The sequence below is a fragment of the Sarcophilus harrisii genome, chromosome 1 (assembly GCF_902635505.1).
Source record: "Sarcophilus harrisii chromosome 1, mSarHar1.11, whole genome shotgun sequence".
In the NCBI taxonomy this organism is placed as follows: Eukaryota; Metazoa; Chordata; class Mammalia; order Dasyuromorphia; family Dasyuridae; genus Sarcophilus; species Sarcophilus harrisii.
Window position 1 is genome coordinate 470793821 of NC_045426.1, and position 1153433 is coordinate 471947253.

General features: G+C 33.3%; 1 protein-coding gene across 2 annotated transcripts; it reads left to right on the plus strand.

Annotated features, from left to right (window-relative positions):
* Window positions 1-4200: 4200 nt before the first annotated feature.
* Window positions 4201-542697, plus strand: PXDNL (peroxidasin like). Of its 2 annotated transcripts, XM_031946417.1 has the most exons (23): window positions 4201-5347; window positions 179549-179620; window positions 267372-267443; window positions 291838-291909; window positions 353729-353800; window positions 361804-361875; window positions 374175-374344; window positions 379575-379692; window positions 383999-384168; window positions 385903-386169; window positions 391398-391514; window positions 397079-397237; window positions 410045-410157; window positions 413412-413568; window positions 427542-427650; window positions 431444-431601; window positions 441051-442554; window positions 478015-478149; window positions 479572-479780; window positions 493494-493599; window positions 508486-508615; window positions 538578-538691; window positions 540798-542697. In XM_031946417.1, exons 1-23 carry the CDS (start codon window positions 5184-5186, stop codon window positions 540927-540929), a joined length of 4392 nt encoding a protein of 1463 aa, XP_031802277.1. In that variant the 5' UTR covers window positions 4201-5183; the 3' UTR covers window positions 540930-542697. The 2 variants fall into 2 exon arrangements, 1 of the variants encoding a protein (XP_031802277.1); XR_004230951.1 differs by lacking the exons at window positions 478015-478149; window positions 479572-479780; window positions 538578-538691; window positions 540798-542697 and having other exon boundaries at window positions 508486-508562.
* The last annotated feature ends 610736 nt before the right edge of the window (window positions 542698-1153433 follow it).

The following is a 1153433-nucleotide window of genomic DNA, read 5'->3' on the forward strand; positions in this document are numbered from 1 at the left end:
CTGTAATGGGCCACCAAATGTTGAGGTTGGGAAAGGGGACCCCAAAAGATTGGGGTTACAGACTGGTGTCACGAGGTGTCTCAAAAAAATTTGCAGGCTTGAACCCATTTCCTAGTCAAGGGGCAAAGTTTATTGTAATTACAAGGTCAATTGAAGGGCTTTAAATTCCAAGAGACTTTAGCAAAGAAATAGAAGCTAGGAGACACATTTATCTAGTTCTTCAAGTTATAGATATGCTAATTTTATGGCTTTAGAGGAGAACCAAGGAATAGTCTCAAGAATTGGTTATCACTGACCAACAGACAGTAATGTTTGTAGGACTATTCTAAGGCCAGAAGACTTGAAATCATTGACAGATTGTTAGAATAATAGTCTCAGAATGACTAATATATCTTCCCTAAAGTTTAAGGGAAGAAATTTTATTATATTCTTAGGCGAGAGGACTTTTATAATCATTGACAGAACAATAGCATTCTTAGATCAGAGGATCTGAAGATCATAGATTCTAAAGCCAAAAGATTTAGAATCACTGACTTAATTGTTAGAACAAAATCCCCCTAAAATCAGGGGACTTGAAATTATTACTGTATCTTCTATAAGCTATATTACACCAATATTATATGAACTTGAAACACTGGTTACCTTTCCTTCTCTGGATACTCTTTAGCATCAATATATTTCCTAAAATAGGGTGTCTGTATTGAATACTGTGCTTTAGATGTAGTTTGAGCAGGGCAGAATAAAATGGGTTTATTAATTCCCTAGTCCTGGATATTATGCCTCTCAGTGAAGTTTAATAATATGTTGGTCTTATTTCTTTTTGGCTGCCATATCCCACAGTGTCTCACAGGTTACATGTATCCATTTCTCTATCCAATTGTACCAACTTTATACTAGCATGTTAGATAGTTGATATATATGTTTCATTGACAAGAGATTCCTTAAAGGGATGAATTTCCCTCCCTTAGTTGGTATGTTAATGCAAAATACTCGGTATGTTAATCTTGAATTTAACATTCATAGAAGTTATACATCTTTTCTAGTCACAGAAAACCTGTGCAAGTCAGTGACACTAGCTCCTATTTGTTTGATGTAGACAGGAAGAAATTGGCTTCTCATATTTCCTGTCTATTCCCCTTACTAATGCGTAAACTTATGTAATAAAACCTATTCATATAATAAAATATGAACATTTTCAAACTTTAAGATTATATTTTTTTCTCTTGTCAGATGAGCAAAATAACCTGTCTTTGAAAATATGCATTCCTGTTCTCCAAACATCCCCCATAGTTTTTTAGATTAAAATCACCTATTTAAATATAGTGCCAAAAGAGGGCAGTATTGGCAAACAGATATGAGCTAGAAATGCATATTATTTGAATTTATAAGATGACTGTCAACAGGACTTTATTTTTTTTTTACCTGGACATATATGTATTCATTTATTTTGCATTATTATCTCAATTTGAACACATTAGTTTGTCTTTAATAATGTTTTTACATTTTATAAAATGTGAAGAAAAGAAGTAATTTGAATTTATGTTCTTCAGATTAAGAACTTTAAAATATTCTTTAAAATAATGGATTCCTAACTAGATATTTGCTTTCTTAAGTTTATCTTGTATTTACTAACATTTACAGTTTAAAATTTGTAAAACACTTTTCTCACTACTGGTTTATAGATAATTCAAGTATTACTTCCCTCTTTTTAAAGATGAAGAGATTGATGCTAATAGAGAATATAAAGGACTTTTCCATAATGATCATACAATTAGCATCTGATGTGGAGTTCCTACTCACTCTTAAGTCTGATAATTTTTTTTATTTTTTTTATTTTTTTATTTAATAGCCTTTTATTTACAGGATATATACATGGGTAACTTTACAGCATTAACAATTGCCAAACCTCTTGTTCCAATTTTTCACCTCTTACCCCCCACCCTCCCTAAATGGCAGGATGACCAGTAGATGTTAAATATATTAAAATATAACTTAGATACACAATAAGTATACATGACCAAAACATTATTTTGCTGTACAAAAAGAATCAGACTCTGAATTATTGTACAATTAGCTTGTGAAGGAAATCAAAGATGCAGGTGTGCATAAATATAGGGAATGGGAATTCAATGTAATGGTTTTTTAGTCATCTCCCAGAGTTCTTTTTCTGGGTATAGCTAGTTCAGTTCATTACTGCTCCATTAGAAATGATTTGGTTGATCTCGTTGCTGAGGATGGCCTGATCCATCAGAACTGGTCATCATCTAGTATTGTTGTTGAAGTATATAATGATCTCCTGGTCCTGCTCATTTCACTCAGCATCAGTTCGTGTAAGTCTCTCCAGGCCTTTCTGAAATCATCCTGTTGGTCATTTCTTTTTTTTTTTTTTTTTATTTAATAGCCTTTAATTTACAGGATATATACATGGGTAACTTTACAGCATTAACAATTGCCAAACCTCTTGTTCCAATTTTTCACCTCTTACCCCACCCTCCCTAAATGGCAGGATGACCAGTAGATGTTAAATATATTAAAATATAACTTAGATACACAATAAGTATACATGACCAAAACATTATTTTGCTGTACAAAAAGAATCAGACTCTGAATTATTGTACAATTAGTTTGTGAAGGAAATCAAAGATGCAGGTGTGCATAAATATAGGGACTGGGAATTCAATGTAATGGTTTTTAGTCATCTCCCAGAGTTCTTTTTCTGGGTATAGTTAGTTCAGTTCATTACTGCTCCATTAGAAATGATTTGGTTGATCTTGTTGCTGAGGATGGCCTGATCCATCAGGACTAGTCATCATCTAGTATTGTTGTTGAAGTATATAATGATCTCCTGGTCCTGCTCATTTCACTTAGCATCAGTTCGTAAGTCTCTCCAGGCCTTTCTGAAATCATCCTGTTGGTCATTTCTTACAGAACAGTAATATTCCATAATTTTCATATACCACAATTTATTCAGCCATTCTCCAACTGATGGACATCCATTCAGTTTCCAGTTTCTAGCCACTACAAAAGGGCTGCCACAAACATTCGTGCACATACAGGTCCCTTTCCTTCTTTATAATCTCTTTGGGATATAATCCCAGTAGTAACACTGCTGGATCAAAGGGTATGCACAGTTTGATAACTTTTTGAGCATAGTTCCAAACTACTCTCCAAAATGGTTGGATTCGTTCACAACTCCACCAACAATGAATCAATGTCCCAGTTTTCCCACATCCCCTCCAACAATCATCATTATTTTTCCTGTCATCTTAGCCAATCTGACAGGTGTGTAGTGGTATCTTAGAGTTGTCTTAATTTGCATTTCTCTGATTAATAATGACTTGGAGCATCTTTTCATATGACTAGAAATAGTTTCAATTTCTTCATCTGAGAATTGTCTGTTCATATCCTTTGACCATTTTTCAATTGGAGAATGGCTTGATTTTTATAAATTAGAGTTAATTCTCTATATATTTTGGAAATGAGGCCTTTATCAGAACCTTTGACTGTAAAAATATTTTCCCAGTTTATTGCTTCCTTCTAATCTTGTCTGCATTAGTTTTGTTTGTACAAAACTTTTCAGTTTGGTATAATCGAAATTTTCTATTTTGTGATCAGTAATGATCTCTAGTTCTGCTTTAGGTCATAAAACCTTCCCTTCCACAGGTCTGAGAGGTAAACTATCCTATGTTCCTCTAATTTATTAATAATTTCATTCTTTATGCCTAGGTCATGAACCCATTTTGACCTTATCTTGGTGTACTGCGTTAAGTATGGATCAATGCCTAGTTTCTGCCATATTAGTTTCCAATTTTCCCAGCAATTTTTATCAAACAGTAAGTTCTTATCCCAAAAGCTGGGATCTTTGGGTTTGTCAAAGACTAGGTTGCTATATTTGTTGACTGTTTTGTCCCTTGAACCTAATCTATTCCACTGATCAACTAATCTATTCCTTAGCCAATACCAAATAGTTTTGGTAACTGCTGCTCTATAATATAGTTTTAGATCTGGTACAGCTAAGCCACCATCATTTGATTTTTTTTCATTAATTCCCTTGAAATTCTTGACCTTTTGTTTTTTCATATGAACTTTGTTGTTATTTTTTCTAGGTCATTAAAATAGTTTTTTGGGAGTCTGATTGGTATAGCGCTAAATAAATAGATTAGTTTAGGTAATATTGCCATCTTTATTATATTTGCTCGCCCTATCCAAGAGCATTTAATATTTTTCCAATTGGTTAGATCAGTTAAGTCTGATAATTTACTCATATTTTGCTACTTGGCTAAAAATCTAGGGTTTATTCACAAATTATGCCTATTTATGGAAATAAGGCCAGAACTGTTTCCTCTTTGTAATCTTCTATCCCATCACTGAACCTGTTATAGCGTAAGTCTTCACTAAATGATTGATTGACTGGGACATGCATCAGAACCACAATGGTGTAAGGATTAGTTCAAAAGTTCCTTACTAATAGAAAATGAGAGGTTGACTAAGGAAAATAAATTTTTAATAATAAAATATCCTCTTCATATATTACTTTTGAAGTGTTATTTGATAAGTTAGACCAAATTTTTCAAGATAGTACTGGCTTTCTTAGTTTTTTTTAGATTCACAAACTTAACATTTAAACATTATGATTATTATTGACTATTTGTAAAATGAACTTATTCTTAGTTAAGCATGCTACTAAAAATCATTTCTATCCTGTCTTCACGGCATATTAAATGATCAGATTTTGGAATAGTGATTTGTGCTTAAATCATAATTAGAACCCTACCCTTTAGGACTCGGTGGCTTAAATAGACAAAAAAGAAAATCAGCTCTGCATTGATCCTATAAAATTTTAATCAAGCTGAGCTTCAAAAGGAAAGCTAGGGGCAACGAGGATGGGTCTACATAAAAATGCGAAGGAATGCACCTTTGAAAAAATTTAACATTTATATGACTCTAAAGAATTAATTTTTTTGGGGGGGGGGATGGGGGTGAAGAGGACTTTTACATTGACAAGACTAATAATCTGCCCTTCTGAGTGTAATGCTGCCCCGTGCCCGCAGCCTCTGTAATGTGATCTCCCCCCTCGCTGATTGGACAGGAATTGTGCTTTCCTTGAGAGCAGCTCTAAAGCGTGGCTGCTCCAAGCCCCAACAGCAGTCTCCGTCTTTGCTGCCGCTGCTGCGAATGGAGTGATGGAGCCCAAACAAAGCTGCTGGACCGCCGGCTTTCTGCTGGCTCTGTGGGTCCTCCCGGCTCTGTCCTGCCCTAGCCGTTGTCTTTGCTTTAAGAGCACCATCCGCTGCATGCACTTGATGCTGGATCACATCCCTAGGGTGCCACAGCAGACCACAGTCCTGTAAGTTTACACAAGCCCTAGCAAACTTGCTCAATGACAGCCCCCTTCTTCTACCCCCGCTGTACCCCACCGAACCTCTGCCTGCGGGGGATTAATGTCATTCTCTTGTAACTTTTGGTTGGGAACCGATACCCTCCTTGCTTGTGCATTTCGAGTACTGTCGACTCTAGAGAATTGTGGGAATATGCCTTATCAGACTTTATAAAAACAGTACATTTGAATCAGAAGCAATTTGAGTTTCTAGAAATAGCGTTGATTAAAATAACTAGGAATTCGTCTTGAAAATGCTCATTCTCTCTCTTCTCTTCCTAACTCAAAGAAGAAAAGCAAACTTATTTTAGCACTCTCTGTACTTGGACTTTTTTCCCCCATTTTTCTTTTCTTTCTCCCCCCCCCCCCCTCCTCCGTACTCTTCCAACCCACCCCAAACCCCGCCCCTCCCATATTTTTGGAACTCTAGTTGCAGCAGTGTGTTAGTCCCAATTGTAGTTCCAGATTACCCTGCTAAATTGAGCTCTGAGATCTTACATTTGAAAGGAAACTTTAAAATCATATGATCTAACCTCTTCATTTTAAAAAGGAGCAAAAATGCCGTGAGAATTCACTTGCTTAGGTCACATAGTTACAGGTAGGAATTGGACTTCAACTAGGTATCCTGACTCAGTTCAAGGGCCCTGCTCTTCATTGCCTTTTTTCATTTCACAAATTTGGGATTAGTTTCCACTAAAAGCACTTCTTTTTCACTGTAAGAGAGACTGAAGAATGCTGGTAGAGAGTTATTAGTTATTAAATCCCTTACACTACAGCTGCTATTAGATTGAACATTTGATCATCTTTCAAGTTAGCTGGGGGGATAATAGTCAAAAGAATAAAGAAATAAGCTTTTGCTAACCTAAAGGGCAACGTAGTAGTGCCTGCTTTCTAGTATGTCCTGACTCCTAGAGAAATTCTTGGAAGAAAGAAAGAAAGAAAGAAAAATTCTTTCAATCATCACCTCATCCATTCATCAGTGGACTTGAGACAGTCGTTGGATATTTAAGATCTTGGAGGCTGAACAAATCATTTCTCACAGATTATTTGGGGAGAATAACAGGATGGGACAAGCAATTGGGGAATGGCAATAGTCCAAAAAATAATCTAGGTGTGATAACACAATATAAAGGTCAGGTAATTTACCCAAATGTATACATTTTATAACAGCTCTTTATTCTGCACTTTGTTAAACTAACATTGTAACCAAGAACAAAAACAAAACTTATGACCAGGAATACAAATCCTTTGGGAAATAGTCAAGTAAACAGGACATAAATGAAAATTCAAGATTTTTAACACAAGGGGGTAGTAGATACAGATTTTTGTTTCAAATAGAGGTAGCAATTTAGCTGTTATCAAGCACTTGAAAATTTAACATTGAAAGAAATAGCTGTTAGAATTCAACATAAATTGATTGTAGTGGGGGGAAAATCATGTACTTGAAAAGTACAAAACTAGTAGTCATAATCTTTCAATTAAAATGATTGAATTGGGGGGGGAGAGGAGAAACCAGGAAATAATTCCACTGATTTGTTCAGAATTGCTCTTGAGTATTTGATTATCTTTCCAGTTAGAATGTAGAATAATTCTGAGCAATTTTATCTGAGCCACAATTATTTGGCCTGTTAACTACAGGATAGTTAATATTATGATTCATCTCTTCTTTCTTTCCTAGCTTTTAAAGAGACACAACATCTCTTAGAAGAGATCTTCCCTTGCAGACATAATTTAAGTTTTTTAACATTCAAATATTTGAAATCTGAAGATGAAATTGTTAGGGAGCAGGATAATAATTACTGTTTAATGAGATAAGCCCAAAGTAAAATGTCAACATGTTTTGAGAATAATTAGCCATCACACTAATTAAAAAAAAAAAGTTCATTGTCCCAATTCAATCAAACTCTACTTCCTATAAATCTGGGGGGGGGGGCAGGGTAAATATATTTGGAATTCCTACTGCTATTCACTTAGGAATATGCTAATCAATCACTTAATATGTGCCTGGCAATGTGTTAAGTACTGGGGAGTCCATTAATAATAATAATGATGATAATTAGCATTTATATGATGTTTTAAGGTTTAAAAAGTACTTTACAAATATTATTTTCTCACATCTGTCTTGGGGAAGAGGTGTTATCATACTCATTTAATAGATGGGGAAATTGAACGAACACAGGGCAAATGACTTCTTTAGGGGTGACAGCTAGTAGATGTTTGAAGCTGAATTTGAACTTTCTTACCTGATTTGCAAGTCCTTTGCTTTTAGCTACTATATTATCTAGCAGTCTATGAAAGACAAATACCAGCTCATAATTCAAATGGGGAAAACAAAATGCAAACATTGTGTGTGTGTGTGTGTGTGTGTGTGAATACATATATACTTACTGAATGGATGGAAAAGAATAAGAGAGAAAGCATTATACAAAATTTAATGTTTATTATTTGATTTTTAAAGTTACTAAAACAGAATCTTATGAGACCCTTTTCCTTTTCCAGAAGATACCTTCTAGATATCCCCAAGAATAGGGACATCTGAAAAAAAAAAAAAACTCTAATGTACTGGGAGTAAGAGGATCAGAGTCCTTACAATTAAATCACAAGGAAAAAGAATAAGGAGCCAGAAGTTCTGTAGCTAGTTGTAAGAACATTGTGAAAACATTTAACCTTCCTTTCTCCCTCCCTCCCTTTTTCCCTCTCCCTTTTCTTTCCTTCCCTTCTCCTTTCCTTCCTTCCTTCTTTCCTTCTTTACTGCCTTTCTTCTTTAATTCCTACCTCCCTCCCTTCCATTCTCCTTCCCTTCATCTTCTTTCCTTCCTTCCTTCCTTTCTTCCTTCCTTCCTTCCTTCCTTCCTTCCTTCCTTCCTTTCTTCCTTCCTTCCTTCCTTCCTTCCTTCCTTCCTTCCTTCTTTCTCTTCTTCCCTCCTTCCCTCCTTTCTTCCTTCCCTCCTTCCCTCCCCTCTTCCTTAATTCTTCCCTCCTCTTCCTCCCTCTCTCCTTTCCTTTTTTCCTTTCTTCCTTCCTCCTTTCTTTCCCTCACGCCCTTTTTCCTTCCTGTTGGCCAAGCATCCTTTCTTCCTTAAATCTGTCAGAAGATATTAAGTCATTTCTATTTTGTGATCTCAAAAAATGAAGTAGCATTCATTGAAAAGGTATAGAGAGAAGCATAGTGTGATGAATATTAAATCTGAGAAGCTCATTGTTTCCTCTGCTGCAACTTATCTGAGGAAAAGATTGCTAATGGTTATTTCCAATAAGTTGAAAATGAATTAGAAAGTTCCAGGAATATGTTAATTGTCGCATATATATATATTTTTTAATGAAATCTGTGTACTTTCTCTATCACTGCCTTCCAGAAAATCTTAAAACTTTTTATGTGATTTGATTTTTTTCTCAATAATATTTTATTTTTTCAAATATATGTAAAGGTAGTTTTCAGCATTCATTTTTATAAAATTTTTGAGATTCAAATTTTTTTTCTCCCTCTCAAGACAGCAAGCAATATGATATAGGTTATACATGTATAGGCATTTTAAACATATTTTCATATTTGTCATGTTATGAAAGAAAAATCAGAACCAAAGGGAAAAAACCATGAGAAAGGAAAAAAAGGTGAAAATAGTATGTTTCAATCACTTAAAGTATCCATAGTTCTCCCTCTGGATTTGTATAGCATTTTCCAACTCAAGTCTACTGGTGTTTTGGTTCACTGCATTGCTGAGAAGAGCAAAGTCCATCAAAGTTAATCATCACATAATCTTACTGTAACTATGTATAATGCTCTCCTGGTTCTTTTCACTTCACTCAGTATCAGTTCATGTAAAATCTTATAACTTTATATTTAGTAACATTTAACATCTTCCAAATCCTATAGGGAAAATCAATATGAGAAAATGTACAATCAGGACCTATCTGTAATTTGAAGAAAAAATTTGACCAGACCAAACCAAAAGTTTGACTTGCTTATTCTTTAGAGAGATATTCAAAATTCACTATGTAATATAATGTTAATGAAATTTAGGAGGCTGAACTACATTTTAAAAAAGATGAGAAACTAATAGGACTCAAAGAAAAAAAAAAACCAGTAGTACTTTTCATTCATTTTAATTCATGGCTTTTTCAGTACTTCATTACCTAGAGATAGGTTTGCTCTAAGTAACTGAAAATGAGCTGGCTTTTGCAGATTCAAAGCCTGTGATTGAATATGCTGAGTGAGTTTAGATAGCTTAGAGGAAAATAACATCTTAAAGAGGGATTTCATTTAAAAAAAAAAACCAACTTGTGTGTGGGATATCATGAAGAAAGTTAGAGATACATTTAAGGCCTACATGAACTGGTCCATTCCTAAAATAATTAATTGATGCCAAATGATTATATTGTCATTTAACAATATCATTAAGTCTGATGACAAAACTCATGAATGAGGGCATTCTCTAAAGGAAAAAAGTATATCTTTGTAAGTTAAGACTTAAAGGTTATAGAGCTCTTTTCAAATATATAACTGGTAGGTGATAGAAGTAATGGCAATATTTTATCTGCAACTAAATAATCAGGGAATTTATTTTCTTACAATGTTGTGGCAACAGATACATTTTTATCTGATTTTTTTTCCCTTGCTGCCTAAATCTACCTTATACTGAATGTAGATAATCTTTTCCCCACCACAGGCACTGTGGAAATTTGCTGTATTTAAAGTTTCGATTTTAGAATAAGGAAAGAATATAAAACTTCAGAATAAAAATGTCACTTGCTGGGAGATATAACTGATGTTATATCCATTGTTTTTAAGGCAAATACAATCAGCCCAATAGGAAAGGATTCAATCAGTCATCATAAAGATAAAGTTTTAGAAAGCATGATTTTTTACTTTCTATCCTTTAGAGCCGGATAAATCTTCAGGAATTGGAAGCTACAGAAAAAAAAAAATTTTTTGGCAATAAAAATAATTTCTTCATGTAGTCCGTCTGATCACTAATCAAAAGCAGTACATCACTTGGCTTCTTTAGTTTCTTTTTATTCCAAGGTCATTAGTCTGTACCTTGTGCAATCTTTTTATGTACTAAGAAATGTGAATGGATTTCAGAAGCATAATGAGGGATGGAAAAGAGTCAGGTTCATTTTAGTGACCAATTCCCACTTTAAGGCTGTTTGATTATATTTGAAAAAAAAATTTAAGCTCAGAATGTTTTATTGAGTCAGGATTTCCCCAGAAGTCTTAGATAAATGTTCATTTACAGGAATAAGTAAGTTGTGTTACTCATTTAAAGACTTTTCCTCTGTGTAGAAAGCTTACTTTGTACTCCAGATAGTGCAAAATCAAATGGGAAAAAAAAAAATTAGATTGCCCTCGGTAAGGAAAAGACATGTTCAGTTGATAAGAATTTCAACTTGTTCAAGAACAAAATAAGATTTTTTTTCAGCATTTTCCAATTTCCATTCCATGTGTGATTTTTAAAAACATTTCATTCAACCCTCAGAGGTTACTTTGACCTCTTACTGTGACCCCTGAAACAAAATTTTTTCCCAAGAGCACTGACACAATACATTGGCCCAACATTATTTCTGAGGTAACAGTGGTTACTCATCACTCCTAGGGATTCCTAATCTATAAAATGAGGGATTGGGATTAGATAGTCTTTAGGGCTCTTCTACCTTTAACCATTTATGGTGACACACACACTCTCTCTTTCTCTCATACACACACACACACACACACACACACACACACACACTTTCTATATAGTGTGATCCAGTTGTCTCCCATCCTAGAATTACGTGTACAAACACGATATACACTTATGTGTACATATATACATATATGTACACATGCACGTATGTATATATGTGCAAAATTAATTTGTTTGAATTGTAGGGGAAGAAGCTTTGATACATTTATTTCTTAACTTATTGTATGACTGTCAGAAAATGTGAAACCTGAAGTAATGTTATCCTTAGAATTTTAAGAACTCCACACCTGTATTTTGGTGTTTATGTGTGGGGACATAAAATATTAATTAAGTACTTGTAGAAAATTGAGAAAGAAATCTGGAGATACCAATTTCTGTGTTATAGACTGGTTTATTAGTCCAAATGTCATTTTGCACTTATACTTTAGGTAGGTCCTTAACCTAGCTTAGTAGGTTAGACCAGAGTGCTAATGAGGACAGGTCATGACTTAATTCCCTTGTGGGCCAGTTATTTTCTCTTTGTTCTGCCTCACTATGGGCTGCCCACAGGCAAAACTGTCAAATAGGTCAAGTTTGTCTCTAGCAACCTTTCCTGCCCTTATCTCCTTCTTTCCTTCTCCTTTTTCAGGAGATGTCATGTTGCCTATAAGCTGCCTATATTCCCTCTCTCCCAAAGTTCCTTCCTCATTAAGGGGAATAGCTCACGTTCAGGGTCTTCTGCTAGCACAAATTTTGACAAATTAAACTAATGGGAAAGGGCTATACCTAATAATTTTTTCCTTAGGTAAAATATTTGCAATTAACCCCCCCCAAAAAAAATTTTTTTAGGTAAGATTTTTACCTTAATCTTAGAGGAGTAATTAGAGTTTTCTGGGTACCTAGAATAATCTAGGCTAGGAGTGGTTATCAGGTAAGAGTGGAGAGTGGTATTTCACTGGCCACTGGAAATGGCTTTGGGGGCAAGTGGACACTTTTTGTAGTTATCTACTCTCTGTTCTAGGTCAGTCCTGGTTGTTTCTGACCATATTCTTAACCCAATGGAAGTCGCCTCTCATTCACATATTGTGGTTAGTATTTGTAATCCACTCCTTCCAATGATAGAGATTACATTTATCCAATGATTTCTCATTCTGTACTGTTCTACATTCTGTTCCATAAATTCTCTAGTGAGGATCTGACATTCTTTCCATGAAAAGGAAATGTAAATTAAAATAACTCAGAGGTATTGCCTCACACACATCAAATTGACTAATATGACAGAAAAGGAAAATGACAACTTAAATACATTAATACTCTATTAATGGAGTGGTGAATTGATCCAAGCATTCTGGAGAAAATTTGGAACTATTCCCACAATACTCTAAATCTATGCATAGCCTTTAAACCAGCAATACTGCTACTATACCCTCAAAGAGATCAAAGAAAACGCAAAAGGTCCCCTATGCTAGAATATATCTATATCTATATGTAAATATATATTTACATATATATATATATAAATACACAAACATATATACATATACACATATATATTCTTTAGTTCTTTTTTTCTTAAATATTTTATGGATATCATCATAGGGCTTGAGTTGTTTTATCTGTTTTAACATGTCAGCTTTCTTTTCAATTATATATTTTCTTAACAATATTTTTAAGGACATTTCTTGCATCACAGTCAATTATAAACAGTAGACTGCTTATTTATGTGTACCATACATATCTCCTTTGTCCTTTGGATCATCCAAAATTTTGATTAGCTGGAGACTGTGGATTTTCATGATTCATGATCCTATAGCATTACCATAAAAATATCAGTGCTAAAAATTTTAAAGGTGAGACTGCAATTGAAAATATGAATGGATCAGGGCATATCTGTTATTGATACCAGATATGTAGGATACGTCAGTACATTCTTCATATATGAAGGTCATTGTATAATCATTACAAAGGCTTTTTGAATTTTAAAAATATTTAATAGATCAGTCTCTTTAATTTATACAGAAACATAGAGGGTAGAATTTGGAGTGAAGAAGACCTTAGTTCATATGCCCAAAGGGCAACCAAATTGTATAACCTTTGAACCCACAATACCAATACTAGGTCTGTATCCCAAAGAGATCATTAAAAAGCAAAAAGGAATCACATTTGCAAAAATTATTTATAATATCTCTTTTCATGGTGCCAAAATATTAGAAATTGAGGGAATGTCCATCATTTGGGGAATGGCTGAACAAGCTGAGGTATAAGAATGTAATGAAGTACTATTGTGCAGTAAGAAATAACAAACAGCCAGATTTCAGATAACTTGGAAAGACTTGTATGAATTGATGTAAAGTGAGATGAGTAGAACCAAGAAAACATTGTGCACAGTATCAGCAACATTGTATTGATTCAGCTTTTCTCAGCAACACAATGATCCACAAGTACAAAGGACTCACAAAGAAAAATACTGTCCATATCCTGATAAAGAAATGATGGACTCTGAATGCAGATTAAAGCACATTTTTTCACTTATTTTATTCTTTCTCATTTTTAAACCTTTGAGCTGTTTCTTTTTTCACAACTATTACTAATATGGAAATATGTTTTCCATCATGGCATATATATAAACTATATCAAATTGCTTGCAATCTTAAGAAGAGAGAAGGGCAAGGAAGAAGAAAAATATGGAATTCAAAATCTTGTAAAAATGAACACTAATTTTTTTTACATATAACTGGGGGAAAAGTAAAATAGGATTTTTTTTAAAGGGAAAAGGGGAGGAAGGCTCTGGTTCAAAACTCATCTTGATCATGAGCAAATGACAGTCTCTCCACACCTTTTCATGTATAAAATGGAAATAATGATGTCATTAATACTGTCTCACAGGGTTGTTATGAGGTTTCAGTGAGATATGTGCAAAGTACTCCTCCCTTATTCCTCTGTCTGTCCCAGTCCCTGTCCTTTCCTCTCTCCTTCCCTCCTTCTCTCTCTCTCTCTCTCTCTCTCTCTCTCTCTCTCTCTCTCTCTGTCTCTGTCTCTCTGTCTGTTTCTCTCTCTCTGTCTCTGTCTGTCTGTCTATCTGTCTGTCTCTGTCTCTCTCTGTCTTTGTCTCTCTTCTCTCTCTCTCTCTCTCTCTCTCTCTCTCTCTCTCTCTCTCACACACACACACACACACACACATCCTAAAAAAGTCCTTTATTAAATCTTTGGTTTATTCTAGGGATCAAGTAATATCCCCTGAAATATATAGTAATAGTTATAAAGGCTTTGGCTCTTAAAAACTGCTTTCACATACATTATTTCATTGATCTTTATGGCAACTCTTTGAGAAAGATAGTACAAATATTCCCATTTAATGGAAAAAAAACCAAAAAAACCCAGCAGCTTGTGGAGATTATATTCAAGACCGTTCAGCAAAGTATCAGAACTATGACCTGAACCCAAAGTATCTATCTCTATGTTCAGTGAATTTTATATTACAGCAGTACAATATGTGTCCCTTTCTTCCTAAAATAAAAATATGATTTTAACTTTTAAGTATACCCTTCCTTCCCTTTGCTCAGCAACTAAATAATATACTACATTTAAAAAATGATTCACTAGAGTTAATTCTCCCAAATGATCAGAAATATAGCTTTTTCTGTTGCTCTGTGTACCACCTAATTCAAAATTATATGTGTTTGGAAGACTAATTGCATGGTGATAATGTAAAAGGTAGTTTTAAATAATGAAAATGGATTTGATAAAGAAAAAATAAAAATAGTATCACTGTATTGTGGAAAATTTAAATGAACTAAAACAGATTTCTTTTTTTTTCATAATTATAACTTTTTATTGAAAGAACCCATGCCTGAGTACTTTGTACATTATTCCTTGAACTCACTTCTGTTCCGACTTTTCCCTTGCCTTCCTCCCTCCCTTCCCCCAGATGGCAAGCAGTCCTATACATGTTAAATATGTCACAGTATATCCTAGATAAAATATATGTGTGCAGAACCGAACAGTTCTCTAGTTGCACAGAAAGAATTGGGTTCAGATAAAAATAACCTGGGAAGAAAAACAAAAATACAAACAGTTTACATTCATTTTCCAGTGTTCTTTCTTTGGGTGTAGCTGCTTCTGTCCATCATTGATTGATTGAAACTGAATTAGGTCTCTTTGCCAAAGAAATCCACTTCCATCAGAATACATCCTCATACAGTATCGTTATTGAAGTATATAATGATCTCCTGGTTCTGCTCATTTCACTCAGCATCAGTTCATGTAAGTCTCTCCAAGCCTCTCTGTATTCATCCTGTTGATCATTTCTTACAGAACAATAATATTCCATAACATTCATATACCACAATTTACCCAATCATTCTCCAATTGATGGGCATCCATTTATTTTCCAATTTCTAGCCACTACAAACAAGACTGCCACAAACATTTTGGGACATACAGGTCCCTTTCCCTTCTTTAGTATCTCTTTGGAGTATAAGCCCAGTAGTGGCACTGCTGGATCAAAGGGTATGCACAGTTTTATAACTTTTTGAGCATAGTTCCAAATTGCTCTCCAGAATGGCTAGATGTATTCACAATTCCACCCACAATGTATCAGTGTCCCTGTTTTCTCACATCCCCTCCAACATTCCACATTATCTTCCCTGTCATTCTAGCCAATTTGACAGGTGTGTAGTGGTATCTCAGAGTTGTCTTAATTTGCATTTCTCTGATTAATAATGACTTGGAGCTAGAGCCATATGGCTAGAAATAGTTTCAATTTCTTCATCTGAGAATTGTAATAGATTTCTTTTAAAAAAAATAAATTCAATAGTAGAGATTCATGTCAAGAGTGATGTGCAATTCTATATTTTTGATTGCATTCTGTAATTGGCACCATGATAAATTAGGTGTTTTAAAAATTATTTATTAGTTTTCAAGTTAAATTTTTAATATTTTGATTTTCCACTTTTTTTCTTCTCCTTCCTTCCTTCCTTCCTTCCTCTCTTCCCCTCCCAAAATGGCAATCTGATATAGGTTACATGTACAATTATTGCATATGTGTATATGTGTTTGTATATGTGTGTATATGTTGATTTACATTCAATCTCTATAGGTTTTTTTTTTTTTTTGGATGAAAATGGCATTTTCTATTCAAAGTTTATTGGAATTACCTTGGATCACTGAACCACTGAGAAAAACCAAATCTTTCATAGTTGATCATAGTATATTGTTATTACTATGTACAATTTATTTGTCGTTCTGCTTTTTTCACTCAGATTAATTCATGTAAGTCTTTTCAGGATTTTCTGAAATATGCTCTGTCATCATTTCTCCTAGAACAATAATATTCCATTATACTCACGTACCACAATTTGTTCAGCTGTTTCTCAATTGATGGACACCCCCTCATTTTCCAGTTTTTTGCTGCCACAAAGATAGCTGCTATGAACATTTCTGTACATGTGGTTTTTTCCATTTTTTAAATGATCTCTTAAGAATACACATTTACTAGTGGTATTGGTGGATCAAAATGTGTGCACAGTTCCAAATTACTTTCTAGAATGGTTGCATCAATTTGCAATTCCACCAACAATGCATTAATGTGATGGATTAGGTTAAAGGGATGCTTATTAATTCAAAGATTTTAAATTAGTAGAATTTCAGGGTGTCTATGTTTGTATGCATGTAAACATAGGGTGTGAAGATATTGGTTTGAACAGAAGCTATACTGTTCCACAAACTGAAAAATTTGAATATAGTCTAAAATTTGTATTACATTTTAGGTTGCACATGTACATAGTTTTCCTTTCAGAAAGGGTTATCAATTAAAACAGTTAAAAAAAACAAATAACAAATGTCCCTGAGAAGCAATAATGAAGAATGGCTTTTCTTTATAGCAGAAACAGGAAACAATAAGAGCAACATGATGTTTACATCATCAGATATCATCATTGTATTGTAAATTTGTGCTTAACTGATTTTCTTTATTACCCAGGAGGGTTCAAATGGGCATAGATAAATCTTCCTCTCCTTACCAAATGGTTATGATATAAGAACAACTGGCAAGTCAACAGGTATTCACTAAGTACCTACTATATACCAGGCATTATGCTAAGCACCGGGAGATACAAAGAAAGAAAAAAAAAACAAATAAAATGAACAAAAAAAGATTTTTAACAAACATTTTCCCCATCAAAACAAAATTCAATATTTGCTCTCAAAGAACTCACAGTCTAATGGGGGAGGGAGAGAAACAATATCAAGATATTAAGATTAAAGAGAACAGAAAAGCCTTCTTGAAAGAAGTGAGACTTTAGGTAGGACTCAAAGAAAACTAGGAAAGCTAAAATAAAGAGATGAAGAAAGACATCATCAATAAAAGGTATTCAGACATTGTATATACACATATATACGTGTGGATGTGTATGTATGTATATATTTATATATAGCGACATAGTCACATTGGTTCCCTTAGAGCAATTGTCCTTAGTAGCTAGTCCTATTTTTCTACGTATTTCTTTCTTTCCTATTAAACTCACAGATTCTCTAAAACAGGAGTTCTTAACTTGTATGGTTAATATAGCAGAGCCATCTGGAGATTTATGAATTTGAATGAAAAAAGTACACCTTTATTTTTACTAACATGTAATTGAAATTTAGCATGTTTTTGGTTATGCCTTTGCAAAAAGAGAGCTGCTATAATATTTTGGTATATATAGATAATTTTTTTTCCTTGATCTCCTTAAAGTAGTTGATCATGACATTTTATCAAGTTTTTTAAGAAAATGGAATTCTAGTCCTGTTAGTACCTACAATATAGATACTAATATATTAATATTAATATATTAATAGGTACTAATAATACTAATAGGTACATGTTCTTTTTTTAACATGTACCTTAAACTTTAGTTTTTTATAGTTCAGAGACAAGTTAGCATTTGGGACCTAAGATTCTAAAAGTTAAGTTCACTTAAAAGGGCAGGGAGGCTCTCAAGAATGAAATTCTTCCTAATAGAAAGAAAAACAACATCTCAGGAAGCCATTTTGATTGCATGAGCTCAATGAAGAACTGAGATTTTAAAATAATTTGGAAGGGAGTGGCAGGCAACTAAGAATGAATGCAGAAGAGTAACATAAAATATTTTTTGAAGAATAGTTTCTGGAACGCTAAAGTCTGGATGAGCTACAACTTTTAATAAATGCTACAGACAAAAAGGGTGCTATTTGTTGTCTTTTTTTTTTTTTTTTTTTTTTTTTTTTTTTTTTTTTTTACAATTTGTTTATTTTAAATTTCCTTTGGGCTAAGAGATCAAAGAAAGGAATTAGATAAATTGGAAAATAATGGATTACAGAAAGATAGTGAAACTTGACTCTTTCTTTTTTTTTTTTAAATCAAGAAATGACTAGTTACCAGATGAATTCTGTCCTAGGGAACTGAAAATATTTGAGGATATGATTATTTAAATACTATAGATGATTAAAAAAATTATAGAGAATGGAAATCCCAAGAAGGCATATTTTGTAAAAAATATGTTGATACATAATTTTCTGGTTAAAAGCAATTTTTGATTGTATTACTTAAAAGCTGGTTTATATTACTCTCCTCTAAGCATTCTGTGATTTAGCCAAGTTGGCCTACTTGCATTCCTCACCTATATGTATCCTCCATGTCTAGAACATCTCTTTCTTTGTTCTTATCTCTATCTCTTAGAATGCCTGTTTTACTTCAAAACTCAATCCAAGTGCTATCTTCTAAGTGAAACTCTTTCCTATTACTATAACTTAGTATTTTCATACCTAATTAATTTTTTAAAAATTTTTTTCCCAGATCTTATTATAAACCACACATTTGTATGTAATGAAGATACTTCTGAATTAGCATTTATTTTTCTATAGCCTTCCCACAGCCACCTGCATAGGACAGTTCTCTAGCCTTGGCCTAATATTTCAGATTTATTCCACCCTCTGAGGGAAAGGCCAGTTTCTTCTGCCTTTTAGCCAACCACATTTTGGCCACCCCTAAGAGAAATTTGGGTAAAAAGTGTTGCAACACTGGGAATTTTCTTCAAAAATGTTCCAGGTCAGCCAAAAAATGGTCACTCACTAAGTGTTGTTATAACTTAAACCAGATGGAAATCCAGGAAAAAGATTCTTACATAGCAACTACGTCCTTATGATAGAGTAAATTATTATGAATTTGATAAAACTCTTTATTTAGTTATAGATCATCATAATAATTCCTAGTAATGATAAAAGATGAAATTCGTGTATAGTATTTCCTAAATTATCACGTTTTATCAATTTTGGATAAGTTTCATTCTTTAAAATGAGCGTGTTGGCAGCTGTAAACTTTTTTTTTTTTTACCTCCATGAGTCAAACTTACCACAACAATAAAAAGAATTCTTGGGTTAAAAAAAAGATAAAACACATGCTTTCCCTGGGTGTGTCTGAACTGCTCTTAACATTTGCCTCTGACATCAGAATGTTTTAAACTCTTATTCAATCAAAGACAACCAGAAATCCGGGTAAATGGATACTTAGAAAGTTATCTATCATTATAACAAGGGTGGAAATCAAGGCTTTATCCCAAAGTGTAATTGTAGACATTTCTTAAAGCAGTTGCTTTATTAGATGTTTTTATCAGATTTTCTCTAATGTAATATAAACTCCTTAAGGGAAATGAAAATTAATTTTGTTTTTTTTTGTAACCTTTGTAACCTTAGTGACTAGCACAAATCATGGCAAATAACATGCTTGTTGAATGATTTTTAATACTAGTAACTAAGAGTGGAAAAAACTTTTATGCCTTAATTGCATATCTTTTAACTGTGAACTCATTTATTGTCTCCATTATTCTTTTAGTTTAGACAAATTGATTTTCTAGACACTCTTAACTATTCATCTGTAAATAATTGTATTTTAATCTCTTTATCATTTCCATTGTTCATTTCTCTATTGTTTTTAACCTGTATTATGTATAATTGCTAGAAATTCCAATGCTATGCCAAATAAAAACAATGAGAATAGGCATCTTCTTTGTTAATGTTTCTTTGTAGTCTGTTATATTGATTCTTGGCTTAAGATAGAAAGATACTTTTTATTGTGTTGAGAAAAAGACCTCTGCTTAAACCATGTTTAGTTTAGGATTCTTATATACATACACACACATACACACACATATATATATGTATATACATATATATATATTAATGTCATGGACACTTTTGAAAGACTCACATAACCTATGGATCAATTCCCTGTAATGTTTTTTAAATATATAAAATAAATAGGATCGCAAAAGTAGCCAATTTTGTTGAAATATTTATTACATATTTGTTTATGTAGACAGTCCACAGACCTCAAGTAAGATCCTCTCTTCAAAACCTTTTCTTTTTACAATTTTTTATTAGTAAGGCATGTTTAATTTTAATAATTCCTTTCCTTGCTTTTATTAATATAACTATATATAATATTTATTTAATTTTCATTTGGTTTATCCTTTTACTATGTTGATAGTCCTTTTGATGGCTAACTGGCCACATTTGGCCTCTTTGGGCACAATGTATTTTTTTTTTTTAATTTAATTTAATTTTTATTCTATTTTTTTCACAATGTATTTCTTACTGTATATTTTTTATTCTATTGACTGCTATTTTATATAATATTGCTTAATATATATTTATCCACAATCTATAATTTCATTGTAATGTTATTTTTACTTGTTTTTAAAAGCAGTATCAAATCTGTCTCATAAAAGGTATTATGTAATCTTCTTTCTCTATATTTATGAATAATCTTTGTCAATAGGAATTATTTGTTCTAGGAAAATTTGAAAGAATTTACTACTAAAAAGAAGATAAACTCTTTAGACAGGATAAAATATTCTCAGGATTTTAAGTTTAGCAGGTAATATAAGAGAATGTTTTTTTCTTTACTCCAAAGAATGTACATGTATTAAAGGGATGAGTTTAAATATCTAAGAGGCAATATAATAGAGAAGGGCTAATGTCTTGATTCTGAAAAATGCAAGAGAATAATCTACAAACAATCACTTGCTAAATTTAACTTTAATTTCTGAAATGAATAATTAAAAGAGGTGTTCCATGAACATTTATAAAGGGAAGCAGTGATTTCAAAGAACAAGAATGAATCATGGAAGAATAAACATACTTCCAATTTTGACAGTCACTATAGTAGTTCACGAGATGATGCTGTGACTATAGTCTACCTAACTTTAGCACTTTTGAAAATGCATTTCATAGTATTCTTGTGGGAAGAATAGAGGAATATGAGCTATCTGATAATGAAATATGGTTTAATGTTTTTCTAGTAGGTGGTCTCTAATGGAGTGTTTTAGAAATCTGACCGTGGCTCTGTGCTAAAAAACATGTTTACCAATGATTTGAACAAATAGTATGCTCCTCAAAATGGTAGCTGAATAGAATGAGGACATGTAGTCAGCACAGTGGATGACAGCGTCAGGATCCTAGAAAATTTTGCTGACTTAGAGTACTAGGATGAATCAAAATGAAATTCACTAAGCATAAGAATCAAGCCTGACACTGGTATAAAAAATAAATTTAACACATATAAAATGGGATAGTTATGGCTAAATAATAGTTGTCTTGAAAAGATCTGGTCATGTCAATGAATCCCAATCTCATTATAAGTCAATATGTGAGTAGCCAATAATGTCTTAAGACCATGGGCTGTGTGTATAAGAAAAATGATCTAACTTCAGGAATAGAACGAACTCAGTCCTTGTCGATCACTTCTGGGTTATTGTTCCATTCTAGGTGCCAAAGTTTAAGAAAGATATTGATAAACTAGAGAATGTTAGAAGAACAATTAAGATAGTGAAGAGGAGAATCCTAGTCACATAAGGATTGGTTGAAAGGGCTGTGAATATTTGGTTGAAGAAAAGAAGATTCAGTGGCAACAGGATAGCTAACTGTCTTTAAACGTCTGAGAAACTCTTATATGGAGGAGTATTAAACTGCTCTTATTTGGTCTTAGACTACCAAACCAGAAAAAGTTAATTAAAGTTTCTAAGAAGCCAATTCAGACTTGATGTCAGAAAAACTTCCTAAACTGTTAAAGCCCAAAAGTGACCTTAAATGTCTATTGAGATGGTGGGGTTTCTTTCTTTGGAGGTCTTCAAGCAGAGGCTGGATGAATACTTATAGTTATATAAAGTAGTGATTCTTTTCATGTACTCCCAGTTTTTAAATTCAGTGATAAAACATTCTGAAGTATAAAGGGATGATTGTAACTAGTTTTAAGTAGTCACAACAGCTCAGGTGACTGAAGATTTTAGCTTACATCATCTGATTTTGCTCACTTGGAATATTTTTTCCATATTTGGCTTACTGAATAATAAGTTATGCATCCGATCTGCCTGTGTAGTGGCCTGCAGTAGACAGATGAGGGAAGTGATACAGATAGAACAAAAGACAAAGTAAGAAAAAAGTTTGGGATTTAGCATGAACCTTGAATTAGAAAAAAGGCTTTGTAAAATTTTAATTTTAACTAGGTAGAAATTCAAGTAAATCTTGATGACATTTACTCCTTGTGTGTAATTGTTTTTCTCCTAGTTTGGATGTGTTTTCTCCCTCCCCCACACCTGGTATATATGACCACACCTTTTCCCCATGGATCATCCTTTCATTGACACAGTATAGTAGTTTGCTCCATGAATTCCAGAAAGTGATTGGTGTGGAATTGTGGTATCTCTTTTTCATTTATGCTATAACTGTTGAATAGAGAAGTTGGTTTGACCACTTAAGAAAAAAAGTAGAAATTTCTTTTTCATGTTATTTTTTCCTTTTATGATTAAATCTAAATGAATTTTTATCAAATAATATATTTAGCATGCTGAAGGAACTTTGAAAAAAACATTTTTTTTTAAATGTCATTTAGATTGGACACACGTCCACCAGCTTGTCTTGCACTTTAAAAAAATGAGGACACAGCTTTCTTCCCCTTAGGATGGATTTTAGAAATAAGTTACACAAGTAATAGAATTAAAAAAATATATTGATACTAATTTGTGAGAACAATAACTTGTTTATAGAGTACAATTACATCAGGCTGAAATGGAAAAGAGCTTTAGAAATGCCATAGCTATTACAAACTCTTCATCTTACCAGTTAGGAAATCATGCCTACAAAAGAACTTGCCTAAAATAAATCAATTAACATGCGTTTATTAAGCACATCCTATGTGCTGGGGTGATAAAGACAAAATTGAAACAGTCATTTCTCATGGAGATTTTACATCTTATAAATGAAGGTAACATATGTACAAAACATGTATAATATATCTATACAGAATGAATGTTAAAAAATTAGTTTTGGGAAGAAGGGAGGGCACTAGCCGTTGGACAGATCAGGGAAGAATACATCTAGAAAGTCATATGCTTAGGTTGAATCTTAAAGGAAGTATACTGGTGGAGATAAGGTAGTAGAGGTTTCAAGTGGGGTTGGGACAGGTGATGTGAAGGCAGAGGGACAAGAGAAATGCCATGTGTGAACAATAGGAAGGCCACTTTGGCTGAACTGAGAGAAGAGGTTCCTAGGTTTCGGTGTAGATTATGACACTAAATAGTCCAATATTTCTATTAATATATACATACCTAAAATTATTTATTTTATCTAATTGCTAAATAATTGTTTAAGATTTCAAAGTGGGTAAATTGAGGCACATTGCTGAGGAGTTAAGAATTTATTTCTCCCCACATAGGCTTATCCCCTAGAACCTGAAAGAATTTAATGTAATTAAATGTAATTGCCCAGGGTCATACAACTAAGGCATAATTAAATAAATATTGTTTCTATAGTGTGGTAGAAACATAATCATGATTTAGCTTGTATCGACTCGATGTAACTGCTTCATTATAGCATGTCTGTGTCATAAATCATATAACTTTTTTAAAAAAGGTACAGCTTCATCTCTCTCAACATCAAACTGGCACATATTTTAAACATTGCTGCTACTTCCCAAAGGAATGTGTTTTTTAAGACCTATTCTGTTTGTATTTTTTCCTCTTGAAATTTATCTTCCTCATACAATTAAACTAACAGTCCCTCTCCCCTCCAAAACTTATCTTTGTGTTCAATAATTAATCTTTCTTTTCAAATTTCTCTTGAATTAAAAAACCCTAATAAAACTTCTATCTGATATTACAGTTGTAGTGTCTGAAATTGATAGAAAAAGGTAGCCTGAAACGATGAACAAACATGTAGATGTATGCTCAATCTAGAGTCATGTATAAGCAAAGTTTCATACAGTCACAGATCCAGATCTGGAAGGCCCCAGAGTGCCAGATATGATGACAGTAACTTGTAAATCCCTGTTGTTGAACATTAAGGTGTCTGTGCTTCTATTTCATATATTACATAAGACTACCCTGGCCTTCATTGACTGAAGTGTAGGTAGATCAGAGTTGACTCCTTTCCCAGCGTCCTTGAGGGATTTGGGAGGAGGGGATCTCTAAGCTCTCTTTTAGTAGCTCCAGTCCTCACTGATATTCCCTCAGTTGTAGGGAGTGATTTTCTTGCACCTGAATTCCATTTAATCACTAACAAGTGAATTCACTTTTGCAAGGGAATATTTATTTCAAAAGGTACAATAAAAAAATAGTATAGATGTACTTCCGACTGGTGAGTTTGAATATTTTTTCCCCCTTTGTACCGCTTCAGACTCAGGATTAGAAGGAAATGTTTGCAGTTTACCATATTTCCCATAGAACACCATCCCAGTACCAAGTGAAAAATCCATTTTGGGTTCAAGTCCTGGGTACCCTAGAGACTTTCAAGCAGAGTTGGCTGGCTCTTCCATTTTGCTTAACCTCCTGGCTTCCCATGGCACCAATTTCCAGTTCCATGGATATTATCTCTTCATTTGCAACTAAGGAGGAATAACAACATAGATCAGAAATAAACAATCCCTTTCCTTCCCTCTTTTACTGCCTTTCCTTTCCCCTTACCCCTTCCAGATCCTATTTCTCAGAATCAGGGTAAAGGAGAGAACAATAGATGAAAATCTTTTACTTTTCACAAGTTCAATTCATGGCACCTGCACTATGAGAGAATTATGATCTATGCCTTCTGGATATAGCAGATAAGAGTGGTCAAAAAGAATACCAGAAAGAGAAAACCTGTCTATTTTTTTGATGCAACCAGGTTAAATGGAGATGACTTGCTTGGGGTCACAGGCTATCTGAGACCATAGGCATATTTGAATTCAGGTCCTCCTGACTCCAGGGCTGGTTATCTATCCACTGTGCCTCCTAGCTGCCTCTAAACGGCCTTATTTTTGCCAATTTTAAATGTAGGGAACCAACCAAAGAAGACCACATTATCCCACATAGTAAGGGATGCAAAAGCCTCCATGTTAGGTAATATGGACATATTCCAAAGACCTCTCAAGGGTACCTCCATGTCAGGTGAACTAGTCCTCTCCAGAAAACCTTGGGTTATATACATAATGGAGAAGGACTTTAGTGGAGGCTAACAGATTGGGATGAATTTCTAAAAATCATTTGAATATGTCATCTTGGAATGTACTGAGTGAGCTGACCTGAAGAAACTTGTTATAATTCTAGCAGTATTTCTTTTTCTTATATCCAATAACGCTGTTGTTAGCCTATTTGGTCTATTTAAGTCAATAGAAGAAACTTTTTAAGAGAAATATTTCCAGTGGCCTTAGAAAGCAAAGTGCATGGTCAAACCCAGTAAAGCAGGGATGAGTTATGTATGGACAGTTTGTCCTTTTTCACAAAAGGAAAATAAATAAAAGTATTGGGATATTTAACAAGATTTTTCCTCATATTTTCTTCCCTTTTTCCTCTTTCCATCCCAAATCTGCCCTACAAAAACCTCTTTATGGCAATTTTTGACAGACAATTGTTATTTGTCCTTTATTCTCTCTTTTTAAAAATTATTTTTAATACATGTTGCTTTATGAATCATGTTGGGAGAGAAAAATTAGGGCAAAAGAGAAAAACCATGGGAGAGAAAAAAACAGAGAAAAGAAATGAATATATGTGTTGATTTACATTCAATCTCAATAATTTTTTTCTGGATGCAAACATCATTTTCTGTACAAAGTCTATTGGGATTGCTTTGGATCACTGAACCACTGAGAAGAACTGAGATCATAGTTGATCACACATTCTTGCTATTATTATGGATAATGTAGTATTCCTGATTCTACTTATTTCACTCAGCATCAGTTCATGTAAATCTTTCCAGGCCTTTCCATACTCAGCTTATTCATCTTTTTTTCCTTTTCTTTTTTTCTTTTTTTTTTTTTTTTTGCTGAGGCAATTGGGGTTAAGTGACTTGCCCAGGATCACACAGCTAGGAAGTGTTAAGTGTCTGAAACCAGATTTGAATTTAGGTCCTCCCGACTTCAGAGCTGATGCTCTATCCACTATACCACCTAGTTGCCCTTGTTCATCATTTTTTATAGAACAATAAAATTCCATTACAGCTTGTTCAGCCATTCCCCAATTGATGGGCATCCATTCTTTTTCCCATTGGGAAAAGGGGTAGCTAACACAAAAAGGGCTGCTACAAACATTTTTGCACATGTGGATCCTTTTCCCTTCTGTAAGATTTCTTTGAGATACAGACCTAGTAATAGCACTGCTGAATCAAAAAGTATGCAGTTTTATAGTCCTTTGGGCTTTCATATTGCTTTACAGAATGACTGGATCGATTCACAGTTCCACTAACAATGTATTAGTGTCTCAGTTTTCCCACATCCCTTCCAACATTTATCTTTCTCTGTCCTTTGTTCTCAAAGAGAACAGTGACCTAAGAAACTTGATACCATCACTTGAAAATGAAATAGGATTAAGTGAGGTAGGGCTGTGTAAAGTCACCAGCCTCACTTTCTACTACAGAGCCAGTTACCAGTAGTATAATATTATGGAAAGAACTGAGCTTGGAGTCCTAATAGCTCAACCTGAGTCCGAGATCTAACACATTTTGAGCTATTTTCCTCACAGAAGGGACTGAGTTTCAACTTTCTTATCATGAAATGGGAATAATATCTGATATTAAGTGTAGTTATAGGACTCAAAAGGGGATCATCTATATAAAAGTTCTTCTGAAAATAAAACAATGTATAATTGTAATATATAAATTTCACTGTCTCCTGTAATATAAACATATAATCTATATATTCAATATTTATAAGATGTTTTGAGTGTTAAGTGATTTTAGTAATCTGTTAAAAGACCAAATCCATGGTTAATCAACTTTCATTGTAGAGATATCAACACACTGCATCCCTACACATAAAATTTTTTAAGGACTCTACAAGGTATCCTAAAAGACTTAGTATAATTTTATGATAACTTTTAGTTATCATAATTTGTAGGAATGATATAGAAAGCCTTACTTAGCCCTGTAAGTAGAAAATGCTTTTATAGGCATCATATATACGGGACTGGAATCAGGAGACCTGATCAGTTATGTGACCCTGGGCAAGTAGCTAAACCTCTAACAAAACCTCTATTTGCCTTAATTCACTGGATAAGAAAATGGAAAACCAATTTAGTACCCTTGCCAAGAAAATTCCATAATGGGGTTACCAAAAGTTAGATATGACTGAATAACAACATTTATATAGCACTTAACTATGTGCCAGTCACTAAGTACTTTCTGATTATTATCTCTTGATTTTCATGACAACCTTGGGAAGTATTGTTAGTAATCTCAGTTTATATTTGAAGAAACTGAAGCAAACAAGTTAGGCTAGTAAATGCCTAAGGCTGGGTCTTCTTGATTCCAGGCCCAGTGCTTTCTCTACTGTACCACATAGCTGCCCTTATAATTAAAAGGGTTTTTAGTCAGTGACTTGGAGAAAAAAAAAGACTTTATTAGTAGTAAATCATGCTAGAGTAACACCATTTATTCTGGGGTTTTCTAGTGTTTTCTAGAATGATAAATCAGTATTGTAGATATAATTTACTTAGATTTTTAAAAAATGTATACACACATACATATACACATATGTATGTGAGAGAGAGCTGTTGTATCCCAGCAGCACAAGAAAGTTGATTTTATTGATAATCTTTTCCCAGATTTTAATAAAACATTCGACAGAATCTTTTGTTATTCTTGTGGACAAGGTGGAAAGATATGGACTAGATAGTATACAGAGTGTATTTGAGATGGGTAGAATGATTGGACTCAAAAAGTTTAATATAATTCAGTTCATTTATTTATTAAGTGCCAGTTTCTATTAGACAGACATTATACTAGGTAGTATTATCATTAAATGGTTCAGTTCTGTTTGGAATGATGTCTCAATGGTGTGTTTGGTCCTGGACTAGGCTATTAAAGATCATTGATTTATAAACTTGAAGGAACCTTAGACCACTCTGAATAAAAACTGCTCATTTTGCAGTGGAGGAAACTGAAATTCCCAGGAGGTTAGTCAATTTATCAAAGTTTCTTAGGAAGTACATAGTTGAATCAGAATTTGAATCTGAACTACTGATTCCAGTGTCAGATAGGTGGCAAAGTGGATAGAGTCCTGGGTGCAGAGTCAGGAAGTTTAAATCTGACCTCATACAGATAGTACCTGTGTAACTCTGAGCAAGTCTTTTAATCTGTTTGCCTCAATTTTTTAAAATTATAAAATGATGACATTGACATCTGTCTTGCCAGGATTGTTGTAAGGATCAAAGGAGATGATATTTTTAAGGTACTTAGCACAGTGCCATGGCACATAGTAGACACTATGTAAATGTTTATTCCTTTCCTTGCTTCTTGTATACTTGGTCATGCTCTCCAGCATTGACCGTACCTTCTCTTGTATTTTTTGGTGGTTGCTCTATAGACACTTAATACTCAATGATTGACTTATTTTTAAGGGGCCTATCTCTTTATGGAATCAAATGCTTAAAAAAATAAATAAACAATAATGGCAGAGGGTTTTATATTATCTTCAATCTTCAGTCACTTGTTAGATGGTAAAATATAATTTGATGTAGAATATTGTTTTTGAAAATCTTCTGCTACCCTCAATAAATACTCTGATAAAGATTTTATATAAATAGGAAAGTAGATATAAAAAACAAAGAAGGATGTGCCCTTAAGAAATCTCCATCTAATGCAATCCCTTGAGTATTTGGTACTTTTTGAGTTATCACTGTTGATAGCTGTAATGTGGTATTCTTTAAGATCATGCAATATTGATATTAATAAAATAATGATATTAATTATAAGTATTAGGTCTTTGAATTGAAAGATTGGGCCTTGTCATGTTGAAAATTTAATTCTCTCTTACCTGATTTGTCTCTAACCTCATCATAAGACAATAATACTAATCAGGGGACTTATTCCAGCTGGGTGAAGATGCTATTGGAATAAATGGTTGCTGTCTGACCTACCTTGGAAAGACTAAGATCAATTGTGGATATCATTATGCTGTCATGTCTTTTTCAAATTTTTCTTTGCAGATTCCATATTCTGTTGTCCTTTATTAACATTTAGCTGTAACTTTAGTCCAATTAAAAAAAAATACAAAACATTCCTTTTATTTTGAGGTCAGTTTGATTTCATCTATGTGGGCATTTAAAATTTTTTTAGAGACACTTTTTTTTTTCTCCCAAGGATTTCTGTGTTTGGTGCAATATAAATGGAAGCTATCAGAGTTATGTGCAAATAGCTTTAACACAAGCAAATGAGAATTTCATTTTAAGCCTAAATCACATAGGTATTCTGAGCTATACACAATCTAAGGTCTAAAGCTATGCTTTTGAGAATTGTCCTAATAGCTGAACACTACTATAACCATACCCCAGGCCTCAAACATAATGAAATAATTTAAGTAAACCAAGGGTAAGTAATTCTCATGTATCCAGGGATGAATTTCATGAATAAAAAGTACAAGAATTAGCATGAAACTTAACTAAAGATACTCTCAGAATTAATTCTCAGAAAAATACATTTCAAATTGGTCAATGTATTTCAGTAAGTATGATAAGTGGTCTTTGAAAAAGAAACAAAAATAATCTTTTAAATTAGATAACTAACTCTATTATGCTTTTTTGGGGGAATTGGGTGTGAAGTGAAAATTGTATGACAGGTACATAGGGGGATGACAAAAAACCCAAAGAAAAAGATATCAATAATATAATACTATTCTTGACATTTCTGCTTCCTTCAGACAAAAAGCTTTATGATTCTGCTTTCTCTGATCTCCTTTCTCTTTGCTTTACTCTACCTTTCACTTTATCTATTTGGTGTTCCCTAATTCTTCCCTAATTCCTTACCCTCAATATTCCTGCTAGTTCATCTGCTTGCTCTCAGATTCCCCTGTAAATTTGTTAGAGGTAGAAAACTCTATGTTACTGTTCTTTTTAAGTTTTCAAAGTTCTCCAAAGCCCATAATCTGGCATGTGAATGCTAGGTCTGACTTCCAGTCCCTGCGTATGCCTGTTTACTTTTGGCCTTCCTTATTTGTCACCTTCCATTACAAAACTCTTTCCAGCTGGGCTTTTAAAATTATACAGAGGTGTAACATGTTATAAACTATAAAGTAATATTACCTATCTATGGCTATTTGCATAAAAGGATTTGCTACAAGCCCTTAAATTGGCTTTTTTCTTTATCAGGAATTGTTTCCAAGTAATTAGGAGAAGAAAGAAGGCTTTGATGGATGTGATCCTTCAGTGATCACATCAAAGCCTGATTTGGATAGCTTCCAGGAAAGATGGGAATAAAGCATCAGCCCAACTGAAATCATTTATCTGGCAAGATAAAAGCTCACTTTACTAAGTAGCTGGTTTTTGTATGTTTTCATTTCAGAATTGTTACCACAAGTTTTGAGTGTTCTTTGGAAAGACTAAGAGACGTGTTTTAGAGCATACTGTCAAAAAGAGAACTTGTTCGGCTAGAATCATAAATAAAATATTGCTTCTGGCATAGTCACTGGAATGTAGAAAAATTCCATGCAACATTAAGACATATTATCAATGACTACATTGTATTTAATTTAAAAATTAAAGTTAGAGAAAAGTGAGTTTTTTGAAGTTCTGACAATTGCTAATGAGATATGACTCTCTAGTGATGGTGCAGGGGAATAATGTTTTTCATATTTCACTATTTGGCAATGCTGTCTTGCAGGTAGCCTTAAAATATGTTGACAAACTCCTCTCAACACAAATGTTTATGTTAGCAGAATATCTGAGTTCTGTAACATTAGCTTGAATAAATCCAAGATGTTCATTGGCTCCCGCCCCCAACCCAAATTTATTTTATTTGAAGAAGCAGAATAAGAAAAAAAGAAAAACAGAAAAGCAAAACAAAACAAGATGAAACAAAAGAAAAGAGAATATTATCATGTACCCAGCAGAACATCAGGGAGGATTAAAAATATATAACAACAGATACCAATTTTAAAAAGTATATATATATAAGAATTATAGTCATGAGTGTCCATTTTTTCTTTATTTCCTTGTAAATTGTTCTTTTGTTCTCTGCTGCATACGTTTTTTACTTTATTCTTTCCCCCCCTTTCAACCCCTTGCTTCCAAGCAAGCTACAGTTAAGAAAAGATATATTTATGTATACACACATATCCCTCCCAACACGGCTTTCCTATCCCTGCTGATTCTTTCATTAAATTCTCCTCTATAACTTGGTTTACTGTTATTTAACCTCCCCCCCACCTAGGGATCCCTTCCCTGTCTTCTTCCCTCATCCTTTACTTCCCCATCCACCTATCTCTCCCCTGTTACTTCTTAATAGATTTTAGATGGTGCTATAGCCTTCATGGTATATATGTAGTGTTGAACTTATTCCGGATATGAGTAGGTTTTCAGAACAAGTTCTCCCCCAGATTCCTCTGTGTCTGTTCTTCCTCTGATCTCATTTATATAACATGATTACAATGTTTACCTTTACTGTGCCAATCTTCCTTTTGAGCTTACTCTATTGTTGATGTAAATCTTAAACATATAGTATACATTTTCCATGTAAAAAAACCACAATTTGTCCGTGTTCAAACTGTTTGTCCATGTTAAATTTCTTAAAATTGATCTTTCAAATTGATTCTTATATGTTAAATTTTTGGTTAAGTTCAAATTTGGTTGATAAAAAGTCCTGAAAACCTTATGAGTTCATTGATTGTCTGTTTTTTTCTCATTCAGGATTATAGATAATTTTGCTGGATATGATATTTTTGCCTGCAGGCCTAATTCTTTTGTTTGTCCGTAAATATGATCTGAGACCTGTGGTCTTTTATTGTTGCAGCTGATAAGTCTTATACAATTCTAATTGTAGTTCCAGCATATTTGAATTGTATTTTTTCCTGTTAATTGCAAAATTTTCTTTTTGATCTAGGGATTTCAAAATTTGACAACAATATTCTTATGTGTTTTCCACAAAGGATCTCTTTGAGATGATGATCAATGGATTTTTTCCTATTTCTACTTTCCCCTCATGTTCTATCAGTCCAGGACCATTTTCTAGGATTATTTCCTACATTATTGTATCAAGGTTCTCATTTTTCTCAGAACTTTCTGGCAGTTCAATTTTCTTCTATTTTCTCTTCTTGGTCTGTTCTCTAGATCTGTTGTTTTTCTTGTGAAATGTTTCGCATTCTGTTCTATTTTCTCATTCTTTATAATCTGTTTTATTGTTTCTTGGTCTTTCATAGCTTCACTGATTTCCCCTTGCCCAATTCTAATTTTCAAAGCATTATTTTCATCTTTGAGACTCTATCTCCTTTTCTAATTGGTTAACTTTTTTTTCCATAATCTTCTTGTTTTTCTTAGATGGTTTTAATTTTTTTTCTTTAGTTTTTCCTCAGTGTCTCTCATTTGATTTTTGAATTTTTTTTGAGTTCTTCTATAAATTTTCTCTGTGCAGAGAGCCATTTCACATTACCCTTTGGGTAGAAGCTTTTTAAAAATTTTTACTAAAGTGTCCTCTTCTGAAGATGAATCCAGGTCTTCCCTGTCCCCATAATATGTTTCATTGGTGGGGTTCTTTTTTGCCAGTTCATTTTAATTTTTTTTTTAAATAAGAGGTATTACTGTAAGCACCTGTAATTGGTGGGGGGGGATGGTGCCTCAAGCTTCCTTTCAGCTCTCCACTCTGATCATGAACCCCAAACAAAAAGGTCCACACTCCTGCAAGTGCTTACAGCTATTAGTGCCCCTGTCCCATTGCCACTCACTAGGTGCTTGTTCCTTCTCCCCCAGGGCCAGCTCTCAGCAATACAGCTGGGCCTGTCATTCCCAGTCAGCCCAAGTTCACCCTGTCTTCTCTGACTAAAACAGGCTAAGAGGTGAAAGTCCCTGTGGTTCTTGCTGAGGCTCCAGGCTCAACCAGATAGCCTAAGGGTTCCCCATTTGATGTTTCTGTGGCGCTAACCCCAAGGTGTTTGCACTTCAGACAGGTTAATCCCTGCCTAGTGTCTTTCTTCATGTTGTATCAGGAGGACCCCTGTTCTACCCCAAGTTTTCTTGGTTTTTCACCAGCTATGTTCACCCTGAGGCACAAATTTATTCTATTTGTGGGAGAAATAAGGAGAGCTTGAAATTTATCAATCTACTCTCATCTTCCCAGAATTCTTCCCTGCCCGTTTTAATTCTGATCTTGCACATCATAGAGGCTTACTACATGTTTGTTTCATGTAATTCAGTTTTCCAGTCAGGAATTACATAAAGCATTGTGTCAAACTCAAATAGAAACAAATCTCTGAGGGTCCCACATTCTTTAGAATGTTAATGTAATGTTAACTGTGTTGGATCATATTTTTTTCTATTTTGTTAATCATTTCTCAATTACATTTTAATTTTGTTTTGGTCCATTTGCGAGTGTTTCTGACCTTGTGTTTGACCCCTCTGTTTAAAGAGCTGTCAAAAATAGTAAACAGTTGCTGATAATCATGGGTAGAAGAATGCCTCACTGGGTTTGCCCTTTTTTCCTCTCATCTTCTCTGTGTCTTAGCGTTCTCTGCAGCAGTGAACTCACGGTCAGTATTCTTTTCTCCCCAACCTCAAAAATTGTTGCTATAAAATGATAAACAGTTAGGATATGGGAAAAAGCCTACTTCCAGGCCACTATCTAATCATTTCCTGGCTTGACTAGTCATTCTTATTAAACTTGCTCAGCTCAGCTTTTTTAAAGTTTTTTTTTGAAGTTCAAGTGAGGGTTATTTCCAGTTGATCTGATCTAGAGCTTGTCAATGGACTCTGGAGGACAGAGTGAGTCTGATGATTTTGTACAACTTTGCCTCACTTGCCACTCATGACATCATCTTCCTGATGTTATTGGTTCTCTTCTAAAATGAAGGACAATCAGCAGGAGTTCAAGTGTTGTCTTTTGTTATTGTTCTGTTGTTTTTAATCATGTCTGAGACAGACTAGTTGTGACAGAGACAGCTAGTTGGAGAAACTAATGGTCTGGGGTAAGGAAGACCCAAGTTTCAATCCCAGTACACACTTAATAGATGTGTAATTTTGGTTAAGTCATTTAAAAATGCTCTATCTGGTCCAGTTTCTTTAGCTGGACATTGGGAATAATAACAGCACCTATCTCCCAGGGTTGTATTGAGGTTTAAATAAGATATTTGTAAAGCACTTTATAAATCTTAAAATGTAATTGTAAATACTATTATTAGACCTGGAAGTTTCTATTTCATATTCTCAGTATCATTGACTTCAGGAGTATTGTCAGAATTGTTTCACTGGGGACTAGGAAATGGTAATTTCTTTTACAAACCTTCTTCTTGTCTTTCTCCTTCCCATTAATCCTGGACCTTATTCATGTTATTAAATATACAGATTCCTTGTTCCAATCTCATCCCATCATTGGTTAGTTTTTGTTTTCTCCCTTGCCTTCCTTGCCCCTAAAATCTACCACTTTAATGGGTTGTGCTGCTTCCAAGTCCCGTCCATGAAGAAATATTTTTCACCTGGGAAGGAACCAGGCTAATTTCTTGAGTTGTTAGTCCCTAGAGGACCCTAAAACTATGCTTGGTGAGTCCATTGGATAATCTTGGCACCTGGGGCAAAGCTAGAGTAGGGGACAATATTCCTAATTATCCCTTAGAGTCTATCCTAATTTAGTAACAAAAGTAAAAAGAGCCTGAAATTTTAGGAGCCATGACTATAATAGTTCTTGTTCTGTGGCCTGTGGCAAATTTCTTAACCTCAATTTTCTTATGTATAACTCAGAGCACTTCCTTGGACTGCTTTGATACTATTCATTTTCTTCAAATTAAAGGATAACTATCTCTACTGAGCCTGATATGTGCTAGCAGATCAGCAAATATTTTTTAATACCCAACTGTGTGTATAATTGGATAATTCAGAGCATATCATAAAAGCTTTGGCCTTTGACTGATGCCCTCGAGGAGCAAAGCAGCTCAACAGCAAAGATGGGAGAATCCACATGCAACCAACATAAATACTATAACTAAATGTATGGATATAGTGGGGTTTCACATATCTAACAATTCCTTAGTCTTTATCCGACTATTATGATGTGCAAAGGATTGTTATACTCTGAGCTGTAGTCTCATGTTCTATCATCACTTTAAACACTAACACCACTTCCATCTCTAATGTATGATTCTGTACTAAAAGCTGAAAACATCCCTCTCTTTTTGATTGTCAAACTGCCCTCTTTCCCTCCTTCTGTTTTCCCTTATAACTTTCCCATTTCTTCATTAGTAGCACTAATTCTTCTAATTGCTAAATTCTGAAGTCAAACATCATCCCTGACTTCTCCTTTAGGGAATTAGTGGAGGTGGTATTGTTACTACTTTAGTAATGGTCCATATTACCTCACACCTGAATTACTGTACCAGTCTCCTATTTTCCTTATTTTTTCACTGAATAAAACTCACTATGAAACTTAAATAAATCATCATCTTCCATGGCCTGCTTAAAATCTTTAAAGTCATTTTATTATCACCACATTAAATCCATCTCATTTTCTAGGATTTTTAAAAAAGGTTTTTTTAATGCTTTATTTTTTTAAATATCACAATAAAACGTTTTTTTTTTATCACAATAAAACCCTTCTATCCTTCTCCCTTGAAATTTAGACTCTCCCTAATTTTTCTTCACCTTCCCCTATTAATAAAGAACATGTACTTTTATTTATATAACTTAATATTTAATTTGTAAGCTTTAACAATAAAATCTATTATTTGTACATTCTTTTTTCCCCCTGAGGCAATTGGGGTTAAGTGACTTGCCCAGGGTCACACATCCAGGAAGTGTTAAGTGTCTGAGGTCAAATTTGAATTCAGGTCTTCCTGACTTAAGAGCTGGTGCTCCATCTACTATACCACCAAGTTGATGCAATTTGTACATTCTTAAATTGTAAGCCAGTATTGAATTTGGTTGCATGACATCCTTTAAAAGAAACAAATTAACTGCAATGGAAGATTTTAGGCTTAATGAAAGAAAATTATCCTGGATTAAATCCAATTTCTATGAATCAAGTTGTCCTACCCTGCATGCTTATTGATATTACTGTGACATTTCTAATTCTTTTTAGGTCCAGCTTTTAACTTGAGTATTTTGTGTTTGGAAAGGGACTATGTTACTGTAATGAACTATACTAATATTTTATTGGACAATCAAATCAGGTTCAATATTATAATGTTAGATGTGATGTTCTTAAATAAAAGTTATGTGTGTTTTTAACTTTTGACAATAGTAATTTTGAAATCTTTGTGTTTAACTATACTTACATTTTCATATTACCACTGTAAAAAGGAGAAAATAATGAAGACTTCCAATATACTGCTAAATTTATAAATAGAAGATTAAAAAAAAAAGCTGCTAACAGTTATAAGCTGTGCTATAAAGCATCTTAAATGATTTCATTTGACAAAATGAATCATTGCTGTAAATTCTGCTGCATCAATATATTCAATATCTTTGCTGAGGTAGCTACTGTGAAAATTTTGGAGCTTTTAGAAAAGCTATGAATTCAGAAGTAAAAGACATGCATCCAGAAGTAGAAGAACAAAAAGCTATGAAGACCTTAGCCTAATGAGTGGAACTATTCCTTCTTAGAATTGCCTGTAGATGCTTCATATCTGTTCATACACTAACTGCATTTTTGAAGAAAGTCCATTTTTATTATACTGATTGAAGTTCCAACAATTAGCTATTCATTTGGGTTAGCAAGCATCCCACTATGAAGGGTTAGGGAGAATTAACTGAATTAAATTGCTTTCTTTCTAGCATCAAGATAAAATGTAGGTTCACTAAAGAAAGATGAATATTGATTTGGAGAGAGTTATGGGATAGGTACTGGATTTATTATGATATTTAGATTTTTGTAAAATGAGAGATTTTAACTAGATAATCTCCAAGACTCTTATGATTCTAAATTTTGGGAGAAAGGAGAGTAAGGAAGATTTTGCTAGATTAAACAATGAGGAAGTTACTCTGGCTTTGCATGGGAGCAGGATTTATCTCTCTGGTGTGTGTGTGTGTGTGTGTGTGTGTGTGTGTTTCATAGGTGGTTCTAGCAGATAACAGAAGGAATGTAGAAAGGGAGGTATTTTGGTGCTAAAGAAAAATTTTTGCTTTAAAAAAAAATTCATGAGACTGACCCCTGTATCCAGAAATGTGGAGGATGCATTACCAAAATTTAGAACTGGAATACATCATAGTATCTAATTCAGATCCCTAGTTATATAAACAAAGAAACTGAATCCTGGAGAGATAAAACGACTTGTTGAAAGTCACATGATGAATAATGGCAGAGCCAAATCTTTTATCCAGGTCTTAATTTCTGCTTGGTTTTTTAAAAAATCAATTCCATAAATAAAAGATGGGGAAACTTGGCTAGACAGCAATTGTTGTAAAAACTATGAATGGACTACATGTTCAATATGAGCCAGCAGAAATGATATGGCAGTCAGAAACATAAATATAATATTAGGTTGCATAATGACCCAAGTAGAAGTAAAATCTAGTTGAACTCTGAATTTATCAGACTACATATATTCTAGATGTCACATTTTAGGAAAGAAATTGACAAACGTGAGTACATATGTCCATGGGAGAATAGTCAGAATGGAGCCACCATGGCAAGGACCTGGTAAAGCTGTGTCTGTTTGGCCTTCGAACAACATGACCAGTTTGAATCTTTGTCAGTTCAGCTCGAGAAAAGACCTCAGCTTCTGGTACCTTATCTTGCCAGGTGATCTTCAGAATCTTCCTAAGACAATCCAAATAGAAATGATTCATCTTCCAGGTACGGAGTTTACGGTAGGTTGTCCAGATTTTACAAGCATACAACAATGAGATCAGCACAATGGCTCTGTACATCTTCAATTTGGTTGGCCTCCCCTTTATGTGTTTTGTTCCACTTTCCTTCAGAGCCGCCCAAACACTGAGTTAGCTCTGGCAATGCATGCATCAACCTCATCATCTAGGTGTACATCCCTGGAAAATATACCGTCAAAGTAAATAAACTTATACACAACACTAAGAATTTCTCCATTTTCTGTAATTCTTGGTTCCCATGTATGGAAAGTGCAATGCTGGTTTATGGAGAATCTGTGTTTTCTTGGTGTTAATTGTTGGGCAAAATTAGTATAAATGTCAGAGAATCAATCCGTATTCCATTGTAACTCAGATTCAGAGGTTGCATTGAGTGCACAATCATCTGAGAACAAAAAGTTCAAAAAATCAACTTCGAAGGTAGATGAAAGAAGCAAAGTTAGATAGTAGCTTATCTGAAATCTTTGATTTTTAGTGGACTGAAAGTTCACTAATTAGTGTATAGAGAGGTAGGAATAGGTGAAGAGAATTGCCTTATCTGTAGTGTTGTGTTCAGTGTTCTCTCTCCTCTGTCTCTGTCTTTTTGTCTTCCCTTTCTTCCTTCCATCTTCCCTCCCTCTCCATCTATATATATGTATATAACTATGTATATATATGTTTATATGAAGATATATACACACATATATGTACATGTAAATTTTATTGTATGGACTTTCATTTTTTCTTTATAACCCCTCTATTAGACACATAATAGGATTTTATTAAATACTTGCTTATTTATCTTTTCCTTTTATAGCTTTCCTGGTTATTTTCAGCTAATTCTGGGCTTAAGCTGTCCTGAAATACTATTTACTTATTTAACAGGAGCATGCCATGATTTTATATTCATTCTTTGTTACCCACTGTTTGTATTTTCTGTACATATTTTAAAAAAATCTAATTTGGTTGATGACTTATCTTTGTGTCCATATACATAGATTTCTTCAAATAGTTCCTGTTTTCCCTTCTTATTAAAGTTGTTTTCCTTTGTGTCTTCAGAACTAATAATATCTTAAGAGTTTCTCATTTCTTCTGGGTAGACTTTACCCAAATTTTAATTCACAGTATCCTCCCCAATCTTCTAAACTCTTCAAATCTGGGATGCTTGTTAGACTGCCAAACTTTCCTCTTTTTCCCATTACATCTTCTAGAATAGAGTGGCTAATTCAGATTTTACACCAGTTCTACCCCAGGAACCAGTTCTTACCTTTTTGTGAGAATCCTATCCAGAAAAGAATTCTTCATTATTGGTTCCTCTAACTTTTGAAAGATAAAAACCAAGATTTTACTCACTAGAATAGTTATTCAGAAATACAGACATTGTTCTCCCTACAAACCAAATTGGATGATTTTTAACTGTCTCAGACCATTTGGGAAAATAATTTGAAAATTAATATTTAATTCAAAACTTCAAATACATTAATAGCGAACACAAGTATTTAGATTGTATGGTGTTGCATGTGCATATCATATATATCAATGTATAAATGACTGAGTCTTAGAATCTTGTATAAAACAGGTGGTGCTGATAAATACCTTGTTATTAGAATTTGATAATCTTGAAGATTATTCAGATTTTTGTCAATTAAAGCTTTAATAACATGATTAGCAGAGTTTTACATAAAAACAAATACCCTGCGGGAGTCCAGATTTTAAAATGGAGGCTATGATAGAAATGGTTCCCCAGTGAGAATTTTTTCTAAGACAAGCTTTCAATTAGCATGAAAACTTGCCTTTTATATTTGTTGCCTACATAGAATGTGTTAATTAGGTGGTTGCTGTTATTTAAAGTATTACCCTTTACATTTTAAATGAGAATTGAAATTTTAAAATGTTTAAGCATCAGAGCAATAACCATAATTAAAATTTTTATTCCAAAATCCTAAATGCAATATATATAAAAAAGTATGATATTTATACAATGAGACTGTAACTGGGAGATCATAGTTAAAGTCTTGACTGAATTAAAATCATTGGAAAATGATATACTTATTTATATTAGAAAGGAAAAAAACAAAAGAGTCCAAACATATTTTCCACTTCAAAGTACTCTGCCAGGAATTCTAATTATCTTCCCAGTTGTTTTTCCTTTGGTTGCAGACTTTTTTTTTTTTTTTTTTTTTTTTTTTTTTTTTGCCAAGACATCTAGCAGTTAGGCTCTCAGTGCTGTTCAATTGATTATACTTTCTTGGAGTTGCTCAAAGCAAAACTGGGTACAGACATCTGCAAGAGACAAGTGGACAAGTCAGTAAGAGACTTCACCCTATTCATCAGACACAACCTTGGAAATGGTGCTATGTTAGCCATCTGAATGTTCATAGTCTAGTTCATTGTGTGGAAGAGTAATGGAATATCCATTTATGTGGTGTCTGCTGTGTGCCAGGCACTGTGCAGATATCTCTTTTTGTCCTTACAACAATCCTTTCAGGTAGGTACTACTGTTATCCCTATTTTACAAATGAGGAAACTGGGGCAAACACAGACTAAATGCTTTGCCCAGGTTCATTGAGATCAAATTTCAACTCAGGTCTTCTTGATTTCAAGCCCATGATTCTATTCACTGTATCAGATAACAGTGAAGGTGATTATTATTAGTATGACACATTTTCCAACCTATTCTTTATAGAACTTTAACTAGATTTGACTGAGAACAAAACTTTAAAAGGTCTCCAAGATTGCTTATTGATTTATACTACGATTTATTGTGGATTAGCAGATATTAATTAGTGTAATGCCAGAGAAACTGAGGTAAGATGGAGATTAGAGATTTTTTAATATTTTATTTGAGTTTCTGAGAGGGAGAGATTTTTCTGGGGGCAAGATCAGAATCTATTTGTCTCCCCAGGGCTGAATTGGACTTTCGTCTCAAAGAATTCAGCATCAAATGTAAGATTCCAATGATTTTTATATGACTCTAGAGATGAGGGGAGACAAAGGGAAGGGATTGAGGCTGAACACTGGTGAGCATGGGAATTTCCAGGAAGGTACCATCAATTCGGTTCTGACAGGTTGGGGGGGTGAAGACCATAAATTCTTGATAACTTAGGAGGACTTAGGAGCCAGGATGTCTGAACTTCCCCTTATCTGAGATTAAACATTTACAGTTTATGACCCCAGAGTAGATAGCCCTAAGTTATATCAGTTGTTATAGTCAGGAAGGGGAATTGCAACCAGGGGGACTGAGTTAAACAATTCAGAGAAACTGAGGCAGAACAATTTAGGGAAACTGAGGCAGAACAATAAAAGGAAACTGTGGCACAAAATTAGTAATTTATTTAATAGCCTTTTTTTTCTTAAAAAAATACATTAATCATTGAATCAGTGTAAAACCAAACAGTCCTTGAAAGTCTAACAATATCTCACTGTCTGTACACTTAAAATGTATCTAATTTTGAGGGGAAACCAAGCACTTTATGTCCAAACAATTTCTTTAGTAGGTGAGTTGTCCCAATATAAACAAAGATTTCATCACTGAAAGCTTTAAAAATCCTGTGTTTTATTTTCAAATGTAGAAAAATATCATGATGTCAGAATGTTTTTTTCTCTTTTTGCTTTAATTAGTATAATCTTCCAAAAACAACATGGGAGAGATTATGTTGTAAAGGTTTTCAGTTTTCAGAGCATAGAACTTTTCTTTCTAGTTTTTAAAAATCCAGGTTGCTATTATGGACAAAGGGGCAAAAGCAAACTGATTCCTCAACAAGAATGAACAAAGTCTTTCTCTTTTCATCCTATTCTGGATAAGAGCCACACTATTCACATTCTTTTAATTTATGTTTTCACCCTTTGTAGTGAACCAGATCATGCAGCCAGAGCGTTTACATAGTACTCTTTAAAATGTCTAATCAGTCTACAGTGATATTAGTGTTCTGACTCTTCTGGCTCCAGATTATTTAGCAAAAGTAATATACATCTCATTTCAATAGACAATAATGTGAAATATGTACCTTTTAAAATGACAGTAATGTTTTTCTCCTCAAGTAGTGAATGCTCTCAGTAGTCTTTCCTAACTTTATGAATCTTATTCTTAATGCTTTAAGTATACAGAAAAAAAATTCTATTTTTTAAGTATGCAGAAAAAAAAATTCCTCAGGAACAAAGCCATGATTAAGAACAGTTGAACTACTACCCTGTTACATGATGCAGTATTATTGAGTTCTAAAGAGTATAAAATTGCAATTCTATTGTCCAAAACAATTAAAAAGGCAAAGTACACTGATTATTTCCCTGAAAATAGTTTAGCTGTAGTCAATTAAGAAAACATTCTTTTAAAATTGTGGTATTGAAATTCCCCATGATAGGTTACTTGATTTTCTAAATTTCTTCTCCCCCTCCTTCATAGAGTTTAACTTTTTATTTGTAAATCCATCTCTTTTCATGATTTTTTTTTGTAGCAGTTTCCAGAACTTAGCAAACCATATTACAAATAGTAGGTGCTTAATTAAATGGTTGCAGAATTGCATTCTTTTTTTTCTTTATCTTCTTTCTCTCTACTAACCTCTTTTTTTCCCCTGCTGCCTTTTGCTTTGTTAACCCATCAAGCTTTTGTTTCCCTGCTATCTGCTCTTTGCAATGTTATTGACTACTATCCTTTCAGAACATTAGATATCTTTTGCTTTTGACCAAGTTTTTGGGTTTATCCTGACTAATATCATCTATCATAACTCCATGTTTCTAGCACTTAGCATTATCCTATACATATTGTTTATTTTTTTTTAGGACCAGCCTAGTTATGCTGAAATTGCCTAAAGATTGCTGCTTTTATCAAAATTTCTTAATAAACAAAGGCTAATGATTTGTACAGGTGAAGGATATACCTATTCAAGAAAATCCCAGATCTTTTAAATCATGGACATATTTGAATGAAAGGAAATAGAATAATTTAAATAAACTTTGGAATCCCAAGGAAAATATTATGGGATATTTGGTTTCCCATTTGGAGAAAAATATATTTTTAAAGGTTACTAGAATATTTGCCAAGTACTTTGAACTACCACTGTCTTTTCAGACTTAACATGTTTAAGACATGCTCTACCTGTTTTATCGTCTAAGATCCCATGAACCTCGATTAAATGTTTGAAAAGACCTTAGAAACCACCTAGTTTAATCTGAGGGCAAGAGGAGTTAAGTAGTTTGCTCAAGGTCATATAGTCAATAAATGTCTGGTACTCCCACTCTCTCTTGCCTCTGTAGCCAATATATTATAAAATTTTATCCATTCTACCTCCCCAGCAGTTTTATTATCTGTTACTTTCTTTCTTCTTGGATCACAACAATCCTAGTTAAGATTCTCATAACCTCTCACTTGGACTATTAGGATAGCCTTATAACTTGTCCCCTCCAAATTGATATTTCTAAAGGGCAGGTCAGACCATTTTATTTCTCTCCTCAAGAAGTTTGGGGATCCCCATATTTATGGAATATGCCTTCTTTGCCATGTGATTGCCATTTGATATGTTCCTCCAGAATGACACACACATTGCCAGAGCTAGCTCAGTGTTTGGAAGGCTCTGAAAGAAAGTGTGGGAGAAGAGAACTATTAAACTGACTACCAAACTGAAGGTAATGAGAGTCATTGTGCTGGTCTCATTGTTCACCCATGAAACCCAGACTGTATACCAGGGCCATGTCAGGAAATGGAACTGCTTCCATTTGAATTGTCTTAGAAAGATTCTGAAAATCACCTGGGAGGATAAATCACTGAGGTTCTTTCTCAGACTAAATACCAAGCATTCCAACTCTACTGCAGAGAGCACAATTTCATTTGGACTGGCCATGTAGTTTCAAAGCCAAATGTACTTTTGCCAAAAAAAGACTATTTTATGGAGAACTCACACAGGGAAAGTGCTCACAAGATGGTCAGAAAAAGAAATACAAGGTTATTTTCAAGTTCTCTCTTAAAAGCTTTAGAATTGTTTGTATGACATGGGAGAAATGGGCACAGGATTATCCACCAGGGAATGCCCTTATCAGAGAAGGTACTGTACTGTATGAACAAAGCAAAATTTAATTAGCTTAAAAGAAATGTGAAACGCACAAAATTAGAGAAGCCACCCCAAGTGTTCATAGGTTCTATTTGTGTCTAACTTGGGGCAGAACACCTTGAGCTCATATTGATCTGATGAGCCATAGTTGGACAGGCTATAACTTATTTGACTTTAACATAATAATCTTGGTAATTTTGGAACTTTTCAAGAATGAAGGACAACATCCAACCACAGGCAGGCTAACCTGCTTGATCTCCCCAGACACAACATTCTATCTTCCAATTTTGTGCCTTTTCCCAGTTTCTTTTCATCCTTGGCAATGCTCTCCCTCTATACTTCTGTATTTTAAAACCCTTATCTTCCTTCATTGCTCAGTTCAAATGCTATTTCTTTCATAAATCCTTCTCACATGTCTTCTAGTAAAAGTGGTTTCTTTTTCTCATGAGATTATCTAGGAATATTTTATCTGGTTCTCTCCTATGTTCCTTTCACTTCCTGCCATGTATCATTCATATGTGTGCCATACTTCTCTTAAATAGATATTAATAGACCTGACTCTTGAGGGCCAAGACCATTCCATTTTAAAATTTTTTTATAAGTTTAGAGCATATTAGAGTATCTTATATGTAGCAAGTAATTAATAAATATTTATTGAATAAAGCTGAGCAATGAAACAAAGAACACTTTTTTATATAGCCTTTCTTGGTTTAATTTAATTAAATTTTATTTATAATTATTGTTTGCATATCATTTTATTTCCAAATAAATTACTCCCTTTCTCTATTCAGAGAACCATTTCTTGTAACAAATAGAAAAGAAAAAATTAAAAAAAATCCATAAAACAATCAATACTTTAACCAACTCTGATAACCCCACATCCCCAATAATCTCTAACCTCCCCCAGGAAGAGAGTGAACTGAATTTTTTTCATTTCTCTTTTCAGGCCAAACTTTGTATTGATTATTACAATTACATAGTATTGAGTTTGGAAAGTGGAGCCATAGAAGCAAAATCCATCAAATCAGAAACATAAATGGGAAGGGAAAAAAGCATGACTGACCAGGTCTTGGCCCCAAAATGGTGGCTCTAGGAGGAACTTACCAATATGTTGGCTAACAATTTTTAACAAGTTAGATATAAAGGCTCACTCAGTCCTGTGAAAAATCTTAGAATGACTCATGTGTAGAGTTTCTTAAAAATCCAGATAAAAGCATGTGCCAAACACTGAGGTTGACCTAAATCACAGACAAAAGCAAAGAGATTTTTAGGAGAAAAATGAAAGACGCTCTGTTCTCTAGCAAAATGCGATGTTTGATAAATGATAACTATGTGTGTAAGAACTTTGGGTTAAACCCCAACATAGCAATTTGTAGGTGTAGCTGACTCATGGAACAGAGTCTGAAGGAGAAAAAGAAGTTTAAACACTTCACTTCAAGTACATCTTATAATTGGCACCCATGACTTATTTCAGAAAAGAGAAGAGTCTTGACAGCTGCCCTCATTTTTTCTGACTGTGGTTCATTTAGTGAGTCCATTTCTTAGGCTTCCTTCAGAAAATTCTTTCCCACTTCTATCACAGAGCAATGTCTCTTCACAGAAGGATTCATAGTTCCAGAAGAAGGTACTCTTAGTGGAATCTCTTCTCTCTAAGACCGAAGTTATGTCTAATAGTGAATTATTGGCTCCAAAGTGTTCATAGATCTCTTTATTGAGCAAAGCAAGTAATTCATCTTTTAAATTTAAACCTGATACTTTACAAGGATTTTGTTAATTGGCGCTATTGGACTTTTTGTGGGTGTCCCAGTTTGTCTTAGCTTTCCTTTCTAATTCCCTGGGTGATTTTGATTTCTTATCAGGGACAGAGTATATCCTGACAAATTTTGACTTGAGTTTTTATTTGAAAACTCTAAGTCTGTGGTTTTAAAGGACAATCTTTTACTTTTCATGTTTTTCTTGGCTTTGAGAGACAAAACTGATAGAAGCATACTATTATATGTGTGTCATTTTCCTTGGTAATCCAAGATGTTGATGCTATTGCTATTGATGGGACTATTAAAAACAAATAGATACTGGTTTTCACCCATGAGGAGATCACTCATTTTGGCATAGTTTTGGTCTCTGTGCCCCCCCCCCTTTTTTTTTTTAATACCAACTATCCCCTTTCCAATGAGGGTCAAGAGCCACTTGACATCTGAGAGCTTCTGGCCTTTTTGGCTTCAACTGTTCATCTCTAACATGTCTCCATAATGGAAAATTGCATGTCAGTGGGTGTCTAGCTATTCTACTGACAGATGTTGCATTTCAGCTTAACACAGAGTTGCTGGTCTAAGTCTAGGAAAGCAATTTAAGAAATCTTGGTTTTTAACCAAAAGTAATTTAGTGACTACTTACTATCCTCCAAGCACTCTACTAGGCTTTGGGGTAGATCAAAGAAAAATATAAAACAGTTCCTGCCTGAAAGGAACTCAAAAACGATGGGCAGGCTGTAAAATATTTATGACATATACACATAAGACAAATGCAAATGTAAGGGACATAAATAATTCTTTGAGAAATTTCAAGATCACCTTCATCCAGGGATAGGGAAAAGGAGAAGGTGAAGGGAACAAACATTTATTATGTGCTCCTGATAACCCTGGGATATGCTACTATTATTCCCATTGTATAGTTAAGGAAATGGAGGAAAACTTAAATGACTTGCCCAGTTCACATAATTAGGAAGTATCTAAGGTTGGATTTAAATGCAAGATTCCTAATCCTAGGGCCTGGGAAGGACAGGGAAAAGTTTTCCTACTAGGGAAAAAAATAGTAATTTTTCTTTAAAAGAAGATCTTCTTCCAGAAGAAGACTGGACAGTGGTATAAAGAGATGAAAGTGGTATAAGAAGATTGAACAGCAGCATAAAAGAGCTATTGAAGAGCAGATAGACTAGAGTCAGGGAAATAGGTAAGGGGCCCATTACAGTAATCTGGGCAGGAAGAGATGGGAACCTGACATAGGGTGGTTGCATTTGGAATGGAGAGAAATGGGGTGATGTGAGAGTGCTTGCAGTAGCAGAATCAGCAATACTTGGTAACTGACTGGTCATATGGAGTAAAGGAGGAGGAAGAGACAAAGAGACAGCTGGGATTGCAAGATTATAAATCTAAGTGCCTGTTGTTAATGGTAACATCAATAAGTTAAACATTAGTAGTTCTTTCAGTCAGTCCTCAGATGATATGTACTCACTACCTTTCACCATGGTTGTTGTTCTATCCTGGATATGTTCCAACTTAGTAATATTCTCTCTAAACTTGGTTGCCTGGACTGAATGCAGTACTCAAAATATGGTTTTATTGTGGCAAAATACAGAATGACTATCACTTGCTTATACTTGGAAGCTATATTACATTTAATGTAGCCCAGAATAGTATTAGATTTTTTTAAAGTGCCACATCATACCACAAAACAAAACAAAAAACTCCAAATCTTTTTCAGATAACATTGCAATCTAATTATGCCTTCCCTATCTTTTACTTGTGAAGTTACTTTTGAACCCATGTAGATTTATTCTGATTGACAATCATCTCACTAGATTCAGCCTTAAATTACAAAAGAGTAATCATTGTGAAGAATAGAACAAATTCAATGTAAAGTTATTGAGGCTCAAGGCATGGAGCAACTGTTTTTTGAGCTATTCAATATGCTTTCTAACATTTTCCCAACATAATTAAAATCCTCACTTGGGAGACTCATTGAGGTCTCCATAGTATGCCTCATTGCTGTTCTCTTATCCATTTTTTTTCAGTCTTGTTGGGCAATATAGTTGTTATACTTATAAAAATTTTAGATCATGGGAAGATTTGAAGGTATAACTAATAGCCAAGTTTGGATTCTGATTACACTCCAACTAACTTCCTGAATGTGTCTGTATTATCCAATAACTCATAAGTATTGCTCCACTAATTTCAGTTGGTAAAGTCCACTTTGATTTGTGATAACTTGTCACTTAGGTTTATTACTTCTTTGCATAAATGACTGATATCTTTGGATGTCTATTGTTTGCAGAGATATTTCTTTACAATATGCCAGCTAAGGCGGCTTGAAGAACTGCTTGTAAGAAGCTCCTTATATTTAGCTTTTTGGGAACTTGAATCCTTTTTAATAGATAAATACTCTAATTTGCTGATGGTAGAATTGAAAAACATGTGCAGTTCTTCTATACATATTTCCACATTTATCAGGCTGCATAAGAAAAATCAGATCAAAAAGGAAAAAAAATTGAGAAAACAAGCAAACGACAAACAAAAAGAGGTGAAAATAACTGTTGTGATCCTCATTCATTCTCCACACTCCTCTTTCTGGATACAGATGAATCTTTCCATCACAAATCTATTGGAATTGGCCTGAATCATGATGGTAGAATTTTTAGGGTGTCAGCCACCTCTTTCTTTTCCTTCTCTCTGTAGGTATTATTTCACACATTGTAAAATACCTTAAGGATCTCTAGGTGACTCAGTGAATAGGGCTCTAAGCCTGGAGTCTGGAAGATTCATCTTTATGAGTTCATATCTGGACCCAGATATTTACTAGCTGTATAGCTCTAGGCAAGTCACTTAACCAGATTTGTCTCAGTTCCTTATCTATAAAATGAGCTGGAAATGGCAATGGCATGCCAGTTCCAGTAACTTTTCCAAGAAAGCCCCACATGGGATCATGAAGAATTGGACATAACTGAAATGATTGAATAATAACAATAAAAAGTATCTCAAAACCCCAGGCAATAGTTTTACTTAACCTTGCACATGTTGTTTCTTTCAGTTTTGTAATTAAAATCCTTTTAAGCTCTCTCTTCTCCAGGTTAAAAACCCCAACTTCCTTTGATGTAGTGGTAGATATGGGGGAGTCATTAGTGGAGGCTATGACATTTGTTCAGGGCCTTGAGGGATGGGTTGGATTTAACCTGCTTGAAATGCCAGGGGAGGACATTCCAGGCAAAAAGACTAAAATGAACTGCAGAAGCAGGAAACATAATCCACATTCTGAGAATGATAGTCTGATTCACTTTGGGAAGTACTAGAAGACAATATTGGTAGACTACTTTAAAGTGGGAATTCTGTTCTGTTGGAAATGGGGAGTGAATCAGGAACGAATATTAATGGAATTCTGCCTTAAGCTACATTTGGTGGTAGTATGGGATAGATTGAGTAGGAAAAAAAATGGAGGCAGAAAAACCCTGTTAAGAGGCTATATAGCCAGTAAGTAATAAATGATCATACCTCATGTTTAATAAACACAAGGAATCTAAGCTTTGGGATAAGAACTCATTTTAGTTAAAACAAAACAAAACAAAACTATTGTTGGGAAAACGAGAGAGCAGTCAGGTAGAAACTAGGTATAGAACAATATCTTAATTTTTTTCCATTTTTAATAATAATAGCTTATTTTCCAAAATACATAAATTTCAACATTCACTCTTGTAAAATCCTGTGTTCCATCTCCCTCCATCTCCCAAATCCCCTAGGCAGCAAGTAATCTAAGTTAAACATGTGTTAATATAAGTTAAACAATTCTTCTAAACATATTTCCACATTAAATCATGCTGTACAAGAAAAGTCTATGTTTAAAATTTTTAAAAAATATTTTATTTTTTCCAATTACATGTAAAATGTTTAACATTTAAAAAATTGTTTTAAATTCTCTCCTTTCTTTTCCCCTCCCCCCCAATAGAATTGGGAAGTTATCCAAACATTAATTTTTTTTTAACAATTATATGTAAAGACAATTTATAACCTTCATTAAAAAACTGAGTTCCAAATTCTCTTCCTCGTTCTCCTCCTCCCATCCCTAAGACAATAAGCAATTTGATTTATCTATCTATCTATCTAATCTATCATCACATAAAATGCAGTTCCAAGTTAGTCTTATTGTAAAAGAAGAAACAGATCAAAAGGAAAAAAAAAACCTGAAAAAATTGAAGAAAGCAAAAATAATATGTTTTGATCTGCTTTCAAATTCCATAAGTTCTTTCTCTGGATGTGGAAAGCACTTTTCATCATGAATCCTTTGGAACTATCTTGGAACATGATATTGTTGAGAATAACTAAGTTATTTATAATTCATCATTGTACAATGTTAATATTACTATATACATTATTCTTCTGATTCTGCTTACTTTCCTTTACATCAGTTCACGTAAGTCTTTCCAGGTTTTTCTGAAACCATCCCGATCATCGTTTCTTATTGTACAATAGTATTCTATTACACTCATACACCACAAGCTGTTCAGCCATTCACTAACTGATGGAAGTCCCTCAATTTCTAATTTTTTTTTTCCTACAAAAAAAGACCTGGGATAATGATACATTCTTGATGGAATTGTGAATACATCTAGCCGTTCTGGAGGCAATTTGGAACTATGCTCAGAAAGTTATCAAACTGATCCAGCAATGTTATTACTGAGCTTATATCCCAAACAGATCTTAAAGAAGGGAAAGGGACCTGTATGTGCATGAATGTTTGTGGCAGCCCTTTTTGTAGTGGCCAGAACCTGGAAACTAAGTGGATACCCATCAATTGGAGAATGACTGAATAAATTGTGGTATATGAATATTATGGAATATTATTGCTCTGTAAGAAATGACCAGCAGGATGATTTCAGAAAGGCCTGGAGAGACTTACATGAACTGATGCCGAGTGAAATGAGCAGAACCAGGAATTCATTATATACTTCAACAATATTATATGATGATCAATTCTGATGGACGTGGCCCTCTTCAACAATGAGATGAACCAAATCAGTTCCAATAGAGCAGTAATGAACTGAACCAGCTACACCCAGCTAAAGAACTCTGGGAGATGGCTATGAACCACTATATAAAATTCCCAATCCCTCTATTTTTGTCTGCCTGCATTTTTGATTTCCTTCACAGGCTGATTGTACACTATTTCAAAGTCTGATTCTTTTTGTACAGCAAAATAACTGTTAGGACATGTATGCTTATATTGTATTTGACTTATACTTTAACATATTTAACATGTATTGGTCAACCTGCCATCTAGGGGAGGGGATGGGGGGAAAGAGAGGAAAAGTTGGAACAAAAGGTTTGGCAACTGTCAATGCTGAAAAATTACTCAGGCATATATCTTGTATATTAAAAGCTATATAATAAACAAAAAGAAAAAACTAATATGCAAAAGTATGTATTTATGATTCCACAGATATATCTTTATCAAATGTTGGCCTTTTCTAATGTGGGGTTGAAAGGAAGAGAGGGAGACAAAAAAAAAAAGAATAAAAGAGAGACTATGGCAATTTTATAGGCAAGAGATAAAGGAAGGTCAGAAGGAAAAATATAATGGAGGAAATAAAAAGAGAAGACAAGTTTGAGAAGAATTTTACAACTTTAGTAAAACTATTTGGGAGCAAAACATTAAGATGATTATATATATGTGTGTGTGTGTGTTTGTGTGTGTGCGTGCATGTGCGCACATTTTATTTATAATATTTATTTATATTTATATTTATATTGTATTTATAGATCAAAATGAGATAAAAACTTAAACTTTTTAAGTTAAAGCAATTCAAATAAATGTTATAGGTTTATTAAAATTGGAAATATATTCTTATTTTGTATTAAAATAATACATAACAAAGGGGTTATTCCAACTCTCCCCTAAGGCCATTTTCTTTGTTAAAGATTAATGTCTGCTTTTCAATGACTTCAATCTGGAGAAGCATTAAAAAAAATAGCTTAGAGGGGAAAATGAATATTCAGTTTTCAAAAATATCTTTGTTTAAGAGCTGGTATTTGATGCTTATTTGCCTCTATGCAGAAACAGCAAGTAGAGCAGGAGTACTACTTTCTATCAAATTATCTAGACCATCTGTTGAAGTGTCTTGAAAGTCAAGTATCTTCTGATTAAAGGTTAAGCCTACTGTTATTCACTACTAAATCATAAATGGATTGTGCGCTCATTGATGTGAAAGACTAGCAGTAGATTGAGCCAGGCCAATGTGTTGGCAGGCAATCTTTCCCACAGGGTTCTGGCAAGACATTTCATTCCTGATCAGAATCACCTCCACTAGCTGATTTCTAGACACTCTGTGAGAAATTGTTTGCCTATTCTTTGACAGGATCCAGCAGTCTTTGTAATATGGAAAATATTCATGAAGGACCAAGATGTGACCACCAAGTTAACTTGTACCAACAAGAATAAGAATTGTCAGGCCCCAAAGCCAATGTAATTCTTGTGGCTGGTCTTAGTGCTACTTAGTGCTACTAAGTCTTTTAAAATACCCCAAACAAACAAAAAACCAAAATCCAAATAAACAAAAACAAACCAACCCCTAAAAACCTCCCACAGAGGATGGTGTAAAAGATGTCAGGCGAGGGCACAAACTGGGAAAACACAAGCCTGAAACCCATTTCTCAAAGTGGATATGCATGGAATCCATTGGACAGTTTTGCATGCGTTGGTGGCAGATGGATTTTTTCCTGATCTTGTCACACTGGAACACATGTTCTCCATTTAAATGGCTCATAATGTGCTTGTCTAGCAATTACAGATGAGCAAAAGTGTTTGTCTTGAATGGCAAAGGGGGCAACCAGAGGAGATAAAACCAATACAGAAGAAATCTATGTACTTTCTCTAAATTTTTTTCTGTTCATCTTTTTTTCTGCCTAAGATGGTGATATGAGGAAATCTAAAAATCGATGGTACAGGAACAAACTTTTTCTTTTTTCTTTTGCCTCCCTTTTCTCTCTGTTTTGTTCTTGTCTAATCCCAGGCTCAAGCAGAGTTTTTATTTTGAAGTTAAAGTTCCAGTACAACATGAGTTTTCTTCCCCTCTATAAATGGCATTTTAAAAATTGATTACTTTTGGTCAAGGGGATCATTTATGGAAGAGGATGGCTTCTAGAAAAGATAACTTTCAGAAACAAAGATAGCTTCAAAAAAGGAAAAAAAAACCTGCTAAGATAAACAATTGATTTAATGGAAAAGTGTGAGGAGTTAAGAAACTTGGAAATTAAGAAATAGTATATAAAGTATATATTACTTAGAAATAGTTTACAAAGAATAAAAAAAGATAATTAAATATTTTAACAAAATTTTCTTTGAAGGAATATCCAACTTTAAGGAATAATTTAGAAAATTAAAGGATTGAATACATCATTGAATAATTTTACAATCCTTTAAAATGTCTTGGTCTAAAAATATACATACACACCATCTCTAGTGAAGGTGATTTGCTACAATCAGCTTTTATTTCATAATAAATGATACTTTGCCAATGATTTTATAGCCAGAAATGACTGAAAAATAGACTAACTCTGCTTATCATTTTAATTATAAAAAACTGAGGCTGTTTGTGCCTTGAAAGCTGTTTCTCTGGTTTTATATGTAAGTCAATAGGATAGGTCTCAATGCATTATTTATTGGGCAAAAGAATGGTAAATCTTTCTGTTTGAGAAATCAAGCCATTTGTCTGCAAGCACTTTTCTTTTGTAAAAAAAAAAAAAAAAAAAAAAAAAAAAAAAGTAAAGTTAACCAAAGATAGTTAGAACCTTTTAGACCACTGAAATAAGCTCCAGTCATTTACTAAGAATGCTGAAAAAGAAAAAAATATATAGTCTTCTTTGCTGGGAAGAGAATTATTAATCACCGTAGCTCTTAGTAGAAGAAGGAGGTGGTTAAAACAGTTAAAAGCTGTAAGCACAGAATACATAATGGATATTGAATGAGGTACTGGGCAATTCGAAGACTAGGAGAAAGAGAACAAGTCCTGGTGGAGATCAGGTTCTCCTGAGAGTTGTCCAATGAAATCAGTAGAAAACATTGGTTATGTGCAGCCTCAAACTCATGAATTCTTTCTATGTGTGTCTTAGTCTCATGTGTTTCCTGTGTATTCCTTTCTTTATGCAATGCTCTGACTTCATGTATTCTTCATGTGTGGATGTTCCATATATAATTCCTAAAAAGCACATGCTTTTCACTAAGCATGTATGTATTTGTGGGAAAAGTTTGCTCAAAGCTTATGGAGAAAATGTTAACATATTATTAACATATAATATGTAACATTAGGATATCATTCAAAATTAGATTAATTCAGTGACCTATTGTTCTCTTATCAGTGTTGGGGGAGTCATTATCCCCCTGATCTATGTCACATAACCAAGTCATCCCCTTCCTGTGATGTTTGTATTCTTACCTGCAAATTGTCATGTTCTTGCTACCTTGAGAAAGAACTTGAGATGCTACCCTGGGATACAAGGACCCTATGTTTGATGTTGACCTATCTGAATTGTCTTTATCTCATTGTGAAATAAAATGTGATCCCATCTTGAAGCCATTGCTGATCTTCAGGATTAGCCGGTACACACGTTGCTATCTTGACATATTTATAATAAATCTTTTAATTCTTTTTATTCTGAGTTTTGCATTTTGAATTACCTTTATTACTAAAGTTCCTAATAAAAATTAGCCCCATGTAGAAGCCATTAAGGATCTTCAGTGATTAGCTTGTACATGTCTACCTTGAGATCTTTATAATAAATCCTTTTAATTTTCTTTGCCCTGAGTTTTGCCTCATTAATCAAGGTGAAAGCCCAAATGAAGAATTGCCTTTCAACAGAATAACATGATTGTAAGCATGTGTAGCACATTTGTATGTATATATACATATATATCATATTATTCATTCTACAATTCAATTAAGATGCTTCTCTTATGAATTGATTAGACTATTTAAGTGCATGGTAAGAAGTAAAATGTATTTGTCAGTGCTTATGAGCTAAAATTTAGAGAACATTTAACTGATAAATAGAGCTAATTAGGGGACATGGCAAAGAGGTGGGGACTTTATATGTTTCAATGTAAAATTGGAGAAAGAGAAAACAGGATCTAATAAATCGCAAATGGCCATCTGTGGAGTGTGTTTATGTGTGTGTGTGTGCACGCGTGTACAACAGTCTCATCACTTGGCAGTAGATTTCTAATTAAGCCCATCTTTCATTCTTTCAATGGTGTGGGTAAAGAAATGGAAGCCAAATCAGCCCATGTTTGGACTGTCTGGCTTTCTCATGATCAACCTCTGTGGTAACTGTCTTTGTGTCAAGCTTTTAGTCAACCCAATTTTAAGTGATACCAGAATAGCCCAATTCTGTGTCCCTTAAGGGGCTTTATGATCAGGTGGGAAACCATATTTTATTTTGCCTATGTTCTGACTATTACTTATTTATTTTTCTGTTCTTTTTTTAAAAGTTTTTTTTAAGCTTTTTATTTTCAAAATACATGCATAGGTAGTTTTCAACATTTACCCTTGCAAAACTTTGTGTTCCATATTTTTTTTCTCCCTCCCTTCCCTATACCTTCTTCCCTAGATGGCAAGTAATCCAATATATGTTAAACATGCAATTCTTCTAAACATATTTCCACAATTATCATGCTGCACAAGAAAAATCAGATAAAAAAAATGAGAAAGAAAACAAAATGCAAGCAAACAACAACAACAAAATAGTTAGATTCACTTCTTATTGACACTTAAATGAGGTCATCAAATGATCCAGTACATATAGACCATTGCAATTAGTATCAGTACTTACATGTTTAAAACAATTCTGAAAGGGTTTATGTTATTTTTCACTTAAATTATTTGCTTTTCATCCCTTGATCTATTATCTATCCATACATTTTTATACATATATAATATTTTAACAGACTTAAAACTTAAAATAACACAAAATTAATACAAAATAGATAATAGATAACTGCAAATGAATTCCTTTTATAAGTGACTGTATGTCTCTCATTTAATGCTCTGATAGCTTAAATTGGATTTGAAGTAGCACCCTTTCCCAATTCTCTTATTCTTTAAAGTATTCATTTCAGATTGGAGAATTAATAAAAATAATAATCCTTTATTGAAATTACTATATTTCAGTACATAGAGCTATATTATAAAAAGAATAAATGAAAAGAATGAGGGAGAAAGATGCTTTTTAGCTCTTTGGTATGACTGAACCTTGTTGTTTTGTGGCTCTCATTTCTGACTGCTATGCCAACTGTTGCTATTGCTCTGGCTGCCAATAATAACTTTTGGGGACTTGATATCTGACTTCTGCATCATACTAGCCTTATGCCAGCTACTACTGATGTAGGAACAGATGTCCTGAAGGAATCAGGCAAGAACATTGTGCCCGGGGGGTTGGAGATGGGTGCTTCTCTAAAGAGGGTCTGGCTTTTCACAGTAGGCTCAGAGACTATTCCCCATAGCAACACAAAGGTTCAGTTTGTTCAAACTATCTTTCTTCCAAATTTTACTATAGTGAGCAAACATTTTTTAAGTGTTAGGCACTGTGCCAGATATTAAAGTTACCAAGACAAAATAATTCAAACCCTTCCCCTCAAGGAGCTAGCATTCTATTGGTTATGTAGGCATAGAAGGTGACAGATGAAGGAAATTCTTTTAAAAATGCAAAATATATTCAAGATAATTGGAGGTGTCAGTGTTAATTTGAGAAATCAAAACAGGACTTAAGTTTTGAAAGGAACTAGGGATTCCAAGAGGTAGAGGTGAGGAGAGAGAGCATTCCAGATATGAAGGACAAGTCAGGAAAGAGAAAGAAAGAAGATAAAGTTGCATGTACAGAGATGATTAAGGAGGCCAATTTGGCTGGAATACACCATGCATTATGAAAAGTAATGTATAATCAGCCTCGAAAAAAAAAATTGGTGGGAGTCAGATCATGAAGGTCTTTAAATACCAGCTTTCCTGATGGATTGCTGAACAATCAATTCAATAGGACGGCTTTGACCTTGACCTACTTCAAATCTAGTTTCCCTGTCTCTTAGTGGTAGTCCCTGATAGACCATGAACAATTAGTGAGCTGCTGGCAAAGATCAACTTACTGGTGAGGAGTATTTTTGTATTCTGCTTGCCTCCTTGATCTATGGATCTGTTATAAGCTTGGTGAATTTGCCCATGGTGCTGCTGGGCTTCTTCATTCACCCTGACCTTCTTTTCTCATCTTTTGTCCTAAGCTTCTAGTCTCTGAAAGTCGTGCCAAGGAATCCATTTGATCTCACTCAATTGTCCCTCTTGGGACCATGGAAAGCATCCCTGAGCCAATGTTCTCTCAATTAATCATGAATTTAGTGAGATCTTGATCCACAGCTTTAAGCCCTGGAGCCCAATTTAGAAACCAAGAGCTGATAGAGCTGCAATTTTGGTTGTTTTTAGAATAGCAGAAGAAAGTATTCTTTCCATGGAATTCCCAAGTTGATCTCCTGTTGTAGTATCCTCAATTCTCTTTTACAGTTTACATCCTACTAAGAGCTGTGGAAAGTAGGCCAAAGGGCTTACTTTAGTTGCATTTGTGTATATGTAGTTCTTCTGGAATCTCCTGAGTTTTGCCATCTTTCTGGCTGGTATTAGAAGATTAAATCTTGGAAAGATTGTAGGATCATAGGTCATCTGGGGACTTTCTTGAGGAATCTGTAACATCTGGTTGTCTCATTCATTTCAGATAAGAAAAAAATGGACATCTTTTTATGTGGCCTGAAGAACTTTAGTAGTTGAGCTTATGTGTCCTGTGTAGATCATTGCATTGATCAGATGAAATTGCTTGACTACATAACTTTCAGTTATGGTTGTTCTAAGGTATTTTCCCTTTCATGCCTTTTTTCTTTCTACCTCACAAGAATTTTATCTTCATCTTTTGAGTGATTTAATCATTTTATTAATAATGTCAGTATTTTAATAAAAGGATAATCATTTGGCCATCTCTCTCTTGAACCAAAGACAGTCATGGTTATGGGATCACAGTTTATATGCCCATTGAAAGAGGGCTGTTCCTGAGGGAGATGATCAGCTCTGATTGGCTAACAATTAGAGATGAATATTACAGTGAAGGGTTGGACATAAATTTTGATTATGCATTGAGTAATCTATTCAAAGAGTAGAGCACAATGGCTGCCCTATCTGTGTGAGGTCCAGATAGAGGAGATTAGCTTAATCCTCAACTACTGAGGTTTTGAAATAATAGAAAAAGGGAGAAATCTGAGTTTTCCTAAATCATTGACTGCTAATAATCATTTTTCTCAGTATGTGTGTTCATTTTCATGATTACAAATGTTACCTATTCTTTTTTTGCTATATTAAAATTTTATTCTATTAAGTACATGATTAGAAATGCCATCCCTCTATTACTACAAATGTCCTTCCTATGAAGTCCTTTCTTTTCTTTCAAGACCAACCTCAAAAGGGCACCTCTACCATGAAATTTTCTCTGATGTTCCTTCTTAGTTTTACATGAAAGAGATCTTTGATTTTCACATCATTCTATCTGGATTTCTTTCTCTTTTGCATTTATCACATTCTTCTTTGTACCATAGTTATCTATGCATCACTCCTTATTAGATTTCTTGATCTCTTCAGTTTTAAGTGCTTTCCCACTTTGCTTTTTATTTTTAATATATTTTACATATATTTATTTATATACTTGTTGTCTCTTCTGATATAATATGTATCACCAGTCCCTAGTGATGGGTAGGTGCTTAATAGTGCTTGAATAATACTAAACTTCTTGTAAGGAGTTGCTATGCTTATAATTGTACCTTGCGTATAGGAAGTAATTAATATATTTTTATTTAATTGAATCGAACCTGGAGCATGAATGCTATTTAGGAAGATATATCAGTCTTGTTCCCTAAAGAATCAGACATTATTATCTTTATTAAGGACCCAAATGAAGCAACAGAAAGCATATATATATATTTTTCTAATGGAACAAAATGAATAGATTACAAATAATTTGGAATATAGGAATATGAGTCAAAGTTTGGTGAATTAGAAGAATAATAAATCAGAAAGAATTATTATTGAACAAAGCCAAGAGCAAGTGTTATGTTCTTACATTTACATATATTTGGTCAGATTATAGTCATATATATTTAGTCATAAATAACTAAAAATCAGGCAACATGGATACAAGGCCAAAAAACAAAAAAAACAAAAACTGACTTGCATTTGGAATTGATCAAGAAACCAGAGGTCAACGATGTGAGCACATGATAGTCATCAAAACATGCAAACTGGTTGAGTGCTGAAATAGTAGAATTAAACCTTCCTTTGTAAGCTCTGCACACTATTTACAATTCAAGAAAGAATACTTTCCATTACATATGAATATAAATAATAGATACTAATTACATTTGATCTTTTGAAAACATTCACAAAAGCATTTTCTTAGTTTTATCTCTTTTGTAGAGCTTTCCAATCGTGTCAGTGTAAGAAAAAGAATACATACTTCAAGAGACTATGTCCAGTGAAGTTGTCTTCTATCAGATTCCTATAAAAACAGTCCATTTTATTGTTTTTTTTTCAGTTTTCACTTCATATTGATTTGTAGATGCCTTTTCATTTATTATATTATTGCTTTATGATGTAGTTTGAGATCTGGTAAAGTTATTGACCCTTTACTTCCTTTTTCATCATTTCTCTTGAGATTCTATAACTTTGTTCCTACAGATTAATTTTGTTATGTTTAGTTCAATAAAGTGTTTAGCTCAGTGAGACTTAGTGAAAGCCAGGAAGACCTGATTCCAAGTACATTCTTTGCCACACACTAGATGTGTGATCTGGGATAAATTCTTTAATCTCTCAAAGTTCTGGGCAAATCTCTAAAATTACAAATTTCAGAAATGGGGCTGATTAGCATTGTTAAAAGGAGTTTCTTCACCTAGGAATTTTCTGTATCAATGTATACAGGTCTTGTCTCCCATCAGTAAAATGTAGCCTTAGTAATTTGTAAATTTAAAAATGAGTATAGAAAGCCATAACTTTTCTTATATCAGTATAGCCCAATTATGAGGATTGCATATCTTTATGCCTATTTTTCTTTTATTATTTCAGTAAAGGATGTTTTGTAGTTATATTTGTATGTATCTCATGAGTGTCCAGGTAATAAAACTCCCAGATTATATTACTATATTAGATTCTTTATAGAAATAAAAAAAAGATAGTATCCATGGTTGGGTCATGTCATTATTATTTATTGCCTTTTGTAGTTATTTTGAATGGAATTTCTCTTATTTTTTTTTCTGATTTTTCTTAGCTTTATAGAAAATATTCATTTAAAAAAATAATACTAACGATTTTTGTGGATTGATTTTTAATTCTACTTTATTGAAGCAATTAATTGCCTCAAATAGTTTTTTCACTGATTCTCAAGAGTTTTCTCAATACATTATTCTATCATCACCTGCAAATAGATATAACCAAAAAACTTTGTGATATTAGATCTGCTTTAATGAATGTGAAGTAGATCATACAATCATCATTTAAATGTGGGGGAGGGTGTGTGTGACCTCAGAAATCATCTAATCTACTCTGCATTTCACTCCTTCATTTTGTAGATGAGGAGAAAGAGATCCAGAGAGACATTTAGTGACTTGCCTAAGGTCACTCAGAGCATACTGTCATTGAGCCTTTCTGGTTTTAGTCTTTATTTCATGAGCTCTATACTCCAGTCTGTTCTTTACCCTGAAAAATGTTCTCTCTTGCCTCTGTGCCATTGCTTACCTTACTTAAACTGTTCCCTGGGCCTTGAATTATATATCTTGTTTTCTTCTTAGGAAGCCTTCCTTGAACCCAACAACTAGACTTTCTCCTCTATCACTTCATTTTGTAGCTCTATAATAAACAAATACAACATTGTCTTATTATCAATCTATACTCTATATTATAAGAATATTGTATCTTTTAGCATTTCACACAGTGGGCACTTAATAAATGGTTTCATATTCAATTTCATTCAATTTGCAAAGTACTGTAGTCGATTCTGGAGATATATAGAGGGAGAACAACGGTCTTTATCCTCACTCTATCAGAACTAAGCTTTTTAAAGTGTGAGTTGGGTCCCCATGTGGGGTTGTGTAAGTAGACGTGAGAATCATGAAATTATGATTATCAGTAAATGTTTGGTTGTATACCTATTTTATATACCTATATAATTGAGGTTGCATAAAAATTTCTTGGACAAAAAAGGGTCATGAGTGGAAAAAGCTTTAAGAAGTCATATTTTAGAGAGGTTACATGGTAAATGCACACAGATGAGTATTATATAACAGAATGTGATGGGGAAGGGAAATGAAAAAAAAAAAAACAGGTAATTTAAGGTAATGAAGAACACTTTCAGCTGGAGACATTGTGCATTGGCCAGCTGCTAAACCAAGGTTTGTAGCAAAAAAAAGTATGTTGAATGTAAGCTCTTTGAAAACAAAGAAATATTAATTTTTTGTCTTTGTATACCTCATATTGGGCTTTGCATTTAGTGCTTTAAAATTTTTATTGACTTTAATGGATAGAGAAAAAGAAAGAAGACATCCTAGGTATGGGAGGAATGACTTTTTCAAAAAGAAAATTGTTATATTTTTGGTTAGAAATTTATGTTCTTTTTTTTGGTTAGTGTTTTAAGAATTGATGTTAACTCACTTGTCAATTTCCCATTCTTTTTGTATGATGAAAACACTTCTATTCATTTCAATCTCTGGATGATTATATGTAATATGATAGTTCATGTTTTTCAGTTTGATATTTTTAGGTTAAATCAATGTAAATGAATAATAAATAACAAATAATTGCTGTTTCCCTGATAAACCACTTAAAAAATTGTGTGCTGGTATTCTTTTTTGAATTGGAAAGGCATAAGGCCATAGACTTGAAATATTTAATAAGAGGAAAGGACAGATATTCTCATCACAATGCTAATTATTTTGCCTCTCTTTGCATTCATTATGAGAAACATGTATAAATGGGATAGTTTATGAAAATGAGACTATGTTAACCAAAGCCAAGCCTAGTTGCAGGATTGTTGGGCTAAGTAACTCAGTTTTGCTATGTAAACATTCCTGCTGAATGAAAATTTTTGGATTCCTCCTAAGCAGAGATGGACTAATTTTTCATTGTTTGAAAGTCCAGACTAAGTTCACCAAATCTGTCTTGCTTATGAACTGAACCAGATTTGATTACATGTTGCCAAAGGAGAAAGTCAGCTTGATACCAGCCAAGTGTTCTCCACTCCATATCAAAATGCAGACAGAAAGAAACATCATCATTATTTCAACACCTAAAGGATTGTTTAATGATATCATTTCTTACTGTATCCAGATTCCTTCTTCCCTGTTTTGTAAAAGTTCAATTACCTGAATCTCAGCTTTGGCTTCAGAATTGGAAAAATATAAACTTTAACCATATAAATGTTGCATTAATCTTATTTCATGGGTTATAAAGTTTATTTTTCCACAAAAATCTTGCTACAATCCTTTGTCATATATTGGGGTATCCTTTGATTCTCAAAAGTCATGCCAAAGTTCTTCTCCATGAGGAGTACAGTCTCAGCAATAAGCTGTCTACTTACTGTAGAGAACCATCCTAGTTAAGTACGGATAAACTTATTATCAACAGCTTGGTGGATAGATAATGAAATCTCTCTTCAGAAAAATACATGAAACAAAGAAAACTATCACATAGCTCTTGGTCCTATGTAGTTCCTCCCCATTTCTGTAGCTGCTGTGGCAAAAAAGTAGAAAACAGAGATGGAAGGTACAAAGAAAAACATGATATTTAGACTGTCTATAAACATTAATGGTTCTCTAGATTTGTGGCATCTACTAACTGTGTTCCATATTGAACAAGTCAAGAGGTAATCTGAGGAATTATGATATTCTAATATTGCTAGTTTATCATAAATGAAACCATAAGATAAAAGGAGGAAACAGTTAAATAGAAAGGTAGCTCACAGGTTCTTTAGGGAGTAGTGAATGAAACATTGGCTAGACTTAGTTCCAAAGACAAGAGAAAAAATCAATACATAGGATTATTTTTATTATTATAGCTTTTTATTTACAAAACATATGCATGGGTAATTTTTCAACATTTACCCTTGCAAAATCTTCTGTTCCAAATTTTCCCCTCCTTCTCTCAAGATGGCAGATAGTCCAATACATGTTAACTATTTTAAAGTATATGTTAAGTCCAATATATGTATACATATTTATACAGTTATCTTGCTGCACAAGAAAAATTGGATCTAGAAAGAAAGAAAACAACCTGAGAAGGAAAACAAAAATGCAAGCAAACAATAAGAGAAAGAGTGAAAATGCTGTGGTCCACACTCATTTCCCATAGTTCTCTCTCTGGGTGCAGATGATTCTCTTCATTACTAGACAATTGGAACTGGTTTGAATCATCTCATTGTTGAAGAGAGCCACGTCCATTAGAATTGATCTTCGTATAATCTTCTATATCTATAAGGAGATCTATAAGGATCTCCTGGTTCTGTTCATTTCACTCAGCATCAGTTCATGTAACTCTCTCTAGGCCTCTCTGAAATCATCCTGCTGGTCATTTCTTACAGAACAATAATATTCCATAACATTCATATACCATAACTTATTCAGTCATTCTCCAATTGATGGGTATCCATTCACTTTCCAGTTTCTAGCCACTACAAAAAGGACTGCCACAAACATTTTTGCACAATCTCATAGGATTTTAAAAAAAGCAAACTTTCTCTGTGTACTGCTTATGATGATCATAAATGAATTCATGGTGAAGATGATTATCACTTAAGCCTGAATAGCTGTAACATACTTTGAAAGGACAGAGAGAGTCTATGAAGAATTCTACAAAATTGTCCAAAACAAGTTATTATCTGTTTTGATATCATTTCCATGCAAAAGTGTCAGGGGAAAAAGTGTGGGATGATGAAAAATATGTTGGAAAATTTGGTTCAAAATGGAGAAACAATAGAAGTCAAATGCAGGCTGCTGAGCAGCTTATTGTTTGTATATCATGAATTTCAGTTATTTTTCAGTTCTTTTGAACTCTTCATGACTCTATTTGGGATTTTCTTGGCAAGAATATTGACATGATTTTCCATTTCCTTCTCCAAGTCATTTTACAGATGAGAAAACTAAAGCAGACATAGTTAAGTGACTTGCCCAGCATCACACAACTAGTATGTATCTGAGGCTAGATTTGTACTCAGGCAATTGAGTCTTCTTGACTGCAAGCAAGGTACTCTATCCACTACACCACCTAGCTATCCCATATCATGACAATCTTATTCAAAGAGATTCAGAAAGCATTTGAAATGGTTAGAATGACATACCATCAAAACATAAAACTGAATATAATGCAGACAAACCATTGACTCTCAAGATCCCAAAGACCTGAATGCAATGAAAGATATCATGAGTTTTCTAACTTGTCAATGTAATATTTTTTCATTAACATTTTGTCTTTCTCAAAGTTACTACAGAAATTTAACAGAGGAGAAACATATCTTTGTGAATTTAAATTGATATAGAAGATAGAATGATATATGTTTGAGTGTTGTTGATTTCCCATGACATTCATGTTAGAATGCAATAAAGTAAAAGACGCCAGAATGTTGTGAAAAGAAAAAAATGTTTCAAAAATTTGAGTTTAAAGTTGTTGTCTATGTGTTTAAAATTATTGACTGTGTGACCATAGATAAGTTGCCTTCAGTTTACTTAATTTATAAATTCATCCATATATAAATTTATACTATATAATATGAGCTATATCATTTTCCTTATTTTTTATTATTATGTAAAGCTGTTTGTATTTTCAGTTCTTAATAGTAAAGATTGTTGGTGATGATTTACAATTCTGGGTCCAGTAATAGCATCTTGCTGTATGGTTTGAATTACGTGGTTTGGAGATAGGAAAAACAAAACAAAACAAAACAAAACCAAAAACAAACCTGCTGCTTGAGCATTTCTCTGCTTTTTTTGAACCAAATTTTGTGTAAGAATGATAAGCTGAACCTTATTTCTTTTTTCATTGTGGTCAAGAGAGTGTGTCAAGATGTTAAATGAAATTGTGTAAAGAATGCTTTGTGTTCAGTCAGGATCACATTGATTGAATTGAACTAACCTGTTTTTGTTATTATTTGTCCTTTGTTCTTGAAAAGGATTATGACATCAGCAAAGTGGTGCCATGACATGTAAATGAAACGATTTGTACTGTTACTCCCAATAGTCTTTGAAGTTGAGCTAAAACTGCTAATGGATGATCCTTTCAAAGTTCATTCTGTAGTACACATTTAAAAAGATCTACTGCTTATAAGATGCTGCCCAGATATATATTCCTCACCATCCAGTAGAAAATAGAAATTATATTTTTAATCCTTCATATTAGGACATCTAGGTGGCTCAGTGGATAGAATACCTGGCCTGAAGTCAGGAAGACTCATCTCCCTGAGTTCACATCTGGCCTCAGACATTAGCTGTGTGATCCAGGGCAAGTCCCTGAACCCTGTTTGTCTCCATTTCCTCATCTATAAAAAAAGATGGAGAAGGAAATGTCAAATCACTCTAATATTTTTAAGATGATAATAGCTTTTTATTTTTCCAAATACATGCAAAATTAGTTTTCAACATTCACCCCTGTAAAACTTTGCGTTCCAAATTTTTCTCCCTCTCTTCCCCCCCCCCACCTCCTCCCTTAAACAGCAAGTAATCTAATTTAGTTTAAACACGTACAATTTTTTTAAACATATTTCCATATTTATAAGGCTGCACAAGAAAAGTTAGATCAAAAAGGAAAAAAAAATGTGAGAAAGAAAAAACAAGCAAGCAAACAACAACAACAAAAAGGTGAAAATACTATGCTGTGATCCATATTTAGTCCCCATAATCCTCTCTCTGAATGCATTCATCACAAGTCCATTGGAATTGAGCTGAATCACATCATTATTGAAAAGAGCCAAGTCCATTACAGTTGATCATCACATAATCTTGTTGCTGTGTACAAGGTTCTCTTGTTTCTATTGACTTCATTTAGTATCAGTCTCTCCAGGCTTGTCTGAAATCATCCTGCTGATCATTTCTTATAGAACAATACTTTTCCATAACATTTATATATCATAATTTATTCAGCCACTCTCCAACTCCCAGCCACTGGGCATCTACTATGTTTCCAGTTCCTTACCACAACAAAAAAGGTTGCTACAAATATTTTTGCACATGTGGGTCCTTTTTCCTCCTTTATGATCTCTTTGGAATACAGACCCAGTAGAGATACTGATGGATCAAAGGGTATGCACGGTTTGCTAGCCTTTTGGGCATAGTTCCAAATTGCTCTTCAGAATGGTTGGATCAATTCACAACTCCATTAACAATATATTAGTGCCCCAGTTTTCCTACATCTCCTCCAACATTTATCATTATCTTTTCCTGCCATCTTAGACAATTTGAGAAATGTGAAGTGGTACTTCAGAGTTGTCTTAATATGCATTTATCTAATCAATAGTGATTAGAGCGTTTTTCATATGACTAGAAACGGCTTTATTTTCTTCATCAGAAAATTATCTGTTTATATCCTTTGACCATTTATCAATTGGGGAATGGCATGCATTCTTATAAATTTGACTCAATTTTCTATATATTTTGGAAATGAGTCCTTTATCAGAAACCTTGGATATAAATTTCCCATCCCCCTTAGTTTTCTGCTTCTATTTTAATCTTGGCTGCATTGGTTTTGTTTGTATAAAAACTTTTTAATTTAATATAGTCAAAATTATCCATTTTGAATTTCATAATATTCTTTAGTTTCCCTTTGGCCTTATAAATTCCTTCCTTTTGCACAAATCTGAGAAATAGACTGTCCCTTTTTTTCCTAATTTGCTTATAGTATCGCCCTTTACTTCTAAATCAACTGTTTTGATCTTATCTTGGTATATAGGGTTAGGTGTTGACTAATGCCTCATTTCTGCCACACTATTTTTTCAATTTTCCAAGCAACTTTTGTCAAATACTGAGTTCTTATCCTAGAAGCTGAAGTTTTTGGGTTTATCAAAAACTACATTACTCTAGTTATTGACTATTGTATCTTGTGAATCTAATGTATTCCACTGATTACTCTATTTCTTAACCAGTACCAAATGGTTTTGATAACTGTTGCTTTATAATAAAGTTTTAGGCCTGGTACAACTAGGCTACCTTTGTTTGAATTTTTTTTTCATTAATTCCCTTAAAATTCTTGACCTTTTTGTTCCAGACGAATTTTGTTATAATTTTTTCTAGCTCTGTAATTTTTTTGACATTTTGATTGATATGGCACTGAATAAATAGATTAATTTACGTAGAGTTGTCATTTTTATTATATTAGTTTAGCCTACCCATGAACACTTGATATTCTTCCAACTATTTAGATCTAACTTTATTTATATGAAATGTGTTTTGTAATTGTATCCATATAGTTCTCGGCTTTGTCTTGGTAGGTAGACTACCAAATAGTTAATATTATTTACAATTATTTTAAATGGAATTTCTTTCTATCTCTTGCTGCTGGACTTTGTGGTAATATATGAAAATGCTAATGTTTATGTGGATTTATTTTATACATCCTGAAACTTTGATGAAGTTGTTAATTGTTTCTAGTAGTTTTAAAATTGATTTTCTAGGATTCTTTAAGTATACCATCATATCATCTATAAATTACTCTAATATTTTTGCCAAGAAAATCCAAATAAGGTCAAGAAGAGTCAGATACATTCCTTCTATAATTTGTACTTCCTTTTTTTTTATTATATCACAAATCAAAATAAAACTTTCATCTTCCCTATAATATATGTATATGTGATAAAATCAGAAGAATATAATATGATCAATAGAGGAACCCACAATAAAGGTGATCTGGGTTCAAATCCTGTCTTTAATGCTTACATTATGATCATGGGCCAGTAGGTTCTCAGTATATTAGACAACTCTCTAAGACTCTTAAATTGCAAAGAAAAGCACTGTTTTGCATGGGTCAAAACAATATCTCACCCTATGATCCTTATGTAAGTGAAATCATAGATTGTAATCAGAGTCTATGAATTAATTGTCTCTCTATATGCATTAGTAGAAGAAGTTTCCACATAGGAAGTTTCCTAAACTAATGAAATAACAAGCATAGAGACTAACAAAACACAACAAAGATGATCAAATAACCTATTTCTAAACAAGTCATTATGGCTTTTTTCTACCCAGAATGAAATTTTTCCTTTCCTTTGCAAAGGTTTGAAAATTTTCTAGGTTCTGGGAGAGTGGGGGAAAAGCTATTAATGGTTTATTTAAAACATAACTTTATTTTTCCTTCTTAAGCAAAAGTGAACAAGTCTACGATCATTGTAATTATCCTGATTAATAGATTAGAAAACCTCTATTATGGAATCAGGAAAGATAATTTTACTTTTTAATTTGGTTGACATATAACTACTAAACTCTTAGCTTGATTCTTTTTGGCTATTTGGAAACTCTAGTTCTAACAAAAGTAGAATTTTTTGTTCATGATTCCACATGGTTCTGTTCTCAAATAATATCCTTCTCAGTGAAAACAGATGTAAAATAAATTTGTCTGTCCATCCCACTCTTAAAAAAACAAATTGAGTTAAAAATATTTAGTTCAATTATGCCCCAAGGAAGGTCAGAAAGGAGATAAAAGAGTCATATCAGCATTCTTTGTGGTAGCAAAAATTGGAAATCATGTGGGTGTACACATACACATTTTACACACACACAATTGAGTACTAGAAGAATGAACAAATTATTGTATATGAATGTAATGGAATATTATCAAAACATAAAATACCAAATATGAGAAATTCAGAGAAATATGCAAAGACTAGTATGAAATAATATGAAGAAAATAGAACAAGAGAATATATATACATTCATATATACACAGTAACTACATGATAATGTAAAGAAAGCAACTTTAAAAGGAAATTGAAGACATTAATTTCAATGAATAAGCTTTCTTCTGGGAACCAGAGAATGGATTGCTTATACCTTTTCTTTATAGAAATGTGAGGGATTGTGAATATGGCATATTGTTCATGTTGTCAAATGTTGATTTTGTTAGTTTTTCTCAGATGTATTCTTTGTTAAAAAGGGATGACTGCATGGGTAAGCATATATTGGGAAATAACATATGTAGAAAGTGTTAAAACAAGAAAAAAATACATATTGTTGGAAGTAGTCTAATTTTAGTATATCTTATACTGTGTCAGTATAGTATATAATGTATCTTAGACACTGCATATTGACAATGACTTGAAATTCAGAATATTAGACTGAGGAAGTCTCAATTACTAGCAAATTATTTACTGCTTTCAGTGACTGAAAAATTCTCACTGTTGCAAAAATCCTGACTTTTTACTACCTACATGCTTTATGGTCATAAATCATAAAATACTTGATTTAAAAAACCCCAAAGTTCTGAGAAAAGCTATATAAATGTTTGTATATTTTAGAATATATGTATCAAAATTGATATAAAAACATTATTAATCTTAGGTCTAAGTCTCTGTTTCTTAATCTATAAACCAAGGATTTATATGAAAGCATAGATAATCTTGGTCATGTATACCTCTAAATTCTTTAATTAAGAAAACCAGAAGTTTCTGTATATCAGTTGAAAAGGAGAATGAGAATCAACATAAATATGTGTATACACACACACACACAATGAACATGGTAGTTTTTTTCTTGAGATTGTAAAAGATTAGGAGGAGGATCTCTAAGTGCATTGGGTTGATTCTATAGGGAGTATTTATGGGAAAAATCATAATGAGAAGATTAGAAAGGGATGAGAAGACATGTATAATGACTGTTTCTTGCATTGCTGGAGGGAGTCATAACAAAACTGTATATTTTGTTCCAAAATACTGAAATAGAAATCAAACAAATAAAAATTATTTATTGAATACATGAATTCCTATATCCACAAAGGAAATATTTCATTTAAGAATTTGCTTTTTCCGAAACCTTATAACCTGAATTGAAATAAAACAGGACATTGGGAATCTAGATTATGCCAAGAAAAAGAAATACTGCCTTAAAGTCAAATGTGTCTGAGAATAGAAATCTGAGAATCTTGGGGCAAAAGTGAGAAAGTAAGAGGTTGGCTTAAAATTAGGAGAAATGAGTGGGAGCTTACCTATCCTTCAGAAATAAAGATTTTCAGAGGCAAAAGGATGATAAATTGTATATAAGAGATACTCTGCCAGTAGACATATTTGTACTAGGGTAGGACTGTCTCTAGGGGTTGGAAGAAGCCAGGAAAGAAAAAACTTATACTTATTTAATACTATAATACTAATATAGTAGTAATTAAATGCAAGAGGAGGTAAGAGAAAGGAAAAGTAGATAAGAGAAATCAAAGATCTTAGAATTTGAGTTGGAAGAGACCTCAGAGAACATTTAGTTATTTAAGTTATATTGTACTTAAATTATTCAAGTCATTTAAGACTTACAGTGAAGACAGTGAATATGGAAGTCAGGCCACATGGACTAGTATTTGTGATTCCCAGATGAGAAAATTCCCTCCACCAAGGAAGATCTGTACCTTTCTTGCTGCTTATAGTCTAAAAGAGTTGCCTAGAGCACCAATTTTTGTGAAGAGCCTGTGGGAGAGGCAAATAAGAGATGTTTTGAAGGGAGAAAGGACAGATTGAATATAAAAGAAAGGACAAAATCAAAGGTGAGTCAAAGGTTTCCAGAAGGGGAGATTGAAATAATAAATTGACAAATACATCAAAATGATTGCCATATTTTCAGCATCATATTAAATACTGTAGCATATATAGTGAACAGACAAAAAAATATCTCTGCAGTTTTCAACCCAGTCTGAGGAAACAAGAGTGATAGAAGAAACAAAGCTGAAATTAGCAAAATGAAGTATTAAGTGTTTGGTACTTCCTTTAAGTACCCTAGAGTATTAGAGGAGAGAACTGCTGGAGACAGACTTGGAAGGGAAGCTGGTTTATTTTTTTTACTTATTATTATTATTATTATTTGTTGTTGTTTTTGCAGTGGAGAGAACTTGGTTTTGGACATAGTGGATCTGAAGTAAGGGAAATTATGCTGCACATAGTTGGAAATATGTAGAATTCAAGTGAGAAGTTAGGGTTGTAGATGTTGTAAGAAGCATTGGGATAATAACTGTGGATATACAATCCAATTAGGGAAATAGGTTTGTTTGTTTTTTTCATGCAGGTGATTTGGTCTTCCAATACTGCTTTGTACAATTAAACTTTTTGTTTTGATGTAAAGCAGTTTTTCATTCTCTGAAAGACTTACCTTGATGCTATAGAGATTTTCACTTATTTAGTAAAGAAGTCAGTGCTGCAATATTTTTCCTTCTCAGATTATCATTGGGCATTACAAAGGAAAACTGAGACAACTTTCTTTTGATTTTATTTAAATCATGTTTTATAAGCTTATAGTCTCAATGAGCTTATTTCTCCTTTTCTCCTACTTAAGAGGCCTTCAAAAGAGGATGATATTGACTAGCTTTCTTACTTTCTTCTGAGAGGGTTGTGAGGATCAAGTGAGATCTGTAGATGGGAATTAAGTAAAAAATGCAAAACATCATAGCAGTGACAAGTATGAGTATTCAGAACCCATTTTTCAAATAAATAACTATACATCTTTAATTTTTTATTTTATTTTATTAAAAAACAGAATAGAAAAAGAAAACCTGAAAAGGGAAATAAAACAAAACAAAACAGAATATTGTCATGTGCCCATCAGAACATCATGGAGGACTTAAAATACATAAGAATAAATGATCAGTTCAAGAAAGGATATATAATAGAATAAATTGTATTCACAAGTGTCCATCTTTGCTTCTTTGTAGGTTGTTCTTTTGTTCTATGCTAGGCACTTTTTTTTTTTACTTTATTATTTTTTCCTCCTTTCATCCCCTCCACCTTTCCCAAGTAGGCTATAGTTAAGCAAGAATATATATATATATATATATATATATATATATATATATATATATTCACACCCACTCACAGACCCACTTACACACATCACACACATGCATAGAGCTACATGATCTCTACATCCCTACATATACTCAGACACAAGATGCATTTACCCACATGTAAATATGCATTTAAATAATATTAATATGGCTGATTTATATTGTAGAATCTTTCTTGATTGAATCTTTAAGTTTCACTTTGCCTAAGATCAATGATTACAAGCCATACTTTTTTTCCTCTTATACATTCTACTCCTGATCTTAGTTGTAGTGTTTGTGTCTATCTCCTTTCTTACCCCTGTTGATCTTTTGCTTTAATTTTGCTCCTTAACTTGCCTTGCTATTACTTAACCTCTTCCCACCCATGGATCTCTCCCTTGTCTTCTTTCCTAACCTTTTGCCTTCCCCTCTGCCCATCCCACTCTCCTTATTTTTTTATTTTTTATTTTATTTATTTAATTTTTTGCTGAGGCAATTGGAATTAAGTGACTTGTCCAGGGTCACACAGCTAGGAAGTGTTAAATGTTTGAGACCAGATTTGAACTCAGGTCCTTCTGACTTCAGGAGTGGTACTCTATCCACTGTCCCACCTAGCTGCCCCTCCCCTTATTTCTTTATAGATTTTGAAGGGTTCTATACTATTACTGGTGTATATATATATATATAGTGTTGCCTATTTAACCCATTAGAGATATGAGTAGGTTTTCAGAACTATGAGCCCTTCTCCCCCCTCTAATACATTTATGTCTATTCTTCCTTTGCACCTCATTTTTTATAACATAATTCCTATTTTTATCTTTTTTCTTGCTTTCTAGCTAGCTTCTGCTAGAATCAGATCAAAGTCAACTCTGCCCTAATCTTTCTTTGGAGCTTCCCAATTGCTGATGTCAATCTTAAACATATAGTATACATTTCCATGTAAAAAACAAACAATTAATTTTCTTGAAATTAATCTTTGATATTGGTTCTTATATGTTAAATTTTCTATTGAGTTCAGGTTTGATTGAAAGTCCTGAAAATCTGTAAGTTTGTTGGATGTCCATTTTTTCATTCGATATTAAGGATAATTTTGCTGAATATGATTTTTTGACTGCAGGCTTAGTTCTTTTGATTACCAGTCTATATAATTCCAGGACTTGTGATCTTTTATTGTAGTGCTGATAAGTCCTGCACAATTCTAAATGTATCTCTAACATTTTGAATTTTTGTTTTCTTTTTTCTTGCAAAATGTTCTCTTTGATTTGGCAATAATATTCATATGTGTTTTCCACAAAGGATATCTTTGAGGTAGTGATCAGTGGATTTTTTTCTATTTCTACTTTCCCCTCATGTTCTATCTCCAGGACAATTTTCTTGGATTATTTCTTGTATTATTATTTTTTGGTCACAGCTTTCAGATTGTCCAATTATTTTTATATTTTCTCTTTATCTCTCTAGATCTGTTGTTTTTATGTTTCATAGTCTGTTATATATATTTTTTCATTCTTTATAAAATGTTTTGTTATTTCTTGGTCTCATACCCTCATGCGCTTCCCCTTGCCCAATTCTACTTTTCAAAGAGTTATTTTCATCTTTAAGGATATGTATCTCTTTTCTGGTTGGTTAACTTTTTTCCATAATTTTTTTTTTTTTTTGCTTTTCTTGGATGGTTTTTATTATTTAGTTTTTCCTGAATGTCTCTCATTTGATTATTAATTTTTTTTTGAGTTCTATAAATTCTCTCTGGGCAGGGAGCCACTTAATGTTATTCTTTGGGGTAGAAGCTTTTTTTACTTCAGTGTCTTTCTATGGTTAGCATTCTATGGTTAGCTTCATTCTTCTTTGCTGTTTCTTTTTTCTTAAATGAGAAGTATTAGTGTAAGCACCTCTAATCATGGGATAGTGGGATGATGCCTCTAGCTTCACTTCAGTTCTCTCCCAAACCAAAAGCTCCCCCCTCCTGCAAGTGCCCACATCCAGCAGTGTCCCTGCCCCATTGCTTCTGCAGTCACTGGATGGGCTGGTTCCTTCTTGCCCAGGCTCATTTCTATACAGCACTGCTGGGCCTGATGTTCCTAACAGTTGGGAGGTTGAGGCAAATAAGATTAAGTGACTTCCCCAAGGTCAGATAGCTGGTGTCTGAGGCAAGATTTGAACTCAGGTTTTCTTTTCTTCAGGCATGGTGCTTTATCTACCAAGTCACCTAGCTGCCCCTAAATAACTATACAAGTTTCTAATATTTTGTCAGATAATTCTTTTTGGTTACAGAATTTAAGATACATAAAATTAATGATGGTTATTTAAATTGATATTTTTCTACATGTATTTTCTACTGATAATATAGTTCTCTTTCATATTTCTAATTACTAATCCCACGTTGCCTAATGATATATTTTTTGTTTCAGTAGCACCATGTTTGATTCCATATTTCTTTGTAATTTGCCCTAGAGAGTTTAGAAAGGTTAAAAGGTTGAAAATATTGTAGATATTTTATTTATGAGGTATCAGCATAGAAGATACCTGATGGTCTTTCATCTGGCATTTTTGTCCAATACTGACAATGAAATTAGCTTGAAATTATGATTACAATGTCCCTTTTATAATTGACTATCTTCTTAAAAAACACACAAAAAAATCTTTTGAATAGAAAGATATAAAGCTTATGCTGTAAAAATTGTAGGAATGATCTCCATTACTTTCTTTGTTGGTCATACTATATTTGTGTATCATGTTCAGTTGGGAGTGTCACATTTTTAAATTAACTAGAATATTTAGAGAAGAGGAGCAGTTCCAGGGACCCTTGAAACCATGTTTTAGAATAGTATCTTCCCTTGTAGCAACTGAGGATGCTTAACTTGTGGGGAAATTAAAAAAAGATTGTCAAAGCAATTGAATTAGCGGCAAGCTAGACCACTTCTTTCACTTGTATCAGCTGGGTATTTGTGTCAATGTGAATGGATTTTGTATAAATGGATTAGTGATAGGTCAATAAAACCATTAGGGAGATGATACCAACTTTTATTTCACTCTCTATGAATGTAGTGATGTATCAGTTAAGTCTTTATAGAGGTACAGATCACTTAGAGCAAGTGATACAGAAGGTCTTGTGGATAATCACAAGTCTTATTTATCCTGACACTTGTCAGGATGGTCTGTGCTTAAAAGGGCTGAATTGTATGGGGCTATCCCTGAACTGCTGGTGCAGTTTAAAGCTTTTATAGACTAAAAGTGCACTGACTATTTAATACCCCATATATTTGGCTTAAGATATGTAGGACTGGTTTTGTTTGTAGTTGGTATTTATTTTGTTAAGTGCAAAGTAAGTATCCTGGATAATATTTGGACTTTATAAGGAAACAACAGATGGAGGTAAAAGACAAAGTAAAATTTAGCATTTAGTACTAATGTGTTTTATCACTCTCCTAATCTATCATCTGACTCTTTGATAGTCAGTGAATCAGTTCTCATACTTTAAAACAACAGCTTGAAAACATAAAACCAATCTAAGGTGCTTCTTTTTCTTCCAAACTGTGCACTTATCAGCAGTTTGCAGATATTCAGAACAAATGAGAAGCTTGCTATGATTGAAAAGCTGGGCAAATGGAAGGAGTTTTTGTTGTTGTTGTTTTTTATTCTGAGTATTACTGTTTGAAGAGTTTTGATAATAACCCATCTGCCTAAGATTTTTATAGACTTATAAATCCCCCCCCTCCCCAATTGTTTAAAATGTTCCAAAAATATTTTAGAAGAATACATCTATATTACATTTGCTATGTGATCCTATTGACGTGGATACTTCTTTGAGTAGTGCAGTTTATATGCCATCTCTACTTTCCTATTCTGTGTGACTTGTACTTGGTTTCCCAGTGATCTTTGGGAGCATATATATTCAATATTCACTACAACTTCCTCTGGAATTTAAGCATTTTTGTATTAGGACAACACTTCAGCTATCTCTGTTAGCCTATATTTTTAGTAGTGACTGGCCCGCCATGTTTTCTGACACACACGAACACATATACATGCACATGCACACACGCATTAACACATCCCACCATATATATATATATATATATATATATATATAATTTATTCATAATATTTTAATTTCACTTATGTATCCTATAATGAATATTAAAATTGTGATTTTTATGTTAGTTCTTACATGCCAATCATCCAATCATCATTGTTAATATGTTTCTGCAATCAAGATCTATTAAATTCTTAATATATACTAGGCATTTGGTTGAGTATTTAAAATAACAACAACAGCTAGCAGTTTTAAAGCAACTACTATGTGTCAGAACCTGTCCAAATATTATCTTATTTGATCCTTATAACACCTTGGGCAGTAAATAGGTTTTATTGTTACTCCCATTTTACAGCTGAAGAAGCTCATTTGTTGTGCTACCTTAGGCAAGTCATTTAACTTGTTTGCTTTAGTTTCTTGAACTTACTTTCTAGGTTTGTTGTTGTTTTAATATATTATTGTATAATATTTAAATATAATTATATGAATAAGATTCTGTGATCTGTCTTCTACTTGGGATACATAGATGAAATGAAGCAGCCTCTTTCTGTCTATCCTGTGCCTCTCTAATGCTCTTTTAGGCATACCTGCAATTTAGATTTAAAATGGCGCTTTCCCATGATTTGCAGTCATCTAGCATGACCATAAGAACAGTTGTATGAAAAACACAGGGTTTTGTGTCAAAGTAGCAACTAAGTACCATTTCCCGTCTAGCTGCACTCCTGATTTTCTGCAGCACTTTGGGCTAAGCCCGTTTCTGTCCCTAGGGTCTTTATTTTGGGGAGGGGGGCCACACAGATCAACCTTCACTCCTCTCCCAGCTGTTTTTCTGACTTCAAAATCCTTCTTTCCCTTCTCACTTTCCTAATGTGTGATGTGTTCCTCCATTTAAATGGAAGCTCTTTTTGAAGGTAAAGAATGGCTTTTTTTTTTTTTTTTTTGGTTTGTATTTGTATCCTTAACACTTAGCACATTGCCTGGCACTTAATAGATGCTTGTGGCCTTGCTGTTGAAAACCCGGTCCAACTTCCCAATTATAATTCAGACCGTTTTCTTTTCTTTTTCTTTTTCTTTCTTTCTTTTTCAATTCTGGTCCCAATTCTTTGTCTATCTGCTGTAATATTTTAATATTTTTGTAATTTTCTGAGACTTGATACAGTTGGCACAATGTCATCTTCAGATAGGAGTGTATGAACAACCTCTTTATCCATAGGAAATCTGTCTTCCATGTGGACTTTGCAAAAAGGCATATTCCTTGACAGAGACAAACACTTTTGTTGATAATAGAACTCCCTGTTTTGCACATTATATAACATTGATGATACAATGATAATTGGATCATTTTCTCTAATGTGGCACCCATCAGCCTGGAAGCCGGTATGATTTTAACTTGAAAGACTCTTTATTAGGTGATCACTCCAGGGCAATATTTTGCTATACCAAATCAAAAGTTTTTTTTTTTTTTAAATCAAGAAACCAATGGAGTAGAATCTTGTATGATCTTTTTTTATTAATTCCCATTGTATTGCCATAGGGGCCATGGATTTTATTGCAAGGGGGTCTGTGAGGGCATCTTATTATCATGTATTTTCAATAAATGACTACTAATAACACAATTACTATCATATGAATGTCCCTGAAAATTTTTAAAGTTAAAAAGCTGGGAGGCATTGCTCTTCATTTTTCAAAGTCAAGATGTAGTCTTCTATAGAAAACAAATTCAAAAGCTTCCTTTTTCCTTTTTCATATTTTCATTAAGAATACCTTCAATAGTTTTTTATTAATAGATATCAATAGATAATTATCATGTAAATTTTATTGGAGGTCTGAAAGGTAGAGCACTCAACTCCACCCACAACTTTCCTTTATGGAGGGCTGGACCTGGATTTTGTAGCTCACTCTGCTTTCTATCTGCTACTTTGCTTGCTTTTGATTGACTCTGAATGTAAATAGCAATTATTTCTGCTTTGACCAGAAACCCTGAGGGTCTTCCCCTTCCAGATTTATTTAATTAGTTTTTTTTTTTTGGACTAAGTGAAAGAGGAGATTCTTTGCTTCAATTGTTACTTAGTCTTAATTACTGAATGCATGTTGCTTCAGTCAAACTGAGACCTGTTGAAGACCTTAGCTTAAAAAGGCCAAGATTTTCCATTTTATCCAGAGCCATCTCCAGTCTTCTTGATCTTGAGTCTTCCACTGGACCCAGGTGGCATTGGAGGAGAAAGTGAGGCAGGTAACCTTGCACAGCTGTCTCTCACTTAAAACCAATTTACTTACATGTCATGGCCTCACTTCCCTGATGTCATGGTCCTCTTCGAGAATGGATTAAAGGTGACCCACAAACTGGAATTGGGCAGTTGGAAGACTCCTTCCTTGATTTTAGTCCTTATGTACAGGGTCCACTTCCTCATCAGTACATTTGGTAATAAGATATGGGTCTAAATGTTATACTTAAAGGTCATATATGATTAAAAATATGGCAGCTATGTGGCACAGTGGACAGAGCACTGGTTCTGGAGTCAGGAGGATCTGGGTTCAAAATGAACCTCTGACACTCAACCCTGGACAAGTCATTTAACCCTATTTCCTTCATTTTCCTTACTTCTCAAACAAGCTGGAGAAGAAGGGAGCAAACTACTCTAGTATCTTTGCCAACCTCTTCCCCTCCAAAAAAAAAAAACCCTCAATTGGGGTCACAGAAAATTAGACATGACTAAAACAATTTAATAAAGGTGAAAGACTTAAAAACTATTTAGAAGCCTACTTATAAGTAATGAATCCTTTCTTTTGTGATAATTGTTAAGGGCTCACAAGTCTCCTTTGATTCTCTTCTTGAAAAAAGGATTCACTACTTATGAGTAGGCTTCTAAGTAGGCATCTTTTTCATTTCTTAATCCTTAGCATTTTCTTTTCTTTCCATAAAAATTAAAAATGTATTTCATAAAGTATTTTTCACTTTTATCTTAATATTTTCAAATATATTTCAACATCTTTTTGTATACTTACTCTCATACTGAAGTCAGTAATTATCTCTATATATGTTGACATTAGTAGGATAAAAACATAGAATTCAGAAAAGCACTAATAGATATTTTATCACATTGTAAAAAATGTATTCATTAAATCGATCAATTAATACCTGTGTCATTGAGCAAATTACTCAGTTTCTTAGGGCCTCTGTTTTTAAAAAAGTCTGTGAAATGGGGGTAATGATTTTATATATATATATATATATATATATATATATATATATATATATATATATATAAAACATACCAGACAGATAATTTGTAACCCTAAATGCATTAGAGAAATCTCAATTATCTTTATTTATTTTGTTATTTAATTAATATTTTAAAGTGTTATATACAATATATTCTATTACAAACTGGTGGAGATACAGAAACAAAGAAAAGAAGGTCCTAATCCTCAGGCAACTTATAGTAAAGTGCAAATGATTAGTGCACTAAAGTGCAAAGACTCTCTTTTTTTTTTTCTCTCTCTCTCTCCTTTCCTATAAGGTAATTGTTCAAGTTGGAATACATCTTAGAAGTCACCGAGTCCAATAAATCAATGAAGCATTTACTATGTGCCAGGCACAGTGTAGGCACTAAAAGTCAGTGGGAAAAAAAAAAAGGCAAAAATAGACCATTCCTCTTAAGGAGCTCACATTCTAGTAATGAAGTCAACATATAAATAACTAAGTCCATACTATATATAATGTATACACATACAGAGTAGATGAAAGCTAATCCTAGAGCAGAAGGCACTAAATCTGAGGAATATAAAAGGCCTCCTTTAGGAGGGAGAATTTTATCTGTGTCTTAAAAGGTGTCAGGGAAATGAATAAAGAGGTAGAACATTGCAGGCTAGTGATCAATCAGTGAAAAGTCATGAAGATGGGAGAGCTTGAGGGATAGCAAGTAGACTAGTATAGTTGGATCATAGAGGACAGACAGTGTTAGGAATAAAATATAAGAAGCCTAGACAGATAAGAAGCCAGGTTATAAAAAGATTTAAATGCCAAACAAGATTTTATATTTAATCTTGGATGTACTTTGGAGTATCAACAGGAAATCACAACTTCAAGAAACTTATGTGAAAAACTAGTTTTTGTTTTTTGTTTTTACAAAAGAAATGAACATGCATATGAAACCCAAAGCCAGAGCAAAGAATTCACAATCCTTACAGAAGTTTGCATTTTTATACTAGTAGGACAAAGGTAGGAGGAGACACCATGACTCTGTTGAGTCATGGCAGGGAAGCAGTGTGCACCTATATTAGGTTTAGTAAAAATGGGAAAAGGACAAAATCCCTCCTGAAGGAGTGATGGCAAAAGTTACATTCTTTTTCCTTGGAAACTGCTAGACTATTTAGATAGGATGATCTGCATTATCTGCAGAGTCTCAGCTGCACAAGCAATTTCCCAGCCTGGCACAGACTAACTACTGCCTGTCTTGATTCCTAAAGACATACAGGAAGTCCAGTTTGGGATGCAAACAACAAACTATTTCAGCTGGGGAAAAGGGGTTTGTTCTTGACACAATTATAGCCTCCTGCTTGTTCTGAGTCTAGTGTTTCTGAAAAAGATGGCAACTCAAAAAGACAAATGCAGGGGACCCTGTAATAGTCCTTAACAAAAGCCACTGGAGTCTGAGCAGGATGATGTGCTCAGACCCATACTTTAGGAAAATCACTTTGGCAGCTGAGTAGAAGATATATTGGAATGGGGAATGATTTGAGGAATGGAGACAAATTTACTGATGGAGTCTAGGCTACTGAGATAATACAGGGAAGATGGACTGAAAGTTTGGACTGGGTTGGTGGCCATTTAAGTGCAGAGAAAGGACACCTATAAAAGATATAAATGACAAAATTTAAAAATGATTTAGAGATCTTGGCTGAATGAGATTGAAGAGCTGAAGATGACAATGTAATTGTGAACTTGGGTTTCTGTAAAAATAATAGTGTCCTTGACAGTAACAGGGAAGTTTGGTAGAGAGTATGGTTTGGGGAGAAAGGTAAAAAGTTTTTGTTGATTTATATTTGGAAATGTTGAATTTGAGATGCCTTTGGAACATTTAGTTCAAGAGTTCTCAGAGATAGAGACTGAAGTGTAGGAGACAGGGCCTGAATATATATAGGTCTGGGAATTGCCAGTATAGAGAAAATTGCACTTGTAACAGTTGATGAAATCACAAAGTGAGGTTGTGATAGAGTGAATGGACTCCAGCAAAAGACTATGTCCCTGGTAGCAACCCAGTATCTGAGTGGGTACCAGTAGAGGAACAGACTGACCCTATAGAATTATCTTGTATAGACATATACAGCATATTCTATAGATGTTTAGCCATCCTATCCTGATGCCCACTGTTACCTGATACAAGCTGGAAGTTAATCTGTAGATATCAACTCCCAATGCTTTCTTGTATCAACAACAATCAACAACAACAACCACCATTTGCTTTACTGACACACCCATTTAGCATACTTATCATACTCTGTTTTGGGTCCTTTCCCATAAAAGATCCCACCTACCCCCTTGTTAATTTTGAGTTCATTAGGAACTTTGCCCACCTGTTAAAGCACCTTACTAAAGCTTTGCCTCTTGATCTGGTTTGATGGTTTGAGCCTGTGAATTCATTCTGGACAGCTCCCCACCTTCGTGACTTTCTGGACTTTATCATGAGTTGATGGACCTCATCAGCAGTATAAAGATAAAAGAGGAGAGGGCGCAGGACAGAGCCAACTTTTAAGGAAGGAAAGAAACTGGGGTCCAGAGAGGTTATTGAAGTTGACTCATGCCCACTGTAGTGCTAGTATGTTTTAGAAGATGGTCTTTTTGTTTTCGGTGACTGAAAACCAAACAAAACAATTACAAATTATTTGGTGGTCGATCTTAACATGAGACAAAGACTAGTTCTTGTTATTTCACCATGCTGGAAGCTTTTGCATCCTGTCAAAGCTTGTCAGAACCTGTGCTTTATTCAAATAACCTTTGAGAATTTAGGTATGTGAGAAGGACTTTAGTAGAGGTTACTCTAGAATAGAAAATAGCATTTTAAGATAATTGGGAAAGTTATGTAGGATTTTTTTTTAGGGCAAACTCCACCTTTAAGCACATGTATTTCATAGTACTATAATGCCTAGTAAGGAAAAATTATTTGGAGTCAGTAAGATATAGGTTCAATCCCATCCCATACCCTGATGAGTTGTAGCTTTGGCCAGGTTACTGAACCTCTCTTAACTTCATTTTCCTCATCTGTAAAATGGAAAAAAAAAACACATGCATTTATCTCATAGGGTTGGGTGAGAATCCAGTGAGTGGAGTGAAATGTGCTATGCAATTTCAAAGCATCTCATAGATGTCACTTATTACTATGTTTATTGGTTAAAAGCAAAGTTTCTTCAAATCAGTAAAAGTTAAATATTACTGTATAAGCATTCTGAACACATGTTGAATAAGCTAGTTAAGTCATTATTCAAAAAAACATTTCAATCTGCTCTGAGGCCAGGACTGAGTCTGGGAAAAAGATTGTGCTGCCTTTCTCTTCTATTGTCCTGAAAAGCAGTTGAGAATACCTATGAAAAATTTAGTAAGACTGCTAAGCATTTGTTGAGCATGAAAAGCTAAAATAAAGAAAACTAGTAGTACTGGTCAATTTGTAGTTCTTTTTTTTTTTTTTTTAATTTAATAGCCTTTTATTTACAGGATATATACATGGGTAACTTTATAGCATTAACAATTGCCAAACCTCTTGTTCCAATTTTTCACCTCTTACCCCCCCTCCCCTAGATGGCAGGATGACCAGTAGATGTTAAGTACGTTAAAATATAAATTAGATACACAATAAGTATACCTGACCAAAACGTTATTTTGCTGTACAAAAAGAATCAGACTCTGAAATATTGTACAATTAGCTTGGGTCAATTTGTAGTTCTATAAGGGATGGAAAAATGAAAGAATGTCCCTCACTTTTAAGACTGATTACATTTTAAAATAGCAATTAAGCACACATATGTAAAGAACATATTACAAGTGATGCCATATTCATCAGCTTTAAAAAAATCATTTTGGACATTTGATTGCAAGATTATGATTTATTAATCACTTCCTTAAGTTTATATTTTAAAAATGTTATTTCATGTTATAAGAATAATTACTTAGTCAATCAATTAGTATTTGTAATACTTCTGCTTTGTGCCAGGCAATATCCAGTAAGTACATAAATCTTATTTTGAAATAAAAACTACATATGATAGATATTAGCAAAAGATAGGAATAAATGGTACAGTGTTTTATGGAGACTAATGTTGAATTTTTCTTTTGGAAACAAAATAGTCAACCAATCAACAAGTATTTCTTAAGTGCTTTCTATGGTCCAATTTCAGTGCTAAGTTCTGGGAGCAGAAAGACCAAAAAACAAACAAAACAAACAAACAAACAAACAAAAAAAAAAAAAACCCTGCCCTCAAGGAGTATAGATTCTTATGAGGGAGAAAAAGTACAAGATCAAAATAAAGTAGAGGCAAGTTATATGAAAAGGGAAAGTACTAGCAGCTGGCTAGGGGGAACTAATAAAGCCATAATATTGAAGGTGGGATTTGATGTGATCCAAGAAGGAAACCAGGGAAGTAAGAGGTAAAGGTGGTGGTGAAAGACCATTCCAGGCTTCCAGGAGAGTATAGAAATGAGAGATGAATTGTTGTGTTCAAGATAAAGTAAATGTGTGACTGTAGCTTGATTCTGGAAATTATAAAGGGAAGTAAAATGTAAGAAGACTGGAAAGGAGGAGGGGACCAGGGTATAAGTATCCTTAAATATCAGAGGACTTGATATTTTATCCTGAAAGTAACAGAGTGCTATTGGAGCTCAATGAAAAGGGCAGGGCAGGTGAAACGGTCAATCTTATGCCTGTAATTTCAAGGTACTATAAGGAAAAATGATAGAGTAAGCGTTTATTGAATCTATATTCTATGTCAAGCACTGCATTAAATACTTTAAAAATATCACATTTGATCTTCACAATAATCCTATAAGATAGGTATTATTATTATACCCATTTTATAGTTGAGGAAAGTGAGGCAGGAGAACATTAAGTGACTTACTCAGGGTCACACGGATAGGAAGTATATGAGATTACATTTGAATACAGGTCTTGTTGAGTCCAACCCCTGTATTCTACTTTGTGCCATCTAGCAGCAACTATGGATATTCATTTTCATATATAAATATGTAGATATTTGATGTTCTACTTCCCCTCTCCAACAAACCAGTACCTTTCTGTGTTTCCGTTGTCAGATTCACCTTTCTTTTTATGTTGATTAAGATGCTTTTCTATATGCAGAAGAAATGGCATGGTTGTGAGGCTGATGGGAAGATGTAAGTGCATTTAGTTTGCTTTCCCTGGTAATGAACTTTCCCTAAAGAAAAATAAAGATTAAGCAAGTCAAGATTATAATTTGGAAAAACATACAAAGAAGAGGCTTAGAATATTTTGATTCTGTCTAACAACCAGTTATGTTGAAAAATTGGTTAATTTAATAGTTTTACTTTGTTTTCTGGAATTCAACATTGAATAAAATATTGAAACTATGCATGTAGGCAATATTCTCACAATAATTTGTCAGTAGATAGGTTGACCTAAACAAAGTAGATTCAGTCTACTTCCAGATCTTTAACTTTGCTTTTTTTATTGTACCTTGTGAAAATCAAATGATGATAGTGATGATGATGATGATGATATTTTCTCTTCAACAAGCTAATTAAATCCCCAAAGCATTTTGGTTTATAGGGACCAGTAGGTGATGTCACTTGTTTATTTTTTTTCCAGTTTTTTCCAATTTCTTTCTTTTTTTTTTTTAAATTTATTTAATAGCCTTTTATTTACAGGATATATGCATGGGTAACTTTACAGCATTAACAATTGCCAAACCTCTTGTTCCAATTTTTCACCTCTTACCCCCCCACCCCCCTCCCCTAGATGGCAGGATGACCAGTAGATGTTAAATATATTAAAATATAAATTAGATACACAATAAGTATACATGACCAAAACGTTATTTTGCTGTACAAAAAGAATCAGACTCTTAAATATTGTACAATTAGCTTGGATGTCACTTGTTTAGGAAAAAATGAAAAAAAAATGCAGGGTAGTAGGGAGGAAGAGGAGGAGAAAAGGAGTAATGGTCAAAGGATGTATTCTTAGAAGAATACAGGTACAAATGTTTAGGTTTAAATGTTGCTCTATTATAATTTATTAAAATTATCCTTTCATTATAATGGGCAGTTTTATTATTTTTTAACTGGATTCCTGTTTGTGTTTTACAATTGAGTATATGTTCATTTGAATATAAACACACAAGTAGAAGCATTTAATAGCTTTAAACTGTATATTAAATAGAAATCACTAGAGTTTCTCTTAAAAGGTAAATATGATTCCATTGCTCCCTCTCTCCTCAGGCGATGTCTACATCTAGGAGTTTTAGATAATGATGATATCCTGATAACTATATTGCAAATGGGATGAGACTCATAAAGGAGCCTGAGGTAGAAAACATTCAGTTTTTTTTTGCTGATAAAATACAGCAAAGAAGTTCCTCAAGGAGAGGAGAGAACATTCTGCCCTTGAAAAGTTTTGAAGAATTATTATATGCTGGTTGAAGAGTAGCTTTACCCTGTAGCTAAAACACATTAGAAAACAAATGATGGGAGATTCAGATGTTTCAGCTAGTTTATTTATCATACATTTTTCTTTGTGTCTTCTTTTGAGATTCATTTTGCTGTTTCTGAAAACCAAAGGGGAAGAAAAAAAAATGGCTCCTTGCCACACATTTGCCAATTGGTTCCTATCAAAATTGTTTCTATCTTAACTACTTTAAAAGAACTAAAAATGTTCTGAGAAAGCAGAACTTGATCAGGAAATGTCCGTTCAAAAGATGAATTTCTGTTCTCAACTCTACTGTACCATGAATGGTTTAAAGGTATTGAGTCTAGAATGGTAGAGGTTATGATCTGACTTTGCTCATCAGATCCAACCAAGAGTATTGTGTTTAATTTTTTGGTACCATGTGGGGACACCATATATTAGAAAGGACATTGACTAACTGGACTATATTATCTATAGCTGGGTGACTTGAAATTATATTTTTGAGGACCAATTTAGCCTGAAGAAGTCTTAGAAAGAATACAATTGCTATTTTCAAGTAATAGGAATACTTGGAAGAGATTTGAATTTATTATTCTGCATTGATTCAGAAGGGAGAATTAGGAATAGTTATAAGGAGGCAGATTTTGATCTACCATAAAGATGAAGTACCTAGTTCAGAACTGTCTACAAATAGATAGGACTATCTCAAGGAAGGGGGTGGGGGTTGGGGGAAAAGTAAAGGGAAGGAAACAAACATTAAGTGTCTACTATGGGACAGGACCTGTGCTGCTAAGTGCTTGCAAATACTATCTCTTTTGATCTTGGTGGATAAAGAGTTTCAGTAGCTAGTATCTGGAGGTCTTTGAGGAAAATTCAGTTGACAACTTATTGGGAAAGTTGTAGGGGGATCCTGTTAACAGGAGTTTGGGTGAAATGATCTCTGAGGTACCTTTTCTCAGGTTCTGTGATTTCCTAATTCTATAATAATCATAGTAATAGAGAGAGACAAAACTTGAGAAAAGCATGATGTGGTTCTATAAGGATGAATTATTATAACATTTGGTTACTCTCAGGGCAGTCCCAACACCTACTTCATTTTTATTATCAGATCAAAGGAAATTGAAAAGCTTTCCTATGTTGTCATTCTTCCACTCATTTAAAAATATATTTTTTATTTCCTTAGCTGTTATATTGATCAAGAAGCTGTCTAGAACCAGACTTTAAAGACAAGAATTCAATAATTAAAATACATGACACTACAAAAAAGTAATCTCTTTCTACCGTCTGCTAGTTGCTGATTGATTGTAAACAGAAGAAAAAGACTGTGGCACACGTACAGACATGGCTAATAAATCTTCCCACTAAGGTTTGGAAAATTAAGTGAGAAGGTGTTCCCAGTAACTACATTGGATTTACATGTGTCTGAACTACATTGAGGACTTTTGTACAGACAGATTATAGCTGAAAGATAAACTAGGGATTTTATTTGGCAAGTAGATGGCATGATAAATAGAATACTAGGCTTTTCTTCCTGTGTTCTAATCTGGCCTCAGATACTTACTAATTATGTGACCCTGGGCAAGTCACTTAACCCTGTTTTCCCCAATTTCATTATCTATAAATTGAGCTGAAGAAGGAAATGGCAAACCATTCCAGTATCTCTGCCAAGAAAACCCCAAATGGAGTTAAAAAGAATCAGACACAAGTAAACAACAAAACAACAAATGATATTTTAATCTAGAGAGGTAAGTGTGACATTATTAAGATCTACCAAAATATATAGTGGAAGGTTATACCTTGTTTTAAAGAGGTATAGATTAGAAGATAGGAAGACATCGATCATAGAAAGTAGGCAGGCATGGCAGGAAGCATGTGTGTGAAAACCAAAGGAAAGAGATGGAGAGATGATGTGATGGTGAACATAAACTACAAGTCATTAGAATAGCTGGAGGGATTAAAAAATGGATTTCTGACTCACATCACACATCTAGCACAAAGGGAAAATCAAATTGTGACAAAGAACTTTAGTAAACTGGGCATCTGCTTTGATTCTCTGTGCTAAGAGGGGAGGCAGTTTAAGAGGGATGGTATGCTCCAAAAACAAACAAACAAATAAAGAAATTCTAATAATATTACTACAGTTGATTCTGGTGCAGAAGAAAAGGGTGAAGTGGATCTGCTTTAATAGGAAGCTTATCAAGAAAGAGTTTCAAAAGTACATGTATATATAAGAAATAGAACTGAGTATATGAGTGACTTAATAGAAAAGAATGATAGGATCCTGTTAGTGTCATCAAAGCTAAATTTCCATATGAACTTGTGACAGAAGAAAGAATATTAGTTTGGGAGTCAGAAAGATCTGGGTACATGCAAATATTATCTTTGATAATATTTTGATAAAATGACAATTTTGATTCATTGTCTTCATTTAAATAACAATAATATATAATTCTTATAGTCCCTACCTCACAAGATGGTTGAGAGGTTCTCATGAGAGAATGTATTCAGAATGAGCTTTGTAAACCTTAGAAATTATAGACATAGGCGGCTCATTGGCACAATGGACAGAGCACCAGTTCTGAAGTAAGGATGAGCTGAATTCAAATCTAGCCTCAGACACTTACCAGCTATGTGTTCCTGGGCAAGTCACTTAATTAATAAATTTCTTTCTTTTAATAAGACTGTAGTTTATTAATAAAACTGTAGTTTATTGAATGGGAAAAGGGATATCTCATGGTCATAACTCTACTTTAGGAAGATCAGCTTGTATAGACTAAAGATAGACCATTTTCAGAGAAAACCACAACTATAGCTTAATTGTAAATGGCTTTCTTGTATTTCCAGTCAACATTTCTCACTTATTCCAAAAAAAAAAAAAAAAAAAAAAAAAAAAAAAAAAAAAAAAAAAAAAAAAAAAAAAAAAAAAAAAAAAAAAAAAAAAAAAAAAAAAAAGCCCTATTGCACATAGGCTTCAGAATCAAAAAGTCTCAGAGGTAGAAGGGAATTCAGAGGCCATGTAGTCCAGTTCAAATCTGAACAAGAATTCTCTTAATGCCCCTTGGTCTTTGCTTAAAAACCTTTTGTAATTTTTGTATTTTAAAATTGTATAATTATAAAGATTGGCCCCTAAGAAAAAAACCCTAATAAAAGAAATCTTCACAATTTGTAGGGTCTTCCTTCACTGATGTAGGTCTCTGTATTATTTAATACACGCTCTCCAGGGATTGCTCTAGTTCTAAACTTCACAATCCCCTGGCCTGCCTGGTAGTGAGTCTTTCAGAAATAAAATGGTTCTGTCCTCAGGTGAGAAAAAGCCCATTGCCAAAACCTTAGCTTCTTAAATTTTGGTTTGCAACCCCCTATGACATCTTGTAACTGAATTTTATTATTAAATTAAGGTTGATTATCAGAAAATGTTTATTTTGCATACCTATTTTATATAATTATATGCCCTGGGTCACATAAAACCTTCTTGTGCGGAAAAAGGGTCTTAAGTGGAAAAAGTTTAAGAAGCCTTGGTGAAGGCCTTTATTTAATGACCTTCCACCTTGTTAAAACCTGCTGAAGTTTGTTCTCTGTTAGAGAGAAGGTCACTTTCACACTAAAATGAGATATCAGGATGAGACAGTGGTGGAATAAAAGGAAAAAAAATATAAAAACAGCTTATATTTATGTACTCTTTTGCAGTACAGAACACTTTCCATATATCATCTCATTTGATATTCAAGAAAAACCTTATGAGATACTGAAAGTGTTATTATGCTTATTTTAAAGATAAGAAAACTGAATCTCCACTATTATTCACTTATTCAAAATCATAGATTTACAGAACTTGAACTCAAGTCTAGGTTTTGTGATTTTCACACCATTGGTCTTTGTTCTACACCTTAACTGGTAATCAGTGTTTGGTATTTGGTCTATTGGTATTTAAACAAGCAATTAGCAATTGCTTACAAATTAATTAGCAATGTGGTATTGTTTAAAGTAAATAATTTATATACACAAGTGTCCCATGGGCACAAGTTATACGCTTACCTCTTATTTTTAGTGTCAGAGTATTAAAAAGAAATAGCAATAAAAGAAGGATTGTGAGAAGAAAATTGCTATGAAACATCAAAGGAAAAAACCTGCTTATAAAAAAAGAATTACTTGATTGGAAACAGTATCACCATAGTTGAAATAATTAAATATGAAAAAATTTTCTAAGTTGAAATATGAATAATATAAAATATTTAATATATCAGCCATACAAGATATGTGAGTAAAAAATAATTTCCTTCTTTTGTTGAAGGTACAGTAATCGAAAAACAATGAACAATATTCTTATGAGTAGCAGTCACTAGAATTCATTTTATAGTTTGGAGTGGTTTTCTGATGAATTACTATGTAGAAAAGTATATTATCTAGTGAATGTTTTTTTGCATGTTTTTTTCTTTTTATCTTTCCGAATTAGAAATAGGCACTTAATCTGATATATGTAAGATTCAGACTTTATATATTATTATATATTATAAATTCTAAAATTATTTAAAATTGCAAATAAGGGGGTACCATTCTAAGAGAATAGATGATCTCTAAGATTGCTTCTAGCACTAAAATTCTGTGATGAAGTAGTTGCAAACATTAGGAAATACTTACTAAGCAAATTTGTGAAATCTTCATGGGAGGTCTTAAAAATTCTTTAAACACTCATGAGTGTGTTTTGGTTTTCTCCTGTTGGAAAGCAATGAAACAGATGACTTGCTTTCATGTCCTTCCTAGAACTATGATTTAAAAATAATTATTTCCATTTCTAGTGCATAACAAAACAAAAGACACACACACATGTATTGCACATATACATATATGCACAACACACACATATGTACACAAACATATATACATATGTATACATACATGTATGTGTATGTATATACACACACATAAACATACATACTCTATATGTGTATAAAATAGCTTCTGGAGTTTCTAGTACAAAATACTGGAATGCAGGTGCTTTTCATTCCTCAGCTCCAAACTCTAATTTAGATGGAATTTTATATGGAGATGTTTTTCAGAAGGGAATTACTTCTTGACTTATATAACATTGAAAACAGTGTCTGACATTTTTATGGAAATAGATTTGTATAGTTCATAAGCCCCCACTGATATGCTTTTTTCTTTTCTTTTCTTTTCTTTTTTTAAACCACATAACCAAGGAGAATACAGTTCAAAGGAAAAGATATTCTGACAGACTAATAATATAAGTGACAATTTTTTCTTCTCCACAGGGGTACATTTTCTCACAAGCTACCACACTCACAGGAGGCAAGCAGATGCACAAAGTACATATGTTACCATATAGTAGACATAAAATATCATAGTAACCTCTGCCCTTTATTGATATAATTGTGCTATTCTTTGCTCCTCTCTTTTGGACACTATTGCCTCTCTGGGATGTGGAATCTCTGCTTTCTACTATGCATTTCTGTTAATCTAGTGTTACCATCTGAAAATCTAAAGCTTCTTAAGAGACATTTGCTATTTTCTGCTTCTTTGTGCTCAGTGAAATTGTTAGTAAGCATCTTCCAAGCAAGAGCACTAACGGTCTTTTTTCTCCTCCCTCCCCCCCTTTTCATAGCTGAAGATATGAGCTCTCATACCCAGTCAGGCTATCCAAAAAAGCCTGTAGAAATCCAAGGCTAAGATAAAATCTGTTTTTTGTTTTTAAAATTTTTCCTGTTTGGGGATTAGAAAATTCCTTTTACTCCTTTTAAAGCCTAGGTTATCAGCCTGAGTTCCACAGTTTTGGATTTCTACCCAACAAATCTCCACAACTCACTTTCTTCCCCACTCTACTAACCTCTGGGAGCTCCATCTGGATAAGGGCAGTGTTGTTCCATTCAACTCTCCTGACACTTCCTCCAGATAAAGAGATTGAGTCTGAGAACTAAAACAAAAGAACTAGATAAAGTCTTCAAGGTCATCATTCCTACCATAATTCCTCCTCTCCTTGTCTGTTCCCCTCATATGGCCTACACCAGAGCTGACTGTGGCCTGCAGAACCAGATTAAAATGTAATTAGGAAAAGTTGGACAGATAAATAAAAATATAATATAATGTAGATATGGGCAGTTAATTGGTGTAGGGCCTGGCATCAGGAAGTGTCTGGACTCAGATACTTCCAAGCTGTGTGACTCTGAGTAAATCACTTAACCCCATTTGCCTCAGTTTTCTTTTCTATAAAATGAGCAGAAGAAGGCAATGGCAAACCACTCCCATATCTTTGCCAAGAAAACTCCAAAGGAGGTAATGAAGAGATGGGCACTACTGAAATGATTGAATAACAAGCAGTATAGATGAGATAATTTGTTTTCTAAATAAATATGTTGTCCACAGACTCCACTGATGATAGTATCATCTTTACTTGTATTCTGATGCCTGAGCAATCAAATAATTTAAGAGTTTGAAGGAACCGCAGAAACTATTTTGAAGGATTTTGTTTGGTATCAGGAAATGAAAATGTTCAGTGTCTTATAGACTGTTTAGAAGTGTTATTCCTCCTATCAGGAATCCTTTTAGTAACTATAGAGATGGGGTTTCACAAAATTCAATCTAAAAACTGCATGAAGTAAAACCAAAAGCAAGCATTATCTGTAATGGGATAAACTTGAAACCTTCTTAATAGATCAAGAATGAAGCAAAGAAATTCAATATCACCATAACTGACTTGATACTGCACTAGAAATGCTAACTATTGCAATAAGATTAGGAAAGAAATTGAAGGAATAAAAATAGGCAATGAGGAAACAAAACTATCACTCTTTGCAGATGATATTTGGTATGCTTAGAGAATCATCTAAAATAATTGAAACAATTAATAACTTTAACAGCATTGCAGGATATAAAATAAACCCACACAAATCTTAAGCATTTCTATATTTGATCAACAAAATCTAACAAGAAGGAATAGAAAGAGAAATTCCATTTAAATTCCATTTAAAATAACTGCAGACAATATAAAATATTTTGGAGTGTACCTGCCAAGACAAACCAGGAATTATATGAACAAATTACAAAATACTTTTCACACAAAGACAAATCTATACATTGGGAAAAATATTAATTTGCTCATGGGCAAGATGAACCAATATAATAAAAATGACAATTCTCCTAATTTACTTATTCAGTGCCATACCAATCAAACAGCTCATTTATACAAAAATATTCTTAGCAGCTTTTTTATGGTGGCAAAAAATTAGAAATTGAGGAGATGTCCATCAATTGGGGATTGACTGATTAAATGGTGCTAAGTATATGACTACAATGAAATATTAGTATGCTATATGAAATTATGAGCAAATTGATCCCAGAAAAGCCTAGGAAGACATATATAAACTAATTCAAAGTGAAGAAAATCAGGAGAACATTGTACAAAGTTAAAGCAATAATGTAAGGATGATCAACGGTGAAAGACTTAAGTGCTCTGATCAAGACAATGACCCAAGATAATTCATCCAAGATATCCAACTCCAGAGAAAGAACAGATGAACTCTGAATGCAGTCTGAAAGATACTTTGTAAATTTTTCTTTTCTTTATTGTTTTAGTTTATTTGTGTTTTCTTTCACAACATTGCTAATGTGGAAATGTATTTTGCATATCCTTACATGTATAATCGAAATAAAATTGCTTGACTTCTCAAGGAAAGGGGTTGGCAGGAAGGAGGGAAAGAATTTGAAACTCATAATTTCACTTTTTGAAATATTTTACATATAATTGGGAAACATTTAATGGAATAAATGAAAATGATTTTATAAGACTACACTAAAATTTTGGGGATATACAGTATGTGCTGAATGACCACAAGCTCATTCAATTGCATATCTCAATATGGGAAATATGTGTTCCCCTCTCCCCCCCCCCAAAAAAAAAAGATTAATCATTGGTACTTTCTTCAAGAAGTGCTTTGGAATTTGTCAGATGCAGGTAGCTCATTGATTGTTGAGATCAAAGGTTAAAATTAATATTAAATACAGGAAAAACGGATAAGGATAAGAAGAAATCACTATTTGCAATGACAGCAGTTCCAAAAATGGCCAGTTTAAATAAATTATAGATTATAAAGTGGGAAATTAAAAAAAGTGAAGACATTGATCCTGTCATCATTTATTAAAGAACTGTTTCAAAATAATTAGTATTTAGAAATGAACTTAGAAATTCCCTTATTCAACAAATTCAGGATCTCTATGCAAAGTGGAGTGAAATAACAACCAAGGGCAATATTGGTTTAGAGATATATACCTATCTATCTATCTATCTATCTGGTAATTTGTTATATATTTTGAATCCTCCCTGATGTTTTGCTGGTCATATGACAATCTTCTCTTTTGTTCTGCTTTATTTTGTTTTGTATTTCTTTTGTTTCCCTTTTGTTCTTACTATTTTTAAAAATAAAATAAAAGTTAAAAAAAAAAAGAATTTCCAGTACAACATGTCTGACAAGTGATCATCCAGCCTTTGCTTGATGAATTCCAGGGAAGGGGAACCTATTCTTTCTTGAGATAGCCCATTCCACTTTCTTATAGGTCTAATTATTAGCAAGCTTTTCTTTACATGAAGTCTGATCATTCTACTCATTAATCCTGCTTCTCTCTGGCTCAGCAAAATAAGATGAATACCTCTTCCATGTGATAGCTCTTCAAATCCTTGAAGACCACTCTTCAGTATTTACTGATCCTCCCTTACCTACTGGTCTTTCTCTTCTCAGATTACTATTTCCCTTCTTATCTGTGTAGATGTTGGGGACAGAATGAAACCTTTTTAAATAACTGATTTGTTTTCATTGTGTATCTCCAGTGTCTGGTAAAGTACTTTTGCAAAGGTCAGTGGAATTGAACTGAATGAGTTTCCCTTATTTCTCCTATCAAGGTAAACATTGATAGTTCTTTCAAACTATATTCATAAATCCATGATCTCAAGCAACCTCTTGTTCTGGTTGACCTCTTCCAGATACTCTCGTTCTTATCAGTGTCATTCCTAAAAGGGGACTTAAAATTATTACTCCATATAATGAGGACAGAGGCCTCTGGAATGGCAAACATTTTCCATCACTTTTTAGTCTAGTTTTCACTTTCACTTCTTTATCTGTGATATCAATTAGAATCATGGGAGATGTAATGTAAGCAGAAATTCAATGCAATCATACTGTTGTCATAAAGGATTCTGAGATGTATTTTTCATAATCATCCTGCCTCTAAGTAATTTAGTTTGTTTCTTATTGATGCAGCTTGGTTCTATTGAGAGGTTGAAATGACATTAAAAGGGGGAAAAAAACCCCAACAGTGACATATAAGAATAATGAGGTTAAAATACATATAAATAGTGTGACTGATAAAAAGCCAATTTCATTCCATTAAATCAATGTGAGGATAAAGACCATTTTTTATCTCATACACATTTTAGTATTTGAAAATTTATATGGGGGAATGTTTTTTTTTTTTTTTTTGGAAAGTAAGGCAATGTACCCAGAATGGCAGTGGCCCCAAGTTGCAGCTGTCAAAAAGTGTCTGCCAAAAGGGATTTGCTTCATTACACTTGAAGCTTTCCTTTGTTCATTAAGATTTTACCAGATGGGAATTTCATATTTTGAAAGCAGACTTCCGCATGGAATTTTTTTCTGACATTGATGAATGAATATCTGAATACTGACATGGAAATTCTGCTCTAACTTTTCAATGTATATCAGTTCAGGTTCAGGTCATAATTTTAACACTTGGTAATATGGATAGTTGAAATAGAGGAAGCCATATTTTGTTTGAGTGACCAAGGCAGAGTATTTTTTAAGCTTCCAAAAAAAACCATGTCCCAGTCTCAAATTCTTGAATTGTAAGCTGTTGTGAAATGAATATTTTTAATGAAATAATTCCTTTTAAAATCAAAACACTTTCACTCTTTTTCTGGAATACAAATAAAAAGATAATATGAACTCTGAGAGGTAATAGATCTGGTTTTAAGTCCCTACTGTTTTACCTTTATGGTATTCCCTTAAAATCTGTAAACCTCAAAGATTTCCTTAAAATTTATAAACATTAACCTCCATGAAGTTTAAAGTATTGATATCTGCTTCTCACATATCTTATAAGGTTCTTTTGAGGATAAAGAACCAATGTTATCTGTTTTCCAGAAGTGTACTCTAGGTAATACTACATAATTTAATTTAACAAACATTTATTAAGCACCTATCGTATACCAGGAATTGGAAATGCAAACTGAAATAAAACTGTTTTCCATTCAATGAAAGTACATTCCATTGAAGAAGACAGTGTGCTAATATTAAAAAAATATAAATGCATGGCAGTTTTTCTGATGAAGGGAAGAATTAACATCTGGAATATGGGCTCAGGAAAAATTGATTCATGTAGAAGGTGAGCTAAGCTTTGAAGGCAACTGGAAATGCTAAGAGGTCAAGGTGAAGAGGGAGTACATTTTAGATGGAGGGCTAGAAGTGAGGAGAGGCAAAAAGACCAATTGTACTGCATAATAGTATAAGTGAAGGGGAGTAATATATAATAAGACTACAGAGATTGGAGCCTAGCTGTACAGGATTCTAAATGTCAAACAAACAGAGAAGTCTGTATATGATCCCAGAGATAATAGGAAACTACTAAAATTGATTAAGCAGAGCAGTGACATATTTACAGTCACTTTAGCTGCCATGTGGAGAATGGTTTGCAAAGAGCAGAAAACAATTAGGAAGCTATTACAATGGGCATGGGAGAAGTGATGTTGGACTTAGCTAGGGTTTGGATCTATGTATGTATATGCACATACCCATGAATGCATATCTTGGATAGTTTGCTAAAAGAGACAAAGTAAGAAATTTGGAACATAAGCAGTTGGTGATTCTGTGCCAACTGTTATTTATATAAATAAAATCTACTCACCTGTAAATGAAAATGAATAGGTATGGGTTTATGGATAGCAGGATGAAGGTGAGATTTGAGAAATGTGTTAGATTAGGGAATGAGGGAAGGACCTTGACAGCTGCTAGAAATGATAGCACATATATCAGGAAAATCATTATTCAGTACTCTCTTGTTTCTTTGATTTTTATGAAATGTTTATAACATTTCTGTCAAGAGAACTAGAGCAGAATTCCTACTGAAGTTAATCAGGAAGTTTTCATAAATAGATTACAGTCTGAGACCTTTATCATGTGATTGAAAACATAATTGTGAACTCTTGACAATTGTATAACAGTTATTCTAGAAGTAATGAGAGTATTTATTTAATAAACTTTTCATTGAGTTAATTTAATAGAGCTATGAGATTAAAGGTAAAGTCATTAAGGAAAGATTTTTTTTTAATCCTGTTACTTTTAAAAGATGCTGTGTTTGTTAAAGTATGAGAATTCTATATTTTAAAAGGGGGAAATGATGATTCTAAAAATTGTTGTCTGAGCAGATGAAGAAATAATTAGGATGAGGAGAAACTACCATGTTAAATCAGATAGAGCCCATACTGATTTATTTCTATTGAGATTAGGATTGATAATGTATCATTTTTAATTGATCCTATTTAAAAGTAACTGATTTTGTCTTAATTTTCTTGTCTCTGAATTTAGTTCAAAATTCAGCTGATTTGTAATGGGTTAATTCTAGAAATCCAGTTTTCTTGTCTCAAGGAATTTTGCTTACCTTGGGGAATAGTTGTAAAAGAAAGGGAGCCAAACCTGATATCTTTACTCCACTAAACTATACTTCAAGGATGCCTGGTTTGTTGTCCAAAAGTCTGGACTGCTATTTCTCACCGAGACTCAAACAATGTATATACAAAAACTGGATATTATGACATATTCATTAAAAATGGTCCCCAGTATGCTGATTATTTATAGTTTTGTTGTTGTTTCAATCATGTCCAATTCTTTGTGAACCCATTTTGAGTTTTTCTTGGCAAGGAAACTAAAATGGTTTGCTATTTTCTTCTCCAGTTTATTTCTCCAGATGAGAAAATTGAGGCGTGTTAAGTGACTTGCCCAAGGTCACACAACTAGTAAGTGTTTGAGGCTGTATTTGAATTTAGGTCTTCCTGACTTTAGACCCAGCATTCTTTCCAGTAAATCACCTAGCTGTCCCATGTCTATAGCTTAGAAAAGAAACCATTCTTATATCATGTACTATGTGGTAGAGTGGACAGAGTACTGGACTTGGAAGCAAGAAACTTGGGATCCAATAGTTGTTACCTATTTTACCAGGGGTAAAGTACCCTGTGGGAAGAACATTAAACCTTTGTTCAATCTTGGTTTTGACATGTTTAATATACCAATAAGAGCTAGCATTTCTGTAATGTTTTAAAATTTGCAAAATTCTGTGAATGTTATCTCATTTGTTATATAATGTACAAATATAATTAAAAACCATTTATTAAGTGCCTACTTTGTACAAAATATACCATTAGTTATTCTGAAGGTAATGGGGCTGAGAAAGAAGGGAGAAAAAAGGATCACAGGACCACAAATGAGAGCTAGATGGGAATTTAGAAGTCATTTAGTCCTACCCTGTCCCCTTATTTTACAGATGAGGAAACTGAGGTTAAAAATCACCTAAATAATCAAGGGCAGGGTCACAATTTTAACTAAAGTGTAGTGACTATATCATGCTGATCTGTTTAAGTATAATACAAAATTGGGAGAGTGTCAGTATAAGGAGAGCTGCAAAAAAACAACAAAACATGTTGAACTAAGGAATATTTAGTTTCACATAGATGGCAAGATTAGGATTGAAGATGAGAGAAAGAGAGAGCAAGACAGAGAGAGACAGAGACAGAGATGAGCAGAGATAGACATACATATAGAGAACCAGAGAGACACACAGAGACAGAGAGAGACAAACATACAGAGAAAGAGACACAGAGAGTGAAAATAAAAGAATAACCAATGAGACAAGTTTCTGGTGGAGCTTTTGGCATTATAATCAATTACATAAATAACAGGGTTAATCTTGGAAACAAGGCAACTATCTTCCTCTTATCCACTGTGTGACTTCTCAGGGCTTCAGTTTTCTCCTTTGTAAAATGAAACCTATTTGATCTACTAGATTTCTTCAGCCTTTAATATTCTTGCAAGTTTGTGTGAAAATATTGGTATTTGCATATGGGCAATTGCAGCTATAGGACCACTTACCTTCTAAAATGATTCTGAAATAAAGTAACATAATAATAATAAAAGTTTCTATTATTTAACAAATTAAAAATAATCTGGAGGAGTGGCATTCTTAACTCTTAATCAATGACTTGGATGGTATTAAGAATATATGTCAACTTCATATTTAACACAGGAAGAATTATTAGCTTCCTCTCTCCAATTGAGTAGAATCTGGAGCGACAATCTTAAGACAATTCCATCAAAAACACAATGATGTTACTTCACATACAGGGCCCTGATGAGAATAAAAAATACACTTTCAGATATATGGTATCTGATCGATAATATGTACAAAGCATATGAGGGAGCATGTGTGTGTGTGTGTATGAGAGAGAGATGGTTTTTGTGAAAGCAGCTTCAATAGGGGTGAATAAAATAGTACTGACTTGCTATATTTGTTGATTTGATTTTTAATCAAAAAATTGCACTGAAATATTGACAACATTGTAATACCTAACATGCATAACATGGGAAGCCTTCCACTCCACTAAATGGTGGTCAGATTTTTATTAGCTGAGATTCTGATTTTGGTCTTTACATTTTATGCATGATGCAAAACCACACAGCGTATATTCCCCTACAAAAAAAAGTGTCTTCTCAGAACATATAATATTGTCCTCAATATCCTTACAGATATCTTTGCAGAATGGTGACTTACTAACAAGACTAGTCTTTTGTCTTCCCCTAGAAAGAATTATAATAATAATTTATATTTATGCTTTTAAATTTGGAAAATAATTATTTAATTATTTCATTTGATTCTCAGTAACCCACTGAGCTAGGTGCTATTATCATCACTTTGTGACTGAGGAAACTAGGAGAGCCAAAAATACCTATATAGAAAGTAGCTCTTGAAGTGAGTTTTGAAGGAAACCAGGAATTTCAAGTGGCAGAAGTGATGAGTACATTACAGGTATGAGAAAACAATCAGTGCAAAGGAAACATAGATGGGAGATGATGCATCATGCATGAGCAGTAGTGAATAGACCATTTTGCCTGGGCCATAGAATAGAGAGGGGATTAATATATAATATGGTTGGATGGAGCTGGTTGTAAAGAGCTGTAAATGCTAGACAGAAGAATTAATATCAAATCATTGAGCTAATAGGGAGCCACTGAAATTTACTGAATGGAAGGTGGGGTGACATAGTAACATATAAAGCTGACATCAAATTTTTCTACAGTTTATTTAATTTGGCAATGAATTTGGTTCAAACCCTGAAAGTTGAACTCTGTTTCCAGAAGCCGGAGTCTAACTTCTTATGCCACAAAAAGAAATCTTGTAATCTTTCTTTAATTAAGGAAAAAATAACATGCTTGGATAGATGACCATTTAGATTCCATCTACATTTAAAATGCTGTTAATGCCCAGTCAAGGTTAATAAATCTTTATCTAAAGAAAGCCCTTTGAAAACAAAACTTTGTTTCCTATTCAAATGTAGAGAAAGAACGGTTACTATGTATCTGTGAGAGTAAGCAATATTACACTAGATGGGTTTCAAAAAAATAGATTTTTCTCTAGCAATAAGATCTAGTTCCCTAGATTATTTTGGGTAATCTGTGTATATATCTCATTTAATCTACTAAATTGTAATTTGATTGGCTTTGATAAAGTTAAATAAACTCATGTTTATGAGGAGTAATGCAAAAGTGACCATTGCCCAGACTTGGAGCAATTTAGATGTAGAAACTAAGATATTAATTTAATAGATAGATGACTTCTTTTTGGACACCATTTGCTTCTTAAACAAATTTATTTAGTATTTCATTTTCTCTGTTACATATAAAAACAATTTTTAACATTCATTTTTTAAACTTTGAGTTCTAGATTCATCTTCCTCTCTCTCCAACTACCTATCTTACTGAGAATGCAAATAATTCAATATCGATTATTCACAAGTCATGCAAGATATTTCCACAATAGTCATATTGTGAAAAAAACATAAGACAAAAAAATCATCAAGAAAAATAGTTGAAAAAGATTTTAATCCACATTCAGACATCATCAGTTCTTTTTCTGGGTATGGATAGAATTTTCATCATAAGTCTTTCAGAGGTGTCTTGGGCCATTTTGTTTTTAAGAATAGCAAAGTCATTCACAGTTGATCATCTTACAGTATTGTTACTTTGAGCACAGTACATTTCACTTTGCATTAGCTATAACTCTTTTTTTCTTTTGAAGTGGAATAACATACATTTAGAAAATAAATTTCCCACCTGAGAGGATAAATGCACCAAATGTTTACAAATTAGTACTTTGTAAATTAACTTTTCTAGGATTATAAATTATTTCTTAGAAAAGTTATTCATCTTACACCACACCAAGCATTCTTTGAGTGAACCTTTTTACAACCTATATTTTGATAAAATGGAGGCTACAATACTAATTGATTTTTCTAGTGTCTTAGTTTATGCTTAATGCATTTTCTACATTAATTAGGTTGACTTTTGACCATGCATATTCCTGCAATCCAATCTTGAGATTAAGCACCGAAATTTAGAACAGAGAGGTGAGAATGGTCAATTGTTGTCATCTAATTTAATCACTGTTTTTAGTTTCTGTGAAATCTTTGTTGGCATTTTTTTAGAAGACAGTTCTTACAAGTCTGATATGAACTGAAGGAGTTGAGCAGGTTCTGTTTCCCAAATGAAATGTTCTTTAGCCTTATCCTGAGGGTGCATAACATAAGTAGATAACAAATCTTTATAAAGTTCAAGTAATATTCTGTCTGACAAGATTTCTAAGGTAACCCACTTCTTATTTTGGAGAGAAAGGGAAGAGGGAGAGGTGGGGGAGACAAGGAGAGGAGAGGAGAGGGGAGGGGAGGGAGAGGAGAAGAGAAATAGAGGAGAGGAAAGGAGAGGAGAGGAGAGGAGAAGAGACAGAGAGAGAGAGAGAGAGAGAGAGAGAGAGAGAGAGAGAGAAACAGAGACAGAGAGAGACACAGAGAGAGACTCAGAGACAGAGACAGAGATTCTGCTGTCTGGAAGACTGTGTAGAAGAAAAAAAAAATCTCAGCTTGTATTTCTATAGTGTCTTAAGGTTTGCAAAACAGTTGTCATATATTATTTCATATACTGTTCACAGCTACCCATTTGGGGAGTTTGAGAGATTCAGAGATCTTACCAGTATCTGCTGTTGAAGGAAATTCAGAAAGGAGGAAAAAAAAAAAAACATTTATTAATTATCTTCTATATGTCAGACACTATACTAAAATTTTTACAAACATTATCCCATTTTATCCTCACAGCAACTCAGAAAGGTGCAATTATTATCCTTATTTTATTTTTTTTGTATGAGGAAACTCAGATAAAGAGAGGTTAGGTGACCTGTCCAGGGTCAAATATCTAGGAAGTATCTGAAACCACATTTGAATTCAAGTCCAATGTACCACTAGTTGCCTTGTTAATAGTGGAGTCCATTAGATGTAGTAGCAGCAGCTTTGATTGCTGAGAGATGAGTAACTATGGAAGATGCTGTTGAATAGACCTGAAGAAAATCATAAAACCATGCTGACTGGGCCCACTATAGCTGTTTTTTAGATAATTTCAACTTGGCTATCACTGCAGCAAGGCAATCTTTTACACCTCCCTAATTAATTTATATTTCAATGAACACAGTGACTATTTCTATTTCAATTCTTTTCCTTTCTCTTTTAAAAAATATTAATTTATTTAAAACATTCTTTTCATTAAAAATTTTGAGTTTCTGTGCAAACTCTTTGATCCAGTGGTGTCTCTAGTCAGCCTGTATTCCACAGAGATCATAAAAAAGGGAAAAGGACCTACATATGCAAAAATGTTTGTAACAGCTCTTTTGGTAGTGGCAAGGAACTGGAAACTGAGTGAATGCCCATTAGTTGGTGAATGACTTAATAAGTTACAGTATATGAAGGTTATGGAATATTATTGTTTTATAAGAAATGATCAGCAGGGTGATTTCAGAAAGGTTTAGATTTACAGGAACTGATGCTTGTCAAGTGAGTATAACCAAAGAATGCTGTATACAGCAACAACAATATTATGCAATGATCAATTCTGATGGATATGGCTCTTTTCAATAATGAGATGATTCAGGCCAGTTCCAATAGATTTGTGATAGAGAGCCATCTGCATCCAGAAAGAGGACTGTGGAGACTGAGTGTGAATCATAACATAGAATTTTCATCTTTTTTGGTTGTTTTCTTGGATTTTTGTTTTCTTTCTCATCATTTTTTCCCTTTTTGATCTGATTTTTCTTGTGCAGCATAATAATTGTGGAAATATATATAGAAGAGTTGCACATGTTTAACATGTATTGGATTATTTGCTATCTAGGGAAGGGGATTGGGGAGAAAAAGAGGAGGAAGAAAAAAATTGCAATACAAGGTTTTGCAAGGGTGAATGTTGAAAACTATATTTGCATGTATTTTGAAAATAAAAAGTTAATTATTTTTTTTAAATGAGTTTCAAATTCTCTCCCTTTCTCCTATCCCTTCCCCATCCCACTGAGAAGGCAAGCAATATATTGATAATACATGTGAAGTCATGGAAAACATATTTCCATATTTGTTGTATTACAAAAAATAAAACCAAGAAAAATTATACTGCAATTTTCATTGAGAGTACATTAGTTCTCTCTCTGAAAGCGGAAGTATTTTTCATCATGTTTTGGAATTTTGATTATTATATTGATTAAAGTAGAGAAATTTTTTCACAGTTGATCATCAGAATATTGCTATACTATACACAGTGATCTCCTACCTCTTATCACTTTGCTTTGCATCAATTCATATAGCTCTTTCCATCTTTTCCCTTCTGAAATAATCCGCCTTGTCATTTCTTACAGCATAATAGTACTCTATCACAACCATATGCCAAAACTTGTTCAGCCATTTCCCAAATGATGCACATCTTCTCAATTTCTAATTCTTTTCTACCACATGTAGATCTTTTTCCTTTTCCTTTGTTCTCTGGGATAAAGATCCAGTGGTAGTATTGCCAGGTCAAATCAAAGGATACTTATAGTTTTTATAGCCCTTTAGCCATAGTTCCAAATTGTTTTCAAGATTGGTTGAACCAATTTACTACTCTACCAACTGTACATTAGTGTACCTAGTTTCCTATCCTTTTCTCCAGCATATCATTTCTGATAGGTATGAGGTTGTACCTGAGTTTGTTTTAATTTGCATTTCTCTAATCGGTAGTGTTTTGGAACATTTTTTTCCCACATTGCTATACAAAGCTATAGATAATTTTGATTTCTTTTTCTAAAAATGACCTGTTCATGTCCTTTGACTATCAATTGAGAAATGGCTCTTATTTTTTTTTTAATCAATTTGATTAAATTCTTTACTCAGTATATAATTCAGTATCTTTGGTAACTTTTAGCAAAGTGTAGTTTCCCTGATGATCTCTTTTAATTAGGTCCATTTTTGCTTTCACTTTTTCTGAGATCTTGATTACTACCCCTGTCTTTTTTATTTCAGCTGAAGCATATTATGGAATGACCTCATCCTATTCATATTCATAGTTGTGAATGCTTGTGTATTTCCATACATCTCATTTTCCTCTTCTTTTTATTCTTTCTCTTCTGAAAGGTCTATTTTGCTTCTTAATCTGTCTACCCTTTTATCATCCTTCCCTTTCTTTTTATTACTTCCCTCTCCTGTTTCCCTATTGGGTGAGTTACATTGCTACACTAAAATGAGTGTGTGTGTGTGTTGTTCTGTATATATACACATACCTCTCTCTCTCTCTCTCTCTCTCTCTCTCTCTCTCTATATATATATATATATATATATATATATATATATATTTTTTTTTTCTTATTCTCCTTTCCCACTTTGAAATTCTTTTGCTAAGAGTGAGGGTCAAAAATTACTCTCCCCATTTCCCTCTCTACTTTAAACTCTCTTTCTTGTGTGCTTCTTTAATGTGAAAACATTTCCCCCATTCTATCTCTCCCTTTCCCTTCCCACTTCTCAAAACACATCCCTCTTTCTCATCTCTTTCCCCTTCTCCATGTTTTTAGAGAACATTCTAACATAATTAGCTCATACCTATTCCCTCTATGCAAACTTTTACATAAGATTAAGATTACATAAGATTACAATCTTATAATGATAAATATAATGATATTTATTTTATAAATTTATATCATTTAATATAATATAATTATATACAATTTATATAATTTATAAATTTTATAAATAATGATATTACATAAATATATCTATTTATATATAATGATATATAAATTCTTATGAGTTACATGTATCATCTTCGCATGTAGGAATATAAACCGCTTAATTGCTTTACTCTCTTCTGATTATTCTTTTTGTTTATATTGTTATGATTCTTTTGAGTCTTCTGTTTGAATAGCAGTTTTCCTATTCATTTCTGGTCTTTTCATCAGGGATGTTGAAAAATCCTCTATTTCATCAAATTTCCTTTTTGTCCCTTGGAGTATTATACTCAGTTTTGCTGAGGTCATAAACCTAGCTTTATTCATAACCCTAGCTCCTTTGCCTTCTAAAATATTATATTACAAGCTCTTTTTTTTTTTTTTATGTGGAAGCCACTAAATCTTCTATCTTTCTGAGGGAAGTGGTATTGGCTTGCTTCTTTCAGGCTGTGTGAAGTATTTTCTCTCTGGCCTGAAAGTTCTAGAATTTGACTACAATATTCTTGGGAGTTTTCATTTGGAATCTCAGGTGGTGATTATAATGTTTTTTCCATTTCTATTTTACCCTTTAACTTAAAATGTCAGAGCAGTTTTCCTTAACAGTTCCTTGAAATATGATGTCTAGGTTCTTTCTTGATCATGTCTTTAAGGTGGTTTAATAATTCTTAAATATTCTGTTCTTGATTTTTTTCCAGGTAGTTTTTTTTCCCCAGTACTATTTATCCCAATGAAATATTTCTCATTTTCTTTTATTTTTTCTTTATTTTATTGTTTTTAAATTTTTTTTATTGTTTCTTGATATCTCATAAAGTTATTAACTTCAATTTGCTAAGTTTCAATTTTTAAGAATTATTTTCTTCAGGGAGATTTTATACTTCTTTTTGGATTTGACCAATTTTATTTTTAAAGATTATTATCTTGCATTTATTTACTTAAGATGATGATGCCATTTTTTTGCATGTGTCTCTTTTATTCTTTACAAGTTGTTAATTATTTTTATCATAATTTCTTTCATTTCTCACTTTTATTTTCCCAAATTTTTTTCTACTATTCTTACTGCTTCCTTTAGCTCTTTGAGGAATTTTTGTTGGCTTAGCCCCAATTGGCATCTTTACTTTAAAACTTTATTTGTAGCTGTTTTCACATTACTGTCTTCTGAGTTTATGTCTTGTTCTTCCTTGCCACTGTAGTAGCTTTTTATGATCAAGTTCTTTTTGTTATTGTTTGCTCATTTTCCCAGTCAATTTTTTGATTTTTAAATTTTATGTTGAAATTGGGCTCTGCTCTCCCTAGGGATGGGGAGTTTTTCATGATGCTACTTTCAGAGCTAGTTCTGGGGATCTATAATATATATTTTTTTGTAATTCCAGTATTTGAATTGTTTCTTTCTGACTGCTTGAAATGTTTTCTTTTTGACCTGGAAGCTCTGGAATTTGGCTATAATATTCTAGGTGGTATGATCCTGGGAGAGGTATGGTGCTGTTTTTCTGATCTGCACTCTGCTGTTTACCCAAGAAGGGTGCCTGGTTGCCTCCAGTCATAAACATAGTGCTTCTTTTTGCCTTGGAACTGAGGCTACGACCTCTGTTCTCTTATGACAAACTACCAGTGCTCCCTTCTGCCCTAGAACTGTGATCCAGAACTGCATATGGGTAATGGGATTGTCAAACAGTACCAGCTGAACTCATACTAGCAAAGGGTCCCCTGTAGTATCTTTCTGACCAGTTGTACAATTCTCTTACACTCTCTAAGCTGAAAGTTCCTGAAACTGTTGTTGTTACCACTGTTGTCCCTGCTGTCACTGGTTTTTTCTGAGTATGTTCCAGTCTGGTGCCCAGTCTGTTGCTATATACATCTCCTGCTGTTCTCCTAAGTTTTTTAGGCTGGAAAAATATCTTCCTCCAACCTTTTGTTGATTCTGCCATTACAAAATTTCATTTGAGGCATTATTTTAAAGTTTAGAGGGGAATGTTCAGAAAGTTCAGCTGGATTGCTACCTCTAATCTGGCATCTTGGCTCCCTTATTTCTCTTCAGGGATCCAATGGTACCTCAAATTCAGGGGAAATAAATGACCATTTGATAAGGTCTTCCTTTTCCCCTCTTCCTTATTTTGTAGCACTCAGACATTCCCCCCCCCCCCCCCCCCCCCCCCCACTCCTGACTCTTCCTTTGCTCTATTTTACAGAAAAAGTTAGACTTCCTTCCTAAAGCTTTTAGGGAGATTTCTTTTAGCCAGTTATTTAGTAAATATATTTGCTAAAAGCTAATTGAAACTATTGGCTAGTAATCAGTAGAAAACATCAAGTGGGGTTCTCATAAACAATGATACTAGAAATCTCAGCAACTCAAGGTTACTTCTAGAACCACGATTTCAATTATTCAATTCAATTTAAAAATAAATCATTAATATGAGGACTAGGAAAAGTCTAGAAGGGAAATGGTGAATAAAAAGACTGACCATGGTTTCAACAAAAATAAGACCTACCAAACTTACCTTATTTTCTTTTTGTCTAGATTGTTAAACTAGTATATCAAGAATGCTTTGGATATAATTATTTTAGTGGTGCTTTTTTCTTATAAAAAAATGTAGATTGATAGATATGGATAATAATATGGATAGTTAGATGTATTTGGAAATGGAAATATCTGAATTAAACTAGTTAATGGTTGTTTCATCTTGGCAAGAAGCCTCTAGTGGGCTGTATTGTTTAAGATTTATATCAAGGTCTTATATAAAGGCATAGATTTCATATTCATCAAATATGTACATGGCTCAAAGGCAAAAGGGATAGCTAACTTACTGAAAGATAAAGTTAGGCTTCCAAAAGATATTGACAACACTAGGAAGAATTTTATAAGATGAAACTCAATAGGGATTAATGTCAAGTATTATATCTAATTGTAATAATCTCAAGTGTTAAAAGTATAAGATGATCAGAAGTATAGTTGCACATCAGTTGTAAAAACTATCTGTGGGTTTTAGTGGACTGAAAGTGAAATATGAACTACCAGTATGATGTGCTAGCCAAAAAAAAGTTAATGGAATCTTGGATTGAATTGAGAGAATATCTTCCAGGAACAGAGGAATGATAGTCCCACTATATTTTGATCTTGTTAGATCTTATTTGGGAGATTTTGTTTAATTCTGGGAACCACAATCTAAGAAAGAAAGATGTTGACAAATTGAAGATCTACAGAAGTTCAACCCAAAGGGCAAGGAATCTAAAATCTAAGCTACTTGAAGGTCTTTTGAAGCATTTATTGTTAATCCAGAAGAAAAGACTCTTGGGGCAAATGATAAACACTTTCAACTATTTGAAAAGACTGTATATAGGAGATGGAATAGGCTTCTTTTATTTGGTCCCAGGAGACAAAACCAGGAACAATAGGTTTAAATTGCAAAAAAAAAAAAAAAAAAAAAAAAAAAAAGTCAATTTAGGCTTTATTTCAGGAAAATCTTTCTAAGAATTAGAAATGTCCAAAAGTAGAATCAACTTCCTTAATAGAAGGTGATGAGGGGGAGGATTCTGGGAAGATAGTGGAGTAGGTTGATAAATTTTAAGCTCTTCCAATCCCTACCCCCCCAATTAAACAAATTTTACTTCAGAGCAAATATAGACTAATGAAAAATCAAGAAGATTTAGGGCAGAAAAGGAATCCTCATGATACAAAGATTTGGAGCTCAGATTAACCAGTCTAAAGTACAAACACCTCCAGGCTAGTTCCTCACAAACATCAAGTGGGGATCCCTTAGCTTAACACTCAGCAGGAACCACAGAGATTTTCATCTCTCAGAATTTTTTGTCAAATAGGAATTTGAGTCCTGGAAAACAGAGTGAACCTGGACTATTGGGGAACACCAGGCCTTGATGTGCTGCTGAGAAAAGGCCCTGGGCCAGAAGGAACTAGCACCCAGTGAATGCAGAAGCAGTGAGAGAGAAGGGTAGAGTTCTTAGTTTGGGGTTCCTGCTCGAGTGAAGAGTTTGAAGCGTCCCTCCAACCCATGATTATAGGTGCTTACACATACCTCTTATTAAAAAAAAAAAAAAAAAAAAAAAAGAACCAGCAAAGAAGAAAGAACACTCACATTGAAATATATTATGGGAACAGGGAAGACCTAGATTCATCTTCAGAGGAGAACATTTCAATAAAAAAAGCTTCTGCCCCAAAGAGTAATGTGAAATAGCTCCCTGCCTAGAGAGAATATATATAGAAGAACTCAAAAAAGAATTCAAAAATCAAAGGAGAGACACTGAGGAAAAACTAAAGAAAAAAATTAAAACCATCCAAGAAAAACAAGAAGATTGTGAAAAACAGCTAATTAGAAAAGAAGATACAGAATCTCAAAGATAAAAATAATTCATTGAAAATTAGAATTGGGCAAGGGGAAGCCAGTGAAGCTATGAGATATGAAGAAATAACAAAGTCAATTATAAAGAATGAGAAAATAGAACAGAATGTGAAACATCTCATAAAAAAAACAACAGATCTGGAGAATAGATCAAGAAAAGAAAACATAAGAATAATTGGACTGCCAGAAAGTTGTGACCAAAAAGAGAACCTTGACATAATAATGCAGGAAATAATCCTAGAAAATTGTCCTGGAGTTATAGAACATGAGGAGAAAGTAGAAATAGAAAAAAAATCAATTGATCACTATCTCAGAGATTCTTTGTGGAAAATACGTAAGAATATTACTGCTAAATTTTGAAATCCCCTGATCAAAAAGGAAATTTTGCAAGAAATAAGAAAAAAAAACCAATTCAAATATTCTGGAGCTGCAATAAGAATTGTATAAGACTTATCAATAAAAAACTGCAGGTCTTGGAATCATATCTATAGAGAAGCAAAAGAACTAGGCCTGTGGCCAAAAACTCATATCCAGAAAAATTATCTATAATTTTGAATGAGGAAAAAGAGACATTCAATGAACTTAAATTTAACTTTTAAGAGTCAATATCAAAGCAATTTTAAGGAACTCAACATGGACACACTGTTTTATGTTTTTTCTACATGGGATATACATGTGTATACATAAATATATCTCTTCTTGATTGTAGCTTGCTTGGGCTTGGTGGGGGGATGAAAGGGAGAGATGCGTGTGTGTATGTGTATGTATGTATGTATGTATGTATATATCTACATTTGTGTATATAAATATATCCTTTCTTAACTGTAGCCTAGTTTTGGAATGCTAAGGGGAAAGGGGAAAAAAGAACATACTAAAAAAGGTGTGTAGCAAAGAAAAAAGAATAATTTACAAGGAAGTAAAGAACAAGATGAACACATGAATATAATTTCTCCTACTAATCTCTCTCTTTCTCTCTCCATATATATATATATATATATATATATATATACACTTTCTTAAATTGGTATTTGTTTTTATATATTTTGAATCTTCCCTGATGTTCTTCTGGGCACATAACAATGTTCTCTTTTGTTCTCCCCCTTTTTTTGTATTGCTTTTCTGTTTTTCTTTTTGCTTATTCTGTTTCTTCAAATAAAATAAATTTAGAAATTTGAAAAAAAAAGACATTATGATTATTTTTGGACATAGGTGTGATTAGTTGGTTATTAAGGTCACTTCGAACTCTAAAATTTTCTCACTATTTGATATATAAAGAATCCATCAGTGTAGGGAACAAGCTTGAGAATTATATATGTAAAATGCTTTGCAAATCTGAAAAGGCTCTGTAAATATTGGCTCTGCTTTTCTTTTTTCCTCCTTTTCTTCTTCTTCCTCCTTTCCCCCTCCTCTTCGTCTTCTTTTTCTTCATCATATATTTAGGTATACTTAAATGTTACATATATGCTGTCAAACTTATGTTTCTGAAGTAGATATGTATTACTGCCTGAATCTAATTTTTTCCAGAAGGTTGATGTAGCTATTAACCCTTTTAAGATTTATAAAGAATGTCTCTAAAAGATGCTGTGGCTTAGAAATTAAGGCCAAGCCATAACTAGAAAATTTTGCACCTAGTGCAACTCTATAAATTGTGAAAAAGAAAAGTGGCAAAAAAGAACCCTTCAGCTATGGAGGGTAGACCATGGCACTGAGGAGAAAAAGATCACAGGAAACCATAAATCCAATGCTGAGAGGCTACCCACAACCTCCCTACCTTTAACCCCAGGGCAAGGGTTATTTGGTAGTATTACATTTAAACCAACCTTAGCATATAGTTATTGTATCTATTCACCTTTGATATTCAAGAAACTATTACTAGATTTTGGAAATAGAAGGTCATACTTACAGCAAACTGATAGATACTTTGAAGGAGAGAGAGCTAAAAGACGGCTTGATGACATCGTACCCTTCAAATCCTCAAAAGAGACCTTTCAGATCAATTAGTACAATACCTTCATTTTATTATTATTTTTAACAATATTTCATTTTTTTTCATCAATTACATGTTGACAATTTTCTTTTTTCAGGTTTTGAGTTCCAAATTATTCCCTTCTTTTCTTTCTCTCCCCACTTCCAAAAATGCTAGGTAATTTGATATAGATTATACATAAGCTATCATGTAAAACATATTTCCATATTAATCACAGTTGTCAAAGAAGAAACATCAAAAGGGGGGAAAAATCCTATAAAAAAATAAAGTGAAAAAAAATGCTTCCATTTACATTCAGAGTCCATTAGTGTTTTTTTTTTCTCCTTGTTATGAGGCAACTGGGATTAATTGACTTGCACTGGGTCACACAACTAGGAAGTGTTAAGTGTCTCAGACCAGATTTAAACTCAGGTTCCCCTGATTTGAGGGCAGGTATTCCAGTTACTGCACCATCTAGCTGCCCAGTCCATCAATTTTTTATCTGGATGCAGAAAGCATTTTCTGTCTATAAATTCTTTGTACTTGCTTTGGATCATTGTGTTTCTGAGAAAAGCTCAAGTCATTCATAGGTGATCATCACATAATGTTGCTGATATGTGTGCAATATTTTCATGGCTCTGATGCAATTGACTTTGCATCAATTCACACAAATCTTTCCAGGTTTTTCTGAAAATCTGTCTTCATTTTTTCTTATTGCATAATGGTATTTCATTACATTCACATACTACGCCCTCCCTGACTTCTCAGGAAGGGAGATGAAAACATAAAAAGGAAGTGGGGAGTCAAACCAGATATTGTTAGCGGGTTTCCTCTGGGCTGAAGGGTCTTATTTGAAACAGGTATACATAAATCCATCAGTATGGGAAGTATCACACAAGTACGTTCAAATGCCCTACTTTACCATATTGAAAACATTGATTAGTCTCTCTGGAAGTCCCTTGCCAAAAAAGACCCTGTCTTCCCATTTTCCAATCTTGAAAAGTCTGTGTCATAACCTGGGTATAAAAGGTATTTATGTCCACTGTGACACAGTGTCTTATGATCTCATCTAAAGGAGCATTCTTATGTAGTCCTAGTACAATTCTTCTACAAACCTCATTAGCATTTTCTTTAGCAAGTTGTCTTATCATTATTCCTGTTGCTAGATTTTCACCAATAGTTCCTATGACAGTTATCTGCAAATTTCCCACAAAATCAGCAAAGGGTTCATTTGGACCTTGTGCTATTTTTGTGAAGGATTCCCCTCTATTTTGTCTTCCTGGAAGGGTGCCCCATGTTTTGATGGCAGCAGAAGCAATTTGCTCATATGTGGTCAACAGGTAATTAATCTTTGCTAAAGTGTCTGCATAATGACCTACACCTGTTAGTTGGTCAGAGGTGACTGGTATATCAACTGCCTATTTCATTGGGCTTGTATTCTACAGAGTTCACTATACTCAGAAAGCCACAAGTTTTGTCCAAGTTCTAAACATGTCCTTGCTTATAGATTTCCAATTATCAGGGGTTAAAATTTCAAAAGCCAAATTCTCTAATATCATCTTAAGATAAGATAATGTAGCCCCCATAAAGAGTGCAAGCCTTTTTCAGATCTTTGATAATTTCTAGATTAAACAGAATGTATTTTCTTTTTTCTTGACCTGAAGAGTCAAACTCTTCAATCACAAGGGGATGCTTTTAATTTTAAATCAGATATATCATTTCCTTCATTTTTAGCTTTAATTAGTGCCCTTTGTAATTGTGTCATAGGGGGTGGACAAAGCTCCTGCATGGGTGGTGCTGATGGTGTCACTGCCCTTCCCCCTCCACCTTCTCCCTCCACCCAGTAGGGTGAAATTGAGATAAATCAATATTCATTAACAAAATTGCTCTATAATTTTGATTCTCTGTTTTAGTTTTACCTGGTTTAGATTATCAACACCATATTTATGTCATTAAAGTAGTTTGGCAGTACTCTGCTTATTTTTCTGAATAGTTTATATAGTATTGGAATTATTTATTCTTTAAATGTTTGGTAGAGTTCACTTTTGAACCCATTTGGCCCTTGGGACTTTTTTCCCTAAGGAGTTCATCAATGTTTGTTCAATTTGTTTTTTCTAAGATGAAGTTATTTAGGCATTCTTTTTGTTGATCTGTTATTCTAATTAGCTAATGTTTTCATAAATATTTATTGATTTCATTCCAGATTTATTTGCATATAATTGTACAAAATATGTCTTAATAATTGCTTTAATTTTTTCTTTATTGGTGGTGATTTTACCCTTTTCATTTTTGATACTGAATATTTGATTTTCTTATTTGTTTTTTTTAAATAAAATTAACCAATGGCTTATACTTCTCATATTATTAGCTCCATAGTTTTTTTTAATTGTCAATCTTATTAATCTTTACTTTTGATTTTCATGATTTTCAATTTTTTCTGATTGTGTTATTTCAGGATTTGTTTTAAGGTGTTATTTTATGGTCATTTGGAGATGAATAAGGGGAGAAGACAGCAATTTACTGCTTTCTTTACCATAGTGGCTCCTCTGATGCCTTTCTTTTGAAGTGTAATAGGTCTTTTGTGCCTCTTTATGTGAATTAAATTATCCCATTCTGCCTCTCCCTTCTTTCTTCACCCAGCACAATCCTCTTTCTTGGCTATACTCTTGGTCTCCGCATATTTCTTCTAGTATTAGTGATATACTTTTAAAAGAAGGAATATTAAAACAGTTTAGCTTTATTGAATAATTTATGATTTTTTCCCCCTCTTTTTACCTACTTATGTTTATTTGGGGTCTTAATATTGGAGATCAAATTTTTGGTTTAATTTTGTTATTCTTTTGAAAGTTTGAAATCCTTCTACTTCATTGAATATCCTTTTTCCCCCTTGATATATTATGCTTGATTTTGTCAGATAAGTGATTCTTGGTTGTAGTCTTAGCTCCTTTGCCTTTTAGAATATCATATACCATGACCTCTAACCCTTTAATGTTGTAGCTGCCACTTCCTGTACAATCCTGATTGTGGCTCCCTGATATTTGTTTCTTTCTGGCTACTTATAGTATTTTTGACCTGAGAGTTTTGAAATTTGGCTATGATGTTCCTTGGAGTTTTTATTTTGGGATTTCTTTCTTGAGGTAATTGGTGTAGTCTTTCAATGCCTATTTTGTCCTCTGGTCCCTGGACACAAGGGCAGTTTTTCTTGATAATTCTTGAAAGATGCTGTCCCAGTTCTCTGTTTATGGCTTTCAGGTAGTCCAGTGATTCTGATATTGTCTCTTCTGGATCTTTATTCCAAGTCAATTTTTTCCCATGAAGTATTTTATATTTTCTTCTACATTTTTCATTCTTTTTAGCTTTTGTACTTTCTTTTCCATTAGGCTAATTGTACTCTTTAAGGAGTTATTTTCTTCAGTGAATTTCTCAATTTTTCATTTGCCCAATTCTAGCTTTTAAGCTTTTTTCATAATTATCTTGAATCACTTTCATTTCTTTCACCAATTTTTCTTCTACTTCTCTTATATAATTTTTAAGTTCTTTTTTGAGTTTTTCCATGAGTTCTCTCTGAACTTGTAACCATTTCTTGTTTTTCTTTGGGATTTTTTCCATAGGTGTTTTGATTGTTGTCTTCTTTTGAGTTTGTGTCTCAGTCTTCCCTGTCACCACAATAACTTTAGTCATATTTTTTAAAATTTATTTTTGCTCTCTCTCTCTCTCTCTCTCTTTTTTTGCCTTTTTCCTTTAAAAAAATTTTTTTTTGAGTTCTGCTCAGTTTTTTTGGCTATTTACCTGGTGTTGCACTGATATTGCTCCTGGAGGCCCCTGGAGGTCCCTTGTGTCTGGGGTGCTGAACTGAGTAGGTGAGGTAGGAGGTGGCTGGTGCTGCTGGAGGTTGTAAGTATCTGGCAGCTTAATTGATGCTGAGCTGGAGTCCTATAGTGATATCTGTGCTGTTTGAGGCCAGTGGGCTATTTTTGTATTTCCTTTGTGTTACACTGAAATCTGGCTGCTGGCAGACTACCTGTTTTCCCAGGGCTAGGCTGAGACATGTGCTGGGACCCAACACTGGCAGCTGTTTATTTGCTCAAGTATCCAGAGGGTTAATGTCTCCCTGACATCTGGATGCTGGAAGTTTCCTCTTTGGGGTTATGCTGAAATGTGTTATGGTTCTCAAAGTTGGAATCTTTCCATTTCCTTGGATATGCTGAGGCACATGAGGGTCATAGTGTTGGTGTTTGTCCAATTCACTGCACTGGAACTCTAGATTTAGCTTAGTTTGCTGAAGTAGGGCTTGCTGCCAATTCGTTGTAATGCTTCCTGGATTGTGTTACCCTTTTATCTAAATGAGACAGACCTTCTTGCTGATATTCTAAGTTTTTTGGGCACAAAGATTATTTCTCCCCTTTATTTTTGTTAGTTCTGTTGCTCCAAGATTTGTTTTGGGGGCTGTTTTATGGTCATTTGGAATATGGGAGAGTGATGGTAATTTATTGTTTTCTCCACCATCTTGGCTTCCCCAATGCCTTCCTTTTGAAGTGAAAACTACTAAGGCTTCAGAGAAGTTTCATTCAACTCTGATTAAAATTGAAATTGAGCTAAGGTAGAAGTAAATGGAGCTTAAACTCACTTAGACTCAAAATCTTTTAGATATGAAAGGAACCTTAAATATTTTGATAAACTCCTTTCTTTTAGAGGAAGAAACAGAGACCTATAGTTAGTAAGAGAACACTAGAATCTGTTCTGGGGACTTCTGGTCCTGTATTTTTTCAGCCAGGTTGTTGAAATTTGGTCTTACAAAGCAGTCATCTTGATTTAATAACTCAGATAAGCAGCTAAAAGAAGTGGAAAGAAATTGATCTTCTTACCTGGACCTTGGCCCAAAGCTCAGCTCCCCGTACCAAGAAAAGTTTATACAGAAAGAGTTTGGGGAAAAAAGAGATATTCTGAGCATTAAGAAGAGGCAGAGATATTCCCAGGAGGGTAAGCCTTTCAGCAAAAGATGAGAGACTGAATTAATTCTCTGCCTTTCTCCAGTTGAAATGCTCATATCCTTCCATTAATCTTCTATAGGAGTAGATTGATTAGAGAATACTTAACTTAGATGATTCTATTTTGCTTTCAGCTTGGTTATTAGAGGTCTATGATCCTTGAAATACCCATCTTGTGTCTTCACTGGGTAGCCCCTTTAATTTTTAACCTTATCTTTCTGCTTGAGTTCCAAAGTTCTTGCCTCAGGATAATTCAGACAAATAAAGGTCTCAGGATCTGGGAGGTAGAGGTATTCCAGGAACACCTTGTTCTTTCCCCAAGTAAGGGACATTTCTCCCATTACTATCCCTCTCACCATATTCTTTTCCATCTTCTGTAGGAGTCACACACTCTGCAGACAAACTGTGCATTGAAGTTCTTTCACATTCCCTGATTTGTGTTTTGACTTCTCTCAAGGTTATACTAGGTATATTAGGAATTGGTTTGTCAAACACCAACCTGTTATTCCTCTCTCCCTTTAGGAGCCTAACTCCCTGAGAAGGGAACAAGATTACTGATTTAGTTAGGTCTTTCTCCCACCCAGTAGACTAGACCAAGTCAGGCCAAATAGTTGTCCATCCAGTTTTTGTCTCTGATGAAGAAGGCCTGAGAGAATATATCGAACAGGTTTTTTTTTTTTTTTTTTTTTTTTTGGGTTGTTACCGATGAGGGGAGCCCCGAAACTCTCATTCTCTCTCTCAGACTTTGGAGGGAAAGTTTGGGAACTCCCTCAGAGCAGCTCTCCCCTGAGAGACTTGCCCCAGGGAATAAAGATAAAGTCATTTTGTTATCTTGGTGGGACTAGCTGAAGTAATCTCATTAGCTGGAGATCTAGATTTCTATTGACCCCTATTGTTAGCTCAAAACCACTCCCAGTAAGTGGTCTCATCTAGGCCTGAGGGCAGTGACAGCATTGAGGGAGTCTCTTTTGGTTGAAACTTCTGCCTCGGATTTCCTTATAAAAATGGCAATTTTAAACTTAGTCCTTGCAGTGGATTTAACATTCCATGCCATGCATAGCAGCAACCCTCTGCTCACTGAAATGATCTTTTTTTTTTTCAATGTTACCCTCTCTTTTTCTTTCTTATCTATTTCCTTAACAAGACTTTATACCTCTCTGTGGGGATTTCTCTGCTAGAAATTCTCTATCTCTCTGCCAGGACTCCTCCACTAGAAACTTTACCTTGCCACCAAGAAATTCAGTCTTTCTATTCATCCATAGCAAAAGCTGACTTCCCAGTATCAATAATCAATTTCTTTTTTTTTTTTTCTTTTTTTAACCAGTCTAGCTTTTTGGTTTGTAAATTACTTTACGGAGGACCTCTGAGCCACCAGAAGGGGGTTCACACAACTCCTTACCTTGCACCAAATCCTAGGGAGCTAAAACTCTTCATTTGGTTCCCTGTATCCCAAATTTGCCACTTAACCTCATCATTTAACTCCCTGACCACCATGAATCCTAACCTCATCATTATTTTGGTTCCCTGAGCAGGAGCCCCAAAATCTAGACCTCATCATTACCACTATTTTCACCATGTGGTCACCAATTTAGCTCAGTCACTTGACCCTAGAACTTGCCTTCTTCCTTAGAATTGCTTCTCTGTCATATCATGCCTTTAAATTCTTGTTCTACTTCAGGCTCTATCCTGAGACTATTGTATGGTTCTTCCTTAGATAAGAGAAATTTATTTCAGGACATATAGATATATATACTCAAAACCTTCTTGCAAAATTTGGTAGAAACATAAGACTTAGGCTACATTGTCATTAAGGCTCATTTTCACACCACATGGGCCATCAGAGGGAGATGTTAGCATATTGGCTCATTTTCCATTATATATGTTATTGTTTATTAGAATAGGATTTTGAAATGTAGAATTTCTCCAAATTTAGGCCTAGAATCATTGAATATTTAAATCTCAGAATTTTAAGGGACTTCAGAAATCATTTATTTACTAGAAATCTCTTTATTTAACTGGCACCCTGACAAAATTAGGTGACATTCTCTGAAGTTATATTTTTATTCTGTACTTATCTTTTCTATTTTACTCAATTTTAAATTCTAAAAGGGCAGAAATCATGTCTTAGTCTTCTTTTTTATCTTGAAAAGTACCAACTAGAGTGCTTTACTCAAAGTAATCACCCAAACTTTGCCTTTGTAAATTATTGAATTGTCTGAGGGCAGTCACACAGTCAAGAAATGTAGCACTGTGTCTATATAACCCAGTTGTCCTAATTCCCAGATCAATGTTCTTTATTCTTTTTCTTGGTTTAATCACTTTGGTGTTTGATTCCATATTTCTCAGTAAGTGAAATTTAACAGGAAAAAAAAAATCTTACAAAATTCCAGGGGATTTTGTCCTTCTTGAAGTGGCAATAATTTGTGGTTACCTACTATACTGGACTTCATAAAGGAGCTACTTCTTTATTAAGTAGGAATTCCACATTTTATGTTACCCAGGCAGCAATTTGTATTGTTTCAAGAAGAGTACAAGGACCTTCGAAGGATATAAGAGAAGCTGTGGGACTGCCCTAAGAGGAATCCATCTTTAGAGTGGCAGTCCATAATGGATCTTTCAGAAGTCTCTGAGGAGTGTTTTCAAATGATGTTTCAATATATTTCCAGAAATGGTCAAAATAAAAAGGATTCCAGGCAATGACTGTATACCATCTTGGAAAATTTTTATTTATCATCTGTTATTTGATGTTCTGAATCTCAACAGATTTCTTTTTTCTTTCCTTTTTTTTTTTTTTTTTTTTTTTTAGAAATGCTGGCATATACATAAAGAAAATAAAAATGTAACCTCCCTTGCTCCTTTCTGTGTTCATCTAACACAAATGAAATGGGATTAAAAGCACATTTTTCTCCCTTTTCAAACAAATGTGTACTTGAAAAATCAAAGGTCCATAGATGTAAAGTAGAAGGGATTTTTGAGGCCCCTGATTCCAGCCCATTTGTTTTACAAATAAGATAACTGAAGCATTGTAAATAACTTTCCCAGAGTTATGCTGCTAATAAGTGTTCTGGTAGCATTTGAATCCAGATCTTTTTGATTCCAGGTGCAGCATCTGGGTGATGAATTGTGCTACAAAACTGTTTATTTACTTAAGTTAAATCAGAACATATTTTAAGTTAGCCAAGAAAGCTCAGTGTTTAAAGGAGAATCCCATTATGAATTCTTAAAAGAATTTCCTAAGGAAATATGAAAGTCTTTTATCAAGTGCATTATCACTCCTTTTCTTTCCTTTTTTACAAACCAGTTCAGAGAAATAATGTATGGCTGTAATAATCAATGTCCTTTTCTCTCTTTGCGCACTACTTCTCAGAAAGCTATAGTTGTCAGGACTTAGTTATTCAGTTGTGTCTGACTCTTATTGTTGAGGGGTGAGGATACCCTAACAGCGATGGGGGTCCCCAGGCCGGTGTCGCTGTGGCAGGTTTTGTGAAAGAATTTAAAAGAATTCAGTCCCAGTCTCCAAGCGAGGTTTTTGGCAGAGATGGGTTTATTTTCACTGAGAAGTCTCAGTGGGCTAGTTCCTAGTTAGGAAATTAGCAAAGATTGGGATACAGTCTTGATTATATATCTAGGTTTCTATGGCCTGGGGGTAGGGAGAGATCTCCAGATGGATTGAGGGATTAATTTCCAGGTCAATAATGGGAGGTGATTATGTCCAGGCAAAACTCTCCAAAGGAATTGTGGGTGAGGATTATTGTGGGAGTTTCACCTGGGAATCAAGGAGGAGGGTGGGGATGCTCCCAGAGTCCAGGAGGGGTTGATATTCAGGGTTTTTCTAATCCAGGTCCACCCCCTCTCCCAAAGATCAGGGGGACACAGTCCTATTACATCATTATGATCCCCTCTCCCCTTTTTTTGGGACAAAGTTCAAGTCTTCCTGACTCTAGGCTGGTACTCTGTCCACCAGGCTACCAACAGCCCTAGGATTTAAAGGACTTGTAGTGTTATTATTTTCCATTTTGATAGCAGGTCAAAGACATTTAGCCTTTAAAACTTTTCAGATAAGACCTTTCTCCCCTTTATCTGTAAGACACATTGTTACAGTGAGTCACATCATTTCCATTATGCTATTAGGAATGTATTTTCATTGCTTGAGATTTTTAGTAATCAAATAAAAAGGAGAACTTGCATGTGTGTTGGGGTGGAGGGAGGGAGGTGTTATATCTTTCTACAATTGAGAAATTTTCAGTTGACAGATTTATTTGCCTTTCTCAGAAAAAAGGAATGTGCTAATACAATTCTATTCTACAGCCCCCTAGAAAACAAATTAGGGCAGGAAATAGTATCATAAAAGCATAGCATGTGAGAGCTTGAAGGAGTACCAGTTAATTCAACTCTATCATTTTACAATTTAAGAAAGTAAGGCTTAAGTGATTTAAGTGGTAAGGGGACTTAAACATGTCTGTTAAAAAATGTTTTAGTATGGAAAAAAAAGATTATGTGGAAATTCCATGATTATGTTAAATATATACAGAATGTATTTCTTCAAGCAATAACCCTTCAGCAGGATGTCTATAACTTCAATTACACACATATTTGTTAAGTTTGGGATCATCTGGGGTCATCTGCTCTAATTTCCTCACTTTATAGATGAGAAACTGAGACTGAGAGAAGTTAATTGATTTGCCTGAGATCCCACAAATAGTAATCATCAGAAATAGAATTTGAAAAAAGTCTCTGACTCTAACAACAAAAAGCTCTTTCTGCTACATTACTTCTAAGGCCCATAAGCATTATGAAGTGGATAAAGAGTTGACTTTGGAGTCAGAAACCAATCAATCAACAAAACTTTATCAAAGTACCTGTTAAGTGTCAGGCACTATGCTAAAATCCTATGCTTTTCACGTCATCCTAAGTCAGTGATTTAACCTTTCAATGCACCAGACTGCAATTGTAGAGTAGATGCAGACATTGGCAGAAAAAAATCCACATCAGAACCAACTTATAGTGATTAAAATCACAAGGCTAGTTAATAATAATAATATTGAAAAATGATAATAAAAACAACACATTGTACAGATCAGATTGTTGATTGAATAAATGTCATTAAGAATCCCATAGATTAGTTGATTTAGGCTGTTCTTCAAAGATGGCTGAAAATTTCACTTTGAGATGACTTACTCTCACTTTAAGAGCTATTGCAACACGTTAACATTGTCAACAACTTCTGTATAACACTAATCAAACCTGGAATTGGAAGTGAGCTAAGGCTATTAGTTTGAACAGGTCATGATCTTCCTAGAAGCAGTTTTCAGTCATCCCTGATATAGAGAAGCCTAGAAATATTGGATCAGATTCTATATTTGAAAGTTTTTAGAGTATCTTTGAATTCAATTTGATCTTTGATAATCCTTTAAATAAGAGTTGGATTTAGGCTGAACTTGAGTTCCTTGGAATGTTTTTGTTTTGTTGTTTTATTTTGTTTTGTTTTGTTAAATAAGGGATGCATTTAGGCTGAGCTTGAGTTCTTTGGAATGTTATTTTTATCTAAAGAGAACCTTGTGTGGCAAACTGAAATGTGTCATTCTCTAATGAGAATGGAAATAGGCGAAATGGATTTTTTTCTTTTTCCTTCTATTGCTGGGGCTTGATGATGTTTAAATGTTGGCATGCAAAAACCGGACAAAAAAACCCCATCAACTCCCCCCAAAATCCCACAACCAACAAAAACTCCTTCAACTTTTAAAGCTGAGATTTTTTTTTTTAGAGGATTCTGTTTAAATTTATTAACTAAATCTTATATAAAGTTCTTAGGAATTTTAACAAGTTAAAGCCTAAAGGGAGTTTTAAGACAATTTAGTACATGTTGTAGATTTAAAAACAAAACAACAAAAACAATGTGACCCTTATGTAGGATGTGTGTTTTGCCCAAGGTAAGCAATTTAGAAGGTACCAACTATCCTGTCCTAAGCTTTCAACTTCCCACTTCTGCTACTCAGAACTGTACCCTTAATGAATCACTATCTCTAGACCTTATCCATTGCTTTGGCACAAAAACCTGCTGATTACATCATTGAGAAAACATCCAAGGTGGACACAAGTTGTACTTGGAAGGGAGAGTTTAAGTCACTTATCCAAGATTACACTGTTGATTAAAAATGGAGATGGTATTGGAGACCTATTCTTTTGATATTCAGTATTCTTTCCAAATAAATTTCTCAACTTTACCAGAAATAAAAACTGACTCACAATTGTAGAGGAAACATTTATGAATGTTTCCCATAGTTACGTTCAGTGGATAGTATATAATAAGGAACATTTTCCTCAAGGGAAAAAATAATGAAAACAATTTAGTAAATTAAATTCTTCTATCAAATTACAACTGAATGGGATAAGTTACCAATAAGTTAATTTCATTCAATTTGATAAATCTGAATATGTAGTTAAACTACTTTCCTGAAAACAAAAATGCTTAATAGCATGATGCCAAAGGACAAGTTTTTAATATATTACATCTGGTTTCGTGTGTAAGTTTAACTGTCACATTAATTGATTAATTAGGGTTAAAATGGCACGGTTGTTTACAATCATAATGCATAAAAAAAAATTCTAGGCTTTATAAAGCTAACTGGGAATTAAAAATCATCAAGCCAAGCATGTTTTTAAAACTGTATATAGAGAATTGGAAAGGTCAGAAGCCATTTGAACCAACCCCTTTATTTGTTTAAGATGAAAAAGAGACTGAGAATTTAACTTGTCTAAGGTCACACAGCTCATAAGTGTCAGAGATTGTAATTCATAGATTTAGAGCTAGTATATACCTCAGAGCAGAGTATATACCTCATGTCCTACTTCTCATATTCCAGAAAAGGAAACTGAGGTGCAGAGGGGTAAGTGATTTGTCCAGGGTAATATTATAGTAAAAACCCTAAGGTAGGGCTTTAATTTAAGTCATCTGTTGTCATGGAATGCATTTCTTACTGGAAGAAATTTTTTTGGGGGGATGTGGTTATGTGACTTATTCAAGGTCACACAGCTAGTAAGCACTTGAGATTGGATTTGAATTCAGATCCTCCTGAATTCAAGGTTTGAGCTTTATCCACTATGCCACCTAGCAATATATTTCAGAACCTCCTTTTAAAACAATTTGTAATTTTTTTTTCAAATGGCAAATCTAGGAAACAGTACATAAGACAGTAATAAAAGCTGAAAACAACATGAGGTAACACTTAAAGTACTAAGTTTTGAATTGGGAAATCCAGGATTCAAATTCCACCATTGAAAGTTACTATGTATGTGATCCTGAGAAAATTACTTTGCCTCTGGGAATACTGTAAGAAAATTCTTTAGGAGTGAATGAGGTATCTATTAAGTTAGAGACAGTTTGCCATCTGTATTGGTTGAGAATTTCCTTAAGATGAAGAGCTGACCTCATGTTGATATTCATTATTCATATTGAATAATGAATGGTTGGTTCATTAAGTTGGTTATTCCTAACCTTTGTGTTTTAAAACAAGGTTCAGCAAACTGAGGGCCAAATTGGCCCTACCAATTTTTTTAAAAATTCCAACTAAGAATGGTTTTTACATTTTAAAATTAAGTTATTGCTACCACTTGCAAATTGCTGCTTTTAAATTGTGGCCAGTATTATCTGTAACATATATCTATAGCATTGTTCAACATCTTTATATAAATATAATTGTTTGCCAAATAATTGTCTAATGAGAAAAATCAATGGCATACTTTCATATTGAATTTGGGAGCATATATATATGTATGTATATATACATACATACACACATATGCACACCACATATAGTTAATCCAATGAAGAATTTCAGTTCAGAAATTGCATCTTGAGTTTTAATGCCTTTATAAAGCTTGAAGAACATACATGATTCTGAATCTTGGTAAAATATGTAATGTTAGGAATATAGAAATAGAGAGGATTCCTATGGATTTAGAACTTGCCTAAGAATTTGAAATTCTAGAATTCTCTGTCATGTGTGAGCCTCTCTGTGTCTCACTTATGTCTCTATGTCTGTGTATCTCTATCACTTTACCCCTCTCTTTCTTTCCCTCACTGTTGTTTTGTCTTAAGAACATCAAAATATAAAGAACAGTCAATTTTAATATATTTTTAGATTTGGTGTGTGAGGGGGTTTCCTTGGATGACCTGGACAATTGCACAATCAAAGGATTGCTATTTTTGTTACATGTAATGATATCCAAGATTCTACCCAAGCTGGGAACTTGCCTGATGAATGTTGTCAGGGTAACCTGATGTATTAGGGCACAGAATGATTTTACTTCTCCTTTCTTCCTTTTTACCCCTCATCTCACTGTGGGAATGTTCTTTTCTCTCTGCCACTATTCCCTTTTGAATTTCCACAGTATATTTCATGTGCTTTAGCACAAAAGACTCAGATTTTTGCTTTGAATAAAGACATTCTTCCTCTGAGGATATACGAGCCATGGAATCAACTGCCAATTAGTAAATGAGAAATTTAAAAGTCTTTTAAAAAGCAATCATTCATCTTGTGACTATAGGAAACCCAAAGATAGACTTAAAGGAATGGAGAGATTAACATCATAATTTTTAAAAGTTCAGAGAAAAACAAAGGGAAGGGATTCTAACAAAGTAATACTGAGATTATGACAAGACTGACTCAGGAAGACATTTAAAAAATTATTCACGTAACAATTTTTCCTCCCTCTTCCCCCCTCTCTGTTTTTTTTTCATTCTCTGAATCTCTCCCTGTTTCTGTCTCTCTGTCTGTGTTTCTCTTGCTCTTTCTATCTCCTATCTTTGTGTATTTGTATGTCTCCCTCCCTGTCTCTGTCTAGCTCTATCTCTCTTTTTGTTTTTCTGTCTCTATTGTCTCTTTCTCTGTCTTTGTCTCTGTCCTTGTTTCTCTATCTCTATCTCTCTGTCTCTCTTTCTCTGTCTCTGTCTCTCTTTGTCTCTAATTCTGTCTCTCTTTGAAGGGACACAGACCAGTTTTAGTTCTCTTGCAATTATTTCATCCTTAACGGAAAATGCAAGCTGGGGACTAGCTATCAGCATTATTTCAAGGACAAAGCCTTTCCTTAGAATTTCCCATGTGGGAGCCATATGATTCAGATGTATTCTTTTTTAAAGAGGTTGCTTTTTCTTTCTTTTCTCTTTTGGCAAGTCTCATTCTCAGTTTGAATCAAGATACAACTGACTATATCCTTAACTGTTCTTTGACAATGTTACAATCAGATCTTCTCAGAATAGACACTTATGCAAATTTGTTGTTGTTGGAACTGCATAGCTGAGCAAAGATCTTCGTTAATTTAAACTGAGGGTCCCAGTAAATTATTTAATCATAATAAAAGTGAGTGTAACATGGAGTGTATAATGAGGAGGTGATAGTATCTAGTTCCTTAAGTTAATTATTAAAGTAATTCACTATGGGAAAAATCAGTAGTGAAAGAGGAAATCTTTCATACCATGTTCCAGTATGAGAACTATATTCAAGTAATTTTGATTAGATTTCTTTATTTGAAATTAGAAAATAAAATGATTATAATTTAATTAAATCACGTATTATGGTACATCTGGAATGATAGTCCTCTTATGTTTTTTAAAACAATGTCTGTGTTTAACATATTGGAATAGTTGCTATCTAGGGGAGGAAAAGAGGGAAAAGGAGAAGAAAAATTTGGAACATGAGGCTTTGCAAGGGTGAATGTTGAAAACTATCTGAATATATTTTGAAAATAGAAAGTTATTATTAAAAAAAGAAAAATGTCTCAAGATTTACTGATTTGTAAATGGATTTTGTAATGTAACATGTGGTAGAACATTGAATATTTGACATTTGTTGGCTTGATTGAGTTTTTTTTTTTTTAAATCTTTACTTCTTTTAATATATAAATTTTAATCCCACCTCATAGATTTAGATCTAAAAAGGAACCTGAAGGTAATTTGCACAATTCCATTAATTTATAATTGAAGAAACTAATTTCAGAGAAGTAACATGACTTGCCTAAAGTTTTACAGGCAGTTAAGTTGCTGATACAGTCTCCAAATCTAGCATGATTTTAACTTTGCTACCTTTTTCTCCCTTTCTCCAATGTTAAAATAATTGGGACCTAAACAAATCCCTTTACATATATTATCAGAGATTTTTAGTAAATTGAAAAAATTCCTATTTAAATGCAGTAGAGCTAGAAAAGTATACTAAATGTAATACCCTTGAAGGCAGGGATTTTTTGTTGTTGTTTATCTTTGTTATCTAACAACAGTTAGACGAACAACTACTGCATGTGGTTATTACCAATAACTATTTATTGAAAGAATGAAATCCCTCAATAAGTACTTTTGTGGTGAGGCCAGTCTTTTTTTTTACCTTTTTTGCTCCTCTTCATATTTCAGCATTTAAAATCCATTAAAAAATGCTTTTCTCTCAATTATTAAGCATTTACTTTTATGTTAGGAATTGTGCTATTAGTTCATGATTCAAAGACAAGTGAATGACTCTTTGCTTTTAAAATGCTTATATCCTAATTAACACAAAAATGCATGTATAGCTACTAGGTTACCCTAGAAAGAGAGCACTCATTGCTATTTAGGGTATGGTACAGGAACAGGAAAGGCCTCATGCAGGTAATGATGTTTGAGCTGAATCTGGAAGGAAACCAGGAGTCCTAAAAGGGAGAGCATGAGATTAAGTGCATTCTAGGCATAGGGGAGAACCACTGGGAAAGAATGCAAATGACAGAGGAGATAGAGGGTCATGCATGAGGGAGAGCAAGAACAACATATCTAGACTATACGACATAGAGTGTGTGGAGAAAAGTAATGTGTAGTAAGGCCTTGAAAGTAAAACGAGACTGGGCAGTTCATAAACAGTGTCAGATGCTAAAAGTTTATATTTGATCATAGAAACAACAGGGAGTTATTGGAATTCATTGATTACATAAAGGGTGGGGCATAGAGCTGCATTTTAGGAAAATCCCTTCGGTGGATGTATGGAGAATAGATTGGAATAAGGAAAGCAGAGACAGGGAAAATAATTAGGAGCCTGTTGCAATAGGAAGAAGTGATGAGGATCTGAACCAAGATGATAGCTGTGTGAATCGAGCCAATACAAAAGATATTTCAGACCAGAAATAGCAAGATATGGCAATGTGTGAGAGAAGAGCTGAAGAAAAAAATACTCCAAGGTTTTGAACTTGTATGAATGGAAAATAGTAGTACCTTAGACAGAAATAGGGATGAATAGAAAACAGGTAGATTTAGGGAAGGATAGATAATGAGTCTTGTTTTGGATAAGTTGAGTCTAAACTGTCTCCAGAACAACCAATTTGAAATGTAAGAGATGATGTGGATGATGATGATGATGATGATGATGATGATGATGTACAATTAATATCTTGAAGCTCAGGAAAGATACCAGGGCTGGTTATATTATTCTGGAAATTATTTGGCTAGGAATAACATATCTGAGTGTAGAGGAAATAAAAGGGCTAGGATTGAGTCTTTTATGCCCATATTTAGGGGCTGATTGTGGATAATTCAACAAAGAAGCCTAAGAAAAAGCTGTCACAGAAGTAGGAACAGTGTTATGAAAAGCTAGAGCAGCATATCTTGAAGGAGAGAGTGGAAAACATGTAATTGCTCCACACAAGTCAAGGGACAAAATCTTTTAGGGAGATCAAGAAGGATGAGGATTGTAATTAAGCCTTCAAAATTAGTAATTAAAAGATAATTGCTAACTTTGAAGCAATCACTTTCAGTTGAATGATGAGGTCGGGAAGCCAGATTGTAGAGGATTTAAAAGAGAACGAAAGGAAAAAGAAAATAAGGATGCCGAATAGAGACAGATTTTTTTAATGAGTGGCTAAGAGAGATAGGAGAGATATATGATGATAATTTGAAAGGTTGGTAGGTCTACATGCACCCACACATAGAGACACACAAATTCTCCTTCTGTTTTGAAAGAATAACTGCCTTAACAATAGTAATTACTTTATTTCACCTGGGAGAAAGGGCCCCAGATTTGTAGACAGGAGAGACTTGGATTTAAATACTCTGCTCAATTTCTGTGTGATGATGACCAAGTTGCTTAACTTAAGAGCTTCGATTCCTTCATCTGTACAATGGGGACTTTAGTGCCTGTAGAATCTCTCTCTCAATGTGGTTGTGAGGCTCAAATGGAAATGTACATACAATGCTTTGTAAACATTAAGATGCTGTATAAACACCAATTGTTATCCTTGGCCAAAATTTTTTTGTGGCCATGTGGATAGGTGCAGGGTTAAATGGTGGCTGCTGTTTCTTAAGATGAGACAAGTGTATTCTGTTTTATTCAGAAACATCTTTTAAATGAGTGTCTTTTCACCTAGGGAAAAAATAAGAATATTTTCCTTTTTTTTTTAGTAAGTGGAAAACAGGAAAAAGGCATGGGATATATTGATGTATCAAAACAGAAACAATCTATTTTCTTTTAATGTCTTTTTTTAAACCAATTTGTTTTTTAGAAAAATGCCATGAAGCATTTTAAGAAAGCTGAGACACCTGTAAAAGTGTATTATAGGGGCAGGTAGGTTGTACAGTGGATAGAGTACAAGCCCTGAGGTCAGGAGGACCTGAGTTCAAATCTAACCTCAGACACTTAGCAATTCCTAGTTGTGTGACCCTGGGCAAGTAAGTCACTTAACCCCAATTGCCTCAGCCAAAAAAAAGGGGAAAAAAAAACGAGTGTATTACAACAAGTGTATCACAAACAAGTGATTATACTCTTGTTTATTAGGGAAAATAGATTGCTATCTAAGCAAGATACTACCTCATGGAAAATATGTGCTGTGAGAGTCAGAAGAACATCAATGAAGAAATCAAATTCCTAATTATCAGAGTCCCAAGGCACTCAAAAGTCCTTGAAGTTAGTTTTTTGGCATCAGCCTTTTCTGAACATTTTTTTCCCTAACATTCCTTCAAGAAAACTTTCCTTTTCTCAGACTAACACTTTCAGAATCCAGCTTGGTAGGGTTGACATAAGGAGAGAGATGAAAGCATGCTTAGCAAATTGATGGAAGAATAATTTTGTTCCCAGTACCACTCTTACTTCAATTTCTTTTTTAGTCCATTTCCCTTTAAAATCTCAGCTAATCAGGACACTCGGCATACAACTACTCAATCTCCTGAGATACCACTATCCCTTTTCTTAATGGAATCCTTCACGATTGTATGCATTGAGAGCCTCCCATTCATTTTGAATTTTTTCTTTTTTAGTATCTCAAGCCAAGGAATCATAACTCTCTTTTCTCTGAGCTGCTAAAAGCTCCAAATTCCCCAAAGTCCAAGTACATGTCCAACTGTGTCCTGAGTTTTTCAGAACTTAGTATAATGTCTGAGACATTGTAGTTATTTAGAAAATGATAGTTGACAATATGGAAAATTGAAATGATATGGTCACTCTTTCCCAAAGTTCTTATACTTTTCTGTAATTAGTTCTTATTAGTCAGAAAAGTATTTTGGATTGTTCTACTAAGAAATCATTATTGTCATTTGAGAATTCTGAGGAGAAGGTGTTAGCATCCATATTTTTACCTCAGAATTTTCTCAAAAAATCTACTCTGATAATTATATGTGAACTTCTCTATTAGACAAGCACAGACTTTTGGGTGTTTCTAATTTCAGAGATCTTCACTAGATGCCTTAATTTTTCCACAATTCTTAGAAGATATTCTATTAAATCCTAAAAAGAATGATAATCCTTGTTGATGGAAGGAGTACTCATTCTGACAAAAGCCCTAATCATTGGAGCAACTTCCCCAGAATAAAGGCCACATTCTGATGACCTAACGATGAAAAGATCCATCTCTTTCTCAGAGAAAACTTCATGCAATAATGTTTTGGTGATTGAGGAGAAGCTGATCTTCCTTCTCTCTCTTTTTTTTAAAAATTTTATTATAATAACTTTTTATTGACAGAACCCATGCCAGGGTAAGTTTTTACCTTTATCCCTTGCACTCACTTCTGTTCTGATTTTTCCCCTCTCTCCCTTCACCCTCTCCCCTAGATGGCAGGCAGTCCTATATATGTTAAATATATCGCAGTATATCCTAGATATAATATATGTATGTAGAACCAAACAGTTCTCTTGTTATACAGGGAGAATTGGATTCAGAAGGTAAAAATAACCTGGGAAGAAAAACAAAAATGCAAGCAGTTTACATTCATTCATTTCCCAGTGTTCTTTCTTTGGGTGTAGCTGCTTCTGTCCATCATTGATCAATTGAAACTGAGTTAGATCTTCTCATTGTCAAAGAAATCCATTTCCATCAGAATACATCTTCATACAGTATCGTTGTTGAAGTGTATAATGATCTCCTGGTTCTGCTCATTTCAATTAGCATCAGTTCATGTAAGTCTTGCCAATCTTCTCTAAAATCATCCTGCTGGTCATTTCTTATAGAACAATAATATTCCATAACATTCATATACCACAATTTACCCAACATTCTCCAATTGATGGGCATCCATTCATTTTCCAGTTTTTAGCCTCTACAAACAGGGCTGCCACAAACATTTTGGCACATACAGGTCCCTTTCCCTTCTTTAGTATCTCTTTGGGGTATAAGCCCAGTAGTAGCACTGCTGGATCAAAGAGTATGCACAGTTTGATAACTTTTTGGGCATAATTCCAGATTGCTCTCCAGAATGGTTGGATTCGTTCACAACTCCACCAGCAATGAATCAGTGTCCTAGTTTTCCTGCATCCCCTTCAACATTCATCATTATTTTTTCCTGTCATCTTAGCCAGTCTGATAGGTGTTTGGTGGTATCTCAGAATTATCTTAATTTGCATTTCTCTGATCAATAGTGATTTGGAACACTCTTTCATATGAGTGGAAATAGTTTCAATTTCATCATCTGAAAATTGTCTCTTTATATCCTTTGACCATTTATCAATTGGAGAATGGCTTGATTTCTTATAAATTAGAGTAAATTCTCTATATATTTTGGAAATGAGGCCTTCATCAGAATCTTTAACTGTGAAGATGTTTTCCCAGTTTGTTGCTTCCCTTCTAATCTTGTTTGCATTAGTTTTGTTTGTACAAAGGCTTTTTAATATGATGTAATCAAAATTTTCTATTTTGTGATCAATAATGGTCTCTAGTTCATCTTTGGTCACAAATTTCTTCCTCCTCCACAAGTCTGAGAGATAAACTATCCTATGTTCCTCTAATTTATTTATAATCTCATTCTTTATGCCTTAATCATGGACCCATTTTGATTTTATCTTGGTATATGGTGTTAAGTGTGGGTCCATGGAAGCTGATCTTCAACACCAGCAGATTGATTTTCTGACTTTGGAATATAATATAGCCATGACATATCCTTTCTTAATTATCCAGTACAAAGAGTTTTAACTAATTGGGACAATTTACCTCTGTCTGTGGTATTGTCATTGCCAAGAAGAATTTTATTGAATTGTTCTTTTTTCTCTGCAATTAGCATGGCATTTATTTTCTGGTTAGAATGGACATTAGTGAGCACTTTGATTTTGGCATGTGTGGAAGATCCAGAGACATTCTTTTAACAAAATAACAAGAACCCCCTGCCTCTGGAAGGAAAGTTGTTTTTGAAACTAGAGAAATCAGTGTGAGAATTTTCTTTGAAAAATTACTTCAATTATTTGTAAAAACAACAACAACTTAAATGTTTGTTTAAAAAAGAAACACCTGGAGGAGTTAAGATATTGGACCCTTGTTCTCCTTGGGACCTTGTAGCCTTATTTTCAAGCTGCCTGTTCTCTGAACAGTTTCTCACTTCATCCCTCTTGCTTTGAAAATGTAGTAAAAGTAACATTACCCTTGTTCCAGAAAGGATGAACTGCATTATTGTCTCCCTTGCTCTCTTTGAGATGTTCCATAAAATCACTCCTTTCCCTGACCACCACTCATTAAACTCCTTCAGTGCAGAAACCATCTTAATTTTGAATTTGGAGCTTTAGCACTTGACACATAACAGCACTTAATAAAGACCTTTCATTTATTCAATTTTTCTAACACTGAATCTTGACTGGCTTCCTACAAACACAATTTCTCAATACACTCATCTTATCCTATCCTAGAAAACAAACAAAAAAGCTTCAGTAGACTCTCCTCTGACTTCTATCATCTTTAATCTTATCTTCCCTTCTAAAGTCCACAAAAAAAGCTGCTTTTGCTTCCTTATCTCTTATTCTCTTCTCAATCTCTACAAGGTGCCTTCTAACCTTCCCACTCATTTGAAACTATCCCCTGCTTATGTGTTACCTATATCTATGCATTCTTCCATAGATCTGTGTATTTGTGATATGATGTATCCATGGTTTTGGGGGTATGTTTGTTACTTTTCATGCTGACAATTTATTAAATGTCTTTGCTTTGAACTAATTAGTCCTTTGACTATTAAAGATAAACATACTATGGGAACTAATAATTGATTAATTTGGGGAACTTATTTAGGGAATAGAATAACATGAATCTAGGGTAATTGTTCTTTGGGAGATTCAATCTATGACTTTGGTGGGAGATGGGGTGCTCAGTCCTTACTAAACTAATTTTTCTGTATTGGACATGAAATGGAGTCTGAAGGAAAAGTTCCAAAGTAGAGAGGGAGATATGCATGGAGCAAAGTCAGAAAAGCATTATAGAGTAATAAAGTCAAAACTTTTGCATGTAGTAGCTTATCTCATGCATTGTTTTGACTGAAGGTAACCTTCTTTGCATAGCTATACTAGGACAGGACTGAGGAGTCATCTTAGTACTCTAAGATAGTTAAGTTTTTTTTTTTTAACCTTTGATAGTTTCCTCAGATATATTCACTATTATTTTATTTTCTGTTGAAGATGACAATAACTCAAATTCATTTGGAGTTTCAACATTTTCAAAGCAGGTTCTTTCTAACAATCTTAAGATGTAATTATGTTATCTCCATTTGACAGATGGAGAAACTGGTTCGCCTCAATTTTACTAAAAATATATTTACTACCATATTTCACCAGCTCAATTCACTCAGTTCAAAATGCTTCTGTGAAACTCATTGAACAGCAGTTTTGTACTTATACACACATGCACACACATTCTATAAAAGTTATGTCCATATATATCAGGTGGTTCCTTCCTTCCTTCCTTCCTTCCTTCCTTCCTTCCTTCCTTCCTTCCTTCCTTCCTTCCTTCCTTCCTTCCTTCCTTCCTTCCCCCCTCTCTCTCCTTTCCCTCTCTTTTTTTCCTTTTTTCCATTTCTCCTTTCTTTCCTTCCCTACCTCCTTCTTACATCCCTCCTTCCTTGCTTCCCTTTTCCTTTTATTCCTTTCTTCTTTCTCTCCTTCCTTTCTTGCCTCCTTCTTTTCTTCCTTCCTTCATCCAATTGATGACATTTATTTTTAATCATAATTCACATTTTTGGATTCTTCCTATTGTCATTTCTTGATATGCAAATTATCTTAACATTAATGCACCATAGTTTTTTCTGTCACTCTCTAATTAGTGGACCTTCTTCTGGGTTCTATGCTATCATAAGAAGTGTCTATTAGGATAATTTTCAGATGCAATTCTACTCATGTAGACCTTACATAACCTTTTGGAGACATAAAAATTCAGACTTGGTTTTCATTGTAAGAATGAACTGGGAATGCATCAATTCTTTTATTATTTGACAGTATTTGTATAATCCTTCATTACTGACTTTCTTTACTTGATAATCATATTGGGGGAGGTAAATAGAAGAAGTGATCTATATTGTGTCAGGAGGCCCAATTTTGTGCTAGTACATTTTTGTATGGTAATGATTATCATCAATTCCTTTGCTCCATTTTTGAATTCCAGAAAAATAATAAACCTTGATGTCGCCTACTAACTGTGGAAACTATTAGGAAGAGAGGATTGATCACAGCCTCAGTAAGTCTGAGGGACAGAGCATATTTGGGTCATACTTTCTGTAAGTGATAAAGACATGGTGTTTTTCATAAAACAGTTCTCTTGAGTTTGCTATAAATGATAAATAGATTAGAAGACATAAATAAATGATTTGCTATTTATTTATCTCTTTCCCAGGAATTCTTATTTTCTGCATTATGTCCTTAGATCTTCTGAGTCATGACACTGAGTAATGCATAATCTTGTTAGAAAAAAAATCAATTCAGGAACATTTTTCTTAAGTGCATACCACGTGTAATGCAGTACACTGGCTTCACTGGCTTTAGCGGTTACAGATATGGAGTAGGATATAATTTCTGTCCTTAAAGACCTTACAATTCAGAAGGAAAGTAATATGGACATGGATACCCAGGATATAGTTAAAAATAGCTTGGGTGAATGAGAATATTTAAACATAGTAATTAATATTTATATAATGATAAGCACTTTACAGTTATCTTATTTGATTCTCCCAACAATCCTGAAGGTAGGTGCTATTATTATCACAACTTTTACAGATGAGGAAATGAGGTAAACACAAGTTAAGTGGCTCACCCAGTGTCTTTCTGAATTCAAACTTACTGTTTTACTCATGAGAGATTCCAGGAAAATGGAATCATTCCTAGCTTAGGTATCTACATGGAACACTGTCTAGAGTACAAGACTTGTGATCAGAAAAACCTGCTTCCAATGCTAACTTTGTGACCGTGGGAATGTCATTAACTTCTTTGTGCCTCAGTTTCTTCATCTATAAAATAGGGAATAACAGAAGCATCTATCTCAGTGAGTATAAGGATCAAATGAAATAACCTTTGTAAAGAGCTTTGCAAACCTTAAAGCACTATATAAATACTATTATTATATTAATACAAAGATTATATAATATATTATATATGATAATGTAACAACATAATATAATATAAATATTATGTAAACATAATAACAAATAATATTATATTAATAAATATACATGTATATTAATAATAACTATTATTAGTATGCAAGCAGCTATCAGGAAAATCAAGGTAAGCTTCATGGAAGAGGTGGCAGAACTAAGGGAAAGATTTTAGCAGGTAGAATAATGCCTTTGTGTTATTCATATTTGGCTATTTAGAGAAAGGAAGACCCAAGCATCAACTTAATTTTAGGAAGAATTTTTAGACTGCCAGAAAGATTTCTGAGGAAAAATGGTTTTTCCTTATATTTTTATGACAACAGAAGCTATGTCTCATCTTACTTATTCATTTTGGAAATTAGGATCTTGAAGCCCTGAGGTTAAGTGATTTACCTGAGATCATACTGGTTTTGAGCAACAGGTCTGGGCTTTAAATCTAGGTCTCCTCCCAGACCTAATGCTTTTTTCCCAACTTCATGTATATAAGGGTAGTTTCCAGGGACTTTTTAAGGATATTTGGGATTATATCACTCAAAATGAGTAATGTGTACGTGATTCCCTCTCCCCTTCGCCCCCCCTCCCCATCTTGCAATGATGATAGAAATGGAGAAAATAACTTGAAGCTTTGAGGATTCCATGAGATGAGCTGCTAACATAGCTGGGCACAGACGGTAGGGATGAGGCACAAAGGGGTAAGCTGTGCCAGTGTCTTGTTGTTGCCACAGAGGAGCAACCTCCTGCTGGGGAGATGGCAGTTCCAGGCTTTTATTTGATGCCAATATAAACTCATTGTTGCCTGCCATGTTTGACCCAGGGCTGGGCTCCAAACAACTTGTGAGCTGGTTGGCAGCCTGCTGCTTGAACAGATGGGCTGAAGTACAGGCAGCCAAGAGATGGGGACTGTACATTAAGCTTCTTTGTTGGGATTATTCCCAGGCAGGGGTATCTAAAAGGTTGTCTTTCCTAATCTTGTGGTTAGGGAGCTATATTGCAGCAGATCCAGCTGTGAGCTGTTTTAACTTCCTGAATTTTTTAAAAAAATTGTCTATCACTTTTTAAGGAAATGTTTGGAAGTGTTGTTAATTGTGTGGAAAAACCAACCAAGGATACAGAAGAGTATTGTGTTTAATTCTTCCTAGATTTCTACCAAGTGGAATAAAAGAGACTCTTGTGGTTTATCTGGAATAAGCTGAGTGTATCCAGTAATTTCCTTTCTGACATTGTTCACATCTGCATTTAGCACATCGGAGTCACCAGGAATAATAATGAGAATGGTTAATATTTGTAAGGTGTTTTAAGGTTTGCTAAGTGTTTATCTCACAGTCGCTTTTATGTAGGCTAATTTGTTCTGAGGGATTTCTCTGGTAATCATTAGGCATTAGTAATGGCAGCTGACAAATATTTTTATGAAACTGCTGCTTTCATGGCTTGAGGGTATTCCCTTGAAAGATTCAAGTGTAGAAGAAGCAGAAGCACTAGATACTTGGATGTTTATAGAAATAGATATATAGCTATCCAATAGGAGAAGAGTTCCTTAAAGATAGAACTTTTTTTGGGGGGGGGGGCGGGGTAAACGCTTCAAGTTTCTAGCATAAAGCCCTGGATATTCTGAAACATGTTAAATTGAATTTATTATAGACATGAAATAGACATGTCATGAGCCTTATTGTGAAAGGCAGGATAGTGTTTTCTAAAGAGATCTGGCTTCAGAGTCAGACAGTACTGCATTTAAATTGTGACCCTGAAATGTTCTGACTGTGTAACTCTGGGCAAACCACTTAATATTTCTGTGCTCTCAAACACATATCATCTTCCCTTTTCCACCATTAAAATCATCTCATATTTTCTTCTTTAACCTTGTGTATGTGTGTGTGTGTGTGTGTGTGGTGTGTGTGTGTATGTGTGTGAGTGATAGTCCCCTTTGGGGAACTAGTGAAGGCTATAGAATCCTCAGAGGAATATTTGTAAATTTTTTTAAAGACCAATCTGCAACTCACAGGGTTTTCCACATCATGTGCACATTTCATTCCTTGGTAAGTGATTGCAGCTGCTTTATAAGGAGCTAATTAATGAGTCATTGTATACAACTCTGCCTTTGCCTCTGCTTCAGAATGAGTCCCCCTGCCCAGGGACTTTGGTGCTGTTATTTATGTGGCTACTGTCCATCTTTCATATAAAAAAGCAACAAAGAGGTTGATCAAGGTAAGATCCTTCAGAATCATGACCCTCATGCTAAATGGTAAAAGTTTTGTAATAGTAAGAGCTTACACTTATAGAAACTCATTTAATTTAATCCTCACCTCCAATTTATAGCTATTGTAAGTACCAGGGTCTCTTTGTTATAGGTAAGTCATAGAATTTAGAATTGGAAAGAATTTTAGAGGTCTGTTAATCCAACCTTCTCATTTTACAGATGAGGAAACAGGACTAGAAAGGTAAAATGATATTCCCAGAGTCACACAAACATTCCTGAATGGCAGATCTGGGATCTGAACCCATTTTCCCTGATTACAAATCAAAGGCTCTCACTCTTCTCCTCCCATCCCCTACAATATCAGTTCAGAGAGAAAGCACTTGATATGCACCCATAGCCAGTGTATTCGAGGAGAAAGAGGGATTAGATGCTTTGACTGCAAGTATTCTTTCTATAATGGCATATTTCTTCTCTATATAGTTTGGAAAAAAGAAAGTTTTACTTTTGTCTGTCTCAGAAAATGAATATATATGAATGTGCTCATCCTTCCCACCCCACCACCGCTACATGTCTATCTTTGTCTATCTGACTGTCTATCTCAATATATCCTCTAGATAGCTAAGAAGTTCTGTGCTCCTACTATAGTTCTGCTCTTGTGCTGACATGGAATAAGGGAACAGAAAGCAGAGTGTTAGAGGAGGAGTTCCTTCTTCCTTCAGTCGGGGAGACTGAAGCTATGTCGAAATGTAAATGTGTGACTTTCATTGCCAAGAAGGAGTAGAAGGGTAACTCTTCAATGCTTTGAATTTAAAACTCTTTTTAATGTGATAGAAATAGTGTAGAGTTGTAGCCTTAAAAGTAGAAGAATCCTTCCTTCATCAAGGGGGAAAAAAAACTCATTTATTATTCAGCATGATAATACTAACTATAAATAGTCTCTGCCTTGTACTCTATTTTGATAGCAAAAGTCTGGGCTTGAAATGAATGAAATCTTTTTACATCTTTTGGCAGTAAGATCACCAAGGTCAGGATCAGAGAAACTGGCCTGTATTTTGTCTTTTGTTGGATAGTAAACCGAGAGTGGAGCAGAATGGGAAAATGAGACTAATTTTAAAGATTTTCTAAGTAGTTACTGGAGATCATTCTAATTTGTTTTCCCCTGACATGGAAGACAATAGACTTAGATAAAATGAATGAAGAAGAGATGAAAGATGGGTTAAGAGAGATGAGTGATTTTCAAAGAATTATAATGGTGAAGAAAGAAGAAAATATAAGATGATTTTAATGGTGGAAAAGGGAAGATGATATACAGAAATGTACTAATAACCTCCTTACCTCTTATAATATGTATTCAAATACTCAAATTTGTTTAGCCTGTTTTCCAACTGAAAGATACCCCTGCAGTTTCCAATCTTTGGATCACGAAGAGAGTTGCTATAAATACTTTTGTATACAAGTCTTTTGATCTCTTTGAGGTGTAGACCTAGCAGTGGTGTCTTAGCATAGTTTTCTTTTCTTTTTTTTTTTTTTTTGGAGTTTTCTTACTTTTAAAAGATGAGGGGTTGGAATAGATGTTCTCTGAAGTTCCTTCCAACTCTCTAGTTGTGGTTTTGTGTTTCCCTTCTTTAATCTTTCCTCCATATGGTTGCCCAAATGGTATTATTAAAGCATTGATATGACATGATACTCTCTGACTCCAAAAGCTCCGAAGTCTTCTTATTCACTCTTGGATCAAATATCAAATTTTATGTGGCATTTAAAGTCCCTCACAGGCTTGTTCTAATCTGTTTTCCCAGGATTATTAGCCTTTTCTCCTTTTATGCATTTGATGATCTAGCCAAACTGATCAATTTATTAATAATTCTTTATATGTTCTACATATGTTATTTATATTTATGTGTTCTATATTTGGCTCGATTAAGCACTCATTTAGGGTTAGGGTTAGAGAGAGGAATTAGAGTCAGAAAGATTAATCTTTCCAATTTCAGATCTGGCCTAAGACACTTAATTGTGTGACCCTGGGCAAGTAAGTTAACCCTGCTTGCTTTAATTTCTTCATCTGTAAAATGAATTGGAGAGGGAAAAGGGGGATCACTGTATTATCTTCACCAAGAAAGCTAAGAAAGCCCCAAGTGAGGTCATGAAGAGTAGGATCCAACTGAAATAACTGAATAACAACAAAATAGCATTCCACCTTTTCTCTGTATGCCTTTGCTTACAGCTTGCTCCCATACTTGGGTTTGGTTTTCTCCTCATTTTTATCACTAGGAATCTTATAATAAGTATTGGTATTATTTTCTCCATTAGACTACAAGTCTTTCAAGGTCAGGGACTAATTTTTTTTTTTTCTTGGAGCCAGCACAATGCTTGACAGATATTAGCAAGCAATAAATGTTTGCTGATTGATGTCATCTGAGCAGGTTAGAGAAAGGAAAATGTCATATTACAAGCATGTCTTTGTTTTTTTTTTTTTTTTTTAATAGAAATGTCAGAACTTGGACAGATTGTTAAATCTTTCTGAAAATGATATGAAATTATTAGCTATTATGGTTGATGATATTTTTATTTTTTTCCTTTAGTACTACTCTTATCATAAGTAATGGTAATTCACATAATTTTAAAGTTTTAAAGATATTTTAATGCATTATTTCAGTGTGCTGCCATTGAAAGAACAATAGTTATAGATTCAGAGTTCTTGGATTCTAAACCTAGTTCTGTTCTTTACTCTGAAAGGAGTCTAAACTTTGCTACTTCTGACTCCAGGTAAGTCCCTAACATCTCTGGATCTTAGTTTCATAGTTTATCAAAGAAAGAACTTGGATTAAATGACTTCTAAGGTTATTTTAATTATGATTCTGTTCTCTAAAATATTACAGGTATAATTAAACCTATTTCAAAGATATGTAAACTGAGGCAGAGAGAGGTTGTGTCATGCTTATGACTTCATAACTATTCAGTATTTGAAGTAGAAATCAAATTTATATTTCAATTTTATTTTCAGCATTTTATCCACTCCACCCACCACCATGAATCATTCTGGGCAGGGAACAATATATATTGAGTCATGATCACATTTTCCTCCCAAAAATGATAACTACAATAGACTATCAGTCATAGACCATATCTTATTCACCCAGGAGTATTAGGGTAGAGGAATACCACTAGTAACTTGTTAAGGAGTGTCTTAGGGAATTCTCATTGCCAGAATTCTCAAGGGCTCAATTCTTCAGTGCTGGGTTTTCAAACAAAATGGAAAGAGTGATAGGAGATAGAGATTATGTAATTATTCCTGTCTGAAAAAAATATATAAGCAAGAATGGAAAATTGTAGGTGATTATGTACTTACCAAGAATATTAAATTAAGGGACAGCTAGGTGGAGTAGTAGGTAGAACACTGGTCCTGGAGTCAGGAGGACCTGAGTTCAAATATGGCCTCAGATGCATACTAGGTAGCCCTGGGTTAGTCACTTAGTCCCAATTGCCTCTCCTCCCCTCCCAAAAAAAAAGAATTCTAAATTTAAATTTGAGTAGCTAAGAAAAAAATTATAACCCTAATATCCATGGTTTATGTAGCTAATATAAAAACTATAGTATGTTACTTATAATCTGTACCTGAAATCTTTAGATAAAGTGAATCATCTTTAAGTGGTTTGTCTAATACATTGGCATGTATTAATACTACATGGGATTCAGCTATTTAACCCAATCCATGATATTCTTTGAAAGAAATTGTGATCCCCTTGATTATCTATAGAGCTTTCCTTCCATTTTGAAAGCACTGGTGGTTGTTTTGGATTTAGAATGGGTAGTTTCTGTGAATATTAGCAATTACAAATTTTTTTTTTTTTACTTCCCCAAATCATCAAAAAACACAATCCATTATTTGACTCATTTAGGGTGAATAAGTGGTGTTGCTTAACTGAGATTCATCCAAAAGAACTGTGGAAGTCAATCTTAGTTCCCCCTTTCCCCCACCCCAGCATTGTACTTTTTAATTTCTGGACTTCAACACCCTTCTTCCACATGGTTATTCTTCCCCCCCCTCCTCTGCTTTTCAGCTTCCTTTTGTGTTATCTTCCTCCATTAGAATGTAAGCTTCTTGAAGACAAGGATCATTTTTATTTTTGCTTGTATTTGTATCCTTAGTGCTTTGCATTGTTCTGGTTATATAGTAAGCACTTAATAAATTCTTATTATTTTGCCTTACCTAATAAATGATTGTTGATTGATTGGTCCTTTGTTAGATTGTAAGCTCCTTAAAGATAGAAACTATCTTTCGTTTCTTTCTCTTTAGCCACTGCTTAGCATAGTGCTTCACATAAAGTAGGCCCTTAATAAATGTTTATTGATTGATTAGTTGGTTGGTCCAGGACAATTGTTCATTCACCATATCTTGATTTACTTTGAATTTCATTAATTTATTAGGTACCTTTCTCATGGCCATTAGAAGTGCTTGATAAATATCTGCTGTTTGATTGTCTGGGAAGCTTTTTATGACACTTAAGAATTTTCCATACAGAATAACTATTAATCATGGCATCTGCCTATTCTTTGACCTTCAGATTTACATAATCTTAACAATACTTTCTGCTCAATAATGCTTTATTGTTTAGAGAGCATTGTTACAGACATTATCTCAATCTTCACAAAAACCCTATGAAATAAATTGTAGTAATCCCATTTTATGGATGAGGAAATTGGTTCAGGGAAATTATGTAAATGTGGTAATGACACCTAAATTAATTGACAGAGATGAATTGATGAACTCTATTTGTTACAAAACTTTCACTAGACAAATCTACATGAATAGAGCACCTGTATATCTGTAATGTGTGCCATTTGTAGGGAGATTTTTCTTTTGTAATATATATTTCATAAATAATTAGAAAGTCCCTAATGAGGGTTAAACTTGAGAGGTGGAAGAAGTTTTTCTCTTTTTGGATCCTAGGAAAGGATCGAAATCCCCTCTCTGGCTTCATTACTCTGCATTTAAAAAGTGATTTCCCTATAGTTTATTGCTATTAAGCTTTCTATTATAACTCATTTTATTTGGCCTATTACTATTTATGCACAGAGAGTAGAATTTTATAGGATTAAAAAAGATGCATTTATAAAACTATATTAAATAGTCAACTAACATTTATTGCCTGGATTATAAAAACAGTTCCTGTCCTCAAGGAGTCTATAACCTAATCTAATTTATATTGAAAATTTTTCTTTTTGTATTCCACTGCATGTTACCTCTCAAGCTACCATACTTGTCTTGCTTAGTCCTCTTAGAACTGGTTCTGACCTTGATCATTTCTTTTGCTACAGGCTTATTTCTTGTAGTACTGAAAATGAAGTAAGTACTATGTTGGAAGATAAGGAAAATTCAGAAAGTTTTTGCACTTCTGCTTTCTTTGTGAATTTTCTGTATATCTTGCTTAGTTGGGATGTTTACCTCAGAAGAGACTTTCCCACAATGTAATTATGGTTCTATTGCTATGTTTTAAAGTTTGATTTGAACAATTTTTATAGCCCATATAGTATTTAAGGTGCAAGAACTAGATGCCTCAAAAGCATTTTATCTACAATACTGCTGAAGAAATGTTTTAGCCATATGTATTATTTTCCCTAATTCTCAATTTCTTCATCTATAAAATGAAGGAATTGAAGTAGATGATTTCTGATATGTCCTTCGCTTCTTAATAGTGTGATCTTGTGATAACCTTAATTCCTAATTCTTATCATACAGTTCCATTTGTGGAAATGTATAATATTTTTTAGGAGTTTAAAAAATTTTTAAATATATTTCACTATAGAAAAGTTATTCAAAGCAACAGATGCTATTCTCCTGTCCAATAGAAATAAATGAATTATCAATATAATTAGTGATTCATTTGGCTGATTATATTGGAAAAAATATTTCATTAAACATTCAACAGCTGTGAGAAAAGTACTTCAAGAGGATACTTCACATACAATGAATAGCTGATGAATAGTTAGGTTAACTGTGCTTTGTGTCATTTCAATGTCATAACATTGTGAAAATAGTACTGTTTGTGATTGAATACCTTTCATTTACTTGAGTAGTGACAGCTACAACACGCTGAGGAAGTTGTGCAGCAAAAGAGACCTAAGTAAATATCACTTTTGTATTTCACATGATTGGACTATGAAGTATTACAACATACCACTGGAACCTGGGCAACTTGTTAGTATTGTTAAATACCTTCATGGTGGGATTAGATTCTGAGATACTCTGGATAGCTTATATCTTCAGTTTCTTTTCTTTTGTCAGAAGCTCTCATATGCCCAGTGGATGCTTTGATTGATAAGATATCCCTTTATCTTAAATTGTTTATAATTACATAGAAATAATTATTGGTATTCTAAATAGCTAGTACTTAGTGCTAGCTAGCATTTATAGTATTCTGAGGTTTACAAAGTGCTTTTAAAAATTATAATGTTATCCTCAAAACAAATCTGGGATATGGTTGCTATTATTATTGTTCCTATTTTATAAATGAGGAAAAGGATTAAGTAACATGCCTAGTCACTTAAATGACTTGTTTGTCCTTCATTTTTGAAGAGGACCCTCCCATTAGGGAGGTGATGTCATGACATGCAAGTGAATTGGATTTAAGCCAGGGAGGATTGTGCAAGGTTACTTGCCTCATTTTCCCCTGCAGAGCCATCTGAGTCCATTGACAAGATATAGATCAAGGAGAATGGAGATGGCCTTGGATGCAATTTTTTTAAAAGATCTTTTTTAAACTAAGGTCTTCAACTGGTCTCAGTGACTGAGACAGCACATATTAAATGATTAAGGCTAGGTAGCAATTAAGGCAAAAAATCTCCTCTTTCATCTTTCACCAAAACAAAACAAAACAAAACAAAACCCTTAAGCACACAAATAAATAAAGAAATGTGAGAGGGGAAGACCCTAGGTTTCTGGCCAAAACAAAAATGATTTCTACTTGCATTCAATCTGAATCAATTAAGACCCAAACAATGACCAAATGGAATTTGGCCTAGGACCTATTGGTGTCCAAAGGGAATCAGATTGGTTTTGATTTAAGGAATGGTCTTTAAAAAATATATCTAGCCAGTTAATCCCAAGATATCTTGGGAGGGCTCAGAGATGCAAAAGAGTAGTAGGTGCATATCTGAGGCTGCATTTGAATTCATGCAATTTTGACTCCAGCCTCAATGTTCTATCTGCTGCATCATCTCACTGCCTCATTGGAAATTTGTAGCCAGAAATTACTATTACTATTAGAGGAACTGGATGATATTTAATATTATGTTCATCATTGTGATCATCACAAATGACTCCTCAAACCTCCCACATCCCTACTTTCTTCAACTTCTCAGCTGAGGATCTTGCCTCATACTTTACTGAAAAAAAATGAGACCATTTATCCAGTGCTACCATCACCTTTTCTACTTATTTCACACCCCTCTACATTATCTCTAGCAATCTTTTCTTTAACTTGTCTCTGATGAAGAGGTAGCCCTTCTCTTTGGTAAAACAAACACCTTTACTTATACCTATGATCCTATCCCATCTGATTTTCACAGTCATATATCTTAGTTGCCAAATCTTATGATCTTATCTTGATCCTCCCCCATCTTGATTTCTTTGCAACATCTTAGACCCCTCTCTGTGATTCCATGACTTTATTTTTCCTTGATTGTCCTCCTTAATCTCTTTTGCCAGATCTTCATGCATGATTTTCATGTGAACTATGAGTATTCACTATTATTCTGTCTTAGGCTTTCTTCTATTTTTTTTTCTACTTTTTCATTTGATAGCCTCATTATAGGTATGGGGGTTCCCTTACAGACAGTTATCATCTCTATGTATATGATTCCCAGATCTATTTATCCTTCTTGAGTTTTTCCTCTGGGCACAAATTTCACATATCATGACTCTTAGATATTTCTAACTGTATATCTCCTAGACATATAAAACTCAATACATTCAAAGCAGAAATTATTTTTGACCCAAATCCATTTCTCTTGAACTTCTTGCTGTCAAGGGCACATCAGTGATTTAGAAATCACTCAAAATTTAATAAAAGTAACTTCTTCATTATAAATGAAGCTATCCATTAAGATTAGAAGACATTTCAGCTAATTCATGGTAATTTAGAATACTTAAAATGCAGTGTTTTCTTATGAGTCTAGAAAAGAAAAATGAAGATATAGTCATCAAAGGAATAAAGTTGTACAGCATATTCTTAGAAATCTGGAACTTATTAACTTTGTTATTGAATTAAGTTGTCTTATTTGGATTTCAAATAAATCATAAAATCATTGTTAATTTTATTATTTGACATTGCAGTGAGTGCATGAAGTGCAATTATGATTTTATTACAAAACCCAATAAAATATGCCAGAGTTGTCAGTCTTACTAATAAAGATTTAGGTGACCCTCTAATTCATAAAGAATATTTTATAATTTTAAAAGTTATTCAGGTCTGCAGTATCAGATCATAATGAGATGAACTATTTTCTTTCATCAGCTATCTGTATCAGAGGCATCTCAAATTCAAGGAAGAAAAACTCCTTAATCTCCTGTCTAGAATCCTGTATCTCTTCCTGATTTTCTTTTTTATCTCAATGTAGCTGCCAGTCTCAGTCAAGATTTAAGGCTGACATTGTCTTTTACTATTTTTCTTTTTGCTCCTACATCCTGAGTTAAAGTTTGATCCTGTTTTTGCAGTGTTTTTTCAATCCATTCATTGCTTTGCTATGCTTATTGCCACTGTTGAGATTTGGTCCTTTTAATCTCTGTTCTATACGACTGGAAAAAACATCCTAACTGATCTTACAGAAACAAACTCTCTGAATTAGAGCCCTGGACAAGTATTCCAACTTGAGCCTGAATCATTTTTCATAACAAAATAATGATGATAATAATTCACAATTATGTAATACTTCATGCTTTGTAAAGCCCATTGCATACATTATTTCATTTATTCCTCTCAATAACCTTCTGATGTTGGTGTTGAGATTTTCCCTCTTCCACTAGTTCCTTCTTTAGTTCATCCTAGTATTTGTACTTTGTATTTGTAATAACCATGCTGAGAACAATACAAAACACATACTAGAAGCTTAATAAATACTTGTTTTTTTATTTATTGATTTATCCTATACACAAAAATAATCTCTTTAAAGTAAATTCTGCAATTTGGAACTATGTTCAAAGGGCTATAAAGCTGTGCATATCCTTTGATCCACAAATACCATTTCTAGGTATATATTCCGAAGAGGTTAAAAAAATAGGAAAAACTTATTTGTACAAAAATATTTGTAGCTCCTTTTGTGGTAGCTTAGAACTGAAAAGTAAGGAGATGCCCATCAATTGGGGAGTGGCTGAACAAGTTGTGGTATATGATTGTAATGGAATATTATTGTGATATAAGAAATGACAAGCAGGATGAATTCAGAAAAAAAAAAAACCAACTGAAAAGATTTACGTGAATTTATACAAAGTAAAGTGAGCAGAAAACACTGTACGTAATAACAGCAGTATTGTATGATGAACAAATGTGAATGATTTAGCTATTCTCAGCAATACAATGATCCAAGACAATTCCAAGGAGGGAGGGAGGGAAGGAAGAAAGAATGTGGAAGTATCTCCCTCTTCTCTTTCTCTTGTCCTGCATTTGAAATTCTTCACAACGCAATTTTCTCTCTTACTACACTCCCTTGTATCTTTTATGCTCAGAAGAATGGTGCACACACTTGTTATTCTGAAAGCAAATCCTGCATTGTCTCATCTCTTGTTTTTGCTCAAACCATGTCCTCATTTGCTTAGAAAACTATCACTTTTCATGTCTGCTCTAATCTCTTTTGGAATTGTGCTACAATAGAAAGACTTTTGGATTTGGTCTTTAAGCACTTTGGTCCAGATTTCAGCTCTACCATTTACTTCTTCTGTGTTTTTATACCAGTAACTTAACCTCTCTGAGTCATAGTTTCTTAATTACAAAATGAGGGGGTTGGATTTTTAAATCATCTCAAAAGTTCCTTCCAGCATAAGATTTATGATTTCATTGAATACTTCTTAATAGTTCAGATAATAGTGCCTTTATTAAGCCATTTGGATTCCTCTCAGTTAGAAAAAAAAAATCTCCCATTCTTTTATATTCCCATTGCTATTATAATATAAGTCTATTTGGGTATTTATCTTATGTTATTTTCTGTTTTAGATTGTAAGCTCCTTGAGAGTAAGAACTCTGTCTTGTTCATCTGTATTAATTTCCATGGTGCCTAGATTCTAAATAAAATGTTCAGTGAATAAAAGGATTTATTGAGAAGAAAAAAGGCATTGTGCCCAATATAAAGAAGACATTTGTAGCAATTAGAGCTATCCAAAAATGCAATAGATTACTTCACAAATTAGTAAACTGGAAATATTCAGTCAGAGCCAAGAAGAGCCACTCATAAAAGATTATCATTAGAGATTCCTATACTTGAAAGAGATTAGACTATATAATTTTAAAGGTTATTTCATCTCTAGAGTTCTATGATTTTAGGAAATTTAATTATATGAAATATAGCTCCTGTTTAAAAGTTATTAGACTTTGCACTTAAAACATTAAATTTAATCATTATTTGTTAATTGTTAAAATTTACTTAGAAGATGATCTTAAAGTTTATCTTCTTTTAAATATAAAGGTTTTCTTATGAAATGTTTCCTATAAAGTCTGACAGCCAATAGATGTTTTCTAAGCTTGAAGTATGAATCTTTTTTCCTTGTGCTACAAATTTTGCCACCATTGTTATCACAATTGACTTAATTATTAAAGCAAACCCTCCTTTCTTGTAGTGATGAAAAGCCTGAAGGCTGATTCATCTTTTAGCACTTATGGCACAATGATCAAGAGTTTTCACCAATACCAGTGTCTGTACATTGCCTTTCCAAGGTCACAAAAGTATGAATTATCAGTTTTAAAAGCTTTTGAAAATCAGACAGACTTTAGACAAATACTTCAACATTTTTATTCCTAAAGGTTTCTGGGTACAAAGATTCAACAACCTCTTTTGTATTTTTATACTAACAAGGAAGAAATTTTTCTTACTTCCTGACTTTCTTCAAGTCCATTTTCTCCTCTGATAGTTCACTGGATTCATTAAATGATCTCCTGACGACAGTCTATAGTTGCTAAGACTAGTAGTCTGATGATGTCAACAGAATATTGAGTATGTTAGCAGTGTCAGTTAATAAGCACCTTTTGTTATTGTAATGAGCAAAGAAATATGCTTATAGGAAACTTTTGCTAATAGATAAAACATTATTTATTGAGCTAAGGTGACATATGAGAACAATGCACCATTTTTACTCTTGAATTTCTTAATCTGGGCTATATAGAATTGCTGTATGCTATCATACAGTCCTTTTACCAATTTTAGACCATTCTTCCATCTTAGGGTGGAGCACTGGACAGAGAAGACCTGAATTCAAATCCAGCCTGAGACACTTCCTACCAGTCTAATCCTGAGCAGGTCACTTACCCTCTGTTTGCTTCAGTTTCCTCATTTATAAAATCAAGATGAAAATAGCACCTATATCTCAAGAACTGTTGTGAGGGTAGAATTACTAAATGTAAAGTGCTTAACAGTGCTTGGCACGTAGCAGGCTCTATATAAATGTTAGTCATTATCTAGGATAAATATGTCTGTCCTCCATCTCAACCTGGGAAAAGCCTATATATTGTGTCAGAGCCACAACTCTAGCATCTGGCAATAAATTGATTATTGCTGTGAACTTTTTATAGAGTAAGCATTATTAGCCAGCTCATGCAAATAAATTACTCATGTCACTAAGGAATGGCCCAGTAAGAATCAGGCATTACATAGAACAAAAATGAACATCACAGCTGTGTGACCAGTTGCTCTGTGGATATTGAGTATTATTATTACCTGTACCTTGTGTAAACAGTCCCAGGAATATATATGGAGGAATATATATGTTGTTTGTCCTTCATTCTTGTAGATGACCATGATATCAGGGAAGTGAAGTCATGACATGCAAGTAAATTGGATTTAAGTAAGGGAGGACTTTGCAAAGTCACTGTCTCACTTTCCCTTCCAGAGCCATCCGTGTCCAGTGACAATATATAGATCAAGACGATTGGAGATGGCCTTGGATGAAATGCCCATAATAATCTAGTACCTTGACAGTCGGGTGCAATAAATTGAATTGCAATTCATGGGTCTATGCTGTAAAGTTCTTTGGTCTTCCATAGAGCCAAAATACCATTGAAAGTAGTTTACTTTCTTCATGTAACTTTCATTGTCATTACCCAAAATTTTATGCCATTTTAGGTTATTTGTTTCAGATTACTAAAATATTTCTCAAAAACTACCATTTTTGATTACAGCATGATTATATACATTTTGAAATAGCTTTATTTTTAATGAATTGACAATTAAAATGATCATTTTCATATACAAAGAACAGAAAAAGAATTGCTTATGAAAATGTTTTAATTATGAATAGATTTAAAAAACACTTTATAGTAATTATAACAGTAATTTCAATGTTGTCTAGCTTCCCTATGCTTCTGAACTTCATTCTGTTCCCTTCCATGTAATTTATAGATATTTTCTTGTTATTTCTCTCTTTTGGTTTTCAAGGACATTTTGAAATGAAGCTCATGTTAAGTTGTGTCATTTCCAAATTCTTGTTTTTGTTTTTTGCAGAGGAGGAGGAAAGGGAGAGCAACATTTATATATGAGGCAATTTACAGCATGCCGTCCTCTAGATATTTTTCTCTAAATACTTAAGCTTTGCTGCATTAAAGACAGTAAATGGCAATCCCTGGAACTAACCTCCTGCTGATATTGCTGTTATAAGTGAGGGATTTCTGTGGGCCAGAAGTTTCATTCTTATTATCCAACTTAGTCACGAAATCCCTGGTTAAACCCATTAAACAAACAAACAAACAAAATGTCTCTTATCCTGCTCCATACCCCCAGGATTCAAGCCAACATGTCACATAGACATCTGGACTTAGATGAAGCCTTTTCCATTAAGTATTAAATTCCATCCTCTGGTGGAAAATAATAATCATAAAGTATAGTGTTTTCAAGTAAATATCCCCTAGTGACTTTAAAACACTATCCAGCTACCTATGATCAGGAATCACCCAACTTATTCTAAGGGAAGAGAAGGTGAATGTTTTCAAGTATGATTCAAAGCAAATAAGAGAATGCCAAGTATCCTTTGAATTACATAGTGTTTTATTTATCTCTGAATTTCAGGGGATGGGTAACAAAATTAAAATGAAACCATTCTTTCTTCAGATCAGGCTTCCCAAGAGAAAGTTTTATCTCATTCTAAAGGCATATCTTCCCCTCTTTCATCAATCCTTCTTACTTTTCTTAAGTTCATCTGACAGGATGTCTTTGCTGCTGGTTTTGTTATATTCGGAAAGATGTAATGTATATTCATGAAACTGGCACTTATTGGGATGTTTGGTCTGTTCAATAAGAGGGAATTCAACCCTGAGCTTTTGAAGCTCTCTCAAAGCTCAGACATTATGGAAACTCCATATATCATTAACATTACCATCAAAAGCCTTGCTAAATGGCTATCATCACATGACCTCTGTCTGAGGGGCTTTCCAAAGCAGAAAGCCATGATCCCTACTCTCTAGGGGCTGATTACTTAAAACGAATAAAACTAACCCAGGCTGACATGTTGAATCCAACAAGAATACTAAACTGGCATTGGGCAATGTTAAGCAAATGAACATCTTACATTGCTTCTGTATGCTTGATTATTTTCAATTAAGGAATGTGGAACTTTTTCAGTTCCTCATTTATTCTTTTGAGAGGCAATATGATATAGTGAGTAGGTAGAAAGCTACTTTTGGAGCCAGAAAGCCTTGAATTCAATCTTGCTTTTGATGCAAGCATATGTGAGCTTGATTAAGACTCTTAAATTCTTAGTGCCTGTGGTAAAACTCTAAAGTGATAAATTGTAGAGAGAATGCCAAACTGGACTAGGAGAGTCAGTTTCCTCACACAGGAATTCCCTGTTCCAATATAATCATAAGTCTAGTCCTTATTGTTCTTCTTTAAATATATAAATATTTTAATATAGTAATAAGACTGATTTATAAAGGATAAAATCTAAAACAGGGCATGGGGATTGTTTTTATGTTTTTCAGTTTCTCAGAGCAGAATAATTTCCCCCAAATTAGAAAAAGATCTTACTGCTGGGATTTCACAGGTCATTAGTGGGGAGCTGATGAATTCAGTGGCTTGTTTATTGTGACCAGAGGAACAGCTTCCTGGCATATTTGTTGTAGCAGTATATTTTGCCTTTGACTTAGGTATTTTCCAGCTGATCTCTTCTCAAGAGCCAAGTCCCCAATCCAATTTACCCTGTCTGCCTAAGGCAACTGGCCTCAGGAGCATCTTTAACAAATGTTTTCCTTTGCCCTTTGGTCAGTTCTGTTTTTGGTTGAGTGCCTAACTGAAATTTGAAATGGCCATAAGTATTGGGCAGAGAGAATGCAGAGGAGATGAAATGAGACCAGATGGTCTTGTAGCCCCTTATTTTCCAGAGGATGTAGGAAGGCATGGAAGGTAGAGAGAATGATAATCTCATAATATGACTATTAGTGGTGAAATGGTTAGGGTTGAATTGAAATTCCTTGACAAAATCTTGAAAAGAAACTCTTACATTGAGTGAGTATTCTACTTGATCATTTTTTCCATGTTCTTTCCTTGGAGACTCTTGTAGCCCAGGCTTTCCATCTTCTTCAAACAGCTCTCTAAATAACATTTTACTATTTCCCTTATGAATTTAACAAGATCATAGATTTTGGAAGAAGGGAGAAGCATAGGAGAGAAAGGATGAAGAGTCAGTTTTAGTAGAGAAGAATGAAGTTGATCTGTTGTAATCCTCTTGCTTTTGATGTGGAAAATATCATATACTTTGATTTATTACTTAAAAATTTTGTAAATCCATTTTTTCAGAAATGTAAAAAAAATTAGATTATTAGTAGAATTTCTCTTGAATCACCTTAGGTTTTGCCATGTTCAATTTCTGAGATAGAGTATTGTACCAGCTTTACATTTTTCTTCAATCAGCTTAAATAAATTTTCTATTTCTTATTAATTAATCAGCTTATTATTGGAAGAAGAGAACGTAGGAAGGTAAAGTCATTTTAGTAGAGAATGATGCCTTGCATCTTTGTAACTTCCTTCCTTCCTCACTCTCCTAGATGGCAATCATATGTCAAACTTCTTATGCTTTATAAAAGCTTAATGTTTAAACACATTTTCAAGAAATACCAATAAATAGATGATTAGGAAGAGTAATTGGTGGTATGAATACTTAGGATTGATGATCTAAATGAGTAAAGTATCTGTATTCATTTAATTCCTTTTCTCATGACTATTTTTGATTTTGATTATTCATAGCTTTTTTATCTGCATTAGAATAATACAACTATTGTATCTAACATTGTCCGAATAGAACTAGACTGTTGTTCTTTTTCTTCTCACTTCCTCCTGATGCTAGTTCTAATTCAATTCTCATGCTTTAAGCCTAAATTTAACACCAGTTAGAAATCCCTAGTCAGACAGGATAGGAAGAGTATTCGTGATATGAACAGGAAAATTCTAAGAGTTTAAAAGATCTGATCTAAATCTTACAGAACATTGTGAATTTGATTCTAGTCTTGTCTTCTGCATTAGAACTAACATTCTATGTATCTGAGATACAATAGAAGATATTGTTCTTCTAAGTTTCTTCTAGATTCTAATCATGTTCTTGATGGCAATCACCATGCCTAATCTGATCTGATATAGAAAAGGGAGTCTTTAAGTTCTCAATAAATTCATAGTCTCTTGCCATCTTGTTTCTGAGACTAGCTTTCAAACAAAGCATTTATGAATCTCTAAGTCTTAGACAATCAGATTATTTGAGAAATCTATCAATGAAAACCTTCTCAAAGTCTCTTTATCCTCTCTAACTAATTTAGTGTTTGCCTTCTGATGCTCAACAATTTTGTGTAATTACTAGATTATTTGGGAATTTCTATCTGAAGATTGAAAGCCTTTCAAATCTCTATTTCCTCTACCACATTTGCCTGAGCTTTTGATTATTCTGTACTTTCTGCATCTGGAGTGAAGCTTCTTCTATTTACCTTAGTAGCTTGCAATGATTATGACCATTCCTTGCCCCACAAAAAAGATAAGAAAATAATAGTAGCTTTTGAGATAAATAACAAAAAAACATAGGTTTTTCTCCTCTGGGGGCAAATTACTATGTCACAACTAAGTGATGTATTTGTTAGGACTTGAGGGTTTTCTTCTGAATTGCTATGGCTTAAGAGTACAAGAAATCCAGACCTGTTTAAAAAATCAAGCCAACTCAGACAAGCATCTGTCCATTGGATTCCTGGGCTAAATGGGGCAATACAATCCCAAAATGTAGATCCAAATGATTTGGGTATAATGAGAAAGTGGCTGCTCATTCCCTGACAGTGGAAAAAAAAATCAACCTCAAATTTCACTTCTAGAAAGGAAAAGCACTCAAGGATTCTAAACTGTTAACCTTTTTCTATTAGCCACGAGACTATAAGTTTCCTAGATGACCCTCCAAGATAGTGGGACTCCCCATAATGTAATTAAGGAAGCAGGTCAACAGTAAATAAACCCCTTACCTCACATTCCTTATAAATCCATGTGGTTTTGTTCTTCAGCTGTAGGGTATACATGGGAAATCTTTTATCACTCCCTCCCACTCTTTCCCCAGAAGATTTCTTGCCAGAATTCTTTAAAAAAAAAAAAAGAAAAAAAGATTTTCCAGTTACTTGACTAATTTTTCACATTTATTTATTTTATTTTTAATTTATGGAATAAAACAAGCATTTTTATGACAAAGTATATAATAAAAATACAGTTATATATGAAGTTGAAAATCTATTATGTTCAACTTATTACTTTTAAATATATAATAAAGTTATATAAATTTTTTTCTTCCTCCCCTAGAGATAGCTTCCATTAGACATAAATATGTATACATAAAATTGTTCTATATAAACTTCTATTTAATCAGTTCTCAGTGTCTGAATGCAAATAGTGTCTTTATATTAATTTGGATATTTATAATAGTCAAAATGACTTTATTCACTCAGTGTTGTCCTTAAAACAACAGTGCTGTTACACACAATGTTCTCTAAGTTCTGTTCATTTTGTTCTTCACAAATCTATGCAAGTCTTACCATGTTTTTCTAAAATCACTAAGTTCATCATTTCTTATGGTACAGTGTATTCCAGAACAAATATACTATAACTTGTTTCGCTAGTCCTCACTTGACAGGTATCCCTGAAATTTCCCAGTTCTCTGCCATCCCGAAGAGAGCTGCTATAAATATTTTGGAATATTTAGATTCTAAACAAATAGTAGTAGTATTTCTGATTAAAAGGATATAGGCAGTTTAATAATTCTTTGGCATAATTCCAGATTGCTCTTAAAAATGGTTGGATCAGTTCACAATTTCAGCAACAATGGCATCTGAATCCTTGAGTTTGGCAACTATTTAATTTAGATTCATCCACAAGGCAAATCCAAGCGTAAAGATGCTTAAGAAATTTCCTTTTTCTGGTTATAAGACTAAATTCTGGGACCTGGGAAATTTAAATAAATATATATATATATATATATATATATCCCCTTCTCAGTGCAAGAGGATGGAGTTCAGGAATACTATTTATGACGTTCTCATAAACCACATCTGCTTTTTTGCAAGTATTTTATCAGTGCTCTTTATATTATTATTTCTTGGGCTGTGAAAGCTCATTGTTGGGATTTTGGGGACCAAGTGGTTATGTATTTGTAGGACCTATTTGTTTCTACTTTGACACTCCTTATCAGTTTTTGGGAAACTATGGATAGGTACAGGCCTTTTTACCCTTAGGGAAATTTCCAGAGTATCTCCAGCTTCAAGAAACAAATGAACTTAATGCGCATGTAATCTAGCTCTATATATTCATATGCATTTGATTTCAAAATGCAGTTTTATATTACAAAGTTCCTCTTATCAATATTTTATACAATCAATTTATAAGCATTTATTAAATTCCTCTTTATTTGCTATATGCTATGCTAGATGCTGGGGATTCAGAAACAAAAAGGAATCAATTTGTTTACCCAGAGAATTAGGTAGTTGCCACAAGTTAGGTAGCTGCCAAACTCAGGAATGCAGGTGTCACATCTTCTAGGAAAAATCAGGAAGGGAATGAAAGATTTCCCATGTTGACCTCACAATTGGAGAACAAAGCCAAACATTTATTAAGCGCTCATTATGTTCTAGGCACTTTGCTAAGTTCTGGGGATTAAAGAAAATTTAGAAAAAATCAGTGTCCTCCAGGGGGAAAAGTTTACATTTTAACAGGCAAGACAACATGTATGTAAATAAACATATACAAGATAGAAAGATGAAAGCTATTCTTAGAGAAGGGGAAAAAGATAATTAAGAGGCTATCATTCATAACTGACATATCTATACTCTCATTCTTGTAAAATGTTCCTGAGAATGATGTTTGATTAAAGTATGAGAAGAAATATGAGAAAATATGAGAAGAAAATAGGTAGATTTCTACACTTGATGATTTAACATTATTCTAAAATAGATCACATCTTCATAGGCAAACAAATAAATGAACTTAATGTGCATGAAATTTAGCTCTCTAAATATATATGCATTCGATTTCAAAATGCAGTTTTATAGTCCAAAGTTCCTCTTATCAATATTTTATACAATCAATCTATAAGCATTTATTAAATTTCTCATATTTGCTATGTGCTATGCTAGATGCTGGGGATTCAGAAACAAAAAGGAATTAATCTGTTTACCCAGAGATTTTTTATTCTATCAGAACAGACAACATATTCACTTTGAAGTTTATACAAAATGATTGCAAGGTAACATACAGGAAGAGGGAGCATTAAATTTGAACTTTGAAGAAATTCTTGGGAAGGAATTCTTGGATTCTTAAAGTGAGATGTACATTCTAGGAATGGAGGGCATTGTACAATTGCATGGAAATGGGTGATAAAATGTTTGTGTGAGAAGTAGCAATATGGTTAATTTATCTGGCCTGCAGGGGATGAAAAGAAAGGTAGACTGGAGACAGATTGTGAACAGGTTTAAAAATTAGAGAAGAGTTTGTACATAGGGCCTGGAGTTTACTGAGTGGATCAGTGACATCATCAGATCTCTGCTTAGGAATATTATTTTCATAGTTATGTGTAGGATGAATGGGAGAGGGGAGAGAAGCTTGAGGTTATGAGCCTAGTTAGGTCCCTATTTTTTTTCTAGAGGCAACAAGGAATTTAATTAGGGAAGTGGTTTTGTAGGTGGGGAGAAGGGAAAGAATGTGAGAGAGATTGTGGGAGTAGAATTGACAGAATTTGATAACTGAATAGATGTGTGTTTGGAGAGAATAAAGAGTTGGTGATGATTTGAATTTGAACCTAATTTGAACCTGAATTACTGAAAAGACCATAGTGTTCTCAACAGAGATAAAGAAATTCATAAGGAGAATAGATTTTGTGAAAACAATGAGCTTTGTTTTGGAAATTTTGAATTTGACATATTTACAGGATATCCACTTCAAAATTGGAGTTATCATTGTTGATGTGATATATTAATAAGATATATTTGATATCAGGATTTATTAGTAGATGCAATAATAGAAAATTTGTCGAATGATCCTTTGACTATCATGAAGAATGGCTAATTCAGAGTACAAATTGAAGAGAGGTATATTTAAAATTCTCTATATGCTTCTTTTTGTGGTTAAAATAGTACTGATTGGATTAACCCCCGATACATTGAAGCATGTCCAAAATGAAAACCATAAATTCTCAGAATAATTTGGTTTAACTGTTTGTATAGGAAATGACTAAAAAAAAATCCTGCTTTAAAAAAAAAATCCAACTTATGATGTTTAGTTGGATAGACAGTCCACTGAATTAGTTCTTTAGTTCATTTAATTTGGGTAGCAGCTGCAGACAAAATGATCTAGGCCTAGAACTAAACATGAGCAAGTGTGCTGTATTGTTTTTGGGAAATTGTCCAGTATTCTAAAGATCCATCTTTATAACAATTTTCTTCTGGCATTTCTATATGTCTGTAAAGCATACAGTGCTATGATCTCTAAAAAATTATAATTGCAAATCATAATCCAAAGGTCAATGGAGAGAAGTATGCTGACTATAATTACTCAATAGTCTTATAAGTGACAAATTGTCATGCATAAATCTATAAAAATATTATTTAAAGGATAAATGACTGGATTTATGATTTAGTAGGTCAAAACAGACCCATGGATCCAGGAGATGTTTTATGACAATGGTGGTCTTAGAGTTCTATTCAGGATACCTCTCAAACTTAGCAAATTGTCTTTTTTCATGATTGGATTTATTAAATAATAACAAAAGAGAATAAAACATGGAAATTTAAATACTGGATCATGATCATGATTGGGCAAAATTATATGTATATATGTACATACGTGTTATATGTTGTTTATTTGGCCATTGGAAGTATCTTACTTAAGAATAATATATATGCGAGAGAAACTATTTCAAATGAATATAATCTAGAAATTTTCCAGTAATGCAAAAGGGACATATAATGATAATAATAACAATTCAGATCCTTAGCACTACAAATGTTTATCAAACATTTTATTTCAATCATCACCAAAAAAATAAGAGATAATATTAGAAACAAAGAAACATGTTCCTAACAAAAATTCCTTCTAAATAAAACTTTAAAAGAACAACTAAATTTCAGTTTTTTTCTTAGAAAATAACAGTGTTTTCCCTAGCTGAAGAAATTAGCCAATAGTTGAAATCAGGATTTTTACAGGGAACTGTGAATTTGATTTAAAAAAAAAAAATTAGATAACTATTTATTCAGCACAATTGGTTTCTTTTGTAGCCCTGCTATGTATTTTATTTTATGAATTTAAAAACATTTGTTGGTAAGGGTTCCAGAAGGAGGCTTCTATATTTCCTTTTAAGATTCTAGGAACAGCCCTCAGGGATTGATGGTGATTTCTCTAGTGCTAGAGCTTCTCTAGGGATCCTCAAACTATGGCCGCGGGCCAGATGTGGCAGCTGAGGACAGTTATCCCCCTCACCCAGGGCTATGAAGTTTCTTTATTTAAAGGCCCCCAAAACAAAGTTTTTGTTTTTACTATAGTCCGGTCCTCCAACAGTCTGAGGGACAGTGAACTGGCCTCCTATTTAAAAAGTTTGAGGACTCTTAAGCCATGGCCCATGTGGCTCCCCAGTTGAACTCTAGATATTGTTGTCACTTGTTCCAGGGACAGTAATATATATAATATATATAATATAATATAACATAACATAAAAGTGCAAATCCTTTGGTCCTCAGAAATTTCTAAGGTTCATCTTTAGCCAGGGTGAGGTGTGGGGATAGGGGAAGGAAACCAAGATTATATTTGAAGCCCAAACTCTTCTCCTTTCCCACCAAACATTTCAAGATAGAATGTCTTTTTTTGCTCTCTTTTCTGTGGCTACTCTTATTGTTGTGTTTGAGTGGCTTGTTCTTTTATACAGAACCCACAAGGCATGACCAAGTATTTTCAACTGATCTGAATATGCTTTCAATGCAATGTTACTAATATTTCATCCAATGGCTTTCAAGGACTCCAAAGGACTTTTTTTGTATCTATTCTAAAACCTTGTTTGACTTTATAGAGATATCTGAATCTAGATCACATCTAGTTTGTATCTCTGATTGATTGACTATCCCCAAGAATGGAATAAATACAAAGGAAGTAATTAAATATGAAATTTATATAAAATGCATTTTTTCAGCTTTGGAGTAGAAAAATAGAGTTCAGTTTGGACGTGGGTTTTGTCATCACCTGGAAGAACAGGAGTTTGAGAATGAGAATGGTACAGGATAATAGTAGAGGGATGTTTCTGCCATAGATATGGAATGCTATCAGATATTGGTCCAGTAAAAGAACTGAACATTAGAGGGTAGAACAAGGTAAGATTGAGATTCTTGAAGAGTTTGAACCTAATGCAAGAAGTAATATAGAAAAGAGAAGCAGAGGATTTAGACCTAGAAAGTATTTGAATGATTATCCAATCCAATTCCCTTATTTTACAGATGAGTAAATGGAATAGAACAAACATTGAATTATGTGCAAAATACATGTAGCATGGAACACAGCCACCATTTGAAGTGAGACTTTCTGACAGCAATTCTCTCTCTCTCTCTCTCTCTCTCTCTCTCTCTCTCTCTCTCTCTCTTAAAAATAGCCTTTTATTTACAGGTTATTTGTATGGGTAATTTTATAGCATTGACAATTGCCAAACCTCTTGTTCCAATTTTTCCCCTCTTTCTCCCCACCCCCTCCCCCAGATGGCAGGATGACCAGTAGATGTTAAATATATTAAAATATAAATTAGATACACAATAAGTATACATGCCCAAATCGTTATTTTGCTGTACAAAAAAGAATTGGACTCTGAAACATTGTACAATTAGCCTTCTGATAGCAATTCTCATATATTTTGACTATATCCCACTATATCTAGTGTGGAGGGAAATAATAAATTAACAATAAGAAAGATGACTTTTGTGGAGTTTGTAGATATGAACAAGCAAGAGTATATTTTGGACAAAGAAAGATTTCAGATATTCAGGAGATTTCAAAATAGTCTAATTGACAAATAAGCAGACCATGAAAGTGTCAATAATGGCCAGAATTATAAAAGAAGCTGTTTGTAAGTAGTTGAACTATTTAGCAACTTTGTGAACTATTGAAATATTTGAGCATACAAATAATTAGGAAATGTCAGTGAATAATTTTCCCTTTTAGAACTCTTGACATATAATATTTCAGGGATTCTTCTTGATGTTCATTTGGAGGAAACCAATTTACCATTATTTTCTTTAAATTTCACTAAATGAATGCTAAGGGAATTCAAGTCCCATTGCTGTTCAACTTTAGTCACTGAATCAATCTAAGCAGCGGTCAGACTGGGTTTCATGCGTCATTGAACAGATTCATGAAGTTGCTATGTGATTTCTTGGCAGTGGAGTGTATACAACATAATGACTTTGCAGAAGCACTGAAAGATGGAAGTAGCTAGAAATATCCCTCCCCCAAAAAAACCCCACACAATTTTCCCCTTCTCTGTAATAGGTGTAAAATGGCCCCTCATTGCATGGCTTCTTATCAAGTTGATGTAGAGGGTTCAGAGTCACTAATTGAGTTCCCTTTATATTCCTCAAACATATGGAAAAAAGTCTTTTCTGTGTTAAAACAGCAGAACCATTGTAAACAGAGAGAGATAAGACTGGAGGTTTGACTCTGACATTGAAATAACAGTCACTTTCTAACAGTTTCTTCAATTTAGTAGAATTCAATTCAGTTAAGTTCAATTCTTTTTAATTCAGCAAATAGTCTCTTTCTTACTGTGTATAAGTGTTTGATGCCAATTCCATTCTTAGTGGTCAGAGAGTAAGCCTCACGTAGAAGAATGTCTGGATCCAAGTCTAGCTGCTGTTACATACTGACTGGGCTACCTGGGGAAATCATTCAACAACTCCCAGGCAAGTCTCTGAAATGATATATTGAAGAAGAAAAGTTACCAACCTGTAGTGATAGAAAGTTTTTTTTTTTTTTTTTTAATTTGAGTGTTCCCTATATCAATGAAGTCATAAGTCAAATCTATAGTCTTATTTCCACATGTCATTTTCATTGAATTCTATATGCTGAGAGTGATATGAACTGAGTAAAATGCCATTCCTGCTCTCTAGAATTCTGTTTGGTTGAAAGATTAGTCTTCCTCTGTCTCTCTTTCTCTCTATCTCTGTCTCTTTCTCTCCTTCTTCCTCTCTGTTTCCCTCTCCCTCTCTGTCTCTCCTTCTCCCTCTGTTTCTCTCTTTCCATCTCTCTCTCTCTCTCTCTCTCTCTCTCTCTCTCTCTCTCTCTCTCTCTCTCTCTCTCTCACACACACACACACACACACACACACACACACACACACACATAAATACCCATAAATTCCACATAAATCCCAATACAAAAGTAAGTATATTTAAGCTCTTATAAAGGGATAGTTAGGTGGTTCAGTGGATAAAGCACTGAGCTTGGCATCAGGAAGATGTCTTCACGAGTTAAAATCTGGCCTGAGACTTTTGTGTCTCCCTGTCACTTAGCCCGGTTTGCCTCGGTCTCCTTATCTGTAAAATGAACTAGAGAAGAAACCGTTTTTGTCAAGAAATCCCCAAATGGGGTCATGTAGAGTCGGACTTGTTTGTTCTGGGAAGTGATGCCATGATATGCAAGTGAATTGAATTTAAGTGAGGGAGAACTGTTCAAGGTCACCTGCCTTACTTTTTCTTCCAGAGCCATCTTCGTTCAGTGGCCAGATACAGATCAGGATGCCTAGAGATGGCTCTCGATGCAATGGGAAACCTTGATCTTTTAAAGCTAAGATTTTTCAATAGATCTAAGTCTGAGTGAGGTTGTACCGTGGATAGAGGGCTGGCCATAGAGCAAGAAGACTCATCTTTCTGAGTTTAAATGTGGTCTCAGACATTTTTGTGAATCTGTTAAGTGCTTCAGTTGAGTATCATTCATGATAATCTTCATCTCCAGCCAGGATTTTCCAAGCAGTCATTTCAACAGTTCCACCCTCTAAATTGAACCTCCTGTGACCAAACTGAGGAGAAGATAAATCACTCTCAAATCTTGGATATTCACCATCCTTCTCTTCGCCCTGGAAATTTTCTGCTCCACCTGCCATAGGGGTTTACTTCCTAATCGCCCTTCCCACTATTCTAAACAACAGTAATCAAATCAGCACTACCAATTCAGTCAATGTAAGATGGAAGTTCTATTCACCCATTTGGGGACTGACAGGACTAACTTAAATGAAAATCAAGCAAAGGAAGTCCAGGGTGATATAGTAGTTTTACCAAAGAGAAAGAAGTCTGAGGAGAATTTTAAACTCCAGGAACTAAATGTTCTTTCAGGAGAATATTTCTTTCAAAATTATCTTAATTATCTATTGTAGTTTGATTAAAGCAGTATTTTGGTAGAAAGAACACTTGTTTGGGGGATGGGGAGAGGGTCAGAAGATAGCAGTTTTGTTCAGGAATTCCATCTCTGCCTTGCTGTGCGACTTAAGAAAAATAACTTAGCTTCTCCAGCTCCTTGTTTCTTTTTCTATAAAATATGAGGATTGACTCTTACTCTTCAGTCTTTAATGAACAAAACAATCTTTACCATATTTTCTTGATAATGAATTGCAGTTGCAATAATGACTGATGGTTCCAATAGGTTTTTTTTTTTTTTTTTAGATATACAAAGTCACTTTTGAAGGTAATATTAGCATTCATTAACTTATATCCACAACCTTGAAAAGGAATACAGATTTTCCCTACATTCTAATTAGTAAAGTAGGGAAATCATTGTGGTGTTGTTATTAGGTAGCTATCTGGCATATAGATAGAATGCTGGGCCTAGAGTCAGGATACACCTGAGTTCAAATTTAGCCTCAGATATTCTCCAGCTGGGTTAATATGGGCAAGTCATTTGCTTCTGTTTCCTCATCTGTAAAATGAGGATAATAATAGCGCTTATCTTGAAGGATTGCTCTGAGGATAAAATGAGATATTTATAAAGCATGTAGGGCAATGACTGGCACATAATAATAAATGTGAGCTATGATAAAATTTTAGCTATAACTATTGACATTCAACTACAATTTTCTAATCAAACAATATCCTTTTGATTATAATTGCTGGAGTTTTGTGTTCCAAATAATATTATTTGTAATATTAATATATATTTTTAAAAGTTCCATTTGAAATCTTTAGAATCTTCTCATCTCCCATAAAAACATTATTTGGAACTTATGCTTCTGCATGTGCCTCCTTACTGATTCTAATTTTATCAGTGAAGAAAACAAGGCTGAGGAAAGGAGGAAGCAGTTTTCCTCATACTGTGGTAATTAGCTTTAATAGCAGGATGAAAGACCAGAGCAGTGGATTACCTTTTCTTTGTGAACAAAAAACAAGACCCTGCTTTGTGATGTATAGAATAATATTTAGTAAGTACCTACTATGTGCAAAGGGAAATGCAACATACTATGCTGGATAGAGTATTGACTAGGAATAAGATGATATGGGTCCAGCTTCTGACATAGATTAGCTTTGTGATCATTGGCAAGTCATTTAACTTTTCACTGCCACAGATAACTGACTACAAGAGTACTCAAGTAACAAGAGTTACTTTCCTGTCTCAATGGAGACCAGTCCCTGCCACCCACCCCCCACAAAAAAAGACAAGACCTTCTACCAGGACTAGAGGATATAATTTACAAAGCTAACCATTGCTTCAATAAGCAATTCCATTCCATGGAATTTACATTCCATATTTCTGGAATCTGTTCCCTCTATACTATTCCCAATAATGGCACCCTAATGGACATACTTGTTACTATCTGCCTGAACTATTTAAGTAAATGCCTAACCATTTTATCTACTGTCTTTAAATACATTAATCAATACCTTTAATGAAACAAGGCATGTAAAGTACTTTGTACATCTTAAATGCTATCTAAATTTTAGTTGTTGTAGTGCTAGCACATTAATCTTTCTTATAAATAGGTCTGATCATGTTATTTCTCCGTTTAAAAGATTTTAATGACCTCCTCTTAGATATCAAATCAAGTTCAGACTCCTTAGACTAATGTTGTTTTTATTTGTCTTAGCAGATTAAAGGCCACTTACATTGGCAGAGGGAAGAGTCTTATTGAGAAAACCATAGATCTTTTATGAATTAAAATATTATGTTTCCATAAATAAAATTTTAAAAGGTACAGCTTTATTATATGTAGCTACCAAGATGGTAATCTAACCAAGATAAAGCCTGGTGTAATGGATAAAGCAATGGATTTGGAGTCATGAAGCCTAGGTTGACTCTAGCCCCTGAACAAGATGCTTAAGCTTTCTGATTCTCTGTTTCCTCATCTGTAAAATGGAGATATTATTTGTGCTTCTTCTGTAAGAATCTTCTTGTTCTTAGACTTCTTGTTCATTTTGTGAAGATTAGTTTAGTAAAAGTAGACAATATAAAATAGGTTCTGTGTCCTCTGGCACAGCAGAATTGAAGTAGCTCAAAAGTTAGAGAATCCACTCCAAATGTTTATATGGACTATTTGGACCCAACCTATGGTAGAGCATTCTGTGCTCATATTGATCTGATCAACCATACCTGGACACAATATAACTTGATTCTATTTTCTTTTTTTTTTTTTTCTTTAATAGCCTTTTATTTACAGGTTATATGCATGGGTAATTTTACAGCATTAACAATTGCCAAACCACTTGTATAACTTGATTCTAACAGTGATGTCATTTTGGTCCTCTTCAAGAATGAAGAACAACTGATCAAATAATAAATAATCATTTATTTATTTAGCTAGGAACATTAGCTGTTGTATGTCACAATTTACTGATATAGATCACAAAATGGAGCCAAGCTGTAAATAAGACTGCTGACACCGATTAGCTCTATAACCATACAAAAGTGGTATAGTTTTACCGCTGAGATTCTTTGATTCTGTAAGAAATTTGGTCATCTGGATTTTTAATCTGGGTGCCAAAAAATGGAAAGTATTATATTTAAGAAAGAGTGGATAGAACAGCTGTTCATTACTGTAAGCTCTATGATAGGAGGCCTTTTTTTCATTGTTCTTAATTTCTCAAGCATTTCTACAATACCTGGCACACAGAGGAGATGGACAAATGCTTACTGAATTTGGCCAAAAGAATTGTAAGAGGTCTCAATGGATAATCTTGAAGTGAAAAATTACCTAAACTTCTAGGTGGCACCATAGGGCACAATCAGGAAGACCAATGTTTAAATTTGGTCCTAGATTGTTATTTTTGTTGTTTTTTTGGCCTTTGTTCTTGAAAAGAACTATGAATGACATTAGAGAGATGATGTCACGACATACTAGCTTTGTAACAAAAGAGAAAATCACTTAACTTCTATCTTAACATCTTCAGCTGTAAAATGGGGATGATAATAGTATCTATTATACAGGTTTGTTGTGAGGATCTAAGGCAGTAAGGTGATCCATTAGATTCTCATCTTGAGTTCAAACCTGGCCTCAACACTTAATAAATGTGTGCCTCAGTTTCCTCATCTGTAAAATGAGCTGGTGAAGAAAATGTCAAATCTTTTTTTTTTTTTTTTTTTTTTTAATTTTTGCCAAGAAAATCCCAAATGGGATCATCAGGAGTTGAGCACAACTGGAAATGACTGAACAACTTTGAGAATCAAATGAGACAAAGTATTAAGCACAATGCCTGGCACATGAACACTTAATAAATGCTTATTTGTCCCCAAGTAAAGTTCGATTATATTCAGTAATTCTGTTTACAAAGAAAACAAAAAACATGATTTATAAAAATCCCTATTTCCCAAATGCGCATCTGTTTAAAGTTGGAAGGGACAAGAGAGATTGTCTAATTCATTTTCATCATTTTTACAAATCAGGAAACTGAAACTCAGAGTTGTTGCTTACTTGTCCAAGTTCATACAAGTGGTAAGTGGTAGGGCTGAGATTTAAATCAAGGTCTTCTGAATTCATCCTCTGCCTTCTTGCCAGAAGAGTCAAGAATAATTAAAATCAGTAAAGTTTTGCTCTTGAATAGTAAGTTTCAGTATTGTAAAAACAAAACAAAAAATCTTCCCAAATGAACCTCATTCCAGCAGATAAATCAGGCTTTATTGAATATCATTATCTGGAAGTGGCTTTGATACTGCTAAAAAGTTATATTAATTGCATGTGAGTGACAAGTGAAAATTCATACACCATGCAAGTGTTCCCCCACTGCAGAGCAGTTATATCAAATTAAATCATTTTTTTGTTCTTTTCTTGTGATGGCAAGTCTTTGACTTTGAAGAGAAGCTAACTCTTTGGTGACATCTGCTGGAAGTGCTGAGTTCAGAAATCAAGGGAAACAAAAGTCCTGATAACTAACAGCAGTGTGTGCAAAGGATGAACCTTTTCCATGCTAGGATTTGTTGCCTTCTGTCTATAGTCTGGGTGACCCAAGCCTTAAGCAGCACGGAAGCTGCCTTTTCTCTTGTTTTTGATTGTCATCTGGGAATCCGGGGACTCTAAGATTCTCTTTTACTAATTAGCTTTGTAAATACATCATTTTGTTTTCCCAAGTCTCAGTTTCTTCATCTGTACATGATGGTGTTGAGCTAGGGTATATAGGTTCTAAAGTACTTTTCTGATTTAAAGTTCTAATATTCTTCTTTCATCTTAAATTAAAAAATCATTTTCCAGGGGTCCTCAAACTACGGCCTGTGGGCCAGATGCGGCAGCTGAGGACATTTAACCCCCTCACCCAAGGCTATGAAGTTTATTTATTGAAAGGCCCACAAGACAAAGTTTTTGTTTTTACTACGGTCCGGCCCTCCAACAGTCTGAAGGACAGTGAACTGGCCTCCCATTTAAAAAGTTTGAGGACCCCTGCAACCAATGCTTCTTAAACTGTATGTGAAACCCCATAAAGGGGCCATGTAATTGAATGTGGGGGTTGCAAAATTAATATTTGTTATCAGCAAATGTTTGATTTGCATACCTATTTTTAACACTTCTATATCTGGGGTCATGTAAACTTATCTTGAGCAAAAAGGGGTCTTGAGTGGAAAAAGTTTAAGCAGCTGTGTTAGGCTCTTGACAGTTGTAATTACTTTTACTTGTTCTTCCCTGAACTTGGTATTCTCCAATTCTGTGCCTTCCTAACAAAGCCCTTTCTCCTTAGTACTGCTTAACTATCTTTAACTTCTTTTCCACCTCCTACAAGAAGGCTTTCCAGATTTCCCTATTTATTATTGTTCTTTCCCTCCTCAACTTATCATATATGTACTTACATGTGTATACTTATTTTTTTTAATTACATGTGTATACCTATTATTTTATCCCCCTCTAGACAACTGTGACTCCTTGAAGACTCTGATTGTTTTTCATTTCATCTCTGTCCTCAGTTTTTAGTGAAATTTAGATGTTTAAGAAATACTTTTTGATTAAATTCATTGATACCCTAGTACCCCGGGGAACTGATAATTTAATAGATATTAATAACCATGGAGTTTGTGCGAAAAAGTCTGTGGCCTGATCTCCATTGATTCTTTGCTTAGTTTTAGAGCTGAGTCTTTCCATTCTGTGCATAGAATATAGAATGAGAGATTAAATAATTTAAAGAGAATATTCAAAAAAAGAAATAATTGGACAGTATAACTTTTAGAGCATGATATTACTTTCTTTAAACTATTATAAATTTTAAAACCTATGTTTCATATTTAAATATTAACATAAAAATTTTTTTATAACCTCAGATAAATGGTTTTTGGTTTTTCTACTTCTGTATCTTTCTTCCAATAGTAAAGGAATTAAAGTTCTGCTAGATAGATTCAATTCACTTCAAAATATCTTAACTGTTTTGGAATTCATAAAACATACTTGCTTAATAAATATTGATTGAACTTTGACCATAGTTTTAAGCTAGGCATTAAGAAAGCTATCTCTAAGCTTAAGTTATAGTCTTTGGCTTCAAGATAATAGACTAGATGAAGGGACAAGGCAAAATATAAACTAAACAATTAAGAAAATGTGTTAATATGTGACTAGATAGTAAATCAGTGATAGATACAATAGGTCTTGTAGGATCGTAACAAAGGGGGAAAGATGATCAGGTAATTATAGCCCTTGAAGTAGACTTTGAAGATTGAACTAAGATTTATATTAGGTAATGGAGAAGCACATTTTTGGGGAGGAAAGGAGTTGATAACATAGCATGAGTATTATATCCTATATAGAACTTTACAAAAAATGATTTCCTTACATTCTCTTCACATTCTTAGATGTTATTATAGTAACTGTTGTTTGTCCTTCGTTCTCAAAGAGGACCATGACTTCAGAATGGTGATACCATGACATGCAAGTAAATTGGATTTAAGTGAGGCAGGGCTGTGCAAGGTTACCTGCCTCATTTTCCCCTCCAGAGCCATCTGGGTCCAGTGGCCAGATATAAATCAGAACAACTGGAAATGGCTCTGGATGAAGTGAGAGACTTTGGCCATTTTAAGCTAAGGTCTTCAACAGGTCTCTTTTTTATTGAGGCTATAGCCATTCAGTGATTAAAACTAGGAGATATTATTTACTAGTCAGGTCCCTAATAGCTATACTAATATAAATATTTATATACATATCTACATATATTGCTTTGCATACTTTTATTCATATGTGTGTGCATATATATGTATATATAGTTGCTAATTGCAAAAGTGGAAAAATAGAATATCACATTTTCATGCAAATAAGTGATGTAAAATAATGACTGTGAGTAGGAAAACTGCCTGAACTGTTTAAAAAAAAATAACAGCTGCCTTGGTCAACACTAAGACTGAGAAAAATAGAGGAATGATCACAGCTGCGTTGCATTGTGATTATGTTTAAGGGCATCATTTAAGGAAGAGTAGGGTTATTGCTTCCCAGGAGATCAACTGTATTAGCTGGTTTTTGTGTCTTTAGGCAATTTGGGTCATAGGCAGAGTTGGACTCAGGTGGGCCTAAAATGGGCTTAAAAAGATTACAGCAACAATGCTTGAATTTCCTGTAGAGAAATTGCCTTGATATGGATCTCTTCTCTGGTGAGCTACTGATCAATAGGGAGGTAGCCAAAGGTGTATTCTTTCTCTCGGTGTCAGGTGTTCTGTGACTACACTTGAAGTTATTCCTGGGTGGCAAGCAATTGATTTTCCAATAAAGCCTAGTCTGTAATGAAGATGCCAGCCCTGGCTGCTTTTCTTATGTTCTGTTGGTTCCATCCTTTCCCCCCAGAATATGTTTGACAGATTAAACAGAAGGTGCTACTGACGTAAGATGGATACCTATCCTCTTTCCTCTGTCATTTTGGAGAGTCCAGAGCAGGTGGTTCACAGGTGAAGCAAGCAAGTGCAGAATTTGCAGGCTCACACTGACAGGCCTATATTTCAGCAAAGCCTTTCCATGCTATTGATGTGTGTCTTATTCCATTGCTGCCTGAGGACAAGACAGCATCCCCACCTGTCTCTAAATGCCTTTGTTAGACACTGACTCTTTTTGGTCAGTATGAACTAGTATTTAAAATGCAGCATTTTAGTTTTGTGACAAATCATCTGCAGGTGGTATTTGTGATGAGGAAATTGGTAGAGATCACTTTAGAATCGGATGATAAAGAAAAGCTATTTCCTTTCTAGGGAGTTGTTAGCAGTTCCAGGAAGGTTTCTGGCTATTTGGGGGCATCCACATCATAAACAGGAGATCATGCAGGGATTATTATTATTACTATTATCTTTTATCCACAAATTTTGCAACCCTTCTTGAACCTAGGGAGATAGGAAATTGCTAGAAATATTTCATAAGGGACAAAGTAACCACCTATCAGGAGTCCTATATGTAAAAAAAAAAAAAGAAATAGTAGTTTTGGTTGATAAGACTGTTCAATTAAATGACCACTTATAAAATAGAGAGATGGCACTTAATATTTCCAAATTTGGGGCCTTTAAGATGGCTAGAGAATTCTGAGTGATTAAAGCTGTGGGGTCAGAGATTGTAGAGATTCTATACTAACATATTAGAAGCACACTGTATATCCTTTTAATGTGTACTCCCATTTGTCTAGCTCAGCAATGGTAATATATCCAAGATAAGAAGTAGTTCGGAGGACCCCTTAGTAAGGCAAAGAAACTCAAAAAAGTGGTCAAGGAGAAAGGACTATATGCTGTTTAATAAAATCCTGTCACCTTGTTTAGCATTAAAGGTAACAACTTTTCCAGGGAAAGAAGCTATCCTTTGACATGGAAAAATTGTTGAGCATAAGAAATTTTCACTTGTGCTTTTGCTCTTGGAATGTTTGCCTGTGACAGGACCCAAAAGGAATTTCATAGGCACACACCCTGATGCAGTCTCTGTTTTTGGTAAATTATATAGTATATAGCAAAGACAAATATGTAGCCAACAGGCTACATGAGACCTATACTACTCCTGAGGGTGTAGTGAATAAGATTAAAAATGTATACCTATCTTATTTTTAATGTGTTGATGTAAACATATTGTTTTTTAAGTCAACATGCAGTACATCGGGATCCTTATATATAGAGTTTAAGGGACACCATTTTCATTTAAGTTTGATTCCACTGGCATATCCCTTAGTCATGGAGAGTGTTTTACACTTCAGAAGTTCATCTTGTATTAGGTGGTAACAGCTGAAGTAAGTTCCATGATGTCAGACCTGGAGCTTCTCCAGTTGCTATCTATCATTTGATTCCCAGATGTTTAAGAAAAATAGAGGAGGTGAGCAATTCATCCGAGACACTAGCATAGGGGTTGGCAATAGGGTGAGGAGTTGAGGAGGGAACCACTCCAGACATGATTTCAACAGCATTAGCTCTGTTATGCTCAGCTCCAGCTTCCCCTAGTTCCCCAGCTTCCCCCTGTTCCCCAGCTCCCCTTCCTCAATCCAGGCAGGCTACTTTTATTTAAATATAGACAAAAGTAGTTCCTCTCCAAAGCATTTTCAAAAATACACTTGTGTAGAAGCAGCAAGGTCACTTACATAAGTTTTAGGATTACATCAGTGTTAGTCTATATCTGGGATCCTTGAGGCCTAATGTATGCTATGTTCCTACACATGAGATCAAAATAAAACTGAGGAGAGTACTAAGACGTGAAGGATCAACTTAGTGGTATGGAATAATTGCCACTAGAGAAAGTTACTATAAAAAACAAGTGATAATAAGGATGTTGACAACTGTCAAATATTCCAAAGAGCAGAAGAAGGATGTCCATGACCTTACTTTGGGAGCTCATTTCGCCTAGGTATGTATAAGAAGGTCAAATCACATCTCACTTCATAAAGAAAAGGGAAAAAAGAGAGGACTTCTAAAATAGGTTGTTTTATTAAAGAAAAATTCAGAACCATGACTAAGGGTAGCACTTAGCCTACTCAGTGCTAAGGCTGGGGGAAGCAGCAGAATAGGCCTTTGTGAAAGCTTGTGAATGTAGTATTGGCCAGGAAATTTAAGGATTTCCTATGGAGACATTTTGAATGGAGACTGCCTAGGGAAGACTATGTCTCCATGTGCCATCCTTAGGTATGCCTGTGGTGATACTCAGTACTATCCTCGTAGTGGCAGGGGTTCAATTTTCCAGCAGGGACCACATCTGTGGTCCTTTAGAGATAGCCCCAGCCACATTCCATACCATGGTATTTATTTCAAGACTCCAACCTGTCCTTTCAAGGGCATGTTAGACTGCTCCGACATAAAAATCTATAATACACTTGCCAGCCTAAATAGATATTTGGAGTTCTTTGAATAGATTAAAAGCAACTTGGAAAGAGAAATTGCTTTTAGGAATAAAATTACTTAGAAAACAGCAAGATACAAATTTAGTGTTCCTGGAAAAATGAAGTATGTGTGTGTTCAGTGGGAATAATTTTGCCCCCTTAAATGCCGATTTGAACAATTCCCTCATTTCAGATCAATGATGAAGAGATGAGGGTATTTTCTACTTCTTATGCTCATTTAATGGACAATAGATTATGTGTGAGAACACTGGTCAGGCAGCAATCAAGGGTGACTACATTAATGAGTGAAATTATTCTGATTTTGATTCATTTGAATAGGTGTTCTTAGTTTTTTTTTTTTTTAACTGACCTTTGAAAAATGCTTCTGCAATTCTCTTTATATTTGTAGCTCCTTGGGAGGGATACTGAGCACGAACAGAAACTCTATTTGGATGTCAATCACCTTGCAATCAAATAAGGATAAAGGAGTTTCCCTGAAAATATATTTCATGGCTACATGAGACATTTTACTCTGAATGAGCCTCTTGAAGTTCCAGGAAGCTGTAAGAGAAATCCAAGGCTTTCCAAGTTTATTTCAACTACAAAGGCATACTCTTGACCACTTTACATTTTGGAGTCTACACTCATTTTACAAATCATCCTGATATGCTTATTTTTGGACTTTGGACTAGTCTCTTAGCTTTGTGGACTTTGAACCAATCTCCCCCTTCATTTCTTTAAATGCCTCCATTCTCTTACCCCAAGATAGTTCTTCTGATAAGCTCTGTCCATTTAGTCAATAAGCAATTATTAACTGTCTTCCATGTGCCAAGAATGATGCTAAGCACTGGGGATACCAAAAAAAAAAAAAAAAAAAAAAAAAAGGCAAAAGACAGTTCTTGCCCCATATCTGCATATGGTAATTGTTGTTTGTAGAACATGACAGGAAGCTGATGCCATGATATGCAGTGTATTGGATATAAGTGATGGAGAATTGTGCAAAGTCACCTGCCTCATTTTCCACTCCAGAGCCATCTGGATCTGGCAAGATATAGATCAAGACAACTGGAGATGGCCCTGGTTGAAATGGGAGACCTTGTTTTAAGTTTCAGATAAATGAAACTGGGAGTTTCTGGCCAATCTTAGTCATTCAGAATCCAAACAATGATCAAATGGAGCTTGGCCTAGGACCTATTGGTGGCCAATGGGAATCAGATTGGTTTTGTTTTAAGGCATGATCCTTAAGAAAAAAATCTAGGCAGTCCATTATAGGACCACAGGTTCTAAGGTATAGGAGCAATCATTTAGCATAAGCAAGATATATTGCTGTTTGATTTTTGACTCCTCCTGATTGGACCCCCATCAGTTTCTTTTTACCTAGATTAAGATATAGATGTTTTAGACCTGTGATTTCATTGGTACAAAGAACTCTGGGATGAGAAAATTCCTTCTATCAGTGCAATTTGTCAATTTCTCTTCAAATTATAAATGATTTGCCCAGGGTTACAAAGCTGATATGTGTCAGAACCCAAGCTGTTTTGCTATTGAGATCATTTATCTATTGCTTTTCTATTAACTCAAATTAATTCCTTGTTTTGAAAATATCCTTGAGATATGACAAAATGGTTGATTGGTACTTAGCAATGAAAGAGTTAAGGGAGAGACTTATGAATCTGTATACCACTTAATTTTTGGAGTTTTATAGTAGTATATAAGTATTTTAGAGATCTTTGATTTCAGAATTGAAGATATTTTCTTCATTTTCTGTAAACTAAGTCATAGGCCTCAGGGAATTGCTTAGAGAAAAAAAATGCATCTCCTTATGTCCCATTTGTTGATGAGCTACTCTGAACTTATGCTGGTTTTTACAAACAAACATAGATATTTTTATCAGACCTATACGTAAGACCCCTTTAATAGGGTAAGATGTATTAGAACTTGTTCTTCTTCAGTATAACAACAGAAAATCCAGATTCTCCTCCACACCATAGTAAAGCATCGAGAGGCCTCTGGGAAGATGATCAAGTAATAATTCTATTTTTCAAAGGGCTAAGTTCAAGCCCGTTTTCAGGGCTGACCTTTTAAATGAAACCTTTCTATATTCCCCATGTGTGTTAACGCCTTTCTTCTGAATGTCCTTATTTTTTTAAACTATTTTGTATTTATTTATTTGTTGTATTTATCAAATGAGATATTATTTGTAAAGTGCTTAATATAGTGACTAATACATAGTAGATGCTATATAAATGTTAGCCATTAGCTATATTCACTTTAGAATTATCCTTTATGTATTTAAATACATATATGTATACACATATATGTGCGCTGTTATTTTAGTCATTTTTTATGATCCCATTTGCCATTCCCTTCTCTATCTCATTTTACAGATGAGGGAATTGAGGTAAAAAGGATTAAATGACTTGCCTAGGATCACACAGCTAGTAAGTGTCTGAGGCCAGACTTGCATTCAATTTCCAGAAGTCCAGTGGCAAAAGTTTTAAAAGCCCTGTTTTAGAGTAGGGCAGAATGCCTAATCACTAGGGTGAATGTAGCACTTCTCATGGCCCCTTTCAGTAAATTAGGTAGTGTAATTGCTAGCAACTTTACCTGGTGATTAAATAGGTATTTCAGTGTTGCTAATTGTAGTGATGTGTCCATAGTCAATTGCCAAAGAAGCAAATTAGGGAAACATTTTTTTAATGGCTGCTGAGCATTTAAACACATTTTTTGAGATGAGTTCTAGCCTAAGTGATCTTTTCAATGTCTGTGCTATCCTCATTCCTGTCCCCACCCATCACTGAGCAGTTTTCTACATACAGTAGTGCTCAATAAATGCCTGGTCAATGAACAAGTAAAACACGAATAGCCATTAGAAACTTGTCATTTAAAAGAGAAGAATATGTGGGAGCATCTACACAGTTTGGATATTTTTATTTTAAAATCCAGTTTAGTAAACCAAATGATGACGCATGGCATTTAGGCAGACCTCAGGGCTTCTGTTTAACCATGAGGCATAGTCACAGCATATCATTTACTCATTTTAATTGAAAATTAGCTACTATGAAATTGTGGCTCTTCTGGAAAACTGGGCTCTAGGGAAAAGATAATGAGATGCACTGGGTTTAAAAGGAAACTGGACTGAGTTGTTATGTGTGGCAAAATTTCCTATTTTTATTGAATCTCTTCGGCATTTCTTAACACACAATTTCCCCCTTTCAAAGCTGTACTTTCAAGTTGGAAAGTACATGAATAATAACAATAGTAACATATTTATGGATTTTTCATTTGAATATAAGCTCTTTGGGAGTAGGGACTAATTTTTTCCCATATTCTCAATATCTAGCATAGTACTTAGCACACAGTAGGTGCTTAACAAATGTGCTGAATTGAATTTTCCTATTTAAATCCAACAATCATTTATTAAGTGTTTTCTATATAGAGTATTGTAGTAGGAACTATCAAGGGCACAGTAATGAATCCAGATTTTTAAATAGTTAACACACGAATTATATGTCCTCATCTTTAAAAAAGAGAAAAGGTTATGATAAATTCAAAAGAGCTAAAATAGAGTCAAATGTACATAGTAACCCAAGAAAAATGTAAAATAATGTTGTTATGGGTATTTGGAAGATTAAAAGATCAAATTTGGCTGCAAATTGGAAAAGCGCTGGTGAAATAATTGAAATAGAAATCTAAGCTGAGCCTAAAAGCACAGGGTAAGATTTCACCCTGTAAAGACTGGAGGAGTGAAGTGGGTGTGGTATTCCAGATGGAAAGAATACTATGAACAAAGGGGTTAGATTACTTAAAATGAGGCTTACATTTGGGAAAGAGAATAATTCAATTTGACTGTGTGTGTGTGTGTGTGTGTGTGTGTGTGTGTGTAGATCATGTCTAAAGAGACTAGAAAAGTCAGTTAGATACAAAATATGGTGGATCTTAAATGCTAGACTCAAGGACTGAAGGAATAAAGCACTTAAGTGTGTGTCAGGCACTATGCTAAGCACTTCACAAATAACTCATTTATCCCTAAAAAAACCCCTAGGAATAGGTGTTTTTATTATCCCCATTTAATAATCCAGAAAACAGAAGCAAACAGAGGCTAAATGATTTGCCCAGGGTCATATAGCTAGTATCTGATTTAAACTCAGATTTTCTTGATTCCAGACCCCTAACTCTATTGTGCCAATTAGTAAAGAATTTTGACTTAAGTCAGTGTAGGCAATGGGAAATTTGAATTGTCTATAGCACATTCAGTGCTATTATATGGCAACAATTATGCATTGTTGATTTTCTTGTTAAAGAGAAGACAAAGACTAGATTTAGAAATCTGGAAGTCATTTGCATGAAGATAATAATGAAACTTATGAGTTTCATAATGAAACTGAAGAGAACACCATGTGAAAGAATATTGAGAGAAAATGGTAGTGGGCATAAGACAGTGTCTTCTGGGAATACTTATCCATCATCTGGATAATTATCTGACAGAAGAGATTAAGAAGTAGGAGGATTAAGAGAGTTATATTACAAAACCCCCCAAATTGTGAATGCTACACATTTGAAATGTTTCATGCACTTTCATATGCTATTACTGTATTTCTTATTAGTTTTATTTAATTTTCACTTTCTTTCATGAGATCTCTCATGATAGGGGGAATAATCTACAAATGTTCATAATATAAAGAAAATGAAGATACAAATGTAAAGGAGGTAAATATAAAAAAATGACAAGAACAGAGAAAAGGTTATCAAATTTGTTAGTTAATAGATAAGTTTGAAGAGAACAGATAACTTTGGAAGTTTTGAACCAGGATGATTAGAAAAAGGATGGCACCATTTATAGAACTGGGAAATCAAAAACAAGAATACATTTGGGGGAGCAGTGGGGTGGGAGTCATAATAGCTGATATGATGTATTAGGTTGTGGATTTTTGGAGTGTAAGGTGCTGGTAAAATATGTAGACAGAGAATGTAAGTAGGTAATTGGAAATTCAAGATTAAATTTTAGAGTAGGGATTATAATAGGAAGTATAGTTGGGAGAATTGTCCAGCTAGAAACAATCATTCAAACTGTAGGGGTGGTATGTAAGATTTTCAAGTAGGGGATTTGTATAGCAAGGAAGAAAGGATGAGGATAATACTTTGAATTAGGACTATGTTTAGAGAACAAGAGGAAAAAGTGGGGCCATTGTATGTAATATAGGCAGAATTGCTGCTATAAAGGGAGTGCCAGAAGAATATAATGTCAAGAATGAATGAATTGTACAATGTTTCCAGGAATATGACAATCGAGAAAAAGTCATTGGATTTAACAATTGGGATGCCATTGACCTTGAAGAAGGCTACTTTAGAGATTTCCCAGACAAAAAAAAAAGACTGTGATAGATTAGAAAGGAGTGAATGGTGAGGAAATGAAAGCAGTGAGTATTGTAATCATACATTGAAGTAGAGAAATCAGATAGTCACTTGAGGGAATAAGAGACTCCCTCTCTTCCAGGTGAGGAAAGTTAGAGATAATTAAACAGACTCAGAGGAATAAGGAAAGAAGCCAGTGGAGCACAAGAGATTGATAATGAAAGACAGAAAAAGCATAATTGATGGAACAGGATGAGAGGGGATTTATTTTTTATAGAATCATAGAATTTCACAGTGGGAAGGGACTTCAGAGCCCAATATGTGCCTCAACAGGAATATTAAGGAATACCATCCTTAACAAATTGCCATACAGTCTCTGCTTGTATGTTATCATTGAGGGGGGACCAGTTATCTCCCAAGGAATCTTAATATTAATAACTGACATTTATATAGAGCTTAAAGTTTTCAAAGTGTTGTACATCTCTTACCACATTTAATACTTTTTGCACAGTTTCAGGGACTGGAATATTTTTCCTTGTAGCAAGCTTAAATCTCCTTCAACAGATCCTCATGTGGGAACTCCCTCATCATCCGTTATGATGGTTGCCTCTTTGATGTTCTTGAGCTTTCAGAGACCCTCCTGAAATCTGATCTTCCAAACTGAGTATTGGCCTCCAAATGTATTCTGAACTGGGGTCAATGGTATAGCACAGTGGGACTCTCCATCAGAAAATAAACATTTATCAAGCATTGTGTGCCAAGCACTGACTGTGCTATAAGTAGGTTTTGCTGAGTGCTAGAGATACAAAGAAAAAACAAAAGTAGTCCCTGGCTTCATGAGGCTTATATTTTAATATTTGGCACCACATTCTAGACTTTTGAGATCTTTTTGGATCCTGACTCATTATCCAAGTTTTCAGCTATCTCTCCTAATATAATTTCCTCTTCAAATTTGATATTTTATTTACTCTTTCATTTAAGTCATTTGATAATTATATTAAACAGAACAGGGTCAAGGACAGATTCTGGGATACTCATTTAAAGAAATTCATACTATTTACTATTGAAATATTAATGACTTTAATGACTATCTCAGTGGGTCCACTTATTCAGTCAATCCTGTACCTGCTTTTCTGTTCTATGATTTAGCTTATATCCCTACATCTTATTCATGAGGCTAGCATTAAAAACGTCAAAAATTTCTGAAATCTAGCTATTCTATGTCTATGGCAATATCTATAATGAGAAATGTGCCCAGGAAAGAGAGATTTGAGAGGTAGGGATGGAGAAGGGTGCCTACCATTTGGCAACTTCTTATTTTTAACTATTTATCCTTATGTACTAGCTGCTAAGTTTTTTTTTTTTTGTTTGTTTGTTTTTGTTTCTATGGTGCTAAATAATTGTATGTATTATCAGAATCCCCTAAGTTTTGCACCCTGGGACAAAGTCCAATTGCCCCATTTTAGTTATAGAATGTCTGTCTATAGCATGTTTCTAACCCACTTGTCTTGTAACACTATTAAAAAAGGAAATGAGATTAATGAGATTAATGTGATATGACCTACACTTGATGGAGCCATGCTACTTTTGTAGTGAATCTATGTTAATAAATAAAGCTTTCCTCATATTTCTTTCCTTAAATTAGTTCCTGCTTAGAGGACCATTGATCAAACATGGTTTTAAGAAAATTAATACAAACAAAATATATTATGTCAATAATTGGCTTAGTTATTCACTTTCGCAGTGGCTATCTGGTCTATGAAGACTCTGTTAACTGATGAAAAACCTTGTGATGAATTGCACCAATTATTATTTTGTTGTAGTTATTAAGAAAACAGCAGGTCTTTGCCACATTAATTTATATTTGCATAATGACACAATATGTAGGTATTACTCTAGGTATATTGTTAGGAACATGGGGTTAGAGATGTGATTTGCACCTCCTCTCCAAAAGAATGAAAGCATAACAAAAGCTAAGATAGATTTGTATAATAGCACTGACAAAGGTTTAGTCTCTTTAGAGGAAAATTTAGAGGAAAATGGGGCTTCTGGATGAAAATTTTTGCTGAATAAAAATAGAAGCTTTGGGGGAGACTTGTGAATTAGTAAAAAGACCAAGGGTAACAGTTTTGAAATCTTGAAACATTTGAAAGTAATGATGAAATTAGAATTAATATTTGATCATTTTTCCTTTTCTTTCTCTACCTCCTCCCCTCCAAACCTCCCCCCCTTGCTTCCAGGGACTTGCGGTTTAACAGAATACGAGAAATTCCATCTGGCTCCTTTAAGAAACTCAAGAATTTGAACACCTTGTAAGTATCAATAGCTTATCTGTAGAATTTTATGTGTGGACAGTACAGTGTTCATTATATATATATGTATGTGTGTGTGTGTTTATGTGTATATATATATATATATGTATATATATATATATATATATTAGTTTTTCTGATTACATATATAAGATGTGTTATTATTTCCTATAAGGGATCCTTAATTTCATAAACAAAAGGAAAATTTATTTGCTGAGGAAAAAAAAAAACTTCACTTGAGATTATAAAGAGCTATTTCAGTTCTAGATTTCAGCTTCCATGGGAAATTAATCTTGACAATAATGAAAAACAAGTTAAATATAGGCTAATGGATAACATAATAGGGTGACATTTACCCTAGGATAATAACTAGCAAAATTCTGCCTTTTTCCCCATACCCACTTTCCCCCACCTTTTTTTTTTATCTGAATGTGGAATAGTTAGAGTCCCATTTTCTCAGAAAGCATATATATTCTTGAGTCATCAATCAGAGATAAGACCTAGGTTAGAGGATGCCAGGAAGTAAACAAGAGAGGAAACTTCCCTGCCCTCTCCCCCGCCACCTCTTTCATTAGGTAGTTGATCTCTCCATTACTACATTTAGGAATCTATAAACTGCAAAACGGAAAACACAAATTGCATGAAACCCAAAAGAACAGAAAGTCGTGTTATAGTAAGGAAACTTCATATCATTTTCATTTCCTACAGCACTACCTGATCTTGTCCCATTCCCTGATTTGGGAGTTTGAAGAATTGGTGGATAGCGAAATAGCATGTGGCAAAGATCTGGAACTCTAGACTCTGAAAACCAGAGTTTGCTCTTGGTTCTCGCTAATGAGAAGACTCATTGGGTCATCCTTCTGAACCTACAGACTGATTGACTGTACTACTTTGTCTTTGTCTCTCAGATACTTGGATATCCCTAAATGAAAAATACCAAAGACAAGATAATATGATTAATTCTTGAAGCTTATTTATTTAATACTTAATGGCTTATTTATTTACAAACCATTAGAAACTATTCTTTACTTTTTGGAATGAATTCCCAGAAAATCCACTTTACATTCATTGTATGTCTTTGTTAACCACCCTGTGTCAGGAAGCAATTCCTCTCTCTTTCTCTCCTGTCCTTCCTTCTTTCCTTCCAAGGGTGATGAAGGATGTTATGGAGGGGGGAGTACAGTGCAATTATGTTTTCTTCCAGGTTAGCAATGCTTGGCATCTTCAGGGACAGCACTGTAAAATACTTAGTAGTCTTAACTCCAGGAGGGAAACAAAATGGGTTTTAGTTTGGTCCAACCTTTCATTTTATAGGGGAGGAAATTGAGGTAAAGTGATTATGTATACCTGTTGAACCTAACTAGAAACCCTTGAAGCTTTTGACTGTTATTTTAATTTTTGCCTATAGCATGTGACCTTTCTATCCTGAGTTAGGGTTTATGCTAGATTACATGACTTTCTGTTACCTTATACTCTTTTGGCCTCAATTGGGTCATTTTGAAAATAAAGAAGATCAATTAGATCATCTCAAATGTTTCTAACATCTCAAATATTCTAGGATTATAAATTCTATAGTTCTCTTTAATTCTGTCTCCAATATAGGGTCAGGGAAATTTTTCTATAAAATCAAAAGATAAAGAAAAAAATTAGCTTATATAGCACACAGGTTTTTTTTTTTTTTTAATCTGGAGTCTATTAACTAGTTTTCTTTTAATATTTTGAGAACTATATTTCAAAGTAGTTATTTCCTTGATAAGCCTATATATAATATTTTATATATTTATAAACAGTAATTGAGAAGTGTCTCAAGGCCTGATTGTTAAAGAGGTCCATGACACAGAAAACATTAAGAAAGCTTGTTCTAAGTGAAATAAAAATAACTTTCTAATTAAACTGTCTTTGTTGATGATTCCTCATTGTAATTATTTTGGATATCATTTGTTGTTGTTCAGTTGCTTCAGTCATGTCTAACTTCTTGTGACACCATTTGAGGCTTACAGGGCTAAATGACTTGCCCATGGTCACACAGATAGTGTCTGAGGCCAAATTTGAACTCAGGTCTTCCTCATTCCAGGTCTGGTGCTCCATTCCCTGCACCATTTAGCTGACAATTTGGATATCATACCAATCTGTTAACACAGAAATAATATGACATATTATCAAAAATGAATGAATGAAAAGTGTTGATATAATTGGTTAAAATGATAAACTTCACTTCTTGTTTCAAAGATCTATAACCTTGAATTGTGTATACCTTTTTTGGATGTGTGTTGAAAATCTCTCTACCTTAGTGGACAGTTGAATGAGATGCTGTAGCCAAATAAAAGCCTTATGTCAGCTGGTGGTCAGATGATGCAACAGAGGTAGGACTGAAACTATCTTTATCTCCTGTCCTCTACTTAAGATCTTTTCAATTTGATAAACACTTCTAGAATTTATGTCTCTCAAGAACAAACTTTAACAGCCAATGGTTCACCTCCATGCTACAGAGGTATGAAAGTAGTTTTAGGGGAAATAAAAATTATTTTATCTTTGTAATAGTCACAGAAATTTTTGAACTAAAAAACAAATGATAAGAATTTCTCATATTTTGGCTTAAGTAGACCAGCAATAGAAACTCTCCTCTTTCTCTTTATCTCAAAAGGCTCCTTTTTACAGAATGAATGACATCAAAAGATTTCCAGGGCACAGTGGGGAGGGAAACCTCTGTTGAGGAAAATAAAAACAATATTTATTGCTGAAAAAGATCATGATTTTTTTCATCGTCATGAAAAAAATACTCTAAATTGTTATAGAATGAGAAATATGCAAATTAAAACAACTCTGAAGTACCACTACATACCTCTCAGATTGGCTAAGATGACAGGAAAAGATAATGATAAATGTTGGAGGGGATATGGTAAAAATGGGACATTAATGCATTGTTAGTAGAGTTATAAGAATTATAGGGAACATTTTGAAATTATATCCAAACGGCTATAAAAATATGCATATACTTTTGTCCAGCTAGGCAGCTGATAAGTTTATATCTCAAAGACATCCAAAAAAGGGGAAAGGACTTATTAATGCAAAAATATTTATAGCCTCTATTTTTATGGTGACTAAGAGTTGGAAATCAAAATGGAATGGTTAAATAAGCTGGGGTATATCATTTTAATGGAATATTGTTGTGCTATAACAAATGGTAAGCCAGATCATTTCAGAAAAACCTGGACTTAAATGAACTGATGATAGTGAAGTGAACAGACTCAAGGGATAATTGTATACAATAACAGCAATATTGTTTGATGAAGAATTGCGAATGACTTAGCAGTTCTCAACAATGCAATGATCCAAGACAATATCAAAGGACTAATGTCTGCTCATCATTTCTTTTAGAATGATAATATTCTATTACATTCATATATCAGAAGTTATTGAGTCATTTCCCAGTTGATGGGCATCCATTCCTTGCCAACACAAAAAGAATGCTACAAACATTTTTGAACATATGAGTTCTTTTCTGTCTTTTATCATTTCTTTGGGATACAGATCCAGTAGTCACACTGCTAGATAAAAGGGTATGCACAGTTTTATTTGACCATAGTTTCAAATTGCTCTCTACAACTGTCATAAATTCACTAACAGTACATTAGAATACCAGTACTCCCACATCCCTTCAAATTCCAATATTTTCTTTTTTTGCCATATTAGCCAATCTGATAAGAGTGAGGCAGCACCTCAGAGTTATTTAATTTGCATTTCTTTGCTCAATAGTGATTTAGAAAATTTTCCCAAATGATTATGGGTAGCTTTGATTTTTTTGCAAACTTACTGTTCATATCCTTTGACCCACTGGGGTATGATTTGTATTTGTATTTTTTTTAAAAAAATTATTATTATATTTTTATTTACAAAACATATGTATGCTTAATTTTTTCATCATTGACTCTTGCAAGACCCTCTGTTCCAAATTTTCCCTTCCCTCCCCCTACCTCCTTCCCTAGATGGCAGGTAGTCGAATGCATGTTAACTATGTTAAATTATATGTTAAATCCAATATAGGTATACATATTTATACAGTTATCTTGCTGCACAAGAAAAATCGGATTTAGAAAGAAAAAAAAAACTAAGGGGGGGGGGGAAACAAAAACGTAAGCAAACAATAACAGAAAGAGTGGAAATGCTATGTTGTGGTCTATACTCAGTTCCCATAGTCCTCTTTTGGGTGTAGATGGCTCTCTTCTTTAATGGATAATTACAGCTGGTTTGAATCATCTCATTTTTGAAGAAATCCACTTCCATCAGAATTAATCTTCATATAGTATTGTTGTTGAAGTATATAATGTTCTCCTGGTTCTGCTCATTTCACTTAGCATCAGTTCATGTAAGTCTCTCCAGGCCTCTCTGAAATCATCTGATTGGTCATTTCATACAAAACAATATTCTATAACATTCATATACCATAATTTATTCAGCCATTCTCCAATTGATGGCATCTATTCAGATTTCACTTTCTAGCCACTATAAAAAGGGTTGCCACAAACATTTTTGCACATGTGGGTCCCTTTCCCTCCTTTAAGATTTCTTTGGGATATACACCCTACGTAGTAACACTGCTGGGTCAAAGAGCATGCACAGTTTGATAACATTTTGAGCATAGTTCCAAATCGTTCTCCAGAATGGTTGGATCCATTTACAGTTCCACCAACAATGTATCAGTGTCCCAGTTTTCCCGCATCCCCTCCAACATTTGTCGTTATTTTTTCCTGTCATCTTAGCCAATCTGACAGGTGTGTAGTGGTGTTTCAGAGCTGTCTTAATTTGCATTTCTCTGATCAATAGTGATTTGGAGCACCTTTTCATATGACTAGAAATATTTTCAATTTCTTCATCTGAAAATTGTCTGTTCATATTCTTTGACCATTTAACTATTGAAGAATGGCTTGATTTCTTATAAATGTGAGTCAATTCTCTATATATTTTGGAAATGAGGCTTTGATCAGAACCTTTGAATGTAAAAATATTTCCCCAGTTTATTGCTTCCCTTCTAATTTTGTCTGCATTAGTTTTGTTTGTACAAAACCTTATTAACTTAACATAATCAAAATTTTCTATTTTATGATCAATAATGATCTCTAGTTCTTCTTTGGTCATAAATTCCTTCCTTATCCACAGGTCTGAAAGGTAAACTATCCTATGTTCTAATTTATTTATAATCTCATTCTTTATGTCTAGATTATGAACCCATTTTGATCTTATTTTGATATATGGTAATAAATGTGGGTCAATGCTTAGTTTCTGCCATACTAATTTCCAGTTTTCCCAGCAGTTTTTGTCAAATAGTGAATTCTTATCCCAAAAGCTGGGGCATTTTGGGTTTGTCAAACACTAGATTGCTATAGTTATTGACCGTTTTGTCCTGTGAATCTAACCCATTCCAACGATCAACTAGTCTATTTCTTAGCCAGTACCAAATGGTTTTGGTGACCTCTGCTTTATAATATAGTTTTAGATCAGGTATAGCTAAGTCTCCTTTATTTGATTTTTTTTTTTTTCATTAGTTCCCTTGAAATTCCTGACCTTTTATTCTTCCAGATGAATTTTATTGTTATTTTTTTCTAGGTCAGTAAAATAGTTTGTTGGGAGTTTGATTGGTATAGTACTAAATAAATAGATTAGTTTAGGTAGTATTGGCATCTTTATTATATTTGCTCAACTTTTCCAAGAGCATTTGATATTTTTCCAATTGTTTAGATCTGACTTTTTTGTGTGGACAGTGTTTTGTAGTTTTGCTTATATAGTTTCTGACTTTCCTTTGGCAGATAGCTTTTGATAATATAAAATATTTGGGAATTTATTTTAAATGGAATTTCTCTTTGTATCTTTTACTATTGGATTTTGTTGGTGTTGTATAAAAATACTGATGATTTATGTGGATTTATTTTGTATCCCGCAACTTTACTAAAGTTGTGCATTATTCTATTAGCTTTTTAGTTGATTCTCTGGGGTTCTCTAAGAATACCATCATATCATCTGTAAAGAGTGATAATTTGGTTTCCTCATTATCTACTATAATTCCTTTAATCTCTTTTTCAACTCTTATTGTCAATGTTAACATTTCTAATACAATATTGAATAGTAATGATGATAGTGGGCAACCTTGTTTCACCCCTGATCTTACTGGGAATGCTTCTAGTTTATCCCCATTACATATGATGCTTCCTGTTGGTTTAAATAGATGCTACTGACTATTTTAAGGAAAAATCAATGTATTCCTATACTCTTTAGTGTTTTTAATAGGAATAGTTGTTGGATTTTATCATATGCTTTTTCTGCATCTATTGAGATAATCATGATTTTTGTTAATTTGGTTATTCATATAGTCAATTATGATAATTGTTTTCCTAATATTGAACCAGCTCTGCATTCCTGGTATAAATCCTACTTGATCATAGTGTATTATCCTGGGGATAATTTTCTGTAACCTCTTTGCTAATATTTTATTTAAGATTTTTGTATCAATATTCATTAGTGAGATTGGTCTATAATTTTCATTCTCTGTTTTCATCCTACCTGGTTTAGGTATCAGTACCATGTCTGTGTCATAAAAGGAATTTGGTAGAAATCCTTCATCTCCTATTTTTTCAAATAGTTCAACTGGTATTGGAATTAATTGTTTTTTAAATGTTTGGTAGAATTCACAGGTAAATCCATCTGGTACTGGGGATTTTTTCTTAGGGAGTTGATTAATACCTTGTTCTATTTCTTTTTCTAAAATGACACTATTTAAGTAATTTACTTCCTCTTCTGTTAATCTGGGCAATCTATATTTTTGTAGGTATTCCTCCATTTCACTTAGGTTGTCAAATTTTTGGCATAAAGTTGGGCAAAGTAACTCCTAATTATTGCTCTAATTTCCTCTTCATTGTTGGAAAGTTCTCTCTTTTCATTTTTAAGACTAACAATTTGATTTTCCTCTTTCCTTTTTCTAATCAAATTAACTAAAGGTTTATTTCTTTTGTTGTTTTTTTCATATAACCAACTCTTAGTTTTATTTATTAATTCAATAGTTTTTTTTAACTTTCAATTTTATTAATATATCCTTTTATTTTTAGAGTTTCAAATTTGGTATTTGAATGGGGGTTTTTAATTTGTTCTTTTTCTTGGCTGCATTCCAAATTCCTTTGATTTTTTGGAATATCAGATTCCAGGCCCTTCAATTCTTTGAGGGGGAAGCTTTTAGATCCTGAGTAATTTTAATTGTGGCTCCTCAGTATTTGAAATGTTTTTTCCTGGCTGCTTATAATATTTTTTCCTTGGTGTGATAATTCTGAAATTTAGCCACAATATTCTTTGGAATTTTAATTTTGGGACCTCTTTTGGGAGGTATTCGGCATATTCTTTCAATGGCTCTTTTACCTTCTGATTCTATGATATCAGGGCAGTTTTCTTTGATGATTTCCTGAAAAATAGTGTTTAGGCTCTTTTTTTTTTTTATCATGGTTTTCAGGGAGTCCAATAATCTTTAGATTGTCTCTCCTAGATCTGTTTTCCAGATCAGTTGTTTTCACAATTAGATATTTAAAATTTTTTTTCTATTTTTTCATTTTTTGGGGTTTTGCTTAATTGATACTTGATCTAATTGAGTTATTCATTTCCATTTGTTTAATTATGGATTTTAGTGAATTATTTTCTTCATTTACTTTCTTTTTGTATTTGTCCAATTGAATTTTTAAATGAGTTGTTTTGTTCTATGGAAATTTTTTTTTCATTTCACAAATTGTTTTTTAAGGAGTTATTTTCCTTTTTCATTTCACAAATTCTGTTTTCCTGGAAGTTATTTACCTTTTCTAATTCACGAAGTCTGTTTTCCTGGGAGTTCACAAATTTTGGTTTTCAGGGAGTTGTTTTCTTTTTCCACTTTATCAAATCTATCTTTTAATGAGTTATAAGCCTTTTCCAAACCTTCTTGCAAAGTTTTCCTTTCCTTTCCCCATTTTTCTTCTAGCTCTTTTTTGAGATGTTTTAATTCCTTCTAGGAGAGCCTTCTGTGATGGGGACCAGATTATATCACCCTTTGGGGCTTCATCTGGAGACAAAAAACTAAAAATCTCTGGAGAGTTTTAGTCTCCTCAGTGTTTGAAATCTGTTCTTCTCTTTCATCATAGAAACTATCTATAGTTAGATTTTGCTTAGCCTTTTTACTCATTTTTTTTTTAAAGTTGGGATCTGCTTTTAGGGCAAGGAAGGTTTTTCCAAGCTTCCTCTACAAGTGGCTGCAAAGTAGCCATGGCTACTCTGGGTCCATGCTGACTCACTCTAGATACTAGGTTGCTGTGGCCAAGTCCCACAAGACTGGTGCTTTGGGGTACACTCTTTACCTTTTGTGTTTGTATTGGATGTTTTATAACTTTTCTGCTGGTCTCCTGGCTTGCAACTAGGGCAGAGTAGCCAATACTGTGGTAAAGTCCTCCCGATGCACTGTCCTGGGTCTACACAGCCTGCACTGGTTTCCTGCACCTGGCCAGCTCTCTGTGCCCAACTGAAACAGACCTTTTCTGATGATCTTCAAAATTATCTTCTGCTGGTAATTTGTTGTACTCCCAATTGTGAATTCTGCCAGTCTTGAACTAATTCAGAGGCTGAATTTGGCAATTAGTTAAGGGTCCTAGGAGGAGATCAGAAAGAAGCTGTATTCTTTCTGCCATTTTGGCTCCACCCCCCCAATTTTTATTTTGTAAAGTTGACTTAGTTCTCTATATATTTGAAAAATGAAGAATTTATCAGAGATACATGTTGCAAATTGCCCCCTCTACTTTTTTGCTGTTCTTATAATTTTGATTGTATTATTGGTTTTGCATGTGTGAATACTTTTAATTTGATATAATAAAAACCATGTGTTTTGTATTTTGTAATGCTCAGTAACTTCTTTGGTCCTAAATTCTTTATCCATAAATCTTTTTTTTTTTTTTTAGATGTTAAAATATATTAAAATATAACTTAGATACACAATAAGTATACATGACCAAAACATTATTTTGCTGTACAAAAAGAATCAGACTCTGAATTATTGTACAATTAGCTTGTGAAGGAAATCAAAAATGCAGGTGGGCATAAATATAGGGATTGGGAATTCAATGTAATGGTTTTTAGTCATCTCCCAGAGTTCTTTTTCTGGGTATAGCTAGTTCAGTTCATTACTGCTCCATTAGAAATGATTTGGTTGATCTCGTTGCTGAGGATGGCCTGATCCATCAGAACTGGTCATCATCTAGTATTGTTGTAGAAGTATATAATGATCTCCTGTTCCTGCTCATTTCACTCAGCATCAGTTCGTGTAAGTCTCTCCAGGCCTTTCTGAAATCATCCTGTTGGTCATTTCTTACAGAACAGTAATATTCCATAATTTTCATATACCACAATTTATTCAGCCATTCTCCAACTGATGGACATCCATTCAGTTTCCAGTTTCTAGCCACTACAAAAAGGGCTGCCACAAACATTCGTGCACATACAGGTCCCTTTCCCTTCTTTATAATCTCTTTGGGATATAATCCCAGTAGTAACACTGCTGGATCAAAGGGTATGCACAGTTTGATAACTTTTTGAGCATAGATCCAAACTACTCTCCAAAATGGTATATCCATAAATCTGATAGACAAACTATTTCATGCTCTCTTAATTTGCTTTTGGTATCATGCTTTATATGTAAATCATGTACGTATTTTCACCTTATCTTAGTATATGTTGTGAGATGTTGATCTGTATCTAATTTCTACTTTGCTGTTTTCCAGTTTTCCCAGCATTTTTTTTTGCCAAATAACAAGTTTTGTTCCAAAAAATTGAATTTTGGGGTTTATATACTAGATCACTGTAATCATTTACTATAATGCAATTTGTACTTAATCTATTCCATTGATTCATTACTCTATTACCTAGCCAGAACCAGATTGTTTTGATGACTACTACTTTATAATACAATTTGAGATCTGATATGGCTAGCCCACCTTTTCACATCTTTTTTTTCATTGATTCCCTTGATATCTTTGAATTTTTGTTCTTTCTGATCAATTTTGTTTTCCTAGCTCTTATCAAATAATCTTTTGATAGTTTGATTGGTGTGGCATTGAATAAATAGATTAAATTAGGTAGATTTGTCATTTTATTATAACAATTGACTTGGCCTACCCTTGAGCAATTAATATTTTTCCAATTGTATAGATCTGATTTTATTTGTGTGAAAAGTGTTTTATAGTTGTATTCATATAATTTGGGATTATTTTAGCAGTATTTTATATTGTCTACAACAGCATTTTTAACTGGTATTTGTGGATTCATACTTGGTCGTTTCCCATCACTTGCAATATATCTCTATCATATCCCCTAAAGACTGTAAACTAATAGATTTGCATTTTCATATACAATCACTTTTTTCTCTCTAATCTATTATGTTATGGAATGCTTGTTTTATTTCTTAATTCAGAATATAATAAATAAAATTTTAAAAAGAACTCTGTGAGGGTAGAGACCATGAATTGCTATCCTAATCCACTCAATCTCCTCAGTTAAGAACTAAAGAACTACCACTTCATTTGAAATACTGGAACCGAGTGGGAGGGTTTCTGTGCAAGATTTCAGATGTGTTGTGAACTAAATGTTGAATCTCTTTTTTTCAAGATCTAGAGGTAGTTTTCCTGGTCCATCTGGAGACAGCACTGGTCTTCACCTTGGTGTTTCTTCTGCTGCTTCATTTTCTTTGGTCTACCTTGTTAGAAAGATGAATTGAGTTTTCCTCTTACCAGTCCACGGACTTTTTCCCTTAAGAAGTCTTTTGTGGGGATTTAAAAATCTTACATTTTTTTCTTCCCTTCCCTCCTCTCTTCTTCCTCTCTTTCCTTTTCCTCCTTTCTTTTCTCTTCTCTCTGTTTATCTCCCTTCCAATAATTTCTATAAAGATGATGTTATAGTTGAAGCTATGCTTATTTCTAGGACCTTCTCTTCTGATATTACCTTCTTGCTACTGTGTGTGTGTGTGTGTGTGTGTGTGTGTTTGTTTGTTTGTATATAAACATAGTTGTTTGCATATTGCTTCTCCCATTAGGATGTGATCTCCCTGAGGTCAGGGATTGTTTTTCTTTTCTTTTTCTTTGTATCTCTCAATATTTAGCTCAGTGCCTGAAATGATGTAAGCATTTAATTGCTTATTTACTCACTTTTTATTCATGTGGCTTAATTTTTGAAGGGGAAAAAGGGTAGAATATAAAGTCTGTGTGGATGCAATGTTTGTTTGTTCCTGCTAGGTGAAGTCTCACTTGTTAATGTGAAATTCTCATCTATTTGCACCGTCTAAACCAGATTTGAGACAATTCAGCCTTAGTTTTCAAATTTCAATGAAACCATTAAATTGGATTTTTCAAACACAAGTGCAATATAATGATAGAAGTAGAAATAATTACCTGCTCATTTGAGAGTGGGAGTATAACTTTATTTGATAAGAGGCAGTACAGTATATTGAAAAGAGAATTGTACTTGCAATTAGAAAATCTAAGTTGAAGTTCTTACTTTACTTACTAGCTGTGTGACCGTAGGGAGATGGGAGAGAAGAGCTGAGAGTAAGCATTTATCAAGTACTTACTGTGTTCCAGGCACTGTGCTTTGCAAATATCATCCCATTTGATTCTTACAATAACCATGGGAGGTAGGTACTGTTATTATCCTTGTTTAACAGTTGAAAAACTGAGGGAAGAAAGGGATTAAACGATTTGTCCAGGGTTATAAGGCTAATAAGTGAGATCTCATTTGAATTTACATGTTTCCATTTCTAGGCCCAGTGATCTATTCATGTGCTTTTTAGCTGCCTAGAAAGTTTTAGAGGCTGTTTTCTTCTTTTTTATAATCAGTATATTAATAATTATGCTATCCTTCTCATTGGAATTTTGAAAAGAAAGCACTTTGTGAATAATAAAGTACCTAGAAGGAGAGGATGGTTATTAGAGTAGCGTCTGGCTCAAGCTCTTACTATGTTAATTTAGGTGGGTGTTAGAATCAACACCATAAGGTAGATTTGTAACCTAGGTAACAGTTAAATGACACAGTTCAAAAAACAGTTAACAAAAGAAAATTTAATTAACCTTAACATAGACTGCTTAGTAAATATACATTATTACTTTGGTAAAAGATGTGTCTCCACACCTTCTTTTGGAAACAAATCTAGTTGGCAGAGCAAGGTGTGATGACTTGAACTAACTCCAGATGTTAGCCAAATCTGAAGAAACTTGACTCAATGTGGGTTTTTTTTTAATGCCATTACATGGCAGGAAACACATGTAATTCTGACTGAAGGTCACCAGAAAGTTGCATCATGGGATATGAGACTTAAGCCGGATCTGCTTGGGTCAATGATATCCCAAAGAGGAGCAACTATAAAGTAGGGTAGTAGAGCACTGACATGGGAGTCAGGAGAAGCAGAGTTCAAATCCAGCCTCAGACACAAAACTTATTGGCTGGTAAGCCACTTAACCCCAAATGCCTCAATCCTCCCCAAATGATATTCTAGACAGCCTTGTAGCCTTTAGGGAAAGACAATATAACAACAACAACAACAACAACAACAACAGCAACAACAACAAAACACAGCTTAATCCACATGGCAGGGAGAACTCTGAAAGATGATGATCCAATACCATTAATATATTAGAAAAGGCATTTTCTCTGGTATTGGAATACCTGAGGTTAAATATTGCTGTTTCTACTTTCTATTTGTATGACTTTGGAGAGGTTCCCTTTACTTTCTTTAATTTCTGTTTCTACATTTCAAAAAGAGAGCTTGATCAGGAGAGTCTCCGAATACTTTCTCTTGTCAACCCATCTTCATTTATAAAGGAATTATGGCCATTATTATGTGTAAAAAGTGAGTCAGACTGGCAACAAGGGCTGGTGTTGGAGTTAGAAAAAGTGTTCAAGTTTATCCTCCAGTACATACTAGTTTTTGTGACTACAAAGAACAAATTATAACTCCAAAAGGCCCTTAGGTGAACCTCAAGACTGTCAATTGTAGAAAAGTTGGCTTTCTGCCATAGAGACTTCCCATACTAGAAGAATTCTATATCAGAATAAAAAAAACCATAGTTCTGAAGTCCTTGCCACTCCAATAAAATTGAATTGAAAGATTATAATAAAATATAATTAAAATTATACATTAATATAATGTTAACAAATTCAAAGTCTGGTTCAAGAAACAATAACTAAGAACAATAACAACAATATAATAGAAAATTAACTGAATTCTGTTTAAGAGAGAATGTGTGGTAAGACCTTATGTAAAGACAAGAGACCAAAGGAGGCAGATGGTACTAATGGACTAAGCATAAATCTAAATCATACACATGTTTTCTGCAGATGTAGAAACTGGTCCCAGTAGACTATTTTCTTTGCAGATGCAGTGGATACCATCAGCTCTCCTTCACAGTTACAGGCTGTGATGACTTTTTCAAACAAACAGAATCACACTTTGGAAGATACAGTACAGATGTGAAATGACCTGAGCTCCTGATAAACACAAGTTTATTATCAGGCCTGCTGTGATATTGGTGGTTGCACGTCATGGGCACTGAGTGTGGAGGTAGGGCTAGAATAGTAAAAGGAGGTCTCAAAAGTAAGGTGGGAAGGGGAAAGGATAATAGTGGAAAACTTTGAAATTGGCTTATCCTCAGAGTTATCTTCTTAGAATTTATCATTACCTATAGATTAATAAAAACAAAATAAACAAAAAATAATAGAAGTCAGAGTTGAATTGATTTGTCTAAAGTCAGTCACTAGGAATTAGATTTTCTAATGTACTTTTAATTTTACATACAGTTAAGCTTGGGGTGCTTTCAGATTCCCTTTTTGAAATATTTATATTCAAATATCAAAATCAGGAAAGACCTGGACTTTTTTTTTTTTTTACATTAGCATCACTTAGAGCTCTTAGTATACCATTGATGACCTGAAAAAGAGGGTGGTCTCTTATCCCTAACCAAGATAAGATAAAGGAAGTTTAACTTGCATTAATATACAGGACATATTAATCAACGATTCCTTTTTTTGGTCTCTTTTATTGGTTCTTTATCTAACTCAACCCTCTCACCAGAGTATTTCCCACGGCTATGTCCTGGGACCCCTTTCTTTTTATCTTGGTTATTGGGGCAGCTATAACCCCAATAAATGGATTTTTATTCCACACAATAAATGGTGGACACAATAAATAGATTGCTGGCCCTAGAGTAAGGAAGACTTTTTCCTGAGTTCAAATATAGCTTCAGACACTTAATAGCTATATGGCCCCTTGACAAGTCATCTAACCTTATGTGCTTCACTTCCTTATTTGTAAAATAAATTGGAGAAGGAAATGGCAAACCCCATCTTGTATATTTGTTACCAGAACCCCAAATGGGGTTTAGTCAGACACAACTGAACATCTGAATATCATCGTCATCGATCTTGGTGATTTTATCAATTTCTAAGGGTTCGTTCTATCTCCCTCTCCCTCTCCCTTTCCCTCTCCCCCCTCCCCCCCCACATATATTGATCTCCAATGGATTTTTAGATATATGGAACCAGATGTCTCATAGCAAACTTAACATATCAAAAGAAACTAATTATCTTTCTTTCTAAGTACTCCCTCCTCCTGTTCCCTATTGCTATTAAAGATTCTATCCAACTCTCAAGCTTTTGGTCTTGCTTTGTACCTCCAGTCTGTTTCTTTGTAGCTGGTAGACACTAAGCATTTGATACATACTATATTGTTAATTGACTGATTAAAAGAATCAAAGGAAGTATCCTGTATGGTGGAATATTGTCAAGAATTGCAAAGTAAGAAAATATGGATTGGTTGAGATTGATAATTGAGGGATGGTTGATTTTTTTTTTTTTGAGGAAGTATCCACATTGATGATATTATAGATTTACTACTGTGCCTAAAATTAGCAAGCATCTTTTTTTTTTTTTTTTTTTTTGGCATATTCCAAGCATTGTACTGGGTAATGGGGATAAAAAAATTAAAGATAGTCTTTGGACTGAGGGAGCTCACATTTGATTATCAGAGGAAATTACGTAGGGAAGCAGTTGCAAAATAGAGTAACCTTGAGGATTTAGTTTCTGCCCTCTATGAAAGAAGGCATTAGGAGTAGTTTTGTATTACACCCTTAGCCCTCCAGCTGGAAGGGAGAGCAACTGAATGAGGTGGTGTCAATCAAAGCTCTAGTTAGCAGCATGATGGTGAGGTTAGAAGTGTTAAGTTCATTCTTGAGGGTGGAAGAATGGAGGGGACGAGGAATCTTGTTTTTTGGAATTGAACTTAGGTAGGGAAGGAGATGCCGAGTAGAATAACAATGTACCACTAATAAGCAAAAGAACTAACATTAAATGGTGCTTTAAGGTTAATAAAACACCTCATATGATTCATCAGTTTTGAGCCTATTCAGAATCCCCTGAAATCTCTACAGTTTTAAGCCTTAATAGTATAAAGCTGCCCAGAGACTTCTAGAACCTACTGTATAAGTATGAACAAAATACATAGCAAATAAATACAATGCAATTTTAGGGGGTAAAAGCATGAGTAGATGAAGAGATCAGGGCAGCCTTATTATAGAAGATGAAGCTTGAATTGAGCTTTAAAGAAAATGAAAGCTAAGCAATAGAGGGGAAGAAGAGCCTTCAAGGCTTGGTTTATTTAGTGAGTGAAAGTTAGAGAAAGAGGAGACAATGTTTTTTTTCTGAGAATCAGCAAGGTTAGCGATGTAACTTGTAGATGCTCAGCAAACACTTGTTTTAAAGAGAGTTTCAAGAAGTCAGACAAGGAGAGAGAGGGAAGGAGAAAAGAAGGCATTTATTGTTAATGTGTATAAATAATTTTCTAATTTGATTAATTGATATTTTCTTTTAATGGAGTTTGAAATGATTCCTTAGTTCTGGCTATCACTTAGTACTCCCTGGACTAATTTAAACTCACTTTGATCTTTCCTAGGTAGGGAGTGATTCTAATAATGAAGTTCTTGTTCCAAACAATAAATGTAGATATCTGAAATGATCAAACATTGAGGGTGAACAAAGTGCCATATACCTGATTTTAGCCATGCTGTGTATTTTCTTTAATGTTCTTGCTCAATCATGAGAATCACTTTTTTGTAGCTTTTTCTTTACAGAGAATATGAGATCTGAACTACAAGCTTTTTTTTTAAAGGAAGTAAATAATTTCCTGTGGTGCCTCATTAATTATCACAGTGGTAACTCTGCAACTCTTGTGAGTCTTATGGAAGTGCTAAAAGGTCACAAGGCAATATGAGGGAAACCATCTTTTTCTCTCTTGGGGCTATCTTTGATGTCTACACTTGAGAATCTTCAAACAGTTCAAAGCTGAGTCTATTCCTCTACTCTAAGAAGCCCATTCTGTTTCTTCCTAATCCTGGGTAAATCCTGGGATTTTATTCTTCTCACTTATATTAGAACAGACTCTTACTTATCTCTGGCCTGGAGGATACCAACTGAATAGTTTTGTGCTTCAGTATCTCCATATGCAGTGAATCTTCTCATAAGACATTAAGAAGTTCTCTATGGCCAGTTTAGCTCTATAAGCCACTATGGGATGACTCTGTCTCTAGTTTAATCTCTACCTAAAGAAAACAATGGAAGGAAAGCACAAAAGGAAATATGATTAATTATGTGAATTATTTTTAATGTCAAATTAATTTGTACTATCTGCAGCAGAAACTTCTACTTTCTATTTTGACTTTATGGTGATGTGGAAAGACTATTGACTTGAAGGCAAAAAAGATTATCAGTAGAAAGACAGCTGAAATCAGAATTGTAGGTGTAGAGTTTAAATACTTCCCTCTGTCTTTTTTGTGTGGCCCTGGGCAATCCTCTAAACTGACTCTACAAGCCTTAGTTTCCTTATATGGAAAATGGGGGTATTAAACTGGATTACTTCCAAGAGCCCTTTCAGCTCCTGTTATATGATCCTATGACCTTTTTTGATCTTTCCTTGACATTGTGCTATTAAAAAAACTTTATCAGTGACTTGAAAGAAGGTAAAATTGAGAAGGATAACTATGACATTGGATGGTAGGATCCAACAAGATTTAAACCTTATCAAAAGTTGGGCCTAATAGAATAAAATGAAATCTAGCAAGGAGAAATGTAAAATCTTTTGTTTGGGAAAAAAAAATAATTCTCACCAGACCAGAATAGGAGAAATATGGCTATATAACAGTTCATCTGTAAAACTCTAGGAATGTTAGTGAACTCTTATTAGTGCAACAAATACTTCCATAAAATATGAATGTGATCTTTGCATTAAGAGGGAAGTAGTGGTCAGAATCAGAGAAATCAGAGTACTGTTGTTGGCTACCCATGTCATACTTTACCTGGAATATTGCATTTAATTCTAAAAGTTAAATTTTAGGGAGAAAATTTATCAGGTAGATAATGTTCACAGGATAGAAGAATGAGAAAACCTGAGTTCATGACTTATGGGGATTGGTTTAAGGAACATAGAATATTTAGTTTGCAGAAGTAGAGAAAAGGAAGTAAGACTTGAAGAGTTGCCATATAGAAGAAGATAGCTCTAGGAGAAATCAGTGGACCTAGAGAAGAGGACAATTTAGAGATGTCCTAATTTTTTCATAGTCTGCCCTGCTCAGCTTCACCCAAAGTCCTATTGCAAGTAAATATTTATAACAATTATAACTACGTAAAAGTGAAATAGGTTATATTTGGAGCTTCTCTCTTTCACTAGAAGTCTTCTGATGATAACTTGTTGGAAATGTTGTAGAAGGGACTTTCTGCCAGGGACAGGCTGGGCTAGATGGTCTCTCTTCCTAACCCTGACATTCTTTGGTTTGTACTTCAGTCTTATTTCTGATACTTACTAGTTATTAATGACTTGGCTAAGTCATTTAAACTTTTTGAGCCATAGTTTATTGATACATTAAAAAAAATAGTTGATTGTAATTTTATTGTTTAAATCACAGAGTGGTTGATAGGAAAGTACTACATAAATATTTAATTATTGTTTTTATCTTAAAAAATAAGTATTTTATAATAGAAAGAAAGACTGAACTTAGAGACAGAAAACATAGAATATAATCTTTGTTTAACCTTTTGTTATTCATAATCATTTTTCTGTCCAAATCTCAATTTCCTTATCTGTAAAATGGCTATTTGTAAAATGACCTATTTCACAGGAAACTTTTGTAAATAAAGCACTTTAGAAATTTTTTTTAGTAATTTATAAAGTGAGCTATTAATGTATAATAATAAGTAATTTTTTATGTAGCACCTGTTAAGTGCCAGGCACTGTGCTAAATGCTTTAAAATATTATGACATTTAATCCTCACAGCAATTTTGAGAGGAGTAGGTGCTGTTATTGTCTCTATTTTACTCTTGAAACTGATTCAGGCCAAGGTTTGATAGATAGAAAGTAACTGAGGTTACTTTTGGTCTTAGTTACTTTAGGCCTGTTGCTCTGTCCTTGTGCCATGTAACTGCCTCATATTTAATTAAATACATTATATGATAGCACAAGAAGTCCATTTCACCAAGGAATTATTTATCAATCACTTTTCCTCTACTACATAAAGCTTGTTATCTGACAGTATGGCCTCTTTAAGGAGATGGCTAGCAGAAACAAGTCTACCCAAGTGAAAGGAGCCTAACACACTGTCAATCAATGGTTTACTTCTTGAAACTTTTTGTCCATCTAGATGTTTCACTCATAGTCTGGCTTTTGGTCTTGTTACTGACTCCAATGTCTGCCCTAGCCTGTAATCTTCAGCTCCTGCTCTTATGCTCTTTGCTGACATTGTGGCTTCTTTCCCTAGTTCCTAAGTCTTTGCCTCTCGATTTTATTGGACTGGATTCCACGATATGTGAAAGTGAGTAATATAATACATCTGGAAAAGTAGGATGAAACCAGGTTATTAAGAGCAATTTAAGGCTCTCAGATACTTCTTTGACTACAAGAGCCTCTAGCATTAGACTACTGTCCTAAAGTCAAGTGGGCGAAAGAACGAGAAGAGGCCTTTCGATCAGGCACTTAAAGGCACATGGAAAGCTTCAAAAATTTTTGAGTATTTGAGTAATCTGTTTAGTAGTAGAGTTTGAAACCAGATTGTAAGAATTGTGAAGGAGATAGTTTTGAGGAAGTGGGGACAATGATTGTTGATTCTTTTGAAGGGTTTGTGTGAGAAATGTAGTATAATTGCTTAAGGGACTTTAGGGATCAAGTGAAGGTTTTTGTAAGGATGGAGGAGACAGAAAATATTTGTGGAAAGCAGGAATGTTTGTGGAAGGTAGTGGATACAAGAGAGATTGAAGATGATAGATGTACTGGAGAATGATTAAGAACTTGAGCCTCTATAAGAGTTTGGGGGATGATTTCTCCTTCTATTTAGTCCTCACCCCAATACTTCCCCACATTTGCTTGCTTTTAGGTTACTAGATTTCTCCCATGGCTGTACTTTACTAATATATGGTATTCTTCTATTCTCCCCTTTTACCTATTTTAGTAGGCAATAATTCATTTGAATAATAAATGCAGCAAAGATGACCTGAGAACTTGAAGTTTAAAGTCTTGAAAATTTGGTAGGATTACAGATAAATAGAAATTTTAACATCCTTTATTATATATGCTTCATCCCTGGCCAAGATGCCACAATTCTCTATATCAGTTTTTAAATAGGCATTTATTAAGGCTTTATTAATGTGCTATCATTCAAAAATCCAAATTCCACTTTTAGATATCATTTTCTTTGTCAAGTATTCATTTCCCAAATCTGTTTTTTTTAAATTCCTGAGATCACTACTTACAGTTAGTAGCTATGAAAAAGACATCATCTAAATTCTTAGGGTTTTAAATTTCTTTCCCAGGATTTTATGATCCTAAGAAGTGCTTTTGTCTCTACATGAATAGTCAGATCATCCTGTTTGAGAAATCTCAGACTCTTTATCATGGCAATATGATCTACAATCTAAGGCAATAAACAGTCATATTTATTATTTATGTTAGATGAATAGATAGTTGCCTCTGTGCTGGAAATCAACAAAAAATATTGCTCATTTCCTTCTCTTCTATGCATAACTGGATAATTTTCTTCTTGGTACTACCTATGGATTCATATCATTGTTCCTTGGGCTACAAACAGCTATATCTTTGTGAGCTAATTTAGCTTTACTTTTATGGGGAAAAGCTTTGTGCTTCATATTTTGGGATACTAAGTCTTGTTTCTCTGTCACATACTTTGGGGCATCCAACATTTTGATAGAGCTTGGTATTGTCCCCTTCTCCTCCCCTACATTTCCTGTTTCTCCTCTGTCTCTCTGCCTCTGTTTTTCTGTCTCTTCTGTCTCTCTGCTTTTTCTGCTTTTTTTTCCTACTTTGAGACTTTTCCTTTATTCTTTTAATTTTCAACTTAGAAAATAGGGATATGGTTTGTCAACCTTCCTTTTCCAGATTCAGGTCAATTTGTTCTGTGTGTGTATGTGTGTACATGCAGAGACATATATCTTGCATAAATTTAGATAACTAGGGATCAGTTTTAGACATTCCTCCCCTTTTTATTCTATCATTGATGGCTATGGGTACCTTTCATAGAATGATATCTTATATGTAATTGGCTTGATGTTGGACCAGGAGTGAGAAATGTTTGAAGGTTGGTTCTGCTACTAACAGATTAGGTTATGATGAATCTTTCAATTACTCTGATTTTTAAATTTCTCATCCATACCTTTCTTCCTTATCTTGTAGACTTGTTGTGAGAATTAAGCAAAAATCTATATAAAAAGTTTTGCAAAGTAAAGAACAATACAATGTAACATGAAATGATCACTATTTTTCATATTAAGGAAAGCAGGAATTGTGATTTTCAGTAATGATATAGGAACTTTCATCTGACAATTGTCTTTTTTTATGTCTTTATATATTCTTATTTCCCCAATTAGATTTTAAGCTCCTTTAGGGCAAGGATTTTATTGTACTTACGTATATAGCATATTAGCATAATAAATATCAATAAATGATATATAAAATTGGAATCTCAACTTTTGAGATTAGCTTACTTTAAATATTTGCTGCCTGTGAGCAAGTTCATTTGAAACAGTGAAAACCTAACCTAAAAATTACAAAGAACTTATCCTTTTTTGGAGTATAAACTATATAATTAGATACATATACAATATTAATTTGTAACACATATAGGAACAGAGATACACCTAACATTTATCCTAGTCGAGGGACTGTCTATATATTTGGTAGACCTTTCCTTCTAAAATATGTTTGCATTTCAAGTCAGCAAGATAGAAAAGTATTACTTTCTTCATTTCACACTATATTAGTAACATCAGAAAAAAGGATCACTCATGAAATTATCTGTTACTAGACTCCTGAAGGGCAAACCATGTGGCTATTTAGCAAGCTCATTTTTATTTGTTCAGCGGTTTCCCAAAGTGAACAAGATATTGCCCTCAATAGGGACGGTAAAGCAATTTATTTAACTGCTTGTCAGAAGAAACTATCTTTAATACTGCGAACGCAGAGGCTTTTTAGATATACAGCTGTCACAATTACCCAGTGAATGCCATTCTTATAATCATTTGACTTCCCAGGAAAGTAAATCAATGACAAGCAAGAAAGTCCAATAGCAAGTTCATAATATGTTGCTTAAAATGACTTTAGGAACAGATTGAACTAGACTGTTGCTTATAATTGATTGAGGAACTGTTTTCAATTCCTCTTATTTTAGTGAGATTTCATAAAATATTAGAAATGGAGGCTCTGAATTGTACATTACAACATTGACATTTAATTAACGAAATATACATATGTACATATATGTGTAAATATATATGTATGCATATATTTATGGAAGAGAAGAAAAATAGAGAGAGACACACATATAGAGAGACACACAGAGAGAGGCATACAGAGAGAGAGACCATTACTTTCAATTCAGGGATTTATACTTTCAAATTATTTCTTTGCCCAGTCTTCTCTATGTCCAGTGAGCCCCTATTCCTGCTCACCCCCAGTCATAGACAAAGCATCCTTTTATATAATAAATATGGCCTCACACCAAGCTTCTGAAAAGCCTCTTGTTAGGATTGATATTACATGTAAAAATAGACATTCTACAAAATTGAACTGCAAGTGTAGAAAAGTAGGCTGCCAGAAATGCTGACATGAACTATTCATATAGTAATCTGGACCACAGGTGACCAGTAATGCTGTGTCTGTGGTTTTATAAGATCTTTCTTTCTCATCTGCTATTTTGACCTTAAGTCAGTTATACTATCGAGGTCATCTGCATAGATAACAGCCTTGGCACAAAAACCCTGATGTTGACAGAGATCACACTTTCTGACTTCCCTAAGACATACAAGGAATTCCAAAGTTACCAACTCACTCAAGGGATTAGAAAATGTGAAAGAGGAAATTGAATGTGCTAAATCAATAGACAGATGTGGTCTGTCTCACCTTTCTTTTTGAAAGCAAATGGGATTTTCAGATTTACAGAATCTTTGGACTGGAGACAGAGATATTTTAACTTTCTTTTTTTCAGATTGCATTTCCATTTTTTCTATCTTGCTTGCCTGTGCTTCAGAAAGGTTTATTCACTGCTGGCTTTATTTGTTGGTTTTTGTTATCTAGCTCCATGAAAACTGGCTTCTCTTGGACTCCCGGCACCTGCTGTCAGGTTTTAAGCAGTTTTCTCCTCAGCTTTGTTGTTGAATCTTATTTTGGGATCTCCCACCCCTCTACCAATACCCTCACCCTTATAGACCATCTTTAGTAGTTGCTGCTGCCTTTGAAAATTAGGTACAGTCCTGCTGCTGACCTATGGATAAGTCAGCTGATATGCAGACAGTCTTCTCACAGAGAGGCAGCATCTGGGTGTGCATAGGACCACTTTTCTCACAATGCCCCAGTGGAAGTGCCTGTACCTGGTAAGCAAACTATTGAAGGTGATGCCAAAGGGAAGTAATTTCTTTTTAAAAGCCTTTAGATAATGACTCCTCATTGACATGGTTTATTAAATCCTTTGAATAGAAACTTCCCCTGTAGTTTTTCTTAAGAAGAGTTAGGATGGGGATGGGAAAGGGAGGGGAAGAAGGAGACTAACAAGGCTAGTTTTATTCCTTGCTGGATTTTTTTCCCCAAAGGATTACTAGGTAGTTCATTTAAAAAGGCATTATTTAAACTAACATTTCTTTCAGTGCAGTAACATGTATTTGAAACTTGATGAAAGCAAAACAAAAACATGTGTTCTGCTGAGTGCTGCTATTTTAAAAAGAGGATTATAGCGCAAGAAATTTGTGGCACTCAGAAATATGACATCAAAAATGTAGATGAACATGTTTCTGGCTTTTAAGTTAATTAGAAGAAGATGGCATAAGCAATTTATTTGTTTCATTTGCTTTGACACTCTTGGGATCTGTAATATTTCTCTCTTTGCCAATTGAAAAGTCCAAATATTTAGTGCCAACAGATGTGTAATTTAGCATTATGTGACTTCAAGTATTGAATACATGCAACTACTAGTAACTGAGATTTTTGTTAATGTGCAAGGTGAATGCTCATTTAAAGAAGGCTTGGAGGCAGGCCTGGCTCTATGCAGCAATAATAAAATAATAGGTTCTCTTTCTACAAAAAGGCAGTGAGAAATCTTGGATATAGCAAGGTAATCTTTTGGTCTGGTTTGAACTTTGCTCTGACACACTGATGGTGAATAACCCAAGCAAGTCACTTTACTTCTCATTGGTCTAGGCACATCACTAAGTCTATAAATGATAGAAAAGTTGCTGTTTTAAATTGATAGAGAGAGTTAATAGAGCAGGATCAAAAAGAAATCTTCATAGAACATCTTAAGACTTATAAAACATTTTTACAGTAACCAAGTCAAGATGGGCATCTTATCTGAACTTTACAAATGAAAAAATGGAAGCTCTGAGACAGAAAGTAACATGTGTGAGCCAAAGTAGAATCAGTCAATTTAGCAAGCAAATTATTAATTATTAAGCACTTACTATGTACCAGGCACTGTGCTATGAACTGAGGATATAAATAAAAGCAAAAAAACATTGTCTTTTGCCCTCAAGAAAATTACATTCAAATGGAGAAGTAGAACTCAGCCAGACTTATTCTACATCCATTGTCTTTTCAACGCCACCATTCTCTTTCTAAAAAACAGGTGGTATTTTTCTATGTGTCATTCCTCATGGCATCACAATTCCCAGATGAAATCTCCCCCCCCCCATCTTCTCAAGTTTAACTTCTGTAGTTCTTTACTTGTTCAACCTCCCTGACCTTATCTATGTTGAATCCTTTATTTAAGCATTAAGCAACAGCTATATGCCAGACACTATAGCTTCTCTGGGAAGACAGATAAAAAGAATGAAAAAAAAATCTGTTTTCAAGAAGCTCACATTCTGATGAACAAGTCTACAAGGACATATGTAAGTGGGAAATTGGTCTACAACTTTGTTTTTCCTCTTCTTCATTTGGGTTTTACTACCACATTTTATTAAGCAACAGCTATATGCCAGACACTATAGTTTCCCTGGGGAGACAGATAAAAAGAATGAAAAAAAAATCTGTTTTCAAGAAGCTCACATTCTGATGAACAAGTCTACAAGGACATATGTAAGTGGGAAACTGGTCTACAACTTTGTTTTTCCTTTTCTTCATTTGAGTTTTACTACCACATTTGTGTCATAAAAGGAATTTGGTAGGATTACTTCTTTACCTGTTTTTCCAAAGAGTTTATATAGTATTGCAAATAATTATTCTTTAAATATTTGATAGAATTCACTTGTGAATCCATTTGATACTGGAGATTTTTTTCTTAGGGAGTTCATTAATGATGAATTTTTTAAAATTTTCAATTTGTTTTTCCAAAATAGGGTAATTTAAGTATTCTATTTTCTGTTAATCTGGGCAATTTATACTTTTGTAAATATTCCTCCATTTTATTTAAATTTTCAGATTTGTTGGCATATAATTGAACAAAATAGCTCCTAATAATTGTGTTAAAATCTCTTCCTTTGTGGTGAATTCATTCTTTTTGTTTTTGATATTGGTATTTTGGTTTTCTTTTTTTCCTTTTTTTATGATTAAATTAAACAGTGATTTATTTTAATTCTTTAAATCAGCTCCTAATTTTATTTATTAGTTCAATGATTTCTTCATTTTATTAATTTCTGCTTTGATTTTCAGGTTTCAATTGGCGTTTAATTGGGGATCTTTGATTTGTTTTCTTTCTAGTTCTTTTAGTTCAGTGCCCAATTTATTGATCTGTTCTTTCTCTATTTTGTTGATTTAGAGATATAAACATACTATAATAAATTTTGGTATATTGTCTCATTGGAAATTTTCTTTAATGAAATTGCTGATATTTTCTATGACCCACTTATTCTTTAGGATTAGATCATTTAGTTTCCAATTAATTGTTAATATATGTTTCCACAGCCCTGTATTAAAATCAATACAATTTTATTGCATTATGATCATAAAATGATACATTTGATATTTATGCTTTATTCATTTGTTTTTTATATTTTAATGCCTTAATACATTTTTTGCCCTGATACATTTATGCCTAATAACAATTTTTGTGTGGGTGTCATGTACCACTGAGGAAAAGAAAATATTTTTTCTATTTCCATTCGATTTTCTTCAAAGGTGTATGATATTGAACTTTTCTAAAATTCTATTCACCTCGTTAACTTCTTGTTTATTTTGTGAATAGATTTATATAGTTCTTTGGGAGGAATATTGAGGTCTTTCATTAGTATCAATTTACTGCCTATTCTTTACCTTGGTTTACTTTTCCTTTAGAAATTTGGAAGCTTTACTATTTAGAGCATATATGTTTAGTACTGATATTGCTTTATGGTCTATAGTACCTTTTAGCAAGATGTTTATCTTTATTTTTGCTTTTGCTTTATCTGAGATCATGATGACTACTCTTGCTTTTTTCTGTTCTTCAACTGAAGCATAATAGACGCTGCTTTATCACTTTACCTTTACTCTGTGCTGTCTCTTTGCTTCAAATACATTTTTTGTAAACACCATATTGAGGATTGTAGTTTTTAATACACTCTGCTATTTACTTCTGTTTTATGGGTGAGTTCATCCCATTCATATTTACAGTTATTATTACTAATAGTGCATTTCCTCCCATCCTATTGCCCTTTTTTATACCTACAATTTTACTTTTTTTCTCCTTTCATACTGTCTCTCCTCAAAAGTGATTGGCCTCTCCAATCAGCCCCTTTTCTACTCTTTCTATTCATTCTACCTCTCCCTTGCCCTTCCTCCCAGTAAATCCCTCTTTCTTACTTCCTAATTTTTTTATATCATCCCATCATATTCAATTCACATCTATGCCCTCTGTCTATGTATACTCCTTCAATTACCCACATAATGGTAAAATTCTTAGAAGTTGTACACATCATTTTCCCATATAATAATGTAAACATTCAAACATTATTGGATCCCTTAAGACTTCTCTTTTCTGTTTACCTCTTTTGCTTTTCTTGAATTTTATATTTGAAAATCTTATTTTTTATTCAGCTCTAGTCTTTTTATCAGGAATGCTTGAAAATCTTTTATTACATGTCTATTTTTTTCTGTTAAGGTTTATACCTTTTTTTGTTAGGTAGGTGAGTCTTGGTTGTAATGTTAATTCTTTTGTCTTCTAGGATATCATATTCCAACCCCATGTTCCCTTATCATAGAAACTGCTAAATCTTGTGTTATCTCAACTGTATTTTTACACTATTTATGTTGTTTCTTTCTGGCTACTTGTAGTATGTCTTCTTGATCTGGGAGATCTGGAATTTGATTATAACATTCTGGGACTTTTCATTTTGAAATACTGTTTAGGTGGTTAATGGTAGATTTTTTCAATTTCTAGTTTACTCTTTACTTCTGCAACATTAAGGCAGTTTTTCTTAATCCTTTCTTGAAATATATGTAGGTTTTTGTTCTGATCATGGTTTTCAGATGATCCAATAATTCTTAAATTATGTCTCCCGTATATATTTTCTTCCTCAGTTGTTTTTTCCAATAAGATATTTTATATTTTCTTTTTTTTTTCATTCTTTACATTGTTTCATTGTTTCTTGATGTCTCATGGAGTCATTAGCTTCTAGTTGCCCAATTCTAACTTTTGAGAATTACTTTCTTCAGGTAGTGTTTGTGCCTCCTTTTCCATTTGGACAATTCTCCGTTTTTTAAGAGTTGTTTTCTTCAGCAAATTTTTAATAATTTTTTTCATATATCTTTTTCCATTTGACCAATTCTGCTCATTAATGTATTCTTATTTTCAGTAGATTTTTGTGTTTCTTTTATCATTTGGTCTATTCTGATTTTTAAGATGTTATTTTAATCTTGCATCACTCTCTGCTTTCCTCAATTTTCTCTATTTTATTTTATTTTTAAAATCCTTTTTGACCTCTTCCAGGAGTTCCTTTTTTTTTTTTTTTTTTTTTTTTTTAGCTGAGACCAATTCACATTTTTCTGTGAAGCTTTGGAGACTGTTTTGACTCTGCTTTTTTCTTTTGAATTTGTGTTTTGATCTTTTATGAGTTTGTATTTTGATCTTCCTTGTCATCACAGTAACTTTTTATATTCAAGTTTTGGGGATTTTTATTGATTGTGGTTTGCTAAATTTTCAGCCTATTTTTTGGCTTGTAACTTTATGTTAAAGTCAGGTTCTGCTTTCAGGATAAAGGAAATATTGTCCCAAGGTTCAAAGGTTTTTTTTTTTTTTTTAATGTTGCTGTTTTCAGAGTTAATTCTATGTGGATCTGCAAATGTTCAGTTCTTCCGAGGTTGTCTGATATAAGGAAGGGGGTGTGTTTATTCTCTTGGTCTGTGCTCTGGTCTTTTAGCAAGTACAAGGGAGTCTCTGATCCTCTGAAGCAAAATGCTTTAAGGTACTAATGCTCTTGGTTGCTCTAAGAACTCAATCTAAAACCATCTGTGGACAATGTAACATAGTCTTCCACCCAGTACCAGCAAAAGGTACCCTGTAATCTCTTAAACCCTTGTCCCACACCTTTATTATCTCTAGAATAATAAATAATTTATTTAATAGAGATAAGAGCTCTAGAAGCTACTGCTACTGATTTAGTCATCTCAAAGACCTGCTGCTGGCTTGGTGGAGTATAGACTCATTCCATTCTTATCCCAATGAGACAGATCTTTCCTAATGACCTTCTAAGTTGTTTGGGAATGGAAAATTGTTTCACTCTAAACTTTTGATAGTTCTTCTATTCCAGAATTTGTGTTGAGGCACTATATTTAAGTTATTTGGAAGGAATTTTGGAGAGTTCAGGCAAGTCCCTGCCTTTATTCTGCTATCTTGACTCCATGAAGAATTTTTTAAGAATGATTCAGAATCAGATAATTATCACCACAAAATAACATCAATGTTTAACCTTAATAAGACTAGACTTGAGATTATACAACGAAGTAAGTGGTAGAAAATTTGCCACATATTGCTCAGATTAAAATAGTAAGCATTTACTTACTAGCTAGAGAGTCACAATTAGATAACTAGAATTATAGACAGGAACTTGCTATTTTATCTACCTGTCCATAGAATATCAAATATAAAATAATAACAGGATAGCATTTGTATTTTAGAACATTTCTGTATGAGCCCCACTAAAAAAATGAGAAAATTGGGTAATAATAATATTACAGGAGATATCACTGTATTTATGATTGGAGGATTTGGGTTGAAATCCCACTTGTACCTCTAATTTTTGAATGAAGTTAGGAGAGCCAATTAACTATGTTGAGACTTAATTTCTTCAGATATGAGTTGAGGGATCATTGACCTATAGCTGGAAGAGTTTTCAGTGACCATCTAGCCTAAACCTCCTCATTTTACAGATGAAGAAATTGAGGCATTGGGAGGCTAAATTATTTACCAAGATCTTATAGGTATTAAATATCATATGCAGGATTTAAACCTAGGCAATCTGACTTTAGATCCCTTCATTCCATAATGTTTATTAAGGGCTTTTCTTGAAGATCTTTAAGGTTCTCTCCATCTTGAAAATCTACCTCAGTAAAATATAGAATGATCCGGATCAAATGCTTAAGCTGAAAAAAAAAAGTGTTTATCTCTTTTTCTAAAATAGGGGAGATAGAGGTGAAAGGAAGTATAAAAATCTGAAATTACAAAGTTCATTTCAATATGGTACTTTGTGCATTTTATTCTTCCAATAAATGCTAAGTTCTTTTCAGCTACAATTTTAAGAAAAAAATGATATATATAGTGAGTCAAAAATCACATTTTCATGTTTTTTTTTGACTGCCAATCAGACACCTCAGTGATTTTAAGTAGAAATTTTCAAATTATATTGCCAAGCATGAGAAATTTTTAATAGTAAAACAAAAAAAAATCAAAGCAAAACAAAATAAAAACTATATATAAGCTGTCATAATTTTCCTACTTACTGGTCTTCAAAATATTCCTTCCAAAATTGCTATTGATGTTTTAAAAAACTCAAAGATTTTCTTTCCTTGTTCTGTTGACAACATAAATGCAACTGTACTTAACCTTTATTACCAGCATTTATATTTAAATCATTTAAAGTGGCATATCATTTGAAGTGGGTGAGATATTAGCTTCTTTCTATTATTACTGATGTAGTTAATCTGATATTTATATTTTAAAATGTTGAATTCAGCAATTTGGTTCTTTTAAGACTTTTGTCACCTAACTAATCTAAGAGAATAGAAGATAGTGAGGTACTAATAGAGCTTTGTAGTTTTCTAGGATGTTTTTCTAGGAAGGAATAGAACCAGAGGGGAAACTATAATTGGAACTATAGGTAGTGTAAAATATGGTTCAATTTTTAAAGCAGCAAATTGTACTTTTATATCTGGTTTAGGTTTTATTTGATCATGTTTCTTTATAGAAGTTGTGCTTGATTACATTTTTTTCATTATTTTTATTGTAGAATAATCATTTTCTTTATACTTTAGCTGCATTAGACTTCAGCAAACGTGAGAGAAGGAATGCTATTCTATCTTTTCTGTTCATCTGTTTAATCTTCTATGTACTCTGACTACTACTGCCCAGTTTTTTTATTACCATTGCACTCAAACTCACTCTTCACTCCCCTACCTATCTCCCATCAAAATGTTACTTACTCCATTCCACTATGCTCTCAGGAATGCCTGATCCTTAGGTAGCAAACTTGCTTTCCTCTTAAATCTTTTCCTTTCCCAGTGCCATCTTCTGGTTCCCTACTGGTGACAAACTTCCTGGCCTCACTTTTTTTTTAAATTAAAGCTTTTTATTTTCAAAATATATGCATGGATAATTTTCAACATTTACCCTTGCAAAACCTTGTGTTCCAAATTGTTTTCCTTCTCTTCCCCTTTCCCCAGATGGCAAGTAACCCAATATATGTTAAACATGTGCAGTTCTTCTATACATATTTCCACAATTATCATGCTGCACAAGTAAAATCAGATCAAAAAGGGAAAAGCTGAGAAAGAAAACAAAATGCAAGCCAACAACAACAAAAAGAGTGAGAATGCTATGTTGTTATCCATATTTCCATACTTATTTCCCACAGTCCTCTCTCTGGGTGTAGATGGCTTTCTCCATCACAAAATCATTGGAACTGGCCTGAATCAACTCATTGTTGAAAAGAGCCTTCCATCAGAATTGATCATTGTATAATCTTGCTGTTGCTGTGTACAAAGGTTCTCCTGGTTTTACTCACTTCACTTAGCATTAGTTTATGTAAGTCTTTCCAGACCTTGCTGAAATGAGTCTGCTGAGTTTCTTATAAAACAATAATATTTCATAACATTCATATACCATAACTTATTCAGCTACTCTCCAATTGATGGGCATCCATTCAGTTTTCAGTTTCTTGCAACTATAAAAAGGACTGCTACAAACATTTTTGCACATGTGGGTCCTTTTCCTTTTTTTATGATCTCTTTGGAATACAGGCCCAATAGAGACAATGGGTATGCACAATTGGATAGTCCTCTGGGCATAGTTCCAAATTGCTCTTGAGAATGGTTAGATCAGTTCACAATTCCACCAACAATGTATTAGTGTCCCAGTTTTTCTACATCTCCTCCAATAGTCATTATTATCTTTTCCTGCCATCTTATTCAATTTGAGAGGTATATAGTGACACCTCAGAATTGTCTTAATTTGCATTTCTCTGAATAATAGTGATTTAGAGCATTTTTTCATATGACTAGAAATGATTTTAATTTCTTCATCTGAAAATTGTCTGTTTATATCCTTTAACCTTTTATCAATTGGAGAATGGCTTGTATTCTTATAAATTTGAATCAATTCTCTATTTATTTTAGAAATGGGGACTTTATCAGAATCCTGGAATGTAAAAAATGTTTCCCAGTTCATTGCTTCCCTTTTAATCTTGTCTGCTTTGATTTTGTATTAAAACTTTTTAACTTAATGTAATTAAAATTATCTATTTTGCATTCCATAATGTACTCTAGTTCTTCTTTGGCCACAAATTTCTTCCTTCTCCACAGATCTGAGAGGTAGACTATTCTATGTTCTAATTTGCTTTATAATATCACTTTTCATGTTTAAATCATGAATCCATTTTGACCTTATCTTGGTATTGGTTGTTAGATATGGGTAAATGCCCAATTTCTGCCATACTAATTTCCAATTTTCACGGCAATTTTTTCCAATAGTGAGTTTTATCCCAGAAGCTGGGGTTTTGGGGTTTACCAAACAATGGATTATTATAGTCATCGACTATTGTTTCTTATGAAATTAATCTATTCCACTGATCTACTACTCTCTTTCTTAGCCAATACCAAATGCTTGCTACTTTTGATATAATTTTAAATCTGGTACAGCTAGACCACCACCATCATTTGCATTTTTTCCATTAATTTCCTTGAAATTCTTGACCATTTTTTTCTTCCAGATGAACTTTGTTATTATCTTTTTTCTAGCTCTGAAAAATAATTTATTGGGAGTTTGATTGGTAGGGCACTGAATAAGTAGACTAATTTAGGTAGTATTATAATTTTTATTATATTAGCTTGGCCTATGCATGAGTACTTAATCTTTTCCCAATTGATTAGATATGACTTTATTTTTGTGGAAAGTGTTTTGTAATTGTGTTCACATAGTTCCTGACTTTGCCTTGGCAGATAGATCCCCAAATATTTATATTATGTTATTTTGAATAAAATTTCTCTTTGTATCTCTTGCTGCTGGATTTTATTTGTAAAATATTAACAAACTGATGATTTATGTGAATTTATTTTGTATCCTGAAACTTTGCTAAAGTTGTGAATTATTTCTAATAGTTTTTTAGTTGTTTCTCTAAGTATAGCATCATATCTACAAGGGGTAATAATTTGGTTTCTTCATTTCCTACTCCAATTCCTTTCATCTTTGTTTTTTCTCTTATTGTCAAAGCTAACGTTTTAAACACAATATTGAATAGTGATAGTGGGCAACCTTGTTTCATCCCTGATCTTATTGGGAATTCTAGTTTATCTCCATTATATATGATGCTTGCTGATGGTTTTAAATAGATACTACTGATCATTTTAAAGAAAATTCCATTTATTCCTATACTCATTAGTGTTTTAAATAGGACTGATTGTTGGATTTTGTCAAATGGTTTTTTCTCTGCATTTATTGAGATAATTATATGATTTTTGTTAGTTTGGTTATTGTTATAGTGAATTATGCTAATAATTTTCCAGTCCTGAATTCCTAGTTGGTAGGGTATATTATCCTGGGGATAACTTGCTGTAATGTGTTTGCTAATATTTTATTTAAGATTTTTACATCAATATTCATTAGGGAAACTGATCTATCATTTTCTTTCTTTTTTTTGAATCTCTGTGGTTTAGGTATCAACACCGTATCTGTGTCATAAGAAGAATTTGGTAGAACTTCTTTCCCTATTTTTCCAAACAATTTGCATAGTATTGGAATTAATTGTTCTTTAAATGTTTGGTAGAATTCACATGTAAATACATCTGGCCCTGGAGATTTTTTTAAGGGATATCATGATTAATAGCTTGTAAATTTTTAAAAATTTTTTTCCAAAACAGGACAATTTAAGTAATTTATATTCTCCTGTGTTAATCTGGGCAATCTATACTTTTTGTATTTTTTTTTTTTTTCATTTAAACTTTCATTAAACTTTTTCATTTAGGTTATCATACTTATTAGCATACAACTGGGCAAAATAGTTTCTAATATTGCTCTAATTTCTTCTTCATTAGGGGAAAGTTCTCTCTTTTCATTTTTTGTAATAACAATTTGATCTTCTTTAATTTTTTTCTAATCAAATTAACTAAAGGTTTATCTATTTTTTTTCATAAAACCAACCTTTAATTTTGTTTATTAGTTCAGTTGTTTTCTTATTTTAAATTTTATTAATCTGCTCTTTCATTTTCAGAATTCAAATTTGGTATTTAATTGGGGGGGTTTAGTTTGTTCTTTTTCTAGCTTTTTTAGTTGCATACTCAATTCATTGAACTTTTCTTTCTCTATTTTATGCAAATACGCATCTAGAAATATACAACTTCCTCTAAGAACTGCTTTGTGTGTACCCCATAAATTTTAATATGTTGTCTCATTATTGTCATTCTCTTGGATGAAATTATTGATTATGTTTATGATTTGTTGTTTCACCCTCTCATTCTTTAGAATTAGATTATTTAGTTTCCAATTAATTTTTGGTCTACTTTTTCCTGACCTTTTATTACATGTAATTTTATAGAAAGGATGCACTTACTATTTCTGGCTTTTTGCATTTGATTTTGAGGTTTTTATGCCCTAATACATAGTCAATTTTTGTGTAGATTCCATGTACCACTGAGAAAAAAAAAAAGTATATTTCTTTCTGTCTCCATTCTGTTTTCTTGAAAGGTCTATCATACCTTACTTTCTAAAATTTTACTTCCTTAACTTCTTTCTTATTTGTTTTGTGGTTTGATTTATCTAGTACTGAGAGAGCAAGGTTGCAATCCTCAACTAGTAAAAAAAAAATGCTGTCTAATTTGCTGTCTAATTCTTTCAGCTCTCTTAATTTCTCCTCTAGTAATTTGGATGCTATTCTACTTAGTGCATATGTGTTTAGTATTGATATTACTTCAGTATCTGTGGTACCCTTTAGCAAAATGTTGTTTCTTTCCTTATCTCTTTTAATTTTATCTATTTTTGCTTTTGCTTGATCTGAAATCAGGGTTACTACCCCTGATTATTTTATTCCCGTTGAAGTATAATAGATTCTGCTCCAATCTTTTACCCTTACTTTGTATGTACCACTTTGTTTTAAATGTGTTTCTTTAAACTACATATTGTAGGATTTTGGCTTTTAATCTAGTCTGTTATCTGCTTCCATTTTATAGGAGAATTTATCCCATTCATATTCACATTTGAAATTCCTAACTCTGTATTTCCCACCATCTTATTTTCTCCAAGTTATACTTTTCTCTTTCTTTTCCCCATTTTCTTCCTTCCCAGTGTTTTGCTTTTTACCACTATCTCCCTCAAACAACCCTCCCATTTTACAGCCCCTTCCCTTTTCTTTATCTCTTTCCCTTCCACTTCTATTCTACTTCTATTAGTCTCCTCCTTTCCTTTTCTCTTTCCTCTACTATTTCCCTGTAGGTGTGATTAGTTTTTCTGTGAAGTTAAGTATGTCTGATATTTTTCTTTGAACCAAATCTGATGAGAATTAAGGTTCACACAATGCTTACTCTTTCCTTTCTTTCCCTCAGTCATAATAGGTCTTTTTAAAAACTCTTCATGAGATGCAATTCATTCCATTTTACCTTTATTTTCCTCTTCTTCTAGTACAACCCCCCTCTCCACCTCTAGTTTCTTTTTTATGTTATCACAATAAAATCAAAATTATACCTATATCTTCTATGTATACCCATAATAAACATACAATTCTCAAGAGCTAAACATATCATTTTCCCATATAAGGATGTAAGCTTTTTAACTTTTAAAAGAAAGAGTTATTTTTTTTTCTTTCCTTATTATCTTTTAATGTTTCTTTTGAGTTCTGTATTTGAAGATCAAATTTATATTCAGCTCTGGTCTTTTCATTAGAAATAAATGAAATTCCTCTCTTTCATTGATTGCCTATATTTTCCTCTGAAAGATAATGCTTAATTTTCCTTGATAGTTGATTCTTGGCTGTAATCCAAGTTCCTTTGTCCTGTAGAATATCATATTCCAGGCCCTTTTATCCTTTAAAGTTGAAGCTGATAGATCCTGGGTAATCCTGATTATTGCAACTTGATATTTGAATAGTTTCTTTCTGGCTTATTGCAATATTTTGTCTTTTATCTAATAATTCTAAAATTTAGCTACACTATTCCTTGGAGCTTTCATTTTGAGGTCTCTTTCAGGAGGTGATTTGTGAGTTCCTTGGCAATTTTACTCTCTGGTTCTAGTATATCAGGACAGTTTTCTTGATGATTTCCTTAAAGATGATGTCTAGGCTCTTTTTTTCATCATAGTTTTCAGGTAATCCAGTAATTCTTAGATTGTCTCTCCTGGATCTGTTTTCCATGTCAGTTATTTTTCCAATGAGATATTTTACATTTTCTTCTACTTTTTCTTTTTCTTTTTCTTTTTTTTTTTTGTTTTGTTTGACTGATTTTTGATGTCTCATTGAGTTATTCACTTTGATTTGTTCAATTCTAATTTTTAGTGATTTTCTTCAGTGAGCTTTTTAAAAACCTATCTTTTTGCATTTGGCCAATTGAACTTTTAAATGAGTTGTTTTGTTCATTGTTTTTTTTTTTTTACATTTCACAAACTATATTTTTCTTTTTTTCCCCATTTAAAAAATTTTAATAGCTTTTTATTTACAAGTTATATGCATGGGTAATTTTACAGCATTGACAATTGCCAAACCTTTTGTTCCAATTTTTCCCCTCCTTCTCCCACCCCCTCCCCAAGATGGCAGGTTGACCAATACATGTTAAATATCACAAACTATATTTTTCAATGAGTTGGTTTCTTTTTCTACTTTATCAAATTTATTTTGTAAGGAGTTATCCCTTTTCCAGTTTCCTAAATCTTTTTTTAAGGAGTTTTCTTCAGATACATCTCCTAGATACAAATTTCCTTTTCCAAACTCTCTTGTAAAATTCCTTTCCCCATTTTTCTTGTAACTCTGTTTTAAGATTCTTTTTGAATTCTTCTAAGGTAGCTTGTGAGATGGAGTCTAACACATATCACCCTTTGGGTCTTCATCTGGAGATATTTTGCCTTTAGTGTCCTCAGAGTTTGAGATCTGATCTTTTCTGTCTCCATAAAAACTATCTATGAACAGAGCTTTTGTTGGTTTTTGTTTGTTTGTGTGTTTGTTTATTTGTTTTGCTCACTTAAGATTGAGGTCTGCCCTTAGGGCAAAGGGGAGATTATCCCAAATTTCCTCTGTAGGTAATAGCAACTTCGTCCTGCCTTGGGGCTGCTGCTGCTGGCACTTATGTATCCGGTGTTTATGAGCATGGCCAAGTCCCAGGATATTTTAGAGTTCAGGGGCTCACTATTCACCTTTTGCAGTTGCATTGGATGTCTTACACCTAGTCTGTTGATCCACTAGCTTCTGAACCAGGACAGTGTAGCCAATGCTGTTGTATGTTGGCTAAATTTCCTGGTATATTCCTCTGGCTCTTAGCTATCACACTGCCCTGTGTTCCTGTACTGTGTCTGAGCTGGGCTACCTCCTCCCTCCTCTCCTCCTCCCCATGCCTGATTGAAACAGACCTTTTCTGAAGTTCTTTCAAAGTATCTTCTGTTGGAAATTTGTTACACTCCAAAAATTTGTGGGTTCTGTCACTCCAAAACCAGTTCAAAAGCTTGATCTGGTGTTGTTCTCAGGGACACCAGAAGGAGCTCATATAAAGACTTGTTTTCTTTCTGTCATCTTGGCTTCATCCAGGCCTTTCTTTCTTACACTAATTGAACTTTCACTCATTCCTCACCTTACTTCTTGATGTGGAACAACTGGAATGCTCTTTGCTTCCCATTATCACTTTTAAGCTCTTTGTTTAAAATCATCACTCAACAACCCCTATTCCTTTGAGACTCATCCACTCCATATCTACCACTCAACAGATTTGGGACAAGTAGACCAGTATGTTGAGTTGTAGTCTGCACCATTGGAAGGAATGTCTGTTTTAGTGAAATTTGAGATTCATGAAAGCACTTAAGAAAATAGTATATCTCCCAATAAAATCTAAATTTCTTGAGACTACAGAAACTGTTTTGCTCCTGTATTTCCCTGTCCTAGAACAGCCCTTACAACTGAATTTGATTTTGATAAATATTTTTTCATAGAATTGATCCTTATAAAAGTTATATGCTTTTCTGAAATTCACATTGATAATAAATAGAGTAAAGATTTCTAGCTTGTGTCCTATGGATGCAAATCCAGTACTCTTTTTACAACATTTAAAAATCTTCTTGGATTTCTTTTACACTTCTTTAAACCATCATATCTCATGCAGATTTCTTGGAACAATCAAACAGTCCTTATCACCATGAAACAATACAACATGAAAACCAAGAAAAAAAAAAAAGAAACATTCTCCATAGTAAATTTATTAAGAAAAATAATCTGAAGGAACACTTGTCAATTGATTTTTACTAGTATTATGACTTGGCAGTTCAAGTGAGTGAAGGTGAAAAAAAAAACAAGTAGAAAGACAGTAGCTGATCGACATATGTTGAACTTTTTGCTTAACGTTTAAATACCTGTAAGTCAGGAGCCATTTCTAATATGTGCTTCAGTGCCCAGAGGACTCAATACATATCTATTTAGCCACCCATTCTCATAAGTAGTTTCCAAGTTTCATTTGTTATATGACAAGAAAATAATGGGATGGATTCCACACCAGTTGAGAAGATATCAGGGTCATTAATTTAATAGTCAAGGCTCATCTAATCCAATTGAGGTAGGAGTTCAGAACTCCAGAATGGATCAGAGAAACAGCCTGGCAGACTGGAGTTTGGCTCAATGTTGCATATTGCCTAATTACTGAATTGTGTGGCCTCAGTAAATCTGAGATCTGTTTCATCTAAGACCATATCCACTTGTCTTGATCTAAATCTTGCCACTGGACCCATATGGCTCTGGAGGGGAAAGTGAGGCTATTGACCTTGCATAACCCTCCCTCATTTAAATCCATTTCACTTGCATGTCATGGCACCAACTGCATGATGTCATGCTCCCCCTTCAAGAACAAAGGATAAAGAATATTGCCTAAGACTACCTAGTGATTTTTACATAGCTCAGAGGTTACATTCTATATGGGATTCTAATGTTCTCTCCCTCTTCAAATTACTTTGAATAATTTTGTATGTATAATGTTATACATGTATTTACAAAACCACATATTTTTGTATATAAATGTATATGTGAGTGTGTGTGTGTATGTGTGTATGTATGTATGTATCCTAGTAGCTGTATGCTGAGCCTGGAAAACCTAACTCTGGCTCCTGGATGCTTGAGCCTGGTCAGTTACTTACACTCTAAGTCACATTCATTCTAAAACTGTAAATTGCTGAGAAAATGCTGATTCAAGAATTTCCTGTATCAATGAAATCAAAGATCCAGTCCCTATTTCTTATTTTGAATAACTTTGTTATTCAGTTGTTTCAGTAATGTCTGATGTCATGACCCCATTAAGGGTATTTTTCTAGTTATCTAGTTGTCATCTATATCCAGCGGATTCCCAAGTACTATCACATCTTTATACCTTCTTTTCTTCTTAGTAAAGATACTAGAGTACTCTGCTAGTTTTTTCTTCTTCATTTCATTTTATAGGTGTAGAACTGACGCAAACAGGATTAAGTGACTTGTTCAGAATTCCACTTTGAATTTATTTATCCATGCATATGTTGTATCCCCAAGGTAGAATGGAAAATCTTTGGGGGTCAGGGGTTGTTGGTGTATTTCTAGAATTTAGCAGCATAGTGCCACATCGTAAGCTCTTAATAAATGCTGAAAAATAAACAGTATTCCAGTAGTCCTATACCATTAGCCATTATCTAAAATGATTGAATTAAAAGATGATGAGATTAATGTTGTTGCCTTCTGTTGAAGTTCAGGCCTAGCTAATCTGAGATACTTAAAGAAAAAAAAAACTAATCTTTCCCCTGGAAAACGCAAGATAGGATGGTTTAAAGATGTATAGAAGAAAGCCAGGAAGTTTTAAGGGTGTATTGAAGAGTAATGGATTTGGACTCATAGGACCCAACATAGAATTAGAACCTATGAGAATATCAGAAAGGCATAACTTTTATAAGCATTAGTTCTATGAACAGTTATTAAAATCATACTCCTTCTATATGAAAAGAAGCACATTAAAATACAAAGAGCACTAGATTTTCAGTTAGAGGTTCTGGGGCCAAATACTGGATAAATCACAATTACCTTAGGCTTAAATGCCTTTTTCTGTAAAATGACAGGTTTAGACTGGATGCCTTTTAAAAGTTCTTTTACCTCTAAAGATTTGATCCTATGATGTGGTGAAATCAATATTCTGACAGCCTGGCATAATAATACAAAGGGAACCCAAAGGAGGAAGACTTGGGGAGCTTAAGTCTCATAAGGACAAAAGTTGAAGAGTGTGAATCAGGAACTTGTTGCAAGGGATCTGAAAGCTGACAAGGGAATCAAAGTAGAAATCAAGGAACTGTAGGAATCATCAATATAAGAATTCAAAGAGTAAAAATCTAGAAACCATGAAATGTCACTCTTAGTGACATGACAACTAGAATGAGCTTTGGGGCTCTTTAATTGTCACCACTGGCCTAATTTCCTGCTCAACATCTTTGCTAGTCTTAAACAAAATCCCTGTCCTTGTCTGTCCTTCTGTACAGGTATAGGGCCCAGATGAGAACCCCAACCAAGTGACACCACATACTATCTCAGATGACTCTTATTCCTCCTTTACCTTGCTTATATTAGCCACTATTAGATTAGAAAGTAAGGAACCTGTTAATAATATGCTGACATGAAGCCAGGGTGTGTATATGGGGTGGGAGGGAGATAAAAGTAGAGAGGAAATATACCTTGTAAGAGCTGACTCTTTTAATGGAAATAGGACTGTGACAACTTGAGGGGAGTCTCTAGGAAAACAAGAGCTAAATCCAACTGTATACCAAAAAAGCCCTTGAATCTTCATATGAATCCAGGTGGAATTTTGGAACCTTCCTGATGAAAGGATTTAATTAATTAATTAATTGTTATTATTATTTTTCTAAGGCAATTGGGGTTAAGTTACTTGCCCAGGATCACACAGCTAGGAAGTATTAAGTGTCTAAAATGTGATTTAAACTCAGGTCCTCCTGACTGTAGAGCTGGTGCTCTATTCATTGTGCCATCTAGCTGCCCCAAGGATTTAAATTATTTCATGGGATACATATTCATTTTCAATATTATTTTTGTTGTGTCAGGTTTTTGTTCTTGAAGAGCAACAATGACCTCATAAGGGTGATGATTTTGGGGAAGGATTATTTTTTTGCAAGGCAATTTGGGTTAAATGATTTGACCAAGATTACACAGCTAGTAAGTGTAATCTGAGATTGGATTTGACTTCACTATGCCATATAGTTGGCTTTGACAGGATTTTAAAAATAACTACTTCTGTCATGTGCATTTTTCATTTATGATTTCTTGAAATCTATCTCTGAAAAACAAGATTTAAAATAATGGTTTTAAAGGAGTCCACTGATTCTTTGGACTAGCTCTTTGTATCTCAACATTTTTATACTTGAGACAAATACAAAAGATGGTTAAGCAATGAGGAAACCTGACTTTTTCTGTTATATTAGCAGCTTCATCACTGAAGTCCATGCCTCCTCCTCCTCCTTTTCTTTGTATTCTTTTTTTTTAGAGTCACCGAATTCTAGCTACATAATATTATCCTTAAAAGGATACTAGTGTAGGGAGCCAAGATGGTGGAGATGACACAGGTTTCTTTCTGACCTTTTCCTACGACCCTCAGACTAATTAGCAAATCCAGCCTCTGAATTATCTCTGGACTGGCAGAATCCACAAATATTGAGAGTACAACAAATTACCAATAGAAGATAATTTCGAAGATCGCCATAAAAGGTCTGTTTCAACTGGGAATGGGAGGGAGTCAGCAAAACACAAACAGCTGAGTACAAATGCCAGTGCAGACAGCACAGATTCCCAGGGCAGTGCTGACTCCACTGGTGGTATGGACTTTGTATGGCAAAGAATCTACAGGAATCTACAGCAGTGTTGGACACTCTGCCCTGCAAGCCAGTAGATCAGCAGAGAAGTCAAAAACATCTAACACAAACACTAAAGATCAATAGTGAACCCTGATGCCAAAACCTCATGGGACCTGACTATGCCCACCCAGCACCGGGAGTGAGTCAGTACTGACCCAGCACAGCTGTGGTTGCTTATAGAGAAAGCTGCTGCTTGTAGAGGAAGCTTGGAAAACCTTCCCTGCCCTAAAAGGTAACCTTAAACTTTTTTAAAAATGAGTAAAAAGTAAAGAGGACTCTGATGACTTTTATGATGAAAGAGAAGAACAGATTTCAAACCCTGAGGAGACTAAAAAGCAGATTATCTCCAGATAAAGCCTGAAAAGGTCATGTAACCTGATCCCCATCACACAAAGCTCTCCTAGAAGAAATTAAAAAAGGCTTTTAAAAGAGAGCTAAAAGAAAAATAGGGAAAGGAAATGAGAACTTTGTAAGAAAATTTGGTAAAGGCATATAACTCATTAAAAGATAGATTTGATAAAATGGAAAAAAGAAAGCAACCTGCAGAAAAACAGAATTTGTGAAACAGAAAAAGAAAATAACTCCTTAAAAAACAAAATTTGTGAAATGGAAAAACATTCTATAGAACAAAACAATTTATTTAAAAATTCAAATGGACAAATACAAAAAGCAATTTAAAAAAGTAAATGAAGAAAATAATTCACTAAAACTGAGAACTGAACAAATGGAAATGAATGACTCAATGAGACAATAAAAATCAATCAAGCAAAACCAAAAAAAATGAAAAAAAAATAGAAAAAATGTAAAATACCTAATTGGGAAAACAATTAACTTGGAAAATAGATCTAGGAGAGACAATTTAAGGATTATTGCATTTCCTGAAATACATGATAAAAAAGAGCCTAGACACTATCTTTCAGAAAATCAGAAAAGAGAATTGCCCAGATAGAATCAGAAGGTAAAATGACTATTGAAAGAATTCACCAAGCATTTCCTGAAAGAGACCCCCAAATTAAAACCACAAGGAATATTATGACTAAATTTCAGAACTATAGGATCAAGAAAAAAATATTACAAGCAGCAAGAAACAATTCAAATACCAAGGAGTCATAATAAGGATTACTCAGGACCTAGCAGCTTTTCACTTTAAAGGATCAAAGGCTTGAGATCTTCACCAAAAAGTGAAGGAACTTGGAAGGCAGTCAAAAATAAATTACCCTGTTAAAATGAGCATTTTATTTCAGGGAAGAAAATGGACATTTAATAAAAATGGTGAATTCCATTTATTTTTGATGAAAATACCAGAGCTAAATAAAAAATTTGACCTCCAAATATAGAACTCAAAAGAAGCATAAAAAGGTAAAAAGAAAAAAAAACTCTTGAGAATGGCACTTCTGTTATGGGCATACATAGAGAGTACATGTACAATCTGATTTTACTGTTATAATATAAAAAAAGAAACTAGAGGTGAAAAGGTAATTGTAACAGAAAAAAAAAAGCAGAAAATGGAGGTAAAATGAGGGAAATTACATCTCAGGAAGAGGCAAAGAAAACCTATTATAATTGAAATAAGGGAGGATGACAAATATTGTGTGAATCTTACTCTCATCAAATTTGGCTCAAAGAAAGAACATTAAATATATTTGGTTTCACCTAGAAACACCTCTTACCTTATAGAAGAGTGGGAGGGGAAAGAGGAAAAAGGAAAGGGTAGGCTAAATAGAAGGGAAAACAGAAATAGTAGGGGAAAGGCATCAGAAAGGGGGAGGATATCTAAAGGAGGAGGACTGCTTCAGGCAACTAGTGCTCATAAGTAAAATACTGGGGAGGAGGGAAAGGGGAAAAGGAAAGAGAAAAAGTATAATCTGGGGATAGTAAGAGGGCAGGAAATAAAGAATTAGTAGTTTTAACTGTACATGTGAATGGGGTGAACTCTCCCATAAAATGTAAGTGGTTAACAGACTGAATTAAAAGCCATAATTATACAATGTATTGTTTACAAGAAATACATTTAAAGCACAGTAATACATAGAGTAAAGGTAAAAGCTGGAGTAGAATCTATTATGCTTCAGGTAAAATCAAAAAAGCAGGTTTAGCCATCCTGATCTCAGATCAAGCAAAAGCAAAAATTGATCTAATTAAAAGAGATAAGGAAGGGCACTATATGTTGCTAATAATGAAGCAATATAAATATTAAACATATATGCACCAGGTATCACATCTAAATTCTTAAAAGAGAAATTAAGAGAGCTGCAAGAAGAAATAGATAGCAAAACTATAATAGTGGGAGATCTCAACATTGCTGTCTCATAACTAGATAAAACAAATCACAAAACAAATAAGAAAGAAGTTAAAGAGGTAAATAGAATACTAGAAAAAAATAGATATGATACATCTTTGGAGAACATTGAATGGAGACAGAAAGGAGTACACTTTCTTCTTGGCAGTTTGTGGAACTTTTACAAAAATTGACCATATATTGGGACACAAAGACCTCAAAATCAACTGCGTAAATGCATTTTTTTCATATCATGATGCAATAAAAATCACATTCAATAAAGGACCAGGGGAAAATAGAGCAAAAAGAAATTGGAAACTAAATAATCTCATCTTAATGAATGGGAGAAACAGCAAATCATAGACACAATCAATAATTTCATCCAAGAGAATAATGACGAGACAACATACCAAAATTTGTGGGATGCGGCCAAAGCAGTAATAAGGGGAAATTTTATATTTCTAGATGCTTACTTGGATAAAATAAAGAAAGAGAAGATCAATAAAACAGGCTTGCAACTAAAAAAGCTAGAAAAAGAATAAATTAAAAACCTCCAATCAAATACCAAACTTGAAATTCTAAAAGATAAAAGGAGAGATAATAAAATTTAAAGTAAAAAAAAAATTGAATTAATAAATAAAACTAAGAGTTGGTTTTATGAAAACAACAACAACAATAACAAAATAGATAACCTTTAGTTAATTTGATTAGACAAAGGAAAGAGGAAAATCAAATTGTTAGTCTCAAAAATGTAAAGGAAGAGCTATCCACCAATGAAGAGGAAATTAAAGCAATTATTAGGAGTTACTTTGCCCAACTTTATGCCTGTAAATTTGATAAAGTGAAATGGAGGAATACCTACAAAAATATATATTGCCCAGAGTAACAGGAGAAAATAAATTACTTAAATAGTCCCATTTTAGAGAAAGAAATAGAACAAGCTATTAAGCTTGCTAAGCTAAGTCTGACAAAAGAATTATCTTGATAGGGTAAAAAAATAGGGGTGCAAGCCCCCTTATTTCTAGGACAACAGGACTTGAACCTATACCAAAGAACTCAAAACCCTTTGTGCTCCCATTACACCACATCCTAGTAAGGTCAGCTAAATAAGCTATCGGGCCCATACCCCAAAAATGTTGGTTCACACCCTTCCCATACTTCAATTTCCTAAGAAAAAATCCCCAGAACCAAATGGATTTACATGTGAATTCTACCAAACATTTAAGGAACAATCAACTCCAATACTATATAACCTATTTGAAAAAATAGGGAATGAAGGACTCTTACCAAATTCCTTTTATGACTTTGACATGGTATTGATACCTAAACCAGATAGGATGAAAACAGAGAAAATTATAGACTAATTTCCCTAATGAATATTGATATAAAAATCTTAAATAAAATATTAGCAAAGGGACTACAGAAAATCATTCCCAGAATAATACACCATGATCAAGTAGGATTTATACCAGGAATGCAGGGCTAGTTCAATATTAGAAAATTGACTATATCAATGACCAAGTTAACAAAAACCATATGATCATCTCAATAGATGCAGAAAAAGTATTTGATAAAATCCAACACCTATTCCTATTAAAAACACTAGAGAGTATAGGAATAAATTAATTTTTCCTTAAAATAGTCAGTAGCATCTATTTAAACCATCAGGAAGCATCATATATAATGGGGATAAACTGGAAGCTTTCCCAGTAAGATCAGGGGTGAAACAAGGTTGCCCACTATCATCATTACTATTCAATATTATATTAGAAATGCTAGGTTTGGCAATAAGAGAAGAAAAAGCGATTAAAGGAATTAGATTAGGTAATGAGGAAACCAAATTATCACTCTTTGCAGATGATATGATGGTATACTTAGAGAACCTCAGAGAATCAACTAAAAAGCTCTTAGAAGTAATCCACCACTTTAGCAAAGTTGCTGGATACAAAATAAAGCCACATAAATTATCAGCATTCTTATTATACATCATTAACAAAATCCATGCAAAGAAAAATTCCATTTAAAATAACTTTTGATAATATAAAATATTTGGGAATTTGTCTGCCAAGGGAAAGTCAGAAACTATATAAGCAAAAATACAAAACATTTTCCACAGAAATAAAATTAGATCTAAGTAATTGGAAAAATATCAAATCCTCTTGGATAGGTTGAACAAATATAACAACAATGACAATACTCCTTAAATGACAATTCTCCCTAAACTAATCTATTTAGTGCTATACCGATCAAATTCCCAAGAAACTATTTTACTGACCTAGAAAAAATAACAAAATTAATCTGGAAGAACAAAAGGTTAAGAATTTCAAAGGAATTAATGAAGAGAAAAGCAACTAAAGGTGGACTAGCTGTACCAAATCTAAAACTATATTATAAAGCAGCGGTCACCAAAACCATTTTGTACTGGTTAAGAGATAGAGAAGTTGATCAGTAGAATAAATTAGGTTCACAGAACAAAATAGTCAATGATTACAACAATTTGATACTTGACAAACCCAAAGGCCCCAGCTTTTGGGATAAGAATTCACTATTTGATAAAAACTGCTGGGAAAATTGGAAACTAGTATGGCAGAAAGTAGGCATAGAAGCACATGTAACACCATATAGTAAGATAAAGTCAAAATGGTTTATGAAATAAATGAATGCTATTATAGAAATAATAGAATAAAGAAATAAAGAATGCTATTATAAACAAATTAGAAGAATATAGGATAGTTTACCTCTCAGATTTGTGGAAGATGAAGGAATTTGTGACCAAAGAAGAACTAGAGATCATTATTAATCACCAAATATATAATCTTTATTATATTAAGTTAAAAAGCTTTTGTACAAACAAAACTAATGCAGACAAGATTAGAAGGGAAGCAAAAAACTGGGAAAACATTTTTACATCCAAAAGATCTGATAAAGGCCTCATTTCTAAAATTTATAGAGAGCTGACTCACATTTATAGTAGTTCACAATTCGAGCCATTCTCCAATTGATAGATAAATGGTCAAAGGCTATATAGAACAGACAATTTTCAGATGAAGAAATTGAAACTATTTGTAGCCACATGAAAAGGTGCTCCAAATCACTCTTGATTAGAGAAATGCAAATTAAGACTACTCTGAGATACCATTACACACCTGTTAGATTGGCTAAGATGATAGGAAAAGATAATGATGAATGTTGCAGGGGATGTGGGGAAACTGGGACGCTGATATATTGTTGATGGAACTGTGAATGGATCCAACCATTCTGGAGAGCGACTATGCTCAAAAAGTTATCAAACTGCATAACCTTTGCTTTAGCAGTGTTTCTACTGGGATTATATCCCAAAGAGCTCTTAAAGGAGTGAAAGGTACCCATATGTGCAAAAATGTTATGACAGCCCTCTTTATAGTGGCAAGAAACTGGAAACTGAATGGATGCCCATCAATTGGAAAATGGCCGAATAAATTATGGTATATGAATGCTATTGAATACTATTGTTCTGTAAGAAATGACTAGAAAGATGATTTCAAAGAGGCCTGGAGAGACCTACATGAACTGAGGCAAAATGAAATGAGCAGAACCAGGAGATCATTATACATGACGACAACAATACTATATGATGGTCAATTCTGATGGAAGTGGCTTTCTTCAACATTGAGATGATTCAAACCAGTTCCAATTGTTCAATGATGAAGAGAGCCATCTCCATCCAGAGAGAGAACCATGGGAACAGAGGGTGGAAGACAACATAACATTCTTACTCTCTCTGTTATTATTTGTTTTCATTTTGTTTTCTTTCTCAGTTTTTCTTTTTCTTCCTTCTTGAACTGATTTTTCTTGTGCAACAAGATAACTGTATAAATATTTATACATATACTGGATTTAATATATATTTTAACATATTTAACATGTATTGGATTACTTGCCAGCTAGAGGAGGGGTGAGGGCAAGGAGGGGGAAATTTGGAACGAAAGGTTTTGTAAAGGTCAATGTTGGAAAAATTACCCATGCATATGCTTTGTAAATAAAAAGCTTTAATCTGTTGAAAGGAAGAAAGGAAGGATACCAGTGTATAAATACCAGTGTACACAATGTAGCTACATGTAGATCCTTAGATATTCTTTATCTTAGAATTCATTTTTCTGTGCTTTTTGAAGGAATCTGAGCTTTCAGAATGAGAAGGACTTATTGATGGCTTAATTGATTTTCACAAACTCTAGTAGCTGTCAACCTCCTATACTAATACTTTTTAGGGGAGAGCTTGTCAGCTTCAGTGCCTCTGGCCCTGGTGCCAACACATGCCAGTCCTGGAAACAATTCATAACACTGAAGGTGAAGTTGATAGTTGATCTTTGTTTCCCCAAATTAATTTATGATTCATCTGTAGCGATTACATATGACAATAGAATAACAGGGCTGAGCAGGTTAGAAAGAATATGAACAGCTGTTTATATATATATATATATATATATATATATATATATATATATATATATAGTGATTTTTAGGGACTTTTGAAAGTTCCCTTCTTCATTCATACATAAACTACATGATTACAAAATACACTTATGCACACACAAGACCTGTTACTCCAGTGTGTATTTATATTTTGCATTGACAATATGGCAGTGGAAGAAGTGATGGCTTAAGAAGACAATTTGGTCTTCTTTTTTATTAGCTGTGTGATACCAGATGAATTGTTCAGTTTATTTGAGCTACAATTTCCTCTTTGGTGAGTTAACTAAAACCCCACCTTCTGTAGGAAACCTTTCCCAATCCCTCCCTCCCTTTGTTAATTATTTCTTATCACTCTTAATATATAATTATAAAAATTTTAGGGAATTATGGGAATTAAATCTACATATATAATCTATATCTACACACATATCTATGTAAATGTGTATATATATATATATATATATATATATATATATATATTTTAAAAGAAAATCAATCAATTAATGATCAGTATGGCACTGTTTGGAAATGGTGCTAACTGAAATGTTTAAAGGAAAGGAAAAGTCTTTTCTTTATCTCTTGACCCTGGTAACTGACTGACAACAACCTTGTTGAATTTGAGATGATTTCGATTTCTCTGTGCAAGAATAGACCTAAGAAAGCTCTAGGCCTGAGGACAGGCATACTTTTGTACTTTCCCACTTTCGTCCTCCTTACTCTCCTTTTGAGTCATGGAAAGAACTAAGCATCTACTATCTGGAATCTGCTCAATGTACCTAAATAATACAGGGCATGGAATAATGCAAAATTTAGAAGAGAAGGAGTAAATACATATAGAGAGAAGGTAAAACAAGTTAATAGTGCTGACACGTGTGTGTCTGTTTTCCCTGGATGGCAATTCAGGACTGGGGACCTGATCAAGTTGTGACTTGTAGGGACATATTCATACACAGTTCTCATAGGAGTAGAGATATAATAGGGACTATGAGTCTCTAGGCAGGCCCAAGAGAAGCTGAGTTAGCAGAATAGCAACATCAGGAGGCAGCAATTTCTAGAGCAACTAAAGCAACTGGGAGAGTGAAAAATTAAAACGTCTTTCTCTTTGCAGTCCTACAAGTATGAAGTTTGAGTTCAAGCATCAAAAATATATCTTTTTTTTTTAAACCCAGTTTGAGACATGTTTATAGACTAATTTGTGGCTTCTTGAATTTTTTGAAAGTGTCTTTACACACACTTGGAATTGAAATGCCAATAAGCCAGTATAAAGAATCATGGAAATCCTTAGACAGTGAAGAGAGCTTTTTTTTTATTTTATTTTTTTTTGATAGGGGAAATACTCACAAACCAAAGGACATTAGATGCTTAGGTCTGTTGGAACCCAAGGAAAATTGTGCATCCTACTGGGATTCCCGAGGGAATAGGGAACCTTCCTATTCAATAGGAAAGCTAATAAAGTTTGGTGAGTTTTTATAGGGTTATTACCTAGGTATATGACAGACCCAGGCTTTGAGGGTCTGGAGTGTGGAGAGACAGCAAGGAGCTTGGATCTGGGCATTGATGCTGATTGTAGAGAAGGAGTAGTAAGTTTTCACCTGGGGATTGAAATTGATTCTTGCTAGAGGTGGGATGGGATGGGGAAAGAAACTGGCAGAATTGGTGGCTCAATATTCAGACTCCTTGTCAGTGGGAAAGAGCAGCCATTACTGCTGGTCGTATTCTGACAGTCACTCTGCTTTCCTTTGAGGACTTTTTAAAAATCTCCTGGTTTTCTTTGTTTAACATACCTAGGAAGCTACTATATCCTTGTAGAGAGATGGGCATATAGCCTTCTTGGTAATTGTCTCGACTTGTTTGATTTCAATTTTTTTTGCTTCATTGATAATGAGTAAATCATCTATATAGTTAAACATTGATTTAGTTGACTCCTTTTTACCATGCTTAGGACAGCTAGGTGGTACAGTGAATAGAATGTGGGGCCTGGAGTCAGTAAAACCTGAATTAAAACATAGCCTCAGACACTCACTAGCTGTATGATCTTGGACGAGTCAGTTTACCTTGTTTGCCTCAGTTTCCTCATTTGTAAAATGAGCTGCAGAAGGAAACAACAAATCACTTCAGTATCTTTGCCAAGAAAGCACCAAATGAGATCTTAAAGAGTGATGATAATGACAATAAACAACAAAAAAATGAAGTAAGGAAAAGGGCAGAATATTCCTATAGGTCTAGGTTAATTCATAAGACTAATGGAATCAATTCACACTCTCCACAGCCCTAGATTAAACTTTCAGTATTGCCATAGTGAAAGGGAGTGGAATTAAGATAGAAAAATCCAGCTTTTTGAGAAGCTTAGGGAGTTTAGGAGAGTCCCCTCCGAATGTTGGGTGTAACATATAGCTTCCTGGCCAAACAAGGGTTGAGCTTTTATTGCTGAATAAGATTATACAAGGGCCTGAAGAGTGACCTCTCCATTAAACCAAGGAAGATTCCTTGATGTATGAATTCCTTTTGTCAGGTATCTCCTCTTACATGCTTCCCTGAAGTACATTTTTTTTTCCTTTTGAGAAGGGCCAAGTGTGGGATAATAAAGCTATTCTGATAAAGTCCAAAATATTATTTTCCTATAATATGGGTTCTGAGACTCACCATTTCACATCACTGGTGTAACTGCCAGATCAAGAGATAACAATTAGTAAGCATAAAATACTGTATGAACTTTAGCTGTTCTTACTTCCTCTTTCCTCATCTGTGATTTCCTTGATCCAGGAAAACATTGGTAAAAAAAAATTTCTTCTACTAATGCAGATTAATAACTCTTCTGAGATTTACAGTCATAAAAGTTGCTTGGAGCATTAAGATATTAAATAACTTGGCAAAGGCCATACATCCAGTGTGGTAGAGGCAGGACAAGAATCCAATTCTTGATTTTAAGGCTGATCTTTCATATATTTTGCCTTTCACATAGTCAGAGGGCAGAGCAGGGTGGGAAGAGAGAGGGAGGAAAGATAGAGGGAAGAGAGACAGAGACATAGGAGAGAGAAAGAGTCACACAGAGAGATAAAGAGAGAGAGAGAGAGACAGAAAGACTAAGAGACTGAGACAGACACATACACACAGATAGACATACACACAGAGAGACAGGCAGACACACACACACACAGAAAGAAAGGCAGAGAGAAAAAGAGAGATAGACAGAGAGAGAATGAGAGACACAGAGAGGAAGAGAGAGACAGATACACATACAGAGACAGACACACATGAAGACAAACACAGAGAGAGAGACAGAAAGAGACAGAGAGAAAAATAGAAAATACCATATTTTTAGTGGTTTAGATTATAAATTGGGGAAACTGTCCTAGCCAAAAGAAAATCTTTGGTTGCCAAATTAATGTCTCTGTATTAGCTTTTCACTGCCAAGAAAAAAAAAGAGTCAAAGGAAATAGTCCAGCAGCCTTCCTGACAGTAAAATTTTAGAGCTGGAAGATATTTTACTGACATCATCTAGCTATATTTTATTTGATTTTTTTGGTAGAATTTTTAAAAAGAACAGAGTGTCTCTGTTTTTAGTCATAGTCAGTTATATCAGAAACAAACCATTAACAATGTTAAAATATATATATTATTATAAGCAACTAGATGGAACAATGGATAGAATGCTAGCCCTGGAGTTACCAAAATGAGTTCAAATCCAATCTCAGATACTTCCTAGCTGTATGATTCTGGGCAAGTTATTTGATCTCTGACTATTTCAGTTTTCTCAACTGTAAAAATCATGGTACTTATTTCACAAGGTTATTGTGAGAATCATATGAGATAATATTTATAAAGTATCTAGCACATAGTAGGTGTTTAATTATGCTCATTTCTTTCCATTTCCCTTTCATTTCCTATTAGTGGTATTAAATAAATTAAAATTTACATTTGGAAACTATCATGGTTGTTTCATAACCAAGTTATAAAAAGTTAAAGTGCATTTGAACTTTGCCTTAGAATAGAAGAGTCTAAATAATATTAGACTTTTGGGATATAAATTGTTATTTCTGTACCACCTTAGTAAATATATAATTGTAAATGCTATTTAAGATTCGTTATTGATAGTACTAATACTGATAGTTTTGGAGGCAAATACAACTATTGGGAATATAAATTGATGACCTCAAAGACTCTCTCCTGAGCCTCATGGGTACCTCTAAAACCCTGCAGGAAATTTAGAGCTAGCCAATCTCTGGGTATGCAACTACTCTGTGAGGAGAAATTGGAATGAGGATATCTATGAGCTTATATGAACTTCTGAGTTATAGTATATAAAGGGTCAATCTTGAAGTTAAGATCTAGTTTGTCTAAATTTTGATTGGGATGTATGACATTGGGTAAGTCACTTAATCTCTTAGTAGTCCCAGTAATTTTCTAAGACTATAAATTATGGACAAGTTGTTAATGTGCCAAGTTTCCTAAAATTAAACAATATAGTCTGTTAGTAAGCATTTCCAAAAAATTTAAAACTTTATTCTTAAATTTGATTTATTAATGGGTATTATGTTGGAATCAAATCAGACACTCCACTCATTCCAAATGAGACACTCTAAATGTGTGTGTATGTGTCTTTGTGTGTGTGTGGGTTTCAGTCCAATTTTTTGTGACTCCATTTGGGGGTTTCTTGGAAGAGATACTGGAGTAGTATGCCATTTTACAGCTCATTTTACAGATGAGGAAACTGAGAGAAACAGAACTAAGTGACTTGCTCAGGAATATTCAGCTACTAAGTGTCTGAGGCTGGGTTTTAACTCAGGTCTTCTTGATTCCAGGGCCAAAATTTTATCTACTGTTCCACATATTTGCCTATATATGCATGAATGTATGTATATTTACCTATATACAAAAAGATTTATCAGTCTATATATAAGTGGGTATGTATATGCACATACATATATACATATGTCTTTTACAAATGTCAAAGTGTTATATCAATATTATTTTATTTATTTATTATATTATATTATCTATATAAATTATATTTATGTTATTGTTATTATTATTTTTAAGTGATTTAGTAATCTGAGGAAAATTTATACTTTTGATGCCAGTTATAGGAATTTCTTCTTTCTTTCAAAACCTAGATTTATTTAACTGGGTACATGTCATGTCTTCTCCCTCTACCTCAATAGAATGCAAGCTCCTTGAAGTCAAGGGCTGATTCATTCTTGTCTTTACATCTCCAGTTCTACATATAACTCTTAGTAAATGGTTGTTGAATTATAATGTTTTTTTTCACGGTTTAGAAGAGCTGCATAATTTTCTTGAGCACCCAGTCCATGCCAAACACTCAGTAAATATTATATTAGAATGATAAGATCAGTCAGGTTGAAGCCAACTTGTTAAATCATGTTTAGATTTTGTTGGGTTTTTACATGTTTTGGAAAACTATGAATATTATTGGATAGAAACACTTTGGAAAGAACCAAGGCAGCTTTGGAAGACTGAATGGTTTGTCTCCTCATTAGGACATTTCAGGGGACTCTGCTTTTGGAGCGCTATACACTAGGGCTCTCGTGACAAGTATAGTTGAGAAAACGGGGTATAGTTTGAATCCTTGAGTTGGTTCATAGCAAGATTTCATAACTTGGGGTGTATGAATTTGTTTTTTAAGAACTTTTGAAAACTGTACTTAAATATAATTGTTTCTTCTACAATCCTATTTATTTTGATTTATGCACTTAAAAATATTATTCTGAAAAACAAGTAAAAAACTCCTCATTTATAGTATTTTGGTGTTTTCCCCAAGTGAGATGGCTCATAGTTTTATTTTACTTTTTGTTGTTTTGGCTGGATTTGCTTAGGAACCAAATATGCATGTGCTTGAAATATGCTTTTTGTTTTATTTTAGAGTTTTTTTCTACCTCACTAGAGCTTGCTCTTCTCACTTGGAGTCTCATAATGGATCTCTTAATTTTGCCTCATTGGTCTGCTGTTTGTTTTCCAGAATTAAGATAATTATATGATAAAGAAATGTGCTAAAGTATTTATGATTGTTCTTTTCAATATTCTAAAGGAGTCTTTTTGGATAGCATAGATAAATCATAATGGATTGTTCATATTGAGTTATCATTATAATTAATAATAAAGGTACTAGAATTTAGAATAGAACTTTGAAGTTTACAAATGTTTTATGTATGTTATGACATTTGATCCTCACAATAACTTGTCCAGAGACACATAGCTAGTAAGTGAATAAAGCACTATTCAAATTCAGATCTTCCTCACTCTTTGCCAGCACAGTGTCTGGCATATAGCAAGTACTTATTATTTATTGAGTATTTACCAGTTGTGCTCATTTTACCAGGCTTCACTTTATATAAGTATTTCCATATTTGTCAAAATCTTTCATATTTATTACTTCTGATGTAATGATATTCTATTATGTTTATACAACACCTTTCCTTCTTAATACTAGTGTCCTTCCTTTGTCAATTATTTTTTATTTATGCTGTATATAGCTTCCTTTATATATATTTGTTTACATTTTCTTCCCCATGAGATAATTGATATAATGTATTCCTTGAGGGCAGGAACTATTTTTTGCCTGTGTGTGTGTATATATATATATATATATATATATACACATATATTTACATTTAAATATATATATATATATATATTTAAAACCCCATTCTTAGCACAATGCCTGGCAATAGTAAGCATTTAATAAATTATTGATTGATATAATGTGCATTGTCTCACTTGTTGACCTTATCAATATTTATGGGTTACTTTATTGCTATACAGATGACTTTCAGATCTCTACTTCCAGTTCTAGATCCTCTCCTGAGCTATGCAACTATTTGATATTTCTCCCTGGATGACAAATAGATTTAGAGATGAAGGGATTCTGAGATCATGTAATTTAATCTTCACATTTTACGGATAAAGGAACAGAGATTGAGTGACAGAAAAATAGGACTTGAAATTGGTTCTTACAACTCCAAGACCAAATCCTTTTCCCATAAGCATCTCAAACTGAACATATCCAAAGTGGAATATATTATTTTTCCCTTCTAAATCAACTCTTTTAAAAAAAAAATTTCTTTCTTTCTATTGCTGGTACCATGACCCTTTTGGTCAACAGGTTTACTATCTTTGTGTCAGCCTTAACTTTCCCATATTCCCTCAATCAATCTGTATTTATTTATTTTAAAACTTAAATTTCAGGTTTGGTGCTTTATCAACTGTACCACCTAGCTGCCATTAATTGGGTCTGACTGTAGCTAAGGCAAGGAGGAAGAAACAAGTTCCATATTACATTTCAACTAGTTGGAAATGTTGTTCAATCATTTTTCAAATTGTGTCTAATTCCTCATGACTCCAGTTGGAGTTTTCTTAGCAAAGATACTGAAGTGGTTTGCCTTCTCCAGCTTATTTTACAGATAAGGAAATTGAGACAAACAAGATTAAATGATTTGCCCAGGCTCACACAGATAGAAAGTATCTGAAGCCACATTTGAAACATAACAAGATATTGATATTGAAGATTCTGGCAAAGGTAGCCAAGCTTCTTATATAGATAACTTTAGTTTGGAATGTCTTTAGTTCTCTAGATCCTATTTCTGGCATTGTTAGGGAACAGAATACATTAATACTTTTATCAAGGTTATTAACCTCAAAATACTTTCTATAGACTAAATGAGAAAAGTTTAATTGTTTATTAGTTGTGTTTTATCTGTCTTAGATTTTAATATCACCTCAGTCTATTTAAGCACATACTGAATTATCTAATCCAGATTGAACTTGGTTCTTTATTCAATGTTTTTATTAGTGGTTTGGAGGAAGATATAGAAAGCTTGCTCATTAAAATCTATATATGAATGACACAAACCTGGAAAAGCTAGTGTGTTAAATTGGATTGTAAAGTCAGGATTCCAAAAGATCTCAACAAGCTGAAACTAGCTAAATGAAATTTAATAGGGATAAACGCTAAATCCTATTCTTAGATTTAAAAAAAATATCAATTGCATATGAGCTGCCTAGGGAGAACTAGCTTCCAAGTGGTTTCTATATAAAAGATTTAGGGATTTCATTTGACCACAAACTACGTATTAGTATGATGTATCTGCCAAAAAAGTAAAGTTGATGTAATCTTACCTTGTGATAATAAAAAGTATGACACATAGGGTAGTGAAAATGAGAAACAATAAATAAAGAGTACCGAGTACATTTTAAAAAATGAGAAAAGATAGAAGTGTTGCAATCTTCACTGGTGGAAGGATGAATTTATGGACCCATTAAAATAGAAACATCTTAAACTTTTCTCTTTATTTTTAGTCCCTTGTTACCTGCCATCTGGTGGGAATGTCCAAATGGATAGAGAGTTATAGTGGATAGAATCTTGGACTTAGGATCATGAAGATATGAATTCAAATCCTGCCTAAGATACTTGTGATTTAGGTGACCTTGGGCAAGTCATAAACTTATCTTAATCTAATGTTCTTCATCTATAAAGCAGGTATAATAATAGCATACCTGAGAGGGTTGCAAATGGGTTAATACATATATAGCTCTTTGCAAACCTTAAAGCACTCTAGAAATTCTGGCCATTATTATTACATCAATTAACCTCTTAAACTCAACATATCTAAAATAGAATTTGATGCCTTTCTCCTTCAATATTCATTCATACACATAGTTTTTTTTTTTTATGAGATCATCATTGCCATCCTTCCCATCCCTTTCATATATAACTTTGTAGTCATCTTTGATCCTTTCTTCTGTTTCATTTCAATGAGCTAGGTGTCTCAGTGGATAGACAGTAGGGCCTGGAATCAGGAAGACCTCAGACATTTATTCTCTGTGAATTCTGGCAAATCATTTATCTCTTTTCTTCAGTTTTCTCATCTGAAAAAAGGGGATTATAATAATCCAGGTTATTGTGAGAATCATGTCAAATGCTTGAAGCATTTGATGTAGAGTACTTAGAGCTTATTCAGACATCAAAGGTGCCAAGGTTATCCCACTACATCTTGGGCCAGTGCTAGTTGTCTTGTGTTTTGTCTTGCCATTGGACTTTGACAACTCTAGAAGAAAGAATGAGGCTGATGACTTTGAGCAACTCTTCCTCATTTAAATCCAATTCATACACAAGCCAAGACATCACCTCATGATATTATTGGATCTTTTTGAAAATGAAGGATAAACAATAACAACAATCTTTGTTGTCTTCCTTTATTATAAAGAAAGCTTCTTGAGGGTAGGCCCTCCTATTTCTGTATTTGTATTCCTTGTACTTTTTGCTTGGCAAAAATATTAATAAGAGTATCTCATTCATTTATTCTTTGTCAGCTACTATCCTAACTGGGAGCAGCTACATGCTGCAGGGGATAGAACACCAGGCCTGGAGTCAGGAAGACTTTAAATCCATTCTCAGATAGACTTATTAGCTGTTTGACACCAAACAATTCATGTAATCCTGTTTGCCTCTGTTTGTATCTGTAAAATGATCTGCAGAAGAAAATCACAAATCTCTTCAATATCTCTCCGAAGGAGACCCCAAAAGAAATCACAAAGATTTGGGAACAACTGAAAAAAGTGATTCAAAAACAACAAAACTACTCTTATTTGAAGTTCACATCATCACCTTTTGCTTGGACTATTATAATAGTCCAATATGATAGATATTTTAGATTACAGAATTATAGTTTTGACAGCTAGAGGAAATTGTAGAGATCATTTAATCCATCTTCTTCACTTTACAGATTAAGAAACTGAGGCCTAGAAAGTCTAGCATCAGGGTGGTATTTGAACTCGGGTCCCCTGACTTTGAAATCAGTGCTTTTTACTTTGTACTGCACAAGCCATTTTCTCTGTCTCTACTCTCTGGCAAATTCTCTGCACAGGTGCCAAAATCATTTTCCTAAGGCCCAAATTTCACCTTGTTCAGATATCTTCAATAGATTCTTATTGTCTCTAGAATTAAATAAAAACTCCTCCTTCTGGCATGCAAAACACTCAGTCTGGCTTCACTCTATCTTTACAGGATTAATTATTATTATTCTGCTTCACATTCTCTGTGTTGTGGCCAAGCAGGACTATTTCCTAGACTTTCCATTCCCTCTCCCATGTAGTGGGAAAAAGTGTTATATTTGGAATCAGAGCCCTTGGGTTCAGATCCTGTCTCTGTTATCTATGTTCACTTCACTTAACCTTTCTGACTCTGTTTTCTTTCCTTTAAAATGAGAGCATTAATCTAGGTGACTTCTTAAATTCCTTCCAGTTCTAAATTCATCATCCTCTGATCTGTTTTTCACAGAGCACTGATGTTATTCCTTATACCAACAATGCATTTAATCCCTGTAGAACAGATAGATAGAAATAGATAGAAAAGCTGATTTAAGAGTCTGATTCAAATCCCTCCTCAGACACATACTAGCTGTGTGGTCCTGGGTACTTGACCTCTACAGTATTTTGGCAGAGAAGAGACCCACCTGCATTGATAGAGGAAATTTCTTTTTTTAAAATTTAATTTAATTTTTAATAGTATTTTATTTTTCCAAATACACGCAAGGATAATTTTTAACCTTCACCTTTGCAAAACCTTATGTTCCAAATTTCCTCTCTCCCCTTTAAGACAGCAAACAATTCAATATAAGTTAAACATGTGCAATTATTTTTTTTTATTATAATAACTTTTTATTGACAGAACCCATGCCAGGGTAACTTTTTACAACATTATCCCTTGCACTCACTTCTGTTCTGACTTTTCCCCTCCCTCCCTCCACCATCTTCCCCAGATGGCAAGCAGTCCTATATATGTTAAATATGTCACAGTATATCCTAGATACAATATATGTGTGCAGAACTGAACAGTTTTCTTGTTGCACAGGGAGAATTGGATTCAGAACATAGAAATAACTCAGGAAGAAAAATAAAAATGCAAACAGTTTACATCCATTTCCCAGTGTTCTTTCTTTGGGTGTAGCTGCTTCTGTCCATCATTGATCAATTGAAACTGAGTTAGGTTTCTTTGTCAAAGAAATCCACTTCCATCAGAATACATCTTCATATAGTATTGTTATTGAAGTATATAATGATCTCCTGGTTCTGCTCATTTCATTTAGCATCAGTTCATGTAAGTCTCTGCAAGCCTCTCTGTATTTATCCTGCTGGTCATTTCTTACAGAACAATAATATTCTATAACATTCATATACTACAATTTACCCAACCATTCTCCAATTGATGGGCATCCATTCATTTTCCAGTTTCTAGCCACTACAAACAGGGCTGCCACAAACATTTTGGCACATACAGGTCCCTTTCCCTTCTTTAGTATCTCTTTGGGGTATAAGCCCAGTAGTAATGTGCAATTCACCTAAAGATATTTCCATATTCATTATGTTTTGCAAGAAAAATGAAATAAAAAGAGAAAAAATATGAGAAAAAAACCCAAGCAAACAGATAACAAAAAAAGTGAAAATACTATGCTTTGATCCATATTTTCTCCATAGTTCTCTCTCTGGATGCAGATGGCACTTTCTAACACAAATCTATTAGAACTGCCTTGAATCACCTCATTGTTGAAAAGAACTAAATCCATTACAGTTGATCATCACATAATCTTGTACTTAATGTGTACATTGTTTTCTTGGTTCTGTTCATTTCACTCAACATCAGTTCATGGACAATATTCTAGGCTTTCCTTGAAACAAGTCTGCTCATCATTTCTTATAGAACAATAATAATCCATTACATTCATATATCATAACTTATTCAGCCATTCCTCAACTGAGGAGCATCTACTTAATTTCTAGTTCCTTGCTAATACAAAAAGAGTTGCTACAAATATTTTTGCACATATGGATCCTTTTCCCTTTTTTATGATCTTTTTGAGATACAGGCCCATAGAGATACTGCTGACTCAAAGGGTATGCACAATATTATAGTCCTTTTGGTTTTGAAGCAGTTTCTCTACAAGAATTCAGTATGGCAATGAAATCATGGGTCCAGTTCTATCACTATTCAGTTCAGTTCAGTTTTCTGGGAAGTCGCATTGTCTTACCTTTCTTCCCCTTCTTAGATTCTTTTACCTCAAACCATAAAGTTCTATGGACATGTATAGTTCCAGTAGAATGAAAACCCTTTGGGGATAGGGAATGTTTCATTGTTTTTGTATCCCTAGGATACTTCTTGTTTTTCCAATAGAATGTCTTCCTATGGTAAGTACTTAATTGAATCAAAATTAAAATCTAAGAAAAGAATAGTAAAGATTTCATTATTCTTCACAGTTTTAAAAGTTGTGTTCATTATTATATGTTGAAAGAGAAAAGCAAGTTCTACATAACAGGGATTTGCAATTCCAAGAAAAACCTTTCACAATGGCTATTCCATTTGGAATTCTTAAATTCAGCATAAGGGCAGCTAGGTGATATAGTAGCCTGGAATCAGAAAAACTGAGTTCAAATCCAGCTCCAAGCACTAGCTTTGTGATTCTGGGGAAATCACTTAATCTTTTTGTCTCAGTTTCCTCATCTGTAAAATGGACTAGAGAAGGAAATAGGAAACCAGTCCAGTGTCTTTACCAAGAATATCCTAAATGGGGGTATGAAGAGTTGGACATGACTGAAATGAATAAACACTTCCACCACAGCAAAATTCAGAATAAAAATAAGATTAAAAACACATCTTGAGTATCATGTTCCGTTTTGGGGCATAACGTTTGAAGGAAGACATCCACAATTGTAATATATCAAGAGAACAATGAGGGAACTAGAAAAGCATCTGAAAAGCATTTCACAGAAACAATGATTAAAGGAGTTGAGGATGTTTAGTCTGGAAAAGAGAAGACTTGGGGAAGAAAAGATAACTGAATTATTTGATGAACTGATGATTTTATAGCATTTAGAATTTACAAAACCGTTTTTCATAATTCTTTATTGAGCTTTATAACAACTCTTTGAGTCTGGCACAGCAAGCATTATCCCTACTGTATAGTTGAGGAAATACAGCCAGAGAAGTTGTAACTCCTATAAGGTCAAGGGGACACATAAATTGAAAGTAGCAGAAACCACATCCCAGACCAGTACTTGTTCCCATCACATTTACTTTTGTAAATTAAACCTACCTGTGTTAGCTCCAAGTGGCAGAACTAGGAAAATTATATGAAAGTTACAGACAGATTTTAATTTAAAGAAGAGCTTCCCAACAGTAGGTTTGCTCAAAAGTAGAATGCCTCTTCAGGAAGTAGAGAGTCTCTTATCACTAGAAATGTGTAAAAAGGGGAGAGGCATATACTGTACAGAATGCAAGAACTGTTATATGGTAAAGGAGATCCCTTCATTATATGGAGCATGGTATGAGAGCAGGGCTTCTTAAAGATTTACCATTCATGACTTTTTTTTTTTAATCTGAGAAATTTTTATACAACCCCAGATATATAGGTATATAAATAAAAAATTTGCTGATAATGAATTATAATTTTACAATGCCTACATTAAGTTGTAAGATATTGGGATCGAGAACCACAGTTTAAGAAGTTAAGGATTAGAGCATTTGAAAGGCTCCCTCATTCCAGGGCTAAGATTTTAGGATTCAGTCCTCTTCCCATCACCTAAAAAGGCTTCTTTCCTCTCCACTGACCTTTCCTACTTGGGTTTAATGCAGGCCTATCTTGACTTCCTTTCTTGTCCATTATTCCCTCTCCTTTTTCACTCCCATTTCAATTATTCTCCTAGCTTAATTGATTTGATGTAACTAAGGACACTTCATTGATGATTCAAAATACACTGATTTGGACCTTTGCAAATTATGATTGTGGTTATAGTTACAACAGGGGTTAGGCTTGGGTTTATCATTGTACTATTATTGGAAGAGGAAAATGGTTTGCTAAATAAAGTGAGGATATAAATAAGATTTGCATCATTTAAATTAAAATAATCTAGATGGTATAGTGGATAGAGTATCTCTTCTGAAGACTTGAGTTAAATTCTTGCCTCAGATATTTGCTATGTGACTGTGGGCAAGGCACTTAAACCTCTGTTTACCTCAGTTTCCTCATTGTAAAACAGGGATAATAGCATCTATTTCCCAGGGTTGTTGTGAGGATCAAATGAGATAATAATTGTAAAGTACTTAGCACAGTGCCTGCATATAGAAAGTATTACAACGATAATAGTGGTAATGAAATATTTAAATTAAAAGAACAAATTTGTTCTGAACATGTTAAAAACATAGCTGTATACTAATTAAAATAGCTCCCAATTTGTCTTTCCTAGAAAATACTTTAAGCAGCTGTTATATTTGCCTCAGTTCTTCATCTGTAAAATGAGCAGAAGGAAATGGCAGACCACTGCAGTGTTTTTGCCAAAAAACAAACAAAAAAACAAATGAGGTCACATAGAGTTGGACATGGAATAATAAAACGACTCAACAAGGATCTGTCAGGGGCTGGAAACACAAAAATGAAATCAAATACAAGTCCCTGCCTTCACATAGCTCAGAGTCTATTGAAGGGGACAAGGAATTTCCCTCAAAGAGCTATAAGACAGAATATGATAAATTAAAATGGCCTGAGAATCTGAGGAGTCAAAATTTACTTTTCTCCACATCTTCTATGAATGTATGTGCATGGATATGTGTTTGAAAATATAAAAACAGCAAGAAGAAGGGCATATTCAAAGGTGGAAAATTATAGACCAAGCAAAAAAAAGAAGAGGTAGATATCCTGAATTAGGTCAAAAGGACTAAAGGAATGAGCCAAACATCTGGTCCCTCAGGGCCCTTACCTTCTGCACTTGATTTTTTTTCTCCACTGTCAAGCACCATCTCAGAAAATCAAAGTTAAGCAATTTTCTCAGTATTTTAGAGGTTGAAGGTATGTTAGAGTAGTCTTTTGGGGAGTCTGCTGAACTTGTTAAAGGGTTTATCAAATTCTTTACTGTAAAGAATGCTCTTCCCAACAAAATCTATTTTTTTTTTTTTTTTGCTCTCTGAGAAGCCGACACTGAAGAAAAATCTGGCATCCCAAACTGATAATGAGTATATTTTCATATAAATCAGCTTGTTACTTGTCCTTTTGTCAGCTTAAAATGATTCATAAGATGCTTTAAAATTTTAATGATTCTTTAGAAGTCTAGCTATGGGAAATTATCAAGAGATAATCCTTCCTTACTCCCCTTGTGAATGCTTCCCTCAGTAACCATAGAAATAGCCAAACTAGCCTGGTTTATGCCTATAAAAAGCCTTAAACTCTGTTTACTTCTGTCAGCATGGGAATGAAATACACAAACCTTCCTAAAAAATAAGATGCATGAGCTACATTGCTGGAAAGTGTCCATGCTGAAAGTAAACAACTGAAGTAAGCTGAACCAGACCCACAGCATTGCCAGTGATATTTGTAGAAGAGAGAACAAATAACTTATTTGTAGTTAAGTATAAAGGGCATGTAATGAGTCACTTAGAAGTCATATCTTGACCTCATATCATTAACCCCAATGAATATTTCATGTGGCAAATGAGAATACTGTATTTTGGCCAGTATTTCTTTAATAAAGACAGAAAAATATAAAGAAATCTGTCTCTCCTTCCAAATACTTTTAAACAAAAATGCATAAAACTAAGTACTATGGATATCAAATCAAATAACATTTATTGAGTGTCAGTAAAAGAACCTTCTCCAGATTTGGAGAGTAAGAAATTAGATTAAAACTGAGTTCTGTCATTTACCAACTATGTAGTATTGTGAAATTCACTCTTTCTTGACTTCAGTTTCTTTACCTGTAAAATGAGGCCATTTTGAATAGAAGACTTTCTAAAGACTTTTTCAGCTCAAAAACTACAGCTCAAAAGCACAGACATACTGGCAATGGATTATTTTGTGTTAGAAAGAACAATCCCATTTGTGACTATAATCTGGACCAGAATAGAAACATATTCCTTATTTTCCCTCTATGGTCCCTATAATTTCATCATACAACAGGAAGTAAGATTATATATTACTTCATGGTGAATAAATGTAGAGAATATGCTTGTATATAAATGCAAAGCCAATTGGGTTACAGATTGGATAGACCATTGAATATGGAGCTAGGAAGACTTGAATTCAAGTCCAATCTTAAGTACCACTTGTATGACTCTAGGCAAGTCATTTAACCTTTATGCCTAAATTTTTTGTTTTTAATCTATAATATGGAAATAATCATAGCACCTATCTCCCCAAATTATCGTGAGGCTAAAATAAGATAATTTTAGTAAAATGCTTTGCAAGCCTGAAAGCACTATATTTCAGCCAATGCTTAGCTATTTTTCAATTCTGTCCAACTCTTTATGACCCATTTAAGATCTTTTTGGAAAAGATACTGAAGTGATTTATCATTTCCTTCTCCAGTTCATTTTAGAGATGAAAAAACTGAAGCAGAATTAAATGACTTGCCCAATGTCACACAGCTACTAAGTGTCTAACGCCAGATTTCAACTCACTATAGCACTATATAAAATTCACTAATGTACTATATAAGTTCTAATAATGATTACATTTTTGCATAAGTTTTACTCCAGATTTTACATTAAACATGCTTTTCTCTTGAAATCCTGATTCTAATTAAGAAGGGTTAAGAGTTTAATGAAAAGAGCTCTAGATTTGAATTCAGAAGTATCTAGTAGTCTATGTGACAATTGATGAGTCACTATTAGTGATAAAAATAACTTTTTGCTTAACATTAACTGCCCTAGTATATAGGCAGGCCTATGGTTACATATGAGGATAATTCATAAGCCATATAATAACAAGAAGGATATTATATGGAAAAACAATATGATATAGACAAGGGAGTATTGAATGAAGAAGCCCTAGTTCCTTTATTTATTTATTTGTATAGCACCCATTGGGTGGAAAGCACTGTACAACATGTCAGGGAAACAATGATATAGATAACAAAGGCTTTGCTTTTAAAGATCTCACAGTGCAATGAGGTAGAAAGGCACGGATACAAATAATTGATATAGTGTGAGTATAATCAATGACAAATGAAAGTCTGAGAAACTTTCAGGAGAAACTTTCAAATAGGGTGATAAAGGGTAGGGAAGGCTTCATAGAGGAAGAAATTTGTAAGTTAGCATTTATCCAACATTTATCATTTTTTTGGTTATCTTAGTCAAAGTAGTACACTTCAGAGCTGTCTAAATTCGCATTTCTCTACTCAATAGTGACTTAAATTGCCATTCCTTTCAACCCACCACTCCCAATTTCTACTTTAAAGCTATCCATTCCTTCTACTATATTTGAAGGTCTGCTCAATAGGCAACACACTTGCTTTTATTTTAAAAATTTTCCTTTCCTACTTCTCTCTTGCCCCTACGCACCTCAATGACATGAGGCTTTCTTTTGCTAACAAGACTCTGCACACCCTTTCCAGAACTAATTATGCTTTTATTCATTCCTTCTGACCTCACAATTGTCACTTCCAGATTTTCTTTTATCACCTTCATTCAGTAATCTTTCCTCCTTTGAGATTCTTTCAGTTCATAGATTTCACCTAATCAAGGATCTAACAGCTGTTGTTTCTTGACCTCCAAGATACTCTCACTCTTTCCTTAATGAGAGCTTAGTGCCTGGTTCACAGAGTTTCTTAACTCCCTAACTCTAGCCCTCACAATAGGGGATTTATACATATTTATACTCCCTCAAACACACTTTCTAATTCCTTTGTTTGTTTATTCCGTTTAATTTACTCTTCTATCTCATCTAAATGACAAAGGTGTTCTCACCATCTTTGATCTTACAATCAAATGTATCCTTTCTGTATTTGTGAACTGTGAATTTCCATTTTCTGATCATAATCTATTATCATTCCATATCTCCTTCTGCCTTACAACTAACTCCCAATCCTTTTCTTTAGCCACACAATCCTTTCCCAGGCAATTTTCTCTTTGCTATTATATATCTTCTTTCTCCAAAGAGTCCTTTGATAAACCAGTTCTACTCATTACTGTCTTCTTATCTTGAGTCCTTTGTCCCCTTATCATATCCACCAATCTTGTCTCAGCAAGCCTCGGCTTTGGATCACTCCCAACATTCCATTGATTTAGCTCCTATACACTTTGCTGTTGAGCAAAACTGGTAAAAATCACAAAACCATGCTGATTAAATCTACTATACATTTATGTTATATAATTTCAATTGAGTATTCAATACTGCACAACACTTCTTTTATAATTCCCAGATTAACTCACTATCCCATTCTCCACAGCAACTCTTCCAAATCTTTTCATCCCTTCTCAAAACTCCCACGTAGCTGAGGATCTTGGCCCATATTTCACTGAAAAAATTGAAGCCATCCACTGAGAGCTCTCTTCATCCTTCCTTCTTATTTCATTACACCTAGATGCCCATCACCAGTCTCACATAATGAAATCTCTTCTTCTTGCCAAAAGAAGCCCTTCTCCGTGGATTACTAATCCCATTCTATCACACCTTTAGCTGATTGATCGTCTATCATCCATTCTCTCTGAATTATCTTCATTTTCTTCTTGTTTACTTCTCCTTCCCTGTTGCCTACAAACATGTCTTAATCTCTCCCATTCCTTAAAATACCTTCACTTGATCCATCCACACCCAGTCTCTGTCATGCTATCTCTTCTTTTTTTTATGGCTAAACTCATTTAGAAGACTATCTAGGATTGATACTTCTACTTCTTTTCTTCTCATTATCATTTTGATTCTCTTTATTCTGGCTTCTGACATTATTCAATAGAAATTACCTTTCCAATGATTTATTAACAGTCAGATCTAAAGACCTTTTCTTACTCCTCATTCTTCTTGACTTCTCTGTGTCCTTTGATACTATTGATAACCCTTTTGTCCTTGATAATTCTCTTCTCTAGGACTGTGGGACACTACTCTCTCCCAGTTCTCTTTTTGTCTATTTGATTGTTCTTTCTCAGTCTCATTCAGTGGATCTTCATCAATGTCATTCCTTGTTAAATATAGATGTCCAATAGAGTTCTTTCCTGGAACCACTTACCTTTCTCCTCTGTAGTATTTCACTATATATAGAGGTCCTGCTTAGTCAGCTTCTATGGATTCAATTATCATCTCTATGCAGGTGATTCTCAAATTTACTTATTCAGCCCTAACCTATCTGTTGACTTCTATTCTCGTATCACCAGCAGCTTTGAATTTTCTATCGATATTTTAAACTCAGCATGCTTCAGATTGAACTCATCTTTCCTGAAATCCTTTCTTCTTCCTAAATTGCCTGTTACTGTGGGTGGTAATCCTCTGTCCTTCTTTGAATTTCTTTTTTGATTCTTTTCTCATTTTCCCATCCTATAACCAATATGTTGTTTGTCAAATTTCTCCAAGATATTTCTCACATATACCCCTTTTCTCTCCTCTGACACTTCCAAAACCTTGATTCAGGCCCTTATCAACTCACCTGGAATATTGTATTAGCGTGCTTGTTGATCCTTCTGGTAAAAGCGTCTTGGTCTAGTCCATCCTCTACTCAGCTGTCAGTGTGATCTTTCATGTTCTCTGAGATCCACTGACAGACACTAGCCTCCTTGTTCTTCCTTGAACAAGACACTCCCTCTCCCAATTCCATTCCAGGCATTTTTACTTTCTGTCCCCCAGTGCATAGAAGAATCCTTTTTCATTCCTGCCTCCTTCCTTCTCTAGCTTACTTTAAGTTGTAAAATCTCACCTTTAATAGAAAGACTTTCCCATACTCCTTAATCCCCTTCCCTCCACTATTTCCCACATATCTGGTTTGTACATAATTGTTTTATGTTGTTTCCCACATTATACTCTGAGTCATTTGAGAACAGAGACTGTTTTACCTTTATTTTTGTCTTCAGTGATTATCACAGTTATCTTGTGAATAGTAGGTGTTGATAAATGTTTGTTAACTGAATGAAAAAGATTTGCAATAGGACAATTTTATCTCATATATTTATGGCATACTCTCTCAAATATATATGTATATACACATATTTATAATATATATATATATATATATATATATATACATGTGTACATAGATCTAAACATATTTTATCAAGAGGGAAAGTGGGAAAAAGAAGAAATAGTGTATATGAAGTACATGTGGGAAATCTATATGGAAGGTCAGGTCAGCTTCATATCATGGATGCTTTCTGGTGATGTTATCATAGAGCTCTGATTGGACCCACTCCTTGTTGGGTGTTTCACTGGTTCATGTTGGTCTTAAATTGGTGATTGATCCTGTAGTCTCTGATGAACTGATTGCGTGGTAGTTACCTCTTCTGACATGTTGCTCTTCTGGGCTCATTACCCTGCTGCCATCTTGATTGTGTGTCATAGCTTATGGTTATGTTGCTAGGCTGAATGTTTTGGTGGGTAAGCCATGCCCAGTGAGTGTAATTCCCTGATACTGTCTTCCTGGTTTCTCCCTTTATACTGAAGTCATGTCAGCTTTAGTCTGCTTGGGATCATAGGTACATAGATTTAGACTGAAAAGGAATCTTTAGAGACCACTGAATCTATTTTCTTTCTTATTTTGCATATGAGGAAACTTAGGCTGAGACTAGTTAAGACACACAACCAGTAAGATTTGAATTCAAGTTTTTTTAACTCCAGTTTCAGAGGCAGCTAGGTGGATAGAACAATGATCTTGGAATTAGGAAGACATGAATTCAATTTAGCCTAAGATACTTACTAGTTATGTGACTTTATACAACTATAGCATGGGGATAACAATAGCATCTACATCCCAAGGTTTCTTTGAGGATAAGATGAGATAATGTTTATAAAGTACTTGGCATAGATCAAGCCCTTACTAAGTATTTATTGCTTTCCTTTCCATCCACTTCCTTAAGGCTGTATTTTGGCTAGCTGAAACAAAATATTCAGTCTCTTCCTTCATTATTTAGGCAGTGAAGAATACCTGGAGCATGTAATCAGCAGCAGCAGCAGCATTATTCCTCCACTCCACCACATGCTATTTTAGTCTGGAAAACCTCTGTGTTTTGTGAGTAGGCTTATTCTGTCCAACAAACTGACATACTTTTTCCTCTTGTCAGATACTGCATCTTCTGCCAGACCTCTTTTCTCTAACCCCCATAATTGAATCATCTATGTCCAGAAGCTTTCAAACAAAAAACTTCCAGTTTCCTACATGACTGGTGCCTTCTCATTGTGACTTCAGGTATGGGAAGACAATCAGACCCACTTGAGCAAAATATTTCCTCTATCACCATCTGAGCAACTTTGAACGTATAGGTGAACCCAGGATTCCTAGTGAGAGTTTTCTTTAAAACAATCATGGATTATTTCCCTTAGCCATGGCTAAAGGCTCCTTGTTGACATCCCTAATCTTATTTTTTTCCTGCTTTTCCCAGACCCATGTTGGATGTGTCAGTTTAATTTCAGTGTGAGGAAGTGAGAGGACTGTTCTAATGATTTTCCTTTAAGGTCTTTGTCTCCCCTTTTTATTTGAGCATCTGCTTTTACACCAGGTGTCTTTCTCTTAAAGTTATTTCAGTAAGCACTCAAGTATTAAGTATGGGTGGGGTCCTGTGTTAAGTGCTGGGGAGAAAAGATATGCAAAACAAAACAACAAAACAACAAAGCCAAAACAGCCATCTCCAATCTGAAGGAGTTCACTGTCTAATTGGAAAGACAACATCAAATTATATTCAAACAAGATATTTGCAGGATAAATTAGAGATATCTGAATGGGAAAACATTAGTATTAAGGGTGATTGGAAAAGGTTTTCTGCAGAAGGTGGAATTTTAAGTGGACATTGAAAGATGCCAGGAAGCTGAGAGAAAATGAAGCATGAAGAAATCTAGAGATAAACCCTGTTAATCAAAGGACTTATTGCTTTTAATATTGACTTGTGTATTCATTCATTCATTTTTGAAAGCCTTTTAACAGTGATTGACTTTGATACCTATGCAGAAGGTAAAATAAGTTTATTATTAAATCCTCCTGAAATCTCTTTAAGTTCTATTAATTTCATTGAATTTATTTACCACATATAGAAACCTTTCAGATTTTAAATATGCATTTTATTAATGCTTTTTAAAAAAATATCGGAGTCTCCTGAGGGTTGACTCTTAAATGAACACATACATACAGCAGGAAAATTTCTTTGTCTATATATTTTTAAATTGTATTGCCTATATATTTCTGTGTGTGTGTGTGTGTGTGTGTGTATTTGCTTCAGAGAAGGAATGTACTATAAACAGAAAGATTATGGAGAATGTTCCAAAAGTTAGAAAAGAAATGAGTCCTGACAGACATTTATTATCCATGTGAACTTGGGTAAATAATTTTTTCTCTCTGAACCTTCCTGAACTACTGACTTCACAGAATTTTTCATAAAAATACTTCAAAGATTCATGATTACATAGTATTTCTTCCAGTAATGAAACTCAAGTCATGTAGCTTGATTTACTATAGCCAGAAGGAAATTATCCTCTCTCTGTGAGATGGAGCCAGGAGAATGTTGGTCTTGAAGTTGAATCCTACCTCAAACTCTTAACTATTTGTGTGATCCTGGGCAAATCACTTATTCTCTCTGATCCTTTATTTCTTTATCTATGAAAATAAGGGGTTGGACTTGATACTTAAGGCTTTTTCAATTCTAAATCTATATTCCTACTATCTGATGATATACAGCCATGTGAGGATGGGCTTTTCCAAACTTTTGTTGGTAGACCCTGAAGGATGGACTCATATCTGAAAACTTTACAATTCCGTAGAATTTATCACAGCTTTTGCTCTTCTTGCTAGACTTCAGGGTCACCTCCACATCATATTCCAGACATTATAGCATATTCCAGAATAGCAGAAAACCCTTGTAAATTGTCAAGTGCCAACTAAAGGTGAACTATTGTTATGATTCTTTTATAGCCCTAAAGACAATTTTTGAAGTAAGAATAGATTTTCTCACCTCCAGTATGTTGTCTAAATTATTCTTGGCAGTTCTATCATCTTAATCTGTAGTCCCATTTTCTAAAACTACATCTCACTTTACAAAGACTTTATGTAATGAATGCTTTGTTTTATGTTCTACTCCTTTACTCAAAACCTAATGCCATCTCCTTCAGTGAACTTTTTTTGGGGAGGGCTCTGCCCCAGCTACTAAAACTCAATTGATAGCAAAAAAAAAAAAAAAAAAAAAAAGATCAGTGGTATGGAACAGTGCTGCTGAAATAAAATAGAAAGAGACCCCTCTAGGCTGCATACTGACTTAGAAAACTATATATTAGCATTATATGTGTTTTATTGTAGTTATATATATATATATATATATGCACATGTGTATATATGTATATATATATAAATAAACATATATATGTATGTGTGTGTATGTATTAAATATTTCCCAATTGTATTTTAATCTATTTCAGCTGTAATTGGTAGTTTTGTGATGAGCTTGACACATCTAGTTTGGAAGAATCTGTTATGTTAAATTATTGTTGCCAAGCTGTCCTTATGAAGTACATTTTTTTCATTTGAATTTCATGAAGAATGTATTAAGGGCATGATGCAGTGATGGAGTTGGACATCAAAGACCTCACAACTCTGTTAATTCTTGTATAACCCAAGGTAAACCCTTTATTGGTTGGGCCTCAGTTTTCTTTATCTCAATAAAATAAGAAGGTTAGATTAGGTTAGAAGTTTTTTACCTTTTTTGAGTCATGGCCATCTATTAAAGCCTACATACCCTTTCTCAAAGCAATATTTATAAATCCACAAATTATACAAGATTACAAAGTAAACTAAATTGAAAGAAAAATGTATTTTTCCCTATTCAAGTTTGTTGACCCCCTGAAATATCTCTATAGAGTTTGTGGGAGTTTGTAGATCTTAGCTTAAAAACACCTAAATTAGAAGATCTCTAAGATCTGACTCTTTATCTTGGATAAAAACATCTTTGAACTGTTGGTTGCCTGGAATACAGATACATCACTGGTTATGGCTAGAAAAGGAAGAAAAGGCTTAGTCCTTGACAGACACACTGTAAAGACTCATTAGATACAAAATTCCATGTAATTCATTTGGAAGAAGTAGATGGCCTGGAAATGATCATTTCAGCCATGTTGTAATTCAATGTCATGAAGTGTCACCTTCAAAATTAACAATTGAACTATACCTGCTTCCATCAAACTATTGGATGAAGCAGTAAGCCTGTTCTGATTAAAATACGTAATGCCGGAGAAATTGAAGCAAGATAGAGATTAGAGGGTTTTTTAAAAAATATTTTAATAGAGGGAGGTTTGGACTGGCTAAGCCTTTTTAGCCAGCCTGGTAGATGGGGCTATTGTCTCAAAGCAACCCACAAGTGAGAGTGAGGGATTACAAAGAGAGGTCAGACAATGAAATGGCCTCTCAGTCAGAGAGATCAGAGAACAGCAACTGCTTCCTCTCACAAGAGGAGATTCATTCTGCAGGTCTGAGTTGGATCTCTAGCAGCTACTGTCAGATGGCTCTCATGTATTCCAACATATAGTGCCTGAATGTGGGGTATAAGAAACATAAGAATTACAGGAAGAACCAGCAGCGGTCCAGAGATGTTTGTGAGAAGGATCTTTCCAGGGCTCCTTTGGTAACCCACAGGGAAGGAAAGGAATAAGAGCCCTGGTAAGACTTTTTCAGTAGAGGTAATTAAATGGGCCAATACCTCAAAGAGCCGAGCCAGGAGACTGATGAGAGACTTAAATGCCTGTTCTGACTATAGTCCTCTTCTCTGTTTGAAAGTTTGCCTTTATGATCTCTCACAAGATTAATACCTGCTATAACCGTCCAGAAGTGATAGTGCTGCAGCAACTGCCTCTGTCTCCTTGTATCATCATCTCACACAAGGAGATCTATTCTGCAGGTCTGGGTTGGATCTCCAGCAGCCCTTGGCAGGTGGTTCCTGTGTATTCCAACAGATATCACCTTCTTTCAGGTTCTCATTGTCTGTCTTTTGGATTATTTCAAAAGCCTCTTAATTGTTTTTTTTTTTTGTTTGTTTTTGTTTTTTTTTGTCAAATATATCCTCTTTCCGATCTGCCTTCTTCTTACTACCAAAGTGATTTTCCTGAAGCACAGGTCTGACTTTTTCACCTCTATTTATTGAAGTAAGTGATAGAGAGGATAGAGTACTGGTCTTGGAGTTAGGAAGATTCATCATCCTGAGTTTCAGATTGGGCTTCAGATACTAATTTATGACCCTAAGCAAGCCATTTATTTATTTTTGCCTCAGTTTCCTCATCTGTAAAATGAACTGGAGAAGGAAATGGTAAACCACTTTAGTATCTTTGCCAAAAAAACCCTAAATGAAGTCATGAGGAGTTGGACAAAACTGAAACAAACAAACAACAACAACAACAACAAAACACCAAGCAACCATTAAACAACAATTCCTTATCGCCTCTAAAAATCAAATTTGAATTCCTGTATTTAGCATTTGAAGTTCTTTACAATCCAGTCCCATTCTACCTTTCCAGTTTTATTATACATTATTCTCTTTCTGTTCTTTACAATTCAGTCAAACTGAATTTATAGGTATTCTTTATTCATGATTCTCCATTTCCAATTTCCATACCTTTGTACTGTGTCTCCCCTTTACCTGTAAAACTCTTCCTCACCACATTTGCCCCATGGACTTCTTTACTTCTTTTGAGACTTGACTCAAAGACTACCTTCTCTTTGCCTTTCCTGATCAAAGATTAGGTTAGAGATTCTTCACCTTTTCTGAATCATGGCCATCTATTAAAGCCTACATACCCTTTCTCAAAGAAATATTTTTAAATTCATAAATTATACAGAATTACAAAGTAAACTAAATTGAAAGAAAAATGTTTTTTTCTCCGTTCAAGTTTACTGACTCTGAAATATCTCTTTGGAGTTTGTGGAAGTTTGTTTGCCTCCAGCTACTATTGCCTTCTCTCACCCAAATGCCTTGTATTTAGTTTTGTATATTTTCTGTGTACATTTATATAAGTACTTTTTGGCTCCTGCATTACAAGGTTAGCTCTTTGGGGGCAGAGACTATTCTCTTTTTTATACCGGCAGCACCTCTCAAAATGCCTGGCAAAGAGCAAGTGCCCAAGAAATACTGTTGATTATTTTAAGAATGTGGATGAAAGTGTAGTAAAGGACAAGTGCATAGAAATTTGAAACAATATGGGAATTGACATACCTGTTCCTCACCCATATCTCCCTTCAAAATTTAGCTCCTTAGTAACCTCTTCCTAATTCCCTCAGTGATTTACCATCCAAACTAGGTGGCCCAGTGGATAGAGATCTTGCCCAAGAGTCAGAAGATTTCTGGAGTCAAATTTCAGATGCTAGCTGTGTAACCTTAGGCAAGTCACCTAATCTCTGTTTAATTCAATATCCTCAACTGTAAAAGGGAGATCATGACAGCACCGACCTCACAAGGTTATTAGGAGGATCAAATGGGATAATATTTATAAAGCATATAGCATAGCACTTGGCATGTATAATAGGTATTTAATGTTTATTTGCCTTTCCTCCTTCCCTTCTCATATCCCATCCCAATTGCTTTATATTTTGACTATTTCTTATTTGCTTTTCTGTTTGCATATTATACTCTTTCCCCTCTCTCCCATAATCCTTCTATAGAATGTTAGCTCCTTGAGAGTATGCACTATTTAATTTTTGTCTCTGTGACCTCAGCAATCAATTCGGTATCCAGCATATAGTAGAGTGATTAACATATATTTTTTTAATGAATTTGAATTGTAAATTCTGGTTTTAAGAGGGCTAAACTGAGGTGAGCAACATTGGTATAACTCCAAAAAAATCTTTAGTTCTTGCAGGCAATCCTATGAACAGGGAAAAGTGATAAATAAGTGTCTTATAGATATACTTATTATCTCTTCCTCTGCTTCCCATCCCCCAAGTGCTAATTGGTGTAAGGAAGGTGATTAAAGGCTTATGCATGCACACACATCTCCAACTCCTCTCCTTCCATCTCTCTTTCTTGCACTGACCCTTCTTCTTGCTCCCACTATCTCCTTTCCCACTTACACATAAAACAGAAAAAAAGAAAAAAAAAGTGCTAATTGACAGCAACAAAGAATTCTTTGCCCTGAGCCCTTTTTCGTTTTGTTATCAGTCCAGCCTGCTACAAAGACTTTTCTCTTTTGCATCCACAGAAATCACCCTCACCCTTTGTTTGTTACATATCCTTTATTTTTTTTCAGGCTTATGCTTGGCAAGAATAGATTTCTTTTAGTCATTTATTTCTGTATGTCTTTTGATCTTGTTTTCTTATTTCATTCTTATCATCTAGTTTCCTATTAATCCTTTTAGTGGAGTACATAGGTGTCTAACTCTGGCAAAATGATTCGCCTCATTCTTATGGGATTCCTTCAAATATGTCAGTTACTTTTAGATTATTTCTTCAGAAATATGGACATTCTTTCTTGAATTTCCTTTCATGTACAAGAAGACACATGAAATAGATTAACTGCTTTGTGAGACCTGTGAAGTCTGAATGGATATAATTTCACATTTTGGGGGGAAGGGACATTAATTCCCCATTATGTAAACTTAAAAATAAACTATTGATCTCTGGAGGAAAATTGAATAAAGAACTCATTAAGTATCTTATTAAATAATTGAAAAAAGTTAAAACTCATTAAATAAATACAGAGTTTTTCTTTGTAAATTAGAATGATTTTTTGCATATTTAAATTTTCATTTCAGATTAAATTGCCTATCACATTCTTCCTTTTTTCCTCATGGGTTTGGTATCAGGCAGTGATTCAAAGACTAAACATCACTTCTGTCATCAACATCCAGAATCTTATTTGTTCTGCTGGTATACTCAACCTGAACTTTCCCCCATCCCTTTTGAATCTGTCATTGGGACTGTCTAGATTTTAATTCTTCTCACTTCAAGCACATCCTTATGACTTTTCTTCAAGACTGTCAGACTCAAGTTGGTGATGATTTGTAGGACAACAACTTTTCTTTCTAGTTTTCCAACCTTTCAGGAGAATCACTTGGAAATTTAAAGTGCAGCCTCTTTATGAACAACTCAACAAAATAATATAAGTGAATGATACTTCTCTAATATGTTTAACCAAAATGCTATCAGTAATAGAGCTCATCTATTAATATTATATCATTGATATTTTTATGGAAAGCATATTGTGATTTAAAAGACATTTTAACAAGCAGAATGGGTATGGGATTGAAAAATACATTTAGCAGTGAACCACTTTAATGGATTTGTTTCTTGACAGCAACAAAAGCATTTCTAAAAATCCTTGTAATGTTGTTTGCTCTCCTATCTTTGAGTTGATTCTGTAGAATAAAAAAAATTTGCAAAGAAATTAAAAGTTTTCAAGCCTATATTTAATGGGTTAAAGATTATATCACTATTTTCAGGAATATCTAACCCAAATAATGACATTGGTCAAGCTAAAGCAAACTTAATTATGTATATGTGTAAGTAAATAAATTTATGCAAAGCATATTTGCACAGTGATATGTGAATGAAAGCATTATTATCACTGTATAGATATACTACATGTAAAATAGTTTTGTAAGCATTCAAAATTGAAATCCCTAAAATTGGGAGATATAATAAAGCTTATTTATATAGTGCCTTATATTTGCAAAGCACTTTTCTTATAATAATCTTGTGAGGTAGGTGTTATCTCCAATTTCCTTTTTTAAAAATTTATTTTACTTACTTAATATTTTCCCCAGTTACATGCAAAACAGATTTTTTACATTTGTTTTTACATTTTTTTTTTTTTTTTTGCATTCTAGGCTCTCTCCCTTATTCCCACGCACAAATTAAAAAAAAAGTTTATTTATTTAAAATATACATTGCTTTGTGCATCATGTTGAGAGAGAAAAATCAGAACAAAAGGGAGAAACCATGGGAGAAGGGGAATAAAACAGAAAAAAGAAATGAACTTAAGCATGTCTTGATTTATATTTAGTCTCCATAGTTCTTTTTCTGGATGCAGATGGCATTTTCTATCCAAAATCTGTTGGGATTGCTTTAGATCATGAACCACTGAGAAGAACCAAGTCTTTCATAGTTGATCATCTCACATTCTTACTGTTATTGTGTCCAATGTATTCCTGGTTCTGCTTGTTTTGTATTGGTTCGTGTAAATCTTTCCAGGCCTTTTTAAAATCAGCTTGTTCATCATTTTTTATGGCATGATAATATTTCATTATCTTTATATACTATACTTTGTTCAGCCATTCCCCAATTGATGGGTATCTACTCATTTTCCCATTCTTTGATACCACAAAAAGAGCTCCTACAAACATTTCTGGACATGTGGGTCCTTTCTCCTTCTTTCTGATTTCCTTGGCATACAGACCCAATAGTGGTACTGCTGGGTCAAAGGGTATGCATGCTTTTTTTCCCTAGCCCTTTGGGCATAGTTCCAAATTGCTTTCCAGAATGCTAGGATCATTTCACAACTCCACCAGCAATGCATTTTTTGTCCCAGTTTTCCCACATCCTCTTTAACATTTATCATTATCTTTTCCTGGCATCTTATCCAATTGGAGAAGTATGAGTGGTATCTCAGATTTGTTTTAATTTGCATTTCTCTAATCAATAGTGATTTAGAGCATTTTTTTATATGACTGTAGATGGGTTTAATTTCATTATCTTAAAATTGTCTGTTTATATTCTTTGACCATTATCAATTGGGGAATGACTTGTATTCTTCTACATTTGACACAGTTCTTCATATATTTTAGAAATGAGACTTTTTATAGAAACACGGCTGTAAAGATTTCCCCCCAGCTTTGTACTTTCCTTTTACTCTTGTATCTGTTGGTTTTGTTTGTGCAAAACCTTTTTAATTAAAGTTGTCCATTTTGCCTTTTGTAATGTTCTCTAGTTCTTCTTTGATCATAAATCCCTCCCTTTTCCAAAAATCTGATAGGTAAATTATCCCTTGCTCTCCTACTTTTCTTATGGTATCATACTTTATGCTCAAATTGTGTACCCTGTTACTCCAATTTACAAAGAAAAATGACTATGCATAGTTAAGTGACTTGCCATATCATTATACATCTTATAAATGTTTCAGAGAGGATTTGAATACTGAGTTCTTAACTTTAAATCATTGCTCTATTTACTATACTACCCTATTTCTAATAAAAATTCTCTGTGTATGTGTCTCCCTCTCCCCCTTCCTTTTTTACCTCTTTGGTCATTGTCTTTCACATGGATGAGATCCTTAAATGTTGAAATTCCTTGTTATGTTGCTTGAAAATCTTACTCATCATCATTTTGTAAGGCCGAGGAATCACAAAGCAAGTAGCCAGACAGACATTAAAAATAAATTTTTAGTGTGCTAAGGTTTTGACTAGTTGCAGTTTAAGCTTCTTAGAGTAAAAGTTGAATAGTTATTGGTTTTTAAACTGCTCAGAGCATGCCAATCTGTGGTATACTTTAGCAGAAAAGGAATGAGGAAATGTGCAAGCTTTGGAGACTCAAGTTGCTAAAGGTCAGGCTGTTCTGTGGGAAAATCCATTTCTTGGTGCTTAGTCTTACTAGAAGTCCCTGTTTGCCAGGAAATTTCAAAGATATTTTGGAAGCCCTTTTAAAAATAGAATCATTTTTGTTCATTCTTTTGTCACCAGTAGAGAGAGAAGAAAATATAAATTCTGTATCTCTGTGTTTTTGGCCTCAGAGGGGATAACATTTTTCCCAAATCACAGTTAATAGGTTCATGCAATTCCTTTATAGTCAATAGTCAAACCTGCTCCTTTTATTAGGTGCTAGAAAGTAATAAATAAATAAAAATGTTGTTCTGGATAGCTTGAAACCCAAGGTCTTGTCTCGGCTTTGCTACCAAACTACTTTGTAACCTTTTGATAAGTCGTTTAGTCACTGGCTCAACATTCTCATTAATAAAACAGAGGTGCTTCACTTGCATTTGCTGTCCTACATGTTTTCAGCTGTATGAAAGAGGGTCTAGCAGAGAGTATTTTCTCTTTTGTAAATCTCTGACATGATTCGATTTGTTTTCTATCCTATATACTCTCAGGAACTTTGACTGTTCTTGACCAATTTGTACTTGCTTGTTTTGAAATTATTAGTAAACTTAGGTAACTTGGGCTAATGGGGATTGCTATCCTATAAATTCATATCATGACTCAATAGTATATCCTGCCATTTATTGAGACATTGCTTCTGTCCAATCCCTTAGCATAACTCCTGTCTTGCCTAAATAGAACAAGACTGGTAATATTCTATAAACTCCTAGTCAAGATGTTGCCTAGCTTTGCTTTCATTTATTCTTTTATCACAGAACTGCAGAGAAACTCTACCCTGTGTAATCCAAGCCTATTCTCATCAAAGTCACTGTTATGTACTTTAGGGGATTAATAGATCAGTAAAATATAATCATTGTCCTCAAAGAGTTTATAATCTAATAAGATATATGTGAGAAGACACAGCTGTATTTCAAGGCAGAAATATAAGCAACATATAAAAATTACATGGATTCAGGGAAAGACATCACACCCATGGGGAGATCAGGGAAGACTTCATAGCAGAAGTGACATCTGAAGGAATGGTTAGAATTTTAATTGACATAGAGATCTTTGAGAAGAATATTCTAGATAACAGAGTAAGGAGAGAGAGAGAGAGGCAGAGTTTAGGGAGAGCATTTTCAGGGAATATCAAGCACCTTATCTCAACAAACATAGGACTTAGATGGAAAAGAGAAGATGTCTTTAAAAGACACCAGACAGGTTGATTCTCTGAGAATTGCTGATTGATTAGCCATAATAGAGAAAAATAGAAAAAGGCAAAGATGATTGCAGGTTTTCAGTTTGTGTCTAGAGAATGCTGGTAGTATCAACAAATAGGAAAGTTTTAGGAGAAACCACCTGCATTAAAAATTCTTGCCAGTTGAAGAGCTTTTCTTTTTCTTTTTCAGATCTTTCTTTGTAAGGTTGTCTCAGTCCATTAGACTGTAAACTCCTTGAGGGCCAGAACTGTCTATTTAAAAAAAAAAATTAATTGTATCCCCAGCCCTTAATACAGGGCTTAACTAAAATGTTTATTGAATTGGATTGGATTGAAACTGGACTAGATTCAATTTAATTCAACAAACTTTTATTAGAGACTAGCTGGTATAGATCACAAATTTAGAACTGCATTGAACCTTAGAAATCATTGAATTCAACCCCTTCATTTTATAGATGAAGAAGCTAAAACTCAGAAATTAATGACTTGCTCAGAGTCATAGCTAATCAGTATCTGAGGAGGATTTTGAATCCAAATTTTGACTCCAAGTCTCTCCATCCCCTAAACACACTGTCTTGAAATAAAACCCTGTAATTTTGATCATAGGAGAAAATTCAAATATTAGTATGATTTAGGAAAATGAGTTTTTAAAAACCTATTTTTCAACCATTAGTGTTTAGATCATTAGATAATGAGATTAAATTTAAAAAAAAATCTTATGACTTTTTGTTTTTCTTATTCTATTTCAGAAAATAAAAAGAGATAGTAGAAAGGTTAAATAAGATAGACATAAAGGGACTGAGGAGGAGAAGTGAACAATCTTTAGGAGGGCAAAAGCTATATCAGTTGACAGATATATCATGACAAAGAAAATCCCCTGAGAAAGGGGAAGAAATCACAAAAAAATTTGCAAGCCCTCATTGAAAATGACAGTGGAGCAGCTCTAGAAAGGTAATATGGATTGAGAGTGATAAAAAGCCATTGAATTTAGCAGTTAAGGATATTGTTCACAGTTTTGGAGAGAGTAGTTTCTGGGATTTGGGATTAGATGTTTCATTACAAGGGATTAAAAAATTAGTGAGAAATATTTACTGCCAATGTAAACAGGCTGTAAATAGTCTGAAGTTCTTAATCAGGAGTTTATTAACTTAATTTTTAAAATAACCATCTCATAATAATTGGTTTACTTTGTAATTTCATGTATTTTGTTTCATGAATTTAAAAACAATATTCTGAAAAAGGGTCCTTGGTTTTCACTAGAATGCTAAAAATGTTTATGACACAAATAAAGTTAAGAACTGCTTTTCTAGGAGTTGGGCAGTAAAGAGGAAAGATATAGAATGTAATATGAAAAGGATGATAGGGAAAAGTAAAAGTTGTTTTTATTTTTTATTGTTTTTGTTTTAAAGAATGAGGAGTCTTTATTATATTTATAGTCAAGCAGGCAGGATCCAGTAGGTAAAGAGAAATTGTAAATAAGAAAGAGAAGGAGTAGTTAATTGGTGGGATAAGCTTCCAAAGTGAATAGTAAAGAAGGCATCAAAGGATACAAATAAAGTATTTAGCCTAGAAAGGAGAAGGGTCATTTCATCTACTGAGACTAGAAGAAAAGAACAGGTAAAAATGTAGAGTTTTCAAAGTATGGAGTAGAAGAAATAAGTGAACTAATGACAGCCTCAGTTTTCCTCAGAAGAGTAAGATATAAATCACTTGCTGGGCAGGAATTGTACTACTGGGGAATAGTCTTGGTAGCTTTAAAGTGATAGTGAAAGGTTTGGAATAGTTGTGGGGAATATGATAGAAAGTCAATCAGGAATTTATAAAAGGATTGACCTGAAGTAGTGAAGGCTTCATGGAAATTAGGTAATAGATGATAATGGTAGCCATGGCTATGGATCATTTTGGCATAAATGGCTGAAAAGCTAGGAAACAATGATTGAGTTATAATTGCAGTGGTTAACTCTAGGGTCCAGATTGTCAAGGGAATAGCTTTAAACCGAACATGATACCTTTTAATAGTCTGAAGAACTGGGAAGACACAATTGGACAGATTTGCAGGAGATTGTGAATGATTAGAAGCATTGAGAGAAGTAAGGCAGAGGGAGAGATGGAAATATAGGTATTACAACCAGAGAGAGAAATTTCAGAGCTCATGATCATAGAAGTGAAATCGTTTTGGATGATGAGAAAATGCATGAAATATTATTTATTAATCACTCACAGGTAACTTTTTTTCAGATATTGTGCTAAGTGCTGGTGATACAAATCCCCAAAGTAAGATAGTCCTTGATCAGGGATCCCATAAAACAAAAAATATGGGTGAAGGGTAGACAAGAAAGTAGTCTGGAGAGTTATAGAGATAATGAATTGATCTATATATATGCCCTTCCCAGAAGAAATAGTAGTTTTGATTTGATTATTAAATCCAGGGCAAAAAGAGCTTTGTTTATGTGGTTGGAGGGAAGAGAATATTAGAAGCACAGCAGTAAGACAGATGATAACATGGCACATGCGACTGTCTTTCTGTAATGTGAAGTGAATTTTATCTGGGGTTGGCCAGATATGGTGGATAAGTTTACATTTATCTAGTTACCAGTCAAAATGATTTCTGCAAATTGGGAATACTAAAACTAAGTGGATTGATTCCCTCAAGGAATGGATGTAGGAATTCTGCCATTGCACTAGTTGTGCTTCAGGACTGGAATACTTTTGCTCCTTTTCTACATTTTATAGAGTCCCCTTTTCTTTTTAAGATGGAGTTCAGGGACCATCTTCTTTGTGAAGACTTACTCAAAATACTGAAATATCTTGTATTTAACTTTAACATACTTTATGTATTTATATGTGACTATGTATGTGTAATGTGTGTATATATACATATATTTTATATGTATATACAGTACATTTGTATTTACTATGTTTATGCAATACATATTATTATATGGACATGTATTTCCTGTTAGAAGATAAACTAGTTGGGAGTTAGAAAATAAACTAGTTGGTAGTAAGGTTTCTTTCTTTCTTTGTACTTTTAATTCCTAGAATCTAGTACAGTGGCTCAGGGTACATATTAGGTGCTTTATAAATGCTTGCTTATTGATTAGTGTATTCCATGAATTGGATCAGGGGACCTAAAGCTTGCTGATGATGATTGTTGGGAAGGACTGTAGTCAAGGATACCATACAGGACTAGGTCATTCAATTATCTTCAACTACAGTCCCAAATGAGGACTGTGGCCCTGCCCAGGGTGGTGACAATATAAGATCTTGCTCATCCATTTGTTTTTGTTTTCCTGTTGTATTTTTTCAGCTGTTGTTCCCCAAAATCATAGTGACGAACAGAAGGGCAGTGATCTTGGATGGAAGAAATATGTTCATCCTGCCTTTGGCATTAACTAGTTGTGATACCATGCAGTCACTTAAACTTCCTAATCCCTCAGTTTCCTCATATGTAAGATAGGGGTAATGTCTCTAAAACCTACTTCACCAGGAGATTATGAGGCTCAGATGAGAGAATGTATTAAAAGACATTGTAAACCTTAAAATTTCACTCTTTTATCTATTCTCTCCCCCATCTTGCCCACATTAGTCCTTCCCATTTTTTCTCAACTGGCCTTTGTTATTAATAGATGTGGTCATATTTCTTCCTTTCCCCAAAGGCTTTAATTGGTCACTATTGCCAAACGAACAACATTCAGACATTGCCTAGCATACAAGAAATTGCATCTGCAGTGTGGTAAGGATTTTAACCTACCTTTTCAGACTTATTTTACTCTTGTCCACATATTTTTGTACACTAATCAACTTCAACTACCATGTCATCTGAATATTCTTATACTTTCCTACTTTTTTGATTTTATTCATATTGCTTCTACTCCTTCTCCCTTTTCATTATTAAGTCCCTCCCTCCCCCTGCCATTCTTTCCTTCCTCCCTCCCTTTTCCCTTCCTTTCCTCCTTCTCTCTCTGCCTTCTTTTCCTCTCTCCCTCCATTTCTTTCTTCCTTTCCTCCCTTCATCACTTTCTTCCTCCATCCCTTCATTTCTTTCATTCCCTCCCTTCCTTCCTCCTTCACTCCCTGCCTCCCTCCTTCTCTCCTTCCTTTGTTCCCTTCTTCCCTTCCTCTCTTCCTCTTTTACTCCTTTCTTTCCTTCATCTCTTCCTCCCTCCCTCCCTTTCTTCCTTTGCAATGGAGGTTAAGTGACTTGACCAGGGTCACACAGTCAATTGTCTGAAGCCAGATTTTAATTCAGCTTCTCCTGATTCTAGGGCCAATGCTCTGTCCACTGTGTCATCTAACTACTCTTCATTACTAAATTCTGACTAATTCTTCAATTCAAAAGTCCATATCCTACATAAAAATGTTCTTCATTTCTTCCTATTTTAAATTATCTTTTTTTATTGAGCCTCATGGAGTATTTGTTCTACTTCTCTCCAATAATATATTGATTAACAATTACTTATGTTTATATCTTTTCTTTCATTATATTATAAGCTCTGTAAGGGCAGGAACTATGTCTCATTCAATGTTGTGTCTCTTCTCAGTGACTGGCACTGGAGTCACCATATAACAGTCCCTTAAACATGCTTAATGAATGCTTGAATAAATTTCTCATTAAAGTCTAAAATCTTATTAGCTTCTATTTGTTTTTAAGAGCTTCAATTCTCCAAGGTTATATACAACTTGTCTCATATATGTTCTTCAAAATATTCAGTATATATAAAGTTTTCCTAAAGTTTTAAAGCACATTCTCACTTTCAAAATAGGTGAATTTCTTCATACTCAAGAAGTATATTTCCAAAGTTTAGATGATAAAAATTATTGCCTTATTAACCTTTATGATTAAAAACAAAACTATACCTATTTTTAATTAATCACAAATTTTCTTAAGTACTGTGTTCTCCAACAATATAGGTAAATGACAGCTCAAATCATTTATTAATAAAATCATACATATATGATTTTTGAATGTTAGAATTGTGTTACTAATTCATAAGTTACTAATATTATAAAGTGACAAATTATGTTTGGGAAATGTTTATACCCAAAATGAACAACCATTTTTCATTTTAGCTAGATGACTGTTATCAACACCTAAAGTCAATAAACATAGGAATTTGTTTTGAATGTACAATACATACCTAATGTTGTTAAGACATTATCTTGATGATGACAATTATGTATTAAAATTGATATTGGTTGTTGTTGGAATTTTAACCATAGGATACACCAAGAATTTATTATGACCAAAAACACAAAATAAAATCATAAATGATAAGAAATGAACTTGGTACTATAGCTTGAGGTCTGAGATAGCAATTTCAAATGCTGTTTAGGGAAATATAGTATTTAGCCATTATCAGTGAGCCATGAGGTTGGTAGTTTAGAGAAAGATGCGAAAGTGAATCTCTAGGCTGTCTTATATAATTACATATAATGACTAAAATAATCACATGCTCCATCAGCCAAAACATTTCTTCTGTTTTTCTAATCAGTCATACAACAAAAACAAAATAAACACTTCACATTGAATTAAAAACAAACCTGCAAGCATTTGAGTCTAGCAAAAGTCTATTGGACATTAGAGAAAATCAAAATATTAGAAATATGTCTGTCAGTCCAATTAGGACCTACATGTTAATTACCACATACTTCAATCTAGTGAATTTGTAAGTTATTCATGTCTTTCATGATTGAATAGTATACTACACAAGGAATCGTTTTTGAGCTTATGCTAAACAAATTTTACATCTATAGCCTTTTATAGTGATTTTTCGGCTTGATACCAACTTTTCCAGAAACACAGTGCGTGACTTTATAGTATATAATTATCAGACAGATGATTTGTTAACCATTAACAAAGTTTGCATGGTCACAGTTGTGAGATGATTTGACTATTATTTGTTCTTCTGTTCATATTTCACTTGTCTCTGCTGGTCTCTCTCTTTTGCTTCCTGGCCTGGTAATTATTTTGTAATTATTGGATACAATCAAAATTGAAGTGGAGGGAGTGTTGGTGCATGATTTTTTATTTGCCAATATTTGTGCACTCAAAGCAGCCTCTGAAGCTGAGATGCAATAAAGTATGAATTGATTCTCTACGGTTTGGACTAATTTTGACCTGACAATTAACACCACGGAAACACAGGTACTCCATCAGCCAGCACCACACCACACCAGTTAACCATTGATTATGTTGATTACATCGTGAAGTTCTAAATGCTGTTCATAAATTCATTTACCTTGGCAATATACTTTCCAGAGATGTACATATTGATAATGATGAGGTGGACATATGCATTACTAAAGCTAGTTTGGTATTTGGGAGGCTCTGAAGGAAAGTATGGCAAAGAAGAGATATTAGACTGACTACCAAACTGAAGATCTACAGAGCTGTTGTGCTGACCTCATTGTTGTATGCCTCTGCAACCTGGAAAATGTACCTGTTCCAGGCCAGGAAACTGAATCACTTTCATTTAAGGCCAACTTGTCTTTGGAAAATTCCAAAGACCACCTGGCAGGTTAAGGTACCATACACGAAGGTCCTTTCTTGAACGAAGCTGCCAAGCAAACCAACTCTACTGTAGAGAGTGCAACTCCATTGGGCTGGCCACATAGTTTGAAAGCCAAATGTTCTTTTGCCAAAAAGACTGTTTTATGGAGAATTCACAGAGCAAGTGCTCACAAGGTAATTAGGGAAAGTGATACAAAGACACTGTCAAGATTTCCCTTAAGAACTTTAGAATTGATTATATGACATGGGAGACACTAACAGAACATCGTCCAGCATGGCATGCCCTCATCGGAGAAAGTGCTGTGCTCAATGAGCAAAGAAGAATTGAACTAGCTCAGAACAAATGTGAGATGCACAAAGTTAGAAAAGCCCCCCAAATGTTCATAGGGTCTATTTGTGTGTGACCTATGGCAGAATATTCCGAGTTCATATTAGTCTGATCAGCCACAGTCAGATACATTGTAACTAGATTCTAACATAGTGATATCATTTTGGTCCTCTTTAAGATGGATAACAACCAACCAAAAACCCAGCCATTTCTTTATATCTGTCACAACCCACTGTGAGCTAAGTTTTTCTTCCAAGTCACATTTCTTCTCTGTCCTGTCCTATGTAGAAATTTAATGCTTATAGGTCTATAGAGTTTTTCCTTTGCCTATAAACAGGACAGGATTTTATTCTCCCATCTTACATAGAAAAGGCTTTAGATTTGAATTTAAACCCCAACTTTGCCTTTATGGAAGTCACTTTGTCTTTCTGTACCTTTATTTCTTCATCAGCAAAATGGTTCAGTTGGATTAGATAACCTTTAATATTTTTTTGAATATATAACTATTCCAATTCTATATGCTTTATTTTCTCTTGAAAGTTTCTAAAAGTACAGTGATCATGTTCTTTGTATTCATAAGTGGCTCATGATGTTTTGTCAGGTGGATGCTTAATATTTTGATAGGGCAAAATGATAATATGGAAAGAATATTAGACAGGATCAGAAAGGTAACATGTGATCTTGAGTTTCATTTAGCCTCTCTGAAATTTTTTTTTGTTATAATGGCAATTTTCTCATCTGCAAAATGGGAACAATGATATTTATATGAGTTATTTGAAAAAGTTTTGTGAGGTTTAGATTCAACAATGTGTATAAAATTCTTGGTAACAATCAAGTACCTTAACAATTGAAGCTATTACTATTAGTTGATGATGATACTTAAAAGTCTTTATTTTAGGATACTTTGTGTGTAATATTTTGACATGGTTACACAGAACACAAAAATACAGAGTTTCCATACTTAAATTAATTCTTTTAATGAAACACTTACTGTAGATCCCAAAGAGAACTAACAGAATGCCATTGGATGATATTCCCCAGCAGCATGCCTAAGTTTATATGTTTGATTACCATCTGGTCTGTTGAATAAAACTATCATTATGTTGATGGAATGTAATTCTCACTCTCTTTTGTTTTCTACAGGCTTCTGAACAATAACCAAATCAGGAAGATTTCCAGAAATGCTTTTGAAGGGCTTGAAAACTTGCTGTATCTGTAAGTCCCAGGAAAAATAAAAAATACTACATGTAATGCTGATTGATTACTGTCTCTTCTCTTTTTTCTCCTCCTCCTCCTTCTTTGAAAAGTAATGTGTAATTTTTTTTTTTAGGAAAATAAATTGTCAACTTATACTTTTCCTTGAACATGTCCCAAATATCTTTAGATAGAAGTATGGTTCTCAGATCCCTATCTGAAAACCTTTAGGCTCATTTCTATCGAACCTTGTCTTGGTTCAGAACCTTAAATTAAAGGAAAAGAAACCAGAATAGTTATTGTCAGATTTTTACCTTCATAGCTCAGTAGATAAGCCTACTTCAAAAAACACAGATGAAAAAGAAAGAGGTATAAAAGACCCAATCATCCTTGCAAGTCTTTCATTCTAATCATGAGGATCATAATGGAAGAAGCAACTTTATTGAGTCTGGCTATGAACCAATTTTGGGATCACTTAGCTTAAAAATATGACTATAGACAACCATATTCCCCACTTGTAACTTCCTTGAAAAAGAAAAGGAAAAGGAGGTCAAAATGATTACCAGTGTAGTTTTATATTTTGATATTGGAAAGGGATCACATTTACTAAAAAAGTAAAATTCTAGTTTTATTTTTTATTTTATTTTATTTTCTTATCACAAATTGCTTGTTGGGATGTTGGATTGGAATATTGTTACATGGAAGATCTATGAAAAAAAAGGAAGGATATCAAGAGGAAATTAAAATGATGTTGGAGGGTGAAATACAATTGTTTTTATTATAATAAAAGTTATTTAAAAGCTCATAAAATGCAACTTAAAAATAGTTTCCTCCTGTAATTCATTCTTGCTCCACTTCATCTTATGTTAAAATTTTCCTTAAACCCTTGTCATTTATAATACTCTCCAGCTTGATATATCAAACCCAAACTCCTCAGGCTGGTATACAAGACCTTAAACAGATAGCTCACCATCTTCATTCTTTATATCGCCCCCAGATACTTTGATACAATTGTTGTGCCTTACATGCATCTTGACTCTGGTAAGCTTAAAGGCTTTTTATACTGCATTGCATGTATCTGAGATAGGCTCCATTTTCTACCTAACCATATCCTTTATCTCTTTCCAAACCTAACTCAAAACTAATCTCCAGAAAGCCTTTTACAACTGAGAAGTCCAGAGTGGTCTTTTCTTTCCTTGTCATATTTAGAATGCCTTAGTACTTAAATGTATTCCTTTTGTACAGTATTTCAGTGAAATTCAGCTAATATTTTTGGGGCATTTACTAAGGATGGGACTTCTAATATCACTTGAGACAAAAAGACAAAGATATAGCTGATGCTTTCAAGGAATTTATAATCTAATAAGGGAAGTGAACATGTATGAAAATAAGATGAAAAGTTATTATAATAATATACGATATATGTTATAAATGATGATAGAAGAGGTCAAATAGAAAGCTTTGAAAGTTTTGAGGAGGAAGGGATGGCGCAATTACTGTCAGGGAGTACCTCATAGAGAAAGTTATCCCTGAGATGTGCCTGAAAGAAAAGAAAGGTTTCTGTAGGTGGAAATATGGGCATTGTTCAGTTTAGGTGATACAATACCCCCTTTAGGCTTATTCTCATTTGGAATACACAGAGGGTGGTTAATTACTTGAGGTTCTAGGTATAACCCTATCATTGATTGCTCTCAACCCTATAACTCATAAGCTTCAACTGTTATGTTTCTTCTTACCAATCAGCCAGCAGATCCAATTAACGTTTAGAAAGTTTACTTTCTTTACTTTACTTTACTTTACTTACCATTTACTCAAATGGCATATTAGGAACAGAAGTTATAAAGCTTCCTCCCTTCAACCTTAGAAACAAAGAGAATACTTTACACAAAGAAACATGTATCTGGTGGAGGTGGCAGAGAGGGGGGATAAACAAAGTACAGTGGTGGCAAAGCAGATGATACGAACAAGATGTCACTGCCTATGCTTTTGCTAGAGAGTCATCACAGAGTTCACCGTAGAACAGGATTTCATTCTGTCATCAACTGTGTAGTGTACATCTAGCATTGGATATCCTGTACATATCTTTAACTCAATATATCAGTATATGCTTGTCATGTGTCAGGCAATGAGCTAAGTACTGAGGGATACAAAAAAGGCAAAAGGCAATTGAGCTCCCAATCTAATGGGGAAGACAATAAGTAGACAAAAACATTCATATAAGCTATATGTAGGATATACAAAAATAATTAAGAGATAGAAGGCACTAAAATTAAGAGGGGTTGGAAAAAGCTTCCTCTGGAAATTTGGATTTTAGTTGAAATTTAAAGGAAATTGGGAACCCAGTAGATGGAATTGAGGAGAGAGACTGTTCCAGGCATGGAGGACAGCCAGAGAAAAGTCCTAAATCTGAGAGATGAAATGTCTTGTTTATGAAACAGCAAGAAGGCCATATTTACAGCTGAGTGGAGGATGAACTGAGTGCATGGCAAGGAATATGGTATAAAAAGACTGGAAAGGTAGGAGGGGATTAAGTTCTGAAGGGCTTTGATTGCCAAACTGAGTATTTGTTCCAGAAGTTCATAGGGAGCCACTAAAGTTTATTGGGTGGGGTAGGAGTGGAAGCCATGATAAGACCTGTCATTTTGGTAACTGAATGAAGTGTTAGAGTAGGGAGAGACTTGAATCAGGCAGATTCACTGGCTGGCTATTATAGTAATTCAGGTATGACACAGTGAAAGCCTGTCCAGAGTGGGAGCAATGTCAGAGGACAGAATAGGTTATATTTAAGAGATATTGCAAAGGTGCAATAAATAGGATCTGAAACCAAATTGCATATAGAAGATGACAGCGAGGTTGAATGACACATGGGTTAAAATCCTGAGAGATTTGAGGATGGTATTACCTTGTACAGTAATAGAGAATTTAGGAGGACAGTAGGATTTAGGGTAAAAGAGAAAGAGTTTTGTTTTTATTATATTGAGTTTAAAATGTTTACTGGGTGTTTTGATACAGGGCACAATACTTTGGGCAAGTAGGTGGCACTGTGGAAAGAGTGAAAAGTCTGGAGTCAGGAAGATTCATGTTCCTGAAATCAGTTTCTACCCCAGATACTTATTAGCTGTGTGACCCCAGACAAGTAACTTAACTACTTTTGCTTTGTAAAATTTGTAAAATGACTGGAGAAGGAAATGCAAACTACTCCAGTGTCTTTGCCAAGCAAAACCCAAATGGAGTCATGAAACTCAGAGTCATAGGGTCCTCAAACTATGGCCTGCGGCCAGATGCAGCAGCTGAGGATGTTTATCCCCCTCACCCCGGTTATGAAGTTTCTTTATTTAAAGGCCCACAAAACAAAGTTTTTGTTTTTACTATAGTCTGGCCCTCCAACAGTCTGAGGGACAGTGAACTGGTCCCCTATTTAAAAAGTTTGAGGACCCCTGTGTTAGACACTACTGAAAAACAAGTGAACTGAATTGCACTTTTAGTTGGAAGTGTCTAAAAGGAAGTTGGAGATGCAAGATTGGATGTCAGCAGAGAATTCAGGCTGGGATATATTTGGGAATCAATATTTGAGAATTTGAGATGACATTTCAATTCACTGAAGCTGATAAAAATCACCAAATAAAATTATATGGAGGGAAAAGAAAAGTGGATGCAGGACAAAAATTCTTTTGGACACTATGATTTAGAGGGCATGATCTGCATGAGGAGATTGAGAAGGAGTAGTGTGATAGAAGAATCAGGAGAGATCGATGTCCCAGAAATCTAGAGAGAAGAGAGCATCAAGAAGAAAAAAGTGATGAGCAGAATAAAAGGCTGCAGTCAGGTTGAAAAGAATGAGGACTATCAAAAAGCCATTGACTTTGGCAATTGAGAGATTAGTATTAACTGTGGAGAGACCAGTTTTGGAAGAATGATGAAGTTGGAAGACAGATTTTAAGGGGTTAGAGAGTGAGAGAAGAAAAAGTGGAATTACCTATTATAGATGACCTTTTCAAGGAGTTTAGCTACAAAGGACAGAAGAGGTTTAGAATAGTAGTTAGCAGGGATGGAAAGATCAAGTGATGATTTTTTTGATGATGAGGGAAGTGTGTGAGCATTTTGGTAGGCAGTAAGTAATGAGAAAATAGATAGGGGAAGAAGGAAAGATGAAAATAAGTGAAAGAATGGGAATGACAAAGGAGGCAATTTGTTGGAGAGATGAGATATAATGGGATAAGTAGAGACCCTTGGTAAGGAGTAGTGGTCTTGATAAGGAGTAAAGTCACTTAATCACGTAAGACAGAATGAAAGAGAAAATAATGGTACAAGTCATATGAGTAATATTAGATGAGGGAGATGGAACTCATGACAAATGGCCTAATTTTTTTTTTTGTTGTTGTTATAAAATATGAGAGGATGTTCTTAGCCTAGAGGGTAAGAAATTTGAGAAACTATGGGAGATTTGAAGAAAGATGAGAAAGTTCAGAATTTTTTTTCTGTGGAGGATGGGATAGTAAGATAATGAGGGAGGTATATAGTATGATTGCCAACAGTATCTGTAGGTTGAGATTGTGTAACATAAATTTGTAATGAACTCACTCACATGGTTGTGTCATTTTCTGTACTTTTGTTTAGTGAATGAGGAGCAGAGTTTGGTAAAGGAAAGCAGAAGCAGAAGTAGAGAATCAATAGATTATGGTCAGATAAGGGGATTTTGGAATTCCAAACATCGAAGTGGTTCATTGGTGAGTGATAGCAATTTAAAGGATATTACTGTCTTGATGTATGTATGTCCCAAACCAAAAAGTCTAGAATGTTTTCCCTTCTCATCTTTACCTCTTGCCTTCTCTGGCTTCCTTGAAGTCCCCATTAAAAAATCTCACGTTCTAAAGGAAGCCTTTAATGATTTCCTGTAATTCTAATGCCTTCTCACTGTTGATTATTTCAAATTTATTCAGTATGTAGCTTGTTTGTACATAAACTGGTTACATGTTTTCTCTTTCATTAGATTTTGAGTTTTTTGAGAGCTGGGACCTGCCTTTTACTTTTTTTTTTTTTTGTAACCCCAGTATATGATCCATAGTTGGTACTTAATATATGGTTCTCGACTGACTGACAAAAAGGAATGCAGAATACAAGGGCTGTGGTCTCTTTTACATAGGGAGTAGATGCTGGTCTTGGTAGAAAGCCTACGACCTTTCTGCCTATAGGATTGCTTCTCTCCAGATAGCATCAGTGCAAATCAGCAGCCAAGCAAATGACTATGGCTTTCCTGAACATGTTTAAAATTCCAGCTACATAGTCAATATAAATGTCTTTTCTTAATCATATGGTTAGTCAGTGAGAACCAATTAACAGAATATATGTGTATTTTCTTCAATGCCTCCAAAACACTTAATGAATCATAATAATTCTCCTGAAAGTTAGCTCTCCAGCCTCTTTACACTGAGGATTGGCATTAGTTGAGCACAATGAGACATTTTGTTTGTGTATGTGTATGTGTGTGTATATACACAGTTACTAGTCCTTATGTTACAACTGACATCTGATCTGAAAACATCTCCATTGCTAAGCACCATTGAAACGGCTCAGCATTTAGTGATATTTCTCTAATTGTCTCGGATCACAGCAAAGATAATTTAAAAGTTTTAAGTCTTGAAAATCTCTGTAATCCCAAGATTGGTTCCATAGTTTATATATTATTTTTGCTTTTTCTTCCTTTTCCTTCTCATTGATTTTTTCCTCACATTCAGAGATATATGAATATTTACCAATAAAAATACAGAATTTTATTAGAGACATTTTAGGTTGTATAGAAAGTTAAACATTTTCATGTTGATTCTATGATGTTTTCTTTCTTTTACTCAAATCTGTCACTATTGACTATTAACAATGTGAATCATTTTTATTGCTCTCCCTTCCATTTCCTCCAGTGCCATCATCCCCATACTGATTAAATTCTTTATTTATCAACATAATTGTTGAAATAATAACAAAGCAGATTGGCTAAGATGACAGGAAAAAATAATGATGATTGTTGGAGGGGATGTGGGAAAACTGGGACAAGCTGGGAGAGATTGGGCTGGGTTCGAGACTCCGAGCTGCTGGTTGTGTGGCTGCTGGTCGAGCTAGCTTCTTGACTCAGCTGCACACATTGCTATCGCCGATTCTCTTCCACCTCCGATCCTTCTTCACTGAGAATAAAGACTGACGATTTTCCCCTAACCTGAATTCCTGTCTCGTGCTGATCTTAAAATACACAATCTGTTGGTGGAGTTGTGAACGAATCCAACCATTCTGGAGAGTAGTTTGGAACTATGCTCAAAAAGTTATCAAACTGTGCATACCCTTTGATCCAGCAGTGTTACTACTGGGCTTATATCCCAAAGAAATTATAAAGAAGGGAAAGGGACCTGTATGTGCACGAATGTTTATGGCAGCCCTTTTTGTAGTGGCTAGAAATTGGAAACTGAATGGATGCCCATCAGTTGGAGAATGGCTGAATAAATTGTGGTATATGAATATTATGGAATATTATTGTTCTGTAAGAAATGACCAACAGGATGATTTCAGAAAGGCCTGGAGAGACTTACACGAACTGATGCTGAGTGAAATGAGCAGGACCAGGAAATCATTATATACTTCAACAACAATACTATATGATGACCAGTTCTGATGGACCTGGCCATCCTCAGCAATGAGATCAACTAAATCATTTCCAATGGAGCAGTGATGAACTGAACCAGCTACACCCAGAGAAAGAACTCTGGGAGATGACAAAAAACCATTACATTGAATTCCCAATCCCTATATTTATGCCCACCTGCACTTTTTATTTCCTTCACAAGCTAATTGTACAATATTTCAGAGTCTGATTCTTTTTGTACAGCAAAATAACATTTTGGTCATGTATACTTATTGTGTATCTAATTTATATTTTAATATATTTAACATCTACTGGTCATCCTGCCATCTGGAGGAGGGGGTGGGGGGGTAAGAGGTGAAAAATTGGAACAAGAGGTTTGGCAATTGTTAATGCTGTAAAGTTACCCATGCATATAACCTGTAAATAAAAGGCTATTAAATTAAAAAAAAAAAAAAAAGACGTAGCCAAGAACTGAAAAAAAAAAAAAAAAAAGAAATAATGACAAAGGTGGTGAACAGATAAGAGAAATGGAAATTCTTTGATAGGGATAATATGTTAAGGAATTAGAGAGAATCTGTTATTAGAATGAATAAAATAAATGAAGATATAAATCAAGAAAACAAGAGGAGAAAAACCAGGGGGATAGAGGAAAGAAAAAAAAGGGAGGCTAAGAAGGCTTAAGGAATGGAAAATAAGAACTTAATAAATCTAGAGAAAGGAGAAGAGGTCCAAAAGTTGATTCGTAGGGAACATACTAATTAATATAATAATGGTATGGCCAGGACTAGAACCCAAGTATCCTGACTTGTATTTTTTTCTATTATAGTAATTTTCACTTAATTTTTACCTCACTTCATTTTTTTTCCAGATCATTTTAAGGAAATTAATTCAGTTAATTAGTTAATTTGATTAAAAGCCCTTTCCATTAGTCTTAATACCAACAAGAGTGAAATTTGAAAGAGACTGCCTCATTTTCTTTTTTTTTTAATTTTTCTTTTTAAAGATCATTATTTTAAAAAGAAGAATGTTAAGGACAATGTAAAGAGAAAATTAGCCAGAATGTTGCCAAAACAGAAGTGAACAAGCATTATCACTCTTGCAATGGTATTTCCTGAGGGATTATTTTGAAATTGATTGTAAGAGCATGGGATCAGAAAGAGAAGAATTTATCATATCTATATATAAATTTTGTTAAAGAAAATAATGAAAATGTATAACTGTAGTTTGATTGAAACTGAACTAACTCTTTTAGCCTACAGAACTCTCTCTACAGTCATCTGCTCTCATTAATGTAAAGAACATATAGGCTAGTATTAAAAGCTTTGGGAAATAAATAAACCAGACTAAAAATTCTAATAAATAATATAGTAATAATAATAGCTAGTTTGTATATAGGTTATTAAGGTCTATAAAGCATGTTACAAATATCTTATTTGATCCCCGTAATTATTCCTTTTGTTTTATAAATGGAGAAACTGAGGCTGAGAAATTAGATGGAAACCACTCCCCCCCCCCAGCAAATAGCCAAACAATACAGATCCAAAAGCTGGCCCAAAGTGCCATAGAATTGCCTTCTTTTTAATTTCTTGTCTATAATTTCAAAAGAAATCAAGAATTGCTATGTTGACAAACAATACAATGGTCATCATCAACAATTTAATAATCTCAGTATTCTAGAAGAGTCAAGCATTGGTGTGATTAAAAATAATTGATCTTTTGTTTCTTTAAATCACTTTCATTTCTTAATATGATCTTTTCTTGAACTTATTTTGGAAGACCATTCTTTGGAATAAAAAATAAAAAAGAGAGGCAATAAAAAGTGGTTCAGTAAAACCAGTTAACACATTAATTGAACCTGAGAATATATTTAATATTCCCAAATGTATATATCATCCTGCTCCCCAAGCTAAAAAAAGGGAAGAATATTTGCTTTCTTTTCTTCAGGGCCAAGCTTATTTATTATAGTTACAGAGCATTCAGTTTCATTTTGTTTTTGTTTCTTTCATATCATTATAGTCATTGTTTATATTGCTCTGCTTGCTTCACTTTTAATCAATTCATATAAATCTTCCCATCTTTCTTCATATTCTTCACATTGATTGTTTCCACTATCTTAATGTACCACAGTTTATTTAGCAATTCCCCAATTACTGGGCATCTATTTTGTTTCCAATGTTTTGCTACAGCAAAAGGGATGTTATAAATATTGTGTTATATATTCAGTCAATCAGTCAACAAACATTAAGTACTTACTTTGTGAGTTATACTATTGGATAAGTGCTAAGGATATAAAGAAAGGCAAAACACATTTCTTGCTCTGAAGGCACTCATTCTAATGTGGGCTCTCTTTGTATGTGTGTTTGTGTATGGTCTGTGGAACAATGTGTAGTTATGTGCTAATATATACAGGGTAAACAAGAGGTGATTGCAGAGTTCAGTTTTGAATATATAGAATTAAAGATGTTTATAGGATACACAGTTTGAGATGTTAGATCAGGAAAGAGATTAGGACTAGATACATAAATCTAAGAAACATTGGCATGTAAGTAATGGTTGAATCTATGCTAATTGATGAGACTACCAAGTGAAATAGATAACATAGAAGACAAGAAGAAAGCCCAATACTGAGAGCCTAGGGAATACCTGTGGTTAATGAACATAATTTCCATCAAGAGCCAACAAAAGAAGCTGGACTGATGGTCAGACATATAGAAAGAGAACTAGGACAGAGCAGTGCCATGAAAACATAGGGAGAATAGAATATCAAGAATAAGAGGTTTATCAACAATATCAAAGACTTCAGAGAGGTCAAGAAGGATGAGGAGTGAGAAAAGGCCATTAGATGTGGCAATTAAGAGATCACTAGTAACTTTGGAGAAAGTTCAGTTAAGAGGCAAAATAACTTACATACAAATATGATCTAAGTCTGGATACTCAGTAACTTCCTTCAAAGTTCAATCGACCATTTTATTACCTGATCATGTTTCTGGTGGCTATTGTCTATCTACCTGCAAAACATTCTATTTTTCTTCCTCAACTAATTCAGTGACTTGCTTATATTCTTTCTCTCCTCCTCAAATTCTGTTCTCATAGAAGACTTTAATATACACATTGGAAATTTCTTAAATGTGCTAATCTCTCAGTTCCTATATTTACTCATTTCTTCAATCTATTTAGCCACATATAAAAATACCCTTGACCTCATCACACAAATGCACCATTTCCATTATCATTACTCTGAACTTCCTTTATTCATTACTCTGAAATTAGTTTATTTGATCAATTTTTTGTCATTCAACCCTTTCTTCTGCCTAGCAAATCATAAAACCTTTCTTCATCCTCTTAACTTTCAATCTTTTTTACCCTTCATTTGTTTCTCAGGTCAGATGTGAAGGTGATCTAGCTGCAACATGTCACCCCGTTGATCGCCAGGGTTGATTTGGCTGATATGGCTGGCTAGGCGGGTGTCCCCTCCCTCCCTTATTGATCTATGTGCATCCCTCCCAAAGCTGTGAGCTTGATCAAAGGGGACAACCTTCCAAATAGAGGCATTATCATTCTTCCATCAAGGGTATATGGGTTGCTGTGCTCCCCTGCTAGAACAAGCTCCCAAGGTCCATTTCTTTCTCAGGCCATCACATCCATACTGGTTAAATTCTTTTCCTTCTACATATTGACCCATTGGTGAACCAATTCAAATCTACATAGTCCTCTTCTCTCTAATGAAGAGAGCTGTTGGCACTTTATCCCTATCAAAGAACTTCCATTTCCCTTATCTGTTCTTCTTATTTTCCATTTATTATGCCTTCTTAGCCTCCCTTTCTTTTTTTTCCCTTTCCATTATCCCCCTGATTTTTCTCCTTTTCTTTTCCCATGTTTTCCCTCACAATCCCTTTTGTTCTCTCTTTCTCACTTTATTCATCTCATTATGAAGCACAGAATACGATTTACAGTAAGTTCTTAAATTATATCAAATTGATGTATTTGTTGGTGAGAGATATTTGGATTATATATACCTGATTCTATCTGACCCAATAAAAATTTATATTTATGTCAATAAAGGCAAACTGTCCCAACAATCTGATTTGATTGTGAAGGTAGACTAGATAATAGAACTGATCATTTTGATATCTGGGTATTTCTGTCAGCAACCAATTGGATCAATCTTCTTATAAATTCTGTTACTATCTCAGTAATTGAACTGCAGATGTTTAGCCAGGTGCCTTAATGCTGTTTGAGGTTAGGTTTTGAATTCCAAAGCCAATCCAAAGAAGGATGAAGCATTACAAGACAGGGACACAAGATAGTCAGCAGAAACAAACTAGAACAAGTTTTCTTATTTAAGAAAAGCAAGAGGGGATGATGGAAACAGAGCAGGTGCAGTGAAGACCTGATGAAAGGCATTCCAAAACTAGTATAGAAAGATAGTAGGGAGTCCTAGACCTGAGGTTCAGTTCAAGTTTTGAGAATTGATACTTTTTCATGTTGGAGAAAACTCCTGGGGCTTATTGATATTCAGACTCCTTAGTGTGGGAAAAGAAGCATTCAGTTGATGCTGCTGGCCATATTTTTTTTGATGAAGTGAATCAAGGATCTCAGTCTCTCCTATGATTTCTTAGATAGATGGTGAGGAGGTGAGGCTCCTGAGCCTTTATACCTAGCTTCTTTCTCAAATTGGTGTCTCTTGATGGTTATGAGCTGATTTTCAATTGGGAAGTTAGCTTACATGGTTTCATCTAATGTTGTTCATTTCATCTTCTAGAAAGCTATTCAACTTTACTTTCTTAAAAATGGTAGTAGTTTATGAGTGATAATATAAAAATCATAGGAAAAAATGCCATAATATTTCTGAAAGAACACATTTGATTGTGGAATTAAAATACATTTCATGATATTTGACAGAAGTCAATAAAATCTTGGGCAGAAATTAAAATGTATATTTTACACAAGTACTTTTATAGTTAGTCTCTTATTGAACACATAAAAGGAAAAATTTTACTTTTAGGTCTTAGTGTTATTTCAGTTCTAAAATCCAACTAACCTTAAGTGAACTAATATTCCAGAGGGCACCCTCCTAACAATTGTACTTTTCCTTGTGAAGCTGAAAGCACAGTTTGTTGTAGATTTTTTTTTATTTTGTTTTTGCCTAAAGGAAAATAAATTATATGTTTTGGATCAGAAGATATTTAGTATTTGGTGGGTGCAGTGGAGAGGCACTAAGGAATGAATTTGTGTTAGGAAAAGATGTGTTTTGTTGAACACTTGGCAGCATGTTAGTACAATTTAATGGTGGTTTTGGTCCAGTGAAAATTAGCCCCAGGAAGATGCATATTCTATAATTAAAATGTGCAAGGCATGGAAAACTCAGAGGCATTTAATAGTCTTTTGTACTTCTGTATTTAAAAAAAACCCCATAGTCCTACATAAGTAAGAGAGCATTAATCAATTGTTTATTACATATTTACTGAGTAGCTCTGGCTTAGTGAATAGAGGGCCGACCCGATGTGCCTGGTTAGTTCAGTTGCAGTGTCGGAATGAAAGGAAGCACTTACAAGTCATTTAACATTTAATAAAAGAAAGTTTAATTAACCATAATATAACAAGTATATGTAGCAAGGATGCAGTTCTACTTAGTTTACATAGACATGCCCCTCCTATTCCCAGTCTCCATCTCCCATCTCCAGAAGGAAAAGCATTTAGTCAGTAGAGCCTGACTTCATTACTTAAATGAGACCTTTTTTGGCCTTAGGTGATCAGGAAGCTATAAAAATGCAGCTTGAAGCCATCGAGAAGTTGCTTTTAAGGGAGACACAGTTTGAGCCTTTTCCCATCTCTACACCATTCAGGTTCTGGCTTTATAGCCTTTTCCTTACTCAGGTAATGATGGAGGTGAAATGATTCTCAGATATATCTATATTTATGTGTGTATGCATATACCATACATGAAACACACACACATATATATATGTGTATGTATATATATGTATGTGTGTGTATGTGTTTTTTACATCTGTATCTACTATAACAAGAGACTATAAATATCAGAGAAAGTGGAAATCTTCTTCAGTAGAAGGAGTTTCCTCATTTGAGAGTGTTCTACAACAGTTCTAGTCCTTGAGGAAGTACAAATAGAGTAGGTGATGACGGCTTGGTCCCAAGGCTCTGAATCAAGAGAGACACTGAATTAAGAACATATTGATGACATTTACAAACCTTTAGCATTATAGAGATGACAATTAGGCTTTGTGCTCAGTAAGTGCAGTGTAGAGAGGGCATATACTTCACACCAGCCATAGATCATCTCATCTTTGAATTATGATTTTGGGATAATTAGTTAAAAGTAGAAACTATTTGATGGTGGTGGAGAAAATTCCCAATCTCTTAGTACCAGTGACTGTATGTCAGGGTTCCAAGATCTTTATCTCTGCCTACTGCCAGAGAACATTATTTATGCTGTTTGGGTGACACATTATTTATAGAACTTGTCCTAGTTGTAAACATTCCTACTTTTGGCTCTGATGTCTAAGTTTATGGTGGGTAAACAGCATTAGGATTCAGAAAGGCAAGATTTGATCCCTACCCTCAAAGAAATTATAATCTATTTGAGAAAATAGGACATGGGAAGCAACAGAAGGGAATGAGGCAAATTACTATTAATATTAATTATAACAATAGCAGCAATAAGAGTAATAATAGATAACATTTACGTAGCATGGCATTATATATATACATATATAATATGATATTTATATAAAATTTGTAAAGTGCTCTATAGGTTACCTAATTTGGTTCTCACAACAATCCTGTGTGGTTAGTGCTATTATTAACCCAATTTTATAGATAAGAAAACAGACTAAAAAAGGTTGACAACTATAAATGCTTGTAGACTTTACTAGGGTCACCCACCCAGATAAGAAGTATCAGAAAATGCAAGGATAGAATTATATAGCACATACAGAGTATATGCTCTTGACCTTTCAGAGTCAAGAGAAAGTTTGAAGGAAGGTTTTCTGTAAGAAGGAACCGTTCATGGTGGGTAAACAGCATTAGGATTCAGAAAGGCAACATTTGATCCCCACCCTCAAAGAAATTATAATCTATTTGAGAAAATAGGACACAGGAAGCAACAGAAGGGAATGTGGCAAATTACTATTAATATTAATTACAACAATAGCAGCAACAAGAGTAATAATAGATAACATTTAAATAGCATGGTATATATATATGTATATATATATATATATATATAATATGATATTTATATAAAATTTGTAAAGTGCTTTACAGATTACCTAATTTGGTTCTCACATATGGTTAGTGCTATTATTAACCCAATTTTATAGATAAGAAAACAGACTAAAAGAGGTTGACAACTATAAATGCTTGTAGACTTTATTAGGGTCACCCAGATAAGAAGTATCAGAAAATGCAGGATAGAATTATATAGCACATACAGAGTACATGCTCTTGACCTTTCAGAGTCAAGAGAAAGTTTGAAGCTAGGAATGTTTGGGAAGGTTTTCTGTAAGAAGGAACCATTCAGTTATAATGATTCTCAGCTTTGGATTGGTAGACAGAACAAAAAAGAGCATTGCAGGCAAACCTGAGTCAAGTAAGGGAGGCAGGCAAGGACTTACAGGAATGATAGAATTATGGAGAGTCCTTCTTATTAATAATAAAGGAAAACAGCAGTTAGGCCTGTCATTCTGAAGGGTTTTTGCACAGTTCTGTCTAGAAGGAGGACTGGAAATAAGTAACCTCTGGAGGATCTTAACAATTTTCAGATTTTTTTTGTCTGTGAGTTTGAATGGACTAATTTATTCTACTTATATATTCCTTCTTCTGACTTCATGATCTATTTTTGAATAAGGGAAAATTTATCCTAATTAATATCTAACTAAATAAGTTACGAGTGGTATACAAATATTTGGCATCTGGAAAGGACAGAAGAGAACTAGAAGGAAAAAAAAATTGTACCTAAGGTTTAATTCTATGAATATCACCTAGCAAGAAGCAAGAGCATTTAGAAATACATATTTTGCAAATTGGCTTGGGAAATATCACCTTTGGGATAGATTTCATCTTTCTTCACTTGCTTATTTCATTAAAATTTTTTTTCTTTTTTTTTTTTTTTTTTTTGCTTTTTAAATGTGATTGTTACCTCCTTGAATAAAATTTCCTAATGACTATTGTTCCTTTAATTTTATTGATACAGATGACTAGTGTTGTTAGTAAAGATGTGATTCTCCTTGCATTTCTCTTTTCTGGTTTTTCCAGCTTTCAGTATTAGAAAATGGAAAGACATGTGGTATAAAGCTATTTACATATGAACTCTCAGAATTGTAAAGCTCTTATTCCTTGGATAGACTTCTGCCTTATTTCAGAAGAAATGAAAAATATTTCCCTGCCCCTCAAATTAAGAAAGAAATATAATTTTCTTTATCTAACTTTTTTAGATCTTAGTTGGGGAGAGGACAAGAAAATTCTTCTTCATGTAGTATTTTATAGGTTTCCAAATGATATTCAGTAGGATCTAAATGAAGACATTTAATGTTGAAATAATTTTTAAAATTTGTTAGATATTTAAAATGCAGCAACAAAGAATAGAACTTTATGGGGAGGAGAGGTCATAGAGCTCAATTCATCTATAATTTTCATTTTATAGATTAAAAAACAAAGGCCCAGAAGGAGAAATGATGTTTTAAAGGTCATATAACTATGAAATGGCAGAGCCTAGAACTCAAAACCAAGGCCTCTTGATTCCAACTGAACCCAATGTTCTTTCCATTACACCTCACTGCTTCTTTGGGAGATTAAATCATGGGAGGAAATTCTCTTGTGAACAATTAAAAAATATATTTGTGTAGCTGAGGGATGGGTTGAAACAGTTTCCTCCGACTGAGCACATGGTCTTTGCATATGAAGGTACATGTGTTTTGTAGTCTTGTTAAAGGCAAAGTGAGATCAGAGGCTCCTGTGATTGAAGGAAGTTCACAGAAAGACAAAAGGTGATCAATGACCAAGATATGATCAGTTTTCTGCTTTCTGTCATATTGATATTATATTGTTATATCATATGATCAAACAGGATTAATCAGGAGTTTCTAGTTTAGTACATTCCCCATTTTATAGAAGAGAGAACTGAGGCAGACAGAGGTTAAGTACCTTGCCAAGGGTCACACTACTGTTGCTTGAGGCAGGTTTGTTGCTATTTTTTTAAATTTTAGAAATTTATTCACTCATTTATTTTTTCATTTTTTTACATTTTGAGTTGCAAATTTGCTTTTACCTTCAGCTCCCCCTTTTCTATTGAGAAGACAAGTAGCATGATATGAATTATCTACATGGAGTTGTGAAAAAACATTTCCATATTAGCCATGTTGCCAAAAAAAAGTCAAGGAAAATAAAGTGAAAGAGGTATGCTTCAGTCTGAGGCAGACTTTTAACTTAGATTTTCTTAACTCTAGGTGCAGTGTCCTGAGTCACCTGGCTTCCTCATTCTTACTTCCTGAAAAATATCTTTGAAAACTTTCTTCATCTTCATTTATTCCCTTCATTACTACATTGAAACAACTAGGTGTCCAAGTTGTGCTAAAATTTAAAAAGTATTATTGAATTCTTCATAGGATTTATTTGTCCTTTTTCCCTCTAATCTACACAATGGTGCATATGCTCTAGTTATTTGTATTATAGTCTTTTCGCAAGTACTTATCACGAGGACTACAATATAAGATGACAAAATAGCTTGTTAAATTACATTTCTTTTTGTCTTTTGGTAAATGATAAAACCAGTTGCACCAACTTTCAGAGGTGGTATTCAGTAGTAGACAATGAACTGAATTTGAGGACTTAGGACCTAGTTTCAAATCCATGCTCTCTACCATATTACTTGTGTAACTTTAATGAATTTACTTTCTCTATGGGTATCTCAAAATTTTCATATGTAGTGATCTACAGAAGGGCAGCTTCATCTCCCTGAGTTCAAAGCTGGCCTCAGACACCTAGTGACTGTGTGAACAAATTATTTAACCCTGTTTGCTTCTGTTTCTTCATCTGTGAAATAAGCTGGAGGAGGAAATGGCAAACTACCCCACATTATCTTTGCCACAAAAATCCCAAATGTGTTCTCCAGAGAGTTGGACATGACTAAAAGAACTGAACAACAGTAAACTAAATGATTTTTAAGTTCTTTTCTAGCTTGAAATATGCAATCCTGTTTTCCCAAGAACTATATTCTTTGCTTCTACCCCATGGTAGAACCTGTAAAACATAATTTCACTGAAACACATTTTTTTTTTTCTTTTGGCTTTGTTTGTGGTAAGAACATTAAGATTAATAACCATTCAGTTCTTCAAGGTATACATCCAGCTATCATATATTATACAAAAGCATTGAATTCAAAATACCAGAAACTAAGCTAATGTTTTTAGATGAACTAAAAACTGTATTATTCATGGTATCTCCTGATCCCTTTTCTAGCACTATGATATTCTGGCTATAGAAACACCAAATTCTGTTTTGAGTTAGTTTTATATAGAAATATAAAAATAACCAGAGAGATTGGATGGCTGGAGGGTGCTAACAAACAGAATTAAGATACTCAGTTTAGCTTTACAGATTATAAAAAACGTCTTGTGTGAATGACAGTGTGGTAGATATCCTTTAAGGGATATAAAGATATATCAATGTCCTTGCCTCCTAAGTGCTTCGGGTAGAAAGAATAGATAAGTACACTAATAACTCTGGTACTTGGTTTACATAAATGTCCATGAAGAGTTTGATGAAAGGAACCTGGCCTATAAAATGATAAAGTTTAGTTTTTTGAACCAAGATTAGAGAAGATCAAAATAGGGACAACCAGGAGTTATATAAATATAAACAATGAATAGAATAATGTCATCAATAATAGAAATCATGAGCAGGACCTAAATGACCACTCAACCTTTGTTCCCTTGGAGGCCCACAAACATGTTTCTTAAGCCAGTGATATTAGGAGTCAACATGAGTCCTTACTGGCTTTAGTCTTTGTTACCACAAAATAATATTGCAAGAAAAAAAATCCCCAAACAAAGTGCATCTGCATTCTATGAAAATAGTTATTGGCTGACTGCTCTTTGTTTTTCTTTCCTTTTGTGTCCAACTTTAATTTCTATGTCTCTCTGAATATTTTTGAAAAAAAATTCATTTCTATTATGTGAGACAATTAATTTTACTGGAAAATCTAAAGGTTTTATAAAAATTCTCCAAGGGCTTGACTTACCTGCATATGCCAATAGACAACAAATTGATGGCCATGTTCCTCCTAATGTTTATGCTGTTAATCTTCATAGTTGATGAGCAATGATGAAGGCTCATGAGGGAAAACAGATGCTGTATGTTTGACATACTGAAAGGCCTTTTCTCAAGACCTTATCAAAAAGAACTAAAATAAGAATTGTCCTTGGCACAAGCTAAATATACTTTTTAAAATTCAGTTCACCAGAGAAGGAATTTTGAAGCTGTAATTTAATAAATATTCTTTTCTAGGAAAATATGAGTACTTGTTTCCCCTCTTACAGTATCACATGTAATTTAATTTTTAAATCCAAGATTTTATGTTCTAGGATTCTTTAAAATCTTTTGGGGGTTGGTCTTATCTCTACTATGGGAAAATATTTCTATGGAATATTCTCGTGTCAGCGTGACTTGGGTGATGTCTCAATACTAAATGCATGAAAGTGCTTTGATTAGATTAAAATAAATTTAATCCTCACCAAAAGAGCATAAATATTTATAAGGGAAGAAATAAGTTCTTGGCTGTTTTGAGGAAAATCTGCCATAGTTGTATCCTTAGAGTCGACATCTCTGGCAATTACTTTTCACCTTATGTCCAAGATGAATAAAGAATGAAAGGAAAACATGAAACAGATTCATAGCTTCTAGTACTGTATCGCAGAAATAACTAGAGTGTAGGGAGGTTAGAAGATAATCTTTAATGAAAATAGATTAGAGAACATTCAATATCTGTTTATTTGTAATATCAAACTTATATTGGGTTAAGTCATGGGGAGACTTTTTAAGAAAGGAATAGAGAGGTGCTACTGATAAACCTAACAACTAATCAATATTTTATGAGTCCTTTAAAAAAAATCATTGTTGAAGAGGAGCTGATTAACACTGGGAATTGCAGTGGAAAGACATACTTGGACTTAGGAGAACTTTAGCTCAGCTTGATAGCAAATTAAATTTTTTAAAAGAAGGAGTTTAGCATTTGTAAACTTTTTGCCTGCTAGAAAGGTTTATATTCCTTAACTGAAGTATAGATATCCTTTGATATCTACACTTGAATTGAATTTTGAGTTTATAAAATGGTAAAGTCAGCTTTCTCTGTTTATTAGATGGCCTGAGGATCCATACTTAATGGATTTGAAAGAAAGAGTAATTAATCATATTAATACCTACCAATAGATGGAAAAATTTAAAAAGATGAACTATATTTGGCTGAGAAACATATCATTACTGTAACTATATAAGGTATATTTAAGAATATTCCACTGAGACTTATTTTTAAGTAATAAAAATTTAAGGACACTATCCCCTTTGATACTTTTTGAGAGTAGACTCTAAATGTTACGCATATGTACCACAGAGGGTCAAGTTAAAATAAATTCAAACATTAATAAAAGAAAGCAACACAAGAACTGCAATTGAATATTTTCAATTTTGTCTCTTTTAAAAATGAAGCTATTTAAAGCTAACTGATTTTGTTTTGTAATGGGCTATACCATGATTCTTTGTCTCTGACCTCAATTCAGAAATTTAGTTGGTCTGTAATAAGTTAAGTTTAGAAATTAGTTCTTCTGCTAATCACCGTTCTGTTTTTATGTCAAGGAAATCTGTTACCCTGATGAATGCAGGTGGACACTAGGGAAATCTGGTCTTGTATCTTTATACTCCCAAGCTATTCTTCAAGGATATCTGGTTTATTAGGCAAAGAAATTTGGTTTACTATCTCTGTCCTTACAGATGCAGTTGGATTCAAACAATGAACATCTTTTCAATACAGGAAAGGGGAAATTTTAGCTAGTCCTCATTCACAATTTCTATCCACTTCTATTTTCTTCTACCTGTGATTGAGAGCTGTCCTCATTTTGGGGTCTTTACTTTCCTGGGTAAACTGAGGTCTTATTTATTGTTAAATTTGTACTTTGTTAATAAATTGATCATGTTCTGGATTTTGTAACTCAGTCTATCTTATTTTTAAGCATTATATAATAAACAAATTAAACAAATGTAAGTAGATTAGACAGGTACCCAATAGAAATATTAACAACACTGTTATAAAGTCCTTCAGAATAGGGTCATCTAGGATCATAAGATCCTTTATAGGATCATAGATCTTGGGCTGGAAAGGATTTTCAAAGTCATTTTGTCAAATCCCCTTATTTTATACCTTATTTACTCATTTAACACCTAAGCTGTATTTTAAGTGAAAACAGTCTATTTTTAGACCATTTTCCATAGATATAGAGACAACAAAGACATGTGTTCCCAGTGCAGGGATGTACTTGTGTAAAGACACAGAGGTGGTATATGGAGTCTTGTCATTCAAACTGTCAGCAAATTATTAAGCACTTATTATGTGACAGACACTACACTTGGTATCATGGCCCTCAAAGAGTTCATGTTCTAATGGAATAGAATAAATTTTACACACAGAATATGCATGTGTCAAAAATGGAAAGAAATCTTAAAGAGAAAACCATAGTGATGGGGGCGGGGGGGGGGAGGGAGGAAAGGAAAGGCCTTCTATAGATGATGAGATTTAATCTGAGTCTTAAAGAAAACCAGAAATTAAGGGAGAGAAGGGAAAGTATTATGGGTGTGGGCTACAGTCTATATAAAAGTTCAAGGTGGGAGTTGGAGTGTCATGTTGGAGGAATTATAAGTAGACTAGTATATCTGGGTCATAGAGGACATAGAGGGGACTAAAGTGTAAAAACACTGAAAATGATAGGAAGGGTTAGATGATAAAGGGCTTTAAATGCTAAATAGAGGATTTTATGTTTGACTTTTGAAGGTAATAGCCCCTGGAGCTTATTGAGAGGGGTGTGTGTGTGTGTGTGTGTGTGTGTGTGTGAGAGAGAGAGAGAGAGAGAGAGAGAGAGAGACAGAGAGAGACAGAGACAGACAGACAGACAGACAGACAGAAATCCTTAAAAAAAATTATTTTGGCCAGTGAGTGAAGAATGAAATAAAATAGAGAGGGACTTGAAGCTAACCCCAATTGTATTATAGCAGTCAGTGCGTGAAGAGATGAGGTCTTGCACCAGGGTGGTGGTTGCATGTAGAGATAAGAGAATGTATGCAAGAGAAATTGTGACAATAGAAGGGACAAGATGGCAACAGATTATGTATATGTGGGGAGAATGTGAATGAGGAACTAAGGACAACATCCACTTACAAAGCCTGGTTTAGTGGGAGATTAGCATATTCCTCAACAATAGAGAAGTTCAGAAAAGAAGAGTTTGGGAAGACAATGAATTCCGTTTTGGATATGTTGAGGTTGAAATGCCTTCAGGATATATATTTTGAGATGTCCAAAAGGCAGTTGATGATATGGGAATGGAGAGATTAGGCCTGTATATATAGATCTGGTAATAATCTGTACAGAAATAGTTGAACCCATGGGGCCGGATGAGATTACCAAGTGAATACTATAGAGGGGACAAGAGAAAAAAGATCTAGTACATTTGCAGTTAGTGAGCATGATTTGGATAATGGATTTTATAAATGGGAAACAGCTAGATTTGATTAAAATGAAGACTATTTTAAACAGAATAATACAAAATAAGACTGGAAAGCTAAGCAGAACATATGTTATAGCATTCTTAAAATGCTTGACTGAGAATTTTATACTTTAAAGAATTTTTATAGCTAGTCCTGCTCTGGTCTAGGATGCTAACATCTGAAATATTATATGAATATTTGAAACACCACAATTTAGAAAAGCCATTGTTAAGTTAAAAAGCACCCAGAGGAGGACAAATATGGAAGAGTGAAAGATCTTTCATCAGAAGCCATATAAAGAATAGCTGAAGGATCTGGGAATGTTCAGACTAGAGAAGTCAAGTACACCTGAAATTAGTGAGCATGATCTGGCTGATGGATCTTATAAATGGGAACCAACTTGATTTGACTTAAATGAAGAGTATTTTTTTTTTTTATTATAGCTTTTTATTTACAAGACATATGCATGGGTAATTTTTCAGCATTGGCAGTTGTAAAATCTTTTGTTCCATTTTTCCCCTCCTTCTCCCCACCCTTTCCCCAGATGGCAGGTTGACCAATACATGTTAAATATGTTAAAGAAGTATATGTTAAATACTATATATATATATATATATATATATATATATATGTGTGTGTGTGTGTGTGTGTGTGTATGTATATACATGTCCATACAGTTATTTTGTTGTACAAAAAGAATTGGACTTTGAAATAGTGTACAATTAACCTGTGAAGGAAATAAAAAATGCAGGCGGACAAAAATAGAGGGATTGGGAATTCTATGTAGTAGTTCATACTCATTTCCCAGAGTGTAGCTTTTGCTGGGTGTAGCTGGTTTAATTCTTTACTGTTCTATTGGAACTGATTTGGTTCATCTCATTGTTGAAGAGAGCTACGTCCATCAGAATGAAGAGTATTTTAAACATAATAATGCAAAATAAGACTGGAAAGCTAAGCAGGTTCCCTATAAAGGACATTATAGCTCCCTGAAAGGCTGCTATGTACAATGTTCTTTTTCTCCCCAGAAGGAAGAACCAAGAAAAATAAATGGGAATTACCAAAAAGAAAATTTAGCCTTGATATAAATAATAAAATCCTAATAATTAATGGTATTTAAAATGAACTGGGCAACCCAAAGTGGAAGAGCTAATGAAACCGGATTAATAGAAAGATCGTCATTAATAGAAGTGGAAAACTTGAGAGGAATAATTGGATTTTGGTAATTAAGCTGTGTTCTAATCTTGGACATGATGAGTTTGCAGTCAGAGATGATGATTCAGCAATAAGTTCTCCTATATGTAATCCTGAGTATAGTCAAATTGGGTTGGTTATACATATTGGCTGTGTGATCCTGGACAAGTCATTTAAACTTTGAATGTTACAGGAAACCTTTCTTAATATTACTGTTATGCAGTATATTTGCTGATCTACATTGGTAGATCTTAATTAGTTCTCCATAACAATGAAATTGCAAGTTCAGATAGCCTCTTGACAAAAGCAAAACAAAACAAAACAAAATGTGTAAGTATTTATGTGCAACTACTTAGAGAGAATTAAAGAAGGCTTAATTTCTTTTATTTTGTTCCAAAATTTTTCTACCCTATCCTCCCCCCTTTATCCTAAGGGTATTCCTCACATCCAAATCTCCTGGAAATATCATTTATGGGTTTCTTTACTGTGTTTTAAGCCCAGAAATATTCTCTAACCAAAACTGTTTGTGAAGTGCTAATTAAAGAGGATACTAAAAGCATGGGGTAAGGTCAGCTCCTCTCATATGAATCCGCTTCTTTTTGGTAGAAAAAAGATCATCTTTATCTAATATGGGTAGAATTATATATATGAGTGTTTAAATCCTTGATAACTTTTAATACATTAGTTATGTTTGGCATGTTAAACTTTTTTTTCTTTTTAATCACATTCTCAATGTGTCATTCTACTGATACAATTGATTTAAGAAAGACTATGTTTAAGAGTGCCATTAAAAAAGCTGGTTTTTCTTGAAGTAGAATGGGGAATATAACTAACTTCTAGGTCAAGGGATCTAAAATCTGAGGTCCATAGATGACCCCCTTAGGCATTCATGGTTAGACTTCAGAAACTCGAAAAAAAAATCCTTCATTTTCATATTATTTTCACTCTAATTGACCTTTAGTAAATGTGTGGATATGCTAGTATGAAAATTTCCCTCACAAATGCAGTTTACAGCCCAGTCAATGATGAAGTCAGTCAATATTTAAAGAAATTATTTCATATTGTTTATTGGAATGCTAAATATTGAAGCTAAATACTTTGGCTCTAAGAAGACAGGACTCATTGAAAAGGACCCTCTTGTTAGTAAAAAAGGGAAAGGGAATGGTAGAAAATGAGATGGATAGATAATATGGAAACAGCAAACATGAAGCTGGACAGGCCTTGAAAGAAGGTGCAGGATAGAAGGGTCTGGTGTGCTGTGGTCCATGAAGTCAGAAAGAGTCAGACAAGACTGAATGACAGAAGAAAAAGGAGAAATAGGAGAAGATGAAGGCAAACACAAAGAAGACATAGACAAAAATGATGAAGAAGATTCCCACAATAACAACAGATGAATCCTGGGACTTGTCTGAAGTATAGAGAGGCTAGAAGACTGAGAGCCGAGTACTTGGAGTCAGGAGGATCTGAGTTTGATTTTTCTGTCAAAATTCTTATTAAGTGTGTTATACTGAACAGGTCACTTAACTTCTCTGTGCCACAGTTTCATTAATTATAAAATGTGAATGATAATAAAAATACTTAAATCACAGTTTTTTTTTTTTGTGAAGATGAAATTAATTAAGATATCTAAAGTACTTTGCAAACCTTAACATGTTATATAAATGCTGGCTGTAATAGTGATGATGATGATGAACTTGCAAGTACCAGGAAAGCATTTGAACTTAGATCTTCTATAATCTAACCTTAGAATTGTATTATTCCATATTGTCTTTACTTAGAGTATTTTTACAAATTTACTATTGTAACAGTAATATTCTTTTTTTCCAGGTACTTGTATAAGAATGAAATCCACACAATAGATGCCCAAGCCTTTAAAGGGCTTATATCTTTGGAGCAGCTGTAAGTAATTCCAAGCTAACTTATTGAAACATGACTGAGTTCATTGAGAAGTTAAAAAACTTAAAAGTGTGTATGTGTGTGTGTGTGTGTATCATATATATATATATATATATATATATGTATATATATAGCCTTATGTTCAAGTTATGTCTTATTCTATGAAGAAGTCTTTAAAGATTCATATTCATGTGACAACTTTAATGTTATCTTTTCAATAAAAGTTGTAGATACTGAAAGTCAAAATGGACCTTAGAGAACCTCTTGTCCAACTCCTTATAGGGTTTAGAAGCTTGGAAATCATCTAGGGCAACCTACTAATTTTGCCTATAAGGAGATAGGGCCAGAGTATCATCATGGACAGCACATACATGATCTAGAATTCAAACTCAGATCCTTCAATGTCAGTCAAGACTCAAAGTTTGCTGTTTTTTCTTTTCCAGAGAAGTAAGCCAAGCGGTAAGGTGTTGCTGTGGTGCTGCCAGTGAGGTTTCCTAGCTAAATTCCCAGTCCAATTTTCTTTTTGCAACATAAAACTGATAATGTGAAAACTATGCATGGTGCCCTTACAAACTGGCAAATCAGTATCAGGACCCCAGGATGAAATGTAAATCTCACTATGAGAAAATCAAATTAAGTCAATAATACCACTGAAACAAAATTGGATACTTTATTCTAGATTTTTCCATAATGCTTGCATGTTTGTGAGACAAATCCTACTGTTATATTTGAAAGCATTGTCCATGCAGATCACAGCTTTACAGACATGATTCCATTGTGTAACAAATATCGTTGTTTATCGCGTTTGTACAAGAAAACCTTTAAGATATAATTTGTTATTTATATATAGTTCTTAATAGGACTTTAATAGCAGAAATTAGTGATGACTGGCTTGAGGGAGATCTGATTTAATAGCAATGCAGAAGAAAAGACTTGAGGATTTTAGTGGACTGAAACTTTAATATCTCAACATTCTGGGGTGATAGTCCAAAAAGCTCGTATTTTTTCTCATCTGTAAAATGGGGATAAAATAGCTCCTATCTTCCTGGGGCTGTAAAGAAAAGCAAAAGAAATAATAATTTCAGTGTGCTTAGCACAGCACCTGACACATAGTAAGCACTATATAAATGTTAGTAATAATAATAAACTTATTATCTATTCAATTAATGTTGTTTATTAATTAACTTATTTAATTAATAATTATTAAGATTTGTGCCACTTAGGTTGTTCCAATAACCAGGTGTGTAGTGTTGAATAGTAGAAAGAGCACTGTCTTAGGAGTGAGAGGACTTAAATCCAGCTCTGATACTCAATACATATTTGACTTTGGTCAATTCACAACTACTCTTGTTTCCTTAGTTTTTTCTTCTGTAAAATAAGGGGAAAGACTTTTTCTTTCCATTTTCTCTATCATTGTCAAATGTATCACCATCCTTACTGTTCCATAGGCTCATAACCTAGTTGTTATTCTTGATTTCTCACTCTCTTGAACCCTATTCTCCTCACATCTATTGCCAAGGTGTATTGATTTCACTTTTGCAATATATTGTGAATACTCCCCTTTCTCTCCTCTGCCACTTTCCTGGTGCTGGAACTAATCTCTTCTTTCCCAGATTACTGTAATAGCCTGCTAATGGATCTGCCTGTTGCAAGTTCCCCCTCATTCCAATCCATTCTCCAGTTAGAGGCCTAAGTGATTTTTTTCCTAAAGCACAGATCTGACCATGTTATCCCTGGTACCCTCCCCCAACTCAATAAATTTCCTATCAATTCAAGGATTAAATACAAAATTCTCTAATATTCAAAACCCTTCATAACTACCCCTCCCTTTTCAGGTCTTCTACCTTAATCCCTTCCATTTGTTCTTTGATTCAATTGCAATAGGCTCCTAGCTGTTCTTTGAACAAGGCACTCCATCTCTCAGTTCTGAGCACTTTCATTAGCTGACCAGCATACCTGGAATCTTCTTTTTCATCATCCCTGTCTCTTTCTTTCCTGCTTTTTTTTTAAGTCCCAGAAAAAAATCCATCTTCTACAAGAAGTCTGCCTCAGCTCCTCTTAATTTTAGTGCCTTCCCTCTCTTGATTATTATTAAGCTTGTCCTTCCCTTCCCCTCATCAGATCATGAGATCCTTGAGATCAGGGATTGATTTTTGCTTTTCTTTTTATCTCTTGTACTTACTTTTGACATTATGCTTCACACCTAGCACAGTATCATTTCATGACAGGTGTTTATAATGATTGTATAGAAATGAAAAGAAATATAATTATTTTAATGTCTATTAATCATTTTTGTTCCACTTATGTATACTTTTTCTCCATTGTTTTAATTTTGGGTCACATTCTGTAAGTATGAAAAATCTATTTACTTAGTATTTTGTGTTATACTATATAATTAAGAAAGCCTTTTCAGAACAATCCAGCAAGGGAGATGACAAAGTAGTTATTTTTTTTCTTCTATTTTGTAGGTAAAGTAATTAAAGTTCAGAGAGGCTGGGTATTCTAGGTTTTACTAGTGTTGAGATTAGAAAACTAGTTCTTTATACTTCCTATCTTCTGTCTTTTTCACTAAAGTGATGCTGATATTTATCATTTAAATATGTTTACAGATGTTTTATAAACATTTAGCACAGTAAATGACCCAATTTTTATTTGAGATGCATATAATTCCTATAATTAAATATTTTAAAATTTAAAAATAATAGCTCTTTTTTATTGGCAATGAGTAATGCTATACTCATTTTTAGATGCTGTGGAACCATATAGTTTTAAATTTCTATTTTTAAAGCACAGTGACATTCATATTTTCTTATGTTGGCCTATAAAGAAAGAGATTTGTTGTTAGCTAAAAATTTCATATTTAATCTTCCATTTAGCATATAATTGGCTATGTTAATCCTAGCTCTAAAAGCCAAGTTTGTTTTGGCCTGTGTCTACATAACTACAATAGATGTAGGCAACACAAACATTTGGAGAGTTCAATTCCCTTTGAACCCTCCCCACAGCCTCAAGTGACAAGGTCTAGAAATAACATTGTTGTCATTTGCAGAATTGTTATAGATACTATGTCAAACTGCCCTGATTCTGCCTCACTAATCCAAAATTGGCCTTTGACAGTAACTTAAGGCTTGTTTTGAAAATGGCATTTTTAGTGCATTGTCTCAGACATTTGGTTTATTTTTAACAGTAAAAGTTTTTTCACTGGAGCCTATTTTAGAGGCATATGTTAGTTACATTGTTCAATAAAAACTGTTTTCCTTATGGTGGCCGTGAAAAAGGAAATTATGATTAACTTAAAAAATAATTATTGCCTTTTGTTTATAGGCCAAAGTCACTTCTCCACAATCATCTCCTCTCTTCACAATTGGGTTTTTCATTGTAGCAAAGAAAACAGATTTAAACAAAACTGATTGACATAGCAGTGAATTCTGGCAATGTGCATCTAATTCCATAAGCATAATCTTCTACTTCTTTACCGAGAACAAGGTGGTGTATTTCATCATAAAATCTCTAGGATCAAGATCTGTCATTGTAATTTATATGAGTTCAATTATCTTTTAGTGTTGTTTTAATTAATATTATTATAATCCCTATGTATGCTGCTTTCTTGGATCAGGTTAGTTTATTCAATATTCAATCAAATACAAAATGTAACATTATTTAATCAATGAATATTATTCAATATTCAGTTTATTCAAAATTAATACAAATCTTTCTAAATATCTGAATTTCTCATTTTTAAAGAATGGAGAAGAGAAATGGAGTAAGAAGGAGAGGGAAAATAAAAGAAGGGAGAGAAAGAAGAAAGACTAAAAAGAGAGAAGTGAAGAGAAGGAAGATTAGGAAAAAAGAAAAGACATCAACAAAAATTTAAAAAGATTAAAGTAAAATTACAATGGAGAGGAAATACAAATAATTATCAGAATCTATGATGCACAATTATATGCCGGAAAGACTGAGGACTCAAAAGAGATGGATGATCATCTAGAAAAAATATAAAATGCGTAAATTAACAAAATAAGAAAGAAAGCTTATTAATCGTAGAACAGGTATTCCAGAAGTTGCAGCGAAAGGGTTGAGTATATCTTTAGTGGGTTCTGTATTATGTAAACAGAGATATCCTATTGAATTAAATAGTGAATTCTGAGCAAGCTCTGTGTTATATGAAGGCAATGAATCAAGTTTTCATGCCGGAGTCTAGTATCTTTTTTTAAATGATAACTTTTTATTTTTCAAAATGCATGTAAAGATACTTTTCCACATACACTCTTGCAAAACCTTGTATTCCATATTTTACTCCTTCCTTTTTCCCCTCCCCTAGACAGCAAATAATTCAATATAGATTAAACATGCAATTATTTTAAACATATTTCTACATTTATCATGCTGCACAAGAAAAATCAGATGAAAAAGAAAAAAAATGAGAAAAAATGCAATCAAACAACAACTACAATAAAAAGGGTGAAAATACTATGTTGTGATCCACATTCAGTTCTGACAGTCTTTTTTTCTGGGTGCAGATGGCATTTTCCATCACAAGTCTATTATAATTGGCCTGAATCATCTCATTGTTGAAAATAGCCAAGTCTATCACATTGGTCATCACATAATCTTGTTCTTGCTGTGTACAATGTTCTCCTGGTTCTACTCACTTTACTTGGTGTCAGTTCATGTAAGTTTCTCAAGATCTTTCAGAAATCATCCTATTGATTGTTTCTTATAGAACAAGAAGATTCCATTACATTCATATACCATAATTCATTCAGCCATTTCCCAACTGATGGGCTTCCACTCAGTTTCTAGTTTCTTGCCACTACAAAAAGGCTGCTACAAAAATTTTTACACATGTGGATACTTTTAAGGAACCCAGTATCTTAAAGGATCTGGCAAATCATTTATGTTAATTTATTATTTTTATTATTTATTGTGTTGTTTCTGCTTTGCATATTTTCCTTATTCACTTATACTACTGCAACTGATTGGTTAATTCAGACTTTCATGGAATTAAGGAAACTAGAAAAGTAATAGGGTTTGATGTATATGTCTGTGTATGTGTGTAGTTATTGATAACAATAGAGATACTGTATATAAATATATATGTATGAAGAGGCAAAGAGGCATCATTGCCAAATTTCAGTTTCCTGTAGAGACTTCTTAATTTTGTTACTGTATCTCCATTATCTAGCAAAGTATTTTATGCAGAGAAGGTGTTTAGTAAGTACTTGTTGAAATTAATACCCCATGTAGATGATATTCTCATTTCTTTGACTTTTTCATAAATACATTTTTGTATACCACTGAAGTTTCCCCCCTTATTTTCTTTATCAGTTACTACAAGTTTTATTTATAAAAGTGATCCTTTATTGCATGGGTGGGGATCGTCTGACTTGATGGCTATTTAAGTCCTGAGAAATTATTTGCTAAAGCAGTCACAGGCCATAAAGAGCTGAAAGCCAGGCACAGCAATCTTCCACTGCTTGAATTCTTTAAGTTGATAATTTTGTATGGCCCTCAAATGATGTCATCAATATCCAAATGGCCCTTGGCAGAAAAAGAAAGTCACTTAACCCTGTTTTCCTCAATTTCCTCATTTATAAAATGAATTGGAAGAGCAAACAGAAAACCACCCCAGTATTTTTTGCCATGAAAACCCCAAAAGAAAACTGAACAATAGCATTCTCTTTAGTATTTAAAGTATTCTTGCACAGTTGAATAAAATGACGGGTTTTTGGTAAATGAGTAAGAGTAATGAGATGTAAACTATAGTTTGTATTTCTAAGACAACTGTAGTAGCACAGAGGATAATGAAAATGATATGTACTAAATCTGTTCCAGCATGGTTTTGATTTCTTCTGTTAAGTCTGTGATTTTGACAGCTTTTCTGTCCCTTCCCCCTTCCTCCACTTTTTTTTTTTTTAACAAATTATGAATCAAGACTGCAACTGCAGGTGATCTTTTATTAAACAAAATACATATTTGTATTAAGTATGATTTATTATGAGTTTTTTCCATCATGTATTGAGTGATCAGTTTGAGCATAGCCACTTATAACCTCGTACATCTCCATATCAAAAGTTAAACAGGTTGATGTCTGGTTTCTTTTATAGAAAGACTTTATTGCCTTCTTCTTTATTAAGGTATCAAGGTTTTTCTCAAAATATTTATCAGTACATGAGCTGAACAGACTACCCATATTGAGGTAATTACAGCCTCTCAACATTGATGGCTTTATCATCCTTGCATTATTAAAGAGAAACAGCCCATTATTGGTCTTCACCGGACAATATGTGCTTACATCTGAAAATATGTTTACAAGATGAAAACCTTGAATATGTATTGAATTCAAATAGCCTTAATATATAATCCTAAAGACTATCCAAGAGCTAGGTATTGACTACTTAGCAGAGGTAGAGTGGGAGTGGGAATATGTGTATGTGGGTTGAGGATAGGATCCATGAGCTAAGTACCTGCAGCATTATTAATAAAAGCATTTTAATCTTTAAGAACACTTGAAGATGAGGGCTTTTCTTTTTTTTTTTTTTACGAGAAGTGGTGTCAGAAGCAAGATTTTTTTCTCTATATAAGCAAGAGCAATCCAGCCTTCAAATGTATTATTGAAATCGTGTCCTCCAATCTTCATGTGGACTTCATGTTGAGTTCTTGTTGAGTTTTTGTATTATAACAGAGAAAGCTAGAAGAAGAGGGGTATTGTAGGTTCAAAGAAGCAGGACACTGATTTGAACTTAACCTGCAAGGAGGTCTTAAGTTGGTGCTCTCTGTCATAACTATTAATGTGGGATTCAGTTGGTCCTAAGTAATTTCCTATGTTAACTCATATTCTTCAATAACCCCTGCTGGAATATAGTTGAGTTATATACTAGTTTAACTCTTGCTTTTTGCTTGCATGAAAATGATGAAAGAAGAAAGAAGAGAATCTGATTACCTTTCCAGACCTAGGCCCAGTAGCCTAGGACATCAGTAGGCAGAACAATATTATAGAATCAAAGAGTTGCAAGGGACCTTAGAGAACTATACTTGTACAGGGAGAAAGCTGGGATGCTCAGTTCAAATTTGGCTTCCAATCCTCACTAGCTATGTGACCTTGGCTAAATCATTTAATTTCTGTTTCCCTTAATTCACTAAAAAAGGAAATGGCAAACCCCTCCAAAATAAAGAGAAATTACTTATTCCTTAAGGAAAAAGAAACTGAAAGATTGCAAGGTTAAGTGATTTGTCCAGAGTCATAGAACTAATAAGTATTTGAGACAGAATTTGAACTCAGAGTCTTCCTGACTTCAAGTGTTACTCTTTTGATTTTTTGCAAACTTTAAAGTACTCTATAAATATTAGCTATTATTATTATAATAACACAAAACAAGTGTTTTTGCTAAGAAAATCCTATATGGGGCCATCAAGAGTCAAACATGACTAAAATGAGTAAACAAATACTTATATAAGGATCCTTTCTTCAATATAAGAAATATTCACCTAGCTTTTTCTTGGACACTTTTCATATGGTGAGAATATATTGTCTTCTGAGAAAACCCATTATATTTTTGATTAGGTTTATTTGTTGGGAATTTTTATATTTGACTGAAATTTGCCTCTGCTTTTTTCTCTTGTTCCTAGTTCTTCCATGTAGAACAAGGATTGTTAATCTTTTTTAAAATTATGGACCCATTGAGCTATCCAGTGAAACCTATATATCCCTTCTCAGAATAATATTTTTAAATTCATAAAATGCATAGAATTACAAGGGAAAGCAGTTATATTTAATAAAGTTATCAAAAGATTTAAAATACAAACCAGTTTATGGGTCCCAGATTAAGAATATGTCATTCAGGGACATGAAGAACAAGTTTAATACCTCTTTCACATAACAAATACTAATGCTTGAAGACAGCAGTTGTCTTCTCCTAAATCTTTTTTTCTCTAGTCTAAATTCTTATTTCTTTTAACTGCTTCTTATTTGGCATGGCCTTGACACCTCAAAACATTCTACTCAAGTTCACTGATCTCTCATTTGCTCACTTTGTTCTTCTAATTTGTAGAATTAAACTAGTATTTATCTATCCACATGATTTTTGGCAGTTCTGTCATTGTCCATAGTTACTGGAAAGAGGTTTAGAAATAACATTTACCAGTTACTGCAGTAGTGTGAGATAAAGCTTGTCTAGTCTTGTTAACTTGAATTCACTGAGATTGCAAGGAAATTTTTTATGTCTTCTTCACTAAATTTAATCTTTTGTAAGTTACTTTGATTTTTTCCTTCCCTGACCAAAGTTCATTCTTCATGAAATAAAAATTATGACAAAATTTAAAATGGATTATATCATCCTTCCTACATTCATCTGTTATCCTTCCATTCTGAGAGGCAGACTTATTTCTTTTATTATCTTCTTTCCCCAAAGTTTTTAAGATGTCTAGGTAAAACACTAGAGAGAGAGTATTACTTGGAGTCAGGAAGATGCTGGATTCAAATTCTGCCTCAGACACTTATTAGATGTATGATCCTGTGCTTAACCTTGCTGTGCTTCAAGTTCCTCTTCCCTAAAATGGGTTTAGTAATAGCACCTGTGAATCAAATGAGTTTACACACACACATACACATCTATACACATGAATGTGTACATAATAGTATTGTATATAAATATATGGTATATATTTGTATATATATATATATATATACCATATATTTTTATATATAGTAATTCTATATAATATATACATATATGTATAATAAACACATATATGTACATGTATATCTATGCACATATAAAGTACAACTTAAAATACTCTATAAATATTATTATGATAACACAAGACAAGAAAACTTTTTGATTATTTGTGGTATTCATTGACTCTTGTAGCTCTGTGTAAGAACATAGTGTCCTTTGGTTAATTAGTGATATAATCCCACAAAATAGAGGTCTCTGAGAGATCCTAACTTTATTTAATTATGATAGCTATTATTTTTGCTATGTAGTACTGGCAGGACAAATTCTATATTAATTCAACAAATATTTGTTGGGTCTCTGATAAAGTAAAATATGGAGTCAAGAATCATGGAGCTTAAGCTAGAGAATGTGGATTTGAATCCTGGCCTTGGGACTTATTTTTTTTTCTGACACTCATTCTGGTTCTGCTTCCTCGAATGTAAAGGGAGGAAATGATTCAATTCATTTCAATTCAAATGTTTTTTCTTGCTTATAATTTTGTAATTTTGCTGATAATTCTACTTCAGATTATGGAAGGAAGAATAGGAGAACAGTGCAAAGAAGATAGAAAAGACATGGATAAACTTTTTTATTAATATCATCATGTTTTTCAATAATCTATGGATAGTCTTTTAAATTTTAGGGCAACTAGATAGTGCAGTGGATGGAGAGTTGGGGCTAGAGTCAGGAGTTCAAATCTGATGTCAGGCATGAGTTGTGTGACTTTGGGCAAGTCATTTAACCCCATTTGTCTCAGTTTCTCATCTATAAAATGAATTGGAGAAAGAAATGGGAAAGGACTTCAGCATCTTAGCCAAGATAGGCCCACAGAAAGTCAGAAATGACTGAAAAATGACTGAACAGCAACAAAATTTGCTTTTTTTTTTATCGGATCTATTACATTGGCTTAGGGAACTCATTTGTGTGAAATAATTCCTTTTATTGGTGAAGTTTAGAACCTTTTCTGCAATTTGTAGTGTTATCTGAGACTCTATTAGGTCAGACCAATGATTCTTAAAGCTTTTGATCTCAAGACTGCTTTACACCATCAAAAAATATTGAGAACCCCCAAGTGGTTTTGTTTATGTGGAATGTATTTATTGATATTTATATATTCGAATTGAAAACTGATAAAATTTTAAAATATATATTTGTGAAGTCATTTAATAACTATAAGAGACTCATTACATATTTATAGAAAGGTCACACTTTTGTATTTTTCCAATACAAAAAAATTAGTGAGAAAAATGCCACTCTTTTATACATTTTTGTGAATTTCTTTACTCTCTGGCTTAATTAAAGACATCTGGATTCTCTTATATAAGTTTCTGCATTTAATCATTTGTAATATATTGTTTTAGTTGAAGTACATAAAGAAAATCTGGTCTCATGTAAATATGTAATTGGAAAAGTGAAGAATATTTTAATAGATAAATAACATCTTAGTATTATCATGAAAAATTTTCAGATGCCTTGAAAGGGTTTCTGGCATTCACAGGGTGCCATCATTACTTGGAGAACTGCTGGATTAGATTATTTGTTCGGGGTCACTGATGTATAAGAACATGAGACTAGATTTTCATAATGCTGAGGCCTGTTCTCTATGCACATTTTCTCATTTGTCTTTAATGAAGTGAAAAACATATTTCAGAAAATTAATTGTGTTGGGAGAGAAGCTTAAATTTATTTATTATATTCTGAAAAAATATTCATTCCAAGTACTGTCTGGTTATCTCTATTGTCAGGAAAGAGGGATTGTGTTGGCAGAATTAAGTGCCTCGAAATCCCAAAAGCAGTTTTGGAAGCAAATGAGATGACATGGAGAGCCAGGGGCCTTCCAGTACTGCTGCTTCCCTGGAACATTTCACCAATGGAATCTTTACCCGCAGTGATGTATGCTAGCTATGTTTATTGTTCACCTGGGTCTGTTTAGGGGCACTGCATGAGCTCCCTAAGTAAGGTTATCAAGTGCTTCTCCTTTACTTTTAAAGATAAAATTTCCGTGCTAGATTAAGTTGGGGAAAATCTGGTCTTTGGACATTCATTTACTTTTCTAGTAAATCTAGTTTGGATGTTAGAAACAGAAACACAGATTTTATCTTTGTATCTTCCCCAAGGGTTTGAGTGTAAATGTCCAAATACTCAAATAGGAGAAATAGGTCACCAAGAAAATACACAAGAAATGTTTTATCTCCTCTGCTGCTCTTTCTGCTTTCTGAGAGGTATTCATTGGATCAAGATAAGGAGGTTGAGTGAGTGCTGATCATGTATAATAAGATAATACACTATTCTTCTAGAGGAACAGTATGGAGCCAGAATGTTGCATACATTGTCAGTTGCAGTTACTCTACAGGAGAGCTTCTTAAACTTTTTTTCTCAGTATCTTTATACTATTAAACATTATTGAGGATCTGTTCAAAGTGTTTTTTGTTTATTTGTGTTATATTTATAGATATTTACCATATTATAAAAAAAACTAATTTTGAATTTGTAGACCTTCTTAAAGGGTTTCAGAGACCCTCCAGTATTATCTGGAGCAACTTAGAGAATGACTGCTCTATAGAATGACTTTTTAACTTGCAGTTTATAAACTTGCTTTTGTTTTTTAAATACAATTTATTTTCTTTATAATTCTATGAATTTAAAAACATTTTTCTGGACTTCATCAGAATGTCAAATTGTTCCATGACATACAAAAAAGCTAAGAACCCCTTTCTTTAAGATTATTTTTGCTTAATTCTTTCAAAGAGGATTCAGTTCTACCTGTAGTAGGTTTATGTATAGAAATAATTTTTTATGCTGAAATGATTATTAATTTTATTTTAAGCTGCAAATATAAATGATTATATAAAATCATTAAACTTGTCTTTAAAAGCATAAACATAACTAAAACCCTACACTTTTAAGAATACACTGAAGATAAAAATCAAAACCCAAAGAAATAAATGAAATTAGATCAAGCAGTCATATCCTGAACTGGAATTTAGTTGATATGATTTTAATTTGCTGAAAGGCACAAATTAATTAGAGATAGGTAGTAATTTTACTAGAGTTTGGACTTTTTTTAGGTATTTAATTTGAGTTACCTAGCATTTCTTTAATTAGGGCTGACATCTCTGCTAAAGCGTGACTCTCATTTTTCACTGTATTGTAGAAGTTACTCTAGGTTCTAGAAAGCTATGTTAGTGTCTACAAGTCAGCAATCTTATACTACTAAGCTGGGGAAGCTTTGAGCATGGGTATGATCCAAGGGCCAACCAAGGTTAGTTCAATGAGATTCATCCCCAGATTGGCCACAGGGTAATACAATATTCAACTATAGTAACTCATGAAAATGATCATATTAAATCACAGAGAGGTGGCAACTACATAGCTGCAGAGAGTAACTATATGAAGAAATAGAAATCCATTAAATTATTGAAACAATTTATTGGGAAACAAAATTGGGAAACAATTTGGTGGGAAGATCAGTGAACAAAAATTATAATTGTACATTTTTGATGTATGTCCACATATACATGGAACTTACCTAGATACAATTTATGGATGTTAAGAAAGAATTTATTAAAGCATTGAGGTGGCACAGTGGATAGAACATTGGGCTTAAAGTTGAGTAAGTTATGAGTTCAAATCCATTCTCAGACACTTACTAGCTGTATAATCAAAGAGTTTTTGGAATGTTCAAAAAGGACTAGCATCTATAGTAATTATCTCTAGTTCTTCTTTGTTCACAAATTCAGATCTAACCAACTGGAAAAATATTAAATGTTCTTGCATTGGACAAGCAAATATAATAAAGATGCCAATACTCCCTAATCTATTTATTTAGTACTATATCAATCAGAATCCCAAGAAAATATTTTAATGACCTAGAAAAAATAACAATAAAATTCATCTGGAAGAACAAAAGGTCAGGAATTTCAAGGGAACTAATGAAAAAAAAAATCAAATAAAGATGGCCTAGCTGTACCTGATCTAAAACTATTATAAAGCAGAGGTCACCCAAACCATTTAGTACTGGCTAAGAAAGAGACTAGTTGATCAGTGGAATAGGTTAGATTCACAGAACAAAATAGTCAATAACTACAGCAATCTAGTATTTGACAAATCCAAAGGCCCCAGCTTTGAGCATAAAAATTCACTATTTGACAAAAACTGCTGGGAAAATTGGAAACTAGTATGGCAGAAACTAGGCATGGACCCACACTTAACACCGTACACCAAGATAAGATAAAAATGGGTTCATGATTTAGGCATAAAGAACGAGATTATAAATAAATTAGAAGAATATAGAATAGTTTATCTCTCAGACTTGTGGTGGAGGAAGGAATTTGTGAACAAAGAAAAACTAGAGATAATTATTGATTATCAAATAGAAAATTTTGATTCTATCAAGTTAAAAAGTTTTGTACAAACAAAACTAATGCAGACAAGATTAGAAGGGAAACAATAAACTGGGCAAATATTTTTATATTCAAAGGTTCTGATACAGGCTTTTTTTCTAAAATATATAGAGAACTGACTCAAACATATAGGAATTCAAGCAACTCTCCAATTGATAAATGGTCAAAGGATATGAACAGACAATTTTCAGATGAAGAAATTGAAACTATTTCTAGTCATATGAAAAGGTCCTCTAAAACACTATTGATCAGAGAAATGCAAATTAAGACAACTTTGATATATCACTACACACTTCTCAGATTGGCTAAGATGACAAGCAAAGATAATGATGAATGTTGGAGGGGATGTGGGAAGACTGGGACACTAATATATTGTTGGTGGAACTGTGAACGGATCCAACCATTCTGGAGAGCAATTTGGAACTGTGCCCAAAGAGTTATCAAACTATGCATACCCTTTGATCCAGCAGTGTCTGTACTGGGCTTATATCCCAAAGAGATCTTAAAGGAGGGAAAAGGACCCACATGTGCAAAAATGTTTGTGGCAGCCCTTTATGTAGTAGCAAGAAACTGGAAACTGAATGGATTTCCATCAATTGGAGAATGACTGAATAAATTATGATATATGAGTGTTATGGAATATTATTGTTCTGTAAGAAATGACCCCCAGGATGATTTCAGAGAGGCTTGGAAAGACTTACATGAACTGATGCTGAGTGAAATGAGCAGAACCAGGAGATCATTTACATGGTAACAACAAGATTATGCAATGATTAATTCTGATAGATGTGGCTCTCTTCAGCAATGAAATGATTCAAACCAATTCTAATTGTTCAGTTATGAAAAGAGCCATCTACACCCAAAGAGAAAGGACTGAGGGAGTTGAGTGTGGTTCACAACATAGTATTTTTACTCCTTTTATTGTTGTTTGCTTGCATTTATTTTGCTTCTTTTAAAAAAAAAACTGGTTTGATTGGATTTTTCTTGTGCGATACAATAATTGGATAAATTGTATGCATATAATTGTATGCATATATTGGATTTAACATATATTTCTACTATGTTTAACATGAAAAAAAATTTTAAAAGTATACCTTCAAAAAAAAAGGACTAGTACCACTGGAATGAGGGCTTGCTCATTCCCTTTTCAGGGCTCCTTATCTACTTTTGACATATACCTTTACCTAACTCTTATCTTTGGTTCCTTGAAGATATAGGAGACTCAGTGGCCATACCTTAGTAAATCTGTCTTGGCAGATGGGCTACAACAGGTTGAGGGTAACTAATAAGTCTCAAACCTATTGATGAGTTAGGGAGATATCTATCCAAAGGATGTGAAGACTTTGTTTGATGGAATTGACAGATGATAACAATTTGTTCCAAGGTCAGGAAGGCAGCTGAAGCAGGACTTGTGGATTACTTAGAGCTTGGTCAAACATCAAAGATGCTGCAGTCATTTATAGCATCCTGGGCCATCTCCAGTTGTCCTGACTTTTGTCTTGCCACTGAACTTCAGTGAATGGAAGAAAGAATGAAGTTCATGATTTTGTGCAATTCTGCCTCACTTAAATTCAATTCTATGATATCATTCAAAATCAAGGACAAACAACACTTGTTTCCTCACTTGTAAAATGGAAAAAATAATAATATTTATTTTCCATGATGGTTGGGAGGATTAGATGAGATAATATTTTTATCATGCTGTGCAAACTTTAAAAAATTACATAAATGCTAGCTATCATTAATAATAATTATGATGGTAATTATAATAGTAAACAGGTACTATATGCTAGGAATGGACTAGGAATACAAAGACAAAAATGAAACATCCTGGAGGATGTTTCATAGGATCCTGCATTCTATAAGGGGGTTCTATCATAAGATGTAGGATCCTGCAGTCTATAAGGGAAGATGATTGATATATATATATGTATATATATATATATATATATATATATATATGCAGGTCCATATATATATTAGTGGAAGGGGATACAAGTATTTGGAGGGATAAGGGAGATGATATATAAGTTGTTACTTGATTAAAAAATATCCAGTAGCAGAGAATTATTATTGGGAACAAGCCACTTTAGTTGCAGGAGAAACTAAAATACCAAAATTTAAAATTATCCCCCAAAAGAGTAATTTTCATACAGTATAATTTTTATACATTCATAAAAATGACTAAGCATTATCAGTGAAAATTATTTTCAACTTACAAAGGATCTAGGCACACAATGTCTTCTAAGGAGATGTTCATCTAAGAAGGTACAGCTGTTTTTCTTTCTTGGAACTTTTGCATCCTTACTATTAAGCAAGGTCAATGAGCTAGGACAATGAGTCTTTTTAGCTCAAAACACTATTTTGGGTTCCTGAGGCCATCTGCTTTCTCCACAAGACAAATTTACTGCTTAATTCTTAAAATCCTTTATAACCTTAACACATTTGAATATCATTTTGAAGCAAAGAAGGGATTCTAAGAGATGGAGGGCAAGAAATAAAAGCATTCTAAACATGGGACGGGGGGGGGGGGCGCAGCCAGAGATAAGTTGTGGAGGTAGAGGATGAAGGCTCCTCCCAGGCTTGCAAGCAACCTCAAGATTTGGTGTTTTTAATCTCTAAATTCTTTTAATACTAGTTTAGTGGGAATGTAGGGTGCAGAAAGGGGAGGAATGTCTAATGACAGGAAAAATCTATAATAATTCTGGAAAGATAGGTTATATTTGATCTGAGAGTTAATTAGGAACCAATTGACTCCTAGGAGTTTATTGGTTATGGGAGTAGTATGGTAAGATTTGTATTTTATGAAAATAATTTTGGCAGCTATATGGAGATGAATGAATGAATGGATGAATGAATAAAAGAATTTATTCAGTTTTTAAAAATATACCAAGTACTAGCAACAGTCTCTTTTTCAAAGAACCTATAGTTCAAATAGAGGAGAGTTTAGAAAAGCAGAATTCAGGTTACAAGGAAAATGCCAAGGCCTGGAAATATATAAAACATGGTGACAAGGCATAAGACAAAGCTCAGTGGTCCTTAGGACATTGTGGCAAGGCAGAAGATAAGGCCTATTTGTCTAGTATCTTACCAAAAGAATTGCACTTGGTCATTCCTTGTCAAATGAATATGAATAGCCAAATTTATCCCAAAGCCAGATCCATGACCATTGGAAAGGGAATATCCCAGTAGAATGTGAGCAGAGATTGGATTAGCATGGAGAGGGGCTTATGACACACTGGTTACCTCTAAATGCTTGATCCTAGGGAGATGATTTGGAGAAGGGAGAGACGAGTCAAGGTGACTGATTAGGAGGCTATTACAGTAGTCCAGGAAAGATCCTTAGGATGAAATTCTAAGAAGTTGAATTGAAAAGATTTGACATTTTGCTTTTGGTTATGTGGGATGGAGTGTAAAAGTCAAGGATAATGTCAAGTTTCCATTGAGAGATTATGAGAATATTGGTACATTTACAGAAGTTCACAGAAATTCAGAAATGAGATGAATTTTGAGGGATAACTAAGTGATTCCATTTTGCCTATGTTGAGTTTTTAAGGAAAACAAAATAAAGGACACACAGGTGGGCTGATCTATGAGACCATTGCCCATATAATTTCAGTCTGGCCATCTGGAGAAGTCTATTGACTTTTCATACTAATTTTAAAAAAAATTAATTGAAAGAACCATGAAATTTTAGTTAAATATTAGTGAAAATAAAGTTGTATTTTTTTCCCTATCCAACTTTATAGATCCCTTTAGGGGGTCTGTGGTTTGGATCCCAGATTGAGAACCCCTCTTCTAGGCTCATTGAATGTATGTATATCATTGCTATAATTCTAGTAGCAGATAGGAAAACATCTAATTGCATTCCAAAATGATTTTGATCTCTGTTAGATCTTTTTAATTCGAAAGTGGTTGATTCCAGATAGTTTAGAAATTTTGGGACTTTGCTATAGTAACAACTATTTTAAAAATTCACAAGATTTTATTCATCAATGCAATACTCAAGTGATTGTAGACAACATTTCAGTCTGTGATAATCAGAATTGAAATCCATGTAGATATAAACCACTGTTAGTTACATTCAACAAATCCAATGATATGTGCCTATTGTCAGACTTAAATATTGCTTAATAAAGTAAAAATACTATTTCCAAAATATTTTTGGAAGGTTTTGAGTTCTTTATCATATAGTTTAATAATGCTTATCAGTGCTCTTCTTTTTGGTGACATATTTCTATAGCTGCCCTAGTGTGACTGATCTTATGTTATGCAATTATTTTATGGATTTTTGTGAGGGTATTTTTCACATCTGTTGTGTTCTTTTTAACAATTCTGAGACTAATAGTTCATAGGTGTTAATTTCCTTAATTGTGTTTTTCCCATCCAGCTTTAGTTTCAGCATGCCAATATGTTTCTTAATATATTTTGTCACAGCCTTCTCCATTTTAGTTTTATGCTTGATTTATCTTGCATGGAAGCAGTCAGGTTACTTATAGTCATCACCTTCATTTATTGGTTCAATATGGCCTCCACATTCAAGCTTAGTCTCAGTTTTTCCTTAGCTTAAATTAAGGTCAAATGTATTTATAAAAATTGAGAAAAGATTATTCCTGAGTATTGTGATGATTTTAATTTACTGACTGCCCTAAATTTGACAGTCATGCCTTGCCTTCAATTCTATTGTTTTTCAGCCAGTTTTCAGTCATGTTTGATTCCTTGTGACCCCATTTGGGGTTTTCTTGGCAAAGATACTGGAGTGGTTTGTCATTTTCTTATCCAGCTCATTTCACAGATGAGAAAGCTGAGGCAAACAAAATGAAGTGGCTTGCCATGGGTCAAAGTTAATTAGTATCTGAGGTCAGATTTGAACCAAAAAAAAAAATGTCTTTCTGACTCCAGGCCCAATTCTACCACCTCACTGCCCCATATCTTTGATGCTTTGCTTAATACCATGATGCATGATCCTGTAAGAAGATAATAAGATGCCTTCCTGGAAATAACTTTTTTTCTCCTTTTTCTTACTTATTTACCATCATTATATAAATTTTATGGGCACAGTTCATATCATCAATGGTTTACATTTTTCTGGGATGAAAGCTATGCCAGCTGCTAGAGCCAAATAAGCAAATTAGGATATCAAGTAAATCATTATAAACATCTGGGTTCTGGTTTGCATATAAAGGAATGGATGTAATAGAAATGCTATCTCCTTACTGTGTAGATTTCCCTATAACCCCTACCACCTGTGCTCCTGAAGTCATTTTCTTAATACATAAATATTCAATTCATGATATAATTATGTGATACTGTAGAAATGCCATGTCAGGTTTTAGATGCTAATTCATTTTTGGAAATTGGTAAACACTGAAAAATAGCATTGTTTTTTGAGAACTTATGGAAGAAAGAAGATCCTGAAAAAAACACATATATAGAAACTGCCTTCTTAAAAAGTAACTGAGTAGATGATAGAGTTTTATGAATAACAAATCATAGGATTATAGATTTAGAGCTCCTAGGGACCACAGAAGCCATGTAATTTAATCTTTTCAGATCTGTGGCTCAGAAATATTTAGCATGCTCCTTCACCCCTATGTCATATGACTAAGCAAATGACTGGGATTAGAATTTGAATTCAAGTTATCTGCTCTTTGAATCTAATCCTCTTAATACTGCACCACACTGCCTTGGCCTGGCCAGTCTTTTTTTTTTTTCTCCAATTTTCTAAATCATCTTAACACATATACACCATCCCAATTAATTAATTAAGTTATTTTAGTGTATATTAATATATAAATGTATCTTTAGTGTGTGTGTTTAAATTAAGAACATTCACCTTAACATTGACTGTTCTTCTCCAGTACATTGGACTCAGATGGCATAGGTTTTCAGCCTTGCAGTTTAGCCTCAGAACTTGGTAAGCTGGTGTCTCCATTAGTGAAGTAGTGCAGGGGATAGAGCACTGATCATGGGGTCTGAATTCAGATCCATTTGTAGACATTTACTAGCCATCTGAAACCTGGGCAAATCATTTCGACTTCTGTTTGCTTCAGTTGCCTCAACTATAAAATGAGAATAGTGGTACTTCACAAGGTTATCATTTTAAAAAATGATGTAATAGTTGTAAAAAATATTTAGCACACTTCTTGGCATGTAATAAGTGCTGCGTTAATGTTTATACCCTTTCCTTCTTCCACTTTCTAAGCCTAGATGAATTTCCCCTCCATCCTTACTACCCATTCTCACATCCCCAAATACTCTGTCTTTGGGAAAAGTCATAGGCTTTTCCTTCTCCCTTGATTTAGTCTGTAAGGACAGAATGTATGTATACATGCCTTCTTTGGGCATTTTAAAAAGAATTTTAGTATTAAACTATATAGAAAATATACTTCCATATTTCGAAGATTTTTTTGGCCATGTGTCAGTACTTTGCTAAGAAGATCTCAATCCTATATAAGTTGTTGTTACTAAAATATATATATTCTATATTTAGCTTGGTTTGGATTATGTCTGAGAAGGGACTAAAACCTTTCCAGCTTTGTAGGACTCACCTCATAGAGAATATGCTTGTACTCGCTAGCATAATCTTTGAAAACCTAGAATCACTTTCATAGCACAATAAGGTATCCAAATAAGACTTCATTGGAGAATAGCATATTTGAAAAGATAATGTATTTTTAAAAATTCAATATTCTTTATGCATATATAATGTATCCACAAATAGACTTCATTTTTTCATTGATTTCTCTTTCCTGTTTTGTATTGACTCTCCCCCATTTTTGGAATGCACCTCTGTGCTCTTAAAATCACCTATTTTCTTCAAAACTCAGCTTAAATGCAATCTTTTACATGAAATCTTTCCTTATTCTATAGTTACTTGTTCTCCCCCAAACTCCAAGCCTCAACTTTGTATTTTCTTGTACATATTGTATATATATCTCAAAGTTTTTAAACTTCTTTGTGTATGGATCTTTTTGGCTATCTGGTGAAGCCTATGAACTTTCTCAGATTAATGTTTTAATTATATAAAATAAAATAATATTACAGAGGAAATTAATTATATTGAAATGTAATTATCAAAATGTTTTTAAAAGTTTACTCAATATATATGTATATACAATATATTCTCTATAAAATATATGCATATTGATGTACTCATAGATATACCTATCAATATATATACACATATGTATATTTGAGCATGTACATACATAATGTATACATACATGTGTGTATTTCTGATAGAACATAAGTTTCTCAAAAATAGAAATAAATAGTAAGTGTTTTAACAAAAGTCAGTTACTGTCTCATAAAAACCCTTCCTCTAAGAACAAAGTTCACAAGAAACATAATTGGCTCCTCAGCTTATGCATTTTAATTAAGGACTTAGCAAAATATTATTATAAACCCATTCTCTATGTGACTTATTTATTTAAAACAAACCCAGATGATTATATCTGGTTCTGCCTCTCTGTGACAAAATTTCTTTGTCCAATTAGAATTTTCCACTGATTGTCCACTGATATAGTACTTCCTTTCCACTTTCCATGTGGCCTAGGACCATGAGGTTAGGCATTCATGATTCCTTCTCTTAGTTATCACCCACTCCCATCTCCAATTACCAACTCCTCAATAACTTCCTTTTCTCACCTTGAATTTCTGAATGAACCTCTTTTAGCTCCAATTTTATTAAAATTATAGAAAAATGGAATTAGACCCTACAATATAGCCTAATTGCTACATCTAACTACTCTTTTATTCTCAAATAAGATCCTTTAGTATTATTTGCAGGGATTTTGTTGTTATAATTTTGCTTTTCTTTGTATCTCCAGACACTTAAAATTAATCATTCTTATTTATAATAATGAATTATTTTTTATTATTATTTAGTGATTTTATGCTATAAATGCAGGGACTAGTCTTGACAGAATGAGGAAGAAGGCTATCCTTGGTAATGAAAGGCAATCAATGAGAGAAGAAATGAAGAAATTTTTTATTTGGGGAGAAGGAACTCAAAAAAGCTAAAATAAATGGTCTTATTTAAGATATATTTACTTTTGTATGTGTGAATTAAGAAGCAAAATTATCTTCTGAGAGAATGGCATGTGGGTAGAATTGGGTCCTAAAAAAGAGAACAGGAGATTTGGAGCCGTTTATGTGGAGAATATGCCAGAGAAATAATCTGAGATGAATGAAGATATTTCCATGCATCAATGAAAGGTCAATTAGGGTTAAATGACATGAATTTATAATAGATATGGTCATTATAGTTTTATGGTTTTCTCCATCAGCTCTCTAGCTTTGGAAACAGTAGTAATGTAGGCAGATTGGCATTGTTTTCAAGATTTGGATCAAAGAATTTGAGAATAGAAGAGGGAATATTATTAAGGTTGCTATTCAGAGATTCATGATGGTAAAGGATGGCAAGGGAGCTTGTGGTCTTGCTGAACAGGTAGGGATTCCATTAAATTCAACAAATATAATATAAAGGGACTGCTATGCACCAGGCACTACATGGGCTGTGGACACAAAGCCAAAATAAAACTATCTTTCCTTAGTGATTTAGGTCATGATGATTGAATAGCAGTTTTGGGAGAAACAAGGAAAAGATGAAGTGAAGTTTATTTTGATCAAACAATGGAATGGTAGAGTTCAAAATGATGGTGTTATTCTTAAAGAGCAGTTTAGTAACAACCCTAGTGCAATCCTTTATTTCTTCTTCATGTATTATTATTTTTAATATGTTTGGTGCCTCTCATCTCTACTTCAGTTATTTCAATTTTATCTCTCTGATGAACTACCACTTTTAACAAAAATAATTAAGCAAAACCCCGATACATTACTGCTTCTGCCAATGAATCCGATATTCTGTACAGTAATCCTCAGCTTTTATACTGTGGTAAGAAGGCAAATTTCATTTTTTTCCATATGCTAGAACCTTTTTTTTTCCCCAGTAATTTAAGTGTATGTTCGATTTCTTTTTAGTATTTTTTTTAAAATTTTCAGTGTTGAAGCTATGTACATTTTTTTTCTTATTGCTTATTTCACCTTAACACAAATTAATACCCATTTTCCATGTTTCTCTGAATTGCTGCTATTATCATTTCCAATGGACAAATAATATTCCATTATTATTATATTTCATAGGTATTTTTCAGCTATACTCCAGTTGATAAATACCTCCTGCACTATGCTGCCAAAAAATGCTATTGTGAATATTTTGGTATATATTATATCTTCTCTCTTTGATTTTATTGGGGTGATGTAGATTGAATGGGATAATAAGGTTGCTCAGTCAAAGAGTATAGATAATTCAATCACTTTTCTTGAATACATCCTAATTGACATCTGGAACAAATAGACCATTTCATACCATCACCAGTAGTACATTACTATCTGTTTTCCTCACAACTTTTCTAATAATGATTATTTTTATCATCTACAAACTTGCATAGTATGGGGTGAAATGTCAAGGTTGTTTTGTGTTTTTTTTTTTTTTTTTTTTTTAGTATCACACCTGTATCATTGCAACAACTTCACCATTAAATCTCCTTAAACTTAGACTCCTGATGTTCCAATTCATCCTGCCAATAGTCACCAGAATAATCTTTCTAAAGAATCATTTCAAAGTTGGAAGAGGGTTTAGATGACATGTACTCTTTGCAGTGGATAGAGTGCCAGGTCTGAAATCTGGAAGATTCATCTTCATGAGTTCTAAATCAGCCTCAGACACTTAATAGCTGCGTGACCTGGATTAATTACTTAAAACTGTTTGCCTCAGTTTGGTCATATGTAAAATACTGAGAAAGGAGAAAAATGGCAAACCACTGCAGTATCTTTGACAAGAAAACGCTAAATGGAGTCATGAAACCACACACAACTAAAAAGTGACTGTCTTGCAGGGGATAGAGCATCAGCTCTGGAGTCAGGAGGATCTGAGTTCAAATATAGCCTCAGACACTTTAACACTTAGTAGCTGTGTGCCCCTGGACAGGCCCCTTAACTCCAGTTGCTTTGCAAAAGAAAAACTCACTGAAAGAATTAGCACCTAAATAAGAATCCCTTCTATAGTCTATGTGAAAAAGAATCATCTAACCTTCTTGGAAAATCTCAAATGATGGAATGCTTCTTATTTTCTAAAAGCAACCCAATAGTTAATAGTCAATAAACAATTATTAAGCACCTACTATATATCGGGTACTGTGCTAAGAGTTTAGAAAGAGGCAAAAGACAATCCCAGTTCTCAAACAGCTCCCAAATTAATGGTGGAGACAATAATGAAATAACTTGGTACAAAAATTCTATATGCAAGATAAAATAGAAATAATTAGCAGAGGGAAAGAACTAGATTTAAGAGGGTTTAGAAATGAATTTCTATAGAAGATGAGACTTTTAGTTGGGACTTAAAGAAAGTCAGTAGACAGAGATGAAAAAGGAGACTACTTCCAGCATGAAAGACAGCCAGAGAAAATGCTCAGAACCAGAGAGATAAGAGTGTGTTGTTGGGGAAGAGTGAGAAGATCAGTATCATTGGCTCAAAGAATTTGTGGTGAAAATAAGGTAAAAGAAGATTAGAAAGTTTGGAGGGTAGTGGTTTATGAAGAGCTTTGAATACCAAAGAGAGGATTTTGTATTTGATCCTGGAGACATTAGGGAGCCTTTAGAGTTTACTGAATGTTAAAGACCATGCCTAAGTGAAGGGGTAGGTCAATTCTCCCAGAGCCTCCACAACTGTGAATCATAACACGTGAAAGAGTTGCAAAGCAGCCTTCAAAGATATTCCTTGTGGACTGGGAATGAAATAAATTGGAGTCAAGAGGGAAGAGGAGAGGAATCAGAGAATGCACCTGCCTCTCAGTCTTCTTGTATCATCGTCCTCTCACATGAAGAGATCCATCCTACAGGTCTGTTAGACCTCCAGCAGCCATTGGCAGATGGCTCCCATATGATAACAACTGAGAAAGGGGTACCTGTGTTTTAGGAAAATCGGTTTGGTAACTGAATACAATATGGACTAGAGTCTGTACTTACAATTAATTGATTTTGTCCTGTAATTGCCTAAGTCATGGTTCGTTTCCGAACTTAGTTCAGAAAATCAGCTGGCTTGTAATGAGTTAAATTTAGAAATCTAGCTCTTTTGTTAATTACTGTTCCATTCTTGCCTCAAGAAAATCATCTAACTTTTAAGGCTGCTGTTGGATACCAGGGATTCTGGTCTAGTATCTTTATATTATTGGGCTATATCTTTCAAAGATGTCTAGTTTGCTCTCCAAAGAAGTCTGATCCACTATCTCTAACCTTGCATGTAGACTCAAACAGTGAATTCTTCATCAAAGAAGAGATGGAGGGAGTTGTTGCTAGTTCCTCATTCCCAACTTCCAGTCAATCAACTCTTCCCCTATGCCTCAGTTGTGTAACCAATAATGTTGTCCTTGTTCCCAGGATGCTGCCAACTCTGTAACCAATTGTATTATTTCCACATCTACCCTGTTTTGTTCTTTGTTTAATGCTTTTGAAAAAAAGTTTCATCTTGAACTAGGGTTCTTTGACTAAAACTGAGACATCCATTGACCCATTTTGTTATCAGAGCTATTCCTTATTAATCAAATGTTATCTTGCTTCATAAATATGTGCTTTAGAATACCTTTATTGAATTTCATTTGCAAATTAATAATAATAGGAATAGGAATAAGGAAGGTAAGAGGTTTTGGAGAAAAGATAATGAGTTCGGTTTTACACATGCTGAGTTTAAGATGTCTACTGGACATCCAGTTGAACCTTTTGAAAGGCAGTTGGAAATGTGAGATTGGAAATCAGTAGAGACATTAGGGCAGAATAGATAGATTTGAGAAAAATAAGCATAGATGATGAGGTCAGAGTAGCAATTCATAGTTTGAAATAAACATGTGACAAATTCACAATAGTTATTCTCTTTTCCAAAAGGCAGGCTTATTTAGGAGAAGAGGTTAAAGAAAAAAAAAAAAGAGGTAAAATAGGCAGGAGGATTGGCAAATATGAAGTAGAATTGGGAGAAAATATATTTAGCAAGGAAAAGACAATTTCCTTAAAGGAACTCACAATTAACCAAGAGAAAGAAATTTGGAAGAATTCATTAAAGGAATATGCCATGAGGTTTGAGTTTGCCATTTACTATTAAGTTAGACCCATAAAGGAAAGTGACAGACTAACCAGAGTTAGCTAGAGTAAGGAGAAAGACTCCGGTAGAGGGAAAGCATTATGAGGGGGAGAGAGGGAGGGAGAGAGAGAGAGAGAGAGAGAGAGAGAGAGAGAGAGAGAGAACACACCCTATAGTGGGCTTAGTGCTGGAAACAACTTAGCAAAGATCTTCATAATAAGCACATGTTTTATAGGAGAAATAAAACCTCAGGGGTTTCTCAGGGAAACCAGGGAAGAAAGATAGGAACTCAGAGGGAGGGATCAACGAGAGGCCAGATGGAATATCTGGCACATCAATTCCCAAACCTGTCTAAAGATATGCTAATCAATATATCATTAGGTTGTTTAAAGATATTTTGAGGTTGTGGGGTGGGCAGTGGAGGTTGATAAAGATTTCCTTCTTCACAATCACTCTATGCAGAATAGTCTGGGAATTGATTATATCTGATAATCACTATTTGAGCTTCTTTCTGACAGGAGAAAAGATTAAGTCCACTAGAGATGCTAATTAAATCCATAAGAGCTGAGGAGACCACTAAGTTAAATAGTAGAGGGAATAGAAGGCAAGATTGCTCCCTGCTTCCTTCATCTAAAACCTGCTCATCTACAATTTCTATTATTGAATTCTGCCCTTTAAAACCAGTCAAAATAAATTGAATACCCCCCCTCCCGCAAATCATAGTTTCCCTACTTTTTCTTTCAAAGCTCATATCTCTATTTCCTTCATTTGATCACTATGCCTAGTTCTGTTAAATTCTCTTATGTTCTTGGTCTCCCTTTCTATGGATATAATCTAAGTTATCCATGTCTTTCCTAGAATATGGATCCCAAAACTGAATACAGTACCCCAGATTCAGTCAGATCAGATCACACTACATTGTTATTTTGATCTCAAGAGTTCTGGACACTGTTCTTTTCTAAAGGCAGTCCAAAACTGCATTTCTTTTTATTTAATTGCTGTGTTGCTCTCTTATTCACTCATTTTCATCATAGGTCTCTAAAATTTCAGTGTCTCTCCAAAGATTTGCAAGATAGTTGCATGTCCTATAGTTATACTTGTTCAGGGATATAATTATTATTTTCAAATAGGAAAATATATACATTTTAAATATTATGTGAATATTATTTAAAGAAGCCTAGGACTCAGCTGAACTGAGAGTTTCCTACCCCTACCTTCACCCCAAAGCTGTTTGATAATTATTAGGCAAATGATCCTTATTTATTTTATAGACCAGCTTTCTAAAAATTAAAATGAATAATATATGGAATAATTACTATATACTCTTGTACTCTCTTTGCAAGGGACTCAAAGATAAGGAAGAAGAATCTTAGTAAAAGATCAAACCTAAAAATACCAGCTAGTTGGGATGACCCTACTGTTTGAAGAACTTGATATTGGAAACTTTTGTCAAAGAGGTGGAAGTCTTCCAAAGTTTGGAGTCTAAAGAAATAAGATGGGGAAAGCTTTTTACTGAATTCCAGGCAGGTTTTCCTGCCTTTTCTGAAAGTGCTGGGAAAAGCATTTAAGCATTTAAAAGCATTAAATGCCTTTAAGCTAGCTAAAAGAGTAGGGCAGTCACTGGATTATAAGAAGAAAGAGATACATAAGGTTTGCAGTTAAGTTAAAATGTGGGAGTTGGTAGAGACAATGGTAGAGCAATATCTGGCAAAGACTAAAAGTACACATCAGCATAACATCCTATGGAGACAAGTGGAAAAGCATCTGGAAACATCCTGTGGAGAATAGAGGTCCAACAGCATCAGAATAGTTTCTGACAATGTTTAGTATGGACCACATGAGCAGCAGGGAATAGGCCCATCTAGTAGATAAGAGGAGAGACCATTGTCAGAGCAATGTGTTATGAGCAGAAGATATTCATACCTTTACAATGTTGGACAAATGAGTTGCCCTCTCCATGCCAGTGGTCCACATGGACCTGACATATGCTCACTTATATGTATTAGCCTGGATCACATACATTCCATGAGTGTTTCTTCATGTATCTATTATTTCCAATGATTATGTATTTATGAAAGACCCTGCCCATATAGAAACATTTATAAAGGATTGCATGTGTTTAACTTCTATTAAATTTCTTGCTGTCTTGGGGAACTGGGAGGTAAGGAAGAAAAAATTGGTTAAAATTTGAAACACACAATCTCACAAAAATGAATGTAGAATGACTATGTCCAGAGTTTGGATGGTGGTGATGGGGAAAGTTGTGGTTACTTTTCTTGTTATGCTACTTCATTAAATGCTTTGAATTATGTCCTCATGCACATGAACTATGACCTTATATATATAGAACCTACAGTAGCTATTAGCTGGGTGACTTATTTTGTGAGTTAGGAAATGGTAATAACAATTAGTATGCAAAATGCTTTCAAGCTTTAATGTATTAACATATTTTAATATGTAATATAACATTAATAGATAAATTGATTTTAATAGATTTTATAACATATTTATAATATATTAAGGATTATTAAATTGTTAACCATCACATAAATCATATAATTTATTAAATGTTATGTGTTAATATTTTAGTGTATTTTATAACATATTAGTATTACATATTATAATTTATAATATAACATTTTATAATATAGTATATGCATATATTTTTAGTATTTACTTGCATAAGTCTTCCATGTCATGCTGGCTGATTTCCACATGTATTTCAATTAAATACCTCTTTATTCCTGCTTCCTTGTCTCAGCACATATCATATTTTCTTTTGGAATGCCTTCTGTACCTCTTTTCAGCCTATAAAAATTCTACTTGCTCTTTAAGGCCTAGCTCAAATCCTATATCATAAAGTCTTTTCTTTACTTTTGACCATTTTTATCTTTTCTTCCCTTGAATTTTAACATTTTCTTGGTATGACTCATTTAGGACTTACTGGATATATATTTTAAGTTATCTTTCAATATTTGTCTCATTTTCATTTAGTAAAATTGTGGTAGAGGCTATATGTGCTTTCAGTACCCTATAATACCTAGGATATTGACTTTTAGATAGTAGTTTCTTAATAAATATTTTTTCATTGATTGTTCTTCAGTACTGCTCACACTTTTTTATTATCCTCTAACATTTTATAAATGAATTTATATTCAAAACTGGCATTGCCCTTGGCTGTCACATCTCTCTTCTTGGCAAGGTGATTAAGTATTTTCTGACAAGAGAATTTTAGGGTCTTGTGATCTTATCATTATGGAAACTGATTTACATAGATTTTATTTTATATGAAATTATTATTGGTGTTGATATCTTTCCTCCATCTATCTTTTTTCTCAACATCAGTAACTTTTGAAGTAAGTCAGAATGAAACTGTTTTAATTACATTTGGATCTGTGCTCTAACAAGTTGATGGTCCTACTCTTTCACATTTCTATGCATGGAGTAAACCCCATCTAAAATATCAGTTAATCAACAATCATTTAATCAAATGATTAGTATGTGTTAGGAGCTGATAGAGAAATATCTTGCACTTATGGAACTTAAATATTGTGGCCCAGGATTTTATTTTTAATATTCCTAAGGTTTATGTGTAATAAATGTTAAATTTTTTGTTGACTATATTTCAAAAGGATAATCTAATGGACTTGATGACTGACTGGTAGCAATAAACGTTTATTAAATACCTAATATTCATGGAAGTGACAGGACTAGTACGGTGGGCATGTAGAAACAGGGAGGCATCAAAGATATCTCCAAGTAGCCCCGCTTAAAAGACATAAAATAGTAATAGTTTTAATAGAAATACAGAAATTAGGAAGATAAGTCATTTATGATAATGACAATCCCATGTGTTGTATGTGTTGAGTACATATGAAGAAATATGGCATATTAGAAAGGGAACTTTTTATTACTCTTTGGGCAAAGAGAACCAGATTCCCTTCTTATTTCTACTAGTGACTATTTCTGTGACTGGAAAAGTCACACAAACTCTGTTTTTCAGCTTCTTCATTAATAAGTAAGGGATTTTATTTGAATTTTAAAAATTAACAAACATTTCTTATGTACCTACTATGTGCTGGGCATTGTGTTAAGGATTTTACAAACATTATTTTATTTCATCCTTACAGCAATTCTGTTTATAGACATTATTTTTATCACCATGTTATAGATGAGAAAACTGAAGGAAACAGGGTTAAGTGACTTGGTCAGGGTCACATAAATACTAAGTATCTGAGACCAAATTTGACCTTAGGTCATCCTGACTCCAAGACCATGACTTTATTTGTTGTTATCACCTAGCTCCCATTAAAATCCCTTTTAGGTCAAAAATATTAAAAAAGGATATGAGGATATAAATTAGTAATCATAAGTAAGGGTTAGGATTGTATTTTCCATTCAACTGACTAACCCTATCAAATCTTATCCATTTTCTTCCTAGTTTCTCTTTTTGCTTTATAGCTTCCCTTTCTTAAGATATTCAATTTCAATTTGAATTCTGCCTCTGTCGCTAATTACCTATGGTATGATCTTGTCAAAGTAATTTGCCTTTTTTGGGTTTCAGGGTTTTCTTTTATAAAATGAAGGAATATGACTCTTTATTGAAGTTTATTTTAGTTCTAAATCTAGGATCTGATTTGTTAGGAAAATGCATATTTATACACACACACACACACACACACACACACACACACACACACACCCCACCACCAGGGACCTTTAGAAAATTTCAGCCTGAAGGATAAAAAGGTCCATAGGTTTTCAATTCCCACAGTATATTGTCTGCATGTTATTAAATTGTGAAACTGGCAGGGTCCCAAGACTGAAATAAAAAATGGGGATCTAGCTATAGAATTATCCAACCAAATCCTTTTGTTAAATAAAATCACATACTGTTGACCCATCGAGCTATGCCTGCTAGTCCCTGTAGGTGTCATTGTTACCTTGCAAGAGGATTTAATGTCAAAGAGTTTAGTACATGAAGCTGAGAACACTTGTCTCTCATTAGCTTTTCTTAATTAGGCTCAAATGATTGATATAGCCAAGACTAGGTTAACAAACACATTAACGGACTTTTTTTTTTTGTTTTTGGTAAACAAAAACAATTTCAAAATGTATATAAAATTTCCAGAATAGAATCAAATCTGATATAGGATTTATTCAGTTATAAAGAGGTATAATGTAGCTCACCAGTGTTAATAAACTACTTCTAAAACTATGCTTGTTCAATGTGGTTTTCTGTTGTGTGCTTTTGTTCAATGGGACCCTAGCCTCAGGGTCAAGTTTGTACATTGTCTATGAAGAACTTACAGCTAAATTTTTAAAAACTTTTTCCAAGTATAATTAATGCCCATTCTTTCTATGACATTAATACAGCTTTTATCAGACTTGAACTTATATCTACTAGTAAGTGTTGATAAAAGCAAGAATACTAGAACAGATGTGGATTATATTATAACCCTGACTTGCCTCCTGAGAGTGTGGTCCCTTAAATAAATCTGTGTGGGGAAAATAATATTTGATAACATTCTAGTAATCAATTAAGCAAAAATATTTGTGTCTTCTATGTACCATTCATTGAGTCAAGTGCTAGAAGTATAAAGACTCAGTTACTGCTGTTAAGAAACTTATAGTCTGGAAAAAGAGCATATGAATGCATAGGTATATGCAAGTTTTATATATAAGATAGGTACAGAGTGATTTGAGTATAACCAGCTATGTTAAAGTGTTATGTCTGGACTAGCTCTCTGGACGATCTCAGTACCAGCCCGAGTCCTTGGTCTTAGAAGAGAAGCGAAGAAGCGGGACTCATAGGGATGGTCAAACATGGATTCCATTTATTCCAAATTCTTTCAGCCTTATATACCCTAATACCCTAATATAACCAAAACAACACTGAGCATATACTGTGCATACAGGACCACATAAACAACTTGCTATTGTATGTAGATATCTCTTCCACTTGGTATCACTGTGCTTTTTTACAACATAGGTTGTCACCACCCCCTGACTTCTCAGGAAGGCCGAGAGCCCTTAGGAGAGATGGGGAGTTGAAACGGACATTGTCAGCAGGTTTCTTCTAGACTGAAGGGATTTCAAACCTCACTCAGAGTTCCACTATCTGTGGCCCTCTCTACATTAGGGAATCAAAAAAGGCTTCAAGTTGTTTGTACAGTCATTTCAGTCACATCCAATTCTTTGTGATCCCATTTGGAGTTTTTTGGTAAAGACACTAGAATGATTTGCTATTCTTTCTCCAGCTCATTTTACAGATGAAGAAACTAAGACAAACAGGGTTAGGTGACTTTGCCTAGGACACACAGTTTGTAATTGTCTGAGGTCAGATTTGAACAAAGAAAAATGAGGCTTCCTGACTCCAGGCACTGCACTTTCTCAACTGTACCACCAAGCTGCCCTAAGGCTTCAAGAAGAAAGTAAATCCCATTATCATAAGACAATGTTTGTGAACTTTTTTGAATTCCAAAGATGGAGTTGTCATCAAAATAAATATAGATTTATAGCATTGTGGAATAAAACAGATTTTTAAGAAGAAGAAGAAGAAGAAGGGAAAAAAAAAAAAAACTTCTCATTGTCCTTACTTCAGCATTGACTTAGAATAATGAGGCTGAATACTTTTTCACATGTTGCCTTACAACTTCAGAATTTCTAACCTAAATCTTGTGCAAACAATCTAAAAATCTCAAGGTTACCACATTAGGCTGGAGAGCTCCCTGGAGCCCATTTCCTCTGAAACACGGGCTGTTTCTATTTCCAGAGAAAAACATTGCAGATAATATCAAACTCGATCATTTCCTACTCTGTGACTATCCATAAATTACAACTAGAAGAAATATTTGAATGAAGTATCTATACTTTTCAAATGGTGCATTTTTAAGAGAACTGTACAAAAGTGGAAAGGTTTTTCTAATCTTATTTTATGCTTAATTGATTAATTAGAAAAAGTTAACAATAGCATCAGCATGAAATTCAAGATCACTTATGAAGCAAGTTCACTGTCATTTGAGCTTCCTAAGAGTTATGGGCTTCATTATATATTATTCAGTGTAAAAAAAAATCCATCTACCTAAAAGATGAGAAATGTAATGACTTCTCAAAACATATAGTATATAAGATTTAGGACAACTTTAAAATTAGGCATATTGTGATCCTAAAAACAGCTAAGTTTTAACTTAACCAAATAATAAACATGATTATCCCTTTAATCCTTAGTCTTTATTGAATTATTCCTGAATTCTAGTTCACAACCTACAGTTCAACTGAATTCATATTAATTGCATACTATGTGCAAAACATGCAAATTTCTAAAGATACAAAATAAAAAAAAATAGTTCTTGCGCTCAAAAAATTTATATCCTATTGGGTAGGGGAAGGGATCAAATTCTTTACTTTTCATTATCAACTCTCTTCAGATAATTCCCTAAATGTCTTCCGCTCACAATCTCTCTCTCCCTTGTCCTCCCCTCACACCCTTCCCTCTGTCTGCCTACCTCTCTGTCTGTCTTTCTTTCTTCCCTATTCCCCAAATTTACCCATTTTCTGAACTTCCACATTACTATTAAGGGCACTATCCTTGCAGTCAACCAAGTATAGGCCCTCTGTCATTCATGATGGGTCAATTTGCTTATATTCCCACTCAGTTGCTAAATCATGTTACTTCTCTCTTCACAGTTTTTGTCACTTACATTTCTTTTCTCCACTCATTTAGCTACCACCCACATTGACTACTTGCTTCAAGTATCTCCTCATTTCAATCCAGCCTTCACATGGCTGCCAAACTGATTTTCTTAAAGCCCAAGTAGAATCATATAACTTTCCCACTTAGTGAACTCCAATGGCTCCTGTACATATATTATTAAATACATTAAAACTTCACTGTTCTTTTAAAGTTACATTAAATCTGTTCTTGTATAAATCAACAGGTAAATAATAATAATGGCTAACATTTATGTAGTACCTACTATGCTCTGGGTTTTCTGCTAAGTGTTTTTATAATTATTATTTCATGTGATCTTTGTAGCAATCATGGGAGAAAAGTGCTATCTATTATCATCCCCATTTTACAGATGAGAGATTGTGACTTACTCAGGATCACACAGTGTGAGACATAATTCATTTGGACCGCTACTCTATTCTAATAAGTATTAATAAATTTGATAGAATCATATCAAAGTTCTGTATATAAATCTCCAGAGCTGTGAACTACAGATTCTAAATTCACTTGCTTAACTATAGGAAGTTAACCAAAACCCCTTCATTCTTGTTTTGCCTTTTGGTGACCAAGCCCAGTGTGGCAGCGATGACAACTATATGGAAAGTCCCCGAATATTTTTGTACCTCTAGACCAATCTCTTGTCCAACAGGAACAGGTGACCCTTTTATGACTGTTTAGATAACTGAAGTAAATACATCATTTCCTCATGTCTAACTTAAGGAGAAGCTTATCCTTCTTATGTGGAAATATTCCTTGCTTCGTCTAACTTGTGACCCTATTGACATCTTGTTTATTTTAGGTTGGTTACGTGTCACCTGTCAATCAATGGAATTACTGTTTATTTGGAATAGATGTTCCAGAATGACTGGAAATCTAGTCCTATAAAAATAGGGCCCTGGAAAGAGAAAGGATCTGAGAAAGATCTGAGGTCTACTTCTGTGGAGGTGGCCATGAACCCTTTAATAAAATGCCATTGACTCAGGAACTGCCTCAGTCTCTATTATTGTAGATGGGATAATTAAAATCCCCATAACAGCTAGTTAGTATCTGAGGTTGGACTTTATCCTGACTTTACCCAGCATTCTATTCATTGTACCACTTAACTGCCTCATCATTTCTCTAATTAGAATGTAAATTCTTTAAGGGCAGACACAGTGTTTGCTTTTTATACTTTGTATCCCCAGTGCTTAAGTACATTACCTGCCATATAATAGGTGCTCCATAAATTCTTATTAATTGATTGATATGTTTTATTTGGGAGAAATAGATGCAAAATGTATGCAAAGTAGATACAATGTGACAGGTGCACAGGCTTTTATGTCAACAGCTCCTAAGAAAGCCTTCATGTAGGTAGAATTGTGTCCTTTGAACCAAGATATGTATAGAACTTGGGAGTATTTAGAGGCAAGAAGAAAGATATAGACTTAGACATTTTGTTTCCTACCCAATTGCACTAATTTTGGATTTTCAACTTCTCTACCATACCATGGGTGTACCTGGGCTATCTTCCTCTCCCTCCAGACCCACAGTTCATCATTTTGTGCGATTGTTAACTCTTTGAAAGCAAATTTTGTCTTTTTTTGTCTTTGTATTTTCTGATCTTAATACAGTGCCTGAGATACAATAGGTACTTAAGAAATGTTTATTGAATGTTTCAGCCATGGGGAACAGATTTGGGCAAAATTATAGACAGGGGATGGATTGTTCTGTGTGTAGAACACAAGTAAATCAGTTTGGCTGAAACATGTTGTATACAAAGCTTGGTGATGTGAAATCAGTCTGAAAAGAAAGATTGTAACAAGAATGTGAAGGGCTTTAAATAATATAAAGAAACATTTGGATTTTATATGAGAGGCAATAGGGATTCTATTTGAGCGCCACAGATGCTCTTTGAGCATGGGACTTACTGGCTTAGTATATCAGAATCACAAAGCTGGAAAAATCATTTGAGGTTAGATGCTACAACCTTCTTATTTTAGAGACACAGTCTTTGAGAACATACTGCTCACTTGATAGATGTCAGAAACAGAATTTAAATGTAGGTCTTCTTACTTCACATCTGTTCCACTTTCCCATACAACACATTGCTTCTTTCCCTTGAACTAACTTGTAGAATATATGGACTTTTGCTTGGTAGATACTTATGTAGTTTTTAATCTTTTCAGACGTATGGAAGAAATCAATGAGCTGCTGAATGCCACCTCTGACTGCTCTGCTCCAGGAAGGTCACTTATGAAGCTGTTAGCAGATAGAAGCTTACCCTCTTAAATTCTGTTCCTAGAAACTTTGTCTAATAATATGTCATATGACATTCATACAGGGCTGTGCTGGTAAATGATTAAAAACTTGCCCTTTTCAGGAGGTGTATATATTTTAAGTTTAATCTGCATTTTAAAATATTTTCTCAATTACTTTCTTCAGTCTAGACAATCAACAAAACAGTAGCATTTACTGATTTCTGAAGTGTAACAAGTATTCCCACTGAAAATTTAACAACCAGCTTTCACTTGATGTTATGAGCTTCCTCAAGCACAATCCTTTATCTACAATGCTTAAATCTGATTCCATTGTTCTTTCTAGTATATAAAACTTCCTCAATTCTAGATCCCAGTGAATAATGAACAGATGGAATATGACGTTAAATTCATTTAAAACATTAAATATAATAACAATTGTAATATTCTAAAAATATTAAAACCATTGAAATAGAGAAATCTTATCTGTATTGTAGGTTTTTCTTCCTCCCTGTGGCAAACTTTATTTTAAATGTGTGATTTATTAATAGTGAATAATTTTATCCATAATTATTCCAATTATAAATTCATTGTAATAGACACTTCATAAATATTTAATTTTGCTATTCTCTACCCATTTTCCACCTAAGCCTAAATGCTAATGTTTTGGCTTACTGTTAATATCCATAATCATATGTGATCATTCAAGTGACATTTCTTTTTTTTCCCATGGTAATTCTGTTTCATAAGAAAGTTGCATTCTCATGAAAAAATTCATCTTTTCAGCTAGACGTTCCCCATGTTCTTAGGATATTATTAGATAATAAGAATAAATATTTTTGCCACAAAGAATTGTTTTCATAAACAAGAAGAAACCTCTTCTTTTCCATCTTATATGCTTCCAATTCTGTTTTAAGAGAACCAATATAGTTTTATAACAAATGCACAAATCATGTGGCATATTCCTCTTCCTTCCCTTTTGTAGTAATTCCCATTAGCTGACTTTTGAATAGGGGAGCACAGCTTTCTTTCTTTCTTTCTCTCTCTCTCTCTCTCTTCCTTTCTCCCCCTTTTCCTCTCTGTCTATCTACCTACCTATCTATATACTCGCAATACATATATTATGTGCTACTTTATTTCAAAGGCTTAATAACTTTAACTTAGATTAAGTTTAATAATATTTTAATGAAGAACAGAATCTGTGAATCCTTAATCAGAGAATGTGTGGTATAATCAAAGTCTGAAATTTTGAGGAAGAAATGGTTAAAACAGGATTGATAGTTACATAGAATTTTAACATTTGCAAATATAAAGAATTTTTCATAGATTTACTAAATCTATCTTTTCTCATGCCTAATTATGTTTTTTTTTAAAAAGAACAAAATGCTATTCAACAAGTCCTTAATCTCCTTTACCAGCAAAAAGTCTTGATTTAAGTCTTGATTTAAGTTTTTTTTCCTTTCTTTTGGATTATTTTTAGATCTCAGGTCTTAAATGTTTTTATTATTTTTATATGAATTCCCTCAAAGAAATAATTTCTTCTCATATTTTCAGAAACCACTTCTATGTTAATGGTTCCCAAATTTGTATCTCCAGGGTCAATCCTCTCACAATTCATTCAATCATTCTCTGGTACTGAATTTCCAGTTTCTTACAGGGCATTTTCATTTGCATATTCCACTTTTACCTCAAATTCATCATATCCAAAATTAAACTCATTATTTCTCCACTTATCCCTCATTCTTGAGTTCAGTGTTCCATTTGTAATCAGATCACTATTCCTAGTATTCTTTCTGACATATATTATTTCTCAGGTACTGGGTAATACTGGTATTTAACCTTTCTGAACTTCTTTTTCTATTTGTAAAATGGGATCACTCAGTTTAACAACCATTTATTTAATATTAAATCTCTGCAGCTCAATGGGCACTAGGCAGGAGTAGAGATACAGAGTATAGATAAGCATGCCCCTTATTATCATACAGGTCACAGTGCTATAGGAATGTTAAAAACTTGAATGCAAAATATACATGATACATCCTTAAGAAAGTTCTAATTAGACCTTTACCAACTGAAAGAATGAGAGATAGTTATATGGAAGAAGTAACATTTGAATTTTGTTTTAAAAGATTAATACTGCATGTAATTCAACTTAGATGAAGTTTCAAGGATGGAGTGAGTAATAGAATAAAAAAAAATCTGGTTAGATAGTGTGATTCTGTTCAGGAGAATCTGTGTTGTTACAGAATAATGACATTTAACTTAGCTTGGTAGACAAAAGAATTACAATCAGAATGTGGTATTAACATAAGATTAGTCTGACTGTGTTATGAAGAATGTTTTGAAAAGTAGAGAATATCATCAGGAAGATCTAGTAAGGAGCTAATGTAACTTTATAAAAAGATGGAAATGGTAGATGGCATATGAGTGGTGGTAATGTGAATAGAGATGAAGGGGGAGCATGTAGAAGTTATTGAAAAGTTAGAATTTATAGGAGAGATGAGGAAGAAAGAGATAGTACCAAAATTTTAAATATGGAAACTAGATGAATAAGTACCACTGGAAGAAATAGTGATGTCTAAAAGACCAGGTTTTTTTTTTTTTTTTTTTTTTTTTTTTTTTTGTTAGGAAAAGATAAAATCTTCATTGATTTCCTCTTGGACCTAAAAACCTGTAGGCTATCCTCCCACTTCTACCACAAAATTCTGGACTTGCAAGGATTATGTCAGATCCACATGGATAACCAAAAAAGGACATTTTCCCCCTTTTGGTTTTATTGGTTTTATTTTATTGGTTTATTTGTTTTAATGGTCTCATTGGTTTTATTATAGAAAAATCTTTAAATACATGTGTGTACAGATTTCCACAAATGCAGATAATCTTAGCTCCTGTATAAACACTCATGGTAAAACATATGGACGAAAACCAACTCTCCTTTATTTCATACTATAAGAGATACAAAAGACTCACAGGAGTCCATAAATAAATACTAAAAACATAAAAAAATATAGTAACTCATTAGCTCTCATCAGTAGGGAATTGAGCAAGAAAATGCTATTGTGGCAATATTTTGATATTTTGGTGAAATCTTTCTCTACACAAAGTTCCACAAAATTTCTCCATATTCAAAATGTCCCCTTTGATTTGAATTCTCTTTGGAAGGCAAATACTTAATAAAGCTGCTAATAGATAAGCTGTTTCCCATCAGATCCAAACTGTCCAAATAACTAATAGGGATGATAGGGTGCAGCTCTCTATGATCTGCATGGACAATCTTGTTTTACTCCCCAGTGATATGTTGCTTAGAAAATCCCTTTCTAGTTATAGAAGTTCTATTAGCTGAACTTTCAAACTTAAAATTACTCATAATGAAATTTCCAAGGTTGGATCTGCCCAATAAATCTTTTTTCTTTGGTTATAGGACTAGATTCCAAGATCATAATACTTAGGACAATTGGTTTGTTGTCCATGAAGTCTCCTCTTGGACTGAGTTAGCAAATCCATTTCAGTTTCTGCAATTTTATAGCTATTGCCATCTATTTAATGGAGAAAGTCAGTTGTAAGGAACCTGTTTCATGTGGATCTATATCTATGGGGCAACACATGTGTATGCTTCTGGCTCAAATAAACTATTAATTGTTTGTAGGAGAAAAAGACTTTGAATAAACAATTCTGGCATTCTGTGATTCTTGCATCCAGCATGTCTGATCTTGAACAAATTTCAAGTGCGATTAATAACCGTACCATATATTTATACGTCTTCTAACCCAACCCATGTAATCCATCACCTTTCTGTTCTCTCACTACGCCTCCAAATGTTCCCTCACATAATAACCAGGAAAGTCTTCTCTTTCTAGTGTTTAAGCACTCATAATAACATCTCATTGTTGAAAATGGAACAACTTGGCATCCAGGAAACTCCTTCTCCTCCATCTCGACCATCCCCCTTTACCTCTTTTTTTCCCTCCAACCTTCATCTTCTGCTCCAGTCATGTCACTCTATTTCTCCAGTTGAAACAACATGCTTTTTCCTGCTTCCTAACTATTATGCTTATACTATTTCTTCTATTCAGAGTGCTTTTTCCCTTCCTCTTTACTAATCCAAACCAATCCTTTGAGACCTAGGTCAAGTTTTCTATGACAATCTTGTCTCTTTCCCTAATAGCTGTAGTTCACATGGATCTCTCACATTTCATTTCCTTTAGCACTTAACATTTTATTACATAAAGTCTTGTTTTCTAAAACATCATGTTTTTTCTACAAAAAAATGATAATCTTTTTGAGAGTTTGAATCATAACTTTTTCTTCTTTTGTCTAACAGAAATATAATTCACATAGAGTAATCACGCGAGATAATTGCTAGTGAATTGTTAGTCTTAGAATCCTATTGGGTATAAGAATTTCTCTTTTATCTTTTGTTGATTTTAATAAATTGTTAGTAATCTATATTTTAACTTATAATTGGATTAAACACAGCAAATACTCATAAAAACTTGGTTTTTATTGTCATCAGTGAACATAGAAGGTATAGGGGATTGATTTTAGTATTAATTGTTCATAGTTTTCATAGCATTTAGAACACACATAGTAAATCCTTGTTGATCAATTGATTAAAGAGGCAGTATGGAATAATGGATAGAAGACTAGCCTTAGATTCAGAATATCCTGCTTTCAAGTGTTTCCTCTGATATATATCTATCAGGCTAGGAAGAACTCCCTAAAATGATACAGAAGAACAACTCACCAATCTATATTGGTAGAGAGAGTTTACATATAAGGACAAAATGAAACCAATAATTGGTGCTGGAGATATAAGTACAGAGAATAAATCAATTTTACTTTAGGAAAACTGAAAACAAAAGGTTTTGTTTGCTTGTTTTTAACAATCAAGCAAAAAAAAGTTTCATTTTCTCCATTGATCATGCTGCCCAATACACACACATGTAATGATTATACATACATTTTCAGAATTATGATACTAAAATACTATAGAATACTGAAGTGCCTTCCTTCTTTATCATCAAAGAAAGTTGTTCTCTATAGTTTTTTTTTTAGTACAAACTGCATTTTACTCTTATTCACTGAAAACTTGTAAGCATATGAAAACTATAGAATTTGATTTGAATAAGATAATGCTTATGTTACAAACCTGGGCCATCCCTTTCCTAATCATCATGGAGTTTACTACATATGTTTTTTAAGCTATCCAATGCCTTGCACATAGCAGGTCCTCAAAAAACATTTGTTGGATTAAGTTATTCTAGTCAACAAGGATATTGTCTAGAGGATTCGGATGCCTTATGTCAGGAAAAAAAAAACAAAACAAAACCCTAGCTTCTTTTCAAGGACATAAAACTTGTTAGTAAAAGACTGAAAAAGAAAACAAACTAGACTGGGAAATAAATAGGAGACCTGAGTTCTAATTCTAGCTCTGTATTTGATTAGTTGAATGCCCTTGCATGGAAAAGTTCTGTCTTTTCTTTGGATCATACTTTCCTCAACTGAAAAATGAAGGTAATGGGTTAAATGACTTCAAAGGTCCTTTTCAGCTCTAAAATTCTACAGTAGCATTAAATAATTATTGGGCTAACATGCAATGGAACAAAGATGAAGTTTAACCCAATTACTTATAGAATTGCATACTATATTTTTCACTGATGAGTGATTTTGCATAGACTTGTGACTTTTCCTAAATAGGCAGCATAGATCTGAGTTAGCAACAGTAAAGAGTTTAGATTAATTACAGTCTCATTTATTGTAGCTCTTTTCCCGATCAATGGAGATCAAGAACTTGTCAATAATATAGAATTGGTGCATTTTCAAGTCTTTTTGAATTAACAGTTAATTGGGAAGAGTTGTTGTCTTTTCCCCTTTTTTTAATAATTAGGACCAGATGGATGAAAAATCAAAGGAAATGTAATTTGGGCTTTGATTAATGTTGACTTTAACAGATTGTTTGTGGTTACTGTACTTGTATTCTGAATTTATCACCATATAATGGCATAGCAATATCTTCAATTAAATAAACTCTTAAAGTTACAGAAATGTTTTTCAATGGTATCTTTCCATAATTTCACATTCTTTCTTAGATCCAAAACTGGCTCACCATCAACTATGTCATGCTGTCCCTTTAATCAATCAAGTGATCAATCTAGCCACATGTATTTATTAAATGCACTTTGCTAAGTTCTAGGAATACAAGTACAAAAAAGGAATGTATCCTCCCTTTAAGCAGAATAATAATAAGAATCTTTAAAAAACTAACAGCAAATAAAAAAAGAACAACCTCCCTTTACTGCCCCCAAACCCCCCACCAATATTAAAACATGAATCACCCTATCTACTTTTTTTTCTTTTTCTTTTCTTTTCTCTCTTTTTTTAAATTGTAATCTTTTATTGACAGAACATATGCCTGGGTAATTTTTTTTTACAACATTATCCCTTGCATTCACTTCTGTTCCAACTTTTCCCTTCCCTCCCTTCTCCCCCTCCTCTAGATGGCAAGCAGACTTATACATGTTAAATATGTCACAGTATATCCTAGATACAATATATGGGTGCAGAACCAAACAGTTCTCTTGTTGCACAGGAAAAAATTGAATTCAGAAGGTAAAAATAACATGGGAAGAAAAACAAAAATGCAAACAGTTTATACTTATTTCCCAGTGTTCCTTCTCTGGGTGTAGCTGTTTCTATCCATCATTGATCAACTGGAACTGAATTAGATCTTCTCTTTGTTGAAGAAATCCACTTCCATCAGAACACATCCTCATACAGTATCGTTGTTGAAGTATATAATAATTTCCTGGTTCTGGTCATTTCACTTAGCATCAGTTCATGTAAGTCTCTCCAAGCCTCTCTGTATTCATCCTGCTGGTCATTTCTTACAGAATAATAATATTCCATAACATTCACATACTACAATTTACCCAACTATTCTCCAATTGATGGGCATCCATTCATTTTCCAGTTTCTAGCCACTACAAACAGGACCACCACAAACATTTTGGCACATACAGGTCCCTTTCCCTTCTTTAGTATCTCTTTGGGGTATAAGCCCAGTAGTGACACTACTAGATCAAAGGATATGCACAGTTTGATAACTTTTTGGCCATAATTCCAGATTGCTCTCCAGAATGGTTGGATTCGTTCACAATTCCACTAACAATGCATCTATGTCCCAGTTTTCCCGCATCCCCTCCAACATTCATCATTATTTTTTCCTGTCATCTTAGCCAATCTGACAGGTGTGTAGTGGTATCTCAGAGTTGTCTTAATTTGCATTTCTCTGATCAATAGTGATTTGGAACACTCTTTCATATGAGTGGAAATAGTTTCAATTTCATCATCTGAAAATTGTCTGTTCATATCCTTTGACCATTTATCAATTGGAGAATGTCTTGATTTCTTATAAATTCGAGTCAATTCTCCATATATTTTGGAAATGAGGCCTCTATCAGAACCTTTAATTGTAAAAATGTTTTCCCAGTTTGTTGCTTCCCTTCTAATTTTGTTGCATTACTTTTGTTTGTACAAAGGCTTTTTAGTTTGATATAATCAAAATTTTCTATTTTGTGATCAATGATGATCTCTAGTTCTTCTTTGGTCACAAATTCCTTCCTCCTCCACACTACTTTTTTTTTTTTTTCTAAAAGAAAACCCCAAATGAATATGATCCCCTAAAATAAATCTACATGGGAAGCCACTTCAGTGTTCAGTCCTATAATAAGTCAACAAATATTTATTAAATGGTTATTCTTATTGTTTTTCAGTTATGTCTGATTCTTCATGACCCCATTTGAACTTTTATTGGCTGATACTTGAGTAATTTGCCATTTCCTTCTCCAGTTCACTTTATACATGAGGCAATTGAGGCAAACAGGGTTAAGTGACTTGTCTTGGGTCACACAGACAGAAAGTTTGAGGCCAGATTTGAACTCAGGAAGATGAGTCTTCCTGACTCCAGGCCCAACACTTTATTCTATTACTACTTAGCTGCCTTGCTTGGTATAGCAAACTATAAGCAAATTTCCTCTAGTGAAAGAGTTCTTAACTTTTTGTGTCATAAACCACATTGAACATCTAATAAACTCTATGAAATCTTTCTAAGAAAAATATTTTTAATTGCACAAAATAATATACACAAGATTATGAATAAAAAGAATAATATTGACATAGCTGACCCTGCTCTGGTATCTTTTTTTCAATAAGCTGAGTACATAGAAAGATTTTAATTCTTTTCTGTGACCAAGGCCCCATTTAATATCATATGCTTACATAATAGGTCTTCAGAGTCTGAAAGAATTAATTCACTTCTGTAAGTACTTTGAGAGCTAAAAACAAAAATGAATAAACCAAAAAAACCCCAAAAAACCCAAACCAACCTAGAAACATCAGAGACTATTATATAATTTTGGACAAGAGAAATTATTTCTTTTATTTATTTTAGACAAATGAGGACAATTCTACTGTTTCAGAGATGTTAATATAGTTTAACTAATTTGTAATCCTGGGATAGAAACATTACCAACAGAAATTATTTATGACAGTAATGGAAAAAAATAAATTACTTTTCAGGTCAGCTTTTTTTTTTTAATATCAAGACTTTTACTTTGTGAGAGAAATAGAAATGAAATCATATTCCAGTAAGAATGTAATTTATCTCTCTCACTGTCAATATGCAGAAGTAAAAGTTTACTTAAATGCTATTTTACCTGTTGCATAACCAATAGAAAATTAACTTTATTAGGACAGATGATTTGAACTGACATTTCTCATCAAAAGGAGTTCTGTAATTTTTTTAAAATTTAAGGTCTGCTTTAGATCTTGCATATCAGATATTTTATATAAACTGACAAAGAAACTTAACATGGTTCTTTGGCACAGATTATGGGAATCTGGTCACCCACTTTCTTTATATTTTATGTTCTCAGGGGGATTCTCTAGAATTTACTTTTAAAAACTGCATAATTCATTCTCCTTCTGAAACTTATGATATATTACTTCACAGTCAGAAATAAAGATAAGAAATTCCATCCAAAACTGGTTACATTTTTTCTTGTTTTATAATTGAAAAAATAGGTATCATGAGGTACTTAAATTATAATGCTAAAATTCCAGCTTTAAAGCCAAGTAATTGAATAACTCCTTTAGAAATTGTGAAAGCTATTATATAGCTTTTAAAATATAATTATTTAAATGCTATAAGTACTCCAGGAATAGAACCTAATAATATGAAGAAAGATAAAGAAATCCAGTAAAACTGAGCATGTTTAATTTAGTTTTGGTATTATGAATCTAGCATATAATATTTACAAATTAACTTTTTATCAATGTGTTATTATAGGAGTTTTTTCATTTTTGTGTTTGGAAAATTTTAGATCAATAAATCTCAAAGTGAGAATGTAGTATAGTAGAATGTAGAATAGTGTGATATAGTAAGTAGTAGGAATTAGAGCTTTAGTTCCCCAGGAGCCTTTTTATTTTTATTTTTTCAAGTTGTTATGACTCCAAGTTACCAGGGGAGTAGTAAGTCAGTAGGTGGAACAGCTGAGTGAGTGTTCTCAGAACTGGAGGAATTAGGAAGACTCATCTCCCTGAGTTCAAAGTTGGTTTGAGACCCTCGCTGTATGCTTCTGGAAAAACTCACTTTAACCTGTTTGCCTCAGTTTTCTCACCTATCAAATGAACTGGAGAAAGAAATGACAAACCACTCCAGTATCTTTGCCAAGAAAATATCAAGTAGGGTCATGAAGAGTCAGACACAATTGAAAATGACTGAATAATATTTAGAAGAGTGTGAAAGGAGAACTATTTCTGAAAATAGAGAAATTTTTGTCAGAAGACTTGTTAAGTCTATATAACTATAATAAGATCTCTTTATTTAGCTCTGCAGCTTTCATGTATCTAAGCAAAGGAAAAATTATACAGGCAAAGATTCTTTGACTTCTGTGTTGGGATGAAATATTTTTAGAGAAATCAACCAAAGCTGATAAACATTGCAAACGGGGTTAAATTACAACATAAAGAGAATCTTCATAACAATTAGATGTATCCAAAATTAGATTGGGTTCTCTGTCTTGGGATTTTTGATTTTTTTTTCTTACTAGCCATTTTTTTTAAGTAAAGGACAAATGACAACTTGTCGATTTAGTTGAAGAATTTTCTAATTAGGTTGAGGTTTTAGAGATCATAAAATCATTAGATTTTGAGCGCTAAGGAGGGGACTTAGAGAATATGTAATCTAACAGCTTTGTTTTAGAATTAAGGAAATGGAAGGCCATGTAACTAAAGCAACTTGCACATCATCATAATATTAGTAAATAACAGAATTCAAATCCTTATATTCTGACTTCAAATCTGATGATCTTTCAGCTGCAAAATTCTGGTGGAATTAATTTCTCAGGGCACTTCAAACCTTACGAATCTCTGACTTGATATAAAATCTTTCCTCTTTTCCACTGAATTGAGATGTATCTTAATCAGTGCCTTGTTTATGAGAGTATTTAAATCGTGTTTCTGAATGAATGGCCCTTTGCAATTTGGTCAATTTCAAATAGCAAGCCAAAAATTATTAAATTTTGTATATATATCATAATAAAAGATTGAATCTGACCAATGTTTTCATAGAATATCCATTTAAAATTTTAATTACTTGCTAAAGTATTTATAATTTATTACTTTTTACTAGACAATACAGAAAAATGGAATGAGATTTCCCTTATATAAGTCAGTACTGATTTAAAAGAAGGAAAATAAGATGGTACAAATGCATTTTACTTTTTAAAAGTGTTTTTTTTCTAGTTGTACATTAATTTTAAAAATACATATATCTTTCTTTTAAAATATACATTTCTTTATGAATCATGTTGGGAGAGAAAAATTAAAAAAAAGGGAAAACCCACAAGAGAAAAAAAACAGAAGAAAAAGAAAAAAGGTGAACATACCATGTGTATGGATTTTCAATAGAATCTTAAATAGCTAAGTTTTGCTCACTCTTTTTTGTTGCCATGAAGACTTTGTATAATTGTAATGAATCAACTGCTAATTTTATACATTATTTTTCGAAACTGTTTCTACTTCCCTGCTTCTCCTGAGTATATAAATTCTCCAATTCAGATACCTTGCTTATACATGCAAAAATTCAGGATTCACAAAATCTCAAAATTGAAAAGAACCTTGGAAAATGATAATCTAAGCCACATTTGAACACTATACCGAATTCCCAAGTGGTCATTCATTGAAAATTTTCACTGAGGAAGTATCCAACACACGAATATATATTGCTTCTCAATTCTCTATCCAGTAAGTTATCCATGGGAACAAATATTTAAAAATGAGAAAAATCAACAGTTAAAAAACTATCCAAAATCAGCTGTATCCAACAACACATTCAGCATATCACTTCTATATACCTCTACTTGTGGAGTACAAGGGACAGAGATGTATTTTCTCAATTGTTCTCCAACGTCAACTTTTGTCAGTATAATTATTCAGGTCCATTTTCTTGGTATTTCCTTCACATTTTGGTCATTACATATATTGTTTTCCCTAATATCTTGTCACTTGTGATTTTTGTTGTTGTTGCTCTGTATCAGTTCATAGAAATTTCTATATATCTCTCTGAATTTTTTATATTTTAATTTCTTAGAATTTTATATTCATAATTTCTTAGAACAAGATTTCATTATATTCAAGCACAACAGTTTTTTGAACAGTTCACCAACAGTAGGGTTCTACTGTGTTTCTAGTTATTTGCTACCCACAAAAAGGAATAGTGGGGCACAATTTTCCAATTTAATGTGTGAAGTGAATCCTTACAGGTTTTTTTTTTTTAAATTTGTATTTCTTTTAGCAGTGTTAATTTAAAGTAGTCTGGACTAAGGTGTTAATAATTTGTAATTCTTTTTGTGAACTATTTGTCCATATGCTTTGGCAACTTGTGTATGTTTTATATATTCGTGCATATACATATATATATATATATATATATATATATATATATATTTGTGCTTATATTCCTCATATATCTTGGTCATTAGACCCTAATCAGAAATATTTAATGCAAAGACTTTTTTTACCCAGTCAGCAGCTTTTCTTCTTCTTCTTCTTCTTCTTCTTCTTCTTCTTCTTCTTCTTCTTCTTCTTCTTCTTCTTCTTCTTCTTCTTCTTCTTCTTCTTCCTCTTTTTTTTTTTTTTTTTGGCTTTTCAATATTGCTCAATCAAAATGATTTATTTTGTTTTTGTTTGGTTAAGAGTCTTCTCTAATCATAGTTGTGGAAAGAATCAGATTTCTTTTTCTTTTTTCTTTTTGCTTTAACCTTCTTTAATTTAGGTATTGTATTCAATCGTTTTCAGTTGTATTTTACTCTTTGTGATTCTACTTTAGGTTTTTCATAGCAGAGGTACTGGAGTAGGTTGCTCTTTCCTTCTCCAACTCATCTTACACATGAGGAAACAGAGGCAAACTGGGTTAAATAACTTGCTCACAGTTAGTAAGTGTCTAAGGTCACACTTGAACTCAGGGTCTCCAAATTCCAGACCCTGTACTCTATCCATTGCATTATCACCTGCCCCTCTTAGCACCAAAATAAGTTTGTGTGTTTTTGCAGGTTTGGGATATTTAGTCTCATGATATGGAGTCTATCTATAAATGTCTTGACCAGGATGTTTTTAGTCTGTTTCCTTTGATTTTCCTATTTTGTTGTTATATCACAGTCCCTTCTACATTGAAAGGATCAATTTGGGCTCCTTTGAAATCTGGAAAAAACACACAAAATATTTGGTCCTCTCTTCATATGGGAGAAGTCTAATTTTTTTCTTTTTCTTTTATGGAGTATTTACAGTAACTTATTATAGAATTTGGGTTAAGTATTTGGTCATAAACTATATGTAGATCAATGTTTTAGTAAATTATACTTTTTCTAAGTTGTCTACTGACCGTGACATGTCATCTGTAGCTTCTGTAAAATGCCCCCAAAGTTTTCTTTTAATTTTTTATGCTGAGCCATGATATATCAAAACTGTGATGGAAAAAGTCACAGAGTGGAAAGGATATGTGTAGTTGCTTTACTGAGCTTAAAATCCACCAAAGCAAGCTCTCAGATAATTTTTTTAGAAGAGACAAACAGCTATCTAATCATGCCTCTCCAAATTTTATACTTGATAAATCAATTTTTTGAACCCAAGTATGTCTTTATATTTATTCCTATTAAATTTCATCTTAACAGTGATAACAGAAGGAATTTATTAGATTTCTTTTAAGTGCCAAGGAAGCTGTGCTCAGGTTATGATAATATAAAGACAAATATCAAAACCATTCCCTTCAAAGAACTTATGTATTTTTTAACTGAGAAGGATGGTTACTAAATCCAAGTCAGTGTTCTAGTCTGACGAGATACCTCCTTTAAAAAATTCTGAATCTATCATATAATAATATATTGATTATCTCTAATGAATTTATGCTAGCCTAAAATTTGATAATCATGCCATTTTTCCTCATTAAAGTTCCTACTTGAAAATTGAAACTTATTAAGTAATAAAAATAGAGTAATACCAGACATTTATGACTTCTTTGCCTACCTGATGCCAAAAGAACCCTATGAAGCAAGTACTATAGTTGTGATATCTGTAATGTCCGGGCTAGCTCTCTGGAGAGAGCCTCAGGATCAGTCAGAGTCAGGATCAAAGTCTTTGATCTTTAGGAGGAAAAGTGAAGGAGTCAGGCAAGCTGCCACTTGGCTTGTCAAAGATGGATCCTGGACTCTGGAGTCTGGAGCCATTATCTCACATTGAGTAGGTATTTAGCCTTAAGTACTCTGCTGTCTTAGATTCAAGTATACATTTTCAGAGTTCCAACCCTCTTCAATACCCATTTTAAAGATTAAAGGTGAAGGTAAATAAATATCTTGTCTAATGTCTTTCACTACTTAGTGTATAATATGGGAATTAAATTTGTTTCACTCTTTTGTACTAATTCTTGATTATGTCACTCCTCTTTCCAGTTTTTTGGTATGCTTCTTTTTAAAATCTAGGCCCATTAAAGAATTTTCATTGTTTCTTTATGTCACTTTTTCTTCTTTATTTGGAAAGTTAATGATAAATTAATAAATAAAATTAAAATGAAATGACATTTTTAAAGCTTCCCATTTCTTGAGTCATTTTCCCTTGTGGAGTCCCTGCCTATGTAATTATACCTCTAGTTTTTTTCTGACATTTTTGAAATCAGTTTTAATAAAGTCTAGCATTATTTTCCTTTCCTATTATCAACTGTAAGATAATACGATTGGTTCAAGATCTAAACTTTTTTTTTTTAAAGCTTTTTATTTTCAAAACATATGAAAGATCTAAACTCTTAAAATAGTCATGGATGGTTTTATTGTATGACAACTTAGAAGACATTCCCCAGTAAAGTGCCTATTTGTGTTCAGCATTTTTATCAAGAAAAGTTTAAAGCTACAATTGGCATGTTTACTTATTTGTAGATATCTTACAGCTAAGGTGGATAACAGACACACTGAATGACTTTCAGAATTCGAAAAGTTCTTGATAAGATAAAATGTTAGATTGAATCTATTGAGCTGGAATTTAATAAGAGCAAGTGTAAAGTCTTTCACTTAAGTTTACTCTAAAACTATAAGATGAGAGAGGAATTGCTAGCTTAGCTTTTTATCTGATAAAAACTGAGGAAGTTTAGTAAAGAACAAGTTCAATCTCAGTCAGAAAATGTGACATGGCAGCACAAAAATGTTAAGGTGTTCTTATTGTGTTTTAAAAGAGAAGAGAATTACAATTCTGTTGCTCTCTGACCTGGTCAGACCATATCTTAAGTGTCATATTTAGTTCTAGAAAAGATATTAATAACTTGGAACATATGAAGAGGCAATTCGATGGTAAAATAACTAAAATCAGACTATATTAGAAAAAAACCCTGAAAATTTTTCATGGAGAAATGATATAAAGTGGAGATATGATAGCTTGAAAGTACTTGAAGGTATCTGTGTGGGAGAAGGCATATTTCAGATTTAAGTTTGATATAAGGAACTTAGAATTGTCCCCAAATAGAATGTAATGCCTTGGAAGATAAAAGGAGGAGTTTTTTTTTTTGGGACAGTTCCCTCTCACTAGTCTTTGCTTAAAGACTAGTTGACTTTGAGGGGTATGTGGTAGAATGTCTTTTCATTCAAGTATGGATTGGGCCAGATTACCAAAACTGTATTATTTTCTCACAGTTTCTGCTTCTGTCTCCCTTTCTTTTTCTTCTGCCTCTTTCCTTTTCCCTGTATCATTTTTCTTTGTCTCTGTTTCTTTCTATTTCTCTCTTCCTTCCTTTCTCCACTCCTCTTTTCTCTCCTATAACCTTTCCTCTGAACCTGTGATTTCAATGGCATAGATAATTTCTGATGTGAAAAGTATCTTCTCCAGTGCAGATTGGAAACTATTCTACAATTTATATATTTATGATCTTTAAAAATCACCTAGGGACCCTAAATGAGGAAGCTAGGTGGTGCAGGAGATAAAGTACTAATCCTGGGATCAGGAGACCCTGAGTTCAAATGCTGGCTCTCTTGGTACCTTGGATAAGTCATTTCACCCTGTTTGCCTCAATTTCCTCATCTGTAAAACGAATTGGAGAAGGAAATGACAAATGACCCCAATATCTGTGCAAACAAGTCCCAATGGAGTTTCAAAGAGTCAGACATGACTGATTAAACAATTACAAGAACAAAACAACAACAAAGGTCCACTGAGAAATTGAATTACCAGAAGTATCTTGAACCTCTTTTCATTTATGTGCAGACAGCTTGCAAAACACAACATTTATTGCAACTAGACTAATTCTTTACACACAGGATATTTCAAATAGGTTATTATATCAGTCTTTCAGGATGAAATAGGAAGAGAGATAACTATGTATATTTACTTAAAAGTAATACTGATCACTGACACATGCCATATTCTTTCCTTTCCCTTCAGGAAATAATTTAATACTATTGTACCAATTCATCATATCCTGTGAATCATTTTTCACTGAAAATGGAAGCAATTGTCCTAACTTTCCTGCCTTTTTTGGCAACTGAGTGGTAGTTGCTGTGTGGTTTCTCAGCTGTTGAAGAAGAGAGAGCCTGAATCAGCTAAAGAAGACCCAGAGTTCTTACCCATATCCACATTCATATCGCAGTTCTTGTATTTATAAATATGTCATAACTATCACTCCCCCACTGTTAGCAAGGCAAAGGCAGAAGGGTCACTCTTCTTTGCTTCTATACCTACTTCCAGCTGCCCTTGAGATTCATTTTAGAAGTACTGGGAATGGATTTGTACAGTTTAATTTGCCTTAAATATAACCTTCCCTAAGTTGGCAGCATATTGTACATGTGTGTGAGTGTGTGTGTGTGTGTGTGTGTGTGTATGTGTTTAGGGGATTGTAGTAAGGGAGAATGCAAAAAGCTGGGCAGAGAAAGCCTGTGTTTGAATCCTAGCTTCAATACTGTAGGATAATGGACAAGGCATTTAGCCTCCTTAAACCTCAGTTTTCTTATCAAGAATATGCACAGTGCCTCAGTATAGTGAGGAAAACATTCTACAAACTTTAAATCACTGTATAAATGTGAAATATAATTATTGCATCTCTATTCACTCCATACACAGGCACCCTTAGCCACTAGGTGCAATCCTGTGTATCTCTCTTTAATTTTGATCTCTGAAAGCAAAAGCAAAGCCCCAAATTTAGACATTCACACCTTGGATCATTTTATTCTTTCCTTCACTACATTCCATAGTAGTCTATGAAAACACCTCTCCTAGAGGCCTTTCATGCTTGCTCTTTTCCCAACATTATCTTCCTTTTTAGAAGTTGTGTGGATTATATCATCAAAGCTGTGTTCCTCTCTCTTAGTTTCAAGATCAATTCACTGCCTACTTTTCTGCTTTTCTGACATCTCTGCATTTCTTTTTTTTCCTTTTTTGGCTGACTGCAATTCTTTTCTTCTCACTATGAACTCTGGGACTTTTCTGATATACCCTATACCCTGTAAAGCTCTTCTAATACATACTTATTAACTCTCAGTATTGGTCAAAGGACACTCAAAAGTCCATCTTTCCCCATGTGATTCAGACTTTACTTCAATTAATCTTAATTAATTAAAGACTCATTACCTGAAAAGGCAACATTTCCATTTGGGAAAAGTTTGAAGTCTTGGGAATTTTTTCCTAATGCTTTTCATTTTTTAATAAAATCAAACAAGAGCTCAGATTTTCCTTTCCCCAGTTACATGAAATTGTACTGATAAGCCTTTCTCTGTAATATATGCATATCTACATATAGATATGCACACTCATATACATATTATAAATATGTACATATATATTATTTATATATTACATATTTCAGAACATACTGCCTTATCTTTTATTGCATTATTAATGTATATCAAAAAAACAGAGAGAAAATCAGAGATTATCTCCTTTCCCATTTTCTTTTAGCAGTTTCATTAAAGCATTTCCAGGTAAGTGTATGACTCCATAATTTTGCTTTTATAGTATAGCCTTTAGAATGGTTAGATATGCATCTTTATAAGTATTCCATGTAAGTGACATCATCATCATCACTTAAAACTTATTTTATTTTTAACCTATGCAATAAACAAGTTTATAGCATAATACAATAAAAAAGAATTTCACATGAAACTGCAACTCTACTTTGCAGCTATTCCTTTTAAATATACAACAAAATTATATACATTTTTCCTTTTTTTCTCTTCTACCCTAGAGAGCCATTAGGTACAAATACGTATGGTTAGTAATCCAGTACAATGGCTAGCTAGGCATTGAGGCCACAGGGTCTGAGAAACCTGTGTCTCTGCTAGTCTTTACCAGCCATCTGTGTTTGATCTGATTAATTGCTCTGGGATCGTCTAACTTCTCAAAGAGGAAATAAGGTACCCAATACAATAAAGTACCAATATCACCTTAGTTATTCCAAAGAAAGATGTCATTTAAAAAAGAATTCTAATTATAGAAATGGCTATGGGCTCAAAATCTAAGGACTCTCTCAAGAAAGGAAAAGACTTGTTTTAAAAAATATACATTATATAAACATAAATTACTAGCTTATTCCTCCCCCATCAGTTCCTGAAAAATAATAATAAATATTAGAGAATGATTAGAATATAATTCAGTAATTTATCTTTACTAATATATTCAATTAGAATGCTAATAGTCAGGCTTATTTGGGACATAAACAATTTGTAGAAAGCTAATAATTAGATAACTTACAGTTTACCTCCACTAAGTGTAGTCCAATCAAATATCAAAAGATTTCATTTCCCCAGGAAATTTTGCTTTTCAGTGCTGATATTTTTTATTTGAAAACCTTATCCTCCTATAACAACTGTAATTTCAAACTTTGATTGATTTTTGCCCTTTTTGCTATCACTTTAAGACCTCCAAGGACATTTTCATGTTCACAAGGTTATTTCTAAAAGAAAGGTTATACTGTAGAAGAGATAAGGCAGGCAAGGACCTCAGGTACGTACTTGGTTCATTGAGTCTACACTCTATGTGGAGAGCAGATACACCAAGATGCCATTCTGATGGCAAAGATCCTCAATTGGAGTCATGTACTGTCTTTTCAAAAGTTGTTTCCATGAAGCCTTCCATGAATGTCAACTTTTCTATCAAGTGTGGAACTCTGTATCATCACTTTTTCTGGCTCAGCAACTAACTGGGAAGACAGAACACAGCAAGGATTCATATAGGGCTAGAAGCAGGCACAACTTTCTGCCTCAACCTTTCAAAGATAAATTGAAAATATCTGTACTTGCTCTTTAGTGGGCCAGTAGTGTGGGTTGGGAGTTGGGAAGCAATGGTTACAATGACATTTAGATTAGCACTTGTTTAGAACCATATATAGATTTACCTCTTAATACTCAGAGGTTCAATGATTTTATTATAGAATATCTTCCTCCCAATGACTCATATTGACACCAATCTACATTTTAAAAGTTTACATGGCCAAAAAATGCATCAACTGTAATCGACACAGTGAAGAGACTTTCAAAAATTAGCTGGAAAGTAAAAGTGTTGAATTATAGGCATAAAATGTCACACAAGGAAAACTGCATATATCCCTAAAAAAGCAGTTTATTAACAGGAGAGTGACATACTTGGGCCTATGTAAAAAGTTAGCACAACTCTATTTTTATTTTTTTTTGAGTAATCAGAGACCAAACTTTATCAATAATAATGAAGCTTAAAGAAAAGGGGCCACTTGGCATGATTTCCATCTTCCATTCAGCTCCCTTCTCCATACATTCACCCAGATTATCCATTTGGCAGATGATGGCAAATTTACAATTATAGCTTGTCCATCTCTACTGAAATAATTTCCCCTCACTTTCAATGGGGAAGCACAACTTTATTTGCAAACTAACTTTCTCAGAGTATATATTTGTTTATTCTTGGCAATCTATTTTCTATAAAATGTATTTTGGCACTATATTGATGTACCTCCATTTATGTTTCCTTTTGACAGATTACTTTTAACATTGCCCCAGGGAAGTATTTTGTACAGATAATTTTATACAGAGTTTTTATTCTTTAATACTATGAGATTGAACTCTACATTTATTTTTTCAAATGAATTTGATATTGATGTTACCAAATAATTGGTCCAGTCCATATTGATGAGACTAATTTCATCATTAGAAACTGTCAGATTCTTTTTTAAAAAATCACATAGGCAATTGTGTGAAGAATATTTGGAGGAAAAGATTGATTGGTCTCTTTCAAAAGTCCAGACGAGAAGTCATAAATTTCTGAATGTGTATAGCAGCATCTGAATGGGCGAAAAAGGAGACAAATATGAGAGTTATGGAAGCAGAATACAAGGTTTGGCACTAAAAGGAGATAGGAATGGTGGTGAAGTGAAAGTGAGAAATCAAGGATGACTTGTGGTTGTAAATTTGAGTTGCTGGGAAGATGGTGTTACCCTTTCCTGAAACAAAGATATTAAAGGAAAAAAGGTTTAGGAGTAATGATAATGAGTTGTTTTGAACATAATAAGTTTGAAGTGTTTAGAAAATATCTCTTTGGTCATCTACAATTAATAGGCAGGTGGTAATGTGTGAATGGTTGTCAGGAGAAAGACCAGGAATGGATATATAAATCTAGAATTTATATACATAGAGACAATAATCAAACCCATGATAACTGATGAGGCCATCAAGAGAAAAAAAGTTTAATGCAAAGAAATGATCAAGAACTAGCATATGTCAATTGCCACTATTGCATTTGAAGCTTTTTCAGTTTAGGAAGAGCTATTAAAAACTGGCCTAGGCTTTGAGAACCTAAGAATATTACAGTGCCACTAGAAAGCATCAGAAGAGGATTTTAGTGGAGCTGTAGGATTATGCATGTGTATGTAGATGTCTATTTAGTAAAGGTTATTTTATGATGCTGAATAGAAACAAGGAATCAAAAAAGTCCATTCCTGTTATTTTATATTGTATTGATTTGGTGATTTCATCTTTAAATTGCTTTAAAATCTTTCATAGGTGATATGTAAAAATTGATGGCATTTAGATAGCCTTTTAAAGTTTGCAAAGAGTTTTCATGTGCCAACTTATTTGATCCTTACAACAGTCCTGTGAGGTAGATACAATTATTGTCCCCATTTGATAGGTGAGGCACTAAGGCACAGAACAATTAAGTAAATTGCCCAAGATCAGGCCAGTAGTGAGTGCAGGATTCAAATTTGGTCTTTCTGATTCCAAGTCCTATATTCTATTCACACCTAAGTTCATTGTTCAAGAAAAACAACAAAAATATGCTGATAATATGTTCTTCCCTTGACTTAGGTTTTTATGGTCAGACAGACAGACAAATATAACACAGAGCATGTCCTTTCCTTTCAGAGTCTTTATTTTCCATGCGCATATAGCTCCCTGCTAAGAGACTTTATTAGCCACTTTCTTTCTTCACTCTCTTTAGGAAAATGGATAGTAGTGCTATTAAAGACTATTATTCAACTGTTTCTCCACCTAACTTTACTGTTAGATAAAGACAAATACAGTTCTTTTTTTTTTTTTTTTTGTATTCCACTCTTAATTAGGGTTACCAAGACAATTCCTAGATGCAGTGCATTTATTTTTATTCGGCTCAGCAAGTGCATGTTGAAAGATAAGTCAATATCAGTAACTGATACTGCCTGAAAAATCATTCTCCATCTAATTTTTTGTTTCTTAATTTAGGCTACATATTCCTAATTGAAGTATTTTGTTTACATTTGAAATATATCTTATCTATTGGTCCTTCTGTCCTATACCACTTGGTGATAGTATTGTGGATGAATGTTCACTCACTAGCCAGTGGAAATCACATTGCTGATGTTCCAAAAATGGCATTATCTCACAAAATATTCTATGTGAAGTGAGATTGGCTTTTTTATTCAGGCTAGAGAAGGCAAACTTGTTAGATGACTCCTAAGTATTTTTATGGGTAATGATTCTATGATATTATCATGAGAAATCTAACTAAAGTGAAGCAATTACAGAGATAATATAACTCAATCATATCTCAAAGTTTCCCAAGGAAATCAAATATCCTTTCTGAACACTGAACCATTATAAATTCAGAAAGTTTTTTTTAAGGTTTTTGCCTCAGTTTTCAGTTTATTCTATAGATGATGTATATAGCTTTAACAATTCATCGATTTAAAGGTGTGTGTATCACTTTAGCTAAAGCAATTGGAATATATAGGATAGGTCATGAAAGTAGCAATTAATTTCATATAACCTAGTTTCACAAGTATGTAAAAATGGAAATAACAATGTTTAGTCTTTCATGTGTGGAATTTTGCTATTAATTTATGTAAGGTTAAAATACTACCCTCCTCCACCCCTACCTGAACCCCCCCCCCAAAAAAAAAAAAGGTACTTGGAACTATCTCAGTTGGTACTTGTCACTCATATGAGTACTTGCAAAAGATACAAGGTTCCACTTAATCTTTTTTCTATCATGGGTCCCTTATGCAAGAGTGAAACCAAAGAATTAACTGGCCTAACATCAAGTGGTAGAACTTAATCCAATTCCTCTGGCACTCTGGTGAAATTTATGAATCCCTTCTCAGAATGGTATTTTATTGAAATACATAAAATAACATGAGTATCATTCGAAAGGAAACAAATTATATTGAAGAAAAAATATCATTTTTTCTCATCCAAGTTCATGAATCCCCTGAAATCTGTCCATTGATTGGTCTTTTGAGTATCTTTGGACACCAGATTAAAACTCCTGATTTAGACTGAAAAAGAAACTGAAGATAACATGGAAAAACAGTGAAATAAGAGATATAAAGTCTAAGATTTTCACAGTAAAGTTAATTAAAAGATTAATCTTTTAAAGGAATTTCTTTTAAATTCTGAAAAAATCTAGAGTAACAGCTGACTTAGTGGATAAAGAGAGGGTCTCAGAGTCATCTTGATCTAGCTTCTAATTCCAACTCTGGCATATGCTATTTTTCTTACCTGGACAGGTTACTTGGTGTCTGAGACAACTCACTAGAATTTATAAATTACAGAACAATTTCAGATCTGTATTGATAAATGGATTTTTTCACTAGGAATTCCCTAAACCAATAAAAAGCACAATTCCATTTTCAGAGCCCAGTGATTTGCTTTGCTTTTCTGATGGGATAAAGTCTGCTTCTGTACCTTTTTTTTTCCATGTTCATTAGCGGACACTCAAATACCAATTATTTTTCTCACAAGGTATTAAATTGGAACCTATCAGAAAAGGTGAGAATGGTTGAACTTCTGTTCTTGATGTTGGAATTGGCAAAATGTATTTAGGGGAACATATCATTCTAACAACTAGCAGTAGGCACTTTTCAGTCTATAGTGAACTTAAATTTATCCTTAATAAAGGAGCATGCATATTTATGAAATATGATATTTATGAAAATGTTAAAGTACATAGATAGTTTTAAAATACATGTAAAGAAACAGTTTTCAAATGCAAGAAAGTAAAACTCACTGTAATAGTTTAGAAAGAATTGTATGGACCAACATTTGAACATTGCTTATAACTATGGCAACCCAGAAAAATAAAAATAAAAAAAATCAGGTAACAGTCATTATATTGAAATGTATGCATTTTTTCCTTCCTGAATTTAGTTGGCTTGCTATCTGATTATAGACTAGCAGACAGAATGACCTCATTGTCTTTTTGTTCCAGATAATTAAGAAAAATATGTAAACATGCTTATGACTAATGCTGGCAAGGTCTCCATAGTAAAAAAAAAAATTAATTAGTTTAAGTTTTCCTTTTTCCTATTTGATGGAAGTGCTAATAAGAGACTAAAGTAATGCAAAGAAGAAAGCAAGCAAGCTAAGAGACTTAACTAATCCATACAATGGAAATTCTCTCCCTTGCAACATGGAAAATTACTTCTAAAAAATTCATTTATTTTTTAAACATACAAACAGACACATAACTGGAAAGCCAGTGTGAGGCTTTGGGATTCTTCATCAGTTTCAGGAATGAAGGCTGATAAAGAACGTTGCTAATGATGACTATTTAGTTATGTGATTTATCTTTGGGTCATTTAGACTTATCTTTCCATATTTTCTTTTTAGCTTTCTCTAGTTGGGTTTTATCTGCATCAGGTAAACTTGAAAAGAGGTGCCAGGAGACAATCTTTTGCTGACAAATAAACACCTGATGGCATACTTTTATTATGTGAAATCAAGAGCAGCCTTAAGCAGCTAACTTTTGGCTAATTATAGTAAGGGAGCAGTTTAGTATCTATTTTATTAAAATTTAAATTATTATATTTGGTAGTCATTCTTCATGAATTCATCTACTTAGGTGTACACCTCATCTTAGAGGACCCATCAGGATGCAGTTTTATTCAAAATAAAACATTCTATAGGGACCATATGATGTACATTTATGGTCCAAGCAACTGATTTGTAACACTTGCCTTTTAATTTGTTTGGAGTAAAACTGTCCCTTGTTTGTTTTATGGCAAAGGACTCTGGGATCTGAACCAGCACTTCACTAAATTAATTAGTAGATTAAAACTTATTTCTTGAGAGAAAATGTGATCCTGTCAATTAAGTGTGGCATCCCTAGTTTGTTTTCCCATTGGTATACATTGGAGTAAGGAAGGAGAAAGATTATACTTTATTTTGGTATAAAGTACTCTTTCCTCCTATGTAGTTGGGCAACTGTAAGTCTTTGAGAGCTGCCTGGAGACTTATAGGATTAAGTAACTTGCCCATCATCTCAGAACTAGTTTTTTTCAGAGATAAGTCTCGAAACCCTGACTTGCTGCATCCACAGGTCTTCTATTCTACCTTGCCTGTACCTACAGGTTATACTATGAGAAAATAATATATAAATCTCTCAGGGTGAGAAATAGAGTATTAAGTATTTCCTATAGAATGTAAACTCTACCTCTTAGAATCTCCAAAGTGTATAACATAAATCATTAGCACTTCAGACACTTATCAAGTAATTCGTCCATGATTTGGCTGATATCTAATAGATCCAATTCACTTGCATGTTATGGTATCATCTTCCTGATGCCATGGACCTCTTCGAGAACTAAGGGCAAACAACAACAAACCACAAGCTTGTTTGAGACAACTGACTCTTGAGAGATATCTTCAAATATATGAGTTAATCATCTAATCCTCGAGGTTATTTAAGATCTATACCTACATTAATTTAGGATATCAGAAAGGTTGCTTCCAAGGAAAAAAATTTACACTGAGATTAAATGTTATGTTTCAACTTTTATACAGTCTTGATACAAGAAATATCCATTGGAAGAGTGTATCTTTTGTAAAATTATAGATGAAGGTTATGTCCATTATGGTACTTAGTTAACTTCTACTGAAAGTCCTATATGATTAATTTCTCCTAAAATTGTCTTTCATTCTCCAAGATGACTATGACATCAGGGAATTAGTACCATGACATGCAAGTGAATTGAATTTAAGTGAGAAGGAGATGAGACAAGCTGTGCTTTTTCTGAAAGGGTAAAAAAAAATCAAAACACTTCTTTCTAATTGAAATGTTATTTTATGTCTAAAAAAGTGACATTTTTCTGGTCTAATATTTCCCTATCCAATAGTTATGTTCTACTCATATTATTGCAACTTGGTTCTGTTTCTGTCCTTTCTCTCTTAACCCCCACTATTGTAAATTTCCTGTCTGGCAAATTCCATTTTCCTGGTTGTGTGGTCTCTAATTTTTTAAAATATTGGTTGTATTGGAATAACCCTTACAAGATTTTTCAGGAAGTTTGTAATGACACCTACCTTCTTCCCTCTAATTCTTGGATTACACACCCTCTCTGGTCAGTCATCAGTTCCTCTAAGTAACCACAACCTCCAAAGAGGCACTTGTCCCTTCTTGGAAAGAAGGGATGAGATGATTGACATTTCAAGCCTGTGACCTCAAAGGTAGGAAGCCAATCATCCTTGCCTGAGATGATCTTGAAACTTCCTTTAAAAAATACCTGGACTATCCTGACTGTGTAGATGGTCTTACTCTTAGAAAAGATGGGCTCATGAGCATTTCAATGAGAACTTGATAAAGCTATGCTCTAAGTCCCATGGAGCAGCTTCTTATGTGACCATCTTGGGTTTCTCAATTTTGGCAAGGCCTAAAACAGCCCTAAAGCTTGGTTTTTCCTCCAAGGGTCATTTAGATATTTATAATGTCATTTCCTGGCCATACAAAATTATCAACTTAAAAACTCAAGCATGGAGAGATGCTGCTCCTAGTTTTCAACTCATCATCCTTGGTAGTTGCCTTGGCAGGCAGAGCCAGATCCAATGATTTTGAGGGCCTACTAGCCAGACATTCCCACCCCTGGTCTAACAGAATGGCATGGAATATGAGATTTTCTAGTGATGCCCCGGTTATATTATTGACTTATCTTTACCTAATTTTACTTTGGAAGTATCGTTTGATGAACTGCTCTGATTACAAAATATTAGAACTTAGTGGGCTTGTGAGTGTGAGTGTGTTGTGTATGTGTGTGTTTATCTGTGGGCTGCCTTAATTTTCCTTTCCATTCTACCTTTGCAAAGTTATCTCCATGTAAGCCCTATAACGCTCCACTTCATTCTCCCATTCCTCATTCCCCCCCAGGCCTCTCTCCATACAATAAATAAAAGGTATTGTTGCTTTCAGCAATGCCAATTTATTCTTATATTTAATGCCAACAACCTACTTACAGTGACCTAATCCTAAATATCATATAAATTGATTTTATTTCAATTGAATGATTAAATCAAATAATGACATTACTAACCAACTCCCAACTTCCTGTCCTTCCGGTGCTGTCTCAGGCTGGTCTTTACATCTAGGTATCAGTCTCACCTTTCTCTGCAAAGTCCTAGACAGAATTTGGCAGACAGCAGGTGAAAAAAAAATGATCAAGGATTTTACAAAGTTTCTTATTTCCAAGTGTTGCTAGTACTTTGGGTCAGAAGTACTTTCTCCTTCAATGTCAATTCCTCACAAGCTGGTAATTGCTGCTCTCAGCATGAAGCATTTCTAACTCTTTGTTTTGTTCCTTCCAGGTATATTCACTTCAACCAAATAGAAACATTTCAACCAGAAACCTTTGAAGACCTTCAGAAATTGGAGAGATTGTGAGTAGTGTCTTCTCTGGCATCTTGTTTTCTTTTTCTTTATTTAACCTGCCTTGATGATCCAGAGCCAGTGATTGACCTTTTGGCCCACTGCAGACTGTTCTCCAGGAAGTCTAAGAGACAGAGATTCCACTTACTATCTACAATGAGGGAAACAAAGAATAGTAATCAGGCAACTTATACTTGAAAAACCAGAGAGCCTTTGGGGACTCATTGCTTTCTGAATAGCCAAGAACTTCTTTTCCTTCTTCTTCCAGATTGGAAGGAGAATGCCCTGTATTTTAATTTCACCTTTTAAAAGATGCTTTGAGATTTGAGCTGAACTACAGCTCAAATGAATTGTAACATTCTTATAATGGGTAGCCTCATAGGAAAATATTTTTTCTTTCTTCTATTTCTTTTCTTCTATTTTTTAAAGCAAAAGTTGAGCTATACAGTTAGAAAATAAACCATTTACATCAGACAGCTGAATTGTGAAAGATTCTGTGTGAGAACTAATTTCTGCATTCAGAACCCAAATAGCTTTTAACAAGGGATATAGTTGTTCTTTGTACCTGCAATAGTCTATTTATAGGTAAATAGGCTCATGATATCAGTCTCTCTCCCTTTTTTAGGTTAGTTTACACGAATTTTAAGTAGCTGGCTATTATATACATATGAAAACATGGTATTTTTGAGTTTTTGTCTATGTATCTATCTAACCATCCATCTATCATAAATATATGTGTATATGTATAAATATATAGTTATCTTTTCCACATTCAGGGGATTGGAGTGTTTTGCCTTTGTGATCTGGAAAATTCATATATAATCTTTTGGTCCTCCCTTCATAACAGAGAATGTGTATATGTATAAATATATAGTTATCTTTTCCACATTCAGGGGATTGGAGTGTTTTGCCTTTGTGATCTGGGAAAATTAATATATAATCTTTTGGTCCTCCCTTCATAACAGAGAAGAAGTCTAAAATTTGTTCTTTTTCTTTTATGGAGTATACTGTGAAATTTGGATTAAATATTTGGTCATAGATTCTGTGTAATCTTCTGTTTCTATAAAATTCCCCCCAAATTCCCATTTAATTTCTTATGCCAACCAATTAAATTCCCATTTAATTTCTTATGTTCTGTGATATATCAGAACAGTAATGGGGAAAAGTTGCAATGTGGAAGGGACAACTATGTATAAAACAACGTGTGTTACATATACATATTTTATGTATACATATGTATATCTATTATTCATCTGAACTCATATAACATACACACATAAGCCTTAAAGTCTACTAAGTCAATTCGTTCTACAGTTGGATAGCTTTCAGTATTAGGAAGCTTCTCCTATATTTTTCCTTTTACCTTCTATTCTTTTCTCTTGTTTCTGCTCTCTGGGGCCAAATAGAACAAGACTAATCCCTCTTCCACTTGACAACCATTCAGATAGCTCTCCATTCCTCTGCCTTCCCCCAACAAAAGTTAATCCTTTTGTGGAGATGAACTCAAGAGCCTTTACTATCCTGGTTGCCCTTCATGGGGAACTCTTCATACAATATTCTCAAAATAGATATTCCAAGCTGAAAGCAGTTCTCAAAGCAGAGTAGTTAAGCATTTATCTAGTGCTTCAAAGTTTGCAAAATACTTGACAGATATCTAACTTCATTCATCCTTGAGTTCAACAACCCTTGGAGGCTGGTGCTATTATGATCCACATTTTACAGAAGTTCAGTATAGTCACTCTCAGTCACTGAAAGTTTCAGTGACTTGCTTGGGTTCACACAGATAAGAAGTCAGTATTTGAACCTGACTTTTAACTCAAGTCTTCCTGACTCTAGGTCCAGAATTCTATCCATTGTGTCATCTGCCTAATGTAGGTTATCAGCTCTTTTGTTCAGCACAGCAAGCTAATTTTAATGCAGCTCAGATCATATTAATTTTGTAGGCAGTTCTATCATACTTTTTACTCACTTGTACTCCACTAATAAGCCCTGCAGAGATTTTCAGAAGAATCATCTTCTAGCCATATCATGTTCATATACTTGCAAAATTACTGTTTTGAATCCAAATGTAAAAACATTCATTTATCTCTATGGAGTTTCATTTTATTTAATGAAAATAGAATTAAAAAAAAACTCCTAAAGATTCTCTTTATAGAGGGCTCAGAATTAGCATCAACACTATTTTTTATCAGCTGCTCTGCTTGGTTTTGACCCAACCATCATTATATCCTAGTCTCAGGTACTTATAGGGCCCTCACTTTTCAGCTTGGTTTTGTGTATTGTATTCCCCATTAGATGATAAATTTCTTTAGCACAGGAATTTTCCAAACCTTATTTATATCCCTAGAGTTTAGCACAATTCTTGGCACATAGCAAGTTCAAAATAAATGTGTACTGTATTCCATTGCATAGTGTTGTAGTATTGCATTGTAGCCAAATGCTCCACTCTGACAATATCCTTTTGGAACTTGTCTCCTGCCTCCTGTATATTAGTTATAGTTACCTTCTATCACTCGGAAATTTGATAAACTGGCAATTCATGTCTTCATTCAAATTACTAATTAATCCTGTTAATAAGCACAGGGACGAGCCCAGATTCTTTGGAATACTCTGCTGAAGCCCTTCTAAGAAGACATCAAATCATCTATAACTATGTGTCTTTATTTCCAAAGCCACTATACTTTATTATCATCTAGGTTGCATTTCTCCATCTTTATATAGGAATAAAATTAGTAACTTTGACAAATATATCTCTGCAATATTGAATAAAACATATCCACAACATGCCCCTGATCATCCAGTTTAAAAACTGTCAAAAAATAAAAAAGTTAATCTGTATATGATCTTGTTCTTAAATTTTGCAAGATTTTTGTAATTATCAATTCAATTTCTCCATGTTTTGCCTGAAAAAACCTGTACTGTATTCATTATAACAAGTTGTAAAGAGTTAAAACTGAGAAAGCCTCTACAAGGCAATAGAGAAATACTGGTGTGAATTGGTTGCACCTTCTTACAAACAATGATTTGCATAGTAGGCTATGAAGACCCAGTTAGCACTCTTGATGCCTTAGAATTAGCTGGAGTCAGGATAAGCAAAAGCCTTTGGTCTTTATTCTTGGTCGTTAGGGGTAGAAGTTAAGGGAATGGACACAGGAATCTCCACACCTCTCCTCTTTGTCTCCCCCCAAAAAGAACTCTGGCGTGTCTTACTCCACCCTCTAATCCCTCCTACAATTCTCTGTATTCACCAACAGATCAAGCCAGCACGGAATAGTGGGGCGGGCCATTTTCCAAGCATATGCTAATAGAATATTGTCCTTAAATGCTCTGTTGCCCAAGTGCATCTGCTCAGAGTTTCAGCCCTTTGCAGTAGGATAAATTATATTACCAATGAAAAAAAGGTTAATAAAAGGAGATGGATTATGTTGTTTCCTGTATCTAGAATATCCTCCTTCTACTTTTTATCCTGTTGAATCTCTATATATCCCTTATTCCACTTTGCTTAATCCTTTAAAAACATTCTCTCAGTGGACATTTCCCACGATTTCTCAGCATTATCATAATCCTCTTTTGCTTCCATTCAGTCTCAGCAGATAAAGTGACCTTTTTCCTTATCAAGGTTAATTCTTCCATTTGTATTCTTGACACATTCTATCCTATTCCTTTTTGGGAATTGGCCCAGTTAATCAATTCCTAAATCTCACTTATCTTCAATATTTCCATCTGTTGGTTCTTTCTGCAATTAAAAAAATTATCCTTAAAAAAAAATCTCTTTTATCTTGCCTCTGTTGAATCCTTTATTCTATATTTCTCTTCCCTTTCTTAAGTCCTAAAAAGTATATTTTATACTCACTGCCCTTACTTACTCCTGAGTTTTTTATAAGCTCACTTAGGATGTTGGCTCATTGTATTTTTTAGTGCTACTTGTTGTGGCTGTAGTTATGGTCTTGCATACCAACTTCTTGATATGCTTATATATGCCTTTTACCCATCTCTTTGGTTCTATACCATCTCAAGGGATAAAAAAGCTTTCTTTATTATTTTCCCCATAGCTCAGGTAGGATTATTATTGACTTCTTGGCCAGACTTTCTGGGTCCTTGTTTTTATTGTTTAACTCTGCTTCAGATCTCAGTGACCATATATTTAATCCTAGTCTGTTAGCATGACCTACATGTCTGACTCTTCTAACTAGCCTGTCTTGATTTTTATTTTCCCTGTCAAATTGCTTCAGGAAGAAAGGCCTGGACCTTTCTCTTCTGACATTTTTGAAAAATACTTTTACTGACCTAGAACATGTCAATTAATTCAAGTCTAGAATAATCTTTTCTCTTAATGTTTTGAACTTTTTCACAAATAAAGAGGAAAAAGTTACTAACATAATGAATGGTGAGGAATGATGATTCGTGTGTGTACATATATGTGTGTAAATACACACGTACATATATGTATATATTTATTAAAATATACTTATATTTTATTTAAATTACATGTAGTAAATACATGTATGCATACATGTAATCAATACATTTATCTGTCATCTATCTATATGTGTTTATATTTGTTTATTTTAAAGTGCTAATTCAAAGAAAGCTCAGGATTTGGAGGAATCTGAGGTATATACATATCTTAAAAAATTATAAAATTATGATTTCTGCTGTTTTTGGTAAATTAAAAGAAAATCATTTCTTTGACTTATCTATCAAAATGAACAGCTGTTTTCCATTTTCATTTTTTTCCTTTGAAAGAGTCAATAAGTTTGATGCACACATGTAATATTTTTTGAGTATCCAATTTTAATGTCTCAAATAGATTCTACAAGGAAGCTAATAATTCTTAGATCTTTTATGCTGAAGATAACATACATTAGTCAACATACAAAAAAATTCTATATCTACTAATACTAAACTAGCAGAGACTATTATACCCTGAACTTAAAACCTTATTCTATTGAAAAGTAGCATAGGGTTTTGTAATAACTACAAACAGTCAGAATCAGTTGTGCCACAGCCAGTGAGTTCAATAACCCTGCTGAGAGTGCTCAATCAACTGAAAATAAAGTGGGAGGTTTCTTAAAAGATCATCACCTACTAGCCCAACAGAATTCACTAATGACTCCAAAGCTGTAAAACTCTAACACCTCATTAGTTTTCAATTGTTGCATATTGTTTAGTAAAAGCATTGTCTGTTTCTCATGATGTCCTGTTGGGATATAGTCAAAATCTCATTTTTATGGATCACTGCTTACTGGGAAGTATCTTTCACTGAATAAAAGATAATAAAACTGAGAGTGATGAGACCACAATCTAAATATTTGGACAGATATTTAAAGAGAAAATGGAATCTTGAATTTGACTGTGTAGTACTCTTCTCACATTGTGAAGAGTAACAACTGAACAGAATTCAATTCAATGCCTACTCATAGGATGATAGGTTTAGAATTAGAAGGGACTTGGATGTCAACCAATTAAACTTTTTTCATTTTACAAATGGAGAAGCTGAGGCACAGAGGAGTTAATTGATTTGCCCAGAATTACATATGTATTAAATATCTGAGGTGGCTTCAAATTTAGGTTTGCTTGACTTCAAGTTCAACATTTTATCTTCTATAATAGGCCATTGATAAATAATTTTTAAAAAATTATTTTTCTTGTTACATTTTAATTTCCAAACTGTCTCCTTCTTTCCTTCCCCACCCTGAATTAGAAGACCGCACTTTGAAAATATACACATATACATATAGTTTATCGCTTGCTCCATCTATCTCTCTACCTCTGTCAATCATAAAACCATACTATGCACACATCTATTTATTAGTTCTTTTTTCTGAAGGTAGATAGTATCTTCCTTCCTAGGTCCTTTGAAGCTGATTTGAGTATTTACAATACTTAGAACAACTTAGTTGTTCAATTATTTTTCAAACAATATTACTATTATTGTATACAGCATTCTCTTGGTTCTGCATATTTTACTCTTTATTATTTTATCAGTTTTTCCATGTTTTTCTAAAATCATTAAAGTTATCATTTCTATAGCACATTATTATTCCATCATAATAAGATACCCCAACATGTTTAACTATTCTCCAACTGATATACATCCTCTCAATTTCTGATTGCTTGCCAAACAAGGAAAGAAACTATAAATATTTTAGAAAATAAGAGTTCTTATATATTTCTACCATGTTCAACATATATTGGACAACCTGCCATTTAGGGGAGGGCATGGGAGAAGGGGGAAAATTGGAACACAGGGTTTTGCAAGGGCTAATGTTGAGGAATTATCTATGAATATATTTTGAAAGTAAAAGGCTTTAATAAAAAATTATGAAAAAAAGAAAAAAATATGTTTTTTTTTCCTTGATCATTGTGGGAAACAGACCTAATAACAGTATTGCAGGGTCAAAGGGCTTATAATTCTGGGCATAATTCCAGATTGTTCTCCAAAGTAGTTTGATTAGTTCACATTTCCAACAACAGTGCATTAGCATATCAGTTTTTCTGTAACCCTTTCAACATTTGTCATTCCCCTCCTCTATTATTTTAGCCTATCTGAGAGGTGTAAAATAATATCATAAAATTGTTTTCATTTGCATTCAACTAACAATAATGATTCAGAGTATTTTTCCATATGACTATATGTAACTTTGATTTCTTCATTGAAAAACTGTCTGTTCATATCCTTTGACCATTTATCAATTGGGGAATGACTCATACTCTTATAAATTTGATATATTTTTTAGATATGAGAGCTTTTATCTGAGAAACTGTCTATAAATTTTCCCCCTAATTTTCTGCTTTTCTTGTAATCTTGACTACATTGGTTTTCTTTGTACAAAGCATTTTTAATTTAATATAATCAAAATTATTCATTTTACATCTTTTAAGGCTTTCTATTTCTTCTTTACTAAGATTATTCTTTCTTTCATAATTTACTTATATCACTTTATAACCAGATTATGCATTCACTTTGATTTTATCTTAGTAAATGATATAAGGTATTGTCGATAGTCAATTTCTGCCATACTACTTTCTAGTTTTCTCAACTTTTTTTTTTTTTTTTTTTTTTTGCCATATAGTGAATTCTTATTCCCAAAGCTTAAATATTTGCTTTTGTCAAACAGGAGGTTACCATAATCATTCATTAATTTGTATTGTATGTCTACTCTGTTCTGCTCATCTACTTTTCTATTTCTTAACTAGTAACATATAGTTTTGATGATTACTGTCTTATAATATAGTTTAAGATTTGGTACTAATAAATCTTATTTTATTTAAAAATATTAATTCCTATGTTATTCTTGACTTTTTGTTTTTCTATATGAATTTTGATATTTTTAACTCATTTTTTCTTTTTTGTAATTTAGTTGGGATGGCGTTAAATAAGTAGATTAATTTAGGTATAATTCTCATTTTTATTATTGGTTCTGGCCAGTCATAAACAATTAATATTTCCAAAATTATTTAAAATTAAAAAAATTTAAAAACAAAAATTATTTCTGACTTTATTCATATAAAAATTGTTCTCTACTTATGTTCATGTGATTCCTGGGTTTATCCTGGAAAGTATATTCCACAGTGTTTAATGTTGAATATTGTTGTTTTAAATACTATACTTACTATATCTTTTCTTACAGTATTTTGTTGATACAAAAATGTTTATGACATGTGAATTTATTTCATATATTGTTACTTTGTTAAATTAATTTTTCAAATTAGTTTTCTAATTAAACTTCTAGGATTTTTCAATTTATGTCATCATAACATCTAAAAGATAGCTTTATTAACTTATTGTCTATTTTGATTCCTTTAATTTTTTTCTCTTACTGCTAGCATTTCTAAAGCAATATTGAATAATGTAGGTGATGGTAAATATTTCTTAAACAAATAATTAATTATTCTTACATATTTCCATGGATAATTTTATTTTTAAAAGGTTCCATCCTTGGGAATAATATATGTTTTAAAACCATTATTATTATTGCATTTTGATTAAGCCTTATTTTCTATTTTTCAGATTTTTGCACAACAATAAATTGTCTAAAATTCCAGCTGGGAGCTTTTCTAATTTGAATTCACTGAAGAGACTGTAAGTTTTTAAGATATTTTCTCCTAAACTAAAAAGAGGAGTAAAAGAGAATAAAAAGAAGAGATTTCTCTTTATCTTTTCATATTTTGAAAAGTGATGGCAATTTTGAAATACTGGGGAAAATGTTTCAGATTATTCCAGTTACATGGTGGAAAAAGGTATTTGAGATAGTTTGTCACAGATGGTGGCATAAGTCAATCTGCAATTTCAATCTGCAGTAGCTGAGTTACATGCTTATTATCCTGATTAAATCTAAAGACTTCCTAATATTCCTTTCTTTAAGTTTTTCTGAAAAACAAAAATGCTTCACACTATAGAGTTTCAAAGGAATTGTATCCACCAAGTATGACTCCAAGTCAGTTAATTTTCGACTATGGTCCTTATCTCAATCCCCCTTTTCTTCATTATGGTATCTGTCTCTGCATTCCACTTGTTCTTTCAGATCCTCTTCCTTGTGGATCACTGTTTCTACACACCCTCCTCTGTTCCTTATCTTTTCCCCCTTATATGTGTCCTTGTATTTTTCCCTGATATGCACAGTTATAAGCTTAGGTTGTTAGATGAATGGCAAAGATATAGATTTTCTGCTCCATAGTTTTAGGTAATTAAGAAAATTGAAAAAAAGCAGACAACAGAACATCTGTTGGTAGCCTTGTTACCTTAAGCCTTGCCAGCTATCTGAGTGTGTTCCCCTGGAATGAAGATTTATGGGCAAGAGCGGTTGAAGGATAAGAGAAAGGCAACAACATTAAAATACTAATGTTTTTGATGAATTGGTGACAGAAAATAATACTTTGAACTTTTTCAGATTTTATAGTTTGAGTGAAATAAATGATCTATTTCCTTCTGAACTCTCTTAATGATTCCAGTTCTCAGATAGCATTTTTTTCCTGAGCATATTTTGTAATTCTATAGGCAAACACAATTGAGGCAAGCTTTCATGATTGGGGGCGGGGTATAATATACTTTGGGTCCATATCCTACCCACAAAGAAATTTTACATGTTTGTCTACCTTTGATCTATTTGTTTAAATCTATGCTTACAAGTGCTCTTTAGAAAACAGTCTAGATATATTTTTTGCTTGCTTCATCAAAACTGAAAAACATGATTAAGATTTCTTATGAAATATAAATAATGTTTCTTCAACTAACACTGAAGGATCTTTTCTTTCAAGGTCTTCTGATATTTATATTGTTTTTAATGCAGCCTGTCTAATTTCTTCTCCTTCACTGGATTTGGTTTTTTCAATTATTAATGGGATAGGTATTCCTTTTCTTAAAAGTTTCATTTTTTACATATCTGTTTTTGTATTTTCAGGTATTATTCAATGAAGTTCATTTCAGTTCAGCAAATATTTGTTAGTAAATACTTATTTAAGCATCTACAACCATTATTGTAAACCCTGAGCATAGAAAGGAAAGGCATCTACTATGTTCTATACATTCTGCTAATTAGACATTGGAAGGAATACAAATATGGTTAAGACACAGTCCTTGCATATCATTAAAACTTATATCTTGGGAGAGAATCTATTATATAATGACATCTCTTAAATCTAATGATCTAATCTTCTACATGTCTTCTTAAAAACATAAGTTGTTGATAATATAACTTTTTTTTTCAATTGAACAATTATATATTTAATAAGACCAAATGATGGTCAAGGCCAATGAGAGAAGTCTTCCTTGGACAAGACCTTTCATCTCCTGACTACATGTCTTTTTTTAAAATTTTTTTTATTATAATAACTTTTTGACAGAACCCATGCCAGGATAAGTTTTTACAACATTATCCCTTGCACTCACTTCTATTCCGATTTTTCCCCTCTCTCCCTCCACCCCCTTCCCTAGATGGCAAGCAGTCCTATATATGTTGAATATGTCGCAGTATATCCTAGATACAATATATGTGTGCAGAACCAAACACTTCTCTTGTTGCACAGGAAGAATTGGATTCAGAAGGTAAAAATAATCTGGGAAGAAAAACAAAAATGCAAACAGTTTACATTCATTTCCCAGTGTTCTTTCTTTGGGTGTAGCTGCTTCTGTCCATCATTGATCAATTGAAACTGAATTAGGTCTCTGTCAAAGAAATCCACTTCCATCAGAATACATCTTCATACAGTATCGTTGTTGAAGTATACTATGATCTCCTGGTTCTGCTCATTTCACTTAGCATCAGTTTGTGTAAGTCTCTCCAGGCCTCTCTGTATTCATCCTGCTGGTCATTTCTTACAGAACAATAATATTCCATAACATTCATATACCACAATTTACCCAACCATTCTCCAATTGATGGGCATTCATTCATTTTCCAGTTTCTAGCTACTACAAACAGGGCTGCCACAAACATTTTGGCACATATAGGTCCCTTTCCCTTCTTTAGTATCTCCTTGGGGTATAAGCCCAGTAGTGGCACTGCTGGGTCAAAGGGTATGCACAGTTTGATAACTTTTTGGGCATAATTCCAGATTACTCTCCAGAATGGTTGGATGTATTCACAATTCCATCAGTGTCCCAGTTTTCCCGCATCCCCTCCAACATTCGTCGTTATTTTTTCCTGTCATCTTAGCCAATCTGACAGGTGTGTAGTCGTATCTCAGAGTTGTCTTAATTTGCATTTCTCTGATTAATAGTAATTTGAAACACTCTTTCATATGAGTGGTAATAGTTTCAATTTCATCATCTGAAAATTGTTCATATCTTTTGACCATTGATCAATTGGAGAATGGCTTGATTTCTTATAAATTAGAGTCAGTTCTCTATATATTTTGGAAATGAGGCCTTTATCAGAACCTTTAACTGTGAAGATGTTTTCCCAGTTTGTTGCTTCTCTTCTAATCTTGTTTGCATTAGTTTTGTTTGTACAAAAGCTTTTTAATTTGATGTAATCAAAATTTTCTATTTTGTGATCAATAATGGTCTCTAGTTCATCTTTGGTCACATTTCTTCCTCCTCCACAGGTCTGAGAGATAAACTATCCTATGTCCCTCTAATTTATTTATAATTTCGTTCTTTATGCCGAAATCATGGACCCATTTTTGATCTTATCTTGGTATACGGTGTTAAGTGTGGGTCCATGCCTAATTTCTGCCATACTAGTTTCCAATTATCTCAGCAGTTTTTGTCAAATAATGAATTCTTATCCCAAAAGTTGCATTGATTTCTTATCTATAAAATAGAGAAGACAATTTTTATCTCGTTGACATTAATGGAACTGTAAAACACTTTGAAATTTTGGAATAATAGTAGACTTTGCCTACAACAAACAAGGCTAGGTTTCCCTATGAGCCAGTTTCATGTTCACTTGATATCTTACTTTCTTGGCATCTATATTTTGCATTATAGGGACACAGAGTGAAAAACAGTTTTAATAATTTTAACCATTGGAAAAATATTAAAACATAGAAAAGGCAAGATGTAAGGGGAAAAAAAAACCTTTGGAGAAAAGTTAAGAAGTTATATTATCATCACCAACAAAATCACAAACAAGAGATACAAAGAGAAATTCCATTCAAAATAACTGTCGACAGCATAAAATATTTGGGAATCTATCTACCAAAGGAAAGTCAGCAATTATATGAGCAAAATTACAAAAAACTTTCCACACAAATAAAGTCATGCAACTTGCTGTGAACTCTATTGTCAGTGACAGAATGAGTACTATAGTGTGTCTTATAATTTCTGTTTTCAATCTTGCACCCTACTTAAAAAGTCATATGATCAAAATTCTGGATTGATCTATGATTTTTTCAAGATGAGAAACTTCCAATGTTGAGATTTCCTTGACTGAAGCTGGTTGGATCCTGTCTATGATTTGATAGATAAGTAGTTGCTTGAATCACATAAAGGTTAAATAATTTCCACATTTTCACATAAGGCTGTAATAACTTTTTAAGATTAAAGTGAAGTTAGAGAAAAATTAATTAACCAAATGAATTATAACTACAGTTGAATTTAATTCCATTTTCACGATTATTTGGAAACATTTATCAATCAAAGCAACTTGATTTAGTGGGTAAAATATTAGAATGAAAGAAATCAGTTTGAATTCTATTTTTAATATTACCAGTATATCCATATGAATGACATTTTATGGCTCATCTGACATCAGTTTCTCCAACTGTACAATAGAAAATATAATTCTTGACCCTGCCTTCACAATTGTGAAGATTAATAAAATGACTTTTAAAAAATGCTTTCAGATCTTTCAGATCATTTGAAAGGCACTATGAAAACATAAATGATTTCTTATTTTATTTTTAGGTATAAAAATTGTATTCTTCATGATTCACTTTTTTCTTCCAAAATTATCTTTTTAAAAAAAATGACATAGGTGGGAATGAATAATTGCTTCTATATTGTTATCTTTGATTGGAAGCTATCAGAAGGCAGAGCCTATGTCTGCTCACTTTCTATATTACCTTGCATAACAGCACCTACAGATTAGAGTTAAGTATATGCAAATATGCTAGTGATTTCAAAATTAACACTAGAGAAGTAGTTTAGAGTGGTAGAAAGAATGCTGAGCTTTGAAGCCTGATTTTTATACCCCCTAATTGCATGCTCTTGTGCAAGACATTTAACCTCTCTCTGAACTGCAATTGCTTCAGCTGCAAGAAAAAGATGATGATAATACCTGCTGCTCCTACCCCAAAGGGTCATTGTCAGGATCAAATATGATAATGCATGCAAAGTACTCTAAAAACCTTCAAGTTTTATCGAAGTGTTAGCTGTTATGATCTATTTTTGATAAACCTAAGTAACATTCAATATAGCTTCTCCTTTCTTGTAAACATGTGCCTGTCCTTTCCAAGTCATCTGGCATTTCAAAAATCAAATTTCCACATTTCTTTCTCAGGCAAAGTTTGTAAATAATCTCACTTTACAGCAGAGGTATCAGACATGTAGCCTACAATAGACCTGAAATGCTGCCTGAACTAGCTGAAAATATTAATGGGAAATATTTAACAAAATCCAACAAAACAAAAACAAGATTACATTTTAAAATTGAGTAAATATGTAGTCTTCAGGGCCCTAGTTTCTATTTGAGTTTGTTAGTTGTTTTTATTTGAGTGATTTAACACCACTACTATATAGCATACATTGTGAAATAGAATTTTCTAAAGAAGTGCAGAGCCTGGATTCTTCTAGCCTAGACCTTTTATTATATTTATCTTAAAATATTCACCTTTCCTGTTATTTTTCAGTTATTCTGGGTACCTTAATTGCAGATCATTGTAATAGTAATAATAAAACAAAGATCTGACCTTTTATTGGATTTTTTAAAATGAAAAAATTAGAACTGAAAGAACACAGAAGAAAAGAAAGTGTCATATGGCCCATGAAGACCCAGAGGGTGAATGATGTTGTAATTAAGGAAAGTGAGACATTACAGCCTGTTAGAGCTTGGCATTTCTAATGTATCCCAAGGGATCTGTAGTGCCATCATTTTGCATTTAGCTCACATTCATGTAGATAAGAATCTCACATGGGTATTGAAGCGAGAACTGACTCTTTCATATTTAACAACTGCAAACTCCTTTTGATGACACTACCAGACTTTGAATTGAGAGTGCTAATCAGATGAATGAACTTTTGGACTCTGTAATGCTGAATTTGCTCTATTTTTCAATCAAGCTGCTGACACCACAAAGTGATCAATGACAAGGAATAATCCAGGACAATCAGAACCCAACAATGCACTTCCTGAGCAAGCAATTTGTGCCTTTTACATCTAAAATCCAATCATTTTTCCCTTTAAAATGATCATTTATTGACATAATTTATATTTACATCTTTCATTTCTTTGTGTACACTTTCCTCTTGTATCTAGCCAGCAAACTGTTCCTTGATACCAAAATAAAAGAGGTGAAAAAAAGCATTTGAGCAAAACTGACACATATCTATGGATCCTGACTTTATATACAGTATTCTACACCCATAGTCCTCTTTCCTTTAAAGAAGTGAGATTGGCAAATTTTCTCATCAATTATCTAGAATCAAGATTGATTATTATAATTATGCACCATTCAGTTTCTTTTAAAATTTTTATTTCCATTTATATTGTAGCATGTCTATATGCTTCTCCCCATTTTGTTTACTTTGCAGTTATATAAGCCTTCCTAAGCTTCTCTGATTTTTCATAATCATTATTTGTTGTAGCATATTAATAGCTGATTAATTCATGAATTCCAATTTGTTTAGCTATTTCCAAAGGAAGGGTACCTACTTAGCTAAACATCATATTCTACACAGCACTGAAAATTTTCCTCTATAGGCATTCCTCTCCCTCCCTTACATGTAATTTCATGAAAGAGCCATTTAAAAAAATCTAACCTTTGAATGAATGGGAGAAGATATCTCTCTCTCTTGAAATTTAAATTATTTGGTAATAGTTCAGATACATATTATTCCTGAGTGGGATGTATTATCAACTATTCAGAATGAGAGAATGAGGAGATCTAGGTTGTAATCCCATTTCTGTCATTTTTTTTATGATCCTAGAAAATTCACTTTTTCATTGAATGATGTTCAAGCCTCTGAAATTCTAAGCATCTCTGAAATGATAATTCTACTATTCTCACTTGATGTAAAAGATTCTACTATAGTAAAAATATTATAGGAACTGCTGAGGATATCTCATGATTTACCATAATTCCCTGGGTAACTGTTTCATATTTTTAGGTCTGAAATAGATGTTTCCTTAACTTTCTCAAGGGATTCTCTTGACAACTTGAAACTGAAAAATATTTTTGGAATTTCAAATGGATGTTATTATATTCTATATTCAGACTTTTTTTTGTTTTCATTAAGTACTTTGATAATCATTGCAGCCAATGTTTTTAGTGAGATTTTTTATAGGTTCTAACTTATTTTCATGTACATTTGAGACCTCAAAGACTATGTTGCTCTTACCAAGTAGGATTTTGTGAAACTCAATAATGTGTTTGCATATTGTGATCAGATATTAGAAACAGTTAAAAAAAAAGCACAACCCTGTTTTTTATAAACTTAAGGAGTAAACAGTCACTATATACACATATATGTATAAATCTATGTGTACAAATAAATCAGATCTGTCTATGTACATTTATTTTTGTTGTTGTTGTTCATTCAGTCATGTTTGGCTTTTCTGACCCCATGAATCAAGCATGCTCCTTTATTATCTATTATCTTCCAATTCTGACCAAACTCTTGCTCATTGCTTCTATGAAACTGTCTTTCTATCTCAACCTTTGCTGTCTTTTTCTCCTTTTATCTTCAATCTTTTCCACCATAAGGGTATTTTCCAATGAGTCCTATCTTCTCATTATATTGCCAAAGTATTTAAGCTTTACCTTCAGTATTTAACTTCAATGAACAAGTTGAATTGATTTCCTTAAATACTGACTAATTTGATCTTTTTATGGTCCAAGGGACTCTCCAAGGACTTTTCCAACACTACAGTTTGAAAGCATAGACTTTGCAGTATTCAGCTTTCTTTGTAGAACAACTCTCCTAGTTATACGTTGCTATTTGAAAAACTATAAGCTTTGACTACATGGTAAAGGTGATGTCTCTGCTTTTTAGCATGCTGTCCAGTTTTGCCATAGTTTTCCTTCTAAATAACAAGCATCTAGTAATCATATGGCAGCAGTTGTCTGCAGTGATCTTTAAGCCCCAAAATATAAAATCTGACTCTGCTTCTGCCTCTATTTGCCAGAAAGTGATAAAGCCAATTGCTATAAACTTGTTTTTTTGATGTTAAGCTTTTATACTCTTCTCTTTCATCCTAATCAAGAGAATTCTTAATTCTTTTCACTTTCTACCATACTAGTATTGTCTGCATATCTGAGATAATTGGTATTTTTCCTGGCAACCCTAATTACTGCTTTTGATTCATCCAACCTGACATTTTACATGATGTATTCTGAATATGTTAATAAATAAAACGACAATGTAAAGACTTCTTATGCTTCTTTTCCCATTTTAAACAATTGTTTCATGTTTGGTTCTGACTATTATTTAACCCTTTTACAAGTTCCTTAGAAGACAAGTAAGATGATCTGGTATATATACATATATTTCTGTTTAACTAAAACTCCTTTTACTGGACTAGGGTTGTGGAAGGCAAAAGGGGAAAAAATATAATTACCTGTAATCATTCTATAGCAGGGGCTATTTTTACCATGAGTTTCTCCAGTCAGCTGCCATTTGAATTTGTATAATGTCAAATGAAAAACAAAGAATTAAGATAATATCTACACTACTGGCAAAAAATAAATCACCCAATGCTAAGTTCCTTCAGTGTCCTAATGAGATTTATATTGCCATTTTAAGTGAATATCAAAAGGGTGACATTCTTCAAAAAAGCAAGTTATTCATCCCTAGTCTAGCACTTTGGCCTGATGGAAATTTTTGGATGACCCTAATTAAGGGCAATCTGGAAACTTAGGGAAAACCTGCACATCCATTGAAGAACCTTATTAGGAAAGGCATCAACTCATTTGATAATAGATGTATTAGTCATACTGGTGAACTTGTTTGGCCCAATAAAGTGTGTAGCTAAAGCACAGAATTCTTTTAGAAAAGTCTATGAAAAATTTTAAAAATACTTCTAGTGCCAAGATGATGGAGTGAAAAAGGAACTCTCTAAAGACCTCTCCAAACCTCTAAACCTCCCTAAGACCTCTATACAACTAGAAAACTGCCTCAGAATTGATGTAACAGCATGGAAACATTTTATCAGCATAGTTGGAAAGATCTATCTCACTGGAGTTAAAGGGGAATGAGGTCCAAGATCAGGAGCAGTAGCAGCTGCCGCCACCAGCCTCACAGCAGCACCATGAAGCAAGAATCAAAGCCTGGGGAAATCCACCAGGAAGGTACCACCTTCCTGTAAACCAGCAGCTCCCCTAGGCAGCTGAGTAGTCTGTGCAGCAAGACCCCACACCAATGACTCTACCCCCAGCACAAGCCACTAGTGAGGTCTTGTGACTACACTGTTGACCAGTAGTAAAGTCCCAACAGTAGAACCACATCCCTGAGATTTGTCAGCAGAGAGACCTTGTTTCCATAGCAATTCAGCCACTGGACACCCATCCTGGGGAAAACCAGCAATAAAAACCCAGGGTTAGATACTAGAAAGACTCTGTTACCATAGCAACTCAGCAGCAAGGTCCTACCCCTGGAGCAGGCTAACAGCTAAATCTCATACCCGGGGTGTCCCCACTTTCCTTCCTCCTCCCCTCACCCAGTACAAGCAGAAGGGAAGTGTGTCCTTCAGAGAAAACAAGCAACTAAGTCATAAAAAGCAATAAAAGCTTAGCAGTGAGACCCAGAGCCCCACATAAAAACTTGGGACAGTGAAAGACCAGAGTCCAATTTTCACATAAAGACACTAAGTCATACACAAAAAAGTCAGAAATCAATGCAATCAAAATTATAAGGAAATCATACAGGCATTGATCTACTACATCAATTTTACTATAATTTATTTTAAAATGTTTTGATTGATATTTTTTGTTTCTTACATTGTCATAACATTCCATATAACCCTCCCACCTGGTCCTTAAGCACCATTCCTCATGACAGTGTAATTTTTTTTTAGAGAGAAAAAATAAATCAGCACAACTGATCAACACATTGAAAAAATCTGAAATCCCTGTACTCCACAAAGGGGCAATTTGGGTATATCTTTTCATATCTCTGTTCAAATTTAACTTGATCTTTTATAATATTTTTACATTTACTTTTAATTTTACATTTGCTTTTAATTTTTTTATTTTTTGATTTTTACAATTACTTTTAATTTTACTTTACATTTAATTTAATTTAAATTTGTTCATTGAAGGTTAATTATGAACATTGTTTATATACATTGTTACAGTTACTATGTATATTGTTTTCTTGGCTCTGATTATTTCACTCTGCATCAGATGATAACAGATTTTTCCATGCTTCTTCAGTTTACCATATGCATAATTTCTTATAGTATGGTAGTATTCCATTTAATTTATGCACCAAATTTGGTTAGCTATTATCAAACTGATGGGAATGTATTTTGTTTCCAACTTTTGGTATTACAAAATGTGCTGCTATAAATATTTTAGAGCATGTAAGTGGACTCTTTTCTTATGGATAGCTTACTAGAGGTATAATCCTGGTAATAAAGTCTCTGATTCAAAGGATATGTATGACATTTTAGTCATTTTAACTTTTCAAAATTATGCTGTTTCATAGCCCACAAAATATATTCATATACCAGTTTTTCCATAACTCCTTCAGTACTGACTGTTGCCATTTTGGGTCATTTTTGCTGATTGGCATGCTATGAGGTAAAACTTCAGAGTTGTTTTGATGTGTATTTGTTTTATTATTAATGATTTGGAGCATTTTCATTGATTATGAGTGATTTGCTGTTCTTTTGGCCATTTTTCTCTTTAGGTATTAATTTTATACACAAGATTTAATTATTCACATATCTTGAATACCAAGTCCTTATAAGAAAAATTACCTAAAAATTCTCCCCATTATCTATTATTCCTCCCTCTTATGTTATATTAATATCAGTGTAGAAGTTTTTCTGTTTCAACTAATCAAAATTATTTATTTTCTCTTTTTCTGCTTTTTCTTTTGTGGTTAAGAATACATTCCTTATACAAAGCTGGGAGGGGTATATAATCTGTTTCTTTGCTAATTTTTTATAGCATGATCTTTAATATTAAGATCATGTTTGATATAAAAAGTATTGTGATAGGTAGTAGAAGATGTTGGTTTGAGCCTTATTTCTAATCCGACTGCTTTCTAGTTTTGCCAGCAGTTTTTTTTCTTTTTAGAAAAAATCAAATAGAGTTTTCCCCTAGTTAACATGTTTTATACTTCATCAAGCACTAGGTTATTGAACTCTATTGTTTCTGAATATTCCTTTTCTAATCTGTTCCATTGATCTCTGTAATTTAACAAATATATATAGTTTTGTTAACTGCTATTATGTAATATTGTTTGATGTCTAGAAATGTTAATACCCTTCATCCTTACTTTTTTTACCATTCTCCTTGATATTCTAGATCTTTTGTTTTTCCAAATGAATTTTGTTATGTATCAAGTTTTGTAAAATATCCCCTTGGTAATTTCATTAGGATAGCATTAAAATGTAAATTAATTTTTATAGTATTGTCATTTTTATTATATTGTCCTGATATCTATGAGTGTTAACCATTCTTTCAGCTATCTAGTTTGTTTTGTATTTCTTTAAGGATTACTTTATAATTGAATCTATAGAAATCTTATGTGTACATTGGTAGGTTGATCTCCAAATATTTTATGCATTTTTGTAGTTATTTGGAGTGGAATTCTCTTTCTATTATTGCTTGTCATGTTTTTATTATTATCATATAAAATGTTGATTTTGGAGGATTTATTTTGTATTCTGCAACTTTGTACAACCTAGTAATTATCTCAGTACCTTTTCTGATTTCCAAATGAACCATCACATTATCAATAACATGAATAGTTTTAGCTCTTCTTTTCCTATCATTAGTCTTTTAATTCCTTCCTTTTATCTTGTTTCTATTGATAATTTTTTCAGAATTATATCAAATAATAGGAAACACAATGGGAATCTTTGTTTTGCTCCCAGGCTTACTATATTTTAATTATGGAATTTTTATGAAGAGCTTTGTAAATGATGACTAGTAAATGTTATGATAACAAAAATACATAAATGCATACACATACATATACATGTGTTTATATGTTGTTGGAGTTTTTCAATCATGTTTGACTCTTTGTGACCCCATTTGGGGTTTTCTTGTCAAAAATACTACAGTAGTTTGCCATTTCCTTGTCCAATGTATTTATAGCAATTCACCCCAAAAGTTTGAATTTATATAAATATTATTTCTCTATATATCATTATGAATATGTGTGTATATTTGTTTATATTTGGTTTTTTAATGTTTGCCAAATATTTTATATGATCCTTTTTATGAAGTCATCTTAGGTGAGCATCAGATCTACTGTGTAAAATAGGTGCTATTATCATAACCATTTTATAGACACAATAGTAATTAGGCAGGCAAGTAGAGATTAAATAACTTGCTTAGGGTCACATAACTAGTTAACATCTGAGGCATCATTTGAACTGAGGTTTTTCTGACTATTCCTGCCACCAGATATTCCAGCTGCCTACAAAGTATTATTTAATTGTATTTCTTTGTCTATAGAGTAAAATGAGGCACATAAGCTCAATGATATTAAGTAAGATATATTAATTCAAAAAAAATTCAGTGATCTGGTTTTGTCTCAATATGTAGGCGCCTGGATTCTAATGCTCTGGTGTGTGACTGTGATCTAACATGGCTGGGACAGCTTTTAAAAGGCTATGCTCAGAATGGCCACATTCTGGCAGCTGCAACCTGTGAATATCCTAGAACCCTTCAAGGAAGATCAGTTACTTCCTTAACAGCTGATGAATTCAGCTGTGGTGAGTCCTTTTTATAATGTCTTATAGCTTTCATGTACCCTCTTTCTTTAATATACCTATTAATAAATGTAACCTTGAATAACTGCTTACAGAAATATGTTGTTGAAATACTATTAGGCTGTTTTTTTTTTTAAGAGTAACTATAGTTCTTTGTTATATGCTTTATGTCCTTTAAAGGAAATCTTTAAAATCATAGCATTTTTTTTTGAGCAGAAAAAAAAAAAAAACAGGTTTGCAACATCTCTTCCAACACCTTCATTTTACAGATAAGAAAAATCACATCACAGAAAGTTAATATAATTTAGTCAAGACAGGAGAGCTGGGTTCAGACCCGAGATCTTCCAATTCCCAATTTACTGTGCTATTCACTGTACCAACACTGTCAATTAGGATAAGTAATGATTTTAATGTTCATTTTTAATTATGAAGTATAAAATTTTGAGACAAATTATGATTTTATATCTATATAATAAGTTATAGCATTTATGTTTTAAGTCTTGACAGCCTAGAAACATATATGAATCCTAAAATTTTATAGCGCTATAGGCTATTGTCTATTATCATTTCACTAGGTTTAAAGTCTGGAAATTCATAGACAATGTGAATGCTGAAATTAAAGTAATTATATAGTATAAAATATTGATGTAATGATGGAAAATCTTAAAATGCTCAGGACATTGACCTTGTAAAATGACAGTTTTGACCATATTTATTAGGAAAAAGTTAAGATTTTACCATGAGTCAAAAGGGAGATATTTTGGGGAAAGAAGCAGTTTATGATAGAAGAATGTCTATGTGCACATGGTTGATCTTTTTTTTTTTTTGTCAGATATGATTTATATATCATCATATTCCTTCAGAACTTACAATGACTATTACCTATTGGATCACATGTAAAGTGCTCCATATACCATTCAGTATTTTCCATTGTCTGCCATTCTGAATACCCTACTTATTCAACCCCATTTAATAATATCTCCTGCCATATCTCCTTTATTCTTGCTGGCATGATATTTTTATATTCCCTAAATTATGTCTTCCATCTTCTTTGCTTGAGCATATAATGATTTTTCTTCCCTGAAATACTTTCTTAACTCTTTCTACCTTTTCATATTCATCATTTCCCTCAAATCCTGATTCATGGCTCCCTTTCTTCAAGAAACCTTCCTTGTCTAATTTCAGTGTAACATGATCATTTTACTCCAATTTCCTCAGCTCCTCTGTATAGTTTGTACTATATTATTGCTTTCACATATTCTTCAGATGGCTTTTCTATATTTGTTTTGTTACTCTAGGTTGTAAGCTCTACAAGGACAAAAATTGTTTTTTTTTCTGTTTATTTTGAATGCCAGCATCTAATACACAGCTATGTGTATAGTAGGCATTTAGTAGTGAGTCAGTAAACACATATTAAGCACCTACTGTTCCAAGCATCATACTCAGTCCAGGGATTATAAGTAAGTTAAAAGATTGTTCCTGTTCTCAAGTAACATATAATCTGATGGTGGCAATAGCATGTAAACAACTATGTTCAGGCAAGTTATATACAGGACAAATCACAAATAATTAACAGAGGGAAATAACAGAAAATGAATGAATTTTCCAAATATTGGGGATTTGGGAGGGCATAATAGTGATTGATCATTGATCAGTCACCATAGTGAATTTTGTTTTGGGAATGATTATAATGACTAATCACAGGTCAATCAAAGAAACCACACACACAATAGAAAGTCAAATTATATGTACTCTAGAGATGTCTTTTATTAAATTACTACTCTGTGGCTAATAGTGGTGCAAAAAGCAACCTTAGGATCTTGAAGGCCAGGTAAGCTTGAAGTGAGCAAATTTTTGAGTGTTTTACCAAAATGAAAAGGTTTGACATTTGGTTCCAAGTTTGACCTATATATCTGATATCTGAGGACCAAGCAAATTAAGGTGAGAAATGTCAGTTTGGTCATGAGAAAATGCATTTTTTGGGTCATAGCAACTCTGCAACTCTTAAAGACCATCAACTAAGTCAAAGAGAGATTATAATCTACATTGATGGAGGGAGTAGCTATCCTGAAGAATTCCCAACTCTTCAAAATATTGGAGCATAACAATGTTACTACTTGTGACCAAACAGTAATGCAAATAAAAACACTTAGCAAATTCATTAATTGTATTTAAACATAAAATTCTATTTCTAAATCTAATTTTTATGAAGATTACTTTTAAACTAATATTAAATAAAGACATTTTTCTTTACTAATTAGTAAATAGGAATGCAGTTGTTTTTAGTAGTTACTTTCTTAAATGTTCACTTGCTATATTTATTCTAAGATAAGTGAACCATAATATTCCTCTTTTGACAACTTGAATCAAGCCATTGAAGGTACAATTGATTAATCTTATGATAGAAGTTTAAGGAGTATAAGGATTCATTTCCTATCATGGACATTTGTTCTTTTTTGTTTTTTTAACTCTAAATGTAATATAAACCTAAACAAGAAAATAGATTAAAAGGAACACAGAGTGAAAGCATATTTACACTTTAAAAACATTTTAAACTTCATAAGAATGCCCTGTGTGTTTCTTTTCTCTTTTTAAAAATAAATTTTTATTGATATCTTTTGTATCTTTCATCATCATGGCATCAAACATTCCTCCTCCTTCCCTTCCCAGAAATTCCTTCATCTTGTATAATAAATAGGAAGTCTTTTTAGAGAGGAAAACAATATCAGGACAACTGATCAATAAATTGAAAAAGTTTGAAAATATGTGCCATGGGTATCATTTTTGCATCTCTCACCTTCAGAAAAGGTGGATTGGGGGGGTAATCTTCCTATAATAATTCTCATTTAAGTTTTCTAAGATCATCTCGCCTCCCACCTTTATCCCTACTCATCCTTCCCTTCTCTTCACTCTCCTCCTCAGCACAGGAGAAAACCCACATGACCATAATTCCCTCTCACAAAAATGCTCCCCAGCTTCCAGTATTCAATGAGCTGAGATCCAATTCCAGGAGTCTCAGGGCAACTTTTTATTGCTTAAGAGCAAAGGTTTATCTCTCATGTATGTGATTTTTATAGCATGCCTGAGGGAGGCATCTCAGTTCAGGGTCAACCTCTCCCCTTTCCCCACTCTGTGTATTTCTTTTAAATGTGGCAAACTGGAAAAAGTGGTGGTTTTGGAGTTTCTATGTGATCTTGGGAAAATGATTTAACTTGGGAAAATTTCTTTATCTGTAAAATGAGGTGATTGATTGAAATGTCTAAGGTCATTTATAGTTACAAATCTATTATCTTATAAAACAATTCATGGTTTCCATATACTGAAAAATACTGGTTCTTTTCTGGCTCATTTTGCAGATGAGTAAACTAAGGCAAACAAGATTAAGTGATTTGCTCAGAGCCACATAATAAGTATCTGATGCCAGATTTGATTTCAGCAAAATGAGTCCAGCCAGAGACTATCCATTGCTCCACCTAGCTGCTCAGATAAAATATGTAGTACTTATGTTAGAGTCCTCATAGATCAGGTTTGTTCTTTGGGATAGTAGAAGAACATAAGGACCTCTGTTGCTTACTGCCTTTGTTACCTTAGACATGTCACTTCATTTCCCTGATCACCAGTTTCTCAGTTCTAAAATAAAGGGTTGGGATAGAAAAGCTACTTAGTGTTAGATTTACAGTTATATGATGTGCCCACATTTGTTCTTCATAGCATTTCTCTCACATGCTCCCTCTTTTCTATTGATATTGATTCCACTTTGGTTTAGGAACTTATCACTTAATACCAGCTTGTTCTCTCTTGTATTTTTCTGCACCTTTCAGCTGTCAGATTCTTCTTTATAAAACAAATGTTTGATCACAACTACCACTACCCACACACAATAAACTCCAATGGCTTCCTATTGCCTGTAAGATCAAAATTAAATCTCCCTTTTGGCCTTTAAAGTCTCTCATAAACTGGCCTATACATATGGTCCCAAGCTTTTACACTTTACACCTCCACCTCCTCCCATGTTCGATTGATTCACAATAGCTTTTTTGCTGCCCTTTCATGTCTCCATCTCCCAACTTTTAGTTTTTTCACTGTCTATTCCACATTTTGGAGCCTTTCCCTCCTTTTTCTTCCCTACCTTCTTAATTTTAGTGCCTCTCCTCTAAAATTATTTCAAATTTGCCCTTTATATACTCTTTTGTACATTGTTACTTGTTGGATGTTGTTTCCCTTTATTAGACTGTGAAGTTTTTGGGAGCAAGGAATGGTTTTTCACAGATTTTCTTTTTCTATTTTCTTTTTGCCTTTCTTTGTATCTCTAGTGCTTAGCATGGTGCCTGAAAAATAATAGGAGCTACATAAATCCTAGTTGACTGACTACTCTCCTTTTTTTCTATATAAAATAATTAACTCAAATGATTACTAAAGGTTTTTTATATATCCTTGCCAGATATAAGATGGGAGAATCTTCATGACACTAGTTGTAACTTGAATTTGAGATACTGTAAAGAATAAAGAGAAAATATGAGATTTGTTGTAAAAAGTAAAACACCTAAGTGAAAAATGGCTTCTTCCAAATTTAATTAAGTATGATATGAGACTTTTTGGAAGAATCTTAAGCATGCTTTATTACAATTAAATTTAAAATGCTTCCATGCTTCTAGCATTCAAATTTTAGTCTATGGAAAGGGAACATTAGCTTGCATTGGTAAGCATTTTTGTTCATCTAGATTTAAGGATTAGCCTATGAAACCTCAAGTTAAAATGCATAAACTGGGTGGTTAGAAAGTTAATTGTCCAAGAACAGTGCATGCAAAACTGCAAGTTTAATTTAGCTAGTTGGTTTGAAAAATTGACCCATAAAAACCTAAATCTTCCCATAAATACAGCTGCTTTGAACTTTTAGAAATTAGAGCACTCAGAAAGCTTGACTTAAAATGCTGTACTGCATATATTTTTTCATGGGGTGAATTGCAAGCAAAAATTGTTTCTAACTACCAAACAGAAAATACAACTAAGGTGTCTTTAAGTATGTAAAATGGTGATGAAAGGATTGGGTGATGTTTTGTGAATTTCTTTTAGCTGATGAAACCTTATATAAACTTCTGCTTTCACATAAGCCTCACTTGCCAAAAGAACTCTGAATTTTCCCTTCAGCTCCTTTTCAACAGCCTCTGTAGCATATGGTGAAATACTAATCTTTTAAGACTTCTCCTAAGTCAAATTATTTCTTTTATTACAGAGAGACCTCGAATTACCTTTGAGCCCCAAGATGTGGATGTCACTTCAGGGAACACTGTCTACTTTACTTGCCGAGCAGAAGGAAATCCCAAACCCAAGATTATTTGGCTTCATAACAAGTAAATGTCATCTAAATATTCTTATGTATGTACAATAACCCGATTTCAGATGTCAGTGGCCTGAAGCTCTTTAATTACATCTTTGACCATGAAAAATAAAGATGGTATAATAGAAAAATATTTGAGGAACTTATTGACAGGCATGGTCTTTAGTTCTGCCTTTATCTTGATGGCTTAAGCTATTCATGGTGTTTTTAAAACAGAATATATTTTGGGAAAAGAATGATGAATATATATAATTAGGGAACTAATGAAAATACTTTTGTCTAATCCTTAGAAAGAGAAAATATTGAGTGGAATAATTCATTTTGATCTTGATTTAATTGGGTGAAAAATGCTATTCTTTCATAGGTTTCAGGCTTAAGCAAAACTTTGAGATTGGGTCACATAATGTCAGAAACAGATATATATTTAATATTATAATACTGTGTAAACCTATATTCACAGTACAGCACTTATTATTTTTATACTTTTCTGTGATATATCACAAATTACTCTATGGTTTAGACAGATGGGGTTAAATTGACCTATACAAATACCACCCCAGGATGAACCCAAGGAAACTTTTAGGTCGTACAAGATATGTATGACTTAGTGAGGAAAGAACTTGTTTTTTAATATAATGCAACAAACTCCAAATTATCTTATGTTTCTCTACTCATTCCTTGGCAGTGGCAAAGAGAGAGAAAGCTAGTCCATTAGATGAAAAGGACTGTCAACTTCAGGCTTGCTTTTTCTTCTTGGACAGTTTTATCTGGCAAATAGTGAACTCTGTCTCTAGACTTCCTATGGGGGGGTGTTGCAGTGAACTAACATCCTACTGAAAAATGAAACAGATATACAAAAAAAGGATAGTTTTAGGAAAATTAGGAAAGGAGAAAACACTAAAAACTGGGAGAGGAATGAAGATCAGGTAAGGTTTCTCAGATGATGCCAGAGCTAAGTCTTGAAGGAAGATAGAAATTCTGAGAGGCAGGAATGAGTCATAGACATAGAGGGGTGAACTGCGAGATAGGAAGTTTTAGGAACTGATAGTTTTCCAGTATGGCTGGAGTATAGAATCTGCAAGTGAGAATAATATGAATGAAATAAGTCTAAGTAGGAAGATAGGAGCTAAGTTATCAACTAGGGAGAGGAGAGGATAGACTTAAATCAAGCTAGACAGAAATGTCAAGCCAATAGATAGTGAAAACTTTTGATTGAGGGGGGTTGATATGACCCTGGATGGATGTTAAGAAGGATACTTTGGCAGTTGCATGTAAAATGGATTAGGGATAGGAAATGGAGATGGGAGTAGAGGTTAGATATGGGAAGTAGAGAGATCAATTGGGAGATGTTCAGGAAAGAATTATAAGAGCCCAAACCAGAATCATGACCATGAAGGCAGAAAGGACAAATTTGAGACATGTGGTAAGAGTAAAGTCAATAAGAACTGGGAACTGATTGGTTATGGAGGCAGCATAAGAGGAGGGATATGGGATGATTTCAAGATTAAAAGTCTGAGTAATTGAAGTAGTGTCTTCAGTAGAAATAGAAAACATTTTTTTGTAGAATATAATTTAATGGGTCATTGAATCACACTAGCAGGAAATGTACTTTTATTTTACAGATAAGGAAACAAAGGCCAAGAAACTTTTGATGGCTTTTCCAGAATCACTCAACTAGTATATCTTGGATGCTGCATTTGAAATCAGAGTTTTCAGATTCCAAGTGTTTAGCTCTGTCCACTGCACACATATACAACCGTATTGATTGCCTTTCTGTTTTCCTCCTTGTCTGTCTTCTTCTGTCATAGAGTTTTGTTCTCAAGAGCCTTGAAGGTCACTGGAAGTTTTCTCCATGATAAAATCCCATATTAAGGAATTATACCTATTTTTTTCTCCTGAACATTCTTGAAAATTTATGATATTTGTTGTATTTGACTAGGGACTATATTCCTCTTACCTTTCATAAACTCTAAATAACCACAGAGTTATTTTTCTCCTAGGGTTCCTTTTGTTTATCATGTCACTTGCTAGTTTGTCCTCATTATTAAAATTAGTTAGGACTGATGTTCTCCTTACTGTTTCTTCTGTCTTCTGGAAGGCAATATACATGACAACAGATGTATATCATTAATTGATTGTTTCATTTTATCAGACAGACAATCCAGCAGATTCAATTTATCTGATAACTACTAAGCACTTTCTGTATACAGAAGATTATGCCCTGGAAGAGATGCAATTTAAATAAGAAACAGTCTTAATCCTCATGTATTTACAGTATAATACAAATAAAAACACATATTTGTAATTATAATACACATTAAACTATAAATCCCCTAGAGTTCCTGAATCTCCAGTGCTTAGCATATTGCCTGGCATATATTTGGTAAGCATAATGAAAGATGCCAAAATAGTGAAGTCAGGAGGAAGACTGGGTTTGCATATGAGGAGGAGTGGGGATGGAGCAGGGTTTAAATTTGCTAAATCTGGGGTGCTAATAGGCCGTCTATGAGAAGAGGTTCTATGAGGCAATTAGAAATATATGATTCTACACCCTTGACATCTGGTCAGTAGATTTTAATTTGACAATTATTTCTTTAGTAATGTTTGGAAATGTTAGTAAATGGAAATGTTAATAAAGGTTTGGAAAGGTCCAGCTAGAGATGCATAAAAGAGGAAATAATTGAAGAAACAATGTTCTGAGGGAACCATTGGAGAGTAAGATTGAGGATGAGGAGAGGAAGTAGCCTTAGTGAGGAGCAAGATTATCTTTTCAACTATGTCAACAAAAATAGAAGAGAGGCTGATAATACAAAGAATTGTAGAAGAGAAATGAGGGATTTACCTATGTGACCTCAATTTTTTCAGTTAATATGAGGCTAAGCAGAGTAGTAATTAGGATGATATGTCTAGGAAATTTTTTTTGTGCGCAGAAATGTAATGGACACTGAAAGTATTTTTACTTTTTCAGCTAATAGAAACAATTGAGTTGAGCACCTAATTAACAAGAATAATTAGATAAAATGGTAAGCTATCAAGATTCAGTTTCTCCTCCCTTTCTCCCATATTTTACTATGATCAGATGCTCCTTGGTCTAATCATACCCTTCCTTTACCTTCAAATTATATCCTCTGGGGTATTCTTGGATTTTTCTTTACCCCTTCCATAGGAAAGGCTCAAGGTTCTTTCCACTCTACAACTCCTTATGTATCAAGGTCAACTAAATATGGTTTTTAAAAAAAATTTTGAATTTATCTTTCATTCTTCTTGTCTTAGGGCATATTCAGAGTTGCTTGCCTCATGTACCAGAACTGCTAGTTCAATGCTCAGCTATGTATCCTGTGGTAAGGATTGATCTCAAGGATATAATTAGTGGTTAGAGAATAGGTTTGGAATAACTTTGTGGGTGTCTATTAGAAGAGAGTAAAAACTTGGACAAACTGCAGGGGAGACCCAGCTGAAGTAAGATGCCATATATTAGCTCATTAAATCAGTTCCCTTTTGTGATTTGTAATAATTTCTGTGGTTTTACTATACATCAGAGGCAAATAGGTATACCCAAAGGTAGCTATATGAATGGTGAATTCCTTAAAGCTATCTATATGCAGTATTCATTTTGAAGAATCTCATCTTCTGCATCTAGATTGTTTTGTCCTGTTGTGGTGGTGTGATAAAGCCCTGAAGGAACTATTTCATTTTCTGGTTCTTCCTGTCTGCCTATTTGGCCCTATTTCGATTGCCACCATTCCTCCTCTGAGATTGTATCCGTGGGTCTAATTCTTTCTTCTTTTACTTGCTTCTGTCATTCTTCACGTATCTGTGTCTGGATGATTGAAGTCTCCTGTCACAATCGTCCCATCTTTAGACCAGATTAATTATTTGTAACATGAAACCCAAGTCATCTGCCTTCTTCTCAGCATTCCTTTCTACACAGCAGAAATCTTTAGATGAATTTGGAATGAGAGAAGGTGAACTAGTTAAGTGAGGGAAGGTTGTGAAGTTGCTTCATTTTCTAAATGGATACTGCTCTGGAATGCAGAGCTGAAACTGCTTTCCTTTCCAGTTTTTGCTGACTTGCAGGCTACATTCATTATAAATATATAACAAAAAATAACCCGATTTTGAAAGCAAAGCAATATGTGTCCCTCAGGTAATGAAAAACTGAAATTAAGTCTTGGACTTTCACATTCTTCAGTGAATCAAAATAATAACTCAGAGTTAATAATTAACTAAAATAATAATATACCTGAAAATTTCCAGCCTTTTCAAATGCTATAATTTAAAAAAAATTAAATAAAATTTTGAGTGAAATTTATTTTCAGCCATTCATTGGACATGAAAGATAATGCTCGATTGAATTTACTGGAAGATGGAACACTCATGATCCTGAACACAAGAGAGTCGGACCAAGGTGTATATCAATGTATGGCCAAGAATTCTGCTGGGGAAGTCAAGACACAGAATGCCATTCTCAGATATACCAGTCTTCCAAGTAAAGTTTTGTTTTCTTCTCCTTCCATTTAGTATAGATATATGCCATGATTCTGTTGTTACTTAAAATAGAACTGGACTCTTTATCACTAATTTATAACGTGTGACTACAAAGGTACAACTACTAATAGTCACAATTTTAAAATATTCTTTATTGATAAATCAGATTGACTAATATTTTTCTTTTTTCCTCTTGACATTTATCTTCTTTTATTTCCTTTATTAATTTTAAAGAAATATCTTGTAACTTCTGGTTGAAGAATACTATTGATTAGACAACTACAAGGTTTTCCAAATATGTCAATTCTTATTTTATTAGATTTAAAAGCTTGAAAAATTGGCTGCTTAGATTATTGCCACTTTGTTATTGATTATTTTTAGTTAATCTGTAGAAAATTAGGAACAATTTCTAGGTTTCATATGTTTCATTATGGTTTTGTGGAAAAGAAATGCTTCTGTTTGACCATAAACTATCATCATTTGGTTTCTATATAATGTATTTTAATAGTGTAGTTTTTTTTTTAGCCTCTCAAATAAAAATCAGATAAAATTTTCTTTCTGTTCTTACTCAGGTACCATCTTCTCCATGAAGCATTTCCCCCAAATTGCTAGTCTTATCCTCTCAAAACTACCATATACATATATACTTTGTGTTGATTAGTAATTATTAGCTTTATATATAATAATATATATTAGCTTTATATGTATTTCATGTACTATTTCCCCCATTAAAATGTTTCCACTCCTTGAAGAAAGGATTGTTTTCTCTATTGAGATCTCTGATATCTAGCATCGTGCTTAGAAAATAGTAGGTGCTTAATAAATACTTCTTGATTGACCAAAGATAAAATATTAGCAACTATGTAAACTATGCTAATGGATAAGGTCCTAATGAATTGTGCCCACATAACTGAAAGTAATATTATATAGCTTACTGGGTTAAAATTTGTCCTTTATAGAGATGGTTACTTGATTACATATTGAAATATAATTCAATTCTTCTTCAATACTTTTCTTTAGGACGAGCGTTATTGACCTTTTTTTGCATCATGGAGTTTTTGAATATCTAGTTAAACCCTTTCTCGGAATAATCTATGAAATGCATAAGATAAAATAGATAGGATTACAAAATATCATTTGTTATAGGAGAAATTTTATATTTATCCACAGAATTAGTAAAGGAGGAAGAAGATTATGTAAGATACCTCTGTCATAGAGATAGAGATTACTCTATACAGTCTGCAACTCCTGGTGGTACCATGTCAATCATTCCCAATATTTGAAATTCTTAAGAATCCATTCCTATGTAGGCTTTTTCCAATTGTAAGATTTTAGAATTCTAGAACTGCAGAATTGGAAGAAAACTCAAAAGTCATTGAGTCCAATCTTTACCTAAAGTAGTAATCTCATTTGAAATAGATAAAGGTTCTAAAAATGTAGCTAATATCACAGATTGTCTTTGAAGTGCTTGGAGTTCCTCAGAAAGAAAAAAAATGTCCTCCAAAAATTTTGAGGATATTAATTCTAAAGAAGATCTTTTCTTTAAAGTTATTCTTTATATTCTGCTTGCTATTTGACAATTGGTTATTTTGGTAGTCAAGATGTTTGGTCTGTTCAGCACTAATGAGTTTTAAATTTGATAGACTTCAGTGGTTCAAAACTGAATGTTCTGCATGCAAACAAATGCATGAAAATGCCTTCTTAACATGTGCTTCTTTCTTACTTTTGTTCACAGCCAAGCCCAGTTTTGTAATCCAACCTCAGGACACAGAGGTTCTCATTGGCACCAGTGCAACTTTAGAATGCATGGCTACGGGGCATCCCCAACCCCATATTATTTGGACCAGGGGAAAAGATGAGACTTTGGATGAATCCAAGTACATCATCACTTCTGGAGGATTGTTTATTCAGAATATCACATTACAGGACCATGGTCAGTTCACCTGTCATGCCAGTAATCCACAAGGTTCTATTCAATCAGTGGCAGCTATTATTGTGCAAGGTATGTAGAGCAGAAGGCCTTCACAAAACATGTTCTGTCTGTCATTCTCAAAGTAAAAATGTAGAATCATTGGTCTAAAGGTTGAAAGGACAAATCAAAACTCCTTGTTTTACAGATGAGGAACATAGTGCTTTATATTCATCATCTCATTTGAGTCTTACAGTAGACAAGACAACAGGTATTATTGTCTCTACTTCATGGAGAAGAGAAGTGAAAGGGGCTTTTCCCTTAGCAATAAGTGTCTGAGGCTGATTTGGTCAACAGGCAATAACAACATTGTGAGACTTGTGTGAGAACCAAGTTTATTTCAAGAGAATTGAACATGCACATGGAACCCACAGGGTTCAAAGTCTTTATAGAAGTTTACATTTTTAAAATAGCAGGACAAAAGGTGCAGGGATTACCAGAAATGAAGGGAATGCCATGATATGGAGGGGCAATGATGCATCAAAAGTAGGGAAAAAAGACAAGACCACTTCCCACAGAGCAAAGTAGTGGTAAAAACCTTATTCTTTTCCCTTTGGAACTACTAGATTATGAAGATAGGAGGGTCTGCTTATCTGCAATGGACCTCAGCTGCCCAAGAATTATCACAGCCTGGCACAGACTGTCTAGTGCCTATATTGCCTCTCAAGGGGGATTTCAGCTTGGCATATAACAACAAATTATATCACTTCAGGGGAAGCTTTGTCCTTGACAAATTTGGGGCCTCCTGCATACTCTGCATCCAGTGTTTCTGGAAAACATGCCAACTCAAAAAGACAGATTCAGAGTACTCTTTTAACATCCCTTAACAAATCTGTATTAATATATGAATGATATCAAGCTCAAAATTTTTTATCAGTTATACCATTTTTTTCCTTCTGGTCTATTATCTTTTATATGATAAAACAGAAATATGTTTTTCATGATTGTTGTTGTATAACCTGTATCAAATTATTTACTGTCCCAGGAAAGAGAAAGACAAGGCCAAGAAGTAGAAAATTTGGAACTCAAAATTTAAGAAAAAAATGTTAAAAATTGTTATTACATGTAAGTGGGAAAAATAAAATATTATTAAAATCAATTATACCAGTGATACAGTGGTAGGGAAAAATCAGTTATAGAAAAAAATTTTTCTTTGATCTAAAGTAATTAAAATGTCACAAAATGTGCAACTTTCCAAATAATGACTATTCTTTGGAAATAGTGGAATAAGATAAAGCTGACAATAATAATAACTCACAAATTCATATAGTATTTTATTTAGCAGGGCCCCTCCCAGTCCCCATCCTTCTCATGAAACATATTCAGAGTGACACTTAGGTGCAGGGAAGGAAGGTACAATGGGATGACCACTCTGGTCTTACAACTTCATTCTTAAATAAAGAGCTCTTTCAGTACTGGGCCACTACAGAACCACAAGTAGGTCACATGTCTCCACAAATTGAAATGTAATGTAATTTCAAGCAACTCTGTTTCTCCTCTATGACCTTCCCCCTGAGACTCCAGTGAGGTAGGCACTCCAAGTATTATTATTCTCATTTTACAGATGAGGAAACTGAAGATTAGAGGCACCAAGTAAGTGTCTTACTCAAGTCCCCAAAGTGAGTAAAACTTGGGTGTTCTGATTACAAGTCCAATACACTTTTCACTGTCATGCTGCCTTTCAAATAAACTAAAATGGCAAGAGTGTTTTTTGAACTTTCAAACTGCTTTGGGCCGGCTTTCTTGAAATGATTTCATTTATTTGAATAAATTTCCATTTTATTGACTACTTTATTTATGACATTGTAATTTGTTTGATTGGAAATGTATTACCTTTCCCCCCCCACCCCCTTTTCCATCACTTTCTTTATTTCACAATAAACTACTTCTTTTAATTTGGCAACTTGTAATGCCTTGGCTCACAGTAATTCTGTTTGGTTGGCATGTGCACTATTTTTATAATCAATTCTAAAATGATTTATGTTATCTGTTGTCAAGAATAATACTTGATTATATTATATTATAAGGATTATTTAATCTATCCCTAAAAATTCAGAATGAGAAAACAAGGCAGACAAAAGTAAATGTGGTAACACTACCTGCCCTGCCTACTTGAAAATGCTGTGTGAATTGTAAAGAAGATAATAGATTAGATATATGTTGTTGTTATTATTATTTTTTATTATAGCATCATAGTACACCAGTGTTTTCCTTTGAGCTAAATGATCTGCTATGGAAATCACCATCTGTTTATCCTTGTGGCTATTTAGTATAAGTTTGAGGTTTTTTTTTTTTTAATTCTGCTTGAATGAATTCATTAAATCATCCAACTGGTTTGCTAAAAGGGAGTTTCTGTCATTTGATTGTTGAAATGGATTGTATATTTAAAGATGTTACTCGTTATCAACCTTTCAACAGGTGTTATTTCAATTTGTTCTAGATCTTTAATGTCCACTTTTTCTAAGATCACAGTCAAAGTTACATAGACTCCCCTCTAAAATGGCAAAGGAAAATGATAAATAAAAATGGAAAACAAGTCCCCAAGTGAGCAACGTAAATCAATGTGCAAGGCAGACACTTAGTTTCTAAGGCATACTGTAATTAATGCTGTAAATCAAAAAAGCTCTTTTTTACTAGACATCCCAGGAATGAATAGCTAGAAGGGCCCATTCTTGATTGATTTTAGTAAAATAACAAAACACTTTATGTTGTAGATATAAGAACATAATAACTGACTCCTCAGTGAAAATAGCTCATTTTAGGCAACTTCATAAAATAATGCCTGTGCATTCAGCATTTCTAGTGTGATTGCAGTTCCTGTCATTTTTCAACAGCTATCCAGTGACTTAATTTAATTTCTAAGTTCTAATTTGTGTGGCCTACTAACAAGCAAGTTCAAATTCAAATCTTTTTTTTTTTTATTATTTTTCCTATTAGAATATTTAGAATTAGTATTCTAAAAATGTGGTATTTAAAATGTTAGATATAAATAATCTAAAGTGATTCTTCATTGGATTTTCTTTTTTTCTGAATTATCTTTCTCATAAAAACACATGGATACTATTTCCCTCTAGAAAAGTTTATCCATATTTTAAAATTGTGAAGTAACTACCTTGGTTTGCTTCTAAAAACCTAGTCAAATGTTTAGAGTAAGAAATATCAATCCAATATTATGGTGACATATCATAAAGTTTGTTGTTGTCTTTGGATATGTGATAAAACCTACTCCCAATTTCTTCATTTATTTCTGCAAGTAAGAATCTTGTGATCATCTTCCAATTTAGTTGTAACTTCTTTCTGTCATCTGACTGCACGCATAGTGATAATAATATAATTCCTGTAATACTATGTATACTTTTTTGATTATTAGCTAGGGAATTCACATTTTAGCATCAATAAGTTAAAGTTTATAGATATTGTAACAATTTTATGATTTTTGACTCTCATTTTTCTGTTTTCTACCACTGACTGTCACCATTTCTGTAGAGGTAGCTGAGCCTGCCTCACATTATTGAAGATTATTTTCTGCTTGATAATTTGTGGGATTTAATGTGATTCCACAAATATTTGTTTTTCAAACTCGCCAAAGCTTATATTTACTGTCTCTCATGTGCTGCTGCTGATATGGACATAAGTTAGGTCTCTCCCAAGATTTCTATTAATTCAGCTATACCCATAGAGAAAGCTAGATGGCACAGTAGGGCAAAACACTAACACTGTAGTTAGGAAGATTTCAATTCAAATGTAGCCTCAGACATTTAATAGCTGTATGATCCTGGGCAAAGCCTTTTCTGACTCAGTTTCCTCAACTTTTAAATGAGAACAATAATAGTACCTACCTTCTGGGATGTTGTGAAAAACAAATAAGATAATATTTGTAATATGATTAGCATAGCCTCTGGCAAATTGTTGGCAATTAATAAATTCTTTATTAAGTTTGAACAAGTTCAAGTAGATGCTACAATTAATCTGAATAAATTTTCAATTTATTTTTGAAGATTGGAAATCTCCAAATATTACAAATCAGAGCTTTATCTTTTGATTATCCAGTTTTAAGAAAGTGATGGAAAAACGTTAGTAATGCATATTACATTTAAAAATGTATCATTTTTCAGATTTTTAGTTGTTAAACCTTTACCAGCACAACTCTGGATAAGTCTCTTAAACTTTCAGAGCCTTAATTATATATATATATATATATATATATATATATATATATAAACAATACCTTTCCTACTCATCTAACATCATTATTGTGATTAGAATATATAATATATGTTGTGACAATATATGTGAAGGTATTTTTAAAGCATAAAATATTTTAAAATGTACAATTAATTTTATTATTTTGATTCATAATAATAGCTAGCAAATATCCAGCTCTTTAAATTTTGGGAAGTCTGTTACAAATATTGTCTAACTTAATCCTCACAATAATCCTGGGAATTAGAAATTAATTTTTATTTACATTTAACAGATGAGGAAACTGAGTCAAAAAAGGCTAAATGGCTTTGTTTAGCATCATGCAGATAATAAGTGCCTGAGGCAAGATTTGAATTTAGGGCATCCTAACTCCAAATCCAATATAAAATCTCCTACACCAACTAGCTACCTTGTTTCTGCATAGTTGTATTGGTTATGAACTATAACTTATCTGTTTATTAAGTAAATCAGTTAGTACCCATTTGTTAAACAATTCTATATAAAAGATTGTATAGTGAGATAAGAAGTTAGATGTCCTTTCCCTCATGGTGCTTACAGGCAAGTAGAATAAAATAATAAAAAGAAAGTTGAATTAAAATGATAAAAATGTGAATATAACAGTGTCTGTTTTCTACTTTTAAGAGCCTAATTATTATTGCATACTTTTATGCTCTTTGATAAAAAAAAATACTATGCTATTTAATTCTTCAAAATGTCTGGTGTGTTTAAATAGGGTTTTCACTAGGTTGTAATGAACACAAATTCTGAGGATGTGATCATAACACTATTATGATAACTAAGGATAATAATAGTGTGTGATACAGCTGGGATCATGGAAAATATTTTTCAGATATATAGATATATGTATTGTTATTGTTGTTGTCATTTCTACTTGTGCCTCTACATAGCCATGAATACATTTTTTCAATTATTTATTTTGAATGACTATTTAGCAAGACTGAAAATTTTTTCTCTTTAAAAAACAAAACAAATGATAATATGGAGATTAGAAGGCATATTCAAGCTCTCTTTTACATTATTTCTCCTTTATTATTTAGCTCCTCCACAGTTTACAGTAATTCCCACGGATGAAGCAGTGCTAGAAGGACATACTGTAGAATTTCCTTGTGAAGCTGATGGCAATCCATCTCCCATAATTGCTTGGACTAAAGCAGGTATGTATTATTTCTCGAAGAGATTGTTGGATGAAAATATTATGTCCTTTTAGGAACAGCTCCTAGAATTGACTTAAGTAAACTTTTATGTTGAAAAGCACACACTTTACATTAAAATATGGTTACAGAAAATTATTTTTTAATAAAACAATTCAATGACATCTCTAATCTGAGTTTCTGCATCTTAGTCTCTATTACTAGAACATGAGAGTTGGAGTAGATAACTTCTAAGTCCTCCTCCGAGCTTTACCATTCTGTGGTTTTATAGTTGCTAATATTGTTTGAAACTATTTTAATTTCAGGATATTTAATTTTTACTACCTTAGATCAAAACAAAGTCTTTTTTGGCAACATACCATGGAGAAGTTCACTTTGATAAAAGAAAAATTAAATTCATAAAGCTTCTCAACTACTCAAACCCTTACATCTATAATTGTTTCATTTATATATATATGTATATATATGTCTATAATATAATATATTATATATGTAGAATATAATATATATGCAGAAAAATACTTAAGGGACTGTGGAAATTCCCACTTAATATCCAAATAATTTTAAAAAGTTAATGCCATTGCAACCAATAATTAGTAAAAGAGAAATGTATAAGGGATCTCCCACCTCATTTCCTTCTGAGATTTAGTACTCTCAATAGTTTTTACTTATTCTTTGATTAACATTAGAAGTTCTTTCTTCCATCTTTAAAAGCAATATGGAGGTACCCATCCATTTGGGAATGGTTAAACAACTTATATTACATAAATGTAATTGGACATTATTGTGCTATGAGTAATGATTTAAACAATGGAGAAAGCAATGGTTTCATAGAAATTCAGAGAGACTTGTATGAATTAATATATAGTGAAATGAGCTAAACTAGAACAATTTAGATAATAAGAACAGTATTGGGAAGAAAAACAACTTTCAAATACTTAAGAACTCTGGCCAGCACTGATTAAGCACAATTCTTTAGAACTAATCTTAAAACATGCTCCCCATCTTTTGACAGAGAAATGACAGATTCAGAATACAGATTGAGTGATCTTTCAATCTTTGAACATCGACAATGCAGGAATTTGCTTTGCTTTGCAATGTGTATTTTTATGAGTTCTATCTTTCTTTTTCATTGAAGAAATGTGGGAAGGAGAGAATGAGTAGATTTAAGTTAATTAAAAAATAAAATTAGGCTTAAAAAAGAAATAGAGAAAGGCAAGTTTAAAGGAGGAATATGATAACTTCCATTCTAAACAAGTGAATCCTGATATTTAGGTAAGATATTTCTGTAAGTGGAAATGAGCAGTAAGCAGTTATGAATATCAAAGTGTAGATCAACAAATAGTTTAGGTACAAATATATAGATCTGAGAGTCATAAGTGACTTAAAACCTCTCTTTTATAAATCTGTCCATACACACATCTACCACCTTGGCTCAAGTCATCATTACCTCTTGCCTAGACTCATCTCCTTGACTAACGTTTCTTCCTATTGCAAGGCATCCTTTCTTCAGCTGCCTTTTCCTGCACATGTCACTGATACTCAGTAAACATTGCTATCTCCTTTCTACCTCCAAGATCTTATATAATCTTCTCTAAAAACACTTTCAAGTTTATATCTTCCAATCACTTGACTATTACACTACATTGTATGATTTGCTGTTCTTACCAATACCATTCAATTACCCATTTCCTTGCCTTTGTTCTATGTGACTCCCATGATCTTACTTGCCTAAACTTCTCAGATTTCCATGATTCCTTCACAACTAAGCTAAACTAAACGAAAATATCTTATTCTACATGAGGCCTTTCCTAGTGTCCCCAACTGCTAATGCCTCACCTATCAGATTACTTTCTTTCTTTTTTAGGCTCTCAATGTTGTCCAGATAAAATGAAATTATATGTAAAGCATTTTCCAAATTTTAAATTTATATATGTAAATTTGTTTATTTATCTTTATTACTCTGTATTTTAATTCTCAACTTGAACCAAAAGGAAGAAAAATAATAATCTTGTAACAAATAAACACAATCTAGCAGAACACATCTATCACTTCCTAACTGTATAACTGGGGACAAGTGGTGTCCTTCAATTAATTGTTTCTTCTGGTTCTTCACTCTTCATTCTTTATTAGTTCACACCACTCAGTATTCTCTAAAAACATGTCTTTTATCAGTTTCCACAGTGCAACAATATTCTGTTGCATTCATATATTGCAATTTATTCAACTTGTCTTCATCTAACTAAGGGGCATTCTAATCTCTTTCCCCCAATAGAACACAGTTTTATTTCTTTCTTTCCTTTTTCATTCTCCTTTCATTCTTTCCCTTTAGGATCAAGAAGCTTATTTTGCTTGTCACTATTTACTCCTCAGTGTTATCCTCCCTGAATCATACAAGTATATATGTAATATTATGTATATATATATCATATGTGTATATATAATAATATATGTACATATGTATAACCATATATGTATGATCATATATGTATGTAGCTTTTCCCCTATTAAACTTTAAGCTCTTTGATCACAAAAACTGTCTTTTATATCTTTAGTGCTAAGAATGCTGCTGGGTGCATAATAAGTACTTAATAATCATTGTTAATTAATTGATTCATTCAGGCAAGAGAGTGTGAGAATGTTCAAAGGAAAGTATAAAAGAAAAAGGAGAATGGATTTTGGGGAACATATTGCTTAACAGATCAGGATGAAGGGATTTAGCCAAGCAAGAAGACTGAGAAGAAGCTTGAAAAAGGATGTAGATAAAGTAAAGGTGATCAGTATTGTCAGAAAACTTAAAGAAGATGAGGCTAGATAAAAAATAATTATGAATTTAGCAATTAGGACATCAGTTAGGTTACTTTGGAGAGTTTGATTTGTGTAGAGTAATGGGATGAGAACCAATTGTATGGGATAGATGAGGATATTGATAAATAAGTAGATGAAGCATTTGAATACTACTGTTTCTAGAAATTTATCATTGAAGGTTTTTTTCCCCTTTTTATTTTTTTGTAGAATAGAGAGCTGGGAATGTTTATAGGCAACAGAGAAAATGGCAATAGACTGGAAGTAATTGATAATACTTGAAAGGTTGGGGATAAAGAATAGTTGGATGATGGAGAAAAGAAGGGATATCAATCAAGTGAATTGATAAGTTTATCTATCTAATGCCTGCAGAAAGAAAGGATAAATGAGGAATCAGATTTTAAAAATATTGGGGATGGAAAATGAAAGAGGTCTACTTAAGGAGGGGACCCAGGCAGATACCTCATCATTTCTCACCTGATTTATAGAACTTTTCCATGCCCTTTCATGCCTCCACATCCCAACTATTATTTTCCTCATTAGGTTTTGAGCTCCTAAAGGACAAGAACTATTTCTTCCCTTTGTATTTCTGTGCCTAACATGATGTCTGGAACATAATAGGCACTTAATAAATATTAACTGAAATTAACTGCTGAGAAAGAGGATATAGTGTAAGGATGAATGAAGGGAACCTTTAATAGAAAAAAATTACAACAGATATATGGAATATTGTTGGAAATCAATCACATACAAAATTATTGCCATGAAATTTGTTGAACCCAACTTTGGTTCAGTTTTTAATGGATAGTATTTTGATAACAAGATTTTAGAATTTTTTCCAGGTATGGTAGGTCTAAAAATGTGGGTGGCTGAAGTCTAATGGAATGGTAAAGAAGGAATCCGAGTTTAGGAAGTTGTTAAACTAGGAAATTGTTATTGGTGGGGAATTTAAGATACTACTGAAATAACCAATAAGGGTTAATTAGAGTGGAGAAGAAAATTCTAGGAATTGGTAGATGATTGTGATTAAAAAAAAATCTTGATAGAATGTTATAATTAGAGGAGAGGAATTTCAAAGTTATCTTGGCAGAACAAGAGTCTAGAATTGGCAAAGGAAAAGGGGAGAGTAGATTTTCTCCTTCTTTCTAATCTATAAATTAGGGATCATTAAGGAAAGAGTAATCAAACATAATAGAGAAGATGGTGAGAAATTTGGTGATGAACAGTGTACTGGAAAGAGCTCTGAATTTAGAGTTAGAAAAAATCTGGAAATCTAGAAAAAAATTCAATTCCATTTTTGTCAGTTAACATGGCATAATTTTTCTAGCTCTAATTTATTCATCCATAAAATGGAGATGATAAAACCTAAAGTATCAATTTTGCTGGAATATTTTGAGGACAAAGTAAGATAAGGCAAATTTGGACATGCTGAATATTAAGTGAAAGCCAACTTGTTATTGAGATATTTGTTTAAATCTGCCTCCTTTTTATGTGAATATCTGCTCTCAATTTCTATTTTTAACTGTCTCACTTATAGAACTTAGAAAATATCTTCCTATAATCTTAGTTTCCTTTGAAAAATATCTTATTTTTATTATTATAGTTTATTTTAATGCCATACATATTTTGAATATATCCTTTCCTTTACTTACTTCCCTCTCCACTAAGTTATTCTTTATAACAAGGATTAAAAAAGAGGAAAAAAATCAATCAATATAATTAACTGATTGAACATGTCTAATAGTACTTATAATATTTCATATCCATAGTTCCTCCCACTTCTGTGATGAAGGGAAAAAAGGTACATTTTTTTCAATTCTCCATTCCTGAGGTTAGCCATTATAGATGCAGTGATATTTTCTTCTTCTTTTAATCTTCTTATTTACATCCTCACCTTATTTTCAAGTTAGGTGAAGTAGACATAATGCTCATCACTAAATGTCATAGGACAGGTTGGAGGGGGCTTTAATCAGTTCACCCAGAAAAAAAAAAACAACTTATATGTGGGAATCAAGGCAGACCTCCAGGACTAGGCAAAGGCACATAGGGACATTAATATTAAAGTGAATTGGAAACAAATCAGGCCATGGGGGATAAAAAGAACCAGTGAATTGGATGCAATTATTCCAAGAAGAAATTCATGCTCATTTCTAAATCTGACTGTTTATAGATGTGAAAGTAGGGGAAGATAGTAGAGATCTATATGACAGGGAGAGGGTAGTTCAGTTGGATAGATGTTTAAAATCTGGAATATTCAACAGTATATAGGGAAATATTTCCCTAACTTTGATTATTGGAAAGACTCAGATGGAGGGAGGGGAGAATATGATCCTATTTAGTAGAAATATAGGGCAGAGAACCCAATTATTCAGGAACTTTGCTACAAGATAAAAAAAATATCATCAATTTGAGGACAAGATGGGAACTCACTTATTAGAAAAAAAGACTAAGATCAATACTGAGGTGGGTGGTGAAATGCTAACTTAGGGTTCCTTATATATCTCCTTACCCAAGTACTGCACCCATATCTTCAAGCAGTGCTATATGCAAGGTTGTTGGTGATGGGAATTGTTGGTTGTTATCATTGATTCTACTTATGAAAGTAAGAGTTCAGGGGCAGTGAACCAATTAGATCATGAAATATTATCTAATTTTAAAAAGAGGAGAGTCAGAAAAGTGGGGGGAAATCAACGAAAAAATAATATTGGTAACTTCTAATCATGTAAGCAATGAAATATTTATAACCAACTTATAACCAACAGGTGGGCAGCTCCCTCAGGAGGGCCAGCATATCCTTCTATCTTCAGGTACCCTTCGCATTACCCATGTAGCAGAGCACGATCAAGGCCAGTATGAATGTCAGGCTGTCAGTTCTTTGGGAGTGAAGAGAGTGATTGTCCATCTGACTGTACACCGCAAAGGTAATTCTCTATTATTCTAATTTCACCTATTATACTAAAATAAATGAATAAAAAAGCAATTATTAAACACTTATTGTATGCAAAGCCTTGTGCAAACCATTGAGGATTCTGATACAGAAACAAGGCTGTTCCTTCCTTGAAAGTCTTTTAATCAGGTCAGTTAGAGTTAAAAGATGAAAAGAAAGAGTTAAAAGAAAAAAGAAAAAAGTATGTTGGTTGATATAACATGGTTTCAATCAAACTAAGATGCAAATTTAAAAAAAGACCAGAATCCCGGGGGGAAAGGCAAAAGAGGGTCCCTGTGCAACCTGTATTCTGTTTTCCATCAGGAGGGTTCATTTCTCAGTTTTTTTTTTTAATTCCTAGGATAGAAGGAGATATAAATGAATAACCCGTTTCTCTTTGTAACTTCTTTTTTAATCTCTAAGTTTCATTACATTAGTCCATTTGTTACAAGTTATCAATCTCTTAATAATTACTTACTTCATAAAAAGCCTACTGAAATATGACATATAACAAATGGATATTTGATGAATCTTTACCTAGGATAATGCTTAGCAAGAAATCTTTTAAGACTAATAGAATGTGTCTTCCTTAAGTTAGAATTGAGTGCTGTCTTTCACATTCAGACTTATTAAGAATGAAGTACTTATGCTTTTAACATTCAGATAAATTTCTGATTAATTGTAGTAAAATCAATATTTTTGTTATGTACTTGTAGTGAATATTCTGCAACAAGGCAATAATATTTATCTTGATTTTATAGTTCCATTAGAGGTATGAAGGTAAAAAGAGCCTATTGTGCATTTTAAAAAAGATAATTTGTATATTATGATAGGGGCTAGACTTGGAATTTCCTTAATATGGTAGATCCCAGTAAGGAAACTTCCACTCACCAATGCAGAGTCACCTGTTTTATAACTGATAGTCCCAGAATGTTGTCTAGAATATGAAGAAGTTAAGTATTTTACCTATTGGCACACATTCTGTATATGTTAGAAGTGAGATTGAGCACAAGCCAACTCCCTATACATCACATCACACTGCTCTCTTTAAATTTAAACATTAAAAAGTTGGTCATTAATAAATAATGAAATCTGTGCTTTTAAGGCTTATGCAGAAATGGAGACATTTATAATACTAAATAAATTGCATTTACTGAATTTTAAACATTTCAAGAAAATGTTTTAATTCCTCCTAAATTTTCTTAAATTATTTTTGCTTTAGAAAGGTTGAATATGGTAATGTATATTCATATATATATATATTGCTGAGGCAATTGGGGTTAAATGACTTGCCCAGGAAGTCATTGCTTTTTAGTACACCATTTATTATTTCAGAACAACAAATGAGTATAATTTGGAAATTGAAGAATTGGCATCATCTAGATTCAAAATGAATATCATCACAGCAACTTAAAAGATGAAAAACTGCAATAATCTTACTGAAAAACTGAAAGCTGCACTCTATCTATAGATGGATCTCTATAATAGCACATAACAAATAAAAGCCAAAAAGCCTAACTCCATCTAAAGATAGATCTCTGTGGAAATAGATACTAGGTTCATCAGTCTTAAGTTCCTTGCAATGCAGTATTTTTGGTAAAGATTCATCAAGCATCTATACTTTATCTGTCATATTTTAGTAGCAAAACACCCACAAGCTATGCTGTTCTTATTCCTTTGTGTACTGAAAACCAATTGTATAACCTTTTTTTCTCCACTGAGCAAATGAAATTGAGAACATCCCATCACTTGAGTAATTTTGTCCTCATAGGTAGAACTCCTGTATATTTCAAACTAATAAATTCACCTTAGAATGATCAAACAGGAACACAACTGCCTTGTCATTATCTCTTTACATTCATTCATCTTCCTTTGCTTTCCTAATTTTCCATAGTTTCTCACTTCTACCCCTTTTAGTTATTCAAAGTTTTTTTCATCCCTTTTTATGAAGTATCAAAAAGAGGCATTAAACTCCACAGAGTAATTGATTAATACAGAGCATTTGGCTATTTATATACATAATCTTGTGAATGAATATGCATATACATGTGTGGTTATCAATATACATATATTATTTTCTAAATCAGTTTTACATTTATCTTTTTAACAATTTTACATCCTATAAGTTACAGTTTGCTCTTGACTACTTGCTTTCCTCATTTTCAAATATGAATACACAGGGGCAGCTAGGTGGTGCAGTGGATAGAGCACCAGCCCTGAGTTCAAAATCTAACCTCAGACACTTAACACTTCCTAGTTTCATCAATTTCCAAATTATACTCATTTGTTGTTCTGAAATAATAAATGGTGTACTAAAAAGCAATGACTTCCAGATGCTTTCACCCCTAGGTAGTAAATTTATTACATGGGTTTCAATATCAACCAGGTAGTGAGCAATATTTGATATAAGGGTATTTTATTAAAATTATTACAGTCATCATTCCCATTCTTATTGATCTGATATTTACTATTAAGGTTATATAATTGATCCATTTGTTAACCTCCACCATGGATTATAAGAAAGTGTATATTCTATTTTGTTATCGCATATCTTATATATTGAAAATTCTTGGTAGGCAGCTAATAAGCAAGGCCTACTCTAAAGAAAGAAAATGTCTATTTAGAAATCACTTTCAATGTTTATCAAATTAAGAGATATGAGTGAGGGCAGGGCCTTAAAGTCTATTTCCAAATGTAAAACTGGTTCAGTCATATTAGTTAAACTTACTACTTGTTAACCATCTATATTTAATTCAATAAGATTTATTAAATTCTTATCCTGTGCCAGGCACTGTGTTAAATGCTGTGAATACAAAAAAGACAAAAGACTGTCACTGTCCTCAATGGAGGTTACATTCTAATTGAAGAGATAGCATGCAAATAAATATATATGAAGTAAGCTATACAGTATACAGGACAAAAGTAAAATAATAAAGGTAGGGAAGACACTGCAATTAAGAGAAGTTTGGTAGTTTTTACTGGAGAAGTTAATTGGTACTTAGAGGAAACCAGGGGATTCAATACTTAGGGCAGAGGAGGAAGAGCATTACACATAGAGGAAACAGAGAAAATGCCTGCAACTGAAAGATGAGTGTTATGAATGATGAATGTTATGAATATGAAAGACGAGTAGGCTAATGTCACTGGAACAAGGAATATATTTTGGGGAGTAACATGTAAGAATAATGGAAAGGTAAGAGGGGAATGGGTTATGAAGGGTTTTGAAAGCCAGACAGAGCATTTTGTATTTGCTCCTGGAGACATTAGAGAAACATTGTAATTTATTGAGTAGCAGAGTGATGTGACTAGACATATGTTTTAGGATCATTTAAATGACTAAATATTTATGCATCAATTTTTAAGTGAATTTATAATATTATTGATGCTAGTGCTCCCTCCAGTGGTACTTATCTCAACTGATGCATGCTTTCTTATCTTGTCCATGTTTTTTCCCTAAATTCCATAAAGATTTACCTAAAATGCCAGATTTCTTTCTATGGTTCTTTCAATATTTCATGGGTACCAGAATATTATTTAAGCTGTCTGTTATGGTTAACCCTTATTATATAGTTATCATTATCATCATAGTCATAGATCATATTTATATAGTGCTTTAAACCTTGTAGAGTGCTTCATAGACATTATCTCTTTTGAACAGCCCATATCTTTTTTTTTCAACTATAACTTTTCCAGGTGACATATTTTATGACATTTTGTGTACATGAAAGTATCATTGATTCTGTGCTCTCTCATAAGATACCTATCATATTTTTTCTTCATTGCCCTTGGAATCACCCATAATTTTCACTGATTAGGTTCTTCAGATGATCTGGTTTGCTAAAGATACTGTGCTGATTGCATTATATAATTTCTTCAGTGAATTTCATGATTGCTCAAAATCTATATTTCATAGAGGAAGACCAAATGAAGAAAGAATCCTACAATTATCATAGATTATGCATAGAAGTAGATGGGCAATCTATCTTGGAGTGTTTTTGTAGATAGGCAGTAAAAAGTGCCTAGAGTTAGATAAGAGGAAGAAAGAAGAATGGATTCCATTTGCAAAATTATGTAGTCCTTTCATTGATTGCTTCTTTTTTGACTTTTTTTTATTATTTTTTTATTTAATAGCCTTTTATTTACAGGTTATATGCATGGGTAACTTTACAGCATTAACAATTGCCAAACCTCTTGTTCCAATTTTTCACCTCTTATTGCTTCTTCATAAACGAAAACTCATCTTTTAACACGTCTTCTCATATTTATGTTAGGAAATTCATCTTAGGAACCATAATAACCAACTAATTGCTATTGGTCAATAATTATTAAATGATAAATTATGTTGAAAGTTGAACTGGTTGAAATTATTATATCATAATTGATATTTATATCAGAAATACTTCAGCATTTCTCATAGCCATTCCCTTCTTTTCATTTATATAGTCAACTCTTTATTTGATGTCCTCATCTTCTTTTATCTTGGTTACAGTAAGAACCATTAGTCTGACTTAAGACATTTAAAGTGATATTTTTATCCTCTTTAAGTATGAAGTTCAGCAACATAATATAAAGCTCTTCACAAACTAGATCCATCAGAACATATTGGTCTTTTCCCTCTTACTTCCCTTGTACACTCTTTCTCTGTCTCTCTCTACTTCTCTCTCTCTGTCTCTGTCTCTCTGTCTCTCTCTGCTTCTCTCTCTCTCTGTCTGTCTCTGTCTGCCTATTTTCCCCCTCCCCCTCATATATATATATATATATATATATATATATATATATATATATCAGCCAAAATGGATTTATTTTCAATTTCCTATCCCCCAACTCTATGTATTTTTTAAGTCTTCCCCTGTATTTAAAATATATTCATGTCTCATCATTTAAATCTTTAAAATCATCTGTTAAATTCTTTTCCTTTCTTCAAGGCTTACTTTAGGTATTATCTCTTTTAAAAAGTCTTCCTTGGTCTTTCCAGTTCAAAAATGTTTTCCCTCTGTGAATTTAGTTAAAACACTTTTGAGCTCTCATCTGCTACTGTCAGATTTTATCTTGTAATATATAATGCCATATTCCTTCTAATAAGGTGAAAACTCCTTGAAGGTAGGGCTTGTTAATCTTTTTTTCTTTTATCCTTAGAGACTAGCACAGAGCTTTGAACACAGTATTTAATGAACATTGATATAATTGAATTGAATAACTTACAATTGTATAACATTTAATAACATAGACATATTTCATTTGAAAATACAGCTATAAACCAGAGATGATTTTTGCTATCTCATTGTCACTTTATTGATCATCTTTTCTAATAGCCTACACACTAGAGACTTCTCTCTCATTTTGTTTAATTTATGGGATTACCTGTGTATATGGTATTTAGTTATTTCTTGCTCTTATTACATGGCATATAGTTTCCAGAATTTTTTCTTTTCTTTTTTCTTTTGGAATCTGAATTATATTTATCTTTAAATTTATAGTTCCTTTCACTTTCTCACCTTAAAAAATTAGTAATTGGAAAAACTTCATCATTTTGCAAGATCTTGTCAACCTTAGTCTTTCACTTCATTACCACCTTCTATTCCTCTAATTGGAGAGTAGAATTATGAATTCTAAATCCTTCTTTTACTAGGAACCCATATCAAGAGTTTTCTCATTTCTCACCCAGTAACATTAAGATTTCTTTGACTTTTCTGGCCATGCCTGCTCTGCAACTTCACCCCCATTTTCAGCCTTTTTTTGATTAGATTGTGACACTTCTGGGTTGTCTTTGTTCTTTCGTATGTGTATCTCTACTGCTTAACAAAATGCCTGTCACACAATAGGCATGTTTTTATTGACCAACTGACTAAGTTTGCAAAGATTAAAAGATTGTAGTTCTGCAAGTACATTTATAGATTTCAATACCCTGAGATGTAATGAAGTCATTTATGTCTTAAAACTTAAACTAATGCCATAGATTTATTGATTTAGAGATAGAAAAGATTTTAGAGGTCATCAAATCTAGCCTCTTCTTTATACAGTTCAGGAAACTGAGACAAAGTAGATTAAGTGACTTCTCCAGGGTCATACACAACTAGTAACTGTGTAAATCAGGATTTGAATTGAAGTCTTCCTTATGTGCCCGGGGCTTAATTAAAATCTCACTTAGACATATTTATTCTACACTTTCTATTACTTCTATCTTTTTTCTCTAATTTATGAAGGTTATATCACTACTACTAATATTTGTTTCTTGATTTTCCCTCTAAACATAACCATAAAAGATTCATTTGGTATTCTTAGTGTGTTTCAGAAGTCTGCTACAATTTGAGAACTAGTCTTACTGATGTTATTTTATATCCTTTTTTGTTTTTAATATGGATAATGAGATACATTTTCAGATTTTTATATTATGTTACATATATATATTCTTTTTTATTAAACCTTTTTATTTTCAAAACATATGCATAGATAATTTTCAATGTTCACCTTTGCAAAACCTTGTATTCCAAATTATTCTCCCTCCCTTTCCTCCCACCCCCTCACTTAGGTAGCAAGTGATCCAATATATGTTAAACATGTGCAATATTTTATACATATTTCCACAATTATCATGATGCATAGGAAAAATCAGATCAAAAATGAAAAAAAAAGAGAAAGAAAACAAAATGCAAGCAAACAATGACAAAAAGAGTGAAAATACTATGTTTTGATCCATATTCAATCCCCTTACTCAGTCCTCTCTCTCAGTGCAGATATCATAAGATATCATATCTCTTTACCATAAGACCATTGGAACTGGCCTGAATCACCTTGCTATTGAATAGTGCCATATCCATCAGAAATGATCATTATATAATCTTGCTGTGTACAATGTTCTCCTGGTTCTACTCACTTCACTTACCATCAGTTCATATAAGTCTCTACAGGCCTCTCAGAAATCATCTTTCTGATCACTTCTTATAGAACAAAAATATTCCATAACATTCATATACCATAATTTATTCAGCCATTCTCCAATTGATGGGCATCCACTCAGTTTCCAGTTCCTTGCCACTACAAAAAGGGCTGCTACAAATATTTTTGCACATGTGGGTTTTTTTTTTTGGATACAGGCCCAGTAGAGACACTGTTGGATCAAAGGGTATGCACAGTTTGATAATAACTTTGGGCATAGTTTCATATCACTCTCAAAAAGGGTTGGATTAGTTCACAACTCCACCAACAATGTATTAGTGCCTCAGTTTTTCCACATCCCCTCCAATATTTATCATTATCTTTTCCTGTCATCTTAGCCAATCTGAGAGGTATGAGATGGTGCCTCAGAGTTGTCTTAATTTATATTTCTCCGATCAAGAGTGATTTAGAGGGTTTTTTCCCCATATTACTAGAAATGATTTTAATTTATTCATCTGAAAATTGTTTGTTCATATCCTTTGACCACTTATCATTTGGAGAATGACCTGTATGCTTATAAATTTGAGTCAATTTTTTATGTATTTTTGAAATGAGGCATTTATCAGAACCCTTGGAGAAACAATTTTTTTCCTAGTTTACTGCTTCCCTTCTAATCTTGTCTGCATTGGTTTTATTTGTATAAAATATATTTAACTTAATATAATCAAAATTATCCATTTTGTATTCCATAATGTACTTTAGTTCTTCTTTGGCCACAAAATCTTTCCTTCTCCACAGATTTGAGATTATCCTTTGTTCTTCTAATTTGCTTATATATAAATATTACTCTTTATGTCTAAATCATCAGCCTATTTTGATCTTATCTTGGTACAGGGTGTTAAGTATGGGTCAATGCCTAGTTTCTGTCATCCTAATTTCCAATTTGCCCAGCAATTTTTTGTCAAATAGTGAGTTCTTGTCTCAGAAAATAGGATCTTTGGATTTATCAAGAACTAGATTAATACAGTCAGTGAGTATTGTATTTTGTAATTTATTCCCTTGATTGACAGAGGTCCTAGGACATCCTGCATTTGGTCATTGGGTCCTGAATGACTCAGATTAAATGTAAATAGCAGTTATTTCTGCTTGGTCTGAAACCCTAAGAGTCTTCTCCTCCCAGATTCATTCATTCATTTATTTAGATTTTGTGTGTGTGTGTGGGGGGGGTGAGGGAACTAGGTAAAAGAGGAGATTATTTGCCTCAATTGCTCCTAGCCTTAATGACTAAATGAGTGTGGCCTCTGTCAGACTGAAACCTGTTGAAAACCTTAAATTAAAAAGGCCAAGGTCTCCCATTGCATCCAGGGCCATCACCAGTCATCTTGATCTGTATCTGGTGACTTGACCCAAATGGCTCTGAAAGGGAAAGTAAGGCAGGTAATCTTCATCCAGCCCTCCTTCACTTAATTGTAATTTACTTGTGTATCATGGCATTATCTCCCTGATGTCTTGACAGAGTTAATAGAGTACTGCTCATGGAGTCCTGAAGACCTGAGTTTAAATTCAATCTCAAATTTGTTACCTGTGTGAACCTGGGAAAATCACTTTACCACTATTTGCCTGGGTTTTTTTTTTTTTTTACAGGTGAGAAACCTGTAAAATGTAAGTAATAATAGCATCTAGCTCCCAGGGTTGTTGTAAGAAACAAATGTCATGCTAGATATAAAATACTTAGCACTGTTTCTAGCGCCTAGTAAGTACTACATAAATGTTAATTATTATTTCTTTGATACAAATCCAATAATCAAAATATATAGGACAATGCCATAATAATATCAAGAGTAGCCAAAGTATATGAATAATTAAGTTGCAAAAATATAATGCAAGCTTAATAATCACAAGGTGGGTTCTGGAGAATTAATAAAAGATAATGCAAATTTTAAATGCAAATATAGAACTAATGCAAAAAAGAATTAAAATTTTACCTTTTAGGGGTATCAGACTGCATATATCCTTTGATCCAGCAGGCTCTACTGGATCTGTATCTCAAAGAGATCATAAAAAAGGGAAAAGGACTCATATATATAAAAATGTTTGTGGCAGCTCTTTTTTTTTTTTTTTTTTTTTTTTTTTTTTTAGGATCAAGGAAGTAGAAAATGAGTGAATACCCATCAATTGGGGAATGGCTGGATAAGTTTTGGTATACGAATTTTATGGAATATTATTGTTCTATAAGAATCAGCAGGGTGATTTCAGAAAGTCCTGAGAGAGACTTACATGAACTGATGCTAAATGAAGTGGGTTTAACCAGAACATTATACACAGTAACAAGATTATGTGATGATCAGTTCTGATGGACGTGTCTCTTTTTAACAATGAGGTGATTTGGGCCAGTTCCAATAGATTTGTGATGGAGAGAGCCATCTGCATCCAGAGAGAAAATTGTAGAAACTGAATATGTTTTTTTTTTTTTTTACCGTTTTTGTTGTTTGCTTGAATTTTTGTTTTCTTTCTTATTTTTTTCCCTTTTTGATCTTATTTTCCTTGTGCAGCATGATAAATGCGGAAATATATGCAGAGGAATTATACATGTTTAACATATATTGGATTACTTGGTATCTAGGGAAGGGAATGGGGAAAGGGAGGGAGAAAATTTTGGAACACAAGTTTTTGCAAGAATGAATGCTGAAAACTATTTTTGCATGTATTTTGAAAATAAAAAGCTATTTTTCTAAAAAAAAATTACCTTTTATCCATTACATTGCCAAACATTATAAAATATGAGATTAATTGATGGCTAAATTATAGAGAAATAGGCACATATAGATTGTAGGGAGAACTATGAAATTTCTCAGTCATTATGAGAAACAATCGAAATTATGCATAAAAGTCACTTAACTGTTCATATACTTTGGGACCAATCAAGATCCCAAATATACAAAAAAATTTATAGCAGGATTCCTTATGACAACCCCAAACAAAACAAATTGTGTGCTTAGCAACTTTAGAATGCCTGAATAAATTGTGATTTATGAATGAAATGGAATATTATTATTGCATAAGAAATGATAATATGAGAATTTTGAGAAATACTAGAAAAATATGAATTGATAAAGGATGAAGAGATTAGGTACAAGAGAACTATGTCTGCAAAGACTACCATAATTCACTGAACTGAAAACAGAACTATATTGCTACCAAAGTCAGATTAATTGCTATGACATGATCCCAGAATTGGAGTGAGAGGGATGAAGATAATATGGAGAAGCAGCAGAGCAGCATGGTACAATGGAAAGGGCAAAGAGAATTTGGTATCAAATTCCACCTCTAGTTCTTACTATTTGTACACTTTTAGAAAAGACACTTAACCTTTCTGGGAAATTTTTTTTTATCAATAAAAAGAGGATTTAATTAAATGATTTCTGAGGTCCCTTCTAGCTCTGTCTGTACAGTCATGAATATATGAGTCTCCTCTGGAGAAAAATACAACATTCCAGGTATGTAATGTCACATTTACTGGGCAGCTAGGTGGCACTGGAGACAGAGAGCTGACCTGGAGTCAGTTGAGTTCAAATGCAGCCTCAGACATATAAAAAATAGGTGACTTTGGACAAGTCACTTAATCTGTTTGCCTCAGTTTTCTCATGTTCAAAATGGGGATGATATTAGTACCTGTCTCTCAGAACTATTGTGAGGCTCAAATGATATGATAATTGTAAAATACTTATGATAGTTCCTATTATTATTACTACTACTGTCTGATGTTTTTGCTTTATATATTGAGTTTCACTCAAGTTTATCTGATACAATAAAGGATTCAATAGGGCTATATAATGAGAAATTATTCTAATAAAAGTTAATAATTATAAAATAAATTATGAAAATGCATATGTAATTATTTTTATTCCTTGTCTGTGTTCAAGAGATAACTAGGTAGCTCAGTGCATAGAGCAATAAAGCTGAACTCAGGAAATATTGAATTTAATTTTGACCTTAGAAAGTTACTTCTTAATTAGCTTGGGGTAGCTAGATGATTCAGTGGATAGAGCATGGACCCTGGAGTCAGGAGGAAGATCTGAGTTCAAATGCAGCCTCAGACATTTAATACTTACTATCTGTGTGTCCTGGGCAAGTTACTTACCCCCATTTGTCTCACAAAATAACAACAACAAAATTCTATCTGACTCAAGTTTCCTCATCAGTTAAATGGGGATAATCATCATCATCATCATCATCATCATCATCATCTATCTCCCAGGACTGTGATGAAAATAAAAATGAGATAGTATTTGTAAAGTGCTTTATAAACCTTAAAATGCTATGTAAAAAAATAAACCTTAGCTATTATTATGAAATTTAGGTTAATGTCATTATCTTCTTCCAAGATTATCATCGATTTTATATAATTTACAGGTAATTTCTTATTAGATTGTACTGCAAGTGACAATTCCATTGATTTCTTCATATCTTTTGAGGGAGAAAAAAGAATCAGTAATGTAAGAAGAAAATTCTGCTATACACTTAAGGAAACAGTTTAACATTTGTTAGGGGAGTTGCAATCTCTCGCCTTTATTATGGACCAGTTTTCTGACAATATTGGAGATGCCTCATAAATATCTTCCATTTGACCTGACTCCCTCTCATATTCCCAATGATAATATCGCTTCTGCTTTTTTTTCTTTTATTCACACCCAAATGTTCTCTATTATTTTAAACTCACAGTTTAATTTGTCCAAATTGGCACCTTCTTGACATATAGTGCTTTTTTTCCTCTTCTGTTCCCTATACTTAGATTCATTTCTTATCATCTTTATCATATATCATTCCTTTTCACACATTCTTCAATTCTATCAAACTGGCATTTTTGTTATTCTCACACATGACGTTCCATTTTTCATCTCTGTATTTTCATGACTCCATTATGGAATATAATTCCTTCTCATCTCTCCAACCTAAAATCTCTTGTTTACTTCAAAGTTCTGCTCAGATGAAACCTTCTACATGAGCCTTCCTCCTACCCAAAGTGTTAATTCCCTTACAAAGTTAGATTTTATTTATTGTGTATTTATACACATATCTGTCTATTTAAGCCTATATTTATCTCTCTCTTCATCTGTGTATCTAGTTTCCTCATTACAGAACATGTTCCTCATACAGAACAAAAGCTTTTTGAGGTCAGGGATTGATTCATGTATATCTATTTATAACCATAATTTTGTTGTTGTTTAGTCATTTTCAGTCATGTCTACTTCTCTGTCATTCTTTTTGGAGTTTTCTTGGAAGAAGTACTAGACTGGTTTGCCATTTTCTTCTCCAGTTCATTTTTTAGGTGAAGAAACTGAGCTAAACAATCGACTTGCCCAGGATCATAAAGATAGTATATGTCTGAGATCAGATTTGAATTCAGGAAGATGAGTCTTCCAGTCTCCAGACCTAGTGCTCTATTCACTATACCCTTAACTGCCTTGCATAGCACATAGTAGACTTAAAAATAGCCTCAATAGACTGAGTAATTTGATTTTTAGAAAGTTGTATGTGCAATTATATTGCCTTACTCCAATTATGAATTCCATACTAATGAATAGCAATAATATTTAAGAAATCATGTTTATCTCCTTTCAAGAAGCAAACATGCAAGCCACACTCCTTTCAAAGATCTTTTTGGTTTGGTTTTACAAGCCAGGGTAAGAAATACCAAATTAAATTTGTTTACATGGAGAATTTGCTACGCCTTAGTATGAAGTCCATTTTCCTTTTGCAGAGGAAGCAGACCAGTTTTTCTTGCCAAGTAATTAATTTCTCAAACACTAAAGTCAATATTAACAATATAGTATCCAGTAAAGCATGGTTTGATTTGGCTAGCCACTATGGAGAGAGATGATTGATGTGAAGTTATTTTCATTTGTTTATTTGTATTTTTTGGCAGTACTTCCTGTGTTTACTCAGCTACCTCAGGATACAAGTGTAGAGGTTGGAAAGAATGTAAACATTTCATGTGGTGCTCAAGGAGAACCTCCACCCATAATTACTTGGAATAAGGTAAAGAAACTTTTGAAAGGTAATTTTTTTTAAAGGTAAGGATTGTACTAAATAAATGCTACAGAAATAGTGATTTTCAGATTGATTTATTACAGCTCTTCTTTTCATCTACAAAAGTGGCAGCTTCTTATCATATGGAAGCAAACGGTTTCCTCTATCATCATTTTCTAAAAACAGATATTTCAGTTGGTATCTGATTTTGTTTCACAACTTCTCACAAATGATGCCACTTCATTATTTAGCTGACAGGGAAAATCTGTTTGACCAACTATAGTTCAATTCTTCTAAGAAAGTTATTTATACTATATTAAATCCTGGATATGATGCAACAACAAAATGATCCAGGCCCAGTCTTTCACAAGCACCCTATTTATTTCCAATTTCTCAAAAAATGTATCACCATAAAACATAGAATAAAATCTCACAATGAGATCTTGTTGTTATTGTTCAATTGTCTTAGTTATGCCCTACTCTTTATTACCCCTTTTGGGGTTTTCCTGAAAAAGATACTGCCATTTTCTTCTTTAGCTCATTTTGCAGATGAAAAAATTGCGATGAATAGGGTTAAATGATTTGGCCAGGGTTATACAGCTGGGAAATGTCTGAGGCCAAATTTGAACACAGGAGAGATGGGTTCTTATGACATCAGGCTTGGGACTAAATCCACTGTGCCCATAATATGATTTGTGGGATAAAAAATTCAAGTTCCGTGATGAAAGTACTTCCAACATATACAAAATCTTAGTTGCTGTTACTGTTTGGATTTGTGATTTCAGCGATATTAAAAAACTACTTATTGGTATGGAATCTCACTGCAACAGTGCAAGTCAGCCTATCTCCTGTAACACAGTCTGAAAGTTACCTTGAGAGGTTAAATGATTTGATGCTTAAAGATACACACACACAAAGCAATACAACAATAATAACAAGCTTGCATTGGAACAGCAGAATTTGTAGTTATTTCCAGAATAGCATATTTCATCATGCACTAATTGTTCACAGTTACTTAACTGAATTATCCAGGACTTTTTGCTGAGTAGACATTTGTATCATCACAGGTGACTTTTTGAACCACACTGCTGTATGGCACATGTAATTTTTCTTAAAGGAGAATATTAAAAACATAGTCAGTAATATTTTAAGGATTAAGACAGTTAATCCCCACAAATTTGTTAAATATTCTCTTTACCTGTGAATTCTACTGGGCAACATGGACAAACATTAAGCAGTCCCTCCATTCTCAGGCAATAAACTGATCAGGTTTCATATGTTGTCTCAGGAAACAGGACATTCTGTTACCATCTTGGGAATTTTCTCAAGGCTAGGTTCATTTTTGCATATACTATTCACATTTGCAAATACTATTTCATATCTTTAGGAAATGGAAGGGCCAGAATTTTAAAATATTTCTCTTTAGTTAATTTTCTTGTTTAATTATTTTCTGTGTTCGACTAATAAATGAACCAAAGTGAACCTTTTTTTTTTGGTATAAGGTAACAGGTTAAATTAATAAGCTTACATTTTTAAATATTAACTTGAGATTTATCAGATATTTCACAATTAAAAAAAAGACAGTTTGTTACATGTTTTTTAAAATAATACTATTATCTGTGAAAAAAGTTTATGTATAATAACCCATTTGATCCTCACAAAAATCCTGTGAGGTAGATGTTATTATCTTCACTAAGGCACACAGAGGTTAAGTGACTATCTCAGAGTCACACACCTCATAAGTTTTTGAGGCTTGATTCTAACTTGCTTTTCTTATTTCAAATAGAGAGCCCTATTCACTGTCACCTAAGTTCATCCCTTTTATTTCAAACATTCATTTCAGAGGCAATCCATGGTTCTAAAATACTAACACAAAATTAAATTCATTTCAGTTCTTTATCTTTCTTTATAACTGATGACAACACTTATTGCTGCATGATTTTCCTGTTTCCTTTCCTGTTTCAGTTGTCATATTTTAGACTATTAGCTTTAAGCCAGTCCTTCTTGAGGTTATTATCCATTTTATAGAAATTTATAGCAATAATATTTTTAATTGGGCATTTAATCTGTATTGAAGGACTGTATCATAATCCTTCCATTATAATTGCTCCTTTTTCTCTAACTTCCTATAAACAGCATACAACTGATATTTGATTATGGTCTTAACCCACCTTCCCAACCCCCCCAGCAAGTCATTGGAGCAGAAATCCTCATAGCAGTCATCCTCCAATCTCTTTTGGGGATTCGGGGGTCTGATATCTCTAGATGTGTTTCAGAGGCATGGAACAGATTTCTTGATAGATAAGTTACACCTTTTCCCTGGACACACATGGCTCTCTAAAAAGCTACCCACATAGAAACAAAAATGAAAGCTAGTGCATGACAGCTGATAAGAGAACTCAAAGTTTTTCTGCACTCATTGCAAGTTTTTTGTGACCTGACCTTTTCCCCTCACTTCACAATGGTTTCTCCAGCAACATTGTGCCTGACTATTTGTCCACAAGACTGTTCTGGGATTTGATTTCTTTCCTCTAGGTTTAATATATTCCAGAACCTCTTTCTGTCATTCACTCCAACTGCCTTATTTTACAGACAAAAATAAAAATATAAAAAGCCCCAAACTCAAAACCAACCTAAAACTGAGATTCCAAAGGAAGTTTGAGAATTTTTCCTCTATGTGCCTGCTCTCTCTGATCAATTTAATGTGCCTTAAATTCCTGTTATTGCTCAATCTTTGCTCATCACAATTGTTATGCATAAAATAGATTCTTCTCATTCTTCCTTGACCTTTGAATTCATTGCCTTCCTTCTTAGACTGATTACATTGCTACCTTTTCCAAGAACTTTTCCTCTATAGGTTTTATTATAATTATTTGCACACATGCTTTATCATACTTATTTGATCCTCTCCCTGGGGTCAATATGTCTCATTCTTTTATTTCTAGCATCAAACAAAATGCCTTGAATATATTATGCACTTATTCATTTTGTTTGTTGAATTTTGTGTAGTGCTATAGAACATGGCTTTTATGACAAATATTGGATTTTGAAACATCTTGACTTTCATGAGATAAGGATAACATTTCTAGAATTGTTATATGGGAAAATGGGAACATTTACTACAAATGTAAAAAAAAAGTCACAACTGAAAATAAAGATAATTTAAAAAAAAATAAAGGTGTTTGATTCAAGATTGTTTTTTGATCTGTGAATTTCAAGCATTTTGCTTTCCTTTTTTCCTTTTTTTTTTTTTTTTAAATCAGGCAGGTGTCCAGATTACTGAGAGTGGCAAATTCCAAGTAAATAATGAAGGTACTCTTACTATCAAGGATGTTGGTCAAGCAGACCAAGGAAGATATGAATGTGTGGCAAGGAATCACTTTGGATTTGCTACTACTAGCATGCTTCTCACAACCATTGGTAAGTTATTATTGATTTTTATCACGGTAGAAAATATCATAATAAATAGTTCTCCAGAATGGTTGGATCATTTCAGAACTCCACCAACAATGCATTAAAATTCCCTTCAACATTCCCTCCAACATTTTTCATTATCTTTTCCTGTCACCTTAGCCAATCTGAGAGGTGTGAGGTGGTACCTCAGGGTTGTTTTAATTTGCATTACTGTAGTCAAAAATGTTTTATAGCAATTTTCCATATGACTATATTTTCCATATGACTTCATCATTTGAAAATTTTCTATTCATATCTTTTGACCATTTATCAATTGGGGAATGACTTATATTCTTATATATTTGACACAGTTCTTTATATTTAGAAACAAGACCCTTGTCAGAAACACTGCCTGTAAATTCTGCTCCCCCTCCCCAGCTTTGTACTTCACTTTTAATCTTGTTTCTGCTGGTTTTGTATATGGAAAACCTTTTTAACATAATGTAATCAAAGTTGTCCATTTTTCATTTCATAATGTTTTCTAGTTTTCCTTTGTCATAAATTTCTCCCTTCTCCAACAATCTGATAGGTAAATTATACCTTGCTTTTCTAATTTTCTTATGTTATCACCATTTACAGCCAAATCACATACACATTTTGACCTTATTTTGGCATGGGGGATGAGATGTGGGTCTATGCCAAGTTTCTGACACATTATTTTTTAGTTTTCTCAGCAATTTTTGTGAAATAGTGAGTTTCTATCCCAGAAGCTAGAGTTTGGGGGTTTATCAAATACTAGATTGTTGTAAATCATTGATTATTGCTGTAAGTAATATGTAGCTAATCTATTCCATTGATACAGCACTCTATTTCTTAGCCAGTACTAAATGGTTTTGATGATTGCTGCTTTGTAATATATTTTTAGGTCTGGTACTACTAGGTCACCCTCCTTTGTAATTTTTTTCATCAATTCCCTTGATATTCTTGATCTTTTATTAGTCCAGATGAATTTTGCTTATATTTTTACTAGCTCGATAAAATAATTTTTTGGCAGTTTGGTATGGCACTGAATAAGTAGACCAATTTAGGTACAATTCTCATTTTTATTATGTTAGCTTGGCCTATCATGAACAATTGATAGTTTTCCAATTGATTAGATATGACTTCATTTGTGTAAGAAGCATTTTGTAATTATATTCATATAATTCCTGGGTTTGTCTTGTAATGCCAGAGAAACTGAGGCAAGAGAGAGATTAGAGAGCTTTTTAATATTTTGTTAATTGGAGAGCATAATTGACTGGACAGAACTCTCATCTCAAATTATCCAGTCAGACAGAGATAAAGATATATTGGGACCAAGGAATCCATGTTGTTCCCAGGGCTGGAGGAGACTGTCATCTCAAAGAATCCAGCGTCCAGTAGCCAGCAGCCAGCCTCCAGCAATGAATGGGAGAAACTCAACTTCTTAAATACCTTTTAGAAACAAAGAAGGGTTAAGAAGCCCGGGAAAATTTCTGTCAGGATGGGGCGGGGAGACCATAAATCCTAAAAACCCAGAGACAGGATGTCTGAATACACAGAGGTAAAGATATCAGTGAGGTATCTTGGAATATTTTAGAGGGATATTGTAAATTCTTGAGGACAGAAAGAGGTTTATTCTCTTGTTTATCTTGCTTGCATTAACAATTTACAACCTTAGAGCAAATAGTCCTTAGTCTTAATGGACCAGAGTGGGGTTTTACAGCTTAGGGGATTGAGACAGAACAGTTAAGAAAACTGAGACAAGGGAAACTAGTGCAGGAAACCGAATCAGAACAGTTAAAGAGAACTGTTGCATAACAGTCTTGGCAGATAGATGCCCAAATATTTTATTTTTTCTATAGTTATTTTCAATGCAATTTCTCCTTCTGACTCTTGCTACTGGGTTTTGTCAGTAATATGTAGAAATGCTGGTGGTTTGTGTGGTAAAACCTGTTTGTTTTTTACCCAATCCATTCACAATCTTATCTTCTATCACCCCTTACCTCCTTCTCTTACCTTTTCTCTAGTATTTCTGTTTTCCCTTCTATCCATCCCCTCCCTTTTCTTTCCTCTTTCTCCTCCTACTTCTTTATAGGGTAAAATAAATTTCTATACCTAACTGAATGACTAAATTATTTTCTCTTTCTGTCCAAACTCATGAGATCAAGCTTCAGATAATGTTCATCCCCCTCTCTTTTTTGTCTCTTTTGTAACAGATCTCTTGTGCCTCTTCAGGTGATCTAATTTGTCCCATTATACATTCCCTTTCCTCTTCTAGTATAGTCCTTTGTCCTTTGATTTCATCACATCAGAATCCATTCACAACCACACCCTCTATCCATGTGATGCCCACCCTTTAACTGCCACAATAACAGATCTAATTCTCAGGAAGTACATTTTCCCATCTAGGAATATATATTCCTCAAATAATTGCATTTGTTATTCTTCAAATAATATCTATCTATCTATCTATCTATCTATCTATCTATCTATCTACCTACCTACCTACCTATCTATTCCCTGTTTACCTTTCTATGCTTCTCTGGAGTGTCCTGAGTTTGAAGGTTTAATTTTCTGTTTAGTTCTGTTTTTTTTTTTTTCAATAGAAATGATTGAAAGTCTCTTACTTTATTGAAGATTCATTTCCTTCCCTGAAAGATATTGCTCACTCTAACTGGCTAGTTAATTCTTGGTTGTAAGTCCAGCTTCTTTTTCTTCCGGAATATATTTTTCCAGGTCCTCTGCTTCTTTATTGTAAATAATGACAGATCCTGAGTAATCCTGACTGTTGCTCCTTGATACCTGAATTGCTTTTGTCTGACAGCTTGCAGTATTTTCCCCTTGTGATCATCATTCTGGAGTTTTGCAACAATATTCCTTGAGGTTTTCCTTGTGGGAGCTCTTTCTGGAGGTGACGCATGGATTTTTTCAATGACTTTCCCCCCTTCTGTTTCAAATATATTAGGGCATTTTTTTCTTTGAGGATCTCTTGTCCTTGATAATCTCTTGAAGACTGATTTTTTTTTCCGTTTTGGCCTTCAGGTAGATTAGTGATTTTTAAATTGTCTTTCCTGAACCAATTTTCCAGGTTGGCTGTTTAGATCCCCCACTAATACAGTTTTGCTGTCTATTTCTTCTTGCATCTCTCTTAACTTCTCCTCTAGGAATTTCCATGCTATACCACTTGGTGCATATATATTTAGTATTGATATTGCTTCATTATCTATAGTACCCCTTAGTAAGATATAGTTTCCCTCCTTATCACTTTTAATTAGATTCCTCTTTGCTTTTACTTGATCTAAGATCAGGATTGCTACCCCTGTTTTTTTTTTTTTTTCTTTACCTGAAGCATAATATATTCTGCTCCAGCCATTTACTTTCACTCTATATGCATAGTGCATAAAGCACTATGGTTTAAATATGTTTCTTGTAAACAACATATTGTAGTATTCTGGCTTTTAATGCAGTCTGCTATCCACTTCTGTTTTATGGAAGAGTTCATCCCATTCACAATCACAGTTAAAATAACTAATTCTGTATTTCCTGCCATCTTATTTACCTTGTTATGCTTTTCTGTTTCCTTTCCTCCTTCTCTCCTCCCTAGTATTTACTTTTGATGACCACTTCCCTCAAATAGGACTCCCTCTTTAGAGCCCCTCCCCACTTTTTACACCTTTCCCCTAATTCTTATATTTTCCTTTCTATTAGTCTTTCCCTTTCTTTTCCTCTTTTCCCTCCTACTTCCCTATAAGTTGAGATAAGTTTCTCTGTAGAACCAAATATGTCTGATAATCTCTCTTAGAGCCAAATCTGATGAGGGTAAGATTCACACAATGCTCACCCCTCCCCTTCTTTCCCTCAATTACAATAGGTTTTCTTTGCCTCTTTGTGAGATGTAATTTCCCTTATTTTACTTCCTTTCCCCTCTTTTTCAAGTATGATCCCCTTTCCACCTCTAGTTTCTTTTTCATATTATCATAATAAAATCAAATTATATCTGCATTCTCTATGTATACCTGTAGGAGAAATATAGTTCTCAAGAGTTCTTTCCTTTTAACTTTTTTATAGTTCTCTTGAGTTCTGTGTTTGGAGATCCATTTTTTTTTTTTTGGTTCAGTTCTGGCCTTTTCATTAGAAATAGGGGGAATTCACCTATATCATTGAATATCCATCTTCTTCCCTAAAAGATAATGCTTATTTTAGCTGGATAACTTATTCTTGGCAGTAATCCAAGTTCCTTTGTCTTTTGGGAATAACAGATTCAAGGACCTTTGATCCTTTAAGGTGCAAGCTGCTAGGTCCTGGTTAATCCCAATTGTGGCTCCTCAGTATTTAAATTGTTTCTTTATGGTTGCTTGCAATATCTTTTTCTTTGTGCTAGAGATTTAAAATTTAGCCACAATGTTCCTTGGGGATGTTATAACAATCTCATGGAACTAGTAAATCAATTATTATTATCATTCTATAGTTCAGGAAAATGAGGTTCAGGGAACTCTAGTAATTAGACTTATGGACAAATTGATTATAAATGTTAGAACCAATATTGAAACACAGATCTTTAATTCCAAAGCTAGCATTCTTTGTATTTTATCAATGGCCACTTATGTATATGTTTTGGAATTATGTAAACTTAGACCTGAATTTTTTCACTTCTGAGGATAGTTTAAGAAAAAAGTGCTTTTTAAGGATCATGCTTGTCTAAATGAACTAATATATCAGCTTCCTTCTGGTCTATGTGGAATGACTACTCTTCTGTGTGTAGAGCTGTTACATGTCAGAAGAATCCACATCTAGATAGATTTTGGAAGGCCTATTGAGAGCTCAGATTCTGGAAATAGATTTTATAAGAAGGAGTTTTGTTTTATCTATTATTTTTATCTATTATTTTTCATAAAAATGGAAAGATTTTCAAATAAAAGTATTTGAAATTTTCTATTTTGCTAATTCCACTTATTAGACCAGAAAGGCTATTATATATTTTTATCATTATAATTCTGTGCTAAATAAAAGGTAGATTTAAAACATTTTCCTTAAAAAAACAATGTTTCTAAACACATCATAAGTGAGCGAGAGATGGATAGATTTATAGGTAGTCTAAATAACTCAAGCATATACCTTTCAAATTTATATGTTACTTATTTTCATTATTTGTATGTCAATGTACATATATTTTTAATCTTTTATAAAGTGTCTGTTCAATCATTTTCTTTTCAGAATAGTGCTGATATTTAAATATAGGGTTGGAAATATCTATAGAATTACAGTAATTGGAAAATTTGGAACTGCAATTGAAATTCTTCACCATATAATATCCCAGGGTGCTAGAAAAATCCTGTTAACTTTCTCCTGTGCCATATCATTCCATTTTTCTCTGACCTAATATCTATTAGCCTGCAACAATGGTCCTGAAAACCAATTATCTAAAAATAAAGAACTAACTTTCTATTCTTTTCTACATAAAATTTAAAAAAAATTTGCAAAGAACTTTGTGGTTTGAGAATGAAAAGGCTTTTAGAAAGAAAATAAAGAATTTTTACTGAGAGCAATTTCTTTTTTTTTAATAGTTTTTTATTTACAAGTTATATGTATGGGTAATTTTACAGTATTGACAATTGCCAAACCTTTTGTTCCAATTTTTCCCTCCTTTCCCCCACCCCCTCCCCTAGATGGCAGGATGACCAGTAGATGTTAAATATATTAAAGTATAAATTAGATACACAATAAGTATACATGACCAAACCGTTATTTTGCTGTACAAAATGAATCGGACTCTGAAATATTGTACAATTAGCCTGTGAAGGAAATCCAAAATGCAGGCAGGCAATAGTAGAGGGATTGGGAGTTCAATGTAATGGTTCTTAGTCATCTCCCAGAGTTCTTTCTCTGGGCATAGCTGGTTCAGTTCATTACTGCTTCATTGGAACTGATTTGGTTCATCTCATTGCTGAAGATGGCCAGATCCATTAGAATTGATCATCATATAGTATTGTTGTTGAAGTATATAATGATCTCCTGGCCCTGCTCATTTCACTCAGCATCAGTTCCTGTAAGTTTTTCCAGGCCTTTCTGAAATTATCCTGTTGATCATTTCTTATCGAACAATAATATTCCATAATATTCATATACCACAATTTATTCAGCCATTCTCCAATTGATGGGGATCTGCTCAGTTTCCAATTTCTGGCCACTACAAAGAGGGCTGCCAAAAACATTCGTGCATATACAATCCCTTTCCCTTCTTTATGATCACTGAGAGCTATTTCAAGTACTTTCTAGGTACCAGGCACTATGCTAAGTGCTAAGGATGTAAAATCGATAAACAAAATAGTATATCTTCTCAAGGGGGTTACATTCTAAAAATGGAATAGTAAACATAAAGTGGACCTAGGGAATCAGAATAGAGAGAAGGTAGATAGTCACATGGAGACCAGACATGTGTGGAGGCGCATCAGAAGTAGAGAGTGTGAATTGTGGCTGGATCTTCCCATGATATGGAGTTTCCAATCTGAGTCTCAATTATCATCAAGCTGGCCTCAGTGTAGATTTTATTAGTATGCTTTAAGCTGAAAAACTTTGCAAAAATATTTATTGTTAGTTTAGCAATTACCAACAGAAATAAACATTTAAATACATAAAAATTCAAAATGGAAATGATTGTCTATAAAATGATTTTTTCAGTTCATTTAAAATGTATATATTTATTTTATCAAAACAATAATAATAAAAACACTTTGTGTATGCTATTCCAAACTCTTTTCCTTTTATATATTTTTGCTTTGATATTTTGTAAACATTATCTTCGTAAACATATGTAATATTGTCTTCATTTTGTTTTCTTTGATCTGTTTTTCCTTATTTTTGTTTTCATCATACTGGTAATGTCTTATGTTGCAATAACATTTGATTAGATCACCTATCATATTTAGCCATTCCTCAGGTACTGGATAAATATATTGTTTATAAATTTTTGCTATTATCAATAATGTTATGAATATCTTTGTACTCATAGATGATTTCTTTTTTGAAAAAAAATTAATTTTCTCAATAGTATTCTAAATTTCCAAATACATGTAAAGATAGTTTTCAACATTTATTTCCATAAGATTTTGTGTTCCAATTTTTTTCTCCCTTCCTCTCTTACCTCCCTTATCCCCAAGACAACAAGCAATCTAATGTTATACATATACAATCCTTCTAAGCATATTTTCATATTTGCCATGTTGTGGAAGAAAAATCAGACCAAGAGGGGAAAAAAGACATAAGAAAGAAGCAAGCAAACAAAAATGTGAAAATAATATGCTTCAATTCACATTCATTCTCTATGAGTCTGTCTCTGGATGAAAATGGCATTTTCTATCACAAGTCTATTAGAATTGCCTTGGATCACGGCATAACTTAGAAGAGCTGAGTCTATCAAGTAATCTTGCTGTTATTGTGTAGAATGTCTTTCTAGTTCTACTCCATTCACCATCACTTCATATAAATCTTTTCAGGCTTTTCTAAAATCAATCTGCTCATCATTTCTTATTGAACAATAATATTTCCTTACATTCATATATCATAACTTATTCAGCCATTTTCTAAGAGCTACTACAAACATTTTTGCACATGAAAGTTCTTTCCCCTCTTTTATTATCTTTTTGGGATACAGACTTAGTAATAACACTGCTGGATAGAAGAGTAGCACAATTTTATATCCCTTTGGACATACTTCCAAATTGTTCTCCAGAATGGTTGGATCAGTTTACAACTTTACCAATAATATATTAGTATATCAATTTTCCCACATCCCTCCAATAGTTATCATTATCTTTTCCTGTCATCTTAGCCAATCTTAGAGATGTGAAGTGGTAACTCAGAGTTTTGATTAACGTTTCTCTAATCAGTAGTAACTTAGAACATTTTTTTTTCATATGACTAGAAATGGCTTTAATTTCTTCATCTGAAAGCTGCCTGTTCGAATCCTTTGACTATTTAGCTGGGAAATGACATGTATTCTTATAAATTTAATTCAATTCTATATATATTTTAGAAATGAAACCTTTATCAGAAACACTGGCTATAAAAATTGTTTCCCAGCTTTCTGCTTTTATTTCAGTCTTGGCAGCATTGGTTTTGTTTGTGTAAAACCCTTTTAATTTAATGTAATCAACATTATACATTTTGCATTTCATAATGTTTTCTATTTCTTCTTTAGCCATAAATTCTTCCCTTCTCCACAGTTACAACAGGTAAACTATACCTTGTTCTCCTAATTTGCTGAAAGCATTACCCTTTATGTCTAAATCATGAATGCATTTCAACCTTATTTTGGTATAAGATGTGAAATGTTAGGCATAAACTGACATACTGTTTTTAAATTTTCCCAACATTATTTCACATTGTAAGTTCTTATCCCAGAAGCTGTAATCTTTGGGTTTATCAAATGTAGATGATTATTGTGCCTTGTTTTAGGTGTTTTTCTCCCATTTCAATACCACTCTCTGATTCCATATTGCCAGATTACTATGCAATTGCTATATACTATGCCTCTGTTGAAACTTTTACTGGAAGTATATGTATCCAAAAACCCACTGGAATTTAAAGATAATATTTTTCATGACATATGCCCTTGATCCCTTACTTTCATGTCTTTTGTAGCAGATTCTGTCATCATGATCTCCCTACTTTCTATTCAATGTCTCTATCTGATTCTTCCTTATCATTTCGAACTTTCTGTACCATTTTAAACAACCGTGTCTCTCCCTATGCTTTAAAAAAAAAATCAAGCCACTATATCCTACTGTTGCCTCAAGCTATTGTACTTTATCTCTCTTCCCTTTTTTAGCCAAACTCCTAGAAATGAACTTTATACTAATGGCTTCTACCTCCTCTCCTCTGTCTTCTTAAGTCTTATAATTTAATACTTTTCTGAAATTGTTCTCTCTCCATCACCAGTGATTTCTAAATTGCCAAATCTCCTGTGTGTTTTCTTTTTCAATCTTCATTCTTCTCAAACTCTTTTGCTGGATTTGACATTATTGATCCCTATCTCCTGGATGTTCTTTCCTCTCTGGATTTTCATGGCAACATTTTCTCGTAATTCTCTTCTTACTTGTTTGATCATTTCTCAATCTTTTTTTCTGGTTCATTATCTAGATTAGTCCCTGTCCTCAATCTTTGAGTGTTTTCCAAGGCTTATATTCTTCTACTTTCCATTCCTTTTCTTGGTTACTCGGGGATTAGATAGCTCCCATAGGCTTAATATCTCCCATATTCACATTCATACAAATCTATATCAATCTGTCTATCTATATATCCATCTACATATCTTTTAGTTATTCTCCATATTAATCTCTCCCTTGAACTTTGATCACACATCTTTTATTAGATATTTTAAACTGGATGTCCCAGAAATAAACTCAACATATCCAAAACAGAATTCATATTTCCATACTTCCTCATTTCTGTCAAAAGTACCACCATTCTTTTAGTCTCCATATTTGTATTGTACACTATATTTTATTCTTTACTATTGTTCACCTAAAAAATCTAATCAGTTATCAAATTTTACCACTTTTATTCACATAATATTTTTACATCTAACACCCACTCTCTATTCACAAAAATCCAGATACTTATCATTTTTTATTTAGATCAATGTCCTCACCTCCTAATTGGTCTCCCTATCTCAAGTCTCTTACAATTTCATTCCATCATCCCCTCTATTGCCAAAAATGATTTCCTCTAAAAACACATCTAATTATGCCTTTCACTCAGTAAACTTCAGAGGCATTTTATTGCCTCTAGGATCAAATGTAAAATCTATTTAGCTTGTAAATCCCTTCACAACCTACTTGCAACCTATTTTGTCAACCTCATTGGACTTTATTCTCCCCCCTGTACTCTGCAATCCAGCTAAATTAAGCTCCTTTCTGTTCCTTATATAGAACAATCTATCTCTCATATTTCTGCCTTTGATCTATTTATGATTCCTTATATATTCATCTCACTCTCTTCAATTAGAGCATAAGTTCCTTAAAAGTAAGAAATCTTTTTTTAATTTGTATTTATATCCCCATAATTATCAGAGTTTCTTTTATATAGACTCCCACTTAATATTTGATTGGCTGATTAATTTATTTTGGCAAATTAATGGATATAACAACATATATAAAAATTAAATTCATTTTTTATTATTGAAATGTTCTATCATTGTTCAAATTCCTGTTTCTAATTTTTATTCCTTTTAAATCTCATTTTTTTGAGGAAAGATTATAGTAGCATATACTTTTAGATTTGGGATCTTTAAGTTATTTTTACTCAACATAATTATTTTAATGACTTGGGAAATAAAACAAGTGACTTAGCCAAAGTCAGATGACAAATTTGTGGCAAAACAATGAACTGAATATAGGTTTCATCATTCCCAGTCTAGTATTTATTGAACTATCATGTAGCACACCATTCAAAAGGGCACCTAGAATAGGGAAAATAATCAAGATTCAAATATTTAGGTACATAGACACACCTGAATAAACAACTTCATTTTTAATTTCTTGATCTTAGATATATAATCTAAAGATTTCTTTAATATAATATAGCTCTTTAATGTATCAAGAAATTCCTTTGGTTCCATAGCACAATCATCAGAAATATCAGCCCTTTTCAATGTCGCTCATTCAAAAAGATTTAAATTTGATAGCATACTTTAAGTTTCATCATTTGGCCAATTTTTCTCCAAGAGAAATCTGCAAATCAAAGTAAGCAACTCTTTAGCTACTGCCGTAGAAATGAACCTTGTGATCTAGGTGATTTTCTATTTCACATAGCTCTAACATATTTCTAGGCAACAGAATATGCTATATTTTTGGAATGAAGTATCACAAACAATTATAAATTATAAAAATGAAATCACATTAAACAGTTAAATAACACTGGTTTTATTACATAAGTCTGCTTATCTACAAAATTTATTAATTCACAATAGATCTTTAAGTCAATACAAATTAGTGAGATTTTACATTATACAGAATAGGTAAGCAGCACTTAGTTTCACCTTTGTCAAATGCTAGCAGTTATGTTAATAATGAAGCTTTATTGTTGCAAAATCCAAATGTCCAAAAAAACTTAATAGCCCTCATTTAAATACATATAGAAACCATGTTCTATAAGAAGTCTTCTATCCTAAGGGAACATATATGATTTGATGCATTTTAAAAATGAAATTCTATGAGCATCATACTTTTAATGTCTTACAAAGATTATCCTTTTTGAATTGTGATCTAGATTTGGTCGATGGTAGAACTATCTTTAAAATAAAACCCACTAGTACAACCCAAAAGTTGGAATGGGAGAAGGGGGAAGGGAAAATAATGCCATTCTTTCATATACTCTCTAAAGAGACTACTGATGTCCTCCTAGGCAAATGAACTCCATTTACATGTTTAATGATGCAAAGTGATGAGCAAGGAAGATTTATTGACGTTCAAAGAAAATTATGTAACAAAAACTGTCATTAATGCCAATTTGTATTCAAGAAATTCCTTTGGTTCCACAGCACAGTCATCAGAAATGTCAGCCCTTTTCAATGTCAACTCATTTAAAAAGATTTAAATTTGATAGTGTACTTCCAGTTTCATCATTTGGCCAATTTTTCTCTAAGAGAAATCTACAAAACAAAGCAAGCAAATCTTTAGTTACTGCCACAGAAATGAGCCTTGTGGTCTGTAGTTATTTATTTCACAAAATCTACAAATGATCACCTTTTGGCTATAGCAGCTTTATACCAATGCAATAATCCAGTTAGGCTTATTAAGTAAAAGATATGGTCCCTGCCCTCAAATATTTTGTCAGTTTCTGACTATTCTTTTTTGGAATCCAATGCAAATATTAAGCAATTTTGTTTTAAAATCAAAATCCCTGATTTGAGGGCTGCAGTGCTTAAATCTCTGTTGCATTTATAAATTTTGTTGCATCAATAAATTTTCAGTAGGAATTAGTCTTAATTTTGCTATACTCTTTAATAACTTTTTATGATGCCATATGTAAATGATGACTTAAGAGAAAAAGATTTCATGCTTCTGAATCTTTGATGCACTGATGGATATATAGATTTCATCATGTAACTGCACCTTTCAGTTATATAAGCCATCATTACTTTGAAATTTATCCCCTGAATAATTGTTATCCAAATTTTCACATACATCCTCCATAAACAATATTCTTGAGGTGTTAGAAAGCTTCGTCTTAAAAGTAATAAATCTTACTATCAGATGTGTTATTCTCAGTACACTTTTAACCCTCATTCTTTTCCTTTGTCTTTATCTTCAAGTTGCATCTCTGATTATATTCTTATTCCATTTCTTACTTGCAAGTCATGGTTGATAGCAGGCATGAAGAAGCATTGATTAAGTACCTACTGTAAACCAGAAACTATGATAAGAATTGGTTATACAAATACAAATAAAGATTCCCTATCCTCAAGGAGCTTATAATGGATAACTTGATGCAATCATCTATATTGGATGAGCGATTTAAAGTTGGTAGAGACTTTAGATGTTATCTACTCTAAAGGTCAGCAAATTATGGCCCAATCACTAAATCTCATAGTACCTGGAAGTAAGAATATTTTCTACATTTTAAAATAAAACTTTATTGTATCATTTCAAAACAGTTTAAAATGAAATTTTATTGTATCTTAAAAATTAAAAAAAATTCTTAGCTCCCAGTTTTCTAACTCCTGATCTAGTACAAACCTCTCATTTCACAGAAGAGGAAACTTAGCCCTGGAGAGAGTTATGTGGCTTGCCTAAAATCATACAGGTAATATGCAACAAGTCCAAAGTTTGAATGTAGACTCTTAGATTTTAGATCCTGTGTTTCATTCACAAATTATTTATTTTCCCTCTCAATGTACTCCAAATCTTCCCTTAAACTTGTGCTGCAACATGTGATGTGATGTCATGATCTTCATTGCTATATAAATGTTCCTACCTAAACCTTAACTGGTAGCAGACCATTGTTATTTTCCTCTGAGGATTGTGTGTGTAGTTTAGGTATCTCTGTAGTTGAAGTCCCAGAAATGGGAAAGGCACATCTGCTTTTGAAACTTGCTGTAAGGGTATATAGTATATAGTCTTCTTCCTTTGAAATCTCTGTTTTTGGACCACTGTCTAGGCTAGAGTCTCAGTTTTTCCCCAAAGCTCACTCCTTGCTCCTTAGGGCATCAATTTTATGCTGGCTACAAAGACCCAAGATAGATTCTGGTTTTCAGATTTCTATTATTCACTCTCCATAATGTACTCTGGAGAGGACATTACTCATTCAAAATTCTTAAGATTAGAACTCTATTTCATTTAGAATTGGGGACAAAGGGAGCTAATGACTAAAGTCTGTTTCTTGTGATATACACAGTCTTTGAGGGCAAAAAGCCCCAAAGCCTTTCCCCTTACCACAAAGAGAAAATAACAAACTGAGAATCTTTATAGAATATTGACAGTTTTAGCTACATGAGCAATCATAAAATATTCCTCCCAACCACAGGTTTAGCAATCAGGAACCTATGCCTACATTTACTTGATTGTGTCTCAGAGTCACTTCCATTATCACTGTTCTCCCAAAAGCAAGCTCCCTCACTTCTTCATGTGGATAGACATCATTTTAGCTACTCTGCAATCGAAACAGGCCCCAACAGAGTAGCAATTTGATATCATTACATATCTGGGTTCTCTGAGCCATTATTATAAAATGAAATAGTCCTACCTTTATCAGTTTTTGAAATCCTTTAATTTTCTGAATTAAACTAGTAGAATTTCCACCGGGAGTTTTGTTGGGAAATATTGCTCTTTCTACATAATAGGAAATATCACCTGGAGGTTTTATAGTGTTTTCATTTTGTTAGAAGTTGTCCCTTCCAAAATATAAAAGGTGTTAAATGTCACTTATATCATGTAATTCCTAACTTTACATTTTTTTAAATCATGGGATTGTTGTTACAGCAATACAGGGCAGACAAGCTGGTGATAACTTTGTTGAATCATCCATTCTTGATGCCATCCAGAGAGTTGACAATGCAATTAACTCCACAAGAAGAAATCTATTTTCACAGTAAGGATTTATTTTATTTTGCTTATGAAAATTGTTTTCATTTCAGTTCTGTTTAGCTATCACAAGCTTCATAAATCACAACCAGGGATACTGTTATGAGATTGTCAAAACATGTTTTCTTTAAGCTTGGCAAGCCAGGCCATTGTCTGGGGAAAGCAGTCATTGTCAGTTCAGCTATTCAAAAAAAAAAAGTTGTTGCTCCTTGTATTAGTAGCCAGTGTTCATTCCCAAAGAACTGTCTCTGAATCTGAATCTGTAGAGGTAGGAAGAATGATAGATAACTCATGTAATACACTTCGTGATGTTTGTAGCTTTGGCCAAATTTTTCTCTGTTAATTATTTTAGGAGTTAGTATGCACCGAACCTAATAGTGTTGTTAAACTGGTAATACTAAAGTGTAAAAGTTTATCTACTTAAGTCAATGATTTTATTCTTCCTGTGCCCATTGTCACTCTATTTTAGAATAAATAATGGACTTTTACAGTCATCTTTTATGAATAAAGAGGAAAAGACACATTGTGATAGAAATAATTCAGGATCAAGATTTGTATTACAGAATAGATTCTGAGAGCTTTGTTTTAAGCTATATACTTTGCCAATCAAATACTTTCCTTAAAGATTTTTGGTTATGAAACAAAACATCAAAAATAAATTCATGGGAATAGTTACATTTTTCACTTTGGGCCAAGAATACTGATTTTTTAATGGTCCCTTTCTTACAAGGATTTAAAATATCCCCTTTAATGTAACTTATGAGGTACAGAGTATTTTTTGCGTTAAAAAACAGGGTAAAGAAAGAAAGTTTCTCTCAGTCTCTGTGGTGAGTTTAGTGATAATGACTATTTCCAAAAAGGAATATTTATTTTGTTATTTTAAAATCAGTTTCTACTTTTCTATTTGGAAATATCAAAAGTGTTGTATTTTGTGTTAATTTCTAAATCTACCTTCTTTTGAAACAGTTTGACTTCTTTCATAACCTCCTCTGGTCACTTAAGCTTTAAATATCCCCCTCCGTGGAACCTAACATTTTCATTTGTAACTCTTTGGCACTTAATTCATTCAGTTTTGTATCATTGTTCTATAATGTGTGTGTATTATTTCCACAGCCACATCATGGGCTCTTTGAAGATTTTTCCTTCCTTTCCATTTTGCATAATACTTTGAACAAAAGAAAATCACTAATTTTCAAAGTTGGAATGGGCTTGGCTGGTCATTTGAACCAACCCATGTCTCATTAAGAATACATTTTTGTTATTTAGTCTTTTCAGTCATGTTTGTTTGTGACCCTATTTGGGGTTTTCTTGGCCAAGGTACTAGAGTGATTTGCCATTTTCTTCTCCAGTTCATTTTACAGATAAAGAAACTCAGGCCAACAGGCTTAAGTAACTTGCTCAGGGTCACACAGCTACTGTCTAAGGGTAGATTTGAACTCACAAAAGTGTCTCTTCTTGACTCCAGACCCAAAACTCTATTCACAATGCCACCTACTTTCCCTAATGGTATATGTTAGCTTGGAGGAAGTTATCAAATGGAATTTGCTAGTGTTCAGTCTTTGATACTGTACCGTTCAGCATTTTTATTGACAATTTAGATAAAGGAAGATATTGCTTGCTCCTAAAATGTTGAAGATGACAGAAAATTGGATATCATGAATATGGAATTTAAAAGCATTGGGATCCAAACAAATCTTGATAGGCCAGAATTGTGGATCAAATGGAAGGATGTTGGTAAGCTGGAGAGCATTGGAAGGAGTACAAATAAGATGGTAAAAGCCTCAGAAACATACTACATGAGAACCATTTAAAAGAGCTGGAAATATTGAATATAGAGGGAAAGGGTCTCAGGGAGGAGTCAAGATAATTGCCAACAAATATATGAAGGGCTATCATATGGACATGTGATCACATTTATTTGTTTCTCTCAAAAGAAAGAACTAGGGACATTGATTGAAAATTGCAAAGAAGTAACTTTAGGATAAATGTAAGGGAAAAGCTTGTAACAGTTAGTTATCCCAAGCTGAGATGGTCTGACTAGGGAATGTTAAGTGGTTCTTTCTGACTAGAAGTCTTTGATAAGACTAGATGATTATGTGTTAAGGACACTGTAGAGAGCATTGATTTAGATCATCTCTACTAGTTATTCCAATTCTGAAATTTTGACTTTTTATTGAGAAACAATTGCTTTCTGAACAAGTATTCTTTGTTCTATAAAAAGATATAAATGCTAAACAGTTTTACCTTACATTGAGCTGAAAGATACCCTTCTGAAGCTTCCTTTCTATGACTTCTCTACCTTCTAGATCCAACTTTCCTCATCTTGAAGGTCTCTATTCTATTTAAATCACAGATCCAGTCCTTAACCATAACTTTACTTCTATTAATTCAGTCTAAAGTTGCATTTACTTGCCTAAATGTTTTAATGAGGCAAGTATATATGTATAAGCACACATATGTATATAAATATACATAAATATTCATCTTGGCACTACTTCTTGCAATGAACTCTAGCTGGTCAGTACCCTTACATTTGATCCATTATTCTGGCCTGCCAATATTTGTTTGAATCCAAATTCTTTTAATCAGTATATTTATCCCTTCCAATTTTATGTCATCTCAACATTTCATAAACATTCCACATATTCCTTTGTATGGGTTATCAAAAATCCCTTCCTATTTTTCCAATCTCCTTATACATTATTCCCTAGAACATACTCTTTGATCTAAAGTCATTTGTTTATTGGTTGTTCCACAAACACAACATTCCATCTTTCAGCTTCAGGCATTCTCTCTGATTCCATGTCCAGAATACTCTTTTCCCCCTGGTTTCAACTATTGAATTTACTAGCTTCCTTTATGTTTTAACTAAAATCCAACTTTCAATAGAAAACCTTCCCCAACTCTTAATTCTAGTGGTTTTCCTGTGTTAATTACTTCATATTTATCCTATATTTAGCTTGGTTTGCATGTATTTATTTGAATATTGTCTCCCTCATTGGATTGTGACCTCTTTGAGGTCAAGAATTGTCTTTTGTAACTTTTTGTATCCTTAGTACTTAGCACAATGTCTGGTACGTAGTAGGTGATTAATAAATGTTTTTGGTTGATTGAATAATAGAGGATTGTAATAGAGTATATTCTATGTATAGTTATCTATATGTACAAATCCATATATATATGTACACATATATAACACTTACATGAATTCATTAAACCATTTAGTCAAGAATGAATAGATTTTCAGTTTCATCAATAGAAGGAGTGCATATAGGCTCGTTAAATTGAAATGGATTTAATAAAGTTGCTATAAAAACAAATGTTTCTTACCTAATAGAAAATCTCTAGAATCTTTCATTCCAGCAACTTCCAACAGATATTCAGTGTATATGTTCAATAGATAATATATTTAATAGTAATAGATATTCAATAACTAATTTTTCTAAGTGACTTCCAAAAGATTGTCTTTCTGAAGGTACATTTAATTCTCCATTATTATTCATATACCATAAACTAATAAGAATATAGATTGTCCCTTCATAAGAGACAATGTCTATAATTTTATATTTTGCACAATGCATTTGATTTCTTAAGAGATTATCCATTAGACTACTAGTTCTATTCCTTAAAAATATTTTCTCAGGCCAATGCATTGTCTCTAAAGTACAAAAAGAAATATGTCTATTAAATAGACTCATGGATTTCTGGGTATTGATATATTTTTGTTCAGATCTCTGAAGCATCACTTGAAGTGTTTCCGTAATTTACTTCATAAATAACAATGATTTTGTCATCCGCAGAAGACCTCGAACTCCTAGTGACCTGCTGGCTCAGTTCCGTTATCCACGGGACCCCTTTACCATTGAAACTGCAAGAGCAGGAGAGATTTTTGAGCAAACACTTCAGCTGATCCAGGAGAACGTGAAGCAAGGGCTCACTGTTGATTTAGAGGACCAAGGTTAGATTTATAAGTGTTCACTTTAACATGTGTTGTCATAAATCAAAATAGCCATGAATTTTCCCATTTTAAGTCACCAGCATGTTTTAGAAACATTACCCCCCCCCCCCCCCCCCAAAAAAAAAGCAAGCACTGAAGTGCAGGTGTTTATGGAAATTAAGACAAATGAAATGATAAGAGTATTTAATCAAACAAAGATCGTTTTTGCTGTTGCTAATATTAGTTAGGTTCTGGCTAAGTCTGAATGAGCATATACATCTTCTACTATAAGATCAATAAAAGATTGCTCCCTTCCTACTAAGGAGTACTTCATTCTCAGGTTATTTCCCTTGTTAACTATTGTAATCATACAAATTGCTTATTGAGTCTTCAGGCATCTCCATCATCAATACTTATATATTCCCTCTTTCTTTTTTATGTTTTTACAGCAATTCTTTTTATAAAATATCAGAAGTCTACTTAGTAAATGCTATGTGAAGATGCCACTCAAGTTCCTCAGGCATTTTACCTTTTTTCTTTGAAAGAAAATAGCATGCTTGTGAATGTGACCTCTTGTTATTATCAATAACACATTGCTTTTGATATTGCTGTAGCACTATCATGATCTCTTTCTCCTACCTTCTTAAGTTACTTCTTTTGGGGAAATAAACTGAGAGGTAGACCAAAATATATTTTTCTTATGTTTTGGTATGTGTGCTTAAACCAAAAATAAAGCAGAACAAAAAAGAATGCAGTGTCTTCCTAGTAGTAAAAGTGACTCTGTTTTAGAACGGTTGTCTCCCTAAAGTTTATTGAAATTTCTTTGGGATAGTTTTAAGAAATGGTTATAATAACCTCTATTTAAGACCTTTTTGAGGCCTTATTCTAACATGGAGATCAACTGAGTTCTTAAAGGCTATGCCAGTAGAGTGTATCCAGTTGGAAAAATTTTGTGTACAGGCAGGACTGGTGATAGATTATGTGTATTTTGTCCTATGTTTGGAACGCTCCTCATCACAAACTCAGCCAACAAGTATGACTATGACAATCTCATAAGGTAGGGAGAATTTTACTATGGTTCGGTCAAGGAAGGAATATTCATCTTTATTGAATTGTAAACTTTTTAAAGCCCTGAAGAAGCTTGGTTGCAGGAAAAATAAGGATCATGTGATTTATGGATTGTAGCAATTTGGGAGCTCTGTAGGGAAGAGTGTAAGTAATGGCATCAGAATGTATAGCAAAATATTCAAAAATACTTGGGATGGATGAGTGAATATGAAGTCTGGTATGGCATAATTTTACAATAAGAGACAATAATCATGTAAAGTAATTTAGATGTTTCAACATGAAATTATGTTATGACCAGCTTGAAATAAATTAAATATAAAAATCCTTGACTTCAAACGCTTTAAATTTAGTAATCCCAGTATGAATAGAAATCCTCAAATTTCAGTTTTAGAAGAGCACATGAACAAAGAAAGGAGTAACTGAGGTTTTGACATATATTATGAATGTAATTAATAAAGCATAATGATTATATGAGGTTTCAAATGTTCCTTATCTCCTTATGGAACCAAGCATAAGTCTTTGGTTTTCCTAAGTTGATCCTTAACCCTGACTCTGTCTTTGAGTCCTGATGATAATTACCAGTCTCTTTATAAAAGAAACCAGAGAAATTGAAGACTGAAAGACCTCATAATCAACCTCTTTTTTTTTTTATCAATCCTGTCCTGATTTCTTAATATCATACAGACACTCTCTGGATGCTAATCACTGTATATCTTGGTAAACAGCCTTTGTGAGTGTGATAAACAGCAAGAACAACAACAATAAAAATAATTAGTTGTCATTCTCTGGTGGCCAAACTTAATGGATAAACTTCTTTGAAATTAGCTAAATTGGCCCTTGATAACAGGCATACTTTAGAGTAGGACTTGTGTGAATATTTTGTCAGAAATTATATTCTAATCTTTATTAATGTTCATCTAATCAAATAGTTACTATCATTTATTAAACCACTACTACATACCAGACAATATGCTAAGCATTGGATATACAAAGAAATGCAACAACACAACTCCTTCTATCAAGGAAGTCACAATCTAATAACTCCAAACAACAGGAAGGTGACTCAATCACTAAGAGATCTGACTTAGAAGGCACAAAAATTCAGGAAGACAGAGAATGGTTCTTTACCTTAAAAAAAAATAGCTAACTCCATTTCTATTAGTTTGTAATCTTGTATATATTTTTTTCAGATATCTGCTCTTTCTGATTATGATACTTCAATAGCTCTAGAAAGGAGAATTCTTATAGTTTTTAGTCCTAATAATAGGCAAAATAGTTTATTTTAAAACTTGCTCCATTCTTCCCCAAAATATGACTTTTATTAGCTCTGAAGTACTACGTTCACAGTGCATATTTCCATCTTTGTGAATGTTCACTGATTCAGAAACAGAAAAGTATTTTCAGCTCCAGTCCCCAGGAGTGATCATATAATAGAAACAACTTGAATCACAATGAAGATTCTCTTTACTCTAGTATGAGAGGATATGCAATTATTAATGAATTACAGTGGAACACATGAAGCTTATTAGATTATCTTTCCACAGTAAAACACTCAAATGCCATTTAACTTTTTCTGACTTATTTGATGCATATATAATACTTTATCATGTGTCTCTATAGTAAGCCTTTGGTTCTTTGGAGAGGAATAAAAGATTTTGGTGTGTTTTTTTGCTTATTTTTATGGAAATTGAGAAGTAGACAAATACAAATGGTTGTATTCTGTATCAATAGGTGATAAAACATAGAATCTGACTATATTATTTCCATTGCCCATACCATATTAATGTTGTTAATAATAGTGATTCCTCTCCCTATCTTTTGGGAAATTTTTATATTATATTATACTGTCAAGGGCTCCACCATCCTGACCATCACTCAGGCCTGCATCTACTATGTCATTCTTAATTCTTCACTCTTGCTTACCCGCATATCCAATCCATTGCCAAATCCTGTTGTTTTTACCTTTATAACATCTCTAATATGTACTCCCTTATCTTTACACATATAATCAAGACTTTAACTGAGCCTTTCACCTCTTCTCTGGTTTATTAAAATCACTTTCTATTTCATTGCATTATCTCAAGTCTCCCTCCAGTGCAGTCCATCTTCCACTCATCTGTGTTATCCTTCATTCAGTGGCCAAAGTGATTTTTTCAAAGTTCAGGTTGGATCATATAACTCTTCTAACTCAACAAAATACAATTGTTCCATATCACCTTTAGGATCAAATATAAAATTCTCTGTTTAACATTCAAAGTTTTTTATACCCCAGTGTCACCCTACCCCTATAGTCTTTTTATACCTTATACACTGCTCCACTCCATACTTTTTTGATTCAGAGATGCTAGCTTTTTTTTTTAATTCCTCTAATAAAATACTTCATCTCCTGACTAGTTGACTCCATGCCTGGGAATGCCCTTCCTCTTCATTTCTGCCTCTTGATTTCTCTGGATTCCTTGAAGTTATAGTTAAAATCTTACCTCCTACAGAAAACCTTTTACAATCCATCTTAATTCTATTGCCTTCCCTAAATTATTTCCTATTTATAGTGTGTATATATATATATATATATATATATATATATATATATGCATAGTTGTTTTCTTCATTAAGCTGTGAGTTCAAGACCAAGGGCTGGTTCTTTGACTTGATTTGTATCTCTGGTGCTTAGCACAGTGCCTAGCACAGAGTAGATACTTAATAAATGTTTATTGGCTGATTAACATCTCAGAGAATGCTATTACTTTTTTGCAGGGGACTGTCATTCCTGGAAGATTTTCCTTCCCCCCCCCTCACTTCTTAGTTTCTTTTATTATTATTATTATAGTTTTTTATTTACAAGATATATGCATGGGTAATTTTTCAGCATTGACAACACTTCTTAGTTTCTTTAGCTTCCTTCAGATCTTGCCTTCTGCCAGAGTACTTCCTCATTCACTCCAGATGCTAGTGCATTTTCCCCTAGGTTTTCTATCTACTCTCTTTCTATGTACTTAGTTATTATTTACAATTGCCTCCCTTGCACAATGCATATTCTTTGAGGATAGAAACTATTTTTTTTGTATTTCCAAGGTTTAGCCCAGGGCCTGGCACCTAATAACAACCTCAAATACATGTTGATTGACTAAATATAATGATTTCATTATTCCTTTTCATTTGGAACTCATTATATGTCCTCCTCAAATGATGGAGTGTGTTACTATTTCCCTAGTCATCCAGATACTCAATGGATAGTCATCCTTCAGTCTTCCCCTTCTTCCTTTCCCATCCCTGTATCTCAGTTGTCAAAGCTCAACAACTTTCTCTGAATAGCATTGTTGAATATTTCTGTTCACATTTTCACATATTTCTATTCACATAACCATAAGTATAACTCTGGCCCTCTTCTCTCTCCTGAACTATTGTAATAACTTGCTGCTAGGTTTAACTGTTTTAAGTCTTTTCTTTCTCTCAGTGATCTTTTCTGTGACTATTGAGTTATATTCCTAAAGGATATGTCTCAATATGCTGCTTTTGTACTCAGAAATCTTTGGCAGCTTTTCATTGTCCCTAGGGAAGAAGCTTTCAAAGTGTGCTCTAAAAGCAAGACTGTGACAAGGGGTTTGGGAGGGAACAGGCTATGTCTTTGAAGTCAAAATTATTTTCATAATAATACTAAAAATCTTTCATTTCTATTATTGTAAACATCAGTAGATGAAAAAACAAAAGCTCTTTGGGGAGTCCTCAATAATTTTTAAGAGTATAAAGGGATCATGAGACCAAGAAGTTTGAGAACCATTGCATTGGGGTAAAATGCAAAATTGTCAACCAGTCCTTCAAAGTCTTCCACAGTTTGGCCACCATGTATCTTAGAAGACATTTCATGTTACTATTCATGCTTCTTGCAACCTCCATTATAATAAACTCACCTAATTAGAACCCTATGTTCTATCTCTGTGCCTTTGCATAGGTTACTCATCATGCCCAGAATACACTTCTGCCTTGTCTTGATATGTGAGAAACACTAGCTTTCTGTAAGACTCAGCTCACATAACATCTACCAAGCATAGCATTTTCTGATAGTCTCAGTTATTCCTGCTCTTCCTTCAGAAAATTACATTACTCTTAATTCTTGGTACATATGTTATAACAGCCAATACAATGTCAACTCTGTGAGAATGACATCTTTTTTGTTTCTGTTTATACCTAGACACTAATCCTGAGCCTTTCATAGAGTATAGGATCAATAAAAAAATTGTTGAATTGAATTTGAACCTAATCTCCTTTTTGTAATGATGAATTCTGTTGTCCGTGAATATGAGTTCATTCACATCTATTGCATCATTCTCCTTTAAAAGTTTTATTTCTTTAGCTCAAAGAAATGTACTGTTTATATCAAGAGATCTCAACTGCATTATCAGAGTCTTTGTTTGGAAGAGACCTCTGGGGCTAGTCTCTTTACCTCAGTTTTATAGACTCAGAGAACTTAAGTTATTTGTCTGTCAAAAGAGAGAAAATTAAAATGAAATCCAGTATTCAAACCTGTCTTCTCACTTATTAGAGGCAACTGAATGGTTTCTCGACCTGGAAGCAGGCAGACCTGAGTTCAAATTCAGCCTCAGACACTTCTTGGCTGTGTGGGACTGGGCAAGTCACCTAACCTCTGTTTCAGCTTCCTGAATTGTAAAATGGGGATATTAATAGCATCTACTTCCCAGAGTTGTTGCGAGGATCAAAGAGTTAATATTTTAAAAATTCTTAGCATGAGTGCCTGGGGCATAGTTGGTACCTACTAAATGTTTGTTCTATCACCTTCCTCTCTTACCATACTGAAGTCTTTGATTATATCATAGGACTTCTATGGGTGTGTGTGTTTATATATGTATACACATACATTTTATATATATATATAAGTATATATAGTATAAGTATAAGTATAGTATAAGTAAGTATAAGTACACATAAATGTATGTGTATATACTTATGTATATGTTTGCCTAAATCTTTCTAACTTAATTATGTGTATTTTACATATATTCTAAACAATTGCATGTGTTTGATAAGCATCCTAAAATTTCCTTAGATATAAAATTCTCTGGGTATAATTTATCTTCAGAATATCATGATATATTTATCCACTTGACTTATTTGAGTCCAGCCTCACCATCCCCTCAGAAAAGTCTGATAGCTGAAAAATGCCTATTGTGCAGTTATCCAACTTGTGATATGGAGTTGAATGGAAAACTTATAGAGCAGGTCTATCAGTAATAATAACAAACAACAAATATTTATTAAACATCTCTCATGTTTTAGATGCTAGAAAGTAAGAACAAAAGTAAAACAAAGGACTGATATTTCATGAGGTGGGTTCAGACTTCCACAGGAGAACAGTTTAGATTGCTATGGGGAAATTGTGCTGTGCTTCTAATGACCTTGCACTGCTTCTTAAATAAAAATCCTTCTGGTGATGTCGGAATTCTTCCTTTGATTCAATGTATTTATGAGTCATTGAATACCATGACTTCTGAAAAAAATTAAAAGTTTTGAGTCAGGACACAAATGAAGAAGGTCATGAAAGGCAGAAATAAATGCTACAGATTATTGATGACAAATTGCTTAAAAGTAGTGGCTAAAGGGACGTATGATGTATGATGTATGTATATATGATTGGATGTATGTATGATGTATATATGATGTATGATGGAAAAATAAATTAGTGTTACAATAAAAATGAAAGGCAATGATGACAAGAAATTGAATGTAAGACTGAGGCACTTTCAGCTCACTGAACGTTTTTATGTCTATATACATACCCAAATGTATAAAATGTATGTGTACATATACATATATACACACAAATATACTCACTCCTGTCGTAGAAATTCATGCTTTCTTGTCTTGTGTGATTCTTCCCCATTTCCATATGCATACATATGTTTATATTGGAATATGTATGCATGTAGATGTATATGTAATATATATATATGTATAGATGTATTTACATCTATACATAGACATATATAGGTGTGTGTATAAATTTGTGTTTGTGAGTATATAAATTGGGGATAAAAAAGTTTGGCTCTCCACACTAAAGCAAGCAATCATATTGATGATACATGGATTTATTAGAGCCATAGTGGAGAGCTGGGTGAGAAGTAGGTAAAAAGCAGCCCTAGAAAGGGCTTAGCAAGTCCTCACACCTGTCTCCCTGAACACTTCCTACACCCCAACTCTCACCTGTGGCTCTAAGAAACTGTACTATGAATAGCAGATACACCCTGGTAAAACTGGCTTGGCAGACAGACTTAATCAAGTTGAGGGTAACCAAAAGGCCTCAAACCACTTGATGAGTTAGGGAAATGTTTACCCCAAGCATATAAAAATTTTTTCCCAGCAGAATGGGCAGAAGAGAACAGTTTGTTCCAATAGTCATGAAAGGGGCTGATGTAGGTAATGGAGTACTTAGAACTTGGTCAGACAATGAAGACACAATACATCTTGGGCCGTTTCCAGCTATCTTGAATTCTGTCCCTCTAATGGAGTTCAATGATTGCAAGAAAGATTGAGGTAGATGACTTTGTGCAACTCGGCCTCACTTGAATCTAATTCACGTGTGAGTGAAGACATACATACACACACACGTATATGTGTGTGTGTGTATGTATGTGTATATATAGATATACATACATATATATTTACTGATATTTATCTTCTAATTTTTATTTATTTAAATCATGTTCAATAGATCTTCTCTTTGGAATTATGCCCTAGAATTTGCTTTTATTTTGCCATTTTCCTTGGGGGGGGGGGGGAAATATATATATAGTGAATATTGTTGGTCCTCTTTGAAAACTAAAGACAAATAACAATATGTATCTATTAGCATATATGCTTGCTGTTATGTGTCAAAAGGTTACCTTTGAGCTTACTAATGAGTTGATTGTTTATTTCAAAAGAATTCCCTTTCTTTTGTCTATATTCTTAGCTTTTAGTTTTTTCTTAGTGTTTTATAGACCCCAATTGTTGTTATTCAGTTGATTTTTATTCATATCCAATTCTTTGTGACCCCACTTGGGATATGCTTAACAAAGATAATGGCACAGTCATCTCTTTCTCCAGCTCATTTTTTAGATGAGGAAACTGAGTCAAACAGGAATAACTAACTTACTCATGTTTTCATAGCCACTGTCTGAGGCCAGAGTTAAATTCAGGAAAATGAAAATTTCTTGATTCTAAGCTTGTAAGTCTATCTACTGTATTATCTAGCTGCCCTTAAACCAAGATATTTATCTTCTAATTGTTATTTATTTAAATCATGTTCCATAGATCTTCTCTTTGGAATTATGCCCTAGAGTTTCCTTTTATTTTGCCATTTTCCTTGAAGTTTTTATGTGTCTATGCATATATATATATATATATATATATGAATATATATACACAATACATATATATGTATATGTACACATATATAAACGAATATATATATGTATTCAAATTATATTTTAATCTTTTCAGTGGAGATCAATGAATTGGTCAGTCAAATAAATAAATAAACAGTCCTAAAGGTCTTAGAAGGTGTTAGGAACTGTTAGTCATCAGCAATTCAGAAAAAAAAATGAGACAGCCTTTAGTGTTAAGAGCAGAAGATATATAGATATGAAAATATAAGCAATATACAAAATAAATGAAGCTATTTTTACAGGATTCAAACAATTGTGATAATCAGGAAAAGCCTCAAAAGAAATAGCTCATGAACTGAATATTAAAGACATGATGAATTCTACATATCTATTCACTAATAAATGTTATTCATATGTATACATGTGTGTATTTATAGCACCTGTATTGTCTGCACATATCAAATTTTGATTATTTTATTATGATTTTAAAAATATTTTATTAAAATTATATTTCTTTATAACTACAAATTTTGTATATATGAATCTCTAATTATTTTGCTATATGAATTAACATGATTTTGAGTATATGTCCTTTTAATTTCTAATCTATGTTATTTAGCTGTTTAAGTTCCTTTGTATTATTTTATTGCCCTTGTGAAAACCTGAAATACCCTTTGATTTAATTCTTAGAGCTTTCATTGAAGTGTTTTCATAGAAATCAGGATATGAGGACATCTGTTAGCAAATACAAGAGCATTATTAAAGACATCTTTATTAAGGCGCAGAAGAAGATAAGCCTTTACACACACACATGCACACACACATTCCTCTTTCTTTCCTTAGTTTTTTTTTTCCTTTGCTCAACTTTAGGGATTGGATCTATACAGAATTTTTAGTCAATGCACCCCTGAATTGTGAATTTCCAATATCCCCACACTATTATATGTTTTCAGCATTTGATAAATTATTTTTCAAGCTTTTTTTAAAATTACTTTAATATTTTCCCACTGTTCTATATTTCAGAATTTCGTTACAATGACTTGGTGTCTCCACACTACCTCAGCCTCATTGCCAACCTCTCTGGATGTACAGCCCACAGACGCTCTCCAAATTGCTCTGATATTTGTTTCCATCAAAAGTATAGAACCCATGATGGCACATGTAACAACTTGCAGAACCCAATGTGGGGAGCTTCTATGACTGCTTTTGAACGTATCCTAAAACCTGTATATGAAAATGGCTTCAATTTGCCCCGGGGTGTCAACTCAAATTCTTTTTCCAATAAGTATCCATTACCCCTACCCAGGATTATATCCACAAAAATGATTGGAAGTGCAACCATTACCCCTGATGATCGATACACTCACATGTTGATGCAATGGGGCCAATTTTTAGACCATGACTTAGATCAAACAGTTCCTGCGTTGAGTATGTCTCGTTTTTCTGATGGTCGGTCATGTAGCTCTGTGTGTACTAATGACCCACCTTGTTTCCCCATCCTTGTCCCCCAGAATGATGCTCGGGTGGCAAATTCACAATGTATGTTTTTTGTCCGTTCCAGCCCAGTTTGTGGCAGTGGTATGACCTCCTTGATGATGAGCTCAGTCTATGCAAGAGAACAGATTAACCAATTAACAGCCTATATTGATGCTTCTAATGTTTATGGAAGTTCTGACTGGGAATCAGAAGAGCTTAGGGATTTTACAAGTCAGAGAGGTCTGCTTAAGAAAGGGCTACTTATTCCCTCTTCTGCAAAGCACTTACTGCCATTTTCCACAGGCCCACCAACTGAATGTACACGGGATGAAAATGAAAGCCTAATTCCATGTTTCCTTGCTGGGGACCATAGAGCCAATGAGCAACTTGCTCTAACAGCCATGCATACTTTGTGGTTCCGAGAACACAATCGGATAGCCACAGAATTGTTTACACTGAACCCACACTGGGATGGAGATACAATTTATAATGAAGCAAGGAAAATTGTTGGTGCACAGATGCAACATATCACATACAGTCACTGGCTGCCCAAGATTCTTGGAGAGCATGGTATGAAGATGCTAGGTAATTATAAGGGGTACAACCCCAATGTGAATTCAGGAATTATTAATTCTTTTGCTACAGCAGCATTCAGATTTGGCCACACATTGATCAATTCTGTACTTTATCGCTTGAATGACACATTTGGTGAAATTCCTGAGGGTCATCTTCCTCTCCACAAGGCCTTCTTCTCACCTTTCAGGATAATTCAGGAAGGTGGCATTGATCCACTTCTCCGTGGGCTCTTTGGTGCTGCTGGAAAATTACGGGTGCCTTCTCAGCTTTTAAATCTAGAACTGACGGAGAAACTGTTTTCTATGGCACATTCTGTGGCTTTGGATTTAGCTGCCACTAATATCCAAAGGGGGCGTGACCATGGAATCCCACCATATAATGACTTCAGGGTTTTCTGTAACTTAACTTCTGTTGAGAACTTTGAGGATCTTCATAATGAAATTAAAGACGCAAACATTCGAGAGCAACTGAAAAAGTAAGTATATTTATATATCATCTGATTTTTATGTTACTTCATGAATGAAGGATATATTCTGTATATAGAAATATGTTTCTTGGAGATGTCATTCATTGTCTTAATTTTATCAAAAATTTAGTCTTGCTGGAGGTGGAGGAAGATTTTCATATTAGTGGAAAGTTATGTTGGGAAACATGTTGGATTAGATAAGGCACTAATCTTGGAGTCAGTCAGGGTTACTTTCAAATTCTGCCTCAGTTGCCTACTAGGGATAACATTGAGAAATTACTTAGCCTCTCTGAGCCTAAGTTTACTCATCTGTAAAATTAGGGAGTTGAACTTAATATCTTTAAATCTCCTTTCTAGCTTTACTGGGTGTCAGTGATTATTAGAGTGCTGCATGATGATTTCAAAAATACCTTCAGACACTTATTAATTATGTGACCATGGACAAATCTCTCAACCTCTGTCTGCCTCAGTTTCCTCATCTGGAAAAATAGGGTGATAATAATAACATCTAGCATATAGGATTGTTGTAAAGATCAAACATTTATAATACATGTCACAAAATTTCAAGCCCTGAAAGTAAAGTACTTCTGGTGAAGAAGAAAAAATAGTTTCTTTGAAGTTCAAAGACACAAAAGCCAATCTTACCTCTGGGATGAGTTTCTATGTTTAATTGAGTAAATCACTTAATTTTCTTGGACCTCAGTTTGCTATCTATGAAATGGAGAGATTGCTCTAGATGACCTCTGAGCTCTCTTTCAGCTGCAGATTTCTAAGCATCTTCTCTCTTCATAAACATGTGTAGCTGTCACTGCATTACTTTATATCTGCTCATTTTTTGAATTCATTTTCTTTTTTTCCCCCTGAGGTAATTGGGGTTAAGTGACTTGGCCAAGGACATACAACTAGGAATTATTCAATGTCTGAGGTCAGATTTGAACTCAAGCCCTCCCAACTTCGGAGCCTGTGCTCTATCCACTGTGCTATCTAGTTGCCCCTCACTTTCAAATTCATAGCAAAATTAGTGCTCTAATAATCTTCTGGCAAGAAAAAGATATTTTATTCTCTTTCTATGACAGTCAAATCATAACTTCTTTGATAGAAGATTAATAGGACACCAGTTTTGCTATGAATATTTTAAATGTACTGGTTCATCAAGTCCCATGTTAAGAGTAGTCAGAATCATTAAGAACTCCAAGTTCTTTGAGTTATAAAGTTAAAAAATACTGTTCATAAAAAAGACATTAGCAGATCATGAGATATTCATTTGGAAAGAGCAATTTGACTTCCACTCTGCCCTGGTGAAGATTACCAGGGTAATTACCTGATAAAGATTTTGATGTTATAAGGATGAAACAATAACTTCTTAAGTCTCTCTCCATTTTCTCATATCCTCTTCACACACATATGATTTGCCTAATACACAGAGATAATTATCATTACTCCTCAAAAATATATCCTTTAATGGCCTCCTAATATAACACTAAATAAAAATCAAAATCTTTAATTGGGTATTCAATGTTCTAGCTAATCTTCCTTTTTGTGATTTATATTATGTCATCATATTTATATTATACATCATCATATTCATTCTCTGAGTTTTCTCAACTCAGAACTTTTTTCATGAATCATCCTATTCTTCCTTCCATCCAAAGAGAGATTTAAAGGGAACTATAATTGTCAGAAATAAGGAGTTTTGAATCTTCTTTCTGCCACTTACTAGATTTGTGACCATTAGACAAGTAAATTTAGCCTTCCTAAGCTGGTTTTTTCCAATGTAAAATGGGTATAATGATATCTTTAGCTACCTTATTGTAAAGATTTACTGAGATACATTAATAAGCAATGTACTATGCAAATCTTAAAGTATTATATAAGTGCTAGCTACTTTTTCTTTCCCAGTTGATAATCTACTTGCCTTCCAGGCCCAAAGCAAATGCTACTTTGTTCATGGGGCTTTCTTAAGATACCCTCTCAACTGATTATAAAACCTTTTCTATTTGTCATAAATTCTTGTTTTCTATCATAATTATGTGTTTTCTAGTCATATCACCACCTACAAGATTTTAAGCTTCTTGAGGATAAATGCTATCCCTTGTTTATATTCACATATCATCCAGTGCATCAGATGTAATAGTATTTTAATAAATAATTTTGAATGAATGAATTCCTGAGAAAACACTTCATCTTGTCCTTTTCTAATGACCCTTTGAAAGAAAAAAAACTTCAAAACAGTTTAAAGCAAGCAGTTTATTTTATTTATTTATTTTTAGATTCTCAATATGTAATAGATTTAGCAGGAAACTCACTAATTATAAGGTAAGAGTTTAAATAACTTTACCCCATTTAATCTCATCTTTATCAATTGGGAATGCAACTCAATCAAATCATTAAATATGGTGTGAGCTGGATATGAATAAGACCTGGAAATTTCAATTACGTATAAGTATAATTAAGTATGTCTAAGTCTCTTAAGTCTCACCTAAGAGCTTTGTACAAAACCAATGACCTCCTTTGGGATTGGGGATTGAACTAGGAGAAAATCATTTCAGCCAAGACTTGAGAAGGAATTAGGGCAGGTTTTAATCTTGCTCTCAGGCTTACTGCTGCACTTGACCAGAGAAAAAGCTTGTATATTTCAGAGGATCAAAGGAATTGGATTTTTTTTTATTGTTGCTGTTCCAGTAATCTCCACAGGTTCAGTGGCCATTGGTGTTAATGTCAGCTTCAGGATCCAAGGATAGACTAATGAAATGAGGAAAGGCAGATTCAAGGAAGAAAAATAATACCACAACTAGGAAGAACATTTTGCAAAATCCAGTAAAAGAACTTCAAGGAGCTGAGTTATGTTTTTGCTATATGATTTTAATGTGGCTTAGTAATTTATGGCAGAAAAACAGGATGATTCATAAGTACCATCAATGTATATGCCATGTACAATTGCCAATTGAGAATGCCCGGAAGTTTTTGGGCATAGTGTGAGATCCTGTATCTTTCATACTCTTTTTAGTATGTATAATGTTAAACTGTAGAAATATACAATGAATGCATTTAAGAAAAACCAAGCCCACTCTGAATTGGGATTTAAAGTGTCTGGAATTCACTTGGATGCTCTGCAGAGAGATTGTCCTCAGTGCAGCACATCTGTGGCACTCTTGCTTGGAAGTTTATTCATTGATTCCACAAATAATTTTAAAATTGTTTCTAAATTCAAATCCGTTGAAAACAGAAAAGTTCCCCATGAATTTACCTTGTTATATAAGAAGACAACATTTTAAACTGCTAATCTTCTTTATATAATTTCCATTCAGACTTTCAGTTATAAAAGGCTATCTTGATTGAACTGTAAGTATACCCCACTTACTTCCAGGTAGCTTAGCCTCATTGGCACTTAATTGGAGTAAATCTCTTTTCCAAGTTAGATGGTACCTACATTTCCTTGATAACTACTATACTAACATGAAGGATTTTCTATTTGACATTTTAATGTACTTTGCATCCTAGCAGTGAAGGCTTTTGAAGCCCAAATACTTGTTCATTTTTCCTGTTTATCCTTATGCTTTGCATCATTACAAAAGAAGAGATGTTTATTCTTAGTGTGGAGCAGTTTATAGGGGAAAAACATAATAAGGTTCAGGACAGAGAAACTAGATAGTTTCTCAGATCCTCCTGTTCCAAGGTTTGAAGAAAAGCTTCCTTACATTGTTTGAAGTGGATTCCTGGAATGTCATCCAAAGGTATAACCTATGTAAATTCAAAAATATATTTCTTAAATAAGTAGGAATTAGAAAAAATACATTTTTACATCTCTGTTGCTGACAATTTTATTAGTAAAACATAATACTGGAAACATTGTCAGAATATCTGAATTCTAGTCCCAAATCTTCTACTAACTGGCTCTTTGACTTCAAATAGGTCACTTAACTATGAGTATGATGGTCCTCGAAGAGAATATTCTTTGTTCTGACTTTATTACAGGAAGCTACTGCCACTCTCCTCCTTTGGTGGGGGTGGGAGGAGGATGCTTTGATATGCTGTCATTCATTGCTTTAGAGCAGCTCAGAGAGAAGAAAGGCTGAGGGTTTTATAGAGAAAAGGGGCATTTCCTCAAAGGTTATGAGACTAGGTGTTTCTGGGCATAGAACATTCCAGGAAATAGAAGTGCCAGGTAAGAAAGAGAAGGGTACTAGTGTCTAAAGAAGTCACAGTTTGTCCCTTAAAAAAACAGAGTTTGGGTGATGACAAGGTGATATAGGTTCTACAAAATCTCTACTTTCTTATTTAAAAAAAAATAGATCCTAAACACTGTTTCTAGATCTCTTCCTAGTAGTAAAATTATCTTATCATCACAGTAAACTTCTCTTAAAGGATTGCTTTGAGATTTAAATGAGATACAATCTTTAAAATTTCTTGTAACTATAAAATTATATTTATTTTATTTTATTTTCATAGATTTGATATGTGTCTTCTCATATCTTGCTAGAGTTTCCTTCCACCCTCTCTCTTTTTTCTTTTTTCAACATATAATGAATGGAGTGGATAGAGCACCAGCCCTGAAGTCAGGAAGATCTGAGTTCAAATCTGGCCTCAGACACTTAACACTTCCTAGCTGTGTGACCCACTTCCTAGCCTGGGCAAGTCACTTAACACTAATTGCTTCAGGAAAAAAAAAAAAAAAAAGAGAAAGGAAAAGAAAACATATAATGAACAGAATGGAGATTAATTATTCATGGTCTAGTACACATAAATTATTAAAAAACAGAGCATTTTGGAGATATTTTGTGTGTTCCTTTCCTACTATAATATGTATACCCCACGACTGGCAATTGCTATTTTTTCCCCAAAATTAGCTGAAAGCAATTGTATAGAATTATTTCAGACTTGTCCATTTTATTTTATTAGATTTTATTTTTTTGAGTTGCTGACTTTAAATTTTTTTTTCTCAATTACATGGAAACAAAAAAATAACATTCATTTTTAAAAATTTTGAGGTCCAAATTATCTTTCTTCCTTCTCCTTTCTTCCCTGAAAAGGCAGTCAATTTGGTGTAGATTATATATGTGCAGCTATGTAAAACATTTCCAATTTACCTGTGTTGCAAAATAAAATGCAAAGAAACAAAAACAAAACAACAAACAAAAAAACATATTGAAGAAAGAAAAAAGTATTCTTTGATCTGCATTCAGTATATATCAGTTCTTTTTCTGGAGGTGGATAGCATTTTTTTATCCTAATAATTCCTTAGCAATTGTTTTGGATCATTGTATTGTTGAGAATAACTAAGTCATTCACAGTTGATGATTGTAGAACATTGCTATTTACTGTGTACAATGTTCTTCTGTTTCTGCTCTTTTCACTTTGCATCAGTTTATATAAGTCTTCCCAGATTTTTCTAAAAGCATCCTCCTTGTTATTTCTTATAGCACAATAATATTTCATCACAGTCCCATACCATTATTTGTTGAGCTATTACTTGGTTAATGGGTATCCTTTCAATTTCCAATTCTGTGCTACCATAGAAAAAGTTTCTATAAACATTTTTTATAAAATCGGTCCTTTCTCCTCTTGGGAAAAAAATCTCTTTGGGGTACAAATCTAGTAGTGGTATTGCTGAGTCAAAATGTATACACATTTTTATAACTCTTTGTTCATAGTTCCAAATTGCTCTCTAGAATAGTTGCACTGGTTCACAATTCTACCAAGAGTGCATTCATATCATTTTTCTACAAACCTTTTAACATTTGTTATTTTAAATTTTTTGCTCTTTTCTTGTTGTTGTTGGTTTTGTTGTTGTTGTTGTTGTTGTTTTTTTTTTTTTTTTGGTCATATTAGCTAATCTGATAGATGTGAGATAATACCTCAGTGTTTTTTATTTGCATTTCTCCAATTATTTGTCCTTATCATGTCCCTAAAAAAAAAGTAAACCTAGATAGAGTTCTCCTCCTCAAACAGAATAGGGCCTAAGTGTGAAAGTGATGTGCTTGCTGTCTTTAATTTCCCTTGTCGTGCAGCTGAGAGCAGTTGGGCTAGGAGAAAATTTAAATGGCTGATAATTTTGTTCCTTGGAAGCAAATCACTCTCTCTATGTAGGGATTGAATTTCTGGTGCTTATGATTTAACACCAAAACATTAGTAATTACTGCATATTTTTTATTCATTATAACCCTGTATTCTTTAGTTTCATAGAAAATTAATAATTCCATTCTGACATAAAGTGAATCAAATCAACCTTATTTAAGAATGTTCAATAACTTAGGAAAAAAATATAAGGCAAGGAAATGGGCCAATGGACAGAGTGAGATAGGTTGAGGATGAGAACTAATAAAAGTAGGTGGACCACCCAGATACCTCTAAAACTTACTTTAATGGATTCATAATCTCATCCATCTGAGAATTCAAAGCCTGAAATTAACACTCTGGGAATACCCTCAGACATTGTGGCTGCTTTCTCTGATTGGATGGCTTTTCTTAGAATTTATATTTAAAGAAGAGGACTATTATGTCTTCAGTTCTCACCAAGCTCTACTTCTAACTATTGGACTTTTCTACCCTGCTCAGGTAATATGCCACTTTTTCACTCAACTTCCTTTTATGTGCTTCCTTCCCTCATTGAGGGCAGGGACTGTTTTTTGGTCAATGGTGTTTTTATTATTACTTGGTTTTGCTTATATTTGAATTCTCAGTGTGCCTGATCCATAGTAACCACTTAATAAATGCTTCATGACTAACTATTCTTTCAATGGCACAAATAACAATCAATATATGCCTTTTATCCTTTGTAAATCTTATCTGTTGATATCCATCCCTAAGTTACCACAGAGGGACCATGAAATGAGTTGTAGGACTTCTTTCATATTCTAACATTTCTTTAGAACCACTGTAATACTAGTTATCCATCTCTTATTCATGTATATGTATTCTTATGTACCCTTGCTGTATGATGCACCTACCTACTTTTTCAGTCATGCATTTCCAACCATCTGTGTGGCAATTTACTTAGATCTTATTCTATTTCCTTACCTATAAAATGGGAAGAACCCATTTCAAAAAGTTGTTACAAAGCACAAGGGAAATCTCATGATGTAAAGTGCTTTACATACCTTAAAGTATTTCTAAAGACCATTTTCTGGTTAACATCATTCCACACAAGTCATCATGGATAAAACATTAATTTATATTTAGCCAGTATTTATATATCCATTACCCTTTATATCATTTGCCATTTTATTCTTCAGAGGTCATAATGATTCATAATACCGAGTCATATAGCATTACCAGGAGAATTATCAGTGTCAAATCAATTGGTTATTTAATCACAAAGCCAGACTTTTGAAAGTAATGTGCAATTTCCCATATTCAAACCAAATTTATGTAAATAGAATCAAAGATTCTTTAAAATATCAATCTCTAAACTGGAAATATGGTTTAACTACAAATTAGATGTGTATGTTCTCTTCCACTAAGTTGTGGGCCTGGTTCACTGTCCACTTGTAATATGTATGCATATATATATATATATATATATATATATAATATATAAATACATATCATGTGTGTATATATATACATTCATATATATATATATATATATATATATATATGAAATAACTCAATAGGTTACTTATTAAACTGTATGTCATTGTTAGAAAGCTAGGCATTTTTCATCTATTTGCTTTTTTATGCAGAAATGGTTAGAATGATGGCTTTTGAGTGTTCAGGAACCTCACTAGGAAGATGTAATATTTTGAATCTTTGATGCAGTCAACACTATGTCATCTATAAGTAGGAGCATCAGAAGCACCTTCTCATTTATAAGAAGTTTCTTGTCCCTTTGGATTTTATGAAGAATATGGTCTACATATATTTCCCTATTTTACTCTGAGTTTAACATTAATAATCAAAATAATTTCTCCATTATTTCATCTCCTAAAAGAAAATAATGATGAAAACTGATTTTGCCTTATAAAGGCAAAAAATCCTATTAAATAATGTTTATTGTGTTTTCATGCTCACAAGGAGGTCAAATCTAGTGAATCCTTTCTTAGCCATTTAGAGGAGAGCTTGTGAGTTGTAATTTCATTAATCTACAACTCATTTATCTCCTCTTTTCATTAATAGCAAGAATGTCATTGCTGAAGCTCTGGCCTTTCTGCAGGTTACCACCTTGTTGATCCTTGTTCAAAGATTTACCATTTAGGGTAACAAGACACTGAATCATTTTTGACAATCTAAAATGTATGGATTTTTAGTAACCTTTGCCATATTTTCCACTACTTTGCCTCTTTTACTAAGAAAGCAGAAAGGCAGAACAGGACTAGGGGATACTTTGTATATTTCTTTATTTGACATGTTTAAATGGTATAACATTTCATCACATTGATGCTATCTGCTAATGATAAGGCTTTCTATATTTACCTAATTTGATTAGTCTATCATTTCGTTGTAGTCCATCACTGACATATAGTTAAAATCTTTTTTTATCTTCTTCAAATCTCTCAGAGTTTATGCTCTGCCTTTGCATAACTTTCAAGAACTCTTAGTTACTCCCTTCCATGATGAACCATTAAACCTTTTTGGAACTTTTTAAGTATTTTTTTAACAGAAAAGAAAAAAAAGAAAGAAAAAAAGATGTAGAGAATTAAAGAAAAGGAGAAAGAGAACTAAGAAAAATCAAAAGGAATAAGAAATCCAGGAAATCTTGGATTTGGACAAAAATAACAAAGGAAACTAACATATAGTTAAAATCTTTTTAGCTTGTTTAAATCATACAGAGTTTATTCTCTGCTTAGTATAGCCTTTAAGAACTCATAACTATCCCCTTTCATGATTAACCATTAAACTTTTGTGGATAATTATTAAGCATTTTTTAACAGAACATAATAATTTCCAAGCTAGAACATATTACTTAGACTAAAATTATCCTTGTTTTCTGATGCTCTCTTTTATATACCTTAATCAATTACAATCTGTTAGACTACCTTGTTAATATGAAGGCAGGAATAACTCCAAGACAATGATGATACAGTGGCAAAAATGTAGTTCTGGCAATAGAGGATTTGGGTTCAAATCAAGCATTAAAACCTTTATGGCACTGAGCAATCCTGACTTTGGCAAATTGCTTCTTCTCTATGGTGGCATCTCTTAGCTCATATGTATAATAAATGTGTATGTGTATACACATATCAATGTGTATAATAAAAGGGCATATTTCTAAGGGTGCTATGATTCTCCATTTTGGTAATGTACAGTTGTTAACTATACAAATCTCATTTTTTTTTTTTTTTTTACTTCTGCAAATTCCATTTTCCTCCAGACTGTAGAATTATTTCATCACAATGGGAGACATTTATTTAAATATCAAAAATAACCAAAGGCTATCTTGATGTCTCTCCTCCATTTTCTGAAGCTGGTTGTAATACCTCCATGTCTTAATAAAATGTTTCAGGGGGTTTCTGTGATTAAAGGAAATGTAATACCTGGCAGCAATTACTTTGTTGATGAGCGATTTTGAATTTGTTAAGAATGGCTCCATATGATGATTTATTGCTAAACTTGTATTCATCATTTTTCTGTATTAGTCAGATCTGCCATAGCTAGCATTCCACTGGAATAACTTTTGAGAACCCAGGATCATTTCCATACTTAAAGAGGTCTGAAAGTAACTAGAGAAATACTGATTGATTTAATAATGTCTATTTGGTTCTCACAAGTTTTTAGTTATATACCAAGTTGCTTAAATAAATATATTTTGTCTTTTGAAAGTTCTAATTCTAATTAGTCTTACATTGAAGTGATCATTGTATTTTGTTAAGTGGTGATACATTTTCAAGGATTTCAAATAAAGATGTGCCTTTTAGAATGTAAAAAAAATGAAACAAAATATGGTTTGTGGTGACTCTCATATTTTTTCCCTCTTTTTATTTTAGAATTCTTTTGATTTTTTAAATTTCTCTTTTTCTTTATCAATATCTTTTTCTTTGTCTTTTATTCTTTCTTTTTACTGATTTTCCTCCTTTCTTCCTTCGTTTTGCTTCATCTAATATTCTCCTCTTTTAGTCATACTTTTCATCTCCTACATTATACTTCATTTTCCCTTCATGTTTTCCCATTCTTTTGCATCCATTCTCAATTAATCAACAAGCATTTCTTATGAGTATGCAATGTGCCATATACTGTGTTCCCTTTTCTCTTTATTCAGCCTCTCATTAGTTATTCTAATTCAGATCTATAACTCCTCTTTTCTTTTGGGATACATTTATTTTTTCATCTTATATTTTCTAATCAATTTATCTTCTCTTATTGACTATTTTCATAATAAATAACTTTGGTCACATTTGTGAACCAGATTTTCAGGTAAGGTATATGTTATTTAACTCACTGTTACCTAAAGGACCTATTTATCCTAGAGGTTTATTTCATCCTTTTACTCAATATTATTACTAAATTTTATCATATTATGAGCACTCTACAATTTGGAGAATTTAAACAATGGTAATTTCCGCAATTAATGAAGTTAAAGATCCTGATGCTCCTCATATATAGCAACAAATCTGTTAATATATAGGATCTTTAGAATTCCATTTTAGGAGCCAAATGCTGAAGTGATTTATAACTTTGTAACTTAAAGGGAGTAATTTATTGTTATGAAAAGGCAGACAATGGAGATATAGTATATTTTTTGAAAAGTTATCAAGCAAAGTCAACAAGCATTTATTAAATGCTCATTGTATGTCAAGCACTATTCTAAATGAGGAAAAGAAAAACAAAAAAAAACAAACAGAAAGAAATGGTCCTGTCTTTGAGAAGTTTATATTCTAGAGTAAAAAGATATCTTTTTCAGTATGGCATAGAAGTTAAGTATGCCAAGGAATGAAATAGAAGCAATAAAAATAAAATTGGTATGTCATATTAAAAATAAGGCAAGATTTTATCTCAGAAAAGGCTAAATATTAAAAAACTGAAGATCAGTTGGCAGGCAGCTACATATTTCAATATGAAGGGGGCCAAAGCCTAAGTAACTCAGTTTATCAGAACTATTAGTCATATATGTAAATTGTTAGAATCCAACTTTTAAATTCTAAAGTCATAGTTTTATATGGAACCCTTAAAATGCATCACTGTATAATAAAATACAATGCTCATTTCAGTTTAAGACCAATTAGAACTAGAATTCATTTTTTTCAATTAAAATATTTTTAAATACATGTTGCTTTATGAATCATATTGGGAGAGAAAAATCAGAGAAAAGGGGAAAAACCATGGCAGAGAAAAAAAAAAGAAAAAAAAAAAGAAGTAAACATAGTATGTGTTGATTTACATTCAATCTCTATAGTTCTTTTTCTGGATGCAGATGGCATGTTCTGTCTAAAGTCTATTGGGATTGTTTTGGATCACTGAACCACTAAGAAGAACCAAGTTTTTCATATTTGATCATCGCACATTTTTGCTGTTTTTGTGTACCATGTATTCCTGACTTTGCTTGTTTCACTCAGTATCGGTTTGTGTAAATCTTTCCAGGACTTACTAAAATCAGCTTGTTCAACATTTTTTATAGAACAATAATATTCCATTACCTTCATATGCCACAGCTTATTCAGCCATTCCCCAACTGATGGGCATCTACTCATTTTCCAACTTCTTTGTTACCACAAAAAGAGTTACAAACATTTTTGCACCTATGGCTCCTTTTCCCTTCTTTATGATTTCCTTGGGAGACAGACCCAGTAGTCATACTGCTGGGTCAAAAGGCATGCATAGATTGGGCATAGTTCTAGACTACTTTCCAGAATGGTTGGATTATTTCCACACCTCCACCAACAATGTATTAGTGTCCCAGTTTTCCCACATCCTCTCCAACATTTATTATTATATTTTCCTGAAATTTTAGCCAATCTGAGAGGTGTAAGGTTGTATCTCAGAGTTGTTTTAATTTTCATTTTTTTTAAATCAATAGTGATTTTGAACATTTTTCAAATTCATAGATAGCTTTAATTTCATCATCTGAAAATTATTTCTTCATATCCTTTGGCCATTTACAATTGGGGAATGATTTGTATTCTTATAAATTCAAGGCAGTTCTTTATATATATCAAAAATGAGACCTTTATCAAAAACTAGCTGCAAAGATTTTTTTCTCAGCTTTGTACTTCCTTTTTAATCTTAACGTCTGTTGGTTTTGTTTGTGTAAAATCTTTTAAATTTAATGTAATCAAAGTTGACCATTTTGTATTTCATAACATTCTCTAGCTATTCTTTGGTCATAAACTCCTCCGTTCTCCAAAAATCTGATAGGTACTATCCCTTGTTCTCCTAATTAGTTTATGATATCATCTTTTATGCCCAAATTATTTATCAATTTTGATCTTATTTTGGTACAAAGTGTGAGATGTAGGTCTATGCCGAGTTTCTGACATATTATTTTCCAGTTTTCCTAGAAATTTTTGTCAATTGAACTAGAATTCTTTAAGTTATTTGAATATCATTAGATAACAGCAGTCAAAATATGTTTTTGTACATCCCACATTGTTCTCTTTTTAAGAGATTGACCAATTTTATAATTAACAAAAAAAGAAGTAAAAAAATCATGAATTTGGATCAAAATAACAGAATAAGGGAAAATATGAGGGTCAATACATTGTTGCACAAGGTTATAATAAGTAACCCCATTCTGTCATTAAATGAAGTCTTTTCCTCAAGTACAACATTGAATTACACCTTCCCCCTCTTTTGACATTTAGGTATAATTGGATATAGTAATTATATATTAAATAATAAGGAAATATTGCAATGGAGTTGTTATTGGATAAATTAATAGACAAATCTCTCATTGCTATTATGATTTGTATGTGAGATTCCTCAACTATTCAGGACTAAACTCCAACTCAATTACTTCCTCAGCCAGCTTCTTTTAACTGGATTCCAAGAGTTCATATGTATGACTAATACCTTTGGTAGACCTGACCCTCTTAGAATTCATGGTCTCTTAATATTGAAATATATAGCTTCCTAGGAACTGATCTTCAGCGTTTGAACATTTAGCCTTTTCTGAGATTTTATATTATTTTAAATGTGACACATTAATTTTATTTTTATTGTTTCTTTTTCATTCCTTGGGATTAAGAGCACCTAACTTTTATGCTTTACTAAGACATCTTTTCCCTCTAGAATGTAAACTACTTGAAGACATATTTGTTTCTGTTTGTTTTTCTATTCTCCTTGTTCACAACAGTGAACTCACTTACTGAACTTACACTGTGTACTGTGAACTTACACTTACTGTGTAAGTGCTTACTGTGAACAACAGTGAACTCTAGATAGAATACAGTTTTCAAAAATATACCATAACTCACATGAATATATGGGATTATTTCTTTTTTATTTAATTTAAATATTCTAAACGTTTGTCATGATTGTTAGAAGTTTGGGGTCTAATTGCATCCCTCCTCTTTAGTATAACTCTAATAGACTTGCAATGTAAAGGAAATGTAACATTCTTTTATGATTCATTCTAATTTATCCCAGTGCCTAGGCATAACACTGTTAGTCACCTTTGAATTATGGAACCTAACATTTCAAAATGCCCTCAGAGAGCAAAATCTGCCTAAAGTAGTAGCCATATTTTATCTCTTAGTCTTTAAAGACATGATGGATTTAGCCAGTTTCAATAACTCTTCAGCATAGCTGGTTGGGTTTTAGTGACAGTAGAAAGATTGTTTTTTGACATGCATCTTTACTAGTACCTGATGATTTTGAAAAGCAGCAATTTAATGGCTGAGAGATTATTTCTCAGAAAATCTCATCCAGGAAAAAAAAAGACAAGGTTTATACTAGATGTTGCGGTATCTGGTATGATCACATAGTAGTTGTTCATTTATCTAGTGACCTATTATTAACACTGTTTCTATTGCTTCATAATCTAGTATAAGCATTAAAATTAAATGAAATATTTTTCTATATAATGCTGTAGATGGAAGAAAATATGATTGCATAAGAACTAGAAGAAATTCCAATTTCTATCTGGCCTAACGCTTTTTAGCACATTACTGTGTTATTACTCATTATCATTTACTAAGTAATCTCAGAAACCTTGATGTCACATTTTGATATATTAGGTGAAGTTCAGCAATAGAGTGTCTTTCTTTTTCAATTTACCTATATGGATCATATGGGCTGGAGGAGACCTTTGAAATTATGTATTTCAGAACCATAATATTACAGATAATTACAAATTCCTAGATAATTTAAGTGACTTGTTCATAAATTGTTCATAAGTAATATATATATATATACACATATATATGATATATATAGGTGAAAGTACTGCTTACAAATATTATATTAATGATGGTATCCAATATAGCTTTCTCTTATTCTTTTTCTAATATGGTACAGAACACCATTATGTTTTTTTCTTTTTTAATAATTTTTGCTGAGGCAGTTAGGATCAAATGACTTGTCTGGGGTCACATAGCTAGGAAGTGTTAAGTATCTGAGCTCACATTTGAACTCAGGTCCTCCTGACTTTAGGGCTGATGCTCTATCCACTGTACCACCTAGCTGCCCCTATTATTATGTTCTTATTGCATTCTTATTTCTTGATTTACTGACAGTGTTAAAATGATATAAAATAATAGAAAAATCAGTGGACTAGAAAGTAAAAGATCTTTATCCTAGTCTTAGGGTATTTGCCTCACTGTTTACTTGAAAGCAAATTAAAAAGCTTTCCTGGACCTCAGTTTCCTTCAGGCAATTGCCTTCAGAGTTGATAGTTTGGGAAATTTCCTAATGCCCTTCCAATACTTTTGAAGTTATTCTTTTGAAAATATACATGGACTCCTTATAATTCTTGTTCAGGGCAAACTAATATTGTAATAGGGGTTAGTAATATGGGATACAGTGACTCCTTTTGGGGATATATTTGAAGGAATCTCTGAACTTGAGTTTAAATAATTTTTTGATAACTGTATTTCAATCTAATTGATTTCCTTTGTAATTATATATATTTTATTGTATACATTTAAAAACTTTTTCTGAGGATTCCATAGTCTTTACTAGAATGACAAAAGAGTCCACAAGACATAAAATAAATTTAAGAATCTCTGTCCTTCAAATACTAGGCCTTATAAATCTGGAAAAGCTTTAAGTATGGCTCCAGTGACAAATTGTATGTATAGCATGACAGGATAAAACTTCCTAAAATGGGAGAAGCACTATGTTAGTTGCATAATGACAATTTTTTTTTGGCCACTATACTTAATCAAGGTCCCTATTAAATTCTGGTAATGTTGAGATATATATTGGCACAAGAGAGTTGTTGTGCCAATGAAATCATGGATTTTTAAATCAATCAATCAACAAGATTTTTTTAATAACGTGTAAAAATGTTTTAATGTCTTTTAAAATGATTTCTATTTCTACCAATTATATGTTAAAACAACTTTTAATATTTAAAAAAAAGTTTTGTGTTCAAAATTCTTTCTCTTCTATCCATCCCCCTTTCCCCTCCCTGAAACATTAAATAACCAGATATAGGTTATACATAGGCAATAATATAAAACATTTCCAAATTAGTCATGTTGTTTAGGAAGACTCAAAAAAAAAAAGAAAAAGAAAAAGAATGAAAGTAGGGAAATAACATTCTTTCAGTCTACATTCAAACCATAACAATTTTTAATCTGGAGGTAGATATTATGCTTCATCATTAGCCCTTTGGAATTGTCTTGGATTGTCATAATGCTGAGAATTCTCAAATAATTCACAGTTCTTCATCACACAATATTGCATAACTGTCTATATTTTTTAGTTTTAGTTCTGCTCACCTTGCTCTGCATCAATTAGGGAATTGTCTCCAGATTTTTCTGAAATCATCTTGTTTGTCATTTCTTATAACATAATAGCATTCTATTATAATTGTATTCTACATCTTCAGCAAGCACTTATTAAGTGATATGCTCAAATTTTTTTAAAAAAAGAAACTTGTTATTATGGCTTTATTGAATATACACATTGGTACAACTAAATTCAGTCTTTTTTTGAAAAATATTAATTTATCAAAATAGCTGATGTTTTTCTTAAAGATGACAAATAACCAACATCACTGATTTATTCTACTTTCTCATCCCATTTTTTAGTGCTTCATAGGCTAGGCACAAGTGTTAACATTTTTTCTTTGACTGAAGTCATAATTTCATATATTGCATTGAATTAGAAGTTGTTTGGGTAGAAATAATTGCTTCATATTTTAAAAAATAAATCATGGGTTTATAGTTCATAAAATAACATTAAGATCACCCTATTTTATTTTCATGTGAGATGATTTAAATTTAAAATTAAAAATAAAATATGATAGCACCTTTAATATTTTTAATTCTCATTTCTTCTTTTGGGAGGAATCTATTATGTTCTAATACTCCAGTAAAAATAAATGTGTTATAAGTTTTTGTTTAATTAGGCATTGGGGACTCAGATAGAAGAGGAGGTTCTCTTTGACGAAGTTTTAGAATTACCACTTCTAATCCAAAGACTACCACAAATAATAGATGAAGGTATGAAATCTGTCAAAAGTTCAGATATGAGAAATGTCATATTTATGTAGTTTATAAAATGTTTTTTTTTTAAAAACTGTTTTCAGAGATGCTCATTTATGTATCAAGTAAAACTAAATATATCAGCAAGTAATCATTACTAATCAAGTGGACATTAAGCAATTATATTTACTATTTAATTGCTTTGAATGTGCACACCACAATGAAATTCAGTGAGTGTTTGATGACATTTATTATATTCATCTTTGAAGAAAATGTTAGGTATTTGAAATCAGTGTTCTCTCTTCAGAAAATTATTATTTTGGGGCTTTATTCATGCATTTATTCATTTATCTATTTATTAATTTATTTCAGCAAGCAAAATTTTTCTTTGTGATTTGATAATTTTCAGAGTAAAAAAAAAGTGAGATCTAGACCCCTATATCCCATCATTTACATAGGCACTTCTTTGTGAACTGATCGCGATCTGTTTAGAGTAAATATGAAATTTAGATTGATAAGGCTCTCTTGCTTTCTTGTTGAATGCCATTTCTCAAAATAATGAAACTGAGTGAGTTATAAATATAAACAATGGTATAAAATATTCTATTCATTCTGAATTCATCAATAATGATTAATTTAACCTAGCATAATAAATGTCTTACTAGATTTGACCTAGCTCCTAAATTCAGCCACCACTTTGACTTGGGCACTATGGCATAGAAAAGGATTTGTGTCCTCTCTCATGTCATTTTCAAAAAGATAGACATACCTCTCTGAATGGCCATTATTTCCCTCACTAATAAATTATGCATCTATTATGGAAGAATTTAGTTAAACTCTTCTTAGACCTATTTATATCATCAGCCTTTAGCACCTCTTGATGTAATTAGCATCTCAAGTGTACTACCAGCTATGTAAAATACTGCTGATTTTTATTTCTCCTTAAATACTAATCAAACTTTGATGCGTGCTTCTAGGTTTTAAGATTTTTTGAAGTTCATGTTTGCATTCTCCATAGCGTTTTTATTTCTTACATATTTCACACACTTTTTTCACAGTCTTCTTTTGAAATTGACTATTTAAAACAAATAAATTTTAAAAGATTTAAGAACAATGTATACTATAAAGTTCATAATTAATTTTTATTTCTTTTTCTCAAAACTTGATTGTCTTAAGAAATCAAAGTATGTAAAAAATACAAATGAACTTTTTGCCAGCCTGTGGTTGGAAAGCAAATATGCTCTTGAGATGGGAGTTTTAACTCTCCAATGAAACTTTATCATAGACCTCTGAGAGAAAGTGAATTATGAATACCCTGTGCCAGTCATCAGAGAAATGTTACTGAATAATAAAAGAGAAAACCACCAAAGAAAGAATTGCAGAACTCTTGTGATGTCATTTGTGGTGCAGTTTTCTCTCTCTCTTGTTATCTTTTTATGTTTATTGATTTAAAACTAAATACAAAATTAAAAAAATTAGAAAAATCAAGACAGAAAAGGAAACAAAAATGAAATAAAACATTATCATGTATCTGTGAGAACATTAGGAAGGATTCAAAATATACAAGAAAAAAATTTCCATTTCAAGAGAACACATATAATAAAAGAGTTTGTATATTCATAACTGCCCATCTTTTTTAAGCTTCCTTGTAAGTTATTCTTTTGTTCTCTTCTGTGTACTTTTTACTTTATTTCTCCCTTGAAATGTACACATATGTAAATATGCACCCACAACAATATTAGTATATGAATGACATACAATATAGATTTCTCTCTTCATTGAATCTTTAAGTTTGGGAATCAAAGATTACTAGCTCTACTTTTTTCTCCCCTAAAAAATTATATTCTTGATTTTTGTTATAGCCTTTGTGTATATGTCTTATTTCCTATCCCTGCTAACTCTTCTACTTTAATTCTACTTCTTAAATTGCCTTACTATTACTTAAATTCTCCCCACTCATAGATAATTCTCTATCTTCTTTCCTCACCTTTCTCCTCTTCCCATTTATCTACAGACCCTATCTACTCCATTATTCTACATACCTTTCTATACTCCATCTTATCCTATTCCTTCCCCCTTGTTTTTTTAATAGATTTTGGAGAGCACTACACTATCTGATGTATATAATTCCAATTTTTACCATCTCCTAGACAGTTTTGATTTTTAGAGTCAGATGTGCCCTATTACTTCTTTTGATCTATTCAGTTACTGATGTCAATCTTAATTTTTTTTTGCTGATGCTCTATCCACTGTGCCACCTAGCTGCCTTTGATGTCAATCTTAAACATATGGTTTACACTTCCATATAAAAATATGTGATTTGTCCTAGTTGAGTCCCTTGAAATTAATCTTTGATGCTGACTTTTATATGTTAAATTTTCTATTGAGTCAGGTTTGATTGAGAAAAAGTCCTGAAAATCTGTAATTTTGTTGAATATCCATTTTTCCCCATTCAATATATATATATATATAATATATATATATATATTATATATATATAGTTAGTTAGTTAGTTAGTTTTGCTGATTATGATATTTTTCGCCACAGGCCTAGGCTTTTTTGGTGTGTGTGTGTGTGTGTGTGTGTGTGTGTGTGTATGCATTTATTTATTTTCAGGATCTGTGATTCTTTATTATAGTTATTCACAAATCCTCTCCAATTCCAATTGTAGATCCAACATATTTGAATTATTGTAGAATTTTCTCTTTGATCCAGGGATTTTGAAATTTAAAATATCCTACATGGAAAACATAGGAATATTATTGCTAAATTTCAACAAAATTACAGATTTTCAGGACTTTTTGTTTTCTATTTCTACTTCTCCTTCATGTTATATCACTCCAGGATAATTTTCTTTGATTATTTCTTGCTTTGTTATATCAAGGTATTTTTCTTGGTCATAGCTTTCAAGTAGTCCAATTAGTCTTAAATTTTCTCTTTTTAAACTTTTCTCCAGATCTGTAATTTTTCTTATAAGATGGTTCACATTTTATTTTATTTTTTTCATTCTTTATATTTTGTTTTGTTATTTTTTGGCCTCATAGCTTCACTCACTTCCTTTTGCCCAATTTTAATTTTCAAAGAATTATTTTCTCCTTTAAGACTCTCTATTTCCTTTTCTAGTTGATTAACTTTTTTTCATAATTTTCTGTTTTTTTCTTCTGTGGTTTTTATTTATTTAGTTTGGCTTTTCCTTTCTTGTATTTGATTTTTGAAAATTTTTTTGAGTTCTCCTATAATTCTTTCTGGGCAGGTAGCCATTTAACATTACTTTTTGGAGTAGAAGAGACTTTTTTTAAACTTCACTCTCTTAGGAAGATGATTCCTGGTCTTTTCTATTCCCACAGTAAGTTTCTATGATTGAGTTCTTTCTTCTTTGCTTGTTCATCATTTTTAAAAATAAGAACTATTAGTGTAAGCACCTCTAATTGTGGGATGGGAGGGTGATGCCTCTTGTTTTACTTCAGTTGTCCTCTATGACCTAGGGGAAACCTAGGTCAAACCAAAAAGCTCCACCATTTTGCAAGTGCCCACATCCAGCAGTGTCCTTGTCCCACTGCTTTTACACTCCTTGGGTGTGCTAGTTCTTTCTTGCCCAGGACTATATTTCTGTGGCACAATTGGAGTTGGCATTTCCAGTCAACAGAGGTTCCCTCAGTTTTCCCAGACTCACACTCCTGACTCCCTATGCGGTCTGGAAGATGAAAATTCCTGTGCTTTTGGGGTGAGTCTTCCTCAGAATCCATTTGCTTTTTCTGTAGAGCTAAGCCTGGAGATATTTATACTTTACATGGTTTAAATCCTAGTCCAGTTTTTTTTTCCAGGTCTTTTTGGGTTATCCCAGAAGGACCCCTGTTCTACCTCAAGTCTTATTTGTTTTTTCCTGACTGTGTTCTCCCTGAGGTACAATTTTGTTCTGTTTTGGAGAGAAATCTGGAGAGTTTGAAATTTTCAGACCTATTCTGTCATCTTCCCAGAATCCTCCTGTCTCTGTCTTTCAACCTGATGCATGATTTCTTTTGTTTTGATGGCCCCTCATCTAAAAGATGCAGATCACATGCCATGCATGCTTGCCTATCTTGTACATTTCTTGTCAATATCTTTTCATAAGTTTTTGATTCTTGTTATAGCCTTTGTGTATATCTCTTATTTCCTATCCCTGCTAACTCTTCTACTTTAATTCTACTTCTTAACTTGCCTTGCTATTACTTAAACTCCCCCCACCCATGGATAATTCTCTATCTTCTTTCCCCACCTTTCTTCTCCTTCTTTATCCTATTCCTATTTATCTACAGACCCTATCTACTCCATTATTCTACATACCTTTCTATACTCCATCTTATCCTATTCCTTCCCTCTTTTTTTTTTTTATAGATTTTGGAGAGCACTACATTATCTGATTTATATAATTGATTGACAGTTTGATTGACATCAGAGACATTGACCCATAGAGGGCCTACTTACTGGGGCTTTGCTTGTTTTCTCCTTAACATTATAAGAATACAAGTAAAGCACAATCTATATAGTTATTATACTTCACTGTTCCATCTTACCTATCCATTTTTTAAATCAATCATAAAATTTATAGATGACACTTTTATTTTAGCTTTTCTTCATTAATCTTGTTACTATCCCTTGACTTTTCACTTTCATTCACTTCCAACATTCAGTTGCCAAATCTTATCATTTCTATCTGGAGAGCGTCCTTTTTTAAAGGTTTTTCTCCTCTTCATACTCTTTCCAGTCCAGGCTTTCATTATTTCTTAATTGCTACAAAAGTATTTTATATAGTTACTGTGTGTCAAGTGCTGTGCTACATTCTAAATATAAAAATATAAAGAATAAAATAATCCTTACTCACAAGAACCATGCAGTCTATGGAGACAATAAAGACATTTATGTCATAAATGCTAAGACAGTAAAGATGAATAAATACAAAATGGTTTGCAGTTTAGCAGGGAAGATAGTAACAGTTGAGGGAGGGGAATCAAGAAAGTTTACATATAAAAGTCCACAAGATTTATTTTGAAGGGAGTGAGAAATTCTTTGATATAGAGATGAAGAGGCAACATATGGAACAAACAGTGAAAAGGTGAAGATGGATGACATAGTATGTGGGAGAGATAGGTCAGTCTAGTTGGGTTACAGGAAGGGAGAACAGTGCACATAGAGTCTGAAAAGTAAGCTGTGACTAGTTTGTAAAGAGGTTTATTTTTTTTTTTAATTTATTTAATAGCTTTTTATTTACAGGTTATATGTATGGGTAACTTTATAGCATTAACAATTGCCAAACCTCTTGATCCAATTTTTCACCTCTTACCCCCCACCCCCTCCCCCAGATGGCAGGATGACCAGTAGATGTTAAATATATTAATATATAAATTAGATACATAATAAGTATATATGACCAAACTGTTATTTTGCTGTACAAAAACAATCAGACTCTGAAATATTGTACAATTAGTTTGTGAAGGAAATCAACAATGCAGGTGGGCATGAATATAGGGATTGGAAATTCAATGTAATGGTTTTTAGTCATCTCCCAGAGTTCTTTCTCTGGGCGTAGCTGGTTCAGTTCATTACTGCTCCATTGGAAATGACTTGGTTGATCTCCTTGCTGAGGATAGCCAGGTCTATCAGAACTGGTCATCATATAGTATTGTTGCTGAAGTATATAATGATCTCCTGGTCCTGCTCATTTCACTCAGCATCAGTTCTCCAGGCCTTTCTGAAATCATCCTGTTGGTCATTTCTTACAGAACAATAATATTCCATAATATTCATGTACGACGATTTATTCAGCCATTCTCCAACTGATGGGCATCCATTCAGTTTCCAGTTTCTAGCCACTACAAAGAGGGCTGCCACAAGCATTCGTGCAAATAGAGGTCCCTTTCCTTTCTTTATGATCTCTTTGGGATATAAGCCCAGTAGTAACACTGCTGGATCAAAGGGTATGCACAGTTTGATAACTTTTTGAGCATAGTTCCAAACTACTCTCCAAAATGGTTGGATTTGTTCACAACTCCACCAACAATGCATCAATGTCCCAGTTTTCCCGCATCCCCTCCAACAATCATCATTATTTTTTCCTGTCATCTTAGCCAATCTGACAGGTGTGTAGTGGTATCTTAGAGTTGTCTTAATTTGCATTTCTCTGATTAATAATGACTTGGAGCATCTTTTCATATGACTAGAAATAGTTTCAATTTCTTCATCTGAGAATTGTCTGTTCATATCCTTTGACCATTTTTCAATTGGAGAATGGCTTGATTTTTTATAAATTAGAGTTAATTCTCTATATATTTTGGAAATGAGGCCTTTATCAGAACCTTTGACTGTAAAAATATTTTCCCAGTTTATTGCTTCCCTTCTAATCTTGTCTGAATTAGTTTTGTTTGTACAAAAACTTTTCAGTTTGGTATAGTCAAAATTTTCTATTTTGTGATCAGTAATGATCTCTAGTTCTTCTTTGGTCATAAATTCCTTCCCCGTCCACAGATCTGAGAGGTAAATTATCCTGTGTTCCTCTAATTTATTAATAATTTCATTCTTTATGCCTAGGTCATGAACCCATTTTGACCTTATCTTGGTGTACGGTGTTAAGTACGGTGGATCAATGCCTAGTTTCTGCCATATTAGTTTCCAATTTTCCCAGCAATTTTTGTCAAACAATAAGTTCTTATCCCAAAAGCTGGGTTCTCTGGGTTTGTTGTAAAGAGATTTAAATGCTAAATAAAGGAATTTTCTTTTTTTATCCAAAAGCAAAGGAGTCACTGGAGTTTATTGATTTAGAAGGGACATGATCATATCTAAGTTTAAGGAATATCACTTTGGCAGAAGTGAATATGGTGAACTGGAATGAAATGAGACTTGAAACAAGAAAAGAATTTGGACACTGTTATAATAACTTAGGTGAGAGGTGATGATGTCCTGGGGTGAAGTAGTAGCTATGTGAGCAGAAACAAAGACTCAGATGCAAGAGATATTAGAAGTAGAAATAGTAAGATTTGACAAGTGATTAGATATATGGGGTGAGGGAAAATACAAATCCCCAGAAAATGATGATACTTTGAACAAACAAGGCTTTGGAGACAGGGTAAAAGTAATGAGTTTTGTTTTTTAATATGATGAGTTTGATATATCTTTGAGGATTCTAATTTGAAATGCTCAGCAGGTGGGCAGGTAAGAGAAGAGACAGGGGAAAGGAATTTGAAAAAAATCCATAAAAAAGAATATCTAGGTAGAAAGTATGTTCAATTATTTCAAAGCAAGTATTTTTCCTTAAATTCCCATTTTATTCATTATCTGACTTTTATGATTATAGCTCAAAATTTTCAGTCTTCCACATTAGGGAATTTGCTTTTCAAACATCCTTAGGCTCTTCCCCCAGTGACTTCTGAAAGTCAGGCCTGGCTCAAGTTGAATGGAAATCACTTTTATTCAGATCTGGTGCTGTCCTAAGAGCTGGTAAATCACACCCTTTTTCAGTTCCTTCAATTATTTATCTTCTTTTGTTCCTGATCCAGTTTGTCTGAGGAAAGCATAGTCCCATTGTCTTATTTCTCCTGCTAGTCAGTACAGATTATGTATTTGCTACCATTGAATGATGAAGTAAGTCAGAAGTAGGACATAGAGGTAGATATTGAAACCAAAGCAGGGAAATTTCTTGATGTATATATCCCCGAATATCATCCAGTACCACTGACAATGGGTCTTGTTTCCAGCAATAAGTTTGGGAAGTGGGTGATTGGTTATGCTTAAGTAAACACAGTAGCATTAATGTTCACTATTACTTTATAAGGCACCAATTACCTTATTAAGCTTCTTAGTTTCTGAATCTATAGAGATAGCTATAATTGCTTTTGCATACAATTTCACATCTGGGTAGGATTTGAGAGTTAGTGAAATTTATAGAAAATATCTAGTTTGCCATCTTCTTTGGCAGATGACTTGGAAGTTAGACCCTTAACTAACATCTCCATTTTGATACCTCATCTTGGTGAGGAGCTTATCTTGTTTCCCACCCCCAAGACCATACTAGTAGGTCTCTTGTAAAAGTTTCCTATTTGGAAAATATTTTAAATATCATCTTAGAGATGGAATATGTAACATAAAACAGGATAGGCCAGCACTATATGGAGCAACTTGTAAGTGGGTTGGTCACTGTAATGTTCTGATTGGTTTTCTGGAGGTCTCTGCATCAGCCTTTCTTTCAGTAGAGTAATCACCATGAGAATAGCCAAATGTTAAAGTCCAAATTCTTTATTGTCTCCTTGCCTGGGTCCTGGGCTAGCTTAATCTCAGTGGAGGAAATGCAGGAGGCCAGCCGCCATGGTGGTGTGAAATGGAATGAATCTCTCTCCTTGGCTCCAGAAAGCTTGAGCTCCCACCTCCATTCCTCTGTCTTCTCTGGCTCTGATCCTGGCTGAGTTTGTCCCAGTTTATATGCTCTTTTATAATTATATTACCATAGGTGTCAATCTTGTAGAATAGGTGTCAATCTTGTGGAACTATATTAAGTACTAAGTATATGTATTTAATTAGAGAACTATTGATCACCATGCTAAACTAGATAACCATTATCTCATCAATTCTACTTAGCACCTTGTAAGAATCCTTGTTTCAAGTACAGAGTTCTGGCCCATAACAGGTCACTATATAATGGACATGACAACTCATGAAATCTTTCTATTATAATGTTGAGCGATTGTGATTTGTGCCTATGGAATTGTATTTAGAATGGATAGAAGTTAATTGGAAGCAGACTTAGACTTTATGAAAGAATAAAAACCCTTTTTAGAAAAATTATATAAAAGTGAATCATGCTGTCTTGGAGATCAATAGTTCCTCATCATTGGAGATGTTCAAGTAATAACTGGATGAACACTTGGAGGTATAATGTAACAATGATTCTCTTTCAGATATGATCTGGACTACATATTCACTGAGATCCTGTCTGACTCAGATTCTGTGATTCTGAATAGTGTCATCTAAAATCTTACAAAATAATAAAAACAATAACTTACTTAATTTCTCAAGTGATAAAGTAGAACATATATAGAACATAACACAAAGATGGAGAGTTTTGTATAAGGATAAAAGATCTGCATGGATTAACAGAATAAGAGATATTAAGTAATGTGTGGGTCCTGGGTTCCTGGAATATTTATGAGGAACATAAGGAGAAACTCCCTAATGAATGCTGAAGTAGATTTCTAAATACAGTTTCCCCATTTGAGCATTTTAGAAAAACTTCTGGCTTATATTAATGTACAAATATTGAGGTTTGGACTTTGATGGTTGAAATGAATAAAGCCAAATAGAATGTTTCTATTAGAGGAAGAAAAATGGAATAATATTTCCATAAGCATATTAAAAAAAGAAGTGAATCAAATTAAGTGTTCGAAAATGAAAAATAATCTTCTTCAAAAAGACCTGAAAATAGTTTGCCTGTTAATCCTTCATTTGATTCACTTCACATGATTCACATAGACCATGGAAATTATGTCTTTATATGATATATGTTAGGAATGATAAAGCTCTAGACTTCAGGAAGACTAGATTTTGGACAGCACTAAGGGCTAATAATCACCACATCCTCAGATTGAAGTCATTTGCTGTGTTTTATTATGCATCAATTACTTCAAAAGTGACACATTTTTAAAAAAGGTGGATCTCAACTTTTTGTTCTATTAAAAGTGTTTATTAAATGTCTGTTATGTGCCAGATGCCCTACTGGGTATTGGGTATGTAAGTCCAAAGAATCAAACAAATTCCTGCTTATAAGGGCTACACATTCTAATGGGAGGACTTGGAAATGTAACTTTATTTTGAAATTTTTATACTGGTTAAATAGTAACAAACCATAATAGGAACCAACCCAGTATGATTAAACATTTTTTTTCTCTCCTCAGCAAAGAAAATAGAATTACATCCTTTCTTACACAGATGGCTTAAAATTTAGATTTTTTTTTGTTCTGTGAATCATTCAACTAAAAGAGGAGGCAGAAAGGTTCCCCTGTTCCTAATATGTGGGAAAATGTAATAATACTATATAGTAAAAGAGAAAACTATAATTGGAGTCATCTTTCCCACTTATTTAATTTTTTGTACAGTTTAAGCAAGTTGTAGACCTAATGCTTTTTAAAGATTGAACTTTACAGCTATTAACAATGCATAAAAGTTTAACTGTGGTTTTATAAAGAAAATATAGTAGCTTTAAAATCTTTGAAGAAAAAAATAGAAAAATAGAAATCTCTCCACTGGCAGTAGAAGCTATTCCTAATATTTCCTCCTGAAGCAAAAAAAAATTTTTTTTTTAGCATTTTCATACATTTACATAAATCATGAGGTTGTATGACTTGTTTCCAGTAAGTAGGTCATTCCAATGATGTTTTGGTGGTTTAAAATTCTCTGATGCCTACACCTCTTCCTGTACCAAAAGGAAGTCATCTCATGTTAAAGGAAAAAAAGATGATTTATTTTATACAATACCACAGAGGGTATTTCATATCTTTCAAGGACATTTTTGCATGAACAGTTGTGTTTTAAAAAAACACTTAATAATTATAATCTGTCTGAAAATTTAAAAGTGCCTAAGAATGCATTTCAAAATAAATGCTTTGTCATAGTGTAACCTTCCCCTTTTTTTGGAGGAAAGGATTTTATTTATTTCATCATAATCATAAAAATCATTGAATATCTGTCTTTCATTCTGTGCATTGGACTCGATTGTATGGTCCTGAAAACATTTCAAACACGACTTCTTAACCTCATGTCTCTCGAAGGGATCCAGCTGAATGAAGGCTCTTATTATGATTTTTCCTAGCAAAGTAGAATTTAAGTCAGACTGTCATTATGGAATTAAGAATGAATGACATTGTAGTCTTTGCAGCATGAAATAGCTTATTTCAAGGTCCACAAATCATTTGTTTCAGCCACTTGTACATCAAAATGGCAACAAAAATACCAAGCTATAACAAGCAAAGATCTTGTTTTGTCTATTTATTCATGTATATATTCTGTCTTTTCTTCAAGATGGAAGATGAGATTAGCAGTTAGGATAAAATGATGATGTATAAAGGAGGTTAAAAAAAGGCAAGGAGTTTTTAATGAAGGTTATTTTTGTGCCCTGTTCAATCAGATGCTCTGTAATACTGGACATGACACAGGGCAGTTAAGTACACATATATACCTAAATGTCAGCAGTTTCTCTCCTCAAATAATATTGCATTTATTTATTTATGTATAATAATTATTTGTATAATTTATTTATCTATATAATTAATGTCCTCTTCTCCTGACCCCAGTATAATGTAAATAAGTTTCTTGAGGTAAGCATTGCATTTCTCTTTTAATTCCTCATAAAGTACTTAGGATTTTGTTTTGTTGTTTTATAGTCATTCAGTTAGGGCTGATTCTTCATGATCCTATAGTTCATAGCATGCCATTCCTTTCTATCTTTACTATTTCTTGAAGTATGTCCAAGTTCATGTTCATTGTTTCCATGGTACTATGTATCTGTCCTTCTCATTTTCTGCTATCCCCTTTTTCCTTTTTAATTTATTCTTTGCTAACATCAGGATATTTTCCAGTGAGTCTCGTCTACCCATTATGTGGCCAAAATAATTTTTTGTTCTGTTTTTAAATAATTTTTATTTTTCAAAATATAATCAAAGATAGTTTTCAACATTCACCTTTGCAAAAGCTTGTGTTTCAATTTTTCTCCCTCCCTCCTCACCTCCCCTAGACAGCAAATAATCCAATATATGTTCTGGATGCAGATGATTTTTTCCATCAAAGTCTATTAGAGTTGTTTTTTTTTTCTTTTTTTAAATTTTATTTTTCTTAAGATTTTTTTTAATTATAACTTTTTATTGACAGTACATATGCATGGGTAATTTTTTACAACATTATCCCTTGAATTCACTTCTGTTCCAACTTTTCCCTTCCCTCCCTCCACCCTCTCCCCTAGATGGCAAATGGTTTTACACATCTTAAATATGTTATAGTACATCCTAGATACAATATATGTGTGCAGAACTCAACAGTTCTGAATTGGATTCAGAAGGTAAAAATACCTGAGACAAAAAATAAAAATGTAAATCATTCATACTCATTTCCCAGTGTTCCTTCTCTGGCTGTAACTGATTCTGTTCATCATTAATCAATTGGAACTGAATTAAATCTTCTCTTTGTTGAAGATATCCATTTCCATTAGAATACATCTTCATACAGTACTGTTGTTGAAGTGCATAATGATCTCCTGGTTCAGCTCATTTCACTCAGCGTCAATTCATGTAAGTCTTTCCAAGCCTCTCTGTATTCATCCTGCTGATCATTTCTTACAGAACAGTAATATTCCATAACATTCATATATCACAATTTAACCAACCATTCTCCAATTGATGGGTATGCTTTCATTTTCCAGTTTCTAGCCACCACAAAAAGGGCTTCCACAAACGTTTTGGCATATACAAGTCCCTTTTTAGTATCTCTTTGGGATATAAGCCCAGTAGTAACACTACTCAATCAAAAAATATACACAGTTTGATAACTTTTGGGAATTATTTCTAATAGCTTTTTAGTAGAATTTCTGGGGTTCTCTAAGTATATCATCATATCATCTGCAAAGAGTGATAGTTTGGTTTCCTCATTACCTACTCTATTCCTTTAATCTCTTTCTCGACTCTTATTGCCAAGGCTAGTGCTTCTAATACAATATTGAATAGTAATGGTGATAGTGGGCAAACTTGTTTCATTCCTGATCTTACTGGGAAAGGTTCCAGTTTATTCCCATTACATATGATGCTTACCTATGGTTTTAAATAGATGCTCCTGAATATTTTAAGGAAAAGTCCATTTATTCTTATACTCTCAAGTGTTCTTATTAGGAATGGATTTGGATTTTATCAAATGCTTTTTCTGCATCTATTGAGATGAGCATATGGTTTTTGTTAATTTGGTTATTAATATAGTCAATTATGCTAATAGTTTTCCTAATATTGAAGCAGCCCTGCATATTCTAGGGATGATTTTTCTGTAATCTTTTGCTAATATTTTATTTAGGATTTTAGCATCAATATTCATTAGGGAAATTGGTCTATAATTTTCTTTCTCTGTTTTCAACCTACCTGGTTTAGGTATCAGTACCATGTCTGTGTCATAAAAGGAATTTGGTAGGACTCCTTCAATCCCTATTTTTTCAAATAGTTTATATATCATTGGAGTTAATTGTTCTATAAATGTTTGGTAGAATGGAATTGTTTTGAATCCCTTATTTTTGAAAAGAGACAAGTCTATCACAGCTCATCATCACATAATCTTGTTGCTATATACAATGTTGTCTTGGTTCTGCTCACTTGACATTGGATCAGTTTATATAAGTCTAGCCAGGCCTTTCTGAAATCAGCTTGCTGATCATTTCTTCTAAAGCAATAATATTCTGTTACATTATATATTATAACTTATTCAGTCATTGCCCTAGTGATGGGCATCCACTCAGTTTCCACTTCCTTGCCACTACAAAAAGGATTGCTATAAACATTTGTATCTATGTGGGTCCTTTTTCCCTTTTTAATGATTTCTTTGGGATACAGACCCAGTAGAGACATTGCTAGATCAAAGGATATGCACAGTTTTATATCCCTTTGAGACTAGTTCCAAATTGCTCTCCAGAATGGTTGGATAAGTTCACAACTCCACCAACAATGTATTAGTGTCCCAATTTTACTACCTTCCCTCCAACATTTATCATTATATTTTCCTATTATCTTAGCCAAATGTGAGATGTGTGAAGTGGTACCTCAAAATTGTCTTTATTTGCATTTCTCTAATCAATAGTGATTTAGAACTTTGATTTTCCCATAGTACTAGCTTCAACTTCAGTATTTGACCTTCTACTGAATTGCTTGAATTAATTTAAGTATTAGCTGATTTGACCTTTTTGCTGTTTAAGGGACTCTCAAAAGGCATTTCCAGCACTATAATTCACTGCCATTTATTGTCATTGGAAAAACCCTAGGTTTGACTAAACAGACTTAGTATGCTACCCAGATTTGTTGTAGTTTTCCTTTCAAGAAGCAAACCTCTTAATTTCATGGCTATAGTTGCTATGCAGTGATCTTTTAGCCCAAGTACATAAAATTTGACATTGCTTCCATTTCTTCTCTCTCTATTTACCAGGAAATGAAGGGACTAGTTGCCAAGATCTTAGTCTTTTTTTTGTTTGTTTTTGATGTTAAGCTTTAAGACAGCTTTTAAACTCTTTTCTTTCACTTTCACCAAGATGCTTCTAAGATTCTCTTAGCTTTTAAGATTTAACATATATTTGTTTATTATATGTTGATGCTACCTAGTAATGCCTGAACACTACTTGATATAAATTGTATTGTTTCCAAAGTGTTTGAATAAAGTCCTTTTTAAGGAATAGATTTTGCTTTTATCTAAAGTATTTTAAATTAATAGTTATAGTGTTAATGACAATAAGAAATCATCTATACTATTTAATTCTTGAGGTTAAAGTTGGAATCCTCAAAGGGAAAGTCATTTTTTTGGTCTTCTGCAGAAGACCAAGATTTGTTGAATCTTTGGATTTCAAGGACAATGCTAAAACTGCCAAACTGAAACTGCCAAACATTCAAGTGGAGAAATAAACAAAACCCTTTCCCACAAACAATATGGAAGGTTGCTTTATGATAAGGTATTTATATTAAAGCGAATCATGACCATAAAAGAAAGAAATAAAATGTCCATATTTGCATTTTGATTTAATACATAAAAGTAATTTATTAGAAATTAAATAAACTGATTCTCCAGTAGTAGTAAAAAGCATATTTATCTTGGAGGCAACTTTGGAAAAATATCAATAAATGTTAACATTAAAGGAACAGGTGATCTTCTTAGAAGCCAATACAGCTGACCTTGGATATTGATTGCATAGAGATAACTAAAGAATCATAAATCTCACAGAATTACATGACAATCCAAGAAACAACATACCACAATACAATAAATAAAAGGAAAAAAAACCCATCTACAGTTGTATGTATACTCAGACAAGACATTTAATATGAGAATCAGCAGAGAAGAAAAAAGAGAGAAAGTTTAAATTTCAGTATAAAAATTGACAGTTTAAATAATAAACGTATCTCCTTATCTAACATAGTATTATTCAATATTTGTGAGAAATCTCACCAAAGAACAATCATTAATGTAAAATATATCTAAACTTGGAAGTGACTACTACATTTTCAAGTTTGTGATGGAGGAAATGAAATGTGAATGTAATCTGATATGCACACTAGATTTTGGGAAAGCAAATTTCAAATGATTCAAAGGGAAGCTAGGTAAGAATATATGGATTAAAATGACTCAAGGTAAATGAAGATAGAAGTGATAGGTTATATTCCATAATGAAATCCTCAGTTTGAAAAGGATGATAGTTACAATGAGGGGCAAAAGTTAATTTTTTCTTCAGTAATCAAGGTAGATAAATGGATAATTAACCAACAAATTTGGATTTTTAAAAAAAATTGTACAGAAAATGGAAGGTAATGGCACTATAAAAACCAATAGTGTCAGTATTTCAAAAGCTGAATTATGGGAAGCTAAAGACAATGAAATGGGGGCTTTATTGTTGTTTTGTATGACTTTGAGTTTTAATTTTATTAGGGAAAATAGAGATTAAAAATAGCTTTCCTTAGTGTGACTGGGATAATGAAATTGACAAAAAGAATCTATAGCCATTCAATTCTTGCTTTGTTTCTTTTTTTTCTCTGTAAAAGACAATGACCTATGACTAATAGGGATCAATTCTCTAGATAAATAAGGAGATTATAAGAGATCATCTAGCTGTCTTTGATTATTTAAGTCACCTTGCCCAGATAAATGACATCCTTGATTCCAGAAAGAAATGGCATATATGATTTCTGAGTCATTGTCAGTGATCTTTGTATGAACATGTACTATAGCAGAAATAGCATTAAATTGAAGGAAGGTCAATACTACTCTAGTTTTCTAAAAGGAAAGTATAGCAGATTCAACAAACTAGAGGTTAATAAACTTGTTTTTGATTCATTAGACAGTACCAAAATAGATCATTAAATTGATACTTGATGAGGAACTAGAAAGGAAAATTGACTTCATCAAGAAAAGCTCATGAGAGATTAATTATTTTTGTGTGTGAGAGACAAGCTTACTAAACTAGTAAACAAATTTTATGGATATAGTTTATCTAGACGTATTGAACAGATATTATTCATGCTTTGGTAAATATTTCATACTATTCTTACAGAGAAGATGGAGGGAAATAAATTAGATTATGTAATCAGGTTAATTTAGAATTGACTGGATGACCAGATATAAAGAATAGTTAATAACTCAAAGTCATTGTAGCAAGAAGTTTTCAGGGATCTGTGTTTTTTAACATTTTATCAATGACCTAAAATAAAAGTATATATGATTTACTCTTTAAATTTTCAAATGAACAAAGCTGCAACTCATAAATAACAGTAGATGAAAATAGGGAAGAAAAATGATTTTGAGTAGCCCTGGACTTAATTGCATTCGAAATTCTAGATAGATAGATATATAGATAGATAGACAGATAAGTATAGGTTTAGTCTTGAACTTGTGCACAAAAATACCAGTTTCACAAATGTAGGAAAGTAAAGGATAAATACATTCTCTGGAATTTGTACAAGTATTTTATGGAGGAGTTAATGAACAACTTTACAAGCTTAAAGCTTAACATGAATGAACAGTGTGATAAGGCAGCTAAAACAAACTACAACTATCCCTCCTACAGTGTGAATTTACCCATTTTGGTTTCAATATATTCTGGGTTGACACCAGAAATTAAATAGAATTTGCAGGGGTGGGGAGGTTTTGCAGAAGCCACATCTTATGTGTAAAGCCCAGCGGATTACATAGAAAAAAGTTTAGAAACTCAAATGCATTAAATATATCTATAGTATTATATAATATCAACATATTTTATTCTTTAATACCATAATAATTCAGAGTTCTCCTTTGGTACAATGGAAGGGCCAAAAAATATTACATTGGATCTTCTAGATCATGGGAATGTCATGCCCATAATGCCTGTGATGTGGAAGTATTACCAATAATGTATTCTTTTGTATGAATTTACATTTACATAATTTACAGTTTTCCTCCATGGAATAAAGAGGTAAACATCTCATTGTACTCTGTTCTTGAGTTTTATACATAGTTCTGAGCACCATGAGCCTTAAGCAGGACAGGATATTGATAAGCTAAAAAAAGGATGCATAGGAAGACAACCCATACGGAAGGGCCTAGAATCTAAGATATTACTTTAGAAAGTTGAGGATGCTTAGCCTTAATTAGAGGAGATTCATTAGAACATGATAATCGCCTTGAAGTAACTGAAGGGCTGTGAGGTGGAAGAACAATTAGATGGGTTCAGTTTTGCTTCAGAGGATCAAGAACAATGTCTGGATGTTGAAAACAAGTAAAGTTTGGCTTGATGTCAGAATAAGCTCTCTCATAAATGAGCTGCCCTGATGTAGAAGTGCTGTTCTCTAGAAATGGTGAATTTCTCTTCCTCAGCAAGTTCAAGCTCACTTTTCAGGTGTGTTAGAGTGGGTATTCTAGTATGCATGAGACTAGATGGCACTGAAGATCTCATTAACTCTTAATTTATGTGATTCCAGAACATCATAAGCAACAAAAAGATCCCCAAAACAATGCAATTAAAAATCTGCTCCACCACCATCTTAAACATACACACACATGTAAATGGTCTCTTTCTAGGTTTGGAGGAATAAAAAGACCAAAGACAAAAATCACCCCTGCCTCAAAGAGCTTATGTTCTACTGTCAAACACACACATAGAAACTATAAAGTATTTTTATGAGTGAGGAAGCAATGAAAACTGAGAATTGATATTAAGAATACTTTACTGGACATGTGATTGTATCAGTTACTCAGTCATGTTTTCTTATTCTGTTACATTTTTCCATATACTCCCATAATTCTTCACAGAAGATTGATAAAACCTATTGAATCTTTTAGCGTTTCATGGATATCAGCGTAGCATAAGCTGCCTATCTATTATTCCTCATCCTTGTTATATGATTGATCCCAGCTCATATAAGTAATTGCTAAAATGTCTTTTTTGTTACCAAGTCATTTCTTTATTATACATTAAATAGAAAGCTTTTATAACACCCACACTCCACCAAGAAGGTCTTAATTAATGCTTTTATTAGAACATACCTTTATCTAATTGATGGACTTATGTTACTGGGGCATTCAAGCAGAGAAATTGGCTAATGAATATATTTGAATAAATAGTTTAACCTTACTACTCGGTTGGAAAGTGAGAGCAGTATGAATTTGAGTTTTAAGGTAGAGATTTGTGTAGAAATAAGATTCCAAAATAAGATTTTTGTCCTTGTAATCCATGTTTTTCCTGAGATTTTCTGAGACTATAACATAGAATAATCCTAGTAAAATATTAGCTTCATTGGTAGTTTCTAGGTGGTACAATGAATGGATAGAATATAGGATTTTCACAATTGGAGTGTGAATTAAATTCAAATTCTGTCTAAAACAAGACAAACACTAGCTATGGGCTTGTGCAATTCACTTAATTTCTCATGGCTTTAATTTCCTCATCTCTAAAAACAGATATAATAGTACCAACCTCACAAGATTCTTGTGAGAATCAAATGAGATTATATATGCATGTATTTATGTGTACATATGTATGCCCACACAAACTTCCATAGGTAAAGAACTTTGTACTATGTCAGTACCAGGTATTATTAAATGCTAGTTATAGTATCCCCTTGATTTATCCATAATGAGAGATAATATCTAGGTTTTGATATAGGGCACAATTTTAAAGACTTTTAAAAATGTTTATATTTAAACCTTTGTTACTGATGTTTTCTAGGCTCTATGGTACTCCACTCAATATTGACCTTTGGCCTGCCTTAATGGTAGAAGATTTAATCCCTGGTACAAGAGTAGGACCAACCCTGATGTGCCTTTTTGTTACCCAGTTTCAACGACTAAGAGATGGAGACAGGTGAATAAATGTGTCTGCATAACTTTTTGCTTTAGTAACTTAAAATGACTTAACATACAAACTTTGTTTGTCCAATACAATTTGAAAGGAAACTTATAAATTTAGTATTGTATAATTTCTATCCCTTAAAATGTATATTCTAAAATTATTCTATATATCAATTGAAACTAGATACAATTTATCTGATCATTAATAATGTTAATTCACATTCATTTGAAAAATTCTTCCATGATGGGAAGGAAATTTCTCCTAAGAAGTTTCTTTGTTTTAGATATTCTTATTTTTTATCTCCCATCTGAGAATTTAATGAAAAAAGAATGGAAAGAGATTTTATTCTTTTTTTCACTATATATTCAAAAGAGTTCAAGGAAGATAAACATATTGGTGCCCACATTTGGATTTGCAGTGATTTATAATAATAAACACACACTTCCACCAAGTCTCAGAATAAGTTATCCCCCATTCCTAAGTTTGGTATTTCCAGGTCAACCATCTGTGGTCCCTTAAGATGCCATCTTAAGTGGTCTATCTATTGTCTACCATTCTGATATATGACTGTCTTAGTAGTTTTCCACATGATAACCTGTCTCTGGAATATCTGTATCCTCTGACCTATGGAGCTCCTCATTTCTTTAAGTGTTCCATTGTTTAATTTTAAATATCATTTACCCCATAGATTCAGGGTTATCAAAGCTTCTACTCTTTATGTTTCTATCAGCAATCTGGTTTATTGACTTGTCGTAATTATTAGGAGTTGTTGGCTGTCCCTGAAACTGATAGTCTTTCAAGCAAAATAAGTTATAGAACATAATGGAGTCCTTTGCTTTTTTTCCCCCTCTCCTAAGATTTTAAAAATTAACATTATGCTGGCTTCACATTAACACAAAAGAGACTAAAAGTTTCTAGTAGAACTCCTGTTTGTGGCAATAATGAAATCATTTTTTCAATAAGAAACACTTTGTCATGACTTGTTCTTTAATAGTCCATTTATTTAAATTATTCATTGAGCATAAATATTCATGTTCCAGTAGAGGAATGTGGATTTTTCCCTTTTAAATATAGCTTGATGCTGCTTTGAGGCTATGAAAAATTACCAAAATACTCTGCAAGAAACATACATGACCTTCAATTTACTGATTTTTGGGAGGGTTAAAAATATATTGTGTTAAAAGAACTTCATTTGCTAAGCTATTTTTTAAAGCTTTTGGTAGAAAGTAAGAGTTCAAGGATATGTAATTTAAAAACTTAATATAAGACCCTGAAGGCAATTAAAGTATATTTAATTGGAGGACAAATGTGATTCCTTCCATATGGTGCTCTCTCTTTCTGCTCTTATCTTTGCCTCATTATCACTGTTTGACAGGAAGTTTAATTCTCAGGCAGCTGATCCATGATACTGTATCTTTCTTGCTTGCCAACTAGGTTCTGGTATGAAAACCCTGGAGTATTCACACCAGCACAGGTCACTCAGCTGAAACAGGCTTCACTGGCACATGTACTCTGTGAAAATGGCGACAGTATTCAGCAGGTCCAGACTGATGTCTTCTTAAAGGCAGAATATCCTCAGGGATACATGAACTGTAAAGAGATACCAAAGATTGATTTGAGAGTCTGGCAAGATTGCTGTGAAGGTCAGTAATAAGTTGAATAGAAATAAGTTTAAAAAAACCCAATTCTTTCTTGAAAACTTATCAGGCAAGTTTAATTAAGTAAAGTTGCTTTGGATTGGCTGTTACCGCTATTATATTTGCATTGACAAGAGTTATATGACTTTTAAAATAAGAAAAAGAAATACAAAATTACATAAGATACCCAAGTTCAAATCTTGCCTCAGAGAGTAGTTGTGTGGGCAAGTTGCCTACCCTTTGTCTACCTCAGTTTCCTTATCTGTAAAATGGAGAGAATAATGACATTTAAATTCTAGGGTAGATAAATTACAATAACAAATGTAAATCACTTTGCAAAATTTAAAATGTTATATACATGCTAGTTATTATTACTTCTATATGTATGTATCCATAATACTTTAAAAGACCTGTTGTCTCACTGTTAGGATAATTCCACCTACTGATTGTAACCACTCCACCACTTAGTAGATGACTTCCTGAGTTACCATTGCCAAAATCATTAATCATGAAGTTAGTATTCATGGGCATTGGCATGCTTACAGTATATTAATGAGACTTTAAAGGAAACCTGTTACTCTTTTTTTTATTGTTATCTGGAATAACTAGTATATTAGCTATGTACCAATGCATCAAATAGGGAGAGGAGTTATATAGGACACCAAACACGTGATATTTTTACCCCTAATTAGGACTCCTGTTAATGAGAGAAAAAAATGTTTTGGCTGTTATAATATCCTGTATATTTAATAATTCAGGTCAGGTTGCTACATAATAAAGTTTTCTGAATATGTCTATTGACAGATGAGAAAATCACAGGAACTCAGGTTTCTAATTATTAGAAAAATATCACAAAATCATCATAATCATCTACCACTGTTGGTCAATTACCATCTGAGAATCCTTATCCTATACTCAAGTTATCCACCAAATGCTTTTCATGGTCTGTCAAAGTTAAGTTTATATTCCAACACTATTTATCATTTAAAAAAGGCAGACATTTTATCCACATGTCCAATACAGTGCAAAACATTAAATATAAAAGAATCTTAAGAAAATAATGACTGCCCCTATGACTAGAGTTAATTAAATTCTACTGAAATTGATTTTAAAAATGAAAAAAAAAGAAATCAAATGGCAAGAATAAAATGTTATAACTAATAATTACATAGTATTTAAAAGTTAGGAAAACGATGACATAAAGAGTTTTCAGTAGGGTTTGAGAACATTTTATTGTATTTGTCAAATGAACATCTGAACAATGGGATACGAGGAAAACTACACAATTTTAGAGACCAAGGGGTCTAATCTTTATATGAAATGGACTCAAGTTTTTCTTCTAGTTTGTTTGCCCTTCTCTTGATGCTCTCCAGTTTGTCAATGTCCTTCTCAAATCTAGATGATGACTGATGAGGATAAAGTATGGGTAGAATGAGACTATTTCCTCCATCCTAGAATTTAACTCTCTTTATAATGCATCCCAAAATCATCTAGTCTTTTTGAAAATGATACTACACAGCTGATTTCCTCTGAGTTTTCAGTCCACTAAAAATTCCCAGGTCTTTTTCAGAACTACTGTCTAAATATGCCTCTTAATTTTGTTCTTTTGATTTTTTTTTATTCAATTAATAAGCATATATTAGGTAATCTCTGTGTGCTGAGCACTTTGCTAAGCACTAAGGATATAAAGGAAGGAAGAAAAAAGACGTAGTTCCTGCCTTCCAGAAGTTCATTTAAATAAGGGAGGCAACATGTAAATGACTAGGTATATATGATACATACCTACACATATCCCCATACAAACATACATATATCCATACATATAACATAGTAATTTTAGAGAAGAGACTGTGTAGAGAGTGGGATCTGGAAGGAAGCCACAGAAATAAAGAAAAGGAAATTTCTTTTCTTTTCAGAATTTCAGAAATGGGGAACATGAATAGGGAGATATTTAAGTCAGAAATACCAACCAAAAGCTATTGCAATGGGCCAGGTGTCAGGGCCAATGCCTGAGTAGAAAACAGGGGAAGTATAAAAAGAAATCCCATGAAAATAGAAACATGATGTCAATATTTGGATATGTAGGATAAATAAGAGTAAGAAGTTGAACAGCACATCCAAATCATGATTTGGGGTCACTGATAAAAGAAAAATTGGAAAGAGGAGAGAGGAGAGAGTTTAGAGATGTGATGAGCTCAATTTTGGACATTTTGAGTTTGCAGTATCTATAGAACATCCAGCTAGAAATATCTAGTAGAGAGTTGGTGATGTGAAACTAGATATCAAGATGTATAAGGGCTGATTAAATAGATCTGAGGATAATCTGCAAGGAGAGGATAATGAGCCCATGGAATGGATGAGATCATTAAATGTTCTGAGCTTTCTAGAGCCCCCAAGTTTGGGTGCCAAAATGTACTATGCTTTCTAGAGCTCCTCCACTGGGGTACCAAAATGTACCGTTTTAGTGGAGAAATGAAGAAGGCAGGAGACCCATGAAGATGGTGTAAATATATATATATTTATCACAACAGGATATATATATATTAAGATAAGATTACAAAATGTATCAATTATATTGAATCTGAGATTAAGAATCTGTGTTAAAGTATTTCTATAAATGTTTATTACAAGTAGCACTAGGATTCTGAGAAGATGGAAAAGTAGGTCAGAAAATTAGGGGCTCTCCAAATTTCCTGCACAAACAAGAAAATATGGTGAGGAAATGACAAGGACAAGTATGTCATTACCAAATACTATACTTTTTCCTTTAAATAGTATAATTTTGTTATATGTGCTATAGGTTTTTCATTATGTATTTCTTGAACACACATGTAGCATATTTCTTTTCATTATATATATATATATATATATATATATATATGCTTGTGCATTTTTTATATAATGTAATTTGTAATGCACATATGTGAATGTACAACATCTCAAAAGTGGGGAAAAATTTAACCTCAGGAAATATATTTTTTTCAATATTCTCCATACTTAATTCTGTACAGTTTCCTAGAAAACATGACAAATTCCAGTCAGGTTCTTCCTATCCCTATGGAAAAATGAGGTAAGGATAATATCTGGAAATGTCTAACAGTTTTAAAAATTTTTGGCCATTATCACAATAAGAAAAAAATGCTCAAGAATACATTAAAATCTATTGGCCTATATTTCTACTTTATAAAATTAGCTTGTGACATATTAGTAATAAAGAATTGAATGAGAAAAGTGGTAGAAAAATGTTAAAATGCCAATAGTAATCATAATAGCATTTATAAAATTCTTTGAATTTTGCAAAGTGTTTACAAAAAATACCTCATTTAATCCTCACAATAACCTGGGGAGTATATATTCCATTTTTATGTCATTTTTTTTTTACACAGGAGGAAACTGAAACAGACAGAGGTTAAGTGATTTGCCCATGGTCACATAACTTTTAAGTGTCTGAGGCTGCATTTGAACATAGGTCTTATAGACTCTCCATCAAACAACTAGTTGCCTAACTGTACTGTATGGTCAGAAAAAGTAAATCAGTTGTATATAGACATAAAGAGAAAACCAGATGAATAAGCTGTATGCTTAATAATGTCAATAGAACAAGAGAACGTCCTCACCATGTAGGTGGAAATCTTTCCTTGATGAGTTTTGCACTGGATTTTCTCTGTGACTGGATCAACTACCTTTGACAAGCATATGTCTTTGTATTCTATGTGCAGCTTGATATTGGAGGGTCATGAAGCAAGGTTATCTCACTTGTTTCGTATTTCAACTTATATGATCTTAACATTGGCATGGAAGACATTTTCTTGGAGGACAATATTTATATAAGTTGACATCTTACTCTACTTAATTCAGCTGTGCTTTTTTAACAGAAATAGAAAGCACAACAAGATGCTATATTTTCATGTCAATTAACTGGGGAGACTATAAAGAGGTAGCTTGTTGAGGATTTATGTGAGAATATGTGGATAAGAATTCCACTGGTTGAGAAGGCAAAGAGGGATTTAAATTCCCATCATTGAAGGAAAGAGCCACATTGGTGAAAATATAGATTCATTATAATACTGAATAGGAAAAATTAAGCTCTCTATGAAAACAAGGTGAAGTGGGTAAAAAAAAGTCTAGAAGGTCTAGCATGGAATATTGACAGTTCAAAAGTTTTTTTTTTTTTTTTTCCAGAAAGTGAATGTTCAATTAATGTTTTTAAATAACTTGTGAATAGAGAAATTGTAGGATGAGAGGAACTGTCAAATGAAATGCTGACCTTAGAAAAAGCAACAGCATAACCAAATTTATCATTGCCAAAGAAGCTAAAATCAGAATTACTAAATTTATTCAAGAAACTACAGTCTTCACCTCTTTTCTTAGATTTTCTGATTTGGTTTGTCTTTTTTTATTTCACATTAAAAAATTAATATAGATGATTCAGATTCTAAAATGTTCATTTATTTTGGCCACAATATATTTGTTTTATAAATCTTTTCCTTCCCTCTCTCTTCTCTCTCTCTACAATAGATTTTATAATGCATAACTTCTTTCTTCCCCATAGTCATTTTTTATTTCGTATACCTTCAGGATCAACTCTTTCTTGAAAATAAAGATATCGTATATCCTTCTAATTGGATATCCTATAATCCTAGAATTATCATCTTGGAAGAAAGAACTATAGAAACAACAGTCCCTACAAGTTATATTGTTCAATTCCAAAATCATTCTCCTCATTATCTAATCAATGAAGGTTTTGCATGCCCTTGTAGGCAAACATATTTCATTCAACACTTTTCTTAAGTGTCGTCATTATTTCTTATTGCTTCTCCATTTGATTCTGTTAAAACTCCACAATCAGTACATCTGCTTAGCAAATTATATCTCAATTCATTTTTATCAGAAGTGAAAGATGACTCCTCATATATAATTTAGTCTATATACTAAAATAAAACAAGCCCCATGCTAAGCCTCTATGCCATTGAATTGGATAAATCCTGCTTCAAATAAAAAGAGTTTCTCAAACCAAAAACAGATGTGTATTTTCTTCTAGAATTTATGCAACCATCTGGTTTTATAATTTCCAGCTATATATTTCACATTAACTTCTCTTTTTAAAGCTTCAAATCATTTTAAATACAGTATATTTTACATCACATATAAATATATTTCTGTTTACTCATGACTTTTGTTCAAGAAAATTCTGCTTTTGTTGTAGGCTAATGAAAGTTTAATTTCTTCCGTAAGTGACTAATCTTATTACCATAGTATTTCATGATATTGCTGCTGTTCTGTGTCTGACTTAGAGAGTCTCTTTAAAGTATTTCTGAAAAACTAAAATTATAATAGCTCCAAGAAAACCATAATATGACAGTCACCTAGCAGCAATGAGGGCCCAGTTGATGGAACAAAATATAAATTTGTAATTAAGCATGTCAGAATACTTGCATGGTTTTTCTTCACCTTTAAATCTAGACCTGCTTTTGAATCTAGTTACTATATTTAATATTGTATCATAAGTCTTTCCTTTTTCTCTTCTGCACTACTATTACAAAATGGCTTTCCCAAAACCTTTTAGAAATCAAGCTGAAGCTAAACATATAACATCAATAGAAAAGACTAAATAACCTTGAAAACAGAATGCAAAATATGAAGCATCATCTGTGCTTAAAAGATGATAAAGTCAATACATCAAAATAATATTGATACAATTGAATTTAATTATAGAATAAAATATTTCTCTAGAGCTACTTCCATGTAAATTCCTTTTTTATTCTTTTTTTATTGTAGCTTTTTATTGACAGAACATATGCATGGGTAATTTTTCAACATTGTCCCTTGCAATAACTTCTATTCTAAATTTTCCCTGACTTCCCTACATCCCAACCCCTAGATGGTAGACAGTCTCATACATGTTAAACATATTAAAGTATATCTTAAATACAATATATGCATACATATTTGTATAGTTCTCTTGTTGAACAAGAAAAATCAGATTCAGAAGGGTAAAAATAACCTGGGAAGAAAAACAAAAATGCAAGTAGTCCACATTCATTTCCCATTGTTCTTTTTTTGAGTGTAGGTGGTTCTATTCGTCATTGATCAATTGGAACTGAATTGTATCTTCTCATTGCTGAAGATGTCCACTTCCATCAGAATTTATCCTCATATAGTATTGTTGTTGAAGGGATAACAATCGCCTGGTTTGGCTCATTTTATTTAGCATCAGTTCATGTAGGTCTCTCCAAGCATCTCTGTATTCATCTTGCTGGTCATTTCTTACAGAACAATAATAGTCCATAACATTCATATACCACAATTTACCCAGCCATTTTCCAATTAATGAATATCCATTCAATTTCCAGTTTCTAGCCACTACAAAAAGGGCTGCTATAAACGTTTTTGTACTGTCAGGTCCCTTTCCCTTCTTTCATATCTGTTTAGGATATAAGCCCAGTAGCAACACTGCTGGATCAAAGGGTATGCACAGTTTGATAACTTTTTGAGCATAGTGCCAAATTGCTTTCCAGAATGGTTGAATCTGTTCATAACTCCACCAACAATGCATCAGTGTCCCAATTTTCCCACATCCCCTCCAACATTCGTCATTATTTTTTCCTGTCATCTTAGCCAATCTGGCAGGTATGTAGTGGTACCTCAGAGTTGTCTTAATTTGCATTTCTCTGATCAATAGTGATTTGGAACACCCTTTCATGTGAGTAGAAATAATTTTAATTTCATCATCGGAAAATTGTCTGCTCATAACCTTTGACCATTTATCAATTGGAGAATGGCTTGATTTCTTATAAATTAGAATCAGTTCTCTATATATTTTGGAAATGAGGCCTTTATCAGAACCCTTTGCTGTAAACATGTTTTCCCAGTTTATTGTTTCTCTTCTAATATTGTTTGCATTAATTTTGTTTGTACAAAAGCTTTTTAGCTTGATATGATCAAAATATTCTATTTTGTGATCAATAATGGTCTCTAGTTCTTCTTGGGTCATAAATTCCTTCCTCCTCCACAAGTCTGAGAGGTAAACTATCCTATGTTCTTCTAATTTATTTATAATCTCATTCTTTATTCCTAAATCATGAAACCATTTTGATCTTATCTTGATATATGCTGTTAAGTGTGGGTCCATGCCTAGTTTCTGCCATGCTAATTTTCATTTTTCCTAGCAGTTTTTGTCAAATAGTGAATTCTTATCCCAAAAATTCAGATCTTTGGGTTTGTCAAACACTAGATTGCTATAGTTATTGACTATTTTGTCCTGTGAACTTAATCTATTCTGCTGATCAACTAGTGTATTTCTTAGCCAATACCAAATGGTTTTGGTGACTGCTGGTTTGTAATATAGTTTTAGATCAGGTACAGCTAGGCTGCCTTCATTTGATTTTTTTTTCATTAGTTTCCTTGAAATTTTTCACTTTGTGTTCTTCCATATAAATTTTGTTGTTATTTTTTCTAGGTCATTAAAATAGTTTCTTGGGAGTCTGATTGGTATAGCACTAAATAGATCAGTTTGGGTAGCATTATCTTTATTATATTCATTCAGCCTATCCAAAAGCATTTAATATTTTCCCAATTGTTTAGATCTGACTTTATTTGTGTGCAAAGTGTTTAGTCGTTCTTGACGTTCCTTTGGCAGATAGATCCCCAAATATTTTATACTATTGACAGTTATTTTTTTTTATAATAACTTTTTATTGACAGAATTCATGCCAGGGTAATTTTTTTTACAACATTATCCCTTGTCCTCACTTCTGTTCTGATTTTTTCCTCCCACCCTCCACCCCTCCCCTACATGGCAAGCAGTCCTATATATGTTGAATATGTCGTAGTATATCCTAGATACAATGTATGTGTGCAGAACCAAACAGTTTTCTTGTTGCACAGGGAGAATTGCATTCAGAAGGTAAAAATAACCCGGGAAGAAAAACAAAAATGCAAATAGTTTACATTCATTTCCCAGTGTTCTTTCTTTGGGTATAGCTGCTTCTATCCATCATTGATCAATTGAAACTGAATTAGGTCTCTTTGTCAAAGAAATCCACTTCCATCAGATTACATCTTCATACAGTATCATTGTTGACATATATAATGATCTCTTGTTTCTGCTCATTTCACTTAACATCAGTTCATGTAAGTCTCTCCAAGCCTTTCTGTATTCATCATGCTGGTCATTTCTTATAGAACAATAATATTCCATAACATTCATATACCACAATTTACCCAACCATTCTCCAGTTGATGGGCATCCATTCATTTTCCAGTTTCTAGCCACTACAAACAGGGTTGCCACAAACATTTTGGCACATACAGGTCCCTTTCCCTTCTTTAGTATCTCCTTGGGGTATAAGCCCAGTAGTAGCACTGTTGGGTCAAAGGATATGTACAGTTTGATAACTTTTTGGGCATAATTCCAGATTGCTCTTCAAAATGGTTGGATTCATTCACAACTCCACCAACAACGTATCAGTGTCCCAGTTTTCCCGCATCCCCTCCAACAATCATCATTATTTTTTCCTGTCATCTTAGCCAATCTGACAGTTGTGTAGTGGTATCTCAGAGTTGTATTGACAGTTATTTTAAATGGAATTTTTCTTTTTATCTCTTGATGTTGGATTTTGTTGGTGATGTATAACAATTTTGAGGATTTATGTGGATTTATTTTGAATCCTGCAACTTTGCTAAAGTTGTGGATTATTTCTAATAGCTTATCATATCTCAGAAAATCCAATGATTCCTGAGATGGCTTTTTAGTAGAATCTCTGGGGTACTTTAAGTATACCATAATATCATTTGCAAAGAGTGATAATTTGGTTTCATCATTATCTATTCTAATTCCTTTAATCTCTTTCTCTTCTTATTGCTGAAGAAAGCATTTTTAATACAATATTGAATAGTAATGGTGATAGTAGGCAACCTTGTTTCATTCCTGATCTTATTGGGAAGGGTTCCATTTTATCCCCATTACATATGATGCTTATTTATGGTTTTAAATTGATGCTCCTGATGATTTTAAGGAAAAGTCCATTTACTCCTGTACTCTGTAGTGTTTTTTTAATAGGAAAAGATGTTGGATTTTATCAAATGCTTTTTCTGCATCTATTGAGATGACCATATGGTTTTTGTTAATTTGGTTATTGATGTAGTCAATTATGCTAATAGTTTTCCTGATATTGAAGCAGCCCTGTATTCCTGGTATAAATCCTATTTGGTCATGTTGTATTATCCTGGGGATGATTTTCTGTAATCTTTTTGCTAATATTTTATTTCAGATTTTTGCATCAATATTAATTAGGGAGATTGGTCTATAATTTTCTTTCTCTGTTTTCAACCTACTTGGTTTAGGTATCAGTGCCATATTTGTGTCATAAAAGGAATTTGGTAGGAACTCTTCAATCCCTCTTTTTTCAAATAGTTTATATAGCATTGGAGTTAATTGTTCTTTAAATGTTTGGTAAAATTCACATGTACATCCATCTGGTCCTGGGGAATTTTTCTTAGGAAATTGATTAATAGCTTGTTCTATTTCTTTTTCTAAAATGGAACTATTTAACCAATTTACTTCTCCCTTTGTTCATCTGGGCAACCTATATTTTTGAAGGTATTCATCCATTTCATTTAAATTACCAAATCTATTGGTATGAAGTTGGTCAAAGTAACTCCTAATTATTGCTCTAATTTCCTCTTCATTACTGGCTAGTTCTCCCTTTTCATTTTTAAGACTAACAATTTGATTTTCCTTTTTTCTTTTTCTAATCAAATATACCAAGGGTTTATCTGTTATGTTGGTTGGTTTTTTCATAGAACCAATTCTTAGTTTTATTTATTAATTCAATAATTTCTTTTACTTTCAATTTTATTAATTTCTTTTATTTTTAGAATTTCAAGTTTAGTGTTTGACTGGGGGTTTTTAATTTGCTTTTTTCCTAGGTTTTTTAGTTGCAAGCTCAATTCATTGACCTTCTCTTTCTCCATTTTATGCAAATAGGCCTCTAGAGATATAACATTTCCCCTTATTACCACTTTGGCTGCATTCTACATATTTTGGTATGATATCTCATTATTGTCATTTTCTTGGGTGAAATTATTAATTGTGTCTATGATTTGCTGTTTCACCCAATCATTCTTTAGTATGAGATTATTTAGTTTCCAATTATTTTTTTGTCTATTTTCCCCTGGCTTTTTATTGAATGTAATTTTCATTGCATCATTATCTGAAAAGGATGCATTTACTCTTTCTGCCTTTCTGCATTTGAATTTGAGGTCTTTATGTCCTAATATATGATCAGTTTTTGTAAAGGTTCCATGAACTGCCAAAAAGAAAGTGTACTCCTTTCTGTCTCCATTTCAGTTTCTCTAAAGATCTATCATATCTAACTTCTTTAGTATTCTTTTTACCTCTTTAACTTCTTTCTTATTTATTTTGTGGTTTGATTTATATAATTCTGAGAGTGCAAGGATGAGAACTATTATAATTTTGATGTCTATTTCTTCTTGCAGCTCTCTTAATTTCTCTTTTAAGAATTTAGATGCTACACCACTTGGTGCACATATGTTCAATTTTGATATTTCTTCATTATCTATGCTATCCTTCAGCAAGATATAGTGCCCTTCCTTATCTCTTTTAACTAGATTAATTTTAGTTTTTGCTTGATCTGAGATCAGGATGGCTACCCCTTCTTTTGTGAGTTCACCTGAAGCATAGTAGATTCTGCTTCAGCCTTTTATCTCTACTCTGTATATATCTCCCTGCTTCAAGTAAACAACATATTGTAGGATTCTGGCTTTTAATCCAGTCTGCTAACCATTTCCTCTTTATTAGGGGAGTTTACCCCATTCACATTTATGGTTAAATTTAATAATTCTGTATTTCCTGTTAACCTCAGCTAACGCTTTTCTCCTTTCCTTACCCTCTCATCAGTATTAAATGTGTGAGCACCACTTGCCTCATGCAGCTCTCCCTTTTTAGGATCCCCGCCCCCTCCCGCCTTAGAGTCCCTCCTCTTTTCTTACCCCCTTTCCTCTCAATTTCTGTATTCCTTTCTGCTTAGCTTACTCCTTCCCTTTTCACTGTTCCCCTCCCACTTTTCAGTGAGGTGGGAGAAGATTCTTTGTAAATCGAATATGTCTAATATTTTTCTCCTTAAGCCAATTCTGATGAGAGTAAGATACACACTATGTTCATCCCCCTCCTTTCTTTCCCTCAGATAGAATAGATTTCCTTTGCCTCTTTGTGAGATGTAGTACCTCCACTCTTCCCTTTTTCGGGTACAATTTCCTTTCTTCTTTATAACGGTAAAACCAAATTATGTATGTGTTCTTTATGTATACTCATAACAGAAATATAGTTCACAAGATTTCCTTTTACCTTTTCATGTTTCTCTTCAGTTCTATATTTGGAGATCAAACTTTTTTTTTTTTTAGTTTTGGTTTTTTCATCAGAAATTGAATGTTCATCTTCTTCTCTAGAAAAAAATACTCATTTTGGCTGGGTAAGTTATTCTTGGCTGCATACCAAGTTCCTTAGCTTTTTGGAATACCATATTCCAGGCCCTTTGATCCTTTAATATGGATGCTGCTATATCCTGAGTAATCCTTATTGTGGCTCCTATGTATTTGAATTTTTTTTCTAGCTGCTTATAAAATTTTTATCTTGGTCTGATGGTTCTGGAATTTAGCCACAATATTTCTTGGAGTTTTGATTTGGGGATTTCTTTTGATTTCTATTTTGCCCTCTATTTCTATAACATCTGGGCATTTCTCTTTGATAATTTCCTGAAAAAAATAATGTCTAGGCTCTTTTTTTTCATCATAATTTTCAGGAAGTCCAATAATCCTCAGATTATCTCTCCTAGATCTATTTTCCAGGTTGTTGTTTTCCCAAGTAGGTATTTAACTTTTCAATTTTTTCATTTTTTTGGTTTTGCTTGACTGATTCTTCATCTCTCCTCAAGTCACTCATTTCCATTTGTTCAATTCTGATTTTTAATGAATCATTTTCTTCATTTTCTTTTTAAATTTCTTTTTGTAATTGTCCATTGAGTTCTTAAATGAGTTGTTTTGTTCTATGGAATTTTTTCCATTTTACCAATTTATTTTTTAGAGTTATTTTCTTTTTCCAATTCACTAATTCTGTTTTTCAAGAAGTTGATTTATTTATCCATTCTATCTTTTAAATGAGTGGGATGACTTATCGAGACTCTCTTGCCAAGCTTCCCTTTCCTTTCCCCATTTTTCTTCTAGCTCTCTTTTAAGAGCCTTTTAAATTTCTTTTATGAGAGCCTTGTGTGGTGGGGACCTGTGGTGGGGACCAGATCATATCCTTCTTTGGGGTTTCAGCTAGAGACAATCTGTTTTTAGTCTGCTTAGGGTTTGAAGTCTGCTCTCTATCAGTATAGAAGCTATTTATAATTAGAGCCGGCTTTAACTTTTTACTCATTTTGAGAAAAAAGAAACAAAAATCCAATAATATTCTGCTTTTGGGACAGTATGATATTACCATGCTTCCTCTACAGATAACAGGAAGTAGCAGTGAAGCAGCAGTGGGACAGCAATGGCTGTGCTGCATCTGCATAGCAGTTGCACTCTGAAAGCGTGCTGAGTCACTCTTGGTGTTGGGTGGATACAGCCAGGTCTGAGAGTCTAGTGTTTATAGTCTTTACCCCCTGTGTTTAGAGCTTCTCTGCTGATCTACTGACTTGTTGCTAAAGCAAAGTAGCTCACAGTGTGGTAAAGTTCCCCTGCAAATTTTCCACTGGTTGAGACTATCTTCTACTCCTCTCAGGTCTGCTCAGCGTGAGTTGCCTTTTGTGTTCTCACCAACTTGCCTGACACTGTACCTAGTCTAATCATCCTACCTGCAAGTCAAAGCAGACCTTTTCAGGCGAATTTTGAGGATATCTTCTGTTAGCAATGTGTTGTACTCTCAATATTCATGGTTTTTTTCAGTCAAGCACTAATTCTGAGGCCTTTCATAAAAGAAGTAGTCTGAGGGCAAGGAACAGCTTAGATAGATGAGTGTGTTCTCTCCACCATCTTGGCTTTGCCCCTCCCATGTAAATTTCAAAAGTATTAAATTATCATCTCAGAAGCAAAATCTGATTCCTTACAGTTCATTTATCATCTTAAAACAAAACAAAACAAAACAAAATGAACAAAACCTTTTTAGATCAGAACTTAACAATGAATTGTCAGATACTTACTGTATTTTTGGGAGTAGAAGAATAGATTTTTTTAGACAAATTTTTTTTTTCTAATAACAAACTTTTCTCAATTGGACAATTAAAATCTATTGTCATAATTTTAAAAATTAAAGTGTTACATATACAGACAATTTTCAGTACACAGAAAAATAAAATGAACTCATTAAGCATTGTCAGGAAAAGAGAAAAAAATCTCTTGAGGTATGGATGTAAATGAAAGTACTTTTTCTTTGGATCTGAAATAAAGCTGTCTGGGATCGGATTTGAGTTGGCACAATACAGGGCAAATATTTGACATTGTTAATTTGTGTATGGAAAAGGTTTCTTGTGCTTTGCTGTGTATTGACATTAGGGAACATGGATTGTATAAATTTCCTCCTTCTGTCTAAGAAGATCTCTACTTCACACAAAGAAATCTCTATTTTACACAAAGAAAGAACATTTGAGCATTTATTTGATCAGTGTACTTAGTTATTAGTTGTTCTATGACATTAATAGAGATTCTTCTTTTTCACAGACTGTGGAACAAGAGGACAATTCACACAAGAATTTAGAAGAAAACGCTCACTTCGCTATAGCTATCCAGAAGAGAAGAATGAAGACCTAACTGATGTGAATGATAGGTATATATAAGGACCTAATTTTTATAAATTTTCTTTCACTTTGAGAACTGGGTATTGAATACATTTTAAGACAAATGAAATTTAAGATATACTCAGTCTTCATGGTATATGTCAACTTATTTTATGCTCATTTACTATTTTACACAGATTCTTTCTGGAAAGAGAAATTCCTCTTTATGTACCTGAAATAGGGTTATTCAGCTCCTCATTGAGGAACTTAAGTGAAGGAGAAAACCATAGTTTCCAAAACAGCCCTTTTTATTTTGGGAGAAGCATCATTTTGTGGGAAATCTTTTCTTATGGACTACTAACCTTAAATCTGCTCCCCAGTACTCTCAGTGAAAATAAAGAAAATTTGTCTAATCTTTCTAGAGAGGTCATATATTGCCACTATTTCCTTTCCATTTATCTTGTTTCCCAATATCAAAATTTGATTTTATTTATGTTATGACTTTCAATCCTTTCACTCCTCAATTCTGTTCTACATTATTATCTTTATACTAGCCATAGTCCCTTCTGTTACTTCTCTTAACCCTTTTATCTCTTTACATTCCCCTTCTCTTGAGACATTTGCCCTTTTATCAAATCACCTATTATGACCTGCCAAACCTTAGACCATTCCCGCTCTCTGCTGCCTTTGCTCCTATGTTAGTGTATAAAAATGGAGAAAATCATATAACTGTTCTGACATGGTCCACTACAAAATTATTTTTTTAAATTTTCAACTGTGTAGTACTCACTGCTGCTAGGCAGTTTTTGAATTTTTTGAATCTTTCACTATTTCTCTTTCCCATACCTTATTATCCCATTCACCATAGCAGTTCTTGCTAAATTTTTTCATTTTTCTTTATATCTTTCATATCTTCTCCTTTCCAATAGCCTTTTTCTATAAAAGATGAGAGGATCTTCTCTCTGAAAGGGAAAAAAATCCTCTCATCTTTTATAGAAAAATGTGATGACCATGTTAGCACTCTGGATACCTTAGAATCGACCAGAGTCAGGATAAGCAAAACTCCTTAGGCTTTATTCTTAGTCTTCAGAGGTAGGATTGAATTGGATGGAAGCAAAATCTCCGTGACCTCCTTCCTCCTCATCTACCGCCAAAGTGACTCTGGCTAGTCTTACTCCACCCCCTAGTCCCTCCTACAATCCTCTGTAAACACCAATCATCCAGCCATCACAGGATAGTAAGAAGGGACATTTTCCAAGCATATGCCCATAGAGTATTGTCCAATCAGTAGTTAGCCTTAAGTGCTCAGCTGTCCTGACCTCAGTGCATTGATTCAAGAGTTCCAAGCCCATTACATCTCCCACTTTCTTTTGTTTTAGAACACAGATGGTCACATCATCCCTGACTTCTCAGGGAGGTGAGAACCCCCAAAAGGAGGTGATCACGCCCTCCCTGACTTCTCAGGAAAGGAGGTGAAAGCACCAAAAAGGAGGTAATCATGCCCCCCTGACTTCTCAGGAAAGGAGGTGAAAGCACTAAGCAGGAGATGATCACACCTTACCTGACATCTGAGGAAGGGAGATGAAAAGCACCAAAGGGAAGTGGGGATTGCTAGCGGGTTTCTGGGCTGAAGGAGCTTATTAGAAACAGGGATGCACAAACCCATCAGCATGGGAGGCATACATAAGCACATAGCAATAATTCATAGGCTATTAGTGGTGACTCTCCCCACAGTCAGTGCAGGCTCAACGTGGTATAACAAACATGAATTGTAAATGCAAGTAGTGATATAACAAACAATATAAATCAACATGGTGTTATAAAAGATTTCCAGAAGTCCTAGAAGGAGGGTTATGTAAACAATAGTCACACATACGCCTTCTTCACCAGCCAAGAGATAGTCCAAAACCGATCTATTGTCCATTGCTTCATGTGTCAGGGAATCAGTGGATCCCAATGATCCCCACAAGTTTTTGAAGTCCTGCAACAGTCTTTTTATGTTTTAGGGAATCTAATGATTCCAGCAGATTTTGAAGTCCTACAATAGTCTTATCATTTCTCAGAAAATCCAATGATTCCTGAGAGTTTTGAAGTCCTACAACAATCTTATCGTGTCTCAGAGAATCCAATGATTCTTGAGGGTTTTGAAGTCCTACAACAACCTTATCATGTCTCAGAGAATCCAATGATTCCTGAGGGTTTTGAGGTCCTACAACAATCTTATTGTATCTCAGAGAATCCAATGATTCCTGAGGATTTTCAAGTCCAACAATTTTTGATATCCATGAGTCAAACGCCATAACTGCCAGGCTCTTTCAGTGGTGGGCACAGTCAGCAATGCAACCATCTGTTGTTTCTTGGGTCTTCTCCTTCATTTCAAGGGTCTGCTCTGTCTTCTCTCTGACGAACAAGATGAATACAGCTCATTGGCACCCACCTGATTCCTTCTCCATTTGTGGAGATATAAGCAAACCCTCTCCCCCAAGCAGTTAACCTATCTGGTCTCTTCCATTCACCACTTTCTGGGTCTCTCCACATCACCTGGAGATTATCTAAAGATAGTGGAGCCGCTCACACTGGACACTGCCCTTCTGGTGGGTTATAAAACCTGTCTGCCAAAGCCAGTTCATCTTTGTCAAAAATCAAGAAGTTAATAGTATAAAGAGCTAAATTTAGAAGTTCTCTAGAGTTACCTGTGACTCCCCTTTCTTTTCTTTTTGGAGGAGCATCTTAATGTTTCTGTTTCTCCTCTCTACTATTGCCTATCCTTGAGGATTAAAAGGTATGCCAGTGGTGTGTAAAATCTTATATTGTGCACAAAAGTGTGCAAAATGTTTGGAAGTATATGCAGGTCCATTATCTGTTTTTATTGCTTGTGGCATACACATAATTGCAAATGCTTGTATAAGGAATTCAGTGACCACTCGGGCTGTTTCTTTTGCTTCTGGTATTGCAAAAGTGAATCCTGAAAAAGTGTCTACCACAACATGGATAAAAGACAGTCAACCAAAAGATTTATAATGGGTCACATCCATTTGCCAAAATTTCATTGGGTCTCAAACCATGAGGATTCTTCCCTGGAGGCAGTGTAGGAGTGTGGAAAGGAATTCAAGCTGTACAGGCTTTTACTATGCTCCTAGCTTCCTCTTTTGTTATCCCAAACTGCAAATGTAAAGCTCGAGCAGCCTGATGATAGTTAAAATGAAATTCTTGGGCTTCTGAAATAAAAGAGTATTGGCCAGCATAGTTAGAAGGCTATCTGCCTTTGAATTACCATCAAAAATAGGACCTGGAAGTCCATTATGAGAGTAGACATGTAAGATATAAATCTTACCTGGATGCTTTCTCACTTGCTCTTGAAGTTCCTTAAAGAACTGATATATATTAGAGGCTGCAAATTTTATTTGGGCTGTGGCAATTCTTTGTACCACATCTACTGAATAGGCTGCATCAGATATTATATTTATATTTCCTGGATAATAAGTAAGAGCTAGAATTATTGCATATAATTCATTCTGCTGAGTGTACTGAAAAGGAGTTCTGATTGCTCTCTTTATATTTAAGTCATGAGAGTATACAGCACAAATATCATGTTTGGATGCATCTATAAAGATAGTTGGTCCTTTAAGAGGAACTTTAGAAACTTTTTCTTCAAGAATCCTTTGCCAATTATGTAATAGTCTGGTTATCTTTAATGGAGACCCATGTGTAAAATTTGGAACCATGGCCAATAAAATTTGCCACTCTGGGATGGTTTCACAGCATACATTAATTTGTGCATTAGTATAAAAGGTGTATATCTTATTAGGTCTTATCCCAGATAATTGTACTGCTCGCTTAATGGCCTTTAATAAAATTTAGCCACAAGCACTGGGTAAGGAGTAAAGCTTTGTTCTGATTGTGCTGAGAGGGTCACCCACTCTGCCACACTGTCTCCTCGATGAAGGACTGCTGTGGGTGCCTCTTGTGTAGCAAAAACTGGTATTTCCAAGGGATTTTGAGTGAAAGTTTCAACCACATTGAATAAAGCCATTTCAACTTCTATCAAAGCCTCTTGAGCTTCTTTTGTAAGCTGGCGTGGTGAGTTTAAAGCACTGTCTCCCCTTAACATGTCATATTATGGTTGTAACTGATAGGTAGTCAAGCCTAACACAACACATCTATTGGATGTCTCCTATCAATTTCTGAAAGTCATTTTAGGTGTTTACCTTCTCTGTTCTTAAGGAAAGTTTTTGTACTGTAAGTACCTTAGGGTATACTTCATATTCTAAATATTGAAAAGGAGCATGTCTTTTAATTTTTTCTGGAGCTATGTGCAATTTGTAGTTCCTTAGTATTTCCATGGTCTTTTGTAGACATGCTTCTAACATTTGTTCCCCAGATGCACATCCCAATATATCATCCATGTACTATAATAACATAACTTTTGGAAATGCTTTTCTTACTGAAGTAAGAGCAGCAGCAACATACATTTGAGACATAGTAAGGCTGTTGTTCATTCCCTGTGACAAAATTGTCCATTCATATCTTTTATTAAGCTCAGCTAAGTTAACGCTGGGCACTGAAAAGGCAAATCTTTTCATATCCTCCTTATCTAGAGAGATAGAATAGAAACAATCCTTAATGTCTATAACCCAAAAAGGCCATTCTCTAGGCAATTGAGTAGGAGATGGAAGCCCAGGCTGAAGAGTTCCCATAGTTTACATCTGTTCATTTACCTTTCTTAAATCAGTCAACATCCTCCATTTTCCAGATTTCTTTCTTACAACAAATACTGAGGAATTCCAAGGATTTAGAGAAGGTTGTTAAGTTTCCTTAGTCAAGTTGCTCCTGTACTATATCTAATAAGGCCTGAATTTTATTGCTACCTAAGGGCCACTGTTCTATCCACACTGATGTATCAGTTGTCCATTGAATAAGAACAGGTGAAAGTGTTGGTAGGCCTTCAACAGCAACCCTGCCTAAAATACTGAAGTACTCATTTTTATTCCTAATTGTTGTAAAATTTCTCTTCCCCACAGATTGATGGGGATTTTTCAACTATAAAAGGAGTAAAAACTCCTGTTTTACCTTCAAATATCCATCTCAAAGGGGGTAGCACTAACTTCAGCTACTATTGATCCTCCTACACCAGACATGTAGGTGTCTGCCTTAATCTTTGGCCAGTGATTGGGTCAGTTGGCATCTCTAATGATTGTATGATCTGCACCAGTGTCTACCACTCCTTCTAATGGTATGTCATTTATATAGATAGTGAACATAGGTCGGTCAGCTGTCACAGCTGCTGTCTAGTATATTCCTGGATTTTTTGTTTGGAGTCAGAATCTGGGCGACTATCACCAGATTGCTTATTAGGAGTCTGTATCAGTAAACCTGATGCTACTACTTCTCCTGGTTGATAAGTCACACATTGTCTACTTGTATTAATGACTGGGATATTATCTATACATTCCCCAGTTTCCCACATTAGTGTGTGGATGGATACTGTTTTGTATGTACAAAAAGGAGGTTAAATGGTCAAGCCTACTGTGCCTGGAGGCAAGGGATCCATAGACTGGAGAGGAACAGATTTCACCTTTCCAGGTGGTATCTCAGTTGTCTCAGCTGCATACAACTCTATTCTCCCCAATTGTAATCCCTTTCTCCCATTAGGTTGCTTCCTGACTGGTTGATTGTGTAATCCCCTTCTCCCATCATATGGTTTCCTGGGTGATTGGTCATGTCTGGGTACTGGACTTCTAGGCATTCTCTGGGTATAGCATCAGCTGCCATCATGGCCCAAGTAATTTTTGTCTTGGGCCCTGGGGCTGGGCCCCTCATCCCATTTCCCTGAATCAGTCTACATTCTGATGCCCAATGGAAGCCTCTGTTGCATTTTGGACATGGGGTATTGGGTCTTGTTCTCCCACCCTGTTTTCTCATTCTGTCTCTGTGCCAACATTGAGCTTTCAGATGCCTTACTTTACCACACTGAAAGCATTGACGAGTCTCTCTGGAAGTCCCTTGCCAAAAGGGACCCTGCCTTCCCATGTTTGTATCTTGGGAAGTCTGCATCATAGCCTGGCTATAAAAGGCATTTGTGCCCACTGTGGCACAGCATCTTATGATCTACTCTAAAGGAGTATCCTTGTATAGTCCTAGTATAATTCTACTACAAACCTCATTAGCATTTTCTTTAGCAAGTTGCCTTATCATGATGTCTGTTACTGCATTTTCACCATTAGTTCGTACAACAGCTATCTGCAGACATCCCACAAAATCAGCAAAGGGTTCATTTGGCCCTTGTGTTATTTTTGTGAAGGCTTTACCCTTATCATTTTTATTGGGGAGAGAAGCCCATGCTTTGATAGCAGCAGCAGCAATTTGCTCATATGCTGCTCTGGGGTAATTAATCTGTACTGAAATTTCTGCTTTAAGAACCTACACCTGTTAGTTGGTCATAGGTGATTAGAGGATGAACTCCACTATGACTGCTTTGTTGGGCTTGTATCCTACAGAGCTCACTATATTCCAAAAGCCACAAGTTTTGTCCAGGTTCTAAGCATATCCTTGCTATTGATTTCTAGTCCCTAGGGGTTAAGACTTCATAAGCCAAATTCTGTAATAACATCTTAACATAATAACATATGTAGCCCCATAAAGAGTGCAAGCCTTTTTCAGGTCTTTGAGGATTTTTATATCAAAAGGAGCGTATTTTCTACTTTCTTGACCTGAAGAGTTAAACTGTTGAATCACAGGATACATACGTATTTTCAGATCACCTAAATTTTGCCCTTTTTTTTGTTGCTTTAAGTACTGCCTTTTGCAATCTAATCATCGGAGGGTGTGATTGCTGGGGGGGACATGCTGGTGGTGTCACTGCCCCTACCAGTACTCCTTCTCCCTTGGTGAAGTTGATGGGGCCATGTCAAGAACCAGTTCTGGTTTAGGTGGGGTTGAATCACCATGCCCTTCATCCTCACTTAACTCCCCATGCCCTCCGGTTATATCGCTTTTAATCCATTTTTTGTCCTCATTTTTCTCATACTCCCTCATCTGGCTATTCTTAGAATTTTTCTTTTTTCTATAATTTACAGGACTCTTTAAGTCCAATTGCATTATATTGTATGTATAGAATGTTTCCTTAGAAATTGAACGAGGACCTTTATCATTGTAGTATTCACATAATTGCTTTCCTACCAGCTTCCAATTATCTGGCCCTATCTCTTCTTCCTTTAAGAACCAAGGGGAGGTGCGTTCTAAGATACCCAAGAGTCTAGCGATCTGCAACCAAGTTACAATTAAGCCTTGTCTCTTGATCAACTTAAGTGCCCCCTTGGGGTGGGGGTGGGTATAGGTCTGGGGGAGAATCTTTTCCCAATATCTGCCCATTTCAGCTAGGAAAGGTTACTAGTTTAGCTCCTAACAAAGTAAGTTTCCTATTTGTCTATTAAAATACTCACTCTATTTTCTGATCACCGGAGACTTCTTCAGTGAAATTGGTCCACACGTTGGGCACCAAATGTGATGACCGCATTAGCACCCTGGATACCTTAGAATCAGCCAGAGTCAGGATAAGCAAAAGTCCTTAGTCTTTATTCTGGGTCTTCAGAGGTAGGATTGAATTGGATAGAAGAAGAATCTCCACAACTGCCTTCTCCCTCATCTATCACCAAAGTGACTCTGGCAAGTCTTACTCCACTCCCTAGTCCCTCTTCCAATCCCCTGTATACACCAATCATTGAGCCAGCACAGGATAGTGGGAAGGGCCATTTTCCAAGCATATGTCCATAGAGTATTATCCAATCGGTAGTTGGCCTTAAATGCTCGGCTGTCCTGACCTCAGTGCATCGACTCAAGAGTTCCAAGCCCATTACAGAAAAAGGCTATTGTCTAAGAGCTGCTTCTTTTCCTTTCTTCTTCATCTCATATCACTCATATACTTTCTGTTACTCTCTCCTCCTTTACCCGTCTCACATGGAAGAGTTGCCCTTTTCCTTTTCAAAGCAAATTGCTCTACTAATATCAATGTTCTGATTCTATCCCATCTCCTTCGTCTGATTTCTTATTTTAGCATTCCTCACTTTCTATGTTCAACATCTTGTTTATTTTCTGCTTTTTATTACATATAATTACATCCATGTTTTATCCATCCTCAAAAAATTTATTTGCTATTTCTGTCCTTGTTAACTATCATCCCCTATATCTCCAGTCTTTTGTGACTTACCTTCTTGAAAAGATAATTTACAATAGGTGCCTCCACTTTTTTCTCTTAACTCAAAATCTGGCTTTTTATGGATGTCTTTGTGTCAAAAATGTTCTCTCTAAAATTAGTAATGGTCTCTTAATTGTTAGATCCATTGTATTTTTCTTAGTTTCTATTGTTCTTGACTTCTCTGCATCCTTTGCTGTTGTCAATCTCACTTTTCTCCTTGATACTCTCTCTGGATATTCATGACACTGCTTTTCCTGGTTCTCCTCCTACTACAGTCAGGGGTCCTCACACTTTTTAAATAGGGGGCCAGTTCACTGTTCCTCAGACTGTTGGAGGGCCAGACTGTAGTAAAAACAAAAACTTTGTCTGTTTTGTGGGCCTTTAAATAAACTTCATAGCCCTCGGTGAGGAGGATAAACGTCCTCAGCTGCCGCATCTGGCCCGGGCCATAGTTTGAGGACCCCTGTATACATGATCACTGCTCTGTCTTATTTGCTGGACCTTCTTAGAGGTGATGGCTGCTAATTTTGGGAGTGTCCCACAAAACCCTGCCATAAGACTACTTTTATCCTTCTAAACTTTTTCATTTAATAATCTCATCAGATTCATAGATTCAATTATTATCTCTATTCTAGTGATTTTTCACATCCATTTTTTCCAACTGAAACCTTTCTCTTGTCCTCTACTGCCTATTAGACATCTTAAGCTGTCATGGTGATATCTTACATTTAACATGTATAATCTCATTTTTTTCCCTCCATACTGTTCTAACTTCCAAATTCCCAAATTAATATCAAGTGAACCACTATTCTTCCAGTCCTCCAGGTTTAGAACCTCAAAATCATACTTGATTCTTCATTTTCTCTCACCCTTATAGCCTATCTGTTGCTAGACCATATCAATTTAATTTTTTTTAATCTCTCTTGAATATGCCTCCTTCTGTCCTCTGATACTATTACCACTTTAGTGTAGACTCCCATTTTTTCATACCAGGACTATTGAAATAATTTGCTGACTGGTCTGCTTTTCACTGGCCTAGCCCACTTAGATTTATCCTTTATTCAGCTACTAAAATTATTATCCTAAATTACAGGACAGACTGTATCATCTTACTCAATCAGTTCTAGTAGTTCCTGTATCCTCCAGGATCAAATATAAAATCTTTTTGGTGTTTGAAGCCCTTCAAATTCTACCCCCTTTCAGCCACTTTTCCATTTGTCTTACATAGTACAACACATTTCCCTCTATCCCCATATAATGCCATTCCTCTACTGAGATACTCCATGTTTTGACTATAAGCATTTTTCTGAGCTGTCTTTAACACTTTAAATGTGCCCCTTTATCTCTGCCATCTGACTTTTGTAGCTTCTTTCAAGTTCCAGCTAAAATCTCATTTCCTTATTTCGAGTGCCTTCCTTCTGTTGCTTATTTTCAATTTGTCCTGTTTTGGGTTTGCTTATTATCTCCCTTATTAGAGTGTGAGTTCAGTGAGGTTAAGAACTGTCTTTTGAATTTGCGCATGCATGTGTGTGTGTGTGTGTGTGTGTGTGTGTGTGTGTATCATATAGAAGTACTTACCAAATATATATTAACTAACTGAAAGCTTCTAATTGCAAATGACCCTCACCAAGAACTGAACTCAATACTCCAGATATAGCCTATTTTGGGCAGAATATGGTAGGAGTATTGCTAACCTTATTCTGAACAGTGTGTTTCTTTGCATGATTTCTTCTTTACCATATTAGATTCCAATGGCTGACCAAAATGCTATATTCCTACTTTCCTTAATCTTTGTTGCACATTTCCTCTTTGACTTCTCTTAGGAACTATAGGTTTGAGAGATACATTGTTAGATATTTACAGTCATTATGGCTCATGATGACTCTGCTGGAAAATTCTTTTCTCTGTTATATATGTATTCCAGGGACAAGTATAATATAGTATTTGTATTCACTTTGATTTCATTTGTATTTTGGTCCTCTTGACTTCCTATATGTGTATGCGCTGGTGCTATCTAAAATGGGCTTTTTTTCAGTGACATTTTATAGTAATAGCTTTCCTGTACCTGGCCTATTTATTAATACTAGAAACAATACATATTCTTTCAGTGGGGCTGGGCTCTTGTTAAACTTAGAAAACTCCAGGGAATTTAGCTTTACTTTCAAGGACTGCAAGAAAAAAATTGAATTCTGCCTCTGCTATGGAAACTGAGCCAATCTTGTGCTTCAATGGCTGCTTTGCGTATCAAAGAAATTGTTGCCAATTAACCAGCACCTTGAGATGTGATTGCAAAGTAATGGCATTTCAATCTGGTTAAGGCCAATGAAATAACCTGAACAGAAGGACATACTCACCATTATAGTCGATGGGATTAAAAATCTAGTATCATGTAATTTTCACTTAAAATACCTTATTTATAACTGATGACCTTATTTAAGACTTTCATTTAATAAACAAATTGATTATGGAAAACATTTATTTTCAAAACTAATAGTCATTGTTGAAAGATTGATTTCATACCTAGATCTTCAATACTGATTATTTTTCAGATCTATGCCAAAATACTGCAATTCTACAATTTCTTAGAAGATTTCTTAGAAGACATAAGACAGAAATCACATTGCATGTAGCAGTCTAGTCAAAGTCAGCCAAAGATCCGTTTTGGTGGAGGAAAAAATGCTATTTGTAGTGAGAAGAGAATTAGATTCAAAAGACCTGGATTCAAGTTTAAACTCTATTACTTACTGCTTGTCTGTAGTCTCACTGAGCCTCAGCTCCCTCAAGGATAAAATGAAGTAATTAGATGATATGACCTAAAGACCCATCCAGCTCTAAAGATATTATACTAATGACTCAAGCCAAAGTTCTAGCCAGTAAGACTGTTAAACTTTATGTCTCAGAAATGAAAGAAATAATTTCTAATGGCATTGCTGTCAGGTAGTGAGATATTTTTCCAAGAGTCAGAAATAAACATTCTAAAGCATTTTTGAATTAGTTCAGAAAAATCAATCCAAATGCATGTTCCAGAATTTTACCATTGGAAAAGACCTTGAGGGCTTTGTAATTCAACATATACATAAAAATGAATTTCTACTACAATGTACCTGACAGATGGTCATATAGCCTCTTTTGGAAATGGACTTCAATTTGAGACAATTTATAGCTATCTCAAATAGATTTTTTCTAAGAAATTTTAAAAGTAGAAACCTTGATAGAAAACCTAAATTTGTATAATTGTAGATTCTACCCATTGCTCCTGGTTCTGCCTTCTTTGATCAAATGGAATAAAGAAGTTTCCTCCTCCTCTTCCTTATGACAGCCCATCAAATAATGAAAGACAGTCATTTCTTCTCTGAATCTCTATTTTCCAGGATATTCATCCAAAGATTTTTAAATAGCTTCTCATATGATGTATAATTAAGATCTTTCACCATCCTGGTTACTCCTCTTTGGATGTCCTCCAGCTTTTTAATGTCCTTCCCATTCTGAGAGAACTTAGAGTAGTAGTACAGATGTAGCCAGATAAGGATTGAATACTGTCCTGTTACCTCCTTTTTTGCAAGTAAATTTCCCCTGTTAATGTACACAAAATTATATTAGTTTTTTTGGCTATGATATCATGATGTTGATTTATATTGGATTTCAGGTTCACCAGAACCACTAGATGTTTTTCAGATAAGCTGCTGTCAATTATTCCAACAATCTTTTTTCTTATAAAGATGATTTTTAAAAAATCTAAGTGTAAGATTTTACATTGAATTCCTATTGAATTTCATCTTAGATTCAGACTAATAGTCTATCTTATTAAGATCTTTCTAGATTCTGACTGTCATATGGTCTGCTAGCTATTTTCCACAGTTTGGTTTAATCTGAAAATTTGAACCCTTCCCAGATTGAAGAAGACGATATTAATATTATACTTGTGAATTTAAAACTGTAGAGCTTAAATTCAAGATAGCATCAGAAAGACATGCACACAAAGACAGACAGACAGAAACCGAGAGATAGAAAGACAATCACAGAGACAGACAGGCAAAGAGAGAGAGATAAACAGAAAAAAAGAGACAACCTTCATATACAATTTTCACCAAAATTGCTTCCCCAGCACCTATTATGGAAGTTCACATTAATTGAAATGAGATTTTTATTTTTTTGCATTTAAAAGAAACCTAGGGCTATATAAGATGCTTCAAGATAATGCAACATTTATAATGGTACTTTAAATATTTGTGAGGACAAGGTGTAAGTCAATTCTGATTGTAATATATTAGTAGTCATTGAGATTTTATTTCTTCAACAACTTTTTTCAGCCATAATTTTCTCAGAATATTTTGCTAAAGCTATTGAGGCCACCAGGAAGTATTTATGATTATAATAATCACCTGATTGTTAGTGCAGGAAACTATGATGAGAGTATTTAATATGACTCCCCAAAGAAGCTTCCAAAACATTTCCATGAGTCTTGTTATGAAGAAAACATAGTTCTTCCCCCTCAAAAAATCCTTCAAAAATAAAGTTTTTTTTCCCTAAAGTATGCTTCAGTCTTTATTCAGACAAAATCAGTTCTTTCTTTGGGTATATATAGCACTTTTCATCACAAGTCCTTTAGAATATTTGTGGATCATTGACCATCTTGTAACATTGCTATTACTTTGTAAACAGTACATTTCACTTTGCTTAAATTCATGGAGGACTTTCCAGGTTTTTCTGAGAGCATCCCACTCATTTCTCACAGAACAATAATGTTCCATCATAATCACATACCACAATTTATTCAGCCATTCCCCAGTTGATGGGTATTTCCTCAATTTTCAATTCTTTGTTCTGAGAAGATAGCTGCTATAAATTTTTTGTACGTATAGGTCCATTTTCCTTTTTAAAAAAATATTTTTGAGGGATTCATGTCTAATAGTGGTATTGTTGGGTTAAGTGTTAAAGAATATGCATGATTTTCTAGCCCTTTGGGCATAGTTCATATCTTTTGATCATCTATTAATTGGAGAATGGCTCTTTTTAAAAAAAAAATAAATTTGGCTCAGTTCTCTATACATTTGAAAACTGAGGCTTTTCTGTCTTCTTTTCTGCCCTGAAACTGTGAGGAAAGCCCTTGTTCCACTGCTGCTGTAAGTTCTAGTATTCTAAAGCAAGAGTCCTTCCTTACTGCTACTACTCATCCCAGTCATCACTCCTCACTCCCACTCCTGGCTGCTGGTTTCTCAAGGCATCTTACCCTATTTGTAGACCTTTTCTGCTGACTTTGTAAGACATTTTCAAAGACTGGAAGAGTGAGGTCATCAGTTTTGTACAACTCTGCTTCACTTAAATTCCACATGTATGCAAGTCAAGACATTTTCCTTGTGATGTCATTGTTCTTTAAAAAAAAATCACCAAATGATCATTAAACATCTGCTAAGTTCAAGTCCTCTTCTAAGCACTAGGAACCCTTATTTTGTTTTTGTTTTGTTTTTTACCCAGAGTTATGGTATAGAGAAATTCTGGTGACTGACCTCATACCAATGTAGACACCTACTCTGCACTTTAGTCTTTAACATTGTTGCTGAGAGAACTGAAAGGATAAGTGTCTGGACCAATATTACACAGCCAATACATGTCACAAGTGGGATGTGAATGTAGGCCTATCAATTCAAAAGGTTGTTCTCTATTTATATGATACTCTTTCTAGGGATCCAGAGACAGAAAATTCTCTACATCCTGCCTTAAAGATCTTGTATCTTACCAGGTGAGAATTCTACACTTATGCAGAGAAGTAACATAAAATATTGACTATAAAGCAGGGAAAATTCTAAGATTCTAAGATAAGTTCTAAGATATTTTAAGGAACACTTTCAATTGAGAGGTGGGGGTTCAGAGAAATAATTACTGAGAAGATGGCACTTGACTTCAGTCTTGAAGATAAAGATTTTTAAAGGCAATGATGAGAAAAGAATGCATTTCAATAAAAAGAAATGGCTTGAACACAAACATGGAGCTTCAAGATGGCATGTTGAGTTCAGGGATCATCAGGTAGTCCAATATGCCTGGAATGAGATTTTGATTTCTGTTATGTTTTGTGAAATTATTGTCTTTAGAACATTATATTCCAAAATGTATCCTACTTTTGTTCCCATTTCCCAAACTCCATATAATCATCTGGTCATTTGCTTCTATCTTAGGACCTTTCCTTCAACTTTTCAAAATCATCAAAAGCTGACAGGAATTCTTTCCTTTCATGTTCGCCAGGGCTGGTCTATTTTGCAATTGGCTTTTTAAGAAAGTTGGATTTTTGACAGCCAGACTTATCATTGTCTTAGCATAGCTATTTCCATGAATATGTAATGCAGCTAGCACCTTTCCCACCCGGGTGCTGCATAATGTGTGATATTTAATTTGTCACAGCTTTGTCACTGTGTAAAGTGGGAGAAAAATGTCATTAGGAAAAGACATACTTCTGAAATCTAAATAATAAACCAAATATACTTTCAATACAACATGACATTCCACACAGTTTTCAAGGGAAAAAAAATTCAAAATGTTTGAAAGGAAATATCAATAAAATGACTCCATGAATTATTCTTCTTTATTTTCCACTTGTAAATCCTCAATTATGACTTTAATTCTTTTTCTTCTTTACAGCATCTATCTCAGTAACTTGCACATAGTAGGCACTCACATAATTATTTATTTATTTAACTCTGATCCTTCCCTCTGCCACCCTGATTCTTATTTTGCTTCTACATTATAGGCACAATGAAAAATTGTCAATGGATAAAAATGCAGAAAATATGACACATTTGTCCAGTTCCAGTTTTCCTCAGGATTTCATTCATTTTGCTGCAGAAGTTCAAGAAACCATCATAGCTCTCAGGAAGCAGGTTTGTTTTATCTAGTAGTTGCCATTTTTTTTTTAAGGCAGATACAGTAGGATCAACTAATTTTTCTGAATGTTGTATGAATGGGAGTTTACTTAGTAGTCCATATCAATTGGGCATAATGATAAACTATTATACTTAATGTTGCTAAACTTAATAAATACTAAGCCTAAGCATATATCATTTAAATAACTATGGACTCGAGAAAGGAAAAAAATGAGGAAAGTTGAAAAAAATTGATTCCTTTATAGTAATTATATCATTGAATAGTACGTAATCCTAGAATGTATTTGTTATATTTAAATCAGACTGCTAGTTGTATGATACACAGGGAATTTCTCATTTTTATACTAGCTAGTATAGGTTAATGTATTTTTAAAAGACTAGAGCTTGGGATGCAGTTTTTTATAACTCAAATATAGAAAAAGTACATTTCTTGTACTCAAAACTCAAAAGGTTCTACAGAACTCAAAATTTTATCTGTCTTTTAACTGCCTGAAAATAATCTAATTAAAAACTAAACAATTCCATACTTTTCTATTTTTGTGCTTATCTTTTCAATTCTTGATAGCTTTTGATTTATGCATTCTTCTCTTAATTGAAAAAAGAAGCAATAAAAAGGGATTTCATCTCTATTTGATAAAGAAAATGTCAGTACCTGTTCTGTAATAAAAGTCTGCTTGCTTAAGAGCAAAATGTCAAACTATCTGTTTTCACAGACATTTTTGTCATTGTGAGTCTTTTGCTTTCTCCATATTGATATTAGAGAAATTTGTGCCTAAAATAGCTAAAACTCTAAGAATGGGTATAATTCTTGAGTCTTTAAGTGTGATATAAGCATAATGTTTTGAGTGTTATGGTAGAATGTGTGAGATTCACGTACAAGAGTTGATCTTTACTCAAATTCTTCCCACATCCTCCTATAAATCTAAAATGATAGGTGGAGGTATTAAGAAAAAACTTTATGGAAATCTTTTATGAAGACCTGCTACTTATGGAACAGAAAGGATTGTAATTAAGGGAATCTCCTTCAGCCTTTTCCAGTTATCATAAATCCACCCACAAGATTGACTAATTGTGTGAAGATAAAGGAAAAAAAAAGAGAGGGTTTCAAATAATAGAGCTAAATTAGAGAGGGAGAGGGAGAGGGAGAGGGAAAAGGAGAGGGAGAGGAAGAGGGAGAGGGAAAGGGAAAAGGAGAGGGAAAGGGAGAGGATCTTGTTAATGAAAAGTACTGTGTACATGAGAGGCAGCATGAGGATGCCAAACTGAGGAAAAAAAGTACCTGAAGATAAAGTTTGTAAGTTGGTTTAGTGCTGCAGAAATATTGTCTCAAATGGCACAGAGAAAGAGGTATGGATAAAACATTTATGCTATGGGAGTTTTTGATTCAGTCTTGCACAATGTGACTTTTATATAACTTCAAAGGATGTAAAAGAATCAGAGAAAATTGTGAAGAAGTATTTTAGTTTTTACCCAGCGTTATGCCTTCCCTCTGGTGGCTGCCAATGTATATACAATGGTAACTAATTAAAGTAGCATAGCCAGAATAATTAGACTTATTTTGGGTTTAGAGAACTGAGATAGGCAGGAATATCAAAGAAAAAAAAACACACCAAAAACCTGAACCTTACATTTTTAGCATCTTGTTTGTGTATCTATGCATGTGTATACATGAGTATAAACAAAGACTACCCAAATCCAGCTCTAGAATTTTATATTTCCCCAAAAGTAGGACTTTTTATAGCAGTTCTTAATTTAAGATTGAAGCAGCTAATCAGTGTAAATTTGTTTTGTTGTTGTAAACCCCACTTAGCACAAGATTAGGAATAGAGAATTTATATAAAGCATGTTAAGCAATCTTTGATCTATGATGTCAGAATTGAGCAAATACTTGTTTGCATAGAATGATGGTTCAGCCTAGGTGAATAAAAGTATGGTTTAATCCTCATTTGAGCAATACAAAAGGAACAAAAATTTTAAGATGTTATCAGTTCTTATTTCCTAACAAATTTTCTTATAATGGATGTATTTAATCATTACATCCAGAGTATGAAGTCAACTAATTTGTTTTGCTTTTTCTCTATTTTTATACACATATATACATAAGTGTATATGTGCAAACATATGTAGAGACATCTGCACATCTATGTATTTGTCTAGCTATTGATAAATTCAGATCCATGGATATTACATGGAACCAGGAATTCTTAGATGTGAATTCTCTCTGTACTAGCACAGTCAGTTATTTAAAAAATACTTATAATGTACCAGACAATAATATAATCCCTGTTGTCAAGGAACTCATATTCCTTTGGGGGAGACAATATGTAAATGATTGTATGTATGCATGCATGTAAATATGTATAAAGATAAACATAGATATAGATAGCTAGGTGGTACAATATTTAGAATGCTGGGCCTGGAGTCAGGAAGACTTGAGTTCAAGTTCAGATCTGGCCTCTGACACTTACTAGTTGTATGACTCTAAGAAAGTCACTTATCCCAGTTTATTTCAGTTCCTCATCTGAAAAATGAATTAGATAAAGAAATGGCAAACCATTCCAATATCTCTGCCAACCCTCTACCCCCCAATATGGTTTGAAAGAGTTGACTTAACAACAATACATACAATGTGTAGTATACATATACAACATATATGTATATGTTGCATCATGAGAATACTATCAGAACAGAGTAATTTCCGGACTCCATGAACTTTTCTTAAAAAAATTATTTTATTTTGATAATTTTATTTCAAAATAATTGAGGGCTTTTTAAGGTAATCTTTATATTTTATTTTTGGCATTTAAAAACATTATTTTGAGAGAGTGTTCTTAGCCTTTATCAAATTGACAAAGGGATAAATGACACTATAAAGGTGAAATTCACTGTCTTAGAAGGAAAAAAAGACTGGGAGGTAGGAGAACAGGAGAGCAGAGAGGGTTACAATTCATCCACATTTTTTCATTCTGTGCATAAATTCTTCATAAAGTATCTAACACACTCAAAGCCTCCTTTATTTCTTTTCATATTTCAAGGACTCCAGTGTAGTACACAGACTGGCTTTTATTCTTTTCTCTCTGATCATATATGTCCTTGATAATGCCTTTCACATAATTTCTTAAGTGCAAGTCATTATTGGTTACATACTGTTATGATCCACTGTGTTTCTTTTCATAGCCTTTTCAATTACTTACATTGTTGGTAATTTTCAGGTCATGGTGTTCCATGATTTGTAACCATATCAAATCATTATGAAAATACCAATCTTAAAAATGGCTTAGCATGGCAGCAAACAACTTCAGAGCTATGAAAGCACTGAACACATTCTCAATATGATTCTTCCTGATTTTATCCTCTTTTTCCATTCTGATAGATAGCTAGGAGAGCCATCTATAGATAGTTAAAAGGAGCATTTGTTATATGTTAGTTACTATGTTATATACTGGGGGAAAACACAAATAAAACAAAATAGTCCCTAGCCTCCAGCAGCTTATATTTTAATGGGAGAAGAGAACACATAAAGGACAGCTTTAAAATGAGGTGTGAGAGAAGTGGGTTGGAAAGGAAAAAAGACAGTATTTAAAAATACCCAAATCAAATGTAGCATCTTTCCCATCCAACTGAATGTCATAATTTGGATAATATGTTTTTTTGTCCACTTGACTTTTCTTAATTTGATTGACAACTAGGTCTTTATTGAGTGACTGTGGATCTCATTGAGAAGGGCTTTAATTCATAAATATAAAGGAAAAGGGACTGGACTTCTGAACTCATTGAGAGGGAACTCCAAACAAGCAAACTCTCCTCAATGTAAATCACTATCTGTATTGCAATTTCTAGTCTTTTAGAGATAAACTGAGAGATTAGATGATTTGTCCAGGGTCACATGATGAGATGTGTTAAAAGCAGAGATTAAATCCTTGTCTTCTTCACTTCAATGCTAGGTTTCTGTTAAGGAGTATGCTAAGGTGAAGGGGCAGTTCAATTCTCTGAGAGCTTCCACAGCTGTGAATCATAACACTTGAAAGAGTTGCAAAGCAGCCTTTACTAACGTAGATGTTCCTTGTGGATTGGGAATGAAATAAATAGGAAGCAAGAGGGAAGAGGAGAGAGGTCAGACAATGCAACTGCCTCTCAGTCTCCTTGTGTCGTTGTCTTGGTTGTTATAGTCATCATCATCATCCTCATCTTCTTACATGAAGAGATTCATTCTACAGATCTGAGTTAGACCTCCAGCATCCACTGGCAGGGTGCTCCCACATCATAGCAGGTTTACATTCATGTTGCCACTTAAATTCAGTGTCATTCCATTTTTTATCAACATGCAGTCCATTTTCCCTTTCAAACTATCACATTCATACTCCATGGTGAAGATCTTTGATAAGCATATGCCTCCATTTTTTATGCTTCCCACAAGTAAAAGAAGTTATATTTTGAATGTTCCCCATCCAAGACAACTGTGTAATTTTGAAGATGTTTTCTGTTTAAAAAAAGAGTCTGTTAGCCTATCTCTTTTTAAAATTCAAATTACCCTTGATGTATGCACAGATAATTCTTAAATATTCTATAGATCTGAGAAAGAATGTTTCTTCATGACACAGAATTTGTAGTTCACATTGTCATTTTCAGACAAGAATGTTATGGGAGCAACCTACTAGTGGCTGCTGGGTATCTAATTCTGACCAGCAGAATAGATCCCTTCATGTGACAGGATGATAACAGTACAAGGAAACTGAGAGAGAGTTACATTCTCTGAGCTCTGTCCTCTCCTCTTTAATACTTTACAAGCTTTTTGGGTTTTATACTTAGGCGTAGTGCTCAACACAAGAACATCTGAACAAACTCACAATCTATAGGAAATCTTGTTTAATTTTGAAATATATTCTGGATTTCTTCTACAAAAATAATAAACACCTTTGGTTAGAAGGAGCCTAATTTTCCTTGTTTTATGCCTTGCTTCATATAAATGATCAGAGGATTTTCTTACAATTCTGTCTGAATGATTATAACTTTCAAAGAATCTTAACATTTTTAACATAAACATGGGAAGTATTCCTTGTTAGAGGAGAGCCTTTGGGGTAATATTTTGCTTACCAAATTAAGTCCTTTACAATAATCAGCAAATGGTAGGCATAGTGTGATATTGCATTCTTTATACCTTTCAGTCAGTAGTATTATGATAAATTATTTGTGCATTGAAGAATGTTGTTTGTAGGATATTGTTTATAAATGTAAAAAATAGGGACTTCCAGCCAAGATGGTGGAGAGGATCCACACATCTATTTAAGCTCTGTATTGCTCTCAGAATATTTTTTTCATGACAATGTCTTGGAATAAGTGCTTGACTGAAAAAAACCACAAATAATTACCAACAGAAGATATCATCAAAATTCACCAGAAAAGGTCTGTTTTTGCTTGTGGGCAGGGAAGGCTAGATCAGGTGCAGATTGAAGGCAGGCAGTGGGAGCACAGCAGGGAGGGAGAACACAGCAGGCAGCTCACACTGAGCATACCTGAGTGGGGTGGGGTGTGATCTCAGCCGTTTCTGCTGGGAGAACTTTACCACAGTATGGCTACTTTGCTCTGGCAGCAAGCCAACAGAGAAGCTATAAACATAGGGGGTAAAGACCATAACCTGAAAAGCTAGGGTCTCTTGGGACCTGGCCACACCCACCCGGAGTGTCTCAGCACGCTCTCAGAGTCTCAGATCACAGATGCAGCACAACTATTGCGGTACTTCTAGTGTCTCACTGCTGTCCTCTGCAGTCTGTAGAGGAAGCTTGGTAATACCATCCAGCCCTCCCCCCCCCAAAAAAAAAAGCAGACTGCATTTGCTTTTTTTTAAGTTTGTTTTCTTTGATTCTTCTTCGACAAAATTAGCAAAAAATTAAAGTGCACTCAAACTATTGATAGTTTCTATATGGATAGAGAGAAGACTTTAAACCCTGAGGAGACTAAAAACAGATTGTCTTCAGATGAATCTCCAAAGGGGAATATGATCTGGTCCTCAACACATAAGGCTCTCAAAGAAGAAATTAAAAATGCTCTTACAAGAGAGCTAGAAGAAAAATAGGAAAAAGAAAGGGAAGCTTGGCAAGCCACTGGATAGAGTGGATAAAGGAATCAAATCCTTGAAAAACAGAATTAGTGAGTTGGAAAAGGTAATCAATTCCAAGGAAAATAGAATCAGTGAATTGGAAAAAGACAGAATTAGTGAATTGGAAAAGGTAAACAATTTCAAGGAAAATAGAATCAGTGAATTGGAAAAAGAAAACAGCTCTCTAAAAAATAAAATTGGCAAAATGGAAAAACTTCCATAGACAAAACAACTCATCTAAAAATTCAATTGGACAACTAGAAAAAGATATAAAAAAGTGAGTGAAAAAAATAACTCATTAAAAATCAGAATCAAGCTGGTGGAGCCAAGATGGCAGAGAAGGCACACACGACTTTCTAAGCCCCTCTCATAACCTCATGACCAATTATTAAATTCATCCTCAAAAATAGTGCTTGGCTGGTAAAACCGACGAGGATTAGAAGTACATCAACTCACCAGCCGAAGATATTCTGGAAGATAACCAGGAAAGGTTTGTCCTGAGGAGAGGGAATAGACCAGCACAGGCAGGGAAGTAGGAAAGGCTAGCAAACAGAAATGACAGGAAAGGGGGTGGCTTCTGCAGTTAGAAAATTACAGAGGCAATTCTGGCATAGGCTGATTGCTCTGTCTTGGTTGCAAAACAGCAGATCAGCAGAGAAATTAAATCCAAAGGCACAAAGTACCCTGAAAATGCCAGAACCTAACAGGATCTGGCTATACCCACCCAAAACTGGAAGTGAGGGACTTGGCGCAGACTGTAAAACAGCTCTGTAAAACCACAATACAGGCTTGCTCAGGGCAGTTACAAAGCTGCATAGCAAGTGGGCACAGCCTGGGGAAGCCTCTAATCTGTACAGTGAGGGGCTCAGCCTGGGGCAATAGAACTTCCTCAGTGTGACTGTGCTTCGCTGGGCAGAGACACTTCCGGTCCTCTGGGACTACTTGCTGGTTAGCTGCTAATACCCACAGCTCCCAGTGGTCTTTGGCCTGGGGTAGTGACACTTTCACTGCTCAGCGTCTAGCCTCAGGGCAGTTGCTAATCCACATAGCTGGTTCTTCACTAGGCACTTCCCTAGCTCAGGCCTGTGCTAACCAGGTCTGAATAACTTCCAGTGAGGTGGGGGAAACTTTTTCCCAGAGTACTCCTGTACCTCGGTGCTCTTTGCAATGCGTTTATCACTGCTTTACAGAGGAAGCTGGTAAGCTCCTTGCCCTGAAGGCAGAATCTTTAAAAAATGAGTAAAAAAATGAAAAGGATGATCAATAGCTTTTATACAGAAAGAGAGCAGGTTTGCAACCCCAAGGAGACTAATAGCAAACATTCTCCACACAATACCCTACAGGGGAATGTTACCTGGCCCCCATCACATAATAATCTCCTAGAAGATACCATTCAAAATCTTAAAAGAGAGCTAGAGGAAAAATGGGGAAAGGAAAGAGAAGCTATGTAAGAAAGTAACAACTTTGTGAAATGTGAATTGGAAAAAAGTAAAGAATTCCCAGGAAGTGCACAAATTCCCAGAATTTGTGAATTGGAAAAGATGAAAAAATACCAGGAAAGTAGGATTTGTGAGTTGGAAAAGATAAAGAATTCCCAAGAAAGTAGGATTTGTGAATTGGAAAAAGAAAATAACTCACTAAAAAAAATTGGTGTTATGGGAAAAAATTCCATAGAGCAAAACAACTCATTTAAAAACTCAATTGGACATATACAAAAAAGAAGTAAAAAAAGCTAATGAAAAAAATAACTCATTAAAAATCAGAACTGAATAGAAACCAATGATTCATTGAGACATCAAGAATCAGTCAAGCAAAACTAAAAAAATGATAAATTTTTTAAAAAAAGCATTAAATATCTTCTTGGAAAAATGACAGATCTGGAAAATAGATCTAGGAAAGATAATCTGAAGATTATTGGACTTCCCAAAAATTATGATGAAAAAAGGAGCCTAGATACTATTTTATAGGAAATCATCAAAGAGAAGTGTCCAGATGTAATAGAATCAGAAGGTAAAATAGGCATTACAAGAATTCATTGAACATCTTCTGAAAAAGATGCTAAAATAAAAACTCCAAGGAATATTGTGGCCACAGTTCAGAACTATCAGATTAAAGGAAAAAATATTACAAGCAACCAGAACAAAAAATTTAAATACCAAGGTGCCACAATAAGGATCACTCAAGATCTGGCTGCCTCCACATTAAAGGATCAAAGGGCCTGGAATCTGATATTCCAAAAGGCAAAAGAACTTGGAATGCAGCCAAGAATAAACTACCCAGCCAAGCTGAGCATTTTCTTCCGGGGAAAAAGATTGACATTTAATGAAACAGATGAATTCCATTTGTTTCTAAGGAAAAAACCAGAACTAAACAAAAAATGTGATCTCTGACCATAGGACTCAAGAGAAGCAGAAAAGGTAAAAGGAACTCTTGAGAATTGTATTTCTGTTGTGGATATACAAAAAGACTATATATATAAGTTGATTTTACTGATATAACATAAAAAAGGGAAGTAGTAATGGAAAAAGGATAATGTCAGAAAAGGGGGGAAAGGGGGAATAAAAAGAGGGAAACTACATCCCACGAAGAGGCAAAGGAAACTTATCACATCTGAGGGAATTTAGAGAGGAGGAGGAATATTGTGCGAATCTTACTTTCACGAGAGTTGGCTCAAAGAGAAAATAATTGACATACTTGTTTTACAGAGAATCTTCTCTCACCTCATTAAAAAGGGGGAGAGGAAAAGGGAAAAGGAAAAGAGTAATAAGGAAAGGGTACAAGAAAGGGGAAGAAATTCAAAGGGGGAGGGAGAGATCCTAAAGAAGGTGAGCGGCGTGATACAAATGGGGCCCAAAAGTTTAAAACTGGGAAAGAAGATTGGGGGGGGCATGAAAAATAAAAGTATAATCTGGGGATAATAAGATGGCAGAAAATGCATAATTAGTCATTTTAACCGTGAATGGGAATGGGATGAACTCTCCCATTAAGTAGAGGCAGATAGCAGACTGGATCAAAAGTCAGAACCCTACAATATGTTGTTTACACGAAACACATTTAAATTAGGGAGATAAATACAGAGTAAAGGTAAAAGGCTGGAGCAGTATCTATTATGCTTCAGGTGAAGTCAAAAAAGCAGAGGTAGCCATCCTTATCTCAGATCAAGCAAAAGCAAAACTTGATCTAATTAAAAGTGATAAGGAAGAAACCTATATCTTGCTAAAAGGTAGCATAGACAACAAAGCAATATCAGTACTAAACATATATGCACCAAGTGGTATAGCATCTAACTTCCTAAAGGAGAAGTTAAGAGAGTTGCAAGAAGAAATAGACAGCAAAACTATAATAGCGGGAAATCTCAACCTTGCACTCTCAGAATTAGATAAATCAAACGACAAAACAAACAAGAAAGAAATTAAAGAGGTAAATAAAATATTAGAAAAGTTACGTATGATAGCTCTTTGGAGAAAACTGAATGGAGACAGAAAGGAATATACTTTCTTCTCAGCAGATCATGGAACCTTTACAAAAATTGACCATATAGTAGAACATAAAGGGCAGAAATAGTAAATGCTTTCTTTTCAGATCATGATGCAATAAAAATTACATTCAACAAAAAGTTAGGGGTAAATAGACCAAAAAGTAATTGGAAACTAAATAATCTCATCTTAAAAAATGATTGGGTGAAAGAGCAAATCATAGACACAATCAATAATTTCGTTCAAGATAATGACAATGATGAGACATCACACTAAAATTTGTGGGATGTAGCTAAAGCAGGTAATAAGAGGGAATTTTATATCCTTAGAGACTTACTTGAATAAAATAGAGAAAGAGAAGATCAATGATTTAGGCTTGCAACTCAAAAAGCTAAAAAAAAAAGACCAAATTAAAAACCCCCAATCAAATACTAAACTTGAAATTCTAAAATTAAAAGGAGAAATTAATAATATTGAAAGTAAAAAAAGGATTGAACAAATAAATAAAACTAAGCATTGGTTTTATGAAAAAAATTATAATAAAGATGACAATACTACCTAAATTAATCTACTTATTTAGCGTTATACCAATTAGACTCCCAAAAAACTATTTTAATGACCTAGAAAAAAATAACAACAAAGTTCATATGTAAGAACAAAAGGTCAAGAATTTGAAGGGAATTAATGGGAAAAAAATCAAATGAAGGCAGCCTAACTGTACCTGATTTAAAATTATATAATAAAGCAGCGGTCAACAAAACCATTTGGTATTGGCTAAGAAATAGACTAGTTGATCCAGTGGAATAGTTTAGGTTCACAGGACAAAATCATCAATAACTATAGCAATCTATATTTGATAAACCCAAAGACTGTAACTTTGGGATAAGAATTCACTATTTGACAACTGGGAAAACTAGAAATTAGTATGGCAGAAACTAGTCATGGACCCACACTTAACACCGTACACCAAAATAAGATCAAAATGGGTCCATGATTTAAGCATAAAGAATGAGATTATAAACAAATTAGAGGAACATAGTATATTTACCTCTCAGATTTGTGGAGGAGAAAGGAATTTGTGACCAAAGAAGAACTAGAGATCACTATTGATCACAAATAGAAAATATTGATTATATCAAATTAAAAAGCCTTTATAGAAACAAAACTAATGCAAACAAGATTGGAAGGGAAGCAACAAACTGGAAAAACATTTTTACAGTTAAAGGCTCTGATAAAGGCTTCGTTTCCAAAATATATAGAGAATTGATTCTAATTTATAAGAATTCAAGCCATTCTCCACTTGATAAATGGTCAAAGGATATGAACAGACAGTTTTCAGATGTTGAAATTGAATCTATTTCTACTCATATGAAAGGGTGTCACTATTGTTCAGAGAAATGCAAATTAAGACAACTCTGAGATACCACTACACACCTGCCAGATTGGCTAAGATGACAGGAAAAATAATGATGAATGTTGGAGGGGATGTTGGAAAAGTGGCACACTGATGCATTGTTGGTGGAGTTGTGAATGGATCCAACAATTCTGGAGAGCAATTTGGAATTATGCTCAAACAGTTATCAAACTTTGTATATCCTTTGATCCAGCAATGTTACTACTGGGCTTATATCCCAAAGAGATATTAAAGGGGAGAAAGGAACCTGTATGTGCTAAAATGTTTGTGGCAGCCCTTTTTGTAGTGGCTAGAAACTGGAAAATGAATGGATGTCCATTAATTGGAGAATGGTTGGGTAAATTGTGGTATATAAGTATTATGGAATATTATTGTTCTCTAAGAAATGTCCAGTAGGATGAATACAGAGAGGCTTGGAGAAACTTACATGAACTGATGCTGAGTGATATGAGCAGAACCAGGAGATCATTATACACTTCAACAACAATACTATATGAGGATGTATTCTGATGGAAGTGGATTTCATCGACAAAGAGAAGATCTAATTCAGTTCCAATTGATCTATGATGGATAGAATCAGCTATACCAAGAGAAGGAACACTGGGAAATAAATGTGGACTACTTGCAGTTTTGTTTTTTTTACCAGGTTATTTTTGCTTTGTGAATCCAATTCTTTTGCAACAAGAGAACTATACAGTTCTGCACACATATATTGTATCCAGGGTATATTATAACATATTTAACATGTATAAGACTGTCTGCCATCTAGGGGAGGGGAGGGAGAGAGGGAAGAGAAAAGTCAGAATAGAAGTGAGTGCAAAGGATAATGTTGTAAACAATTACCCATTCATATGTTCTGTCAATAAAAAATTATAATATAAAAAAATAAAATGTCTCAAATAAAAAAAAAATAAATGTAAGGAATATCTTCATGGATACCCTCAATGGATCCATAGACTATTTTCCTAAGAAAATAATAAAATTATAATCATATGAACATGGCTCTTTACAACAATGGGATGATTCAGGCCAGTTCTATTCTTGTAATGAAGAAAATCATCTACATCCAGAAAGACTGTGGGAACTGAGCGTGGGTCACAACTTAGCATTTTCATTCTTTTGTTCTTGTTGTTCTTGTTGTTTGCTTGCACTTTATTTTCTTTCTCTTTTTTTTCCTTTTTGATTTGATCTTTCTTGTGCAGCAAGATTATTGTATAAAAATATATGCATATATTGGATTTAAAACATATTTTACCAAGTTTAACATATATTGGATTACTTGCCGTTTAGGGGAGGGGATGAGAAGAGGGGAAAAATTGGAACACAAGGTTTTGCAAGGGTTAATGTTGAAAAATTATCCATACATATATTTTGAAAATGAAAAATTTTAATTTAAAAAAATTTCAAAAAAAGAAAAAAATATAATCATATATAGAAGGCATTTTATTTTTCCTTTTTTCCCTTAATTGTAATAATAATCAAACTCTATGTTAGAGTTTCCTAACTAAAATTCATATTTACTCAAAAGACCTCAATTTGACTATCTAAAGAGAAAAAGAAAAGTAGGTGAAGAATACCTATTCCCTAGAGTAGCGGTATCAAATCCAAATAGAAACAAGAGCCATTTAATCATACATAAAGATCCCTATGGGCCACATAATGCCTTAGAAAACCATATGCTAACATTATTTTTGTTCCACTATTTAAAAACAATATTTCATTAAGCATTACTTAATTGCATTTTAATCTGGTTTGAGATGGCCATATATGTTTGATAATTCTGACAATTTTTGTCTAGAATATTGTATTCAAAATAGATAGGCTATAGGACTCATTTAGCAACACATCTATTTGGGTGAGACTCTGCAAAAGGGGTCCAGAATTAAATAGGGGAAGAATAGCATCCTGAATTGCTTTTTAATTGTAATGTTTTTAAATGGCTTCACTTTCTCCTTGAACTATATATTCACCTTTTAAATATCAATATTCTCCAGGAATATTGTATCATAATTTGCTATTATCCTGCACTTCACAAGTGACATTATGTTATAAATTGTTGTTATACTTGGCTACTCCATCTCTATTTGGCAAAGGAATGCAATTTTTGTCTTGTTAAGCAGTTTTGGACCTATTTTGACTTCTTCCTCATGGCAACAGTTTAACATTTACCAAACATTATTGAAGATTGTACGTAATATCCCTTAATAAAATTAAAAAAAAAACTTCTGGAGGAAAGAAGCCCACAGAGAGATTAGAATGAGGTCATTCAAAAACATTTCTAGAGGTATGACATTAAAAACACTCAAGAAACAGATTTTATTCATTTTAATTTAGTAAACAATTATTACATGCCTACTCTTTTAAAATCAGCATGCTATTCATTAGAAATACAAAGCTGAAAATGGAATAGTTCCTACTAAAAGTAACTTTCAATTATGTAGTATTTTAAGGTTTAGAAAGTGTTTTACAAGTGTTATACCATTTTATCCTCACAACAATTACGGGAGTAGATATTTTTTGGTGATTTCTTAATAATGTCATTTCATGATTGTGCTTTGCATGTAGCACTGTCAGAATATTTTTATTTGATAGGGAATCTATTTCAGAATTTCCCTCTCTTCCCCACCAAATACTCATTATTCAAACCTTTAAAGATACTTTCCTCCCCATGATGATGTAAGTTTGAAATAAAAGTTTGATATAAGTGTGGATGGAATTAACAATAATAGAAAAAATATTTTAAAATTTTGATTTCCAATGTTTTAAGTAAACCAGATATTTTCAGTTTTTCAAGGCTAGTTATTCTTTCTGTTGTTATTTTCTAAATATTAAAGCTTTTTAATTTTTAAAACATATGCATGAATAATTTTTCAACACTAATCCTTGCAAAACCTTTTGTTCCTATTCTGTTTTTTTTTTTTTTGTTGTTGTTGTTATTTTTTTAAAGGTTTTTTATTTATTTGTTTATTTGTTTTTACTGAGGCAAATGGGGTTTAATGATTTGCTCAGGGTCACACAGCTGGGAAGTATTAAGTGTCTGAGGCCAGATTTGAAGTCAGATACTCCTGCCTTCCAGGCCAGTGCACTACGATTGGGTCATCTAGCTTGCTCCTAGCTATTCTTTCTGAATTGGTAATTCAAGATTTTCATATTTTTTCTCATATAAATTTTTCAGAGCAAATGTAACTTAAAAGACTAAATTTGTTTGCATTTGAATAATAATAAAAACCAAATCTTCTTCCTTTAATATAACTTCTGTCTATTGAATTATACTTTTTAAAAGTGCTTTTTGTCAAAAACACCATGACCTAAAGGAGAGATTCATGTAATCCATTGGATTCTACACATTTTTATTCAGTTGATGATCTAAGAATACATCTTTATATTTTAAAACATAATAAAACATAATTTTAAAATCCTATTGTTCAAAAACAAGCTATAGACTGGATTTGGCTCTCAAACCATAGTTTGCTGACTCCTGTCATAAAGAATAAAAAATTTGGCTATAAAGTTGGCTAAACTTGGGTTCAAATCTGCCTCTGTGTATGACATGTTGGCTGTGTGATCCTGGTCCACTCATGTAATCTCTAAGGGGTCCAGGCAATTCCCTAAAATTAAACGTTGTACAAATGAATCCAAAGTATATTATTAGAGAAAGTTTTCTCTCCTGAAAGTTCCAAATACAAATGAATTCACAGTCCCTCTTCCTATTCATATTTTTATTCTTTTCTATTAAAAATCAACTACAACAAATACATTTGACATGCATCAAGAGTATGACATGACAGTTTTTGAACAGATAATGTCGTCTTGTTCTGTAAGTGTTCCAACTGAAGTAGCAACTCCTGGACTCTGTCTTGGATAGACCACATCTGTAGCATTGTTTTCAGTTCTGAACCTCATTGTTCTGGATATTTCTTCTTAATTGTAAATAATGAGTTTTTTCTTTGCTTATGTTTTTACCTTAATGTTTCTAGTAGTTCTTTGAATATAGTAGATGATTAGAAAATATTTACTAAATTAAGGAGATTAACAATGATAATGATGGACCTTGAAATCATAAGAATCGGTTGAAAGAACCAAGAATGTTCATTCTGCAGAAGATTTAGGTAGGAGGTATAATAGCATTTCCCATATATTTGAAGGGCTTTCAGTCGAATTGTAGATGAGACTTGTTCTGTTGAGTCTCAAAAGTCAGAATGAATGGAAATTACAAAATCAGGTTTTGGGTTTTGTTTTCAAGTAAACATTTTCCTAACAATTATTAGTGGTGCAAGAGTAGAAAAGTAGATCTTGGTATTTAATAAGCTTCTCATCATTGACTAGATCTTATCCTGGGTCCATTATTAAGGGAATTCCTACTCAGGTATATATTCTTTATTACAAATGAACTTTCTAATAAGTAGGTTCCATTATTTGTGCTTCATTCTTTTAAAAGAAAAAAAAAAGAAAAAAAGTTCATTTCAAAACCAAGCCCTGCCTCATCAAGACCTGTCCAGGACTAGCTGAAGTTTTTCACTTTCTTTACCATTCTTACTGGTTGTCCAGATTAGATGACTTTATGAGTTCTTTACAATCCTGAGTTTCTATGATTCATATGAATTTGGCAAATATTTATAAAGTTCACAGAAAAAAAAAAACCTTAGAAATTGCCTAATTCTACATCCTCATTTTATAAGCAAGAAAAATGCAGCCCAACAAAATTAGATGATTTTCACAATTGATTTGCAATGGTCTATTTCTCATTTTATCATTACATGCTGACTCCTAAATTTAAAATGGGCAGACAGTAACTTTGTATATTGGATGGTTTTTAAAAATTATTTACTGCCTATTTATATTGTTCATTTTTTGTTTTTACTTTATCATTCTTAAGTATGAAAAATATGCATCCTTGTAAACTAGAATGTTAGTCCTCTGTGATCTGCAAATATGTGATTATTGTAGATTCAGACCTGCCAGTTGAGTTTGGTATGATTTTTGAAGTTTGCTGTGTGAACAAACAGACACTCTTGATTTCATGTTTGTTGTAGAACCACAATGGTGGCTACAGTGAATTAAATCCATTGAAGCCTTGGATTTGATTAGGATTCATTTGAATAGTCCTAGCATCTGAAATATGTTTAATGAGTTAGAAAACCTTAGCTGTAGCAAATAAAAAAAAAAAGAGAGAGAGAATCATACCATATTAGTGTTTGGGTTAATTTTAGACTATTGGTTGGAAAAAAAAATTCAAACTTTTGGTTCATTTCTTTCTCTATCATGTCTTTTATAAGGCAATCTACGATTAATCTATAAAATATGTCCATGTTACATTGTAATGAAAATTCACATTTTCTTCCATTTTTTCATTCTTTTTAGGTGGTTTAACTGATTTTTGTGGTCTCACAAAGTCATTAGCTTTCATTTGGCATGTTCTACTTTTTAATGTGTGATTTTCTTCAGTTAGCTTTTGTATCTTGTTTTTCATTTGGTTAATTTTATTGTTTAAGGAGTTGGTTTCTTCAGACAATTTTTTCCTTCCTTTTTCAACTGTTGACTCTCTCATGCATACCTCTCATTTCCTTTCTCAATTTTTCTTTTACTGCTCTTATTTGCCTTTTAAAGTCTTTTATGAGAACTTCCAAAAAAGCCTCTTTGGGCTTGAGGCCAATTCATATCAATTTGGATATTTCCTCTGTGGCCATTCTGTCCTGGTATGAGTTTGTGTTTTGGTCTTCCCTGTCATTATAGTAGCTTACTATGGTAAAGGTTTTTTTTTTGTTTCTTGCTCATTTTCTTTCCTTTTCTTTTGTAATTTCTTCCTTTTTTTAATTTTATGGCTGAGCTCTGCTCCTGGGGTAAAGGGAATATTGTCCCAAACTTTTTGTGCAGCTCTGAGACTTGGCTTTGAGCACAGAGACACCTTGTTTTTACAGGAGGTAGCTTTGCCTGTTCTTTTCAGTGAACAGCCTGATTTCTGAGTGTTTGTCTTCTGAGCTCATTGATTTGCTCCTTTACATAGCCAGGACTTAGTGGCTGATTTGCTGTGATCAAGAGCCTCTCATCACCTTTCCTAGAGTTTATCTGACCTGGGTTGAATACCCTTTTCACTCCAGTGAGAATGACCTTTCTTGAGGTTTTTTCCATTCTATCTTGAGCTGGAGAATGGTTTCTGTCTGTCAGACTCTGTTCAGAGACCTGGTTTCATGTGGTTTTTGAGAGAAACTGGGATAGCTCAAGAAGCTTCCTGACTTTACTCTGACATCTTGGTTCCACCTTTCTTTTCTTATATCCACCCACAATTAAGAAATGGAAGAAAATGTGAAATACCCCATTGGAAGAACAGCCGACCTAGAAAATAGATCTAGAAGAGACAATTTTAAAATTATTGGCCTACTTCAAGGCCATTACCAAAAAAAAAAAATGGATAGTATTCTACAAGATATCATTAAGGAAAATTACTCCTATATTCTAGAAACAGAGAGTGAATACTCATTGAAAGAATCCATCAATCACTTTCAGAAAGGGATCTCACAAGAAAAACCCCAAGGGACATTGTTACAAAACTACAGTCTCAAGGAAAAAGGAAAAAATACTGCAAAATGCCAGACAAAAATAATTCAAATATCAAAGATCAACAGTCAGGATCCACTTTCTGGATCTGGCAGCTTCTACATTAAAGAATTGGAGGGCCAGGAATACCATATTTCAGAAAGCAAAGGACTTAGGGTTAAAACTAAGAATTAACTACCCAACAAGACTCAGTATCTTCTTTCAGAGGAGGTTGTGAAGTCCGGGCTAGCTCCCTGGAGGCCTCAGGATCAGTCAGAGTAATGATAAATTAAAGTCCTTGGTTTTTATTTAGGGGGAGAAATGAAGGAGACAGACAAACTGCCACGAGGCTCCTGGATTCTCGAGTCCAAAGTCACCAACTTCTCTCTTCCTCATCCTGCGGCAAAGTAAATCTCTGACCTCTGTCCCTCTTCCCTCTAATCCTTGCCTATGATTATCTTAAATCAAACATTCACCCCAAATCAATTGTGAGAATAGCCATTCATCCAAACATATGCTAATAGAGTCATTGTCTCACATCAAAGAGGTAATTAGACTTAAGAGCTTGATTGTCTGAATCAAGCACACTTTTTTCAGTTTCAGCCCTTTACATCAGATGATGGAGCTTCAATGAAGTAAGAGATTTTTAATCATTTCTACTGGAAAAAATAAAACAGAACTAAACAGAAAATTTAATCTACAAACACAGGACTCAAGAGAAGCATAGAAAAGTAAATAGGGGGAAAGCATATATTATTTGAAGTTTAAACTGTTTACCTCCCTAGATGAGGAAACAATATCTCTAACTCTTTTAAGAACTTTATCTGTCACTGAGGCAGACAGAAGGGGCCATCACATGGACTGAGGGTATGGTTGTGAATGGACTCTTATATGATGAGATTTAAGAAAAAAAATTAAGGGGTGAAAAAGGTTTGTACTAGAAAAAAGAGGAAAGGGAAGATATAATGGGATAATTAGTTTGCATGAAGAGATACAAAAGATTTATTATAATACAGAGAAAAAAGGAGAGGGGTGAGCATTGTCTGCTTGATCTCTTCTGCTTGGACTATAAGAGGGAGTAACTTAGTCATTCAATTGAGTATAGAAATTTATTTAACCTTAGAAAGAAGTAGGAGGAGAAAGAGGGGGGAAAAAGGGAGGGACAGGGTAGAAGGGAAGACAGAAACATGAGAGAAAAAAATAAGAGAGGGAAAAGGGGTGATAGAAGATTAGTTAATAGGTGGGATGGGTAAAAACCACTACTGAGATAAGGGGGGAGGGTGATGGGAAATAAGGTAGTGGGTGGGTGAATTAAAAAAAAAACAGGACTAAAAACACAGTGGAAAGAGAGAACAATACTATATACAGGGGAGAAATTAGGATGGAGGGAAATGCAGAACTGGTAATCATAATGGTGAATGTGAGTGGGATGAACTCCCCCATAAAACAGATGCAAATAGAAAGTGCATTAAAAAGCAGAATCTTAAAATATATTATTTACAAGAAACACTTTTGACACAGAGAGACAAATACAGAGTAAAGTTAAAAAGCTGGAACTGAATTTCTTATGTTTCAACTGAAGTAAAAAACAAATAAACAAACAAACAAACAAACCAGGGGTAACTATTCTGATCTTAGAAAAAGGAAAAGTAAAAATGGATTGCATTAAAAGAGATAAGGAAGTAAAGGGCATTTTGATAAAGGGTACCATAAATAATGAAGTAATAATGATATTACATATGTATACACCAAGTGGTATAGCAAGGAAATTCATAGAGAAGATTTTAAGCCAGTTACAGGAAGAAATAAACAGCAAAACTATTCAAGAGGGGCCTCAACCTTCCCTTCTCAGAATCAGGCAAATAAATCACCAATAAATAAGAAAGTAACTAGGGAGGTTAATAGGATCCTAGAAAACCTAGATGAGCTATACCTCTGGAGAAAACTGAATAGGGATAGAGTGGAATACATCTTTTTCTTGGCAGTATATGGCACCTACACAAAAAATCACAATCAAATAAAGATTATTATTGTATTACTGCATTCAGAAACAGAGAGTGAAATACTCATTGAAAGAATCCATCAATCACTTTCAGAAAGGTATCTCACAAGGAAAACCCCAAGGGACATTGCTACACAATTCTAAAACTATCATCTCAAGGAAAAAATACTGCAAAGTACAGTTTAATTTAACTTTAGAAATTTAACAATTTCTAATCAATCTAATTTCATAATCAAATGTAGAAGGGCAGAAATAGTAAATGCTTCCTTTTCAGACTACAATGCAATATATGTATATATGTTATATACATATGCAACATATATACATATATTGCATTACATACATATATATGTGTATGTATGTATATTTATTTATTTATTTAACAAGGGGCCAGGGAAAGAGACTGAAAACCAGTTAGAAATTAAATAATCCAATTATAAAAAAAAATGAGTGAGTCAAATAACAAATCACAGAAAGAATCCCTAATTTCATTCAAGAGAATGACAATAAAGAGATAACATATCAAAACATATGGGATGAAGTCAAAGCTGTTCTTAGGAGAAATTTTATATCTCTGAATAGCTAAATGAATAAAGTAGATAAAAAGGAAATCAGTGAATTAGACATGCAACTAAAAAAGCTAGAAAATGAACAAATTAACCCCCCCAATTAAATACCAAATTAGAAATTCTGAAACTCAAAAGAGATTAATAAAATAGAAATGAAGAAAATTTTTGAACTAATAAATAAAACTAAGAGTTGGTTTTATGAAAAAGATTTTGAAAATAGATAAATCTTTGGTTAATTTGGTCAGAAAAAGAAAAGAAAAAACCAAAATCATTAGCATCAAAATGAAAAGAGTAGATTTATCATGAATGAAAAAAAAAAAAGCAATTAAAGCAATAATCAAGATCTCTTTTGCCCAATTGCATGGCAGCAATCATGACTATTTGAATAGAATGAATCTAACTGAAATGGATGAATATTTTAATAAATAAAATTTCCCAGATTAATAGAAGAGAAAATAAATTAAATAGTCCCATTTTAGAAAAAGAAATTGAATAAGTAATTAATGAACTCCCCAAGAAAATAATTTCCAGGGTCAGATGGATTCACAAATGAATTCCACCAAAGATTTTTTAAAAAATATCTAGGTGTTTTTTTTTATTTTTTATTTATTATTATAGCTCTTTATTTACAAGATATATGCATAGGTAATTTTTCAGCATTGACAGTTGCAAATCCTTTTGTTCCAACTTTTTCCCTCCTTTCCCCCACCCCTTCCCTGAGATGGCAGGTTGACCAATACATGTTAAATATGTTAATGTATAAGTTAAATACAATATATGTATACACATCCAAACAGTTATTTTGCTGTATAAAAAGAGTCAGACTTTGAAATAATGTACAATTACCTTGTGAAAGAAATAAAAAATGCAGGTGGACAAAAATAGACGGATTGGGAATTCTATGTAGTGGTTCATAGTTATCTCCCAAAATTCTTTCCCTGCCACCAAACATTTAAAGAACAATTAATTCCAATATTCTTTAAACTATTGGAAAAATAGATAAAGAAGAAGTAATGCCAAATTCCTTCTATGGCACAAATGTGGCACTGATACCTAAAACAGGAAAAGCCAAAACAGAGAAAGAAAATTACAGATCAATCTCCCTAATGAATATTGATGCAAAAATTTTAAATAAAACATTAGCAAAGAGATTAATTTATCAGCAGGATAATATACTATGACCAAGTGGGATTTATACCAAGAATGAAGTGTTGGTTCAATATCAGAAAAATTATTATGATAATCAACCATATCAATATCAAAACTAACAGAAATCACATGATAATTTCAATAGATGCAGAAAAAACTTTTGACAAAATACAGCACCTATTCCTATTAAAAACACTATAGACCATAGGGATAAAGTGATTTTCCCTAAAATAATAAAATAATAAGTAGTATCTATCCAAAACTTAGAGCAAGCATTATTTGTAATGGAGAGAAGAAGATGGATGCATTCCCAATAAAATCAGAGGGAAACAAGGATACCCATTATCACCACTATTATTCAGCATTGTACTAGAAATATTAGCTTGACTGATAAGAAAAGAAAAGGGAATTAAAGTAATTAGAATAAGCAATGAGGAAATAAAACTATCACTCTTTGTAGATGGTATGATGATATACTTAGAGTATCCTAGAAAATCATCCAAAAATCTGCTGTAAACAATTCACACCTTTAGCAAAGTTGTAGGATGAAAAATAAACCCACACAAATCATCAGCATTTCTGTGTCTTACTGACAAAGCCCATCAGCAAGAGATAGAAAGAAAAATTCCATTTAAAATTATCATGGACAAAATAAAATATTTGGTGGCCAGCTTGCCAAGACAAAGCCAAGAACTATATGAACAGAATTATAAAATGCTTCTTATACAAATAAAGTCGTATCTAAACACTTGGAAAATATCAATTGTTCTTTGCTATGTCAAAATAATATAATAAAAAAATGACAATTTTGCCTAAATTAGTTTACTTGCCCTGTGCTCTACTGATCAAATTGCCAAAACTAGAAAAAATAGCAAAATTCATCTGCAAGATCCAGAATATCAAGGGAATTGATTTTAAAAATGATACAAAAGATAGTCACTAGCAGTACTAAAATTAAAACTATATTATAAAACAGTAGTCATCAAAACCATTTGGTACTGGCTAAGAAATAGAGTGGTGGATCAATGGAATAGATGAGATATACATGACACAATAATCAAAGCCTTTAGCAATCTAATATTTGATAAACCTTCATACTACAGCTTCTGTAATAGGAACTCACTATTTGACAAAAATTCCTGGGAAAACTAGAAAATAATATATCAGAAACTTAACATAGACCTACATGTCACACCCCATTCCAAAAGAAGGTTAAAATGGATACATTATTTTGGTCTAAAGGATGGTACCATAAACAAATTAGGAGAACAAGGGATAATTTACTTATCAGATCTGTTGAGAAGGAAGGAATTTATGATCAAAAAGTAGAGAATATTATGAAAGGCAAAATGGACATTTTGATTACATTAAATTTATAAGGTTTTGCACAAACAAAACCAACAGAAACAAGATTGAAAGGGAAGTACAAAGCAGGGAAAAAATTCTTTATAACCAGTATTTCTAATAAAGGAATCATTTCTAAAATATATACTGTATCAAATTTATAAGAATATAGGTCATTCCCCAATTGATAAATCAAAGGATATGAACAGACAATTTTCATATGATGAAATTAAAGTCTTTTATAGTTATGTGAAAAAATGCTCTAAATCACCATTGATTAGATAAATGCAAATTAAAGCAATTCTGAGTACCACTGCACACCTCTCAGTTTGGCTGAGATGACAGGAAAAGATAATGATAAACAGGGGATGTGGGAAAATTGGAACACTAATACATTATTGGTAGAATTATAAAATGATCCAACCATTCTGTAGAGCAAAGAATTGGAAAATGAGTAAATGACCATCACTTGGGAAATGGCTAAACATGTTGTGATATATAAAGGTAATGAAATATTATTGTTCTATAAAAAGTCATGAACAAGCTGATTTTAAAAAGATCTGGAAAGATTTACTTGATCTGATGCTGAGTGAAACAAGCAGAATCAGGAATACATTGTACACAATAACTGCAAGAATATGTGATGATCAACTATGAAAGGCTTGATTCTTCTCAGTAATTCAGTGATCCAAAGCAATTCCAATAGATTCTGGACAGAAAATGCCATCCTGTATCCAGAAAAACAACTAAGGAGATTGAATATAAATCAACTCAAGCTAAGATCACTTCTTCTTTCTTTCTTTCTTTTTTTTTTTAATCTCTCCCATGGTTTTTCCTTTTTGCTCTGATTTTTGTCTCCCAACATGATTCATAAAAAAAGGTATATTAAAAATAAATAAAAAAAAATAATTCACAAATTAAGACAACTCAAAAGCTACAGTATGATGGAAGAACTCTCTTTTTGCCACTTGGCATATCTTATACTTTCTGATAAAGGAAATAAGCATTTAAAGGAGATACTAAACCCTTTATAAGTATTTCATTACACACACACACACACACATACACACACACACACACACACACACACACATTTGCAGTGAAATGGAAATACCACATTATTAGAAACTGGAAAACTAGAACTGAGAATGGTAAGGCCATGGCCTTAGGAAACATGTTGAAAATGATAATAGGGCCATTTCACTATTAGTTATTGTTATAATTTTAACATGGCCTTTAGGACCAAGTCATTGGAATATTTCAAGTTTATGGCAGTACACAAGATTGGGACACTTCTCTTCCATGTCATTTTTGTTTGTGTCTATGTTTCTGCACAGAATGTCCATGTCATATATGTGTGTAAACTAGGTTTTGGAAAGAGTCATAGGCAACTAGCCAGAAAAAAAACCTCTGTGTTGTAGTTTGTATGCTGAAAAATTTCCTGAAAAAAAGGTCTATTTTTCACCTCTGGCCAAAGGTGAAAAAATGCATAGAAAAAGTGATTAGAAAATAAAATTAAAATAATATGTTACAGATTCTCAAAAGTTTTCATGAGCAAAATGCCTTACTAAAAGTCTCAGAATTTTGAGAAAATTGATTATGGAGTTTGGAAATTAGTCAAAACCAATAAGTAGGAAAATAGCAGTTTTTACTAACTTTTCTTTGAATTTTATCTTGTCTGGAGTAATCTCTCACTCCAGGTGGGAGTGAGATTCTGGAGGGATTGCTGATAGGATTATTGTCATCCTTATCATTATTTCTTAACCTCTCATATGTTAAAGTATTGTAAAAAATTTAGGAAAGCCTTGATAGAGGTAAACTCAAAACCTTCCAAAAAATTTCTGCCCAACCAAACTTGGAGGAATGTAGGTGGGGGTCAAGCTCCACCATTTTCAGAATCCTGTCTCCAGCCATCCCAGCTTCATCAGCTTCTGTCTAGCAATTGTTTGAGAAGAATCTGGATGTCCCTGGCAGCACTCAGCATGGCAGCGTGGAGTGTGTAAGACATTCAACATCTTATTATTTTTTTTTGGTAAAATTACCATTCTTTATTTCGATTACAAAAATGGACTAGCAATCCATTTGCTAGTCCACAGGGAAAGATAATGCGGAATGTTGGAGGGGATGTGGGAAAATAGGGACACTGATACATTGCTGGTGGAATTGTGAATACATCCAGCCATTCTGAAGAGCAATTTGGAACTATGCTCAAAAAGCTATCAAACTGCATACCCTTTGATCCAGCAGTGACTATTGGACTTATATCCCAAAGAGATTTTAAAGAAGAGAAAGGGACCTGTATGTGCAAGAATGTTTGTGGCAGCCCTCTTTGTGGTGGCCAGAAGCTAGAAACTGAGTGGATGCCCATCAATTGGAGAATGGCTGAATAAATTGTGGTATATGAATATTATAGAATATTATTGTTTGGTAAGAAATGACCAACAAGATGATTTCAGAAAGTCCTGGAGAGACTTACATGAACTGATGCTGAGTGAAACGAGCAGGGCCAGGAGATCATTATATACTTCAACAATAATACTATATGATGATCAATTCTGGTGGACCTGGCCATCTTTAGCAATGAGATGATCCAAATCAGCTCCAATAGAGCAGTAATGAATTGAACCAGCTACACCCAGCGAAAGAACTCTGGGAGATGACTATGAACCACTACATAGAATTCCCAATTCCACTATTTTTGTCTGCCTGCATTTTTGATTTCCTTCACAGGCTAATTGTACACTATTTCAAAGTCTGATTCTTTTTGTACAGCAAAATAACTGTTTGGACATGTATACTTATATTGTATTTAATTTATATTTTAACATATTTAACATGTATTGGTCAATACTTTTCAAAAATACTATTATAGCAAGTGCAGTACAACTGGTTGTGAATTTGTTTTAATTTAGGTGAAGGGCAAAATGTTTTTTCCCCTAGAAAATCAGATTAACCTCAACTAAGAGGAGAAAAAATTAAACAATACTTCATCATTAAAATAAAATACATTGATGAATGAATAATGAGATGTTTAGAAAACAAAAATAAATGAAGAAGGATTACAGATTAAATGGAAAATCAAAACTCATAGACAAACTTTGCCTATGTAATTACATATCTCAACACCTTTAAAATTTTTCCTTTCATTTTATGTCACAGTTACATTTTCAATTTTTCCAATGTTGTATTTTTCCTTAAAGAGTTAATATTTCAATGCCTTTCTAAAGTATAATCTAGCAGATAATGTATAAAAATCTGGGAGCTGAGTAGAGTATGATTGCTGAAGCAGCCATTCTCTCCTGCTCCTGTGCAATCTGCTATTTTCCTCTAAACCCCACTATTTTAGTTTTGACCTTGCATAGCATGTCACCATGGATGCTCTAATGGAGTCTATTCTCTTCACAATGAAATTGTGCTTGCACTGAGTTTAAAATGTCACCTGTGCAGAGGATTCCTGGTAATTTATTTGTGGAGAAGAATGCCCTGTCTTGGAAAAGTTTTTTTTTTTTTTTTTTTTGAGGGGGGGAATAAAAGAATTTTTTCTCTTAAAAAAACTTCACTAAAACCTCTTCTGATGCCCTATCATGATATGAAGGAGTCTTTGGTTTCTGGAATGGTATGATATACCAGTGAAATGAAGATTCTGATATACCTTGTAAGGTTGGAAATGCTTTGAATACTGTGAAGGACAAAATAGCTGTCCTTTGAGAAAAAACATATCTAAGTTTTAGACTTACCACTCAATTGGCTGCTGAATAATGAATGCACTGCCAGTTTCTGTGTACACTATTCACTAAAGTGTAGCAGGATCAAAAGGGGTGAGATTATTATCTCCATCAACAACAACAAAAATGGATCTTCAGAATATTGAAGGCCAAAGTAATCACTGGACTACTGGCGATAATATTTTGATTTAACAGAATCACAGAATTTGCAGGTTGGAAACAGGGCTTCTTAATTTATTGTCTGAGACTTACTTTAAAAATGAACATATATTTTTATAATAATATTTTAATATAATTAATTTACTTTGTAGAACATCCTTCCCTTCCTTTCCCTTCCCTTCCCTTCCCTTTCCTTCCCGTCCCGTCCCTTCCCGTCCAGGACAATAGACAACTTTTCATATATTCTAAGACTGCATGCTTTTGAAGCATATAGAACTTTTTCAAATGTAATCTGCACACCTGCACCAGGAAGTACTTATGAAATTCGTTGTAGTTTTTTTTTTTTTTTGTTTGTTTGTTTTTAACAGTTGTTCCATTACTTTATTCCTCAATGAAAGTTCTATTCTAATTCTTCATCCTGGCATGAAAAACTAGATCAAAAGCTACATTAGCCTTCTAAAGGTCTATTGAGCTGGAATATCTTCCAGTAAGTCCAGGTTAAGGGATGGATGATGTCTTGTGAGGACACTCTCTCCTTTCTCCCCTCTCCTTCCCCCCTCCCCCCGACTATATCTAGAAAGGATCATACAAAAAGGAGACAGGCCAGATGATAAAATGTTCTTTGAACAGTAATACAAGGAAAGGAGTGATTACAATCAGGGCAGGGAGAGAATGAAATCATGGATCTTTTGAAGTATTGAATAAGGAATTCTTTTTTAACTCTTAGATTAGTGAAGACAGATTGAGTTTAGTTTAGGGGATTTGGTATCAGAAAGTCATGGAATTAGAACTTAAAGGTCTCTTGGAGCTTCCAATATTCTCATTTTACTTTGGAGCTTAAGTAGCTTGACTCAGGTCACACAAGTAGTAAATAACAGCTGGGGTGTGAACCCAGGTTCTCTGACCTCTAATACCAATATTCTTGTCCCTGCACTTTGCTGTTTCCAGTAACAGCACACCTATACAGACTTTATCATATACTTTCAAAGGGGGTGGGGATTAGTTGGAATTTGAATAAATCCAGAAGTCTGAGATGAGCAGAAAGACCCTTCCAGGGATTGATGGAGCACCCTCCCCAGACATCTCAACTGGGGAAAGAACTTAGGTTTCCAGGTATTACAGCAATCTTCCCCTCCTGTAGGTTTCCTTTAGGATGTCCATAGGTCCTGGGACTTAGCACCAGTGAAAAATGAAGTCCAAATTTTTCCTCTATATTATGGCTTTTTCTATTCTGGCTCCTGAGTATGATACTAGAAGTAGGTACTAGGAACTCAGGGGTAATCAAGTAGCTGCTTCACTGCTCTAATAAACTTCTGTACTCCACAATACACCTATGGAAATATACTTTGCTGTAACTGGCCTACATTTTCTTTGCTGCCATATGTTTCCTTTCCATGATCATCCAAGCCATTGCTGCTTTTTCCATAAGTGTAACAATTTTTTAGACCACTAGGGCCAATATGCCTTAGGACTAATTGATACATTTCTAACTTTGTTGTCAGAGACATTTAATAGAATGTTTCTTGGAAAAACCCACCTTTTTTTTTCAATAAAATACTTTTACAAGGTAGTAAATGAATAGAGAAGCAGCTGAGTTGCTCCGTGGATAAAATTCTAGGTCTAGAGTCAGGAAAACCTTGGTTCAAATCTCATTTCAGAATCTTAGTAGCTGTGTGACCATGCCCCTTAAACTTAGTTTGTCTTTATCTACTAGAGCAGGAAATGGCAAAGCATTTCAGTATCTTTGCCAAAAAAAACCCCAAAAAACAAACAAACAAAAAAAACAACACTTGGATAGTACTGGCATGTTATGATCCACAGGTCACAAAGAGTCAGATGTTACTAAATAACTAAATGACAAATGGATCTAATAATATTTTTAAAATATGAAAATAATATTGTAATGGTATGATTTAATCAATTGACTATAATCTGTACCAAGGTTAAAAAGCTGAGAGTACAGAACCTTCTTTCTTCCATCCCATTTTTCTAATCTTATTGGAAAGTACCATGTTCATGAAGCCCACATGTTAGTTCATAAAGGGACCATTTTAAAGGAGCTTTTGAGGAACCTCTTAATCTGCTTCTCAGTTTCATTCACTTCTTAGCAACAGAGTTCAGGCTCTCACATAGTCAGGTCTGCATGTTCTTTTGTCTTTTGGGCAGAGGGAAAACACTGGTTCCCTTTGCTTTTTTTTAATACACTTTTGAATTTCCATCATCTTCTTCTCACTGGCCCTAGGTTATGAAAATTGTTTCCATCCTCACACATACCTTTATGTTTCTATAACCATAAAAAGGGAGCGCAACAAAACTGGAAGCCAATGTAAGCTTGTATCCATGGCAAAAATCTGAACACTCAGGTTTTTAATCTATTTGCATGTTACAAATAATTGTTAGACTAAAGTATTACATTAAAATAATTATTTTTCATAGTTTAAAAATATTGCTGGATTAATTTACCATCTTGTAAAAATATCAAATAGTTTTATTGACAGAAAAGTGTTTTTTCCCCCCAAGGTCCAATCTGTTAACTTTGCATAAGTTCTAGATGCCAGCTTGACTGTGTGAGACTTTTAACTCTAAGCCATTTGTAAAAGATGCAGTTAAAGGTGTTTTTAACCATCAAATATAGCTACCTTTTTAAGAAAATTAGATTTTTCGAGAATTCAAAGTTTGGTCAGGTGTTCTGTAGGGCAATTGAAGACCTTAGCTTAAAAAGGCCAAGGTCTCCCATTTCATCCAGGGCCATCTCCAGTCATCTTGATCTACATCTTAACACTGGACCCAGATGTCTCTGAAGGGGAAAATGAGGCAAGTGCCTTTGCACAGCCTTCCCTCCCTTAAATCCAATTCACTTGCATGTCATGCAAGTCACCTCCCTGATATCTGGTCTTCTTTGAGAATTAAGGAGAAACAATAACCCAATAACAACATCATTTGTCATATTTTTGAAGTTATGGAATATGGAACAACATCTTGTGAGAAATCCCTTATAAACTTTTATTGTATGTATTTCAATAATGTTTCTTTTTCATTTCTTTTGTTATTGTTTTTATTGTTGGTCTGAACCAATATTTGGTTGTCTATTACTACCACCACCACCACCACTACCACCACCACCACCACACCACTACCATTATTGCTGCTGCTGCTACTGCTATTAACACCATAAAAGGACAGGATTGTGACCTACTATTTCACTGCTACTTTTTTATAAATCTGGGATCTTTAGGTTTTAGATGAACTCTTTTCTCTTACACAGATAAATAGAACATTTGGGCTTCTGTTTAGGAATATCAATATTGGAAGATTCTGGTTCAACTTTGGAATAAAAGTATTAAAGAAAAATGAGATGTAGCTTTGAAGTTTCCAATGCCTCCTAGGCTTGTGCTTATAGGGTGTAGTATTTCATTAAACCATGATATTCATCGGCTTAATTTTTCTCTACTCCAATTTTTGCCTCCTTTCTTTCCACCTCCTTATTCAGATAAACAAGCTGGAGGCTCGCCTGAGGCAGGAGGGATGCATGGATGATAACAGAATTCATCGAAGGGACAATGAGCACTGGATGAAAGAAGACTGCATTAGCTGTATCTGTAAGGTACATTTGGTTCTATGCTCTTTTATCATCCTCCCTCTATTTTCCCTTTGGTTTCCTGTCTGTTGAAACACTATGATAATTTTTTCTTGAAACGCTGTGCCTTTTAAAGAAAATTATAGGATACTTTTGAAGGTCAGTATAAGTGTGCAGTGATCAATGACTTTTCTATTATTACAGTGAGCCAAAAAGACAAGTGTTCAGTGCTAAAGGCCAAGATTATTCTTTGCATTTACTGTCTACTGTCCAGTTATTTTTTCTCTCTGAAATGTCTGAGCTTTACTCTTCATGTAGACTCTGTTTTTGGATGATGGGAAAGTTAATTTCAGGATCTTGGAAACTTTGATTATGATAGAGTGTCCTAATTGGCATCATAGACCTACTACTTTAAATCCTTCTCCTTTTCATTTTCCTTCCTTTTCTCACTCTTCTTTTGCCTCATCCTCTCTATTCCTCTCCCTCTCATCTATTTCATGCTGTGTTCTGAACACATGATTTGTATTATGAAGTTTAGTTAAGCTCTATCATGGGAGAGAAATCAATTTATTCTTTATGGCTAGAGTTGCTTTCTTTCTGTTCCCATTAATCATCTTCATTCCTTTTCTTGTTGTACTAATAATTTTAATTTTGTACTTTGGAAAAACTACAGATTCTGCTTACAGTTAAATTATTTAATCTCTTTATTTAGTAGACATGTGAAAGGAGGAAATAATGGAGTCAACACTTAAACAAATTTAGGGTCATTAGATACATTGCTTTTAAAGTGAAAGCATATCACAGTGATTATTTAATCAAATCTATTTCCAAACTCTGATTCAATTAATAATTTCTGAGTAGATTTTTTTCATAGATCCTGACTGAGATGAAAGCTATCAAGGGACAAATAATTCAAATTGAACACAAGAATATTCTGCAGAAAAGCACAGTGTCAAAATTTGTGATGATAGGGGCTTCTATAATACAAGAAGAGAAAGTATTAGGATACAAATAGTGTATTATGCAATTGTTAGGCTTCAACAATGAATTTGATTTTCTTAAAACTGTGTGTTTGCAAGGACTGTATCTTGCATGATTACTTTCAACATTAGAGTAGCCTCCCTTCAAATGACAATGACAACTTCTCTACTTGTCAGTCTTCGGAGACATTTGGCTAAATTGCTTTAAAGTCAATAAAATAAAATACTTGTGTAACTATGCTGGTGGTGAGAATTTGATCCCCATTAATGTTTAAGTGCTAGTCCTGTGACTGATCTACCCCCCAAAAAAGTCTTACCCTGAGGAGCTTCAAGCCAGAGGAATTGCAAAAAAAGTCATTCCGCGCATATGTTTAGAGGACTGAAATTTTCCCTATCAATATACCTCTTTCACTCAGGACACTGAGTGTCCTGACACTCTAACAGTGTTCCACATAAATTTTACTTGTTCCTCCATTGTACTGTTTCCTTCCTGCCCTAGATAGTGAGGTTGCATATTGAGTCAGGAAAAACTGACTTTAGATATTTAAATAGCTGTATCATTTTAGGAGAACCAGTTAAAATTCTCAACTTCCGTTTACATCTCTGAAAATGTGGATAATAGTAAAGTGAAGTCAAGTGAGATAATTTCTGTAAAACATTTTGTAACTCTTAAAGCATTATAGAAATGTTTTCTACTATTAATTATCATCATTATTATTACCCTTACTTATAATTTTATGGGCAGGTAGTAGAAGCAATTTACTTTTGATATGTATTCACATCTACATTTACTTGAAAAATTTGTGATCGTTAGAAATTTTTCTATGTTGATTAATTGTTGGTTAATTGATTTTCTTTCTGGAAGTACCTCTTTTTGATGACAGTTGCCAAATTTCTATTTAATAATTCATAATATATAGTTTGTCCACTGGGCTCCAAAGGGTTGATAAAATTACTGTGACAAAGTTACTGTTTTACATGTAAGATTACATCTTAATTTATTTTGATTGAAGCTGCAGTGGATAAGGAGGGAGAGGGAAATTAGATAGTTCTTGAAAATACTTATTTTATATGTCAAAAGAAGAATTTATCTAATTTTTTTGTGTTTTTATGTTGTGGAACATAGAACTAATATTTAAATATTACCTTTCAGAATGGTCAGGTGACATGTACTGTTGAGACTTGCCAACCAGCAGAGTGCCTCAACCCACAAATGGTGAAAGGAGTGTGCTGCTCTCTCTGCATTGACAATGAAAAACCAGATGATTTCCCAGGGGAACTTTAACAAACATCTCCTTTTACTGGTGCTCATAAAAGGAGGACTTGTCATTTATTTCTGAGCCATGGGATGACAACTTATGCTCACATTTTGACATGAAAATGCATGCTGATTTTAATAATACAGACTAATTTAAGCCTTAAAATACACTGAACATATTTTATCAGTTCCCTAACTTTGCCTGAAAAATGCAAAAGTAAATAAGGTCATAAAAACTGTATTTAAAAACCTTCATAATACAGTTAAATGTTCCCTAAACTGTGATTACAAGTCACTATTCTCAAAATCTTAAATGGATGATCCTATATTCTTTTCATTTATCAGATTTAAAGTCAAAAGAATTCTTTTTTTCTTAAACTTGTTATGAGTGAAGATATCTGATTTTTAAAGTTTAGATACATGTGGTCTCAGTGAGATTGAAAGCCTAATCTGATGTGTTTCCTACTTATTGCAATTAGTGTTATGATCATTTGGACATGATCTACAATATGACTTAGTTTCTCCTCAAAATTCCAAATTTCCTGGTAGATAGCAGTAGCTCAAGAGTCTTATTAGATGAATCTAAAAGATTTTGAGTGAAGTCCATGGAAGTTCATATCTCAAAAGCTCAATGTATTTAGATGGAAAAAAAATAGCTCTTTATTTTCGCTAACTTCTGATTTGAAATATTTTATTTCCTTCATTTATAAAAAATAGCATATTATAATTTTAGACAATAATTCATTATTTAGAGAGGGGGTTTATTTACTTCATTAGACTACCACAAGGGTCTATGATACCAAAAGGCTAAAAACCCCTGTTTTGGACTTATATTCTGTTATTTCTTTAGTTTGTAAATCTTTAGATATTGACAACCCAATAAAAGAATTAGATTCTTTCAAAATAATGCAACGAATGCTAAACAACACATTAAGAATTTGAGTACCTATTCTGGGCAAGGCACCGTTATAAAGTGGTTTGAATGAGGCTATGAAGATGAATAAAATATGAATAATGGAGAGCCAAATAATTACAGTCACCATTAGGTCCAACCCTTTATTTTACAGATTAGCAAACTGAGGTACAGGGAAGTTAAGTGATTTGTCCAAAGTCCCAAAGGTAGTGATCATCATAGCTAAGGTTTGAACATAGAGATCTTCTCTCTCCAGATCAGTATCCTTTCTGATATATATATATATATATATATATATATATATATATATATGTGTGTGTGTGTGTGTGTGTGTGTGTGTGTGTGTGTGTGTGTGTTTATATAGCTATATCCCCTTTGGAAGGAGACTGAATGGAGACTAAATTATAATTTCATTTATATGGGGAAATTCTAGTTAAGGAAACTTCCTTTATAAATGGAAGCTGACACATTCTTGGTAATTTATGATCTTAGAGCTGCCTATGGTACTAAGAAGCTCAATAACTCACCCAGGATCATATAGGCAATATGTGTCAAAGCCTGGACTTGAACTAAGTCTTCCTGGTTGGAAGGTCATCTTTATATCCACTATGCCATGCTGTCTCACGAAGCAATTGTTATGTGAATCCAGAGAAGAAAGAATTTTCTACCAACTAGATGAAATTAAAAAAAAAAATTCATGGAGAAGTAGCATTTAAGTTGGGCCTTAAATTATAAGATAAAATTTTTTAAAAAGCAAGAATAGTGAAGCAGAAAGAACAATCTTGAACAAAGGTACACAAAGGAAAGGGAAAAGGAATTTTGTATTAACAACTTTCAGGGAGCTAGATAATTGTGTATTTCTCAGGAAAAAAAAAAAAAAAACAACACTGAATAATCCCAAGAAATGAGAGTTCTAAAAGAACTTCCTTCATTTCATTTGCAAAGCCATATAGGTATTTCTGAGGAATTTAAGGTTTCTAAATGCACATGTGCCTTGCTGTTATTTTTTTAAAAATCTACTATTTCAGCAGTTAATCTATAAATAATGACTTGTCTTAAAAACAATTCTTTATTTTATAAAAGGAGTCGTGAGAGTCTTCTTTTAATAAGGAGCTCTATTAGTATATTTATAATAGGATTTGATTTACAAAACTTGAATTTCATCCAACCTTTTCAACAATGTAAAAAACCCCACAAATTCATGTATATTGTAAATAGTGTAGTACATGAGCTGAGCGCCATTAATGTAGCAGAATAGCATTTTCTTGTGTGAAGAAGGAAAACTTTAAAATAAATTATTTTGGATTGATCATTGAATATAAACTTTCCATGTTATAGTTCCATACCAGGCATAAAGAATACTCAGGGAAATAGGTCAACTTCTTTTCATTTTAATAAAATCCAGGACATACTTTCAAAATGTTATCATCATTATCCATAAATATTTAAAAACAAATGTGAGATTATGTATTTTAAGCAAACATTCTCATGGATTTAATATTACGAATACATGAAATGGTATGTGGAAGATCAGAAAAATATCTTTTCATTCCTAAGATGGTTAAGCCTTTCCCCTCACTCTTCCAATTAAAATATAAGTTGCCACTTTTTGTTTGGAAAGTCATTCATATATAGAGATCCTCCAAATGTTACTTATAGAAACCTGACTTGCTTAAAAACTAAAATTATTTCATTTATATAATAAACAAGGATTTTTATTCCTTCTCTTTATATCTCACATACCAAAATGCTAAAGTTTGATGATAACTTTCAACTCACAGAATGGAAACCTACCATAATAATCTAAATATGTTATGACTATATTGTTAAGATAGTTTCCTGTTTCCCCCCCAAACTCTCTAAGCCAGTTCTTTGCAAGCTTAATACAAACCCATTATTTTCAAAACTAGACCAAAAACACAGAAAATACAAGTGATGAAGGAATTTTGTGGAACATCTAGTTGGAATCCTTTGTTTGATTGATGAGAAAACTTATGCCCAGAGAAAAGTACTTTTCTCTTGTATCACATAATGAATTAATAGAGGTATAGGACCAGCTTCCCCAATATTTCAAAGTGGGTCTACTTAGGCTCATAGTCTTATTTTCTGTAATCATATTAATTCTTTGGCTTATGTTACCACTGAGATTAACTAATTCTCCAATTGTTAATTGGATTGCGAAAATGATCCCAACAACTAGGTTATGAAATAACCATTTTAATAATTGAATTGGTTGCCTTGATTTAATTTGTCAATCGTCTGGAAATTATCTATTATAATAATTTGCAAGACCCTCATTTAGTTGAACTATGTAGACAAGATCATAGTATGAATAGATTGAATGAATATTTTATGTTTTTATGACTGCATTGAATTACTATGAAAATTGATATTTTAATGGCTTAAATACTTTAAATACTGAAAAAGTGATTAGTCTAATATATCAACATATTGAGTTAGCATGTTGAGTTAAGTAATAGTTATTTAAAAGGGAATTTTATGCTTTTCTGTGGATATCTACTGATCTTTAGTAAAAGGATCATCCTAAACATAGATTGTGATTTTTTTGGTTTCATTTTGTTTTTATTAGCAGGTGAGACTCCTGCTTTTTTCCAACTTAATGATCCTTTTATGCCATTACAATTATTCTTCTGTGTTTTATTCAGATCTTTTGGGGTCTTTTCCAAGGTGCATAGAGGTCAAGGGCCCAGATAAAGGTGCAACTACTGGCCATTCTCTTGAAATGAACAACCTAAACCCACTTTGACACTGACAGAAAAATGTTTAAAGGGACTTAGGAAAATCAGAGGTAGTAGCTGTGTAGAATCTGCTAGTTTCAGGCAAGTGATTCTCTCTTGAATTGAACATAAATCTAAAGTTCCATGTGATTTGTAATTTGCATGGAGAATATAGCATATTATATTATATTATAGCATACAACATTTCCTTTGAAAAGAATAACTTGCATATATACAAAAAGCCTCTAATAGTGTCTGGGAAACATTCTTTATATTTTTCCTTCCTTCCTTCCTTCCTTACTTCCTTCCTTCCTTCCTTCCTTCCTTCCTCCCTCTCTTCCTTCCTTCCTTCCTTCCTTCTTTCCTTTCTTCCTTCTTTCCTTCCTTCCTTCTTTTCTCCCTCTCTCCCTCTCTCCCTCCCTCCCTCTCTTCTTCCCTTCCTTCCTTCCTTCCTTCCTTCCTTCCTTCCTTCCTTCCCTCCTTCCTTCTTCCCTTCCTTCCTTCTTTCCTTCCTTCCTTCTTTCCTTCCTTCCTTATTTCCTTTCTTCCTTCTTTTCTCCCTCTCTCCCTCTCTCCCTCCCTTCCTTCCTTCTTTCCTTCCTCCCTTCCTTCCTTTCTCCCTCTCTCCCTCCCTTCCTTCCTCCCTCCCTCCTTCCCTCTTCCTTCCTTCCCTCCCTTCTTTCCTTCCTTCCTTCCTCCCTCCCTCCCTTCCTTTCTCCCTCCCTCCCTCCCTCTCTCCTTCCTTCCTTCCCTCCCTTTTTTCCTTCCTTCCTTCCTCCCTCCCTCCCTTCCTTCCTTCCCTCCTTTCTTTCCTTCTTTCCTTCCTCCCTCCCTCCCTTCTTTCCTCCCTCCCTCCCTCCCTTCCCCTTCCTTCCTTCCTTCCTTCTTCCATTCCAGTGTTTCTGGGGACAAGATTATAGGGGAAATTATTTGATTTTGTGATGTGGATTTTTTTTTTATTCGATTGTGATGTTATTTGTTAGTTCATATTGATTTAATTTTAAAGTTCACTGTTAAGTTTGAATGACCTAAAGTTATTGCAAATAACTACAGATTCATGTTACATTTTATTAAATATTTTAATAAAATATATGTTATTCATTAGTATATTAAACTGATTTCTTATTTAGTTTATACAGAAATCAATTTAAATATTATGGAAAAGTGTTTATTAAAAAAATCATATTTAGCTCTGGTTCCTTAAAGACAATTTCAATAAAGAATCTTTGTGTAAATTTAAAAGAAATTTCTATATTATGCCTATTCAAAGTTAGAGACGATGCCTAAATATAAGTGGTGCTAAAGTTGTGCCCCAAATACAACTTCATGTGATATAATTCTTTGCTTTGTGGAAGATGATTTGTTGCCTTTTATTTCAAGCATTGGGTATAAATTAATGTCTCATTATACTTTTCCAAAGAGGATATTGAGACTCTATAATGTTGTCACAGATTATAAATTATTTAAAAAATAATACATAGGATGACTGGATAATTGTGTTTTGATGAGATTATTTGAGATGTCAGCTACTTATATTTTCTAAGGTAAAATTTCAAAAATTTTAAGGAAGTTATCTGATATTATAAAAAATAAAATAATGAAATAAAATAACTTATGAAAAATATTTAATATGGCAAGAATGATTTTAGACAATTTTACATTGATAACACATTTTAAAAATATTTTATTTATACAATTTCATCTTCATATAGAGCAGTATGGGAAAAAAAAAGTCTGTCTCCTAACTTTTTATTGTTAATGTTGTTATTGTTGGGAGACCTCTGATTTCATGGGATAGTCAGGAGGCACAATGGATAGATTGCCAAATCTGGAATCAGGAATACTTGTCTTCATGAGTTCAAACCTAAACTAGTAGTGTCACCTACTTAACTTTGTTTGCCTCAATTCTTCATCCATAAAATGAGAAAGGAATAGTTGACCACTCCAGGATCTTTGCCCCAAAAAAACCCCAAATAAGAGTCACAGAGAATTGCATGTAACTCAGAAATGACTGAACAACAAACTTTGACTTCATTTGGAAAACTTTTCTGGCAACTGTTCTATAGTTTCCAAGCTGAAATAATTACTTGGAACACTAAAAAATTAAGTGATTTGCCAAAGGTCACAAAACCATTATGTGTCAGAGATTTGTCTGATTCAGAGGCTGCCCCTCCCAAATTGTCAAGAATAAATTCGGAATGACAGGCTTGTAGAATGGACATGAAAAAATACAATTCTAGGTTTTAAGAATTTAATGTTCAATAACGGTTTGGACATGTATATTTATTTTGTATTTAATTTATACTTTAATATATTTAACATGTTTTGGTCATCTTGCCATCTAGGGGAGGGGGTGGAGGGAAGGAGGGGAAAAATTGGAACAAAAGCTTTGGCAATTGTCAATCTGTAAAATTACCCATGCATATAACTTGTAAATAAAAAGCTATTAAAATTTTTAAAAAAAGAATTTAATGTTCAGGGGGGAAAATGAGAAAACTAAGATGACATATATAGTTTTTAAGGAAGATTTATATTTGAGTTGACTTAGAAAATGTGAGTTCTCTGCTTTCCAGATGCATTGATGTTGGCTTGAAGGGGAAAGAGAAGAATAGATTTGTGAAGAATCTGGAAATTTTAAAGACATTGTGGATTAGGAAGTGACATTATATATATATCCTCCACACACAGTTGGCTTGACCATTTCATTTTCTGAGAGTGCTTACAAAACAATGTCTATCCATATACTGATTTGGGAAACTGAGGAATGTTTAGCTATTGTCCCAGTCACTAATATAGGTAGACAATGTGTGATCTATGACCCAGGAGAAGGAGTAGCATCAGTTTTACTGATTCACACTCCTGAAATACAATTTGGTCATATTTATCCAGATTTTAACTCCCAGAAACAGAATCCAGGAATATTTTAGGCTGCAGCTGTTACAGCTGACGGATCTATGCTCACTATCTATGTAAATGGCATACCATTAAAAGGGTTGATAGACATGGTGCAGTTCGTCAGTCATTAGAGGTGCTGTTGGCCCAGTCATTGGCCAAAGATTAAGGCAGACACCTATACGTCTGGCATAAGAGGAACAATAGTAGTTAAAATCAGTGCTACCTCTTTGAGCTGGAAATTTGAAGGCAAGACAGTTTTTAACTTCTTTTGTAGTTGAAAAAATCCCCATCAATCTGTAAGGAAGAGACATCTTACAAAGTAAAAAAATTCAGGCTTTATTAGATATAGTACAGGAGCAACTTGACTAAGGACATTTACAACCTTTTCTAAGTCCTTGGAATTCCCCTGTATTTGCCATAAAAAAAAATCTGGAAAATGGAGGATGATGACTGATTTGAGAAAAGTAAATGAACAGATGAAGACAATGGGAGCTCTTCAGTTTGGGCTTCCATCTCCTACTCAATTGCCTAAAAAATGGTCTCTTTGGATTAAGAATTATTTCTATTCTATCCCTTTAGATAAGGAGGATAGGAAAAATTTGCCTTTTCAGTGCTCACCATTAACTTAGCTGAGCCTTATAAAAGATTTGAACGGACAATTTTGCCACAGGGAATGAAAAATAGCCATACTGTGTGTCAAATGTAAGTTGCTGCTGTTCTTACTTCTGTAGGAAAAGCATTTCCAAAAGTTATGTTGTTATATTACATGGATGATATCTTGGGGTGTGGAGCAAATGTTAGAAACGTCTACAAAAGACCATAGAAACATTAAGGAACTACCAATTGTATATAGCCCCAGAAAAAATTCAAAGGCATGCTCCTTTTCAATATTTAGAATATGAAATAAATCTTATGTAAGGTGCTTATGATACAAAAACTTTCTTTAAGAACAGAGAAGTTGAACACCTTAAATGACTTTCAGAAATTGATAGGAGATATCCAATGGATGGCAACTATTATACCCAGAGAGTCTTTAAACAAGCCAATGGGGGAACTACCTATCGATTACAACCATTGTATGACATTTTAAGGGGAGACACTGCTTTAGACTCACCACACTAGCTTACAAAAGAAGCTCAAGAGGCTTTGAGAGAAGTTGAACTGGTTTTATCCAATGTGGTTGAAAGAGACACTCAAAAAGCCTAGGAAATATTAGTTTTTGCTACACAAGATGCATCCACAGTGGTCTTCATCAAGGAGACAGTGTGATAGAGTGGGTGAACCTCCAAGCACAGCCAGACCAAAGCCTTATTCCTTACCCAGTGTTGGTAGCTAGAATCTTATTAAAGGCCATTAAGTGAATAGTACAATTATCTGGGATAAGACTTGATAAGATATATACCTTTTATACCAATGCACAAATTAATTTATGCTGTGAAACCATCCCAGAGTGCCATATTTTATTGGCCACAGTTCCAAATTTTACACAAGGGTCTCCATTAAAGATAATCTGGCTATTACATTATTGGCAATGGATTTTTGAAGAAAAGATTCCTAAAGTTCCTCTTAAAGGACCAACTATTTTTACAGATGTATCCAAACATAACATTCGTTCTCTATACTCTCATGACTTAACTATTAAGAGAGTAGTCAGAACTCATTTTCAATCTACTTAGAAGAATGAATTGTATGCAATTATTCTAGCTCTTAATTATTATCCAGGAGATGTAAATATAATATCTGATTCCACCTATTCAGTAGGAGTGGTACAAGAAATTGTCACAGCCCAAATAAAATTTATAGCTTCCAATATATATCAACACTTTAAGGAACTTCAGGAGCAAGTGAGAAAGTGTCCAGATAAGTATTATATTCATGTCAATGGAAATCCAAAGGTAGATCACCTTCTAACCATGTTAGCCAATACTCCTTTATTTCAGGCAGCCCAAGAATCTCATTCTAAATATCATCAGGCTGCACGAGCTATATGTCTGTAATTTGGGATAACAAAAGATGAAGCTAGAGCATAGTAAAAAGCTGTACAGTTTGCCCTCCTTTCCACACTCCTACGCTCCCTCCAGGGAAGAACCTTATGGTTTGAGACCCAATGAAATTTGGCAAATGGACGTCACCCATGTTAAGAAACAGAGGATCTATGTAACCATGGGATGTACATTCTCAATCCCTTATGACTTCACTCCAATCTGGGGATGCAATTAGGCATGTGATCAGCCATCTTTATCATTGTTTTTCCATTACAAGAGTCCCACATGCACTTAAGACAGATAATGGACCAGTTTATACATCTTCTGCCTTTCAATCCTTCTGCTTTGAATTTGGCATTGCCCGTTCCACTGGCATCCCATATAACCCTACTGACCAAATCATTATTGGACAGGCTAATCGCAACCTCAAGATGCTCCTGTCTAAATAAGAAAAGGGAATGTTAGGGTTTGCATGACCCTTCACCCAACTCAGGCAGGCCCACTTAGATGTGGTGATATATACATAAAATTACCTTCAATTTTCATATTCTGTGAATCTTACCCCAGCAAGGTGTTATTGGCACATGCAAAAGGCACAGTTGAACAACAGACTGACCAACAAGGACAAAAGCCCTCTCTCCACAGTGATGTGGAAGGGCCTGGGTTGGGTCAGGGTTTGGGTACCTGGGTGTGCTTTTGTCATTCCAGATGCAGACTCAACAGCAGAGGAATGGTTCCCAACCAGGGATTGCAGCCTGGGGAATCAAGAAGAGAAGGACCAGATGACAATGTCATCCCCAACAATGGCCCAGAAGGATCAGCCTGATATCAGCAGCCCTTCAGATGCTGATGACAGCCATGTCCCTCCTGACTATGACACCAAAGACAGTGAACATAGAACCAGTGCAGCAGCTGAACTGAACTTGCCTGGTTTATGAGCAATACCTAGAAGCTGACAAAACTGGACAATGGACTTTTGCATTTCTCCTGTGGCCCCCTGCTATTCATATAGTGGGCTGGGGAGAGGCTTTGCCCCGTTTTCCATTTGTAGTCAATGTCTTTAAATTAGTGGGTTGAATACTATGTTATCTTTTCTTGGTTTTTGCTCCTGTTGGGCCTAGTTCTTATTAGTTTACTTTTGTTTGCCTTTGTTCTATTTTTATATACCTTGTAATCTCCTTAAATTAGCTGTTGTTGTTAAAATTAGTTTGATGGTATGAGTGGTTCTTGCTAAACAAGAAAAGGAAGTTATAAGGGTCCAGAGAGGAACCTCGCATAATTAAATGAAGAAGTAAAGAGGCTTTGATGCCTGAGACATCCGGATGTGATCGATCGCTGCAGATAGTCAGGACCACCTGGGGAGCAGGAGCTCTGGCTACATTGAGAACGCATCATCAATGGGAGATGATTCCTCTTATTGGCTGTGTGTGTGACCTCATAGACGCAATATAAGTAGTGGGGACCAGGAAGTAGGAGTTCAGCGGGAGAGTACAGAGTATGCAGGATGTGATCACATGGAATAAAGAATTGTACTCACAAGCCCCTGTATCCAGGTGCTCTGTTGGACCAAAAAAAACACTGTTTGATGAGAAGTGACCAAGGATCTCTGAAGGCCTGGAATTAGGCAAGACTGACAATCGGTAATCTCTTAGGGGGAGGTTACAGAGAGAAACATCTCTCTTACTAAACACAAATGTAGTAATATTCTCTAGTCCATTTTATTTGTAACATTCATTTTAAAAATTCTCTCCATCACTCTCATTCTTCCTCCACCCATTGAGAAGTTAAAGCATCATATCATTTATACATGTGAAGTGATACAAAATATATTTCCATATTAACCATGTTGCAGAAAATAAAGTGAAAAATGTATGTTTAAATTTGTAATCATAGTCTATCAGTTCTTTCTCTGGGTCTTTTGGAATTGTCTTGGATCATTGTATCAATCAGAGCAGCTTTCACATTTGATAATCATTACAATATTACTATTACTCTGTGCACAATGATTTTTTTTTATGGGGGGTGGGGAGTTCTGCTCTCTTTACATTGCATCCCTTATGTTTTCTCAGGTTTTTTGAAACCATGCTCCTTGTCATATATTACAGCACAGTAGTATTTCATCACATTCATATACCACAGCTTCTTCAATCTAGCCCATCTCCCAAGGTCCAACTGGCTACATTGTTCCCTCATATTCCTTGGAGTATCCTGAAGGATTTGAATACCTCTAATACAATTAACTAAAACCACCATTAACTATATTCCTCCACTATTAAGTTTCAATTACTAATGCTCTGGCTCCATTTAAACACTAAAAACAAATTAGGTTTTACAAAGGCATACTTGCTTTGCAGATATAGTTACAACACAAGTACAAACATTTGCCCTAAAACCAAGGATACACATTCTTCTCTGTTTCACTTTGGTCTATTAACTTGCTGCATAACTTTGGTGGAACCAATATTTGGTCTCACCAAATTCAGGTTCAGTTGTTATATGAAGGCCAAGTGAATCCTCATATTGGTTACTATTTCAGTAAGTCCTGAAGATCAGTCTTGATGGTCATTCCTTGATCTTCTGAATTGGCTGCAAAATGTGTATACTAGGACACTGGAATACAAGGTTCCCACTATCCTAATCTTTTGAAACACAAGGCCAAAACCTGCAGATTAATATCTATTATCAAAACATTAACCAAGGTCAATTTTTCATGAATCAAATATCAGTCTCTGAGGAGAAGAAGCCCAAGGTCTCTCCTCCTCTATTGTCTCTCACTTGCTGTCAGGAAAAATGCCAAATCAAGTAAGAGCAGACAAAGAAGAATTTAGCTGAAATTCTTGATCATTAGTGCTTTTGAATGCCTCTGCTTCAAAATGCCTCCTGTTTACTATATGATATCTGGTTGGAATCTGTTAAATTTTCCATGTATGTTTGAATGATTCTATAAGGCATTTCTATTATACATCATCACAATTTTCCAGAAGCAAATCCCTAAATTTGTTCTATGTGAAGATACTCTTAAAGGTGATCTGCACATTCACTAGGCTCCATTATACTACAAATATATCCTCAGTAAGGAATAACAAATGAGCTTCTTTAGTTTCCTACCCAGAGAGAGGCAAGTAAGTCGATAAAAATAACATGCCATGAGAAATAAAAAGTCTGCCTATTTGGAAAATCTACAATCCTTTCTAAATTATTATTATAGAAGTCATTAAAAAGAAATAGGTCCTATAGCATTTAAGCTATCTCCATAACTAAACCTTACTGGGGAGTTTGCTCCTTAGTCCCTAAAGCTCAGAATGAGTACTTCAGGGAATTAGTTCAGCAGTTGTAAACCCAAAACAAAGGAAAAGATTAGTCAGCAAATTCTTATAAGCAGAATTCTTGGGACCTTGACTAAATTGGGTATTTCAGTAGATGTGAGGAAAGTAGTTAATTTGCAACTGGGATAAGGCATTAGACTTAGAACTCAGATAATAAAGGATTTTACTTCTAAAGGAATTTAAAGAGTTTAAGGGGGGTATTTACTCATCCTGACTTAGAAATAAAATCTAGAGGAGTCATGATTAGGGGTGAAGAAGATCACTGGTGCAAGGGAGAGAGAACTGAATGAAAAATTGAGAGAACAGGATTTTCATATTGACCTCCATCTTCTGGAAGGGACCTCTGCTCTGGGAATTTACGGATTGCTTTTACATATGAAGAAGATGGAACCCAGAGATACCAAGGACTTGCCCCAAATTCCAAAGCTCATTGAGCTGAAATAAATAAAAGAACCCAAATCTTTTACTAAATAAAATGTTTGGCTTTTTTCCCTGTCTCATTTTTCTCTAAGAATACTTAGTATCTAATTCTACAGCTGAAGTTGGTGAAATAACAACAAATATGTATTAATTTCATTGTTGGTAGAGCTTTCTAAGCTCTGTCACTAAGTAAGTTTATTTGCTTAAATCATTTAACCTCTCTGATCAGACTATCCTTGCCACAGAATAAAGGGATTGGTCTCTGACATGTGAATCTCCTTTCACTCTTAAATTCTATGTCTCTACAAAGTCTAAAAAGCAGTAAGGGGAAATGTGGAAGAAAATGTTTAGAACTTTAAATTTGTGCTAAAGTTGTTGAACAACAGTAATAAGCCTCCACTGTACATATGCTAGCAAATCATGTTACATAGTTGTAAACAGAATGGAGAGGGAGCTGGGGTGAGGGGGAGAAGATATAAAAGTGGGGAAGACCAAGGGATCAGAAACCTTTTGAGGATTTTTATTCTCTTTTTTTATTGATTCTCCTAAGTAAAAAATGTGAAAAATTATTCAAGAGGAGGCACGATGGGCCCCAGCTGAGTCTTCCATGTGTCAATTATCCTGAGGGTGAGTTATTTGTCATAAAGTCACTTGGAGACAGTGTTCTTGTCATGCACTGTGGGAACAGTTGCCAATCCTGTAACTTGGAGCCTGTCTATAGAGATGATTTGTGAATGACATGATGGGAAGCTATAAGTTACTAAGCATATTACAGGAAATCAGAATGATTCTACCTATCAGTCACCACCTGTGTATAGATATACCCTACTGCACTGAACCAGAAATTAATTAAGGGTAATGCCTTTGACTTAAACAAAGCTGAGGATGGAATGTATAAACATTTTGCTATGGCTCATGAGGTCTATGGTTTGGTGTAAAAGGTAAAAAGTCCAGCAGTAGCCTTGAAGTTACTTGGCCTGATGCAAGAATACAAGCAGTTATGATATTCTCAGGCTAACATTGGTGCTCCTGTAGCCCAGAGCCAATCCTTTATATCTCACCCTAAATGGGCTTTAAAAAAAACAAAACTATTATTTATGACTCTCTCCACTTATATCTAGAGGCAACCAAGTGGAGCAGAGAATAGAGTACTGGGTTTGAAGTCAGTAAGATTCACCTTTATGTGTTCAAACTAGCTGTGAGACTTTAGGCAAATCACTTAATTCTGGTTGCCTTAGTTCCTCATCTGTAAAATGAGCTAGAGAAGGAAAAGATATAATACTCCAGTATCTTTGTCAAGAAAATCCCAGTGGGGTCACAAAAACCCCACTTTCTAAAATAACTGTAAAAACAAATTAATGCTTATTGAGTAATTGATATAATATGTTACAAAAAACCTTGCATATTTAATCAATATCTAAGTTACTTTCCTTAGTTTCTTAGATTTAAGAATAATAAGGCTTTAAGATTAACACCTTAATTTTAAATAAACTATAATCTGTTATGAAGATTGATATAAATGGAAAAGATTCAGATGAAATGTAAACTTTTGCCTTCAATAATAAAATGAAGTTATTAATTTTACACAAATGATCTTAAAGGCAGTAAAAGTGAATTTATTGTTTTAAAACTGAAAAGTGAGCTAAGCAAAAAAGCTCTGGGATGAGGAAAGGATCTGGAGAAGGAGCAATTTACAGAAACACAGTTTGAAGCAATGTTTCATTATAGTAACAGCAGTGAACACACACACCCATGTTGGTGCTAGTATTGCCTGAGGCAATCAGAGATGGAGCCAGATCTGTTTCAACTGAACTCCAGCTGGCCAGTGGACCATGGTGGCCCTGAGGCAACTCTCCAATCTCTTTGCTGTGACTCTGCAGGCAGTAGCTACATTGGTTGTTTTAGTAACAGTTATAACTTTGAAAGCTCACCAAAAACAATATTTGTCCCTCATTAGATCTGTACTTTATTTTGAGGGAACTGATTCTACCATTGCCACAGTCACCAAACAGAAACTTAAGAAGTTAGGGGAATTTTGGAAGCAAGAGCTGAGGTCAAACCTACTGATAATCAGAGAACAGTTAATCTTCACAGATTATATTGATAGATTTAAATTACTCTCTCATTTGAAGGCATTAGGAGACTTCTAGCATCCAGTTCTATGTCAAATAAAGAGTCCATTAAGTGGAAAGAGATTACATTTCACAGCTAATTTGTTGGGAATAGAATTTAGAAACTATTACAGCTGTATGAACCAGTTCTCCCTTATATAAAAGACAAAGAGAGTGAAGAATGATTAGTACGTCTGACATTTGTCACTTAATGCAAAAATTGGGTTAAGACTGAGAAGGTAAATTCTACAGTATACCAAGAGGCAATAGAAAGAAAGAAATTCTAGTAAATAAGCTCATTGAGAACAGAATTACTTCATTTTTGTTTTTTATATTCTTAGTGTTTATATTATAGTTTCATTTAATGATTGTTGAATAAGTTATATCCATTAGTGAAAGTAAAGAATGTGCAACTCACTGTTTGTAGTTTTATATTGTTCATTTAAAAAAAGAAGAGAAAAAGATTTCTAGGGATGGAGCAGTGGCCTATCAGTTCCAGAAGTGGCCCAGCAATTCTAGATTTCAAACTATTTTATAAAGTAGTAATTATCCAAACAATTTTGTACTGGTTAAGAAATAGAATGGTGGATCAAAGGAATAGATTAGACACACAGTATAGAGTAATAAATGATCACAATAATCTTTTATCTATCAAATCTATGATAAGGAAAGAGTTGCTGTACAAAAAAGAAAAGGGGATTACAGAAAAAAAACCAGATAATTTTGATTACATGATGTTAAAAAAAACCTTTAGTATAAATGAAAACAATGTAGCTAAAATTAGAAAGAAAACAGTAAACTGAGAAAAAAAAATTGTGGTAAGTTTCTCTGATAAAAGCATCATTTCTCAAATACATAGGCAACCAAGCTAAATTTATAAAACTAAGAATGATTTCCCAGAAAATAAATGGACAAAGGATATGAACAGAAGAAGAAATTAAAGGTATCAAAAATCACATGAAAAAATATCCTAGATCATTATTGTTAGAGAAAGCAAAATTCAAACAATTTTGAGATGTCATCTCATACCTATCAGATTGGCTAATATCTCAGAAAAGGAAACTGAATAATGCAGAAGGTAAAGTGAAAAAATTAGGACACATGCACTATGGGAGAGTTGAGAGCTAGTATCATTCTAGAAAACAATTTTAAACTAGGCTCAAAAGGCTACAAAACTGCATACCATTTGACCCAGCAATATTCCTACTAGGTCAGTATCCCAAAGATATCAAAGAAAAGAGAAAGGACTTGTTTCTATACAAAATATTTATAGTAGCTGTGTGTGTGTGTGTGTGTGTGTGTGTGTGTGTGTGTGTGTATTTGTGTGTGTGTTTGTGAGAGAAAGACAGAGACAGAGACCAAGAGAAAGAGAGAGAGTGAGACAGAGACAGAAAAAGACAGAAAGAGAAAGTGGAAATTAAGGGAATCCCCATTAACTGAGAATGATTTCAGAAAACTCTGGAAAGACATATGAACTGATGCAAAGTAAAGTAAGCAGAACCAGGAGAACATTATACACAGTTACAACAATACTGTAAGGATGACCAACTATGAAAGACTTAATTATTCTGATCAAGATAATGATCAGAAACAACTGCAAAGGACCCATGTGTAAAATGTTATTCAACTCCAAAGAGACTAATAAACTCTGACAGCAGATTGAAGTATACTAAAACCAAACAAAAAAACCAAACAAAATCCTTTGCTGATATTTTATTTTGTTTGTGTTTTCCTTTGCAACATGGCTAATATGCCAACATATTTTGCATAGCATCACATAAATAAGCAAATTAAATTGCTTGTCTTCTGAAGGAGGGGGAAAGAAGATAATTTAGAACTTGGAATTAAAAAAAATATTGTTAATATTTTGCAATTGGGAAATATTTAACAAAACAGATAAATTTTTAGATGAAGAGACTTTATGTGCAGAGAGCTTTCAGCCTGAAAACTCCTCTAAAGCAAATCAGTACCTATTCTGCCATTTATAGTGGTAGAAAGTTACTCTGGGCATTTTGAGCTCAAGGAAGGGCTTGACCTCAGGTGTATTTATTATTCTATCATCTCTCTGTGGAAATCTTTGGTGTTGTGTATTTCTGCCAGGACAGATTATTTGAAGGTATGGCATAGTAGTATATTCATTCTAACAGGAAATTTTGAATCAAATTGCACCTCATGGAAGTATAAAAAACAAAAATAAAAACAGGAAGAGCCTTCTGTCCAAGCTGCGTATTCTATGGTAAGCCAAATATGAAAATCAAATTTAGCTTCTGTATACCTTTCAAGAGCACTTCAGTGAGAGCAATGTTGCAAAGTCACGCAACTTATTAACGAATATTTATGAGAATATGTTGTTTATTTTAAAACATGATAAGGAAATTACTAGTATCAAGAATTTCTGATAACCAGACAGTTTGCATTTCTAAATTGAGGCTTGTATGGAAATTTTTATATTTTTCAATGAAAATTTAATATATGTGCTTATTTTCCCAACATAAACCAAAATATATTTCTACTAAATGGTTTAGCCATAACACACTACAAAAAATATCAGCCATTGCTGTCATAAATCAAATACCATTCCAATAGGCCAAGATCTTTGGAATGTGGTTTTTAAAGAAAAGTTAAGCTGAAAGACAAGCACAAATGAAAACACAGGGTAGTTACATCAGAGTTATAGCTAAAAGAGGAGTACTTATTATTGAATAATACACATAATGAGCTAAGCCAGCTGGGCAAATGTTAACTGCACACAGGGCATCAAAAGAACAAACAATTATCTGCAAAGTACCATGTTAGGGATTGAGGTTACAAAGACAAAATGAAAAGCAGTCTCTGACCTTAAGAAGCTTACATTCTGCTGAAGGCTTCTAGGTAATGCAGTGAATAGAATCAGGAAGTGCTGAATTCAAATCATGCCTTAAATATTTACTAGTTATGTTTCTGTGGGCAAGTCATTTAATTTCTCTTTGCCTCAGTGTCCCCACACAGAATATGGAAATAAAAATGGCACCTTCCTCCTGAGATTGTGGTGGAAATCAGATGAGGTATTTGTTAAGTGCTTAACACAGTGCTTTGTATAAATTAGATGTTATGAAATGCTAGCTATTATTACTGTTACTATTATTGCTGGCAGGCAAAGTGAATGAGATGCAGTATATAAACAGATATGCACATCAGGACTCAAACCCCATATATATTTACACGGCCAACTATGTAGCTTTGGGATTGCTATAACCTCTCTAGATCTTGATTCTCACGTATATAAAATCTCTTGATCATATGATCAAACAATGAGAGACAAAGTTAATGATGTACATGTTGATGAAGCTGATTTCTTGGAAAGGAGTCACTGAGAAGAAAGCATCCTCAGTTAAATATATATCACAAACTTTTGCTAGGCACATAGTAAGGAAGACAGAAAAAAAAAAAGACTGAGATACAGTCTCCTCCATCACAGAACTTATTCTTAATGAGAATAAGCTATGTCCAAATAGCAAGGCAGAAATAAATTACAAAATACTTGTTAGAGAAAATAGGTACTAAAGGAATTTGGGGGGTAGGAGTGATGTAATAAGGCTGTGTCCCCTTGATCTTTGGGGGAGTGGTGAACTTGGGTTGGAAAAACCCTGAATCTCAACCTCTCCCAGCATTTGGGAGCATCCCCACCCTCCTACTTGATTCCCAGGGGAAACGCCCACAATCATCCTCACCTACAATTCATTTGGAGATCTTGGCCTGGATCCTAATTACCACCCATTATTGACCTGGAAATTAATCCCTCAATTCATCTGGAGATCACTTCCTAGCCTTAGGCCATAGAAGGCTAAATAAAAATCAAGACTCCGCATTCCAACCTTTGCTAAATTCCTAACCTGGAACTAGCCCACTGAGAGAGGTGCTCAGGAAAAATAAACCCATTTAGACAAAAAACCTCTCTTGGAGATTGGAACTTCAAATTCTTTCACAAAACCTGTGACACTGGTGTGGGGACCCCCATTGCTGTTAGGGTATTTTCACCCCTCACCATTTGATGGCCTATACAGGGATCTCCAAAATTTTCCAAGATAAGCCTCTTTTTGCTTCTGTTGTCTCTGTTCTATAGCAAAGAACAACCCAAACACCCAGGAAGGTTTGGGGATGTTGGGAGCTCTAAGCTCAGGAGACTTCCTTGACTAGGGATGCCTACTTGGAGTTCCTGCATCTTTTAGCAGAAGTACCCTTAACCCGCGGACTTCTGTCACCTGTCTGCCTCTCTAGGGATTCCCAAGAGGCCGGGGCACTATAGAATCCAGAAAATCTTAAGACTTGTGGCAAAATGGGAAAATCCACCTCTATCTCTTTCCCCAAGGCTGTCTCTTAATACACAGAGACACATTTGGCCTGAAAGATCTCAAAACTAAGAAACTTCTTTTCTTTTCTTTTCTTTTCTTTTTTTTTTTAAATTTAATAGCCTTTTATTTACAGGTTATATGCATGGGTAACTTTACAGCATTAACAATTGCCAAACCTCTTGTTCCAATTTTTCCTCTTACCCCCCACCCCCTCCCCCAGATGGCAGGATGACCAGTAGATGTTAAATATATTAAAATATAAATTAGATACACAATAAGTATACGTGACCAAAATGTTATTTTGCTGTACAAAAAGAATCAGACTCTGAAATATTGTACAATTAGCTTGTGAAGGAAATAAAAAGTGCAGGTGGGCATAAATATAGGGATTGGGAATTCAATGTAATGGTTTTTAGTCATCTCCCAGAGTTCTTTTTCTGGGCATAGCTAGTTCAGTTCATTACTGCTCCATTAGAAATGATTTGGTTGATCTCGTTGCTGAGGATGGCCTGGTCCATCAGAACTGGTCATCATATAGTATTGTTGTTGAAGTATATAATGATCTCCTGGTCCTGCTCATTTCACTCAGCATCAGTTCGTGTAAGTCTCTCCAGGCCTTTCTGAAATCATCCTGTTGGTCATTTCTTACAGAACAGTAATATTCCATAATATTCATATACCACAATTTATTCAGCCATTCTCCAACTGATGGACATCCATTCAGTTTCCAGTTTTTAGCCACTACAAAAAGGGCTGCCACAAACATTCGTGCACATACAGGTCCCTTTCCCTTCTTTATAATCTCTTTGGGATATAAGCCCAGTAGTAACACTGCTGGATCAAAGGGTATGCACAGTTTGATAACTTTTTGAGCATAGTTCCAAACTACTCTCCAGAATGGTTGGATTCGTTCACAACTCCACCAACAATGCATCAATGTCCCAGTTTTCCCGCATCCCCTCCAACAATCATCATTATTTTTTCCTGTCATCTTAGCCAATCTGACAGGTGTGTAGTGGTATCTTAGAGTTGTCTTAATTTGCATTTTTCTGATTAATAATGACTTGGAGCATCTTTTCATATGACTAGAAATAGAGAAACTTATTTTCTTTTGCAATATAGCCTTGCCTCAATATATTTTTGGGAACCAGGAAAAATGACCCATTAATGGCTCAATTAACTATAGCACCATCCAGCAGCTTGATTTGTTTTGCTGAAGACAAGGCAAGTGGATTGACGTTCTCTATGTTCAAGCCTTTATGGCCTTGTCTCAAGATCCTAAATTAAAACAGCACTGCAGAATGCTGCTGAAGTTTACAGGAGAGGAATCAAAACTAGACACTAACCTTTTAAATAACTCCCTCCTTTCCACTTCCCTAGGGACACAGGATCCTTCTTCTACACCTCCATGCAATCCTTATCAGGAGGCCTGATAAGGAGGCCTGTGAATCCCTTTCAGAACCACCTCCATATTAAAGTCAGAACCTTATGTCTAACAATATTTCTTCAACTCTGTCCCCCTCACCTCCTGAAATAGATCCTGAGACTTCCCTACCCCCATTCCTCACTCCCTCTGATACAAGGAGTAGGACCTCTTTTCCTCCTCCTCACGATCCTGATTCAGCCACCCCTTCTAACCAATGTCCACTGAGAGAAGCAGCTGATTCTCAGGGAGAGACACTCAGAGTACAAGTGCCTTTTTCAATGCCAAATCTCTCCCAGATTAAGGAAAAAATTTGGCCATTACTTTGAGAACCACACTAAATTTATTGAGGGGTTTAAAGCCATTGCCCTCCAATTTGATCTTTCCTGGGGAGATGTCAATATTAAAGACTGCCCCATATATATGGAGGAAACTGCAGAAGTTAAATTTGGACCCCCAAACTTCCTAGACTCAGCTGTTAGAAACAGCTTTTGGAGTCTTTACTAATAAGGAACAAATTGCAGCAGAGGAAGAAAACTGCAGAGTTAAAGCAAGAAATGGACAACAGCCATATCCGTGAACCATAGGAATTCGTAATTCAGTTTTAATGGATAGGGCCATCAGGCTCACAATTGTCCTTGGAGGAAACCCCCAGGCCCTTGTCCCAAGTGCAACCAGAAAGGGACTGGAAGAAAGACTGTCCACAGTCGAAGGGTATAGCTGCCAACACCCCAGGTCTTGCCCTCTTGCCCTCTTGCCTCCTCAGGACCGGGAGTGATGCTGCTTAGGGTTTGGCCAGGCTCCCCTTTGCTCCACCACAACAGCTGAACCTTCTATTTCTATCTTGAGTAAACAGTATGGTCTCACTTGCCCTTCCCTCCATAGAATAATGGGATTAGAAGGGAAATTTAAGAATTGCTTGGAGATCTTCCCTCTGTCTTGCCAGTTTGGTGCTGTTATTTAAACACTTCTCTCTTATTATTTCCTTCTGTACCGCACCTTTCTTGGGGCATGATTTAATGGTAAAATTGGGGACCCAATTTTCTCTTCTCAGATCTCCAGGTGATCTTTTTGTGCTTCTTTCAAAACCCTCCCATATTACCTCTGAAATCTGGGAGAAAATAGATTCTCTCTGTTTGGGACCATGGAATCCTTGGGCAAGCCACTCACATCACCCCAGCCTTAATCAGGCTGTGAGACCTCACTGTATTCCTCCATAAATACCAATCCCCAATAAAGGCAGAGGTTAGGGAGGCATTGTAAACCCCTGAATGAGAAATTTCTTAAGCACCAAGTTTTAGTTTCTTTCCAGTCAAATTAAGCTGCTCAAGCTGCTGCCCATTTACCCCCAACTATGGCACCTTTAATCCCCCGTCTCCCTGATTCTTATACCCCTTCATATAGCAACAAGCCCTTGCAGAAGAAAGGGGATATATCCTTTCTCCTTCTAGCGGGGATATATCCTTTCTCCTTCTAGCAGGTTTGAAATACTTTCAAACCAACTTTTAATCTCAGAGGCAAGTCAATGGAAACTTATTTTTTGGTCTTTACCAAGCCACCCACTTGGGAAGAAATGCTCTTCAATCCCTTGTGAAACACATTTTTACTGGTTACAAGTTGGGAGAAATGATCAGACAGGTCTGCCAGCCCTGCTCAGTTTGTGCATGAGTAAATCCTGAAGGAGCCATTAAACCTCCCCCTCCCTTGAAGCCTGTTCAGAGAAGGGGCATATTCTCAGGGGAAGATTGGCAAATAGACTTTTTACTTGCCCCCTTGCAGAGGTTTGAAATTGCTTTTAACCTTTGTTGCCACCTTTACTAATCCTGTAGAAGCTTCCCCTGCAGGACTGAAAAAGCTTAGGAGATATCAAACTGCTTGCTAAAAGAGATCATACCTTGCTTTGGCCTACCTAGCTCCTTGCAGAGCCACAATGGCTGGTCTTCACTCCTTAGATAATCCAATATATGGCCAAGGTACTTAAAATCACTTACCACCTCCACTTTGCCTGGCATCCTCAGACTTCTGGGAAGGTGGAGAAAATGAATCACAACCTCAAGTGAGTCCTTACTAAACTGCTTAGAGACTAGAGAGGATTGGGTGAAGAATCTTATGTCTTCTTAGAGTCTGCATTGCATCTCAGAAGAACATTAAGCTGAGCCCCTTTGAACTTCTGTATGGGAGGTCCTTCCTAATCTCTGACATTCTTGTAGATCCAGAACAGCATCTGGTCACTCAGTTTGTCACACAGCTTAGTGTGGTCCAGAAAGTCCTTTTTGAATACACAAACGAGCATCTCCCTAAACCTATAGATGCTCCCCTGTAAATCCAGGAGACATGGTATATTTGAAATCATGGAAGCTTCAAGGTACTGACCCTCTGAGTATAAAATGAAAAGGATCATATGAGGTCATTCTGACTGCTCCAACATCAGTCAAACTGGAAGGGTTCCACAGCTGGACTCATATTTCCTAGGATTAAACATGCTGTTTCTGTTACTTCTCCTTCAGATATTTCAGAATATTCCTGTGAACCCAGAGTACCTGAAGCTACTCTTCTGCAGGACCCCTGAAAACATTCTGGAGAAAGAAGAGTGCAATCGTCTGTGTCTTCTTCTCTCACTCTAGTCTGCTTCCTTACTTTTTTCCACACCAAAGAAGAGAACTTTGCTCCTTGCATTTTCTCTCAGGTTTTTCTTGATGTCATTCTGTGGTCCTTGTCAGGACAGTGTTAATTCCTTCTTAGCCTTTCAGACTAGGGAGCTCCATGAGCAGTGGGGACATTCAGGATTTCTGAGTGGGCCATCAGCATCCTCAAGGCAGCCTGATGCATTATTTGCAAAGGCACCATTCCCAAATGTCACCATCTCCACCCTAGATGCCATTCCATTTTTAACCTGCTTGTGAGATTTGTTTCCTTCAGGTTCCAAGCTATGAACTTCCAACTACTTGTTCAGTCTGAAGATCATGGGACAACTGATTTGGACACTCAACATCCCCTAGATGTTGCTGCTGCCGTCTTCAAATCTCACACTTTTCATCCTAGCCTGAACCCCCATTGAGCATAGGCACAGCTCTACAGCCCTTGTCAGCTTGAAGCAGCTTAAGAAGAGATCTTCATCCCTTTGCCCCAAATGAATCTGGGAGTGATTGCTTGAGGGGGGAATGATGTAATAGGACTGTGTGCCCCAATCTTTGTGGGGGTGGACCTGGGTTGGAAAAATCCTGAACCTCAACTCCTCCTGGGCTTTGGAAGCATCCTCACCTCCTACTTGATTCCCAGAGGAAAACTCCTCACCTACAATTCATTTGGAGATCTTGGCCTGGGGCATAATTACCACCAATTATTGATCTGAAAATTAGTCTCTCAATTCATCTGGAGATCACTCACTAGTCCCTGAACAGAGAAGGCTAAATAAAAATCAAGACTGTATCTGTTAGGAATTTGCTAAATTCCTAAATAGGAACTAGCCCAGTGAGAGAGGTGCTTTATGAAAATAAACTCATTTCTGCCAAAAGCCTTGCTTGGGTATTGGGACTGCGAATTCTTTTGCAAAGCCTGCAATACTGGCCTGGGGACTCCCATTGCTGTTAGAGTATCCTCACCCTCAACAGGAAGGTGGAAGAAACTATTTTCTGTCAAAGTAACAAAGTAATCAGGACCATAAGAAGTAAACTGGACTGCAGGAACCTTGAGAAACTCCATGCAAAGAAGTGAAGAGAAGCCATTCTATGTGTGGAGGGAAAGGTCTAAGTCATAAATGAGTGTATTCCCTCTTATATCACAATCAATTGGGTGGGGGAAACAATGAGAAAGAAGCCACAAGAGTAAACTATAGGCAATGTGGGAATGATGGCCTGAATGATTATAGATTATAAAATTTGGACTTGATTCTGTAAACAATAGAATGTCAAAAAAACATTTTTTGATCAAGTGTCTGTATAAAAATGATTTTGCTCCAACATGGTGGTTGTCAAGCTAACATAATTAATGTCTATATTGCTTTAAGCTTTGCAAAGAACTTACACATATCATCTCATTTGATCCTTATGATAATCCTGTGATGTAAAAGTAATAATTATCCTTATTTTACAGATAAGGAAACTGAGGCTTAAGGAAGTTCTGTTTTGCCCAAAGTGTCTGAGGTAAGATTTAAATATGAGTCTTCCTGGTTTAAAGTCTTGGGGTACTTTAACCATTAGAACACTTAGATGCTTTGGAAGTTATATAATCAGAAATGGAAGAGACTTGAGGCAGAGAAATCACATTGGTCCAAGGTTATGTTCTCTCAGCCATAGGCACAAATCCTTGGAGAAAAATGATTATTTCTCTCTTTTATTAATAACTTATTATTGAACTAGGATTACAGGTTTTTTCCCCCTTAGCTATATATTTCCTCATTCAGAAATCAGTTCCTGTAATTTATTCAGGCAGTCTTTCAAGTAGAGCCAGTAATGAGAGGAAAAACTCAAATCTGTTCAAAATGTAAAGCAATCTAGTTTAAGTGAATTGATAGATTGTGGTTCAGTTTTTTTTTTTTTTTTTTTTCCTCAGACAGGTCTTTAAAAAGTGGATTTGCCCATTTGTCTAGATTATTCCAGATGGGCTAACAAGGGAATAGAGAAGTTTCTTTGACTAAGACTGAGCTAGTGATCAGTCATGTCCCTCAGTCCCACATTAGAATAAGCCCACTTTACAGAACATTCATTCTTTTCATTAATTGTTAACCAAAGTTGATTGCCACAGGAACACCCACTCTTCCAAAGGCATATAAGCCCTTGAGTGGATTCCATAAGGAATCTTTGACATTTGAGATTGTTGCTGACTCTTTAATTAATTACTGCTAGCATGATTAATAAAACAATTTCCCAGAAATTATATCTCTCAAAGTTTTTATATGTCAAACCCTTAAATGCTTGCCTTTTTTCCTGCTCTGTAGGTCCAAATCTCAGTACCATGTAGCTCCTATTTTGGGGCCTAGACATATGGGAAAAGCAATACTTGAACACTGTTAGCAAACAAATATTTGTAATCCCAATCAATAGATTGCAGCAGAACCATTTTCCTTAGTAGTCAAAACCTGGTTGTGAAACAATGTGAGAGTTTGGATGGGTGGGGAAGTTGATGAGATAGGGTGGAGGAAGTGGAACTAAAAAGGAAGACATGTCCATCTGAGACATTTTGAAGAAAAATCAATAGAAAGTCATCCCTTCTAGAAAAAAAACTATTTTACTGGATGGCAGAATTATTTGTTTTCATGATCATAATAGGAAAAAAAATACTTTGAATAAAATTGTTAAGTACACACCAGGGATGGATTATGTGTAGAATTGAAATAATTGTTATTCTAACTTTTGGAAGCATTCCTTGACTACATCTGGAAGGTGTTACTTGACAGGTCTATTCTGATTTGATTTTTGTGCTATGGTCCTGAATTGTAAATTTCAGGGCAACTAAAGAGATAATCACATTTTAGGATTTTTTTTTAAAGGATGTCAAATGAGCAAATATCATTGTCAACAGGCAATAAGGTTAGGTTACATGCCAAAATACATTGAACAATTTTTATATAAAAGTGGATTAGTGCTACTGAGCTCAGCTCTATTTGATGTATTATTCATCCCTTGAAGTTATTTATGCTCTCTGATCATGAAAAAATGACTTGGAAAAAACTGGAAATAACTACTGCACACAGTCCCATAATTTATGATACAAGTGCATCTATATTAATGAGGTGCCATACCAATGTCTTAATGGTTAAGGGAAATGTGCTTATGTATTCACAAAATTAAGTTGAAAAATCATTAGTCCTAGGTAAATTGAAAAGGAGATGGAGCAAAATATTAGAAACATAGACACATTTTTATACTTAGTGCCTATCACTAATTACCCTTTCAGCATGTTAGGTACTTAAATCTATCGCCTTGCTTAACTTACAGATATAATTACAAGTTGTTTACATTGTTGTTTTGAGAGTACCATTTTCAGATAACTATGGGGGGAAAATCTCTCTCCATGGGGAGTAATTTTGCTTAGTGAAATTAGTTCCTGGTTTTAGAATGATGTTGTATCTGGTTTCATAGATAATACCCAGGAGTCTACTTCCCCATCTGCTAAAATTTAAATGTATATCATGATACAATGAGTGAAAGCCTCATTTGAATTTTTCAGGGAAGTCCAAAAACAAAAAATCATAAACTGGTGAAATTACAGTTCTTTAATTCACACAAGATTTCCAATGGCATCAATTTCATGGTAGTGCTTTTTTCATTTCCAGGCAATTTGCACTAATAAGTACCAGGACTATATTCAACAGAGATACACCCACAAAGGAGAGAAATTAAAACTAACTACACAAGAAGAAATAAGATGAGAGGATACCACAATAGCAAAAAAACAAGGTTGTGATACCAATTTTGTCACTTCTTTTGAATTACATTCATTTTTATTCCCTGGTTAAAAAAAATGTGAGGCAATGGGGCTTGAAACTCTATTGAATCCAGAGTTTTCAAGATCTTTGCATTGTTCTGGGAATTGGGATGAGGACTGCTACTTAATTCCCCTCTAGACCTATATCAGTCCTAGAAATCCGAAAGATAATGACTGTTTTATGGAGCCCCTAGTATAATAACTTAGTTTAGTAGATATTTTAAGGGACAAGAAAGTTCACTTAGATCCTAAACTTGGAAGTCTGAGAGATCATCCATGGCTTAGATTCCATGCCAAATAACCGATTTTGCAAACCTGGAAACAGGATCACAAAAGTTGTGATTTACTTCTTTAAAAACTTACAAGTTGTAGGTGATTATTTTCACAACATTTTCACATCTTTTGTTGTTTTGTGTGTGGAAATATTCTTTTTTTTCTTAAAAAAATTGGAAAATCTTGACATTTTCTAGTCTTATTGATGTCTCTCTTACCCTCCATAACCTTTCAATTACACTGCAATCACATTTGGTAGTTCTAGTACTAAAAGATGTTTATCTAAACCAGTTGATTAGTTACTTAAAGATGTCCAGGTGCCCTTTGTTTAGTTCAGTTGCATCTGACTCTTTCTGACTCTTTTTGATTCTTCCTGGCAAAGATACTAAGATACTGGAATGGTTTGCCATTTCTTTTTCCAACTCATTTTACAGATGAAGAACTGAGTTGAAACTGGTTTGGGTGACTTGCTTACAATGACACAGCTAGTTAGTGTATGAGATTTGAATTTGAATTTGAACTAAGGTCTTGATTCCTGGTCCTGTGCTCTATCTACTTTCTACTGCTCTGCTTCCCTCTATCCCTCTCCTCTCAGGTGTGCTTAAATTATCAACTACACTTCTTATTACCTTTTTATCTGGGGCAGCAAGCAGTCTCAAAACTGTGATGCAAGCAATTGTAAGAAAGGAATACCATGATAATCAACCATGGGGCATGTCTCAAAGGCAGCTCCAATATTCCCTCCTTCTATTGTTTTCCATCCCTTCCCAACTCTGTGGCTAGAAATGCTAATAGCTTCTAGCCACTTCTCTTATTGTATAGCACTGGCTTCCAATGCTATTATAAACACTATCTAAGCACCAATTCTGGTTGCAGACACAAATGCTGGAAAAACTCCACACCTTTTCCCTAGCCCCAATATAAATGTAATTAAATATTTACTAAGGCTTTGCTATATGTCTAGCATTTTGCTAAGCCTTGGGGATACAAATATATATATAAAATTTTGCCCTCAAAGAGCTTATAGTTTAATAGGAAAAAAAATAATAATAGGAATTTAATTGGGGGGGGAAATAAAAAGAAGGGGGAAAGGGAGGTTTGAGATGGAGGGGTATCAGGGCCATGGTGGAGAAGCCAAAGAAATCAAAGAAATCCAAATCTGTCTTGTCATTTTGTTGAGGTACCTCGCACCTTTTGGCCAACTCTGCATTTAGGCAGGTGAGTAAATTTTTCTACAGCCTGGATTTACTTATCTGGAGGAGGGAATATTTTTTGGCATCGAAATTCACCTCTGTTTGCAGCACTGAAAAAACAGCAAACAATAATTAATTACTAACAATTGTTACTTCCTTCCAAGCCTTCCCTTTATCCTAAGACATGCACTAGAATTTTAAAAAGTAACACCACATCTACTAATTCACTCTATTTTGTCAGGAGTAGGAGTAGCAATTTGTCCATGTAATGAGATAGGATGTAACTATGAAGATTTTTTTTGTTCCAGGTAAAGGTACACTGGTTAACTTGTGACAAAATACTTAAGAATTGTTGAATTTAAAGATGAATTATACATTTTTAATTTGTAAAAAGGAAAAGCAGTTTTCAAACTTTTCAAAAGTCAAAGCTGACTTTTTCTTTCATGAAAATTTCATAGCATGCTACCTACCAAATGTTTTTGAGACCTCTCTTCTATGTACATTTAAACATATACACACACACATTCACAAAAACACTTTACATGTATATGTATGTGTGTATCTATCTATCTATATATAGACACACATATATAGGTTACAGATAGCAGATATACATACATATATGTATATATATATATGTATACACACACACACATGCATAATTTTTCCCTTAAAATTAAGAACAATGAATAAAAAAGTAACTGCTTTTTGGAAGAGCCTTATCCTGTGCAGAGCAAATTTTGACGAAGGATTTTTCAACATTCCTTGGTCCCTCCAAGTTAAGGATTATCACATAATTTTATTCTATAATGGAAATTATATAAATTATATAAATCAGCTATAGAAGCTGATATTTTCCCAAACTCAGTAAATGATATTTTTCTTTAATTGGTTTAAAATTTTTTTAATGACTTTTAATAGTTTTTAAATTAATTTGTTTAAAGAAAGTGATATCTCCAAATTAATTTGTAAGCACAACCAATTGTCATCAGGGAAGATGCTAATTCATTAATTAATTTTTTGTCCTTCTCCCATCCCTTCTACATAGTTCTTTCTTTCATCTTTGTACTTTAAAAAATGCTTTAGTTTTTACATTTATATTGCTGCACATCTTTTCTCTTCACCTTCATTTGAGTAGAAGCTCTAGTTATAGCAAATATAGATAATTAAGCAAAGCAAATAAACATTTGAGAAGTTTGAAAATGTGTTGTGTTCTATATTTCTAGGCTTTCACTTCTTTGACAAGACTTGGAAGAAAAGTTTTTCATCATTAATTTTTTGAAATCATTAATCCTTGTTCTTTTCATCAGTATTCTGAATTTTTTCACCATTGTTTATATCATATTACAATTAGTTCATTTTGTGAATTGTTTTCTTTGTTGCTGGTTGAATTTTGACAAACCTTGCCCATAATTCTTGGACTACAAAAATGAGTATCATGGTTTTTAACCTAAATTTCCTTCTTATTAAAGACAAGGCTTCTGATTTAAGGGTTAGAAATTACTTGTAGCTTCCCACTTACTGACTATTAATTTGTATCCAATTTAGTTCTACTTACAAGCTACCTGTCCCATAAGCTGCCAGAAGGCCACTGGGTCTGAAGAGCTATTACCCCATTTTGCATCAGAAGATATGTTGGCTTGCATATACATGAAAAAGAAAGAGAAAGGCATACCAAACAAACATTAAATATGGGGTGCTCTATTTTCATCCTATGTAAGCCCATTCCTGTATATATATATATATATATATATACACATATATATGTATATATATATATCTTCCTATTCCCCATATATATATATATATACATATATGTGTATATATATTTCTCTCTGTTAATGTATATACACATATGAAGGATGAACTTCCTTAATTTATATTGATTAATATGATTTATATAATAAATTAGATTTGCAAAGTGCTTTGTATATAGTAATTCATTAATTTCCTAGAGAGTTTTGTTCTTGAGAGCAATCTGGACCAGCATCCTCCACAAATTCCCATGGTTGGAACTTTCTAAGGGAGAATAAGGGTCATGCTATTGATTTTTATTGAACTGGAATTTCTGGGTTAAAAGTACCCAGAAAATGCAAACTAAGGAAACTATAGGGCAGGATAAAGTTTTTTGTCTTTGTTTTCATTAAAGATTACATGAGGCAGTGATAACAGGAAGGCTTAACTAGCAATGCATCTTGTATTACAAACAGGTAGCTTGTAGTTGCATTTCTTAACTCCTCTTTATTTTTCAGCTATTCAGTTTTCCCCAGATACTAGGGAGAAAATTGTAAGACTTGCGTTATTGAAGTTATATATTTTGCATATCTTAGTGCTTATTGGTTTTTATGGGTGCATTTCAAAGACAGCTAATTTTTTTAACACAAAAATAGTGTGAAAATAATAGAATATTAAAAGAATGTTTTATTCAATTGTCAAATAGAAAAAGTTCATATTATGACCTATAACTTTGTGATTTATTGAATTTTCTCTAGAATATTTCTGAATGAATTTAAAACATAATAAACTGGAAGAGGAACTACTCATTTAAGTAGAATTAATAAATATATTAACAATTAAAAATATTAATATTTAAATTTAGCTTTGATATTAAACCATATCTACTTCTGTGATTTTAATAAACATGGATCAACTGCTTACCAAACATAACTAACATGTAACAAATTTTGCAAACCTTAGAGTGATGTATTTGTTCTAAGCAATAAGATGACATTGGAATGAGGGCATATTAAACTTTTTTGAAGGAATTGAGGAAATTTGACCAAGAGAAGAAAAATCTTTGAGAGATATAATAAATATATTCAAGTGTATGAAATATTGTCATGACAAATAAAAGGAATTAGGTTGGTTTTGCTGTGTTCCATTAGGCAACAATAAGGAGCAATGACTAGAAACAGTCAGATTAAGGCTTAATATAAGAAAATTTTTCATTTATTTTATTTTCAACAAGCTATATAAAAAAGTTTAATACACACACACACACACACACACACACACACACACACACACAATATAGGCCAATATACTGTCAACTTCTCCCTAACTTAATATTCCAACTATGGAGGTAGCTAGAAAACAGGGATACTTTTAGAGACTATGATATCCATTCTCAGCCAACCATAAGCTCAATTTGAACCTCCTTCTGTATACAAAACTCCCAAATACTATCAACTGAATTAAAATGTATTTAAGAAATGTTTTGTTAAATAAATTAAAACACAATTAAAAAAAAAGGTATCAAGTGGTGTAAAAATAGATATTTCTGACTAAGTTCAACATATTGAGTTTGAATTCTGATTCACATTAGCAGCTGGCAGATTCTGTGTATGTTATTAAATCTGTTTTAGTCTCAGCTTCTTCATCTGTCAAATGGGGATAATAGCATGGATTTCACAAAGTTTTTGTGAGGATCAAATGAGACAAGACATCTAAAATGCTTTGCAAACTTTAAAGTATTTTATTAACATTAGTTGTTTAAGAAAAAAAATAAACTATTAGAAAAATAGAATGAGTTGCCCTGAAGACTAGTGATTTTCACTTAATGTTGTTTTCAGGAAAAGGCAGAAAGACCAGTTGTCAGCGATATTATAGAGAGGATTCATTTATTGGTATAATAATATAACAGTAAAAATAATAAAATACCATGTATATTACATTTTGAGGTTTATAAGCATTTTATATACATTATCTGATTGGGGCCTCAAAACAACTCCACAAGGGAGTTATTGGTAATATTATTTTCAGTTTTTGGCTGAAGAAAATTAAGTCTCAACATGGGTTTAAGTGAAGATTAGATGTGAACCTATGTGTACTTTAGTCCAATTCCAATCCTATATCCACTATACTTAGACTGTAAAACCCTTTCTTACTCTGAATTACCAACATTTTGAAACTATCTGAGCTATAATAGCTATAGAAATATAATGTGCATAACCATTTTCATTTTTAAACTGACATTGATATCTTAATTTGCTCTGTCACACTTTTGGGGCAGAGCCAAGATGTTGGAGAAGACACACATTTCTCTCTGACCTTCTTTACAACCCTCACAATAATTATGAAATCCAGCCTTTGAATTAGCTCTGGATGGGCAGAACCCACAAATATTGGGAGTGCAACACATTATCAGTATAAGATAATTTCAAAAAAGGTCTGTTTCAATTGGAAACAGGAGGGAGGCAGTAATAGTAACCAGTACAAACTCCAGTGTAGACAGCTCAGAGTCCCGGGACAGAGAATTTATGGAAGGAAACAGACCAGAAAAGATCTGTTTCAATTAGAAATGGGAAAGAGGCAGTAGTCTCAGTGTGGTGGTGTGACCTCCATGGGGTAGAGAGTTTGCAGGAAGAAGCGGACCAGAGAAGGTCTGTTTTAATGGGAAGTGGGAGAGATACTGTGAGGTCCAGACAGCTGACTACAAACACTAACACAGATAACTTAGAGTCCTGGAGCAGTGCAGTCTAAGGGTGGCTGATCAGACTGCAACCACAAACACCAGGGTAGACAGCAAAGAGCCCTGGGGCATTGCTGATGACTCCATGTGGCAGACCCAGCACCAGGAGTGAGTCAACAGTGGTCACTTGGAAAACCTCTCCTGCCCTAAAGGCAGACCTTAACTTAACTTTAAAAAACAAGTAAAAAAGTAAAGAGGGCTCTAACAATTAACAGATTTTAGGCAAAAGTGAAGAATAGATTTTCAAAACCTGAAAAGACTAAAGGCAGATTGTCTCCAGATGAAGCTCCAAAAGGTGAAATAATTGGTTCCCATCACACAATGCTCTCCTAAAAGAACTTAAAAAGGATCTTAAAAGAGAACTAGAAGAAAAATGGGGAAAGGAAATAAAAGCCTTGCAAGAGAGTTTGGAAAAGGCAATACAAAATAGACATAGTGAAATGGAAACAGCGTATAACTCATTAAAAGATAGATTTGATAAAATGGAAAAGGAAAACAACTCCCAGAAAAACAAAATTTATGAAATGGAAAAAGAAAATAACTCCTTAAAAAACAGAATTTGTGAAATGGAAAAAAATTCCATAGAACAAAGCAGCTCATTCAAAAATTCATTTAGATAAATACAAAAAGAAGTAAAAAAAGTAAATGAAGAAAATAACATACTAATATTAAAAACTGAACAAATAGAAATGTACAACTCAATAAGGCAACAAGAATCAGTCAAGCAAAACCAAAAAAAAAAAAAATGAAAAAATAAAAAAAAAACATGTAAAATACCTAATGGGGAAAACAACTGACCTGGAAAATAGATATAGGAGAGATATTCGAAGGATTATTGGACTTCCATGAAATACATGAAAATAGAACCTAGACACTATTTTTTCAGGAAATCATCAAAGAGAATTTCCCGGATGTCATAGAATCAGAAGGTAAAATAGTCATTGAAAGAATTCATCAATCACCTACAGAAAGAAACCCCAAAGTTAAAACTCCAAGAAATATTGTGGCTAAATTCCAGAACTATCAGACCAAGGAAAAAATACTACAAGCAGCAGAAAAAACAATTGAAATACCAAGGAGCCACAATAAGGATCACTCAAGATCTAGCAGCTTCTACATTAAAGGATTGAAGATTCTGAAATCTGATATTCTGAAAGGCAAAGGAACATGGAATGCAGCCAAAAATAACTTACCCATTCAAACTGAGTACTTTCTTCCAGGGAAGAAAATAGACATTCAATGAAATAGGTGAATTCCATTTGTTTCTGAAAAAAAAAAGTTAACAAAAAGTTTCCCCTCCAAATATAGAACTCAAGAGAAGCATAAAAAAGGTAAAAACTCTTGAGAACTGTATTTCTGTTATTGGTATACATAAAAACTACATGTATAATTTGGTTTACTGTTATAATACAAAAAAGGATCTAGAGGTGGCAAGAAAATTGTACCAGAAAAAGGGAAAAGTGGAGATACTACATCTCATGAAGAGGCAAAGGAAATCTATTATATCTGAGGGAAAGAAGGGAGGGGGATGATCAAAGTGTGAATCATCCTCTCATTAGAATTGGCGCAACAAGAAAATATTAGATGTATTCAGTTTATAGAGAAACTTTTCCCACCTCATTGAAAAGTGGGAATGGAAAAGTGAAAAGGGAAGGAATAGGATACATGGAAGAGAATACAGATATTGAAAGGGAAAGGTTTAATAAAAGGGGAGGGACTCTAAGAGGGAAGGAGAGATTCTAAAGAGGGAGGGCTGTGTGAGGCAAGTGGTACTCATAAATTTAATACTGGGGAGGAGGCTAAGGGGAAAAGGAGAGAGAAAAGCATAATCTGGGATTTACAAGATGGCAGAAAATACAGAATTAGTAATTTTAACCATAAATGTGAATGGGGTAAACTCCCCCATAAAGCAGAGGCAGATAGCAGACTGGATTAAAACCCAGAATACTACAATATGTTGTTTACAGGAAATACACTTGAAGCAGGGCCGTACATACCCAATAAAGGTAAAAGGCTGGAACAGAATTTATGATGCTTCAGGTGAAGTCAAAAAAGCAGGGGTAATCAAGCAAAAGCAAAAATTGATCTAATTAAAAGAGATAAGGAAGGGCACTATATCTTGCTAAAGGGTAACATAGTTAATGAAGCAATATCAATACTAAACATATATGCACCAACTGGTGTAGCATCTAAATTCCTAAAGGAGAAATTAAGAGAGCTGCAAGAAGAAATAGTCAGCAAAACTATAATAGTGGGAGATCTCAACCTTGTGGTCTCAGAACTAGTAAACCAAACCACAAAATAAGAATGAAGTTAAAGAGATAAATTGAACACTAGAAAAGTTAGGTATGAGAAATCTTTGGAGAAAACTAAATGGAGAAAGAAAGGAGTACACATTCTTCTTGGCAGTTCATGGAACCTATACAAAAATGACCATATATTAGGAAATAAAGACCTCAAATTGAAATTCAGAAAGACAGAAATAGTAAATGCATCCTTTCAGATCACAATGCAATAAAAATTACATTTAATAAAAAGCAAGGGGAAAATAGACTAAAAAGTAATTGGAAACTAAATAATCTTATCCTAAAGAATGAATGGGGAAACAGCAAAAATCATAGACACAATTAATAATTTCACCCAAGAGAATGACAATAATGAGACGATTACCAAAATGTGTGGGATGCAGCCAAAGCAGTAATAAGAGGAAATTTACCTAGAGGCCTACTTGCATAAAATAAAGAAAGAGAAAAGTCAATGAATTAAGCTTGCAACTAAAAAAGCTAGAAAAAGAGAAAATTAAAAACCCCAATCAAACACTAAACTTGAAATTCTAAAAATAGAAGGAGAGATTAATAAAATTGAAAGTAAAAAAACCCTCTAGAATTAATAAATAAAATTAAGAGTTGGTTTTATGAAAAAAACCAACAAAATATATAAACCCTTGATAAATTTGATTAGAAAAAGGAAAGCAGACAATCAAATTGTTAGTCTTAAGAATGAAAAGGGAGAACTTGCCACTAATGAAGAGGAAATTAGAGCAATAATTAGGAGTTACTTTGCCCAACTTTATGCCAATAAATTCGATAATTTAAATGAAATGGATGAATAACTTCAAAAATATAGGTTGCCCAGATTAATAGAGGAATAAGTAAATTGGTTAACCAACAGTCCCATTTAACCAACAATCCCATTTTAGAAAAAGAAATAGAACAAACCATTAATCAACTCCCTAAGATGGATTTACATGTGAATTCTACCAAACATTTAAAGAACGATTAACTCCAATGCTACATAAAGTATTTGAAAAAATAGGGATTGAAGAGTCCTTCAAAATTCCTTTAATGACACAGACATGGTACTGATACCTAAACCAGGTAGAATGAAAACAGTAAAAGAAAATTATAGACCAATTTCCCTAATGAACACTGATGGAAAAATCTTAAGTAAAATATTAGCAAAAAGATTACAGAAATCATCCCCAGGATAATACACCATGACCAAGTAGGATTTATAAGAGGAATGCAGGGCAGGTTCAATATTAGGAAAACTATTAACATAATTGATTATATCAATCACCAAATTAACAAAAAGCATATGTTCATCTCAATAGATACAGAAAAAGCATTTGATAAAATCCAACACCCATTCCTATTAAAAACACTAGAGAGTACAGGAATAAATGGACCTTTCCTTAAAATAGTTAGTAGCATCTATTCAGAACCATCAGTAAGCATCATATGTAATGGAGATAAACTGGAACCATTTCCAATAAAATCAGGAGTGAAACAAGGTTGCCCACTATCACCATTACTATTCAATATTGTGTTAGAAATGTTAGCTTCAGCAATGAGATGAAAACGAGGTTAAAGGAATTGGAGTAGGTAATGAGGAAACCAAATTATCACTCTTTGCAGATGATATGCTGATATACATTGAGAACCCCAAAGATTCTACTAAAAAACTATTAGAAATAATTCACACCTTTAGCAAAGTTGCAGGGTACAAGATAAATCCACATAAATCCTCAGCATGTTTATACATCACTAACAAAATTAAAAAATAAAAGATATAAAGAGAAATTCCATTTAAAATAACTATCAATAGCATAAAATTTTTGTGCATCTATCTGTGAAGCGAAAGTCAGAAAGCAAACAGGAGCAAAACTACAAAACACTTTCCACACAAATAAAGTCAGATCTAAAAAAATTGGAAAAATATTATGTCATCTTGGATAGGTCAAGCAAATATAATAAAGATGACAATACTACCTGGACTGATCTATTTATTGAGTGCTATACCAACCAGACTGCCAAGAAACTATTTTAATGACCTAGAAAAAAACAACAACAAAATTCACCTGGAAGAACAAAAGGTCAAGAATTTCAAGTGAACTAATGAAAAAAAAATCAAATGATGGTGATCTAGCTATACCTGGTCTAAAACTATATTACAAAGCCACAGTCACTAAAACCATTTTGTATTGGCCAAGAAATAGACTAGTTAATCAGTGGAATGTGTTACGTTCACAGGATAAAATAGTCAATAACTATAGCAATCTAGTGTTTGATAAACCCAAAGATCCCAACTTTTGGGATAAGAATTCACTATTTGACAAAAACTGCTTGGAAAACTGGAAATTAGTAGGGCAGAAACTAGGCATGGACCCACACTTAGCACTATACATTAAGATTGGATCAAAATGGATTCATGATTTAGATCTAAAGAAAGAGATTATACATAAATTGGAAGAACCTAGTATAGTTTATCTTTAAGACTTGTGGAGGAAGAAGGGATTTGTGACCAAAGAAGAACCAGAGATCATTATTGATCACAAAATAGAAAATTTAGATATCAAGTTAAAAAGCTGTTATACAAACAAAACTAACGCAGACAAGATTAGAAGAGAAGCAATAAATTGAGAAAACATTTTTACAGTGAAAGATTCTGATAAAGGCCTCATTTTCAAAATATATAGAGAATTGACTCTAATTTATAAGAAATCAAGCCATTGTCCAATTGATAAATGGTCGAATAGTTGGAAAAGACAATTTTCAGATGATGAATTTGAAACTATTTCTACCCATATGAAAAGGTATTCCAAATCATTATTGATCAGAGAAATGCAAATTAAGACAACTCTGAGATACCATTACACCCCTCTCAGATTGGCTAAGATAACAGGAAAAAATAATGATGAAATAATGATTTGAGAAAACTGGGATACTGATGCATTGTTGATGGTGTCATAAATGGATCCAAGCATTCTGGAGAGCAATTTGGAACTCTACTCAAAAAGTTTTCAAAACTGTGCATATCCTTTGATCCAGCAGTGTTACTACTGGGCTTATATCCCAAAGAGATATTAAAAAAGGGAAAGGGTCTTGTATGTGCAAAAATGTTGGTGGCAGCCCTTTTTGTAGTGGCTAGAAACTGGAAATTGAATTGATACCCGTCATTTGGAGAATGGCTGAGTAAATTGTGGTATCTGAATGTCATGGAATAACATTGTTCTGAAAGAAATGACCAGCAGGATGAATACAGAGAGGCTTGGAGAGACTTACATGAACTGATGCTAAGTGAAATGAGCAGAACCAGAAGATCATTATATACTTCAACAACAATACTATATGAGGATCAATTCTGATGGAAGTGGCTATTTTCAACAATGAAAGAATCCAAGTCCATTCCAATTGATCAGTGATGAACAGAACCAGTTACACCCAGTGAAAGAACACTGGAAAATGAGTGTGAACCACAACATAGCATTTACACTCTTTCTGTTATTGTTTGCTTGCATTTTTGTTTATCTTCCCAGTTTATTTTTACCTTCTTTCTAAATCCTATTTTTCTTGTGTACCAAGACAACTGTATAAATATGTATACATGTGATGTTTTTAACATATATTTTAACATATTTAACATGTGTGGGACTACCTATCATGTAGGGGACGGGATGGAGAGAAGGAGGGGAAAAGTTGGAACAGAAGTTTTTGCAAGGGTCAATGTTGAAAAATTATCCATGCATTTATTTTGTCAATAAAAAGCTATAATTTAAAAAAAATGAAAAAAATTTACTCTGTGTGATTTTTTTGCATTTTGCTTTTGTAACATCGAATGTTTGATAAAATTTTAGAGGGCCTTATTATAACTTGTTTTCATTCCAAAAGGACAAGTGTTATTAAAATAGTTTGCACAGAAATATAAGTTCTATTTTGAAAAAAAATTCATTTATTTGCTACTAAAAAGACAATTCTGAATCCATTTAAGTTATAATTCTTTTATCTCCAAATTCCTGTTCCCTTTTCCTTTTATTGATTATGCCTTGTCAAACTCCAACCTTGAATTACCCCAACAATCCATCATATTTTACTTTGATTGTTATGGCTTATTGGTGCTGGAAACCATGCTGACTGCATAGGCTACAAATTTATGTTGTATAATTTCAACTGGACTCTCAGTGTATCAAGGTAGTCCTTTAGTACTTAATCAACTTGCTTTTCTCAATTTTCACATCCATTCCTCAATCCTGTTATGAAACCCCTCACTTCACTCTTTCCGCTGGAGAAATTATCTCATACATCACTGAAAAAAGAGATTATTTGATGAGAGTACTTTCTTTTCTATTCATTTCACATCATTCAGAATCTTTTTTCTCTTTGTTTTTTACTCCTCTCTCACAAGAAATGGTTCTCTTTATTGTCAAATCATATCCCTTTATTTGTATCCTCAGTCCTATTTTTCTCTTTAATTCATTAGTAGATTGTCTCTACCATTATCCCTGTTCTTCCTTTAATTTTCAGTTTCTGCATATTTATTGACTCCTTGATGCCTACAAATATTCTGATATCTCTACTTGTGCTTTAAAACAACTAAAAAACCTCTTATTTAAATCTATCATATGTTAACTATTACTCTATCAATTTTTAAAAAAGAATGCTGTCTATATTATGTATATGCAATTTGACATCTTATATTTGTTAAATTTATTTTTTTTCTTTTTTTCTCAATAGTATTCTATTTTCCATAGATAGATAGATAGATAGTTTTCAACCTTCATTTTTGTAAGATTTTGTGTTCCAAATTTTTTCTCACTTTCTCATTTATATCCCTTGCCTGTCCAAGGCAGTAAACATTCTGATATAGGTTAAACATGTGCAATCATTTAAAACATATTTTCATATTTTTCATGTTGTGCAAGAAACATCAGACAAAAAAGAAGAAAAAAAACCCATGAAAAAGCACTCATTAACTTCTATAGTGTTAACTAACATCTTTGTAAAGGATTACTATATGTATGCATCCAGCCCTTATCTCTCTTCTGACCTCAGATTCATATCATCAATTTCCTCTTAGATATCTCAAATTGAATTTTCCATAGGTATCTCAAATGGAACAAGTGCAAAGCATAATTTATTTTGTTTGTCCCTCCCTATAACTTTACTGCTCAAGTTTCCTATTACTTTAGAAGGCACAGCCATTCTTGCAGTTGCTTAGATTCATACCTTCATTGTGAACCTGATATTCATATACATACCCCCCTACACACACCCACACACCCATATATGTATGTCTATATATGTATATAGAAACAGAATATGAGCATGTATACACAGGCATATGCACACAGATATACACATCTGTGGTGTGTGTGTGTGTGTGTGTGTGTACTCAATAAATTCCCCAGTGATTGCCTGATGCTTCCAGAATTAAACATAATACTTCAAAACATTCACAATCTGGCCCCTTGTTAATTTTTTTAGTATTCTTGCACTTGACTCCACACACTAAGATTCAGATAGATTGGTCTTCTCACTGTTCCTCATGTATACATCGTTCAGTTCCATAGCTGATCCCCCATGGTCAGCAGGCTCTCTCTCCTTTTACCTCTGACTCCTGAGTTTCCATTAAGACTTTTGTGAAAACCCTTCTTGCCCTCTACTGCTAGTGTTTTTCCTTGGATATCTCACCTCATTTACACCATATCTATATACATATTGTCTTCACCAAAGTTCCCCACTAACTCAGGAGCTTCTTGAGGGCTGGGATCTTTTTTTCTGACTTTTCTTTAAACTCCCATGCTTGGCACAGTGCTTAGAGCACAGTAAGTACTTTCAAAAAATGTCTCTTGACTGACTGATGTACTTTTACATTTTGCAAACAGATTCCCTGAGTCTTCATGGAATTGAGTATGTTTAGGTTCACAAAAAAAAAAAAATATTTGAATGTGCATTTTTGTTAACCCTGTTGCATCTATCCTTCATGCTTTTACCAAGGAAAGCAGAATATAGTTATCATAGAAATAAACAACAGATGGGAATCAGCTGCATTGCAGTGAATAAGATTAGCTTTTTATCAGTTAAGAGGTAAGGTTGACAAAATGAGGACTTGATATTTACAGAACATGTTGATGGAGCCCTAGACCAGAATCTGTTAAAAGCTTGTTTTCTAGGGCTCTCTGATATTTCAATGATGTTAATTGTTTTCTTGGCTGAATATGCTTGGCTGCTCTTATTTTTAGCTTCATATTTTGTGGTCCGATTTCACCTGTGTGTGAAACTCACCAGAACATGAGGGCCCAGGGTAAGTGATGCCAGAGAGCCAGCGTCAGTACTGCATCCTTCCTCTGAAACATACAGATGGAAAGTCTGGCAGAATTGTGATGGACTTAAGGATGATCAACTGACAATAACAACAACAAAAAGGATGTGAAAAAATAAATCATATTTTATGCTGGATTAGTGGTTGGCTCAATATGTGAAAGTCTGATAAAACAGGCCTGAGGTGACATTACTCTGCTGCTTCCAGGTGACAGATGGTTGGGCTCAGTTGTGGATACAAGTAAAGTAGAGCCTGCATCATGCCCTACGTTGAAGTGCTGGTGTTATCTTCAAACTTCATAAGTTACATTGTGTAATCTTTTTAACAGTAGTGCTGTATGTTTTTAGCTTAGATTTTCATTCTGTCTGAATGTTTCAACCTCAGAATGTAGCATATTAACTTCTAAGATATGACTTTTGAAATGTACACTGTGAAAGACACATTAGGAAGCAAGGATATGTCAACTTCAGAATGTAGCATATTAATTTCTAAAATATTACTTTTGAAATATACTATATAAAAATCCACATAAAGGAACAGGGATCAGTACTCTCCTTGGTTCCTAGTGATGAACTATCACTATTTCAATGATTTTCCTAAATAGAAGCACAGAATCTCTGAACTAAAATTTTAGGGACTTCAATAAGTCTACTTATCCTTGAAGAAGTCTGGTAAAGTGGGATTCACTATAATATTTATTGATCCTGTCTATTAAACATTTGAGCAGTTAACAGTTTTAAAATTTAAAACCTTTTTCTTTCCTAGTTCTGACTTTTTGAATGCAAGACTTCAAGGCAGCTGTCATGTCTCATTCAAATTTCTCTAGGGGAAAAAAAATCTGAGTTCCTTTAATCCATTTTTCTAACAATTAACATTTTTTTAAAAGCACTAAATATGAGCCAGGTATGGTGTTAGGTGCTAGGGATACAAGTACAAATAATGAAAAAGGATGGGAAGAGAAGAGAATAGTTTACTATATACCAGGCACAATACTAAACACTTATTACAAATAGCCCTTCATCCTCATAAGAATCCTATAGGGTAAGTGTTAATATTATACCTGGTTTATAGTTGAGGAAATTAAAGCAAATAGAGGTTAAGTGACTTGGCAAGGGTTACAACAGATAATATCTGATTTTTGCCTCAAATTTAAGTCTTCTTGATTCTAAGCTCTATCTTCTAATCATTCCGTCACCAACTGTCCTTAATTATAAGGAGTTTACATTTGATAGGGAAAACTATAATTATGTTTAAAATTCATATTCTGCTTCAGATCTCTTTCCACTTCAATCTATCCTCCATTCAGCCACTAAAGTGATTTCCTTAAGGCCTACATAGGTCTGATCACATTACATGCTATTTAGAAAATTTCAGTGGCTCTTTATTACTACCAGGAACATATACAAAGATGCCCTGTTTGTCATTCAAAGTCCTACCTCCTTTTTAGTCTTTTTGTATTTTATACCTTAAATGCAATTTTCAGTCCAGTGCCTCTAGCCTTCTGCCTGTTTCATCAATCAGAGAATCAATCTTGTTTTCAGGCATTTTCCTGCATGTATGGGATTCCAACTACTGACTTTTCTGTATTTCTTTAAGTCCCAACTTAAATTCTACCTTTTATTGGAATTTCCCCCAGCCCCTCTTAATTCTAGTACTTGTCATCTATTATTTTTCTCTTATTTATTCTGTATATAGCTAAATTTATACATATTCATTTTCATGTTGTATAGATTATAAGCTCCTTGAGAGCAGGGACTGTATTTTCTCTCTTTTTGTATCTCTGAACTTAGCACATGGCCCATAAAAGGAGCTTAATAAATGTTGATTGCCTCCTTCCTTTACCCCTGTCCCCTCCTGATCCCCCTTTCTAATTTTTAATTTTATTTTTTATTATAGCTTTTTATATATAAAACATATTCATTGGCAAGTTTTCAACACTGACCCTTGCAAAACCTTTTTTTGCAACTTTTCTCCTCCTTCCCTCTACCCCTTCCTGTAGATGGCAAGTAGTCCCATACATGTTAAATATGATAAAGTATATGTTAAATACAATATATGTATATGTGTATATATATATATATATATATATATATATATATATATATACATACACAGTTATCTTGATGCACTGAAAAGATTGGATTTAAAAAGAAGGAAAAAATAACCTGAGAAGAAAAAAACAAAAATGCAAGCAAACATTAAAAAAGAAAGAGTGGACATGTTATGTTGTGGTCCATACTTGTTTCCCAATGTTCTTTCTCTGTGTGTATCTGGTTCTGTTCATTACAGATCAATTGGAATTGATTTGGATCCTCTCAGTGATGAGGAAAACCATGTCCATCAGAACTGATCATCATATAGTATTGTTGTTGAAGTGTATAATGATCTCCTGGTTCTGCTCATTTCACTTAGCATCAGTTCATGTAAGTCTCTCCAAGCCTCTCTGTATTCATCGTGCTGGTCATTTCTTTCAGAACAATACTATTCCATGACATTCATATACCACAGTTTACTCAGCCATTCTCCAATTGATGGGCATCCATTCAATTTCCAGTTTCTAGCCACTACAAAAAGGGCTGCCACCAGCATTTTTGCACATACAAGTCCCTTTCCCTTTTTTAATATCTCTTTGGGATATAACCTAGTAGTAACACTGCTGGATCAAAGGATATGCACAGTTTTGAAAACCTTTTGAATAGAGTTCCAAATTGCGCTCCAGAATGGTTGGATCTGTTCATGACACCATCAACAATGCATCAGTGTCCCAGTTTTCTCAAATCCCCTGCAACATTCATCATTATCTTTTCCTGTTATTTTAGCCAATCTGAGAGGGGTGTAGTGGTATCTCAGAGTTGTCTTAATTTGCATTTCTCTGATCAATAATTATTTGGAACACCTTTTAATATGGGTAGAAATAGTTACAATTTCATCATCTAAAAATTGTCTTTTCCAACTATTTGACCATTTATCAATTGGAGAATGGCTTGATTTCTTATAAATTAGAGTCAATTCTCTATATATTTTAGAGATGAAGCCTTTATCAGAACCTTTAGCTGTAAAAATGTTTTTCCCAGTTTATTGCTTCCCTTCTAATCCTATCCACATTAGTTTTTATTTCTACAAAATCTTTTTAACTTATTATAATCAAAATTTTCTATTTTGTGATCAATAATGATCTCTAGTTCTTCATTGGTCACAAATTCCTTCTTCCTCCACAAGTCTCAGAGGTAAATGATCTTATGTTCTTCTAATTTATTTATAATCTCATTCTTTATGCCTAGATCATGAACCCATTTTGATCCTATCTTGGTGTATTGTGTTAAGTATGGGTCAAGACCTGGTTTCTGCCATATTAATTTCCAATTTTCCCAGCAATTTTTGTCAAATAATGGATTTTTATGCCAAAGGCTGGGGTCTTTGGGTTTGTCAAAAACTAGATTGCTATAGTTATTGACTATTTTGTTCTGTGAACCTAACCTATTCCACTGATCAACTAGTCTATTTCTTAGGCACTAACAAATGGTTTTGGTAACCACTACTTTATAATATAGTTTTAGATCTGGTACAGCTAGGCCACCTTCATTTGATTTTTTTTTTTCATTAATTCCCTTGAAATTCATGACCTTTTGTTCTTCCATATGAATTTTGTTGTTATTTTTTTCTAGGTCATTAAAATAGTTTCTTGACAGTCTGATTAGTATAGCACTAAATAAATAGATTAGTTTAGGTAGTATTGTCATCTTTATTATATTCACTCAACCTATCCAGGAGCACTTAATATGTTTCAAATTGTTTAGGTCTGACTTTATTTGTATGGAAATGTTTTGTAGTTTTGCTCATATAGTTCCTGACATTCCTTTGGCAAATAGATTCCCAAATATTTTATACTATCGACTGTTATTTTAAATGGATTTTCCCTTTGTATCTTTTGCTGTTGGATTTTGTTAGTGATGTATAAGAATGCTGATGATTTATGTGGGTTTATTTTGTACCCTGCAACTTTGCTAAAGGTGTGGATTATTTGTAATAGTTTTTAGTAGAATCTCTGGGGTTCTCTAAATATACCATCATATCATCTGCAAAGAGTGATAATTTGGTTTCCTCATTACCTACTCCAATTCCTTTAATCTCTTTCTCAACTCATTGCCAAGGCTAGCATTTCTAATACAATATTGAATAATAATGGTGATAGTGGGCAACCTATTTCACTCCTGATCTTACTGGGAATAGTTCCAGTTTATCCCCATTACATATCATGCTTACTGATGGTTTTAAATATATATATTCCTGACAATTTTTAAGGAAAAGTCCATTTATTCCTATACTCTCAACTGTTTTTTATTAAGAATGGGTTTTATTTTATCAAATGCTTTTTCTGCATCTATTGAGATGATCATATGATTTTTGTTAATTTGGTTATTGATATAGTAAATTATACTAATAATTTTCCTAATATTGAAGCAGCCCTGCATTCCTGGTATAAATCCTACTTGGTCATGGTGTATTATCCTGGAGATGGTTTTCTATAGTCTTTTTGCTAAGATTTTATTTAAGATTTTTGCATCTATGTTCATTAGGGAGATGGGTCTATAATTTTCTTTTCATTATATTCATTGTACCTGATTTAAGTATTAGTACCATGTCTGTATCATAAGAGGAATTTGGTAGGACTCCTTCATTCCCCATTTTTTCAAATAGTTTATATAGCACTGAAGTTAATTGTTCTTTAAATGTTTGGTAGCATTGACATGTAAATCCATCTGGTCCTGGGGATTTTTTTTAGGGAGCTGATTAATACAGTGTTCTATTTTTTTTTTTTTTTTTTGTAAAATGGGAATATTTAACAAATTTACTTCTTCCCCTGTTAATCTGGGCAACCTATATTTTTGAAGGTATTGATCCCATTTCATTTAAGTTATCAAATTTATTGGCATAAAGTTGGGCCAAGTAACTCCCAATTCTTGCTCTAATTTCCTCTTCACTGGTGGAAATTTCTCCCTTTTCCTTCTTAAGACTAACAATTTGTTTTGTTTTTCCTTTTTTTTTTTTTTTTTTTTTTTTTTTTTTTTTTTTTTTTTTTTTTTTTTTTTGCTGACGCAGTTGGAGTTCAGTGATGCCGAGGGTCACACAGCTAGGAAGTGTTAAATATCTGAGGCCAGATTTGAACTCATGTCCTCCTGACTTCAGGGCTGGTGCTCTATCTATTGCACCATCTAGCTGCCCCTTCTCTTTTCTTTTTCTAATATAATTTGCCAAGGGTTTATCAATGTGTTGTTTTTTTTTTCATAAATCCAACTCTGAGTTTTATTTATTAATTCAATAGTTTTTTTATTTTCAATTTTATTAATCTCTCCTTTTATTTTTAGACTTTCAAGTTTAGTGTTTCATTGGGGGTTTTTAATTTGCTCTTTTTCTAGCTTTTTTAGTTGTAAGCCTAATTCATTGATTTTTTTTCTTTCTATATTTTGTGCAAGTAAGCTTCTAGAGATATAAAATTTCCCCTATTATCACCTTGGCTGCATCCCACACATTTTGGTGTGATGTCTCATTATTGTCATTCTTTGGGTGAAATTATTAATTGTGTCTATGATTGTCTGTTTCACACAATAATTCTTTAGGATGAGATTATTTAGTTTCCAATTACTTTTTGGTCTATTTTTTCCCTGGCTTTTTATTGAATGTAATTTTTATTGCATCATGATCTGAGAAGTATGCATTCACTACTTCTGCCTTTCTGCATTTGAATTTGAGGTTTTTATATCCCAATATGCTCAATTTTTGTATAAGTTCCATGAGCTGCCGAGATGAAAGTGTACTCCTTTCTTTTTCCATTCAGTTTTCTCCAAAGATCTATATACCTAACTTTTTTAGTGTTCTATTTACCTCTTTAACTTCTTTCTTATTTATTTTGTGGTGTGATTTATCTAGTTCTGAGAGTGCAAGGTTGAGATCTCCCACTATTATAGTTTTTCTATCTATTTCTTCTTGTAGCTCTCTTCTCCTTTAGGAGTTTAGATATTATACCACTTGGTGCATATATGTTTAGTATTGATATTGCTTCATTATCTATGATACTCTTTAGCAAAATATAGTGCCCTTCCTTATCTCTTAATTAGATCAATTTTTGCTTTTGCTTGATCTGAGATCAGGCTTTTTTGGCTTCACCTGAAGCATAGTAGATTCTGTTCTGGCCTTTTACCTTTATTCTGTATATATCACCCTGCTTCAAGTGTGTTTCATGTTACCAACAGATGATTGGATTCTGGGTTTTAATCCAGTCTGCTATCTGCCTCTGCTTTATGGGGGAGTTTACCTCATTCAAATTTATGGTTAAAATGACTAATTCTGTATTTCCTGCCATCTTATTTTCCCCAAATTATGCTTTTCTCTTTCCTTTCCCCCTTACCCCCCTCTCCAGTATTAGTCTTATGAGCCCCACTTTCCTTATGTAGCAATTCCTCTTTTGAATCCCTCCCTCCTCCTTGAAGTCCTTCCCCTTTTCTTAAATCTTTTTCTTAATATTTCTCTATTCCCTTCTATTTACCCTAACCCTTCTATTTTCATTTTTCCCCTCCCAATTTTCAATGAGGTGGGAGAAGTTTCTATGTAAACTCACTATGTCTAATATTTTCTCTTTCAACCAAATCTTATGAGAGTTAAGATTCACATTGTGATCACCCCCCTTCCTTCATTCCCTCAGATATAATAGGTTTCCTTTGCCTCTTCATGAGATGTTGTTTTTCTCTTTTTACCTCCACTTTTCCCTTTTTCTGGTACAATTTACTTTGCACCTCTAGTTCTTTTTTTTTATAATAGTAAAACCAAATTATACATGTACTCTTTTTGTATACTCATAACTTAAATAGAGTTTTCAAGAGTTCTTTTTACCTTTTAATGCTTCTCTTGAAATTTGAAGGTCAAAGTTTTTGTTTAGTTCTGTTTTTTTTTTTCATCAGGAATAAATGGAATTCACCTATTTCATTGCATATCCATCTTCTTTCCTGGAAAAAATGCTCATTTAACTGGGTAAGTTATTCTTGACTGCATACCAACTTCTTTTGCCTTTTGGAATATCAAATTCCAGGCCTTTTGATCCTTTAATGTGGATGTTGCTAGATCCTGAGTGATCCTTATGGTGGCTCCACAGTATTTGAATTGTTTTTTTCTGCTGCTTGTAGTACTTTTTCCTTGGGCTGATAATTCTGAAGGAGTTTTGATTTTGGGATCTCTTTTAGTAGGAGATAGATGAATTCTTTTAATGTCTATTTTGCTTTCTGTTTATATTACATCTGGGCAGTTCTCTCTGATGATTTCCTGAAAAATAATGTCCAGGGTCTTTTTTTCATTTTGATTTTCAGCATGTCTAATAATCCTTAGATTATCTCTCCTAGATCTGTTTCCCAGGGCTATTGTTTTCCCAAGTAGCATCTAACATTTTTTTCTATTTTTTCATTCTTTTGGTTTTGCTTGACTGATTTTTGGTGTCTCCTCAAGTCATTCATTTCCATTTGTTCCACTTGAACAAATCCATAAAAAATGGATTTTTAATGAATTATTTTCTTTATTTCCTTTTTAAAATTTCTTTTGGTGTTTGTACAATTTAGTTTTTAAATGAATTGTTTTGTTCTATGGAATTTTTTCCATTGCTCTAATTTTTTCTTTTAAAGAATTATTTTCTTTTTCCACTTCATAAATTCTGTTTTCCTTGGAATTGTTTACCTTTTCCAGTTAACAAATTCTGTTTTCCGGAGAGTTGTTTTTCTTTTCCAGTTTGCAAATTATATTTTTTAGGGAGTTAATTTCTTTATCCACTTTATCTTTTAATGACTTATCCTCACCCTCTTGCAACGTTTTCCTTTCCTTTCCCCATTTTTCTTCTAGCTCTCTTTTAAGATCCTTTTTAATTTCTTCAATGAGAACCTTGTGTGTTTGGGACCAGATCATATCCACCTTTGGATCTAGAGACAAACGGGTTTTAGTCTCTTCAGGGTTTGAAGTCTGCTCTCTTTTCATATAGAAGCTATCAATAGTTAGAGCAATTTTTTTTACTCATTTTGAAAAAAAAAACAAAATTGTGGTCTGCTTATGAGGGGTAGTGGGGTATTTCCAAGCTATTTCTCCAGATGGCAGGAAAGGACAGTGAAGGGGCAGTGGGACAGCACTCACTGACTGCACTGGAATGTGAAATCAGGTCCTGAAATCAGCAGCAGTGAAAAGGCAGCTACTAGGGCTACCTTGGGACCAACTACTGGGGCTGTCCCTGGGTCACTTTGGGTGCTGGGTGGGTATGGTCAGGTGCCAAGAGACTATAGTGGTTCAGGGTTATAATCTTTACCCCTATAACAAAGGTATAAACAAAGGTTTATAGCTTCTCTGATGATCTACTTGCTTGCTGCCAGAGAAAAGTAGCTCACACTGTGATAAATTTCTTCCCCACAGATTTTCCACTGCCTGAGATCACACCCTACCCCCTTTCTTCTCTGCTCAGCATGAGCGAGCTCTCACTGCCTGCTTGAGTCTGTGACTGGCCTACCTCCATTCCGATCCAACCCATGAGCAAAACAGACTTTTCTGGTGAATTTCGAGATTCTCTTTGGTTGGTAATGTGTTGTACTCTCAATATTCATGGGTTCTGACAGTCAAGCACCAATTCTGAGGCTGAATATTGTTAAAACAGATTGAGGGAAAAGAATTGTTTTGGAAGATGCCCGTGTCCTCTCCACTGTCTTGGCTCCTCCCATCTCATCCCCTTTTTTAAACCTGTCCTTTCTCTTCCCCTCTTCACTCCTTTCTTCCTATTATAGGAACCCATTATAGTAGTATTGTTGAGGGCCTGATGTACAGTCATGATTTTTAGAAGTCTATTAGAGGAATAAAAGGCAAGGATTTGTAACTTATTATATATAGCTCTTCAGAAGAGAGGAAAAAACACTTAGGAATAGTGAAGAGTTGAGGATAGCTTTGAGGTTATGAACCAGTGAGACTGGAAGGAATTGTACTCTCACCAAAAATAGAAAAGTTCAGTGGGTTGGGAGAGAAATATAGTCACTTCTGTTCTGGACATGTTGAATTAATAATGTTACTTTAGGGCCAATGCTATTTTGTTTTTTATCTTCACACCCTTAGCATATAATAACATCATAGTAGGAACTTAAAGATAATATTAAATGGAATTCCTTCAAATGAAGGAGACAAAGAAAAGAAACTAGTAAAGATACTAAAAATAATCAGAAATTTCAACTTTAATTTATTACTTAAATATATTCATTTTCATTGCAGACCTGCATGCAGAAGGTCAAATTGGTTATAAGATGGCTAAACAGTCATGGTTTTTATTTGGAGGGGGAATATGTGAAAATCCTCAAAGGGCAGCTATTATTGAGCAAGCAGAAATGGGGGGGGGAGGTAGTAGTAAAGAATGAAAAGTATAGAATTATATTTTGTCAAATATAATTGAATATAGAAATAAAATAAAGTTTAATTTCAGGATGACACCCTCACAGTGTGTACATTTGGGTGGGAGTTGGTTTATTTTCAATATGTTGACACAGCTGTGCAATGGTAGAATCAATTATGTAGGCTTAAGTATTGTTTGAGCCAATAAAGTTGGCTACATGTCAGAAGAGCTTTTGTACTTTTTTATCATAAAGAAGATTTTTCATGTGTAACATATCTTTAATATACAAATGTCAGATGCTGAGAAGGATTTTCTAGGACTGTAATTTAGTTTCATAATTTCCCCATGACATTTCTCCTGCTCTAGTATTGTTGACCTTTTGAAAAATCCTAATATCTAAGGTAAATTCCCATTATCATTAGACATCATCCATTTTAGGGTTTACTTAAAGCAGTGCAGATTGATTAATGAATAGATAAGTAATTTTCGTTAAATCCTTCTGATTTATATATATGCATGTACTTTTATGTGTATATATGCATATCTAGAAATATATTTAAAATAGATTATGTATATTTAAAATTTTATAAAGGTTTCCTTTTTTGTGTTGGGCATTACTCTGACTGTTAATGTGCTTAATCTTTTGTTAATTTTATCTTATTGCTAGAAGGAAACATTGCTTGAATACATGGCTGTTTTTTTGGTGAATATAAACAGGATACATACTCTGAAAAATAGTAATGCGAAGTACCATCATTAAGGGTCTCAAATCTGAATTCATTACAAACATTAGGAAGATCACTGTAGGTCAAATAAGACAGATATAACTCATTTCAAATCATTCTATTTATTGTTTTAATCTTTAATTGATTGCTTATTAGTTATATTGTAGAATTGATCATGACTGTTGTAAACATGCACCATTAAGAAAGTTAACAGGCATTTTACATTTTGCTTCTTATTAAAATTATTGAAGAGTTTACTAACAGTTATACATTTGACAAAATAGAAAAGAAACATAGAATTCATAAGTGATAATCAATTAGTGTTGTGTTTTTTTTTCCCCTGAGGCAATTGGGATTAAATGAGTAGCCCAGGGTGACACAGCTAGGAAGTGTTAAGTGTCTGAGGCCAAATTTGAACTTAGGTCCCCCTGACTTCAGGGCTGATGCTCTATCCATTGTACTATCTAGCTTCCTTAATCAATAAGTTTTATTGTTTGAAGAATACATCAAAATCTAGCTTGTTTTTAGCAACTGGAAGACATAGGTTTCCTATAGCCAAGCTGGGCACCATAGAAACTATAACTCAAATTCATTTTAATCACTGAAATGCCTTTTTCATTCTTTTAGAATATGAAGGATCTGTGATTTTAGTATGCTATCTTCTGTCTTCCCCAACATAGATATGTAGTTCACTAATGAAATGTAGATAAGCTCTAGAAAGGTGCTTGAGGTAAATACCATAGTGTTGTATGCAAGGATATTGGTAAAATAGAGGAATCTTGTATCAACCCCTGAGCCTTTCCCAATACTAGACAAAACTGTTGGAAGCAAAAAGGTTTTGGAGTGGATGTGGAGAAGTTTAACTTATTATACTTTTAGAGATTTGATCTAGGACCCAACTGAAGATCCTTTTGTGTAAGGAATGTATAAAATTAGCTCTATGATTCTAGCAGTCACTTCTTAATATGCTAGAGTTTTTTATTGCCTATTCATTGTTGCCCATTTCTTTATCTCCTTTCCCTCCCATATTGGCTTTTTTCTTCCTGTAACCACTTTGGACAATGTTTTGTTTTCCTACTTATTATTTATTTTCAGCATTCATTTAAAAAAATGTTTTTTAATCAAAATTTTGTTCCAGTCTCTCAACCTCTCATACCTACTGAAAATAGAAAAAAATGAGGCAGCTATTATACATGTGAAATCATGCAAAATTAATTTCCATAATAGCAATGTTACAAAAGATCAAGAAAAATAAAGTGGAAAAATTATGCATTCATACTTCATAAGGTCTATCTCTGGAGGTGTATTGTATTTTTCATCATGAGTCCTTCAGAATAATCTCTGATCATTGTATTGGTCAGAATATCTAAGTCAGTCACAGTTCATCATCATTAAAATAATGCTATAATTGAATATCTCCATTTTGGCTCTTTGTGTATCATTGTGTTCTCCTGCTTTGGCTCACTTCACTTTGCATGAATAAGTCTTCCCAGGTTTTTCTGAAACTATCCTTTTCATTATTTTTTATAACATCTGTGTGGCACAGTAGAAACAATATAAAGCTTGAAATCAGGCAGACTCCTCATTCTGAGTTTAAATCCAGTTATAGACTTGAACCAGCTGTGTGATCCAGAGTCAGCTACTTAATATTTTTTTGCTTCAGTTTCCTCATTTATAAAATTACTTGGAAATGGTAAGTCACTCCAGTATCTTTACCAAGAAAATCCCTAAGGGGTTATGAAAAGTCAAACAGGACCAAAAAATATTAAACAATATTTCAACATGATCATGTATCATAATATGTTCAGCCATTCACCATTTGAAGGACTTCCCCTTAATTTCCAAAGCTTTGCCACCACAAAAAGAGCTGCTACAAATATTTTTTATGTGTAAGGCTTTTTATCCTTTTCTTTTGATCTCTTTAGGATATGGGCCTAGTATTGGCATTGCTGGGTAGAAGGGCATAGCCAATATTATAGTCCTTTTGCAAAGTTTGAAATTTCTCTCCAAAAAGGTTAGACAAGTTGATAGTACTACAAAGAATGCACTCATGTCCCATTGTTACTACATTTGTTATTTTCCTTTTTTGTCATATTAGCTAATCTAAAAGGTATGTGGTAGTACCTCAGAGCTCTTTTAATTTATATTTCTCTAATCAGGAGTGATTTAGAGAAATTGTTCATATGACCATATTTAGTTTTGATTTCTTATGGAAACTACCTATTCATATTCTTTAGCCAGTTCTTTATATATATTTGAGAAATTAGATTTTTCTCAGAGAAATTTGTGGTAAAATTTTCTTCATTTCCTATTTTTCTTCTAATATTTTCTGCATTGTTTTTGTTTGTACAGAAACAATTTAACATAATCAAAATTATCCACTTTACTTCCTGTGATACTCTCTATTTCTTTTTGCTTACAAATTCTTCCTCTATCCATAGATCTGACTGCCAGAACTTTCAAGGTTCCCCTAATTTGCTAACATTATCCTTTGTATCTAAATAATTATCCATTTTGATTTTATCTTAGTCTAACAATATGAAATGTTGATCTATACATCATTTTTTAAAACTGATTTTTAATTTTGCCAGCAATTTTATCAAACAGTGAATTCTTGTTCCAAAAGCTTCGATCTTTGGGTTTATCTAACATTAGATTACCATGGTCATTTAAATATATTTTGTACTTAATCTATTCCACTGATGTACCACTGTATTTCTTAGCTACTACCAGATTGTTATCAAGATGATCATTTTGTAATACAGTTTGAAATCTGAAACTGCTAGGCTACATCCTTCACATCCTTTTCATTGATTCTCTAGATGTTCTGTTCTTCCAGATAAATTTTATTATTTTTTTCTAACTCTATAAAATTATTTTTTTTTGGTAATTTCATTGTTAAGGCAATGAATAAGTCAGTTAATTTAGGTAGACTTATAATTTGTATTATATTGGCTCAGGTCACTTGTGCCCAACTAATATTTCTACAGTTGTTTGGATATATCTTTATTTGTATGAAAACTGTCTTGTGATTGTGTCATTATTTGGGGGTTTATCTTGCCAGGTAGCAAATATTTTTTATATTGGCTGCAGCTATTTTAAATAGAATTTCTATTTTTATCTCTGGGTTTACTGGTAAAATAGAGAGATGCTGATAATTTATATGGATTATTAGTGCTTTTTTTAGCCCTGGAACAGTGACTTGGTCTCCTATTCTGTGGCCCTAAATATTACTACTCTTCTTTTGGCAAGGGGTTCCTTGTAATATCTTTCTGACTAATTATCTGATCCCCTTACCATCTCTCTGCTGAGAGCTCCCAAAGCTGCCACTGCCATTTTTGCAACTGCCTCCATGGTCTACTGATAGTGTAGCTTTGGTATGCACTGTGCTCTGGGCTAACCCTTACCCTGGAATCACAGATTTCTCCTGCTAATCAACTAAATTATCTAGGGATGGATAAAAGTCTTACCCTAAACTTTTGTTGGATTTTTCATTATAGAATTTGATTTTAAGTGTTATTTCAAAATGTTTTGAAGGAAATATTGGGAGATTTCAGTGGAGTTGTTGCCTATACTCTGCTATCTTTATTTTATCTAGATATATTTAAATTTTTTAAAACAGCTTTTTATTTACAAGTTATATGCATGGGTAATTTTACAACATTGACAGTTGCCAAACCTTTTGTTCCAATTTTTCCCCTCCTTTTCCTCACCCCCTCCCCTAGATGTCAGGATGACCAGTAAATGTTAAATACATTAAAGTATAAATTAGATACACAATTAAGTATACATGACCAAACCATTATTTTGCTGTACAAAAAGAATTGGACTCTGAAATATTATACAATTAACCTGTGAAGAAAATCCAAGATGCCGGCAGGCAAAAATATAGGGGTTGGGAATTCAATGTAATGGTTCTTAGTCATCTCCCAGAGTTCTTTCTCTGGGTGTAGCTGGTTCAATTCATTACTGCTCCATTGGAACTGATTTGGTTTATTTCATTTCTGAAGATGGCCAGGTCCGTCAGAATTGATCATCATATAGTATTGTTGTTGAAGTACTATATTTAAATTTTTTAACAAAAATGACTTTCTGTATCTTTAGGTTTGAAGTATCCATTGCCCAGATGTTGAACACGGTACAGTTGGAAATGAGAATAAAATCTGGTAAAATAATTTGTTTGTGTTTGTATGTGTGTGTGTGGGAACAAAAAAGCAACAACAAAATTGTGAGGTAGTAGCCATCCTCTGGCTACATTAGGACATATGATATATACAGGATCTCATAGCCAGGAAATACAGTGATACATATTAATTGAGGTCTTGGTGTTTTCAACCTAAGTACTCTATACACTTTACACAATGGTACCCTGTGCCAATGACATTGACAAAAAAGATAAATGGAACGTATGTCAGTTTTTAAATTTGTACAATATGAATCATTGGGAGCCACTGAGACATAGTAGGAAAATCTGGATTTGGAATCACAAGACTTGGGTTCAAATCTAAGATTTTCTACTTATTACTTGTGACCTTGTGTAAATCTTTTAACCTGTATGGAATTCATTTCTTCTTTTCTAAAATAAAGGAAATAGTTTAAATGAAATCAAAGGTTGTTATAGTTCTAAATCTATAATTTTATTCAATAATTCAAAAAACTGATGTTTGGGAGTTATTTATAGTTTATTGATTATAATTCCAATTTTATTAATTTCTTAATTTAAAAAAATAGCCTCTAGTATTAGCATGTGCTTTTCCATAGCTTTATTTTTCAGTATTTGGAACCTGCCCATATATGCCTCTGTGTCTTATGATTTCATGAAAATGAGATTGGGAAAACATTCCAGGATACCTCCAAGGATGAATGATAGAATTCAGCCTATAAAGCCTTAGCAGGACCTCATTAGGAAATATAAGAAAACACCTTGAGCTATCTGAATCACTGGATCTGTATACTGCCTCAGAAAATTTCAGAAGGATACTTCAGGTAAAATTAGCAGTTTATCCCACCTTATATATTGCAGATTCAACTTATTGATGTAAATTTGAAAGAATTCTGAATATATTCATGGAATGTTTGAAATAACTATGCATATAAACGTAATGGAATTTTATTGTCTTACATGGGATGTTAAATATGAAGAATTAATAAAACATGAGAATCATATGAAATGATACCATATGAAGAAAGCATGACTGAGAAACAATATGCACAATAACTAAAACAATGTACCAGAGAAGCACAAAAATGCAAAACATAGATTATTTGACAGTGTATACAATGTTATATATGAACATTTATTCTCTTCTCTCATTAGGAATGATTTGTATTTCCAAATCAGATTTTGTTCATCAGAATTTGATTTCATTTTTTTGATCTTTTTATTTATATTGTTGTCATTGTGATCTTGAACATAGAAGGTAAAGAGACAATTTAGGCATAATAGACTTCCCAAAAAACTCCAGCATTCTAATGTAAAAAATAATATAAGAAAACTAAAACTTGCGCATGAAAAAAAATAATAGGGAAGGAAAGGACAATGATTTTAATCACATACCAGAAACTTTACAAGGAATTTAAATGATATTCTAAAAAGGAATAGAACTCAAAATGCATTCCAAAATGATGTATCCTGAAAACTTCAATCTGTTAAATATAATGGAAGGATATTCACTAAAAGAGGAATTTGAAACATTCCAATAAGACAATCAGATATGTACAGATTATTTTACTAGTGAACAACCTCAAATTATATCAGTACAGAAAAATTAACTATATCAAGGAAATATAAATACTATTAGTAAAGCATAAGTAACAACAACAAAAAATACCTGTATCTAAAAAGGAAAGAAAACTGAAAAAGAGTTTTAACCAATGGAGTTTAGAAAATAGCAAGAGAAGTACTATCATAAGATTTCTTTCTAAAAATAAATAAGGGCATAAAGTTGAAAGCAGAATTAAGAAATAGGAAAAATGAAAATGGAGAAAGAATCTAGAGTCCAGAAATGGACTGAATATCACCGTCCTTAGAGGTGAGTCAATGTATTTCATGAGAAAAAAATTGGAGAATCAAAGGGAGTAGAAAAGGGGAGCGGGAAGGTTGAAGCTAGAGGTAAAGAAAAGATGAATATTCCTCAAAACAATGGTAAACAATGAAGGGGAAAAAAATTCTGGTCATATCTGTGTTTATCCAGGTCAATACTCCTGATTGATTTCAGGGCTCAAGGTCATCTTGACCTGGCTTTGATCACCTCTAAGTACCTGCCAGTAGACCAGCAAAGACTTGGGAGGACCAGAAGCTATGTGCCTTTTGTTTACTTATCTGCCTTTTGTTTCCTTTGTGTATTGCATTTTCAGAGCTTAAATAGAGAGTGCTCAGCTACAATAAGCATCTTGACCTCCAACTCTGGCATCTCTCTCTTTGCTTGCTTTCATGGTCATTGCAAGAACTAATACAGCTGGCCTGTCTTTGGCAATTCACAATATCACAGCAAGAAGACGAATTATAGGCTAAAGGATAAGATATAAAAAGATAATACAAAATTTATTCTAATTTTGTGTTCTGCTTTGTTGTTGTCTTTTTTTTTTTTAAAGCAAAAGTTGAAATTATGCTATCAAATTAAAAAAGAAAAGAATTGTAGAATAGGGAGAGTTGAAATTATGTTGAAAATAGCCAGTGATGAGAAACCAATGGCGAAATTAAATTTATATTTTACATATATTCTAGCATCTAAATTAATAAAGGAAAAAAACAGCCTAATTACAAGCAGGCAAGATAGTAGCATAGTAATAATAAAAAATTTTAAAATATCTTTTTTAAATTTTGATTTTAGACAACTCAGACATATAAACAGAAATAATAGATTGATGTGGAAACCAGTGTTAAAAAAGTTGATTTCATCTTATAACATGACATAATACATATATTTATAACTTAACACCACATCAAATTCTTACAAAAAACATGACTACAAGAAGATACTGAGATTTTGTAAATGTAAAAGGTAATAGTAAACACAATTTGTATAGACTATATGATAAAATTGTATTAAGTTTTTAGAAGCACAAAAACCACTAGCATAAATGGAAACTTAATAATGAAACCCAATGAATGACACAAAGGACAATATATTGAATAAAGGAAATATATTGATAATGATGAAACAACATAAAATTTCTAGGACACAACTAAAGCAATTTTTTGGAGCAAAATTATATCTCCCCCAAATACTACCTAAACAAGACAGAAAAGGAAAGGATTAATTGACTGAATATGAGTTTAAATATTAAAAATCCAATAAATAATAAAATTAATTTTGAGGAATTAAAAGATTAAGAATATCAAGGAAAATAATTGGAAAAGTATAGGAAGAACAGCTTGTTCAGATTTAAAACTATACTATTAGGCAATAGTCTTCAAAACCATTTGATAATGTTTAAAAATAGAAAAGTAGATCAGCTTGAAGAGATTAGATAAGGGAAGGGAGAAAGGGAGGGGAGATAAGGGAAATTCAGAAAAATCTCCATTTATGCAAAATATTTCTTCTGACACTTTTGGTGGTGAGAAATAACTGGAAAGAAAGAATTTCATTTTGTTTGAGTACAGCTAAAGTTAAAGTCAACATTTCTTCTTCTTCTTCTTTTTTTTTTTTCTTAAAGCTTTTTATTTTTCAAAACATATTCATGGACAATTCTTCAACATTAGCCCTTGCAAAACCTTGTGTTCCAATTTTCCCTCCCTTTCTACATACCCTCCTAGATGGCAAGTAGTCCAATATATGCTAAACATGGTAGAAATAAATGTTAAATCTAATGTATGCATACATATTTATACAATTATTCTGCTGCACAAGAAGAATCAAATCAAACCAGTTAAAAAAAAAGAAACAAAATAAAATGCAAGCAAACAACCACAAAATAATGAAAATGCTATGTTGTGAACTACATTCAGTTCCCACAGTCCTCTCTCTGGGTAGATGGCTCTCTTCATCACTGAACAATTAGAACTGATTTGAATCATCTCATTGTTGACAAGAGCCATGTCCATCAGAATTCATCATTGTAAAATCGTGTTGTTGCCGTGTATAATGACCTCCTGGTTCTGCTCATTTCACTTACCATCAATTCATTTAGGTCTCTCCAGGCCTCTCTGAAATCATTCTGCTGGTCATTTCTTACAGAACAATAACATTCTATAACATTCATATACAATAATTTATTCAGCAATTCTCCAATTGATGGGTATCCATTCAGGTTCCAGTTTCTTGCCACTACAAAAAGGCTGCCACAAACATTTTTGTACATGTGGTTCCCTTGCCTCCTTTAAGATCTCTTTGGGATATAATCCCAGCAGAAACACTGCTGGATCAAAGGATATGCACAGTTTGATAACTTGTTGAGCACAGTTCCAAATTGTTCTCCAGAATAACTGGGTCCATTCACAGGTCCACCAAGAATATATTGGTGTCCCAGTTTTCCCCTATCCCCTCCAACATTTGTCATTAACTTTTTCTATCATTTTAGTCAATCTGAGAAATGTATAGTGTTATCTCAGTTTTCTTAATTTGCATTTCTCTGAGATAGTGATTTAGACCAGTTTTTCATATGACTAGAAATAGTTTCATTTTCTTCATCTGAAAATTGTTCATATCATTTGAACATTTATCAATTGGAGAATGGCTTGAATTCTTATAAATTTAAGTTATATATTTTAGAAGTGAGGCCTTTATCAGAACCTTTGAATGTAAAAATCCCAGTTTACATTGCTTCCCTTCTAATCTTGTCTGCATTAGTTTTGTTTGTATAAAAACTTTTTAACTTAATATAATCAAATGTATCTATTTTGAGATCAACAATGATTTCCAGTTTGTTCATAAATCACTTTCTCCTCCACAGATCTGAGATGTAAACCATTCAATTTTATTCTAATTTGCTTATAATTTCATTCTTTATTTCTAGGTCATGAACCCATTTCAACCTTTCTTGGTTTTCGGTATTAGGTGTGGGTTAATGCCTAGTTTCTGCCAAACTAATATTCAATTTTCCCAACAGTTTTTGTTGAATAGTGAATTCTTATCCTAAAAGCTGGGGTCTTTGGGTTTATCAAACACTAGTTTACTATAGTAATTTACTATTTTGTCCTGTAAACCTAACCTATTCCACTGATCAACTACTCTGTTTCTTAGCCAGTATTAAATGGTTTTGATGACCATTCTCTTTATAATATAATTTGAGATCTAGTATAGCTAGGCCACCTTTATTTGCTTTTTTAAAAAAATTAATTCCCTTGAAAGTATTTACCTTTTGTTTTTCCAGAAGAATTTTGTTGTTATTTTTTCTGTCAGTAAAATAGTTTTTGGGAGTTTGATTGGTATAGCAGTGAAGAAATAGATAAGTTTAGGTAGTATTGTCATCTTTATTATATTTGCTCGACCTATCCAAGAGCATTTGATACTTTTCCAATTGTTTAGATCTGACTTTATTTGTGTGGAAAGTGTTTTGCAATTTTGCTCATATAGTTCATAACTTTCCCTTGGCAGATAGATTCCTAAATATTTTATACTATCAATAGTTATTTTAAATGGAATTTCTCTTTATATCTCCTGTTGTTGGATTTTGTTGATGATGTATAAAAATGCTGATGATTTATGTGGAGTTATTTTGTATCCTGCAACTTTACTAAAGTTGTGAATTATTTCTAATAGTTTTTTTAGTTGATTCTCTGGGCTTCTCTAAGTATACCATCATATCATCTGCAAAGAGTGATAATTTGATTTCCTCATTACTTACTCTAATTCCTTTAATCTCCTTTTCTTCTCTTATTGCCAACGCTAGCATTTCTAATACAATATTGAATAGTAATGGTAATAGTGGGCAACCTTGTTTCACCCCTGATCTTACTCGGAATGATTCCAGTTTATCCCCATTACATATGATGCTTGCTGATGGTTTTAAATAGATGCTACTGACTATTTTAAGGAAAAGTCCATTTATTACTATATTCTCTAGTGTTTTTAATGGGAATGGATGTTGGATTTTATCAAATGTTTTTTCTGCATCCATTCAGATAATCATGTGGTTTTTTAAATTTGATTATTGATATAGTCAATTATGCTAATAGTTTTCCTAATATTGAACCATCCCTGTGTTTCTGGTATATATCCTACTTGGTCGTGATGTATTATCCTGGGGATGACTTTCTTTAATCTCTGTTACTATTTTATTTAAGATTTTTGTATCAATATTCAATAGGTGAATTGATTTATAATTGTATTTCTCTTTTTTATCCTATCTGGTTTAGGAATCAGTACCATTCTGTGTCATAGAAAGAATTTGGTAGGAGTCCTTCTTTCCTTATATTTTCAAATAGTTTCTTTAAATGTTTGGTAGAATTCACATGTAAATCCATTTGGCCCTGGAGAATTTTTCTTAAGGAGTTGCTTAATAGCTTGTTCTATTTCTATTTTTATTTCTAAAATGGGAGTTTTTAAGTAATTTATCTCCTCTTCTGTTTATCTGGGCAATCTATATTTTTGTAGGCATTCTTCCATTTCGCTTAGATTATCAAATTTGCTGGCATAAAGTTGGGCAAAATAATTCCTAATTATTGCTCTAATTTCCTCTTCATTAGTGGGAAGTTACACCCTTTCATTTTTGTCACTAACAATTTGATTTTCCTCTTTCCTTTTTCTATTCAAATTAACTAAAGGTTTATCTATTTTGTTGTCTTTTTTCACAAAACCAACTCCTAATTTTATTTTTTAATTCTATAGTATTTTTATTTTCAATTTTAGTAATGTCTCCTTTTATTTTTAAAATTTAAAATTTGGTATTTGATTGGGGATTTTTAATATGTTCTTTTTCTTGCTTTTTTAGTAGCAAGGGCAGTTCATTCATCTCTTTCTCTATTTTATGCAAGTAAGCATCTAGAGATATAAAATTTCCTTTCATTACTGCTTTGGCTATATCTCACAAATTTTGTTATGTTGTCTCATTATTGTCATTCTCTTGCATGAAATTATTAGATGTATGTTTAATTTGCTGTTTCACTCATTCATTCTTTAGGATGAGATTATTTAGTTTCCAATTTCTTTTTGGTCTATTTTCCTGTGGCCCTTTATTGAATGCAATTTCTATTGCATCATGATCAGAAAAAATGCATTTACTATTTCTGCCTTTCTGCATTAAATTTTTAGTTTTATGTTCTAACATATGGTCAATTTTTGTATAGGTTCCATGAACTGCCAAGAAGAAAGTGTACTCCTTTCTGTCTGCATTTGATTTTCTCCAAAGATTTATGATATTTAACTTTTCTATTATTCTATTTAGTTCCTTAACTTCTTTCTTATTTATTTTGTGGTTCAATTATCTAGTTCTAAGAGAGCAAGGTTGAGATCTCCCAGTGCTATAGTTTTGCTGTCCATTTCTTCTGGGAGCTCTGTTAACTTTCCCTTTAGATTTTCAGTCCTAAACCACTTGGTGCATATATATTTATATTGCTGTTGCTTCATTATCTATGATATTCTTTAGCAAGATATAGTTTCCTTCCTTATCTCTTTTAATTAGATCAATTTTTGCTTTTGCTTGATCAAAGATCAGAATAGCTATCCCTGCTTTTTTTTTTTTTACTTCACCTGAAACTTAATAATTTCTGCTCTATTGTTTTTACCTTTACTCTGTATGTATCACTCTGCTTTTTGTAAATATGTTGTACAATATGTACAACATATTGTAGGATTCAGGCTTTTAATCTAGTCTGCTATCCACTTCTGCTTTATAAGAGAGTTCACCCCATTCATATTTATACCTAAACCAAATTTTGTATTTCCTGCCATCTTATTTACCCTGAATTAGACTTATCTCTTTCCTTTTCCCCTTTCCCTCCTCCCCAATATTTTACTTATGAGCACCACTAGCCTCAAGCAGACCTCCCCTTTTAGAGTCCCTCCCCCTTTCTTATACATTTTCCCTACTATTTCTGTTTTCCATTCTATTTAGTTGATCCCTTGCCTTTTCTCCTTTCCCCTCCCACTTTTCTATAAGGTGAGAGAAGTTTCTCTGTGAAACCAAATATTTCTAATATCTCTTTTTTGAGCCAAATCTGATGAGAGTAAGATTCACACAATGTTCATCCCCTTTCCTTCTTTCCCTCAATTTTCTTTGCCTCTTTGTGAGCTGTAATTTCCCTCATTTTACCTCCACTTTATCATTTTCCCGGTACAATCCCCTTTCCCCTCTAGTTTCTATTTTAAATTGTAACAGTAAAATCAAATTATCCATGCATTCGCTATGTATACCCATAACAAAAATACAGTTTTCAAGACTTCTTTTCTTTTTACTTTTTTATGCTTCTCTTGATTTTTATATTTGGAGTTCAAATTTTTTGTTTAGTTCTGATCTTTTCATCAGAAATAAATGGAATTCACCTTTTTTATTGAATGTTCATCTTCTTTCCTGAAAGAAAATGCTCATTTTAGCAGGATAGTTTATTCTTGGCTGCATTCCAAGTTCCATTCCCTTTCAGAATACTGGATTCCAGGTCCTTTGATCCTTTAAGGTAGAATCTGCTAGGTTCTGGACAATGTTATTGTTGTTCCTCAGTATTTGTAATTTTTTCTGGATGTTTGTAATATTTTTTTCTTAGTGTGATAATTCTGAAATTTAGCCATGATATTCCTTGGAGTTTTAATTTTGGGGTCTCTTTTGGAAGGTGTTTGATAAATTCTTTCAATGGCTATTTTACGTTTTAATTCTATGAGATCAGGCTAGTTCTCTTTGATGATTTCCTGAAAAATAGTGTCTAGGCTATTTTTTTCATCATGTTTTTTTGCAAAGTCCAGTAATCCTTAGATTGTCTCTCCTTGATCTATTTTTCAGGTCAGTTGTTTTCCCGAGTAGGTATTTTACATTTTCTTCTATTTTTTTCATTCTTTTTGCTTTTGCTTGATTGATTCTTGATGTCTCATTGAATCTTTCATTTCCATTTGTTCAGTTCTGATTTTAATGAATTATTTTTTTCATTTTACTTTTTAAACTTCTTTTTGTATTTTTCCATTTGAACTTTTAAATAAGTTGTTTTATTGCATGGGTTTTTCCCCCCCATTTCACAAATTCTGTTTTTCAGGGAGTTTTTCCCTTTTCATTTTGTTATATCTATCTTTTAATGAGTTATATGCTTTTTCCATTTCATTAATACTATTTTTGAATTGAATTTTCTTCAGATAATTTTTGGTGCCTTTTCCAAAGCTTCTTGCAAAATTTTTGTTTCCTTTCCCCATTTTTCTTATAGCCCTCTTTTAAGATGCTTTTAAATTTCTTCTAGGAAAGTTTTGTGTGATTGGGACCAATTTATATTACCCTTTGGGGCTTCATTTGGAGACTATCTGCTTTTAGTCTCCTTGGAGTTTGAAGTTTGTTCTTTTTTTCCATAAAACTATCTATGATCATGATTCTGTTTGCTTTTTTACTCAAAAAAGTTGAGATCTGCTTTTAGTGCAAGGGATATTGTCCAAGTTTTCTCTACAAGTTGCAGTGGCTGTCCTGGGTCAATGCTGGCTGTGCAGAGTCAGTGCTTACTGACTTCTGGTGCTGGGTAGCTGTTGCAGGTCCTGTGAAATTCTGGCATTTAGGAGTTCACTACTTACCTTTTGTGCTTGTGTTGGATGTTTTATAACTTCTCTGCTGATCTTCTGAATTGCATCCAGGGCAGGGTAGCCAACACTGCTATATATTCCTCCCCATAGATTCTCCAGGGCACACTGCCCCAGGACTTTTCTCTGCCTGCACTCCCTGGTGTTTGTGTTCAGTGTGCTTGCACTTGGTCTGCCTCCAATCATGCCTAATTGAAACAGACCTTTTCTCGAGAGCTTAGAAATTATCTTCTGTTGGTAATTTCTTCCAATACCAATATTCATGGGTTTTGATAGTCCAGAACTAATTCAGAGGCTGGATTTGCTAATTCATTTGAGGGAAGTGGAATGAGGCCAGAAAGAAACATATGTCCTCTCTGCCATCTTGGCTGCGCCCCATAAAGTCATCATTTCTTAACAATGAACTGATTAACTTCTTCCCTCTTCTGACAAACACTTCTCTTTTGCCTATTACTGACAAGCATACCATTGTCCTTCCAGGTACCTAGGTTCCCAACTTATGTATCATCCTTTAGTCCTCATTTTCTTTACCCTCCCCTATTCAATATGGTGTGAAAACATGTTTTTTTGTTTGTTTGGTTTTTGTTTCTGTTTTACTTTACTTTAATAATTTCTCTTAGACATCTTTATCTTTTTTGACACTGCTGTCAAACTAGCACAGGTCCTTATTGCTTCATACATAGAATATTACAACAATATATGATTGACCTCCTTCACTTCCTTCAAGTGTCATCTAAAGTCCCACCTTTTATGGGAAACCTTCTTATTCCCCATCAATTCTAGCACTTTCCCTATTTTGATAATTTCTAATATTTTCTGTATGTAACTTGCTTATGAAAATTGCTTAAATTTTATCTCCATGGTTGGACTTGGAGCTCTGTGAGAGCAAGAACAATTATTTTCTTTTCTTTGTTTTTTCCAACATTTAGCACAGTCCCTAAAATATGGTTATTTGGTACACATTTTTGATTATATTTAAATACAACAGAACACTTTTTTTTTACTATTTAAAAACAATTTTTTTGTTATATATTTATTTTTTGCCTCATCAAAATGTCTCCTCATAATTTTTCCTTTCCTCTTTTAAACAATCACACCATATAACAACAACAATAATAGCATACTTTCCCTTCCCCCCAAAAAAAGAAGGGAAGAAAGAAAAAGAATAAGCAAAAGCCATTATTATGTCAAAAATGTTTGAGAAGTTGTATAGTGGTTGACATATTTTGACCTTACACCTCTACAAAGAAGGTGAATTTAAATGTCTTATTCATCTTCCTTGCAACAATATTTTAAAATTTTATTTTACAGTATTTACTTTTTTGTAATTGTCCTTTTCATTTACATTGTTGCTCTGTATTATTTACTTAGCTCTATGTACTTCATATTTCATTAAATTATGTGAGCTTTCCATGATTCTCTTTGTTAATTATTTTTCTAACAGAATAATATCCATGTGTTGTTGTTTTGTCATTTCAGTTGTGTCCAACTCTTTGTGAATGGACTTGGTGTCTTCTTGGCAGAGATACTGAAATGTTTTGCCATTTTTTTCTACAATTCATTTTATAGATTGAGGCAAACAGGGTGAAGTTACTTGTTCTAGATCACATAGTCTGAGACTGAATTTGAACTTAATTCTTTCTGACCCCAAGCCTGATGCTCTATCCATTGTGCAACATAGGTGGTAGAATGGACACAATGCCAAACAAAAAAATTATTCTTCAGGAGTTCAAATCTGGTCTCAGATACTTATTAAATATGTGACCCCAATCTTTAGATATAGATTTATAGACTTATGTAATACATATTATACATATGCAAACATTTATATAACATATATAATATTATATATATATGATGCATCCATATAAATAGATATAAATCTATTGATATCAAAGATAGATGGGAAACAAAGAGACATGAAAATAGATATCTCTGTCCTTATACCTCTCAAACTTTATACAAATATAGCCATGATTTCATTCTTTTTACTCTATTCCCTTTACAGATATCATTTCTTATGAAATGTATTTTTAGAATATTTTGCTGATTATGGATCTAAATATTCTGTTCTTTTCTTTCCTCTTCATTCCTTTTTAAAAAGACAACTGGAAACAGTCTATGTTATAGTCATAGTTTAGACAGCCAATGGATTTACTACAAATCTACCTATCATTATTCATATTCTCTTCTTCTGATAAAAAGGTTTTATCTAAGTTCAAATTGTACTTGAAAGTACCTTGCTCCTGGGGGATGGATACTGTCACTCACATTAGGATCTGCCCTGCCTCTTAACCTGGTTGTCATTATATAGAAGATTATTAAAAAAACTGTACTTTGGTAGAATAATGAATTGTGACAGGATGTGGCCTTACTTTTCCATACCTGCCATGAATATGTTGTAAAATTCTGAGTGATTTATTTATGTTCTTGGCTTCTGTTCCCACACCTGGAAAATATAAATGATAATACATCTCAGCTGTTATATTGTCCAGCTTTCTAGACAATATATGTGAAGGCTTTTGAGTTCCCTAAGTAGGGTTAGTGCAAAGTATGTTTATTACATAGTGGAAATATTGCCATAGGATCCTATTTTCTCCCACCTATTTTCCACATAGCATCAGCTTTGGTTCAAGTGAACTTTCATGTTCTAACATTTTCTCTAACTCAACTTCCACAGTTTACTATATAGTGTGCCAAGGTAGAAGAAAGTTGTAAAGAGATGTGGGAAGAAGTGTCATGTAATGGGAAGGAACAAATCAGAAGATGTATGTTCAAAAAGTCACTCTTAAATTTTGCTATGCATATGTCAAAAAGTTTGTTATATATAATAAAGTTTTGCACATAATTGGCAATTAAATTGAAAAATCATTATCATCACATATTTGTAAATGTATATACACACATTAGTGATGGATAGAAAGTTATATCCAGGGATTTTGTAAGAATTATAAATACATTTTCACTGGAAAAAATATTTTATAATTTTTTTAATATCAAAGAGTAGCTTGGGATTTAGCCAATGAATCTAACCAACTCTTCTTAGGAAGAAAATCTATCTTAGGAAGAATTCATTGATAATTCTCTTAAATTTAGTATCTATATGGGATCTTTTTGATGACAGTGGTACAATTCTTTGGTCAGAAGGTATCTCTTTTATGTCTTGTTTGATGATGATAATGAACAAGTATCACTTTGAGTTTCTCAAGGAATCTTATATGAATTCAAATATTCATGTAATAGTCCTTGTTGGAGAAGAATTTATGGCTATGATTTGCTCTACATGGTCAAATCATTTTTTTTTTGGTCAAAATAGTAAACACTGAGGGATCTTGCATCTTGGAAACTTTTATTCAGTTTGATTATATATGTAACATATCAAAAATTTGTTCTCTAAAATGTGTGTGTAGTTATATCCATCAGTTCTATACAATATATTCTTATAAAAGTGTGGAAAGTGCATGAGTTAAATATTAATACCTCTGATTTTGGGGGATATATTCATTGATTTTTTTTCTCATTATTTTGGTGCATTTTTCAGCTCTGTGACACCTAGTAAAATAATCTCACTGGACTTTCTTATTATCAGTAAAGTAATTTACCTTTTGATGTTCATTTTCTAAGACAATAGAAGTTTCCTACATCAAAGAAATCACAAATCTTATCAAAAGAATAAGAGCAACAAAATTATAAAATAAACCCCTGGTGCTTTTAAGATTTTTCTTCTTTAAGCAAAGATTTCTTCAGTGTAGACTTGGTATAATCAAGTTATCATCCCAAACTTTCTCTTTTTAGTTGTAATGACTTTTTTTTCCTAAAGGACATCACATAGATTTCTGCAGCAGAAATCCATTTCTTTTTTTAAAAATTAAATCTTTTCTTTTCTCTTTTATATTAAAGCTTTTTATTTCCAAAACATATATATGTAGCTATGTGAATCTAGGCAAGTCACTTAAACCCAATTGCCTCAAAAAAAAATGCATGGATAATTTTTCAACATTGACTCTGGCAAAACCTTGTGTTTCAAATTTTCTCCCCTTCCCCCTATCTTTTCCTCTATATGGCAAGTAATCCAATATATGTTAAATGTGTCAAAATATATGTTAATTCTAATATATGTATATATATTTATACAATTATTATGCTGTACAAGAAAAATCAGATTAAAAAGGAAAAAAAAGATGAGAAAGAATACGTAATGCAAGCAAACAATAACAGAGTGAAAATGCTATGTTATGATCTACACTCAGTTCCCACAGTCCTCTCTCTGGATGTAGATGCCTCTCTTTATCACCAAATCATTGGAACTGGCCTCAGTCATCTCATTGTTGAAAAGAACCATGTCCATCAGAATTGATCTTCATATAATGTTGTTGTTGCCATGTATAATGATCTTCTGGTTATGCTCCTTTTATTTAGCATCAGTTCATGTAAGTTTCTTCAGGTCTCTCTGAAATCATCCTATTGATAGTTTTTTACTAGAACAAGATCATTCCATGACATTCATATACTATAATTATTTTGTCCTGTAAATCTAACCTATTCCATTGACTACTCTATTTTTTTTAGCCAGTACCAAATGATTTTGATGACTGCTGCTTTATAATATAGTTTGAGGTCTGCTACTATTAGGCTACCTTCATTTGCATTTTCATTAATTTCCATGAAATTCTTGACCTTTTGTTCTTCCAGATGAACTTTATTATTTTTTTCTAGATATGTAAAATAATTTCTTGGGAGTTTAATTGTTATGACTCTAAATAAGTAGATTAATTTAGCTAGCATTGTCATTTTTATTATGCTAGTTTGGTCTACCCATGAGCACTTGATATTTTTCCTATTAATTAGATTTGATTTGGTGTGGAAAGTGTTCTGTGTTTGTCTTCATATAGTTCCTGACTGGCAGTTAAACTCCCAAATATTTTATATTATCTTCAGTTATTTTAAATGGAATTTCTCTTTTTATCTCTTCTTGCTGGACTTTGTAGGTAATATATAAAAATGCTGATGATTTATGTGGATTTATTTTGTATCCTGCAACTTTGCTAAAGCTTTGAATTGTTTCTAGTAGTCTTTTAGTTGATTCTCTAGGATTCTCTAAGTATATCATCATATCATCTGCAAAGAGTGATAATTTGGTTTCCTTATTACTTATTCTAATTCCTTTCATCTTTTTTTTTTCTTCTCTTCATTGCCAAAGCTAACATTTCTAATACAATATTGAATAGTAATGGTGATAGTGGGCAACCTCATTTTACCCCTAATCTTAGTTTGTCCATATTACATATGATGCTTGTTGATGATTTTAAATAGATTCTATTGATCATTTTAAGGCAAACTATACTTATTTCTATATTCTCTGGTGATTTTTTTTTTTTAAGTAGGAATGGTTGTTGGATTTTGTCAAATGTTTTTTTCCAAATTTATTTAGATAATCCTATGATTTTAATTTATTTGCTTATTGATATACTTAATTATTCTAATAGTTTTCTTAATATTGAACTAGCCCTGCATTGCTGGTATAGATCCTGCATCATCATGGTGTATTATTCTGGGGGTGACTTGCTGTAATCTCTTTTCAATTTTCTATTTAAGGTTTTTGCATCAACATTCATTAAGGAAATGGGTCTATAATTTTCTTTCTCTGCTTTTATCCTACCTGGTTTATGTATCAGCACTATATCTGTGTCATAAAAAGAATTTGGTAGGACTTCTTATTTTCTTATTTTTTCAAATAGTTTTCATAGTATTATAATTAATTGTTCTTTAAATGTTTGATAGAATTTATATGGAACTCCATCTGACCCTGGAGATTTTTTCTTAGGGAGTTGATTAATAGCTTGTTCTATTTCCTTTTCCTCAAATAGGGCTACTTAAGTAATTTATTTCATTTTCTGTTAATCTGGGTAATTTATATATGTTTAACATTGATATTACTTCATTATATATGGTACTTTTTAGTAGAATGTTGTTTTCTTCTTTAGCGCTTTTAATTATGTCTATCTTTTGTTGTTTTATCTGAGATTAGAATTGCTATCCCTGCCTTTTTTTTTTTTACTTCAGCTGAAGCATAATAGAATCTACTCTAGCTTTTTACATTTATTTTGAATGTGTCACTCTGCTTTAAATGTGTTTCTAGCAAACAACAAATTGTAGAATTCTCTGTTTTAATCCAGTCTGCTATTTTCTTCTGTCTTATGGGAGTTCGTCCCATTCCCATTCACAGTTAAAATGATTAATTCTGTATTTCCTGCCATCTTGTTTCCCCCCAGTTATACTTTTCTCCATCCTTTCCTCCTTTCCTTTCTCCCCAGTATTTTGCTTCTGACCATCCCCTCTCAACAAGTCCTGGCCTTTTACATCCCCTCCCCTTTCTTATACCTTTCCCCTTCTACTTTTGTTCTCCCTTCTATGAACCTCTTTCTTTTTTTCTCCTCCTACTGCCCTATAAGGTGAAACAAGCTTCTCTGTGAAGCTAAATGTGTCTTATATTCTCTTTTTGAGCCAAATCTAATGTGAATAAGATACACACAATGCTCACTGCCCTTTCATATTCCCCCCAATTGTAATAGGTCTCTTTTGCCTCTTTATAAGGTGTAATTTACCCCATTTTAACTCAATTTTCTTCTCCTTCTAGCAGAATCACTTTTCCTCTTCTACTTTCTTTTTTTTTTTTAAATATCATCACAATAAAATCAAATTATATCTGCACCATCTAAGAATACCCATCTAAGAATCAGACATACTGATCTCAAGAGTTAAACATATTATCTTCCCATATAAGAATATAAGTTTGTAAGCCTTTATACAAAAGCTATTTTTCTTTTCTTTTTACTTTTTTATGCTTCTCTTGAATTCTGTATTTGAAAATCAAGTTTTCTATTCAGTTGGTATTTTTACCATAAATTAAATTCACCTGTTTTGTTGAATGTCCATTGTTTTCCCTTAAAAATAATGCTTAATCTTGCTGGATAGTTGATTCCAGGATGCAATCCAAATTTCTTTGCCTTTTGATCAATTAAAATGGATGCTGGTAGGTCCTGGGTAATCCTGATTGTGACTCCTTGATATTTGATTTGTTTTCTTCTAACTGATTAAAATATTTTCTCCTTGATCTGATAATTCTGAAATTTAGTATGATGTTCCTTAAAGTTTTCATTTGGGGTGTCTTACAGAAGGTGATCAGTGAATTCTTTGAGTGGCTATTTTACTCTCTGGTTCTAGGATATCAGGGAAGTTTTCCTTGATGATTTCCTGAAAGGTTATGTCTAGGCTCTTTTTTTTTTCATCATGTTTTTCAGAAAGTCCAATAATTCTTAAATTGTCTTTCTTAGTTATTTTTTCCTATGCCAGTTGTTTTTCTAATGAGGAATTTTACATTTTCTTCTTGGTTTTCATTTTTTAAAATTTTGTTTGACTGATTCTTGATCTCTCATGGAGTCATTTGCTTCCATTTGTTCAATTCTAATTTTTAGTGAATTATTTTCTTCAATTAGCTTTTTTATCTCCTATTGCATTTGACCAGTTGAACTTTTAAATGAAATTTTTTTTTGTGTTGCATTTTTTCCATTTCCCAAATTCTGTTTTTCAATGAGTCGGTTTCTTTTTAATATATATTTCATAAGGAGTTATATGTTTTTATCCATTTCATCAGATCTATTTTTAAAGAGTTTTCTTCAGATAATTTCTGTTTTTCCTTTTCCAAAATTTCTTGCAAAGTGCTCATTTCTTTTCCCCATTTATCTTTTAACTCTCGTTTTTGAATTTTTTCAAGAGAGCCTTGTGAAATGGGAACCAACTCATATCTCTCTGCCTTTGTAAGCCTTAGGGTTTGAGATCTGTTCTCTTTCTTCATAAAAGTTTTCTATGCTCAGAGTTCTTTTTACGTTTTTTGCTCATTTTTTTTCAGAGATTGAGGTTTATTCTTAAGGCAAAGGGGCAATAGCCAGTTTTGGTTGCCCTCAAGCTGGTGCCGCTGACTTCTGATTCTGCCTAGGTATGTCCAGGTCTCACATGTTACTGGGGTTCAGAGACTTACTATTTGCTTTATATGTCTCACACCTCATCTACTGATCCACTGGCTTGTAACCAGGACAGAGTGGTTTAAGAGCTTTGCAGTAGATTCCATGATGTGAGACACTGCAAAGCCCTGGCTCCTTGCCCCCGCTCTTGGGCTGCATTTGAGCTTGGCTACCTCTCCGCTTGCTTAATTGAAATGGGCCTTTTCTGAAATATCCAAAGTATCTTTTTCTGGAAATTTGTTACATTCCAAATATTTGTGGGTTCTGTCACTCCAAAATCAGTATAGAGGCTTGATCTGGTGTTGATCTGAGAGACACTAAGAGGAGCTCCAATAAAGATGTTTTTTGCTCTCTGCCATCTTGGTTCTGCCTCAAAGCTTTTTATTTTTAAAACATGTGGATACGTAATCTTTTAACATTGACCCTTTCAAAATATTGCATTCTGAATTCCCCCCCCCTCTTCCTTCCACCCCTTTTCCTAGATGGTAAGTAATCCAATATATGTTAAATATGTTAAATCCAATATATGTATACATATTTATACAATTATCATGCTGCACAAGAAAAATCGGATCAAAAAGGAAAAAAAATGAGAAAAAAAACCCAAAATGCAAGCAAACAACAACAAAAAGAGTGAAAATGCTATGTTGTGATCCACACTCAGTTCCCACAATACTCTCTCTGGGTGTAGATACTTTTCTTTATCACAATATCATTGGAATTGACATCAATCATCTCACTGTTGAAAAGAGCCATGTCCATCAGAAATAATTTCTTTCAATGTTGTTGTTGACAGGTATAATGATCTCTTGGTTCTGCTCATTTCACTTAGAATCAGTTCATGTAAGTCTCTCCAGGACTCTTTGAAATCATCCTGCTGATAGTTTCTCTTTTTTAATGTATTTATAGTGGTTTTGATTATTTAATTTATTAAATAACAATTTAATAATTTATTTAATAATCTTGTAGCCTTTTTTTCATTAAAGCCTTTTATTTTTCAAACAAATGCATGGAGAATTCTGCCGCATTAGCCTTTGCAAAACCATGTGTTCCAATTCCCCCCACTCCCACCCCTTTCCCCTAGATAGCAAGTAGTCCAATATATGTTAAACATGGTAGAAATATATGTTAAATCCAACATTTCATACATATTTATACAATTACCTTATTGTACAAGAAAAATCAAATCAAATCAGAAAAAAGATGAAGAAAATAAAATGCAAGCAAATAACAACAAAAAGAGTGAGAATCCTTTTGTGAACCATACTCAGTTCCCACAGTTCTCTCTCTGGGTGTAAATGGCTCTTTTGATCACAAGACCATTGCAACTGGTCTCAATCATCTCATTGTTGAAGAGAGCCACATCCATCAGAATTGATCACCTATAATATTGCTGTTGCCACGTACAATGTTCTCCTGATTCTGCTTATTTCACTTAGCATCAGTTCATGCTAGTCTCTCCAGGCCTCTCTGAAATCATTCTGCTTATTGTTTCTTATAGAACAATAATATCCCATAGCATTCATAGACAATAACTTGTTCAGTCATTCTCCAACTGATGGTCATCTACTCAGTTTCCAGTTTCTTGCCACAACAAAGAACTGTTGCAAACATTTTTGCACATGTGTGTCCCATTCCTTCCTTTGTGAAGAGATCTGCTTTTTAATGCTGTTGCAAACAGATCATTATAGAACTGTTCTCAGATTTGTTCCATTTTCTTCTTGTCAGTTTTTCTTATGTTCTTTGAATATGAAGATAAGATGGAGATTCATGTCATGATTTCTAAGTAAAGATTTCATTTCTGCTGCATTTTAATATGATTAATAAAATAATTTTAATAGTATTTCATAACATTTTATAGTGTTTTACAAATAACTTTAATTTTAATCTGGAGATGATTTTTGTTGCCATGATTACTATGGCTTTTTATGAGCACTTTTAACCTTCTTCTTGTGCTAATTACTTTACATTGCATTACATTTCTGAAGCAAAAATGGGTAATCAAATTATGCATATTGTTGTCCTTTTCTTTTGACATAAATAACTTGGAATAGATCAGGATGAACTTGTTCCTATTGTTTTCCAAATCTTTTTCATCTTTATCTTTTATTCTAATGTTATGACTTTAAATTTTGTTCTAATTAGTGCAGCTGTGTAACTGCACAGATGGCTGATTTTGACATGAATCCCCATATCAATAACAAGCAATTTTTTGTCTATTTGAATATAGTAAATTTCATTTTTATTGTATTGTCTAGCATCTTCTTACTACCAGTTTGAAGAATTTATAATCTTTATATCTATCATCTGCTATATTTATGATTTGTTTTCTTAATTATGAATCATGTTAGTCAAAATATTTTTTTGCCAACCTCTGTTTTCATTAGAATTATTGCATTTGTTGACTTGCTTCAAGGACTTTAAAAATTCTTTTTGGAGCTTTTCTACCTCTTCCTGCTCTACAATATATCTTTGTATATAAGTTAAAATTAAATTCATTATTATTTTTTTGCTTATGTTCATTATCTTTAAAGTATAATATCAGATAATAATGTCTCATTAAATAATTTTTATTACTGCCTTTTAGAGAGGCATGAGAAAAGAGGCAGCTAGGTGAAATAATATATAGAACATTGATTTTGGAGACAGGAAGATGTAACTTCACAATCCACCTAATTTACTTTCTAGCTCTCAAATCCTGGGCAAATCGTTTACTCTCTCAGCATTAATTTCTTCATCTGCAATATTAAGGTAATAATAGTATGTATCTCTGAGATTGTTGTGAGGGAAAAATGAGATAACTCCTATATAGTAAATTTTAAATGATAAAGGTTTTAGCTATTATTATTTTAGCTAATAGTGAAAAAACACTCTATTAATTCCTCTGCTTCCCTAAGGATAACCTAAGCCTGTTTTCTATTTTATTTAAATGATTTTTCTAGTCTCATTTGTCTTAAGAATGCCAATATTGATACAGTTAAGGACTTCTAATACTATACCAATTCATAGATCCCTGGGCACTGCATTTATAGCAATAACATTAACTTGTAGTAGTAGAAAAAAATTCTCTTCCATTTTGCCACCATTACCTCATTTTTGCAATTCTGTTCTCACAGTTCTTTCCCATAATTTTTTTCACAATGAAATATTTAGTACAAATTGCTATAATTCGAGGACATGAAAAGGTTTTCTAGAAAATATACTTGAGAGAAGAAGATAATTTTTAGATTATTCTATTTTTCATCTTTTGATTAGCTGATAAAGTAAACTGAATTAGAGAATTATTTAACATGGATGGGGAGTGGATATAGCCTTTAATAAAAACACTTATAAAAATAAAAATATACTTATAAGAAAGCATATTATGAATTGGTTAAATTCATAAATATTGAGTAAAAAGCCTCAATACTTTATCTAGTGGTCCAATTTTTCTACTTTTGTTTTTTGAAGTTGATAAGTTATGTATCTATATCTATCTATCTATCTATATGAAATATATAGTAGGAGAGCACATTGAAAGGAAAGGGTTTTAATAATTAATGATGGAAAAGATAAATTCCTTAGTGGAACTCACATTTACCCAGTAGGAAGTAAATATCTCATGAGGTTGGGGCATGCTTTTAGCTGGAAGGCTAAATCCTAAAAGAGATTTAGCATTGTAAAAGAGTTAGCTATAAAGAGAGAAAGTGGGGTTGAGAAGAGAGACAAAAATCAAATGCTGAATATAAATGAGGAAATAAATTAATATCAGACTTATAGTAACTGTGACCAAAATGTATGTGGAAATGATAAAGGCTTGACTAAAAGTTAGGATGAGAGCAATACAGTTTCCTAGATAATCTGCAGTCATTATATTGAGTTCTATTTGTTTTAATATGAAGAAATTTTCTTTTCAAAGACATATTCTATATATTGTAGAGGTTCACAGATAGTGGGGGAACTCTGGGTGAGGTATAAAACCCATTAGCCCAGAAAGGGAACCTGATTATAGTGTCTGGTTTGGCTTTCATTCCCCTTGGGGGCGTCTCAGCCTTCTTGAGAAGTCAATGGGCATAACAACCTTGTTCAATTTGAAGCAGAGATATTGATATGTAGCAAGGAGGCATCTACACAAAAATAGCAAGTTGCTTATGTGGACCCACATAGTTGGCACAGTTAATGCATGCATAGTGTGCTATAGTGATACAAGTGTCCTAGGATATTTAAGGCTGAGAGAACTTGAAATAAATGGACCCCATGTTTGACCATCCATGTGGGTCCTGCCTCTTCACTCCTCTCCTAAAATCAAGGACTCAGGCTGATACCAAGAGCCTCCAGAGAGTTAGTCTGGGCATTACAATATATTCTTTTGGTTGACCAACTCCTAAAAAAGTATATATAAAAATTATTTAAATGTTCTTGACTGATGCATAGCCTAACTGTGATTTCTATTTAACCCTGTGGAAGAACTGCTTAGAATCCTAGGATGGTAGAGCCAGTGATCATCTCATCTAGCTTTGTTATTTTGGAATGAATACTTTGAGAAACCATCAAAATGAAATTGTTTTACTCTTATCAAAAGTAATATTGTTATTATCATTATACTAGTAATAATAATAACTAACTAACATTTATAAAATGCTTTGTGGATTGCAAAGTACTTTACAATATCATCTCATTTTATTCTCTTTTAAGGTTAAATTCTATTATTATTTTCATTTTATAGATGAAGAAATTGAATATAACAGAATTTAAATTATTTAAGCAGGATCACATAGCTTTTGGATGTCTGAAACTGGATTCAGATTTAGGTTTTGCTGGCTCTGATTCTAATGCTGTATTGTCTTTGTTATATGGGACATTTTGATGTATAATTTAATGAACTATCAAGCCAATTTCAAATATGAGTTCAATGTCATTTAGAAATGACATGTATGTAAGGAAAGATGATATTGACAATATTCTTACAGATTAACAACTTCGAAAAATCATCCTCAGCTACCTGCTCTTTCCCCTTTTATATATGCCTTTTTAAAAAAACAGTATTGCTTGATCTGTTCCCTGTCCATCTAAATCAGTCTCTATAGGAAGTTCTCTTTTTTCCACATTGAAATAATTTCTTTTTCTCAATAGTTCATTCTTTTGATCTAGTTCTTAACTTTATTTTTAACTTTATTTTTTTTTTTTTTACATTTTGTATTTCACTTTCCCTCCAGTCCCTACCACACTCAATGAGAAGGCAATCAATCTGGTATAAATAATATAGAGGAAGTAATGTATATATATTTATATTTATATTATATATATATATATATATATATATATATCATAGCTCCTTTGGAATTGTCTTGGATCATTATATTGATTAGTGTATCTGAGTCTTTCACAATTTGTTAAACTATTTGTTTAAATTTATTAAACTATTTATTTAATACAAATTTGTTATTCTTCAATTAATGAGTATCCTCTCAATTTCTAATTCTTTGATACAAATAAGAAAAAGAGCTGCTGTAAATAATTTTATGCATATATGTCCTTTTCTTTCTTTGACCTTTTTTGGAATACAAACCCTGTAGTGATTTTGTATGCCTCTTTGGGCATAGTTCCACATTCTTCTTCAGAATGGTTGGACCAGTGCATAACTGCACCAACAATGGGTTAGTGAACCTATTTTTCCATATTTCTTTCATAATTTGTTATTTTCCTCTTCTATCATGTTAGCCAATTGAATAGGCATGAAGTGCTAACTTAACTCAGAGTTGTCATAATTCTCCTCACCTGCAGTTTCCTGTTTTTCTTCTAATTTTTGATGCATTGGCCTTTTTTAAAAAAGCTTTATAATTTAAGATAATCAAAGTTATCCACTTTATTTCTCATCATGCTCTTTTATTTATTTAATCTTAAACTGCTCCCATTTTCCTAGACTTAATGATAACTTTTTTCCATACTCCCCTAATTTACTTATGATATCACACATTAGGTCTAAATCATATAATCTTATTAACTTTAACTTAATATATGTTGTGAAATGTTAATCTAGTTTCTACCAAATATTTCTAATTATTTAGTTTTAAGCATACTATTATATCATAAGCCAAAATGGAGTTTTGTTTTCTGATTGTCTATTCTTTTTCCTTTTATTTCTTCTTGCCTTATTGTTTTAGCACACATTTCAAATACAATATTGAATAACTGTGTTGATAGTGGGTACCACTGCTTTGCCCTTTATCTTTCTGAGAAGGCTTCTCATGTTCTTTTAATTGGTGATTATCACTATCCTATTATATTCCAAATCAAACAAGCAGAAGTGGACACATGTACAAAAATCAAATTATTTGATATAGTAGATTCTTGATTTGCTCAATTATTTGTTTTTATTTATTGATTTATTCAGGAATTGATAGACATAATTGATTTTCCAGGTGAAAAAAAAACACAACAGAAATAATGAAAGTTGATGAAATAAGTTACTTTTGGTAAATAGAATTCATCAGATGTATAATTTTTAGAATTAAAATGATTTTTATCGTTAATTATTTATTGCATAAATGAAGAAACTGAAATGCAAAAGGAGCAAATGATTGGACTAAACAAGGGACTACTTTCTTATTAGTAGGAAGTTAGAATCAGATCTTATATCTCTTACCTTCCTTGTCTGACTTTTTTTTTAATCATACTATTCAAAAGATGTATTTTTTCAACATTTTTTGAAATCAGCAAATACTTATTTTTTTTGGGGGGGGGGCAGAATACTAAATTAAAGGTAGGTTTATTTTTTTTTTATTTTGGCCATTTAAAATTATACACAGTCCCTTTCTCCCTTCCTCTATACACAATCCCTTTCTTTCTTCCCTCTATGGATTTAGCCTGACAGTCAATGGTGTATTCCCTTTTTCCTGGTTAATTGTGAGTTCCACAAGGGAACATGTCTTTTTCCTTGTTAATTGTTTCCTCTATAACTATATCCATTCCCAAATCTATTTCATATTTAGCATCCTGATGTCTATTTTACCTATTCATTTTGTCAGTAACTTCTAATAAATAAAAATACCTTTTGGCAAAGAGAGAGCCATTATGAATTTGTCACAAGACTAATTGACATAACGACAAAACTCCATCATTTGCTGTACCTTCACCAATCTCATCATTTGGTGCCTACCTCAAATCTCATTCATCTCACTACTAGGCATATGTCCCAAAGGAGCCAAAGACAAAAATTAAGGCTAAACCCATATAGAAACAGGATTGCTTTTTTTTTTTTTTTGGTAATTTTTGGTGCTATATTTTACATATTTAAAAACATTATTATGAGGTGTCCTAAGGCTTTATAGGATGCAAAGAGGTCTTTGACAAAAAAAAAAATGTATAAATCTCTCACTATTGGCTGTTACTTTCAGGTATTAGGATTTAATCATCAGAATTAGGATTAACAGCACTAAAGCTTCCTAACTACATTTTAGGAAGTGTAAAATAAGAATTCTGTTCTGGATTTAAATGTGCAACCTGGCAAAATAAATTCTGTAACATCTAAAGCTCTCAGCTATACAGAAATTTTGAGGTTTGCCACAATGGATAATTTTTTTTTTTGGTCAGATTTCCATAGAACAGAAGTACTTTACTGAGTATACCAAAGCCTCTAAGGAGCAAGCATTGCCAGTTTGTATCCCAGAGATGGCAATTTTCTGGCTTTTTCCCTTTTGCCAATAAAAGTCATGGACAAACTATCATATGAAAAGAAAACCAATTTGCAACTCAGTTTGTTCCTCAGTGTGTGTGATGTTTCTGGTTTGTCCTCAAAGTTTCATTTCCATTTATGTTTATGAGAACTTTGGGAATCTCCTGTAATGTGAATTTGAGGAAAAGCCAAAGGGGATAAATGGGAAAGAATTTAAAAAAAAAAAAAACCTATTCATTATTGATTCTTTCTTTTCACATGTCTCATTCTCCCTATAACAAAGATAAATGGGATTTAAAAAAAGAACTTTAGAACCATTTTTTTTCTCCAAAATGGTCTTTTACTCATAAAACAGCTAGTTTTGTAAAACAGATATCATACCCATTTTACAGATGAAAAACATATTCGTGGAGAAGGTAACTAAGTAAATTCACTTATATTGTAGAGTTCAGAACAAGGTTAAAACAAAGACCTGTCATTTATATCCTCAGGCACCAGATCTCACTGTCTGCTGAAAGAGAGAAAAATGTGGATATAATGACTACTTCTACATTAAGCATACTATATAATGCAAGAATCCTACTGTGCCTTTAACAGTAAGATTAAAAAAAGAAACACTGTATTTATTATCACAGACTTATAGAGGGTCTTGAAACTTTATGGATGCATATTTCTACTTTTTATTCCTTTCCAAATACATTTCTCCTGACTTGACAAGCAGATTTGATAGCCATCTGATTATTATATATATAATAATTATTATTATATATAAAATTCTAAGTTCTGTGTTCCAGAATCAGCCAGATATTGATCTTCATTGTGGTTTAGGGATTATTATAATATTTTTGGGGTCTTGTTCTATAAAATCCTATAAAAACTTGAAATAAATGACCTATTGATTAAAGAATAGCATTTCTGAAATGTGCTGAAAAGGTCAATTTGTATTTTCCTTTGTCTTTTTATTTTTATTCCCTATACTACAAAACAATGGTTTCAGTATTTTTAAAGAGCTGAAATCCAGCATGAAGAATGGTTAAATGGGTAAAATTGTGCTGATGCAAGCTCAATTTGAGGATGCACTCAACCAATATGATTCTGTTTGAGTGGTCTAGGCTCCTGGTGGTCTAGAAGTTAGTGGCTATAAGAAAGTTGTTAAGAATCCCCTTTAAATTGACTGCAGGTTTTAGGAGTGAAAGAATTCACTCATTCCCAAATTATTAGTTGCAAAATGAAAGTTTATTGTTATATAGAAATCAGTTTACCAAGAGACTGACTTCTATAGTGGCAGATTTATGGAAAATGGAATTTTGCACTGAGAATGCAGTTCTCAGTGGACAGAAGGTCCTGGCAGTAAAGGGAGCTACCAAGGTTCATCTGCAAAGACTTCAGTTGATGGAAACTATTATATTGGGTGTCTTGGTGGGGGCTGGGACAGCCTGACCATATCAGAACCAGTGGGGGCTGAGGCAGCCCAAGCAAGTCAGACCTAGTTGGGTCTGGGACAGCCTGGATCTCCTATTAGAATTCAAAGGGATGCTTTTTGACCAGGATTTGTAATTGAATCAAAGGCCCTGGCATCCTGGAAAGATCTTATGTAGGGAGGATATGCCTTTCCCAGGAATGGGCTGAGAATCTGAAAGGGATCACAGATCAATAGGAAATACAGTTTCTTAAAGGGACCACAACCCGCTTCAAATAGACATTTATTAAATATTTACTATGAGCCGGACATCATGCTGAGTTCTGGGGGAAACAAAAAGTGGTAAAACAGTTATGACAATATAATAGAGGAAATGAAAAGGGAACAAGTATATACAAATGATGAATATGAATAATGGAAGAAAGGCATTAGAATTAAGAGGGATTGGCAAAAGCCAAGTACTATTCACTATTTTCCCTCATATTGCTATTATTTGTCTTATTGGTAGTGAGAAGAAAGTTCAAGTATGGAGGTCCCATAATATGACCAATTTAGGGAACAGGGAAGAGGAATAGTAGGTAAACCAGAGTTTTATATCTACTGTAAAGGTAGTGGCAATATTAGCAAAGTTTATGCTGAGACAAATCACAGTGCAACAATTATATGGAAATTTTATATAGAAAAGCTTTGCTTTCAGTATGTGTGAGGTCTCAAGAGTTTTCATGCTCAGCTACAAGATTTACCAGATCCAGCAAATGAATGATCCAGAAAGTGGTTTCAATATCCCTTTCATTGAAACATTTTCACTATACTCAGTACTCTAAGAGTGAATATTGGGAGTAATTCTGGTGGCAGTGATGGTAAAAATATGATAATTAATAGCTCTACTGCTCATACAATGGTGGTACTATATGTCTAAATCGCATATTTATTGAAAATATTACAAATCAGCATCATCAGCTAGCATTTATTAATTGCCCACTATGCACCACAATACAAAGGCAAAAATACAGTCCATATTCGCAAATTCAGAGTTTAATCAGAGAATACTACATCCAAACAACTATGTTTGTACAAGATATTTCCTTTTCTACTAACTTGTATACACATACACATGCTTGTGTATATGTATGTGTGTGTGTGCATATGTGTGCATGCATGTGCATATGCCTGTGCATGTGTGTGTGTGTGTGTGTGTATGTGTGTTGTAAAATAGAAGGCAATAAAGCCAAATCAAACAAACAGCTCTGAATGAATAGCCTCCTAATTCTGTGTCCTTCTAACCTATCTCTGATGCTCATGATATATGGTACCCCTGTTCCTGTGCACACCAGAGAGCAGAACTGGGAGAAAAAGGCAAGATCCATGAATCTAGAGGCTATTTTACCTCTTTCCATACCCTCTTCTTCCCTCACTAGTAACCTTCCAAATCTTATTCTTTCTCTCTACTAGTGTCTACTACTCTACTACTAGCCTTTTTGATAGTATCCTTAGATAGGTCCATTTTCTCCATTAGAACCTTGCAGAAACATTTTCTGGCTTGTTCTTTAACCTGTCCCAGACCACTTCCTGGGAGGATATAACTGAAATAATTTCAATGTTTTATTCCTCTGAAGATTTACATAAATTTCAAAGAACTTGGGTTGAAATCATGATTCTGCGGCTTATTATCAATGGGACATAGGATAAGCTGCCTAACTTATTTGAGCTTTTGTTTCCCTTTTGGTAAAATTAGGAGGGTTGAACTATTCGATCACAGAAGTCCCTTCTATCTCTGGATAACTGGGGAAAAAGTTTTTTTCTTATGTTTTAATGTCTTAAACTTTAGCTGCATGTAAAACATGCATGCTTTAACAAGTGATTGTTTTAACTATAAAATATTGTTTCAATAAAATAGAAATAGGCTATTATCTTAGCAAGAGAAAAATATAAAAATAATTATCATCTATTAATTATAATGCAACATACACTGATTGGGACTTCTAAGGAAGATGAGAAGAAGAAGTAGGTGACCTGTTCATCATGAGATAATTGTTATTAAATACATTATATTTTTCCTAAGGTTTTAAAAGACAAAAAGGTACCTTATCTACTTATTACTTGGAATTGTACTTTCTAATGATTTTCATTCTTTACATAGTGATATCCATTATTTTAAACAAAATACATTGTCCTTCTTTTACAAACAGTATATACATAAGTTTCTTAGTTTATGTTAAATTTTATAAAATTAAGAATTTAATATCAATTTAATAGTAATCAAAACACATTTTAGATATTCAACAAAAATAATGATGTATAAAGGCATCAAATCACTTATAATCATATTTATGTAATTTAAATAGCCATATTGTTATTGTGTTTATTATTAGTGGACTTTTTGAGTGCATTGCATCAAAATATTGTATCTGATTCTAATTTTTTGGACAACTTTTCAAAATTGGAATTTTGTTATAATAACTCTAGTAGAACAATCTCATTTTATCCCAAAGTAACTACAGATGGTAGTACAATTTGTATCACTTTGAGAAAGCAAAGAATTCTTTATTCACCCATAGTATAAAATTATTTTTTTTATTTCAAATGGTTGTTTCAGAATCCTATACAAATTTATTATCCTTTTTATTTGAATGGGAAATATCATATATTTTCCAGAGCAAATGAGCTCCTTACTCACTTGTATAAATATCTCAGTTATTAAAATAAAAATTATTTTTGTAGACTAGTCAAATACCTAATACTCAGGTATTTATTATCTCCCATTTCATTTTCAGGTGAGTTTTTATAAGATTCAAGATCATATAAAATATAACTTTCAATTTATTATCTAAAGTTTCAACTTTTTGTAAATGTAGTTAATCTTTGTGAAAAGCATAAATAAGAATATATAGCATTAATTTATTTTGCATACTCCATCTAAAATTAATTCACCAAATATATGAGTTTGGGAGAAATTTTTATCAATAAAATGAATTTCCTTCAATTTTATTGTCACCACTAAGAGAAGTGAGAAGTTCTTAAAGCTGAAATATTCTTTTTTTATAATAGCTTTTTATTTACAAGATATATACATGGGTAATTTTTCAGCATTGACAAATGCAAAACCTTTTGTTCCAATTTTTCCCCTCCTTCCCCCCACCCCCTCCATCAGATGGCAGGTAGACCAATACATGTTAAATATGTTAAAGTATATGTTAAATACAATATATGTATATATGTCCATACCGTTATTTTGCTTCACAAGAAGAATTGGACTTTGAAATGGTGTACAATTAACCTGTGAAGGAAATAAAAAATGCAGGTAGACAAAAATAGAATTCTATGTGGTGGTTCACACTCATTTCCCAGAGTTCTTTCTCTGGGTGTAGCTGGTTCAATTCATTACTGCTCTATTGGAACTTATTTGGTTCATCTCATTGTTGAAGAGGGCCACATCCATCAGAATTGATTATCATTTAGTATTGTTGTTGAAGTACATAATGACCTCCTGGATCTGCTCATTTCACTCAACATCAATTCATGTAAGTCTCTCCAAGCCTTTCTGAAATCATACTGCTGGTCACTTCATACAGAGCAATAATATTCCATAATATTCATATACTACAATTTATTCAGCCATTCTCCAACTGATGGACATCCACTGTTTCCAGTTTCTGTCCACTACAAAGAGGGCTGCCACAAACATTCTTGCACATATAGGTCCCTTTCCCTTCTTTAAGTTATTTTTGGGATATAAGCCCAGTAGTAATATTGCTGGATCAAAGGGTATGTACAGTTTGATAACTTTTTGAGCATAGTTCCAAATCACTCTCCAGAATCGTTGGATGTATTCACAATTCCACCAACAATGTATCAGTGTCCCAATTTTCCCACATCCCCTCCAACATTTTGCATTATCTTTCCCTGTCATTCTACCCAATCTGACAGGTGTGTAGTGGTATCTCAGTGTTGTATTAATTTGCATTTCTCTCATTAATAATGACTTGGAGCATCTTTTCATATGACTAGAAATAGTTTCAATTTCTTCATCTAAGAATTGTCTGTTCATATCCTTTGACCATTTATCAATTGGAGAATGGCTTGATTTCTTATAAATTAAAATCAATTCTCTATATATTTTGGAAATGAGGCATTTATCAGAAGCTTTGACTATAAATATATTTTCCCAGTTTATTGCTCCCCTTGTAATCTCTGCATTAATTTTGTGTGTACAAAAAAATTTTCAATTTGATACAATCAAAATGTTCTATTTTGTGATCAATAATGATCTCTAGTTCTTCTTTGGATATAAATTCCTTCCTCTTCCACAGGTCTGAGAGGTAAGCTATCCTATGTTTTTCTAATTTATTTATAATTTCATTCTCTATGCCTCGGTCATGAACCTATTTTGACCTTATCTTGGTGTACGATGTTAATTATGGGCCAAGGCCTAGTTTCTGCCATATTAATTTTCAATTTTCCCAGCAGTTTTTGTCAAGCAGTGAAGTCTTATCCCTAAAGTTGGGGTCTTTGGGTTTGTAACACAGATTATTAAAGTTATTTACTATTTTGTCCTTTGAACCTAATCTATTCTACTAATCAACTAGTCTATTTCTTAACCAACACCAAATGGTTTTGGTAACTGCTGCTTTATAATATAATTTTAGATCTGGTACAGCTAGACCACCTTCATTTGATTTTTTTTTTTTCATTAGTTCCCTTGAAATTCTTGACCTTTTGTTTTTCCATATGAACTTTGTTGTTATTTTTTCTAGATCATTAAAATAGTTTTTTGGGAATCTGATTGGTATAGTGCTAAATAAATAGATTAGTTTAGGTAGTATTGCCATCTTTATTATATTTGCTTGCCCTATCCAAGAGCATTTTATATTTTTCCAATTGGTTAGATCTGACTTTATTTGTGTGGAAAGTGTTTTGTAGTTTTGTTCATGTAGTTCCTGATTTTCCCTTGGCAGATAGATTCCTAAATATTTTATACTGTTGGTAGTTACTTTAAATGGAATTTCTTTTTGTAACTCTAACTGTTGGTTTTTGTTAGTGATATATAAGAATGCTGATGACTTATGTGGGTTTATTTTGTATCCTGAAACTTTGTTAAAGTTATGGATTATTTCTAATAGCTTTTAGTAGAATCTCTGGGGTTCTCTAAGTATACCATCATATCATTAGCAAAGAATGATAATTTGGTTTCCTCATTATCTACTCTAGTTCCTTTAATTTCTTTCTCTCAGGGAGATTGGTCTATAATTTTCCTTCTCTGTTTTCAACCTACCTGGTTTAGGTATCAGTATCATGTCTGTGTCATAAAAGGAATTTGGTAGGATTCGTTCATTCCCTATTTTTTTCAAATAGTTTTTATAGCATTGGGGCTAATTGTTGTTTAAATGTTTGGTTGAATTCACATGTAAATCCATATGGTCCTGGGGATTTTTTAGTAGGTAGCTGTTCTATTTCTTTTTTCTGAAAGGGAACTATTTAAGCAATTTACCTCCTCTTCTGTTAATCTGGGAAGCCTATATTTTTGGAGATAATCATCCATTTCACTTAGGTTACCAAATTTATTGGCATAAAGTTGGGCAAAGTAATTCCTCATTATTGCTCTGATTTCCTCTTCATTGGTGAAAAGTTTTCCCTTTTCATTTTTAAGACTAAAAATTTGATTTTCCTCTCTCCTTTTTCTAATCAGATTTACCAAAGGTTTATCTATTTTATTGGTTTTTTCATAAAACCAACTCTTAGTTTTATTTATTAATTCGTTTTTTTTTTACTTTCTATATTATTAAATTCTTTTAATTTTAGAATTTCAAGTTTAGTATTTGATTGAGGGTTTTTAATTTGGTCTTTTTCTAGGTTTTTAAGTTGCAAGCCCAATTCATTGATCTTCTATTTTTCTATTTTATTCAAGTAAGCCTCTAAACATACACAATTTCCCCTTATTACTGCTTTGGCTGCATCTCACAAATTTTGGTATGATGTCTCATCATTGTCATTAACTTGAGTGAAATTATTAATTGTGTCTATAATTTGCTGTTTCACCCAATGATTCTTTAAGATGAAATTGTTTAGTTTCCAATTACTTTTTAGTCTATTTACCCCTAGCTTTTTATTGAATGTAGATTTTATTGCATCGTGATCTGAAAAATAATACATTTAATATTTCTGCCTTGCTGCACTTAATTTTGAGGTCTTTATGTCCTAATATATGTTTAATTTTTGTATATGTTCCATGAACTGCTGAGAATAAAGTATATGCCTTTCTGTCTCCAGTTTTCTCCAAAAATCTATCATACCTAATTTTTCTAATATTCTATTTACCTCTTTAATTTCTTTCTTATTTGTTTTGTGGTTTGATTTATTTAATTCTGGGAGTGCAAGTTTGAGATCTCCCACTATTATAGTTTTGCTGTCTATTTCTTCTTGCAACTCTCTTAACTTCTCCTTTAGGAAGTTAGATGCTATACCACTTGGTGCATATATGTTTATTATTGATATTGCTGCATTATCTATGCTGCCTTTTAGCAAGATATAGTTTCCTTTCTTCTCTTTTAATTAGATCAATTTTTGCTTTTTATTGATTGAGATAAATATGGCTACCACTGCTTTTTTGACTTCACCTGAAGCATAATAGATTCTGTCCAGCCTTTTACCTTTACTCTGTATGTATCTCCTTGCTTTAAATGTGTTTCTTGTAAGCAACATATTATAGGGTTCTGACTTTTGATCCAGTCTGCTACCTGCCTCTGCTTTATGGGAGAGTTCATACCATTCACATTTACAGTTAAAATGACTAATTCTGTATTTCCTGCCATCTGTTTATCACCAGATTATGCTTTTCTTTTTCTTACCCCCCTTTCCCCCTTGTACCCTTTGCACAGTATTAAACTTTTGAGTACCACTTGCCTCATGCAGCCCTCCCTCTTTAGAATCCTTCCCACCCCCTTTGAATCCCTTCCCCATTTTTTGTATCTCTCCCTTATTACTCTTTTCCTTTTCCCTTTTCCTCTCCCACTTTTTAATGAGATGAGAGCAGTTTCTCTGTAAAACAAATATTTCAATTCTAAATCTGATGAGAGTAAGATTCACACAATGTTTCTCCCCCTCTCTAAATTCCATCAGATAGGTTCCCTTTGACTCTTTGTGGGATGTAGTTTCCCTCTTTTCACCTCCCCTTTTCCCTTTTTCTGACACTATCCCCTATCCATTTCTACTTCTCTTTTTATGTTATATCAGTAAAATCAAATTAAACATGTACTCTTTATGTATATCCATAACAGAAATACAGTTGTCAAGAGTTCTTTTTACCTTTTTCTGCTTCTCTTGAGTCCTATAGTTGGAGGTTAGATTTTTTTGTTTAGTTCAGGTTTTTTCATTAGAAACAAATGGAATTCTTCTGTTTTATTAAATGTCCATCTTCTTCCCTGGAAGAAAATGCTCAGCTTAGATGGGTAGTTCATTTTTGGCTGCATTCCAAGTTCTTTTGCCTTTTGGAATATCAGATTTGAGGCCCTTCAATCTTTTAAGGTGAAAGCAGGTAAATCTTGAGTGATCCTTATTGTGGCTCTTCATCATTTGAATTGTTTTTTTTTTTGGGTGCTTGTATATTTTTTCTTAGTCTGATAGTTCTGAAATTTAGTCACAATATTCCTTGCAATTTTTATTTTATGGTCTTTTTCTGAAGGTGTTTGATGAATTCTTTCAATGCCTATTTTACCTTCTGATTCTATTACATATTGGTAATTCTCTTTGATGATTTCCTGTAAAATAGTATATTGGATCTTTTTTAATCATAATTTTCAGCAAATCCAATAATCCTTAGATTATATCTCCTAGATCTATTTTCCAGGTGTGTTGTTTTTTCAAGTAGACATTTAACATTTCTTTCTATTTTTTCATTTTTTTCTTTTGGTTTTGCTTGACTGATTCTTGATGTGTCAATGAATCATTCATTTCTATATGTTTAGTTCTGATTTTTAATGAGTTAATTTCTTCATTAGCTTTTTTAAACTTATTTTTGTATATGTCCAATTGAGTTTTCAATTGAGTTGTTTTGCTGTATGGACTTTTTTTTCCATTTCATTTTTTTTTTTTACTGAATTATTTTCTTTTTCCAATTCACAAATCCTACTTTCTTAGGAGTTCTTTATCTTTTCCAGTTCCCAAATTCTACTTTCCTGGGAGTTCTTTACCTTTTCCAATTTACATTTCAGAAGTTGTTTTCTTTTTCCACTTTATCAAATTTTTCTTTAAGGGAGTTGTAAGCCTTTTCTATATTCTCTTGCATAGCTTCTCTTTCTTTTACCTATATTTCTTCTACCTCTCTTTTAAGATTTTTTATAATTTCTTGTAGGAGAGCCTTGTGTGATGGGGATCAGGTTTCATCCCCCTTTGCGGTTTAGTCTGAGGTGGTCTGCTATTAGTCTCCTTGTGGTTGAAAATCTGGTATCTTTCTGTATAGAAGCTATCAATGGTCTATTTGCTCTTTATTTAAAGCCCTTATGGTTTGCCTTCAGGGCAAAGAAGTTACCAGCTTCCTTTGCAGAGCAGGGACAGATATGTTGACAGTTGCTATCCTGCAAATGGGCTGCAATGGAGCTATGGAAATGCTTTGGGAAAAGCTCTGCACTGCAAATGTCTCCACCCTCAGTAGCACTGGCTGAGTTGGGGAAATGCCCTGCTAAGAGCCCCGCAGTGCAGATTAATGACTGCCCTGGGGCTAGAGGTGAGCAACAAAAGTCACTAACCCTGCTGTGGGGATTAGAAGTCGCCCCGGGAAGATCCCCACTCCGGAATGAAGTGTCTCTGCCCTGGGGAGTGGCAGTGGCACTGCAGAAGTTCTATTGCCCCTGGCTGAGCCCCCCAATATGCAGATTAGAGGCTGCCCTGGGATGAGCTCCCCTCCTGTGAAGATTTGTGACTGCCCTGGACAAAAGCCCTGTGCTACAGAATGTGGCTGCACAGCTGTGCTGTGGTCTGTGCTGAGGCACTTACTCCTGGTGCTGTGTGGGTGTAGCCACATCCTCTTAGATTCTGGCATTTTTTGGAGTACACTTTCCCTTTGGCTTTAATTTCTCTTCTGGTCTACTGCTTTGCAACCAAAGCAGCGCATCCAACCTGTGGTAGAGTTCTCTCCATCCATGGAGACTGCCCCACCCCAGTCTGCTCAGTATGCTAACCTCTCCTTTTATTTCCCTGCTTGTGCTGGCCTGCTCTTGCTGCTCAGGACAAACCTTTTCTGGCGATCTTCCAGATTATCTTCGGCTGGTAAGTTGTTGTTGTGCTTCAAATCTTTATGAATTTTACCAGTCAAGCTCTAGTTTTGAAGCTGAATTTGGTAATTAGTAGTGAGGGTAGGAGAGAAGTTTAGAATGTCGGGTGTGTCTTCTCCGCCATCTTGGCACCACCCTCCAAGCTGAAATATGCTTAACAGGACTTTGCCATAAAAAGGCCAGCTTCTTTTATGACACAAAAGGAACATATACTTTTCATACCAATGCATAATTTTATAAACAACCTTCCATTTACAGGATGCTTTTATAATTTTGTAACAATTTATGTAACAATTTGAAAAACAATAGCTCATTTATGAATTCTCAAAAAAAGATAATCTGTGAGGTTGGTGTATTCCAATTGCAGAAGATCCATATTTGTTGCTGGCTTGTATTAGTTTTGAGGGTTTCAATAGATTTTCCTCTTCATTTTTGCAATGTGCTTATCCATTTATTCAGTTTTACAAAACAATAACAAATTAAAAAATAAAAATGAAATTTAAACTAAATTGTTGAAATTGTTAAATTACTATCTATGATCACTGTTAAATTATTTTACTTTTTGAAAAGTGATAGTTTTGGTGGAGAGATATTAATCTTATTAATGATATTTGGAAATTAGCGAGATAGTACAGCACATTCAATTTCCACTTGAAGATTGTTTTTATATGAATTTAAAGACTTTATATCCAAATGCAAGGAGCAATGTGAGGAAAAAAGTTCATCTGTGAGGCTATGCTGACTGTTGATGATTAATTATGCCCAGAGGAAATTTTGACAACCTACTTATTTTGAATATTTGCACATACTATAATAAATAATTGTTGAATTTCATTTCTTGTTTCTGGGAGTATTGTTTTTTGAATAGTCTAGCTTTGCTGACTTCGACTTCATTTTCATTGGGAAAAAAGTATTTTAATTTATACAAAAATATGTAATCTTGAACTACTGGCAAGATTTTTAGAAAGATCTTTACATGTCTTGACCTTAAAACTCAGCACTCTGAAGGTAACCAGCTTCTGGATGCCCTCCAGTTTCTTAATATTGTTCCTAAAATATGAACCAAGTATTTTGCATGTTTAGACAAAGAAAGAACACTATGGAAATATTACCTCCATTGTTTAGAAGACTGATCCTCATAATACAACCTAAGTTCATGTTATCTTTTTTGATTCACTGTCACGTTCCTGACTCTCTAATGAGGGATTGGCTGAATTAGTTTGTTTTCTAATATTCTCTTATCTCCAGCCATGTTAGTCACTTTTACATTGTGCTTTACTTCTATGTGGGCAATGAGTTCTCCTTTATTTGTCAAAACTGGTTCCTCAGTGTCATTTCACCTTTATATCTTTTCCATCTTTTAAGAAATCATTACTGTTATGTCAAAAAATTTTTTCCATCTACTTTTTTTCCCCCTGAGGCAATTGGAGTTAAGTGACTTACCCAGCGTCACACAGCTAGGAAGCATTAAGTGTCTGAGACTAGATCTGAACTCGGGTACTTCTGGCTTCAGGGCTGTGCTCTATCCACTGTGCCACCTAGCTGCCCCCACATCTGTTCTTTTTTATAGCAGCTTAATCAACCATCAAGATGTAAAGTCTCTGATCATGATAATATCCTGTCTTAGTGCCAGCTTTATTATATATTTGGATCTTATCTTCCATTGTTGCATTTGGCATCACATTTTATACTTCCAATAAAACTTCTTTTCTTGTTTTCTCTCCATCGATGTTTACCCAAAGGTTTTCCTCATACTTTTTGCTCAAGACTTTATACCCAAGAATATACTTTAAAATACGTATAATAGGGACAGCTACATGGCACAGTATATAGAACACCAGCCCTGAAGTCAGGAGGACTTGAGTTTAAATCTGACCTCAGATACTTGATACTTTCTAGCTGTATGATCCTGGGAAAGTAATTTAACCTAAATTGTCTCAGCAATACGCACACACACACACACACACATGTATATATGTGCATGTACATATATGTATATATACGTGTGTGTATATATGTATATATTTATGTATGTGTATAATATTATTCATCACCACTTTCAAATAATGTTAAAATTTTTGCTGCCATATTCTTATCATAGGTCATATCCCACCAAGTCTAAATGATACCTAAAATTTAATTTTAAAAGATTTCTGGTTTCTTGTTCTACTACACAATTTATTTGCATTTATGTGCTGCCATGGGTAGTAGATTGTTATTAAAGATTCTTGTCCTGTTGTCTCCTTTACCTGCCTGATATTCTTTTTTTTAAAATTTAATAGCCTTTTATTTACAGGTTATATGTATGGGTAACTTTACAACATTGACAATTGCCAAACCTCTTGTTCCAATTTTTCCCCTCCTTCCTCCCATCCCCTCCCCCAGATACCTGCCTGATATTCTATATAAATATTCAGATTCCTACATCATATCTGAGACTCTGTGGCATCTAGCTTAATGGGCAACCGAATTATTATTGTATTACATCAACAAGTTTGATAAAGAGTTTCAGCATCCAATTTTAACTGAAAAAATCTTAAGCTCATGAGAGTTGTTTAATAGGAGAGAGTTCTGAGAAAGTGGAATGATTCCTCTGACTAGCTTCCTTCACTTCCCCTCTCATCCCCTCTTTTTCCTTCCCTTTCCTCTTTTTATTAAACAGAGCATTGATATTGAATTCATTCTCTGATATTATTTGTTTTTCTAACCTTTTCAAGGCAAGGAGGAGGAGGAAGAAAGTTAGGAAGGGTAATTAAAATAAAATAGATTTATACAATACATCATATGTAGATTAATAGATAATTGAGAAAGCTATAGATGGCATAACTGTAAAAGACTGGGGAGAGAGAAGGAAATACAGGGAGAAAGAAGAAAAGGAGAATGGAAAGGGAAAGAGAGGAGGGAGAGGGAAAGAATATGAAAAAAATGTGTTTACAAGGGGAAAAAAAACTTGGAGACGTATTTTGGAGGCCTGAAATACTAGGCTGAAAAGTATGTATTTAATGCTAAAGACAACAGAGAGGTTCAAAGGTAGGAGAAGTCAAGATTGACAGTTATAGGAAAGGGAGAAATCCTGTCTATTGATAAGTTTCTCTAGATTTGGACACTGGAAGAGATGGGATCCGGAATAGAAGTTTGAGGTTTAGCTTTTGACATTAAAACGAATGTTTCAGTAATTGAAGGGAATATTAGATTACTGATGAAGAACATTTGGATATTTTTTTCTTTCAAGGTGAAGAATTGACATGCAGAAGCAACTAGAACGATTGAATATGTCCGTGAATTTTAGAGAGCTGCTTAAACCAGTGTTGTTAATAGAAATGAAGTCCACTAAATTAAACATAAGGATCCCTGTGGGTTGCATATTGACTTAGAAAGCCATGAATGTTTTACACATTTCTTCTATTCTCCTCCTTTTCTTCCTCTGTCTCCTTCTTCTTCATCTTTTCCTTCCCTCATCTCTCATTCCTCATTCCCTTCCTCATGCCTCCATTGTCCCTTCATCCTTTCCTTCTTTAAAATACATCAGTACATTTAATTTTGATAAGAACTACTTTCTAATCTGGTTTAGGCTGTATTTAGCATTATTATGGGATATATACAGCTTTCAGACCATATCTTTGACATCTATTATTTGGAACACTGAGAGCTTAAATGACTTGCCTAGAATTATACAGAGAGTACAGTTATTTCTTTGACATCACAACTTTCCACACCATGGTTTCAATATATTGTGTTTAACATAATAAATGAAATGGGAACTTTTAGGGAAGTTTGTGAAGCTGGAAATGACACTCAAAGACTAGCACATGACACCAAAAAGGCTTCAAAACTCAGAAATGCATAAAACATATGTATAGTATTGTGTAATATCAATATATTTTATGTTTTAATACTATAATACTTCAGGCTTCTTCTCTGGTATGAAGGAAAGGCCAACAAACTTTGTATGGGTTTTCCAAATCTTGAAAATGCTGTGCTTCTAACTATCACTATGTGGACTGGGCAACTATTTGCCAGAATACAACTCAATCCAAGTCTTCCAAGCTTGGAATCACTTCATGTAGTATGGCAATCTATTTTTCAGCCTTCTGAGAGCAGTCACATATCCTCATTTGCGTGAGCCAAAGAAATGACTCAGTTGATGACCATGACATTGATCAAAAATATTTACATCTCTTTGTAAGGATATTCTTCCTGTATAAATGAGACCATGTGTTTCATATAATATTTAATAGATAGCTAAGCATGAGACTGTCTCTGATCATGAAATCTTGAATCCCACTACTAGAGATTCCAAGATTAGAGGATGGTTTTGTCACTGGAATATTCTTTATTTTCATACTTGTTGGATCCAAGTAGGAGAGGAGGGAATAAATTATATAGAATTCAATATGAGAAAAGATGTCTTTACATCTGACAGTCACAAATTGAATATTAGCTACATTTATTACTAAGTCTATGTCTCAGATTCTCTATATTGCCAACACATTGATTTTGCATTTTGCTGTATGTTATTTCCTTAAAAAGTTATGCTGAAAGCTCATTCTGGACTTACTTTGTCAGTTTAATTGGTTATAATAGGAAAAAGAAAAGGAATAGGCTATTGGGACTGACTGGAAAGAAACTTGATGGACTGTTACTCCTAATTCTTACATAGGGTGTGACTGATTTCCTGACTCTTCTCAATGATAGAAGTTCTGTTAGTTTTTATTTTTATCTATAAGTCAGGCATATGTCACTTATCAAGTAATATAAATTCTACATTTTTTGCATTTGTTTTCATGATTCTGTTTCTATGGGTCTGGCTGTGGCTGATATTTTCATATCTTGCCTTCTGGCAGACATTGCTAGTGCTTATTTTGCTCTGCCTTCAATCCTATTAGCAAGGCTTGGCCTTTTGACATGCTTTATGTTGATTTGGCTGCAAAATATGAAATGTGTCACATGAATTGCAGAAATGGAATCATTTTTCCCCCTGCTAGTTGCAAAAAGACTCTCTTCTAGTGCCATTCTAATCATTTCTTGAGAAGTGAAGAAAAATAAGCAGTATTAGCAGATTAAAAGAAAGGTCTCAACATTGACATCACTTGGGATTCCTTTTGAATCTTCACATTTCAGGTTGACATATTATTGGTGAGATTTTTATTTCTAAGGAATAGATAAAATATACTCTAAGTATTCAGAATCTGCTATTCTGATTTGATTTCTCTTTTTAAAAACCTGAAATAGCAAGGTAGTTCCCATTCATATACAGGAATCTGTACATTATACATGTGTGTTAGTAAGAAAGCCTAGAAACATTACATTATTAATGGATTTTGATTTGTTTCTAACCTGATTTCTGAGAGGAGATCCAAGTCTCCTCAAAGTCATATAGAATTTTGAGTTAAAGGCTAGGGGCATATAAATCTGAGATGTAACAGGCTTCTGTACACAAAAAATTTGCCAGTAAGTTTTTTAGTAAAATTATTCAAATGTTAACTTTTCAAAAAAAAAATCAGAAATATCTTGTGTCGTTTTTGTACTTAGCATATAATAGGTGTTAGGGAAGGTGTCATTATTGTATAAGATGATTTCCATGAGTGTGAGAGATGAGATGTCAACATAAGTAACTATAAGACAAAATTCATTTATTTATTTCCATAAAAGATGTTAAATGCCAAGTCTCAGGCATTATGGGAGGGGACACCAAGACAAGCATTCAATATTGTCTGTTCATAAGAAGTTTACATTCTATTATGAGAAAACCGTGTATATCAAGAAAGTTAAATTCAAAATTTATGCAAATAATCTGGAGTTGGGCATTAATAAATGGTCATATGAGGATAGATTTTTTCTTTGGTAAATATATGTCATTTGATGGGACGTTTGAAGGAAGCTAAGTATTCTAAGTAAGAAATGAATAAATTCCAGATTGGGGAGCAGGAGAAGTAAATAGAAGAGAAGGGGAGAGAGGAAGGAGAGGGGAGGGAGAGATTACTTCTAAAATGAAAGATATAATGGGAAGATATTAATTTTGTGTTTCATTTCTCCATACTATAGATTTTCAGACAGAATTACTTTGGGAAGAAGAGAAGATTAAGACCTCTGAGAAGAAAAAAAAATCAGAATATCCACTACAAAGGAGTATTGCTTGGCTTAATTGATCTGAAAAATGAAGACATTTTCCAGTGATAAGCATAATATTCTTCCTCATCAGTATTATTGAATATATATATATATATATATATATATATATTTGTTATTGGAAGTCACCTGTCATAGAAGATCAACAATGATACTTTTAGGAATTGTACAGGCTAGTCTGATAAAGAGAATGAAGAAAAATTTTTAAATACAAACCTTACAAAAATAATGAAATTAATTTTATTGAAAATAGATATATCTATTAAAATTTTTAGGAACGATGGGTAGACGTCATATATTAAATAAAATAACACAAAAGAATTATTGATATCTTCCCTGCACAGATAAAAGCTGATGAATTCTAGATTTGTCAGTTGCAAAGAGGGTGAATTGAGCTACTGACATGATTTATGGCATAGTTCTTAAAATGAACCAAAGCAAAAAGAAATAAATGAAAGATCCTAGAATGAAGTCAGCAAGATGAGCTTTTGAAATCAGCAATTGAGCAAGTCAAGAATCTCAAGTGCTGTTCCGTGACAGTTTTGAAGGTCTATATTATTTTTAGGGGGATTGACTTGAAGCACCAAAAAAGAGGATTTTATAAATCTTGGGATACAGTTGGTTTTGTGGAGAGGATTTTTTTCTAAAATAAGAGGAATGATATTTTAGGTATTAACTAAAGACAGCATATATGTAGCACCAACTTTCTCCAGTATAAACTGGGGATCATGAAAATTGAGCTTTTTCTCAATGGGTTGTGAGAAATATTGCACACATCATATATAACTATGCACTTTTGTTTTTTTTAAAAAAAGACAGTATTTGTTTAAGCAATGTTGAATTACCATCTTCCTGAGAAATATCTTGTGTTAGAGTTGCAATGTTTGTTAAAAGTTCATTTAAAACAGAGAGGCGTATTATCTCTTCCAAATACATACAGAGGCAGAAATGAAAATGTTACAATTAAGGTGACAAGTAACTCTTTGGGGAAAAATACATCAGAAGTTTCAAGTACTGCTGGGAGAGAAAATTTTGAATTGAGTTTTTTGAGATTATAAGACAAAGTCCCTGATTCTTTATAAGTTATTTATTGGAAATGGACATTAAAAGAAAGAAAAAAAATTACCTTTAAAAAGTATATCAAGCTAATCTTGTCGCTTTTCTAATGAAAAATTTCCAAAGAAAAGAGCTGTCTCTTTTTGGGAGGAAATATATCCAATCTTTTTTTATGCTGATTAATAGATACATTTTACTGTTGGTGAAGGGCTTAAGCACAAGGGAGAATCTGCCTGTACTATAATAAATATACAATATTTTAATAAGTTCCACTTGAATGGATTAGAAATACATGGAATAGATCTTAGTAAAAGTTGCATAGAGTTATTCAGAAAAAAGAAACGTTCTCCAACTTTGGAAGTTATGAAAATTAACTATGGAAAGCCATTTTGAAGAAGCTAAGATGTGGTCACTTAAATTAAGGTATATATTTCACAACTCATCACTTTAGGAAAATAAAATGGAAAAAATTGTAATATTCCGTCTGTAACTGGAGCTGTTTATGAACTACTTTAGAGAATTTTCAAATCTTAGAGTTGAGCAACATATCAGAAATCATCTAATACAAATCTTTCTGTTCCCTGAATTCTCCCTTTAGATCATCTGCTCATCTAATCTCTCCATGGAAATCTCACATGAGAAAAAAATACAATACCTCTAAAGTAGCATATTTCACTTTTAGACAGGTCTCATGGTTCAGTTTTTTTTAAATTTCCATTTAAATGAAATTAGTCTTTGCAATTTTCATCCATTATGCTAGAATTTAAAAAGAACTAGTTAATAAGATTTCTACATCATTCAGATTTCTTTTATAGCTGATTTTCCTATGACAAGATCTTGAGTTCACTTATTCTGTTTGCCTTTCTCTGGACATATTTTAGCTTTTCCACATTCTTCCTAATGAAATGTAGAGACTTAACACATTATTCCAGATGTGGTCTGAATAGTACAGAATAAACAAAGATAATACCTTATTTCATTCTGGATGTGATTCCTTTATAAAGTTTGAAATGGAATTTACATTTTTGATTGCTGTGACTTATTTTGATCGTGAGCAAATCATTTAAACTTAGTCTGAAATAATTGACAGATCCTGTTTCTGTATTGATGGAGAGAATTTCCACCTCAGATTTGTACCTGCAACAATAAAGTAATGATATATTATCTGTAAAGCATTTTAGCACAGTGCCTTACACATAATAGGCACTTAATTAGGAACAGCTTTCTATTATGTGAATTTTTTTGGGGGTGGGGTGGGGCTTGAAGAAAACCAGGCAACAGCACTCAAGAAGAATATTCTAGGTCAGAGGCAGAGTTTAGGAAAATATTCACTCAGATGATTTAATGTGTTATTTAAGGAAAAGCAAGAAGACAAGTGTCTTTGGACTGCAGAGTATATGGTGGTAGAAATAATGAGGTCTAAAAACCACTGCAAAAGTGTATATGCATGGGTGTTTGTATATGTATATATGCACATAACACATGTATACATTTATTTTAAAATAATATTTTAGGGGCAGATGGTACAAGGGATACAGCCCACTGGTTTTGGACTCAGGAGGACCTGAGTTCAAATTTCAAATTATCAGTGTTTCTCAGACACTTGACCCTCACTAATTGTGTGACCCTGGGCAAATCACTTTAATTTCAATTTCCTCACAAAAAAAAAAAAAAAAAAAAAAAAAAAAAAACAAAAAAACAAAAAAACAAAAAAAAACATCCTAATTGCCTATGTTGATTTTTTTAAAAAATGTGTTTCAAATTCTTTTTTTTTTTAAATCAGTTTTTTTATCAGTTCATTGGGTCAGTATCTTGTTTTGTACAACTAACTTGGTAAGCTGATGTGATCTTAGTTTGTCTTTATCCTGGATATGAAAATACAACTGTATAGGTTACTCATATTATAATTATACCATAATATGAGTAACCTATACAGTTGTATTTTCATATCATTTCATATCATAACATATGGTTTTTCCAAACTTCTTAGTTCAAGAGATAATTTGGACCTCATCTGCCTCTTTACCCAATCCTGTACCCTATTTCAGTGATCAATATAGATTCCCTTCCCCTCCACTTTCCCAAAACATAACTTCTCCAACCTGTTCAATATTCTAATTCCCAGCCTAGGAAAACTCATAATCTGATCCTACTTACATGCTGTTAAGTTTTAGTGAAAAGAATCATAAAACAATGCTGATTTCATCCACTATGTATTCAGAATTTTTCATATCAGATGGGTCCCATTTATGTTTGGCTTTTTTTTTTTTTATCATTTCTTGTTAATCCTGCATTTACTAAAGTAGCTTTTCAAAACCTTCCCTATAATTCAGATACACAGGCTGATATAATAGAAATAACAATGAATTTGGAGTCAGTGTATCAGGATTTAAAATCTAATTCCATTAAATTGTTGTGTGACCTGTGGCAAGTCAATTAATCTCTCTTAGGTTTAGCAAAATTGCAGGATACAAAATAAATCCACATAAATCATCAGCATTTTTATACATCACTAACAAAATCCATCAGCAAGAGATACAAAGAGAAATTCCATTTAAAATAACTCTCGATAGTATACAATATTTGAGAATCTATCTGCGAAAGGAAAGTCAGGAACTATATGAGCAAAACTACAAAACACTTTCCACACAAATAAAGTCAGAGATCTAAACAATTGGAAAAAATATTAAGTGCTCTTGTATAGGTCAAGCAGATATATTAAAGATGACAATACTACCTAAACTAATCTATTTATTTAGTGCTATATCAATCAGACTCCCAAGAAACTATTTTAATGACCAAAAAAACCCAACAAAATTCATCTAGAAGAAAAAAGGTCAAGACTTTCAAGGGAACTAATGAAAAAAAATCAAATTAAGGTGGACTACCTCTAAAACTATATTATAAAGCAGCAGTCACCAAAACCATTTGGTATTGGCTAAGAAATATTGATCAGTGGAATAGGTTAGGTACACAGGACAAAATAGTAAATAACTTTAGCAATCTACTGTTTCACAAACCCAAAGACCCTCATTATTTGACAAAAATTGCTGGAAAAAATTGGAAATAGTATGTCAGAAACTAGGCATTGACCCATACTTAACACCATACGCCAGATAGGATCAAAATGGGTTAATAATCTAGGCATAAAGAATGAGATTACTACTAAATTAGAAGAACATAGGATTTTTTACCTCTCAGATTGGTGGAGGAGGAAGGAATTTGTGATCAAAGAAGAACTAGAGGTTATTATTGATCACAAAACAGAAAATTTCAATTTTATTAAGTTAAAAAGCTTTTGTACAAATAAAACTAATATGGACAAGATTAGAAGGGAAGCAATAAACTGGGAAAACATTTTTACAATTAAAGATTCAGATAAAGGCCTCATCTCAAAAATACATAGAGAATTGACTCAATTTATAAGAAATCAAGCCATTCTCCAATTGATAAATGGTCAAAGGATATGAATAGACAATTCTTAGATGAAGAAATTGAAACTATTTCTACAGATATGAAAAGATGTTCTAAATCTTTGTTGATCAGAGAAATGCAGCAGGGTTACTACTGGGCTTATATCCTAAAGAGATCTTAAAGAAGGGAAAGGGACCCGTATGTGCAAAAATCTTTGTGGCAGCCGTTTTTGTAGTGGCTAGAAGTTGCAAGTTGAAGGGATGCCCACCAATTGGAGAATGGCTGAATAAATTGTGGTATATGAATGTTATGGAATATTATTGTTCTATAAGAAATGACCAGCAGTATGAATACAGAGAAGCTTGGAGAGACATACATGAACTGATGCTAAGTGAAATAAGCAGAATCAAGTGATCATTGTATATTTCAACAACAATACTACATGATGATCAGTTCTGATGGATGTGGGTCTCTTAAACAATGAGAGGATCCAAATCAGTTCCAACTGAGCTGTAATGAACAGAACCAGTTACACCCAGAGAAAGAATACTGGGAAATGAGTGTGGACGACAACATAACATTTCTACTCTTCCTGTTATTGTTTGCTTGCATTTTTTTCTTCTCAAGTTATTTTTACCTTCTAAATTCTATTTTTCTTGTGCAACAAAAGAACAATAATATAAGTAAACACATATTGTATTTAAGATACAGTTTAACATGTTTAACATGTATGAGACTGCTTGCCATCTAGGGGAGAAGGTAGGGGGGAAGAGGGGAAAAGTTGGAACAGAAGGTTCAATGTTGAAAAATTATTCATGCATATGTTTTATATATAAAAAGGTATAATAAAAATGTGCACTTCTTCTATACATATTTCCACTTTTATCATGCTGCACAAGAAAAATCAGATCAAAAGGGAAAAACTGAGAAAGAAAAAAATAAGCATGCAAACAACAAGAAAAGTTAAAAATACTATGTTGTGATCCACAGTTCGTCCCCGTAGTCCTCTCTCTGGTTGCAGATGGCTCTCTCTATCACAACTTTATTGCAATTGGCCTTAATCACCTCATTGTTGAAAAGAGCCAAATCCATCACAGTTGACCTCCACTTAATCATGTTTTTTCCTGTGTAAATTGTTATTTTAGTTCTATTCACTTCATTTAGTATCAGTTCTCTAGGCCTTTCTGAAATCAGGCTGTTGATTGTTTCCTATAGAACAGTAATATTCCATTTCATTCATATATCATAACTTTTTCAGCCATTTCCCAACCAATGAGCATACATTCAGTTTCCAATAAGGAATTATTTTTTAATTAATTGAAGGGTAATTTGGCAGAATGAAGGTAAGTTCCTCCTTTTATATTCTTGTCTCTACCTAGCTGACATGAGACTTTAAATATGCCTAAAATTCCTTGTGTGTTGTAATTTTAAAGTTATTTTAATTATTTTTCTCCCTTGTCTGTTATTTGTGTACTATTCTCGCACAATTACTGCTCTTCTATTTGTTCATCTTTCTAATTTGAAGATTTGGAAACAATAAAATTTTGTTGTGATTATGTATAAAATAAAGATGGAAAAGAAGATATGAAAAGAGAGACCTTTGTTACTACTTTGTCAAGTTAATTTTGCATCTAAAAGAACAATAAATAGTATTTTTCTTGTCATGTTTAAGATTTTTTTCTTACTTGTATAATACAATGTTTGTATGTAAAGTGTTTATTCCTTAAGAGTTATTGAAACTCTCTTCAAAACTTCATAAATCAGGAGACTAAAGACACAGGCTATAATATCACTTTCTAGTGTCTAAGTTAAAAACAGCCACTAAGTCTTACAGGTTTACATTGTTAGTTGGCTGGCAGACCATAATGGGCAGCTCATAATTAGGATAGCTTTATTCAGTTAGAGACATTCTCAATGCATAGTCTTATTTAATATTATTCTATTTTTGCTTTGATGTGTAATGACCTCAAAATGTCTCAGTTTCAAAATCAACTATTAGTGCCCTTCCACGAGTCATGCCTAACCCAGAGTACCCTATATAGTCTGTTGACAAATTTTATTATTTCTGCCTAAACAATATCTCCATTTATATAGTTAGCAACCCTGGATCAGGCTCTAATTATCTCTCTTGGACTGTTGTAATAGCCTTTTAATTGGTCTCCCCTCTCAAGTCTCTGCCCACTTGAGACTATTGCAGCATAACTCATGTGATTTGCTTGCAGCACACTTCTCTAATATTGTAGAGGACTGAAACTCCAAAAAGCTATGCTTGAATCAGACAACCAAGCACTTAAGGCTAATTACCTATTTGATATGAGACAGTGACTCTATATGCATTTGTTTAGATAAATGGCTCTTCTCAGGATTGATGCTGACTGAATGTTTGGTGTTAAGATAGTCATAGGCAAGGATTAGGGAGTGGAGGGACAGAGGCCAGAGTGACTTTGTGGCAGGATGAGGAGGAGAGAAGTTGTCAGGGAGAGAAGTATACATTCTGATTTTCCCAGGCTTCGGAATTATTTCTCACATTGTCACATACTATGCAGGCAAAAAAGAACCTTTTGGCTACATGGGGATGGTATAAAAATAATGTCCATTGGATTCCTAGGCTTCATTATATGAGCTCACCACATGTTTACTGTTGGTGTGGATGTAGACACATGGGCATATTTTACATCAGCTACAATAATCATTGCTATCCCTACTGGCATTAAAGTATTTAGCTGAACGGCTACACTACATGGAGGGAATATTAAATGATTCCCAACTATACTATGAACCCTGGGCTTCATTTTCCTCTTTATAATCAGAGGTTTCACTGGAATCGTACTTGCTAACTCATCCCTAGACAATTGTCCTTTACGACATGGTATGTGTTCTGAAGAACGATGTCTAGGGAAGAGTTAGCAAGTACCTAGCCTGCTTCACAAATATTACCTTTTATTCAGTAAGCTTAGCTAGTGTCTTCCTGTAATCTCCAAAATTGAATGTAAATCACTTTCACATTTAAAATGCCCCATCTTAGTTTTTTTCCTAGTATTAATCTATATCACTTTTCCCATACACTATTCATTCTAGTATAATGGGCTTTCTAACTATTCCCCGCATATTTCATTTCCATTTCTCTTCATTTATACTCACTTTCATCTATACCTAAAATGGACTCCTTCCTTAGCTAAGCTTTTTAGAATTTCTAGTTTTGCTGATGTCTCAGCTTAAGGACCATCATCTATCATAAATTTGTGATGTTACTGATTCTGACATTTCCTCTAACAAGAAAGATCACAAACCATCTGTGTCTGTGCAATTGTGACTCATTCATGTCTTCCCATAAGCTCACCAAAGGGTGGGGGGGGGGAGGGTTTGGGATCGGATGGGACAGGATGGGGACATGAAGAAAGAGGAGAGGAGAAGGGAAAGGGGAGACATTCAATGTGCTAGATATCTCCCTTAAGTTTTTTTGATATTACAATAGCAGCTGTTAAGGATGAACCCAACAGATATATTTTTATTTCAATTTTTGTGTTGGATGTAATGAGGAACTCATAAGCCCTTGAATTCTTAAGAAAAGTAAGTTTAGTAAACTCAAAACTTGAAAGGCTATGTAATGAGCATAGAGTGTCACTTAATATCTATAAATGTAGCTTCCTTTGTTTCCATATGGAAACATCCCTGGTTCTCAAGGCAGAACATAGTGATTTTCATGATTTTCAGATAGCTACCAAGTTGGAGGGCCAGGACTTTTTATGTTCTTTCGTGGCAATCAAGAATATTAATAGCATGGGGCTTCTGGAAGTTGTATCAAGAGAGAAATGGTCCAATTAGGCCTTGGATAGAACTTTGTTATCTTTTAGAGAAAGTAAACCCATAGTGGTAGTAAGAACCACTGGTGAATATTAGTTCTATGATCTGCCCATTAATCATTTCTTTTTTTTATGTGTTTTTCTAGGTGGTGCCCCCAGGCCTTTTTCTCATGAATTTATTCCATAACATCCTAGTCACTGTTGCTTTTATAAAATTCTTTGTTTATAATATGCTGAAGCCTATTGATGTCCACCACATGATTTTTCATTCCTCCTTTGTGACTATTCATTTCTTTGAAAACCTAGTATACAAACATACAGATATACAATATCTCTGGAAGAAGGTCCATGTTAAAAATAATTTTGATTTATTTTAGATAAAAACCTGAGATAATTAAAGGAACTTAGAAATTTTTAGAGTCATTCTAATCTGGTCTCTCTCCAGTTTAATATGATACATGACCTCACACATACATATTGATAGATATACTTTGTCCAGTCATACTTATATCTGTTGAATAGAAGCAGGGGAAAGTAGCCAATCTGCTTATACGGTCCACCATAAATTTAATTATCTATTCTCAACTAGTCTGTTATTATATAAAGGAAATCCTAATATGTATTTTCAATTAATTATTTATCCCATTTTGCATATTCTTATTCCTTTTCACCTAAATCTTCCCATAATATCTCTTCCCTATACCCTCTTAATTGAGGAACTCACCTTAATGAACATCTCAACTCATACTTTACCAGGAGAAAGAAGGCCACTTGCCATGGATTCTTCATCGTCCTTCTAATTCCAACTTGACTCACCTCTGATAGAGATAAATCTTCTTGTCAAGACCAACCCATTTACACATGTTGTTGATACTATCTATTCCTCTTTCTATCTTTCAGAAAATTAAGTGTACTAACATCCTTTCTGTCTCTCTCATTTCCCTCATTTTCTTCCCTTCTCTCTTTCCCCTCTACTTTCCCCCTCTCTTCTCTTTCTCCATTTCCTCATTCTCTCTCTTTAATCTCTCCTTATTTCTTGGTTCCTTTCCTCCAGACCATAGCAAGTTCAACTCTTCCCCCATCTTGGAAAAAAACAAAATACAACAACAACACAACAAAATTTAAATAGATCCTACTGTTCCTGTAAAATATCAGACTTATTGCATATCCTCTCTTTTTCATCCAAAATCCTTAGAAAAAGCTATAAATGCTTTGTCTCCATTTCTTCTGTTCTCATTCATTTCTAAATCTTGTGTGCTTTCAACTAAAAGTGTTCTTCAAATATACTATTGATTTCAAATGCCACTGTAATAATACCTTTTCTCTCAATTCTTTTTAACTTCTGTACAGCATGTAACTCTGTTGACTACATCCTCCTCTTGGATACTCTTTTCTCTTTGGGGTTATGGGACATGGATCTCCTGTATTCTCTTTAATTGAGCACAGTATTTTATACTTTAACCAGGAAAATTAAATACACTTGTTGTGCGCTCCATTGTCATCCATTATTTCTAACTTGACTCATCTCTCCACTGTTCTCTACTTTATCTGACTTTTTCTGAGTCTCTTTTGATGTATTATTATCATATTATGTCCATAATCTGTGGTTATCCCCTAAGAGTTTTTTCCTTTTTTTTTCTTTTCTCTCTACAATTTCTTTCTTTATAATCTCAATGGCTTCCATGGGTTCAGTTATTATATCTACACACATAATTCCCAATCCTATATATTTAGCCCTAATCTCTCCTGAGCTTTAGATACACGTGACCAACCACCTATTGGACATTTTCAACTTGATGTTCTATCTGAAAAATCAATATGTCCAAAATAGAACTCATATTTCTATTCATACCTACCTCCCTTAGAAAGTTCCCTGTTTCTCTCAGGACTACTCTCATCCTTTCTGTCATCCATGTTCACAGCTTTGTCGTTCTCACCCTATAAGCTGGGAACAATATTCTTGTTGACTATCCAGGGCTAGTTTTCCTTTTAAGTGTACTGAAACTATACTCAGAATTTGATTGGCTTAGAACATTGAAGACTCAGGCTTCTGATGTTATTTTGTGGTTTTCTGAATTTTAAAAAAAAAACAGTTTCAAAGTGCTCCCTAGGTACACTTTAATACTTGGCTGGCAGATCATGTTGGACAGTTCAGTCATGGGAACTTTATTTAGTCAGAGGTATCTTCAATATACAAGCTTATTTTCTTGAAGTGCAAGTTAAATTTAGTAAACACTGTTGACTCTGTATAATTTCTAGAGTCAAATATAAATTCCTGTATTTGGCATTTATATTGTTTTATAAGTTGGAACTCCTCCCCCCCTTTTCAGCCTTATTAGGTATTACTACCTTTCATGTATTCTGTCTTCCAATGAAAAAGGCTTTATACATTATATACTATCTCGTAGCTGCATACTTTAATACTGATGATCATCTAAACCTGGGACATACTCTCACTTTATTAATAGTTCTTAGAATACTTGGTTTTTATTCAGGTTTCTACTCAATGGCTGCTCAAGGGCTATCTCAAAGAGTTCTCTTATTTGTCTTTCTGTCACAATCTAGTGATGCCTAATATTGCCAAGATTAGTGAAAAGAAGGGATTATGTGATTTATTTCTAATCAAGATTAGAGATCTCATGAAATTTATCCAACTATATCTTGGGAATCCATGGATCCCAGAATAAGAACCCCAGCTCTGGAGTATCTCCTTATGAGAAAGAATGACTCTATCTAGTCTATAGGACAAAACAGAAAGTCCTTGAAGGTAGGGATTTCCTCCAACCTTTGTTTTTATAAACTCAGCACTTAGCATAGTGCCTGACATATAGTAGGTGTTTAATGAGTGCTAGTTGATTGATACTCCCCAATGTTGTGGGGAAATTCCTGAAATGAAAGAGACTTGGGTTATAGTCCTGACTCTATCACTACCTATATCTTAAAAAAAGTTAAGACACATTGGACTAATTAATCTTTAATGTCTCTTGCAGTTGAAAAATATCTGCTTTATAGGAATTCAGAATTTTTTTTAACATAAACGAATCCAAACTTATTTGAATATTTCAAATAGATAGCTAGCATTTTCAACAGATCCGTTTCTTTGATCTGAAATGATTTTCATGTACTAAGTAGAAAATGAATATTAACAGCTTGAAAAGTCCTATGCTTATGAAATGTTTCTAGCTGCTGAATAATTTGTATCTATCTGTGAGTCCTCTAGATAACAACATTTCTTACCCTCTATCTTTTAACCTTGCTGTTATCATCTACTTTTGATTTACTGTTTTTTTCTTGCTTTTTCCCTGGTCATGTGATCTGAAAACCTCCTACATTTAAACAAATTAACAATCAGCAATTAGGGAAATAATCATTGAATAATAATAGGGAAACTTTGTATACTATAATATGAAACTAGGGATTTTGATTCATTATGGAGAGAGGTGCCTTAATGACTCCTGAGATTATAAAATACTATTTCTATGATGACTTTTAGTCATCTATTTAGATGCTCATTAGACTTCCTCATTCACTTACCTGGAGAAATAAGCTTAATTTCTCATTTATAATATGATTATTTGGAAATGTACTCTAATATTATTGGGTTATCTGAATGGCTAACATATAGCTCGTTAATTGGTATCACCTGCTACTACTAATTGTCATCTAACTAAAGAATTTAAAAAATTGTGCTTCTAGAAAATGCTGTCTTCCTTTTATATTTTACATTCCTGCAACATTAGTATTTTTAAAATAATAAGACTTTTTGTGATTTGTTTGTTGGTGTTTAATATTAATTCTGAGGAGAGTCTTTTTTTTAGGACAAACCCAACATGTATTCACTATTTTAAAATAAAGGATAGAAAAGAAGTGGAATGTGGAATGATCTTAGAAAATACAAGCAAGTCAAATATCTTCACAGCGTTTTGTGGGTAACAAAATCATAAATGGGGTTTTACCTTAAGTGATTAAGATGTATGGGGTGCTGATAGCACTTTTTACATCTCCAAAAGGAGAAAAACAATTGAACTTAGCATCTACTTAGCCAAAATAATTAAACTGGGGAAAATGCCAGATTGCACCGTGGATGAACTATTTCATGTCTGGGCCTAGCCTTACTCTTTGCTTGACAGGGTTCCTTCTAGCAGAATCTTTTAGTGTCATAAAAACAAAGTGTATTAGTTATCTATGTCTCATTTCCTATATAAGGGAGCATGTTTGATATTTTTGAATATCAAATTTGAAGAATTTGAATAAATCTTTAACAGACGATTTAAGGTATCTTTGTACTGATTGTCCCAGGCGTATTTTATGAATTGTATTCTGGGGATAGGATTTTGGAAGCAAATTGCTGGTTGTAGGGATGCTGGAAAAAATTTGTGCTTTGGGAATCTATTTTCTTCTATTTCAGGTCTGTCTTCTTACCCAGTATGTTTCTCTCATTTTAAATTTCGTCCTCTTTTTCCATACTGAATCTACTACTCATCATCTCAGTAACTTTCTAGGTCAAAACACCCTTCCTTCACCAATAACTCCTTGTACATTATTTTTCTCATTAGAATATAAGCTTTTTGAAGGCAGAGGGTATTTTTTTGCCTTTTTTTTTTTTTTTTTTTTGGTATCTCCAGAGCTGAATATCACAGCCAGCACATATATTAATGTGTAAATTAACAGGGACAAGGTAAATTTGTAACTTGATGACAGACAACAAACTTTATAATTATATTTATTTATTTATTTTTTGCTGAGGCAGTTGGGTTTAAGTAACTTGCCCAGGGTCACATAGCTAAGAAGTGTTAAGTGTCTGAGACCAGCTTTGAACTCAGGTCCTCCTGACTTTAGGGCTGGTGCTCTATCCAATGTACCACCTAGCTGCTTTTTTTCCTTTTTTTTTAAATAATTATAACTTTTTATTGACAGAACCCATGCCTGGGTAATTTTTACAACATTATCCCTTGTACTCACTTTTGTTCTGACTTTTCCCCTACCTCCCTCCCTCCTCTCCCCCAGATGGCAAGCAGCCCTATACATGTTAAATATGTCACAGTATATCCTAGATACAATATACATGTGTAGAACCAAACAGTTCTTTTGTTGCACAGGAAGAATTGAATTCAGAAGGTAAAAATAACCCGGGAAGAAAATCAAAAATGCAACCTGTTTTAAATTCTTAAGATAACTATTAATATTTAATAAATCCATTTTCAGTTACTTATTTTATGTGACATTGAATTCACAGGATTTTAATACATATTCATTAATTAATTGTTTATTATGAAACTATACTTTTATCACTTTGGATTTTTAGAATAACTTTGAAAAACAGTTGTTATCTGAGCTTAACATTGGTTATAGTCCATAGATTTTCAACGGAGTTTAAATCAGATCAGTTCCCAAGCCACTGAAGTATGTTTACTTCCATCTCTTAGTTAAATTTCATAATCTTTCATGGCATATAACATATTACAAGATAGAATTGCTTATTCCATCTCTATCTTATTTTGCAACAATTCTACTTTCTAATATTTAATAGCAGCAGTAATAGTAGTAATAATATAAGTAGTACTTCTCTTCCTAAATCCTGAGAAGTAAAATTAGTAGCAGTAGCAGTAGCAACAGAATTGCTACTGCTGCTGGTAATTACAACTACTACGACTATGACCATTTTTCTCCTTATTACTGATGAGGTCCTGAATAACTGAAATGGGGGCATAGTTGGGAGGGACTGAAGTATTGATGGAATTGCTCTCTCAGGCAGCAGGGAAGGGTACTGATAGGGATCAGTTTAGCTTCATAGTCCCACCTTCTGTGGAGGTCAAGGACAGTCTTGCCTTGCTATGCCCAGTCAAAAATCCAAGTAATGCCAAGCCCCTGAGGTGAACTTCGAACTATAAATCTATTCCTCTCACATCATATTTGTTGAACCTCTTTGGGTCAGTTCACCATGACACTCTGTCTCATGGTGTCTTTCCCTTCACAACTACCCTCATAACATGTGGTGTCTCTCCTCTTATCTCCCACCATGCCTCTACCCTTTTTCCTTCTTGTGGCTGACTAACTCTTTAGGGTCCCAAACTCCTCTACAAGTTTAGTCTGTCAATTAAGGGCATACTTAAACCTCATAGGGTATTCTCTTTCTCCTTGTTAATTGTGAGTTTTACTAGGGAACTTGTCTTTGCTATCACTAATTGTTAAAACCCCTTTCCATGCTTACTATGTGCTAACTTTCCCAGTCTATTTCATTTTTATCATTCCTGGTATCTATTGTATGTCTCCATTTTGTTTGTTATCTTTTCTTCTAAATAAACTTATCTTTTGCCAAGGAGAATGGCCATTATGAATCCTTTACATAAATGACCCCAACATTTGGTACCTTGTAGAGGGCTGGAACTCTGAAAAGGTGTATTTGAATCTAAGACAGCAGAGCACTTAAGGCTAATTACCTACTCAAGGTGTGATAATTGTTCTATAAACATATGGTGATGGTGATGTGATGGCTCTCCTCACTATTGGCACTTGCTGAATGTGTGTGTATGTGTATGTGTATGTGTATGTGTGTATATATATATATATATATATATGTATATATATACATATATATATATATATATATATACACACATACACATACACATACACATACACACACATTCAGCAAGTGCCAATAGTGAGGAGAGCCATCACATCACCATCACCATATGTTTATAGAACAATTATCACACCTTGAGTAGGTAATTAGCCTTAAGTGCTCTGCTGTCTTAGATTCAAATACACCTTTTCAGAGTTCCAGCCCTCTACAAAATGATGGTGAGTATTAAAATAGACAAGAAGGAGATGTTGTTAAGGGCTAAATTAGTAACTTTCGTTTTCTAGCTGAAATGGGGCAGATACTAGGAAAAGAGCATTTCCCACTCCCATCCTCATTCCTACCCTGAGGGAGGTCTATAGAAAGCATACTTAGGCTAATAAAGAGGCAAGGTTTGCTTATAACTTGGGAACAGCTTGGTGGACTCACAAACATTAGAATGCACATTCCCTTGGTTCTCCAAGGAAGATGAATTAGAAGCAGATAAGTGGAAACTAGTAAGAGAACAACTAATTGAATATTACAATGATAATGGTCCTGATTCAATTTCTAAGGAAACATCCTACAACATAATACAATTGGCTTTAAAGAATCCCACAAGTTCAACAAAAAAGAAAAGTTTTAAGGAGAACTGCCAGACAAGGAAGTGTGAGGAGAAAGAAAAGGAAAAGGGGGATGGTAATGAAAAAAAAATTGCTGAAAGCCATGGAGAGTTGAGTGAACATAAAAGGTATGATGATTCTCACACTCAAAGCCCAGTTTTACTACCAGCTAAACTCCAGCAGGCTCTTGACCCTCCACCATCAATTTCACCTTCCAGGGTGGAGGGAGGAAGAGTAGGAAGGGCAGTGATACCACCAACACTACCTTCTCCTCCCCCAATACCCCACCCCCCTAATGACTGGATTGCAAAAGGCACTACTTAAAGCTCAAAAAGAAGAACAGAATATATCTGATTTTAAAAATAGAAGCATACCCTGTGATTGAAGAGATTAACTCTTAGGTCAAGAAAAAAGAAGATAAACTTGTAATCTAGAAATTATCAAAGATCTGAAAAAGGCTTGCACTCTTTATGCATCTACATCATCTTATGTTAAGATATTATTAGAGAATTATGCTTTTGAAGTTTTATCCCCTAATGACTGGAAATCTATAGCAAGGACAGGTTTAGAACCTGGACAAAATTTGTGAGTATAGTGAACTATGTAGAATACAAACCCAATGAAATAGTCAACCTGGAGTTAATAAACCAATCACCTGTGACCAACTAACAGCTATTGTTCCTCATGCAAACACTTTAGCATAGATCAATTACCCCATAGCAACATATGAGCAAATTGCTTCTGCTGCTGCTGCTGCTATTAAAACATGGGGCATCCTCCCAGGAAGGCAAGATAGAGGAGAAGACTTCATGAAAATAGCAAAAGGTCAAAATGAACTCTATTGATTTCGTGGGGTGTCTGCAGCCAGTTGTCATATGAACTATTGGTGAAAATGAAGCAACAGAAATTATGATAAGACAATTTGCTAAGGCAAATGCTAATGAGGTCTGTAAAAGAATTATACTAGTACTACTCAAGGATGCTCTTTTAGATGAGATCATAAGATGCTGTGCCACAGTGGGCACAAATACCTTTTATACCCAGTCTATGAAGCAGATTTCCCAAGATTCAATCATGGGAAGACAGGGTCTTTTTTGGCAAAGGACTTCCAGAGAGACTCATCAATGCTTTCAATATGGTAAAGTAGGGCATTTGAATGCTCAATGTTGGAAGAAAGAGTGAGAAAACAGGATGGGAGAACAAGATGCAGAACCCATGTTCAGAATGCAACAGAGGCTTCCATTGGACATCAGAATATAGATTGATTCAGGGAAATAAGATGTTGGACCCAGTTTCAAGACCCCAGGCAAAAAACACTTGGGGCACGATGGCAGCCAATATTACACCCAGAGAGTCTTTAGAAGTTCAGTACTCAGACATGACCAATCGGCTGAGAAGCAACATGATGGGAGAAGGGGATTACAATTGGGGAGAATAAAGTTGTATGCAACTGGGACTACTGAGATATCCTCTGGAGAGGTAAAATTTGTCCCTGTCTGGTCTATAAATAACTTTGCCTCCACACGCAGTAGGCTTGACTATTTCATCTCCTGAGAGTGTCCATCCATACACTGATTTTGGAAACTGGGAAATGTGTAGTTAATGTCCCAGTCACTAATACAGGTAGACAATGTGTGACTTATCATCCAGGAGAAGTAGTAGCATCAGGTTTATTGATACAGACTCCTAATAGGCAATCTGATGATAGTTGTCCAGATTCTAACTCCAAGCAACAAAATCCAGGAATATACTGGACAGCAGCTGGGACAGATGACCGGCCTATGCTCACTATCTATATAGATGGCATACCATTAGAAGAATTGGTAGACACTGGTGTAGATCGTACAGTCATTAGAGGTGCCAATTGATCCAGTCATTGGTCAAAGATTAAGGCAGACACCTACATATCTGGTGTAGTAGGATTAATAACAACTGAAGTTAGTATTATCCCTTTGAGATGGACACTTGAAGGTGAAACAAGAGTTTTTACTCCTTTTGTAGTTATAAAGATTCCCATCAATCTTTGGGGAAGAAACATCTTACAACAGTTAGGATTACAAATGAATACTTTGGAGTTTTAGGCAGAGCTTCTGTTGAAGGCCTGCCAACACCCTCACCTGTTCCTATTCAATGGAAAACTGATATAAAAGTGTGGATAGAACAGTGGCCCTTAGCTAGTGAAAAAATTCAGGCTTTATTAGATATAATGTATTTGTTGTAAAAAAAGAAATCTGGAAAATGGAGGCTGTTGATTGATTTAAGAAAAGTAAACAGATGGAAACTATGGTAACTCTTCAGCCTGGACTTCCATCTCCTACTCAGTTGCCAAGAGAATGGCCTCTTTGGGTTATAAACATCAAGAATTGTTTCTATCCTATCCCTTTAGATAAGGTGGATATGAAAAGATTTACCTTTTGCATTTACCTCAGTATTAACTTAGCTGAGCCTTATAAAAGATATGAATGGACAGTTTTGCCACAGGGAATGAAAAATAGCCAAAGAATGTCAAATGCATGTTGCTGCTGCTCTTACTCCAATAAGAAAAGCATTTCCAAAAGTTATGTTGTTACATTACATGGAGGATATCTTGGGGTGTGCACCTGAGAAGCAAATGTTAGAAACATGTCTAAAAAAGACCATAGAAACACTAAGGAACTACATATTGCATGTAGCTCCAGAAAAAATTTAAAGACATGCTCCTTTTCAATATTTGGGATGTGAAGTATATCCTAAGGTGCTTACAGTACAAAAACTTACTTTTAGAACAGAAAAGCTGAACACCTTAAATGACTTTAAGAAATTGATAGGAGGTATCCAATGGATGAATCTAGTGTTAGGATTAACTATTTATCAATTACAACTATTATATATCATTTTAAGGGGAGATATTGCTTTAAGCTCACCATGCCAGCTCACAAAAGAAGCTCAAGAGGCTTTGAGATAAGTTGAACTGGCTTTATCCAATCTGGTTGAAAGAGTCACTCAAAACCCTTTGGAAATATCAATTTTTGCTACAAAAGAGGCACCCACAGCAGTCCTTCATCAAGGAGACAGTGTGATAGAGTGGGTGAACCTTCCAGCACAACCAGATCAAAGCCTTACTCCTTACCCAGTGCTTGTGGCTAGAATTTTATTAAAGGCCATTAAGCAAGTAGTACAATTATCTGGGATAAGATATGACAAGATATACACCTTTTATACCAATGCACAAATTAATGTATGCTGTGAAACCATCCCAGACTGGAAAATTTTATTGGCCACAACTCCAAATTTTACACACAGGTCTCCATTAAAGATAATGCAGCTATTACATAATTGGTGATGCATTTTTGCAGGAAAGGTTCCTCTTGCAGAAAAGGTTTCTAAGATTCCTCTTAAGGAATTTTTTTCTTGCATCCAAATTTTTACAGATGCATCCAAATACAACATTTGTTCTGTATACTCTCATGACTTAACTATAAAGAAAGTAGTCAGAAGTCCTTTTCAGTCTACTCAGCAGAATGAAGTGTATGCAATCATGGTAGCTCTTACTTATTATCCAGGAGATGTAAAAATAATATCTGATTATTCCTATTTAGTAGGTGTGGTACAAAGAATTGCCACAGCCCAAATAAAATTTGTAGCTTCTAATACATATCAAGTCTTTAAGGAACTTCAAGAACAGGTGAGAAAGCATCCAGGTAAGATTTATATCTTGCATATCCACTCACATAGTGCACTTCCAGGTCCTATTTTTGATGGAAATTCAAAGGCAGCCTTACAGGCAGTCCAAGAATCTCATTTTAAATATCATCAGGGTGCTCAAGCTTTACATTTGCAATTTAGGATAATAAAAGAGGAAGCTAGGATCATAGTAAAAGCCTGTACAGCTGCCTCCCTTTCTACGCTCCTATGCTCCCTCCAGGAAAGAACTCTCGTCGTTTGAGACCCAATGAAATTTGGCAAATGCATGTGACCCATTATAAATCTTTTGGTAATGTGTCTTTTGTCTACATTGTAGTAGATACCTTTTCAGGATTTACTTCTGCAATACCAGCAGCAAAAGAGACAGCCTGAGTGATCCCTGAATTCCTTATACAAGCTTTTGCAATCATGGTTGTGCCGCAAGCAATAAAAACAGATAATGGATGTGCATATATTTCTAAACATATTGCACACTTTTGTGCACAATATAAGATTTTACACGCCACTGGCATACCTTTTAATCCTTAAAGACAGGCAATAGTAGACACGAGAAACAGAGACATCAAGACGCTTCTCCAAAAACAAAAGAAAGGGGGAGCCAAAGGTAACCTTAGAGAACTTTTAAATTTAGCTCTTTATGCAATTAACTTCTTGAGTTTTGATAAAGATGTACTAGCTCCAGAATACTGGTTTTATAACCCACTGCAAGGGAAATGTATGGAGCGAGCAGCTCCACTATCTTTAGATAATTACCAGGTGATGTGGAGAGATCCAGAAAGTGGTGAATGGAAGGCACTAGATAGGTTAAATGCTTGGGGGAGAGGGTTTGCTTGCCTTTCTACAGAAGGAGAAGGAATCAGATGGGTTCCAATGAGACATATTTGCCTTGTCCATCAGTGAGAGATGGAGAGGACCCTTGAAATGAAGGAGAAGACCCAAAAAACATCAAATGATTCCATTGCTGATTGTGCCCACCACTGAAAGAGCCTGGGAGTTATGGCTATTGACTGATGGACATCAAACATTGTTAATGAGACTGATGCAGGACTTCAAAATCTTCAGGAATCATTGGAATACCTGAGATATGATAAGATTGTTCTAGGACTTGAAAACCCTCAGGAATCACTGGATTTCCTGAGGCATGATAAGACTGTTGCAGGACTTTTAAATCTGCAGGAATCATTGGATTCCCTGACATATGAAGTAATGGACAATAGATTGGTTTTGGACTATCTTTTGGCTGCTGAAGGAGGAGTATGTGTGATTGTTATTTATATACTCTCCTTCTAGGACTTCTGGAAATCTTTTACAATACCATGTTGATTCATATTGTTTATTATATCACTACTTGCATGTACAATTCATGTTTGTTACACCACATTGATCCTGCACTGGTTGTGGAGAGAGTCATCACTACTAGCCTGCATTATATAGCAATCTATGTGCTTATGCAATTCCTCTCATACTGATGGGTTTGTGCATATCTGTTTCTAGTAAGACCCTTCAGCCCAGAAACCTGTTAACAATAGCTGGCTTGACTCCCCACTTTCCATTGATGTTTTTCATCTCTCTTCCTGAGAAGTCAGGGAAAGTATGATCACCTCCTTTTTGGTGTTTTCACCTCTTTCCTCAGAAGTCATGGAGGGTCTGACCACCTCTGTTCTAAAACAAAAGAAATAGGCAGATGTAGAAGGCTGAAACTCTGAAAAGGTGTATTTGAATCTAAGACAGCAGAGCACTTAAGGCTAATTACCTACTCAAGGTGTGATAATGGTTCTATAAACATATGGTGATGTGATGGCTCTCCTCATGATTGGTGCTTGTTGAATGTGTTGTGGTGAGGTAATCTCAGGCAAGGATTGGAGGGCTAAGGGTCAGAGTTTCTCTGCCACAGTACACTGAGGAGAGAGGACTTCAGGCTCCAGACTCCAGAGTCTAGAATTCTTTAGCAAGCCTTGTGGCAGCTTGCCTTCCTCCTTCATTTTTCCTCCTAAAAACCAAGGACTTTGATGGACTTTGACTCTGACTTATTGTGAGGCCCTCCAGAGAGCTAGCCTGGACATGTCATCATTTGATTCTAAAGTCTAAAAATATCATTCAAAACTAGAAATTGTTATCCTAAACCACATCACTATTATAAATATCATAACTAGTGGTGTTACCAGCTAATAATATTTATATAGCATATTCTCTGTGCTAGGCATTACACTTAGTGCTTCACAATTATTATCTCATTTCATCATCACAAGAATCCCGGGAGTTTGGTGCTTTTATTATCCCTTTTTTATAAATTAGCAAACCAAAGCAAATAGAAGATAAATATTTGCTGAAGTTCACACAACTAGTTAGTCACAAATCTCCCCAACATTCTTTGGGATGCTATTTTGAATCTAATAAAAATATGGAGATCTTGTAGGTAGGTTGTGGCACTGTGACTAGAATCAAGAATTAGTCATTCAATAAACATTTATCAAAGATAAATTTACTAAGTATAAATGTGTGACTAATTCTTGTGTGTGCCAGTGTACCAGGCACTGCACTAAATGCTGGGGATCCATAACAAGGCAAAAAACAGTTTCTGCCCTCAAGGAGGTTATCATCCAAAGGGAAAGAAAAAGAAAATATGTAGATATTATACACACACAGACACACACATACATATACACATACAGGCACAGCAAGTTAGAGAAAGGATTGATTCATTAGTTGCCTTGCAGTCTCTAGTTAACTTGGAATACCACAACTGTAAGGATCATCTCTAGTTGTTCTAATCTGTATCTTGTTACTGCACCCAGATAACTCTGAAAGGAGAGTATGAGGTTGGTGGCTTTGCATAGCCCTCCATCACAAATTCAATTTGCTTGCAAGTCCTGACTTCCCTTTTTTGATGTCATGTGCTCTTTGAGAATAAAGGACAAAAAATCAACAATATATAAAGGAAGGCATCAAAATTAAGAAGAATTAGGGAAAACTTCCTGTAGAAGATTTTGGTTGAGTATTAAAGAAAGCCAGAGAGGTCAGATTTTATGGAAAAAGAAGAATTTTCTATGTATAGGGGAGAGCCTAAGTTCAAATCTGGCCTCATACATTTATTAGTTGCTGAACTCAAGACAAGTCATTTAACATTTATTTGCCTCAGTCTCCTCAGCTGTAAAATGGGAATCATGATAATGGCATTTACTTTGTAGAGTTGCTGTGAAGATCAAATTTGATAGCATTATAAAATCTGAGGATTAATTAGGCTATTCCATAGCAACAATCATCAATTCTTATTTTAGTTTTTGAACTATACTTTCCTTTGTGTTTTGGTGTGACTAATTCTATTTCATTTTGGGCTTGAAGGATCTTTGAAGCACTTGACTACTTTATACCAAGTCATTGGATATCTCTTAAACAAGATTTCAGTATTTTTAAAAGCTATAACTATTATATGTTTCTTCACAACAATATCCATTCTTTGTAGTCATAGATTTAAAAATAAAAAATGAGAACAATGAATTATATATGTATAGCATAGAATATATCACTTGAATGAAAGGGTACATATTAAATGTAGGTAATCCAGTTTGATTTGTTTTCATCTGATCACTGACATTTTGAGTCAGCCTGGTATCTATAAATAATACATGACCATTAGAAACCATTTCAATATTATTGTTTGTCCAAAGAAGTTCATATATCACTGTGTTTAATAAAGTCTTTATAATTCATTTATTCATTTTTTGAAATCTACCTTTACCTTTACTACTCCACCTAGTGAATTCCCATAATGTATGTGGCAGGAATATTAAAATAAAATATACCCCACTACCTGATTTTTTAAGGGGCACAAATGTGGGGATATGATGTACAACATAGAATCAGGATGGTCTGAGTTCATATCATGAACCAGAGATTTTAGCACTTGTGTGATACTAAACCAACAGTTTAACCATTAGGTATCACACTTTCCTCACTTGAAAAATTAGATGTTTATACTTGATGGTTTCATGTGTCTTCCATTTCTAAATTTGTGATGATATTCTCCAAGAATATGACTAGCCTAGCCTAGGAAAGATTGATAATAAGTAGCTATTTTGAAAGTTTTTTGGGGGAGGGATAGAAAGAGAAAGTGATATGATGATGAGAAAAAAAAAAGTAGGTTATGCTAATGAAATCAGCTATGTAGACTCCAACAATAATATTAATGGAATTAAATCCTATTTTGGGGAAGACCAATCATATTCCATTCACTGGGAGCTGGGAGAAGTAAATTAATAAATATGAATAATTTACTAACAGCTTCTCACTGATATATAGAAAACTGTATTACTATACATGTCAGGCTTAAATCCTTCCAGAAGTAAGTTTTTATGTTGTAGTGTTATTACTGGTGGGTTAATATTGAATTATATTTTTAAAAAATCAGTTACTTTAATTTCAAAATAACAAATTATGTAAGTGGAACACATAGACCAGCTCAACTTCTAAACTTTAGATGATTTTTAAATCTGTGCCTTGGACCAACACACATAAAATGTTGTTTTGTTTTGTTTTTATTTATTATCCAAGAGATACATATTCAGTGGACATTATCTTTAAGATCTAGAACATTCATTTCTTTAAAGTTTAAAGTTAAAGATTATAGATTAAACTTGAAAATATGGGATCTAAAAATTCTTTCCACCTTTCCCTAACTACTTCTTCCCTGCCCTCACCCTTGCTCCTACTCCCCTGCCAGGATCTGGTTATTAAACATTTATCAGCACATCCTTGGTTATAGTTGAATTATAAACATCAGTTATTAAATATTTCTCATAGCTTTTTAAAAGAATAGTTGGTAAGGCATAATTTTTACTATTTAATTTGATTGGAAAAATAGCTTGTCTGAGTTAAGATAAAAATATTTTTTCTCCATTTTTTTCACAATTTGGCATCTGCCAATATAGGCACATTTCCTGCAGCCCTCCTCTGCAGATTGATTCTTGACTTCCAGCACTGGCAAGGCTCTCACAGTAAGAGATGATGTACTTGTCAGTGAGAAGACTGAGCAAAGCCATCTTTGAATTGTGAAAGCTGTCAAATGCTATCAGCATCTATGGTGACAGTAATATTTTCTCATTATTGTAACTCTTGCTTTTATTCTCTTATCACTTCCTTCGTCATTCTCTTATCTACTCTTTGTTCATATTAAGAAAATCATAATTTACCTTTGGTGATTTCCTTTATAATATTTTTTTTTTGTAAGAAGAGAGGAAAAAACAAAAACAGTGTATGGGAAACTTCTGACAAAGGAAACCTACCACCTGAGATTGTAGTGACGTTTTAGTAGAAAATGAATGAGTGTCAAGAATCTGAACAGAAAAATGAGGGCCTATGGTATCTAATGAAAAAATCAGGCTGTCATCAAGAAGGGTTTTGATCATTAATGTAGAACCAAGTAAATAAATTTTGGAGGGCTTAATAAAAATATAAAGGCTTTCAAGTCAGAGGATACTTACATTCATTACTGCTAATTAATGAGCTATTAGAGTTAATCATTTATTTGAAAGAAAGACATGACTAGTTTGCAGTTACAACCTTAGCTTTTGTATTGGTCTTAGCAGTTAATGTCATAGAAGCATGAAAAATGGGTTAGGGTTCCATTTTTAAATGTTATTCATCCATTGATCAGGATGCCTTATTCTGTCAACATTAAAGTAAGTTGTGAAGGTTCTTCATTTATATTTCAACAAGTAAACAGACATGAAATATATATATATATATATATATATATATTATTCCATAATTTTATGAGTAATGGTATTATTTATTAATAGTATTGAAATTGTTACATTTAATTGTGTACATTTAATTATCTTACAATGAGTGAAATCTTCAACAAAACTTCATGGTAATTACATTATCATTTTGTTCATATTCCCAAAGAGCTGTTTAGCCTAATAGCCAGTTACATATTTATAGTTGGTAAAATGCTTAAAATGAATATGAATGCATTTAGAAAAAGGATCACTAAATGTGAATGTAATGTGGTCAACCTAATCATTCCAAATAACTTTGCAAGTTAATAATAAATAATTGCTATGATTAAAACAATGATATATTGTATGATATAATGTGTAATATAGATAGCAAGGTAAAACAATGTATTAATTAGGTCCTTGGCTAGAAGTCAGGTAGACATGTGTTCAAATCCTGTATCAAATACTTTCAAGCTGTGTGTGAGTTTGGGAAAGCAATTTAATCTTAGTTTGCCTCAGTTTTCCCATTTGCAAAATGGGAATGGTAATAATATTTAACCACATTTTTGTGAAAAATAATTGAAGTAATATTTATAATATGCTTAGAGCAGAGCTGGGCACATGATAGGTATTTAATGAATATTTACTCTTTTCTCCTTCCCCACTTCAGTAGAACTGTAGTCTTAATGAAGTGTTTGTTCCTTTCAACAGAACTCCATTTCTTTATCTATTTCTCTTTATCCCTTGTCTATGTTTATTTCCAGTATGTGATATCCTTCTCCAGATTTTTTTCACAATACTAAGTATTTAGATTAACATCTCCTTTTCTGTTTAGTACCATTTCTTATTATATACCCCCATGGGTAATTTTAAAAATAACACTTCTGTACAAGTCGTCATAAAGTTATAACCTTCTTATTCCCACTCATAGAATTTTATCATGAGATATTCAAATTGGAAAAGAATCTTAGAGGTCTTTTAATCCAACCATCATTTTCCATTTGAGAAAAGTAACCTAGAGAGATTAAGTGACTTCTTTAATGTTGTAAAATAAATGTATGAATAGATGGATGAAAAGCATTAATTATAAGCTAATATGTGCAATTTATGGGAATACAAAAACTTTAAAATGAGACAGTTTGTGCTTTCAAGTAGATCTGTTAAAAAGAGATAACAGATATAGTAGTGTGGTGACCAGGAAAAGTATTTTGATCTGGAAATTCACAAAGATAGTGAGTGGAGGAATGGAGGGAAAGAACATTTATTGAGTACTTATCTTTTGCCAGTAATATAGGTAAACATTATCTCATTAATATAGAGGAATTAGTTGATTGACATGCTTTTTTCAGAGACAATAGTGATATTTATTTGAATATAGTTCTTTGAGGAAAAAGAGACAGAGTGATTAACTAAAAGAAGGCTATATTGATTAGTTAGAATGCTTCTGAAGTGGGCTCAGAATTATGGTCTATATGATTTTGTACTGACTAACTCACTAAACCAGGAATTCAAATCCAGAGTGGAAAGTTCCAAACTGTGTCTTCTGTCCACTTTAGAAATCTAGAATGCACAATGGCATGGCATATGGCAAGAAAATGATGAGAGTACACATAATCCAGGGCTATATTATATTTATATTATTATTACATTATATTTTCATATTGTATTCATGTATGTATGTCTTACATATACATGCATATATACAACATAATAAATATAATGTAATGATAAAATAAATATAATATAATATTATAATATATCTAAAATATATATGTATACATATATGTGCCTGGTTCAATTATGATTCATTCTCCCTATTGGGACTTGTTAGAGTGAATTAAATCACTTTATTCATTTAATTAGAACTCAATCAATATAGTTGCTCTTTGCTACCTGACAACTCCAGGAGAAATGCTTGGAGAAGAACAGAGGCCTGTATACAACATTTATAGATCTGACTAAGCCCTTTGATCCTGTTAGTCATGAGGATTCATGGAAAACTATGTCAAAATTCAGTTGTTCAGAGAAGTTTGTTGGAATAGGGGGCCAATTTCATGGTGCTTGCCTGGCTTCTGGAAAATGGGTAATGCTTTTGAGCTTTCTCAATAACTAACGGAGTGAACAAGGTTGTGAACCTGCTTCTGATAAAATTGGTCTTGAGACAACTTGTTATCCTCTTATTGCTATTTTAGCTTTACTTATTATTATTTACTTATTACTTTATTTATTATAATAATTATTTATTTACTTATTATTATTACTTAAATTATTATTTAATATTACTTATTATTACTTATATTTAATTATTATTATTACTTATTATAAACAAATCCTTGGTAGATTTTTTAGGAGGTAACTGAATGAAAATGGTAAGATGTAGGTTCCCTTTGTAAAATTCTAATTGCATTAGCAAGACAAATTCAGTAAATGGAATGACAAGGAAGATATATATATTTCCTATTCCCACAAGGTTTTGTTTTATTTTACTACATCTCTTTGAGAGTTTTTCATTCTACGTATTTGGGGCTTTTGAGTGTTTGGCAGGGTGGGATATTTAAAAAAATAATCATTCTTAAGTTTTTTTAGTTAATCATTAATATTCAGGCTTATTGGGGATGACAGTTTTGTCTTTGGTAAATTCGGTTTATGTCTGATATAATATTTTTATATTACTATCAAGAGCCAGAAGAATAATTTTGCAGCCCAAAGTGATTTGTGGCACTTTCTATAACTTTCTTTAAAAATTCATAAGAAAAAATACATTTTGTTAAGTTAATGTTGTAATAATATGCTTTTTTTGGTCACTATTATGAAGATATCCTAAGTGAAAAAAATGAGAATGTTCTTGACAAAAATTTCTGAAAAAGTAGGCTGGCATAATACCATGATAAACTTTAAATAGGGACATGACTTAAGCTAAGAGTTCCTTAGATAGGGATTATTTTTTGTGGGAAATTTATGTATATGGTCAGAAATTGGTTGTGTCGTCAACATAGAAATAATTCATTTTTTAAACTAACTTAGACATAAAAGGTGACATTGTAACAAGAGAGGACTGCAGAAGTTAAAATGTGAAAAGTTTTGGGCAAACAAATATAATAGCTAAAATTATCAGGGAAATAGCAAATGGGGAAAATATTTTGGTAAGAAATCTGGAATTATGTCCAAAGAGTTGTTAAACAACTAATATTCTTTGATCCAGAAATATCACTTCTTGATCTGTTTCCAAAGATGATTAAGGAAAGAAAAAGAAAAGAACATATATGGTCCAAAAATATCAGCTTTTATTGTGGTAGCAAAAAACCTAAAAAATTGTGGGTATGCCTATCATTTGGGGAATGACTGAACAAGTTGTAGTATATGACTGTGATGGAATGCTACTATGATATAAAAATCATGAGGTTAATGATTTTAGAGAAAACATGGAAAGAGTTGTATGACATAATAAAAAATGAAATCAGCAGAATCACAAGAACATTATATACAGTGACAGCAATATTATTTTAAGAATGACTTTGAGTGAATTTATTTTAGTTATTAAAAATGACCAAATTAAGTATAAAGAATTCATAAAAAAAGTTGCTATCTGCATCCAGTAAAATAACTGATGAATAAAAGGATATAAAAAAATAATTAAACATACACAATTAATGGTAGCCATCTCTAGGAGAGGGGAAGGAGGGAAGAAAAAAAATTACACAATAACTTTGTTGTAAATTTGAAAGAAATAGCAAGTTGTACATAGTAGATTTGCAGTTTTGTGTACAACCATATTTTTATTATGTTATGGAAATGCTTGTGTTATGCCATGTTAAAAAGAAAATGAAATAAAAGAAAAATATATAGCAAATTTCTACAAAGATGTCTCATATTCAATATATATATTTTAGCTTCCAATGAATAAGACTGGGTAATTCACAATAGACTATTGTGAAATAGAATAGAATTAAATATAAATTGGCTGTTTTCAAAGGAAGAAATCCAAGCTGTCAATGGCCATTTGAAAAAAAGTTCAACAGATAAATTATAATTAGTGAAATGTAAATTAAGGCAATTCTGCAGATTTACCCCTTAACTATCAGATTAACATGGAAGATAACAAATTGTACAGGTCCCAAAAGGAGAAAAACACTAATAGAATGTTGTTAGAGTCATTAATTAATTAAGGTGTTCTGGGAAATAATTTGAAATTATGTCAAAAATGTCCAATGAAATATCACTTTTAGGTCTATACCCAAAAAATATTCCACAAAGAAGCAAAGAACATTTTTTTTTACAAAAATATTTCTAGTACTTCTTTTCATAGTAGCCTGGAAACCAGGCTGGATACTTGGAAACCAAAAGGTTCACACCTCTTAGAAAATGATTAAAGAAATTATAATATATCACTGTAATGACAAACTGTAGCACCATAAGGAATGGCAAAATGAACAATTTATTTGGAAACTGGAAAGATCTCTCCACTAATAGAAAATAATGTGAGTCAGTCCAGGATAATAATGCATGAGATAATAACATTAAAAAGAAAAGAAAAACAACCTTGAAAAACTTTGAAAATCTGATCAAAGCTAGGATAAATCACAGTGCCAGAGGAGTGAACATGAAGCATGATACCTGCAAGCCGCCAGAGGGTTGAGGAATTTTAAAAGTATAGAGTTAGACATTCATTTTTGGACATAGCTATTGTGGCAATTACTTTTCCTGGGCTATGAATATTTGCTATGAGGGTTTCCTTTCCATTTATTTTTATTCAAATGGAGGAGTGGGAGGGAGAGGTAATGACTGTAAAATTAATAAAATGCAAATGAAAATAAACTATGCTGAGAATACCATAACTGTATCCTCACACAATTTCTTTTAAAGCATGTTTTCCATGTGTATGTTAATCTTGTATGATCATATAAATTGCTAAGATACATTTCACCATGTAAATTTATGTTCAGCAATTTGCTATGTGAACCATACTTAAAGAGATAATAACAGCAATAGCAATAATGACAATAATGACAACAACAATGGGAGTATAATACAGTGGAATGAAAACCAGTTTCTAATCCCAGATGATATGGCTAGATTCAAGGCTTATCTCTGAAACATGAAGTAGGTAACACTACAAGTTCTTAATCACCTCAGTGCTCTAGAAAACTCTTAAAACTGCATTTAGCATAGAAGGTACAAATTTGCATTGCTCAAGTAACTTTAATGACCTTAGAATTTTCTGCATTGATATAGCATAGGCCCACTATATCACTAATATTAAGCTATAAGGATAGTTAGCATTGTACTTAGCATACTGAGCTTTGTTTAGTGAGTTATTTATTTAAAACTATAAGTTAGGAAGTATAGGTCATCTTATTCTTATTTGAAATAAAAAAAATGAAAACATGGTCATAGTCACAAAGTCAATAATTATTAAAAATAAAATTGGAACCCATATCTTTCTGATGCTAATTTGAGTATTATTTCTAGTATAGTCAGTAAATCTTTAATGTTAGGATGTGATACAGACAGTTCAAATAGAAGAGAACTTTCCAAGAATTATGGAGATCAGTTGGGAGGCTATTTAGACCTGATTTTAAATTTGGTCTCTGATAATTACTGGGTATGTGATTCTGGGCAAGTTATCTATAAAAGGGAGATGGTAAGAGAACTCTTAAGGTTCAAATGAGGTTATACTTAGAAAATATTTTGAAAACTCTAAAGTGCTATCTAAAAGTTATTGTTATTACCCTGGTGACAGCTGAAACAGCTTATGATTATATGAAAAGAATGAGTGAAACATTTAAAGATATTTTCCAGGTAAAAATGACAAGAACTGACAACTGATTAGATATGTGACTTGTATTAAAATGAGGAGTTTAGGATAATATTGAAATTGTGAACATGGATCACTTGGAGATTAGTGGTGTCCTCAAGACTAATGAAAAACTAGGAATATGGGGGAAAGATAAGTTCTGTTTTGAACAAGTTCAGTTGAAGAAAACTAGTGCAAACAAGTCTTACATGTCTAACAGGAAGTTGGAAATACATGACTGAAGTTGCATAGGATTATTACCTAAATTAAAACCTAAATAGAAAATGACATGCCTCTGGGAGTATCCCAGGGTTAATAAAGCTATGTAAATGAAGAACCAGGAAAGAAAATTGAGGAGAGATATCAGCTAAATAAAATGAAAACTTGGAGACAGATGACTGACAGAAACCCAGAGAGGAGAGTTTCCTATAGAAGGTTATCACAAGATTAAATACAACTGAGAAGAAGGATGAGGACTGAAAAAAGGTTGTTAGATTTGGCAATTAAGAGATCAATAGTCACTTTCTACAGAGCAGTTTCAGCTGAATGATGATACACCCTCGGCATTTTAATGAATAGGTGCAGGAAAAACAAAAGAAAACAATAAAACAAAGCTTAGAGTGAGAATAGCTTGGATTAAATGGCAAGTTCAAAAACATATGCAAAATAACTGTAATGTATAAAATTAAAGAATATTTCATGAGCATCTACATAATATTATGATATATTCAGGAGAAAATAGGAATTAGCTCTAGAACCCTTTCATGATTTTTGGAGCATATATATCTATATTTATATCTAAATCACAATTCGGATGTTCTCTATTCCAAGTCCCTAGGAAACCTTAGTAATTTTTTGAGATCCGTGTTGCTTTGTAGTTAAAATTCTGACTTGATTTAGTGACACTGAAAAGTAAATTATACCTTAAAAGTTTTCTTTGTAAAATATTGTTATTATATTTATTTAAATCAGAAAACATTTGTAAATATATTTTTTAAATCTGAGTATCCATAGACTTAGAATACTGAGTAAATTACTTCTTTTTATTATAGCTTTTTATTTACAAAACATATGGATGGGTAATTTTTCAACACTGACCCTTGCAAAACCTTCTGTTCCAAATTTTCCTCTCCTTCCCCCACCCTTCCCCTATATGGCAGATAGTGCAATATATGTTAAATATGTTAAAATATATATTAAATCTAATATATGGATATATATTTATACAGTTATCTTGCTGCACAAGAAAAATTGGATCTAGAAAGAAAGAAAAACTCTTGAGACGGAAAACAAAAAATTCAAGCAAACATCAACAGAAAGTGTGAAAATGCTATGTTGTGGTCCACACTCAATTCCCACAGGTCTCTCTCTGGGTATAGATGGCTCTCTTTATGACTGTACAATTGGAACTGGTTTGAATCATCTCATTGTTGAAAAGAGCCACATTCATCAGAATTAATCATCATATAGTCTTCTTGTTTCCATGTATAATGATCTTTTGGTTTTTCTCATTACACTTAGCATAAGTTCATATAGGTCCCTCCAAGCCTCTCTGAAATCATCCTGCTGGTTGTTTCTTTCTATGCCATAGTTTATTCAGCTATTCTCTAACTGATGGCCATTAATTCAGTTTCCAGTTTCTAGTCCCTATGAAAAGGGCTACTACAAACATTTTTGCACATGTGGCTCCTTTTCCCTCCTTTAAGATCTCTTTGGGGCTATAAACCCAGTAGCAACACTGCTGGGTACAAGGGTATGCACAGTTTGATAACTTTTTGAGCATAGTTCCAAATTGCTCTCCAGAATGTTTGGATCCCTTCACAGTACCACCAATAATGTATCAGTGTCCCAGTTTTCCCACATCCCCTCCAACTTTCATCATTATTTTTTCCTGTCATCTTTGCCAATCTGAGAGGAGTGTAGTGGTATCTCAGAGTCATATTAATTTGCACTTCTCTGATCAATAGTTATTTGGAGGATCTTTTCATATGACTAGAAATAGTTACAATTTATTCATCTAAAAATTGTCTGTTCATATCCTTTCACCATTTATTGATTGGAGAATGGCTTCATTTCTTTAAAAAAATTTGAATCAATTCTCTATATATTTTGGAATATATTTTTTGGAACCTTTGAATGTAAAAATGTTTTCCCCGTTTATTGCTCCCATTCTAATATTGTCTGCATCAGTTTTATTTGTGTGAAAACTTTTTAACTCGATATAATCAAAATTATCTATTTTGTGATCAATATTGATCTCTAGTTCTTCTTTGGCCACAAATTCCTTCCTCCTCCACAGGTCTGAGAGGTAAACTATCCTATGTTCTTCTAATTAATTCATAATATCATTCTTTATGTTTAGATAATGAATGCATTTTGACCTTATCTTGGAGTTCAGTGTTAAGTGTGGGTCAATGCCTAGATTCTGCCATACTAGTTTCCAATTTTCCCAGCAGTTTTTGTCAATTAGTTAATTTTTTTCTCAAAAACTGGGGGGTTTGGATTTGTCAAACAGTAGATTGCTACTGTTATTGACTATTTTATCCTGTGAACCTAACCTATTCAATTGATCAATTACTGCACTTCTTAGACAGTGCAAAATGGTTCTGATGACCATTGCTTTATAATAATAGATTTGAATTTGGTACAGCTAGACTGCCTTCATTTGATTTTTTTTTTCATTGAAATTTCTTGAAATTCTTGACCTTTTGTTCTTCCAGATGAATTTTGTTATTGTTGTTATTTTTTCTAGGTCAGTAAAACTTGGGAATTTGATTGGTATAGCATTAAATAAATCAATTAGTTTAGGTTGTATTGTCATCTTTATTATATTTGCTCGACTTATCCAAGAGCACTTGATATTTTTTCTCAATTGTTTAGATCTGACTTTATTTGTGTGGAAAGTGTTTTGCAGTTTTGCTTATATAGTTCATGACGTTCCCTTTGCAGATAGATTCCCAACGATTTTATACTATTGATAGTTATTTTAAATGGAATTTCTCTTTTTATCTCTTGCTGTTGGATTTTATTACTGCTGTATAAAAATGCTGATGATTTGTGTGGATTTATTTTTTAACCTGCAACTTTGCTAAAGTTGTGTATTATTTCTAATAGCTTTTTAGTAGAATCTCTGGGGTTCTCTAAGTATACCATCATATCATCAATAAAGAGTTATAATTTAGTTTCCTCATTACCTACTCTAATTCCTTTAATCTCTTTCTCAACTCTTATTGCCAAAGCTAGTGTTTCTAATACAATATTGAATAGTAAAGGTGATAGTGGGCAACCTTGTTTCACTCCTGATATTATTGGGAATGGTTCCAGTTTATCCCCATTACATATGATGCTTACTGATGGTTTTAAATCAATGCTATTGATTATTTTAAGGAAAAATCCATTTATTCCTATACATGCTAGTATTTTTAATAGAAATGGGTGTTGGATTTTATCAAATTTTTTTTCTGCATCTATTGAGATAATCATATTGTTTTTGTTAATTTGGTTATTGATATAGTCAATTATGTTAATAGTTTTCCTAATATTGAACCAGCCCTGCATTCCTGGTATAAATCATATTTGGTCATAATATTTTATTTCAGATTTTTGCATCAATATTCATTAGGAAGATTGGTCTATAATTTTCTTTCTCAGTTTTCATTCTACCTAGTTTAGGTATTGGTACCATGTCTGTGTCATAAAAGGAATTTAACAGGGTTCCTTCATTCCCTATTTTTTCAAATAGTTTATATAGATTGGAGTTAATTTTTCTTTAAATGTTTGGAAGAATTCACATATAAATCCATTTGATTTTGGGGATTTTTTCTTAGGGAGTTGATTAATAGCTTGTTCTATTTCTTTTTCTGAAATGGGACTATTTAAGCAATTTACTTCCTCCTCTGTTAATGTAGGCAACCTTTAATTTTGTAGGTATTCCTCCATTTCACTTAGGTTGCCACATTTATTGCCATAAATTTGAGCAAAGTAACTCCTAATTATTGCTCTAATTTCCTCTTCGTTAATGGCAAGTTCTCCTTTTTCATTTTTAAGACTAACAATTTGATTTTCCTCTTTCTTTTTTCTAATCAAATTTACCAAAGGTTTGTTTATTTTGTTGGTTTTTTCCTAAAACCAACTTTTAGTTTTATTTATTAATGCAATAGTTTTTTTTAACTTTAAATTTTATTAATCTTTCCTTTTATTTTTAGAATTTCAAGTTTAGTATTTGATTGGGAGTTCTTTAATTTTTCTTTTTCTAGCTTTTTTAGTTGCAAGCCTAATTCATTGATTTTCGTTTTCTCTATTTTGTGCAAGTAAGCCTCAAGAAATATAAAATTTCTTCTTATTACCTTTTTGGCTGCATCCCACATATTTTGGAATGTTGTCTCATTATTGTCATTCTCTTGAATGAAATTATTAATTGTGTCTATAATTTTCTCTTTCATCCATTCATTCTTTAGGATGACATTATTTCATTTCCAATTACTTTTTTGTATATTTTCCTCTGGCTTTTTATTGAATGTAGTTTTTATTGAGTCATGATCTGAAAAGTATGCATTTAATATTTCTGCTTTCGGCAATTGATTTTGAAGTCATTATGTCCTAATATATGGTCAATTTTTGGATAGGTTTTATGAAATTCCAAGAAGAAAGTGTACTCCTTTCTGTCTCCATTCAATTTTCTCCAAAGATCTATCCTACCTAACTTTTCTAGTATTCTATTTTCATCTTTAATTTTTTTATTTTGTGATTTGATTTATTTAGTTCTGAGTGCAAGGTTAACATCTCCCACCATTATAGTTTTACTGTCTATTTCTTTTTGCAGCTCTCTTAACTTCTCCTTTAGGAATTTAGATGCTATGCCACTTGGAAATATGTGTTTAGTATTGATATTGCTTTTATTTTCTATGGTACCCTTTAGCAAGATATAGTTTCCTTCCTTATCTCTTTTAATTAGATCAATTTTGCTTTTGCTTGATCTGAGTTCAGGATGGCTATCTCTGCTTCTTCTTCTTCTTTTTTTTTTTTTTTACTTCACCTGAAGCATAATTAATAGATTCTGATCCAGCCTTTTACCTTAACTCTATATGTATCACTCTGCTTTAAATGTATTTATTTTAAACAACATATTGTAGGATTCTGGTTTTTTTAATCCATTCTGCTATGCACTTATGTTTTATGGGAGAGTTCACTCCATTCACATTTATGGTTGAAACTACTAATTCTGTATTTCTTGCCATCTTGTTATCCCTAGATTATACTTTTCTCTTTCCTTTTCCCCTTTCCCCTCTCCCAAGTATTTAACTTGTGAGTACTCCTTGTGTCAAGCAACCCTCCCCCTTTAGAATCCCCTTTCCTTTTTAGTCCCTCGCCCTTTCTTATACCTCTCTCCTACTATTTCTGTATTCCTTTCTATTTAGCTTACCCCTTCCCTTTTCCCCTTTTCTCCCCCACTTTTCAATAAGGTGAGAGAAGTTTCTCTGCAAACCAAATATGCATAATATTTTCTCTTTGAGCCAAATCTGATGAGAGTAAGATACCCACAATATTCATCCCCCTCCCTTCTTTCCCTCAAATATAACAGGTTTTCTCTGCCTCTTCCTGGGATGTAATTTCCCTCATTTTACCCCCACTTTCCTCCTTTTCTGGTATTATCTCTCTTTTCCAGTACAATCCTTTTTCTACCTATAGTTCCTTTTTTTATATTATAACAGTAAAATCAAATTATACATGCACTCTCTATATATACCCATAATGGAAATACAGTTTTCAAGATTTCTTTTTACCTTTTTATGCTTCTCTTAAGTCAAATTTGAGGTCAAACTTTTTGTTTAGCTCTTGTTGTTTCATCAGAAATAAATGGAATTCACATATTTCTTTGAATGCCCATCTTCTTCCCTGGAAGAAAATGCTCAGTTTAGCAGGGTAGTTTATTCTTGGCTGGATTAGAAGTTCCTTTGCCTTTCAGAATATCAGATTCCAGGTCCTTTGATCCTTTACCATGGATCCTGAGTAATCTTTATTGTGGCTCCTCGGTATTTGACTTTTTTTTCTGGCTTCTTTTAATTATTTTCCCTTGGTCCAATACTTCTTAAATTTAACCATGATATTTCTTGGAGTTTTAATTTTGGGGTCTCTTTCAGGTGGTGTTTGGTGAATTCTTTCAATGGCTATTTTGCCTTCTGATTCTATGATATCAGGGCAGTTCTCTTTGATGATTTCCTGAAAAAATAGGGTCTAAGTTCTTTTTTTACATCATGGTTTTCAGGGAATCCAATAATCCTTAGTTTGTCTCTCCTAGATCTATTTCCAGGTCAGTTGTTTTCCCAAATAGGTATATGATATATTTTTTTCTACTTTTTTGGTTTTGCTTGACTGATTCTTGGTGTCTCCTCAAGTCATTTATTTCCATTTGTTCAGTTCTGGTTTTTACTGAATTATTTTCTTCATTTACATTTTTTACTTTTTTTTTGTATTTGTCCAACTGAGTTTTTAAATGAGTTGTTTTGTTCTATGGCATTTTTCTTTCATTTCACAAATTTTGTTTTTTAAGGAAATATTTTCTTTTTCCATTTCACAAATTCTGTTTTCCTGGGAGTTATTTACCTTTTCCTTTTCACAAATTCTGTTTTTCAAGGAGTTTTCTTTTTCCATTTTTTCAAGTCTATCTTTTTATGAGTTATATGCCTCTTCCAAACCCACTTGTAAAGTTTTCTTTCCTTTCCCTATTTTTCTTCTAGCTCTTTTTTGAGATCTTTTAAAATTTCTTGTAGGAGAGCTTTTTGTGATGGGGACTTCATCTGGAGACAATCTTCTTTTAGTCTCCTCTGAGCCTGAAATCTATTCTTCTCTTTTACCATAGAAACTTTGTATCATTTGAGTTCTCTTTGCCTTTTACTAATTTTTTTTAAAAGTTAGGATCTGCTTTTAGGGAAAGGGAACTTCCTCTATAGAAGGCAATGAAGCAGCAGCAGCTGTGCTGGGTCAGTACTGACTCACTCCCAGTGCTTGGTGGTCATGGCCAGGTCTCTTGAGACTCCATCATTTCAGTGGTTCTTTATTTACCTTTATTGTTTGTGTTGGATGTTTTATAACTTCTTTGGTAATTCACCGGCTTGAAGCAAGGGCAGAGTAGCCATTACCAATATAGATTCCTTCCCATATCTTCTCTTCCATACTGAGTCTACACTGCTCAATGGAGACTGGGTATCACCCTGAGTCTCCATAGCGTGGGGGCTGGTGTCCTGTTCCTGGTCACCTCCTCCCATACCCGACTGAAACAAACCTTTTCTGGTGATCTTTGAAATTATCTTCTGCTGGTAATTTGCTGCACTCCCAATATTTGCGAATTTTACCAATCCAGAGCTAATTCAGAGGCTGGATTTTGTAATTAATTTGAAGGTAGTAGGAGAAGGTCAGAAAGAAACATGTGTCTTCTCTGCCATCTTGGCTCTGCCTCCTGAGTAAATTACTTCAAGGAATATTACTTATTCATTAAGCATGCTTTGGGAACTAGTAGGAATGTTTTCATATAGTTTCATAATTCATAATTGCTAGAAGATGGCTTTAAAATATTAGTGAATTTACAATTATTAAACCTTTAGACCTAAACAAATGAAATTATCCCAAGAAGACATAGCTAAGAATTCTAATTTTATTTCAGAATGTCCCATACTTAAAGAATGTAATTAATTTATTGTTTATTTAATTCAGGGAAATTTATCTTGATTTCACAGTCCATTTTAATCTCTGTTATGGTATAAGAATTGCATTTGACATTTTGATTATTTTGCTTTGGGATGATTTATATAGAAGGATTTTCTAAGATCCCTGCTTTCATACACAGTCCAAAATAATAGAAATACTTGATTGTTAAGTACTAAACTATTTTTTCACTAAACTAGGAATGACATAAAAAAGTAAACAACACACACATACACACACACAGAGAAAAGCTAACACAAAATTATAGTCATTGAACAGATGTCTGAAATTACACAAGAGTTTCTTCAACATCTGTGTGCTTTTTTAAAACCAGCAGAAGCAGCTCCTTTTGGGGGAAATATGAGGGACTCTGAAAAAATGTCCTTGTAGAATACTGTTTTCCTCCCACCCCTAAAGTCTCACTTCTAACTGTCATAAAAGAAGTATTGCCAGTGAATGGCAATACTAATTTTCTTTTTGATTTAGACACTGAGGGTTCTAGTTAAAGTTCCAGTGCTATCTGGATATAGTAACTCACTAAGCCATTATCACCTTTAGTTTGCAAATCAGCTTAAAGACCGCCCCTGATAATTTCAGCCAGGTTGAATGTAAGGTTCAAATCAGATAGTTGATATAAAGCACTATGAAAATCTTAAACATCAATTATTATTAATATTCTAATTATTATCATTAGCCTCCAATTGCGATGATGGTGACTTAATTCCCTAGACCTTCTATTAAACTTTTGCTGAGCTCAAGCTCTATAAAGAACAAATCAGGAATGTACTAATAAACGTTTCAAGATGGGTATATGAAAATATTCACATAGACATTTGATTTTTTTGCATTATTGACACTTTCTTAAGTCTAAACAATAAACAAACTAATAAATCAAGTCATAATCTGTGGTGATTGCCTATTTCTGAGATTAATTTGTTCATGTTGAAAATTTAGCTATCATTTTAGCAAGCAGATTAGAACTGGTTTCAGGTAAGCAGATGCTATCATTACTCCCATTGTAAAGATGAGGGAAGGGAGGCAAACAGAGAAGTTAAGTGATTTGCCCAGCATCACATAGTTTGTAAGTGTCTAAGGCTGGATTTGAATTCAGTCTTCCTAATTCCAGACCTGGTGCTCTGTCTAATGTCCCCCCGCCCCCAGATGCTCATTACAATTTCTAGAAAATTACAGAATAAATTTTTATTCATCAGAGAATATTGGAGATTACAAAATTCATAGATTTTTATAGATACAGATTCAATACTTCTTTAATTTACCAGATTCTACATCCTATCCATATTCCTGCTGTGATATGCTCAGGACTGTCTGTTTTCCAGTTTCTATCTATTGTTCTCTCTTATCTTCCCAATTTGTATTTCTTTATCTGGGAATAATAATTAAAATCACCATGACTATTGACTCTAAAGAGGGCTCATCAGCCTAGTGGCTACCTATTAATTCTTAGACCAAAACATCCTAACTTAGTCACCATTGCACTATGTGTTGTTTTCCCCTATTAGAATATAAGGTCACTAAAGGCAAGGAACTGTCTGTCTCTTTTGTGAATTTGCATCTCACTGCCTTGAGATGTTACTTGGCATGCAATAATCACAAAATAAATGGCTTTTTTTTCCTTTTGGGGGAATAATGGTCATCCATTCCTTCCTCCCTCCCAATTGCTCTGATATGGTTATGCTTCCCAATTTTGCCTAATTGTTTACTTATGGATAAATTTGTTCTAGTTATATGAGTTACAAAAAAGTATCCCAATTTCACAGGAGAAATCTAGTGGGTGGAGTAACAGATTATTTATGTAATAATCATCACCTTGACATGTTTCACCTCTTTCTTCTTTTATTCCTTCTTAGTCTTGAAAACTTGTGGTACACATTAATCTTTGCTATAACACCATTTCTTTTTAGAACCAAGTTTTTAAGTTCGTTTCAAAATGTTTCCTTTATGGGTAATCCTGTTTGTCCTTAGTTTTAAATGGGTAGTCATCAACTTTTTCTTCTCTTAAAAAAAAAGACTTTTCAGGCCTTTTGGAAACCAAATTCTCAACTCTTAGCTAGCAATTTAGAAGTTAGTGGCTTTGAAAATATTTCTCTTTACTTATGAGCCTTTTCCATTCTCTGGGCATAAATTTGGGCAGAATTTATCTTTACCTGCTAGATCTCAAGATAAAAAAAAAGCTTTTATTTATTTTATTTTTTGTCTTTTGTTGACCTACATGAGTATAGGAAGCCCAAGGAGCTCATCTGAAATGGCCACCATGGGGAGTCAGGGATCTTTTCTTGTCTATCTCAGCTTCATTAAAATCTTGATGCAACCTCTCTTCTGCCTCCTTTCCACTGCCATTGATACCAGATCCTGGGGCCTTTTCATGTCAATTACCATTGTTCTTTGGTTTCATCTTTTTCTCTGACACTGAATCCTAAGAACTAAGTGGTCTTTCCCTCATAAACTAAAGTGTCCTATTTTTGTTATTTCCCATTTAAGGGCAAGGGCACATCAATTTTCTATTTGTTTTCACAGAACTCAGTATAGCCCTTGATGCTGTAAGCACTTACATGCTTTTCCAGTCTATTTTACCATCAGAATTTTGTAAATAGGAGTGATTCTTTGGTCAATTAGGAAAAACAAACTTGTCAATTAGATTAATTGATCAATAGATGGTAGTTAGATCAAGCATTTTTAAGTGCTATGTGCTAGATGCTCTGCTAAATGCTGGGAATTCAAACATATGCAAGCAAGATAGCCCTTCCCTTTAAAATCCTTACAATCTAAAGATGTATGGGGTAGAGATAAAATATAAGAAACATTTTCTCCTCTAAATGAAACAATATAACAATTTGTAAAAAATGGCCTTATGTTATTCTCATCTCATCATAGTTTGCTGATACATAATTACAAGCTCTATTTTAGTCTCTCTAGTGCTTTTGAATAATAGAATAGTAGAATCACAGGTTTAGGTCTGGAAGGAATATTGAGAAACCATCTAACTTAAATCCCTCATTTGTAGTTTAAAAAAATGAGATCTTGACATATTAAGTAACTTGCCAAAAGTTATGTTGGTAATAGTTGATTCTTTGAATTGGAAGTTTTTAAGAAGGGTTTTTAAATTTTATTTTGCTATTAATTTCTTTGTTAATGTTATTTCCCCAAGCAGGACTTTTACCATAACTATCCCTCTGTATATTCATTGATCAGTGCAGAAAGGCCCATGAAGAAAGAAAACTATGTACTATGGGCTGAAGTGTTACCTTATACTATGCTGGTACAAGTTCAAATAAGGGAAGTACAATGATAACTATGTGGCACAAGATAGATAAAGAGAGGACTTCTGGCCAAGATGGCGGAGAGGAGGCACACAACTGTGTAAGCTCTTGTCGTTTTCTCTCAGAATTCATTTCATGACAAGCCTCTGAATTAATGCTTGACTGAACCCCCCCACACACACACACACAAATAGTTACCAAGAGAAGACATCCTTGAAACTCTCCAGGAAAGGTCTATTTTTGCTTGAGGGTGGGGACAATTTTAGATCTGCAGCAGGCTGAGGGCAGGCAGTGGCAGCGAGAGCGCAACAGGCAACTCACAGCCAAGCAGAACAGAGGGGGGTGGGGTGTGATCTCAGCTGTCTCTGCAGGGAGAGATTTGCTACAGGATTGGATATTTTGCCCTGGCAGCAAGTCAGTAGCCCAGCAGAGAAGCTAAAAACAACTGGGGGTTAAGAATACAACCCCAAACATCCGGAGTCTTGGAAAGACCTGGCCACCCCTCCCCCACAGTGTTACAGCACACTCTCAGAGTCTCAGAGCACAGGCACAGCATGGTCCTGCTAGTGCCTCGCTGCTGCCCCCGCAGTCTGTAGAGGAAGCTCAGTAACACCACCAAGCCCCAGCCCCCAAAAAAGCAGATTCCATTTGTTTTTTTTTTTTTTTCTTTTTTTCTTTGCTAGTTTGTCTCTGATCCTTCTCTGACAAAATGAGCAAAAAAATGAAAAGGACCTTAACGATTGACAGCTTTTATATGGACAGAGAGCAGACTCTAAACCCTGAGGAGATTAAAAACAGACTGTCTCTAGGTGAATCCCCACAGGAGGAGATCATCTGTTCCTCAGCACAGATGAATCTCATAGAAGAAATTAAAAAGGATCTCACAAGAGAGCTAGAAGAAAAATGGGAAAAGGAGAGGGAGGCTTGGCAAGAGAGTCTGGAGAAGTCATCTCACTCATTTAAAGACAAAGTGGATAAAGAAATCAAATCCTTAAAAAAATAGGATTAGTGAACTGAAACAGAAAATAGCTCTCTAAAAAATAAAATTGGCAAAATGGAAAAAATTCTATAGAACAAAACAACTCAATTGGACAATTAGAAAAAGATATTAAAAAAGGGAATGAAGAAAATACTTCATTGAAAATCAGAATCGAACAAATGGAACTGAAATGACTCAAGGAGACAACGAAATCAGTCAAGCAAAACCAAAAAAAATCAAACAATGGAAAAAATGTGAAATACTTTCTTGGGAAAACAACAGACCTGGAAAATAGATCTAGGAGAGACAATCTGAGAATTATTGGACTCTCAGAAAAATATGATGAAAAAAAGAGCCTTTGACACCATTTTCCAGAAAATTATCAAAGAGAACTTCCCAGAAGTCATAGAAACAGAGGGTAAAATAGACATTGAAAGAATTCATTGATCACCTACTGAAAGGGATCCTAAAATCAAAACACCAAGAAATATAGTGGCCAAATGCCAGAATCCTCAGATGAAGGAAAAAATACTGCAAGCGGCTAGAAAAACCCAATTCAAATATAGAGGAACCACAATAAGGATCACCCAGGATCTAGCAGCATCCACATTAAAAGACCAAAGGGCCTGGAATACGATATTCCAAAAGGCTAAGGAACTTGGTATGCAACCACAAAAACGTACCCAGCCAGAATGAGCATTTTTTTTCCAGGGAAGAAGATGTTCATTCAATGAAATAAGCGAATTTCACCTATTTTTGATGAAAAAACCAGAACTTAACAAAAAGTTTGATCTACAAATATAGAACTCAAGAGAAACCTAAAAAAGTAAAAAAAAATCTTGGGAACTATATTTCTGATATAAAGAATACATGTATACCTTGTTCTAGAAACTAGAGGTGGAAGGGACATTGTATCAGAAAAAGAGTAAAGTGGGAGTACTACATCTCACAAAGAGGCAAAGGAAACCTATTATATCTGAGAGAAAGAATGGAGGGGATGCATATAGTGGATATCTTATTGCCATCAGAATTGGCTTTAAGAGAAAAAATTTAGACATATTCAATTTATGGTGAAACTTCTTCCATCTCATTGAAAAGTGAGAAGGGAAAAGTGAAAAGGGAAGCAATAAGCTAAGCAGAAGGGAATACATAAAATGTAAGGGAAAGGAGTAAGATAGGGAGGGGAACTCTAAGGTGGGGGCGAGGGATACTAAAAAGACGGGGCTGTGAGAAGGAAGTGGTGCTCACAAGTTTAATAATGGGAAGGGGGATAAGAGGGAAAGAAGGGAGAAAAGCATAAATAGGGGTTAACAATATGGCAAATAATACAGAATTTGTCATTATAACCATAAATGTGAATGGAGTAAACTCCCCCATAAAGAAGAAGCAGTTAGCAGAATGGATTAAAAGCCAGAATCCTACAATATGTTGTTTACAAAAAACACACCTGAAGCAGGGAGATACATGCAGAGTAATGGTAAAAGGTTGGAGCAAAATCTACTATGCTTCCGGTGAAGTAAAAAAAGCAGGAGTAGCCATCCTGATCTTAGATCAAACAAAAGCAAAAATTGTTCTAATTAAAAGAGATAAGGAAGGGCACTATATCTTGCTAAAGGGTAGCATAGATAATGAAGCAATATCAATATTAAGCATATATGCACCAAGTGGTGTAGCATCTACATTCTTAAAAGAGAAATGAAAAGAGCTGCAAGAAGAAATAAACAGCAAAACTATAATGGTGGGAGATCTCAACCTGGCACTCTCAGAATTAGATAAATCAAGCCACAAAATAAATAAGAAAGAAGTCAAAGAGGTAAATAGAATACTAGAAAAGTTAGATATGATAGATCTCTGGAGAAAATGAAATGGTAACAAAATGGAGTACACTTTTTTTTCAGCATTTCATGGAACCCATACAAAAATAGTCCATATATTAGGACATAAAAACCTCAAACTCAAATGCAATAAGGCAGAAATAATAAATGCATCCTTTTCAGACCACGATGAAATGAAAATTACATTCAACAAAAAGCCAGGGGAAAACAGACCAAAAAATAATTGGAAACCAAATAATCTCATACTAAAGAATGATTGGGTGAAACAGCAAATCATAGAATAATTAATAACTTCACCCAAGAAAACAAGAATAATGAGACATCATACCAAAGTGTGTGGGATGTGGCCAGAGTGGTAATGAGGGGAAATTTCATATCTCTAGAGGCCTACTTGCATAAATTAGAGAAAGAGGAGGTCAATGAATTGGGCTTGCAACTAAAAATGCTAGAAAAGGAACAAAGTAAAAACCCCCAGTCAAACACTAAATTTGAAATTCTAAAAATAAAAGCAGAGATCAATAAAACTGAAAGTAAAAAAAAAAAACCTATTGAATTGAATTAATTAATTAAACCAAGAGTTTGTTCTATGAAAAAACCAACAAAATAGACAAACCTGATTAAAAAAAGGAAAGAGGAAAATTAAATTGTTAGTCTTAAAAATGAAAAGGGAGAACTTGCCACTAATGAAGAGGTAATTAGAGCCATAATTAGGAATTACTTTGCCTAACTTTATGCCAGTAAATTCGACAACTTAAATGAAATGGAAGAATACCTTCAAAAATATAGCTTGCCCAGATTAACAGAGGAAGAAGTAAATATCCTAAACAGTCCCATCTTAGAAAATGAAATAGAACAAGCTATTAACCAACTCCCTAAGAAAAAATCCCCAGGACCAGATGGATTTACATGTGAATTCTACCAAACATTTAAAGAACAATTAACTCCAATGCTATATAAACTATTTGAAAAAAAAAATAGGGAATGAAGGAGTCCTACCAAACTCCTTTTATAACACAGACATAGTACTGATACCTAAACCAGATAGGCTGAAAACAGAGAAAGAAAATGATAGACCAATCTCCCTAATGAATATTGATGCTAAAATCTTAAATAAAATATTAGCAAAAGATTACAGAAAAACATCCCCAGGATAATACACTATGATCAAGTAGGATTTATACCGAATCAGGTTTTCAATTTAGGAAAACTAATAGCAGAATAACTATATCAATAATCAAACCCAACAAAACCATATGTCTCTCAAAGTCAGAAAAAAGCATTTGATAAAATCCAACATCCATTCCTAATAAAACACTTGAGGGTATGGAATAAATGGACTTTTTAAAATAGGGGATATATTTAAAAACCATCAGTAAAATCATATGCAATGGGGGAAAACTGGAACCTTTCCAGTAAGCTCTGGATGAAGCAAGGTTGCACACTATCACCATTATTTTCAAATTGATTAGAAACACTAGCCTTAAAGAGTCCAGGAAGAGATTAAAGGGAATTAGAGTAAATGAGGAAACCAAACAATAATTGGGTGATAGGATGTAACTTAGAGAACCTGAATTCTACAAAAGCTATTAGAAATAATTCAATTTAGCAAAGTTGCAGGAACAAAATAAACCCCTAAACCTCCATTTTATATATCACCAATAAACCAACAGCAAAGAGATAAAAAGAAATTCCATTAAAATATGTCGACAATAAAAATATTTGGGAATCCTTACCAAAGGAAAGCAGGAATTACATGACAAAATTACAAAAACTTTCCACACAAAAAAGTCAGACTTAAATATTTGGGAAAAATTAAATGCCTTGGATAAGCCCAATATAATAAAAGATGGCAATACCCAAACAATCTATTTATTTAGTGTTAACCAACCGATTCCAAGAAAATATTTTAATGTTCTAGAAAAAATAACAACAAAATTCATATGGAATAATAAAAGTTTGAGAATTTCAAGGGAATTAATGAAAAAAAAATCAAATGAAGGTGGCTTAGCTGTACCTGATCCATTTGGTATTGGCTAAGAAATAGATTAGTTGAACAGTGGAACAGGTTAGGTTTACAAGACAGAATAGTCAACTATAGAAATCTAGTGTTTGACAAACCCAAAGATCCTAACTTTTGGGATAAGAATTCATTAATTGACAAAAACTGCTAGGAAACTGGAAATTAGTATGTAATGGATTGTGGTTTGAGTTGATGCACTGAAATCCCAATCGGAGGCTAAATAGTAATTGGGCCATACTCTATTTAAATGATTGGATAAAGAATGGTCCCCGCCCACCTCCATGCAAGTCCCATGGTTTAAGGAAATGACGATTTGATGGGTGGAGGCAAGAGAGAAGGAAGAAAGCTGGGGAGATTGGGCCTGGGGTCCATTCTAGTGCTGGTCTTGTGGCTGCTGGTCTAGCTTTCCTTGACCAGCTACACATTTTGCTGATTCTCTTCCACCTCCGATCCTTCTTCACTGAGAATAAAGACTGACAATTTTCCCCTAACCTGAATTCCTGACTCCTGCTCATTTAAAAATACACGGTCTTCACATTAGTATAGCAGAAATTAGGCATGGACCCACACTTAACACTGTATACCAAGATAAGATCAAAATGGGTCCATGATTTATCCATAAAGAATGAGATTATAAATAAATTAGAGAAACATAGGATAGTTTATCTCAGACCTGTGGAGGAGGAAGGAATTTGTGAACTAGAGACCATTATTGATCACAAAATAGAAAATTCTGATTACATCAAATTAAAAAGCCTTTGTACAAACAAAACTAATGCAAACAAGATTAGAAGGGAAGCAATAAATTGGGAAAACATCCTCACAATTAAAAATTCTGATAAAGGCCTCAGTTCCAAAATATATAGAGAATTGACTCTAATTTATAAGAAATCAAGCCATTCTCCAGTTGATAAATGGTCAAAGGATATGAACAGACAATTTTCAGATGATGAAATTGAAACTATTGAAGGTGTACCAAATCACTATTGATCAGAGAAATGCAAATTAAGACAACTCTGTGACACCACTACACACCTGTCAGATTGGCTAAGATAACAGGAAAAATAATGATGAATGTTGGAGGGGATGCGGGAAAACTGGGACACTGATGCATTGTTGGTGGAGTTGTGAACGAATCCAACCATTCTGGAGAGCAATCTGGAATTATGGCCAAAAAGTTATCAAACTGTGCATACCCTTTGACCCAGCAGTGCTACTACTGGGCTTGTACCCCAAAGAGATACTAAAGAAGAGAAAGGGACCTGTATGTGCCAAAATGTTTGTGGCAGTTCTGTTTGTAGTGGCTAGAAACTGGAAAATGAATGGATGCCCATCAATTGGAGAATAGGTGGGTAAATTGTAGTATATGAATGTTATGGAACATTATTGTTCTGTAATAAATGACCAGCAGGATGAATACCGAGAGGCTTAGAGAGACTTACATCAACTGATGCTAAGTGAAATGAGCAGAACCAAGAGATCATTATATACTTCAACAATGATATTGTATGAAGATGTATTCTGATGGAGGTGGATTTCTTTGACAAAGAGACCTAATTCAGTTTCAATTGATCAATGATGGACAGAAGCAGCTACACCCAAAGAAAAAACACTGGGAAATGGATGTAAACTGTTTGCATTTTTGTTTTTCTTCCCGGGTTATTTTTACCTTCTGAATCCAGTTCTCCCTGTGCAACAAGAGAACTGTTTGGTTCTGCACACATATATTGTATCTAGGATATACTGCGACATATTTAATATGTATAGGACTGCTTGCCATCTAGGGGAGGGGGTGGAGAGAGAGAGGGGAAAAATCAGAACAGAAGTGAGTGCAAGGGATAATGTTGTAAAAAATTACCCTGGCATGGTTTTTGTAAAAAAAAAAGTTATTATAATAAATAAAATAAAATAAAATAAATATATTTGAACTATTATGAGAAATATAATAGGAAAATTCCTGGAAATAAAGATATATATTTCCCAAGCAAGATTTCAGAAGCACATTTTGTTCCTATACTGTAACATAATTGTGAATACATACTTAGATACACAGAGTGAGATGATATAAATTGCCAATAGCCCCCTCTATCCAATACAACATCCTCATATAAAACTGATGAATTTCACTTTTTTGAAGAATTAAATTTTCTTAGAAAACAGTTCAGAAAGAACCCCAGGCTAGAAATGAATATATATATATATAAAGTGAAGTGTATACTAAATTATCCATAGATAACTGAGAGTAAATGTCTTGTATATGCCTATGGCATAAAGTTGGGGCTAGGCTCTTTGGCAGTTTTTGAGTCACTCAGTGATGAACTCTTTAGACTAAATTACGTATAACACACATAATAAATGAAAAATTACTTTTAATTTATGCTTCCACTTATAAGGAAGCAGAGGCAGAATCAGAAAAAGGGAGAGATTTTCCTATAATTTTAATATTTTAGACTCTTTTAAACCATTAATTTAGCTGTTAGCTTGCTGTAATATTTAATTGTTGAATGATATTACTGGAAGAACTCTTTCAAGCCAATATTATTATTATCATTGTTAATGAAGACAGAAGATAGAATAAAGTTTAAGTATAATATAAATATAGCTCAAAGATATTCCCTGAAGAAGAAAATAATGATGTGGCAATTACATTTACTGTACACCTAAAGGTAACAAGAAACACCATTTTGTGGGATACTTGTAACATTTGAGATAAAAATGAATAAAAATGATTATCATGAGGATGACAGTATCTTTTACATATCCTATAGATATTCATATCCATTTTCATATCTATGAAAAAGTAAAGAAATACTCAGAAAAACTATGTAAGATTCTCCAAGCCAAGGTAATATAGAATAATGAATTTTCAGAGTTAGAAGGAATTTCAAAGACAATCATTACGACCAATTCTTTAATGGGTATTCCTTATACAATTAGATAACAAGTGCTTACTCAGTTTTCACTTTGAGAATTGCTGTTAAAGTATAAACATATTACCTCCAAAGGCAGTCTATTTCATTTTTGAATAGCTCTAATGTTAATTTTTTAAGTTATATATAGATTTACTTTTATGTGAATCACATCCACTATTCCTCAAACTGTCCCATGCGACCAAATACAATAAGTCTAATACTTTTGAAAAACATTTTCATGTTTAAAAATTCAATTTTATTTTATTTCCAGTCCTAAATTCTTTCCCTCCCTCTAAGTTTTCACCTTCTCATGATGAAGACAAGAAATACTAAGTCCATTAAAATATGAAATAATGCAAAACAAATTTCCATAACAGCCATGTTCTAAAGGAAAAGGAAGAAGAAATAGAGAAAAAAAGCTTTATTGACCATTCTGAGGCCTTGAGTTTTCTATCTGGAAGGAAATAACATGTTTTATAACTGTTTTGGAACTTGTCATTTTGTTGATCATTTACTAAGTCATACTTTATTATCTTTCTGATATTGTTGTTGTTGAATACAATATTCTGGTTTTGCTCCCTTCACTTTTCATCAATTCATATACAGATTTCCAAGGTTTTTTTTTGAATTATTGCCCTTCATAATTTATTGCCACAATTATATTCCATCTATTTATATACCATAGCTGTCTAGGTTAGTCATTCCCTAATTGATGGGGATCTTCTTCGCTTCCAATTCTTTGACCAGACAAGAAAAGCTGCAAATCCTTCCCCTTCTCCCCCCACTTTGAACTCTCTGTAGTATTGAACAAGTGGTGGTAGAATTGAGTCAAAGTGTATGCACAGCTGGTTTTTAAAAGTTATTTATTTATTTTAATATGAAATAAATTTAGATCAGTAACCTATACAGTTGAGAAATAACTTTATCAGAAAAAAAATTGCTATAAAGATTTCTCCCCCAGTTTCCTTTTAACTGCATTGATTTTATTTGTATAAAACTCTCCATCTTGATGTAATCAAAATTATCCCTTTTACCTCAGTTTTTTTCAGCATGAATTCTTCCTTTTCCCATAAATCTACCAGGTAATTTCTTTCATACTCTTCTAATTTGCTTATTGTATTACCATTTATGTCTGAACTATGTATCTTATTTAAACTTAATGGTTTAAGACATTGGTTTATGTCTAATTTCTACCATACTGTTATTTAAATCAACATCTGGATTACTGAATCTGTCCATCATTATCATCATGCCTTTTTGACAGCTTTATGATATACTTTCTGAAATCATTATCTATTTCCTTTTTATGTCCAGTTGACTTACACTATTAGATGAAAATGTGATTATTTTTTGGATTCATTGATTTCCATCTAACTATTATTTACATTACTCTTTCCATTCATTGGTTCTTTTATTTCTTTTCATGAGATAGTGGCTTAATGTAGCTATTCCCCACTTGCATCCCTTTACCCTTTGTTATCTTTTAAATCTTTTTATTTTAAATTCTTTTTATAAACTTAAATATCACAAAATAGTCTTCCCATACATAAAATAGAACATCAAAAATGATTCTCTGAGAAAACATGAATTTCCATGTTATAACACTTGTTTTATAAATATCTATGTATATGCAAATATTAAATTCTACATGTTACTAAAGCAGCTTGACTGCTTATTTTCAAACTTCCTTCTGTTCCCTTCATGCATTTAAAAATGTTTCAGTGGTTGGTTTTCTTTCCTTTTTATATATTTGCTACTGAAAATCATTTTGCCCCTGACCCTGTCCCATTAACCAAGGCAAAAAAGAAACCAAATCCTCAACATATAACTATAATGAAATAAAACAATTGTACACAGTGGCTTTGCCCACCAGATCTGTTTCTCTTTACATTACCTCATTATCAAAAGATAACATGTTTTATCATATGTCTTCTGGGGGCAAGATTAACTATTGAATTGATCAGAGTTGTTAAGTCTTTAATTTCCCTGAAATTTCTTCTTTCACTATTTTTACAATCCAGTTATGTTTCTACATCCCAATTTTTTCACTTATACCTTAATTGTCCAAGAGCCAATTTAAAGTACTTCCTAAGACTCTAGGTTTTTTTTTTCCTCTCTCTCTCTCTCTCTCTCTCTCTCTCTCTCTCTCTCTCTTAACTAACCCCTTTAGGATCAGGAGTTTTGTTTTTCTTGTATCTATTTCCTCTTTGGTATTATCCTCCCTTTTAATCCCCACCCTCTTACTTTTTTTCTTTTCTCTTCTGGAATTTGATAGATTTTTATTCTACACTCTTTATTTATATCTTTATGTATGTATCCAGCCTTCCTTTTTCCATTTGAAATCCTGACTAGGAGAATTTTTTTTCCAATTTCTTATTTGTTACTTCAATAAGCTTTGAAGATGTTAGGTTGTGAACAGATTTCCCTTCCATTAATACAATATTAGATTATGTCATTATATAGATCCTTCCTGTTTCTCAAGTGACATTTCTTTTTCCCTTGATTCTTATGTTTGTATTTTAGATTTCTTAACTCTGTTAATTTCCTCAGAAATGCTTAAAGGTTTCCAATTACATTACAATTTCATCTCCCCCTTTTCTATAGAAATATACTCATCTTTGCAGAATAAATTATTCTTGTATGTAAGCCTAAAATTTTTGCCTTTTGGAATATAACAATCCAAGATCTCCTCTCATTTATAGTTGGAGCTATGAGTTCTCAGAGATTCTGACTGGACTTTTAGAACTTGAACTCCTTCTTCAAGAACATTGAGGATAATTTTTTTCTTTGACATAGAGGCTTTTCCTCAAGAAATTGACTAATGGATTCTTTCTAGTTTCACTTTGCTCTCTAATTCCAATAGATCTGGTCGGTTTTTATTTATGATGTCCATTTAAAAAATTTTTATCATAGTTTTTAGGGAATATGATGATTCTTAATTTTCCTTTTATAACATATATTTTCTTTCATTACAGTCTTTTGAACTTCTTAATATTTATTACTATCTTATGTAATCATTGATTTTTATTTATTATAGTATAGATTTTAGACAGATCATTAGTTGCATAGTTTTGCATCTTTTTCTTCTAAGCTATTTAGCCTCTTTTCAATTCATTTCTTTGGAGCTTTTGTTTCATTTTCTATATATTGCTTCTTTTCTTTAACTTACTTATAGTACCCTTAGGGAATATCCATTTTTTATCTCTGTCTCTTCTTGTATGTATTATGGAATTACACTTTCTTCATTTTGGGGACACACACATGCATACATGTTGGTGCTTTCCTTGATTTGTTTATCTCTCTTATTTTAGTTCCTGAAATGGAACTTTACTCCAGGTTTAGCCTCCACCCATTACTTGTTTATGACTGAAGTAATGAGTTTTGCACCTCCTTCTAGGTCTTTGAGTTATTTCACCCTGATCATTAAGGCTTATATCATTAGATTTTCAGGACCTTCTCTATCATCTCAGAACAGAATTTTAGTTACTTCAGAGCTGGTTATCTTGGAGTTTGCCAGATTAAAGATTTTTTTGTGATGTTATACCATTTAAAACTTTGAAAATCTCCACTCTGGGGTCCTCTAACAGCCTTGGAGCATCCTCTATTGCTGCACAGAGACTTGTAGATTATAGGTGACTATGGTTGCATAGAGGATGCCCTAGGCTAGCCCTGTTTTTCTGGTAGTCCTTTTTCCTATTATTTTTAGTCCTTTGGTGGAATTCTTTCACAGTTCTAGAGTAGAACTGAGTCTGGTACAAATTTTGTTTTGGCTTGATTTGATATCTAGGGACTAGATGGGAGTCTGGCTCCTCATTGAGGTAACTTATGTTGGCTAGAAATCTCCTTTTATTTTCTTTTTCATTAAAATATAGGTTTGGTATGTTCATGGGTCAAGTTTCACAATCTAAGTTCAAATTTTGCTCCTTTTTAGTAACTAAAACATATCTTTCTTTTTAAGTATATTCCATGAATTTTTATCTATATATCTGAAACCATATTTTATTGATGGTTCCTCTCTTGGATTTTTTTCCTTCTGGGAATATCCAAGTATTTCTGGTGCTATTGTTCCTATAGTATAGTTGCTGTTTAAGGGCCTTTCCCAAAGCCAGTGCTTAGAACATATTTGAAATGAGTTTACACTGATAGTGTATTGGCCATACATTACCCAAATCTTCTACTAAGTGGCAATAACGTTTGATCTCTATTTTAACCCAGGCCAGTTTGCCTTTCCCTGAGCAGCATTTTGGCTTCTTTGCTTCTTCCACACCAGAGTAAGTACCCATGCCTGATTGGCTTTAGTCATACTGAATTCAGAACTGAATTTAAGCAACCCATCTTCCTTTAAGCTCTTTAGTATTAAGGATTATAGGCATTTACCAGTGCATCTCACTAGGTACTTAAAGAATCATCCCCAAAATTCTATCCTTCATATGTTTTATTTATAGTTAAAGAAATTTAGATCTTTTTTTCAATATCAAAATTGTTTATCCAAAAATTTCTTATCACAAAGAGAGATTCCTTTCTTTTTATTAAGAAAAACAGTTAAGTAACAACCAATTCAGGTAAATCTGACAGCATGCACAACAATCCAGTCCTATTGTTTCCTACCTCTGTTAGGAGAATGGGAAGATGTGCTTCATCATTCCTTCTATGGAATCAGTATTGGGGTTATTTTTTATATTTGATATAAATTCAGTTGTCTTACTTTCATTTATGTTCCTGTCTTTTTTGTACATTAAATTAATTTTTAGTATCAATTATGTGCAAGACGTCTAAAACTAAGGATACAAAAATAAAGCAAAATTTTCCCTATTCTCAACAAACATATTATTCTGAGGATACTACATGTATACAGTAGAACATATTATTTTTGAAGGTATGGGTCCTCAAACTTTTTAAATAGGGGGCCAGTTCACTGTCCCTCAGACAATTGGAGGGCCGGACTATAGTAAAAACAAAAACTTTGTTTTGTGGGCCTTTAAATAAAGAAACTTCATAGCCCTGGGTGAGGGAGATAAATGTCCTCAGCTGCTGTATCTGGCCTGCGGGTCATAGTTTGAGGACCCCTGGACTATGAACTTTCAATTTGTTCTTTGTATCCCCCCAAGTTACCTCTCTCATCTGTACTATGAGAGCATTTGTCTTAAATAACCTTTAATTTACTTTTTAGCTCTAAATTTTTGATTCTATGAAAAAGGCTTTCTTGGACATACTTTAATAGAAAGTAAGTTCTTTGAGGATGAATTGATCTTCTGAAATTTCATAATTATGATGATTTACTCATTTTTAGATACTTACCACCTTTTCAATTTTATTGTGATTGAAGGCCTAGAATGCAGAGAGCTAAACTCCTCCCAAAGCCTTTTTTTGTAGCAGTCAAGGATTTGCATTTTTGAGATAACTCTCCAATTCCCATCAGTAACTCTGCTTAATTTTGTATATGTGAAACACCATGCCCTCTTGGGTCACTTTACCTTTTGGACATGTTACCTCCCACCCTCCCAATTTCACTTTCTTTAGGCTGTTGTTTTCTTCTGTTAGATTGTATTTTCCTTGAGGGCAAGAGCTCTTGTTTTTTTATTTGCTTACTTGACATGGTGCATGTGGCATAGCAGGCACTTATAAATGTTTATTGAGTTGAATCTATTTTATTTTCCTCTTTGTTTTCCTGGTACCTGGAATTTAGTAGGCACTAAATGAATGCCTAGGAATGAATAAATGATCAATAAGAGAGTTTAGTGACAAATGAGATTGTTTTAATTAATCTGTATGAAATATCAAATATTAAATTATATCTGAATTTTGGTTAGCAATTGTTTAATGCTATTGTGTCTTACTTTTGAACAATAATTTTCCTTGAAATAATGAAAATCAAGCCTGTTTGTAGTTTTTTGCAACTTGTTCTTTCTTCTTGATTTATACAGATTTTAGATTATAGATCACATAAGAATTACATATTAGTTCAGGTATTTCTTTAATACCATTTTGCCAGAGTTAAGAAACATTGTTGGGATTAGTTGCTGAGAAAAGTATTATAATAGAAGGGTCTTCTTGCATTTACAAAGTTGTCAGATGCTTTCATTATATTTTTCCCCAAAGCCCTAAATAACATTGATTTATAAGATTTCCAATATATTTTTGTTTTAGATAATTAAATGATGTGATAGTTTATATGAGTTCATTATAATATGACTAAAGACATGACAAAATATATTTATCAAATAGTAAGATATGCTCTGATGCAAGTTTTCCCTCCAATATGTGGTGAATCAAGTGCTTTACAAAGGAGTAACAAACAGTATAAAATTATAAGAATTTAAAATATTATTTTGTAGTGGTAGAAATATAATCAAATGATTTCTTAATTTCATCATTCCCTTAACATTGCTGTTGTTATAATAATTCAGGTTATAGTCTATAATAACTTCTTTTGTGGTCAACCCTGTGACTTTGGTAATACAAATATTATTTTCCCCTCTTTTTATGATAGTGAACTAAGTCCCAGACAGGTTATAATGATTTCTGTATCTGACTTAAGATTCATACCATGCTTTCTTATGGAAATACCCTTGATCTTTGTATAGCAGGCTGTTAGGGCGATATATCTGTTCATCCTTTCTTGTTTTTCCTCCTAGAATGGCCATTCTATTTAAATTCCAGTTTCTAGATATTTATATCAACATAAATCCAAATTATGAACATAATAGCAAACATATTGTAGTTTAATGTTTAAATTATCAGGTAATGTGTGGCTTTGACTTGTAAGAAGCTTGTGTAGGAAGTAGGACTTTACTCTATGACCCCATGATGTCGACTTTGCAATGCTCACTTAATGCCAGCTGTGATTCTACCATATAGGAGGCAGGTACAAGAGGGCATGTGATTACAGACAAAGCTACATCGTTCTTGAATAATCATCCCATTAGGAATAAATCATACTTTCAGTGCTTTGTGTGCTGCTCTTGACCCTTCTCTGCAATTTCTTCTCTTCTGGGAACTGACCACCATGGAACTGCCTGATGGCTCCATGACCCAGATGCAAAGTATTGGTGTTTATTATTTCTCTAGTACCATCTGGAGCCTCATCAGTTTAGTTACTTCCCTGACAACCTTCTGACCTACTTTAATTACTAGACATTCTCTTGTGGTAATGTGGTTATTTGTAAGAAAAATTCAGGACCGGGTTGTCAAAGTTTTTTTTTTTTTAATTCTGCATATATTTTAAATTTCCTTGCATTGTAGTTATTATTGAGCTAATTCTTTTCACATATGTTTTATGCAGACTTTATTAACTTAACAAAAAAGATTCCAGTAAACAAACTTTTGGCAATATTCCTTTCTGCCTTTAGCACTAGTTTAAATGAGTCATTGTGATTTTGGGGTTGGTATGTTTTTATGGCATTTGATTATATTTTATATGGAGAAAATCAGAGTGGCATTCAACAATGTAAGAATATTTTCTGTTGCTTCTGCTGATGGAGAAAAATCAGCATGTGAGTCCAAACTAAAACTTGCTTTCCAGGTGAGTTTTACATACTTGCAACTGTATCATTTAATCAGCACAACCGCAATAAATATGTGATGAGATACCCAATCAATCTGTTCATTAAGGAGATTCAGCTAAGTGTAAAAAGTGTTTGAACTAAAATAGCTTCTTCACAAAACTCATATTTGACCACTTATTTATCAGTTGAAAATAAATTGGACAAACACAGGCTTTTTAGCTTTTTGTTGAGGAAGAAATGGGGAGAAGGTAAGAAAAGGAAACTTCTTTGGACAAGTCTTACTCTCCATTTCTATCCCTTATACTTCATCAAAGCATTAATAAAGTTTAATTAGTGAATGGAAGTTTATTAAGTGCCTGCTAGGGACCTGGCACTATTCATAATGCTGGGGATATAGAAACATAAATACAGATAGTTCCTGCCTCTTGGAAATGTTATACGACAGACAGCATCAAACAAATAATTATTTAAAAAATTACATACGCTTTTGGTCACTCTTTCTTGGATTTTCTAAATTGTTAAAACAAATCCCTTTAGGGATTTCTTAGAGTCTCTGTGAACTTTCAGGGTTTGATGCCATCCGTAAAATGTTATCTGAATATAGAAAATTTGGGGAACTTTGTCTTTCATAAGGATCTAACTTCAACCTGGATGCTGATAAATCTTCTTCAGCAAAGTATCAAACTAAATGATTTTTATATCTAGAAAGGGAACATCGATGTAAAAATAAAGCCTGTGAAGTTGTATTTTATTGAACTGTATTAAAGGCCTAAAAACCTGGGTAATTCCAATGGGATATTAATCCAAACAATACTTCCAATGTGATATTATTCTTCACATCTTTTAATTAACTGTGAAATGATAGAAATAGGATCTATTATGGATTATAATATGGTATATTATTAATGTAAAATAATGTAAAAGTTCTTATGCTCCTATTTATTTTCTTTATATCTTGCTATATTTATTTTCACATTGTATCCCTTTTGCCTCATAAGCTTCTTGAGGATAAGAACTATTTTTGCCCCTTTTTGAATTCCCAGTAATTAGCACAGTGCCTGACAGATTCCTCTTGCTCAGTCATATCCAATTCTTGGTGACCCTGTCAATAATACTGTCCATTTGAATTTTCTTGGTAAGGATAGTGGGATGCTTTGCAATTTCCTTTTGTAGATTAAGGTAGAGATTAAATGACTTGCCTAAAATCAAACAACTAGTAAGTGCCAGAGGCCAAATTGGGACTCAGGTCTTCCTGAGACCAGGCCCATCACTTTATCCACTAAGTCATCTAGCTGTTTACCTGGCCAGCATTCCCTTAATAAGTCCTTAGTAAATAATAGCCCTTTAATAAACATTTAATGAATTGAATTGAAAATACCCTTAAATTGTGGAGAAATCACTGATGAGATTTTCTAGGGATAACATAGACATGTGAGGTTGATAATTAATTTTTTTCATATTTCTGCCCCCCCTTGAGTCTCAGAATAATTTGATCATGTTTTTTATACTATTTATCTTTCAGAGACCTTGTATATTGATCTTTCAGTGCTCTCACAATTGTAGAAGACTGAATAGAGAACTTGTTTCAGTCTGGAGATTTTACCTCTATTTGTTTTCTTTAATACCATTTCTATGTCCTTTATAAGAAAATTTGATTTTATGATGTTAGGATTCCAGGTATAAAAGTTTCTTAGAAAAGAATGTTGGTTTTAATGATTTTTGCAAACATTTTCAATTTTCCTAATATTTTTAATTTATCTATTTTCATCTTTTTATGCTTTGGGGATGACTTCACTTAGTTGCATAACTTACCAGGCTTTCTTTAAATTAAATTTACCCTCCAATGCTTTTCTTTACTTTATAAGACAATATTGTTCATAGCCATCAATCATTTTTACAAATCAGACTACAAATGAATTTATATTCTACACAGATTTTGCCTTTGGCAGCCATCTCTCTCCAACTAGTAAGTCAGGTGTTTACTGATTAAGGCATTCCCTTGGTTCTTTTAATTTTCTTGTTATGCCAACTTATTATAATGGTAAAACTTCTGGATATAGTTAATATAGTCAGTATAATTGTCACTTCCTATTTTTGTATGTATTTCATATTTTTGATTATCAGATACATGTTTAAATAGTTATATTTTAAAATATTTTACATCATATATTACTCACCAATATCTTTTTAATTTTGTTTATTAATTCTGGTCTTTATTCTAATGAGTCGGCAATCTAATTATACACAGACCAATGAATGACTCAGGAAAAATACCCAGATCAATAATACTTTTTTTTCTATTAAAATATAAACTATCTTCTTCTTTCTACGCTTACCATGTCTAGTGTCTATCACTTTCTCTCTCTTTTTTTAAAATTTAATAGCCCTTTATTTACAGGTTATATGTATGGGTAACTTTACAGCATTAACAATTGCCAAACCTCTTGTTCCAATTTTTCACCTCTTACTCCCCACCCCCTCCCCCAGATGGCAGGATGACCAGTAGATGTTAAATATATTAAAATATAAATTAGATACACAATTAAGTATACATGACCAAACTGTTATTTTGCTGTACATAAAGAATCAGACTCTGAAATATTGTACAATTAGCTTGTGAAGGAAATCAAAAATGCAAGTGGGCGTAAATATAGGATTGGGAATTTAATTAAGGGTTTTTCATCACCCAGAGTTCTTTTCTGGGTGTAACTGGTTCAGCATTACTGCTCCATTGAAATGATTTGGTTGATCTATTGCTGAGGATGGCCGGGCCATCAAAACTTACATATAGTTTGTTGTTGAAGTATATAAGATCTCTGGTCCTGCTCATTTCACTCAGCATCAGTTTGTGTAAGTCTCTCCAGGCCTTTCTGAAATCATCCTGTTGGTCATTTCTTACAGAACAATAATATTCCATAATATTTGTATACCACAATTTATTCAGCCATTCTCCAACTGATGGGCATCCACTCAGTTTCCAGTTTCTAGCCACTACAAAGAGGGCTGCCACAAACATTCGTGCACATACAGGTCCCTTTCCCTTCTCTATGATCTCTTTGAGATATAAGCCCAGTAGTAACACTGCTGGATTAAAGGGTATGCACAGTTTGATAACTTTTTGAGCATAGTTCCAAACTACTCTCCAGAATGGTTGGATTCATTCACAGCTCCACCAACAATGAATCAATGTCCCAGTTTTCCCACATCCCCTCCAACAATCATCATTATTTTTTCCTGTCATCTTAGCCAATCTGACAGGTGTATCACTTTCTTTCTCAAAGAAAATGTTATGTGTCTTGGAACTCTTTAAGTCATGCTTCTTCATAGTTTCTCATATATTTCTTCCCATTTGAGGCTCTTCACGCGTTTATAATGATATAAAAATATTAAAGTATATATGATTTAATCTGGAGAGTTTTGTTAATTGATTTATAAAATTTCTCTTTTACTTCATACTTAACAATTGATGTTCATATATAAATTGTAATTATTTTCATAATACTTTTTTTGCAAATATTGATGTTTGGTGGCTACATAATTTATTTGCATATTTGTAAACAATCTGAAATGAAATATAACAAATAGATACTAAATTTGACAGTTTATGAGAAATGCAAAACCTATCTAAGTAATATGCAAAACCAGTCTAGAACTTTCACAGTAATTTGTTTAAATGACATTTTCTGTAATGGACTAGAACTCTGGAGAAATATACTTGAGCCAAGGATTCTTACAACAAGGTGTTAACTCAGTGGAATTGATAATACAATGGTTATCTAGTTTAGCATGGTGATCAATAGTTCTCTAGTTCAGTATGATTGATTTAATCTTACAATAAATGATGATTCCCTAGTCATATAGTGATTGGCTTATACTCAGTATGATGAATTACTTTAATTTTAATAGAGTATATAAACTGGGGACAAACTCAGCCACAGAAGAGAAGACTTGACCAGCCTCATGGTAGCTCTCCTGCCTTCATCACTTCTCCACTAAGACCAAGGACTAGGACTGGTCCCGAGATCCTCCAGAGAACTAGTCTGGACACTATATTTTAATCCACCTCAGTGTGGGGGCTCTAGAAAGTAATGGTACATTTTGTCACCCCAACTTGAGGGCTCTAGAAAGCAGGACATTACATTGAGATGTGCAGACTGATGACTGGCTGATTGGCTGAGATTGCTGACGCAGACTGGGAGACTGAAGGAGACAATAAAGACTTTGGACTTTATCTCTGACTGTTCTTGTGGTGATTATTCTGCTGAAACCAAGGCTGGTCCTGAGACCTCCAGAAGGCTAGCCAGAACATTACAATGTTCCAATTTTGTCAGTGAAAGTTAAAATTATCCATAAAACAGTTGGTACATTCATAATATAAGAACGTCACCATTCCATATTATAAGCTGTTTTGTATAACAAATGAATACTGTTTTAACTTTTTACAATTGGTACAATGATGTATGATGATACAAATCCATGAAGTATATATAATGTAAGACTCTTAATACTATTTATCTGATAAATATAATATTTATCTATTATCTATTATATATATACTATATACTATATATTATGTATAGTATATATTTATCTGATTATATATATATATATATATATATATATATATATATATGTATATATTTGGAAAGCCTAAGGAAAAATATTTTATACTTTTAAATAAAAGTTTCAAAAAAGTAAGGGCAGTATTTTTATTTTATCCTTAACTTGGCATTTTATTCAATTTTCCAGACATTCTTAATTATCCAAATGTGATATAAATGATTATAATGTGGTGTTTTAACAATTTAAGTAGAAACACGAATATACATAATAGACACTGAGAATCCAGATGTTTCAACTTGTTTAACTAAACATCTGAGATTCAGATATTGCTTCCTTATTGACTGGAGCTAAACATGAGTCATTTTCACATGCTAGAAGCTGGTGATATGGATCATTATTGGAACCAAATGCTCTTCTGGTAGCTCAGCAACTTAAGCTTCCTCTGCAGGTTACATACCCTCTAGTCACAAAAATTGCTTGACCTCAGCAGGAGAAACATGTTAACATTTTTCCTTTTCTGCAATCAACTTGTAATTTCGCTGCTTTAACAGAGGGAGACAAGGGAAAATATGCGTGTGTGTGTGTGTATGTGTGTGTGGACCAGAGTCATAAAACCATGCTGACTAATTATAAAATGTACCTAGTTTGTAGATTCCCTATTTTGCAGAACTGATTGATAATTAGATAGGTTTAATATTTATCCTTAAAATAAATGAAAAAAACCAACCTATTTAATATGTCATGTTATACAGGATTAATTAAACTATGACAAAGTTACTGCTCTACCACCAATAAAATAAAAAGAAGCTGTTCTCAAAAAAGGTATTTCTATTACAATATAAAAACAGCAGAACAAAGAATTATGAAATATCAGAAAGAAAGGTATATGTGTACAGGCAAAGTGTTTGATGTCAAGTCTATTGCAGTGAAAAAAGTCTTTTGACTTTATGGAGATTTTAAAAAGTTGACTAAATTTTTATTTTTAAAATTATTATGCTAATAGAACTAGCAGTTGGGGGAAAATATGAATAAACAAATGTAATTCCTTTTTTTTTTTTTTTTTTGCTGAGGCAACTGGGGTTAAGTGACTTGCCCAGGGTCACGCAGCTAGGAAGTGTTAAGTGTCTGAGATCAGATTTGAACTCAGGTCCTCCTGACTTCAGGCTTGGTGCTGTGCACCACCTAGCTTTGACTCAATTATTACTAGCTGTACTTTTCCCCCCTTGATTCTTTGTATAGTGTTTGTATAAATTCTCTTCTTTCCTGTCCCTGCTAACTCTTCTGCTTTAGTTCTTAACTTGTCATACTTTACTTAACATCTCCCCCATTCCTCCCTCCTTTTTCTTCTTCCCCCACTCTCTCTACTCATTCCTCTCTCCTTATTTCTTTATTTTTATAGATTCTTTATAGATTTCTTTATAGATATATATAAATATATCTATAGATATAGATCAGCATGCTATACCTTTCATAGTATATATGTAGTTATTGCCTATTAAACCCATTTTTGATGTGAGTAGGTTTTCAGAACTATAAGCCCTCCTCTCCTCTTCTCTCTAATTCCTCAGTATCTCTTTTCCCCTATGCCTCATTTTTATAACATTATTATTATTTTTACCTTTTTCTAGGAAGTTTTGGTTTTTAGAATCAGATCATACTCAACTCTGCCTCAATCTTTCTTTTGAGCTATTCAATTTTTTGTCAGTCTTAAACATATGGTATACCTTTCCCTGGAAACAACATAAAGAATTTGTCCATATTAAGTTCCTTGAAATTGATCTTTGATATTGGCTGTTATATATTAAATTTTCTATTGAGTTCAGGCTTTTCTGGAGATGGTATTTTTGTCTGCAGGCTTAGTTCTTTTGATTGCTAGTATATATGATTACAAGACCTGCAGTCTTTTATTGTGACTGTTAAGTCATGTATGATGCTAATTATAGCTCCAGTATATTTGAACTAGTTTTTTATCTTGTTTCTTGCAAAAATTTCTATGTTTTGGGGGGTTTCAAAATTTGGTAAAATATATTCCTATGTGTTTTCTGTAAAGGATCTCTTTATGGTGGTGATTGATAGATTTTTTCTATTTCTACTTACCTCTCATGTGCTCTCACTTTAGGACACATTTTTTGGATTGTTTCTTGCATTATTGTTTCAAGGTTCTTTTTTTGGTTACAGCTTTCAGATAGTCCAATTATTATTATATTTTCTTTCTTGATTGTTCTCCAGACTTGTTGTTTTTCTTCTGAGGTGTTTCACATTCTGTTGCATTATTTCATTCTTTATATTCTGTTTTGTTATTTCTTGGTCTCATAACTTTGTTCCTCTCACCGATTCTAATTTTCAAATAATTCTTTTCATCTTTAAGACTCTGTATCACCTTTTCTGGCTGGATAATTTTTTTTTTTCACAATCTGTCTCACTTGGATGATTTTTACCTTTATTTTAAAATTTTTTCCTCAATGTCTCTCATTTAATTTTTATATTCTTTTTAAAAGTTCTTCTATAAATTCTCTTTGGGCAGGGAGTCATTTAATTAATCTCTTTGGTGTAGAGGAAGCTTTTTTAAATTTCATTCTCTTCCTTTGAAGATGAACCCAGTTTTTCCCATTCCCATAGGAACTTTCTATGGTTGGATTCTTTGTTCTTTGTCAGTTCATGGTGTTTTTTTTTTTTTTTTTTATGAGAAGTATTAGCATTAAGTACCTCTAATTGTGGGGTGAGGGGGAATCATGCCTTTATCTTCACTTCAGCTCTCCCCTCTGACTTGGAATCTTACTCAAACTATCCTCCTGCAAATGCTGGTCTCACTGCCTCCTCTCCCCGGGGTATATTGGTTCCCTCTTGCCCAGGGCTACATTTCTGTAGCACAGCTGGGTGTGAGGTTGCTAAGCAGCTATTCATTCTGACTTCCTAGACTCAGAGTAACCCTTGCCTCAGTTCAGCAGTTGAAAATTTTTGTGGTTCCTACTGAGGCTCCAACCAAGCATAGCTAGCTTCAGGGTTCCCCATTTGGTGTTTCTGAAGAGCTATCCTGGAGGCATTTGTACTTTACTGGCCAGTTCTTAGCCTAGAATCTTTCTTCAGATCTTCTTGAATTGTGCAAGGAGGACTCCTGTTTTGCCCCAAGTTTTCTCAATATTATAGCAGTCTATATGTGTTCAGAGATGCAATTTATTTTTGTGGGGGAAATCTGCAGAGTTTGATATTTCCTGACCTATTCTGCCATCTTCCCAGAATTCTCCCCATATGATTTTTACTTTCCAGAAAAAAAACTGTTAATTTTTCTGAAATTGTTGCAAGATCTATGTCTTACCCCAAATGAACCATCAAAATGTTTCAGTCAAAAGCATATTTCCAAATTCTAGTGGCAGAACAACTTTTTCTAATTTAATTTACAATACAAGTCATGTGAGGAAGCTACTGGATTGCTACTAAGTCCTGTCACAGAGGTTGAATAGCTCTTGGCTTGGTTCCTTAATTTTATTGATCCAAATAGAATGTTTTGTGATGACTGATGGTTGAATTGCTCTAAAAATCAATATTAATTTTTAAAAATTATTTTTATTAATAACTTTTCATTTTCAAAATACATGAAAAGATAGCCTTCAACATTCATCCCTGTAAAATCCTGTGTTCTAAACCCTTCTCCCTCCATTACCCTCACCCCCTTTTCTAGACAGCAAGCAATCCAAAATAGGTTAAATGTGTGGATTTCCTCCAAACATATTTCCACATTTATAATGATGAACAAGAAAAAAAATAGAGCAAAAAGGAAAAAAAAATGAGAAGGGAAAAAATTCAAGAAAATAAAAAAAAGTGAAACTATGTTGTGATCCATATTCAGTCTTCATAATGCTTTTTCTGGATATATATGGCTCACTTCATCACAAGTTTTTTAGAATTGGCCTATATCACATAATTGTTGAAAAGATCCAAGTCCATCAGAATTGGTCATCATACAATCCCATTGTTGCTGTGCACAATGTTTTCTTGGTTTTACTCCCTTTAATTAGCATCAGTTCATGCAAGTCTCTCCAGGCCTTTCTGAGGTCATCATACTGATAATTTCTTATAGAACATTAATATTCCATTACATTCATATATCATAAGTTATTTATCCATTCTCCAACTGATTGGCATCCACTCAGTTTCTAATTCCTTTCCACTAAAAAAAGGGCTGCTACAAATAAGTTTGTAATGTGGATCCTTTTTCCTTTTTTTTTTCCTTATGTCTTTGGAATATAGGGCAAGTAGAGACACTGCTGGATCAAAGGGTATGTAGTTTGGTAGCCCTTTGGGATTAGTTCCAAATTGCTCTCCAGAATGGTTGAATCATTTCATAACTCTGACAACAATGAATCAGAGTCCCAGTTTTCCCACGTTCCCTCCAACATTTATCATTATCTTTTCTTGTCATTTTAGCTAATCTGAGAGGTATGTAGTGATATCTCAGAACTGTCTTAATTTGCATTTCTCTAATAATAGTGATTTAGAAAATTTTTTTCCATAGGTCTAAAAATGGCTATAATTTCTTCATCTGAAAATTGTCTCTTCATATCTTTTGACCATTTATAAATTGAAGAATGACTTTTATTCTTATAAACTTGAATCAATTGTTTATATATGTTAAAAATGACTCCTTTATCAGAGTCCTTGGATATAAATTTCCACCACAGTTTTGTGCTTCCCTTCTAATCTTGTTCCACTGATTTTGTTTGTACAAAACCTTTTAAATTTAATATAAACAAAATTATCCATTTTGTATTTCATAATGTTCTCTAGTTCTTCTTTGGCCATAAATTCCTTCTCCCCCCCCCCCGCCCCCCCGCCCACAGACCTGAGAGGTACACTATCCCTTGTATTCCTCAATTTACTCATTCCTCATTTGCTCAGAGTGTTACTATGACCTAGATTTATGTCTAATCATGAACCCATTTCAATATTATCTTGATATGGTGTGTTAGATATTGGTGAATGCCTAGTTTCTGCCATACTATTTTCCATTTTTCCCAACAATTTTTGTCAAGTAGGAAATTTTTATCACAGGACCTGGAATCTTTGGATTTATCAAATATTAGATTACTGTAGTCATTGACTATTGTATCTTGTGGACCTAATCTATTCCACTCATCAACTATTCTATTTCTTAGCCAGTACCACATGGTTTTGATGACAGCAGCTTTATACTACACTTTTAGGTCTGATATAATCAGGCTAGCAATATATGTATTTTTTCATTAAATAACTTGAAATTCTTAATCTTTTATTCTTCCATAGGAATTTTGTTATAATTTTTTCTAGCTGTATAATTTCCTGGTAGTTTGATTGATATAGCACTGAATAAGTAGATTAATTTAGGTAGAATTGTCATATTATTATATTAGTTTGGCCTCTGTATGAGCACTTGATATTCTTCCAATTGTTTAGATTTAACTTTATTTGTGTGGAAAGTGTTTTGCAATTGTGCTCATATAGTTCTTGGCTTTGTCTTGGCAGGTAGACTCCCAAGCATTTCATACTATCTACAATTATTTAAAGTGGAATTTCCCTATCTCTTGCTGCTGGACTTTGTGGTAAGTTATAGAAATGCTGATCATTTATATGGATTTCAATAGGAATTAAAAAAAATATGCTAACTAAACTACAGTCAACTATTCCTTTTAGCTACAAATCTAAAATGATAGAAAGTAGACAGTAGTATCAGAATATTTGAAGGTGGAGGGGGAGAGTGGATCTTTTAAATCAGTTAGCTGAATACATTAAGTGAATGTATTTTTTAGGTAGCTGGAATATATAAATCTTTTATCTGCTTGGTTGTAATCCTAGCTCCCTTGTTCTCTAGAATATCATTCTAAAACCTTCTATACTTTAATGTAGAAGCTACTAAATCTTATTTTTATCCTGACTATGATCCATGATACTAGAATTGTTTCATTTTGGCTGCTTATAATATTTTCTCCTTAACCTGGAGTTCTAGAAGTTGACTATAGTACTCCTGGGAATTTTCATTTGGGGATCTCTTTCAAGAGGCAATTGGTATATTCTTTTAATTTTTATTTTACCCTCTGGTTCAAGAATTTCTGGGCATATTTCCTTGATAATTTGTTTTAAGATGATGCCTTAGTTCTTTTTTTTTGATCATGGCTTTCTGGAAGTCCAATAATTTTTAAATTATCTTTCCTGGATCTGTTTTCCAGGTTGGTTGTTTTCTACTAAGATATTTCGCTTTGTTTTCTATTTTTTCATTCTTTTGGTTTTGCTTTATTGTTTCTTGATATCTCACAGAATCATTATCTTCTCAATGCTCAATTCTAATTTTTAAGGGATTATTTTCTTTAGTGAGTTTTATTTACCTTCTTTGCCATTTGGCCAATTACATATATATATATATATATATATATATATATATATATATATATATATATATATATATTTAGTGAGTTCTCTTCAGTGAAATTTTGTACTTTTTTTTCCATTTGGCCAATTTTGTCTTTTAAGGAGTTCTTTTCAATGAATTTTTGTGTATCTTTTCTCAATTGGCTAGTGTTCTTTTTCAAGGTATTCTTTCTCTCTTTGGCTTTTTGTTTGTCTTTTATCATTTGGTGTATGCTAATTTTTACAGTTTTATTTTTTTCACCAATTTTTGTGTCTCCTTTACCACACTGTTGACTCTTTTTTCATTGTTTTCCTGCATCACTCTCATGGCTCTTCCCAATTTTTCCTTTCCCCCATACTTGATATTTAAAATCCTTTTCAAGCTCTTCTCTGGCCTGAGACCAATTCATATTTGTCTTGGAGGCTTGGGTATAGGAATTTTGAGTTTGTTATCTTCTTTTTAGCATGTGTTTTGATCTTCTTTGATTATCATAGTAACTTTATTTGGTCAGAATTTTTTACCCAGTCTATTTCCTGACTTTCAACTTTGTTAAAGTGGGATTGAAAATTCTTGAAGTAGCCACTGTAGCTGCTGATTTGTTCACCACCAGCCTCATGTGACATCCTTTTCCCATCAACTTTTAAGTTGTCTTGGGCTGGACAATTGTTTTACCTTGTCCTATTGTGGGTTCTGTAACTTCTGGATTTTTCAGGGCATTATTTAGAGGTCTTTGAAGTGGTTTAGATCAAGATGAATCTCTGACTTCTCTCCACCATCTTGTTTCTCCTTGATGCCTAGATGATTTCTAAGATCATTTCCTCTCTTAAAATTTGATGTATCATTATAGAAGGCATTAATCACTGGATGGAATGCAAACCTTAAATAAAACATGATGACTGCTTTTATAGAGCATATAACATAGCAGAAAGATGTATATGTAGAGCACAATATTCTATTAGATGCTTTCATATTGTGCGGAACTTATGATTTTATCGATTTAGGTATTTTCTAGGTTGAATAAAAACATAAAGCTATACATGCCTCTCACTTTTTCCATATTCTTCCATAAATTTTCAATGTAAGATCAATGAAATGCTTTTACCCACTAAATCTTTTAATATTTTATAGCAACCAGTGAACATTTTGATACAAATCTACCTGTTGCTACTTGATCATCAAATTCCTTTTGTACCAGTCCTTGATATCTTTTTATGAGTTTACTCAAACAAGTAATTAGTACTTTACTGCAGACTACTCACATTGATTTGTTTTGTGTCTGTCTGTGCCATTATTTGGACTTGAATGGTTCAGAGTTTGAAGTAAATAGCATTGTTTCTGTTTTGGTATGGGACTCTGAACATCTGCCCCTTTCATTTGTTTTTTAGCCTAGATAAAAGAGGCCATTTTCTGTCTTATTTCTTACATAACCCCAATCACTTATTGGGTTTGTCTTAGTCAAATTAAGACCCATTTAAGACCATAGCTTTAAAACACCAAGGTATCCCAGGGTATCTACAGCCATCTTTAGTCATCCAGATTTATATCTTGTGACTGGACACAGATGGCTCTGGAGGAGAGAGTGAGGCTAGTGACTTTGGCAAGCTCTCTCCAATTTAAATTTAATTCACATTTCACAATATCACCTCATTAGTATAATGATCCTCTTTAATAATAAAGGAGAAACAACAGCAATTCATGTTAACCATATGTGGCCTTTTGGTCACTAGTCATTTCGCATCTTTAGAGAATGGGATTTTGCATGATTCACAACTATACAGTATCAATGGAAGACCATTGATGTTAATTTTTTTGGTTATTTTTAATGGCATTTTGTACATTCTTCCATCCTTTTTCTCTCCCTCCTCTCCATTCCTTTCTCCCTTCCTTCCCTAACTCTTTTTTTCCTCTTCTCCCTTTCTCAATCTTTTATACTTCTCTTTACTCCTTCCTTCTCTTTTTCTGTCCCTTCCTCATGTTCTCTCCTATTTTCCTTTACATCTTTTCTCTTTTCTTCTTTCTCTCCTCTGTTATTTCCCCCCTCTTTTCCTAGCTCCTTTACCCCTTTCCTTTTCCTATATTCTTTCCTCCCTTTTCTTTGCCTTCCTCCTCATTTCCTCCCTCCTTTATTTCCTTTCTTATCTTCTCTTTTAATATCTTCTCATCCTTATGGAGGTTTATTTTTTTGAATGGGGACAATTCACCCTATTTTTGATGGCTTATTAGTCTTCTGTGCCTAAAAGTTCACCATATGGGAAGGATTTAGTGCAGAAAACCAGTTAGATTTAGCCTTTAAAACTCTTGACCATAGAAAGTTTACATGTCTCAATTTTTCTAGTATCAGGTTATATAAGCATGCACTGCCTTACCCAGATGTAGTTTCTTTTTTATGCTTTTAGGTTATATGTACACATTCATTTTTAATATATTTTCATATAAATAATGTTGGGGAATAATAATCAAAACAAAAGGGAAAAACTATGAGAAAGAAAGAAAAAAACCCAAAAAAGATACAAAACAGTATGCTTTGATCTGTATTTGGTCTCCATAGCTCTCTTTCTAGATGTGGATAGCATTTTCCATTCAAAGTTTATTGGCATTACCTTGGTTCACTGAATTGCTAAAAAGAGATAAGTCTATGATAGTTGAATGATAGTTGATCATCATACAATCTCGTTGTTGCTGTGTACAATATTTTCCTGGTTCTGTTTGCTTTACTCAGCACCAATTTAAGTAAGTCTTTTGGGGCTTTTCAGAAATCAGTCTGTTCATTTTTATAGAACCATAGTATTCAATTACATTAATATATCATAACTTATTCAGCCATTCTCCAATTGATGTGCATCCATCCATGTGCATTACATAAAGAGCTGCCACAAACATTTTTGCACACGAAACCCTTTTTCCCTTTTTATGATCTCTTTGGAATATAGACCTAGTAGTGGACTGTTGAATCAAAGAATATATACAGTTTTATAATTTGAATAATCCTGAACAACTGTCCTAGGAGTCAAATGCAAGACTAAGAGATGTTTAGGGAGACTTAGATTATTTCTGAAACCCCTGCTAGATACATAGAAGGCATTAATGCTCATGTGAGGTAAACTCCAAGTTGAAGGAAACTAGACATCAAACTGTGATGTCTTTTAGACATAGTTCCAAATGGTTCTGTAGAATATTTGGATCAGTTCATAGCTCTGCCACGAAAACATTAGAGTCCAGTTTTTCCACAGCAACTCTATCAATACCAGAAACACTTTCAGTCGCATTCAATAAGCATTTTCTTATTATAAAAGTACTAAGTATGTGTGATAAGAATAACAACTGCCTCTCTCTCTACTATATGGTAGTTCTGAAAAAGGGGAGTGTTGGTGCTTTAAGAAACAATTCTTGATAATTTGAATAATCCTGAACAATTGTCCTAGGAGTCAAATGAAAGAGGAAGAGATGTTTAGGGAGACTTAAGTTATTTCTGAAACCCTTGCTAGATACATAGAAGGCACTGATGGTCATGTGAGGTAAATTGCATGGTTGAAGGAAACTAGACATCAAGCTGTGATGTCGCACAAATTCAACTTAATATTGGAGAGAAAGAAGGGTATTATGGTACATTGTAAACAGTGCTGAATTTAGAGTAATAGGAACTAAACTTAAATCTGAGACCTGGCACTTTCTATTAATATAATCTTCAATAAGTAACTTAAATTTTCTAAGCCTCATTTCAAAAATCCCCAATTTGTTCATTTTTAGAGAAAGCATATTCTTGACCTCTTTACAATCTCATATAAAATCAGAGGTTATTGGAACAAAAAGATTGTTCCAGGCCAGGAACACTGAAGACTTTTAAAATAGGGGTAATAACCTGGAACATTTTTGACTTAGAAAAATGATACCAGAGATTCTGGAAGTGGAGAATTTGTTCAATGGAAAAGAGATTACCTTCCATATTCCACAAATTGAGAATTTCAAAAGGTATCACTCACAGGTCTAGTATAGTAAAACAACAAAATTGACTATGAAGAGTTCTAATGAGAGGCAGCAATGATGAATGACAGCTGAAAGCTGCAATAATATAAATATAAGGGTTAACAACATAGAATGGCAAAAATAGACTTTGATAGACAACAATGATAGAATATATCTATGAAGAGCTGCAAAATCCCATTATGACAATGGACACATAGGTATAAAATTAATGGAAGAGAACACCAATATAAAAAGAAGAGGACCCTTTCCTGGTGTTTCACCCAGAGCTTCAGTATAACTTGCTGAGATCACATAGATCAAGAGTTCCTATTGGTGAACACTCATGTTTTCTATGGATTCTATTTCTTTTAGCTTTGGAAACCTGTGTGCTTATTATTGAATTTGGGGACTTCTCTATGGTAAATGTGGAGAAGGAGAGTAGTACAGTATCTGATCCTGAAGTTCTTACATTATCTAAGTGGAAGCAATAAGGCAGATAACTGCGATATCTATCTAAAAAAGCTCACATCAGGAGAGATGTGGTTTACCTTTTAAATGCAACATTTCTCCCCAATTACATGTTAAAAATTTTTTTAAAAATTTAAAAAAGGGCAGCTAATTGGTGTAGTGCATAGAGCACCAGCCCTGAAGTCAGGAGGACCTGAGTTCAAATCCTGCCTCAGATACTTAACATTACCTCTCTGTGTGACCCCAGGCAAGTCACTTAACTCCAATTGCCTCAGCAATAAATAAATAAATAAATAAAGCTTTGAATTAAAATTTTTATCCTTCCCTTCCTGGGTTGGTAAGAAAATTCTCATAGTTTATATAATTGCTAATGATGGGGTTTGGTTTTGACGTTATTTGTATTATCATTTATAGTTATAATTTCTACATATGTAAATGACAGAAAATACATGATTCCTCACTTTCTCATTTAAGCTGTCAGCATCAACTAAGTAATTTTGTCTTTAAACAATATTATCCTTTTACTCCTCAGCAACTCCTACTGAGTCTGCCACCTCAGCTTGACTTATATATGTTTTGATCATCAATTGACTTGGCTTACCTTTGGAGAGAACAATGGAAGGAAAAATTATCTGGGAATTTTCTATTTCATTATTTATTAATTGCTATGGTTTACTCTAGTGAATACTTTGACTCAAATCAGGAACACAGCCTTATTCAGTTGGATCAGAAATAATTGGGAGCAGGTGGGGACTCTACCAGGATGGAATGAGATAACACAAGTGCAGAGGTGAGCACGTCATGATTGTTTTCACACCTTGAAAGAAAAAATTTGACCAAAGTTGAAAGAATGATGCTATAACAATGAATCTCTGGGAAAGATGGCTGGTGGGTAATTAAACTATATGGCAGTTAAAGCTGACAGAAAATGATGAAGTGAGACAACAGTAGACTCTGTAGAATAGAAGCACATGATTCCTGGGATGTTGGAGCATCCCAATTTGCCCCACACTAATTCTGGCTCATCTCAGAAGGCTCTGGGGATTGGCATTTATTTTCTAAATATTTTTCGTTATTGTTTTTTGTTCTTTCCAGTCCGCTGAGGAGCATATAAGTTATATTGAAAAATAACAAGTATTTACATGTTTTGTTTGTTTGTTTGTTTGTTTTTGGTATGTGTTAGCAAGAAAAATAATGGTTGGAAATCTCCTTCTAAAAATTTCCTCACAGAAAGAAATAACTAAATATTATTTGGGAGAGCCAGAGAATTTATGGCTGTATTCTCTTTTACTATTTGGGGAATATACTTATAATCACATAGGAAAATAAAAAAAAAATCATTATTAGAAAGAAAGAAAAAAAGAAAAGTAATGTTTTGTGGCTTTTGAAATTAAAATAATAAGAATAGATCACATTTATATTGAATTTAAAGTTTTACAAAGGACTTAGAAAAATCTTGTGAAGTAAACAGTGAAAGCATTCTTATTATCATATAGCAAACTTGAAAAGAATTGAAGATATTCTTCTGGTAACAGATATGTGAAATTATCATATTTGTTATGTTTTGATCCAGTTAAAAGCTTTAAATTTATAAACTTCAGTAATAGTGCTTTCCAAATTAAATTGTTCTTCTTTCTTTTACCCAAGTACTCAAAAGGCCATCCTAGAAAATCTCATTTTTAAGGGTAAAAATGATTTAGTTTATATGGAAGTTAGATTGTTCCCTTAGTATAAACTCCCATAAGATGACTCAAACTCTCTTTTAAATAACAATATGACAACAATAGAAAGAAAATAGGTGATGGGAATATTTGAAGTTTTAAAATATATATATATATATATATATATATATATATATATATATATATATTTATAATTGTATTGAGTCATCTAGCTGTATAATTTCAAATAAATTAAATTATAATAAAATACTTTCCATTAATATTTTTAAACTCAAAACATGTACATTTGATTTATTTTACTAAGTTCTTTTAGGAGAAATTTTTTTCTTAAAAATCTTTGAAGCTTTAAATAACCAGAGTGAAATAAGAAACATTTAAATTCTATCTTTTTTTTATAAAATGAGGGGAAATGTAGTACCTTTCTTTCTAAATAATTATAGTATTCATCCTTTATATAATAATTGAGTATCTAGTATATGTAAAAAATCACATTAGGTATAGTACTAACTATTTGAGATCATCCTGGGAGCATTATTTGCTTGCTTTAGGGTTTAAGTCTAGGGAAATGCTTCTCATTCTTTTTTTATTGTAAAGAAAAATAATGTTATTAATATAAGGAAAACTATTAACATAATTGATTATATCAATAATTAAGATAACATAAATCATATTATGTCAATATACAGAAAAAGTCTTTGATAAAGTACAACATTCATTTCTATTAAAATAATTGAAAGTATAGGTATAAATGGATTTCTCTCTCTTTTTTAAATTATAGCTTTTTATTTGCAAGTTATATGCATGGGTATTTTACAGCATTAACAATTTCCAAGCCTTTTGTTCCAATTTTTCCCCTCCTTCCCCCACCCTCTCCCCCAGATGGCAGGTTGACCAATACATGTTAAATATGTTAAAGTATAAATTAAATAAAATATTAGTATACATGTCCAAACAGTTATTTTGCTGTACAAAAAGAATCAGACTTTGAAATAGTGTACAATTAGTCTGTGAAGGAAATCAAAAATGTAGGCAGACAAAAATAGAGGGATTGGGAATTCTATGTAGTGATTCATAGTCATCTCCCAGAGTTCTTTCGCTGGGTGCAGCTGGTTCAATTCATTACTACTCTATTGGAACTGATTTGGTTCATCTCATTGCTGAGGATGGCCACGTCCATCAGAATTGATCATCATATACTATTGTGGTTGAAGTATATAATAATCTCTTGATCCCTGCTCATTTCACTCAGCATCAGTTCATGTAAGTCTCTCCAAGCCTTTCTGAAACCATGCTGTTGGTCATTTCTTACAGAATAATAATATTTCATAATTTTCATATATCACAATTTATTCAGTCATTCTCCAATTGATGGGCATCCACTCATTTTCCAATTTCTGACCACTACAAAGAGGGCTGTTACAAACATTTTTGCACATACAGGTTCCTTTCCCTTCTTTAAAATCTCTTTGGGATATAAGCCCAGTAGTAACACTGCTGGATCAAAAGGTATGCACAGTTTGATAACTTTTTGAGCATAGTTCCACATTGCTCTCCAGAATGGCTGGATGTATTCACAATTCCACCAACAGTGTATCCCCAGATTATGGTTTCCTTTTTCTTGCCCCCCCTTATCTCCTTTCCCAGTATTAAACTTATGGGCCCCACTTGCATCATGCAGCTCTCCCTCTTTAGGATCCCTCTCTCCTCCCTTTGAATCCCTTCCTCCTTCTTGTACTCTTCCCTTATTACTATTTTCCTTTTCCCTTTTCCTCTCCCACCTTCTGATGAGGTGAGAGAAGATTCTCTGTAAAGCAAATATGTCACTTATTTTCTCTTTGAGCCAGCTCTGATGAGAGTTAGATTCACATAGTGTTCTTCCCCTCCCTAAATTCCCTCAGATATGATAGGTTTCCTTTGCTTCTTCATGGGATGTAGTTTCCTTCTTTTTGTCTCCCTTTCCCCTTTTTCTGACACTATTCCCTTTCTATTTCTTCTTCCCTTTTTATATCAGTAAAATCAGATTATGCATGTGATCTTTATGTATATTCACAACAGAAATACAATTCTCAAGAGTTCCTTTTACCTTTTTCTCCTTTTCTTGAGTCCTATGGTTGGAGATCAATTATTTTTTTTTTTTGCTTAGATCTGGTTTTTTCCTTAGAAACAAATTGAATTCATCTGTTTCATTGAATGTCCATCTTCTTCCATGGAAGAAAATGCTCAGCTTAGCTGGGTAGTTTATTCTTGGCTGCATTCGAAGTTCTTTTGCCTTTTGAAATATCAGATTACAGGCCCTTCGATCCTTTAATGTGGAGGCAGATCTTGATCCTTATCTTGATCTTGAGTGATCCTTATTGTGCCACCTCAGTATTTGAATTATTTTTTCCTGGCTGCTTATAATATTTTTTCCTTAGTCTGATAGTTCTGAAATTTGTCCACAATATTCCTTGGAGTTTTTCTTTTAGGGTCTTTTTCAGAAGGTGTTCAATGAATTCTTTCTTTTTTTAAATTTTTTTTTTAATTTTTCAATAGCCTTTTATTTACAGGTTATATGTATGGGTAACTTTACAGAATTGACAATTGCCAAACCTCTTGTTCCAATTTTTCCCCTCCTTCCCCCCACCCCTTCCCCCAGATGGCAGGATGACCAGTAGATGTTAAATATATTAAAATATAAATTAGATACACAATAAGTATACATGACCAAACCGTTATTTTGCTATACAAAAAGAATCGGACTCTGAAATATTGTACAATTAGCCTGTGAAGGAAATCCAAAATGCAGGTGGGCAAAAATATAGGGATTGGGAATTCAATGTAATGGTTTTTAGTCATCTCCCAGAATTCTTTCGCTGGGCATAGCTGGTTCAGTTCATTATTGCTCCATTGGAAATAATTTGGTTCATCTCATTGCTGAGGATGTCTGGTACCATCAGAATTGGTCATCATATAGTATTGTTGTTGAAGTAGATAATGATCTCTTGGCCCTGATCGTTTCACTCAACATCAGTATGTATAAGTCTCTCCAAGCCTTTCTGAAATCATCCTGTTGGTCATTTCTTGCAGAACAATAATATTCCATAATTTTCTCAATGAATTCTTTCAATGCCTATTTTACCTTCTGATTCTATTACATCTGGACAGTTCTCTTTGATGATTTCCTGTAAAATAGTATCTAGGTTTTTTTTTTTTTCATCATAATTTTCAGGAAGTTCAATAATCCTCAGATTATCTCTCCTAGATCTATTTACCAGGTCTGTTGTTTTTCCAAGTACATATTTAATGTTTTTTTCTAATTTTTCATCTTTTTGGTTTTGCTTTACTGATTCTTGATATCTCAATGAATCATTCATTTCTATTTGTTCAGTTCTGATTTTTAACGAGTTATTTCATTCATTAACTTTTTTTTACTCCTTTTTGTATACGTTCAATTGAGTTTTTAAATGAGTTGTTTTGCTGTATAGACTTTTTTCCATTTTGCTAATTTTTTTAGTGAGTTATTTTCTTTTTCCAATTCACAAATCCTACTTTTCTGGGATTTCTTTACCCTTTCCAATTCACAAATTCTGTTTCCCTGCACTTCCTGGAAATTCTTTACCTCTTCCTAATTCACATTTCAGGAAATTGTTATTCTCTTGCATAGCTTCTTTTTTCTTTCCCCATTTTTCTTCCAGTCTCTTTTAAGATTATTAATATACTCTTCTAGGAGAGTATTATATTATGGGGGCCAGGTAACATTCCCCTTTGAGGTATTGTCTGGAGAATGTTTGCTATTAGTCTCCTTGGGATTGAAAACCTGCTCTCTTTCTGTATAGAAGCTATCAATAGTCCTTTTTATTTTTTTATGCATTTTTAAAGCCTGTAGGGTCTACCTTCAGGGCTAGCAGGATACTAGCTTCCTCTGCAGAGCAGTGATAGGTGTATGCACAGTAGCTGTCCTGTACACAGGCTACAAAGAGCAGCAAGGTATGGGAGTGCTCTGGGAAAAAGTTCCCCTAGAAGTGATTTAGACCTGATTAGCATGGGGACAAGCTGTGGAAGTGCCCAGTGAAGAACCCTGCTATGAGCATTACCAACTGCCCTGGGGCTAGAGACTGAGCAATGAAAGTGTCACTGCCCCAAGCTAAAGTCCACCACAGGCCGTGGGTATTAGCAGCTGACCAGCGAATAGCCCAGCATGGACCAGAAGTTTCTCTGTCCAGGGAGGCACAGTCATGCTGTGAAATTCTATTGCACCAGGCTGAGCCCCCACTGTGCAGGTTAGAGGCTTCCCTGGGCAATGTCCTCCTGCTGTGCAGATTTGTGACTGCCCCAGTAGCCCCTTGCTGCAGAATTCAGCTGTACAGCTGGCTGTGGTCAGTGCTGAGTCAATTCTGGTTTTGGGTGGGTGTATCCAATCTTGTTAGGTTCTGGCATTTTTTAGACTGCTCTCTGCCTTTGGCTTTAATTTCTCTGCTGATCTGCTGTTTTGCAAGCAGAGCAGAGCAATCAGACTATGGCAGAGTTATCTCTGTAGATTGTTTAACCATAGAGGCCACACCAGCCTGGTCTGCTCAATATGCTAGGCTCTAGTTCTATCCTTACCTGTGCTGGTCTTTTCCCACCCCTTAGCACAAACCTTTTCTGAAGAACTTCCAGATTATCTTCGGCTGGTAAATTGTTGTACTTCTAATATTCATGAATTTTGCCAGTCAAGCACTATTTTTGAGGCTGAATTTAATAATTGGTCGTGAGGGTATGAGAGAGCTCAGAAAGTCACATTTGTCTTCTCTGCCATCTTGGCTCTGCCCTCCTTCATTCTCATTCTTAAGGACACTACAAGCTACAGGTAGGTGGGTTGTATAATAGTTACAGCATTGGGCTTAGTGTGAGGAAAACCTGAATTCAATTATTAGTTTTGTGTACCTGGACAAGTTAATCTCTATTTTCTTTGCTTTATTTTTCTCAACTGTAAAATGGGGGTTATAATGCATCTATCACATAGGATTATCATAAGGATAATATGAGATATCTGTGAAAAGAAGATTTAAAAAACAAAAACAAACAAATAAAACAATCCCTTGGTTTCTGACATATAGTAGATGTTCTATAAATGTGTATTTATTCTTTCCTTCCATACCTTTGTCTTAGTTATCACTGAAGAATTAATCAAAATTTCTAGATTGCTAGAATTCAAATGGAAAATGCAATTAGCTTCCCTATACTAAACTCCAGAAATAATTGAATGAATTAGTTCCTAAAGAAGCATTGGAACAATTTTGTGGATTTAAATTAGGCAAGTTCTTACTCTGATTCCAATGGATCTCAGACACAGAAATTCAGATATGATTTCAATACTTCCCATATGTTGAAGTCTGACATAGTGATCCCTTGGAAGCCAGTTTTGAATTGGCTTAATATGTGTTGATCCTTAGTCAAGGAACATCAAATGATTTACAAAAGGAGATTTGATCCTATGCATCTGGGAGTCTATAAGATGGAATAGTGATTTTAGTTACATCTTTTTGAAATGTGAAATGAACTAGAAATATTTTGCCTACAGAAAAAAAGACTCAGGTAGGAAAATGGAAGGAACCATGTTTGCTGATTGAAAATTTAAATATTGATAATTCAAACTAATAACTCAACTATTCAAAAGAATCTGAAAGACACCTTTTTTCTTTAAGTTCCAGAGGAGAAAACTGGGAACAGTAGTAATTGCCAAAAAGGGAGTTTGAGCTTGATGTAAAAAAGTTTTTTTCCTAACAATAAAAGTCATTCAAATGTGAAATGAACTGCCATAGAAATTAGAGAGCTTCCTCCACATTGAAGATTTTAAGAAAAGGTTGAATGAAATTATCTTTTGTGTGTTGCAAAAGGGATTCTGTTTCAGGTTTGGGTTGGCCTGGTTAGCCAAAGAGGTTCCTTTCAGTCCAATAATTATGATTATACTTTTATAGAAGAGGCTGAAAAATTTTGGAGAAATTGTGTCAGGTTGATAACACTGAATAATCTCTTCTGTGGCAATGAAAGTCCATATAAACCTTGAAACCTGTCTTGAAAATCAAGTGGAAGTTCAGTCTGCATTGCTATGATGAAAAAGGGAGACAAAACATAAATAGGCATAGAAGGCATTTAGAATTATTCATGAGACTTCTAAACGTGGAAAGAAAGGCATTATTTAAGTAATTGCTCATGTGGTTAAGACTTGGTAGGGTGAGAAATGAGATAAAGAAAGTGATCATGTGTAAGGGTCCATTAGAAAGGTCACGCAAGCTCAATTGGGATGTAAGTAGCCCAGTGGTCTCAAAGTCCCTGGATATGATTGGAGTTGAGTACTTAGGGACTTTCTTCATGGGTGGGACCCCCAGCCATGGAGGAAATCCTAAAATCTCACTCTGAGATCTCATCAAGTACTGGATGTAATTTTCATCATCAATTGGCTTGTGTCTGTGACCTCATAGACCTGATATAGGCTCGGAGCAGGAAGCACTCTCTCTCTTTGCCAGCTCTTTTTTTTCCATCTGGAGCTTGGCTTGGGAAGAGGTACTAGGAGTGCAGGAGGTCATAGAGTGAGGTGTAGAGCACATGAATAAAGTCTAAGCTTGTTTGCCAAAACTTTCAGGTGCTCTGTTGTGCTCAAACTGCATCCATATGAGATAGCAGCTGGAGGACTTCTGAGGACCTCAAAACCAAGGTAAGATTGATATTATATTTACCAGAGATCCCTCTAATCAGGCCTAGGAATCAGGTGAGATTAGCGGTGGAGAGTGCAAGAAAGGCATCAATAATCATGTATTATTAAATTATTCAATGAATTAAAGGAATTCCTTTGGTGTAAATTTTGAAAAAATCAGGATTTCATGTATTCAGACATTCCTTTCATTACCACGCATAGCAACCCCCGTTTCAAATCCCTTATCTCTTCAGGAAGGTCACCTTGTCCATACAATTTCTCAGACAAGCTAAAGAAGAATATTTAAGATTGTTTCAATAATTATATTCCTCCATTGAAAGAAACGATATGAAATCTTCAGAGTTGTTAGCCTTACCTGATTCATGACATGCACTACCACTATGCTGTCTCTTCTCATTTCTTCCTCTTCTCCTTTTTCTCCAATCTTTGAAATTTATCTATGCACTTACCTTTCTAGTCTTTTGAGTCCCTTGATCTCAGTAAGATCCCAGAGAAGCCACATTAATAATATAATTCCTACTTATCTGGTGCTTTACAAAGCACTTGCTTTACAACAACCTCGTGAGGTAAGTAGTGTAAGTACTATCAAGCCCAGTTTAGAAATGAGGAAACAGGTTCTGGAAGTCTAAGTAAGTGGAAGTCAAGAATTAAACACAGGACCTAATGACTTAAGGTCAATACTACCATGCTTTGTTATTCAGGTAACTGACAATTCAGAAGATGCTGTAAAAATTCTCCTCATAGGCCAAACACTGTAAGTAACATCTCTAAGTGTCTCTTGATTGTTTAAATGAGATTCAGAGTCATCTATTTGACCTAATGTGTTGAGAATAAAAACTTACCGATTATGTACTTACAAGTTCTGTGCAAGTTATGCATTATAAACAATTTTATTATTATCCCTCTACCTGACATAATTTAACAACTCATAATTCTTTTCAGTCATATGAAGAATGAAAGTTTTATTTAATGAAGGGATCATGAGCTGAAAATACCATTATCTAATCCCTCAAAATTCTCCAAGTAAACTTTCCATGGCCCCAACTCATTATTTTGATTAGAGAGATATGAATTGGTATGAGTTTCTTGTAGACATCGCTTTTAAAATTATAAAATAACATTTTATGGTACTTACCATAGTACTTACTGCACACATTCTACTGTAATGCCTAATTGTAGCATAGAGGGGAACCTGGGTTTTTGAAGTTCTTATCAGCAAAACACAAGCTCTGTGTTATCTCTATGATCCAAAAATGCAATTATACCTGCTTTTCAAAGATAAGCTCTAATGAATGTATGGAATCATCACCAGTAGGCTCAACACATGGAGAATTATGGAAAAAAATGTGGAAAAGAAAACGTACAAAATAGCTCCAGTACTGTGTAGGCCATTTCTTCTGTAGTGACATTGAAGTGATGGAAAGAGAGGGTCAGAGATTGGCAGGAACTAATTTTTTCTCCCCATACAATACATAAATACTTACTTTATATTTATTATACTTTATATTACTAATGGTAATGTAAAAGTGAGATTTAGTCAAGTCCTTAATAAGCAAACATTTGACTGAAGGAAATGAATCATATTAATCTTTTCATTATTCATAGACATGAAACAAAGATAGTTTAAAATGGTATAGTAAAATGGAAGGATGCCTCATAGATCCTCTGAGAAGCAGCAAATAAAGGAATAGGTAGAATTACTTTTATTTGACATTCACTAAGGAATAGCTTTCATGTAAATTTGGTCATCCTTGCAGTGCCAACAATAAATATTTTCAAAAAAACCACTGTGGTGATACTTAAAATCTATCTGCCAATATCTGCAGATGATTAGGAGGTAGAGAAATTCAATGAAAAATTAAACAACTTCTTACTAAATTACAACACATTAGTAGGCTTAAAATATAGATAGACAAAGGGAAGAAAGCCAAATTAAAAAAAAAAAAGAAAAAGAAAAAAAAAAAGGAAAACATGGTTCAGGAACAAAACGGTTAGAAGTTAACAACTAGTCAATAATACAGAAGCTTCTATGCCTATATATCATTAATTAAATTAAATTAAATCATTAATTATTTTTTCTATTTCAAAAGAAGGGAATAAGGAAACATGGCATGGAAGGCAACAATTAATATCACAAAGAGTGATATTGATTATATTCTGACAGAAAAGTATTATGTTTCTGAATTATGTCTTTATTCAGTCAGACCACTGACTTTTTAAAGCTAGAATAAAAATCAATACCAAATTGAAGAAAGACTAAAAATGAAAAGATGATTTGTCATATGATTGAGATAACTCCAAACTGACTTGATTGAATAACCTTGATTCTAACAGATGAGAAATGGATAAAACAATTGACCTGGCACAAGTCTATACTCCTTTCCAAAGGAAGATTGATACAAATTAATAACCAGGACAAGGAGAACAAAAAAGCCTCCAAACTTCCTTAGCTAGGGAACACTTGATCTTGCCAAATGAACTAATTTGGGAACCAAGGGAAATTCAGAATGCAAACTGGTTTTCACAATTTGAAAGTGGAGGATAGAGGAAGATTATTAGCAATATTACTTTCTAAACCATGATAAACAGAAAAAATATAGAGTTGTTGAGGTAACCAAATAAACCAGAAAACACTAAAAACAACAAAACAAAACTGGAAAGAAAAACAAAAAGATGAAAAAAAATGGGAAATGTCTTTCAGTTTTTCTATGTCATTTTCTCCTTCAATTATAGTGTAATTCTTGTCACAGTCCCTGATATGTTGCATGAAGTCATAGTAATACTACAAAATCATCTAGTATATATAAACTCATATATACTAGACTAAATATACTCTGAGAAGATTGTTTCTAGAGGCAAAAATGTTGTGAGATGTTTGCAGGATTAATTTAATGTATATGAAAGAGGAGTGGATAGTCAATGTCTGATGGGGTAGGGAGAACACATCATGAAGAAAATCTAGCACAAACTTGCACATTTGCTCATTTTACCTAATTTGCATAATTGTCTGAAAGTCTAAGAGAATATAAAATCTCATTGTACTTTAGGGCTTGCTGTCAATGATAAAACAATTGATTGGTAAGACACAATGCCATCATGAAAAAGTTCTCCAACACTGTATCTTTCATTTATAAATCAAAATTATTCAAGATTCCTTGAAAGAGGTAACAATAGAGGTAATTTTGACACAAATTTGAACCTTTGATTATTAATATCTAATAAGATATAAAATAAGGAAACATAAGCTCATCTTATCTCCTGACTCCTTTCCTGCTGCCTGCAAATATTCTCATACTTTTCAATCCATTAAAATAAAACATAAATCCTTCCATTGATTCTAGCATCACTATTTTATACCTCTCTACTTTTTGGCAAATGCCTTAAGAAAACTTCTGCACCAGGTATTATCTTCTTTACATCTCTCTTCTAAACCTGCTAAAATGAATCTTTTGTAAACCTAGTAACCTTCTTACACTTGGAATTGTACTCTCCAAAGTTATGACTTATTCCTTCATTGAAGAAAGTAATATACTTTTCTCAATTCTCATCCTTCTTGACTTCTACTGTATTTGTTAATTATTTTCTTTTCCTAGGTATTCTCTCTCCTATAGATATTCAGGCACCACCCTCTCATGATTCTCTTCCTACCTATCTGGTTACTTCATTTAAGTGTTCTTTACTGTATCTTCCTCAGTGTTTTATATTTTTCTATCATCTATTCATATATATGCACACAAAGTGTACATGTGTGTATATAGATATGTATATATATATATATATATTCATTGAGTATATATAAACCCAAACACTCAATGTCATACACACACACACACACACACACACACACACAAACACACACATACATTCAATGCAATCTCTCTGTGTCTCTGTCTCTCCTTTGAGTTTATTGAAAGATTCCACTTTTAGTCCCCTCTTTTCATTATGAACTCTTTTGTTTCTTCCTTTCCATTTCCAACTTCCCTATTACTGTTGAAAGCATCACCATCCTTCCAGTTATCCAGACACATATAATATTTGTTTCATTCTTGATTCTTCACACTTGACCCACATATCAAATTTCTTGTTAAATCTCATTTCTAACTTTACAACATCTTTTGTAGATCTCCTTTGCTCCATTCATATATTTAACATCCATGTTTGGGTTCTTACCACCTTTTATTTGGTTTATTTGAAAAGAACTTGATCTTCTTGCTTTAACTCCCCACTCTACTCCATCCTTCACTTTTTTTCCAAAAATAATTTTCCTAATGGATTGGAATGACATCACCCCTCTATTTAATGGATTCCTGTTATTTTTATCTCCAAAGTTAAATATATGGCTTGGTATCTTTAATATATACTATATTTCTACTTTTTCTGTCTTATATTTTATTTCTTTCTATGCACTTTTTGAACTAGCTACTCTGGCCTACTGGCTGTTGTTTGCACATAACACTCCATTATTTGTCTCTCTAATGTTGCCCTGATTCCCCATTTCATTAATGTAATTCCTCCTACCTTTTCCTATTAGACTCCAAAGAGGATTTCTTCAAAATTCAATTCAAATCTTTCTCCTCAAGAAGTCTTTCCCAGGCACGTAGGAAGTGCTTAATAATTTTGATTTGTTTGTTTTATTGATTGTACATGTTTGCTCCTGAAACATGACTGATTCTGACACTCATTGAGATCTAGACTTGCTATATTTTGCCCCAGGCTTTTCCCCTCCAAGGCTACAAAAGTACCCTTTAATATATGTGCAGTTTATTTTCTGTATTTTTACTTTGAGTTCTATCAATTGTGTCCTCTCTAGGAATCTAGTGACTAGCATTCAGATTCCATTTAGCCACCAAGAATTCCATTATAATTTACAAAGGGTATTTACTACAAAGTTATAGCAATCAGTAAATACATAAAGATTTTCTCATATTATTTAGGAACATAATCCTCCTCCATGCAACTTTGGTCTCTGGAGAGAGAAGAAGGATTAGGCTCACAGTTTAGTTGAGGTTCCAAATAGCTATGATTTCATCAAGTTCAAGCCCAGTGATGGTTTATCCTGGATTTAGGCCAGATACACCACCTTAGAGCATTTTTGCTATTCTGGCTTCAATATTAGGCCTGGTTTCTGTGATTTCTGAGTCATGAATGACTCCCGATACCCTCCCTGCATCTGTTATAGAAATACACAAAGCAAAGGCCAAATCTAAGGATGAATTTGGCAGCCAGTTGTTAAGGGACACTCCCTTAGGCAATCCTTCATTACTAAAGTATATGAATGAAGAAGTACTTAACTTTAAGATATGAAGGCAGTGAAAATTTCCATTTTGCTCTGTGAGATTTTATTTTTTCCTTTTTTAAAAATTAAACTCTTATTTTCAAAACATATGCATAGATGATTTTTAACATTCACCCATGTAAAACTTTGTTCCAATTTTGTTCCCTTACTTCCTCCCATCTCCTCCTCTAGATTGCAAGTAATCCAATATATCTTAAACATGTGCAATTCTTCTATACATATTTACACAATAATGCAACATAAGAAAAATCCCATCAAAAAGAAAACAAAATGCAAGCAAACAACAACAAAAAAGTGAAAATACTATGTTGTGATCCATACTTAGTTCCCACAGTTCTCCCTCTGGGTGGAGATGTCTTTCTTCATCACAAGATCATTGGAACTGTCCTGAATCACCTTGCTGTTGAAAAAAGCCACATCCATCAGTGTTGATGATCTTATAATCCTGCTGTTGCATGTACAATATTCTCCTGATTCTACTCACTTCACTTAGCATCAGTTCATGTAAATCTCTTCAGGCCTCTCTGAAATCATGCTGCTGGTCATTTCTTATAGAATAATAATATTCCTTAACATTCATATACCACAACTTATTCAGCCATTCTCCAATTCATGGGCACCCACTCAGTTTCCAGTTCCTTGCCACCACAAAAAAAGGCTGATACAAACATTATTTCCCCCGAGACAATGGGGATTAAGTGACTTGTCCAGAATGAAATAGCTAGGAAATGTTAACTGTCTGAGGCCAGATTTGAACTCAGGTTGTCCTCCTGACTTCAAGGCTGTTGCTCTATCCATTGTACCACCTACCTGCCTGAACTACAAACACTTTGCACATGTGGGTCCTTTTCCTTTTTTTTTTTATGATCTCTGGGATATGGGCCTAGTAGAGACACTGCTGGATCAAAGGGTATACATAGTTTGATAACCCTGTGGGCATAGTTTCAAATTGCTCTCCAAAATTGTTGGATGAGTTCACAGCTCCACCAACAATGTATCAGTGTCCCTGTTTTTCCACATCCCTGCCAACATTTGTCATTATTTTTTCCTATAATCTTAGGCAAGCTGAGAGGAATGTAGTGGTGCCTCAGAGTTGTAATTTGCATTTCTCTGATCAATGGTGATTTAGAACACCTTTTCATATGACTAGAAATGGTTTCAATTTCTTCACCTGAAAACTGTCTTTTCATATCCTCTAACCATTTATCAACAAGAGAATGGCATGAATTCTTATAAATTTTGAGTCAGTTTTCTATATATTTTAGAAATGAGGCTTTTATCAGAGTGCTTGGATATAAATTTTTTCCCTCTAGTTTATTGCTTCCCTTCTAATCTTGTCTGCATTGGTATTGTTTATACAAAAACTTTTTAACTTAATATAATCAAATTATTCATTTTGCATTCCATAATATACTCTAGTTCTTCTCTGGCCACAAAGTTCTTCCTTGTCCAAAGGTCTTAGAGACAGACTATCCTTTCTTCTTCTAATTTGTATAATATCGCTCTTTATGTCTAAGTCATGAATGCATTTAGAACTTAACTTGGCATAGGATGATAGGTGTGGATAGCTGCCTAATTTCTGCCATACTAATTTCCAATTTTTCCAGCGATTTTTTGTCAAATAGTGAATTCTTATCCCAGAAGTTGGGGTCTTCAGGTTTATTAAACATTAGATTACTATAGTCATTGACTATTATGTCTTGTCAATTTAATCTATTTCCTGATTGACTAGTCTATTTCTTAGCCAGTAACAAATGATTTTGATGACTCCTGATTTATAATGTAGTTTTAGGTCTAGTATAGCCAAGCCACCTTTATTTGCATTTTTCATTAATTCCTTTGAAAATCTTGACCTTTTTTTTTTTAATAAAATAAAACTTTATTTGCAAAGTATATGTGTGGGTAATTTTTCCAACATTGACCCTTGCAAAACATTTTGTTCCAAATTTTTCCATCATTCCCCCACCCCTTCCCCTAGATGGCAGGTAGTCCAATACATGTTAAATATGTTGAAATACATGTAAAATCCAATATATGTGTACATATTTATACAGTTATCTTGCTGCACAAGAAAAATCAGATCAAGAAGGAAGAAAAAGAAAACAAAATTTAAGCAAATAACAACAGAGACAGTGAGAATGCTGTGTTGTGTTCCACACTCTGTTCCCATGATTTTCTCTCTGCCTGTAAATGACTCTCTTTATCACTGAACAAATGGAATTAGTTTGAATCATTTCATTGTTGAAGAAAGCCATGTCCATCAGAATTGCTCATTGTATAGTCTTGTTGTTGCTGTGTTTATTGATCTGGTTCTGCTCATTTCACTTAGCATCAGTTTATGTAGGTCTCTCCAAGCCTCTCTGAATCATCCTGCTGGTCGTTTCTTACAAAACAATAGTATTCCATCACATTCATATAACATAATTTATTCAGCCATTCTCTAATTGATGGGCATCCATTCAGTTTCCAGTTTTTTGCCACTACAAAGAGGGCTGTCACAAACATTTTTCCACATGTGGGTCCCTTTCCCTCCTTTAAGATCTCTTTGGGATATAATCCCAGTAGAAACACTGCTGGATCAAAGGGTATGCACAGTTTGATAACTTTTTGAACATAGTTCCAAATTGCTCTTCTGAATGGTTGGATTTGTTCACAGTACTACCAACAATGTATCAGTGTCCCAGTTTTACTATATCCTCTCCAGAATTCTTTGTGATCTTTTCCTGTCATCTTAGCCAATCTGACAGGTGTTTTATGGTATCTCAGAGTTGTCTAAATTTGTATTTCTTTGATCAATAGTGATTTGGAGCAACTTTTCATGTGACTAAAATATAGTTTCAATTTCTTCATTTGAAAATTGTTCATATCCTTTTGTTATGAGCCGGAACTCTGAACTTGAAACAAAGGATTCTTACAAGGTACTAAATCAGTGGAATTGATAGAGGCGATAGTTACCTAATTTAGCATGGTTCCATATGATTGATTTAATCCTACAAGGAGATGTTATGGGCCAGAACTTGAAAAAAGGTACTAAGTGGAATTGAGGACACAATGGTTAAATCTCGTTTAACATTGATTTAATCCTGCAACAAATAATGGTTTCCCAGTGATATAATGATTGGGTTGTATTCAGTGTGGAACATATAAGCTAGAAGCCTCAGCCAGGGAGATTCAGAGACAAGTAGATAGAAGGCTGGAGGTTGAAAGCTGGATCACAAACCCTTGTACTCGGACAGATTCATCCCATCTCACACCTTGTTGGCAGGCTCTCCTCCTTTGCTTCTCCACTGAAACCAAAGACTCTGGAAGGCCTCCAGAAAACTAGCCAAGCCCCAAATGAAGGAGATAGGACTTTGGAAGAGATGGTAAAGGATTTGGACTTTAACACCTGGCTGTACTTGTGGTGATTACTGCACTGAAACGAAGGCTGCCTCCAGAGACCCCAAGAAAACTCAACAGAGAACACTAGATTTTAGAGAGCACAATACACCCTTTGACTATTTATCAATTGGAGAATGGCTTGAACGACTATAAATTTAAGTCAATTCTCTATATACTTTAGAAATTAGATCTTTATCAGATCTTTTGTTTGTAAAAATGTTTTCTAAGTGTATTGCTTCCCTTCTAATCTTGTCTACATTAGTTTTATTTGCACAAAACTTTTAACTTAATATAATAAATTTTTTTCTAATCAAATTAATTAAAGGATTATAACTATTGGAATTGATTGTTCTTTAAATGTTTGGTAGAATTCACATGTAAATCCATCTAGTCCTGGGGATTACTTTTTATTAGGGAGCTAATTAATAGCTTGTTCTATTTTTCTATGAGACTTTAACCAATTTACTTCTTCCTCTGTTAATCTGGGCAAGCTATATTTTTGAAAGTATTCATCCATTTCATTTAAGTTATCAAATTTATTGTGATAAAGTTGGGCAAAATAACTCCAAATTATTGCTCTAATTTCCTCTTCATTATTAGAAAGTTCTCCCTTTTCATTTTTAAGACTAACAATTTGATTTCTTTCCTTTTTGTACTCAAATTTACCTAGAGTTTATCTATTTATTTTGTTGGATTTTTCATAGAACCAACTTTTAATTTTATTTTTAATTCAACATATATATATATATATATATATATATATATATAGTTTCAATTTTATTGATCTCTCCTTTTATTTTTAGAATTTCAAATTTGGTATTTGACTGGGTTTTTTTTTTTAATTTGTTCTTTTTCTAGTTTCTTTTAGTTGCAAGCCAAATTAATTGATCTTCTCTTTCTCTATTTTATGCAAGTAAGCATCTTAGAGATATAAAATTCCCCTTATTACCACTTTGGCTGCATCCCATAAATTTTGTTACATTATCTCATTATTGCCATTCTCTTGGATGAAATTATTGATTGTGTCTTAATTTTCTATTTCACCCATTCATTCCTTATGATGAGATTATTTAGTTTCCAATTACTTTTTGGTCTATTTTCCCCTGGTCTTTTAAATGAATGTAATTTTTATTGCATCATGATCTGAAAAAAAATGCATTGACTATTTCTTCCTTTCTGCATTTGATTTTGAGGATTTTGTGTCCTACTATATGGTCAGTTTTTGTGTAGGTTCCATAAACTCTTGAGAAGAAAGTGTATTTCTTTCTGTCTTCATTCAATTTTCTCCAAAGATCTACCATATTTAGCTTTTCTATATTCTATTTACTTCTTTAACTTCTTTCTTATTTATTTTTTGGTTTGATTTATCTTGTTCTGAGAGAGCAAGATTGAGATATCTCACTAATAGTTTTGCTGTCTATTTCTTCTTGCAACTCTCTCAAATTCTCTTTAGGAATTTAGATACTACACCACTTAGTGCATATATGCTTAATATTGATATTGCTTCATTATCTATGGTATCCTTTAGCAAGATATAGTTTCCTTCCTTATCTCTTTTCATTAGATTATTTTTTGCTTTTGCTTAATCTGAGATCAGGATGACTACTCCTGCTTTTTTTAAACTTCACCTGAAGCATAATAGATTCTGCTCCAGCCTTTTACCTTTACTCTGTATGTATCACTCTGCTTTAAATCTGTTTCTTGTAAACAACATATTGTAGGATTCTGGCTTTTAATCTAGTCTGCTGTTTATGTTTTATAGGAGAGTTCACCCCATTTACATTCACAATTAAAACTACTAATTCTGCATTTCCTGTCATCTTATTAACTCCAAATTACACTTTTTTCTTTTTTTCCCCTTTCCCTCCTCCCTAGTATTTTACTTATGAGCACTGCTTGCCTCAAACAGTCCTTCCCTTTTATATATCCTCCCGCTTTCTTATACCTTTCCCCTACTATTTCTGTTTTCACTTCTATTTAGCCTACCCCTTCCCTTTTTGCCTTTCCCCTCCCACTTTTCTATAAGATGAGGGAAGTTTCTTGTTAAAACCAAATATATCTAATATTCCTTCTTTAAGCCAAATCTGATGAGAAAAAGATCCACACAATGTTTGTTACCTTCCCTTCGTTCTTTCAGTTATAATAGGTTTTCTTTGCTGCTTTCTGAGATGTAATTTCCCTCATTTTACATGCACTTTCCCTTTTTTTCCTGTTACAATCCCCTTTCCATCACGTTTCTTTTTTATATTATAACAGTAAAATCAGATTATACATGTATTCTCTATGTATACCCATAACAGAAATAGTTCTCAAAAGTTTTATTTTTCTTTTTACCTTTTTGTGGTTTTCTTGTGTTCTATATTTTGAGGACAAATTTTACATTTAGCTCTAATCTTTCCATTAAAAATAAATGGAATTTACCACTTTCATTGAATGTCCATCTTTACCCTGTGGGTAAATACTCAGTTTAGCAGGGTAATTTATTTTATTCTTGGCTGCATTCCAAGTTCTTTTGCCTTTTGGAATATCAGATTCCAGGTCCTTCAATCCTTTAAAGTGGAAGCTGCTAGGTCCTGAGTAATCTTTATTGTGGCTCCTTGCTATTTGAATTGTTTCTTTCTGGCTACATGTAATTTGTTTTTCCTTGGTCTGATAGTTCTGAAATTGAGCCATGATATTCCTTGCCTTTTTAATTTTGGAGGTATTCAGTGAATTCTTTCAGTGGCTTTTTTATGTTCTGATTCTATGACATCAGGGTAGTTCTCTTTGATGATTTCCTGAAAAATAGTGTCTAGACTCTTTTTTTTTAATCATGGTTTTTGGAAAGTCCAGTAATCCTTAGATTGTCTCTTCTAGATCTGTTTTACAGGTCAGCTGTTTTCCCAAGTAGGTAGGTATTTTATATTTTCTTCTATTTTTTCATTTTTTTGATTTTGCTTGACTGATTCTTGATGTTTCATTGAGTCATTCATTTCCATTTGTTCAATTCTGATTTTTATTGAATCTTCATTTACTTTTTTAAAACTTTTTTTTTTGGTATTTATCCAATTGAATTTTTAAATGAATTGTTTTGTTCTATGGGGTTTTTTCCATTTCCATTTCATAAATTCTGATTTTTAAGGAGTTATTTTCTTTTTCCATTTCACAAATTCTGTTTTTTAAGGAGTTATATTCTGTTTTTCTGGGATTTGTTTTGTTTTATTTTTTAATCAGTTATATGCCTTTTTCACACCCTCTTGCAAAGTTTTCATTTCCTTTCTCCATTTTTTTTTCTGGCTCTCTTTTAAGATCCTTTAAAATTTATTCTAGGAGAGCCTTGTGTGGGAACTAGATTATATCACTTTTGGGGGCTTTATCTGGAGACAATCTTTTGTTAAGTTTCTTCAAGGTTTAATATCTATTCTTCTCTTTCACCATAAAAGCTGTCTATCATCACAGTTCTCTATTTTTACTCCTATAGTGTCTTCCCTGTTGATTCTCAGCCACAGAGAGTCTGCACAACTCCTTGGAGTTCATACTTCCCTGGGGCTCTGCTCTGTCTGCACTGGCATCTTGCATTCAGCTTGTTTGTACTTGATTGTCTCCCTCCTGTTTGTGACTGAAATAGACCATTTTTGGTGTGTTTCCTCCCAGTATATTCTCAGCCCCATAAAGTTTGCACCATCAAGAAGTCTGCACTGCCCTGGACTGTCTGTTGTCCTGTTTGTGCTTGGCTGCCTCCATCCTGTTTCCAATTGAAATGGACTTTTTCTGTCGATCTTTGAAATTATCTTCTGCTGGTAATTTGTTGCACTTCCAATATTTTTCAGTTCTGCCAGTCCAGAGCTAATTCAGAGGCTGGATTTGCTAATTAGTCTGAGAGTTGTATGAGAAGATCAGAAAGAAATGTGTGTTGCCTCCACCATCTTGGCTCCATCCCTAGAAGTCCTGACTTTTTGTTCTTCCAGATGAACTTATTATTTTTTCTACCTCTATAAAATAATTTCTTGGGAGTTTGATTGGGATGGCACTGATAAGTAGATTAATTTAAGTAATATTGTCATTTTATTAAATTAGTTTGACCTACAAATGAACACATAATATGTTTCCAATTGAATAAACCTGACTTTATTTGTGTGGAAAGTGTTTTGCAATTATGTTTATATATTTCCTGACTTTACCTTGGCAGGTAGACTCCCAAATATTTTATGTTATTTACAGCAATTTTAAATGGAATTTCTCTTTATATCTCTTGCTCCTGGACTTTGTTGGTAATATTTTAAAATGCTGGTGATTTATGTGGATTTATTTTGTATCCTGTAACTTTGCTAAATTTTGAATTGTTTTTAGTAGTTTTTTAGTTGATTCTCTAGGATTCTCTAAGTATATTAGCATATCATCTACAAAGAGTGATGCTTTGGTTTCCTCATTAAGTACTCTAATTCCTTTAGTTTCTATTTCTTCTTTTATTTCTAAAGCTAATAATTTCCTATACAATTTTGAATAGTAAGGATGATAGCAGCAACTTTTTTTTTTTTTTTTTTTTACTCCTGATCTTATTGGCAACGGTGCTAGTTTGTCTCAATTAAATATGATGCTTGCTGATGGTTTTAAATAAATACAATTGATTATTTTTAGGAAAACTAAATTTATCTCTATGTTCTCTAGTGTGTTTTTTTTTTAAACAGGAATGGGTGTTGGATTTTGTCAAATTTTTTTCTGCATCCATTAAGATAATGATATGATTTTTGTTAGTTTGATTATTGATATAGTCAATTATACTCATAGTTTTCCTAATATTAAATTACACCTGCATTCCTGCAATAAATCCTACTTGGTCATGGTGTATTGTCCTGGGGATGATTTTCTATAATCTCTTTGCTAATATTTTATTTACAATTTTTGCATCCATATTCATTAGGGAAATTGGCCTATAATTTTCTTTATTTGCTTTGGACCTACCTGGTTTAGGTATCAGCACCATGTCTGTGTCATAAAAGGAATTTGCTTGGACTCTTTCTTTCCTTATCTTTTTAAACACTTTGCATAGTATTGGAATTAATTGTTTTTTTTTAATTTTGTAAAATCCACATGTAAATCCATATGTTCCTCAGATTTTGTCTTAGGAAGTTGATTTAACAGCTTGTTTAATTTCTTTTTCTAAAGTGAGACTATTCAAGTAATTTATTTCTTCCTCTGGTAATTTGGGCAATCTTTATTTTTCTAAGTATTAATCCATTTCACTTAAATTATAGCTCAATATATTGCTCTGATTTCTTCTTCACTGATAGAAAATCCATCCTTTTCATTTTGGATATTAATAATTTGATTTTCTCATTTTCTTTTTCTAATCAAAATAGATGTTTATCTATTTTGCTGTATTTCTTATAAAATCAACTTTTAGATTTGTTTATTTAATAATTTTATTACTTTTAATTCCATTAAATTAGTTTGGCCTACAATAGGACACATAATATGTTTCCAATTGAAACATTTTCAGAATTTCAAGTTTGGTATTTAATTGGTGTTTTTAAATTTGTTCTTTTTCTAGCTTTTTTAGTTGCATGCCCAATTCATTGATCTTCTTTTTCTTTATTTTATGCAAGTCAGCATTTAGAGATGTAAATTTTCCTCTAAGAAATGCTTTGGCTGTATCCCATTAATTTTGGTATGTTGTGTCATTATTGTCATTCTCTTGGATGAAATTATTGATTGTGCCTATGATTTGTTGCTTCAATTACTCATTTTTTACGATCAGATTATATAGTTTCCAATTACTTTTTTTCTCTATTTTTCCCTGGTTTTTTATTACATGTAATTTTTATTGCATCATTATCTGAAAAAATGCATTTATTATTTCTGCATTTCTACATATTATTTTGAGGATTTTATACCCTAAAACATGATCAATTTTTGTGTAGATACCACTGTGAAAAAAGTATATTTTTTGCTGCCTCCAATTTTGTCCAAAAGTCTATCATACCTAACTTTTCTAAAATTCTATTTACCTCCTTAACTTCTTTCTTATTTATTTATGGTTCATTTTTTCTAGTTCTGAGAGAGCAAGGTTGAGATTTGTCACTAGTATAGTTTTGCTGTCTAATTTTTCTTGCAGCTTTCTTAATTTCTCCTATGGGAATTTGGATGCTTTACTACTTGGTACATATGTTTAACATTTATATTACTTTATTATCTATGGCACTATTAGCAAATTGTAGTTTACTTTTGTATCTCTTTTAATTAGATCTATTTTTCCTTTTCTTGAGAACAGGATCACTACTCCTACTTTTTATTTATTTATTTTTTTACTTATAGCTAAAGCATGATACATTCTGCTCTAGCTTTTTACCTTTACTCTGTGTGTATCACTCTGCTTTAAAAGTGTTTCTTGTAAACAGCATGTAGATTCTGGCTTTTAAGTCAGTCTGCTATTTTCTTCAAAAAGAAGATAGAATTGGATAGAATTCATCCCATTCACATTCACAGTTAAAATTATTAACTCTGTATTTTCTGCCCCTTATTTTTCTCAAGTTATATTTTTCTCTTTACTTTCCCCTTTTCCTTCCTTCTCAATGTTTTGCTTCTGTGCTCCACCTCCCTCAAACAGCACTCCCCTTTTACAGCCTCTTCCCCCTTTTTATCCTTTCCCCCTTCTATTTCTGTTCTCTCTTCTATTAGTCTCCCCCTTTCCTATCCCCTTTCTTCTACTTCTGTATAGGGTAAGACAAGCTTTTCTGTGAAGCTAAATATGTTGGATATTCTTTCTTTGAGCCAAATCCAACGTGAGTAATGTTCACACAATGTTCATCCCCCTCCCTTCTTTCCCTCAATTCTAATTTGTCTTTTTTGCCTCTTCATGAATTTTTTTTACACCATTTTACCTTCATCTCCTCTTCTTCCAGTACAATCTCCTTTCAATCTCTAGTTTCATTTTTATATCATCACAATAAAATCGAATTACACCTGCATCCTCTAGTATATCCATAACAGAGATAACAGTTCTCAAGAATTTAACATATCATCTTCCCCATAGGGATATAAACTTTTTAACTTTTAAAAGAGAATATTTTTTTTCTTTACTTTTTATTTTTTTATACTTGATTTCTGTATTTGGAGATCAAATTTTCTGTTTACTTCTGGTCTTTTCATCTGAAATAAATGGAATTCATTTGTTTTGTTGAATATTCATCTTTTCCCCTGAAATACAATGCTTAATTTTGCTGGATGATTGATTCTTGGCTGCAATCCATATTACTTTGCTCTTTAGAATTTTATTGCAGTAATATGAAGTGGAAGCTCCTGGGTCTTGTTAAAACTGACTGTAACTTCATGATATTTGAATTGGTTCTTTCTGGCTGCTTGCAGTATTTTCTCCTTGACCTGATAATTATGAAATTTGGCTACAGTCTTCCTTGGAGTTTTGATTTTGGGGTGTCTTTCTGGAGGTGATTGATGAATTCTATAAATGGATACTTTAACCCTCTGGTTCTAGGATATCAGGCCAGTTTTCCTTGATGATTTCCTGAAAGATGTTGTCTTTTGAAATGTTAGATTTTATTTCCTGGATCTATTTTCCAGGTCAGTTTTTTTTTCTTTTTTCCAGTGAGGTATTTTACATTTGCTTTTATTTATTTTTTTCTTTTCTTTTCTTTTGGTTTTGTTTGACTGACTCTTGACGTTTTCATTAAGTCATTCATTTACATTTGTTCAACTCTCATTTTTAGTGAATTATTTTTTTCAATTAGCTTTTTTATCTTCTTTTGTATTTGGCCAAATGAACTTTTAAATGAGTTGTTTTGTTCATTGGATTTTTTTCCATATCACAGATTCTGTTTTTCAAGGAGTTGTTTTCTTTTTCTATTTCACTAAATCTATTTTTTAATAAATTATACACTTTTCCATTTCATCAAATCTATTTTGTAAGGAGTTATATGCTTTTTCCATTGCTCTAAATCTATTTTTAAGGAGCTTTCTTCAGTGTTTGCTTTTCAAACTCTTCTCCAAAGTTCTCTTTTCTTTCTCCATTTTTTTTTTTAATTCACTTCAAAGATTCTTCTTGAATTGTTCCAACAAAACTTTGTGAGATGAAGACCAACTCATATCACCCTTTGGACTTCATATGAAGACATTTTGCCTTTAGTGTCCCCAGTGTTTGAGGTTTGTTCTCTGTCTCCAAAAATGCTGTCTACTGTCATATCTCTTTTTGCTTTTTTCTTATTTTTTAAGGATTGAAGTCTGCCCTTAGGGCAGACTTCCTCTATAGGAGACAGCAGCTTCATTCTGCCTTGGGGCCTATGCTGCTGAATTCCTCCTGTTGCTGGCTGTGCTTGAACAAGTCTCTAATTATACCAAGGTTTGGGGGTTCACTATTTGCCTTTTGTAGTTGTGTTGGAGGTCTCACAGCTAATCTGCTGATCTATTGGCTTTTGGACCAGGATGGAGTAACAATGTTGCTATATTTTCATTAAGAGTCTCCGAGAAAATTACCTCAGTGTGGGGACACTACATCACTCTGGTTCTTTGTGCTGTACCTGCCCTCAATGGCCTCTCCCAGTTCCCACTTGAAAGAGACTTTTTCTGAAGGTCTTACAAAATGTCTTCTGCTAGAAATTTATTACACTACAAATATTTTTGAGTTCTGTCATTCCAAAACCAATTCAGAGGCCTGATCTGGGGTTGATCTGAGGGATACCAGGAAGAGCTGGGATAAGACCTGCCTAATCTCTGCCATCTTGGCTGTGTACTTCTTCCAACTCCCCCTAATCGAGGTAGTTTTAAAGACACAGACCATTCAAACTAATCTGGCAGTGGAAAAGGCTATTCCCAATCACATGTTACATCCACACAGAATGTTCATGCATGTGTCAATTTTCAGTATTTTGGAAATAGTTCCTTAAGTGTCTTCTATGTTAGTGATTCACATTATATTTATGTTAATGTTGTGTTGGATGTCTGTTAAATGTCCAAGTAGAGGATGAATTCTTAGTGGATGGTGAAGATCTCTAGATGTTCAGTTTGCAGATGACATCATGCTGATTGCATAAAATCTAGTAACACTATAGTGACTTCTAAATATGTTTCCTAATGACTGAAAAGATCTTAGGCTTAAAGATTCATCTAAGAAAAAGTAAATAAGAAACAAGTACAATCTTTCAACCAATAAGTATGTATTAAATGTCTGCTCAGTTCAAGCATTATCAGCTAGGTTCTGGGGACACAAAGAATGACATAGCTCACCTATAGTAAAGATTTAGATGCTATTTTATGCTGGGCCTGATTTAAGGAAGTCTCCTGGTACTAGTGAAATGAGCTGCTGGCTTTTCTAGTTTCACTACTCTCTTTTTTGCAGCAGAACAGTAAACCTGGGTTCTGAGTTTTTCTGCCTCTTTCTAGGAGAGTTTTTTAGGATTGAACATTATTCTGCGGCTATTGCTGAAGTATAACTGAATTGTGTCAAGACATGTATGTATCATATTTGTCTGAACTGAGTTTGGTTCCTGGGTAACAAATAAATTATCCATCACTGAGCCCATAGTTGAACCTTTTCATATTTGGAAGGATCTTTCAGTGTATGCTTTCTGTTGGAATAACCTTTGAGAGCAAAAATTCACTTATATATCCCATTAAGAGAATAGAATAAAATTTTAGTGGAGAACAAAATTAAGTAAATGACAGTTTACAAATATAAAATAATATTATCCTATGACAAGTTGTAATATATTCTCTACCTTGATTCCAAATTAAGGCTCTTATGTTCTACTTCTGCAGATTTTCTGAGCTAGTTCTTGTTTTATTTTATTTTTAAGCAGAGCATAACTTTTACATAAATTTTACATAAATACACTAGGGCAATATGCCAGTCATCTTTTTGTACTTGAAAATATTTCCAATTTAAACTTCTTCCTTCTCAACACACATTATGTTCTACTGGTTTGTTTTTATGATTTTTTTGATGGTTTAGCCCACACCACCAGTAAATCTTTTGCAGTGATCAAGATGAACAGATTGTTCTTGAACTTCACTTTTAAAGTATTTGATATTAGAGCAAATCATGAAGAGGATTGCTGCAGATGTTTGGGGCTGATAGAATGGACCCTACCTTCTCTACTGAACCTTAAGAAAGAAGAAATCCTGATTTAAAGTTTAACAAATTGCTTCAGTAGTTAAAAAGTTTCCCTTTCTTTGGTGACAGTACAGAAAATGGAGTGAACCAACAAGTTTCATTAAGCCATATATACGTGCAGTGCACATAGACAATTAGTAGAGAATAAATTTCTAATTTCAAAGACTGAATTTTCTCCCTTGAAGCTAGAAATAGATATTTCTGAAATCTAAGTTTAATTTAATAGGCAAAGTGGCTGTAATAAATTCAATTCAACACAGTAAAAAGTTTTACTGTTTTTAATTTTGTTTTTAAGAAACTTTTTTCACTATCATTTATAATTATAACAGTGAATACCATGGCCTATACTGCCTGAAGGCTTGGGATGTTATATTGATCCCCCTATGAGGGTTCTGTAATACACGTCAGGTCATTGGTGCCATCTAGGTTCTTTGTTAATGGCTCTAGCTCTTACTAATATTGTTCCCATAATTATAGGGGTAGTTATCTATACCCCAATATCATTTAGCCACTAACAGTTGTATTTTATTAAAAATATTTATTCCAAATATGTAATTACAAATATACAATTTATCTCCAAAAATGTGGAAGATTAGATTCATAGATTAGCTCAGTTCATGTACAACACAGTGCCATATTTCAAAGTCTGTAGAACTAGACACTTTAGCTTATCAGGGGTTCTCTGGCAGGCTGGTGCAATATCCTGCCTGGAATCCAGATTCTGAGATTTGGTTTGACCTCCTGAGTCTTGGGGAGTATTACTGCTTGTACCTGAAATTGGGGACAAACAAAACAGAACAGAATTAGAAATTCTGGGCCATTTCTTGGAGTCATGGAATAAAAGGGAGAACTGTGAAATGAAGAAAGTGCTTTTTCTCCTTGTTCATTTTATGTCACTTGCAATGTGAGTGAACTGTGATCTTTACCTTGTGAACATAGTTGAAAAGAGAGCAAAACTGTCCCAATTTGGCAGTTTTAAAGATGCAACTGATTCTGCATATGCATTCAAACAAAGGGGGTTCCCAGCATCCACATGGAAGGAAATGTAGGGAATAATCATACCAATAAGTTAACATTTATATAGTACATACTAGTAACAGATACTGTGCTCAGCTTTTTATAATTGTTATGTCATTTGTTCTTCACAACCACATTGGAAGTAGATATTAGTAATATCCTCATTTTACATATGAAGAAACTGAGATAGATGTTAAGTGGCTTGTCTGCAGTCACAGCTGGTTAAGTGACTGAAATTGGATTTAAACATGGGTCTTTTTGCCTCCATGCCTAGTGCTCTATTCTTTACATCTTCTGATATATGCCTATATGCCTCCATGTTAGATGATCTGGGCATGCTCCAAGTACCTCCCTTATTTTATAATATTGTTCCCCCCATTCAGTACTATACTACCACCTTTGGACCTCTATTTGCATCAAAGAAGTCTGATGAATGAAAAAAGCAAACAAATAAAATAAACAATATCTTGGCTTTGCTACTTTCTGGGTGACATTTGATAATTTATGTACTGTCAGCCTGTTTCTTCATCTACAAAGTAAATGTGTGAGACTAGATGACTTCTAAGATACCATTAGTTTTAAATCTATGATCCCAAGACTATTGCATTCTTCAGCTTCCAGATTTCAGTAATACTCACTAAAGAAATATGTCAAATTGTCAAAATGCTATTTTCCCCTCATATTTAGACCAAAAATTAATAAAATATACATATATTATTTATGTTTGTCTTACCAGCTTCTCCCAATGTCTGCATTAGGCAAATTTCAGTCATCTCTTTTGTTTCTGAGATTGACTTCTGGGTCCATTTATCTCATTATCATCCAAGATGAAAGAATGTGCCTTTCATTTAGATGTTTCAATTCAGTTCAGGTCAGGTCCAGTCAAGAAGCATTTTAAGTGCTTTAAAACTGTCAAAAGTTCATACTAGACTGTATGATATATAAAGTTTAAGACCTGGATATAGTACTTGGAATATATTGATATTACAGTCACATAAAGGAATAAGCATGTAAATGAATAGCTATAATGTAAATGATGAGAAAAATATTCCTGTTATGGATAAAATGCTTTTTTTTTTCCGGCATTATCAGTGCTTCCCTTAACAATAATGTTTAGAGATAGAATAAGAGAAGAATTTATTAATGAAGTGACATTTGAATTGAAATTAAAGAATAGGTAAGAATTCAGAGGTGAAAAAGAATATTACAGACACAAAGAAATGTGCAAGCAAAAGCATAGAGATATCAGTTCAAATTTTGCCTTAGATACTTACTAGCTTTATAACCCTGAACAAATTACTTGAAAGTCTGCTTGCCTCAGTCTCTTCACCTGTACAATAGGGATAATAATACCTACCTCACAGGGTATGAGATATTTGTAAAGTGCTTAGCACAGTACCTAGAACATAGTAAGAACTATGTAAATACTTACTTACTGCTTTCCTTAGTGCATTTCCCCTACTATTTTCGCTGTTTGTTTTTAACATTATATAAAAGAAACCTCACAGGGTCATTTAGCTATCTTCTATCCCATTGAGGAGAACTTTCTTAAATGATTTATTTCCTCCTGCACTTCAGAGAAAGAACTTGACATACACCTAAATAAACCTGAACTCTGTTATGTTTTTTCTAGCATCAGTGGTATGGGCTTCTATAAGCTGTTAATATTTGACTATCTAATACTACCTGATTCTTAAAAGATGTAACACAACTAGTAATAGCTCATATTTCTTTTCCACATTAGAATTTTTCAGAGCATTTTCACATATATTATCTCATTTGATCCTCATCCACAGATGGTCCTTCCTGAAGTGCATTTGAAGTGAGAAATTGATTCATATTCTTGCTTTGCCTTTTATGTTCTTACTTTAAAACTTAAAACTCGGTTTCAGATTTTCTCTGTTAATACAGATATGACTTCTTAAGCTTCTACCTCTGGAATTTTATACACCAAGGAAAAGAATCCAAATATCACTATAACTCATTGAATGATCTAGATTATTTTTTCCAATGTTTTGGCTATAGTAACATTTTAAAAAACACATTGTCAAGCATGCATGCTTCCCTGTAATTTTTAAGGCCCTTGTGTATTTTGAGGGAAATTTAATCCATATGTTACTGATTCATTTACACTTAGATCATTAAATTGTTGTTTAGTAAAAGCTTTTTACTTCCAAGTGGCCTTATGAGAATTTTTATTACACAGAATAGGAAGTAAGGTTTTGCCAAGAATAAATGAACTTGAACAACGCAGGTTTTATTCTTGAACAACACAGATTTGGAATTTCAAACTTCTAAAATTTTACTTAGCTATCAACAGAGTTAGTTTAGGATATTATTCTTCTCTTTTCTCTTATTCTTCCAAAGCTTTGCATTGATTTAGTTTCAGATAGATTGCCCCTTTTATATTATACAATTGACATCTTTTATATTTTCATTAATGATTATCTTACATCAATATGATGACAGGAATAAAGAAAAAAAGAAATTTAGATGATAAATATTGAATATTTGAAATGCGGAGCAAGTTGTGCATGGTAGAATTGCAGTTTCATGTGCAATCATCATTTTTATTGTATTATATTATAAAATTCTTGCTTTATTCCATAAATTGAAAAGAAAAGAAAAACAGAAAAATATGGAAAGACTTATATGAAATAATAAAGAGTAAAATGAGCACATTTCAGAGAACACTGAATACAATAATAGCAATATTATTTTAAGAATGACTTTGAATAAGTCATTTTGACTATTATAAACATTCAAATGAACTATATTGGACATATAAAGAAATACATTGTTTACATTCAGAGAATAAACTGATAAGTAGAAGTATGTACAGAATAATTTTACACACACACACACAGACACATGCACACACACATACATATTCCTGTCTAATGTTAGCCATTTTTGGAATGAGAGTGAAGAAAAAAAAGAAGGAAAAAGAAATTTACATGGTAACTTAGTTATATATTTAAAAGGAATAGCAAGTTGTATTAAATTTATGGTTTGATGTGCAATCATCTTTTTTTTCTTATTGTATTATATTATGGAAACACTTGTATAATTCCATATGTTAAAATAAATTAAAAAATAAAAATTGATTTATCATAATAATATCTTTGAATAATTAATATCATTGTTATAACTATTATTAATAGTAATTAATAGTAAAGCATTGCTATATATATTCTATTTGATTCTCTTTCTCCTATTGTAGAGCTGAACTGAGCAAACCAATTATGGTATAATTAAACATATTTTCCCTCTTCCAAATGAATCAAGGGATTATGCATGCCTAGGCATCCATGGGAGCAATGACTGCATTAGAATGATTAAGCTTCCACTGACATAAAGATGTCTGTTGTCCAGAATATAACACATACTTATGAAGTATGTATGTATGTATGTAACATATACAATATGTAAGAAGTATGAAGTATTATGTTCCTTGAAAGTGCTTAGGGTTTTATAAAAGAATTGCATATTGTGGTCCCTGATATGAGACCAATAGAATTTTATTTGGAAAATATTTTTGTCATGAAATATCTGGTGCAGTGGATCCTTCAGAGCCTGAAGTTTCACATAAACATTTCCTTTAATAAAGACAACCAACAACCCCCAGGTAAAAGGCAATAACAGGTAAGGTGACAAAAAGCACTCCAGCAAAGTAAAAGCAGTTGACAGAAAGATTCCCTAGGGTCTCAGCTCCTTTGCCAAAATCCTAAAACTCTTTTCATTTTCTTCTGGCACAAAGGGACCTTGGCTAGTTTCCAAATCAATTTACGGAGAGCAAAATTAACTCAAAGTGCATGAAGCCTACTACACAATGTCTCTTGGCTCACAATAGAGGTTGGTCTTGCAGTAGGGTGTGAGTTACCTCAAACTTCCCTAATTCTCCTAAAATTTTAGTCCAATATAAAACAAAAAGTTAACACATAAGATAAAAGAGAGGTTTATAGTTTGAGGGAACATTAGTGATCATCTAGTCTAATCTTTTTATGGGGGTTAGAAATAAGTACTGCAGCCATAGTTATCAAGGACTCAGAAAAGAAAGCTCACTGACAAAATGATCATGGTTCAACATCAGAACCAGATATGGTTTTTATTAATGGAAATGGCAATAAACTGATGCTTTACTGTTTGCCTTGCTGCTATTAAGAATCATTGGTTTATGCCATCTCACCTATAGCTAAAATTTCCTATGTGTTTTATATTCCCATTAGAATGTGAGTTTAACAGCAGGCAATGTCTTTATTCATATACATATACATATTTATGTCTATTTCCTAATGTTTTCCATATATATGTATGTGTGTGTATGTGTATATATATATATATATATATATATAAATATATATATAAATGGCTTTTTCATGGTTAAGAATACAAAGTTGCAGAGAGAAGCTGGTAAGGAAACTGAATTGCTAAGGAAATGAAGTCTTTGCTATTGGATTATGCAAAAAAAAAAGATTACCTTGTGCAAGTCATATAAATCACTTATAGAAAAAACAATAAAAAGATGCAGTCAAGTGTTAAAATGTAAGGTAGAGGATATTAGAAAGGAGAGGCCATTTTGAGTTGGACTTAAGAAAAGACCTTTAATTGAATTGAATGGGACTTGTAATAAGTATAGAACATTAGATAGAATCGCAGAATCATAAAGTTTCAGAATTTGAATGGACCTCAGAAGTAATGCAATCAATATCTGAACTATAATCTCCTGTGAAATGTATTTTACCATTGGTTATTCAGACTTTATTTGAAAACCTTCAAAGAAAAACCATCTACTTCTCTAGGAAGCCCATGGCATTTTACAGTAGTTATAAAAATTAGGAATTTACCCCCCTTTCCCACCCTTTACCTCAAGCTTAAATTTTACTCTTTGCAACTTCTTTCTGTTGTTCTTACTATGGTTTTGATCCCTGGAGTCAAGAAGAATAAGTTCATATGACAGCTTCCCTATGCCAACTCTTCAAATTCTTAAAAAACCAAGAATTTTCTACCTAAGTCCTTCCTATCCTACATAGCCAAAAGACTGTATTGTCTTTGATATTTAATCTATTAAGCATTCATTGAGTATACTTTTAACATATCCCCTATGTTGAGATGACTCAGATACCAAAGATCCTTAACAGAAGAAGTAGAAAATTTGTAATCAAGAGATGACTGGTTCATATGGTAATTATATATATAATATATATATATATATATATATATATTATATGTATATTTCCCTTTCTCTATTTTTTCAAATAAAATACATTTTAAAAAAATAAGGAGTAATATATATATATATATATATATATATAGAGAGAGAGAGAGAGAGAGAGAGAGAGAAAGAAAAAAAAAGAAAAGGAATACAAAACAAAATATCAAAACAAAAGTGAACATTGTCATCTGTCCAGCAGAACATCAGGTAGGATTCAAAATACATAACAACAAATTACCAGATCAAGAAAGTGTATATATTAGTAGAAGAAATTATATTTATATATATATATCAATTTTTCTTTATTTCCATTCATATTGTCCTTTGGTTCTCTGCTGGGCACCTTAGCGATTTTATTCATTTTTCCCCCTTCCATCCTTCCCACATTCAGGAAGTTGCAGTTAAAAAAAGATATATTTATGTATTCATATGTAGATAATACAGCATGCATTCTCATACACACACCTACACACTAACCATTCCCCACATACAGACAAGTCTTTTATATTCCTACTGACTCTTTAATTAAATTCTGATCCATAACTTGCCTTACCATTACTTAACCTTCCCCCACATAAGGATTCCTCCCTTTTCTTCTTCACCTTTTGCTTTCCCATCAGGCCTTCCCTCCCCACTTATTTCTTTATAGATTTTGTAGCGTACTATACCCTTCATCATGTATGTGTAATATTGTTTATTAAACCCATTCCTAATGTGAGTAGGTTTTCAGACCTATGAACCCTCCTCCTCCCTCTAATGTCTCTGTGTCTATTCTTCTTCTGCACCTCATTTGTATAACATGATTATTATTTTTTTACCTTAACTCTGCCACTGTTTCTTTCGAGCTACCCTATTGTTTATGTGAATCTTAAACAAAATAAATGTATATTATCCCATGTTAAAAAAAACCAAAACAATTTGTCCATTTTAAAACAATTTGTCCATGTCGAATTCTTTAAAATTTATCTTTGATACTAGTTTATATGTTGAATTTCTGTTAAATTTGGGTTTGGGTCTGAAAGTTCATTGAAGGTTCATTTTCTTTTCATTCAAAATGATATGCAATTTTGCTGGATATGATATTTTTGGCCTCAGGCTTAGTTCTTTTAATTGTTGGTAGATATGATTCCAGGACCTGTGGTTTTTTTTTTTTTTTTGTAGCTGCTGGTAAGTCTTGTATAATTCTAATTATAGCTCCACTGTATTTGAACTGGTTTTTTTTTTGTTTGTTTGTTTGTCTTGTCTTGTTTTGTTTTGTTTTGTTTGTTTCTTGAAAAAAAATTCTCTTCAATCTGGGGCTTTCAAAATTTGGCAATAATATTCTTATGTGTTTTCCATAAAGGATCTCTTTTGAAGTAGTGATTGGTGATTTTTTTTTTCTATTTCTATTTCTTCCTCATGTTCTATCACTTCAGGACAATTTCCTTAGATTATTGTATTGCATTATTGTATCAAGGTTATCTTTTTGATCACAACTTTCTGACAATCCAATTATTTTCATATTTTCTTTTCTTGATCTGTTCTCCATATCTGCCATTTTTCTTATAAGATGTTTCACATTCTGTTCTGTTTTTGCATTCTTTATGATCTGTTTTGTTATTTTATGATCTTTCATAAATTCACTGGCTTCCCCTTGCCAAATTCTAATTTTTAAAGAATTATTTTAATCGTTGAGATGCTTTACCTATTTTTCTAGTTGGTTAACTCTTTTCATAATTCTCTTATTTTTCTTGGATGGTTTTTATTATTTTTTAAAAAGTTTTCCTCAGTTGCTCTCATTTGATTTTTAAAGTCTTTTTTTAGTTCTTCTATAAATTCTCTCTAGGCAGTGAGCTATTTCATACTACTCCAGGATAAAAAATCAATCTCTCTCTCTCTGTCTCTCTCTCTCTCTCTCTTTTTCTCTCTCTCTCTTTCTCTCTCTCTCTCTCTTTATTTATTTATTTATTTATTTATTGCTAAAGCGTCTTCTTCTGAAAATGAACCTGGGTCTTCCCTGTTCCTATAATATATTTCAGTTGTGGAATTCTTTCTTTTTTGCTGGTTCATTTGTTATTATTTTTTTAATGAGAGGTATTAGTGTAATGCTGAATGGTGAATGGTGAAGTAGAGGGGTAATATAGGCATTTTGTCTTGTTTCTTTTTTTTTTCCCATTTTTTGATATTCAGGTCATTGTTGAAATACCACAATCTATTTACCCACACTAGACATCTTTTTATTATTTTTTAGGTCACTCACATTTAACTTAATAACAAAATACTCCATGGAATCAAAATTATCAGGATAATACTAGTATTCATAACATGTGGCCAACCAATACCTTAGGAAAATTGAAAGCTCATGAAATTTTCCAAATGTCTCCTGTATATTTTTTCTCTTCCTACATAGTTCTAAGAGGCAACATGATTTATTGAATACAAAGTTTTCCTGGAGGTTAAGAAGTATTTCTAACTCATTGTAGATATTTCCCTTGCATAATAAGCATGTTATGTTTTCAATGACCAAGACAGTTCTCTAAGACTAGTCAGATCTAGAAATCACATAAGAGTAATTTACTACTGCGGGGCGGAGCCAAGATGGCGGAGAAGACACACGCGACTTTCTAAGCTCTTCTCTTACCCTCTTTATCAATATTATATCGAGCCTCAAAAATAGTCTTGACTGAAAATTGTAAAGATAAAGGTAGAACAACCACCGCAAGAAAATCTGCGTCTGAAAAGGTTGGTTCAGGGCCAGGGGAGATCGGGGACGGGAGAAAATGGGTTCAAGGGGTCTCAAACGGGGGAAGCCAGATCTCCAAAGCCGCCCCAACCCGATAACCCGGGGTACAGGCTTTTCCTTGGGGCAGTTGTGATCCCTCACAGCAGGAGGGGCGCAGCCGGGTTGCCTCCAACCATAGTGGGGAGCTCGGCTTGGGGCCTAAGAGTTTTAGGGCGATTTTGGCAGGAACACTGGGCAGAGTTTTGGGCAGTCTGCGGTCAGCTCTTTACCAAAGCCCACAAGGGCTCCGGCCTGGGGCGGGACATTTCACCACAGTCTCTAGCCAAGGGAATGATAATCCCTCACCCTACTTTGGGGTTTGATGCCGGCCAGTGCTGAATCCACTTCCTGTTGGGGAAGGAAAACTCTCCCAGGACTCCCATACCTGGGCCCGGGTCAGTTTACATCTTTCCCTACTCTGAGAGGAAGTAAATTGCCTGGGGATACCCTAAAAGGCTTTAAAAACATGAAAAAAAGATGAAAAGAATAATCCACAGCTTCAAATGGGAAAAAGAGCAGGTCAGCAAACCAAGGAGACCTCAAACAGCAAAATGCATCAGACTGTCCTCCTTTACATAATGCTCTCATAGAAGAGACCATTAAAGTCTCAAAAGAGTTAAATAAATGGGGAAAGGAAGAAATTTAAAAACAACAACTTCCCAAATTTGGAAAAAAAGAACCCTACAAAGTAGGGTTTGTAATTGGAAAAGACAAAAAGAACTCCCAAGAAATAGGACCTTAATTGGAAAAAGACAAAGAAAAAGAAATGGACGTGTTGGAAAAAAATTCATAAAAAAAAATTAGTGAAAAAAAAATTCAAACCAAAACAATACATTGAAAAAACCAATTGGACATATACAGAAAGTAAAAAGCTAGAAGAAAAAATTTTTAAAAATTGAACTAAAAATTGAAACTAATGATTCATTGAGACAGCAAGAATCAGTCAAAACAAAAAAAAAAATGACAAACTGGAAAAACCACGTTTCTACTTGCAAAACGACAGATTGGAAAATAGATTAGGAGAATAATCGGGTTATTGGACTTTCGAAAACTATGATGAAAAAAAGGCCTGATACTAACAAGAAATCATCAAAAAGAACTGCCCAGATGTTAAAGAATCAGAAGGTAAAAAGGCATTGAAAGAATTCATAACCCTTCTGAAAAAACCAAAATAAAACCCCAAGGAATATTGTGGCAAAATTTCAGAACTATCAGATTGGAAAAAAATTTTACAAAGAAAAAAAAAACTTTAAATACCGGGTGCCCTAAGGATCCCCAAGATCTGGCGCCTCTACATTAAAAGGAAAAGGGGCCTGGAATTGAATTCGAAGGCACAAGAACTTGGTTTGGGCCAGAATAAACTACCACTAACGGCATTTTCCAGGAAGAAGATGGACATTTAATGAAACAAATGAATTCCATTTTGTTTCTGAAGAAACAGAACTAAACAAAAATTTGATTCCAAGAATAGAACTCAAAGGATGCAGAAAAGGTAAAATAACTTTGGTGTATTTCTGTTTGGATATACAAAAAGAATACATGTATAATTTGATTTAATGATATAAAAAAAAGGGAAGTAGATATGGAAAAGGGATGATGGCGAATAATGGGGAAGGAGGGATAAAAAGGGGGAAACCACATCCCACAAAGAGGTAAGGAAAACATATCGAGGGAATTTAGAGGGGGAGGAACATTGTGGGAATCACCTCATCAAGGGTTCTCAAAAGAAAAATAATTGACATTTGTTTTGAAAACTCTACCTCATTAAAACAGGGGGGAAAGGGAAAAGAAAAGGTAAAAAAGGAAGGGGAAAAGACTCAAAGGGGGAGGAAGGGGGTTATAAAAGTGGATGTATCATGATACAAGAAATTTTAAAAGGGAAAGGGGTTTGGGGAGGCAAAATAAGTAAAAAATCTGGGGTTTGGATGGCAAAAAAATTTAGTAATTTCCCGTAAATGTGAATGGGATGAACTCTAAAGAGGGGCAGATACGACTGGATCAAAGTCAGAACCCTACAATATGTTGTTTACAAAAACACATTTAAAACAGGGGATACATAAGGTAAAAAGTAAAATTTGGGCAAAATCTTTGCTTTGAAGTCAAAAAAGGGGTAGCCATCCTTATCTCAGATCAAGCGGTAAAAATTATCTATTTAAAAGGATAAGGAAGGGGTAACCATCCTGCTAGGGGTCAAAAAACGGCAAATCAATAAAACATAAACCCAAAGGTTGGCCTAACCCAAAGGGAAGTTAAAGGTTGCAAGAAGAAATGAACAACAAAACTGTAATAGTAGGAGATCTCAACCTTGCACTCTCAGAATTAGAAAATCAAACCCAAAACAAATAAGAAAGAAATTAAAAGTAAATAGAATATTGAAAAATTGTATTTGGATCTTTGGAGAAAATTGAATGGAGATAGAAGGGAAATTTTTCTTCTCAGCAGTTCTGGAACCTATTCAAAAATTGACCATATATTGGGACATAAAGACCCAAAAAGTGCAAGAAAGCAGAAATATAAATGCCCTTTTTCAGATCATGATAATAAAACTACATTCAACAAAAAGTTAGGGAAAAGACCAAAAGAATTGAAACTAAAAATCTCATCTTAAGAATGATTGGGTGAAGGCAAATTATAGATACAATTAAAATTTCACTCAAGATAAGAAATGATGAAGCTCCAAAATTTTGGGATGCAGCCAAAGCGTAATAAGAGGGAATTTATATCCTTAGGGCACTTGAATAAACAGAAAGAAAAGATTAATAATTTTTCCAATAAAAAACTAAAAAAGACCAAATTTAAAACCCCCAATTAAAATACTAAATTGGAAATTCTAAAATTAAAAAGGAGAATTAAAAATATTAGAAAAAAAACTTTGAATAATTAATAAAACTAAGAGTTGGTTCTATGAAAAAAACCAATAAAATAGATAAGCCTTTTTGATAAATCTGATTGAAAAAGGAGGGAGGAAAATAAATTGTATCTTAAAATGAAAAGGGAGAACTTTCCCCAATGGGAAATTAAGAAATAATAAGGAATTTTTAACTTTTGAAATAAATTTGATAACCAAGGAAATGGATGACTACCTCCAAAAAAACAACTTCCCAGACTAACAGAGGGAAAAGTAAATTGCTTGAATAGTCCCATTTCAGAAAAAGAAAAGAACAGGCAAATTAAACAACTCCCTGAAAAATCCCCAGGACCAGATGGTTTACATGTGAATTTTTACCAAACATTTAAAGAACATTTGGCCCCAATTATATTTATTTGATAAAATAGGAATGAAGGAGTCCTACCAAATTCCTTCTATAACAACATGGTAGATACCTAAACCAGGTAGGTGAAAACAGAAAAGAAAATTTAAACCAACTCCCTAATGAATATTGATGCTAAAATCTTAAATAAATAGAGCAAAAGACACAGAAAATCATCTCCAAGATAATACACATGATCAAGTAGGTTTATACCAGGAAGCAGGGTGGTTCAATTTGGGAAAACTATCAATATAATTGGGATGTTAAAACCAAAATTAACAAAAAACCATATGATCATCTCAATAGATGCAGAAAAAGCATTTGATAAAACAACATCCATTCTATAAAAACCCAAAGGTATAGGGTAAATGGACTTTCCTTAAAATAATAGCAGCATCTTTTAAAACCATCAGTAAGCATCATATGTTGGAACAACCAACCATTCCCAATAAGATCTGGGGAAACAAGGTTGCCCTATCACCGTTTTTATTTAATTTGTATTAAAACCTAGCTATGCAATAAGAGCTGAGAAAGAGATTAAAGGAATAAAATAGGCAATAGGAAGCCCATTATCACTCTTTGCCGATGACATGATGGTATATTAGAGAACCCCAGAGATTCTGCAAAAGTTATTAGAAATAATCCACAACTTTACAAATTGCTGGTTATAAAATAAACCCACATAAGTCATCACATTCTTATATATCATAACAAAAAATCCAACAGTCAGGTTACAAAAGAAATTCCATTTAAAGTAACTACTGATAATAAAAATATTTAGGAATCTATCGCCAAGGGGAAAATCAGAAACTTTATGAAAAATTACAGACCACTTTTCACCAAAAATTAATCTGATCTAACAATTGGAAAAATAAATGCTCGGATAGGGGACAAATATAATAAAGATGACAATATTACCTAAACTAATCTATTTATTTAGCTATACCAATCAGAGTCCCAAAAAACTATTTTAATGACCAGAAAAATAACAACAAAGTTCATATGGAAAAACAAAAGGTCAAAATTTCAAAGGGAATTAATGAAAAAAAAATCAAATGATGGTGGGCTGCCAGATCTAAAATTATATTATAGAGCAGATTCAAAACTATTTGGTATTGGTAAGGAATAGATTAGTTGATCAGTGGAATAAAAGGTTCAAGGGATAAAACAGTCAACAAATATAGCCTAGTCTTGACAAACCAAAGATCCCACTTTTGGGTAAGAACTTACTGTTTGATAAAATTGCTGGGAAAATTGGAAACTAATATGGAGAAACGGAGATCCATTACTTCGGTAAAAGATAAAGGTCAAAATGGGTTCATGACCAGGCATAAAGAATAAAATTTAAATTAAGGGAACATAGGATAATTTACCCTCAGACCTGTGGAAGGGAAGGTCTTTATGACCAAACAGAACTAGAATCATTACGATCACAAAATAGAAAATTTTGATTAAAAACTGAAAAGTTTTTGACAAACAAAACTAATGAAACAAGATTGAAGGTAAGCAAAAACAAAAATATTTTTTACAGTCCAAAAGGTTCTGATAAAGGCCTCATTTCCAAAAATATAAGAATTAACCTAATTTATAAAAAATCAACCATTTCCCAATTGAAAAATGGTCAAAGGATATGGGAAAATTCCAGATGAAGAAATTAAACTTTTCAGTCATATGAAAAGATGTTAAGTCAATTAATCAAGAAATGCAAATTAAAACAACTCTAAGATACCCTACACACCTGTCAGATTGGCTAAGATGACAGGAAAAAATAAATGATTTTGGAGGGGGTTGGGAAAACTGGGAATTGATTCATTGTTGGTGGAGTTGTGAACAACCAACCATTTTGGAGAGTAGTTTGAACTATGTAAAAAGTTATCAAACTGGCATACCCTTTGACCAAAATTTACTACTGGGTTTTATCCCGAGATTATAAAAAGAAGGAAAGGGAGCTTATTTAAAGAATTTGGGTGGCAGCCCTTTTTTGTGGGCTAGAAACTGGAAACTTGGATGTCCATCAGTTGGAGAATGGCAAATTTTGGTATTAAAATTATGGAATATTACTGTTCGAAATAAAAGGGATGATTTCGAAGGCCTGGAGAGACTTCCCAAGCTGATGCTGAGGAAATAAACCAGGAGATCATTATATACTTCAAAACAATACTAGATGATGACCGTTCTGGGATCAGGCCTCCTCAGCAACGGATCAACCAAATCTTTCTAATGGGGCAGTAATGAACTTTACTTACCAAAAAAGAACTCTGGGGAGATGACTAAAACCATTTACATTGAATTCCCAACCCTTAGGCACACCGATTTTGATTTTTCACAAGTAATTGTAAATAATTCAAGTCATTCTTTGTACAGCAAAATAATGTTTTGGTCATGTATACTTATTGTGTATCTAAGTTATATTTTAATATATTTTAACATCTACTGGTCATCCTGACATTTAGGGGAGGGGGTAGGGGGGTAAGAGGTGAAAAATTGGAACAAGAGGTTTGGCAATTGTTAATGCTGTAAAGTTACCTATGTATATATCCTGTAAATAAAAGGCTATTAAATAAAAAAAAATTAAAAAAAACAAAAAACAAAAAAACAAAAAAAACAAAGTGGCATTTGAACCCAGCTCTTCTTAACTGCAAGATTAGTTCTCTTGTGTATTTTGTCACACTGTGTGTAAAATCATTAAAAAGGTCAAGAGGGCAAGAGCAAGAAAATAAAATTAATGAAAAATGATGATTGAGTGTTATATTTTTGATTAAACCAAACTTCTATTTCCTTATTTCTCATATTAGTGAATAATAACTTTTGCTCCAATAGAAAGTTTTGGTTACAATTCATCTTTGTGAATCTATACATAGACAAAGGATAGTTTGCAGAAGAAATCCACAGCACCTGCAATAAAGCAGTCTGACTAAAAATGAGTAGTCTGAAATAACACTACAAGGGCACAAAAACATGAATTCTAAGCAACGTGGTAAAGTAATCAACTGCCAAGGAGATACAATATTGGGATATACACATTAGAAACAGTATGACACTTCTGTAGAAAATGTGTCTACACAGTGTATGTTGGAGCCCTTCTACAACTGTTCAAGTTCTAAATTTTGTTTATATGGAGAAATGAAAGTTCATCCATCTAGAAAGTATTGAAGGTAAATGAAGAAGAAAGAGGCGAATTGACTGCTTAGGATAAAACTCTTAGTTTGGGAGCTCCATCATGAATTACTGCAGGTCCTGGAGTCTGGTCTTTACTTCTGATGACCCCAAAACACTATTTTATTATCTTACCTAGGTGATTAGTATATGATCAACTGATTCATGCTAGTTGAACTTACGAGAGACTGATTTATAAACCAGTATGATTTGTTAATTTCCTAAGAGAAGCTGCTCAAATGACTGGAATACTTATGTTGACTACTCAATATAAATGACTTAGAGGGCAGAAATTGTTGCAATATGTAGAATTATCTATCTATCTATCTATCTATCTATCTATATATATATATGAAATCATATAAAGATGTATAAAGTAAAGGAAATTGGATGATCAAATGGGAGATTGAAGTTAAGCTTTAATATCTCATACCATTTTATTCCTTTAGAAGTATTTATCTCTCTGGGACATCCTCGCTTCTGGAGAATGATAAACATGTTGACAAATTCTTACATTCCAATCATTTTTTTCTAGACTTCTTACATACCACAACACTTCTGCGTAGGCAACTTTATTTTGAATACTTAATTTGGCAAACATTCATTAAGCACCTACTCTTTATAAGATATTATGCTAAGCACTTGAAATAAAGAAGAAGAAACAAAATATTGCCTGCATCCAAGGACTTTATGTTCTACTGGGGGAATGGATATAGTCAAAAAAGTATATACATAAACCTGATACAATTGTTAACTCTGGCCAAAAGCAAAAGTTTAGGTTTTTATAGAATGGGTTGAATCTTGGCCACCACACTTCTCCCCTTCCTCAACACATGCGCTCACATACATAGTCAACTTTTGAAATTTTCTTTCATTTTGTTACCACCCAAACTTTTTTCTAAGAAGTCCTACAACTTAGCTCAAATATAGGTCATATCCACATCTCCAAGTATGATTACTGCTACTCATATAACACCTACTTTTTTTCATTTGAATGATATTTGAAGAATCATAATCTCATTTCCATTATCAGATATTATGAAGGGAACAGTATCTGCTTAATAATGAGATTTGTCTTATTGAAGCTTTTAATTTTCTAAGTGTATGCATGGATGATCTTTCAACATTAATCCCTGCAAAATCCTGTGTCCCAATCTTTTCCCCTCTTTCTCCAACCCCTTCCCTTAGATGGCAAGTAATCCAACATATGTTAATCATGGTAAAAATAAATGTTAAATCCAATATATGCATGCATAGTTATGTAATTATCTTGCTGCATAAGAAAAATCAAATCAAAAAAGGAAAAAATTAAAATAAAAATAAAATGCAAGTAAACAACAACAACAACAAAAAGTTATGAAAATGCTATATTGTTATGCATACTCAGTTCCCACAGTCATCTTTCTGGGTATAGATGGCTTGCTTCATCACAAGATCACTGGAATTGGCCTGGATCATCTCATTGTTGAAAAGAGCCACATGCATCAGAATGGATCATTGTATACACTATGCACACTGTTGTCTGTACACTGATCTTTTGGTTCTGCTTATTTCACTTAGCATCAGTTCATGTAAGTTTCTCCCAATCTTTTTGAAATCACCCTGATGAACATTTCTTATATAACAATAGTATTCCAAAGCTAACATTTCTAATACAGCATTGAATAGTAATGGTGATAGTGGGCAGATATGTTTCACCCCTGGCTGAACTGGTATTCTTATTGGGAATGGTTGTAGTTTTTCCCCATCATATTTGACACTTGCTAATGGTCTTAAATAGATACTACTGATCATTTTAAGGAAAAATGCAGTTATTCCTATACTTTCTGGTGTTTTTAATAAGAAAGGGTGTTGAATTTTATCAAATGCTTTTTCTGTATCTATTGAGATAATTATATGATTTTTGTTAGTTTGGTTATTGAACCAGCCCTACATTCTTGGTATAAATCCTACTTGATCATAATGTATTATACTGGATATGACCTTCTGTAATCTCTTTATTAATATTTAATTTAAGACTTTTGTAGCAATATTCATTAAGGAAATTGGTCTATAATTTCTTTCTCTGTTTTCACTCTATCTGGTTTGGTATCAGCACCATGTTGGTGTCATAAAAGGAATTTGGTAGTACTCCTTCTTTTATTTTTTTCAAATACTTTGTCTAGCATTAGAATTAGTTGTTCCTTAAATGTTGTATAGAATTTACATGTAAATCCATGTGCCTCTGAATATTTTTTCTTTGGGAGTTGATTAATAGCTTATTCTATTTTTTTTTTTCTAAAATGGGACTATTTAAGTAATTTATTTCCCCTTCTCTTAATCTGGGAAGTCAATACTATTTGTAGGTATTCCTCCATTCTCCCTTATATTATCAAATTTATTGACATATAATTGGGCAAAATAATTCCTAATTATTGGTCTAATTTCCTCTTCATTGGTTGAAAGTTTTCCCTTTCCATTTTTGAGATTAACAATTTGATTTTCTTCTTTTCTATTTCTACTCCAAATACCTAAACGTTTATTTTGTTGATTTTTAAAATAAAATCAACTATTAATATTATTTATTAAATCAATAATTTCCTCATGTTCAATTTTATTAATCTCCCCTTGAATTTTCAGAATTTCAAGTTTGCTATTTAATTGGGAATTTTTAATTTGTTCTTTTCCCAGCTTATTAAGTTGCAAACCCAATTCATTAATCTTCTCTTGCTCAATTTTATGCAAATAAGCTTCTAGAGATATAAAATATCCCCTAATAACCACTTTGGCTGCATCCCACAAATTTTGGAATATTGTCTCATTATTGTCATTCTTTTGGATGAAATTATTGATTGTGTCTATGGTTTGTTGTTTCACCAATTCATTCTTTAAGATTAGTTTGTTTTGTTTGCAATTGATCTTTCATCTATTTTCCTCTTGCCTTTTATTGCATGTAATTTTTTTATTGCATCATGATCTGAAAAAAATGCATTTACTATTTTTGCCTTTCTCCCTTTGATTTTGAGGTCTTTATGTTCTAAATATGGTCAGTTTTTGTATAGGCTCCATTAACTGCTGAGGACAGAGTTTACTTTTCTGTCTCCATTCAATTTTCTCCAAAGTCTATTATATGTAACTTTTCTAAAATTCTATTTACTTCCTTAATCTCTTTCTTATTTATTTTGTGGTCTGATTTATGTAATTCTGAGAAAGAAAGGTTGAGATTTCCCACTAGTATAAATTTGCTGTCTATGTCTTCTTGCAGCTTTCTTAACTTCTCTAGGCATTTGGATGCTGTACCACTTGGTGCATATATGTTTAGTATTGATAATACTTCATTATCTATCACAACTTTTCCTAAGATATAGCTTCCTTCCTTATTTCTTTTAATTAGAAAACTAGCCCTGCATTTTTTTTTTTTACTTCATCTGAAGCATAATAGTTTCTGCTCCAGCCTTTTAGCTTTACTCTAAATGTATCCCTCTGCTTTAAATGTGTTTCTTGTAATTAACATATTGTAGAAATCTGGCTTTTATTCCAGTCTGCTATCTACTTCCATTTTATGGCAGACTTCATCCTATTCATATTCTCATTTACTATGACTAATTCTGTATTTCTTGCCATCTAATTTACCACATTATGCTTTTTTCTTTTCCTTCCTTTCCTCCTTTCCCTCCTTCCCGATATTTTGACCACCACCTCCCTCAGACAGCCCTCCCCTTTACAATCCCTTTCCTTTCTTATATCTTTTCCCTGTCTTTTAGATCCTCCTTTCCTTTCCACTTTCCCCTCCCACTTCCTTATAAGGTGAGACAAGTTTCTCTGTGAAATCAAATTTGCCTAAAATTCTCTCTTTCAGCCAAATATGATTAAAGTAAGATTCACACAATGTTCATCTTCCTCTCTTTCTCCCCTGAATTCTAATAGGTCTTCTTTATCTCTTCATGAGATGTAATTTCCCTCATTTTACTTCTATTTTTTCTTTTTCCAGTACACTTCCCTTTCCACCTCTAGTTTCTTTTTTATATTATCACAATAAAATCAAATGATACTTGCACTCTCTAGATATACCCATAACAAAGATACAGTTCTCAGTAGTTCTTTTTTTTTTTTTAACCTTTTTATGCTTCTCTTAAGTTTTCTATTTGGAGAGAATTTTTTTTTTTATTTAGCTCTGGTCTTTTCATCAGAAATAAATGAAATTCACCTGTATCATTGAATTTCCACCTTCTTCCCTGAAAGATAATGCTCAATTTATCTGGGTAGTTGATTCTTGGATGCAATCCAAGTTCTTTTGCCTTTTGGAATATTAGATTCCAGGCCTTTCAATCCTTTGAGGTGGAAACTGCTATTCTTGAGTTATTCTGCTTGTGGCTCCTTGATATTTGGATTTTTTCTTTCTGGCTGCTTGTAATATTTTTCCCTTGGTCCAATAATTCTGAAATTTAGGTACAATATTCCTTAGAATTTTCATTTTGGGTCTTCTTCAGGAGGTTATCAGTGAATTCTTTCCATGATTATTTTACATTCTGATTCTAGGACATCAAGGCATTATTCATTGATGATTTCCTAAAAGATGCTGTTTAGGTTCTTTTTAAAATAATAGGTTTCAGGAAGTCCAATAATTCTTACATTGTCTCTCATAGATCTATTTTCCAGGTAAGGTCTTTTTTTCCAATAAGGCATTTTATATTTTCTTCTATGTTTTCATTTTTTTTTGTTTTTTGTTTGAGTATTTCTTGTTATTTCATTGAGTCATTTCCATTTGTTCAGTTCTAATTTTTAGTGAATTATTTTCTTCAATTATCTTTTATAGCTCCTTTTATATTTGGCCAATTGAATTTTTAAGTGACTTGTTTTGTTCTATGGATTTTTTTTCCATTTCACAAATTCTAGTATTCAATGAGTTATTTTCTTTTTCCATTTAGCCAATATATGCATTTGCCATTGCACTAAATCTATTTTGTAAGGAGTTTTCTTCAGATAGTTTCTGTGTTTCCTTTTTCAAACCATCTTGCAAAATTCTCATTTCTTTTCCCCATTTTTCTTCTAACTCTCTTTTAAGATCCTTTTTGAATTTTTCCAAAAGAGACTTGTGAGATGGGGAGCAATTCATATCACCTTTTGGAATTTCATCTGGAGATGATCTGCTTTTACTTTCCTCAGTGTCTTCTCTATCTCCATTAACACCTGTGGTCCTCAAACTTTTGTTCTCAATATTTTTATCCTATTAAAAATGATTGAGGATCTGTCCAAAGAGTTTTTGTTTATGTGGGTTATAGTTATAGATATTGATCACATTAAAAATAAAAACCAATTATGAATTTGTAGACTCTCTGAAAGGATTTCAGAGATTCTGAGGATGCTCCGGACCAGACTTTGAGAACCACGGATTAATACTATCTATGGTCAGATTTCTTTTTAGTTTTGCTCATTTAAAAAAAAAAGATTTTGGTGTGATTTTAGGGCAAACTTCCAGTGTGGGTAAAGGTGGCTAGGTATCAAGATATTCTGGGGTGTAGGGACTGGCTATTTGCCTTTTGTATTTGTTTTGGATGTTTTACAGTTAATCTTCTAGTTAATCTTCTAATCTACTGGTTTTCAACCAAGACAGAGTAGCCAACACTGCTATAGATTCCTCCTGGCCAATTCCCCAACTCACAGAGCCCACACTGTCCTGGGTCTCTACACTATGCCTGTGCTTGTTCTGCCTCCCTTGTTGCCTGATTGAAATAGACCTTTCCAAATTATCTTCTTATGGAAATTTGTTATTCTTCAAATATTTGTGGGTTCTGTCACTCCAGAACCAGTTCATAGTCTTAATTTGCTGTTAATTTGAGGCATATCAAGAGAGCTCAGAAAAAGCTGTATCTGCTCTCCACCATCTTGGCTTCACCCCCCAGTGCCTAAATTTTGAAAAGAACTTTATTTTATTATGTTCTCTCAAGAATCCTAAGAGCTAGGTACTATTGTCATCCTTTAAGATAAATAAAATGATGCAAAGGCTAAGAGACTTGCTAAGGGTCACACAGACAGTGTTTGAGTCTGTCTTTGAAACCAGATTTCAACTGATTCCAAATTCAGAGCTCTGTCCAATGTGCTCCCAAGACATGGGATATTGGTAAAGAAAAAAAAAAAAAACAAGGTTATGTGTGAAGCACACAAAGTAACAATGTAAACTAGATAAAGAAAAGCCTTTAATTTGCCACATATAAAATACAAATAGTTTATATAAGAGTTACAATAGAATATAGCTTCAATTCGTTTCCTATGTCATTCAAATCTTACTATTATCTCTTGTGATATGTCAGACTGGTGAAATATTGGTTTTATGTTTTCTTCTCTGTAAATCAAGAATTAATTCCTCATAATTTTGTTTTGGGACAATACACATATCAAAGTAGCTACATGTGTATTATAATTCCCTTTTTATTTTTTCATTATTCCCTTCTCAGTGGAAATTGAGAATCAGAGAAGTTAAATGATTTTTCCATGATGACACAATAAATTGTAACATATACAGCACTCAAACTTGATTTCTGTTACTCAAATACTGTTCTCCACTTTAACAGGATTTATATACTTTCCACTATAACATTTTTCTTTTTAAAGCATATTTGAAGATAAAAGACACTGGAAAGTTATGAGGTGTTTGTAATAGTTTAGGAGTCACATTATAAAGGCCTGAAATAGAGATGAAGTAGTCAAATTCATAGGAAGTGATGGATATAGACAATATTTTGAAAGGTGAATCAGAAGGATTCAGTTAAGTGGTTGATTGGGGGTAAAGGAAAGTGAAAACATATCCAGCATCCTTAAAGTGTCCCACAAATTGTTCTTGAGCTTTAACTGATATCATCTGGGCCTACAAAAATGATATTTTCTTCAGTATTGGGGAAATTATTATAAAACTTTTATGGCATTAAAATAGGATCTGATTACTGTGTAGTAATAGATTTAATAGTATTGCTTCACTATTTGTTGAAGAGAAATTTTTGAACTGAAGTTCATATCTTTCTTAGGAAGCTATTTTTTTGCTTCTTCTGTGAATATGAGCCCAATGGCATGTTTCTGTTGAATTGCAAATTGCACATATGCCCTTTGTTTTAAATAAAAATATGGCATTTACTAACTTAAAGAAATCTACCATGACCTTTGCTTTGACCTTCATTTAGTAATATGTCTTTGGAAGAATAGTCATATTCTGAGAGTGGTTCATCTATTATCTAGATGGGCAATTATGTGTTTGTTAAATCAGTACTGAATGGTTATAGTTGTTCAGGGATGAAACATCACATTATTGAAAGGTTATAATAACAACAATAAAATATACCAGTTTTCATCCTGATTGATCCTTAAGACTTCTATTAACCATAAATTATAATATTGGATATTATTCTTCAATCCCTTTATCACTCATAAATTGTAATACTGAAGATTATTCTTTAGGCAATGTTAAAACACTAGATTATAGCCCCAAATTAAAAAAAAATTAAATGAAAGATGCTTATAAGTGCCTGAAATAGCTGGGACAGAGTCCTTGAGGTAGAGTATTATAATTTATTTCTTAAATTGTTATTGTAATATTACTGGTTTTTATTTAAAGCTACTTCTTTACCTTGTTTAATTTCTAAGTCCACAGAAGTTTGAAGATAACAAATTCAAAGGAAAGTCAGACAAGGAGAACTATTAGAAGTAGATTAGAAGTAGGACTATGATGGGAGATATGCCACTTGGAAAGTGACATTTTAACACTGAGGAAAGAGAAAACATTTTTTTTAAAAATAGGTAGACTATCACCCACAAAATATATCACTTCATCAAGAACAAATATGATAAATATCATCTGCTTAATGAGTCATGTAAGTGTATAATTAAGAACTATTTCCATAATTCAAAATATATAAGAAAATATTGAGAGTCTGAAGGGAAAGGTTCAGTTACCAGAAAAGTCAGTTAATGTTGAAGTTCTTGAGCAGTGATTAGCCTGGCTCAATGAAATAGTATTCTATTTAATTCATCATTTGAATTCTTCCTTAGAAGGAAACTTGAGAACTCTTATGCTTACAAGTGCATATGAATTAAAATTTGGTATGAAATTTTCATATGTCTGGATTATACTGGGGCAGCAAACATGCTTCTCACTCTGAAACATGTCCTAAAAACATGAATTTCAAGGATCTATTCATAGTGGAAAAGGAGTTGGTCATAGGATTCAGGAAGACCTGGGTTCTTACTTCTGGCACATATTGACAATGTGATCCTGGAGAAATTACTTCCCTCCTCAGTGTGTTAGAAAAATTCTCTTTCTTTCTGTCTGTCTATCTCACTCTCTCTAGAGCAGATTGTACCTTTTGTCATATTCTAATTCCATCCTCCTCTTTCCTGTCACACATAGAAACATGTGTATATGTTTTATATGTGTATATATGTACATAGACATATATTTGTGTGCATTTAAATAGAGATATATAGATGTAGATAAATAGATTTGGATAGTTCCATGGATTATATTTTAAAGGACCCAATGGATAACAATTATTATGAATATCATGGATATGATTCTAGATTCAGTGTGTCCAGATAAATATGCAAGGTATTTCCATGAATTTGAAAAATTACTTAGATATTTGTTTGAATATTTTAGATTCTATTCAAATGTTTGATAAGATACAGCTAGAACTTAAGCATAGTATAAAAAAGGTGGGGTAAAAATCTTCCATTGACAATGAAACTGGTTATTGTGTCATTTCAGTTGTGCCTGACACTTCATGACCTCATTTTTGTTGGGTTTTTTTTTTATTTGTTTTTGTTTGTTTGTTTGTTTTTGGCAAAAATGCTGGAGTATTTGTATTTTTATTCTCCAGCTCATTTTTCAGGTGAGGAGCTGAGGTAAACAAGGTTAAATGACATGCTCATGGTCACTATTAATTGTTTGAGGCCATATTTGAACTCAGAAAGATGAGTTCCTAATTCCAAGCCTACTGCTCTATCCATTGTGCCATCTAGGTGACACAATGAAAGATTAATCAAGAGCAATAAGGAATGATGGATAGAGGGTAGACTTTGGAAAACCTGAATTTAAATTCTTCTTTTGACACCTACTATATGGTTGTAGATAAGTAAACTAACTACTAGTATTCTGTGGAAGTCTCTAATAGCATTATTCAGGAGTCCTCAATTGAATTAGTAAGAGTTTCCAGAATTCCCCAAATGGAGGGAATCATAAGTCTATACCATAACATACATCCCACTCTTCTCTTCCATCTAATTCTTATAGAAAACAATGTACTTTATAATATTTTTGCAAATATTCAACAGAAATAAGTGCAGAATACTATATTTTGATGAATAACATGGATCCTTATTTTGTGATGTAGAAATAAAGGAAAAATTGTGATGGAATAATGAATTTAGAGAAAAATCTTTGCACTAATACAAAAGTTTGATGAGAAAGTTTATTCAAAAGGGAATCAAGGATATATATATTTAGATAGATAGATAAGATATATTTGGTCTTTGAATTTTTGCAAATTCTGAAGCTAAGTAAATTATTTAGAATTTTGGATTGCACTTTTTAAAAAATTATAACTTTTTATTGACAGAAACATATGCATGGATAATTTTTTACAACATTATCCCTTGCAGTCACTTTTGTTCCGACTTTTCCCTTCCCTCCCTCCACCCCCTCCCCTAGATGGCAGGATTTCTTATACATGTTAAATATGTTATAATATATTCTAGATACAATATATGTGTGCACAACTGTACAGTTCTCATGTTGCACAAGAAGAAATGGATTCAGAAGGTAAAAATAACCTGGTTAAAAAAAAAAACTGCAAGTAGTCTACATTCATTTCCAAGTGTTCCTTCTCTGGGTGTAGCTGATTCTGTCTATTATTGACCAATTGGAAATGAATTAGATCTTCTCTTTGTTGAAGATATCCACTTCCATCAGAATACATCCTCATATAGTATAGTTGTTAAAGTATATAATGATCTCCTGGTTCTGCTCATTTCACTTAGCATCAGTTCATGTAAGTCTCTCCAAGCCTCTCTGTATTCATCCTGTTAGTTATATCTTACAGAACAATAATATTCCATAACATTCATATACCACAATTTACCCAACCATTATCCAATTGATGGGCATCCATTCATTTTCCAGTTTCTAGCCACTACAAAAAGGGCTGTCACAAATATTTTGGCACATATAGGTCCCCTTCCCTTCTTTAGTATCTCTTTGGGGTATAAGCCCAGTAGTAACACTGCTGGATCAAAGGGTATGCACAGTTTGATAACTTTTTGGAAATAATTCCAAATTGCTCTCCAGAATGGTTGGATTCATTCACAGCTCCACCAACAATGCATCAGTGTAATGGGCTGAAGTTTGAGCTGATGCACTTAGGTCCCAAGTACATGAGGCTAAATAGTAATTGGGCTATAATCTATTAATATACATGATTGGATAAAGAATGGTCCCTGCCCACTCTCTGTGCAAGTCCTGATATGTTGTACTGGAAATGATGATTTTGGTGGGTGGAGGCAGAGAGAGGAACAGGAAGAGAAGCTGGGAGAGATTGAGCCTGGTTCCATTTCTCCTAGCTGCTGGTCATGTGGCTGCGGGTCTAGCCAGCTTCTTGACTCAGCTGCACACATTGCTATTGCCGATTCTCTTCCGCCTCCGATCTTTCTTCACTGAGAATAAAGACTGACGATTTTCCCCTAACCTGAACTCCGGACTCCTGCTGATTTTAAAATATGCTATCTTCACAATTAACCTTCTGTTTGAAGAATTTCCAAATGAAGAACAACCCACTACTTCCCAAAATGGGCCATTTCACCAAACCCGAGGCATCCCTGAATCCAGTCAGCCCTACCTCCAATCTATCTTCCTTATAGCTGCCAAAATGATATTCCTAAATTGGAAAGCTCAATATGTCACCCTTCTTTTTGAGTTTTTGTGATTTTTCATTAGTTTCAGTTTAAAATACAACTTTCAGTCTCAGTTTATCATTTCAAACTTTATCAAAATGGCTTTAGTCTTTTTGTTTCCAGATTGATTGTACATTAGTTCTCATGCTCTTTTTACTTTATGCAAGCAGCAAAAGAGACAGTCCGAGTGGTCACTGAATTCCTCACACAAGCATTTGCCATTATGACTAGAATCTTCTTTTATACAAGCAGCAAAAGAGACAGTCCGAGTGGTCACTGAATTCCTCACACAAGCATTTGCCATTATGGTTGTGCCACAAGCAATAAAAACAGACAATGGTCCTGCGTATACTTCCAAACATTTTGCACACTTTTGTGCACAGTATAAGATTTTACACACCACTAGTATACCTCCAATGGTGTGCAAATCCTCAAGGACAGGCAGTAGTAGAGAGGAGAAACAGAGACATTAAGACACTCTTCTCAAAACAAAAGAAAGGGGGAGCCACAGGTAACCCTAGAGAACTTCTAAATCTAACCCTTTATACTACTAACTTCTTGATTTTTGACAAAGATGCATTGGCTCTGGCAGACAGGTTTTGTAACCCACTGGAAGGGATTTTTGACAAAGATGCATTGGCTCTGGCAGACGATAATCGCCAGGTGATGTGGAGAGACCCAGAAAGTGGTGAATGGAAAGGACCAGATAGGCTAACTGCTTTGGGGAGAGGGTTTGCTTGTATCTCTACAGGTGCAGAAGTAATCAGACGGGTGCCAACGAGACATATTTGCCTTGTCCATCGCAGAGAGACAGAGCAGACCCTTGAAACAAAGGAGAAGACCCAAGAAATATCGGGTGGTTCTGTTGCTGAATGTGCTCACCATTGAAAGAGCATGGCAGTTATGGCATTTGACTCATAGACATCAAAGATTGTCAGACTTGAAAACCCTCAGGAATCATTGTATTCTCTGAGACATAGGACTTGAAAACTCTCAGGAATCATTGGATTCTCTGAGAAATGATTTGAAAACCCTCAGGAATCATTGGATTCTCTGAGAAATGATAAGACTGTTACAGGACTTCAAAATCTGCTGGAATCATTGGATTCCCTAACACATAAAAAGACTTTTTCAGGACTTCAAAAACTCAGGGGGATCATGTCAGGGATTCCCTGACATGTGAAGCAATGGACAGTAGATTGGTTTTGGACTATCTCTTGGCTGCTGAAGAAGGTGTATGTGTGACTGTTGTTTACATACCCTCCTTCTAGGACTTCTGGTGATCTCTTCCAACACCATGTTGATTTATATTGTTTGCTATTCCGCTACTTGCATGTACAATTCATGTTTGTTACACCACATCGAGCCTGCACTGACTGTGGGGAGAGTCATCCCTAATAGCCTCTGCGTTATTGCTATGTGCTTGTGTAATACCTCCCATGCTGATGGGTTTGTGCATAATAAGACCCTTCAGCCCAGAAACCCGCTAGCAACCCCCACTTCCCTTTCGTGCTTTTCATCTCCCTTCCTGAGATGTCAGGGAGGGTGTGATCATCTCCTTTTTAGTGCTTTTACCGCCTTTCCTGAGAAGTCAGGGAGGCTGTGATCACCTCCTTTTCGGTGCTTTCACCTCCTTCCCTGAGAAGTTAGGGAGGCTGTGATCACCTCCCCTTGGGGGCTCTGACCTCCCTGAGGAGTCAGGGATGGCATGACCACCTGTGTTCTAAAATAAAAGAAAGAGGGAGATGTAATGGGCTGAAATTTGAGTTGATGCACTTAGGTCCCAAGTACATGAGGCTAAATAGTAATTGTGCTATACTCTATTAATATACATGATTGGATAAAGAATGGTCCCTGCCCACTCTCTGTGCAAGTCCTGATGTGTTGTACAGGAAATGACGATTTTGGTGGGTGGAGGCAGAGAGAGGAACAGGAAGAGAAGCTGGGAGAGATTGAGCCTGGTTCCATTTCTCCTAGCTGCTGGTCTTGTGGCTGCGGGTCTAGCTAGCTTCTTGACTCAGCTGCACACATTGCTATTGCCGATTCTCTTCCGCCTCTGATCCTTCTTCACTGAGAATAAAGACTGACGATTTTCCCCTAACCTGAACTCCGGACTCCTGCTGATTTTAAAAATACATGGTCTTCATACATCAGTATCCCAGTTTTCCCGCATCCCTTCCAACATTCAGCATTATCCTTTCCTGTCATCTTAGCCAATCTGACAGGTGTGTACTGGTATCTCAGAGTTGTCTTAATTTGCATTTCTCTAATCAATAGTGATTTGGAACACCCTTTCATATGAGTAGAATTAGTTTCAATTTCATCATCTGAAAATTGTCTGTTCATATCCTTTGAGCATTTAATCAATTGAAGAATGGTTTGATTTCTTATAAATTAAAGTCAATTCTCTATATATTTTGGAAATGAGGCCTTTATCAAAACCTTTAACTGTAAAAATGTTTCCCCACTTTGTTGCTTTCCTTATAATCTTGTTTGCATTAGTTTTTTTTTTTTTGTACAAAGGCTTTTTAATTTGATATAATCAAAATTTTCTATTTTGTGATCAAAAATGATCTGTAGTCTTCTTTGGTCACAAATTCCTTCCTCCTACATAAGTCTTAGAGGTAAACTGTCCTGTGTTCCTCTAATTTATTTATAATCTCATTCTTTATGTCTAAATCATGTACCCATTTTGATCTTATCTTGGTGTATGGTGTTAAGTGTGGGTCCATGGATTACACTTTCTTTAAGTATTTTGAGTCCTGTATCTCTCAGGTTTTCCAATCGAGTTTGATATTTAAAACTCAACAAATTTTATGCAGTATCTCACTGTTGATAAAGTATGCTTAAATATACCTATATTCTTTTGATTCAATGACATATATTATCCTTCACAAAGGCCTCATGTTGTAAAAATATAGTTTCTTGAAAATAGTAGACATGTTTTTTATCTTTATTTTCCAAAAGATGTACAATGTAACTGAGTACAAGTTATTTAGTGTGTTTGGATTTCCTAATTTCTCTTGTGATCCTAATTTGAAGATGTGGAATAGAAGAGTCTTTCACTCTGTTCAGAATAGGCCAAATATCCTCTATCTACTTCTTCCTGGCCAGATGACATTTCAAAATTGGTTTCTAAATTACATTTCCATGGAGTTGCTAGGCAGGCAAGCCACATCCCTTGGGCGCTTTTTCATCATGGCCTTAATGTATCAAGATGACTTGTGATAAGGTCACACACCAAAGAAAAGAAGATATAAGCAGGAAACAGTCCCATCCCAGACAAAGGTTTATAAAAGAGGTCATATGCTTAGAAGCCCAGGTCGGACAGGTTATTCCTAATACAGACTAACCTTAGCAGCTCAGTATTATGCCTACAGCTTGAGTCTTATAAGAAGAGAGCATATTTAATAAATCCATGAAATTTTGTCTCTGTAGGCAAGGAAAAGTTGATAGGAAATTATTGATAGGAAAGTAACTATCTACACTTGCTCTGAAGTGGGAGGAAAGAGTTCTTTCATCACCTATACTTGAGAAGGAGAGAGTTATATATGCTTATAAAATAGGGAAAGCAAAATATTTTATTATTCTTACTTCATATGGTCAAAAATAAATATTTTTGGGAAAGAAGGAAAATAAGTATACACACTTCATTTAAATTAAACAGAGGCAAGAATGATTCAAGATTAACTTGATTAATGTAATTTTGAAAAGTTCTGTGAATTTAGGCTCACTTGTGGATTTGAAAAAAACTATATAGATAGTGATCTTTCTTTCCTCAAAATTATTTCAGAAGTTGTATATATTGTTTGTTTTGTTGATATAGCAAATATAGATCTTTCTCTTCCCTTATTCATTGAGCCATCCTCTGTATCAAATATTAAATGAATAAGCACACTGTATTATAGCATATGTATATTCCACATACAGTGTTTTACTTTTCAATGAAAGAAAGGAGGTTCCTATTACTTTTAATCATCTCTGCAACGGATATAAAGATATCCATTATATTTTAATATTTTAATATTTTAATGAGCAATATCATCAAGTGGAAACTCTACATAGTCATTTTGATCATACATCATGTATGCCTGCGTATGCTATGTAGATGTTTTTATATAAGATTCAATATATCTTCCATAGACAGATTTATACAACATTATGGGGAGTTTCTTTTACATTCCCTGAAAGTATATAGCTATAAATAGTGCACATAAATTATCTATCAGCATTATCAAAATATGATTGTTGTTGTTGTTTTCTCATATATGTTCTTGATGACACTGTCTTATGTTACTTCTTTTGAACTGTTTTTGTTTGGTAATGGGCTGCAGCCCTTTACTCACAACTACCATGCACTTTCCCATTATTTTTTTTACACATACAATTTTAATATTTTAAAGAGTACGATGTGCTATTATTATTTATGAAAATGTAGAATCACTGGACAATTTCATTTTAAGAAATACGTTTTTATTTCAGGGAGAAGAAAGCATGGGCAGTATACAATTTTCTAGAGACAAGCTAGCCATCTGCCCCTCTATACACCAATGCCACGGGTTATTCATCTATGTGCATATCATTGCCTGTACAATTGATATTATTTATCAACTTAGTTTTGTTTCAAGATTGTTGATTCATATAGCCTGCTCTGATTCTAGAGATTGAGTAAATAATGTCACTTAAAAAGAGTATATTCTGGATTATCCAATCATCTTCTGAACTCTGCTCTAGGCATCTTCATTATGGTGACAAAACACTCGTAGAAAGCTTAAGTCACTCTGTTTTGGGCCTTATTTGGTTTTTGTATATGGTTTATTTTTATAAGAATAGTGATTTTGTTTGAGAAACACATTGTTGGAGAACAAAACAAGCCAGCATTTTTACTATAATTTCAAAAGTTCTTTAATAGCATTTAACAAAACATAAGCCTGTTATGGGCCAGAACTCTGAACTTGAAACAAAGGATTGAAACAAGGTGCTAAGTCAGTGGAATTGATAGAGACAATCATTATTTAGCATGGTGTTTAATAGTTCTCTAGTTCAGTACTTGTACTTAGTATTTATTATAGTTCTACATGATTCACACCTTTGATAAGAGACCATATAAGCTCAAACAAACTCAGCCAGAATCAGAACTAGGGAAGACCCGAGAAGTGGTGGCAGGCTGTCCTCCTTCTCTTCTCCACTGAAACCAAGATCTGGAAGGCCTCCAGAAAAACTAGCTGAGCCCCAAGCGAAGGAGAAAAGACTTTGAGGGAAACAATAATGGATTTGGACTTTAACTTCTGGCTGTACTTGTGGTGATTACTGAACTGAAAACTAAGGCTGCCTCCAGAGACCCCAAGAAAATCTCAACAGAGAATATTAAATTTGAAAGAGAATATTACATAAGCCCACTGAGATCTTATATTTTCTATATTTTTTGATGAAGGGTATGACTGTAATGAGTTGGACTCTTATGAATATCATTTTAAAAGACCTTCCTGTTTTCTCATGCTATCATAAAGTATTAGATATTATTTGAAACGTTTGGCAGAAGCAATAGAAAAGTAGACATATGAATAATTAATTATTAATAGTCAATTTTTTGTTTTGGAAATAATAGGGTTCTAGATTTTTCCTCAGCCTTTTGTAGAGTCAAGTTTCAACTGGATGGAACTGGTCTCTAACCTTTGGATGGCTTGGGCTGATGAGGCCAGGGACAAGAGAGTTCAGGAATCAAATGGGAGTTTAATTTCAAAGTGAGGAAAATGACTTGCAACCATTGCTTGCTGCAGATCTCAATGCTCATACCAATGAATTACAGTGAGCTGTTGCCCTGACAATGAGACATGACAATAACAATATGAGAAGTTTAATTCATAGCAAGGCTTCATGACCAGAAAAAATTCTGGGACTTTTATGTGGCTGATGTCATCCAGAGAGTGAGCAGAAAGGAGTGTTGTTACACCAAATTGTTATGCACAATATTCTTGAGGAACCTTAGCTCTGGAAACAGGGCATTTTCTAAAATTTTGATACAATCAATCTCTCTTTTAAGTGTTTATTATGTGCCAGGCCTTTTGCTAAATTCTATATACTACTCTCTTTTCACATAGCCTGTGAATCAATTCCTTAATACGCTAAACAAAATGATATGTCTCCTATCACTCTCTTTTTTCATGGATATCTAGTTCAACTGTTCTTAAATTCTACTTCTTGATGTTTCTACCTCTTCTTGCAAAACATTAAGATCTGTAATCTTAGGTTCTAAATGGACTAGTTACTTATGGAGAAAAGAGCTTCTTTCAAAATTCTTGACTGATGTTTTCTATTTCTTCTCTTGTTATCCTTCTAGTTTGATCTTTTTTTTTAAATTTGTGTTTCTCTAAAATTTATTAATTTGGAACAATTTTACATATGCTTAGAGATAGATGACTTTTTTCTCTTTTTATTATACTATTTTATATACAAAACATAAGTATGGGTAATTTTTCAACATTGACTCTTGCAAAAACTTCTGTTTCAACTTTTCCCCTCCTTCTCTATACCCCCTCCCCTAGATGGCAGATAGTCCCATACATGTTAACTATGTTAAAGTATATGTGAAATACAATATATGTATATACATTTATAAAATTATCTTGTTGCACAGGAAACATCAGATTTAGAAAGAGGGTAAAAATAACCTGAGAAGAAAAAGCAAAAATGCAAGCAAACAATAACAGAAAGAGTGTTATGTTGTGGTCCATACTCATTTCCCAGTCTTTTTTCTCTGGGTGTAGCTGGTTCTCTTTTTTACAGATCAATTGGAATTGATTTGGATCCTCTCATTGTTGAAGAGAGCCACATCCATCAGAACTGATCATCATATAGTATTGTTGTTGAATGGTATAATGATCTCTGGGTTCTACTCATTTCACTTTTCACTCAGCATCAGTTCATGTAAGTCTCATTTCTTATAGAACAATAATATTACATAACACTCATATACCACAATTTATTCAGCTATTCTCCAATTGGTGGGCATCAATTCAAGTTCCAGTTTCTAGCCACTATGAAAAGGGCTGCCACAAACATTTTTTCAATACAGGTCTCTTTCCCTTCTTTAATATCTCTTTGGGGTATAAGCCCAGTAGTAACATGCCTGGATCAAATGGTATGCACAGTTTAACAACTTTTTGAGTATAGTTCCAAATTACTCTCCAGAATGGTGGGATCTGTTCACAACTCCAACAACAATGCAGCAGTGTCCCAGTTTTCCCACATCCCCTCCAGCATTCAGCATTAACTTTTCCTGTCATCTTAGCCAATCTGATAGGTGTGTAGTGGTATTTCAGAATTGCCTTAATTTGCATTTCTCTGATCAATAATAATTTGGAACATCTTTTCATATGAGTAAAAATAGTTTCAATTTCTTCATCCAAAAATTGTCTGTTCATATCCTTTGGCCATTTATCAACTAGAGAATGACTTGATTTCTATTAAATTAGAGTCAATTCTCTATATATTCTGGAGATGAGGCTTTTATAAGAACTTTTAATGTAAAAATAATTTCCCCAGTTTATTGCTTCCCTTCTAATCCTGTCTGCATTAGTTTTATTTGCACAAAAGCTTTTTAATTTAATAAAATCAAAATTTTCTATTTTGTGATCAGTAATGATCTCTAGTTCTTCTTTGGTCACAAATTCCTTTCTCTTCCACAGGTCTGAGAGGTAAACAAGCCTATGTTCTTCCATTTTATTTATAATCTCATTCTTTATGCCTAGATCATGAACCCATTCTGATCTTATCTTAATGTATGGTGTTAAGTATGGGTCAATGCCTTGTTTCTGCCATATTAATTCCCAATTTCCCCAGCAATTTTTGCCAAATAATGAATTCTTATCTCAAAAACTGGGGTTTGTCAAACACTAGAGTGCTATAGTTATTGACTATTTTATCCTGTGAACCTAAGCTATTCCACTGATCAACTAGTCTATTTCTTAGCCAACACCAAATGATTTTGGTTACCGGTGCTTTATAATATAGTTTTAGATCAGGTACAGTGAGGCCATCTTCATTTGATTTTTTTTTTTATCACTTCCCTTGAAAGTCTTGAACTTTTGTTCTTCCAGATTAATTTTGTTGTTATTTTTTCTAGGTCATTAAAACAGTTTCTTGTATAGCACTAAATAAATAGATTAGGTAGTATTGTCATCTTTATTATATTCGATTGACCTATCCAGGAGCACTTAATATTTTTCCAGTTGGTTAGATCTGACTTTATTTTTGTGGAAAGCGTTATGTAGTTTTGCTCCTACAGTTCCTGACTTTTGTTTAGCAGATAGGTTCCCAAATATTTTATAATATTGATAGTTATTTTAAATGGAATTTCTCTTTGTATCTCTTGCTGTTGAATTTTGTTAGTGATGTATAAAAATGCTGAGGATTTATGTGGATTTATTTTGTATCTTGCAACTTTGCTAAAGTTGTGAATTATTTCTAATCACTTTTTAGTATAATCTCTGGGGTTTTTTAAGTATGCCATCATATCATCTGCAAAGAGTGATAATTTGGTTTTCTCATTACCTACTCTAATTCCTTTAATGTCTTTTTCATCTCTTATTGCCAAAGCTAGCATTCTAATACAATATTGAATAGTAATCACGATAGTGGACAACCTTGTTTCACTCCTGATTTTACTGGGAATGATTCCAATTTATCACATTACATATGATACTTATTGATGGTTTTAAATAGATGCTACTGACTATTTTGAAGAAAAGTCCATTTATTACTATACTCTCTAGTATTTCTAATAGAAATGCTTTTTTCTGCATCTATTGAGATAGTCATATGGTTTTTGCTTATTTGGTTATTGATACAGTCAATTATGCTAATAGTTTTCCCAATATTGAACCAGCCCTGCACTACTGGTATAAATCCTACTTTTTGGTGGTGTATTATCCTGGAGATGATTTTCTCTAATCTTTTTGCTAATATTTTATTTAAGACTTTTGCATCAATGTTCATTAGGGGGATTGGTCTATAATTTTCTCTCTGATATAGTCCTACCTGGTTTAGGTATCAGTAACATGTCTGTGTCATAAAAGGAATTTCGTAGGACTCTTTCATTCCCTATTTTTGAAATAGTTTATGTAGCATTGGAGTTAATTGTTCTTTAAATGTTTGGTAGAATTTACATGTAAATCCATCTAGTCCTGGGGATTTTTTTAGGGAGTTAATTAATAGCTTCTTGTATTTCTTTTTCTAAAATGGGACTACTTAACCAATTTACTTCTACCTCTGCTAATCCAGGCAACTATATTTTTGAAGGTATTCACCTATTTCTATTTGTTTCTATATCTATTCTGTTTCTCTAAGTTATCAAATTTATTGGCATAAAATTGGACAAAGTAACTTAATTATTGTTCTAATTTCCTCTTCATTAGTGGAAATCTCCCCCTTTTTATTTTTTAATACTAACAATACAATTTTCCTCTTTTCTTTTTCTAATCAAATTTACCAAAGGTTTATCTAGTTTGTTGTTTTTTTTTCATAAAACCAACTCTTACTTTTATTTATTAATTCAATCGTTTCTTTTTACTTTCAATTTTATTTATCTCTCCTTTTATTTTTAGAATTTCTAGTTTAGTATTTGATTGGGGGTTTTAAATTTTTTCTTTTTCTAGTTTTTTCAGTTACAAGTCTGATTCATTGATTTTTTCTGTCTCTATTTTATACAAGTAAGCCTCTAAAGATATAAAATTTCCCCTTATTACTGCCTTGGCTGCATGCCAAACAGTTTGGTATGACGTCTCACTATTGTCATTCTCTTGGGTGAAATTATTGTGTCTATGCCTGGCTGTTTCACCCAATCATTCTTAAGGATGAGATTATTTAGTTTCCAATTACTTTGTGTTCTATTTTCCTCTGGCTTTTTATTGAATGTAATTTTTATTGCATCATGATCTGAGAAAGATGCATTTACTATTTCTACCTTTCTGCATTTGAATTTGAGGTCTTTATGTCCTAATGTATGGTCAATTTTTGTACAGGTTCCATGAACTCCCAAAAAGAAAGTGTACTCCTTTCTGTCTCCATTCAGTTTTCTCCAAATATCTATCATAACTGAATTTTCTAGTATTCTATTTAACTTCTTTCTAATTTATTTTGTGGTTTGTTTTTTAGTTCTGAGAGTGCAAGGTTGAGATCTTCCACTATTATAATTTTGCTGTCTATTTCTTCTTGTAGCTGTCTTAACTTATACTTTAGGACTTTAGATGCTATACCACTTGGTGCATATGTTTAGTGTTGATATTGCTTCATTATGTTTGCAACCCTTTAGCAAGGTCTTCCTTATCTCTTTTAATTAGATCAATTTTTGTTTTTGCTTGATGTGAGATCAGGATGGCTATCCCTGCTTTTTTTGGCTTCACCTGAGGCAGAGTAGATTCTGCTCCAGCCTTTTACCTTTTCTCTCTATGTATCGCTCTGCTTTAGTTGTGTTCCCTGTAAGCAACGTAGTGTAGAATTCTGACTTTTAAGCCAGTATGCTATCCTACCTCCATTTTATAGGGGAGTTTGCCCCATTTCTATTTATGGTTAAAACTACTAATTCTGTATTTCCTGCCATCTTCATATCTCTGAATTATGCTTTTCTCTCTCTTTTTCCCCTTACCCACCTCCCTATTATTAGATTTATGAGCACCCTTGCCTCATGCAGCCCTCTCTTTGTAGAATCCCTCCCTACCCCTTGAAGGGCCCTCCCCTTTTCTTAAAACATTTCCTTACAATTTCTGTATTCCCTTCTATTTAACCTACCCCTTCCTTTTTTGTCTTTTCCCCTCCCACTTTTCAATGAGGTCAGAGAAGTTTTTATGTAAACTAAATATGTCTGATATTTTCTCTTTGAGCCAAATCTGATGAGAGTAAGATTCACACTATGTTCAATCCCTTCCCTTCATTCCCTTTGTTATAATACATTTCCTTTGCCTCTTTTTGAAATGTAATTTCCCTTTTTTACTTCCACTTTTCTCTTTTTCTGGTATAATTTCCTTTTCACCTCAAGTTCCTTTTTAGATTATAATAGTAAAACCAAATTACACATGTACTCTATGTATACCCATAACATAAATACAGTTCTCAAGAGTCCTTTTTACCTTTTTATGCTTTTCTTGAATCCTATATTTGGAGGTCAAACTTTTTATTTAGCTCTGTTTTTTTCATCAGAAATACATGGAATTCACCTATTTCATTGAATGTTCATCTTCTTCCTTGGAATAAAATGTTCAGCTCATTCTTGGCTACATATCAAGTTCTTTTGCCTTTTGGAATATCAGATTCCAGGCCCTTCAAACCTTTAATATGGATGCTGCTAGATCCTGAGTGATTCTTATTATGACTCCTCAGTATTTGAACTTTTTTTTCCTGGCTGCTTGTAGTATTTTTTCCTTGGCTTGATAGTTCTGGAATTTAGCCATAATATTTCTTGGAGTTTTGATTTTGGGATCTCTTTCAGTAGGTGATCGATGGATTCTTTCACTGTCTATTTTACCTTCTGTTTCTATAACATCTGTGCAGTTGTCTTTGATGATTTCCTGAAAAATAGCATCTAGGCTTTTTTTTTTTTTATCATGATTTTCAGGGAAGCCAATAATCCTTAGATTATTTCTCCCTAGGTCAGTTGTTTTCCCAAGTAGGTATTTAACTTTTTTTTTCTGTTTTTTTCATATTTTTGTTTTGCTTGATTGATTCTTGGTGTCTCCCCGAGCCATTCATTTTCATTTGTTCAAGTCTGATTTTTAATGAATTATTTTCTTCCTTTACTTTTTTAAAAATTTCTTTTTTGTATTTGTCAAATTGAGTTTTTAAATAAGTTGTTTTGTTCTATGGAATTTTTTTCCATTTTGCCAATTTTTTTTAAAGAATTATTTTCTTTTTCCAATTCACTAATTCTGTTTTCCTTGGAATTATTTACCTTTTCCAATTCACAAATTCTATTTTTCAGGGAGTTGATTTCTTTATCAACTGTATCTTTTAATAAGTAACATGAGTTATCCTGACCCTCTTGCAAAGCTTTCCTTTCCTTTCCCCAATTTTCTTCTAGCTCTCTTTTAAGAGCCTTTTAAATTTCTTCTATGAAACCTTTGTGCGATGGGGACCAGATCACATCTACCTTTGGATCTAGAGACAAACTGTATTTAGTCTCCCAGTTGAAGTCTGCTCTCTTTCCATATAGAAGGTATTTATAGTTATAAAACAGAGACAACTTTGTTTTTTGCTCATTTTAGAGAAAAACAAAACAAAACAAAACAAAAACTATGGTCTGCTTATGGGGGGCAGTAGACTATTTCCAAGGTGCCTCTACAGAAAACAGGAAATGGTAGTGAAAGGGCAGGGGACAGCCACTGTCTGTGCCGAGATTAGCAGTTGTGCTGAAATCAGCAGCAGCAAAAAGGCAGCTACTAGGGCTGCACTGGGACAAACAACTGTGGCTGCCCTGGGACCATTAACTGCGGCTGTGCTTGTATCATGCTGAGTCACTCTGGGTGTTGGGTGGATGTGGCCAGGTCTTGAGAGACTCTAGCATTTTGAGGTTTTCGTCTTTACTCCCTGTGTTTATAGCTTTTCTGCTGATCTACTGGCTTGCTGCCAGGGCAGAATAGCTCACATTGGGGTAAACTTCTCCGACAGCAGAGACCACACACACCCTGCCCCCCTCCAGTCTGCTCAGTGTGAGTTGTTTCCTGTGCTCTCACTGCCTGCCTGAGGTCTGTTCCTGGCTTTACCCCATTTTATCTCTGTGCAGGAGCAAAACAGACCTTTTTTGGAAAATTTTGAGATTATCTTCAGTTGGTAATGTATTGTACTCCCAATATTCATGGACTCTGACCATCAAGCACTAATTCTCAGGCTGAATTTTGTTAAAATAGATTGAGGAAAAAGGAGAGTTTAGGAAGATGCATGTGTTCTCTCCAATATCTTGGCTCCGCCCCCCCTCCCAGTTGATCTTAAACACTTTCAGGGTGATTTTGTTTAGTTTGCTCACAAAAGTCTCTACAAACTTGTTTTACTCCCAATAATTCTAGCTGTTTAATAAGAAAATACTGCTCACAATCTTCTATCTTTTAACTCTATAAGATCTTATAAATGAGTTATACCTTTCAACAATATTGTCTTTTGCCTGAATTATCTCTGTTTTGAGCAAAGAGATTAAGTATTTGATGACTGTTGGTTTCTATCTATATAGTATCTATATAGATCTATATCTATCTATCTATCTATATATAGATATAGATACTATATCTATATATATAGATACTAAAGACACATTGGTTAGATTTCCTGAAACAGCATGTTAATACCTTTTCTTTTATAGTATCCTTTGTTCAGTATCAAAATCTTGTGTAATAGTTCATCTTGGAGTTTTTTTTAATGGAATGTTACATTGTTATTTTTTTCCTTCTAGCTTGATATAGATTTTTATCTTGATAAGTCAATATTCTGCCCCCAAAGAGAAAGCTGATTTGATAATATTTTTACATTGAAAAACAGTCATTTTATGTGTCAAAATACAATCTGCTTCATTTTTACAATGTTATTTGGTGCCCACCATACCTCCTGCCTCTTAACCTAAAGGTAAAAATATTCATGCTACAGAGGCATGAGGCTGCTGTCTATAAATTTCAGATCTTTCTTACTTTTCTCTTTTGAATCATACTTGACAATATATTTTAAAATGTCTTCCCTATTGAAGTCATAAACTATTAAATGACATGTTGATTTAATCTGCAAAGCTTTAAAAAAAGGTTTATAATTTATATATCCTCTGAAAATAATATTGATACACAAGTAGTAATAGTAATTATAATAAACACTGTGGTTTCCTTGCGAATTTTTGTGACTTCTGCAATATAAAATGGGCCAACATTGTAAGAAGAAGAGTTTTTTGTTCTTTTAGACACAATAAAATAAACTCCTTTATGTACTTCCAAGGAGAGTCTATGAACCAAATTCTATTTAATGTAGTTTCTTTTTCTTTTCTAGTTTTATGAATATACTTATTTTCAAGATTGAAATGATTTAGTAACTCCAAGATGGATAAGGAATTTCTAGAATACCATTTCTTTTTCTGGATTAAGCCCTCCATGATTCTTAGCACCTTTTGTACCCTTTTCCAACACCACAGAAGGGGAAAAGGTGCACAAAGAATTGAGTTGTTGCATAGTTTTCTTTATTTTACCATTTGCTATAGTCAAAGCATTCACCATGAAATGGTTAACTATAGAGATGAACTTACCTTTACTTAGCTAAAATAGTTCTTCAAATAAAAGCTGACTTAGTCTGTTTCTAGGGTAATACTCAAAAGTATTTCCAGCCTGACAGGCCCTAATTTAGCTTGTTCTCTTTAAAACCCAAATAGCCTTTGAGAAACCATGGTATTCCTGTGGAAAGGACAAAAAAGTTTGGTCTAGATGACATTTTAGGTAGGTGGTTTTGGAGCTAGTTAAAGAATTAGACAAAAGTGCAATGATTATTATTTCAGTCTTTAATGTGAAAGAAACCAAGGTGATGTTTATCATTTTTATTAATAATTTGCATACAAATGCAAATGTAATATTTATCACATTTCAGGTGTTAGAAGGTTGGAAGATAAGCTAGCTAGTCTATTAAAAGGCAAAATATGTCTCCAGCAAGATCTAGAGAGTCTGGAACACTGAGCCTGATGTAAGATAAAATTTGAAAGTGATTAATGTAGAGGCATATTTACATTAAAAAAAATTAAAAGTCCAAGATTGGTAAGATATAGATAGACAGCAGTTACTTTGAAGATGTCTTGTATGTGATCTCTTAAGTTCAATCAATATAAGTCAAAAATGTTCTCTGGCAGTCAACAAAGATAATTCAGTTTTGGGATGCATTAGGAGAAACACAATGTCCAAGACTGTGGACTAATAGCCCCTTTATAGTTTACCCTGAATAGTATCTATTGTATTATATGTAATTTTGAAAGCCACATTTTAGGAAAGACAATAATAACATTGGAAAGCCACCTGAGAATAGTTACTAGGGTGGTAAATGGCTTCAAGATCCCACCCTATGAGGACTGATTGATGGAGAAAAGAAGATATGTTAAATTTGTTTTGTATAAAGTTGAACTAGATGATTTCAACGTTGAGATATTTGATTAAATACGAGTATATTATATATATATATATATATATATATATATGTATACATATATATACACACATAGATGATCTGTGGATACACATGTGTGTACATATGCATACTTATAAGTATATGTATATGTTAGTTCTGGCTGCTCCACTATTATGGAATCAAGAATTGACTATGATTACAAAATATCAAAAAAAAATATATCTTTTCAAAAATATTCTATTTATTTAAGACTGGGCAAAGTACAACTAATTAACACCCAGAAAATTATCATGGGCACATGGAAATAAAGATTAGATTTGTTGTATGAGCAAGAACTCTGTTTTATTTAATTTTCTTTTCCTGGGAAATCAAATGATAAATGATCCAAAAGGAAGAAAAAAGAGGTCTTTATCAGAGGAGTATATCATAGTAAAATGACAAATATATTTTATTTTCTTTTCTGTTTTCTAAACTGTATTCTAGACTCAAGTTACCTAAACTGTGACATTTAGGTAGGGACATTCATTATGTTGAATTTTCTTCTCTAAAATAAATATACCACTATTTGCTTTGGTCCTACTACCCATTCATTTCCCAAACTTTATTTTTCAAAAATACAACATGCATCCTCTTTTTACATCAAATCAGGAGAAAATTTCAGAAAGTTTTGTGAACCCCTTCCTCACCAAACAAACAAACCAAAAAAACAAGAAACAGTAACTGTTTCTTCCTGTACATCTTATTCCAAATATAAGAAATTAATATAAAAAGAAATAGTCTTCCCTCCCACTCTCAAGAGGAATGTGTTCATTCATATTAAAATTCGGATAGGCCAGTGTCCAGATGAAGCTGAATTGGATTCTGAAATGTCATCTCCTGCTGATTTTAGACCATAACAACATGTGATATTTTTTCTCTGGAAGGAATCAACAACTATTTGGGCAGTGGTTTGTAACAGTCTTAAGTAGCTGAAGAAATGTATGTGAATCCCTGTTTCTTGAACATAGGAATGGTTTTTGGATACAATTACCATGAGAAACATCATTGTTATAACAAAAAAGTAAAGTACATTGATGTAAAAGTTAAAAAATAAATTTTGGGGTCATGATGAAAAAAGAATCTGAGTTTCATCTAAAAATTTCACATTTGGTCTTGAGAAATCATATATTTTCTGGAGTATATAGTAATTCAATTAAATTAGACCAGTATTTTTATAAGGTGCCTAAAATAAATCTTTATAGATTGATTACTGACCCTGGTTTCAGTAAGCCTGCATAAACTCTTTATTGACTTGAATAAAAGTATTGTTTTGTGCAGCAAATTCTTTCATAATAACATTGTGGAAAAATTAAACTATCTGGTCTTGTATGGTAAAGACCAAATCTGAAGCCCCCATTGATTTGCTGTATAACGTTTGGCAACTCAGTTTCTTTGAGGCTCAACTTTCTTATCTGCAAAGTGATGAAGAATAGAATAATTATTGAATCTTTATTCTGTTTTTATTTTATCCAATATCCCCATGAGGCATCATGGTGTGGCTAGAGAGCTGATCTCAGAGCTAAGAAGACTAGTTCATGTCCCATTTCCGACACATATTGCCTGTGTGATATCAGACAAGCTCCTTAATTTGTTTTGCACAACTTTCTGAGATTACAAATTGAAGAGAAAGTGCTGACAGGAATTATTAAAAGGATTTTTCTTGTCTAAGTAGTTTGCAATGCCAGTGAAATACCAGTTCTCATCAACATCCTCATTCTGACAGAATCACTGCCTATGGACAATAACTTTATAACTTTCCTAGCATTCATTATGTTTTCTTGAGTATGGTAAAGATTTAATAATTATTTGTTGAATTACATTGCTTTTTCATTCCTTAAGTTAAGAAAAGAGCAGCCATAGCAGCAGCAGCAGCAGCAACAACAACAACAGCAACAAACCTGCTCTTAGAACTGCCAGTAAAGAGAACAGGAGTCATGAGCATCATTTACTCCATTTCCTTAAGTAAGTTACACATATCTGTAATGTTGATACATTAGTGAACACAGTACTATCCCATTCTGGAGCTTTTGAGAAACCTAATACTTTAAGGACAACAGTCTTCATTTTGAGATATCTTGATAAATATGGAAAGGATCATAGAATTATAGATTTAGAACTACCTCCTACCTTCTAGGCCATCAAGTCATTGAAAGCTTTCCATCAAGAGGATTAACAAGTCAATCAGATAATCAATACGTATCTTTTAAGCATTAATGTGAATCAAGTATGGTGTTGAGCTCTAGGAATACAAATGAAAACACAAAGATAGTTTTTGTTTCAGGAAGCACATATGGGTGGGGGTTGATATAGGTGGAGAAACTACAAATGAAAAAAAGCTGAACATGGGAGAAAGGAAAAACTTAACAGGTACTGTACTTCGAAATGAAATTTTGGAATCTGTCCTTGGTATTACCCTAAAATGGGGGATATCTAACATTCATTTCTCTCTGGGTTGCATCTCTACCATATCTACCATTTCTCTCTGGGACTTTCTCTACATATCCCAGAAACTTCAGCAACCTGGAACCTCTCACATCAACTCTACAATTCCCATAATGAAAGAATCTTCTGTCCTGTTGTCCTCGCCTTCTGATTAGATGAATGCTCACAGAACCCCCCCCTTCCCTCCAATACATAAGAAGAATATTTTGACAACTGTGTAAAGTTTAGTTTGGAGAAGTGAGTATAAATACCATTATTTCTGTTCTAGTCAGAAAATCTGGGAGGCTTTCCTTCCCAGATAGATTTTTTTTTTATTAGTTAACCTTAATTATTGAATGAGTCCTGCCTTGGATAAATTGAGACATTAAAAAAGGCAAAGGACTCTTACTGTATCTAGGGGTATCTCTAGAGATTCTGATCTCATATCTTACCTTTGAACCCCTCTTTCGCATAAATCCAATTTACTTGCAAATCAAGACATCACCTTCCTTTTTGGTCCTCTTTGAGAAAGAATGACAAAACAATATTTTAGAGGTGGATGAGATTAGAACCAGAGAGATCAATTAATAACACATTGTGGTAGTAAGAATACATTGGATCCTAGATTTAGAGATGGAAGGGATCTTAGAGACTATTTAGTTCAATTTCTCATTTTACCTATAAGGAAAGTGAGGCCTAGAGAAATTAAATGATTTATCCAAGTTTACATGAATAACAAATGTCACAAACAAGTTTTGAATCCAGGATGATCACTCTAATACCCTATTCTACACTAATTGTATATGAGAGGTAATAAGTCATTAGTTAGGATCTGGCAGCATATGTGTAGGATTGGATGAGGTTTTGAGAGGTATTTCCAAGATATAATTTACATCATCATAAATTTTGTTATTTATCAAAATTGTTATAGAAAAAAACTTACTCAAATATCTTTAGCATGCATAAGATTTTAACTGTATAAATCATAATCCAGTTGTAATTATCCTAAATTAGCTACAGCTTATTAAAAAGTCTTTAGTTGCTGAAAATTAGTTTGATCTTAATTTTAGCAGAAATGTGAAGATAAAAGTTTGAGATGAATATCTTTTGCATTTCTAAATTTTGTGAATATCGTCTAATTTAAATGCATAAGCTTTAAACCTAGAGTTTCTGTTTATTCAATATTTTAAAATTACAGGATAACACCAATTGCTTAGCATACACAGTATAAGAGGTGGTGTTTGGTATATCCTCTTAGAGTTCTGAAGGTTTCCTTAGCAGGAAGATTAATGCTTTGGAAATAGAAGACTTGATGAATAATAAAATTTAAAATAAAAGTTGGAAGTGACCACACTATAATCCCAGTCAGTCTTGTACCAGATCAAATGTCTGATTTCCAGTATTCTTTGGCTTGAAGTTCTCCAACACACATAATGTCATTATGTTACAAGGCAAGACAGTCCATTTCACTATTTATGCCTTTAATTGTTGGGAGATTTCTCCTTAAATGGAGCTGAAATTACTCTTATGCAATTGCCACATTTTGTCTCTAGTTCTCTCTTTTGAGGATACACATATAGGTCTTTTCTACTTAAGAATTTTTCAAATATTTAGAAACATCTATTACTTTCTTCTCTTTTCATTATCCAATCTTAATTTGATACCCTAGACTATGGCTTCATCTTTGCTCCAGGACCCTTCTTCTGGTGCTGATAACATCCCATTCATATGCTCTTTTAGAAAAAAAAAATTGTGAGTTCTTATCCAATCCTTCATTTGAAGAAACATTCACATAACCCATCTGGACCAGCCATATACTGAGAACACCTCTTCATTTTGTTTTCTATAGTTGTACCTTTTCTTCCCTTACATTTTTAATTTCCATTTATTTCTTGCCTTTCTCCACTACATTGTAAATACTGTGAGAGCAAGACCTTTCTATGTTTTTGCTTGTATTTCTAATACTTAGCATTGTGCCTGATACATAATAATTATTTAATAAATGGTCTATCATTTATCTATGTTACTATTTATTTCACATGATCCTTCTGTGATTCATCCTCTAAGTGCCCTGGTCATCTTCCTTTGCAAGTTACTCATATTGTCAAAATTTTGAATAGCTGGAATGTAGCTTGAGAAAAGGAATTGAGAGGGGCGGAGCCAAAATGGTGGAGAGGACACACACTTCATTCTAAGCTCCCTTCTACCCTCACTTACCAATTACCTAATTCAGCCTCAGAAATAGTGCTTGACTGGTAAAATCCATGAATATTGGGAGTACAACAAATTACCAGCTGGAGAAAACTTGGAAGATCACCTGAAAAGGTCTGTATTGATCAAGGGGAGGAGGCCAGCACAGAAGCAGAACATGGAGGTTAGCCCACGCTGAGGAAACTGGGGAAAGGGTGCAGGCTCTGTGGGTGGAGAATTTGCAGGGAGGATTCTACCACAGGTTGTCTGCTTTGCTTTGGCTACAAAGCAGTAGATCAGCAGATAAGTTACACAAACAATAAAGGTAGCATGTACCCCAAAACCTCAGAGTTTAACAGGACCTGACCGCACCCACCCAGCACTGGAAGTGACTCAGCATGGATGGAAGTGTGACTGCATTGCCTCAGTCCACAGCTTGGGGCTCTGCCCAGGGCAATAACACTTCTGCCGCTCTTTGCAGATTATGTGCAGTACGGCTGCTCTCCACATATCCATATATATCCATATAACCAATAAAATAGATAAACTTTGGGTTAATCTGATTAGAAAAAGGAAAAAGGAAAATCAAATTGTTAGTCTTAAAAATGAAAAGGGAGAACTTTCCACCAATGAACAAGAAATTAGAGCAATAATTAGGAGTTACTTTGCCCAACTTTATACCAATAAAAATATTACTTTAGAAAACATTATCAAGAGCTATAACATTATAACTTTGTATAATCAAACAGTTTCAAAATAAAAGAAGCATTACCCACATTTTATATATTTAAAATATCTATATGTTCCTGCATATATTTTATAATATACATGTGCATAATATGTAATATATAGGCCACATCTCTTAACAGATGCATTTTTGCATTTTTCTTCTGAAAATTAAACATATTGAAAAATTGTGACCATGAATGACCAGAATTACATTTTAAAAGTAATGGAATCCCTGATTTGGTAAAGAATCAATTTTCTATATTACTGACTAGAGAAAAGCTTTCAATAATCCCCAATCAAATAAGAGAATGATGACAAATCACATTTAAAATATTTGTGCCCAGCTAGAGGATATGGCATTTCTATTGTAATCGACATGTGATTGCAAATTAACTGAGACAAAGGAAAATAAAAAAATTTATTGTCAGAAAGTAAACTTAACTTTTACATTTGTGGAGAAACTTTTAATCTGCAACATGTTCAGATTTTTGGGCAATCAGCTGTTTTTACATGACTTGCTACTGAACTCGCAAGATTTTAATGCTTCTATTAATTCTTCAATATACCATTCTTTGATAAATTCTTTGATAAATTGGACCTTTGACAAAAAGTCCATATTTTCAAGTATAACTTCAATTTTTAGTTTAAAAATTTTCAAAGGGGAAGAAAGAAAAAGAGAATTCAATCAGCTTTATTATAGGAACTACAATGTGTCAAGCACTGTGCTAAGTGCTGTTATAAATACTTTCTCTTTTGATGCTCACAATGAACCTCGCAGGTAGTTGTCATTATTATTCTCATTTTGTATTTGAGAAAGCTGAGGCAAAGAAGATTAAATGATTTGCTCAAGACTACACAGCTAATAAGTATTTCATGTAGATTTGTACTTGGGTATTCATGATTCATAATGGACTCAAAGGTCCATTAAATGCAATACTAGTTGCCAAAGTGGATTTGAGTGTGTCCAAAACATCTAAAAAATACCAAATGATGGATTAAAAGAAACAAAAAAACAAAAAAACAAAGTTATTATTTTTGTAGTAGGAATGTATGGAAATGTGGGTTAAACTATAAGGAAAGTTTAGCATGGCAGATTTGAAGTTTTCAAATTGTGGTGCTAGAGAAGACTTTTGAAAGTTCCTTGGACAGCAAGATAAATCAACCAATACTTAAATTAATTCAGACTATTCACTGAAAGGTCAAATACTGAAGCTGAAGCTTAAATACTTTGATCACATAATAAGACAGAACTTTTTGAAAAAGACCTAAATATTTCAAAATTTTGAAGGCAAAAAGAGAAAAAAAGACAAGATAGCAGAGGATAAAGTGGATACATGTTGCTATGGAAACAACAAACATGAACTTGGACAGACTGAGAGATTGTGGAGTAGAGAAACACTGGTTTATCTACATTTGGAAAATTTCCAAATTTTAGAACGAATAGATTTTTCAATATAATAATTTATTACTCAGAGATAATCATTGACTCATTGAGTTGGGATAGACATTTCAGAGCCACTGGAAGTAAATTAATTCCTAAACCATTTTTGTTGAACAATTAATAAAAAATAAATGTCTTTTGAAGATACTGAGATCACAAAGGCTCACCTAGACTTTTTAATCCAAGTTAATGATTTTGGTATAGCATTGGGTAAGAAATTGTTTCGGCATTAAAAAAAAATTGCTCCCCTTCCACCCCAATTTTTAGTATTTTAATATTTGTTTTCCTGATGGTAAACATTTTTTTTTTCTTCATAACAATAGTTTATAGAATTTTTAAAAACTGGCTTTACTGTTTTTATCCTCCATTTCCTAGTTCAAGAAGCCTATGGCACTCTGTAGAGATATCAGTAACAATTTTTGTAGTTATCTCTCCCTTTGAATGCTTTTGCTCATTTTCTGAAGGCTATTTAGACTGTTTTATAGCAATAGCCTGTCACTTCTGGACAAACACATTTTTGATTGTGCTTTCTATGATTCTAAAATATAACATATCCTGTTTCATTATGCATTGAATGGCACTGGTAGTATTTGACTTCCCAATACCAATAGCCACAATAATATTAGTTTCTATATATATATATATATATATATATATATATATATATATATTACATTTCAGAATACTTTCCTTTTTAAAAGGTCCGTTGAGTTCAATGAGGATTTTACCTTGGCATGTCAAAGTACATACACTTCAGCAATGAGTTGCACATATTGGTTAGCAAGATATCAAACTCTCACGTGATGCAGTGATATCAAGGAGAACAATTGAATATTTGCTGAAGTCTTTCTTTTATATTGATCAAGGTGATTTCTGGTCTTATTTTAATACCAGCAGTGGAGGCATTTCATAAAATGTTAGAAATGGAAGCACCATTTTCTGCTCTATGGGGATTACTGCTTTGGTAGGTAGAAATAGGAGGGTGAAGAGAAGATGGGAAGTAGTGGTATCAAGAATACAGATGTGGTACAATTGCAATGTTAACATGTTATATCTAATTGCTAAATTATTGTTTAGGGACAGTTATGTTTTAGTTCATTAGCAACAAATAAAAAGTAGGCTCTACATTGATTTTAAAACCCATTATTTTGAACAAGAAGAGAAACAGTGAATAAAATTAATTTAAAAGAACATGATCTTCAAAAAAAATGAAAGAACTGAATCAATGTGTGATCAAGATTATCCTAGGGGTTGCTTGCTTTCTAAAAAAGACAAAAATGTTTACTCTTTTGTAAATAGAACAATTGTCTTGGCTTCTTTGGGGCTTTGAAGATTTAACATTTTGTCAACTTGAATTCATTGTTTATTTGTATGAGCTTCCTTCATTTTAAAAGTCTGTACTATTAAATTATTGCAACTATTCAATTTTTAGTCAAAATTATTATGTAATTTTTTCAGAGTAGAATAATCTAAGATACCACAAACCAAAATCAAACATTCATTTCTCTTTTTCTAGCAAAAAAAAATAATTTTTTCCCTTTAGCATTGTGTAGGCAAGATATGTTTATATATATATATATATATATATATATATATATATATATATGTATAGACTGTGCCTCTACAGACAACCAATCAATTAACTCCCTTGCATTACAAACAGTTGTTGAAACTTTTGGTGCAAATGGAGGAAAATGGTATCTGACATATTAATCTCTTTTAGGAATTTTTTTACAAATGTCAATGAAGCAAGCATCACATTATTTCCCAGAGGTTTTTTATTCTCTTTGCTATGATATATAAGTTGTAGCTTTTTTCTATTTTTTTGAAAATATTATCACTTTCAGTGTTGCCATAATTAACACTAACTCTTATTTCAGCTCATAATACAACTCTTATGAAACTAAACTTTTTATTTTGAGACCCTATTATTGATTTCTATGAACCTTCACTACTAGTGCAATAGGTACTGTTTGAAGGCAAGTATTAATAAATTGAACTCATTTGCTTGTCTAATGGGTACTGTGAGATTTTCAAGCACTAAGTATATTATTATTCTCAGGACAATAATTGCATGTTTCCCTTCTTTGTGAGGTAGTTAAAATAAGTTACCCTGCTTTCACTAATCACTACTTGGGTAATAGTTAAAACTATAATAGAAGTGGTTTAATAAAATCAAATTTGAATCTGACTTTAAAAATAAAATAATGTTGCAGACAACTTAAGATGATATTTGGGATTTATTCATTGCCATAGAGAGGTGATCTAAATGATTACATTGGGCACTTGATTGGCAACATGAGACAGTGGCTTGAATTTCACATAAGTGGCAATATATCATTAAACCAACCCAACAGATGTCATATACCTAAGTTCCATGTACCTATGATGAAGTAATCTATAGTTATCTTTAATTACAGTTGTAAAGTTTTTTTCTCTTAATTGCTTAGAACTTTGTATTTGGAGCTTCTGTTACAATTTTTCCAATTAAAATTATATGAATCCTCTGTGAACATAATAGGAAGAAAAGAAATTGATTTATTCACCTGTCCTATAGATTAGAACTTGAATTAATGAAACACAAAGAGGTTACTACATATATATATATATATATATATATATATATATATATATATATTAGAGAATATGCAGATAACTAAAGAGACCTAACAACTAAAGTTAAAACCTCAAAAGAATCTCATGTCACATTCCATAGTCATGTTATATGTTTGTACATGTAATCATGTTATATGATTTATATCAAATTATGATTCCTCCCCTTGACGGGGGGATTCCCTCCCCCTTCTGCTATAAGCATAGTCCTATGTTCCTTCAGTTACTTTGCCTTGATCTTTTTAAGGCAGCCCCATTCCCATATGCTCTTCTCCTTTTGTCTCTGACCCTTCCTCTTGGGATAGTGATAAATATAGTTAAATAACATGTGCTGTGAAATAGTATATTGTGGAGTAGAGAAGAAAAAAAATCCCTGAAATTCGGTGGCAGACCTATAGGCTTTTGAGGGTTCACTGGGCTTCATCACAGGATTTCTACTTATGAAGAAGATTGATATCAAAGGAAATTTCTGCTTTTTTCTTTAAGACTGGAGATTCACTGAACATTAGGAACAAAACCAAAGCTATTTGCATAGCACATGAATTCTTAAACATTTCATAATATTTTCATATTTGCATATTATAGTAATGGAGGCTATAGTGAACATAATTTTGGGGTAGATAATTACCGTTGGCAGCAATTGGAAGTATAGAATTGTCAGTTATTTTCTTAGATACCTATATAGATTTCTCAGTTTTTGATTCCTTTTCATTATCAACTTGGATTTGTAATTCACCAATATGAAATGGAGAAGACAAAAATTACTTTCGGTGTCTGCTACTCCTTGAAATGATAGATTAAATCATTTTTTCTTTCTTTGTGCTGAAAAATAGTTTTAAAATTGATATTGCCCTCATCAAGTAAGCAGTATTGCAATTTCATTAGAAAGTTACAAAATCAGGATGTAATGGGGTAGAGTCATAATGTATATTAAACTTTCTGTTTTATAACTGGATAATAACCTCTATATCTAAAGTGGAGAGATAAAGACATAACTATTCAGGATACTGTTGTAGCATTGTGCTTTTCAAAAATGTTGATTTATATTTATTTATTTTTTAATTTTCCATTTTCCTTTTAGAATGTAAAGTCATGACACATTATGGGATTATTTCATTTACTTACTTCAGTTCCCAACATGAAACAAGGTACATTTAAAACTTAATATGTAAAAAACAAAAAATTGTGGAAGAAACTTGGAAATGGAATGTTACATAAATTCTTCAATCTCATCCTTAAGAGTTTATAATGTATTAGGACATATAAAACAAACATAAACTTATTACCACTTTGGTCACAAGGTGAGATAATTTGTATCTTTCTAAATATCTTTCTAAGACCACCTACTAAATTGCTAATAAATTGAGATCTGTATTAATGATGATAGTATCCCCACTAAGAAATGATGTTTTTAAGGCATTTAAATAGTGAAGAGATGCATACATAAGAGCTTATAATTTAAGTAAATGTGATGAGCTATACAAAATAGTAAAGTACATATTTTGTTGTTATTTACTTGTATTAGTCATGTCTGACTCTTTGTGACCCAATTTGGGTTTTCTTGGCAAAAATTCTTGAGTAGATTTCCATTTCTTTTTCCAGCTCATACATTAAACTGGGGTAAATAGATTGAAATGAATTGTTCAATGTCATACTAATAAATGTCTGAAGTTAGATTTGTACTCAGGAAGATGAGTTTTCCTTGCTCCAGGTCTGGCACTCTATCCACTATACCACTAAACTATCCAAAGTACATATAGGTCCCTAAGTTTTGGGATGTTTTTGCTGATGCAGAATAAATAATGAGTTATAGTAAAACATATTTAACATTATTAGCAAAAAAACCATAATATTGTGAAGACTCAGACAGTAGATAAAAGTTGATTAGGACTACTTCTAATAGACTCTGTCTACATAAAGCAAATGCTTTCCACACAAATATCTTATTACTTGAACAAAGATATGTCCATCCATGTAATTAATTCCTAATCCTATTCCTCAAATGCTGTTACCCTCCCCATTCAAATTTTATATTCTTCATCAGTGTAGTGTTAGTATTTAGTAGAAGGCCTAGAATTTTTAATGTTGTCATGCACATGAAGGAATAAGGAATAAGTGAAAAAGTAGAATATTATGATGCTGTAGTAATTATGACTTTAAGAGAAACAAAGAGAAATTTTCAGAGAAACAAGATGAGATGCATATAAAAAGTTATAGTATTAAGGAAACTGAACCAAGAATCATTATAACTAATAACTTATAACAATATGATTGACAAATCACTGAATAGTTATTGAACTCTGATTAGTTGTAATAAACAAAGATGAATCCCACAGCCCTCCTTTAATTAGACAGTTTCCACAGTAAATTATGAAATGTTGAATCTAGACCTGGTCATAAGTGTTTGAATTCTGACTCAGTTGACTATTAAAATAATAGAACCAAATAGCTTACAAGGTCAGAATGTTGCATTATTAGCAGTCGTGGTTGGTTTTTGAATTTATTTTTGGTTAACTCTTTTTCTTTTTCTTTTTTATCTAGAATCCTAAATAGGTGAGAGTATATTGTCAGGAAGTGATCCAAGGCAAGAGCAACTACAAAAGTCATTAATAAAAAGTAAATATTACAACTGGGAAATTAGATGACAGGAAAAGATAATCATAAATGATGGAGGTGATGCAGGAAAACTGAGAAACTAATGCATTGCTGGTGGAGTTGTTAACTGATCCAACCATTCTGGAAAGTAATTTGGAACTATCCCCAAAGAGATATAAAACTGTGCATGCCCTTTGATTTTGCAGTGTCTAGGTTGGTAGCTCAAGGAAATCATAAAGGAGGGAAATGGACCCACATATGCAAAAATGTTTGTAGCACATATTTTTGTGGTAGCAAAGAATTTGCTCATGAAAATGAGTAGATGCTCATCAATTGGGGAATGGCTGAATAAGTTATGGTATGTGAAGGTAATGGAATGTTTTTGTTCTACAAAAATTGAATAAGATGATTTTAGAAGGGATCTGGAAAGATTTACATGAACTGATGCTGAATGAATCAAGAGAACCAGGAATACCTTGAAAACTATAAAAACAAAAATATGTGATGATCAACTATAAAAGATATGATTCTTCTTAGTGGTTCAATGATCCAAAGCAATCCCAATAGACTTTGGAGAGAAAATGACATCTGCATTCAGAAAAAGAAGAATGAATGTAAATCGATACATGCTATGATCACTTCTATTTTCTGTTTTTTTTCTCTCTTCCATGATTTTTCCCTTTTGTTCTGATTTTTCTTTTTCAACATGATTCATAAGGCAATGTGTATTAAAAATTAATCCATTTACTAAAAAAAAGAAAAAATCTCTCAAAACTTGGTATTCTTTCTTTTTCTTTCCTTTAATATAGAAATTTCAGGGAAGGATTCTGGGAAGATGGAAAATATAAGAATAATTGGACTATCTGAAACCAAAAAAAAAAAAAAAAAAGAACCTTGACATAATAATTTAAGAAATAATCCAAGAATATTGTCCTAGAATGATAGAATAGGAGGAGAAAATAGAAATAGAAAAAAAATCCATCAATCATCACTTCTAACCTCCATTAAGTAACTACATGTGAAGTTATGCAAAACATTTCCATAAAAGTCCTGTAAAAAAACATCAATCTCCCACTATAATAAAAAAATTAAAAACCCTTCAAGAAAAATGTTAAAAGAGAGAGAGAGAAAAACAGAGAGAGAGAGAGAGAGAGAAAAGGAGAGACAAACACAGAGAAAGTGAGAGAAGAAAAACAGAGAATATGATTCAATATGTACTCAGACACAATCAGTTTCTTTTCTGGTGATGATTAGGATTTTTCATCTTAAGTCCTTCAGAGTAGTTGTGGATCATTGTATTGCTGAGAGTTGCAAAGTCTAGTGATCCCAGAATATTGCTATTACTTTGTATGGACCTCAGGTCCTAGAATCATATATACCATAGCAATCAAAAGAGCTAGACCTGTCACCAAAAATGTCATATAAATCAAATTTTTCCATAATATTGAATGAAAATTAAAAAAGACATTCTAGGAACATGAATATTTTCAGGATTTTCTTTCAACCAAATGGAAACTCAATAGAAAATTTAAAATACGAGAGCCAATATCAAAGATCAATTTCAAGGAAATTAACATAGATAAAGTGTTTATATTTTTTACATGGAAATGTATACCATATATTTAAGATTGACATCAACATTTGGGCAGAAATGAAAAGAAAGAAAGACTGGGGCAAAATAAGTTAAAAATAGTAATTGCATTATACAAATGAGGTTTAGACATTCGAGAGGAATAGTTCTGAAAAACTACTTATATTGGAAATGGATTAACTTTGCAACACACACACACACACACACACACACACACACACACACATATATATATATATATATATATATAGTAAATGGTATAGCACACTCCAAAATCTGTTAAGAAATGAGGGAGGGAAGATGGGCAAAAGGGTAAGGAACAGAATTAAAGGAAATTAATCAGGGACAGGAAAAATATGTATGTATATATATGAGTGTGAGGGAATGGGGAGATGTAAGTGTGTGTGTGTGTGTGTGTGTGTGTGTATTTGTATAGGTATATATGTATATATAAATATATCCTTGCTTCATCATAATTTGTTTGGGGGAGGTGGGGGATGAAAGGAGAAAAAAAAGAATAAAGTAAAATAAAATGCAGCAGAGAACAAAAGAACAACCTTCAAGGAAGTAAAGAAAAGATGGACACTGATATATATATATATATATATATATATATATATATATATATAATTTCTTCTATTATATATCCTTTCTTGAACTGGTAATTTATTATTATATATCCTGATCCTCCCTAATGTTCTCCTGGATACATGATAATATTCTGTTTTTTTTTTTTTTTGTTTTTTTCTGTTTTTCTTTTAAATTCTTTTAAAAATACAATAATTAAAAAGAAATGTTAAAATTCATGGATCTACTGTTGTCATCATGGGATTAGTCAGACGTGGGGGATGGACAAAGTATTAAGGGAAAAATAGAACCTCTGATGTGAGGGCATCTCAACCTCTTTTCAGGGATGTTCATCCATTTATGGTGATCACCTTTATTCAATTCTTACATGTGGCTCCCAAATCTGTAGCATATGCTGCAGACCCACTCAAGCAGACCCTTTTGGCAGCCAGGTCAAACCAGGTTGAGGGTAATCAACAGGTTTCAAAATCATCAGTGAGCTAGGATGCTATCTACCACACACATATGAAGACTTCCCCAGGTTTAAATCAGTACCTGAACACAATTTGTTCCAAGGTCCTTGAAAATAGCTGAAGCAGGTACTGTGGAGCAATTAAATGCCAAGTCATCTATTGCATCTTGGGCCATCAAAAATCTTCCTGGCATTTTTTTCCTTGTCAGTGGATTTTGATGACTCTAGAAGAAAGAGGCTGACACTTTGTACAATTCTGACTCCCTTAAATCTGATTTGCATGTCAGTCAAGATATCCAGTAGTGGTGCCTTTAGTCCTCCTCAAAATGAAGGGCAAACAGCAATCAAATATCAAAACTGAAACACTGCATTGTGAAGGAACAGATTCCACAGTGAATTTGCTAAAATAAAAATGGGTCTTCCTGATTGAGATTTTAAAAGAATGAATGAAAACACTGAGTGTATTCAATCAATGACAATTTATTAAATACCTTCTATGGACCAAGAACTAGGCTAGACATTGGGAATATTATTTTCCTTCAGGCATAAACACTTGTCAATTATTGATGACTCTCAGATTCAGAGTAAACTCAACATTTGCCTTAACTCATTAACTGCTAAATTTTAAGTAACATCCCAGGTTTCAATAGAAATAGAAAGGTTTCCTAAATTTTCTTTTGCCTTAGGCAGAAATGGCAATAGAGTATTGCAACATGAAGCACACAATAGTTTTATTTATGAATTCAGGCTCAAATTATACTTTTCATTGTGTTCCAAAAGAAGAATGCTTCTTCAGCTTGAAGATTATTAAGTTTTTCAAGAGAATAAAAAGGCAATTATTTTTTGTGCAAATATCTCTAAAAATTAGTATAACAGAAAGACCTATAAAAGACCATTTTAATTAAGTTCCTACCTTTATTTTTAATGTATCACTAATAAAGTTTTTGAGTGTTGCCCCCAACCCATTTTACTCTGACCCTGTAGTTTTTAATTGAATGATTTTGCACAATAAGGTGATTTTTTTTTAGTAATACATATGTCATGTTATAATAGAATTGAGTGTACAAGTGAACAAGACAGTCTCTACTCTAAAGAAGCTTACATATAATTATGTATATTAATTATATATGAATAATAATATATATTAATTAATTAAAGAAGATATATTGAGGAGTTGTCAGGAAGGACTGTTTGGACTAGAAGTCTTAGGGATGGGGATTAGGATCATAGGATACTTGACTGATATATCCTTTTCTGGAATGGTATTATTAATTTGATTATTGTTCTTAGAGTAAAAACTGGCAAGGGGAGAAAGAAGAAATGGACATTCAATATGCAACATCAAAAAGGCTTCCAGGAAGTGATAATGGTAGAGACAAGAAATGCATATATACATATATGCATTTGTGAGGGAGAAAAAGATAGAGTGAATACATATGAGAATATAAAAAAGACTTTTAAAGGGTTATTAAAGTGAGCCTCATACGGATGTGCTGTGTCTTGAAAGAAATTATTCTATGAGGGAAAGTGGAGGAAGGAGTTTATCCCTGAGAAGTAGAATGATCAAAGCAAAGGAAATATGGGAGATGGAATATTGTTCAAGGAACAAAGAATAGACCAGTTTGGCTGGAATGGAGAGTTTGGCAGGGGAACCTGAATCTAGAAAGATTGGTAGTGGCTAGGTTGTGAAAGCCCTTAAAAGCTAAAAAGAAAAAGTCATATTTAATTTTAGAAGCAAGAGAGAACTATTGGATTTTATTGATCAGAGAAGTGAAATGAGAAGACCTGCACCTAAAAAAATACATTTTTCCACCATACGGAGCATGGATTAAAGTGTAGGGTTGATATTTGAGGGAAGGAAACCAACTAGATTATTGTAATAACATAAGTGAAAAGTGATGTTATAATAGTGATGTCAATAGAGAAATGGAGTCAAACATAAGAGATGTTTAGTGGTAGAAGTTGTGAAAGTCAGCAACTGATTGAATATGTCAGTAAGGTAAAGTGTCTTTGACAGAAATAGGAAAGTTTGAATGGAGAGATGGATTGGGGGACAACTTTCAATATTGATCAAGTTGACTCTGAAATGTTCCTAGGATATCCAATTTTCCCAGTAAAGAAAGAGATTAAGTGTTTACCTTTAAGTACAGGGAGGGACTAATACCTGAGTCTTTCTATCAGTAGACTTCCCTTTACTCACTCTAGAAATCTTGATAGAATCATATTTGGTAAGTGCTTGAACAATGGGAAAAGTCAAGGCTTATTCTTTTCCATCTGTATCACTGCCTCCCATTGTTCATTCTACAGTTTTCATTACTAGAGGCTTCTCTCACTATCTTTCACTGCTTTCAATTAAAGTTAGTAACTTCTTGGGACTTGATCTCTCCAGCAAATGGAATGATTGATTATAGTAGTTACTAAATTGGCTCTTATAGCACTTTCACTTTCCAGAAGATAGATTCTCTCCAGGAAAGTTGCAGTTTTCCTATATATATATATATATATATATATATATATATATATATACACACATATATATATACATATACATATATGTATATGTATATGTATAGTCCAGATTCCTTATATACCAATGATTTCCCCAAATAGATTGGAATATGTCTTTTGCATTTCTTTGTGTCTCTAGTGTTTACATGGTACCAGACATATAGAAGACTCTTAATAAGTGTTTATTGGCTGTGTGAATTGACCTTGAGAAGACTTTCTCTTCCTTTCTCTTTCTAGGCTATCTCTAATTGGATCTGGCCTGTTTATTTCCTCCCTCTCTCAGAAGCCAGATTGTGTACTTCTTACTAATATCAGCACTTCTCTAGAATTTAGAGGTGGGTCAGAAAATATAGTATACTTCCTTTCTATTTGTCAATCCACCTTATTCCAGCGCATCTATGTTTGGTTATACAAATTGCCCTGAGCCATTTATAAAAGGAGAAAGTGGGTTGAGGAGGAGCTGATCCAATTTTGACATTTATGATTGAGAGTAGGAAAAGCAACTCTGCCCCCATAGCCTAGATTATTGTCCTTAGTATAAAAGGAGAAAGATATAAAAGAAAAGTAATATTTTTCATACAGCTCAGTCCTTTCTATTTATGATCATAAATAGAATAGAATCCTCTTTTGTTCTCTCTTTAAGTTGGATTGTTCATCAAGGACTATATTGGGACATCTCTGTATATAACCTTGTGAGAAGATTCTTACTTGATTTCTGTCCTGGAAGAAGGAAGGAAGATACATGTATCCTTTAAAGATAGTATCAGTTATAGTTGATACTGATTTTAATGGACATAGCAACTGAGAAATAATACTTTTGCTAAAGCATGAGGGGGATTCAATCTGCATAGATGTACTTAGGCAAATTAAATAATTAATCTTTAAAGCATTAAGGTAATAATATAAAAAAATAATGCCTTAAATTTATATATCTTTTGTAAATATAAATCTTTTTATATACCTTCTGAGAGGGCTCCTGATTCTTAAAGGGCTATAATCTCTCATCTTAAAACTACTGTTTTCTTTGAATAGAATACATACTTTTTTCTGAGTTAATTGGAGTTGTGACTTGCATAAAGTTACACAATTAGGAAATAAGTATCTGAGGCCTGACTCAGGCCTGGTGTTCTATCCACCGCATCATTTAGCTCTAGCTGCTCCTATAATGAATACTTTTAAACAAAGTGAATCAGACAGTTATAATCCTAAACTAGTTACTATTTAGGAAACTTGACTAAGAAGGTTTAGCAAAATAAGATTTTAAAAATAATTTGATTAATATTAATGTGGATAACAATATGGATTGTGCTATTTTTACAAATGTACTTTAGATTTTAAGAGCTTAGAAGCACATTCTTATGGAATAAAGACACTATGAGTGGGTGGCAAGTATTTTACACCATCTTGTAAGAGCTCTTTATACAGTAGTAAAAATATTCACCCCAAATCAGGGGATCTGGTTTCTAATCCTTTACTACTTGTTTGACATTGGGCCTCAGTATCCTTATTTTTAAAACTCAGTGGGGAAAAGAAATTGATTGGCTTGTAAGGTCATCCAGTTTTAAATTTATAATATTGTTTCCTCATGTATAAAATGAGGGGTTTTGATAAAAGGATTCCTAAAGATGCTTCTGTTTAGAAAGAAACTGCCATGATTTGCATATAAACAAATATTTACCGACTTGTTAATTGTTTCAATTTTCCCTTGTTGTATGTTGCTTGTTATTTTTTAAAGGAAAATGAAGCATGATTCCCTAGGTATTCTTCAAATTATATTCATGAAACATATTTGAAGTCACATTGATTTAAGTGAAGGAGAGTGCATGTGTGTGAACAGGGAAAAATATTTTTTAAAAATAAGGAAATGAAAAGAAATTAATAGCAATAGACTCACCATTCTCTCGTTTTGAGATGGGACAATGTCTCATTAATTAATGTAATGGCAGCTTGTTGTGGACTCAAATGTATAGGGTCATATCCTGGGGATAATGAGTGATTTAAATGACTTGTTTAAGCAACTCACTTGAACTTCTGCTTCCCAGTAAATATTTTCAATCTAGTGAGCTTTCCTCTTTTCTTTCTATGGTCTCATTTACAATGCAGAGAGCTTCATGCTGTCATCTTGTTTATCATTAGATTTCCACTGGAATTTTCTTATTCATTGATCTTTTCTTTCTTTCTTTTTTTTTTTTTTTTTTTTAAAGAGATCACACTTTATTTTTAAGCAGAAAGAATCATTTGTGTCCGTGTTACATTTGGGAAAGATAGGAACATATCACTTAATTTCCATATATTAACCAAACAATCATGTGAAAGAAATCAGAAGTATAGGCTTATTTAATTTGAACACAGCAAATAATGCCTAGAAAGGCAGATCCTTCCTGCTTACCTGTGTTAAATAATGTGGAGGATGGGTCATGGAAAAGGTAGTATGTTGGAATCAGTCCCTTCCCATTTCTATCATTTGGTGTCTGGGTGGCCATAAGAAAGTTACTACTTTAATCCTAAATTTGCAAACATGAAATAGGTACTACCTATTATTTAAAAATCAAGTAGAAAAGCATATGTAAAAGACTTTGTAATAACTCACATTTCAGATAAATTTAGCAAATACAATGTGCCAGTCATGCTAAACATCACTGATTGAAAAATAAGAAAACAAAACAATCCTTGCTTTCTAGGAACTTTCAAACTAACAAGGGAAAATAAATATTTGTACAGAAAATATTGTTGTTTAATGAAAAAGTTAATTTTAGAAAGGCATAGAAAGATTTACATGAACTGATGCTGAACAAAACAAGCAGAACCAGGAATACATTGCACATGATAACAGCAAAAATGTGCAATGATCAACTATGAAAGACTTGTTTTTTCTCAGAAGGTCAGTGATCCAGGGCAATCTTTGGGGGCCTAGGAAATGGCAGGCATTTGGATGAAAATGAGGATATTTGTATGGAATTTTGGAAAATATATAATTTGTAAGAAAAATCATAGAGGAGAAAATAAATAGAAAAAAAAAGTGAACTTTACATGTGTTGATTTACATATCAGTCTCTATAGTTCTTTTTCTGAATGCAGATAGCATTTTCTCTCCAAAGTCTATCTCGGATTGCCTTAGATCACTGACCCCCTGAGAAAAACCAAGTCTTTCATTGTTGATCATTGAACATTCTTGCTTTGATAGTATATGATGTATGATGTATTACTGGTTCTGCTTGTTTTATTCAGCATTAGTTGATGTAAATCTCTCTAGGCCTATCTAAAATTAACTTGTTCATTATATTTTGTTAAATAACAATATTCCATTATCTTCATGTACCACAACTTGTTCAGCCATTCCTCAATTGATAGGCATCTATTCTTTTTCCATTTCTTTGCTACCACAAAAAAGATGTTACATTTTTTTGCATATGTGGGTCCTTTTTCTTCCTTCATGATTTCCTTGGGATATAGATAGACCCAACAGTGGTACTGCAGAGTCAAAGAGTATGCACAATTTTATGTCCCTTTGGGCATAATTCCAAATTGCTCTCCAGAATAGTTGGATCATTTCACAACTCCACCAATAATGCATGAGATTACCAGTTTTCCTATATCCCCTCCAGCATTTATCATTATCTTTTCCTGTAAATTTAGCCAATCTGAGAAGTGTGAGGTGGTGCCTCAGAGTTGTGTTCATTTGCCTTTCTCTAATCAATAGTAATTCAGAGAATTTTTTCATATGACTATAAATGGCTTTAATTTCATCATTTAAAAATGGTCCATATTTTTTTCAATTGGGGAATGACTTGTATTCTTATAAATTTGATACAGTTCTTTATATATTTAAGAAATGAGAGCTTTATCAGAAAGACTAGCTATAAAAATTATCCCCCAGCTTTGTACTTCCCTTTTAATCTTATTTCTGTTGCTTTTGTTTGTGCAAAAACTTTTTATTTGAATGTAATCAAAGCTGTCCATTTTTTCTTTTATAATGTTCTTTAGTTCTTCTTTGGTCATAAATTTCTTCTTTCTCCAAAGATGTAATTGGTAAATTAACCCTTACTCTCCTAATTTGCTTTGGTATTACCCTTTATGCCCTAATCACCTACCTATTTTGACCTTATTTTGCTCTGTGGTGTGAGATGTTTCAATGAGTTTCTACATATTATTTTCTAGTTTTCCCAGCAATTTTTGAGACATAATGAATTCTTATCCCCAGAGCTGGAGTTTAGAAGTTTAATAGGCATTTATTGTTATATTGTGTGTATCTAACCTATTCCACTTTTCTTCCCGATCTCTTTTAGTTAGATATATTTTTGCTTTTACTTTATCTGAGATCAAAATTGCTACTCCTACTTTTTTTTTAACTTTAACTGAAGTTTAATGCATTCTCTCCAGTCTTTATTCTGTATGTGTCTCTCTTTATCAAATGTGTTTCTTGTAAACACCATATTGTAGAATTTCTTTTTTAATCCAATGCTATGTGCTTCCATTTTATGAGAGAGTTCATTTCATTCACATACACAGGTATGATTATCAGCTCTGTATTTCCCTCTTATTTTTGCTCAAGTATATAATTTTGCTTTCCCTTTCCACCCTGTCCTTAATAGGTTTTTTTTTTAACTTACCCCACCCAGTACCTTATCTTCTATTACTCCTCACCCATTTTCTTACCTTTTGTTCTAGAATTTCTTCACTCCCTCCTATCAAGTTTCTCCGTTTTCTTTCCTCTTTCTCCTCCTACTTCTTTATGGGGTTAGATTAATTTCAATACCCAACAGAATGATCAAGTTATTTACTGTTTGAGCCAGAATTGATGAGATCAAGCTTCATATAATGCATATCCCCTTCCCTTCTTTCCCTAGATTGTAATAGGTTCTTTGTACTTCTTCATGTGATCTAATTTGTCCTTATATCTCTACATTTTTCTTTTTCCAGTTCATTCTTCTTTGCACCTCTTAATGTCTTTTTTGTTGTGATAGCATCACATTAGAGTCCATTCCCAACCACACTTTCAATCTATGTTATATCTCCTTCTATCTGCCCTGTAACACATACAATTCTCAAAAGTTACACATATCATTTTCCAATCTAGAGATGTAAACAGTTTAACCTTGAAATAATATCTATATCTATATCTATATACAAACAAAGGAAATATATATATATATATATTTCCTTTGTTTACCTTTCTATGCTTCTCTTAAGTCCTATGTTTGAAAATCAAATTTTATGTTTAGTTCTGTTTTTTTTTTAATAGAAATGATTAAAAGTCTTTTACTTCACTGAAGATCCATTACTTCCTTGAAAGATGATGCTGAGTTGCACTGGGTAGTTAATTCTTAATTGTAACTCCAGGTCCATTACCTTTCAGAAAACGGCATTTCAGGCCCTCCAAACCTTTACTGTAGAAACTGCAAAATCCTGGGCAATCCTGACTGTTTCTCCTTGATATTTGAATTGTTTTTGTTTGACAGTCTATAGTATTTTTCCTTCAGATTGTGGTTCTGGAGGTTTGCAACAATGTTCCTTGGGTTTATCCTTGTGGGATCTCTTCCCAAAGGTGATTGAAGGATTCCTTCACTGAACATTTCGCCCTCTGTTTCCAGAATGTAGGGGCAGTTTTTCTTCATCATTTCTTGAAAAATGCTATCCAGGCTCTTTTCTGGTCATGGCCTTTAGGTAAACCAATGATTTTTAATTGTCCCTTCTGTATCTATTTTTCAAGTCAGCTGTTTTTCCAATGAGGTATTTTACCTTTTAAAGTTTGTTTAATCTTGCTGTTTCCTACAGTAATTAACTTCTATTCCCCCTGTTCTAGTTTTTAATGTGTGATTTTCCTTAGTTAGCTTTTGTATCTCTTTTTCTATTTGGTTAATTCTATTTTTGAAGGTGTTTTATTCAGTAATTTATTAATTTGCATTTTGGCAATTTTGTTTTTTAAGGAATTGTCTTCTTTTTCCAAACTGTTAATAGTATCTTGCATATCTCTCATTTCTCTTCTCATTTTTTCATCTACCTCTCTTATTTGCCTTTTAAAGTCTTTTATGACTACTACCAAGAAGCCTCTTTGGCCTTGAGATCAATTTATATCACTCTTTAAGATTTCCTTTATAGACATTTTGCATTTTGCTCTTGTGTGAGTTGATGTTTTTGTCTTCGCTCTTTACCATAATAGCTTTCTATGTTAAGATTCTTGCTCATTATCGTTCCTTTTTTTTTTTTTTTTTTTTAACTTTTATGGTTGAATTCTGCTCCTGTGGTAAAGGGTGCATTGTCCCAAGCTTCCTTTGAAATTCTGAGTTTTGACTTTAAGCACAGGGGCACTTTCTGCTCTGCTCTGCTCTGTTCAAGAAACAGCCTGGTTTTTAAGAGTTTGCCTTCTGAGTTGGTACTGGAGGCAAGTCCTCTGGCCTGCTTCTCTACTGAGCCAAGACCAAGGGTGTCAGTTGCTGATATGCTGTGATTAAAACCTCTTCCTGGATTTCCCAGACTCCATCTGAGCTGTGCTGAACACACTTTTCACTTGAGTGAAACTGACCTTTCTTAAAGTTTTTCTAATCTATATTGAATTGGAGATTAGTTTCATTTTATTAAACTATGTTCATAATCTTGGTTTCATATGGTTTTTGAGGGAAACTGGGAAAGCTTGAGGAGCTTCTTGGTTTCATTGTGCCATATTGGCTCTACCTCTGGAAGTATACTTACTTAAATATTGTTAATTTTCATATACTTTATCAGTAACACTGACTACCCTGTTTCAAATACCTGAAAGGCAGATTAGTTTTGTTTCACCCTTCTTTCAGGGTGCTACCCATAAGCGAGTTATAAGTGTCTAGGCTCTCTGCTTCAGTTCCAAGATCCAATATTATTCCAATTGGAGAGAAGTGTCCTGCACCCAAATTAATTAGTCATAAATAGTTTAGTTTTAACACAAAAATACCATTTATTTCAGAAAGTATAATCATAAATTTGCCAGCTTAGTCCCCTCAAATATGGAAAGAATAGTTCTCCCTTTGTACTTCCTCAGTCTGAGGAGGAGAAGAAGTCTACTTTCATAAAAGACAACAGAGTTCTAAGGCAAAAAAGAACATAATAAACAAATTCAAGAAAAAAACTTGCTTTTTGGGACTTCCATGCAAGTCTAGTTGATTCTGTTTCCCAAAATACAGTCCTGACTTCAAGATTTTCATGGCTTAACTATTGAGTGTCATAGGGATCACCTCTAGTTCTTGAAAATGAGAAGGATAAAAATATAGGAAAGAAATGATTTCCACATTGTTAGAAGAGCCACCTGTTTGTGGCTGTTGTGGATTTAATTCTGAACAGCAGAATAGATCTGTTCATGTGAAAGGATAATAACAATACAAGGAGACTGTGAGACAGTTACATTCTCTGACTTCTCTTCCCTTCTCTCTTGCCTCACATTTATTTCATTCCCAATTCATAAGCAACATCTGTTTCAATAAAGGCTTATTTGTAATTCCTTCAAGTGTGTTATGATTAACAGCTGTGGGGGCCAACCCCTCCTTTAATGGTACAGTTCCCTTTAATCCTTTACAAGCTTTCTATGTTTCACAGTTAGGCATGGTCCTTAATAAAACACCTTGTCCATATTTTGGGGTGAAATGTAGGAATTTTCTGAAGAAAAGTCTCCTCCTTACCAATTTAGTTCATGATATTCATGTTGTAGGTGATTTGAGATCTTCACCCTTTGGATGAAGCCACAAAAAGAAAAGCAGAAATACTGGCAGAAAAGAATATAGATTTTTTTAAAAAAAGCAATTGACACACTCTTGCAAATTTTAAAGCTCAGGCAGCCAATCAAAGGAGACTACTCCTGACCCCTCACACCCATGAATTAGGGCACACAGAAGTTTCTATGATAGATAATCTGGATATTATCCAAAAGCTCCACAGAGGCAGCTTCATGTTATCTATGGCAAACATACCTAAACAAGGCTGGATTTTACATTTCCCCTTGTTGGAATTCTATCATCCATGACAAAGGTACAGGGGTATATTAAAATTTTTTTCACAGTCCTCATTCTTTTTTTTTTTTTTTTTTTGGGGGGGGTTCTTACCTATTGTCTCAATAGCTGTTGAATACCATGAAATGAAACCATGAATGTGGAAGAACTTTCCTTTCTGATTTCTTTCTTTTATCCTAGCTCCAAAGAATAGCTTTAGGTTTTTTTTTATTATTTATTAATCCTATTAATTATTTTTCCTCACTAATTGCAGGTGTGGGAGATGATCCCTTTTGTGCCCAGGATTTGAGCCATAACCACTGTGGAGTCAGCATTAAAGGTGAAATGATATAGATAGTCAGGGATCTTGGGCTCATGTCCATGAAGAGTTCTGGGATAGCAATTCGTTATTTGACAAAAATTTATGGGAAAATTGGAAATTAGTATGGCAGACACTAGGTCAAAATGGGTTCATGATTTAGACATAAAGAGTGATACAATATGCAAATTAGAATAATAAAGGATAAGATCTCTGGGGAAGGAAGGATTTATAGCCAAAGATGAACTAGAGTACATCATGGAATGCAAAATGGACAATTTTGATTATATTAAGGTAAGCATTTCTATGATCAATAGTGATTTGGATCATCTTTTAATGTGGCTACATATAGTTACAATTTCTTCATCTGAAAATTATCTGTTCATGTCCTTTGACCATTAATCAACTGGAGAATGGTTTGAACTATTATAAATTTGAGTCAATTCTCTATATATTTTAGAAATGAGGCCTTTATCAGATCCTTTGGATGTAAAAATATTTTCCCAGTGTATCTGGGAAATCTTCTCTGCATTAGATTTTTTTTTTGTAATTTTTAATTTAATATAATTAAAATTATCTATTTTATGATTAATAATGATTTCTTCTTTCATCACAAATTCCTTTCTCTTCCACAAATCTGAAAGGTAAACTATTATCCTATGTTTTTCTAAGTTCCTTTTAGTATCATTCTTTATGCCTAGATCATGAACCTATTTTGACATTATCTTGGTATATGATATTAGGTGTGGGTCTATGCCTACTTTCTGCCATACTAGTTTCCAATTTTCCAAGCAGTTTTTGTCAAATAGTGAATTCTTTTCCCAAAGTGGGGGAGGGCTTTGGGTTTGTCAAATATTATATTGTTATAGTAATTGGCTATTTTGTTTTGTGAACCTAACCTATTCCACTGATCAACTTCGCTATTTCTTAGCCAGTATCAAATGGTTTTGATGACCGTTGCTTTATAATATAGTTTTAGATCTGGTTCAGCTAGGTCACCTTACTTTGCTGTTCTCTTCATTAATTCCTTTGAAATTCTTGACCTTTTGTTCTTCCAGATGAATTTTATTGCTATTTTTGTTTTTTAGTTCAGTAAAATAGTTTCTTGGGAGTTTGATTAGTATATCACTAAATAAATAGATTAATTTAGGTAGTATTCTCATTTTTATTATATTCACTCTGCCTATCCATGAGCACTTGACATTTTTCCAACTGATTAGATCTGAATTTATTTGTGTGAAAAGTTTTTTTGTAGTTGTGTTCATATAGTTCCTGACTTTCCCTTGGCAGATAGATTCCAAAATATTTTATATTATTGATAGTTATTTTGAATAGAATTTCTTTTTGTATCTCTTGCTCCTGGACTTTGTTAGTAATATATAAAAAGCTGATGATTTATGTGGATTTATTTTGTATCTTGCAACTATGCTAAAGTTGTGGATTGTTTCTAATAGCTTTTTAATTGATTCTCTGTGGTTCTCTAAGGATACAATCATATCTTCTGCAAAGAGTGATAATTTGATTTCCTCATTATCTCCTCTAGTTCCTTTAATCTCTTTTTCTCCTCTTATTGCCAAGGCTAGCATTTCTAATATAATATTGAATAGCAATGGTGACAGTAGGCAACCTTGTTTCATCCTTGATCTTACTGGGAATGCTTCTAGTTTATCCCCATTACATATTATGCTCACTGATAGTTTCAAATAGATACTACTGATTATTTTAAGGAAAAGTCCACTTATTCCTACACTCTGTAGTGTTTTTAATAGGAATGGTTGCTGGGTTTTATCAAATGCTTTTTCTGCATTTATTGAGATAATCATATTATTTTTGTTAATTTGGTTATTGATATGGTCAATTATGCTAACAGTTTTCCTAATATTGAACCAGCCCTGCATTCCTGGTATAAATTCTACTTGGTTGTGATGTATTATCCTTTGAATGATTTTCTGTAATCTCTTTGCTAATACTTTATTTAAAAATTTTCCATCAATATTCATTGGGGATATTGGTGTATAATTTTCTTTTTCTATTTTTGTCCTACCTGGTTTAGGTATCAGTACTATGACTGCATCATAAAAGGAATTTGGTAGGAGTCCTTCATTCCCTCCCTGCTTTTTTTTTTTTTTTCAAATAGTTTATATAGTATTTGAGTTAATTGTTCTTTAAATGTTTGGTAAAATTCACTAGTAAATCCTTCTGTTCTTGGAAATTTTTTCTTAGGGAGTTGATTAATAGCTTGTACTATTTCTTTTTTCTAAAATAGGGCTATTTAAGTGATTTATTTCATCTTCTGTTAATCTGGGTAATCTATATTTTGTAGGTATTCATCCATTTCATTTAGGTTGTCAAATTTATTGGCATAAAGTTGGGCAAAGTAACTCCTGATAATTGCTCTAGTTTCCTCTTCATTGGTAGGAAATTATCCTATTTCATTTTTGAGACTAACAATTGGATTTTCCTCTTTTCTTTTTCTAATAAAATTAAAGGTATATCTATTTTGTTGGGTTTTTTTCATAAAATGGACTCTTAGTTTTATTTATTAATTCAATAGTTTTTTTTTTCTTTCAATTTTATTGATCTCTCCTTTTACTTTTAGAATTTTGTTTGGCATTTGATTGGGGGGTTTTAATTTGTTCTTTTTCTAGCTTTTTTTAGTTGCAAGCCCAATTCTTGGTTTTCTCTTTCTCTATTTTATGCAAGTATACATCTAGAGATATAAAATTTCTCCTTATTACCGCTTTGGCAGCAACCCACAAATTTTATTATATTGTCTCATTATTGTCATTCTCTTGGTTGAAATTATTGATTGTGTCTATTACTTGCTGTTTCCTATTCATTCTTTAGGATGAGATAATTTAGTTTCCAATTTCTTTTTGATCTATTTTCCCCTGGCTCTTTATTGAATGTAATCTTTATTGCATTGTGATCTGAAAAAGAATTGTCTTTACAATTTCTACCTTTCTGCATTTGATTTTGAGGTCTTTATGTCCTAATATATGGTCTTTAAGTGGTTATTTTACTTTCTGATTGTATGCTATCTGGGCAATTCTCTTTGATAATTTCCTGAAAGGTAGTGTTTGGCTCTTTTTTTCAGTACGGTTTTCAGAAAATTCAGTAAATCTTAGATTGTCTCTCCTAGATCTATTTTCCAGTTTGGTTGTTTTCCTAATTAGATATTTTGCATTTTTTTCTATATATATTTTTTTGCCTTTGCTTGACTGATTCTTGTTGTCCCATTGAGTTATTCATTGCTATTTGTTCAATTCTGAATTTTAGTGAATTATTTTCTTCAAATCCTTTTTTTACTTCTTTTTGTATTTGTCCAATTGAATTTTTAGCCAAGTTGTTTTGTTCTATGGAATTTATTTTTACATTTTATAAATTCTGTTTTTTAAGGAATTATTTTCTTTTTCTGTTTCACAAATTCTGTTTTTCTGAGAGTTGCTTTCTTTTTCCATTTTATCAAATCTATCTTTTAATGAATTGTATGCTTTTTCCATTTCACTAAGTCTATTTTGTAGTGAATTTTCTTCAGATATATTCTGTGTTGCCTTTTCCAAACTCTCTTGCAAAGTTCTTATTTCCTTTCCCCATTTTTCTTCTAGCCCTCTCAAGATCATTTTGATTTCTTCTAGAAGAGCCTTGAGTGATGGGGGGCAGATTATATCACCTTTCGAGGTTTCATCTGGAGACACTCTAGCTTTAGTCTCAGGGTTTGAAATCTGGTCTTCTCTTTCACCATAGAAGATGTCTATTGTCAGTGTCCTTGTTACATTTTTACTCATTTTTCTGTTTTAAGTTAAGGTCTGCTTTTAGGGAGGGGAGGTTTTTCAAATGGCCATGGCTGTGCTGGGTCAGTGGTACTTCACTCCCAGTGCTGGGTGGGCATGGCCAGGTTCTGTGAGATTCTGCCATTTAGGGGTTCACTATTGATCTTTCCTGTTTGTGTTGGATGATTTATAACTTCTCTGCTGATCTACTGGTCACCAGGAAAGAGTGACCAACACTGCTGTACATTCCATAGATTCCTCCCCCTAGATTCTCTGTCACATGGACTCTGCACTGCCTGGTGAGTCTGCACTGCGCCTGTACTTTGCACTGTCTGCGCTGGCGTTTATATTCAGCTGTTTGTGCTTTGCTGCCTCCCTCCCATTTCTGATTAAAACACCCTTTTCTGGGGATCTTTGAATTTCTCTTCTGCTGATAATTTGTTGCACTCCCAATATTTGTGGGTTCTGCCCATAAAGAGCTAATTCAGAGGCTAATTTTTGTAATTAGGGTGAGAGTTGTAAAGGTAAGAGAAAACATGTTTTGTCTCTGCCATCTTGGCTCCACCCCCAGAAGTCCCAAGATTTTTCTTTTCATGCCATTATTTTCCTGGGGCATAGAATAGTGCTTGGCTATGCTACTTTGACAAGCTAAATAAAATAAATAAGTTGCTTTTTTTTTTTAAGTTTTAGAAAATATCATCATCCTTTACACCAAAACCTACTCCAAACTCCTATACATGTGGGAGGGGTATATAATCTCTTATTCCATCACTGATTACAATGGAGTAAATACATTGACCTGCCAGTGAGGTCTTTTTGCTGCTCTTTATAAAGTTATTATTTCTTCAATGTGGGTAATAGAAAATGGTTCAAAGTTGCATGTATATATTGAAATAAAATCAGCAACAGCATGGATTCAGTCTTTTATTCATGTTTATATGTATGAAAATACAAGAAATTAAAAATATACTTGTATTTTTAACCCCTTAAACATTAAATTAACTGTGGATGTTATATGTACATTTGCAGTCAGATTTGTGATGTCATCAGTATACTTTTCTACAGTGAAAATGAATAAGTGGTTGGAATAGTGGGATAGTTTATATCCAGGGGAATAATTTCCAGATTTAGAGTTATAGTTATAGTTGAGCCATTTGGAACCAGCATGGTTGAGATGATCATTAAATTTTCATTTGAATATACACATTTTAGGGGGAGGGGGGAAGAAAATGCTGTAGATTAATGCCTGATTTATTGTTTTGTTTGTTGTCTGGACTCTTGAAAGTTAAAAAATAAAAAGTTTATAAATTAAATTTATATGTTATAAGTTCATTTGGGAGTAGGAAGCTGATTATTAAATATTTATCAGCTGACTATGACTAATGGACTAAAGGATAAGCATTTATTAAGTACCTGCTATGGGTTCAGCACTGTGTTAAAAACTTAAAAATATTACTCAATTTGATTTTTACAATTACTATGTGAAGTAGATGCTCTTAATATGCCCATTTTATAGCTGAGGACATTGAAGCAGAAAGATTAAGTGACTTATCCAGGGTTACACAGTCATGGGTTCAAATCCGGGTTCTAATATTTATCTTACTAACCTCTTTGGGCCTCATTTCCTCAAAGTTAAAATTAAGGGGCTTTACTAGTCAATGTCTTAGGTTTCTTCCTGTTCTAAATTTATGATCCTATTATCTCATGAGTTTTTTTCCCATATTATGGCTTATAATTTTTCCATATCTTATTCTATCTATTTCTAGCAGCTGTTTTACTATATTAATCCTTTGAAATCATCTATATAATTCAGTGGAAGTTTTTTTTTTCCTCACCCCACTGATGTATTTGTAGCTACATAACTACAGTCTATCATTTCATGGACTTTTGAGTAGAAATTTTGATCCCTTTAGTTTTGTAGTCTATAATTTATAATCCTATTACCTGGATAATACAAATATTATTAGGATAGCTACTTAATCTAAGTTTAAGATCAAAAGGGGAGGAATTCTTCACTGACTGGATAACCCTACCAAAAATTCCACTTCTTGGTATTGTAAGATCTAGTTATAGCTACATGTCTTATGGAGTTCAAATATCCATATCTTTTTTCAAACGATCTTTATGAAATTATTTACTCCTTGGTGAGTTTGTCAAAAGTTCTTTCTATCCAAATATAAAAGAGTTTGATCACCAGCATCTATGTAGTTTACAGTCAGCTTGATTTATATATAAAGAGAGAATAGTTTGTTTAATCGAATTGAATTGAAATTTTATTGAGGATGCACAGTACCTTATTTTTCCAATTTGATTGATAGGTGTCTATATAGTCTAATTGAGCCATGTAACCCTTAGTATCTGTTAAGATATAGTAATTTTTTATAATAGCATATTTGTTAGATTTCTTTGTAATTTACAAGTATTTACCTTTTTTTCTTTTGGTTATCAACCTCATAACATATTTTCCAACGTGTTCTCTTTACCCTGTTTACTTTCTTATGGAAATCACTCAAATTTAGGGTATAACTTGACTTAATTTTGAGGAATTTCTTAATTTCATAATAAAAATGAGAGCTAAACTTAACCAAATGATTTTTCTACATGTATTGATATAATATTTGAAGTCTCTTATTATTGATGCAATCAATGAAGTTAATAGTTTTACTTATTTTGAATCATCTCTGATTTCCTGGTATAAATCCCACTTGATTTTAATATATAATTTAAATATATATTTATTTAATATATAATTTTAAATATAATATATATTATATTTTATATTAATATGTAATTTAATATATAATAATAATGTAATAGCACCCAAGGACACCCCAGAATCAGCTGGAGTCAGGATAAGTAAAAGTCCCTAATCTTTATTCTCAGTCCTTAGATGCAAGATTGAACAGGATGGAAGCAGATTCTCCCTGACCTCCTTTTCCCTTGTCTACTGTTGAGAGTGTGACCCTGGCTAGTCTTACTCCACCCTCTAGTCCCTCCTACAATCCTCTATACACCAATCATTGAGCCAGTACGGATAGTGGAAAGGACCATTTTCCAACCATATGCCCATAGAGTACTATCCAATCAGTAATTAGCCTCAAGTGCTCAGCAGTCCCGACCTCAGTGCATCAGCCCAATAGTTTCAGCCCTCTACACCTTTTAAATTTTCTTATCAATAATTTGATCAGTGCCCAAAGGGACAAAATTCAATCTAATTCTCCTGGGAAAATTAATAAGAGGGAAATTGGCATTTTAAAAATTCTTATCAGTTTTCTAACTCACATGATACAGATTATGTTTGAGTTTCCTTCCAGTTCTGTTTCTCTGATTTGAAGATACTCTTAACCTACATATCACTCAGGTTAAATTATACCTGAGCCCAGTGCAATGCTATCCATTTGAATAAATTAATTCTGGGAATGACTCACAAGAATGTGACATGTTTACATTTTAATATAGTAGGCTAAATTTTAAATTATAATTTCTAAGTAATTTTTAACACTTTAAATTATTATTTTCATACTAAGATTGCCAAATAATAAGCAATCATTTAGTAATGAATGATAATGATAATTATTTCATTTTCCCATGAGAAAAGTAATCTATCAAAACAAGCAATCACTGTTAATTGCATTAAATTATTTCAATAAATGACACTGTTTTTGTGAGTGTAGTCCCCGTACTTGTAATAATTTATTCTCAATTTTATTACATTTTCTTTTTGAGAAATCACAACCTAACTAAATATTTTGATCCTCAACTTTGAAACCTTTATAGGAATTCCATCCTGTCATTGTTATTCATGTTATATGATGACTGGTTGAAGAAACTGAGGACATTTTACTATAGAGAAGTAAAGACTTAAAGAAGATTTGTGTTAAGCTGGGCAGATGAAAAGCAGGGAGTTAGTTAAACCCAGATAATGGATTAGTGTATATAACTGATGTGTCATAAGTAAGGATTTCTGTTTTTTTTAATTTTTATTTATTTATTTTTGAGATTAAGTATCTGTATATTGCTCAAGCAAGTCATTCCATAAATGCCCAATAGGCATGATACCATCACTTATTGGCACAGACTTTTATAATCTGTTCTGGTTTCATAATGGGACAGTTTGTTCCTCCATAGGTAGCCTGTTACCACTCATCCATTTCTGGGGATTCACTATAGTGATGTTGGACTGAGTATGGATACCTGACTGGTTTTAGCAATACTGAAATTAAAAACTCTCAATAAGTTAAAGTGATTTACCAGGCTCAGTTCTTGGGTAACTGATGTTACGGTGTGTATAATCATGTTGGGAACAAAAAAGTTTTACATTCTAATATTACTTAACTTATAATGTTGCAGATGTCAAAAATGGGACCACACTCGATGCTGCTGGTATAGAGCATCTTGATCCCTCGTGACTTTTCACAGGGGCATGAGTGAATGAATCATCTTTGCAAATTGAAATGAGCAGAGCAAGGGGGAACATTGCACATTGTAACAGTAATATTATGCAACGGTAAAATATGAATCAATTAGTTCTGCCCAGGAATACAATGATCCAAAATAACTCCCAAGGATTCTTGATGAATTATTTTATTTGCACCCAGAGGAAGAATTGATGGAATCTTTTTTTTTTATTATAGTAACTTTTTATTGACAGAATCCATACCAGGGTAATTTTTTTTAATTTCCCGCAACTTCTTTCCGGGTTTTCCCCTCCCACCCTCCACCTCCTCCCCGATGGCAAGAGTCCATATATGTTGAATATGTCCAGTATATCCTAGATACAATGTATGTGGGCAGATCCAAACAGTTTTCTTGTTGCACAGGGAGAATTGGATTCAGAAGGAAAAACAGGGAAGAAAAAAAAAATGCAAAAGAATTCATTTTGCCTCTAGTTCATCTTTAGTCCAAAATTTCTTTCTTCCACAAACTAGAATAAATTATCCATGTTCCTCCAATTTGTTTATAATTCATTCTTTATGTCAAATCATGGACCCATTTTGATCTTATCTTGGTATAGTGTTAAGTGTGGGTCCATTTTTCTGCCATACTTTCAGTTATCCCAGCAGTTTTTGTCAAATAATGAATTCTTATCCCAAAAGTTAAGATCTTTGGGTTTGTCAAACACTATATTGCTATAGTTGACTGCTGCTTTATAATATAGTTTTAGATCAGGTACAGCTAGGCCACCTTCATTTGATTTTTTTTTTTTTCATTAATTCTTTTGAGATTCTTGACTTTTTTATTATTCCATATGATTTTTTTTTTTTTCTAGATTTTAAAATATTTTCTTAAGTCTGATTGGTATAGACTAAATAAAAAATTAGTTTAGGGAATTGTTCCTTTATTATACCATATCCAGGAGACTTGTTACTTTTCCAATTGTTTAAGTCTGACTTATTTGTGTGGAAAGTTTTTTTGTAATTTAGCCTTATGATTCCTGACTTTCCTTTGGTAGATAGATTCCCAAATATTTTTATGCTGTTAAGTTATTTTGAATGGAATTTTTTGTATTTTTTGTTGGAATTTGTTGGTGATGTATAAAAATGCTGAGGTTTATGGGAATTTTTTTATAACCTGAACTTTCTAAAGTTTGGATTATTTCTAATACTTTTTTGTAGAATTCTAGGGTTTCTAAGTATACCTATTCATCTGAAAAGAGTGATAGTTTGGTTCCTACGCCCATTCTGATTTTTAATTCTTTCCAAATTTATTGAAGGCTAGTGTTTCTAATAAATTGAATAATAATGGTGAAGGGGCAACCTTGTTATTCCAATCTTAGGGAAAATTCCAGTTTTCCCATTGCATTGATGCTTACTGATGGTTTTTAAATATATGCTCCTGATATTTTAAGAAAAAGCCCATTTTTTTTGGGGAATGGGTTGGTTTTTCAAATGCTTTTTTATTGAGATGATCATATGGTTTTTTATTTGCTTATTGTTAGCTTATGCTAATATTTTCCCTAATATTGAACCACCCATTCCCTTATAAATCCTACTTGACATAGTGTATTATCCTGTATGATTTTCAATTTTTGCTAATATTTTATTTAAGATTTTAGCACGACTTAGAGAATTGGTCATAATTTTCTTTCTTTTTTCATACCTGGTTTTTATTCGTACCATGTCGTTGTAAAAGGAGTTTTAGGAATTTAGTCCCATTTTTTCAAAAGTTTTAAATTGGGTTAATTTTTTAAATGTTTTAGAATTTGAAACCCATCTCCGGGGTTTTTCTGGGGTTAAAAGGTTTTTATTTTTTCTGTGGGGTTAATTTTTTCTTCCCTTTAAAATTGGTGTTTTTTGTTTTTCATTTTTGGTTAAAATAAAGGGGAAAATTTCCTAATTATTTTTTTTCTTTAAGGGTGATTTTTCCCATTTTTGATTAAAATTTGTTTTTCTCTTTTTTAAAATTTTTTAAGGTTTTTCTTTTTTGGAGAACAAATTTTGTTTTTTAAAACAAAGTTTTTTATTTCAATTTTATTGTTCCTTTTATTTTTTAAATTTTAATTTTTTATGGGAATTTTTCTTTCAATTTTAGTTTTTAAAATTGTTGACCTTCTTTTCTTACTTTATGCAATAAGCCTTAGAAAGGGAATTTCCCATTACGCGGTGCATCCCACATTTTATATGATGTTCATTATTGTCATTTTCTTGGGGTGGTTATTAATTATGTCTGTGATTTGCTGTTTCACCAATCATTCTTTAGTTGAGATTATTTGTTTCCCCGGTCACTTTCCCCGGCTTTTGTTGAGTGTAATTTTTTTCATTTGGTCTGAAAAGGATAACTATTTCCCTTTTTAAATTTGAGTTTGGGTTTTTACCCTTTTATGGTCTATTTTTGTATAGGTTATGAATGGAAAAGAAAGGTTTCCTTTTTTTTATTTTTTTTCTCCGAGGTCTTTTTATTTAATTTTTATTTTTTCTTTACTTTTTTTTTTTTTTGGTTTATTTATTTAATTTGAGAGTGAAGGTTGAGATTCCCCATTTTTTTTGTTATTATTTTCTTGCGTTTTTAATTTTTTTAAAAGATTTCCCGGTATATTTTTTAAATTCTTTATTTTTTCTTTTTGTTAAGGACCCTTTTTCCATTTTTAATTAGATTTTTTTTTTGTTGATTTAGATGGATGGCCTTTTTTTTGACTTTGAAGGTGAATTTGGTATCTTTTTATGTTTTCCCGCTTGGGTTTTGTAAAAAATATTGTGGGTTTGGTTTAACCTTCGCATTGTTTTTTATGGGGGATCCTTGTTTAATTTTATGGTTAAATGACCCCTTTTGTTTTTTGCATTTGTTAACCCTTTTTTGCCTCCTTTTCCCCCTTTCTTCCCGTTTAAAGGGAACTTGCCCTTTCCAAGCCCCGTATCCTCTCCCGGGGTTCTTCCCCTATTTGTTTTCCCTCACAGTTTTGTTTTTCCTTCTGATTATTCTTCCTTTTCACTTTTCCCTTTCACTTTTTCAATGGATGGGAATTTACTTTTTGTATTCAAAATTTTTTCCTTTAAATAATTTTATGGCGTAAAATTTCCCCATTTCATCCCCCTCCATTTTTTCTCTCAGAATAATATGTTTTTTCTTTGTGAGATATAGTACCACTTTTACCCTTTTTCTTTTAAATGTCCTTTCCACCTCTAATTTCTAGAAAAAGGATAATGTATTTTTTATAATCTTTACAGCAGAAAATAGTTCCCAAGATTTTTTTTTACCTTTTTTGGTTTTTCTTTGAGTTCTATATTTGCAGATCCTTTTGTTAAGCTGGTTTTTTTTCACAAAATAGTGAAATTCCCTTATTTCATTGAATGAATCTTCTTCCCTGGAAAAAGATGCTCATTCTGGGGTGTTATTTTGGGAACAGCTTGCCTTTCTGAATATCATATTCCAGGCCCTTCATCTTTTAATTGGATGCTGCTAATCTTGGGTGACAAGGGGCCCTTATATTTGAATTGGGTTTTTCTAACCACTTAGTATTTTTTTCCTTTTGTTTGAGGGTTCTGGCATTTGGCACTATTTGTTGGTGTTTTGATTTTTAGGATCCCTTTCAGTGGGTGATCAATGAACTTTCAATGTTATTTTATCTGTTTTCTAGGGACTTCTTGTTCTGATTTTCCTGAAAATAGTGTCCAGGCTCTTTTTCCATCATATTTTCTGGGTCCGTGATCCTAGTTTTCTCCAGACCTGTTTTTAGGTCTGTGTTTTCCCAGAAGGTATTTCCATTTTTTCCATTGTTTGGTTTTTTTTTGGTTTTGAAGTTTTTTTTCCTGAAGTATTCAATTCCATTTTGTTCTATTCATTTTCCGAAGTGTTTTCTTCACTCTTTTTTTATATCTTTTTAATTGTCCAATTTGTTCTATAATGTTTTTTCCATTTTGCCAATTTTATTCTTTAGAGAGCTATTTTCGTTTCCAGTTCACTAATCCTATTTTTCAAGGATTTTTTCTTTTATCCACTTGTCGTTAAATGAGGGAATGACTTCTCCAGTTCTCTTGCCAAGCCCCTCTCCTTTTCCATTTTTTCTAGCTCCTTGGAGAGCCTTTTAATTTCTTCTATGGATTATTGTTGAGGAAAGATGATCTCCTCCTTTGGGATTCAAAAGATAACTGTTTTTAGTCCTCAGGTTTGGTTCCTCTGTCTGTATAAAAGCTGTCAATCATTAAAGTCCTTTTAACATTTTGCCATTTTCTCAGAGAAGAACAGAGACAAACTAGAAAAAGAAAAAAAAAAAAAACCCAAATAATCTGTTTTTTTGGGGGAGGGGCTGGGTGGCATACGAGCCTTCCCGGTCGAGGGGCAGGCCAAGGCCTTTGGACTTGTTGGCCTGTGTTGAGACTTGAGGCGTGTGAGCGCTGTGGGAGGGGTGGCCGTCCCGGGAACTCCAGCTGTTTGGGGTTTATTTCACCCGGTGTTTTTAGCTTGCTGGGCTACTGACTTTGCCAGGGTAAATATCCAATCCAGGGTTTCCCGCAAGACGGCTGAGATCACCCCAACCCCTCCAGCTGCTTGGCTGTGAGCTGCCTGCCGGCCTTTGTTGCTGCGCCTGCCTCAGCCTGTGCCGTCAAAAGCCCCCTTCCAGCAAAACAGACCTTTCTGGAATTCAGGATTTTTCTATTGGTAACTGTTTGTGTTTTTTTTTTTTTTCAGTCAGGCATTAAATCAGAGGCTTGCAATGAGATGGATTCTGAGAGAAAATGCGGAGCTTACACAGCTGTGTGCCTCCTCGCTGCCATCTTGGCCGGAAGTCAGAATTGATGGAATCTGAATACAAATTGTAGCATAATATTTTCACTATCTTTTCTCATTTTTTTTCCTATTGGTCCATTTCTTTTTTTGTGATTTGATAAAAGTGGAACTAGGTTTTACATGATTTTACATATATGGCTTTTATAAAACTTCTTATCATCTTGGGGGTGAGGGTAGGTGAAGGAGCGAGAAAATTTGGAATTCAAATTTAAAAAAAAATGTTAAAATTTAAATTTGTTTTTACATGCAGTTGGAAAAAAATAAAAAATACTGTTAAAAACATCATGACGAACCTTATTCAAAGCCACAACTTTCTTGATAAATGGAGAGAAATGTCTGAAAAGCAATAATGTAACTTTTCTTAAAATTTTATACCTACTTCCCTTCACAAATGTACTGTACTCCCCTGGAATACAATACATTTGCCTCTTTGCTGATGACACAGCACTAATCATTTTCAGTGGTTCTCCAAGTTTCCTAGAACTCTCTCCTTCCTCATCTTTGCCTTTAAACTTTATGATGATTAATTGAAGATCATTTTATTCATACAAAGGATGTTTCCCAAAGGGAATCAAAGATTCTGGCTTGCCTGAAGTCTCAGAGTTCAGGCTCTCCCTGAAGATAGACTTCTGCAAGATTTTTAAATAGGTTTTATTGTTGTAATGCCTTCTCTCTGAAATTTATCTTGAATATTTATCTACAATTTATCTTGCATATATTTTGTCTAAACATAATTGTTTACATGTTTTCCACATTAGTTCATAATTTCTTTTAGTGTAAAATTGCCTTTTTTTAAATATCCCCAATGCTTAACAGCGCACCTGGAATGTGGTAGGTACTTAATTAATGTCACCTTGAAGAAGCATAATGGATGACTATAAGCAACACTGACTCATATAATACCATAGTGACCATGGAGAGTAAAACCAATTTAAAGAAAGCTTGACAAGTATTCCACCACCTTTCCTAACTATCCATCTTAAATTTATTTAAAGTACCTCTTGGAAAAGATTTATAATCATTCAAAGAAGTTTGGCCTATCTATCCTCCCAGGATTAACAAACTTCATACAGATAATCTGTTGCTCTAATTGTGGCATATATTTGAATCAACAACTCACAGAACAAATCTGTTAGTGTCCAGCAAAGACAGGACAAATGGACAATAAATTGGTGTTAGATCAGAGGGAAAATAGGCAGAATTTTCTTTAGGAAAGTATAAAGTTCCTTTACTGATCTCAAGCTTCCAATGAAAGTAAATGTCAAGCTTTTAAAATATCAGTGTGTTATCAGTGTTTCTATATATGGCAGTGAGCCAGAAATCTCCAAAGAACTGAAAATAAATATCACATTAAAGTTAATGAAGAGACATAATATGGATGTAAGCTGCTTTACAAAAACCAATGAGAAATGCTCAAGAAGATCAGAAGTAAAAAAATATCATTGAAAGTTTATATAATATGAAGAGAAAGTGAGATTGTCATTTGTAAAAGAACAGGAATTGGAGGGGCGGATCTAAGATGGCAGAGAAGATACACACAACTTTCTAAGCCCCTCTCATATCCTCACGACCAATTATTACATTCAGCTTCAAAAATAGCGCTTGACTGGTAAAATTCATGAAGATTAGAAGTACAACAACTTACCAGCCGAAGATAATCTGGAAGGTTGCCAGAAAAGGTTTGTCCTGAGTGGCAGGAATAGACCAGTGCAACAGGGATAGAACTAAATGCTAGATAATATTGAGCAGACTGGGTAGGGGTGGCCTCTGTGATTAGAAAATTTACAGAGACAACTCTGACATAGGCTGACTGCTCTGCTCTGCTTGCAAAGCAGTAGACCAGAAGAGAAATTAAAGCCAAAGGTAGAGGATACTCTAAAAAATGCCAGAACCTAACAATATCTGGCTATACCCACCTAAAACTGGAAGTGACTTGGCATAGACCACAGCACAGATGTGCAGCTGCATTCGGCAACACGGGCCTGGGGTAGTCACAAATTTGCATGGTAGGGGAGAGCAGCCTGGGGCAGCCTCTAATCTGCACAGTCGGGGACTCAACCTGGGGCAATAGAACTTCCGCAGCATGACTGTGCTTCTCTGGGCAGAGACACTTGCTGTCTGTGTGGGTCTATTCCCTGGTCAGCTGCTAATACACACAGCGCCACAGCAGGCTTTGGCTGCTCAACCTCTAGCCCCAGAGCAGTCACTAATCCTCACAGCAGCGTTCTTCACTGGGCACTTCCACAACTCAGGGTCCTGTGCTACCCAGGCCTGAATCACTTCTGGTGGGGAACATTTCCCAGAGCACTCCCGTACCTCGCAGCTCTTTGCAGCCCATTTGCAGGACAGCTACTATCCATATAACTATCCCTGCTCTGCAAAGGAAACTGGTAACCTCCTTGCCCTGAATGAAAAGGAGGTTATCAGTTTCCTTTGCAGAGCAGGGATAGTTGCAAAGAAAATTCATAGATTCTAAAATTCAATAGATTCTATGAATAGGATTTCATATCTGTTTCATAATTTCATTTCATTCATTCAAAATGAGTAAAAAAACCAAAAGGACAATCAACAGCTTCTATACAGAAAGAGAACAGGTTTTCAACCCCGAGGAAACTAATAGAAAACAGTCCCCACACAATACCCCTGGCCCCCATCACACAAACCTCTTCTAGAAAAAAACTATTAAAAATCTTAGAAGAGAGCTAGGAGAAAAATGGGGAAAGGAAAGAAAAACTATGCAAGAGAGTAACAACTTCCTGAATTGTGAATTGGAAAAGGTAAAGAACTCCCAGGAAGTGTAGAAAAACAGAATTTGTGAATTGAAAAAGGTAAAGAACTCCCAGGAAATAGGATTTGTGAATTGGAATAAAGAAAATAACTCACTTAAAAAATAGTGAAATGAAAAAAAAATCCCATAGAGCAAAACAACTCATTTAAAAACTCATTTGGACATATATAAAAAGAAGTTTAAAAAAGCTAATGAAGAAAATAACTCATTAAACATCAGAACTGATCAAATAGAAATGACATCTAGAATCAGTCAAGCAAAACCAAAAAAAAACCCTGAAAAATTAGGGAAAAAATGTTAAATATCTACTTGGAAAAACAACAGACCTAGAAAATAGATCTAGGGGAGATAATTGGAAGATTATTGGACTTGTGGAAAATTATGATGAAAAAAAGAGCCTAGATACTATTTTACAGGAAATCATCAAAGAGAACTGCCCAGATGTAATAGAATCAGAAGGTAAAATAGGCATTGAAAGAATTAATTGAAAACCTTCTGGAAAAATCCTAAAATAAAAACTCCAAGAATATTGTGGCCAAATTTCAGCACTGTCAGACTAAGGGAAAAATATTACAAGCAGCCAGAAAAAAACAAACAAAAAACAAACAAAATAATTCAAAAACCAAGGTGACACAATAAGAATCACTCAAGATCTGGCTGCTTCCACATTAAAGGATCAAAGGGCCTGGAATACGATATTCTGAAAGGCAAAAGAACTTGAACAGCAGCCAAGAATAAACTACCCCACTAAGCTGAGCATTTTCGTCCATGGAACAGATGAATGGAATTCCATTTGCTTCTGAGGAAAAAAATTGATCTAAACAAAAAATTGGATCTCCAACCATAAGACTTAAGAGAAGCAGAAAAAGGTAAAAGGAACTCTTGAGAACTATATTTTGTTGTGCATATACATAAAGACTACATATATAATTTCATTTTAATGATATTACATAAACAAGGGAAATAGGAATGGAAAGGGGACAGTGTCAGAAAAAACGGAAAAGGGAGATAAAAAGAGGGAAACTACATCTCATAAAGAGGCAAAGGAAACCTATCTTATCCGAGGAAATTTAGAGAGGGAGAGGAACATTGTGTGAATCTTATTCTCATCAGAGTTGGCTCAAAGACAAAATAATTGACATATTTGTTTTACAGAGAATCTTCTCTCATCTCATTAAAAAGTGGGAGAGGAAAAGGGAAAAAGAAAAGAGTAATAAGAGAAGGGTACAAGAAAGGGGAAGGGATTCAAAAGGGTGGAGGGAGGGATCCTAAAGAGGGAGAGCTGTGTGACACAAGTGGGACCCATAAGTTTAATACTGAGAAAAGGTATTGGGGGAGCAAGAAAAAGAAACACAATCTGGAGATAAACAAATGGCAGGAAATAAAGAATTAGTAATTTTAACTATAAATGTGAATGGGATGAACTCTCCCATAAAGCAGAGGCAGATAGCAGACTGGATCAAAAGTAAGAACCCTACAATATGTTGCTTACAAGAAACAAATTTAATTCAAGGTGAAATATACAGAATAAAGGTAAAAGGCTGGAGCAGAATCTATTATGCTTCAGATGAAGTAAAAAAAGCAGAGGTAGCCGTCCTTATCTCAGATCAAGCAAAAGCAAAAATTGATCTAATTCAAAGAGATAAGGAAGAAATATATATCTTGCTAAAGAGTAGCATAGACAATGAAGCAATATCAGTACTAAACATATATGCACCAAATGGTATAGCATCTAACTTCCTAAAGGAGAAGTTAAGAGAGTTGCAAGAAGAAACAGACAGCAAAACTATAATAGTGGGAAATCTCAGCCTTGCACTCTCAGAATTAGATCAATCAAACCACAAAACAAATAAGAAAGAAATTCAAGAGGTAAATAGAATATTAGAAAAATTAGGTATGATAGATCTTTGGAGAAAACTGAATGGTGACAGAAAGGAGTATACTTTCTTCTCAGCAGTTCATGGAACCTATGCAAAAATTGACTATATATTAGGACATAAAGACATCAAAATTAAATGCAGGAAGGCAGAAATAGTAAATGCTTTCTTTTCAGATCACAATGCAATAAAAACTATATTCAACAAAAAGTTAGCGGTAAATAGACCAAAAAATAATTGGAAATTAAATAATCTCATCTTAAAGAATGATTGGGTGAAACAGCAAATTATAGACGTAATCATTTCACTCAAGATAATGACAACGATGAGACATCATACCAAAATTTGTGGGATGCAGACAAAGCGGCAATAAGGGGATATTTTATAACTTTAGAGGCTTACTTGAATAAAATAGGGAAAGAGAAGGTCAAGGAATTGGGCTTACAACTTAAAAAGCTAGAAAAAGACCAAATTAAAAATACCAATCAAACACTAAACTTGAAATTCTAAAATTAAAAGGAGAAATTTATAATATTGAAAGTAAAAACAAAAAAAATATTGAATTCATAAATAAAACTTAGAGTTGGTTTTATGAAAAAAACAATAAAATAGATAAACTTTGGATCAATCTGATTAGAAAACGGAAAGAGGAAAATCAAATTGTTAGTCTTAAAAATGAAAAGGGAGAATTTTCCACCAATGAAGAGGAAATAAGAGCAATAATAAAAAGTTTCTTTGCCCAACTTTATGCCAATAAATTTGATAACCTAAGTGAAATGGATGATTACCTCCAAAATTATAGGCTTCCCAGATTAACAGAGGAGGAAGTAAATTGCCTAAATAGTCCCATTTCAGAAAGAGACATAGAACAAACTATTAATCAATTCCCTAAAAAAAAATCCCCAAGACCAGATGGATTTACATATGAATTCTACCAAACATTTAAAGAACAATTAGCCCCAATGCTATATAAACTATTTGAAAAAATAGGGAATGAAGGAGTCCTACCAAATTCCTTCTATGACACAGACATGGTACTGATACTTAAACCAAGTAGGTTGAAAACAGAGAAAGAAAATTATAGACCAATCTCCCTAATAAATATTGATGCTAAAATCTTAAATAAGATATTAGCAAAAAGACTACAGAAAATCATCCCCAGGATAATACACCATGATCAAGTAGGATTTATACCAGGAATGCAGGGCTGCTTCAATATTGGGAAAACTATTATCATAATTGACCATATTAATAACCAAATTAACAAAAAATATATGATCATCTCAATAGATGCAGAAAAAGCATTTGATAAAATCCAACATCCATTCCTATTAAAAACACTTGAGAATATAGAAATAAATGTACTTTTCCTTAAATATTCAGGAGCATCTATTTAAAACCATCAGTAAACATCATATGTAATGGGGATAAACTGGAACCATTCCCAGTAAGACCAGGAGTGAAACAAGACTGCCCACTATCACCCTTACTATTCAATATTGTATTAGAAATGCTAGCTTTGGCAATAACAGTTGAGAAAGAGATCAAAGGAATTAGAGTAGATAATGAGGACACCAAATTATCACTGTTTGCTGATGATATGATGGTATACTTAGAAAACCCCAGAGATTCTACTAAAAAGCTATTACAAATAATCCACACCTTTAGAAAAGCTGAAGGATACAAAATGAACCCACATAAGTCATCAGCATTCTTATATATCACTAACAAAACCCAACAGTTAGAATTATAAAGAGAAATTCCATTTAAAGTAACTACTAATAGTATAAAATATTTAGGAATCTATCTGCCAAGGGAAAATCAGAAACTATATGAGCAAAACTCCAAAACACTTTCCACACAAATTAAATCAGATATAACCAATTGGAAAAATATCAAATGCTCTTGAATAGGGTGACCAAAAGTTTGAGAATTTCAAGGGAATTAATGAAAAAAAAAAGTCAAATGAAGGTGGCCTAGCTGTACCAGATCTAAAATTATATTATAAAGCAGTGGTTACCAAAACCATTTCATATTGGCTATTAAATAGACTAGTTGATCAGTAGAATAAGTTAGGTTCAAAGGACAAAACAGTCAATAACTTTAATAATCTAGTGTTTGACAAACCTCAAGACCCCAGCTTTTGGAATAACAATTCACTGTTTCATTAAAATTGCTGGAAAAATTGGAAATTAGTATAGCAGAAACTAGGCATTGACTCACTTTACACCACTCACCAAGAAAAGTTCAAAATGGGTTCATGACCTAGGCATAAAGAATGAGATTGTCAATAAATTAGAACAACATAGGATAATTTACCTCTCAGACCTGTGGAAGAGGAAGGAATTTATGACCAAAGAAGAACTAGAGATCATTATTGATCACAAAAGAGAAAATTTTGATTATATCAAATTGAAAATTTTTTATACAAACAAAACTAAGGCAGATAAGATTAGAAGGGAAGCAATAACCTGGGAAAACATTTTATAGTCAAAGGGTCTAATAAATGTTTCATTTGCAAAATATAGAGAGAATTGCCTCTAATTTATAAGAAATCAAGCTATTCTCCAATTGATAAAGAGTCAAAGGATATGACCAGACAATTCTCAGATGAAGAAATTGAAACTATTTCTAGCCATATGAAAAGATGCTCCAAGCCATTATTAATTAGAGAAATGCAAATTAAGACAACTCTGAGATACCACTACACACCTGTCAGATTGGCTAGAATGACAAGGAAAGATAATACACAATGTTAGATGGGATGTGGGAAAACTGGGACACTGATATATTGTTGGTGAAATAGTTTTTTTTTTTTTTTTAATTTAATAGCCTTTTATTTACAGGATATATACATGGGTAACTTTACAGCATTAACAATTGCCAAACCTCTTGTTCCAATTTTTCACCTCTTACCCCCCCACCCCCTCCCCTAAATGGCAGGATGACCAGTAGATGCTAAATATATTAAAATATAACTTAGATACACAATAAGTATACATGAACAAAACATTATTTTGCTGTACAAAAAGAATCAGACTCTGAATTATTGTACAATTAGCTTGTGAAGGAAATCAAAAATGCAGGTGTGCATAAATATAGGGATTGGGAATTCAATGTAATGGTTTTTAGTCATCTCCCAGAGTTCTTTTTCTGGGCATAGCTAGTTCAGTTCATTACTGCTCCATTAGAAATGATTTGGTTGATCTCGTTGCTGAGGATGGCCTGGTCCATCAGAACTGGTCATCATATAGTATTGTTGTTGAAGTATATAATGATCTCCTGGTCCTGCTCATTTCACTCAGCATCAGTTCGTGTAAGTCTCTCCAGGCCTTTCTGAAATCATCCTGTTGGTCATTTCTTACAGAACAGTAATATTCCATAATTTTCATATACCACAATTTATTCAGCCATTCTCCAACTGATGGACATCCATTCAGTTTCCAGTTTCTAGCCACTACAAAAAGGGCTGCCACAAACATTCGTGCACATACAGGTCCCTTTCCCTTCTTTATAATCTCTTTGGGATATAATCCCAGTAGTAACACTGCTGGATCAAAGGGTATGCACAGTTTGATAACTTTTTGAGCATAGTTCCAAACTACTCTCCAAAATGGTTGGATTCGTTCACAACTCCACCAACAATGAATCAATGTCCCAGTTTTCCCACATCCCCTCCAACAATCATCATTATTTTTTCCTGTCATCTTAGCCAATCTGACAGGTGTGTAGTGGTATCTTAGAGTTGTCTTAATTTGCATTTCTCTGATTAATAATGACTTGGAGCATCTTTTCATATGACTAGAAATAGTTTCAATTTCTTCATCTGAGAATTGTCTGTTCATATCCTTTGACCATTTTTCAATTGGAGAATGGCTTGATTTTTTATAAATTAGAGTTAATTCTCTATATATTTTGGAAATGAGGCCTTTATCAGAACCTTTGACTGTAAAAATATTTTCCCAGTTTATTGCTTCCCTTCTAATCTTGTCTGCATTAGTTTTGTTTGTACAAAAACTTTTCAGTTTGGTATAATCAAAATTTTCTATTTTGTGATCAGTAATGATCTCTAGTTCTGCTTTGGTCATAAAGACCTTCCCCTTCCACAGGTCTGAGAGGTAAATTATCCTATGTTCCTCTAATTTATTAATGATTTCATTCTTTATGCCTAGGTCATGAACCCATTTTGACCTTATCTTGGTGTACTGGCGTTAAGTATGGATCAATGCCTAGTTTCTGCCATATTAGTTTCCAATTTTCCCAGCAATTTTTATCAAACAGTAAGTTCTTATCCCAAAAGCTGGGATCTTTGGGTTTGTCAAAGACTAGGTTGCTATATTTGTTGACTGTTTTATCCCTTGAACCTAATCTATTCCACTGATCAACTAATCTATTCCTTAGCCAATACCAAATAGTTTTGGTAACTGCTGCTCTATAATATAATTTTAGATCTGGTACAGCTAAGCCACCATCATTTGATTTTTTTTTCATTAATTCCCTTGAAATTCTTGACCTTTTGTTTTTCCATATGAACTTTGTTGTTATTTTTTCTAGGTCATTAAAATAGTTTTTTGGGAGTCTGATTGGTATAGCGCTAAATAAATAGATTAGTTTAGGTAATATTGTCATCTTTATTATATTTGCTCGCCCTATCCAAGAGCATTTAATATTTTTCCAATTGGTTAGATCAGACTTAATTTGTGTGAAAAGTGGTCTGTAATTTTGCTCATAAAGTTTCTGATTTTCCCTTGGCAGATAGATTCCTAAATATTTTATATTATCAGTAGTTACTTTAAATGGAATTTCTCTTTGTAACTCTGACTGTTGGATTTTGTTAGTGATATATAAGAATGCTGATGACTTATGTGGGTTTATTTTATAACCAGCAACTTTGCTAAAGTTGTGGATTATTTCTAATAACTTTTTAGCAGAATCTCTGGGGTTCTCTAAGTATACCATCATGTCATCGGCAAAGAGTGATAATTTGGCTTCCTCATTGCCTATTCTTATTCCTTTAATCTCTTTCTCAGCTCTTATTGCTATAGCTAGCGTTTCTAATACAATATTAAATAGTAACGGTGATAGTGGACAACCTTGTTTCACTCCAGAACTTATTGGGAATGGTTGCAGTTTGTCTCCATTACATATGATGCTTACTGATGGTTTTAAATAGATGCTGCTGATTATTTTAAGGAAAAGTCCATTTATTCCTATACTCTCAAGTGTTTTTAATAGGAATGGATGTTGGATTTTATCAAATGCTTTTTCTGCATCTATTGAGATGATCATATGGTTTTTATTAATTTGGTTATTAACATGGCCAATTATATTGTGTTGGTGAAATTGTGAATACATCCAGCCATTCTAGAGAGCAATTTGGAACTATGCTCAAAAAGCTATCAAACTGTGCATACCCTTTGATCCAGCAGTGTTACTACTGGGCTTATATCCCAAAGAAATCTTAGAGAAGGGAAAGGGACCTGTATGCAAGAATGTTTGTGGCAGCCCTCTTTGTAGTGCCCAGAGTTTAAGTGGATGCCCATCAATTGGAGAATGGCTGAATAAATTGTGGTATATGGATATTATGGAATATTATTGTTCTGTAAGAAATGACCAGCAGGATGATTTCAGAAAGGCCTGGAGAGACTTTCATGAACTGATGCCAAGTGAATTGAGCAGGACTAGGAGATCATTATACACTTCAAAAAGAATACTATGTGATCATCAATTCTGATGGACATGGTCATCTTCAACAATGAGACGAACCAAATCAGTTCCAATAGAGCAATAATGAACTGAACTAGCCACACCCAGAGAGAGAACTCTGGGAGATGACTATGAACCACTATATAGAATTCCCAGTCCTTTTATTTTTGTCTGCCTGCATTTTTGATTTCCTTCACAGGCTAATTGTACACTATTTCAAACTTCGATTCTTTTTGTACAGGAAAATAACTGTTTGGACATGTGTATATATATATATATATATATATATATATATTGTATTTAACTTATACTTTACCATATTTAACATGTATTAGTCAACCTGCCATCTGGGGTAAGGTGTGGGCGGAAGGAGGGGAAAAGTTGGAACAAAAGGTTTTGCAATTTTCAATGCTGAAAAATGACCCATGCATATATCTTGTAAATAAAAAGCTATAATAAAAAAATTTTTAAAAAGGACAGGGATTACTTTTGGATAATCAGAGGATTCCCTCATGCAAAGTTCAAAGAAAGCAAGGAATAGCTCCAGTGTCTTAAAAGGACTCCCTATGGTGATTCTATAGTGTAGGCTCTGGAGTTTATACTACCAAATTGGAGTTTATGCATGTGTGATCATCAGAACATGAAACTACTCCCTCCCCTACATGATCTAGGGAAAAACCTGAAGAATTGGCAGGTAGGGGTGTAGTATTATAAGTGACAAGCCTTTATTTGGTATTTTTTCCCCAATATCAATTATCACCTTACCTTTCTCCAATATCATGTAACCAATAAAGATTTATGTTTTAAAATTTTATTAGATGATGGACAGAAGCAGCTACACCCAAAGAAAAAACACTGGGAAATGAATGTAAACTGCATTTTTGTTTTTCTTCCCGCGTTATTTCTACCTTCTGAATCCAATTCTCCCTGTGTAACAAGAAAACTGTTTGGATCTGCACACATATATTGTATCTAGGATATACTAGGACATATTCAACATATATAGGACTGCGTGCCATCTAGGGGAGGGGGTGGAGGGGGGAGGGAAAAATCGGAACAGAAGTGAGTGCAAGGGATAATGTTGTAAAAAAAAAAATTACCCTGGCATGGATTCTGTCAATAAAAAGTTACTATTAAAAAAAAATACTGTTTAGTAATTGGTCTTCAAGTGTTGCCATGATCAAGGTTTCATAAATAAAGGGGATAGAAAATGAAAAAAAAAACAATAAATTTTTAAACTATTTAAAAAAAATAAAATTTTATTAGAAAATTGAAAAGAAAATTGAGATCAGTCCAATTGTTCCCAAGATAAATAGCACCTCCCTTGATATTGCCCACATTTTTACCCCAAATTTCCAGAAAAAGTAGATATTTTAAGGAACTTCTTGAATTGTAAGGAATTATTTTTCACACTTTTCAAATCAATTGGAATTTTGGGAAGAGGAAGAACAGACTCAGATTTTTAATCCCTGGAAGAGTATTTGGCATATAGTCATCTCTCCTTTGTGTAGGAAAGGCATGAATTATTCTGAAATTACTCTGTACTCTGAAAACATCCTTTAGTTATGGCTTCACTATCTGTGAAATAATTCTTTCCTCTCCCCTCCTTTCTTTTATGTTAAGGAGGGGTTTTTAGGCTTAATCACCTTGTCAAATGAAGTCATGGCATAAAGCAAAGATTAAGACTATTTTATCTAAATATTTACTCAGGATCTATGGTCTTCAGTGCATTCTTTTTGGCAGTATACTTTTCTTTAGAGGAATAAGTACATTTAGGAGATTTATTATTGACTTTGATAATTCGAACAATGTTGTTAAGTTACAACTAGACTTACAGAAATTTAAGGACTTTCACAACTAAGTATCATTGATCTTTAAGAGTTGTTTGAGGAAAAGTCCACCTGACATTTTGTCTTTCTGAGGATCATTGATAACAAAAATGACATCCTAAATCCTGATGACTACCATTGCTTCTGAGATTCTAAGGACAAGGATTATTTTCCTACTTGTTAAGTATATGTTTCTTCACTGAACCCCATTCTCCTCCTGAACTAACTCTAGTGCTGTTTATATTGTCACTTGCTGAATTAATTAAATCAGATATATCAATTCCTGGGAAACAAATTGTTGTATTTAATTGAGGACATTTTTTTTTTTGTGCGAATGGTAAAGGAATTTGACTCCACAGTTCTATTCTTATTCATTTTCTTAGCAGAGACTAAATGAAAGACTGAGTATAAAGAGATGGACCTCCAATCTAATATAGTTAATAACATAACAGTTGCTGTTCTCTAGAAAAATGCATTTGAGCACTATATTTTTCAGTATAATGCCCCTTATTTATTATGAGTTATTTTCACTCAAGCTACTTTTTGTTGTTGTTCAGTTATTCCAGTTAATGCTTACTCTTTGTAATCCCATTTGGGGTTTTCTTCAGACAGGAGTGAAGGAGAGGATAGTAGCAGAAAGCATATGCATGATGAAATTAGGAAGAAAGGAGAAGTTCTTAGTGTTTACGATTTATTTCTATAAATATGAGGGAAGCTATCACTTAAAGGGATCAGGGAGAAATATGAAAGCTTAGAAGAGAAATGAAAAGATTGAAAAACCGCTTTAAAGGGTTCACTACTGAGATGATATGGTCATGTAGAAGTATTATTTAGCAAATCCCATTGAGGTAGTGTAATATAAAATTTTAATGGATTCACATCAGAATACTTACGTGACTTTTTTCCATTTCTTTATATGCTCAGCAGCACATATGTAGGAACAGGGGTGGCATAGGTTGGGAGTGATCCAACACTGAGACTTGGTAGGGCACCATAGCTAAAATGATGAAATGATGGTGCTAAAAATTTAAGAGAAGAATTAGAGTTGAATTATTTCAACAAAGGGGCCATAAGGAGAATGGCTAACACTGGAGAAGTGGCCTGGGAAAGAATTGAGGGGTCAGTGGACTGGGGCTCCTGAGGAAGACAAAGAATAAAATTTAGTTAGGGGAAGTAAAGGCAGAGTTGTAAAATCAAGATGTAGTCAAATAAGGGGACTTCAGAATTCTTGAAGATAAGAGATATAAACTTCTGAATATTTGCAAGTTCAAGGGTATGAACATCTTTGTGTATGGCTAAGGTGGTCTAGAGAATTAATTACTAATAAAGAAGTGAGGATATGAGCGATCAGTTGAAGGTATTAGTATGTGAAAATCCACTAATATGAGGGCTGGACTTGAGAAGAAAAGAAAAAAAATTGTCATATACTGCACTTAGTGAGGAAGGAAAGAAAATAATCTGGACTTGTGTAAACAACTCAAAATTTTGTTTAAGTGGCAGATATTAAGAACATGAACCTCAGAAAAGAAATGATGGAGGTATGAGGAGAACCTGAAAGTGGTAATGGAAAATGAAGAATATTCCCATTCCCTCTCTACCAGTGAGCTGAGGAGAATGAACAAAGGTATAACCTTTACTAGGAGAGGGTGACCAGAAAAATTAAAAGTAGACAAATTTCAGTAATTGCTTAGAGATGGTAGGAATTGGAGAAGAAAAAAATTTAGAATGAAAAGAAGTTTATTGCCTGTGGTACAGAATTTCCAGAAGCCCTATAAGAAGTGTTGGGTAGTAGTTGGTTGAAAATTTGGGGTATGAGGATTGAGAGAGATATAAATGAGAAATAGGGAGATGGATTTAGGAAATGGAGTTCAGTGATGACCTAGAGGTTTCAAATTTACTGGGATGTGAAGGGTATCACCAGTTGTTAGACTGTTTATCACTTAGTGGAGGGCATCACTTCTCTTTCCAATGTTAGCTGGAAATTAGGTTGGAGGCAAATGCAGTATGAAATAGGAGCCACACAATCAACCAACAGATGGTTGGTCCTGTCCCACTATTAATCTTTCCTCAGAATAATGATTAGGCAGAGATTAGGCAGGAAAAGGCACAACAGGAGATACAAGTTAAAATTGTGAGACAAAAAACTGTAATTTCTCAGAAAAGAAACTCTCCCTCCAGGCATTTTTTCTGGTTTATACTCAGGCCTGGAATGCTCTCTCATTTTTCCTCTCTTCCTGTTAACTTCCCTGGATTCTTTTAAATCCCAACTAAAATCTCATCTTTAACAAAGAAGCTTTTCTCATCCCTTCTTAATTCTAGTTCCTTCCCTCTGATAATTATTTCCTGTTTTCCTACATGGATTGTCTCTTGCCTCTGTATCACTAGCTCTTAAAATGGTGTTTGGCATATGGTAGATACATAATAAATGTTTACAAATATATTGATAGATATTTTGTATATACTTAGGTATACATACATCTCCTTCATTAGAAAGTAAACTGTTTGAAAGCAGGCCTTTTTTTTCTTTCCCCTAACTAAGCATTGGTTACAGTGCTTAGCCTATTCCTATGATCTATTTTTTTTCCCAAAGCTAAGTTCATATCCTAGAATGTTCTTTAGAAAATATTATAATTATTAAAACCTTATAAAGATATTTGTGTAAACTCTATAGAACTAGTGTTATAAGATAATTGCTGCATGTAGCAAGTATTGTTTTCAAATACCTAATCTAAAGTGATATGCCCAAGTGAATATTTTATGTAGGAAATGGGAACATAAAATGAGACATTTCAAGTGTGCGATTTAATTCATGGACTGTCTAGAATAAATTCTAACAAGCTGAAAAGCATTCATGACATTTTCTGAATGCTATTTGAACATTCATTTATTCATGAATTATTGAATGTACCTTTTAAAATAATGTGCTCACATCCAGAAGAGAGTACTTGCCCTTAATAAAACCTTCACTAAATAGAATGATTTAAAAAAAAAAAAAAGACAGTGTAATGAAAAAAAATTACAATTTGGCATGTGACTTATATAAAGATAAAGGAAAAAATAGGATAAATTCTCATAAATTTAATTAGTTTTATTTATTATTATGGTTATTGCTTTATATCATAATGTAAAATTAATGCCAAGAGTTTGGCCCATAAATTTGAATATCCAGAATAATATTTAATTACATAGCATTTTCAAGTCAGTTAATTAATCAGCTTTGCTAAACTTCAAAAACACTAAAGTGATGATTTCTGGCATATTTTTATAAAAAAGAGTATTTTGTGAGCTCTTGTCAAAAACAAGTTCACCTTCCCTTTTATTATGTTGAAAATGGTATTATATCAAATTAAAAATCACAAAAAAATAAGAGCATCATGGAACATAAACAAATTTGGTTGATTTCATTTCCTAAAATCCAATAGTAACATTACCATTTATGTATCACTCTAAGATTTGCTAAATGATTTTCATATTTTATGTTGTTTGATCTATGTTTGATCTAGAAGGAAACTAAAATTTCATTTTCAACACAAAGGCCTACTTTCTATATAAACTATCAGTGCTCCTTTGTTGTCAGCATGGTATTGTGGAAAAAATACTGTTTCTGGAGCAGAAACATTGGAGCCTGATCAAAGCAGTTAGAGAGAGCCTATTGCTAAATTGTCATTAGACAGCGTTACTTCCACCTCAGAAATCACCTGTTAGGGCTTGATTTTGTTTTGTGTTGATTTTATAATCTTAAGAAATTGATAGAGAAATTGTTAATAATGTAATCTACACTGAAAAAAATACAATACTTCCCCTCATTCCACAGTTCCTCCATTTTTTTTTTTTTTTGATAGAAAATTGTGATACACTTACCAGAACATCTTTACTCAGTATTAGAAGATATTTCACCTTAGGGTACATTTAAAGAAGGGAGGGGAGAACATAATAACAATGTCTATTTTGGGGGATAAAAGTATCCATAAAACCCACTCCTTAAGAAACACTTGAAATACCCGTGCTGATAAATGAGGCAGTATAATGTATTAGAAGTGTTTAACTTTCTCAGAGGAAAATTAATGTATAAATGAAAGGTATAGCTCTAATACTTCAAATTCTGTTATTTAAAATTATTATAACAGAGCACCTGAATAAAATTATCCTGTTTTAATTTCCTTAACATTTTGAAAATATTTTCAAAATTTATTTTGAATTTTATTTTTCTGAAATTACATGTGGAAACAAATTTTAACATTCATTTTTAAAACTTTGAGTTCAAAATTCTCCTTCTTCCTTCACTCTCCCACCCTTTCACTGTATGTGTAGTCATACAAAACACATTAATATTATGTAAATATATTCATATTTCTCATATGTTGAGAAAAAACACATAGCATTAAAACTTAAGTGAAAGAAGTTTAAAAAGTATGCTTTAATCTATTTTCAGACATCATCAATTTTTTCTCTGAGGATCATAAATTCTTGAGAGTTGTCTTGGATCACATTTTTTCTGAGAATAACAGTCATTCACAGCTGATCATCTTATAATATCGCTGATATCTTGCATACATTAAATTTCAATTTGTTTCAACTCAAGAATGTATTTCCAGGTTTTTCTGAGAGCATCCTACTCATCATTACTTGTAGCACAATAATATTCCATCACAATAGCACAATTTGTTCAGCTGTTGCCAATTCTTTTCCATGAGAAAGGGCTACTATAAATATTTTTATAAATATAGATCTCTTTCCTAGTTTTTTAGTCTCTTTTGGAATACAGACCTAATATACGGTATTGCTAGTTCAAGGGATATGCATGGATTTTACCACCCTTTGGACATAGTTCCAAATTACTCTACTGAATGGATGAATCAGTCCACAACTCTACCAAAAGTACATTAATATCTCATTTTCCCCGCATTGTCTCTAATGTTTGTTATTTTCCTTTTCAGTCTTATTAGCCAATCTAAAAATATGAAGAAGTACATCAGAATTTAAATTTTAATTTTTTCTAGTGGAATAGTGATTTAGAACACTTTTTCATATAGCTATAGATGGCTTTGTATACTTTTGCTTAAAACTGTTCATACCTCTTGATGATTTATTAATTGGATAATGATTCTTATTTTTATAAATTTAATTCAGTTTTATGTATTTTTTTAAGATAATACTTGCTTGAACTTTTTCTTTTACATATGATTGCTAAGTGTCTGTCCCTACATCTCTCTCTGTTTTTTTTCTTTTTCATTCTATCCCTCCTCAAAAGTGTTTTGTTTCTGACTACTTCCTCCCCTAATCTGCACTCTTTTGTATCACCTTCCCCTCTCCCCCATCTTCCTTTCCCTTTCTACTTTCCTGTAGGGTAGGATAGATTTCTACATCCAACTGAGTCAAATATTCTAATATCAGATCTAGAGGAAATTAACTTGAACTCCAACAATGAACTTCTATAAGAAGTCATTACTCAGTCTAAGTTAAAATTAACCAACACCTATGAAAATGTAATTGTTCTGTTAATCATTAGGTTTTCTGGGAATATGTGCATATTATTATTTACATAATTTATATTTCTTCAATATTTTTATACACCGTGTAATACCTATGCTTTTTGGTTATTAGAGAAATTCTCTCTATTTGATGATGTCCTAGATTTTCTTTGGAATTAAGAATAGAAATGTAAAATAATAACAGTAGTTGCATTGACCATCCTTTAAACAGATTTTAGATAAAATATATAAATTGCATAAGATGTTTAATTATGAGAGAATTCCTTTCATCAAACTTTGGATTTGACTGGTTTTCTTGTCAATTTAAACTAGATCTTTAGTTAAGACTCTCTAAGCAACAGATATTGAGTTGCTTAGACTTGTATATCTTCCCATATTAAGGGTCAAACAATACAATAAAATTTTCTCATAATTACCATAATAGAATATTTGTTTTTCATAAGGCAGCTCTAGGAACTAGATCCATAATTGAGTAGAAAGGGAATTGAACTATACCCAGAATTGAATCACAAGATGGAGTTGATGTGAATCTCTTAATTCTCACAATTTCCTCAGATGGATGGTGTTGCCTCTGGCTAGATTCTCTGTCTCTCTGTCTCTCTCTATTTCTCTCTCTCTGTGTCTCTGCCTCTGTCTCTCTCTCTCTCTCTCTCTCTCTTGAAAATATAAATGTTTCCATTATATTTTAGTGAGAACCTTAAATTATCATATCTGTTGGTTTGTTTGCTTTATGACACAATGTTGCATTGGAGGGAAAATAGAAATTAATACATTATTAAAATAGAAAATATTTATTAGTATTGATATTTTTAAAAAATTACACAAGGATATCAATCATGGCCAAGAATCCAAGGTTCTGGAAGCATAGAGATTTGATTTAATCTTTGGGACTACCCTCAAAAAACATCTTTTTGACTAATTTTGCTCCCAGGCAGAGCTTTCCTGGGAATCATAGAGCTTATCTTGTATATATCACACATCTAGGCATCCAATGATTTTAGTAAATCTTCACCTCTCCAATACATATTATTAGATAAGAACATGGCATATTTGAGACAGGAATCAGGAGAAATTGATTAATGATGGACAGAATCAACTACAGCCAGAGAAGGAACACTGGGAAATGAGTGTGAACAGTTTACATTTTTGTTTTTCTTCTCAGGTTATTTTTACTTTCTGAATCCAATTCTTCCTGTGCAACAAGAGAACTGTTCGGTTCTGCACACATAGATTGTATCTAGGACATACTATAACATATTTAACATGTATAAGATTGCTTGCCATCTAGGGGAGGGAGTGGAGGGAAGGAAGGGAAAAGTCGGAACAGAAGTGAGTGCAAAGGATAATGTAAAAAATTACCCATTCATATGTACTGTCAATAAAAAAGTTATGATAAAAAAAGCCATTCCTCAATTTAAAAAAAAAAGGATCAGGAAAGCATGGGTCAAATCTCACCTCTGCCTTTTGCTTCCAGTATGGCTTTGGATAAATCTCTTATTCTGTGTATGTCTTAATATCTTCATCTGTTAAATGAGAGGTTTGGACTAAATAGCTTCTTGGGCCCTTTCTACTTCTAAAGCTATATTGTGATTTTGATAATGTATAAATCAACCATAAAATATTATGTATTTTGTACTAAATTTCAGGAAACAAACAAAACATTTCAGAAGTTCATGAAAAAATAGATATTTTCTTCCCTCTCAGAAGAATGCTATTACATTTTTTTTCAAATATTAGACTCAGAGTACACTCTGTGCTTAAGACATCCCTTAAATGAGAAAAGAATATACAGTAGCAAGAGAGCTTTCTTCCATATATGATTCCAACTTTCACTTTGGGTATGTATTTAGGTCTCCAGCCTTTTGGTACTCTCCTAAAGGTTCGGACTTCCCTTCCCCATCAGCACTTTTCACCTCCCCACAGGTACTGCTACTATCACAAAAAAATCAAACAAACAAATAACAAACAAAGAAAGCAAAAATAAAAACAAAAACAAATAGGACAAGGAGCTTTTTGTTTTCCTAATATTCTATGTTCCATCACAGGATGACTGCTCATAGTGAAAGATGAAGTCAAAAGTATTCCAACCCCATTTTACGCTGGATATCTTAACCAGGTGAGAACAATACTTAATCCATAATTTAATTATATGCCTTAAAACTAAATACAGAAAAAAGCATGGGGACAGCTAGGTGGCATAGAGCACCAGCTCTGAAGTCAGGAGGACCTGAGTTCAAATCTGACCTCAGCACTTAGACTTTCTAACTGTGTGACCCTGAGTAAGTCATTTAACCCCAATTGCTTCAGAGAAACAAAACAAAACAACAACAACAAAAACTTTTGAAATCAATTTTGTTAAAATAATATTGTGTCAAACAAGATACCTATTGCCTTAGTAGAGGATATTATTTATAGTTTATTCTGTCTAAAACACTGCATTATCTAGAATAGAGAAATTCTAGAAATTATAATGTGTGGAATTCTAGCCAAATCTCTTGAGAAGCTACCTGTAGTTTGAGAGATTGAGAAATCTCGACTTTCGACAGATTTCTCTCTACACTCCCAAATTTGACCAGAGGCTTTGAATGGCTTGGAGGATATTGGGCTTTCCATCTTCTCATTGGTGTTCTACCTGTAGGATAGAAATGGCACCCATCTTTCTATTGCTATTAAGGTGTCCCCAGATGAGCTGGAGTTTACTCTACATCAAGACTCAAAAATAAATAAACTCAGGTTTACTGTGTTTAAAGGGAACTTCTTGATCACTCCATAAATGGTACAATATAAAATGTCTAGCATCCAGGAACAGTAGGTTGCATATTTTCCACAATATGTTCTCTATGCTTGAAGTGTCTTTCACCTGACTTTGAGTGACTGTTTGACATATTTAGGGTATTGTATTGTACCAAATATTCTTATGATACTTCCTTAGAAAATATATATTTAAGACTGGATGAAAAAGTTGATTTTCAACTGACAATTTTGGAGGTAAAGATATTGATTGGGGGTTGATTTGATGGTAATAGACCATTCCTTCCAGTTTCCTTAAAACTCATATGAGGAGATTCAGTCAGACTCTGAAAACCCAATTGTCCCATAAGAGACATTGAAATAAAATTCCTTTTAGTATATAAGTTTTTTTTTCAATGAAGTATAAGTTATCTGATAGAGTAGAAGAAGAGGATACTTTGGGAATCTTGAAAAGGAATGAAAAAGTTAAAAATAATTATTATTCATGGGAGATTGAATTGATTGAGGGTGTTTTGTAAAAGCAATGTCTTGCTTCTCTGACATTCCAGGTAAAATCATATCATACCTTTGAAATAGTCATCATTGTTTGGTGACTTTCTCTAGCTTTGATCAGCAGAAGGGGAAGTAGATGTTGGGAATTATGCAATAATTGGTTTGTCAAGACATGATCATCAATAGGCAAGGGGGTAAGAGAATGAAATATAGAAGATAGTATCAGGTTGAACTAGTTCACCAATAGGTTGACAAAGATAAAGGAAGAAAATTTAATCACTAGAAGGATTATAGCCAGGGAAAGAACTGAGAGGCAGAAATATCTTCCTTTTGAAAAAGGGGCTATGATAGATCTCTGGAGAAAATGAAATGGAGACAGAAAGGAGTACACTTTCTTTTCAGCAGTTCATGGAACCTCTACAAAAATAGACCATATATTAGGACATAAAAACGTCAAACTCAAATGCAGTAAGGCAGGAATAGTAAATGCCTCCTTTTCAGACCACGATGCAATAAAAATTACATTCAACAAAAAGCCAGGGGAAAGTAGACCAAAAATAATTGGAAACTAAACAATCTCATACTAAAGAATACAGCAAATCATAGACATAATTAATAACTTCACCTAAGAAAATGACAATGATGAGACATCATACCAAAATGTGTGGGATGCAGCCAAAATGGCAATAAGGGAAAATTTCATGTCTCTAGAGACCTACTTGCATAAAATAGAAAACTATTTGAAAAAATAGGGATTGAAGGAGTCCTACCAAACTCCTTTTATGACACAGACATGGTACTGATACCTAAGCCTAGGCTTAGGTAGGCTGAAAACAGAGAAAGAAAATTATAGACCAATCTCCCTAATGAATATTGATGCTAAAATCTTAAATAAAATATTAGCAAAAAGATTACAGAAAATCATCCCCAGGATAATACACTATGACCAAGTAGGAGTTATACCAGGAAAGCAGGACTGGTTCAATATTAGGAAAACTATTAGCATAACTGACTATATCATAACCAAAGTAACAAAAACCATATGATCATCTCAATAGATGCAGAAAAAGCATTTGATAAAATCCAACATCCATTCCTAATAAAAACATTTGAGAGTATAGGAATAAATGGACTTTTTCTTAAAATAGTCAGGAGCATATATTTAAAACTGTCAGTAAGCATCATATGCAATGGGGAAAAACTGGAACCTTTTCCAATAAGATCTGGAGTGAAGCAAGGTTGCCCACTATCACCATTATTGTTCAATATTGTGTTAGAAACACGAGCCTTGGCAATAAGAGTCAAGAAAGAGATTAAAGGAATTAGAGTAGGCAATGAGGAAACCAAACTATCACTCTTTGCAGATGATATGATGGTATACTTATGGAACCCCAGATATTCTACTAAAACGCTATTCGAAATAATTCATAAATTTAGCAAAGTTGCAGGATATAAAATAAATCCCCATAAATCCTCAGTATTTTTACACATCACCAACAAAATCCAACAGCAAGAGACACAAAGAGAAATTACATTCAAAATAACTGTGGACAGCACAAAGTATTTGGGAATCCATCTACCAAAGGAAAGTCAGGAATTATATGAGCAAAATTACAAAAAAACTTTCCACACAAATAAAGTAAGATTTAAATAATTGGTAAAATATTAAGTGCTCTTGGATAGGCCGAGTGAATATAATAAAGGTGATAATACTCCCTAAACTAATCTATTTATTTAGTGTTATACTAATCAGACTTCCAAGAAAATATTTTAATGATCTAGAAAAAAATAACAAAAAATTCATATGCAATAATAAAAGGTTGAGAATCTCAAGGGAATTAATGAAAAAAAAAAATGAAATGAAGGTGGCCAAGTTGTACCTGATCTAAAACTATATTATAAAGCAGCAGTCACCAAAACCATTTGGTATTGGCTAAGAAATAGATTAGTTGATCAGTGGAACAGGTTAGATTCACAAGACAGAATAGTAAACTATAGCAATGTAGTGTTTGACAAACCCAAAAATCCTAACTTTTGGGATAAGAATTCATTATTTGACAAAAACCGCTGGGATAACTGGAAATTAGTATGGCAGAAATTAGGCATCGACCCACACATACCAAGATAAGATCAAAATGGGTCCATGATTTAGGCATAAAGAATGAAATTACAAATAAATTAGAGGAACGTAGGATAGTTTATCTCTCAGACTTGTGGAGGAGGAAGAAATTTGTGACCAAAGATGAACTAGAGACCATTATTGATCACAAAAGAGAAAATTTTGATTACATCAAATTAAAGAAACTTTTGTACAAACAAATCTAATGCAAACAAGATTAGAAGAGAAGCAACAAACTGGGAAAACATCTTCACAATTAAAGGTTCTGATAAAGCCCTCATTTCCAAAATACATAGTGAATTGACTCTAATTTATAAGAAATCAAGCCATTCTCCAATTGATAAATGGTCAAAGGATATGAACAGATAATTTTCAGATGATGAAATTGAAACTATTACCACTCATATGAAAGAGTGTTCCAAATCACTATTAATCAGAGCAATGCAAATTAAGACAACTCTGAGGTACCACTACACACCTATCAGATTGGCTAAGATGACAGGAAAAATAATGATGAATTTGGAGGGTTGTGGAAAACTGGGACACTGATGCATTGTTGGTGGAGTTGCAGACAATCCAACCATTCTGGAAACAATCTGAATTAGGCCCAAAAAGTTATCAAACTGTGCATACCCTTTGACCCAGCAGTGCTACTACTGGTCTTATATCCCAAGGAGATACTAAAAAAGGGAAAGGGACCTGTATGTGCCAAAATGTTTGTGGCAGCCCTGTTTGTAGTGGCTAGAAGCTGGAAAATGAATGAATGCCCATCAATTGGAGAAGGTTTGGGTAAATTGTGGTATATGATGTTATGGAATATTATTGTTCTGTAAGAAATGACCAGCAGGATTAAAAAAAAGAGGCTTGGAGAGAATTACATGAACTGATGCTAAGTGAAATGAGCAGAACCAGGAGATCATTATATACTTCAACAATGATATTGTTTGAGGATGTATTCTGATGGAAGTGGATTTCTTTGACAAAGTGACCTAATTCAGTTTCAGTTGATCAATGATGGACAGAAGCAGCTACACCCAAAGAAAGAACACTGGGAAATGAATGTAAACTGTTTGCATTTTTGTTTTTCTTCACGGGTTATTTTTATCTTCTGAATCCATTTCTTCCTGTACAAAAAGAGAACTGTTTGGTTCTGCACACATATATTGTATCTAGGATATACTATAACATATTTAGCATGTATAAGACTGCTTGCCATCTAGGGTAAGGGGTGGAGGGAGGGAAGGGAAAAGTCAGAACAGAAGTGATTGCAAGGAATAATGTAAAAAATTACACATGCATATGTTCTGTCAACAAAAAGTTATGATTAAAAAAATAAATAAATTACAGTGATAAAAAAAAAAGAATGAGAATGTCTTAGATTCTGTCCTTCCAGAGCTCACTTGGGGTGAGGGGGTACTATTTTATATTTGTTTGGAGATGAAAAAGAGACAATTTAGGTGATTTCCTCATCAATCTGCCATCTTCCCTATTTTATCAAATAATTTATATAGCATTGGGGCCAATTGTTCTTTAAATGTTTGGTAAAATTCACATGTAAATCCATCTGGTCCTGGGGATTTTTCTTAGGGAGTTGTTTAATTGCCTGTTCTATTTCTTTTTCTGAAATGGGACTATTCAACAATTACTTCCTCCTCTTTAATCTGGGAAGTCTTATATTTTGGAGGTAGTCATCCATTTCACTTAGGTTATCAAATTTATTGGCATAAAAGTTGAGCAAAATAACTCCTTATTTTTCTCTAATTTCCTCTTCCTTGGTGGAAAGTTCTCCTTTTCATTTTTAAGACTACTAATTTCATTTTCCTCCCTCCTTTTCTAATCAGATTTACCAAAGGCTATCTATTTTATTGGCTTTTCATAGAACCAACTCTTAGTTTTATTAATTAGTTCAATAGATTTTTACTTTCAATATTTTTAATTTCTCCCTTTTAATTTTAGAATTTCCAATTTAGTATTTGATTGGGGGTTTTAATTTGGTCTTTTTGTTTTTAGTTGCAAGCCAATTCATTAATCTTTTCTTTCTCTGTTTTATTCAAGTAAGCCTCTAAGGATATAAAATTCCCTCTTATTACCTTTGGCTTGCATCCCACAAATTTTGGTATGATGTCTCATCATTGTCATTATCTTGAGTGAATTATAATTGTATCTATAATTTGCTCTTCACCCAATCATTCTTTAAGATGAGATTTTTAGTTTCCAATTACTTTTGGTCTATTTCCCCTAACTTTTTGTTGAATGTAGTTTTATTGCATCATGATCTGAAAAGAAAGCATTTCTATTTCTGCTTTCTTGCATTTAATTTAGGTCTTTATGTCCTAATATATGTCAATTTTGAATAGGTTCCATGAACTGCTGAGAAGAAAGTATATTCCCTTCTATCTCCATTCAATTTTCTCCAAAGTCCAACATACCTAATTTTTCTAATATTCTGTTTACTTCTTTAATTTCTTTCTTATTTGTTTTGTGGTTTGGTTTGTCTAATTCTGAGAATCAAGGTTGAGATCTCCTACTATTACAGTTTTGTTGTCTATTTCTTCTTGCAACTCTCTTAACTTCTCCTTTAGGAGCTGAGTGCCATACCACTTGGTGCTATATGTTTAATATTGATATTGCTCGTTGTTTATACTACCCTTTAGCAGGATGTAGTTTCCTTCCTTATCCCTTTTAATTAGATCAATTTTCTTTGTGATCTGAGATAAGGATGGCTACCCCTGCTTTTTTACTTTCACCTGAAGCATAATAGATTTTGCTCCAGCCTTTTACCTTTACTCTATATGTATCCCCTGCTTTAAAGTGTTTCTTGTAAACAACATATTGTAGGGTTCTGACTTTTGATCAGTCTGCTATCTGCCTCCTCTTTATGGGGAGTTCATCCCATTCCCATTTACGTTAGAATTACTAAATCTGTATTTTCCTGCCATCCTAATAACCCCAGATTGTGCTTTACTTATTCTTGCCTCCCCAACCCTCTTTCCCCTTTAAACTTATGTACCCCTCTTGTATCCACGATACTTATCCTCTTTATAATCCCTCCCTCCCCCCTTTGAGACTTTCCCCTTCCTTCCTTATTCTCTTTTTCTTTTTCCCTTTTCCTCTCCCCGTTTTTAATGAGGCGAGAGGAATTTTCTAAAACAAATGTCAATTATTTTTCCTTTGAGCCAACTCTGATGAGGGTAAGATTCACACAATGTTCCTTCTCTAAATTCCCTCAGATATGATAAGTTTCCTTAGCCTCTTTGTGGATGTGGTTTCCTCTTTTATCCTCCTTCCACCTTATTCTTGCCATCATCCCTTTTCCATATCTACTTCCTTTTATGTTATATCAGTACTATCAAATTTTACATGTATTTTTTTGTTATCCACAACAGAAATACAATTCTCAAAGTTATTTTTACCTTTTTTCTGCATCCTTGAGTTCTATTCTTGGAGATCAAATTTTTTGTTTAGTTCTGGTTTTTCTTCAGAAACAAATGGAATTCATTTGTTTTCATTAAATTCCATCTTCTTCCCTGGAAGAAAATGCTCAGCTTAGCTGGGTAGTTTATTCTTGGCTGCATCCCAAGTTCTTGTGCCTTTCGAATATCATATTCAGGCCCTTCTTTCCTTTAATGTAGAGGCAGCAGTCTTGGTGATCCTTATTGTGGCACCTCGGTATTTAAATGGTTTTTTGGCTGCTTGTAAAATTTTTTTCCTTAATCTGATAGTTCTGAAATTTTCCACAATATTCCTTGGGGTTTTATTTTGGGTTTCTTTCAGAAGGTGTTGATGAATTCTTTCAATGCCTATTTTACCTTCTGATTCTATTACATCTGGGCAGTTCTCTTTGATGATTTCTTGTAAAATGTATCTAGGCTCTTTTTTCATCATAGTTTTCGGAAAGTCCAATAATCCTCAGATTATCTCTCCTAATCTATTTTCCAAGTCTGTCATTTTAGCAAAGTAGATAATTCATGGTTTTTCCAGTTTGTCATTTTTGGTTTTCTTGACTGATTCTTGCTGTCTCAATGCATCATTAGTTTCAATTTGTTCAGTTCTAATTTTTAAAAATTATTTTCTTCATTAGCTTTTTTACTTCTTTCTGTATAGTCCAATTGAGTTTTTGAATGTATTGTTTTGGTCTGTGGAATATTTTCCATTTCACTAATTTTTTTTAGTGAATTATTTTCTTTCCAATTCACAGATCCTACTTTCTAGTGAATTCTTTATTTTTTCAATTCACAATTCTTACTTTCCTGTGATTTTTTTATTTTTTCCAATTCACCAATTTGCACTTCCTGAATTTTAACTTTTCAATTCGTATTTCAGGAAGTTGTTGCTCTCTTATAGGCTTCTTTCCTTTCCATTTATCTTCTAACTCTCTTTTGAGACTTTTAATGGTCTCTTCTGAGAAGCATTATGTAAGGAGGACAGTCTGATGCATTTTTGCTGTTTTGAGGTCTCTTCAGGTTTGCTGACCTGCTCTTTTCTGCATAGAAGCTGTCGATGGTTCTTTCATCTTTTATTCATGTTTTAAAGCCTTTAGGGTGGTCTCTAGGCAAGGGGTTACAGCTTCCTCTGCAGGCAGGAAAGATTAAGCGATTCCGGCTCCGAGGGTATGGGAGTGCCTGGTGAGGTTTTCCCTTCCCCAACAGGAGGTTCAGCACTGGCCGGAGCTATCAAACGGCTTAGTAGGCTGAGTGGATTATCGTTGCCGGCTAGAGCTAAGTGGTGAAAGTGTCACTGCCCCAGGCGGACCTCTTGTGGGACTGTGTGGTATTGGCTGAGGGCAGACCCGAACCCCGAACTCTGCCCCAGTATCTCTACCCAATGCAAATCGGCCCTGGAAAAGCTCCTATGGCCCCAAGCCGAGCTCCCACTGTGCAGATTGGAGGCTAACCGGCTGTGTCCTCCTGCTGTCAGGATCACAACCCCCAAGGAAAAGCCCTTACTCTTGGTTGGACTGCGGCTTGTGCTGAGATCTGTGCTTTCACCCCGGTTTGAGACTCTCCTCGAGACCTAATTTCCTCTCCCAGTCTGCCGATCTCCCCTGGCCCAGAACCAACCTTTTGGCAGACTGCAGATTTTCTTGGCCGGTGAGTTGTTCCTCCCTTCTTATCTTTCTGTGTAGCAGTCAAGACTATTTTTGAGGCTCGATATAATATTGATAAAGAGGGTAAGAGAAGAGCTTAGAAAGTCGCGTGTGTCTTCTCCGCCATCTTGGCTCCGCCCTCCGTTGTGCAAAACTCTTAATTGTCATTTCAAATATCTCCTTCACTACTCTCATTCCTTTTGTAATTCTTTTATTTCTTTCTAATTTAATTTATACTTCTATTTTAAATTATCTCATAATTTTTTTTTTCTGAGAATACAGACTCATCTGATAGATGATCTGTTTGAGGTTTTTCAGCTATTTTTGTACATGTTTTGGTGTTATTTTCCTTTCTGGGAGGGTTTTGACTTAGGTAGTACTGACCTAATAATAGTGTTTAATCTATTATTGTTGTTGTTGTTGTTTTGTTCTTCCAGTGAACTCTTCCTAGCTCCCCGGCATTGCTAGCCTATATAAGAGATTTTTTTTTAATTGATGGAATCTATTATTTTGGTCCATCTGGTAGACTATTTCATTGACTTTTGCTTACAATAAGTGTAATTACAAATAAATATATTTATTTATATTAAAAAAATGTAAATTTATTTATTTGTATTACAAAAAAATGTAAGCTGGGGCCCTGAGATGCTGGCCTTGGCTGGAATCTAAGTCCAATGACTTTGGGAGTCTCTGGACTGTAGGGTTAAGAGTTCTAAGTATTAAGTCCTGTGCCCTAGTTCTATTGGAACACTCTTAACTTTTGGCTTGGGGCTAGGACTAAATGATTAATTTTAGTGCTCTGAGTTAGAGGAGTACTTCTTTTGGTCTTGTGTTTGCATTTGTAGCCACAAGTTGTTGGGTTGAGCTAGGAACTAAAGTCATGACCACCATAGACTAATCTACCTTAGACCTTTGGGCACCGCATTTGAGACCCTTTGGTCAGAGTCATCATCAACTGATGTATCTTCATTTTTTTCCTAATTTGGAATTCTGGATGACGACTCTTGTGATTCCCATCCCACTCATATGCCATAGTTGATGTCCAAGTCATTTATGTGCGGAAAAAAAATTGTACTTTGGAGCTAGAAAGATGATCTACTACAGTTTCTCCTTCAATTGTTTATTCACTGTATGGTGCTGTATTCTTCTTAGATCATTGTTGGAGCAGTTATAGAGGAAGATATGCTGTACTGTTTCTTCTTACATCATCTAGTATACATCCAAGGAGAGTATCTGTCCAGAGATTAGCCTGGAAATGGATGAAGAGAGTAAAAAAAAAAAAAGAGAGATCATTTAGGAGGACATTTCAGGAAGTCCAGAAAATAGGCAAAGTTTTGAAAAAGGATGTTTGCAGCATAAGTAGAGGTAAATGAATAAATTTTGTGAAATTAGATTCAATAATACTTGGTTATTGATTAACTAGGGGATTGGAGGAGAGAAGAGAACTAAAGAAAAAATTTAAAACTGGGTAACTGAGAAGATGGCAAATCCTAAATCAAATACTGAAATTGGAAGAAGAAGTTTGCTTTTTGGAGAGAGGGAAGAATATACTAAATTTAATTTGGGGCATATTGAGTTTAATACTATGGTATGCCACTCATAATTTCTTTAGTTCTAATTCCAAATTTGAATTTCCTGGACATTTTGATAGTTCATAGGGACAACAGGACAAGGACAAACTATTTGAAACTTAAGAGTGTGCTAGACAGTTGATGTACATATAGGGGAATATAGAAAGGAAAAGAAAGGAATTGATAATCATTTTTACTAGCTGATGAATAGATTTATCTGGATAAGACAGATTGTAGAAGCCAGGATATAAACTATGAACTCATTCATTAAAAAAAAAAAACAAGGAAAATAAAATCAAATGTAAACTTCACAATTAATCAATCAATCAATTAACATGGACTTACAATGTGCTAGTCACTCTGTGAAGTATTACTAGTATTCAACAAACAACTTAGAAAAGATATCTTAATTATATTTATTCCTCCAAGCCATTTGTGTACCTTTAATTTCCAAATTATTGGCCCTTTAATTTGTGATTGCTTCTTTAAGTATGACAGAAAAAAACTCTATCAAACCAATTCAAAAATCAGTTTTAGTTACTCTCTTTTAGCACTGCACCAAAGTTCACAAATCTACACTCATGCTTCCACAAAAAGTCAAAACAATTTGCCTCTAAGAAGTGTTCTAAGATATTTAGATAAACAATAGAACCTGACTATTTCAGAAATTCAGACCAGAGTTGTTTAATCATTTGTTTCCTAACCTACCCTTTCATTCCCCAGAAGTTGGATCTTCTTGGTGATTTGGCACAACTTGTCAATTTAATTTCATTACATTTATTTTAACATACCTTGGCAATCATATCTTCTCATTTTCCCTACAGAAAAGAAGATATTTGTCATCATTATATTTCCATTTGATGGCCCTCTTTCCCATTAGAAGTACTCCTTGAGGGAAATATCTATTCTTGTGGTGGGAATGTATGATTACAACTGCCAAATACTAATAAAATGTTTATGTTTATATGAAATTTTAAGCCATACAAAGAAAATCCTTTTCCTATAGTAGCCCTGTGAATTAAGTGGTGTAAGTAATGTTTAAGCAGCTTTACAGATAAAGAAAGCAATGATGCATTAAGTTACTGGTCCATAATCATACCTAGAGTTAGGAAGACTTGAGTTCAAATCTAGCTTCATATACTTACTATCTGTATGACCCCTGGGTAAGTCACTTAACCCTGTTTGCCTCAGTTTCCTCATCTATAAAATGAGCTGGAGAAGGAAATGACCAAAAACTTCTATAGCTTTTCTAAGAAAACTCCAAATTGGGTCAAGGAGAGTCAGAAAGGACTGAAATAACTTACAGTGAAAAGACTTGAACTTCATTTTATTCACTCAGCCATGCTGCTGTCTAGTTATAATAGAATTATATAAGTTTTACACTAGATGAAACAAGAATGGATCTGCATCAGTCATATATACTTTTGTCATATATACTTCCAACAAAAATGTCTGTTTTAATTTTTTCATCCATTTCATTATAAAATGGTCCAATTTATGTCAAATTCATTAAATGAGAACCCATTTTAAATGTGGAGTACTTTTGTAATTTCACATTGGTATTTTCATGTATCTATCAAAATCTTTATATTCCAAGCTTTAACACAATGTTTGGTCTATATTAAACATTTATTGAATATATTATGATTGATTTGTGGATCTAGTATTTTGTCTATGTGAATACTTTCTCTAAAAATTCAGTTGTCTTAATTCTTTCTCATTATGTGCAATGTCTGTTTGTGTCTTTCTAGAAAACCTCAAAAAAAAACCCCTCTATCTAAAGTGCAGGACACCTTTCTATGAGTCTTCTAATATTTTATGGATATAATTACAGTGCTATAGCTCATCATTTATTCTCTCTTTTACTACATGACAGTTGTATTTCCTATGCTGCTTATGACCATCTTCAATGATATGTTTTATGCCACATTTCACCTTTTCATCATTTTCACTAATTTCATCATTGGTAACCTTCTTCAGCTCACTTCCCACCAATATGTGTCATCCTTTTTCCTTTAGTTTCATCTGCATTTCTGAATATGCGATAGCGATTTGTTATGATATGGCCTTATAGCATAACTAGGGAGAAATTTGTTTTAAGAGAAGTGGCTATTGATTTCAGGAATTACCTTGAGAAGCTTCCTTTATCAATGCAGATTCGTGTGGAATGTTACAAAAAGGTAGTGTTAGCAAAGGTAAACTTATTTAAGACAAAGAGCATTTTTTTTGTCTTTCTAAGCCTTAAACTGTGTTGTACATAGATAAGTGCTTAATAAATGTTTGCTCAATTTTATTGAAAGGGATTAACTTGCAGTATCCAGCACATAGAAATCATTAGGTATTTATTGAAATATGATACAGTCTGTGGATAGGATTGTGGGAGTATCAATATAGACCTGAAATTGATTTTAAAAGTTATCAGCCAAGTTCAACATCTTCATTTTATAGATGTCAGTCAATAAACATTTATTAAGTATCTACTATATACCAGGCACCATACTAAGCCCTGAGCCCATGAAGGAAGGCAAAAAAATAACCTTTGCTGTCAAAGAGCTCACAGTTAATTGTAGGCCAAAACATGCAAAATAAAATTACATACAAGACATACAAAGACATAAATAAGTATCATAATTAGAAAAGGTCACTAAATAATATTGGGGGATCAGGCACATGACATTGTGGATGGATTCCTTTTGGACTATTTCTAGGACTTATGGACATGTATAAATTCTCATGTTGATTCATTTTATTTGTTGCATTACTACTAGCCTGTGTTATATTGCTATGTGCTTATGTAATTATGTGTAATGCCTCCCATATTGATGGATTTATGTATACCAGTTTCAAATGAACCCCTTCAGAAACCTGCTAATCTGATTTGACTCCCCATTTCCTATGGTGTTTTTATCTCCCTTCCTGAGATGTCAGGGAGGGTGTGACCACCTTCATTTTATGGTGTTTTCACTTCTTTTTTGAGCAATCAGGAAAGGCGTGATCACCTTTTTGGTGTTCTCATCTCCTTGAGAAGTCAGGGAGGTCATGACCACCTTATGTTCTAAATCAAAAGAAAGCAGGAGATATTGGAATCCATAAAAAGTGTTAAGTCATTAGAATTGATAGAGACAATAATTATCTAATTTAGCATGGTTCAGTATGATTGATCTGATCCTACAAGGAGATGTTATGGGCCAGAATTTGAAACAAGGTACTAAGTGGAATTGATGGAAGCAATCTGAGTGAAATGAGCCAGGGCCAGGAGATCATTATATACTTCAACAACAATACTATATGATGATCAATTCTTATGGACCTGGCCATCTTCAGCAATGAGATGATTTGGTTCACCAAATCAGTTCCAATGGAGCAGGAATGAACTGAATGAACCAGCTACACCCAGCGAAAGAACTGGGAGATGACTAAGAACCATTACACTGAATTTCCCAATCCCTATATTTTTGCCCGCCTGCATTTTGGATTTCCTTCACAGGCTAATTGTACAATATTTCATAGTCTGATTCTTTTTGTATAGCAAAATAATGATTTGGTCATGTATACTTATTTTGTATTTAATTTATATTTAATATATTTAACATCTATTAATCATCCTGTCATCTAGGGGAGGGAGTGGGGGGAAGGAGGAGAAAAATTGGAACAAAAGGTTTGACAATTGTCATTGCTGTAAAATTACCCATGCATATAACTTGTAAATAAAAAGCTATTGAAAAAAAAAAAAAAAAAGATTTGTTCACAGTTCTACCAATAATGTATCAGTGTCCCAGATTTTCCACATCTCCTCCAACATTCATCATTATCTTTTGCTGTCATCTTGAGGCCAATCTGAGAAATGTGTAGTGGTATCTCAGAATTGTCTTAATTTGCATTTCTTTGATCAATAGTGTTTTGGAACACCTTTTCATATGACTAGAAATAGTTTCAATTTCTTCATCTGAAAGTTGTCTATTCATATCTTTTGACCATTTATCAATTGGAGAATGGCTTGATTTTTTAGAAATTTGAGTTAATTCTCTCTATATTTTGGAAATGAGGCCTTCATCAGAATATTTGAATATAAAAATATTTTCCCACTTTATTGCTTTCCTTCTAATCTTGTCTGCATTAGTTTAACTTAATATAATCAAAATTATCTATTTTGTAATCAATAAAGATCTCTAGTTCTTTTTTGGTCACAAATTCCTGGGGAATGCCCCATTTAAATAATATCTCCTGATTCAGAAATCTCTTACTCCATATCCAAACTTATCATTTTTAAGTTTATTTCTTGTAGGATTCTGCTCAATCACTGTTACATTTGAAAAATCGTCAATAAAGGAATTTAATCCAATACCTATTAAGCACTTATTATGTAATGTTTATTTTAATCACTCACTATGTATCTCCTATGGCAATGAAAAGTGTATGACCTTACTTATGTCCCTATAGAGCATCTAGATGGTTTATTGGATAGAATGACTCAGGAGTATCTGAATTCAAATTTGGCCTCAGGCATTTACTATCTATGTGAGCCTGGGCAAGTCATTTAACACTGCCTCAGTTTCCCCATCTATAAAATTAGGTGGAGAAGGAAATGATAAACCACTTTAGTATCTTTGTTGAGAAAATCCCAAATGGAATCTCAAGGTGTTGGCTATGAATAATCAAACAACAACATATAGTCTATACTATATGCTGGGAATATATAGACAAAGACAAAAACAAAAATTATTTCCCTTTGGGAGCTTATATTTTTTGATAGAAAACATTATGGACTCAGAACAATTACACCCAAAGAAATGCAAAGTAATTTCTGAATGGAAAGTAAAAGAAATCAGGAACATCATGATAGACTTAGGTGGGGGCTGGCACTTGAACTAATCCTTGGGGGGAAAAAACAGGGATTCCATGAGACAAAGTTAAAAATGAGGTTGGGTTTTCATATTCCCCTCAAGTTCTAAATCTTTAATATAATTAGTCTATTCCAGACATGACAAATAGGCTTGTGCATAGATTTAAGAAGTAAGGGAGGATTCATGCTCAAATTGTTCATAGATAAATAAATTAATATAATCACTCAGGAATATTTATATGGAATATTATTGTTCCATAAAAATGATGAACTACCTAATTATAGAAAGACCTGGAAATATTTATACAAACTGATGCAGAGCAAAATAAGCAGAACCAGGGATATATTGTAAATAACAGCCAGAATTGCAATGATCAACCATGAAAGACTTGGTTCTTCTCTGTGATTCAGTAATCCAAAGCATTCTCAATAGACTTCGGACAGAAGTGCCATCTGCATCCAGAAAAGAAGAACTATGGAGATTGAATGCAAATCAACCCATGGTATAATTACTTATTTTTTTCTGTTTCTTTTTTTTCTTTCCCCTGTTTTTTGCTCTGACTTTTCTCTCCCAACACAACTCATAAAGCAATGTGTATTAAAAAGAAATACATTTTTAAAAAGGAATATTTATATTTTATAAGGGAGTCACAATTACTTAACTCAAAGGAGTGACTCTCTAGTGGCAGGTACATATACTTGGGCATGATAAAAATGTACCATTTACCAATTTCGTTTCCTTCCTTTTTTCCACTGCCTCGTATAAATCAATGTACAAAATGTTTCCTCATCACTGGAAGAAATATAATGATTTATGCTCTTTCTAGTCCATTTCTTTTCTTCTTCTTTGATGACATTTGTGGGATACCGCTTCAAAATCAGTAGTCTAGGAGGATGTTTAAATATAAAATCAACACATAATAAAACTTAATACCTTCTGCCAAAAGGATAAATTTGGGCATCATTATCACTCTTTTTTGATTTATTAGCATTTAGTCATGCAGTCACCTTCAACTCTAACTTGTATATCATCTTTTCTAAGCTATTTATATGATTTCTTCTTCTTCTTCTTCTTCTTCTTCTTCTTCTTTTTTTTTTTTTTTTGGTAATCTCCTAACTTTTAAAATGTAGGATCTGAGAAGACTATTTACATAAGCTATAGCTACAAAGTACAAAGCACTCCTGTAGGATATAAGGCATTTCATCTGGTCCCCTGCTGTAGTTTTATAAATTCTGCAAATCCATTTCTTTCAGACCTGAGAGAAATTATATTTTTCAGGTGTGTTCACTGTTTTGTCAGGAGGAAAGTGGAAAAAGCTGAGTGTTTAAGTAACTCATCTATTGCATATGTCAATAAAAACACAGCAATATGATATTTGTCGTGCTTGTTAACCCTGTCTGAATCCCACTAACCAGCAAATAACTAAAGAGTGCTTGTGTCTACCTTATAGGTCATACTTCTGTTGTGAAAAATTATATTGTGTGAAATATCATATAATATTAAATTTAAAAATCATTGCATATGAAAGGAGGGGGAATGGATTTTTGGACTGTTTTTTAATTAGTGTAGAAAGAACTTGGTAAGGACCATCCTATACCAATGAAATTCATCACCTTATTTGTTATTTAGTAATTGTTGCTTAGAGATCTGAGAAGTTAAATGATTTTTCTCAGCTTGACATAGCTAATATGCACTAAGGACGTTGTAGTCTTATGAGTATTTTATAATTTCCTTGAAATTACTGTGTTAATTTTTATTTAAGCAGCTTTATGTAAATCTTGAACCTATTTATGTTTTATCAAAACTGTAACTAGAAAAAATGTTAACAATATTACATTATAATTATTATATTATAGCGCTTTTGACATTTTTACAAAGCTTGACCATCTATAATTTTCACTGTTTCACAGCTTCTTTTCTAGATTGATAAAGCAGGAATTACTACACTTGCGAAAAGATTCAAAGTTAAGTCCCTTGCCCTCACATGTATGCTGAAACCTTGTCGTTGCTGGGATACAAGCTCTGGAAAATTCACCCTCAATAATGATGATAGAAGATTATACTGCTCAGCAGTCAATTTTGTAACTTATATGTCTTTTCTCTTTTTACATGTGCTCATATCATCATTTTAATGTCTTTTCTTTTGTTCTTTTAATTGTGCTTGTTTTAAAATTACTTATTTCTTGATTTAAATATACCTTTCATAAATTTATTATTCTAGGTTTGGTAAATAATTCTATATTCACCTCACCCAATATCCATGATCTTATTAAAAAAAACATATCCTCCCTCAATTTTCTTCCTCCCAAAATGAAGAAAACTTTAAAGCTTATTCTGAACAATTGAAATTGAAAATCACATAAAAGATAATGTAGACATACATTATGACTGTGGGTAGGCTGAAGAATATTGAAATTTACAGAAACATTAATGTAAAAGGTGCACTTATAAAAGTTTGACTAAAAGCATGGGTAAGTAGCCTAACAAGTGATTCTGGGAGAATATGATGAAGGCCCCAAGAATGTTGAGTACATCCCCTGTGATGAACTTATGAGAGAACACAAATTAGAACATAGTAACACAGATGGACATGCCTGGAGGGCTTGTAACTTTCATTGCTAGGGCAATAGTTATCTTGATGAGAACAAATATTTACCTTGGAAAATTCTCAAATAGAAGAATTATTAGATTTTTTTTTATTTGGTGCCTTGTCTAGCTTTTCAAGTTCTGTGACCAAAATTTCACTAAAAATTCCAAATGTAGAAGTGCCATAAATTTGGTAACAAATGGTTATTTTGACATGTGGTTATTATTTAGATGTATTCTTATATTTAAAATATGTTTAAAATTACTTAAAGGAAGCTTTTGTCCCTTTAAAAAGGAAATTTTATAAGCAGCAGTGCTTAGCTGACAGTAATGGTTTTATAGGAGAAGCAGGGGAAATGTTATACATTTCTACCATGCCTGGCTAAAGTCATTGATAAGGTATGAAAAAGGAGGGAGAGCTAGATGACTTCTGAGGAAACTTGAGTTTGAGACACATAAGAGCTATGTTGTATAATTAGTTGGGATCTAACATTGCTTGACAGTACTAATTCTCCTTTTGGATAAAGAGACCATTGTCATAGAAATTTTTATAGGGCAAGGACTGCACAATTGATGTATTTTTCCCTTTGAGTTAGAATCTGATGGTGACTGTATATGTGAAGTTCTAACGATACCTAACTTTGATATGAAAAATCTAATTTTAATTATATAGAGAGTTGTAATATTTTTTTATTCTTGATTAGGGAGATGAGATCCAGGAGAAATGTTACTTAAATTGAAGAGAACAGTAGAACTCAAAAGAAGTTGAGAAGTTTTTTTGTTTTTTGTTTTTTTCCCATAGAAAATAGTACCCTGTATCCCAGAAACAATTGCTTATACTAGCATAGAGATTAGAAGGCCTTATAGGGGTGTTTATGGGTATGGATTAAATTCTGGGTGTGAAATCCAGCAGAAGAGTGAAATCTCAGTGTAGGGCAGGAATCACAGAGGATCAGGGCCAGATGAAAGTTGTACAGCGTGGTATCAGGCAGTGGAGAAATATTTAGCATCAGTAATAAGATCTCTGGACCAGTGAGAGAAGAAGAAAATACTTTAAAAAAAGAAATGTATGCTCTAGATACTGAGATTTTAGTGCAAGACTCCTTAGTCTTATCCTATTTATATCTCTGGTAACAAAATTATATAATGTAATTTTAACTATTTATATTAAATACCATCAGGATTTGTTTATTAGAAACTTCTTTCTATTCATACGTTATTTGTATCAACCAGACAGTTTTGAAAAAAAATCATTCCCTCTCTTTGAGTTCCATATTCTTAATGCTATAAAATATAGTGATTGAACTAGATAAGCTTTAAGGTCTCTTATGATTTTAAATCAAGGGTATTGAACAAAACTGGTCATTCTCCACACTCATAAATGTTTTTCTTTTCTTTTAATCCTAAACTCAATAATGTTTAAACACCTCATGAGCCCATCACTAATAACTTTATATTTCTTTTTGCTGTCCTTATATCTCTAAACTCTTTTGTCACATCTTGGCATGATAACTATCATCTTATTTTGACTAATTCATTTTACTTTCATTTTTATATACTTTATGAACCTCTTCAGGGTCTTTGTTCTTAATCCTTTTCCTTTGCCCACTTGAGTTGGTCCATTTTACCTTGAAAAAAATATCAAGTTTTTCAAAGTTTTCTTCTTCAGAATTAATTTCTGATCTTGTTCACAAGTGCTAAGCCCTCCAAAACTCTTCCACAGTTTTTTCTCCTCATTCAACTCAAATACCTTTTCTTCTCCATCTCCTTAACTTCAGAAAGTGATTTATTTGTTGTTAAATATCATTAGGTACTTCAAGTAGTCATTAGATAGGCACATTAAAAGTGGATAAAATATTCTAAACTTGGTATATTTGATCTTTTAAACAAATTTACTCTACATAATCCAGCTTATGAGTATGTCTATGAAATGTCTCTTCCTGAAAAAATAATTTTAAATGGAGAAACAATTAATCAAAAGCCACAACAGAAAAACTAAAGAATAGGGAAATATCAGAAAAGTATGTCTTTAGTAAATTTCTTTCAAAATCCCCTTCAAAAGTTTTTATTATGGAGCAAACTGATGGCAGAATGTCTTTCTTCCTTTTTTTTCTTTTTTTTGATGTTTCAAAGGGCTTTTTGAGTGAAGGGAACAAAGTAGCTAACTGGAAGAATCCAATAGTAGGGTAGATCTTTCACAGTAGAAAATACATGCTAATATAAGATGATACATTTATTGTGTATCATGTGCAGAGCACTGTAGTCCATGGTAAGAAGATGCTTACTATAGCTAAACTTAATTTTCAGCCTCAAAGACCTTCTTTTAGTGAAATAATGCTACAGAAATTTGAAGAAAACACACAGACATGCATTAAGAAAATTTGAGCAGAATATTAGAAAGTAGCAGAATAAAATAATTTCTGTATGAAACAGTAGGTTTTGTAGAAGAATTGACATTTAATTTGGGATTTGAGAAATTCAAATGGGAAATGAAGAAAGGAGTTAAGTGCCTAGAGCATAGACTGAACAAAGAGTTCATGGGAATTCAAGGCCTATATGAGGAAAGAATACAGAGATTTGATTGTAATGGTTTTGTATATATTTTAGTTGGATTGGGGTGAAAATTATGTACAGAGAATAAATATGAATTAAAATATGAAGGTAGAACAGTTCCAATTTGAAGAATCCTTGTATAAAGGAAGAACTCAAACTTTGGAAGAATTCAGCTTTTTTTTTTTAACAGAGGACTGACTTGTCACAGACTTTAAAATCAGTTCATCAAGAATTTATTTTATGATTTGCCAGGAATACAAAACAAACAGAAAGAAAGACAGGGAAGTTACATCTAATGGTCAAAGATAATACATAAAAGGAAACTGAAAATATGGGCTGGGGAAGGAGAAGAAATTTGCATGAAGCACAACAGAGAAAATTCAAAGAATTATAAGTGAAATAAGAAGAGAAATGAAGACATGGCTGGCCTATGAACTTCATTTAAAGGGGACTTCTGGGAGGAACTTACTAATTAGAGTAAGAGGCCCCTGGGAGAGACTGAAGTTCCAGAATAAGAGAGCCAAGGGAAGATTGAACTTCCATGATGAAACTGCTACCATGGGATAAATGTCTGAAAAGTGAAGAGTTTAACTCATAAACAAAGATTTTAAAGGACATTAAATCCAACCTCCTTTACTCAAATCTGTTTCAGAAGAAACAGAGGTACAGAGAAATCCAGTGAGTCACATAAATAGTAAATATATGAGGTAGGATTATAATACAGGTCCTCCTGACTCAAAATCCAGTGTTCAATCCATTGTATCATGCTGTCATTCTTGGTAAGAATCATGCAAAAAAAAATGACTGGCAGTTGTATTATATTAAAATGTTGTGGGGAGAGTGTTAGGAGGCTATTTTGGTATTTCAGGGACATGACACTGAAAACCTCAATGTAGGAGTTGGCAATTGGGATTAGAAAGGACAAGGTCCAAGTAATCTTGAAATCAATGGAAAGAATCTGAAAACTCATTATATAACAAAACAATGGAGAAATATATGTCAAAGATAACTCTATGGTTACTGTCATAGAAGACCAGAAGAATGGCAGTACTTCAGGCAGAAATAGTAAAATTAGAAGGAAGAACATGTATTAGAGAAAATAATAGACTCCATTTTGGACTAGTGAATTTTCAGGTATCGGGAACTTTTAAGAAACCTGGTGTTCTGGGAGGTCAGATGTTATATCAAGACTTGAAAATGGAGAGAACTTTATTTAGGTAGTATCTGGAGTTGAATCAATAATATTGTCAAAAGAGTGAGAAAAGAAACAAGACAACAGGGATCAAGAAGGAATCTTGGGTATCATCCATTAGTAAGAAGTCTAGAAACTGTTAAGAAGTCAGAAAAAACATTTGGAGAAAAACTAGACTCATCAGTTCATCATTGTTAAAATTGTTTCTAATATTCAACAATTATTTCCACTCAAGAGCCTTTTTAATAATCTGTTACTTGTTCTCTTTCCCATCAAATTGTGTATTACCAGGAACTTTTTATTTGCAGGGTTGGTGTGAGTTGCCTTGTTTTTCCAGTGTTTAGCACAGTGTCTGTAATATAAAGAGGTTTAATAAAAGTTAATTGACTGATGAAGGTCCATGGACCACCAAAGGATCTGTGGGTAGATTTCAAAAGGTCCATGAAATTGAAAATTTTAATATTTTGATATCTCCAATTCAATATGATTAGTTTCCTTTATAATCCTTTGGATGTTATTTTGACCACTTAAAAATTACTCTGAAAAGGCATACTTCAGCATCACTAGTTTGATAAAAGGTTCCATGACACAAAAAGATTAAGAATTCTTGCTTTTGACAGACAGATAAATAAAAATGATACAACATTTAGCTTGAGACCATGTGACCAATGAAAGAGTACTGGATTTGGAATTGGAGTAACTGGATGTGAATTCTGGCTGTGTCACTTCATATCTGTGTAAATTTGGGAAAATTTCCTCATCTATCTGGTCTTTACTTCCCTCTTCTGTAAATTGATGGGGCCGTATGTCCATTCCAGCTTTTAAAACCTATGATACCATGATACTAACTTTCTTTTTTTTGGATCAACATTCAGGATGAGTCAAAAGTGCTTTTGGATGACCTCATCTTGTTTTTTTTAAATTTAATTTAATTTAAATGTTTTTTAAAATTATAGCTTTTTATTGACAGAACCCATGCTTGGGTAATTTTTTTACAACATTATCCCTTGCACTCCTGTTCTGACTTTTCCCCTTCCTCCTTCCACCCCCTCCCCCAGATGGCAAGCAGTCCTATACATATTGACTATGTCACCATATAGCCTAGATACAATATATGTGTGCAGAAAGGAACAGTTCTCTTGTTGCACAGAAAGAATTCGATTCAGAAGGTAAAAAAATAACCTGGGAAGAAAAACAAAAATGCAAACAGTTTACATTAATTTCCCAGTGTTGAGCTCATCTTGTTATAGGTATTTTGACTTTCCCCTCAAATTTTAAAGTGCTAGAGTGGAAGAGGTGCAGACATTATACGTGTGATCCAAGTGGCTTCCTGTTTAATGCATATTTGGTATAAAGAATTCAGCAAGGAAGAAATCAAAGAATGTGAATCAGATATAAGCTTGCTTGTTAAAAAATTACACTTGGATTCACTCCCATGGAAAGTGAATTTTAACAACAGTCGTTCATTTTCAGTTCAGTTCAAAAAACACTTACTGTTCACCAAGTACTCTGTGCCGACACTTGGGATGGAATGACATTCTTATCTTCTCTCTCTCTCTCCCTTCCCCCCTTCTTCCCTCCCCTTTGACCTTAAGAACTTAACATGAAGGGGGAATGAAGGTATGGAAGCAAAGAAACTTTTACACAAAAATTCAAATGATATAAAAATAATTTCAAGGAGAAAGGGAACAAGCAACCATGTTGTGGAACGTCTTGGATTGGAGGTAGCACTCAAGTAAAGTCTTGAAAGGAGCTGGGGTTTCTAAATGGCAATAGTGTCAAAATGATCATTGCAGAAAAGTAAAACAAAAATCTCTCTCCATGATCGAACATAATTTATGGGGAATCACAAACCATAAAACTAAAGTAACCCCAGAAATTAAGTTGCAATTAAATTGTGAGAAACTTTGAATTCCAAACAGTAGTTTTATTTTTGTTCTAGAAGCAATAGAGAGTCAGTAACTTTTTTTTTAAAGGATTGGTATTGTCAAACCTGACTTAGAAGATTATCCTTTTAGAATCTATCTGGAGCATGGATTATAGTTTAAAGTATTATAAAAAGGAGAACTTTTAAAAGGTTATCATAGTAGGCAAGTGAGAGCTGATAAGTTCCTAAATTTGAGAGGAAAGGAGACAGAAGCCAGAGATGTTGTATACATGAATAAGATTTGGCAATTGGCTAGATTAGAAGTTGTGAAAATGAAGAGCTAAAAATTACTGTAATTCTGTATAGTTGATTAATTGGAAAAATGTCCTTGGTGATATTAGGGAAAATATGAATAGAGGTGAGTGTCAGTGGAAAGATAAAAGTATATTTAATATATGTTGAGTCTGAGTTGCTAGTAAGAAATCCAGGCCAAGTTGTTCAACAGTTTGTTGATGATGAATCACTAGAGTTTAGAGGACAGATAGTCTTCTTTGGGGAATTTAGCATTTATTTTCATAGAGATGATAATTAATTATGATTAGCATATCTCTGTTGCACTAATACTTAGCTTGCGGCCATGCTCTTATGGACTGAGAAATGTCATACAATCTCTAAATTTTTGTAATATTTCTCATAAGGATATAGAATTATTCCTTGTTCAACCCCAGTAATAGTAATGTGGAATCTCCTATGGGGATTTTCAAGGCTAGAAATTTGGTGAATTGGGCCTAAGGAAGCTATTTAAGAAAAGTTTCAATAATTCATTTCTAAGTAATGGAAAGCTCTGGTTTTACAACTTAGAAATATGTGGTGACAGCTGTCAATGGGAATTACTGTAGCTATGCATTTTTCTTCTTTTTATCACCAATGTAATTAATTCTGTAAATTAGTTAGTAAATTTCATTGTCAAGTTTAGTTCGCCATAAGAAACATTGCTCATGGGGCATGTGTTGTGTAACTCCTGCAAACATCATTTCCTGAGAGGGTGACAATAGTTGTTTAAAAAAAAAACCCTTTAATAAGCTTTTAAAAAGCAATTACAGGTGTATTCTCTAAATTAATAATGCTAGTAATTCAACTTTGCTCTCCGAAGTATAAAATATTTTTTTTCAAAATGATAGGAAAGTTAAGATTAAAAGTCAGGTTGCAGATTAATTTATAGCTACATGATTAGTATGGTAATGTCTGCTTGACTATATTAACTTTTCCAAATTAATATGTTTAAATAAAAATCAAAGCAATGAAAAATTAGGTATGTGAAGATCAAAACACATGCTTTCCAGTGACATGACCAATAATATCCTTATTTGCAGATAGATAAGTACATGTAGTTTCAACTGCATTTATTTATTGGCCAATGGCCATGACTAGTAGAAAATAATATATCTAGCAAAATTGGAATATGCTGTTTTATAATCTGCCCTAAATACAAAAAAAAGATGCAATGATTTTTACTTAAAACCCAAATGAAAAACATTGAGGTTATTGGTATTTTATGATGTGTACAATCTAGGAAAATATTCAGTGACATTGACTGAGTACCTATTATGTGCTAAGAACTCATCATTATTAGAATCAATTTATTTTATTTTATGTTTTTTATTTAATAGCCTTTTATTTACAGGATATATACATGGGTAACTTTACAGCATTAACAATTGCCAAACCTCCTGTTCCAATTTTTCACCTCTTACCCCCCTACCCCCTCCCCTAGATGGCAGGATGACCAGTAGATGTTAAATATATTAAAATATAAATTAGATACACAATAAGTATACATGACCAAAACATTATTTTGCTGTACAAAAAGAATCAGACTCTGAAATATTGTACAATTAGCTTGTGAAGGAAATCAAAAATGCAGGTGTGCTAAAATACAGGGATTGGGAATTCAATGTAATGGTTTTTAGTCATCTCCCAGAGTTCTTTTTCTGGGCATAGCTAGTTCAGTTCATTACTGCTCCATTAGAAATGATTTGGTTGATCTCGTTGCTGAGGATGGCCTGGTCCATCAGAACTGGTCATCATATAGTATTGTTGTTGATGTATATAATGATCTCCTGGTCCTGCTCATTTCACTCAGCATCAGTTCGTGTAAGTCTCTCCAGACCTTTCTGAAATTATCCTGTTGGTCATTTCTTACAGAACAGTAATATTCCATAATTTTCATATACCACAATTTATTCAGCCATTCTCCAACTGATGGACATCCATTCAGTTTCCAGTTTTTAGCCACTACAAAAAGGGCTGCCACAAACATTCGTGCACATACAGAATCAATTTATTTTTAAAGTAGAACATAAGATCCTTTAGGACAGGAACTATCTTTCAGTTTTGTTTTTGCATCTCTAGCCCTTGGCATATAGTAACATTATTTATGAAATTGAAGTATGTTGAAACATAGTTCCTATCTTTGGAGGATGTAGCACCTACACACAGCTAAGTAAAACTAGGTATATGTACATGTGAATTCAAATATGTGTATATTTGTTGCATGAAACAAATGAAGTATTTAATAAAAATATTAATAGGAATACACTGTATTAATGGTGTAGAGATGTATTTAATATCAGAGGGGATCAATTTGTGAAAGCATATATGAAAATAACTTTTGAAGTAGATTAGGGGAATTAACTGAAAAGGACTAAGGTTAAAGTTGTTCTGCTAGAAGGAACTAGCTTTTAAAAGAATATGTGAATTCCCTTCTGTGTATCAAATGGGATATACATAATATTTTAGTATTTTATATTTCAAACTGGAAGGGCTCTATACGTCAGCTAGCCCAGCCCCTTTATATTATTGATAAAGAGCCTGAAGCCAAGAAGAATAAAGTGTTTTGTATAAGATCATCAAATTTGAAAATAGTTGAGGCCAGTTTTGAACGTAAGTTCAAATCCAGCACTCTTTTCATTTCAATATGATATTTTAAAATCTTCTAAATAGAGACAGAATATTACAAATTCAGGGCTAGTAGATAATTATATATGTTTTCCCTCCTACCCTCTTCTAATACTCTTCACACTGTCCTCACACATTGTTTTTGTGAGCTTCTTTTCATGAATCCTTCGATTTTATTTAGAGAATTTTTTTTCCTCAATAGTATCTAGTATTTCAAATTCATGTAAAGATAATTTTCAACATTCACTTTTGCAAAATATTGTGTTCCAATTTTTTCTCTTTCTCTCCCCCTTCACCCAAGACAGCAAACAATTTGATATACGTTAATTCTATGCAATCCTTTTAAATATATTTCTATATTTGTTATGTCATACAAGAAAAAAATCAGACCAAAAGGGAAGAAAAAACACGAGGAAGAAGCAAACAATAAAAGATGAAAAATGATCCACATTCATTCTCCATCGTTCTACCTGGATGCAGATGGCCTTTCCATCCCAAGTCTATTGGACTTGCCTTGAATCACTGCTTTTTGAGAAGAGCCAAATCCATCACAATTGATCATCATATAATCTTGTTGTTACTGTGTATAACTGTCTCCTGGTTTTCCTCACTTTATTCAGCATTACATCATGCAAATTTTCCCAGACTTTTCTGAAATCACCTTGCTCATCATTTCTTATGAAACAATAATATTCTATTATATTCACATATGATAATTTATTCAACCATTCTCCAAGTGATGTACATCTACTCAATTTCCAGCTCCTTACCACTACAAGGGAGTTACTAAACATTTTTGCACATGTGAGTCCTGGAAAAATAAACTGCACCTTAAAAAGAGCAATTGGTAAATGATTTGACTTTGGGGAATGGGATAGTATTAGATATCCCAGACCTAAACCCACGTGAGAGCCAAATGATCATTCTTCTGATTGTTTCTCCTGTGGGCACTATTGTATCTTTGAGTTGTTGTATCCTACATAAAAATATATGGCCTCGGTCAAAATATGGCAGCTTCAGCAAGCTTTCCTCACCTGCTGATAGCTATTAACCATTGTAATAATTCTGTATGGAAGATGTCTCTTATTTCTTTTTAATGAAGAGTTAATAGTTATCCTTTACTAAGATGCTTTCTAATATGTACTCTCATTTTTTTTGGAACCTCAATATTTAGTGAAACAATGTTTATTTTTCAATATTTGTGTACAAAATTTTGAGGTTAGGGAGCAGGCATCCTGATCACTTCAGGATTTTTGTGTGAACCAAATACACAGGAAGTTACAATTTTGTCAGAATTATCACTAACTTAGTTTCAAGGTTATGTGTTTTTCATTTGTGATACCCCTAAAAACCTCTATTAAATATTGAGTTTATATTAATGGAAGGTGTACTTACAATGATTACATTAATCATTGTAAGATTGAAGTATACAATTATAATAATAAATTAATGAAATACTTAGAAATATTACAAAGCCACTATTTTAAATATTTTAATTTTTTCAATGGACAAAGAATACTTTAGAGTTTATCATTATGAAAGAAGTTGTTCTAACAATTTGTAATAAAATAAAGTAGATGAAAACAAAAACATGGTGAAGTGGAAAGATAACTAGGTTAGCAATCTGAACACTGGGTTCAAATTCTGACTTTCACCAATTTTTATCAAATAGATCATGTGATCTTAAGTTAAAATTCATCTAAATCAGGGCTTCTTAAACTTTTGCAACTTGGGATACTTTTTTGCTTGAGAATTTTTATGTAAATGCTAGGTATATAGGTAGATAAAACAGGTATGTAAGAGAAAAGTTTACTAATGATATATCATAATTCTATGACCCCTGTATACATTTACATGACCCCCATGGATTCATGACCTAAAATTAAGATTTGGTTTAAACTATCATAATTGCATAAGCAGTTTGTCAAATAAGTGCATTCATATCAATGCCCAGGACAAGTACTGGTGAATGCAAAATGGATTGGACCTATAATTTAATAAAATTAGGAGTTGTACTGCATCACATATGGAAAATGTTATGGCACTTTTCACTGATTCAAACCTCACCATATAGACTATTGCACAAATTTGTATTTTTTAAGTCATACCATTTCATGTGCTCCAACAGTCATTAGAAGGTGTATAGGAGTTAGAAGTGGACTGTAACACATTGCAAAGTATAAGTTGAGTGTGAAAAATATAATGAAAGATGACACTAAATCTATAAGTAGAAAAGGAGCTTCAAATAATTGTTGAATTAGAACAATTATGTAGTAAAACAGTTTACATTATATTGATTAGTAAGTTAACTAAGACTTAGAAAGATTAAAGGATTTTCTAAGGAAGTAAGTGGTGACACTAAGGTTTAAATCCAATTCTTATTCTTATTCCAATTCTCTTGCCAATATACAGAGATTCATAATTAGGTTGAAGCCAGAAGGAACTTCAGAGAATCTTTAATCTTACTTCTCCTGCTTTAAAAATGAGAAAGATAAGTTTCACAGAAATCCAGTGATTTTTCTAAAGTCATACCTTTTTAACAGCAGAACTAAGTTTTGAAGCCAGATCTCCCAACTCCAAATCCTACATTCTATACCACGCTGCTAGCAGTATGATGGCTGGCAAATCATTCAACCTTTCTAAATCTTAGTTTCCTCATTTGCAAAATTGGGATAATGTTTTACTTAACTATAACACAGGTTTGTTGTGAGAAAAAAACATTTTGGAACCCTCAGTACTATAAAAATGTGAATACCATTGTCACAGTCCTTTTATTAGAAAAGCAAAAACCATTTTGAATAGAGAATTATTGTAATTATTATATGAAATATGAATTATTGAATTATTATATGGAATAAAAACAGAAACAAAGGAAGGCCTCCAGTGTATTAGCAACATTCTTGAGTCCATCTTGTCAACAAGGTTATCATAAAAGACTCAAATTTGGAAATGCAGATTAATTTAATGCATGGAAAAAATCTCCTGATTTTCCAGTCTGCTTAATCAATAAAGGGAATAAGGCTAATTTTTATGACTTGTATGTCCATCCTGTTTTCTTTTTACTTACAACCAGTTGTTTTAATAGCATGCTTTTAAGTGGAAAAAGAATATCCACAATGATTTCCAGGTACCAATCCTAAATTAAGTACTTATAAATGAGAGTTTTGTCAAGCATATACATCAAATTCATTGATATGTTTTTCCTCTCTTTATGGAAAATTGGTGAAATATCTCTAGCCATATGAGTCCTATTTTCTAGTACTTTTCAAAGATCTATGCCATGAAGCCAATAACCAAAGTCTAAGTTGTATACTTCAGAAAGTATTTTGATGATCCACAAAAAATGTCCAAAATGATGAGGAGTATTAAAATTCATATAGTGATATGATTAGCTGATGGAATCAGGGGTATTTGCCTGGCAAAATATTAAAAAAAATATGGAGATGTAATAAGTGTGTTTGAATATATGAACAATTGTCAAATGGAAAGGGCATTAAGTGGAAAAAGTTATAGAAAACAAGTTATAATAATGACAGCAATTCTCAAATTGAGAAGTAAAGCATGGTATGGATGACATAAATTATGATGATTTTATACAGTTTGTGATTATAAATATTATTTTAAAATATGTTTATTTTATTTGTCTTAGAGACTGGGTTGCTCTATATCATTCAGTTGGGGAGTGCAATGGTCATTCACAGGCCTAATTCTATTGTTGGTTGATTTCCTACTTTTAACCTGGAAGACTTAACTTCTTTTTAATCATCCTGATGGCCATGTGTCTTTGAGACTCAGTAGAGTTGTGCTAAACTTGATATAGACATCTGATCAGTTTTAACACTACAAAGTTTCTCAGTTCAAGCAAATCATCATTTTCAGCACCCCCATGAGCAGGCATTATAGGTGACGACCACTGTGCCCAAACTTGATTTTAATTTGTGAATATTTAAAGAATTTCCTAATGATGTGAATCAACTAAATATTATTTTCAGATCTAATTAATGAAAATTCTAATTACTTTTTCAGACCAAACATGTACTTAGGTTAAAATCTAATATCACAAAATTTGAATTCAATAATAAAAATATGTAGGTAAAATTCAACTCAATTCACATTTAATAAGAGTCTATATGAGAAAGGCATTGTACTAGTTCATTGTAATGAGATTTGACCTGCAGATTTAGAAATGAATACTTTGAAATAAGAACTTGCTTAAAACTATATATTACATTCTGTACAGCATGATATTGCACAGGGACTTGGGGACTTCAAGGATAAACTACAAAGTCCAGCTTTGAGCTTTTCTCCTTGCTAAAGAAAATATCAAGAGAAAGAAGGGGGCAGGAGAGAAAAAATTGAAAACTCAGCATCCCATGCAGCTCTATTTGAATATATTGTAAGAGAAAACAGCAAACTCAGAAGTATAAAAACTAAAGTTCCTCAAATTGAACTTGGAGATGGCTTTGGTACCTTTAATTATATACAAGTTTCTCTATAGATTAGCAAATATCTTTTCAATAAAGATAGTCAAAGAACAAACCTTAGAAATCAGAAATAAGTATGAGAAGGATAAGGATAAAATGAAACAATAACAAAATATAACATATAGCTCAAGCAATGCTCAGAGGAAAATTTTTGACTGACAATTTTTTATTAACAAAAGAGAGAAATAATAAACTGAGCATGTGTTTGAAAAGACTAGAAAATTATGAAATTAACCACATTCAAAAAGTACAAAGCAAGTAGTCTTAAAAGTTAGAGGTCAAATAAACAGAAAAAAAATTAGAATTAAAGGAAGAGCTTATTCTTTGAAGAGATTAATAAAATCAATAAACCATTGTCCAATTAGATTTAAAAAGGAGAGAATGGAAAAATATATTAATATAATTAAAAGTTAACAAAATTAATGCAGAACAAGCTGAAAGGAATTAAAAATAGTTATCACAAAATATTGTATACAATTATATACCCACATGTGAAGGATTCACAGATAATTTATAGATATCCATAAAAACATAAAAACTAGAAAAATGGAAATAAAAATATGAAACAATACAAACATAGTAAAAGGTATTGATTGGGCTCTAAATGAATTTCAAATATAGAAACCTAAAACTCAAGTCAATTCTATGGAAAACATAATAATCAATGATGACATGCAAAAAATAGACACAAGGTCTTTTAATAAAACTCCTTTTTAGAAGATAATATGGTCATCATATTAACGAAAACAATGGCAACATAAGCAACAAACACTGAGATAGAAAAAGTTCAAAGCTTTATGATATACCCATAGATTGGATGCAATATATAGGTAATGAATTAGCAAGAGACTCAAAGAAGTAATAGTGAGACTGGAGAAGAATTGTTACCAAAAAACTGCAGAAGGAGAGTATACAGGATGTTTTACTTCAGATCAATAATATTATATTTTGCAGAGAGGCAATGAAGAATGAAGATAGAGAAAAGTAAATCAGATTTGGCCATTTGTAACTCTGGAAAAACATTTGGAAATATGATATAGTCTGTAGGCTGAATTCAAAGTGATAATCAAAGAGAAAGAATAAAATTAGTGGAAAGATTAACAAAAGATAACTTTAAAGCTTTAAATCTTGGTGGAATATTTTTACCTTTTACTATTTTCAAATTTTTGTCACCTCCCCCCACATTCAGTTACATGATTACAAATGGGGTCATAACCCACTGTTCAAGAAGATTTACATTGTAGGAGTACAGAGTGAAAGATGAATTCAAAGTATTGCGAAATATAGAGAACAGAAGGAGATAAAGGTCATTGTGAATGGTCTCTAGTTTTGCTACTATAGTATGATATAAAGTACTCAGAAAAGATGGTTGGGAGAATGAGTTGATAATACTAAGAACTTTAAATAAGGTGTATAAGATCAATATTTTGTATCATACACCACAGTACGAAATATGTTCCCTAAATTTAAATAGGTTATTTAAGCAAGCAAATACAAAAAAAAAAAAAAAAAGATATAGAGATTAGATCCCTTTCACAATATTCCTGGGGGAAATTCCTTAAAAAACAAAGATTAGAACCTATAATAAAAGAGGAGATAGATAATTTTGACTACAAAAGTAAAAATCATTTGCAGGAATATAATAGCTTAAGATTGAATATGAACAGAAATTACAAAATGGGAAATATTTGAATGAAATGTCACATATATAAAATAGTAAATTGAGTTCAATAAGCATTTATTCAATAGAATTTTATTAAGCAATTAATGTACATGCATCACTGTTGTAGGTAGTAGTGATTTTTTTTTAAGACTGTGGGAACAATCTGTGACTTTATTGGTGCAGGTACTGCACCAACAGTTTCAAATCACCTTTAGATCTTAGAGTTATTTAGCACTTGAGAGATCAGTTAAGTGAATTGCTTTGTTCCACAGAGTGAGGATAGTATATGTTATAGGTGATATCTGAACATAACCTTTCTAGACACCAGGGCCAGCTCTGTACCAATTATACACAGAGATGCCTGAGGTAGCAGATAGGATTCTGGGCCTGGACTCCTCCTGGTCTTTGTTCAAATTCAGCCTCAGATAATTGCTAGGCATGTGATCCAAAGAAAGTCACTTAATGCTCCAGCATTAAACTGTAATGAGGATAATATTATCACCTATTTTCCAGGGTTGTTATGATGACCATGGTATAATATTGGGAAAAAAGTTTAGTGTGGTACATAACACATAGTAAATGCTTAACAAATGTTTATTCCATTCAACCCATCCCCTCAAACACTAGAGATATGTAATACAATATTAAAGAGCACTTGCCTCAAGTATCTTAATGCTATTAGAAAAAAATAGCATGCATGTAAATAAATAGGAAATATGTACAATTTCTGAGAGAAGGGTACAGATTTAACATAAAGGGCAGTTTGTTAGCAGGTTTTAGCTTGAACAGGTTTTAACTAATCAAAGAAAGGTAGATTACGTTTGTTTGGAGAATGATGGTGGGGAGCAGCAGAGGAATGTTATATGAATATAATAACATAATACAGTGCTGTAAGAAATGACTAATGAGAAATTTTCAGAAAAAAACCTTGTTTAATTTGCAGGAACTGTATATAATAATAATATGTAACAATAATATGACATAAAATGAACAGAAACAAAATGAAAATATACATAATAACTTTAACAATTTAAATAAGTGTTCTAAAAGTAAAAGCAGGTGATTTATGAGTGATCAAAAAGTCAGAGAAAGTATCAGAGTGAAAAAAATATAAATTTATCACTTCTATCATGGAAGAAAGTTTGAATCAAAGGGCAGAAGGCAGAGTATTACTGCCAAATATATTGTTTACATTTAGAGACAATCTCTGAATAGATGTTTTTGGTATAAGTTGGAATGGAGTGGAGAATAACTGAAACATAATGATTAAATTATAAAATCCACTTTTAAAATATGAAAATGCTGAAATTGGGATATAAGATTATATCTCCTTGAAAGATACTTGAAAAAAGTGTCAGTAATTATAGGATGGTTATAGGATAGATAACCAGTTATAAAGTCTCATCTTTTATAATATTATTAATTTTCTATTAACAGATAGAGCCCCAAATAAGAAGTCTGACTTGATTTTGTCCAGTAAAACATATCTTTTTGTAAAATAAGAAAATTCATGTGTGGTGTTTTTATATAGTTGAATTTTATTTCTTCCTCTTGCTTACAAAAGTATAACATATTTTACTGTTTAGATTTTCTAATATGTGTATAGACATGCATGTATATAATACACTGAGAAAATTTAACAATTATTCATATATTATAACATGAAAAAGGGATTTTTGAAACCTATGCAAAACTTTACATACATATCTATTAAAATTTATCTTTAATTCAGCTCAGTGGTCTAATTTATATTGAACTTTTCAAATTTCAAATCTGTCATTGAATACATTTTCTCTTCATCCCAGCCTTGAATCATCTACTGTTTTGATAAGCATGCCATCTATGACTTTATTCAAATCACTGATAAAAATGTAAAACAACACAGGGCAAAGCACCAGGAAATCCTTGGGGCACTCCTGGAGACCTACATTCTAAAATGATAATGGACCTTTAATGACTAGTCTTTTGGGTCTCATCATTTAATAAGTTCTTGAACTCACCCAACCATATTATGATCAAACCATATGTCTTAATATTTTCCACAGGATGAGCATGAAAGTTCTTGTTAAAGGTTCTACTAAAACCTACTAAATTAAAAGTGAGAGAGGCAGGGAAGAAGAAAGAAAAAACTGAATAAATGAATGAATAGTCTGGGTCATAGAAAAGCAATTATGAAAACATATTTCCTCTCTTAGTTAAAAATTAGGCATGGGACACTCAAAGTCCTCAAAACTTCCTTTTTATTTTATTTTTTGCTTAACTTATTATTCATATCTGGAAGGGAAGCAAGGCTGTGCTCAACTTCCAAATGGATGAGATTTCAGACTTGGATATTTGAATATACCTTGTTTAACCAAAGCTCACAGTTTCCAAATATTTAAAAGAAACATAAACTTGTTTATTACTTCCTCACATTTGTGTAACCCATAGCATTGTGCAGATGAATAGCAACATTATTCCCATTTTGTAAATAGAAGCATTAAGTCATAAGGAAGTAAAAAATATACAAGAGTTTATTCTAAAGGAAGGACAATGTGAAATTTGGACATAGATCTCAAGACTTTTATGCCTTTTAAGAAAAAGTCACTACATACCATACCCTGAATCATAATTAGCTCTTATAAAGCAGTTCTTTGTGGACATAATATATAACATGATGATATAACAACAAAAACAAGATTTCTTTTTTCTTCTTGAATAGGCCTGAAGTGTGCCCTAAAAATTAATTTTACCCAGTTTATTTTTCACATAACCAGCTAGATATCTAATTGCTGTCTAAGAGAGTGTAAAGCTTTTTGTGATGTATATTTTAGAAAGCAAACCCCAGAGACTTAGAATTTTGTATGGTTACATAATAAATCTTTAATGTATACTATAGCAAAGTAGAATAGATAGGATTATCTCTTTTAAAATTCAAGGTAATGCTGAAGGGAAATTATATAAAAGCATTTATCTAAGATATTAATCTTCAGAAAGCTATGGAAATCAATCATTACTATTGTCATTATTACTTGTTATTATATATATTGTCTCTCACTAAAAACAAAAAAAGATAAGATAGGTTATTACTTGAGGAAAAGAATTACTATTACATCTAAATAAAGCATAGAGGGGAATATTTCATTAAGGTTAACCTAAAAGTAAAATGGATCAAGCTTTTGATATCATTTTAATGAAGAGTATTACTATTCTATTATTATTCTCTTTTATTAGAACTGGCCTTTTCATTTTTCAAAACCAAATCCTACAAACATCTGAACAGGATCCTAATAATTTAAAAGTAACAAATTTCACTTATATATTGGTTTAATTGAATTCATGCATTTTTATTTGGAGAGAATATCTAGGTGTCTAAGGGGTTCCCCTAAAGATGCATATTCTTTTTGGGTTAACTCCAACACATAGTTCCAGAGGCTGTTGAGTGTTTGAAATCATTTGACAAGAAATCCAGGAGTTTAATTTACTTGGTAATGTTTTAATTTTTGTCTTTGTTGATTCGACATCTGGTAATTGCTTAGTGAGACAGTATAGTTAGTATAAGAGTTATAACCTGAACTTAGAGTCAGGAAGGGCTATGTTTAAGCCCTATCTTGCTACTTATTTTCTGTGTGACCTTTGAGAAATCATTGAATCTCTTTTGCCTCATTTTTTTCTCATTTATAAAATGAAGAGTTTTACCTGGAGAAGTATAATCTGTTTATCTATGCAATGCTTGTTTATTAATTTGGCTCTAGCTAATTAAAATAGAATGGCATGTAAGATTTTTGAATGAAAGTTATTTGCTTTAAAAAAAAAATGCCCTGTGCCATTGTTAAGACTTTTGTCATTCCCTTTTCACTAACATCTTGACAACATCTCACCTATTCTCTTAAGATCATCTTTTTCCCTGCTTTTTTCTTCCCATTACCATATCTTCTAATATTTGCAGCCTCAGATACATATAACGGTAACCTAGGATTCTTGTTCAGTTATTGGAAAGTCTTGATAGGCTCTAAAGTTGCCTCTCAACTCTGAAATACTCCAATTTATCATGAGAATGTGACTTTAGATTACTTAATTTCTCAAAAACTGAAATGGAACTATGGTCTCAGTGAATGGGAATTCTCTCTAACAATGCAGCTCATAGTGTGCATATGTAACTTATGTAACCTTTGTTCTTATACTCCCAAAAGATCACCAAAGGGCATCCAGTTAATGTGCTAGATGTTATGAGTGCACCAGTTGAACCCTCTAGCTATAAACATGTTGTCTGGGCATGGGTTCAGCCCACAATCTGTTCCTGTAATATAGGTATTCTATGACATAATTTACTGCTTTTTTTTTTAGAATTTTATGTTGATATTACTGCTTGTGCCCTTTATAGACCCTTCCATCTTTATGATATTAATTTTTCATTTTATGTAATTTTTGGAGAAGGTGATGGTATATATCCCACTTGCATAAAGCAGTCGAGGGGCACTATCTTGCTCTCTTTATCATATCTAGCAAATTTTTGCTCTGCCAATAGTTTATGTAGGTACTTGTTCACATTTTAATTTTGCTTTATATTACCTGCTTAGATAGAATTAATTCAGTTCTTAATTATCATTTGATTTGATGTTTTTTATAATAATAACACATTTATATTTTAAGTAATATTTGTAAAGGGCTTAATTCATGTAATCCTGACAAATACTCTGTGGAGAAAGTTCTATTCTCATTTCCCATTTTACAGATGAGGGAGCTGAGACAAAGAAAGGCTATAGAGCTTGTCCAGGCTTATATAGCTAACACATGTCCAAAACCAGTTCTCATTCCAAATTTTTCAAATTTTTTTGTCTAGCACTCTACTGTGCTAAATAATTTTGTGTAATTGATACATTTAGCAAACATAACATTTAAATTTAAAACTTTTTGATAATCTGTACTGATTTTATTTGTGTCTATTGTCGATGAATAGAATGAATCTTAAATATAACCCTGTGACACATTAATAATACAATCTGACTGGTATCACATGACTTTTTGGTTGCTGTCTTTACATGATTCTTCAGTCAACTATTGTGCTAATGTATTAGATAAACTAATAGGCTTGTTATTTATTAGCATCATATTCAGAATGTTAAATCTTATTAAAATCAGTATAATTTATTACTATTATGTGCTTACTTTATCATTTATCTGCACATCATCCTAGAAGGCAATTAAATGGGTTTGGCTAAGTGATGTGAGAGTGAAAACACACACACACACTATTATGTGGTTAGTTGTGATTATAATGGGAGCAGATAAAATAGATTTTCTGTTCATGTAAAGATTTTTGTAACAAAGTAGTCCCCTCATATTTTAGGGTTCTGTATTTAGTTTATTGTAATTGTATAGATCCAGTATATATTCTTCTCTGGGGTTTTGACAGCCCCTAGATATACATAAACTACTTTACAGTATGTTAAAGTATAATTTAATACACTATAAAATAACATACTAAATTGCTATGGGCCAGAACTCTGAACTTGAAACAAGGATGCTTACAAGGTACTAAGTGGAATTGAGAAGACAATGGTTATCTGTTTAACATGGTTCAGTATGACTGATTTAATCCTATAACAAATAATGATTTCCTAGTGATATAATGATTGGTTTATACTCAGTGTAGAGCCCCAGCCAGGATTAATTTGGAGAGAGTCAGAGGACAGAGAAGACAAGGGGGGAGCTCAAGCTCTTGGAATCAAGAAGAGAGATAGACCTCTAAGAATGCTAACCAGGCCCCAGGAAAAGAGATAAGATTTTGAAAGAGATAATAAAGGTTTTGGACTTTAATCCCTGGCTACTTGTGTGGTGATTACTGAACTGAAATGAAGGCTGCTCCCAGAGACCCCAAGGAAACTGAACTAGAGAACATTACATTTCGGTATCTGAACGTGGGACTAGGAACCTTCATCTGTGACCCAGAAATTAGGGTGAGTACAAGAAGGAAACTTTGTAAAGGGATAAATTATTGCTTCAGCTAAAATGGGACAGATGTTTAGAAAACAGCCTTTTCCAATTCAAGGAAATTGTGTAAAGGGCATTGTCAGAGTTATGAAAAGCCAAAGTTTGATTGTAACTTGGGAGCAGATCATTGAACTTTTAGAAACAGTACAACATACATCTCCTTGGCTCTCTAAGGAAAATGAATTAGATCTAGATGAATGGAAATTAGTAGGAGAGCAAATATGTAAATAATACAATGAAGATGGACCTGACTCAATTTCCAAAGAAACACTTTATACATATAACTTAATAAGTTTAAGAAATTATATAAGTATTAGAATAAGAAAAAAGAAGAAAGAGCAGAAGGGGGAGGATCCAGATAAACTAGGTGAAAAGGATGAAAAATCTGATAAGAATGGAAGTACAATTCTGAGTGTGGTGCTTCACACCAGGAGCCATTAGGGCATTCCCCATATCTTGACCTACCTCCCTCAATTAACCCTTCATCACTGGAGGGAGAAGGAGGAGGGGGAGGGGAAGGGGCAATGACAGAATCAGCACCACCTATGAAGCAGCCTATGACAAGATTAGTTAAAGGCATTAGTTAAAGCAAAAAAAAAAAAAAAAAAAAAAAAAAAAAAAAAAAAAAAAAAAAAAAAGGACAGGATATATCTGATTCAAAAATAAATGTGTACCCTGTGATTGAAGGGCTTGACTCTTCAGGTCAACAACAGAGAAGATTTTGATATAGAAAAAATTAAGGATTTGAAAAAGAATTGCACTGTTTATGGGGCTACATCATTTTATATTGAGATGTTACTAGAAAATTTGGCTTATGAAATCTTAACCTTTAGTTATTGGAAATCTACAGCAAGGACATGTTTAGAACCTGCACAAAAGTTGTTGTGGCTTTCAGAGTATAGTGAACTATGCAGGGTACAAATCCATAGTGAACCATGCAGTGTACAAGCCCAACAAAATAGGCAAACCAGAGTTAATATACAAATCAACTTTGACCAACTAGAAGGTGAAGGTCAGTATGCAGACAATTTAGCACAGATTAATTACCCCATAGCAGCATATGAGCAAATTGCTGCTACTGCTGCTGCTACAAAAGCTTGGGGCACCCTCCCAGGGAAAGATTGAGGGGATACCTTCATGAAAATAGAGCAAGGTCCCAATGAATCTTTTGCTGATTTTGTGGGACATCTGCAAACAGCTGTTATGAGAACCACTGGAGAAAATGCAGCTACAAGACAACTGGCTAAGGAAAATGCTAATGAGGCTTGCAGAAGAATTTTATGGGGACTACTCAAAGATGCTCCTTTAGAGGAGATATAAAATACTGTGCTACAGTGGGCACAAAAGATTATTATACCTAGGCTATGATGATGAACATGGAAAGATGGGGTCCCTCTTGGCAAGGGACTTCTAGAGAGATTCATCAATGCTTCCAGTGTAGAAAATAGGGCATCTGAAAGCCCAATGTAGGTATAGAGAGAGTAGAAGACAGGGTGAGAGAAGTCCCAAAACCCTATGTCCAAAATGCAACCGAGGCTTCCACTGGGCCTCAGAATATAGATTGACTCCAAGATCTCAAACAAAAAAAAACAGGTGGGACATGATGGCAGTGGAGGTTACACACAGAGAGTCATTAGAAGTTCAGGACTCTGATATGATCAATCATCAGAGAAGCAATCTGATAGAAGAAAGGGATTACATGATCAATCAGCCAAAAAGCAATCAGATGGGAGAAAGGGATGACATTATCTACCAGCCAAAAAAGCAGTCAAATGGGAGAAAAGGATTACAATTGGTGATAATATGGGCTTTTATAACCCACTGGAAAGGCAGTGTCCAGTGCTAGCATCTCCACTATCTTTAGATATTTGCCAGATGATGAGAGATTTAGAAAGTCGTAAATAGAAAAGACTAAATAGGTTAACGGCTTTGGAGAAAGGGTTTGCTTGTATCTTTACAGATGGAGAAGGAATCAGATGTGTGCCAACAATCCTTATTTGCCTTCTCCATCAGAGAGAGACAGAAAAAGAGGAAAAAAAACCCTCAAAAAAAGGAGAAGACCTAGGAAACATCTGACACTGAAAGAGCATGGCTGATAATGAAACAGTTACAGAACTTCAGAACCAGCAGGAATTATTGGATTCCCTGAGATAAAAAAAAAAGTTGATAAAACTGTTACAGAACTTCAAAAACTGCAGGAATCATTGGATTCTCTGAGACATGATAAGACTATTGCAGAATTTCAAAACTTGCAGGAATCATTGGATTCCCTACATATATGAAGTAATGACCAAGAGATTCCTTTGGATGATTTCTAGGACTTATGGACATGTATAATTCCTTATGTTAATTCATGTTATTTGTTACATCACTACTAGCCTGTGTTACTATGTGCTTATGTAATTTATGTAATTATGTGTAATACCTCACATGTTGATATGATGTATACCTGTTTCAAATGAGACCATTCAGAAACCTGCTAATCTGATTTGATTTTCCATTTCCATTGATGTTTTCATCTCCCTTCTTGAGACATCAGGAAGGGTGTGATCACCTCCTTTTATGGTGTTTTCACCCTTTTTTGAGCAGTCAGGGAAGGTGTGATTACCTCCTTCTTTGGTATCCTTACCTCCTTGAGTAATCAGGGAGAGCATGATCCCCCTATGTTCTAAAAACAAAAGAAAGTGGGAGATGCTATGGGCCAGAACTCTGAACTTGAAACAAGGATTCTAACAAGATAGTAAGTTGAATTGAGGATACAATGGTTATCTAGTTTAGCATGGTTCAATATGATTGATTTAGTACTACAACAAATAATGGCTTTCTAGTTATGTAATGATTGGTTTATACTCAGTATAGAGCATATAAGCTGGGAGCCTCAGCCAGGATTCATTTGGAGAGATTTAGAGGACAGAGAAGGCAGGCAGGAGCTCAACCTCTCTGATCCAAGGAGAGAGATAGGCCTCTAAGAAAGCTAACTGGGCCCCAGGAAAGGAGATAAAATTTTGAAAGAGATAATAAAAGATTTGGACTTTAACCCCTGGCTACTTGTGTGGCGATTACTGAACTGAAATGAAGGTTGCTCCCAGAGACCCCAAGGAAACTGAATTAGAGAACATTATACTATAAATAGCATCCAATATACCTAAAAGAGTTAATAATGACTACAATAAAACTACTACCAATAGTAATTGCTAGCATTTATGTTATACTTTGAGGTTTGCAAGATACTTTACAAATATCACATTTTATTCTTATAACAGTTCTAGGAGGTAGTTATCTTTATTTTATAGAAGAGCAAATTAAGTAAAAGAAAAAGCCTAAATGACTTGCTCATGGTCATACAGATAATATCTAGGTCAGGATTGTAACCTGGGGCTTTCATACTTCATGCCTCACATTCTATCCACTGTGCCTCTTTAAAACATGGTTTCTTCCAACTTTTTGATCTCTGTTTTACTCTCTGAGAAGGAGGTAAGTCTTAAGAAGAGGAAAACTCTTCAAATGTGCTATTTCCCCTGTGCTTATTTTTAACGAATTTTCACCTTTAAATCCCAGTATAAAACTTAGAACAATTTATTTCTCTTTGTCATTATTCATTGTTTTTGAGTTCAGTAAGTTCTGCGTTTTGAGTTCATTTGTTTAAGAAATGTCAAAGAATTTGTGGGTCAAAAATTTTTGTTAGGTTCTGCCGAGTCTTGAAAATATTACTGAGTTTTCTAAAAATGGCATTGGTTCTGATAAAAATTTCATGGGAAACTAGTCCCATAATCTAAAGACTATTTGGACCCAGAGAATAGAATCTAGGCTGATGGATGGAAATCACAGAAAGAATGGTTCCAGTTCTATATAAAGATGTCTTTTTTCTAACAATGTGAGCTATCCCAAAATAGAATGAGACTGCTCAGGAAGTGCAGAATTTCTTAACACTTGAGTTCTGGATCACATTATCATTTTTTGGTGATGCATAAAGGATTCTCATTCAAGTTCACATCAGACTAAATTGAAGTTTTGAGACAGATTCCATGAAAACAATGAAAATCTGCTCAGAAAAAATATATTGTAGGTGCAGATAGGAATTCCTATCTGATTGGTTCTGGGTTTCTGGAGTTGCCTATTTAGCAATAAATACATAAATATACACATATGTAAATATATCAGCAACTGACATGAGTGATGGGAAAAGCAGTGAGTAAAATAAATATAAGTGGAGCCAGGCAAATTCAAGCTTACATCTTGAACTGACCTTATTTCTTACAAATTCCCTTTTATACCCTTCCATAAGCATATTTTTCTTTGTTATACATTACACAAATGCCAGAAAACCACATAAAGTAGAAGTAAAGCTTTGACATTTTCTTGTTCTATTAGTCAAGGTCCATCCTTTTATTTATTTTCATTTAGTAAAAGCATCTGTCTAAAAAATGCATTCAGGTCATATCAACTGTCAGTAAATAATCTGAAGGAGCTCAGATATGTTATCAGCTGGGAAACTGGCCTTGTAAAGTCTCCTAAAGTCTTCCAAGTGGCCTCATCTTGCTTCAGCCATTCAAAGGACTTACAGCTGGCTCCCCACATGTTTGTATATATGTATATATACATATACATATATATATATATATATATATATATAATTACATATATAATCATATTTGTGTAAATACTGGGAAATTTATAAAATTATTTGTACATAGTATGTATGAAAGGGGGGAGAGAGGAAAAGAGGGAGACACAGAGAGAAAGAGAGACATGGAGAATAAACAAAAGAGAGAGAGAGAGAGAGAGAGAGAGAGAGAAAGAAAGAAATATGTAGATTTAATCCTCTAAGATTCAACAGGATTCTAATAACCAAAGGCTATCAGTGGGCTTCTACTTGACTATGGAAACTTAGGTAAAATATTTGCATATATTAATTTGCAGGTATGTTAGATTTTTATGCTAACTCTTAAAGATGTCTTCATATGCCTCTTTCCTCTTCCCCTCCATTCATCACCTAGTTACTACTACCAACTATTTTCCCTTAGACTGACATTTCAGGGGATTTGCTGCTACTCTTCATTCTCCTACCTTTGCTCTTTCAGCAATATTATATTGTTAAATTTTGATTTCTATACCTTTTCTTATCTCTAAGGATTATCTCCTAATTATATGGAACCAGGACACAATAAAAAACAACATATATGCATTCACTAACCAAACGTCTTTGAAATCTTTTCTTTTATAATGCTAAAGTCATAAATTGTTCCTTGGTAAATAATAATACTAATAATAATCATAACAGAAAATGGGAAGTTGTGGGAGTAGAAGGAACTAAGTAAGAGAAGAGCAGTCTCATTCAAATGGCTTAATTTCCCAGAACAAAATGATTAGGAAAAAAAGCTGCTTTCTCAGCTGCTTTAATAGTGATCTTTATTAGTTTTGACTCTGACTGTTGTTGTTTGGATCCCTCTATGGGGTTTTCTTAGCAAGAATGCTAGAGTGGTTTGTCATTTACTTCTTCAGCTCATTTTTTAGATGAGAAAGCTAAGGTAAATAGGGCTAACAGGTTTGCCCAGAGTCACAAAGCTAGTAAATGTCTGAAGCCAGATTTGAACTCAAGAAGATGAGTCTTCCTGGCTTCAGGCCTGGCAGTCTATACACTATACCACTTAATTGAACCTTTTATTTTTTTACCCATAGTTTTGATTAGAGATTGTAAATTTTACACTAAAAGAGTGTTCCAGCCATTTATGTTCTACTTCAGCTAAGATGCTGGAAATATACCTTTATTTGAAAGAGATACAGGTTTTCTTTAAATTTAATGCATAGACCCTATGACCTAGCCAATAAACTAAAACAGTAGATGAATAGTTTTATTAGACATTTAAATAGTATAATAATGACTATGACCTTTCACTTATGAAACATTAAATATATAAATAAATCTTCATCATCTCAGATACATATTACCTTGTTCTTATGGTGAATGGGGTTACTGGTTCTTTTAAAAGTTACTAGTAGAATAGAGAGAATTAAATTGCTTATAATGTGGCTATCAAATATTGCAGTAAATTTTATTGTATGTATATCTTGGAAAGAAGTTGAATGATTTACTTACCAATGATGCTGATTCAGCAGGGAAAATGACTTCATTTTTCAGTTGAATAGTTTCTTACAGGCATAGAATAGCTAGCTAATTCTACTTCTTTTAACACATTTTTGTACCAGTTTTTTCCCAGATAAAATTGCACATGGCTGCATGCTTATATACATAAATATGTGTGTTTATGAACATTATCATTCAGCCTCATGACTTCATTGATGTAAAGGATTTCCTCTACCAAAGTAGTTGAGAAATTACTCTGGAATTTATAGTCTTAGAGGATTAGCACTAAAACATCTTCCTCAATATGGGATAGGTCCTCTAAGCTACAATAACCTGATTCTTTTATATATGCATGTATACATGAGTATATATGTGCTCACATGTCTATATCAGATTTAAAATGTAAATAAATCTTATAGACCATTACATCCAACCTCCTTATTTTAAAAATGAGAAAAATTGAAACTAAGTGATTTTGTTTTTGATAGGAGCAAGATTATCTAGGTATAAGAGTTAGGATGTGAATCTAATCTGTCTGTCACAAGTATAGTGGTTCTCCTATAAACCACTATGTATCTTTATAAACGCATTCAGCTGAATCATCTGTCAGTCAATCATTAAGTACTCATTAAATGTTTTCTAAGTGCCAGGCACTGTGCTAGGTAGAAATAGGAAGACAATAGTCAAATAGTCCCTGATTTCAGTGAACTTTTATTTTATCAAAGAAGATAAGGGTGTGTGTGTTCTGGTGAGAATTTTTTTGTTATTGTTTTTTAAGAAGTTATAGACTTGGGTGTGTTTGCAGACAATAGGAAAGGTAATGTCCTGAATGCAAAGCAAGTTTATTTGCCTATTAGATTTAGTGATTCCTTGGTTGGTTGGCCTTACCTGATTTGACTACAGCTATGTCATTTTCCTATCATTGAATCCATGATGGTTCCTCCAAACTTTTGAATTTTACAAGAAAACAGCCTTGTTCAGTCCATCTCAGTAGTCTTTCAATTAAGAGCAAGAAAGCATAAATAAGTAGAATGTCAGTCCAGGTGGGGAAATTGGGCTGCTAGCACAAACTTTGTCCTCACTCAAAGACTTAAACAATATATTTCTGGTTCACTATAAGGAAATATTACAACAAAACTTTTTCAGCCCATTACTCCACAGAAAGACTACTTCTTGATTTTTACCTCAGGGGCTTTCTTCATTTTGGCAACAAATCTACCTCTACAATCTCTCTTTCTGAGGTGCAACTTTGTCTTAAAGCATTTATTTTAGGAAATGTCCATACCAGCCAAGATCACTTGTAACTCTCTCCTAACCTAAGCTTCCTTTTATGTGAAGTCTTTCCCTATCAGAAGATAAGTTTCTTGAAGGCAGAAATTCTTTATTGTATAATTGATTTTAGTTCAGCAATCAAGTAAAAGCCTTTTATTCCACCACATAGGAAACATACAGGAACCAATTATTCAGCACCTCTGAATCAAACTCTGAATCATATAGAGGACTTTTACAATATCAAACATTTTCATAAGCTGGTTCCCAAGCATCCATGAGAGCTGACAGCAAGCAAAGCACATTGAACATGTTCTAAGGACTGGACCTTTCTAGTCAATCCACTCTGATTCGTTTTCTATCCATTATCAGTTATTTAGAACAAGTGGTACAGAATAAGGGTCAATATATTGTACTGGGAAAACATGGTTCAAAATAAGAAAAAAGAAGGCTTATGCAATGATTCAAAAGGTATTGTAAGCCAAGAAGAGTGATACATAAAGAAATTGAGGTTTATAAAAGTTTTGAGCTGCTCATGTCTGCTTGGTTAAAAAGTATTGGAAGAAAGATTTGAACTTCAGTGTCTTTCAACTCTAAAACTAGTATTCATAAAATGTCTGCATAGGAAAGGGCTTTAGAGGATCACTAGTCTAAATTATACCTGTCTGAAAATCCTCTTGTAGCCTCCCAAAGTACTGATCTAGTTCTTATGGGAAAATGTTTGGTAAGGAAAATGTACCATGCCTTGAGAAAACCGGTTCCACTTTGGTGAGGTTGTAATTGTTGGGGGGGAGAGGAGGGAGAGTAACTTCAAAAACTAAAATCATCCCCTCTGCAACTTTCAGATCTTGCTTTTAATACTTCCTTCTGGGCCAAGTAGAATAATGTTAATCCTTCTTCCACATGGCAGCTATTTAGACCTTGTAAAATAGCAATCTATTTCCTCTAAATCTCTTCTCCAGGCTAAACATGTCCTGATTTCTGTCCTGATTATCATGTGAGAAGATCTCAAGGCTCATCACCACTTGAAGTGACACAGATCTATATATCTATATCTATCCATCTCTATATATATATATATTTTTTTTTTTATTTTGCCTTCATTATCATGATGTGGATTGAGAAAACATATATAACTACATTTCAAATATATATTGAATATACATATATATATATATGTGGATTCAATAGATAAGACTACCCTCTTTATTGTATAGACAGTGAAAATTTATTTCCAAACTTGATGTTTCAGGCTTAAAAAAATAATTCTTAGAAAAATCAGTTATCCCATAAAATAATGTATGAATTTCAAGTTACAGTTCCTAAAATCAGATAAAAAGATAAGTAAACTTTGAAAATAATCTTGAGGATAAGAAAATATGGGATTAAAAAAAATAAAATCTTAGCATATTTATCTATCAAACACTGTCAGCTTTCTCCCTAGCAAGGAAAAGACCTTTTGATAAGGAGGACTGACAAACTTCAGAGGCATAAATATACTACAAATTTGTTCCTAACTCCTTGATTTTATGGCCTTATAAGCTGCCTCACTTATCTTTAAAATGGCAGTAAAATTGGTAAACAAATACTGGATGCTTGAAATGATATACAAAAATATATTTTGCACATTTGTGCAGATTTATTCACACACAAACACAAAAAGAAAGAAGGGGACATTTATTTTTTTTATTTTGTAATATATTTTAATATATCTTGAGGTCTTAAAAATATTTTAATATATTTTGAGATTCATACAGACATATACACATGTATTTTGAAAGAGAACATAAGGAAATTTTTTTAAAACACAATTCATCCCAATTTTACATATTATTCATAGAACATAAATTTAAAGTATGAAAATATTATGAAAATATTTGAATCATAAAATATTTCTAAAGTAGATGAATTTTATTTTTAGGAGAAAAATACTTAGAATTTTCTTTCCTCTTTTCATAAAATTATTTGTGTTTGATAAGGAGCACTAGGAAGCTGTGAGGGCAATGTAATAATTGTAAACTTCATATTTTTGATGTTAAAGTTAGAATGATAGAACTCCAAAGTAAAGTCACTTAGATTAAGTGATACTAATGCCCATAAGGCATACAGGCAAAAACAAAGTTTATACTTTTCTTCTGTTTTAATCTATGGTAGCTCTGTGAAAAGCAGATTATGTTTTATTAGATGAAACCCTTAAACAATCCCTCTCTTCTTTCTCTCTCTCTCTCTTCTTTTCCCTTTTCTGTCTGTCTGTCTCTCTTTCTTTCTCTGCCTCTCCCTCTGTCTCTGTCTCTTTGTCTGTTTCCCTATGTCTGATGTCTCTCTGTCTCTTTGTCTGTCTGTCTGTCTCTCTCTCTCACACACACACACAGAGCATCCTCCACGCCCACCATTGTTAAATTACTTTGATAAGTTCTCTCCTACATCTGGATGAATTTAGTTAAGAATGGCCTTTTTTACTTCTGATACTGTTTACCTTTTGTCAACCAAGTCAATTCTTGAGGTACAAATTTTTTTCAACCTGAACCCCATCTCTGACCATATTTCTTTCCTAATACATATCTTTCCACTTTGTGCTATGTGAGTTTTTTATATCTGTGGGGACAAATCTCTATTTTATTACTATATAGTGTGGGTGTAGGTTTTTTATCTGCTAACTGCAAGATTTAATAAAGCCTCTGTTTAGATCAGCTTCTTAACAATAGATTTTTTATAAACACCTAAACCTTGGTCTTTCTTTAACCTGAGCTATTTTATGAACCACATAATGGAAGTAGACATAAAGTTTTTAAATACTATTTACATGACAAGAAAATGCAAGAAAAGAAAGCATCAAGAACATGTCAAATCTATTTTACAGTTCAATTAAGTAAATATTAAATGCATATTGTATGTAAGGTGATGTGGTTGGCAGTTAAGATACAAAGTCAGAGGATTCTGGCAAGATGGAAGAAGAATTCAGTAAATTTTAAACTCTCCTGATTTCCCCTACAAACAAAACAAATTTGTGCATCAGGGTGAACATAAACACCTAAAAAAATCAAGAAGACTTGGGGCAGAACAGGGTTCCTTCTCCTATAACCCTAGAAAATCTGAAGCCCCCAGGCCAGACTTAGCTAGTGTGAAGTACAAACACCTCCAGGCTAATTCTCCAGAAATGTCCCATAGGAGCCTTGAGGCTAGCTGGATTTGGCAGGAGCCTCATCAGGACCCAAGGAAACTTTACAGCATGAGGAGTTGAGGGTATGAGGAGTCCCAGGACTGAGTGAACCTTGGCTAATTAGTAATACCAGGTCCAACACTGCTGCAAAGACTCAGCAGTGGGCAAAAAAGAGTCAGTACAATGAGAGTGCAGAAGCAGTGGGGCTGGGATGCTACTGGCTGTGGCTACTTGCAGGAGGATCAAACTGTTGTTTCAGAGTTCCAGGTCAGAGGGGAAAACTGATATGAAATTAGAGTCACTATCCTCCCATCCCACAATTAGGGATGCTCATACTAAAATACCTCATTAAAAATGAACTGGCAAAGAAGAAAGACCTCAAACATAGAAACTTATGGGAGCAGGGAAGACTGGGATTTAACTTCAGAGGAGGACAATGAAGTAATAAAAAAATGTTATTCTATCCCAAAGAGTAATATTAAATTGCTCCCTCCCCAGAGAGAATTTATAAAAGTCAAAAAAAAAAATTAAATGAGAGATACTGAAGAAAAACTTAAAATAAAAGCAATCCAAGAAAAACAAGAAGATAATGAAAAAAAAAGTTAATCAACTGAAAAAGAAGATGCATTCCTAAAGATGAAAATAATTTCAAAAATTAGAATTGGGAAGCCAGCAAAACTGTATAAGACAAAGAAATAACTAAAATAGAATATAAAAAATGGAAAAAAAACAGAATGTGAGCTATCTTTTAAGATCTAGAGCAAGAAAATAAAATATAAGAACAATTGGATTACCTGAAAGCTTTGAATAAAAAAAAAAAGAATCTTGCCAAAATAATGCAAGAAATGGTTTAAGAAAATTATCCTGGAGTGATAGGTCCTGGAGGGGAAAGCAGAAATACAAAAAAATCCAACAATCACCACTCAAACATAACCTTTGTGGAAAACACATAGGAAGATTATGGCCAAATTTCCAAAGCCCAAGCTTGAGGAGAAAATTCTGCACAAAACAAAACAAAACAAAACAACAACAGCAACAAAAATTCAAGTACACTGGAGTACAGTTAGAATTGTACAAGACTTATCAGCAGTCACAATAAAAGACCACAAGTCCTGTAATAATATATACCAGCAATCAAAAGAAGTAAGTCAGACTTCCGGCCAAGATGGCAGAGAGGAGGCACACAGTTGTGTAAGCTCCGCATTTTCTCTCAGAATGTACTTCATGACAAGCCTCTGAATTAATGCTTGACTGAAAAAAAACCCACAAATAGTTACCAAGAGAAGACGTCCTTGAGATTCAACAGGAAAGGTCTTTTTTTGCTCAAGGGCGGGACGGTTTCAGATCGGGCACAGGCTGAGGGCAGCAGCAGCTAGAGCTCGGCAGGCAGCTCACAGCCAAGCAGACCGGAGGGGGTTGGGGTGTGATCTCAGCCATCTCTGTGGGGAGAGCTTTGCTATAGGCTCGGATACTTTGCCCTGGCAGCAAGTCAGTAGCCCAGCAGAGAAGCTAAAAACAACAGGGGTGAAGAATACAATCCCAAACTGCTGGAGTCTCTTGGGACCTGGCCACCCCTCCCCCACAGCATCTCAGCACTCTGTCAGCATCTCAGAGCGCAGGTGCAGCACAGATCTGCTAGTGCCTCGCTGCTGCCCCCCCCAGTCTGTAGAGGAAGCTCCATAACACACACAACCCCTCCCCACCAAAAAAGCAGATTTTATTTGGGGTTTATTTCTTTTTTTCTTTGCTAGTTTGTCTCTGATTCTTCTCTGAGAAAATGAGCAAAAAATTGAAAAGGACCTTGATGACTGACAGCTTCTGTATGGATAGATAGCAGACTCTAAACCCTGGAGACTAAAAACAGACTGTCTCCAGGTGAATCCCCAAAGGAGGAGATCACCTGTTCCTCAGCACAGATGAATCTCTTAGAAGAAATTAAAAAGGCTCTCACAAGAGAGCTAGAAGAAAAATGGGAAAAGGAGAGGGAGGCTTGGCAAGAGAGTCTGGAGAAGCCATCCCACTCATTTAAAGATGGATAAAGAAATCAAATCCTAGAAAAATAGGATTAGTGAACTAGAAACAGAAAATAGCTCTGTAAAAAATAAAATTGGGAAAATGGAAAAAAATTCCATAGAACAAAACAACTCAATTGGACAATTAGAAAAAGATATTAAAAAAGTGAGTGAAGAAAACACTTCATTGAAAATCAGAATCAAACAAATGGAATTGAATGAATTGAGGAGACAACAAGAATCAGTCAAGCAAAACCAAAAAAATCAAACGATGGAGAAAAATGTGAAATACCTTCTTGGGAAAACAACAGACCTGGAAAATAGATCCAAGAGAGACAATCTGAGAATTATTGGACTCCCAGAAAAATATGATGAAAAAAACAGCCTGGACACTATTTTCCAGGAAATTATCAAAGAGAACGACCCAGAAGTCATAGAAACAGAGGGTAAAATAGACATTGAAAGAATTCATCGATCACCTACTGAAAGGGATCCTAAAATCAAAACACCAAGAAATATAGAGTCCAAATGCCAGAACCCTCAGACGAAGGAAAAAATACTGCAAGCGGCCAGAAAAACCCAATTCAAATATATAGAAGCTACAATAAGGATCATCCAGGACCTTGCAAGATCCACATTAAAAGATTGAAGGCCCTGGAATATGCTATTCCAAAAGGCTAAGGAACTCGGTATGCAACCAAAAATAACTTACCCAGCCAGAATGAGCATCTTTTTCCAGGGAAGAAAATGGTCATTCAATGAAATAAGCAAATTTCACCTATTTTTGATGAAAAAACCAGAACTTAACAAAAAGTTTCATCTACAAATATAGAACTCAAGAGAAACCTAAAAAGGTAAAAAGAAATCTTGGGAACTATATTTCTGCTGTAAAGATGTATAAAGAATACATGTATACCTTGTTCTAGAAACTAGAGGTGGAAAGGACATTGTACCAGAAAAAGGGGTAAAGTGGGGGTATTACATCTCACAAAGAGGCAAAGGAAACCTATTATAGCTGAGAGAAAGAATGGAGGGGGATGAATATAGTGGGTATTTTACTGCCATCAGAATGTGGAGTAAGCGGGAAAAAAGGGAGAAAAGCATAAATAGGGGTTAACAAGATGGCGAGTAATACAGAATTGGTCATTTTAACCATAAATGTGAATGGGGTAAACTCCCCCATAAAGAGGAAGCAGTTAGCAGAATGGATTAAAAGCCAGAATCCTACAAATTGTTGTTTACAAGAAAAACAACTGAAGCAGGGAGATACATGCAGAGTAAACGTAAAAGGTTGGAGCAAAATCTACTATGCTTCAGGTGAAGTCAAAAAAGCAGGGGTAGCCATCCTGATCTTAGATCAAGCAAAAGCAAAAATTGATCTAATTAAAAGGGATAAGGAAGGCCACTATATCTTGCTAAAGGGTAGCATAGATAATGAAGCAATATCAATATTAAACTTATATGCACCAAGTGGTGTAGTATCTAAATTTTTAAAAGAAAAATTAAGAGAGCTGCAAGAAGAAATAGACAGCAAAACTATAATAGTAGGAGATCTCAACCTTGCACTCTCATAATTAGATAAATTAAACCACAAAATAAATAAATAAGAAAGAAGTCAAAGAGGTAAATAGAATACTAGAAAAGTTAGATATGATAGATCTCTGGAGAAAACGAAATGGAGACAGAAAGGAGTACACTTTCTTTTCAGCAGTTCATGGAACCTATACAAAAATAGACCATATATTAGGACATAAAAACCTCAAACTCAAATGTAGTAAGGCAGAAATAGTAAATGCATTCTTTTCAGATCACAATGCAATAAAAATTACATTCAACAAAAAGCCAGGGGAAAGTAGACCAAAAAATAATTGAAAACTAAATAATCTCATACTAAAGAATTACTGGGTGAAACAGCAAATCATAGACATAATTAATAACTTCACCCAAGAAAACAACAATAATGAGACATCATACCAAAATGTTTGGGATGCAGCTAAAGTGGTAATAAGGGGAAATTTCATATTTTTAGTGGCCTACTTGCATAAAATAGAGAAAGAGAAGGTCAATGAATTGGGCTTGTAACTAAAAATGCTAGAAAAGGAACAAATTAAAAACCCCCAATAAAACACTAACTTGAAATTCTAAAAATAAAAGAGAGAAATCAATAAAATTGAAAGTAAAAAAAAAACTATTGAATTAATTAATAAACTAAGAGTTGGTTCTATGAAAAAATCCAACAAAATAGAAAAACCCTTAGTAAATCTGATTAAAAAAATGAAAGAGGAAAATCAAATTGTTAGTCTTAAAAATGAAAAGGGAGAACTCATCACTCACCAAGAGGAAATTAGAACAATAATTAGGGAATTACTTTGCCCAGTTTTATGCCAATAAATTCGACAACTTAAATGAAATGGAAGAATACCTTCAAAAATATAGCTTGACCAGATTAACAGAGGAAGAAGTAAATATCCTACATCTTAGAAAAAGAAATAGAACAAGTTATTAACCAAATCCCTAAGAAAAAATCTCCAGGACCAGATGGATTTACATGTGAATTCTACCAAATATTTAAAGAACAATTAACTCCAATGCTTTATAAACTATTTTAAAAAATAGGGATTGAAGGAGTCCTACCAAACTCCTTTTACGACATAGACATGGTACTGATACCTAAGCTAGGTAGGCTGAAAACAGAGAAAGAAAATTATAGACCAATCTCCCTAATGAATATTGATGCTAAAATCTTAAATAAAATATTAGCAAAAAGATTACAGAAAATCATCCCAAGGATAATACACTATGACCAAGTAGGATTTATACCAGGAATGCAGGGCTGATTCAATATTAGGAAAACTATTAGCATAATCGACTATATCATTAACCAAACTAACAAAAACCATATGATCATATCAATAGACGCTGAAAAAGCACTTGATAAAATCCAACATCCATTCCTAATAAAAACACTTGAGAGTATAGGAATAAATGGACTTTTTCTTAAAATAGTCAGGAGCATATATTTAAAACCATCAGTAAGTGTCATATGCAATGGGGAAAAATTGGAACCTTTCCCAGTAATATCTGGAGTGAAGCAAGGTTGCCCACTATCACCATTATTATTCAATATTGTATTAGAAACACTAGCCTAGGCAGTAAGAGTCAAGAAAGAGATTAAAGGATTTAGAGTAGGTAATGAGGAAATCAAACTATCACTCTTTGTAGATAATATGATGGTATACTTAGAGAAACCCAAAGATTTTACTAAAAAGCTATTAGAAATAATTCATAACTTTAGCAAAGTTGCAATGTATAAAATAAATCCCCATAAATCCTCAGTATTTTTATATATCACCAGCAAAAACCAACAGCAAGAGATACAAAGAGAAATTCCATTCAAGATAATTGTCGACATCATAAAATATTTGGGAATCTATCTACCAAAGGAAAGCCAGGAATTATATGAACAAAATTACAAAAAACTTTCCACACAAATAAAGTCAGACTTAAATAATTGGAAAAACATTAAGTGCTCTTAGATAGGCCGAGTGAATATAATAAAGATGACAATACTTCTTAAACTAATCTATTTATTTAGCGCTATACCAATCAAGACTTCCAAGAAAATACTTTAATGATCTAGAAAAAATAACAACAAAATTCATATGGAATAATAAAAGGTTGAGAATCTTAAGGGAATTAATGAAAAAAAAAAATCAAATGAAGGTGGCCTAGCTGTACCTGATCTAAAACTGTATTATAAAACAACAGTCACCAAAACAATTTGGTATTGGTTAAGAAATAGATTAGTTGATCAGTGGAACAGGTTAGGTTCACAAGACAGAATAGTCAACTATAGCAATCTAGTGTTTAACAAACCCAAAGATCCTAACTTTGGGGACAAGAATTCATTATTTGACAAAAACTGCTGGGATAACTGGAAATTAGTATGACAGAAATTAGGCATGGACCCACACTTAACACCATATACCAAGATAAGATCAAAATGGGTCCATGATTTAGGCATAAAGAAGGAGATTATAAATAAATTAGAGGAACATAGGATAGTTTATCTCTCAGACCTGTGGAGGAGTTAGAAATTTGTGACCAAAGATGAAGTAGAGACCATTTTTGATCACAAAATACAAAATTTTGATAAATCAATTAAAAAAAGCTTTTGTACAGACAAAACTAATCTAAACAAAATTAGAAGGGAAGCAACAAACTGGGAAAACATCTTCACAGTTAAAGGTTCTGATAAAGGCCTCATTTCCAAAATATATAGAGAATTAATTCTAATTTATAAGAAACCAAGCCATTCTCTAATTGATAAATGGTCAAAGGATATGAACAGACAATTTTCAGATGATGAAATTGAAATTATTACCACTCATATGAAAGAGTGTTCCAAATCACTATTGATCAGAGAAATGCAAATTAAGACAACTCTGAGATACCACTACACACCTGTCAGATTGCCTAAGATGACAGGAAAAAATAATGATGAATGTTGGAGGGGATGCTGGAAAACTGGGACACTGATGCATTGTTGGTGGAGTTGTGAACGAATCCAACCATTCTGGAGAGCAATCTGGATTTATGCCCAAAAAGTTATCAAACTGTGCATACCCTTTGATCCAGCAGTGCTACTACTGGGATTATACCCTAGGGAGATAGTAAAGAAGGGAAAGGGACCTGTATGTGCCAAAATGTTTGTGGCAGCCCTGTTTGTAGTGGCTAGAAACTGGAAAATGAATGGATGCCCATCAATTGGAGAATGGTTGGATAAATTGTGGTATATGAATGTTATGGAATATTATTGTTCCGTAAGAAATGACTAGCAGTATGAATACATAGAGGCTTGAAGAGACTTACATGAACTGATGCTAAGTGAAATGAGCAGAACCAGGAGATCATTATATACTTCAACACGATACTGTATGAAGATGTATTCTGATGGAAGTGGATTTCTTTGACAAAGAGACCTAATTCAGTTTCAATTGATCAATGATGGACAGAAGCAGCTACACCCAAAGAAAGAACACTGGGAAATGAACGTAAACTGTTTGCATTTTTGTTTTTCTTCATGGGTTATTTTTACCTTCTGAATCCAATTCTCCCTGTGCAACAAGAGAACTATTTGGTTCTGCACACATATATTGTATCTAGGATATACTGGTACATATTCAACATATATAGGACTGCTTGCCATCTAGGGGAGGGGGGTGAAGGGAGAGAGGGGAAAAATCGGAAAAGAAGTGAGTGCAAGGGATAATGTTATAAAAAATTACCCTGGCATGGGTTCTGTCAATAAAAAGTTATTATAATAAAAAAAAATAAAAGTAATAAAAACATCATAAGAAAAAAGAATTAGGCCTAGGGCAAAAAACATCATACCCAGCAAAATTATCCATAATATTGAATGGAATAAAATAATATTAAACTAATGTAAAGGTTTTCAGGATTTCCTTCAACCAAATCAGAACTCAATAGAAAATTTAACATATAAGAGAAAAATCAAATATTAATTTCAAGGAACTTAACACAGACAAATTGTTTATGTTTTTTATATAAAAATGTATATCATATGTTTAAGATGGATATTAGCAATAGGGTCATTCAAAAGAAATATTGTGCAGAGTTAAATAAAAATAGTAATTATGTTATACAAAATAAGTGCAAAGGAAAAATAGACACAGAGGGCAGAAGGCCTTGTACTTTTAAAAATCTGCTCAGATTGGAAATTGATTAAATAGGCATCGTTCCATATATACCATAAAGGGTATGCTGCCCTTCCAAAGCTATAAAGAGAAAGCAAAAAAAAAATAGAAATGTCAGAAAATGTGAAATACCTTATTGAAAAAACAACTGGAAATACCTGATCAAAAAAACAAGAGGAAAAGAAAAAAAAAAAAAAAAAAGAAGGGACTGGATAGAAGGTAGGGCAAAAACACTAGGGAAAATGATAAGAGGAGGGGAGAGGGGTTGATAAGCTATATGGTAGTGTGTGGAGTGGGTAAAAAAAAACAAATGAGAACAGGATTGAAAAAGAGAACAAAAATATATACAGAAGAGAAAACAGGATGGAAGGAAATGCAGAACTAGTAATGGTACCTATTAATGTGAATGGGATGAACTTTCCCATAAAAGAGAAGCCAATAGCAAAGAGGATGAAAAAAACAAAATTCTACAATATGTTGTTTACAAGAAACATATTTGACACAGAGAAGTATTTACAGAGTAAAGGTAAAAGGGTGGAACAGAATTTATAATGCTTCAACTGAAGTGAAAAAGCATGTTTAGCAATTCTGATCTCAAATAAAGGAAAAGTAAAAAATAGATTTTATTAAAAGAAATAAGAAAGGAAATTATATCTTGATAAATAATGAAGTAGTTACAATACTAAATTTGTATGCACCAAGTGGTAGACCAGGCAAATACCTGGAAAATATTTTAAGTTAGTTTCAGGAAGAAATAGATTGTAAAACTATTTCAATGGAAAACCTCAAAGTTCCCTTCTCAGAATCAGAAAAATCTAAGCAAAAAATCAATAAGAAAGAAACTATGGAGTTTAAAAGGTTCCTAGAAAACCTAGATATGACAAATTGCTAGAGAAAACTGAATAGGGACAGAAAGGAATACATCTTTTTTTGTTTTATTTTTTACAGTTGTCCAAGGCACCTTCACAAAAAATTGACCATCTACTAGTGCATTATAGTCTCACAATGAAATGCAAAAAGGCAGAAATAGCAAATGCTTCCTTTTCAGACCACAATGCAATAAAACTTATATCCAATAAAGGGCCAGAGAAAGATAGACTAAAAACCAACTGGAAATTAAATAATCTAATTCTAAAGAATAAGTGTGCCAAACAACAAATCGTAAAAATAATCTATAATTTCATCCAAGGGAATGACAATAATGAGACAACATACTGAAGCCTATGGTATAATTCAAATAGTTCTTAGGGGAAATTTTATATCTCTACATAGCTGCATAAATAAAATTGGCATGCAATTAAAAAAGCTAGAAAAAAGAACAAATTAAAAAAAAAACTCCCAATTAATTACCAAATTAGAAGTTTTGAAATTCAAAGGGGAGATTAGTAAAATAGAAACCAAGAAACACATTGAACTAATAAAGCTAAGATTTTGTTTTATGAAAAACTTTGGTTAATTTTATCAAATATAGGAAAGGATAAAAAAATCACCAGCATCAAAAATAAAAGCAGTGAACTTACCAGTAATGAAAAAGAAATTAAAGAAACTTTTTTGCCCAACTCTACTGCAGCAAGTCTGACAACCTAAGTGAAATGAATATTTACAAAAATATAATAGAAGAGGAAATAAAATACTTAAAAATTGTACCATTTTTGAAAAAGAAATTGAACAAATTATTAATGAGCTCCCTAAGAAAAAATTATCCAGGGCTAGATGAATTTACAAGTGAATTCTGTCAGACATTTAAAGAACAATTAATTCCAATACTATGCAAACTATTTGATAAAATAGGCACACAATGAATAACTGTCAAATTCGTTCTATGACACAAATATGGAATAGATACATAAACCTGGAAGGACCAAAACAGAGAAATAATATTACAGACCTGTCTGTAATGCTTTTCAGGAAGCTAGATAGCAAATTGGATAGAGCATCATACCTGAACTGAGCAAGATCTGAGTTCAAATCTAGTCTCAGGCACTAGCTGTGAAAGTCATTTAAATTTATTTGCCTCAATTACTTCATCTGTGAAATGAATTGGCAATTTGATTTTTATTAAGTAGATTCTGACTCTATGCCATGTCCTTCTCCAGAATATTTTACCAAAAATGAAACTGAATTGAAAAGGGATAATAACTTGCTCGGGATTAGAATAGATAGTGTCTGAGGCCCAATTTGAACTCATTCTCCTGACTCTATGCTTGGTAGTCCACTGTGCCACTCTGCTGCCCTAAGAGCTGGAGAAGGAAATGGAAAACCACTCCAATATCTTTGCCAAGATGTCCCCAAATAGGATCAAAACAGATGAGAGATGACTGAATTAAATGAACAACAAGAACTAGGAATCAAAAGAGGTGAGGATGGAATATAATCCAGGTATGGAGAACAGACCCTCAAAATGCAGAAAAAAAATGGAAACAGGATATCATATATGAGAAACAACAAGAAAGCCAATCTTAGAATGCATAGGAATAAAGACTTGTGTGGTTACAGAATAAGTGGAAGATGAAATATTCAAATACTGCTTCCAAATGTAGGATCCTTTGTACTACACCATGTTGTATCTTCATCATATTCACCAACGAATTGCCAAATTGAAAATAACTTGATATTTTTCCAGTACATTTGATTACTACTTTTCTACTTTCATTTACCTTTACCAATGCATTTACCCTCAGGAAAACTTCATAGGATTAATTGAATCAAGAAACCTTTTGAATATCTAAGATATAAGTGTAGAATAGGACATTGATCTCTGTGTATGATTTGATTGGATTTTATAGTGAATAAAAGCTTTCTTCTCTCAGCATTTTACCCATCTGGGCCCCTGACAATGATGAAGTAGGACTGAAAGACCTTGAGCTACCAGTGGGATATTCAAGTTAAGTGCTGCCTGATCATTTGAAGTTTCATTATTACTTGCTTTTTTATTTTTTGGAAACACACCAGCTCTATTAAACAGCACTGTGAAAACTATAAGTCATACAGCTCTACAATAATCACACTTTATAATGGAACATTTCACTGAAAGAAAAAAAAATGATGACAAGGATACTTCCTTGAGTTAGAGAAAGGAGGTATAAGTATTATTTGTACTTTATTTAAGCTACATAATTTATCAAATTTGAATTTGTCTGATTGAACTATGGACAGTTCTTCATAGATACCCTTTTTCTTGTAAAAGAATTTAGAGGGAAATCTAAGTGGAAAAAAATAAAACAAAAACTCCAGTATCATTTCTGTACTAAACAGAAAGCTATCTCTTTTTTGAAAAAAAAAGTTTATTCATTAAAAATTTGCCATATTTTATTATCTTAAGGTACTATCTTAAAGTATTATCTTAAAGTAAAGAATGAATGTTTTTCACTCTAAGAGATCATAAAGTGTTGTTAACAGATATTGTTGCAAAATATGCATAAAAACCCCTTCTTCTTTATTCTCAAACTGTAAGTATGCTACTTTCAAATAAGAAAACAATATATATAAATATATATATATATATATATATATATATATATATATATATACATGGAAAGAGATTGCATTTTCTATGGCAAATAAATCGCTCATCTTGGATTTCATCCAGAATGCTGGACTTAAACATGTACAATAATTTTAGGATAGAAAGTGACTAGAAACTTTGGCAAACTATGGAATAAATCAACATATGTCAGGGTTGACCAACTAGAACCAATATAGAGAAAGGAGAGTGATGCACACTAAAATACTAATGCAATTGTATTTGATAAAAAAGTTCATTTGCTTGACAAGGCTCAATCTGATCAGATAGGAATCTTTATGAGAATTCATTTCTACTACTCATCATCTAATACTCTGGGAGATTTTTGTCTTAAATTGCCCATATTTGTGGCCCAGATTCAGCAAATAATTGTCAAGCTCAGACTTTCTTTGGCCTTCTGTGAACCTAATTAGGAATAATCCTAGTGTAGTTGCTCCCTTTTCCTTTTCCACCCTCTAACTTCACTTGTTCTTAAGAGGGAGAGATGAGTGAAGCCATCACATGTAATATTTTTTAAAAAGTTTAAGAACCTATGACATTGGACCAAATCTAAAAAGTTAATTTAATTGTGATAAATATAAAGTCTTATACTTTAGTTCAAGTAAATTTCCTATATACATGAAAAATTTTAGTCCCTGAATTTCCTCATAAAGTTAGAGGGTGGAAAAGGAAAAGGGAGCAACTACACTAGGATTATTCTTAAGAACATCTAAAGAAATAAATGTTTGGAAGAAATAATTCAGCACTTAATTTAAAATTTATTTTTAGTATCTGCAGATATTTTATGTCAAAGCAGGGATCATGGCTCATTCATTTTTCCTCTCCCATAGAATGTTCTTTTGTGTATGTGTATGTGTGTATTTATTATACTTTTTATTGAAAGAACATATGCATGGTTAATTATTCAACACTGACCCTTGCAAACACTTCTGTTCCAACTATTCCCTTCTTTCCTTCATCCCCTTCTCCTAGATAGCAGGCAGTCTAATGCATGTTAAACATGTTAAAGTATTTCTTCAATACAATATATGTGTACATATTTATACAGTTCTCTTGTTGCACAAGAAAAATCAGATTTAGAAAGGTAAAAATAACCTGGGGGAAAAAAAGACAAAAATGTAAGCAGTCCACACTAGTTTCCTAGTGTTCTTTCACTGGGTGTAGATAGCTCTGCTCATCACTAATCAAGTGGAACTGAATTGGATCCTCTCATTGACTATTATACCCACTTTCATCAGAATTGATCCTCATATAGTATTGTTAAAGTGTATAATGATCTCCTGATTCTGTTCATTTCACTTAGCATCAGTTCATGTAAATCTCTCCAATCCTCTCTGTATTCATCCTGCTGGTCATTTCTCACAAAACAATAATATTCTATAACATTCATATACCATAATTTACTCAGCCAATCTCCAATTGATAGACATCCATTCAATTTCCAGTTTCTAGCCACTACAAAAAGGGCTGCCACAAACATTTTTGCACATACACGTCCCTTTTCCTTTCTTTAATATCTCTTTGGTATATAATCCCAGTAGTAACACTGCTGGGTCAAAGGGTATGCACAGTTTGATAACGTTTTGGGCATAATTCCAGATTGCTCTCCAGAATGGTTGGATTCGTTCACAACTCCACCAACAATGCATCAGTGTCCCAGGTTTCTCACATCCCTCCAAAATTCATCAATATCTTTTCCTGTCATCTTAGGCAATCTGACAGGTGTGTAGTGGTATCTCAGAGTTGCCTTCATTTACATTTCTCTAATCAATAGTCATTTGTAACACCTTTTCATGTGAGTAGAAATAGTTTCAATTTCATCATTTGAAAATTATCTGTTCATATCCTTTAACCATTTATCAATTGCAGAATGGCTTGATTTCTTATAAATTAGAGTCACTTCTCTGTATGTTTTGGAAATAAAGCCTTTCTCAGAATATTTAACTTTAAAAATGTTTTCCCAATTCATTGCTTCCCTTTTAATCTTGTCTGCATTAGTTTTGTTTGTGCAAAATCTTTTTAACTTGATATGATCAAATTTTCTATTTTGTGATCAATAATTATCTCTAGTTCTTCTTTGGTCACAAATTTCTTCATCCTCCACAGTTTTGAGAGGTAAACTATCCTGTGTTATTCTAATTTATTTATCGTTTCATTCTTTATGCCTAAACCATGAATCCATTTTGATCTTATTTTGGTATAAGGTGTTAAGTGTAGGTCCATGCCTAATTTCTGCTACACTAATTTGCAAATTTCCCAGTTTTGTAAAACAATGAATTCTTATACTAAAAGTAGGGGTCTTTGGGTTTGTCAAACACTAGATTGCTATAGTTATTGACTATTTTGACCTGTGAACCTAACCTATTCCATTGATCAACTATTTCTTAGTCAATATGAAATGATTTTGTTGACTTGCTTTATAATATAGTTTTAGATTAGGTACAGCTAGGTCCCCTTCATTTGATTTTTTTTTCATTAGTTCCCTTGAAATTCTTGACTTTTTGTTTTTCTATATGAATCTTGTTGCTATTTTTCTAGATCATTAAATAATTTCTTGGGAAGCTGATTGCTATATCATTAAATAAATAGATTAATTTAGGGTCATCTTTATTATATTTTCTCGGCTTATTCAAGGACACTTAATATTTTTCCAATTGTTTAGATCTGACTTTATTTGTGGGGAAAAATGTTTTGCAGTTTTGCTCATATAGTTCCTGACTTTCTTTTGGCAGACTGATTCCCAAATATTTTATACTATCTACAATTATTTTAATTGGAATTTCTCTTTCTATTGCTTGCTGTTGGATTTTGTTAATGATATAAAAATACTGAGGATTTATATTGTATTCTGCAACTCTGCTAAAATTGTGGATTATATCTAATAGCTTTTTAGTAGAATCTTTGGAGTTCTCTAAGTATACCATCATATCATCTCCAAAGAGTAATAATTTGGTTTCCTCAATTCCTACTCTAATTCATTTAATCTTTTTTTCATCTCTTATAGCTGAAGTTAGCATTTCTAACACAATATTGAATAGTAATGGGGATAATGGGCCACCTTGTTTCACTCCTGATTTTATTGGGAATGGTTCCAGTTTATCACCATTACATATAATGTTTACTGATGGTTTTAAATGCTACTGACTATTCTAAGAAAAAGTCCATTTATTCCTATTCTATCTACTGTTTTTAATAGGAATGGGTGTTGGAGTTTATCAAATGTATCTCTGCATCTATTGAGATGATCATATGATTTTTGTTAATTTGGTTATTGATATAGTCAATTATGTTAATAGTTTTCCTAATATTGAACCAGCTGTATATTCCTGGTATAAATTGTATTTGGTCATGGTGGATTATCCTGGAGATGATTTCTATATTTTATTTTTGTATTTTATTTAAGATTTTTGAATCTATTTTCACTAGGGAGATTGGTCTATATTTTTTTTTCTGTTTTCCCTCCTTCCTGGTTTAGGTATCAATATCATGTCTGTGTCATAGAAAGAATTTGGTAGGACTCCTTCAATCCTTATTTTTCCAAATAGTTTATATAGCATTGGAATTAATTGTTCTTTAAATGTCTGGTAGAATTCACATGTAAATCCATCTAGTCCTGGGGATTTTTTCTTAGGGAGTTGATTAATAAATAGCTTGTTCTATTTATTTTCCTAAAATGGGACTGTTTAACCAATTTACCTTTTCCTTTGTTAATCAGGGCAAGCTATATTTTTGAAGGTATTTATCCATTTCATTTAAGTTATCAATTTTATTGGCATAAAGTTGGGCAAAGTAACTCCTCTTCATTAGTCACAAATTTTTCCTTTTCATTTTTAAGACTAAAAATTTAATTTTATTCTTTCCATTTTCTAATCAAATTTACCAGTCATTTATCTATTTTGTTTGTTTTTTCATGGAACTAACTCTTAGTTTTATTTATTAATTCAATACTTTTTAAATTTCAATGTTATTAATTTCTCCTTTTAATTTTAGAATTTCAAGTTTAGTATTTGATTGGGGGGTTTTAATTTGCTCTTTTTCTAGCTTTTTTAAGTTGCAAGCCCAATTCATTGATCTTCTCTTTCTTTATTTTATCCAAGTAAGCTTCTAGAGATATAAAATTTCCCCTTATTACTGCTTTGGCAACATCCCACACATTTTGGTATGATGTCCATTATTGTCATTCTCTTGGGTAAAATTATTAATTGCATCCATAATTGTTGTTTCACCCAATCATACTTTAGGATGAGAATATTAGTTTCCAATTGCTTTTTGGTCTATTTTTGCCTGCCTTTTTATTGAATGTAATTTTTATTGCATCATGATCTGAAAATGATTCATTTATTATTTCTGCCTTTCTGCATTTGACTTTGAGATCTTTATGTCCTAATATCTGGTTAAATTTTTGTGGGTCCCGTGAACTCCAAAAAAGAAAGTATACTCCTTTCTGAGTCCATTTAGTTTTCTCCAAAGATCTATCAGAGCTAACTTTTCCAGTATTCTATTTACCTCTTTAACTTCTTGCTTATTTATTTTGTGGTTTGATTTATTTCTGAGAGTTCAAGGTTGAGATCTCCTACTATTATAGTTTTGCTGTCTATTTCTTCTTGCAGCTCTCTTAACTTCTCCTTTAAGAATTTAGATGCTATATCACTTGGTGCATATTGCTTCATTATCTGTGTTACTCTTTAGCAAGATACAGTGCCCTTCTTATCTCTTTTACTTAGATCAATTTTTGCATTTGCTTGATCTAAGATCAGGATGGCTATCCCTGATTTTTTTATTTCACCTGAAGCGTAGTAGATTCTGCTCCAGTCTTTTACTTTTACTTGGTATGTATCTCCCTGCTTCAAGTGTTTTTCCTGTAAAAAACATATTGTATGATTCTGGTTTTTAATGTAGTCTGCTATCTGCCTCTACTTTATGGGGGAGTTTACCCAATTCACATTTATGATGAAAACTACTAATTCTGTGTTTCCTGTCATAGTATTATCCCCAAATTAAGCATTTCCCTTTCCTTTCCTTTTTACCCACCTCCTCAGTTTTAAACTTATAACCTCCACTTGCCTCACACAGCCTTCCCTCTTTAGGATCTCTCCCTCCCCTTAGAGTCCCTCCCCTTTCCTTAAACCTTTCCCTTACAATTTCTGTATTCCCTTATATTTACCTTACTTCTTCCTTTTTCACTTTTTTCTTCCCACTTTTCAATGAGGTGGGATAAGTTTCTTTGTAAATTGAATATATGTAATATTTTCTCTTTGAGTCAGTCCTGATGAGTGTAAGATTCACACTATGTCCATCCCCCTTCCTTCTTTCCCTCAGATATGATAGGTTTCCTTTGCCTCTTTGTGAGATGTAGTACCTCCACTTTTCCCTTTTTCTGGTATAATTTCCTTTCCTCCTCTAGCTTCTTGTTTATATTATAACAAAAAGCCAAATTATATATGTATTCTTTAGGTATGCCCATACCAGAAATATAGTTCCTAAGATTTCCTTTTACCTTTTTATGTTTCTATTGAGTTTTAAATTTGTAGCTCAAAGTTTTTGTTTAGTTTTGTTTATTTTTTTCATCAAAAATAGATGGAATTCACCTATTTCACTGAATGTCCATCTTCTTCCCTGAAGGAAAATGCTCATTTTGTCTGGGTAAGTTATTCTTGGCTGCATACCAAGTTCCTTTGCCGTTCAGAATATCAGATTTACCATGGATGCTGCTAGAACCTGAGTAAAGCCTGTGGCTCCTCTGTATTTGAATTGTTTTTTTTCCTAGATGCTTGAAGTATTTTTTCCTTGATTTGATAGTTCTGTAATTTAACCACAATGTTTCTTGGAGTTTTGATTTTGGGATCTCTTTCAGTAGGTGATCAATGTATTCTTTCAATGTATATTTTTTCTTCTGTTTCTATAACATCTGGGCAGATCATTTGATCTTTTCTTTTTCTTTGATCATTTCTTGAAAAATATTGCCTAGGATCTTTTTTTCATCATGATTTTCAGGAAATCCAATAATCCTTAGATGATCTCTCCTAGATCTATTTCCCAGGTCTGTTGTTTTTCCAAGTAGGTATTTAACATTTTTTCTATTTTTTTCTTTTTTTGGTTTTGTTTGACTTATTCTTGGTGTCTCCTTTAGTCATTCATTTCCATTTGTTTGTTTCTAATTTTTAATGAATTATTTTCTTCATTTACTTTTGTATTTATTATTGTAATTGTCCAATTGAATTTTTAAATGAGTTATTTTGTTCTATGGAATTTTTTTTTCCATTTCAGCAATTGTATTATTTAGGGAACTATTTTCTTTTTCCAGTTCACTAATTCTGTTTTTCAGGGATTTGCTTTCTTTATCCACTCTATCTTTTAATGAGTAATATGACTTATCCATACCCTCTTACAAAGTTTCCCTTTCCTTCCCGATTTTTCTTCTAGCTCTTTATTAAGAGCTTTTTAAATTTCTTCTATTAAAGCTTTTTGTGATGGGGTCCACGTTACATCATCATTTGGGCCTTCATCTGGAGGCAATCTGCTTATAGTCTTCTTGGGGTTTGAAGTCTGCTCTCTTTCAGTATAGAAGCTATCTATACTTAGAGCCCACTTTGCCTTTTTACTCATTTTGATAAAAACAAAACAAAACAAAACAAAACAAAGAAACAATTGCAATTTGCTTTTGGGACAATGTAATGATTTTTTTTTTAATTTTTTAAAAAAATTATATAGCTTTTTATTTACAAATATATTCATAGGTAATTTTTCAGCATTGGCAGTTGCAAATCTTTTGTTCTAACTTTTTCCCTCCTTCCCTCCACCCTTCCCCCAGATGGCAGGTTGACCAATACATGTTAAATATGTTAAAGTATAAGCCAAATATAATATATGTATACATGTCCAAACAGTTATTTTGCTATATAAAGAGTCAGACTTTGAAATAGTGTATAATTAGCCTGTGAAGGAAATCAAAAATGCAGGCAGACAAAAATAGAGGGATTGGGAGCTGGTTCAGGTCATGACTGCTCTATTGGAACTGATTTGTTTCATCTCATTGTTGAAATAGGCCACGTCCATCAGAATTGATCATCACATTATCTTGTTGTTGCCATGCACAATGGTCATGTGATTCTGCTCATTTCACCCAGCACCAGTTCATGTAAGTCTCTCCAGGCCTTTCTGAAATCATCCTGTTGGTCATTTCTTACAGAACAATAATATTCCATAATATTCATATACCACAATTTATTCAGCTATTCTCTAATTAATGGGCATCCACCCAGTTTCTGGCCACTACAAAGATGGCTGCCATGAACACTCTTGCACATACAGATCCCTTTCCCTTTTTTTGAAATCTCTTTGGGATATAAGCCCAGTAGTAACAGTGCTGGGTCAAAGGATATGCACAGTTTGATAGCTTTTTGAGCATAGTTCTAAATTCCTCTCCAGAATGGCTGGATGTTTTCACAATTATGGGTCTGCCTGAGTCACTTCCAATTTTGGGTGGTTATAGCCAGATCTTGTTTGGTTCTGGAATTTTTTAGAGGACCCTCGGTTTTAGGTTTTAATTTCTCTTCCAGTTTACTGCTTTGTAATCAAGGCAGAGCAGTTAGCCTATAGCAGATTTGTCTCTATAACTTCTCTAGCCACAGAGATCATGCCCCGCTCCTGGTCTGCTCAGGACGCTAGTCTCTCCTATCTCCCTGCCCACACTGGCCTGTTCTTGCCTCTCAGGACAAACCTGCTCTGGTGATCTCCCACATTATCTTTGAATGGTAAGATGTGTGCTTCTAATCTTCATGGATTTTAGCAGCGAAGAGCTATTTTTGAGGCTGAATTTAATAGTTGGTTATAAGGGCAGGAGAGGAGCTTAGAAAGTCACATGTGCCTTCTCTGCCATCTTGGCTCTACCCTCTCCCCTTCTCCCCCCGGACAGTGTGATGTTACCAAGCTTCCTCTACAGACAACAGGAAGTAGCAGTGAAGCAACAGTGGGACAGCAATGCCTTTGCTGGGACCAGCATCTTCATTGGGATTAGTGTCTACATTGTAGTCAGGGTCTGTGCTGTGCTCAGTCATTGTGCACTGAGATTGTGCTGAGTCTCTTCCGGTGCTGGGGTGGGTGTGGCCTAGTGTTTTGGGGTTATGGTCTTTACCCTCATGTTTGTAGCTTCTCTGTTGATTTATTGGCTTGCTGCCAGAGCAAAGTAGCCAACACTATGGTAAAGTTCTCCCCACAACTTTTTGCAGGCTGAGACCACACCTTGCCCCAGTCCAGTCTGTACTGCCTTCCATGCTCTCAGTGCCAACTTTCCTGATGCTACTCCTGGCCTAATCTCCCTTGCCTGTGAGCAAAAACAGATCTTTTCTGGTGAATTTGGAGATTATCTTCTGTTGGTAATGTGTTGTACTCCCCATATTCATGGTTTTTGATACTCAAGAACTTATTTTGTGGCTGTTTCATAAAAGTGTATTCTGAGGGTAAGGGAGAGCTTAAGTAGATCTGTGTCTCCTCTCCACCAACTTGGCTCTGCCTCCTAGAATATACATTTTTAATATTGTTTTGTCACAGATATCTTTCACAGTCTGGTAAACCCAATAGGATTGATTCTGAAAATACTTTTTTAAAGTATATAAAATGAAATGAATGGGTTTATACAAAAATTTTATCACATCAAAATAATTATTAAAATAGGTTAAAAAAATTTCTAAGTCCAGCTTAAAAACTACTGGCCTTAGATATCTCCAGCTTCTTGGATAAGAACTTAAGCTTCTTTTAAAACTGGAAAATAGTATGTCAAAAACTAGGCCTAGATTAATATCTCCCATTTACACCAAAATAAAATGAAAATAGGTATATAATTTACATATCAAGAGTGATATCATAATCGAATTAGGAGGGTAAGGGTTAGTTTACCTGTTAGATATGTGGAGAAGGGAAGAACTTATGACAAAACAAGATAGAGCACATTATGAAATGAAGAATGGATAATCAACATACAGTTTTGATTACAATAAATTAAAAGAGTTTTGCACAAAGAAATTCAATAAAATCCAATTAGAAGTAAAGCAGAAAACTAGGAAGCAATTATTACAGGTAGTGTTTCTGATAAAGGCAGCATTACACAAATATAGAGCAAACTGTGTCAAATTTATAAGAATATATGTCATTCTCTAATGATGAGTGGTCCAAGTATGATCAAAGTTTTCAGATGAAGAAACCAAAGCTATCAATATTCATGTAAAAATGCTATAAATCACTATTGATTAGACAAATTTAAATTAAAACTACTCTGAGATCCCAACTAATGCCTATCATATTGACTATTATGACAGCAAAGGAAAATGATAAATGTTAGAGAACATATGGGCAAATTGGGACACAAATTAATCCAAAACTTTTGGAGAACAATTTTGAACTATACTCTGTGACATAGCTACTAGATCTGTATCCCAAAGAAATAATAAAAAAAGGAAGTATCCACATATACAGAGATATTTATAGCAGTTCTTTTTATGTTAGCCAAGAATTAGAAACTGAGAGAATACCCATCAATTGGAGAATGGCTGAATAAGCTGTAGTATATGAATGTAATGAAATACTATTTTTCTTTAGGAAATTATGAGCATGTGAAATTCAGAAGAACATGTAAAGACATGAATTGATGATGAATGAAGTGAACAGAATCAGAATACTGTACACAGTTAAAGCAGTATCGTACATAGATCAAGTATGGTAGATTTGCTCTTCTCAGAAATACAGTGGTCCAAGATAATTCCAAATAAGTCATGATGGTAAATGTTATCCACAATAAGAAAAAGAATTATGGAATATGAATGCAGACTTAAGCATATTATTGTAACTTTTTTGTTTTATTTTCTTTCTAATGGTTTTCCTTTTTTGTTATGATCCTACTTTTTCAACATGACTACTGTGGAAGTGTGTTTAGCATGATTATACATTTACAACTTATTCCAGATTGTCTTATGAAGGAGGTGGTTGACAAAAAAATTTAGAATCCCAAATCTTATAAAAATGATAATTGAAAACTATCTTTATATGCAATTGGGAAAAATAAAATACTAATAAATGCGTGAGTGAATAGCATAGGTAGCTAATGAAATATGGTGACCTGTTTCATTTCCCTGAATAAATAAGTAACACTACACAGATATTTTAGATCCCATTTGATATTTTGTTGAACATGCTATTCTGTTATATCCTACTCAACCACTGTTATCTTCCTGGGTTAGTTTCTAAGAATTGTACCTTAAGCTCTTTCTAAAAAGTGCATGAGTAAGATAAATGATACTCTTTCCACTTTAATAAAAGCTGAAAAATGCAGTACTAAGAGCAAAACTCTGCTTGTTCCCCCTGCTGTCCCTCACATTACTGAATCAGTACCATAATAAATAATCCTTACTGTAATTGTGAACTACAGAAGTTTTCTTCCCAGATACATCACATCAGGAGCTTGCTGTGTTGTATCCAGCAGGGCTAGGAAATATTCCTTTGTCACTTTAGCATGTGAGATATTGGCAATGGCTTTTTTCTTACCTTTCTGCTTTTCTGCTGGATGCCAAATGAGTGACAGTCTGTTTTTAACATTTGGCTGTAAACCTGTAAAGAAAACTGAACTTTCCATATTTTTCTAGATGTGCTGGGACTGCAGAAAGGAATGAAAAAATATTTTCCATTCTTGGGAACACTTTCTTTCTCTATATATCTTTCTTTTCTTCTCTTTCCCCTCTTTTTTTCCCCTTCTAGTGTTTGGACATTTGCACAGCTCCCTTTGCTATGGTATTTCAGTCCTGTTCAGTCCCATTATACAGTGAATTCCCTCCAATCTCAATTGTCTCTTTTAAAAATATATCACATTGAGAGATACACACAAATGTATGAAGGAAGATATCCAGGCCATTTTGTTAAATTCATAACATAGCATGGATAAGGAATAAACTACCTTTGCTTTGAATTTCTCTGTCTTTATTTTTACTGTTATTCTCATCTCTATCCCCTCCAAGTTCTTAGAGCATCCCCCCCAAGATGTTACTTTGGAGTGTTTTTATAGTTTAAATGTTTTGAAATGTTTTTTAAAATATTTAACAGTGATGAGGTAATAGAAAATGAAAGAGATGAGGAAAGTGATAGGGTTTTTAAAAAAGCATGATCAAAAGGCTCAGCTACAAGGAAAGCCATCAGTTAGTCAATCAACAGCATTTATTAATAGTTTACTATATCCCAGGCATAGTGCTAAGCCCTAGCTTTTAGACAAAGGTAAAAACATGGTGCCTAACTTTGAAGAACTCATATACCAGTTTATTTGAAACTAACTTTTATAATGAATCAACAAGTGGGATGTGCTATGTGTTCTTCAAGTAATGCACATAGTTATTTTTTTCTTGACAAAAAGTAATTTTCATTGAATTTCTCATATGCAATGCAAGTTGAAACTTCATGCCTACTATTGGGACTAATTGGGAAGAATTCACTTCTTCTTAAGGTGACCCATTTCAATTTTTAATTGCTCTAATTGTTAGATGTTTTTGCTTAAATCAAGAGTACATCTTTTTATGTTTTCCCAGCAACATTCTGCTGTGCTTCTTTACAACCATTTATGACCTTTCTCTATGTCCATTCATAAAAGTAGTGAGAAATTTTGCTAATGATGGAATCACTTATGTTTAATTGTTCTCTTTTATGAATGAATATTATCAAATTATTTTCTAAAATCTTGGGGCTTTTAAAAACTTATTTAATCAAATCTACAGCATTCACTTAAGTGCCAAACTAGCAACTATGGATAATTTATTGTATGTATAGATGGTGATCTTACAAAAGAGACTGAGAAGGACTTGGAGAAGAATCATAGAAGAATCATGCCAAGAAAACTCAGGATCATAACAAGAATACATTGGATAAGAGATTATAAACAGAAGCAGATAACTGAACACTAAAGATAAGAAAAATGAATAATAATTGAGAATCCAAGGGCATAGGAATTAATTTTTTAATTAATAAGCATTTCTTTTATTTTTCGTCTATCCTTCAACTCCATCAAAAAATTAAAAAAAATCTTTGCAACAATCATAATCAAGCAATATAAGTTCCTACAATGATTTTATCCAAAAAATGTATTTATCATTTTACATTTTGAGTCCATCAAATTGATATTAGATGGTTAGTGTCATTCTGCATCACAGTTCTTTGGGAATCATGGTGCATTGATCAGAGTTCAAGACTTTTAAAGTTGTTCATTTTTACTGTGTTGTGGCTGGTTTACAAATGTGTTTTCCACTGGGGTCTAAGATAACCAATTAGAATAATCCTTTATCCAACAATGACTGACATTTTTTCCACTTTTCTAATAAGGATACTGCTGTGAAGGAATCATCAGGGACATATATAAAACAAAATGGCAAAAAAAAAAAAAGAAACTGGTACAAAACTTAAGTAATGGTTAACTCTGAGTGAGCTGCAAAACTACATATGGAATAATATAAGGTTAATGTAAAATTTTAATCATGAAATAAAAAAAATAAACATCCATAATATTGATTTGCATTAGGACAGCATGATAACAACCTTATTTTCTTTGACTTGTATGAATTCACTGATTTCTAGGACTGACAGGAGGATCAAGGCTGATACTGATGAGGGAGTTATTGATTGAGGACCAGACCCCCTACATAGCTGGCAATGTCTGGGGAGTTATTTGAAGAGTAGTAAATCTCGACATGATTGCTGCTGAAACATCAGATCCATTTTGGCCAAGGAAACTACTTGTAAAGAAAAGAGTTGATCTCTTAAATAAAAAGTTTTGTGGAAGACAGTGTACTTTTTTGTATTTTTTCCACATGGAATATTTCTGAATATGTTTTGTTTTGGGAGCTATGAGATAGTAAGAGTGAGAAGAGAATTTATTGGAGCTTGAGACAGAAAATCCTCCTACAATATTTAATCAGCTTTAGTCCTCACACCAGAGATACTAGTCTTTCCTGAACTCTGGGTGACACAGACACAGGAACACCCAGCATGGCATACCCTTATCAAAACTCTGGCAGAGCATTCTGAACTCATATTTGTCTGATCAGTCTCTGTTGAGCATACTAACTTGACTCTAACATAATGATGTTATTTTCATTTTCCTTAAGAATCAAGGACATCAACCAATGGACTGGTAGGCTTTATAAAATACTAAATGAAAAAGCCATTGCTAATCATCCATTCATCTATCTATCTATCCATCTATATTTTTCTCTTTATATATCTACTTCTTTCTTTCTATCTGATAGATATTAGGTGGTACATCAAAGTTGTTTTAATTTGTAGTTTTCTAATCAAAAGTGACTTAGAGATTATATATATGTATATATGTATGTTTGCATATATATATACACACATTTATTTGCACATACTTGAATATGTATATATATATTAATTAACACATATTTGGAATATATATGCATATATTCATAGATATCATATATATATGTGCATATACACATACATATTATCCCCCCACTCCCCTGCACACAAATGTGCCTGATCATAGAACAAAGGCAGCATCTAGACAAAATAGCATCGAATAGTTTCAATGATTAAAAATAGTATTTTTCCTCGATTACATGGCAAGACAATCCTTAGCATTTATTTTTACAAGATTTTCAGGTCTAAATTTTTCTTATTCCCTGCCTTCCCCTTGTCTCTTCTGAAAATTGTAGTAATTGGATGTAGATTATATACCTGCTACTGTGTAAAACATGTTTACATATTAATCACATTTGTAAAAGAAGAAACAGATCAAAAGAAAAAAACATGAAAAAAATTGATATGAACTTGGAGTCTATCAATTCTTTTTGGTAGTGTTTCTTTTTAATACACATTGCTTTATGAATCATGTTGGGAAAGAAAAATCAGAGCAAAGGAGAAAAACCATGGGAGACATAAAAAAACCCCAGAAAAAAACAATGAACATAATGTGATTTATATCCAGTCTCTTTAGATCTTTTTCTGGATGCAGATGGCATTTTCTGTCCAAAGTCTATTGGGATTGCTTTGGATTACTAAAATGCCAAGAAAAACCAAGGTTTTAATAGTTGATCATTGCTCATCCTTGATGTTAGTGTGTACTGTAAGGACCATGCCTAAGTGAAGGGGCAGGTCAATTCTCTAAGAGCCTCCACAGCTGTAGATCATAACATCTGAAAGAGTTGCAAAGCAGCCTTTACTGATATAGGTGGTGCTTGTAGACTGGGAATGAAATAAATTGGAGGCAGATAGAAGAGGAGAGAGGTCAGACTGCCTCTCAGTCTCCTTATATCATCATCATCCTCTCATGTGAAGAAATCAATTCTACAGGTCTGAATTAGACCTCCAGCAGCCACTGGCAGGTGGCTCCCATATCACAACAGTGTACAATGTGTTGCTCAGCATCAGTTCATGGAAATCTTTTCAGGTCTTTCTATAATCAAGTTGTTTGTCATTTTTATAGACCAATGATATTCTATTACCTTCATGTACCATAGCTTGTTTAGCCATTACCAAACTGATGGGCATCCACTCTACAACAAACATTTTTGCACGTTAGTCTTTTTCCCTCCTTTATGATTTCTTTGGGCTACACACTCAACTTAGGCAATGTGAGAGATATGAAGTCATACCTCAGAGTTGTTTTAATTTGCATTTTTCGAATCAACAGAGATTTAGATCTTTTTTTTCATGTAACTATAAATAGCTTTAATTTCTTTTTTTTTTTTTTGGAAGATGGGATTTTTATTTTTATTTATTTATTTTTCTTTCTTTTTTATTATAGCTTTTTATTTGCAAGATATATGCATGGGTAATTTTTCAGCATTGACAATTGCAAAACCCTTTGTTCCAATTTTTCCCTTCGTTCCCCCTACTCCTTCCCCCAGATGGCAGGTTGACCAATACATGTTAAACATGTTAAAGCATAAGTTAAATACAATATATGTATACATGTCCATACAGTTATTTTGCTGTACAAAAAGAATTGGACTTTGAAATTAACCTGTGAAAAAAATGCAGGCGGACAAAAATAGAAGGATAGGGAATTCTATGTAGTGGTTCATAGTCATCTCCCAGAGTTGTTTCACTGGGTATAGATGCTTCAATTCATTATTGTTTGATTGGAACTGATTTGGTTCATCTCATCATCAAAAAGGGCCACACCTGTCAGAACTGATCATCATATAGTGTTGTTGTTGAAGTATACAATGATCTCCTGGTTCTGCTCATTTCACTCAACTTAAGTTTGTGTATGGATCTCCAGGCCTTTCTGAAAGGCCTGGTCATTTCTTAGAGAACAATAATATTCTATAATATTCATATACCACAATTTATTTAGCCATTCTCCAAATGATGGACATCCACTCTGTTTCCAGTTTCTAGTCACTACAAAGAGGGCTGCCACAAACATTCTTGCACACACAGGTATTTTTCTCTTCTTTAAAATCTGTTTGGGATAATAACACTGCTGGATCAAAGGATATGCACAGTATGGTAACTTCTTGGGCATAGTTCCAAATTGCTCTCCAGAATGGCTGGATGTATTCACAATTCCACCAAAATTGTATCAGTGTCCCAGTTTTCCCACATCCCCTCCAATATGCCGCATTATCTCTTCCTGTTATTCTAGCCAATCTGACAGGTGTGTAGTGGTATCTCAGAGTTGTCTTAATTTGCATTTCTCTGATTAATAATGACTTGGAGAATTTTTTATATGGCTAGAAATAGTTTCAATTTCTTCATCTGAGAATTGTCTCTTCATGTCCTTTAACCATTTATCAATTGGAGAATGACTTGACTTCTTATAAATGAGAGTCCATTCTATATATTTTTAAAATGAGTCCTTTAAAATGTAAAAATGTTTTCTCAGTTTATTGCTTTCTTTCTAATATTTTCTGCATTAGTTTTGTTTGTACAAAAACTTTTCAATTTGATATAATCAAAATTTTCTATTTTGTGATCAGTAAATTCTTTGGTCATAAATCTTTTCCTCTTCCACAGGTTTGAGAGATAAACCATCCTATGTTCTTCTAATTTATTTACAATTTCATTCTTTATGCCTAGGTCATGAACCCATTTTGACTTTATCTTGGTGTACAGTGTTAAGTATGGATCAATACCTAGTTTCTGCCATACTAATTTTCAATTTTCACCGCAGTTTTTGTCAAAGAGTGAGTTCTTATCCCAAAAGCTGGGATCTTTGCATTTGTCAAACATTAGATTATAATAGTTATTGACTGTTTTGATCTTTGAATTTGATCTATTCCACTGAACAATTAGTCTATTTCTTAGCCAATACCAAATGTTTTTTGTGATTGCTGCTTTACAAAATAGTTTTAGATCAGATATACCTAGGCCACATTCAGTTGAGTTTTTTTTTTATTAGTTCCCTTGAAATTCTTAACCTTGTTTTTTTTTTTTTTCTATATGAATTTTGTTCTTATTTTTTCTAGGTCATTAAAATAGTTTCTTGGGAGTCGGATAAATAGATCAATTTAGGTAGTATTGTCATATTTATTATACTCACTTTTTCCTATCCAAGAGCACTTAATATTTTTCCAATTGTTTAGATCTGACTTTATTTGTGTGCAAAATGTTTTGTTGTTTTGCTCATATTGTTCCTGACTTTCCTTTGACAGATAGATTCCCAAATAAAATAGCTTTAATTTCATCATCTGAAAATTGAATGTTCATATACTTTGACTATTTATCTATCAATTGGGGAATGACTTGTATTCTTCTAAACTTGACACAATTATTTATATTTTTACAGAAATACTGTCTGGAAAGATATTTCCCAGATTTGTACTTCCCTTTCAATTTTGTTTCTTTGGTTTTGTTTATGAAAAAACTTTTTTATTTTGATGTAGTCAAAGTTGTCCATTGTATCTTTCATAATCTTCTCTACTTATTATTTGATTATACAGAATCCTTCAATTCTTTATCTGGGAGTGGATTACATGAGTCCTTCATACTTGTCTTAGATCATTGCATTGTTTAGAACAACTGAATCATCTATACTTGATCATTACACAGTGCTGTACGGTGTTTTCCTAATTTTGCTCATGCCACGTGGGACTCAGCTTCTATAGGTTTTCCAAGATTTTTTTTTTCTGAAATCTGTTCATAATTTCTCCTGGGAAATTAGGATTCCATTACATTCATATACCACAGCTTGTTTAGCCACCCCCAATTGATAGTCAATTGATAATTTCCTCAATTTGCAATATTTTGCCATCACAAAAATTGTTTGTATAATTTTTTATTCACATTTAAGTCCATTTTTTCCTTTTTTATGATCTTTTTGAGATATAGACTTAGTAGTGCTATTGTTGGATCAACTCTACCAACAGTGCATCAGTGTAAAGGGCTTGAGCTCTGAAAAGGTATACTTAAATCTAGGTCAGCAAGATACTTATATTAAGTATATACTTAGTACTTAGTATGGTGATGTAATGGTTGCCCAGACTCAATGTGTTGTAGTGATGTAATTGTACTTGGGTATTTAAGAGAGCCTCAGACACAGAATGCTCTCTTTCAGCCATAGCTTTCAGCCGCTGCTCTCAGCCACAGACTCAAGAGAAGATGCCAGACTCCAAACAGATGCCATCTTTGACCAGCCACTTGGCAGCTCTCTTACCTCCTTCACTCCTCCACTAAGACCAAGGACTCGGGCTAATCCCAAGGTCCTCCAGAGAGCTAGTCCAGACATTGAACATTAGAGTCCCAATTCTCTGACATTTTTCTTAAATTAACATTTTCCTTTTTTTTGTCAGATTAGCTAATATGATAGATATAAGGTGGTGTTTCAGAGTTGTTTGAATTTTCTCTTCTCTAATCAAAAGTGATTTAGAGTACTTCTTATGCCTAGCGATAGGTTTAATTCTTTATCTGGAAAATACCTGCTCATAAACTTTGGCAATTTTTCAATTGGCAAATGGCTTGTATTTTCAAAAATTTGACTCAGCTCTTTATATGAAATGAGGCCTTTATCATAGACATTTGATATAAACATGGTTTCCCAAGCTTTCTGTTTTTCTCTAATATTGATGGCTTTGGTTTTGTTTTTACAATACTCTTTTATTTTAATATAATCAAATGTATAGAAGTAAGGCAGGTGACCTTGCATAGCCCTGCCTCATTTAAATATAATTCACTAGCATGCCATGTCACCACCTCCCTGATATCTTGGCCCTGTTCAAGAATGAAGGACAAACAACAACAATAATGATCTACTTCCTATCTGATAATATCTATAAGTTACTTAAGTTCTCATTTAAGAATTTGGATCCTATACCACTTGGTGAATATATATTTAGTATTAATATTCCTTCATTGTCTATGGTATCTTTTAGGAAGATATGATTTCCTCCCTTATTTTTAAATTAGGTCTAGCTTTTGCTTTTACTTTGTTTGAGATTAGAATTGCTACCCTGCTTTTTTACTTCTATTGTAGCATAATAAATCCTCATGCAGCCTTTACTCTGTGTGTATGTTTTTGATTCAAGTATATTTCTTGTAAGTAACATTTTGTAGGATTCTGGTTTTTAAGCCACTCTACTGTTCACTTCTATTTTATGGGAAAGTTCATCACTTTCACATTCACAGTTATGAATTCTAACTATGCATTTCCCTTCATCCTACTTTTTCTTTTATTTGTCCTCACTCTCCTTTAACCTTTCCCGCATTCACCAGTATTTTGTTTCTACCACCTCCCTTGATCAGTGCCCTCCCGTCTATCATCAATATTCTCCCTTTCTACTTCTTTTATATGATATTTCTATATTCAACTGACTATATATATATATATATATATATATATATATATATAATTTTCTCTTTGAGTTAATACTGATGAGAGGAAGGTTCAAGTGATACCTATTCCCAACCCTTCCAGCTTGCCTTCCATAGTAATATGTCTTTCATGCCTGTTCATGTGAAATAATTTACCCCATTCTACATTTCCCTCTGTACCCAGAGTATTGCTCTTTCTCATGATTAATTTTTGTCATTCTCTCAAATTCATCTTATACTTGTATCCTTTGCCTACATATATTACTTTTAGTTATACTATTAGTGATACAATTTTTACTGAAGAGTTTTATTTAAAAAGAAATATGAAAGGATAATTTTTTTTCAAAATTTACCATAGAAAAACCTTTTGTTCCGATTTCCCTCTTTTTACCTCACTGTCTCCTCTAGATGGCATGTAATCCAATATATGTTAAACATGATAAAAATATATGTTAAATCCAATGTAGGCAATAAATATTTTTCAATTGTCTTGATGCATAAGAAAAATCAGATCAAATGGTTAAAAATGTAAAAGAAAATAAAATTCAAGCAAATCGCAAAAAAAAAAAAAAGAGTGAAAATCTTAATTTGTAATCCTCAGTTCTCACAGTCCTCTCTCTGGGTGCAGATGGCTTTCATCATCACAAGATCTTTGGAACAGGCCTGAATCATTTCATTACTGAAGAGAGCCATGTCCATCGAAACTGATCATCATATAATCTTGTTGCTGTGTATAATGATCTACTGTTTCTGCTCATTTCACTTAGATCTCTCCAGGTCGCTCTGAAATCATACTGCTAATTGTTTCTTATAGAAATATAATAATCCACAGCATTCATATACCATAACTTATTCAGTCATTCTTCAGTAGATGGGCAACCACTCAGTTCCCAGTTTCTTGCCACTACAAAAAAAGACTGCCATAAACATTTTTGCACATGTGGATCACTTTCCCTGCTTTAAAATAAGCAACACAATTTTAAAGAATTATATATATCATCTTCCCATTTCAGGATGTAAAGAGTTTAGCTCTATTGAATTCCTTGTTTTCTTTTCCATTTTTTATATTTTTATGCTTCTCTTGATAGTGGAGATAATTTTGCAGACTTTAATTCTGGTCTTCTCATGAAAACTTTAAAACCTATATAATTCAATGATTGTTTTCTCCTTGATGTGTTGTTATTCTTAATTCTATCAGGTAAGTGGTTTGTTGTTGTTTTTTTTAACAGTATTAGTTCTTTCGTGTTCTGGAATTATTATGATCTCTAATGCTTTCATGTCGTAGTACTGAGTTCTGTATAATTTTGATTGCAGCTCCCTGATATTAAATTGTTTCTTTTTGGCCACTTTCTGTATTTGTTTTCTTGACCTGTTTGTTCTGAAATTTGGCTATAATTTTATTTGGAGTTTTTATTTTGGGGGTTAAAGTGACTACTAGGTTCTTTCAATTTTACCCTCTTGTTCTGGCACATCAGTGTGTTTTCCTGGATAATTTCCTGAAAGATTTCCAGATCTTCCTTTTCATTATGGCTTTCAGGTTGCCCAATGATTCTGATATCTATTTTAGATCAATTTTCCAGGTCAAGAGATATTTTACATTTTCTTTAATTTTTTTTCTATTCTTTTTTTGTTTGTTTCTTGATGTCTCAGTTTCATTACTTCCCATTTGTCCAATTATAACTTTTAAGTTGTCGTTTTTATCAATCAGTTTTTGGCATTTCTTTTCTTTCTGTCCATTGTTTTTTTTAAGAATTTGTTTTCTTTTATAACTTTCCTATATGATATTTAAACTCCTTCCTTTCATGAGTTTTTGGGGGCTTTTTGACTTTTTTTTTGGTGGGTTTAAGGCCACTTCTGATATTTTTTTTGGCTTTGGTGTTTTGACATTATTTCCTTCTTCTGAATTTGTATATGCATCTTCTCTGTCTCCATAACAATTTTCTATGTTTAGATTCTTTTTGCTATTTTTTGTCCTTTCCCCCCCTTTTAAAAATTGAGCTCTGTTCCTAGGAGGGAAGGAGTACTATCTCAGGCTTCTTGTGCCAAGGGATGCAGGCTCTGGTGATTTACCTGTGCTGAACTGATGTGGCTTTGAGATCCACAGAGGATCTTTGTGCCTGGTGATTTACTGAAGGGTTAGGGTGAGAGATGACTGGCAGTGCTGGAGGTCATAGAAGGTTCACAGATTACTTGGTGCTGAGTCAGGATTTTAATCCTGATATAGGGTATACTCTGACTGATGTGGTATTTTTGAGTTATCTAGGGAATACACTAAAGCTTATGGGTATTTGGCTTTTGGTGGCTGCCTGTTTGCCTTAGACTACACTGAAACAAGTCAAGACTCTCAAAGCTGAAGTCTGCTCAATATTCTCCATATGTTAAAAGCACATGGCGGGGTGCTGGTATTGGTGTTTTCCTATTCCACTGCATTGAAACTGAGGATCTACTGCTGGTTTGCTGTGGTAAAGCTTGCTGCTGTCTTACCAGGATGCTTCCTTCCTGGACTGCATTCCCTATTTAATAGACTGAAACACACCTTTACTATCAATCTTCCAAATTTCTTGGGTTCAAAGATTGGTTCACCCCATCTTTTGCCAGTTCTATCTTCATACTTGTTTTGGGTGCTACTTTATAGTTGTTCAAATATGGAAGAGTTATGGACTCTGCTATCTTGGTTCCCAGGAATCAATAGTTTCAAATTATTAAGAAGAAAGAAGATAAAAGCCAGGGAAATTGAAAGACATGGGTGAAAAAGTTCTGCTTCACTTTATATTTTTCAAACACAATGCTTTTGGAAAAAAATTTAGGATTCATGATTTTGTTTCATTTTACCAGTTGTAGAGAAAATAAATCTCCCTCTTTAAGATGACGTTACTTGTACTGGACTTTGATTCTGAGATTAAAACATCTTCTGTAACCTCCCTTTTGGTGATGAAGGAAATTATATCATGGGCTCAGATAGGAAGCAATTATCAAGAAAGTTCCTTGAAGAGTAGCCAGAATGAGCTCTTTTCTTCTCAGCACCCAGATTAGAGTATATAAATTTCTCTTACCAAGGGCCACTGAGTCTTTCCCCTTTGGTTACCTACCTCCCTGTCTTTTGAAAGTGATTCTTGTCAGTGTTTGCCGGGGGAACCTTTCTCCATGGATTTGACCTGGCTAGAGGTTAAGGATTGGAAATCTGATTCTTCCTACTTGGTCATGTTTTACTTAGCATTTTTTTCTTCCAGAAAGAGAATTTCTCCTCCTTCCAGTTGAAGCCTAATATCTTTTAAGATGAAATTATCATCACTGGAAATATTTGCCAAAATCTGTCCTACCCCTATTTTCCTTCTATTTCTATGCATAAAATTTTATTCTGAGAAAACATTTCATTTTAAAACAAAATGACACTTTCATCTCCAGAACAGCTGGTACCTTCATTGCCAATCTGGAGACAAATAAGTAAAATATGTCTGGAAATATGCATACCATTCCCAACATACAATGCTTGGCCTCAGGTAAAAAATTGAACACATACTGGCACAATAATTTAGTTTTACAGATTTAAACTATAGCCATGAGATTAATTCATGGAACAAAAAGGCTATTGAAATAATTCAACAAAGCAAAAAAGCAATAAGCCAGTCTCAAGTTAAATACTTTAGATTTTAAATTAAAGAATCTGCATAAAGAATATTATGGCTATATAAAGAGCAAGTTATCAATTCCAGAGGGTCTTTGCCCCATGGTTTGCTGTTCTACCAATTGGTTATTTTCCTGTGACAGACTTTTACAATTTCACATTTTAATTTTCAGGGCATGATTTCTCATTTCAGAGGGCAGCCAATCATGAACTATTCAGAACTGAAATAATAATAAAAAAAAAAGACTGCATGCTATTTTGTATAAATCTACATGAATTACAGTATCTTACTTTACATTCACATATTAAAATAGCTGGTCTAATGAATAGAATAGCAACTTTGTTGTCAATAAAGACCAGAATTCTGTAAATCAATCACATACCTATTAAGCACCATAATAAACTTCTGTTCTTAGAAACAATGTCTGCTTGCAGGAAGCTCATTCAAGTTCTACTGTTCTACATATCCTATTTCTGAAAATGAACAAATCACTCAGCTGTTCAGCACCCAAATCAAACTGTTTTAGCCCATCTGCTGAAATAGTTTATTGCATTGTGGCTTCTGTACATGCAATGGCTTTTTGGAACCACAGGCGAAAGCTGAATGTAACCTGCCATCTTTAAACCCACTCATGAGATATGGGGAATACTTACCCTGGGAGTGTGAAGATTTTTCCAGTGAAATGGGAAGACAAGAACATTTATTCCAACGGCTATAAAGGCAGCTGAAGCAAATTCTGTGGATTGTTTAGAAATTGGTCAGACATCAAAGACTGGAAGGTTATCCACTGACTCCTGGGTCATTGCCAGTCATTCTGACCTCTGTCTTGTCACTCGATCTCAATGACTAGAAAAGAAAGTGAAGCTAATAACTTTGCCAAATTTTGCCTTCCTTAAATCCAATTCACATGCAAGTGATGTCATGGATCTTCTCTAAAAATGAAAGATAAACAATAATATTTGTCAAATTTATATGGCCAAAATTTTAGAGATCTCATTACCTACATGAGATATTTACAGCAGAGGGTTTTTTTTTTTTTTTTTTTGATTAAAGCTTTTTGTCTTCAAAACATATGCATAGATAATTTTTCAACATTGAACCTTGCATAGCCTTGTGTTCCAACTTTTCTCCTCCTTCCTCCTACCCCTTCTCCTAAATGGCAAGCAATCCAATCTATGTTATACATGTTAAAATATATGTTAAATCCAATATATGTAAACATATTTATACAATTATTTCACTGCATAGAAAAATTAAATCAAAAAGGAAAGAAAATAAGTAAAAAATGCAAGTGAACAACAACAAAAGAGTAAGAATGTATGTTGTGATCCACAGTTCACACAGTCCTCTCTCTGGGTGTAGATAGTTCTCTTCATCACAAGATTATTGGAATTTGCCTCAATCAACTCTTGTTGGAAAGAACCATGTCCGTCAGAATTAATCATCATATAATTTTGTTGTTGCTGTGTACAATGGTTTTCTGGTTCTGCTCATTTCACTTAGCATCAGTCCATGCAAGTTTCTCCAGACTTCTCTGAAATCATCCTGATGATCATTTCTTATAGAACAATAATATTCCATAATATTTATATACCATAATTTATTTACCCATTCTCCAATTGATGGGCATCCACTTGGTTTCCAGTTTCTTGCCATTAGAAAAAGGGCTGCCACAAACATTTTTGCACATGTGGGTCCCTTTCCAGAGGGTTCTTTTCACTAGTGAAATCATAGATAAAAGTAGAGGAAAAATAAAAATATAATTCAGTATCAAAGTGAACCTAGATCAGAAGTTCATTGGTTTTTGATTTGCTTGGTTATCTAGTCTAGCCTTTTCATTTAATAAATGAGAAAATTGAAGGGAAAAAAGGTGACACAAGTGTGCTGTGGTGATGTGTGTGATTTAAGTGATTTAAAGGTACTATAGTTGGCACATTGTCAGTATGCTGTAATAATGTAATAATACTAAGGTATTTAGGGGCTGAGAGGACTTGAACTAAATGGACTCCATCATTGACCAATCTCACGGATCCCCTGCTTCATCACTCCTCTACTAAGACCAAGGACTTTGGCTAGTCCCGATATCCTCCAGAGAGCTAGTCTAAACGGTATATTTTGGCATCTTAGTGTGGGTGCTATAGAAAGCATAGTACATTTTGATACCCCAATTTAGGGGCTCTAGAAAGCACACGACATCTAGCCCAAAAGGCTATAAAACTGTATATCCTTTTATACAGCAGTGTCAAGCACTACTTCTTCTGTATCCCAAAGATATAATAGTACAGGGGAAAGGATCCACATCTCCAAAAATGTTTGTGGCATCCCTTTTGGTAGTGGCTAAGAACTAGCATATTTTTGTATTGAACAAGTTATGGTATATGAATTTATGGTATAATGTATGTAGTAATAATAATATAAGAAATGATGAGCAGGCTGATTTCAGAAAAACCTGGAAAGATGTACATGAACTAATGCTAAGTAAAGAAAACATAACCAAGAGAACATTATACACAATAACAACAAGATTATGAGGTGATCAATTGTAATGGACTTAGCTTTTTTTTTTTTTCAATAATGAGATGATTCAAGGCAATTCCAATAAACTTGCCATGATAAGTACTATTGAAATCAAGAAAAGAGAGAACTATAGATATTGAATGTGGATCAAACCATAGTATTTTCACCTTTGTTATTATTTTTGTTGTTTGCTTGTTTTTTCTCATATTTTTCAGTTTTAATATGGTTTTTCTTGAACACAATATGAAATGTGTGAATATGGAAGTATGTTTGAGAGAACTGCACGTGTTTTACCTATATCAAATTCCATGCTGTTTTGGCAAAGGAGGAGAAGGGAAGGAAGTAGAAAAAATTGGAACACCAAATTTTGAAGAGGTGAAAGTTGGAAATTATCTTTGCATATATTTGGAAAATAAAATATCTATTAAATTAAATTATTTCTATACTTTATCTTGTGGGAGGTTCACAACACCTCTGAGGTAGATAATATGGTTATTGCTATCCTCCTCTTACAGATGTGAAAACTGAAACTCAGATAGGTCTGCCCAGGACCATACATGTGTATGGAAATTTGACATCCATGCTGCCCTGCCAAGTTCACTCAGGAACACATGAATACAAATATGTTCATTGATATTCTCTTTTTCTATTTTATGCAAATAAGCATTTAAAGTTATAATTTTTTCCTAAGAATTACTTTGGCTACATCCCATAAATTTTGGTATGTTGTCCCATTCTTGTGATGAAATTCTTCATTGTATCTATGATTGTTTCACACACCCATTCTTTAGGATTAAATTATTTAGTTCCAAATTAATTTTTGGTTTATTTTCCCTGAACCTTTATTACATATAATTTTTATTCTATCATGATCTGAAAAAATATGTATTTACTACATCTGACTTTCAGCATTTGATTTTGAGGTTGTTATGCCCTAATACATGGGGTCAATTTTTATGTAGGTTCCATGTACCACAAGATAAAGTATAGAAATAATTTAATTTAATATATATTTTATTTTCCCAAATATATGTGGTTCCATGTACCACAGAGGAAAAATGTGTAGATCACAACATTCCTTTCTGTTTCTATTCAATTTTTCCAAAAGGTCTTTCATTTTTAAAAATTCTATTTACTTCCTTAATTTCTTTCTTATTTACTTTGTGGCTTGATTTATCTAGTTCTGAGAGAGCAAAGTTGAGAATCCTCTCTTTGTATGTTTTTGCTGTCCAATTCTTCTTGCAGCTCTCTTAATTTCCCTTCATAAATTTGTATGATATACAACTTAATGCTATATGTTTAGTATTGATATAACTTCATTATCTATGGTACTTTTTAGCAAAATGTAGTTTCCTTCTTCATCTCTTTTAATTAGATCTAGTTTTGCTTTTGCTTGATCTGAAATCAGAATCACTACCCTGTTTTTTTTTTTTTTAATTTCACCTGAAGCAAATTAGATTCTGCTCCAGCCTTTTACCCTCACTCTATATGTTTCACTCTGCTATCAAATGTGTTTCTTATAAGCAACATACTGTATGATTCTGGCTTCTAATCCAGTATTCTATCCACTTCCATTTTATGGGAGAATTCATCCCATTCACATTCACATTAAAATTACTAAGTCTGCATTTCCCCATTACATTCTTCTCTTTCCCCTTTTCCCTTTTCCCTAGTGTTTTAGTTTTTTTTTTTTTTTTTTTTTTTTTTAAATTTAATAGCCTTTTATTTACAGGATATATACATGGGTTAGCCTCCCTGTTTTCTTTCCCCTTTATACTCTGACTTTTTATACCCCCCCCACCCCCTCCCCTAGATGGCAGGATGACCAGTAGATGTTAAATATGTTAAAATGTAACTTAGATTAGTGTTTTAGTTTTAACCACACCTTCCTCAAACAACCCTCTTCTTTTACAAATCCTCCCCTTTCTTATCCCTTTCCTCTTCTACTTCTGTTCTCCCTTCTATTAGCCTCCCTGTTTTCTTTCCCCTTTATACTCTGACTTTTTATAGAGTGAGAAAAGTTTTCTGTGAAACTAAATATGTCTCATATTCTTTCTTTGAGCAAAATCTGATAAGAGAAATGTTCATACAATGCTCATCTCCCTCCCTTCTTTCCATCAATTGCATATTGGCTTTTTGCCCCTTCATGAGATTTTCCTCATTTTACCTCCATTTACTCCTTCTTCCAGTACAATCCCCATTCCATCTCTAGTTTTTTTTTTTAATACCACTACAATAAAATTAAATTATAACTACACCCTCTAAGTATATCCATAACAAAGATATAGTTCTCAAGAGTTAAATATATTATCTTCCTTTATAAGGATATAAATATTTTACCTTTAAAAATATTGTTTTCTTTCCTGTTTATCTTTTTATTTTTCTCTTGAATCCTATATTTGAAGATCAAATTTTCTGTTTAGCCCTCATCTTCATCAGAAATAAATGAAATCCATCTGTTTTATTGAATGTCCATCTTTTTCCTTGAAAGAAGGTGTTTAATTTTGTGGGATATTTAATTCTTGACTCCTATCCAAGTTTCTCTACCCCTCAGAATATCATATTCCATGATCATTGATTCTTTTAATTTTTAAAAAATATTATAGCCTTTTATTGACAGAACACATGCCTGGATGGTTTTTTGACATTGTCCCTTGCAATCAGTTATGTTCCAACCTTTCCTTTCCTTTGCTCCACCCTCACCCCTAGAAGACAGGCCATCCCATACATGTTAAACATGTTAAAGTATGTCTTAAAAACAATATATGTGTACATATTTATACAGTTCTATTGTTGCACAAAAATATCAGATTTAGAAGGTAAAAATAACCTGGGAAGAAAAACAAAAATGCAAGCAGTCCACATTCATTTCCCAGTGCTCTTTCTCTGGATATAGCTGGTTCTGTTCATCAGTGATCAATTGGAACTGAATTGGCTCTTCTCATTGCCAAAGATATCCTTGCATCAGAATCGATCCTCATATGGTATTGTTGTTGAAGTATATAATGATCTCCTGGTTCTTCTCATTTCACTTAGCTTCAGTTCATATAAGTCTCACCAAACTTCTCTGTATTCATCCTGTTGGTCATTCCATACAGAACAATAATATTCCATAACATTCATATACCACAGTTTATTCAGCCATTCTCCAGTTGATGGCCATCCATTCAGTTTCTAGTTTCTAGCCATTACAAAAAGGGCTGCCACAAACATTTTTGCACATAAGGTTCCTTTCCCTTCTTTAATATCTCTTTGGGATATAAGTCCTCTAATAACACTGGTGAATCAAAGAGTATGCACAGTTTGACAACTTTTTGAGCATAGTTTCAAATTGTTCTCCAGAAAGGTTGGATCTGTTCACAACTCCACAAAATTCATCAGTGTCCCAGTTTTCCCGCATCACCTCCAACATTCATCCTTATCTTTTCCTGTCATCTTAACCAATCTGACAGGTGTATAATGGTATCTCAGAGTTGTCTTAATTTGCAAATGTCTCTGATCAATAGTGATTTGGAATACCCTTTCATATGAGTAGAAATGGTTTCAATTTCATCATCAGAAAATTGTCTGTTCATATCCTTTGACCATTTATCAATTGCAGAATGGATTGATTTCTTATAAATTAGAGTCACTTCTCTGTATGTTTTGGAAATAAAGCCTTTCTCAGAACATTTAACTTTAAAAATGTTTTCCCAATTCATTGCTTCCCTTTTAATCTTGTCTGCATTAGTTTTGTTTGTGCAAAATCTTTTTAACTTGATATGATCAAATTTTCTATTTTGTGATCAATAATTATCTCTAGTTCTTCTTTGGTCACAAATTTCTTCATCCTCCACAGTTTTGAGAGGTAAACTATCCCGTGTTCTTTAAATTTCTTTATAATTTCATTCTTTATGCTTAAAACATGAACTCATTTTGATCTAATATTGGTATATGGTGTCAAGTGTGATCCATGCCTAGAAATACTAATTTCCATTTTTTCCTGCAGTTTTTGTTATACAGTGAATTCTGATCCCAAAAGTTGGGATCTTTGGGTATGTCAAACACCCGATTGCTATAGTTATTGACAATTTCGTACTGTGAATCCAACCTATTCCCTTGATTAACTAGTGTATTTCTTAGCCAATACCAAATGGTTTGGTTTATAATGTAGTTTTAGATCAGGTACAGCTAGGCCACCTTAATTTGTTTTTTTTTTCATTAGTTCCCTTGAAATTCTTGACCTTTTGTTCTTCCATATAAATGTTGTTGTTGTTATTTTTTCTAGGTCACTAAAATAATTTCTTGGAAGTCTGATTGGTATAGCACTAATAAGTAGATTAGTTTAGATAGTATTTTCATTTTTATTATATTCTCTCTATCTATACAGGAGCACTAAATATTTTTCCAATTGTTTAGATCTGACTTTATTTGTGTGGAAAGTGTTTTGTAGTTTTGCTCATATATTTCCTGACTTTCCTTTGGCAAATAGATTTCCAAATATTGTATGCTACCAACAATTATTTTAAATGGAATTTCTCTTTGTATGTCTTGATGTTGGATTTTGTTAATGATGTAAAAATGCTGAGGATTTATTTTGTGTCCTGCAACCTTGCTAAACTTGTGGAATATTTCGTTTTTATTATTATAACTTTTTATTTATAAGATATATGCATAGGAATTTTTCAGGATTTGCAATTCTTGCAAAATGTGGATTAATTCTAATAGATTTTTAGTAGAATCTCAGGGATTTGCTAAGTATAACATGATATCATTTGCAAGGAGTGATAATTTGATTTCCTCATTACTGACTCTAATTCCTTTAATGTCTTTTTCATCTCTTATTGCTGAAGCTAGAGTTTCCAATACAATATTGAACAGTAATGGGCAACTTTGTTTGACTCCTGATTTTATTGGGAATGGTTCCAGTTTATCCCCATTACATATGATGATTAATGATGGTTTTAAATATATGCTGTTGGCTATTTTAAGGAAGTGTCCATTTATTCCTATCTTCTCAAGTGTTTTAAGTAGGAATGGATGTTAGATTGTATCAAATTTTTTTTGCATCTATTGAAATGATCATATGTTTTTTGTTAATTGGGTTATTGATATAGTCAATTATGCTAATAATTTTCATAATATTGGACCAGCCCTGAATTCCTGGTATAAATACTACTGGGTCATAGTGTATTATTTTGGGAATGATTTTATGTAATCTTTTTGATAATATTTTATTTAAGATATTTGCATCGAGATTCATTAGGAAGATTGGTCTGTTATTTTCTTCCTCTGTTTTCAACCTACCTGGTTTAGGTATCAGTACCATTTCTGTGTCATTAAAAAAAAAGTATTTGTCAGGACTCCTTCAATCCCTATTTTTTTCAAATAGTTTATATAGCACTGGAGTTAATTGTTCTTTAAATGTTTGGTAGAGTTCACATATAAATATATCTGGTCCTGGGGACTTTTTTAGGGAATTGTTTAATAGCTTGATCTATTTCTTTTCTAAAATGAGACTGTTTAACCAATTTACTTCTTCCTATGCTAATCTGGGAAAGCTATCTTTTTGAAGATATTCATCGATTTCATTTAAGTTATTGAATTTATTGGCATAAACTTGGGCAAAGTAACTCCTAATTATTGCTCTAATTTCCTCTTCATAAGTGGCAAGTTCTCCCTTTTTATTTTTAATACTAACATTTGATGTTCCTCTTTACATTTTCTAATCAAATTTTGCAAGGGTCTATCTATTTTGTGTTTTTTTTCCCATAGAAGCAACTCTTATTTTTATTTATTAATTAAATAGTTTTTTTTACTTTAAATTTTATTAATCTCTCCTTTTATTTTTAGAATTTCAAGTTGTGTTTGAGTGGGGATTTTTAATTTGCTCTTTTTTTCTAGTTTTTTTTTTTTTTTAGTTGTAAGACTAATTAATTGATTCCCTCCATCTCTATTTTGTGCAAGTAGGCCTCTAGAGATATAAAATTTCTCCTTATTACCATTTTGGCTGCATTCCACACATTTTGGTATGATGTCTCATTATTGTCATTTTCTTGGGTGAAATTATTAATTATGTCTATGATTTCTTGTTTCACTCAATCATTCTTTAGGATGAGATTATTTAGTTTCCAATTATTTTTTGGTCTATTTTCTCCTGGCTTTTTATTGAATGTAATTTTTATTGCATCATGATCTGAAAATGATGCGTTTATTATTTCTCCCTTTCTACATTTGAATTTTAGGTTATGTCCTGATATATGGTCAATTTTTGTATAGGTTCTATGAATTGCCGTGAAAGAAAGAATCTTTTCTGTCTCCATTTAGTTTTCTCCAAAGATCTAACATAGCTTACTTTTTCTAGTATTCTATTTATCTCTGACTTCTTTCTTATTTATTTTGTAGTTTGATTTATCTAGTTTTGAGAATGCAAGGTTGAGATCTGTCACTATGATAGTTTTGCTGTCTATTTCTTCTTGCAGCTCTCTTAATTTCTCCTTTAAGAATTTAGATGCTGGAGGTGGAGCCAACATGGCGGAGAAGGCACCTGAGACTTTCTAAGCTCCTCTCATTCCCCTCATAACAAATTATTTAATACAGCCTCAAAAATAGCTTAAACACTGCTTAAATTCATGAAGATCAGAAGCACTACAACTTACCAGCTGAAGTCAATCTGGAAGACCGCCAGAAAAGGTTTGTTCTGAGGGGCTAGGAATAGACTAGCATAGGCAGTGAGAGACTAGCGTCCTGAGCAGACTAGGGATGGGGGGGTGATCTCTGTGGCTAAAGAAGTTATAGAGAAAACTCTGCTATAGGCTAACTGTTCTGCCTTGATTACAAAGCAGTAAACTGGCAGAGAAATTAAAGCCTAAAACAGAGGGTACTCTAAAAACCACCAGAACCTAACAAGATCTGGTTGTAACTACTGAAACCCAGAAGTGACTCAGGCTGACTGTAACGCAGCCCTGCAGCCACATCCTGCAGTTTGGGGCTTTTGTGGGAGCACTTACAAACCCGCACAGCAGGGGGGCACAGCTGGGGCAGCCTCTAATCAGTACAGTATGGAGCTTGGGCTGGGGCAATAAAACTTCCCCAGAAGACTGTGCTTCCCAAGGCAGAGACACTTCAGGTCCCTGCTAGTCCATTAACTGCTCAATTGCTAATACTCACAGCCCCAGGACAGGATTTGGCTTAGGGTAGTGAAACTCTCACTGCTCAGGTCTAGCCACAGGGCAGTCATTAACTCATATTGGGGGGGGGAGGGAAGGGGGAGAGAGGAGGGTTCTTTACAGGGAACTTTCCCAGCTCTGCTCTGCTGATCTGAGTTACTTCTGGGTGGGGAATTCTTTCCCAGAGCACTCCAGTACCTTGCTGCTTTTTGCAGCTGGCTACCGGTCCATACACCATACACCTCTGCTCTGCAGAGGAAGCTGGTAACCTCCTGGCCCTAAAGGCAGACCCTAGAGGCTTTAACAAAATGAGTAAAAAAATCAAAAGGATGATTCATAGTTCCTATTCAGAAAGAGAACAGCTTTTCAACCCTGAAGAGACTAATAGCAGACAGTCTTCAGACAATTCTTGGTCCCCAATACAAAAGGCTCTCCTAGAAGAGACCATTAAAAACCTTAAAAGAGAACTAGAAGAAAAATGGGGAATGGAAAGAGAAGCTATGCAAGAGAGTACAGAAAAGACATATAACTCACTAAACGAAAAATTTGATAAAGTGGAAAAAGAAAACAACTTCCTGAACTGTGAATTGAAAAAGATAAAAAACTTCCAAGAAGTACAGGGAAACAGAATTTGTGAAGTGGAAAAAGAAAATAACTCACTAAAAAAAATAGTGAAATGGAAAAAAATTCCATAGAGCAAAACAACTCATTTAAAAACTCAATTGGACATATACAAAAAAGTTAAAAAAAGCTAATGAAGAAAATAATTCACTAAAAATCAGAACTGAACAAATAGAAATGACTGATTCATTGAAACAAGAAGAATCAGTCGAACAAATGCAAAAAAATGAAAGATTGGAAAAAAATGTCAAATATTTACTTGGAAAAACAACAGACCTGGAAAATAGATCTAGGAGACATAACCTGAGGATCATCGGACTACCCAAAAATTATGATGAAAAAAAGAGCCTAGATACTATTTTACAGGAAATCATTAAAGACAACTGCTAAGAAGTAATAGAACCGGAAGGTAAAATAGGTGTTGAAAGAATCCATCGAACACCTTCGGAAAAAGACCCTAAAATAAAGATTCCAAGGAATATTGTGGCCAAACTTTAGAATTTTCAGACTAAATAAAAAATTGTACAAGCAGCCAGGAAAAAAAGTTCAAATACCGAGGTGCCACAATAAAGGCCACTCAAGATCTGGCTGCCTCAGCATTAAAGGGTCGAAGGGCCTGGAATTTGATATTCCGAAAGGCAAAAGAACTTGGAATACAGCCAAGAATAAACTACAAAGCTTAGCTGAGCATTTTTTCCCATGGAAAAAGATGGACATTTAATGAAACAGAGGAATTCCATCTGTTTCTAAGGAAAAAAAAAACAGACTTAAACAAAAAAAAATTTGATCAACAACAGGACTCAAGAGAAGTAGAAAAAGGTAAAAGGAACTCTTGAGAACTGTATTTCTGTTGTGGATATACATAAAAACCACATGTATAATTTGATTTTACTGATATAACATAAAAAGGGAAGTAGAAATGGAAAGGGGATAGTGTTAGAAAAAGGGAAAAGGGGAGATAAAAAGAGGGGAACTACATGTGACAATGAGGCAAAGGAAACCTATCATATCTGAGGGAACTGAGAGAGGGGGAGGAACATTGTGTGAATCTTACTCTCATCAGAGTTGGCTCAAAGAGGAAATAATTGACATATTTGTTTCACAGAGAATCTTATCTCACCTCGTTAAAAAGTGGGAGAGGAAAAGGGAAAAGGAACAAGAGTAATAAGGGAAGGATACAAGAAAGGGGAAGGGATTCAAAGAAAGGAAGGAAGGATACTAAAGAGGGAGAGCTGGGTGCTGCAAGTGGGACCAATAAATTTAATACTAGGGAAGAGGGGAAAGAGGGCAAGAAAAAGAAAAGAATAATCTGGGGATATTAGGATGGCAGGAAATACAGAATTAGTAATTTTAACCGTAAATGTGAATGGGATGAACTCTCCCATAAAGGGGAGGCAGATAGCAAACTGGATCAAAAGTCAGCACCCTACAATATGTTGTATACAGGAAACACATTTAAAACAGGGAGATACATACAGAGTAAAGGTAAAAGGCAGGAGCAGATTCTATTATGCTTCAAGTAAAAAAGCAGGGGTAGCCATCCTTATCTCAGATCAAACAAAAGCAAAAATTGATCTGATTAAAAGAGATAAGGAAGGAAACTATATCTTGCTAAAGGGTCCTATAGACAATGAGGCAACATCAGTATTAAACATATATGCATCAAATGGTATAGCATCTAACTTCCTAAAGGAGAAGTTAAGAGAGTTGTGAGAAGAAATAGACAGCAAAACCATAATAGTGGGAGATCTCATTCTTGCACTCTCAGATTTAGATTAATCAAATCACAAAAGAAATAAGAAAGAAATTAAAGAGGTAAATAGAATATTAGAAGAATTAGGTATGATAGATCTCTGGAGAAAACTGAATGGTGACAGAAAGGAGTATACTTTCTTCTCAGCAGTTCATGGAACCTACACAAAAATTGACCATATATTAGGACATACAAACCTCAAAATTAAATGCAGGAAGGCAGAAATAGTAAATGCTTTCTTTTCAGATTACAATGAAATAAAAACTACATTCAACAAAAAGGTAGGGGTAAATAGAGCAAAAAGTCATTGGAAACTAAATAATCTCATCTTAAAGAATGATTGGGTGAAACAGCAAATTATAGACACAATTAGTAATTTGACTCAAGATAATGACAATGATGAGACATCATACCAAAATTTGTGGGATGCAGCCAAAGCAGTGATAAGGGGAAATTTTATATCCTTAGAGGCTTACTTGAATAAAATAGAGAAAGAAAGGATCAATGAATTGGGCTTGCAATTTAAAAAGCTAGGAAAAGATCAAATTAAAACCCCCATCAATTACTAAACTTGAAATATTAAAATTAAAAGAAGAAGTTAATAAAATTGAAAGTAAAAAAAAAACTATTCAACTAATAAATAAAACTAAGAGTTGGTTTTATGAAAAAACCAATAAAATTGATAAACCTTTGGTAAATCTGATTAGAAAAAGGAGAAAGGAAAATCAAATTAGTAGTCTTCAAAATGAAAGGAGAACTTTCCACCAATGAAGAGGAAATTGAAGAAATAATAAGGGGTTACTTTGCCCAAATTTATGCCAATAAATTTGATAATCTAAGTGAAATGAATGACTACCTCCAAGAATATAGGCTTCCCAGATTATCAGAGGAGGAAGTAAATTGCTTAAATAGCCCCATTTCAGAAAAAGAAATAGAACAAGCTATTAATCAACTCCCTAAAAAAAAATCCCCAGGACCAGATGGATTTACATGTGAATTCTATCAAACATTCAAAGAACAATTAGTCCCAATGCTTTATAAACTATTTGAAAAAAATAGGGAATGAAAGAGTCCTACCAAATTCCTTTTATGACACAGACATGGTACTGATACCTAAACCAGGTAGGTTGAAAACAGAGAAAGAAAATTATAGACCAATCTCCCTGATTAATATTGATACTAAAATCTTAAATAAAGTATTAGCAAAAAGACTATAGAAAATCATTTCCAGGATAATACACCACAATCAAGTAGGATTTATACCAGAATGCAGGGCTGGTTCAATATTAGGAAAACTATCAGAATAATTGACCATATTAATAACCAAAGTAACAAAAAACATATGATCATCTGAATAGATGCAGAAAAAACATTTGATAAAATCCAACATCCATTCCTATTAAAAACACTTGAGAGTATAGGAATAAATCGATTTTTTCCTTAAAATAAAAAGTAGCATCTATTTAAAACCAGCATTAAGCATCATATGAAATGGGGACAAACTGCAACCATTTCCAATAAGATCAGAAGTGAAACAAGGTTGCCCACTATCACTGTTACTATATATCTAATATTCTTTTTTTGGGCCAAATCTGATGAGAGTAAGATTCACACAATATTTATCACCCTCCCTTCTTTCCCTCAATTATGATATGTTTTCATTGCCACTTCCTGAGATATAATTCCCTCATTTTGTTGATACTTTCTCCTTTCTTTTTCCTGTTACAATCCTATTTCCATCTCTAGTCTCTTTTTTATATTGTAACAATAAAATCAAATTATACATGTATTCTCAATGTATACCCATAACTGAAATACAGTTCTCAAGAGTCTTTTTTTTCTTTTTATCTTTTTGTGCTTCTCTTGAGTTCTATATTTGGAGGTACACTTTTTTGTTTGTTTAGCTTTGGTTTTTTCATCAAAAATACATGGAATTCACCAGTTTCATTGAATGTTCATCTTCTTCCTTGGAAAAAAATGCTCAGTTTAACGGGATAATTTATTCTTGGCTGCATTCCAAGACCCTTTGCCTTTCAGAATATCAGATTCCTTGTCCTTTGATCCTTTAAATTGGAAGCTGCTAGGTCCTGAGTAGTCCTTATTGTGGCTCCTTGGTATTTGAATTGTTTCTTTCTGGAACAATATTTTTTCCTTGTAATATTGTAATATTTTCCCCTTGGTCTGATAGTTCTCAAATTTAGACACAAGAGATATTCAGTGAATTCTTTCAATGGTCATTTTACCTTCTGTTTCTATGATATCTGGGCAGTTCTCTTTGATGATTTCCTTAAAGATAGTGTCTAAGTTGTTTTTTTTTTTTTTTTTTTTTCTTTCCATCATGTATTTAAGGGAGTTCAATAATCCTTAGATTGCCTCTCTTAGATCTATTTTCCAGGTTGGTTGTTTTCCCCATTAGGTATTTTACAGTTTTTGTATTTTTTTCATTTTTGGGGGATTTGATTGACTGATTTTTGTTGTCTTATTGACTCATTCATTTCCATTTGTTCAATTCTGAATTTTTGTGTGCTATTTTCTCCATTTACATTTTTTTTGTATTTGTTCAATTGAATTTTTTAATGAGTTGTTTTGTTCTATAGGATTTTTTTTCTATTTCAAAAATTCTGTTTTTTGAGAAGTTAGTTTCTTTTTCTGTTTCACAAATTCTGTTTTTCTGAAAGTTGCTTTCTTTTTCCAGTTTATCAAATATATCTTTTAATGAGTTACATGATTTTTCCATTTCACTATGTCTATTTTGTGTTGCCTTTTTCAAACTCTCTTGCAAGGTTTTCATTTCCTTTCCCCATTTTTTTCTTCTAGCTCTCTTTTAAGATCCTTTTTAAGTTTTTCTAGGAGAGTCTTGTGTGATGGGGACCAGATTATTTCACCTTTTGGAGCTTCATCTCGAGACAATCTGCCTTTAGTCTCCTCAGGGTTTGAAATGTGTTCTTTTCTTTTGCTATAAAAGCTGTCAATTGTTAAGAGTCCTTTAGACTTTTTTTTACTTTTTTTTTTTTTACTCATTTTTTTTTAAGTTAAGTTAAGGTTTGCCTTTAAGGTGGGAGATTTTTTCCAAGGGACTGCAGCTGTGCTGGGTCAGTGCTAATTCACTCCTGGTGCTGAGTCTACCACGTAGACTCAACAATGCCCCGGGGCTCTGTGCTGTCTGCTCTGGCATTTGTGGTTGGAGTTTGCACCACCACCTTGAGACTGAACTTCTCCAGGATTCTAAGCTGTCTGTGCTGTTGTGGTCAGTTGCCCAGGCCTTGCTCTATCCTCCCACTTCCAACTGAAACAGACCTTCTGTGATCTGCTTCCTCTTGCAAACTCTCTGCCCCAGGGAGGTTGCCCTGCCATACTGAGACTGCTCTGTCCTGGGGCTTTACTCTGTCTGTGCTGGCATTTGTGGTCAGCTGTTTATGCTTCACTGGCTCTTTCCTCTTTCTGATTGAAACAAATCTTTTCTGGTGTATTTCCTCCCATAAATGCTCTGCCCCAGGACTCTGAGCTGTCTGTGCTGACAGTTGTACTGGTTGCCCTGTCTGGCTCCCTCCTGTTTCCAATTGAAACAGACCTTCTTTTGGCAATCTTTGAAATTATCTTCTGCTGATAATTTGTTGCACTGCCAATATTTGTGAGTTCTACTCATCCAGAGCTAATTCAGAAACTGGATTTTGTAATTATTGTGAGGGCTGTAAAGAAGGTCAGAGAGAAATGAGTTTCATCTCCACCATCTTGGCTCCATCCCCATGAATGTACTATTTTCTTTTTTTTTTTTTTTTGACCTTTTGTTGTTTGTTTTGTATTTCATCAGCATATTTTCAGGCAAATATTCCATTATGCAACAGTGGATAAAAATTTGTCATTCTTACCAATGTAAAAAAGGAGAAAGAGCAAGGATAACAAAGAAATGAGGAAGGGTAGAAGAATATTGGAAGTTATTTACATGAAAAGACATTTGAAATTCTGTCATGACAAAGTAACTATTATCTATGCCAAAATATAGCTAGGTTTACATACTAGGAAAGAAGGTAAAAGTGCTTGAGAAATGTATTTCAAATTTACAAATTATTAGTTGGATATATAAACTTCCATCAAAGTGGGGAAGTTATAAGAGACAAAATGGATATTATAGAGAAAGTAAAGCACAAGGAAGATTCTGGGAAGCAGGGAATATTTTGATCTTTGCCAATTGGTCAAGAATTAGAAGAATGTGGCTTATTAATACAAATAGAAGAAGGATCAGTGAAGGCATCAAATGACTTCACTTCTTCTCCAGAATTATTAAGTGAATAAAAAGGGTTGTCATATCAACACCATTGTGAAAATCATAAAGTTCTACATAAATCTTTAGGCAGCAAAATATGAAGCTGTTCTAAAATTGGAGACATTATGATAAGGAAATAATACCTTTTATTTCACTGAATGATATTATACAGTGATAGTTGATCTGATAGATTATTCAGTAAGGTTCTTGGAAAAATAGTTGAGTGAGTGCTGATTGATTATTACCTGCTGAGTTAGTCCTAAGAAATCTTTCTGCTTGAAGAGAGTAATCAAGAGGTCTGCACTATTCTTAAGACAAGTATTTAGAAAGTAACAGAGAACAGCCTGATATGTCAAACCAGGCATTTCTGGTCAATAATATGAGCACCATATAATGAACTACCAATAAAAAAAAAGAAAATATCCTTGCTGAAGATTAGAAAGACAAAACCTGATTAGCAAGTAAAGTCAGATGGTGTCTTTATCACCACTGCTTACCAAAGAGAAAGTCATATTTATGAAGTAAATAGGTAGAAATGTTTTCTGAAAACGAGAACTGGAATTTTGTATCTAAGAATAAAATATAGGAATGATAAGCCCAAAATAGGAATATAAAGAACATCTAATAAAGGCTCATAGGAACATATTTGTGAAAGTCTGGAAATATATAAAAATGGCTTTAAAATCAAGAAATTCATCATGTTATTTATATCTGCAGAACTAGATTCATAGAGATTACAATATAGGATGCTGAATAATAATAGAGTCACCCAGAAATTCACATAAGACAAAAAGTGAAAAGAAACCATTAATTAAGTCCATGGCCTTAGATGTATGCATACAAACGAACAAGATATATGTAACAATTCAGGTAAAGCTTGGAACTCTAAAGTTGAGAGGAAAACATTTCCTCAATATCTAAAGGAAATAGATACAGAGGGATATGATATATTAAAAGTAGATGCCCAGTTGTGAAAATTCAGAAAGCAGAGAGGATGATCAAATATTTAGAGGTTTTTTTCCTCTGAAACATACTCCAGATGATTTGGGTCAGAAAGAAGAAAAATTGATAGATTTAAGAAACAAATTACAAATCTAGCCCAGAGACATAATAAGCTCAACGGAATATGTATCATGTAGATCTGTTACAATTATCTTTCTGTTGAAAAAAAAAGAATATGTTTTTAAAGTCATTATCTTCATAATTTTATTTTTTTTAAATGAAGAAAAGGAGAAGAGAGGAATCTCTTTTCATTTGCTACTCATCTGGAATGGAACTCATCTGTGTGTGTGTGTGTGTGTGTGTGTGTGTGTGTGTGTGTGTGTGTGTGTTGTCATCCTTTTATCTTAAAATGTGGTAGAAAAGCAGAGCAAAATCTAGAATAGTCAAAAATGAATTCTAGCTCTGGAAAGGGTCTATGTTAAAGGTTCAAATAAAGACCAGATAGATTCTTATGGTCCCAAATTCTATACAGATGTAAGTGAAATAATATTTATTAAGAACTCTTTAGTAACAGACAAAGCAATTAAAACATGAAATAAACAAACAACAAACGTCTTCTGACCTTTGGGATCCAACATTCTAATAATATGTAGTCTTCCTTTATTAGAATTCTAATTCTAAGATTCTAAATTTTGGCAATTTCTCCTTCAATTGATTTTCCTGGTAATATTTCTTTATTATTAGTATTATTAAGTTAATTAGCTTCCTTGATAATATTTCTTCAACATGACCTTTTTTATTTTTCTTCATTCTTTTTGACTTTTCTGCATGATTTTTCTGGTGAGGATTTCTTTTCTAAAAAGTTAAATCACTTTGCACAGTAACAAATTGCTTTCAGGAATAATTGGACCAAACATGCAGCTTTATATATACTATATTAGTAGGTTTTCCTCTTCACAATTCCTTAAAAATTAACTTTTGTCATCCTTGCCTGTTTGTAGGGTATTAGGTAAAACTTTTATTTATTTTTTTTGTTTGCTATTCTAATTTTAATAGTTATTTGGTGCATTTTCATAACATTGTTATTTGTTTGTAGTTCTTCTCTTGAAGATTTGAAAACTATTAACATCACTTGACAACATCTCTGTTTTGGAATATCTGTGGAGCATATATTTTATTGGAAATATTCAACATGCTTGCATATTTGGAAATAAAATACACTGTGAGGAGATAACATTAAAAACTGAAGAGAGGATGTCATTGAAGGACATTGTTCAAGCTGAGTCTTGAAGAAAAGTGTTTTAATTTTTCTTTAGTTACGTTACTTCTCTTAATATCTGCTTTCTCTTCTAAAATGGGAAAGTTTTGGACTACATGATGATATCAGGGGTTCTTTCAGTTTTTTTCCCCTTTTTTTCTTTATTAAAGCTTTTTTATTTTTCAAAACATATGTGTGGACAATTCTTCAAAATTAACCCTTGTAAAACTTTGTGTTCCAATTTTCCTCCCTTTCTCCCATGCCCTCCCCTAGATGGCAAGTAATCCAATGTATGTTAAGCATGGTATAAATATATGTTAAATCTAATATATGCATAAATATCTATACAATGATCCTGTTGATGCAGGTTGTGGTAACTTTAAGAATTGATTTATTCCTTCCTTTCTGATTCCCAACCCCTCCTAACTGATGGATTATCAATCCAAGAAGTTAGGACCTTTGATTCACAAATCCTGGTTCCTTTGAATTCCAATAGAAGATCTGGGACTGTCCCAGCCCCCACCCCGGACCTGACCCTACTTGGGCTCTCCCAGCCCCCATTCTAATGATCTGCTCAGGCTTCCCAACCCCCACCAAGCAGACTCAAGCCCCAACTAAAAACCAAAATGAGCCAACCTGGGACTCCACCCACAGGCCCCTTTAGCTAAATCTCTCATTATAAAAGAGTCAAATTGGAATCCTCTCTTTGCAGAGGTTCCAAACATGCCAGCCTTACGCCTGTTTGTCCACTGGAATCCTGTTTCTGGTGCTCTTCTTATTTCTTTATCCTTACCTTTTTCCTTAACTATACTTTAACCTTACTTTCAAACCCCATAATAAACCTCTTTTATCAATCTAGTTTGTCAGGCCTGCAAATTCCTTTGCAGGGAACTCTTGTGCCACTTCTAGACCTCATTTAACTACATATTTTTGTGCCAAATCCAAAGGGGTTGCAGGGGAGCTCTATTTGACTCCTTGTACCCCGAACCTGCCACTAGATCTCAATTAAAACCTAATTTCATTTAGATACCCTATATCTAGACATCATCACTGCCACAGAAGCAAAATCAAACCAAACTAGTAAAAAAAGAAAAAAGAAAAGAAAAAAGCAGAGAGAAGCAAAATAAAATGCAAGAAAACAACAACCAAAAGAGTGAAAATGTTATTTTGTGAACCACACTCTGTTCCCACAATCCTCTCTCTCAGTGTAGATGGTACTCTTTATCACTGAATAATTGGAACTGATTTGAATGATTTCATTGTTGAAGAAAGCCATATCCATCAGAATAAACCTTCGTATAATCTTGTTGTTGCATTGTATAATGATCTCCTAGTTCTGCTCATTTCAACTTGTAACAATGTAAGCCTCTCCAGGCCTCTCTGAAATCATCCTGTTGGTCTTTTTCTTACATAATAATAATAATATTCTATAATATTCATACACCATAATTTATTCAGCCATTTTCCAATTTATGGGCATCCATTCAATTTCCAGTTTCTTGCTAATACAAAAAGGGCTGCCACAAACATTTTTGCACATGTGGATCCTTTTCCATCCTTTGAGATCTCTTTGGGATCTAAGACCAGTAGAAATACTATTGGATCAAAGGGTATGTACAGTTTGATAACTTTTTTGAGCATAGTTCCAAATTGCTCTCCAGAATGGTTGGATCAATTCACAGTTCCACCAACAAGGTATTAGTGTCCCAGTCTTCACACATCCCATCAATTATCTTTTCCTGTCATCTTAGCCAATCTGAGATGTATGTAGTGGTATCTCAGAATTGTTTTTATTTGTATTTCTCTGATCAATAGTGATTTACAGCACTTTTTCATATGACTAGTTCTTTCAGTTTTAAGATGTTATTTCCCATTGTGAGAGACGAACTAAGGCTAAGTTTCCATAGAACTGTTAAATTCTGTTCCTCTGCAGCCTTGAACAATGAAAAATAATGAAAAACTAAGTTTTCACAGAATGTTGCAGGCTTCAAGGTAATAAAAGATAAATATCACTAATATTGATAGAAAGCTAGAAACTTGCTTAAATGAGAAGGTTTCTCATGCATAGTATTTTCTCAGTCCAAAGATAGTAATAACACAAATCTACACACAGTGGGGTGGGGGGAAAAGCATCCTAGGGCATACCAAGAACTCTTCCTCTGGCCAATTAAAGGTTAAGTGGGAGAGAATACGAAGGGAGAGAATGAGCTAGAAAAGCTTTCTCGTGTTTCTGTAACAGTTCACTCGGGGAGTTGTGTTTGTTTCTCATGAAATTCTAGAGCTGCATCCTTCAGTCTCTTTCATTCTTTCAATAAAACATCACAGACATTAAAATTGAGTCTGAGGTCTTGTGTCTGGGATCTTGTTTCTAACAACATTGTTAAATTCTGCTATTTTAGTGACAGATTACTAGAATATTTTAATTCTTTCTTGAAAGAAAATATAGAGTAATATATTTAGATTTGTAATTCCCAATTCAGTCCTACAAGTGCATAAGCTAAAGACCTGAAAAGGTGGTCAGAAGTGGGAGAGTACTTCCTGAATGGGGTTCAGCTCAAATGAAGGCCTAATGGTAAAAGATGGAAGGCCAACCCCTAGAAGAAGCAAGTAAATCAGTTTTATTTAAATATAATGTAACTGGAAGCAATATATGCAAGCAAGCATGCAAGATAAACAATGTTGTACAATATACGCATATTGTATATTGGATTTAAATTTTAAAGGACTTTATGAAATAAACTGAGAAGTTTGTATTTAATTTTAGAGATGATAAGGACCTGTGGAAGTTTCATGGACTACAAGTATCATCACTGGAATAATTCTCTAAGAAGAATATCTTGATAACTATGTATACGATGGATTGGGAAGGAGTATGTTTGACACCAGGAGTCTATTTAGGTGGCTGTTGCAATGGTTCTTCCTAAAAGGCAAAGGCTTTCTGAACTAGAGTGACTTATATAGGAGAATAATGCGATTGCAAAACTATTCTGGAAAAAGAATTACCAAGATTTGACAGGTAATTCAACGTAGTTTATTAGAAAGAAGAAAGAGTCAAATTTAACATGGAGATTTTAAACTTGGATGAAAATAAGGATGATAGTGACCACAACAGGATTTATTCAGTCAATCAACCAGCATTAATAATTGCCTATTATTTATTAGGCCCTAAGGTAAAGCTTTTCCAAAAGTCAACTTTGAAAAAGTCAACTTGAAAACATTTTTTTTACAAATAGAATATATAAAGGGTTGGATATAAGTAAGAGAGAAAGACAAAAGAGTACTAGGAAAGCCTTTCTGTGTGTTACCTTTTCTTTTGATCTTTGATTAGGAAAGAATCTATTAGACTTCTAAGAGCCAGAGGAGTTGGACTTTGTTTACCAGCATCCTAATCTTAACAGTATTCCTTGGCAGCAGTATCTGCATGAGAATTTGAAAAACAAAACAACAACAAAAAAAACCCAGATATATCTAGGAAAAACAAGTTTGAGGTATATGCGAAATGACAAGCAAAAATTGGAATTAGGGGCAACATCTTGGCATCACCAGCAAAAGAATTTCCAGAAGTTTTGATTTATCATTTTCATTTCATATGAGCTATGTTGAAGCCACTTTCCCATGAACTATATACATATATTTTGTGTGTGTGTGTGTGTGTGTGTGTGTGTGTGTGTGTGTAGAGTTTATCACAGAATTTAGGGAGGACTTTTTTGCAATTTTTTTTTTACTACGCCAACTTAATGAATTTCTCTAATGGAAATCCAATTAAGCAAAGCTCACATAGGTATAAACTGATAATCAATAGAAGGAAACACATTTATAGAAGTTTGTGCATTATATAATATTATCATTTCTTATACCACAGGGATAGCCCTAGATATTTTAGAGGAGAGGAATTAATTGTCTATTGGAGCCCCAACCTGACAACAGTAGTATATTTGGAAGGAGCTACTCAATAGAATGTGCTACATTATACAATTGTGAAACTTTTTGTTTGCTTAATGAATGCTTTCAGACAAAACTTGAACAAAAAATTATTTCTAAAAATAGATTTTTTTCATAGAGGCTACAATACTTATCTAAAAACAAATCAGTGATGGATTATAACATTTCAGAATGTGAGATCCTAGGATCAGACAGATAAATTATAGTCTTAGGAATAACATAGAATACTGAAACCATAAAATAATTATTTGTGTACTCAGCATTTGTCAGGCTTTTCTAAATGCTTTTTAGGGGCCCCACAACTTATGGGTCATATAGAGAAAATTAGGAGATCTTGAAGAATATTAATAAAAATGAGTAAGTATTTGGTTAATAACAACTATCGGGAAATTTTTAAAAAAGATATTTTTCATGTAGAGAAAAAGAAAAATACTTTATTTCTAGTCCTTTGGAATGATAAATGTGACTGGACACAGTACACCTGAAGAAAGAAAAAATAAAGAGATACTGGAAATGGTATTTAGGTACAGATCTTAGATTAAGAAAATTGGGGATATGATCAGGGAGAATAAAAAGTGCTATACATTTAAAAAATGAGTAAGCTAAACAGAATTTCAAAAGATTTGATACATATAAAATACCTTAAACTGGAGCCATCATCACTTTTAAGGACAAGAAAAACACTCTAATATATTTTAAGTGTGTCTTTACTATTGAATAAAAAATGTCAAGAGTAGCATTTTGTTGAACCATGAAAGGATACTCAAGTCTATAATATCGAGTTAAAGTTTTTTTTTAAGAGTGTGCTACTATGTATCAAGTGCATGTACACTTATGTACTAATATTTATAGAATCAGTCATACTCACTTGTAAATTATCACTTAGTCCTGAATTCTTTCCTATATTTAATCTTAACATTTTGAGCTCTAGCATAACCTAGGGGGATGTTTGGATTTTTGCTATTAATTAATTGAACTGTGTGATTTTTCACATTAATTGACTGACTCATCCCCTCATACCAACTTATTAAACATTATTTATTGAATAAACTAGGGAAACTGCTTTGCTGAATAATAGCAATGCAATTTTTCTTTATATAGTCAGTCTCTTGATCTCATGATTCATTAAATATTAAAAAAAACTATTGAATACAAAATTTTACCAGTGAATTCAATAATAAAAATAACAACTCTAGTAATTATTTACAATATTTTGGATAAAGAAAAGATCATAGTTAGAAATAAAATTTACTAGATATTTCAGTTGAAGACAATGATTAAAATCTCTCAAGAGTCTTCTTCAAAAGTTAAATTCAGTCTCCCAGGAAATAAATTAACTTTATTCTTTTTCTTTCTCTCTTCTACATTATCACAGAAAACAGCCTCTATAATGTTCTATACAATGTCATTTCTACAAAGATTCATAGAATTCTTTTTATCTTGTTTCTTCATAAAATAATAGTAAAGATTATTCTGAGGGACAAAAAAGATTTTCCTCTCCCCTTTTCTCTTTTTAGTATTCAAATACTTTTTACATATCCTAATAGATCAATGTTACCTCACACAAACTTTTTACAACTCCATAAGAAAAAAGACCTTATAAAATTGGATTATAACTTTCACTTCAAATTACTAGCCCAACCGGACTCTTCTATAATATTTCATTAGGATCTCAAAGATATAGCAAAAATACTTAGAGTGGGAGAATCTAGTGATCTAGGTGTCATGCTTGCAACAATGCACTTGATTTAAAAAAAATAATCAAATGGACTTGTTATTGATTTTGATGTTTTTGATATTGATGAGACATGAAGCAGGCAAATTGACTAGTAGGCTATTTCAATAGTCTAGGGTTGAATTAATAAGGACATAGAACATATTCAGGAATTGTTTCAAAGGTGAAATCAAAGGTGTTGGCAAACTAATTGGATATAGGGAGTCAGAGCTAGTGAAGACTTGAAGATGACTTCTAGGTTGTAAGTCTAAGGTAGATAATATAACCTTCTGTAGTACTAGAGAAGGAAGGAGGGAGGGAAGATTTAGAGGAAAGGTAAGTTCAATTTTAGATGTATTGAGTTTAAGTTGTTCATTCCATATCAAGTTTAAGATGTAAAGGCTATTTGAGATTCAATAATAGATGTCATAAGTTAATAGAGAGTTTGGGGCAGGATAGATCAATTTGAGTGATGTAGTATAGAGGGAGAATAAAAGAGCACCTAGCACAAAATCTTGTGAGACATCTTATTTTGCTATCATACATTTCCTGATATCTTTTATTTCAAATATATATATTTTTAATTTTCTCATCTTTGTCTTACCATCTACAGTCATTGGTACTGAGTGTGTGTAATTCTCAGTATTTTTTCCAGGAAAGTTCAGATAGAAATTGCCTAAGGAAAAGTTGCTTCCTTACTGAGATATGGTAAATGTTTAAAATGTTTATTATATTTCATCTGTAAAAATGAGCATAAAATATTTATACTATGTACTGCACAAAATTTTTGTGATCAAAGTGATTTGCAAATATTAAGTTATTATATAAATAAGAGTTGCTGGTCACATAGGTCACCTGGTTTAAGAAGGAACTATGAAATTGTGAGAATTACATAATTTCTACATACTCTCTGGTGGAAAAAAATTTGAAAGCTAGGACACATCTTTTAATGTGGGGGCATTTAATGAATTTAAATTAATATTCCAAAGGTTTTCTCTTCATTTTACTAATCTGAAAAATGCAGACTATATTCTGACATAACTTATTTTTTTTTCTTTTTGCATATGGCTTATGGTAAATGTTTTGTCAGATTGTTAAAGGAAAAAAATGAAAGCAATCCTACACAAAGTATGAGATCTATTTCTCACTATAATTGATTAGAATGAAAAAGATGTTTTTTCACATTTTTGACACAACAGGAATTAATTTACTTTGTTCTTGCTTCCTAGTTTCTCTTCTCTTTATATGTAATTTCTACTGCCTATTTATAGCTTCAATATAGATCAATTTATTGATGTTTTCAGAGTTCAGCTTCAGTATATCTTCAGTGAGACACACTGGTTATAGTAACTATATGGTATCCATATCTTTATGAAAAATAATTATCAAAATAAGCATTGGTTGATACCATTTTTCTTACAGAAAATGACAAGCAATTCATGGATAAAGAAATTTATTGTATCATATAATTATAAGGATTTCAATATTTCCTTGAATTAAATTGATAACTGAATAGCAATCTCCTCTATAAAATTTCTGAAAATTGGTAATACAGCCTTTACTTGAAACCATTACTTCCTAAAACTTTCTAACCCTTAAAAAAACTTGTCTTTGTACAAGATTAAAAGCTGCCTTTCTGTAATTTCCACCTGTTATTATCTATATTCTCTGGACAAGGAAACAAATTTAATACTTTTTCATGATGACAACTCTTTAAATAGCAAGATAGTTGCTTCTTTGCCTGTTCTATTATTCTCCAAACTATGGATCCTCAGATTCTTCAAATGATGAGTTCATGATTAGAATCAGTCCCTTCAACATCTTACTCTACTTTTTTATGGATTTAGCTTTACAATGTGTTAACTGTGGTACTATGGGGCACAATCTTACTCTTGACTTGCAGTAAACTGTCCCAGTTTGTAGGTATTGTATAGTCCAAAAGCCCTCTCCAAAGTATAGCTCATATAAGCCCTAAGCAATGTGCTTTGCTTTTTTCCAATGAGTTAAGAACATACTTATTACTTATTAATTCATATTTATATCCCTCATATTGAGATATTTTCTCATTTGGAAGAAACCAAACTGCTTTCATCTAGGACATATTCTGTGTGTGTGTGTGTGTGTGTGTATGAAAAAAATCCTTTTGCATTGTTTAGCATGCAATCATTTGATATGTTCACATATTTGAGTGAGATAATGAAATTGAAATCAAAATAGGATGAAAAAGTAGAAATGAAGACAGTAATGATAAACAAAAAATGCATTTGGATAAAAGATAAAAAGTTCTACACTTTTTAGTATATAAATTTGATATAGTTATTTTTCACAGTTGATATATTTGACTACTGAGATATACATGTATGAATATGTACCTATGTATCTGTTTTCAAAGAGAGCACACCTTGTAATGACCTAAAATGGTAGTAAATATCTGGACCAATAAAATTTTGTACCATAATTTCTCAGTTTTATAAACCTTAAACAAATTTATGTTTTTAACAAGCAAATATATATGTATATACATATGTATTTATATATCTATTTTACATATATTCATACATAAAATGCATGTGTATATTCATTGCATATATATATATATGATACATATGATATATATCTTATATATATATATATAAATATACATGTATACTTAACATATTCATGACATGTTTAAAAACCTATTGCCATAAAATCCAGGGAACCTCTGATTATGAGCTCCTCCATTAGGTTGTAAACTCTTCCATTAAATTGAGTTTCTATAGATTTGAAAAGGCCTTTTGGCCTTTTTTTCTATCCTTAGTACTTAGAACGGTGTCTGACACATAGTAAGACTTAATAAATGTTAATAGATTGATAGGGATTGTATTGTCATGAAGAAATTTTACCCCTTCCTCCAATTATAGGTGGGGTGTCTTTATTTATAAGTTCAATTTCAAGAAGTAGATCAGCAGCTCTTATATCCCCAGAGAATTACATTCTCTGGATGCCCTTTATTTTAATCTCTCATCATTAGATTTTATGCACCTTGAATGAAAGGATTTTTATATTTCTATTTAGGCATATTTAGCACAATGCCTACTAGCACATAGTCGGATTTTAATAAATATTTATTGACCAAGTTACTTTTTAAAATGCCACTATTAGAAATCACATGATTTTCTTTAAAGTCAAGGTGGAATGTAGTGAATATACAAACTTTGATCAAGTAAAGGAAAGTGAGCTATGTTCTGCATACAACTTCCTCTCCACAAATCTTTTTTTTCCTATAAACTATTGAGTCTCCACATTTAAAAAAATATTATTTTGTTTTTCTGAATAAAGAATTTAAGCATTTAATTGGAATGTTTAAGGTAAGTTGAAGGGTAATATCAAAATAATGTAATTGTAAAAATCAAAACTCTGCTTCTCCCCTGTAATAATGCAGTGTAAATAGCAAACAATTTGTGACTCTAACATGAATTTACAGAGATAGCCTTGTTGGGGTTTTCTGGAGGCAACCTTAGTCTCAGTTGAAATAAATAATTACTCCAAAATTGCAGCCAGCTGTTAAAAATGCAAACGTTTATTTCTCCTTCCAAATTAGCCCGGTTAGTTGAGGCCTATCTCTCTGCCTGGCTCCAAGAGATCTTGCAGCTTTGTCATTGGCTTCTGCCTCTGCTTTCTTCAGCCTCCAGCCAGCACCAAGGTAGAAGATATGAGGAATCCCTCTTTCCTCGAAGATAGGGCTTGTAGGCTTTCTTCCAGAGTGTCCTGTCTCTGACCCCCGTCGATGTTCTGGAGAAATTCTTTCTAGCTCTAAGAGCTTCCTCCATATATATCATCTCCCAAAGGTTAACTCCTCATTCTCGAGGCAGGGATTATGGGTTATCTCCCAGAGTGCTCTCTGGTCCTAAGAACTTCAAGGGAGGTGTGAATTCAGACTAAGCCAGCCCTGAATCCTCCCAAACGTGTGAACTCCATTGAGTACTTAGATACTTAAGAGCTCTCTAGAGGTGTGAACACAAGCATTGTTCAATCAATTCCACCTAGTACCTTGTTTCAAGTTCTGGCCCAAAATAACTCTTTCTAAGATTAAATTAACTCCAATGTCTTAATACTTTGTAAAGATTCCAACATAGCCTCAGCAAAATGGAAATAGATCTTTGTCTTAAGTGTTCTGTTATAGCAGCCCAAGGCTTTGAACATACCTGGAGTCTTAGAAGCGAGTCCTATAAGTAACAAATATTGAGAAAGAATTGCTTTTTAAAAAACAGCGAGACCAACTCTCTCCTTCTACATATTCTACAGATAAGGATCTAAGAGGGAAATCTTGATCAATCTTAGGTTGTTTGATGACCTCAGGAGTGTCCCCAAAAGAAGTCCTGACTCAATTTGTTATTAAGGTTAACCAAACCTCCTCATGCAGGGACTCTGAATATCAATAATTTACCAGGCATTTCTCTCCATCCCCATATACCCAACTAGCATAAATCAGCATTAGTCCCTGTAATGTTCTTCCCTAAAATATAATGTTCTCTGGGAACAGGTTTCTTGGGGGAGCTTCTGGGAGCAGCTTTAGTTTTAACTTAAAGTAATAATCACCTCAAATGCAACCAAGGATTAAAGTCCAAATCCTTTATTTTCTCTTTCCAATAGTGTCTCTTTTCCTGGGGCCCGGTTAGCTTTAATAGAGGCCTATCTCTCTCCTTGGTTCCAAGAGCTTAAGCTGCCTTCTCTGGCTTGTGAATCTCCTCTACTGAATCCTGGCTTCTGAATCTCCCAGAGTCCAAAGGTTTCTGTGTCAGTCTCCAACCAGCACAAAGGTGGAAGATGGAATGAATCTGTCTCCTCCTCTGAGAGTGGGCTTGTCCTTTCTAACTTCTGAATGTCCTGGACTCAATCCTGGTTGAGGCTCCTAGCTTATATATGCTCTCTTAAAGGTGTGAATCTTGTGGAATTATTATAAGTACTAAGTACATTAGCGAACTAGAGAACTGTTAAGTACCATGCTAAATTAGATAATTATTGTCTCTATTTATTCCAGTGACTTTTAATACCTTGTAAGAATCCTAACAAGTCCCCAGGTCCAGATTCATTTCTCCATCCCTTCAAACTCGGGTTCTGCTAGATGCAGACAAGAAACCTAGAAAAATCTACCAGATTTTTTCCTAGCAAGGTGTGCTCAATTCCAATCAGAACCTAGAAGACCTGAATCTTTTCCAGCATCTTCCCTTATTGAAATCTTTGCCAGCTTAATCAAAACAACACGTGTTTGCACGTGACTCATTTTTTTTGTGTGTACTTGTTACACAGTCTGCATTGATAGGCAGCAAATATATTTAAATCTAACTTACTCTTACTGCAAATCCAATGCTCTTTCCACTGTCCCATAGAGATAAGCCTGTTTTGTGAGAAATCCAATAGTCTCTCCCTGCTTATTCCCTCAAAAAATTGTTCTTGGGTAAGTGACAGCAAGCTAATTGTATAAACTGATCCATGCTAGTGTGGTAATGTATTTGAAGAAATGAATGTGCTATGCCTTTCATGTGGAGCAGGAACTTTAACCAGTCCATCCTGGCTGCATTGTCAAAACTTTATTTTCCAGTACTACTTTTTTGATCAAAGGAGTGATTTTAATAATGGGAATTTTGGAGACTCATAATAAATTTGGGAAATAGTGATTGTGTTGAAATTAGACATTTATAAATTTCTAAGACTTATTTGAATAACTATAAAAGACTGAATTATTGTTGCAGTACAAATTGGGAAAGGACAAGAGTAAACATTACACATACAGAAGGGAACCCATATAATCAATATAACATTACTTTCTCATTTGATTTTCACAGCAATACTGTGAAGAAAATATTATCATTAGTCCCTCTTTACAGATGAGGAACCTGAAATTGAGAGAAGTTAAATGATTTGCCCAGAATTTTACAAGTAATACATGTGTGATGTAAGATTTGAACTAAGGTCTATCTGAATTAAGATCCAAGATTTTATGTCCTATACTATCTAGCTGCCTAGAAACTATTTTATCCAAATTAAGAACAATATGCTATGATATTGACCTGGTTGTTGGTGTGTGACCTTTCATGTCTCCAGTTTCTTGGATTTTTCTTGCATTCAGCGTTTAATTTTCCTTAAAAAAAGAAAAAAAATAATTTTCTTTTTATCTCTGTCATATGTGTGCATACATATCCATTGCATGTACACACATGTGCAAACTTACACACAGAGACAGACACACTCATGCAAAACTAATCAATACATCTACCTCCCCTAACATCCTATATGTTCATTGCATTTAACTTCATGTTAACTCCCTTATATCATTCTCCCCTTTACATTATTGTAGCCTTTGTGTGTATTGTTCTTTTGGTTCTGTTTTCTTTGTGTGTATAAATCTGTACATACCTCCTCATGCTTCAATTCCCCACACTCACCCATCCACTCTGAATTTCTTATATTCATTGTTTCAGAGCAAATAACAGTTCCCCATTACATTGGTATACTCAAGTTTTTAGATGTTCTCCTATCAATTGACACATACAATTGACACATACCTTTGTTACAGTTTTTTGATATCAGATATCATGAAATGTTAAAAATAAATATTTTGTAATATGTAAATCTTTGATTTTGATTTTGCTAATCTTGGAGCAAAAGAATGTATGTGATTACTGGATAAAACAACAGAGTGAATTCTTATAATTCTACATTGATATACCGAAGAGTTGGATTGGTCTTCAACACTTTCTATCAGTAGTGTATTAATTTCATTTTCTTTGGATGCCCATCAATTGGAGAATGGTTGAATAAATTGTGGTATATGAATATTATGGAATATTATTGTTCATTAAGAAATGACCAGCAAGATGATTTCAGAAAGACCTAGAGAGACTTACATGAACTGATGCTGAGTATAATGAACAGGACCAGGAGATCATTATATCCTTCAACAACAATACTATATGATGATCAATTCTGATGAATGTGGCCATCTCCAGCAATGAGATGAACCAAAACAATTCCAATAGAGCAGTAATGAATTGAACCAGCTGCATCCACCAAAAGAACTCTGGGAGATGACTATGAACCATTACATAGAATTCCCAATCCCTATATTTTTATCCACCTGCATTTTTGATTTCCTTCACAGGCTAATAGTATACTATTTCAAAGTCCAATTCTTTTTGTACAACAAAATAACTGTTGGGGCATGCATACTTATATTGTATTTAATTTACAGTTTAACATATTTAACATATATTGGTCAACCTACCATCGAGGGGAGAGGATGGGGGGAAGAAGGGGAAAAATTGGAACAAAAGGTTTGGCAATTGTCAATGCTGTAAAATTACCCATACATATAACTTGTAAATAAAAAGCTATAATAAAAAAATAGTTTTCTTCTCACAGGCCTAAGAAAAATCTCTTAAATATGATAAATGCTCTAGGAAAAAATATTTTTTGATATGAATTACCAAAAACATTTATATCACTACATGGGAAGATAAATCTAATATGTCATATAATCTACTACTTTTTAAAGTTAAGTAATTTTGTTGTTACATAGTTTTCAATCATTACTTTAAGATATGGTAAATCTTTTGGTATGTATCAAAACAAAAATCAACAAGTTTTTATTTTGAGTTTATTGCATTCTAGACATGCTGAGCATAGCTTAGAAAGAAACAAGAGTAAAAAAGAGTTTCTGTCCTCAAAAATCTTGCATCTTAACAGGAGAGATAACATGTAAACAACTATAGGCAAATAAGATAAATGCAGTCTAAATTAGAGATAGTCACAGAAGAAATGCATTAGAATAAAGGGGGACCAGAAAACTTTCTGGAAGCCTAGGAAGAAAGTGGGGATAAGGAGCAAAAGGCTGGATAGAATTGTAGGTATGTCAATGAGACAGTCAATAAAAATACGCAGAGTCTAGGCAAGCTGAATTTTTTTGTGTGATCTGACAGCTGACAAAGCTTTGACTCAGTCCTGAGAAACAGGTAATGATCTGCAGCCAAGTTTTTTGAGGCAGCATTGGGAGTTTTAAATCTGAATACCTGTGGAGGATGGAGAAAAACAAAAATACAGAAAGAAAAAGCAGTTAAGAAGTTAAAGGGACGCTGACATCAAGGAGTCAAATTGTCAACAAGCATTTAGTGAATGCTTACTATGTGCCAGACACTGTGCTAAGTGCTAGGCATGTACCAATAAACAAAGCCTTTACTCTCAAGGAGTTCATAGTCTAATTGGAGAGCCAACTTTTACAATTATGTACATCTAAGATATATCCAGGACATATTTGAAGTAATCTCAGAAGGAAGATCCTATATAGAAGGGAAAGTAAGATTGGGGAAAAGAGTTTAGATTTTAGAATTCTAGAACATCAGAAGAGCTAGAACAAAGTACTGAAACAATGATCTAGAACTGGAACTGAATCTGGAAGTTTAGGGCATGGTTAAGTGGACAAAAGCAATGATTATGGCAAATCAAGGAATTTAAATAATTCTTTGGAGATGGATATCATTTAGAAATGGTGACAATGGATTAATACCTTTTAAGGACCCCACAATTTCTCAGTTTATACTAGTTTCTATTTAAACTGTATCATTAGGAAGAATTTACATTTAAATCATCATAGTTTCAATATGGACATCAGGCTTGTTCTATTGTTCTGTTTATGAGTTTTTTTTAACATTTTATGTATATTATAAAGTGGAAATGTAACAATAGACTACTAATAATGACTTATTTTAGACATAACAATTGAATGAAATTGATTGGACATCATATTGACTCAGTTAAATTGAAACCTTTTAAAGACTTTAGCTTAACAAAGGCCAACATCTATCACTACATGCAGAGCTGTTTCCAGTCACCCTGATCTATATCTTGTCACTGGATCTAGATGCCTTTTAGGGGAGAGAGTGAGGCTGGCATTCTTGCACAGTTTTCCCTCACATCAATCCAGTTCACTTGCATGTCATGGCACCACCTCCTGGATGTCATGGTGCTCTTCAAGAACAAAAGATAAACAATTTTTTTTGAATAGAAATAGGAGCTGCACCACTAGGGGCCTAATTGGAACTGGCCACTTGAGCCATGCAGCTTTTTTCTTTTCTCTTTCCCTTCCTTTCCCTCTGTGCACATAGGATATCATACATAGTGGATGTTCAGCCCAAAGGAATATAAATTTTGAACACTGAAAATTCACAAGATATCTTGAGCCTTACATCCTAAGATCATGCCTTAAACCCAAATCACTCTAACTCTCTTTGCTTGACAAAAAATAGGTCTAAGACCAAGCATTTGGTCATTGTTTAAAATCTGATTAGCTCAGAGTAAATATAAATGGCAATTGTGTCTGTTTTTCCAGAAACCCTGACAATCTTCCCCTCATGTGGATTTTTTTTACTAAGTAAAAGAGGCCATTTTTGCTTCATTTCTTACCTAGTAGTTTTAATCACTGATTACATGTTGCCTTAGTCAAACTGAGACCTCTTAAAGACTGTAGCTTAAAAAGAACAAAATCTGCTACTATATCCAGGGCTATCTCCAGTCATCCTGATCTATATTTTGCCACTGGACCTAGATGAATTTTGGGGAAAATTAGGACCTAGATGGCTTTGGAGAGGGAAGTAAGCCTGGTGACCTTGCCCATGCCTCCCTTGCATCAGTCGAACTCACTTGCATGCCATAGCATCACCTCCCAGATATCACTGTTCCCTTTGAGAATAAAGGGTGGAGCCAAGATGATGGTGAAGGCACATACTCATGATCAATTATTAAATTCAGCCTCAAAAATAGCGCTTGATTGGTAAAATTCACGAAGATTAGAAGTACAACAAATTACCAGCAGAAGATAATCTGGAAATTCATCAGAAAAGGTTTGTCCTAAGGGGCAGGAAAAGACCTGCACAGGCAGGGATAAAACTAGAGGCAAACATTTTGAGCAGACCCGGCGGGGTGGCCTCTATGGTTAGAAAATCTACAGAGATGACTCTGCCACAGCCTGACTGCTCTGCTCTGCTTGCAAAACAGTAGACCAGCAGAGAAATTAAAGCCAAAGGTAGAGGCTACTCTTAAAAATGACAGAACCTAACAAAATCTGGCTATACCCACTCAAAACCAGAAGTGAGTGACTCAGCACAGACCACAGCACAGCTATGCAGCTCAATTCTGCAGTATGGGGCTTTTGCCTGAGGCAGCCACAAATCTGCAATGCAAGGGGGCACAGCCTGGGGCAGCCTCTAATCTGCACAGTGGGGTGCTCGGCCTGGGGCAATAGAACTTCCACAGTGCAACTGTGTTTTCCTGGAAAGAGACCTTCTAGTCTGTGTGGGGCTATTCACTGGTCAGCTGCTAATATCCACAGCCCCACAGAGGACTTTGGGTTGGGGTAGTGACACTTTCACTGCTCAGTCTCTAGCCCCAGGGCAGTCACTAATCTGCACAGCTGGATTCTTCACTGGGCACTTCTGCAGCTCCCCCCGTGCTAACCAGGTCTGAATCACTTCTCGGGGGGAAGGGAACTTTTTCTCCAGAGTATTCTCATACCTTGCTGCTCTTTGCAGCCTGTTTGTAGGACATCTACTGTCCATACACCTATTCCTGTTCAACAGAGGAAGCTAGTAACCTCTTTCCCTGAAAAAAAAAAAAACCCTAAAGGCTGTAAAAATGAGTAAAAAAAATCAAAAGGATGATTGATAGTTTCTATACAGAAAGAGAGCAGGTTTTCAACCCTGAGGAGACTAATAGCAAACAATCTCCAGACAATACCTCAAAGAGGAATGCTACCTGGCCCCCATCACATAAAGCTATCCTAGAATATATTAACAATATTAAAAGAGAGCTAGAAGAAAATGGAGAAAGGAAAGAGAAGCTCTGCAAGAGAGTAAAAACTTCCTGAAATGTGAATTGAAAAAAAATAAAGAATTCCCAGGAAGTGCAGGGAAACAGAATTTTTGAATTGGAAAAGGTAAAGAAATCCCAGGAAAGTAGGATTTGTGAATTGTAAAAAAAAATAATTCACTAAAAAATAGTGAAAGGGAAGAAAAGTCCATAGATCAAAACAACTCATTTAAAAACTCAATTGGACAGATACAAAAAAAAATTTAAAAAGCTAATGAAGAAAATAACTCATTACAATCAGAATTGAACAAATAGAAATGAATGATTCATTGAGATATCAAGAATCAGTCAAGCAAAACCAAAAAAATGAAAAATTAGGAAAAAAACATTAAATATCTATTTGGAAAAAACAGACCTGGAAAATAGATCTAAGAGAGATAATCTGAGGATTATTAGACTTCCTGAAAATTATGATGAAAAAAAAGAGCCCAGATACTATTTTACAGGAAATCTTCAAAGAGAACTGTCCAGATGTAATAGAATCAGAAGGTAAAAGAGGCATTGAAAGACTTCATTGAACACCTTCTGAAAAAGACCCTAAAATAAAAACTCCAAGAAATATTGTGGCCAACTTTCAGAAATATCAGACTAAGGAAAAAATATTACAAGTAGCCAGGAAAAAAAAAAAAAAAAAAAAAAAAAAAAAAACAATTCAAATACTGAGGTGCCACTATAAGGATCAGCCAAGATCTGGCTGCCTCCACATTAAAGGATGGAAGGGCCTGGAATCTGATATTCTGAAAGGCAAAAGAACTTGGAATGCAGCCAAGAATATAATACCCAGCTAAACTGAGCATTTTCTTCCATGGAAGAACAATGAAACAGATGAATTCCATTGGTTTCTAAGGAAAAAACCAGATGTAAACAAAAAATTTGATCTCCAACCATAGGACTCAAGAGGAACAGAATAAGGTAAAAGGAACTTTTGAGAACTGTATTTCTGCTTTGGATATACATAAAGACCACATGTATAATCTGATTTTACTAATATAACATAAAAAAGGTAAGTAAAAATGAAAAGGGGATAGTGTCAGGAAAAGGGAAAAGGGGAGACAAAAAGGGGGAAACTACATCGCATTAAGAGGCAAAGGAAGCCTATCATATCTGAGGTAACTTGGGGGGGGAGGACATTGTGTTAATCTTACTCTCATCAGAGTTGGCTCAAAGAGAAAATAATTGACATTTTTTTTAAACAGAAAATCTTCTCTCACCTCATTAAAAAGTGGGAGAGGAAAAGGGAAAAGGCAAAGATTAATAAGAGAAGGGTACAAGAAAGGGAAGGGATTCAAAGGGAAAAAGAAGGGATCCTAAAGAGGGAGAACTGTGTAACACAAGTGGGGCCCATAAGTTTAATACTGGGAAAGGGGGTAAGGAGTCAAGAAAATGAAAAGCATAATCTGGGGATAATAAAATGGCAGGAAATAGAGAATTAGTAATTTTAACCATAAATGTGAATTTGATGAACTCTCCCATAAAGCAAAGGCAGATAGACTGGATCAAAAGTCAGAACCCTACAATATGGTGCTTACAGGAAACACATTTAAAGCAGGCATTTACATACAGAGTAAAGGTAAAAGACTGGAGCAGAATCTATTATGCTTCAGGTGAAGTAAAAAAAGCAGGAGTTGGAGTTGCCATCCTTATCTCAGATCAAGCAATAGCAAAAATTGTTCTAATTAAAAGAGAAAAGGAAGGAAACTATATCTTGCTAAACGGTAGCATAGACAATGAAGCAATATCAATACAAAACTTATGGTATAGGATCTTACTTCCTAAAGAAGAAGTTAAGAGAGTTGCAAGAAGAAATAGACAGCAAAACTATAAGATTGGGAGATCCCAACTTTGCACTCTCAGACTGAGATAAATCAAACCCCAAAGCAAATAATACCAGAATTAAAGATGTAAATTGAATATTAGAAAAATTAGGTATGATAGATTTTTGGAGAAAACTGAATGGTGACAGAAAGGAGTATACTTTCTTCTCAGCAGTCAATAGAACCTGTGCAAAAATTGACCATGTATTAGGACACAAAGACCTCAAAATTAAATGCAGGAAGGCAGAAATAGTAAATACTTTCTTTTCAGATCACAATGCATTAAAAACTACATTCAACAAAAAGTTAGGGGTAAATAGACCAAAAAGTAATTGGAAATGAAATAATCTCATCTTAAAGAATGATTGGGTGAAACAGCAAACTATAGACACAATTAATAACTTCACTCATATTAATGACAATGATGAGACATCATACCAAAATTTGTGGGATATAGCCAAAGTGGTAATAAGGGGAAATTTTATATCCTTACAGGCTTACTTGAATAGCTATTGAACTAATAAATAAAACTAAGAGTTGGTTTTATGAAAAAACCAATAAATAGATAAGCCTTTGGTAAATTTGATTAGAAAAAGGAGAGAGGAAAATCAAATTAGTAATCTTAAAAATGAAAAGGGAGAACTTTCCACCAAGAAGAGGAAATTAGAGAAATAATAAGGGGTTACTTTGCCCAACATTATGCCAATAAATTTGATAACCTAAGTGAAACGGATGATTACCTCTAAAAATATAGGATTCCCAGATTAACAGAGGAGGAAGTAAATTGCTTAAATAATCCCATTTCAGAAAAAAAAAATAGAACAAGCTATTAATCAACTCCCTAAGAAAAAATCCCCAGGACAAAATGGATTTACATGTAAATTCTACCAAACATTTAAAGAACAATTAGCCCCAATGCTATATAAACTATTTGAAAAAATAGGGAATGAAGGAGTCCTACAAAATTCCTTTTATGACATAGACATGGAACTGATACCTAAACAGGTAGGTTGAAAAGAGAGAAGGAAAATTATACACCAATCTCCCTAATGAATATTGATGCTAAAATCTTAAATAAGATATTAGCAAAAAGACAGCAGAAAATTATCCCCAGGATAATATACCATGGTCAAGTAGGATTTATACCAGAAATGCAGGGCTGGTTCAATATTAGGAAAACTATTGGTATAATTGGTCATATTATTAACCAAATTAATAAAAATCACATGATCATCTCAGAAGATGAAGAAAAGGTATTTGATAAAATCCAACATTCCTTCCTATTAAAAACACCTGAGAGCATAGGAATAAATGGACTTTTCCTTAAAATAATCAGTAGTATCTATTTAAAACTATCAGTTAAGCATCATATATAATGGGGATAAACTGGGACCATTCCCAATAAGCTCAGCAGTGAAACAGGGTTGCCTATGATCACCGATACTATTCAATATTGTATTAAAAATGCTAGCTTTAGCAATAAGAGTTGAGAAAGAGATTAAAGGGATTAGAATAGGTAATAATGAAACCAAATTATCACTCTTTGCTAATTATATGATGGTATACTTGGACAACCCCAGAGATTCTACTAAAAAAGTTATTAGAAATAATCCACACCTTTAGCAAAGTAGCAGGATACAAAATAAATCCATATAAGTCATCAGCATTCTTATATATCACTAACAAAATCCAACAGTTAGAGTTACAAAGAAAAATTCTATTTAAAGTAACTGCTGATTGTATGAAATATTTAGGAATTTATCTGCCAAGGGAAAATCAGAACCTAAATGCGCAAAAGCACAAAACACTTTCCACACAAATTAAGTCCGATGTATCCAATTGGAAAAAAAATATCAAATGCTCTTGGATAGGGAGAGCAAATATAATAAAGATGGCAATAATACCTAAAGTAAGATATTTATTTAGAGCTATACCAATCAGACTCCAAAAAACTCTTTTAATGACAGAAAAAATAACAACAATGTTCATATAGAAAAACAAAAGGTTAAGAATTTCAAAGGAATTAATGACAAAAAATCAAATGAAGGTAGCCTAGATGTACCAGATCTAAAATTATATTATAACACAACGGTTACCAAAACCATTTAGTATTGGCTAAGCAATAGACTAGTTGATCAATGGAATAGGTTAGGTTCAAAAGACAAAACAGTCAATAACTTTAATAATCTAATGTTTGACAGACACAAAGACCCCAGTTTTTGGGATAATAACTCACTATTTAACAAAAATTTCTGGGAGAATTGGAAATTAGTATGGCAGAAACTAGGTGTTGACCCACACTTAACACTGTAGAGCAAGATAAGGTCAAAATGGGTTCATGACCTAAACATAAAGAATGAGACTAAAATAAATTGGATGAGTATAGAATAGTTTACCTCTCAGACCTGTGAAAGAGGAAGGAATTTATGACCAAAGAAGAACTAGAGATTATTATTGATCACAAAATAGAAAATTTTGATTATATCAAAATGTATAAACAAAACTAATGCAGACAAGATTAGAAGGGAAGCAATAAGCTGGGAAAACATTTTTATAGTCAAAGATTCTGATAAAGGCCTCATTTCTAAAATATATAGAGAACTGACTCTAATTTATAAGAAATCAAGCCATTCTCCAATTGATAAATGGTCAAAGGATATGAACAGACAATTCTCAGAAGAAGAAATTGAAACTAGTTCTAGCCATATGAAAAGATGCTCCAAGTCATTCATTATTAATCAGAGAAATGCAAATTAAGACAACTTTGAGATACCACTACACACCTATCAGATTGGGTAGAATAACAGGGAAAGATAATGTGGAATGTTGGATGGGATGTGGGAAAAAAGGGTCACTGATACATTGATGGTGGAATTGTGAATACATTCAGCCATTCTGGAGAGCAATTTGGAGCTATGCTCAAAAAGTTAATAAACTCTGCATTCCCTTTGAGCAATGTTATTACTGGGCTTATATCCCAAAGAAATCTTAAAGAAGGGAAAGGGACCTGTATGTGCAAGAACATTTATGGAAGCCCTCTTTGTAGGGGCCAGAAACTGTAAACTGAGGGGATGCCCATCAATTGGAGAATGGCTGAATTTATTGTGGTATATGAATATTATGGACTATTATTGTTTTTTAAGAAATGACCAACAGGATAATTTCAGAAAGGCTTGTAGAGACTTATATGAACTGATGCTGAGTGAAATGAGCAAGACCAGGAAATCATCATATACTTTAACAACAATACTATATGATGATCTGTGACAACTACGCTAGCACCCAGGACACCCAGAATCAACCAGAGTCAGGATAAGGAAAAGTCCTTAGTTTTTATTCTTGGTCTTCAGACACAGAATTGAACAGGATGGAAGCAGAATCTCTGCGACCTCCTTCTCCCTTGTCTATTGCCAAAATGTGACCCTGGTTAGTTTTACTCCACCCACTAGTCCCTCCTACAATCCTCTGTATACACCAATCATTGAGCCCTCACAGGATTGTGGGAAGGACCATTTTCCAAGGATATGCCCGTAGAGTATTGTCCAATTGGTAGTTAGCCTCAAGTGCTTGGCACTCCTGACCTCAGTGCATAGATTCAATAGTTTCAGCCCTCTACAATGATCAATTCTGATTGATGTGGCCATCTTCAACAATGAGATGAACCAAATCAGTTCCAATAGAGCAATAATGAACTGAACAGCTATATCCAATGAAAGAACTCTGGGACATGACTATGAACCACTATATAGAATTCCCAATCCCTATATTTTTGTCTGCCTGCATTTTTGATTTCCTTCACAGGGTAATTGTGAAGTGTGAAACACTATTTCAAAGTCTGATTCTTTTTATACAGCAAAATAACTTTTTGGACATGTATACATATATTGTATTTAATTTATACCTTAACATATTTAACATGTATTTGTCAACCTGCCATCTGGGGGAAGGGGTGGGGGGAAGGAGGACAAAAGTTGGAACAAAAGGTTTTGCAGTTGTCAAAGCTGAAAAATTACCCATGCATATATCTTGTAAATAAAAAGATATAATAATAAAAAAGAGATTAAAAAAAGAGAATTAAGGGCAAACAACAACAAAAGCAGCAGCAACAATATATTAGGATCACAGATCTATATTTGAAAGGTACCTTAAAGGCTAATGAATCTAACCCTTTCATTGTGGAAACTGAGTTAATTAGGTAAATTGAGGTTTATTGAATTTGATCAATGTGCCCAAGGTCACACTGATGGTAAATAGCAGAAGTGATTTTTCAATCCAGATTCTATAATTGAGATTGTGATTCTGACCTCTACACAATGTTGCTTGCTTTATATTGGTCTGCTTCCTGAATATTTTAATATAATCTCTTAAATTATGTATAATGATGTTTATACATATATACACACACACACACACACATACACATATATATATTATCTATTATATCTCTTCCTTTCAATCTTTCACAGTAAAAAGTCTTTGAAGAATAAAGTGAACTGTTATCAGAAACCTCTTATTTCCATCACTACCAAAAGAAAACGAATAATGGAGGTTGTCCCATTACACAATTAACTTGGATAATAATCACGAAGATGGAATTTTAAAATTCATATAATAGACAATAGACAACAATTGACTGCCTCAATCTGATAATGAACTGAACCTCTGAATGATTAAATATGATTGCAGAAGAATGCTTCTTTTAAAGAACTATTAACACATTCTAATGCTATACACTTACTCTATCAACATGGATTCATAATGCACTGGGTATGAGGAAAGTTGATTTATGGAAATACAACTTCTGTTTGAATATGTCCACAAAAAAGTGTCATTTGGTTTGATTGGAGTTTTCCTTTTTATTGCATACAGCAAGCACTTTCTTTACAGTAGATGCTGGTGCTATTTTCATCAGGATTCTTTTATTGTAGGAACTGACATATTTGTACTTTTGAAAACTAATGCCAGTATTCATTCCCTACCTTCCAGGAGAACCTTTCCTGGTGTTTGTCCCCTGGAGTTCTCCATCCTGCAAATGATCTCACAGTTCAACTGATATTAGTAACCTGTGGAATGGTCTGAATTAATTAGTCAGTTGTATCATTTGATTCAAAAAGTTCTTTCAGGTATCAGACAAAGCCAAGGAACATATCAGTAGGAAATGCTCCCTTGCCAATGATCTGCATAGTCTGTTCTATTAAGAAAAAGGTCATATGCTGGAACCATATAATCTATTTTATTAAAAAAAAAAGGTTATATGTTGGAATGACATAATCTGCAGTCATAAATGAGGTGCTAGTACCCCAAAATCTGGGATGCTAATAATCAAAGCAAAATGAAAATAATAATAATAATAATAATATCTAGTATTTAAGGTTTGTAAAGCCATATACAATTATCTCATTTTATTCTCACAATAAACCTCAGATTTAGATGCTTTTATTATTCTCATTTTTAGGTAATGAAACTGGGGTAGGCAGAAGTTATTTTTCCCAGATCACAGAGCTTGCAAATGTCCAAGACTGAATTTGAACTCCCATATTCCTGACTACATGTCCCACATTATACCACCCTATATGGTATGACTCCCTAAGTTGTCTAATTCTATCACCTAAACCACAAGAAAAAAAAAACTATTTTCAATTTTCACATTCTCAAAATGTCTAGGTGCTACTTGAAGCTACTCAGAGGTGCTTCTTATATAAACTTTAAAATTACCTATATAAACTATTACTCACAGTGGTTGGAATGAGCTAAAAACAGTTAAAAATTATGAGCAATACCTCAGATGAATCAGAAAAGAAAACTTGAACTCTTAGGTTACATTGAAAATTGATGGAATTAGACCTTTGAAAAGACTGACTATATAAGGACAAGCTTTATTTAAAAAGAAAATGTGATGCTAAGTATTGAAAAGATATAATTATATAGGATAATCCAAGAATCAAAAGATGGAATTGTGGCAGAGACTATCTGAGCAAAGACAAATGGAGGGGAAAAGAAGAGCAATATTTTCACCAGAAAACATAAACCACATGAACAAAAAGAGAAAACCAAGGAAAAGTTTAGAAAGCTAAATAAATCTATTAAATGTTATAACTTAGGATTTACTTTCTTTCTTCCTTGCTTCTTTCTCTTTTCCCTCACTCCTTCCTTTGTTCTCCACATATAAAGAAGAGGGTCTATTTATAGAGAGGCCTGTCATTGTGTAGCTCAAAATAAGGGAAAACAGACATTTATAGCATTCTTTTACCCCAATGGGATAGGAAAAAAAAAAAAAACAAAACAAAAAAGAAATCAGCATAACATCTCTTGATTTATATTCAATCACCATGATTCTTTCTTCTGGATGCAGATGGCATTTTCTGTCCAAAGTCTATTGGGATTGCTTTGAGTCACTGAACCACTTAGAAGAACTAAATCTTTCATAGTTGATCATAGCACATTCTTGCTGTTATTGTGTATTATGTATTCCTGGTTCTACTTGATTCATTAAGCATCAGTTTATGTAAATCATTCCAGGTGTTTCTAAAATCAACTTATTCAACATTTTTATAGGACAATAATATTCTTTTACCTTAAATTACAGCTTATTTAAACATTCTCCAATTGATGGCCATCTACTCTTTTTCAACAATTCAAATATCAAGGAGTCAGGATTAGCCAGAATCTACCAGCTTCCAAAATAAAGTATGGGAGGGCCTTGAATACCATATTCTGGAAGGCAAAGGACTTAGGCTTACAACCAAGAATTAAGTACCCAGCTGGAGCTGAGCATTATTATCCTTCAGGGGAGATGATAAATCTTCAATAAAATAAAAGACTTTCAATCATTTCTATTAAAACTAGAATTAAACAGAAATGTTAATCTATAAACACAGGACTCAAGAGAAGTCTAGAAAGCTAAATAGAGGGAAAATATTATTTAAAGGTTAAACTGTTTACAACCCTAAATGGGAAAATAATATCTGTAACTCTTGAGAATTATATCTCCTGTGGGGGCACACAGAAGAGGGCAAAAGATGGACAGAGCATGTAGTTTTGAATGGACTCTGATGTAATAATATCAAAGGAAAGAAAAAAACATTAAGGGGTGGAAAACAGTCCATATACTGGAAGAAAATGAAAGAGGAGGTATAATGGAACAAATCAGATCACATTAAGAGAAAGGAAAGACTAATTATGATGGAGGGAAGAAGGAAGGAGTATGAGCATTGTTTAAAGCTTGATCTTATCAGTTTGGGCTCTAAGGGGGAATAACTTAATCATTTAGTTGGTATAGAAATTTATCTAGCCCCATAAAAATAGGAACAGAAAGAAGAAAGAAAAGAAAAGGAAGGGCTGAGGATAGAAAGGGGCAGAAATACTAGGGGAAAAAAGGTTAGAGAAGGAGGAAGGATGATAGAAGGTAAGGTAGTGGGTGGGGTGGGTGGAAAAAACAAAACAAAACATTACTAAGGATGGGGTAGAAATAGAGAACAAAAGTATTTACTAGGGAGAAAATAGGAAGGAGGGGAATGCAGAGCTGATAATCATAACTGTGAATGTGTTTGAAATGAATTTTATTAGATTAAGAGAATGATAATTCAGTCTCTAAAATGAGAGCGAATTGATGCAGATTAAAATAAGCAGAGGAAAAGGCATATAAGCAATGACTAGAGAAGTGTAAATGAAAGCATTGTTAATATAAGAAAGCTGTTTTCTGAACTTGTAAAAAATGATTAATTTTTCCTTCCCTTGGCATAGGTGTCTAGCACATTGCCAAGCATGGTTGTTTTATCTAGTGTTTTGGTTTCATTGTTTTTCTTTATAACAAATAAACATTTATTAAACACTTACTGTATGACATACATACATGACAGGCATAGTAAGATCAATTAGATGGTGCTAGGCCTGGAGTAAGGAATAATACTCTTCCTGAGTTTAAATCTGGCTTCACTAACTGTGCGACTCTGTACGAAAGCAACAATGAGATCACAAAGAGTTGTACATTTCTAAAAAATGACTGAACAAAAATGTGACATGCAAAATGTGTCAAAGCATTGTAGATACAAACATGCTCAAATAAGATCTCTTTGTTCATTATTTAAAGTTTAAATTAAGATAAAAAGACAGAAATGTTTCTATTAAATTATATTTGAGGCTCTAACACTAAATTTGATGTTATTTAAAGTATAAATTAAGATTTTAAAAAAAGACAGGGAAAATCTCTTTGTTCAAGAAGCTTACAATCTAATGGGAGAATACAATAAATAAAAAGGGGCTGAAAGTGGGGAGCAAGACAAGAGAGATATCTGGCAAAGAATGAATCAGGAGCACCTGGATCCCTTCATGAATAAGTAGACCTGGCTAGAGGCTCACCAGTCCTGAGAGTATCATCAGACAAGACATATCTACTGACAGAGACAATTGCTTGATGGCTACTCTAAGTTTTCATCACAATGTTAATTTGACAATTTTGTTCTCTGGGATTGTTAATTTTTATTCTTCAGTATTCAGGATCTTCTTATTATCTCTGTTTAGCATTTACCCATCCTTAGGCCCTCCTTGCCACAAATGAAGCACTTTACATGCTGTGATTCAAATACATATGTATGTGTATATATATGCATAAAAGAATATAATATATATATTTGGACAAAGAGAATAAATTTTTCTTGGTAAAGGATTATTATTTATTTTTTGTAAGTCTTTTAAATAAAATGAAATAACCTTTATGTATCTTAAATTGGTTTTCAGATTAAGCAGCAATTGGCTTTCTTAATACCACTTAGCAAAGTAACCAACCAATTCCTTTTTCCTCTTATTGTGTTAGCTAACTCCAAGGTCATTCTAAAATCAGCCTAACCTAAGTAGGAGTGATAGGCCCATACTTACCTGTATTATTGTGTACACTTCTGCTTAACACATGGGGTAGCAGTAATAGAAAAAAAAATTATCTATGAGCGAAATGTGATTCTAAAACCAGTAATTAAACATCCATAAAGCACAGAAAGTACAAAATATTCTGCAATCACTTATTTTAAAGGAAAAACTGAAATTTTATTATGAATCCATTTTTAACTAAAAGTTCTAATCTAATGGCACATGTTATTTCTATGTCTTATGTTCTATAATTGATTTTAAGTACCTTGTGGACAAGAATGTTAACTTTTTTTATTCCCCACAATTCACAGCAGCATTAACAGAGTGGGAGGGGATTTTTTAAGAAATCATTTGGCCCAATCTTTCCACTAAAAAAAAAAAAAAAAAAACAGTGAGGCCTGCATATGTAAAATGATTTGCCCAGGGTAATATTGGTAGCACATAAGAACTGATGCCTGGACTCCTAAAATTTTCTTCAATAAAATGCTACCTCTTCTCCCCAATTTTCCCATTCAATGCCATCTGTCTCATTCTGTCTTTTCTTCTTCTTAGGTGTACTGGGTTGGAAAAAAATTGTCTCATAGACAAATTATTGATATTCTTGATATATCTATATTATGCTTCTTCTTCCTTATTGCTTGTTTCTTGCATCTTAATAGTTCTTCCATAAATCTATTAAAAATTTTCTCAAAGGTTGCTGGTAACCTTATAATTACCATATTATAACCATTTTATCCCCTCATGTTCCTATCAATCTATATTTATAAAACTGAGACTACTGACTGCTTCCCTCCTTCTGGGACAATCTCTTTTGACTTTCATGTAATATGATTTATTACATAAAAACAATTCTGATGAAGAAGGAAAAGGAAGTTTCCTAAATGACAGAGATAGTTACATAGGGAACTCATCAACTATCTTAGATTTTTAAAAAACATGTACTGAGGAAAGAAGCAAAGAAACATATTGTTTGGACACAAAAATTTGGGATTGTTAAACTTAGAATCAATTAAGAATGATGAGGAAACTGAAAAACAAATTGCTTGTGTGTGTGCATTTAAAATTATGATTCAGGAAAGAGGAAGATCAAAGAAGGAACAAGATAACTACATAAGGAGCATAGTATGATGATAATGTGTCATGGGGGAAAAAGTTGAATTCCTCTACACTTGATTCCCTTCCATTTTCTTTTCCAAGAAACATAACATTTGATCTAAAAGAGATAGAACAAAAATGTCCAATAAAGATTTGATAAATTATTAAGTTCGGATATATTGAGACAGTATTTAAGAACTTTTGATGAATTTAAACTATTTGGCACAAATGAAAGTATCTCAGGGTACTAGAAGAAGCAGTAAATGTGACTGCTATGGTTATGACAGTTATCTTTGAAAGATGTGGAAAATATGGGAGATACCAAATGGTTTGGAAAAATCTTTATTCTTACTTTTCTAAACACCTAAGTTTTTTACTCTATAATGTCCCTACCTTTTCTTATATTTGCCTCATTTCCCCATTCCCCCATTTGTCTAAAATTAATAGTAATCCAGTAATGTGAGAGAGGAAGGGTTAACTTTCTTTTTTCCCCCATAGAACCGTTAAAATTAAATTTCTCAGAAATTTTGAGCAGAAAATAAGAAAAGCTGAAAGCTAAAGTGTCCCCAGAATGTTTTAAGTTTCAAAATAATGTGATAAAAAATTTCTCTGACCAATGAGCTGTCAGAAGAAGAAACTGAGTTGGTGCAAAACTTTTGATAAATATGTCTAATCTAAACATTGATTTAAATTGACCAGATTCAAGGACCTATAACTATATTTTTTATACTTTTTTCTCATACTACATTGAATCTCTACAAAAATTAACCATGTATTAGGGCATAAAAACCTCAAAAGCAAATGGAGAAAGGCAGAAAGAGTAAATGCATTTTTCTCAGATCATAATGCAATAAAAATTACACGCAATAACAGACCAAGGAAAAATATACCAAAATTTAATTGGAGACTAAATAATCCAAGCCTAAAGAATGAGTGGATGAAATAACAAATCATAAAGACAATCAATAACAACATACAGGAAAATGACAACAATGAGGCAATATACCAAAATTTGTGGTATGCAGCAAAAGAGGTTATTAGAGAAAATTTTACATCTCTATTTGTTTACTTGCATAAAATAGAGAAAGAGAAGATCAATGAACTGGGCTTGCAATGAAAAAAAAACTAGAAAAAGAACAAATTAAAAACCTCCAATTAAATACTAAATTTGAAATTCTGAAAATAAAAGGGGATATTAATAAAATTGAAAGTAAGAGAACTATTGAATTAATAAATAAGACTAAGAGTTGGTTTTATGAAAAATCTGACAAAATGATAAACCTCTAGTTAATTTGATTAGAAAAAGGAAAGAGGAAAATCAAATTGTTAGTCTCAAAAATGAAAAGGGAGAACTTTTCACCAATGAAGAACAATAATAAGAAGTTATCTTGCCCAATTATATGTCAATAACTTCATAATCTAAGTGAAATGGAGGAATATCTAAAAAAAATATAGATTGTCCAGATTAACAGAAGATGAAATAAATTACTTAAAAAGTCCAATTTTAGAAAAAAGAAATAGAACAAGGTATTAACCAACTCCCTAAGAAAAAATCTGGAAGGTCAGGTGGATATACATGTGGATTCTACTAAACATTTAAAGAACAATTAATTCCATTATTTACAAACTATTTGAAAAAAAATAGGGAAAGAAGAAGTCCGACCAAATTCCTTTTATGACATAAATATGTTGCTGATACCTAAATCAGATAGGGTAAAAATAGAGAAAGAAAATTATACAACAATTTCCCTAATAAATGTTGATACAAAAAATCTTACATAAAATATTAGCAAAGAGATTACAGAAAATCATCTTCAGGATAATACACTATGACCAAGTAGAATTTATACCAAGAATGAAAAGATAGTTCAATATTAGGAAATTAGCATAATTGATTATATCAATAACCAAACTAACAAAAAACATATAATTATCTCAATTGATGCAGAAAAAAGCATTTGATGAAATCCAACATCAATTCCTATTAAAAAGAGTAAGATCTAAACAATTTGAAAAATATGAAGTGCACTTGGATAGGCCAAGTGAATATAATAATAAGGACAATACTATCTAAATTAATCTATTTATTTGGTGCTATACCAATCCAACTCCCAAGAAATTGATTTACATATCTAGAATAAATAATAACAAACTTCAACTAGAAGAATAAAAGCTTAAGAATTTCAAGGGAATTAATGAAAAAAAATGCAATTGAAAGTGGCCTAGGTGTACCAGATTTAAAACTATATTATAAAGCAATGGTCATCAAAACCCTTTGGTGGAAATAGAGTAGTCGATCAATGGAATAGGTTAGGTTCACAGGACAAAATAGTTAATGACTATAATAACCTAAGTTTGACACATTCAAAGACCCCAGCTTTTGGGATAAGAATTCACTATTTGACATAAACTTCTGGGAAAATTGAAAATTAGAAGGGCAGAAACTAGGCATAGTTTCTACATCCAATACCATATACCAAGATAAGGTCAAAATGGGTTCATGATCTAGACATAAAGAATAATATTATAAACAAATTAGAAGAACATTTAATATTTTACCTCTCAGACCTGAGGAGAAGGAAGAGAATTTTGGCCAAAGAAGAACTGGAAATCATTATTGAACACCAAATGAGTAATTTTGATTGTATTATGTTAAAAAGTATTCTTACAAACAAAACTAATGCAGACAAGATTAGAAGGGAAATAAACTGGGAAAACATTTTTACATTCAAAGGTTTGATAAAGGCTACATTTTTAAAATATATAGACAATTGACTCAAATTTATAAGAATTCAAAACATTCTCCAATTGACAAATGGTCAAAGGATATAAATTTGAATATCAGACAATATTCAGATGAATAAATTAAAACCTTTTCTAATCATATGAAAATGTGCTCTAAATCACCATTGATCAGAGAAATGCAAATTAAGACAACTCTGGGATACCACTGTACACCTCTCAGATTGGCTAAAATGACAGGAAGAGATAATGACAAATGTTGGAGGAATGTGAAAAAACTGGCTCTCTAAGAAATTGTTGGTGGACTTGTGAATTGATCCAACCATTCTGAAGAACAATTAGGAACTATGTCCAAAGGGCTATTAAACTGTACATATCTTTTGATCATGCAGCATTTCCACTGGGCTTGTATACCAAAGTAATCTTAAAGAAGGGAAAGGGACCCATATATCCAAAAATATTTGTGGCAGCCCTTTTTGTCATGGCAAGAAACTGGAAACTGAGTGGATGCCCATCAATTGGAGAATGACTGAATAAGTTATGGCATATGAATGCTATGGAATATTATTGTTCTATAAGAAATGATCACCAGGATGATTTCAGAGAGGCCTGGAGAAACTTACATGAACTGATGCTAAATGAGATGAACAAAATCAGGAGATCATTATACATGGCAACAAAAAGATTATATAATGATCAATTCTTATGGACATGGTACTTCTCAACAATGAGCTGATTCAGACCAGTTCCTGTTATTTTGTGAAGAAGAGAGTCATCTACATCCAGAAAGAGGACTATGGGAACTGAATATGGATCACACCATAGCATTCTCATTCTTTTTGGTGTTGTTTGCTTGCATTTTATTTTTTTTTCTCATCTTTTCCTTTTTCATTTGATTTTCCTTCTGCAGTAAAGATAATTGCATTAATGTGTATGCATATATTGGAATTAACATATTTTTATCATGTTTAACATATATTGGATTATGTGTTATCTAGGGGAAAGATGAAGAGAAGGGGGGATTGGAACACAAGGTTTTGCAAGGATTAATGTTGAAAAAGTATCCATGAATATCTTTTGAAAATTTAAAAGCTTTAATAATAATAATAAAAGAAATGATGTAACCATTATAGGAACTAACTAATCTACTCTTTTTAGGAAGGGAACTGTGGTAAACTAAAAGCATAAAGCTTACATGCTTTTGTACCTAGTGCTCCCTCTTCCCATTAGAAGAGCAGAGTATGTTTCTGGCCAGCAAATCCAATTCCTCTAAATTTTCTCTCTCAATAAAATTTCTTTATTCACTGAATTTCAGTCAGCTTCTTTCTAACATCCAGTCCTTGCTATCTGCTTGGCTCTTATGTTAAGTACTAAAAACCAAAAAAAATTTTTTTCTCTCTCCTATCTCTCCACACCTTGAATAAAAAAATCCTTGTAACAGATATGCGGAGTCAAACCAAATAAATTTCTGCATTGTCCATATCAAAAAACATGTGTCAATTTTTCTATTTATATCATATCTCTGTTGGGAGTGGGTTAGAGTCGGGAGTTAGAGTCGGTCTGCTGGCACTATGGTTGATTATTGCCTCAGAGCTATAGCTTTCAAATACATCTTTACAATTTTGTTGTTATTGTATATATTATTCTCTCCTGGTTCTTTTTACTTCAATCTATAACCATTCATAAAGTCTTTCTAGATTATTTGAAACCACAGCCTTGCCTAACAGTACAATAAAATTCCATTGCATTCATACTTTCATTTGTTTAGCCATTACCCAATTGAATAGCATCCCTTGAATTTCCAACTCTTTGCCACTCCATAAATATGTTTGTATGTGTGAACCATTTGCCCATTTCTTTGATTATTGTGATATTTACAAAGATCAAACACATAATAGGAGTGCCTCATTTCTACCACTTGGAATCTTACCCCTTTATAAAGTCCAAGCTTAAGTCTTTCAGAATGTGTTTTCACAATCACCAGCAAGGATTTAATTTGCACTTATGTTATATAGTTATTATATTCTAATTGTGCAATAAATCCTTTGGGCACAAACCTTATCAGCCTGATCCAATTTAAACTGTCTCAGACTAGAGGTTTCTTGTTATATTTATCTCTCTGACTCTTCTAGATTTGAGCACAGTATGTAGTACATCAAAAATTCTTAATAACTGCTTGTTGAATGAATAGTAGACACTTAATATAAATAAATGTCTTTTTGGAAACATTGGAAAGATTTTTCTGATAACAGACAACAAGAGAAATCTAATGTACAAAGCTGAAGAATGTTCAAATAATTATTTGTTGTAGTTAGATTTCATTTTATGTATTTACACTTATAGTTTTAGTATGTTTTTTTTTTTGGCTCTTGCTTGTTTTTATACCCGTAGCTCAGGAAATTTGTATAAATAATAGAAAACTATAAGCTTATGGGAGAAAATAAAATTATTCACAGGAGTACAAATAGCACATCAGTCCAGACTCAACTGTAGCTTTCCAATGAAAAGTTTGTATAAATTCTTGTTAATGGTTTTCTGCCAAACCAGTTGTTCAAATATCACAGATACTGTTAATTCTACCCTTCTTATCTCCCTTATTCAACTGCAATTTTCTTGAAAATAGATGTAAGGTGTTTTTCATTTTTACATTTCCTACAAAGACTAGAAGGTTGAAACTTATGCTCAGGTAATACTTGCTAAATGAATGGAAATTAGAAATGCTTTCCTAGTTTCTACAATAACATCTAAATAATGAATAATTTTCTTATGGCAACTCCAAATCCATAAATAAATACCAGCAAAAAAGAAGTAAACTTGATTCATATTTTTAAGGGTTGGAGGCTGGAACTTTAAATAAATAATATGTAAAATGACTAGAAAATCTTCCTGAATGAAATAGATGTGGTACTTTCTTTTTCATTTGGATTAAAAAACAACAACAACAACAAAAAAAAAACACACACAAAAATGCTCTTTTTTAAAGTATCCAAAGCAGATTCCATTTTAAGGCCTCTTGTATGTATCTGATTCATCTAGTTTCTTGCAGGCAGCTCTGCTTATTTCACCTCATTAAATGATTTCATTTACTGTATTTAAACCCTGGGCACTTTCTTTTCTAGCTACCTAGTGGGGCTATTACTTAAGAGCAGGTATTTTTAAGATTTCCCTAGATTTTAAGATTTCAAGCTAGACCAGAAATTTAGGCATCCTAGAATGTCTTCTTATCTCACATAGCTGAGTAGAATTAATTTCCAATTTTGATTTTGATCAAAAATCCTTTTTTATTCTTCAGAAGGACCTTGGTTTTGTTACATTATGTAAAAATAGGGTTTTACTTTTTTCCTGACACATTCTGTAAAAATGTGATTTATTTTTCTGCCAACAATTTTTTTTTTCTTTTTTAGGCAAGCACTCCCAGAGTTGATATTTTCAAGATAACAAATGAAAAAGGTAGATGTTGATTAGAAATAAAGAAAAAAATAAAAATCCATGTACAATGAACTTAGAATGTGAGAAATTTGGAAGAAAAAATTTCAAATATTTTCAGAGTAAAATTAAGTATCTTATATGTTGACACAGATTATACATTCAGACCAAAATATAGTCCTTTTAGTTTATTTTTAATCAATTCAAGATTGCTTTATTAAGCCAATTATATATTTAATATTTATTAGAAAATACAATTTGTAATATTTTAAATAATTCACATAGTTTTTATATTTCATCTATTCGTTTTTTTCTGTTTTATTAGTTATGTTGTTCATCTAATTTCTGTGATTTGAAAGTCTTTTTCTGAAGGCATATGAAGCAGTGCATTGTATATAAGGTGTGTGGATTTTGACTAAGTTGGCAGAAATGAACCCAATTATTTCTATAACATTAAATTGAAATATACATATAACCATTCTAACATTAATAATAATATTAATAATAAAATTAAAATTAAAAAAAATTCCCAATCACAGTTCTTTTTTTCTCCTTCCTTTCCCATTTCTTATTCATAATTAAATAATAAGCTAACTAAAAAGAATCGATCATATACTTAATAACACTTAGACTGATGTAATATATATATATATATATATATATATATATATATACACACACGCATATAATATATATAACCTGTCCTTCCAATTTCAAGTAGCAAATATATCATTCTTTTTTTTGCAGATAAAACTTTTCTATTTCTATTTCTATTTCTACTCAGTCCTAACATAAATTATCAACTTTGGAGATAACCTAAAATTAGGAAAACTGTAAAAAGTGGTAAAGAGGCATAAGCTATGCTTAATTAAAATGTTTGCTCAATATAAATTAAAGAAACATTCTTTATTGTTCAGGTCTCTTCAGCTAAAAAGAAACACTGCTGTTAATTGGTTAGGGTGGCAGGGGAATTTGCCTTTAGGCAAAATACTACAACAAGCAGAATTTATTTCCAATAGAACAATGTAATCATTTGGGAGAAATATCTCAGATATCAAAAAGAGACTATAATAGTGGAATTTAGGTATTTATAGCACCAATCTCCATATGATCTCTACAATAGTAATTCCACTCAATACTCACCTTCTTACTTTCTTGTCACAGAGATCCAGAAGTTTTTCACCTTGTGAAAACATGATAGAAAGAATCCTTCAAATACCTTTCAATTTTTGTGGTAATTATGAGGAACTAGGTATTGATGGGGTCAAAGTAGCAATTCCCAGTTTGAAATAAACATGTGACAAATTCTCAATGGCAAAAACATAGACTTATTTAGTGGAATAGGTTACACACAAAAATAAGAGGTAAAATAGGCATTGGGAGTGGCAAATATGAAATAAAGTTGGAAGAGCATATAGTTAGATTAACCTGAATTAGCCAGAGTAAGGAGGAACATACTATTAAAGGGAAGGCAGGGAGGGAGGGAGAGAAGGAAGGAGAGAATAACCTCAAATTAGGCTTAGTCCTGAAAACAATTTAGTAAAGAACTTCATCATAAGCAGTTTCTTTATAGGGGAAATATAGCTTTGGGCATTTCTTAGGTGTAAAGGCATGAATTCAAGAAGGAGGGATCAAGGAGCTAAGTGGCAGACCATATACCAGACTTGTCTAAAGATATGTTAATCAGTATCTCAAAAGGTTGTTTAAAGATACCCAAATGTTGGGGAATGGGCAATGCAGGAATGATAAAGACTTCTTTCTTCCCAATCACTGTATAGAAAACAGGAGAATCTGGGAATTATTTGATAATAGAATTATCTCATAATAATTTCTTCCTGATGAAATATAGGATTTATATTCCTGATTAAAGCTTCTAAAATTAATTAACTATGAAATTTATTGCCCATTGGAAATCTCTTCTTCACAAAAATCCAATTCTGATGCCTTATCATGATGCATAGTAACTCTGAATATTTGAAGACTTTTCCAAGAGAATTAAATACTGTTAAGTTCTAATGAACTGAAAGGGCTTTGAATATGGTTCAAGCAGCACTATTTGTTCCCTGAAGATGAGGTTAATTAAAGTCAGGAAAATTCAACACCAGAACCTTAACTACTTCTTGGAAAAGTTTTGCCCATGGTAATCTATGAAAGAGTCAAAAATGCAAAATAAACAGCCCTCAGTCTTATGTGATCTAGATGGCAGCAGCAGAATGATTAAAAAAAATGGATGCACAAATAAATGACAAAACAAAAGGAACAAGACCAAGGAGTCATAAGAATAACACAATTCTTAGCCATATTAACTTTTGGTAATTAGAACATGTGACCTTTGTTCAACCAATGAGTTGATACAATATTAAAGAAAGTCAACTATATCCATATTGACATTCTTTCTATTTGATGAAGTCAGCAGAGTAAAACCCAGTTCAGTGTAAATGTGTGAGAAATTCACAATGGCCATTCTCTTTGGTAAAGTGTAGATTTATTTAGGGGAGTAGATTACAGACAAAAATAAGAAGTAAAATGGGCATCAAGAAGAATAAATATAACACAGATTAGGGGAAAAGACAAGTTCTTTCAGGGGAATTACTAATTGACCAGGAAAAAGGAAATACATCAAGACTTGGGAGCAAGCCATTGACTGGCAAATTAAGTTGACCATAGTTAGCTAGAGTAAGAAGAAAGGTGGCCATTAAAAATAAGACAGTATGAGGGAAAGAAAGAGAGTAACTCATAATGGGCATAGTCCTAAAGAGAAATGAATAAAGATCATCATAAGCAGATTTTTTAAAAAAATGCTTTTTATTTTCAAAACACAAGCATAGATAATTTTCAATATTCACCCTTGCAAAATCTTGTATTTCATTTTTTTTCCTTCCTTCTTCTCACCCTCTCCCCTAGAACACAAGGAGTTCAATACATATTAAATATGTGCAATACATATTTTCACAATTATAATGCGGCATAAATAAAATCAGACCAAAAAGGAAAAATATGAGGAAGAAAACAAAATGCAAGCAAACAACAAATCAGTGAAAATACTATTTTATAATCCACAGTCAGACCCCACAGTCTCTCTCTCTGAATGCAGATGTGTCTTTCTATCACAAGATCAATGGAACATGTCTGAATCACTTTGTTGCTGTTAAGAGCCACATTTATCAGAATTGGTCATCCTATAAATTTTTTGTTACTATGTATAATATTCTCTTGTTTTTACTCATTTTACTTAGCACCAGTTCATGTAAGTCTCTCCAGGCCTCTCTGAAATTATACAAATGGATCTTTTATATGGGGAATTTATCCTTGGGGGTTTCTCAGGGAGACCAGAGAAATAAAGGGAGGAACTCAGAGGGAGGGGTCAGTGGCCAGATCTGGCAAACCAGTTCTCAGACCTGCTTAATGATATGATAACTAATATTTCAAAAGTTTGAAGATAGCAAGGTTTGGGGATGAACAATGAGGATTAATATAGAGTTCCTCAAATCAGGATAGTCTGAGAAATTTAAATTCCCATCAAGGTTGATTCAAAGGTTGTTATAAATGTCTTTAAAAATGCTAACTAGGTTGGAGACAAGATGGAAAAATTAACCATAGATTCTGATTTCACATCATTCTATGTGAACAAAATTTGAGGTTCTTCCTGACAAGGGAAGAGAGTAAGTTACATTAAGAGGATGTGAAATTGTAAGTGGGAAAGAATGCTAAAATATTCTATTCAGAGAAACTATTAAAGAAGTGGAAATAATCTGCCCCATTTCCTTTCCAAAGGCAATCAGAAAACTAATTTCCCTGGATACTTGATAATTTTGTTTTGAAAGCTTAAGCAAACAGACCATCATCATGAAGGTTTTTGCAATTTAACTCTCAGGACCTGAATTAATTGATGAAAAGAAAAAGGAAATGATTTATAAAGGCTTTAAGATAGTCTAAACTAAATGACAAGTTGCTTGTTTGTTTGTTTTTACTTGAAGCTTTATTTATATACTCAAAGACTTTAATATAAAATTAAGTAATGGAAAGGATAGTAAAAATTATAAATTTCTTTCAGGAAACAAAAGTGATAAAAAAAAATAAACCTCATAGACTACTTTCAGGCTTCTTTAAAACTCATATATGTCCAAGAAGAACGTTAAAAGTTGCAGGTACAGGGAATAGCCAAGATGGTGGAAAGGACACACATTTCTTTCTGATCTCCTCCCACTTCCCTCAAACGAATTTAGCAAATCCAGCCTCTGAATTTGTTCTGAACTGGCAGAATCTGCAAATATTGGAGTGCCACAAATTACCACTAGAAGATAATTTTGAAACTCTCCAGAAAAGGTCTGTTTCATTTGGGCATGAAGGGAGGAGGGCCAAGCACAAACAGGCCAATCACAGATGCCAAATGAAGGCAGCACAGACCCAGGGTGGTGAGGGCTCTGGGTACCAGAGAATCTATGGGGAGGAATCTAAAGTAGTGCTGGCTACTCTGCCCTGATTGCAAGCCAGTACATCAGCAGAGAAGTTATAAAACATTCAACATAAAAAGAAATAGTGAATCCCAAATGCCAGAATTTCAGGGGAACACCCACCCAGCACCATAAAAGTCAATAAGCACTGACCCAGCACAGCCACTGCCACTTGTAGAAGAAGCTCCTTTGCATTAAAAAACATATCTCAACTTGCAAAAACAAATGAATAAAAAAGCACAAAGAACCCTGACCATAGATAGTTTTTAATGGGGAAGAGAAGAGATTTCAAACCCTGAAGAGACTAAAAGCAGATCGTCTCCAGATAAAGCCCCAAAGGGTGATATAAATTGGTCTCCATCATACCAGCATCTCCTCAAAGAAATTTAAAAGGATCTTAAAAGTGAGCTAGAAGAAAAAAAGGGGAAAGGAAATGAAAACTTTGCAAGAGGGTTTAGAAAAGGCAACAGAAAATATCTGAAGAAAGCTTTCTACAAAATAGACTTAATGAAATGAAAAAAGCATGGAACTCATCAAAAAATAGATTTGACAAAATGGAAAAAGAAAAACCTCTCCCAAAAAAATTTTAATAAAAAAATTTAAAAGCTGAAAAATTAATAAAAACATTAAAAGCTGAAAAAAAAGAAAACAACTCCCTGAAAAACAGAATTTATGAAATGGAAAAAAATCCATAAACCAAAACAACTCACTTAGAAATTCAATTGGACAAATACAAAAAGAAGTGAAAAAGTAAATGAAGAAAATAATTCACTAAAAATCAGAATGGAAGAAATAGGCATGAATGACTCAATGAGACATCGCAAATCAGTCAAGCAAAAAAGAAGAAGAAGAAGAAGAAGAAGAAGAAGAAGAAGAAGAAGAAGAAGAAGAAGAAGAAGAAGAAGAAGAAGAAAATATAAAATACCTACTTGGGAAAATGAGTGAACTGGAAAATAGATCTAGGAGAGACAAAGGATTATTGGACTTCCTTAATACCATGATGAAAAAAAACAAAAGCTTGGACACTATTTTTCAGGAAATCATCAAAGAGAACTGACCGAGTGTCATAGAAGCAGAAGGAAAAATACCCATTGAAAGAATTCACCAAACATCTGAAAGATACCCCCAAATTAAAACTTGAAGGAATATGGTGGGTAAATTTCAGAACTATCAGGCCAAGGAAAAATTATAAGCAGCCAGAAAAAATAATCAAATACCGAAGAGGCACAATAAGGATTAATTAGGACCTGGCAGATTTACCTTAATGGTTCAAAGGGCCTGGAATCTAATAGTCTGACAGGCAAAGGGACTTGGAATTCAGTCAAGAATAAGGAAGGGACATTCAGGACAAGATGGACATTCAGTAAAACAGGAGAATTCCATTCCATTAATCTAGAGCTAAACAAAAAGTTCACCTCCAAATATAGAACTCAAGAAGAGCATAAAAAGATAAAAACAAAGCAACTCTTGAGAACTGTATTTCTGTTATGGGTATACATAGGGAGTGCACATATAATTTGATTTTACTGTTATAAAAAAGAAACTACAGGTGGAAAGGGGATTGTCCTGGAAAGAGGGGAAAGTGGAGATAAAATGTGGGAAATCACATCTAATGAAGAGACAAAAGAAATCTATTATATTTGAGTGAAAGAAGGGAGAGGGATGAATATTGTGTGAATTTTACTCTCATCAGATTTGCCTCAAAGACAAAATATTAAGATATATTTGGTTTCACAGAAAAACTTTTCTCACCTAATAGAAAAGTGGGAAGGGGAAGGAGAAAAGCAAGGGGTAGGCTAAATAGAAGGGAAAATAGAAATAGTAGGGGAAAGGTATAAGAAAGGGGAGGAATTATAAAGGGGGAGGTCTGCTTGAAGTAAGTGGTCCTCATAAGTAAAATACTAGGGAAGGGGGAAAAGGGAAAAGGAAAGAGTAAAGTATAATTTGGGGTTAATAAGATGTGAGGAAATGCAGAATTAGTACTCTTAACTGTGAATGTGAATGGAGTAAACTCTCCCATAAAGCAGATAGCAGACTAGATTAAGAGCCATAATCTTAAAATACATTGTTTACAAGAAACACATTTAAATCAGAGCGATACAAAAAGAGTATAGGTAAAAGGTGGCAATAGAATCTATTAAGCTTCATCTGAAATAAAATAAGCAGGGGTAAGCCATCTTGATCTCAGATCAAGGAAAAGCAAAAATAAAATGGTTTAATTGAAAGATAATAAGGAAGAAAACTATATCTTGCTAAAGGGTAATATATCTTGCTAAAGATAATGAAGCAATATGAACACTAAACATATATGCACCAAGTGGTATAGCATCTAAATTCCTAAAGGAGAGGTTAAGAGAGCTGCAAGAAGAAATAGATAGCAAAACTATAACAGTGGGAGATCTCAAACTCACTTTCTCAGAACTAGATAAATCGAACCACAAAATAAATAAGCAAGAAGTTAAGGAGGTAAATAGAATATGAGAAAAGTTAGATATCATATATCTTTGAGAAAATTGAAAGGAGTACACTTTCTTCTCAACAATTCATGGAACCTATACAAAAATTAACCATATGTTAGGACATAAAGACCTCAAAATCAAATGCAGAAAGGAAGAAATAGTAAATGCATTTTTTTTCAGATCATAATGCTATAAAAATCATGTTCAATAAAAGGCCAGGGGAAAATAGACCAAAAAGTAGTTGGAAACTAAATGATATCATCTTAAAAATGAATGGGTAAAATAGTAAAACATAGACATAATTAATAATTTCATCCAAGAAAGTGACAATAATGAGACAACACAGATGCAATCAAAGCAGTAATAATAGGCCATTTTACATCTCTAGATTCTCACTTGCATAAAATAGAGAAAGAACAATACAGAACAATAATAGTCCATAATATTCATATAACACAATTTATTCAGCCATTCTCCAATTAATGGGCATCCACTCAGTTTCCAGTTTCTGGCCACTACAAAGAAGGCTGCCACAAACATTCTTGAACATATAGGTACCTTTCCTTTCTTTAAAATCTCTTTGAGATATAAGCCCAGTAGTAACACTGCTGGATCAAAGGGTATGCACAGTTTGATAACTTTTTGAGCATAGTTCCAAATTGTTCTCCAGAATGCCTGGATGGATCCACAATTCCACCAAGAATTTATTAGTGTCCCAGTTTTCCCACATCCCCTCCAGCATTCCGCATTATCTTTCCCTGTCATTCTAGCCAATCTGACAAGAGTGTAGTGGTTAGAATAAGCTATTAATCAACTTCCTAAGAAAAAATCTCTAGAGCCACATGGATTTCCATGTGAATTCTACCAAACATTAAAAGAATCATTGATTCCAATTTGGACCAAGCTATTTGAAAAAATAGGGAAAGGAGGACTGCTATCAATTTCCTTCTATGACACAGACATGATACCTAAACCACGTAGGATGAAAACAAAGAAGGAAAATTATAGACCAATTTCCCTAATGACTATTGATGCAAAAATCTTACAAAATATTTGCAAAGAGATTACAGAAAGTCATCCTCAAGATAATACCCCATTACCAAATAGAATTTATGATAGGAATGTAGGGATGATTCAGTCTTGGAAAAACTATTAACATTATTGACTATATCAGTATTCAAACTAACAAAAACAATATGATTATCTCATTAGATGCAGAAAAAGCATTGGATAATATCCAACACCCATTCCTATTAAAACTTCTAGAGAGTAAAGGAATCAATTGAATTTTCCTTAAAATGATCAGTAGCATCTATTTAAAACCACCACCAAGCATCATATGTAATGCAGACAAACTAGAACCATTCCCAATAAGATGAGAGATGAAACAAGTTTGTCCACTGTCACCATTTCTATTCAATATATATTAGAAATGTTAGCATTGGCAACAAGAAAAGAAAAAGAAAATTCAACTAAAATACTAGAAACAATCCACAAATTTAGCAAAGTTCCAGGATACAAAATAAATTCACATAAATCATCAGCATTTTTATATATCACTAACAAAATCCAACAAGAGATACAAAGAGAAATTTCAGTTAAAATAATTGTAGATAGGATAAAATACTTGGGAATCTATATTTCAAGAGAAAGTCAGGAACTAAAAGAGTAAAACTATAAAACATTTTCCACACAAATAAAGTCAGATCTAAACAAATGGAAAAATATTAAATGCTTTTGGATATGTTGAGCAAATATAATAAAGATGAAAACACTATCTAGACGTATCTATTTATTTAGTGCATACCAATGAGCAAATATAATAAAGATGAAAACACTACCTACACTTATCTATTTATTTAGTGCATACCAATTAAACCCCCAAGAAACTATTTTATTGACTAAGAAAACAAATTCATCTGGAAGAACGGTCAAGAATTTCAAGGGAATTAATGGATGAAAAAAGCAAATGAAGGTGGCCTAGCTGTACCAGACCAAAAACTATATTATGGAGCAGCAGTCATCAAAATCATTTGGTATTGGCTAAGAAATAAACTAGTTGATCAGTGGAATAGGTTAATTTTGCAGGACAAAATACATACTATATTAGTATAGTAAGCTAGTATTTGACAAACCCAAAGACCCAAGCTTTTGGGATAAGAATTCACTATCTGACAAAAACTTCTGGTAAAATTGGAAACTAGTATGGCAGAAATTGAGCATCGACCCACACCTAAAACCATATACCAAGTCAAGCTGCAGAGTGTAGGCTCTTATGTCCATATTTGGGCACCAAAATGGCTAGCTTTCTGGAGATCCTCCAGAAGGGCCTTAGTCTCAGCAGGGTAATCACCATGAGGATGGACAGGAATATAGTTCAAAGTCTTTATTGTCTCCTCCACAGTCTGTTTCTGTCATAGTCTCACCCACTCTCAATTTGACCTAGTCTCCTCCAGCAGTTTGCCAGTCTGCCAGTCTCAAGCAATCTCAGTCTGAGTCTGACTTTGTCCCCAGTTCTCTCAGCCCTTAAATGCCCTATTACAATTACATCATTACAGTATCTATCTAGAGTGATTATATCATTATATCAAACTAGAGTGATTATATCATATCATACTAGATATATGTGAACTATAGCACCATTATGTCATCAATTCCACTGAATTAATACCTTGTGTCAAATATACTTCTTTCAAGTATATTTCTCTGGCCCTCTTCACAACATTAATCAAGTCTGCTATCTGCTTCCATTTTATGGGAAAGTTCATCCCATTCTTTCACAGTTAGAATGACTAATTCTGTATTTCCTGCTATCTTTCTTACCCAAATTATGCTTTTCTCTTTTTTTCCCCCTTTCCTTCCTCTGAAGTATTTTGCTTTTTATCACCACTTCCTTCAAGCAGCACTCCCCCTTTATAATACCTTCTTATACCTTTCTCCTACTATTTGTTTTCCCTTAATTAATATCATCTTTTCCTTTCCCTTTTCCCCTTTCTTATAAGTTCAGACAAGTTTCTCTTGGAAACAAATTATGTCTTTCTTTGAGCCAAATCTGATGAGAGAAAGATTCACACAATGTTCATCCCACTCTTTTATTGCTATCGATTATAATAGGTTTTCTTTGTCTCTTCATGAGATGCAATTTCCTTCACTTTACTTTCATTTTCCCCTTTTCCCAGTTCAATCCCTTTTCCACATCTTGTTTCTTTTATATATTAACACAGCAAAATCAGATTATACCTATACTTTCTATGTATACCCATAACAGAGATATAGTTCTTAAGAGTTCTTTCCTTTTTACTTTTTATGCTTCTCTTCAGTTCTATATTTGGAGATCAATTTTTTTTTTTTTTTTGTGAGCTCTGGTCATTTCATCAGAAATAAATGAAATTCACCTGTGTCACTGAATGTCCACCTTATTCCCTAAAATATAATAATGCTCAGTTTACCTGAATAATTTATTCTTGGCTGCATTCTAAGTTCTTTTGTCTTTTAGAATATCAGATTCCAGGGCCTTTGATTATTTAAAATGGAAGCTGTTAGATCCTGGGTAATCCTGAGTGTAGCTAATCAATATTGGAATTGTTTCTTTCTGGCAGCTTGCAATATTTTTTTTCCTCTTGGTTTGATAGTTCTGAAATTTAGGTAATATATTCCTTGGAGTTTTAATTTTGGGGGTTTCTTTCAGGAGGTGTTCGGTAAATTCTTTCAATGGTTATTTTACCTTCTGATTCTAGGACATCAGGACAGTTTTCTTTGATGATTTTCTGAAACACAATGTCTAGGCTCTTTTTTTTCATCATCATTTTCAAGAAGTCCAATAATCTTTAGTTAACCTCCTAGTTCTATTTTTTGGGTCAGTTGTTTATCTGAATAGATATTTTACTTTTTTCATTTTTTTGGCTTTTCTTGTCAGATTCTTGATGTCCCATTGATTCATTCATTTCCATTTTTTTCACTTCTAACTTTTAGTGAATTATTTCCTTCAGTTAACTTTTTTAGGGTTTCTTTCAGGAGGTGTTCGGTGAATTCTTTCAATGGTTATTTTACCTTCTGATTCTAGGATATCAGGACAGTTTTCTTTGATGATTTTCTGAAACACAATGTCTAGGCTCTGTTTTTTTTTCATCATCATTTTCAAGAAGTCCAATAATCTTTAGATAACCTCCTAGTTCTATATTCTGGGTCAGTTTTTTTTTCTGAATAGATATTTTACTTTTTTCATTTTTGGGGCTTTTCTTGTTAGATTCTTTATGTCTCATTGATTCATTCATTTCCATTTTTTTCACTTCTAACTTTTAGTGAATTATTTCCTTCAGTTAACTTTTTTAGTTCTTTTTGTATTTGGCCAATTGAATTTTTAAATGAGTTGTTTTGTTCTGTTGATTTTTTTTCCCATTTCACAAATTCTTTTTTTTTTAGGGAGTTGTTTTCTTTTTCCATTTTGTCAAATCTATTTTGTAAGGAGTTATATGTTTTTTTTTCCATTTCACTAAATCTATTTTCTAAGGAATTTCCTTCAGAAAATTTGTTTCCTTTTTATAAACCTTCTTACAAAGTTCTCACTTTCTTTTCCCTTTTTCTTCTAGTTCTCCTTTAAGTTTCTTCTAAATTTCTTCCAAGAGAGTCTTGCAAAATTACCATTTGGGGCGTCATCTAGAAACGATTTGCTTTTAGTGACGTCAGGGTTTGAAATCTGTTCTTCTCTTTTACTATAAAAACTATCTATGGTCAGAATTCTTTTTGCTTTTTTGATCATTTCTTTTTTAAAGTTGAGGTCTGTTCTAAGGACAAAGGGAAGATTGTCCACACTTCCTCTACAAGCAGTTGTGGCTGCATTGGGTCAGTGCTGACTAACTTCTGGTGCTGGGTGAGTATGACCAGCTCCTGTGAAATTCTGGTGTTTGGATGTTCATTATTTGCCTTTTGTATTTGTGTTGGATGTCTTATAACTAGCCTGCTGACTTACTGGCTTGCAATCAGGGCAGAGTAGCTAACACTACTGTAGATTCCTCCCATTAGATTTTCCAGCAAGAGGAGCCCACAACACCCCAGGATTGTGCACTGCCTCCACTCAGCATCTGGGCTTGGGCCACCTGTGCTGAGTCCACCTCCCTCCATGTCCAATTGAAAGACCTTTTCTGGAGATCTTTGAAATTATCTTCTGCTAGTAATTTGTTACACTCCAAATATTAGTGGCTTCTGTCACTCCAAAACTAGTTCAGAGGCTGGATTCTCTGTTAATGTGAGGGTCATGGGGAGAGCTCAGAAAAAAAAAAAAATGTGTCTCTTATCTACCATCTTGGCTCTATCCCCAATTACTACAATAAAATAAAAGGAAAGATTCTTTGGAATGACAAAGAGTTGGTTGCTCCAACAGCAATAATAAATTAATTTTTTCTCTCAGGAGAAATTGTTGGCTATATGAGGGCTGTCATGTCATGGCTGTATTTGTGAACTCCTGTGAGTTGTAAGCTTCTTAGCCATTTTTTGCCTGTGTGAAATATTTCTCCTACCCACAAACTATATTGTACATTGAGTCCCTTTGTGGATCTTGGTGATCCCTTTAAAGATAGTTGGGGGAAACCTTGACAAGGTTATACAGAACCTTTATTTTGAAAATTTCTGTGGATTAATTCTAGGTAAACACAAGGAGTTAAGGAGAGAACCTAGCCCTCTTGGCACCTGCCTTTAGGACTAAATCAATGAATCCAGAGCCTTATGGGGAAAGACACTGATTACATACAATTGTGTAATGTTCCATACCAATTTCATTACTTCAAGCATATGTGGTTTCTGTCATATGGGAACTAATTTTTTGGATTATATATATATATATATATATATATTCATTTTAAAATTAATTAATTGGCTTAAAACTTAAATACAAAATAGAGAAAGAAAAAAAATCACCATGTGCACAGTGGAACATATGAGAGATTTCAAAATGTAAATTAATAAATGTTCATTTCAAAAAAGCCTATACAATATATATTATATTGTAAAATAATATAATGTAATGTAATAAATATTACAAATTTTGTTCAGAGTTACACATATTTTCTTTGCTTCTGTTTAGGTTTTCTATTTTCTCTGCTGCATACTTTTTACTTCATCATTTAATCCTTTTCTTCTCTTCCTCAAAGAACACTACAATAAAATGTAAATATATTTATATATAGATACATATTTATTATGCATATGCACATACATATATATATACACATACATATACATAAATATAATACTACACACAAATATACACATACTACATATATATATATATATATATATATATATATATATATATGCAATCATAAACATCAATTTAAGATTGTACAATGCTTGGTTGTCCTCTGTTTTTCTGAAGGTAGATAATGTCTTCCTTCTTAGATCCATCAACTCATCATTTTCTATACACAGCAATATCCTCACCTTATAATGTCTAGTTACTTTTAAAAGTCTAAAACAATATTGATTAATATAGCTGACAAATACTGTATTTTTTTTTATTTTTCTCTTGTGATTGAATGTATTTTCACTTCAACTTTTTCTGAGATCAATGATTACCACCTGTGATTTTATTTTTTAAATAAATTCTACTCCCTATCTTTATTGTTATTTGTGTATATCTCTTGTTTCTTATCCCTGCTGATTCCTCTGCTTTACTTCTACCCATTATCTTTTCTATTACTTAACTTATCCCCTTCCAAGCATTTCTTTTATCCTCTTCACCTACACTTATCTCATTCCCATTAGTCTGTATACCTTGTACCATTTCCATTAATCTACATACTCTTCTATAATCTCTATCCTATTCCCTTACTCTTTTATTTCTTTATAATTTAGAAAACTTTTATTCACTTTTAAATGTATATGGTCTTCTCTCTTTAACTCTGATCTGATGTGAATAGGATTCCCTCTAAAAATCCCTCCTTTATTCTTTCCTTCCTCCCTTCTTCTCCCCTCACACTCATTTCTTTCTGATTAGGACACTTATACATACATATTATTATGCATGTGTAGATATATATGTTTATGTGTATATGTGGAGAGAGACAGAGACAGAGAAAGAGAAGGAGAGAGACAGAGAGAGAGAGAGAGAGAGAGAGAGAGACAGAGAGTGAGACAGAGAGAGAAGGAGAGAGAGAAAATCCCTTTTTAACCCATTTCCACTGAGAATATAGTTTTAGAACTACCAGCCCTCTTCCACCACCTAACTCTCCTGGGTTTCCTACATGGTTTTCCTTCTTAGAATGATGTGATTTAGAATGATGTGATCACATCATATTCACGTCTTCTCCAATCTTCGTTTTGAACTATCCAATTACTAATGACAATCTTAAACATATGGTTTACATTTTCACATCTAAAACAAACCACTTTCCTTAATGAATTGCTTCAAATTAATCTCTGATGTTTTCTATATTTTTCTCTTGGATATTATATGTCAACTTTTTCTATTCAGTTGAGAACTTTTTGCTGTGTATAATATTTTTGCCCACAACCCCGATTCTTTTGCCTTTCAATTTATGGTGTTCCAAGACTTGCAATTTTAATGTGGCCACTGCTATGTCTTGTGTGGTTCTGATTGTGACTCTGCCATATTTGAATTGTTGTTTTCTCATTGCTAATAATATTTCTCTTTGACCTGAGGGTTTCAGAATTTGGCTATGAAGTTCCTGCAGGTTTTCCTCTTAGAATTTCTTTCAGATGTTTTTTGTTATTGTTATTCTTATTTTGCTATTTGTGCTTTCCATTTTTGTTTTAACACTTTGGAATAAATTTCTTTATTTCTTATGCTATTGATCAAGATTTTTTTTTTAGCTTTCAGGTAGTCTGGTCATTCTTATATTTTGTGGAGCTGTACTCCAGATAAATCTTTGGGTTTTTTTTTTGTTTGTTTTTTTAATGACACATCTTACATTCTCTTCTATTTTTTTTCATTCCTTATATTTCGTTTTGATTATTTCTTGGTCTTTTGTAACTTCACTGAAATCCCTTTGCCCAATTTTAGTTTTTAAGGAGTCTTTTCTTCCTTAGGATTCTGGATCTCCTTTCCAATTCGGTTAACTTGATTTTCATACTCTCCTTTCTTCTTGGGCTGTTCTTATTTTTTAAATTTCTTTAGTTTCTCTCATTTAATTTTTAAATTCTTTTTTGACTTTGACTTCTCTTTGGAGCAGGTGATCATTTGATGTTATTTTTTGGGGTAAGAGGACATTTTTCTTTTTTTTTTTTTTACTTCAGTATGCTCCTCTGAGCATGAATCCCCGTGTTCTCTATTTTCATCATAACTTTTATACTTGGGCTCTTTGTTTTTTCCTGCTCATGTTTTTGGTGGGAAGAGAATAGCAGATTTTTGGTGTAAGCATCTGCAATCCTAAGGTATGAGGGATAGTGTCTCTGACAACAGGTACTGCTTTAGTTTTCTCTTCTAGGCTGAAATGGAAAACAAGAATTCTTCTCTCCTGAAGTGACCATAGCCAGTTTCTGCACTGAGTAGGCATATTTTGGTTCCCTTTCACCCACTGTACATCTCAGCAGCACAGCTCAGTCTTATTTCCCTTATAAGCACAGGTTCCCTCAATTTTCCTTGACTCATACTAGATGCCACATTTCTCACTCTGAGAGATGAAAATTGTGCCTGAAATTAGGCATGGACCCACACTTAACACCATATACCAAGATATGATCAAAATGGGTCCAGGTTTAGGCATAAAGAACGAGATTATAAATAAATTAGAGGAACATAGGATAGTTTATCTCTCAGACTTGTGGAGGAGGAAGAAATTTGTGACCAAAGATAAACTAGAGACCATTACTGATCACAAAATAGAAAATTTTGATTACATCAAATTAAAAAGCTTTTGTACAAACAAAACTAATACAAACAAGATTAAAAGGGAAACATCTTCACAGTTAAAGGTTTTGATAAAGGCTTCATTTCCAAAATATGTAGAGAATTGACTCTAATTTATAAGAAATCAAGCCATTCCCCAATTGATAAATGGTCAAATGATATTAACAGACAATTTTCAGGTGATGAAATTGAAACTATTATCACTCATATAAAAGTGTTCCAAATCACTATTAATCAGAGAAATGCAAATTAAGACAACTCTGAGGTACCACTACACACCTGTCAGATTGGCTAAGATGACAGGAAAAATAATGATGAACGTTGGAGGGGATGCGGAAAACTGGGACACTGATGGTGGAGTTGTGAATGAATCCAACTATTCTGGAGAGCAATCTGGAATTATGCCCCAAAAGTTATTAAACTGTGCATACCTTTTGATCCAGCAGTGCTATTACTGGACTTATACCCTAAAGAGATACTAAAGAAGGGAAAGGGACCTGTATGTGCCAAAATGTTTGTGGCAGCACTGTTTGTAGTAGCTAGAAACTGGAAACTGAATGGATGCCCATCAATTGGAGAATGGTTGGGTAAATTGTGGTATATGAATGTTATGGAATATTATTGTTCTGTAAGAAATGACCAGCAGGGTGAATAAAGAAAGGCTTGGAGAGACTTATATGAACTGATGCTAAGTGAAATTAGCAGAACCAGGAGATCATTATATACTTCAACAATGATACTGTATGAAGATGTATTCTGATGGAAGAAGATTTCTTTGACAAAGAGACCTAACTCAGTTTCAGTTGATCAATGATGGACAGAAGCAGCTACACCCAAAAAAGAACACTGGGAAATGAATGTAAACTATTTGCATTTTTGTTTTTCTTCCTGGGTTATTTTTACCTTCTGAATCCAATTCTCCCTGTGCAACAAGATAACTGTTCAGTTCTGCACACATATATTGTATCTAGGATATACTGTGACATATTTAACATATATAGGACTGCTTGCCATCTAGGAGGGGGGGGTGGAGGGAGAGAGGGGAAAAATCAGAACAGAAGTGAGTGCAAGGGATAATGTTGTTAAAAAAAGAAAGAAAAAAAGAAAATTCCTGTGTCTAAGGCATACCTTACCTCAAACTCAGGGAGCTTCCTGTTTCAACAGTTGCTGTTTCAAGGGATTTATTCTTTAGATATTTACATTACACAAGTGCCAAAACTTAATCCTGGTGCCTTTTTTTTTTTTTTTAGATTTCCAGGTTTACTGGGAGGAATACTCTTCTGTCCAAATTCTTATTTGTTTTTACTCCTTTATTTTTGCCCTGATGTCCATTTTTATTCTGATTTGTTTGGGAGATCGAGAGAGCTTGGAATTGTCTGATCTACCCTGCCATTTCCCCAGAATCCCTATGAGCACTTCACCTACTAATGAAAATTATATCTATTCTAAGTGCTCTTTGCCTTTCTAAAAAAGATCTTCAGTTCCTAGAGCAAAAAAAAAAAAAAAATCATAAGCTTCATGTTGAGACTCTGCAGAGTTATCCTGATTTCCAAAGGGCAGGTATAATTTATGTCAACAAGTCAAGTGCATAAGCATTTATTAAGTGTTTACAATGTACCAGGCATCATAATAAGATCTCTACATATCAAGTATTAGTTGTGCTCATAAAGCATTAACATGCTAATAGGGGAGATAAGGTGCAAACAACTATCTATATACAAAATGTATATGTGGTAAATTGGAGATAATCAAAAAGGGAAAGTACCATACCTATATTTTGCCAGTTTGGTAGTACGTACTAGCGCTCATGCTTCACTGGCACAACCTAAATAATTCAAGTTGTTTTCACATCTGCTCTTTTTCACTCATCACTATTATTTGAAGTGATGTAAACTTTGCATAAGTGTTTATATACAAAGAATTCTTATACAATTTTTTATGCCCTGAAGTGATACGTAATAAATATGTAGTATGTAATGTAATTACAGTTTACTTCCATCACTCTATCTCTCCCTAATGAACTGTGGTTATGTCACAACTTCAGATTCAAATGGAACAAAAGAGTAGAAGGGAGAAGTATACTAGAAAGAAGTCAGTGAATAATTTGTAAGTCAGTAGAGAATGACAGCTGATGCCATGACTGATAGAAATAAGCACAGTTATTAGATCATATACAGACTAGAAAGTGAGTCAGATACATGGAGAATCAGCTACAAGTCGAGTTGGCAAGAAGGTAGAGTGCAAAGAAAAACATTAGGAAGATTGTCTGTCATAATAGCCATCCCTAGAAAAAAGCTTAGCTCCTGAAAAGCAGAACATGTCTCTCTTTAGGTTTTTGCACCCTAATGCTTTGCATGGTGGTTAACACAAAGGAGTAAGATAGGGGGAGGAACTCTAAGGCGGGGTAAGGAATACTTAAAAGGGAGGGCTATGAGAAGCAAGTGGTGCTCACAAGTTTAATACTGGGGAGGGGGGTAAGGGGAAAAGAAGGGAGAAACGCATAAGCAGGGGTTAACAAGATGGCAAGTAATACATAATTGGTAATTTTAACCATAAATGTGTACAGAGTAAATAAACTCCCCCATAAAGAGGAAGCAGTTAGCAGAATGGATTAAAAGCCAGAATCCTACAATGTGTTGTTTACAAGAAACACACCTGAAGCAGGGAGATAAATGCAGAGTAAAGTTAAAAGGTTGGAGCAGAATCTACTATGCTTCAGGTGAAGTCAAAAAAGCAGGGGTAGCCATCTTGATCTCAGATCAAGCAAAAACAAAAATTGATCTAATTAAAAGAGATAAGGAAGGGCATACTATTTTGCTAAAGGATAGTATAGATAATGAAGCAATATCAATATTAAACACCAAGTGGTGTAGCATCTAAATTCTTAAAAGAGAAATTAAGAAAGCTGCAAGAAGAAATAGACAGCAAAACTATAATAGTGGGAGATCTCAACCTTGCACTCTCAGAATTAGATAAATCAAACCACAAAATAAATAAGAAAGAAGTCAAAGAGCTAAATAGAATACTATAAAAGTTAGAGATGATAGATCTTTGGAGAAAACAAAATGGAGACAGAAAGGAGTACACTTTCTTCTCAGCAGTTCATGGAACCTATACAAAAATTGACCATACATTAGGACATAAAAACCTCAAACTCAAATGCAGTAAGGCAGAAATAGTAAATGCATCCTTTTCAGACCATGATGCAATGAAAATTACATTCAAGAAAAAGCCAGGGGAAAATAGACCAAAAAATAATTGGAAACTAAATAATCTCATACTAAATAATGATTGGGTGAAACAGCAAATCATAGACATAATTAATAACTTTACCCAAGAAAATGACAATAATAAGACATCATACCAAAATGTGTGGGATGCAGCCAAAGTGGTAATAAGGGGAAATTTCATATCCCTAGAGGCCTACTTGCATAAAATAGAGAAAGAGAAAGTCAGTGAATTGGGCTTGCAATTAAAAATGCTAGAAAAGGAACAAATTATAAACCCCCAGTCAAACACTAAACCTGAAATTCTAAAAATAAAAGGAGAGATCAATAAAATTGAAAGTAAAAGAAAACTATTGAATTAATTAATAAAACTAAGAGTTGGTTCTATGAAAAAACCCAACAAAATAGACAAACTCTTAGTAAATCTGATTAAAAAAAAAGGAAAGAGGAAAATCAAATTGTTAGTCTTAAAAATGAAAAGGGACAACTAGCCATTAATGAAGAGGAAATTAGAGCAATAATTAGGAGTTATTTTGTCGAACTTTATGCCAATATATTTGACAACTTAAATGAAATGGAAGAATACCTTCAAAAATATAGCTTGCCCAGATTAACAGAGGAAAAAGTAAATATCCTAAATTGTCCAATTTTAGAAAAAGAAATGTTATTAACCAATTCCCTAAGAAAAAATCTCCAGGACCAGATGTATTTACATGTGAATTCTACCAAACATTTAAAGAACAATGAATTCCAATGTTATAAACTATTTGAAAAAATAGGGATTGAAGGAGTCCTACCAAACTCCTTTTACAACACAGACATAGTACTGATACCTAAACCAGGCAGGCTGAAAACAGAGAAAGAAAATTATAGATCAACCTCCCTAATGAATATTGATGCTAAAATTTTAAATAAAATATTAGCAAAAAGATTACAGAAAATCATTTCCAGGATAATACACTGTGACCAAGTAGGATTTATACCAGGAATGCAGGGCTGGTTCAATATTAGGAAAACTATTATCATAATTGACTATATCAATAAGCAAACTAACAAAAACCATATGATCATCTCAATAGATGCAGAAAAAGCATTTGATAAAATCCAAATCTATTCCTAATAAGAACTCTTGAGAGTATAGGAATAAATCGATTTTTCCTTAAAATAATCAAGAGCATATATTTAAAACCATCAGTAAGCATCATATGCAATGAGGAAAAACTACAACCTTTCCCAATAAGATCTGGAGTGAAGCAAGGTTGCCCACTATCACCATTATTATTCAGTATTGTATTAGAAACACTAGCCTTGGCAATAAGAGTTGAGAAAGAGATTAAAGGAATTAGAGTAGGCAATGAGGAGATTACTCTTTGCAGATGATATGATGGTATACTTAGAGAACCCCAGAGATTCTACTAAAAAGCTATTAGAAATAATTCACAACTTTAACAAAGTTGTAGGATACAAAATAAATCCCCATAAATCCTCAGCATTTTTATATATCACCAATAAAATCCAAGAGCAAGAGATACAAAGAGAAATTCCATTGAAAATAAATGTCAATAGCATAAAATATATATTTGGGAATCTATTTACCAAAAGAAAGTCTGGTATTATATGAACAAAATTATAAAAATTTTCACACAAATAAAGTCAGACTTATATAATTAGAAAAATATTAAGTTCTCTTGGATAGGCCAAGTGAATATAATAAAGATGACAATACTCCCTAAACTAATCTATTTATTTAGTGTTATACCAATCAGACTTCCAAGAAAATATTTTAATGATCTAGAAAAAATAACAACAAAATTCATATGGAAGAACAACAGATCAAGTATCTCAATGGAATTAATGAGAAAAAAATCAAATGAAGGTGGCCTATCTGTACCTGATATAAAACTATATTATAAAGCAGCAGTCACCAAAACCATTTGGTATTGGTTAAGAAATAGATAAGTTGATCAGTGGAATAGGTTAGGTTCATTCACAAGACAAAATAGTCAACTCTAGCAATCTAGTGTTTGAGAAACCCAAAGATCCTAACTTTTGGGATAAGAATTCATTATTTGACAAAACCTGCTGGGATAACTGGAAATTAGTATGGCAGAAATTAGGCATGGACCCACACCTAACACTGTATACCAAGATAAGATCAAAATGGGTCCATGACCCAGGCATAAAGAATGATGATGAGATTACAAATAAATTAGAGGAACATAGGATAGTTTATCTCTCAGACTTGTGGAGGAGGAAGAAATTTGTAACCAAAGATGAACTAGAGATCATTAATTGATCACAAAATAGAAAATTTTGATTACATCAAATTAAAAAGCCTTTGTACAAACAAAACTAATGCAAACAAGATTAGAAGGGAAGCAACAAACTGGAAAACATCCTCACAGTTAAAGGTTCAGATAAAGGCCTCATTTCCAAAATATATAGAGAATTGACTCTAATTTATAAGAAATTAAGCCATTCTCCAATTGATAAATGGTCAAAGGATATGAACAGACAATTTTCAGATGATGAAATTGAAACTATTACCACTCATATGAAAGTGTTCCAAAACACTATTGATCAGAGAAATGCAAATTAAGACAACTCTGAGATACACTACACACCTGTCAGATTGGATAAGATGACAGGAAAAAATGATGATGAATGTTGGAGGGGATGCTGGAAAACTGGGACACTGATGCATTGTTGGTGGAGTTGTGAATGAATCCAACCATTCTGGAGAGCAATCTGGAATTATGCCCAAAAAGTTATTAAACTGTGCATACCCTTTGATCTAGTAGTGCTACTACTGGGCTTATATCCCAAAGAGATACTAAAGAAGGGAAAGGGACCTGTGTGTGCCAAAATGTTTGTGGCAGCCCTGTTTGTAGTGGCTAGAAACTGGAAACTGAATGGATGCCCATCAATTGGAGAATGATTGGGTAAATTTTGGTATATGAATGTTATGGAATATTATTGTTCTATAAGAAATGACCAGCAGGATGAATACAGAGAGGCTCGGAGAGACTTACATGAACTGATGCTAAGTGAAATGAGCAGAACCAGGAGCTTATTATATACTTCAACAACGATACTATTTGAGGATGTATTCTGATGGAAGTGGATTTCTTCGACAAAGAGAAGATCTAATTCAGTTTCAATTGATCAATGATGAACAGAAGCAGCTACACCTAAAGAAAGAACAGTGGGAAACGAATGTAAACTGTTTGCATTCATATTTTTCTTCCCAGGTTATTTCTATCTTCTGAATCCAATTTTCCCTATGCAACAATAGAACTGTTCAGTTCTGCACACATATATTGTATCTAGGATATACCATGATCTATTTAACATGTATAGGACTGCTTGCTATCTGGGGGAGGGGGTGGAGGGAGGGAGGAGAAAAATCGGAAAAGAAATGAGTGCAAGGGGTAATGTTGTAAAAAATTACCCTGGCATGGGTTCTGTCAATAAAAAGTTATTAAAAAAAAAAAGAAAATTGAAGGGACATCCATCAATTGAGGAACAATTGAATAAGATATTGTATGTGTTTATAATGGGATACTATTGTGCAACAAGAATTAAACAGAGTAAACAAATTAAAATTCAAGAAAAAAAGAACTAATATTGCTTTAGAAAAAAATCAAGAGATTATCAGTATGCTGTTTACTGACTAACAACTCCATGAACAATTCCAGAAAAAGAACAGTGGTCTCTCACAATGTTTGTTATTCTTTTTTTATTATAACTTTTTATTGACAGAACCCATGCCTGGGTAATTATTTTTACAACATTATCCCTTGCACTCACTTCCGTTCCAACTTTTCCCCTCTCTCCCTTCACCCCCTCTCCCAGATGGCAAGTAGTCCTATACATGTTAAATATTAATGTTTGTTATTCTGATCAAGGCTTTTAATAATGTCAGATGAGAGACCTTGTGTAATATAATGGCAAAGTTTGACTGCTCAAAGTTTATAAACATTGTACACCAACTTCATTATAGAATTTTTGCACAAGTTTTGCATAATTGACAATATTCTTACATTTTCTCATTTATCAACAGAGTGAAGCAGGATTGTGTGCTTGCTCCCTTGCTTTGTAGTGATGTCATCCTGTTCTTCTTTGAGAATAAAGGAAAATTCTCTATCATTATATATATATATATATATATATATATATATATATATATATATATATATATATATATATATATATATATATATATATATATATTATGGCATGTAATGAATGAATGGTATTTTTAAGCAATATATATGAAGAATGGCTGATCTTGGGTTCTTCTAAAAATGAAGATTTGGGGAAAAATTCTTTACTTCATACTTCAACATTACAGTTTTTAAAGTAGACAAACAGAGTGTGATGAAATAAGTGGTGAGGTATGATTATTAAAGTTAATGTAATCTCTTAGAATGATGAGTTTCCTAGTGATACAAATTTTGGGGAGGCAAGTTGGAATGTAGTTGAAATGATTTTAGCTTATCAGAAATGAAGAACTTACTGACTTGGGTACCCAGTTTAAATGAACTCTATTTCTCTTTGCAGGACTCTATCCTTTTAATCAGAGAGAGAGAGAGAGAGAGAGAGAGAGAGACAGAGAGAAAGAGAGAGAATAAATAGAAAGAGAGAGAATACTGATAAGGTTTGAGTGGTAAAGTTGATATATAAATTAATCACATATATATATATATATATATACATATAATCATGCATGTATATGGTTGTTATATAATAAACGTGACATGGGACACATACAATATATATTATTATACATTTAGTACTTGTAAATTTTATAATTGCTATATGATATTTGTATATATTATTTCTATTATATAATTTCAGAAGCTTTTTGTAGTATCTATACTGCTTGACATGCAGATAATATACTACAAATGTGTGTATATATATATATATATATATATATATATATATATATATATATATATAAAACCAATAAGTCAGTATTGGTTCATGTTTTTCTTTTTTTGTTTTTATTCCCCGAGATTTTATTCCTTTGAACTTATACATCATATCCCTTCAGATCCCTCCTCTCCCTTTCTGTCTTACTCATGTTTTCATCTCTCTTTTATTTTTGGTCTCCTCCAATAAAATATAAATTTTCTGAGGGATTTTCTCATTTTTAAAAAATTTAATAGCCTTTTATTTACAGGTTATATGTATGGGTAACTTTACAGCATTGACAATTGCCATGATTCATGTTTTTCATGAATTCATTAAATATTCATACAATGGCAGGGCTAGAAGTGTAGGGGAGAGTACAAAAGTACTTTTAAATCAGAAAAATGGCTATAAATTTCCATACCTCAGGAATTTCTAACCCAAATCTCACTTGGAGATAGTAACATAAATGATACTTTCCTTATGGAATATGAATTGAAAGACAAAAATAGATTGTTACAAAGATACTGCTAGGTCTAATTGTATAGAGGTACAAGAGACAAAGGTGGAGAGGAAGAGCTTACCTCACTCTAAAAGATAGCAGAGATTCCCATTGTATATAATTTTCATGATAATTAAGATTTAAGTTGTATTATTTTTAGTTTGTTGATTATAAAGTTTGATAGTACATTCTAATTGTCCCATCCTACCCATGTCTCTAAGAACTATAAAAGATACCCTTTATGTCATGCCACTTATATTGCCAGCATTAAATGATCTTAAAAATGTTTTATTAAATTTAAATGTTGAGTTAGTTGCTATGTAGAAATGCACAGTGTTTATTAAATCCCAAAACAACATAATAACTTTTAAATGTCATGACTAATCTCACTAACAAATTTCAATATTTATAGAAAATAACATTTTTAAAAAAAATATTAAGTTGTGAGGTAATTAACATTGAAGCTATTAATTAAGAACAGAAAGATTAAACAATGAAAAAGGATGCCAGTTTTTCCTGACATTTAAACAAAATTGAACAAAACCACTGGCTTTATGTTTTATCTGGGATTCACTGAGGACAAGAGAGAATGAGCTTAAAATAGAGCAATTTAGATTTAAATGAAACATAGGAAATTCATTTTGGTTGTGCATATGAAGTTATAGGGCATGTTATCCTCTAACAATGATACATATTTAACTAACATTATTATAAATAGCAATGCATATTTTTTGAAAACTTCCAAAGGAAAATAATTTTCTTAATGCAGAAGAGGTGATGATAATGAAGCCATTTTTATAGATATCTTTAAGTTCCACAAAGGGTTCACATATCCTGTCTTCCCACAGTGAATATGAAGGATTGGTTGCCATAGTTTTAGTTAGGTGAAACTAAAACTGCACTTTCATACTTTCAGGGCTCATACGCAAAACACCATATAAATCCACTGAAGAGCAATGATTTCTTACCTTCATCCACTGGATAGCTGAAATACAATACAAATTACAACTATGATTTGCCAGTTATGTACAGAAAAGCTCATATTATGAAGCTATAGCATAAATCTTGCAAGATATTTCTTTTTTGAAATCAGAAATCCCAAAATTCAATGATCTGGATTAATTAAAAATAGATAACTGGGATAAACCAAGATTCATATATATGCACTAGCTGTCTCAACTTTCTGGTATACTAGGAAGGCACATTCTTCTTTCCTAATTTATCTTGGGGGTTAATAGAAGTAAAAAAAAATGATAAGGAACACTGATATGCAGCAGTCAGAAAAGTAGGTTGTTACTATGGTGATTATTAATATTACAAAACATTTACATGAATTAGTTATTTGTTAGATATATTCAATTAACTAAAGGTCAAATTTATAATATGAGACTACTATAATGAATCATCACTGTGCCAGAATAAGAAATTCAGGATTGAGTTGTAATAAAAAAGTGATATAAAATAGTTTCTATGTGGAATCTATATTACTTCAAAAAAATCCATTTATTTGTGGTTTGCCATTAATATTTCTAACATGTAGGCCTGGTGTTAATGGCAGAAATGAGGCAAATGATTCTCTTTACATTGTTGATTAACTTTACTAGGCAATTAGAAAAAAATGGAGAGACCATTAAGTCAATAACTATGTATTGAATAATGTACCATCAAGAAATGAGACAATTATTTACCAAATTATCCCTTAATGTCATGAATATATCAACATAAAGCCAAAAAGGATGTTATCTAACTGTTCTTACCAACTCCCTGTACTATCATGTTAAGATGAAAGACATATTGTCTTATCTCCTTTTCTTAATTAAACATTGCCTTTAAAATGTTCTGCTAATTTAGGCAATTTAGAAATGTTTACAGAACTCTTCACTTGTCTATCTTTGTAGGCCTCTTATCTTGAGAATCATTATTAGAATTTTTTTAAAGGAAAGTGTAAAAATTTACTTAAAATAAAATGCTTCCACATTTACCTAGCTTTTGTTTGCTAAATTTAGTATTAGGTCATCTTGAGCATTCAAATAATACCACTTCCTTAATTGATACTTATAAAAACAAATGGTTCCAGCATTAGTACAAAGCTTTTAGTTCATTTTTAAAACCTATTGAACCTTAATATTAACCTATGTCTTAATTTCAGCTTTCTGGTTGATCCTAGAATACTGGTAGACAGAAGAAACTGAAACATGCTCTTACTTAAATTAAGTGGAGAGAGAAGCTTAATTATTTGAAATATCAGTGCAAATGGATTGATGTATTATTAATTCATATAAGTTTTGAGAGTCTAGTAATCAGGGCTTTCTCCATGTCACCAAAATATAAGGAAAGGCTGATCAATCTTAGCATATTGGACATTTCTGATAAATTTGTTGTATTGAATATGTCTGTTAAAATTTTTATAATCTCCAAACCTTTCTTTCTTGGATAGTACTATGTGATTAAATTTAAAGTTTCAAAACCTCACTATAATGGATATTAGCAATGATGATTTTGAAAAACTATTTTTCCCTTGAATATCTCATATAATTTTATTGGCATTTGTGAAAACTGAAATGTTAAAGTATTCATATTTTAGTGGTGGATTGAATTTATTTTATGGATTTGTTTTGAAGCCTTCAACTTTACTGAGTTATTACTTGTCCGAATGGTTATCTTTACTGATAACCTCGGATTTTTAAGTAAACAATGATATGGGTAATAAACATTACCAAATGGGAATAGCTTTACTTCCTCTTTTCTTTATGCCTTTAATTTCTTTCTCTTGTCATATTGCTTTAGCTAGCATTTTAAAGCCTATATATACAAGTAAGATATTTCTGGTGGGGAAGAGTGAAGTAAGTAGTATTTTCAACAAACATCCTATAATTATTTGTTACTTGTTAGCTTTTAATTTTATGTTGTTGAAAATACTACTTGCTTCAAAATTTGAGTTATCAGTTTTGCTATCATATATAGTAAATTCTGATTATTCCTTTAATTTATTGTTTTTAAGTTATTCCATATTATTCATTTGCTGTTTTGTTATTTCATTTTCTGTTCACTTTTTTTTTTAGTTTAATTGGGTAAAATCTTCTTAGTTTATTAATTTTTTATTAATCTTCTTAAAGGACTGGATTTTTAATTTTGGTACCTTTTTTGTTTCTAATTTACATATTTTCCAATTATTAACATCTGTATTGTGCTTATTTTAGATTTGTTTATTTACTTAAAATACATATTCACTATATCAATCCTCTCTATATATATTTTACTGATTTACATCTGTAGTGTTATGATTTCCTCCTTGTATTACTTAAGCTATAGTCCAGAAATTTTGGTATGTTGTTCCATTGTTATCACTTTCTTTCACATAAATATTAATTTATTTCTTGGAATTTCATTATTGTCTCCATTTTGGTTTATGTCATTTGTACTCCCTGATTGCTAAATATTCAAAAAATTGGGTATAGTCATTTAAAAAAAATAGTTAACCTTTCAGTTATTCTTTTAAAATAAATTTGTAGCATTCATACTTAAAATAATTCAAATTATTATTTTATTAATAAAATTGTTATTTATAAGACTGTGGATTTCTTGTATTGAATTTTTATGACATGAAACAGACAGGTTTTGTGGATAATCTCACAATACAACCATATTATTTTAGACACATAACTAATTGAGAAATTTTTATTTATCAATTTGGAGAAAATATGCAGGTAAACCAGAACCAAAATTTAATGAGCATAATTATCCACATAATAGTTCTACCCAGTTTTAGTTTAAAACTGTAATATTCTCTTAAATTCTAGAGAACAGCATAATTATTTATAGACAACATGAATGCAGATTAAGAGCAGTATGCAAATAGTAAATCTAGCTGGTTTAGATCATAACTGCCTAGGGTGGACAGAGAATTGGCAAGAGTTTGTCATCATGATTGATTAAAAATTAAATTCATGTTTAATTGGAAAAAAAATTTATCACTATACAATTTCATATATAGAAATTTACTTTTTCAAATGGCTTTTCGAAACTGGTGTTCTAATAGAAGATCTACCTTATTTAGGTGACCTAAGACCAAACATATCCTGTATAACTTTTTTTTTTCATTGGGAAACTGGATTACTTATAGTATCATATTTTACCATCTGTCCTACTATTACATTTATACTCCTTATTCCATTTGCTTTCACTCCAGGCAGGTTTATCAAATCAGTGCTAACATTGTTACTAGAAAAGGTGTGACATATATTGTCTCCATTGATAATATATATCTCCATGACTCCATTCACAATTTCTGTCTTTTTATTCCAAATGTACCTTCCCTGCCTGACCCATGCTCTCCTATATATCTGTCTTCCTCTATTACAGTATAAATTCCCTCAGAGATATAATTGTCTTATTTGTATTTATATCTTTAGTTCTTAAAACATAATTAGTGCTTTGAGAAAATGCTTTTTTATCCCAAACCATAAAAGCAGAAAACTTTCAAACTAACAAAATAAAGTGTAGACTTACAAAGTACTTACATTTTTTAATGAATCCAGTTTTGACCAAAGCCTAGTTTTCTCTTGCTGCTATAGTTTTATCCCTTAGATGTTAGCAGAACTTGCCACTATACTTTTGAACAAAAAGGAGTAAAGCATTTCTTCACAGTATTTTTGATCTTCTTTTCCTCCACCCATGTTACAGTAATTTATAGATATCAGAGAGGATATAAATAAAATTTATTCCATTGATATTATATGCCTGAAATTCACATTACGTAAGTTTTGTTTTGCTTTCAGCAGGTATAGTTTTTTATGAACAGTGAACTTAGAACAGATTGCAGAACAATAATTTTTTTTTCACTTCACTATGGGTTAAATTTTTTACTTTAATCATGATGCCAAACTTTTACCAAACCTTTATCCACAGTGAGCAATTATGAACTAATTCAGCTAGTTTTACTTTTTGCATAGTGGTTTTAATCTGAATTCATGCCCTCTATAACTAATTGTCCTGTTCTCTAGAATTTAAGAGATCATTACAACTTTTAATTAAAGTTGGGTAGATATTATAAGGATAACTATTCTGATTAAATTTTGGTAAGAACTGTTCTGGTTTGCCCACATAAACTCAGCATGCCTTGCTTTTTACTAAAAAAAAACAACAAAAAAAACCAAAAAAACAAAAACAAAAAACAAAAAAAAAAACTTCATTAAAATCAAATCTGTTTTCCAAATACTACTTTCTCTACTATAGCTTTGACATGTGTCAAGAGGATATATGCATTCACCCAAAGAGAGACACACACAGACATATACACTAAAAAGAACTAAAGGCATTAAAAGATGCAAGAAACTAGAATCACTAAACTTCAACAACTCATGTGACCAAGAATCCAGATAATTAGTCTTTCTATACCTCCTCCATCACCATGAACATGGAAGTCTACATTTTTCTGTTTAATTGATTAACAAGCATTTATTAAGCATTTTGTGCCATGTACTATATATGATGATCATGTAATAATAGAAGAGAAAGCTATAAAAATTAATTTGAAAAAATCTTATTTTAAGAATAATAAACTATAATTAAGTAATATTATGTAAGAAGCAAATAGGTTAATAGGTGATAAGATCCCCCCAAACCACTGTAAATCGAACTTGTTACAAAAATGTTGCTTAACAAACTAAGGAAATAGTATAACAAGAACAACAAAAACAGCACTGATTTCTATATAAATTCATCTGTAAAACTGTAGAAGAGGACACACAATGATTAATAGGAGTATTGTTTTATAAAACATTGAAAATTAATGACATGTAAAGAGACCTTGCAATAAGACCTAAGGCAAATTATCTAAAAGACATTGATAGATTAAACTCGTAAATGGAAGACAATAAACAGAAAGAGAATGCATATTTATAATTTGTCATAAAATCTGAAATAAGTCATATTACTCTATGACAATGTAAGATGAAAATGTGAAAGAAGAAAACTAACAAGAAAAAAGCAGATAAATTATGATTTCTAGAATAAATTTCCCTTATCAATTATAGGACTCTGACATTTGAACTCTAACATCTCAGTTCCTATTATTTTGTATCACAATGGATATGATACTGTGTAAAGAAGAGAATCCAGAAGGACACACAAAATGAGGTACTATAATTTTTAGGTTTACAGTAAGGAAACAATTCTCATGATATCTATAAGAAGGGGAGATGTCAAAAAATTTGGATGTAATTATTTTTAAATTGTTATTGAAAAAAATATCATAGCATCAAAGATTTTGAGCAGCTAGGGACCTTAGTCTATTGACTATAATCTTTTTATTTTATTAGTGAATAAATGGAAGCATAAATTTAATAACTTGTCTAGGATCACAGAACTAATCAGTATTTGAGGCACCATTTGAAGTTGAATTTTTTAAGTTCCATACTCTCTCAGAGTTCCATGAAGCTTCTCAGTAACTATATAAATAATAAATATCAACCTTCATGTCTACTTTCTTATTTGTATGAAATCTTTATGACAAGCATTTATATGATATGATTGAAATTGTCTTCACTAGAAGTATGAAAAAAGAAATAATCTTTTTCAAAATCATATTCCACATCAGACCATATCTTAATTGTAATATAATTACCAACAGGTAAAATGAAAACATGTTTTCACTAATTTTACTCAAATTTTAAAAAGCACTTCCTTCAGTAAAGAAAATTAAGTCATAAAAGCTTCCCTCCAACAAGGGTTCTTTCATGTAAGATTTTATTTTGATAAATGTACTCACAAATAAATAACTCTATTAATGTCAAACAAGGAATAACATGGAAGGATGTATGCTCAACAAAGGTTTTGCCAACTATCATAGAGGATATCCTGAACAGAGTGAAATAGAAGAGGAATTCATGTGGATTACAAGATCCCTTGGGTTATCATTTTCATGACTATTATTACTTATTTATATATGATAATGTGGTGAATGAATTAAGATTCAGGAAATTACATGGGAGCTTTATCTTGGATCACTTTGGCAATTTGGTGAATTCTATGTCCCATCCTCATTCTCAGAATAATGTTTTCTAAATCAATTAAATTAGGCTTACTGGTAAACCAATTATGTTGAATACAATTATCTCTATGAGTATGCATGATGTACATATGTACATATGTGGTTATATCACAATGTTTATACACACACACACACATATATATATATATATATATATATATATATATATATATGTTTATATACCTAAATATACATGTGTATGTCTTATATAGGTACACATTTAATATTTGCATATGTTTGCATATATAATATACAATGTACACACATACACATGTATGTATACATGTGTGTATTCCAGATTAAGAACTTCTTTTTCATGATCTCTACAAAGAGATTCATGATCACTCAAAAGAGTGGTCAGCAACACACAGGACAAATTATATTCTGTAATTCTGAATAATCAATTCCATTCAGTTACTGGCTCAATCTAATACTCAAGACACCAAATGAGTTGATTACAGAATTGAATAACAAGGAAAGCCATTTTGCATTTGTGAAAAGAAGAAATAGTTTCAATAAGTGGAATTTACAACTTGGATAGAATGAAGAATATGGATAACCACACACATACAATGTACACATTAACTCTAAGACTGACAATAAGATTCTATAATTGACTTTGAAAAGCCCTTTTTAACTTGGCTCCTTCTAGCCTTTCCAAATTTCTTATATTTTAGTACTCTTCATATACCGAGCAATGTATAACTACATGGACCTTTTTTGTTCTTCTTCACACAAGACAGTAATTTTCTTATTCAGCATTTTCTCTGGCTGGTCACAATTCCTTGGAATTGGCAGCTGGGTGGCACAGTAGATGGGGTGCTATGCCTGAAGTCAAAAAAGACTCATATTTTACAATTCAAATCTGGGCTTAGGCATTTACTAATTCTGTGACCCTGGGCAAGTCACTTAACTCTTTTCACCTAAGTTCTTTATCTGTAAAATGGGCTGAAGAAGGAAATGTCAAACCACTCTAGAATGTTTCCCAAGGGAAAACAAACAAATACTAAAGGGGGTCATGACTGAACAATATCCATATTACTTCCTAATTTCTCTAGATTCCTTCAAGGTTTGGGTAAAATTCTACATTCTGCAAGAAGCTACCTTAATCTACTACTGAAGATAATAATTTTTTATTTATTTATTTATAATACATATTGCTTCATAAATAATGTTGGGGGAGAAAAAAAAAAAAACAAGCAAAGGGAAAAACCATGGGAGGGGTAAAAAAAAAATGAACATAGCATGTGTTGATATACAGTTAGTCTCCATAGTTCTTTTACTGGATACAGATGGAATTTTCTGTTCAAAATCTATTGAGATTTCTTTGGATCACTGAACCACTGAAAAGAATCAATTCTTTCATACTATTTCACAGCACATTCTTGCTGGTATTGTGTACCATGTAGTCCTAGTTCTGCTTGTTTCACTCAGCATCAGTTCATGTAAATCTTTCCAAGCCTTCCTAAAATCACCTTGTTCATCATTTTTATAGAACAATAATATTTTCATGTTTATATACTACTGCTTGTTCACTCATTCCCCAATTGATGGGCAACTACTAATTTTCCAATTCTCTATAATCACGGATATAGTATTTTGCAGTTTTCCCAGGATTTTTTTCAAATAATGAGTTTCTATTCCAGAATATGGAGTTTGGAGATTTATCAAATAGTAGATTACTATAGGTCTTGATTATTGTGTCATATTCCACTGGTCTACTTCTCTATTTCTTAGCCAGTATGAAATGCTTTTGATGACTGCTGCTTTATAATATAGTTTTAGGTTTGGTACTGCTAAGTCACCGACCTTTGTAATTTTTTCATTTATTCCCAGATATTCTTGATCTTTTGTTGTTTCAGATGAATTGTGTTATTTTTTTTTAGTTCTATAAAATAAATTTTTGGCAATTTGATTGGCATGACACTGAACAAATAGACCAATTTTAGCAGAATTATCATTTTTATTATATTAGTTCAGGCCTAGCAATGAGCAATTAATATTTTCCCAGTTGTTTAGACCTGACTTTATTTGTGTGAGAAGTATTTTGTAATTGTGCTTATATAGTTCTTGGGGTTGTTTGGCAAGTAGGACTCCACGTATTTTATTTTGTCAATAGTGATTTTAAATGGAATTTCTTTTTCTGTCTCTTACTGGTGAGCTTTGTCAATAATATTTAGAAGTGCTGATGCTTTTATATTGATGATTTTATATTTTGCAACTTTGCTAAAGCTGTGAATTGTTTTGAGCAAGTTTATGGATGATTTTCTAGGATTCTCTCAGTATATTATGATATCATCTGCAAAGATAGTTTTATTTCCTCATATTATATATTAATTCCATTAATTTATTTTTCTTTTCTTATTGAAAAAGCCAACATTTCTAGTACTATGTTGTAAAGGCACTCCTAATCTTATTAGAAAGCAAGAAGCTTTGCTTGGCCTAATCCTACCCTGATTGCTAATGTCTTTCCTCTGAGATTAGCTCCCATTTGCCATATCTATACCAATCTACCTAATATTTGCATATTTTCTTTTCCATTAAAATGTGAGAATATGGGCACGGTTTGTAATTTTTTACCTTTCTTAGAATCTCTGATTATTATTGTAGTCACTTGCACACAATAAATGCTTACCAAATGCTTATTGACTGACTATTGGCGTGGCTAATCTAGATCCATAGACATTACTTCAAACAAGTGGATCATAGAATATTGTTAGGTTACCAACTTCTTAAATCAATGTATTAATGCTATACCAAACTAACCCAATCTGGTGCTAACCCAATGAATGGTAGTTATGTGAGGGAAGTTCCTGGAATTCAAATCAAATAAGGTAATCTTATACTATTTTTTTTTCTCTAAAATCACTGCATAATGAATGCTTTCCTATTGCCTTTTCTTTTTGCTGTATTGTTGAGTAGCATCCTCCTTGATTTAAGGTTGTAAGGTAGAAACTGGCCCATCTTTGAACAATATGTATTAGAAAATAGTATAAGAAAAAACAGTATAAGATCCATGAATTTTTGTTCCTGAAAATACAAAAGACCTATAATATCATAAAGAGATCTATGAAAGGAACCACTTTGCTTTAGCAGTAACTTCTTCTAGAAAAATCTTATTAATATTTTACAATGAGAAATTTAAGGTGAATAGAAGTTTAATGACTTTGGATCAAGTCTGTAAAGGGAATCTGAAAGAGAAATCAGATTTTTAAACTTCTGATTTAGTGATTCTGTTCACTGCCCTAGATTGCCTCATTAATCAGTACTTATTTTTTCCTTCATAACTTTCCTCCATGTCCTCTTTCTCCTTCATCTGCATAGACATTTTTTTCAAATTATTAGAGGGGAATTGATTGAGTTTTTCCCCCCCTTTTGCTCTAAATCTAAAAAAGTAATTAGTCCATGATTTTTAATAGTACTGAACAATGATGAATTTTGTATTTTTGTAGTTCATGACTTTCAATTTTCTCTGAATTGAACCATCTCATTTCATCTAAATTAGAGATAGCTTGCAAATGAATGACAAGAAATTTAATGATAATGATTATAGGAGTTATCTTTTGGTAATGGCAGGGTTTCTTTTTTAGTAACTATCTCTACTTCAAAATTGTGAAGAAAAATATTTCATTGTTTATATTTTATATTGATAGGTAAAATTATTTAATTGAATTTTGTGACATAAAATCATCTTCAGAGGAACAGATCATTACAAAAAGACAATGCTTGCATATGATATTAAACATAATCTACATAGTATTTCATTTACATTGCTATAATTACTTATATATAACTTTCAGTCAATAACATATAGGATTGGAATTACTGAATCCCAGAAACTCAATATTGAAAAGGATCTTAGTTCTACTCATATTTGAAAGGAATTTTCCCATAACAGGGTTGACTAATGGTCATCCAGCTTTTGATTGAGAACCTCTGGGAAGGGGCAGCCTTTAGAACAGCTATGATTATTACGAAGATTTTTTTTTACATTGAACCTAAATTTCTGCCAGACATTCTTTTTTCCCCCAATTTTTCTCTCTGGTGTCAATACTACTATAATAATTAGTAATTTAAAAAAAAATTGATGTTCTCTTCATCAGTATCTTCCCAGTGATATTTTCCAACAATGATTGAAGCCAGTTAAAGGATTTTCTGATGAAGAGAGCCATCTACACCAAGAGAGAGGACTGTGGGAACTGAGTGTGGATCACAACATAACATTGTCACTCTTTGTTGTTTGCTTACATTTTGTTTTCTTACTCATTTTCTTTCCTTTCTGATTTGATTTTTCTTATACAGCAAGATAATTTTATAAATATATTTACATATATTGCATTTAACATATATTTTAACATGTATAACATATATTGGATTGCTTGCCATCTAGGTGAGGGGGTTAAGGGAAGGAGGGTGAAATTTGTAATACAAGGCTATGCAAGGGTCAATGTTGAAAAATTATCTGTGTATATAATTTGAAAATAAAAAGCTTTCAAAAATCAGTATCTGTACATTCTGCACAATCTTGTTCAAATCCTCCTAAAAAGTCACAAGAATTCTCTTTTATTAATAAGAGTCTTTTTTGCTTCCTCCTAATATCATAGGTTATCTATCAAATTGCTTGTCATATTCTCATCAAAAGAAAGTTTTCATCTACTTTATTTAATGTATGTATATATACACAAATTGATGGATGTGTGATTAGAACAAATTCTTTTGAATGATTATGGACCACTTTTAGTAGGTAGGCAATACCCTGTGTTTGATATCATGATATATCATGATATACATGATATACAAACAGGAGAATCCAGAAGATTTCATTATCTAGAATAAATCCTGATACACTTGGGCTTTATCTTGTATCTCCTCAATCACAGTAGTGAATATCTTTGATAAGGATTCATCTTCCTATTTTAAGCTTCAGCAAATATGTGATGAGATGATTTTCAATTAAGATTATTTCTATATTTAGACTTAGACAATCTTAGAAAATGTTGATGGATTTGAGATAACTTAATGGAAGAAAGCCTTTAAAGTGGTAAATTTTCCTTATATAATTAATTTTTTTCACAACCCTCCCCCCCCAAAAAAAAAAAAAAGAAAAAGATGCACTTCTTCAGATTCTCCTTCTACCTATATGACTTCTTTCACCGGAGGTCATGCCTATTAAGCAATGCCTCACAGAGCATTCTACTGAGCTTTTTTTTCCCTCTTTTCCCTCTATGCTTCTTTGTTTGGTGGTCATATCAGCTCCCATGGATTTAATGATCATCTCTATGCTGATGATTCTCATCTATTTATACAGCCATTACTTCTCTGCTGACTTCTGACTCACATTTCTATCTGCTTTTTAGAAGTCTTGAACTGCATATCTTAAAGATATCTTAAATTCAACATATTCAGAACAAATAATTATCTTTTCCCCTTTACCCTCCCTTCTTCCAAACTCATTATTATTGGTCAAGGATATGATTATCTGTGTCTCCCAATTCTCTCAGGCTCTTGGACTCCTTACTATTTCTTAGCTTCTATATTCAATCTATTGCTGTCACTAGTTAATTTTACTTTTGCAATAAAATAGAATAGAGCCTCTCCTCTCCTCCAATACTGTCACCAACCTGGTGTGAGAAATTATGTCCTCAGTTGTGGACTATTGGAGCAACTTATTAGTGAGATTGCCTACATTAGGTCACTTTCTATTACAATCTCTCCTCCATTGAGCACCCAAAATTATTTTCTGAAAGTATAATTCTGATCATGCTATTCCTCTACTCAATGGTCTCCCATGGCTCCACATCAGTTTTAGGATCAAATATTAAATCTTTTGTTTGGCATTCAAAGACCTCTATAACTTGTAACCCTATACTACCTTTCTGTTTTCTTACACCTTATAGTCCCTCCCCCTACCTCTATGGACTCGCTGATACAGAGACAATGGTCTTTTTGTTTTAGTTCAAACTTGATGTCTTGTTTTCAAACATTTTTTTTCTGGCTGTTCCCCATGCCTGGAATGCTTGTCTTTATCTTTGTCACCTGACTTCCTTGGATTCTTTCAAGTGCCAGCTAAAATTTCACTTTCTTTAAAAAGCCTTATCTCCTTTTAATTCTCATGTTGATTTTTTTTCCTATTTAAACTGTAGATAGCATATTTATACATATTTGTTTGTGTTGATTATCTCTCCCATTAGATCTTTAATTCCTTAAATATAGGTACTTTTTTTTTTATATCCTCAGTACTTATTACATTGCCTGACACATGGTAGGTACTGAAATTCTTGTTGATTAGCTGACTGTAGCATTTTGGATTTTCATCTATCAATCAATTGCATAATAAAGATGTAGCTTATTCTGGAATATTGCTTCAAGAAACCTACCTATTTCCTCCTGTTCTCTTCACCAAGAATGCCTTCTATAGCATGTGTGGATGATAATCACAAAAATGTTGCATAGATGTGAAACTGGCTATATGATCTTCTTAGTCAGTTGTTTTGTTTTGTTTTTCAGTATTAATATGTATGATCAGAGTTTTTTTGTTTTTGTTTTTGTTTTTTTAATGATCTTGGTGCCTTGGTGCCTTCCATCATTGAGTCACCTTTAGAATTAATCTCTTAATTACTTCACAACTGTTGTGAATCTACCTATGTATGTACACATCATCTAATATGCTTTTACTGTTTTAGGTGTCTTTTCCATCATTTCTACCTTCTGCCTGAGGGTATTCAGTAATGTAATATTAAGTGTCCAAATCCTTGATGGTGAAATAAGTTTATTATAATTTTTTTTTTTTACAAATAAATTATATTTTTATTCCATCTTTTTTTCCTCTTACTTTTTTTACTTAATCTCCTGGACTGTTTTTTGCATCTTTCACCAAGATTTTTAAAAATTGGTTTTCCCTTCCACTCTCTTCTTTATGAAGTAATATTGTTTATATTTTTTTGTAAAATCTCACAATTTTATTTATATTTTAAAGTGGTATTACCCTCAACTTCTAACTCCTTCTGCTTGGTAATTAAGTCAAATGTTTGATAATTGAGATGCTTTTTAACCTCTTTCAATAGCTGACAGATAATAGCTGACTATTCATTGGTTAAGATTTTATATAATTTTTATTGTCTTTATTATTTCATCTTCCTATTACTGACTTTTTAATATCAATAATTTGTTTGAATAAGTCATTATTGAACCATTTCTTTTGTATGCATATCTTTTTCTAGTTTTATTTTTCTAGTTTTGTACTAATTTAGCTTTTTGCTCTAACATGACAGTTTTCTGAATTTACATAGACAGTTGATTCAATAATGATTCCCACATCAGTAACAGATAATTTCCTATCTGTTAAAATATAATTAATTTCATTTTTGATGCTTGCCATTTCTAGCACTAACCCATTTGTTTAAAAGAAATATTCATGGCATATACTCATGAGGGTTTTTTTTTTAAAACAGATCTTTGTCTTCTCTCATTCCTTATTTTTGAAATATAGCTTCCAAAATATTGTTTTGTTATCATCCTCTGCTACATTGTCTTTAATGATGAAATTGCCAAACACCAATAATGGAATATTCAATCAAGTGAATTTAATTTTTCTTTTTGATCCTTTGTAAAAGATGTTGCACACAGTTAGATGTTATTATTATTACTTAATGATTTCCTAATATCATACACAATAAATTGAATAGCCCTGATATGGATACATGTCCTCCAATTCTTAATCAAATACTCTATTTTTATATTTTCTCTTCTATGACACTGGCATTCCCTTGCTGTAGCATTCATCATTTCATAACTGCACTATCAAGTAGTTCTTGATTGGTCTCCTTGGGACAGATGTCTCCTTTTTCCAATCCATCCTCTACTCAGTTGTCAAATTAATCTTTCTAAAGCTCAAGCATATCTATGTTACCACCCCACTTCAATAAACTCTAGTTATCCTCTTTCATCTCTGTAATCAAATATAAAAACATTTGTTTGGTATTCAAAACCCTTCCTAACCTGACCTCTTTCTATCTTATGTCTTTTTCATTTACTTTTTGCCTCCATGGGCTTTGTTATCCAATGATACTGGCTTTCTTGCTGCTTCTCCAACATGAAATTTCCTCTCTTGATTACACATTTTTACTGGCTGACCTCCATACCTGGAACTCACTCCCTCCTCAACTCTACCTTCTGATTTTTTTGACTTCCTTTGAGTCTCGGCTAAAGTCCCAACTTCTGCAATAAAGATTTCCCAATCTTCCTGAATCTTTATGCTTACCCTCTGAGATTAGTTGTAAATAACTTAGTGTATATCCTGTTTTTACAGAGATGTTTGCATCCCCCCTCCCCTTCCTTCAGACTATTAGCTCCTTGAGAGTACCAACTACTTTATTTCTTTTTCTTTGTATTCTTAGTACTAAGCATCTGGCACATAGTAAATACTTACTAAATGCTCATTGAATAATGATCATACTGCCACCAATCTATACTTGAATAGAAATACCCACTACAATGTCTCTGCAAATGGTAATCTAGTCACTATTCCAAGAATCTTCACTGAGAGGGAATTCACTTCCATTTGAGATAACTCATCAAACTTTTGAAATTAATAATTATTAGGAAGCTTTCCCTTATGTCTAGTTTAAATTTGCCTACAGTTTCCACACATCATACCTCCTTCTGTCCTTTGGAATTCAGAAGAAAAATCTCTCTTCTTTGACCTAATAATTTGTATATAGAAAAGATAGCTAGCTAGCTATTTTGTGATAAGTGAAAAAAAAAAAAAAGTACAGCTATTATGTTCTTTCTGAGCTTTCTCTTTTTAATTCTCCAAATCCCTGCTCCTTTCAATTGATTTTGAGTACAGCACATTCTAAAATCTTTCATAAGTTGGGTTATTTGTGTTTAAACTTTCTACCATGTTTATAGCATGGCAAGGCTGACCATATATGTATCAGATTTCTAATAGCTATATTGTTGAGAATTTTTTTTCTCTTATTTATTTCACATGAGTGTCATTTCTCTTTTATTAGGCATGTTATATTATATTCATTGTACTACCATTTTGATTTCATGGTTTAATATATTAATGTATTTATAATTTATTATAGATAATCCTTCCAAGGATACACACACATGTTCTGATCATATACATTTTTGTCCTTTTCCTCCTATAAAACCTGCTTATAGCGTCTGTAAGATATATTGGTAAGCCTTCTTTTAGTTTTCTCAACTCCATAAAAGCTTTACCCTAATGTATCCTTATGGAATGATATCTACAAGCTCAGGCAGATTCTTCAGGAATCTGCAGGAAATGCAGGAAACACTTTAAACTGTCTATCACTCATATGTGTCTCAAAGACCAGCCTAACTTTAAATGAAAAGCTTTATTACCAGAGGTGGATCACTAAATAAAATTTCTACTAAGACTTAACTAGTTACCAATATGAAAATAGAATTATTAGTGTAAAGTAAGAATGAATTCATGTTTTTAAGATTTCTCAGAAGAGTACAAACACTTAAAAATAGTTTGTTATGCACCAATTCATTATGTAGGTTTATTTTCTTTACTAATATTTAAGTTAATCGTTTGTCAAATTAGTTCAAACCAAATTTCCTTTCATTCAAATAACTCTAGGAATGATACAAATAATAAAGATATTCATTTCTCTTTCATAATGCCTCACTTGATATTACTAATCAATGGGTTGTCAAGCACAGTTATCTCTTATATTAACGTCTTTCTAAAATTTTGCATACTCCAAGGAAGAAAGCCTTTAACATAGCATATTGGCCAACCAAATTAAATAATTTTTGTATTCAGCAACATGACACATTTATGCAAAAAAGAAAAAAACAATCTTTAGGGGAAATCCCATATTCTCTATATTTCTCAGTTAATTGTATGATGGTAAAGAGATGATATTCTATAAAATACAGCTTAAGCAAACTTTCTAATTTCCTAATTTTGATACATTCCCTAAGAATGCTCTTATGTAGATTCTTATTAAAACTGATGGACTTCTGGCCAAGATGGTGGGGAGGAAACACAAATCTACTTAAGCTCCATCTTTTCTCTCAGAATAATTTATTTCATGACAAGTCTCAAAATTAGTGCTTGACTGAAAAAAAATACAAATAATTATCAAGAGAAAATATCCTTGAAATTCACCAGAAAAGGTCTGTTTTTGCTCGTAGGTGCGGATGGCAAGATTAGGCACAAACTAAAGGCAGGCACACAGTTCACAGCTGAGCAGGCCAGAGGTGGGTGGGGTGTGTTCTCAGCCATTTCTGTGGGGAGAGTGTTACTACAGTATTGGCTACTTTCCCCTGGTAGCAATCCAGTAGACAAGCAAAGAAGCTAAAAACACAGGAAGTAAAGACTATAACCGTGAAAAGCTAGCATATCTCGGGACCTGGCCACATTCATCTGGAGCATCTCAGCACACTCTCAGAGTCTCAGAGTATTTATGTTTACCCTCTGAGATTACTGTAAATAACTTAGTGTATATCCTGTTTTTTTTTTTTTAATAGCCTTTTATTTACAGGATATATACATGGGTAACTTTACAGCATTAACAATTGCCAAACCTCTTGTTCCAATTTTTCACCTCTTACTCCCCACCCCCTCCCCTAGATGGCAGGATGACCAGTAGATGTTAAATATATTAAAATATAAATTAGATACACAATAAGTATACATGACAAAATGTTATTTGCTGTACAAAAAGAATCAGACTCTGAAACATTGTACAATTAGCTTGGAAGGAAATCAAAAATGCAGGTGTGCAAAATATAGGATTAGAATTCAATATAATGGTTTTAGTCATTTCCCAGAGTTCTTTTTCTGGGCATAGCTGGTTCAGTTCATTACTGCTCCATTGGAAATGATTTGGTTGATCTCGTTGCTGAGGATGGCCTGGTCCATCAGAACTGGTCATCATATAGTATTGTTGTTGAAGTATATAATGATCTCCTGGTCCTGCTCATTTCACTCAGCATCAGTTCAGTGTAAGTCTCTCCAGGCCTTTCGAAATTATCCTGTTGGTCATTTCTTACAGAACAGTAATATTCCATAATATTCATATACCACAATTTATTCAGCCATTCTCCAACTGATGGGCATCCATTCAGTTTCCAGTTTCTAGCCACTACAAAAAGGACTGCTAAAAACATTTGTGCACATACAGGTCCCTTTCCCTTCTTTACAATCTCTTTGGGATATAATCCCAGTAGTTACAGTGCTGGATCAAAGGGTATGCACAGTTTGATAATTTTTGAGCATAGTTCAAACTACTCTCCAAAATGGTTGGATTCGTTCACAACTCCACCAACAATGCATCAATGTCCCAGTTTTCGCATCCCCTCAACAATCATCATTATTTTTCCTGTCATCTTAGCCAATCTGACAGGTGTGTAGTGTATCTTAGAGTTGTCTTAATTTGCATTTCTCTGATTAATAATGACTTGGAGCATCTTTTCATATGACTAGAAATAGTTTCAATTTCTTCATCTGAGAATTGTCTGTTCATATCCTTTGACCATTTTCAATTGGAGAATGAAGCTTGATTTTTACAAATTAGAGTTAATTCTCTATATATTTTGGAAATGAGGCCTTTATCAGAACCTTTGACTGTAAAAATATTTTCCCAGTTTATTGCTTCCCTTCTAATCTTGTCTGCATTAGTTTGTTTGTACAAAAACTTTTCAGTTTAGTATAATCAGGAAATTTTCTATTTTGTGATCAGTAATGATCTCTAGTTCTGCTTTGGTCATAAAGACCTTCCCTTCCACAGGTCTGAGGTAAACTATCCTGTGTTCCTCTAATTTATTAATAATTTCATTCTTTATGCCTAGGTCCTTGAACCCATTTTGACCTTATCTTGGTGATCTGAGTTAAGTATGGATCGATGCTTAGTTTCTGCCATATTAGTTTCCAATTTTCCCAGCAATTTTTATCAAACAGTAAGTTCTTATCCCAACAGCTGGGATCTTTGGGTTTGTCAAAGACTAGGTTGCTATAGTTTGTTGACTGTTTTATCCTTGAGACCTAATCTATTCCACTGATCAACTAATCTGTTCCTTAGCCAATACCAAATAGTTTTGGTAACTGCTGCTCTATAATATAATTTTAGATCTGGTAAAGCTAACCCACCTTCATTTGATTTTTTTTTTCATTAATTCCCTTGAAATTCTTGACCTTTTGTTTTCCATATGAACTTTGTTGTTATTTTTTCTAGGTCATTAAAATAGTTTTTGGAGTCTGATTGGTATAGCGTAAATAAATAGATTAGTTTAGGTAATATTGTCATCTTTATTATATTTGCTCACCCTATCCAAGAGCATTTAATATTTTTCAATTGGTTAAATCAGACTTAATTTGTGTGAAAAGTGGTCTGTAATTTTGCTCATAAAGTTTCTGATTTTCCCTTGGCGAGATAGATTCTAAATATTTTATATTATCAGTAGTTACTTTAAATGGAATTTCTCTTTGTAACTCTGACTGTTGGATTTTGTTAGTGATATATAAGAATGCTGATGACTTATGTGGGTTTATTTTATAACCAGCAACTTTGCTAAAGTTGTGGATTATTTCTAATAACTTTTTAGCAGAATCTCTGGGGTTCTCTAAGTATACTATAATGTCATCGGCAAAGAGTCATAATTTGGTTTCCTCATTGCCTATTCTTATTCCTTTAATCTCTTTCTCAGCTCTTATTGCTAAAGATAGCGTTTCTAATACAATATTAAATAGTAACATGATGGTGGGCAAGCCTTGTTTCACTCCAGATCTTATTAGAGATGGTTGCAGTTTGTCTCCATTACATATGATGCTTACTGATGGTTTTAAATAGATGCTGCTGATTATTTTAAGGAAAAGTCCATTTATTCCTATACTCTCAAGTGTTTTTAATAGGAATGGATGTTGGATTTTATCAAATGCCTTTTCTGCATCTATTGAGATAGATGATCATGTGGTTTTTGTTAATTTGGTTATTAATATGGCCAAGTATATTGATAGTTTTCCTAATATTGAACCAGCCCTGCATTCCTGGTATAAATCCTACTTGATCATAGTGTATTATCTTGGAGATGATTTTCTGTATTCTTTTTGCTAATATCTTATTTAAGATTTTAGCATCAATATTCATTAGGGAGATTGGTCTATAATTTTCTTTCTCTATTTTCTGCCTACCTGGTTTAGGTATCAGTACCATGTCTGTGTCATAGAAGGAATTTGGTAGGACTCCTTCATTCCCTATTTTATCAAATAATTTATATACCATTGAGGCCAATTGTTCTTTAAATGTTTGGTAAATTTCACATGTAAATCCATCTGGTCCTGGTGATTTTTTCTTAGGGAGTTATTTAATTGCCTGTTCTATTTCTTTTTCTGAAATGGGACTATTCAAGCATTTACTTCCTCCTCTAGTTAGTCTAGAAGTCTATATTTTTGGAGTAGTCATCCATTTCCTTGGTTATCAAATTATTGGCATAAAGTTGAGCAAAATAACTCCTTATTATTTCTCTAATTTCTCTCTTCATTGGTGGAAAGTTCTCCCTTTTCATTTTAAGACTACTAATTTCATTTCCTCCCTCCTTTTCTAATCAGATTTACCAAAACTTATCTATTTTATTGGCTTTTCATAGAACAACTCTTAGTTTATTAATTAGTTCAATAGTTTTTTACTTTCAATATTTTTAATTTCTCCTTTTAATTTTAGAATTTCCAATTTAGTATTTGATTGGGGTTTTAATTTGGTCTTTTTAGTTTTTTATTGCAAGCCAATTCATTAATCTTTCTTTCTCTGTTTATTCAAGTAATCCTCTAAGGATATAAAATTCCCTCTTATTACTGCTTTGGCTGCATCCCACAAATTTTGGTATGATGTCTCATCATTGTCATTATCTTGAGTGAAATTATTAATTGTATCTATAATTTGCAGCTTCACCCAATCATTCTTTAAGATGAGATTGTTTAGTTTCCAATTACTTTTTGGTCTATTTACCCCTAATTTTTTGTTGAATGTAGTTTTTGTTGCATCATGATCTGAAAAGAAAGCATTTACTCTTTCTCTTTCTTGCATTTAATTTTGAGGTCTTTATGTCCTAATATATGGTCAGTTTTTGAATAGGTTCCATGAACTGCTGAGAAGAAAGTATATTCCTTTCTATCTCCATTCAATTTTCTCCCAAGATCCAACATACCTAATTTTTCTAATATTCTATTTACTTCTTTAATTTCTTTCTTATTTGTTTTGTGGTTTGATTTGTCTAATTCTGAGAGTGCAAAGTTGAGATCTCCTACTATTACAGTTTTGTTGTCTATTTCTTCTTGCAACTCTCTTAACTTATCCCTTAGGAAGTTGGATGCCATACCACTTGGTGCATATATGTTTAATATTGTTGCTTCGTTGTTTATGCTACCCTTTAGCAGGATGTAGTTTCCTTCCTTATCTCTTTTAATTAGATCAATTTTACTTTTTGCTTGATCTGAGATAAGGATGGCTTACTCTTTTGACTTCACCTGAAGTATAATAGATTTTGCTCCAGCCTTTTACCTTTACTCTATATGTATCTCCCTGCTTTAAATGTGTTTCTTGTAAATAACATATTGTAGGGTTCTGACTTTTGATCCAGTCTGGTATCTGTCTCCTCTTTATGGGGGAGTTCATCCCATTCACATTTACGGTTAGAATTACTAAATCTGTATTTCCTGCCATCCTAATAACCCCAGATTATGCTTTACTTATTCTTGCCTCCCCCAACCCTCTTTCCCCCTTTTAAACTTATGTACTCCTCTTGTATCATGGTGCTTACCCTCTTTATAATCCCTCCCTCCCCCCCTTTGAGTCTTTCCCCTTCCTTCCCTTATTACTCTTTTTCTTTTTCCTTTACTCTCCCCCATTTTTAATGAGGCGAGAGAGAATTTTCTCTAAAACAAATGTCAATTATTTTTTCTTTGAGCCAACTCTGATGAGAGTAAGATTCAAACAATGTTCCTCCCCCTCTCTAAATTCCATCAGATATGACAAGTTTCCTTTGCCTCTTTGTGGGATGTGGTTTCGCTCTTTTTATCCCTCCTTCCCACCTTATTCTGCCATCATCCCTTTTCCATATCTACTTCCCTTTTTTATGTTATATCAGTACAATCAAATTATACATGTATTCTTTTTGTATATCCACAACAGAAATATAATTCTCAAGAGTTATTTTTACCTTTTCTGCAGCTCTTGAGTTCTATGGTTAGATATCAAATTTTTTGTTTAGTTCTGGTTTTTTCTTCAGAAACAAATGGAATTCATTTGTTTCATTAAATGTCCATCTTCTTCCCTGGACGAAAATGCTCAGCTTAGCTGGGTAGTTTATTCTTGGCTGCATCCCAAGTTCTTGTGCCTTTCGGAATATCATATTCCAGGCCCTTCTTTCCTTTAATGTAGAGGCAGCCAGCTCTTGGGTGATCCTTCTTGTGGCACCTCGGTATTTAAATGTTTTTTTTTTTTTTTTTTTTTGCTGCTTGTAAAATTTTTCCTTAATCTGATAGTTCTGAAATTTGGCCTAATATTCCTTGGGGTTTTTATTTTAGGGTTTCTTTCAGAAGATGTTCGATGAATTCTTTCAATGCCTATTTTACCTTCTGATTCTATTACATCTGGGCAGTTCTCTTTGATGATTTCTTGTAAAATAGTATCTAGGCTCTTTTTTTCATCATAGCTTTTAGAAAGTCCAATAATCCTCAGATTATCTCTCCTAGATCTATTTTCCAAGTCTGTCGTTTTTGCAAGTAGATAATTCATGGTTTTTTCCAGTTTGTCATTTTTTGTTTTTGCTTGACTGATTCTTGCTGTCTCAATGAATCATTAGTTTCTATTTGTTCAGTTCTAATTTTTAAAGAATTATTTTCTTCATTAGCTTTTTTTTACTTCTTTCTGTATATGTCCAAATGAGTTTTTAAATGTATTGTTTTGGTCTGTAGAATTTTTCCATTTCACTAATTTTTTTTTTTTTAGTGAATTATTTTCTTTTCAATTCACAGATCCTACTTTCTTGTGAGTTCTTTATTTTTCCAATTCACCAATTTTGTTTCCCTGCACTTCCTAGGAATTTTTTAACTTTTCCAATTCGTATTTCAGGAAGTTGTTGCTCTCTTGTAAGGCTTCTCTTTCCTTTCCCCATTTATCTTCTAACTCTCTTTTGAGACTTTTAATGGTCTCTCTGCTAGGAAGCATCATGTAAGGAGGACAGTCTGATGCATTTTGCTGTTTGAGGTCTCTTCAGGTTTGCTGACCTGCTCTTTTTCTGCATAGAAGCTGTCAATCATTCTTTTCATCTTTTTATTCATGTTTTAAAGCCTTTAGGGTATGTCTCCTAGGCAAGGGGCTTACCAGCTTCCTCTGCAGAGCAGGGAAAGATGTAAACTGATTTCTGGCTCCAAGGTATGGGAGTGCTCTGAGTGAGAGTCTTCCCTTCCCCCAACAGGAAGTGGATTCAGCGCTGGCCGAGCTATCAAAGTGCCTAGTTGGGCTGTGTGGGTTAGCGATTGCCCTCGGCTAGAGACTAAGGGGTGAAAGTGTCACTGCCCCTGGCCGGAGCCTCTTGTGGGACTGTGAGTATTAGCAGCTGACCGTAGAAGGCAGACCCTCGCAAACTCTGCCCAGCATCCCTGCCTGATGCAAATCGGCCCTGGAAAAGCTCTATGGCCCCAAGCCAAGCTCCCCACTGGGCAGATTGGAGGCTAACCCGGGCTGCCTCCTCCTGCCGTGCAGGATCACAACTGCCTCAAGGAAAAGCCCCGTACTGCGGGTTGGGGCTGCGAGCTTGTGCTGAGATCTATGCTTTCACTTTCGGTTTGAGGCTCTTCTCAGAACCTAATTTCTCTCCCAGTCTGAGCTGATCTCCCCCCTGGCCCCGGAACCAACCTTTTTTTTGGCGAGACTGCAGATTTTCTTCAGCTGGTGAGTTGTTCTACTTCTTATCTTTACAAATTGTAGCAGTCAAGACTATTTTTGAGGCTCGATATAATATTGATAAAGAGGGTAAGAGAAGAGCTTAGAAAGTTGCGTGTGTCTTCTCTGCCATCTTGGCTCCGCCCCATATATCCTGTTTTTACAGAGATGTTTGCATCCCCCCTCCCCTCAGATTCACGGCACAGCCCATTGTTGTCCTACTAGTGAATCGCTGCTGTTCCCTTCAGTCTGTAAGGGAAGCTCAGTAATACAATTCTGTCCCCCCTACTCCCCAAAAAATAAGACTGCATTTTTTATTGCTAGTTTGTTTTCTTTGATTCTTCTCTGACAACATGAGCAAAAATTAAAACGAACTCTAATTATTGATAGCTTCTATTTGAGTAGGGAGCAGAATTTAAACCCTGAGGGGACTAAAACCAAACTGTCTCCAGGTGAATCCCCAAAGAGGTATATGATCTGGTCTTCAACACAAAAGACTCTCATAGAACAAATTAAAAAGGCTCTCACAAGAGAGCTAGAAGAAAATGGGAAAAGGAAAGGGCTTGGCAAGAGAGTCTGGATAAGTCATCCCACATATTTAAAGAGAGAGTGGATACAGAAATAAAATTCTTGAAAAACAAAATTTGTGAGTTGGAAAAGAAAATAGCTCTTTAAAAAATCAAATTGGAGAAGTGAAAAAAAATTGCATAGAACAAAACACCTCACTTTAAATGTTTCACTTTTTTTTCCAGTTTGGATTTTTAATTGCTTGGGTATTATAATATTTGCTGTATTGGAATTCCTGACATGACTTTTTTTTTTACTTTATTTTATCTCTTTATTTTTTAATTATAATAACTTTTTATTGACAGAACCCATGCCAGGGTAATTTTTTACAACATTATCCCTTGCAATCACTTTTGTTCCGGTTTTCCCCCTCTCTCCCTCCACCCCCTCCCATAGATAGCAAGCTGTCCTATATATGTTAAATATGTCCTAGTATATCCTAGATACAATATATGTGTGTAGAACCGAACAGTTCTCTTGTTGCACAGGGAGAATTGGATTCAGAAGGTAGAAGTAACCCGGGAAGAAAACCAAAAATGCAAACAGTTTATATTCATTTCCCAGTGTTCTTTCTTTGGGCAAAACACCTCACTTAAAATCTCAATTGGACAAATAGAAAAAGATATAAAAAAGTGAGTGAAGAAAATAATTCATTAAAAATCAGAATCAAACTAGTGGAAATGAATGACTCGAGGAGACACCAAGAATAAGTCAAGCAAAACCAAAAAAGGAAACAAAGAAAAAACGTGCAATAGCTTCTTGGGGAAACAACAGACCTGAAAAAGAGATCTAAGAGAGGTCATCTGAGAATTATTGGATTTCCTGAAAGATATGATGCAAAAAAGAGCCTGGACACTATTTTCACGGAAATTATCAAAGAGAACTGCCCAGATGTTATAGAATCAGAGGGTAAAATAGACATTGAAAGAATTCAATCATCACCTACTGAAAGGAATTCTAAAATCAAAACTCCAAGAAATATAGTGGCCAAATTCCAGAACTATTAGATGAAGGAAAAAATACAGCAAACTGCTAGAAAAAAAAATTCAAATATAGAGGAGTCACATAAAGGATTACTCAGGATCTACCAGCATCCACATTAAAGGATCAAAGGGCCTGGAATATATTTAAAAATGCTAAAGAACTTGGTATGCAGACAAAAATATCTTACCAAGACAAACTAAGCATCTTTTCCCAGGAAAGATGGACATTCAATGAAATAAGTGAATTGCATCTATTTTTTTATGAAAAAACTGGAACTAAACAAAAAGTTTCATCTACTAATATAGACCTCAAGAGAAAGCTAAAAAGGTAAAAAGAAATATTGGGAACTATATTTCTGCTATAAAAATATATAAAGAACACATGTATACTTTGTTCCACAAACTAGAGGATGGAAAGGAAATTTTACTCGGAAAGGGTAAAGTTGAAGTACTATATATCATGAAGAGGCAAAGGAAACCTATTATATCTGAGAGAAAGAATGGAGGTGGGATGAATATAATGGGTATCTTACTGCCATCAGAATTGGCTTAAAGAGAAAAATATTAGACATATTTGATTTATGGTGAAACTTCTTTGAAAAGTTGGAGGGGAAAAGTGAAAAGGAAAGGAGTGTGCTAAGCAGAAGGGAATACAGAAATTGTGAGGAAAAGGGTTAAGATGGGGGAGGAACTCTAAGGTGGGGAAAGGGATACTAAAAAGGGAGGGCTGTGAGAAGCAAGTAATGCTCACAAGTTTAATACTGGGGAGGGGAGTAAGGGGAAAGGAAAAGAGAAAAGCATAAGCAGGGGTTAACAAGATGGCAAGTGATACAAAACTGGTAATTATAACCATAAATGTGAATGGGATAAACTCCTTCATAAAGAAGAAGCACTTGGCAAATTGGATTAAAAGCCAGAATCTACAATATGTTGTTTACAGGAAACACACTTGAAGCAGGGTGATACATACAGAGTAAAATTAAAACGTTGGAGCAGAATCTACTACACTTCAGGTGAAGTCAAAAAAGCAGGGGTAGCCATCCTGATCTCAGATCAAGCAAAAGTAAAAATCGATCTAATTAAAAGAGATAAGGAAGGGCACTATATCTTGCTAAAGGGTAGCATAGATGATAATGAAGCAATATCAATATTAAACATATATACATCAAGTGGTGTAGCATCTAAATTCTTAAAAGAGAAATTAAGAGAGATGCAAGAAGAAATAGACAACAAAACTATAACAAAACTATAATTGAGGGAGATGTCAAACTTGCACTCTCAGAATTAGATAAATCAAACCACAAAATAAATAAGAAAGAAGTCAAAGAGGAAAATAGAATATTAGAAAAGTTAGATATGATAGAGCTTTGGAGAAAACTAAATGGAGACAGAAAGGAGAACACTTTCTTCTCAGTAGTTCATGGAACCTATACAAAAATTGGCCATATATTAAGATATAAAAACCTCAAACTCAAATGCAATAAGGCAGAAATAGTAAATGCATCCTTTTCAAACCATGATGCAAGGAATATTAACAGTAAAAAGCCACAGGAAAGTAGAGCAAAAAATAATTGGAAACTAAACAATCTCATACTAAATAATGATTGGGTGAAACAGCAAATCATAGACATAATTAATAACTTCACCCAAGAAAATGGCAATAATGAGACATCACACCAAAATGTGTGGGATGCAGCCAAAGCAGTAATAAGGGGAAATTTCATATCTCTAGAGGCCTACTTGCATAAAATAGAGAAAGAGAAGGTCAATGCATTGAGCTTGCAACTAAAAATGCTAGAAAAGGAACAAATTAAAAACCCCCAGTCAAACACTAAACTTGAAATTCTAAAAATAAAAGGAGAGGTCAATAAAAATTGAAAGTAAAAAACAAAAAACCATTGAATTAATTAATAAAACTAAGAGTTGGTTCTATGAAAAAACCAACAAAATAGACAAACCCTTAGTAAATCTGATTAAAAAAATGAAAGAGGAAAATCAAATTGTTAGTCTTAAAAATGAAAAGGGAGAACTCACCACTAACGAAGAGGAAATTAGAGCAATAATTAGGAGTTACTTTGCCCAACTTTATGCCAATAAATTTGATAACTTAAATTAAATGGAAGAATACCTTCAAAAATATAGCTTGCTCAGATTAACAGAGGAAAAAGTAAATATCCTAAATATTCCCATTTTGGAAAAAGAAATAGAACAAGCTATTAACCAACTCCCTAAGAAAAAATTTGGGTGAAATAGCAAATCATAGACATAATTAATAACTTCACTCAAGAAAATGACAATAATGAGACGTCATACCAAAATGTGTGGGATGCAGCCAAAATGGTAATAAGGGGAAATTTTGAGCAGGACCTCTTGGCCCTCATTATATACTTCAACAACAATACTATATGATAATCAGTTCTGATGCACCTGGACATCTTCAGCAATGAGATGAACTAAATCAGTTCTAATGGAGCTACACTCAGTGAAAAAACTCTGGGAGATGACTAAGAACCATTACATAGAATTCCCAATCCCTCTATTTTTGTCCACCTGCATTTTTGATTTCCTTCACAAGTTAATTGTACACTATTTCAGAGTCCAATTTATTTTGTACGGCAAAATATCTGTTTGGACATGTACACTTATTTTGTATTTAATTTATACTTTAACATATTTAACATATATTGGTCAACCTGACATCTGGGGGAGGGGTGGGAGGAAAGGGGAAAAATTGGAACAAAAAGTTTGGCAACTGTCAATGCTATAAAATTACCCATGCATATAACTTCTAAATAAAAGAAAAACTGTAATAAAAAAGGGGAAATTTTATATCTGTAGAGGCCTACTTGTATAAAATAGAGAAATAAAATGTCAATGAATTGGGCTTGCAACTAAAAATGCTAGAAAAGGAACAAATTAAAAATCCCCAGTCAAACATGGAACTTGAAATTCTAAAAATAAAAAGAGAGATTAATAAAATTGTAAGTAAAAAAACAAACAAACAAAAAAAAAACTATTGAATTAGTTAATAAAACTAAGAACTGGTTCTATGAAAAAACCAACAAAATGGATAAACCCTTAGTAAATCTGATTAAAAAAAGGAAATAGGAAAATCAAATTGTTACTCTTAAAAAGGAAAAGGGAGAACTCGCCACTAATGAAGAAGAAAGTAGAGCAATAATTAGGAATTACTTTGCCCAGCTTTATGCCAATAAATTCGATGACTTAAATGAAATGGAATATTACCTTCAGAAATTTAGCTTGCCCAGATTAACAGAGGAAGAAGTAAATTGATTAAACTGGTTAAACCATTACATCTTAGAAAAAGAAATAGATCAAGCTATTAATCAACTCCCTAAGAAAAAATCTGCAAGACCAGATGGATTTGCATGTGATTTCTACCAAACATTTAAAGAACAATTAACTCCAAAGCTATATAAACTATTTGAAAAGACCGGGATTGAAGGAGTCCTACTAAATTCCTTTTATGACAGACAGGGTACTGATACCTAAACCAGGTAGGTTGAAAAGAGAGAAAGAAAACTATAGACCAATCTCCCTAATGAATATTGATGCTAAAATATTAAATAAGATATTAGCAAAATGACTACAGAAAATCATCCCCAGGATAATACACCATGATCTAGTAGGATTTATACCAGGAATGCAGAGCTCGTTCAATATTAGGAAAACTATAAGTATAATTGGCCATATTAATAACCAAACTAACAAAAACCATATGATCATCTCATTAGATGCAGAAAAAGCATTTCATAAAATCCAACATCCGTTCCTATTAAAAACACTTGAAAGTATAGGAATAAATGGACTTTTCTTTAAAATAATTAGTAGTATTTATTTTAAACCAACAGTAAGCATCATCTGTAATGGGGATAAACTGGAACAATTGCCAGTAAGATAAAGAATGAAACAAAGTTGCCCACTATCACCATTATTATTCAATATTGTAGTAGAAATGCAGGCCTCAACAATAAGAGTTGAGAAAGGGATTAAAGGAATTAGAGTAGGTAATGAGGAAATCGAATTATCATTCTTTGAAGATGGTATGATGGTATACTTAGAGAATCCCAGAGATTTTACTAAAAAGCTATTAGAAATAATTCACAATTTTAGCAAAGTTGCAGGATATAAAATAAATCCACATAAATCCTCAACATTTCTATACATCACCAACAAAATTCAACAGGAAGAGATTCAAAGAGAAATTCCATTCAACATAAATGCCAACTGCGTAAAATACTTAGGAATCTATCTACCAAAGGAAAGTCAGGAGTTTTCTGAGCAAAATTACAAAACACTTTACACACAAATAAAGTCAGATTTAAATAATTGGAAAAATATTAAATGATCTTGGATAGGGTTAGCAAATATAATAAAGATGACAATACTCCCTAAACTAATCTATTTATTTAGTGCTATACCAATCAGACTTCCAAGAAAGTATTTTAATGACCTAGAAAAAATAACAGCCAAATTCATATGGCAGAAAAAAAGGTTGATAATTTCAAGGGAATTAATGAAAAAAAAAATCAAATGAAGGTGCCCTAGCTATACCTGATCTAAAACCATATTGTAAAGCAGCAGTCACCAAAACCATTTGTTATTAGCTAAGAAATAGATTAGATGATCAGTGGAATAGGTTAGGTTCACAGGACAAAATAGTCAATAAGCATAACAATCTATTTTTTGACAAACCCAAAGATCCCAGGTTTTGGGACAACTATTCATTATTTGACAAAAACGACTGGGAAAACTGGAAATTAGTATGGCAGAAATTAGGCATGGGCCCACATTTAACATTGTACACTATGATAAGATCAAAATGGATCCATGATTTGGGAATAAAGAACAAAATTATAAACAAATTAGAGGAACATAATATAGTTTACCTCTCAGACTTGTGGAGGAGTAAGGAATTTGTGACCAAAGATGAACTAGAGATCATTATTGATCACAAAATAGAAACTTTTGATTATATCAAATTAAAAAGCCTTTGTACAAACAAAATTAATGCAAACAAGTTTAGAAGGGAAGTAACAAACTGGGAAAACGTTTTTACAATTAAAGCTTCTGATAAAGACCTCATTTCCAAAATATATAGAGAACTGATTCGAATTTATAAGAAATCAAGCTATTCTCCAATTGATAAATGGTTAAAGAATATGAACAGACAATTTTCAGATGATGAAGTTGAAACTGTTTCCACTAATATCAGAGAAATGCAAATTAAGACAATTCTGAAATACCACACCTGTCAGATTGACTAAGATGACAGGAAAAAATAATGATGCGTGTTGGAAGGGATGCTGGAAAACTGGGGCACTGATGCATTGTTGGTGGATTTGTGAATGAATCTGACCATTCTTGAGAGCAATCTGGAATTATGCCCCCAAATTTATCAATTTGTGCATACTCTTTGAGCCAGCAGTATTACTACTGGGCTTATATCCCAAAGAGATACTAAAGAAGGGATAGGGACCTGTATGTGCCAAAATGTTTTTGCCAGACTTTTTTGTGTTGTCTAGAAACTGGAAAATGAATGGATGCCCACCAATTGGAGAATGGTTAGTAAATTGTGGTATATGAATATTATGGAATATTATTGTTTTGTAAGAAATGACCAGCAGGATGAATACAGAGAGACTTGGAAAGGCTTACATGAACTGATGCTGAGTGAAATGAGCAGAACCAGGAGATCATTATACACTTCAAAAACTATATTGTATAAGGATGTATTCTGATGGAGGTGGATATCTTCAACAAAGAGAAGATCTAATTCAGTTCTAATTGATCAATCATGGACAGAATCAGCTACACCCAGAGAAGGCATACTGGGAAATGATCGTGAATGGTATACATTTTTGTTTTTCTTCTCAGGTTATTTTTACCTTCTGAATCCAATTCTTCCTGTGCAACAAGAGAGCTGTTCGGTTCTGCACACATATATTGTATCTAGGATATATATATATATATATATATATATATATATATATCATATTTAACATGTATAAGACTGCCTGCCATCTAGGGAAGGGGGTGGAGGGAGGGAAGGGAAAAGTTGGAACAGAATTGAGTGCAAGGGATAATGTTTTTAAAAATTACCCATGCATATTTACTGTCAATAAAAAATTATTTAAAAATTGTAATGATGGAAAAGTGGTCACTTTGGTGAGAAGTTATCACTGTATTCTTTTTTTCCTTTAAAAGAAGTAATGAAAACTAATTTTCTTCAGTATCTTATAATTTCATCTCTTTCAACTTTTCTGCACTTAGAATTCCTACTACTGAAGCTCAAACAAAATTTTGTTTTCATAGTGGGGTCTGGTATGTAGAAAATAGATTTGTGTCAGAATAGTGAGAAATAGTCTCACAGAAAAGCAAGGGGAAATTGAAAATGTGATATAGAAGACAAGAGGTAAGATAGGGTTCTTATTCATAGCTTCAAGACAAGTAACCCTCCCATAAGAATCTATTAAGGTTCCTACTATGTGCTAGGCAACATATTTGGCACTAGGAATACAAATGTCATGAAACCCTTCTCTCTCAAGGATATTATGTTCTTATAGTACAAAGTAGAACATGACCTAATAATTAGACACTGTATGATATCCCTGCTCCTCAGTCTATTGTGAAAAAAAAAATCTGACTAGGTTATCAAATCTTGGCTAATTCAAATTAGACCTACCTTGTAAAGGGGAACCAAGCAGCATGGATGAAAGATAGTGGAAATGTAGTAGATAGTAGAGAAGACTATTATTCCAGTAGTGGATTGATGTTTTTCTTCAAAATGTTTTACTGTAAATTACCTTGTATTTACCCCATTCACCAGTTTCTTCTACAGAAAAGGATTTTTTCCTTTCCTTTCAAAATCTCAAACAGATTTTGCCCTAGAAGAAAAATTCAACATGAAATACTGTAAATAAGTCCTTAGTGAATAGTCAATATCATCATATTGGGAATAGAATGGGATAGGAGACACTAAGTATTTTTATACTTTTAATATAGATATGCATATTGATATTTACATCGATATACTTTTTATATATTTATATATAGTACCTACCATGTGCCAAGTATTGTACTAAATGCTTTACAAATATTATCTCATTTGATCCTTACAATAGCTCTGAGAAGTATATGCTGTTATTATCCTTGTTGTACAACTGAGGAAGCAGAAGCAGATAAAGCATCAGTGACTTATCTAGGATCACATAACTACTAAGTGTCTGACACTGAATTAGAACTTTTTTCTTTTTCTTTTTTATTTATTTATTTATTTTATTTTATTTAATAGCCTTTTATTTACAGGTTATATGTATGGGTAACTTTGAACTTTTTTCTTATTTATTTCAGGACTAGTGCTGATTCACATAGCTGCATCAGCTTATATTGCCTGTAGCAATCTAATATAATCAAGCATTGTACTAAAATTAAATGACTAAATAGCATTTATCTCCTATGTATCATGATTTGCCAATTTTTTAAATGTCTTAGACATTTAAAGTTTGTGACCCCAACTACCTTATAATCTAAATAGATGAGATATAGATTTATGTTTTGATTGGCTGAAATACAAACAAATATAATTTGCTAAACTGCATGGTAAATACTATATTTACAATGTGCCATTTTCAGGATAAAAAATATAGTGTATCAGACACTATCAAAAAGGGATAAGACATTACTGGAATGTGATTTTAGTCTTGTTTAGGCAATTCTTCTAATATCAATCATTTCCCCAGAAATATTCTTGTTCAACAAATACTTTTGAAATAGTTGTCTAGATTCCATGATGTATAGTTAAGAGAGTTGATCCTTCCATTTGGGTTACGAAATATTCAGGAGGCAGTAGCTTTGTCTTAATTGGGGAGAAATTGCTTGATTGGACACAGAAAGAATCTTACAGTCTGCTGCAAGAGAAAGAAGGACATAAAACACTTCATTACCGGATTTATTAACCAGAATTATGGAGCATGTGAAGTATAATATGGATGCCTCCCACTGAACTTTCATGTAAAATTTATATGAGAAGAGTCTGAATTCCATTGTTCAACTTCCATCAGTCATAAATTTGCATGTGGTGCAGTTATATATTGATAATGGTTCAAGTAATCTGACATATTGGCCATTACAGAAAGATGCTGACCAATCTATACTGTTTTGCTTCTTTTTAAAAGCATTACACTGATCTTTAAATCTTATATATCTGATTCTAGCCTTCTGGCCATATTATTGCATATCAGTATATCATTCTGGATGGAGTGGGGGTAAATGTGATTAAATCAAATTGGCTAAATGGTTCCATGAGGGTAGGTGAATGTGTGAGGGAAATGCACGATAAAGAGAGGGGGGGGTTACCAAAAATTTCCCATCTCCAACTTGTCCTCATCTATGAAAATTTAACTCCAGAAGACTGATGGAATTTGTCACTGGGACAAATAGTGAAGAAATAGCAGAAGTAGAGGAGAGAGAGTTTCTTCTGGTCTAGTAAATCTTACTAGAAAAGCCTTTATTCCTTTATTTCACTTACATTTAAGAATAATGCCTCCTGCCACTTTCCTCAGATCCATCAGGTAAAGTGAAAGAAAAATTTCCTTTCCATTTAAAGGATAGAAAGTTAAACCCAAACTGACAAAATCATTTTTGAAGGAAAGCATTAGAAGAGGTAGTGATGAAGAAAGAGCACTGATTCTGGTATCAATGGAGCTTTATTTATTTTCAAATCCCTAAAAGTTTCTATCTCTGAAATTTCAAATTTCACTTGACCCCCCTATACCTCAGTTTTGTTTTGTTTTATTTATAAAATGAGACCATAACTCTAGGTGATCACTTGATTCATTTCAAACTTTAAAATTCTAATTCAAAGTAAATAAAGTTAACTTAATAGTATCATTTTTCTAAAAAGAAGAGTTATTGTTTCTAGAACTGAAAAGGTGGAAATACTTCCAGATCATAGGACATCTGGATAACTACTTCAGACAAAGAAATCCAAAAACTACATTTAAATGACTTTTAAAGTCTGTGAACATGTTGAAAGAAAGGTAACCAAGGTGGCAGAGGCTCTTGGGAGAACAATATACACAGAAAAATTACAGCAACCAAGTATGGTTAATAGCATGGCACCATTGAGAAAAGAAATCTAAAGCAGAGAGGATGGGGTTAAGGAGTACAATGATAAAGTCTTATACTTTACCAAAAAAAAAAAAAAAAAACTATCAAATGGAAGATAAAATAGATTTATCCTGCTTGTTATTAGATTAATGTGTATAAATTATAGACAGAAAGATTTAAGCTTGATGTAAAGAATTTCCTAATAAAAATAGTTACTGAAAACAATATGCACTGATTTTCTTTTTGATCTTGTGGGTATAAGCTTACTAAAGTTTTAAAGTGGAGGTTGGAAAACCAGTTGTCAAAGATGTCCTGGAGGGGATTATAATTCAAATTTAGGTTGAATGATATCTGGATCATATCTCAAATCATATCAAATGTGAGATATGATCCAAATCCAAGATTCTATGACTTAAGGTTCATTTTTATAAATAAAATTATAATAGTTCACATTAAAGTTGCTATTTTTAATGTTTTAAAGGTAGAAATACATCATTTGGTTTTCTTGTTTTATTTTTGGTACAAAAAATTAGCCAAGGAAACAATCTTAAATTGTCCAATTACACATCATATTAGATTATTTTCCAATACAGACTTCTTTCTCTCTACAATGAACTCTTAGATTGAATAAATTGGATTTCTTTCTTTCCTTCCATATATATTTAATCACAAATTAGCTTTGGCTTTTTTTTAAATTCCAGGTTTTCAACTGTTGTGGTATTTCTGATTATTTGGCCTGTTGTTGTTCAGTTGTTCTAGTTATTCCCAACTCTTTAAGATCCCATTTGGGTTTTTCTTAGAAAAGAGCTGGAGTATGCCATTTCCTGCTCCAGTTCATTTTACAAGGAAGGACACTGAAGAAAATAAGGTTAAGTGACTTGCCCAGGGTCAAACTATTGCTAAGTATTTGGGACCATATTGGAACTCAGGTCTCCCTGTGATTTATTGACCATGCTACATTTTGCCTCTCAGATTCAAAATCAAAATTGTTTTTGAGACAAACAGGGTTAAATGACTTGGTTGGGGTCACACAGCTAGTAGTGTCAATGTCTGGATTAAAAATCAGGACTTCCTGACTTTAGGGCCAGTGCAATCCTTTGTGACAACTAGCTATCCTCAAATATTTTTAGGTATTTACATTTAATTTAAAATATATATATATAATTTTACTTATTCTCAGTCCTCTTACTAAAAATTCAGAGTTCTTTTTATTACCATACTATCTCTGTTAGATTCTGGGAATTCATGATTTGAAAGGCAGCAAATCAATCAATCAACAAAGATTTATTGAGCAGACAGCTATGTGTAAAGTAAAACTGGCATGCAGCTGTTGATAATTAGTAGTTACCTCCTTTTTATAAAAGGAACATAGGATATTTTCCTGATGCCTGTAATTGACATAGTAGACATGGCTCTGGTCTTCTGAGTCGTTTCTGAATGAGAAATGGAAATAGAGTACTTGTAAGTACTTACAAAATAAGGTTAGGCATGTGCTGATAAAGAGGCTTAGTGTTAAAATAATGAGTAGGTAGGGGGACATTAGTATGGGAAGGGTGTGAATCAACTTAATTAAGAATGTATAAATAGCCAGAATTTATCAGTGAGGTTGAAGTTGGATATGAATTAAATGGTATTTTAAATACAAATGTTTAAGTCATTTGAGAACTTAAACCATTTGAGCATTTGTTTGGTACTTTTGAATATGGTTCTCTGGATGATCTGAGTTGCCTTCAAACATATTTCTATTAAGGCATCTTGAAGATAGTTGGGAAGCAAGGTAGAGTAAAAAGGAAGGCTATCTCCACACTACATTTATCTGGCATTATTTAAGGTTCATTACATCCTAAAGTCAATTCCTATAGAGTGATTTTTGCATTTGGTGTCTGTGATAATGAAGGCCTGGCCAATGACAATGATGATCATGATTTGCATAATTAGTCTCTTTATGGAAAAAAAGAGAGGACATGGGATTTACAAAGAATCTCAGAGCAAGGTTGTGAGAATATATATATTTGTATATTTGTGTCTCTTATGTAGACCCATCCACTTTCAATACATCCTCCTTTGAATTTTTTTGTTTTTAAAAAATGTTTTCCCCAGATATAGTAATAGTCCTTAAATAAGATGTTCCTAGAAAAACATAAAGAATAAAGATAATATATGGAATGAGGCTCAAAATATACAAACCTTGATTCCAATAGAAGCAGTTAGCAATCTAAACATTTTATCTATAATTGTGCTATAGCCAAACATAACTAACATTCTTGATTTTTTTCCCTAGATTGTTGACTTCTTGGTTCCAGATAATATCTTATATAATATCTTAATAATACCTTAACTTATCTTTCTACACCCCTAACCTTATTGTGCACAGTGCTTTTCAATATCTTATGTGTCTTAGAAAAGTTTTTTGAATGCTAAATTCATTTTCATCCTATCTATCTACTCATAAACCTTCTAAATACATTTCATCTCCCTATATCTCTTTCTATTTGAGAATATCACAGCAGACATTTGAAATTGGTCACAATAACTCATAGCTATTCTCTCATTTAATGAATTTGATTCAATTAAATAAATATTTCTTGAAGACTATTCTATGCAAAATAGTCTGCTAAATGCTGGAGGCATAAAGATGTAAACAAAACAGTTCACACCTTTCAGAAATTTAAATTCTACTGAAAGAAGACAATTTATGTAGTATGGCAGAAACTAGGCATTGACCTTCACTTAACACCATACACCAAGATAAGGTCAAAATGGGTTCATGATCTAGGCATAAAGTATGAGATTATAAATAAATTAGAAGAACATAGGATAAATTACTTCTCAGACCTGTGAAAGAGGAAGGCATTTATGACCAAAGAAGAACTAAAGATCATTATTGATCACAAAATAGAAAATTTTGATTATATCAAATTGAAAAGCTTTTGTACAAACAAAACTAATGCAGACAAGATTAGAAGGGAAGCAATAAACTGGGAAAATATTTTTACAGTCAAAGGTTCTGATAAAGGCCTCATTTCCAAAATATATAGAGAACTGACTCAAATTTATAAGAAATCAAGCCATGCTCCAATTCATAAGTGGTCAAACGATATGAACAGACCATTCTCCAACAAAGAAATTGAAACTATTTCTAGCCATATGAAAAGATTTCTCCAAGTAATTATTAATCAGAGAAATGCAAATTAAGACAACTCTGAGATACCACTGCACACCTGTCAGATTGGCTAGAATGACAGGGAAAGATAATGGTGAATGTTGGAGGGGATGTGGCAAAACTGGGACATTGATACATTGTTGGTGGAATTGCGAATACATCCAGCCATTCTGGAGAACAATTTGGAACTACGATCAAAAAGTTATCAAACTGTGCATACCCTTTGATCCAGCCGTGTTACTACTGGGCTTATATCCCAAAGAGATACTAAAGAAGGGAAAGGAACCTGTATCTACAAAAATGATTGTGGCGGCCCTCTCTGTAGTGTCCAGAAACTGGAAACTAAGTGGATTCCCATCAATTGGAGAATGGCTGAATAAATTGTGGTATATGAATATTATGGAATATTATTGTTCTGTAAGAAATGACCAGCAAGATGATTTCAGAAAGGCCTGGAGAGACTTACATGAAGTGATGCTGAGTGAAATGAGAAAGACCAGAAGGTCATTATATACTTCAACAACAATACTATATGATGGTCAATTCTGATGTATGTGGACCTCTTCAACAATGAGATTACTCTTTGAACTGAAACCAGCAGTAATGAACTGAACCAGCTACACTCAGTGAAAGAACTCCGGGAGATGGCAATGAACCATTACATAGAATTCCCAATCCTTCTATTTATGTCCACCTGCATTTTTGATTTCCTTCACAGGCTAATTGGACACTATTTCAAAGTCTGATTCTTTTTGTACAGCAAAATAACTATATGTACATGTATACACATAGTGTATTTAACTTATATTTTAACATATTTAACATGTATTGGTCAACCTGCCTGCCATCTGGGGGAACGGGTGGGGGGAAGGAGAGGAAAAGTTGGAATAAACGGTTTTGCAATTGTCAATGCTGAAAAATTACCCATGCATATATCTTGTAAATAAAAAGCTATAATCAAAAAAGACAAATTATGGGGGAAGGATTCTGGGAAGATGGTGGAGTAATTCGGTAACTACTGATCCCAACTCAAAATAGAAAAAATTTGCACCTCAAGTCAAACATAGACTGGTGAAAAATCAAGAAAACTTGGGACAAAATCTAGAATATCTGAAGAAAGGGGCCCCAGAACTGGGTTATTTTAACCTTTCCGAAAGGCAAACATCTCTGGGCTAGCTCCACAGAAACATCAAGTGAGGAGCCTTGGGGTTAACTGGGTGTGACTAAAGCTTCTGCAAGAACCACAGAGACTTTCACTTCTTAGACTGTTTGTCAACTTTTAATTTGAGTCCTGGAAGACTGAGAGAACTTGGGCTGACTGAAAATACCAAGCCAACATATGCTGCTGAGACATGGCCCTGAGTGAAAAGCATCAGGTAAGAGGAGAGGCATGGGGCAAGGACACTGGTGACTGTGAGCACTTGCAGGAGATGTTTCTCTTGGTTTGTGATTCCTGGTCAGAGTGGAGAGCTGAAGGGAAGTTTGAGGTACCATCCCCTACCACAAAATTCTAGGGGCTTACACTAATACCTCTTATTAAAAAAATGAATTGACAAAGAAGAAAGAACAACTCCCCCCCACCCTCACTGAAACACAGTATACAAACAGACAAGACCAGGATTCATCTTTAGAGGAGGACACTTTGGTTAAAAAAAAAAAAAAAAAAAAAAAAAAAAAAGTTTCTACCCCAAAGTAAGGTGAAATGACTCCCTAACAAGAGAGAATTTATAGAAGAATTAAAAAAAAAAAGAATTCAAAGATCAAATGAGGGACATTGAGGAAAAACTAACAAAACAAAACAAAAAAACCCAGAAGATTATGGGAAAACAATTAACCAATTAGAAAAAGAGGTAGAGTCTCAAAGATGAAAATAATGCTTTGACAATTAGAATTGGGCAAGAGGAAGCCAATGAAGCTATGAGAAATCAAGAAAAATGAAGCAGATTATAAAGCATGAGAAAATAGAACAGAACGTGAAATAGCTAAGAAAAATGACAGATCGAAAGAACAGATCAGAATAAAATATAAAAAAATTGAATTGCCAGAAAGTTCTGACCAAAAAAAGAACAATAATGCAGGAACTAATCCAAGAAAATTGTCCTGGAGAGATAGATAATGAGGGGAAAATAGAAACAGAAAAAAAATCACGCATCACCACTTCAAAGAGATACAGTGTGGAAAACTCACAGGAATGTTATTGCCAAATTTGTAAATCCCCAGATCAGAGAAAATTTTGCAAGAAGCAAGAAAAAAGCAATTCAATTTTGCTGAAGTTGCAATTAGAATTGCACAAGACGTATCAGCAGCAACAACAAAAATAAAAAGCAACAACAACAATAATAACAAAAAAAAGTAATAAAACAATAAAAGAGGTCCTGGAATTTTATCTACTAACAATCAAAAGAACAAGGCTTATGGCCAAAAATACCATATCCAGCAAAATTATCTATAATTCTGAATGAGAAAAAAAAAATGAACATTCATTGAATTTGCAGATTTTCAGGACTTTCTATTCATCAATACTGAAATCAACAGAAAATTTAACATATAAGAGCCAATATGAAAGATCAATTTTAAGGAACCTAACATGGACAAACTGTTTCAATAAGGACAAATTATTTATGTTTTTTATATGTGTTTGCATATGTGTATGTGGTAAAAATAGCAATCATATTATACAAATGAGGTGCAGAAGAATAGACAGGGGCTTTAGAGAGGAGAGGAAGACTCATACTTCTGAAACCTACTCAAATTGTGAATGGGTTCGATAGGTATATACCACAAAGGGTATAACACCTTCCAAAATGTATAAAGAAATAAGGGGGAGAGATGGGTGCATGGGAAAGCAAAGGATGAGGGAAGAAGACAAGGGAGGGATCTCTGGGGAGGGGGGAGCTTATGTAATAGTGAGCCAAGTTATGGAGCAAAATTTAAATAAAGAGGCAGAAAGGATAGGAAAGATATGTATGTATGTGGAGTAGATGTGGGTGTAAGTATGTGGATGTATCTATATATCTATGCATAAACATATCTTTTTTTAACTGTAGTAGTGGGGGAATTAAAAAGGGAAAAAGAATAAAGTAAATAAGGAATGCAACAGAGTACCAAAGAATGATTTACAAGGAAGTAAAGAAAAAATGGTCATTCATAAATAAAATTTCTTCTTCTAGCATTATGCATATATATATATTATATACATATATGTGTATGTATTTATATGTTTACACACACATACACACACACTTTCTTGATATGATAACTTGTCATATACTTTGAATCCTCTCTGATTTTCTGCTGGGCACATGACAATGTTCTCTTTTGTTTTGCTTTATTTTGTTTTGTTTTTCTTTTCTGCTTTCTTTTTCCTTACTTTTTTTTTCAAATAAAAAATGAGAAGTTAAGAAAAAACAAAAAAAAAGAAAAAAGAATCAAATTAGAAAAAAAGGAATACAATTTGTACATAAATAAGTAAACTTAATATATTGAAAGTTATGCAAAATAATTTCAAAAGCCAGAAATAATACAGAGAGAGAAGTAAAGGGAAAAGTACAATAGTAAATTGAGAGAAGGTAGGCATTCTACCTCATGAGACTGAGATAGGAGCAAATAGACAACTATGTCTTGGGCAAAAGTTCAGAGACAATAGATATAGTGTTATATTTGAAATAAATGTCAGCATTTGTGACTTTAAGGAAAAGTATGTGCATGAAGAAGTATAGTGTGAACTAAAACTAGAAAGGTAGATGGGGAGTCAGATTATTGAAGGCTTTATTGAAAAAAAAAAAAACTTTAAAGAGTTAAAGACAATAGGAAACCAGTGTGGATTTTAACTAGGGGTAATGTGTTATATATGTATTTGAAGAATCTTTTGATTCATATTTGCTGATCTGTTTGATGATGTTAATGTAGCCAGGTGGATAATGAATGTATTTTGTTTATTGTTAATTGTTTTTGCCGCAAAATGAATGTTTTTTTTTAATGACCCAACATGGCCACTCACTAGCCCCTATATGTGATCATTCCTGCCATGACCACTAAGAGAATAAGAAGTTACTACATTGCTTTACTTGAAACTTCCTTATCATTTCTGTGAATCTAATAATTTGAAAAGTCAACTAACTACATGAGCTCTACCTGAACTTCCTTACAATAAAATGTTAGTTTATGGAAGAAGGTTTAAAACTCTTCAAGTTGTCAGCAAGGCATGTTTCTGAAAATTTGTCATTAAGTTGTTTATTGATGAAAACCTTTTTAAAAAGCTTATATCTGGAAAATTTCCTAATACTTTTTGGGTATCACATAACATGGGGAACTCTCTTCATAAAGGTTCCCCAAAAGTGATTATAACCAACTATTGAAAATACAGAAAGATTCTTGTGAGATAAAAGAAAGAATTCCCTGAGAATAATAGTAAATAGTTAAAGAAAATTTCCAGGAATATTACTGAACTACCTTCTCTTGAGTTTGCATCTGTTTCATGAACAGAATACTTCAGTCATATGGAGTAATCAAATTTAAAAAATTGCATTTTGTGAGCCTAAAATAAACTATATTACATATTTTATACAAAAATATACTATCAATATTTGTCCCCAAATATATATATATATATATATATATATATATATATATATATATATATATATAGTTTCCTGAGTCACTTAGAATCTTTTGAGTAATTGAATGAAATATACTAATGAAATAATTTTACATTAATCTATTTGGATTCCAAGCATCCATCATTTCTAAGATGCACTGTGCAAGTTTGTGTCCATAAAACATTCAACATTAATTCACTTTTTGAAAAAAATTTGGCCGGTTTGAAAATTGTTGGAGATAGTTGTCTTCATAGTTTACTAGGTTTACTAAGTAAATAAAATAACCAGGATTGATAAGAAATATATATTTTTGAAAGTATCAACTGAAAGTGAGAACAAAATCACACAAGGTGTATAATTAAGCTTATCATCAAGTAAGTGATATTTAAAATTAACAATGTTTTAGTTTAACACAGTAGGCAATAAAAAATTTCATGTTTACTAATTATTTAAAGCTTATCATCAAGTAAGTGATATTTAAAATTAACTAAAACATTGTTGAGTCATTTTCAGTTGTGTCTGACTTTTCATGACCATTTGGAAGATACTAGAATGGAAACTAAGAGTTAAGCGACTTGCCCAGGGTCACACAGGTCTGGGACCAGATTTGGACTCAAGTTTAGTCTTCTTTACATCTTACTACTGATCTATTCACCATATTACTTAGCTGTTTAACTTTACTAGTCTTGTGCCTACTGTAGAGGAATATAGTTTGGCTTGAGGAGTGGGGTTAAAAACAATAACTGACTTTAAAATACCTTTAATGTTAGACTTTAGTAGAAAGTTGATAGGATTCCTTTTTATTTTTTGGCTCATTAATCTACCTGTAGGGACATCACATTTTTTCAAGTCATGGGACAATCTATCTGTTATGAAGGAAAGAAGCCAATTCTTTCTTTGAATAAAAAAAATGCATGTACACACAATTCTTTTTGATTCTCTAATCATTGGATAAATAGGGATGTCTGTAAGTTCTCACAGCGTTTCTCACCAAAGCACAGACTCTAGAAAGCCCAACCCTGTTGGAAAGGCTTTAAGTAAGGTGTCAGACACACATTTCCTAGGGCTAGTTTAACTGTGAACAACAACAACAAAAAAAGATTCTTCAACAGTAGGGTAGTTACTTCTTGATGTACTCTTTGGCCACAACAACCCATTTAAAAAATAGTCTTCATTCCTATTCAATTATCTTGCAATTCTCCAATGTTGTTGATAGTTATGGAAAAGAGAAACAGAAAATGATATATATTTTTGACCTATTAACAGTAATTATATATATCTATAATATGTATATATAATTCAAATATATATCCTTTTGCAAGGATCAGTGGCTGACTAAATAATAGTGCCAGCACATTTTGACTCTAACATCACAATCTTGGAAATGTTAATAATCAGACTGACAATAGCATCAAAGAGGAAAAAAAAAAACTGAAAATCTGTTGGATTGAACCAGGTATACTCAGAAGAGATCTGTTGTAGGCTGTATTTTGACTGACTGCCATAACACATTTCTCTACATTATACTGTTTCTCTCATTCCATGAAATACAATTTAAAAATTTATTTGGAAGGGGATTAGGGTAAGAAAGAAATGATCTTCTCATTTTATATTTTCAATTCCTTAGATAATATCATTTCATTACTAATTCACCCCAGCCAAATGATGCTCTTGTTTCATCTTTTTGTAAGTTGCCTAATTGATAAAATAGGGATACTAAAATCCTCAATAACTGTCCTAGAGAAACCTTCTTGTAAATATAGTTCAGAGCACATGAATCTATGGTCTTTTACAATGAAGAAAATGTATTTATTTTGTATGTGTACCTGTAATGTCTGAAGCAGGATTCAAAGCATGTTTTTCTTGCTTCCAAATTCTTTATACCACTTTACATGCATGTAGTCTCCTTCCTTAGAACAAAAGCTTCTTGAGCACAGGGACTACTTAGCATTTTTTTTTTTGATAACTCCAACACTGAACTAAGTAACTGTCAATTAATAATTCCAATTTTATTGATTGTAAGAAAACATTACAAATAATAATTTTCTTCTTTCCCTCTTATATCCATTCTACTCTAGTCTTTTCTCCTCAAGGCCATATAGTTCCATTTCCTCCAACTCTTTTCCATATGACTTACAGTAGAATTTAAGCTCATAGGGGAAGAGCCCATTTTATTTTGTCTTTGTATCTCTAGCACTTAACGTAACATCTCTCAAACAGTAGGCAATTGATGGATGTTTGTTGAGTTAAATATGATTTAGACTTTTTTCTTTTAATATATTCCACAATATTTCAGAAAGATGGAACTGCTGTCCTACCCAGATCAAAGTGTGATTAAACCACTACCTCCTTCAACATGTGTACTAGATTTCTGTTACTATCAGTTCAACCCACTATTTATTTTCACTTTTTATCACATTTTTTATCTATAGGGAACTTAAAAGTTTGTTTTCTTCTGTGTACTTTTACTCCTCTTGTGTAGCGCAGTATCTCTAACAGAGTAGGCAATAAAAAGTTTCATGTTTACTAATTATTTAAATGAGTAATGACAATAACAAATAACCTCAATGAATAAACAATAAAGTAAGGTATAACATATTTTTTATTAATATAACTCAGTCAGAATGAGAAATCTAGATAAATAAGAGTTTTGGATGTAAAGAAAATATGATTATGGAAAGAGATAATACAAATAAATAAATTTGTAATAGTCAGGCTAGCTTTCTGGAAGTCCTCCAGAAGGGCCTTGGTCTCAGCAGGATAGTCACCAAGAGGATGGACAAGAATAGAGTCCAAAATCTTTATTGTCTCTTTCACAGTCTGCGCCTGTCATAATCTGACCCAGTCTCATTCTGACTCACTCTCATCCAGCAGTCTGCCAGTCTCAGTCAGTCTCAATCTGAATCTGACTTTGTCCACTCATCAATTACACTGAATTAACACCTTGGTTCAAGTATACTTCTTTCAAGTATACTTTTTCAAACTTCTGGCCCTCTACATGAATCTATTACCTCAATTTTCTAATGACTACATGTTGCTGTAAATATATTCTATTTATTTCATAGATGTTATCCCCATTTATGTTAATATTTTATATATGCACATATGTTTACATATATATACACACATACATACACACACACTCTTTTAAACAGGGAAAGTGTGGAAATTTTGCCCTCTTTTTTTTTTAAACTTCTTTTCACCATCAAAGATTTAGCTATGGATGCAAGTAATTTCGTTTTTTTTTAATAAACACTACAAATGCAGAAGTCTATGCTATTATGTGTGATTTTCAGAAATAATTTGTTATCATTGGCCTCTATTTCTTCATCTGTAAAATGAGACAATTGACCTGTATAACTTTTAGAATTTCTTGCTGTGCTAATTGTATTCAGTTCAACTCTTTCTCATTCTAGATCATTTTCTTAATGTGTTGAATTATATATTCTGGAAACAATTTATCATAGAATTTAGGTGTTATGGGCCAGAACTGTGTACTTGAAAAAAGGATTCTTAAAAGGTGCAAAGTCAGTGGATTGATAATACAATGGTTATCTAGTTTAGCATGGTGATTAATAGCTCTCTAGTTCAGTAGAGAACTACTACTTCATACTTAATATAGTTCTACAAGATTTACAACTACAATGATCTTAGAGTATATAACAGTCAGCAGGGACTGAGAGACAGATTCATTCCATAGTCAAACTTTGTGGTGGCTGGAGGCTGAAGCACAAGCCCTAGGAGTCAGAGAGATTCACTTCATTTCACACCACTATGGTGGCTGGCCTCTATTGAGTCAAAAGGGAGGCTGGTCTGAGAGGCTCTGCAGAAAGCTTCCCAGCCCCGGCAAGGAGACAATAAAGAATTTGGACTTTTAATACCTGACTATTCTTGTGGTGGTTGCTCTGCTGAAAAGAAGGCTGCTCTAAGACCTTCAGAAAACCAATCAAAAACTTTACATTTTGATTTTTAATCCACTCTGCTGACTGCTTCCATTTTATGAGAGCCTGTCCCATTCACAGTCATAATAATGATTACTCTTTATTTACCTCCATATTGTTTTTCGGTTTATACTTCTCTCTCTCCTTTCATCCTCTCCCTCTTCACCAATGTTTTACTTCTGACTACTACCTCTCTCAGTCTTCCTTCCCTTCTGTCAGTCTCCCCTTTTTCTTTCCATTTTATTTCTTCTTTCCTTTCCTATTTCTGCCTTTCATTTTATCAAACTTCCTTTCCCTTTTCTTCCCTCTTTTCCTTCATACCTTTCTATAGAATAAGATAAATTTCTGTATCCAACTTAGTGTATGTTATTCTTTCTTTGAGTCAAATGCTTTGAGCATAATCTTCAATGTTCATTCCTCTCCCTTATTTCCCTCTACTATCTTTTGTGCTTCTTTGTATGATATATTTTATCCTATTCCGCCTCCCCTTTTTTTTTCAATATAAACCTTTTTATTTTACTCTCTTAACTTTTTTATATCATCACATAAAGTAATCTTATACCCACAACCTTGTTTTATGTTTATTCTGTTTAACTCACCTGATTACAATATAAGTCTCAAGAGTGACAAGTATTATCTTCCCATGTAGAAAAGTAAACAGTTTGATCTTATTGAATAATATTTTGTTTTCATTTTCTTGTTTATGCTTTTATGGTTCTCTTTAGGCTTGTATTTGAAGATCAATTTTTTTTTTTCAGTTTTGGTCTTTTTGATCAGGAAAATTTCAAAATCCCCTATTTCACAATTTTCTGGCTTCTTAATTCTTTGTTTTAACCCAAACTTCTTTGTCTTTTGCAATATAATATTCCAAGATTTCTGATTCTTTAATGTAGAATCAACTAAGTCTTGGGTAATCCTGATGCATGGCTCTTTGACTTATTTCCTTCTGGCTGCTTGCACTATTTGCTCCTTGACTTGATAATTCTAAGCTCTCCTTTTACCCAAATGAGACAGACTTTCTTGTAGTCCTACAAAGTTATCTTAAGCTGAAAAATTGTCTCATTATGTTTTTGTGGGTTTTATAATACATTTACAAATACATTTAGAGATTTGATTTAATATTGTTTCTGAGGGAAACTGGGAAGAGCTCAGGTAGCTTACTGGCTTCTCTGTACCATCTTGATTCTAGCCACCTGCAAATTTTGTTCTTGTTGATTTAAATATTTCAGATCTCTGAGCAATAGAAATTATTCCTTTATCATTATTTATTATGACTGCTTATCAGTCATTTATTTTCTTATTTTATTGAATTTGTTTAAAATATGTCCTATAGTAATGTTTTAAGTCATAATTTTTCTACATAATGATACAAAAAGGTAACTCACATAGTTTAATTTATTATAAAACTTTATTATAAGGAAGTTGCTCCTTTGAATTCCTAGGTAAATTTCTTGCAAAGATGATAAATTTGTATGTATAATAAATATCATAGGTATTATTAACTACCTAACTTTCTGCCACAGGGTTGGAAATTTTGAAATGAGGTCTTCCAGAATGTAAGACAAGTACATTTCTGAGGTCAAGGGCAGAAAGAAGCCTTTTAAACAATTTTGATGAAGGGATCCTAAGTACAGTTAACAACTATCAGAAGGAGGTTTGGATAAAATATATAAACCATATTAAGTCTATATAAAGAATTATATGTTCAGAAATTAAAATGATATTGTTATAATTAAATAACAGTATTTATGTTTCACATTAAGATTTTCAAAACATTTTACAAATATTAAATCATTTTTCCTTCACAATATCTGTGGGAGGTAGGTACTATTATTTTGCCTGTCTTATAGATGAGAGTAAACTGAAACAATTTAAGTGACTTAGCATCACACCATAAATATCTGAAGCTTGATTTGAACTTAGATTATCCTGATCCCAATAACATATCCAATTTAGATGTATGTCATTATATACACACACAAAGATACACACATGCATGCTTATATATGTATATTATAAATTATATATGTATAAAATATAATTTTCAAAATAAACTTTTTGCATATCTTGTAAATGTACAAATAGAAAAAGTTATTATCAGAGACAGAATGCTGGGCTTGGAGTCAGGAAAACCTGCATTTAAAACCTCCTCTGCCTTTACTATGTATATTTGACAAATAACTTTCCATTATACACTCCCCAGATTCATCTCCTAACAAATTGGGCCCTGCTCTGGGCAGGGGGATTTCCCACACCAGAATTCCTCAAACTAAGGAAATCATTTGAAAGTTTGCCAATTTTCTTATTAATGTCCATGTTTAGATTAGTACATATATCTTTAAACATATGGGCAAAAAATAATTATTTAAAAGACATTTTGATCCATTATATTTTAAATAAATTAAAAAAAATTAAATTCTTGAATTCCTATTTATCTGTGATAAATACAATTTTCATGAAATATGTATAATGATTCTAATGTCAAGTAAGGCAATAGATAAATCTATCAAAAGGACATTGGGGGGGGCAGAGCCAAGGTGGCAGAGAAGGCACATGCAAGTTTCTAAGCTCCTCTCATGGCCTCATGACCAATTATTAAATTCAGCCTCAAAAATAGAGCTTAAATGGTAAAACCCACAAAGTTTAGAAGCACAACAACTTATCAGCCAAAGGTAATTTGGAAAATCACCAAGAAAGGGTTGTCCTTAGGGGCCAGGAACAGACCAGTGCAGGCAGGGAGAGACTAGGGTCTGGAGCAGACCAGGGGCAGGGGTGACCTCTGTGGCTAGAAAAGTTACAGAGATGACTCTGCCACAGGCTGACTGCTCCACCTTGATTACAAAGCAGTAAACTGGCAGAGAAATTAAACCCAGGGCAGAGGGTACTCTTAAAAACACCAGAACCTAACAAGATCTGGTCCTACCCAAAACTGGAAGTGAGGGACTCAGTGCAGACTTTAACACAGTTCAGCAGCCATATTCTGTGGTACAGGGCTTGCTTGGGGTAGTTACAAATATGCACGGCAAGGGGCACAGCCCAGGGCAGCCTCTAATCTGCACAGCTGGGGCTTGGCCTGGGGCAATAGAACTTCCACAGCCCAACTGTGCTTCCCCGGGCAGAGACACTTCCAGTCCATGTGGGGCTATTCCCTGGTCAGTTGCTAATATCCATAGTCCCTTGGTGGGCTTTGGCCTGGGGATAGTGACACTTTCACTGCTCAGCCTCTAGCCTCAGGGCAGTCACTAATCCAACAACGGGGTTCTTCACTGGACACTTCCACAGTTCGGCCCATGCTAATCAGGTCAGAATCACTTCCAATTGGAGGGGTGGGGGGGAATTTTTCCTAGAGTACTCCCATACTTTGCAGCTCTTTGAAGCCCATTTATACCTATTCCTGCTTTCCTGGTAACCTCCTTGCCCTGAAGGCAGACCCTACAGGTTTTAAAAAATGAGTAAAAAAATCAAAAGGATGATCGAAAGCTTCTATACATAAAGAGATAGGTTTGCAACCCTGAGGAAACTAATAGCAAACAGTCTCCAGACAATACCCCAAAGGGGAATGTTACCTAGCCCCCATCACACAATGCACTCCTAGAAGAGACAATTGAAAATCTTAAAAGAGAGCTAGAAGAAAAATGGGGAAAGAAAAGAGAAGCTATGCTAGAAAGTAACAACTTCCTAAAACATGAATTGGAAAAGGTAAATAATTCCTAGGAACTGCAGAGAAAAGAATTTGTGAAATGGAAAATGTAACAAAAAATCCCAGGAGAATAGGAATTGGAAAGGATAAAGAATTCCCAAGAAAAGAAAAGAAAAAAGATCAGTAAAATGGAAGAAAATTCTATAGAGCAAAACAAAACAAAACAAAACAAAACAAAAAAAAAAAAACAACTCATTTAAAAACTCAATTGGACATATACAAAAAGAACTAAAAAAATTAATGAAGAAAATAACTCATTAAAAATCAGAACCAAACAAATAGAAATCAATAATTCATTGAGACATCAAGAATCAGTCAAGCAAACCCCCCCCCAAAAAAAGAAAGAAAAATGAATAAAAAAAAACATGAAATATCTACTTGGATAAACAACAGACCTAGAAAATATATCTAGGAGAGATAATCTGAGGATTTTTGGACTTCCTGCAAATTATGATGAAAAAAAGAGCCTAGATGCTATTTTACAGTAAGTTATAAAAGAGAACTGCCCAATGTAATAGAATCAGAAGGTAAAATAGGCATTGAAAGAATTCATTGAACACCTTCTAAAATAGACCCTAAAATAAAAACTCCAAGGAATATTGTGACCAAATTTCAGAACTATCAGACTAAGGAAAAAATGTTAAAAGCAGCCAGTAAAAAAATAATTCAAATACCGAAGTGCCACAATAAGGATAACACAAGATCTGGCTGCCTCCAAAGGGCCTGAAATCTGATATTCTAAAAGGCAAAAGAACTTGGAGTGCAGCCAAGAATAAACTACCCAGCTAAGCTAAGCATTTTCTTCCATGGAAGAAGATAGACATTTAATAAACAGAGGAATTCCAATTGTTTCTAAGGAAAAAAACCAGATCTAAACAAAAATTTTGATCTCCAACCATAAGAATCAAAAGAAGCAAAAAAAGGTAAAAGGAACTCTTGAGAATTGTATTTCTGTTGTGGATATACATAAAGACTACCTATATAATTTGATTTTACTGATATAACATTAATAAGGGAAGTAGAAATGAAAAGGGGATAGTGTCAGAAAAAGGGGAAAGGGGGGGATAAAAGAGGGAAACTACATCCCACAAAGAAGCAAAGGAAACCTATCATGTCTGAGGGAATTTAGAGAGGGGGATGGATATTGTGTGAATCTTACTCTCATCAGAGTTGGCTCAAAGAGAAAATAATTGACATATTACTTTTACAGAGAATCTTCTCTCACCTCATTAAAAAGGGGGAAAGGAAAAGAGAAAAGAAAAAGAATAATAAGGGAAGGGTACAAGAAAGTAGAAGAGATGCAAAGGGGGTGGAAGGGATCTTAAAGAGGGAGAGCAGCATGACACAAGTGGTGCCAATAAGTTTAAAACTGGGAAAAGGGATAAGGGCGGGGGCAAGAAAAAGAAAAGCATAATCTGGAGATAATAAAATGGCAGGAAATACAGAATTAGTAATCTTAACTGTAAATATGAATAGGATGAACTCTCACATAAAGCAGAGGTGAATAGCAGACTGGATCAAAAGTCAGAACCCTACAATATGTGGTTTATATGAAACACATTTAAAGCAGGGAGATACATGCAGAGTAAAGGTAAAACATTGGAGCAGAATGTGTTATGCTTCAGGTGAAGTAAAAAAAAAAAGCAGGGGTAGCCATCCTTATCTCAGCTCAAGAAAAAGCAAAAATTGATGTAATTAAAAGAGATAAACGAGGAAACAATATCTTGCTAAAGGGTAGCATAGACAATGAAGCAATATCAATACTAAGTATCTATGCACCAAGTGGTGTAGCATCTAACTTCCTAAACGAAAAGTTAAGAAAGGTGCAAGAAAAAATAGATAGCAAAATTATAATAGTGGGAATCTCAATCTTGCACTCTCAGAATTAGATAAACCAAATCACAAAACAAATAAGAAAGAAATTAAAGAGGTAAATAGAATATTAGAAAAATTAGGTATGATAGATCTTTGGAGAAAACTGAATGGTGACAGAAAGGAGTATACTTTCTTCTCAGCAGTTCATGGAACCTATATAAAAATTGACCATATATTAGGACATAAAGACCTCAAAATCAAATGCAGGAAGGCAGGAATGGTAAATGCTTTCTTTTCAGACTACTATGCAATACAAACTACATTCAACAAAAAGTTAAGGGCAAATAGACCAAAAAGTAATTGGAAATTAAATAATCTCATCTTGAGGAATGATTGGGTGAAACAGCAAATTATAGACACAATTAATAATTTCATTCAAGATAATGAAAACGATGAGATATGATACCAAAGTTTGTGGGATACAGCCAAAGCGATAATAAGGGAAAATTTTATATCTTTAGGGGCTTACTTGAATAAAACATAGAAAGAGAAGATCAATGAATTGGGCTTGCAACTTTAAAAGCTAGAAAAAAGCTCAATTAAAAATCCCCAAACAAACACTAAACTTGAAATTCTAAAATTAATAGGAGAAATTAAATAATATTGGAAGTAAAAAACTATTGAACTAATAAAACTAAGAGTTGTTTTATGAAAAAAAACAATGAAATATATAAACCTTTGGTAAATCTGATTAGAAAAAGGAAAGAGCAAAACCAAATTATTAGTCTTAAAAATGAAAAGGGAGAAATTTCCACTAATGAAGCAGAAATTAGAGCAATAATAAGGAATTTCTTTCCCAACTTTATGCCAATAAATTTGATAACCTAAGTGAAATGGATGACAACCTCCAAAAATATAGGCTTTCCTGATTAACAGAGGAGGAAGTAAATTGCTTAAATAGTCCCATTTCAGAAAAAGAAATAGAACAAGCTATTAATCAACTCTCTATGAAAAAACCCCAGGACCTGATGGATTTACATATGACTTCTACCAAACATTTAAAGAACAATTAGCCTCAATGATATATAAACCATTTGAAAAAATAGGGAATGAAGGAGTCCTATCAAATTCCTTTTATGATGCAGACATTGTACTGATACCTAAACCAGGTAAGTTGAAAACAGAGAAAGAAAACTATAGACTAGTCTCCCTAATGCATATTGATGCTAAATATTAAATAAGGTGTTAGCAAAAAGACTACAGAAAATCATCCCCAGGAAAATACACCATGATCAAGTAGGGTTTATACCAAGAATGCAGAACTGATTCAATGTTAATTCAAGGGAATTAGTGAAAAAAAAATCAAATGAAGGTGGCCTAGCTGTACCAGATCTAAAATTATATTTTAAAGCAGCAGTTACCAAAACCATTTGGTATTCGCTAAGAAATAGACTAGTTGATCAGTGGAATAGGTTAGGTTCAAAGGACAAAACAGTCAATAACTTTAATAATCTTGTGTTTGAAAAACCCAAATAACCCAGCTCTTGGGATAAGAACTTACAGTTTGACAAAATTTGCTGGGAAAATTGGAAATTAGTATGGCAGAAACTAGGCATTGACCCACACATAACTCCATACACCAAGATAAGGTCAAAATGGGTTCATAACCGAGGCATAAAAAATGAGATTATAAATTAATTAGAGGAACATGGCATAGTTTACCTCTCAGACCTGTGGAAGAAGAAGGAATTTATGATCAAAGAAGAACTAGAGATCATTATTGATCACAAAATAGAAAATTTTGATTATATCAAATTGAAAAGTTTTTGTGCAAACAAAACTAATGCCGACAAGATTAGAAGGGAAGCAATAAACTGGGAAACCATTTTTACAGTCAAAGGTTCTGATAAAGGCCTCATTTCCAAAATATAGAGAACTGACTTGAATTTATAAGAAATCAAGACATTCTCCAATTGATAAGTGTTCAAAGGATATGAACAGACAATTCTCAGATGAAGAAATTGAAACTATTTCTAGCCATATGAAAAGATGCTCTAAGTCATTAACAATCAGAGAAATGCAAATTAAGACAACTCCTGTCTGATTGGCTAGAATGACAGAGAAAGATAATGGTAAATGTTGGAGGGGATGTGGCAAAACTGAGACACTGATATATTGTTGGTAGAATTGCGAATACATCCAGCCATTCTAGAGCCAGCCATTTGGACCTATGTTCAAAAAGTTATCAAACTGTGCATACCCTTTGATCCAGCAGTGTTACTACTGGGCTTATATCCCAAAGAGATTTTAAAGAAGGAAAAAAGACCTGTATGTGCAAGAATGTTTGTGGCAGTAGTCTTTGTAGTGGCTAGAATCGGGAAACTGAGTGGATTCCCATCAATTGGGGAATGGCTGAATAAATTGTGGTATATGAATATTATGGAATATTATTGTTCTATAAGAAATGACCAACAGGATCATTTCAGAAAGTCTTAGAGAGACTTACATGAACTGATGCTTAGTGAAATGAGAAGGACCAGGAGATCATTATATACTTAAACAATACTATATGATGATCAATTCTGATGGATGTGGTCATCTTCAGCAATGAGATGAACCAAATCAGTTCCAATAGAGCAGTAATTAATTGAATCAGCTACACCCAGAGAAAGAACTCTGGGAGATGACTATGAACCACTACATAGAATTCCCAATCCCTCTATTTTTGCCCACCTGAATTTTTGATTTCATTCACAGACTAATTGTACAATATTTCAAAGTCTGATTCTTTTTGTACAGCAAAATAACTGTTTGGACATGTATATTTACATTGTATTTAATTTATACTTCAACATATTTAACATGTATTTGTGAACCTGCCATCTGGGGGAGGGGATGAGGGGGGAAGGAAGGGAAAAATTGGAACAAAAGTTTTGGCAATTGTCAATGCTGTATATATATATATATATAAAGTTGACTATAATTCACACACATCCTGTGGTCTAAAAAAAACAGTATTGGAAAATGAGTCATTCTTCAAAGGAAGGATCATGGTACAATGAAAAAGCACATGTTTCTTTCTGAACTTGGAGTAATGGCATCTGCATTCACTATTGGCTCTACTACTTACTATTTGATACTGACCAAATGGTCTACACTCTTTGGGATTGTTTCATCATCCATAATGTGAGGAGTTTGGACTCAAATCCAATCACTGTTGCTACATGCTTCATTTGAAAACATCACATTGTCAAATATATGGGGAAGTTACTGAACAAGGATCTACTGGGGGCCCAGACTGGTAAAGGATTCAGCTCTAAGCTTATGTTAAGTAGGTAGATGTTGACTATCAGTCTTTAGTCACTTCCATCTATTAACAATGTCACTTTCACTTCTTCAAAATGATCAGGGGAAAACATTGTCAGGTTGATTAAATTTAATTAAAATTTTAAGTATGTGAAAGGAAAAAAAAATTCAAGATTGTCTGTTAATAGAACCTTTAGATCAGATTCTGAAATATAAGTGGTACTATCACTAAGATTTGTTGTCCTTTCTGTTTCTAGACTTTTGCTTCTGTAATGAGGTAATGTTTGTCTCTGTAATAAAATAAGCACTTCTTATAGGAGACAATATTATGAAATAAGACACAATACAGGAAGCCGATACTACATCTCATCTTTTGGACTATACTAATCTCTCCTACTTGGGCTTGCCAGTATTCTACAAATTCATGGGAAAGCCCTTCTTTTTAAAATTAGTAGATGCATTCCATTCATCAACTGAAGAAACAGACTCCCTAAAGTGCTTGCTAGTTCAGAGATAATAAATTTCCTCATTATCTTTGACTTTGGAATTGCCTCACTTAAGTACTTGCAGGATGGCTAACTCCGGATGTGTTTTACTACAGAAGCAAAATGTAGCCCTTGGGGAACTCCTACTTTTCTCCTTGGGTGACCAGGAAGAACAGCTTAAATAATATTTTATTCTGCTCTAACTAAACTATGCAGCTATACTCAGAATTTCAGAGAGTTTTAATGAAGGAGGGACAGAGCAAAAGCAAAATAAAGGGAAGAAAAGGAGAAGAGAGAGAGGTAGACACAGATAGATGTACAAACAGGGAGAGAGAGAAGAGAGAGTCAGAGACAGTCACAGAAAATGGAGCTGTGTCAGACAATGAAAAATGTTGATTAAATAGGTAATCAGGATTTTTACTTAGTATTAAGTATTAAAAGATAAATATGAGATGGTTCTTGCCCTCAAGAAATTTGTATTTATGTTCAAAGAGTTGATAAATACACATGTAAGCATATGTGAATGTATATAAAAATAAGTAAATTGTAATTTGAGAGAGAAGGCAATAATTATGAAAGATATTACATAGACCATGATACTTATGCTGAGCTATGAAGGAAGGAAGGGATTCCAGGAAGTGGAGGAAGTAAAGTCTAGTATGACTAATGCAATGTGCCAAGGAATTAAGGGATTTAAACTTCAGTTATGCTAGTCATTAGCATGTGACCTGCTGTTATTGAAATATGTCAATACCTTCAGTAACTGTCATTTCATATGTATAGGTCTTCTCTTCACTGATGCTGACCTCAACCTTCCACACTTTTAGTAAACTGTCTTCATGAGTTGGTATGGAGATAGACCCCCTTTTAGTCACTACCCATAGAGAGTGGGCATTAAAATTTGATGGTCATCCATACAACATTTCATATCTGAAACTATGCTCTGAAGCTTTTCCAGATTTGGTAGATATTTGCATTCTAATGTCATTGATCTCAAACATTTATCTAGAATATTCACAATGTATATTGAGCCACTGAAATAGGATTTTGATGGAGCAAGGTAGGTTTTTTCTGGATGTGAGTCAGAGAAATATCATTGGAAATTAAAATTAAGTATTCCTAAATATATATTTTCCTTCCTCTTAAGATTAAAAAGTTATACTGAAAGAAAACAACTTAGTTCAATATTCCTTATTATTGGTTCAGTATGCATTCTTAATCTTGTATCCAAATCAACCACCTCAGCCTTGCAGATGACTTTGTGTCATTAATAGCATGAAAACCATTGAGGGTTTTCATTGAGGGGTCCTGGATTTGAGCTATTAGCTTTTACTTCAGACATGACAAAAAAATTAACTCTTAGCCAGAATAATATCCTGAGTACATTTTTCTCTGGTATCAGTCAAGTGCTGATCAAATATTAGAAAATATTTCTGAAAGTTTCATTTTATCAAAAAAAAAATCTTCCCCCAATTTCTGAAATCATACTTTTGAATCTTTTAAACCTAACTTTAAAATCAAGTTTAATGGTTTATCTCTAAATGAAAGGCAGCTTGGTGATTCTGTGAACAGAACATTGGCTATTCTGAATTCAAATCTGGCCTTTGATTTGTCTTAGCAGGACCACTCTTTTAAGTTCTGTTTAAGTTTCCTCAATTGAAAATGAGGAGGGAATCTACAAAATATGACTTATCTCCTAGGTTGTTGTGAGGATAAAAGGAGATATTTGTAGAACACCTAACATTGTTCTTGGTGCATAATAGGAACTCAGTAATTGTCGCATCCTTTCTAAATAGATGATAGGAAATTATTACTACTGCTTAAGAAGATTTTACTTGGTTTTACTTTTTAATATTATATTAGATTTAGCTATAATGTTTGTAGCTATAATGACGTACTGACCAAAAAAAAAGTTGGTTTATGAATAGATAAGTGCACTAATTGTCTATAAGCATGTAGATAGCAAGGTACTCTGTTTTTGTGTTGGAAGATACATTATATTCTAGAGAGATCTGTATTATTTTGAGAATCAAGTAGGTAAAGCTACTACAAGTGGCTAACTGCTACTCATTCTGCTTAACACTAGAGTAATCAGAGAGAGATTAACTGATAAACAAGATCTACCAGTGCTATGAGTAAAATTTTCTCTCAGTGTCCATTAATTGAAGAACAGATATTAAGGGACCCCTTTGTCATCAAGACAAGGCATCTCTAGATTCAGCATGCATATCCCACTGTCATGTTTGTTTCTGGGCCAGTATATGCCTGATTAACCAAATGGACAAATATTACAAGACCCTTTAGACAATCAAAGGGATTCTAAGGCTAATCTCTTGGGCCTACATAAGACTAGTAAGCAACTATTCAGCCCAATATTATACTATTGAGCATACTTAAAATTCTAATCCCCACAGGAACACAAGACTCAGTCTACTCTTCTCTGTTCAAGTCATTATGATGATAGTAATGCTATTCCCAACCTTGTTCATCTTTAAATATCAATCATCAAAACATCTAGAATGTCCTTCTTTTGTTGTCCTAAGATTCTAGAGGTACTGGATAGAACACTGGACCAGAAATCAGGAAGATCTGAATTCAATTATCACCTCAGATAATTATTAGCTATGTGACTTTTGGGAGATCATTTAACCTCTATAAAATAAAGATGTTATAATAGCATCTACTTCCCAGGGTTGTTGTGAGAATGCTATTAGATAATTGCAAAGCATTTAGCACAGTGCATATAGTAAGAACTTTCTAAATGCTAACTATATGATTGTTATTGATCATTGTCATTTAGTCTAGTTATAATATCTCTAGCATACTTTTGCTTGACACTGTATATGCTTAGTTCAAGTTTTTGGTAGCACACTTCGGATGTACTGTAAACAGTCTTACTGAGCTTGTGACTAAAATTAATAGATTATCGCCTCAAGTTTAACAATTTTTTTTGTGATGAAATGCAACTCATTTGTTTATTTACCAAGGGTATTATCGTTGTTCCAAGAATTCTTCCTTTTGTGCATCAATCTATCCATTTATCTATCCAAATATTTATCTGTTGATTTATCATATTTGTCTCATCTATCTATCATATCTGTTATTATCACTACTGTCTCTGTCTTAGAATTTAAACTCCTTTTCAGTAGGGATTGGATCATGTTTGAATTAGTATCTCTAGTACCCAGAACAATGCCTAGAACATATTAGATAATTAATAAAGATTGATTGATTGATTCAAATCCTACCACAAGTACTTGGTAGCTGTGTGACTCTGAGAGTCACTTAATTTATTTTGGTCTCATTTTTTCATCTGTAAAAAGAGATGATTGAATTTAATAGCTTTAGAGTTTTCTTCTAGCACTGGAGCTATGATTGATGATCCTATAATCAACTCTTATAAAGCACTTCAATCTTAATAGACAGTTTGAAGAGGTTCTGTGGTTTAAAAGAAATCAAAACTTGGTACTAGTGAGATAAGTTACATTGTAATGTTCTGGTTATCTTTCCTTCCTTTCAAAGAGTAATCACCACAAGAATAGCCAGGGATAAAATCCAAATTCTTTATTATCTCCTTCACAATCTGTCTCTTTTACTTAGGACCTGGCTAGCTTTCAGGAGGACCTTCAGATGAGACTTGGTTTTAGTGGAGAAATGAAGAGAGCCACCCAGAACCTGATCAAAAATGGAATGTCCCTTATCCAGTTCTTGCTGGCTCTTATATACTCTATTATAATTACATCATCGTAGGATTCAATCTTGTAGAATAGGTGCTAAACTTGTAGAACTATATTAAGTAATAAATACATTACTGAGCTAGAGAACTATTAATCACCATGCTAAACTAGATAACCCTTGTTTTATCAATTCCACTGAGTTAACACATTGTTATAAGAATTCTTGTTTCAAGTACATTTCTCCAGAATTCTGGCCCATTACATTCCATCAAAAAAAATGACACATAACCCTTTGTTGACTTCATACTCAAATAGTTTTAGCTGTAGAGAAAAATATCAGGGTGTACTAAAAGTAGTGGTAAACTTGAAATTGGAAAACATCAGTGTTTGAGTACAACCTTTTATACTAGCTATTTGACAATTGATTATTTATCCTTTCTGATATCTAATTTCCTCACCTGTAAAATGGTATTAGAATTCCTATAGTGTTGTTCTTAAGATAAAATAAAAAATTATATGAAAAGTATTTTGCAAATCTTAAAGTTCTGTGATATGTCCGCTATCATTATTTGTAGAATCTTCTAGAGATTGTCTTCTCCTTAGGTGGTACATGGTCTCTGTGCCATGGCAAAATGTTATTTTGCCAAAGGAAGAAGTAAAGGACACAAAAAAGAAAGATTATTACTTTTTCCATTTAAACTATCTTATAAGAGCTAATTGACACCAAATTCCAATTCTTGAGAAGTCTGCACTTGATGACTTTGGGTAAATCATTAAGATATTCCTACAAATTGTGAATACATCCAGCCATTCTGGAGAGCAACTTGGAACTATGCTCAAAAAAGTTATAAAACTGTGCATACCCTTTGATCCAGCAGTGTTTCTACTGGGCTTATATCCCAAAGAAATCTTAAAGAAGGGAAAGAGACCTATATGTGTACAAATGTTTGTGGCAGGTCTCTTTGTAGTGGCCAGAAATGGAAACTGAATGGATGCCCATCAGTTGGAGAATGGCTGAATAAATTGTGGCATATGAATATTATGGAATATTATAGTTCGGTAAGAAATGACCAGCAGGAGAATTCCAGAAAGGCCTGGAGAGACTTAAATGAACTGATGCTGAGTGAAATTAGCAGGACCAGGAGATCATTATATATTTCAACAACAATATTGTATGATGATCAATTCTGATGGACATGGCCCTCTTTAAAAATGAGATGAACCAAATCAGCTCCAATAGATCAGTAATGAATTGAACCAGCTACACCCAGCAAAATAACTCTGGGAGATGATTATGAACCACTACATAGGATTCCCAATCCCTATATTTTTGTCTGCCTGCATTTTTTATTTCCTTCACAGGTTAATACTACATTATTTCAAACTGATTCTTTTTGTACAGCAAAATAACTGTTAGGACATGTATACTTATATTTTATTTAATCTATACTTCAACATATTTAATATGTATTTGTCAACCTGCCATCGGGGGTAGGGGATTGGGGAAGGAGGGGAAAAATTGGAACAAAAAGGTTTGGCAATTGTCAATGCTGTAAAATTACCCATGCATATAACTTGTAAATAAAAAGCTATATAAAAAAAGAATATATCATCACATAAAAAAGACATTCCTACAGCAGATGTCATTCTTTTTTTTTTTTTTTAATCATAGCTTTTTAATCACAAGCTGTACACATGGGTAATTTTTCAGCATTGACAATTGCATTTACAAGACCTTTTATTCCAACGTTTCCCATCCTTCCCCCTACCCCTTCCTCCAGATAACAGGTTGACCAATACATGTTAAATATGTTGAAGTATAAGTTAAATACAATATATGTAAACATGTCCAACAGTTATTTCGCTGTACACAAAGAATTGGACTTTGAAATAGAGTGTAATTAGCATGGAAGGTGGGAAATGGAATGAATCTGTCTCTCCATGGCTCCAAGAGCTTTAGCTCCCACCTCTATTCTTCTGGCTTCTCCAACTCTGACCTTGGCTGAGTTTGTCCCAGTTTATATGTTCAATTATAATTAGATCATTTATAGTATACTAAGTATAAAACAATCATTATATCACTAGGGAACCATTATTTGTAGTAAGATTAAATCAATCATACTGAAGTAGAGAACTATCAATCACCATGCTAAACTAGATAACCATTGTCTTATCAATTCCATTTAGTTAGCACTTTGTAAGAATCCTTGTTTCAAATACAGTTTTGGCCCATAACATACAAGTGATCCAATCTATTACTTATAAGATTTAAAACAAGCTTTTGTCTTATATTCAGTCTTCATTTCCTATAAAATATAAAATTAATGGACAATTGGTACAATTGGGCTTCAGTTGCTTTCCTGATATAGTATCTTTCATTGTTATTATTTCTGCAAAAAAAAAGTATTTCTGTAAACAAAACCATCTCAGGGAATTTGTACTTGTATCATTTTTATTATTTTGTTTGTTTGTTTGTTTTTAAGATTTAAGATTTCATCCAGATATACTTTTAACATGAACACTAAAATTAGATTTTTGATTGAATTGAATTGAAAAGATTGTAAGGTAATATGTGTGTATGTATGTATGTGACTTTTAAAACAATATACTAACTAAACAGCATGACTGACTTGATGATACACTATAGATAAATATATAATCAATAATACTTCTAGCCCTTGTGGAATCTTTCTTTAAAATCATCTATTCATTCATATAATAATTCACTTAATGTCTAACCTTAAATGCTTTTGAGATTCAAGGCATTATACTAGACTTGCTATATGAACTTATCCCAAATATTCCTTGAGAAAATTAACTTGCCTATTACCCATATATTTTGGGGAAAACAAAACAAAACAAAACAAAGTTATGTTTCATTCCCAAATATTATTTGCTGTAGATTTTTTTTGCAAAAGGATTCTCTTGGGGGGAGGGAGGGAGGGGAGCCAAGATAGTGGAGAAGGCAGTTGCAACTTCTGACCTTCTCTCATATCTTCATTACTAATTCTTAAAATCAGCCTCAAAAATAGCGCTTGACTGGTAAAATTCACAAGGATTGTAAGTACCTATGAGCCAAAAATAATCTGGATGATTGCTAGAAAAGGTTTGTCCTGAGCAGTGGGAGTAGACCAGCACAAGCTGGGATAGAACAGGAGATCTGGAATGAACTGGAGGTGGGGGTTATCTCGTTGGTTGGAAAATTTATAGAGAGGACACTACCATAGATTGGGCTGTTCTGTTTTGGTTGCAAAGCAGTAGACCAGCAGAGAAAGTGGATCCAAAGGTAGAGGGTCCTGTAAAAAATGCCAGAATCTAAAATTGTTTCTAAGGGAAAAAAAAAGATCTAAACAAAAAATTGGATCTCCAACCATAAGACTCAAGAGAAGCAAAAAAAGGTAAAAAGAACTCTTGAGAACTATATTTCTATTGTGGATATACATAAAGACTAAATGGATAATTTGATTTTACTCATGTAACATAAAAAAGGGAAGTAGAAATGAAAAGGGGATAGTGTCAGAAAAAGGGGAAAGGGGGATAAAAAGAGGGAAACTACATCCCACAAAGAGGACAAGGAAACCTATCACATCAGAGGGAGTTTAGAGAGGGGGAAGAACATTGTGTGAATCTTACTCTCATCAGACTTGGCTCAATGAGAAAATAATTGAAATATTTGGTTTACAAAGAAACTTCTCTCACCTCATTAAAAAGGGGGAGATGAAAAAACGAAAAGGAAAAGAGTAATAAGGGAAGGGTACAAGAAAGTAGAAGATATGCAAAGGGGGGTGGAAGGGATCCCAAAGAGGAAGAGCAGCATGATGCAAGTGGTGCCCATAAGTTTAAAACTGGGAAAGGGGATAAGGAGGGGGGGCAAGAAAAAGAAAAGCATAATCTGGGGATAATAAGATGGCAGGAAATACAGAATTAGTAATCTTAACTGTAAATATGAATGGGATGAACTCTCACATAAAGCAGAGGTGAATAACAGACTGGATCAAAAGTCAGAACCCTACAATATGTGGTTTACATGAAACATATTTAAAGCAGGAAGATACATACAGAGTAAAGGTAAAACACTGGAGCAGAATGTATTATGCTTCAGGTGAAGTAAAAAAAAAGCAGGGGTAGCCATCCTTATCTAAGATCAAGCAAAAGCAAAAATTGATCTAATTAACAGAAATAAGGAAGGAAATGATATCTTGCTAAAGGGTACCATAGACAATGAAGAAATATCAATATTAAATATATATGCACTAAGTGGTGTAGCATCTAACTTCCTAAAGGAGAAGTTAAGAGAGTTGCAAGAAGAAATAGACAGCAAAGCTATAATAGTGGGAAATCTCAATCTTGCACTCTCAGAATTAGATAAATCAAATCACAAAACAAATAAGAAAGAAATTCAAGAGGTAAATAGAATATTAGAAAAATTAGGTATGATAGATCTTTGGAGAAAACTGAATGGTGACAGAAAGGAGTATACTTTCTTCTCAGCGGTTCATGGAACCTATATAAAAATTAACCATATATTAGGACATAAAGACCTCAAAATCAAATGCAGGAAGGCAGGAATGGTAAATGCTTTCTTTTCAGACTACCATGCAATAAAAACTACATTCAACAAAAATTTAGGGGTAAATAGACCAAAAAATAATTGGAAATTAAATAATCTCATTTTGAGGAATGATTGGGTGAAACAGCAAATTATAGACACAATTAATAATTTCACTCAAGATAATGACAATGATGAGTCGTCAAACCAAAATTTGTGGGATGCAGCCAAAGCGATAATAAAATAGAGAAAGAGAAGATCAATGAATTGGGCTTGCAACTTAAAATTAAACCTCCAATTAAATACTAAAATTGAAATTGTAAAATTAAAAGGAGAAATTAAAAATATTGAAATTAAAAAATAAATGTATTGAATTAATAACTAAAACTAAGAGTTGGTTTTAGGAAAAAATGATAAAATAGATAAAATTTTGGTTAATCTGTTTAGAAAAAGGAAAGAGGAAAATCGCATTGTTAGTCTTTAAACTGAAAAGGGAGAACTTTCCACCAATGAAGAGGAAATTAAAGAAATAATGAGTTACTTTAGCCAAATTTATGCAAATAAATTTGATAGCCTAAGTGAAATGGATGACTACTTCCAAAAATATAGGCTTCCCAGATTAACAGAGGAGGAAGTACATTGCTTAAACAGTCCCAATTCAGAAAAAGTAATAGAACAAGCTATTAATCAGCTCCCTAAGAATAAATCCCCAGGACCAGATGAATTTACATGTGAATTCTACCAAACATTTAAAGAACAATTAGCCCCAATGCTATATAAACTATTTGAAAAAATAGGGAATGAAGGAGTCCTACCAAATTCATTTTATGACACAGTCATCGTACCTAAACCAGGTAGGTTGAAAACAGAGAAAAAAAAAATTATAGACCAATCTTCCTAATGAATATTGATGCCAAAATCTTAAATAAGATGTTATTAAAAAGAGTACAGAAAATCATCCCCAGGATAATACACCATGATCAAGTAGGATTTATACCAGGAATGCAGGGCTGGTTCAATATTAGGAAAGCTATCAGTATAATTGGCCATATTAATAACCAATTAACAGAAACCATATCATCATCTCAATAGATGCAGAAAAAGCATTTGGTAAATTCCAACATCCATTTCTATTAAAAACACTTGAAATTATAGGCATAAATGGACTTTTCCTTAAAATAATCAGTAGCATCTATTTAAAGTAAGCATCATATGTAATGGGGATAAACTGGAACCATCCCCAATAAGATCAGGAGTAAAACAAGGTTGCCCATTATTACCATTACTATTCAATATTACATTAGAAATGCTAGCTTTGGCAATAAGAGTCAAGAAAGAGATTAAAGGAATTAGAGTAGGTAAAGAGGAAAACAAATTATCACTCTTTGCTGATATGATAATATACTTAGAGAACCCCAGAGATTCTATTAAAAATTTATTAGAAATAATCCACACCTTTAGCAAAGTTGCAGGATACAAAATAAACCACATAAATCATCAGCATTCTTATATACCACTAACAAAACCCAACAGTTAGAGCTACAAAGAGAAATTCCATTTAAAGTAACTTCTGATAGTATGAAATATTTGGGAATCTATCTGCCAAGGGAAAATCAAGAACTATATGAGCAAAACTACAAAACACTTTCCACACAAATTAAGTCTGATTCTAACCAATTGGAAAAATATTAAATGCTCTTGGTAGGGCGAGCAAATATAATAAAAATGACAGTACTACCTAAACTAATCTATTTATTTAGTGCTATACCAATTAGACTCCCAAAAAAATATTTTAATGGCCTAGAAAAAATAACAACAAAGTTCATATGGGAAAACAAAAGATCAAGAATTTCAAAGGAACTAATGAAAAAAAAATAAATGAAGGTGGCCTAGCTGTACCAGATCTAAAATTATATTATAAAGTAGTGATTACCAAAATAATTTGATATTGACTAAGAAAAAGACTAGTTGATCCCTGAAATAGGTTAGGTTCAAAGCACAAAACAATCAATAACTTTAATAATGTGTTGTTTCACAAAACCAAACACTCCAGCTTTTGGCATAAGAACTCATTGTTTGACAAAAACTACTGGGAAAATTGAAAATTAGTATGGCAGAAACTAGGCACTGAACCACACTCAACACTGTACACCAAGATAAGGTCAAAATGGGTTCATGATCTAGGCAGAAAGAATGAGATTATAAATAAATTAGAAGAGTATAGGATAGTTTACCTCTCAGACCTGTGGAGGAGGGAAGAATTTATGACCAAAGAAGAACTAGAGATCATTATTGACCATAAAATAGAAAATTTTAATTATATCAAGTTAAAAATTTTGTATAAATAAAACTAATGCAGACAAGATTAGAAGGGAAACTGGGCAAACATTTTTACAGTCAAAGGTTCTGATAAAGGCCTCATTTCCAAATGAAATTGAAACTATTTATACGCATATGAAAGGGTATTCCAAATCACTACTGATCAGAGAAATGCAAGTTAAGACAACTCTGAGATACCACCACACACCTCTTATATTGGCTAGGATGATAGGAAAAGATAATGATGAATGTTGGAGGGGATTTGTATTTATGGGAATGTTGGATCTTAAAGAAGGGAAAGGGAACTGTATGTGCCAAAATGTTTTTGGCAGCCCTTTTTGTAGTGGCTACAAACAGGAAATTGAATGGATGTCAATCAATTGGAGAATACCTGAATAAATTGTGGTTTATGAATGTTATGGAATATTATTATTCTGTAAGAAATGACCAGCAGGATGATTTCAGAAAGACCTAGAGATACTTACATGAACTGATACTGAGTGAAATGAGCAGAACCTGGAGATCATTATACACTTCAACAATAATACTATACAATGGGAATGTTGGGATAATCAATTCTGATGAAATTGGCTCTCTTCAACATTGACATGAACCAAATCAGTTCCAATTGTTCAAAAAAAAAAAAAAAAAAGAGAGAGAGAGAGAGAGAACCAGGTACACCCAGCCAAAGAACTACGGGTAACATTGTGGACCATACAATAGCACTTCTACTCCTTCTGTTGTTCTTTGCATGCATTTTTCTTTTCCTTCTCAGGTTATTTTTACCTTATTTCTAAATCTGATTTTTCTTGTGCAGCAAGATAACTGTATAAATAAGTATACATATATTGCTTTTACCATATACTTTAACATATTTAATATGTATTGGTCTACTTGCCATCTGGGGAGAGGTGGGGGCAAAGAGGTGAAAAGTTGGAACAGAAGGTTTTGGAAAGGTCAATGCTGAAAAAAATTATCCATGCATATGTCTTGTAAATAAAAATCTATAATTAAAAATAAAAAAATAAGGGAAAAAATGTAATACTTTCTACTCTCCAGATTGTTTCTTCCACAAGGAGAAATAATATTTTTCTTTCTGTTTTGTATGTTTTACTCTATTCCCAGTAATCTTTCAATATGCCATCCAAGGTACACATTTCTTTTTTGTAATATATAAAAATATTAAAAATCAAGTTAATGGACTATATACTTATCTGCTAGGGTATAGCTGGAAAAGTCTCATGTTACAAAACTATATTTTAACTGGGCTTTGACAGGAAGTAGGAAAATAGCAACATTGAATATATTGTAGGGTAGGATCAATATGTCATTTTTTTCTAAATGGATTTTTCTCTACTTCTTTTTAAATCTTTCTTTAAAATTTTGGTTCACAAGTTAGAAAAGGTAATAAAAATGTATTTATAAATGACAGCGATACATGAATAAAAGACAAAATTAAAAAAAAATTAAAACAAGTTCTGCTTCTTGAGTCAAGTCCAATTTTCATATTAATTTAAAACTTATTATCTAGTAAAGACATACTCCCAGATTACCTAATCAAGTATTTTATCCTTAACTTGCATTGAAAAAATAATAGAGCAAAAACTATTTCAGTGGAAGAGTCATGCATATAAATGCCCAATTCTGTTTGCGTACTGGCCTATCTATTTCTTAGAAACTAAAGTACATAGAGAACTCCATAACAACAGAGTGTTTCAAAGTTCCTGCTGACTCATTTTCTTTCCAGATAATTTTGAGTTTACTAATGTTTAAAATAAGCAGAGATTCATAAGCCAAGGCTAAGATCTATAACTATGCCTCCTGTGGAAAATCACTAGCTTTGTATTCCATTACCACATACCAACATGCTGAGAATAAATGGAAAGAAAAGTAAAGCATGAGAAACCACAGATATTTATCTGTGAGTTCAGAAGCCAGTGCATTATTGTTGAGTATTTACACCCAATATAAAGTTTTTAGTAAACTTCCCTTTATAAATGTAATACTTCTTTGACTCCTGCCATCCTCCTCCCTGTTCTTCTTCTATAAAGGCCTTTTCATTTAGATTAAACTTTATTAGTAACTATACACACTTTGGGGGCAGGTGCCAACAGAGGCAAGTAGAAAATATGAGGAGCTCAAAGATCATGGAAATTTAAGAGGTAAATGGAATGAGAGCACAGTTAGGTTAAGTTACAGACAGAACTTGCATCATCTTATGTAACCATGGTATTCTAAGGATTACTAATAACTGCTCTTCATAGCAGTTAGAAATTCGATTTAATAACTTACTATTTGTACCAGGATACAATAAGAAAATGTACATAATTTTGCATCAAAGATCTTATATTCCACTTAGGAAAGTACAACACAATTGATAATAAATACAAAAGTAATTTGGGGAAGTAGGAAGTGCTGAAAATGAGGACTGCCTAGGAAATGCCTGCTATAGGATACAGAGCTTGAGCTGTCAATGGAGGAAGAGGTCTCAAAAGGTGGAAAGAATGACTGGTGACCATTACAGATATTGGGATTATTTGTATCAAGACAAAGAAGATGGATCCACAATGTTATATATAAGTAATTGCAAGTAGATCGGATTATCAGGAAGATATTAAGGGCAGTGATTGCAAAAAGATTTAGACATATAGAACAGAAATGTTATTTAATGGGTTCATGTCATAATAAATGTTTATGAGAAGCATCTTACAAAACACTAAAAAAATTATAGTTTATGTGGCATCATGTATTTTATTAAAATAGAAGTAGAAAAAAAATTATAAAGAGATCTAGAAGGCTAGATACCAAAAGATATCAAATACAAATACTAGGCAATATTAAGGAAAAGATGGGCATAGTGGAAAATGGCGAAAAATATTTAAAACATCCCGTGGGAGTAAGAAGAAAGCAATGTCACACACTGACAGACTACATAAAAACCTCACAATTATACTTGACAAATCATTTCCATTTTCATCTGTTCTATTTTTTATAGGTTCAACTGTAAGTGTTGATGCCATCTGATTTAATTGGGCAGTTTTTTTGTTTTTTGTTTTGTTTTGTTTTGTTTTTGCAATTCCCCCTACTGCTTGATTATATTAATTGCATACTGTTTATAATTTTTCACCATGCTTTTCCATTAGAATTTATAAGACTTAACATTGTGAGTTGCCATTATCTACTCCCTACTTCAAAAATAAATTAAATATTTTTGACTAAAGCTGTTTCATTCTTTTTGTCTTTTATTATGATTGATTTAATATATTAATTTCCTAGAAAATGGTGATAATATATGTTAATGACTATTATTCATTCCTCATTGTTTTCATTTTATACTAGAAGTCATTTTAAATTGGGCATATCAGATTCACTTCAAACGAATGCCATATCTTCTCATCTTGAATTATTTCTCTGAGGCATTAATAATGTTGTTATGAGTATATTGTGCTACTGTACCTATACAACAACTTCAGAAATAACTTACATCTAAGTTGTTTCATCTACATTAAGGTATGTTTATTTTTTGTGAGGTTACTAAGGGCTAACAAATATCTAATATCTTCTGTTTTGTAAGGAGGGACAAAAGATTCTTGAAGCATAGTAATGAGGCTTTTATGCTCCAGTTTGTGAATATCATTGGATTACCTGCATCAAGATTTGAAACATTACACAATATCCAAAATGAGATTCATAATTGAATAAGAAATTTTAACCTGCCTATCCAAATGGAGAAAAAATAAGTATAAAGACTGTCTATTATCTTTACCAGTGTTTTGCAAAGTATTTTGATTATACATTTTATCATTAAAATTTTTTCAGCATGAACATTCAATATGTGTCTATTTACTTACTTATAAATGTTATCCTTGAACTAATGACATTAACTAGCATTTATATAACACTTTATGTTTGCAAAATACCTACAAATATTACCTTATTAAAATCATAAACAGGATATCTAGACAAAGAAATAGCCTATCAACAACTTCATCTATGCTATGGAGTATGCATATGGGAGTCCATTTGTAGAAAGAGTCACTAGGGAAAAACTGCTTCCTCCCAGAAGGACCTCTCATGCCGAAGAACTATCACAAAACATATGATGAATAACATTATAACATCTACCACACAGTTGCCAAAATGATTTTCCATCAAAATAAATCTGCCAATATTCCAGACTTTCTCAATAAATTTCAATGGCTCCCTACTCACTTTAGAATAAAATATATACCCCTTTGCTTATTTTTTAAACATTTATCATGACCTTGTTCCAGTCAATGTTTCAAGCATTATTTTCTATTACTCTTCTCACACTGTACAGTCTAGTCACAATTTCCTTCTCACTGTTTATCCTCTTTGACACCATATCTCCTCTCTTGAAGCCTTTGCACTAGATATCCCTTATGCCAAAAATTCCTGAATTGCTTCATGACTTATTATGGGCCAGAACTCTGAAACTGAAACAAGGATTCTTACAAGGTACTAATTCAGTGGAATTGATGAGACAATGATCTAGTTTAGCATGGTGATTAATAGTTCTCTAAGTTCAATATGATTGATTTAATCCTACAACAAATAATGGTTTACTAGTGATATAATGAATGGTTTATACTCAATGTAGAGCATATAGCTGGGAGCCTCAGCAAGATTCATTCAGAGGGCAGAGAAGACAGGCAGAAGCTCAAGGTCTCAGAACCAAGAAGAGAGACTCAATTCCATCTTCAGTCAGGCTCCAGGTGGCTGGCCTGAACTCCTGCGCTTCTCCATTGAAATCAAGACACAGGAAGGCCTCTAAGAAAGCTAACTGGGTCCCAAGGAAGGACACAAGACTTTGAAAGAGTTAATAAAGGATTTGGACTTTAACCCCTGGCTACTCTTTTGGTGATTACTGAACTGAAAAGAAGGTTGGTCCCAAGACCCCAGAAAACCGAACTAAGGACACTACAATGACTCAGTTCAAACATCAGCTTCTACATGAAGACTTCTACATGAAGTCTTTCTTGGTTCTCCCAATGCTAGTGTATTACTTCCCTAATTTATGTATTGTGTGTTTATTGTGTATATACTTGTTGATGTATATAGTTGTATATCATTTTCTCTTGAAGGAATATAAACTTCTTGAGGGCAGGGACTATTTCATTTTTAACTTTATATTCCTAATGCCTACCATATGTCTGACAAATAGTAGATGCTTTTTAAAATGTTTTAAATTTATTTTTATATTTATTTATTTTTCCTGAAGCAATTGGAATTAAGTGACTTGCCCAGGGTCACACATAGGAAGATTTAACTGTCTGAGACCAGATTTGAACTGAGGCCCTCCTGAGTCAGAGCTAATGCTCTATCCACTGCACCACCTAGCTGCCCCAAAATAGTAGATACTTAATGTGTGTTTATGATTTTACATTTTAGGGGAAAGACAGTAGAATTTATTTTAAATAACTTTTTCTAGTGTGTGTGTATGCGTGTCTCTCTCTCTCTCTCTCTCTCTCTCTCTCTCTCTCTCTCTATATATATATATATATATATATATATATATACTTTCTCTTCCATTAGCTTTTTAAAATAAGAAATTATAGCAAGTTAAATGATCATGATTTAGGAAATAGATTGAAAAATTCTTAAGAAATAATGAAGAAAAATAATAAATGAGGGATAAAAATGTACTTCTTTATTGTATATACATATATATATGCACACATATATGTGTCATATGTATAATATAGCTCTACTACCCCTCGAACATATAAACACAATGTTAGATCTTTGTTTGAGGACATAATGACATAATGTAAAATTATATAACTTACAATGGTCCTTCCTCATTCACTCTGAGACAGAAAATACTATCCATTCAGCCTTTTTTAAAAGTATCTCATAAAACTCAGCAAAGGATGCAACAAAGAGACAAAAGGAAAGCACAAGAATTAATCATTTCCCCAGTGACAGAGCATCACTTATATCCTTGACTTCTCCTCATCACATGGCTGCACTTTGTTATCCAAGATCATAAGGCTTCATTCTTTGATACTTAAGATCTATGATTATCTACAAAGCTTTAGAGTTGTCTAATATAATGTATAAAATATGGACAATTTTATGAATATCATGATAATTAACATTAAGGCATTTCAAGTTCATAGTGTAAGACCTTCGTTGATAATATTGTTGGTAATAATTTGCCAGATATCTCTAAACAAGCATTTTGAAAAATATGACCCAGAGATCCCTGAGGATATCAAAAGTCTTTCAGGGAGTGCATGGCATTAAAACCATTTCATAATAATAGTAAAATGTATCCATTTTAATGTGTATTGATAGGAATGTCTAAATATATAATCAAAAGCTCTTTGGAGTAATAACTATCAATAATTTTTATATACAAGCAATCTTAAGGTCAGAAAGTTTGAGAATGATTGCTCTAAAACAAAGTACTTTGTTTCCATTAAACTAAAATGATCGATTTTTGTTAAATTAAGCAATGTTTTCAGAATTTGTTTTTACACAAAAGATGATAATTACTTGATAATCTGACTTTATTTCCCTTGAGTGTCATCTGACCCAGGAAAGCAATCCATTTCTTGAATTTCAATAGAAAATAAATATGCATTGGGTTCTTTATTGCATATAACAGGATTTTTGAGGTTATATATAAATGTTTTTCTTGTCCTTCCCTGTCTTGTATTATTACTTTTGTTCTTAACATCTTTGCCTAAGCAAAAGCCTGTATTTTCATTTATTAAAGTTCTTAATTATTTTTAAATAAAATTATTTTAATTAACAGCATGTTTTCATCTTTTCCTTTTATCTTTCCAATAAAAAGGAAATAAAAAGACAAAACTAAGCTCTTATAATTAATATTTATACCTACACTTACCTTCCTCCTTTTCCCTTCTCTCCCAAGTTTCGGTTTTCACATTGAGTATATTACTTCTCTGTCAAAAATCTTATCTACTTTCTTAAAAGGCCCAAATCAGTTTAGCACTTCCACAAAACTTTACTAGATGTCCCAATCTTACCCCACCCTTGAAAGTTATTTCTCATTTTTCAAGATTCTCATAGTTCTTTGCCTGAACATTTTTTCCAGAGTAACCAAAAATTCCTTTTTATCAGAGTCAATTTTTTGTGCATATTATTTTCTTTCTTGGTATGTTGAGGGAATCTCTTTTAACACCCCTAATTGATAAAATAGAAGATTTGGAAAAGATTTTATTGGCCATCCCCCCAAAGCCATTTGCAGTATAATATATGAGTGGCCATCAATATGTTACAAATATTTTTATCGAACTCTTAAAAAAAAAAAAAAACAACTAGATGCAAAACAGGAAATGCCAATATGTGAGCACAGATGCCTTACCCTGGCACCTTGATTTTTAAAGTGGTTCTAGCCTCACTTGGGATATAATGACAAGCTTGAGATGCCATTTGGACTGGGCTGTATCCCTTAGAGGTATCAAAAAACTTCACTGAGTGTTGTAAAGCAACACTATAGAATGGATTTCTTCATGTGACAGGATGACTATGATACCAGGAGACTGAGAGGCATTTGCTGTTCTCTGACCTCTCTTCTCTTCCCTCTTGCCTCCAATTTATTTCATTCCCAATCCACAAAGAACATGTGTGAAGGCTGCTTTATAACTTCTTCAAGTGTTATAATTCATATCTGTGGAGGATCACAGAGAATTGACCTACCCCTTCACCTAGGCCTGCTCCTTAACAAGTAAGGAGAAATCATTGCCTGCTGAGGCAACCTACTTCCCTTTTGGATAGTCTTAATTGATTAAAAAAAAAAAAGAAAGAAAGAAAAAAAAATAAAAGAAAAAAATTCTCCTAATGAGAAACCTAAATTAGCCTCTTTACTCTTTGTGAGTAGTAGAAAATTAGTCAATGTCTATTGTATTGCGCTGAATTCAACTAAATTTGTAGATTTCACTTATTGATTCCACTTCCACTTCTGTTTTCTGGGACTAAATAAAAGGATTCTCATTCTTTTATATGAAAATTCTCCAGTTACAGGGGAATTATAATTCCCCATCTAAATTTTCTTTTCTCTAGGCTAAATAATTCCACTTCCCATAATGGATTCTAAATTGTTCCTGAACTTTACCCTTGTGATTCCTCCTCCTGTCTACCACAAAAGAATTTCTTGAGACAATAATCATGTTAACAATATTTACATTTTTCCTTCATAATTTATTCTTCCTGATTCTAGGCTAACTCTCTGGCTTTAAATTATTTTTATTCCTTTAAATTCTAGAGTCTTCCCCCTAAGTTTGAGTATTTGTTTTAGTGATCAAACTAGGCCATCTTTTATTCCATTTGTTAATCTAGATTTAAGTGAATGGGTGTTACCTCAAACTGAGACCTGGAAAAACCTTAGCTTAAGAAAGCCAAAGTCCCTCACTGCATCTGAAGCCATCTCCAGTCAACCTGATCTAGATTTTGGCATTGTATACAGATAACTCTAAAGAGAGTGAGTCTGATGATTTTACACAGTTCTGCCTTACTTAAATCCAATTTACTTGCAAGTTAAGACATCATCCTCCTAATATCATTTGTCCTCTTTGAGAACAAATGCCAAATAACAATTTCTATGATTTCTGTTTTGATAAAATACAGCTAGGTGATGATGAGCTTTCCTTCACAAAGGATTCTTTTCCTTGTCTTCAGCCTATCATGCCCAGTCCAAAGAATCACTTGTAGGCCTATCTTATCTGGAGGGGCAAGGATTTAACACTGTTTAGCACCATGAGATACATGAGTGCAAATAAATATAAAATAGGAATTTGGGAAATTATCCTGGGCCCTACTGGTGATAACGGAGTCTTTTGTAATCATTTATGGTTCTTTAGCAAATTTCTTCCCCATCCCATTCCTTTATCCCCCCAAAAGCTCTTTTTTTTCTTTTATTTGGAATCTAGATATTAAATAGTTTAGGGCCTCTTTTGTTTTCTTTTGGAAAACGAGGGGTTGTAGAAGTTGCTCTCATTGATTTTCCATCTATAAATCTATGATCCTAAATGTCAGAACTAAGCTTTGAGATCAGATATATTCTCTTTTCATTACCTGTAGTTTAAGAGACTGAAGTACCTTAAAGGAAACACAATTGGCTTTTTAGGCAGCCAAGATCCAACTCTGAGATTTGATAAGGCAAGTGAATATTTAATAAGTTTCTCTAGACATTGTAAAGAGGTTTAGAGAGCGTACAGACAGAATTTTTCTATACCTCTTGAAGGAAAGGTGAATCAGATGCAAAATTGTGCCCTAGATGTTTCCAGACCTTTAAAGTGGAGTAAATGAATATAAAACAGAAGTGTCAGACAAGCAAGCATAGCTAACAATGTCTTAAAATCTAACACTTGCAAAGAAAATACTATACAGTCTTTTAAACTCCTTGGCTAAAATCAATTCATAAACAAATAAGATAAGCCCAGTTAGGAACCAATAAGATAAATAGGAACATAACCCTCAAGTACGGTGAGTAATTTTGCTACAAATAAATTCTTTTTTCTCCAAGGCCTTAAAGTTAAATGCTAATTAACCATGTGCTCATCCAGAGGCAGTTATTGAAGAGAAAGCCACAGAGAAGCCACATCATCATTATTGCTGAGGCCTCTAAAACTCTTTCAAGGATAACAATTGCTGGAAACCCAGAGTTCTAATTAGCCAGGGACCATTTTCCCCCCAAAGAAATCCTTAATCCCTCCAGGGGTCTTGCAATTGTTACTCTGAAATATACTGGACCTATACAGTTTAAAGACCCTATGATATTGTTGCCAAGAAATAAAGAGACTCAAAAAGGATGAAATTCAAAGTAAATTGGATTCCTTATTGTAGTTTCCCTCAAGGTATTCCCTTGCTCATCTTAAAAGACTAGCTCCCCACAGAACTTTGCTCAAGAAATCCGTCATTTAATAAAGAATTCTATTTGACTTTTGAAAAAAAATATTAAAATGTATATATCAATTTAACTATGTTGCAGAAGTTTTTGCATTGGCTAGCTGGCATATTTCAGCTACTATTATAACCAACATATTTTATTATCTACATGATCACCCACAATTCAACAAAGACTGGTGAAACACCTATTATAAATGTTCTATACTAAGTACTGAAAATACAAAGACTAAAAAAAAAGCATTGAAAGAGTTTAAATTCTCCTAAAGAGATAACCTATATAGATTCAATTGATATAGATTAAAATATAAACATATAATTTCCCAAATATATTGTGTGTTAATAGGCATTTATCCTCCTTGATTCTTAAATTTCTTATTTATAAAATGTGAACATTAATATTTGTGTCATGTTTTTCTGTGGTCATTGGCATAAAAGAGGTTTGGAAACTTGTAAACATTATATCATTACTTCCTATTATTATTAGTATAGTTTTTACTTCCATACTAATAAAGCAATAAAAATATTGAAAGTGAAAGTGGAATACCAAGGAGGGAAGGAGAGAGTTGAACAGGATGACATAGGAAAGAGATTAAAAACTTATTTATAACTTTTAAAACAAAGGATAGAAATTATATAAAAGTAATTTGGGGAGGAAATGTAAATTAATGGAATAGGAATTGAGTTTTTGTCTTTAGTCTTCATACATTTATTGAGTGTCTACTTTACACCCAGCCCTCTATGCAAATGATCAGGAAACTATACAAATGAAAATCTGCCCTCATGGACCTTGTGTATTGTGGGTATAAAAATATGTAAAAGTAAGTAAATATAACATAAAGAGAAAAAGAGAGGTAATAACTGAGAATATTAAAAATTCTTCCAGTGTCAACTTAGCCAGGCCAAACAAAAGGTGGGAATTCTACAAGGTAGAGATAAATCATGAGAGCAGTTTTGGATATGATAACTCATTTCAGCAGATCCACGGAGGTGGAGATAAAATGTTGTCTACAGAAAAAAAGATAGCAGGTCACTTTGAGTAAAATAGTACTCAAAGGATAATTGTGATTGTAAAGTTGTAAAAGTGTGTACTAGGATTGTAAAGTTAGGTAAAAATTCTATTTTATAGGATTTTAGGAACAAGGTTGATGAGTTGGTATTTTAAGTTACAGTCCTTTCAAAATTTTTGTGTAATAAGGGTACATGGTTTACATCAATTTGGTGGAAGATGGTTTGGATAGAGAGTAAAAATATGGACATGAACATTAGTTTGGAGGTTATTACCATAATTGATGTGAGTGGAGATGAGTCTTTCTTTATAAAATATTTAATTATTTTAATACACATTGATTTATGAATCATGTTGGGAGAGAAAGATCAGAACAAAAGGGAAATATGATGGGAGAGGAAAAAATAGAAAAAAGAGGAGAACATAATATATGTTGATTGATATTCATGCTCCATGGTTCTTTTTCTGGATGCAGATGACATTTTCTATCCAAAGTCTATTAAGATTGTCTTGGATCAATGAACCACTGAGAACAATCAAGTCTTTTATAGTTGATCATAGTAGATTCTTGCTATTATTGTGTACAATGTATTCCTGGTTCTACTTGTCTTGTTCAGCATCAATTCATGCAAACCTTTCCAGGACTTTCTAAAACCAGCATATTCATCATTTTTATTAGAACAATAATATTCCATTATCTTCATGTACCACAACTGATTCAGACATTCCCCAATTGATGAACATCTACTCATTTTTCAATTATTTACAACTACAAAAAGAGCTGCTACAAATATTTTTTTAAAAATTCTTCAGCATTGACAATTGCAAAACCTTTTATTACAATTTCCCCTCCCTCCTCTCCAGATGGCAGGTAGACCAATACATGTTAAATATGTTTAAGTATATGTTAAATACAATATATGTATATTTTTCTGCACAAGAAGAATTGGATTTTGAATAATGTACATTTAAACTGTGAAGGAAATCAAAAATGCAGGTGGACAAAAATAGAGGGATTGGAAATGCTATGTAATGGTTGACAGTCATTTCACTGAGTTCTTTCGCTGGGTGTAGCTGGTCTATTCATTATTCGACAAATGGAACTGATTTGGTTTATCTTATTGTTGAAGAAAGCCATGTCCATCAGAATTGATTATCATATAGTATTGTTGTTAAAGTGTATAATCATCTCCTGATCCTGCTCATTTTGCTCAGTATCAGTTCATATAAGTCATTCCAGGCCTTTCTGAAATCATCCTGCTGGTCATTTCATACAGAAAAATAATATTCCATAATATTCATATACCACAATTTATTCAGCCATTCTCCAATTGATGGTCATCCACTCAGGTTCCAGTTATGGGCCACTACAAAGAGGGCTGCCACAAACATTCTTGCACATACAGGTCCCTTTCCCTTCTTTAAGATCTCTTTGGGGTATAAGCCCAGTAGTAACACTGCTGGATCAAAGGGTATGTACAGTTTGATAACTTTTTGAGTATAGTTCCAAATTGTTTTCAAGAATGGCTGGGTGTATTCACAATCCTACTAACAATGTATCAGTTGCTACAAACATTTTTGCCCATGTGGGTCCTTTTTCCTCCTTTATGGTTTCCTTGTGTTACAGACCCAGTAGTGGCACTGATGGGTCAAAGGGTATGCCCCTCTGCCAATAACAAATTAATGTCCCAGTTTCCCACATCCCCTCTAACATTTATCATTATCTTTTCTTGTCATCTTAGCCAATCAGAGAGGTATGAGATGATACTTCTGAGTTGTATTAATTTCTGCTTTTCTAATTAATAATGATTTAGAACATTTTTAATATGACTAAATATGACTTCAATTCCATCATTTAAAAATTATCTGCTCATATCCTTTGAAGATTTATCCCCTGGGGGATAACTTGTATTCTTATAATTTTGACAAAGTTCTTTATATATTTAAAAGTAAAGAGACCTTTATCAGAAATACTGGATGTAAACATTTTTCTCAGCTTTGTACTTCCCTTTTGTTTGTGCAAAAACTTTTTAGTTTGATGTAATAAAAGTTGTCCATTTTGCCTTTTATAATGTTCTCTATTTCTTTTTTGGTCATAAATTCCTCCTTTCTCCAAAGACCTGATATGTAAATTATCCCTCACTCTCCTAATTTGTTTAAAGTATCATACCTTATGCCCAAATCATGTATTCATTTCAACCTTATTGTGGTATGGAGTGTGAAATGTAGGTTTATGCCTAGTTTCTCACATTATTTTCCAGTTTTCCCAGCATTTAATTTTTTATCAAATAATTAGTTCTTATAGCAAAAGCTGAGATTTGGGGATTTATCAAATATTATATTATTATAGACCTTTATTATTGTGTCATGTGTGTCTGATCTATTTGACTGACCTATTCCTCTATTCATTAGCTAGTATCAAATGTCTCTGATGACTTCTGCTTTATACTATACTTTTCTTTCTTGTACTGCTAAGCTAGCATCCTTTGTACTTTTTTCATTAATTCCTTTGACATTCTTGACCTTTTCCAGATGAATTTTGTCATTATTTTTTCTAGTTCTATAAAACAATTTTTTGACAATTTGATTGGCATGGCACTGAACAAGTAGATCAATTTAGGCAGAATTATCATTTTTCTTATATTAGCTCAGCCTACCTATGAGCAATTGATAGTTTTCAAATTGTTTATATTTGACTTTATTTGTGTGAGAAGTGTTTTGTGATAGTGTTCATATAGATCCTGAACACTATAGATCTTGGGTTTGTCTTGGCAGGTAGACATTCAAATATTTTATTTTATCTACAGTTATTTTAAATGCAATTTTTCTATCTCTTGCTGTAGGGTATTATTAGTAATATTTACAAATGCTGATGACTTCTGTGGGTTTTTTTTATGTCCTTCCACTTGGTTAAAAGTTAATTATTTTAAGTACATTTGTGCATTATTTTCTAGGATTCTCGTATATCAACATATCATCTGCAAAAAGTGATAGTTTTTTTTCCTCATTGCCTGTTTTAATTCCTTTAATTTCTTTTTTCTTTTCATATTGCTAAATCAACATTTATGGTATGATGTAGAATAATAGTGATCATAATAGGCATCCTTGTCTCTGATCGTAATGGAAATATGTCCAGTCCCTTCCTATTACAAATAATGCTTGCTATTGGTTTTAGATAGTTACTGCTTACTACTTAAAGGAAGGCTCCTTTTATCCCTATGCTCTTTTATGTTTTTGATAGAAATGAGTGCTATATTTTGTCAAATCCTTTTCCTGCATCTATTGAGATTATCACATGATTTCTATTGGTTTTGTTATTGATATAATCAATTATGGTATTGGTTTTCCTGATATTGAACTAGCCCTGCATTCCTGGTATAAATCCCACTTGGTCATAGAGTATTATGCTGCTGATATGTTGCTTTAATCTCTTTGCTAATATTTTATTTAATTTTTCATCAATATTCATTAGAAAGATTGGTCTGTAATTTTCTCTGTTTTGGCTCTTTCTGGTCAAGATATCAGTACCATAATTGTTTCATAGAAGGAATTTGGTAGGACTCTTTCTTTACCTATTTTTTCAAATAGTTTACACAATATTGGAATTAATTGTTTTGTAAATGTTTGGTAAAATTCACTTTTAAATCCATTTCTCCCTGGCGGACAAATCTCTGAATAAAGATAGAAGTTGTATACATGCAAAGCAGAGAATGTTTTGAAGGTAGAATGAGCAAGAATAGATTAACTTAATAGATATGGGGAGTGAAACTGGTAAAGGGTAGCATAAATAATGTCTCAAATACTGAAAACCTGGGATATGGTGGTGTCATCAATAGAAATTAGAAACTATGTAAGAAGTATGTGTTTGATAAAAATAAATTTTTCTAATTCAGATATGTTGAGTTTGAGGTAGTTAGGAAACACCCAGGTGAACATGTACCATTAAATAGTTCATAATATGGAATTGGCATTTAAGAGATTATGGCAGATATAGATTTGTCTGTCTATATAGAGAAAATAACATCTATTTGGAACCTTGATAGCATTAAATGAGAAAACATAGAGACAAAAGTTTCATGAAGTACATTTGAACAGAAATTGTTGTTGTTCAATTGTTTCAGACAAGTCTAATTCTGTGACACAATTTGAGGATTTATTGCCAAAGATACCAGAGTGGTTTGCCATTTCCTTTTCCAGCTCATTTACAGATAAGTAAACTGAAATAAACATTATTAAGTGATACCCCTAAAGTCATGCAACTATTGAGTGTCTAAGGCCAGATTTGACTAAAGATGTTGTCTGCCTGACATCAAGCATAACAAGCTATAGCACTGCATTATTTACTTACCCAAGGACCATAGTACAAATACTGACTGTACCACTTACAACCTGTGTGACCTTTGACAAAGTCATTACAATGGTTCTCAGTTTCCTCTTATGTAAAGTGAGAGATTTATAATAGATCTTGGAACCATTTAGTATTATATAGTATAATTATATAATTATAACTATAATTCTATGATCTTATTATAGCTCTGAAATCAAAAGAGAAACCCCAAAAAATATCTCAGGAGAAGATCACACTTATTGAGTGGGAGAATGATAATAATATAGCAAATGAGAAAGAGAGGAGTGGTCAGCAAAACAGGAGAAGAACCAGGAGTGTAGTGTCATAGAAATAGAAATGGCCATTAATGTAAAAAAATTATTGAAGAGCCAAGACAGGAATTCTGTGAGAGTTTCTATAGATTTAGCAGTTAAAATCATTAGAAACATTTGAAAGAGTTTTTTTGTCCAATAATGGGTTCAAAAACCAGATCACAAGAATAGAGAAGTGATTGTATGTGTGAAAATGGAGGCAGTGTATACAAATTATCTTTCTAGGAGTTTGATTTTGACCAGGAAAAAAAAATGAATGATACTTTTAGGAAATTTCAAAGTCAAGTAAAGTTTTTGTTTGTTTGTTTTTATTTTAGATTAGAGAAAATGGGCATATTTTTAGGGATGGGGAAAAATAGACTAGTAAAGCTTAAAAATGAGAGAATAAGCCAAAGTTCAGGTACCTTGAGTATTGTTTCTTAACATTAGGTCTACAAGACCTACATTTTATTTTCACTACCTTTTGTTATCGTTTGCAATCCTATGTTTTTTATTTAATATGTTTAAAGCATTACTCTTCTGTAATATACTCTTTAAAATGTAATATTCTCTGTTGAAGTTTTCTTGGGGTGTCTGGAGCAGCCTTCATTTAAGTCCAGTAATCACCACACAAGTAGCCAGAGGTTAAAGTCCAAATCCTTTATTGCCTCTTTTAAAGTCTTGTCTCACATATTCAGCATATATAGGACTGCTTGCCATCTAGGAGAAGGGGTGGAGGGTGGGAGGGAAAAATCAGAACAGAAGTGAGTGCAAGAGATAATGTTGTAAAAAAAATTACCCTGGCATGGGTTCTGTCAATAAAAAGTTATTATAATAAAATAAAAAAAAAATGAAAAGAGCCATGTCCATCAGAAAAATAATTAAATAAATAAATAAAGTATTGTCTCATTTCCTTGAGCCTGGTTAGATTTCTTATAGTTCAGATCCTTTATTATCTCCTTCCTGGGGCTGGGAAGCTTTCTGGAGAGCCTTTCAGTCTGGCCTTGGTTCTGAGCTTGAACTCCTGCCTGCTTTCTCTAGCTTCTGAATCTCCCTGACTGAATCCTGGCTGAGGCTCTGAGAGCTGCATTTGTCCTTCTGGCCCTGAGAATTTCTTGCTCATATGCCCCACACTGAATATACAACAATCATTATATCACTAGGAAACCATTATTTGTTGTAGGATTAAATTAATGCTGAACTAGATTTAATCATTGTTTCCTCAATTTCACTTAGTACCTTGTTTCAAGTTCTGGCCCATGACATTTCCTTGTAGGATTAAATCAATCATACTGAACCATGCTAAATTAGATAGCTATTGTCTTTGTCAATTCCACTGATTTAGTACCTTGTAAGAATCCTTTGTTTCAAATTCACAGTTCTAGCCTATAACATCTCCTACTTTCTTTTGTTTCTAGAACATAGGTGGTCATGACCTCCCCGACTTCTCAAGGAGGTGAGAACTCCCAAAAAAGAAGTGATCATGCCTTCCCTGAATGCTCAAAAAAGGGGTGAAAGCACCATAAAAGGACGTGATCACGCCCTCCATGACATCTCAGGAAGGGAGATGAAAACACCAAAGGAAATGGAAAATCAAATCAGATTAGTGGGTTTCTGAAGGGTTTCATTCTTAAAATGGGTATACATAAATCCATCAATATGGGAGATATTACACATAATTGCATAAATTACATAAGCACATAATAACATAGCCTAGTAGGGATGTAACAAATAACATGAATCAACATGAATTATTCATGTCCATAAGTCCTAGAAATAGTCAAAAAGGAATCTATTGTCCATTACTTCATGTGCCAGGAATCCATTAATTCCTGCAAGTTTTGAAGTCCTGCAATAGTCCCATCTTATGTTAGGGAATCCAATGATTCCTGCAGATTTTGTTCTTAGGTCTTCTCCTTTGTTTCTAGGTTTTTCTGTTTTTCTGTCTCCAGGTGCTCGTTGCCATCTGATTTCTTCTCCATCTGTAGAGATACAAACAAACCCTTTCTCCCAAACAGTTAACCTATCTAGTCCCTTCTATTTACCACTTTAGGGATTTCTCCTCATCACCTGGTAATTACATTGGAGTTGCTCATTATATCAGAACTGCTCACACTGGACACTGCCCTTCTGTTATGTTTTAAAAAAAATGCCTGTATTCTCCCCAATTGTAATCCCTTTCTCCCATCTGATTGCTTTTTTGTTAATTGATCATATAATCCCTTTCTGCCATCTGATTGCTTTTTGGCTTATTAATCACATTAGAGTCCTCAACTTCTAAAGACTCTCTGGGTATAAACTCAGCTGCCATCATGCTCCACTTGTCTTTTGAGTGAGATCTTGAAGCTGGGCCCTGCCTCTCATTTTCCTGTGTCAATCTATATTTTGAGGCCCAGTGGAAACCCTTGTGGCATTTTGGGTCTTATTCTCTCACTCTGTCCTCTCACTCTATCTCTATACCTACATTGAGCTATCAGATATCCAATTTTTCCTCACTGGAAACATCAACTAGTCTCTCTGGAAGTCCTTTGCCAGGAGGGACCCTGTCTTTCCATGTTCATCATAATCTGGGTATAATAAGCATTTGTGTCCACTGTGGCACAGCATCTTATGATCTCCTCTAAAGGATCATATTTGTGTAGTCCCCATATAAGTCTTCTGCAAAGCTCATTGGCATTTTCCTTAGCCAGTTGTCTTATCACAATTCTTGTAGCTGCATTTTCTTCAATGGTTCTTGTGACAGCTGTTTGCAGTTGTCCCACAAAATCCACAAAGGGTTCATTGGGACCTTGCTCTATTTTTGTGAAGGCTTCCCCTCAATCTTTCCCTGGAAGGGTTCTCCAAGTTTTTATAGCAGCAGTAGCAATTTGTTCATACACTCCTATGGGGAAATTGATCTGTGCTGAATTCTCTGCATACTGACCTTCACCTTCTAGTTAGTCAAAGGTGATTTGTACATTAACTACAGTCTGCTTATTACATTGGGCTTGAATCCTACATAATTGATGATACTCCGAAAGCCACAACAAGTTTTGTCCAGGTTCTAAACATATCCTTGCTATGGATTTCCAGTTATTAGGGGTTAAAATTTCATAAGCCAAACTCTTTAGTAACATCTTAACATAAGATGATATAGCCCCATAAAAAGTACAATATTTTTTCAAATCCTTAATTTTTTCTAAATTAAAATGAGTGTATCTTCTCCTTTGTTGACATGAAGAGCCAAACTCTTCAATAACAGGATATGCATTTATTAAATCAGATACATCCTGTCCTTCATTTTTTGCCTTAACCAGTACATTTTGTAATCTTGTGATAGGCTGCTTCATAGGTGGTGCTGATTGTATTACTGCCTCTCCCCCTCCTCCTTCTCCCTCCACCTGTGAAGGGTTAATTGAGAAAGGGTCAAGGGAGGGGGAATGCTCCTGCTGTGAAGTGCCAACTCAGAATTGTACTTAACTCCATTCTTATCTGATTCTTAGTGATTTTCATTTACTTTATTTATATCCTCCTTTCCTGATCTTTCTTCTTTTTCCTTATTCTTTAACTTACATAATTTCCTAAAGCCAGTTGTATTAAATTACATGTATAAAGTCTATCTTTGGAAATTGAGTCAGGTCCATTTTTATTGTAGAATTGACATAGTTTCTCTCCTATTAATTTCCACTCCTCTAGATCCAATTCCTCAGAGAACCAAGGAGATATATACTGTACAGTTTCTAAAAGTTCAGTGATCTGCTCCCAAATTATAATCAAAACTTAGCTTTTCATAAGTCTGACAATGCTCTCTACCACATTTTTCTTGAATTGGAAAAGAAGGCTGTTTTCCAAACATCTGTCCCATTTTAGCTGAAGTACTAATTTAGCTCTTAACAAAGTTTCCTTTCTATTTTCATACTCACCCTAATTTCTGGGTCAAGGAGATTTTGCCACTGAAATCAGTATTGTGTCTTCCCCGCGTTGGGCTCCAAAATGCAATAATCTTCTCTAAAATGTAATATTCTCTTGTTGAGGTTTTCTTGGGGTCTCTGAGGCAGCCTTCCTTTCAATTCAGTAATCACCCCAAATGCAGCCAAGTGTTAAAGTCCAAATCCTTTATTGTCTCTTTCCAAGTCTTGTCTCCTTTCCTGGATCCCAGTTAGATTTCTTAGAAGCCTATCTCTTCTATTCAATGGGCTTGCGCTCTTGCCCCCTTTTTTGGCCTCTGAATCTCTCCTAATTCCAAGGGAGGCTTCAGCCTCCAGTCACAACTAAGATGGAAGATGGAATGAATCTGTCTCAGCCTTCAAGAGCTTCTAGTGTGCTTGTCCTTCTGGCCTTGAGGGCTTCTTGCTTATATGTCCCATGTGGAGTATACACCAATCACTATATCACTAGGAAACCATTATTTGTTGTAGGATTAAATCAATGTTAAACTAGATTTAACCATTGTCTCCTCAATTCCACTTAGTAACTTTTTTCAAGTTCTGGTCCATAACATCTCCTTGTAGGATTAAATGAATCCTACTGAACCATGATAAATTAGATAACTATTGTCTCTTGAAAGAATCCTTTCTTTCAAGTTCAGAGTTCTGGCCCATAACACTCTTCATTGCATATAGAACAATAATATTTCATTAGAGTCATGTACTAATCCCCCACATGTTCAGTCATTCCCCAGATGAGGGATATTCACTCAATTTAAAATTCTTTGCCACCACCAAAATAGCTTTTATAAATATTTTTGCACAACTAGATCATTCCCTCCTTCCCCTTTTGGTCTCTTTGGAATACCGACTTATTAATGGTATTGCTGAATGAAAGGGTATGCATAGCTCCAAATTGCTCTCTAGAATGATTGAATTAGTTCACAACTCCACCAACAATGCATTAGTATGTGACTTTACTTTCTCGATGAAAGTTACATGAGGGCAAGAAGAAATAAACAGTGGAGTATTACAAGATTTGAGTTTGGCAAGACCGGCAATACAAGGGGAAATTCTAAGGTAATTTTAAGACATTTTTTATGGCACATCTAAATTGACATTAAGGCCCTTCGTTGTCTGGTGGCCATTCTCTCAGTACTCTTTACATCATCGAATTGCTTCCCATTATATTAGACTCAGAATTGGACAAAATAATACAAATGTAATATCAGACAAAATATGTCAGAGCTATTATTTCTTAGGCCCTGATGCTATCTATGCTTCTCCAGGATTATTTTTTGTAATTGGTTTGTTTTATGTTGACCAATTAGGAGGCTATTGTAATAATCCAAAGTATATGTGATGGGAAGAACAACAGAAGGGAAATGGAGATAAAAATAACACAGATTTTTAAGGACCTCCTTCTTGACCCTTTTTGTTTCACTGGAGCTTAATATAGGTTTTGATATTTTTTTTCTCTTTAAAATTTTTCTTTCTCTGTTCTTATGGAAGGTTAATTATGTTGAATGTTAATGGTTTCAATAAGCTTGGAGCTCCCAGACTAAGGCATATAGCTTTTTTCCCTTTCCTATCTGATGTACAGAGACTACTTCTTTGTTCTATTATACAGTTTCAAAGAATCTGCTAACTACTGAGCTTACTCTTCTTACCAACTAGTCTATTACAAATACCATCAAAGAACAATAATATATAGCAAATATTTATCTGAAGATATAATCTGTAATAAATGTACAAATAAATTTTAAAAAGTACTAGAAATCTTAAAAGGGTAAATAAGCACATATAAAAAGAAATGGTGAATGGGCAAATTCATCAGGGCCAAGAAAAGGACTATTTTAATAAAAAAAAAACAATAATTTAGAGAGGGAGTATAGTGTCTAGGGAGGAAAAAAAAAGACATTTTGGTAAGATAGAGAGGGGAAAGATGTTCTCTGGTCTTTACTTATATGAAGGACCTATGTCCAAGGTTCACACAGTGAGCTCATAGGAACATAACTTCTTGTAGATCAGGATTCATGTTATGATTACTGGGAAGACATGTAGCTGCTTCTTCTTCAGATGCTCCAATGATATAGTTCCCTCTTCAGGTAGAGGGGAATGTCATCTACTTAGCCACAACTGGTCCAAAAATCTTTCTTCTCTTCATGTGCTTTCAATCTCCAATTTTATGTCCCAGATTAGGCTTCCCTTTTACTTTTGCACAGTTTCCCATGCTTATTTTTTCATACTGAAGCTTGCTTGTGAGGCCCAGTGAAAAAAAAGTTCAGGGGAACCTGTGGAGTTCGATTTCAATTCCATCTCAAAATGCTACTATCCATGTGACCTTCTGCTTAATTTATCTCCCTCAGTCTGAGCATCCTCATTTATGAAATGATGGAATTGCACCAAATGCCTCTGAGATCTCTCCAGCTCAGGATTTTTATTCTTGGTAGTGATCCATTTCTAAAGTAAAGCATTATTGCCTTAATGATGGAGAATTGAGTAATTTCCTTAGATCCCTTTTACCTTCTCTTCTATAATAATTTGTACTTTAAATACTGATAAATCAATTAGCTATAGAAGAAATCTATGTTGCACACTATACAAGTGATTACTAGATTCTAAATTACATCCTCTACACTTGAATTTGATACTATCAATTCGTACTCTGCTTGTATTTTTCTCAGTCAGAAGCAAGGAATTACTCTAGTTAGGCAGCTTCATTTTCAAAACCAGTTTCTATAATTGGGCAAATAGCATAAAAAAGATTTTTTTTAATAGTGCTAAAAGTTAGGAACCAGACAATCCCAGTTTTTCTATTTACTCACTTAAGGCTTTTTCCTGCACTTCATGTTTAATTTTTTTTTCTGTTGTAATGCCAGAGAAACTGAAGCAAGATAAAGATTGGAGTTTTTAATATTTTATTTGGATTTCTGAGAGGGAGAGATTGTGCTGGAGGCATCATGCCTCCAGGGCTGATGTCCAAAGCATCCAGCAACTAATGTGTGCTTCCCAAGAAGTATATACGCTCATGGCTCTAAGCAACTAAGGTAGACTGAGGCAGGGGCAGAGTCAGAGCTCTGAAAGCAGGAATGGACTATTAATCTGGTTCTGACAGGGTGGAGGTAGGATCATAAATTCTTGATGACTTAGGAGGAGTTAGGAGCCAGGAAGTTTGAACACTTCCTTACCTGGAGTTTACACATTTACAATTTATAACCTTAGAGAAACTAGCCCTGTTATATCAGTCCTAATGATCAGGAGGGAGGTTGTAAACTAGGAGGATTAAGGCAGAACAATTGAGGGAAACTGAGGCAGAAAAATTGGGAAACTGAGACAAAACAATTAGGGAAATTGAGGCAGGACAATTAGGGAACTGTGGCAAAATATTGTATTTATTTTTCTTAAATTTATGGTATTCTAATTGCTGGTAAAAGAATTGAGAAATGACAATTTATTCTGATGGCTTTAGGCAGTCTGGGTCTAGAAATATGATACCTATTATTTTAGAAGGCACTGAATTCATTAAGTGGATATGTTAGGACCACTAGTGATAACTATCCACAGTAGCTTCCAACTCCTTGGATAAGAGAACTGTTTTTGTGGTAGCTCTCTGTGTCTTCTCCCAAGCTAGTGCCATTTACAAGTGCCTTTTGTAATGCCAAAGAAACTGAGCAAGACAGAGATTAGAGAACAATTTAATAGTTTATTAAATGGAGAGATTTACTGGGACCAAATAATCCATGTTTGGTCTGAACATGGCTAAACAAGACTAGCGTGTCAAAGAATCCAGCCCTGAATGTTGGACAAGACTCTTTTATAGGATAATAAGAACAATGACATAATGGAGGAGGTACCTGGATGAGGATAACCTAATTGGGGGAGGCACCTAGGATGACATAATGGAAGGAGGTACTGGAGAGGTTACTGATATTCTAATGATGTCTAAAATGGATAGACCTTTTATCCTGTCAAACATTAAGAAGGAATGATTATAGCCTAAATATATAAAATCTTTATCTCATCAAACATTAAGAGGGAAAGGTTATAACCTGAGGCAGAGTAACTAAATAGGACAATTGGGAAACTGGGTTAGGACATTAAAAGAGAACTGTGGCACAACACTAAAATTTTTCTAGGTAGTCAAAGCTTCTTGGTCATAGACACATTGATTTGCAAGGAGTAGAGTCTATTCTTCTTACTAGGGAATTATCATTTTGGCATAAGACTTTTGAACTTCATCACTGATATCACTAGGCTGTTCATCACATAGGGCCTCATTTGTTTCAACAGTAAAATAAGATTTGAGTGGATGACTCCAAAGATCATTTCTATTTTAAACATTTTGTGATTCTATGTGATTTTCTATATCATGACAATTCAAATCACTTTTTACTGGCTTTCACTAAATCTTCCAGAAGTCATTTTCTTTTAAATTTATTTCAATCCAATTATAATTTGATCTCAGACCAAGAACTGGGCCAGTAACTGAAATTGCAAGGTTGTCCCAAACATAACAAAGGAAGAAAAATATTCTCTTCCTTCTCTTTTTTCCTTTTAGTTGAAGATATATCATTCAAAAAAACAATCTCATCCCTCTCTCCAACGACCACAAAAGTCAACAAATTTTTGCAGAACCAGTTTAATCAACCTATTCTCCTTGACTAAGCAGTAAATTTATGTAAACATTCAAAGCCTCAGGCTCTGAGAGTATAAGAGATAAAGCTACCATGAGTTTGTCTGATTTATCAGTGGCATCAATAGTTTGAAGATAATAGTACTTCCAGTTTTCTTTCACACACTACTTGAATTTGTAATTCAGGTGGAAATTTGAGACATTCTGTAAATGTGTTTTTATTTCTAGTAACCTGTAAATGTTTAGTGAAGGGAAACTCTATACTTAGAGTTTAATTTTAAAAAAATACAAATCTTTCTTGTAGTTTCCCAAAAGTTCAGCAATGAAGGATGAAGGACCAAGGGTTGGGCATTCTTCTAATGTTGCCTCCCATTGTTAGGCACGCAAAAAAAGTGAAGAATAAAGAAATGAATGAAGATGTGAATAGTATATGTTCCAAATTGCAGCATTTCCTCAAAGAAAGGAGGGTATATGTATAATTCAAGAAAAAATTGTGAAGCTTGTAAATTAGCTAAATGATGAGCCAGGCCTAAATAAAGCTTCTGGTAAGGGAACTGAATATAATATGTTACTGAATAATATGTAAGAGAAATAAAAGAGATGGACTTGACATATTAATAAATGTGCTATAGCAAAAGGCAAATTTTTTATTAGTGATCTTTTATATTTTTGTTGACAGTAAAAATGTAGGGTAAGACCAATAGCCATTTGCAAAATTCTTCAAAATTTGATCTCATATTAAAATTATATTTTTATTTTTAGTCATTTATTAAAATGTATTATTTCTTTTTTTTAAAAAAAAAACCTTTTTATTTTCAAAACATATGCATGGAAAATTTTCAGCATTCACTCTTGCATAATCTTGTGTTCCAATTTTTTTTTCTCCTTCCCTTCCCTTCACCCTATCCCCTAGATGACAAGTAATCCAACATATATTAAACATGTGCAATTCTTCTGTACATATGGAAAATATTTTTAAATTATATTTTAATTTATTTTGTTAAATATTTTCCAATTTTATGTAAAAAGTAACATAATTTAAAAAAAATTGAATTACAAATTCTCCCCCTCCATTCTGTGCCTAACCACCTTTGAGAAGGCAAAAAAGTGGACATCACTTATACTTGTGAAGCAAAATAAAACGTTTCCATATTAGCCATCTTGCAAAAGAAAACACCAATAATATAAAATAAAAAATAAATAAATTTAAAAAGTTATGTTTCAATCTCCATCAGTTTTATTACAGAAAGTGGATATTTCAATTTCCTTATTGTTTATTTTTATTCTGTCAATTGTTTTTGTTGTCCAATTGTGATAGCTAATATTTGTGGTGGTGGTAATAGATATACATGCTTTACTCCTGATCTTATTAGGAAAGGTTCAAGTTTATTGTCATTACAGATTATGCTTGTCCTTGATTTTAAGGGATACTACTTACCATTTAGGAAAAAAAAACAAAAAAACAAAAAGGTTCCATTGATTCTTATGAACACTAGTGTTTTTAAAAGGAAGCAGGTGTTGTATCTTGTCAAAGGATTATTCTGCATCTATTGATATAATCATATGATGTTTGTAGTTTCTATTTTGATATGATAAATTATGCTGATTGTTTTAAAGTCAATTCTCTATATAATTTAAAATGAGGTCTTTATCAGAATGCTTGAATGGAATATTTTTAACAGCTAGTACTGCTTGCCTTCTAATCTTGTCTCCACTGGTTTTGTTTGTAATGAAAATTTTAACTTAATATAATCAAAATTATTCATTTTGCATTCCATAATGTACTCCAGTTCTTTGGTCACAAATTCATTCTTTCTCCAGAGATCAGTGTTAAACTAACTTTTGTTCTTCTAATTTGCTTATAGTATCAATCTTTATATCTATACCTTAAATTCATTTTGACCTTATCTTGATATACACTATTAGGTGTATGTTGAAATCTTTACAAACTGTTAAGCCATTAGAGTTGATAGAGACAATATTTATCTAATTTAGCATGGTTCAATATGATTGATTTGATCTTAGAAGGAGACATTTTGGGCCAGAACTTGAAACAAGGTACAACTGATAGAAACGATGCTTGTATTCACACCTTTAGAGAGCTCCTAGAAGCAAGAAATATTTAAGTACTCATTGGAGTTCACATATTTGGGAGATTTCAGGGTTTAGAAAAAGATATCTGAATTCACACCTCCCTTGAAGCTCTTAGGCCCAGAGAGCATGCTGGGAGATATCCCACAATCCCACTCTCAGAGAAGTAGCATAAATACAGCTCCAGTGAGCCACTTGAGAGAGTGATTTGGGAACATTCCCAGAGGTCGGAGAGGAGCACTCTTCGAGGAAGCCCACAAGGCCTATCTTTGAGGCAAGAGAGATTTCATTGCATTTTCTACCTTGGTGGTGGCTGGAGTTGGAAGGACAAACTTTTGGATTTGGAGACATTCCAGCGGAGCTTTTAGAACCAAGCGGAAAGATAGGCCTCTGGGCTAACCGGGTTATATTGAAGGACACAATAAAAGATCTGAACTTTTATCACCTGGCTGTGTTTTGGAAAAAAGAACACCGCAGGTGTAGGGCAATGCTCAGTGTAAGCAGCAAATAGCCCTGCAGGGTCCCAAAGTGTCCCTGCTCAGGGAAGCAGGGTCATGGTGCTGTATTGCTGGCTGAGCCCCCCCACTGTGCAGATTAGAGGCTGCCCTGGCCTGTGCTCCCCTGCCGTGCAGATTTGTAACTGCCCCCACAAAAGCCCCATACTGTAGAATGTGGCTGCAGAGCTATGTTACAGGTCTGCCTGAGTTACTTGCGGTATTGGTTGGTTCTAGCCAGATCTTGCTAGGTTCTGGAGTTTTTTAGAGTACCCTCTGTTTTAGGCTTTAATTTCTCTGTTGGTTTGCTGCTTTGTAATCAAGGCAGAGCAGTTAGCCTATAGCAGAGTCATCTCTATAACTTCTCTAGCCACAGATATCACCCCCGCCCCTGGTCTGCTGAGGACACTAGTCTCTCCTATCTCCCTGGCCGCTTTGGTCTGTTCCCACCTCTCAGGACAAACCTGCTCAGGCGATTTTCCAGATTATCTTCGACTGGTAAATTGTGTGCTTCTAATCTTCATGAATTTTAGCAGTCAAGCACTATTTTTGAGGCTAAATTTAATAGTTGGTCATGAGGGCATGAGAGGAGTTTAGAAAGTCGCTTGTACTTTCTCTGCCATCTTGGCTCCGCCCCAACTCAGCAAACAACAATTTGATTTTCTTTTTTTTCTATTCAAATTAACAAAAGGTTTATCTATTTTTTTTTTCAGAAAATCCACTTTAAGTTTTGTTTATTAACTCGATAGTAGTCTTACTTTCAGTTTTACTAATCTTCACTTTATTTTCCAAATTTTAAATTTGGTATGTATTTGGGGGGCGGGGGGGGAGGGATGCAATTTGTTCTTTTTCTAGTTTTTTAGTTGCGTGTCCAATTCATTGACCTTTTCTTTCTCTATTTTATGCAAGTAAGCATCAAGAGATATAAAACTTGCCCTAAGAACTGCTTTGGCAATTCTTCTATCTGCCTTACCATTTTACAGCCCCTTCCCTTTTCTTGTCCCTTTTCCTTCTATTTCTGTTCTTACTTCTCTTATCACCCCCTGTTCTTTCCTCTTTCTCCTCCTACTTCCCTAAGGATGAGATAAGTTTCTATATTAAATTAATTATGTATAATATTCTCTTTTAAATCCAAATCCAATGAGAATAAAATTCACACAGTGCTCTTACCCTCTCTTCCTTTGCTCAATTGTTAGTTTTTATGTGTGTGTGTGTGTGTCCTTTCAAGTAGTGTAATTTGCCCCATTTTACCTCCCTTTCCCTGTTCTACCAGTACAACTCCCTTTTCTTTGCATTGTTTCTTTTTTATGTCATCACAATAAAGTCAAATTATACCTATACACTCTAAGTATACCTTTAACAAATATACAGTTCTGAAGAGTTAAAGGTGTCATCTTCCCTTATAAGAATATAAATATTTTAACATTTAAATAACAGTGTTTTTTCTTACCTTTTTACTCCTTTTATCTTTCTCGAGTTCTTCATTTGAAGATCAAATTTTCTGTTCAGCTTTGTTCTTCTAATCAAAAATAAATGCAAATCTGCTATTTATCTTTTTTGTCCATCTTTTCCTTTGCAAAATAATGCTTAATTTTGCTGGATAGTTGATTCTTGGCTACAGTCCAAGTTTCTTTGCCTTCTAGAATATAATATTGGGGGGGGGGCGGAGCCAAGATGGCGGAGAAGACACACGCGACTTTCTAAGCTCTTCTCTTACCCTCTTTATCAATATTATATCGAGCCTCAAAAATAGTCTTGACTGCTACAATTCATAAAGATAAGAAGTAGAACAACTCACCGGCCAAAGAAAATCTGCAGTCTCGCCAAAAAAGGTTGGTTCCGGGGCCAGGGGGGAGATCGGCGCAGACGGGGAGAGAAATTAGGTTCCGAGGAGAGTCTCAAACCGAGGGTGAAAGCACAGATCTCAGCACAAGCGCGCAGCCCCAACCCGCAGTACGGGGCTTCTCCTTGGGGCAGTTGTGATCCTGCACAGCAGGAGTACGCAGCCCGGGTTAGCCTCCAATCTGCGCAGTGGGGAGCTCGGCTTGCGGCCATAGAGCTTTTCCAGGGCCGATTTGCATTGTGCAGAGACACTGGGGCAGAGTTCTGGGCGGTCTGCGGTCTGCGGTCTGCAGTCAACTGCTAATACTCACAGTCCCACAAGAGGCTCCAGCCTGGGGCAGTGACCTTCACCCTTAGTTCTGAGCCGAGGGCAATCGCTTCAATCCACTCTAGCCCTACTAAGCAGTTTGATAGCTCCGCCAGTGCTGAATCCACTTCCTGTTGGAGAAAGGGAAAACTCTCACTCAGAGGCACTCCCATACCTCGGAGCCGGAAATCGGTTTAAAATCTTTCCCTGCTCTGCAGAGGAAGTGGTAACCCCTTGCCTAGGAGACCTACCCAAAGGCTTTAAAACATGAATAAAAGATGAAAAGACGATCGACAAGCTTCTATGCAGAAAAAGAGCAGGTCAGCAAACCTGAAGAGACCTCAAACAGCAAAATGCATCAGACTGTCCTCCTTACATAATGCTCTCATAGAAGAGACCATTAAAAGTCTCAAGAGAGAGTTAGAAGATAAATGGGGAAAGGAAAGAGAAGCCTTACAAGAGAGCAACAACTTCCTGAAATACAAATTGGAAAAGTAAAAATCTCAGGAAAGTAAGAATTGTGAATTGGAAAAAATAAGAATTCACTAGAAAGTAGGATTTGTGAATTGAAAGACTAAAGAACTCGCAAAGAAAGTAGGATCCATGAATTGGAAAGTACAAAGAACACGCAAGAAGTAGGATCTGTGAATTGAAAAAGAAAATAATTCACTAAAGAAAAATTAGTGAAATGGAAAAAAATTCCACAGACCAAAACAATACATTCAAAAACCTCAATTGGACATATAGAGAAAGAAGTAAAAAGCTAATGAAGAAAATAATTCTTTAAAAATTAGAACTGAACAAATTGAAACTAATGATGCATTGAGACAGCAAGAATCAGTCAAGCAAAAACAAAAAAAAGGACAAACTGGAAAAAATCATGAATTATCTACTTGCAAAAACGACAGACTTGGAAAATAGATCTAGGAGAGATAATCTGAGGATTATTGGACTTTCCGAAAACTATGATGAAAAAAAGAGCCTAGATACTATTTTACAAGAAATCATCAAAGAGAACTGCCCAGATGTAATAGAATCAGAAGGTAAAATAGGTATTGAAAGAATCCATTGAACACCTTCTGAAAGAAACCCTAAAATAAAACCCCAAGGAATATTGTGGCAAAATTTCAGAATTATCAGATTAAGGAAAAAATTTTACAAGCAGCCAAAAAAAAAACCATTTAAATACCGAGGTGCCACAATAAGGATCACCCAAGATCTGGCTGCCTCTACTTTAAAGGAAAGAAGGGCCTGGAATATGATATTCCGAAAGGCACAAGAACTTGAGATGCAGCCAAGAATAAACTACCCACTAAGTGAGCATTTTCTTCAGGGAAGAAGATGGAATTTAATAGAAACAAATGAATTCCATTTGTTTCTGAAGAAAACCAGAATTAAACAAAAATTTGATCTCAAGAATAGAACTCAAGAGATGCAGAAAAGGTAAAAATAACTCTTGAGAATTGTATTTCTGTTGTGGATATACAAAAAAAACATGTAAAATTTGATTGTACTGATATAACATAAAAGGGAAGAGATATGGAAAAGGGATGCATGGCAGAATAAGGTGGGAAGGAGGGATAAAAGAGGGAAACCACATCCCACAAAGAGGCTAAGGAAACTTATCATATCTGAGGGAATTTAGAGAGGGGAGGAACATTGTGTGAATCTTACTCTATCAGAGTTGGCTCAAAGAAAAATAATTGACATTTGTTTTAGAGAAAATTCCTCGCCTCATTAAAACAGGGGAGAGGAAAAGGAAAAAAAGAGTAATAAGGGAAGGAAGGGAAAGACTCAAAGGGGGGAGGGAGGGATTATAAAGAGGATAAGATCAGATACAAGAGGATTACATAAGTTTAAAAGGGGAAAGAGGGTGGGAGCAGAATAAGTAAAGCACAATCTGGGGTTATTAGGATGGCAGGAAATACAGATTTAGTAATTTAACCGTAAATGTGAATGGGATGAACTCCCCAAAAGAGGAGGCAGATAGCAGACTGTATCAAAAGTCAGAACCCTACAATATGTTGTTTAAAGAAACACATTTAAAGCAGGGGATACATATAGAGTAAAGGTAAAGGCTGGAGCAAAATCTATTATGCTTCAGGTGAAGTCAAAAGCAGGGGTTGCCATCCTTGTCTCAGATCAAAAAAGTAAAATTGATCTAATTAAAAGAGATAAGGAAGGAAACTACATCCTGCTAAAGGGTAGCATAAACAACGAAGCAATATCAATATTAAACATATATGCACCAAGTGGTATGGCACTCAGCTTCCTAAAGGAGAAGTTAAGAGTTGCAAGAAGAAATAGACAACAAAACTGTAATAGTAGGGAGATCTCAACCTTGCACTCTCAGAATTAGACAAATCAAACCACAAAACAAATAAGAAAGAAATTAAAAAGTAAATAGAATATTAGAAAAATTAGGTATGTTGGATCTTTGGAGAAAATTGAATGGAGATAGAAGGGAATATACTTTCTTCTCAGCAGTTCATGGAACCTATTCAAAAATTGACCATATATTAGGACATAAAGACCTCAAAATTAAATGCAAGAAAGCAGAAATAGTAAATGCTTTCTTTTCAGATCATGATGCAATAAAAACTACATTCAACAAAAATTAGGGGAAATAGACCAAAAGTAATTGGAAACTAAACAATCTCATCTTAAAGAATGATTGGGTGAAGCAGCAAATTATAGATACAATTAATAATTTCACTCAAGATAATGACAATGATGAGACATCATAAAAATTTGTGGGATGCAGCCAAAGCGGTAATAAAGAGGAATTTTATATCCTTAGAGGTACTTGAATAAAACAGAAAAAAAGATTAATGAATTGGGCTTGCAACTAAAAAAACTAAAAAAGACCAAATTAAAAACCCCAATCAAATACTAAATTGGAAATTCTAAAATTAAAAGGAGAAATTAAAAATATTGAAAGTAAAAAACTATTGAACTAATTAATAAAACTAAGAGTTGGTTCTATGAAAAGCCAATAAAATAGATAAGCCTTTGGTAAATCTGATTAGAAAAAGGAGGGAGGAAAATGAAATTAGTAGTCTTAAAAATGAAAAGGGACAACTTTCCACCAAGGAAAAGGAAATTAGAGAAACAATAAGGAGTTATTTTGCTCAACTTTATGCCAATAAATTTGATCACCTAAGTGAAATGGATGACTACCTCCAAAAATACAGACTTCCCAGACTAACAGAGGAGGAAGTAAATTGCTTGAATAGTCCCATTTCAGAAAAAGAAATAGAACAGGCAATTAAACAACTCCTAAAAAAAATCCCCAGGACCAGATGGATTTACATGAATTTTACCAAACATTTAAAGAACAATTGGCCCCTAATGCTATATAAATTATTTGATAAAATAGGGAATGAAGGAGTCCTACCAAATTCCTTCTATGACACTAGAACATGGTACTGATACCTAAACCAGGTAGGCTGAAAACAGAGAAAGAAAATTATAGACCAATCTCCCTAATGAATATTGATGCTAAAATCTTAAATAAGATATTAGCAAAAAGACTACAGAAAATCATCTCCAAGATAATACACTATGATCAAGTAGGATTTATACCAGGAATGCAGGGCTGGTTCAATATTAGAAAACTATCAATATAATTGGCCATGTTAATAACCAAATTAACAAAAACATATGATCATCTCAATAGATGCAGAAAAAGCATTTGATAAAATCCAACATCCATTCCTATTAAAAACACTTGAGAGTATAGGAATAAATGGACTTTTCCTTAAAATAATCAGCAGCATCTATTTAAAACCATCAGTAAGCATCATATGTAATGGAGACAAACTGCAAACCATTCCCAATAAGATCTGGAGTGAAACAAGGTTGCCCACTATCACCGTTACTATTTAATATTGTATTAGAAACGCTAGCTATAGCAATAAGAGCTGAGAAAAGATTAAAGGAATAAGAATAGGCAATGAGGAAGCCAAATTATCACTCTTTGCCGATGACATGATGGTATACTTAGAGAACCCCAGAGATTCTGCTAAAAGTTATTAGAAATAATCCACAACTTTAGCAAAGTTGCTGGTTATAAAATAAACCCACATAAGTCATCAGCATTCTTATATATCACTAACAAAATCCAACAGTCAGAGTTACAAAGAGAAATTCCATTTAAAGTAACTACTGATAATATAAAATATTTAGGAATCTATCTGCCAAGGGAAAATCAGAAACTTTATGAGCAAAATTACAGACCACTTTTCACACAAATTAAGTCTGATCTAACCAATTGGAAAAATATTAAATGCTCTTGGATAGGGCGAGCAAATATAATAAAGATGACAATATTATCTAAACTAATCTATTTATTTAGCGCTATACCAATTAGACTCCCAAAAAACTATTTTAATGACCTAGAAAAAATAACAACAAAGTTCATATGGAAAAACAAAGGTCAAAATTTCAAGGGAATTAATGAAAAAAAAATTAAATGATGGTGGCTTAGCTGTACCAGATCTAAAATTATGTTATAGAGCAGCAGTTACCAAAACTATTTGGTATTGGCTAAGGAATAGATTAGTTGATCAGTGGAATAGATTAGGTTCAAGGGACAAAACAGTCAACAAATATAGCAACCTAGTCTTTGACAAACCCAAAGATCCCAGCTTTTGGGATAAGAACTTACTGTTTGATAAAAATTGCTGGGAAAATTGGAAACTAATATGGCAGAAACTAGGCATTGATCGATACTTAACGCCGTACACCAAGATAAGGTCAAAATGGGTTCATGACCTAGGCATAAGAATGAAATTATTAATAAATTAGAGGAACATAGGATAGTTTACCTCTCAGACCTGTGGAAGGGGAAGGTCTTTATGACCAAAGCAGAACTAGAGATCATTACTAATCACAAAATAGAAAATTTCGATTATACCAAACTGAAAAGTTTTTTTTACAAACTAAATTAATGCAGACAAGATTAGAAGGGAAGCAATAAACTGGGAAAATATTTTTACAGTCAAAGGTTCTGATAAAAGCCTCATTTCCAAAATATATAGAGAATTAACTCTAATTTATAAAAAATCAAGCCATTCTCCAATTGAAAAATGGTCAAAGGATATGAACAGACAATTCTCAGATGAAGAAATTGAAACTATTTCTAGTCATTTGAAAAGATGCTCCAAGTCATTATTAATCAGAGAAATGCAAATTAAGACAACTCTAAGATACCACTACACACCTGTCAGATTGGCTAAGATGACAGGAAAAAATAATGATGATTGTTGGAGGTGATGCGGGAAAACTGGGACATTGATGCATTGTTGGTGGAGTTGTAAACGGGTCCATCCATTTTGGAGAGTAGTTTGGAACTATGCTCAAAAAGTTATCAAACTGTGCGTACCATTTGATCCAGCAATGTTACTACTGGGATTATATCCCAAAGAGATTATAAAGAAGGGAAAGGGACCTGTATGTGCACGAATGTTTGTGGCAGCCCTTTTTGTAGTGGCTAGAAACTGGAAACTGAATGGATGTCCATCAGTTGGAGAATGGCTGAATAAATTGTGGTATATAAAAATTATGGAATATTACTGTTCTGTAAGAAATGACCAACAGGATGATTTCAGAAAGGCCTGGAGAAACTTACACGAACTGATGCTGAGTGAAATGAGCAGGACCAGGAGATCATTATATACTTCAACAACAATACTAGATGATGACCAGTTCTGATGGATCAGGCCATCCTCACCAACGAGATCAACCAAATCATTTCTAATGGAGCAGTAATGAACTGAGCTAGCTATGCCCAGAAAAATAACTCTGGGAGATGACTAAAAACCATTACATTAAATTCCCAATCCCTATATTTATGCACACATGCATTTTTGATTTCCTTCACAAGCTAATTGTACAATATTTCAGAGTCTGATTCTTTTTGTACAGCAAAATAATGTTTTGGTCATGTATACTTATTGTGTATTTAAGTTATATTTTAATATATTTAACATCTACTGGTCATCCTGCCATTTAGGGGAGGGGGTGGGGGGGTAAGAGGTGAAAAATTGGAACAAGAGGTTTGGCAATTGTTAATGCTGTAAAGTTACCCATGTATAAATCCTTTAAATAAAAGGCTATTAAATAAAAAAAAAAAGAAAAAAAAAGAAACAAAAAAAAAAAGAGAATATAATATTACAGGACGTTACATCCTTTCAAGTGAGAGCTGGTAGATCCTGGGAAATCCTAATTGTGGCTCCTTGATATTTTAATTCTTTCTTTCTGGCAGCTGGCAATATTTTCTCCTTCATCTGATAATTCTGGAATTTTGCTACTATATTCTTTGGAGTTTTCATTTTGGGATGTCTTTCAGAAGGGAATTAGTGAATTCTTTCAATAGCTATTTTACTCTTTTTTCATCATGGTTTTCAGGAAGTCCAATAATTACTAGATTGTCTCTCCTAGATCTCTTTTCCAGGTCAGTTGTTTTTCCAATGAGGTATTTTACATTTTCTTGTATTTTTTTTTTATTTTGTTTGATTCTTGAAGTCTCATTGAGCCATCCATTTAAAATTGTTCAATTCTAATTTTAGTGAGTTATTTTCTTCAATTAGCTTTTTTATCTCCTTTTGCAAGTGGCCAGTTGAAATTTTAAATGACTTTTTTTGTTCCTAGGACTTTTTTTTGTCCATTTCAGAAATTTTGTTGTTCAAGGAGTTGATTTCATTTTACATTTCATCAAAACTTTATAAATTCTTTAAGGATTATTTCTGTGTTTCTTTTTCCAGAGCTTCCATTTCCTTTCCCAATTTTTCTTCTAACTTTCTTTTAAATTCCTTTTTGAATTTTTCCAAGTGAACCTTTTGAATTGGAGAGAAATTCTTATCACCTTTTGCAGCTTCATCTGCATCAGTGAGGCAGCTTCTACTTCTAACTCAGAATGCAAACTCTGGGAAAGTAGACTGTTTCCTGAAAAGAGAGAACAAAGTTATTCCATGCTATGAGGTTTTTTACAAAGTCAGTTGTCTGATTTTAGTATTGTGCTTAGCAGTTTTCTAGTTCAAAGTTCACACTTTCATACCTTTAAGAGTTGACACATTAGTTCACACATTAGTGTTCAAGATTCACAGATCAGGATTCAGTGGGGAGATTAACAAGTCTGGGAGATTCACAATTCCTGAACCTACAAACCTACAATCCCACTTTCTCTCTCTCTCTCTCTCTCTCTCTCTCTCTCTCTCTCTCGGAGGAGTCATCTTTTGAGTTCACATCTTTAAGAGATCATATATAAGAAGCTCTTGGAGCCTCAGCCAGGAGTCAGTGGAGGGGATTGAGAAAGCAGGATTCAGTTGGCCAGAACAAAGGATTCAGAAGAAGAGAGGCTGACACTGGCAGAGGCAAAAGGACTAGGGACAGGAGCTCTTGGAACCAAGGAGAGAGAGATAGGCCTCAAAGAAAACTAACTGGGATATTTTGGAAGAGACAATAAAGGAGTGGATTTTAATTCCCGGCTGCATGTGAGATGATTATTACTGTGAACTGAAATGAAGGCTGCCTCCAGAAGCCCCCCAAGAAATCTGCTCCCAAAGAACTTTATATTTTAGAGAGGAGAACACTACACATGCAAACAAACAAGGGGTCACTATCCTCAAAACCAATATTTAGAGCTCCGCAAGAAGCTTGGCATAGCACACTACCTTTACACCAAAGGCAGAGCTCAACCATAAAAGTTAAAAAAAAAGCAATACCAAAAGAAAAGGAAGGAAATTGAGTAAAAAACAGGAAAGAATATTGACTATATGGTCACTATGGTGATACAAAAGGCCAAAACAACAATTCAGACAAAGACAAAATGTTCACAGAATATATCTCAAAGAGTGATTTGAATGTCAAAGACGCTTCTTGGAAGTGCTCATAAAAGACATTAAAAGATAAATAGGAGAGGTAGAATAAAACAAGACAAAAGAAAGAAGAGTTATGCATGAGACAGTCAACAGCTTGAAAAAGGAAAGAAAATAATTGACTGAGGAAACCACTCTTTGAAAAGTAGAATTAACCACATGGAAAAGATATAAAAAGTAGCTGAAGAAAATCACACATTAAATACTAGAACAGGGCAAATGGAAATGAATGATTCTGTGAGACAGTAAAAATCAGTCAAACAAATCAGTCAGAAAAACAGCTGACCTGGAAAATAGATCCAGATGGGACAATTTAATAATTATTGGGGCAGCTAGGTGGTGCAGTGGAGAGTGCACCAGCCCTGAAGTCAGGAAGACCTGAGTTTAAATCTTCCCTCAGACACTTAACACTCCCTAGCTGTGTGACCCAAGGCAAGTCACTTAGCCCCAATAGCTTCAGCAAAAAAATTAAATAAGTAAATAAATATTGGCCTACCTGAAAGCCATGTTGAAGGACAAAGAGCTTAGATAGCATTCTTCAAGAGATCATCAAGGAAAATTGCTTTAATATTCTAAAACCAGAGACAAAAATAGTCAACAATAGAATTCATCAATCACCTATGGAAAGAGTTCCCACAAGGAAAACTCCAAGGAACATTTTTTTTGTGAAACTCCAAAAGTACAATCTCAAGGGGAAAACACTGTTAGATGCCAGAAAAAAAAATTCAAACATCAAGGAGCAACAGTCAGGATAATCCATGATCTGGCATCTTCTATAATAAAGGACAGGAAGATCTGGTATAACATATTCTGGAAGGCAAAGTACCTAAGAATTGATTACCTTGCAAGACTCATCATCATCTTTCAGAAAAAGTGATTGATCTTCAACCAAGTAAGACACTTTCAAACATTTCTATTGAAAAAAAAATAGGCAGAAAGTTTAATCTACAAACACATGACTCAAGAAAAGCATAGAAAGGTAAATGGGGCAATATATATATATATATATATATATATATATATATGCAAGCATATATTCATATATATAAAATTTACATGTTAAACTCTTTGTATCCCTAGATAGGAAAATGATATCTGTAACTCTTGAGAACTGTATCTGTTATTGAGGCAGAGAGAGTGGGGGATCATATGGACTGAAGTTATGATTGTGAATGTTCTCTGAATTGATGATATCAAAGAAAAAGTCATTAAGGAACTGAAAAAGGTCTGTACTAGAAAAAGAAGGGGAGGTATAATGGAACAATTATACTATATGAAGAGGTGCTAAAGATGTATTACAATGGAGGGAAAGAGGGAAAAGGGATGAGTATTGTCTAAAACATGACCTCATCAATTTTCTATCTAAGAGAAAGTGTTCTTTCTCTTGAGTATAGAAAATTATCTAATTCTATAAAGAAGTAGAAGGAGAAAAAAGAAAGAAGAGACAGAAGCAGGAGAGAAGGGATGACAGTAATATTGGGGGAAAAGGTAAGAGAAGGGGAGAAGGGATGATAAAATATAAGTTGAAGAACAAAGTGCTTAGATAGCATTCTTCAAGAGGTCATCAAGGAAAATTGCTTTAATATTCTAAAACCAGAGACGAGTTCTCTGAGCTACAAAACCAAGAATTATATGAGCGCAATTGCAAAACACTTCTCACACAAATAAAGTTAGACCTAAACAACTAGAAGTATATTAATTACTCATGGATAGGCTGTGCTAATATAATAAAAGTAACAATTCTTCCTAAATTGGTATACTTTTTCATTTCTATACCAATCAAACTGCCAAAAAGTTATTTTACAGAACTAGAATTAATAATAGCCAAAATTCATCTGGAAGAACAAAAGATGAAGAATATCAAGGGAATTAATGGAAAAGATAAGGTCAAAATGGGTACAGGATTTGGGCATAAAAGATACCATAAACAAATATGGAAAGCAATGGATAATTTACCTATCCTGGTAGGATAAAGAGGAATTTATGACCAAAGAAGAAATGAAAGGCAAAATAGACAACTTGGATTACATTAAATTAAAACTTTTTGCAAAAACAAAATGAACAAAACCAAAATTAAAAGGGAAATATAAAGCTAGGAAAAATCTTTTCCACCAATTTTTCTGATAAAGATCTCATTTCTAAAATATATATAAAGAACTGTGTAACATGTATAAGAACACAAATCATTCCCCAATTGATAAATGGTCAAAGGATATGAACCTACAATTTTCATATGACAAAATTAAAGCTATCTATATTAAATTTAATATGAAAATTAAAGCTATCTATATTCAAATGAAAAACTACTCTATACCACTAATGATTAGAGAAATGCAAATTAAAACATCTCTAAGGTTTTACCTTACACTCACAGATTGGCTAAGATGACAGCAAAAGATTTTTTTGAGGGAATGTGGCAAAATTGGGGCATTAATGCCTTTGTTGGTGGAGTTGTGGAATGTCCAACCATTCTGGAGAACTATTTGGAACTATGCCCAAAGAGCTATAAAACTAAATAACCTTTGATCTAGCAGTGCCATTACTGGATTTGTATCCCAAGGAAATCATAAAGGAGGGTAAAAGACTCACATGTGCAAGAATGTTTGTACCAGCTCTTTTTGTGATAGCAAAGAATTGGAACTAAGTAGACGCCCATCAGTTGGAGAATGGCTAAACAAGTTGTGGTATATTAAAATAATGGAATATCATTTTTCCATAAAAATGATATACAAGCTGATTTTAGAAAAGCCTGAAAAGATTTGTTGTGCAAAATAAGCAAAACCAGGAAAACATTGTACATGATAACAATAAGAATGTATGATAATCAGCTGTGAAAGGCTTCGTTCTTCTCAGTGGTTCAGTGATCAAAGCAATCCTAATAGATTTTAGATAGAAAATGCTATCTTCCTGTAGAAAAAGAACTATGGAAACTGAATATAAATCAACACATGTTATATTCACTTTTTTTCCTGTTTTTTTTTAATCACTCTTATGGGTTTTCCCTTTGCTTCTGATTTTTCTCTCTCACTATGATTCATAGTGTATAAAAGTAAATATTTTTTTTTAAAAAAAGATTCTTTTGCATTCTTCCAAGAGTGCCTTGTAAGATGGACACCAATTCACATCATTCTTTGAGGCTTATTCTGGTGATGTTTTGCCTTTAATGTCCTCAGCATTTGAAGTCTATTCTCTATTTTGATAAAACTCTCTATGGTCAGAGGTCTTTTTGACTTTTTGCTCTTTTTTAAAGGTTGACGTGTGCTCTTTGGACAAAGTGGAGATTGTTCCAAGTTTCCTCTTACAGGTGACAACAATTCCCTTCATCCTGGGGCTGGTGCTGCTGGTATCCTTTTTGTGCTGGGTGGGTGTGGCCAAGTTCCATATTCTGTGGTTCAAGGGCCATTATATGCCTTCTGCAGTTGTATTGGCGATTTCACAGATAATATGCTGATCCATTGGCTTCTGAACCAGGACAGAGTAGCAAATGTTGCTGTAATTTGGCTATGGGCTTCCCACTGGATTCCCCAGAACACAAAGGCCACTTTACCCTTGTTCCCTGGGCTACACCTACACTGGGACCCTGCACTGGGTCACCTCCCCTTTGCCTGATTGAAACAGACCTTTTCTGAAGTTCTTCCAAAATACCTTCTGGTGAAAATTTGTTACGCTCCATATATTTGTTGTTCTGTAATTCCAAAATATGTTTAGAGCCTTGATATGGTATTGATCTGAGGGAAGTCAGAAAGAACCCAAAGATCTGTATACTCTCCATCATCTTGGCTCGACCCCCTTTTTTACCTATTTTTACAATTATGTAGTATTGAAATTAATAGTTACTTAAATCTTTGGGAAAAATCACTTCATTTATTCTTGAGATTTTTTTCCCCTCAGGAAATTCATTGAAGGTTTATTCAAGGAATTAAATAAATATTCACAATTTTCTGCATTAGGTTGTGAGGTTTTATGCCTAATAAACGAATAAAGTTTTGTAGAGATGTCATAAAGAGATGATAAAAATATGTTCCTTTCTCTTCTTTTTCAGTTTTCTCCAAAAGCTATCACATCTAACTTTTATCTGATTCTATTTATCTCATTTACTTATTTCTTCTTAATTTATGGTTAGATTTAACTAGTTCTGAGAGAGCAAAACTGCAGTCCTCCACAAAAAGGAAAAGTATTATTTCCTCCTATATTTCACTGAACTTTTCCTTTAAGCATCTGGCTATTATATTATTTGATACATGTATGTTTTGTCTTGATGTCATTTCATTTTCCATGATTCTTTTTAGTAAAATATCATTTCCTTCCTTATCTCTTTTAATTAGATCCATTTTTTCTTTTCTTTTGTCTGAGATCATCATTGCTACTCCTGACACTTTAGCCTCTTATTTTAACTCTCTGTGATTTATTTTTTTTAATTCCAATTGTTTCTTGTAAATAACATGTTTTTCTGTTCTTGTTCCAATTAATTGTCCTATCTACTGCCATTATATAGGTGAGTTCATCCCATTCACTTTCACTGTTTTACTTGCTAACTGCTTTTCTTTTGCATCTATTTTCTTCTGTTTATCTTTTTCTATTCTGTTTTATATTTTTTATACTGTCCATCTTCCAAAATCTGTTTTGCTTCTGATCACTGCCTTCATTTATCTGCCCTATATTTATCAGCTCCTCTTTTTTTCTCTTAGCTTTTCCCACTACTACTTTCTTAGAGGGTAAGACATTTTTGTACCCAACTAAGTTTGTATATTATTCCTTCTTTGAGCTAATTCAGATGTGAGTGGTTCAAGCTTTACCCTGCTCCAACTCCATAACACACCTCTTTTATATGAGGTAATGTTCCCTATTCTCTTTTTGCTTTTCTCTTTTATTATCCTGTAATTCCTTTCTTACCAGTTGCCAGGTTTTCTTACTAGCTTTGGCTTGCTAGCTTCATATACTGCTGCTGCTTCCTTCTGTTTCATCAGAAGAAACATCTACTTTCACTATTAGTGTTTCATTCATATGGACTCAGGGCCAATCCTGTCCTCTTTATCACTGATTTTTCTTTCAGACCTATGTTGATTTGGGCTGGAAAAAATGTCTTTTCTGACTTTCTGTTGGCTATGCTTTTTCAGAATTTGATTTGCAGAATTATTTCAAAGTTATCTGGGGGAAAATAGTAAATTTTAGCTAGGTGCTTCTCTACTTTACCATCTTACCTTTGTACCTGGAGTCTTGAAGGCCAGATAGATTGCAATCACTCTTCCATCACTCCCACCCAGAATTCTTTGATACCATATAAGGGGTTTGTTTCTTATTACTTTTAAGAAATGTCTAAGTCCTCTGCCATTGGCTTCAGCTTTCATTATTTTATTCCCAAGATCAGTGTCTTTCCTGTACCCCAGTTCTATTTAAGCACTGATATCTTTTACACAAAATTATTGATTTAAAAATATAATTACAAACATACAAACTTATTCCCTCTACACATGGGCATCATAAATCTCATCATCTCCTGTACAAACTCAATCTCTAAATAGGGAAAGAGAGCTAGGTTCAGAGATTAGCTCAGTTTCTTTAAAGTATGGGTCAGTTTCAAGTACATCTCCCCTATCTCTCAGTCTCAAGTGCTATGGATTCTGGTTTCTAAAAGGCTCCAAAAGCTTGTAAGTTTGATAGACTACATCATTCTACCTGCAATACTGCTTCCAAGGTCTACATGACTAGAAATCCTGGGTACAGTTATGACCACTTTTAATATTAGAAACTGAGATAGACAAATAACACAAAACAGAAACAAGCATCCTTCATGCTTATTTCCCAGAGTTGATGTAAAAGAGGGAGAGCAAAGGAAGGAAAGGCTTCCTCTCATTGGTACATTTTATTGCAGCCATTGGGTAGGTGAACTGTGATCTTCAATCATTGGCTATATTTGCTATAAATTGCACAAAAGACACAGCATAAGGAAGAGGGGATTAAGGAGAAACTGTAGAGGACTGAAACTCTTGAGTCATTGCACTGAGGTTGTTTCAAGCACTTGGGCTAACTACCGATTGGACAATACTCTATGGGCTTGTGCTTGGGCAATGGACCTTCCCACTAGCCTGTGCTGGCTCAATAATTGGTGTATACAGAGAATTGTAGGAGGGACTAGGGGGTGGAGTAGCCAGACTCACTTTGGTGGTAGACTAGGAAGGAGGAAGGTCTCAGGGATTCTGCTTCCATCCATTCAATCCTATGTCTAAAGACCAAGAATAAAGACTAAGGACTTTTGCTTATCCTGACTCCGGCTGATTCTAAGGTATTCAGGGTGCTAACACAGTCATCACAGGAAACAATCAAAACAGAGTCTGATTGCATTTAGAGACACAGTCAGTCAAAGGAATCTATCATCATCCATGTGTTAGGGCAGCTTTCATGATACCTGAATAGGGTGTACCCAAACTAGACCACATTTTATTTTGACATTGCTATGCAGAATTACCTGAATGAAGGCAAAACTAAAGTGAGAAAAACTAGTTATAAGTTAGTACAATTAAAAAAGATAATTAAATTAGGAATATGACAGGTAGAAAAGCAAAATTTAAAAGCTACATGAGAGATCTATTAGCTGGCAAGAACAGAAAGGGTTAAGCAGATAATGAGATAATGAGAAGAGACAGTAACTCTCGAGGAGATGAGAGAGCTTAAGAAATCTGGAGAAGAGGAAAATTTCTGTGAAGTGCAGTGGGATGGGAAAGAAAACAAAATCAATGTTGCTCAATTTATCTTATGAAGAAGCCTTCAGTCATCTTCCATAAGAGAAAAACAGATTTAGAATGTTAGAGAAGGAGCTAAATGATTTTTTTTTTTTCTGGAGCATTAGCAAAATGAATCAAGAAAGAAATAATTTTTGTGGTTGAAATCTTTGTGAGTTATGTTGATTCAGCTTTCTGACATTTTTTATTCATTCATGAAGGCAACAATTAAATTTTATTAAAGCCTGAATATAAGTTCTAAAACCATAACACAGATACTAAGACATCTTATAAAGAGAAAATAATAATATAAAGTGGTAATCTTGAATTCACATCTAAGCATTGCAACAGGTCAGCACTTGATGACTATAACGTATTTGGAAACCTGAAAGCTCTATAAAGTTTGTTTCTCTGAAGTATTCTTAGTAAGCGGGAAATTGTAAAGTATTCCGTTCACATGTCTAAATGTGGAATTTTCATGCATGATTAGAAATGCATAAAGATGATTATGTCCAATATACCATTAGAAGTCATTTCTGTAAATAGAACTAAAATACAGCAGAATTTGTTCTAAATTTGTAGATTCACATATTAATGATAAAATTAGTTTCATTTGAACTACTTCCCTTTCAGTTATGTACATTAGGACTTCTTAATTAGAGCAATGCATAAAGAACAGTCTGAAATCATTATAAAGTATTTTAAAAGTTTATTTTGTTAAATATTTCTCAGTTTGGGGCAGCTAGTTGGTGGATAGAGCACCGTTCCTGAAATAAGGAGGACCTGAGTTCAAATTTGACCCCAGACACTTAACTGCTTGTGTGACCCTGGGCAACTCACTTAGCCCCAATTGCCTGGACAATAAAAAAATTATATATTTCTCAGCTACACATAATAAAAATATTTACAATCATTTAAAAATATTTGAGTTCCAAATTTTTCCCCTGTTCTTTTTTCTTCTTGAAAAGGAAACCAATTTGATTTTAATTATACTTGTGAGGTCAAGCAAATATATATTCCCAGTTAACAATAGTAAAAGAAATATATACAAAATTAAAAAAAAAAATAAGGGAGTTAAAAAGTAAGCTTTACTCTTCATTTGGAATTCATTCATTTTTTTCTCCCTCTGGAGTTGGATAACATTTTTCAGCATAAATCCTTTGGAATTTTTTTGAATAATTTTTTTGGTCAGAATAGCTAAGTCTTTCACAGTAATTATCCTTAAAATTTTGCTGTTACTACTTATACCTCACTTTTCATGAGTACATTGATGATTTCCAAGTTTGTTTGTCTTTTTTTTTTCCTGAAATGAGGCTGCTTGTCATTTCTTATAGCACAGTAATATTACATCACAACCATACACCAAAATTTGTTTATCCATTACCCATTTGATGGATATTTATTCCACTTCAAATTCTTTGCCATTACAAAAAGAGCTGCTATAAATATTTAAATAAATAAGCCCTTTTCTATTTGATCTCTTTCACATACAGACCCACTGTGGTATTACGGGTCAGAAGAAATGTAGAGTTTCTTAGTCCATTGGGCCCAGTTCCAAATTATTCTCCAGCATGTAGGGACTAGTTCACACCTCAAACAATAGTGAATTAATGTCCAAAATTTTCTATGTTTTTTAATTAAAGCTTTTTATTTTTAGAACATATGCCTGTGTTCCAATTTTCCCCTCTTCCCCCACCCTTCTCATAGATGGCAAGATATACAATATATGTTAAACATGAGGAAAAAATAACTAAATCCAATATAGACATACACATTTAAACAATTATCTTGCTGCACAAGAAAAATCAAATCAAAATGGAAAAAATGAGAAAGAAAATAAAATGCAAGAAAACAACAACAAAAAGAATGAAAATGCTATGTTGTGATCTGTATTCAGTTCCCACAGTCCTTTCTCTGGGTGTAGATGACTCTTCATCACAAAATCTTTGGAACTGGCTTGGATCATCTCATTATTGAAAAGGATGGATTCACATCCATCAGATTTGATCATCTTATAATATTTATTATTATTATTATAGTTTTTTTTATTTACAAGATATATGCATGGGTAATTTTTCAGCATTGACAATTGCAAAACCTTTTGTTCCAACTTTTCCCCTCCTTCCCCCCACCCCTTCCTCTAGATGGCAGGTTGACCAATACATGTTAAATAGGTTAAAGTATAATTTAAATACAATATATGTACGCTTGTCCAAACAGTTATTTTGCTGTACAAAAAGAATCAGACTTTGAAATAGTGTACAATTAGCCTGTGAAGGAAATCAAAAATGCTGGCAGACAAAAATAGAGGGATTGGGAATTCTATGTAGTGGTTCATAGTCATCTCCCACAATTCTTTTGCTGGGTGTAGCTGGTTCAATTCATTACTGCTCTATTGGAACTTATTTGGTTCATCTCATTGTTGAAAAGGGTCACGACCATCAGAATTGATCATCCTTTAGTACTGTTGTTGAAGTATATAATGATCTCCTGGTCCTGCTCATTTCACTCAGCATCAGTTCATGTAAATCTCTCCAGGCCTTTCTGATCATCTTAAAAGCTGTAGAATATTTTTCTGCATCTATTAAGATGATCATCATTGTACAATGACCTTCTGGTTCTGCTAATTTCACTTAATATCAGTTCACGTAAGTCTCCTCTCTGAAATTATCCTGATGATTGTTTCTTACAGAACAATAATATTCCATAATATTCATATATCATAATTTATTCAGTCATTCTCCAACTGATGGGCATCCACTCAGTTTCCAGTTTCTTGCCACTACAAAAAGGGCTGCCACAAACATTTTTGTGGATGTGGACCCCTTTCTCTTCTTTAAGATCTTGTTGGAATATAAGTGCAATAGAAACACTGCTGGCTCAAAGCATATGCATAGTTTGATAGTCATTTGAGCACAGTTCCAAATTGCCCTCCAAAATGGTTGGATCAGTTCACAACTCTGCCAATAACGTATCAATGTCCGGTTTTCCCTCCAACATTCATCATTATCTTTTCCTGTCATTTTAGTCAATCTGAGAGGTGTGTAGTGTACCTTAGATTAGTCTTAATTTTCATTTCTCTAATCAATAGTGATTTAAAGTACCCTTTCATATGAGTAGAAATGGTTTTAATTTCTTCATCTGAAATTTATCTCTTCATATCCTTTGACCATTTATCAATTGGATAATAGCTTGAATTCTTATAAATTTGAGTTGATTCTCTATATGTATTAGAAATGATATATTTATCAGAAACTAATTTAAATAATATCACTCTTTATATCTAAATCATGAAGCCATATCAACCTAATCTTGGTAGGTGGTATTAGGTGTGAGTCAGTACCTAGTTTCTGCCATACTATTTTCCAATTTTCTCAGCAGTTTTTGTGAAATAGTGAGTTTTTACCACCAAAGAGAGGGCTTTAGGTTTGTCAAACACTTAGATTACTATAATTATTGACTATTTTGATCTGTGAACTTAACCCAGTTCCACTGATCGACCATTCTATTTCTTAGCCAGTTCCAAATGGTTTTGTATAACTGTTGCTTTGTAATACAGTTTTTGTTTGGCACAGCTAGGCCACCTTCATTTACATTTTTTTCATTTATTTCTTTGAAATTCTTGACTTTTTGTTCTTTCAGATGAACTTTGTTATTACTTTTTCTAGATCTGTAAAATAATTTCTTGGGAGTTTGATTGATATGACACTAAACAAGTACATTTATTTAGGCAATATTGTCATTTTTATTACATTTGCTTGGCCTACCCATGAGCAACTGACATTCTTTCAATTGTTTAAATCTGGCTTTATTTGTATGGAAAATATTTTGTAATGTTGTTCATATAGTTCTTGACTTTGCCTTGGCAGTTCGACTCCCAAATATTTTATATTATCAACATTTATTTGAAATTGAATTTCTCTTAAATAGAATTCTATATAGAATTAGGTCTTTTGATTGGACTTTGTTGATAACATATAAAAATCCTAATAATTTATGGGGATTTGTTTTGTATCCTGCAACTTTACTAAAGTTCTGAATTGTTTGTAGTAGATTTTTAGTTGATTTTCTAGGGTTCTCTAAACATAACATCATATCATCTGCAAAGAGTTATAATTTGGTTTCCTTATTGCCTACTTTAATTCCTTTAATCTCTTTTTTCTTCTCTTATTTCCAAAACTAGCATTTTAAATAAAATATTGAATAGTAATGGTAATATTGGGGGCAACCTTTTTTCAACCCTGATCTTATTGGGAATGGTTCTAGTTGATGAAGCTTGCTGATAGTTTTAAATAGATGCTACTGATCATATTAAGGGAAAATTCATTTATTCCTATACTCTCTAGTGTTTTTAAAAGAAATGAGTGTTGGATTTTATCAAATGCTTTTTCAGCATCTATTGAGATAATCATATGATTTTTGTTAGTTTGATTATTTACATAATCAATTATGCTAACTATTTTCCTGATATTGTATCAGCCCTGCATTCCTGATATAAATTCTACTTAGTCATAATGTGTTAACCTGGGGATGACTTTCTGTAATCTCTTTGGTAATATTTTATTTAACATTTTTGCATCAATATTCATTAGGGAAATTGATCTATAATTTTCTTTCTCTCTTTTCACCTTACCTGGTTTAGGTATCAGTACCATATCTAAGTCATAAAAGGAATTTGGTAGGACTCCTTCTTTCCCTATTTTTTTGACATCATTTGAATTGTGTCAGAATTAATTGTTCTTCAAATATTTGGTAGAATTCATATGTAAATCCAGCTGGTCTTGGGAAATTTTTCTTAAAGAGGTGGTTAATACCTTGTTCTATTTCTTTTTCTAAATTGGGACTATTTATGCAATTTATTTCATCTTCTGTTAATCTATGCAATCTATATTTTTGTAAAAATTACTCCATTTCACTTAAATTATAAAATTTTTTGACATATAGTTGAACAAAATGACTCCTAATCATTGCCCTAATTTCTTCTTCATTGGTGCAAAGTTCTCCCTTTTCATTTTTGAGACTAACAATTTGATTTTCTTCTTTCCTTTTTCTAATCATATTAACTAAAGATTTATCTATTTTGTTGTATTTTCTATAAAACTTTCAGTTTTTTATTAATTCGATAATTTCTTACTTTCAATTTTATTAATCTCAACAGTTATTATCAGAATTTCAAATTTGATATTTAATTGAAGGTTATTAATTTGTTCTTTTTCTAACTTTTTAAGTTACAAGCCCAAGTCATTGATTTTCTCTTTCTCTGTTTTATGGAAGTAAGCATCTAGAGATGTAAAATTTCCCCTGATTAACTGTTTGGCTGAAGCCCACAAATTTCCGTATGTTGCCTCATTGTTGTCATTCTCTTGGATGAAATTATTGGTTGTGTCTATGATTTGTTGTTTCATAACAATATTCTTATTTTTTTTCCTACTCATTCTAATTTTTTCTTAGTCAAGGGGCAAAGTTGTTATTTGGTTGTTTTTAATTAAGACCATTACAAAACCGGGCTGGAATTCTAAGAGAATTCATCAGGGAAACAGAAGCAAAGAGATACACTATCCAGCTTTGAGTCATAGATATACTAATTCTATAACTCATAACTAGAAAGAAATGGTCTCTGGAATTTGGTTCTCATTGACCAATTTATTACCGACAAGATTACCAATCAGCAAAGCATTGAGGGATGATCTCTGGATTTAGGCAGAGTGTCAGAAGAATAGCATTCTTAGTTTTTGTTAGGGGGGGCAAAGCCAGAGGACTTTGGAATCAGATAGACTGCCAGAAGCCCCCCTCCTAAAATCATGTCATAAAATCATATTATATTATTTTCCCCCTCAAGTAGTCATCTGCAAATTCATTTGGGACAAAGGATGTATATCTCATCTTTTGGACCTGCTTCATGCTGATAAGGGGTGTAGTATAAGGCACTGCCTATTGTGGTGCATAATGAGGAGGGTAGTTAAGATGGTGGCAGCAGCATTCAGAAGGGTGTTGGGTTTCAGAATAAGTTAACCAATGGTATTCAGGGTAAACAAGTATTTGGAAATGTATATCTTGGAGACAAAAGCAGAGGCTGACTGGCTTTCTTGGTGCTACCAAGAGTACCCTAAGTCTTCCCAGGCAGTTCCTGACAGAACTTGCTGAAAGTTGGTATGACTGGTGCCAAGGTATCACTTGGATGGTAATTTCAGGTGTCAGGTCTCAGGGAATGCTGACTATAAAACCCTGCTCTATTGCCATTCCCCCAAACTGAGTTTGGGGGGGGGGGATATTTGGATAAGATTGTGTGGAGTCCTTAGAGCAAATAGACAGACTTGGGCTATATTGATCTTGCTAGCAATCCCCACAACTGAGATGTTTCAGGAATTTTTCTTATAATTTTAAAATTACTAATTGCCAAATTTCTTAATCATTGGTTTCAAAATTTTGAGAATTTGCTACGATGTTTTTGTTCTTAAAACTCCTGAGACCCTGTCAAGATGTTATTTTAGTTTTAATTAGATAACTTTTTTTTGTGTGTGTAGCTCCCAGCTTGGCCAGTGCTGAAGTCTACAGGAAAAAAAAAGTCAAGCTTTTTAAGACAGTTTCCCAGCATTCTAACTACAGCAAAGAGATTTTTTCTTGCTAGTTGCATTTTAAATCTTTCCAGCTAACAAAGTCTAGCTTCCAGAACAAACATGACACAGACATTTTGCACAGTGAGACAGACACAGACAAAATGACATGAAAGAGGACTGTCCCATCTTTGCTGAAAGCCATAAAATTTTGCCAAAAGTTATTCTATAACACTTCTGTCTTCTCTGGCATCCCATAGATGGTAAAAGGGTATCAAAGGTTCCCTAGGAATTTCCTAGTCTGAGAATCTCCTGTCAAGGAAAACTTGCTAATTCTATAATAGGATTGTGGGAGAAAAAAAATGAGGGGCTTACCTTGACAAGGAATCGAGCCAAGGGAGGCCAGAATCTCCCCCTATGGACCACAAATGTTGACATTGGGAAAGGGGACCCCAAAACTTTGGGATCCCAGGTTGGTGTCATGAGGTATTTCAAAAGAATTTGGAAACTTGAACTCATATTCTAGTCAAGGGACAAAGTTTATTGTAAGTAATACCATTACAGAAGCAGGCTGGAATTCTTAGAAAATTCAGTCTCTCTCATTCTTTATGATTAGATTACTTCTTTTCCAATTAATTTTTGGTCTAATTTCCACTGACATTTTATTTCATTTAATTTTATTACATCATGATCTGAGAAAAGCATTTATTATTTCTGCCTTTTTTGCAATTGATTTTGAGGTTTTTATGCCCTAAAACAGTCCATTTTTGTATAGGTTCCATGTTCTGCCAAGAAAAAAAAAAAAAGTAGATTCCTTTCTGTCTCCATTCAGTTTTCTCCAAAGGTCTATAATCCCTAAGTTTTTCTAGGATTCTATTTACCTGCTTAACATCTTTCTTATTTATTTTGTAGTTTGATTTATCTAGTTCTGAGAGAGCGACATTGAGATCTCCAACTAGTATAGTTTTGCTCTCTAATTCTTATTGCAGCTCTCTTAACTTCTCCTCTAAACATTTGGATGCTATATCACTTAGTGCATATATATTTAGTATTGAAATTACCTTATTATCTATGGTATTATTTAGCAAATGTAATTGACTTCCTTATCTCTTTTAATTAGATCTATTTTTGCTTTTGCTTGATGTGAGATCAGCATTGCTATTCCAGCTTTTTTTTTTTTTTTTTTTTTTTTTTTTTTGCCTCAGTTGAAGCAAAGTAGATTCTGCTCCAGCCTTTTACCTTTACTCTAAATGTATCGCTCTGCTTTAAATGAGTTTCTTGTAAACAACAAATTGTGGGATTCTGGCTTTTACTTGAGTCTGTTATAAACTATCATTTTATGGGAGAGTTCATCCCATTCCCATTCACAGATAAAATTACTAACTCTGCATTTCTTGCCATCTTGTTTACCCCCAGTTATATTTTTCACTTCCCTTTCTCCTTTTCCCTCCTCTCCATTATTTTGTCATTGAACACCCCTCCATCAAATAGCGCTCCCCTTTTCTAGCCCCTCCCCCTTTTATGCCTTTTCTCTTCTACATGTATTCCTTTTATTAGCCACCCCCTTTCCTTCCCTTCTTCTCCTCCTACTTCCCTATAGGGGAAACCATCTTCTCTATTGAAGCTAAATGTGTTTGATATTCTCTCTTTGAGCCAAATCTGATGAGAGTAAGATTTGTAGACTGCTCATCCCTCTCTTCTTTCCCTCAATTGCAATATGTATTTTTTTTTTGCCTTCCCATGAGATTTAATTTCCTCATTTTAACTCCATTTCCCTCTTCTTCCAGGAGAATCACCTTTCCTTCTCTAGTTTCTTTTTTAAATAATCACAATAAAATCAAATTATATTTTGTACTCTCTAAGTATATCCATAAGAGAGATAGATCTCAAAAGTTAAACATATTTTCTCATAAAAGGATATAAACATTTTTTTTTAATTTTTAAAAGAAAGTTATTTTTTCTTTCCTATTTGTCTTGAGTTCTACATTTGAAGATATAAATTTTCTATTCAGTCTGATCTTATCACCAAAAATAGATCAAATCCATATGTTTCATTGAATGTCCATCTGTTTCTTTTTTTTTTTTTTTAATTTTTATTTTTTTATTTAATAGCCTTTAATTTACAGGATATATACATGGGTAACTTTACAGCATTAACAATTGCCAAACCTCTTGTTCCAATTTTTCACCTCTTACCCCCCACCTCCCTAAATGGCAGGATGACCAGTAGATGTTAAATATATTAAAATATAACTTAGATCACAATAAGTATACATGACCAAAACATTATTTTGCTGTACAAAAAAGAATCAGACTCTGAATTATTATGTACAATTAGCTTGTGAAGGAAATCAAAGATGCAGGTGTGCATAAATATAGGGACTAGAATTCAATGTAATGGTTTTTAGTCATCTCCAGAGTTCTTTTCTGGTATAGCTAGTTCAGTTCATTACTGCTCCATTAGAAATGATTTGGTTGATCTCGTTGCTGAGGATGGCCTGATCCATCAGGACTGGTCATCATCTAGTATTGTTGTTAGTATATAATGATCTCTAGTCCTGCTCATTTCACTTAGCATCAGTTCGTGTAAGTCTCTCCAGGCCTTTCTGAAATCATCCTGTTGGTCATTTCTTACAGAACAGTAATATTCCATAATTTTCATTTACCACAATTTATTCAGCCATTCTCCAACTGATGGACATCCATTCAGTTTCAGTTTCTAGCCACTACAAAAGGCTGCCACAAACATTCGATGCACATACAGGTCCCTTTCCCTTCTTTATAATCTCTTTGGGATATAATCCCAGTAGAACACTGCTGGATCAAGGGTATGCACAGTTTGATAACTTTTTGAGCATAGTTCCAAAGTACTCTCAAAATGGTTGGTTCGTTCACAACTCCACAACAATGAATCAATGTCCCAGTTTTCCCACATCCCTCCAACAATCATCATTATTTTTCTGTCATCTTAGCCAATCTGACAGGTGTGTAGTGTATACTTAGAGTTGTCTTAATTTGCATTTCTCTGATTAATAATGACTTGGAGCACCTTTTCATATGACTAGAAATAGTTTCAATTTCTTCATCTGAGAATTGTCTGTTCATATCCTTTGACCATTTTCAATTGGAGAATGGCTTGATTTTTATAAATTAGGTTAATTCTCTATATATTTTGGAATAAGGCCTTTATCAAGAACACTTGACTGTAAATATTTTCCCAGTTTATTGCTTCCTTCTAATCTTGTCTGCATTAGTTTGTTTGTACAAAAACTTTTCAGTTTGGTATAATCAGAAATTTTCTATTTTGTGATCAGTAATGATCTCTAGTTCTGCTTTGGTCATAAAAACTTCCTTCACGGTCTGAGAGGTAAACTATCCTTGTTCCTCTAATTTATTAATAATTTCATTCTTTATGCCTAGGTCATGAACCCATTTGACCTTATCTTGGTATACGGCGTTAAGTATGGATCAATGCCTAGTTTCTGCCATATTAGTTTCCAATTTTCCAGCAATTTTATCAAACAGTAGTTCTTATCCCAAAAGCTGGGATCTTTGGGTTAATCAAAGACTAGGTTGCTATATTTGTTGACTTTTTATCCGCTGAACCTAATCTATTCCACTGATCAACTAATCTATTCCTTAATCCAAATAGTTTGGTAACTGCTCTTATAGTATAGTTTTAGATCTGGTACAGCTAAGCCACCATCATTTGATTTTTTTATTAATTCCCTTGAAATTCTTGACCTTTGTTTTTCCATATGAACTTTGTTGTTATTTTTTCTAGGTCATTAAAATAGTTTTTAGGAGTCATTGGTATAGCGCTAAATAAATAGATTAGTTTAGGTAATATTGTCATCTTTATTATATTTGTCGCCCTATCCAAGAGCATTTAATATTTTTCAATTGGTTAGATCAGACTTAATTTGTGTGAAAAGTGGTCTGTAATTTTGCTCATAAAAGTTTCTGATTTTCCCTTGGCAGATAGATTCCTAAATATTTTATATTATCAGTAGTTACTTCTAAATGGAATTTCTCTTTGTAACTCTGACTGTTGGATTTTGTTAGTGATATATAAGAATGCTTTGATGACTTATGTGGGTTTATTTTATAACCACAACTTTATTAAGTTGTGGATTATTTCTAATAACTTTTAGCAGAATCTCTGGGGTTCTCTAAGTATACCATCATGTCATCGGCAAAGAGTGATAATTTGGCTTCCTCATTGCCTATTCTTATTCCTTTAATCTCTTTCTCAGCTCTTATTGCTATAGCTACGTTTCTAATACAATATTAAATATGTAACGGTGATAATGGGCAACCTTGTTTCACTCCAGATCTTATTAGAATGGTTGCAGTTTGTCTCCATTACATATGATGCTTACTGATGGTTTTAAATAGATGCTGCTGATTATTTTAAGGAAAAGTCCATTTATTCCTATACTCTCAAGTGTTTTAATAGGAATGGATGTTGGATTTTATCAAATGCTTTTTCTGCATCTATTGAGATGATCATATGGTTTTGTTAATTTGGTTATTAACATGGCCAATTATTGATAGTTTTCTAATGAACCAGCCCTGCATTCCTGGTATAAATCCTACTTGATCATAGTGTATTATCTTGGAGATGATTTTCTGTAGTCTTTTGCTAATATCTTATTTAAGATTTTAGCATCAATATTCATTAGGGAGATTGGTCTATAATTTTCTTTCTCTGTTTTCAGCCTACCTGGTTTGGTATCAATACCATGTCTGTGTCATAGAAGAATTTGGTAGGACTCCTTCATTCCCTATTTTATCAAATAATTTATATATAGCATTGGGGCCAATTGTTCTTTAAATGTTTGGTAAAATTCACATATAAATCCATCTGGTCCTGGGGATTTTTCTTAGGGAGTTGTTTAATTGCCTGTTCTATTTCTTTTTCTGAAATGGGACTATTCAAACAATTTACTTCTTCCTCTGTTAGTCTGGGAAGTCTGTATTTTGGAGGTAGTCATCCATTTCCTTAGGTTATCAAATTTATTGGCATAAAGTTGAGCAAAATAACTCCTTATTATTTCTCTAATTTCCTCTTCATTGGTGGAAAGTTCTCCCTTTTCATTTTAAGACTACTAATTTCATTTTCCTCCCTCCTTTTTCTAATCAGATTTACCAAAGGCTTATCTATTTTATTGGCTTTTCATAGAACCAACTCTTAGTTTTATTAATTAGTTCAATAGTTTTTACTTTCAATATTTTTAATTTCTCCTTTTAATTTTAAATTTCAATTTAGTATTTGATTGGGGGTTTTAATTTGGTCTTTTTAGTTTTTAGTTGCAAGCCCAATTCATTAATCTTTTCTTTCTCTGTTTTATTCAAGTAAGCCTCTAAGGATATAAAATTCCCTCTTATTACCGCTTTGGCTGCATCCCACAAATTTTGGTATGATGTCTCATCATTGTCATTATCTTAGTGAAATTATTAATTGTATCTATAATTTGCTGCTTCACCCAATCATTCTTTAAGATGAGATTTTTAGTTTCAATTACTTTTTGGTCTATTTCCCCTAACTTTTTGTTGAATGTAGTTTTATTGCATCATGATCTGAAAAGAAAGCATTTACTATTTCTGTTTTCTTGCATTTAATTTGAGGCCTTAATGTCCTAATATATGGTCAATTTTGAATAGGTTCCATGAACTGCTGAGGAGAAAGTATATTCTCTTCTATCTCCATTCAATTTTCTCCAAGATCCAACATACCTAATTTTCTAATATTCTATTTACTTCTTTAATTTCTTTCTTATTTGTTTTGTGGTTTGAGTTTGTCTGATTCTGAGGTGCAAGGTTGAGATCTCCTACTATTACAGTTTGTTGTCTATTTCTTCTTGCAACTCTCTTAACTATCTTTAGGAAGCTGAGTGCCATACCACTTGGTGCCTATATGTTTAATATTGATATTGCTTTGTTGTTTATGCTACCCTTTGGCAGGATGTATTTTCCTTCCTTATCTCTTTTAATTAGATCAATTTTTACTTTTGCTTGATCTGAGATAAGGATGGCTACCCTCTTTTGACTTCACTGAGCATAATAGATTTTGCTCCAGCCTTTTACTTTTACTCTATATGCATCCCCTGCTTTAAATGTGTTTCTTGTAAACAACTATTGTGAGGTTCTGACTTTTGATCAGTCTGCTATCTGCCTCCTCTTTATGGGAGTTCATCCCATTACATTTAGCAGTTGAATTAATAAATCTGTATTTCCTGCCATCCTAATAACCCCAGATTGTGCTTTACTTATTCTTGCCTCCCCACCCTCTTTCCCCTTTTAAACTTATGTACCCCTCTTGTATCACGATGCTTATCCTCTTTATAATCCCTCCCTCCCCCCTTTGGTCTTTCCCCTTCCTTCCCTTATTACTCTTTTTCTTTTCCTTTTCCTCTCCCGTTTTTAATGAGGCAGAGAATTTTCTCTAAAACAAATGTCAATTATTTTTCTTTGAGCCAACTCTGATGAGAGTAAGATTGACACAATGTTCCTCCCCTCTCTAAATTCCCTCAGATATGATAAGTTTCCTTAGCCTCTTTGTGGGATGTGGTTTCCCTCTTTTATCCTCCTTCCCACCTTATTCTGCCATCATCCTTTTCCATATCTACTTCCCTTTTTATGTTATATCAGTACAATCAAATTATACATGTATTCTTTTTGTATATCCACAACAGAAATACAATTCTCAAGTTATTTTTCCTTTTCTGCATCTCTTGAGTTCTATTCTTGGAGATCAAATTTTTGTTTAGTTCTGGTTTTCTTCAGAAACAAATGGAATTCATTTGTTTCCTTAAATCCATCTTCTTCCCTGGAAGAAAATGCTCAGCTTAGCTGGGTAGTTTATTCTTGGCTGCATCTCAAGTTCTTGTGCCTTTCGGATATCATATTCCAGGCCCTTCTTTCCTTTAATGTAGAGGCAGCCAGATCTTGGGTGATCCTTTGTGGCACCTCAGTATTTAAATGGTTTTTGGCTGCTTGTAAAATTTTTCCTTAATCTTATAGATTTTGCCAATATTCCTTGGGTTTTATTTTGGGGTTTCTTTCAGAGGTGTTCGATGAATTCTTTCAATGCCTATTTTACCTTCTGATTCTATTACATCTGGGCAGTTCTCTTTGATGATTTCTTGTAAAAATAGTATCTAGGCTCTTTTTCATCATAGTTTTCAGAAGTCCAATAATCCTCAGATTATCTCTCCTAGATCTATTTTCCAAGTCTGTCGTTTTGTAAGTAGATAATTCGTGGTTTTCAGTTTGTCATTTTTGTTTTGCTTGACTGATTCTTGCTGTCTCAATGAATCATTAGTTTCAATTTGTTCAGTTCTAATTTTTAAGATTATTTTCTTCAATAGCTTTTTTTACTTCTTTCTGTATATGTCCAATAGGGTTTTTGGATATGTGTTTTGGTCTGTGGAATTTTTTCCATTTCACTAATTTTTTTAGTGAATTATTTTCTTTTTCAATTCACAGATCCTACTTTCTTGCGTGTTCTTTGTCTTTTTCAATTCACGGATCCTACTTTCTTGCAGTTCTTTATTTTTCAATTCCAATTTTGTTTCCCTGCACTTCCTGAGAATTTTTAACTTTTCAATTCGTATTTCAGGAAGTTGTTGCTCTCTTGTAAGGCTTCTCTTTCCTTTCCCATTTATCTTCTAACTCTCTTTTGAGACTTTTAATGGTCTCTTCTATGGAAGCATTATGTAAAGAAGGACAGTCTGATGCAGTTTTGCTGTTTGGGGTCTCTTCAGGTTTGCTGACCTGCTCTTTTTCTGCATAGAAGCTGTAGATTGTTCTTTTCATCTTTTTATTCATGTTTAAAGCCTTTAGGGTAGGTCTCTAGGCAGGGGTTACCAGCTTCCTCTGCAGAGCAGGGAAGATGTAAACCGATTTCCGGCTCCAGGTATGGGAGTGCTCTGGGTGAGAGTTTTCCTTCCTCCAAAGGAAGTGGATTCAGCACTGGCCCAGCTATCAAACTGCTTAGTAGGGCTGAGTGGATTATCGAGTGCCCTCGGCTAGGACTAAGTGGTGAAAGTGTCACCGCCCAGGCGAGACCTCTTGTGCAACTGTGGTATTAGCAGCTGGCGCGAGACCGCGAGCGCAGACAGCCACAACTCTGCCCAGCGTCTCTGCCTGATGCCAAATCGGCCCTGGAAAGCTCTATGGCCCAAGCCAGGCTCCCCACTGGGCAGATTGGAGGCTAACCCAGGCTGCGTCCTCCTGCTGTGCAGGATCACAACTGCCCCAAGGAAAAGCCCCTTACTGCGGGTTGGGATGCGCGCTTGTGCTGAGATGTGCCTTCACCCTCGTTTGGACTCTCCTCGGAACCTAATTTCTCTCCCAGTCTGCGCCGATCTCCCCCTGGCCCCAGACCAACCTTTTTGGCGAGACTGCAGATTTTTCGGCTGGTGGTTGTTCTATTTCTTATCTTTATGATTGTAGCAGTCAAGACTATTTTTGAGGCTCGATATAATATTGATAAAGAGGGTAAGAGAAGAGCTTAGAAAGACGCGTGTGTCTTCTCCGCCATCTTGGCTCCGCCCCCTCATGTCCATCTGTTTCATTGAATGTCCATCTTTTTCCCCTAAAAGATAATGCTCTATTTTGCTGGATAATGGATTCTTGGCTGCAATCCAAGTTCCTTTGCCTTTTGGAATATCCATCGTCATGCCCTTTGATATATTAATGTGGAAGCTGTGAGGTCTTGAGTAATTCTGAATGTAGCTCCTTGAAATTTGAATTGATTTCTTCTATCTGCTTGCAATATTTCCTCCTTGATTTGATAATTCTGAAATTTAGCTATGATGTTCCTTGGAGGTTTCATTTTGGAGTCTCTTTCAGAAGGTGATTGGTAAATTCTTTCAATGGCTATTTTTACCCTCTGGTACTAGGATATTAGGGCAGTTTTCCTTGATAATTTCCTGAAAGATGTATCTAGGCTCTTTTTTTTTCATCATGGTTTTCAGGAAGTAATAATTCTTAGATAATCTCTCCTAGATCTCTTTTCCAGGTCAGTTGTTTTTCCAATGAGGTATTTTACAGTTTTTATTATTTTTAATTTTTGTTGTTGTTGTTTTGCTTGCCTGATTCTTGAAGTTTCATTGATTCATTCACTTCCATTTGTTCAATTCTAATTTTAGTGAGTTTTTTCAATTAGCTTTTTAAAAATCTCTTGTTGCTTTTGGCCAACATAGGTGTTTTGTTCATTGCATTCTTTTACATTTCACAAATTCTATTTTTCAATGATTTGGTTTCTTTTTCATATTTATTTTGAAAGGAGTTATTCACCTTTTCCATTTCATCAAATCTATCTTGAAGGAATTTTATTCATATAATTTCTGTTTTTCCTATTCCATATGCTCTGCAAAGATCTCATTTCCTTTCCCCATTTTCTTCTTACACTCTTTTAAGATCCTTTGTTGAATTCTTCCAAGAGAATCTTGAGAAATGGGGATCAACGCAGATGACCCTTTGGGGCTTCATCAGGAGCTGATTGTTCTTTAGGATCATCAGGGTGTGAGGTCTATTCTCTTTCTCCATAAAACTCATCTGTGCTCAGAGTTCTTTTTGCATTTTGTTCATTTTTTTAAAATGTTGAACTCAGTCCTTAAAGCAAAGAGTTGAAAGCCACTTTAGTTTGCCCTGGGGTCAGTGTTGCTCACTGACTTCTAGTGCTCATTAAGCATTTCCAGGTCCCATATTTTGAGGTTCAGGGGCTCCCAATTTGCCTTTTGTATTTGTTTTAGGTGTCTTAAAGTTAATCTGCTGATGTACTGGCTTGTAAGCTGGAAAGAGTAGCCTAAGAGCCTTGCAGTATATTACCAGGCATGTGGATGCTGCAATTCTCTGGCTCACCACCCCTGTTCCTTGCTCAGGCCTCCCTGCACTGTGATCTGGGCTCAACAGCCTCTCTCCCTGACTGATTGTCATACACTTTTCCTGTAGTGAGGTCTATGCCTTATTTCTACCAAACAGTTTTCCAGTTTTTATTACTTTTTTTTTCATATGGTAAGTTCTCACCCTCAGACTTTGGATCTTTGGATTTATCAAATCCTAGATTATTATGGTCCTTCTCTACCAGATATTGTGTATTCTATCAATCCCATTGATCTTCCTCTCTATTTCTTAGATAGTACAAGACTGTGATGTTTACTACATTGTAATATAATTTTTAATCTTTAATTTTTAGGCTGCTTTCCTTCAATTTTTTCCCCATTGATTCCTTTGATATTCTTTTCTTTTCCAGATTCATTTTCCTACTGTATTTTTTCTAGCTCTATTAATAATTCTTTGGTAGTATAGCATTCTGTAAATAAATTTAGGCAGAATTGTTATTCTTATTTTGTTGGTTAAGTCTGTTGATGTTTAGTCTATCATTCATATCTGCCTTTTCATGAAGCCATGTACCATAGCTTGTCAGATTCTTCTATTCTCCATTTTTCAAAGCCTCTCCAAATTCACCTTCATTGTTTCCATGATAGAAGTGTATTCTTTTCCTTCTATCCTTTTTCTTTTACTTCAATTTTTCCCAATATCAGAGTCTTTTCAAGTGAATCATGTCTTCTCATTATGTGTCAAAGGTATTTAAGCTTCATTTTTAGTATTTAACCTTTCAATGAATACTCTATATTAATTTTTTTTTTTAAATAGCCTTTTATTTACAGGTTATATGTATGAGTAACTTTACAGCATTAACAATTGCCAAACCTCTTGTTCCAATTTTTTATATTAATTTATTTAAGTACTGACTGATTTAATCTTTTGACTGTTCAAAAGTCGTTATCCAGAATCACATTTTAAAAGTATCTGTTCTACAGTACTCAGCTTTCCTTATGGTCCCGTTCACACAGCCATACATTATTACTGGAGAAAAAATAGTTTTGAATATGGGATCTTTGTCAGAAAAATTATGTCTGTTTTGTAATATACTTTCTAGATTTATCATAGTTTTCCTTCCAAGAAGCAAATTTCTTTTAATTTCATGGCTGAAGTCACCATCTGCATGATTTTTTTTTGAGTTCACAAATGTAATATAATATTATATACATATATATGTATACTCACACACACACACAAAATGACACTGCTGACAGGAAGTGATGGGACCACTTGCAAAAAACTTAATTTTTAGTTTTTTGGGTTTTTATGTTAAACTTTAAATCAACTTTTATACTCTCATCTTTCATTATTATCAAGAGACTCCTTAATTGTCTTTACTTTCAGCCATCAGAATACTATATACATATAGGAAATAGTTGATATTTCTCTTGGCAATCTTAATTCTAGCATTTGATTTATCCAATCATTTCATATGATGCATAATATATAGAAGATAAATAAAGTGACAATATACATCTTTATTTTATTACTTTTTCAATCTTAAGCCAATCGGTTCTATTATAACCATAATTTCATGGTCTATGTGCAGGTTCCTCAACAGATCAGTACATTGATCTAGTATACCCACCTCTTTGAGTATTTGCCCCATTTCTTGTGATCCACACAGTAAAAGGCTTTAGTGAAATTAGTGAAGCTGAAGATTTTTTTTTAAATGAAACTCTTACAAAGGAGAGAAAGGGACCCACATGTGCAAAAATGTTTGTGGCAGTCTTTTTAGTAGTGGCAAGAAATTTGAAACTGAGTGTATGCCCATCTTTTGGAGAATGGCTGAATAAGTTATGGTGTTTAAATGTTATATAATATTATTGTTGTATAAGAAACAATCAGCAGGATGATTTCAGAGAGGTCTGGAGATACTTACATGAACTGATGTTAAGTGAATTGAGTAGAACCAGAGATTATTATACATAGCAACAGCAAGATTTTATGAATCAATTCTGATGGATGGTGGCTCTTTTTTGTTTTTCTGTAAATACAAATTTTATTGATACCTTTTATTGTTACATCATCTTTATTTCCCAATATATTTCTCCTTCCCTACTGCCCAATCAATTTCTCACAGGGAGCCAAGAAAGAATCAAAAAGAAAATTAAAAAAAAATTCAGCAATATTAACCTACCCATAATTTAGCATGTTAGGCAGCTAGGGCATATATTGGAAGTGAGAAAGACCTGAGTTTAAATTCTGCTTCAGATTCTCACTAGCTATGTACTCAGTTTCTTTTTTTGATTCAAAAACTCTAAATTTTCTTCCACTTTTATCTCTGATCCCATATCTTTATGATGCTGACTAGCTACTAGGACAGAACTGGCCAGATACAGGAATTTTTCAAAGAAGCAATTCTGCTTAAAGCTATAGAGGTTCTTAAGCCATGTACTCATTAAACCCATGGAGCCTTTCTCAGAAAAGTGTCTTTCAATACATAAAATACATAGGATTACAGAGAGATCCAGGACATGGCTCTTTTCAACAGTGATATTATTTTGACCAGTTCCAATAGTCCTGTGATGAAGAAATTCATATGCACTCAAAGAGAGGATTGTGGGGACTGAGTGTGTATCATAAGATCATATTTTAACTTTTTTGTTTTGTTTACTTTCATTGTTTTTTTTTTCTCATTTTTGTTCTGTTTTTTTGTGCAGAATGATAATTGTGGAAATATGTATAGAAGAATTGCATATGTTTAACATATATTGGTTTATTGCCATCTAGGGCAGTGGTGGGAGAAAGGGAGGGGAAAAATTGAAAAACAAGGTTTTATAAGGGTGAATGTTGAAAATTATGTATGCATGTGTTTTGAAAAAAAATGTCCCAAAAGAGGAGAGTATAAAAATTGACTTGAAGTTTAACATTAAAGATATGTTTTGAAAATAAAAATATTTAGTAATAAAAATGAAACTTTTGTTTTCTCCATTATACAGTATATATCAGCAATTTTGTCTCTATTTCTTTTGCCTTTTTCAAAACCAGATGGCTCTTCCAGTAATTCTTACTTCACATGTTGTGGAAATCTTTCTTGTATAATCTTAAGCATTAACTTCCTAGCATGTGAAATGAGTGCAAGTATTTATTAATTTGAATTTGACCTTGTCTTTTTTTTTTAGATTTCGGACATGAATAGAGAATTTCTAATGTGTTGTTCACTACTTAATTTAATAACTTTGCTGGCTTATTGAGTGCAGAGATTTAATAGTACCATCTTTCTAGATTTGAAATAGTTTAATGGAATTCTGTGATTTCTCATCTTTTTGTTAACAGTGCTTTCTCAGATCCATTTGACTTCAATCTCCAGAAAGTCTGACTCTACATCACTGACCAAATCATTATAATTCTCAGTGATGTTAAAATCTTTTTTGTTTAGATAATTTATGTGTTATTGCCACCTCTTCTTAATCTCTTCTGCTTTTGTTAAGCCTGTACCATCTTTGTCTTTTATCATGACTTTCATTTTTTGCGGGAAATATTCTCTTGATATATCTAATTTTCTTGAAGATATTGTTTGCTAATCCTCTTCTCTTGTTATCTTCTATTTCTTTATATGACTAATTTAGAAAAATCTTATCTTACTTATGTCACTTTTTTATTCACTGGAATTCTACTTTCATATTGGTATATATTTTCCTTTTCCCCTTTTCCTTTTATGTGATAAGTGCTATGTCTTGTGTGATCTTTACTGTAGCTGCAAGATATTGAAATGGTTTCTTCTGGATGTTTGATTTTTTTTTTCTCTTTAACTTGGGACCTCTGAATTGTGGCTATAATATTGCTGAAACTTTTCATTTTTGGATCTGTTTTAGGTGATAATCAGTGGATTCTTTCAATTTGTATTTTGCTCTCTAATTTTAGGAAACCAAGGCAGTTTTTTTTCACTATTTCTTGAAATGTGATATATAAGCTCTCTTTGATCATGATTTTTAAGTATTGCAATAATTCTTAGATTACTTCTGCTGGATCCATTTTCCAGGTCAGCATTTTTTTTATAATGGGATATTTCATATTTTTGTTTTCTTTCATTCTTTTGACTTTATTTTATCTATTTATTCATTTATTTTTAATATCTCATGAAATCATTACTTTTCACTTGCCAGATTCTAATATTTAAAGATTTTTTTTTCTTTCAGTGAGACATTTTACCTCCTTTTCTATTTGGTCAATTTTATTTTTAAGGTGTTATGGCCTTCATTATTTTGTAGCTTCTTTTACTTTCACCTTAAATGTTCTTTTCATAATTTCTGTCTTTTGCTTTTAATTTCTTTGTCTGATTTTTCTTTTACCATTGCTCTATTCATATAATATTTGATTTTGAAAGTCATTTATACATCTTCCAGAAATTCAGTTGTGGTTCATTTTAATTCACTTTTGGTTTTCAGTACAGCTTTTCTTCTGTTTTGACTTCATTGTCTTCTTTTGAATTTGTGTCTTGCTCCCTTGTCACTATTTTTCAACTTAAATTTTATGTTAATTTTGTCCTGTTTCCTACATAGAAGTAGGGAGAGTGCTACCCCAGACTACCTGCTTTTTAAAAATCTATATTTTTGAAGCTAGTTCTGGGTTTTTGAATTTTTCAATGCTTTCCAGATGATATGATCTGAGTAGAGGTGTGATCATTGCTCCTTTGATATGCACTCTGTTCCTTACCAATGAAAGGTCTTAGATTTCTTTGGGATTGCATTTGATACTGGTCATCAGGACCTCTCCTCCTTTGGGAGCAGAAATGATACTGTTCCTCAGAGTGCCTGATCTCTTGACCTTGGAAGTAATATTTCCCCTCTAGGACTTCCCTCTCTTTTGACTGAAAGTGCTCCTCTAAATCTTTGAATTATGACCCAGAAGTGCCTGGAGTTTTCAAAAAAATGTCCCTTAGGGCTTTGATTCCCTCTTTAGTGAAAGTGCTCTTCTCTGTCCTTCAGCTATGATTCATTAGTGAGTATAAGCAATGGAGTTGCCAATAGCACCTATGCCTGTGTATGCTGCTTCCCCAATAAGATCGTATAATCTCTTTCTGATTAGTTGATAGGTTCCCTTACCTTCTGTGGCTTGAGAGTTCCTGAAGTTGATGCTCTTTTGGCTGCCACTACTTTGTCCATCACTGATATTTCAACTATATGGGCTATGGGCTAGCCTGTACCACCATGTTACATATCTCTCTTTCTGAACCCCTAAGTTGTTTTGGGCTTGAAGAATATCTCATTATGACGTTTTGTTGATTCTTTCACTCAAAAATTAGATCTGAAACATTATTTTAAAATTGTTTGTAGGGTGATGTTGGGAGATCTCAGCTGACCATCTTAACTCCACCCCCAGAAATCTAAGATCAATCTGAATTAATAAAAAATCTGACTAAAAAAAGAAAAACAAAAACAAAAACAAAAACAATCTTTTGGTTCAGGATAAAAAATTTATTCCCTTTCTAGTCTAGCACATATTCTATGCCCTTCTGTCCCCTGCTACTATAGTTACTTACTCTTTTTATCAAAAAAGATTAGCCTTAGCTAAAGAGAATTAGTAAAAGATGTAACTTCAATTAGCTGCTGATATAATCCCTGATAAAATACAAATAATTGAAAGAAAATGAAAATAAAATAGCTTGGGAAAAGTTATTTAAGGGATTTATGATCAGCATAGAGAATTTGTCTAGTTTTTAGAACTGTACAGACCATTTCCCTACTTCCCTACCATGGAATATGTGTTTTTTTTAATAGTTTAAAACATTATCTGTTTGATTTTGTATGCACTATTAATTTATCTTGCAATCCCCTAAGTGCTATCTTTTTTAATCACAGTTAGTAATTCTCAGCTGTGTCCTTTCTGAATCCCCATAAATTCCTAATGGGTGGCCTCTAATTCATTTCTTCTGGAAGGCCAATCAGACAGGGAATAAAAATTATTTTCTTTGAAATGCTAAAGCCTTGACTTTTTTCTGCCTACCTCTGTGACCCTAAGATTAGCTGTGCTCCATTTGTACTAGGTTTTAAATGACTTTTTGTCAATAGCAGTCCATCAACAGACTACATCTGTATTACATGGACATTGAGGCCTGTCCTGACAAGACCTATTTATGGCATGTTTATAATCATACTCTTTTCAAACTCTGTTATTTCAGAGCAAGAAAATGAAATTGTCCACTATAAGATAACATATTTTAATAACCTTTTACAGCTGTGGATTCCAAGGCGACTGACACATTAGAAATTCAAGAAAACCCTGGATTCATGAATAAAAGTCTTGTATATATTATTTGCATAGAAGTCTGGAGCTTGTCCACACACAGAATTCAAGGAATTCTCAGATCTAAGGCAATTTGCCTTATAGATGAATAATGGGCTAAGAAACTTATGTTTTCTATTTACTCCTGGTGTGATTTTGGATGTCATTTCTCTTTTCTGGGATTCAGTTTCATCAAGATGATAAATGAGGTATATTTCAGTTCTAGATATATGAACCCAAAAATGTTAAGATGTTCATTGAAATATAAATATTGAGTTAATAGTGGCCAAATATTCTGCCAAATGTAAGTTGGGTATTTGACAATTAAGAGCTCATTGGTGACATCATCCTTATTTAATTAGAATTACCTGGATGGGGGTTGAGAGGAGTCTAATTTTTTTTTTTTAGTTTGGTGTAAAATTTTAATGGATTTAACCTAGTTGCCATAAAAATGAAAACAAGAGTGATTAAAAATGTCTCAATCAATAATCTATTTTTTCCAAGAGAAGAGCTATATCCAGCAGGTCAACATTGATGAGATATGTAATCTCATCTGTAAACTCTTATGGATAGTGGAAGAGCATAAATAGTGCCAACTCTTTTTTTTTTAATTTAATAGCCTTTTATTTACAGATTATATGTATGGATAACTTTACAGCGTTAACAATTGCCAAACCTCTTGTTCCAATTTTTCACCTCTTACCCCCCACCCCCTCCCCTAGATGGCAGGATGACCAGTAGATGTTAAATACATTAAAATATAAATTAGATACACAATAAGTATACATGACCAAAACGTTATTTTGCTGTACAAAAAGAATCAGACTCTGAAATATTGTACAATTAGCTTGTGAAGGAAATCAAAAATGCAGGTGTGCATAAATATAGGGATTGGGAATTCAATGTAATGGTTTTTAGTCATCTCCCAGAGTTCTTTCTCTGGGCGTAGCTGGTTCAGTTCATTACTGCTCCATTGGAAATGATTTGGTTGATCTCGTTGCTGAGGATGGCCAGGTCCATCAGAACTGGTCCTCATATAGTATTGTTGTTGAAGTATATAATGATCTCCTGGTCCTGCTCATTTCACTCAGCATCAGTTCGTGTAAGTCTCTCCAGGCCTTTCTGAAATCATCCTGTTGGTCATTTCTTACAGAACAGTAATATTCCATAATATTCATATACCACAATTTATTCAGCCATTCTCCAATTGATGGACATCCATTCAGTTTCCAGTTTCTAGCCACTACAAAAAGGGCTGCCACAAACATTCGTGCACATACAGGTCCCTTTCCCTTCTTTATAATCTCTTTGGGATATAAGCCCAGTAGTAACACTGCTGGATCAAAGGGTATGCACAGTTTGATAACTTTTTGAGCGTAGTTCCCAACTACTCTCCAAAATGGTTGGATTCGTGAGAGGAGTCTAATTGCAAGAATTTGAAAAGTGAGTGATAAGGAGACATTTCCACTTGTCCTCCAATAACTTAAAAATCTAATAAGGGAGACAAAATACATGGGAATATGCTAATCCTTCTAATAAAGCAGAGTCAAAAACAATGAGGTGATAATAAGCAAAGACAATATGCTAAAATTTCCAGTTCTTAAAGTTCTTTATGTCAAAGATGTCCTACTAGAAATGGCATATAATGCTTTTGAGGAAACCCAAAGTATTGCCTTTATTCTCAACACAAAGGCATTCCTTATCCAAGCTATTTAACCTATAGTTTTCCCAAGGAAGCTATTTTAGCATCACCTTGTGTGTGTGGGGAAACACATAATGAGTCCTTGGGCTTTTGCTATTTGTTTACAGAAAAAAATGCTGATTATGATGGCTCCGAAGAAGGATACTTTCATTCTCATTGACCCCACATGATTAAAGCACTTTTTAGCCACTTAACCAGGACTGTTTGCCAATTTAGATATCAGCAGTGATGATTTTCCTTTTTCTTCAGTGCATAAATAGTTATCGACATAATGATGTTATAATTACTTTGGGATGAGTCAGACTACTGTGAATGTCCCAGTAGAAAGTGATGAACTTAAGAGTCAGGAAGATCTCAGTTTGAAGCCTTTCTTAATCGCTTAGTACCTATATGACCCCAAAAAAGCCTTTTCTATATTTTCAACTTCAGTATTTCAATAATAATAATAATAATTGTCATAATTATAACAACAATAATAAAAACCTATCTCACAATATTATTGTGAAAACCACATTAAATTTGATAATATTACAAAAGTAAGTGCTATATAAATGGTAATTGTTTTATTACTATTACGATTAAAGGGACTTCAAATCACATTGAGTTCCATAATTTAAAAAAAAAATCTGGATTTTCTCATTCAATATTTTTGTAACAGAGTGGGCCATTATCACTTGGGAAATAGGACTTTTATAACAATTGATTCTTCCTTTCATCCCATCAGCACTTACATAAATGTGTGACTCATTCTTTTCTCCTGAAAACTGTTTATTTTATCCAGGCTGTGTTAAGAATCTCTCTACCAAAAGATGTAATTTCTCTTCAAATTGAGTATGTTAAGGCATTTTCAATCTTTCATGTTTTCTCTAAATTTTCCTGAATTATTGAAGAATATTTTCTATGACATGTAAAACTGTAATACACAGTGAAAATAAAGTTTAATTCTTAGTAATACCATTACATGGATATAGAATTATGATCCATGTTAGAATCTAATTAGGTTATAACAATTTGAAATTTAAAAAGTTATATTTTGATGAACAAGTTATCACATTTGCTAATTTGAACTATAGTACAATGCTTATATCAGTACTGCAATAGTTACATGAATTCACTGATTTGGAAACTTTTAACAATGCAGATTTGGATTTTTTCTATTAATTGTCTGTGCCCATCTTTAAATTATCTAAAGAGGTATTATCCAATGTATTAGAAGCCTTTCTTTGGATCTTTAAGCATTCCATGGGTACCAATGAAGCATTAGGACAAAAAAATGTGTTTAGGTAAATATAATATGTGTGCATATGCATGTATTATGTTTTTCTTTGCTAAGTGTTTGTCTAATCCACTTCTGTTTCCGACCCTGTATATCATTTGTAGATGTTACCTTTTATATTACTTTTTACTACAAGTCATAATTAATCATTTGTTACAACTTTACTAGACAAAATTTATGTTTCTTCTGATTGCATATAATTTATTTTAGGAAGTTTTGATATTTCATGATTTGCATGCATACATAATTCCTGAGTATTTCAAAATAACTGATTTCCTCAATGTGTTTCCCTGAATAATACAACTACTGACCCATCCTTCCTTGCTGATCCTATGCTATTGTTATCTATCCTTTCCCATTAAACTATCCAAGAGGTTCAAGCCAATGTATTAAAGATTTTTCCTTCACATTTTATTAACTTTGCAGGGATACCTGTAAAATCAGTGCTTCAAGACATTAATTGAAGGGATACACTTTTTATTTTGTTTTCTGTGTTTGTTCCAGGATGATCATTATTTTGTCCAAACCCTTATTTGTTTTTAATAGCTGTGTTTGTCCTAAGGTCCAATTTCATTTTAATTGTGGGAGAAATCTGGAAAGCTTGGAATTTTCTGATCTACTGTGCTATGTTCCTAGAATCCTCTCTATATTTCTTTATATTTCTGTCCTTACACATTTAAGACAACTGATTGTATGTAATTTCTCATTTGTAATGATTTTCTGATCAATCTACCATGAGGTTTTCCATTATTGTTTTCTTTTTTATGATGCTCAGCTTTGGTTAATTAGCAATCATAGTGTTCGATGACACATAATCCTATAACATCACCATAAAAATATTGGTATTCAACAAATAGACTTTGTTTAAGGGAAAAGCCTACAAGTCATTACAAAAACTGTCTTTTGACCTCTTCTTTTCCTATAATTCCTCTAGGAGGAAATACAAATATGTCTTTTTGACTCTATGCTAATTTTTTGATTTCTCATTAAAATCTGAGGCAATCTTTGTTTCAACCAACTTGATGTTGTCTTTACATGATTTTCTAGCATTAATCTCCAAGCCTTTGCAGATTCTATTGTATATGCCTGGAGTTCTTTCCATTCTCATTGTAGTATACTGAGCTTCCTCTAAGGCACATTACAATTTTCACCTATTGTATCAATTTTTTTTTCTGTTTTCACAAGTATTAATGCTGTCCTCACCCCTGAAATTTGCATAAAGTTTATTTTGTATTATCTCATTTGTGCCTATCTTGTTTTCTCAAATCTAATGTAAGAATTTATTAGATGCCATTTCTCTTGGAGGACAGATTCTATTTTATTTTTGTTTTAATTACACAAGAAACTACCATAGTCTTAATATATACTTAATATATTATATTATATTATATGTATATATAATATAATTAGTATGTTACTATTATACTATATATATATATATATATATATGTATATTCAATATTAAATTAATGAATATTGGATATATTTTAGCATTTTCCCAGCTTTGGTTATTTTTAGGTTAATCTCACCTTTTTCGTGTAACATATCCAGGATCATGGTGTCAAATTCTAAGGGTGCTAATTCTAATGTCTTTATAACAAAAAGATTTTACAATAATTTTTTGCAGACCTTTTCCATTTTTGATGTTTGTTTCTTACTTACATCTCATCCTTAAATTACTTTGGATGACTTGGATTGGTGGGTCTCTGGTCAGAGACCAAAGTTTATGTAAATTTGTTTCCATTCAATTGCTTTTCATTGTCATATTAGATGAAAGTGCTTTTTAATTTCTATCACTTTTCCCCAAAAGGATTACATTAATAAGTTGTAAGCAAGCCAGTGTTTCCTTTTGTAGCTGCATCTCAATCCAATATATATTGGCATCAAAGTCTGGTTCAAATTCCATTCAACATGTGTCTCCCAGGATACACTCATAGCTTCTAATCTCATCACCAAGCAGAGGTTTGTTCTCTCACTATCTCTCTGATCTCTATTCCCTCTAACTGGAAGATTAGAGTGTGGAATATCAATTTTCTTCCAAAGCCTTCCTTTATAGAGGGCAAAAAATGGATTTTTCTTTTCCTAGTTTCAACCACATGGAAAAACATACTCCTTGCCAGATATACCTTGATGTTCCCCCTCACTTGATAGCTTCTATTTGTGTATTGCCTTAACTTATGAAATTGTAAGCTTTTGTAGGGCAAGAACTTTCTTTTGCTTATTTATATTCCCCAACTTAGCACAATGTCTGGCACATAATAATAGAGACTCAATATATGTTTATTGAATTGAATTGAAGGAAATCCCATGTTTACTGTCTGTGGTACTCTAGGGTAATTAAATATAATTTATTTAGATTTGTTTAGTTTCTTTATGAAATACCCTATATTTTACACCAATGTTCTCTTTTCTATCCATTACCCATTTTTCAGTGTCAAGCTTTAAATGTAAGGGTTGTATACATTTTAATTTATAGCACATATTTTTACAAATTATTTTTATTCAAGGCTCTGCTCTGCCCCTTTTATCTATATATATTCTCTTGTAGTTGCTACATCATCACTTTTAATTATAAACTCTACACAACTGACTCCAATTTGTATAATTTCAATCTCTGATCTCTCTTCTGGCCTCTATTTCTACATCAACTATCAATTTCAAATTGGATATACTACCTATCAATTTCAAATTGGATATACTACTGGCATCTCAAATTCACATGTCCCTAGAGGCATTTATTATGTGCTCTCCCATCCTCAAAACACATTTCTTCTGAATTCCCCTATTTCTAATAAGGACACTCTCATATTTCTAGTCATAAACTTTAAATATTTATGGTTTCTCACATTCCCATGTCATATATATATATATATATATATATATATATATGTATCATTCTAATAGCATTCTAATTTATAAAATGTGATGAGGATTATTGAATTTTCTAATTAGTTGCCCTTTCTCAAGTCTCTCTATCCTCTAATCCACAGTCCCCAACAGCTGTCAAAGTGATTTTTTAAAGCAGTAAGTCACTTCCCTATTTGAAAAGCTCCAATGGTTCCCTATTGCTTCAACTATTACAGAGAATTTAACGTCCTACATAACCTGGCTTTCTACAAATGTTTCATACCCATTCATGTACTCTCCAACTGAAACAAACTGGCTTCTTGCTTGTCTTCACATGTGACATTCTGTCTTCCATAACTGTGCTTTTGCTCAATTTATCTAACCTGCTTGGGACATAGTGCCTCCTTCCCTCTATCTCTTAACAATCTAATTTCCTTCAGAACTAATTTTGAATGCCATTTACTATGTGAAATTATTTTTTAATCCCTGACTTATTTGTGTGTATCCCAACAAAAATATATATGTTCTTTTTATATGTTTTGTATATACTTATATTTGTATATGTGATTCCTAGAGGGAACATACATTCAGTGAGGGAGAAAGAATCTTTTACTTGTTTTTATATCTCCAGTGTCTTGCAAAGAGCTGAATATGTATTAGGTACATTTTTATTTTGCTGTTTGATGCTCATCATGTTAAATATTAGTCTTTTTTTCCCAAAGAAAGCATTTGTGATATATAAGCATGAAATTCCTAGTATATAAGCCTTTGATATTTCATTTTTTATAATTGAACAGTATTTTTTGACATTTCTTTACTATCTCCTCCTATGCCTATTTTACTACTGAAAGCACACAGTATCAAACTATATGATAAATCAGTTTGAAGGGTCTCATTATGTTTGCCATAGATTTTCTCTGTCTTATCTAGTATAGCAGATGTTGACACACAATCTGCAATTAATTTCATCATGGTATTTTTGCATTTCCTTATCATGAGCACAGCAATGTAAAGTGACTACATATTACATGAAAGCAATCATATTTCTGTTTGTCTGTGGAAAGAGGTTAAAACCAACTACTTTATTTGTTTTTCCAAGGTGAATTTAAAAAAAATAGGATAAGATCCCCGATCCTAGTTGCATGTAAAAAAATCTTTTAGCTTTCTTTTTTTTTTCAATATTTTGAGTTCCAAATTTTTCTCCCTTATTCTTTCCCTCCCTCCCCTCTTTTGAAGAAAGTAGACAGAGTGATATAGTTTATACATTTTTTCTACAAACATCTGCAGGAAAATCAACCATTAACTTATGAACTTATTTACTCCTCCTACTAACTCCTTACCTTAAATTATTATTCTTTTTTAATAGCATCAATGTTATCCATAAAATTATGATATTTCTAAATAATTATTCACTTAATTTTCAATAGTTTGCCACTATGAAAAGGGCTGTTATGAATATTTTTGCACATATTGATCCTTTCTTTTTGTTATCTCTTTGAATATAGACCTCATAGTGATATTGTCCTTTGGGGAATGTTCCAAATTGCTCTTTAGAGTGATTAAGTTTACAACTCCATCAATAATGTGTGTCCCAATTTTCCTATAAATTCCTAACATTTATCATTTTCCTTTTTTGTGTGATATTGGCCAATCTAGTAGGTGTGAGATAGTATCTTCAAGTTTTTTCTAAATTTGACATTTTCCAATCAAAATTGATTTAAAGCATTGCTTCATATGCCTGTAGATGACTTTGATTTTTTCATTTGAAAAGCACTTATTCATGTCTTTGACAATTTATCAACTGGGGAATGACTTGTATTCTTATAAATTTGATGTAGTTCTCTATATATTTGAGAAATGAAGCCTGTAATGAAAGACTTGCTGTAAAACTTGTTTCCCAGTTTTCCTTCTAATTATGGTCACTTTTTTATAGAAAATATTTTGTACTTGATAAAATCAAACAATCTATTTTGAATTTTGTTAAACTCTCCTTTTATTATTTGATCATTTCCCCTATCCTATAAAGTCTTATAGGTAGTGTTTTCCTTTGTCTTTTAATTTGATTATGATATTACCCTTTATGTCTAAATCATGTACCCATTTATAACTCATTTTGGTCTATGGTGTGAGATGGTGATCTTTTCCTGTTTTGTGTTCTATGCTTTCTAGTTTTCCTGGAAGTTTTTGTCAGATACTGAATTATTATCCCAAAAAGTAGGATTTGGGGGTTTATCACACATTAGGTTACTTTTGTCATTGATTACTATCTTGTGTACTTAATCTGTTCCACAGATACACCACTCTTTCTTAGATATACCACACAGTTTTGATGATTACAACTTTATTTTTTATAGCTTTTTATTAACAGAACATATGCATGGGTAATTTTTACAACATTGTCCTTTGCACTCACTTCTGTTCCAGCTTTTCCCTTCCCTCCCTCCACCCCCTTCCCTAGATGACAGACAGGCTCATACATATTAAACATATTAAAGTATATCTTAGATACAATATATGTGTGCAGATCCATACAGTTCTCTTGTTGCATAAGAAAAATTGGATTCGGAAGATAAAAATAACCTGGGAAGCAAAACAAAAATGCAAGTAGTCCACAGTCATTTCCCAGTTTTCCTTCTCTGGATGTAGCTGATTCTGTCTATCATTGCTCAATTGGAACTGAATTGGATCTACACTTTGTTGAAAATATCAACTTCCTTCCCAATACATAAATAGTCAATGTCCATTTAATTTATCTTCCATTTTTTTACACAAATAATATAATCAAAGTTAATGTCTTCTTTCAAATTTTTGACTTTCTATTTTCTTTTGGTTAATTTAGATTTTTAATCAAGAAGCTGGTATTGATTGTTGATTTAGTAGTGACTCCTCACACCTTGTGATCATGAGATCACAAAGTTAGAAATGGAAGGGCCCTAAGCTCAACTACTTAATTCCTGAATTTTGCATTTGAGAAAATTTTGCCCCAGAAAAGTTTTTTAATAACTTATAACTTGGCCAAAGTCATGTTGGATAAACATTACAAAGTAACATTTCTGGACAATCTATATTTTTAGTATAATTTCTTTCATTTGTGTAGAGTTTAATAAATTTTCAAAGTACTTTTACATGAATTCTGTTATTTGACTCACAATAATTTTACTTTTTTAAATCTGGACAAAGTGGTTAAAAAACCTTTTACAAACCAAGAAACTGAAGCATAGTGATATAAAGTGAGTTGTTTGAAGACATATAGTATAGTTTGATTCAGAATTAGGACATGAACCTAGATCTTTGGTATTCTTGTAGTTAGTACTTTATTACCATATATGGGAGGGGACTAATAGACACTATGGAGATATAATTTCATTAGTTTAGTGAACTCAATGGATTACAGTGAAATTGAATCTTAGATTTAAGTCTAGAAAGCACTAGCTTTTTCTTGCATTTTTTCCATTCTACTTCTCCATTTATCTTCCTCCCATTACATTCCTCTCTCAACCCTTAATTTTTTTTTTGATATCATCCCTACAAAGTCACTTCAAACCTCTACCCTCTTTTTATATCCCTTCTAATTAACTTATTAAGATAAGTTTTTTATGAGTTACAAGTACCATCTTTCCATTTAGGATTGTAATCAATTTAACCCTATTGAATCCCTTATAATTTTTCTTTTCTGTTTACATTTTGAAGCTTCTTAAGCTGTTTATCTGAAAGTCAAATTTTCTATTTAATGCTATTCATTTTTGGAAGAATTCCTGAAAATCCTCTATTTCATTGAATATCACTTTTTCCCCCTGAAGGATAATGTTCAATTTTGATGGGGATGTTTTTCTTGATTGTGCCCCTACCTCCTTTGCCTTCTAGAAAATCATATTTTAGGCCATCTAATCATTTAATGTAGAAAGTGTAAATCTCTTATTTATGCCTGTGGCTCCGTGATATTTGAATTGTCTCTTTGTGGTTGCTTGAAACATTTTCTTTCTGACCTGGGAGCACTGGAATTTGGCTATAATATTCCTGGGAGTTTTCATTTTTAAATATCTTTCAGAAGGTAATTGGTGAGCTCTTTTAACTTCCATTTTATCCTCTTGTTTCACAATATCAGGACAGTTTTCCTTGCTAATTTCTTTTTAAAAAATTCTTTTTTTTTATTTTTTTATTATAGCTTTTTATTTACAGAACTTATGCATAGGTAATTTTTCTATATTGTCCTTTGCAATCACTTATGTTCCAACTTTTTCCTTTCTTCCCTCCACCCCTTCCCCTAGATTTTAGGCAGTCTCATACATATTAAACATGTTAAAGTATATCTTAAATACAATATATGTGTACATATTTATATAGTTCTCTTGTTGCACAAGAAAAATCAGATTTAGAAAGGTAAAAATAATGTGGTATGCAAGCAGTCCATATCCATTTTCCAGTATTCTTTCTTTGGTTATAGTTGGTTCTATTCATCATTGACCAATTGGAACTGATTTGGGTCCTCCCATTGCTGAAGATAGCCACTTCCATTAGAATTGATCCTCATATAGTATTGTTGTTGAAGTGTGTAATGATCTCCTGGTTCTGCTCATTTCACTCAGCATCAGTTCATGTAAGTCTTTCCAAGCCTCTCTCCATAACATTCATATACCACAATTTACCCAGCCATTCTCCTATTGATGGGCATCCATTCAATTTCCAGTTTCTAGTCACTATGAAAAGGGCTGCCACAAACATTTTTGCACATAAAGGTCCCTTTCCCTTCTTTAATATCTCTTTGGGATATAAGCACAGTAGAAACACTGCTGGATCAAAGGGCATGCACAGTTTGATAACTTTTTGAGCATAGTTCCAAATTGCTCTACAGAATGGTTGGATCCATTCACAACTCCACCAATAATGCATCAGTGTTCCAGTTTTCCTGCATCCCCTCCAACATTCATAATTTCTTTTCCTGTCATCTTAGCCAATCTGACAGGTGTGTAGTGGTTCTAAGAGTTGTCTTAATTTGCATTTTTCTTCTCAGTAGTGATTCGGGACACCCTTTCATACGAGTAGAAATCATTCCAATTTCATTATCTGAAAATCCTTTTACCATTTATCAGTTGGAGAATGGTTTGATTCCTTATAAATTAGAGTCAATTCTCTATATATTTTGTAAATGAGGCTTTTATCAGAACCTTTAACTGTAAAAATGTTTTCCCAATTTATTGTTTTCCTTCTAATCTTGTCTAAATTAGTTTTATTTGTACAAAAGCTTTTAACTTGTTATATTCAAAATTTTCTATTTTGTGATCAATAACGATCTCTAGTTCTTCTTTGGTCACAAATTCCTTCCTCCTCCACAAGTCTGAGAGGTAAACTATCCTATGTTCTTCTAATTTATTTATAATCTCATTCTTTATGCCTAAATCATGAACCCATTTTGATCTTATCTTGGTGTGCGGTGTTAAGTATGGGTCCATGCCTAGTTTTTGCCATACTAATTTCCAGTTTTCCCAGCAGTTTTTGTCAAATAGTGAATTCTTATCACAAAAGTTGGGATCCTTGGGTTTGTGATTCTCTTGGATGAAATTATTGATTGCATCTGTGATTTGCTGGTTCACCCCATTCATTCTTTAGAATTAGATCATTTAGTTTCCAATTAATTTTTCCTCTATTTTCCTAAATATTTTCCTAATTTTTCCTATTTTTCCTATTTTCCTAAATTCCTTTAAATGTGTTTCTTGTAAACAACATATTGTAGGATTTTGGCTTTTAATCCAATGTGTTATTCCCACTTCCATTTTATGGGAGAATTCACCCCATTCACATTCACAGTTAAAATGACTAATTCTGTATTTCCTGCCATGTTATTTATCCCCAAATATGCTTTTCTCTATTAAGTATTTTCTAAGTGAAAAACACTGAGCTAAATATTGGGAGTACAGACGGAAAAGCAAATATAAATGAAAATACTCAAGTTAAGCTTTGATTTGTTACTAATAAGAAAACAGGTAATAGTGAGAGACAAAGATGCTTTATGAGAACAGCTTTTTTTTTTAATTGGAAGAAAAAAATGCCCACATTTTCATAATGTTTCTGCATACTTTAATTCTTTAAAAACAGTTATCTGAAAATTATGAATATAAAATGTTCTCAGAAAGAAAAAAAAAAATATGTACACAAAAAAGGGATAGGAAGGAGAGAGCTAGAATAATGAACATCAAATTCCACATCTTAATCTTTTTACAGTCAACTAATACTATTCAATTTTAGCTTAAAATTGTAAAAAGGAAGTTAACCAAATCCCAAATTAATGTACATCATAAATGTTCTAGAAAAACCTGGCTCAATATCAGTTAAGTTTCACTGCCCCTTGTGTATTCATCATGCTTGTTCTATGATCTATCTTGAGGTTATATATTCTTATAGAAAGCTATTAACCAAAGACAGAACTAGGTACTGAAAAGTACCATAAATAATTTTAAATGCCATGGAAATTATTTTTTCTTTATATTTACATATTGCAACAAAGTTTTTCTTAAAACAACTTTTACTTTAAAATTCCATTCCCATTAATTAGAGACACAGGCCTTTTGTAATAAAAAGATGTGATATGTCAGAGTATACATATTGCTGTCAGAGGGTGGCAGTAACTGAACTGTTTTATTCTATGTTTTATTCTATGGAGAATTTATTTAAAAAGTAAGTTTAATTATGCCATATCCATCAGCATATTTAAACAGTAAATTACTGGGCCTAGAGAAAAAGCCTTCTATTTATGTTATAAATTTTCAAAAGAGAGGCTTTCAGGTTGGTGATTTATTTATTAATTTGTTTATTACAAGCTATGATTCTCTTTGTTATTTTATGAAAAATATAAAATGTCAAAGGACAGTATGAAGTGAAATCCTGAAGTTCTCACTATTCTGGGAACTGAACCAAGTTTTACAATGATAAATATTAAAATGAATAGTATCTGCTTTTATAACCATAGAGGGTTATTGCTGATTTCAGAGCTCTTGATGCACCAAGACTATAACAGATTCTTTACTTACTTCCCACATTGCTCAGTTATCATATATAAAAGAGCAAGGAAAATGGAGAAATGATTATTCCAATTGCAGTAGAAGAAATGAATAATGGAAGAAAAAAAATACATTATTTTCTTCATTTTTTTTTAAGGTGTAAGGGAGAATAATGGGACAACAAATGGGAGAATAAGTTTTGGATTTTTTTTCTTTTTTTTCTTTATCAAGTATAAAAAGTGCTTGTTTTTTTATTAAATCATCCAAAGACCAGAGAACAGAATGACATAGATACAGCATCTAGTACAATGGTTTGAACTTAACAGGAATTCAATAAAAAGACTTTGCTCTTACATCAAAACATTAAAACTGAAAACAAAGATCCTGAGGATGTGAAATGTGTTAGGTGGCTGAAGACATTAATTATCATGCATTGTCTTACTCTCATTCTTCTCCTTTTCAGAGATCATTTTTCATAGGTGTCTACCATTCTAACAGTTCAGAAATATTATGGAAAAAACAATATCAATCCCTCATATTTTGGCCTAATGATTTTGTTCTATTTAGGGCCTAAATAACTCCTCGGTAATTAAGTACTGGATAGGTATGTTCATATTTTCCCAAGCACTAGCAAATTCTAATCCTCCTGCCTCACATGAATGTTTATAGATATATAGAATAGCTAGGGATTTGTGTAGTTGTAAAGCATCACAGCACTGCCCTCCTTTACAAATAGTGATAGGTGAGGCCAGAGAGAGATCATCTAGGCTAACCTCTTCAATTTATAGATATAAAAATGAGTAATGGAATGAACTGACCAAAGTCATAAAATTAGTTGATAACAGAGTCCAGATTAGAATTCTGATATGAGACAATTTCATTGTTCATTTTACTATAGCATTATTATTCAGTTTCTTCATTTATGACATCTATGAGCTAAAGGGAAGGAAAGATTAAAATAGTCACTCCTTAAACTGACACTTAATATCAATTTGAAGTGAAGTTACAACCTCAATTTTTGAAAAGCCACTTGTAAGGAGCTAAACTTTGGGAATAGGTACATGGAAATGTATTGTTCGCATTTATAAACAATGGTTTGCTTTATAAAATATTCTTACTATATTCCTTTAATTGAAGATTTTCTTATTATTTTGAAATGTTTGTCTCATTATTTTATTTGTAACCCCAGCAACATCATAGTGCCTGAAATATAGTAGAATATAATTAAAGCTTTCTTGATTGACCTATTCACTGAAGATCATCACCTACTTAAAAGGAGAAAAAATTCTTAAAATTAAATCATGAAAAACCATCACTAATGGCTTATTTATTCATAAAGAGAAACAATATATCACATGCTGTAAAGTATTTCAAAAAAGAAAAGAAAAGTAAAGTAAGGTTTAAATAACAGAATTTATATTTTCTGAGCTACCTGTATTGTTAAAATGATTGGCTTCTGTAAATTTGTCCTCTTGAATAAACTGCATTTCAAATTTGAAATGAAAGTCTACTTTTAAGCATTATGTATATGTAAGACAATTGCAAAAATAAGTTGATTTACTATGGGTTCCTATAAAGTTGCAATCTACTCCAATCTGACATTGTTAATTAATTTCTTAAGACAATCAATTTTATTCTAATCTACTGGGGAAATACTTATTGTAATAAATCTTTAAGCTAGAACCTGCCTCTACCAGTATAGAATTTACTTCCTTTTGGAAGGTATTTTGTATAGCTCAGAGATTTTACACAATACCATGATAGAATCCACAAGGCCTTCCCAGTATCACAAATCAAGAACCTTTCACAATTATTGAACTGGAAATTGTGGCTCAAAGTACCATGAAAGAATGAGAAATATATATGTTCATCAATAAAAGCCTTGTTGGTTGTGATCTTAGTGATATAAGGTGTCGAAGCCGTAAGTGTCAAGAGTATTGTATATTAAAATTGAAAACTTTTGTGGAAACATGTTACTATTATTAAATTTTTCTAATTTGAAGTCTTCTAAAAGAAGGTTATTAATGGAGAGCTTTGCTTCTCTTTTAGTACCACTAATTCAAAAGTAAAACAATTCAAAGTTGAAATAATATAATATGATGTGTCTTTTTTTTTTCCTTTAAGGATATGGGAGGAGTATTGGTTTTTCTTTCTAAAACTTAAGAGTATATTAAGCTCACAAACACTAAAAATGGATCCTAAAAAGTACCCATAATGGTTTGAAGAAAATTGATAAAAAAGCATAGTTTTCAGAATATGACATATAGATGGTTAGATAATACTTTGATCTATTTGATATGTCTGTTATTTATATTTATTTCAAGTTTTGTGGTCATTGAAAAAAATTCTACAACTGCTTAATGTACTGAGTAATACTTTAGTCCCTAAGCAAAATAGAATCATTTTGTAATAACATGAGGGATTGACATTTTCCCCATAATGCTTCATGGCTGTTACAATAGAATTCCCCAATTGAAAAATGAGGGGGGCATGGAAGACAATTAAGACAATATTAATATCATACAACCTCTTTATATGAACACATATATGTATATTTTAGATAGTAATAATAGAAAGATAATGATCTAGGACCAAAGTTAAGAAGACGCAGAAGAATGTTGGGTTTAATTTCTTTGTGCAGTGTTTTCAATGGTTCTGTACAGCTTACTGTTGCTAAAACTGATCTTTTAAACATAATATGTTCCTAGCACAGATATGAATCATGGAAATCTATGATGTCAGAATCATCATAATGGCAGATGGCATAAAGAAAAAATGAAAGACATGGTTGTAATCAGGCTGTAATATATTACCAACAATAGCTTAAAATTGAGTAGAGACATAAAATATATTATAAAAGATGTCTTACCAAAAAAATAAAGTATTCTAGTTATAAAAGAATGAGAGTTGATAAATATACAATCTGAGTATTATAGGATATTTAGAAACATAAAGGAATTAGAGGATTTGTTGATTTGATTTTTCATGTAATAATAGAGAATGAATAAAAATCAAATATGTATAAAATGTAAAAGATTTCTAGGAATCTTCCTTAAGCTATAAAAATGAAAGAGAATAGAGTATGATGTGGTAAAAAAACAAAACAAAACAAAAAAAGCATTGGCTTGGGTTTTTAATTCAATTCCTTTTTCTGATGCTCACTTACCTTCAGCGGTCTCAGTTTCTTTATCTGTAAAACAAGGAAATTAGATTAGATGTTCTTTGATGTTCCTTCAGCTATTTGTGATTTATTAGGACAAAGTACTTTTTTCTTAAGGTAATGCTATAAAGTTAAAGTTAAGCCACCTTAGAGAAGTAGGATAACATTTAATAGCAACATTAAGGAAAAGCAAGTGTAGAGGAAGAGAAGCTTAAATAGCAAGCAAAACAAACAAACCAACAAACAAAACCAAAAACCTTTGAGGTATTAGGATGTAAAGGGCAGGAATTCTGTATGATTGTTTTAACCCTACAACAAGGTATTAATAGAATTAAGATAATGATACTATAGTATTTAGTATAGTTTTACAAGTTGACACCTATTCTACAAGATTGAAACCTACGATGATATACTTATAATAGAATATATAAGAGCTAAGAAATCTGGGAGAAGAGACAGACTTCAAGATAGAGACCCTTGGTGGTGGTTCTCCTGCCTCCTGCACTGAACCCAAGACCATGCTTAGAAAAGAGCCTTCCCCTCCCCAAGGGAAGTGTGTAGAATGCATAGTAAAGCTAATTAAAAAAAAAAAAAAAAAAAAAAACAAGCTTTGATTGTAACTTGGAAGCAGATCATTGAACCCTTCAAAACATTAAAATATACATCTCCTTGGTTCTCTAAGGAAGAATAATTAGATCCAGATAAGTGGAAACTAGTAGGAGTAAGTGAATATTACAATGATAATGGTCCTGATTCAATTCCAAAAGAAACATTATATATATATATATATATATATATATATATATATATATATATATAAAATATATAGTATTATGTATGGTATATATTATGCTATATTATAGATACAATTTAATACAATTAGCTTTAAAGACATAAATATTTGAATAAGGAAGAAGAAGAAAGTGGGGAGAGGGGGTACTGATAAAACAGCTGAAAAGCATGAAGAATTATACAAGAAAGGAGTTAAGTACAATGTTGATGAAATTAAGAAGTGTGATACTTCACAGCAGGAGCTATTAGGGCAATCCCCAACTCCTGACCTACCCCCTTCAATTAACCATTCATGGTGAATGGAGGGGAGAGGGGAAGTGACACAATCAGCGCCACCCATGAAGCAGCTTTATCCACCCCCATGACAAGATTACAAAAGGTATTAATTAAAACTAAAAAAGGACAGAATATATCTGATTTAAGAATAGATGCATACCCTGATATTCACAATATTGACTCTTCAGGCCAATAAAGGAGAAGATATACTCCTTTTGATCTGGAAATTATCAAAGATCTGAAAATGGGTTGCACTCTTTATGGGATTACATCATCTTATGTTAAGATGGTATTAGAGATTTTGGCTTATGAAATTTTAATCTCTAGTGATTGGAAATCTATAGCAAGGACATGTTTAGAACCTGGCCAAACTTGTTGTGGCTTTCAGAGTACAGTTAACTCTGTAGAATACAAGCCCAATGAAATAGGAAAACTGGAGTTAATATACAAATTACCTTTGATCAACTAGCAGGTATAAGTCATTATTCAGAAGCTTTAGCACAGATTAATTACCCTTTGATAGCATATGAACAAATTCCTGCTGCTGCTGCTGCTGCTATCAAAGCATGGGGCACCCTCTCAGGAAAAGAAGATAGAGGGAAAGTTTTCACAAAAATTGAGCAAGGTCCAAATGAACCCTTTGCTGATTTCATGGGTTGTCTGCAGAGAGCTGTCATATGAACTGTTGGTGAAAATGCAGAAACAGGGATAATGGTAAAACAACTTGCTAGAGAAAATGCTAATGAGGTTGGTAGAAGAATTACTTCTTCTGGGACTGCACAAGGATGCTCCTTTAGAGGAGATCATAAGATGCTGTGCCACAGTGGGCACAAATGCCTTTTATATCCAAGCTATGATGGGGAAAATCGGAAGATAGGGTGCCTCTTGGCAAGGGACTTCCAGAAAGACTCATCAATGCTTTCAATGTGGTAAAGTAGGGCATCTACATATCTCAATGTAGGCATAGAGACAGAGTGAGAAAATAGGGTGGGAAAACAAGACCCAAAACTCCATGTCCAAAATGCAACAGAGGTTTCCATTTTGAGCCTCAAAATGTAGATTGACCCAGGGAAATAAAAGGAGGAGCCCAGCTCCAGGACTCCAGTGGACATCAGAATGTAGATTGGCTCAGAGAAATGAGAGGCATGACCCAGCTCCAAGACCTCAAACAAACAAAAAAAAAAAAAAAAAAAAAAGTAGGTGGAGCATGATGGCAGTTGAGGTTATACCCAGAGAGTCTTTAGAAGTTCAATAATCTGATATGATCAATCAGCCGGAAAGCAATCTGATGGGAGAAAGGGATTACAATTGGGGAGAATATAAGCTTTTTAAGCCAATAGAATGGCAGTAAACAGTGCTAGCAGCTCCAATATAATCTTCAGTGATTTGGAGAATCCAGAAAGTGCTTAATGGAAGGGATCAGATAGGTTAACTGCTTGGGGAAGAGGGTTTGCTTGTTTCTCTACAGATGGAGAAAGAATCAGATGGGTGCCAACTATCAGTATTCACCTTGTTTATGGGAGAGAGACAGAAAAAGAGAAAAACCTCAAAACAAAGAAGAAAATTCAAGAAAAATTGGGTGGTACCATCTGACTATATGTGCCACTGAAAAAGGGTGACTGTTAACCTAATGTGTATGACAATTGACTCATGAACATCAAAAAATGTTGATAAGAGTGTTACAGAACTTCAAAATCCACAGGAATAATTGTATTCCCTGAGATGAAAAATTGTTGATAAGACTGATACAGGACTTCAAAATCTGTAGGAATTATTGGATTCCCTGACATATGAAGTAATGGACAATAGATTAATTCTGGACTATTTCTAGGACTTATAGATATGTATAACTCCTTATGTTGATTCATGTTGTTTGTTACATGACTACTAGCCTGTGTCATATTATTATGTGCTTGTGTAATACTTCCCAAGCTGATGGATTTATGTATACCCCTTTCAAGTGAGACCCTTCAGAAACCCACTAACAAAATTTAGTTTGACTCCCCATTTCCCTTTGGTGTTTTCATCTCCCTTCCTGAGACATCAGAGCGGTATGATCACCTTCTTTTTGATGTTTTCACCTTCCTTACTAAGATGTCAGAGAGAGTGTGATCACTTTTTCCAGGTTCTCACCTCCCTGAGAAGTCAGGAAGGGTGTGACCACCTATGTTCTAAAACAAAAGAAAGCAGGAGATGTAAAGGGAAGAAATCCTGTATGGTTGTTTTAAAACTAAAACAAGGCGTTAACTCAGTGGAATTTATAAGACACTCTAGAATGGGTCTTGGTTTCAATGCAGGATGCAGGGGAGCCATCACAAGGATCTCTATCTTGAAGTCTGTCTCTCCTCCCAGATTTCTTGGCTCTTATATACTCTATTATAAGTACATCATCATAGGTGTCAATCTTGCAGATTAGGTGTCAACTTGTAAGTACTAGAGAATCATTATCTTAATTCTACTGAGTGAACACCTTGTTTTAGAATTAAATCAATCATACTGAACTAGAGAACTCACATGCTAAACTAGATAACCATTGTCTTATCAATTGAACTGAGTTTAACACCTTGTAGGATTAAATCAATCATACAGAGTTCCTGCCCTTTACATTAAAAGAGAGAAAATTTTAAGGATTTAGAATGTGATAGTCCACTGAACTCTTTTCAGGCCACATCTATAGATTGTATCATTTCAAGGATCCCCATTTTAGGAATATTATTTATAAACTAAAGAACAATCAGCATTGATCAAGCAGAATGGTGAAAATTATTGAGGTCATGTCATATGAGGACTGGTTGAAGGATACTGGTTTGTTTAATGTGGAAAGAAGAACATTTAATGGGTTATAACAACAGTTTTCAAGTATTCCGAGGATTGTCCACAGGAAAGAGGAATGAAACTTGATCACTTCAACCTTAGAAGGAAAGATCTAGAAGTAAAGAGTAGAAGCTTTATAAAGGCAAATTTAGGTTTGATATTAAAAAACATCAATAACAATAACTTTTCAATTAAAACTACCCAAAAGTGGAATGGAACACCCCATGTGGTAGGCTTTTCTCTGTGTCCAATATTTTCAAACAGAGGCTAAGGATGATTTGATCAGCATTTTGTGCAACAGGACCTCTTATCTTTTTACAAAAAAATATTTTGATAGTTTGAAGAAGCCTATGACTCTCTCAGAGTGATTTTTGTTTTTTACATTAAATTTTTTAAGAAACATTACATTTAAATCAGAGATTAATAAAAACAAAATGATTTTTTTTTCTCCATCCAAATTTATAGACTCCTATAATCTATCCACAGTACTTTGGACTCAAGGTTAAGAAGCCCTCTTGTAAAGGACAGATAGATAGTGCACTTAACAAGTAGTTATTATGTACCAGACATTACTTTAAGCACTGATGATATAAATATCAGAAAATAAGATAGTCCCTAGCCTTAATTTGAAAAATTATATTCTAATATGAAAAATTAGCTATTAAATTATCTAGATTTTATTATTAAAGTCATTAAAACTTAAAATCCTGCTAGGATTTTGGGGACATACTGTAGAAAATGGATCAGGAAATTAGAAGAGATGTTTTTAATAGTATTGTGTGATGGCCTAAATACAATCTAAGATAAAGTTAGGGATTCGAATCTACTAGGTACACCACAGTGTACAAGGGGTTTAGTTCAGATTATGGGCATCAGGGAAGAACCTGGAGACAAAGACTTAAGCAGCAGAAACATGGTCTAGAGATGTGAAAATGGTCAGAGAGTAAGATGGAGCAATGAGTTTGGGTAAGATATGAAAAAAGGTCACCTATAGAATTGTAGGGTTGATCTAGAGATGGAATCTAAATTTCTAATGTCTTGAAGATAGGGATGGTTTAGAGGTATGGAAATAATTGTTATTCATTTCGGGATTAGATGTTTCTAAAAATTCTTCCATCTGAGATTCTATAGGCCATGAAAGACAAAGGGCAGACAAAATTTATGGCAAATTGCAAATCCAGTGAGTGGAGGTGGAGAGGAATGGTCTCATGCTAACATAGACCTCAAATTTAACCAGCCTCTGTATCATATCTTTTATGTGAACATTGATATGTCCAAATGTTGGAAGAGGAAGTACAGATACTATTAGGTAGTTTAATGGGTAAAGCAAAAGACCTAGAGTCAAGAAGATCCAAATTCAAATCAGGTCTCAGACAATTACTATGTGTATGACTTTAGGTGAGACATTTAATCTCTATTTGCCTCAGTTTTTAAAACTTTAAAACAGATATAATAATAGCACCTACCTCCCAGGATTCTTATGAGGATCAAATGAGATTGTTTAGCACAGTGCTTGGCATATAATCAACACTACTAAATATTATACATAATAAATATATAAATACTAGCTTTTTCTTATTACCAAGAGATTTAAGTAATTAATGTTCTTTTAACACTTATACAAGGTTCTGATTCTTTATCATCATATTTTATCCAGTCTATTATAGCAGAGTTGCAAAATAAGACAAAGAATAAAACATGTTAAAAAAAAAAACCATGAGGGTTTTTAATTGTGATGGGTTCTCTCTTCAGTGTCCTTTTTCAAGGGCCTTCAGTAGCAGTACTGCTAAACAGAATGACAACTCAAGAAATGATTGCGGTGCTAAAATATTTTGGTGCTCAAAATGCTAACAAAAAGGACACACTAGATGGTTTTGGAATAATTATCTCTTTCAGTTGGATTATTTCACATTTATATCACATGATAATTCTTCTTGCCAGATATTTGGTTTTTAAATATTTTGACACAAAATGCATTCCTTTTCTGAATCTTCTGATAATATTTAATTCTAATAATCTATGTGAATTTTCAAGCTAAATGGTTCATGTATGCAGTCAGAGTAATAGAGAAATGAAGTCATAAAATATACTGGGAAATCATGACATCTACACATAGTACCATATGTAAGTAATGTTCGGAAAGGATGTTAGGGAAGTTCCCAAAGTATACTGATTTCATTTAATAATAATCAAAGGCTAGACAGAAGAAATGTTTGAAACAAGTGTCAGAATCAAGTGGTCCCTTTAAGATAGGCGCTGAGGTATGGTAGTTTATCTAAAATAAAAGAGGCAGTGTTTTAGCACACCTCAGAACACTGATGATGTATTTCTACAATGAATTAACTTAATAGACTTGTGTTAATTTTTCTGTGGCTTCAAAATTACCATTTGCCATCCCTCCCCCTATTTGATACACACAGATTTGTCCTGCTTCACTTGAACTGAGGTTCCCAGAGCATTGTCTGGATCTTGTTGATTTACCTTGTTCTCCTTTCCCTTTTCTGCCTGCAGCTTTGACTTGTCATTGTTCATTCCTTACTTAATCTCTAACTCACTACTCTAGATCTCATCTCATACATATTAGCTTTCCAACAAAACTCCCATGATGCTTCGTTTTAATTGCATACATATGAACCTAAAGCATTTTTAGAGTCCACTGATAATGAAGAGATCTTCTCTCTTGTAGGTTTTCTGTCTTAATCACCTCCCAGAATACAAGTGCAGAGGTAATCTGTCTAATTTTCTTTATAGCTAAAGAAAAGAGGTTGAAAAGGGAGCCAGAAGAATGAATAATAAAGTCAAATGAAACAGAATGTGTGCAGGAAATGTTTAGTTCAGTAGATTAGCTTAAAAGGCTGTAATGATAGAGGCAGAAAAAATCAATAACAAATTAAATTGCAGGATTTAAAAATGCACTGAGAACATGGAGAAAATTATTTACAAATAGAAACATTATCTATTTCTATATGTGATAAAGACAAAACAAGAAATATGATCACATTTGTGATTGCTTTTAAATGTGAAACATTTACAAACCAAAAGTGCCAACATTTGATTCCATTTAGATTTTATATCTTTATTATCTATGGATAGAAAGTAAGTAACATTAGTTAGGTCAAATACCTCCAAATGTTTCTTACGATGATGTTTAAAAAGCATGTTAAATAAAACTGCTTTTTATAATTGTGTTTTCATAGTTTACATGGTGTCTTATGTTTATTTAGTTGTAGATTATAAAGGGAATAGAAACCAAGCCCTCTATTCCATTTCATGGTCCAATGTATATGAACATAGTGCTCTGAATATAGTATATTTTTCAGAAATCCAAATGTTCATATTTGTGTGTACAGTGCTTATCAATTGATGCTAAATAAATGCTAGACAAATTGAATAGATAGGATTACTTAATACTATATAATGTTGTACCAGAAAAATACATAAATCATGGCAGAACAATTTTATCTGTACATCCCACCTCAGAAAGGAAGAGAGGGCTGCAGAAATTCTCAGTTAACATTTCATGCAGTCTGACTATTCTGGTCATTAAGTATTGCAGAATTTGAGTTAAAAAAAATTAAACTGGCATCTGTGTTTAGCTTTCAGTGGGACGGTTAATTTGGATGGCAAAAATACATTTTTAACTAATATTTAACCAGTATTTACTATTTTTTTAATGATTGAAAATAAAACACATTATTTTGTGAAGAAGATCACAGGCTTTACCAGACTGCCAATGCCTCTATGATACAAAGAAAATGAAGAAGTTTTTACTTAAACACTTTATTTTTTTTCTAATTTAATAGCCTTTTATTTACAGGATATATACATGGGTAACTTTACAGCATTAACAATTGCCAAACCTCTTGTTCCAATTTTTCACCTTTTACCCCCCCCCTCCCCTAAATGGCAGGATGACCAGTAGATGTTAAATATATTAAAATATAACTTAGATACACAATAAGTATACATGACCAAAACATTATTTTGCTGTACAAAAAGAATCAGACTCTGAATTATTGTACAATTAGCTTGTGAAGGAAATCAAAGATGCAGGTGTGCATAAATATAGGGATTGGGAATTCAATGTAATGGTTTTTAGTCATCTCCCAGAGTTCTTTTTCTGGGTATAGCTAGTTCAGTTCATTACTGCTCCATTAGAAATGATTTGGTTGATCTCGTTGCTGAGGATGACCTGATCCATCAGAACTGGTCATCACCTAGTATTGTTGTTGAAGTATATAATGATCTCCTGGTCCTGCTCATTTCAC

Coding starts and splice junctions, on each gene's coding strand:
- PXDNL (XM_031946417.1), top strand. CDS start 5,184: ATGGAGCCCAAACAAAGCTGCTGGACCGCCGGCTTTCTGCTGGCTCTG. Junction 384,169..385,902: donor CAGATATACCAGTCTTCCAA/GTAAAGTTTTGT, acceptor TTTTGTTCACAG/CCAAGCCCAGTTTTGTAATC. Junction 508,616..538,577: donor TCATAGCTCTCAGGAAGCAG/GTTTGTTTTATC, acceptor CTCCTTATTCAG/ATAAACAAGCTGGAGGCTCG.